At 46.6% G+C, this 1153433-nt stretch overlaps 15 protein-coding genes and 3 non-coding genes across 45 annotated transcripts; 10 read left to right on the top strand and 8 right to left on the bottom strand.

Moving 5' to 3' along the window:
• Positions 1 to 13980: 13980 nt before the first annotated feature.
• On the top strand, positions 13981 to 16380 carry LOC130860062 (prostate and testis expressed protein 1-like). Its single transcript, XM_057747832.1, is given in 3 exon segments — positions 13981 to 14032; positions 15311 to 15481; positions 16247 to 16380. Coding segments are annotated over 3 exon segments (357 nt in total).
• Positions 16381 to 48252: 31872 nt separating this feature from the next.
• Positions 48253 to 97790, bottom strand: PATE2 (prostate and testis expressed 2). The gene is made up of 5 exons (XM_057695234.1): positions 97677 to 97790; positions 49508 to 49639; positions 49344 to 49367; positions 48749 to 48877; positions 48253 to 48389 (listed from the first exon to the last, which is right to left on the bottom strand). Exons 2-5 carry the CDS (start codon positions 49557 to 49559, stop codon positions 48253 to 48255), a joined length of 342 nt encoding a protein of 113 aa, XP_057551217.1. The 5' UTR covers positions 49560 to 49639; positions 97677 to 97790.
• A 217-nt stretch (positions 97791 to 98007) lies between these two features.
• On the top strand, positions 98008 to 109902 carry HYLS1 (HYLS1 centriolar and ciliogenesis associated). 2 transcript variants are annotated; one of them, XM_057749182.1, is made up of 3 exons: positions 98008 to 98303; positions 106060 to 106177; positions 108532 to 109902. In XM_057749182.1, the coding sequence occupies exons 2-3, from the start codon at positions 106164 to 106166 to the stop codon at positions 109454 to 109456; spliced, it is 939 nt and encodes a 312-aa protein (XP_057605165.1). In that variant the 5' UTR covers positions 98008 to 98303; positions 106060 to 106163; the 3' UTR covers positions 109457 to 109902. The 2 variants fall into 2 exon arrangements, with proteins under 2 accessions (XP_057605165.1, XP_057605166.1); XM_057749183.1 differs by lacking the exon at positions 98008 to 98303 and adding an exon at positions 101066 to 101110.
• Positions 103089 to 113253, bottom strand: PUS3 (pseudouridine synthase 3). Of its 4 annotated transcripts, none has more exons than XM_057749178.1 (7): positions 112884 to 113253; positions 112042 to 112255; positions 110388 to 110519; positions 105141 to 105561; positions 104460 to 105025; positions 103725 to 103915; positions 103089 to 103611 (listed from the first exon to the last, which is right to left on the bottom strand). In XM_057749178.1, the coding sequence occupies exons 4-7, from the start codon at positions 105513 to 105515 to the stop codon at positions 103301 to 103303; spliced, it is 1443 nt and encodes a 480-aa protein (XP_057605161.1). In that variant the 5' UTR covers positions 105516 to 105561; positions 110388 to 110519; positions 112042 to 112255; positions 112884 to 113253; the 3' UTR covers positions 103089 to 103300. The 4 variants fall into 4 exon arrangements, with proteins under 4 accessions (XP_057605161.1, XP_057605163.1, XP_057605162.1 ...); XM_057749180.1 differs by having other exon boundaries at positions 110388 to 110505; XM_057749179.1 differs by lacking the exon at positions 112884 to 113253 and having other exon boundaries at positions 111951 to 112054.
• An 86-nt stretch (positions 113254 to 113339) lies between these two features.
• On the top strand, positions 113340 to 137641 carry DDX25 (DEAD-box helicase 25). 4 transcript variants are annotated; one of them, XR_009055499.1, is made up of 13 exons: positions 113343 to 113487; positions 114072 to 114138; positions 114389 to 114433; positions 114921 to 115056; positions 116246 to 116338; positions 116451 to 116553; positions 118115 to 118229; positions 119157 to 119334; positions 126695 to 126932; positions 128149 to 128311; positions 130226 to 130414; positions 131620 to 131739; positions 136550 to 137641. XR_009055499.1 is itself a non-coding variant. In XM_057749177.1 (12 exons), the coding sequence occupies exons 1-12, from the start codon at positions 113425 to 113427 to the stop codon at positions 131679 to 131681; spliced, it is 1326 nt and encodes a 441-aa protein (XP_057605160.1). In that variant the 5' UTR covers positions 113340 to 113424; the 3' UTR covers positions 131682 to 131894. The 4 variants fall into 4 exon arrangements, 3 of the variants coding, with proteins under 3 accessions (XP_057605160.1, XP_057605159.1, XP_057605157.1); XM_057749177.1 differs by lacking the exon at positions 136550 to 137641 and having other exon boundaries at positions 113340 to 113487; positions 119283 to 119334; positions 131620 to 131894; XM_057749176.1 differs by lacking the exon at positions 136550 to 137641 and having other exon boundaries at positions 113340 to 113487; positions 119217 to 119334; positions 131620 to 131894.
• Positions 137642 to 152999: 15358 nt separating this feature from the next.
• VSIG10L2 (V-set and immunoglobulin domain containing 10 like 2) lies at positions 153000 to 163507 on the top strand. The gene is given in 15 exon segments (XM_057747704.1): positions 153000 to 153085; positions 154985 to 155102; positions 155104 to 155353; positions 155625 to 155900; positions 157574 to 157855; positions 157907 to 157911; positions 158401 to 158638; positions 159332 to 159592; positions 160942 to 161232; positions 161729 to 162004; positions 162007 to 162024; positions 162698 to 162820; positions 163083 to 163107; positions 163217 to 163267; positions 163408 to 163507. Coding segments are annotated over 15 exon segments (2400 nt in total).
• A 1690-nt stretch (positions 163508 to 165197) lies between these two features.
• Positions 165198 to 262901, bottom strand: CDON (cell adhesion associated, oncogene regulated). Of its 6 annotated transcripts, none has more exons than XR_009055536.1 (21): positions 262663 to 262901; positions 227718 to 227853; positions 225623 to 225895; positions 224189 to 224335; positions 223167 to 223310; positions 222217 to 222504; positions 219302 to 219571; positions 213413 to 213766; positions 208618 to 208907; positions 206236 to 206410; positions 204261 to 204389; positions 200382 to 200585; positions 198659 to 198840; positions 197996 to 198101; positions 192135 to 192257; positions 189062 to 189283; positions 186848 to 187098; positions 184080 to 184159; positions 176130 to 176688; positions 171131 to 171190; positions 169212 to 169336 (listed from the first exon to the last, which is right to left on the bottom strand). XR_009055536.1 is itself a non-coding variant. In XM_057749725.1 (20 exons), exons 2-20 carry the CDS (start codon positions 227791 to 227793, stop codon positions 168297 to 168299), a joined length of 3753 nt encoding a protein of 1250 aa, XP_057605708.1. In that variant the 5' UTR covers positions 227794 to 227853; positions 262663 to 262901; the 3' UTR covers positions 165198 to 168296. The 6 variants fall into 6 exon arrangements, 3 of the variants coding, with proteins under 3 accessions (XP_057605708.1, XP_057605710.1, XP_057605709.1); XR_009055537.1 differs by lacking the exons at positions 169212 to 169336; positions 171131 to 171190 and having other exon boundaries at positions 176368 to 176413; positions 176499 to 176525; positions 176618 to 176688; XM_057749725.1 differs by lacking the exons at positions 171131 to 171190; positions 176130 to 176688 and adding an exon at positions 165198 to 168460 and having other exon boundaries at positions 169062 to 169336.
• Positions 171870 to 171942, bottom strand: TRNAE-UUC (transfer RNA glutamic acid (anticodon UUC)). The gene has a single exon. It is a non-coding gene; the product is annotated as a tRNA-Glu (tRNA).
• A 141143-nt stretch (positions 262902 to 404044) lies between the features above and the next one.
• Positions 404045 to 413056, bottom strand: RPUSD4 (RNA pseudouridine synthase D4). The gene is made up of 7 exons (XM_057695154.1): positions 412802 to 413056; positions 412268 to 412433; positions 410373 to 410574; positions 406514 to 406607; positions 406295 to 406439; positions 405035 to 405132; positions 404045 to 404577 (listed from the first exon to the last, which is right to left on the bottom strand). Exons 1-7 carry the CDS (start codon positions 412985 to 412987, stop codon positions 404338 to 404340), a joined length of 1131 nt encoding a protein of 376 aa, XP_057551137.1. The 5' UTR covers positions 412988 to 413056; the 3' UTR covers positions 404045 to 404337.
• A 66-nt stretch (positions 413057 to 413122) lies between these two features.
• On the top strand, positions 413123 to 459721 carry FAM118B (family with sequence similarity 118 member B). 9 transcript variants are annotated; one of them, XM_057695418.1, is made up of 10 exons: positions 413163 to 413186; positions 430021 to 430097; positions 431933 to 431982; positions 436684 to 436776; positions 440729 to 440981; positions 450945 to 451172; positions 453721 to 453849; positions 454999 to 455284; positions 458901 to 458960; positions 459195 to 459721. In XM_057695418.1, exons 4-10 carry the CDS (start codon positions 436691 to 436693, stop codon positions 459206 to 459208), a joined length of 1056 nt encoding a protein of 351 aa, XP_057551401.1. In that variant the 5' UTR covers positions 413163 to 413186; positions 430021 to 430097; positions 431933 to 431982; positions 436684 to 436690; the 3' UTR covers positions 459209 to 459721. The 9 variants fall into 9 exon arrangements, with proteins under 9 accessions (XP_057551396.1, XP_057551399.1, XP_057551401.1 ...); XM_057695414.1 differs by lacking the exon at positions 413163 to 413186 and adding an exon at positions 424416 to 424550; XM_057695416.1 differs by lacking the exon at positions 431933 to 431982 and having other exon boundaries at positions 413146 to 413186.
• Positions 459722 to 459926: 205 nt separating this feature from the next.
• Positions 459927 to 465952, bottom strand: SRPRA (SRP receptor subunit alpha). Of its 2 annotated transcripts, XM_057695134.1 has the most exons (14): positions 465723 to 465952; positions 465021 to 465104; positions 464555 to 464718; positions 464206 to 464369; positions 463794 to 463953; positions 463509 to 463662; positions 463186 to 463277; positions 462963 to 463081; positions 462751 to 462837; positions 462256 to 462428; positions 461945 to 462158; positions 461378 to 461541; positions 461192 to 461290; positions 459927 to 461024 (listed from the first exon to the last, which is right to left on the bottom strand). In XM_057695134.1, the coding sequence occupies exons 1-14, from the start codon at positions 465837 to 465839 to the stop codon at positions 460896 to 460898; spliced, it is 1920 nt and encodes a 639-aa protein (XP_057551117.1). In that variant the 5' UTR covers positions 465840 to 465952; the 3' UTR covers positions 459927 to 460895. The 2 variants fall into 2 exon arrangements, with proteins under 2 accessions (XP_057551117.1, XP_057551118.1); XM_057695135.1 differs by lacking the exon at positions 465021 to 465104.
• A 192-nt stretch (positions 465953 to 466144) lies between these two features.
• Positions 466145 to 473916, top strand: FOXRED1 (FAD dependent oxidoreductase domain containing 1). Its single transcript, XM_057750919.1, has 11 exons — positions 466145 to 466331; positions 468288 to 468508; positions 469198 to 469308; positions 469557 to 469675; positions 470810 to 470904; positions 471182 to 471283; positions 471666 to 471742; positions 471899 to 472059; positions 472154 to 472283; positions 472896 to 473000; positions 473208 to 473916. Exons 1-11 carry the CDS (start codon positions 466247 to 466249, stop codon positions 473460 to 473462), a joined length of 1461 nt encoding a protein of 486 aa, XP_057606902.1. The 5' UTR covers positions 466145 to 466246; the 3' UTR covers positions 473463 to 473916.
• Positions 473917 to 477094: 3178 nt separating this feature from the next.
• Positions 477095 to 493790, top strand: TIRAP (TIR domain containing adaptor protein). 2 transcript variants are annotated; one of them, XM_057695964.1, is made up of 6 exons: positions 477095 to 477394; positions 477784 to 478096; positions 486760 to 486883; positions 487096 to 487254; positions 488834 to 489442; positions 490822 to 493790. In XM_057695964.1, exons 4-6 carry the CDS (start codon positions 487188 to 487190, stop codon positions 490839 to 490841), a joined length of 696 nt encoding a protein of 231 aa, XP_057551947.1. In that variant the 5' UTR covers positions 477095 to 477394; positions 477784 to 478096; positions 486760 to 486883; positions 487096 to 487187; the 3' UTR covers positions 490842 to 493790. The 2 variants fall into 2 exon arrangements, with proteins under 2 accessions (XP_057551947.1, XP_057551948.1); XM_057695965.1 differs by lacking the exon at positions 477784 to 478096.
• A 4862-nt stretch (positions 493791 to 498652) lies between these two features.
• Positions 498653 to 537743, top strand: DCPS (decapping enzyme, scavenger). Of its 3 annotated transcripts, none has more exons than XM_057695950.1 (6): positions 498653 to 498775; positions 500286 to 500460; positions 525308 to 525453; positions 530920 to 531033; positions 535386 to 535496; positions 537336 to 537743. In XM_057695950.1, exons 1-6 carry the CDS (start codon positions 498773 to 498775, stop codon positions 537600 to 537602), a joined length of 816 nt encoding a protein of 271 aa, XP_057551933.1. In that variant the 5' UTR covers positions 498653 to 498772; the 3' UTR covers positions 537603 to 537743. The 3 variants fall into 3 exon arrangements, with proteins under 3 accessions (XP_057551933.1, XP_057551931.1, XP_057551932.1); XM_057695948.1 differs by having other exon boundaries at positions 498654 to 498873; XM_057695949.1 differs by lacking the exon at positions 530920 to 531033 and having other exon boundaries at positions 498664 to 498873.
• Positions 511254 to 511326, bottom strand: TRNAK-UUU (transfer RNA lysine (anticodon UUU)). The gene has a single exon. It is a non-coding gene; the product is annotated as a tRNA-Lys (tRNA).
• Positions 520134 to 520240, top strand: LOC130829624 (U6 spliceosomal RNA). Its single transcript, XR_009047637.1, has one exon. It is a non-coding gene; the product is annotated as a U6 spliceosomal RNA (small nuclear RNA).
• Positions 537744 to 543901: 6158 nt separating the features above from the next.
• Positions 543902 to 578047, top strand: ST3GAL4 (ST3 beta-galactoside alpha-2,3-sialyltransferase 4). 4 transcript variants are annotated; one of them, XM_057750386.1, is made up of 11 exons: positions 543902 to 544034; positions 570412 to 570484; positions 570790 to 570874; positions 571297 to 571377; positions 571576 to 571673; positions 571866 to 571926; positions 572364 to 572459; positions 572556 to 572745; positions 573425 to 573568; positions 576972 to 577115; positions 577381 to 578047. In XM_057750386.1, the coding sequence occupies exons 2-11, from the start codon at positions 570469 to 570471 to the stop codon at positions 577465 to 577467; spliced, it is 1002 nt and encodes a 333-aa protein (XP_057606369.1). In that variant the 5' UTR covers positions 543902 to 544034; positions 570412 to 570468; the 3' UTR covers positions 577468 to 578047. The 4 variants fall into 4 exon arrangements, with proteins under 4 accessions (XP_057606369.1, XP_057606371.1, XP_057606368.1 ...); XM_057750388.1 differs by lacking the exon at positions 543902 to 544034 and adding an exon at positions 551262 to 551280; XM_057750385.1 differs by lacking the exon at positions 543902 to 544034 and adding an exon at positions 565259 to 565528 and having other exon boundaries at positions 570790 to 570862.
• Positions 578048 to 591521: 13474 nt separating this feature from the next.
• Positions 591522 to 1139891, bottom strand: KIRREL3 (kirre like nephrin family adhesion molecule 3). Its single transcript, XM_057750383.1, has 15 exons — positions 1139542 to 1139891; positions 715869 to 715946; positions 683191 to 683340; positions 678687 to 678836; positions 631842 to 631999; positions 622582 to 622732; positions 616666 to 616771; positions 607404 to 607552; positions 605873 to 606000; positions 604649 to 604775; positions 600452 to 600552; positions 598390 to 598588; positions 597083 to 597118; positions 593511 to 593618; positions 591522 to 592063 (listed from the first exon to the last, which is right to left on the bottom strand). The coding sequence occupies exons 1-15, from the start codon at positions 1139594 to 1139596 to the stop codon at positions 591906 to 591908; spliced, it is 1854 nt and encodes a 617-aa protein (XP_057606366.1). The 5' UTR covers positions 1139597 to 1139891; the 3' UTR covers positions 591522 to 591905.
• Between the last annotated feature and the right edge of the window lie 13542 nt (positions 1139892 to 1153433).

Genomic DNA, 1153433 nt, shown 5'->3' with positions numbered 1-1153433 from the left:
GGATGGGATCCCTGCCCCTGGGAGGGATCTGTAAAGGAGAGAAGGTTCACATGGGCAGACCCTTGCCCTGGGGGGCCCCCTTGTCTGCTGGGAAATCCTCTGGGTCAGATAGAGGGGCTGGAGGGACTGGATTCTGCTTGTGAGGACTGAGCGCACGGTGGCTTACTAGCAATCAGGGCCCTATGGGGCCTTCTTGGGACAGGACTGCCCCCATCCCCTCCACTTTAGTTCCTCTCTGAAGTACCTAGATATGTGATGCACATTTCCTGAGTTGTTTTAGAGATGTGAACCGGCCCCCCCACGCAACAAATGGGAGATGCTGACTATTGATGTTACCATGATACTTGATGACCAGGAGCACATAGCCCCAGGCCTCCTGGAGCCTAAGGACTGATCCTCTTAACCCCTGTGACACCACCCTGTTCCCTCACCATCAGCCAATCAGAGACTTGTGCATGAGCTGATCATATACCCTGTAACCCACCTCCCTCGCCTGGCCTTTAAAAATGATTCGCCAAAACCCTTCAGGCAGCTTGGGGGTTTTTTTTAGGGCATGAGCCACTTGTCTCCTTGCATGGCCCTGCAATAAACCTTTCTCTGATCCAAATGCAGTTTGTCTGGCCTCCCTGTGCGTCAGGCACACAAACTTGCGCTAACAGCCTCCAGCTCCACGCACTTCCCAATCTGGAGCTCACACTGGGCGTACAGGGCAGCGCCACACATTCACACAAGGCTAAGCTCTGAGTCTTTGCAGACCAGCCCCCAGAGAGGACAGGATCTAGCTGCGTGGAGACAGCCAGGAGGGCCTGCGATGTGGTCCCAGCCAAACCTCGGAGCCCATTGTCAGTGCGCACAATGGGGGCGGATCCCGCCAAGGAGGACTTTGTTGGTGAGCATACCAGGTGGCGCCCCAGAAATGTACAGCAGCTGGGCACTGAGTCTGGGGTGGACAGGCCCTGGGCAGGAGGATGCAGGGGTTTGTTTCCTGTGTTGACTGAAAAGTAATGCACAACCTAAAAGTTGAGAGTTATGTTTTACTTGGTGGGCACACTGAGGACTTCAAGCCTGGGAGACATCATCTCAAGTAATCCCGAGAAAACTGCTCCAAGGAGGCGAGGGGGGTGCTAGGATATATAGGAGTTTGGCAACAGAGGGTAGGTAGTAGGAAAAAAAGATTACTGTTAATAAAAGAAAACTAGATATCTCAAGTTAAGGAACTTAGTACTTTTCTGTGTATGGGAAGAGGCAAGAGTCTGGGCTCACTGAAATCATTCTTTTGTTTTTGTTTTGTTTTTTAACTGAAGATATTTTTTTTGATATACACCTCAGCTATCTGGGGCCAGTATCCTGTGCTGTTACATCCTGAGTTTCCTCAAGACTCACCAAGGGGTATGGCTGTAGTCTGATGGCTGCTCGATGGCAGGTATTCTTCTCCTTCCTGAGTTCCCTCGGGGCTCACCAGCTCCCCTTCATGGCTGCAATTACGGATGACTGTGACATCCTTTGTTTACTGCTATGGCAGGCAATATTTTATTTCTCACCTGACAGGAGAACTCTGGCTCTGATGACACTACATTGCAGCTTGGAGCTGGATCGGGGGTGGACAGGTCCTGGAAGAGGGTCTCAGTGGCAGCCGAGGTCCCAGACAGCAGCACAACCACTCCAATTCCTGCAGCCACCTCGCCCTGGTCCCCAGCCCAGCCCACTCCATACCACAGTCTAGCATTAGGTCTGGGACCAACACAATGGAGAAAGGGAGGAGAGTTTGGGCTGCTTCTGGGCAGAACCACAGATACCTACACAGGTGGCATGTAGGTTTGCTGTGACCACACAGGCCTCACTTGCTTCAGTGGTCACCTCCTTTGGGTCAGGGCACATACTCAAGGGCAACAGAAACTGACTGAACCCGATCATCAGGGCTTCTATCCCAACAACTGGGGAGCAGACCCCGCCTCTGTCTGGCCTAGACAGCCATGAAGCAAGGAGTCCCCAGCCAACGTCCAGTGCAGGTTCTGGACACCAATTACACCCCTTATCATGGGAATAACAGCCAGAACACTCTGAGGAAAGATGTGGCTGGCAACCATACCAGAGCTAGCCTTCACAACACAAGTATTGGACTCACACAGTCTACACAGGGATGCTCCCACATAAAACACCCAGCCAAGACCACATTAGATAACTACTTTTCTTAAATTCATAGAGACAGAGGAAGTTAGGTGAAATGAAAAAGCAGAGGAATTACTCCCAACTAAAGAACAAGAAAAATCCCCGATTCCTCACCAGTCTACTCGACCCCAAGTTCAAAAAGGAAATAAGAAAAACTTCAAGATATTGACGCTACACTGTTTTCCCCTTGAGGTGTCATTATGTTAATTTTACAGGTTTGGAAATGGAGGCTAGAAAAGGTTAAGTGATCTGTCCCGGTCAAAATGTTAGGGGGCAGGGTTGAGATTTCAACTCAGGCCTATCACCAAAGTCCATACAGATTTTTTTTTTTATTTCAGCTTTGTAAAGGTATAATTGACAAATAGAGGGCTCAAATAAATAAAATCTTATGAAAGAAGAGAAATTGCAATGGACACCAGAGAAAAACACAGAATCATAAGAGACTGCTATAAACAGTTATACACCAACAAATTGAACAACTTGGAAAAAATGGATAAATTCCTAAAAATAGACAATATTTCAAGACTAAATCAAGAAGAAATAGAAAATCTGAAAAGACTGATTACTAGTCATGAAATTGAATCAGTAGTAAAACAAAAATTCAATATACAAATGTCCAAGAATAGATGACTTCATAGGTAAATTCTATGAAACATTTTTTAAAAATTTATTACTTATGCATCTCAAACTATCCCAAAAATTGAAGAGGAAATAATGCTTCCAAACTCATTCTATAAGACCAGCATTATCCTCATACCAAATCAGAGAAAGACACTACAAAAAAAGAAAATTAGAAGCAAATATCTCTGATGAACACAGATACAAAGATCCTCAACAAAATATTTGCAAACCTCATTCAACAATGCATTAAAAGGATCATACACCATGATTCAGTGGGATTTATTCCAGGGTTGCAAGGATGGTTCAATATTTACAAATCAATCAACGTGATACACCACTTTAACAAAATGAAGGAAAAAAATTCTATGATCATCTCAACAGATGCAGAAAAAGCATTTGACAAGACATCCAATTCTGATAAAATTCTCAACAAAGTGGGTATAGGGGGAACATACCTTAACATAATAAATACCATATATGACAAACCCACAGCATCATATTCTTTTTTTTTTTTTAATCTTTATTGGAGTATAATTGCTTTACAGTATTGTGTCAGTTTCTGCTGTACAACAAAGTGAATCAGCTATATGTATACATATATCCCCATATCTCCTCCCTCTTGAGCCTCCCTCCCAACCTCCCTATCCCACCCCTTTAGGTCTTCACCAAACATCAAGCCGATCTCCCTGTGCTCTGTAGTAGCTTCCCACTAGCCATCTATTTTACATTTGGTAGTGTGTATATGTCAATGCTACTCTCTCACTACATCCCAGCTTCCCTTCCCCCTGTTGTCCTCAAGTCTGTTCTCTACATCTGCATCTCTATTCCTACCCTGCCACTAGGTTCATGAGTACCATTTTTCTAGATTCCATATACATGCTGTTAGCATTTGGTATTTGTTTTTCTCTTTCTGATTTACTTCACTCCGTACAACAGACCCTAGGTCTATCCACCTTACTACAAATAGTTCAATTTCATTCCTTTTTATGGCTGAGTAATATTCCATTGTATATATGACAAAGCATCATATTCAATGTTGAAAAGCTGAAAGCTTTTTCTCCAAGAACAGGAATAAGACAATGATGTCCACTCTCACCACTTTTAGTTAACGTAGTATTGGAAGTCCTAACCACAGCAATTAGGCAAGAAAATAAAAAAAAAAAAGGCATTCAAATTAGAAAAGAAGTGAAAGTGTCTCTCTTCACAGAAGTTATGATATTATACATAGAAAACCCTAAAATCACCACACACAAAAACTATTAGAACTAACAAATGAATTCAGCAAAGTTGCAGGTACAAAATTAATTTACAGAAATCAGTTTGCATTTCTGTACACTAATAACAATCTATCAAAAATAGAAATTAAGAAAACAATTCTATTTCCAACTGTATCAAAAAGAATACCTAGGAATAAAATTAACCAAGGAGGCGAAAGACCTGTATACTGAAAACTATAAGACATTGATGAAAGAAACTGAAGTCATAAATGAATGAAAAAGATATTTTGTGCTCATGGATTGGAAGAATTAATATTGTTTAAATGTACATACTACCCAAATCAATCTACACATTCAATAAAATCTCTATCAAAATTTTGATGGTATATATTTCATAGAACTAGAACAAATGATTCTAAAATTTGTATGAAACACAAAAGATCCCAAATAGCCAAAATTATCTTGAGGAAGAAGAACAAAGCTGGAGGTATCATGCTCCAGATTTTATACAATACTACAAAGCTAAAGTAATCAAAACATTATGGTATGGGCACAAAAACAGACACACAGATCAGTGAAACAGAATTGAGATCCCAGAAGTAAACCCATGCACATATAAACAATTAATTTACAGCAAAAGGGCCAAGAACATAATGATGGAGAAAAGACAGTCTCTTCAATAAATGATGTTGGGAAAACTAGAGAGACATATGCAGAAGACTGAAACTAGATCACCATTTTATACCACACACAAGAACAAACTCAAAGTGGATTAAGACTTAAACGTAATGCCTGAAAACAAAATTTCTAGGAAAAAACATTGGTAACCTCAGTGACATCAGCCTTAGTGATGTTTTTGTGGATCTGACTTTAAAAGCAAGGGAAACAAAAAGGAAAAATAAACAAATGGGCCTTCATCAACTAAAAAGCTTTGGAACAGCAAAGGAAACTATCATCAAAATGAAAAGGCAACTTACTAAATGAAAAAAGATATTTGCAAATTATATATCTGATAAGGACTTAACATCCAAAATATATAAAGAACCCATACAACTTAAAACAAACAACCCAATTCAAAAATGGGCAGAGGATTTTTTTTTAAATATTTAGTTTATTTATTTATTTGGTTGCACCAGGTCTTAGTTGTGGCTTGCAGGCTCCTTAGTTGTGGCTCATGGGCTCCTTAGCTGTGGCTTTCTGGCTCCTTAGTTGCAGCATACATGTGGGATCTAGTTCCCTGACCAGGGATCAAACCTGGGCCCCCTGCTTTGGGAGCATGGAGTCTTAACCACTGCACCACCAGGAAAGTCCCTGGGTATAGGTTTTGAGTAGCATTTTTCCAGCGATGACATACAGATGGTCACCAGCACATAAGAAGTTGCTCAATCATCTAGGAAATGCAAATCAAAATCAGAATGAGCTACCAGTCACACCTGTTAGAAAGGCTATTATCAAAAAAAGAAATAAGTTTTGGAGAGGATATGGAGAAAAGGGAATGCTCATACACTGTTTGTTGATGGGAATGTAAATTGTTGTAGCCACTGTGGAAAACAGTATGGAAATTCCTCAAGGAATTAATAAATGAACTACCATATGATTCAGCTATTCCACTTCTGGTTATTTATCCAAAGAATAAAAAAAATTAAAAAGATATTTCAGTCCTTTGTTCATTGTAGCATTATTTTTCTTTTTTCATTTCTTTTTCTACTTTTTTTATATAAATTTATTTATTTATTTTATTGGCTGTGTTGGGTCTTTTTTGCTGTGTGCAGGCTCTCTCTGGTTGCAGTTAGTGGGAGGGCTACTCTTCGTTGTGGTGCACGGGCTCCTCTTTGCTGTAGCTTCCCTTGTTGTGGAGCATGGGCTCTGGGCGCATGGGCTTCAGTAGTTGCAGCACATGGGCTCAATAGTTATGGCTCACGGGCTCTAGAGTGCAGACTCAATAGTTGTGGCACATGGGCTTAGTTGCTCCACGGCATGTGGGATCTTCCTGGAGCAGGGATCGAACCCATGTCCCCTGCATTGGCAGGTGCATTCTTAACCACTGCACCACCTAGGAAGCCCCGCATTATTTTTCAATAGCCAAGATATGGAAACAACCTAAGTGTCCATTGATGGATAAATGAATAAAGAAGATATGGTTTATATGTATATAATGGAATATTATTCAGCCACGAAAAAGAATGGAATCTTGCCATTTGTGACAACATGGTTGGACCTCGAGGGTATTCTGCTAAGGGAAATAAACCAGAAGGAAAAAAACAAATACCATACAATTTCACTCATATGTCGAATCCAAAAACAAAACAAACAAAACAAAATTCATAAGATACAGAGAACAGATCAGTGGTAACCAGAGGCAAAGGGAGCTAGGAATGGGTGAAAAATGTGAAGGTAGTCAACTGTATGGTCATGAATGGTAACTAGACCTTTGGGAGAATCACTACATAGTATATACAGATGTTGAATTATAACCTGAAACTTATTTTTAAAAAAAAGAAAATGAAACTACAGAAAAAATTAAACTACGAGAAATAGGACAGAACAAGTGATAAGAAATGGTGGGTCTTGGGAAACACTTTAAAAAGGGAGCCAACAGGACTTGCAAATAGATTGAACGTGTGGTGGGGTGGGGGAGTAAGGAAAGAAAAAAGAGAAGTCTATGATGACCCTTAGTTTTTAGCCTGAGCAATTGGGTGAATGGTGCAGTTATTGGGTGACATGGGAAAGAATGTGAGAAAAGTGAGCTGAGTCTGGAGTGGGGGGAGACATGTGTGGAGGGCATGATGTTGCAGTGAGTTGGGATATGAAATCAGTTGTTTGCTTTGGGGCACGTTAAGTTTGAAAAGTTCACCAAATGCAGATTTTTAAAATGCAGAGGAGAGTTTGGGGGGAAGGTAAAGATTTGTGAGTCATCAGTGTATAGAGGGTATTTAGAGCAATAACATGTGATCAGTAGAGGAGTTAAGTAATAGGGGAAGAAGACCAAGGACTTAGTCATATCACTCCATAGCCTCAGATTTTTGGTACTGAAAAGAAAAAATAAGTGCCTGAAACTCAAGCCACTAGGTGTTCTTATTATCATTGTTGGTGGTGCTGTTGTTATTGCTGTTTTGTACAGCTCTTGTGCACCTGCTTGCATAGAGGCCGTGCCCAGTAAGCACAGTGTTTTCAGTCTGGCTTTCACACTGTGGCCCATGCAGCTTTCTAAGTATCCTCCTGAACAAGTACAGTCAGATTTGTGTCTACTGATTGCCTTCTAAGGATCAGCCCAGAAGAATGAGGGCATCAGAATAATGGAAGTAGCGAAAACAGGGCTCCCAACCCAATACCCCATAAAGCCAAGTAGTGGTCCTGAATGATAGGAGATGGGACAGAAGACAGAATGGTAAACTACTGATGCGTAGTGAGAAACAATAAATAACCTGACAGTTAAATATATATATTATGATTCAAATTATGCCCTATTATACCTGCGATACTAAACTGTGGCTAGTCCGTCAATTTTGAAATTATGGAGACCTGGATACCTCAGTTGACCTGAGCAGAAAGTCCTCATCATAGGGTCTTTGGATCTGCATTCCAGACTTCTATCGGGGGAGGAACTTTCCTGGGAAGAGGAGGGGAGTATGGAGGTATTATAGGAATCTCACTTTCTTACGCTGTGTGAGCACACACTCTCAGGAAATGTCTAAGACATGGAAAGGAGGCTGTGTCCTCTTTCTAACCTTGCATTGTCAACATTTTGGCACATGTTTGTCTTTGAAATGATAAGAGCTGTTTTTCTCTTGAGTATATTTATATCTTCTAATATACTAATGCCCTCTTACAACCTCTCCACCCACCTCTGGATGGTGCCAAGAGTTCCAGCGTTGCCTTGTTCCTTTCCTCACCTGACTAAGATTTTCACCTCTCGTCTGATGCCCATTTGGACTTTAATGATCAGAAACTATCTCAGCTCAAGGCCTCAAGTAGAAGATGTTCTGTTCTTCTAACCCCACAGGCTGCATCCAAGGCTTACGTTCCCAGGTTTATAGGGATTTCATACCGCTGAACTGCTATGTCCACAACCCACCTACTACCCTGCCTGGAGCGACATGAAGCTCCTGAGAAGACCCCCTGCGTTACTGCCCCTGTGTGAGAGCAGGATCCAATCTGACTTTCCCTGGCGCTGTGGGTCATGACCAGGGGCTGCATTTCTCTCAGGGCCTCATCTCCTTGGCTTGGGTGATGCAACACCTCCTGTGTAGTTTCATCATTTTATTCCTTCCTCTGAGTGTGCTCCCAGGTTGAAGTGCTTAAAATAATCTCTCTTTCCTTCTTTCTTCATTCCTTCAACCAGCTTCACATTCCCAGCTTCCTGATCCAGCTATCAGAAGCAAAGTTTACTTCTCTAACCAGTGTTCACAAGAGTCCATTTCAATGGATTTAATTCAACAAATGCTTACATATTGAGAAAAGAATAAGTTTCAGGTGGGCAACATGAAAGTCACAACAAGGGCAGCAAGTAGTGGGAATGGAGAAGGAAATGATAGTCCTGATCTTATGAAGACAGAACAGACTGGACTCTGTCACTGGCTTAAATGTGAAACGAGAGAGGAAGAGGAGTCAAATATAAGGCTGTTTTCATATCATGGCTCTCAGCTGTGCTGTGGGAATGCACAGGAGGAACAGGGAGGTGGAGGAGGAGTCCTGGAAGAAGGAACATTTATACCAAGACCTAAGCTCGAAGCATATTCCTAGCATGTGCAAGAGAGAATAGGACTTCTGCAGGGAGCTGAGGAAGCTTCTCTATTGTGGAAGCTTAGGGTGCAAGCTGAGTCGGGCTGTCTGCACAGCAAGCAACCAGGAGGGAGCATCGCCCCACCTGGTAGCTTTCCAGAACCCTCCAACCTTCCCCACAATGACGCAGAGACTCAACTGTCTTTCTTTCCTCCCCACACTACCACTATCCACTGCATGCTTTGGAGGTTTTCCTCCATCTGCGCCTGGCCATGCAATAGGTCTCTAGGCTCTGTGACCCTATATACACTTTTCAGTTTAGGGATTTTACTGCCAATCACTTCAAACACAAGAACATTACAAGAGTTCTTAAAAATCTTACCAAGTTAGGGACTTCCCTCGTGATCCAGTGGTAAAGAATCTGCCTTCCAATGCAGGGGATGAGGGTTCGATCCCTGGTCAGGGAACTAAGATCCCACATGCAGCGGGGCAACTAAATCCATGTGCCACAACTACTGAGCTCACGTGCTTCAACTAGAGAGCCTGCCTGCCACAAACTACACAGCACACTGGCTCTGAAACCCACAGGCCACAACTACAGAACCCATGTGCTCTGGAGCCTGTGCACCACAACAAAAGAAGAGAAAACCCACACGCCACAACCAGAGAGAAGCCTGCATGATGCAGCGAAGAGCCTGCGCACCATGAGGAAAGACCCTGCATGCCTTACTGAAGATCCTGCGTGCCGCAGCTAAGACTGATGCAGCCATAAAGTAATTAATTAATTAATTATATATTTAAAAAATCTTACCAGGTTATTATAATCCCTGGTCTATGAAAACCAGCTGCCTGCTTTCCACAGGTGATCATTACAGCATCATACTCAGGAGCTGAATGAAACTTTGTTTGAATCTGGATTCGCCACTTGTTGGATGCATGACCCTGTATGTGTGTCCTTTAACCTCTCTGTCCTCGGGGGTTTTTTCACTAGAAGAAAATAAATAATGGTATCTATCAAGAAGAATTGTGAGGGCTAAATTAGTACATATGAGCTATTTAATTATTTAAAAACATGCCTTTTGAGGAGGCCTGGAGGCGTCATCAGTGGAAATGGCAGATGAGGGAGCTCCAAAGGACTGTCCCTCCACAGAAACACTGACCCAAAGAGCAACATTCATCACAATCCACTCTGTCTAAGGTTTCCAGCAACCAAGAAACCATCAATCAGAACAAGGCAGTTTAAACATGGTAGGAAAGTTTTGTGGCATTTTTAAAAATAAATTTACTTATTTATTTTATTTTTGGCTGTGTTGGGTCTTCATTGCTGTATGAGGGCTTTCTCTAGTTGTGGTCGGCGGGCTACTTTTCATTGTGGTGGCTTCTCTTGTTGCAGAGCACAGGCTCTAGGTGCGCGGGCTTCAGCAGTTGTGGCTCGTGGACTCTAGAGCGTAGGCTTAGTAGTTGTGGCACCTGGGCTTAGTTGCTCCGCGGCATGTGGGATCTTCCCAGACCAGGGCTTGAATGGGTGTCCCCTGCATTGGCAGGCGCATTCATAACCACTGCACCACCAGGGAAGCCCTGTGGCATTTTTAAAATAACAGCTTTTCTCCCAGCTTGCTCCCCACATCTACACACACACACACAAATGGGTGGGACAGAGAGGGAGAGAGGAAATAACAAGGGGGAATGTGCTTCAGTAAACTGGTCAAGGATAGTCTCTCTGAATACAGAGAGATTGTTTTCATAATCTGAAGGGATATATTTTTTAAAAAACTTTTTATTTTATTTTTTTAATTTATTTTACTTTATTTATTTATTGACTGTGTTGGGTCTTTGTAGCTGCTCCAGGGTTTTCTCTAGTTGTGGCGAAATGGGGGCTACTCTTCGTTGCGGTGCGCGGGCTTCTCATTGCTGTGGCTTCTCTTGTTGTGGAGCACGGGCTCTAGGCATGTGGGCTTCAGTAGTTGCGGCACATGGACTCAATAGTGGTGGCTCACAGGCCCCATAGTGCAGGCTCAGTAGTTGCGGCACACAGGCTTAGTTGCTCGGTGGCACGTGGGATCTTCCTGGAGCAGGGATCGAACCCGTGTTCCTTGCACGGGCAGGTGGATTCCAAACCACTGCACCGCCTAGGAAGTCCCCTGAAGGGATACACTTAAAATGTAAGTAGTGAACTCAGCAAAACAGAGGGCTATATGCCACCTTGGGACTGCTGGTCTCTAAACATGGCCTTCATGTACTGGTGAATACCATGGAAAGTAGAAGAGGAATCCCTTCTTTCTCTTTAGCTGAGGTCACCCTTGGAAAGAGTTCTTCTGGTGATAGCTAGAGTTGTTGAAACAGCATATTGAAAGTACAGGAGATTTTATTTGAGCTGTAAGCTACAATAGGAACAAGAGGAGACTATTCTTTGTTTTTGACTGCCTCCCTAGTCACTTTAAATCCGTGTTACCTCCTCCAGCCCTCAGCGCTACCTAGGGAACTGTGGACGTATTGAACAATTCTGAGATTCCCAGCGACCCAACATCCCTCTGGGAAGTTGAGCCTCATGGTAGAAAAGAATACACACAGAAGGTCTCCCCAGAGACACTTCTTTCACGTTCTTTCTTGGATCTGCACATATTGTCTTAAATGTCCATTTTCACATGCCTCAAGAGGGTAGAACTTCTCTGGTTTTGTCTAGTCTCGGTCACACTGTGCTGCCCCCTCGCTTGAGGGAAAAGAGACAGGATTTTCTGAACTGACTGTTCCTTCAAACTCTGATCTAGAAGAAATTGTTCTTTTCCTGCCAGATCACTGGTATAAATCGTATGGGTACTAGGAAAACCCCAGGAGCTTAAGTTCATTCGGCTGCGTTGGAACAGTAATTGCGGTTCTTCATCTCATTGACCTTTCTCATCACATGTGGCACCTGCCTAAGGTGAGATCTCTTTCCTCAGGTCAAATCCTGGCACTCACCACCAGCCCCATTAACCTATCCAAAAGCGTCAATATGTGAAAATATCTCAATTACCAATGAATTTCAGGATATTTTTACTATATTCACCATGGAGAGTAGATCTGTGTCTTTTGAAAAGAAGGGTAACAAATTGGAAAGTGGATTTCCATTCAAGAAACATGATTTTTATTGTTTTGCATGATATCGTTGGAGATGCAAACCAAAAATCCTAGCCCATAACCTAAACATCTTCTGATCATATACATAACCTAAACATCGTCTGAGTTGAGTACTCACCTGGTCACTCTCAGAGCTGAGGAAAATCCAGGCTACTTTTCTGGACTAATTGGACATCCAGAACTCTGTGATGGAGAGAAGGGCCTCGTGAGTAAAGGGACCATACAGACTCCACATGAGGTTTGGAGCAATAGGCAAAAGGAATTCATTCCTGAATGCTTTTAAGTCATGGGTCTGTAATTTATGACATAAGAATAATTATTTTGGGGTGCCCTAAGAGGATAAGAAAAAGGATTAGAGTACTGAGAAAAGGTATGGAGTGGGGCTCAGTAAGAAAATCGGGTATTATGGGATACTAAGACCGGGAGTGTGAATTTGAGGAGACTTTAGGAGAAAAGTAAGTCAATAAAATAGGGTTCAAATATAAGCAAGGAATTCAGGTGCATCAGTAAGCTGAGAGGGGAAAATTTCTGCTTTAGGAGAAGTGGTATAATAAATATCACTGAAGTGTAATTAAGTGAGGAGACAGTTTCTGATGGGGCAGAGGAATAAAACTTTCCCTTCTTTCGTGTGGGCCACCATTAGTCAAAGAATTAAATATGGAATTCCTAGAAGGAAAGGAGATGAGATCTCAAAAGATCAAAGAAAAAAAATGTAAAGGTGTAAGAAAAGATGCTAAATTTCAAGGCATTGAGAGGAGGGAAAGGGACAGGTCTGCTAGTGAATATGCAGAACACAAAAACCAGTGAGGTGTGTGTGTGTGTGTGTGTATGTGTGTGTGTGTGTGTGTATGTGTGTGTGTGTGTGTGTTAGGGAGTATTATATGATCACTTCATTGTATTATTTCAAAGCTTCACCAGAGTCCAGGAGTCACAGGTAAGCAGTTAACTTGTTACATCCCCTTCCTCCTTCCTCCCTGCATAGAGAGGTCAGTTTGCTCTTCCAGCACGCAGCGACAGCCCCCAGGATATTCTGGAGAACCTCTCTTCCATAGGTCAATCTTGCTGTCCCTGCCTCTTCAGCCAACATCCGCCTTAGACCACTACCCCACTTTGCTGTAGACCTACCTCGTGCTGTATTGCAGACTGCTTCCTTCTAGTTGCTGTTTCTCTCCCCTGCATTGCTTTGCCCTAAGCATGGGCACAGACCCTTCCCTCAATTCCTTGCAATAACAGCAGAGACTGAGCTGCAACTCCTATCACAGATTTTGGAAGGTATAGGAATAACTGAAGGAAATGAACAACAAACTTGGAATGAGATACTAACTACGGCTGTTCTTAGAATCCACAGGCTCAATCCCCTCCCCAGGAATTTACATTCAATCACCACCCTAATTGATTGCCTAGTTACCCTCAGAGTTGAGGTAACCCCCACCTCAATACTTAGATCAACGTCAAGAGGGAAGGACCAGGTTACCTCCTTCCAGGAGAAGTCATCTCAAACCTCTCTCTTAGTAAAAGTGTAGGTCTCAACCACTGGGAAACTCCGAGTATGGGAAGCAGTTTCCTTCTCAGCTCTCATCTACCCCAGGGTTTACTTTATTCCATGCGGACTGGCAGGGGGAAACTATTTCCCTCAGGACTGTCCTCTGTCAATGCGTCTGAGTCTAACCTCTCCACCTCTCTTCCCCATTCCCTATAGTACTGCCTTTTAAAGGCTCTGTGCTTAGCCCTCTTTGGACTTCCTGCATTCCAATTATTTATACTCATAACCTCTCAGCTTTAACGAGCATCTCACTGTAAATGGCTCTGAATCCAACCCATCCAGCCCCAATTCATCCTTGCATTCTCCCACAGTGTGGTATAACGAAAAGACCACAGAACATGGCCGCAAAAATCCTAAATGCTAGGACGGAAATAAATCAGGTCCAGGACTTACCTAGGCAGTCCCTCCTCCCCACAATTTGCCAAAAAGAAAAATTTTAGCGTCCCTGGATTCCCTAGTTGCAGAAAACACCTTAGAAGGACTTCCGCAGTGTCCCCACCCCTAGCCTCTCCTGGGGAAGCCCAACCTGTTAGATATATAAACAGGAACCCTGCAACTTCCTGCTCTAACCTGCTCTTTTCTCCCTCCAAAATGGACAAGTCCCTCCTGCTGGGACTCCCCATCCTCCTCTGCTGCTTTAGAGGTGAGTCCCTATGGTTGACAGTTGGAGAGATGTGTCCAGGGTCCTGGTATGGGTCAGGGTTTCCATGACAGAGGTTCTCTTATGAGAGCCATATGGTAACAGAAACTGTCATTCTAATGCCATGACTTTCACACACAATGCCTCATGTCCCTGGCACCTTCACCAAAGTGTTAGTCTGCCCTTGTAGATTGTAAAGGAATTGAAAAGATTTTCACAGAAACTGTGAGGTGAGGTTTGTAAAACAAGGTCTGCAGAGAGTGTACCTTTTGTTTGTTTGTTTTTTCCCAACAGTACAGTACGGGTCATTTGTAGACAAAGAACATAAAAGTGAGTAGAAATGGATCAGTGGTGTGGGAGGGGGAATTCAGGGGGAGGGGGACTGTGAGAAGGGCAGGATGAACACTGAGGGCTGAAAGGAATCCAGAGGTAGACTTTGCATTTCAACACTCAACAACTTCTTCCAGCAGAATGGGGCTGGGATGGAAGATGATTTTAAGCTTGATGAAAAAACGTGAGCAGCAGTTGACAAGGCTAAGGATGAGGGCATTAAAAAGCAAGAAAGAGGGAAAGGGGGAAGTGGAATGTTGATTTTTCAGGCACTAGCTGGCTAAATCCAAAGCGTAGTAATGTCATGAATTTCAGATGCATTCCCCCCTTGTCAGCTTCCAGGCACATGTAGCTAAGAAAGTCACACAGGTCAATTAAAAAGAAAGGAATGAGGCACATACACAAAAAAAAAGGTGTATTTATCTTTCTCTTTCAAGTCTGTGCTGTATCCTAAGGGTTGGGTAGGGGAGGCTGAGAGGCCCTCTAGAGGTGAAGAGAATTGAAAGGAGGGAGAGGTGCAGAGATGTCCTGAGACGAGACGGGGGACTAGGCATTGGAGGCACAGAAGGGCCTTAGAGTGGCTCCAGGTTAAGAGTTCAGGATGGGCCTCATGAGTTACAAGGCTTACAGTGACCCTAGGGGAGGGTACATCCTAGAGAAAACTGCAGATATATTTTATTTCTCTTTGCCAGCACAGTCCAAGAACTACTCGTGGCTAATTTCCATATTCCTGGTGAGTATGAAGAGGACCCGACCTGATTATCTCAGTTTTGATTTTGTTCCTCTTCTCCTTATCCCTCCACCTGTTTTACGGACTAAAACTCCCGAGACCATAAACTCTAGCCCCTCTCTTAGCTTAGCCTATTTTAATAGAGACAGATGCCCACTGGCAAAGCCCTCGGAGCTCCCAGCAGACTTCAAATTTGAAAGGGGAGGCGGGTCCTTTCATAGCAGTGTGAGACCCGCTCTCACTTCCACTTCCCTACTCTCTGGTCCAAATTATAGCAATTATTCAGTGTAGGGTGTGCCACCTCCAGTTTCCGGGGGAGAAGTGTTCCAGAGGCAGAGGAGTATGTACTGCAACGGTGGAAGAGGCTTGCACCACCGGGAGGATTTTCAGAAGTAAGTTGTGGGTTGGGGGAAGGAGGAAGGGGCAGAAGAAGTAGACGGGGACACATCAGCCATAGGAAAAAGGAGGGACCTTACTTTAGCTCAGGCTGTCTCAACCCTGGGATGACTGACTCTCTCTACCCCATCACATGCCATAATGAAAAATAGACAGAGGCAGTCTCTAAGGGGTGGGGGTCTGTAGCTATGCAATCGATATTTTGAGAAGCCTGAAGAAAACAGAGGAGACGAAATTGAGGGGAAAGGAGAAGAAAACATGGCCAGTGGAGAACAGCTGGATGTTGGCGCGGGGAGGGTAGTCTTTGTCCCTACCTGGACTTCCTTGTGGGTGGTTTTAAACTGTGAACATAGAGGGGCCAGTATCAGCAATAAATATTGGCTCAATGGCCCTTCATGGGTAAGACGGAACATCATGATTTCTCGGTTTTCCTACCCTTCGTGCTGAGCGGTACCTTAGTATTTCTAACCCTTACTCAAACCCGTGATAACATTCTCAGTGGAAACATCCAGCTTGGGTGGGCAGTCCTGGAGTTGCTGCTGTTATTACATCCCCACATCCAGGATTTTTTTTTTTTTTTTTTTTTAACTACTCTGCTAGTGCTTTTCTTTTGGGAAGCCCCCAAATCGCAACATCTGATTTTTCACATTTGAATAACCCAGCCTTGAACTACACAAGGTTTTATGAGGGCTGGAAAGAAGGTGGTGTTTGTTTGTTTTTCCAGAAACCTCTTTGCTGATCTGTTTCTCCTCCTTCTGCAGATGATGGTACTCTCTGGTTAACCTTCAGGGGCTGCCTAAAGAACTGTGCTAATGTAAACAATATAAAATGGAGTGTCTACTTGGTGAACTTCAGGTGCTGCAGGAGCCGTAACTTGTGCAATGAGGACCTCTAGAAATCACTGGGCCTTTTCTGGCTCCAGCTCTGAGTGGGTGGCTTTGTTGACGCCACCTCTTCACAATGATTTCCTAAAGAAACACATTTCAGATCGCAAACACATGGCTCTGTCTTCTGCATATGTAAGAAAAAGCCCTTTCTTTTTCTATCAATAGATTCTCTGCCTTGGCCCCAGGGGGGTGAGGGGTGGGGAACACCTTGAATACAAGATCAAAACATCCTGCAGGTTGTTACAGAAACTAGGGCTTTCACTGAATACCCAAGTTGCTTCAGAAAAGGAAGAAGATCAGTCAATTCTTTTCCCTGCTCCTTCCTTTCCTTCCGTCGCAGAATATTTTCACTTTTTCTCTTAGTATTATTTTTTCTCTTATCTCGCTCCAATTAAAGAATATAACCCTGGCCTCATGGGGACGGAGGGGGCAACGTGAAAAGAGATGAGTTGAGTCTTCTTGAATTTTGTTCATGAATGCTATTCCCAGAGTGAGGAGCAGGGCAGAATGTAGAAAGAAATTTGTACCGGAGCTGTGAAAAGAAAGATTTTATGCCTTGTGGAATGAGACTCTCTATGGGGTTGGGGGTTGGAGAAGAAAAGGAGAAGGCATGTCTGGAATTCTAGAGATAGTACTTGCACTCTGCTTCCCTGGCAAACTCACAGGAAGGCATCAACCCCTAGACAGGGAAGAACTGCACGATGCTTCCAAGGAGGTGAGACCAGAAGTAGCCACACAAATATTCCCATGGCTGAAGCGTGGCGTGGAGGAAGCTGAGATCTGTGGAGTCTGAGGAAGCCATGTTGTTGCAGAAAAAAAACTGATCCCACGAGAAACCAAGCACAACACTCGGAGAGTTGGAGAACTCAGGTTTATTGAGCCGGCAGACCCAGACGAGCTAACGCTCCAAAATTCTGGGTCCTGTTTCAGGGGAGTCTTCTCCTTATATAGGTTAAAATATACAGCTATAATTGGTACAAACTGATTGGCTACAAATTACTATAGGTCACGGGCAGTTACAGAGCGCGGGAGTTGGCAGGGGTTACACACATAGTAGGGGGTCCTAACAGGAACTTGTAGGAGCCGGACATTCCATTCCTATCAGGACTAAGGTCCCAATTTGCATTCTCATATTGGTTGCAGGTTGAAGTTAATGGTCACTTAACAAGTCTATGTGCAAAAGGTCTCAAACAAAGGCTTGGGGTGGGTGCCTGAGAGTGAGACATTCTTCCCTTATCTGATCACTCTTAGTAACTCATTTTACTGTTTAACTGAGAGTGGCAAGCAGGCCTTTGCAAGCTAGAGGAGAGGAAGCAATTACAAGTATGGAAGTTTCAATTTCCTCATCAATGTGGGTCTGTCCACGAGACATCTCCACAGCAACCTCTGTGGAGACCTGTCCCCATGACCAGATGCCTTTCCCCACCCCCACCTCCACCTCACATACACTCAGGGCTTCCACTTGTACAGTTCTAGCACCCTGGGGAAAAATAGGGGCTGGAAAATGTATGTTCACAAGGATCGATTACTGATTCCTAACAAACTGGTAGGATGAGGCCTGAAAAGGGTGATTAATTATTATAAAAATATCATAAAGAAAGTTACATTTCTTCTTCTTTCTCGCCTCTCCAAACCCTTCCTTAATTTCGTCAACAAATATTTCTTTAAAAAGTCCTATGTCTAAGGCACTGCCGGACCTCAGAAGATCACAGTCATGATCGCTATCCTCATGGTACGTAAAGCAGGAATGAAAATATAAAGAGATAATTAAACATGCAAGTTGAAACAAAATAATAAAAAATAGGCAGGTGGGAATATTTGGTATAAAATATAACAAATAAAAAAAACCCACAATAGGTGAAGTATGCGATGTATTTTTTTAAAAAGGTGAGCAAAGAATTAGGCGATTGGAAGACTAGGATAAGGGACTCTCCCAGGATATAGTAAGAGAGAGGAAGACGTAGAAGAGATGCCCATAGAATAGAGAGGCTTACAGAGTGCAAACCTGGGAGACAAGGAAAAACGTAAGTTAAAGGTAGTAAGATGGAAGTTAAAGACTGTGAAAGATGACAAACCTGTAAGCACTTCCGGTAAGAAAGAGCACAGAAGGCATAAAGGGAGAAAGAATGAATGCCAAAGTCTTAAGAAAGAAACTTAGAACAATGTATAAATTCACAAAGAGTTATGTCTAAGTGTTATTTCAGGCACAGCAGATGGTTAATTAAGAGCAGGTTTCATGGAAGGGTGCAACAATCTTTGACATCAAGGTTCTTAAAAGAATCTTTTGGTAAGGGAAAAAAAGAAATAAACAAAAAAAATTTTTTTTTGTAACTTTCTCCCCATGGATAAGAGAATAAGAACGATACTTTGTGGATATTCTCGATGTATTTATTTATCAGAACCTGATTTATGACAGAAAATATTTTGTATTTTATGCAACTATGGAATATTTTCTCATTCTTATCTTTCTTGGACCTTTTAGGATTCATCTAGTATTTGTCATTTTATCTTCTCTATTAGCTTTGTAATTATACATTCTTCAATAAGTCTTTTAATAGTTACGCATACTTAACTGCTTACAGTCTACTTCAAATTAGTACAGTTAGCACCTTACCAGCTGCACAAGAACACTGTAAGAATTTGATTCCATTTTCTTGCTTCCGCTCCTTGTGCTACTATTGTCACTGTGTTGTTGTTGTTTACTGTGGTAAAATATACATAACACAAAATTTACCATTTTAATCACTTTTAAATATACAGTGCAGTGGCATGAAGTACATTCACGTTGTTATACAATCATCACCACCATCCATCTGCACATGGATCTGACGTCTATCTTTTTCATCCTACAAAACTGAAACCCTATCCATCAAACAATAGTCCCCACCCCCTGGCAGCCACATTCTACTTTCTGTGTCTGGATTTGACTATATTAGACACCTCATATAAGTGCACCCATCCAGTGTTTCTCCTTTCATGACATTTCACTTAGCATAACGTCTTCAAATTTCATCTATGTTGTAGAATGTGCCAGAATTTCCCTCCTTTTTAATGCCAAATAATATTCCATTGTATGTATATACCACATTTTGTTTATCCATTCATCCATTGATGGATATTTAGGTTACTTCCACCTTTTGGTTATTGCAAATAATGCTGCAATGAACATTGGTGTACAAATATCTGTTCAAGTCCCTGCTTTTAATTCTTTAGAGTATATACCCAGAAGTGAAATAATTCTATGTTTAAATTTCTGAGGAACTGCCATACTGTTTTCCACAGTGGCTACACCATTTCACATTCCTACCAAGCATGTACTAGGGTTCTAATTTCTCCACGCCCTTACCTACGCTTGTCATTTTCTGTTTTTATGTTAGTAGCCACCCTAATGGGTGTGAAGTCATTTCATTGTGGTTTTTATTTGCATTTCCCTAATGATTAGAGATGTTGAGCACCTTTCCATATGCTTATTGGCCATTTGTGTATCTTCTTTGCAGGAATTCAAGTCCTTTTGTCCACATTTAAATCAGCTGGCTGTCTTTTTTGTTGCTGTGTTGTAGGAGTTTTTAAATACATTCTGAATATGATCTCTTATCAGGTATACAATTTCCCATTCCATGAATTGCCTTTTCCCTCTGTTAATTCTGTCCTTTGATGCACAGAATTTTTAATTTTGACAGATTCCAACTTATCTATTTTTCTTTTGCCTCCTATACTGTTTTTAAAATTGAGGTATAGTTGATGTACAATATCATATAAGTTACAGGTATACAACATAGTGGTTCACAAGTTTTAAAAGTTATACTCCGTTTATACTTATTATAAAGTATTAGCTATATTCCCTGTGTTGTATGATATATCCTTATAGGTTATTTTATACATAATAATTAGTACCTCTTAATCCCCTACCCCTATATTGCCCTTCCAACCTTCCCTCTCCCCACTGGTAACCACTAGATTGTCCTCTGCATCTGTGAGTCTGCTTTTTTTTTGTTATATTCACCATTTGGGGGGTATTTTTTAGATCCCTCATATAAATAATATCATACAGTATTTGTCTTTCTCTGTCTGACTTATTTCACTTAGCATAATACCCTCCAAGTCAATCCATGTTGCTGCAAATGGCAAAATTTCATTCTTTTTTATGGCCGAGTAATATCCCATTGTATGTTCCTACCACATCTTCTTTACCCATCCATCTGCTGATGGACCCTTAGGTTGCTTCCATGTCTTGACTACTATAAATAATGCTGCTATAAATATTGGGGTGCATGTATCTTTACCAATTAGTGTTTTTGTTTTTTTTTTCGGATATATATCCAGGAGTGAAATTGCTGGGTCATATGGTAGTTCTATTTTTAGTTTTTTTGAGAAACCTCAACAATGTTTTCCACAGTGGCTGCACCAACTTACATTCCCAGCAGCAGTAGGTTCCCTTTTCTTCACATCGTCACCAGCATTTGTTACTTATGTTCTTTTTGACAGTAGCCATTCTGACGTGTGGGGTGATAACCCATTGTGGTTTTAATTTGCATTCTCTGATGATTAATAATTTTGAGAATCTTTTCATGTGTCTGTTGGCCATTTGTATGTCTTCTTTGGAAAAATGCCTGTTTAGGTCTTCTGCCCATTTTTAAATCAGGTTGTTTGTTTTTTAATATTGAGTTGTATGAGCTGTTTGTATATGTTGAATACTGACCCATTGTCAGTCACATCATTTGCAAATATTTTCTCCCATTGCATAGATTGTCTTTTCACTCTGTCAGTGGTTTCCTTTGATATGCAAAAGCTTTTAAGTTAAATTGGTCCCATTTGTTTACTTTTGCTTTTGTTTCTTTTGCTTTAGGAGACTGTTCCAAAATTATTGCTACAATTTCTACTAAGAAGTGTTCTGCCTATGTTCTGTTCTAGGAGCTTTATGTTTTCATGGATTACATTTATGTCTTTAAACCATTTTATTTTTGTATGTGGTATGAGAGAATTTTCTAATCTCATTGTTTTACAGGTGGCTGTCCGGTTTTTCTAGCACAACTGTTGAAGAGACTGTCTTTTCTCCATTGTATATTCTACAATTATCTTGTTGTAGATAATTGACCAGAGGTGCATGGGTTTATTTCTGGGCTCGCTATTCTGTTCCATTGATCTGTGTGTCTGTTTCTGTGCTAATACCACCTATTTTGATTATAGCTTTGTAGTATAGTCTGAAGTCTGGGAGGATTATACCTCTAGTTTTATTCTTTTTATTCAGGATCACATTGGCAATTCAAGGTCTTTCATGGTTCTATATAAATTTTAGATTATTTGTTCTAGTTCTGTGAAAAAATCCTGGGTATTTTGATAAGGATTGCATTAAATCTGTAGATTGCTTTGGGTAGTATGGTCATTTTAATAATACTGACTCTTCTATTCTAAGAGTGTGGGATATCTTTGCATTTATTTGTATCATCTTCAGTTTCCTTCATCAATGTTTTATAGTTTTCAGAGTATAGGTCTTTTACCTCCTTGGTTAATTTTATTCCTGGATAGTTTATTCTTTTTGATGAAATTTAAACGGGATTCTCTTTTTACTTTCTCTTTCTGATGTCTTATTATTAGTGTATAGTAATACAACAGATCTCTGTTTATTAATCTTGTATCCTGCAGCTTTGCTGAATTCATTTATTGGTTCTAATTGTTTTGGGGTGGAGACTTTGGGGTACTCTATATGAACTTATGTCATCTGCAAACAGTGACACTTTTCCCTTTAAATCTGGGTATCTCTCTCTTTTGTTTTTTTTTTTTTTTTTGGATGATTGCTCTGGCTAGGATTTCCAATACTATGTTAAATAGAAGTGGTGAGAGGGGGCATCCTTGTCTTGTTCCTGAATTTAGCGGAAAGTCCCAGCTTTTCACCATTGAGTGTGATGTTGGCTGTGGGTTTGTCATAAATGGCCTTTATTATGTTGAGATATGTTCCCTCTATACCAACTTTGATGAGAGTTTTTATCATGAATGGATGCTGAATTTTGTCAAAAGCTTTCTCTGCATCTATTGCGGTTATTGTGTGATTTTTATCTTTTCTTTCATTAATGTGGTATATCACATTGATTGATTTGTGAAAGTTGAATCATCCTTGTGACCCTAGAATAAATCCAACTTGGTCACGGTGTGTGATGCTTTTTATATATTGTTGGATTAGGTTTGCTAATATTTTCCTGAGAATTTTTGCATCTATATTCGTCAAATATATTGGCTTGTCATTTTCCTTTTTGTAGTGTCTTTGCCTGGTTTTGCTATCAGGATAATGGTGGTATCATAAAGGGAATTTGGCAGTGTTCCCTCCTCTTCATTCTTTTAGAATAGTTTGAGAAGGATAAGTATGTCTTTATAAGTTTGGTAGACATCCCCTGTGAAGCCTGCTGGTCCTGGGCTTTTATTTCCTGGGAGGTTATTTTTTATTATTATCGTAAATTTAATTTCACTTCTAGTTATCCTCCTGTTCAAATTGCCTGCTTCTTCTTGATTCAGTCTTGGCAGGTTGTATGTTTCTAGAAATTTGTCCATTTTTTTCTAGGTTGTCTGATTTGTTGGCATATGACTGTTCATAGTATTCTCTTATGGTTTTTTGCATCTTTGTGGTATTGGTTTTTATTTCACTTCTTTAATTTCTTACTTTGTTCATTTGAACCCTCTCTCTTTTCTTCTTGGTGAACGTGGATAAAGGTTTGTCAATGCTTTTTATCTTTTCAAAAAACCAGCACTTGGTTTCATTGATTTTTTTTTTTTTATTTTTTCCCCCTTTGCTCTTTATTTTATTCTTTTCCTCTCTGATTTTATTATTTCCTTCTGCTCAATTTGTGCTTTATTTATTCGTCTTTTTATAATTCTTTTAGGTGGTAGTTTAGGTTGCTTGTTTGTGTTTTTTCTTACTTATTTGGGATGGCCTGTACCACTATAAATTTCCTTCTAAGAACTGTTTTTTTCCATCCCATGGATTTTGGAAAATTGTGTTTCCATTTTCATTTGTCTCAAGGTATTTTCTGATTTCCTCTTTGATTTCATCATTGACCCCTTTTTTTTTTTTTTAGTAGGATGTTGTATAGTATACATGTATTTGTGTTTTTCCCACTTTTCTTTCTGTAATGGATTTCTAGTCTCATACTATTTTGGTAAGAAAAAATGCTTGGTATGATTTTTATCCTCTTAAGTTTGTTGAGGCTTGTTTCCATCCAATCAGCCACTCTACGTCTTTAGATTGGAGCATGTAGTCCATTGACATTTAAAGAAGCCCCTGAACCTTTTTTTTAATTTTCATTTATGCTGCTTTTTCATAGTTTCTATCATTTCCATCATTTGTTTTCTTTTGGTTAACTTTGAAATGTCATATTGAGTTTCTATTTTAGAGACATGTTTTTCTGGTATTCTTTTGTTTTCCCTAATGTGGTATTCAATTTACTTTTCTTACACTATTATTATATGAGGTTCATTTGCAGTCTTTTTATGTCATACATATTTAAATTAAAGGTGTTTTTCCAGTATAGAAAGAGATTCTTATGTTGGGGCTGGAGCTGGACCAGGAGAGATTTCCTAGCCTGATCTCTTGAATGCATTGACAACAAAGTAGTCCACTGATTTTATCTTTATAAAGCAACCACCATAATAATTTCCAAGATTTGCCACCTCTTGTTTCCTCCCCTACCAAATATTTGAACTTTTACCTATTCCTTAGTCTTTTCAATTTCATTTCTACCGACAGCTCCTTTCTTCCTCAGAATGTAGCTCGATTTTTGCAGAACGATTGTTAGTGGCATAGTTCTATAATTCTGAGATCTTAGGCTATCTAGTAGACCCTGATTTTTATTGATTGATTGATTGATTGATTGGCTGTGTTGGGTCTTCGTTGCTGCACGCAGGCTTTCTCTAGTTGCAGCCAGCGGGGGCTACTCTGTTGGGGTGCGCTGGCTCCTCATTGCCGTGGCCTCTCTTGTTGTGGAGCACAGGCTCTAGGCACGTGGGCTTCAGTAGTTGCGGCACATGGGCTCAATAGCTGTGGCTCACGGGCTCTAAAGCACAGGCTCAACAGCTGTGGCACATGGGCTTAGTTGCCCCACAGCATGTGGGATCTTCCTGGAGCAGGGATTGAACCCATGTCCCCCGCATCGGCAGACGGATTATTAACCACTGCGCCACCTAGGAAACCCCAACCCTGATTTTTTTATATGGCATTTTCTTTTTACTATCCTACTTGTTCTGCCATTTTATAAGAGAAATTCTGGAGATTCATAAACCACACTGCTAGACTCCAACTTGTGCCAACTGAGAGACCATAGTCCTACTTAGTCCTAAGCAAAGCTTTAAAATCAACCCAAGAACTCCACAGCAAACACCTTCAGCCTCCTGACTCACAGCCGCTTCCTAGCTGCAGCTCATAACATCCTTCCGGGTAGCTGTTACCTCTGCCCGAGGGCCCAGGGGCCAGGTTCCCTGCCCCAGTGAATCCACAATAGAACAACAAATAAATACATACCTAAATAACTGAAAAAGGACAAATAATTTTTTGTTCTTGCAGTTTTTCTTTGTCACCATTAGCAGCACCTTACCAGCATAAATAACAAATCCACACACAGGTGTCGAATACTCACAAGGCACATTTTGAAACATTCAGTTGTTGTAGAGCCCAGCCCACTAAAACATGAGGTCAAATTGGAAGCCCCACATCATGTAATGTCTCTGAACAGAGCCTACTGAGGTTTTAGAGCCAGGTTCCTGGATTCCAATACAATTACAATTTGTATGAAATTTGCAAACAGAAGTTTTGAGATGTGATTTCCTGACAATTTTTCAATAATGAACACGCGTCTATGGGAAATCTATGATTTTTACACACATTTATACAAAAGAAACCCTGTTTTTCCTAATATTAATAACCCTCCAGATTGGAAGTTCCATACAATTGGTTTGTGTTCTTTGATCAGTTTTGCCAGCTTAGGCCCACCACCAACCAAGGGATGTTTGGCTGGAAGAGAATTCAGAGCTGATTCTAGAACTACTGCACTTGCTCAGGGTCGGGCCTCCCTCGCTGTTCCCTCTACTTTCCATGTGTTTGTTGTTTCTTCTGTAAAATACAAAGAATGGAGTTGAAATTAGGGGGCGATGGGGTGTGTATCATGGGGCAATATGGGAGTCAGAATCTCATGGAAATCCAAGACAGGAAACATACAGGACAGGCTCAGGGAGACCGGACCTGGAGTCTTCTGGACATGATGAAACTCTAGGGGCTTTGCCACCGTGCTTTATGAATCTTCACTTCAAGCTTAGCTATAAGTGTGTGACAGGCAGTCTCCATCTGTCTGTATCACTCAGCGTGTACCTGCTACTCTTCCTGCTACCAGTTACCTTCCTCACGTATCTCTAATTTGAAGCTTCCTCTTAGTTTCTAGTTTTGACTTATTTGAGACCATTCTAGACACTAACCACACATCACAGTAAGTCCCTTGTGAATCATTCCCCATGTGGAACCCGCTGCTAGTATCTCCATTCTGTTCATATAAACTAATTAAACAACCCTGAATGGAAGAATCTACCGTATTTTCTACTCTGAAAGATGTTAAAGTATAATATTCATTCTAACACGATACAATTTGAGGGAAGTTCCAGCATACGTAAATCGAAAATATTTTAAAATTAATTTTTATATTAAAATATTTTCTTCTGTTGATAGAAATAAAATATGGTAGAAACTAATAATCATTCATTGGCCTGCATATCAGGAGGAATACTACAAAACCTAGAATAATGCATATATGTATACAAATATATAGCTAAGATTCCTATAATAAGATACAGGTAGTCCTTTGCAACATTTCAACATGCATGAATATCCATTTTCACAGTGTAAACAGTACCTGTCCCCCCAACAACAAGACTGAACTTTTAGTTGTCACAATATTAACAGTGAACTATTGCGTAAACTTTGCTACTACTCTTTTTATTCCAAAATCATTATGCAAAGAAAAGGTGTACATCATGAACAGGAATGGTTACATCACTTCTTTCAAAGTCTTGGTGATTGGTCACTGAACATCTGTTAGTTACACACAGATAGTAAAGCATGTAGTTGTGTTGCTTCCTTGTCTCCCAGTGATAAATCCACGCGACATTTTATAAAACTGGATAATCAAAAGAAGGAATTAGTCAACAAGTAGGACAGAACAAAGAAGTGAAAAGTGATAACACTGGAAGTGAAATTAGATGTGGTTAGAAGATTTGAAAATGGTCACTGCAAAGCAAAGATAGTACAAGGCCTAGGCCTACATGAAGCTACAGGACAAACCATATTTTAAAAGTCTAATGAATATAAAAACAAGATAAAAGTTGCTTCAACATCTTTTAGTTTAAATTGCATTAGGAACAGAGAACTGCTTATGGTTGAAATGGAGCATTTACTTCTACTTTGGATTGAGGACTGCAGCCAAAAACAAATCCCAATCAGTTTGGCATTGAAGTTAGTTGCTGCACTGAGGGAAAATGGTAGTTACAAGGACATCTATTTACTGCCAATAAAGGCTGGTGTCATTGTTTCAGAAGTCAACATGAATTGATTAATGTTAACCTATCGGGTGCAGCTACAAGTGCAGATAAGAATGCTACTGTGAAATTTGCACTCGGATTCCAAGAATTCCAGGTAGTCCTTGTTTTGCACAATAGCGAGAGACTGTACTACGCAAACAATTGCAGGGTTTAGATAGAATGTAAATGGAATTAGAAGATAAAGATAACCATGGCAGTGTTTACACCGCTGCCATTCAAAAAACAGTTGTAGATATACAGGAGACAGAACTTAGTGAAGGCAAATAGAAAGTTTTGTCAGGAAAATAGTTATAAAGGATGAACGTGTCTCTAAGGAAGTGATGCTGTTGAAGAACTTCACATTGAAGGAACTCTCAGAGATGTTTCATGACATTGACAGCACAAAGAATAAAATTTTGGAAGCTGATTCAGAATTAGAAAGGAGTATGACAATTTGCCAAAGCATAGATAAGATGCTCCCTCCATATTATAAGTTACACAATGAGAAGAAAGTGAGCACTTTTCAAATGACTCTTGAAACATTTTTAATGAAGAAATAAAATATTATTAACAAAAAGAAAATGTAAGATCATGTTACCATTGGGTAGGAAAGCACAAACATTACTGGGAGAGATGGTTTCAAAGTGTTAATACTTTTATTTGTAGCTAACCAGGTCAGTGTCATATACACTTTCCTTTCCTTCTAATCCAAACAACTTTTGCCTTTCTAGCAGACTGCTTGCATCATTACACCTGTCTTTGTCATTACAGCAATATGTTTCTCTCACTAAGTCATGAAATACTTGCAACACTCCCTCTTCACATGGCTTACAAGATAGTACTGAGTAACGGTAGAGATGTCTCCCTAAAGAGAAGAGAAAAACAAATGTGACCACCTTGCTTAATCCCACCATCTTCCTATGAAGACTTCTCCCCAGAACTTCAAAGTTTTCCATACACAGGAATGAGCCCCAAGGCTGTGTCTGCATCTCATCTGTGTCTCTCTAAACAGGACCAGGCAAAAGACATCTGCCTCCCATACAGCCTCCATGCCAGGTCTGTGTATGGAGAATCCCACTTTCCCCACCCTCCCCTGGTCCCAGTCTCCCTCCACATCTTGAGTGGGGATTGTGGGCACCATTGGTAATATTTTATGTCTATTTCTACCCCCTGGCCCCACCGCCTTACCTGTAATACGATCACTGAAGTAAAAGTGTTCTGCAGCACAAGTCCTGTTATACGTTAATAAATTAAACTTCCAACACTGCTTCATACGTGTGCGACACACTACTCCATTAAAATTGTTACAATAATTGCAAAATCGAAGCCCTAAAGAGAGGAAAACTTTGATGCAGAGTTCTAGGGAGAGGGATTCTGCCTCAGAAGCCTGCTCCCACCGCTGAACATTTCTACTGGGGTGGTGTCACACTCACAAGAAGGATGCTACACCCCTCCCAGCTTCTGTCAGGGGCTCATTACTCCCTCCAAGAAGTTAGGGATCCCTCCCTCACCCAAGGCTGGGGGCTGAAAGAAGACACCAGAACACTGAGGGAGAAGAGTGGCGTGTAGTCAGGGAGGGTAGAGAGATCATGTGTAAAGAGCTCAGAACTGTCCCCTCTCATTGTGGCATTATTTATCCAAGAACTGAAAACGAACTACACCGTACATTTCAAGGTCAGGACTCTGTCTCCTGTGAAGAGAAGAAGAAAAGTTCTCCTTGAACCACTTCACACCAGCCCCAAGAGTCAAGTCACCAAATCCCTCCCTTCCTCCCCATACATTCTCTGCCCACCCATTTGCCCACCCAAGTGCCACCCTCACCAGGCCTTACTCTTATTCATGAAGAGCACAGTGAGTATGCCCAGCAGAAGCAACCGGAACATCCTGGGGCCCATTCCTGGGAAGGTCCCAGTAGGAGGCTCCAGCCTTTTTTATCCCCGTCACCTGCCCTCAGGCATCCCACTAGAGTCATAAAATCATAAATGTCAGCTCAAACTACCTGAATCCTCTCTACAGTGTTCCCAAGAGACAGTACATCCTGTCTGTATCTCCACCTACACAGAACTCAGGCCAGGCAGATGTCCCATTTCATTTTGTTAGATCTATCATAAGATACTAATTAATGCGGGTGTTAAATCTCTCTTCCCCCGTACCTCTTCACAGGGATGTATTTCTGTTTGTTGGTCTACACAAAGCCCGTGTAAGTCCACAGCCACATGGGGTCACCGAGCATCTGTGAGTGAGTTTCTCAGGCCCTTTAAGGTACCACAACCCTCCCGGACACTCACCTCAGCATGACCTCCAGAGGCACCACCTCCTCACAAAGTGAGTCACCGGCATCAGAGCTGATGCCCCAGATATGGTCTGACTGCCTGGTGTCGCATCCCTCTCTGAGAGGTGGATGGGACAGCCCAGGAGAACAGGTGAGGAGGTGAGAGGGACCTCAGCTTCCCTCCAGCTTCATTCATTCACATTTTTAAGGGGGACAAAGACCATAAATGATTACAGTGGAGAGATGTACACTCGGGCTCATGTGGAGAAAGAGGAAGAAATATTTGGATTACTCACTAGGAAGGGAACGTAGTGATATTAGAAAACATAGATATGGATACAGATATATAGATATACATGCCCACACAAAACTCCCTTACCACACTTCCCATGCCCCTTTCCTATTTGATTTTTTCTCCAGAGTACTTAACCCAATTTGTCGTTCTATAGCTTTTGCTTATTGATGGTTTTTTTGTCTCTCTGCCCTCACAAGAACAAAAGCTCCACAACCACAAGAGTTTCCTGTGTTGCACTGCTTTCTCCTCAGCACCTAGAATGATGCCTTGCACATATCAGAGAATCAAAAACATCTGAGGAGAAACTGGATGGCACGGTTGGTATGGTTCACCTGCGAGGCACAAGGGAAAGGTGCCTCTGTTCTGACAGCCTCTGATTCCGAGTTTACAGGATGAAGTTCCCGGCCTTCACCTTGCAGTTAATAGTCACAACAGAGACGACAGGCAGTGGTGATGGCAGACTCCCTTGCCTTGGGGAGGGAGGGAGTGTGGGGCCCACTTACCTGAGTGGGCTCATCCCAGAGCCACACACACGCTCTACCCAAGTAGGATCCCTCACGTAATCTTCATTCTGAGAGGACTCCCTGCACACCTGGGGTGGAAGCCCAAGTGTGCTACCTCCCTGCTGTGTGACCTCAAACCAGTTACTGAACTTCTCTGTGCCTCTGTGACAGCAGCACAGGTGAAAACAGGAGCTCTCAGAGGGACAGCTGACATAGTTGGTAGGACTCCACAAACTCACACGTGGGTCATGGCAACGGGGAGGGAACAAACATTAAGACCTACTGGGTGTCCACTGCTCTTTGGGCATGTGACACACTTCATCTTTTGAATTCTCTCAACAGCTCTGTAGATTAGAAATAATTGACCTCATCTTACAGTTGATGACCAGGAGCGCTTAGAGGTGAAGTATCTTTCCCCAGGTAACAAGGCACCCTTCTGTCTGATTCAGTGGGCCGTTATCTTTCCACTCCACTGTGCTGTCTCCTCTCTACAATCTGGAGAAGGGTTCCCAGGGCTGGAGTTCGAGAGTGACTTGTACCCTGAATCATCAGATGACAGTGGGAGAGAGGGAGAATGGGTAAGAAAAACACTGTCTCCACAAAAAAAAAAAAAAAGAAAAAAAAAAAGAGAGAAAGAGAGAAAAGAATCTCTCTTGCTAGCAGAGAAAACATTATTCATGGGCAAATTCTCATTGAAACTAGGGGTCCCACAAGCCTGGCTGGGATTTAAGACTTACAGGCCATTGTCAGGGAAGTCATTCACATAAGGACCACCTCTGTAAGTCTTGCATTTGGAATGTGTGAGACAGGCAGCAATTCATGGATAGAATCCCAAGGGGTCTGAGCTAAGAGCATTAAGTTTACTCCTCCAAGCAAAGAACCTCTTATTCTCCCTGGGAAGGTGCCCCTGCATCAGTGATTAAAATCTGGGCATCAATCCCAACTCCATGCAACCCAAGTCTTTCCCCTGTGTTTGTTCAGGCAACTTTGTTTGTTTTGTGTTTTTGTTTTGTTTTTAATTTTATTTATTTAATTTTGGCTGCGCTGGGTCTTCGTTGCTGCGCGCGGGCTTTCACTAGTTGCAGAGAGCGGGGGCTACTCTTCGTTGCGGTGCGCAGGCTTCTCATTTCAGTGGCTTCTCTTGTTGCAGAGCACGGGCTCTAGAGAGCAGGCTCAGTAGTTGTGGCCCATGGGCTTAGTTGCCCCGCAACATGTGGCATCTTCCTGGACCAGGGATGGAACCTGTGTCTCCTGCGTTGGCACGCAGATTCTAACCACTGCGCCACCAGGGAAGCCCCTCCCCTGTGTTTGTTCAGGCAACTTTGAACAACATTATTCTCTAAATAAAAGTCACAGAAATCTTGGAATTATACCAAACTTATTAAGAAGTAAATAAAATTCTCTTTGTGCCCCTGAGTCTGAGAACAACAATGTGAATATTTTGCCATATGTCCATATAGTATTACTTCTGTACATATATCTCATATTCATGTTACTAAAGACTATCCTAGTTGACATGATATAGTGATATTCTGAGTTTTTTGTTGTGGAATTTGCACCCTTACTGCTGTACTCAGCACCCCTTCTAGAATGTGAGGTCCAGAAGTGGCAGGAGATTCAGCAGCTGATCCCCTGGTAAACCCCTTTCAAAAGGCTAATACCTGAGGCTACCTTTAACTCAGCGAGATGCTTGGCCTTGCAATACCTCTCACTCCAGGACCTTACTGTGGGCCACAGACAGATCTGGGACACCTGGGGAACCTCTCCCTGCCATAGATAGAGGAGGACATGCTTTCCAACCCTCTCTTTTCTCGCTGCCTCTAAGTGAGCTCTAAGAACTCCGTTCCCAGCACTCCCACCTCTCCTGGGGCCCAGGGCCTGCACCTGCTCTCCCCACCCTGGCTCCCATTCAAGGCTATTCCATACCTTGCTGCTCCCTCCTAGACAGTGGGGGAGGAGTGGGGTGGGGGGGCAGAGGGGTTGTGGAGGAGGTGTTGTAGAACATGCTTTTCTGTCGTGTCCTGCTCCTGTCCTATCCGGAGCACAAGCTGTACCCATCCCATATCTCTACAGAAGGAGGGGAAAGTAATGTCTTTGAGGCCAAATTAGGCTCCTGTGTAGTCAGACCAAAGTTGGGTTTACTTTTTCCCTGTAGGAGGACAGTGAAAGGGCATGGGATGCAAGGGAAAATAAAATAAAAACAAAAATTCTCCCCAAATGTTTCCTGCATTCAGCAATATGCTCTTCAATCACTTCAGCCAACCTCAAACAAGCACTGCCTCTGGCCTTGCTCAGCAGGGAGGAGACATGAGAGTGGAATCATCTTGTCCCTGATGAGTCAGTGAGGAGACAGAGATTTATTTGACTACAGAGTTCCACTGGAGCCCTCATCCAGGCAGGAGAAAGGATGTGTGTGGTGGGGAAACAGTCATGTCTATTCTCCAGGACCTCCAACCTGCCTCACTACCAGGCCAGCAGATCTCCTGACACTAAGACCTGCCTCCGATCCCTGCTCCCTCTAGCAGTCTGGATCAACCCCAGGACATTGCCCTGTATGTCTGGATCTCACCCCAGAAACTATTAATCCACCTTCTCCTCCTCTATATTCAGTCCAAATCCACCTCCTGACCTGGTCCCACTTACCCCCCTTTAACTGTCTTCTCAACTTTCCAGTCTTGGACAGCCTTGAAGGTACGCTTCAAGGGTAAAATAGGAGTTCGGCATAGAAGCAATATAGCCCAATACCTTGATTTTATACCTATGAATCACAACAATTAAAATTTCACCACCGTGTAAAGGTAGAGGAAGGTCCGGAGCCATGTCCTCTCAGTTATCAGGTCAAAGGTCATGTCTGACAGGTAAGAGAAACAAAGAATATGGATTTGGAGTCAGATATGGATTTTGAGTCACCGCTTTTCATCAGTTCAGCTCCTACTACATATTGCGCTTGGGAGCTTAATTCATGTAACATAGCTGAAAATGGGATCGATTGTGGGAAGGTCAGGAATAACAACTCTTTCACAAGGACTCCTTTGAAAGGTTTCTCCATGACCCCATCTCCTGAGACCCTTCCTAGAATGAGTCACCAGGATCTCAGTCTCTAAGGCAGAGAGGGCTTTGCCTTGAGGCCATTCCCTCAAGCCCCATCCCATCACCCCAGGGCGACTGCCTTCCAGTCCGGAGCTCTGCTAGAAGCCCACCAACTTTAGGATTGATGAGTATAGATGGGAGGCTCCTGCAAGCCACTCCAAACAACAGCCTCCAACCTATTTTCTAAGACCGCAGTCACAGTGATGCTCATCATGTGTCTTTCCTACTACAGGCTGCTAGGACACTGACACGTCAGGCTGGAGAAGAGGGCGTGGATGTTACACCACCCCCTAGCTGTGTATTCTGCCTGTTCTTGCTTACCCCCCAAACCCCCAAGTACAATGCCCACCAGAGTGATAACACTGACTTTAACTTCATACTGTTTTCTTCAAAAGTTCATTTGGAAGTGGCTGACACTTGCAAACATGACACTGTGGGATCCATTATCTCTATTTCCCCAGGCCAAGAGTGAACCAGGTGTGTATTCACCAGGACTACCCAAATAAAAAGCTGTATGGTTGGGCTCAAGTAAGACCATGGAATGCTTTTTCTGGTTTTCCATAGTAGCCTTGACCTCCTAGCCAGAATAGATGTCAGAAACCTCAGCCAGCAGGAACCACTCTCTGAAAATGTCATCTGCCCAGAGAGGACAGTGGACTAGGGCCTGCAGCTAAAGCTCTGGTTTGGGATGAGGAAGAACGTGGCAGTGGGGGTGGCTGCAAGAGTGGTCTGTTAAACTTTAACTGCCACCAAGGCTTAGATTTGGCTTGTGTGCTCAGAGTGAATGGGAAGATCAGGAACAGTTTCTTCCAGAATGGCCTTTGAAAATGGAGGCTCAGGTTCAGAGCAGACTGTCTGGTTTTCCTTCGTGGGTGAACATCAAGAATGTTCACTGAGCTCTGTTATGCTCCTGGGTGAGACTGGACACCAGTCTACAATTCTGGATGGTCATAGTCTATGAAGCAGCCAGAGAATGCATATAGAGCCCAAAAAGCTTGCATTGAATATCTAGAGAGGCTCTCTTTGTGTCTCCTCTTCATTTATGGAGTTCCCAACTCTTGGAGAATGCTGGCAACCCACCAGAGCCCTTCTAGATGTTCCAAACTTCTGGGAATTGGCAGTGTTCTCTAGGTTGCTTAGAAGGGGAAGAGGTAGTTGGGTAAAAGGAAGGAGAGAGCCTGCGGGGAGTGTCAGGATTCTTGGAAGACAACCTATTTCCCAGCCAAGTCTAGGTCAGGCAAAATTTCCCAAGCTTTAACACACTGTAACAGGAACCTTATCAATTACACAATGATTTTCTGAAGGCTCCAGAGCCTGTGAACTCACATATTACCCTCCAGCAGATGGGAAGATCAAAAACTCCCTCACTCATACTACAGTCGGTGACAGGAAACAAGACCTCAGCAAGAGAGTACTAGAGAGCTTCTGCCTCAGAGGGAGGGAAGAGAAGGAACTGCCCTCTCTCATCAGGAAGTTCCCTGATACTGTTCAAAAACTACCATCAGGATTTCTACTGCTTGCCTTCCCAGATTTTCACACGTGCCTGCCTTTGCTGTCACTGGCAATTTCTCTGCCTCCCCTTCCTTACTCTCTCTTCTTTGCAGTGCCTGTGCTTTCTCATTCAATGATGTCACTCTTCTCATCCACTCTTTTTTTTTTTTTTTTTTTTTATTGGCTGTGTTGGGTCTTCATTGCTGTGCACGGGCTTTCTCTAGTTGTGGTGAGCAGGGCTTCTCAGTGTGGTGGCTTCTCCTATTGTGGAGCATGGGCTCTAGGCACACGGGCTTCAGTAGCTGTGGCATGTGGGCTCAGTAGCTGTGGCTCACGGGCTCTAGAGCGCAGGCTCAGTAGTTGTGGCACATTGGCTTTGTTGCTCCATGGCATCTTCCTGGACCAGGGATGGAACCCATGTCCCCTGCACTGGCAGGCGGATTCTTAACAACTGCGCCACCAGGGAAGTCCCTCTTCCCCTCCAATCTTGATTGGGAGATAGATAGTACTAGATAAGAAGAGTTCCTTTATCTCTACATTGTAGCCAATTGTGAAGGTTCCTATTGCTGTGAACAACATGTTCATCCTGGATTAGCTGGCTTCTCTCCCCATTTCTGTAGAGGCCATTTAGATCACATCTTACAATTTAGATAATGTTTGCTATATGAATTTAAAGCAAAGGCTTCTTGTGAGGTTTTGAATGCATCAGATAAAGAAATGACATAGAAACTATTATACTGCGTTTCACAAAACTTATGCATCTAGATGAGCAACTTATTCTGCTACCCCATCCCCCTGCACATATGATAACACCAACACAACCACCTCTCTGACTCCTGATTCATTTGGGGGTATAATATTATTTAACACTCTTGCTATCTCCCTTCGCACATAGAGAGCAATATAGAAATCCCCTGCCTACAACAGTGATCTTCCCAAAGCAAAGTAACAGATTTAAAACTTCAGCTCAGACTTTTGCAGCCAATCATGGGCTTTCAAATTACAGAACATTTATTAAAAAGATCCCAGCTTCCCTCTTCCCCCATAGAAATGAAGAATGCAATTCAGGAGATCCAAGCTGCAATGGAAGTGTCTGCTATCCCTGTCCCCAACAGGTGAGGCCAAAGACACTGGCAATATTAAGACACCAATAACCCCAGAGGCACAGTCAGCATTAAGGCGGGCACTGTGCTATACCTATGACAGAACGCAGACTCTCAAATATAACCAGAGGCAGTTCAGGTGCAAGAAGCCAAAAACTTGTACTATAGTGCCACTTATTAGAAAACAAAAGAGAGGCATCTAGTTTCTAACCTGTTGAATCAGTGGAATCAAGTTTTTGTTGTTGTGGGTTTTGGTTTGGTTTTTGGTTTTTTTTTTAAAGCTAATCTAAAGAAGAAAGGTGATTGCTACTCCAAATGTGCTGGCAGAGGAACAACTCATTAAGCACCATGAAGAACCACAGTAATACACAAAAAGAAAATGAAAATTTTCAGTAATCAGACAAAGTCACAGAATATTATAGTCTAACTGATAGAGAATTTAAAATAGCTGTCATGAAATTCAATGAGCTACAAGAAAGGCAACTAAAAGAGCTCAGGAATAAAATAAATGAACAGAAGGAATACTTTACCAAAGAGACTGAAACTCTAAGAAAGAAACAAGCAGCAATTATTCTGGAGCTGAAGAATTCAATAAACAAGATGGACAATGCATTAGAAAGCATTGGAAATAGAGCAGATTATATGGAAGAGAGAATTAGCAAGCTAATTCTATTAGCAAGCTAATAGAAATCTAGAACTGATACAGGTAGAAGAGGAAACAGAATTAAGATCTAAAAAAAGAAAAATGAGGAAAGTATCTGAAAGCTATCCAACTCTTTTAGAAGGGCAACATTAGGGTAATGGCTATCCCAAAAGAAGAAGGGAGGAGAGAGCTTATTTAAAGCAAAAATACCTGAAACTTCCTAAACCTGGCAAGGAACTGGATATACAAGTCTGTGAAGCTAAGAGAACATCAAATTACTTCAATGCAAAAAGACCAACTCCAAGACAAAACTGTCAAAAGTCAAAGACAAAGAAAGAATTTGAAAGGCAGCCAAGGCAAAAAAGGATGGTAACCTACAAAGAGACGACCCCCCCACCCCCCCAATTAGGCCATCAGCAGATTTCTCAGCAGAAACTCTATAGGCCAGGAGGGAGTAAAATGACATTCTCAAAATACTGAAAGATAAAAACTGTCCACCAAGCATACTCTATCCAGCAAAGTTATCCCTTAGAAATGAAGGAGAAATAAAGACTTTCCCGGACAAACAAAAGCTGAGGGAGTTCATCAATACTTCTAGACCTATCCCACAAGAAATGCTAAAAGGAGCTTTTCTACCAGAAATAAAAAGGCAAAAGTGCACAAAACTTTGAGGAAGGTGATAACTAGAGAGACAGAATCAGAAAACTGCAACTCATATCACAAAATACTTTTAAACAGTTTATTATAGCATAAAGGTTAAAAGGGGGGAAAGCAGAAAACAACTAGAGCTACTCCAATTTGGTAACAAATAATATAAAAAGCAATAATTTGAGACAACAAAAACATAAAAGGGGAAGAGGAAAAGACCGAAACCCATATAGGCAAATGAAGATGTTATCAGCAGAAAAGGACTATTTTACTTATGAGATGTTTTATACAAATCTCATGGTAACCACGAAATATAAATCTAGAGAAGAGATGCAAAATACTTTAAAAAAAAAGATGAAACTGAGAAAAACATTATGGAAAATGACCAAACTAAAATAACAGAGAGAAACATGAGGAAAAAGGAAAAAATAGAGATACACAGCAACCAGAAAACAAAAGATGAAATGGAAATACTAAGTCCTCATGTATCAATAATCACCGAAAATGTAAATGGATTGAATGTACCAATCAAAAGACACAGAGTTGCTGGATGGATGAAAAATAGACCCAACGATGTGCTACCTCCAGAAGATCCATTTCAGCTCTAAAGGAAAACAGAAGCTCAAAGTGAAGGAATGGAAGCTGATATACCGAGCAAATGGCAGCCAAAAAAAAAAAGCAGGTGTAACCATACTCACATAAAACAAAAATAGACTTCAAACCAAAAAATGTAACAAGAGGCAAACATCAACATTACAGAAAGATAAAGGGAACAATCCCTCAAGAAGATATAACATTTATTAATATATATGCACCTAACATAGGAGCACCAAAATACACAGAGAAATTATTAACAGATCTAAAGGGAGAAGTTAAGAGCAACACAACAATAGCAGGGGACTTTTACATCCCTTTTAAATCAATGGATAGATCATCCAGACAGAAAGTCAATAAGGCAAGAGCCGTCTTATATGAAACATCTGATCAGATGGATTTGATAGATTTGTATAGAACATTCCATACGAATGCAGCAGAATACACATTCCTCTCAAAGACAGACTGTATGTTGGGACACAAAACAAGTCTTAATAAATTTAAGGAGATTGAAATCATATCAAGCCTCTTTTCCAATCAAAATTGCTGCATAACACAGGGAGATCAACTCGATGATGCGTGATGACTTAGAGGGCTGGAATAGGGAGGGTGGGAAGGAGTCACAGGAGGGAGGGGATATGGGGATATATGTATAAATACAGCTGATTCACTTTGTTGTACAGCAAAAACTGGAACAACAGTGTATAGCAATTATATTCCAATAAAGAGCTTAAAAAACAAACTATATTTCAAAAAAAATCATATGAAACTGGAAATCAACTACAAGAAGAAAGCTAGAAAAATAACAAATATGTGGAGACTGAACAACATGTTTTTGAACAACTGTTGGATCAATGAAGATATCAGAGAAGAAATTTAAAAAATACCTGAAGGCAAATAAAAATGAAAACCCAAAATCTATGGGATGCAGCAAAATCAGTACTAGAGGGAAGTTTATGGCAATACAGGTCTATGAAAGAAAGAAGAAAAATCTCAAATAAACAAGCTAACCTTACACCTAAAGGAACTAGAAAAGACGAAAGCAAAGCCCAAACTCAGTATAAGGATGGAAATAAAGATCAGAGGACAAATAAATGAAATAGGGACTAAAAAGACAATAGAACAGATTAATCAAACAGCTGGATCATTGAAAAGATAAACCAAATTGACAAGACTTTAGCTAGACTTGCTAAGAAAAAATAGAGAAGTCTTGATAAATAAATGAAATAAGAAATGAAAGAGGAGAAATAGCAATGGATACCACAGAAATATAAAGAATAATAAGAGAATATTATAAAGAGCTATATGCCAATAAAAGATAAAACTAGAAGAAACTGACAAGTTCTTAGAATTAGGCAGCCTTTCAAGACTGAATAGTGAAGAAATAGAAAAGCAAAAATAGCTCCCTGAAAACAAAAGTACAGCACCAGACAGCTTCACAGGTGAATTTTAATAAACATTTAAGAAGATTTAATATGTATCCTTCTCAAACCCTTCCAAAAAAATTGAAGAGGAGGGAACACTCCCTAATTTTATGAGACCATTACCCTGATACCAACAAACTAGAGAAGGACAACACAAAAAGGAAAAATATAAGCCAATATCTCTGATGGACATAGCTACAAAAATCCTCAAACAAGATATTAGCAAACCAAATACAGTAATACATTAAAAGGGTCATATACCATGATCAAGTGGGATCTATTCCAGGAATGCAAGGATGGTTCAACATCTGTAAATCAATCAATGTGATATACTACATTAACAAAATGAAGTGTAAAAATTACATGGTCATCTCAATAGATCCAGAAAAAGCATTTGACAAGATTCAAAAAAATCTTATGATTAAAAAAAAAAAAACAGCTCTCAATAAAATGGGTATAGAAGGAACAAACCTCAACATAATAAAGGCCATATCTGAGAAGCCCACAGCTAACATAATACTCAAAGGTGAAAAACTCTTCTATCTCTCTAGAATCAGGAACAAGACAAGAATGTTCACTCTTACCACTCTCATTCAACATAGCATTGGAAATCTTAGACAGAGGAATTAGGCAAGAAAAAGAAACAACATGCATTCAAATTGGAAATGAAGACTTACAACTGTCAATATTTGCAGATGACATGATTTCATGTGTAGAAAATCCTAAAGACACCACCAAGAAACTATTAGAAATAATAAATGAATACAGTGAAGTTGCAGGGTACAAAATATGCTAACAATGAGCTAGCAGAAAAAGAAATTAAGAAAACAATCCCAGAAATAACAAGTGTTGGTGAGTACATGGAGAAAAGGGAACTCATACAATATAAATCGGTGTAGCCACAATGGAAAACAGTATGGATATTCCTCAAAAAATTAAGAATAGAACTACCATATGATTCACCTATTCCACTTCTGGGTATTTATCCAAAAATACAAAAACACTAATTTGGAAAGGTATATGCACCCCAACATTCATCCTGGTATTATTTACATTATCCAAGATATGGAAACAGCCTAAGTGCCTATCAGTGGATGAATGGATAAAGAAAATGTAGTGTACACACACACACACACACACACACACACACACACACACACACAGTGGAGTACTTACTCAGCCTTTAAAAAAGATGAAATCTTGCCACTTGTAACAACATGGATGGGCCTTGAGTGTATTATGCTAAGAAAAATCTCAGATGGAAAAAGACAAATACTATATGATTTCACTCATAGATGGAATATTAAAAACAAACAAAAAACAAAATCAATGACAAACCCAACCAAACCAAACAAACACGTAGATACAGAAAACAGAGTATATTGATGCTTGAACAACATTGGTTTGAATTGTGTGTGTTCACTTATTCCCAGATCTTTTTCACTAAATACATACTATAGTACTACACAATCCACTGTTGGCTGAATCCTTGGATGTGGAATCTCCTATAAGGAAGCCTAACTGTAAAGTTATATGTGGATTTTTGACTGGTGGAGGGTTGACACCCCAACCCCCACATTGTTTGAGGGTCACCTGTAGTAGTTATCAGAGAGGAAGGGGTGGCCAGAGGGCAAAATGTGTATAGGGAACCAACTGTATGATGATGAATGGAAACAATTTTTGGTGGTGAGCACTGTAGTATGTACAGAAGTAGAAATATACTGTTGTACACATGAAACTTATATGATGTTGTAAACCAATGTTGCCTCAATAAAAAAATCAAAAAATAAAATTAAAAAGAAGAAAATAAAAAGAGCATTCATGGCCTCATTCGTATGTACCTGAGCTTCTAGGCAGGGTTTGAAATAGGAGGATGAATAAGGAAGCCCATGTAACTCTGAACATATTCATGGAAAATGTGTCCTCATAGTTGATGGAATTCCATGAGGTTATAATTCATTCAGTGGGATATTTATCTTTGAAAATCAATGTTTGCATTTAGGATAAGATCATTTACAACTAAACTCTCTATGATAGACCGGGCTTTGCCTCATCTTGTATTATTGGGAAGATCTCAAGGGCAATAGCTTTTGAGGAGCTGAAACCACTCATTGCACTTTGGACTGGATTTAGAGAGCTAAGGCTCATCCCAGACTGTCTTCTTGAAATAGACATCCTCAAGCCCACAGCAAGGTGGGCCAATTCATTGCTTTAGAAAGAAAATTCTACGGGTTGCCAAGTACAGCCATCAGACTGCTGGGGAGGGAGCAGCCCTAATAGAGTATTAATTAACACTTGATTATACAACCACCAACAAATATGTGGGATGCTTGCGATCTGATAGATATTGGAGAATTGTTTGAGGTGCTGGGGATACTATTAAGAACAATAGAAGGAGGGGGGAAATGGTGCCTTGAAGAAATTCAGAGGAACAGAGGAAAGGATTTCAATCTAAAATGGAACCATAGGCTATGTAATGAAGAATCTCATGCATGCTCCCTGAGAAGAACAGAACTTAATAACTGGGAGATTAATTTCCCACGAGTGCCTGGTTGAGACATCTCCTGACAATGAACACCCACTGGGAATCTCTCCCCATCCAATGCGCTTACTGCTTGTTCTCTGGCTGCCCTTACCCCTCTCTGCACTTGCCCATAAATACAGCCCACCCCAAATCCTCAACAGACATGCCTGTATCTTGCTACAGTATGCACTTTCCCACATTGCAATTCCTCTGCTATTCCTGAATAAACTCAATTTCTGATCATTCAAACTTGCCTCGGTTTACGTCTTTACTTAGGTTGACAGAACAAAGCTAGGACCTGGGTCACGTGTGTGAGACAGCCACCTGGGATAGACTTCACTTTCCTTCTCTTTCCATTGGACTATGGACATAGCCACATTTAGCATGTATTCCAAAAATTTCGTTCGGGTTTTTCCATAAGATGTGACGGCAAACCTGAATGAACTTTTTCTGCCAACCCAACAGTTTGCATTTTTTGCTCCACCTATGCCAGCCAGTCTGTAAAGTCTGATATATTCATTCAGCCCTGAAAGGTGGTATTGTTGGGAATAAAGGGACTGGGCCTTCATACATTAACTTCTTTATTGAGGCCCATTTTATGGTAGCAGTATTGTGTCAGTTTAAAATAATGTTCCTATGAATTCTGGCTTCAAATGACAGCTCAATCATATATGCAAACTTACCAAAGTATCTTAACTTCCTGTACTTCATAAGGTTGCAGTAAGAATAAAGTGAGGTAATGTGCATCAACGGCTTAGATCAGCACTTGGCACAAGAAAATGCTCATTACCTGTTTAATGTTAAAATTACAATTATAGTAAACTTTATACATCAGGAAGGATAGCAGCTGAGGAGTGCCAGATGGTGACCAGTAGCCAATGAACCTGGGCCTATTGTGGAAACAAGACTGTACTGAGAAGCAGTTATGGGATTAAACTGAATTAGGAGTGAATATAAAACTAAGCCTCCTTTACTCTCAAATATAGTTACAAGAGGAGCCCTTTGAATAGGGAGTTTTCAGGAAGTACAGAAACAAAACTTAGAGACTGAGTACTTTGAATTGCTGATGGATCAAACAGCTAAAATGTAGCAACATGTCCCCTCTTGAGCCAGGAGGCAGCCAAGTGTGAGAAAGCCTCTGGGGCTTGTGCTACACTCTGCCTGTGGTTTCAAAGCAGCCAATGCCTCAGGGAAGATGGCTAGTCTTCAATAACCCTTCAGCAACCTGAGAACAGAAACTTGGTTTCATGGATAATATTAGAGAAAATACATTTAACTTCTGGCCACCTACTGGAAGAAAATTCAAAATATCTTTGCTTATATGCTGAGGTTAGATAAATTATTGCAGAGACCATGCAAATAGGAAACATAGGAACATAGTTGGGAAATTCAGGACTTATTGGAGATTTCTGAGGTTTTTAATAGCAAAACATTACTGTAGAAGCTTAGATTTCATAAGATACAAGAGGAGCCCCTAGAAAATTCTATTACTACAGTTAATTTAAGAGGAGGAAGATAGAAAAAAACTATGTTGGTTGGTAGGAAAAATCTAAAGGCTCTCAGGTTGACGTTCTGAACCCAAGCTCAGCCTAGTTGAGAGGCACTGAAGTACATGTGGCCCAGCAGCCCAAGTCCTGCACGCAGTTGCAGAGGCTTCTAAGACTGGGAAAAGTGGTACCAGGGAAAGTTCTGTTTTATCTTTTATGTGATTTTTGTCTTTTGCCTCCTGCAGGAACCAACATGACCCCATTACAGACTGGGTAACCCTCTGTCCAGGAATAAAATGAGATTTGGTATAAAACAAAAGAAAACTAAAATAATGCAGTAATATGCAGGGTTTTGCTTTTTAAAACAGTCTGCAACATGACAATAGCCTTATAAGCCAGGGAATTATTCTGAGAAAGAGTTTTCCAAATTCCTTTACCTTTCATTTATGATGGAAAGTGGGAGACAGCTGTTGGGCAATTTTCTTATGGTATAAAGAGAATTACAGCCCCTCCCCCCCGCCGCCCCCAGCCCCCGCATCAGCCTACAATGCCTATGATGAGAGAAAGGTGGGGGCGGGGAGGAGAGGGAGCAAAATATCACAGTGTGCAGTGGAGTGTGCTGGTTTTCTTCCATTTATTCCTTTCAGATCAATTCTCTACCCTTCATTACTCTTCTCCATCCTGCTTTCTGACCCACTGGAGATTCTTTTTTTTCTTATTTTCACAATTCTCTCTTTGACAACAATCATGGTAACACGTCTTTAGAGAGCTTTATTCATAACAATCTTTATATTACGTGGGAGTTTTGGATGGTTTTGATTTATCATACAAAAACATTTACCATTTACTTTTGTATGTGGTCAAATCTATCTTTTTTTTTTTTTCTTGGCCTCACTACTTGGCTTGCGGGATCTTAGTTCCCTGACCAGGCATCAAACCCAGGCACTGGCAGTGAAAGCACCAAGTCCTAACCACTGGACTGCCAGGGAATTCCCAAATCTATCAATCTTGTCCTGTTTTGTGATTGATGTCATGATTAGAAAAGCTCCCTCTATTATTAGATTATATAAATATTTCTAAATATCTTTAATAGTGAGCTTAGAATGAGAGAGAGCTTTGGGATTATATAGATACTGGATTCAATACCAACTCTGTCATTATCTAGTTCTAACAGACTGTATTTTTCAAAGATGGCTACAACAATATCTCCCATATCACAAGCTCTTCTACAACTTAACTACTCTCCAATAAAAAGTAGAACCTTGGGCTTCCTAGGTGGTGCAGTGGTTAAGAATCCGCCTGCCAATGCAGGGAACACGGGTTCGATCCCTGCTCCAGGAAGATCCCTGAAAAAAAAAAAGAAAGAAAAAAAAAAGTAGAACCTGGCCAGGCTTTTGATTCACTTGTAACCAATAGAATATAGAAGAAGTGATGATGATGCATGACTTCCAAATGTGATGCAAATTCCACCTTGTTAGAATACACACTTGCTTTTAGAGCCCTAAGCTTCTGTGTGAGAAGCCTGGGCCTCCATGCAGTACAGGGGTGCAAGTCACATGGAGTCCACATATAGGTGTTCTGACCAACAGTCAGGTGACATCACAACTTATACCAGTATCAACTGCAAAAATATAGAAGTGAAGACACCTCCGAATGATTCCAGTGTCCTGCTCTCAAATCACCTCCAGCCTTCTCCAATTGTGGTCACAGACACCATGCAGCAGAGACAAGCCATCCCTGCTACCTACCTTCTGAATTCCTGACCCACAGTACAAGTGAACACAATCATTTTTTATGCATCAATAACAGCTGGAAAATTGTGTGATACTTGTTGAGTTACCCAATTAGCATCTGGGCAATCTCTTCTTTGGGTTTTTCATCTATTATCTTGTTTTTCAATACTAGCTACTTCATAGGAAGTTGTGAAGATTAAATAAGATCATTTATGAAAAGTACAAAGCATGTGTCTAGCACATGCTAAGAGGTCAAACAATAAGAGTCACAACAATTAGAAAGTAAGGATTTTATTACATTTAAATCTTTAATACATGTGAAAATTATTTTGATTTAATGCATAAGGTTGTATGAATTACTTATCAGTCAACTACAAATTAACATTTAGATTAGTAGGCAAATTACTGTCTTTAAAATGATATGTGAAGAAAAATTTCCCATATAACTATGTGCATACATGAAAACACAGCTTACGCGTATTTCAGGATTGATACTTGGTGTGCTCTCATGGGGGTAAAGAAATTTTCACTTAGGTCTTATTCTGTTCATTGGTTCAAGCTGGAAAATGGAAATAGGAAGAATATCCCAAGATGGGGTAAACCAAAAGAAAATCCTCTCCAAGATTAGAGCAATTTTATCTAGGCTGTAATGAAGCCTAATACGAAAGAGTCTGCTAATTCATGAGGAGCTAATTCACACACTACATGCACTGTCACTCAGAGGTACCAAAATGTAAATGCATCTTCTAACCAATCTCACCCTGTGTTTTTTTTTTAATATTTTATTTAAAATTTTTTTTTTTTTTTTGGTAAATTTTGGCCGTGCCACGCGGCTTGTGGGAATCTTAGTTCCCCCACCAAAGAGCGAACTGGTGCCCTCAGCAGTGAAACCTCAGAGTCCTAACCACTGGACAGCTGGGGAATTTCTTCATTTTGTTTTAGAGCTCCATGCCCTATGATGGTAGAAAACACTTGGTCTTCTCAGCTTAAAATTTAGAGGGGGAGTAAAGAAAACAATGGAGTTTGGGGGAAATAACAAAAACATGGTCTCAACTGCAGACTGGCTTAATTAGATCCCATGGAAAAGCTCTGGCATAAAAATTGCACCACAGACTCAGTCCCAGCTTGAGGGAAGGAGACGGCCATTTGTTGGCTGAGGTCTTTGCTCTCTCGTTGGGAGCTTAGCATCCAGGTGAGGCAGCTCCCATTTGGCAGAGGGCAAATCTCCAGAGAAGTAAATAGCTGTGAGTTGTCATAAGCCAACACTCAATGCAGCTGGGTGGCAGATGCACTGATCAGCAAAGAGGAGTTGTGCAGGGCACCAAAATCAAATCAAAATCATCCACTACATAATGTAATATTCAATGCTCTGATGCTGAGAATGTCAATGCTCATTCTAGAAAGATCAAGGAAATATTTTATAATTAGAAACTTCTTGTTCAACAAAGCCAAGTTTTGTCTAAACATTGATTCACAAATATCTGTAAAGTCTATTTTGAAATCAACAAAGCCAAGTTTTGTCTAAACATTGATTCACAAATATCTGTAAAGTCTATTTTGAAACCCAATAGAAAACAGTGATCCCTCTCTCTCTTTTTTTTCTAGATGACCTCTCCCAAACTGAGGACTCGAAAGGTGAGAGAACCCATTATACAGTCAGAAATAAAAATATATTGTTTCCTCTAAATGTCCATTGACAGATGAATGGATAAAGAAGACGTGGTGCTATATACAATGGAATATTTCTCAGCCATTAAAAAGAATGAAATAATGCCATTTGTAGCAACACGGTTGGAACTATGGATTATCATACTAAGAGAAGTAAGTCAGAAAAAGAAAGACAAATACCAAATGATATCACTTGTATGTGGAATCTAAAATATGACACAAATGAACATATCTATGAAACAGAAACAGACTCACAGATACAGAGAACAGACTTGTGGTTGCCAAGGGGCAGGGGGGTGGGGGAGGGAAGGATTGGGAGTTTGGGATCAGCAGATGCAAACTATTATATACAGGATGGATAAACAATAACGTCTTACTGTGTAGCACAGGAAACTGTATTCAATATCCTGTGATAAACCATAATGGAAAAGAATATGAAAAAGAATATATATATATGTAAAACTGAATCACTTTGCTGTACAGCAGAAATTAACAGAACATTGTAAATCAACTACACTGCAATAAAATTTTTAAAAATATATGTCGTTTCCCTAACTCAAAATATCTATGTTACACTGGCTTTCCCAACTGCCTGCCTATTTTGAAAAAGTTATCTACATGTCTTTCTCTATCCCAGCTTTCTCTATCCCAAATGAGAATTCCCCAGGAAGGACTATATTTTCAGACACAAAGGCAGAGAGTACACCAAACTATTCAAGTAGAGGGGTAAAATTGGTTTACTGTAAGAATTTCATGTGGCATAATAAGGGAGAAAAGTGATCATGAAAATCCAGGACCAGCAGTAAGCTTCATTCACAAGGAGAGAAATGCCAGAGTAATTCTATACCCAGGGAAGCTTCACCACCACCTTGGCCACGGGTGGCTGTTCCACCACCAATGCTACTCAGTTTCTCTCTGCCTATTTGTTTCACTCCATGTCACCTGCATCTCATCCCACCACCATTAGCTTCTGCTATGTCACCCCTTCTGTTTACTCATAACTGCATCTTATACAGGACACTTTGTAACTAGAACACTACCTCATGGCATCTCTATACATTCTATCATCTTCACCTGCTTTATTATCAACATTTTTTTCACATTCTTATGAGAAGAAACTGACCAGCCACTCTGGCACAGGGTCTCCATTTCCATTTCAATCACCTAGTTTAACCAAGTGCTACCTGGCTACCTGGCCGGGAAGGGCCATGATAACGCCACCCACACCAAATTGTTTCTCAAATCTAAGTTTCCACAAACTGAAATGCCGCTAAAATTGTTCTTGATGCCTCACCCCTATGCCTGTCCAGCTTTTTTCCTGGCCTGAGATTCCTCCCAAGAGCTCTACCAGAGAAAGAGGTGGCTCATGTTGCCAGCAAACTGGGAAACTGGTTAGTCTTCTTTTATCTCCATAACCCTTGGGCAAAAGGAGAGTGCCAGGTGTCAGGGCTAATCCAGAAAGAATCCCAGCCCAGAGGAGTGGGTATGGACGAGGATACAGTAGGGTCACAGAATTCCCAGGAATAGCTTGGGATCATTTTGACCCAAGTCTTTGCATTTCCATACAGGAGACAGTGAATAACCAATTTAAAACCCAACACTATTCATGGCAGCACTGTCATAAGAAAACCAAAACCCTGTGAACAGGGATTTGAAAAAATTCCGTCTGGGGCTCCATCATTAATGAGACTCAGTTACCTCCTAGCAGCCTCCTTATGATGGCTACTCTTTTCACTACCAGCTGGCTTTCTCGCTCTCTACCGTTGGTTAGAAGAGGGCAGCAAAATGCAGGTTTGGGGGAAAGATAAAGGGGATGGTAAGTTGAAGAATAATCAAAAATCCAGGAGAGATGCAGAACTAGACTCCCTCAGGAAGGTTGCAGTAGTTTTTATGTTTGCAACAGATGAGTTCTGTCCTCTTTTCAAAACTTAAGAAGTTGATGTCCTCACAGTTGGTCTTACACGACAGTTTTGAATAAAAATACATACTCTGCCCTGAGGAGGGGAAAGAAAGGGAACACAACTGCAATGGCTCTGTTTTCTCCTACCATATTCCTAGGAATAACCCCTCTTCGGAGCCTCACTGACTTTCCTCTAGGCCCAAATGAGCTAAAAGATGGAGTCTATTAATTACTGAGCCAGAGAATGGATCTTATTTCCTAACTTATATGGGACATTCACCTCTCCTTCACTCAATACTGTCTTAAGAAAAAGTCCATCTTTGCCACACCCGCTGCAGGACCACCCTATCCTCACCCATCCCACTCACCCATGTATTCTGAGGACAAAAGCAGGTGACTGTCTCTGAGGGAAAAAAGGTGGTTATTTCTCAGTCACTTTATACCCAACACTACCTTTCCTTGTAAGTATGTAAACGTTTTCAACAGCACAGGTCTGTTGGTACTTCAGGGTGCAGGACCTCATGGCTTTGTAGCATATCCCAAGATGATATTTTTTACATTCATAACACATCATTGCAGGTTCTGCCAGACACAGAAAGAGGTGCTTAAAGGATGCAGTATGGAGAAGGTTCTTCAGGCCTGAGGGCTTACCAATAGGAACTTACTATTGCCTAGTGGTTCCCAACTTTTCTCGGGACCCTGACTCCTTTGATAATCTTGTGAAAGCTAACCCGTACAGACATAAATCAAATATTGTATATGATCTCAAAAGGTCAGCATTCCTGTAACATTCATCTGTGGTTCCCAAGTAATGAACCCGTTATCTAGCCTGATAATTTCATCCAGTAATGGGGAAAAGAAAGCAAAGATGTGGATTTTAGCTTACTTATACCATGAAATGGACTTAATTGGCCTGGGAGAAGATCAAACTTGTAGGATTCTATAGTAAGAATGGATAACAGCTCTCTCAGAAGTGAGGAGGAGGTTTACTCCTAAAATGTCACCAATAACCTTTTTAGCAAGGACTTTAGACTAGCTGTGGTCGTACCTGTCAGATGTTCATGAAATTCACCTGTGAAAAGAAGTTTTCTTTGTCATAATCGCACATGCATCTGCCAAAGCCCCAAGAACCAATTTTGGCAATTTCTCCTCCCCCAGCATCTTCCCATCTCTTAACCAATAACCAACCATCCCTTTGTCTTTAGGACTTACCCTTACTCGTGCAGACCAGAAAGACTATGCACAGTAGAAACAGAACAAACATCCTGGGGCTTTGGTCATGCGCAGTCACCTGTGGAAGGTACTGGTCAATCTCCCCCAGTGTTCTGTCCTTGGGCTATTCATCTAAATTATATAATCATGAAATTTCAGTGACGAACAGTACTTCAGTGTTCCCAGAACCAACCAAACACCAACTGGAGTCTCACTGCCCCTAAGGCATCTATTTTAAAATTCTCCTCAATGATGGATGCGCGCACGCACACACACACACACACACACACACACACACACATACATCCTTTATTAATTATTGTATAGCTAAGCTTTGTGCCCTGCAAGTAAAGTCAATTTTTTTCCCCACATTTTAACCTTTCAGATATTTCAAGACAGGATTTGGACAACTTAGCTCCTTTTAGCTCTCTTCACTAATCTCAGAATAATCTCAGCTGTGTCTTTGTCTCACTTAGACTGAAGCACCGGGAATTAAGTTCAGGATTCCAGGTATAGTCTGAATGTGCAGGGAAACACTGGAGTGTCCCTTCTGTGGTGTAGGAAAGGGAAGTTTCAGTGGAAAGGTAAGATTTGCCTAGTTTGCCTTCAGGTGTTATTAACTAATTCATGGATTTTTTAGAGCCAAATATTTTCTACACACATACCCAAATGCCAATATTACAAAAAGAGAAGACACCAGGCAAACAGGCCACTAATCTGTGGCCTCACGAAGATTAGAGTCTAGTTAAGGAGATCACAAGTACATCAAGCACAGCTGGCTATGGGGGCCTAGATGAGAGACAGTCAAAGCTGACTGCCTGACCACGGAAGGCTTCCCTGAAGAAGGGATAGTTGAGCAGAACTTTGAAGGCTAGTGATGCGTTAGCTAGAAGAAGTGAATAGGGACAGTCTCCCAAAGGAACAGCAAATGTCAAAATACAGAGATGTCAAGCAACCTGACACACTGGATGAGAGCTGGTCATGTGGTTCTAGAGAGATAGGTGAGCAAGAAACTCAGAGAAATGCACCTTGTTGGAGGAGATGCAGATGTGCAAAGAGAGGGGCTCAAGGGGACAATGCACTGCACTTGCTGCTGAGATTACTTTGTCCCAAGCATGTAAAATGGGATTTTTTGCTCACTATTGTCCAGTTGCAAGATATCAATGAAAAGAGTCATTTTTCCCGGGGCTGGAAAAGACATTAAAGTGCCCACTCCTCTGTACCAATACTGAATTCTAGGAAGGACATCTCCCATTACCCCAGACTTGAGTCTGGTACACACTTGGGTTCAGATCCCGGCTCTGCTGCTTGCCAACAATGTTAGTCTGGGCGAGTTACTGACTTTGAGAATAATTTTCGTCATAGGATTGGTATTAGTAGCATATTAAAGTCTGTGAAAAGAGAACGCTCATATTTGTTAAGGCCCTGGAAACTATCAAGCACTAACTCCCTGTGCAGTGCTTAAAATTTCAGGAGCAGCCTGGGCCCTTTTGCAAGGGTAGGTGTCAGAAGCTTCAAGTCAAAAGGAGCCGCATGCAGGAAAGGGCACCTGGCTGGGAGAGGCAATGAGCTGGTGGCTGTAGCTGTGGTTCTGGCATTCAAGGGCCAAGAGCCTGGCTGTGAGGATGATGTTGAGAGCATCCTCTCGGGCATCAAGCTTTACCAAGGCTTACATTTGGCTTTGGGTGTTGGAAAAGATGGAAAGATTAATTACAGGCTCTTCTAGAATGAACTTTGAAGACATAGCCTCGGAACAAACTGTTTAATTTGCTTTGGGTGGGTTAGCAGCCGGAAACGGGTTGAGTTCTGATTCACTGAGACTGGGTGAGAACTGGGTCCCGTTCTCATAGCTCAAGCTTGAGGTCATCCACGTGCTGATGATGCTCCACGCTAACCTCTACCTTGAGTTCCAGATTCACGTCTACAAATACCCATCTACTTTAGAAGGCTCACAAATTCCACAAGACGTTGTTTTCAGGAGAAAATCTGATGGATGAGGTACTGTGGTAGGAAGAGAAGTAGATCAGAGAACCTCATGCTTGAGTGGAGTTGCAAAATTCTAACTGGAAATAATCCAGCAGAAGAGAGATTCAAAACTCAGTGAGCCTTTCAGGAAATATCTGTCAAGGGACACCTTGAAGGAAGAAGAATAGAAACTGGGCAAACTCTCTGCGGTTTCACCCAGAATTTCTTTTTCCTTTGCTATGATTCTAGAGAAAGCAGGTGACAAATAAATGGCTCAGAAATTTGCCTTCTAGATAAGCCTTCGGAAAGTCCTGAAAAATGCTATCCAGTTTCTATCATCTTCTCCTGAGAGATGGAAAAATAGACAATGAGATTCAAAGACTTTACAATCTTGCTTTCCATTCTAGAATCAATTCTCTTCAAACTGATTCCCTCATGTTTAAGGCTTCCGGCTCTCTTCTTAGGCAAAGATGGGCTCCACACTCTGGTCATAGAAAAGGAACACTATAAATTTTGTGGCATTTGAGCTCAGACTCTCTTTCACGCAGTCTTTACCTGATATCTAAAAATGTCATACTTGAGATGTTTTGATGAACATATTGTTCCCACATAACTAAAGAACATGTCATTAAATGAGTTCACGATAGAAGATTCCTATTGCCTTTAGCCAAAGTACCATAAGCTCACTGATTGGGTTCAGAGACTGACAGTGCCAGAACAGGTCATAGTTTTCCAGTCGTTTACCCATGGTGAACCTTACCTGAGTTAACTTTTGTAGAGATAGATACCTAAAGCATGGGCAAAACTGGCCAGATTCACAATATAAATTTGCTAAAGATCTGTAATAATTCTAGAGTTGATTTCACAGCCCTACAAAGTAAACAGTCCCTAGCCTTGGAAAACAGATTTCTGGTAAAGTGAAAGAGTTCTGGGTTGAGAATCAGAAATTCTAGGTGGAAGGCCCAGCTTGTCTATAGATTATACATCTTTTCATTTCTTTCTCTCTTCTTTTTCTCACCCATAAGATGTGGAGTTAGGTGAGCTTTTTTTTTTTTTTTTTTTTCTTATTCATTGCTCTGCTCTCACACATGAAACTGTGCCTGGCCCATAAAAGCTCACAATAAATGTTAGTTGAATGTATGAATAAATCTCCAAGAGGCATTCAGTCAAGATGGTTAAACGTACGACTTCTGGAACTAGAAAGTCTTGCTCTGAGTACTGGCACTATATGTCACTAGATATGTGATCTTGGATAAGATATTGGACCTCACCAAGCCTCAGCTTCCTCCTCTGTGAAACTGGGATAAGAATGGTAATATCATAACTGCATTAATAATAGTTACTATGATGAACAGTATACAAAAAAATAAAGTTAACTTCATGTAAACTCCAACATTAATTATCATTCTCTGCTATGGGGTGGAGAGAGCATGAACTTGAGTTCCCAGAGGAAAGCTTGTGTGATTGGTTCCCCTTAGGCATAAATAATTCCTGCCCTATGATGAAGAGGAAGGTTTCCTCTTGTAGCCTAAAGACCTGTGCTTGCAGCCCCTGGCTTCTTTTCTTCCTATACAAGGGACTTCTCCGGTGGGATGGACAAACACTTCTTGTTGCTCTTATCCTTCTTCTGCTGCATTGGGGGTGAGTCACAGATTTGAGGAGCAGCCTCCAGAGACAGGATCTAGGGAGCCCCATGAAACTCCACATGTGTAGTTGGTGTCCACGCAGGGCTGAATCTTGACCACATTTACATGGGAGGGGAAGCCAGCCTTCAGAATGCTCCCTGGGCCTCCATGCCAACTTGTCTGCCCTTTTCAACATTCTCCCATTCCCTGCCAAGGGCTCAAGCCTCTGCGGCTACCCCATCATAGTGCTGCCCCACTCTGTCCCTACTGTTCTCCACAATCAAAACTCCTAGCAAGATTTTCCTTAGGACATCCTTTGCATTTATAAATCTGTATCCCATTTGCTGAGGGAGCTGGTCACTCTACAATAAATAATTTTGTAGTTGGGTTTACTGCCATCAAGGGCTTTTGATACCCTTATCAGGGATTTTTATATTAAAACAAGTGATTGCAGGAAAGAAAATACTGGATGTACTGGAATCAGACAGATTAAAAAAGGATTCAGTCACTGTCTTAAATTCTCCGTACCTGTGGTTGCTCATCTGAGAAATGGGGAAAACCCTACTTACAAGGCTTTTGTGAGGACTGAATCAGATACAAAGTAAGAGAACATGGTCCAAATGAGGTGCACAATAAATGTTACTTTCTCACTTAGGTGCACCAGGGAGAAAGTTTTGTTTTGTTTTGCTTTGTTTAATTAAACCTGTATTTTGATCAGCTCACCCCACAGTAGCACATAAAGAGGCACTGACTATGGCATAATTCATGAGGCCTTCACATAGATTCAGTTTGACGTTCAAAACAGAATACATCACCTAACAATATGTAAGCCGCAAATGTCATAAATCCCATCACAGTAGTGCTAGCATGTGTAAAACCGTTTTAAGCACTCAGCCTCATTATCACACGCTTGTCTGTGTACAGGGCTGCCAAGTAAGCCAGACCAGCATTAATAGAACCACTTTTAAGCCAGAAAACCAATGCCGTGGAGGCTAAATCCTTGCTCAAAGTTACCAGGTTAGAAGGGCTGAAGTTGGGACCAGAAACCTTTAACTCTCACAATGGCATTTCTCTGGGAAGTGGAGGTGGTGAGAGCTCCAGCTGCTTACTACCTGATCCCAACCACCAGCTCTTCATCCACCCCCTGCACTGCACCCCCGACCCAGGTCTAGATAGGTCTAGTTTCTTCTAAGTCTCTGCCTCCCCCTGGCCTCACACCAGCTCTCTCTCCAGCAGTGACACCATTGAGATGCATAACATGCCACCTTCGCACAGAGACAGATCGCTGTAGAAGAGACTTTGGTGTCTGTGTTGCTAAGAAGCACGAGACATGCATGCTATTAAAGATCCTCCAGGGTAAGTTAGTGGGTCCAGGGAGGTGCCGTGAGATTCCTAGAAAATTCTTAGGAGAGTGCTTCAACAATTTCTACCTCAGACTAAGGCCAGTTCAAGGGAGGAACCAAAGTGCCAAATACCCCTGGGCATGGGTCCCTGTGCGGACAGAAAGAAGACTTGGGAAATGAGACAGAGGAAGAAGCATCTGTACAAAGAGTTAAGGGTTGCCAGGGATAGTAGGCAAATAACCTCTGTAGGGGACCCACGATTTCTTCATCTCCCTGCCTAAGTCCCCTTGGGAAGTATAAGATGGAAAGCCAACGCCAAACCTATCCCTGATGTCTAATTAAATTTTTATGGACAAGACTAGTGCCAGGTTTGGCTTGTGTTTAAAGAATTTAGATCACTGGCTTATTTTCTATGATTCCTTCTTATTACAGATAACACCCTCCAGTTATCATATATGGTGTGTCAGAGATTCTGCAGAGATTTGACATACACTCTCAATGATCGAACTTACATTCATACATGCTGCAACCGCAGTTATTGTAACATCAAAAATCTAAACAATTTTTTCTCCTGAGCTCTCCTTTAAAATGATATTGATATCTCCCTGCCCTCACAGTCTGTCTGCCCTTGCTTTTTCTGCCCTGTCTGTCCTGGAAGGCTCCCAGCTCTCTGTAATTCAGTGTTATCCTTCCTATTGCCTCAAGCTTGTTCCTAATACAGTTGGAGGATTATAATTCTAAACAACAGATTTTTCCCACTATAGGGTCTGGCATTTCTGTACTTCAGGGAGCCTCCCCAAAGAGGCCCAGTGGAAAAATTTTAAACAAGACCATTCTAGATCTTTGTGCTTCTTAGATAGTGAAGGCGGACTAGAAATTCTTCAGCTGGAAACTCACAAATATTTTTATCTAAAACTCACATTTATCATGGCTATAATTAAGCAGAAATAGCAACAGAACAGATGGTGGACACTCAAGATTTTCCTTTATGGACAAAAAGTTATTTCCCCCAATGGACCTCACATTCAGTCATAATTTTCTTGGTATTTACAAAGTGTCTCCACATAGAGAGTTAGTGGGAAACAGCAAATAAAGGATTTCCTGCCTCTGTGACATTCGCAGCTCATATATAGCCACTTCTAGGCCTGTCAAGATGTACATTCAAGATTTATAACAACTCCCATTTCTTCCTCTTCCTCTTCTCATCTTTCTTAATTCTTTTCCTCTTTTCCCACCCACCTCTACTCTGAACTCCCCAACAACCCACACCATTGCTATACAAATTCTCCCTCTTCTGAATACCCCAGTCACTTTATGAGTACTTTTTTTTTTTGACACTCTCTCACAAAATTGAATCATTTCTCTGTTTGTCTAATTTGCCCTAGTACGTTATAAATCACTGCAAGAACATGGGCCTTGTCTTACTCACCTCTGTTGCCTTTAGCTGGCCAATTAAACTTTACTGTGTTTACCTGAACAACAGTAACGCTGATGGAATTTTTCTTGTCCATCTGTTTAGCGTGCCTTTTCTGGTTTTTCACCTGTTTTATTGAGTGTACTGGGAATGGTAACCTCTACTCCCTACCGGACACAGAATGTTTACTCCAGTGCCAGCATACCATGTATTTTTCTCAAAGAGATTATGAAAAGGACATTTCTTATTATGGGACCCTCCAGGATTCAAGTATATTAACTGAAAAAAAATTTTTTGATGGGATTCTTCCAAAACTCATTAGCTAATCTTACTTCAAAATTTATAATCAATACTTTATTATATCAAGGCCTTATGAAATAGGCCTGGAAGTTTAGAAAGGGTTATCTAGCCCAACCCTTAGACATATCTGAAAGCACCTGTTTTCCTAGTTTTAATGATGTCAGGATTGATCACATAAATTTGCTTGTTCTCAGATTTATCTATACAATATAAAGTTTCCCTTCAATCTTTCCTCTAACAGCTTTTAGCCCTTATTGATTATTGTTAACGAGATGTTATTCATTATGAGTTGAATAATAATTATATTCCTAATTGAAGTATAATTCATATATAATAAACTGCACATATTTTAAGTATGCAGTTTGATGTGATTTGAAAAATGTATCAACCTATATAACCACCGTTCCAATCAAAACACAGAACATTTTCATCACCCCAGGAAGTTTCTTCAGGTAACAATCCACTCCCAAAAGTATTATCCTAACTTCTATCACCATAGAACTAATTTTACCTGTTCTTGAACTTATTATAAAAGAAATTATACAGAAAGTACTGTCGAGTCTGGTTTCTATCACCCACCATAATATTTTTAAGATTCATGAATGTTTTCGCTTATACCAACAGATTGTTCTTTTTTTTTTTCCCCACTGTATACATACGCTACAGTTTATTAAATCAGTCCTCTTATTGATGGACATTGAGTTGTCTCCAGCTTTGGGCTATTGTGAATAAAGCTGCTATGAACATTCTCGTATAAGAGTTTTGATGGACATACACACTCATTTCTCTTTGGTAGTTAATTAAAAGTAAAATGTATGAGTCATAGGGTAGGCATATGCATAACTTTAAAAGAAACTACCAAATAGTTTACCAAAGTGGTGGTACCAAAATACAGTCCTGCCAGCACTGTATGAGAATTCCAGCTACTCTACATAATTCCCATTACCAGTTATTATCAGTCATTTAAATTTTAACTAGTCTACTCTTCGTAAAAATTATCTTACACCTTACTGATAACAAATGGAATTCAGCCACTTTTTATGTTCCAGGTTAGAAAACAATTCATTCATGTTTCCTTCTAATACTTTCATGGATTTAAATTAACATTTTGATTCTCCATTTGGAATTTATCCTTGTAAGAAATTGATCCAGTTTAATCTATTTCCATATGACTAGCCAACAACATTTATTTTAAAGTTTACATTTTTCTCAACTAATTTGAGATGCCTCTTTCATAATACACTGAATTTCCATTAGCACTTAACACTATTTCTGGGTTCTCTACTCAGTTAAATTTTTCTACAGTTACCTTTACCTCACAACATACACAAAAAACAAACTCAAACTGGATTGTAGATTTAAAGTGAAAAGTAAAACAATAAAATTTCTAGAAGAAAGCACAGCATGTATTTATAACTTTGGAATAGGCAAAGGTTACTTAAACATCACCTAAACAGCAAAACCATTTTTAAAAACTAAGTTAGACTTCATTGAAATTAACAATGTCAGTTCATCAAAATGTATCACTAAGAGAGTGAAAATACAAGTTAAAGACTTGGAGAAGATATTGGCAATACTGATATCCTACATGGAACTTGTATCCAGAACATAAAAATCTTACAGCCTTCCTAAACAAAAAAAGCTGAGGAAATTCATCACCACTGGACCTGCCTAGCAAGAATGCAGAAAGAAGTTATACAAGGTGAAATAAAAAGACACTAATTAATGACATGAAGACATATGAAAATATATAACACATTTTTACAGGTAAATATACAGTCAGACATAGCATGGTTTGTTAAACACTTAACTATACTATGAAGGTCAAAGGAAAAAGCATTAAATATAATTTAGCTACTGTAATTTGTTAATGAATACATAATATAAAAAAGAGGTAAATAATGACCTCAAAATATAAAAGAATGAAGTAAAAGTGTGACGCTTTTGTAGACAATTAAAATCGAGTTGCTATCAGCTTGAGCTAGATTGCTTTACCTATAAGATGTCTTATATAAGACTCATGGTGGAGGGAAATTGGAAAAAGGTAGTCAAAATGTACAACTTCCAGCTATAAGATAAATAACTACTAGGGATGTAATATACAACATGATGACTATAGTTAACACTGATGTATGATACTTAGGAAAGTTGCTAACAGCTCTCATCACAGAATTTTATTTTTCTATTTGTTGTATCTATATAAGATAAAGGATGTTAACTAAACCTACTGTGGTGGTCATTTCACAATATGTGTAAACCAAACCATCGTGATGTACACCTTAAACTTATATAGTGATGTATGTCAGTTATTTCTCGATAAAACTGGGGAGGGGGAAGCCTCATGGCAACCACAAAAGAAAAACCTCAAGTAGAGGCACAAAAGATAAGGAAAGGGCAAACAGAGCAAACCATCATGGAAAACACCAATTTACAGAGGTAGGCAGAAACAACGGGAAAAAGAAACAATATAAATAAAAAATAACCAGAAAACAATTAATAAGATGGCATTAGTAAGTCCTTACATATCAATAATAACTCCAAATGTAAATGGATTGAATTCAAAAATCAAAAGGCAGAGTGGCCAGAAGCATAAAACAATAGGACCAAACTATATGTTGCTCCAAGAGACTGACTTCAGTTTTAAGGACACATATAGGCTCAAAGTAAAGAGGTGAAAAAAGGTAATCTATGCAAGAGGAAACCAAAAGAAAGCAGGGGTAGCTATACTTATATCACACAAAATAGGCTTTAAGCCAAAGACAGTAACAAGAGACAAAGAAGGTCAATATATAATGATAAAGGGGCCAATTCATCAAGAAGATATGACAATAATAAATATATACAAACCCAACTTTGAAGCACATAAACATATTAAGCAAATACTAGCAGAATAAAAGAGAAATAGACTATGATACAATACTAGTAGGGAACTTCAATGCCTCACTTTCAGCAATAGATAGATCATCCAGACACAAAACAAGTCTCAGGAACTTTTTAAAAATTGAAATGACACCAAGTATTTTTTTCGGACCACAATGGTATGAAACTAGAAATCAGTAAAAGAGGAAACTGGAAAATCTACAAACGTGGAAATTAAACAACACACTCCAGAACAATCAGTGACTCAAAAAAGAAATCAAATGAGAAATCAAATAGTATCTTGAAATAAGAAAAATGGGATCACAACATACTAAAACCTATGGGATACTGCAAAAGTTCTAAGAGGCAAATTTATAGTGATAAATACATATATCAAAAAAATAGAAAGATCTCAAATAAACAACCTAACTTCAAACCTCAAAGAACTAGAAAAAGAATAAACTAAGCCCAAAGTTAGCAGAACCAAAGAAATCAGAAAAATCAGAGTGAAAATAAATGCAAGAGAGACCAAATTTTTTTTAAACAAACAAAACTAAGATCTGTTTTTTTGAAAAGACAAATAAAATTGACAAACCATTATCTAGACTAAGGGAAAAAAGAGACTCAAATAATAAAATCAGAAATGAAAGAGAAGACTAAGAACTGTTACAGGCCAATCAGTTGGTTAACTTTGAAGAAATGGATCAATTCCTAGAAATATATAGCCTATGAAGGCTGAATTTGGAAGAAATAGAATATCTGACCAATAACAAGTAAGGAGATTGAATTAGTAATCAAAAACCTCCCAACACAGAAAACTGCAGGACCAGATGGCTTCACTGGCAAATTCTACCAAACATTTAAAGAATTAATGCCAATCCTTCTCAAAGGCTTCCCAAAAGTTAAGGAGAAAGAACACCTCAAATTCATTTTATAAGACCAGCATTACCCTGATACCAAAGCCAGATAAGAAAACTATAGACCACTATCTCTGATAAATATAGAAGTAGAAATTCTCAACAAAATATTAGCAAACAAATTCAACAACATATTGAAAGGATTATACATTGTGACCAAACAGTATTTATCTCTGGGATGCAAATATGGTTCTACATATGAGCATCAATAAATGTGATACACTACATTGATAGAATGAAAGATAAAAATTATATGATCATCTAAATAGATGCAGAAAAAAGCATTTGACAAAATATAACATCTTTTCACAATAAAAAATCCTCAACAGGGGACTTACCTGGTGGCACAGTGGTTAAGAATTTGCCTGCCAATGCAGGGGACACAGGTTCAAGCCCTGGTCCGGGAGGATCCCATATGCCACGGAGCAACTAAGCCCATGTGCCACAACTATTGAAGCCTGCGCGCCTAGAAGCCTGTGCTCCACAACAAGAGAAGCCACTGTAATGAGAAGCCCGTGCTCCGCAATGAAGAGTAGCCCCCGCTTACCGTAACTAGAGAAAGCCCACACACACCAACAAAGACCCAATGCAGCCAATAAATAAATAAATTTATTTTAAAAACCTTGAATAAATTGGTTATAGTAGGAACATCAACATAAGAAAGGCAATACATGACAAACCCACAGCTAACATTATATATACAGTAAAAAAATGAGAGCTTTTCCTCTAAAATCAAGAATGAGACAAGGGTGCTCTCTCTCATCACTCTCTTTTGACATATACTGGACGCCCTAGTCAGAGCAATTAGGCAAGAAAAAGAAATAAAAGACATTTAAATTGGAAAGGAAGAAGTAAAATTGTCATATTTGCAGATGATACGACCTTAGGTATAGAAAACCCTAAAGACTTAACCAAAAAACTGTTGAAACTAATAAACAAATTCAGTAGAGTTGCAGGATAAAAACTCAACACACAGAAATCAGTTGTGTTTATACACTAACAACAAAACATCTGAAAAAGAAATAAAGAAAAATACCTCATTCACAATAGCATCAAAAACAATATAATACTTAGGAATAAATTTAAGTAAGGAAGTGAAAGATCTATATGATGAAAACTACAAGACACTGATGAAAGAAATATGACACAAACAAATGAAAAGATATCCCATATTCATGAATTAAAAGAATTAATATTGTTAAAATGTCCATACTACCCAAAGCCATCTATAGATTCAACACAATCCCTATCAAAATTCCAATGGTGTGGCATTTTTTTTAACAGAAATAGAAAAACAATTCTAAAATTTGTATGGAACCACAAAAGACCCTAAGTAGCCAAAGCAATCATGAGAAGGAAGAACAAAGTTGGAGGCATCACAATTCCTGATATCAAGCTATACTACACAGCTGTAGTACTAGCATACAGCAATACAGTACTGGCATAAAAATAGACACATAGATCAGTGAAATAAAATATAGAGCCCAGATATAAATCCCTACATTTATGGTCAACTGATCTTTGACAAGGGAGCCAAGAACACTCAATGGGGAAAGAATAGTCTCTTCAACCACCAAACTCCTAGGAGAAAACAGGAAAGAAGCTCCTGGACATTGGTCTCAGCAAAAAGTTTTTAGACGTAACACCAACATCACAAGCAACAAAAGCAATATATATGTGTATATATATATACATATATGTGTGTGTGTATATATATATATATGCACTCCCATGTTATGGCAGCATTAGTTATAATATCCAAGATATGGAGATCACCTAAGCCTCCATCAACATCAAAATATGAATGAATAAAGATGTAGTGTACAAAGTTTTTATCGGAGTATATTTGGTTTACAATGTTGTGTTAGTTTCCAGTGTACAGCAAAGTGAATCAGTAATACATATACATATATCAACTCTTTTCTTAGTTTCTTTTCTCATATAGATCATTACAGAGGGTTGGGCTCAAGCTGGCTCTCTTCCCTTTAAGTGTATGTTTTTCCTTCTTCCCACTCTGGGGCTTTTGACTCAAAGGAGGGGCTGTGCAGAAGTAAATGAGGCTCAAGGGCTTACAGAAGTCTGATGCTCTGCCTGTGTAGGCATCCACAGCTCTGCTCAGACACAGCCCAAGGTCACATTTTTTTCTCCTATGGTCATCTCAGACTGAGTGCAAAGTTGTGGCATGGAGTGAAGGGGGCCAGAGCATTCACTAAGCTGGGACTGGGCATCAGGGCATTATCATTGTAGAAACTGAAGTGACTGCAGTGCTATCAGAGGTGTGAGCTGCTTTCCTGATGCTGTTTGAGTAAGCACCAACAATGGCCACTCCTGCCCTGCCTGGACCACACCCCAGGCTCCCAAGCTGCCTCTGTGCCCCTAGATTGAGTCTTTTCCCAGGACCTGGCAGCCCTAGATATTGTGTCTGCCCTAGATTTTGTGTCAAGCTGTGGCATGAGTGAGTGGGACCAGGGTATTCACCCAACTCAGATTGGGGAACATGGCCAGGTGGCAGCCACTTGGCAAACCTCTCTCTACCCTGCCTGTTAGCAAGCCAGCACCTGTGCACTCCTTGGGAGTGGAGTCTAGGCTTCTCCAGCCTTTCTATCTCTCCCAGCATTCTCCCTCCAGCCAAAGGGGTTTGTTTCTCCTGCATAGAACCCCAGGACTGGGACATCCAATCTGTCTCAACCTGCTCACTCCTCAGGGAGTGGTCTTTCTTTTCCTCTTAGACCCCACTGAGGGGCACAGGTCCCAACCCAATGCTTTTTTTCCCATCCTACCTAGTTACAAGGGAATTTTTCTTGTATCCTCGGTTGTATAAGGGTTCTTCTTCCAGTTTCCAGTTAGTTTTCCATGAGAATTGTCTCACATGTAGCTGTATTTTTGATATGTTTGTGGGACAAGGTGAGCTCCATGTTCTTACTCTGCCATCTTGATCCCCCTCCAAAATATTCTTTATTTTGAAGTAACTTTATCTAACAGTCATGTGATCCTTTTATCCTTCTTATGCTTACTCTTTGCATAGTACTTCTTTTCCTTCCCTTTTAATTTTAATATATCTATTATTTATATTTATAGGGCATTTTTTTAAATTAACCAAACTATTGATTGATTCATTACTTCAGCAAATGTTTATTGAATGCCTAATCAGAAATAGGGCATTTCTTATAGACAGCAACTAGTTGGGTATTGCTTTTTATCTGTTTTGACAACACATGCTTTTAATTGAAGTTGTTAGACCACTAACATTTTATTATTAATATGGTTGGACTTAGGTGAACCATTTTTCCACTTGTTTCCCATTTGTTCCTTCTGTTTTCTGTTTCCATATTTCTCCTTTGCTGCCTTCTTTCAAATTTATTAAATATTTAAAAAATTTTTTCCTTTAATTATCTACTGGCATTTTATCTATAAAACTTTATTTTTTTAGTATTTGCCTTTTATAACTTCCTGTAGTGAGGGTTTGATAACAAATTCTCAGTTATTTGTCTGAAGTGTCTATTTCATCTCAATTTTTAGAGTATAAGGATTTCTAGGTAGAAAGTTTGTTTTTCTCTTTCAACACTTCAAGCATCATTTCATTCACTTCTGGCTTTGTTTCTAATAAAAGTTGTTCATTATTCTCATTATTGCTCTTTCTAAGATAATCTGTCATTTATTTTGGCTGCCCTTAAAATTTATCATTATCTTTGGGTTTGTAGCAGCTGGACTGTAATGTGCCCTTAGTGAAAATTTTGTTATTGCTGTTTGCGTTTTTTTGTATTAATCCTGTTTGAGACTCACTGAGGTTCTTGACACTATAGATTGATGGCTTTTGATAATTTTGGAAATTTTGGGGCCATTGTCACTTCAAAAATTTCTTGTGTTTTCTCTCTCTTCTTTCCCAATTGGAGTTCATTTATAAATATGTTAAACTGTTTGATATTGACCCATATGTCTCTCATGCTCAGCATGTTTTATAAAATAATAATTGTATTATCTTTAATGGTAGTGGTAACAGTAACTTCATTTTGGATAGTTTATTGATCTACATTTCAGTTTATTTAGTATTTCATTTTCTGGATCTGATATACTCTTAAGCTAACCAAATGAATGCTTAATTCAATTTGAGTATCCATTTGGTTCTTATATTCTATTTCTCTGTAAAAATTCTTCATCTTTTCCATCTTTTCTCTCATTTATTTAATATACCTATAATAGATATGTAAAGTCCTCATCTGATAATTCCAATAGCTGGATCATCTATGAGTCTGCTTCTACTGACTATTCTTTCTCTAGCTTAAGGATCACATTTTCTTGTTTCTTCACTTGTCACATCAATTTCTATTATATTTCCAGCACACTAAAGAGTGTTATCTACCTCCCAGAGAGAATAAACTCACTCCTCTGTCAAGCAGCTAAATTGAGGAGCCCATCGCCTATATTCAATCAGTATTCAAGCAGGGTCAGGACTATGTTCAAGCTTTAGTTGGTTTCAATTCACTATTGGCTTCAAATGACCTGGGGGCTAGATCTCTTCTCTATGTATGGCATAACCCCCTTCATCTAACATCTAGCAGAAATTTGAAATATTAAAACTTTGCAACTACAGATACTTCTCTTGTGCATTCCAGTCAAGATGCCAGCTGCCAATCCACCGTCACATACTTATGAATATTCATTGGGGAACAGTGAGTGAACAGGGAGAAGCAGAACTACATTCTGAGATTCACAGATTCCAAACCATCATATCTACCCAAGAGGCTGTTAAAAAACTACACTAGTTTTTCCTATTCAAAGTCATTCTTTCTATGACGAGCCTGTTCCTCTAGTCACTGTGAAAAGGCTTGGCAGGTGTTTCCAGGAAAGAGAGCTCCTATTGGTCTTTGCTTACCTCAAAAGCACTCATTCCTTTCTGGAATTGAGTTCCTTTTTAAGTTGAATCCACAAATCTTTAATATCATTTTAAAATATTTGTTTTTGTATAACTTTATCCATTTTTTCTATTTATCACAGAGGGATGCATTGTTTCTACCAACACCACATCCTAACCAGAAGCCAAAAGTTCAATATTCTTTTTGGAAATGTTTTTTACAGGGCTTTCTTGAATATCTCTCACTGTAAACTTTTTTGTTTGCTAGCCATCTCACTTCTAAGCTTTTCTATATGCTTTTTTCTTTTCTCAAATTGTATTTAATAGGACCAAACTCTAAGCTAAATCATATAATTTAGACTGGTCTTAGTTTGGTTTAAGCCCTATTTTTTTTTAATACTACAAGAAATTTTTTTTTGAACCATTTGAGAGTAAGTTGATGACATGATGCCTCATTATCCCTGAATTCTTTAGTGTGTGTTTCCTACAAACAAGGACATTTTCCTACATTAACTGCTCTACAACCGTCACAATCAGGAAATTAGCATTGATACATTATTCTATCACGAAATCACAGATCTTAATCTAAGTGTTATCGATTTCCTAGTAATATCCTATATAGCAAAGAATTCAATCCAGGATAATGATATTCCATTTAGTGGCCATGTCTCCTTAGAATCCTCTAATCTGGAATAGTTCCACAGTCTTTTCTTTCTTTTCATGGCCTTAACACATGGCCTTGAAAATTATATGCTAGTATTTTGTACACTGTTCCTCAGATTAGGACTACCCAATGTTTATCCACAATTAGATCTGGGTTATGAATTTTTAGCAGGATTATCACAGAAGTGATGCTGTATTCTCTTCATGCATCCTATCACGTAGTACATGATTTTGTTTCATGCCATTACTAGTGATGTTAACTGATGGTAATTAAAATTATTTCTATTCTGTAAGGTTACTCATTTTGGGGGGGGTTTGTTGTTGTTATTAATAACTATTGATAGGGAAGTTGTCTGAGACTATGTGAACAACCTATTATTTTTCCACTTTCACTACCTAGCTTTAGCATCCGTTAGTATTTCTCAACTAAACTTAATTCTTACCATAATTGTTGCCAGCTGATTTTTCAATCCAAACATGTCTTTTGTGTTTATTAGCTGACATTCTACTAATGAAAGTCTTTTTCTTCTCCCCATTTATATATTTGATTATATAAACTCATAATTCTTATTCCATTCAATGGATTTTGATAATATGATACATATTTAGATATTCAGATTTGGCCAGTGAGCATCCCTTCAAGCTTGATTCTGTGTCCTTTCAACATTCTTCAGCATTCTTAGAACATTTCCTTAATCTGTCACAGCCAAATATTCCAGGTTCCACGAAGCCTTTTGTACTTTCCCTCCAAGAAGTCCTACTTCTATTTAGTGGGAAAAGATTTTTGGAAGCCAAAAATCAAGGTATTAGGGATGCACATTGCTATTGGGGTGTCACTACTCCTAGGTCCTTTTCATGGTCAAAAATAGAGAATATATGTGTATATATAAACACACACAAACACACACATCTACAATTCATTCTAGCATTTTCTTTTTCCACATTTATAAGTCCTTCTGCAACAGTAAGAAACTACAATAATGAGAAAATACCATCTTCAATACATTTCTTATCTTGACAATCTCCACTACAAAAAACCAAACTCCCACCGCTACCACCTTACCCTACTTGGTCTCCAACATTCCACTTTTGGCCACTGTCACTGCTATCCCATGTGCAGATACCCTCCTCACAACTCTCAGGCTCTGAATCCTTTTCTGGTCCACCACTTACCCACTTGAATTCCAATACTCTTCACCAGCCTGCCACTGCTATTTTCTACATAAGTTGCCCTCCTCACACAGCTTGGACTATAACCAACACTGGACCATGTGACACCCCCTCAGTCTTCTCAGTCACCAATTACCCCTGCTCATGTACTTGCACCACTACTTCAGTCTGGGTGGACACCCTCCTCACCATAGTCAGACTCCGGCAATCTATACCAAGATACGTGGATGCTGTCCTCACTCCAGAACACTATGCTGGGCCTAATCTCCTTCATGGAGACCTATCTTGCTCAGCCCAAGTGGCTTTTAGACCAAATTCTTAGGAAGGAAGGAAAGAAGCAAGTGAATCTTCTTTATTTTGATTAATGCAGCTTTTTCATAGTTTCTATCATTTCCCTCATTTCTTTCAGTTTAGTTCACTTTGAAATGTCCCACTGAGTTTCTATCTATTTTGGAGCGGTGTTTCACTGGTATTCTTTGTTTTCTATAAGCGTGGTATTCAGTTCACTTTTCTTACAACATATAGATGGGGTTCATTTGCAGTCCTTTTATATCAAGTATATTTTTGTATTTTTCCATAAGGAGATTCTTAAGTTGGGGATGGAAGAGGACCAGGGGACATTTCCTAGCTTCATCTCTTTTTTAACTGATGTACAGTTGATTTACAATGCTTCAGGTGTACACCAAAATGATTGTCATATTATACATATATATATATTCTCAGATTCTTTTCCATTATAGGTTATTACAAGACATTGAATATGATTCCTTGTGCTACACACTTGTTTATTTTATATATAGTAGTGTATCTGTTAATCCCAAATTCATAATTAATCCCTCCCCACCCTTTCCCCTTTGGTAACCATAAGTTTGTTTTTTATGTCTGTGAGTCTATTTCTGTTTTGTAAATAAGTTCATTTGTATCATTTTTTTACAATTCCACATATGAATGATATCATATGATATTTGTCTTTCTCTGACTTCCTTCATATAGTATGATAATCTCTAGGTCCATCCATGTTACTGCAAATGGTAATATTTCATTTTTCATGGCTGAGTAATACTCCAATTTGTGTATATGTGTGTGTGTGTATATACATATCTTTTTTATCTATCCATCGATAGACAATTAGGTTGCTTCCATGCTTGGCTATTGTAAATAGTGCTGCTACGAACTAGCTTCATCTCTTGAAGACATGGAAAGGGAAGTAGTTAAATTTTAATTTAACTCTATAAAGCAACCTCTACAATAATTTCCAAGATTTGCCACCTCTTGTTTCCTCCCCTACTAGTATTTGAACTTTTACCTATTCCTTAATCTTTTCAGCTTCATTTCTACCAACAGCTCCTTTTTTCCTCAGAATGTAGCTCGATTTTTGCAGAACAAATGTTAGCAGCATAGTTCTATATTTCTGAGCTCTTTGAGGGCTTAGGCTAGTCTAGTAAACCCTGATTTTTTAATATGGCATTTTCTTTTTACTATCTTACTTGTTCTGCCATTTTATAAGAGAAATTCTGGAGATTCATAAACCACACTGCTAGACTCCAACTTGTGCCAACTGAGAGACCATAGTCCTACTTAGACAGTCCTAAGCAAAGCTTTAAAATCAACCCAAGAACTCCACAGCAAACACCTTCAGCCTCCTGACTCACAGCCGCTTCCTAGTTGCAGCTCATAACATCCTTCCGGGTAGCTGTTACCTCTGCCCGAGGGCCCAGGGGCCAGGTTCCCTGCCCCAGTGAATCCACAATAGAACAACAAATAAATACCCAAATGACTGAAAAAGGATAAATAATTTTTTGTTTTTCCAGTTTTTCTTTGTCACCATTAGCAGCACCTTACCAGCATAAATAACAAATCCACACACAGGTGTCGAATACTCACAAGGCACATTTTGAAACATTCAGTTGTTGTAGAGCCCAGCCCACTAAAACATGAGGTCAAATTGGAAGCCCCACATCATGTAATGTCTCTGGACAGAGCCTACTGAGGTTTTAGAGCCAGGTTCCTGGATTCCAATACAATTACAATTTGTATGAAATTTGCAAACAGAAGTTTTGAGATGTGATTTCCTGACAATTTTTCAATAATGAATACGCGTCTATGGGAAATCCATGATTTTTACACACATTTATACAAAAGAAACCCTGTTTTTCCTAATATTAATAACCTTCCAGATTGGAAGTTCTGTACAATTGGTTTGTGTTCTTTGATCAGTTTTGCCAGCTTAGGCCCACCACCAACCAAGGGATGTTTGGCTGGAAGAGAACTCAGAGCTGATTCTAGAACTACTGTACTTGCTCAGGGTCGGGCCTCCCTCCCTGTTCCCTCTACTTCCCATGTGTTTGTTGTTTCTTCTGTAAAATACAAAGAATGGAGTTGAAATTAGGGGGCGATGGGGTGTGTATCATGGGGCAATATGGGATTCAGAATCTCATGGAAATCCAAGACAGGAAACATACAGGACAGGCTCAGGGAGACCGGACCTGGAGTCTTCTGGACATGATGAAACTCTAGGGGCTTTGCCACCGTGCTTTATGAATCTTCACTTCAAGCTTAGCTATAAGTGTGTGACAGGCAGTCTCCATCTGTCTGTATCACTCAGCGTGTACCTGCTACTCTTCCTGCTACCAGTTACCTTCCTCACGTATCTCTAATTTGAAGCTTCCTCTTAGTTTCTGGTTTTGACTTATTTGAGACCATTCTAGACACTAACCACACATCACAGTAAGTCCCTTATGAATCATTCCCCATGTGGAACCCGCTGCTAGTATCTCCATTCTGTTCATATAAACTAATTAAACAACCCTGAATGGAAGAATCTACCGTATTTTCTACTTTGAAAGATGTTAAAGTATAATATTCATTCTAACACGATACAATTTGGGGGAAATTCCAGCATGCATAAATTGAAAATATTTTAAAGTTGATTTGTATATTAAAATATTTTCTTCTATTTATGGAAATAGAATATGGTAGAAACTAATAACCAATCATAAGCCCAAATATCAGGAGGAAAAAAAACCTGGAATAATATTTTACATATATGTGTGTGTGTATAATTATATAGCCAAAAGAGAAAATAATAGTGTCTACAGATTCTAGCCCATTTTTTTTTTTCATTTCATAGGTTATTATTTTGTAAGGAAAACTGCAGGGAAGATCTGAAACTCTCACCTCTCTTTGACATTTTCTGTTGCAGGCCTGTGCCAAGAGATGAAAAACAGTTTTCTATCAATAAGTACACTGAATGCAAGGTAATATTTAAATATTTTTGAAGACTGGGTGGTAGAGTATTGCTCACATGCCAGGGCAATTGGCCACCTCCCAGCCAAGTGCCCATTCTGATATGCTTGCCTTTGAACACGAGAATAAGATAACATGATTAGAAACACAGTGACCTAGGGTTCTATGGTTAGCAGTAGCTGTGGTTGGTACAGGTTCCCAAAAATGGTGGCAGGCACTAAGACTCTCATGTCTTGTATACTGAATATTCCTTTCACAGAAGTTAGTGTTTTCTAATTTCACATTGGCTTTCTCAAGCCCCTGTTTAATACCAGCGCTTTCTAGCCCCTACCAAATAATTCTTCTACTCTCCTCCCAAATATTTCCACAATCTCTTGTGATTTCTTGTCCCTAATTTTATCCACTCTGCTTTTTCCTGATCTTCTCTCAGAAGCTCCATCAGAAAAATACTTTACACTCTTTGCCAGAAACTTTAGAACTCTGAATTTAGCTACGTTTAGCACCAGAACTTAAGGACAAGTAAAGATTGTCAGGTAGCAAAGAGATGAGAATCCCACCAGAAGGCAGAGTTGGGTTTTTGTGGCCTATGGCTTTCTACTTTCCTGTTAGTGGAAGCAATATCACAAGAAAGACAGAGCTTCTAGAGGTACATCTACTAGAACAGAGTAGCAGGGTGTGGGTTTTAAGAAAACGTGAGATGATGTTGCCATGGGGTAAGGAAAGCATAAAAATGACTGGTTAAAAAAAGATGGTTTAAAAATCTTAATTATTTTATTTGCTGTTTTTATGTATACTTTCTTTTTATTATTTTTCAGTTATCTTTATAATATCTTCATTTTTCTCAGGGTCATTACATTGGTTGCCATCAGTGCAGCAAAATGTTTCTCTCACTAAGTCATGATATATTTGGAATGATCCCTCTGCACAAGGCCTGCATGACAGTACCGTGTAACGGAACCTATATATCTCTAAAGAGAAGAGAAAAGCACATGTGACCACCTTGCTTAATCCCACCATCTTCCTAAGCAACAACTTCTCTCCGGAACCTCGAAAGTTTTCTGTACACAGAAATGAGCCCCAAAGCTGTGTCTGCATCTCATCTGTGTCTCTCTAAACAGGACCAGGCAAAAGACATCTGCCTCCCATACAGCCTCCATGCCAGGCCTGTGTATGGAGAATCCCACTTTCCCCACCCTCCCCTGGTCCCAGTTTCCCTCCACATCTTGAGTCCAGGGATTGTGGGCACCATTGGTAATACTTTATGTCTATTTCTAACCCCCACTTACCCCGAGAACGATCATAATAGTAAAAGTGGTCTGTGGTACAACTCATTGTACGCATAGGTATTTTAAGTTTCACACAGGTTTTCATAGGCTTGAGGCATTGGTATCCATCAAAGAAATGACATGCATTGCAAAAATGATAAACTAAAGAAAGAGAGGAAAACGTTGATGCAGAGTTCTAGGGAGAGGGATTCTGCTTCAGAAGCCTGCCCCCACTGCTGAACATTTCTACTTGAGTGGTGTCACACTCACAAGAAGGATGCTACACCCCTCCCAGCTTCTGTCAGGGGCTCATTACTCCCTCCAAGAAGTTAGGGATCCCTCTCTCACCCAAGGCTGGGGGCTGAAAGAAGACACCAGAACACTGAGGGAGAAGAGTGGCATGTAGTCAGGGAGGGTAGAGAGATCATGTGTAAAGAGCTCAAAACTGTCCCCTCTCATTGTGGCATTATTTATCCAAGAACTGAAAACGAACTACACCGTACATTTCGAGGTCAGGACTCTGTCTCCTGTGAAGAGAAGAAGAAAAGGTCTCCTTGAACCACTTCACACCAGCCCCAAGAGTCAAGTCACCAAATCCCTCCCTTCCTCCCCATACATTCTCTGCCCACCCATTTGCCCACCCAAGTGCCACCCTCACCAGGCCTTACTCTTATTCATGAAGAGCACAGTGAGTATGCCCAGCAGAAGCAACCGGAACATCCTGGGGCCCATTCCTGGGAAGGTCCCAGTAGGAGGCTCCAGCCTTTTTTATCCCCGTCACCTGCCCTCAGGCATCCCACTAGAATCATAAAATCATAAATGTCAGCTCAAACTACCTGAATCCTCTCTACAGTGTTCCCAAGAGACAGTACATCCTGTCTGTATCTCCACCTACACAGAACTCAGGCCAGGCAGATGTCCCATTTCATTTTGTTAGATCTATCATAAGATACTAATTAATGTGGGTGTTAAATCTCTCTTCCCCCGTACCTCTTCACAGGGATGTATTTCTGTTTGTTGGTCTACACAAAGCCCGTGTAAGTCCACAGCCACATGGGGTCACCGAGCATCTGTGAGTGAGTTTCTCAGGCCCTTTAAGGTACCACAACCCTCCCGGACACTCACCTCAGCATGACCTCCAGAGGCACCACCTCCTCACAAAGTGAGTCACCGGCATCAGAGCCAATTCCCCAGATATGGTCTGACTGCCTGGTGCCGCATCCCTCTCTGAGAGGTGGATGGGACAGCCCAGGAGAACAGGTGAGGAGGTGAAAGGGACCTCAGCTTCCCTCCAGCTTCATTCATTAACATTTTTAAGGGGGACAAAGATCAAAATGATTACAGTGGAGAGATGTACACTCGGGCCCATGTGGAGCAAGAGGAAGAAATATTTGGATTACTCACTAGGAAGGGAACGTAGAGATACTAGAAAACATAGATATGGATATAGATATATAGATATACATGCCCACACAAAACTCCCTTACCACACTTCCCATGCCCCTTTCCTATTTGATTTTTTCTCCAGAGTACTTAACCCAATTTGTCATTCTATAGCTTTTGCTTATTGATGATTTTTTTGTCTCTCTGCCCCCTCAAGAACAAAAGCACCACAACCACAAGAGTTTCCTGTGTTGCACTGCTTTCTCCTCAGCACCTAGAATGATGTCTTGCACATATCAGAGAATCAAAAACATCTGAGGAGAAACTGGATGGCACGGTTGGTATGGTTCACCTGCGAGGCACAAGGGAAAGGTGCCTCTGTTCTGACAGCCTCTGATTCCGAGTTTACAGGATGAAGTTCCCGGCCTTCACCTTGCAGTTAATAGTCACAACAGAGACGACAGGCAGTGGTGATGGCAGACTCCCTTGCCTTGGGGAGGGAGAGAGTGTGGGGCCCACTTACCTGAGTAGGCTCATCCCAGAGCCACACACACGCTCTACCCAAGTAGGATCCCTCACGTAATCTTCATTCTGAGAGGACTCCCTGCACACCTGGGGTGGAAGCCCAAGTGTGCTACCTCCCTGCTGTGTGACCTCAAACCAGTTACTGAACTTCTCTGTGCCTCTGTGACAGCAGCACAGGTGAAAACAGGAGCTCTCAGAGGGACAGCTGACATAGTTGGTAGGACTCCACAAACTCACACGTGGGTCATGGCAAGGGGGAGGGAACAAACATTAAGACCTACTGGGTGTCCACCGCTCTTTGGGCATGTGACACACTTCATCTTTTGAATTCTCTCAACAGCTCCGTAGATTAGAAATAATTGACCTCATCTTACAGTTGATGACCAGCAGCTCTTGGAGTTGAAGTATCTTTCCCCAGGTAACAAGGCGCCCCTCTGTCTGATTCAGTGGGCCATTATCTTTCCACTCCACTGTGCTGTCTCCTCTCTACAATCTGGAGAAGGGTTCCCAGGGCTGGAGTTCGAGAGTGACCTGTACCCTGAATCATCAGATGACAGTGGGAGAGAGGGAGAATGGGTAAGAAAAACACTGTCTCCACAAAAAAAAAAAAAGAAAAAAAAAAGAGAGAAAGAGAGAAAAGAATCTCTCTTGCTAGCAGAGAAAACATTATTCATGGGCAAACTCCCATGAATTTGGGAGACACTAGAGGTCCCACAAGCCTGGCTGGGATTTAAGACTTACAGGCCATTGTCAGGGAATTTATTCACATAAGGACCGCCTTTGTAAGTCTTGCATTTGGAATGTGTGAGACACAGGCAGCAATTCATGGATAGAAGCCCCAGGAGGTCAGAGCTAAAAGGGTTAAGCTTATCCCTCCAAGCAAAGAACCTCTTATTCTCCCTGGGAAGGTGCTCCTGCATCAGATTAAAGTCTGGGCATCAATCCCAAACTCCATGCAACCCAAGTCTTTCCCCTGTGTTTGTTCAGGCAACTTTGAACAACATTATTGTTAGAATAAAAGTCACAGAAATTTTGGAATTATACCAAACCTATTAAGAAGTAAATAAAATTCCCTTTTTGGCCCTGAATTTGAGAAAAACAATGTGACTATCTTGCCATATCCTCCCATAATATTATTTCTGTACATATATCTCCTATTCATGTTTATTAAAGACTATAATAGTTGACCTGATATATGTGATACTCTTTGTGTTATGGAATTTGCACCCTTATTGCTTTACCTCACTACCCCTCCTAGAATGTGAGGCCCAGAAGAGGCAGGAGATTCAGGAGCTGATCCCTTGGTAAAACCTTTTCAAAAGGCTAACTTGTCATAAAGTTGTATGGGGGAAAGATGGTAGCCCCACCATGTGCAACAGGACTCTATGGGATTCATTATTCCTATTTCCCCAGGCAAAGGTGAACTGAATGCTCTGTCATCTGCGCTCCCCAATGCCTAAGCACAAGGACATAATAGAGGTTAAGAGTTTTGGCAGATTTGGGCATTTGGAATCCTCAGGCGCCCCACGGTCCCGCCAGCCAGCATAGATGTCAGATGCTTCAGTCAGAAGAGACTACCCTGAGAGGTCACCTGTCCAAAGAGGGCCATGGCTGCAACTGAGTTCTGGCTTGGCAAGGAGAAGAACGTAATAGTGGTGGTGGCGACAGGAATGACATGCTAAAGGTTCACTGTCAGTAAGGCTTAGGTAAGTCTTGTGTTGATGAGGAAATTGAAACTTCCATACGTGTAATTGCTTACTCTCCTCTACCTTGCAAAGGCCTGCTCGCCACTCTCAGTTAAACAGTAAAATGAGTGATCAGATAAGGGAAGATAAGAGTGATCAGATAAGAGTGATCAGATAAGGGAAGAATGTCTCACTCTCAGGCACCCGCCCCAAGCCTTTGTTCGAGACCCTTTGCACATAAACTTGTTAAGTGTTCATTAACTTCAACCTGCAACCAATATGAGAATGCAAATTGGGACCTTAGTCCTGATAAGAATGGAATGTCCTGCTCCTACAAGTTCCTGTTAGGACCCCCTACCATGTGGGTAACCCATGGCAACTCTGTAACTGCCCGTGACCTATAGTAATTTGTAGCCAATCAGTTTGTACCAATTATAGCTGTATGTTTTAACCTATATAAGGAGAAGACTCCCCTGAAACGGGGCCCAGAATTTTGGAGCGTTAGCTCATCTGGGTCCGCCGGCTCAATAAACCTGAGTTCTCCAACTCTCTGAGTGTGGTGCTTGGTTTCTCGTGGGATCCGTTTTCTGCAACAGTGTCTTGGAGTGGGCAGGAAGATCAAGAACAGATTCTTTTAGAATGGCTTTTGAAGTCAGGGACTCAGGTTCAGAATAGACTGGTTTCTCTCAGATGAGTGAGCAATAAGACAATTAACTAAGCTCCGGTTCCCTGAAACAGGGGGACATCTGGAGCTCTACTGCTCAGAATAAACAAAAACTGCGGAAATAGCCAACGGGTTGTAAAGATCCCTAAAAGGAACTCAGCTCATGTCCTGGGCATGATCTCCTTGTGTCTCTTCCCCCATCTCCAGACCTCCCTTCTCTTCAGGATTTTCTGGGAGTCTCCAAGTGCCTTTCCAGATGCTTAACTCCCAGCCAAAAGTAGTTTTTCTCCAGGAGAAGGCATAAAGGAGCTGGTTCAGGATCATTAGAAAAGACTCCGCTCCCAGATCAAGCCCAGAGTCAGGCACAATCCTCCAGGTTTTGAATGCTGAGTCAGTTCTGCTCTTCCCCATTTGCCTTCCCCAAGACCCGACCCTGAGTTCACTCATATCCTCCTACCTTGGGAAAGACAAAAATCCAACTCTTCAACTCTTCCAACAATGAGTGACTGAAAGAGAGCCTCAAACTTAGAGAATGACTGATGACAGAGGGCCACAAGTCTTAAATACTGTGACTATGGCATCTGTAATAGCAACCTGTGAACCTGCTCACCCTCTTGGGCCTCACTTTGTGACACTACTGTAACCTCTGTCTCTTTGCCTGTACTTTCCTGATCTTTCTTTCTTTACAGGGCCCTTATCTCTAATTAATAATGTGCTTCTTCCCACTGAAACCAGGGTGCCGCAAGGGTGAGGTTAATGGTTTTTTTCTCCTCTGTTTACCTAGCAGTCAAGGGGAGGACTTCTGGACACAAATTGTTCTTGTTATTACACACAACAGGTTACACCATAGGTCACAGAGGCCATTTAAGATTCAAACTGTTTACTCTTTGGACAGCCAATTTCTGTAAATGTAAAGCAACCGTCTCGGAAGGCTTTGGTTACGTAAGAAATGTGGGATGGTCTGATAACCACTGTGTTGGGAGTCACAGATTTTTATGTACCTGGAAGAGCAGCCCCCATACCTACTTTTCTGACTTGTAATGTGAGAATAATGAACCATCTTGCTGCCTTCCTTCTCTCAAAGGGAACGGTGAAGAATAGCCAGCCTTAAAATGTGGTTTGAAAGACAGCAGTTTCAGAATTTCAGACAGGTCTTTGTGAAGCCGTTGGTTGGCAATCAGGCACCAAGGACTCCACTGCTTAAAAAAGAGGGGATCCAATTTGTGGTTGCCAAGGGAGAGGGAAGGATTGGGAGTTTGGGATTAGCAGATGCAAATTAGTGTATATAGAATGGATAAACAACAAGGTCCTACTGTATAGCATGGGGAACTATATTCAATATCCTGTGATAAATCATAATGGAAAAGAATATGAAAAAGAATATATATATGTATAACTGAACCACTTTGCTGTACAGCAGAAATTAACACAACGTTGTAAATCAACTATACTTCAATAAAATAAATTAAAAAAAAAAAAAGACGGGATCCATGGCCCCATTTTCCCCTACATCTGAGGCCACTGACCATGGTTTAGAAGGAGAATAAACAAATTTGGGCCTTCTATCATTCTGCATAATAAGATGAAATAATGTTCTTAGGGTTGGCATAAGTTTGTGCAGATTACATTTAGGGGAATATTTCCCTTACTGATTATGAACTAAACTGACTGTGCTATTTCTGAGAATCAATTTTTTGGTAAGAGCAGTAAGCTTCTGTATATGTGTGATTATGCACACACGTGTGAGTGTGTGTGTGTGTGCGTTTGCATGAGTATGCAGGTGCATGCATACCATCATTTTCCTGCTGAACGGCCAGAAAGATTGAGGAAGATATACACACCTCATGCTGATGAGTGATCTTATAGGGGAGGGAACTTGGCACAGCAACACCATCCAGGACTGTTTCGTGGGTACAAAGATTCAAACCCCTTTTGAATGGGCATGCCAGTGGAGAAGACCTCTGGATCATGATCGTTCCTACCATTCTCCTCTAGGTTACAGAGGATCTTTTTCTTAAATACAATCACTATGCATGCCTGAATAATTCACTTTGAATTAAAGAGTCTGTGAGTTATTGTACATCAGAATCTATAGTAGGGGGCAGGAAGTGGGTCTGTTCCTGAGGGCAGGAAGTAGGGAACCTGAGGGTACCTTTTTGAAAGGATGGAGGGGATTTATACTATGGAGGATTTAAGAAAGTGGCATGAATCTGAAAGCAGATAACCATGGCCAGGAACTGGATTGTGTCCACCTGCGATGGGTTTTCTTTGGTTGTTGTGTTTATATGGGAATAGGCATATTTTGTGTATAGTTTAAATTTTTTGCCTCTCTTGTTAGACCAATCATTCTCAAACACCATGACATTCTAAAGTCTCAAACATTCCTACAACCCTTTATTGTGGTATTACTAGAAACAAATGAGTGGGGCAGTAGAAGTGTGGCTCTCCCACTTACATTCCTCCACTGAACCCCAAACCATGACAGCAGTGTCTTATCAGTTGAGCATTGTGCTTCAGACTATCGGGCTTCAAATCCCAGACATGCTTCTTAACTAATGCTGCGATCATGCCCAAGTTGGTTAACTTCTCTGTGCCGTCCTTTCCTTATTAATTAAAAAATAATAATGATTAGACTAATTTTAGTGTATACTCATAATAATTAAGTTAATTTTTAACAGTAATTATCCTAATGCAACAGGAAAGAGCAAAATCTGACTCCATGTTGGGTCTGTTTCCTTTACTTCAACCTTTGCTTTTCCTTGCTTTTGTTACTATAATCACTAAAAGAATTCTGTCTAAGCTATCAGCATACATACTGGTCTGCCTCAGGGAACCCTGCCCCTCTGCCTGAATGTTAAACCAAAGTACCTTTGTTCAGGGAAACATCCAGACCCTGTCCACCTGCAGATGGCTGCAAGAAAGAAGAAATGAACACATCCCCTCCCCCATGCTGGCCAACCCAGGAGATATTTTGCAAGACTTAAGGCCTTTTTACTTTACTTCCTCACCTCCTCCCCCTCTCTGTTCTATAAAAGAAATTGGCATCCAGACCCCAATAAGACAGTATTCTGGGACACTAGTCCGCCATCTTCTCAGATGCCAGGTTTTCCAAATAAAGTCGCTATTCCTTGCCTCAACACCTCAACACCTCTCCCAATTATTGGCCTGTCATGCGCCAAGCAGACTCAGCTTGGATTTGGTAACACTAACCTCATAGGTATTTTGTGACAATGAAATATGATGATGTATGCAAATGGTTTAGAATAGTGTCTACTACAAGAATATATTCATTAGATGCTTATGACTATGATTAGTATATTGAGAGCCATAGCCAAAGAATTCCAGGATGTGCCTAAGATCAAATGCAACAAGCGTTCTCATGGAGCTAAAACTAACATGGATCATCAACTATGACATTTAACTAGTATAGAAGTGAATATGATAATATTAATCCCCTTTACTCTCAAATAAACTTGAAAGAGAAGCCCTCTAAAGGGCAGTTTACAAGAAGCACAGACACAGAGCCTGAGGAAGAGTTGTTTGAATTGCTCCTGGATCAACCCACTAACGTGTGGAAGGCAGTCAGCCCTGAGGCAGAGGGGCAGCCAAGAGTGAGAGAGAGACTTTGAGACCTAGATTAGACACTGTTAGGATTTCAGAGTAGCTGATGACAACCCCTTAATAGCCCTGGAATGAGTAGTTGGCCTTATAGACAGTAGCAGAGATTAGCACATTCAATTTCTGACCACATATCAGAGAGAGAAAAAAATTCCCTGCCTAGTTATTGAGGGTAGAGAAATGGTTACATTTCTCTACAGAGGGAGAGGGAAGTTGGCAACACAACACAGCACTGGAGAAAGTGATGGCTCATGGTTTTCACAGTAAATTGTTACAGAAATTTAGATTTCTGAAGAAGAGCTCTGATGATTTCTCACTGTTAATTTAAGAGGAAGAAGAAAGAAAAGGCATTCCACTGGCCTGGAGGAGAATACATAAGGTTGACATTCTAGGCTAAATTTTAGCTTTCTTGATAGGGACTAAAGTAGATAGATATGGCCTGGCAACCACGGTCCCGCGCACATATCCCAAGGCTTCTGAGACTGGGAGAAAGTATAAAAAAGAATAAATTTTATTTTACCTTTTACTTTTGGCATCTGCAGTGGCCAACTTTATTGTCCAGGGGTGAAGGGGGATTTGTTTCACAATTAAAACAAATGAGACATTATTCAGGACACATTACTCAAAGACTGACATTCAAAATCAGATTATGTAGAAGACGATATAGCCTTGGAAGCCAGATAACTGTTCTAGGGGAAAAGAAAAGAAAAGAAAAAGGATTAGCTGACTCTCTTTAGCTTCTTCTCTACAAGTCAACAATTACAACTGGGAAACTCAAAGATTTCTTCATGGTATAGAATGAATGCCCCAAAGACTAAGATGTCTAGGTCTACTGTATCACAGAAAGATGTGTATGTCTCAGAAAGAAAAATAAATCAGTACCCTCCATTTTTCCAGCTCCATGAGAAAGCTGAGGGGGTTGGGAGAAAGAAGAGCAAGAAAGCAGACACCTCATTTGTCCCTGGTGGGCTCTAGGTGTGGGAATTGGACAGCTTGGCAGAGGGAACATTGGGAGGGAGTTCCCCTAAAACAATGTCCTCTATCAGTCTGGGGCAGAGGCCTCTCACAGTGACCATGGTGGAAAAGCATAAGCAGCAAAAGGAGACCCTAAGGAGAGCTTTCCTAAACCACCCTTGCTCATGTATGGAGTGGACATTGAGTTGAAAGCCAGTGGGCCTGCCTTGGGGCTTGCTGTGGGACACCAAGGTGTTCTAAAGGCATAGACTGGGGTGGCATGGGGGAGAAACTGCTGAGCCAATGGGCTGAATGAAGGACCCAGCCAACAAGGGCTAAGAGGAGATCCACTCAGCTAACAGAAAATGGCCCATTTTCCATTTCCTGGGAGCATTGCCTGAGGCCTAAATTTAAAAAATGGACAACAGGTTCACCAGGCACAGAGTGAGAGCACCAGAAAAATGCAATGTGACTGTAAACGGGGAATTAGCATGAGACAAAACTGTGGGATCCTCAACAACTGAAGTCAAGTCCCAGGAACTCCTTTTTCTGAGTTTAGTGATTGAAGACACAGGTTAGTACTATTCACACATTCTGCTACCAGATGTGTTTTGTTTGTCCTGCATGGCACAGGAGTGTTTTTAAATTATACAACACTAAATACCAGAAGAAGTCACATAAATATCCAGATTCATGGATACTTTAAAATCCACATTAAAAAATATTTTGTGGTATTTTTAATCAACAAAGGATTTGTCAGTGCTGAATCTGAAATACTGCATGGCTACAACCAGCCCGAGCTCCACAGCTGCTGCCCTTTCAGTCCATGGTTCTTATTGCCTCTACTGCTCTGTATTTTCTCCAGATATAACCAATCTAACCTAATTCGTAACATTTGGTTGGCAGTGTTGCAATCAACATGCAAATATTAATTAGGATTCTATTGTTTCCAAGTATCAGTAATAGGAATCAAACTAGCTTAAATAAAAAGTGGAAATTCTTCTAAAGATACTCCGGTGTCTCATGGCATACAAGATGAGAAACATATGAACAAATTTTAACACAAACACCCAAAACACCACTATCTTCTCTGCCTCTTTCCATGACTGTATATTATTCTTTTCTCTGGCTTTTGATGAGCTCTCTCTGCCTCTTCATCTACTTTTTGGAAAATGGCCATCATCAAGAGCTGCAAATTTATATCTCCTCTGCCCTAGAATGGAGCCAGCCCACTCTGGAATCCAATCCCATTCTGAATTTCTTGGAAAGGACACTGAACAGCTCAGCCTGAGTGAGGTGCCCACTCTGTACAGCTCTGCTGAGCCGCAGAGTGTCTCTATCCTTCCCTCCTCCTCCCCACCTCCAGGCACAGGAGATTCCTTCCCACAGCCTCTGCTGTTAGGCACTACTGGTACTATTTCTGGCCACGGCTGTCAATGATGAACCACTGGCTATAAAACCTTGGTAGAATGATGGTCTTTTTTGCACAGTATTTGTTCCCAGGACATTATAAGATCATACTAGTTCAGAAGTATGGACTTTTCGTCTTCTCTCCCTCCCTGGAGGAAAGATTAAGAACTGCACTGAGCCACTATGGAAAACAGTATGGCGGTTCCTCAAAAAAACTAAAAATAGAATTGCCATATGATCCAGAAATCCCACTCCTGGGCAAAAATCTGGACAAAACTATAATTCAAAAAGATGCATGAACCCTTATATTCATAGCAGCACTATTCAAAATAGCCAAGACATGGAAACAACCTAAACGTCCATCAACAGATAAGTGGATAAAGAAGTTGTGGTACGTATACAATGGAATAATACTCAGCCATAAAAAATAATGAAATAATGCCATCTGCAGCAACATGGATGGACCTAGAGATTATCATGTTAAGTGAAGTAAATCAGAAAGAGAAAGACAAATACCATGTGATATCCTTTATATGTGGAATCTAAAATATGACACGAATGAACTTAACTATAAAACAGAAACAGGCTCACAAACAGAGAACAGACTTGTGGTTGCCAAGGGAGAAGGGGGTTGGGGAGGGATGGATTGGGAGTTTGGGATTAGCAAATGCAAACTATCATATACAGGATGGATAAACAACAAGGTCCTACTGTATAGCATAGGGAACTGCAGTCAATATCTTGTGATAAACCATAATGGGAAAGAATATGAAAAAGAATGTATATTAATCACTTTGCTGTACAACAGAAACTAACACAACATTGCAAATCAACTATATTTCAATGAAATAAATTAAAAAAAAAAGAGAACTACACTGATTTTGAAAGAGCAGTGCGCATAGGAAGCACAAGTCAGAATTAGACAAATCAAAACCAAAAGAAAATGAAACTATATTGGCACAGAAAATTCTTAGAAGATTAGAAAGAAAAGGAAGTAAACAGCAAATAAAGAAAGCAGTCTGACTCAGTCTGACTCTGCTTAAAGAAACATTTTACGCTTAAACCCAAATCTCTTGGGACCATTGGAAACCATGTACAGGGAATTCCCTGGTGGCGCAGTGGTTAAGAATCAGCCTGCTGGGCTTCCTAGGTGGCGTAATGGTTGAGAATTCACCTGCCAATGCAGGGGACACGGGTTCAATCCCTGGTCCAGGAAGATCCCACATGCTGCGGAGCGGCTAGCCCGTGCTCCACAACTATTCAGCCTGAGCTTTAGAGCCCGTGAGCCACAACTATTGAGCCCATGTGCTGCAACTACTGAAGCCCATGTGCCTAGAGCCTGTGTTGCACAACAAGAGAAGCCACGGCAATGAGGAGCCTGCACACCGCAGTGAAGAGTAGCCCCCACTCACCACAACTAAAAAGAAAGCCCGTGCACAACAAAAAGGACACAACACAGCCAATAAAATAAATAAATAAATAAATTTATAAAAAAAAAATAGAATCAGCCTGCCAATGCAGGCGACACAGGTTTGATGCCTGTTCTGGGAAGATCCTACATGTCACGAAGCAGCTAAGCCTGTGTGCCACAACTACTGAGCCTGCACTCTGGAGCCCGTGAGCCACAACGACTGAGCCCGCAAGCCTAGAGTCTGTGCTTCACAGCAAGAGAAGCCACCACACTGAGAATCCTGCACACTGCAGCGATGAGTAGCCTCCACTTGCCATAACTAGAGAGAAAGCCCACACACAGCAATGAAGACCCAATGCAGCCAAAAGAAAAAACAAAAACCATGTACAGAAATTAATCATTCAGCATCATTATTTCCCAACCAAATTATATTTCTTATTTTTAAACATATTTTTACTCCTATTTAATTTCCTCATTATAAAATAATATATGGGTGTTATAAATTTTAAATAATACAGGACTGTAAAAAGAAGTGGATGTTCTTGCCCATCCCCCTCACACAAAAAATCCACCCTCAAATCACATACTTTCGAGATAAGCAGTTTACAGTGTGATTACAACCAAATGGAGTTAAATTCCTAAGTGAAAAAGCTGACAACTGGAACAGAAAGCCTCCTCCACTGGCAGACTGGAGACCCTATAGCAGACCCAATTCCTCTGAAACACTTTCTCATGCAGGCAACATCCCCTGCTGGATAATGCTGTGACTGCCACAAGATGAGCCTGCTCTTGTTGGTTCATTTCAAAAAGAAGCAGAGGCATTGCCTCAAAGCTTTCATTCATTTAGCAAACATTCACTGATCTCACATCTAGGTACCAGGTGAGAAAACAATGATAAATACGGTGGTCATGGTTCCTACTCTCATGAAATGTATCCGCAAGTACTCAAGTAAAAGAATGAAGTATGCCATGTGCTATGAACAATCCAAAGAGGGTCCTGGGTATAAAACATAAAATGACGAAGTCGTCAGAAAAGAGCTCTGGAGATGGTGACATTAAGAGAAAGAAGGATGACTATTCGCTCAGTGTGGAACAGTGGAAGGGAAGGGTATGCAAAGGTCCAAAGGCAAGTTAAAAAGGTACATTTATTCAAGGAAATGAAGAAAGAATAGGGCTGGAGCTTAATGAGATGAGAAAAAAGGGAAAGTGAATGTGGGAGTTGCTGCAGGAAGAATAGTTTAGAGAAAAAGTGAGAATACTGATTAGGAGATGGGTGCAGGAGTCCAGGCTAAAGGTATTAGTGTTTAGTATTATAGTTTTGGTAGTAAAGGCAGAGAAAAATTGAGGCATCTGAGATATATTTTTGGTGGGAATGTAGCAATCTGCTAGGATGGAGAGAGGGGTGGATATCAAAGACTCCCAGGTATTTGGTATATGCAACTGGGTAGAAGTATCATTACTCGCTGAGGAATCCTGAAGTGTGGCATAAAGATGGTAGATGATTCAATTATACATATTACACCTGAGACTTATGTGAGCCATTCAAGTAAATGGCAAATAGGCAGTAATTATGTGACTATGTAGCTCAGGAGATAAGACCTAGATGTAAAATTAAAGCAGGGGAGAGGGGTGTGTGTGGAAGGTATAATGGTTAATTTTGTGTGTCAACCTGAGTAGGCTAAGAAGTGTCCAGATATCCGATAAAATGTTATTTCTGGGTGCATCTGTGAGGATGTATTCAGAATAGATTAGCATTTGAGTGAATAGACTGAGTAAAGAAAATCACTTTTTACCAATGAGGGGTGGGTATCATTAATCCACTGAAGGCCTGAACAGAGCAGAAATGTGGAAGAAGTGCAAATCTGCTCTCCGTTTGAGCAAGGACAGGCATCCAAAATCTTGGTTCACAGGTCTTTGGACTCAGATTGAATTACACCACTGACTTTCCTGGCTCTACAGGTTGCAGAGAGCAGACTGTGGGACCTCTGGGTGCCTGTGATCGCATGAACCAATTTAATCATTCATTCATTCAATTAACCCTATTGAATTTGTTTCTCTAATACAGATTGTGGTACTGAGAGTAGTTCTAGAGGAACAGAATTTTAAAGATGAGTTTTCTGAATCAGTTCTGGGGTTTCTGAAATTGGCTCTCTAATTTGATTAGATTTAAAGATACTAATGACTGGGACTTCTCTGGTGGTCCAGTGGTTAAGAATCTGCCTCTCAATGCAAGGGACATGGGTTCGATCCCTGGTCAGGGAACTAAGTTCCACATGCCACAGGGCAGCTAAGCCCACATGCCACAACTAGAGAGAAGCCCGCACACTGCAATGAAGATCTTGCATGCTGCAACTAAGACCCAATGCAGCCAAATAAATAAATAAATATTTTAAAAAATTATATACTAATAACTATTTCCAGCAGTAAAGAGAGCACTGATAGTCCATGGCAAGATCTGGCAATAGAGATAAGCAAAATACCTCCACTGAATACTCCTAATCAACCACTTATAAGAAACAAGGATCAGATGACTGTCTAGATACTTAACTTTTTTTTTTGGAGATCTAACAAATAAGATTGGCCGGTCACTCCCAAAGTCACCAGACAATGTGGTAAAAGAAAAGGATGCATTCGGGATTTGAATTTCTGGCTCAAGGACCACATAAATGACTGGAAGCTTCTATGTGTGCCCTGAAGGAGGCCTTTATCTCCTGTATCTCCCTACTGGAGCCAAGGGGCTGAAACGGCTGAAAATCAAACACAGAACTTCATCCTGTGACTGGCTGAACTACAAAGCGAGTTGAACTCCCAGCCTCACAGGGTGTCTACTATTAAATGAGGGCACTAATTAGAAAAGAATGGGTCCCTATAAGTTGGAATGATAAATGTAGGGACATTGAGCCTCTAAATTTTGAAGAGTCTTCTTTGCTGGTGGAAGAACCCTCCCCATCCCCAGCAGAACTGACTTCCCCAGCATCAGCAAACGTGGCCTATCTAACCACAATGGCAGTGGCCTCCCTATACCCACTGGCAGCAGCTTCCCTACCTCAAGTGGTACCAGCCTTTCCACCCCCATCTGAGGCGATTAACACTGCATTACCTGAGGAAACTATAATGGCCTGACTGAGGAAGTTGCCTTGCAAGACAATAGTGATTCTCCTCATGAGCCACCCCTACCACCCCTCTGTTTTTAGACCCATAATTAGACTCAAGTCCCAGTAGGCCCCTAAAGGTGAGGTACAAAGTGTGGCCCTTGAGGAGGTGAGCTACACTCCAAAAGAAGTAGTTGAGCTTTCCAATTTATACACACGGAAATGTGGAGAACACCTGTGGAAGTGGATAACTAAGGGTATGGGAAAAAGGTGAAAGGAAGATAAAACTGCATCAGACCAAATTTATTGATATGGGCTCACAAAGCAGATATTCCACATTTAACATGGTGGTTTGGGAGTTAGGGAGTAAAGGAAGGAATTCAAAGGCTTTGGGAGATTAGAATAGTATAGTGGATTTGTCATGTAAGACCTACTTACCCACCATGGGAGGGGTCCAGAAGACATACCTTTACCAATACTTGGAGAAAGAAATCTGTGAGCAGAGCCCCAGCATCCTTGAAGAGCTCTTTGATCACTTTTCTTTGTAGGCCAGATCTTACAGTGGAAATTGCAGTTACACAATTGTAAAACCTAAATGCAGTGGGAGAAATCGGACTGCAGGATGGCAGGGACCAAGTGGTGGAACCCAAACACCAAAAGCAATGTGGGACTGATAACAGACAGCAGAGCCAAAGCAGCAATCACAATAGTTTGACTCATGCAGACCTATGGCGAATTGTACTTGATCTGTACAAGCAGGGAAGTTTTACATCAAATGAACAAAAATCTAAATCAAATAATAAGGACAGAGAGTCATGGTCCCTCAGTCAATTCATAGACTTGAGCCAGTTTACAGACCCAGAACCCCTTGAATGAAGTGAAGGTCATGTCCCCTTGGGGGACACAACTGAAAATGTATACTGTTACTCTTCCTCTCAGCCTTGCCCAAAGGGACTTGTGGCCTTTTACCAAGGTAACTACTGTACGCTGGGGAAAAGGAAATAATCAGACCTTTTGAGGATAACTGGAAACTGGCTCTGAACTAACACTAATTCCAGGAGATTCAAAACATCAATGCGGCCCACCAGTCAGAGAAAGGGCTTATGGAAGTCAGATAATCAATAGATTTTTAGCTCAGGTCCATCTCACAGTGGGTCCACTGGGTTCATGAACCCATCCTGTGATTATTTCCCCAATCTGAGAATGCAAATTGGAACAGACATACTTAGCAGCTGACAGAATCCCCTCATTGGTTCCCGGACTATGGAGTGAGATCTATTAAGGTTGGAAAGGTCAAACAAGCCATCCAAACTGCCTCCACCTAGGAAAATAGTAATCCATAAAAGAAAACCATATTCTCAAAGGGACTGCAGAGATTAGTGCCACCATTGAGGATGTGACAGATGCAAGGGTGTTGATTCCTACCACATCCCCATTCCACTTGCCTATTTGGCCTGTGTAGAAGACAGATGAATCTTGCAGAATATATATTGATGTAATTTTTATATATCCATATATCCTATTGCTTCTATTTCTCTGAAGAACCTAATACAAAGGGTTAACAGCATGTAGATGGTATAGTATAATATAGCCATGGGGATGGAAATGTTCTTTAGGATAAGACTTTAGATTAAAAAGTTAAAAAAAAATCTAAAGCCAAGTCCTAATGAATGCCAACATTTGGAAGTTGGACGGAGCTGGAGGAGTAAACAAATGAGACTGAGAAATACCTTTCAGAGAGGTAGGAATTGAAAATTAAATGGGATGTGAGGAAGTAGAGGCACGGGTGTATAGAACACTTTTCAGAAACTTGGTTATGAAGAAGAGAAGAAATAGAGCAAAGTTGGAGGAAAGTGCAGGGGTTTGGGAGTAGGGTCAAAATTAGGATAAGGCATATTGTGTGACCTGAGAGTGCCTTCTTAAATTTTGTACTCTAGGCACCTCAATCACCTCACTCTAGTCTCAAATCTGCATGGGGTGTTGTTTTAACAATTACTGGGAGGTTTGAGAGAATATTTCAATGATAGAAATAATCTACAATAAAGAAGTTGAATATATATAAACAAGGGGAATACCAATGAGGCAACGTCTATGTATGAGATAAAAAAGATTCTGAGCACAGGTAGCAAGATTAGCTTTTGAAAGATGAGAAGAAGGAAAAGTTATGAGCCAATGGAATTAGGTTTGTAAATTTAGTGGTGGAAACATGAAACAACTCACAATAAAAATCAATGTTCTAGTAGTCAGATCTGCTCTAAATTGAAAGGGGCTGCTCTTTCCATGACATGGTCATTTCTTTCCAATCCACTGACTACTGTCTGACTTCATGATGGATTAAAATACAATGGAATAAGTTAGAAGAGTTTAGCTTATTTTTATTGAAAATATGAATTATAAAATCTAGAGACACTAAAAATTCTTTTAAAGACATCTTTATTAAATGTTTATACAAGGCACTTTTAATTATACCTTTTATTTGACTTCCTCACTACTGTCTTTGGTATGACAAAATTGTTTCTGACAATCATAAACATCTATGAGCAAAATATAGGCAACATATTCACATTGTTCAAAGCCAAAGTGACCCAGTTTCTTCAACAAAGAAGACAGAAAAAACGTGATGGAGGGAGAACACATTAACATATTTACCAATTACAGCATCAACTTTATTTGAACCCTAACTTTTTTTAGAAAAGTATAAAAACAAACAATATTGTTTATGACTTTTACAAAATAATTGGAAATTTGAACACTGATTATAATAAGAAAATAATTTCTTTGGTTATGTTATTTGTGTTATGGTTATTTTTAAAGAAAAGTCTATCCTGTAGAGATATATATGAAAATACTAATGGATAAAATTATATGATGTCTGGAATTAACTTAAAATATTATAGGGGATGGATAGGGATGTGAACAGGGTAAGATCAGTCATGAGTAGACAGTTATTAGTAATGAGAGTTGGGTGTGATGGGTTTATTAAACTATTCTGTCTACTTTTGTGTGTGTTAAAATACTTCATAATAAAAATGTGTTTTAAAATCAAAATTATACAACAAGAAGTAATTCAAGAAGTTTAACTCCAGCTTGGGTGCTTGGTACTTGTCTACTCTATCCCCCTTATACTCATGTTTGACTTTTTCTACTCCAAAATAAAACAAAGAAAGTAGTTCATAAATAACCTGTTGATTTGAGGTCCTATTAAATTGTTTTTAAACAGTTCTGATTTTGGTCAAGGTGGTTTCACAGGGACCAGATTTACCCTCCTGCCTACAGCAACTAAAAAAAAAAAAAGATTAGAATATGATACACGGTTTTCAAGGCACTGGCTATCAGGCAATGTAGGTCTGTGATTCCTGAGAGATAGGAAATATACGAGGTGAGCCCCTTGGCTGCTCCAGCTTATACCAGAAAAGAGTTCTCAGGCTGTGGTAATGTCCCTGAATTCAGCAGATAAAGCTGACAGTCAAGAGACCAAGAGAAGAGAACTAGAGTGGAGAGAGTACACAGAGAACTCCAAGATCTGGAGAGGGTCCCTCTCAAGTATTCAGCTGAGTACTGATCAGCACACATATGTGAGGAAACTACACAAAGTCAGGAGAAGGCACCACCCAACAGCACAGCGTTTCTTCCCACAAGTCAGAGTGGAAAACCTCATCATTAATAGGACATCAAGGAGAGCGCTCAGAAGGGTTCTGCGTGCCTCAGTGTTAAGAGACAGTTACCTAAATGGTGCTCTGGTTCTGTTTAACAAAGTCCAAAAACAAGATCTGAAAGGATTAAACTTGTTTCCAAATAATTTAATCATATTCCAAAATAAATCTCAAGAATATTTATAGCAACCCCAAAACATCTATCATCCAACAAGGTAAAACTGAGAACGTCAGGTCCGAGATCTAAACTTAGCAGGAATGTGAATAAGCAGGAAAATGTAATTCATTATGAGAAGAAATATCAACCAATCAAAACAAACCCAGAAATTTTCAAAGATGATAAAATTAGAGGACAATGACATTAAAATAGGTACAACTGTATTCCATAAGTTCAAGAAGCTAGAGGACAACTGTACATGTTAAGTAGAGAGACACAGATGATGTTAAAAAGACCCGAGACTTCCTAGGTGGTACAGTGGTTAATCTGCCTGCCAATGCAAGGGACACGGGTTTGAGCCCTACTCTGGGAAGATCCCACATGCCATGGAGCAACTAAGCCTGTGTGCCACAACTATTGGGCCTGCGCTCTAGAGCCCGTGAGACATAGCTATTGAGCTCGTGTGCTGCAACTACTGAAGTCCAAGTGCCTAGAGCCCATGCTCTGCAACAAGAGAAGCCACTGCAATGAGGAGCCCGTGCACCACAACGAAGAGGAGCCCCCACTCGCTGCAACTAGAGAAAGCCTGTGTGCAGCAACCAAGACCCAACGCAGCCAATAAACAAAATAAGCAAATTTATAAAAAGACCCACATCAAACATCTGAAGATGAGAAAACAATGTCTGAGATGAAAAATATACAAAATAAAATTAACCACAGATTAGGCATTGCAGAAGAAAAAAAAACTAATGAGGTCACGGATATCACCAAGATGGCAACACAGGAACTTTTCAATTTCCTTTCTTCCAAGGACACATCAAATATACAGCTACACAGCTATATATCTTGTTGATCCATTTCCCTTTCCAGTGATCAATACATGTGTTGGGGAAGAAAGGATTTCTCTTGTTTTGAGAGTCATCACTCAGGACCAGGTAAACTTGGAGTGGCCATCTTCACAGTCATACGAGCGCTTGCCTGAGGATGAATGCAACCCAGAGAAAAGCTAAGGCTCAGAAGTGAAGATGTAGCAAGAATGACCTGATAACATCATTTCAACCCCTGGCTCCAGCTGAAGCTAGGACCAGTCCCTGGATTTATGGGTTTTGTAGGCCAATAATAGTTCCCCCATGCTGCTTAAGGTAGTTTGAATTGGGTTTTGTCACGTACAAAAAAAACACAATATGTAATCCTAACATAAACTCTCCTTTCACTTCATCTGCAGCCCATGGTTAGCTGCTGAACTACAGAACTATTTTATAAGCATCCTGAGGAACTCTTGGGGAGTGGGGGAGGGGTACCAAAAAATAAGAGTCCGAAAGTCCTTAGAAAGCATTGGCCTCACCTAAGTAGAACACATGTTATTTGCACAAGTTTTGTAATATTCTATTCGGCAAAATTTTTTTTATTAATTAATTTATTTTTATTGGCTGCATTTGGTCTTTGTTGCTGCACGTGGGCTTTCTCTAGTTGTGGAGAGCAGGGGCTACTCTTCATTGCGGTGTGGGGTTTATTGCGGTGGCTTCTCTTGTTGCAGAGCACGGGCTCTAGAGTGCAGGCTCAGTAGTTGTGGCACACGGGCTTAGTTGCCCCATGGCATGTGGGATCTTCCTAAACCAGGGATCCAACCCAGGTCCCCTCGTTGGCAGGCAGATGCTTAACCACTGCGCCACCAGGTTAGTCCTGGCAAAATTTTAAGGTATGTCAGCATGTAAGCATGAGGGTTTGAGGTTTGGACAAAAGAATTCACCACAGAATTCATCAATGGAACTTAGTCAAATTGGTTTACTGAAGTTAACAAAGAAACAAATTCTCTTCCAGTCAGAATTTCACAGCCACTGTGAAGCTGGGCCACAGTACTCTTAATTCAAAGATATTCAGCACAAGTCAGGAACCAGAAATGATCAGCACTATCAGGCTAACAACAGGGAACAGACAACTCAATGCATTGGGTAGCCCTGTTGTTAACAGAGACATTAAGTCCTTCAGGGATTAGCTCATTGTGAGCTGTCAGAAATCAGGAAATCCTATCTATTCCCAAAGCTCCCAAATACCTTACCTTCAATTAATCATGATTTACTAATAAAAATGCATTCTTATCCAAAGAATTTCCCTTTTAAATGGTCATATGTAACTTTCTAGAAAAGCCCATTTTGGGTTGAAAGTACCTCCTATCACATAAGGCATTAAAGGGTTTCTTTCCTCTCCAGGGTTCCCTTGTTTCTTTCTTTCAGTTCTACTCTAGGTCAACCCTTGGGCCAATTATTCTCCTAGGTATTTTACTTTCATTCTTCATTCCAAAATTAAAATTCCTTCTCACAACCTCCCAAGGCTCTGAGAAATCAGGGTCCTTTTCTCTCTGAGCCTCAGGTTGAAACTACTTTCTATGAAGCCACCTAAATTCTGGCTTTACTCTGCTACTTTTCCTTGGACTGTGGGAACAGAAATTTTCTGATATTTTCCCTTCTGCACACAAAAAACTCTTCTCAGTTCTTAATTCTTTTATTTCTGACAATGTAAAACCTTTAAGAAGTATAGCAGATACAAAGAAACATGGTGTAAAGAAAACCTCATTTACAATCTGGCATGTCTAGTCTAAGACTCATTTATAAGAGTTGGTTCTCAATCAGGGATGATTTTGTCCTCACAGTGGGCATTTGGTGAGATCTGGAGACATTTCTGATTGTCATTATTGGGATGCTACTGCATCTAAAGGATGGAAGCCAGGGATGCTGCTGAATATCCTACAATGTATAGAACAGTCCTCCCAAATAAAAAATTATCTAGTCCAAAATATCAACAGTGCTGAAGTTAAGAAACTCTGATTTACAACATCAACATATTTCATTTTACATCAACTCTTATAATATCTGCCCCTCCCAACTGGGACATCTCATTGATTATTAGTAATTTCAGGACAGGAGTTTTGCTACCAAATGAAATGAAGTAATTAAATGTTCTGATTTTACAGCAGGACATTTAATGTAAAATTTAATTCCACCATACTTAATTACATTATACACACAGCTTTGATATTTGTGGTGAATAACACCAAATATGAGACATATACTGCCTTCAAAGAGCTTAATCTTCTTGGGAGGATAAGAAATACATACTGAGAAAAGTAATAAGAATAAAAAGCAAGATATGAATATCAGTATTAAGATGTAAATAAGAATGCCTGCGAATAACATACTTGAGTTGGCCCTTAAATACATTTAAAATGAAAGGATTTTAGAAGTGAAAGCAATTAACATAATATCTAATGTAACTCCATTTAACACCTGAGAAAACAAACACAGAGAAACTAACTTGTCCAAATTATGATAGCAAATTACTGGACACAAAACTCTGGTCTCCTGGTTCCTGACCCTTTCATGTTTCCTTTACAACCACTGCCTTCATGACTGCTAAAAAAGAAGAGAGAGAGAGAGGAGCAAAGAAGGCCTTGTATGAGCATTGGCAGAAATGTACATCATCACCATAGGTATATAATAATCACTGCTGACATCTGAATGCTTAGTGAGTAGACTGGTGAAGGACCCACATTATGATGTATCAGAAAGTAAAACTGGAAAAGGATGAAGAGATAATATTAAACTAAACAGAATATTAACAGTCTCAGTCTAGGTATTTCAGATGTTAAATGAGAAATAAAAATAAAGGTATAAGTGCTATAGGAATTTCAAAGAGGGTCAAATTCCAAAGGCTGAAGGTAATCAGGGATGGCTTGGTGGAAGGGGTAAATTGGAGATGAGCATTCAAAAGGCATCGGATTTGAAAGGAGATAAGAGAACAATCTAGAGAAGGAAGGGAGATCCAGTTAAATAAACCAACTGGCTTTGAGGATAATGTAGAAACAAGACTAACTGGAATGGGAAGCTTGAGTAGAGAGGACCTGGGAAATGAGGCTGAAAAGGCAGGATGGGTCCAGATCATGCAGGGCCCCAAGAGGACTGAATTTACTCTGGCAAAGAGAGCCCACTGCAGGTGCTTAAGCAGGATAACTTGATTAAAGTTTTAGGAAGACTGATCTGGCACTGATGTATATGATGCACTGAGCCAAGACAGTTAAAAAGGGAAGGCAGAGAGCTATCCTTCTCATAAGAATAAAGAATATTAAAAAGACTAGAGAATATTATACAATATTTATAACAGTGAATAGTTATTTCATAGATACAAAGGAAGTTGAATTATCATCTCCATTTTTAAAATGAGAAAACAGTTTAATTAGATCCCATTTATTTTTGTTTTAATTTTCATTACAACAAAAATAAACAAATAGGAGCTAATTAAACTTAAAAGCTTTTGCACAGCTTAGGAAACCATAAACAAAAAGACAACCCTCAGAATGGGAGAAAATACTTGCAAACGAAGTAACCAACAAGGGATTAATCTCCAAAATAAACAAACAGCTCATGCAGCACAATATAAAACAAACAAACAAACAAACGAAAAAACCAAATAACCCAATCAAAAAACGAGGGGAAGATCTAAACAGACATTTCTCCAAAGAAGACAAACAGATGGCTAAACTCTCCTACACTGTTGGCAGGAATGTAAATTGGTACAGCACTAGGGAGAACAGTATAGAGGTTCCTCAAAAAACTAAAAATATAACTATCATGTGACCCATCAATCCCACTCCTGGGCATATACCCAGAGAAAATCATAATTCAAAAAGATACATGCACCCCAATGTTCACTGCAGCACTATTTACAATAGCCAGGAAATGGAAGCAATCTCAATGTCCATCAACAGAGGAATGGATAAAGAAGATGTGGTACATATATACAATGGAATATTACTCAGCCATAAAAAGGAACAAAATACTGCCATTTGCAGAGATGTGGATAGACCTAGATAATGTCATACATAGTGAAGTCAGAAAGAGAAAAACAAATATTGTGTAATATTGCTTATATGTAGACACTAGAAAAATGGTATAAATGAACTTACCTGTAGAGCAGAAATAGACACACAGATGTAGAGAACAAACGTATGAATACCAAGGGGGGAAGGGGAGAAGGGATGAACTGGGAGATTGGGACTGACAGATATACACTACTATGTATAAAATAGATAACTAATGAGAACCTACTGTACAGCACAGGGAACTCTACACAATGCTCTGTGGTGAACTAAATGGGAAGAAAATCTAAAAAAAGAGAGGATATATGTATATGTATAACTGAGTCACACTGCTGTACAGCAGAAACTAATACAACATTGTAAAGCAACTATAATCCAATAAAAATTAAAAGAAAAAAAAGAACAAAGTTTGAATAGGAAAAATAAAATGAGAAAATAGAATCAAAAAGAGGCTACATAACTTGCCCAGGTCACAAAACTAGCGAGTAGAGGAGTCAGAATTTGAGCCCACATAAAACGACCCCAAGAGCCTACAGTCTTAGCTACTATGTCATATCCTTCAATATTATTAAATGCATCTGAAAGAATTCAAGAACAATATAATTAGGGCTGAACTAGCAATTAGTAGTAAAAAAGGAAATGGAAGAGAGATGAGACTCTACAAGGGAACAAATGACAGAACTTAATATTTATGAGATATATAGGGATGAGAAAGAGTAAAAAATGATCATCTCTTAAGGAGTGAGAAGATGGGGAAATGTTAATACCACTCACCCTAGGAAAGCACAAGGGTGAATCCAGAGGGAAAGATGAGTAATATTTCAAATATGTTTCATTTGGAAAGATGAAAAGATATCCACATAGAAATTCTAGTATGCAGATAAGGTAGATTTTAGAGAGACAAGGATTGAAATTATAGATCTGGAAATTATCTCACACGAAATGAATAGCAAAAGCAATAAAACTATTAAGCTCTCCAAAGGAGGGAAAAAAAAAAAGGACCAATCCTTGGGGACCAACAACAGTTGAAAGGCAGGAGAGAAGCAGGAGCAGAAGCAGGACAGGGTACTCTCCCAGAGTTCAACAGATGAGAGCTTCAAGAAGAGAGCAGGCTGCCTTCTCTTTTCACTCTGTGCTCTCTCTCTGAAGATCTTATTCTCACCTATTCCTTAAACTACCATCCACACATATGCAAATAAGAGATAAAAGAGGACTACAGTTGAAGGAGTTTGAAAATGTCAACAAAGGGGTGAGGTAAGCAAAGGTATCATAAAGGAGTTATTAACTTAAGCATGAGGATATAACCAGTTGAAAACAATATCTGAATGCATAAAGATGCTGATGGATTAATTAAACCAGCCAGGCTGAACCAGGAAAAGCATCTGGAAAAGGGCTGCACCAATACCTAAAGGTAAGGAAACCACTTAAACGACATCACTTACATGTAATCAGCAAAATTCAGATTATGGGAAACTCCACAGGACCAACACCCTGGTTCCTTCAACAAAGAAACTGCAAGGGAAAATATGGAGGTGGAACTTGTAGAATAAGAGAAGCTTGAAAGACATATCAACCAATCACAATGTGTAAAGTGGACTGGATCCTCGGGTAAACAAGCAAAGGAAAGGAAACAAAAATTATGAGACAAGTAGAAAATTAAACTGGATATTTGATGATATTAAGGAAATACATTAAATATTTTAGATATAATAATAATATTGTGCTTACGCTTTTGAAAAGTCCTTTGTTTTTAGATATCACACTGATATATTTATAAATTTCAGATGCCTGATATTTGCTTCAAATAAATACAAGAGGAGTTATGTGGATAGTGATACAGAAGCAACGAGATTGGCCAGGAGTTAATAATTGTTGGAGCTGGGCATTTTCATTTCTTCCATATGCTCGAAATTTTCCTTAATTTTTTTTAAAGATGCAGTTTGGTTTGCAAGAATAGAATTTCCTTCCATATACTGTAGTTTAGATGGCCCTTGGTTAAGTTTTCTTGATCTGGGTTCAATGCATTTCAAGGAACCACGAGGATTATCAAGTCAGATCTAGACAAAGCTGGAGGATGAAGTGTCCTCCAAACGAACGTGTCCACAAAAAATAGGGATTGAGTTGAACACAAGATACCACTTGAAATACGACAGGAGACAGATCCTTCAAGTTATGTTATTAAGGGTTTCAAAGATAAAATTTTAACATAAAGAGGACAACAAGAAACGAATAGGGGTGTGTGTGTGTGTGAGGAGTTTGCTGAATGAGCAAAGCAGTAAGCAAGAAAAATGACTGTCCACTCTTGTTCCCAAGACAAGTTGGAGATTGAATGCCAATGGAAAAGACATGCAGGTATGAGATGACCAAACCTAAACGTGGGATATTTGTGCATGAGAAAAGAATGTGTGCACTAAATGTACGCACTTAAGACACTGGAGACTTAGGGCTAGGGTCATTCAAAGCTTCACAAACCACTTCTGTCATTTTCTCCTTTGTTTATTCCGTTTTCCTTCTCCCAGCAAATCCAAAGTGCCTTTGAGGTAGTGCAAAGGCCCCAGGACAAAGGGGTAAGAGTAAGAGGTAATATGAGGTTTGGAGGAAAAGATTAAAGATTATTTTCTCCCTCTCACTGAATCCTGAATTTAACAAATAGTGTAAATTAAATGTGTCACCTTCCTATTTGTGTCAGGTGGGGTATTGAACGCTCAGGACGTGGAGGACGAGTTGCTTTAGTTGGGTTGCAGGGCAGTGACTAGGACATTGATCTGTGAAGACCTGTATCCTTTTCTAGGTCTCACCCTCAGTAACTCCCAAAGCGCTAGACTTTGAACGCTGGCAAGGGTTGGCGACACAGCAATGGGTCAAATCAGGGAGCCTCGGGAGCCAAGGAAAGGACTCCGCGCGGATGTGCGTCCGGGTCTTTATACGGAACGTGCGCGTATCAGACTCCAGGGGGCTGTCAGGAGGGAAGCGGCGGGACCGGGGGAGGTGGCTCTAACACGGCTCTGAGAGCCGGCCTCCCGGACGCCTCCGAACCCCGCAGCCGCCCGGAGCAGGGAAAGGAGGAGACTGATTCGGCTGAGGTGGACGGAACGTTTAGAACGCCTCCCCCCAAACCCAGCTACCTCGCTGTTAACCGAGCCTTGAGAGTCCTCTCCTCCCCTTTCGCGACACCTGAAGGCGACGCCGCCACGCTTCCGGTGACGAACGTAAGCTTGGCCGGGGTGCGGACCTTGCCGAATCCAAGCCCGGAGTCCCAGGCCTCCTCCCACCCGTGAGGGAAGGCCAAGAGAAAATATGCACCAATCGGAATGTACATTTGGAAGACAGTCAGCCTCTGGGCCAATAGTAAGGAGGAGGGAGGGGCCGAGGGGGCAGTTCGTTCTTCAGGTTTAAACCTGGGCAGCCGGGCAGTTAACGGCAGCTTGGGCGCGTTTGCGGGTCGTGCGCCTGCGCGAGCTGCGGGACGCTAACCGAAATCTGCGGTGCTGCGCGTGCTAGGCGGCGGCAGTCGGTGTGGACGCCGGCGGGGCGGGTAAGCGGGTGAAGACGGGGAGAGATGGTGCTCTGGCCCCCCGAGGGCCGCCCGCACGCCCACAGCTGTGGAGAGGTTGGATTGTGGTTGCCAGTCCCTCCGGCGCGCCGTGCAGAGCCTTGAGGCTCCGGCCGAGCCCAGGTGTGCGGGCTCTGTCCATCCACCGCCTGCCCGGCGGCTGCAGCGGCGAGGACCCCCGTGGTCGCCGCTCTGAGAGGTGGACGAGGTCGCGGGGCCGGGAGGCGACGGGACGGATGCCCGCGGGGGAGCCGGCTTCCCCGGAGGCCGTGAGCGTCCGAGGCGATAACCACGCCCCGGGCCAGCTGGTGCAGACTCTGGTCTTTGTTGTCACTGTGAAGGGAGAAAAGTCTCCTCTCCCTCTAATTAGTTTCACCTTTTGTGAGCTTATGGATGTCACAGTGCGAGAAACTTTTTCCCTAATGAGTTAGGATAGCGTGTAAAATTGAAGAACCCTATAGTTCTGCCCCAGAATGAAAAAAACAAAACACTACCTTTTTTTTTTTCTGGTTATAAAAATTATAAATAAATCCAAGCACTGTTAAGTGCATATTTAAAAAGTGAGAAAATACTCGAGATAACATCAGCCACAGATCAAAAAAAGAAAAAAAGTCAGTGTTCATGTTTGGGTGTACTTCAGATGTATTCATTATGAATATATGTTTACATGATTATAAAGTGTATTTGTTTTTATATAGTGTATTTTGAATATAACAAAGCATATGCACTTAAAAGGCAGATTTATGCCTTATTTAGTCCCTAATATTTTAGGAATAAGTGCTGTGATCCATGCCAAATGTAGATATGCATTATCATTTTAATGGGTGCATGGTATTTCTTGCTGTGGCTCTACTATACCATGTATTATTTAACCTGTCCTCAATCATGGACATTTGTTTTTCCAGTTTCCTCATCATCAGAAAATAGCGTGGTAGTGGTTACTTGTACACATACATGTTCGCGTTCTTGTCCAGTTTATCTCCTTAGAATAATTTCTTGGAAACGGATTGTGGCTTAGAAATTACGGTGCAATTTAAATTGTGATTCATAATGCCAAACTGCCCTCTAGAAAAACTGTGATCCGCCCCCAGCACACAGTGAAAGACTGTTTCTCCACACTCCGACTAGCACTGGTACTGAAAAATCTTACCAATCTAAAAGGATAGCTTAGTGTTTTTATTTGCCTCATTAATGAGATGAAACATCTTTTTCTATGTTTATTTGTCATTATTTCCTTGATAAATCATGTTTTTTCCCTATTCTGCTGGTGTTTGTACCTTTTAATAGCTTTCTTTTTAATTTTTTTAGTCTTTATTGGAGTATAATTGCTTTACAGTACTGTGTCAGTTTCTGCTGTACAACAAAGTGAAAGAGCCACGTTTACATATCCCCTCCCTCTTGAGCCTCCCTCCCAACCTCCCTATCCCACCCCTTAAGTCTTCACAAAGCATCAAGCTGGTCTCCCTGTGCTCTGTAGTAGCTTCCCACTAGCCATCTATTTTACATTTGGTAGTGTGTATATGTCGATGCTACTCTCTCACTACGTCCCAGCTTCCCCTCCCGTCGGTGTCCTAAGTCCGTTCTCTACGTCTGCTTCTTTATTCCTACCCTGCTACTAGGTTCATCAGTACCATTTGTACCTTTTAATAGCTTTATAAGAGGAATTTGAATTAGTGATTTTGAACCTGTTACAGCTAGTTTGTTGTCTCTTTGGATTATGGTTGTCTTTTTTAGGATGTTTTGTTTTCTTTTGTTCTAATATTGTAGTTCTTGAAGCTGCATGCTTCGGAGAGGTAGAGGAATTTGTTCTAACTCTGCAACAGCCTCCCAGCAAAGTTTAGAATCTAACTAGTGACGCAGCTCCTCTATTCCAATTTAAAATACTTCCCTTCCACCCTCAAAATCCTTTCACTTGCTACTAGCTAAACCTGGGACACTGAATCGCTTAAGATTTTGACAAGAAGGTACTATCGGGTATTTTGGTCAGTATTATCTGTATTTACCAAAAAAAAAGCTGCTCTGGCTTCTGTGTGAAAGCTTCCCAGTGAGTAAAGAGGAAAGGATTATCAGGTCTTTATATTAGAAAGAAAGAAAAAACTGACTACTTGTGGACCTTACTAAATTTATATTTTATTATTTGCAAACACCTATCTTCATACATTCTAGAAAAAGTGTTCAATAATTTAACTGCAAAGAAAAGATGTTAATCACTGTGTGGTGTGTGTGGTGTGGTGTGGTATAGAACACATGCCATAAAAAAAAGATCTCTTTGGGCTTTAGTGGTGGAAATCTTCCCAGCCCATTCCAGCCCAGAGTCCTGTTCCATTTCTTTCCTCTGTTTTGTGTTTATCTTTTTAGTAGGTGGTTTTGTATTGCATGAACATTGAAATGCATGGTGTAATACTTCTCACAAAGCACCATTTTATTTATATGTATAATATATACTTATATATATTGCATATGTAACATATATATAAACATAAATATATAAAATCTTGTTTAAACTTCAGAATCTATTGAAATAATTCCTTCCATTTTTCCAGTGAAGAAAGTAAACGCTAAGCCCTACTTTACTTCTCACATTTATTTATTTTAGTCTCTACCATGGGTCTGATTCTGGAATTTATACAATGTATAATACAATACAGATAAATGAAGTAATTCTGCAAAGTTACATTTTGGGACTTCTGATTTGCTTCATCTATGATGATTGCCCTGAGTTTTTCTGTGGTAACTATGCAAAATAATGTCACTGAATTCTTATTCTTCTAGATTTGAAAATATAACCTAGTTAACTCTGAAAGGATTTCACTTAAGATGAAAGACCCTGATCCTCTCTTTTGCTTCTATAGAATCTCCTAAGCATGGCTTTTTAGTTAGTGCTTTTTGTCCCATGTATCATTTCTTTATAGTTGACTTTTTTTTTGGAGCAATTCCCTAAACTCTGTTCTTTTCTAGGTTTTTGACTCGAAAACTGATGCCAGTGTGAAAGTACATTGAAATAAGGTAGGAAGTTGAAAAAAAGGAAAATACTTTGGTTTGTCCTTAAATGTTTAAGTGGGGATATTTTACTATGCTCAGTGATTACACTAAACACAAAAGGATCTTTACATCAAAATCAAAGGAGAAAGCAGTCATATTTTAAGAACATTAAAGGCATTATGAAATGTTGACAGATCAAGTCCCCAAAACTTTTGATATGATTCACACTCCAGAAGACCTGGATCTTACAATCAGCTATTTAGAAAAAGATCTTACTTTGTCCAACTATTTCTCCATCTCCAAATGGGGATCTTTTCTGGTTCCTACTCTGCTGAAATGTAAAAGATAGTATGTCTTCTTGCTCTTCAAAACTACAAGGTCACTTCACTTTCCTTGTACTATTTTATTTCCTAAACCTGGAACTCTTTCAGTGAAGTCTTCTTTCTGTGGTCCACCCACTACTGAGCATCTTTGTGCTGTTTCTATGTTAGTATTGTTTCTAATTGTCCCATATGTTAGTTATATTTTAGCTAGCAGCTTGAGGTTATAAACCATATTTGTATACCTGGAGTTTTGAACATAGGTAGGAACAAACCAATTATCTTGGTGGGTAAATAAAACTTTGGATCTCATATAGTATTATATCATAAATGTGGACTCTGCTGTGATGAAAATTGTTACTATTGAGGCAGAAGGTCTAAGTTCATTTACTTTGATGTTTACTGTTTTAATTGCTATAAAGGATAATGTATTATTTAAGAGAACTTTAAACTCTTTTGAAAAAATATTGGTATTTACAAGTAATATTTTGAGGGTTACTTATCAACTTTGAGAACAAGCAAGGCCCAACCGTCCTAGTGTGTTTCTCAAGAATGTGCTTAAATCTGAAATGTAGGAGTTGTCCTGAAAGGTCCCTGCTTTCAACTTCACACTCACTCAAGGACTCACGAAGTCCTGTTGCTTCTCCTTTCTTAATCTCAAATTCATCTATTTGTCTCCATTCCCCTTTCTGCAAATCTAGTCTAGGCCGTCATCATCTATTTCCTTGATTGCTCCAACAGCTTCCTAATTGGTCCCACTGTCTTGCCTTTTTTTTTTTTTTTTAAGATTTTTTTGATGTGGACCATTTTTAAAATCTTTATTGAATTTGTTACAATATTGCTTCTGTTTTCTGTTTTGGTTTTTTGGCCACGAGGCATGTGGAATGTTAGTTTCCCGACCAGGGATCAAACCCGCACACCCTGCATTGGAAGGTGAAGTCTTAACCACTCGACAAAACAGGGAAGTCCCCCTGTCTTGCCCTCTTACAATGCACAGTAAAACCAGAGCAATATTTTTGCTACACAGTTCTGGCTCTTATTCTTTCCCCTCCAGTGGCCTCTCAAGATAAAATTTAAACTCTTTTAGGAAGACCTACAAGGCTCTAAAACATGACCCTTGCTTACCTTTCCTCACTGCTATTGTCATTCTGAAGCCGTACTGTTGTATATACAGTTAAATGCAGATGCTGTAATCTTTAACCTTTTATACAGCTGCATCTTCTGCCTTAAACAGTTAAAGCTCTGCTACTTTATCCCCACTTTAATTGACTGCCACTTGTTCTGCCAGATTTAGCTTGCCCTTGTTTATATCTCCTCTTTGTAAGAGCTTTTCTTAAACCAGTAGGCCAAGGGATTGATAAACTACATGCCCTGTTTTCATGTGGCCCGTGGGCTAAGAATTTTTTCTGCGTGTATAAAATGTTAAACAAGGACTATGCAACAGAGACCATTTGTGGCTCACACAGCACTAGATTGATAAGCTTCATAAGAAATGCTGTGCCTTGTCCACTTAGATCATTTTCAGGTAGTATCTTATCTGGCACTAAACCAGTTTACCAAATATATAAGTGCCTAAATTTTGTATTTTTAATTTTTGACACTTGGGCAAAGCTCTTTATGAGAATTCAGATGAGTAGTAAATGTCTCATTTGCTTTTAAAAAGGACAGCATAACAAATCAGATACTTGCAAGATCTGGCTTTAATGAATTTGCACACAAGGCACAGGTTTCCAGGTGTATGTAAATATATGTCCATTTTAAAAGTGCTTTTTGCTTCTTCCATCTCTAATTCTTTTGGACAGGAATGAAAAAATGTTTAAATTCTTGTTCAAGCAAGAACTTCTTTAGCCTGATAGTCTTTTGTTGCCTCCTAGATCTTGGTGATATTCTATGGTTAAATGATGCTTTTAATTTTTGTATCAACACAAACTCTCTTTGTTGGTTTCTCCAAAATAGTATTTTCTTCCTCTAGTGTGTCATTACAGTCCCTTTTGGCTTTTGTTCCTTCCTCCCGGAGTAAATGTGGGTGCTCAATGCGTCCCCTACGTACAAAATGCTGGATCCGGGATTCTAATCCTTGGCATTTAGGACGATCCATTAGGGGCTTATAAGTGCGCATTTTCACTCCTTCTACAAAGGCGCTGGTCTGCTTTATGACAGAGGGCTTAACATTTCTCCATTCTATTACTCCATCCATCTTTGGTCCTATAATATATACAGTCAAACATTATATGGATACTTTACAATAGAATCATCTCCAAACTTTATGTGAACCTCCCTCCCCCATAACCCTGTATAACTTTGGTTCCCTGTCATACCTGTTCCACAGGGTACTGCAACAGAGTCCAGTCCTTGTAGCATACTATACAACATCTGAGTTTTAACAGCATGATTAGCCCATAGTTGCTGAAGGTGGGTAACATTGAATTCCTGAACTTCCTGGTCATAGATCCACTTAATATTTTCAAACTTACAGTCATACAAGACTAAAGGAAATTCTACAGCCATACTAGAGAGAGAGAGAAGAAACAGTATGAGTATATACAGCAGCCATCCAACAATTCTTAAAAAACAGGATTAGTTGGGTTAAAAGGAGGGGGAAAACTTTGTCAATATTCAGTATCTAATAGTTAAGAAAATATAACACCATCCCTAAGCTTGAACAACTTTATAATTAAAAGAAAAAGGCAGCAACTAGTTAGGCTTGGTCTACGTTAAATTTCAATGGTAACAAGTCACCTAGAAGTGAGCTGACCTGGCCCAATCATAATGCTATAAAATTATTTAAGGGTCCCAGTCCAAACACCTGTTTCTTACCAAAGGAATAGAACAATGACAGAAGAAAATTAAAAGATACCACTCCCTGCTAAATGTTGATAACATTTTACAAGTTAGAGTAAAAGCTTCATGAAGACAGAATCAGAGACTTAGTTATTGAGATAATGGTATAGAAAGGAAGAATATTTTAAAATATATTCTAACATATCTAAGGGCAATAGCTGTTTTATTTGAGGGGTATGGGTATTTTTGTTTGTTTTTTGTTTTAAACTTACCTGTATTGAGGCTTCTGGGGATTTTTCTCTATGTTCAGCAGCTCATCAATAACCTCTGGCTTCTCCATTCCTTGGCCAATCAGAAAAAGGATAGCCATCATACAGCGGACTTGATGATAAAGGAATGCCTGGCCAATCACTTCAAACTGACATAACTGAAAGGGTTCTTGCCATCTCTCCTCGGCCAGGCTCTGGCCCACTAGCTGCACTTGAGCAGACAGAATAGTCCTCTGAAAATTAATCACCCCATTGGCTACATCCATTTTACATAAGTTCCTAAAATCATGTGTGCCAATGTACTTCTGAGCTGCATAGTTCATGGTTACAATGTCTAAGTCAGCACGAGGGAAAAAATAGTGGTAGGTCCTCTCAAGACAGCTGAACCTAGCACTGAAGCTAGGTTCTACAGGAGCCCAGGCCAGTACACGGATGTCTGGGGGGAGCACCCGATTGAGAATGTGGGTATAACGGATCTCTGTAGCCACATCATTGACTTCATATTTTAAATTAAAATCCTCTGATTCCCTGTCTTTTGGAAAGTGAGAACGCAGGTCAAGAGAAATCACCTGTGGAATTAGAGAAAGATACTGTTTTAGAGATACAAATAATCTGAATCCTCAGTATGTACACCTAGAATATACTGGTATTGCTCGCTGTACAAAACAGTAGAATGGCCCTTACCTGTCCAAAGGCACTAACTCCTTTGTCTGTTCGCCCACAGCGGTGATAGTTGGATGTCTGTCTGTTTTCTACTAGTCGAGTCTTGGTTAGAGCCTCAAACAGTTTCTCTTCAATTGTATTGTTTGTGTTTTCCTGACTGGCAAAGCCCTGATATCCCCAGCCCAGATAGGCTATCTTTAGGGCTACGTGTCTTCGACCATGAGCGCTGAAATCAAATGCACGCTTAGCTTTTCCAGCTCCTGAAGAATTTTCTCTAACATTTGAGTCCTTGTTGTTGGCCTGTTCTTTTTTAAGTCTTTGTACCTCCTGCTCCAGTTCTTGCACTCTTTTTAGGAGTTTCTCAGTCTGGATTTTGTCTGTGTCATTTTCAGCCATGATAAGACAATTTCAGAAATAAACAAATCATAGAGATCCACCCTATCTGAAAAAAGAGTAAAGAAATACAGCAATTTTAGTGCTAACTGCTTTGGTAATGTCAATATCATTCCATTGTATTCACACAGTATCTAAGATTTAATTGGATGCCTAAAGGATATGGACTTTTGATTCTGCCAAGGGATAAAAGCATTAGCTTCATTATATTTCCACCCTGTCTAGCCAGTTCACAGTGGAAAAGGAAAGTAGCATCAAAAAAATATTCAGCTAGCATTGTTAATATTTAAGTAGTCAGAATTTAGGGAAAATGTAGATTTTATTTCTCTGTTCTTCATGAGCTGAGATCACTGATGACTGACGTTACTGATACTTTTTCCCTAAAACATTTCCTTTTGACTTCTCATATTTGTCCCATCTTTCCACTCATAAGATCTGTTTTTATGGAATATTTATGTCTACTCCAAGTTTCTATTGCTTTCCAATATTTCAGATAAAATTAGTGGCTTGTATGTTCTGTCATCTAATACTCAGTTCTATCTTAAAGGTAGTACAACAGGAACTGGCCTGACGGAAGAAACTTGTCAGTGATTGTACTTCATATTGGAAGTAGAATCTGGAGTCAAGATTTTCCCACTTGAAGCAGTTTTGATGGCAGAAAGAAGGTAATTAAACATCAAGATCTTTAAGTCAAATTTAATGCATGTTCTGATAAAAGATTTCTGTACCTCTACCGGTCAAAAGTCACTCTGGATAATACAATTTAGATATCAGTGTTAAAATTCCTGGCATATTGCAGTAGTTTGAGGACAACTGTACAACATCTATAAAACTGGGACTGTACTAGATAATCTTTGACGGTTACTTTAGTTAAAGAATATCATTTCCACACCTGTTCTAAGGCTGACTAGATTATCTAAGTCTAGATAGCTCACTTAGTTTTTTGCTCTTTGAGTTTCTATATCTATGATAGATTAAAAGTTTAAAATGAAAAATGAGATAACTTTCTTATAATCTTGAAGCAGGAAAGGCATTTATAAGTAAGGCACTGTAGAAACCCAGAAACTGTAGAAAACAAAGAAAAAAATGTGACTACCTAAAAATATGTTTCTACCAAGAAAAAGTCAGGAGGTAAATAACAAATTGGGAAGAAAAATGTAATGATGATATATATTTCATGAATATGTAAATCAGTTTTAATATAAAGATCAACAAGAAAAAATCCAACCTGAGAGGTAAATGGAAATAAGCATTTCATACAAAAGGGAAAGAAAGCTTATAAATGTATGAAAAGATGCTCAAATTTACTCAATTAAAATAAATGCCAATTTATGTTAGAACTATTTTCTTTACTAAACTGACTGCAAAGAGGAGTGGGTTTGATAGTATACCACCCTGGAGAGAGGAAGGAGAAACAAGCTCTGGAATACACACTCAGTACCACTTCTTTAGAGGGCATCCAGCAACAGCTGTCAAAATTGGGGCACACACATACCTTATGACCCATCTATTCCATTTCTAGAAATTTAATGTACACATATGCTTGTACAAGTATGTAGAAACTTACAAGATATTAGTTGTAACATTCTTTTTTTTTTTAATTTTATTTATTATTTTTGGGGGGGGTACACCAAGTTCAATCATCTGTTTTTATACACATATCCCCGTATTCCCTCCCTCCCTTGACTCCCCCCCCACCCTCCCCCGAGTCCCCCCCACCCTCCCCGTCCCAGTCCTCTAAGGCATCTTCCATCCTCGAGTTGAACTCCCTTTGTTATACAACAACTTCCCACTGGCTATGTATTTTACAGTTGGTAGTATATATATGTCTGTGCTATTCTCTCACTTCGTCTCAGCTTCCCCTTGTAACATTCATTTTTAAGAACAAAAGACTAAGTCTAAATTAAGTTAGGGACAGGCTAAATAAATTATGGTTCATCCATACACTGGAATTCCATGTAGCTTTAAACAAAATGAAATATGTCTACATGTGCAGAAACAGCTGGATCACCAAGGCTGTCTAAGGTTCAGAAGAGTTGTATAATATGCTCCTTTATAGTATAAAAAATGTGCATATGAATATGGAAAATTACTGGAGAAATTGTCAGAAGCTGTCTTTGAGAGTGAAACTTGGTTTGGGTGGAGTGAGAGGGGAGTCCTTGCTTTAAACTACATGTGTATGAGTTTTTCAGCTTAAGAAGAAAAATAGTAGAAACACAGGAAATAGTGGGCAGTAGACACCTATTCTAGATCTAGTCAGGAAACTGGCATTGGATATTTGGTTGGTTTGGATACTAAAAGTTAGCTCAGTTACAGGCTGCTGGGATGAATATAGTTAGCTTGACAAGTGAAGAGGCATTATTACTTAAGCATAAGGAGCGTATGCATATATATTACTGCTTTTGGTGATGGTTTTTTGAGTTAAATTACTCTCATGGTTAAAAGCAAGGCCTCTGAATCCAGACTGCCTGAGTTAGAATTCCAGCTCCACCACTTACTAGCTGTGTAACCTTGGGCTGTTTAATCTCTCAATGCCTCAGGTTACTCATCTGTGAAAAGGAGATACTGAGAGTACCTATCCCACAGTTGTGAGGATTACATGAATTTAATAAATGTAAAGCACAAAAACCAGTGCTGGATACATAAAGTGTCTAAGCACAAGCTACATAATGTACATTAAGTATTATGCCCCATATCGTTAGTCTCTTGAGCTTTTCTTATGCCAGAACTCACCTATCCTAGGAGCTACTAAAGGTAGCAGGAGCAGGCAGTAAAAGCAGGAGTGAATAAGAAGAGAGTGGAAATGAAAGTGGATAATAAACTCTCTCAAGTTGAGTTAATGCCCCTCCAAAGTGCTCCCATACTAATCTATATTTTACTATATACTTAACTGTTGTACTTATGACTGCCATTCTTTCTCCATTCCACTGCCATAAAATAGTACAGAAGAAAGGAATGAATGATTTTTGAGCCGGGAATTTATTATCAGAAAACTGATTGGTGTTTTCTCTTGTAAAAGGTCCTACAGTGTAGGGGAAGCAATGGAGGAACTCGTGGGACCTGATGGACAAAAATGGGCCAATATGGATCCAGAAGAACGAATGTTAGCAGCTGCTACAGCTTTTACCCGTATCTGTGCAGGGAAAGGTGAGGGAGATGTCAGGAGAGAAGCCCAGTCTATCCCATATGATCCCTACAGTAAAGCCTCAGTAACCCCAGGAAAGCGACCTGCTTTTCCTATGCAACCGCATTACCCAAATATGGAAAGCAACGCCCCTTCAGAAGCAGTCTCAGAGGCCTCCCAAAGACTTCGAAAGCCTGTGATGAAGAGAAAGGTACTGCGTCGAAAGTCAGGTGGGGAAGTATTAGTGACGGATGAGTCTATCATCAGTGAATCAGAGTGTGGTACGGAAAGTGACATGGATGTCTGGGACTTAAGACAAAGGCTCATGAATCTGCAGTTTCAGGAAGACAGGGAATCTTCAACTGATGTTTCACAAAAATTTAGTCTACCACATGAATACCAAGGAATTTCTCAAGATCAGCTCATTTGCTATCTACAAAGAGAAGAAATGGGCCCTCCAGCTTATGAACAAGACCTCATTGTTGCCAGCCGACCCAAGTCCTTTATTCTCCCAAGGCTGGACCAGCTGGGCCGAAACCGGGGCAAGGTAGACCGGGTAGCCCGCTATTTTGAGTACAAACGAGACTGGGACTCAATGCGGTTACCTGGTGAAGATCACAGGAAGGAATTACGCTGGGGTGTCCGAGAGCAGATGCTTTGTCGTGCAGAACCCCAAGCCAAGCCTCAGCACGTGTATGTTCCAAACAATTACATAGTACCAACTGAGAAGAAACGATCTGCCCTTCGTTGGGGTGTTCGTTGTGACCTTGCAAATGGCGTGATGCCCAAGAAGCTTCCCTTCCCTCTTTCTCCTTCTTAAGTCTTTTTTGTTTTTTTAACCTGTCTCTCCTTTCACAGGATTGTTTGGGATAACCCAGTTCTTAATCTCTCTCCTTTTATTTAAATAGAAACTAACTCAAAAGGCCATGGAACATAGAGTAAGGACTCCATCCATCATTGGTCTTTCCTAGGTATATGTCACATTAGTATCAGATACCACTTAACTTCCAAATTACCACTCTCAAATCTAGCAATTGCAAGAGGAATCATGCCAGAAAAAGAAAAACAGACCTGGTCTTTCTGTTTTATCAGATTAGTAAGCAAAGCGAGCACTATTTCCGTTTTATAAACTTGTTACCTTTGGCCAGTGTGAGTTGCTGTTTTTATGAGTGTGTTTTTAAAGTTGCTGGGCAGTAAGCTTATCTATTAAAGAATTTTGGAAATTTGTGGACTTGACCTTATTTTGACTTAAATACTTCCCAAAGATGATCTCAAACCCAGGTTATGATTCTATTTCCAATCATACTCCCATTCATACTCTCTCCACCTAAGTAATGAGAGCCAAAGGGAATAAACAAAACCTGCCCTTTACACACAATCCTAAAGGAAGGTAACAGCATAGATAACCTTCGTTACTAAAGGAATATAGTAAATCCAGCTGTGTTAAATGATTTTTAATAGATGCTCAATAACAACACTGTGTGACATGCAAGATTCTAACCCAAGTTTTGTTTCTGAATTATTTCAGTAATATATTGCCATCCATTTGTTACTTGTAGAATGCCATACTTTTTATAATTTGCCACTGAAATTCTCTTAGAAATTATGCCTGTCACTTGAAGGCTTTTCCCACTCTGCAACAGAATTTCAAACTACTAGCAGCTGGAACCAGATGCAGACGTAATAATCAAAATGAATCAATGAATCTCGCCTATTAGGGTACAGGCCAAATCACTAATAATTCAGCTCACCTGAACTTGGATCTATTTGTTCTTGATGCTTCTGGTCCAGTAACACTTAAAATCTGGAGGTGTTTGGAGTTCACTCATTTAAGCCAGAAGAGTGACAGCAGAAATAGCTTGCTTGTTTCTAGGAAAAAACAGCTGTGAAACAAAAACGAATGACCTTAACCATTACTATCTGCTAAAATACATTTTCTCCGTAATATTTAAGCTACATCATTTATTCATTCACCCAGTTCCGTTGTTAGGCATTCCTCAGGGAAAGAAATAATCAGTGACTCAAAGATACCAGGGTGAGTCAAAAATTATCCGTAATCCGGTTATATTAAAACTTCTGGGGGATATGGGGTTATATGTATAAATACAGCTGATTCACTCTGGTGTATCTCAAAAGCTGGTACAAGAGTGTAAAGCAATTATATTCCAATAAAGAGCTTAAAAAAAAAAAAAAAAAAACTTCTGTAAATTCTACAGCCATAGTGCGGATAAGTTCTGACTCACCCTCATATATGTAAGATACATTCACTGCAAATATGTGAAAACTGCAAACTACCCAACAATAATAATTAAACGTTAGACTATTAGTCACTGGAAATCTATGGGAAGGTAATGGAAAAATGCAAATCAGGTCAAACAAATTGGTTGCATACTGTACAGTAAGTCTCAGTCATACTACACACACAAGGCACAAGGAAAGATCAACCTAACACCTAACTCTAGGTAGTGGGATTAAAGGTAGTTTTTATTTATACCTCTACTTTTTAAAAGTTAAAAGGCATTTTTTTTAGATACAAATTACAGCAGAACACTCCAATGGTTTGCCTCTTCATCTATATCTCAAAGCCCAATATTACCAAATGAAAAAGTTTCCAAAGTGATTATCTAGTTCAACCCCTTATTTAACCAAAAAACTAGTCCAAAGGAGTTAAGTGGGTAATAAGACATTTTTGGCAAAAGAGGACTCCTGACTCAGTACACTGCTTTCCCCCAAACACCATACCCTCCTCCGGGTGAAGCACAGCCATGTAATACCTGGAAGGGGGCCACCAAGTTACCACAAACAAGGAATTTGGTGGGTGCACTAAGCATTGACTGTAAACACTACAACAGCCATCGCTAGAGTTTCAATGTGTTTTTTGAAATTAAAAAGATTTAGTCTCGAAAATATTACTAACCAGTGGAGTAGTAGAAAGAGCATCCCCTATGATAAACTTTTAAGCCAAAAAAGGAAGCAGGGGTAATATCCAAAGGATTAGGAAACACGCACCACGATCACTAATACTGGAAAGCAATCCCCCAAACAATTTGAAAATTGCTGCCACGCCTCCCCATCCCACAAACTACTGGGGTCCCGACCTCTACTAATATTTCGTTTTATGAGCAAACAAAATTCTAACCGAGGCAGAAGACACTCTCAAAGAATCGAATTAAAGAAGCTCCTATTGCTGCACGTTTCTGACAAGTGCTCCAATAAGTACCAGACACAAAAACACAGTCTTTGGCGAGGTCCCACTTCCAATATTCAAAAGAGTGCTTTCCTGAATAGATCAAAATATGGAAACACGGACTTACGGGGAAAGAGAACTGTTTATCTGCTTGTCCATCTATCCGTTCCCCTTTGAAGAATCCAGAAAATAACCCACCCTAAAAATCCCACACTTACCTTCCGGTCGTCGGCCACGCAGCTTTTCGAGAGACAGGAAGCTGTCACTTTGCGTCTTCTACGCGCGCGTCCGGGGCCTCATGGGAAGTGTAGTCCTCCTTTATGGGAAATGTAGTTCTAAAAGCCGGGAGTTCAGGCTTGACGCTGAAATCTGCCTAATGTTTTTCTAGTCTGGCCACCATTTGTCCACCTCCAACAAGGCAGAATCTGGGGCCTGCGGTAGGACAAGAATAAAAGATAGGATAATTTCTAGTGCGCTAAAATAATAGAAAATTAAAAGAACTTGGCCCGATTTTATTCGTACTTAAATTAGTAGAAAGTTATCACTGAGAGTCAAAAACATTTACAATTAGAATCCACATGAAAAGGCTGAAAAGGAACGTGATAATCTCAAAACAAACAACTGAGGTGTCTGAGAGTGACCGAACAGGGATTGGGAGTCTTGCTTCAGCACCACGGAGAGATCATAACTAGGTTTTTGCGCTTTTTTCTAGAGAAGCTGATCGAAATCGCAAGATTCCAGTTAGAAAACTGGAGGGGTGAGGGGGTTGGGGGGGAGGGTGGTGGTATCTGGTTCTTTTGTCAAAATTTAGCAGTGATTAGTGCAAAGAATCTATCCCGGATTATGCAAGTAAAGGTAGGTGGTGAACATTGTACCGAAAGGGAAACCATTTTCTCCGGATTGCTTCAGCAAGAGGCAGGTATCAGAATTAAAATGAAAATAAGCCGGTATGTGGAAACATCATAGGTATCTAGTAACAGGGACAGTAGTTAGAGCGTGAACAACTTTACTTTCTCTCTGCTTCTTTCGCATTCGAATTCCTTTGTCAGATGAAACTCACCTATTCTGACTCTCCACCTTCCTATGCCATTCACTAGCCTTTCTGACATCTTGCAGCGTAGAAGAGGCGATTTCGGGGCGGGAAGTGTGCCGGCACGACAGCTTGAAGCGGGATGGAGGGGTCCTGCCTCACCACCAGGAGAATGTCTGGGGAGGGGGTGGTGGGATAGGGGAGGTAGGATTCTCGAATCAGTACGGAGATTGCTGCCGCTTAGAGTCCCACGCTGCTGTTGGCTCAGCAGAGGTCAGCGGCAGGCGAACGTTCACCAAAACTGCGCCCCAGCCGGGTTTCTAACGCCTGGCGCAGACGCGGGGCTGAAGGACCCCTACAGCCCGCTCCCTCCTCCGCGGACCCCGCCCTCCTCCCTCGACTCCTCCCCGGCTTCTCCTACCTCCCCGGAGCTAGGGCGCCTGCGCGCGGCGGGTGGCCGCCCCCACCCCCCCCCCCCCCGAGAAAGCCCATTGGCAGCTGGGTCGGGCCGAGCACTGCCTCGCGCCTGTGGCGGTCGCACGTGCTGGGGGCGGAAGCAGCGATCGCAGCTATGGCGTCGTTACTTTGGGGAGGCGACGCAGGGGCTGCGGAGAGCGAGCGGCTGAACGGCCACGTAACCGCCACCGAGCAGGGGAGGGCGAGGGGGCGGGGGCTAGAACAGCACTCCCAGAGGGAAATGTGTTGGGGAGGGGAAGGGGGGGCCCCGCTAGTGTTTGGAGCGGGGTGTCAGGTGGTGGAGGGGAGATGTGGCAAGGATTTGGAAGAGGGTTGCGGGAAAGGAGACCCCGAGAGAAACCAGACCCTTTCGTTTGAAAGGGCAAAATGAAGACACCTGCTCAGTTTTCTGCTCTCCCAGTTTGACCATTAAGCCTCGGCTAGCCTCCATCTCAGCCACCAACGCGCTTTCCCATCTGCTAGCCCTTGCTTGTGCTGTGACCTCCAAGGACTGTCACATTTAGACTAGAGGCTTATAAACAGCAACTTCACATACAGGGGCAGCAGAAGCTTTCCTCCAATTTTAGGGTAATTCATACGGGAGACCTGTTCCTGAAAGGAATCTGTTAATACATAACCTTGCAAAGGAAACAGTATTGGGGTGGCCTTCCCTGCCTCCCTTCCAGCCCGTGTTAGGGGATAGCATTGGGCTGCTTGATGTCTTGCTTTCTAATATTGATTGAAATTTGTATCTTTCAATAGTTTTCAAATCTCATCCACCCCCGGAAGAACCTTCGGGGTATTAAGAGTACTACTGCCTCAAACGTAGGTGAGTGCTGTTAGCAAAGATTGGGCTCAGTTCATTTAAAAAGCATTGCCTTCCTCATGTCCCTGGCAAATTTGGCTCCCTTAATTTAACATTTAGGGCCCTCCACGACCTTCCCAATCTTTTAATCCACTCCTCCACTGCTTGACCCTTCCTTTGTGGTGCACAGGGTCGGCAAGAGAAACTGGGATAATACACTGGACGTTTCTGCTTGGCATTTATCTTTACAGTTGTTTCTCTTCCATCCTTTTAGATGGTTGTGTTAATAACACCGAAGAAGACGATGAAGAAGATGTAGGTAGGAAATAAATTCATCTGCGTGTGTTTACTGGCATTCTGTTTCATTTAATCATGACTTTCACAATGTGAGTGAATAATGTCTTAATTGGAAAAGAACCATCTTTACTTCTGTTTTCTTTATAAATAGTGAATGTCAGAAGAAATACTAACCTACAAGTGGGGATTGTTTCTTTAGAGGAAATTGAAATAGAATATGCTGGAATGGGTTAAGAATTTTCAGCTGGCAAGGAAAAGAATGGGATGTACACCAGCAAGAGGCTGGTGTAGCAGCAGAGCATAAGAAACTGGATCCTCATGGAAACAAAAAGGAATTCTCAGTGCTGTGTCATTCTTTCTAGAACCTTGTTTTAGAAGAAAAAATGAGAGTAGGAGCAATTGCTTGATATATAACCACTGAATGGAAGGAAACAACTTATTATTAGGTGTTATTCAGGAGGCTTAACTTTCCACGTGCAACATCCCCGTTTTTATCCTTGCTTTTCTAGTGGATTTGGCAGCTAACTCACTCTTAAACAAGTTAATCCGACAGTCCTTAGTAGAATCCAGCCACCGAGTTGAAGTCTTACAAAAGGATCCCAGCTCTCCACTCTACTCAGTGAAAACATTTGAAGAGCTGCGGCTGTGAGTATTTTTACTTCAAGTGTAGGAAAATTTCGGAAAGCATAGCACAGGGCAAACTAATCCTCTAATAATAAAAACCATCAGGATCTCGTTCTGTTCTGATAGTCAATATTCAAATGAGATGTGGACATTTTGCTTGCAATTAAAATATAGCTCAAAGAGGAACACTAGGATATCCGAGTTGTCCAACGACTTGAGAACATTTTTGATGGTAAAATATTTTAACCTTGCTGTGCTAAGGGGGGTAGCTAAGCCAGACGCAGCCATGTGGCTACTCTCCATATCAGAATGCAGATAACAGGAATTTTGATGGCCCAAATATCCCTTTAGATAAGTTAGAAGCGTTTACCTTCTTAATTATTTTTTGTTTCAAATGGTATTTAATTGAATAACTTTCCCAAATGGGTTTGCATTTCCTAGGGATTTATCAGTTGGCATTAAGGAAATGTATTTTAACAGGGAGAATTACTGATACTGGGAAATCCAAAATCCCAATGCCCACTTTCTAGATGGGGAGAAGCTTACCTGTGATTAAAAGTTGGCTGCCAGTAAACTACCAATTAATACTACCAATTAAGCACGTCCAAAATGTCATGTTATTGTAGTGGAAGTATTCCAGCCTACTTCACTTTATCCTCCTTCTAACATCTATTGTGAAACCCCAGGAAAGATGCATTTAAAAATACTGGCTAAAAAGAATGAGCTAATATTGTGTCTTCTGCTCCTAGAGAGAACTGATATAAGAATCACCTAAACAAAATTTTGTCTTCTCTGAAAATTGCCGTTAAAACGTCAAAGCTTTTCATTGATTAAAAAGAAATAAACAATAAATCTCACTTAGTTTTCTGCTTGTGTGGAAAATAAAACTCTCCTGGAAAACTGATGTACTTCCATCTGATGAATTTTTCCTTTTTTTTCTTGGTTCAAGAGAAAGTTCAACGTCAGGCCCTTACAACTGTCCTTGGCCTGGGCTTATGACATAGCTTATTACTTTAGTGCTCTAGCTGTAGGAGGCAGGATTGTATATGATTGAGAGTTGAGGTTTAAGTTGTATATTTCTAAAGATTACTTTTTATATTCAGTTGCAAAATAGCCTAATTTAGAAATGCACCTTTCTAGTTTGTATTTCTGAGGCTACTGACTCATCATAGTCTTCAAGTATTTGATCTTTTTTTTTCTTTTTTGACAGAAAGGAAGAGTTACTAAAAGGGATCTACGCAATGGGATTTAATAGACCTTCCAAAATTCAAGAGATGGCTCTCCCTATGATGCTGGCACATCCGTGAGTTTCCAGGGTAGTGGTATTCCAACTTGGTTATTTTTAAGCTCTTATATTCAGTTTATGCCCAGGAGCTTGTATTCAGTTTATGTCCAGTGTCTCCTCTTTTCTACAGACCCCAGAACCTCATAGCCCAGAGTCAGTCTGGAACAGGAAAGACAGCTGCTTTTGTCTTGGCAATGCTAAGCAGAGTTAATGCCTTGGAATTGTTTCCACAGGTAAGGAAAGGCTGAAAGAGAGATGGGAATGCTTGCAGTGCCAAAGATATTTTAGTAATAGGCAATATTGCTGCAATGATGGGATAATATTTAGAATAGGCATTCTTTCATAGAATCATAGAGTATTGGGCAACAGTATGGGGCAGTGATTGAGAGCACAGGCTTTATCGTTTGACGGGTTCCAATTCCAGCCTCTCTACTTACCAGCTGAAAGTCTTAGGCAAGTTAGTAAATCTTTTGGCGTATGTTTTCTTGTCAGTGAAGATAACATCTATAAAGGTATGAATCACAGTTCTGTTTACCCTTGAACCCTAACACCAAGCACAGTGCTTGCCTTGTAGAAACCACTCCTTAAGCATTGAATGAATGAGTGAATGAATGAATGAATACCTGCCTTACAGGATTGTCATGCAGGTTGAGTGAAATAATGTGAATTTTTAGCACCATGCTCAACATAAAGTGAGCATTCAGAAGTGATAGCAGTATAGCTGTAGGTCACCCAGTCCCTCACACATTTAGCGGAGAAAGAAACAGGCTTGAAGAGGGCAGGGTTGCACATGAGGTCACAGGTGTCAGAGAGTGACTGAGCAGGGGCTGGAACTGCGCTTGCCCTTCTCTCAACCTGCTGTCAATTCATGGGAAGTATCTGGTGATCGGAATTTCCCTCTTTCTTCAACCTGTACTCATCAACTTGTTTGACAAACTGGGAGCCCAAGTGTTGGGTGCACTCAAAGCTGTGAGGCAACAAGGATTCCTCAGGAAGTTTACAACCTGCGCAACAAGAGAAGCTGTGGGTGTGGATGTGGGTGACTGGTGGCAGGCATAGGAATTCCTTTGCTTTCTTTAGACAAGTTCAGGGAAATTTGTATCTGGGGTTTGAAATCATGAATAAAAATCGTTTAGGAGAAGCCATGCTTGAACACTTGTGGAGTAATGTGTGTGGAAGCTTTTTATCACTTTAGCTATGTTTCCTTCTGTCTGAGATCCTTAACTGAAGTTCAGAAGTGCATTAAATATCACCAGTTTCTTCCATCAACATCTTCAGTCATCAACAACCGCCATATATGGGGGGATGGAAGTAACAAATGAAAGAGTGTGAGGGAACATTCTGCCAGAGACGTGTAAGATGGATTGGACCAGGCAGGGAATGTTCTAGAAATGGGCAGACTTATATCAGGGAAGAGGTGATGGGGACCACACTCAAGCTGTAATTAGTCTTTCATTTCCTCTCTCTTTGATTCCCAGCCTCCCTACATCCCATTCTTCCCCCCACCAAAAAAGTGTGACCCATAACCTGTGTTTCTTCATAACCTTTCAGAGAGGAATATATAAAAGGAAGCTATTTCTCCATCCTTCAGGCCCTTCTCCCCTTCCATACTGATCATTCACCCCAGGTCTATCAGCTGCTAAATTGTATTCAAGTAAAAATATTCTGTTCAACCAGAATCTCCAGTTTCACTTCTGTGCCTCTTCCTGCACAAATTTTAATTCTATTTCAAAATTGCATGATGGCTGTTATGAACCTTTCTCCTTCCCCTTTCTCTCTCTCTCCCTCTCTCAGTGCCTCTGCCTGGCTCCTACGTATGAATTGGCTCTGCAAACTGGCCGTGTGGTCGAATGGATGGGAAAATTTTGTGTGGACGTTCAAGTGATGTACGCCATTCGAGGGAATCGAAGTATGTACCAGCAAGCCAGTCCTGGCTGACATTTTAAATCCTGACTGCACCACTAACACAATCGTGGTATATACCTTCTCTGCTTTCTCGCCTCTAAAATGGGGGATATAATGGCACCTGTATCATAGAGTTGTTACTGGAATTAAATGAAATGATACAGATAAAGCACTGTGCACACACCTGGCACGTAACAAGGACCCAATAAATGTCAGCTGCATCATTCCCATGGCCCAAAAAAGGATGCTTTTGCCTGTTCTTTTCTGTGAGGCTCAGTTGTTTTGTGTAGAACAGCTTTTATTGTTTCAGTTTTCATTAAAGTATTGCATGCAAATAGTGAAAAAAAAATCTTTAAAACACAGAAAATTCAAAGGTAAAAGTGAAAATTGTTCTTTTTTGTCTTTCAAAAACCTATTTCCAAAGACAACTATGGTTTTGTTAACAAATCTTTTTTTATTTTTGAGTGCTTACAAAAATGGGAGCATTTTTTTCCATGCTGTTCAAACACGAATGCATTTTAAACATCTTTTCATGTTAGTATGTGTAGCCCTGCCTCATTCTTTTGACTAGCTGTATAACATTCTGTCATTTATTTCATGTAACCTGTTGTTAGACATTTTGTTTGTTTTCCATTTGGGGAGGGTTGGTAGGCCTTTCACAGCTGTGCCAGTGTTTCTGTAGGACAATGAGAGTGCTATATGGTGGCTTTTTAAATGACCGTGGGGCAGAATCAAATATGCAAGACTGTTATCATTACCGTAAACCTAGAAACTCTGGAATTTATCCTAAAATCCTGTAAAATCCAAAACCAGAAAGACCCTCAGGGTTTGCACTTGGAAAACCATTAAGAAATATGTTGCATTACCCAAAATTGTGGACAGTTAGAGTGGTTTGCATCTGAAGGAGACCTTCAAACCCTTTTCTCCCTAGTTCCTAGAGGCACTGACGTCACCAAGCAGATTATAATTGGTACTCCTGGGACTGTCCTAGATTGGTGTTTCAAGCGAAAATTAATTGATTTAACTAAGATCCGTGTGTTTGTCCTGGACGAAGCAGATGTGATGATCGACACGCAAGGATTCTCAGACCAGAGCATTCGTATTCAGAGGTAACCTTCACTTCCATCCTTTTCTCCTGGATCTTCTGTCAGGATGAGGAATTTCATTTGTCTGCTGCTCCTAATTGTACTGCTTATTCCTCACTTCCTTCACCTTTAAAACAAGTTGGGTGTTCATTATTTTCACCAGCTCAACGGGCCTTCAGCCTGCTGTAATTTCCCAGCTTCTTCATCTTGTAGCCTTGCCTGACTGCTGTACTCTTGTGCTGCAGGCTTACAGGTGGAATCCATGTACAGTGGGTCTGCACCAAATTTTGCCAATAGTCTTATATTTGAGCAAAATTCTAAAGAGAATTTATTAAAACTTGATAGAGCTATTGTGAGGACGTGGTAACCTGGGATCAGAGCCTACCAGTCTAGTCCTGACTTTGCCTGTAAGTTGTTAAATACAAATCCTGTTAATTTCCTAGGCCTCTGTCCCTGTAAATTTGATCTTTGGGTTGAGTTTGCCTGGATGTGGAATCCTGTCTTGAAAACCTTTCTCCTTCTAAATTCGGAGAGAGTGTTGAAAACAGAAAAGTGGTTGTTTTTTTACTATAATTAATACTCTGTTTCCAGTGTTGCTGCTGGAAAGTTTAATGTCATTCTCATCCCCAGACTTTTGTCTGTGATTGGTTTTTTCCTCACTAAAAGATTGTGGAATCTTTTTCTCCATGGTGTTCTGAAACTTCTCAATGATGTGCTTTGGTTCGGATCTTTTTTTTCCCTTCATTGTACTAGACACATGGTACACTCTTCTCACTTCCAAAACTTGTACCTGCCAGGTCTGGGGAAATTTCTTATGTTACTTCTTTCCCTATAGTGACCGACTTTTTAGGAAGCCAACCCGGGATACAGTCATAGCAGGCAAATATATATACACACACATATACATCATATATATATAAAACAATATAATACAGAAGACAGTCCTACATGTGTTATTAATTTAACATAAAAATATGGAAAGTATACGTTTATTTGAAATTATGTATTATTCTGTACTTTTCTGTTATATTAGTGCTACTATTTAAACAACTGTAGAACTAAACTGGCAATTAGCAGTAATTCATAGGAGAACTAATTAAATAATATGTATGAGAAAAATACAACAATAATGTTTCATCTCTGATATAGCAATTTAATCTTTTTAAACATGATTGGCTGCTTAAATTTTGGAGGCTGTGCTATTGTATATTCTTTTTTTTTTTTTTTTTCTTTTTTTTGGCCGCAGCATGCAGCTTGTGGGATTTTAGTTTCCCAGTCAGGGATCAAACCCGGGCGCTTGGCAGTGAGAGCAGAGAGTCTTAACCACTGGACTGCCAGGGAATTCACTATTGTATATCCTTAAGATACAGAATTATAGAACTTTTTGTGAGGGGAATGTAAATACAATAGACCTAATTAAACATATTACAGTAAGTCCCTACATACGAACGAGTTCCGTTCTGAGAGCACGTTCTTAAGCCCAATTCATAAGTCCAACAAAGTTAGCCTAGGTACCCAACTAACACAATTGGCTATTTAGTACTGTACTCTAATAGGTTTATGATACTTTTCACACAAATAATACATAAAATACAAACACAAAAGATAAAGAAAACATTTTTCATCTTATAGTACAGTGCCTTAAAAAGTACAGTAGTGTAGTGCAACAGCTGGCATACAGAGGCTGGCATCAAGTGAACAGGCAAGAAGAGTCACTGACTCGAGGAGGGAGATAGGAGGTGGGAGATGGTAGAGCTGAAGGATCACCGGCAATAGGAGATGGAGGGCAAGCTGCAATTTCACTCACGCCTGGCGTGAATGGCACAAGTTCCGGTTCCTTGCTGGATTCAATTCTATCTACCTTCTTGAAAAAACAACCCAGTGATGTCTGGGTAGTAGCTCTTTTTTTTCTCATCATAGATGACATGGTAGCACTGGATTGCATTCTGAATGACTGCTGCAACCTTCATGTACTGTTCTACATTCGGGTCCTGTGCCTCAAAAACGAACAGTGCCTCCTCAAATAAAGAAAACCCCCTTACCATTTCCTGTGCTGTGAATCTCTTTGATTCTTCAGTTGCTCTTCTTCCTCTTGTCTCTCTCCGTCCTTCCTCTGGCCTTCCAATTCCATCAGGTCGTCATTAGTAAGCGCCTTGTGTTGCACAGCAAGGAGTTCAATGAAGTCGTCCTCTTGCTTGAAATAAAGATACTGTACTACTGTACTCTATACAGTGCTGTACAGTAAAGCACACAAAAGCACAGCCACTTGTCGAGGATGCCAGTATGTGTGCCAGACACGTCATCTAACTTACATGATTGGCCATGCAAACAAGCATTCACATCTTTGAATGTTCACAACTTGAAGGTTCGTATGAAGGGGGCTTAAACTGTACCTGTGTTTAACGACCGAAACAATAATGACACTTTTTTTTCCTGCCTTACAGTGTGGTGTAGGATATTTTGAGTCTCTTGTCCAGTATCCTCTGAACTCCCTGCAGCCGTCTTTTCTTATATGTGGCAGTAAAACAGAATACAGTCAAATCTAAAATTCATTTTGACTTGTAGCTCCGCCCTTATTAAGCCCCCACTGATTCTTTTTTTTTAATTGTTATTAGAGTTGATTTATAATGTTGTGTTAGTTTCAGCTATACAACAAAGTGAATCTGTTATACATATACACATATCCACTCTTTTTTAGATTCTTTTCCGATATATGTCATCACAGAGTATTGAGTAGAGTTCTCCGTGCTATACAATAGGTCCTTACTAGTTATTTATGTACAGCAGAAGCCCACACAGGTTCTTGGTATCAGTCCAGTGTGATATTCTCTGAACAAAAGTGCTCAAGTGCTGAATACTTAGGAGTTTACCTACTAGCAACAGTGGTTTTTAGACCTGCAAGAATCAATTTCTAGCTCCCTCGAAATGTTCTCCCACTGTATCTGCAGGCTTGTTTTGGTAATCAACTATTTGTCATTCAGATCCTTTGCATCTATAAATCCATTGTTTAAGTTATCCATGTCTAAAATGTCCATCATTTTCAAACACTCTGAAGCCTATTAGATGTCATCATAAGTGAAAAGTTCTGCTCCTCAGGGAAAATGTTTGTAAAGTACAGAGGTGACTTAAACTTGTGAAATTGAAAGATGGATTCTTTACAAATTTAGTAAAGAAATGACAAAGTCCTCAACTTGACTGTCCTTTTCTGGTGACTTTTTTTTTTTTTTTTTTTTTTTTTTTTTTTTTTTACTTCTGCAGCAGTTTTATTTCTCAAAAAGGAAAAATAAGTCATTTTTTAAAAATTTATTTGCTGGCTAGGTTGGGTCTTTTTTGCTACACATGGGCTTTCTCTGATTGCAGCAAACAGGGGCTACTCTTCGCTGTGGTGCACGGGCTTCTCATTGAGGTGTCTTCTCTTGTTGTGGAGCACAGGCTTTAGGCATGCAGGCTTCAGTAGTTGTGGCACCTGGGCTAGTAGTTGTGGCTTGCGGGCTTAGTTGCTCCTCAGCACATGCGATCTTCCCAGATCAGGGATCGAACTCGTGTCCCCTGCATTGGCGGGCAGATTCTTAACCACTGCACCACCAGGGAAGTCCAAAAAGGAGTCATTTTTTGCTATGAGTTTTTGTTGCAGCTTTTACATAACACCAGACAGCTCAGGTACAGGTCATTGTATGGCCTCTTCAATAGGTCATCAGACAGTTTTGGAGAAACAGCATGTTATTTCTATTTTACTATAATCTTTTTCTCTGTTCTCATCCTCAGTGTATTTCCAAATTGGAGATGGACATTCTCTTTGTCTCAAACTTTGAAAATAGGCCAACACTTTAAATCTTTTCACTGGCCAGCCACAGCGGCAGGCATCTTGTAAGCACACATCTGAGGTGGCTCTTCACTTTCATTTCTGCACAGTTAGAAATCTTATTAAGGCTTCTGGAAATTTGAAACAGCAAAGTGACCGAAAACTTTGGTAATGAAAAGCTCAGTATCACAGGTAAACAAATTGTATGCCTTTTTAGAAGTGTCTTATACAAAGGATGCAGGACATTTAGCTGGTAAGATCTTTTCATGTTCTTTAATAAATTTATAGATTGAATGGAATCTGTTAAAATTTACATTTGCACTGTCTGCTGCTCATGCAGGGAGTTGAATAAAGGCTAGTTTGTATTTGGATAGAATGTCAACAGACTTTTGTTGTATATTTTCTGTGTTATATAAAAACTTCATAGTAGCCAAGAAGATGTTTTGAGACTCCATTTTTATAATCCAGGTACCTAAGAGATGAGGAGGTGGGATATGTTTTGTGTTGCTGTGATTTGACATCTCTACTTGATACACTGTAGAAGCACGGTCACTGGTAAGATCTGAGAGACTCAGTTCTACACTGAGAGGAAAGATGTCTGTTATCAAAAGATCCTCCCACTTGTTCACCTGCAGGACACTTGACTTACAGCCTCTGAACCAGGAAATGTAACTTTACTCAGTTTCATAGGGGTGGCAAGGGAAGGATACAGTCATGCGGGTCCCTTTGCTATTGTGGGCAAACTGACTCAGCTGAGCACTGGTGTGTTTGGAGGAGGCAAAAAAACTTAATTTAGAAGTATCGCCTGTCTCATCCTGAACTTGGGTGATTCAGTTTCTTTATATTCTTCCCACATCCCTTTTCCACCATGCCTAGTTCCCAAATTTGTCCCTTCATCTGGTGCAGTCTGCTCTGTTTCCCTTATTTACCTGTTTAACCCAGTTGTGTGTGTCATTCCATCCGTCGCTAAAATAACACAGTCAGTTAACCTTTTTCTGTCCTGTCTGGATCATACTGGCGTTGTCCTCTGTTCCTTTTCCATAGCTTCCTCTTCTTGAGTTATGGATGCAAAACATCCGTCGTAACACAAGAAAGACATATGATATCTGCTGTTATCTCTTGGAGGATATTAATTATAGAATTGAAGTTTTTTTCTATTCTCAACCCTGTCTCTGAGTGATCTAAGTTTCCTTCTGTGTGTGTTGGCTACAGTCTGTCTTTGTGGCGGATCTTTCCTCCTCACGTCTGGTGATCCTGGTGCTAGCCTTTCATACCTGAGCTGAGGAACTAGAAAGCTTATTTATTGACAGCTCTGTCTGCATGGTTGGGGCTTGTAACTTGGAAGCTTCACTTTAGGATGGTTGTCACCTGGAGGTCTCTAATCTCCTTCCTGGGACACTCGGCTGCTGGCGTCCTGGGAGCAGAGCAGGAGAATGGATGGGCTGAGAGGGGTCCACCGTTCAGTATGCGTATTTTAACTTGATCCCCTTTTCAGCTGTCTGCTTCACCCTCACCTTCTACTGAGGCTCTTCTGCTTGTACATACTTAGCTGCCAAAGAAAGGTGGAGTCCAGCTGCTCCTTATATATATTTTCAGCCAGCCTTCCTATTTAAAAAAAATTTGGGCCCAAGATCAAGCAAGACTCCCTTCTTACCATCCCTTACTAGTAAGTTGGTATGTTTAAATGTAACAGTGAATAAAAGATGCAGAAGTCCAGGAAAGATTCAATAGTCAAAAAGGGCTTTCTACTCAAGAGAATATTAAGTAAAATTAGATGGAGTATTTATATGTTGGTTGTTCATCCCTGCATTGTTCAGTTTTCCTTCCTTTTGCTTAAAATACATTAAATCACAGCACTGTCCAATAGAAATATAATGCAAGCCATATGTGTAATTTAAAATTTTCTAATAGCCATATTAACAAAGAGGTGAAATTCATGTTATATTTTGTTTAACCTGGCATATCAAAAATAGCATCTTCCCAAGCAATCAGTGTTATCAATATAAAAATTATTAATGAACTATTTTGAATTTTTTTTCCTAAGTCTTCAAATTCCAGTGTGTTCTGCAGAACAGCCTATGTTTCCTTCCCTTGGATAATTTGTATAAATTTTTCATTTTGGAATGAAATGGCCCCAGCCTTGGGATACCAGTCCTGGTACCATCTTTTTCCAGATGAAGGATTGTGGTAGAACAGATGGCTAAGCAGCCCCAGCCTGCTGATACAGATTCTCCTCGTCTCCTCACAGCACCCCCCACCCCACAGCCCCACCAGTCCTTTCCCCCAGTTCTCTGGTCTTGCAGATCCTAGACCTCCCCATGGTTCTGAGGGAACCACTGCCTTTTCATCAGCATTTTCCTCTGTCCCACTCATATTGTAGCTTCATCCACCTTCTCATTTATCACGCTTTTCCATCTTGCAAAAATATATTGAAATATCTCATCCACCCATTTCTCCTCTCGTATTCTCCACTTTTTGTGAGTTCATATCTTAATCACTTTATAATCACTTTAAGTGGCATGAGGGACTCTGAGAAGGTAACGTATGTAGTCAGTCTCCCGCAGTCAACCAGAAGTCGGTCCAATTGTTGTTTGAAAAGCTCTCAGATGATTCAGGTCCCAGGCTTGAAATAATGTTTGGGAATCACTGGAGTGTATGAGCTCTCCTGCTCCCTTTTTAGCGCTAACGGCTTATTCTCTAAGTGCTCTGTTGTCTTCTCAAAGGCAGCGATTTCTCGTCTCTCTTCTGTTTTGTTCTTTAAAAATTAACTTTTTAATTGATGTATAAAACATATACAGAGAAGTATACGAATCCTCAGTGTCCTGCTAGGTGAATTATGAGAGAGAGGCTATGTTCATGGGAAAGTGGCCCAGATCAAGACATAGAAATTTACCTGCACCTCAGAAGTCCCCTGCAGCCCCTTTCCTGTCACCAGCCCCTCTCTCCTCTCTAGGTTTAGCTCTATCCTGACTGCTGATTCCATAGATTCATTTTGCCTGTTTTTGAACTTGCTATCGATTAGTCTGTGTTCACTGTGGGTTCGGTTTACATTCTGCATGCGGTAGCATCTTCCTCTTCTGCTACCCTTTTATTTATATCCAGGTTCTCCCCATTCCAAATAGACTTAGCGTGGCTGTTGTTCTTTCCCGCCCAAGAGATAGAACACCTTCCATTGCGTGATGAGCCTCTGTGACCTTCATGCACATGGAACTTGTGTGAGATGACTGCCATAAACCACACCTAGACTCACACCCTAGGCTGCATGAGCCTGTCTCTCCTAAGGAGAAGAATGGCATGAAAACCCCCAGATCCTCCCGATCGCTTACCTAATCTTCACTCTGGAGCCCCACATTCAGTGTATGCGTTTTCCCAAATTCTTAGTGGGAAGGAGGGGCTGACACACAGCGCCCTGCAGCAAGCGTCGTTGTCATGGCTGCGGTGCCTTTCACGGGAACCCCAGAGCAGGAGCCAAGGGTGTGGGGGGCAGCTGATGGGCATGGGCGTCAAGTGCTGAAAGCGGCCCCCCAGGAGAGAGACAGGCCTGGCCGTCGGGTGACGGCCTTCTTCCCTCCTCTCTCACAGAGCTTTACCCTCCGAGTGCCAGATGCTCCTCTTTTCAGCGACCTTTGAAGACTCTGTATGGCAGTTTGCGGAGCGAATCATTCCTGACCCCAATGTGATCAAGTTACGCAAAGAGGAGCTGACCCTGAACAACATCAGACAGTATTATGTGTTGTGTGGGAATAGGAAAGACAAGTACCAGGCTCTGTGCAACATTTACGGCGGCATCACCATTGGCCAGGCCATCATCTTCTGCCAGGTAACTCTCCTGGGGCCTGTCCTGCTCGTGCCCAGACTTCCATGCAGGCGGAGGTGGGGCACAGTCAGACTAGTGAGGGCTGTGGAGCCAGGTGCCACGGTCCGCACTTTTTGTACGTTATGTCGTTTAATCTTCAGAGCAACTCTGAATAGAGATTATCTGTATTTTATGGGTGAAGCTGAAGTAATGGAATCGGACTTCAATGTGATGTGAAATAGAGGGCATCCTTTTTTTTCTTTTTTTTTAAATTTTTTCCTTTTTGGCTGTGCCACATAGCTTGCAGGATCTCTGTTCCCCGACTAGGGATTGAACCCAGACCATGGCAGTGAAAGCCCAGAATCCTAACCAGTAGGCCACAAGGGAACTCCCTGGGCATCCTCCTTTTAGAGGGACTGCTTCTAACACTTCTCCATTCAGGTTGATATTTATTGTAGCATTTTTACAGATACCCTTTATCAGGTTAAGAATGTTCTCTTCTATCTTACTCTGAGCAAAGCAGCCACTCAGTTACTCACTATTAATAGCCCCTTATTTTTATTTTTGTATTTACTTTTTCTAGCCGACATTTTTCATGCTCATGTCTTGGTTGTATTTTCTCACCACCACGTGCACACTGTCAGCTCCATGAGAGCAGGATCTCACCTGTTCCAGTCACCTTTGTGCCCCCGCCCTAGAATAGGCCTGCCCAGCATGTGGACGGCCCTGGAAACATATTTGTAGGGTAAAGGAAAGCTCAGCTCTGCCACGGGCTAGCCATGTAACCTTGGGCAAATCAGTTAATGGTTTTAAGCTTTGGGTTTATTTTTTAGTTTTTTTTTCAATGCCCTTAGGTGGCTGCTTCATCACATCATTATGAAAGCAGGTTAGCATGATGCACATAAAGGTTTTAGCAAGGTGCCTGGCATACACAACAATGTCATCATTGTTAGGTTACCCCATTTTGTCGTCAGGCCACCATGGAAAAGTGGGCGGAGCATTTCATTCTCTATTTCAGGGCTGAGAAGCCAGAGCTGTGACAGGCTGAGAGGATGTGCCCCTTAGAAGCACGGGGGAGGGGGAATTCCCTGCCACATTCACTTGTCCCTCCAGGCCGGAAGGGAAGGGAAGCAAAACTCTTCTGCAGCTCCCCCAGCTCCCATGCCCTGCAGACATGAGCGCTGCACACAGCCCGGCTGCTTCAACTTGGGCGCGGTGCTGGGTTTTGATTTTCACGCAGACTCGTCGCAACGCCAAGTGGTTGACTGTGGAGATGATGCAGGATGGCCACCAGGTGTCTCTGTTGAGTGGAGAGCTGACCGTGGATCAGCGAGCGTCCATCATTCAGAGGTTTCGAGATGGGAAGGAGAAAGTTCTCATAACAACCAACGTCTGTGCCCGAGGTGTGTGTATGCACTTAAAGTCAAGTTTATATTGAGGAGTCATTTACATGTGATGAAATTCACTCTTTTTCTCTGTGCTCATTTGCAGTCAGTCTCTGTCACTAATGACCCCTGGCAACTACTGACCAGATTTCTGTCTCTGTATTTTTGTCTCTTCCAGAATGCCATATAAGTTAAATCATGCAGTTGGTAGCCTTTGTGTCTGATTTATTCCACTTGACATCATATTTGGAATTCATCAGTGTTGTTGCATGTACCAGTAGGTCATTCCTTTTTATTGCTGCATAGTATTCCATTGAATGGGTGTACCACAGTTAGCTCATCCACTCACCAGTTGATAGACATTTGGATTGCTTACAGCTTGGGGCTATTTTGACTAAGGCTTAATAAACTTTCCTGTGTAGGGCTTATGTAGACATGTGTTTTCCTTCCTCTTGGGTGAATATGTAGGAGTAGGATTTCTGGGTCATGTGGTAAGTGTATGTTTAGCTTTATAGGAAACTGCACAATTGATTTCTGCAGCAGCTGCACCATTTTGCATTTCTACCAGCAATATAGGAGAATTCCAGTTCTCAATTCCTGTCAGTAATTGGTATTGACATCTTTTTTTCATTTTAACCTTCCTAGTAGATATATGTGGTATCTTGTGTTTTTAACTTGTGTTCCTTAATGACTAAGGATGTTGGTCATCTCTGAGGTGTTTTTAATTTTAAAACTGTATTGACCACTGGAAAAAAATCTGTTTTTTGAAGAGGGGGGTCTTCCTACTTTCCTCATTCCTCCCAGATCCTTGTCCACACTGCATGCTCAAACCATGTTTCCTAACTTATTACTAGTTCTCCAGAGAAAACCGAGGACCTGCCGTGAGTGCTGAGCTTGGCACTTTGCAGGAGTAGCCTAAAAAAAGGGTGAGGGTCCTTCCCCTCAGGAGCATGCTGCCCAGACTCCTGCCTCTCGAGACCAGTGCTATCCAATAGAAATTGTTGCATTGATATAAATCCCCTATTCTCTGCTGTCCAAGCCGTGTGTGGTGGCTCTTGAGCACTTGGAGTGTGGCTAGTGTGGCTGAGGAACTGGATTTTTCACTTGAATTAATTTAAATGGCCATATGAGGCTAATGGTTACCATATTGGACAGCACAACTCCAGACCCCAGAGGAAAGAGGGCAAAAATTGCTCCAGAGTTGAAGCATAGGACAAGGAGCACAAGGATTATGACCCACACAGCTTATTAGGGTTCAGGGATGGAGGCACCAGGCGAGCACAGACATCTTCCTAGGAAACGTTAAGAGTGAGAGGTGTGGAAGGAAGGGGAGAACTCTTGGAGGTCTTGAGTTGTTTGTACCTTATCCTGTACTGTTTGGGCAGCTGGGTTCTAAATACAAGCGCTCTGGGTGTCACTGTGGTGACCATGGTGAGGATTAGAGGAGTGGGAGATGAGGGACTGGGGAGACCAGTCTGGAAATTGTTGTAACAGTTGAGGCAATGGATAAAACGACCTGATGAGGACGCTGGCCATGGAATGGGGCAGAGCTGGGGCCCTGTGATGGGTAAGGGGACATGAGACTAAGGGGCCTGCTGGGGACTTAGCACAGTGGGAGTGGAGAAAAGGGAGGGGCTCTGTGGCCTGGTGAGAGCCCATCCCCACCACAGACACACACACACACACACACACACACACACTTTTTGTACACATTTAGACTTCTGTAGAATTCACTTCTACTGACACTCTTATTCAGCATCATAGACATACATACCTGTAAGCAAACTGCCTGACCTATTTCATTTATGTAAAAGCAGGTTTGATTTATAAATTGTATCTATTAAATGAGAATTCCCTTAGCAGACATGGTTCTTGAATAGCTGTGTCCCGAGGAGAAGGTTCCAGGACCCCACAGTGTCCTTCCTCTTCCAGGGATTGATGTGAAGCAGGTCACCATTGTTGTGAACTTTGACCTCCCTGTGAACCAAGCAGAGGAGCCAGACTATGAGACCTACCTCCACCGCATCGGGCGGACAGGCCGCTTTGGGAAGAAAGGCCTTGCCTTCAACATGATCGAGGTGGATAAGCTGCCCCTGCTGATGAAGATCCAGGACCACTTCAGTGAGTAGCACCCTTCGCGGTCAGAGCTGTGGACCTCCCGCGTTGACAGTGACAGTGTGTGCCGCGGACTCGAGCCCAGAGGCTCATGATCGGATGGGGGCAGGAGCCAGGGAGGCTTCTGCTTCTTGGTGCCGGAGTTCCTGACATGAGGCAGGGGTGGTTAAAGGAAGATGTGAAAACCAAGAGGAGTTGATGTGAGCTCAGATTTCTACTTTATTGCTCATTCTGGGGTCGGGAGCAGATTTCACGTCCACAAAGAACCACCCTAGGCAAAGTAATAAGATCCTTTAAGATTATATTGTGTCCCAGCTTCCTTTTTTAACCTACATTTTTCCCTTCCTGTTGCCCCAGCAACCAACTAGGACAGTCCTAAATCCTGAGGCCTGCTGCCTTCCTCCAGCCCCCAACCTCATCTGCACAAGGCAGGCCCTGCTCACCCGCTGGGGCTCTTGGACAGGCGCATTGCACTCTGGTGGAAACTTGGAGGGTGACATAAGCTGAAATGTCCGCCTGCCCCAGGGCCCTGATAGATATGGCTGGGGATCAGGGGGAGAGGAACGCTTTCAGGACTCCAGATGTATCTTTCACCTTTAGGACAATGGTATTTAACCTTTGTGGGAAGCAAAGAACACTCTCTCGGGGGGAAGTGCACATAGGCACATATGTGCAATTTGGAATATAATTTTAAAAGGTTTGCAGACTGACTGTGGACCCTTCAGGGAAGTTGGTTAAACACCCCTGTGTTAGGAAAACAGAAGAGGGATGGGGACGGAGGAAGAACCATTAAGCTCACTGTTGCTATGGTAATCGATTCTCCTTGTTGCTATCCAGCAACCACCACCTCCCCCCCCCCCCAATGAACACGCCCACTTCACCCTCCTGAGCTCAGCCAGACCTCTCTCCAGGCTCCAGACCTCTCTCCAGGCTCCCTTACACCCCTTCCCAGGCTCCCTTCTCTGCACTCTGGCTTTTTTCTGCCCCAAGGTATTCAGACATGTATGTTCTCTTGTCTGGTGCATTTGATGCTATTGTAGTAAGTTGGATTGGTTATTCGGATACCATCCCTTCCTTACCTAATCCAGAGAACGTCCCAATATCTTGAGACTTTCCATACGAGGTGTCACTATCTTCAGAAATGTAATTGGATGGAATGAAATTTCGTTTAGGCCCTGGGGTAACTGTTCCATTCTCTTTTGTTCTTTTAGACAGCAATATTAAGCAACTCGACCCTGAAGACATGGATGAAATTGAAAAGATTGAATATTAAAGAAAGAACTTCATCATTTAGAAGTATTCTGGTTTATGTGAGAATGTAGGTTTTGAAGGTAATTTTTTATGTTGAGCCTTTTTCAACAAGAAACTGTTATATATGGCAAAATAAATGTTGTGGTAGCCTTAGTTTTAAGACCTGAGGTCTTTTTGAACCAAATTGATGTGAAGCACCTGATCCTTTTGAATAAAAAAGCGAGATTATTTCTTATTCCAATCTTTTCACAGATTAACATCTTTGCATGGGCTACTGGGATGTTATGGGATTTAGTTTATAGAATCTGAGCCAGTCGTGCCTCCTGTGAACATCTCACGGTGCCACCAGATGGCAGTAGAATGTCACTGTTTTTGGAATTTGAGTTGGTGGACAAGTGAAAAAGCAACACATCTTCTCTCACTCACTGCTGCCCCTCCCACCCCCAGTGTCTTCCCTCCCTCCCCCTCCCCCCCCCCATGCATGCAGGTGCCCCCAGGCACAGACACACACTTTCCTGTGTGAGTGCAGGGTAAAATCTTTACAAAGTAAAACAATTTGAAAGAGGGAACATTTTGCTTCTTTTTTAATGTTTCAACTGACATACAGAATTTCAGAATATTTTTCTATTTTACTTCTTAATGTCTTCAAATTAGAGAAGATTTAATCTATCGTCAGTTATATCATAGTCTCTGAAAATGTGGCTTTATTATAGGCATTTCTTAAAAACAGTAAGTGGGGGCTGTGGGGAATCCACTTGCCTAATTAAAGAGGTGACATTTCAGGCAGCCAAAAGGTTTTACTTGTAAGAACTTAAAGGTGTATCTGAGAATTCTGGACCTTTTCCTGCAAGTCCTATTAAGATGCTTCTTATTTCTCACATTTGCTCCTAAAACGTGAAGCAGTGGGCTTGAGGAAACAGGGAGGCAGGGGCGGAATTGATACTCTCCTAGAAAGCCTGAGCAGATTTTGCAGCCCACAGCCAGAGCCAGGCCCCAGCTCTGTCACACCCGACTGCCACCAGCATCCTCGGTGAATGCGCCTGTCATCCCGGCTTGGAGGGGTATTTCTAGCCTATCTCTTCTGATATTCCACGTGCATGTCACCTGTTTTACCATGTTTTACCCGCGTGGGCAGGGCTCAGAAATTCATGAAAGTTGTCCAGTCTCCTCACTCCACAGCAGATATTTATTGAGCACCCCTTATGCTAAACACCAAGGAAGAGAGATGAATGAGATGTACCAGTCATTTCAGAATTCAGAGTCTAACAGCAGAGACTCAGAATAAACCAGCATTATTTTAAGAATGGTCTTTGCTTAAGAAAGGGGCACGGAGGAGGCACCCCAAACACCATCGGGGCTGGCTTCCCAGAGGAGAAGACGCTGCATCTCCTTTAACAAGAGAGAACGTGAGTTGCATGGTGCCTCTCCTCAGGTCCTTGGGACCACCTTGCAGTCACCTAACATAGGCCCACCAAGGCAATGTTCCAGATCCAGCTCATCGCCAGAATTACTGGAGAACTGGGGGGAAAAAATACAGGTTTCTTCCCCATACCATACACAGAAAACCAGACTCTCTTAGGGCAAAGCCCAGAAACACAGTTACCTAAGAGAGCTGAAAAGAGGTAAAGCAGCGGGTCCTAAAGACCACTGTCTGAGGAGACACCGAGGCAAAGAGAAATCCCAGGGACAGAATCTATAAAAAGTAGAGCTTCTGCCTCTGAAGGTCCACTCGTTCTCCTTATGCTATGTCTGCCTTCTCTGGGCCAAATCAGCTTGTCCACTTGGTACCCAGCGCCCAGCACGTAATAGGCAGTCAGTGAATACTTGTTCTTCTAAGTAAATGTTCTCTGTTTCTTCATTCACTAACGATCTTCCCTGATGTTTTCTATCTTAGAGTTGAACCCCAGTCACATGGCACAGGATGAATAGCGTAGGAAGTATATCACAATAGTTTGCTGTCTCTTACTATTTGAGAATTGAGTTGGGCTTTCCATCATAGTCAGCTGAGTGTTGGGGTCTCCTAAATAAGACTTTACCACCTCCCTTTCTGGTCCAGATCTCTGATGGAATCTCTAACCAGTTACCCTCACAGGCGTCTTCAGCGATTTCCATTTGGCAGCTGTTCCCACAGAGTCTGCAAATAGTGGGCATTCTTCCCCTGCCCCTTTGCCCCTCTCCTCACTTCCCTTTGTCTCGCCACCTAGGAGGCAGAAAGCCATCCCTGTTCTGTGTGCATCACAGCTGTCTTCACACTAACTGTCCAGTTGGGCGAGTCAACATTCCCAAGGCTGCTTTGCAGGGCGCAGCTCCTCGCTCAGAACTGCCAGCAGCCTTTGTATCTCCATGCCTTGCCAGCCCAGGGTCTGGCCGGGCCGGGGTCTTCTCTCTCTGTGGACGCCTGCCTGAGAAAGAGTACGTGAAGAAGCCGGGAACAGCCAGATGATTCCAGTGCATCTGTGAGCCGGGCTAATCAGCTGTGTGTTACTTGGCACCAGATACTAAACCAAATCCGTTAGGTTTATCTTGGCCAGCTTCAGGCTGTGAGCATATTGAAATTCCCGATTACGTAGAGCAGGGCTGTGATTTCCAGTGGGAGTCGTGAGTGAACACCTCGCTGCTGGGGGCATAGATCCTTGGATGCTAGGTGCTGGATCTGAGGCAATTATGAATAACAGGAAAGGCAAACGCGTCAGTCCTAGCCTGGTAGGATGTCTGACAGCCCTTCTCAGGAGACATGATTGCTTTTGCTCTTGAAAAAGTGTTGATGCTCCCAACAGAGCTTGGGCCCCTGGAGAGCTCTGGCAGCCTCTGCACGTGTCGTCAACAGTGGAAAGTCTTGGAGGATCGCTGGGGGGATGAGCAGAACATTTCTAGACAAGACCTCAGGAGAGGAGCCGGTTGTGTCCAGCCTTGGTTCCACTCTTGGTCCCCTGAGAGGTTCAGCCTTCTTCCCTCTGAGTCAGGTTGGGGCCCAGGTCAGAAAGAGGACCGGGCAGAGGCAGCGCGGCTGCTGGGATGGATGCTGCCATGGGGTCAAGAGCAAGGGGCTCCCCGTGGGCCTGCTTTTCTTTGTCCTCCGAGCTCAGGGGCCTTCAGAGGGCACATTAGTTTTCCCAAGGGACAACAGAAGAATCGGGTCCTGTTAAATCCTACCCCCACTCCACCCCTCCATCACTTTCAGGGAATCAGCATGAATATTGAAGACTTCCATAATGTAACCCTGAAACATCACAGCCTTGCTCTATGCCACAGGGAACACCAGCTTTCTGCTCTGGGAAGAACCCAAAAAGATCTCGCCCCAGCATCTTCTGTACTTTCTTTACCCATGGCTGAGAGAAGAGCTGGGACTCTCCCTCCTCCCTTCCGTCTGCTGACTCCCCCTCCCTCAGGGGTGCTGCTCACATCCTCAGGCCAACATTCTCATTTCCAGGCTCTGAGTTCTCCTGTGGTCCCCGTGTCTCTAAGGAGGAATGGGTCAGCCCGGCCAGCTGTCAGAGCCCCTGTCTCAAGGCGCTGCTCTCTTTCTCTTCTGCCTTACTGCTTCACGTCTTAGTCGGCTCTGGCTGCTATGACAAAATACCACATAGACTGGGGGGCTTTTAGACTCTACTCATGAAATAGTGGAAGCACACCTGCAATGGGATAATTCTTGGTTAAGAGAAGCACTTAGTGTGTCCTGAAAACCCAGGGCAGAGTCCTACTGCTCGTGCAGGGCTGCCAGCCCTCCCTCACCACTCATCAGCCTCACATGTCTGCTGGTGAGCTTAGGGACAATCAGAAGCGCTGGGACAATGAGAAAGAGGAGCATGGAAAACACGGCTCTCCCCCTCTGGTACAGTAAGTCCCCTACATACGAACGAGTTCCATTCCGAGAGCGCGTTTGTAAATCCAACTTGTTCGTAAGTCCAACAAAGTTAGCCTAGGTCCCCAACTAACACAATTGGCTGTATAGTACTGTACTGTAATGGGTTTGTAGTACTTTTCACACAAATAATACATAAAAACCAAACAGAAAAAATAGACATTTTCAATCTTACAGTACAGTAGCTCGAAAAGTACAGTAGTAGCAGCTACATCACTGCTGATTTTATGTTTGCTTCTGGACATCCTGGTCTTGAAACAAAGATACTGTGCTCTTTACAGGACTGTACAGTGAAGTACACAAAAGCACGACTTGTAGAGGATGCACGCACGTGACAATGTACGCCAGACACATGAACTAATTTATGTGATTGGACATGTGAACACACATTCTCACCTTTGAAAGTGCACAACTTGAAGGTTCGTATGTAGGGGACTTACTGTATACAGAACAACTGAAAGAATTTTCTAAATGAGAATCTTTATAGATTGAAAGTCTAGTCTTTAGGGAGAAGTGTAGGCAACTATCTGTCACACTTTTCTTTGGGAATTCATCTTTTCCCATAATTTATTTTTTTCTATTCAGTGGAATATCCGTGGGTTTCTCTACATTTCCATTTCTAGCATACATTTGTCATGAATGGGGATAGTCTCTTATTTTATGTTTAATGTTTTTCTTTCGTTAGGGAAATGATGCAGTCTCACTTAGTCCCTTAGTTTGTGACTTGTGGCTTGAAATCCCAGTTGGAAGGAAGTGATTGACAAGGGAGCCCTGCTTTGTGTGAGGGTTAGAGGCGTGATCCTGCACAGCAGCCTCAGGCATGGTTGAGAGGGCAGAGCCTGAACAGGCTGCTCTGCGAGGTGGTGAGTCCCGGCTCCTGGGAATATTCAATCATTCGGAAGCATCCATTACAGTTACTTGCAATGGAGGCTGTAGTTCTGGTTCTTGAGTTAGCTGGGAGTTGGGAATAAAATGATCTCTGAGACGTCACCCATTCTAAAATACCACGTTTCCATGACCCCACACAGGAGAGCTACACACATGGAAGAGCATGAGCCATAGGAGCTTTGTACCGAGGAAGATTATTTTCCAGAAGCGAAAAGAAAACGGAGTGATTAACTCTTACCTGCATCCTGCCTTAACTTTCAGATTCGCTGGCTCCCCCATGTGACCATCTCATTATACCTACTCCCATCAGCTTATGCAGGATGTGGATCATTTTTAATTTAATATTTACATTATAAAAGCAATAAAACAGCACACAAAAGTGGTAGGGGAAAATTATCAAAAATCTCATTACTTCATAACAGTGTCTTGAAATGGTCCTTCTCACCTTAATATGACTATAGTTAATTGTAGTGCATATATGGTATTGCGTCCTTTTATTTGAAACATACAAGTGTTTTTTTCATGTTGCGACGTAGTCTTTGGAATTATAATAATAACAATTGATCAGATTATTCTATCAGGTGAATATAGCACAATGCATATCACTATCCTTGTTGAACATTTATGCAGTTGTCCAGTTTTTCAACACTGTAAATAAGGCTGCAGTAAATCTTCTTGCCCATTATTTTGAATTATTTCTTAGAACTAGAGATGTTATGTTTGAGTACTAGGTCAAAAAATAGGAGCATTTTTATGGCTTTTGATAGGTAATGGCAAATTGCTTCCAAAAGCCATGACTACATCAGTTTATATTAAAAGGATATTTTCATTTCAAAATTGCTTGGTACCTTTTTCCGGTTTACATTTCTTGTAATACGATGTTGCTTTTCTTTTTTTTCTTTTCTTCTTTTTTTGGCATGTGGTTCATTGTTTGAAAAGCATCTGTGGTGTCCTTTTGCCCATGTATCTTATGAAATCTTGGTGTTGTCCTTATCAAGTTTTGCGAATACAAGTGTGACTCGATTTTTCCAAATAATGATATTAATTTGTTACTGAACATATATTTTCATAGTTTGCCTTTTTTATTTATGGTTTTACACACAAAACTATCTAATTTTTGTAGTCAAATGTATCAATAATTTTGTGGGGTTTGTCTGCTGGTTCCAGAATATCCGCCCTGCTCTAGGAAACATTCAATTGTATTCTTTTTTTTTTTCTTTAACAATTTTTATTGAGATACAATTGACATACAATAAACTGCATATATTTAAAGTGTACAATGTGATATTTTTTTCTTATTAGTAATGTATATATGGCAATCCCAATCTTCCAATTCATCCCCCCAACCCCCCCCGCTTTCCCTCAGTTTTGTTCTTGATTATTATTGTGATTTTATCTTTTAAAAAGATATTTGATTAATCAATCTGAAATTTGTTCTGATGTGAGGTATATCAAATTGGTCACATTTTTCCTTTTTAAAAAAATTAACTATAATTCCAGTACCATTTATTGAGAAATCTTTATTTTTTCTACTTTCTTCTGCAATCTCCTTTATCATATTAAATTTCTATACGCCTACACAGATATAATGGGATTCTGGGTTATTAATTTAACTTCATTTTATCCTTGTGCTAGTGTCACAGTTTTAAGTATTATTGTTATATAATGTTTGAATTTAAGGGCTTGTTCCTCCTCTTGACTATTTTAGTTTTCTCTCATTTAAAAAAATCATTATCAATTTTATTCTTCAAGATTAATTTTAGATCCATCTTCTCAACTTCCAGAAAACCCTCTGTTTTTTTCTGTACCCTCTTGACAGTAATAATTTATTTACTCAGTTGATACATGAATTGGTAGAGAATTGATTTCTTTACAGTATTGAATCATGTGGTAGATCTTTCCTCTCTTAAAAAAAGTCAAGAGGCACACCTGGAGCCAAGACACAAGGGAATGGGCACCAATGGCCTGACCAGGAGACTGTGACCTCTAAGAGGAGGATGGAGGTAGACTGAGGTATCTCGCTGGGTGCTCCCAGGTTGGGCCGTGCAAACCTACCTGCTGACTTGTTGGCCTGATCAAGTACAGGTGAGGGACCAGTGATGTGTCTGGACGGGTCAGGGGGCCTGGTTTCTAGCCCCATCCCCCGAGGTCCTTCTCACCTGTGCTTCGTGTTGGGTAAGACACCACCATGACAGAAAGCAGAGACCCTTCCTAACCCATTCTGCACCCGGCCCAGTGCCTCCCCTCACTTGTGTCCCATCCCTACAGGAAGAGGAGGGAAGGGAGGAATTGCATCGCCCCAGTTTATAGAAGAGTTTTGTCCTGGCCCACGTTTTTGGAGCACCCTCTCCCAGCCCTGAGTATAAGCAGAAACCACCAGGTAGTGTGTTAAGCTGCAGCTCTGAGTTCATAGGGCTGGGTGGCCGTGATGCCCTTAGTCTGCAAAGCGCACTTTGAGTAGTGAAGTTCTAGAACATCAACCTAGGTAAAACTTCTTGTCTGAAAAAGAAGGGAGGAGGGGTAGTAGGCGGGGAGAGGGGGGCCTGGAGTCCTAGTCACAATTATGCTTTAAATGTATGTGTGTAGACAAGAAACTTGGAAATGTTACTGAGTCCAAGCTCGCTCTGCTCGCCACACGACAGACCAATAAATCAGGAGACGAGGTGTTGAGGAAAGGAACAGCAACTTTATTTGGAAAGCAGGCAGACTGAGAAGATGGCGGACTAGTATCTCAAACGAACCATCTCATCAGGGTCTGGATGCCAGTTTCTTTCCTAGCACAGAGAGGGGAAGGAGATGAGGAGGTAAAGTAAAAAGGCCATAAGTCTTGCAAATATCTCCTGGCTTGGCCAGTCTTGGGGAGGGGATGTGTTCATTTCTTCTTTCTTGCAGCCATCCACAGGTGGACATGGTTGGGGTGTTTCCCTGAACAGAGACAGTTTGGTTTAACATTCAGGCAGAGGGGCAGGGTTCCAGGAGGCAGACCATTCTGTATAGTCATATCCTTTCAGTGAACAAAAGCAATGGGAAACAAAGTAAAAGAAACAGATCCAACATGGACTCAGGATTGGCTCTTCCCTGTTTCAGAAGCAAAACCATTGGATACATTATAGGGATGGTGAGGTTGTGGGTGACTTTCTTCTACATATTTGTTGCTTTCATGTGTTTGCAAAGAATACAAACTCTAAAGAACTCTCTCCCTGAAGGAAAAGCAAAAGCAGTTCTTATTCCCGTGGCCACATGGGGCTGGCTAGGCCACACCACTCATTGTCCCTTCCCCGAGTGACTGCACTCCCTGGGTAAGGTTGCTGTCTGGCTGGGGGATTTTCAAAATGTTTTCCAACAGCCTGCCTGAGTCTACTGTAGTTTGGAAGCATTTGAGGCTGTACTCACAGCCCAGAGGCTGAAGTGTGACAAGCTGCCCACCTCTGGTGCAGATGCAGCCTTTAGTGGATGCAAGAAAATCCCTGGCCCCCCTTCAGGGTTAACCAGCAGTCCGGCCAGATGACCAGCGACACCATAGCCGCCACCTCCCCCCGCCCCCCCCCCCCGCCCCCCCGCCAAAAGCACACTCAGGAAAATCTCTGAGTTAAAAGTTTGCCTTTCTTACTGGAAGAATTTTTATTAGGCCAAAGCGTTGACAAGTTTGTCATTCCCAGAATCTGCTAACACCCGCCCCTGACTCCCTTCGATTTTTAGTACTTTTTCCCTCCTCGTTTCTGAAGGGGGGAGAACTGTCTCGAACAGGCAGAAAGTTTTATCCAAGGTGTTTGGCAGTGACTCCGCATGCTGGGAGAGATTTATGTCTCCGTTCTCTGGCACTGCCTCGTGTGAGCTCACTTAAAACAACCGCATAAATGAGTTCACTTTATCCTGTCAAAATGGAACCGAGGGTGGCATGGTACCCAGCTGGGGTCCTCGGGGACCCTGAGGCAACGTTCCTGTCTCAGTCGCTTGCGCTGAGCTCAGCCGTTTTTATGTCTGTCTGAGATCATTAAAATGAGGAGGGCAGAGAGCAGAATTGGTGGTAGGATGGAAACGCCACTTGGAGTCTGGAGGCCTCAGCTGAAAGCATGAGCCCAGGGGGTTGGTTTAAAAGGCTGCCTCTCCCCAGCCGGTTTGGCCTGAGCTCCTTGAAGGGGCCCCCCCAGAGAGATCTCTTCGTGCCGATGGTCACAAGAATATTGGTTTTCCTGTCTCATTAAGTCATGTTTTTTCTTTCCTGCTGCCCTACTACCACTAAGATCAGGTCCATTAGGATAGGGCCTTGTTGCTCTAGATAAAGGAACATGGATTCTGTCCTGGGTGGATTTTCTGGGCGGGGCCCAGGTCCTGCTTTCTCACATGGGTTTGGGCTCAGGATTTACCAAGCAGCTGTGTTATTAACCTGAGGTAACGTGATTAGAAACATAACAGCTGCCCCAAAGGAAAGGACTGTGGAGCAGAGGGAAGCTGCATCTGCGCATCCAGGAGAGGCTGCCTGACCCTCCACTCTCCCCGAGGCTAGCGCTTTTTCCCCCTTCAAGAGTCCTGGCTGCAGCCGGAGGGAGGGATGGCTTCGGTCTTAGGGTGGGGGACCAGGACTATAATAACCCCTACAATTTCTAAGCTTATGAAGATGACAGAGCATGTCTCATAGACCTTAAGCAATCTATGGGTGGGGATTGTAGCAGCCTCCTGAGGAAGAAAGGAAGGGAGGGAGGGAGGAAGTAAATAGATCTGCACTAGTCCTGGGAAGCTCCCAAGGAAACTTAAGGATGCCATTTGATAAACGCAGAAGCTGAGAGGTCCTGGTTTCCATCCTGCAGCAGAGCTGGGATTGGACTGCAGCCTCGTCTGAATCCTTATTCTTTGCCCTTCCCTTTCATCAGTACTGCCCAAATTTCACTCATGCTTTGCCTTCACCTTCTTTGCCAATCTTCACGCTACGTAGATGTGTAAATATATCCTTAAATCAATCTGTCTTTACTTAAATATATAACTAGTATGACATGCTGGTTATATGTTTCTAACGTGCATTAAAGCACGATAAGATAACAACTGTCATCCACGTATCACCTTGCGAGCGGCTCAGAGTGCTCCTACGATACCAGAGCCATGTTTCTCAGTGTGGTCCCCTGTGTGGCAGCATCAGCATGAGAACTTCTTAGAAAATCCAATTCTGCAGCCCTACCACAGACCGCCTGCATCAGAAACTCAGGGGTCGGGGCTCAGCAAGCTTCTTTTTTCAAACCCTCCAGGTGATTCTGATGCCTGCTAAAGCTTGGGAACCATTGCACCGGAGGGTTGGATTGAGTCAGGAGTGTCCTGGTTGAGTCACCCCTACCCCATCCTGGATCCTCACAGGGTCCCCGTGACCACAGAGCATACGAAAACAGGGAGTGAAGCACCACATACGTGTGAAATCATTAGTGAGGAAAGACAAGAAGAGTGGTGTGAATGAACAGCTGCATCAAGGAAAACGCCTTGAAACATACACGTAAGGATACAAAGGGCCAGTGGTGGCTCTTTTCTCGGTGACTCCTTGGGTCAGAATTCGGAAGTGACGGGGAGGACCTAGCAAAGCAGCTGGCTCCCCACTGCTTAGAGCAGCTCTGTCCAACAGAACTTTCTGCAACAATGGAAATGTACAACATCTGCATTATACCAGGAGATGGTTGTCCATGGGTCTTGCATTTCTGCACATTTGGCAAGCAGAGGCACTGAATGCCTTTTTCTCTGGACCCTTTTCAAGGACCTTTGTATAGTCTTGGGAGGTAGAGGCAGTACCTCCTCCAGAGCAAAGGACAGCATGCTTCTTGCCTGTTGGAAGAGATTCATGTTTTCTAAACTCAGGGATCTTTTCTTGCATTGTGACCCACTGCATGTACATATAAGCGGGTGTCGCTGGCCCTCTTCCTGTTGCCTGTGGGAACTGGAGCTCAGGAAACAAGAGCAAGAAATTGCTGCTACTCTGACTACTGATACTGCTATGAGTAATACAGTTTCCCTTGTCTCAGACCCTGGAGTCTCAAGTCTTCTGCCAGCATCCGTGAAACTGGCAGATTAACTTGTTAGCTTACAACCAGGGCAGAATGTGACATCCCTTGAATTTCTTGACACATTGTCCAGCATGGGGCTACTGAGCACTGGAAATGTGTCTAGTGTGACTAACAAACTGAATTTTTAGTTTTAAATTTTTCCAGTTTTATTAGGTAAAATTGACAAATTCAGTTGTATATATTTAAAGTGTAGAATGTGATGATTTGATCCATGTATACATTGTGAAATGATTGCCACAATCAAGTTAACACATATTTAATTAACTCACATACTTACCTTTTTTTCTTTTTTTCTTTCTTTCTTCCTTTCTTTCTTTCCCTCTTTTCTTCCTTCCTTTCTTTCTTTTTTTTTCTTTCTTTCTTCTTCCTTCCTTCCTTCCTTCCTTCCTTCCTTCCTTCCTTCCTTCCTTCCTTCCTTTCTTTCTTTCTTTCTTTCTTTCTTTCTTTCTTTCTTTCTTTCTTTCTTTCGTGATAACTCTCAGGAATTACTCTCAGCAAATTTCAAGTAGGCAATACAGTATTATTAACCACAGTCACCATGCTGCACATTAGATCCTCAGAACTTATTCATCTTATAACTAAAAGTTTGTACACTTTGACCAACATCTCATTTCCATCACCCCCATCCCCTGGAAACCACCATTCTACTCTCTGTTTCTGTGAGTGTCCAACAGAACACTTTAATCTTTTTAAAAAATTCTACATATCAGGGATGCATACAGAATTTACCGCTCTCTCTGGCTTATTTCACTGAGTGTGATGCCCTGAAGTTTCATCCTTGTGATCACAAATGGCGAGATTTCCTTTTTATGGCTGATTAATATTCCATTGCATATTTATACCACATCTCCTTTATCTTTTCATCATTGATGGATACATAGGTTGTTTCCATATCTTGGCTATTGTGAGTGATACTGCACTGAACATGGGAGTGCAGGTACATTGTCGTGATATTGATGTTATTTCCTTTGGAGAGATACCCAGATGTGGGATTTATTTTTAAATAGCCACATGGGGCTAAGAACTACCATATCGAACCACATAGCTTAGAATGTTCAAGCATCAGCTGGTGTGACCATTGGTCAAGGATGCTGTTGAGGGATTTTCTCCATGGAGAGTGAGTTGAGACTTAGGTGATCTCCAAGTTATTTTCAATATTTGAGTTTTGATGATTCTGCGGCTCTAGAAAGAGTGGAATTGTGAAGAGATACCTTTTCTTTTTTTTACATCCAGAGGGGTTTCGTGGTACAGGTGAGAGATGAGAGGAAAGAGAAACTGGGTTCAGTTTGGAGCTTGACGATGGGAAGATGCTCCTGCTGTAGGATATGTTTGGAACAAGCTTGGAGGCTACAGAGAGAAGATATGGCTGGAGAAGATGGGCAGACCAGGGGCCCTAAAAGAATTTACTCAGCCCTGCCTCCCTTTCTCCCCTCAGCTTGAGAATACCCACATCTTCCCCCCCGGCTGGCTGAAGACTTCTTTGGGCCTTTCTCCGGGCTCAGAACAATCTCCCCTTTGATTGCTGGCTCAGGCCCTGCTGACAGGTCAGGTCATATGTACCTAATCAGAAGGAGCTGGGGCCTGAGGGATGATAAACGGGGCTTCTCATTTCAATAAAGTTTGTGCAGAATATTGGAAACAGCTGTGTGCTTTGGTGGGCGGTGCCAGAGTCTGTGGGGACCCGGTGTTTGGAGGAGGAGGGTTGAGATGAGGGAGCTCCAGGGCAAAAGTCTAAAAGGTGCTTTGCCACCTGAAGGCCGACAGAGCTAGACAGCTTAGTTCAACGCCGGCCTGGAATCCTGGACTTTGAGGAGGGTGGAGAGCACCTTGGAACCAGAGGACACAGGTCACAGCCAAGCAGATCTGGACTACCCCACAGACATTTACTTACATTCGTTGCCATTTATTTCACAAATATCACACCGATTTCTCTGCAAGTTGCTCTTCTTACCTAACCTCGTGAAAATCCTTCTAATTTATTTTCTCTCAAATTGTGGTAAAATATACATAACATAAAATTTACCATCGTCACCATTTGTAAGTGTACCTTTCAGTAGTAAGTATTCACATTGCTGTGCATCCAACCTCCAGAACTTTTTCATCTTGCAAAACTGAAACTCTATACCCCTTAAACAATTGCCCATCCCCTACTTCCACCCCAGCCATGGACAACCACCATCCTCTCTGTCTCTATGAGTGTGACTACTTTAGGGGTATCTAAAGTGGAATCATAGAGCATTTGTCTTTGTGTAATGTATTCTTTTGAATAGCTGCATATTACATGGATACATAATATACATATATCATTCCACCATTTCTAGTATGGTGGGAAAACCCACAACAAAAAATTCTATAAAGGATTTTTTGTATGCATAACTAGGTTTTATTTTCCCCCCATAGGATAAATTGCCAGAAATGACATGACTAGGTCAAAGAGATACATATTTTTAGTTTTTATATATGTTACCAGATCCCTTTCTCAAAAGTCCGTGGAAACTCACGTTCCTGCCAACTGTAATTAAGAATGCTTTCTCTCCCACATCTTCCCCAGCCTTAGCTATCATCATTCTTTTTACGTTTTGCTATTCCGATAAGTGAAAAGTGATGTCACACTTTAAAAATTTGCATCTCCTTGACTATTAACGAGGTTGAGCATTTTTCCATTCAAGTACTGACCATTTGTTTTGTCCATTTTTGACTAGGTCATTTCTCTCTCTTATTGGGTGTAGGAGCGCTTTGTGTATTATAGATGTTAACTCTTTACTGGTGGTAATTGAAATATTTTTCTCCAGTCTATAACTTGTCTTTTGACTTTGTATATGTTATCTTTTATCCTTCTAAAATTTAAACATTTAAAATTTTCCTCTATAGCTTCTGGACTTTCTGCTTTGTTTAGAAAAATCTCCCCAAACCCTAGATTGTATAAATATTCTCCTAATTTCTTCCTCATTAAATTGTTTTAAATATTTAAATTGTTTTAAATATTGTTTAAAATTGTTTTAAATATTTCCTCATGAAATTGTTTAAATATAAAGACCAATATTTAAATTGTTTTAAATGTTTAAATTTAAATACATTTAAATATTTTATCTATTTGAAACTTGGTTTTCATAACTCGTGAGGTAGAGAGCTTAACCTTGTTTTGTTTTTTTCGGGGAGACAGTCGGTTGTGTCTATACAAGTTATTAAATAAACCATCTTTTTCCCCACTGGTTTGAAATACCACCTTTAGCATCTATTATAATCCATACGTACTAGGGTGTATTTCTCGACTGGTTTCTATTTCTGTCCCCTGGATCTATTTATCTTGTCCTTTCCCTTTAATGTATGATTTGATCACAGTGATTTATAGTTAGTTTTCTTAAGGCCACTCTTACCTAAATATTTCTTCACTGATGTTGTTTTCATCTTTAACATTGTACAAATTCCTTCCAGCTGTCAGAGCCTGTGAATGTCGGTAACTCTTCAAGGCAAGCCAGAGTAAGTCTAGGGAAGCCCATGTGCCCTTTCAGGAACCAACCAAGGTAGAGGCCAGACAGTGATATTAGATGAACACCTACTATGTGCTCCGCACCGCTCTCTCCCCTAAAGCTGGGGCAGGAAGTTCTGGTCTCATACTCTAAGAGTCTCTTGTTTCTCAGCTCCAGACCCATCCTCTGTCCACTGCTTTGAGATGCTCACCTTGGGCCCTGTGAACACCATTTCTGCTTTGCCAGCTATTTCCTCGCAGATTCCCCAGTAGGAGACGCTAGAGGGATGTTGCAGGATGGAGGAAGAAGGGTGGGCATCTCCTGGCATCTGTGTGTTCCCTGTAAGCATCGCCCTGACGACACTTCTTCACCCCAGCAGCAGCAGGCCCACCCTGAAGCAGCAGCTGAATCCAGTTTGCAGTTTTTCCGACACTTACAGCTTCATCATCCACCACCCACGCCCACACTCCTGCCCCAGAGACCCCAGCACCAGCTGGCAGGTGCCCCTTCCTCAGAGGCTTGGGCACAAGCCCAGGGGTCCTTGCTTCCTGCTCGGAGCCTCCTCCTCAGAGCTCTGTGTCCCGAGCTCTAGGTCCCCCTCCACGAAATGTCTAGGGTTCAGTGATTCCAGGCTCTTCCCTTGTTTTCCCAGGCCCTGCAGTTGCCACCTCCATGACACCTAAGCATTCTCCTGTGTTACCTAATTAGCAACTTTATACCCAGTTACCAATTCTTTACGTGAAATTCTCTTTTCAACTGACTGATGTGGTTTCTGTCTCCTGCCTGGACCCCGACGGACTCAGGTAATGAAGAACTGAAGTTTTCTGGGGGCTGAGGGCCTGCTTCTCTTGGCCGCCCTGCAGAGAGCTCCCCTCCCTCCTCCATTCCCAGAATTATTTGGCTGCTGGTTGCCAAGGAGACGGCTGACAATTTCCAGTTGCCAAGCCTCCCCCTGGAGCTCTACAGAGACATTCTGGAAACTCCCTCCTCCTTCCAACTCCCCAGCCAGGGAAATTGGAGAATCAAGCCAGGTTGGGGAGTGGGGGATCGGGAGGGGGTAGAAGGGAACAGACCAGGCCTGAAGATGGAGAGAGAACCAAGAGTTTTCCTTGAGCCCTGGCTTCCTCCGCAGACCTCAGTGCCTGGCCTGGCTTCCCATCAGCCCTGTCCAGACAGACAGCCACTGGGCCCAGCCAAGGCCGAGTCCTCCAGCCAGACCCTCAATCACAGAAAGCTTTCCTAACACTGTCACGCCGAGCATGATAGAAGCCTCATCAGCAGCTGGAGCAGGAAAGGGCCTGGAACCGCTATAGGGGAGGACCCTCAGCCTTGCCCGGGCTTTCCTCTAGGGGAGCAACCCTGAACACACACTCAGACCTAGTGTCACGGCCCCGGCTCCAGGCTGTTTCGTAACAGCAATAACAGCAACATTAATGAGAACAATAGCAGGGAGATATGTGTGACTCTCACTCCACAAACTTACATGTGCAAGAGTATCTGCTCCTTTATTTTATTAAAATCAAATAAAGTGGCCTTTACACTGGAGGCCCTGCCCTTCCCAGGGTCTCAGAATCCTGGAGGTTTATGAGTTACCAGAAATGGAGCCGCTTTGAACCTCAGGTCCCTCACGGCTGCTGCGGACCTTGTTTGTCGAGCCTCCAGAGGCCTCTCCACTTCTCCACCCCTGCGGGTTATGGGCCTTCAGATTCACCCTCTCCTGGGGACCCAGGGGCATCTGACTGGTCCCCAGGTCAGGGAAATCTCTTCCTCTCCCCTTTAACCGCCTCCAAATGCTCTTCCCTGTCTCCTGCTCACCACTTCCACGGAGAACACCTAACACAACTTTTCAATGAGTTTGGGCTTTTACAAAAACAGGGGAATGCCAACTTTAGTGTGAAGCTGGTCTTGAGTCTGCCCTGTAAAAATCCCTGAGGCAATGTGGAACTAAAGAGCTGGCTGAAGCTGCTTCATCAATTTTATTTTCATGGAGGTATTTTAAAGATACCATTACATCTCATCCCTGAATATCTGAGTATTCATTACAAAACAAATAGAAACATTGTCTTACATAAGCACAAAACTATTATCACACATAACAAAATTAACAACAATTTTTCTGCTAGTAACCTCTTTTTATAGGGGAAAAACTGAGACTTGGAGTAAGTCACTGTTTGCTGTCACCCGGCTAGGGGAGGACAGAGCCAGGATCCGAACGCTGGTCTGATTCCAAGGTCTGCCCTCGTTCCATGCCCCACTTCCCTACAGTGGTTTCTATGCTTTTTGCAGTCCTCTCCTACTTCACCACGCAGCCAGCTCTTACAACAGCCCTGAGAAGCGGCTGGTGGGCATTACGACCACCATCGGGGAGTGGAGGCCAAAAGAAAAGGGGTGTCCTGCCTACGGCAGCCCAGGAAGGGCTGCTGGTGGAAGGGCACCGAGAGTGGTCGAGCAGATGGAAGGAGGGCTCGTTACCAGGCAGAGCTGGCACCGACACCAGGCTCGGAGGGGGCTGTGCCTCCCCTGCCCCCCTCCCCTGACTCCCTCCCCTTCCTCTGTTGTTCTCTCTCTTCACCCCTCCATCTAAGGCCCCGTTCATTTCCTCTCCGGTCTCCAAAGAGCAGTTTACAAAGTGACTAAGCGGTGACTCCTGCCGGACCCTCTGTCCCTCCTGCCCCCTCCTCCCTCCTCTCAGCCATGAACACAGCAGGAGCCGTGTGGACGGCGGAGCCTCTGGCCCATTTCCTCTCCAGCCCTCAGCTCATCTCCCGCTGGGGTCCCCAGGGCCTACAGTTGGCCTCCGACAGGGCCCACGTGGACCCACATGGAAAAGCCGTTTATTTCCAGGAGCATCTGCTTCCTCTGCTCCAGCCCAGCTGTCCCCATCCTTCCACGTCCTGCTCCTCCCAAGGCCTAGGGGTACTGAATCAGGATTCGAGATGGTTGCAACAGGCCAGAGAGCTGGGTTAAAACCACAGCACGATAGGAGAGACCTGCAAAGAAGCAGAGTTGTGAGCGCGAGGCAGGAAGAGGCCGGGGATGAGAGTCCCCGGCCCTGAGTTTAACAAGTGTCACAGTCTGGCCTGATGCTGCCCATGGCCATGCAGAGGCTCCTGGAAAGTGAGGCAGCGGCCGCAAACCTGGACAGCAGCTGCAGCCACACCACTCCCTCGTCCAGAAACCGGGGAGCCCCATGGAGCCGCCGTGTCCTCTCAGAATGCGGAGTTCCGTCCTGCCTTGCTCATGGGCCTGGGTGAGAGCCCAGCAAAGCAGAGGAGTCAACACGCCCTGGTACATGGTGGCCAGGAAATAAATGTTTACTAGATCGATAAACAAACCCGAACAGTACGTAACTGAGAGAGATTTTGAGTCTTCTTGTCAGAGAGAAGGAGCTTAGCAGTTCCACGGATCGCTGACCAGCTCAGAGGGGACACAGCTTCAGGTGGGTGGGAACAAACTGGAAAAGGACCAAAGATGAGCCAAGTGGGGTGTGGGAAATGAAGCCATCAGGGGGAAAAAGTGGAGAGAATTCGAGCTCATTCGTGAAGTGTGGACAGCAGTGCTATTTCCTGGAGGGTGGAAAACACCTGACATATCCAACGCAAGCCTGGCAATGGACGGGAACTCTGGTTACCACTCAGGTAGAGGAGAGAAGGGTTGGACGTGCTGTTTCAAATAGCGGATGATGTTCATTTGGAAGGGGGACTTGAATAGTTTTGCAAAGTTTCATTGGAAGAACTCAACCTCAAGAACAGACGTGTCAGAAGAGCAGATTCCAGGTCAACCTAAACACAAAGAGGGCAAGAATGAGCACTGATGGAACACGCACTGTGGACCAGGGGCTCGTGGGGTGCCGGGTGCGTGTGGCTGCATCCTCTCCTCCTGAAGAGGTGGTTATTATTATGCTCATTTTAAAGATGAGGACGATGGGGCTCAGAGCAGGTAGGTTGCCTGCCCAAGGTCGTGCCACTAGTACACTGCCCACTTAATGTTGGTCAAGGGGAGAGGCTGAAGGCCATGTCTCCAGAAGGCTGCAGAGGGGACTCCTGTGACACAAGGGAGGTCCCACTGACCCACCTGCCGCCCTCAGCCTGATGCTCTAAATCTTCAGCTCAAACTATTCAAGAGTCTGGATCCTCAAGCATGTCTTTACGCCTCCTCTTTTCTGAGTTGAGCTGAGAGGCCTCTGCAGGCTGACCCCTCATTTCTCCTGATGCCACACTGTCTTCTCTCCCTGCCTCTGGAATCTCCGAAAGCAAAGAACGCGGGTGCTGATGGGAGCCCTGGGGACCAGGTAGGCTGTGGATGGAGGCCCCACAGTGAGGGTAGAGCTCCGAGGGTCTGAGCAGGAGGGGAAGATGAGAAGCTGGCAAAAACCTGGGGAGCCTGCAGCTCCACCTGGCCCAGGGCCCTGGCACTGAGCACGCCCAGGGCAAAGCATGGTAGCAGGTTATGCTGGCTTGACTAACGCTCCTTGGGAAGGAAAAGAAAAAAGAAAGGGAGGCGCCAATGTATATAGCAAAGTGCCTTGCTCTTCATAGATGCTCAAGAAATGTTTGTTGAATTAATTATTTACATTCAAGGGGCATCAGTAATTTTAATGGGCAGGTGCTTTATACATATAACCTCATTTATTCTTCTCAAGAAACCAGTTATATAATGAAGAAACTGAAGCTCAGAGGGAATCTGTAGCATGCTAAGATCACCTGGTCGTAAAAGGGAAGGACCCCTCAGCTTGTCTCTCCTGGGCCCTGAGCTCCCAGGGCAGCAGAGCCAGGAGCCCCTGGCCTGCTCTGCACTTCCAGACAGGGCTGCCGCTCTGCCTGGGATCCTGGCCTGGCACAGCCAGTGCCACCTCTGAGATGGTTAACTGTATGTGCCAACTTCACTGGGTCATGATGGGTGCGGGTGGCATTAGGGCTCAGCTACGTGGACAAACATTATTCTGGGTGTGTCTGTGAGGGTGTTTCTGGATGAGATGAACATATGAATCAGTGGCCTCAGTAAAACGTTCCTCCTCCCATGCGAGTGGGCCTCGTCGTATCAGTTGAAGGCCCAGATAGAACAAAAAGTTGACCTTCCCCCGAATAAGAGGGAACTGCTTGTGCCTGACTGCGTTGAGCTGGGGCATCCGTCTCTTCTCGCCCTTGGACTCAAACTGAAACAGCCGCTCTTCGTGGGTGTCAAGCCTGCCAGTCTTCAGATGGGAACTTACCCTCTCAGTTCTCCTGGGCTCCAGCCGGGTCCCATAATCACCTGAGCCAGTTCCTTATGATAAATCTCTTTCTATACACACACATCCTATCGGTTCCATTTCCCTGGAGAATCCAGACAAGTAACCTCCTTCCCTGACTCTCCCTCCCAGGGTCCCCCATTAAGGAGACACAGTGGGTTCAAGAGCAGCTCCCAAGTTTTCAGTGATCCTGGGAGAAACACCAGGCCCCGGGGGAGAAAAGGTAGAGGATCTGATTCTACAAGCAGAATAGGTTAACTGCAGGGCTATCACAAATGCTTGTTACAAGTCAGAGTATTCTTTAAAGGTTTCCTGATTCACCCTGCCTAAATTCCCCTGTTTTCTCTGGATACAGGGGCTACTGTCCACCCCGAGGTGGACGGCAGTGCCAGATCCCCATTCTTTGCTCCCCAAAGAATGTCTAATGGAGTTCTGATGCTTTCCCAGTTAGGATGGGGGGATCAGAGTGGGAGGGCCATATAGTCAACAGGGTAGGGCAAACAGGGTAGAGCCATCCCCACTATGTGGGACCCCGATCCCCAGGGACCATCTGAGTTAGGAGGGAATAAAGGCTGAAGACCCTGTGGAGGGCAGGGAGGAACGTTGGCCGTGGGTTGAGTGAGGGTGGGACAGCGGTCTGTCCACTGTCCTAGGGCAAGTGAGAGGCCGAGAGTACCACGGCGGGCAACTCGGGGCCCAGAGGGAGCCTGCCTGACATCAGTGCTGACAGCTCCTATCCCTGCTGAGCCCTGAGGAACCTGACACCGGACATCAGAGCTCATCTCACTGGAGTCCAGGAATCTCACCCTCCCTCCAACCCCGCCATCAGATAATGGAAAACTATGACCTCATCTCAGGCTGTCACTCAAAGACAGCTACAGTAGCAGGACATGTTGAGAACAAGAGGGAGAGAGAGAGTGCTGGGATTCAGAGAGCCCTGGACAGCAGGAAAGCTAGTTTCCACTCCAGCTCCAGGGCCCTGACTTTGCAGGCCAGATCTAGCTAGGAGCTCGAACGCTGGTACACTGACAACGTGCTGGGCACTATTCATGTGTGTGTGTGTGTGTGTGTGTGTGTGTGTGTGTGTGTGTGTGAATTTTATCAAGCATATGTAATAGTATATAAAAAAAGGAATGTACAGCTTGATGAACCATAACCCCTGCACAAGACAAGAAATAGGACATTACGAGCACCCAAGAAGCACCCCCAGATGCTAGTGTAAGTTTTTCATTTAATATTCACAATAATCTTTACAAGAAAGGAGGTGTTATTATCCCCACTTATCTGTGAACGAAACTAAAGCTCAGAGAGGCTCCGAAATGTCCTAAAGCTTCATGGTGCATCAGTCACACCCAAACTCTGCAGTGTGTTTGACTCCAGAGCTCCTGCCAACACTCCACCAGCTTCTCCCCATGAAACCTGACAAAAATGTGAGAGGGGACGAAGGGCATTTAAAGGTGTGTCTGAACCTCTTGATCCCCATGGTCTGGAGGTAGAGTTCCTGCACTGGGCAGGTGGTTGGGGCCTTTTTCACCTCCATGCTCCAACTCTCTAATTTCATAGTTTCATTAAAATCAAAGTTCAGGGAGTGCAGGGTCCTCCCCCAGGTCTGCCCCAGTCTGGTCTTGCCCTCCCCGACTCTGCATTATGGATGGAGTGAATCATCTGGTAAATAATTCACCCGTAATCGGGACAGCGAGGGTAACAGGAGATCAAGGGTGGAGGTGTCAGGAGGGCCCAAGTTGGCAACCTGAGCCAGACCACCCCCCATCCTTCCAGGGCTGGGCTTCCAGGGAGCCTGAGACCCAGGCAGGAACCTCGGAGAGGCAGCCACCAGGGGGATGGGGCCATGGTGGGTCAGAGGGCCCCGTACACACCACTCAGCCTTCTGCTGCTGGCACCCCTGTGCCTTCTGCATCCAGGGATCTCAGCTGAGTGATGCTCAGACCACCCTCCACGGCAGCCCACCCCCCACTCCCATCCCATCATTTCTTTCCCTTTCTTCCTCAGGATCTTCGTTTTACACTTGTGTAGGCTTTCAATGAAGTCCATTCACTTCATTCACCTGCCAGACATTCACCAGCAGGCACTGAGCCACCACGCGGTGCTGGGTGGGGAGGCAGGGCCAGAACACTGAGAGCGCTCTGCTTTGCCTGAAGAAGTCATAGAGTTGATGCTGAGGCCACTGTCAGGCCATGGTCAGATCCGGGTTTCAGAAACTGTGCTCCCAAGCAGACGATTTTCAAGGGGCTGGGAGCAGTGGGGAGACCTTTGCAAGAGTCTAGGTGGGAGGTGCTGGTAATGTGGGCCAAAGCAGGGTCCGTAGGGTTGGAAAGAACCAGTTTCTGGTTAAATGTCTTTCTTTTTCTTTTTTTTTTTTTATGCTGAATGTCTTTCTTTTTTTTTTTTCTTTTTCTTTCTTCTTTCTTTTTTGGCCCCGCCACGCGGCATGTGGAATCTTATTTCCCCGACCAGGGATTGAACCCGTGCCCCCTGCATTGGAAGCGGGAAGTCTTAACCACTGGACTGCCAGGGAAGTCCCTAAATGTCTTTCTTTTCAAACAATTGAACATCAGAATCTTGCCTTTGATCCCTTCCCTCCAACTCCATGCTGGTCTCCTCCTCTTCTCTCTCTGGGGACGCTGACAGCAGTGGGGAGAATCTGAGGTTGGGAGTTAGGACTCTGATCCCAGCTCTTCCACCTACTGTGTGGTTTTAGACGAAATGATTTTGTGTTTCAGAGTCTGGGGGGTGTTATTGTCATCATTTCTTTTTTTTTGGCACACGGGCTTAGTTGCTCCGCGGCATGTGGGATCTTCCTGGAGCAGGGATCGAATCCTTGTCCTCTGCATTGGCAGGCGGATTCTTAACCACTGCGCCACCTAGGAAGCCCCTATTGTCATCATAGTTAAGATCAGCAGGTGATGCAGGGGAAGAGTCCAGTGCAGGGCATGGCCCGGGGGGCACTCAGTCGATGGAAGCTAGTGGGAATGAGCTCTGTTGCTCGTTTGTCCTCTGAGGCAATTGTTTTCCTAAGCTTGCTGATACTGACCACAAGGGATGGAAAAACAGGGTGCTCAGGCCGGTGCTGGGGTTCCATGCTGGGTCCCGAGCAGGAAAGAACGCCTGCTGGCCTGCCTTTCGCATGATGACTGCTTACTGCCTGACTCCCTGGTAGAGTGGAAGCTCCATGAGGGCAGGGGTGGGTGGCTCCTTTGTCACTGTAGCCCATGCCTGGCCCAGAGCAAGCGCTCCATAATTAACAGCTGACAAATGAATGAGTGCTGGGTGTGCTGACGGCAGGCCGGGGTCATCTTGCCTTTGCTGCAGTGGGTCTGGAATCCCCCCGGGATCCTTACGCAGAGCTCTCCAGAGCTTGAACTGCCAGTGGCCACACAGTGGTACATCTCCTGAGCCTTGGGGGTCACTGCCTGGCTGATCATCATCAGATTGACTTCTGGGTGCTTGTTAAAATCCAGGTTCTGGGGCCCTGACCCCACCCCCCCACCCCCCGCCCGGGGGGATTCTGACTCAGTAGTCTGGGACGAGGCCCAGAAATCTATGTTTTTATCAAGCTTTCCAAAAGGTCTGTTGGGAACCTCTGCTCCAGTCCATCCTCTGATCTCAAGGATCCCCCACCCCACCCACTCCCACAGCACAGCCAGACAGGAAGCTCCGTGGGCTCCTGCAGAAACTGTCTCTTGTCCACCAACTCCAAAAGGGCTTATGCTGCCTTATCAAACCCTGCCCAGCTGGGCCGGCCTTCAGACTGATAACAGAGATTCTGGGCGAGGACGGGGAGCAGGAGACCCCAGAATGGCCCCAGACAGCCAGCGTTGCCTCTCTGTCTCCAGGGCAGCCCCATTCGGCCCCAGGAGCCCCCGAGGAGGCCCCCTCCATCCAAGGAGTGCGGGGAGGCTCCGTGGAGCTGGCCTGTGACTCCCAGCCTGCCCCCCGTGGTGGTCTTCTGGAGCTTCACTCCCCTGGGCTCACTGATTCCCCGGCCTGTGGCTGTCACCAACAGAGCTGAGTCCAAGGTGGAGGCCGGGGCGTCAGCTCTGGGCGCCGTGAGTCTGCGGAACAGCAGCCTGGTGCTGGGGGAGCTGCGGGAGGGGGCCCGCGGCCACTTCCTGTGCCAGGCCCTGCACATGGCTGGCGGCCAGCTCCACACAACCTACTCCTCTCTCGCTCTGGCCGTGCTGGGTGAGGGGCCTGGCCAGGGACCCAGGCTGGCTTGAGCTGCTTTGCATGCTGCTTTGCATCTATTTGCATGTGCTTCCCATTGTGTTCTGCTGGGCTTGGGTTCTATGGGGCCCTCCTCCAGGGAGTGGGGAAACTTGGGATCATGAGAAACGGATGCTCAGGGCTCAGTGGGCAGGTCAGACCCTGCCAGCAAGCGCTGGGCTGCTGGACACAGCAGGGCACGGCCCGGGTCTGAGATAACAAACACAGGGCCTCTCCTTCCTCTGGCCAGTGCCCGTATCGAAGCCTCAGGTGCGGCGGAGTGACCTGTCCCCAGTGGAGGGGACCTCCGTGGTGGCCACATGTGCAGTGTGGGAGGGCACGGAGCCCATGACCTTTGCCTGGCAGCATCAGGCACCCCGAGGCCCTGGAGAGGCTCTGGTAGGGGTCACAAAGCATCTGATCCAGCTGGACCCAGTCAACCGGACACACCTGGGCTGGTACACACGCACGGCCCATAATGCTGTCAACTGGCTAAGCAGCGATGGAGTCTTCCTGGATGTCATCTGTGAGTCAGAACCTGGATGTCATCTGTGAGTCAGAATGGTCAGCGCTCACACCCACCTACCCACCTGGGCTTGGCCTTCTGACACACCCCTGGAGTACCCTAGCCCTCCAAGAGGCTCCAGTAGGCAGGAGCTCAAGGCACTGTACCCATTGGTGCCAAATATGGCTCTAGTCCAAGGGGCTTGCACCTTTTCAAGGTATGGGTCCCTCTTACCAGGAAATTGTGCATATGCTCACAGTCACAATTTTACCCATAATTTCATGGGTGGCTCAGAAAGTCTACCTTTGACCGACTAAACCCTGAAGAAACAGGGAAGGGGCACAGTGGGAAGAGAGGGGGACAGTTTGGTCTGAAGTCTGAGGCTGAGAGGCTGAAGTTAGAAACCAGAAGCTTGTCTTGAAAGTACACGTAGCAAAGGATTACTTTTCAGAACACATGAAGATCTCCAAAACAACCTATGAGGAAGAAGCAGCAATCCTTACAAAAGTGGACAGAAGACCAGAATAGTTATCTCAGTAAAGAGGAGAACATGTGAAGCTAATTAACTTCTAAAACTTTTTTCAAAAAATTTTTTAAATTTAAAAATAAAGAGAAATCAGTGGTTTGTGTGAAGGATGAAGACTAGGATAGTCTAGAGCCGCACTGTCCAATAGGGTAGCCGCTTGCGTGACTTTGGTCACTTGGGATGTGACTGAACCTAACTGAGATGTGCTCTGAGTGTAAAATGCACACTAGATTTTGAAGAGTTAATCTAAAAAAAACATATGTATATATGTTTATGTATACATACATATGTATACATATAAATATATGAGCTCTTCAATACTTTTTATATTGATTGTGCATTGAAATTATAATATTCTGCATGTATTTGGTGAAACCAAAAATATTATTGAAATTGTTAAAACCTATTGGTGTTTTTTTGCTTGGTTGGGTTTGGTTATTTCTTCCTTTTCGAGATTTGGAAAATTTAACAGGTCTACGGCTCACACGTACCTATTGGACTGTGCTGGTCTAGAGGATTTAAGGGGCTAGAACTCTGCCTGATGATGTCCACTAATGACAGTGGTCTGTGTGAACTGCGAACTGAGCACTGTGGAGGAGGCAGGTGAACAGTTCTTGAGAGGTAGGAGCAGAATCGAAGCAGGCAGAGAATTCAGTCCTCCGTGCACATCAGGGACAGAGGGGACACAGGAGACAGGGGAAGGCGGTGACCCAAAGACGTGAGGGGGCCTGGCTGCTGGGACCATGCTCAGGGCAACTTCCCACCCTGTTTTCCAGTCTAGAGGGACCAACCGCCCCAGTCTCAAGAGACCGCTCAATCCCAGGCAAATGGGAGGGACTGGACGCCCTGCTGCTCTTCTGCATAGCCAGCTCTTGCCCGTCCTCCTACCCCAGTTCAACCACTAGTCCCTCAGGGAAGCCCCCCATAGTCATAGCTGCCCTCCTGAGCTCCCCCAGCCCGGGGTGCTCACCTCCACAGACCCTGATCACCTACATTAGACTGTGCCGGTGGCCCCTGCACCCTGAGTTCCTGGGGATCTAGCACAGTAGTCAACACAGTTGGTAAATAATACATCCTCACTGGATGGTGAACGAATTCAGCCATGACTATCTGAGTGAATGAAGGGAGGAAGCCTGGGGAGGCGTGACAAGCCTACCTTGCCTTCCAGATGGTCCAGACACCCCTGTGATCACCGTGGAGCCGCTGGGCTTCACTGAGGAGGGGTTTTGGGCCAGTGAGAGGGAAGAGGTGACCCTGAGCTGCCTGGCCGCATCCAACCCCCCCAGCCACTATGTGTGGCTCCGCGACCACACTCAGGTCCACACTGGGCCCATCTATGTCATCGCCAGTGCTGGCCGTGCCCACACAGGCCTGTACACCTGCCTGGCCCACAACAGCCTCCTGGACACCGGCACCCAGACCAGTGTCCAGCTCACCATCTCCTGTGAGCGTGTGGGGAGGGGCACTCACGGCTGGGGCCCCCACAGTCCTGGTGTGGAAGCTGAGGTGGGAGGGGTCTGGGGAACCAGAAGGAGCTGCTGAGCAGGCGGAGGCTGGGAAAACTTCAGGAAAGAGCAGAAAGAGGGGGAAACCCTATAGAGACCCCTCCCCAAGGAGCTGTTCCCATGGCCCTGGGCACTGAACTGAGGCACAGAGAAGGGTGAGGACAGTAAGGCAGAGTGGCTGGGGCCACGCAGAGAACAGGAGATAGGAGACGTCCCAGGTGGGGGCCTCCGGGGGGGCTCTGGGATTCCTCGGGGACTCTGAACCCTCGCCCCTCCCCCAGCCCCTGCCCTTGACCTGAGAGCTCAGCCTTTTCCTCACCAGCCCCTCAGAGGGATCACTCTTTCTCCGCTCACCCGCTGCTCCCTACTTCCTCCGCCCTTGACACCTCCGGCCTCCAGGCTCCCAGCTGGGCTGGGGGCTGCGGTGCGTGTGCTGCAGTGGGCCTGCTCCAGCCCATCCTCACACGCTTCTCCACCCAGATCCTCCGAGGGGCAGCCCTCCTGTGCTGTGCTCCCCACCCTCGGGGCACTGACTTGGGTCTGCACCTGGCCTGGGGGGCTTCGGGCTGCCCACCTGCAGTGGGACGGGCCCCCGGGAACGGGCCCCGCTGCCCTCAGCAACATCACCTGGAGTCACACGGCCACCCAGCTCCCCAACAGCAGCGTCTCCACCTGCACCGGCCAGCACCCAGCCCTGGCTCTGCCCGCCCTCTGCAGCATCACGCTGTGTGAGGGAACAGAGGACACAGCAGGGCTCGGCCATTCCAGGCAGAGGAGTGGGCAGGGGCCAGGGGCCAGACCAGTGGGGCCCTGGGACCTGGGGTGGGGCTTCAGACCGCAAGCTCCGGGACCTGCCCTGTAATGAGGAGGTGACAGCCCTGGGCTCAGTCCCCACCTCCCAGCTTTTCTCTCCTCTCCAGCCCCAGTCTCCACCTACGTTGTGCCCTGTCCTCCTCTTGCTTAGAGCTTAGAGTCCGGGCTTGGAGCCCTGCGACACCCTCCTTACCATCTCCCAGCCTCCAGGGAGGCGCTGGTTGACCTTACGCTTTACTTCTACTGCTCTACTATTGCATGTTGGTCTAGAAGTGTGCCTTTAGCTTTCTCTCTGCCTTGGAAACCCCTACCCATCTACCAAGATCACGTTTACCTGTCATGCTGGCTTCAAAGTCCTCCTCCCTGAGGCCCCAGAAGGTTTGTCTTTCTACCTATACGCTCACACTCATCAGACTGCATTGCAATTGTTTGCTTAGGCTCTGTTCCCACTACTTCCCTCGCACACGGTCCGCCCTCAATAAATGGTGAATGAATAAATGATTGAGTGGCTGTGTACACGGAGGAATGAGTGAAGCAATAAATGAAGGAGGGAGGGGTGGGCAGGCCCTCTCCTGCAGGGCCATGCTGAGCCGTTATTCCCTACCCAGGGGAACCCCTCCGCAGCCCCACCTGCTGGACCACGGCTACAATCGGAGAGCAGTTCACCACGCCGAGCTGTGAGTGGCCTGGAGGCGAGCCCCCTGCGCTGCTGAGCTGGCTTGATGGACGGCAGCAGCCCTTGGGCAGCAGCGGCACCTCGCTGGCTGCCCACCTCCTGCAAGCCCAGGAAGACCTGGCTGGCAGAGGGTTCACGTGCCGCGGCACTCACCCGCTCAGGGTCCCCGACCCTCTCTGCCAGCTCCAGCTAGGTGAGTGGGGGCTAGAGACTCGGTTCTGGGGCAGGGTGGGAGGAGCAGCCCTTTGGAATTGGCATGAGGGGCTCTGGGGGGCAGCTGTGTTAGAATGCAAAGTGAGTCAAGACACTGCGTCACCTTACCTCCCAGATACTCAAGTTTTTTGATGCATAAAGTCAAGGGGTTTGGTCTAGGTCTGTGTTGTCAATAAAAATATAATGTGAGCCATGTGTATAGAATTAAAATTTTCTAGTAGCCACATTTGAAAAAGTAAAAAGAAACAGTGAAACATTTTATTTAGCTTGATATATCCAATATATCATTTCTACATGCAGTGATAAAGTTATTAATGACATATTTTACATTCTTTTTTTTCATGCTGTCCTCAGAATCTGATGTGCATATTTACAGTGACAGCACATCTCAGTGTAGACTGGCCACATTTCAAGTGCTAAATAGTCACATGTGTGTTTGGGGCAGGGAGCCATTATTGGACAGCCCCATCTAGACAGTGAGGGATGCTGTCTTCCTCATTTGCATCAATTTGCATGAGAGGTGCCTGATTATATTCTTGATTTGCATTAATGTTTCAGGTGCCAGAGGTCTCTCTCTGCCTCTCCCACTCCCTCTGTCTGTTTTTGGTCTGAGTTCTTTCTCTGTCTGCATCTGGCCCTGCCAGTCCTGTTTATTGCCAACTCAAGAGAAAAGAATTAAATATCGAAGTAAAAATTTGACAAAAGCAAACAGCAGACCTGTCACATAGAACAATTTTCACGACAGGATTCACATCTTGGTCTCCAAAGGCTGGGTGACTAGCATGTTTTCAGGGAGGTCCGCCACTCAAAATATTTCCTTCCCTTATTACTCAGTCTCAGGACTGGAAATTCCATCTTAGGAGATTCCTGGGCACCTGAAATCCTGGCTCTTTGGGAGTCAGTCCGTAAAAACTGAGCGCCTGCCGTGGGCCCAGCTCTGTGCCCAGGGTGGAGAGGCTGTGGGCCGTTAGGGGGAAGGAGGCCCTGTGCCAGGTGCTGGGAGGATGCAGCGAATAGGGCAGGGGCCCCACCTGTAGAAGCTGCTCTGGGGTCAGGTGGGAGAGGAACATCGAGCAGCACAGCTGCTATCCACAAAGCTTGGAGCAGATGATAGGAATTGGTATAGAATGAGAGCCTGAAAGAGGAGGCAGACCGGACCAAGACAGGCTTCACCGGACCAAGACAGCCTTCACCGTCAACCCCAGCGGCCCTGTCTCTTCTCTCCCCTCTCCATCCCCTCCACAGCCAGCCCAGCACCTCACCCCCAAGCCTCCCCACTAGCCCAGGCACAGAGGGCACATTCTAGCCTTACCCTCTCTGTCCCTGCAGAAGCCCCACAGCTGGAAGTGACTGAGGCCCGGGTGTCAGTGCTGGAGCGGGGAGAGGCCTGGCTGGGATGTGCCCTCCTGGGGGGCACGCCGCCCGCCCAGCTCCTCTGGCTGGGCCCCCAGCGATGGCAGGTGGAGCCAGGCCCTTCGGGACTCACACTGCACCCTGAGGGTGCCCAGCTGCGCCTGAGTGTCCGGGATGCCGACCCAGCCCACCACAGGGGCACCTACCAGTGTGTGGCCTGAAACGCCTTGGGCAGCAGCAGTCAGAGCATCCTGCTGGAGGTCCTGAGTGAGTGAGGGGCGGCCTGCATGCGTGTGTGTGTGTGTGTGTGTGTGTGTGTGTGTGTGTGTGTCGGGGGGGATAGGGAACCTCCGGCCATTGTCCTTTAGGTGGAAAGGCACAGGGATTCCCTGCTCCAAAACTTGCCTGCATTATCTTTCCCAGGCACAGACAGGCCCTCAGAAAGCACAAACCCTACGTGAACGTGAATCGGATGCTCTGGAGTTCAGGTAGACAACTCCATACAGTCAGAATCATCTTCTCTTCCTCCATTTCTAGAGGAGGAAACTGAGGTCGGTGTGTAAGTCTAGGGTAACACAGACCCAGACTGCACAGAAGTGGTCAAGGCTACAACCCCCATCTCCACACCACCAGCTTTCTCTCAACCAGACCGTAATGAGTGTACCCATACACACACACACACACATACACACACACACACACACACACACACACGGTTGTGGGTAGGCGTACACGCCTGTATGTGTCCTCACCCCCGCCCCAGGGCATCCAGCACCCCCCAATGTCACCATCAGCTGCCTGACCTACAGGAGACGCCGGAGCGAGGTGCAGCTACCGTGGGCCGCCCGAGGCCCCGGCAACCTGACGGGCTTCCTGGTGCAGTGGAGGGCCAGCGTCCCAGGCCCCGGGGCAGGGGCTTTGGAGACCGCAGCTGGCGACATCGAGCCAGAGAGCAGGGGCCGGCGGCTGGGGGGCTTGGACCCGGGGGTCCTCTATGCCTTCCGTGTGCGGGCTCTGAATCACTGCACAGCTGGACACCCCCTGAGGTGAAGACACCAGGTGCCAGGCTAGCGCCATGGAGGGAGCCAGATTTTCGCCACCGAACCGAACCCCGGGGCATCTTCCTCTCCACATGACATCCCTGACTCCGTCCCTTTGCTTCCTTCCTCCTGAGTCCCTACACCCCCTGCCTCTGTCCTCTTCTCCACCCTCCCCTCTGGTAACTCTCTGCTGTCTTTCCCATCCCTCCCTGGGAGGCTCTGGAGGCCAGAAGTCATAGTCCAGCTTGAATCAGAAGAAATAGGGAAGGGGGAGGTGCAGGTGCCAGTGATTAGATCGAGATGGGGGCCCGACTCTGCACCTCAGTCTCACCTCCTGGGGCCCAGGTGGGCCCTCGGCTTCCTGCTGCTCCTTCTCCGTCCTGGGAATCCCTTATATTACGGCATCCTTCCCTTCAGCCCCAGGCTGCCGAGATAAGTGGCCTGCCGCCTCCTGTGCCAGATATAGGGGGCTTGGCTGGGAACTCAAAACCTCAAGAGCATGGGCAGGAAGAGCATCTTCCCTGGGGAGAGAGACCTGGTCTCCAGATTCTCTAGGTCAAGGCTTGCTCTTGACCGCCCACCTCAGGTAGAGGGGGAACAAGATGAGCAGGGCACAGCCTGCTTGGTACCCTATAGGCCACTGTTGCCAAGTTCAGTGGTGGCTCTAAACCTATCTGTGCAACGCCTCCTAGTGGAGCCCCTCTTCAGCGCCTATCCTGCAGTGCTGGGTGTGGCAGGCCCAGGAATGGTGGTGGCAACAGTGGCCTCTCTGCTAGTGTTCCAGTATGTTGCCCGGTACCCGGGCACCTTCCCCTGTGAGTGAGAAGTTCAAGGGCAGGGTTGCTTGACCCTGTAAGGTGGCCCTGTAGGATGTAGACTCCCCTGGGCAAGGACTCTAGGCTCTTCCTTAATTGTGACCTCTCCCCAGTGCTAGACGCCCATCAGGGCTCCAACCCCCAACCTCGGTCATCTAGGGCCACCCCTTCTGGGTTCCTGAGTCTCAGGGAAGGGAGGGTTATTCTCCTGGGACCCACGGTGGTTGCTCAAGAAATGCACCTCTTCCTTTTCTTCCTACAGGTCTTGGGCGGTTGCTTGTTCCCAGGTAAGTGTGGAAGCCCAGTCATTCTGGAGGTCAGGATTTTCTTCTAACTGGACAGGAAGGCTGGGAAAGTGTAGTTGTCACAAACTTTACTCTCCCACTTTACCCTCAGGGAGCAAAGTCACCAATATTGGGGTTCACGGGGTGGCTCTGAGGCAGTGGCATGTAAGCCTGATTTTATCCCCAAACTCAGGAGAACAGTCCTGAGTTTCATACGTGTGATGCTGTCTCTTCGGTCCTCTGAGAACAACCTGGGACACCCCCAGGGCACCTCTCTCTCCTTTGCTTGTGTCTGTTCTTTGTGGGCACTGAACCACCACCCACCACCCCAGGTTCGGATCCTGCACAAGAATCCACGGAAGCTCCAGTAAACGTCACCATCACAGTGACGGCCACACCATAAGGCACCAAGGGGAAGGTACCAACACGCTTAGGAGAGACGGTGGTGGTGGGGGGGGAGGTGGTGGGCATAACCCCCTGGTCCCATTGAGTCTTAAAGCCAAGGTAGCTATGACCCCAACTAACCCTTCCCAGTGAATATCCGGCTTTTACAACCAGTGCAAGGCTCAGCTGCAGGGCCTCTAAATGACTTGGTTATGAGAACAAGTCCTGGCCCAGCTTGTGGAAGACAGAGGTGGAAAGGTGAGGAAGACACACGACTGGGGAGAAGACCAGCCGGCTCTCCGAGGGCAAGTGAGGACCACGGTGCTGGGAACAGTGTCTGGTGCCGTACGAGTGAGCTGCCTACTTCCAGACCAAGTGCGTGAACAGGGCGATCCCTCAATAAATCACACGTGATGCTCTCACCAGTGGAGGGTTATTCCGGTTGCAGCCCCCATAGGGAGAGGCTGACCCGGCTTTTCAGCTGGGCCCCAGGTTTCCCTACTGGGAGGGAGCTAGGAGATGGGAAGCAAGATATGCAGGCATGGGTGCCCTTCGTTCAACTGTGGCAAGAGATGTGCTCTTCTAGTTTCTTCCAAATCCCAAGCTCCTTCCGCAAGAACACAAGCTTCTACTGTAGGACCAGCTGAATCAGGGCTGGTAGCAGAGCCAGGTGCCCAGGGCCTTAGTCTCCCTTTCACCTTGCGTGTAGGAATAGCACCGTAGCACCAAGTGTGCCGTGGTCAAGGGCCTCCCAGTCGCTAGACTCCAGAGTCTGTGCCAACAAGACGGGACAGGGGTTCTTGCCACCAGGCTTGGGGAGCTGGCTGACAGGGGACCGGGGCTGGCCAAAGTCACACGCTGGCAGCCGCCAGCATGACTCACTGGCTCCAAGCGTGTGTGTCTGACATCCGGGTGAAACACAAACGCATGCTTGTTCCCCTGCCTGCAAGAGTCAGCAGAGCTGCCTCCGCAGGCGACTCAGATGAGAAGAAACAGCGAGAGCGCCAAGGGATGACCCTGCCAGGAATCAGGAAAGTGGCGCCTGTGAGGAGACGGAAAACTGACAGAAAACTAAGTTCCCCTTAGGTTCTCACAGATTCAGACTTTATTAGGAGAGGGGTTTCAAGTTCCCTCAAAGCTCTCAGGACTGGGGCTGAGGTTCAAGGCAGGCACGTTTAAATCTGGGGAACAACAGAGCAAGGCCCCACCCTGTGTAAAAGTCCCTGTGGGCTTTCTGGTCAAAGTAGCCCAGACACTTTGATTTTTTTAGGGCAGTAAATCAAAGCTGCTTCTTGAGACTAAATTTCTACCCTGGGGTTCACAGGGACATGGCTCTAGGTTAACGATAAAAATAGATGAGGTTTGAGAAGGGACCCCTCTTCCCCACTCTCCTCCTCGTGCTTCTCTGCCCCTCTCCTCACTTTCTTCTGAAGAAATGCTGAGTCCCCCTAAGGGGGTCTGCCTGCTTCAACAGAGCTCCTTGGTGCAGGTATTTTCCCAGCTGCCCCATAAAATAGTTGTCCTGCATCCTTTTCCTTCAGGGCCTGGATCTCTGCAGTCAGAACAGAATGGATTAACTCACTTGGCTCTGGGGTGTGCATGAGGGATTTTCAGGGCATGACAGGGGTCCAAAAAATTCAGAGTGAGATGTACACCCACCCCAATCACAAGCTGTAAGCAGCTTTACACAAACAGGGAGCATCGTGGGATCCCCATCTTCACGTGCTACTCTATATGAAAGCAGCATTCTCTTTTAATATAAAATCATATCAACCAATAAAACCTGTCAAAGCTACATCATTTAAAATATGTACAATTTCAAACATATTACAACTTTAAGGAAAATAAAACATACTTTTCAATATGATACAAAAACATGCATCTTAAACGCACTGCTTTGAAAGAGAGCAACACAGGTGAAATTCAGTTATAAAGTTAACTTCTTGGCAGTACTGTAGCTGGAATGAGATTTGCATCACGATCAGCTTAGAAAGGATGTATTGGTCCTCGTGGACTCATTCAAGAAAAAACAAAAGAAATGCTTTTTTAAAAGATCACTTCAAAAGGTTTAAAACATTACCATTTCACTTGCATCCTGTAGAGAGCACCCATCACCAGACGATCAGTGCATAACTGACAGAAGGAAAAAAAGAAGCTAGTGAAATTATATAGTAGAAGTGGGGAGTTTTATGCTAAAACAAAGACTCGCAGAGAGTTCTAAGAGGAGAAGGAACACGAAGAGGCCTGACAGATTACAGGATCACTATATCGCTGAGAGAAAGTCAAACTCCCGAATGGGGGTGGTAGTGGCAGGGGCGGGGTCACGGGGAGAAATGAGGGCTCCGGGAAGACCAGGTAATAAGCTCAGAGCTCTGCCCATAGAGGACAGGGGCAGCTTCTCTAGCTGTGGAGTTAGAGCATCCGAGGAATCCTGCAGTGGAGCAGACCAGGGCTTACAGAACTGGACCACTTCCACCAGGAGAGTGAAACACAGTGCTTTTGGAAAGCAGTATGGAAAAACGGAGGGAGCTCAGATTACAGCTCCAGAGAAGTTCAAATTCTGGCTCTGTGGCTCACCTGTGTGACCTGGGGACTCTATCACCTACTTTCTAGATGTGTCTTAACAGTAAGATTTGAGATAGCAGTAAAAAGCCCCAGCACGGTGCCTGGTACACAGCAGTCACTCCACAGATGTTAGAGCCACCGCCCACACTGTACTGTCCTCTGACTTCTTGGCAAGTGACTTTAGGTAGGACTGTTTTGGGTGACTGTGCAGGGCTAAAAGTTCAGAACAACTCATGGTTAGAGAGCACTCATAACTCCTAAACATGAAGGCAATTATATATATATATATATATATATATATTTATATTTATATATCTCAATATATAAAGGCATTTTTTTATAAATAAAATAAAAGGAATAACACTTAAAACAGCGTTACTAATTATATAAATAAAGCAGTCCACAATGAGATTGCCCTGAAGGTAAAGTTGTTTTCTCTTCCTAGTGGACAAGTCCCATATTCAAACTCAATCTTTAAAAGCAGTTTATGACCTAAGGCTCATGCTAATACACCTCTGTTTCCTGAATCAAAACGACCACCTCAAACATTTACTCCCCAGTTTTCTAAAACTCCCTCTGTGACCGTATTGCTGTAACTTGACTGGCAAACACAGGGTATGTTTTCCTATTCTGTGTGCTAGGACTTTGTCCTTTGCTAGCCACAGAAGGAAGGGACACAGCTATCCCCTTCCAACGCTAATTGCATCTAAGCAACCTGAAGAATAAATCCAGTATACTACAGGCATAGACGTCTGGAATGAAGAACTTAACTCTGCAGAGTCCCTGATACCCGACTCTGAAATTATATCCACTACAATCTACTCAAAGTACTCTTTGCATAGTGACTCAGCTCACACAGTACATTCCACTAACAGTTCTCTTTATAAAATATATAAACATAGGTAAGGGACTATTGACGCATTTATATTGAAAGTCGATTAATGTAGTATTCTAGTCTATTTCACTGCAATTGTTGGGAAGCTGTACCATTTTTTTCACTTATGCTGGAATTGCTTGACTCTATATAAAGAGAATTATCTTCTGTTTCTTTCCCAAAGGGATGCACAATCCAAAAAAGAGCAGTGATTCATAAAGCTTGACTCAAGCTATTACATACACTTAGAAGGTTGTTTTGTTTTGTTTTCGATGTGAGGAAGAAAAGCCTTCCAACAGCAGCTGTTAATGTCCTTGCTACTCCGAGGCAGCAATAGCTGTGATCTATGAACTCTGCTAATCAAAGCTTCAGGGGCCTGTTACAGTGATGACATTCAGAAAAAATGCCAGGAAACCTCAAACCTCCAACTTCTTTTCTGACACGCACATCTTCCAGGTACTGCCCAAGCTGGAAATGAGAAAATATCGATTTTCAGGGGGTGTGGCACATCCTATCCTAATGGGAGAGCTTCCACCAAGACAGTCCCCTGGAACCTCCCCTTTCTTCTTAAAATGCGGCTCTTTCTCTTCCAGTCACCACTTGAAAGTCTTATTCTGCTCCTACTCTTAGAAACAGTCAAAAGCAGCCCCATGGTGATCATGTTGTAAACAAATGCAATTTTAAATTTTAGTACAATTTGAAGGCCTTCTTTTTCTCTCTGGCCTTGGCTCCCTTTCTGCCTTCTGCAATAACCCAACCAGACCTTAACTTCCACCACGTCCATGACACTGTCTGTGATTAGTGCCTAGAAAAATGGACATAACTTGTGCCCACATGCAGACAGTCAACAGGTCAACTATCACTTCCATGGAAGGCACTCATCAAATTCACAAGACGTCTGCTCTAACAAACATCAGGCTACGACTGTGGTTGACTTCAAATGTTCTCAGAAAGTCTGATAACACGATAGTGAAAGACAGCTTTCCATCTGAAAACCTCCAATGGCCTGTGCAACTGCCTCTCAGCTGAGTCAGCCAATAGACGGGGTCCTTGCAGGGGGGGCTCTTACTGTCGCTGAGGCTCTTAGACAATGTGGAATGATCCCACTGCTCCCAGATGACTGAAAACTATGCCAAACCAGGTTGTTTACTACTGAGGGGGAGGAAGGAATAGGGAGGAAAACTTTTAAGGCATAAATAATATAAAAGGGCACACATTTTAAGATACATTCATATGACATTACTACTACAAAAAATAAATAACGATTTTTCTCTGATATGAATTAATGTCCTTCACACAGTCCAACCCCAAGCCTGTTCTGTGCAGTTACTGGCTTGAAGTGGAAAGATGGCGGGGCACTGCCACATCCTCAGGTTTCCTGGGGTTGCTGAAGGACCCCTGAAGGGCTGTCTACAGGAATGCCAGGAGGAGACCATGGTGTCTTTTCACTACAGTCCTTTGAAACAGGTGGCAAAATAAGAGGATTCCAACTTAAAATTCTGTTCTCTGTTTCTGAAGGCACACAGCTGTCTCCTGAAAAACAAAGGTTTGGAAACATTATGAAACAATAAAGGATGATTTTTATCAAAGCAATCTAGAAATATTACCTTGAACAATAAAGAAAGAATCATGGGCAAAATTAGAGCACAGTTATGTTTAGTTTGAATTTGAGGGAGAAAGTAGGTTTAAAGAGTTTAAAATAAAGTTGAGCTCGCATGAACAGTCATACAATTCATCTGAAGGTTAAGACAAACCCCTAAAAAGCCCCTTAATAACCATCTTAAAGAAAGAATACAACTCCAGAATCAACTCAAATGAAAAAGAAGCTCAGGATCATAAAATGCATCTTTCAAGCACGTCTACTGCTCAGGTACAAACTGAATCAAAGCCTATTTGGATTTACTTTCCAAAATGTAATGGGATGAACAAGCTGAGGTGGAAGATGTGAATAACAGAATCTCAAAGAATTCTTTATCAAGTCAACTTTTTTTTAAGTATCCAATACCCCCTACCCAATATCCAACATGTAAGCTGATGACAGAGAGAACATTCTGAAAGCACCACCTTTTCTGACATAGTTCTTAGTTAACTGAAGACTACCTAGAAACTGAAGATTTATAACGTCTTGCTGTACCTCTGTTGCACTCCGCTGTATCTTCCACACAATCAGAGTTGGTCTCATTTCTATTGTCTTGACAGCAAATATGCTGAGCAGGTCTTAGTGCTACATCATCTTTGATGCCATCCTCAGGTGTCTGACCACAGTCGGGGACTGTGGAAGCCAGACATACAGGCATCTTCATGTGACTGAGGGGCTTCATTTCCAAACCATCCTGAGGGTAAGGTGCTACCACTGGGACCACAGGAAGGGGGCTGCTGCTGAAAGTGCTGTTGGTTTTGGTGAAACACCTACAAAGGGTAAACCAAAAGAAACAGAATTGTGTGCAGAGGCATCAATAATTAAAATTCACTCATTTTGAAACATCATTTGGTATTTTGTATTCACTGATGCTTCAGAAAGACTGATGCTTAAAAATAGCTGATTCACTATGATTTGAAATATCAAGATCTCAGAAATTATAGTTAAAGTGAAATACAACAGGAGAATGCATCAACAGTCAAGCAGCTTACGAATGGACCTGTATGTGATGACCTATCCCATGCATCCTTTGCCTTAGTCCACTCTCAAAGCTGTCTTCCATCTCACAATTAACTAGCTCCTGAATACAGCACACAGAAGGAAAAGGCCATCCACACTGGAAGGAATGAAAAAGAGGAAGAGGACAGAAAACTAAGAAACGTATGGCCACATGAGAAAAATGACCTTATGAAATCCAACAAAAAAACACTGTTTTGAAATCAGATATGTTCCCTCTCATCCTTGGAAAAGACACAAGAACTAGACATTCAAAATCCAAGTTTTGTTTATTTTTCAATTTTTTTCTTTTCAGAATTGCTAGAATTTACTAGTATTGAGCATTCATGTCAATTCCGCTCTACTTTTATTTCCTGCCTTCATCCAAGATATGCGTTTTCTCTAATTTTTTTCTTCCTGTTCTCCAGATTGGATAATTTCTATTGATCTTCTAGTTCTTTGACTCTTTCTTCTGTTGTCTCCAATCTGATGTTAAGTCCAACCAGTAAATTCTCCATTCCAGTTATTTATACTTTTCAGCTTTGGAATTTCCATTTGATCCTTTTTTTTTATAGTTTCTATTTCTCAGATGAAATTCCCCATGTGAATTCATTATGTGTATATCTTCGAATCCTTGAGCATATTTGTAACAGGTGTTTAAAGTCATTGTCTGCTAATTGTGACATTTGGATCATCTCAGGGTCTGTTTCTAATGACTACTTTTTTCCCTTGAGTAGGTACCACATTTTCCTATTTCTTTACATGTATAGTAATTATTTTGGGGGTTGGGGGCTTTCTCTAGTTGTGGCGAGCAGGGAATACTCTTTGCTGTGGTGTACGGGCTTCTCGTTGCAGTGGCTTCTCTTGTTGCAGAGCACAGACTCTAGGTACACAGGCTTCAGTAGTTGTGGTGCATGGGCTTAGTTGCTCCGAGGCATATGGGATCTTCTTGGACCAGGGATCAAACCCATGTCCCCTGCACTGGCAGGTAGATTCTTAACCACTGCACCATCAGGGAAGTCCTGTAATTTTTTTTTTTTTTTTGCTGGATTCTTCCCTCTGATTTTCTGGTTGTTCTGTTGGCCTCAAACTCCATCCTTCAACACCTTCAGTTTGTGTTCTTGACCCAAGATTGGAGAATGCCCTCAGGCAAAAACCCATACGCAAATGTCACTCATTGTCTTTCAAGGTTAGATTTATTCCGTTTCTGCCTGTTTCTGGTTACTCTACAATACTTTCAAATTGTCCAGATGTCATCCTTATCACCCATGGATGATCAAACTATTCCATCATTAACAGAAGCTGGAATCGCAGAAGCATTTATACATAAAATAAAAATATTTTTATTTACAAGATTAGAAGTGAGAAAAGTCTGGAGAAGACATTTCATTTGGCTTTGAGCTGAGTTTGTGAGGTAGGAAACACACAAAACTGACCAGTAGTATGCCGGAGCTAGGCATGTTAAGGAATAAAGATATGACTTCTTTGGGCTTCCATCCTTTTAACGTGGATAGTGTGCTTTTGGTGCACAAGAAAAATCAGTAAAAGGAAGTCCAAGCAACGGTTACCAGTATCTCTGTGGTTCAAATTATTAGAAACACCAAATCCTAAGCATGAAGACTCGGAATCTGAAAAAGAATAAGATATGTCAGTAAACCAAATCCTTAATGTAAGTAAGTCCAACTTTAATATCAAATGAGAAATATAATCACTATACACTTAGGAGAATTCAGATATTAGTCACCCGGCATGAAAGCGAAGTATGTCTGTCATATTCATCTGCACAGAATCATTTGACTACAGCATTATCTACATGACTGTAATTTTAACTTTTAATAGTGTAGGGAAGATATATACCTGATTCAAAAAAAACCCTGTGTTCCCATGCAAGTGTTAAGGCAGTAAAACGTGGAGGAAGCATTGGTATGGAAGAAAGTTTGTTGGAGTCAGAATCAAAGCACTGGCTAGATAGAACATGACTCCAGGAGAGCATAGCATTCCTATACATTATTGGTCTGCTGTACATTTTATTCAACTCTGAACTTAAAGTTTTTTTTTATGGGATGCTGACAGGATGAACATGAATCTCTAGACATCCATTTAAAAATGTCCATGTTATCAGCCTTGTTTTTCATTAGCCTCTTCCACTGTCTTAATACCCAGGGAACCTGAAAACCCCCCTGAATGTGTTCATGAGAATCTGACTCTAAACAAGGTACTCACCCAAAATGTGGGGGAAGGTCAGGGGGAAAAATCTTTTTGTTTTTGGTTTTTTTTGGCCATGCCATGTGGCTTGCAGGATCTTAGTTCCCTGACCAGGGATTGAACCCAGGGCCACGGCAGTGAAAGCACCGAGTCCTAACCACTGGACCACCAGGGAACTACTGGAAAAACCTTTTTGTATTCAAACTACTACTAATGAGAATTTAATGGATATTATATGTCTATTTAAATAAACTTACTTAGAAGAATCCTTTACTCTAAAAACATTTGCTGAATACCTTCTAAATGTCAGACACTGTGGTAGACACTGAAAATACAGAGATAAATACAACAGGTTCCAGCTCTCAGTCTAGCAGAGGAGAAAAAGTAAACAAACTGTTACAATATAATGTAGTAAGTGTAATATAAGAAGATACAAAAGACACTGGGAGCACTCAACTTTGAGATGGGTTATAGATGTATGGCTGATGAGAATAGGGTACTTCCCACATTCCAGCTAGAGACCAGTGTGTATTCTTCCATGCTATTTCAGACTCAAGTGTCTTATAATTGAGGAAATTACATTAGATGGCAATTGTGGAATTAGAGAGTAAGAAGGATTCTGATATCAAAAAACAAGAAATATCTCTGGTCAGGGGAGTCTATATGGCTACCATGATTTGTTGGAAATAATTCTTAAAAACTAAGTTCCTGGCTTCTGGCTATGACTGATTAGTTTATATCAGAACAACTCTCCTGCCAAGAGCAACTAAAATAGATGGAGAAATTTTAGTTTAAGTTTGTTGAAGTCATCAGAGAGCTACCCCAGCACTTAAGTGGCTGAGATTCCAGAAAGAAGGTAAATGTTAGTTTCAGCACCACTTTTCCTCATGAGGCATCTGCCCACTTCAGCGCAGGATGAAACTGAGACCTCAAGCAGGAAGTGGCAGGTAAGGAGCTGAGCAGAACTTCTGGCAGTTTCCTGGGGCTGGGAGGACAGAAATTGGAGCTCAGAGCCTGCCAAAGAGAAAAGGCCCAGTAAACACCCCAGGCTTTTAATTGGGGCCCTTGAAGGGTTACATTGTAAAAATAACAGTGAAGCAGGAGTAGACAAGGCTTTTAAAAAGACTGAAACTCAGCATTAAATCAGCTCAATCCCTAACTGGGCTAAAATGATATGCTGCTTGCCTAATTGCCTGCCAAAAGCAAAAGTAAATCCTTTCTGGGGGAGGAAAACGTCTTCCAGAGCCTCTATGAGTTTTTATATGCAACGTCCAGAATTCAATAAAACATTACCAGGCATTTCAGGAGACAGAAACAAGCGAAAAATAAGTCATGTAGATATTGAGTTTAGGAGACAAGGACTTTAAAAGAACTGGATGAATACTTTCAAGAAAATAGGTGCCAAGATGGAGAATTTTAACAGACTAGAATCTAATAATAATTATTATTTGGAATTTCTAAACTAAAAAGTAGAATAATCTAAATGAACAACTCAATTCATGGAGTTAACAGCAAACTGAGCACAGATGACCAGAGATTTACTGAACATGAGGTGTGTCTTTACACGGTCTTCAGACTGAAGCACAGACGCAAAGGGTTGGAAAATACAGAAAGAAGCTTAAGAGACAAACGAGGCATAGAAGAAAGCTCAAAAATATATGCAGGCACACCTCATTTTATTATGCTTCACCTTACTGCACTTCACAGGTAGCGCGTTTTTTACAAACTGCAGGTTTGTGGCAACCCTGCATCAAGCAAGTCGATCAGTGCCATTTTTCCAATAGCATTTGCTCCCCTCGTGTCTCTGTGATACAGTTTGGTAGCTCTCAAAATATTTCAAACTTTTTCATTATGACATTTGTTATGGTGATCTGTGATAGGTGACCTTCGATTGTCATTGTTTTGAGGTGCCACATTGTGGTCTTCTTTTTAATATTTATTTACTTATTATTTATTTATTTATTTACTTTGGCTGCACCAGGTCTTAGTTGTGGCATCCAGGATCTTTAGTTGCAGCATGTGGACTTCTTAGTTGGGGCATGCATGCAAGATCTAGATCCCCGACCAGGGATCGAACCCGGACCCCCCCCGCATTGGGAGCGCGGAGTCTTACTCACTGCACCACGAGGGAAGTCCCTGTCTTATTTTAAGAAATTACCACAGTCATCCCAACCTTCAGCAACCACCACCCTGATCAATCAACAGCCATCACTACTGAGGCAAAATCTTCCAACAGCAAAAAGATTATGACTCACTGAAGGCTCAATGGTTTGCAATGGCTTGCAATTTTTTTAAGCAATAAAGTGTTTTTTAATTAAGGTATGTACATTTTGGACATAATTTAAAAATTCATGTGACTCAGTTTATTGCAACATTCAATTTATTGCATTGGTCTGAAACCAAGCCCTCAATATCTCTGAGGTATGCCTGTAAAGTTGGGAGTCTCTCTGAAGGAGAGAAAAGGGAGAATGGGACAAAAGCTATATCTGGAGAGACAAAGGCTAAGAATTTTCTAAAACTGATGGAAGCTCAAGCCACAGATTTAAGAAGTACTATGAACCCCAAGCAGAATAAATACAAAGAAAATTATACTTTCAAATGTGAATAATTAAACTGCTGGGAGCAAAACTACAAAGTGAAAATCATAAAAGCAGCCAGAAGAAAAAGACATTATCACCTTGAAAGGCAACAACAGCTGTACAGGTGATTCTTCAACAGAAACAACAGAAGCAACGAAATAATGGAACAACACTGTTAAAGCACAAAAGGAAAGTAGCTGCCAACCTCGAATTTAATGAACAGTAATAAATACCCTTCAAAATGGAAGATGTATTGAAGACATTTCCAGGCAAAAAATCTGGGAGAATATGTAACCCTCAGACCTGTACTACAAGAAATACTATAGGGAGTTTTTCAAGTTGAAGGAAAATGAGTACCAGCAGAGAAAAGGAAGAAATATAGAAAAATCTACAAACAGTAAATGCTGGAGAGGGTGTGGAGAAAAGGGAACCCTCCTACACTGTTGGTAGGCATGTAAACTGATACAACCACTATGGAGAACAGTATGGAGTTTCCTTAAGAAACTAAAAATAGAGCTACCATATGAGCCAGCAATCCCATTCCTGGGCACATACCCCGAGAAAACCGTAATTCAAAAAGATACATGCACCCCAATGTTCACTGCAGCACTATGTACAATAGCCAGGACATGGAAGCAACCTAAATGTCCATTGACAGATGAAGGGATAAAGAAGATGTGGTACATATATACAATGGAATATTACTCAGCTGTAAAAAAGAAAATAATGCCATCTGCAGTGACATAGATGGACCTAGAGATTGTCATACTGAGTGAAGTAAGTCAGACAGAGAAAGACAAATATCATATGACGTTGCTTATATATGGAATCTAAAAAAATGGTACAAATGAACTTATTTACACAACAGAAACAGAGTCACAGATGTAGAAAACAAATTTTTGGTTACTAAGGAGGGAAGGCAGGGAGGGATAAATTGGGAGATTCGGACTGACACATATACACTACTATATATAAAACAGATAACTAATAAGGACCCGTGTAGCACAAGGAATACTACTCAATACTGTTATGACCTATATGGGAAAAGAATCTAAAAGAGAGTGGATATATATATATGTATATGTATATGTATATGTATATGTATATGTATAACCAAATCACTTTGCTGTACACTTGAAACTAAGACAACATTGTAACTATACGCCAATAAAAATCAATTGAAAAAAAAAAAGGAAAGGGATGAATAGCAACAAAGGTAATGTTGGGAATTGTGACCAAATATCAGCTGCAAAAAACCAGTAACTGTATTGTCTTAAAGGATTTTAAATATTTATAGATTAAACCATATGACGAAGATAACAAAACACTCGAGAAAGAGAGAGAGTTAAAATGTTCTAAAGTATTTTATTGTCTAGGAAGTAATCAAAGTACTAATGCATGTCAGACTCTAATTAAGGTCATAATGTCCAGCACCAAGCACACAGTAAATGGCATATCATATGACCTCAAAAATGGTGAATAAATAAATAATAAACATTAGAACACCAGACTTTTTAAATAACCTTTTCTGTAAGCAAGTAAATTTATAATCAAGGAGCAACTATTAAACTAATTGGTCAAGAGAGCTTATAAGAGACCATTCCTAAAACTAAGATAATACATGTAGATTAAAGTGAGAATGAACCATGGGACTTTCCTGGCGGTCCAGTGGTTAAGACTTCGGGCTTCCACTGCAGGGGACGTGGGTTCGATCTCTGGTCAGGGAACTAAGATCCTGCACGCCATGCGGCGCACATAAAGTGAAACTGAACCATACACTTACCCTTAAGATTTCTGTACCACAATAGTAGTTATCTCTGTCCTTGTTCAATACTGGCTCTGTCATTCAGTTTTTCTTCCATCTGTTGGCTTCAAAGTTGTCTGACTTGAAATTCAGTCTTCTGGAGGACGGGCAATGCCTGTCCTCAGTGGCAGAAAAAGCTCTTAGTGAGACACAGAGCACAGTCAGGTACTTAATGAAATCCCCAATCATGATGTTGTAGAAAAAACTAAGTGAGCTTCTGGCTTGATGCAGGAATCTGGAAGTAATACAAAGGTACTAGAAACCTGAAAGACAAAAAAGGATCACGTCAGAAAGAGAAGTTTTCATTTAAAGAAGTAAAGTAAAGGTACAGGAAAAAAATGTACTTGCCAGAATTTGAAACACCAGGGGAGTTCCCTAAAAACAAGATATTATAAGTTAATAATTGGCTTATATAGACTAATATGAATGAAATTTCATAATGTTAACATAAAATAATGAAGACTCACCAGATAATAAGATGCCTTAAATTCTTCTGTTGTTTTATTTCCTTTTAGTTTCTTTTTTGTCTTGCTCATTTCTTTAATTTAAAGCAAAGGGTGAGATTTTTAAAGGAAGTCTAAGGGCAGTCTAACAGTTTGAGTGTAGAGCACTTCTTTGAGAGTGAAGGTGAACTACATGGATGGGACAGGACCGAGGGATGGTCAGGACAGAAGAGCTAGGGTCGACTACAATGGATGGTAATTAGAGAGCTGATATTGTCACCTGGTTTCATGTGCTGGAAGTTAACAAGCAGAATATGCATATGTTTTAAAAGAAATTACTGATATTTAGCAAAAAAAAAGTGCAATTTCCTATTACATAATTCTTTAGCAGCTGTTTTTCAGGTAAGTGACATAGAAAATCGCAGCAGTGCATACTTTTATTCCGAACTGTGACTCTCAATTAACAGGGTGGTGCTGACAGTATAATCAAATCAAGTGAGTTAGATTGTTAAAGTGTTTGTAACCCAAATTTCAACATGATACACCAAACTGATTTAAAATTTTCTAGTACACCAAACCCTAACTCATAATCATCACTAATTAACCATGTAGATAACCAAAAACAAATAGTTCAGTCACGTTACTTTTAGTTCATTTCTGAATGTCTACATGTCTTGGCATAAAAATGGTTTTAACTTGGGGGTTACATGCTGATATAAGCACAGAGGACATAGTCTCATAACAAAGGAATATAATACCCATTCTGAATATAATTAGGCATATAGCATGTGAAACAATTCTTTTACTGATAATGCTTCAATTAAAATTTTTTTCTTTTTTTAAAAAAAGTGTGGATTGATTGATTGATTGATTGATTTTTACCCTGCTCCGTGGCATGCGGGATCTTAGTTCCCCAACCAGGGATTAAACCCATGCCCCCTGCAGTGGAAGCACAGAGTCTTAAGCACTGAACTGCCAGGGAAGTCCCTAAAATTTCTAAACCAATCAGATAGTCACAAAAATAATACCTGTATCTATGTAAATGTAAGCGACTCAAATTGACAGGTAGTGAGAGAGAGAAAAGGGCAAATGTCCATGTCTGCAAATGTATGCTATTCATTAACATGCTCTTATAATACACATCTTCCAGTTTATACGATACAAAGAGCTTGTAATTTCACTATCTTAGGCTTCTCAAACAATCTTTCAATTGCAGTTATTATTGGTTTAAGGTGGAGTGAAACTTTTCACTGAGTTGTCTCTGGCTCAGTGAAACGACTTTTCCTAATTTTAAAACATTGAGTAAAGAGAACTCTGTGCATCTTGCCACATACAAAAATCTGTGCTGTCTTGCAAGAATTCAGGTGGTCTGGGACCTGTAAGTTTATTACTAAGATATCTTTTAGTAAACAGGAGAGGCCTGTCTGACCAAGCTGTAAGATAGGAGAATGACTACTATAGTGTCATAAAAATAAAATATTCTTTCACCAACAATCTGAATAGCACAGATTAGGAAATAAGAATCTGCAATAGTAGCTTAGGATTGTTCTTGGAAGAATACATTGCTTTAGTATTTGACTAAACATATTTTGGACATTCCAGTAAAACTACATAGCACCTCCGAAATATTTTACAGAGAAGTATCCCATTTCTGATTACACAGTTGAATATTTGTTCAGCATGATTATGTACAGAATAACTCTGATTAGATAATTGTATACATTTTGCCCTGTTTCCTCTTTTGATCATCCCTGGAGGGCAGGGACTAACCATGGACCTCTTGGATGTGTTTTATGAATATCTTCTGAAATGGTCTCATCTTGGTTGTGGTTTGTTTTAATATTCAGCTCACCCCTGCTGTTTCCTCTTGTCACTGTGTCTGTCATTTTGCTGACCTAGCCCTTATTTGGGGGAGGTCATCAGTAACTGCAACAGAACCCTGATGACATTCTTCCAGGGCCCATGGTGGTCCTGCGTTCTCACTGTACATTCTTTGTTGGATGCTGCAGTGACCTGAGCCTGCCTTGCAGTGGGATTTTCCCTTTGGGAATTAGTTTCTTGGTGACTGTCACAAACAGGCAATAATACATGTAGGGTGACCATAAATGACAGTACATTACTGAACGTGGCAAGCGCGCGCACACACACACACACACACAGACATACACACACACACAATCTTACAAATAAAAGATCAAAAGCACTATTAACGACATGACTCCCTGACAACAGGCCCAGGTCTCCACATCAAAAGTAGAAGACATATAACTTCCTCAAAAAGGAAGGTACTGCTCAATTAAAAGAAATTAGACACTGTTCTTTGAATATTTTTCTTAGGGAATCAGGCAGATGACCATAGATGGAAGAGAATCCACATCTTGGGCTTTGTGTGTTTCCTTCCTTTGGTTTTATGGCTAGTTCTAAAGTAGCTGGGTGGTCAGGGATGGAAGATGAGTTGAAGCATAACAAAGTAACTGCTTGAGGAAAGAGTCTAGGTGTCCTAGACAAGCAGTTGTTTTCATACTTAATCAACCAACTGCGCAGACCAAACTCTAGGTCTGAAAGAACTACTACTGTAATGAAATGTTTTCATGTTCATCTCCAGACACTATTTTACCTGAGTATATCTGACATCAGTGGAAGGTTTCAAGTTGATGAAAGAGCACCCCCAAACCCAACAATACACAGACTTTTAAGGTGATCATTATGGAAAAACTTGGAGGTCATTTACAATATCTATGTGTGCGGAGGCACTATTCCCAATAGTTTGATTTCTCCTTTGACCATCAGCCATGTATAGCTCGTACTTTTTCCCCAGATGGATTATATACATTTTTCCAATCTGATTTTTACTTGGCTACTTCCTGCCCATTTCCAATCTCTCCAGGCCCCTTAAAGTTAATTTTTTGTTCCTTCCTGATGGGACCTCTCAGTTCCTTCATCTGTGAATTTCATCAGCGTCCTCTCTACTCTCTTACAAATTATCAAGACTGATGGTAAACAGACCAGATTTAATGTCAATCCCTTCCCATTAAACTAGCCAAGCAACTGACAAACCCCATTTGATTACATATCCAGAACTGCATTGCTGCTTTTTGAATTGAGGAGAGGAGGAGGGTAGAAAGCTATTGATTTATTTGATTAAAATCTGTTTAACTCTTGCAATGCCCAAATTGCACAAGGATTTCTCAATTGAGTCTTTTGTGTAGGGGGTTGGCTCCCTGAAAAGCCACATTAAATATGCTTCTTTCAGCTGTTCATAGTGAGCTATTACATGCTACTCTTTTTTTTTTTTTTAATGCTGGTTATGGCTCAGTAATTTGAGGTTTATTTTTTATTTTTTAAATTTTATTTATTTATTATTTTTTGGGGGGTACACCAAGTTCAATCATCTGTTTTTATACACATATCTCCGTATTCCCTCCCTCCCTTGACTCCCCCCGCCCCACCCTCCTCGTCCTAGTCCTCTAAGGCATCTTCCATCCTCGAGTTGAACTCCCTTTGTTATACAACAACTTCCCACTGGCTATCTATTTTACAGTTGGTAGTATATATATGTCTGTGCTGCTCTCTCGCTTCATCTCAGCTTCCCCTTCACCCAGGCTTTTTTATTGTTGTTTAATTTATTTGGCTGAGCTGGGTCTCAGTGTGGCACACGGGATCTCTAGTTGCAGCATGTGAACTCTTAGTTGCAGCATGTGGGATCTAGTTCCCTGACCAGGGATCAAACTTGGGCCCCCTTGCAATGGGAGCACAGAGTCTTAGCCACTGGAAGTCCCACATACTACTCTTAAACCGAAAAGCTCAAGTGGACTGAAGCTAGCGAGGCAGTCTTCTACAAATGCCACAAAAGCCCTAGAAGCAAATAAAACTCCACGGATTGCTAAAGTGCACACTCCCCCTTACCTGTTTTCAAATCTTCACATCAATATGCTGGTTTAGACAAGAAAGGCAAACTTTTCTATTACTTAAATATAAGGATGACAAAAGGAGCCTACAGTTGGCAATAACTTGCCCACTCCAAGAAATACATTCAAGTTTAAACCTAAGAAGGCAGAATAAAACAACCTGGGGTAACAGGACACAGTGCAGGGAGGATTCCACTAGGAAAGGCCTTCATCAGTTCTCAGGCATCTGTGGAGTAAGAGAGCTGCCCTGGGTCAAAGTGAGCTTGATGAGGTACCCCCAGGGTCTAAGAGGATGACTCCCAGGTGTGTGAGGGGTAGACAGGTGTAAGCTCAATTCTGCAGTGTTTCCTCATTCAGTAATTGCATCCAATTACCTGAACACCATCCTTGACATCTCCCCCTCTGCTGACTCAAACAATTCCTCATGTCTTTTTTGAAAAACTGCACCTCCTAGGGTAATTCCCTGGCAGTCCAGTGGTTAGGACTCTGTGCTCTTACTGCCAAGGGCCCAGGTTCAACCCCTGGTCAGGGAACTAAAAATCCCAAAAGCCATGCAGCATGGCCAAAAGAATAAAAATAAAATTAAAAAATGAACAATAAACATGGAAAAATACCCAACAAGGATATAAATAAAATTGCACCTCCTAAATCTCTCCAAACCACCTACTTCTCTCTGTATCTACTGTAGTTATCTTAGTGCACTATTTCTCATCTGGACTACTGCCACAGCCATCCAACTGGTCCCCTGTATCCTTTCTTGCACCATCCAATGGATTCTCCAAACTCTATCCTCCAGAGGGCTCTATCACAATGTTCCCTTAAAATCTTTCACTGACTCACCATGGCTCCGTGTGATCTGATTTCACTCACCTTCTACCTCTGACCCCTTCACGTACTAGTTTCCTGACACATTAGCCTCCTTTAAGTTCTGTGAGAATTCTGGCATTCTGCTCAAAAGATTTTGCGTAAATGGTACCTTGCCTTTGCCTGGAAAGCTTTAAACCTAGCCCCGTTCTCTTTTACCTAGTTTTATAAATTCTTCAGAGCTTAGAGAAGAACTTCCTTTCTGATACATTCTTTATTTTGTCTTTAAAGCATCCAGTTTTAATTATATATTCATTTTTATGATTTATTTATGTCATTTTTTAAAAAGCTATGTTTCCCCATAAAACTGTAAGCTCAGTGAAGGCATGGACAATGTCTGTTTTGCTCACGACTGTAGCTGTAGGACCTAGCTTGGTGCTTGGCCCACTATAGACCCACAACAAAATGTCTGTTGAATGAATAAATGAATGAATCCTCTTTCATTTTCACTCTCCTGATTTTATCACACCCATTTCCGCATCTCTTTGGAGATATATCAAGGCAGTAAGCAAAAAATAATTAAACAGAGGATTATCAAAAGGATGTCTAATCACTTTAAATACTTAAGAAATAGGGACTTCCCCGGCGGTCTGGCGGTTAAGACTTCACCTTCCAATGCAGGGGGCAAGGGTTCAATCCCTGGTTGGGGAGCTAAGATCCCCAACCTCAGGGCCAAAAAACCAGAGCTTAAAACAGAAGCAATATTGTAACAAATTCAATAAAGACTTTAAAAATGGCCCATATCAAAAAATCTTTAAAAAAAAACCCAAAGCTTAAGAAATAAAACAAATACCTTAAATAATTAAATATATAAAAATAAAAATCAATCTGCCAAGGCTATTGTCTCCATTGGGGATCCTACCCATTCTAATGTCTGAGTTGAATCACATTTGCTGATGGCCACAGGAACCACAAGGACGTGTTTTAATTAAGTCCATCTGATTACTTGCCAGGCATATGACCCATCTTTACCAGTTCTTTAGCACGTTCCTAACAAGTTGTGATAAAGCCTTTGACAAGCTCAGGACAAAAACGTGGCTTTGCTGTTACGAGAATCTTAAAATTTAGCTAGGGTCATATAGAATTTTCAAATATAACAAGCAAATCTTAGTACACAAAATAGGCAGATGGCTCTTGCTAATACAGAAACCCTAAAATGGATTAAGTAAATGATTAAAAAAAATCTCCAGGAAGCTTTATTACTTTTGCTCTGCAACTCTCAAAGCACATGATGAAACAATGTACTTTTTTTTTTTTCTTTTTTTTTCTTTTTCTTTTATTTTTTTTGGGGGTACACCAGGTTCAATCAACTGTTTTTATACACATATCCCCATATTCCCTCCCTTCCTTGACGCCCCCCCCTCGAGTCCCCCCCACCCTCCCTGCCCCAGTCCTCTAAGGCATCTTCCATCCTCGAGTTGGACTCCCTTTGCTATACAACAACTTCCCACTGACTATTTTACAGTTGGTAGTATATATATGTCTGTGCTACTCTCTCGCTTCTTCTCAGTTTCCCCTTCACCCCCCGCCCCCTCCCATACCTCGAGTTCTCCATTCCATTCTCTGTATCTGCTTCCTTGTTCTTGTCACTGAGTTCATCAGTACCATTTTTAGATTCCGTATATGTGAGTTAGCATACAATATTTGTCCTTCTCTTTCTGACTTACTTCACTATGTATGACAGATTGTAGTTCTATCCACCTCATGACATAACAATGTACTTTTAATTCAATGGTTGACCGTATCCTTCTCCAAGTTCTGGTTTTGATAACTCCCAGATGCAACTTTTAACTTCATTTTAATTCATTTTAAAAATATGGGTCAAATCCCACTTCAATAATGAAATACCCAAATTCCAGTCCATACTCCAGGTATTTTATGTGCTAACTATAATATGATTTTTAAACTGCAGAGCTTTAGAGCTGGGAAGGACCTTTGAGACCATGTAATCAAATACCATCATTATGTAAAAGAACTGAGATTTCTGAAATACGCAACTTTAGTACAACAAAATATTTGACAAAACTTTGGTATTACTATATAGAGAAGTAGCATAAAAGCTTTCTGGATAGTCTGTCAAAATTTAAAGGTAATTTCACTCTACATATTTCTATCTTGTTTGAAATATTGTCAGTACATATAACTCTTAATTAGAAAAGAAACCCCAGAAAGTAAAAGGAAGCAAGATTATGCTACTTAAAAGTTTATCTTAAGGCTTCAAGAATTTTCAAAAAATTGAATAATCTGATAAGAAAATTTCAGTAATGTTCCTATGAATAAACATTACCATACACACAGGGTTTTTCCCCTAACATTCAAACATGCTCTCATCCATAATATAGAGTAGAAAATATCATAGAAAAGAAAAGAATAGCATAGAAAAGAAAATTCTACTGAAAATAAAATAGGTGACAAAAGATAAAGTCTGTATGCAGAGAATGACACTAAAGATTTCAAAAACATCAAACCTTTTAATAGTATCTCAGTGACGAATAAAGTCTTTAATATTGTGAATTTTTGCCAAGAAACCAGAGTACAGAAAGGTCAACATTGTAAAGCTGAGGCAAAAACAGAGTAACAGCCTTAAACTTGACTCCATACTCTGAGATTTATCTCTTAGGTAAAACTGCAAGAACTTCCTTTGCTGAAGGGAGAATCACAAAAGGAGTCACATACCTATTCACAACCACCTGGGCCAATACACACCAACATACCTATTGTTGTTCCGACAGTTTCGACAGTTAATGCACTCCATCGGGTCAGTCTGAGGTACTGCTGTGTACAGGCCACCACCCTTGTCAGGAAGGAAGTAGAGGGAAAAAGAGAAAAAGAAAGAGTGCTGAAGGTGTCACAGACCCGTAACCACATCATCTCAAATGTAAAAGCCATGCCAACAATAAATGGCTTCGTGGTATATTTTAACCAGCTCCCTGAGCCATGTTATATTTATCACTATTTACCTGTATTCATGAATGAGTTCTGCACAACATTAAAAGTGTTCTCCAAAAATTTAACTGCTATGTTTTCTGCATGCATGTTTGTACTGGAAAGAGGCAAATAAGTGAAGGGAGACGTTTAGTCATTTCCCTTCAGTGTTTCAAATCTAATGGACCCAAAATACACTATACATTATAACCTCCTAGTCATTTTTACTTTCCTAGCAGTCATGGAAAAATTTTATGGGATGCCAGTTGGAGAAACAGGGTGGAAATCTGTTTGAATGATGTCACAAGATAAACCCATCTTCATTTTCCTGTAATTACTTCGATTAGGTCTGTTCACTTGACTACACGAAGTCTTAAAACATGTTATATTTTTCCAGATGGAGCAGATTCTCAGCCAGCGATGACTTGGAGGGGAGTATTAATATTTTGCTGTTGCTTTTGGCGGAAACTGCCCAGCAATTAAGAAAAATGCCCAGATTAACACATACCTCACTGTAAAATGTTCACTTGACATATACAATGGCAAGAGTTCTTCAAAACTGAAGTTAAGACTTGAACCAGCCTTATGGTCAGAGTCAAAATTCTGCTTTCAGAAGCAAAACAGCAGAACTGAATTTGATAAGGGCGGGGGGAGGCTGTGACACTGCACCCAAACCCAGAACAGGCCTTCAAGGTTAGGAAAAGTTCAGGCAATTGTTTTTCCCAGAATACTTTCCATTTCCATTCATCTCATAACAACAGCCAGAATCCAAGCAAACCAGAAGTACTGAAAATTTCTCTCACCAGTCCTCATCCAACTAGCAACAGGAATTTTTAAGAAAACATTGAGAGAAAGAATATTCCTATGCTACATTCAGTCCATGAGGATAAACTCCAAAGCTTCAGAAAAAAACAAAGTTAACAACCTACAGGATAATGTATTTATTTGAATCGCTAAACAGATTAAAGTTAATTCAATCATTTTTAATGATCAACAGCATTTTAAAACTGTCCCTATTTCCACCTACCCAGAAAAGAAGAGTAAGAAAACGTTAAGATCACGGAGGATAACCTCTAAAATTGAACACTAAATGGGGCAACTATTATTTAAATAGCAACTCATTGTTCAAAAAACACAAAGTACTGTGTTCCAATACTAAAGCAAACATCAGACTTATTTTTTCTTCTTATGGAAACAGCATGTGCTATTCAAACTTTAATGCTCTCTCCTACAGTTTCTTGGACAATGTTCGTAGTTTGGACTAGGAATGGTGACAAAAAAAGTTTAGAAAGTCTGAATATAAGCCTTTCCACACAAAATAATGAAATCATTATTCTCTTCTGGTAATGAGATGCACTAAAGCAAATTAAATATTTCTTCTATGACATACTAAAGCTAGGTCACAGGAAAGCCATTAGCTTTAAGATACAAATATATATTATAGTTTTGGCCTCCAAAGGTAATACTTTAATAAATCTTCACTACTGTTGAAGATTAAAAAAAAAAAAATCTCTAAACTTCTTCCAATTTTAGCACATTGTGGGTTATGGCAAATTTATCTGTAATCAGAACAATGACAAAAGCTTAAATGAGTGCTTAATTTGATCAACTAAACATATTATCTATTTGATTGGAAAATAGTGTGGATGCATCCCCAAACAATGTAATAAATCAACTTCCTAGTGCAGAGACTCTCTTTCACCAGCACAAATCTAAAATACATTCTATTCCTATTTAAAAATTAAACTGTATCAGCTGGTTATCCCTGAAATCAAGTAGTTTTAAAGGTTTATCACTCCTTGTGGCTAGGGAATACTAATACTGTAAAATGTAAAAATCTTACAGGCAACCACAGAAACACACCCAGGGCAAAACAAATGAAAAAATCTCACAGGAGGTCAGAAGTGACTATCTGGTGGCCAGCAGACATGCTGTCCACAGCCATGCAATGTTTTCTAAAACTGGAGTTAGTTGCCAACATGTAAAAAAAATCTGGCGATTTCACCTAGATTTACAGATGTTGTGACAAATCAGAAAACCAGGCTACACAGGGGCCTTGGCCCTGCGTGCAGATGAGGGCGCTGAACTGGGGCTGCTTCTTTAAGACAGTACCCGGCTCTCCCCCACCTCCACCGCGTCTGTCCCATCCTCAGCTTGTTTCACTCAGTTTCTGGATCTGCCTCACTCCTCTAAGCACATGAGCTTCCAGATTTTGCTCTAAATAAATCTAAATTTAAAGTATTTGGTTTGGTCCACGCCCAATGGTATTTCCGCTTCGTCTCAGGAATAACTTCCGGTCTGTTCATTTCTGGTCCTACACCTTCAGTGCTAAATAATTTTAAAACGTAATTCAGATTGATGAATGTAACTACTGCCTGATAAGAGAATGCTTCCAAAGATGACTCTGGATCAGGGGGCTGCCGGTGATGCATGCTACTTCCCCTCCAGTGAACCTGTGAAGTTTCTATGCTGCGAAAAGCCACGTGTGACAGCCCTGTTCTCGTGCCCTGACACTGTGGGGCACAGGGAGGCTTTAATTTATAATTAGGTCTCTTACATTCACTAGATGACGAGGATGTTCAAAATCCACACGTGTCCTGGTTAGAGAGCTTGTGTGCCCGGAGTAGAGCCCTCCATTTAAGCTCCCACTGACTCCATTGGGGACCTTATGATGGAGATGGGAGCAGCCGTTGCTGAAGCTTCCATGAACATTTCCATTTATCCGGTTCGTGCCAGGGAGAGTGGTGTATTCTACCATCTGCCCGTTAACATCTGACCCTTGGTAGAGGTAGCCTGGTGGGTCGTATTCTGTTGAATGAGAATTTAAAAAAGCAAAAAAGCAAAAAGAAAAGAAAAGAAAAAAAGGTAAGATACTCAAAAGGACAATTCTTCCTGCTTAGGAAGTTTTATTAATTAAGCCCCTAATAAAATACAACTATACTAAAATAAAATACTCTTAAAAAGTGTTCACTTAAAGCCTCCCTGTGAGATATGCTTTAATAAGGTTATTGCTGTCATTTCCTTTAGGGTGTGGAGTCAGCCAGGAACTGTGAGTTAATTGTGGCTCTTTTAATGGGAAGAGAAATTAACCAGAGAGAAATTACTCAAAAGAGAATTAATAAATTATGCAAGCTGAAACTATCAAATTACCGGCAACACTGAGAAAAACTGTTTAAATTCCCCTATGCTTCAAAGTGCTGAAAGAAATTGTATAAAACACCAACAAAAGGCTAACTTTACGTAGCCTATTTCAAAGGCAATAAACACCACTTTTAAGTAAAAAGATGGGGTCGGGGAAACATTCACTATTCATATAGTTCTTCGGTTATTACAGCCAAGTTGGAAGTTTTGAGGCACCAAAGGCAAAAGGCTAATTATTCCATTTCCTTATATTAAAAGCATTTCAACAGCTGCCTCAAATATCTGATTTCCAGAGGCACACCTACCAGATCTATTTAGAAAAAGTGAGATGTCCTTTAGAAAGTATATTCTCTAAACTGTACAGGATTTTTTATCAGCGTTTTGATAGATTCTTCAAAGGTATAAGAGGGCGACAAGACTGGACTAGGTATCCCTCCTCCTCTGACAGATGTGTTATTAGCACAGGTGTGCTATTATCAGTATACCTGCTTCTCTTCTCTACTAAACTGTAAGAGGAGGGCACTATACCTGCACTGTCCACCACAGTGCAGGGCACATGGGAGAGAGTCAATGAGTCACAGAGGAAAATGACTTTAGCCAGATTAATCTTGCTCAGACAACCAGATCAATACTCTTCTTTTAATGGTTCAGTGCACTCTCACACAAAGTCAATGACATTAAAATCATTTAGCAAAAGACCCCATCAAAGGATGGCCAGCTCTTTCAGCCTGGCACCACCACCACATCACCACCACTTCTCTCCTTGTCTATCTCCTGGAAGGCACCAAGGCAATAAAAATAAATCACTTCACCCTCTCCCTGAGAGCTGTTCAGTAAAAAGGGACCACAGGCAGGAATTGGCTAAGAGCTGCTGGAGTGTCTGTCACTGCTGGGGTCTTCCTCTGCTTTTGTCTCATCCCTTTATTGTAGGGCCAGAGAGGAAGCCAAAATACTTTCTCCCAGCAGAGACTAAAGGCTCTGAGTGATCTGATTATCCTCTTTTATATCAGCTGGGGGAAGAGGAACAGTAGGAAGGTGAGGGGAAGAGAAATAGGGAAAGAAAAGGGAAGAGGGTTCTAGGTTATTTGTTTTACTACAGTGCCATCACTCACACACACACACTCTGGACACATTTGGGGGTGGGGACGCCACTCTGGAGTGGTTTTAGTACATTAAGTACCAAATCAGGACCATGGTATCTGCATCCGTGTCATCCCGGGACACTAACTTAGAAAAGTCTTCACTACCTTCCTTTCTATCATGCCTTTTCCATTCCTCGTTGACAAGATTTAGACCAGTATGAAGGGGTTCCTGCAGCAACTCCAAAGCTCATCCTCTTTGGTGGTCCAACAGAGCCAGAGTTTCTCAGCACTAAGTCAGCTATTTCCGTAGAGACCTGCCTAGTTTGGGCTCGGTTGTTTATTTCTCCTGGGTAATTTAATTCGATGCTCCACTGACTTTGGCTCACAGCTAGAACCATTTTAAAGTCACCTCCGCTGAATGAAGAGTATCGAATGTGTTTTATACTGCGACACTCATACACGAACGTGTGAGAAATCAATATTTATGCTGACAATATTTTCCTATCCATCTTTAGAAAAAGAGAAGGAGATGCGGATGAATGACTTACTCTGTATGGTGTTCTGCTGGCGGTTCTTCCACAGGCACATGGCGATGAAAGCCATGAGGATGAGCACCATGACACCCAGCACGCAGCCCACGATCAGGTACAGCATGTCGCTGCTCCTGGCCGGGCTGCCTGCCGGCCCAACGTGTCCTCCGCTCCCCGAAGAATTCGGAGGGGTGCTCAAGGCTTTGACGGGATACTCAGAAGCTCCAGGAACCCGTTTCACTAGGTGAAATATAAAGGAAAACATGATGTCAGAGTGAAGACAGACCCTAGGAAACGGCTCTCCGAAGGAGGTCTGGTTAGGAATGCAAGCCGGTCTGTTTACGCTTGTGACTGAGATGATCTGACCACCAGTGAGTCACAAAAGAGGACTCGCACGTTTAAAAATCTAATCTGCCAAGGTTTTAGGCCACAAATTCGGGAGAAATCATAAGATCAGAGACACAGATGTACTTGGTCTAACCGAAACCGCTATGTGATTATCGGCTCAATTGTACTTGCAGAACACTCCCAGAGAGTTGACATAAAAGTATTTGAGCTTTCAGGTGGGACAAAAACTCCTTTCTATCTGATAAACTTTGAGTTGAATGAGACTCATGATTACATATTTTATGCCCCTTGTGTGTGAATAATAATAGCAGACATGACGCTGGACTATTAGAACAATTACATACAATTTCTAAAACCTCACACGTAATATTAAACATTCCAAAACCCAAAACCTTTGGAGACCACGTAAACTCAGTGCTTTTACTTAATTCACTGCTACTGTGGATAATGGCTACAGCAAAAGCTCACAACACGTGGGACACAAACCCCATTTTCTCTGTCCCCAAATAACATGCTCTAGATGCTTTAAATGTCATAGAAAAGCAGTAGCGCATACTGGTTGATGGCCTGGTCTCTGGAACCACACTGCCCAGGTTTCTATCCTGTTCCACCTCTTATTCTTAGCTGTATGACTTTAACCTCCATGATCCAGTTTCTGTGTGTGGAAAATGGAGATAATAATAACAGCTCCATCGTAAGGTTGTAATGAAGAGTAACTGACTTAATCCACGTGAAGCTCTCAGCCTAGAGCCTGGCACGTGGCAGTGGTCAACCAATTTTGTCATTGTTCTTAGTTATTAGAGTATACTTCCTGTTACGGTTCCTAATAACTTACAGGAGCAAAGCAGTCTTTTAAAAAATCTACCTCCACAAACATTTCACTGAGGTTCCATTTTCTAGCCACTTCAACCACGCACAACAGGGCTGGAAATCAGTCAAGGAGAGGCCGCCTTTCAAAGGAAAGAGCTCTCCATCACTGAAAGCTAGAAGAATACCTGGCAGAGACCCTAAAGGAAATTTCTACTTTGGGTGGTGTGTTGGATTATACAATTCTAAGGTCCCTGCCAATTCCAAAGACAACAAACAAGTTTCTGAGGCAAAATGGATGTTACAGATCGTACGTGAAATACCATGATTACTCATAGGGAAGTCCTTCCAGTTGATTCACTCTTTATTTACTCTTAATGTATTCATAATCCCACCATGCTTGATGATCGGTTGCCAGCCTCTGGCTGAAGCTAGAAACTTTTGCAGTGGATGGTGAGTGAGACGGTCCCATTAATGTCAATAAGAAGAGACAGCCAGTGGCATGAAAAGAGCAGGGCGGGGTGAAAAACAAAGAGAAGCAGAGAACTAAGGAAAAATCATGGCGGTCTATGATCTTTATGGGTGGGGGAAAGTGGCTGGCCTCCAATACCGTGTCATTCTCGAAAACTTTACTGAATTACTAAAGATAAGACAATCGCTGTTCACAACAAGAACCCTGAGTCATTTCTTTAAAAGGCGAAATCATGCACCAAATGTTCTACTTAAACAGGCTGGGGATTGTGTAATACATTTTAGAAAGTCACTTAAGTATGAACAGTCATTTGCTATTAACATTTTAAAGAAGCTTTTTCTTTTTCTTTGATCTGAAAGTCTGTAGGTAGAACCTTTGATTCCCCAGCAAAGTCAATTAATGATGTATACTATAATACTTAAAAACAAGACAGTTATTACATTATTATCTGTGTTTTATGTTCTGCCTGGCTAGATTCTTAAATGTCTTGGGAACAGAGATGAGAAATTCCATTTTTATGTAATTTTGCTCTGAGTTTCACAGCACTCTGGAGGCAAGTAATAAACGCTCATGAACATATCACAGTGTTCAGTACAAAAAGGTACTCAACTGTATGCTAAACAAGTGAAATTCAAGGTAAGTCTACAGGTCTGTGTGTATATACATTTAAATGTGAATTTAATATGTGGGTTTTGCAGCAGAAAGACACATGATTCAGTATTAAACAATGAAACCGAGACTTAGCTTTATATTGCAGTCTTTCTGAGCCTCAGTTTCTACTTTGGCTGCTTCTACTATTCAAGGGTGGCATCTTCTGTTTTCAGGACGGTAATATTTTAAAGCTAATCTTTGTATGCAGGCAGAGCTGAGAATTTCACTTTAGAATTATTGACTAATTCTGAACTTTACTACACTTAATTGAACAAGCAGGTAGTGCTATACATAGCTGTCATTCAAGAAACCACTTTAAACATACATAGCGCTTTTTCTTTAAACTCATACATTTTTTTTTTAACTTTTTGGCCACATCACGTGGCATGTGGGATCTTATTGGTTCCCCGACCAGGGATTGACCCGTGCCCCTGGCAGTGGAAGCAAGGAGTCTTAACCACTGGACCGCCAGGGAAATCCCTCTTATACTTTTTTTTAAGGATTCTAATTCTCACAGCAATCTTGGAAATTCGTCAGCAAACACTTCTATTCCTTCATGGAGGGAAAAAAAGGAAGTGACTTACTCAGAGTCACATAGAAATTAATGGATACGATGAATGCTTATGTAAACAATTTTTAAGGCAAGTTTTCTACCTGACATAAGGCTAGACTGTTGGGACAGTCTAAATGGATGTACCTAGAAAACGGTCCAAAGTCTCTTTAGTAAATATATCGATAGTCAGGAGAACGAATCCTGAGTTCAGAATTCTAGTTCTGTCCAGGGAGAAAGCACTATCCTCACCCCTCCCCTACCTTTGGTTTCACAGATCATCACGTTACTGAACTCGCTCTCTCCTCCTTCATTGAAGCATTGCATTTTAATATCATAGGAGGTTTCTGGCTGCAGGTGGCCAATCATGTGCCACTGCTTTGAACCTAGAAAGGAAACATAAAAGATAAGCCTTACATACCCTACAACCTAAACAACCACGTCAATAAAATCACTTAGTAATTTCAAAATGAGGTTGGAGCAGCAGTTATCACCATATAGTCAGTTTGTGCAATAAAAATGTACTTCATACAAATATTTTCGCAATGCACAACAGATAAATAGCATTTCTATTACACGGCATGAAAAAACGGTAAAGAGAAGAGACAAACTGAATTAAAGCTCTACCTGTGTGTGGGTAGTCAGACCTTGTTTCATTACAAGTTATTAGTAGTAGGTCTTACATAAAATACATGTTAATTTTATGCATAAGTAAAACACCCCAAGTCCTTTGATCCCCTACTTCAGCCCAGCAAGTCGATCCACTCTGTCCACCCACCAGAAAGCAATGCCACGTACGAGTCAGAAAAGAGTACCTTACCCTGAACAAGTGACCACTTACAAGACAGGCAAAACTCTCAGTTCCACTGTAATGGACACAACATGATCCAACATATAAATGAATGCCTGAACTGGAGAACAGTCAAAAAGCGAAATCTACGATGAGAAACTCTTGGCTACTGCTCCCACCATTTCTTTTATTTTTGGACCAGGGTCTCCAAACCACACAAGTATCTCTCACAGAATGATTCTGTTATCCGTGGCACACAGCCAGAATTTCATTTAGAAACACTTCTAAACTGAACACTCCAGTATAAATCATTCTCCATTTTTACTTCCATGGACCTGTGACAAACTCTAATAAACAGGGACACTTCTGCCAGATTCAATGAACCCTTCAAGCACCTTTAATCCTTCTTAGAAAATACCTCTTCAAACTGTTTCCACTGTTTCTTAGAAACTCAACTATATCACCAACTGATTTAAGAGTCAATTAAAGGGGGAGAAAAAAACAAAACAAAACAAAACAAAACCACGGCACACAAGTCAAATCTACTTGGCCAATAGGACCAATAGCTCCGGGATCCTTCCCAACTCAACACAGACAAACATATCTCGATCCGCAAGCATGCCCCTTTCCAGGCCACCGACACAAAGCCCCTCGTTCATGTTTTCTAAGGAAGAGAATCTGCTTGTTTTAGGATCAAGGGACTATGCAAAGCTCAAGAAGTGAGGAATTCTATGCCCCATTTATAAGTGTAAAGAGGACCCTAAAAGAAACTTGAATCAAAATCTACTTGAGACAGGAACAGATCTATTTTTTAATTCCAAAAATTTTTCTAAAAGTCTTCCACTTTTTTCTCTATCTTTGGGTCTTTTCCAGCCCTCCACTCACCTATCAATATTCACTTAAATAATTATTACACTAGATTTGAAGTTTTCCTTTCGTAGCACTAGTAAAAGTGGATTTAAAGTAAACTTCTGATATGTTACTAATGAGAGAATAAAGTAACACATATTTTGTTAGATTAATATCCCATTGGTATGGTAATTATTCCAATTACAGGAAATATCAGCAGAGAGAGACAGTTTTACATCTCACTGATGAATAAGACATCTAAGTGCATTATTAGGTTTAAAATCAACCAACCAGCATATCCTTTGCTTAGCAGGCAGTTTTTTTCCCCAAGAATATTTTAGAAAGGGTAAAAAACCAAAGCACAGGCTTAAAGATCAGGATGACTGATACTGTGATTTACCTGGGACTCAACTTAATTTACAAAATTAAAATATTCATCTCAAAAATACTGGTATGTTGGAAACATTTAGTTTATCTAAATGTGGAACCTAATTGAGAAGATAGGCTAACAATATAATTGCTCTTCTCTTACTGTGTTCTTTAACAATGTAATTGTATTTCAAAGCTTAAACAATTTTGAGTCAACACACATAAGTAATCTAAAACTTTAAAGAAAACTTTATGTACAAAGCATAAATATGTCTGTTCCTCGGTTTGGGAGAACAAGCCAATAGTTTCCAACTGCCACAAGAAGAATTTCAAGCGCTTAAACTTGAAAATAAGGAATAAGCAAATTACACAGCACAGTGAAGCCCACTTAAACATCTAACTGCTCTGTCTATTACGTTCATAAACAAGTTCTCTGTGGACCACAAGGCAAAGCTCACATGTGCAGACGCTAGTAGTGAAAACAAAAGCTCCTTTAGAGTAATTTCCCAGTTCCACACTCAACAGTCACATCACTCAAGACTTCAAAAGTTCAAAGATTTAGCTAGAGAATATACTTTAGAAACTGTTTATCAGTGGATATTTCTAGAGTAAAACCAGGAAGTGGGGGGGGGGGGGGGCGGGGGGGCGGGGAGAGTGATACAGACGGAGACAGAGAGGGGTGTTCATTTTATTCGCATTTGCCTTGTTTAGAACAGTTTTCCAACAAAACTGTAGCCTCTTTCAAAAGATTTTATTTTTTATTTATTTATATTTTTGGCTGTTTTGGGTCTTCATTGCTGTGCTCGGGGCTTTCTCTAGTTGGGGTGAGCAAGGGCTACTCTTTGTTGTGGTGCTTGGGCTTCTCATTGTGATGGCTTCTTTTGTTGTGGAGCATGGGCTCTAGGCATGTGGGCTTCAGCAGTTGCAGCACGCGGACTCAGTAGTTGTGGCACGCGGGCCCCTAGAGCGCATGGGCTTTCGTAGTTGCCACGTGCAGGCTCAGTAGTTGGGGCACCCAGGCGTAGTTGCTCCATAGCAGGTGGGATCTTCCTGGACCAGGGATCAAACCCATGTCCCCTGCGCTGGCAGGTGGGTTCTTAACCACTGAGCAACCAGGGAAGTCCCACAAAAGATTTTAAAAATACACATCTGACAGCTCCACTCACCTAACCCAGATAAACTAAAATGAAGACCAAGCCAGGACTAAAGTATAGATCAGTCACTAACAATTCTTTCCGTTTCATTTTTTAAATAGCTTTTTCATGAAGTAAAATATGCATATGGAAAGGTACCCATCACTGTAGAGCTGAATATTCATGAACAGAACACAGGACCAGCCATGGGACCAGCACCCAGATGCAGAGAGAGGGTGGTCCCGGCCCCCTCAGTCCCCTCATGCTCCCTCCTGCCACTGCTCCCTCAAGGCAGCTACTACCTCAACTTCACAGAATCCTTTTGCCACTAACAATAATCTTTCCACATTTCCCCAATTCTTTACGTCTAAAATGGATTTAGGGGACTCGTTTCTTTCCTACTTTTCCAGGTTAAGAAAAGAGAAACAATCACTCTCTCACTCAAACATACCTACTATGTGCCAGGCAGTAAAACTTAGATAGTAAATTTTTCATCACATTGCAAAAGTAATTCCATTGGATAAACATTAAAAGGAATGCTGCAATATTTAAAGAAACGAGATAGCACATATTAAAAGTAACTTATTACAAGACTACTTGTAACAAAAAACTATGTGCAGTGTTTGATGTCGAGAAGTCATAGGAAAGTAGTAACCTTGGCCTGGGACAATTTTTTGACATGATCCATTAGGAGATTAATATTTCAAAAAAGAAGAATCTTGGAGTGAAAAAAAGACCTTGGAAGAAGCATTCTTCCTAGGGTAAGAATCCCTTCCAAAATGTCACTAAGAAACAGGCATCCAGCTTCTACTGAACATCTCCCAAATTAGGGAGCTTCTTATTTTGTGAGAGAACCCGTGTTGGAAATGCGGTGTTTGAGGGTTCTTTCTCACACAGTTTCCTTCTAACTGTCCCCACAACAGGCTGAGTCCCTCTTCCACATTCTAGTCCTTAAATACTTGAAGACAGCTGTCCAGTTCCTTGTTAGTTGTCTTTTCCCCAACCTGATCGTTCCCAGACATCCCATTGTTCTTTTTAGACTCCAGGCATTCATTCATTCATTCATTCAATAAATACCAAACATCTCCTCACTGTAGGGTTTGGGATGCAGCCACGGGAAAGAAGACCCTCTGCCCACAAGGAGGTTAACACTTAGCGGGGGAGAGAAATTTTAAGTAAAGAATTTCACACACACACACACACACACACAACTAAACTAGGACAAAGTGCATGAAATAAACATAAAGTGCATGGTTAGAAATTACAAGGGCATCTCATGTCACTGGGAGGGGGTTCTCTGAGCAAGGAACATCCAAGCATACAACAGAGAGACGTGGAGCACCTAGATGAAGCCTTGGAAGAGGCAGCAGGAGCAGCTGTGGGCCAAGGTCCGGAGGCAAGAAAGATCTTCGTGCACACAAGGAGACTGAAAGAAGGCCTGGGTGTGACAGAAGACACAGTGGGAGAAAGGGACAGTTCGTGACGCGTGGCGGAGGTGAGGCAGGTGCCAGCCAGACCACATGGGCCCTCAGACCACAGGCAAAGTTCTGGATTATATTTCCTTTTTCTTTCTTTCTTTTTAAAATTTATTTATTTTATTTTCGGTTGTGCCGCACGGCTTGTGGGATCTTAGTTCCCTGACCAAGGATTGAACCTGGGCCCTTGGCAGTGAAAGTGTGGTGTCCTAACCACTGGACCGCCAGGGAATTCGCTGGATTATATTTTAAACGCACTAAAAAGGCAGTTTCAGCACCCTTTGTGCTCTCGGCTGGCTTTTCTCTGCATGTATTCAACTTCTCAGCATCTCTAAAAATGGGTAACACGGCCAAGATGTGATCTTTCTAGTACAGACTTTGATGGAACTGTTGCCTGAGACATTCTTTTTTAAATATAGCTAGAAGTGGCCATTGATTTTTATATTCAGGTCACTGTTCATTTAAACAAAACAGAAAATTTTTTTAGATGAACTGCTGACAACTCATATCTCCCCCATACTTTTGTAACGGACTGTTTCCATAACCAAATGTAAGACATTATCTAGACAGTTGACCCTTGAACAACACGGGTCCACCTCTACACGGATACGCAACAGTAAGTATTACACTACTACACAGTCTGTGGTAGGTTCATTGTTCAAAATGTGGAGGAACCCTGGATACAGAGGGCTGACTGTAGGTTATTCGAGGATTAACCCCTGCATTCTTCAAGGGTCCGCTGCATTCAATTGGAAAAATTATCTTTCTTTGGGAACAATTCAAAGTTATAGTATGAGGGTGAGTCAAAAATTCTCCGCACTCCGGTTATATTAAAACTTCTGCTGGCCACACTGTCTTATCAGCGCTTTCTGTTCGAGGCTACTGTCTCCCCATCACTGCTGTGCAGGTGTGAACGTGTCACATCAGTTCATTTGTAACTGGGGTGCGAGCAAAATGGATGCCCCACTTGTCATTTGCATGAAAGAAGAGCAGCGTGCAGTGACTCGTTTTTTGTGGTCTGAGGGTGTACCTGGTGCCGTTACTTATTGAAGACTTTGTGCGCAGTGTGGTGATAGTGTTTTGTTGGGAAGAAGGTCACCTATAGTCCTGGTCTTGCTCCATCGGACTTTCATCTGTTGGTCTCCTGAAAGCAGCCCTACGAGGAGGAAGATTCACTTCTGATGAAGAAGTGAAGGCAGAGGTGCATTTGAGGCTCGCAGCTCAGTCTAAAACACTTTAAATGAGGGGATACAAAAGCTTGTTGACCGATGACAAAGTATATTGAAAAGCAAGGAGATTATGTTGAAAAATGATGTGTTTGTCTTTTCTGAAAGTTAAGTAAAAAAAATTCTACAGCCAGAGCGCAGATAATTTTTGACTCTCCCTCATACATATACCATTTCATTTTTTACTCTATCTTAACTTGGGATAATGTTTTTTATAGTATTTATAAACCTTCTCCCTCCAAAGCTCCTTAATTAGAACTCCCACTTGTCCTTGTAACTTACCTTCTACAATATCCCTCTTGTAATCACTGTCATTGTCACTATCTGTTGGCCGGTAATAGATATAAAATCCTTGAATGGGAGTGTTATTGTTACTTGATGGAATGTACTAGAAAAGAGAAGCAAAGACTTGTCAAAGACAAAAATAAACGTAACTTTCACATCCATTAAGATAGATTTATCTGTGTGGCAATATTTTTTTTTAGCTTCATTTTGCAAACATCCTTGATGGCCGTTTTAAATTTAATTAAAAGGTATTCAAAGGTATTAATAGCATTTTAGTTTACTGCAAGGTTAAACAAAAATAGAGCAATACAAAAGCTGGTACAAGAGTGTAAAGCAATTATATTCCAATAAAGAGCTTAAAAAAAAAAATAGAGCAATATATCTCACCAGGTCCAAAAACATTAAAGTACACTGGGTTCAAAATGAATAAAACATGAAATGGCGATTAAGTGAACACTTGGATGACAGCTGAGGAGACAATCATTTTATTTTTAACCCTGCCCCTCTTATAACATGTGTTTTTACCCAAATATCCGTGCCCTTCAATTTCCCCTTCCTTAAAAGTTCAAAAATTTGCCATTCATAGTAGCATGTCACGAGATATTAAATTAACATGGCCAAATCAGAAACTCTTCTCATTAGAGAAGACGTTTGACTTACCGTCCACTTTAGCATGATCTGAGTATCACTGACAGCTTCTGTGTATGCGATGTGAGGTCCAGTTATTGGACGATTAGAAAAACGATTGGGGAACCCAGCCACCTGATAAGGACGAGAGGCCGAACTTCGAAAACTCTCACCATAATGGTTGATGGCAATGACCCTAAATTTGTATGTTGAACCTTTTGGGGGGGGGGGGAATAATAGAATTTTTTTAAAGCTATAATAAGACATCTGAAGGGAGATACTCAAAATACAACAATTATACTTAAGTGTCCCTCTACAATAACAACATCCTCTAAAGCCTAGATGTTGAATAGATTTCAACCCCCTTGCCAACTCCCATCCACTGATATTACATGCATTCATTGCATGTGTTCAAGATTCCAAGACCTTATCGGAGTCACTGGGAGAGACGGGTGATGTCTGTCATGGAAGGGGGCAGGGAGAGAACAGGAAAGAGCACGTTACTCTTTCACCATCCTGTTCTAAAGTCACACCCATCAATACAGGACTAGCTGGTGTATCTGTGCTCAAAACTGGGTTCTCTTCCCTTTGAAAGAAACAACTGAAGCGAAGTTTAACACGGTGAATACATTTACGAAGAGGCACTGTGTGGGTGATAGCAGATGTCACTCTGCCCCCACTAATAATAGGATAAAGGGGGCAGGTTTAAGCTACAACAGATGGTATCTGTTTGGATAAGATATTAAGAACTTAAAAAAAAAAACCTAAGGATTGTGAGTTTCTAAAACTCCAAATCTAAAGAATAAATTAGATTCCTAAAACAAGTTTCCTAAAAGCTCAAAAATAACCCCTGGGCTTCCGAAGACTTTTCTGTCTGTAAAATGTTACTTAGCTTCATCCACATTTAAAACTGCCGCCTTCTCCCAACCGTACCTACATGTTCCTGGGCTCCTCATGTTAACTGTTTAAATGAACACAGGTATTTGCTACCAAAGTACATTTAAAAGTCTATCAACAAAAATGGTCATGAAACCTAAATAAATAAAAGTAAAGAAAGTTGATTTGTGATTACTGCTTTTCTCTTCGACAGTTTAATGTCTTTTGTATGGGGCGGCGGGGCGTAGTTCCCCTGCTGCTAAAACAAAACTTACAAAACAAAGAAGTGTTAAGTGTTGTCTTCACAAATATGTTTCCATGAAACAAAGCAGTGGGTCTAACCATGCTGAGATGCATCAGATCAATTTTAGTCAAATAACCAATTTTCCCCTTAAAATATTCATTCATATCAACATACACACACACACAAAGATGTCACCCCAATACTGTTTCTATTTATTTGCAGTTAGAAATAATCTAAAGCCCAGAAATGAAGAAACGGCGTAAGTAAATCATGGTGTACGTACAGGGTAGATACACAGTTATTAAAAAGTGAGTTTCTGAAGAATTGTTAATGAAACTGGAAAATGCATATGATATAATATGAGGAAAAGCAGTCACAAGACAATATTTATGGCATGATCCCAGTTTGTATTAAAAAGGAAAAAATACAACAAAATATAAACAATAGTTATCTCTGGATGGGTGGATTTCAGGTGACTTTCTTTATATTTACTTTAAAATTTTTATACAATAAGCTGGCACTACTTTAACAATTAGAAGAATATAAGATTATTAAGAATATGCATCTAAAGTCAGCATTGATGGTTTAAAAGGAAATGTTTGGAAAAAAAAAAAGGAAATGTTTGAATATCACTACCTGGCTCTAAACTACGCACTTCCACAGAAAGTTTGGAAGGAGGAATGTCTTCAGCTGCCACCAGCCAATCACTAGTCCTCATCCGTTTATATTCGACCTTGAAGGCAGTGATTGGAGACCCCCCGTTTGCCCGAGGAATCCAAGTGACATAGACGGATGTCTCCGACGCAGTGGAGATAGTGGGCCGATCAGGTGCCTCTGGAACTGAAAGTGGAAATGTTCATTTCAATAACCTGCAGCATCAGAGACAAGACTAACTCAAGGGAGAAATCCCAAACATCATTTTATTAAAGGCTCTTCATCAAACTTCCTGCCAGAGTTAACAGTATTATGACTACCTTCCTGTCCTCTGTTAAAAGCTAATGGGCAGGGGATTCCCTGGTGGCGCAATGGTTAAGAATCCGCCTGCCAACTCAGGAGACACAGGTTCAATCCCTGGTCTGGGAAGATCCCACATGCTGTGGAGCAACCAAGCCCCTGCACCACAACTACTGAGCCCACGTGCTGTAACTACTGAAGCCTGTGCTCCTAGAGCCCAGCGCTCCACAGCAAGAGAAGCCACTGCACGGAGAAGCCCTCGCAACGAAGAGTAGCCCCTGCTCACCACAACTAGAGAAAGCCTGTGTGCAGCAATGAAGGCCCAACGCAGCCAATAAATAAATAAATAAATTTATTTTTTTTTTTAAGTAAGGATGTCGGAACAGTTGATTTAAAAAACAAAAAGCTAATGGGCAATGAAATAGAGGAAATAGAAGGAAAAGTGAGATAATTTATAAACTTGATAATTAGCTCTGAAAAACTGAAAGTTAATGAGCACAATCATTGTGCCCATGCTATTTTGGATTCCTGGCTGAAACAGTGCATAAGTAACTACTGTTTGGTGCTTCAAGACCGATTGTAGTTACAATTTATAGTAAATTTTCAAAATGATATGTTACTTAAATGTTTTTCTTTACCCATCCAAGTTATAGAAAACATATTCAGCAAACAAGCTACAGGTTATTATGTTAGCTATTACTATTGCAACCTAGCAATAATCAGTAATGTAGCTATTAATATTGTGGCCTATCTTAACACACCTCAAGGCTACAGGATTGCTACTCCAAAAAAACAGACTGCCAGCAGTAAAGAGAGATAAAATGTAACCAATAATAACAATACTGATAAAAAAGGGAGGAGAGAATGCAGGAAGACAGGACTCCCAGTTAAGTAAAGAGACAGGTGCTATCAGGAAACAAATGATCCATGTGATCAGCCACATGAACTTGTAGAAAAGGGAGGTCAGAGGGCCAATGTCTGGCAGTTTTCAGTTAGCACTGCCAAGGGGAGGGATGTCCAAGCCCAGAAACAGGACAGTCTCAATTCTGTGGCAGGTGGAAACCTCAGCAGTGAGCTCAACAGTCATTTAAACCGTGTACCTAACACTTCTTGCTGACCAAGCAATCTTGTGGTTATAACTGGCTTCCCACTTGCTTCCTAAAGGAAAGGATGCAGATAGAAACAATCTGGTCTGTATGGCAGTTACATCACAAAGTAGTAAACTGCCGTTGTGGTTTTCGTGAATCACCTGTGAATTTTGTTAAGAGTGAGCTGGTTCTCAAGAGACGGACTATCCTTCCACATGCTAACAATCAGGTTGCTAGAGCGAGAACAAGAAGGACCAATTCTGGGCCACAGTTACATTACTTTGGTGAATTACTCAGGGAGCCCTGTCTCTGTCCAGCCTGGGCCTGGCCTCAAGCAACACCCCCTGTCTCAACACCTCTTCAACCTGAATACAAATACATAAGAACAAAATAACGTTGCATATGGTATCTGTATGGAAAAAACGGTGGCATTTCAAAAACAAATTGCTTAATGGATAAAAAGAGGAATATATTCAAGGCAGGCAACGTGACATGATACTTACTGTATTCCTTTCAAGTTAGAAAGCAATGGAAACAGAATGAATAGAAGTGTTAGTGAATCTCTTTTTTAATACCAGACAATCAAACAACATGCTTTGTTGATTCACATGAGGTCAAAACTCATCAAAGAATACCACAGACCAAATAAATAGAGAAAGAAAGCTATTAGGAGAAAATCTCTACCTAGAAGAGTATCATCAATATCTAAAAGAAATAGCCTGTGACCTTTAGGAGATAAAAGAAAGAATACTGCTCTTGGAGTTTAAACATCTGGCTGTGAATAGCAGTCCCACTGCTTTCCGGATGATCTTAGTGTCTTAGGAAAGCTGCATAACCTCCTTGAGTCTCAGCTTCCTGATCTGTGAAATAGTTACGCTACCTTCTTCCCAGGGCTGTTGTGAAGGTTATTAAATAAATCACTGCCTTATGGTTATCTCTGCTTGGGTAACTCCAAACTCATGATTTCCAGAATCTGTAATCTTCACTGAAAAATTCTTATTATCTATCTTGGTAAATGGTCCAAGCTGCTCAAGCCCAAGTCACCATATGCCTTCCTCTCGTTCCATGTAGAGTCAACTCCCTTTACCTCTCACCTGTGTCCTCCTTCTCCACTTCCTGTCACTATCTTTATTTCTAAGCCTCACCTGTTGCCACTCCTCCTTTCCCATCTCTAAAATCCTTCAGGCTTCTTTATAGCTTTGGGGGAAAGACTAAATTTTTAAGTACATCATACATGGCACCTGCCTGCCTCCCCCACTGTAGCATCACTCCCCACAGCAACCAGTCACACTAAATAAAATCTCTGAATCTCTATATGAAATAGAACATTTCATTCATCTGTCTCTGCACAAGGAGGGGTCTCTGCCTAGAACCGCTTTTCCTGTTTCTTCATCCAGCTGTAACATTCTTATCTTTGAGGCTTAGCTTAGGATGCCTCTCTTATCACCACTGAGCTGCCTTCATATCAAGTAATTTAGATAGTTCTCTTGTGATCCCACAACACCGGGGTGGAATCAAAATCACTGTTATGGGTTAGTCTGTCTGTCTCCCCTACTACATTGGTATTGGTTTAGTTGTCTATATCATTTGCTACTATAAATCTCACCAAGGGCAAGATTTATTTTCTCTCTGCTGCTCCAGCATTTAGTACAGTGTGTTAAGTCATAAGGTTTTTGTTCTTCAGATGTCAGTTTTATTCCTATGAAGTTGATGCTCATATATCTGCTTAAAGTAGTGAGAAGGTTCCTCAGGGGTGAAAGGACTCATGAAAAAGCAGTTCCTGATACTGAAGATGCAGACGCGCGCCAGAGGGGTGTTCAAATGTTAGGACTTGCTTTTGTCTGAGATCAATTCATGGAAGACTATAAAAATAGGGAAGAGAAGCTTGAAAATTCTTAGAGCTCAGCAATAAAATGTTAAGCCTTCCCTAGATCACAAAAAGCACATTACGTTTCAACCACAGAATTCATGTGTGATTAAGTACTAAAAAGAAGTCTTTTGAAAATTTTACTGCTATGACATCTAAAAACCATAACATTGACAAGATATAACAATAAAGCTGAGTATGATGTATAATCACTCAATAAAAAAACTAAATCTTACTATAGGTGCCATCACATGTTTTGACAAATCATTTAAAAAAAAAAAGTCAGACATTCAGAGTTCAAATGTAAATTTGATTTCCTTGCCAGAGAGGAGATAAAAAAATCCTTTTTGTGAGTTACAAAAACTTAGCATCGTAACATTTTGAACCTGAGTTTATTACCTTAAATACCAATCATGGTACTGGGTTACCAAGATTTGCATATAGGACATTCGAAAAATGGTTGAAATAGAACCTAAAAGATCTGTACAATACGACATAATCTGAAAGTAAACAAACACCCTTTCCTACTCCATCCCCCAAATAATCTGAAACAGGTCAGTTACATATGAAAACAAGCAAAATGAATAAATGACGTCTTCTCTTTACCTCCACTATGCCTGGAGGAATCTGTGAGTACCACTCCAAAGTTGTCTGCAGCCTCGGAAACAACAGGGCGCTTAGGGATGCCCACAGGTGGAGAGGAGGCCTGGGTGTTTTTGGATGATGTTGTTTTTTCTAGAAAGGTATAATATAATATAATATAATATAATATAATATAATATAATATAATATAATATAATACAATACAATACAATACAATACAATACAAGTGTCTATGTATAAGTAAGAAAAGATACTATGAAACTCAACTGGCATATACATATAACTATATGAACTTATCTGTTACAGTGTCTAAATGTAAAACCTACATTGTAATTACTTAGCTAATATGAGGAATTAACTTTAAAAACTACTTTGTCTTTTTTTAGTACCTATAACTAAAACGTGTCTTTCTTCACCAGGCTAGCTTTAATTTACACATAGAAAAAACAACACAAGTGAAAAAGTCAAATGACTAGAGTGAAGGTTTTCAAACTATTCATCCATTTTTCTTTCTGCTGTACATATTTCTTAATTCTGACACATAAAATTCATTACTTAAGAGCTTCTGTAAAGTTTCTTCATGGGAAAGATGTCAAGTTTTAAAATTTCAAAAGGCAAAAAGTGAAATTGGGTCATTATTTTAAAACTGAAATACATGTTTATTATTCAGTATTTGTAGGTCAGACTCTATAAACAACTAAGAACTAATTCTAGAAATTAACTCAAAATACATTTCAAATAAGAAATACTCATTATTTTTCTGGTCAGACTCAGTAATTAAATGAAAAGGTCTTTTTCAAAACCCAATAGACAATTTCTTCTCAATCATCAGAACTCCTTTTTTAAAACTGTACCACACTAAAAATACATCTCTCCCCAGTTCCCATCTCTGCTCACTGAAGTCTTTTTGTTCATTTGAGGCCAACCTGTGATGGCACATTTTCAATCAAGCTACCTTCACAAGCTACCCCACAGAAAGACTAACCTCTGGCATCTTCTTTGTAAGTCTTTCCTTGTCCTCGTCAGATCTGGTCTCTCTCCCTATTCCCTTGCCCTCCTCCAGTCTATCCTTACCCTACAGGCAGCATGTCCCACTGAAACATACAACAGATTGTGTCACAACTCTGTTCAAAACCCTCCAATGCTCCCAGCTTGCTCAGGGTCAAAGTTAGTGTCCTTTCAGGGTGGGCAATGTACTGAGTGCTTTGGCCTCTCTGCCATCTCCCTGAGCTCTCTCCCCTCCCCACTTACTTTATGCCTGTCACTGTGGCCCCTCAATGTTCCTAGGGCACACCAAGCACACTCACCCCAGGACCTTTGCACTTGCCATTCTCACTACTGGGATGTTCTTTCCCCAGATACCCGCATGGCTTTCCATATACCTCCTTTATATTCTGCTCTGCTGTAAACTGCTCCCTGAGGACTTCTCTGGCCACCTGCTCAAACTGTGACAACTGCTATCCCATACACTTCCTATACCACACCCGTCCTCTAATTTATTTCTCCTGTTAACACCCACCACCTACTAATGTTCTTATAACTTAGGTGTAAATCTCTCTCAACTAGAATGGAAGCTCCATGAGGGCAAAGGAATATTATCTATTTTATTTACTGCTAGACACAAGAGAAGCCATGACTATTAGCTGAATTGAAGTTTTGCCTTGAGTTGGTATTTATGTATATGTGTTACCTTTCTCAGCAAAGTAGAAACTCCATTAGGATGGATCTTCTCTTGACCATCTTCATTTTCCCTGTGTCACCTACCCTGATGTCTTACTTATAATAAGCCCTCAAACATACCTGTGAAATATGGGATGGAACAGAAGAATACAACCATCCAAATGTGGCCCTGAAAGGTACTATAATAGGTTTACTTAGTAAATGTATATATAAGAATCTCTATAACCCAAAAAGACACTTTTTATTAAAGTCACATCAAGACAGCTGACTGGGTCCTCTTGAGGAAGATGATACTCACCTTTGCTGGTTCGGAAGGTGAGCATGGCTGGCTGGCCCTCACCTGCTGCACTCCTTGCCACCATCAAAACTTCGTAGAGACTCGAAGGCTCCAGTTCCGTTAAATGGAGCTCATTTTCACTTCCCGGGACTCGAACTGTGTGCCAGCCTCCCACCACACCAACACCATCCTCCAGCTACTCAAGAGAAAACAAGGCATGAAAAAACAGGAGATACAGGGCAGGAAAACCTTTCATTCCAATTGGATAAAAACTAGAAGTCATTCAATTCCAGATGAATTTTGGGAAGTGATACACTATCAAAAGTGAAAGAGACATAATACCTCTTCACATTGAGAAACAGAAGGAGACCTATAGCAAGAACTTAGAGATTCTCACTGTGAAAGGACTGCTGCTCCATTAGCGGCCACTGACTTATGACCTCAAGCAAGTTATTTGATCACCCAGTTTGTTTCCTTTTCTTGTAATGTCAACTATGCTCCTGTCTTATTGGGCTAATGGGGGGAATTAAATAATTATACAATAATATGTATTAATGATAATATATAATATGCATAATATATGATAAATCAGAGTGTATGTTATATATGTCTATATGTGTATAAATTACATAATTATGCATTATATATTTCCAACATTCTTGCTTCATGTTTTGACACTGTTGAATGTGAGTTGGAGAAAACAGAAAGAGATACAATCCGTTATGTCTTGATTAACTGAACCAAAAGCCAACATTACATGGAAGTTTCCATGTGGATAAGAATACCAGTGAAACCTTTTTCATCTAGAATCATCAGGTTACAGTGAATAAACTCTCAAATATCACCATGTTAATTTTTCCAGATATTAAAAATATTACTATAAGGGGAGGAATGGAGTGGGAGGTTGGTGTAGCAGATGTAAGCTTTTATATACAAAATGAATAAACAAGATCCTACTGTACAGCACAGAGAACTATATTCAATATCCTATGATAGGGACTTCCCTGGTGATCCAATGGGTAAGACTCTGTGCTTCCAAAGCAGGGGGCCTGGGTTCAATCCCTGGTCAGGGAACTAGATCCCACATGCCACAACTAAAGATCCCACATGCCACAATGAAGATCCCTCGTGCTGCAAGCAAGACTTGGCACAGCAAAATAAACAAACAAACAAACAAATAAATAAATATTTTTTTAAAAATCCTATGATAAACCATAATGGAAAAGAATATTTTAAAAAAGAATATATATATAGGTATAATTGAATCACTTTGGTGTACAGCAGTAATTAATACAACATTGTAAATCAACTACACTTCAATTAAAAAATACCTGAAGAAAAAAATATTACTATTAAATGATGGATACCAAAATGTCCTGAACATAGAAAATATTTATTAAAGATGTATTTTATTATTTATTTGTTTGTTTATTTATTTATTTATATTTTTGGCTGCATTGGGTCTTTGTTGCTGCACAAAGTCTTTCTCTAATTGTGGCGATCGGGGGCTACTCTTTGTTGTGGTGCGAGGCTTTCTCATTGGGGTGGCTTCTCTTGTTGCAGAGCATGGGCTCTAGGCATGCAGACTTCAGTAGTTGCGGTACATGTGCTCAACAGTTGTGGCTCGCAGGCTCTAGAGCGTGCAGGCTCAGTAGTTGTGGCACACAGGCTTAGTTGCTCTGCAGCATGTGGGATCTTCCCGGCCTAGGGATTGAACCCATGTCCCCTGCATTGACAGGCAGATTCTTAACCACTGTGCCGCCAGGGAAGCCTGAAAATTATTTTAAATATGAGTGCATCTCCTCCCATTTCATTCATTTACAGTCTCATTAAACAAAGAGGGGAGATTTTTTTTTCGTTTTGCTTTAATAGAAGACTGTGGATGAAAAACATTATCTGGCAAATTAACTGAGACAATCAAGGTTTACCATAAGTGACCAAACAATGTAAGGTTTTAATACAATTAAGAAGACAACTTGAAATGAAAACATTTGTCAGAGATAATAAGGGATGACTTTGTTCAAACAGTTGTTTCTAATAAGATACTGCCTTTTTACTAAATAAACTGCATTCTGCCATCTCAGAGAGGGAAGGAATTACTTTTTAAAAAGTGGTTTATAGAACTTTATACCCAAGGGGTTAAAATATTTGATTAGAAATGTCTAGAAGTTACTGGGTTCTTAGAATCCCAATTTGGGAGGAAGTTATTTGGACTTCATTCTTACTGCTTTTATAAGACTGGTAAACCCACGATGATTGCTGGCATTTCTCTCCCAAACTCATGACCCTGGGATACTCCTGTTCTGTTTCCTGCCACTCCACAAATGCAAAAATAATAAGCGTGTGTCATACCCAGGATGTGAAGGTGTGAGAAGGGAAAGATGATAAATGAGAAGACGTTACCTTTCGATACTTCACAAAATAGGCATTGATGGGCAGCCCGCCATCCTTGCCTGCCCTCCAGACCAGGCTGTATGTATCTGGCATGTGTGTCTGTGGGGGGCTCAGAATGATGGGGGCATCGGGGACAGAGGTACCATTAGCATTTTTCTCAGACGATGACTCTGTGGCAATGAAATTTTCCTTCACCAGGAATGAGCTCAATAATCCAGTTTCTGAACCATCACTTTCATCATTCTGAGTGGGATCAGAAGCTGTGATGATTTCTGCTTTTGTATTTGTTTCAAAAGGAACTGCAGAGAAAGGGAGAAAGAAAAAGAAAGAAGACTGAAGAAATTCATTATTTCAGGGTCTCTCATACAGTGATCTAACGCACTGTTAGCACAGTTTGAGCCCTATAAGTTAAAACAGGTTAACATTTCAATTTATAATTCATGGAAACATCTAATCTCCAACAGCCACCTCTTATTCATGAAGGAGCAAATTGTCTGAAAAATCAGTTCTCTGATGCAGTAGTTTAGTAGCTTAAAGGATACCATTTTTCCTTGCTCTACACCAGCATTCTCTCTTTTACAACAATTTGCTAGTGTAACCTCAGAAGATTTCAAGCTGAAGAACATGGAGCTTTAACTCTAGTTGGTAAGTGAAACACGATGAGTAACGCATTCCCTTGGGAACAAAGTAAAATAAATAGCAAAGAAAAGGTCAAGAGTTAGGCTATTACCTACTGGGTAGCTAGTCTCCAAAGATATCCCAGCATTCACACCCTTGAGCAGTTCCCTCCCACACTCAATCCGGGCTACCCTATGACTCGTTTTAACCGATGCCAGGCCCAAGAGAGGATGCACTCTTCTGGGCTTAAGACATAAGAAGGCCTGGCACCCCTACTATAGTGCTGCCACTTACAGACATCCAAGCTAGCTGTGGAGAGGGGTGATGGTGGGGTGGGGTGAGGGAAGGAGGGAGGGGGGAAGGGGGGGAGGGAGAGGGGGGAGAGGAAGAGAGGTGGAGAGGGGGAGACGGGGGTGGGGGGAGGGGACCTGGGTGTGGTCCAGCCTTCACAAAGGTGCCACAAGCCACTTTGGCTGTTCCAGCCCCAGATGCCCTCTGATTACAAGGGCCTAAGAGACCCCAAGCAAGGCCTGCAGAACAGCCAAATTGCATCAGGTTAACCCATGGAATTGTAAGGTAATAAAGGAGCTGTTGTTTTAACCTGCTCATCTTTGGGGGTAGTTTATATAACAACAGATAACTAATACCTACTCTACATACAGAAGAAAAGCCACAGGCAAGAAGAGGGAAGAAATGAAGCAAGACTAGCAAACATAAAGGAGGAATCTACCTGTTTCCAAACGAGCCCTCTTTGTGGATAGAACAGAAGGTTGGCTTAAGAAATTGCCAATCTATATCATACTAAGTGAAATAAGTTAGAGAGAGAAAAACAAATACCATATGATATCATTTACGTGTGGAATCTAAAATACGATACAAATGAGCTCATTTATGCAACAGAAACAGACTCACAGCTATAGAAAACAGACATGTGGCTGCCAAGGGGGAGCGGGGTGGGGGGAGGGAAGGATTGGGAGGCTGCAATTAGCAGATGCGAACTAGTATCTATGGGATGGACAAAAAACAAGGTCCTACTGTGTAGCACAGGGAACTATATTCAATGTCCTGTGTAAACCATAATGGAAAAGAATATGAAAAATAATGTGTATATCTGTATAACTGGATCGCTTCACTGTACAGCAGAAATTAGCACAACATTGTAAATCAACTATCCTTCAATAAAATAAATTAAAAAAAAAAAGAAATTGCCAATGTAAAGATAAAACAAGCAGACAGCCTTAATACTCACTACTAAGAGCATACAGAATATACAGAGGAAGGTAAAAATAATTTATTTGTGCTTAAAAAAATACATAGGTTTCCTACACCCAAAAAGAATTACAGAGAACATATTACGTGCCAAGCATTGTGCCAGACATTTGATAACCATCATCTCATTTAATTCTCAAAACAACAGTCTTAGGTAGATAGTAATACTCCCACTTTATAGATGAAGCAATTCGGGTTCTGAGAGATTAAGTGACAGCAGCTGGCAGGAGAATTTAGTGGTGCTGCCGTGAAAAAATGCGAGAGCAATTTATGAAAACAAATAAAGTGCCAGCACAATAAAACCCGAGGGTTGATAGCCTGGTTCCTCTAAAGCGCCATTAATACTGGCAACGAAAAGTCTCCTACTTTTGTGGAGGAAGGGAGCCTAGGAGACAACGGCAGAGTTTTTTCTCCATAATGAAGTCAGATTCCTGGTCAAAGGTGGGAGTGTTTTAGGAGAACTACTGCAGTTTCGTAGAGAACCAACCAAAAAAACAGGACTAACAGAGGAAAGTCAGTTCTCTGTTTGTTTAAAAGAGAGAAAAGGTGTCCCAGAAGCATCCTCCATCAAAGAAAACAAGAAGCTAGTGGGAAAATAATGTAGAAGAAAACTAATTAAGTTCGCTGAGACAACTTCCAAATATTGCTCCTGGAACAGCCGTGTTTATCTAGTGAGTCAGGATGTGGGCTGGATGTGAAGGGTGTGGCCGGGAGCCTGCTGATGCAGAGATGGACTCGAGCAAGTGGAGGCAATTAGCTGTGGCTTCGGGCGGTGGAGAAGGACCTTTTTATCAGGAGTGTTTCATGGACCCTCTGGGCAGGGCACCACTGGGAAGTGGTATTTGGTTGTAAAAGAGTTTGAATACCACACGCCTCAGTTTATACAGAGACATGAGAAAAATGTGATGCTACAGCCTATGTCTACTGTAGGAGGGTCAAAATTCCACTTGCGTTATTCAGGCTGCAGTGAGATTTTCCCACAACTTTTATCGAAAAGGGGATTCAATGAATGTTCTACTATTCCCGATAATGGAATCTGAGCACTCACAGATACTAGGTACAATTTATAAGGCCTTCACCGTACTTTCCAAAGGTTCTTCACATACATGATCTCAACTTATCTTCAAAATAACCCTGTGAAATGGTCAGAAGAGACATCTAGCATTTGTTTAAGGCAGAATGTTTTTTGAATTGGAAAACAGATTGATAACATGCTGGCTTTCTGAGGACTGTAACCACGGCAACGTCTGTGAATTAATGACTCCGAGCTGAAACCAATTCAACGGGGAACGGAACCAGACCTGCCAAAGTTGTTCGCACTGTGACGACTCAAACCAGCAACCCCACCCTAAACTATTTAGGACCCCAGGCCGACTCCCATTATAGTTTCACTCTACAAATATCTGTACAGCCAGGACCTCAAAAACCCAAGGTCTCTGGAAAGAAAGAAAGGTGGGGGAGCGAGTCATCTTGCTAACTGCCCCCTTCACAATAAACACACTAAAGGCTGTCAGCATGCTAGAATTCAATAATAAGCCTGGAGGCCCATGGGAAGAAGTGGCGTGTTATGTGCTGTTCTGAGCTTTAATAGACTCAGCTGGACTTCAATAATTATTATAGAGCATGTAAAAGAGGCAACGAAGGACCACTCAGGTAAGATGTAGCTCATGGGGTTACTACACATAAAAAATGGTGTTTATCAAGACATGAAATCCTGGGGACGAGGGGGATCTTAAAGATCTAAAAGATCTAATCTAAACAAGTTATGTATCTTCTAAGGCCTTCAGATTCCTCATATTTAAAGTGAGGCAGTTAGACAACTAGATACTTACCTGGTCCCATCAGCTATGACTGTGATGTCTACGGTTCCCTCTACCCTTCATTTACATAAAATAATCACTTCAGCCAAATGCTACCCAAGCAGTGCCTGCATTACACCTGTCTTACAGTTAACAGTTTTGAGCAGAGCCACTCCTATTTTTGCTTAGCAGAACCGATACATAAACACACACACAAGTATACATGCATATACACATCCATACGTGTGTGTAAATTTATGCAACACTTAACTACCCTCTTTATTTAAGGATTCTTAAGGTTTACTAAAACCAATACCTATTTCTTCATTCCCTAAACACCACCACAAGGGATAATTATAGTTTAATAATATTATATAGTAATAATTATAACCTAATAGTTAGTATTTATTGAAGGCTTTCCACTTTTAGACATCATTCTAAGCACTTTACAGGTATAGACTCCTTGAATTCTCACACCAGCCCTATGAGTAGGACATCTCCACTATGCTCACTGATATAAGGTTTGAATGTGAATTAAGTCATATTTGAATTAATTTGCATAATACTGATGCTCTATATACCAGTACTCCAAATTAAGCCATCATCATCCAACATCAGTAAAATATAAAGAATATTATACACCCCAGTAGAAAAATAACTTTGAATAACGTTGAGGCAAGTATACAGATGGGTACTGTTTGACAGTACATGTGACTCAACATTCCCAATGAAAGCCAACTCTTTAGACTCTGAATACTATCCTTACCAAGGGCCCACCTGAAAATATCTGCAATCGGTAGCTTAGAAAACCAAAAGCATTAATGACCCAAAGAGGTCATACCTTGGGCTTGTTCCCAAATGACAGCTTTCTATAGGACAAGCCTAACAAACCCTTCAGAAGCGGAGACCAAAGTGCATCTGATTCACATAAGGCCAAAGACCAAAAACTGCAGTTCTACATTTCACTGTTGTTGGTAAAAACAGATATAGATATGGATATAGATGTGGATATACAGAGAGAGAGACTGCTGAACTCATTAAAATATACTTCAAGTCACTTTATCCCCTACTATCAAAGGAAACCACTCGCCTGGGAAAAGATACGAATGACAACTCACCAATGGTGAGGAGGGCTTCCGACTGCGTGGTGCCGTGTGCGTTTGTAGCTTCGCAGGTGTACTTCCCAGCGTGCTCCCTAGTAACAGCCTGAATATAGAGAGAGCTTGAACCAGCCAGGGACGTGACGAAGTACACAGGCTTGAGGTCAGAACCCCCAGGTCTTAAGAAGTGCGGTTTTGGGGATTTAGATCTAAGAACTTGAGAGAGATGGCTGGTTATCAATCCGTGCCTGTTGTACCAACGAATGGCTGGAACCGGCACCCCGGTGGCATTGCAGGACAAAGTCACAGAGTCTCCAGCTGCCACCTCTGAGCTTGCTGGTGTTGTAATTATAACGGGCTTGAGTCCACTGTCTATTAAAAAAGTAAGTCACATACAAAAAAATAAGAACCCTATAGTATCTACAATGCAAAATAATTTCATTCTACTGCTTAAATGTTCTCAGTGTAGAGCACCAGTAGCTGTCTTAGAAACATCTTTTATAGGTGTGTTTCTAAACAGTGTTTTACATGCAGAACAGTGTGAAATAACAGTGTTCACAATGTTACAAGCACGTAGTAATGAAAATATCAATAGTAATGATTAGAACAAAGATATCTCCCTTCTTGTTAGTTCACTTCTCAACTTTCACCAAGCAAAGCAGTCAAAAAAAGTAGAATTTTTCATCACTGGGGGCTCTTAGACATTTCCCACATAGGCTGCCTATCCTTCAGAAAGAAAGGGAAGTATATAAAGGAATCTGTACAGAGCTTTCTAACAGGTATCTTCAGCACATCTGACCACTGTAAATACAGAAAATGTGAAGCCAAAATCTCAGACTTCAACATGAAAAAGGTATAAAAAAGTATAAAACTAAATAATAGTCCTTCAAAAAAATAGTTGATACCAGGGGACAAAAATCCTGGGAGAAAAACACCTGTTCTGAATTATAGTTTTCTGACCAAATACATGAACAAATTTTTGTTTCTAAACAAGTGATATCAACTCTTTCCTTTTGGTCCCAGGTATTTTTTTGGGGGGGGGGGGGTTACGTGATCTCATAATGGAATGTTGATTACAAATGACATTTTCTCCAGCACATCGTTCTCTTTTTCCAGTCCTACTTCCTGTGCTTGACAAAATCAATCAACAATTATCAGATTTCTGAATGTTTGCCTATCTAATAAGTGTAATATGCTCTCACGGGTCGTAACCTGCATTTCCCTCGGTACTGACGAGGTTGAACATCTTTTCGTATATTTACCTGCCACTCATTTTTCCTCCTCTGTCAAATGCCTTTTGTCCATTCCTCTCTTGGGCCCTTTACCTTTTTTTGTAATGGTTCCAAATTCTTTGTAAATATTAGATACTGTTCTTTCATTAGTTATATATGTTATTAGTATCTTCTCTCAGTTTTTTGCTTTTCTTTTCATTCTTAATGGTATCTTTTAATAACAAGGATGCTTTAATTTTAATGTAGTCATACCAATCTTTTCTTAAAAATTAGCCTAAAATGTCTTAAAAAGTTTTACCTAGATTATATAGATATTCTTCTATATTTTCGTTAAAAACTTTGCCATTTTCAAGAATATACAACAGAAAAAAGATAACCTTTTCAATAAGTGGTGCTGGTAAAATTGGACAGCGACATGTAAAAGAATGAAATTAGAACACTTCCTAACACCATACACAAAAATAAACTCCAAATGGATTAAAGACCTAAATGTAAGGCCAGACACTATAAAACTCCTAGAGGAAAACATAGGCAGAACACTCTATGACATCCATCAAAGCAAGATCCTTTTGACCCACCTCCTTGAATCATGGAAATAAAATCAAGAATAAACAAATGGGACCTCATGAAACTTAAAAGCTTTTGCACTGCAAAAGAAACTATAAACAAGACAAGAAGACAACCCTCAGAAGAGGAGAAAATACTTGCCAACGAAGCAATGGACAAAGGATTAATCTCCAAAATATACAAGCAGCTCATGCAGCTTAATATCAAAAAAGCAAATAACCCAATCCACAAATGGGCAGAAGACCTAAATAGACATTTCTCCAAAGAAGACATACAGATGGCCAACAAGCACATGAAAAGATGCTCAACATCACTTATCATTAGAGAAATGCAAGTCAAAGCCACAATGAGGTATCACCCCACACAGGTCAGAATGGCCATCATCAAAAAATCTAGAAACAATAAATGCTGGAGAGGGTGTGGAGAAAAGGGAACTCTCCTGCACTGTTGGTGGGAATGTAAGTTGGTACAGCCACTATGGAAAACAATTTGGAGGTTCCTTAGAAAACTAAAAATAGAACTACCATATGATTCAGTAATCCCACTCTTGGGCATATACCCAGAGAAAACCATAATCCAAAAAGAAACATATACCATAATGTTCATTGCAGCACTATTTACAATAGCCAGGACATGGAAGCAAATGCCCATCAACAGATGAATGGATAAAAAAGACGTGGCACATATATACAATGGAATATTAGCCATAAAAAGGAATGAAATGGAGCTATGTGTAATGAGGTGGATAGACCTAGAGACTGTCATACAGAGTGAAGTAAGTCAGAAAGAGTAAAACAAATACCGTATGCTAACTCATATATACGGAATCTAAAAAAAAAAAAAAAAAAAAAAAGGTAATGATGAACCCAGTGACAGGGTAAGAATAAGGATGCAGATGCACAGAATGGACTGGAGGACATGGGGTTGGCGGGGTGGGGGGTGAAGGGGAAGCTGGGACGAAGTGAGAGAGTAGCATAGACATATATACACTACCAACTGTAAGATAGATAACTAGTGGGAAGTTGCTGTATAACAAAGGGAGATCAACTCGATGATGGGTGATGCCTTAGAGAGCCAGGACAGGAAGGGTGGGAGGGAGTTGTGGGAGGGAGGGGATATGGGGATATATGTATAAATACAGCTGATTCACTTTGGTGTACCTCAAAAGCTGGTACAAAAGTGTAAAGCAATTATATTCCAATAAAGAGCTTAAAGAAAAAAAACTTTGCCATTTTGCCTTTCATATATAGGTCTTTAATCCACTAGAAATTTGCCTTTATGTACAATATGAGTTAGAGATTTAATTTCTTCTTTCCCATTTTGATAACCAACTACCCCACATCAAAACTTGAAATAGATGTCCTACCCTCTGTGATCTGCAAAGCCACCTAAGTCAAATCCTCACGTGCAAATCCTTTTCAGCGGTCTCTTGTTCCAAGAGTCCTACTGTCTGTTCCTTCACCAATAATACAACACTGTCTTAATTACTACAGATGTTTGTGTATGTTCTAATATCTGGTAAAGCTAGGCCCCTACGTTCTTATTCTTCTTTTAGAATGTCTTAAAGATTAAAAACATCTTTTTAATGTTGCTAATATACAAAGGTGTCTTTTAAATTACATTTTCTGTCTGTTGCTGATTGTAATGGTTAATTTTATGTGCCAACCTGACTGGGCTAAAGGATGCCGAGATAACTAGGTGTGTCTGTGAGTGTGTTTCCAGAAGAAATTAGCATCTGAATCAGTAACCGTAGTAGATGACCCCCTCCAATGTGGGTGGGCACCATCCAATCCGTTGAGGGCCTCAGTAGAACAAAAATGCAGAGGAAGGGCAAATTCTCTCTGTGAGCTGAGCCATCCTTCTTCTCCTACCCTAGGACCCTGGACTATCAGTGCTCCTGGACCTCTGGCTTTTGGACTTATGTCGAGATTTAAACCATCACTCCCCCTTCCGCAACTGAACTGCATCATCGGCTTCCCTCCTTCTCCAGTTTGCAGATGGCAGACTTGACCTTCATAACTGTGTGAGCCAGTTTCTAGAATAAATCTCCTCTTATATGTATTCTATATATCCTCTTGTGTTTTGTTTCTCTAGAGAAACCTGGTTAATACACTGGTACACAGAAAGGCAACTGATTCTTGTTTATTGGTCTTGATTTCATCCAGCCACCTTGCTAAACGTTTTTATTATTTCTAATAATTTGCCAACAAACTATGGAGGATTCTCTATATTGACAACCAGAGCAGCTGTGAATTAATAATAATTGGGTTTCTTTCTCTCTTATCCTCCCATCTTTTATTTCTTTTTCTTGTCATTCTAGAATCTCCACTATGATGACAATTAAAAGAGATTTTAAAGGGAATGCTTAAACATTTCACCATTAAAAGTAATGTTTCCTGTGAGTTTTTGTTAGATACTCTTTATCAAGTTAAGAAAGTTCCCTTCTACTTCTGTTTTTCTAAGAGTGTCTAACATGGATACTGAATTATGTCAAATGTTTTTCCTGCTTCTATTGAGATAATCATATTGTTTTTCTCCTTTACTCATTAAATAGAATGAATGATACTTTAAATCTTCTAATTGATTAGAAGGTATAACTCCTTAGTTAAACTTTATCTTTATTGATCTTCTCTATTTTATCTTCATTTTCTATTTAATTGATTTCTGCCCGTATCTTTATTATCTCCTTTCTTCTGTTTTCTTTAAATTTATTCTGTTATTTTACTTAGTTCACTAATTTTTTTATGAGCATTTAAAGCTATAAATTCTTTTTCCTATACCCCACACAATTTGATTTTGACATTCATTATCATTGAAAGAATTTTAAATTTCCATTATGATTTTTTTTGACCCAGCTATTTAGAACTATGACTCTAAATTTCCAAATATGTGCCATTTAAAAATTATTTTTTATTATTAACATCTAAATTAATTGCATCAAGTTCAGAGCCATGGTCTCTATCACACTGAGTTTTTGAAATTTGAAATATTTATAACTCTCAGACGAAAGATTAATTTCCCTAATATATAAAGAACTCCTATAAATAAGAAAAAAGACCAACAACCTAATTTAAAACAGGCAAAAGACAATGAACAGTCAATACACAGGAAAGCAAATTCAAATGGCTCATAAACATATGATGAGATGCCCAACTTCACTCACAATAATACAGATCAAAAGGTACTTTTCTTTAAATCTATCAGATCGGTAAAGATTAAACAGAAATTTTGACCACACCATGACTTGTGAGGATATGAGGAAACACTGCTGGTGGGAGTGTAAACTGGTAACTATTTCTGAAAGCAATGATATCTATCAAAATTACCAAGGCATATATGCTTTTATTCAGCAAGTTCCTTTCTAGGAATTTATTTTACACATATTCACATATGTGCAAAATAGTCTACGTAGAAGGACACGCGTCATAGACTCCTTGTAATAGCAAAGGATTAGAAACAGCCATCAAGGTACTAGTCAAATCATCACAACTATACAATGGAAGACGAAACAGCCATTTCTAAAAAGAAATGAAAATACTCTTTTAATGTGCCACATGGGAAGATATCCAAGATATATGTTAAGTGAAAAATTCAAGGTAATCATTAAGATAAAATTCAGGGAAATTTTAAGGAAAAATTCAAGGTAATTTATATGAATGCTACCACCATTTATGTAAAAAAAAAAAAACCAAACAGATATTGTTATTAAATGTACACAAACTCACGTTATATGTAACTTTGATCATATACATGCACACAAGGATATTCAAGAAAATGATAAAACTAGTTCTCAAGAGAAATATGGCTGGATGGGGAACATGAATGAGACGTTTAACACGTACTTTTTAAAATTATACCTTTTCAAAACTATGTAGTATCTGTTGAAAAAATATTTTTAAAGAAATTTTTTTAAATGAGCATGATTAAATAAGGTTGCTTCTTCATGGAAATGCCTACCTGCAACTAGAAAGGAACATGGACAATGAACACTGTTCTGTTATGGTGATAGGATTATTTCCTTTTTTGTAAAAATGATTTCAATTTTAACCAGAACAAAACCCCATCTGTAAAGTAACATTTCCTATGATTACATGACCTAAAAGCCTACCTTTTTCAATTTCGAGTCTCCCAGTAGACTGCGTAAATCCAATCCCATTATCTGCTACACACTGATACAGCCCAGAATCTTCCATGGTAACACCCCTGATCTGCAATCCATTTCCCACAGTTAGATGTCGTGGGGAAGGATGAATGGGCTGTGCGTTGTGAAACCAGGTACGGTTGGGGGCTGGGTTCCCACGAACTTCACACGTGAATTGAACTGTGGCACCCAGGGACACTGTCTGATCTTGCAGTCCTTTAGATATGGAAGCATATTCTAAAAATAAAACACATAATAACTAATAAGAACCTACTGTATAGCACAGGGAACTCTATTCAATACTCTGCAATTACCTATATGCGAAAAGCATCTAAAAAAGAGTGGATATATGTATATGTATAACTGATTCCCTTTGCTGTACACCTGAAACTAACACAACATTGTAAATCAACTATATGCCAATAAAAAATTAATTTAAAATAAAATAAAAATAAAACATATAAATTAAAGTCTACCGCTCAAAATGTGCTTTATAGATTATCACATAAGTCATACAAACTCTCCTCTCTATCAATAACGAGTTGAAACTGAACTGTATTATTTCTCACATTTTCCCATCCACTGTGGTCATCAAAAAAACATTAGAAATGTATTAACTTTCCTCCGATAGGATAAACCATATGTTACTAATATGTTATAGCCTCTTTTTATAGATCTCTCCACCCACTTAACCCCTCCCCCAACCCAACAAACGCAGACACACATACACACATGCAGAGTTTCTAATCTTAGGCTTCTTTGGGCATTTGTTTCAGATGATCTGTTTGAAATAAAGTAATTGTTCCCTGGATTTTATACTACACAAGAGCCCAAACACAAGAATGCTTATTTGGAAGTTAAATTTTTTTTTTATGGTCAATTCTGCTTTGAGGTTAGGTGTATTCTGGACAAAAATCTTCCTTTAGTATCCATCAGGCCACTTTTTACTTGGACAAAGTAAATCATGTATTGGCATTTGTAATATATGCCCAAATTAATGATTATACATATTAATCTAGTCCTAATTAGCATTAAATTTGCCATATACTTACACTAATTCCATTGTAACCTATGTCAGGCCACTGTTGCAAATAAACAGGTGCAGAAGGTTTACAAAAACTATATTTACTATGAAAACTTTTTTCCTGGTTTTCATGAAAATCTGTTTTGATAAAGGAAAACATTTTTGCTGCTACACATGACAGTGAGATAGGTAGCTGGAAGAAAGAAATAGCTTCGAGACAAATAGTACATATAGAAATGTGGGTCAAAATAACACATATTTTATGAGCCAGCTATAGTGAAAGCATTCAAACGGGAAAATAAAATGAAACCGATTTCTTTTTTTATTTATTTTTTTATTTTACTTTATTTTATTTTTTTTGGGGGGTACACCAGGTTCAATCAACTGTTTTTATACACATATCCCCGTATTCCCTCCCTTCCTTGACGCCCCCCCCCTCGAGTCCCCCCCACCCTCCCTGCCCCAGTCCTCTAAGGCATCTTCCATCCTCGAGTTGGACTCCCTTTGTTATACAACAACTTCCCACTGACTATTTTACAGTTGGTAGTATATATATGTCTGTGCTACTCTCTCGCTTCTTCTCAGTTTCCCCTTCACCCCCCACCCCCTCCCATACCTCGAGTTCTCCAGTCCATTCTCTGTATCTGCTTCCTTGTTCTTGTCACTGAGTTCATCAGTACCATTTTTAGATTCCGTATATGTGAGTTAGCATACAATATTTGTCCTTCTCTTTCTGACTTACTTCACTATGTATGACAGATTGTAGTTCTATCCACCTCATAACATATAGCTCCACCTCATCCCTTTTTATAGCTGAGTAATATTCCATTGTATATATATGCCACATCTTCTGTATCCATTCATTTGTTGATGGGCATTTAGGTTGCTTCCATGTCCTGGCTATTGTAAAGAGTGCTGCAATAAACATTATGGTACAAGTTTCTTTTGGGATTATGGTTTTCTTTGGGTATATGCCCTGTAGTGGGATTACTGGATCATATGGTAGTTCTATTTGTAGTTTTTTAAGGAACCTCCAAATTGTTTTCCATAGTGGCTGTACCAACTTACAGTCCCACCAACAGTGCAGGAGAGTTCGATTTCTTTTTGAGATGACATTTTCTAGCCAGTACTCTGTCTTATTTACCACTGCTGTACACTACACACTGATACAGCCTGGAATCTTCCATCCTCTTGAATTCCAGTCTCTTTCCTCCACATCATCAAAAAGGAAGAACCAGTGCTGTAAGTGAGTCTCCTAGATACGAATGAGTTCCATTCTGAGAGTGCATTCATAAGTCCAATTTGTTTGTAAGTCCAACAAAGTTAGCTTAGGAACCCAACTAACATAATCAGCTATATAGTACCGTAGCAGCTACATCACAGCTGCTTTTACGGTTGCTTCCAGACATCCTGGACTTAAAATAAAGACACTGTACTTCTGTAATCTATAAAGTACTGTACAGTAAAGTACACAAAAGCACAACCACTTGTAGAAGATGCACGCACGTGACAATGTGCACCAGACACGTGAATTAACTTATATGATTGGACATGCGAATACACGTTTGCATCTTTGAAAGTTTGCAACATCAAGATTCGTATGTAGGGAACTTATTGTCTTGTGTAGGTTGGGGGTGAGGTTCCCAAGAATGTCCCAGGTGACATACTCTGTGCCACCCAGAAACACTGCTCAACTCAGTAGTCCTTCAGAGAAATGAAGCTTGTTCTGGCTACTGGGGTAGCTATTTCTAGATAGTCTCTATTCCATTTACGGTTCACAAATAGATCTTCCACTCAAACATCAGTTAGACCAGAAAAATACCTGACTTGAGAAAACACTTAACGAGTAACATCTTACCAAGTACATTCACCACGTAAGTCACATGTTTGACGTCTCCAGACCTGTTTCCCACCACACAGGAATAGTTGCCAGAGTCTGCTGGGTCAATGCTGTCCGTGGCAAGATGTGAATACAACCTTCTCCAATTGCTTCCAGGCACAGCATCCTGACCATCCTTCAGCCAACGCACGTGAGACACTGGGACCCCACTCACCACACACTCCAGGGTCACGGGACTACGAGAAAGAACAGCTAATGCCTGTGAAAGGGTGGGGTGAAGAATGTGAAAGTCATCTGAAGAAGGGCCTAAAGAAAGAGGGGAAAATAAAAAATCATTATTATTAATGTATTATTAAGTATTCACTTCCACCCTCCTCCTTAGCAAAGCTGTGAGCTTCCCCACCTTCCCATGTATTCTTTGCACTACAAGGTCCTATTTGGTAACTAAATCATTTTCAGCTGAGAATTAAATTTGAAAGAATTGGTGATCCTTTAGGGCTACTTCTGAATTAGCAGTGTGGAAATGTCGAATTCTCAACAAGTACACGGTCCACTACTTCACTGTGCTTTGACTATTGGTGCTGTCGCAACTCAATCACCCTAAGCTAAACATCAGCTATGACTTATCATATTTCAAAAAGAAGAGATAAATATTTTCATAATTCACAATTAGCCACCAATTTGCTTACTACTGATATAAAGTGATATTTGCTCTCTCATTTCTTTTTATTTGAGCAATGGGCGAAGTTCGCCACAGGAATTCTACTCTGTCACCTTGACCAAAATTCTCTTCTAGAAAGCCATTATATTTTTGAAACATGTACAGAACTGTGCACGTAATTTTTGTAAGACATTCTCATGATAAACAAACAGGATCTTAAAGAAAAGTGAACTCCCACTTCCCAAATTTTTACGAGAAATGCTTCCGAGGACTCTTCCCAGTGACCATGATTCCCCCAAATACTTACGACTCACAAGGAGCTTTTGGCCAATGGGTTCAACTTTTAATTCACGTGTGACAGGATTAAAAGCTGCACACTTATATGAGCCCTTGTCCTCTAAGGATACATTCAAAATCTGAAGATTTCCTGATGGAAGGATTAAGTAATTCTCTGAGGAAGGAAGAGAATGCAGTTAGGCCTCTCTCTTTATGAAGAACACCGGTTAAAACTAACAGAGGTTGATAGTTACACTTTAAATGTAGACATGACACGAGCAGCAAATAAACAATCGGGGAAATTTCATTAAATGAAGCAAAAGGAAAGTCAAGGCAGAAAAAAAAAAACCCAGCAGTACTAGAGTAACGCAATCTAACCCATCAGAGCCCCATGACAACAGATCACTCACTGAGAACACCGAAGCACCAGAAACACATTTGGACAAAGATACAACGATCACAGCTACTACCCTGAGCAAACCTCTGCCTACAGCACTGACCACCCAGTCACGTCTTCATTCATTTCTTCTCAACAGTATGTACTGAGAGCTCATGTTCCACCAACAGTGGCCTGGGCACAAGTGATACAGCAATGAAGCAGGCAGATAACGCAGGCCCTGCCCTCACGCAGCTGATGTTCCAGTGCGAGAGTGGGGCGGCAGAGAAAGGGGCAAATAAGAAACAAGCGAGCAAAAATACATGTAACACAGGGCTACAGAAAAAATGAAGCTGAATAACGGGGACAGCGCGACACGGCATGTTGTTTTAGATGGAGCGGTGAGGGCGATCTTCTCAAAGGGAGTGACATCTGAGTAGATTCCTGAAAGGGTTGAAGGCACGAGCCCTGGGGGTGCAGGGTTGCAGTCATTTCTATACTACATTCTATTTTATCTTGTAACCTTTGTTCTAGTTTCTTCCACTAGACTCCCAAGAGTAGAGACAATATAGCTTATGTACTTTTGTGTCCACAGCCCCTACCACGCGGAGCTTAATGATAGTTGGTTAATGACATTTGTTCTGCAGGTGCCACTGGCTTGTCATAAGAGGTCTCACCTGTGGAATGTTTCAGCCACTTTCCCCGGATTTTATAGCGCACCTCAGCTTTGGGGTTACTATCTGGTACCTTGCAGCCAATGAAACCAGTACTTTTTTCTTCTGCTGTAATAACATGCTTTGTTGATGAACCAAAATCACCAAGAACTAAAAGAAACAAGGAATTCAGTAATACATAAATAAATATATGTAAATGTGAACTCTCTATCCCAAAGGAAATTTTAAAGCTAGAAACCACATCTACACCATGGCTGTTTGTGAAAGCTAATCCCCGTTCCCAGAGTAGCAGGACCTTTTTATCTCAGAAAGCAGTTTGGGTGGAGGTGCACAGTTGAGGGCTGGGGCTTAGTCATGGCACCCTTTTCCAGAAGTCAATGCTTCCAGGAGACAAGCAAACTTTTCTTAAAACATTAGGGAGAACTATAAAACACAATCGTTCCCATTCTGTCAAGATAAATCCTTCTTAATCCAGTCTTTCATCAAAACTCACTTTCCCTATGCATCTTTATTCTGTGTGTAGCTACTCACATGGCAATAAAATGGTTTACAAGAATGATCATAGGGCATCGAAAAAAAAAAAAAAAAAGCAGTGTATCGTTTGAATTATCTGAATAGACTAACCAGGTCTCAATTTCTCTCGGTTTAAGTTGACTACAGATGGAACCTGTATGGAAGGGCTCTTTATTATCACCAATGCTGAAAGCACTCTGCAGCCTGCCCTTAGGAATTCAGCCCTCCGGTGTGTGGCTTGGAGCTGTCCATGGGTCACAGCTCTACAAAAACATTTACTCTTCTCAGTTATGACAAACTCACTACTCCCAGGGAATCCAGATTTGTTCTGTAAATAGGGGTGCCCTCACAAAGACGTTTTCCATTACTGGAAGCCATCACTGTTTGAAAGGCAGATGGCTCAAACTCACTAAGAAAACCATGCATTCCAGATTTTCCATAAGTTCAATACTCAGCATTCCTTTCTTTACAGTTATTTTTCTCCCCCGCTTCTTTAGACTGGTTTCAATTAAATAAATGAAAATCACTCTATAATCAAGGCAAATAAAACAATTAGATGTGAAAAAAGATAAAGGACTGCATGAAATAACTGTGTCAAAGTAGACAACGGCTTTTTTTGTTGTTTTGATATTAAGGACTTTTAAATACTCAGAAAGAAATTCAGATTCGCGTTAGAAAATTGGCCTAACTCTGCACAAAATAATTTCCATGTCCCCTGTTACAAAGGAAGACACTAAGCTAGGCTCACAGAGGTTCAAGCATTGTCCAGCAGGTTAAACACACAGCACGTGTCAAGGCTGGGAATGAGAACTCGTATGTGTCTTACTCCAAAGCCCACGTTCCTCCCACTACTCAAACAACGCAAAAATTAACAGTAATTTCAGGGAAAAAAAGCATCTATACCAGGGACAAAACTAAACTCACCTGCAGTGGATACGGTTGCAGGACCACTCACAATGGCGCCGATGCTATTGTTGGCAACACACTGGTAATAACCCGAAAGGGAGGGGTTCAGAGAAAGGATACTCAGCGTCCCCTGATGAACCTTAATCTGCTCCACATTTCTGTCCAATCTTTTTCCATTATGCAACCATGAGATGTGAGCAGTCACAGGTTTAGCAGAACAATGCAGCACTACAGGTCCACCAAGTTTCTGGACAGCAGACAATGGCTCAGAAATAAAATAAGGTGCCAAGTCTACAAGGGAACATTCCCCATGTGCAAAGGGGTGGGGGAGTGGGAGAGAAGAGGCGTTAAGAGAGAGAGAAAGAAGAGCACATTTAATACACTTCATCTGAATCTACACAACGAAAGGCAATCCCTTATTTTATCTATATGTTATGGCTCTCAGAGCTTGTAAAAGTTCTAGGAACATTCTCATACTTTGGAAGAAATAAGGCAACATACGAACACAGAACTTAACAATTAGGGCAGCATAGATGAGAATACTTATGACATAAATCAAACAAAACACTGATTCTATAAATGAGAAACAATAAACTTTTTTTTTGTTAATTTTAGTAATACATGTTATTTTAACCCAATATGTCCAAAGTATGATCATTCCTACATGCAATCAATATAAAATTATTAATAAGATAGTTTACTTGATAAACTGCCCTTTTAATGAAGTAGCTTTTTAAAAATGGAAGTTAAGAATCTGAAAAAAGAGGAGATGACTTTCAAAATAAAAAGAATTCTCTTCCATATTACCAATGGGATTTGACTTTAAGAGCAAATTATTTTATCAATAAAGGCTATGGCACTTCTTGACTACTTCTCTTTAATATAAATAATATTCAAGTTTTAAGAAAGCAGAAGTAGAAAGTTAGGAAGCCACACTGAAATACAAAGTCTGTCCTTTGGGGGATGTAAGGATAAATGGGGTATCAATCTTAATTTTTTTTTTTTTTTTTTTTTGGGCACACGGGCTTAGTTGCTCCGCGGCATATGGGATCTTCCTGGAGCTGGGATCGAACCCGTGACCTCTGCATTGGCAGGCGGATTCTTAACCACTGCGCCACCTAGGAAGCCCCAATCTTAATATTTTTATTTGGTGTTTGGAATAGTTTCATTTGTTATGTCTATTTCTCCAGGAACTTGGGGGACAGGGGTTCTTGCACTCAAGTATCAAAACAGATCCCTCTCCTCCACCCAAAAGAGAGGATGGGGGACAGGAATATTGTTAATCTGATATAATAAAATATTTAAAGGAAAAAAACCAATATAATTGCTGAATCTACTTTTATAGGCTATTTTACCAGAAATAAAGATTAAGGGAAATGCCTTGACTGAATCTGAGGTTGCTATTTAGCCAAACAAAAACAGAAATAAAACTACTAAATCAACTTTCCCTTACTAAATAGAATGTAGTTCTACAGTATTTTTAACAAAGATAATAAATAAATAGTACTTAACAAATGAACATCACCATGTTTGTATATACTCCTATATAAATCTTCACATAAATCTAAAATAAAAAGAAATGCATATGCGCCATATGCTAGCCTTGGGCTTATATACACATTTAATAATAAACACATTTAAGCTTTTCAGGAACCCAAAGAGTTAGATAATAAATTAGGCAACGTCGTGAGACCTAGGATTTGAACCAAGTTCTCTCACTCCAAGTTGAGCGCTCTTACATACTGATTCTAAAATTCCTCTTTGGTGGTATGTAGTCAGCGTTTTCTTCCTATTATAATTTCCAGATTCAGAAATTTGTAACATATCCTCATTGAAAAAAGCACGATCAGAAAATATTTATTTTCAAAGCAACCAAAGCAATAAATTACAAGGACAATGATGGGAAGGGCTGTGAATGCCCAGAAGCACTACTCAGAAGGAGACCCTTAAATTGCTTAATTAATCAAAGTTTTAAAATCATTCCACTAGTCAAACAAATCTTAGAAATGTCTTTAGAAACCATTACTAATGGTGAAGCATTAAAGTCGAAGTTTTTCATAGGATGAAGACGAGGAAAAGCTTCAGTCACAAACTACCATTCATCTCCTCTTACCTGGACTCACAGAAGAGCACAGAATCGGGAGCGTAACATACAGCAGTGTCTGCAAGGGCCCAGGATCTGGATGCATAGCGCCAGATTACAGAAGCGGCAGGACAGACTTGCAGAGCAAAATCCAGGCCTTGGCTCACTAAAAGAGATCAAAAAAAAAAAAAAATTCTAAAGTACAAAAACAGTTGAGGACTTCCCTGGTGGCACAGTGGTTAAGAATCCGCCTGCCAACCAATGCAAGTGACACGGGTTCGATTGCTAGTCCCAGAAGATCCCACACGCCGCGGAGCAACTAAGCCTGTGCACCACAACTACTGAGCCTGTGCTCTAGAGCCCTTGAGCCACAACTGCTGAAGCCCACGTGCCTAGAGCCCGTGCTCCGCAACAAGAGAAGCCACCAAGATGAGACGCCCCCGCTCTCCACAGCTAGAGAAAGTCCACACGCAGCAACAAAGACTCTAGCAGCCAAAAATAAACAAACAAACAGTTGAAATTTTTCATCTGAATAGCCGGAGTTGTGAACATAATGGCTGCCCTCTATTTTAAAAGCTCTGTATAGAGTACGTCAAATACAAGACATTACATGATCCACATCTTCCCAATTCACAAACTAATCTCTAGACATTAAAGTTAGAAGTTCTGTTCATTCTTCCAAGATACTAAGACACTTATTTTACATTGAACCAGTCATTCTAAATGAATGTATAATAGCCTCTAGCACATCTCACAACCATCTAAAACTCAACACAACCAAAATGCATTCCTCCTCTACATTCCTTAAAATAGAAACAATAACAAAAACAAAATAATAAACCTACATCTATATAGTGCTTGTACAAGCCAGACACCATCTCAGTGCTTTGCATATATTAACTGAACCTTCATGACAACCCTATGAGTTAGGTACTCCTGGTTTTCTTCCCTTTATTCAGAGGGGGGACTCATGGATTGTGCAGAGAACACCAAGGGCAGGACTGTGTGGGAACTGAGCTTGTCTGCAGAGCATCCAAAGACCACTGTGGTAAGAGTGGGATGAGCCAGGAAAAGAGCACAGAGGAAAGCTGGGCTAGATCCCACCCAGCTTCAAACGCCACGGTGAAGACTTTGGCATTTATTCTAAGTGTGATGGCAGGCCCTCAGAGGACTTAGAGAAGGGAGTGATGGGATCTCATGCTTTAAGAAGATCACTGGCTGGTGGAGACTAGACTGACGTGGGGCAGGGATGGAGGAGGGAGACCAAGTGGGAGGTGCCGTGATCACTTGGGAGAGACCTAAGCACGTAGGGAGTGAGAGCAGTGAGTTAACAGTGGAGCTGGTGAGAAATCACCGGATTCAGAACATATTCTGAAGGTAAAACAACAGAATCTGCTGAAGCCTTGGATAGAGAGTGTGAGACAAAGAGATATGTCAAGGACAACTCTTAGTTTTGGGTGTAACAGAATAAATAAAATTTCCATTTCCTGAAATGGAGAAGACTGGAGAGGGGAAAACCGTTGAAGAGGAGGTTGCTCAACAGTTGTGCTTTGGCCAAGGTAAATCTGAGATCCGCGAGGCATCCGAGTACTAGCGTCTAGTCAACAGTTGCATATAGGAGTCTGGAGCTGTGGGGAGAAGTCCGAGTGAAAATGCAGATGTGAGACCTATTAAAGCCTTGGCACTAGATGAGTGCTAGGAAAATATGATAGAGGAGAAGAGATACTCCAACATTTAGAGGCTGATTAGAGAAGAAAGAAGTAATAGCGGAGACTAAGAAGAAGTAGCCAAAGAAATAGGAAGAAATCCAGGGGAATGTTGAGTCCAGGGAGAAAAATGGAAAATATTTCTGGAAGAAGGGAGTCATCAGCTGTCTCAATCACGGCTGAGACGTTGAAAAAGAGGAGACACCATCAGAAAGCCACAATAAAGACCACTGGTGATACAGCAAAAATGTTCCAGTGGAGAAGAGACAAAAGCCTGATGGGTTCAGGGCAGAATGGGAAGGGAGGAAATGAAGAAACAGGCACAGAAAACTCCTTCAAGGATTTGCTACAAAAGGGCAGCAGAAAAATAGAATTGCTTGGCATGGATGGATGGTAGCCATGCAAAGGTTTGTTTTTGTGGTTTTTTTTTTTAATACAGAGATAACACATTTACAAAGCTAAAAAAAAAAGTTTCGCAAAACCCAGCACTAGTAAGGACGTGGGTAAACATCACTATAATATCTCATTGGTGAAATATAGTCAGTAAATTCCTTTTGGAAGGAAAATTATCCATTCATGCAATGAATATTTATTGAATGTTTATTATATGATGGGTACTATTCTAGGAGCTGGGGATACAGCATTTAAAATATATATAAGTAAAAATAAGTAACAGACAAATATGTACACCTTCCATTCTGTGGGAGAGATGGACAGCAAACAAGATAAATTAGGAATGTTTGCAAGGTCCACGCCATCCTCCAGATACGGTTCCTTCCTTCTCTGTGCTGCCTCTCTACACCTTGGTTACTGTCTACCACCGCACTCGCTACGCTGTTCTGCAATTTATGCTTACATAACTATGTCCTCTTTGAAGGCAAGGATGATGTCATATCCAACTCTGAAAATTCTAATGCCAGGCAGAAAAGAGGCACCTGATGTTTCTCAAAATGAAAGGAATACCTTAATATAATGTAATTCCCAAAAGTACCTTAAGGAGTAGTATTTAATGAGAACTGTTATCTCAACTGAATTCAGTGTAACTTAGCTATGTTTTTACTCCTCCATTCACGTATTCACTCATATGATTTCAAAAATCAGCAAACTTACAGTAAGTGCCTACTGTATGCCAAGCACTATGCTAAGCTAGAGATCAAAGAGTGGTTATTATGTTGACAAATTCTCCCCCACATTCCTGCCTGGCCAGGACACAGAATCTGTGACTACAAAATACAACAAAATGTAACGCCAGAGCTACATTAATGACATTTTAGAAATGAGAATTCTATGCGTGCACTTATCTGTGCAAAGAAAGGTTAATTCTAACTGTTGATAAAACTGGGTAGCAATACAAAACAAGGTGCCTTAAATATGACTTTGAATAAATCAAATATTTCCCGGGATCTGCTCACTTCTCTACACCAGATACTCCAAAATCTCCAAGTTGCAAACTCAAGTTTATCTACTATCAGTTCAAGCACTGCCTTTTAAATATTTTCTTGCTGAGCTCTTTAAAAAGTGGGAGAAAATACTTTGGTACCACCCACTGGCAGAAGGGGCCAGCTGTGTGAAAACTTCCTTTGGTTTATTTGAATTCTTCCCTTGGTTCAAGGGTAAGAACTGACACACCACTCCTAAGCAGTCAAGGCAAAGTAAACATTCAAACAACTTGTTAACAGGAGACACTTTCCTGAGAGGATGAGGACAAGGAAGAGAGTTTCTTCCTTTTGCCAAATCTTTTCTCAACTATTTATTTATTGAAAAGCAGTGAAACAAATTCCAGAGTCAAATTTAACCCTAGCACATGATCCAGTGAGTTACTTTACAGCTGTCCTTTAAAACATCACAGCTCATTACTGCTACCTAAATATTATCACGCAGGAATAGGCCTTTCTATTAGGTTAACATGCTGTCAGTTAATTTAGGAGGTCGGAAAGAAATTATGACCCTGACAGTCATTGAGTAAATATTTGTTGACTTGGTTTATATTTATCTATGACAAGCTTGCTAGAGAATTGTGATATTCAGAACAAGGACCTGGGTTCTGTTGCTCTACGGGTCAGGTAGATTTAAATTATGTTCAATAGCCACCAAGAGCAACTTAGGTCCAACCTCACAAATAAACATCCCTGACCACAAGGAGGTTAGATGATGTATAAATCAGAGTATATGCATTAGCACTGCTAGAAAATTATATATGCATGGCACTACTATGTCATTTTCAAAAGTACTATATGTGTCCAAAGAAGAAACTTCTTAATAATATTAGTGTTATTGCTATTTGACTAGTTAAGTTATTGGAAAACAAAAAATATATTTTAACATATATATATTTTAATACATATATTTAACATCTATATATAAATATATAGGTGTATACTATAACTGTGTATAAGTATATATAAATTTTATATATTTATAATTTATATGTGCATAAATATAAATATATATCATATCCCTGCATTGCTCTAGCAAATGAACAATCTGTTTGACCAAGTTAATCACAACTGAACAAGGTTACTGCCATCTTCTCACACACAGATCAGTGTCCTTAACACGTATGTCACCTTTCTTATCCACAAAACTTTTTCTTGGTGAGGGAGACAACAGCCCTAATTTCCTCTGCATAGAAACTGTTATCCCATCCTCCTTTTCTGATCTGGAAACAGTGGCCAGCCAAGAAAAAGTCCACAGTAAGAGGACAACAGCCCACTCCATCACACATCACTTGCCAAAGGCTGTCTGACCTTTGGCATGCATACTATTCAAATACTCTCATGTAAAATTTAAAGACAGAATTCTGATTTAAATCACATCAGATGGAACAGAATTCTGATTTAAATTACATTGTCGTTTTTCAGACTGCAGTGTTTCTCTCACTTAGAATTTTCTTTAAAGCATCCAATGTGGTTAACATAATGCCAGGTGATATTTTAAACAAAGTTTTTTTTTTTCACATATCGTACAATGAATATGCTAGTTTATCAAGCAGAAAATTGTTAACAGAAAGTTTCAACAAATACTCAATGACCAAAAAACTTATACATTTAGTATAGAAAATGTGGAATAAATAAATGTACAAAAAAGAAAGTTAAGCATGACAATTCCACCACCTAAAGACAACACATCAATATTTCAATGCATTTTCAACTAATTCTTTTCATATTGTCTATATTTACATAACTGGAGATCATAATATATACAGAATATAGTTTTAAATCCTGATTTATTCATTTATCATCTAATGATCATGTTTACATTTTTAAATTATTCATAAACATAATTTGTAACAGCTATAGGTACTTATTGAATATACTCAATTTGCTTAGCCATTCCCTTTTGGATAGTTAGGCTAAATTTTTTTATTTGAGTGTATATATGTATATTTTTTGTTTGGGGTTTTTTTGTTTTTGTTTTTGCTATTACTGATAATGCTGTTTTGAGTATCTTTGTCCATTAAATCTTTACCCATGCTTCTAATTATGTCTTTAGAATTGATTTTTTAAAAGTGAATTATTGGGCCAAGGAGTAAAAACATTTTTTAAGACTCTTGATATATAGAGTGTCAAGCTGTTTTCCAAAAAGACGGCAACGAGGCACAACCCCATCCCCAGCAACCAGCACCAGCACAGTCAGAGGGCTCCCTCACCAGCATACTGTTTATATCCCTGCACTGAGGTAAGCAAAGGGTGGTTATAAAACATGAATTTGAGAAATTAATTAAAATATTTTATAGGGCATAAAGCAACATTCACTGTCTAATCTGTTAGGGATTTCTCTAACAATATTCTAAATTTTCATGAAAGTAACTACAGAAAGAATACAAATAATGGACACTAATCAAACCTTGTCCATCTCTGAACTTTCAATTACAAAAAACACCATGGCAGAAAAATCTCTGCTTTTTACCCAAAATTCATTTAAAGTAAGTCAAGGGTCACTGTTGTTATACTATGTGATTTTAACTTGTAACATGTATTTCTTTAAAAATAAATTTGTATGCAAAAACTGCTGACAGACACTTTTTGGCAATATTTGCTGGTATTCAAAATAGTAAATTACCGTTCATCCCAAAACATTATTCTCTCTTCCTTACTGCTTTTAGTGTCCATAAAGTGCATACACACACACACACACACACACACACACACACACACCCCTATCTACTTCCCTAAGCTACTAGAGGTAGTAAAATAACTCAAGGAGTTGGATTTTAAATTGGGTTCCGGGACTTCCTTGGTGAGCCTGCGCTCTAGAGCCCGTGAACCACAACTATTGAGCCCACGTGCCGCAACTGCTGAAGCCCACATGCCTAGAGCCCATGCTCCGCAACAAGAGAAGCCACCAAAATGAGGAGCCCGCACACTACAATGAAGAATAGCCCTCACTTGCCACAACTAGAGAAAGTCCGCATGCAGCAACAAAGACCCAACACAGCCAATAAACAAACAAGTAAATAATTTTTTAAAAAATAAATAAATAAATAAATTGGGTTCAATCTGGCCTTACTATTTGGATGTTGGCAAAGTCCCGATCAATTTCCCATGTGAAAAACAGGACTGTTAAGGCTTATCCAACTGACTGGTCTCAGAAGGAATTAACATGGTCATGAGGAAGCCCTTTTACCTCCTTCATATCCTTAGAGGAAGTTACTGGCCAACATAATTCCATTATTTTCACTACAGATCCGAGTGGCTGACTTAAGCGTCTGAGGAGATGCTCAGCAGTCACTTTGCTCCTAAGAAAGCACCTGGTAGTGCAGTCACTCCAGGGTACCAAAAAAAAAAAAAGAGCAGCTAAGTATAGTACCCCAGTCAACCTACAAATTGGGGGATAACCATTTCCTCCATGCAGTAAAAAATTCTCATTTTTACCCACTCTCCTCCCCATCCCCACCCTCATATGGCCCAAGTGCTGCTCCTTGAGTCCTGGCCTGAAGACTAGCTAGTATCTCCTAAGTTACAGGGCTTTCTCGAAGCCTTTCCTGCATGCCTACAGAGAAGGCAATTTGTCTTGCATTACGAACTGTACTTTTAAGCCATCCCAGGCTTAGGAGAATTTCTCTTGGCAAAGGGCAGCTAAAGGTATGCCTCATCGCAGAATAAGAAAGGAAATAGTTCCCTAACATTTACTTAACTTATTGTTCAGGTTGTGAACTTCATGCTTTTATAACCCCTTTTCAACATGCTGCCAGAATAATCCCTTGGGAAAAGTCTTTCCTGAATTTCTAGATTTGATTCCTCTGTTTTTTAAAGGAACGCCTTTGCTTTCCTAAGGATGATCAAAGCTGCCCCTCCCGAGACTCTTATATCAGACTTTCTTATAGTTTTCTTTGAGGCTTAGGGAAAAACTGTGATTAATTTGTGAACAAAAATTCAGCTTTGGGATCAGCACTGTTCTTCAAAATAGAAAATTCTTTATTACTTTTCTTTTTTAAAGGTTTTTTATTCTTCGTGAAACAGTAATTTCCTTCTTAAAAAAAGATCGATCCTTATTTTCAAACCATCTATTTCAAAACATCCTATTTCTCAACTATGGAGGAAAAAATGAGTTTTCGGCAATCACTAAACAAAAGAAAAAATAAAGCACGTCTACTTTAAATTTTTTTATTTGGTACTGATTCATTCAGCACAGTTTCAATTATGGAAGTCAAACATATTTTTTTTAACCCATTGAACCACCTTGGCCTTAATCACATCCAACTTTAAAACTCCTCTCAAAGTTTTCTTCATTCTGAATATTTAAATAATTTAGCTAAAAAGATTCCTGCATTTCCGGCACCAAAGAAGCTTACTTTTTCCAAGAAATATTCATTCAATCAATTAACTCCATATGTAGGGCATCCATTTGGGGCAAGATCCTGGGAAGGTATAAGGATGAGGAAGATGAGGATGACGTAATTCCTGAACTAAAGGATACTGCTGCCTAATTAGGAAAAGAGGGCTTGAATTAATTAACTTTGGAATAAAGAAAAGTATAATAAGTTAAATGAGACAGTAAAAAGCATTGAAAGAGTTCAAAGCAGAGGAATTCATCCTTCATTCAACAAATACTTAGCACCTGCCTACTACATGTTGGGCGCTGTGCTATGCTGGGAACTCAGCCAAGGATAAAACAGGCAGGACAGCTCCCTTCAGGAGGCTTCCAGTCAGGTGAAGACAGGTGACAACCAAAGAAGCCATTTGAACATAGACACCTAACATAACGACTAAACGCCTCGTCGCAAGGGCTCCTGCGAAGTTATTCCACCTTGTGGATGGCTTCTTTTTATTTGGTATAAAACTTTTATATAATTTTCCAATCAGAAACTAAAAGTTGGAACTTTGATGCTTCGGGCAAAGACACACCCACCAGTTTACACGACACCACGTTTTTTAGTCAGAAAATATCATCTAGAGGAATTTGAACAGCCTGCAATATCTATTTGGATGCTCTGTGAACAGATGCCAAGAGAGAAAGGACGGCGAGTGTTTCTCTACTCTTCGGTCTGCAGTGGGTGTTCATCATTTCCATGACTGGTGGAATACTTTGGTGCTTAGCCTTTATTTTTCCATAAGATGCTTTTGTGTGCTGTAATTTTATTTTTAAGTGCCAAGTGAATGTAAGATAACTATATGCCTTTAAAAGACTTCCTGTCTCCAAGTCTACTTCCCGGCTCTCCCACCTCTGAAGGACTTCCTCACCAGCCCTCCTTTACCAGCAACCACCCTCACATCTTCTCTTTCTCCTTTGCTGAGCACAATAAACTCACTGCAATATATTTAGGAACAAACTATTCACTTACTTTCAAAATGCTGTTTATCGCTTTCTACGCACATTTGTTTTTATTGCCTAGTTGATTTATATTTCTACCTGTGAAAACACTGTAGCTCTCTTGGCTTGGGATGGAACACATGATTTTTTTTTCCCATCAAAATCAATGGAAATGGTTTTCACTAAGAAGCAAGGCTTTTAGTGGAATTCCCTGGCAGTCCTGTGGTAAGGACTTGGCACTTTCAATGCCATGGCCCAGGTTCAATCCCTGGTTGGGAATTAAGATCCTGTAAGCTGCAGGGCACAGCCAAAAACAAAAAGAAGAAGAAGAAGCAAGCCTTTTAGGAAATAAAGGTTTTCAGGAATTAAAGTAGGTGAGTAAGGAAGAGATTGGTGAGCCACAGAATCAAGGGAGTACAGGTGCTATGGGAAAAACTGAAGGGTCACCCAACCGAGACTCAGAGGCTGAGAAGACGTCCCAGAGGAAACAACGCTTAGTGAATCTGATGGAGAAGTTTGAGAGCAGGGAGGAAAAGCAAGGGGAGGGGCATATTCCTAGCAGAAGGGCGAGTGTGTGTGCAGAATCAGAGGTAGAGAGGGCAAGGAAGAATGCGCTGGAGAGGAGAGTAAGGTCAAGGGGATAATAAGCCCTAAGAGGTAAGGCCACACAGGTGAGCAGAAGCTAGAGCATAAAGAACAAAATAAAGCAGGTTAGGGTGTTCGGCTTTTTTCCTGAGAGGGGAGTATTAATAGCTTTTAAGCAGGCAAGGGACAAGGTCAGACTTGTGCCTTTGAAACATCATTTACACTGCAATGTGGAGGATGGCTGAAGAGGGGTTAGGAGGCTGCTGTGAAAGAGAATGGGGACCTGTACTAGAGAAATATCAGGGGATAAATGTAAAAGATTAAAAAAAACGTTAAGACATGGGCATATCTAAAAGCTATTTAGGAGGTAGAATTGATAGGACTTGGATAGTGGATGATGTGCACTGGGAAGGAATACATCTCTTAGACATCTTTGGAATCCACTGTCTGTCCACTTCTGTTTCCCCACTGTTTCGGCCATAAATAAAGGCACGAAGGCTGCTGTCCAGATTGCCGACTTGGACAAGTGAGTGTGTGGATGCCGTGCCTTCACTAAGACAGGAAACGCACAAGAAGCAGCAGGGCTTTCTGTGGTTTGTTCCTGCTGTTTGGAGGGCAGCGGGGGATGAAGAGGATTCATCTTAAGGTGTGGAGCTAATGAGGTGAGTTGGATAGAAGAGAAACTCTAAGAAAGACCTGGCAGGCAAGCGGAAAGAAACCTAAAGTGCTTGAGAGAGTCTCAAGAGGCAGTGGCGGACAGAGGAACTTGTTATCCCTATGGGGGAGGGGGCCTTGGGCTGAAGCCAAAAAATAAAATAAAATAAAATGTAAAATAAAATAAAATAAAATAAAATCACCTTTAAAGGGGTAACAATTCCTCACTCAAAATAACCCACATTATCAATACTACTAATAAAACAGATTTTTTTTTCCCAAAAAAGGAAAATGATATACCAGGGATGGAAATCAGACTCACTCTTAAACATGAGTTTCCAAATGTCCCTGAATTTCACACCCATTTACCTTTCAAAGCTACCACTGCGTAAGGTAACCAGGTGCATTCCTTCACTAGAGCCTTTGATCCGGGACGGTCTTCATGCTGCCCGCACGGGGTCCCAAGAAATTAGAGTAACAGCTGGCAGGCATCCTTCAGTGGTCTGACTGGAGGTGTGGGTAGGGCCAGGAGGAGGGGGAGGAGAGGAGAAGGCAAGAAAGTGCTTTCCTAAGTCTGGTAGCAAAATCAGACCCTCTGACAGTCAGCATGTGCACCTCGGGGGGCTATTCTTCGCACTTTGAGAAACGAGAGAACCCCTTCAAGCAGTCATGTGCAACCGACACCGATGCATCCTCCCACCTGTCTGGGAGGCAGGACGAGGAACCTATAAATCTTGCGAAAGTAGAGCTGCGGGGTGTCCAACACCCAGGCCAGGTCAACAACTGGCAGCACTCTCTCCTCATCAGAACTCAGTCCTCGTCGCCGTCGGAAATGCAGCTCTTGGCGGTACCCGCTTCATGAGCTCAGAAGGATCACTCAGTCATGAGGATGGACCTTTCTTACAGTGTTGACACCTACAGACGTCACAACCCTTCCCCCACTTCTCCGGAGTCTCAATCAAGTCAGCCAAGCATACACATTGATCCTGCTGCCTGCAGAAGCATTTCCTTTCACTGTGGACCATCAAAAGTCGAGGAAGAAAATGGAAGTGACTTGGAGGTATGGCACCAAAAAGGCCAAATGAGCAAAGAAATAATCAACTCCACATGAGCCACTTCAGCTCCAACACAATGAAAAGGGCCCAGGACTAACCCCAGGAAAGGTCACGGAGATCAAAGGTCACAAGCAGAAAAAGGCAACAGTGAGGGGCTGCCAGCTGCAGTAGGAGCCGCCGTGGTCTGCATTACACACCGAAAGAGAAGGGGTCTGAGCGAGGGCCCAGTCGGGTTCTATTCACAATATTTGTGTGTTTAAAAAAAAAAGTCAAGTGTTCCTGTTCCACTCTCTTTCAAAGAGGCTATTTCTTCCTGCTTCTAGAGCACAGGAAACCAAGAATTGTGGAGATAAGATAATTCTGGCGTCCACAGTGAGCTGTACATGAGCATTACAAGTATTTAAAAGCATAGCTGCACACAGACAGTGAAATTCTAAAAAGTGACTTGGGAGAGAGTATTAAAAACACAAAATACCGCATGTTTCAAGGGGACTGCTCTGCAGGCATCACAGAATCAACACTTGTCACAAATCCAACTCTCAGTAGATGTCCAGGTTTGTCATTGGAACTGGCTTCACGGGAAAAAATAACAGAATGACGGTAACCACAAAACAAATGGCAAACACAAAAGTTTAAGTTTGCGAAGAACTAGCTAACCTTGAACAGGCTGATATCTGGCTAACCTTCGATGGAGAATGAGAAGGAGGAATGTGAAGACATTTAAAAAAGAGCTCTAGATGATAAGTGTTAGGTAATAAATTTAATATAGCTGTTAACAAGCCCCGTGCTTCGCTCAGACCTTACCAAATGGAACAAATTTTCCCTGGCCATGACGAAAGACACCCTCATGGGGTTTGGTTTAGATTTCCTTTTCATAACAAGGAAATAAGAACCGAAGGAGAAAATCATTTCCATGAAATATATTCTAATGTATACAGTCAAACTCTGAGGAAAAAGCAAAAGAAGAAAAATTCAAAATCTAAGAAGAAATATCTTTGCTGCAAACAAACTTGAATCAGTGCTGGTTAAGCACTGGACCTCCATCAGATGATTTTTATATTACATGACCTACTGTGTTATGAGTTTCCTAGAGATCTGGAACATAGTGATACTAGTTTCCAAGTACCTCATCCATGTTTAAACTTGGCTGCATAAAATAACTGAAGGCGTCTAGATTTCTCAGGAGCTCTGCTTTGTTTGAGCTGGTAATGGGAATTAGGTCGGACACGGCTGCATCAAAGCTGTCACAGCACCAAGTCTGTGCACCGAGCACTGAGAATGGGACTCTTCAAGCACGTTCATAAGTCACTGGCCTGTAGGAAGAAAACTTGCATTTCCGGAAGCTTTGATAGACCATTCACATCAAAGAAATGATCAAGATACAACGTCCTGATGAAGTGAAAATAAGAAAACAAATCAGTTAAGATTGGGATATCTTTCTAAACACAGCACAATACAGCGTGAAGTTCTAGTCCAACTGGAGAGCCTGAGACACAGTTTTAGCATTGGGTCCAGCCTGAACACCAGACATGAAGCAAAGCTTGTTGGAACAACTCTGCGGGGCTGCATGTACATCAGACAGCAGCAGCTGCTTCGTGACATTATATTGGGCAACAGTAAACAGGATGGTCCAAAGAAACGATTCAAGGACATACTGAATCAGGAGACACACACACACATACAATACGCGCGAACACCACTGGAAAACATAGCAGCAGAGAGACCCAACCCGGAAGACAGAGAAACTTCTTCCAACGATGCTCCTCTCTGAAAAACTTTTCTGAAAATCCTTTGTTAATTATTTTCAGTGTCCATGTATAAACAAGATACAAAAATAATCTCATTAGGTTATAATTACACCTGATTTTTAACCCCATATAGTCTTAACTCTATCAGCATCACCCAATTAATTCATTAATGGTTATTTCAAAAAACTCAAGAACACCAAAATTTTTTTAAAGTGCCATAAGCAGTAAAGATAATTCCAAAAGAACTCTAAATTACTTGGTACAGTAACAGCAATGTGAGATTAAATATACAGCTTCCCAAGGTGACAGACTTCTTTAAAGACACAATTCTCATTTAGATACTTAAGTTCTGGTATATTTCTTAAATATTTCATATCACACTGTACTCATGTCATAGCTGACATTTGTAGAATACATGTTATATGTTGAAATATCCATATTCCCTGTAGCTGGACTCCTTAAGGATTTATCACTGGCTTCTATGTACAACTTGAGGAGTTTTTGTTTTGTTTTGTTTTTTGGTGAGATTTAGGAGAGAATTATAACGTTATTGTTTACTTAACGGCAGGTGATTAATTTGGGTCTTAAAAGTATAAGAATGATGTCAGTTGGATTCTTAGCTTAATTTTCTAAAACCTCTTCATTCAACCAATTTTCTAAGACAGATTATGAGTGGAGTTCGAAGCTGTAGCCTAAAAACACAAAAAAGCAGTTTCTCACTCATTTATACAACAAAAATGTATTGAATACCTATATTCAAGGTACCTGGGGAAAAAAGATGGCCAGAGGGGAGATAACGTAGAAGTAGAATAAGATTATAGAGACCTTGATCTCATTTCTTAAATCTTTGACATCTTTACCTCTTGAATTATATATAAACACTAGCATTTAAAACTTTTTTGAGGTATAAAAAAGTTTCCAAAAGTGACAGGGGTCTGAATTTTTAAAATCACATATTTTTAAAATATTTAATAAGCATATTTTAAGTATATTTAAAAAAAATTAATAGTTGGTGGTGGGACTTCCTAGGTGGCGCAGTGGGTAAGAATCCACCTGCCAATGCAAGGGACACAGGTTCGATCCCTGCCCCAGGAAGATACCACATGCCGCGGAGCAACTAAACCCGTGCGCCACAACTATCGAGCCTGTGCTCTAGAGCCCGTGAGCCACAACTATTGAGCCCATGTGCCGCAACTACTGAAGCCCACGCACCTGGAGCCCGTGCTCTGCAACAAGAGAGGCCACCGCAATGGGAAGCCCACGCACCACAAGGAAGAGTAGTCCCCACTTGCCACAACTAGAGAAAGCCCGTGTGCAGCAATGAAGACCCAACACAGCCAATAAAATAAATAAATAAATAAATAATAAATTTATAAAAAAAAAAATAGCTGGTGGTATACAGTGATGTATTTCTTTTTCTTAGAGAATGTTAGTCAGGTAGAACATTTACTAATTTAGTGTGGCTTAGGTTCTGTCCGCAAGTGGGGGGGAGAGAAAACCACAATTTTTCCCCAAGCTTTAGGATTCTATGACAAACATTTTACAAGTGCTGTGTTTAAATGAAAAAGCACTTAAAAGCTTGTATGCACCTCTTACACTAGTTTCGCCTCATCTTTGGCACACTCCAAAAATGACTGCACTAATGAAAGAGGAAAGGGGGAAAAAAAAACAGCAAAGGTATCCAAAATCAACAAAATTTCAGCTCTAAAAATTAAGTCAAAAGCATATAGTTCAGCACTTCAGTGTGCAAGCAAAAAAGAGACTGTTTGTGCTTGCTCTTATTAAAGAAAAAAAAAAAGCCAAGCTGAAAATGAAGCAAGAGACTAGTTTACGATTTCATTGTGAGAACTTGGAGAAGCAGCCCCCTTTCTTTGTATTCAGGTAAAGAAATTGGAGAAATTTCCCTAGCAAACTTTCTTGCTTTGTGAAAATGTTACCCACCATTTTACAGTCAAATTATCTGTGGGGTTTTCACAGAATCCTGGAAACACTGTTAGAAACATGTACCCAATGGAAAAGATGGGCCCTTCTCATGAAAACACAGGGTTTATCTTAGAAAAGGCCCATCGGTTATGAAGCGAAGAGCACTGGCAATTTAAAAACTACTTAGTTATCAAGCTTTCCAAGAACTTACATTTAAAACATTTCATAACTGCACATAATCATCTCCTTTTTCTCTTCCCAGCTTCCCTGCCAACCTGAGTAAGTACTTAAGAGGAAAGGCCCAGATGGTAGGTGTGGGTGTTCCAAAACATCAGATAGTATTTTGTTTATTTGAATTATATTCTTTGCTTGAACAGCCTCGGGGTACAAATAAAACATACAACTAATTAAAATAACCAACAGCAGGACTAATAAAACATCTAAAAAGCGGCTTTTATAGAGAGAGAGACTCTTTAGGTGTTTGTCTTAAGACCTCAGTATACGGAACAATGAAGGTACACTTAAAACTAAGTGAGGCATTTTCATTTCTGCTGGAGAAGGATAAAAAGCCAACTTAAGTCTGTGGTCAGAGAGAGAATCCTACTGGATACTGATGCATCGTAAACACGTGGGCATAAATCTTATAGATGGAGAAACATCTAGCATGAGACACAGCAAAGAAGGCATACCCAATTTGGATAATTGTACACTGATACTTTACTAAATTTAATTTAGAGCAATAGTTCCCAGACTTGGATTTCAATAACCAGGAATATTTAAAAATAAAACAAAACACCAGTATGTCCCATGTAAGAATGCCAACCATTTACCAAGTTAAAAAGGAAAAGAAAAGAGAAGAAAGGAACTGCCATCTACGATCATTGTTTCATTGGAACAGAACAAAATGTAGGCCAAAAAGCAATTTCAAAATAAATCTAGCTTTAGCAAGTCATCACTACGTGTCTTTTGGTTAGCTGTTTCTCATTTTACTCCAAACAAATATAAAATCTGCATCATAAACCATGCTGGTTTGAAGATCAATGTTGAGAAACAATCCAAAGACAAGTTTTCATTGTCTTAAATCAGTAGATTGTTATAACAGCTCGTTTGGCTATAAAATAGGCTAAATCATATGTCCCTTAATGGAGCATGAAACGCAGATATCCCTTAGCTTTTCAGCCTGAATGACAACCAACAAATCTCCCAAAAGCAGTTTTTACTCTTCTTAGCACTAAGAGGTTCCTGCCACTCAAACAGACACCCCTGCTCCCAGTGCCACCCCTACTTTTCATTATGAACATTCTTCTCTAAAACAGGCCAAACTTTTAGACCTTATCGGGAAACCGTTGTTTCAGAGGCAGGAACCTTGTCACATACACCCCTACATTCAAATCACAAAATTCCCTCATTATACTGGGGGAGAAAAAGAACGAGGCTAGATATTCATATCTAAAGACTTAAGACATAAACGTAAAAAATTTCCACCGGATCTGGATTAAACACTAGTTTGTCAGTTCCCTGTGGGAAGGGAACCATGCCTATTTTGCTGACCACTGTATACCCAACACCTGGGCAGCATCTTGCACAAAAACAGTGCCTCCTAAATGTTGATAAATGAATAAACATACATTGAGAGAAACCCAGCAAAGGTTCCTAGGAATTACGACATGACTCACCACACTACTAATTTAATATGTTTAAAAACGTTCTGGGAAACCAGAAGAGAAATGATTGGAACGGTCCAACAGTCTTAAACAGCTGTTGAAGAGAATCAGCACCAGAGCTTTACGATCTGCCCACTGAGTTTATTTGCTCTTCTGCAGAAGCGAACACTCATCTACTTACTTTTTATTATGTCAGTTTTTAAAAATCGATACCTAATAGTTATTTAACATACAGTTTGATAGGTACCAAGGCCAAATGACTATCGAAGCATGTGATGTAGCAGTACAGAAAAACCAGACACAAAAACGAAAAGAGTTCAAATAATGGATGTTATCAAGAGGATTTTTTTAAATCTAAGGGGGGTGGGGAGGGTTCTACAGCCAACACCAGAAGCCCTGTTACTTTGCTCACAAACAGAAATGGCTCGGTAGTCAGTGAAATATTCATCATGACCTTAAGGATTCTACAGACATAGGACCAACAGCGGGTAAATGGAAATCTTACTTTTAGGACTGTCATAGAGATTTGTAGCTAAAACAAGTACAACAGACTGTCTTCATACACTTATGACAGAGGTGGGCATTACAGACTAAAATATCAGGTTTTTAATTGCACATAGTCATGTTTCCTGCAATGGGATATGAACTTTTGTGTAGCCAAAACCATATAACTAAAATCCTACCACACACTGCTATTACTAAATAGGAAGGTAACTCTCCAGGAAGCAGTTCAAATATACTTGATAAGTACTGGCCAAATTAACTGGGTCAAACCACAAAGAGTTTTATACATTTCCCTAAAACCATTAAGTCAGTCTGTCTCACATCTTGTCAACCCTTTTTTTTAAGTCCCGAATTTGGTAAATAAATACCTATGGAAAACCACGTACATTTTTAAAGCAATCTGCCGCAACGCTAATTTGATTTATACATAAACGTCAGGTAGATTAGTCATTCCCTGTCAATATCAGGCAATATTAACTTGCTAATTTATTTGCATAAATAAGTTTGTCTTTAGGATAACTAATAATAAAATTAGGATTTTAAAAATATTGTACAAGTACTGAAATCAGAGCTACCAGAGAAAGATTCAAATGTTTTAACCAGTAGACCTCAATCACCTTTCTGTCCCAGCACAAGAGAGTAATAATACATCCCCAGTGGTAATCCCGGCTCACTTGGAAACAATTTTAGGAAGCAAGGCTCTACGTGCAGTATGAAAAACCGTGCCAAAGAATTCTGATACTCTTCACCACCCTTGCCTCTCACTTCCATTAGGCAGAAAATTGCTTTGATTTATAGATAGATAGATAGATAGGTAGGTAGACAGGTGATAGATAGATAGATAGATAGATAGATAGATAGATAGATAGATAAAAGAAGAAAAGAAAGAATAAAGATACATACATATACATGTATATGTATGCATCTTACCAAACATCTGTCTTATGAGATCAATTATTCCAAAGAATAATGATAGCTACCACTTATTAAGTTTATTAAGTTTACGGGTGAAAGAGTTTACTTACATATATTATTATCCATCCTCACCACAACCTTAAAGATAAGTATTATTTCCATTTTACAACAGAGGAAACGGAAATGCAGAGAGCTCAGACAGTTTCCCCAAGATTCCACAGCTAATAAATGACAGGGGTGAAATCTGAACCCAGGGTGAGCCCAGGCCTCCACTTCACGCATTCTACACACAGCTTCTATATAAAAGGAAAGCCTTGAGTACAGGTCTCCTCTTATGGCAATTTAATTCACTGTGAATCTGTAGCCACTTCTCACTCTGGAAGGATTCTTAAACCTACCAGGTTTTAGTTCTTTTTCTCTATTTTAGTTTTAATCTACAGATGAATTTTTGAAGCTATGAAAATATATATTTTTTAAATTTCATTGTGCTTCTGCACTGCTGAAACTTAAATTATTGTAAGCTTACCCTGGCTCATCGGCCAGAAAATGAAGACATGACATAAGATTTTAGTGCCCAGTGTACATTTGTGCTTTTGGATCATATCTATGACATCTGAAGGTCAAATGATGTTACAGAATACTATACAAAGAAAGTTTCTGAAACAGGTGAAAAGAAAAGTAGGAGCTGTAAATCATCTTCTAGCTCATGGCAGCATAAACGTGCCAAACTTGAAAAGCAGATGACACAGCAGATGGTACAGCACAACATTAGGAACACGTGTATCACAAAGATCCCACATTACTACGGTTCATCAACAATAAGTAAATATTAATGCATACATGCGCTCCATCAAATGGGTTTTTTAATTTTTTTCAGCATTGTATATCATGGTGCACTTTTAAAGTGACTGGCCCACAAAATATTGGACCAGCAGTTAATATCAAGTTCATTATTAAAAAGAAAAAATGTTAAACATGCTTAAAATCAAAAGAATCAAATCAGACAGACAAGTGAAATATGAAATAAGCAAAAGTATCTTCCTATTATTAAACTCCATACTGACAACATAAAAATAATTTTTTGAAGATTTAGCATTTTTAGTGCAATGTGCATTAATGTGCAAATTTAGTTTTATAAGAAATTTGCATCTAGTTTATTTTGTACATAATTAAAGGAGATTAATAATAAAATTATTTCATCAACATTGGGGTTTATAAGAATTTTTACCTTTGAAAAAGTCACACATTATTCAAGTTTGAGTGTTTACCCCTTTTTAGCAAAATACAGGACATCATCCTCTCGGTTAAGACATTATGTTAACTAATCAAATGCAAAGCTATTTCCTGGATCACACACATCTTTTTAAATCTCAACTCAGAATGGGGTGATAGGACAAGAATTACAGTTTCAAATACTAGATTCACATTCCCCCAAATCAAAAAGTTTAAAAGAATCTTGTAAATGCTACCCAAGACCACTACCTTAAGAAATCTCTATAAATGCACTTCAACCAAGCTTTATCCTCTATTTTATAGGCCCCAGATGGAATATCTTAAAAATCTGTGCATTTTAGAATTGTGCTACAGTGTTTTCTCCTGCAAATATGCTCATGATTGCTACAAAAATTACTGTGCTGAAAACCCAGATTCCAGTGATAAAAATACCATAACGAGGCCAACCTGTAGCGTAGAGGAAACAGACAAATTCTCAAACCTCAACAAAAAAAAATATTTTAAACAACAACAAAAAAGTAAGACAAACATCTCCTTCCTGAAGCATTATTATTGTCACTGCTGATGACAGAAAGGAACCCCGGGACAAAGAGGCAACAGTCAGTTGGAAAGGGCTGCCTGTAGCCCCCCACTTGTCATGCTCTGATTCTACAACCCCTGGCTCCAGTTCTTGGGATCCCCTTCCACTGCTAAATCTCAGTCTTCAACAGTCACTGGAGGGCTTATCCTGGCCAGGGAGAAACACAAGGTGGGGTGGCTCTCCAAGTCAGATATTTGCCTCTGATGATCCCATGTCTATTCTTTTTCTTTTTTGAAACAACGTGGGAACGGTACTTTATTGGTCGTCTTCAAGGCTACCAATTCCAGTTAAGTTTTTATCTGCTCTGACCATATCTAAGCCCAAGAGAAAAGTAGGAAATTTGGAAGACTAGACATAAGAGGCAACTCATGATTTAAACACATATACATCAAAATTCTAGAAAGCACTGAGATTTCCCATAGATAGCAACATCTGTACTTTTGGTGGGAAAATTGTCAAGAAGAGTTAGCAAAGGGTTCCAACAATAGATATCCCTTGCTTTTAAGAAGAACATGTCAATAAGTCTAGGTAGTAGATCCCATACCTAAAAATAAATTTTATTCTCCTGGTACTAAAGTAAGTTTTTATTGAGTCTGGGGAGATGAGAAGGAGAAAGGGAGATCTCAAAGAAAGAAAACAGAAATTTAGGGCAAAAAAGTTAAGATGGTGTTCAGCTGTTTGGGGATACAGGAATGTATCCAAAGGTTCCCTATCAGCTATTACAAGCAGTTACCTAACCTAACCACTGTCTGTAATGTGAGCCAAGTCCTAACCAACTCAAGAACAAAAACATATGATCAATTCTAGCTTATTACCACACTTAGAGCACCCCAAAGTTTAATCCCTACTCATTTTATTTTCATTTAACAGTCTCTAATTCAGCTACATTGCAGTAATATTTTGTCACTATCAGTCCCCATCCCACAGATAACATAACAACCATGGAAGCAGCAACAGCAACCACTCACATTCAAGAAGCACCTACCAAGCACCAATCACTCTGTGAGGACTCACTGAGGTTATCCCAGAGCCTGATGAGCTGCCATTCCCATTATACAGATGAGGAAACTAAGGTGCACAGAGGCCATGTCACTAGAAGTTGAGGGGATCTGGCTTTGACCCCAGTCACTCTGAAAACCTCCAGGTTAAGAAAATTCTATTTACAGAAAACTAATTCATTCTTAACTCAATTGTTTCACTAATTTGGAAATTCTTTATGTTCGATTTACTTAAAATAAGGTGGAGAGGATTCTTCCGGTCCCATGCCCACTTCTACTAAGAAACGTATGAATGATTGAAAAACAAGAAATGATCTTTGGCTGGATGCAGCACTATATGTAGGCTAATGATTTAAAGTACTGCCAAGAACGTCTGGCACATTCCAGTCACACAGAGAATCTATCTGCTGGTAACGGGAATGAGATAAGGAACAAATAACACAGCAAAGGTCAACAGCAACACTCTACGATATGCTCTTGCAAGTGTCCAAATCATGATTGTATAGTGAGACAGCAAGGGGTTGAAAATGCCTTAGGTTAAAGCCAAAGATTTGCAAATAACTCAATTTCATTAGAAAATTATGAGGAAAATTCCTTACAGGTTAAAAATTCCACTAGACTAAAGAATACATGACATCAAAGAAAACCATGAGAAAGATGTTAGGATATGAAGCAAGATCTCTAAAATTTCAAGAATGTAATCCTGTAGAAGCTAAATTACCCTGCTGACCTAAAAACATTATTTTAAAGCCATTTAATTATAACATTAAAAATAACATACAAATTAATAACATATTAACCACTGCTGATAAAACTACATTACAGACTTGGCTTATGCTTGCCAATTAGAGATCCGAATAAGCATTCATTCTTGTTCCGTTTTTCTCCTTTCAAAAAAAAAAAAAACTTACAGACGAGCCTCATCAATCATCAAGAGGGCCTGGTTCTGATATTATATGAGCTCTGTCAACCTTAATCAAATTGCTTGCCAGATCGTAGATAAGTAATGACTTGCTTAGGTTAAGCAAGGCCAGAGTTTTCCTTCTGTAGTATATACATCTCCAGAGTGAAAATAAACAGCCTCACACCTCCTACTGGGAGCTGGACTCAGCGCTTTTACAGCTCAGCCTTCACTCCAGCTCAGGAGGAGGGGCAAAATTTGCCTTTAAGATATCTATGTTTCTTTCTTTCCTTTTCAATCTGGTCACCGAAACTACCTTTAAACTAGCCCATTAAACAGCTAACAACTATTTCGATCTACACAGAAAAGACACAACTGGGCTATCTTTAAATGCTGTAGCATTAACATTTGTTTTAGCCAATATTATATAATGATATAAAATGAAAAAGAAATAGCTAACGATTGACAAAAGCAATACTAGAAGAATCCTTTAAAGGTGCAAAGCTTGTATTCATTTTCTAACACATCCAAGAAATGAAAGTCAGATTAAGTGTTGACATCGTCTGTCACACTTTGGACACAGGGGCACCGAGGAAAAAATGTCAGATGAAACTATGTTCAATTTTATTTTATATTTATTCCACAAGCAAAGACACAAATGTAAAATGAGATTTATTTCTAAAAAGCCCACTTTGCTATTTTCCTTACAGTGCTGACAACTGGAAAGGGCTTACAGACTTCACTTTCAGCTGGCATATACTATTAAAGAATTTCTAAGCATCCAAGCACCTGCCTTAAAGAAATGTGTTAGAAAGCAAGGATCCTGGGGACTTCCCTGGTGGCACAGTGGTTACTCTGCCTGCCAATGCAGGGGACACGGATTCAAGCCCCAGTCCGAGAAGATCCCACATGCCTCAGGGCAGCTAAACCTGTGTGCCACAACTACTGAGCCCGTGCTCTAGAGCCCGAGAGCAACAACTACTGAGGCCATGTGCCACAGCTACTGAAGCCCACACACCTAGAGCATGTGCTCTGCAACAAGAGAAGCCACTGCAGTGAGAAGCCCGTGTACCACAAGCAAGAGTAGCCCCCACTTGCCGTGACTAGAGAAAGCCCACGTGCAGCAATGAAGACCCAACACAGTCAATAAACAGGTTAATTAATTAAAAAAAAAAAAAAGAAAGAAAGAAAGGATCCCTGTGGCTAGAAGAAAAAAAAGACTCTTTAAAGAGGAGAGAGCTTACAAATACAAGACACCTGGGAGTCAATTTTATCTTGGGCAAAATTCACTTCACCATCTCAATACCTTTCTTTAGATCAGTAGAATCTAGAATGCACAGTTTGTGGTTTACAAATGTCAGAGACAAAAACAAAACAAAACAGGGAATTCCCTGGCAGTCCAGTGGTGAGGACTTGGTGCTTTCACTGCTGAGGGGACTGGGTTCGATCCCTGGTCGGGGAACTAAGATCCCACAAGCCACGCAGTGCGGCCAAAAAAAACCCCCAAAACTAGAATTTAACTATTTTGTTCTATTCCTAAGCAGACAAATGGGCAATTATAACCTCAATTAAGCTAAAAAGAAAGACTACAGTTTCAAATAACCCCCTCTTCAAACATCAGACAGATATTTTAAAGATCATCCAACTCTGAACTACATTAAAACTCTCATATGTGACACCAACACTCAGTCCCTATCATCTTCATGATTTCAGTCCTCATGAAAATTTTAGTCTCATACATTATTGTAAACAGAAAAAAAAAGTGTAAAACACTGCAAAGTACAAAAGACACTATAATATTATTTAAGAAATGATGATCATTAGAAATAAAGGACAGTGGGATGAATTGGGAGATTGGGATTGCCATATAGGCATTACTAATAAGAAAAATATATCAAATTGTACACTTTAAATATATGCAGTTTATTGCAGGTCAATTATATTTCAATAAAAGTTCTTAAAAAATAAAATGATCAAGATTTAAAAAAAAAAAAAGGATAGGAGAAAATTATTCGGTATGTGGATAAAAAGAACCGTAAGACAGGAGTTATAACTGACCTAGCAACTCCTCAGCTCGGAGCTGAGTGAGCACAGGGAGGGTCCTGGTTCCTCCCATGCCTGCCAGTGCATGCAGTTCCAGACAGGACAGTCTTTCCTTTCCCAGTCCTCTGGAGGCGTCATTCTGATAAGTCTGCAGTGCACTCAAACAGACAAGGGCCCTACTTTGCCAAAGCAATACTTCACTCCTTTGTCACCATATTATTCATCATTAAATTGCCCAAGTATTCCTGTAGTGCAGTCCCTCTAGGTGAATCAGGCACAAAAGATGCTAGTATTTCTCGGTGAATTAGAAGGACTCTTACAAGCGAATGGGGACTCTGTTTGCCTAGGAAATGTCATGAAAGGATTCTTTTTCCAGAAAACACACATTTCAACATGAAGGGGGGAAAGAATTCTTAACTGCACAAATGAAAAACTCAAAACGCAGTCTCTCATTCTCGGCCACTGAAGGCCTTGGGGGTTTAATATGTGGTGCCTGTTAATTTGATCCCATGAGCAGCTGACATCTATAATCACAACTAATTAAGTATTCTGTGTATGTGTATAACACCTAGCTGAGAAAGCATGGATCTGATCAAGGGTTAAAGTCTTTGTTCTACAAGGCCAATCCATTCCCTATCTTTTTCCTAATAATCTACCTATCTGGAAGAGACATCCCAAAATAAGTAAAACATTGACAATTTTTCTTTAAAACAATTTCTACTGTTATTTTCCTGTGGGGTGGATTATAGCCTGGACTTATTAGGCTCACATTTAGAAACCCACTTGGGGAGTCAGCTACAAGATTCTTACTAGCATTAATAAGATGTACCTAGTCAAATCCCTGAGCTGAAATTTATCTGATGCTGCAAAAAATGGATATCAAATCTCTGCACAAGCTGTACTGTATGATTAAAAACCCCACCTAGGCTGCTGTCACAGTGACAAATGTGAAATTATTTTGAGACCTAACCACTGTGACAATAGCTCTTTTAAAATGCATTCTCAAACACAAAAGAAATAACAAATAATGACAATTTCGTTTGCTAACCTAATAAACCATAGTTAACAACCCATCTTAGAATGACTCGAAATTTGGCTTTAGTTAGCCATGGGGTTAAAAAAAAAAACCTTTAGCTCTGAAATGTATGATGAAAACTACACGAAAGAGCTTATACAGGTCTACCGTCAAAACATGAATAACAATAACAATTCCAATAACTTGGAATTAGGAATTCAGGGTAAAAGTTTGATCAGTTTGTTTTTGTTTTAATCTCAAAAAGGACTCGACCATAGTAAAGGAAGTGTGCTTAATACTCAATAAATAGAAATCAAAAGAATCAATTTAGAGATCAGAACCAATTCTAATCAGATTATAATGACTTGAAAATATGTTCTTTAGTAGAAGTAAATATGTATAATTAGGTTTAAAATCTACTTTAACCCATCAGTACTATAATCCCCCTTATTGTAGAACAAAAGTTGTAATTTCATTTTGGAAGAACATCCAAGACTTAATGGAACAAACAATGAAGTGACCTTGTTTAAAAAAGTGATCGCACTAGGAAGAACCTACAAGGTAAATTATGGGCACAACACAATGGTAAGACCAGTGTGGTTCCACTCGGGAGTTTTAATAATCTATTAAGGATCATAAAAATATCTTCTCAGGATTTAGCGGTCCCAAGATCTACTAGAACAGCTGCTTAGATGCATGGAAAACAAGCTGAAATCCTGGTGTATGAGTTGTCATTAACTCACGGCAACATCTAAAAGCCTAATTAGGCTAATTTCACAAGGGTGAACAGGGTAACATGGGCAGGAGGAAACACTAGATTCAATCAAACGATGTTACTTTACTGGTGTTTATAAAGAAGAATAAATAGCACCTTTCTTACAGAACTGTACAATCCCATTCATAATTACATTTAAACATTTCCCCTCAAATGCCCATTTTAAGAGCCAATTATCAAACTGTTTCAATATATTGCAAGCTATATAACACCAACCCAAATAATGAAGCTTAACTCCACTTCACAGATGAGGATTCCTCATACCCACTCTCATAACCTCACACTCACCAATCTGGGAGGAAGTTTAAACTACTGAAACAGAGGTAAGCGAAAAACAGTATATCCATTCCAGCTGAAACTATGTTCACGCCTTCCTGTTGTCTGTTATTCACTGTGCTAATTTGTTGCACACACACCCTGAGGCCAAAACTATGAAAATAAGCCAAAATAAATAGGCAAGAAAAATCTTATCCCTAGCTTAGGACGGTATTTTTCTTTTTATTGGAATAAAAGAGGCTGCCACATTCTAATGTCACTACAATAATTTCATGGCCTGATAAAAGTAGTATTTTATCCATTAGACATTCGTCCCTCTTGCCAGTTTCACCTCCAACCAGGGAGTGTGTACGATTACTCACTGAACAGATTTCAAATGACAGTAAAATAGAAAATACTAATTACTGTTATTCTGATACCTAAAAAGCCAATAACTTCAGAAATTTCCCTGGCAAGAGACAGGAGGCAGAATCTACTTTTTAGTACCTAGCTATCCAGGAAAACTCCTCTAATACTACACATTTGCAAAACAGACAAAACGTGCCATCAGCTCTTTGGGCACAAGCTAATGTAGCACAGAACAAAAATATACATTTTAAATATGTAAAATGTTTGGCAAGCATTCCAGTAATAATTGGACAGTGGATGTCCTAGTGGCTTCAACATTTAACTATTTTTTTCTTTATCTAAAGCTTTCTTTAATCTTCATTACTTGCAGCTGTGATACACCTGAACTTGACATGCAGCGTCACTGATTTCACTGGATCTTGAAGAGCAGAATTTTGTGTTGAAATCATCCATGGGTCTAGAGATGACAGTTTAGCATCTTGCTATTCAGTGTGGTCCCCCCAGTGTCATCAACATGATTCGGAATCTTGTTAGAAATGGAGAATCTTGGGATTCACCCCCAACCTACCAAATCAGAACCTGCATTTTAACACCCCACCCCCCCACACACACACATACAAGAAATTCAAACACACATTACAGTTTGAGAAGCACTGCTTTAGCACTCTGATACACTTGGGACATTTGGGTTTAGTATTTGTTAGACATAGTGCAAGGAAAGGGGTGAGAGGGGATACATACAGGGGAAAATCATACTGTCTGTCCTTGGGGAGTAACATAAGGATGAGACAGACACATACACAATGATGACACAACATCAGCACCACGAGAGACATGGTCCCAGCCTGCAAGAGGAAAAAACAAGGTATATTCAAGGAATAATGTAGGTGAGGATGGCAGAAGCACCAGGTAGATAAAGACCCCTGCGTGGCCTATTAAAGACCTGGGCTTTAATAAGGGAGTCAGGGCCTTTGAAGACACTGATGTTAAGGGGAACAGTCACATCATCAGTGTTATGTTTTTGGAAGATCACTACTCTTGACAAAATGTAGAAAAATGGATGATTTGGAAGCGGGGAAAACCAAGAGTGGAGACAAGGAGGTGAGGTGGCAGCAGTTTAACAAGGAGTTTCGAAGATATTTCTTCTGTCTCACATTCCAAATCTTCTCTCATCCCCTTCCCAAAATTTGAAAAGGAGGCTGGAGGGGTAACGTAAGGGTGACAGAGAAAAGAGTGAGCCACTTAGAGGTTACAGGAGGGTTCAGACAGCTGTAGGGGTATATATCCATTACAAAACAGAAAAAACTCGTTATACTTTCCTGCTTTATAAAATCGACAAAATATCCACTTGGCCAAAAAATTCATTCAGGTTTTTCCATACTATCTTACGGAAAAACCCAAACTTTTTGGCCAACCCAATATTACTTTGGTGACTAAGGATTCTATACTCCCTTCATTCTAAATAGTAATTATTAACATAAGATAACATATATTTAAAGATACAAGATGTGTACCTGGTTAGACTAAATGACTGTGGACTCCAGAAGATATCCTGAATACAGCTTTGTTGCTTGGTTAAGTCACTCATATCAGCCTTTCTCCCCTCTCCATGAGTTATTTCTTTCTTGAAATTCAAGTGTAGAAAAATTTAGGTGGAGGAGAGACGATGGAGAGACAAGAGATACATTTATTAATTTTTACAAGTGTGTAAATAACTTGGCCGACAGAGGGGCTTCAAGTAAATTCAGGTGTGTACCTATCTAAAGAGGTAGCAAATACTACACTTGTAAAGCGTTTTCACTTCCGAAACTGACAGAATATTGGAAAGGTCCGTTTTTTTCTTTAAGTAAAAAAGAAAGAATATTTGACATTTACTTGATTTAAAGTGAAAAGGGTCAACAAGAAGAGGCATTCCTCAACTTTAAACTAGGGATAATTTGGGAAAATTTATTTATCCAATGGTTGGAACTTTTTTTAACAGATTTTCTCCCTCCAAAATAATGTACTGTATTCCCCCCCCCCCACTTATACATGGGGGATACATTCCAAGACCTCCAGTGAATGTCTGAAGCTGTGGACATTACTGAACCCTATTTATACTATGCTTTCCCCATTCATACATATCTATGATAAAGTTTAATTTATAAATTAGGCACAACAAGAGATTAACAATAATAAAAAAGAACAATTTTAACAATATGCTGTAATAAAAGTTACATGAATGTGTTCTCTCTCTCTAAATATCTTACTGTACTGTAATCACCCTTTTTATGTCATGATGCTGAGATGACAAAATGCCCACCCAATGAGAGGAAGTGAGGTGAGTGATGTAGGCATTGTGACATAGTGTTAGGCTACTGCTGACCTCCTCATGATACGTCAGAAGGAGGATCATCTACTTCGGATGATTCTGGATCACTGAGCCGTGATGAAGTGGATGGCTGGACGTTGGGGCAGAACCACGTTGAGGGTTTGGGACTCTCGGGAGGGATAGCACGGGATTTCACTATGTTGAACAGTACACATCTTAAAAGTTATGAATCGTTTCTTTCTGGAACTTTCCATTTAATAGTTTTGGACTGCAGTTGACCTTGGGGAAATGAAATTGCAGCAAGCGAACCCTGGGATAAGGGGGGACTGCTATATATGGTGGTTAAGTAGCACAGCTTCCCCATAACAGCCTGTTTTATGGACTCAAGATGCAAAGGCCCTTGGAGGTCATGTGGTTCCCAATTCTCACCCAAGGAAGAGATTCTTTCCCACCATCTTTTGCAAACGCCACTACAACATGTCTGGTAATAAGGAGCTCATGCCCCTTCAAAGGAGCATTTTTGATCGTGAGGCAGCTTTATCAACAGTTCTTCCTTCTTTTGAAACAAAATCTGCATCTTTTGAGTACCCCTGTGGGACAAAAGATGAATCATATATTACTATTTCAACTCTCCCCACCCCCAAGGAGGTCTCGGCCACTGGTGCCTTGATTTAAGAGAAAAGGGGACAACTTGCCCCTCTGGAGTCCAGAGGAACCCACACTGCACATGGCTGTAGGTGAAGAATGACCTTGTGTCAAGGAGCTATGGATAATAAGATTTAATAAAATTACAAATGCTGAAAAAGACAATGTCTCCGGAGGGAGAAGTGGCTTGTATTCAAGCAGAACATCCAGAAAATCCTTCATCCACATTTCCAAGAACAGAAACAAAAGCTATTAACCTCAACCGCAACCCCCTCCAAAATGCAAAACAAAAAACACACTTGTGATTCATCAATATCTTGTATTCTTGTTTCACTGTTTAGTGAAATAAATTTTATTTAGCATATTAGGGAATCCCAACAATACAAACAGAAATTCCAAACATATAAATTTTTCTTCCTGATATAAGTGTAAGGTTCCATTCTTCAAAATTTTCCTGTAGTATAGCAACATCCTTGCTCCATTTTCTTCCATTATTGGTGGATTTTTTTTTTTAAGAATACACTGTATGGTTTTGTTTTCCGCTAAGGGAATACTACACTTAATGCGGAGCTAGTGGTTACTTCTCTACCATTATAAGTATTAAATCCTAAGCATGAAGGTTATAAGCTATCTTAGATGGTCCTTATTCTCAGTTTTGAGGCTCCCTCGATTCCAGTCTAAAAACACACACAAAATTGAATGCAGTTATCAAAGGATGCGGTGTATGGGACTGTCACTGAAGGTGATTATGTTACCTTCAAACCAACTTCATGTATAAAAAAACAAGGTTGGTTATTTTTCTAAGATAGTCACTGGGATCTGATTTTCTAATAATTGAGGAAGAAGTGGTGTTATTTTCTTGTTTTCCCAATGACCACATACCCACTGCGCCAATAAAACTACTATGTATTTCAAAACAGGCGAAGATGCTAAAACAATTTTAAAAGCATGAATTCCCACTGTACACAGTAACAGAGACGGATCTCAGACATAATGAGCAGTGCAAGAAACCAGATATAAAAGAGTATTTACTGTATGAGGTTATTTTTATAAAGTTCAGGAACAGGCAAAACTCACGTATGGTGAGACTAGTCCAAATGGCTGTCATCTGCTGGGGGCGGTGGGGTAGTCTGCGAAGGGGCACCAGGGAGCCTTCCTCCATGAAGGACATGTTCTACATCTCGAACTGGGTAACAGTTACCACACATACGTGCATATATAAAACTTCATCTGGCTGTTCGATGAAGGAAATGTTCTACATCTCGATCTGGGTAACAGTTACCACACATATGTGCATATATAAAACTTCATCTGGCTGTTCGCTGAGTGTACATTAACTGTACACTTGTGTACATTTTTCTATTATACCTCAATCAGGAAAAAAAAAATGCAATACATTGTTTCCAAGTGGCTTTTAAGTTTCAATTGCAAAATGAAGAAAGCCATAGCATACTGAAACTATAGCCGTCACATGTGCCTACATTGTTACTAACTTCAGAGAATTCCTCATTACTTACTCTTCAAAAGAAATCACTTCTGGATCAAAGTAACAGACTAACATACAGGAAGAGTTACTTAAAATAGCAGCAGCTCACATTCACAGAGGTTTTACTACACGCCAAGCGCTTTACTTTCAGTATCTCGTGTAATCTCCACAACAGTGGTAACAGATACTATTGTTACCATCCCCATTTTAGGGATGAGGAAACCAAGGCTTAGGTCAAGATCACTGCCCCAGTTCACACAAATAAAAAGAGATGAGCTTGTCTGTATCAAGAATAGCTGAAAAGCAAACTATATGTCAGCTTCTTAATGCTCCCTTTACATTAGGGCAATACAAAAATATCATAAGAAAAGGTAAGCAGAATAAATCTAAGTTCAGTAACTAACCTGTGTATTTTCCCCCCTCTCACCGAAGATGTAAGGAACTTCACAGTTCCTTAATTCTATGGTTAAAAGCACATCACTGGTTCTCAAGAGCTGAAGTCCTGACTCACATTCCATCGGATATGTAGCAGAACAAGATGTGCTTTCGGGTAGTTTTCATTATCTCTGGCCATCAAAATACATCACACAGCAAAGTGCCTGAACAACTGTGAACCCAGACAGGTCTAATGCTAACTTCAGGGTTTACTTCCATTCACTCCAGAGTCCTTTCAATCTGGCCATACTAGTAGAAGGCAAGCCCAGGATGAAGGTGGGAAAAAAATTAAACTTACTCTCTAAAAGGCTTCTTTATCTTCTAAACACCTAGTATTGTGAGGAAAATTTGGTAGAGGACTACAAAGGAATAGAATGGAGAGAACTGTGACACACAACATGATTTTAATCAGAAACAAAGTATATCAAATTAACCATCAAATAGGCTACTGCACTCTGCACTAGTTGAAAACGACAAGCACTGGAATTCACATTCATTTTTAGCTATTTTCAGAAGATGAAAATCAATTAACTAGACCATCCAAGATTCAGAACTACTCTTCCTTGAAAAGTACACAAGAACCAAACTGGGCTCACATTGTGAAGAATGTCTGTATCCAAAAATTATTCATGGGCAGGGGAGGAGGGGCACAGGGAGGAAGACACCCTGCTGTTTTTCAAAAATTCCGCTCCAAGGATTTTACAGAATATTTTTGGTAGATATATTTTCATTCACACATCTGTAAAGAGATGCCTTAAAAAATACTAGCTATCAGAAAGAATTCTTCGAAAGACAACAGAAAAGCGAGATATGCCCTACATGAATTTAAATTCTGTAACAGTAATGTTACAAAAACACAATAAAAGTCATATAAAAACAAAACAGCAAATTCAAAAATGCCTATTCAAACAAGCATTTCATCTCTGCAAAACACTCTGCTTCACAGAAAAAGTCTGATTTTGCTCTTGGCTGAGAAGTTATTAAAACAATAAAGCGGCCCTTACAGGCAAGACCAAACTGTAACACAATTTTACATATTTATCAAAAGATCATTCAGAGAAAACTTACCAAGTCTGCAACGTGTATATGCTTGTGCTTCAGAGGGAAAACAGAAAAGTGACTTTCTGTACTTACAGTGGCGTGCACTTCAGGGTAAAGACACATCACCATGGTCGTGCTTGTAAGAAAGTCCTGACCAGCAATCTGCCTTTGGGTTGGGCTCTTCTCTTACAAGATAAACTGTTAAGTCCTGCCTTGATTTTAGATCTGCTAACATATGGAGTCTTCTAATGTAGCCTCTCTACGCCCCCCGCCCACCTCCCACCCCCATCACTACTCAGCTCCCCTCCCTTTCCACACACACACACACATACACACATACAAAAAAGGCACTGCAGGGCAGAAATTCCTCAGGTGCTCGCTAATGGAATTCCCAGGGTCTTGGAGCCGCTTCGGGGATCAAGAGATCTCATCGCCCCTGCTGGGGTAAGGAGCAGCAAGTCTGTTCCATTTAATCAAATACAGAATGAATTTTCAGCTCTATTCACTAGCTTGTCTCCAGGGCTCTCAAAAGGCACCAGGCAGCTAGAATCACACACATGTGGCTCTTTTAGGCAAGTATAATTAGTTTGATTTTAAAAAGCCACATTAATAATATCACCTCAGGACCATTATTCAGGGGACAGATGACAATGATACTGTATGTTTTAAGCCTGACAGTGGGGGGAAGAGCGCAAACAATGAGGGAAAGCTTGAAGGATTAAAAAAAAAAAACAGTTTTTCATTTAATTGTAATCCAATATTTTAAAAGTGACATTAAGTATATTCCATATACCATCTCTTCATTGTAATCAAAAAGAATCAAGTAAAGTCCTCCTCTCCATTCTCTTAAAAATGATTTAGTGCCATATACACAACAAAAATTTATAAATGGAATGTTTATAAATCAATGAAATGTTTACATACAATTCAAAAATTTAAATAAAAACAATAAAACATTCTCTAATTCAAGTTAACAAAATTTCTTGAAAAAAGCATCCATCAAAAACCACAGTAAAATGAAGTCCTTCTTAGTAATCTATTTAGCCACCAGACTCCAAATTCCCTTTCTAACCTAATTAACTTCTACTCAGTAGTAAGATCATATATCTAAAGAAAGATTATCTCTAGACAACTCATCTTCTCTCCTGATGTGTTGCCTTATCTACACTCCTACATAGTACAAATGCTAATCACAAGGCAATGGCTAATGTAACAATGTGTTAAAAATAACAAATTTTTCACTTAATTATTTTTAGTTTCCCATCTCCAGCCTGATTTCACTACCATAATGTCTAATTCCTAAAATCATTTCTCCAGGATTTAACTTAGAAACAATACCGATTTTTTAGTCTAAATGCCTGCATAAGAAACATTTCTAGAGAAGAAACATTTTACTTCAACTTACATTTCGACAAAACCATGAATGCAATCATCTAAAAAGTCATGACAGCATGAGGGCAAAAGTGGAAAAATAAGAAGAAAGCACAAGAACTAGTCAACAAGTTTTACCTGACCTTTTAGAGCCCAGCCCTATGGCAGAAGTTCCTACTCCAACATAAAGCCTTCCCCTTTATATATACCTTGCAGATGGCGGGGAGGTGAAGGAGGAGGGTCCTATCTTAAAGAGAACTTAATTCCTTCCATGCACAGTCAAACCACCTGCAAAGAAGGCAAGCCAACTGGAAGCCAACTGATTTAGAAGCCAACTTACACAAGCTATGTCAGTATGCTCCAAGTCCTAAGGGCTCTCTGTACTTCCCGGCTTGAGAGTCAGAGCTGTTTAAGTACTTTCCACAGAAGAGGAGGTTGATGAGAACCACGGCAATCTATCAAAGCATCCCAAGTGAGTTACTACACAAACAATAGCACAGTACCTCTAGTAACTGATTTTCCTGGTTGACTAAACTATTCAAACAAAGACAGATTTCCCAAATACTACATCCGAGTTTTTGCATGAAAGTTAAACAATATACACTTGTGTGTTTTTTATAGAAATATAAATGTTTCTGCTCCACACACTGCCAAACACACACCCAGGGCACGTCTTTACAAAATGAAACAGGTTTTCTCCATCCTTCTCATATAACTTAAAGTATGAGGCAGTTTATTTCAACATGTGCAAAACAGAAAGTACAGTATTTGGTGCCTCTCTGGGTTCCTAAGAGTGCTTTCCAGTTAAGCACTAATCTAAATTTTCCAGAAATTTTCCGGAGTTTTCTTTCATTCTTGTCCTAAAAGTTGAACTACTCCCACATTTTCAGCTCAAATAGACTACCCCCGAAAAAATGAGCTATAAAATGTAATAGAACGTTTAGAATTACACTGAGAATGAACCCATTTCATTCTCCAGCCCCCTTCCCACCACCCTCTCCTAGCAGATACTGTCCACTAGGTATGCCAGGACTCAGCTGGGGAGTCTGCGAGTTGTGGCACCAGTAAGGCATGGAATCAGAATTGGCCTCTTTCATCTTTGCTGGCCTGAGACTAAATCTCATGTTACCGTTTAGTCCAATCTTCTGTTTCTCAGGGTGTCTGATCTAGGACACAGAGGTTCTCTTAACGAGGTTCCCTCAATTCTAGATCTCAACCGGAAAGCAGCCTGCCCTTAAGGCACCTGCCACCCTCTGGAGTCTGGACTGGGAAAGGCAAGCATTCTGGAGAAAGCTCCTCTTGGAGAGCCTTCCACCTGATTTGGTGGGGTTGGGGAGAACAATGAAGGGAAGGGCGAGAGAGCCTCTCTAGCCCCCTCGGTGATTTATTACTGAAATTCCTAGATGTGGAGAGAATGAAACAAAGGTCTGCAAGCTGCAGAGGGAAATAAATAGAGAGCTGTAATGTATTTAGCAAATGATAATGCAATCCACAAAAAGCTTTACAGAGGAGAAGGAAAAATACGCTCCCTGGGGCTGGGAAGTCACTGAGTCTGTAAAGGCAGAGAAAGATACATTGTGCAGGAAATTTCTCTTGATTCTCCCTACACATAAATCACCGTCCCTCGCGGGCGCTCTGCGGGGATGGAGGTTGAGAGAGGCGACGGACCCCGCTCCCTTGGGAAAACGTGCCGGCGCCCCTTGCTCCCCGCTATGCTGCATCTCACCTGCCCCAGCGGATCACTGTCAAAGCGATTTAATCGTGTCACTGACACCTCACCCCGCCTCCTCCCACGAGGTGGCTCAGAGCCCCGGAGGACGGGGAACATAGGAGCTCCCCGCTGCGCATCAAGTCAGCTCCCCTTCCCAGACCCCGCACGCAGCCTAGACCCCCACGCCCTCCGCAGCAGCCCGCCCCCGGACCTCCAGCTCCCAAGCCTCGTGGCGCCCAAGCCCGGTGTCCCCAGGCCACCCCTCCCGCCCACCCTTAGGTGGGACCCCATCCCCGCACCTCTCAGCGGGGCTGGGTAAGCCCCCAGACCTCCTGCGCGGCAGCCGGCTCCGAAAGCCACCCCCAGGTCATCCCCCGCGCTCTGGCGGCGGCTACGGCGGCGGCGGCGGCTGCGATCCGAACGGGCCCCTCCATGCACCGGGCAGGGCAGCGGGAGGGCGCGGCGCCTCGCACGCCGGGGCGGGGGCGCGGGGGCGGGCGGCGCGGGGTCCCAGGTCTCCTCGCACCGAGTCGCGCGAGCCGGGCACCCGGGACTCAGGGGAGGGGAGCCGGGGGGGGCGGAGTCACCGGGGCGCGCCCCCGCGGCCGCGCTCCTCCCCGCCAAGGCGCGCGGGCGCGTCACCCGGCGGGCGCTGGGCCAGCGAGGAGCACGCGAGGAGCGGGAGGAGGGAACCGGGCTGCGGAGGCCGCAGCTCCCCGCCGGCCCGCGCCCCGCCGGAGGGTGCGCGCGCAGCCTGCCAGATCAGCGGCGGGGGGATGGGCCGTACCAACGTGCGGGGGGGGGGGTGCTCCGTGCAGGCCCTTCTCCCAGTCCCCCTCCTGCAAGAGACCCTCCCCAGGAAAGGAGAGGACAGCCTCTGCTTTGGTTTAGGATGGGCGAGGATGAGCTGCCTTAGCAATCCCCGGAGTTTCCCATAATGCCTTCACTCCCTTTCCCCTCACCTTTACTTCCCCGGGAGAGGCGGTATTTGGGACTGGTCCACTACTGGTCTGCACGTTCCCCGGTTTCCCCGCCCAGACCCCGCCCCTCACCCCTCCACCTAAGTCGTCTGCGGAGCCGGCCAGTCCATCTCTTCTCTTGCTTCGTACCTCGTATCTGCTTTATGGTTCTAGCTTCCCGCCGCTTTTGGTTTCTTCGCTTTTTCACCACTTTAAGTGTTTAGATTGTTAGGCAGTTTCCTTTGATTCCCCACCCCCCCCCCCTGCGTTCACATACACGCAGGCAGGTAACAAAACTTAGACTAGGAGAGGCTCAGTGTCGCCTGGTGCAACCAGCACGGCCTTTGGCCCCAGAGTCTTCCCAGCTTGTCCGTTGGACGTGCCCCAAGTGATCTGATCTCACTGAACTTCAGTTGTTCAAGCAGACAAAGGCGAGAATACTTTCTATTTAAAGGGTTACTGTGAAGCATAAATATGGTAGTGGAAAGCACCTGCCGCTGAATGGACATTTGAGGACCGTGACTTCTGTATACTACTACTGCTGATAATAATAATAATTACTAGTAGTAGTAGTAGTAAATTTTTCACCGTCATCATCATTACTTACTATTTAACTACAAAAAGAGCTCTAATGATACTTGGCGTTCAAAAACAGTACTGAACGTCAGGAGAAATATGACAGCCCTCCTTACCTTCTTAACTTGAATTTCACAAGCAAAGGCTTTGAAAGTGTGGTGGTGTTCAGACAGCTTAGTTTTTTGCTTGAGCTACATTTAGGGTCTTTATGAAAGTATCAGGTCCTAAGAAAGTCAGTATGGGAGGGAAAGAAAGAACTCTACTTCTTTGTTCTCTATTGTTCCATTTTTTACTTATTCAAACCGAATCTGTTATTAACTTAAGGTATATTAAATGGCTTTTCAATTAGTAAATAAGATGTCCTGTAAATATTGAAGGTTTATCTCAACTGAGAGTTTTGTGTGAATAGGATGGAAGTCTCGCAGGTTTCTTGTGGCACTCTGTAAGAATCCTAGCTGTCCTCTGCTACAGCGGTTCCACTACACACCACTGTCTCTCTTGGCGCCCCATTGATCCTGGGCATCTCCAAGTCTCACAGTGCCACTTGAATATCATCATGCCTATTGTTACTCATAATCAGACCTGACAATCACGATGTTTGGGGGTACTGATTACTCCCTAGTTGCCTTGCCCATAAAGTAGAGAATTCATTTCAGGGGCAAATCATTTGTCACTAATGAATCACTTACTTATTTGTTCACTTACAAATGTAAAGTAATACAAGTATTATTGAGCATCTACTCTATGCCACTGCTAGGCAAAGAGGTATGTCGAGAAATATGACACAGTCCCAAGCTTCAAAGAACTCAAAATCTAACTAACTGTGATACTGACACATCAATGGATAAGTACATTGAGATGTCTTCAGTGCAATGAACAGGCAGGTGGGGAGCACAGAGGGGGGCGGGCAGTATTGCCAACACAGTCTAGAGTTCGGGAGGAGTGGAGGGCAGTTTGTCAAGAAAGCCTTCCCAAAAGAAGTGACCCATGAACTAAGCCTTAAATAGTAGTAGGGGTTGGCCAGGTACAGGTGAAGGAGTGGAAGGATGCTCTAGGCAGAGGGGACATTATGAATAAAGGCACAGAGGCCAGAAACAACAAGGCAGCTCAAAGGAACTGCAAACTCCTCTTTGTGGTTGAAGTGTGAGGGGCCAGCTAGAGACTGGTAAGGAAAGTCACTGCAGGAAGAACCTGAAGCCAAATCACAGATGGCTGTGCATGTCATACCAAGAAGCTGGGACTCCATCCTGTAGGTGACTGGGAGTCAATGCGGGGTTTTAAGTGGGAGTGTGATATGGCCAGATTTATGTTTAGAAAGATCATCTAACAGCAGCCATAAGGACAGATTTAAGGGACTTCCCTGGTAGTCCAGTGGTTAAAACTCCACACTTGTAATGCAGGAGACACAGGTTTGATCCCTGGTTGGGGAACTAAGATCCCAAAAATATAAATAAATAAAAAAGAAACTGCTCTCGAGGGGAAGAAAAAAAGAAAAGCACAGGTTTAAGGGAACCAAGCCCGAGATCAAAAAATGTGGAAGCTTCTGAAGCAGTCCAGGTAGTCCAGTGGGATCAAAAGACTGAACAAGGACAACTATAATAAGGTCAGAGAAGAGAAGGGAAATTCCAGAAACAAGAGGGAATCTTGGCCGGACTTGGAACATGATTGCATGTGGAAGGTAAAGAAGAGAGAGGGCTCAAGGATGATATCAGCCTTCTAGCTTGAGAGGGTGGTGGCCATCCCCGTACCCCCACGGTACCCAGGAAGAGAGTCATGCCCTGCATAAGAGATGGATTTTAGGGGAACAATGATGTGTTTAATTTTGATGGTTTTGAATTTGAGGTGCCCATGGACCTTCCAAGTAAATGTGTCCACTAGATGGAAAAGTCCAAGCTCGAGGTATTAGATTTGAAAGTCATCAGCATAGAGTAGTTTTTACACCATGAAAGTAGAAGTGAAGCCTCAGGAAGAATGTGGAATTCTAGAAAGTTGTGGCCAAGGGCAGATCTCTGAAACTCTGATATCTAAAGCTCCCAATTATCCTGATGAATTTGGAGGGAAGGTTGTTTACAGAACTCAAGGTGTGGGACTTGAAAAGGATGCTCGGGGAAGGTGGCGAGGGTTTGGAATAGTCATTAGTAAAAATGAGACTTGAAAATTGAAAGCTGAAAAGCAGTCACAGGACTGATGAACGATGCTGAGGACCTGGCTGAGGTTGGAGATCATGAAATTGTAGTGACAGAGTCTACACAATTGTGTGACTTTCTCCATCAAAATTTAACCACTCAGGCATGAGGGGAAAGCATAACACTGATCCAGATTTGGAGTTGTGCTGGAGGATGTGCAAGAAGGAGACTGATACACAGTATTAATTAGAAAATAATTTAAATCATCAATCAAAGAATCTAGGCTGTGAGCTAGAAAGGGATAGATGGGAATAAAATGACAAATTTAAGAAAAGGAGTTCTTTGAGGTTAAAGAGCCCTTGTTTCAGGATTGAGGAGTGAAAAAGCCAGGAGGTTTTTGGTTATGATCTCCAATTTCTGAAGTGGAATAATTCCAGGTAACGGTTAAGTGCAGCTTGCTAATGGATGCTGGTGGAGGAAGTGGTGTAGAGATTTAAGGTCATCCGAATTTATGGGATCAGGGGGCACTGGGCCTTGAGAGATGGACAGACATTGAAGAGACTGAGAGGATGTTAAGAGAAATACCATGTGCCCAAGTCCACAGTGACTAGCTGGGAAGGTTGCTAAGCGACACAGATATGCATTCTATGAATTTTCATCCTGACTTGGGTACTTTTCGAATAGGAAATAAATGTTAAAACTAGTTCTCCAAGAATATCATGACAGACAGTTGAATCAAACAGACCTGCATCAAATTCTGACACCACCTCCCTTGACTTGGTCAAGTTACCTAAACTCTTAGAGTCTTGATTTCACCATTTGTAAAATAGGGGTGACAGTGATACCTTATATACCCACTGCATAACCTATTTTCACAGGGTTGCTAGGAGGATTAATTGAGATGATACATATGGAGCACTTAGTACTTGGCACATAGCAAACCCTGAATAAAAATTAGCTATAGTAATAGTTAATGCGTATATAGTACTTGCTATATGCCAAGTATCATTTTAAGCATTAGTTCTATATTGCAAATGAGAAAACTGAGGCCCAGAAACACGAGGTGTGCTGACAAGGACCATACAGCTAGACAGTGTCAGAGCTGGTGTTCAAACCCAGGTCTAGAGGCTGGACTCTTGATTACAAATGTCTCCCCACAATAGGAATATTTATTCATATTAATATCACTTCAAATGAATGTATCTATTAAAAAACTTTTACTGAGCACCTTTTAGGTGTAAATCACTGAATTAAACAGCTATAAGAAAATATCTGGGACTTCCCTGGTGGTCCATTGGTTAGGACTCCACACTTCCACTGCAGGGGCATGGTCAGGGAACTGGGATCCCATGTGCCATGTGGCATGGCCAAAAACTTTTTTTTTTAAAAGTGTTTTTAAATACCTGGATTAAACACACCTGAGGGCCTCCTGAGACTCCCAAGGGACCCACTCAGCCCTCCTCCTGTCGTTCCTGGACACTGCACAGCTTGGGATGTAACTTCACCCGCATCTGCTGAGAGAGCCAAGTGACCGAACCCAAAAATGCAAGTATGTTATTTCCCCAACGACTGTAAGAGGGCATGGCTGGAGCACAACAGGTAGGTTCCTTCTCTGTCCATGGCCTGTTTAGAGGCATGGTTTTTCAGTACATCTCCTCTGGAGACACCTCTCATGGCCAAGCTGGAGCACCTGGTAAGTGACCAGCTGTGTCTCTTGTGACATGTCGGAAAGCAGCGGCCAGCATGGTAACACGTCCTCTGGCACTTGTCTCCCAACTTTTCCTCCCCATGCCCCTTCTCCCTCACTCCCACCTGGGGTTGACTTCATTGCCTCAATCTCTGTGTACCAACGAGTCTCTGAACATAAAGAGTTTGCATAAAGCTTTAGAAGGATTAGGCCTGTGTCTGCATGAAATAAGTTACCATACAAATAACTACTTTATAAATACCAAATAAGCAGGATGCACCAGAGCACAAGTTTGCAGCCCAGCCTGAATGTCATTAACTATGTGATCTTGTATTTTCTGTGCCTTGGTTTCCTTGTATATAAAACAGGCATAGTGAGACCTGTGTTGTACTTTCACACACTGATGGTAAGAATAAAAAATGGCACAACTTCCAGGGAAGAAAATTTGAAGATGTTTGTAAAAATTTAGCATGCTTTTACCCTTTGATCCAGCAGTCCCAGCCTCTAAATCTATCCTACAGACACTCTTGCACGCATCTGAAAGGCTGATGTGAAAGGCATTCACTGCAACATTGCTTATAATGGATTAAAAACAACCCAGGTGTTCATCATTAGACAAAAAGCAAAAACTTTGATATGAAAACAATGCCCTCTTTTCAAGGCCCAAATGAGATAACCCATGTCAAATTCCTAGCAGAGTACCTGACACATAGTAGGACCTCAGAAAATGGTGACTACAAAAATAACTCTCAATCAAAGTGGAGGTATAAAAGATTTAAGAAAAAAGAAGAACTTGACCTCGGCCTGGAAGCTGGGGAAGACTCAGAGAGAAGCAGGGGAATGGGGAGGGTTCCCAGTGAGGAGTGGGGGACACAAGAGAGCAAAGTTGTGAAGGCAGAATGGCAGGTGGAAGGAAGGCTCTGGACAGTGGCCTGGGGATTAGAGCAGAGTGGTGCGTAGGAGCAGTGGGAGGTGGAGTTAGTGAGAGAAGTTGGGGTCACATGGGGAAGAATTGAATTGTATCATGAACTTGAGACTTTATTCTTTGGGTCATAAGAGAAACTAATTCTATATTTGTATTGTATCTTACAGTAGAAAGCCAAACCTTATTGGTTGGATTTGATACCCACCCAAATTAATATTATGAGTCTCTCAAATATTCTTGGGCTAGAAATAACCTAATAAATGTGGCACATGTCAAGGAGTGTCCCTATTAGCAAGAGCACGAGTGTTCAGAGTTGGTCATCACCAAAGTGTCTCAGTCTGTTAAAAGTTTTCAAACTAAACAGTGATTTCACATGTTTTGATGTTGGTCATGGCTTTGGATTTTATTGGATCTTATTTACATAAGAAAAAACATTAACCAATTTAAAACTGAAAGAGAGAAGGGAAAATGACCATTTAAAAGTCAATTGGTTTAGGGCCTTTCACTCTGCTAAAAGTTCCAAAGTTCAAAACAACAACAAAATCCCACGATAAGTTGGGCCCAGAGGGCTAAACAATGACAAAAGTCACTTGTCTCCCTTTGGATGGTTTCCAAATTTATACAACAAAGTTCCCATTAAATACGCAGGAAGTTCTGATTATTTATGATGTAATTTAATATTGACATGTTATTAAGTGAGCTGACCCTCCCCCAAGCCTTTGGAATTTCACATCTAATGACTGCAGGATAACTCCCCTACCAAAGCTTGTAATCAACGGTTTTCCTCTGCGAGATATTTTTTCCTTCAAAAAGAAATTCCAAGAGGTTGACTGTATTCTCAATGTCTTGTACATTTCCTGAATTGTGTGCAGGAGGATTTCACGGAGAGAGAGATTTCTATGGCCTTTTTTATGCTGAACGGGCTAAGCTCCAGAGACTCACTGCCTAAACCCATTACACACAGATCACCTAACTCTGTGACTGGGTTTGTGATGCCAGATTAATTTACCTGCACACCAGGTCGGGAGAAAATGACTTTACACATCTCCTCTGCACTAGCAAAGCATGTGGAGATCATTTTACAGGAAAGAGAAAGACCAGTCTGCAAAGGAGGCTGGAGTTGAACAGTTAGGATGCCACCTTCCATGCATTCAGTTACAGGTGGCAAAGGAGCCCCATCTGAGACTTGAAAGGAAGCAAAGGGCCTGAGAGAGAATGATGAGAGTTGGGGACATTTGCAAAGGGTAATGAATGAGCTAGGAAAGCACTGAACTGAGGACTGGGAAACATGTCCAGAGTGATTTATTCCCAGGTCCCTCATTATCCTCCTGTCTGCTCTGTGACCTTGGGCCAATCACTTCATCTCTACAGTAGAATTTCCCTTCTTCCTCCCAGAGAGGAAAAAAAGATGAGCTACAGTATGTTAAGTTCTCTAAGGGGCTGGCATTGTTAGAGCAAATTTTGGCAACTTTAACAGCTCTACCATAGGTTGGAACAAAAAGATTTGGGCATGATGTCTTAGCTGTTGCTTGAAGGATTTGGTTTTCCACATCCCGAGGATGAGACCTTTAACACCCAAGGCAGGTCTGACTGGGCTGGTGTCTGGAGGTGCTGGAGGTCTTCTGTTTAGCGCTTTGGTCCATAAGCTGTATAAACTCAGGTGAGTTTTCCCATCGGCAAAACAGGTATAAATATGCCATAGGTTACCCAGTGATTCTGAGGATTTAACATATATAATGCACCTTGTGTTGTGGCTGGCACAGAATCTGTGTGCTGTACATGACTGTTCTTATCATTCACCAGCTGGCTTTAGACAGCCACCGTTCCTCATCAATTACAAACGTTGCTTGTATCAGCAGCAAAGAATGTTATGAAAACTAACTTGCCTCTTGGACAAATTACTTATGCTTTGTACATCAGTTTTCTCATCTGTGAAACAGTAGTAATTGTACCTGTTTTCTATGACTGTGGTGAGGATTAAATGAAATAATGAATACTAAGGTCTGGGCCCAGAAAAAAGAAATAATAAAAACATAATTAATAATAAAAGTAGCTACTATTATTAGTTTTATCATCACCATGGTGAAAATCACTGTGAATTCTCCTCCTACAGACTGAAGTTTTCTCTCACTGCTTTAGTTCTGAACAGCTCTCATGCCACACGAGCAATGAAAGATTGAACACACATAAATTAATGGTCTGTGCTCTGATCGTTCACATATTAGTAATGAGGATGATACTTGCTCTTCATGTTAATAGTTATCCATGAATGACATAAATTTAGAGGACTTATGAAGATGAGATAAGCTTGGCACATGGCAAGCATACTATGGTGCTTTTTAACCAGATAAACACATACATACATAGAAAGACAAGGCAAGCTCATGAATCATTATCCTTAGTCTTGCTTGCATCCTACCTAACCAAGTGTTTTCTCTTCTCTAGGTTGGTTAAAGGTACTTACAGTGTCAGTGCTGACACGTGGTTCTGAACGGAGCTCTCCAAGCGTCCTTGTATCTCCCCCAACCTCATGCCACTTGCCAGCTACCATGCTTCCCCACGTTCCCTCATCTGAGTCCCATCAGATGAGGGACACATCCCTTGATCACATCCTGTCCAGCTCATTTACCACCTGCCTGCTCCCTAGTTGCTTCCAGTCCTGGGGGTTCTGGGTACCACATTTCCCAGCAGAAATGGAAACTGTTTCTGACTCTGCATCACCATCTCAGCCTTGTCACATCCCTGGGGGCTAGAGAGGGGGTGACCGGCAGCCAGGCAGGAAAAGGACACCAGGAGAGGAGAGCCTGGGACTCTGGTGACTTGGGACAGAGGTAGGAGACTGGAGAAGCCCCCTCAGAGTTTTGGATTCAGCCTTCACATTCACATTTACGCCTGAAAGGGAGGGAAGGAAGTAGGGAGAGAGCCCCTGGGAGCTAGGTATCCGAGTGAGAGAAGTTTACAAGGGGCAGCAGGGATGGAAAACAATTTACACTCTGTTCTAACTCACTGTCCACTGCCTCCCTGCACCAGGGACCACCTTAGTTAACGAGGGAGTGCGATGGAGAAGAAGACAGATTTTCTCCAGGTTTCTTCGAGCTGCCCATGTAAACTGGCCACGGGCTTCTCAGCACATTTTCAGGCTAATTCAGTCTAAGGGATCACTAACTGATACCAGCTTTATAATTGTTTCTCCTGGGATCCCAGGAGATCACTCTCTAGGAGGAGACTCTCAGGTGCTACAGCAGACCCCTAGGGAGATATTTTAGCTTTGGGGGATCTTCTGTCTCCTCCACCATCCAGATCACAGTACATGTTTGGCTCTGCACTGCCAACATTTAAGGCCCAATACCCTTGCTCTGCTTTCCCCAAGGCCGGTAATCTCCCTGGTGGCCAGCAATGCGTTAGGGACTGAAATTAGCAACCCCACCCCCACCCCCAGTCCCCAGATTGGGAGCGGGCACAAGAAGACCTTTGGAAGAGTGGTTCACAGGCCCCTCTGGTCATCTCAGACCCCACCTGCATCCAGGAACACCTCTTGGCTCACACCTCTTGTATTCATTTCATGGTTTTGTCAAAAGCTCAGCACTGAGCCAATGAGCCCCGCCTGCAGCCCAGCTTTTCTTGGGCCCCTTCGCAAAGGGCTTCCACCCTGATGAATGGACTGTGCCCGAGGAGGTGTGTGCTTAACATTCTTCAAAATGCTGGAGGAGGGGACTTTCGCAGAAGGGAGGGAGGGAGGGAGGAATGGAGGTGCGGGCGTTGAGACCTAAGCCCCCGAATAAACCAGACGAACACAAAATGTCAGGAGTCTGGGATTTTTTTCCACAGTGAGATCATTTTCTTTTTAACCAGCCATCAGGAGCCATGACTCTAGGGACTATATATGCCCATCAAGTCCAGTCCCCTGCCTCCATGCGTGAGGATGGCTCAGAAACGTGCGCTCCTCTAGAAGGTCCTGTTTACCCTTCTCTCCCCACATCAGTGTCTGACAGTCCTGATCTCGAGGCACGTTATCCCAAGGGTCCCTGCCAGGCCCTGAGGCTGGCTTCCTTACCCTCTAACTCCGGAAAAACTTCAGGACATCTTTGGGATGTCCGATCCGTCTGGGTTCCTGTTGGTGAGCCTTGCGACCTGTCTGGAGTCACCAGGAAGGTGGCCATTCTTGAACTTCTCTTTCTATCAACAGTAGCAGCCACAGTTTGGAGATTCAGCCCCGTGTTTCCTCTCGAGCCTGGATCAGTGCACACTTCCTCCCTCGGTTGCCCTAGAGATGGCTCAGAAGGTGCTGAGCTTAACAAGCACTTGGAAAAAATGGGCCCAAGGCACAAAGGAGGTGAAATCAGTCATCATCCCTCTACGTCCCTCTTTTCCTTTATTTCTCTCTCCACCTGTAAACACTGAAACTGCCACAGTTCTCAGTTTTAATCAGTTTGCTGATTTTTAAAGGTAATGAAGTTATTCAATGACATTTACTAAGTGCTTACAAGATAGTGTCAAGAAACATGTAGTGGTTCTACATTTGTTTGTGTTTACTGCCTATTTTGCTGCTTTCCTGGGAGAGGTCCCAGGACGATACATGTATCTTCTCACCATTTCTTTGAGCAGCCAAAGACCCAGGCAAATGCTTATCAAGTTTTTTCTACTTGTTCATCACTAGCTTGGCACTTACAGAAAGATACAATAGCATCTCTGCCCTTGAGACACTTAGTCTTTTTTGGCAATATAACATCACAGTCAGGTAGTACATATTATGTGCCAGGCACAGTTCAGTAGCACTCATTTAACATTCCTGTGAAGTCATCATACTATTCCTGCTTTATAGACGAGGAAACCAAGGCTCGGAGAGGTTGAGTAACTTGCCCAAGGTGACACAGCTAGAGAGGACAGAGCTGGTTTCAAACCCAAGCAGCTGAACTTCAGAATCCATACACTTTACTCCTATGCTAGGCGGCCTTTTAAATGTGTCTCCACAACAAAGAAAAAGCCAGGCAAGGCAGCATGGATACCAACACTCAGCGGTTATGGTGGAGACTGAGGTTAAGGGTTTAGACCAAGAAAGAAATGGTTCTTGGGGAAAGAACCACAGAAAGAGCTGGGTGGGACTGTTTCAAGGCTAACAGAAGACTTTGTTCATGTGCAGAATGAGGGGGATAACCTGGAGATCTGAAGAGAAGCTAAGGGGTAGGATGGGAGCCTCACCTGACTTAAGAATAAAGAAAATAGGAAAGCTCCTCTCTGCAAAATGATGGTGCTAAGAGTACCTCCCTTCTGCTTTTGTGAGAACTAGAACAATGCCTTGCACATAGTAAGCGTAAGTTTGGGCTATACTATTACTGTTATTGTTCTTGGATGAACTTTTGCTCCGGGACTGGCTCAAGTTGGGGACCGGGGAGCCTGGCTTATATTATGGTGTCTTAGGTTAGTGACTGAAACACAGTGAAAATCTTTGTTCTTGGCAAACCAACACTATGCTCTCATTTCAAACCCACTTATAAATCCTGCAATGGAAAAAAACAGGACTGGCCCGTAGGGAACTCACTGTAAGGGCCTGACACTTGGGCCACACTCTTGCTAAATCCGCTGGCAGAAGACCTTCAGGCCACCCAGCCCCACCTGTAGGTGGAAGGCGATTTAATAGGTGATGTCACCAGGTCCCTTTTGACCGAGGAGAGGGCCCAAGTCTGTGGTCCTGTAAACAGACTCCTATGCGCTGCAAACCATGGGCGTTTTTGTGGATTGTTCTTTGTTCAGAAAAAGCCAGAGCAGTTCTGAGACGTCTGCAGAATGTTAGAGCTGTCACTCCTAAAGTAACCTAACTCTGTTACCCAGCCGGTCAGCAGAGCAAAGCAAGGTATCCGTCTCCGTGAGTCAGGGTTTATTTAATATTCACCACCCTGGCAGTTTTTTGACGGATGAAAATGTTTTGCAAACAGAACCTGGTCCTGTTTTTCTCCTCGCTCCTTTCTCTGCCAAACGTGGAGTGAGCGGTTGGCAGAGGCGGTGCTAAACTAGTAGGGCTGATGAGATAGTATCTCCGTCTCCTTGTAACACAAAACATTTATTTTGCAGCGAGTTGAAAACCCGATTGAAAGGGGTCCAAGATTTCTGGGAGCAAGAGGCTTGATCTTCCTCTCGCTGGACGGCCTGGCTTGTTGACTTTCTGCCTTTTGTCTCCCCTACAGCAGTGCACACACCCCTCTCCCCTAGACTCATACTATTAGGAAGGTAGTGCTGGAAGCACCAAAGATCCCCCCCCACCTTGGCCCAGGAAGTTGGGGAAATTGCCTACACTCAGTGAAAGACACGAGCCCTGATGGGCAAAACCAGGCTGCTGACTCCTTCTGGCTTTGCCCTCTAGCTGCCTGTCAGGAACCCAAAGCCCTCAGTACAGGCACAGCTTGGGGCCCACACAGTGGCCTCACAAGGGCATTTCGCTGAGGGCCTGACTCCATGCAGCAAGACGGGAAACCTCACAGCAGACTAGTTCCCCAGCTGCACCAGCCTCAGATGCTGCATCCATTAACATCCTGGCTCTTACTAGGATGGGGCCCTGGGCAAGTTATCTAATGTCTGTATCTGCAGAAATGGGGATAATAACAGTATCTACCCCTTAGGCTGTTGTGAGACGTAGAACAGAGAGCGCAATACGAGTGCTAGCGATACCACTACTATTCTTGTCAACGGTGAGGTGTGAGTGTGCTCCCCTCTCCTCCATCCAGGAGTCAATGCACCTGCTCTCAGTGGCCTCGCTGTGCCCATAGGCTGGGCCCTGGTGCCTTTTCTCATGAAGGCTCACCTTCCTCTTTCCGCAGAGCTGGCTTTGTGTTGTCTCGGAGGCTCCTGGGATTCATAAGCGATTTCTTTGGTCCTGCTTCTGCACAGGACTCCCAGCACTGGTAGCACTCAGCTTCAGTCGTTTTGTTCAGTTACTTAAAACACAATTGTCCGAACTCTTCCTTTCAGGAAAGCAGAAACACCTAAAGAGCTGGTCCCAAGGTGAGTTACAACCACACCTCTGCGGTCCTGGCGAGAGCATGTGCCATCACCTCACAACTTGTTCATCTAACTCAGGTTTACTGGGTGCTGTTTACATCAGGGTTTCTCCACCTGAACACTGTGGATATTCTGGAGCAGATAACTCTTTTTCTTTTTTTAATTTTTATTGGAGTATAGTTGCTTTACAATGTTGAGTTAGTTTCTGCTGTTCAGCAAAGTGAATCTGTTATACGTATACATATGTCCACTCTTTTTTAAATTTCCTTCCCATTTAGGTCACCACAGATCACTGAGTAGAGTTCCCTGTGCTATACAGTAGGTTCTCATTAGTTTTATCTGTTTTATACGTAGTGGTATAAATATGTCAATCCCAATCTCCTAATTCACTCCACCCCCCTCTCCCCTCCTTGGTGTCCATACGTTTGTTCTCTACGTCTGTGTCTCTATTTCTGCTTTGCAGATAAGTTCATCTATATCACTTTTCTAGATTCCATATAAGTGATATTATACGATATTTTTCTCTTTCTGATGGAGCAGATAACTCCATGTTATGGACACCATCCTGTGCATCATGGGAAACTTAGCAGCGTCCCTGGCCTCTACCCATCAGACGTCAGTTGCCCCCACTCATCCAGCTGTGACGACCCAAGTATCTCTAAGACAAGCCAATGTCCCCAGTGGTAAGGTTGCCAGATTTAGCAAGTAAAAACATAAAGGTATATTTTATCTGGCAGCCTTATTCTCGGGGCAGTTCACTGCCGTCGGGAGCCACTGGGTTAGGTGTCAAGCCCTGAGCCTGGTGCGTTCGCAGCCATTCACCCACGTGATAACCCTGTTGGGCAGTTATGAGCACCCCATCCCAAAGGTGAGAAACTGGGTTTTGGAGAGAGAACGCAGCATGCCCTAGTCAGCCAGGTGGGTGACTCATTTCAGTCCCTTTCTGCTCTATTGCAGCAGCTGGACGTGCTCATCCTCCTGTAGAATCTTCCCTGTTTATGAACACAGAGGAGCCCCCATTCCCACCTCGTTCCAACCCTTCTGTGCCGATGCTCTGATAACTGGGGCGTCGATTGTACAAAGGGCCGAACCAGACACGGTCCTACAAACCCTTCCAGACCCCACAGCTCTGAAAGCCTCTGGGAGAGAAGGCAAGTGGAGAAGAGGAGGGGAAGGAGCAGCAGGGGGTGTGGGGTCCCTGCCTCCCACTGCTCTGCAGCCCAGGCTTGCAAGAACAAAGGGCGCGCGGTGAGGCGTGATCGCTCCCCGGCCCGCCACCCAGTCAATGGGGCACGCTGGATGCCTGCCCTCCGACGCTCGGGCCTTGTTAACAGACCTCAGCTGTTGCCCAAAGCCCTCACCTCACCCAAGAGGGCTCTATTTGCATGATAATACCCTCTTTGGGGGATGATTGCTTAATTAAAGAACAGCAATCACTTTAATTAGCATGTCTCCTTGAGCCCCGGTCCTTCCTCGGATTCCAATGAGCTGCTCGTTAGGTCTGGGCACTGGGACAAATCCGGGGCCTCTGGCAGCAAAGGGAGGCTTCCAGGGCAGGCAGCCTGGGACGGGACCTCAGGGACGGGAGGCCCAGCCCTGCCAAGAGCACAACCCAGGCTTTGTGAGGAAGCAGCCGGTCGGGCCTGGGCGAGCACCCTCAGGGCCCGCGACCTGTGCGCAGGCGAGGGCCGGGCCCTGGAGGATGGCGTTCGCTGGCTTTCTCTCGGCCTCTGCTCACCCGCTTGGGCCACACGTGCCTTCTCAGCGCTTTCGCCCTTAACCTTTCGCTGTCTGACACCATCCTCCTCCTCCCATGAGCTGCTTTCGGTCACCCCGGCCCATCGCTCTTCTCCTCCCTGTCCCACACCTGAACCTGTTTTCATCTCACTGCCCGTGGATTCCTCACTCCCACTTTCAGGGGGCAATTTTCTCCCTTAACAGGTTGTGTGGGGGATGCCACGTGAAACAAAACAAAAACAAACAAGGAAAAACACCTGTCCTGTCTCCTCCCCTGGGGGAGGTCAACACCTTTCTTTAGCTTCTCTTCCCTGAGATGCAGGGCCCCAAGGAGGATTTCCAGAAATAAGGGCCAATGTGGATTCTTACTGCCAAAGCTTCTCCTTCCCTCATTGTTAATAAAGCAGAAGGTACTTTGTTGGCTGCTGGTCGGCCACTTCCTATACACTACGAGGAATGTCAGCCAAAATATACTTTGATATTTCTCTTGATGTTTTCTAGAAGACCTTTTCTAGAGTAAGGACAGTAGCCTCCCCTCCAGAAAAAAATCTTCTCTCCTTTGCCTGGATGTCAATGTACCTGAAATCAATTGACCTTCATCCCCCTTCCTACATCTCTCTCTCTCTCTCTCTCTCTCTCTCACACACACACACACACACACACACGCACACTCCATCCCTTAAGGTCTGTATCTATAAGATTCTGTCTATTGCAAAAAAAGGTAAAATACACATATAAAAGTGATAAGATAGAGATAGCCCTGGATTTGCACTCAAAGGATATGGCTTCAAGTGCAAGTTTAGCATCTGAGGCAGAAACACCTCTTTCACCCATTTTCTGGGGTTTTCAAGAAGACAGTGAGGGACTTCCCTGGTGGCCCAGTGGTTAAGACTTTGTGCTTTCGCTGCAGGGGATACAGGTTCGATCCCTGGCTGGGGAACTAAGATCTCACATGCTGTGGTGTGGGGGCGGGGGGAGAAAAGGCAGTGAGAGTCTCCGGGACTCCAGCCCCAGAGAGGGACCCAATCCAGCCTCTCACTCAATTTGGGGCTCTCTCCCCGCTCAGCCTCGCGAGCACACGTCCAGTCTTTACCATCTCCATCTTGCTGGCCTTGGTGCCCCCAGAGTAAGCAGGCATGGGGCCCCCCCACCTGCAGAGCCCTTGCCTTTGCCTGCAGGCAGGAGAATTCAGGGGGAGTAGGAGGTAGCTGGGAGCGACTCTGGGGACTCAGGTTGGAGAGAAGGGGGAGGGGAGGGAATGCAGGAGGTGGGGGTCTCTGGGGAGAAAGAGCCTCGCTGCCCCTGGGTATCATCCTGTGGAGAGAGTAACCACACATCAGAGGTAAATCCACTTCCTGGCAGGAAGCTGAGCCTGAAACCAGATGAAGCCACAGCGGTTCAAAGAGAGAGTGACACCCAAACAAGAGAGCAGCTCTTAATCCCCCACAGAAAGATGAGAATGGGGGGCTCAGGCCCAGGCGGGAGACTGCCCGGCTTTGTTTAACCAGGCCTGAAAACACAGCCCTATTGAGAGGCCCGGCCTCCAAGACACAGACCCCGAGGGGTGGTTGCCACGTTGAAGGCAGCCCGAGGCTGCCCGCTTTCACCTCTTTAGTTCTGGGCTTGGCAGTAATGAGGCGAAGGGCCAGGACTTTTAACTGGCTGGGTCAAAAAGGCTTCCTCATTAGACAAACAGTGTGTGGGGCGGTGGGGAGCCTCCGCGTGGAACCGGGAGCTTCCAGAAAAGAGGCAGAGCCGGGGGCCTGCGGGGCAGGTTCCTTCCACGCTCTAGCCCCTCTGAGCCGCAGGGGCCCTTCACCTCCGCCCCGGGCCCCTCCCTGCCACCCCCACCACAGCCTGAAGGGAGCCAGAAGCAGTGTCAAGTGGGCCAGAAGAGGGTCCAGACAAACATGAAGTGACAAACATGTGGCTGGGGGAGGGGCCTGCCCCGAGGCTGGTTTTTGACCTGTGAGTCAGCACCTGGCCTGAGGTAAATTCAGGGAGGACCGCCCTCAGCCGGTGGGCAGACAGGCCTGCAGCGGGGAGGGGTCCCTCTCTCCTGGGTGGCAGCAGAGCGGCCGCTGTGGCCCAGCCCCAGCCCTGGGGTCTGAGGCCCCACACCCTGCTGGGTCTTCTCCAAAGCTGTTTGTCAGCCTGCTCCCCGCAGGGACCTAAGGTTTCGAAGGCGATTCATGGAGATGAGGAAGGGGATGCTGCAAGCGGAGTGAGGGGGTCCCATCCTCTCATCCAACATCTCAACCAGATGTCTGCTTAGATTTACTTGATATACTTGCCCTGTAAGATTTCAGCTGAAGAAACAATCACAGAATGCAGATAGTTCAAAATGCACCGCCCTCAGGGGTAAGATGCTCTGGGGAGGAGATTCATACATCTCTGTTTTCAGGACAACATCTCTGCAGAGCTGGCATCCAAATGTAATTCATTAAATAAATGCTTATTAAACACCTTGTTTATACACCCATTAGTTCCACAGGAGGTTTGAGGCAGCTTACAGAGAGATGCATATAAGAAAATAGAGGTAAATATAAATGGGGATAAATTATCATGACCAGAGAAAACATATATGAACTGAAATCCAGACCAGGGAAGAGAAGTATATATATATGGGGGGGGGGGGGGGGCGGTGGCAGGGCATAAAGTTGTATATATTTACTGTTACTGGACTCCAAACTGACTTCTGAGTTTCCTACAAGGCAGCAAGCCAGGATGTGTGTGTGTGTGTGTGTGTGTGTGTGTGTGTGTGTGTGTGTGTGTGTGTGTGTGTGTCTGGTATCTAACTCTTTCTGTCAGAACGCAGGAACTATACCAGCTTCTCAAGCTAAGCAAAAGCCTTTTCCATCTTAAAATTTTAGAATAAATTTCTCACAATGAACATCATATAGGGTAACAGAATGATGATGTCTTTAGCTGGCTACTGAGGTATTGGACTCCTGTGGCAGATTCTACGCTTAGTCAATAAAAACTAAAAGCAATAACATTAAAATGCAGCTCTGTAAAAACAGGTTGATGGGGAGCTCGCTGGCGGCCTAGTGGTTAGGATTCCAGGCTTTCACTGCCGTGGCCCAGGGTTCAGTGCTTGGGGGAGACTGAGATCCTGCAAGCCTTGGCCAAAAAAGAAAAAAGAAAGAAAAAGCAGGTTGATGAATATTCAAGATACAACAACCTGAAAGAGTTGCTTTAGTTTGCTCCAAGTGTAACCCATCTGTCTTAGTTTGGGTTCCCCTAGAAGCAGACCTTAAGAAAAAGATTCAAATACATGTCATTCAAATGAATCAAAAAGATTCAAATACAAGTAAACAACAGTAGCGGGTGGGAAAGTGAGCTGGAGAGGGAAAAGAAGCCTCCCCCACCAAAGATGTATTATTAACTTAGTTGCTACAAAGAGAAATTAGAGCCTACCCCTTTGGAAATTCAGGGATTGTTAAACAGCCTCAGCGTTATCCTACCTGAGTGGGGAGGGAGCCGGGATATCTATATACCAAATCCCATCAGTCATTGGTTGAAGGCTGCTCCTGGGAGCATTAATTCCCAGGCACTTCCAGTCTGCCATGCAGGTGGACAGAGCAGGCCCCAGCAGGCCAGAGAAAGCCCTCAGGCAAAGAGATGCAGGTGCTGACAGGGGCATGTGGGCCAGTGTGCCTTGCAGTGGTACAGGCCAAGAAGGTGTGGGAGGGTGCTGACAGCATCTGCTACACCATCCTGCTCTGGTCACATCAGCCTTGGGGACACATGATGACATACCAGCAAAAACAGTCTACATCCTCCTGGCTCTTGCTCAGACCCACTGATGCAGGACTTCTAGATCTCTGCAAAGTCTTCCCATAATTGCTCCTAGGAGAACCCAGGGAGCATCTCACATGTACTCACAAACCAGTCTGGTCCGCTGAGCAACCACGGGGCACTGCCACCTCTGCTGGTATCAGGTTATCCTAAGTCCTGGATCAGCTGGTTGTTGGCTGGGTCCCAGCAGCATCACAGGAAGCACCAGGCCTGCTCAGCATCATAGCCTACGCTGGACAATGACCCTCTTTCCCTGCAAGTTCAAGGTGAGATGGAGCTCTCAGAAAGCCCTCAGAACACCACACTGTGCTCTCAACCAAAAAGGAGAAAATGTCTTTCTCTCCATTACTTGATATTCTATTAGAGATCCACCAAAGCAATGCAGTCTTGTGTCCTGATATCGACCAAAATTTCAACCAGAATAACTCTTGATTTTTACAGGAAGCTACTGCTTTTCCTTTCTTAGGCAGACAAGGCAGGGGACAAACCCAAAGAATATTGTACACATGATTATTCCTCCCTTCCCAACAGACTGTATTCAGAAATCCTCTTTCTTCCTCTTTGATACCAAGCTGCGTGACAAGATCAAACCTGTCTTCCTCTCTTTTTCCTTGGGGTTATTTCCTGGGAGGTGCCTTGGTCCTTCATGCAAATAGACTTCTAGATGGCTTGCTTCACCATTTTGCCAAATTTGCTTAGAGTTGTCTCAAAATGCAATGGTAGATACAGCTTAGAGCAGAACTAGAAATTCTGCTTGAAAAAGATAGAAATTTAAAAATTCGAAGAAATGCATAACTTCAGTATTTCTCAGATAATCTTCCATAAATGTCACCTGTGAAAGATGCTGGATGTCAGGTAGCTCAATATCATATCCCATAAAGAGACCCTGGAGTGCTGATGTTCTTTGTTGATGAATGGGATTAGATCCATATGTATGGAAACCAGTTGAGCAGGTAACGATTTTGATATTGTTTTTAAGGTATCTAACCAGGACTCTCATCTGGGTGGAGAGTCAGAGAGGAAGGCTGGAGGAGTACCCACAAGTGAAGGTTTCTAAGGGTTTTTCCTTAGAAACTCATCTTATTTTGTTATAGTCCATGAACAAGTGGTCAATGAATTTCCCAAAGTTCTATGCGGTAGAGACTACCCTACCTTTCCCACTGAAGCATCCCTCATGGCAAAGGCATGTACACTGGGTTCTTCATTATTTAAGTGTTTCTCTCTGGGTCCCTGTGGTTTCTGAGGCTATGTAGGGGAGAAAAATGTCATCATAATGTGAAAATATTTTCTAATGAATGGGCCACTTGTATAATTAGCCTCCCTCCTAACCCTAACATTCATCTCTACATCACCCACAATCCCATCTGCATAATTGTTCGTAAGTCTGCCTGGTGGCCTGAATGGTAGATGTGGTGAATATCTGACCCAAAAATGCAAAAGACAATGGCAAATCTGATACAAAGTGCAGGATTTCATGAAGTCAATGAAAGTGGTGTTAGATAACCACTAAAACTCATGCAAAGCTCTTAGAATATGACAGGTCATTTGTAATTACAGAGAAAATTGACAAAATTGTTAGCTTGATAGTTGCTCAGAAAGAGAATTTTTCAGTAAACAAAGGATTGAACTCCTTTGAGAACGTGAATGGGCCTTTGGAACATTTTGCAAACATAACCATCTTCATGATCTTGCTTTGAAAGAAAGTCAAAAGGGAAAGGAAGGTGATGTCTCACTCCATGTTGTATCCTGCCAAAAATCTTCCCAAAGTTTAAATCATCATTTGCTTTTTAATACTGCATGGTTGCAATTATAACAGCATTGTTAAACATGGGGTAAAATGAACTTATTTTCCACTTTACATATAATTTTCAATATAAGACTTTAATCTACCCCTTTTCCCTATTTACTATGAAATATTTGGTCCCCATGCTAAGTGGATTCACTTTCAGTGACCATCTCCCAGGATCAAGTACCCTCCAATAATGACACATTTCTGTGTAGCCTGGGGAGTCTGAGACAGGCAGCTTGTCATCAGCATGAAATCCCTTCAAAGTTTCACACTTTATCTTAAAATTTCACAAAAATATTTTTATACTCTGTAATTACTTCTGATAAATTACCATCTGTTAAATTATTCACCCTTTTCACTGAAAGTCTTTATGAAAAGGATACTCTTAGAAAATGAGCCATATTTATCCTGTGGTTTGAAATCCCCCTGTGGCATGTCGCCTATTTCCCTCAGGATATATGAACTCCATTTGAAAAGCATGGCCATAAAGGATGATCAAAATTACTTGGGTCTTGACAATGTCCAGAGGGAAATGTTGCCATCAACTACTGTACCCAGTCATAGAAAAATCTCAGAAGTGCTCCCTTAGAAGATCTAGCTTGGAGCAATGCTCTCATCACTCTACGAAGAAAATTAATTGTAAATGTACTCCTAAATTTCCAGACTGTTTAATCTGATCTATGGAATTATCCCGGGTGAGCCAATTCAATTTTGGAGGATGATATCTGTCCAACATAGTAATTTTATTTTAGGACAGCAGTAAGTCACTAGGTATGGTGAGATTCCGGGACCCTTGGTCCCTTCCATATGTCTACTCCAAGGTCATGGCAAACAGAAGGCCTATCACATCTCCAGTTAGGGGACTCCTTCCCCTCCTATTTCTAAAGCAAGGATATTCATCCAAAGATAAATCCCAGAGTAGACTATTGGGGTATATGTTTTTTACATTTAAAATTTTAAAGGTGGGGTAGGACAAAAGAGAAAAAAAGAAAAAAGAAGTCAGAACAGTGTTGTGGTTCAGAATGTTCTAAATTGATATTTGCTCTGATTCTCATGGTGGTATCCAGTGCTGGATTTACATGAACACTAACAACCAGGGATCTATCCTGTTCTTATGTGATCCATTTTCTATCCATTGAGTTAAGGCTGATGAGAAGCTAGTGGAAACCTCAAACAACCTGACATTGGCTTTGACGGATTCCTTCACAACCACAGAGAGAAAAGCAATGATTCATGTGGAGTGGCTGTGCTTGAAAACCTCAACCTCTGCACATAAAACACTGCCCAGGAAATACAAAACTACGACTTGCTAATAAGAAAGAATGAACAATTTTATTGAGTACAGTTTATTTCATTTTATTGCTATAACAGAAAGGATATTCCATATCATCAAATGCTGAAAAAGAAAAAACAACACAAAATTTGAGTGAGATGAAAGCTGAAAAGAACTTGTAGGGTATCTCTTCAATCAGAGGAGAGTGTCTGAGCCCTGGACACTCACGTAGGGGCTGAACCTTGAAATACTGGCCAGTTCCCCTCCCAAGCCTGCCTGAGACCATCGGTATTCGAAGACTGGCTAAAAAGTGTGCTGGTCGATCACATTATAAAACTCATCCAGGTATCAGGCTTAAGGTGGTCTGCTTTAATGGAAAGGGATTGAATCTAATGTTGATTCCACCACCTCGGGCTGTGTGGCCTTGGCGAAATCGTTCACCCTTTCTGTTTTCTCATTTGTAAAAGGTCATGACTAGAAATCTGCCAAACTTGGTTCTGTTAAAAGCTAAAAGAAAATATGATTTTCATCACAAGAAGACTATATTTCTAGACTTCAGAAGTTTAGATCCCAGAGAAATGCTTTCATTAAGCAATGTTTTAATGTTTTGATATCAATTTTTATCAAGGATTATCATAAGAACTTATCACAAGAATTCTACATAATGTTGTTCATCCTGGGTCCTTATGGGTCTTTGCCTGGATAAGACAAATTGCTTTGAATTCAGCACTAGAAAAATGTTTCCTGTTTTTGTTTGCTTTTTATCAATGAGAATCACAGTGTTTTCATTTTTGTTTAGTTTTCAGGAAGCCTAGGACTAAACTAAATACAATATAAGTCTTTGTTTTCCTCTTCCCCCCTATATGGTTTTGGGGGTTTTGTTTCTATCTTAAGCCTTATTTTATATGTGTATATTACCATTACTATTACTTCTACTGCACCTACTACTGCTGCTTCTGCTGCTACCACGGTGTAGCATGTGGACAGTGACAACCTTGAATTTTACCTGAGCCCTCTGATCCTGGAAAGCAGGAAAAGTTAAGAAATCCCCCCATCTTTCGTGTTGCAGAAGATGGCTACTGCAAAGAACCACCCTTCCCCACATGACTAAGAAAGACTCCACAATGCCACCCCTTGTTTACCTGCGGCAAGGCCAGATACACACCCTCAAAATTCCTTTTCTTTGCTTCATAAAAAAATTATTCGAAAAGCTTGTCCCCACTGACCAATCAGAACAAAATGCTCATTGATGGAACTTTGGTTAAGCTCCTCTTCCTCCTCCAGGCCCCTGAACTTTGGCCCACACTCCTCCAGCAGACGACTGTCGACTGTCCTGAGACTGGGCTGACCTCAGGGTAAAACATTCTCTGATCTGCTGTCCCCTGATGCCACCTTTTCAGCCATCCCACTTCCCTACCCCTGGCTCTTTCCAGCCTTGTATACGCGCCTCTGTAAAGGAAAATCCCTTTTTGCCCAACTCTTAAGATGCTTGCAAATCTCACAGTCGACAATGTTCTTCTACTGCAACAGTCCCTTCCCCTCCTCCAACCTGGCAATAATCCTTCCCGAATAAAGTCCATCCTTACTAAGTCTGGACTTGTATTTTATTTGAAAAGAGTCATTTGCATACAAAGAGTCTATACACACGTATATATACATATAAATAATCTTATTTAAGTTTCATGATAACCATATAATAAGGTCCATATTCTAATTATCAACTTCAACTTAGCGGTGAGGAAACAATCTCAAGAAATGACTTGCCAATGGGTGAAGTACAGACCTGAAGCCAGACTTTCTGTCTTTAAGTTCTGGGTTACTCGCGGCTCCATCACTAACCTTTTTTGGAAGTGGACGAGTTGTACATAAATGCCGTCCACGGTCTTTCTGGTCTGTTCCACTCTGCCCAGAAGTGATTTCTCACATGCATTATGATGGCTGGTGTGTTTGTTTGTTTGTGTCCCCAGGAGCACACAGCTGTTCTGGTGATTAAGGACATTCTGCCTGTGGAGACAGGGGATAACCCCATGCACGGAGACCCTCGTGGAGTAAGTTCTCTATACACACGAGTGTCATCGTTGGGCACCAGCTTGGATGTGACCTATTCTGCCTGGTTCCAAAAGCATTTGCGGTTGACCTTAATTACTTCATTTAATCTCTCAAGAACCTAATGAGGCAGGTGATTATCTCTGTTGTGCAGTTGAGAAAACTAGGGTTAATCCTTTGATGGCTCTATCTGCAGTTCCAATAGTAATAGTTACCATATCCCAGAGGCAAAAAGAACACTGTGAGTTATGTATCGGTATCCCCGTTTTTTGAGGAGGAAATCAGAGAAATTAAATAATTTAAATTGTTTACCCGAAAAACAGCAGAGCCCAGACTTTACTGGACTCTTCTGAGCTCTTCCTTTCTTTCCCCTCCTGTTCCTCCTTCTGTTCCTCCTTCTGTTCTTTATCATGTGTTTTGTTTTGTTTTGTTTTGTTACATAAAAATTTTCCTGGCACATAGTTTAAAGATACCACGATTTCTGCAAGGCTTGATAAGAAATACAGCAGAGCCCCTGCCCCAGCCAATTCCTGCTTCGACTCCTTTTAACTGATTCTTTCCTTTCAAGTTGCTAAGGAGCAAGCTTATATCACTACATCTAATTTTTCAAAGTTAGGCATATCTTAAAATTTTTTAATGTAGGCATCGCTTTAGTCCCCATTGTGGAAGAGGAGGATTTATTTCTCTTTGGCCAGATCCCCCTGGCCTCACCACACACTCACACATGTTTCCTGCCCCACTCAGCCTGCCATCTCCCAGAGTAATTAGATCGTGATTTTGGTTAGATCAACATACAATATTTACCTTATCATGAATATATAAACACTATTCACAGCCAAGTCCTCAGTATATAATGATTGTTTTCCTTTTTCTGCTAAATTTTTCTCTTGGAGTTAAAAAACATTTTGGTTTTATTTGTTTCGTTGTTTCATTTGCTATGTATTTGTCACTCATTTAGTCCCAAACTCTCCCCACATTGAGTGTTGCCTCTCAATCATTTCAAGGGCTGAAACTCCTTAGGTATTTTATCCATCTCATTTTCTTGAAGAGATGGTCCTGGAGCTTCTGACTGGGCCAGCCTGGACTGGGTGCTCCCCAGGCCAGCTACAAAGCTGCTGACTTGGGATCTCTCCTCTCTGTCTAACTGGGGCTCCCCTCCTCTCTCGTCCAGGGTCCTCTTTTCGCTGGGCACCATGTCTTCTTCGTTGACTCATTCACAGTAGCTTTCTGAGATGGAGCACCTGGGAGACAACATTTGGAGACATATCAGGAAATATCTTCCTTCTACCCTCACACTTGATGGAGAGTTTAGGTGAGTAGAAAAAGTCTAGGTTGGAAGTGGTTGCCCTCCTCTGTAGTCTTCTCATTTCCATTGTTGTCGGGAAGTCTACTGTCATTCTGATTCCTTTATATGAAACCTGCTTCTTCTCTCTGGAAATTTGTAAGAGCCTCTCTTTATCCCTAACAAGCTGACATTTCAAGATGGTGTACCTTTCTGTGTTTTGGTTTTTATTCTTCATTAGTTGCCCTGGGCATTTAGTAGGCTGTTTCATTCTAGCAACTCATGACTTTAAAAGACTGGGGAAGTTTTCTTAAATTATGCTTTTGATTATTTTTAACCTCCCTTTTCTCTATTCTCTGATTTTTAGAATTCCTGTAATTTGGAGGTTAGCTCTCCTGAATACATCTTCTAATTTTCTTTCTTCCCCTCTCCTAACTTTCCCTTCTGCTTTCTGAATAATTTTCTCAATTTATTTTTCAATCATCCATTGAATTTTATAATTTTTCTTCTACCTTAGTTTCATAAGCTCTTTTTTTGTTTTCTGAGAATTCCTTTTTTTTACGGCATTCCATTCTTTTCTCTAGGATGAGTTCTCAAACATATGACGAGTTTTAATATTATCAGGGGCATTGAATTTGAGCAAGTTGTTTTCTAACTTGCCAAATGTATTAATGGTCTACTGAAATGGGTTATATAAAGATCACAGTACCCGCAAATGGGTCTCTGTTAGACAGAGAGCACCCACCCCTACAGCCTTTAAAAATGTTGGGGTGGAAAATTCCACAAAGAAGTAACCTTTATTTTTTTAATGTACGTATGTATGTATTTATTTTTTCGTGCCACTGATGCAGCCTGTGTACATGAGACTTCTTCACCTACTTCTCCTCTACATAGAGCATTCCAACTGCAGCTGCCATCTTTAATTTTCCCGAAAATTCAGTGTGACACTTATATAGCATCCCATTCTTATCTTTTAGATGCAATATCACATCTTTCTAAGAATATGTTTTCTTCTCAGTGCATAGTCTGTTTTCTCCAAGATGTTTTTGTCTTCTGTTTGTTGGGCCTTTGCTTTTCAGGTTAAAAGCTTTCTTCAAATGTCTAGTGCTTCTTGGCCAACTGCTTAAGACTCAATACTGAAAAGCTTCCTGGGGTGCTTACCTGTGCATGAATAGGGCTTGTCAACTGCAGGTTTCACTGTAGGGTGATCTGGCTGGGACATTCCTTTGGGAAACTCTTTTTTTTTTTTTTTTTTTTAGTATTTAATAGTTATATATATATAAATATTTTTTATTATTTTTTGGGGGGGTACACCAAATTCAATCATCTGTTTTTATACACATATCCCCGTATTCCCTCCCTCCCTCGACACCCCCCCACCCTCCCTCGAGTCCCCCCCACCCTCCCCGTCCCAGTCCTCTAAGGCATCGTCCATCCTCGAGTTGGACTCCCTTTGTTATACAACAACTTCCCACTGGCTATCTATTTAACAGTTGGTACTATATATATGTCTGTGCTACTCTCTCGCTTCGTCTCAGCTTCCCCTTCACCCCCTGCCCCCTCCCAAACCTCGAGTTCTCCAGTCCATTCTCTGCATCTGCATCCTTGTTCTTGTCACTGAGTTCATCAGTACCATTTTTAGATTCCGTATATGTGAGTTAGCATACAATATTTGTCTTTCTCTTTCTGACTTACTTCACTCTGTATGACAGACTCTAGGTCTATCCACCTCATTACATATAGCTCCAACTCATCCCTTTTTGTAGCTGAGTAATATTCCATTGTATATATATGCCACATCTTCTGTATCCATTCATTTGTTGATGGGCATTTAGGTTGCTTCCATGTCCTGGCTATTGTAAATAGTGCTGCAATAAACATTATGGTACATGTTTCTTTTGGAATTATGGTTTTCTCTGGATATATGCCCAGTAGTGGGATTACTGGATCATATGATAGTTCTATTTGTAGTTTTTTAAGGAACCTCCAAATTGTTTTCCATAGTGGCTGTACCAACTTACACTTTGGGAAACTCTTGATGTCATAGCATTTCTCAGAAAAACTTTATCTGGTTTCCTGTCTGGGGAGTATAAGCCTGGCTTTCACCATTTAGGGGAAAAGGCTCATGGTCTCAACATTCAGTCTGTAAACTTGCACTTAATTCCTGTGTGTTCATGTATCTCTAATGGTGTATGATATTCGCTGGTTTAGAAACTATCTGTTTTATCTCCTCCCCACTAGAGAGGTCTAGTCTTTGCCAGGGATGGGGACATGGAGTAGGGGAAAGGATCTGGGGCTTACCTGCTTTTTGAGCAAACTTTTAATCTCCTTGTTTTCAGCGCTAACTTTGCTCCTCTCCCTTCTAAAATTATCTTATATCACTAATTCCTGAGTCTTTGTGGGTTCTGAGATATAATTTGGGTTGTGCCTCTCTGAGTTAGGATTTTACTTTCTTGGTCCTGCTTAAACTGTTTCCACTTATCAATATGGTATTTATTAAATGTGCTTCCTGGCCTCCAGAGTTGTGTTGTTGTTGTCTCCTTTCCCATGTCTGTGTGGGTTTATATTTTTATTTATTTGTTTCCTTTAGTTCTTCTAAAATTTTTATTTATTTTTTTAATTTTTGACTGCATTGGGTCTTTGTTGCTGCACGTGGGCTTTCTCTAGATGCAGTGAGCAGGGGCTTCTCTTCATTGCAGTCCTCGGGCTTCTCAGTGTGGTGGCTTCACTAGTTGCAAAGCACGGGCTCTAGGCACATGGGCTTCAGTAGTGGCAGCACATGGACTCAGTAGTTGTGGCGCATGGGCTTAGTTGCTCCACGGCATGTGGGATCTTCCTGGACCAGGGATCGAACCCACGTCCCCTGCATTGGCAGGTGGATTCTTAACTGTTACACCACCAGGGAAGTCTCTCCTTCAGTTTTATTGGAATTTCAGGAGGAATGAAGTTAAGGAGCATGTTTAATCTGCCATCTTTAACCGGAAAGTCAAGCCCATGCTTGGGTATGATCTCCACTGTTCTATACTGCCTGCCAAGACACAGCCATAATGATGGTGATGACGGTGATGGTGATAAAACAATTGCTCAGCTTTTATGATCTGTCAGATACTATTTTAAGCATATGGACACTAACCATACACTAGTTGGGTCACTGTGAAAGTTTGATGGCCCCTTAATTTTGGCTTCACTTCTATCAGCTATGTAACTAACTTCTCTCTGCCTCAGTGTACACATCTGTAAAATGTAGCTACTGAATGGTACCTATCCATCTTTCAGGGCTATTGTGCAGATTATGTAATATAAGGCACATAAAGTTCTCAGCACAGTGTCTAGCAAATAGTAAGCATTCAGGAAAAAAAATGCACTAGGATAGAGAAAACAGAAGGACCCTCCCCAGAAGTGGTGCGTGTGTGTGTGTGTGTGTGTGTGTGTCCAGGGTTGAGTGTGACTTTGGCAACACTCTTAGGGAGACAGACCCAGGGTGGGGGAGGAAGCTGATGTTCCAAGGCCCCAGGGACCACCCTGAGATGTCCAAGTCCCCATATGTGTTCCCCTCCCCAGAGAAATTTGACATTTCTCTGTCTCTCTCTGGCTCTTCCTTTCTTCCTCACCATGCTTCTCTCCATGTCCCAACCCCTCTGTTAATATCTTACTGTGTCTATGTGTATTTGCTCATTTAATCCACATGAAAACACTGTAAGGAAAGCATTTCTATTTTCCTTTGCAAATAAGGAAACTGAGGCAGAGAGGAGCCATGCCCAAGGTTGCACAGTTGCACCCAGGACTTACAAGAGTGTAGGGGACCCAGGGCCTGTGTTTTCTCCCAGCATCTCCCTTGTCTTTTGGATCATCCTCTCTTCTGCTCCCAGACATACTGGCTTTTTTGTTTTCATTCTCATTAGATTTTTTCTTCCCCATGAGCCCGTCTCATGCACAAACTTCCTGTCTCATCACTTTGCCTGGTTGCTTGCTCCCAATGGGGTTTTCCAACATGTCTTGGGCTCAGAAGCCTAATATGTAAAAGTTGAGCTTGGCAGGGCTGCAGGAAGTCCCCCTTGAAATACAGTCTAAAAACCACTGCCCTGGAGCAGCTGCCTCACCCGACCTTACAGAGCAGACAGTCAAGAAGCTCCCTGCTCCAGGTCACACAGTGGGTACGTGGCAGAGCCCTGGTCTCCCTGCTACTTCCCTACCCTGTTTCCACCGCAAGCACTCATGACGCTGCTACGTCAGCTATGATCAGGTTCGACGTCTGCTTGCCTTGTCTTGTTGTAGGTACCAGCACGTGCCTGAAGACCACTGCCGTTCTCCTGTGGTCTTTTCTCCCACCACCTGGCGGCTGAGAAACTGATCTCCTCTTGGGAGGAGCCCTTGCATAGACCATCACCCTCCTCCTCTTCGGGGTGACTGGTCTATGGCATCGTTGTCAGCCAGAATCCCTGCCTCACTCCCAGGAAACACCTTCTCCTGCTCTGAGCTCCCCAGGGGTCTCCTCTCCCCAGTCACTCCCCTGTCCTTTAGCACATCTTGTTAATTCCCTTCACTGACTGCAGGGATGAGGCACAGAGGGGCGGGCGGAAGGGATCTGACACTCAGCTCTACTATTACTGAGCTTTCTATACATGACCTCATTTATTCCTCACCTTGATCTCCATTTTACATTATGAGAAACTAAAGCCCAGAAAGCTTATGAAGAAAATGTTCCAAAGTGCTGTAAGATCATACAGCCAGAAAATGCTGGAACTGGAGTTACTCTCATCGCTGATTACAGAGCAAGTGAGACTGGATAAAGAGACAGAATTCCGGGAGTGATCAGGTGGGAAACTTCTGATGCGGACACTCAGAGGGTACCTGGAAAAATTGGAATGGTAGAGAAGGTGATGGAATCAGACCATATTAGGCTGGGCGGACACTGTTAGTCTGAGTGTTGTGAATTGTGGGGAAAGGGCTGTGGGAGAGGGAGATGCTCAGGCTGTGGGATCAGGGCTGGGGGCTTCTGCTGCTATAATTACCTGAGCATCTGATGCTTAGCAGGGTCCCCAGATCTCTTTGCCTGTCCTTGGCTGTTGGGCAGAGGCTCTGGAACTAGGAGTTAGCATGGGCAACCGTGGCTGCGGAGGATTCAGCGTCAGCAGAACCCAGGAGCTAGGAGGAGGGCGGGCGGAGCTGCCAGCCACGTGGGCCGGGGCCTCCACAGAGCAGACAGCCACGGCCTCCAAAGGCAGCCGCTCCAAAGGCTGCATTGTTCTCTTTTTCTTCCTCTGGGACCCCAGGACCAGGATGAGGGGAAGGGGCATTTGGGCAGGAACCTGGTTTACATTTCAGATAGAGACTCTAATTGATTTGGACCCGAGCCTCTTCACTTCTCATTACCCCCAGGAGCCGCTGAGTTCCTTTCATGTTCCGGGAGACCCAGGCCTCTCCCTCTCCAGCAGGACTCCGGATTAACCCCTTCCTAGCCCTCAGATGTGTGTGTCCCCAGGCCAGTGTTTGCTGGCAGAGGAGGGGGAGGTGGGGAGGAGGCCACCGCATCAGCAAGTTACAGGGTCAGCACCCATTCCGTTCCTACCCTTCAGACTCTCTCCCTCCCAGTGGGCGCATCCCTGCTGCCGTTTGGCCTGGATCCCCCTTGATTCCCACCCACTCTGTCCCTTGTTGCTAGACTGGAAAGGTACTTAAAGAAGGCCACCTCCTAGGCAGTTTGAGGATCAGGGCTCTTATTTCCCTGTGTGTGATTTTGTGCCAGTTGTTTAACTTCTTTGTCCTGCATGTTCCTTACTTGCAGACTATGAGCATTGGGCCTTTTCCTTTCCATGTATGTTCATTTTTTCAATATGAAAGCAATATAGGCCTTTGGTAAAATTTTTTAAAAACATGTATGTATATAGAGGTCATCCTATTGACAGTTTAAAGTTTTTCAAACTTCTTTAAATTTTTAAAAATTTTTGTTAGAGTATAGCTGATGTACAATGTTGTGTTAGTTTCTGGTGTACAGCAAAGTGAATCAGTTATACATATACATATATCCACTCTTTTTTAGATTCTTTTCCTATATAGGTCATTGCAGAGTATTGGGTAGAGTTCCCTGTGCCATGTGGTAGGTCCTTATTTGTTATCTCTTTTGTATATACTGATGTGTATATGTCAATCCCAGTCTCCGATTTATCACTCCCCTCCCCTTTCAAACTTTTTAAAAGCGAATTTTGTCTTAAATATATAGATATATAGGATTTTATTTTGCTTTGTTTTACATAAATTAGATAATACTATACAGACTTTTCTGAAACGTGTTTTACTTAATATATTATAGATATTTTCCATCTAAAGATAATACAGTTCTTCTTCAATCTTTTTAATAGCGGCATAGGATTCCATAAGAGGTACCGTAATTTATTCACCTGTTTCCCTACTGATAAGTAACAGGATGTGTCTAAATGCTGTAATGAGCTTGCTTTGTAGTAGACTCAGTGTGGGGTGGTTGCCTAGCTCGGGGTTCACACGGAGGCCACGTATGTGATCACCCTCACATACGGTCTTGGGGAACCGTTTCCTCCTTCTGCATCCTTTAACCTGTAGTCCAAATGTGCACAGAGTCCTGCTGTTGCCAGGGCCACCATCATGGGCCCTGGGTGGTAAGCACCCCCCAAGCTGGACCAGTGTGGAGTCCGTTCCCAGGATCCTTCACACCAACCTGGTCCAGGAGAGAGAAGCCCTGTTTTCTTTCTGTTTAGGAAGCTAGGGTGACAAAAACCCAGGACCTGCCAGAGGGCCTGAGTGAACGAAGCCAACACACAGAGCAGTAGAAATAAGGGACACTTCTTTTCTTTTTAACCAGAGGTCTGGATCATTTCTAAGGTCCCTCAGCCTCTCCCATTCTGGGATTCTGGGAGGGGGACTTTGGAGGGGAAGCCAGAGCTCCTCTCAGGCTTCCTTTCTGCTGCACCAAAGTCTCCTTCCTGTGACCTCTAGCTGGGAGCCCCCAAAGCCTTGGCAGGCCAGGGGTCTGCCTTGCAAATCTGTCTCCTCTGTCCTTGTCACTTGGGTCTTCCCATTGCAGTCTGCTCACTGAAACAGCATCTGTAACGCAAGAACTGACTCTTTTGAGAGGTGTCGTTTGAAAACTATCACCAGTTACTTATATCTCACTGTAGGCTTCAGGTCTTTTCATAAGAGCAGGTATAAAGCAAAGAGATCAAGAGAATGCCAGGCATATTCGATCAGTCAACGAACATTTACTAAGTGCCCCCAAAGCTACGGGCACTGGGGATAGAAAGTTTCTCAGCTCCTCGTCCCCACATCATGGGTTCCTGACATCTTCTCCATCTCCACTCCTGCCAACATCTGAGGCAACTGGAACATCCGAGTTAGCACAGCATCTAATAGCCTTAAACCTCTTGCCTGCAGAAGCTTCTGCCTCCTCCGTTCCTTCTTCCCTCCCTGTATAGAATGAGGATAAGAACACCTACTTCACAGGGTTTGTCTAAGGATCAGATGATCTAGTGTTTATAAATGTGCTTTGTGAATGGTAAAGCCCTGCTACTGCTAACACCCAGGAAGAGAGGAAGTACAGGGAGCGTGGAGGGGGCAGGAGGGGAGGGGGCAGAGGATAATTGGGAAGGCAGAAAAGGACAGGCCCAGAAGACCCCACACTGGTATAACTGGGCTGGGGAGGGGAGGCAAAGTGCTTCGGAATGCAAAAAGCATTCAGCCGTCAGCCCAGGAGTTAGACCCCCCCCACCCCAACATTATTCATCTCTCTGGAGGTGGTGGCCTCAAGAGGTTTCTGTGACTTGTCCCCAGCGGTGGCTGCCAAGGCCTGGCAGCCTCTCCTGTGGGACATCTGTCTGCCTGTCTGTGCATCCATCTCTCCACAACACTGAGGAGCAGGCAGGAAGCTCAGCAGAGCTCCCTTCCCTCCCTCTACCTGTTTCTCAGACTTCCCGAGATGGACAAGGAGATGCCGGCACCTGGGAGCATTGCTGGGGGTGGGATGTACTGATTTGGATTTTCCACCCCCCACTCCACCACCACTGCAAGGGCCACAGCGGGGCAGTCGGGGCCAGACAGCTTGGGGATGCACAGCTCCCCCAAGGCAGGGCTGGGATATCAAAGCTGGAAGCGCAGGGGCATGTCTGCTGGCTTTGTGAGCCTGCTTCCATCAGGGCATGAAAGCCTGGCTGTACAAACTGCATTCGCCGCGCTCCCAACCTGCATTCCCAATTGGTCACGGCCTGGCCCCAGCTGCATTCCTGGGACAGAGGATGCAGAGGGGCCTGGCCTCTTTGTTCTTCCCAAATCAGGGCTCAGAACCATGACAGGCTGATCGCATTACCCAGCTGAGGTCAGCATGGCAGGAATGACCCCCTCCTTCTCCTCTTCTACCCCACCAAGACAGAACCACCCACCCCTCACCACCTACCTCCCTTACCTGGATCCTTATAACAGGCTCCAGTGGGTCATAGCTGAGGAAGGAAAATCTCCCAAACCACAGCTCTGCTGCCTCCTTCCAAGGTCAGATGCTGGGAGCAGTGCCCAGACCCTCATTCTAGGGCTTGTCCAATTTCAGGCCATCTCCGAGGGCTGCAGCAACTCTGGGATGATCCAACTGCCCTGTTTGTTGTTGGATCCCTCAGAACCCAATATGCACCTAAGTGGCATTTAAGACCTGGGCTCAGTATCAGAGCAAGACAACTTTCAGAGTTACCGTAGATTAGATGCTATTGTGTCATAAGCCTCATTTGAACCACTGCCCACTTTCCCCTGGTAAAATCTTCCCAATCCCTTCCTGTCCTGTGCCTCTGCAAAAACACAAGCTTTGACATCTGACCTGCCTGGTTTGACATCCTGGCTCTGCCACTTCCTTGCTGTGTGACCTTGGATGATTTACTTACCTTCTCTGGGCTTCAGTTTCCTTATTTGTAAAACTAGGATAACAGTGAAGGTTTAAAAAGATGTTGTATGATAGGCTTCTGGCATATTGTAGATATATGACCAATGTTACTTTTCCTGCTCTCTTCCTTCTCCCTGGAATGAGTGGCCTCAAGCAGAGTCTTCACAGCGCAGTTAATACCCTTTCCTCCTTTCTCTGAATTCCTAAAGCCCCAAGCGTGAGGGCCATGCTCTCGGGAGACAGCTAAACACAAATTCTCCTGCGCTGTTCTGAGTAGTTTTCTATGTCAGTCTTTGTCTCCCCAGCAAGCTTGTTGGCGTTCCAGGAAAGACCTTTCACTTTGTTATTCGTTTAACAAATATGCATCGGACAGAACTGCACAGGCCACTGGGAACTCAGCAGCAGGGAAGGCAGTCAAGTTTCCTGCTCTCACGAAGCTCACGGTGGAGCCGACAGCCAGGCTCCAATCCCTCACACAAGGCGTTGCACTAAGTATTCCCCAGATGCAATGAGTCCTGTGATGGGAAAGTATAGGCCATCATGAGAACACAACAGGGAACGCTGGGGCTTTGGGAAGCCTCCTCTGAGTAAATGACATTTAAGCTGAGATCTGAAACATGACAGGAATAAGTGGGAGGGAAACAGTCCCAGCTAAGAACATAAGTGCAGCTGTGAGACAGTGGGGGACTTGGCAGCCCCGTAAGGAACCTGGGTTGTGTTCTAAGTGAAATAAGAAGCCATGGTGAGGGGCTTCCTACGTGGTGCAGTGGTTAAGAATCTGCCTGCCAATGCAGGGGACACGGGTTCGATCCCTGCTCCAGGAAGATCACACGTGCTGCCAAGCAACTAAGCCTGTGCGCCGCAACTACTGAGCCTGCGCTTTAGAGCCTGTGAGCCACAACTACTGAAGCTCAAGCGCCTAGAGCCCGTGCTCCGCAACAAGAGAAGGCACGGCAATGCGTAGCCCCCCACGCACCACAACAAAGAGTAGCCCCCGCTCACAGCAACTAGAGAAAGCCCGTGTGCAGCAACGAAGACCCAACACAGCCAATAAATTAATTAATTAAAAAAATTTCATTGTTAAAAAATAAAAAAAAATAAGAAAATAAAAGAAGCCATGGTGAGGTTTTGAGCAGAGGAATGGTGTAACCCAGGGCTACCAGGTAGAGAAAAGAAAGGAGGTGGGGTGGAGAATGGTGGTCAGAATGGGAAATGGTGAGCTTTGTCAGGCTGCTGGAGCAGCAGTCCAGGCTGGGGGTGCAATATTTTTTTTAATCTTCATAGTTACCCTAGTTTGACAAATGAAGAGGCCCAGAGAAGTTAAGTAAGTCATGCAAAGTCACACAGCAAGTAAGTGGCAGAGCCAGGATTCAAACAAGACGGGCCAGACGCCAAAGCTTCTATTTTTGTAACCAGACATATTACAAGAGGAAAGGTGGTGAGACTCCACTCCCAGGCAAAGTGGGCAGTAGTTTAACATCACAGACTGGTGGCCTGGCTTGATAGGGACAGTGGAGTTGGAAAGAGACAGACAGGCCCATAGAGGCTGCTCCTCAGAAGCCCTGCTTATAACTGGGGGCCTGATGGGCCTGGGAGGACCATGCGTTGTCTTGTTGTGAGTTAGGAGATGTGAACACCCTTGGAAAAGCCCACCCATGATGAGTGATGAGGTATGTCCAGAGATTTTTCAGCACCAAGGACTCCTTTTATTGTTCTCACTCTCACCCCATGAATTGTTTCAAAGGATTTTTATCTACTAAACAAACTGAATTCATTAAATTACTAAATCACTTTACTGCCTCGTGTTCTTCTAATCAGGCCTACGTAACTGTTGATCCAAGCTTCTGATTGCTGGACATAACTGCTGTTGCCACATTGAGATGCTGCAATTTCAGCCAAAGTAAAGATATGTGATGTTTTAGCTAGTCTGAGCAACCATTTTATTCATTATTCCCAATGAATTTTATTGAGCACATATGAATAAACCATAGCTCCTGCCCTCAAGAAGATTCAAGTCTTGTAGGTGATACAGGAAAGGAAACAGCCAACTACGATAGAGTACAACAATGTTATGTTCTAGGTAAGCACAGGGCTGGATGGGAGATTCAGGGGACACCAAACACAGCCTTGGGAGGTATCATGGCCTGAATGTTTGTGTCCCCAGATGCATATGTTGAAACCCTACCCACCCCCCCGCCACCATGTGAAGGTATTTGGAGGTGATTAGGGTTGGATGCGGTCACAAGGGTGGGGGCCCCATGATGGGATCCGTGCCCTCATAAGAAGAGACAAGGAGCAGAGTCTCTTTCTCTCTCTCTCTCTCTCCCCTTCTTTCTCTCTCTCTCCACCCCCACCCCCTCCATGCACAGGCACTGGAGAAAGGCCATGTGAGGACATAGTGAGAAGATTGCCATCGACAATCCAGGAGAAAAGCCCTCACCAGGGACCAAATTGACCAGCACCTTGATCTTGGACTTTCAACCTCCAGAACAGTAAGAAATTAGTTTCTACTGATTAAGCCACCCAATCTCTGGTATTTGGTTATAGCAGCCAAGCAGACTCACACAGCAGGTAGGCTGGATATTGTTCTTGGTCCCTTCAAATCCTCTCTACCCCTGCCCCAGACCTCAAGGCCTGACTTAGGACTCTATCAGTGGGCTTCCTTTGCCGTCTACCTTCTGGGTGGGTTTTGCCAATGAGAGGCCCTAGCCAAGGAGGGTGTCAGCTCCCTCCATGATCAGGCACCATGGGTCCTCTCCTGAAGGCCACAGAGCCTGCCAGGCAGCTCCTTCAATCACTACCAGTCTTGCGGGGGTCCAGTCACTGCCCCTTTTCCTTGTTCCTTTAGGCCTTGGGTAGCTGAGGGCTTGAGATGCTGTTGTTAGTGTCCCTTAATCCTGTCATGGCTTTTTTTTTTACTTATACATATAACTATCTTTCACAAATTCTTTTCCCACTTCAGTTATTACAGAGTACTGAGCAGAGTTCCCTGTGCTACAGAGTAGATCCTGGTTGGTTACCTATTTTAAATATAGCAGTATGTACATGTCAATCCCAAACTCCCATTCTATCCCCCCCACCCTTCCCCCTGGCAACCATAAGGTTGTTCTCCAAGTTTGTGAGTCTGTTTCTGTTTTGTAAATAAGCTCATTTGTATCATTGTTTTTTTAGATTCTGCATATAAGCGATATCATATTATATCTGCTAATAGTTTTTCCAATAATCCCTTCTTAAACTCCCGATTACTCAGTTGCAATGAGCCATCTGTTCCTGCTGGGAACGTGATATGTAAATGAAATGTCCCAGAGGGGTGACATTTAAGTTGGTATCTGAAGGATAAGTAGGAGTTAGCCTTATTACAGAAAATGTATGATTTCTATGAGATGTTTCTATAAACGCCAAATTAGCCCCCCAACCTCCAAAACTGTCTCCAGGGACACCTGGGGACCTGGCATGACCAGGTCATGAATCACTGTCCTAGAGCCTAATGAGGTTGCACAGACCCCAGTGCAGGTAATGTGGGAAGAGAAAAGTTGGAGGCTGCACCCGGCGGGGGCGGTACCCTGTCCCTCCCCTCGGGCACTCTCCTGGGACTCCTGTCCTCTCAGAGAGCTGCTGGGATGCTGGTGGAAATGAGGCCTTGGGAAGGGACAGCCCATCCGCCTCCCGCCCCCTCCCGTGGTCCATCAGGCTGAGGGGGGACAGCTGCCTGAAAGATCAGGTTTCAGGACAAACAGGCCTGCTTCCTCCTGCCTGGCAATCACGGGTGTCGGGACACCTGCTCAGGGCTCACCCATCTCAACCCCTCTGTCCTGGTTGTGGGTCTGTCAGGCTCCTCCCACCCCCGGCCCCAAATCCAGTCCCTCTCCCACTCCCTGTCACCTCCAACTAGACAATTCCTGTTCATGCTCTTCAGAATCAGGCCTTCCCACCAGCTTAATCCATCCCCAGCCCATGCCTCCCCCTCCCCCAGCTTCTGTCTGCAATGTCACGCTGACCTCACCCCGTGTGTCTTTGTGGAGAACCAATCGCTTACTCCTGCCTCTTGGCTTTGCCAGGTCCCATCCTCTGCCTCCTGATTCCCACCATCTCTGGAGGTCAGCCACCTCTCCTGCCTTGAGGAGGCCCACAGCCTCCAGACTATCCGCTGCCATCTGCACCCTCGGATGACAAGTTTAAGGCCACCTTGTACTGCTATTTAAATAATAACACAGCTACGATTTTTCCTGCACCTGGTGCTGTGTGATGAGCCAGGCTTCACAATCACCCCATCAGGCAGATGTGGTCGTGCAGTAACTGAGAATTTGGGTAACTTTCCAGGCTGGGAAGCAGTAGAGGGAAGACTCAACCCACATTCCTCTGTCTTAAAGCCCTGGCTCTTACTGCTCTCCACACCGCTGTGCCGTGTCTCCTCAACAGAGTGTAGTTCTCTGTGGATGGAGACTGTTTATCATGTAGTGTTTATCCTGTATCCCACGCCCTGCCTGGCAGCCCCAGGCACAAACATGCCCCTAGCTGAGCAAGTACGATGACCATTTAATACTTAGGGCACATTCTGCCAGCGCTCTGCTCAGAAACTTCTACAGTCTTCCTGCCTCACCCAGGGTACAAACCACAGTCTTTTTGATGGCCTGCAAGGCCCTATGTGACCTGCTACACACACACACACACACTCTCTGCCCCTTACCTATTCTGCTCAGATCACACAGGCTCCTTGTCCTTCCTCCATGTTCCAAACATGACCCAGAGTGCCTCCATGAGCAGCTGGCAAAGCCAGCCTCCGGGACCCCTGGCTTCGTCCACCGTGGGAGGCTGTCTCCCATCTGCCCCGTCGCAGCCTTGTTTGCTGCCAGAGCTGAGGGAGCTGCACCATGTCCCTGGCAGCTCAGTTTCCCACTCAGCACTCCAGGGCCTGCGTACCCCCCCAGCCTTGCTGCTGGAGCTGTGAAGGCCTCCGGTCTGGCCCCTGCCTCTTTTCTTAGACTGTTCCACCCCTCCCCCATCCTCTCCGACCCCCGAATACCAGGCGCCCTCGCCTCCAGCTGCACGTGCCGCCCTGGTGTGCACCAGGAGCCCCCCTTGCCAGGCTTTGCTGGTAATGTCCTCTCTGCCCAAAAGGTCCCCCCAGTTCTGGCCTGTCTAAATCCTCAGGGTCCCGTTCGAATCACACATCACCCCTGAGCTTTCCCAGTCTCCCTTCAGGCCCTTTCCACTCTCATAGCAGCTAGTCTCTTCCCTGTGCTGGTCCCCAGGGTGTCATGATTATCTGTTTTCCCCACTGAGGCCCCTGTGCACTTACTTTCATACGTTGTCAGTCTCCACCGGTGCACCTGAGAGCCTGCAGGGCAGAGCAAGGCCCTAGAAGGGGCTGTGCTGGCGCCCAGTTCACACACGTGGATTTTAAATAATTACATTGAGTTCTCTGAGGGGAAACTGAGGTCAAGAAGAAAAAGGAGTTGATCCTGGCTATGAAGCAAAGTCTACGGCAGGTCTATCCCCGCCAGGGCTGCTGGGAACACACAGGACTCTGGGGAGTTATAATTTTTAAGGAACAGAAATGTAAATGTGTGATACAGGTGTGGTGGACAGAACTTTAAGATGCCCCCATGACGTCGTCTCTTGGAGTTACTTACGGGATTATGCTGTGCTGTGTTATAAGAGAGATATTATCTAGATGTGCCCAAAATAATCACCATGGGCCCTTTAAAAACAAAGTTTTCCCCAGCTGGTGACCGAGGGAAACCAGCAATTTGAAGTGTGAGGATTCCATAATCGTGTGCTGGCTTGAAGATTGCAAGGACTCATGACAAGGAAAGTGGATGGCCCCTGGGAGCTGAGAGTATTCCCTAGCTGACAGCCAGCAAGGAAACTGGATCCTCAGTCCAACAACCACAAGGAACTGAATTCAGTCAGCAACTCAAATGAGGAGGAGAGGACACATCCCAGAGCTTCCAGAAAGGAATGCAGCCCAGCCAACACCTGGATTGCAGCCAGCCTGTGAGACTCTAGGCAGAGGACTCACATGAGTCACATGGGGCTGAGTTCTGACCTACAGAACTTTCAGCTAATGAATTTGTATTATTTAAGCTGCTACCTTCATTACATAACAATAGAAAATAATCAGTATGTCCCAAATATTGCATAGGGCATACTTATGCTAAAAAATTATTCATTGTTGACCTGTAAATCAATTTTAACTGGGTCTTCCGTAATTTTGTCTGCTAAACCCTAAATCCCAGGTAGATCAGAAGAACAAACTATTTAGAGCTGGGCCAAGGAGCCACTCAAGATTCCCCAGCTGCCACAGAGCTCCACAGCCTGGAAGTGGTCTGCACACTCCTTACCACCAGGGCAAAAAGAGAAGGTTTCTAGGTAACAACCTCTCTCTAAAGCAGTGGTTCCTAACCTGGAGTCTAGACCCCTGACACATCCACGGACAGAATTCTGGGGGCCTGGGAATATGATGGGGAAGAAAATTCACACCTTTATTTTCACTGCTCTCTAACTGAAATGTGATACTGCCTTCAATTAAGAATATCGGTGTTATATATACAGTGGAGAATTAGCCATAAAAAGGAACGGAATTGTGCCATTTGCAGAGATGTGGATGGACCTAGAGACTGTCATACAGAGTGAAGTGAGTCAGAAAGAGAAAAACAAATACTATGTATTAACACATACATGCAGACTATAGAAGAATGGTACAAATCAACCGGTTTGTAAGGCGGAAATAGAGACACAGATGTAGAGAACGAACATATGGACACCAAGTGGGGAAAGCAGGGAGAGTTGGGGGGGAGTGAACTGGGAGATTGGGATATCAAATTGTACGCTCTAAATATATGCAGTTTATTGTATGTTAACCGTATCTCAATAAAAGTTCTTAAAAGAAATAAAAGAATGTCGGTGTTATATAAACAATGGAGTATATTAGCCATAAAGAAGAATGGAATTGTGCCATTTGCAGAGATGTGGATGGACCTAGAGACTGTCATACAGAGTAAAGTAAGTCAGAAAGAGAAAAACAAATATTGTATATTAACGCATATATGTGGAATCTAGAAAAATGGTATAGATCATCTTATTTGCAAAGCAGAAATAGAGACACGGACGTAGAGAACAAATGTATGGATATTAAAAGGGGAAGGGGGAGTTGGGATGAATTGGGAGATTGGGATTGACAATATATACACTATTGATACTATGTATAAAATAGATAACTAATGAGAACCTACTGTAGAGCACAGGGAACTCTACTCCATGCTCTGTGGTGACATACATGGGAAGGTAATCCAAAAAAGAGGGGATATATGTCTATGTATAGCTGATTCACTTTGCTGTACAGAAGAAAGTAACACAACATTGTAAAGCAATTATACTCCAATAAAAATTAGTTTTAAAAAAAAGTAGCCATAGACAATACACACATGAATGGACAAGGCCTTGTTCCAATAAAAGTTTGTTTACAAAGACAAAAAAAGAAAAAAGAATATCAGCATTATCAGTACCCATAACTTTGCCATCAGTAGATATCACATAGCAGTTTTCACTGATATCACAAAATATTTTTTGCATCCATCACTATTTTGAAATTATGAGTTACTAGATCTTGCTATTTCATGTGATAATAAAAAGCACATATATTACTGTATCACACATTTTTTATGTTTTGATAACTATATTTCAATGTAATTGGTTTCCTTTGTGAATCTATTGTATTTTTCATAAAAACATTATCCTGAGAGGGACCTCCCAAGCTTTAACAGATTGTGCCCAGGGCACAAAAAGGTCAGACCCTGGTAGAAGCAATATGGTATAATGGAAAAGACGTCACGATATCAGAGAGCCTGGGTTCAAATCTTAGCTCTAATGCTTCATTGCTATGACAACGAGGACATTTACTTAACCTTTCTGAGCCTCGGTTTCCTCATCTGTAAAACTCAGTTATTGGGAGACTTAGAGAAATAATACACATGAGCGACCCAGCGTGGGCCAGCCCTGCAGAAATGAATGCTAGTTCTTATTATTAACAGCAGTTACAATAAAGAAGATGTGGCATATATATACAATGGAATATTACTCAGCTATAAAAAGGGATGAGATGGAGCTATATGTCATGAGGTGGATAGACCTAGAGTCTGTCATACAGAGTGAAGTAAGTCAGAAAGAGAAAGACAAGTATTGTATGCTAACTCACATATACGGAATCTAAAAATGGTACTGATGAACTCAGTGACAAGAACAAGGATGCAGATGCAGAGAATGGACTGGAGAACTTGAGGTTTGGGAGGGGGCAGGGGGTGAAGGGGAAGCTGAGATGAAGCGAGAGAGTAGCACAGACATATATATACTACCAACTGTAAAGTAGATAGCCAGTGGGAAGTTGTATAACAAAGGGAGTTCAACTCGAGGATGGAAGATGCCTTAGAGGACTGGGACGGGGAGGGTGGGGGCGACTCGAGGGAGGGTGGGTGGGAAGTCGAGGGAGGGAGGGAATACGGGGATATGTGTATTAAAAACAGATGATTGAACTTGGTGTACCCCCCCCAAAATAATAAATAAATAAAATTTAAAAAAAAAAAAAAAATAACAGCAGTTACGGCCAATGACTACAATCCCAGCATCATTGGTTCCCCTATTCTCTTCTCCCCGTGTCTTTGCAAAGTAGCCCCTGGGCTCCAGCAGGGACCGTGGTTTTTTGCGGCCTCCAATGTCTCTGCCCCACGTAGCCACAGCCGCTGCCCTGGGTCCCACAGTCCCTGTCTCTGGTTCAGCTCACATGCCCCCAGCACTATCTACCCACGGCTCCAGCAAATGGGACAAAAATGCACATCCACCCTGCAGTGATGACGTCGTGCAGTTTGCTAATGAGAAACAAGTGGCCTGCTGTGCTCCGTGCAGAGGGAGGAGGACAGACTCCCACCACAGCCCAAAGCCACATTCCCGAGGTGGCACAGGGTGACCCGGCCGGAAGGTGCAAGGGCTTCTCCGCCTGGACCTCTCCTTCCCCACCGAGGCCCTGGGCAGCGCCCCCTCCTCTGCACCCACACCACAGCCCTTTCTGTTATGGGCGCCGGACCCGCCTTGGGCGTGGGCAGGAGGGCTGCCATGGCCTGAGTCACAGGGAGGGGACAGTTGGGTCCTGAGCTGTGGTCTCCATGGGGAGGGCTGAGAGGACAGGGAGGAGTACGAAGCCCCTCCCTCCCACCCAAATCCCGGTGGCCCCACATGGGGTGAGCTGGAGCCCTGTCTCCAGCCTTGGAGCCCTCTGTAGCTGCCTCCCCACGGCGCCCTTCTCCTGTGTCCTGCACTGCCCTGGCCACCTGTTCTCTCTCCAGCACCAGTAGTCCGGCAGGAAAACAGAGGCCCCACAGAGAGCTGCTCACTCACTCCGGGTAGCAGGGCCGTGTGAGGACTAAAGGCTGCTGCCTTGGACTTTGGGTGGAGCTGGCAACGCCGGCTGGAAAGAGGGACTGTCCCTGAGGCCAAGTGGCCTGGCATATGTGTCCCCAGCCTGGCCCGCTGGCTGCCCTGAGCCAGCCCGCAGCCCTTGCTTTCTGTCCCACACCCAGGCCACTCCATCTCCATCCTTGGCTTCACACCCTGGCTCTTGCCACCTGGGTCAAGCATCCAGCCCACCACACGCTGGGTCCCCTGATCCTTTGGGAAGATTTTCTCGAACACTGTGGCCTCGGGTTCTCTGTCCGCCTGTGTCTCAGTGAGGCTTGCACAGCTCCGGCGGGAGGGACAGATTTGGACACTGCTGCTTGGTTTCCAGAACACTGGCAGGGACCCCCCCCCCCCCAAACTACTCCCACGTACAACTGCCCTCTGGTGCACCTGGTCGGGGCCAGCCATCCCACCCCTCCTGCCCCTGCTCTCAGGGCTCAGAACCCTGCTGTCTCCCCTCAGCTATCAGCACCGACCCTGCCCACTCTAGCCCAGACAGGTTCTGGGCCAATCCTAACCAAACCAAGAAACACATCAGTCTTAGGGGAAGGGTGTGGAACCATCCCCCTTTCCAGGGAAGGGAAAACTCCATCAGGCACCTCCCACGGGATCTTAGACACTATTCTTTCTAAAGAACATCTTAGTTACTCCTTCCTCATATGAACCTGCAAAATCAGTATCTTCTCCATTTGACAGGTGAGAACACTGAGGTTCAGAGACTTCTTGAACTTGCCCAGGGCTGAGTGGTGGAGCTGGACGTCACCATGTCTATTTGGTGCTGTAACGCCTGCTTTTTCCACCACACTGGACACTCTTAGGCCTGCCCACCCACTGTCTCCCCCGAGCCTCTGCTGACTTGGTCTTGCCGCAGTTTCCCATTTGGCCTTTCAGTGCCTCACTGGAAATAGAGCTTTTCCTGAATCTTTTCCAAGATGACTGGAACCCTGACACACCACTTCATTCTTGGTAGGCCCTCTCCCTGGAACTGGTCCCTCGCCCCAGACCCCCATAACCCCCAGAGCCCTGAAGGCTGCACCCTGTTGGCTGAGCCCCAGTGCCATGCTGTTGCTGTTCTTTCTGGCTTCCTGCTGTTCTGGCCCATCTGTCGGACTGGACCTCCTTGGCATGGCAAAGAAGCCTGACTTGCTATACTCTTTTGGAGGCTGGCCGTGTGACACTAGGGTAGCATCCTTAGGGCCCTGCCCAGCAGCTGCCTAGCCAGCCTCTCCCTTTTCATCCCGGGTCCCATCACCCTTGGGGGCTGAGTCTGCAGGAATCACGATGAGGGCAGTTTCTGACTCAGCCACCAGGTTCTAAGCCCTACGCCCCTCCTCCTCCCTCCTCCAAGCAGCCCCGTGGGTGGGGGTGGGGGTGGGGTTTGCCAACCCTGTCGGAACATCTGGGTGCACACACTTGCCAGGCTTACCTTGCTCAGGGAGTGGGAAGCAGGCCTGGTCAGAAACAGCCACGGACAAATGAGGAGACCGGGGAGGTAGTCTGGAAAGGCCTCTCCGGAGGGTGTGGATCCAGAAACTTGGTAGAGAGCAGCTGGCAAAAGCTGCCAGGCCCGGGCCTCCTGGGCGTGAGGGGAAGAAGACCCGGGGGCGGGGGTGTGGTGGGGGAGCCAGGAGACACCCTCACCTCCCGTGGCGCTGCCTGTTTATGTTCTGTCTGCTCGCGTGGCCTTTTCCAGACGGCTGGCCGGGCTCCCTCACACGATGCTGCTGTCAGCACCCTCCCTGCTGCCCAGTGCCCCCACGGAGGGCCACTGCTGTCTGTGATGGCTCTGCCACACCCCACAGCCTGGGGAGGAAGGACTAGGAACAAGAGGGCCCCTGGGGGACCAGTGTACCTGGAGACCTCACAGCCCCTCCCTCCCTCTGGGGGGACTCCTGTGCTTCTCTCGTGTGAGTTTTAGCTCTCTTTCCTTTCTGTCACTCTACACCTATCTCTTCTCCAAAAGTCCGGGGAACGAAGGCTCTGAGAGGCTGAGACCCCACACTTCCACACATAGGGCAAGTCAGGAGCAGAAGCCCACATCCTTCTAACCGGTGTTACCCAGAAGCCAAGCCCCTCCTTCCCGAGGGGCCTTCAGCAGGCAGGGAGCCCAGTTCTGTGTCAAAGAAAGAGCCCAGAGCCTAGCTGAGCCCTTTCTCCACCAAAGGCCAGTCTCCTATGTTTCCCGTGCGATGAGGTTTTCCCATCCCTTCTGGGACATCCTTAGTCAAGGATGGGCGAGCAGAGAAGGCCACTGTCTCTACCTATGTCACCCAGGGATGCAGGAGCAGCTATTTCCTGGAAAAAGAAAATGGAGAGGCCCAGAGACAGGCTGAGGAAAGACAGAGACAAAACGACAGAGAGACACGACCTGGGGAAGACAGACAGAAAAGCACCAAGAGGCCCAAATTGACACCACATGGCCGCTCTGCCGGACCCAGGGCCCAGCAAACAAGGTTTCGTGCTGAGTCAGTTGCCATGGTGACAAACATGCAGGAAATATCCAAGATAACTAGAATAGTGGCAAAAACATGTGTTTTGGATAAAACCTCCTCCCCACCCCACCCCGTCCAAGATATTCATTGCATTACTGGGGATAAACTTGGCTTTTGCACAATCACCTTCCCTGAGAGGCCTGGGGTGGGGATTCTAAGGTCATCGGGTGAAAGGCACGGCCGCCTTAGGGGACCGGATGGACTTGAACAACTTTTGCTCTGGAAAAAAAGGATACATTTTGTGTCTCTCACCTCACTTCTGCCTCTTGAGTCTAGATTTGGGTTCCCTTATCCTTCTGCTCCAGAACAGAAAGGCTCAGAAGAGTCTAAATTCTTGTTTGAGGTCACATAGGAAGTCTGAGAACAGGATAGGGTACTGGAGATTCTTTGCAAGCCCCAAAGCATCCAACAGAGTTCAGTTTCCATGGTGTGGACAAAGCACAAATGAGGGCACATGAGGCAGTGTAAGAGCCAAGCGTGCCGGGAATGCTGGCACCTCCACTGGTATGACCCCTGCCCTCACCCCCAAAGCAAGGGCAAGAATATCTGGGGGAAGGAACACAGAAGCAGAGAAGCAGCGGGGGTCCTTTGGGGAAGGTGACCCGGAGAAAGAAGAAAAGGACAAGCCTTGGCCTGGCAGACACTTGGGAAAGAGATCTGGGGATGCTTCCTGAGGATCTGAGAGGACTGAGGCCACCAAAGGCCTAACTGGAAGGTGGTTAAGTCAGCCCTTTCCTCCCGCCAATGATCGAGAGGCCTCCGATTCCGCCCCGTGTTTCCGGGTGGCTGGCAGAAAGGATTCCAGGCAAAGAACCCAAGATTTCAGTTCAGGCCCTGCCTGCGCCTGCTGCTTGTACAATCTCAGGAGGGCCCCACAGTTGCCCTGGGCCTCTGTTCTGGCCTCCATTGGGCGGAGCGAAGGACCGCTTATCTCACAGGGCCAGGGCTGGCCAGGACAGGGCCTGTGGGAGCACTTGGCATAGCGGAAAGCCCTGTGTCCAAGTTGCTGATTTTCGTGACTCAGGAGAGAGCAGTGGATGGGCAAAGGGAGCAAAGGTTCATGTGAGGAGACTTTCTGGTTTCTCCAATGGCATTACACCCAGATTTTTCCGATCTAAACAACCAGCTTCAGTTGTGATTTCCCATCCGGGAAAGTTTCTGGGAACTGATCTGTGATAGAAATGGGTTTGGGAAGGGTCCACCTGGACACAATGGACCTTGTTTGGTTTGGAGTATTCCCCTTGGGAATGCCAGACCCACACTGTGGCCTGGGGCTGGGGGGTGGCCAAGGGAGTTCTACCTACGGACCCTCGGACCCTCGTCAGCGAGCATCATGCCTGCCCCTCCTGCATCGAGGTCTGCGCTGAGCCAGGCCAGGAAGTGGTCCTTAAATGACCCTCCAGGCGCAAATGAGGTGGGTGGCATCAGCTCCCTTGGGGATGTAGAGATGTCTCAAACTGAGACCTGGTTTTCTTCCTCTTTGCTGTTGGGAAGTGCGAAGTCCATCCTACTCACATCCCAAATTCAAAGCCTTACCTTGGTACCACGCTGGAAGGATGTGGAGGTGAGGCAGAGACAGGTAGGAGAAAGCAAGAAACAGCTCGACCCTTGGTACCTCGCTCACCAAGTGACAGCCAAGCAAGGGGAGGGATTGTCTTGCGGGGAAGAATCCTATTGTCCAGATCTGGGACTAGGGCCCTAGAGGAGAGGGGCCTGGCAGCCCTTTGCAGGTGGCCTGCCAGCCGAGTGAGCAGGGAGAAAGGCAGACCAAGGCTGAGCCTGGGTCTGGGCCTTGTCCCCTCCCGCCCAGCCCCTGGTCCCGACAGAGGACGGCAGGAGGTCTGCCGGGAGGAACACCACCTCCCCAGTTGGCTGCTTTCTCAGTATCTGGTTTCACTCTCTCCCCTGCTTTTCCCACACTGATTCTCTTTGGCCCTGGGGTGATTTTTCCAGCTCTTCCTCTGTTTCTATGTGGCACCAGCAGGAGAGGCAGCCTCAGTGGCAGAGGGCGTGTGTGTTTGTATGCGCTGGGGGCAGAGGTGGGTGGTGGGCTGATGGGGTAGGGAGGAGGAGAAGAAATTAGTAGCCCTGAGCCTAGCAATCCTGGTCACTTCTCCAAACATCATCAGGAAAGCCCAGAGGCTAACACGAGCTAGAGAAGCCTAGAGCCTGGAGGGGACAAAACGTGCCCACATACCCTCTTTCTTCCTAACTCCTCTGGGTTTTTGAGAGGAACACAGGTAAGCCATAGAGTGCACAAGAGCCTTAACCTGAAAAGGAGGAACCGGGTCTCCCGTTCCTACCCAACAGGCCCAGCTGGGATCCCAGCCCACGCACCCTGGGGCTGTGAGTGAGCAGGAGGCACACATCCTGCCTGGAAGGCTCTGGGGTAGGGCGTCCACGGCCCCAGGGCGGGGGCAGAGGGCAGGCACTCACTCTTCTCTGTTTGCCAAGGAGCTTTCTCCCAGGGGATTAACAGGGCCTTCCTGCCACCCCTTCTGGCTGGTGCAAGAGCCAGAACACCAGCCCTGGCTGCCAGCCAGCCTGTGTTTGGGGGGCCGTGCTCCCTCAGAGACTTGCAGACACACTGCTGGGGCCTTAGGGCAGGGGGAGGGAGGGAGATGCCTCTGGGGAGTCCCTGGGGCCACCCAGCCAGGAAGTACCCACCCTGAACTCCAGCCAGCTCTGGCTTCTGGGGAAACAGGCCTGCCTGGCCTGCAGCTGATGGCGGACAGGGAATCAGGAGGGTCTCCTGTTGGTTTGTCCCCTTTCTCTCTCTCTCTCCTGAAGTCAGAGAACACGTGACCAATATGTAGCCTGGAAGACAGAGGACGGGGGCCAGGAGGCTGCTGCAGAGGCCAGTCTGAGCTAAGGGTGGGAGTGCTCTCGGGCGGGGATGGGCGTGGGATGAGCCCTGAGCAGCAGGATTGTCCCACTGGATGGGAAGCCTCTGGGGTATGTCCCCCGAGTCCTGAAAGAAACGACACGGAGCTGCAAGGAAACTCTGAGGTCACCCTCATTCTCTAGATGGGGAACTAGGTGAGGCCCAGCAAGGCGAAGTGACTTGCCAAGGGCCATGCCGTTACCGTCAGTGAGCCCAGCTCGTGCTGTCATTATACCACCTTCCGGCCTGGTTCTCCTCCACCTTCTCTCAGGGCCTTGCCACCAGGAGGCCCCCAGGCCAAAGGGAAGATGGGGGATAAGCAATGCTACCCGGCTTGGGCAGAGGGTCAGCAGTAGAGCCGCTGGGGAGGAGGGTACACCAGAGGCTGTGGCCCTGAAGGGGGTGCTCTTGAGCCAGCGGCACCGTAGACCAGGACCATTCCCAGGGGCCCCCAAGACCAGCTCTCGTTGTACAGAGCCTGCACTTGTCTCTCCCTTGTCCTTCCCTGCACTCTGCTAAGTAAACACACCACTCAGGCAGCTCTCTGCTGGCAAACACCCCCGACGTAGCAACCGCTCCTAGAACAAATAAACATTCGCATGCTACATGCTCACGCACGCCTGTGCTCCCTACCGTCCCCGGAGCCCCCACCGCGCCCCAGCCTTAACAGACAGGGTCCTTTCCGCGTTGTGGCCGAGACTGCCACCTTCCACCAGGATGCTGGGACCACCGGGGCCCTCGGTGCTTGGAGACCCAGCCCCCAGGCTCCCTCGAGGCTCGCTCTGGCAGCCCCAGTCTCTTCTAAGAACCGCTGGGGCGGCCCTGAGGACGACTGGAATGTGAAGGCACCTTCAGGATGATCTAGTAACGAGTTCAACCAACAGAAGCCCTGGGAGAAAAGAGGACTTCCCCAAGATCTTAAGAATGGGTCTTCCGGAGGCAGGATCAGAACTCTTTCTACCTCCTCAAAAAAGGCCCCTACCCCCGGCAATATTTTGGGTCATTTTCACTCGTGGTGGCCCTCTGTGGTCAGGATAGTTGAAAGGGGACAAGCCCTAATCTTGTCCAGATGGCCAAATCTCAACAGCCGACAATTAGATGGTGAAGTCCCTGCCCGGTTTTGGAATGCCATTCTCCACGAGGCCTGGGTGATATGGGGGAAGAGTCCTCACCGTGTGGTCACAGTGGCCTGACTTGGAGCTTCCCAGGAGCTGCCTTGTCTTCTCTTGGGAAGGGCGGCTCCCTGTGACAACCAGCCCACAGCTGAGCGTCAGGCACCTTGTCATCAGGAAGTCAGATGGGAATGTCAGTTACCTAGAGCTTGAGTTGCAGCGGGGAAGCAGCAGAGGCGAAACCACCTTAGGCTAGAGGGACTGGAGACAAACCCCAGGGAGTTGTGTTTCATACATAAGAAAATTAAGACAGTAGAGGGGTGGGGGAGGCAGTGGTGTTTAACCTAGGTCAAAGCCTGGAGCACAGGGCTGGACAGGGGAGACACCCACAGACAGAGACCAGGCCTGGCGGTGGGCAGAGCACAGGGCTGTAAGTGCTAGCACCAGGAAGATCTGGCTTCAGTTTTTGACCCTTCTGTCATTAGTTGCAGGGCGGTCCACAAGTTACCAAACTTCTTGTATCTCCAAAATTCTCACCTTATGTGGTTGTTATAAAGATGAATCGAGTGTTGTATATTACGTCTCCAGCACTCACTCTGCTGCCACTCGCGGTGATGGATGAAGACGGCATGGTTTTCAATCCCAGCTCTATTCCCCTTTATTGTATGAAAAAAAAATTAACCAAGTTGAAACAAGATCATATGTGTGAAAGTGCATTATAATAAGGATGACCTACAAAACTGAGGGGTTGGCATTTAAAGTAGTTCCACTCTTTGGATCATTCTGGCTCCAGCATATTTCTAAAGTGCAAGTTTTCTTCATCAGTGATTCATGTTGTTAATATGATTGCTATAGTCAGATATAAGTGATCATTAAGAGCAACCAAAGATGGACTTAAAATATTAGTCCTGTTGTCAGGAGCAGGTTACTTGTACTTTTGTTGTAACTTTGCCCTAATGACAAACAAACAGCAACCAGAGGGAGGAGAAAGCACAGAGAGTGGGCCTGTGGTTCCAGAGTTCAGATGTGAGCTCTCCAGCTGCAGGTGTGGGAGACGAGGACCACCGGGTGTAGACCCACCCATCCTCTGTCCCGGCGTGTCCCTAATTGGCACTTACGGGCCTTTCTCAGTTCCCTTGCATCTCTGTCTCCTCTGGCTGTCTGGTCCCTGAGCTGCTGTCCATGTGAGCAGACATCAGGGTCTGAACTCAGGACAAGGAGACTCACAGCAAAGCAAGGAGGCCCTGGGTTAGGTGACTGGCATGCTAAGAGCACCGGGTCTCCTTGGGGAGTGTTCAGATCAGAGCAGGGGCATGGCCTGGCCTGGGGTGCACACCAAGGCCCAAAGCAGCCCTACTGGCCAGACAAGTCTGGGAACAAAGCATCATTGAGTGTTGATGGCTGTAAGTCTGCAAGAGTCAGGAAGCAGAACTCTTTGTAAAAAAGATTTTTATACAATTTTTAAAGGTTACTCTCCACTTACAGTTATTACAAAATATTGGCTATAGTCCCTGAGCTGTACCATACACCCTGGAGCCTCTCTTACACCAATAATTTGCACCTCCCTCTTCCCCAGTCCTATATTGCCCCTCCCCCCCAACTGGTAACCACTAGTTTCTTCTCCATATCTGTGAGTCTGCTTTTCTTTTTTTTTAAATTTCTTATCTTTTGGCTGCATTGGGTCTTTGTTTCTGTGCATGGGCTTTTTCTAGTTACGGAGAGTGGCGGTGGGGGGGTGGCTACTCTTTGTTGTGGTGCGCAGGCTTCTCTTGTTGTGGAGCATGGGCTCTAGGCGTGCAGGTTTCAGTAGTTGCAGCATGCGGGTTTCACTAGTTGTGGCTTGAGGGCTTAGCTGCTAGGTGGCATGTGGGATCTTCCCAGACCAGGGATTGAATGCGTGTCCCCTGCTTTGGCAGGCGGTTTCTTAGCCACTGTGCAAGCAGAGAAGTGCTGCTTCTTTTTTGTTATATTCACTAGTCTGTCTTGCTTTTTTCGATCCCACATATAAGTGATATCATATAGTATTTGTCTTCCTCTGATTTATTTCACTTAGTATAATGCCCTCCAAGTCCACCCATGTTGATGCAAATGGCAAAATTTTGTTTTTTTTTTATGGCTGAGTAGTATTCCAGTGTGTGTGTGTGCGTGTGTGTGTGTGTGTGTGTGTGTGTGTGTGTGTGTATAAATAACATAGGAAGCATAATTCTTAGCCAGGAAACCAGGCATCAGATCTGGAAAAGTCTGGACAGGGCTGTGGAATTCTAGCAACAAGAAAGGATTTTAACTTGGGAGAAAAGACAGGCAGAACTGGGAATGCAGAAATCTCATTCACGAAGTGCCCACCTCAAGCCCGAGTTAACAGGTAGAGGCCCATTACCTGCAAGCACTGATGGGCTGGGGCAGGGTGGACAGTGTGCATGGCAGTTCCTAGCAGCTGACACCAGACCCCTGCACTGAGTGTTTACGGGCGTGAAGGACCACAAACAGCAGCGTAATTAGGAGCACGGTTCACGCATCTTCTGGAGCACTTACTAGCCTGGAAGAGTAGATCCTCTACGTCTCAGTTTTCTCATCTTTAAAACAGAGATAATGACACCTACCTCACAGAGTAATTGTAATTGTGTGAACTAAATCATATAATGGATGTTAACGTGCTTAGCACTCTGCCTGGCCTTATTAAGAGTGCTTAATAAAAGCTAGGCATAATTACCAATTAAACATTGATCAAGTGCCTATTCTAAGGCCAGACCCTGCCCTTTGTATAAGAGATACAAAGATGAAAAGATCTGGACCCTACTCTCGAGAAGCTTAGACGTGTAGAGGTAGACAGAGGCTACAACTTCACGCTGGCACGTCTAGTAAGATCATGAGCCCCATGGGGGCAGGTACAACGTGCAGCAGAGAGAAATGAGGGAAAGAGTGGGAGAAATCAGGGAAAGCTCCCAGGAGGAGGCAGCATGTGAGTCTCACCTGGAAGGATGAATAGGCGTTTTCCAGGCAGACAAGCCAAGAAACGGGAACACAGGCAGAGGAAGGAGCAAGTGCAAAGATGCAGAGCCGTGAGAAACCCGCTGCGTTCTGGGAGTCAGAACAGTGAACTTCAGTGTTGCTGTAGCATAAAGGCAAGAAGTGGGGAGGAGAAATGAGGCTTGACGGACAGGAACCAGATCCCACAGGATGTTTTCTGCTGAAGAACTGAGATGTTATCCTGAGAGCGATAGGAAGCCACTGGAGAAGTTTCAGTGAAGAACCGAGGGACGAAACTTGTCTGCTAACAGTATCGCTCTTGCTGCCGTGTGTGGTATGGACGGAGCACAGTAAGACTGGCCGAGGGGAAACCAGTCAGGAGCCTGCATCAATAGCCATCAGGGACTGAGTGCTTCCTATTGCATGGTTTCATTTATATGAAATGCACAAAATTGGCAAATCTATAGAGACAGAAAATAGATTAGTGTTTGCCTAGGGCTGTTGGGGGACGTTGGAGAGAAGGGAATGACTTCTGGCAGTTATGGGGTTTCTTTTTAGAGTGAGGAAAATGCTCTAAAATTGATTGTGAGAATGGCTGCAAAAATTTGTGAATATTCTTAAAACCATTGATTTGTATTCACTTTAAATGGGTGAATTGTATGGTATGTGAATTATAACTCAGTAAAGTTGTTATTTATTTTTTAAAAGAAATAACAGGTAATGAGGTAATGAGGAGCTTTCATGTTGCATTTTTTAAAATTAATTAATTAATTAATTTTATTTATTGGCTGCTTTGGGTCTTCGTTGCTGCGTGCAGGCTTTTTCTAATTGCGGTGAGTGGGGGCTACTCTTCGTTGTGGTGCATAGACTTTTCATTGCGGTGGCTTCTCTTGTTGCAGAGCACTGGGCCTAGGCACACAGGCTTCAGTATTTGTGACACGTGGGCTCAATAGTTGTGGCTCGCGGGCTCTAGAGCGCAGGATCAGTAGTTGTGGGGCACGGCCGCTTTGTTGCTCCACAGCATATGGGATCTTCCCACACTGGGGATCGAACCCATGTTCCCTGCGTTGGTAGGTGAATTCTCAACTACTGCGCCACGAGGGAAGTCCCTCATGCTGTATTTTTATAACCATACCCACCTTCTTCCCACCCCTCCCTGTCCTCATTTCTATTCAGGGGCAATTGCTCGTCTGTGCTCTATTTCGAAAATTTTATTTGAAAAATGTTACATAAATGGAATCATACACCATGTGACCTTTCGGGATTGACTTTTCTCACTCAACATAATTTCTTAGAAATTCATCCAAGTTGTTGCATGTATCAACAGTTTGTTTCTTTCCATTGGTTACCCTTGGTATGGACATACCATAATTTGTTTAACCATTCACCTGTTGAAAGACATCTGGAATGGTTCCAGTTTGGGGCTGTTGAAATAAGGCTTCTATGAACATTCAGGTGAAGAAGAAGAAGGAGAAGGAGAAGGAGGAGAAGGAGAAGGAGAAGAAGAAGAAGAAAAGAGGAAGAAGAAAGGGGAGGGGGAGGGGGAGGAGAAGGAGAAGGAGAAGAAGTGAGGGCTGGACTAAGATAGGAGGGGTGGTGGGGAGAGGGTACCGAGGGGTGTAGAACAGAGGGGAGGGATGCTGAAGGGATCACAGTGGCAGGACTGGGTGACTGATTGGATGTTGGGCACAAAGCGGAGGCCCTGGGGAAGTGTTGACACCATCCTCCAAGGTGGGGGCTCTGCAGAAAGGTGAGAGATTCAAGTGGAGAGAGAGTCCAGCTCATGAGTAATGCTCTATCTCAGAGAACTTCAGGTGGAGACACCTTGGCTGGAAGTGGAGATGTGGGGTCACTCGCATGAGAGTGTAGCTTAGCCGGAAGTGGGGAGAGTGTAAAGGGAGAAGGGAAGGCGTGGAAACCCCCACCGACATGTATGGAGCTGGTGGGGGGGCAGCGGGGGGCAGAAAAGACACTCAATAGAATCCTCCAGAGTCGTAGAAAGAGAATCAGGACAGAGCAGCACCCCACAAGCTAAAGGAGTAAAGCACATCAAGAATCAAAGGTCAATGGTATCAAATAACCACTGACAAGTAAGAGAAAGGCTGAGGAGTGCCTACTGGTGGTGGCTTGGGGGAGTGCACTTCAGTGTTGACACTTGGACGCCCACACCTTGGGTTGAGGAGTGAGGGTGAGGTGAAGTGCGTAATGACAGGGCACTCTTTTGAGAAGCTTGACCAAAAGGGAAGAGGTGTGGGGTCACAGAGAGGGACTGCAGGTACAAGGAAGGTTTAAGTTTCATTTTTTAATATGGGAAGGACTTGAGGAAGTACATACGCTAAAGAGAGGTGGAGTTTGAAGATTCAGGGGAAAAAGAGGAGGAAATGGAACAGAGGACAAAGGAAGAAACGGGATCCCAGGTGCACATTCCCTGTGCCTTAAACACTCCTTCTTATCTCAGGTCAGGTTCCCCAGGAAACAGACTGAGATTTTCTTGTAGGAGGATTACCCTGGGGGGAGGGGTGTGATCTTGGGGACACCACCTGCTGAGCGAGGGAGCTGAAGACGCAGCCTGGCAGAGAGAGAAGAGCTGAAGGTGATGCCCTGCAGAGCAGAGGGCTCCGGAGCTAGCTAGGCTGGCCCTATGTGAGGAGGAGGGACACGGAGGCAGGCAGGTTTGCAGAGAGTGACAGGCATGGAGGAAAGCGGCTTGATGGGCTCTCCCCTTTCCTCTGCAAAACAGAAAATTGTTGAGAAAGAGGGTTTGGGGTCTTGAGAAGACCCCACGAGTGGTGAAGTTCTGGAATGGCCGTGGAGACTCACCTGATGGGGTGTCTGTGCACTCTCGGGGGTGCAACAGAGACCACGTGCCATAAATCTGCGGTGACATCATCTCCTGGGCCGGGTGATTTTCCACAGTAGGGCTCAGCATCCCGAAAGTACAAGCGGAAGGGGAGCCGGGCGGGGCGGGGGGTGGGGGGCAGGAGATGAAGTGAGGTATGTTTCTGGGTTTTTGCTGCATTCCCTGCCCTGCCGTGCTTCCTGTCCCCAGGCAGACCTAAGGGAGGAGCCGGCAGGTCATGCCTCTACTCGAAGCTTCCTTCCATCTCTTGGGATAGCTGTTTATTTTGTTGGATTGGCCAATTCACCAATCCAAGAGCTGAAAAAAAGCAGACTACATATCAAACCATTCCCAGAGTCAGACATTAGGATAACTTTGAGATCAGTGAGTCAGATACACGTGGATTATACTTGCTTCTAATGATACACTTGGTTAGAACACCCTAGTCTGGGATTTGGGAGTGATGGGTGCTGTTTGGGACACCCATATAATTATGAAGGGGTAAAATGTACATTCATGTCTCAGTCCTGGAACACTGGACAGGTTCTGAACGCCTCTTTTCAAGACCGTATAAATTCCCATATCTGTAGACCACTGGAAACTTCTAGGAAGCAAGACCTGGCAGCTTGGTAATAACGCAGCCCAACCCAAACCTCTCATGGGGTTAGCCTAGGGTAAACGGGCTGCACGTGGCTGGCTCCTGCGACCCTCACCCATCCTTCTATTTAAGTGGGGTGACCTTGAGGCCACAAGGCAGATGCCAAAATGGGCTCAAGAACAATAAACTCAAGTAAGTTCAGAATACTTTAGGGTTAATAAGCCCCCAAAAGAGGATTCCCAGGTTAGGTAAGGTGCTTTTCCGGAATCAGTCTGAAGTGAGTATGGAGAAGAGGAAATGAACATTTTGTCAGGGACAAAACAGTCAAGAGATGAAAGTCATCAGTCTGGTTCTGTGATCTTAAGGAGGTCACTCAGGTGGCTGTCCCCTCGGGGTTTTGGTGCCTCCCCTGAAGAAATAAAGGTTTGGATTAAATGATGACTAAGGGCTCTTTCAGAGCTTCCTTATCCGGTTCTCTGCCCTTTATGCCTCAATTTAAACTCATCCTTTCCTACCTCTTCCATACGAATCTTTCTTCTTCCCAAGGGGCATGAGGGCGTTTGGTGAGCTACACGATCTTGGCCTTGTCTTCCTGTCTCTTGCTGAAACTTCAGTCAGTTCTCTATGATACCATCCATCCGTGAGTTCATTCATCCACTTATTCAGCAAGTTCATTCACACCAGTTTCCCTCCACCACTCTAGCTAGAGCTGGGCGACAGACACATGGCAACCTCCTGCAGAAGAAAACAAGAAGTCCACCTGGGGAGTCAGATTAGGGTTAGGTTATGTTCAATTAGATCAGGTTAGGTTAGATGAGGGGCTGGTCCACTTGGACCCCAAACTTCCTCCTATTTGGCCATGTAAGGGATAAGTCTCTTTTTCCAGCCCTGGAGTCCCCTGCTCTTACCTCAAATAAAAGAAAGGAACGTCCCCCTTCTTGACCCCATAGTGAGGATGGGGAGGGAAAAGACTTAGGCAAGAGAGGTAAGGCTTTGTGTCAGGTGGCGGTAGCTGGCAGCTTTCAGGGGCTTGATCTCAAGACCACATTCCCTCAAAGGAATGATGCTGGGAGGGGAGGCAGCAAGAGATCCTTGAAATGGGATGCTGGTGCTTTCGGAATGGACGGGGTGCCACGACAGCTGTCCTACAGATGGGGAAGAGCTTTTGAACCTTGAGTTTATATTTCTAGAAAAACTCCCTCCGCCCCCTCTCTTTCTCAGCTCACTCCCTTGCTGTATCATGGGGCTTTTGTGAGGTTTAGAAAAATAAACAGAATCTAACCATAACTGTCTGAAAGTGCTAAATTACCGAGGAAGACATAACAGATTAGCCGTGCAAATGAGGCCTGGGTGGGAGACGGCCAGCACCCTGGGGAGCTGAGCGTCACCCACAAGGGCGGTGGTTTCCTGCTCCCCACCCTCCTCCGGGGGGAGCTGGCTTTGCCCACTGCGGCTTCTCTGGTGGCGCTGAAGACTGAGTCCGGTTGCCTATAGAGATGAGCTGTAGGAAAGGAGCCCATCACCCTAAAAGCAGCCACACCGCCAGGCTTGAAAAGATCCGGCTAATGCCATCTAGTCTGTTCTTGCCTTTCCGAGAGGATGGCCCCCGGAGGTGAGACTTTTCTGTTTCAAGAGACGACTTTCATTATCTTGCCCTAGAACCTGTTGGGGTGGGGCTGGGGGGTTATGACTCAGAACTCCCCCTGTGTTAGAGTTGAAAGGCATCTTAACGCTCAGCCAACCTGTTGCTTTACAAGGAGTAAACAGGCTCACTGAGAGTCAGCCACTTGCCTGAGGTCCCTCCGCTGGTGAGTGACAGAGATGGAACTGGAACCCACGTGTCCTCAACCCCAGGAAGGATGTACTTTCTGCGAGAACCATCCTCAAGCCTCCCACCTAACTGCCCAATTCCTCTTTCCTTCAAAAAGCCTGTCCCTTCCGTAGTTTTCCCTTTCTGCTCCATGAATTTGTGTACTTTCGGCCAGTCTGCCAACATAGCTTCTATGGTTTCGAGCCCCAAGACTTAAAAGTCCAAGTCAGCCTGCATTTACGGAGGCTGCTATTTGCCAAGCACAGCATTAAGCACCAGGAACACAAAGATGAGTAAGGCATAGTCGCTGTCCTTAAAGATTTACCCTCGGACAGCAAGGGAGCATCTGGAGTTCTTTTTACAAACAACGTGAACACCTCCCAACCCCCGTTAAGTATTTTCTCCCCCTAAATCTTCAGGATGTGTGCAGGCTGGGTTAGGAAGTAGAGGTTACCTAGTTAGGCTGCCATCTGTAAGGTGCTATTCTGGGTCTGGAGGAGAGAACCTTCACTTCCCCACCCTCCAGGCTATACAGGAAAGAGAGGCTTCTAGTTTACCCGTGGATTTAGAGTCAGAGATCCTGGGTTTGAAGCATAGCTCTACCTTTTACCAGCTACTAGATGGTAAGCAAATTATCTAACCTTTCTGTACCTCAGCTTCTTTTGAAACAAGGATCATGAAACCCACCCTATAAAACTGTTACGCAAATCAAATCAAATAGGTAACTTCCCCAGTCCCATGCCTGGCGCACAGGGAACCTCACTGACTCTGCTTGTCTCCCTTTCTCCTGAGCCCTGGCCTCCATGGTTGTGCGCCTTCCCCAGCAGCATGCCTTCTGAAGGGTTTCGAGATTTGTTTGTTTGTTTTTGAGAAACTCACCGTTGATTACCTTCCAGGCATGAGAAGGGGTTGACATCCACCTTCTTCCTTCTCAGTGTGACTTTCTGCCTCCAGTCTGCCCAGCTTAGACCCTCAGACCCTCACTCAACCAAGCACCCCTTCCTGCGGCCACCCTCCGTCGCTTGAGTCCAGTGTTGCAAAGGAATGGACTGCCCTCATCTAAGCCACGATTCTGTTTTGAAGAAGTAAAAACGCAGAGAAGGCATGTGGGAGATGCATTTGCCCAAAGAGAAAACTCTCCTCCGTGATGCGTCATGGAAGGATTTAAAGTCAGAAGGCACGTGCTGGACCCCCAGCTCTTCACGAATCGTCTGACTCTAGCCCCTGAGCCTTGGTTTCCTTATCTGTAAAAGGGGAATATAAAAGCTGTTCTATTTAGTTGTGGTGAAGATTAAATTTGAAAAGACATGAAAGATCATAACAAAAAGGGATGTACTGCATTGATATTACTGTTATATTTCCCCTCCTGTTCTCCTAACACATCTCAAGGAAGGACAGCCCTCAGCCAAAGCGGAGGAAAGGCATTTGTCTCCTTGCTAAGCCACTGAGTCCCACCTCTCCCTCTCCAAACAGAAAAGCAGTGACCTCCTCTCTCCGCTTGAGCTGGGGGAGGGAAGGGTGGATCCCAGAGCGGGGAGCCCAGAGCTGTCTCCTTCTCCATCTGTCTACAGGGGAGTGCTCTTGGCAAGGAGCAACCCTGCAAATGCCAGAGGTGAAATCCATCACCAGGGCCCTGGACTGAGATAAGATAGAGGAACGTAAATCAAGGCTCCCTGAGATAAGAAGGCAGCCTGGGGCCTAAAAAATGCAGCTCTCCTGCCAGCTGCCCACTTTGACAAAGTTACACAGCAGACGGCTGTGCTAGGTGGGGAAGAAACCCAGACCCCCGGCCCTTCTTAGAAAAGAAGGAGGAACCCCAACCTTCGCTCTCCCTCTTACCAGGTCCCAACCAGAGAGGAGGACCAGGCATATTTACTGAGTGCCTCTCCGCAAAAAAAAAAGAAAAAAGAAAAAAAAAAAACCAAAACTGTGAGGCCATCCACTGGCATCAGAGATTAAGGGCAAAGCTTTGGGGGTCAGGCAGCCTGGGTTCAAATCCTGACTCCTATCGTGTCATCTGGAACCATCTACCTCATCTCTGTGAGCATCAATTTCCCACAGGCATGATATTAATGCTACTTTACAGAATGTTTTGAAGACTAAATATGATCATTTTGTAGAGCATTGGTAAAACGTCTGGCATGTAGAAAGTGCTTAATCAATAGTGGCTATAGCTATGCATCACGTAGTTACATATAAAACCAGTAGTGGTGGGGGAAACGAACTGTTTATCTCGTTCGTATAGTCATCTTTTTCTAATTCTCTGAATGATAGTCCCAAGAAACAAATCTGGTTGAGTGTTATTGAGGAATGGACCTTCTCCCTGCCACCCCTCCCCAGGCTTTAACACGAGTGTCACCATATGTAAAACCTCCTTCCCCCCCACCCCTCCCCCCTAAATGTGTGTGTTTAAGTACATGTGTGACAGAAAATCATTAACAGACACTCAGAGGCCAAAGACAGGGCTCCAGGGAAGGAAGTGGCTGGGAAAGACTTGGGAGGAGAGTGAATGCAGTAAGCTCCCTACACAAGAACGCGTTCCGGTCCGAGAGCACGTTCCTGAGTCCGACAACATTAGCCCAGGTACCCAACTAACACAATCAGCTGCACAGTACTGGGCTGTAATAGGCTTATAATACCTTTCACACAAAGAAGACACAAAAAATAAACATTTTAAATCTTACAGTACAGTACCTTGAAAAGGACAGTAGTACAGTATGACAGCAGGCATACAGGGGCTGGCATTGCGTGAACAGGCAAGAAGAGTTACTGAGTGGAGGAGGGAGAGGAGGTGGGAGGTGGTACAGCTGAAGGATCGTCGGCAACAGGAGACGGAGGGCAAGCTGCAGTTTCAGTCACGCCTGACGTTGGTGGAACACACGTTCGCGTCTTTGAAAGTTCGCACCTGGAAGGTTTGTATGTAGGGGACTTACTGTAAGGACCGGGGCAGGCGCCTCTGCAGGCAGAGGGCTCTTTTCTGCCTCGGAAGGAGACCCTAACATCCTTAGCCATCCTCCCAGCCTCATGGTCATCTTTCCCTCCTTCATTATCAGGCCGGCATACATACTTAATTTGTGCCTGGGTTTGGAGGATGGTGGGGGGAGCCGGTATCTTGGTCCTGGATCTATAGGTGCCAGTCTGATTCGAGAAGGAACCGACAAATTTGAGATGTGTCCAGGAGTCAGGGAACCCAGGCTAGCTCCTGCAGAAGCTGATGATAGAGATGAGCTAGGTTCTTGGGGCGGCCGGGAGGGGTGGTGGGAAGCAAGTACCGGAGGGTCCTGAAAGGTGGGCAAAAGCGTGTGGATGACACGGTCAGCCAAGGGGACCCTTTCTGGCTTCTTGAGCAAGGAAATTCCACAACAGATGTGGTATGTGGGGTGGGGCAGACTGACAGACCATGCAAGAAGGTAAAAGAGTGTGGGACCTACGTTCACGGTTTGGCTCAGCCACTTACAAGCTGTGTGGGTGACACCTGCCAGTTATCTGACCTCTCTCTTGGGTTTCCCATTTGCAATAACAAAGCCTAGCTTCCAGGTTTGAAGCTACGAGGTGACATAGGTAAGGCCACGTGCGGCAAAGGTATGGGTTACGATGACTGAAGTGGGTGTGAGGTGATGGGCCCTGCAGGAAGAGGGGCTAGCTGGGGACGGGTGGGCAGGGATGAGGGCAGGGATGGGGGTGGGTGGTGTTGGCTTCCTCCTGCCGCCCTCCTCTGCTGGGGGCTGGGTAGAAAGTGTCTCATCCTGTAGACTTGAACCCTCTCTTGGGCTAAAACTGACAGTAAGAGGCAGACAGCTGAGCAGATCAGGCAGTGACAGAACATGAGTGGATATACAAATAGACAAGATGAACGAGTCCCACTGTATACACAAGAGGCTTTGCGAACACTCAGCCAATTAGAAAACTAATCTAAACAGCCACCGGCTTCCAGTCTCTTCAGAATTCCTTCAAACAGCTGTTCAGTCTGCACTTGCTGTGGCTCCCAGCAAGTGCCCTGGGTCTGCTCCTGGGTCTGGCTCCCCTCTCGAGCCTCGAGGGCTCCTCAAGAGGAAAGTATCGTGTCTTTTCCACCCCCTGGACTCCCTCTAGGGTCCCGCTGCTGTTTGAGCAGTGCTCCTTCTGTGTCCCCACCTCTGAAAGCCCTGCCCGGTGGCCCAAACACAGGGAGCAGTCCAGCTCTGACCATGTAATGTATTGCCCTGCACCTGGGAGGCAGGATAGGTGCAAAGCCTTCGAAGTCTGACAAATTTGAGTTCAAAATCTCCTAGATCCCTTGCTACTATGGTCTCCCTGAGACTCTGTTCCCTCACCCAAAGAGAAGATAGTAACGGAACCGCCTAAATAAAAATTAAAAGCAAGAGGATATAAAAGAACCTAACATAGTCCCTGGCACATTACAAGCACAGATAAGGACACTGCATTTGCCACAGCTATTGTAACTGTCGTCACTGTTGACTCTGAGTTACCTGAGGGCAGGAAACCACCGGACTTCAGTGTCAGGCCGACTCTCAGATGGCCCTGGACAGTCGCCATTACCTGATATTCACAGCCCTGTGTAATCCCCTCCCTTGAGTGTGGGCGGGACCGGTAACTTGCTTCTAGCCAATAGAATGTGGCAAAGGTGATGCAACGCCACTTCTATCATTAGGTGACAGGAAGTTGTGACTTGCTGGCCGGCTGACTCTGTTGCCTCCAGCTTGTGTGCTGCTGAGCTGGGTGGCAAGGACTGAGAGCAGCCTCTGGCTGAGAACAAGCTGGCAACCGAGGCCTCAATCCAACAACGCTCGGTGAACTGAATTCTGCCCACTATCACGTGAGCTTGGAAGGGGATCCTTCCCCAGCTGAGCCTTCAGACAAGACTCCAGCCCTGGTCAAAGCTGTGGTCGGATGCCTGGCCCACAGAAACCATGAGATAATAGATGTGTATTGTTTTAAGCCACTGAGTTCTATGGTAATTTGCTACACAGAAATAGATCATTAACACGATCTCTTTGTATTTCCAGCACACCACTTGGAGTAGAGTAGCAGGCCAGTGGGCTGAGTGGAGGAATGAATGAGTGATGGTTACTGGTAAACTCCTCAGGATCTGAGAAAGGCCTGGCAGGGCTAAATCCCAAAAGTGGGCTCATTCCCAGGCCTGCTGCCTCTATCTTTGGTGCCTTTCTCTCCCTCACTTATGACCCCAGGTCCCTCCTCCCTTCTCCAGTCCTCAGGACGTGTCCCTGCTTCTAGTTCCTGCATTTAGTCATTCTCTATGAATTTTTATTTTCTTCCTTAAAAAACAAAAACAAAAAGCAATCCAACTCTCTCTAAAATATTTGACCCTGGCGAACTGAATGATTTCTGATGGAAAGCAGTCTTGTCCAGAAAGCTTCTTACCCACCCTGTTTAGGAATGTGGTTGCCGCAGATATTAAAACAGACCTGAGGCGTCTGCAGTGAGTGGGGAGCGCGTGCCAGGAATGACCTCAGCCTGCACAGCAGGGCTTTTACCTATGAAAAGCGGCTGCTCTGGGCTGGATCACAACAGGACCCTCCCTTTCCCAAACGCTTCGCCTTTGAGTTACCCCAAACGGTTCCCCCAGTTTAGTGTCCGAGCCATAACTCACCGCCCAAGACTGGTACCAAAAGTCAGGAGGGCAGTGCCATCAGGCCTGCTAGAGAGGATGCCGTGGGTCCTTTTGTCCAAATGGCTCCAAGTGGCCTTGGCTGAAGCATGTGGCTTCATGGCTGGCGGCCCCCTTTTCTCTTCTCTCCTGACTCAGCATTTCCCCTCCAGACAGCTGGGAGGGACCTGAACAGGTTCAGGTGGAGAGGTATCAGGCTCCATTCCTCTGTAAGAGGCGGCCTCTCAGGGAAGGCCAGGACTCTTGGGGTAGAAACTGGAGAATGGAAACCCTCACTCTCAAGGCTCCTCCCTGTGTAGCTGAGCTCCCACCCGGGCCTTGAACTGTGCCCTGATTCAGCTCCTGCGGCTGAATCTGGACATGTCCAAGTTCAAGTAAAAACCCCTGTCAATGATCAGATCTCTCTCCTCTGCTGAGAAGCTTCAAGAACTCGGAGAATCCCAGCTATCACACAATAGCCTAGCTTTCAACAACCCCAATGATCACAGTAACGACTAATAGTTGCTAACCCATCCCTGCACGCAAAGCGCCTTTACGTGTGCTATTTCTCATGAGAATCCTGCAGTATTTTTAGCCCCACTTAACAGGTAAATACATTGTGGCTCAGAAAGACTGTCATGTTTTCCCAGTTACACAGTGGACAAGACTAGGAAACTAAACTGCGGTCTGTTGACTCAGAGCCCTGCACTCTTCCCACTGCTGGGCTCACCCTGCTCCCCTCGCCCCAACACCTTTCACACTCATTTGCCTCTTTTTGCATCTCATTTGTATATTGATCACTCTGTGTTGGAATGGACACCATGTATTGCCCAATCCCTGCCCCTTTCACCTTGGCCAATGCCAGTCTCTGGAGAGCTGGATTGAATGCCTTCATCCAAAGTAGCAATGACCTGACCCCTGGCCTTCAAGTCTAGAGACCCGGGTTTGAAATTCTGCCTCTGACACTAATGAGAGGTGTGACTTTGAGTGGGTTACCTCACTTTTCTAGGTATTGTAACGTGAAAGTCACAAATTGGATGCTCTTTGAGGTCACTTCTTGCTCCAAAACTGTACCGTTCTTTGGCTCATTTTCTGGTTGGCTCTTGGGGAGGGACAGTTTCCCAAGTTACTGGAAAAATGACTCAGCCCGTTGCCATCTGGAGCTTGGGCTGGGAGTGGGGAGGACTTAGCCAGCTGTTCCAAGGAGGACAGGACGACGCTGTCCCCCCACTCCACCCCAGTGGGTCCCTCCATTCCTGGCTCCTTTCTCCAGCCTTCCATGACAGTGTGATCTCTTTCAGTTTCAAGTACAAGCTCTGCAACGCCTCTGTCCTTGGTTGTCATTGACCAATGATTATTGCCCAACCCGGGTACCACACCAGACAGGCTGGCACTCCACTGATCTCACAGGATGTCTGTGAGCTTGGGCTGAAGGTTATCCCAATCCCCATGTGCGGGGAGCCCTGGGGGCCCTACAGCTGCTCCCAGCTGTCTGGCTGAACAATGCAGAGTCTGTCACGGCTCCCGCAGAGCTTCTTTCAGGGGGTATTCGGGTTGCAGTGTTAACTGGAGGCATCTCAGCTGCTTTCTGCTCCTTGGGTCCCTGCACAGATGCCTAAGCAAAGACAGTCCGCCCAACTCTGCATCTGATCACAGCCCCAGAAGTTGGGGGTGGGGCACCAAAGAGTTTCGCCACCATCTCAGAGCAGGGAGACAGACTTCCTAGGCTGGACGAGGCTCCAAGGATCAAGTGCACCTGGGTCTCTGCTTCCAGGCACAGAGGCAGAAGCGCAGCTCAGTTTTCAGAAACCTACGGGTGATTTTGTGGCCTCCTAGGTCACTCTTTCAGAATGTAGTCACTCTGACAGCTGTCCTCCCCACAGTCAAACCACTTGCACAAACTACTTGTGCTACTCACGCTAGTTCAACCCTCCACTTCAGCAAGACCTAGCCTCCCGCCTGTCTCCCCAGCTCAGCTCTGCCCCTCTGTCACCAAGCCTGGCAAACACTGTCGCTCAAGCGCAAATAGCCACCTGCTAGTCCTTCTCTGGGCTTCAGGTCTCGATTGCAAGATTTATCTTCTCCCGAAAACTGCTGTGAGTGATTCCAGGAGACTCTAGCTAATCTCTTGGTTCCCACGGTTCTTTCTCTGGTGCTTCCTCAATGCGAGGTGCTTACTTGATAATTCTTTGCCAGTGCACTTAACCTTTGCGGTATCTTCCCTCCGTTTTGTTTTCATGCTCATGTCCGGGTCTCTCCCAACCACGCATAAACCGGGAGCCCCTCTGGAGCAGAGACCAGTTCTCCTTCTTCCCCTCTGAACTGTTGTGGGTGATCACATTTCTGACTCTCGACCCTCAGGAAGTCCCACCTGAGAGCTACCCTCTGGCTACAGTTCGAGCTCATTTCCTGTTGGATTGGGACCTGGAAATGTGATAAGGTTTTGGCCGGCTGCCAACAGACTGGCTAGTCCCCAAGGCCAGTTTGGGACGATGACGGGGAAAATAGTCTTTCAGAATGCCCAAGAATGGAAGCAACGGTCCTCCTGCACCCGATCCACGCTAACCCTCTTCTTTGCACCGAGCGTCCTGGGCTGCCAAGACGGCAGTGCTCATACAACAGCCCAGAGGGAAACTTACTCAGGGCAGTCGGCCCCAGGGACGTGTGGAAGGGCAGAGGCTGGGCAGGGGACACGCAGAGGGTCAGCAGGGGCGAGACACAAGCCAGGTGTCCAGCTCCACCCTCTGCTGCCTCCGCGAACAGGCAGGTTTCTCTAAGGCTTGTCGTGAGTCTTAATGAAAAACAAGTTGGAGCAGAGATGGAGGGGGGTGGGGTCTGCAGAGCAGAGTTTATAGGCGCTCGCATGTTCTCAGCGGCTCCCTCCTCACATTCCTCTGCATTTTTCCTTTTATTAACGTGGCATCTTTCCCAGGCCGCTTTATGGAACCGTGTGTGTTTTCACTTATGCCCTGATTGGGTTGGATCACGTCTCTCCCTCTGAAGAACCCTCAGATCTTGTTCAAGTGCTCCCCACGGCCCCTGCAAGGACGCACCCGTCACCATGGGATCCCGGGATCATATCTCCAGCGAACCCCAAGGGCTCTGCTATGCTTTTGATGACCCCGGCCGCTTTCCTGAGGGAAGGTCACACCTCGCTTGGACCTGGAATAACACAGCCCAGTTTGATGACTCACCCGCATCTGGAAGGACTTCTGGCTCTTGCCCTGAAAGTCGAACCTGCCCCAGACCATGAAGAGGAAGATTTGCCACAACTGAAGATTTTCCAAGGAATGTGCTATAGGCCCTGAAGGCCATTGCCGGAGAGCAGCTCTGATAGAACACAGCTTTCCAAGGACCTGCTTTCAAAGTATGGCCCACATTTCTGGACAAACTTGAGTGTGTTTATTAAAAAAGACGCTTGTCAGTTCCAGGAATTCTGCTCTCTGCCTTTTCCTCTTTAGACCATCAGTTCCAAGAGGACCAAGACCAAGGTCTGAAGTTGACCTACTCTCTTCGAGCTCAGTTTTATCAATGTTTCCCCATTCTGGTCTCCTGGTGTCTGGAAGACATTCTGTTTCGCTGAGACCTGAAGGAGCAGGCAGGATGGCCAGTCCTGTGACCTTTGAAAACCTACTTGCTCTCTTGGAGCTACATTTTCTTCCTCTGTGAAATGAGGACAGTGCATACTCTGAAGGCTTGTGGGAATTAAATGAACTAACGTCTGTAAGAGGCCTGGCACTTCGGAGGCATTCAGTAAACAGCAGGGATATTTGTTACGAAGGAGGTAGGGACCTCTTTTTGAGAATCTGCTTTTGTTCCCTAAGCCCTCCTCCGTCCTGGCCGTCTCCCGTCCTTCTCCCATGGCAACAGTCCTTCCTGAGATGTCTGTGGACAACACCAAACTCCCTGCTCCATTCTCAAGAGCAAGCATCTCTGAGCCCTTTGGGAAATGTAGCTCTGGGATCATTTTCCTGTTGTCAGCAGGCTCTGGAAGAGGCATTAGCCCCACCAGGCTTGATGTGGGAAGTTTTTACAGGTACCACTCATCTGGCTGGCAGATGTAGCTCTGCTGCAAGATATAGCTCTGTCTTCCAGATGGGAGGGTGCCTGGGAGTGCTGAGGGACTGATCTCTCTCTACTTGGAGCCAGTGTGGGGCATACTCAGTGTACTCCTTCACCCTCTTCCAACCCCCAAGTCCTTGAGCCAACTTAGATGGAACTGATGGTATCCTTGTTCCCTCAAATCCACACTCAGCAATCAGCTGACCGTCTCTCCATCTCTCCACCACCCCCACCCTCCCCCAACACACACACACACACACACACACACACACACACACACACACACACAGAGGGTATTTCCAGGGGAGAGGAGAGTAATACTGGGTACCAGCAGTGGATACACTGGATATTTCTCCACCAGGAAGAGTTATATTTATTCCAATATTCTCTAGGAGGTGAAACAGGATACAGGGGGCTTCTCAAGTGAGGGTCCCACAACAGAGGAGCTTTTTCCCTGAAGGAAGATGGGGGAGGGAGTAGTGGCCTGTGGCTGAGTTCTCCTCCCCTAGAGACCTGGCACGGGGTGGCAGCAGTCCCTAATGCTCCACCCCCAGAGCCCATTTCTGCCTTGACAGACTGGTAATGCACCTTGCCCATTGGCAGCTGTGGTCCAGCCTTTTTTTTTTTTTCAATAAATTTATTTATTTATTGGCTGCGCTGTGTCTTCGTTGCTGAGCGCAGGCTTTCTCTACTTGCAGTGAGCGGGGGCTACTCTTCGTTGCAGTGCACGGGCTTCTCATTGTGGTGGCTTCTCTTTGTGTGGAGCATGGGCTCTAGGCACACGGGCTTCAGTCGTTACAGAGGTGGGCTCAGTAGTTGCGGTGCACAGGCTTCGTTGCTCTGCAGCATGTGGGATCTTCCTGGACCAGGTACCGAACTTGTGTCCCCTGCACTGGCAGGTGGATTCTTAACCACTGCGCCACCAGGGAAGTCCCTCCAGCCTTATTTGAGTCGGTCTTGTTTGGGGATTTTTATGCTAGAATGCTCCCTCATCACTTCTGGTCAAAGCACTTTGGATCACAAGGGGCAGAAACCCATTCACAAATAAAAAGTGGATAAAGGGACAGATGTTGGAGGGCCGAGAGACTCCAAATAAGTGAAGTACCAGGCCTCATAGTTCTTGCTCCTCTTGGGCTACAGAGTCTCCTGTCTCAATTTTCTGCGTGTTACTTGGTTTCCCCATATTGTCACCATACGGTTTTAACTCAAGTCCTCGTTAAACAAGAAGTTTTAGTCCAGCCCCCTCCAACTAAATGGATGCAGAGTCTGTGCTTTTTTTTTCTTTCAAACTCTTAAAGAGAAAAACTGAGTGACTGTGATCCCGCCAAAGTACCCGCTGACCTTGGGCATCTACTCCTGTTTGAACGAGCTGTGACTGAGGAGTAGAACACAAGGTACAAAACGCGTACATGGTAGCAGGAGCTGAACATGGGGAAACAGCTCTCTGAGAAGCAGACACATCCCTCCCGAGGTGTGTCTAACTCCCCATGTGGTTCTGGGGTTCATTGAGGCATGGGTAACATTCATCCTCAGAGAATCTGCCCATCTCAGGAGTGGATCTCGAAAGCTGGAGGGCAGGAGCCCCGTGGAAACACTGTCACCTCCACAGCACTCCCGGGACAGGGTGAAATTTCTCAGCAGAGTGCTTAAGGAGATGCTGTCTTGTGAAAATAGCACTGGACTGGGAGTGCTAGTTCCTGCTTCTGACTCCAGCTCTGCTGCTAACCTACAGGATGGCCTCGGGAAAATAGCCTTCACCCTCTGGGTCTTAGATTCTCCATAAGTTAAAAAACTTAATTAATAATAAATTTACTAATAATAAATTTACAGTATTGCGTTAAATAGTCTTCAAGGCCCTTTCCAATCCCTAAGAATTCCGTACCCACTCCCGCCCCCAGCAGTTTCCCAGAATGGAGCTCTCTGACCCGTGGCCTTGGTGGGGTCTCTGCCAGCCGCCTCTCTGTCATGACAAACCACCCATCCCTGGTGACTAGTCCCTGCCAGAAGCTTTCCAGCCTGCCCCTGCAGTCATCCAAGAAAATCTAGGCAGGGCATCCATGGAGTGGGGTCAGGAATCCTCATTTCAAGAGGCAGATTTATTTCCACGTTTTGGAGAAACTAAGGACAGGGCCTGAGCTTCTGCTCTCCGACCACACCAAGGAGGGCAGGCGAGAAAGCCTCTAACGGGGGTTTCCCAGCAGGGCCCTAGGGGACTGTGAGGCCAGGGGACGCTGTAGGAGAGGATCTGCAAAAGCCACAGAGGGCAAGGTCAGTAAGTCACATGCAGTCGGAGAGGGAGAGCAGAGACTGTGGTCCCAGGGGAAGAGGGCAGGAGCAATTGTTGGTGCCTTTGGGCAGGAAATGAATTACATTCAGAGAACATGCAGAATGCCACATGAATCAGCACCTGCTCCTTTGGGAGCCAGAGGCCAGGGCCGGTGGCATCTGAGGTCGAGCCTGGCTTTGGGTATCCCCGGGGGAGGAAACACAGTACACTGCGAGCCACTCGAGTGTTGAAAGAGGCCCTGGGTCTAAGTGGGGTGGAGAGAAGGAAGGTGCCCTCGGCCTCCATTGCTCCTTCCTGGCCGCAAATGGTCTGTTACACACCCCGCCTGCCCCCAATCACAGGCAGATGGCTGCAAATTCTGCAGGGGCCTTGGAGCATTCCCCTGGCGAATAGCCACATTCCAGAGCAGCATATGTTTCATCTCAAGCCCACAAGGTTTGCACTTCCAAGTGGAGCCAAAGAGAAAACCTTGGCCAGGCTGCACATGTCTTCGGAGAGGTGGGGGGGGAGGTGCAGGGGGCCAGCAGGGAGGTGGGAGCTGTCATGTCGAGGAACCTTTGAGTGAAGGCAAAGCCAGGCCCAGCACCGGCGGCACCCTCCTTCCCCACTCAAAACTCCTCCAGGCACCTACCCAGGAGCCCGAGAGGGCAGAGCCGCGCCTCTAGCCTCACCCAAACACCTCTCACACACCTGCATGTCCCCCAAACCTCTGATTCCAGTTCTGCACCTTTTTCTCAACGCCTGCCTCTCCTGAATCGAGGGTTCACAGCCCAGGACTGTGTGGAGTGAGGAAGAAAAGGGGGTGCATCCTGATCTCTCTCTGCCCCTTAAAAAATGCCTGGGCCTCACCTTCCCTTGCCCCATCTCTCTGCTCTAAGGGGTGAGATCCCCTGGCCTTTGGCTGCTGAAAGACACCAAGTCTGCAGGAGGATTCAGGAAGGATCCAGAGTTGGATGGAAAGAGACAGGAGGAGGAGGAGAGAGGGGGAGAGAGAAGAGGTTGGGTGGGGGCTGAAGCTCAGAAGGGACTACAGAGGGTCTCTGGCTGGAAAGAGAGAGGCGGGGTTTCCTCTGGTGGGCGGGGAAGCAGCAGGGAGGGATGGAGAGGGGTCCCGGTCCTTAGGGTTCTGCTCTGTGGTAAGCTAAGGGATTTCTGACAGCAAAGTAAACTGTGGTGTGCTGAGTTTACCCAGCTCCAATAAGCAGTGTTTGGAGTGTTTAATGTTTCCGTCCCACTGAATTAGTTGACAGGCACTGAACTGCAGCCAGCCCTTGCTGTCTTTTGGGGAGGTGGAGGGTGGGGAGGTAAGGAGAGGGCTGTCAGCAAAGCCAGGGTCCCTGACACAAGCCAGGAGGGGAGACTTGGGTGGGAACTGGGAAGTCCAGCTAACACAGTCCCAAAGTTCACCATCAAGGGGAAAGAACTTGAATTACAACCCACCCCCTTCATTCCACCTTCTCTCCGCATCAGTCCCAGCCTGGCCCGCACATGCAGCCCTCCTGCCCTCTACACGGTCCACTTGTTTTTCTCATTGTATTCTCTATATTAAATGCCTGCCTACAGGGCTACAGTATCAAACAGCCGTGCATATGTGGATAGAGGCAGAGGGCACACGGACCACAAAATAAATCAGGAAGACACCAGAGCTCAGCGCCCAAGAACAAAGTAAACTAACCCTGGCGTAATGCCCAGGACAATATGCCAGTGGTTTTTGTGCTAAGTATGGATGAATGGGTGGAAATATTAGGGGAAAATAGCTCTACTTTTCTTCAACCCAGGGAAGCTCCCAGGAAGAAATTGGCTTCTGACATGCCCTTAAAATGAAACAGAGGAGAAAAGTTCGGACAGAAGGGCATTTCAGGGAGTGGAATGAGCAGAAGCACAAAGTAGTAGATAAGAGAACCAGGTGGTACATCCAGAAAGTGATTCCGCACAAGGGCAGGGACCAGGTTAGGAGAGGGAGGAGGTGGGGAAGGACAGAGTGAGCTGTGGGCACAGAGCCAGAAGCTGGTTCCAGCACAATAGCAAAGCCTCCGTCCTCTGCAGTCCCAGGCTGCCATTACCCTCTCCCCACCCCACACGCAGGGGATTAGAGGTGACTCTGGACCTGTAAAGCAAGGGGAGATGGACAAGTGATGGGGAAGAGGGCGGGGCCAACGGCACCAAGACACAGCCCGGACTGAGGTCCAGGATGTGGGATCCCCAGTGAGCTGCGGGCATGGAAGGAGGGATGGGGCCGTGTTATAAGGGCAGGCAGAGCGAGGTGTGGAGCAGCCTGGACCAGTAAGGTTAGAAAGACAAAAAGCAGGGGGTGGTTCACTGCTCGGGAGACGGGGACCGGAGAGAGTCTGAGGATGCCGGTTGGGGTGACGATGGTATGTATGGAGGTGTGTAAACCTGACACAGCTGCCAGGAGAATTGTGTATCAACTCAGTCTAATTTAACTCAGACTCATGAGTCACAACTCATTCACCTCTGCAAAAGTATTTTAAAATACCCCCCCCAAAAGCAGAGAGGAGGGGTAGATTAGCAGTTTCAGCTGGGCTCCAAGGAACGTAAGGATCTCCTGGGAAGCCAGCAGAGGGCGGGGAGAGGAAGGGGGTAGGTGGTGGGAGGGAGGATGCTCAGAACGGGCACAGCCTGCATCCCACTCCCCATCATCTCAACCAGAGCAGCTCCATGATGTGCTGGATTTGTTTGTGCTTTTGTGTAAGATTTCCTTGAAAGAAAGGCTTACCATTGCAAGCCTGTAAAAGAAGAGTTTGAAAACCTAGAGAAAGGTATAATTTCTCTTGGGAGTCCCTACTGGCTGTAAGAACTCTAATTCTGTGAAGTAACATGCAGTGAACACATGCACCAACTTTGGGGCACAGTTCCCACATTCAAATATTCTGTCTCGCTGTCAGATCATTTGTTCTCTCTCTCTCTCTTTTTTTTTTTCCAGAAACAATACAATCAGCATGGGCATTGTGACTCTCCTCTCTTTTCATCTGGTTCAGGAATGGGAGAAACAGCACCAATTCCATCATTCCTCCAGCCTGTGCCGTGGCAGACATTGCAAGTCAATAATAATACTCTCAGAATATTAATATTAATAATAATAACAAAACAGTCTCAGGATCTGTCTAAACAGAGCATTCCAGGCGCCCACCCCAATCAGGAAGAGTCCGTACATGAGCTGAAACCTCCCTGTTAGCCCAGAATTTGTTGATATCTGACTCCGAGAAAGCCAAGCTAAAAGGACCACCACCATTGCTGCCCAAACCAACATCCTTCGTGGCCTCCTGGACCCACAGGCCAAGGCGCTGGCCCATAATTCCAACAAGAGATGAAGGCTGGCCTTAACTTGGGAGGTAGGCGCTTCAAACTTGCCTGTTAGGTGCCTGGGCCCTGGAGAAAGAGGCCTATGATGTAGGGGAAATAGGGCCATTTCTCGCACCTTGCAATCTATTCGAGGTCCAGAGGCAGTTCACATATATGACTTTGAACTCTAGCTTTATATTTTCAGACTGTCCCCATCTGTTTATTCTCTACAGTTATTAAGATAGAGACTCAGGAAAAACTGTAAAGGACTTTGAACTTGTTTGAAGGGGAAGTATAAAAAGGGGTGGAGACAGACTGGGTTCAAAATCCAAAGCTGGCTTGGGAAAGAGCAGTCTCCTACTGGGCGAGGGGTGCTGGGAGGAGGAAGAAGCAACCTTGGAAGGATCTGGGAAGGGGGTGCCATAAATGAAACAAGACAAAAAAGATGAAATAAAGTGTTGCGGGGGGTTTGTTTGATGGCTTTCAACTTTGGCCACGCTGTGCAGCATTTAGGATCCTAGTTCCCCGGCCAGGGATTGAACCAGGGCCCCTGGCATAGGGAGCGTGGAGCCTTAACCACTGCACCACCAGGGAAGTCCCCCTCAGCTTTCTAAATAAGGCGAACTAGTCTGTTCAGAAGAAATTGGACTCAGGATCCCAGGATATGAATGGGTCAACCAGCGTGTTGACCCCGGAGGTGCTGCGCACGCCCTACCTGCTCTGCTCCCCACTTCTGTCCAGCGTCTAGAATCGTGTCTGGCTCCCAGGAGCCCCTCGGTGAGCATTTGCAGAATAAACGGATCCACCACAACTACGCTTTCCATCGACACAGTTCACAAAGCACTTTCACAGGCGTTTCCAGGGCTGAATGTCGACATTCACCCCGCGTCTGTGCGCTGTCTGCCAGGCCGGTCCCTTTGGAGCTGGGTGGGGGTTCACGCATGAGCAGGTGTGAGCTCTGACCTCCCCATCTCCTCTAGGAGGGGCTCCGGATCCCAGGAACCTGAGGGTTCCTCTGAGAAGCCTCGTTCCTGCCCAGACCTGGTCACTGAGCTGTGACCCGGCCTAAAGACCCTCTGATTCCTTGCCTCCACCCCCTCCTCTGCGTGGACTTTTAGCACAAATGCTGCGGAGAGGCCGTGGGGAGACGCGTTCCGAGAGGACATGGATGGTGTCCTGCAGGGCCCAGGGAGAGAAGGCTGCGTCATTTGTGTGGCTGAAGGGCCTCCAACATGCTCAGGCCCCCTCCTTTGCATCCTCTCCCCAATTTCTGGAGAAAGATGCGTGTGTTCATTCCAGTTCCTCCAGGACCTGCTGCTTGTCCCTGGCACAGGCCCTGCCAAGTTGGGGACATGAGAACAGGCCAGGTTCCCCATGGGGAGCCCGGGGGGGCGGAGCCAGGCCTGGCTGGGCCTCCAGGTCGGCCTGCCCTGGCCCCAGGGTTTAATAAACTCTGAGAGAGAGTTTCAAAGGCCACTTGATCTTCCCCATCAGGCAGCCCCTGTCTCCCTTTCAGAGCCGCGGGACTGGAAAGAAAAAAGCGCTCAATGAACAAGGAGGCCAGAGAAAGCCGAGCCGTGGGGTACCTTCTATGAATTTCTGATGAGCACACGGTCCTGACTCCTGGGTCCCGGCCCAGTGCGGGCAGGGATGTTAGTTTAAGTCATTTCGCACGGTTCGCTGGCTCTCTGAGAGCCGCTTGTCTCCAGCCTGGCCCTCTCTAACAAGCTCTTTTTACTCAGGGCTTCTCTGAGCAGAGACCTCAAACAATAGCAGCTTTCAAGGGGCTTGGCCCTCCTCTGGCGGCTTCCCTCTCCCGCCCTGGCCCACTCTCCATCCTCCTCTCTGGCCTCTCTACCCTGCCCACCTGAACATCCCACCCAGCACAGGGCCTGACACAAAGTAGGGATTCAGGGAAAATTTGCCCCTCTCTTCCTTCCTCCCTCCCTCCCTCCCTCCTTCCTTCCTTTCTTCCTCCTCCTCCGCTGTTTTCACTCTTCCTCCCCGTGAGTAGGCACAGACTAAGTAGCCACGCTCTCAAGAGCAGGCTGCCTTGTCACTACTGTACTTGGTGGCTAGTGCCCCCTGGGGTTGTGCAGTGGGGAAGCTCTGGCCAAGGGCATCTCACCCTGATACTCTAGGCCTGTTGGGCTCCTCAGCCCTCTGGAAACTTTGAGCAATTTCCTCCTCGCTTTACTCTGAGCACCGTGGGCTTGCAGGGGTGCTCATTTGGGCAGGTCCCTCTGGCCCCCACAGCAGGTGGGTGCGTCTCCCATCTGTCAGGTGCTCTGTCTCCCCTGTTCCAGCTTCTTTCCCTCCTGTGTCCCAGTGTCACTGTCCTCAGTGAGGAGCCAGCTGGCCTCCCCACCCTGGCCTCCTCACTGGGTGTCGAGTCTTCAGAAGAGACTCCGGAGGAAGAGGAGACTCATCAGCAGGTTGGAGTCATTTACACGTTTAGACTAAACCTCGAGCCAAAACATACAAACAAACAAAGTTCCTACCAAGACAAGTCAGTATTTCGACTTCATGAGACCGTTGCCTTCACGTTTGGAGCCTTTCATGGTGACCTCTGAGTGGGGGAGCTCTGGAAGGCTTTGGACATTCCTCCTGGGGGAGGCTCTGCCCCACTCCTAGGGCACCTGCCAGCGATTAAAGGTCTCTCCCCTGTGGCCTGGGCACTGCCTTTGGGGCCCAGGGTTGCTCCCCTTTCAAGAATCCCAAGCAGGGGGGCTGCATGTGTCCCCCACAACCTCCTTCCCGCATCTTCCCCGCCTCTCCCTGCTCTACACCAGTCACGTCACTGCCCCCCACGTTAATCACCCAGCTTCTCCAGGAAGTGAGGTTGGGCCAGAAGGAGGGTGGCGAGCTGAAGGAGCCATGAACTGGGGATGGGGCCCCGGACGCCAGCTCTGCCTCAGCCACTGTCTGGCTCTGCGACCGTGACTAGCGTCCCCGTTGGCCACCATCACCTCCTCGTGACAGGGTCGGCCGGACCAGTGTTTCCTAGAGTTTAATCCCCAGGTGTCCGGATCAGACGCCTCTGGACGACCCAGGGTGAAAAATGCAGGCCCCAAGCCCCCACTCAGATTCACGGAAGCAGGGTTTCTAGGGGTGAGGCCCGGTCCACGTTTTCACACACCCTCCAGGTGTGTCTCGGGCCCCGAGAGGGTTGAGAATCACTGTCCTGGTCTGTTCCAAATTACAGCTTCCACTGAGAATCCACCTATGTGCTCAGTCTGAACTTGCTCAAGCTGTATTTGGGGTAGATTTTCCAAGAACTGAACGACCTTTGCACAGGCTCCTTGCAAGGCCCTGGGAGGGGCCCTGGTAACTCTGTGTTCCTACTTGTGAATTCCTTTACTTAAAGAGAACCTAACCACCACATAATAAAAGCTCAAGCCCTGAAAAACCTGGCCCGGCCCTTGGTTGAGCTAGTTGATTGACATTTTATAGGGTCTTAAATCACATGCACTCTCTAATGATAGGCTGTCTCCAGTTTCTCTTACATCTCCCTTTCCTCGTACAGTCCAATATTCTTTGCCCAGTGAAAGCTATCACATCACCTCTAACAATCACCATGGTAACCCCAGAGGTCAAATTCCAATGACCCATCGTGGCCAGGGGTAGAAGTGACTCCAGAAACAGAGAGGTGTGTCCCAGGCTGGTTCAGGCCGTCACACCCAGACTCTGTTTGTTAAAAGAGTTTCATTCCCACATGTGGAAACAGAAGGGGCCAGGTGGAGAAAGGCAGGCCCGGTTTTTAATCAGCCTCTCTTCACACCAGATCAGACTTGGATTCACGTCTTTGCTTGGTCTTTATCAATCAAATGATGCCGGCGTCTGAGACGCCTCTGCCATGAGACGCTGATAGCCCTGCCTCCCAGGGCTATGGGGAGGGTGGCTGAGACTGGAAATAAAGGCCTTTCATAATCCATACCTACTAACCAGTTGTAAGGGATTTCTAATCAGGAAATATTCAGGCAGCGGGGCTTGATACAATCTGTGGTCACGGAGTTGGGGACACTCAGTGTCATCGATTGTGCGGAAACCCCTCCAGGGCAGCTGTGCGGCAGAAGGGACCAAGGCCCCCTGCCGGCTGACCTCCCAGGAGTGAGGATGCCTGCCCAGCATCATCCGCCACGCCTCGCTGTTGGCACTAAACAGACGTCCTGTCGGGTACTGCTTGCTTCCCCTTGGCCCGGGCCACGGAGCTGGGCAGGGAAGCAGAGGAGGGGAGCAGGATGTGGGTGGAGAGCCTCTCCTCCCCCTCTGCCCCCTGCAGCCCTTGACAAATCAAGGGAAGAAGGAGGAAGAGGAGGAGGAAGCCACATCTGGTTTGAGTGAGGATCCCAGCAGGGAGAGCAGGGCCCTGGGACGCCAGAGGAGAGGGCCCGGAGCCGGGGAGGAAGGGAAGCAGGGGGGCTGGCATGGGCCCCCGCCAATCTGGGAGAAGAGAGGGAAAGTGGTTGGGGTTGGGGGAAAGCAAATAAACAGAGTGGCTGAGACAATAATAATAAAGAGACGAGTCACTGAAGTGAAGAATGGAGACTGTGTCACACCCAAGACAAACAGAAAATAAATGGCCAGTAGATCACTCTACAGATGTTTGGCACCGAGGCACGACAGATTTAAGATGCATGGAAGATGCCGCAGCCGCCCAGGGCTTCAGCAGCAGCAGCTGGAGAGCAGGTGGACAGGCGCCTCAGCCAAAGGCTTTCGCGGCTGGAGGGCCGCCAACCCCAGAGGCCATTTCACCCTCCTCCAGCTTCAGACAAGCCTGCCCCTCGCTGATTCCAACACGGCATCTGTACACACCGAGAGGAAGAAGTAGAAGGAGGGAGACGTAGAAGACGGAGCCGTCCTTCCTGGGTCAGGCTGGGTACTTCCCAGCACAGATCCCTCCCTGCAAGAGCGACCTGGAGTCCCTGGTATTCAGATGGAGTGAGTTCTGCAAGTGGCCTCACGGAAGCACAGACTGCCTTCCTACTGGCTGATGGCCAGCTTGCTGCATGTTCATTTTAACGACTTCAGGGACACAGTGTTTTCCCTTCCTGGCATCGCAGGCTTCTGAGCTGACCTTTGACCTGTACTAGTGTGGGGGCTGGGAGCTCAGTGTGTAGGATATTCACTCCCTCATTTACTCAGCAGTCTACTTTGTGTGCCCGGCACTGCAGGAGGCATGTCAGGGGTTACAAAGATGGACAAGACGCCATCCTTCCCCTAAAGGGATTTACAATCCAGGGATAAAGAAAATTAACACTTTTCGAGTGTCCATTATCATAATAAGTACTCTGCTAGGTGCCCTCAAGTGGTCTATCTTATTTATTTGTTACCCTGTTTGGTAGATATTATTCCCTCGTTATTCTCACAGAGGACCATGGAGATTCAGTGCTTTCTCTACGGTCACAAAGCCATGAAAGGGATCATCTGGTATTCAGACCCAGATTCACCTGCTCCCAAAGCACAGCGATCTTTCCCTGACACCGTAAATAGGCACAAGGTGAAGCAGAATTCAACAACTGCCAAATAAAATCGCATGCTCTCAAAGATACAAGAAAGAGGTCTCCTGCCTCACATCCACCCCTGCTCCCTGCCCCCTTAATTGGAACCAAACTTCGTCTTTCTGTTCTGTGCACCAGCAGGGAGGAGCCAGCACATCCCATCCCCAGCCAGGGCCAAGTGCCTACAGGTGTCTGAAGAATGCTAATGGCCATGAATTGGGGGAGGGTCCACACAGGGCTTTTCTCTGGCATTTGCTTCCCATTAAGCCCTCTCCCCCTTCCTCTCCAGCCCCTCCCTCCCCCACCAGCAACATGCAGCTTTCATGAGCCAATTACCATGGCCAGGTTTTTCTGTTCCTCTGAAGCCACTGGCACCGCTAACAAGACACAGATGCAGCAGGGCAAGTCCCTGCTGTCCACTTCAGAGCAGGGGCTTTCTTTACCCCGAGGACCCCAAGTAGACAAAAGGAAGGTTGGATAGTCCAATTTCAACTCAGCCCTAAAGGAGGGGGAGGCCTCAAAGGGCAATATGGTTATGAGTGATCTCAGAAAAGAATCTTCTCAAGGCTGTGGAATCATAGTGGATCTCAGAGACAGAGCAGGGGACCCAAACAGGAAGATCAAAGACCAGGCTTGAGTGAAGGTGCAGAGCAGGGGAGGGTTCCCTGAAACTTTCAGTTAACAGACAGGTATCCAGGGTCTCAGTAACTTAATTCAAAAAAAATTGTGTTGAAACCTGTTCAGAAACTAGTCCGACAGGCTGGAATCTCCTATTTTCCTACTGCTTCTTAGATCTCCTCCGCAGCCTCACCACGTTCTCTGCATCTTAAAATTCTACTCTGCCTTAAACCTCAGTGATCCATGAGTGTCCCCAAACATTCATGGGCAAAATTATATGCTGGTTGTGTTTCTCTGAATCCAGTGTCACCATAACATATCTGAATGTGGATTTATTTATACATGTCTTCCTCAGAACTCCCCAAATTTCTTTAACCTAAGGGTGGATGTCTTCCATCAATTCTGGAAAATTAAGTATTGCCATTCCCTCATTCTCTCTGTTCTTCTCGTTCTGCATCTCCTTGTAGGGACTTGGACTCTCTTATTCTACCCTCCATACCTCTTAGACTCTCTTTCATATTTTCTCTCTCTTTATCTTTCTGTGCTGCATTTGGGGTAATTTCCTCTGATCCATCTTTCAGTTCACTAAATCTCTGTTCAGCTTTGTCTAACCTGCTGTTTGACACATCCATTGAGCTTTTATTTCAATAACTGGTTTTTTTCATTTCTAGAAAGTTCCATTTGGTTCTCTTTACAAATTTCCCTGTTCTCTTTCAAAATATTCTATCCATTCCTTATGGTTTGTATTGCTTTTTCATCTTTTTAATCATTTTAAACATAGTAATTTTAAGGTCTCTTTCAGATTGCTATATTATTTTATGTTATTAGAATGCTAAACCAGTTTTCTATGTTTGCTGACTTTCCCTAATGGCATATTGTTTCCTCATGTGGTTTGCAATTTTTTTTTTTATTGTTAGTGCAACTTCAAGGGGGATTATATTTTGCTGTGAGAATGCTGTTGCTCTGGGGCACATTCCTCCAGGATAGTCTTGTCTTTACTCCTCTTGATGCCCTATGAGTTTTACTGGTCTGGAATCCATTTTTACATTAATTTCTCAGCTTGGGAATTTCAACAGTGGAAATTCAGACACTATAGTCCCATATGGTTTGGGCCCTGAGCTTCTTTTTCTCACTGGAGACTTTTTTCTCTTCAGAGCCCCAGTAAGCACAAGCTTAATTGTCACTACCTTAAGGCCCTGAGTGATATATTTCTAGTCCTGATTTCTCTGAGGATGCATCCCCCACAGGGTCTCAGCTTTTTCAGAGGTCTCTATTTTAGCTGTCTGCCTCTTATGAACTAGACATCCTATCGCCTGCCCCCTTGTTGGCATCAAAACCATAGTTCCTAACACCTAAGGCTGCATCTAATCTGATATCCCCCATGGCACCATTATCATGGCTTAGCTTGTGGAACTTACGATTCAGACTTTAAGCTCTATGTTTACCTACTGGTAGCATTTTTCTCTTGTGCTTTGCATTATATGTCATAAATTTTTGCAAACAGACCAAGTACTTCTTGAAAAGCCTGCCTACTTCACCTTTGTCTCTCCTGCAGAGCTTAGCACAGCGCTGTCACGGCCTCCTTACTCATCCACCCAAACAAACAAAATCCTTAGGCACTCACACATGACCCCTCCATCTGTGCAGGATCCCATGAGCCATGGGCTTGCAAGGCGATCATGGAAGGAGGAATGCAGAAGCAGTGGCCCTGGCACAGGGTACTTCATTGCTCTCTTCCAAGCTACAGGTTCTTTCCTAGGATGTACTGCAGGTAGAGATTTGGACCAAGAGTTAGACCTCATTCTAGTCTGATCTCAGGCACTTATGAGCTGGGTGGACTTGGAAAAGTCACTTCACCTTTCTGGGGTGTCATATTCTGCATCTGTTAAACAGAGGCAGAGGAATGGCCTGGACGATGTCCAAGATCCATTTCAGGTTCCTTTTAGGACAGCCTTAGAAGATGCGAGGCAAGAACATACACTGGAGAAAGTGGTCAGGCTCTCACTCAAGTATTCCCCAGATATTCCCCGCCCTGAATCACTATTAGAGTTTCTATCTTCCCATGGGCTTTCTTTCCTCCAACACCTAAGCCTCTCCTGCCCCCACCAACCCCAACCTCTTTTCACCACACCCTGCCCTTCCTCCAAGTCCACTGCCTGGGAGGCCTTGGTCCCATGTCTGTGTCTTAGGAAATGGGGGGTGGCAGCTGGGCTGGCAAGCAGTATCCCCTCCAGTGGTGGAAATGAGCCTCGTGGGGGATTATAGGGGAAAGCAGATGACACAGTGACCCGGCACCTGGATGTGCAGAAGCCCCATCTGCCTCCAGCTTTAGGGGTTTCCTGAGCCTTGGGCTGGGGACCCTGCATCTTAATGAGCCTCTTGAGCCGGTTCAGAAACAATGAATCAAATCCAGCTGGAAGCTGCCCTCCGACCCAGCTAATGACTTGTTTATTGTCAGAGCAGCAGTGCGTCATATAAGGGAATTTCAAAGTGTCACTAATTGGCAGAGAGCCAGTAAATAGCACCGTATAAATCTGAAGACGCTTCCACTGGGGCTGAGGATGGTGGAGCAGATACAGAAGGGGCAGAAGGAAGAGGCGTCCCACCAGGGGAGGGCCATGGGTGCAGCGTATAGCACCTTGTCAGCTGCTGCTGCTTCCGCCCTGGGTCTCCACTACACTTGGGAGCGTGGCGTGTTTGTTCTGTGACTGGGGAAAGGAAAGAGAAAGCGCTATGGTGGTCCTAGAGCCCTTAGTGACATTACACTACATGTCCTCAACCCCAAGATGTCTGGCTTCCTACTGTGCTATCAGAGAAGATGCCTTCCTTCTGGGGAAAGAACTGAAGCTCTCGTTTGAGACAGGATTGATGGAATCTGTAAGACCCTGTATCCATTACACAGAAATGTTCTGCTTACAGAAGACCCTTGGCAAGACCCCTACTCTAGTGGGCCTCTTAGAGACATAGCTGGGAGGACCAGGAAAGATTGACAAATAGGATAAAAGGGGTCTCTACTCACTCAGCATAACACCGAAGCTCCTCCCGGGAACAGGACCAGATGATGGGCCAGAGATGGGAGATCAGTGAAGGGCCTGGATGCTCCTTCCACACCCTCCCAGCTCCTCCCACACACACATCCCTCAGCCGTCTGCAGATTCAAGCTGGTGGGTGATGTGGAGAAGAGACAGGCAAGAGGGAAGGAGAAAGCAGGAAAGGCATAAAGTGGGAAATGAAAGATGGATGGAGCGGAAGCTGCGAGGTCAGCATATCAGAATGGCACCACGCTGCTCACAAGCAGACACCCCCGCAAGGCCTTCAACAGGTCCCCTCGTGCAGGCCTCCAAGCACTGGCCCCAATGCCGTCAGCAGGCAGGCAGAGCCGGCAAGCTTTGCCCTGAGGCCCTGCTGGGGTGCAGTGGGGGAGGGGGCCAAGGGCTTATTCCTTGGGGTAACTACTCCATGTCTGGGGGCGATGGGCCCTAAAGTTAGGCCCAGCCTAATGCCAGCTCAGTTTATGAACTGTGACACCAAGGAGTCGTGTGGGGAATGGAAAGAAGGCAAGTCTGTAGGCAGTAGAGCTGACAGGAAGTTGGAGGACCAGCCCTGCCCAAGCGTATCGGGCATCCTTCAGGGCCAGCGGCGCAGCAGCTGAGACCCTGGCACAACCCAGCTGATTTCTCACAGGTTGTTCCATTATTGCAATCCCCATTTTACAGATGGGAAACTGAGGTTCAAAGAGACAGGACATATCAAGTCCTGTCTAGGAGGTCCTGAGGGCTAAGAGCTTCTCACTTCTGCATTCACAAGCATTGATGGAGATCTTAGGATGTTCCAGGCCCTGGGCCAGGAACTCTAGAACTAGTCTGAGCTGGGGGTCTCTGTCCTTGGGGGACTTCTAAGCTAATGGTAGGGTGTAGCATCCAATGACTAAAGATAATGTAAAACAGCCTGGAGGAAAGAACTAGAACAGAGAAAAGAGTAAAAACATATGTGAAAGGATAGGGAGGTGAATTCTGATTTGGTAGGAAGAGAGAGAACTTCACGGAGCGGTGGAATTTGAGCTAAATGTTGAAGAAAAGACAGACTTTTAATGAGTGAGGAAGGCCTGCTGGGGAGAAGGCGCCCACAGAGGCCTCCGGTTGCCGTGGCTGCATCTTCCTGCCTCGCCCCTCACAGAGCAGAGCTCCTCACACAGAACTTGAGCGCCTGCATCCAGGTCACAGAGGAGCCTCTGGGACAAGGCACTTGGACAAAAGACAACCCACCAAGGAAACTACTCCAAACAGGTCCACACCACCTCCCTGTGGCCTTGGACCCTCTACCCCTCAATTCCCAAGTTGCTTTCTCCTCTAAAAAACCCCTCATAATCAGCACTTTGCCCAACCAGACAGCCAAACACCTTAAGGTTCAAGAATTGAGAAAGCTTAGGGATTTCCCCACTCCTGGGCATATACCCAGACAAAACTGTAATTCAACAAGATACACACACCCCTATGTTCATAGCAGCACTATTCACAATAGCCAAGACATGGAAGCAACCTAAATGTCCATTGACATTCGAATGGATAAAGATGTGGTACACATATACAATGGAATACTACTCAACCATAAAAAGAATGAAATAATGCCATTTGCAGCAACATGGATGGACCTAGAGATTATCATACTAAGTGAAGTAAGTCAGAAAGAGAAAGACAAATACCATATGATATCACTTACATGTGGAATCTAAAATATGACACAAATGAATCTGTCTAAGAAACAGAAACAGAATCAGGGACATAGAGAATAGACTGGTGGTTACCAAATGGGAGAGGGATGGGAGAGGGTTGGTTGGGAGTTTGGGGTTAGCAGATGCAAACTATTATATATAGAAAGGAAAAACAACAAGGTCCTACTCCATAGCACAGGGAACTACATTCAATATCCTGTGATAAACCACAATGGAAAAGAATATGAAAAAGAATGTATATATATACATATGTATGTACATATATAACTGAGTTACTTTGCTGTACAGCAGAAATTAACACAACATTATAATTCAACTATGCTTCAATAAAAAAAATTTTTAATTTTTAACATTTATTTATTTATCTTGGCTGCATCAGGTCTTCGTTGTGGTGTGCAGGATCTTCATTGAGACATTTAGTTGCAGCACGTGGGCTCTTAGTTGCAGCATGCAGACTTCTTAGTTGCAGCATGCATGTGAGATCTAGTTCCTCAACCAGGGATCAAACCTGGGCCCCCTGCATTGAGAGTGTAGAGTCTTACCCACTGGACCACCAGGGAAGTCCCTCAATATAAAATAAGTTTAAAAAAAAAAAGAAGAAATCTTAGGCATTGCCATCCCAGTGCGTCGTGTCTCCTTTTATGTGTGTCTAATATTTAATTTTCTAATTTTATACCTTTTTTAAAAGTCAGTTTTGTATCGTGTAGACATAGAACAAAAGACTCAGAAAGACCTATGATGGAGTGTATTCCTCCTACCCTTGTAGGTGGCCACTGCGTTCCCTTCCTATTCCCCAAATTCCCAGTATTCCCAGGGCCTTGTGGATCCTTTGAGACTTTCTACCTGTAAGACCTCTGTAGAAAAAGAGACAACTTTCCCTGCTGAAACAAACTTTCTGGGTCATTTTGGGATTTCCCTGCATGGGGCAAGAGGGAAACATACATAATCCCATGTCCTGGCCCACATAGAGGAGGAAAATCCTCCTGCAGACTCTACGTATAATACAAATGCACATCACTTGTGCTCGGGATGATAACAGCTAATATTGTATATGTTACAGGCATTCTCTCTTGTCAAGCTCAGTATTAGTTTCATCACCCCCATTTTGCAGACATAGAAACTGAGGCTCAGAGAGGTTCAGAAATGTTCCCCAGTCACCCAGCAAGTAAATAGCAGCAGCAGGATTTGTACCCAGGCCTGTCTAAATGCACATCTTCAATTCTTAGCCACCGCGCCACTGTTTCTAGAAAGGGGAAGTGGAAAGCACTTTGGATTTTGCAGACTGAGGTCCAGGACTGGGGCTGGATGTCCAGGGAGAAATCCACCTGCAAAGAGCATCCCAAATTTCCTCGTGAGATTTCTCTTGCTCAGCTCAGGTTTTGCACTGAGTCTTAGGAAGGGAGAGAGCTGTGTGGGGGAACAGAATGGGTGCACACAGAAAAATGCCTTCTGGGTGCCCCGAGTTTACAGTGGGCAAATGCCATGAGGAAAGGAGTCTCTTCACAAAGAAGACAAGGGCCGGCTTTTAGGGAGAAGGTATTAAAGACCTGTCTTCCTCCATCTGATCCAAAAACAGCTGCCTCCCTTGGGCCCTGAGAAGACCTAGGCAGTGCCCCCACACCCACAGCCGTTTTGCACTAGTGACCACAGGGGAGAAACGCGCTGGTCACTCTGGGGACACAAGGCAGTGTTTCCAGAGCCTCAGAGGGGCCTCTATGCAGACAGACTTCCAGGAGAAGCTCGGGCCATCACACCAGACAGAAATGATTGTGCTAATAAGGAGAGAGGTGGCCTGCAAGAGCCCTGCCTTGGCCCCAAGCCTCCAGTTAATGAGACTTCACAGCGAGAAAGAGCCTCTAGGGTGAGGGGGTGGGGCCCAAGGGGCCACTGAGCAGCTGGAGGCCAGCGATGCCTGAGGCTGTTTATTAGGAGACAAAGAAAGGACTTTGCTCCCTGTACTGAGGTCAAAATCAAGGTATCCTGGGGAAATGGCAGGGGAATTTATGAAGTGAGGAGGCAGCCGGTTTGACAGCTCTCTGCTGGCCCTGCCCCAGCCCTGCTGCCTCAACCCTGAACTGTCCTGGAGAGCGTTCGCCTCGATGAAGCAAGGTTCTCACCAGCAAGGAGGGCAAATCCCTCGGATTTCAGGCCCCTGGAAGGTCAGGTGATGCTCCCGCAATGGTGCGGGTTCCAGAACAGGTTGGAAAGAGGGAAGGCGGTGACAGCCACTTCTGGGCTCCCACAAAGGTCCACCCACTTCCCAACTTCCTCCAACTCAGAAGCACAGATTTCCCCCAGGGCTGGATGCTCCTCTGACATATGGCACAGCCTCTGACCTCTGAGGACAGGCAACGGGGCCCCAGTTTTGTGACCATGAGGCAGAAACTGGGCTGTCCCCCGAATTCCCACCCTGCAGTTCTCAGGTATATCAGGAGGGAGGGTGTGGAGCTTGTACAGGAGAGGGTGGACCCGCAGGAGGGAATTTGACACTGGAGAAACAGGTGGGAGGAGAGATATGATTTACATCCAAGAATGTCAATTTAGACACCTCGGTTTTATAAGTGGTCAGGTTTCCATGGGAACCAGATTCCTTTTTTTTTTTTTAATGAAAGAAGGGTGTGTGTGTGTGTGTGTGTGTGTGTGTGTGTGTGTGTGTGTGTGTGTGTTTGGGGTAGGGCAGAGGATACTGACAAGGCAATACCCTCTTTGCCTGCATATTGCATTTGGACCCCATCCTTTCCCAACACGGGCAACGTGATACCCGCACAAAATACAGGCATGTTAGTTCCTTAGGAAGCCTACACTCAAGATGGTCCTCTCTAGCCGGATTGTCACTTAGTCCACTGCCCACATGGGACTTGTCCTTTCTCTCTTCCCCCCAGACACCCACCTCCCATCACCAGCCCTCCTAACAGCCCCCGCCCCCCACCCCATGGATATTTCAGCCTCCAGAGCCCCCTCCGCCCTCAGCCTGACCTTGCTCTGCAGACTCTAGGCCCCGACCCCCAGCAGAGCAGCTAGAGCTGCTGCCAGGGCCCATCCATCAGGCCCCACACAACCCTCCCTCCCCCCAGCCCCCACCACGCCCGGCCTGTGAATGTCAGGGCTGCCATCAGAGGTCCCACCAGGAGGGACGCCCAGGGCCTATCCGCCCGCCGCCACTCCCCCAACAGCCCCTTGGGTGTGACAGCTACTGAGCAGAGGAAAGGGATGACCCCTTCCCCCCCTCCTCCTCTTGTTTCAGAGGCAGCCCCCTGCCCACCTGGTGACCTGCTGGGACCCATGAGACCAAAGCTTCCAGTCAAAGATAAAAAATGCCTGGCTATTGACTAAAACACAATAAAGGGCCAATCTGCATGTTATTTACATAACCAGTTAATGCCAAAATGGACCAAATGCCCCGCTCCCCACCTCCGCCTTCCTCAGTGGCCCTGATCCCCAGTCTTTTCTCCCCACGGTTGTGTCCCCTTCTCCCGTGCCCTGCGGAGTGGACTCCAACCTGCACTGAAACTCTTCACGCCTCCACCCGCCCTCAGGGTAGGGGTCTGCTCAGGGTATCCCTGTGGATGGCAGGGGTCCAAAGTACCTGTGCCCCTCCACTGGCATGTTTCACAGTGCCTGACCCCTAAGGAAAGCCCCACCCCAGCTTGCCGGCCTCTCCCCGCTATCCGTGCCCCTGCAGACCTCTCTGTTTGTGCAGGAGCTCAGAGGACGTAATGAGAGGCTGATGTTCCTGCAGCGGGACTGTGTTTGGGCTCTGGCAGAGGGGAGGGGAGGGCAGCAGGGCAGGACCAGAGAGCAAAGGAGGGCAACGGGGGCGGGCAGGGGGCAGCAGAATGCTTGGGGCCCGGCAGTCACGGCTCACATAAGATTCTCCTCCCCACAGTGTGCTCTGCTCCAAGCCTGTGGGCCCCCGAGTCAGAGGCGTCCAGGACTGTAAGGAGCTTTAGTTTATACACAAACAGCTGCATTTTCCTACTACTGTTTACTGCGAGGCGAGCCAGGCTCAGCATCCTCCCTGCCCCCCTTGGCCTCAGTTGTGGGTCTGATGTTCCCTTGGCTGCTCTGGGAGAGCAAGGACAGCACAGTCTGTGAATGGGGAGCATTCCGGGGCCGGAGGAGGGGTTGAGGGGGAGACACAACTCCTGGGTCTGTTACTCCGTCTCTTCGTGTTTCTCCATCCTTTTGGATCTTGGATTTTCTCCAACACGCCTCATCCCTCTCCCGGAGAAACGCACAGATAGAGGGACAAAGACATTAAGAGTGGAGGCAGATGCAGCCAGATCATTGGTCAGTAAAAGCAGCCAGGGCTCCAGCGTGTTGTCCCCTCCATCCCAGGTCAGGTCAAGCACATCCTGCCCCTTCCACACCCTGTGGTCCTCAGGGCCATGACAAATGCCCTGCCCCAATTGTGAGGCACTGGTGAAGTGCGCGGCCCTGGGATCCCAGTCCCTGGTCACCCTGCCCAGAGGGCAGCACGAGGAGGGGGGTCTCCCGTCCAAAACAGGGCCAGCCGTGCCTCTTCTGATCTCTGAAGTGCCAGCAGCCGAGGGAAGTGGTGCCACCCTCTGAGGACACGAGGGTGGGGACCCTCCCCCACCCCACCCCCCAGCCCTCTGTAGGCCCCTTTGGCAATGGAGCTGCTGGAAGCATCCCCCTCGGGGCTGCACATTCAGTGGTTAGCACCCGGACCAGGAGGCAGAGCTCTGGCTCCCTGAGCGAGTGAAGAAGTAACTTAGCATCTCTGTGCCTCAGTTTCCCTCTTAAAATCGAGTGAGGCCCTGTTGCTGTGGCTGCAGCAAGAACTAGCGCATCATCCGTCTGGAGCAGTTGCCGTGGGCCGGACACACAGTCAGTGCTCGGTGCTGGGCTGTTGGTATCTCAGGACAGGGCGGGGGCGGGGATGCGGAGGAGGGGAACCGGGTCTGATACGGATACCAGATACCGCTGCTGCCGTCTTCACACCGCTAGTGACTCAGAGTCACCTGCAGGAATCTCACGTCTCTCTTCACAATCTTTCTGCAGAGGAAAAGGTAGGGGAACCAAATTTCCTCACCTCTAGCCTGGTGCAAAAGCCCCCACCCCTCACCCCATCCTGTGTCTCTGTATGGCCTAAGGGGAAGTGTGAGCTTTAGAGCAGACAAACCTGGGTGAAACCCCAGTTCCGCCTGGAGCTGGCCGTGTGGCCTTAAGAAAGTGACTTATGACCTAATTGCCCGGCTCTAAGATCATGGCCAGTGGTACCTGTCTCGCCACGCGAGCCCCCGCATGTGACCGCAACTGATGCCAGCAGAGCCCGCGGGGTGCCACCCAGGGCCAGTCCCGCAGCCCTCCAAGGCAGGGGCTTCTCTCGAACCTACTCAGATAATAAGCGATAATGTTCACAGGGCCTTGGGGCGATGAACAGGGGACGCCCAGAGGAGGCTGGAGCCCAGTGACGCCCCCAATCCCCCGCTGACTCTCCCGAGCGTGAGCCAGGCTGAGAAACCGCAGGTGCCACCAGGAGGACAGGGTGGATGAAGAATGGCTCACCCGACCCCCTCCAGGGAGAGAGAGTGATCCGCGGCGCGTGTCGGGGCTCAGAGAATCACACCCCACGTGGCTGGCTGAGCGCCTGGGCAGGTGGGCTCTCCTGTCCCTGCTGCCCTGCGGCCGGGCGCCTTCCGCAGGGACCTCATCGCCATCCCCACCACGCGATGATCTCACACACACAGGAATCGGCACGCACCCCCCACTCCCGCTGGGGACAAGGGCGGGTCATTCACCCCCAGCTCCCGACCCCCAGGCAGGAACCCAGAGTGCAGAATGCCAGGATGGCCCGCAGCCCTGTCCTAACCCTTGTTCTCTGCAGGGAGACAGGAGGGAGGGAGCGGCAGTTTGGGGAGAAAACAAACTTCAGACTCATTATCCGCCAGCCCCCCTCTCTGCTCTCAGTACAATGAAAGGTCTCTAATCCGGAGTGAAAAGCAGGCATAGTTCTCCTCTTGTGCCCAGCTTCCCCTAATCAGGGCCCTGGGCCCCGGCTCCTGTTTTCAATACAAATATTCAATTAAACTTTCCTGGAGGTTCCAGTAATTGGGTCCCAAAGGGGGAGGTTCCCACAGAGACAGTGAGACCCAGGAGGTACAGACAGAGCCGCAGGCAGATTTGCCCTAATGGTCAAGAAACTCGTTTCTAGAACTCTGTGCCCATGTAGTCTGGTTCCCTCTGAACGGGCCTGAGAGAGGAAATGAATCTTCAAAAACAGGCCATGGACCTGCCTGGACCTGCCTGACTCTGTGACTTCCGGCAGGCCCTGTCTCAGCCACCTTCTCCAGCCGGCAGCTCTCGCTCCCCTGCCACCTCCCCCTCCCAGTGCCAACATCCTCTCTGTTGTCCAGCTCCACCACAAAATCCTTTAAGACGCCGTCCATCTTCTGATACAAACTGCTGCTAGCAACAGTTGCTTATCCAAAGTACCTTCAAAAGTAGAAGTGCTCTCTTATTTCTGTAAAAACACTGAGACCCAGAGAGGAGAAAACTGGTCTAAGGTCGCCCTGCAAGTTAGGGCCCGAGCCTGACCAGCCCCCAGGGCTCCCGGTGCCCTCCTGGTGTTTCCACCCCATTACCTCCAATCAAGGCCGGAACACAGGGGTGTCTGGGTTTCAGGCCCAGCTCCACGGCCGACCTGCTATAACCAACATCCCTCCTCAGAGGAATTCCAGGAATTAGTTTCCTCCATCAGAAACATTCTGCAAATTCTGGGGACATTTAAAGACACTGGGTGTCAAGAAGTAAGAAGTAAGACCTGGCACCAGGCGATATTTAGAACACGGGGAAGGGGTGGAGGTTAGTAGTCCTTCTTTCTTTTCTTTTTATAAATTTTATTATTTATTTATCTATTTATTTATTTTTTGGCTCCATTGGGTCTTTGTTGCTGCACATGGGCTTTCTCTAGTTGCGGCGAGCAGGGGCTACCCTTCATTATGGCGTGCAGGCTCCTCATTGCGGTGGCTTCTCATATTTGCAGATCACAGGATCTAGGCACGTGGGCTTCAGTAGTTGCGGCACACAGGCTCAACAGTTGTGGCTCACGGGCTTGGTTGCTTTGCGGCATGTGGGATCTTCCCTGATCAGGGCTCAAACCCGTGTCCCTTGCATTGACAGGTGGTTTCTTCACCACTGTGCCACCTAGGAAGTTCCCTTCTTTCTTTTTTTTTTTTTTTCTTTCTTTTAAATTTTTGTTTCCACCTTAAAAAGTCAAGTTACAAGCTGGGGGGTGGGGGGGTGGCTGGGGTGGGGTGAGGGAGCTAGAAAAAATTGAAGAAGGAGGCCAGCTGGGCTCCTAATTATAAACCCTAAAGCCCTCTTGACAGATCTGCTTGACACTGTGGGACTGACTCCTCTCATCCCAGCACAGGCTGCACCTGGAGGTCTCTGCTCATGACCTCTAGGCAAAGGACAAGGTTGACTGGAAAAGGAAGAGGGGCGGGGAGAGGCCAGGAGCCCCCTTATCAGAGTGGAAGAGAAACAGACTCCCGGACGAATGACCGGACCTGGAGGGACATCAAAAGGAATGGGTGGACCTGGGTGCGGGGGTCTCCACTTAAGGAAAGGGGACTGTAGGTAGATTTCACCTAAGCTCTTCCTGGTTTGAGGGCTGTCTGGAACATCTCCAAACTTAATCTCTCAGACCTTCCCCAAAATGCTGGGTCAGCTTCTCTCTATCCAGCAACCTCAAGTTTCAGAAGGACTTGAGGACTATAGTTCAGCCCAAAGATAGATGCTCACCCATTGTAACCAGAGCAGGCCCAAGACCTTGGCCAGGCAGTAGATGCTGCCTGGCTGGAGGCAGGAGTTAAAGCACAAAGTCTGCAGGGAGAGAGGGTGGGCAGATGGGAGATGCTCCCCGTGGCAGGGAGCCCAGGAGGCGAGCACTGAGCCAGGAGCTTCCAAGGGAGTCTGGCTTGGGGATTTACGAGTCTCTAGTTCCCATTAAAAAAGACTCTGGGCCTCAAGTGCTCTGGAGAGGGTCACTACGTGGAGCCAAGACCCCAGGCAGGAGGGAAGCTGGCTTTCTCAAGAGGTACCATCCTCTCCCCTCTGCGGCCAGATGCAGGGCTCCCCAACTCCCTAACCCCAGGCTGGGGCTTAGAACTTCTCTATGATTTAGGACAAAGGACATGCAGAAGAGAGGGAAAGGGCCATGTTTCCTTGGCCCTGAGCCCAAGAAGGAGCTTCAAGTTCCTGAAAAGTGGCAGTGAAGATCAGATGTGCCGAGACTCTCAGGCCGTCTGACTTGGGATGGGAAACATCACTGTTTGTAACCTTGCTGTCTTCCCAGGATCGCTCTTCCCAGTGATTCCAGAAGCATCTCCTCTGTGACCCAAATTGTGCTGGCAATTCTCCTCCCTCTACAGATCGCTTCTCCATTTCCTACGCTAGGGTTTGGCTACCACGTAAAGCCTTTGGTGTAGATTCCACATAAATCCCGGTTTGGGCATTGCGCTGTCAGACAGAAGACACTGAACCCTATAGTGCCCAGGCCATGCACGGACGGACACCGACTGCGGCTGCTCTGCTGCCCATTTATCTTGTATTTGTTGAAATCTTGGGGCTGTTGATCCTGCTTCGGGACAGTCGCAGGACGACTAGGAGAAGAGAGGAGAGAGACCCTGATGAGTTTCATGAGAAAAGGAGCTACGTTAATGGAGGGGAAAGAGCCAACCTAGGAGGCTCTAGACGAAAAGTGAGAAGAATGTTTCTGGGATCAATTTACAGGAGCAGGGGAAGGAGCAAGAAAGAGGGAAATGGTGACAGCGGGGGGGGGGGGGGGGGGGAAGGTGAGCAGATTAATAGGCTCCCAGCCAGATCGCTATTAGATAAGGTGCAAATCCAGCAGGAGACAAGAGCTATTGCAGGAGGCTGTTTTCCGTGTAATAAAAATGCCCTGGAGATGTTTGAAATCCATCCTGTAATCACGGCTATCACCAACTGCAAAAGATATTTGCAGGGATATTTTCCTCTGGGACGGAGAAAAAGAATTGCAGGAAGAGGTAAACAGATCCCCAAACTTGACTTGCACGTGGGGCCTCCACGCCTTTGCGGATGCCAGTCCCTCTGCCTGGAATGCCTTTCCTTCCCTTTTGTACGTGTTCTTTGCTCCTGCTCTGCACTAAGCAAGGTGGTCCCTCTCTGTGCTCATAGGGTTATTGTGAGAATTGAGTAAGTTTATGTAAAATACTTAGAACCTGGACTGTAACACGCAAAGCTGAGTGCCCTTCACATACCTATACACAGGCTCCATGGGTTGGTAGTCAAATGCTTGTCTATTGCACCCACCTGACTGTAAGTTCTTGGCAAGCAGGAGCCACTTGTTAAATGCTTTTGTATCCTTAGAACCTGGGATATGGGATAATTTATTGTCTGGTATACTCTAAGTGATCATTAAATGTTGAATGAGTATATAAATGAAAAGACGAATGCCTATGCATTTTTCAGATGTACTATGAGCAAAACGTGCCTGCCACCAGAGGTGGTCATATCCCCTCAGACATGTGTGCCTTCACCCCTCACCCACTGGTTTAGGCACTCAGCCAGCAGCCTGTGGTCCGCTCTCTTAGGGAGAGAGTTCATTTTGCTTTTCTCCAAGGCGGCCAACATCAACAGCAACGTGGAGATGGAAAACAGACCAGGACCAATGAAAGTAGCTTCTCCAGCTGAGGTTCCAGAGGTTTTAATTCTACTAATGAGACTCAGAGAGGAGTAATCAGGAAGTGTCTAAAATTAGCTGTTTTAATTTGAGCAAGAGAGAAAGGGACTGGTCGGAAGGGGGCACAGTCTCTGGTAGAGAGAGTAGGATCCTGGAGAACTCCAGAAAAACCAGAGCAACGTGTGGTGCTGCAAGACCCAAGAGAACGCCCAGGGTTGGACTCAGCATCCCTGTGACTCAATGCTTGGTCCCTCACTTTAGAACAATTCACTGGTCAGTTGTCCCAGAATCCATCGTGTTTCAAGGAAGTGGCCTTGGCTCCAACCTGGAAAATATTAGCTGGAGTTGGATGACGGCAAACCTTTCTCCTACCCAACTTACTCCTTTCTAACTTCATTATTTTGGTTCCACCAAAGTAATGTGGGTACCAGGAACAAGGCGAGCACAGGCAGGGAACAGCCCAGCTCTGTCTAAGGGAATCAGGAAGATTTCCTGGCACTGAGCATATATTGCCTGGTGTTACAAGTGTCCTTTTTTATTTCCTGATTCACCGATATAAGCAAGTCAAAGGCAAAGAATGTATCTTGTAATTCTTTATCATCAGGTCCGCACAGAATCTGTCACATTGTAAGAGTCCAATGAATGTTTTTCATTGGTGATTGATTGCCTAAGAACGTGGGAACCTTTCATACAGAATATGGTGGCTCTTTCCATTCCTTTGAGAATCTACAAAAATGAGTTGAAACTATAGAGGAAAAGAATTAGGCTCCTGTCAACCAAGGATGACCCAGGGATGTGGTAGGAATTTTTTTTTTCTTTCTTTCTTTTTTTTTTTTTTTGGTCGTGCCACAAGGCATCTGGGATCTTAGTTCCCCAACCAGGGATCGAACCTGCACCCCCTGCATTGGAAGCTTGGAGTCTTAACCACTGGACCGCCAGGGAAGTTCCTCCTTCTTTAAAATGCTTCAAATATAGGAAATATTGTCTTGTTTCCAGGACAATTTATATCTGGTGCCCCCAAGGACAGGAGACTGGATTAGATGTTCTTCCAAGAACCCACTGTCGTCAAGGGTTCTTTTGTGTTATATAGACCCCCAACAGAAGGTCAAAGACCAAGTCCTGTGAGGAGGAGAACTTATAAGTTAGAGGAGTGGAACGAAAATGAAAATCTGAATCCTTTGTTTGGCTTCCACTGCCCTTCTCAGCTGGTCCCAGCCCATCTCTCCATCACATCCTGGTCACTTGCCCAGACTAGCCTACATCGCTGCCACTTTGAACCCCCCACTGTTTCCCAGACTTAGCGGGTCCTTTACAACCCCACACCCTCTTATGTGCTTAGGGCACCCTCTTTCTTCTTCACCTGAGAACAACTACGACCCTTCTAAGAACCACCTCAGATGTCACCTCTGCAGTAAAGCATTCCCTGGCGTTCCCAGCAGAATTAGTAACTCTAGCATTTTATTTCTATCTCTGTTGTGACACTTTCCATGTTGTATTATAAACAAATTCATTAGGCTGTTTGGGTTATAAGGACAAAAGTGATCTGGTTTCAAAGCCTGGACAACCTTCAGGGCACAGCTGCTCTCACTCTTCAGACAGAAGCTCTGGTGCTAATGGGAGCATCAGTACAGCTGTCACCTCCTAAAACCCGACTTCCCTGGATCCCTCCTCTGGGGAGTCTTCATTTCCATCACTTACCTTTCCCCCCTTCATCCTCGTTACCACCCTGCCCTACCCCCCAGGCAACACTCTAAGTCCTATAAACTGAAACCAAGGTCCTTTTCCGGTCTGTCCACTTCTCCTTGCCTTTACTGCCACCACCTTAGCCCCAGTGGTTCTCAACCCTGAATGCATATTAGAGGCACCTGGAGAGATTTTACAACCTTCCAGCACTTTCCCTCTGCTCTTAGGTTAGAGGCCACACTCTTGCCTTGCCAGAAAGGCTGTTAGGTCTCTCACTTGCCAGCCTCTCCACCCTGGCCTTTCTGTTCATTACATGTGACATGCCCTTCCCTGCTGGGGACCTTCTCAGAGGTGGTTTCCTCCACCTGGAGAGTTCCTTCCCTTTCTCCCTGCCTAGGTAACACCTCCTCTCCTCCTGGAGGCAGCAGAGGCTAAGAACAGGAGCTCTAGGGACTTCCTTGGCGGTTCAAGTGGTTAAGACTGTGCTTCCATTGCAGGGGGGTTCAGATTCAGTCCCTGGTTGGAGAACCAGCGCATGCCATGTGGCAAAAAAAAAAAAAAAAAAAAAAAATTAAGAACAGGAGCTCTAGAAGAAGACAGCTAAGATCCCGAGATCCCAGCTCCAGCTCTAGGACTGCATTCCCTGAGTAGGTAACCTCAGACGAGGCTCCTGCCCTCTCAGCCATGATCTCTTTATCATGGGTTACTGTTTAGGGCTGCAGCTGCAGAAGGTGACTGCAGGCAGGGGAGTCACCCACAGGAGACCGGCATGGTAACTTATTTAGATGTCTGTCTTCCTACATTCCACTAACGCTGATGGAAGAGGATAGTGATTTGTTTACCTGGTACTTGTCACTATGTCTGACACTAAGTATTCAATGCACATTTTTTTGGAATGAGGATGAGTCCTGTCCAGGTCCTAGAGCAGCTCCCTGCCTGGAGCTTTGTCCATTCTTCCAGTGTTGGGGTCCTGGGTCATCTCCAGCTTTGCCCAAACTGGGCCATTTATAGCTAAAGAATCGTGACTTCCTCTCTCTCTCTCCCCCATAAAAAAGCAGAAAGCGAGTTGGACATCAAAATCCTCTTTAAAACCAACATTTTGATGACTTAAGAGTAAATGAATGAGAAACATACGGCTTAAATTTCCTTTATGATACACAAGGGCTCTTTCTGGACTCACTTTCCATTGCTGCCAGGCTCTTGATGAGAATAGAGGTTGCCCAATTCTCACGTCATCAACAGACAGCACCCCATATTTGGAAAACGTTCACATGGCTGAGGAAGGAAACTGCCAACTCCCCAAAACAGTTACGTGTCCGGCGGTGCTTTTGCCTGCTTCTATATCTGGCCCCCGTTGAAAGCAACTCCACATTCAGTGGCCCTGAGGCCAGGGCAGTAGGGGATGCCCTCCTGGAGCTAAAAGTGGGGCACAGCAGAGGGAGCACAGGACCCAGCAAAGATATGGGACCTTGAAGCCAGTCCATATAATTTCCCGGGGTTTTGGTTTTCTCAATTGCAAGATGGAGACAGTGATCCTTATTCTCTCCAGGACAGAGTTGTAAGGATAAATGAGATGACATATGGTATAATGTCTGTCACACAACAAATAGTCAACACTGACTAAAATTAATACAAGTGTAAGGGCGCCAGGAGTCTTAACATTCTATGTGAAGTACATAATCACTCACTGGCTTCCTTTGTTCCCTTTAGCTGGGGAATTGGCACTGCTCCAGTGGGATGCAAGGAATACCTCTGAAGCTTGGCCTCATTTTGGTGCTGGAATCAGAAAAGGACCACGTGCAGGTGCAGAGTCCAAGTGGTAACTCCCAGGATGTTGTATTCTCAGTGCAGTGACACCCCCGTTTCCCCAAGGCTCATTCTCCCTTTCAGCGTCATTGGTGGATGGCTGTGATGTGAATACCGTTTTTAAACCCTTTGCAACAGTGACTTGCTCTGGCAAACAAAAAATATCTCAGAGTTACAGCTGGACCAAGCCTGCAGGCTTGAGGCAGGAAGCATCAATATCCTTTAGCAGGGACTTCCCTGGTGGTCCAGTGGTAAAGGATCCACCTTACAATGCAGAGTACGCGGGTTCCATCCCTGGTCAGGGAATTAAGATCCCACATGCTGCAGGGCAACTAAGCCCACGTGCCACAACTACTGAGCTCCTGCGCCTCAACTAGAGCCCATGTGCCACAAACTACAGAGCCCACACGCTCTGGAACCCACACGCCACAACTACAGAGCATGAACCCTGGAGCCTGCATGCCACAACTAGAGAGAAACCTGCCCGCGCACCACAACCAAGAGCCCATGCGCCGCAGCAAAAGATACTGCATGCCTCAGAGAAGATTTCATTGGCCACAACTAAGACCCCATGCAGCAATAAATAAACAAATAAATAAACAAACAAAAAAATAAATAATAAATCTTGAAAGAAAGAAAGAGAAGTAAAGAAAAGAAAAGTACAGCTCACCACCTGTTTTAAAAAAAAAATAAAAATCCCGCAGCAGAAGGAAGGCCCAGCTGCATTCCCTGGGCAGGACTATGCTCAGGCAGGGGCTGACCTGAGCTCTGAGGGCCCTCCCTTTCCTGTTTACATTAGTTGATGGTGAAAACCAAGTGAACATCAAGCAAAGCCCAAGTAAGGGCATGGGAGAGAGGCGGGGTGAGGCTGGGAGAGGTAGCAGAGAATGCTGAGTGGCTCGGGCTAGGACCACATAGGAAACACATGGCAGCCGCCTCTCTCCTTCTGCCTCCACCTACTGTTTTCAAAATTTGTTGATTTTCCAAGAAAAGTCTGCTCTTGGCGAGGCTAGGAGCTGGGTCAGAGTAGAGAACAGGACAGGTAAGGTCCCTGCCTTCATGGAACTCATAGTCTAGCAGAAGCCGGACGAGGAACGAGCTATTCCAAAGCTGCCAAGCGTTTGGGAGATGGGCAGGGTGTTCCAGGCACTTATAACAACTGGACCAAATGGTCTGGGGAGTCAGGGGAGGATTTCTAGAAAAAGTGGTATTTAAGCTGAGGCTGAACGATCAGTACGTCTGCTAGGCAAAGGGATTTGGGGGGAGGAGGGGGCAGGGGCTGGTAGGAGTATTAACAGGTGTCCAGGTAAAGGGACTGCAGGTGCAAAGGCCCTGGTCAACACTTGACTTTTTTTTTTCTGGCTGCATTGGGTCCTCATTGCTGTGTGTAGACTTTCTTTAGTTGTGGGGAGCAGGGGCTGCTCTTCGTTGTGGTGCTTGGGCTTCTCATTGCGGTGGCTTCTCTTGTTGTGGAGCATGGGCTCTAGGCACATGAGCTTCAGTAGTTGTGGTACGTGGGCTCAATAGTGTGGCTCATGGGCTTTAGAGTGCAGGCTCAGTAGTTGTGTCGCACAGGCTTAGTTGCTCCGTGGCATGTGGGGATCTTCCTGGACCGTGTCCCCTGCGTTGGCAGGCAGATTCTTAACCACTGCGCACCAGAGCAGTCCAACACTTTTGGCTTTGAGGATGTTTTTCAGTCTCATTTTGCCTCCCTGCATGTACAGATTTGTAGGTGGATCTGGATGTCTGTGTATATAGCTGAGTTCTTTTCCATGGGGCTCCTGGGCCCCTTGCAAATGGGTATGTGTGGTACAAAACAGACGATGTCACCTCCCTTCACATTCTAGTGTATTGGAATCTTCACTCTGACACAGGTAGCTCCCTGCTTATAGGCTTGTCCATGTTTATCTCCTGGGCAGCATTGTCCCTGAGTCTTTCCTTCCCATCACTTTAGTGAATGATTTCAGTGAAAACATAGAAATTATATATTGTGGTAATTATGGGAATGTGCTAGAGTCAGATGGGTTCACAGCCCTGCTCCAACATTTAACACTTGTAACCTTGGGAAATCCTGATTCTTAATCTATAAAATGAAGCCAATAGAAGCACCTACCTCATAGGTTGTTGTGAGGATTAGAGGGAGATTTTAAAAATCCACGTCAACTGATTAGATTCCTACTGGCACATGCTCAGTACACAGTAAGCACTGGCAATTTTGGAGAGTCAGAGACAAGTATGAGTCTGAGAGCAAATGAAAACTTTTTGGTCAAAAAAATCCAGATCTCAATAGGCTGGATCTATAGCACAAATCAGGCAAGATAAAATTTAATAAGAGTAAATGCAAGGTCCTGCAGTTATATCCCTCCCAATCTCTCTCTCTCTCTCCCTCTTATGCGTGTACACACACACACACACACACACACACACACATGCAGATTTATATGGTGACACAGGGAAGCCAGCAGAACATATTTGGGAAGAAAAACTTCTGGATTCTAGTAAGTTATAGGCACAATAGGAGGCTGAGTTCTCTGAAGCTGATTAAAACCTCAGGTTGCCTTCTAGAAAAGCAGTCTTTACACTTGGCAATGTGACAGCGCAGCTCAGCTTCATGGGTCAAACCGCCCTGGAGAACTGCTGTGGGTTCTGGGGGTCGCGTTTTCAAAGGGATTGACTCAAAGGAGATGGAAGCCAGGATGAAGCAGGCATTGAAAATCACGTCATGTGAGGAGTGCTTGAGGGATCTGGCATTTTTAGCCAGAGAGGAAAAGGCCCCCACAATGCTGTGTTTCATTTACCTCCTTGAATCATTGTGGAATGCCTCTTAACTGTCAGGTAACGTACTATGTGTTACCATGGCCATCAAAAAGTCTCCATCTTCAATGTGATACAGTGGGGCTCAGCCCAGGTCCCCTCTACAAGATCAACACACTCGTCCCCCAGCTACTAGGAATGCCGGGGGCCTGGTGGCTCACACCCTGACCCTCACTGAGAGCTGCACGGCCCAAGGTCGGCTTCCTCCCCAGGGGTGGCCTCCTGGGGAAAGAAAGGCCCGGCATCCTTGCCACCTCTGGGCTACCTCCAAAGGGCCATTCCAGCTCCAGAGGCCTCATGGGACCAGGTGAGGGGATCAGCTTCTCCCTCCCTCATCCCATCATTCTCATTTGCTTACAGGGATGTCTCCCTGTCAGAGTCTGGGGGGCGGGCAAATGCAGACAGGCACACAGGCAACTGCAATGGTTAAAAGGCTAGAAATGGGAGCGGGGCAGGGCACCACGGGGGTATGGATCCAGGAGGGCACCTGATCAGACTTGGGGGATCAAAGGGGCTCCCAGAAGACATCGTCTGAAGTGAGATCCAACATGGGGCATGGCGGGGGTGGGGAAAAATGATTTTTAACCTCCAGCTAGTCTTAAATGGAAGAGGAAAGACCCAAGCTCTTTACTATGAGCCCAAGGCTGGGCAGATACCTTGGACAAGTGGCCCTGCTCTCCCTCTGCTCTTCCAGCCTCTGGGATATCTGCCCAGAGCCTGACAGACAGGGCCCCTTGTTTTCAACTGCTGGCTCCACCAGCCCGCCAAAGTGCCCCAGATCAGGGGGAAAGGGCTCTACTTTGGGGGATTCAGTGTTTCTGCCCCATTTCCCACCCCATCTTAAGTGAGGTTGAGCTCAGAGATGAAAAGTCATTCCCTTACAGGAAATGAAGAGCTGTTGCCAGGACCGCCCAGACGAGAAAATATGAACAAGATGCTTCCCGCTGCTGCCGAACTCCCAACACTTACCACCTCCAGGGAGGGCAGGGAGACAGGCCACGTCCCAGGCACTCCCATACTTGTTCTCAGCCGGCCTCATCCCGAGTGTGGAAAGTCCCTGGCTGTGGCTGCATCCACATAAAATGTCCTGGCTCCCATGGCTATAAATTACCCCATTCAAGGGGTAGAGAGGCAAGGAGTGATATGGAGAAGGCACTGGGCTCTAGATCGGCCTTGCAACCAAATGGCTGTGTGACCCTGGGTGAGTCTGTTCACTTCTCTGGGCCTTGGTTTCTTTATCTATGCAATGAGATGGTTGGGCTTCTGGACTTCAAGGTTTCTTTCATCTAATGCTAATTTCTGAGGAGGGAGATGGGAAAGCTTACCAATTAAACTGAGATCTCTAATCCTCTCCTTCAATGTCTACTCCTCTCCTTCCTAAGAGAATGGAGGACCCAGGGAAATTAGTGAGCTGTCTCTTCAAAACCATTCTGCTCTTTCCCCCAGGCCTCCAGGTCAAGGTGAAGACTGATGAAAGCCTTATACGGAGGAGGCAGATGCTTTCCTTGCAGGTTTGGCTGCCAACCTGGGTCATCTCCCACCTGCCTTCTCTTGCCCAGACTCCTCCCTCTGCACTCTCAGGACCACGAGTCCTCTTCAAAGGCCCAACATTGCCCCCACCCTTTGTGCCAGATGGACTGTCCTGAAATTTAGGTAATAGGTGGAGTCTGGCACTTCTCCATCAGCCCCAGTTTGTTTGTTTTTAAAAAATTAATTAATTAGTTAATCTTTGACTGTGTTGGGTCTTCTTTGCTGCCTGCGGACTTTCTCTACTTGTGGAGAGTGGGGGCTGCTCTTCATTGCAGTGCGAGGGCTCCTCATTGAGGTGGCTTTTCTTGTTGGGGAGAACGGGCTCTAGGCCAGCAGGCTTCAGTAGTCGTGCCTTGTGGGCTCAGTAGTTGTGGCTCGCAGGCTCTAGAGTACAGGCTCAGTAGTTGTAGTGCATGGACTTAGTTGCTCCATGGCATGTGGGATCATCCTGGACCAGGGATCGAACCTATGTCCCCTGCACGGGCAGGAGGATTCTTAACCACTGCACCACCAGGGGAGTCCCTAGCCCCAGTCTTAACTTCAGACTGGATCAAATGAGCAAGCAAATGTTTACTGAGTAACCCATGCCAGAGAAGGGAACTAGCAGTGAATATGAAACAGTCTCCGCTGTGAGTAAGGGCCCAGGGAATCGCGGGATGTGAGTTCTCTCTTGCCCTTTACTGTATCCTCATTGCCAATTGTCAGTTCCCAGGCGTTATCCCCTATGCTGAGGCTGTCCAGGTGGCCACATTTTCTAGGATGGCTGGGTATCTCAGCCAAGGCTCCCTCAGACAGAGGTTCCCAGGCCAAGATGTATACTTCTGCAGATGATAACTGACAGCCGGTACAGATAGTAGCATCTGGGAGCATGCCCCGTTGTCTGGGAAGAACATCCATTTTTTTTTTTTTTGGCTGCGTTTGATCTTTGTTGCTGCATGCAGGCTTTCTCTAATTGTGGTAAGCGGGGGCTACTCTTCACTGCAGTGTGCGGGCTTCTCATTGCAGTGGCTTCTCTTCTTGCATGGGCTCTAGGTGCACAGGCTTCAGTAGTTGCAGCATGTGGGCTCAATAGTTGTGGTAAACGGGCTTAGTTGCTCTGCAACATGTGGGATCTTCCTGGACCAGGGATCGAACCCATGTTTCCTGCATTGGCAGGCAGATTCTTAACCACTGAGCCACCAGGGAAGTCCCAGAACATCCTTTTTGACATGGAGACACAGAATCAGGAAAAACTAACATGAGAGGTGTGTTACTTACCCACTGCTGCGTAACTACTACAAACTTGGTGATTAAAGGAACATACATTTATTATCTCATGGTTTCAGTGGGTCAAAAATCTAGGCATCGCTGGGTTGGGTCCTCTGGTTCAGAGTTTCCCACAAAGCTGCAGTCAAGTTGTTGGCCAGGATGGAGATCTCAGCTGAAGCTCAACTGGGGAAGGATTCACTTCCAAGAAGGATTGTTGGCAGGATTTCATTCCTTGGGGGATGCTGGTCTGAAGCAGCCCTCAGTTCCTTGCCAGGTGGGCCTCCCCAGCACAGCCACTTACTTTTGTGTAAGCCAAGAAGGCAATGGAGAGAGACTGCCAGCAAGAGGGACATTACCATCTTATGTAACATAAAAAAGGAGGTGCCATCCCATCACCTTCGCTGCATCTATTTGTTAGAAGTTAGGTCGCAGACCCTGCCCACTCTCAAGGGGAGGGGACTGCACAAGGATGGGGATACTGAGAGACGGAGATCATTGGGAATCATCCTCCCATCTTCCTGCCACAAGAGAGGAGGCAGAAAGAGAGCACCACCAACTGAGCCTTTGGCAGAATCAGCCCAGGCAAGAAATGTGGGGACAAGACCAGCTTACTCCAAAAGATGTGTGTGCTGGAGGTGAGAGGCAGAGGATGAAATGATACCACACTGAACACATGGATACTGGAAAGAGTTAGTGAGTGTCAGAGAGATGTGACCAGAGGCAGGTGTGTGGTGAGTGATGGTACACTAGCCTTGTGCTTTCCTGAAAGAAGGGACAAGAGTTAGTCAGCATGCCAAGCAAATAGGGGAGGTTGTCATATTAAACTCAGGAAGGGGGACTTCCTTGTGGTCCAGTGGCTAAGACTTCAGGCTTCCAATGCAGGGGCCCAGGTTTGATCCCTGGTCAGGGAAGTAGATCCCACATGCTGCAACTGAATAAAAAAGAGAGAGAGAGAAAAGAAAAAAAGAAGAAGAAAATCCTGCATGCCACATCTAAAAATCCTGCATGCCACAATTAGGGGGGGAAAAAGAGATCCCACACATGGTAATAAAGATCCTACACCAGCAACGAAGATCTCAGGTGCTGCAAATAAGACCCAGCACAGCCAAATAAATAAATAAATAAACTTCTAAAAAAAATAGAAAATAAGAACTGATCTTCTTGTTAAAAACAAACAAGAGAATGAAAAACCTCAAGAAGGGATGATGAAGCCCTAACTCCTTTTCAGGTCACCCAATGCCTTTTTCAGGCAAGACCTACCCTGCCATGCTCCAACCAGGAATCAGCCTCTCCTATGCCTACCAGAGGGTTGAGATAAGAAACTATCCTGTGGGGTGGAGGTGGGAACTCTAGGCACATTTGGCCTTTTCCCCAGAATTCAGAGTGTCCTTCAGAGACATCTTCATCCCTTGCCTTCTTGCAGCTCCCCTCTTCAAGCAGCTTCCTTGGTCACAAAGCTGTAAAACGCTCTCTCCCCTCTCATGAGTGACTCCTACAGCATGATGAGGTGGTTGAAACTCATGGGATCTGGAGCTCACAAATATCTTGGGAAGTTTTAAAGCTGGCTTCCCTCTGTCCTCTAAGTAGGGTGACTACTAATATTGTGCAGGTTGTACCCTGCAAAAAAGGCACCAGTTAAGATGCAAATGCAGGAGAAGAAAGATGGTGGTGAAGTAGAAGGACATGGAATGCATACCTCTCCACAGATGCATCAAGAATACACCAAAAGACACAATAATTCCCACAGAGAATCAGCTGAACACCAGCAAATGACCTCGGACACCAGAAAGGACTGCAAAGATCCTGACATAACTGGGTAGGACAGAGGGGGAAAAAAAGGAGAAAGAGGAGGAGAAGAAAGGAAAGGGACGGGTCCCACACCCTGAGGCAGGGGCATCTGAAACAGAGCAGAGATTTCCTAATTCAGGGAAACATCCCTTACCTGATGGGGAAAGCCCTTCTCCAATGGGGAATTTTCCTGGGTCAGAAGGGAGGCATTTGGGACTGTTCAAAGACGGTGAAGCAGCTGACCTGTGGCAGATGCAAAAGAGTGAGAAACACATGGAGGACCCACACCATGGCTCAGCGTGTCCAGACTGAGACGTGGGTTCACAGCTGAACAGGGGGTTTGGGAGCTGGAATGTGGGAACTGGAGAACTGGTCCTGGGTGAGAAACATTGTTGGCAGTGGGAGACGGAATGAGAGGACAGGAGGGAAGTAATTCGCAGTGGAGAGCACCTACCGCAGAAAGCTGGGCAGCCATGGCAACAGCTCGATACTGCTGACTCACAAGCAGGGGGAAGGAGCCATGGTTGGAGTTGCTCTCTCGGCCTGAGCTGCCCAAGCCGCTGTGACCCAGGCATGGCACCACTGCTCACTCACTCCCAGGGGAAGGAGCCACTATCGTACCCTCTCTCTCCCCACACATCAGTGCTTACAGATGAACAATAAAGGAAGCTCTGCTGGTTGCAGAGTAATACAAAAAACCCAAGGCAGGTAGAAGGACACTTACAGCTGAGACCCCAAGGAAACAGAAATATTATTATTAATTCTATTCACCTGGTCCATTCTAGGGTCACTTCCAGTTTTGTTTTGTTTGTTTGTTTGTTTCTAATTTTATTAATTATGATCTTAGTCCTAAGGGATCTACACATTTTATAACATATTTTTCTCCTATTTTTTCTTCTATTTTTACTTTTAGCCTTTTTATATATTTCTATTTCTAGCTAAGATTTTGTAGTGCTGACTACATCTCTCCTACTTTCTTTTCATCTCTATCTTTTATGCATTTCTATTTCTTGTTTTTTCTTTTCATATTTCCAATCACCCTACGCTCTTCTGTTGCCCTGTCTTCTATCCTTTTTTAGTTTATTTTATCTTAATATACTTATAAGTAATATTTTCGGTCTGCTCCTTTTCCTTGCTTTATTCTCCAGATGACACACTGCTTTGGTTTTTATTATTAGATTTTGTCTTTATCTTAGTTCTAAGTATAATTTTCTGATTTCGTTCTGACAATCTTCAGTCTGTCTGGTGGTACTCTTGCTCTTTATTATATTTGATCCTAGCTTTCAAAATTTCCCTGGATTTGTGTTTGTGTGTGTGTGATGTTTTTTGTTTGTTTGTTTGTTTGTTTTGGTTTTGAATTTCTGTTGGTTTTCTCTTTGATTGTCTGATGGCATACTGGGTTCTTCTGTCAGGTCTTTCTAGTGCCTTATGTTCTATTGGATTCAGTATTTATGTGCCTTATACATTTATATGTTTCCTTGATTTAGTATTTGTTTGACTCAACACTCTGCCGTTAGTCTGGGGCTTGGACAGTCTTCATTAAACCCCTTTACTGTCAGGACAAGCAACCTCTGAAGTCTGGACTACTCCATCAGAAGTCAAGTAAGAGGCTCTGGGGAGGGAGCACTGAATCCAGGATGCTAGACTACTAGGGAGTACTCTGACACAGGGAAGATTAACTGCAGAGAACTCTCAAGGAGCCCTGTATCAGAGCCTAAGACCGGGCTTCATCTGACTGTCTGCAACTGCCAGTGCTGGACACCTCACACCAAACTACAAACAAGACAGGAACACAAACCCACCCATCAGCACACAGACTACCTAAAGCCATATTAACCTCACAGATAACCTTAAAACACACCACCTGACATGGCCCTGCTCATCAGAGAGAAAAGACACAGAACCACACTCCAGAAAGCAGACACCAGACCCCCCACCACCACCACCAGGAAGCCTACTCAAGACACTGGACAAATCCCACCACAGGGGGCAGAGGGAAGAAATAAGAGGAATTACTATTAGGCAGCATAGGGAAAGGAGACAGCAAATCCTCTAAATTAGACAAAATGAGAAAACAAAGAAACACCATGCAGGCAAAGGAGCAGGAAAAAAACCCACAAGACCAAATAAATGAAGAGGAAATAGGAAAATTGCCTGAAAAAGAATTCAGAGTAATGATAGTAAAGATGACTCAAAATCTCAATAACAAAATAGAGAAAATACAAGAAACAGTTAATAAGGACTCAGAAGAACTAAAGAGCAAACAAACAGCAATGGACAACAAAATAACCGAAATTAAAAATACTCTTGATGGTATAAACAGCAGAATAACTGAGGCAGAAGAACGAATAAGTGAGTTGGAAGATAGAATGGGGGAAATAACTGCCACAGAGCAGGAAAGAGAAAAAACAATAAAAAGAATGGAGGACAGTCTCAGAGAACTTGGTGAAAACATTAAGTGCACCAACATTCGAATTATAGGCATCCCAGAAGAAGAAGAAAAAAAGAAAGGGTCTGAGAAAATATTTGAAGAGGTTATACTGGAAAACTTCCCCAACGTGGAAAAGGAAATAATTAATCAAGTCCAAGAAGTGCAGATAGTCCCATACAGAATAAACCCAAGGAGAAATACACCAAGGCACATATTAATCAAACTAACGACAATTAAACACAAAGAAAAATTATTAAAAGCAGCAAGAGAAAAGCAACAAATAACATATAAGGGAAAACCCATAAGGATAACAGCTGACCTTTCTGTAGAAACTCTGCAGGCCAGGAGGGAATGGCAGGATATACTGAAAGTCCTGAAAGAGAAAAACCTACAGCCAAGAATACTCTACCCAGCAAGGATCTCATTCAGATTCGACAGAGAAATCAAAAGCTATACAGACAAGCAAAAGTTAAGAGAATTCAGCACCACCAAACCAGCCTTACAACAACTGCTTAAGGAACTTTTCTAACTAGGAAACACAAGAGAAGGAAAAGACCTACAAAAACAAACCCAAAACAATTAACAAAATGATAATAGGAACACACATGTCAATAATCACTTTAAATGTAAATGGATTAAATGCTCCAACCAAAAGACACAGACTAGCTGAATGGATACAAAAACAAGACCCTTCTATATGCTGCCTGCAAGAAACCCACTTCAGACCAAGGGACACATATAGACTGAAAGTAAAGGGATGGAAAAAGATATTCCATGCAAAGGGAAGTCAAAAGAAAGCTGGAGTAGCAATACTCATATCAGACAAATTAGACTTTAAAGTAAAGACTACTACAAGAGACAAGGAAGGACACTACATAATGATCAAGGGGTCCATCCAAAAAGAACATATAACAATTGTAAATACCTATGCATCTAACATAGGAGCAGCTCAATACTTACAGCAAATGCTAACAGCCATAAAATGGGGAATCAACAGTAACACAATAATAGTAGGAGACTTGAACACCCCACTTATATCAATGGACAGATCATCCAAACAGAAAATAAATAAGGAAATACAAACTTTAAATGACACATTAATTGGAATTTGGGGATTAGCAGATGTAAACTATTATATATACGATCAATAAACAAGGTCCTATTGTATAGCACAGGGAACTATATTAAATATCCTTTAATAAGCCATAATAGAAAAGAATATAAAAAAGAATATATATAGCTGAATCACTTTGCTGTACCCCAGAAACTAACACAACATTGTAAATCAACTATACTTCAATTTTTAAAAATAAATACAATTGTTAGGGGAAAAAAATGACACATTAGACCATCTCGATTTTACCGATATTTATAGGACACTACATCCAAAAACGACAGAATACACTTCTCAAGTGCACACAGAACATTTTCCAGGATAGATCACATCTTGGGTCACAAATCAAGCCTTGGTAAATTCAAGAAAATAGATATCATATCAAGCATCTTCTCTGACTACAGAGAAGATGCTTGATATGAGACTAGATATCAATTACAGGAAAAAAACTGTAAAAAATACAAACACATGGAGGCTAAACAATACGCTATTAAACAACCAAGAAATCACTAAAGAAATCAAAGAGGAAATTTAAAAAATCTAGAAACAAATGACAATTAAAACACAACAACCCAAAACCTATGGGATGTAGCAAAAGCAGTTCTAAGAGGGAAGTTTAAAGCAATACAGTCCTACCTCAAGAAACAAGAAAAATATCAAATAAACAACCTAACCTTACACCTAAAACAACTAGAGAAAGAAGAACAAAGAAACCCCAAAGTGAGCAGAAGGAAAGAAATCATAAAGATCAGATCAGAAATAAATGAAAAAGAAATGAAGGAAACGATAGCAAAGATCAATGAAACTAAAAGCTGGTTCTTTGAGAACATAAACAAAATTGATAAACCATTAGCCAGACTCATCAGGAAAAAAAGGGAGAAGATGCAAATCAACAGAATTAGAAGTGAAAAAGGAGAAGTAACAACTGACACCACAGAAATACAAAACATCATGAGAGACTACTACAGGAAACTATATGCCAATCAATTGGATAACCTGGAAGAAATGGATAAATTCTTAGAAAAATACAATCTTCCAAGACTTAACCAGGAAGAAATAGAAACTATGAACAGACCAATCACAAGTACGGAAATTGAGACTGTGATTAAAAATCTCCCAACAAGCAAAAGCCCAGGGCCAGATGGATTCACAGGAAAATTCTATCATTCAGAGAAGAGCTAACACCTATCCTTCTCAAACTCTTCCAAACTATAGCAGGAAGAACACTCCCAAACTCATTCTACAAGGCCACCATCACCCTGATAACAAAACCAGGCAAAGATGTCACAAAAAAAGAAAATTACAGACCAATATCACTGATGAATATAGATGCAAAAATCCTCAACAAAATACTAGCTAACAGACTCCAACAGCACATTAAAAAGATCATACACCATGATCAAGTGGGGTTTATCCCTGGGATGCAAGGATTCTTCAATATACACAAATCAATCAATGTGATACATCATATCAACAAATTGAAGGATAAAAACCATATGATCATTTCAATAGATGCAGAAAAAGCTTTTGACAAAGTTCAACATCCATTTATGATAAAAGCTCTCCAGAAAATGGGCATAGAAGGAAATTACCTCAACATAATAAAAGCCATATATGAGAAACCAAAAGCCAACATTGTTCTCAATGGGGAAAAACTGAAAGAATTCCCTCTAAGAACAGGAACAAGACAAGGGTGTCCACTCTCATCATTATTATTCAACATAGTTTTGGAAGTTTTAGCCACAGCAATCAGAGAAATAAGAAATAAAAGGAATCCAAATTGGAAAAGAAGTCAAATTGTCACTCTTCGCAGATGATATGATATCATACATGGAAAACCCTAAAGACTCTACCAGAAAACTGCTAGCACTCATTGATGAGTTTAGTAAAGTAGCAGGATACAAAATTAATGCACAGAAATCTCTTGCATTCCTATACACTGACAATAAAAAAGCAGAAAGAGAAATTAAGGAAACTCTCCCATTCACCATTGCAACCAAAAGAATAAAATACCTAGGAATAAACCTGCCTAAGGAGACAAAAGACCTGTATACAGAAAACTATAAGACACTGATGAAAGAAATCAAAGATGATACAAACAGATGGAGAGACATACCATGTTCCTGGATTGGAAGAATCAACATCGTGAAAATGACTGTACTACCCAAAGCAATTTACAGATTCAATGCAATCCCTTTCAAATTACCAATGGCATTTTTTCACAGAACTAGAACAAGAAATCTTATGATTTGTATGGAAATGGAAAAGACCCCAAATAGCCAAAGCAATCTTGAGAAGGAAAGATGGAGTTGGTGGAATCAGGCTTCCTGACTTCAAACTATACTACAAGGTCACAGTGATCAACACAGTATGGTACTGGCACAAAAATAGAAAGGAAGATCAATGGAACAGAATAGAGAACTCAGAGGTAAGCCCAAGCACATATGGGTGCCTTATCTTTGACAAAGGAGGCAAGAATATACAATGGAAAAAAGACAGCCTCTTCAATAAGTGGTGCTGGGAAAATTGGACAGCTACATGTAAAAGAATGAAATTAGAATACTTCCTAACACCATACACAAAAAAAAAACTCCAAATGGATTAAAGACCTAAATGTAAGGCCAGACACTATAAAACTCCTAGAGGAAAGCATAGGCAGAACACTCTATAACATACATCAAAGCAAGATCCTTTTGACGCACCTCCTAGAATCATGGACATAAAATCAAGAATAAACAAATGGGACTTAATGAAACCTAAATGCTTTTGCACAGCAAAAGAAACCATAAACAAGACAAGAAGGCAACCCTCAGAATGGGAGAAAATACTTGCCAATGAAGCAAGGGACAAAGATTTAACCTCCAAAATATACAAGCAGCTCATGAAGCTTAACACCAAAGAAGCAAATAACCCAATCCACAAATGGGCAGAAGACCTAAATAGACATTTCTCCAAAGAAGACATACAGATGGCCAACAAACACATGAAAAGATGCTCAACATCACTAATCATTGGAGTAATGCAAGTCAAAGCCACAAGGAGGTATCACCTCACACCAGTCAGAATGGCTATCATCAAAAAATCTAGAAACAATAAATGTTGGAGAGGGTGTGGAGAAAATGGAACTCTCCTGCACTGTTGGTGGGAATGTAAGTTGGTACAGCCACTATGGAAAACAGTTTGGAGGTTCCTTAAAAAACTAAAAATAGAACTACCATATGACCCAGTAATCCCACTGCTGGACATATACCCAGAGAAAACCATAATCCAAAAAGAAACATGTACCATAATGTTCTTTGCAGCACTATTTACAATAGCCAGGACATGGAAGCAACCTAAATGCCCATGAACAAATGAATGGATAAAGAAGATGTGGCACATATATACAATGGAATATTACTCAGCCATAAAAAGGAATGAGATGGAGCTATAAGTAATGAAGTGGATAGACCTAGAGTCTGTCATACAGAGTGAAGGAAGCCAGAAAAAGAAAAACAAATAGTGTATGCTAACTCACATATAAAGAATCTAAAACAACAACCAAAAAAATGGTACTGATGAAGCCAGTGACAGGGCAAGAATAAGGATGCAGATGCAGAGAATGGACTGGAGGACACGGGGTTGGGGAGGCGGGGGGCGAAGGGGAACCTGGGACGAAGTGAGAAAGTAGCCTAGACATATATACACTACCAACTGTAAAATAGATAGCTAGTGGGAAGTTGCTGTATAACAAAGGGAGATCAACTCGATGATGGTTGATGCCTTAGAGGGCCAGGACAGGGAGGGTGGGAGGGAGTCACAGGAGGGAGGGCATATGGGGATATGTGTATAAATACAGCTGATTGACTTTGGTGTACCTCAAAAGCTGGTACAAGGGTGTAAAATAATTATATTCCAATAAAGAGCTTTAAAAAGAAAAAAAAAAGATGCAAATGCAGCTTAAAGCTACATTATACCAGAGGAGGTCTGCCCCTTTCAAAATCACATAGAGACACCATATGACCCAGTTGTAGCCCTACTCCCAAGTCCCATCATGATCTAGAGGCCACCATAGAGTCCAACTTCATCTAAGCAATCACTAGCCCCTTATCTTTAGAAGGATCTTGAAGGGGCAGCATCCCTGCTTTTGAAGGATTGCTAAGAGGCAAAGTGAGCGAGAAGACAAGGGTCACCTCTCTCCTTTGAAAGGAGATCATTTCCAAAGGGTGAGCTCTTCCCTTCCTTTTCCCACTTCCTCCAAGTTTTCAGTCCAGTTCCCATCCTTATCTTCCTCCATGTTCCTAGCCTCAGTGTGGAGCCACCTACCAGATCAGCCAGAAAACTAGTGTCATTGAATCAGAGATAGATGGAAAGTCACAACAAAGCTTCCTAAGAAGAGTAATCAAGGCAGATGAAGGACAGAAAAGCAGAAAATAATAATACTTCCCACCATTGATGAGAACACTTTATCCAAGTTATTATCCGGGTACTTTACAAACACGTTTGATTAATCCTCACAATCACCTATGAGTTAATCAGAGTATCCTTGTTTTACAGATTAGGAAACTGAAGCTCAGGGAGATTAAGTGGCTTGACCAAGCCTATAATTAAGAGAAAGGCGGCAGATCAATACTTGACTCAATGTCCACTTTCAACCTTGCATCTTCCTACAGACTTCCTCAAAGACAGCAAAGTTCCAGGTCACCTACTTAGTCATCCTTGTCACCTCCCATTTCCATCACAAGTCCAGAGGTCCAGAGAGTTTTAGCCCCCCTGCTAGTCTGTAAGCTTCATTTGAATGATTTATAGCAAGTGATGAAAATAATCTGATTAATTAATTGGCTGATGGAGTGGGTGAAGGGGAGGAGGATTAAGAGAAGGTGGAGAGAGGGATCCTGGCCCATGGAATCGCCAAGACTCAGTTCCAAACTACATGAAGCAGATGCCTTCAAGGGCACTGTTTACCTCTCCTTGTCTCTGAATAAAGTGCAACCCTCTCATTCATAGAAAAGATGTTTCCATCCACTGAAGGCTCCCCCAAGCCTAGAACAGTCCCAACACATTGGAGATGCTTAAAAAAAAAAAAAAAAGGCCAAAAGCTGCCTGCCTTTATGCCTCCTCAAGACTAAGTGTAGAAGGAACTCCTGTTGCTGAGGAAGAGTACAAAAGAGTTACAAGTCTAAGGATGTGCACATGAGATCCTGAGCAGCAGAAGTAACAGAGGAAGCAGTGTTCCTGCCATTTCATCAAAAAAAAGGGTCCTGGGCCTATTAAAAGGTGGTCACAGAATTTTATCCACAGTTACCTCTATCACCTAGTTTCCTTCTCAAAGCATACATTTTGAAATGGGAGTTATGGAGATGGTCATCTTACAGATTTTTAGGGATGAGAAGACTAGGACTCCAAGACACAGGTGACTTGGCCAAGGTCACGTGGCTGGTCAATGATGCCACATTCCTTGATCTTGGATGGGGTCACGAGCAGGAGGAGGGAGCAGGAAAGTATAAAGAGAAGCAGAGCTTTTCAACAAACAATGCTGGGCCAACTGGATGTCCACATGCAAAAGAATGAAGTTGGATCTCTACCTCACACCATATACAAAAATTACATCAAAATGCATCAAAGGAGATGGCGGCGAAGTAGAGAGACGTGGAGTGCATCCTCTCCACAGATGCATTGGGAATGCACGGAAGGACGCAGTAATTCCCACAGAGAACCAGCTGAACACCAGCAGACGGCCTCGGACACCAGAAAGGACTGCGGGGAGCCCGACATAGCCGGTAGGGAGGCATCTACGAGGGCTCAAAGAAGGTGAAGCGGCAGAGCTGTGGCAGACGGGAGGGAGTGAGAAACATACGGAGGGTCCAAAGCGCAGCTCAGCGTTCCCGGACCGAGACATCGATCTGCGGCTGAACGGAGGGTCCAGGAGCGGGAGCGTGGGAACCAGAGAGCTGGTTCAGGGTGAAAAACATTGTTGCCGGTAGGGTGACGGACCGAGAGGACAGGAGGGAGGAGGTCCGCGGAGAGGAGTGCCTGTCCCTGAGAGCTGCCCGGCCATGATGGCAGCTGGAGGCTGCAGGCTGCACGCTCACGGGTGGTGGGGAGGAGCCGCGTGCGTAGCCTCTCTCTCTCTTTTGGCGCCTCTGCAACAGGCAGTGGAGAGACGCCCGTGGGCCACCTAAGGCGCTCAGGGATAACAAGCACCCTCAGGTGCTCGGGCGGGGCTAGATTAAAACCCCTTGCAACGCCAGCAGCAGGGAGGCTGCCGAGAGAAAAAACAACAACAACAACAACAACAGCAACAGCAACAACAACAAAAAAAAAACCCGAGAGAGGCCCAACTCTAAGACTTTCTGTTTACACCTGAGCCACCGGCGTCCCTCTGCAACAGGCACCTCCAAGCCTGACTGAAACAACAGTGCACCACTGCTCACTCACTCCCAAGAGAAGGAGCCACTATTGTACCCTCTCCCTCCCCACACACCGATGCTTACAGACTAACAATAAAGGAACCTCTGCTGGTCACAGAATAATGCAAAAAAACCCAAGGCAAGGAGAAGGACACTTACAGCTGAGACGCTAAGGAAACAGAAATAGTAGTATCAATACCTATTGAACTGGTCCATTCTGGGATCAGTTCTGGATTTTTTTTTTCTCTCTTTTTCTCTCTCTCTTTTTTTTTTTTTTTCTTTATTAAATACTATCTTAGCCCTAAGGGATCTACAAGTTTTATAACATAATTTTTTAATGATATTTTTTATTCTTTTTTTTTTTTTTTGCCTTTTTATATACTTCTATATCTAGCTAAGTTTTTGGTAGTACAGAAAATATATCTCTCATACTTTCCTTTCATCCCTATCTTTTATACATTTCTATTCTTTTCTTTTTATTTGCATATTTCCAACCACATTACACTCTTCTGTTCCCCTTTCTTCCAGCCATTTTAAGTTTATTTTATCTTAACATACTTATAAGGAACAATATCGGTCTGCTCAGACTCCTTGCTCTATTCTCCAGATGACGCACTGCCTTGGTATTTAATATTAGGCTTTTGTCTTTATCTTAGTTCTTAGTACAGTTGTCTAATTACATTCTGAGAATCTCCATTCTCTCTGGTGGTACTCTGGCTCTTTTCTATATTTGATCCTAGCTTACAAAATCTCCCTGGATTAATGTTTGTATGTGTAGGGTGTTATTTGTTTGTTTGTTTGCTTTTGCTTTTCTCTCTGATTTGTTCTGTTTCAGTTGTCAATTTCTGTTGGGTTTCTCTTTGAATATCTGATAGCACACTGGGGTTCTGTCAGGTCTTTCTAGAGCCTTATGTCTTAACGGATTCAGTAATTGTGTGTCTTATACATGTATGTGTTTCCTAGACTTAACATTCGTTTAATCCAATACTTGGACATTAGTCTGAGGCTTGGACAGTCTTCTATAAACACCTCTATCGCCAGGACAAGCAACCCCAAAAGTTTGGACAACCAGGAGGAAACAAAGAAACACCATGCAGGCAAAGGAGCAGGAAAAAAACCCACAAGACCAAATAAATGAGGAGGAAATAGGAAAAATGCCTGAAAAAGAATTTAGAGTAATGATAGTAAAAATGATACAAAATCTCAATAACAAAATAGAGAAAGTACAAGAAACAGTTCATAAGAACTCAGAAAAACAAACAGCAATGGATAACAAAATAACTGAAATTAAAAATACTCTAGATGCTATAAGCAGCAGAATGACTGAGGCAGAAGAACGAATAAGTGAGTTGGAAGATAGAATGGGAGAAATAAACGCCACAGAGCAGGAAAAAGGAAAAAAAAAATAAAAAGACTAGAAGACAGCCTCAGAGACCTCAGTGATAACCTTAAACGTACCAACATTCGAATTATAGGCATCCCAGAAGAAGAAGAAAACAAGAAAGGGTCTGAGAAAATATTTGAAGAGGTTCTAGTGGAAAACTTCCCCAACATGGGAAAGGAAATAATTCACCAAGTCCAAGAAGCACAGAGAGTCCCATACAGAATAAACCCAAGGAGAAATACACCAAGACACATATTAATCAAACTAACGACAATTAAACACAAAGAAAAAATATTAAAAGCAGCAAGAGAAAAGCAACAAACAACATATAAGGGAAAACCCATCAGGATAACAGCTGACCTTTCTACAGAAACTCTGCAGGCCAGAAGGGAATGGCAGGATATGCTGAAAGTCCTGAAAGAGAGAAACCTACAGCCAAGAATACTCTACCCAGCAAGAATCTCATTCAGATTTGAGGGAGAAATCAAAAGCTTTCCAGACAAGCAAAAGTTCAGAGAATTCAGCACCACCAAACCAGCCTTACAACAAGTGCTAAAGGAACTTCTCTAAGTAGGACACACAAGAAAAGGAAAACACCTACAAATACAAACCCAAAACAATTCAGAAAATGGTCATTGGAACACACATGTCAATAATCACCTTAAATGTAAATGGATTAAATGCTCCAACCAAAAGACACAGACTGGCTGAATGGATACAAAAACAAGACCCTTCTCTATGCTGCCTACAAGAAACCCACTTCAGACCAAGAGATACATATAGACTGAAAGTGAAGGGATGGAAAAAGATATTCCATGCAAATGGAAGTCAAAAGAAAGCTGGAGTAGCAATACCCATATCAGCAAATTAGATTTGAAAGTAAAGACTATTAAAAGAGACAAGGAAGGACACTACCTAATGATCAAGGGATCCATTCAAGAAGAACATATCACAATGGTAAATATCTATGCCCCCAATACAGGAGCACCTCAATACATAAGGCAAATGCTAACAGCTATAAAAGGGGACAACGACAGTAACACAATAATAGTGGGAGACATGAACACCCCACTTACATCAATGGACAGATCATCCAAACAGAAAATAAATAAAGACACACAAGCTTTAAATGACACATTAGACCATCTCGACTTCATTGATATTTATAGGACATTCCATCCAAAAACGACAGAATACACTTTCTTCTCAAGTGCACACGGAACATTTTCCAGGATAGATCACATCTTGGGTCACAAATCAAACCTCAGCAAATTCAAGAAAATTTAAATCATATCAAGCATCTTCTCAGACCACAACGCCATGAGACTAGATATCAACTACAGAAAAAAAACTGCAAAAAATACAAACACATGGAGGCTAAACAATTCACTCTTAAACAACCAAGGAATCACTAAAGAAATATAAGAGGAAATCAAAAAATATCTAGAAACAAATGACAATGAAAACACAACAACCCAAAACCTATGGGATGCAGCAAAAGCAGTTCTAAGAGGGAAGTTTACAGCAATACAGTCCTACCTTAAGAAACAAGAAAATGATTGAATAAACAACCTAACCTTACACCTAAAACAACTAGAGAAAGAAGAACAAAGAAACCCCAAAGTGAGCAGAAGGAAAGAAATCATAAAGATCAGATCAGAAATAAATGAAAAAGAAAGGAAAGAAACCATAAGAAAAATAAATAAAACTAAAAGCTGGTTCTTTGAGAACATAAGCAAAATTGATAAACCATTAGCCAGACTCATCAGGAAAAAAAGGGAGAAGATGCAAATCAACAGAATTAGAAATGAAAAAGGAGAAGTAACAACTGACACCTCAGAAATACAAAAGATCATGAGACTACTACAAGCAACTATATGCCAATCAATTGGATAACCTGGAAGAAATGGATACATTCTTAGAAAAATACAATCTTCCAAGACTGAACCAGGAAGAAATAGAAACCATGAACAGACCAATCACAAGTACGGAAATTGAGGCAGTGATTAAAAATCTCCCAACACACAAAAGCCCAGGACCAGATGGGTTCACGGGCGAATTCTATCAAACATTTCGAGAAGAGTTAACACCTATTCTTCTCAAACTCTTCCAAAATATTGCAGAAGGCGGAACACTCCCAAACTCATTCTACGAGGCTACCATCACCCTGATAACAAAACCAGGCAAAGATGTCACAAAAAAAGAAAATTACAGACCAATATCACTGATGAATATAGATGCAAAAATCCTCAACAAAATACTAGCTAACAGACTCCAACAGCACATTAAAAAATCATACACCATGATCAAGTGGGGTTTATCCCTGGGATGCAAGGATTCTTCAATATACACAAATCAATCAATGTGATACATCATATCAACAAATTGAAGGATAAAAACCATATGATCATTTCAATAGATGCAGAAAAAGCTTTTGACAAAGTTCAACATCCATTTATGATAAAAGCTCTCCAGAAAATGGGCATAGAAGGAAATTACCTCAACATAATAAAAGCCATATATGAGAAACCAAAAGCCAACATTGTTCTCAATGGGGAAAAACTGAAAGAATTTCCTCTAAGAACAGGAACAAGACAAGGGTGTCCACTCTCACCACTATTATTCAACATAGTTTTGGAAGTTTTAGCCACAGCAATCAGAGAAAATAAGAAATAAAAGGAATCCAAATTGGAAAAGAAGAAGTCAAATTGTCACTCTTTGCAGATGACATGATATTATATATAGAAAACCCTAAAGACTCTACCAGAAAACTGCTAGCACTAATTGATGAGTTTAGTAAAGTAGCAGGATACAAAATTAATGCACAGAAATCTCTTGCATTCCTATACACTAACAACGGAAGAGCAGAAAGAGAAATTAAGGAAACTCTCCCATTCACCATTGCAACCAAAAGAATAAAATACCTAGGAATAAACCTGCCTAAGGAGGCAAAAGATCTGTATGCAGAAAACTTTAAGACATTGATGAAAGAAATCAAAGATGATACAAACAGATGGAGAGACATACCATGTTCCTGGATTGGAAGAATCAACATCGTGAAAATGACTGTACTACCCAAAGCAATTTACAGATTCAATGCAATCCCTTTCAAATTACCAATGGCATTTTTCACAGAACTAGAACAAGAAATCTTATGATTTGTATGGAAATGCAAAAGACCCCGAATAGCCAAAGCAATCTTGAGAAGGAAAGATGGAGTTGGTGGAATCAGGCTTCCTGACTTCAAACTATACTACAAGGCCATAGTGATCAAGACAGTATGGTACTGGCACAAAAATAGAAAGGAAGATCAATGGAATAGAATAGAGAACTCAGAGGTAAGCCCAAACACATATGGGCACCTTATCTTTGACAAAGGAGGCATGAATATACAATGGAAAAAAGACAGCCTCTTCAATAAGTGGTGCTGGGAAAATTGGACAGCTACATGTAAAAGAATGAAATTAGAATACTTCCTAACACCATACACAAAAATAAACTCCAAATGGATTAAAGACCTAAATGTAAGGCCAGACACTATAAAACTCCTAGAGGAAAACATAGGCAGAACACTCTATGACATACAGCAAAGCAAGATCCTTTTTGACCCACCTCCTAGAACCATGGACATAAAATCAAGAATAAACAAATGGGACCTCATGAAACTTAAAAGCTTTTGCACAGCAAAAGAAACCATAAATAAGACTAAAAGGCAACCCTCAGAATGGGAAAAAAATAATTGCCTATGAAACAACGGACAAAGGATTAACCTCCAAAATATACAAGCAGCTCATGCAGCTTCATACCAAAAAAGCAAATAACCCAATCCACAAATGGGCAGAAGACCTAAATAGACATTTCTCCAAAGAAGACATACAGATGGCCAACAAACACATGAAAAGATGCTCAACATCACTCATCATCAGAGAAATGCAAGTCAAAGCCACAATGAGGTATCACCTCACACCAATCGATCATCACAAAGTCTGGAAACCACAAATGTTGGAGAGGGTGTGGAGAAAATGGAACTCTCCTGCACTGTTGGTGGGACTGTAAGTTGGTACAGCCACTATGGAAAACAATTTGGAGGTTCCTTAAAAAACTACAAATAGAATTACCATATGATCCAGTAATCCCACTCCTGGGCATATACCCAAAGAAAACCATAATCCCAAAAGAAACTTGTACCATAATGTTTATTGCAGCACTATTTACAATAGCCAGGACATGGAAGCAACCTAAATGCCCATCAACAAATGAATGGATAAAGAAGATGTGGCATATATATACAATGGAATATTACTCAGCTACAAAAAGGGATGAGATGGAGCTATATGTAATGAGGTGGATAGAACTACAATCTGTCATACAGAGTGAAGTAAGTCAGAAAGAGAGGGACAAATATTGTATGCTAACTCACATATACAGAATCTAAAAATGGTACTGATGAACTCAGTGACAAGAACAAGGACGCAGATACAGAGAATGGACTGGAGAACTCGAGGTATGGGAGGGGGCAGGGGGTGAAGGGGAAACTGAGAAGAAGCGAGAGAGTAGCACAGACATATATATACTACCAACTGTAAAATAGTCAGTGGGAAGTTGTTGTATAACAAAGGGAGTCCAACTCGAGGATGGAAGATGCCTTAGAGGACTGGGGCGGGGAGGGTGGGGGGGACTCGAGGGGGGGGAGTCAAGGAAGGGAGGGAATACGGGGATATGTGTATAAAAACAGATGGTTGAACCTGGTGTACCCCCAAAAAAATAATTTAAAAAAAAATGCATCAAAGTACTAAATGTAAGAGCTAAAACTAGAAAATTCTTAGCATAAGATATAGGCATAAGTTTTTGTGATCTTGGGTTAGATGGTGGTTTCTAGATATGACATCAAAAAACACAAATAAAAAGGAAAAATAAATAAATTGGGCATCATCAAAATTCAATACTTTCAGGACTTCTCTGGTGGCACAGTGGTTAAGAATCCGCCTGCCAATTCAGGGGACACAGGTTCGATCCCTGCCCCAGGAAGATACTACATGCTGTGGAGCAACTAAGCCTGTGAACCACAACTATTGAGCCCACATGTCACAACTACTGAAGCCCATGTGCCTAGAGCCTGTGCTCCACAACAAAAGAGGCCACCACAACGAAGAGTAGCCCCTGCTCACCGCAACTAGAGAAAGCCTGTGTACAGCAATGAAGACCCAACACAGCCAATTAAATAAGTAAATAAATACATAAATAAATAAATTTATTTTAAAAATTTCAAAATTTTCCTGCTTCAAAGGCACCATCAAGAAAATGAAAAAAGGGACTTCCCTGGCAGTCCAGTGGTTAAGACTCCATGCTTCCAGAGTTCGAGCCCTGATCAGGGAACTAAGATCCCGTGTGGTGCAGCACATAAAAAAACAAAGTGAAAAGACAACCCTGAGAATGGGAGAACATTTTTTGCAAATCATATATCTGATAAGAGATTTTTATACAATGAATTCTTACAACTCAGTAATAAAAAGACAACCCAATTTTAAAATGAGCAGAAGATCTGAATAGATGTTTCTCCAAAGAGGATATACGAATGGCCAATAAGCACTTGAAGCACTGCTCAATGTGATTAGCATCATAAAAATTCAAATCAAAACCACAGTGAGCTATCACTTCACATCCACAAGGATGTTTAAATAAAAAAGACTAATAATAACAAGTGTTAGTGAGGATATGGAGAAATTAGAACTCTCATACACCTCTGGCAGGAATATAAAATGGTGCAGCCTCTTTGGAAAACTGTCAGCCAGTTCCTCAAAGGCAAAACATATAGTTACCATATGACCCAGCAACTCCACTCCTGGGTATATACCAAAGAAAAATAAAAACACATGTCCACTCAGTACGTCCATAAATATTCAAAGAAGCACTATTTGTAAAAGCCAAAAAGGAGAAATCCCAAAAGTGCATCAACAGATGAATGAATAAACAAAATTTGGCATATGTAAGCAATGGAATATTATTCAGCAATAAAATATGTAATATAGATACTTGCTACAACAGAAGAGCCTGAAAAACATGCTGCTAAGTGAAAGACGTCAATCAAAAAGGATCACATAATATACTGATAAACCCAATGACAAGACAAGAATAAGGATGCAGATGCAGAGAATGGACTGGAGGACACGAGGTTGGGGGGGCGGGGGGCGAAGTGGAAGCTGGGTCGAAGTGAGAGAGTAGCATAGACATATTTACACTACCAACTGTAAAATAGATAGCTAGTGGGAAATTGCTGTACAACAAAGGGAGATCAACTTGATGATGGGTGATGCCTTAGAGGGTTGGGACGGGGAGGGTGGAGGGGAGTCGCAGGAGGGAGGGCATATGGGGATATGTGTATAAATACAGCTGATTGACTTTGGTGTACCTCAAAAGCTGGTACAAGTGTGTAAAGCAATTATATTCCAATAAAGAGCTAAAAAAAAAAGATCACATAATAAAAAAGGATCACATGTAGTGTGATTCCATTTATACGAAATGTCCAGGTAGGCCAATCTTACAGACAGAACACAGATTAGTGGTTGCGGAGGGCTGGGGAGAAAAGGGAGATTGGGATTGATGACTACTTTGTGTCCGGGAGCTGAAAATGTTCTAAAATTAATTGTAATGGTTGCACAGTTCTATGAATATACTAAAAACCATTGGACTGGACACTGGGTGAATTTTATGATATTGCAAATTCTCAGCAAAGCTGTTGGGTGAAGTGCATTATTTCCTAGGATAGAGACTTTTGGGGTCCATGAATCCCATGGAATTGCAAAATAGTACGTGGGAGAGCATTGGTGCTTTCAAAAGATTCTCCAAAGGGTCCAGGCGACAAAAAGGCATCGCTGGCCTCAGGCTGACTGGAGGTGGAAGGGTGGGAAAGCGTGTCCTGCGAAGCCCCCTTACACCTCCTCCCGGATCCTGTTGCCCCACAGTCCTGGGAGGGGAGAGGCTCCGCCCAGCCCCGCCCACCCCACCCCACCCCGCCCCGGGGGTGATTATACTCCCCAGGCTGTTTATTTATGGCTCCCACTGCGGTGTGGACTGGGGTTGACCACAGCTGACCTCAGAGCAGCGCTCTGACCACAGCCTGGAGCCCGGCTCAGAGCCTGCCCAGCGCCTTCCCCGCTGGGACCCTCCTGCCTCCCCCGTCTGCCCTCCCGCCTGCCCTGTTCCACAAACTGCTGCCCCACTCCCTCTGCCATTAACTGGGAGCCGGGAGTCCTGGCTTCCAGGGCTCTCAACTCGGATGCTGGGGTGACCCGTAAGTAGGGTGACCACAGTCCTGGTCGCCCACAGACAGCCTTGGTGTAAGTCTGTGTCCAGGGGTGATTGTTGAGTGTCATGTTTGCTCCCCAAAGTATCCTGGTTTGTAAGACATTTAATTGGCCCTTTGCCTAAAGGGGAAGGGGCCGTGGGGAGCACTTCAGTATCCAGAGGCAGGATGATTGGGACAGACTTTTTGGCTCTCTGTGTGAAGACCTCAGCGTTTGGGACTTTGCCACCCCTCGGGCACCAGGACCTCACCTCCCATGTCATCTGTCCTTAGCAAGGAGCATCCCCAGGTGTCTCCCTATGGATCTTTGAAGGCAGCGGTGAATTTCCCCTGGAGCCCCTGCAGCCAGCAGCCTTCCTTCTCCCACCCAGGCTGAAACCTCCCAACTCCTCACATTTCCTTTCTACCCTTCACCAGCTTCCCATTCTCTCTGTTTTTTTTTTACCATCCCAGACCTCATCCTTTCCACTTTATACAGCTAGTGCCTATATATAGTAGGAGATGCTCCAGAAATGATTCTTCTAGAAAAATAATTTTTGAATGAATGAATCACTGGCAAAATTATGTTAAAGCTGCCAGCGCATTGTCCTGGGCACGGGCCCTGCAGAGCCCAGCCTCTAGGCGTGGGCACACCCTCTCTGGAAGAGTGGCACAGAGGGCGGTGGAGCCCACTGAAACCTGCCCTCGGGGATGCAGGCGGGAGGGCGGCAGGCCAGAGAGAAGGGATGCTTTCTGCTGTCCCCATAGCTATGACACACACATGGGACCTTCCCCAGAGCCTATCCTTTTCGGCCAAAGCCACTTCCTCTGCTCAAAAGATAAAGGAAAAAACTCTTGTTTTATGAAGGGGCCTCCTATGTAGAAGGGACTACCTTATACTTTGTATCAAGGGTCCTTTCTATTTTTTTTTCTTTCTTACAGTATTTACCACCCCTTTGACAAGCATTTATTAAGCACGTCCTATGAAACAGGCCTTGCTTGGCACTGGGATGCAGTCATGAACCACACAAGTGTCTCTGCCCTGGGGGGCTGCATTCAGTCATGGAGTCCAAAGCTAGCCCCAGGACTATGTTTAGAATGAAATAAGACCATGATTTCTTGGTTCCTACACACTGAATACCTCAGTGTTAATGGCAACCTTTACACAGGTCCATAAAGGCAATGGAATAGTATCTACTTAACAACAGAATTTTTGGAGTCAGGTGGAAACATTTTCAAATCTCAGTTCTGTGTCTTCTCCGGCAAGTTATTTAATCTCCATCCCATTTTTGAAATATAGATAATGCCTTCTACCCCGCAGGATTAGGTGGAGGGCATATGGGGGAATGGCTGTAAAACATGAAGCACAGTGTCTGATGTGTGGGGACACCCAGGAAATGGAAGCAATGATTATCCCTGAGAACCAGAGCTTCCTCGCCTGTTGAAAGGATGATTCTGGCCAGTCGACGTTGCTGTGTGTTCCAAGACGGTGGTTGCTAAACTTGGCTGTGTTTAAGAATCACCGTGGGAGATTTTTAAAAATACAAGTTTCCAAGCCCCACCTCAAACCTACTGAACCAGAAACTCCGGGGATGGGGCCCGGGAGTTTGCACTTTTAGAAGTCCCCACGTCTGGGGACTTCCCTGGTTAAGAATCCACCTGCCAATGCAGGGGACATGGGTTCAATCCCTGGTCCGGGAAGATCCCACATGCCGCAGAGCAACCAAGCCTGTGCGCCACAACTACTGAGCCTGCTCTCTCGAGCCTGAGAGCCACAACTACTGAGCCCATGTGCTGCAACTACTGAAGCCCACATGCCTAGAGCCCGTGCTCCGCAGCAAGAAAAGCCACCACACTGAGAAGCCCACACACTGCAACGAAGATTAGCCTCCACACACCACAACTAGAGAAAAAGCCCGCATGCAGCAACGAAGACCCAACACAGCCAAAAAAAAAAGAAAGAAAAGAAAAAGAAAGAAGTCTCCAGGTCTGCAACCTATGCTTCTCAAATCCAACCCCTGCTTCTATTTTCCAGAGCTCCTCCTAGGGAGGGAGGAGGCGCAGGGGCTCTGGTGAACCCTAGCCTGAGCCCCGGGCCCAGCCTGCCTTCTCCCCACCCGGGGCCCAGCATCCCCAGGCTGTGGTGGGTCCCTTCTGAGGGAGCCAATCGCTCGTAAAGCTCCCGATGAAAGGCAAGATGGACAGGAGGGGTCAGAGTTCACACAAGCTGCGCCGCCTTCTGTTTCATTTACAAGCGGCAGTCACCTCATTAAACCCGGGCCCCTCCACCCACCCTCCTCACCCCACAGCCCACCCAACACAAGCCCAAGCCTGCCCCTCCTCCCTTCAGCCCTGGCCAGGCAGCAACACACACACTAGCTGGAGAACAGTGGTCCAGAAGCAGACAGGTGACCTCCTGGAGGTGCCACCTACACCCCGTTTGGTAAATCCAGCCCCCAAACTAGCCCAATGCCTGGGATAGAGATTGTGCTCAAAAAAATGTTTGTTAGACTCAGGCATTTATAAATGCAGAAAACCACGGGTTGAAGGCTAGCACAGCCTGAACTTGGCAGTGAGCACTGATGCCTTCAGGCAGGGTCCCAGGAGGAGGTGGGCATGGAGAAAGAAGATCACCCCGGAAATGCCCGCGATTTGCAGTGTGTCCCAGGCTGACTGTTCACCTCTCTGATCTGCATTTTCCTCCTCTATAAAGGAGGGTTCCTGGGATGATTAAAGGGGGTAGACAATATGAAAGATCCTAGTTTAGCAACTGGCACGTTGTAGACTTTCAGTAAAGCCTTCCTCCCTGAGGCCACAGAGGGCAGAGTGTGAAGGGGGCACACGTCACACAGAGGAGGCTGCGTGATGGGACGGGGCATCAGGCTGCGTGGAAGGACCCAGAGTCTGGCGTAGGGTTGGATGGTGGTCCCTGAGATGGGCGAGAGGGAGACTTTTAAACTGAGACTGGAAGGAGGGTCTTCAGCCAGGCTTGGGGGGTGGGGAGCATGATGGGGGTGAGAGAGAAGCCTCCAGGCACACAGAAGAACTTCCTCGCCCTCCCCCCTCCCCCCCTTCGCAACAGAGAGGGGACACTCTGTATGTGGGCCTTGGGGACTCCGTGTAGGGTTGGTGACAGCCTTTGCGTGGTGGGGGCTCAGCATTTCCACCCTTAGGGGAGGCAGCCCCTCTGGAAGGAAGGGCAAGGGGGCTGGTCTGGAAATGTCAGCCGGCAAGGCACCTTAGTACCTAGATTGTTGGGTAGGGGAACAGGCGATGATCAGGAGCTAAAGTCCGCCCCCCACCACCTCCCACCACAGGGCTGGCTTCCCAGTGCCTGGAGGGGAGCCCCGTGGTCTCCTGGTCTCCGTGAGGGGGTCCTGGGGACAAGTGAGGGCAGTGGACCTACCCTGTGCCGCTCCAGCTGGACAGGGGAGCTGCAGAGAGGATGCGGCTGAAGCTGCCACCAGTGGAGAGAAGGGACTTCACACAAAGAAAGACAATCAAGACAGAGGAAATGGGGGCCGGGGGAGGCAGAGAGAGAAGGGGGAGATTCAGGTCTAAACAGGAAGGAAAAGGCACTAGGTAGGACACAGCTGAGGGGTGGATGCAAACAAACAACAGCTGCAGGAGAAAGAGGTGGGGTTGGGGGAGAGAGAGAGAGGTGGGGGCAGAGACAGAGAGACAGACAGAGACAGAGTGAGAGAGGATGAGAGGGATAGAGAGATCGCAGCAGAGGCAGCGAAACAGACGATGGGCAGCCGTCGTATTTCGGAGCTTAACCTGTTATGAGGATTCTTGGCCTCAGTCCCAGGTCGGGACCCAGGAGTCTGCCTGTCAGTGGATGCCTTCCTCTCCCATCTTTCCGGCAGGAACCCTAGAGGCCTCTGCAAGCCTCCCCATCCTCTCTGAGGTTCCAGCTGTAGCCAGAGACTCTGGGGACGGGCCAGCTGCATGGCTGGTCCAAGGGGCCCACCCAGGGCCAGCTTGGGCAGGTGGGGGAGGCTGTTTGTGGGGCGTCAGGATCAGAGACCCCGGAGAGTACAAGAAGGACCCTACGAACCACCGGTCAGGGACTTCCCTGGTGGAGCAGTGGTTAAGAATCCGCCTGCCAATGCAGGGGCCACGGGTTCAAGCCCTGGTCCGGGAAGATCCCACATGCCATGGAGCTACAAAGCCCATGCACCACAACTGCTGAGCCCACATGCTGCATCTACTGAAGCCCTCGTGCCTAGAGTCTGTGCTCCACAGCAAGAGCAGCCACCACACTGAGAAGCCTGTGCATCACAACAGAGACCCAATGCAGCCAAAAAAAAAAGAACCGCCAGTCAAACGGACCCTCCCAGGCTCCTTCCACGTGGGACACAGCAAGGCTGAGTGGAGACCTTGGATCCAAGAAAAGCCAAAGACAGGGCATCTCTGTGGTTTTTAAGACTGAGAGGCAGCCCGCCTGCAGCTGCTGAGACCATGACAGTAAAACAGGCAACTTAGAAAATTGTCCTCCTGGTCCCCATAGCTCGGACCTAAGACTGCCCGTGACTGCCCACTGCCCTGGGCTTCCTGGTCTTGCCCTCAGGCTCCCTCATCTGCAGGTCACCAGGCTTTGCTTCCTGCCCCAGCTTTGCGCTCCAGCTACACCAAACCCCCTGCAGACCCACCTGTAAAGCCTGCCGCTCTCTCCTCGGGAATGCCGTCCCCTCCCTCCACCTGGAGCCCCAACCCTCCAGGCTGCCCCTGTCTGTGTCTGTAATGTGCTCGCAAGGCCTGGGCTGCAAATCCAAGTGCATCACCACTGCTTAGCGCAGAGCCTGGGCCCAGCGGGTGCCAGGGAACAGACCCAGCATAGTCAGATCAGAAGCCTCCCCTCACCAGTTACTCCTGATCAGTTCCCACTTCATTGTTGTCTTTCTAACTAGAGTGCCAGCTCCTTGGGTGCAGGAACTGTACCTCCTGCTCCTTTTGCTTCTGTCTTGGTTCAGCTCTGTTGACGGGAAGAGGAGTTGGAGTCTTGCTGTGACTCAAGGGACCCACCTGGATTCTCCGAGGCCTTCCCAGGACCCTGAGTTCGTGGGCACCAGGAAGGTTCCAGGTCCCTCTGGGGCTTCACCTCTTTCCAGGGACTGCAGGGTAAGAGATGTCTCCTCCCACTCCAGGTACCCAGACCTTGGCCTGGAGCCCACGCTGGTTGAATTTAGGGCCAGCCAGAAGGAGGGGGCAAGCGAGAGAACTGGTGATGGGACACTTTTCTTTGGAAAATGAGACAGTTAGAGGGGGCAGAGCACCGTCCAGTGGTGAGTTTCCTGCTGAGACAGTGGCCACACATCGGAGAGCAGCTGTCACCTGCCCTGCCCACTGCTGCAGTTACCTGACCTGTGGTTTGGGGACAAGCTGGGCTGGGGCTCAGGGCTTAGAACCTTGATCCCCAGAACATCCTTGCCAGGCAGAAACGCAATCCCAGCAAGGTTCCTGTTCACGTGGGGTTGTCAGGCCACGGGGCCCCGGAGGAGCTGGGGACCGTGAGGAGGCCTGTCCCGAGGTGGTTGCCACTCCTCTCTGGTGGGGCCTCGCTCCCGCACGGGCTCAGCTTCCTCCCAGGACAGGCCCATGTGGGGATCCATGGGTCACCGGGTATTCTAGGCACGAGGACGTGCCTCGCGAGTTCACAGGCTTCCCAGCATCAGCCCCAGCCCTTGGCCGGCTGGTGGACATCACCCAGCACAGAGCTGAGAGGAGAGGCCAGGAGGGCATGCGCTGGACCAAGGCCAAGACAACCGCTGTCACCGGCTTCCCCCTGGAGCTCATCCCCGTCCTCATCCCCTGCAGGACGAGCTCTCCGGAGAAGCCGAGAACCTGGCCCTGAGCGGGTGCCGAGTGGGGGAGGGGGATGGCAGGCAGGGCCCGGGGGATACCCCGTGCAGAGTCCAGGTGTGGGGAGGCAGGTCAGGGACAGAGTGCCCTGGCAGGAAGCTGTCCATGGCCCGCGATCGCCCGCACAAAGGTTTCTGTGTCCCCATCTGCCCTGCCCCCCTCAGGCCCTGGACCCTGTTCTCCTGGTCCTGTCTTCCCAGGTGTCCTGAGCTGCCTGGCCTCATCAGTGATTGCCGATTGCCGGGACAGGACACCAGCACTGACAGCTCTTGTCACAGCCCCTCAGGCCTTATTCATGCTGGGGAGGTGAGGACAGCTTAATTCCCTGAGCCAGACACAGGGCTGCATGCTGTATAGGGTGTGGGGCCACTGACAGCCCCCACCCCTCCCTCCCTCAGAGGTGGGCATGGGAGACAAAGCTTCTGGTGTCCCCCTTGCCTGGGGCTCTCCCCTCTGCTCTCCTTCCTGGTCTGCCTCCCCTTCCCTCTCCCTGCACCAGATATCGCCACTGGTGGCAGCTAAATTGCCCAGGGATGAGTGATGCTGAGTGCTGAGTGAACCTGCTTGGAGGATGGGAAGAAAAGAAAGCTTTGGATACAGCAACTTCGCCCCTCCCCCTTCGATTCTGGGACAGGGAAACGATTTGAGGCCAAATCTTGGGGGTTCCCTTAGCCTCAGTAACTTGGGATTCTGGCCTTCAAATCAGGAACCCAAGAGTCCTGGCTTCGTATCCACACCTGCAAACCACCCCACACGCCTCAAGGAATCCAAGGGTCTTCAGGGGCTGCCTGGAATGCTGTGCATCCCCCCGAATCTGCCCAGTTCCTGGCCAGGGGGCTTGGCTGGGGGTGTCTGCTATGTCCTCCACTCCCAAGATAGTCTCCAGCTCCATCTTTGGTGGACCATCCAGTTCGGGGAATAATTGTGTTCTCACCCTATTCTCGGGGTGATCTGAGCTATGTTGGGGGGCTCCTCCCATTCCCTCCTGGGGCTCTAGTTGCTCGGTCATTGCCTGGCAACTCCCAGGTCCAGCTTGGGACTCCAGTCTTTCTCTCTCTCTCTCTCTTTTTTTTGGGGGTCCTTGCCATGCAGCATGTGGGATCTTAGTTCCCCGACCAGGGATGGAACCCACGCCCCCCGCATTGGAAGCACGGGGTCTTAACCACTCGACTGCCAGGGAAGTACCCAGTCTGTCTCGAAGTAGGGAGGACCCAACTTCTTTTCCTTTTCTGCTTCTCCCCCAAACTGTAGTAAGACTAGTGTAGTTAGGGCTGTTCTTCATCCTGTGGGGACTCTAGAAAAACATACAAATGGCCCAAAGAGCCAAACAAGAGACCTGCCTCCTCTCCAGAAAAGTTGGTGGTAATCCAAAATTGCATCTGAAATCAGGCCCACGATAGCATGATGGATAAGAACATGTGTACAATTCTCAGCCCCCTTACTTCCAAGCTACCAGCTGCTGGACAATTTGTTTAACTCGATTTCCTGGTCTCTAAAATACCTACTATGTGGCAGAATTGTGAGGATTTAATGAGATCACACGGATAAAACACAGAGCACAGTGTACACTGTAAGTGCTCAATTATAAGCTAGTCGCAGTTGCTCTGATTCTCCTGTGATCACTCACTGCCCAGGCCAGTAGGGCTGTGCCTCACAGCCCAGGTGTTGGGCAGAATGGTGAGGACTCTGTGCCCCCAGGGCCCCTCTGGGAGGTTCAACCTCCGAGGACAGGCACGCCTCCGAAGTTGGATCTAGATGTTGAGCGATTACAGTGTCCTTCTCTGAGACGCTGAAGGTTCTTAGGCAGAAAACTTATGGGTTCCAAGCACGGGGTTGAGGGCATTGTTTCTTCTTCTGAATCAGTCATCTCAGCACAATCAGACTCAGGGTCCTGCAACTGGAAGGGATCTCAGAGATTGTCTTAGCTAGAGACTGGGATCTTAGACTTTGCCTCATCCTACCCATTTTACAGGCGAGGACACTGAGGCCCAGGAGATTGTGACCCGGCTAGCCATCCACAGAACAAAAATAAGACACAGCTGAATCATCTTCCATTATGAGATGCTCTTTCCCCTCTACTTAGGGCTGCCATCCATCCCATTGGGATCTGGGAAGGCTAGAAGAGGACCCCAGGGACTCCTTTGTTGATCTCTGGGACACCTGGATCGCTGGGGCGAGGCAGGTGAAAAGCAAGGGCTCCAAAGTTAGACAAACTTGGGTTAAAACTTAGTTCTGCTGTGTAACCAGATGTGACCTCAGGCCTGGTGGCCACTCTGGGCTACAGGGGCCTCATCTATAAAACAGAAACCAGAATTAGGAAGAATTGGGTATTCCACCCATGGCTATTATTGGGGGCTTTAAATAAGCTATTACATGCAAGAGGCTATGTGTGGGAAACAGGTGTCGGATGTTACAGGTCCTGTCAGCTAGGCTCTGGGATCTCCGACTAGGAGGGAGGAAGGGAAGGGTCAGCCTTGGGTGTGACCACAGGCCCTCTGCCTGCTTGCTTTCTCTCCTTGGCTTCTCTTCTCTAGGCCAGAGAAGTAGGGGGACAGGAAAAATCTGGTTTATAACGCCAGGAAAAAAAATAGGGAAACTTCTGGAAAATTCTGTAACTTTAGACAGGAAAAAGGCCAGACACCATGGCTGGCCAGGGTGAGCTGGAAGCCTTTCAGGTGTGGCTATAGGAGGGGTGTGTGTGTGTGTGTGAGTGACTCCGGCCACAGTGAAGGGAGCCGGTGGCTCTCTGCCTCTGTCTGTCTTTCTGTCTTCCATCTCCCTCCCTTCTTGTTCTCCCATCTCCTCCCCCCGCCCCTCCCCCCCCCAGTGAGTGTGGGAACCTCAGGAGATGGTGCTCTTACAGTGCACGTGTGCAAAGCCAGGCTGAGCAGCTGCCTGCTAAGAATGTAGAAGAAGGTAGACACCCCTCCCAGCCCTGGGATTCCTGGTTCCAGAGGAAAGATTCTCTTCTCTGACTCTCAGGCTGGGTGCTTCCTGCAGGAAGCAGTTACCACCTGCCCCTCAGCATCAACGGCAGTTGAAGCAGATGGGTTTGGCCCCTTGTCCCCGGCTCCCCTGTGCACCCACTCCCTCACTCCCCCTCCGAAGAGGGTGTGTGGGCAGGCGGTGGGGCTGCATTTGGGACACAGGCTGCAGGAGTGGGACCAGGAGCCCAGAGCAGCCCAAAGGCTTGGGTGGAGCACTGGCCCCAGAGAAGGGAGACATGAAAGGGGCGATGAAAACAAGCTGGCGTCTGCCCTGGAAGCCTGGCTGGGCGAGGAGATTGCCGCCAGCAGCCCGGCCCTGGCCCTCACCTCCTGCTCCCTCCCTGACCCTGTTGCTCACATCAAAGTGGGGACCCCGTCCCCTTGCTTGCTCCCTGAACGGGTCCAGGTCATCGCTCCTGGCTCCTTGAAGCCGCTGATGGACAGACAGTAATAGCTCCCAGAGTGTTGAAAAGACAGCTTCGGGTCAGCACAGGCCCCGTGGTCAGAGCCGCCCCCTCCCGCACCCACCCTCGTGGCTCCTCCGGTCGGTGCGTGTTGGGAAAAGGGGGTGCACAGTCTGCTCTGACGCTGGGGTTCAGAGCCCGCGGATGCAGGGGGGAGATGCGGGCGAGGCCAGGGGCCTGAGGACTCCGCGTCAGAACGGCTGTGGGGAGCAGGGGTGAGGCCCGCCCCGGGGGAGTGGGGGAGAAGGGAGGGGTGGCAGCCGTGCACGCGTGTCCGGTACCTAAGGCACATCACTGCAGCCCAGGCTTCCAGACCTGCCGTCCTTATTTCCCCCTATTATTTATTAAATGACATTTTACCGGCCTGCTTTTATTAGTCAAAATATGCATATCAATCAGTGCTTCTGATCAGCAAAGAGACTGCAGTTTTTTACTACGCTGAGCCAAAATAAAAGCCGCCAAACGCTAAGAACTCTTGACATTTCAGCTGAGCTGTGCAACCACATGGTGGGTAAATGCATATTTTCATTATGCTTTTTTTAAAATTGGTGAAGAATTGAAAGCAGCAATGTCTTATAAATGGATGGAGCCTGCGGACCATGGAATGGGCCCCAGCCACCGCATTCACAGGTAAAATCTTCTCTCTCTGGGGGAACTGGGAGGCAGACAAAGGTGGCCTTTCAACCCCGCGCACAGTTAGGAGGCCAGGAGGTGAGGAAGTAGCAACACTCTACCCCGGTAGGTTTTGGGAATTCAGAACTGCTAATACTTTGAGAAACAGGCATGAGAGGCCAGTGAGTCAGAGCAGAAGGTATTTATTCCTGAAAGGAAGGCAGGCCTTTCAGATTCCCGCTCTCTCACCTCTCACTCTCACTTCTCCCCCGGTGTCCAGGACGGTGCTGCAGGCAGTATGATGGGTGGGCTGGGCTATACCGCGCACCTGGGGTTGAAAGGTCAGGGTTCCTGTTGTAGGGCTGGAATTCCACCTAAGGGGTACTCTTATCTGAGTGTAGCCATTAGGCTTTTTGATAGATGAGAACAGCTTGATTATACTTTACACATTTTTATAATGAACTTGTAATACTTTTATAACGGAGTGTTTATGAGTCAAATTCTAGTTTGAATACGCTCAGAAAGCCTAAACCATTACCTCCCCCCATTACCTCACCCTCCACCTGAGAACAGACAACCCCATGTTTAAGCTAACTTAAAAAATAGAGGACCAAGATTTACAATGCTGGGGAAGCGAACGTCGGGTTCATCAGGAGGTTAGAGAGAAAACAGGGAAAGACTCTTGTGAAGGATACTTGATAACGTGATTAAAACATGTTCCCACTTTCAGCCCAGAGAGGGATAATAAATCTGGGAGACTGCTGCCATCTGGTGGCAAAATAAGAAATTGCAATTATTTCTCATTTCGCTTCATTCACATTACTATTGTAACAAAACTAAATTCTATTCTATGAAATGATCAACGTTCAACCCAGTTGAACTTCAAAAATGTCAGTTTACCAAAAAAATTCCACGGGAGGGAGAATAATCTTTTCAACAAATGGCGCTCGGACCACTGGCTACCCAATGCCAAGTTGGGGACCTTAATACAATATACTGAAAAATTAATTTAAAATGTATCATAGGCCCAAAATGTAAGAGCGAAAACTAGAAAAGGGTTAGAAGAAAAAACAGGAGTAAATCTCTGTGACTTTGGATTAGGCAATTTTTTTTTTAATATTTTGTTTTTCTTGGAGCAGATTTTTATAAATTTATTTATCTATTTATTTAATTTATTGGCTGTGCTGGGTCTTCATTGCTGCACACAGGCTTTCTCTAGTTGCTGAGAGTGGGGGCTACTCTTCATTGTGGTGTACAGGCTCCTCATTGTAGTGGCTTCTCTTGTTGTGGAGCATGGGCCCTAGGCACGTGGGCTTCAATAGTTGTGGCACATGGGCTCAGGAGTTGTGGCTCAAGGGCTCTAAAGCACAGGCTCAATAGTTGTGGCGCACGGGCTTAGCTGCTCCATGGCATGTGGAATCTTCCCAGGGCAGGACACGAACCCGTGTCCCCTGCATTGGCAGGCGGATTCTTTACCACTGCGCCACCTAGGAAGTCCGCAATTTTTTTTTATATATGACACCAAAAGCACAACCAACAAAAGGAGATAAAAATTCAACATCAAATGTTATAATTTTTAAAATGGAAGGACAACCCACAGAAGGGGAGAGAATATTTACAAATAATATATCTGATAAGGGACTGGCATCCAGAATATATAAAGAACTCTTACAACTTCATAATAAAGGCAGCCCAATTTAAAAATGGGCAAAGGATGTGAAGACATTTCTTCAAGCCAAATATATAAAATGGCTAATAAACACAAGAAAATATGCTCAATATCATAAGTCCTCAGTGAAATGGAAATCAAAACCACAATGAGAAACCACTTCATACCCACCAGGATGCCCATAGTCAGAAAGATGAGTAATACCAAGCCTCTGTGAGAAACTGGACCATCGTACATTGTTGCCGATGTGTAAAATGGTGCAACTGCTCTGGAAAACAGTTCTACAAAGTGTTAAACAAAGTTACCATGTGACCCAGCAATTCCACTCCTAGTTATGTTCCCAAACCCCCACACAAAAACTTATACATGAATGCTCATAGCAGCATGATTCATAATAACCAAAAAGTGGGAACAATCATTGGCAGATGAATGGATAGACAACACTCAGCGTACTTACACGATGGGGTACTATTCAGCAATAAAAAGCAAAATACTGATACATGTTACACGATGAATCTTTTATTTTTTAATTTTATTTGGCTGCATTGGGTCTTCTTTGCGGTGCACGGGCTTTTCATTGCCGAGGCTTCTCTCGTTGCAGAGCATGGGCTCTAGGCACATGGGCTTCAGTAGTTACAGCACATGGGCTCAGTAGTTGTGGTGCACGGGCTTAGTTGCTCCGCGGCATGTGGGATCTTCCCGGACACGGACTTGAAACTGTGTCCCCTGTATTGGCACTTTACCACTGTGCCACCAGGGGAGCCCGCAAGATGAATCTTGAAAATATTATGCTGAGTGGCGGAGAGGCACAGAAGATCATATATTGCATGATTCTATTTACATCCAGTATCCAAAATAGGCCAATCTATAGATGCAGAAACAGGTGAGTGGTGAGCTCTGGCTGGTTGTGAGCAGGAATGGGGAGTGACTGCTAAACGGATATAGAGTTTCTTTTTGTGAAGATGAAAACCTTCTAAAATTAGGTTGTGGTGATCCTTGTCCAATTCTAGGAATATGCAAAAACCACTGAATTCTACACTTTAAATGGATGAATTTTATGATATGTGAATTTCATCTCAATAAAGATAGCAAATTTAACCTGTTTTAACCTATTACATTAATTGGGCTCTTGCCATATGTCAGGATCTCTTCTGGGAATCGAATGTGAATTATTTCAATTAATCCTTAAAATATCTGTGTCATAGAGGTACTATTATTATATCCACTTTATAGGTACATAAACTGAGGCTCAGATAAGTTAAATAAATTATCCACGGTCATAGCAAATAAATATCAGAGCCATCACTTGAACCCAAAGCCCATCTGGCTCCAGAGCCTGAGAGCTACCACAGTCCTAGGGCTTCCTCTCTGTTCAGTAGTCAGTTTTCAAGGGTTTACAGGTATAGGGCTTGGGGGCCAGACACAAAGATGAAAGCCCTGGTGCCTGCCCACAAGAAGCTCACCGGCTGGGAGGAGGCAGACATAATTACAGGAAATGGTTAGGATGTGCTGTATGAAGTGTGGCATGATGAAGATGGGCACACCGTGTGCTGCTCTGGGGACACGAGGTAACCGCCACCCTCTGCTCCTCGCTCTTGGATGTGTGGATGTGTAACGGCACCGCCAAGAGCTTGGGACGGCCACCCCAAACCTCTTCCTCCCCCCTTTATTGTCAACCCACCTCATCCACCCCACCACCCCGACAAGCTCCCCGGGAGGAACTCTAGATGCTCCCCCTACCCCACCCACATCAACCCCCAGTCAGCTCTACCTGTGATTCTTCCCAGCTGTATTTTGAGCCTGTTCACTGCACCACCCTAGGCGCCGGGCCCCACCCTACTGCAGCCACCGTCACTTGTCACCGGGACCGTGGCGTGGGCCTCCTCACCCGTCTCCCTGCTCCTACTCTGTCTCCCACAAGACACTCTGCACACACCCACTGAGGAGTTCACAGCGTGAGTGGGCACAGGCCTAGAGCCCCAGAGGTGTGAAGAGTGGGAATGAGGAGGCAGGGTTAAAGAGAGGTGATATGAACAGCGTGCGCCCCCGGTATGTGTGGAGGACACGTGTTTGGACATACTGGCGTGGGCTGGAAGGCATGAGGTGCCTGTGTATTTAGGACATGTTTCCTGTGACTGTGAACACACAGCATGTGACATTCCCCGGGAAGGCAGAGCTTCAGCCTGCTGTTTGATCACCCCTGACTAAAACCCCATTCTCACTGCTGTGGATCGTAGCAGATAAAGAGTGCGCCACGTGGTGTTCGAGAGAGGAACTGAACAGAAATATATCAAGGCCACTGGTCCCAAAGGGCCCTAAGGCCCCAGCTGATGGAGGCATCCATACAGACAGCAACCAAGAAGGCACAAAGGTGAAGGGGTCCCTACGTAGGACATCGAGAGATGGCTCAGGGAACTGGGGGTGCCGAGGGGAAACGACATTCTGTAGGGAGAAATGTGCCCGGCTTTTGTCCCCAGCTCCTGGGAGGACGCCTCTAAATCCTTGGAATGATAGGAGTGACTCTGTTGCTCACGATGGGCCCTGGCAGTTTGTGTAACCCCTGGGGAGTGTCAGGGTGGAGGCCACATCAATAGACCAACCATGTGATTAGAGGGTTTGGGCTCTGAGATGGAAAGGGGAGTGGGGTTGAGTTCAATTACTGGTGGCCAGTGATGGAACCAACCATGCCTACACGACGAAACCCCAATAAAAACTCCAGGCACCGAAGCTACGTGACCTTTGTGGTGGGCAACACACATCCATGTGCTGGGGGCAGTGGGGGGGGCCAGGGTGTGCCCTGACTCCCCACGCAGAGGCCACGGCAGCTTCACATCTGGGACCCTCCCAGACCTCGCCCCGTGAGTCTCTTCTTCGGGCTTGTCCTGATTCATATCCTTCTATTGCTGTAATAAGACTGTAATAGTAAGTAGAGCACTTTCCTGAGTTCCGGGAATCGTGCTAGAGGATTATCGAGCCTGAGGAGGTAGCGGGAACTCCTGAATGTGTGGCTATTCGGTGATGGGGTGGAGGACATGCTACCCCAAGTCTGGCACCTTGAATATTTTAAGGTGAAGAAGTCTGAGAAAACAGCAGAAGCAGGAAACTCACTTTGACCTCCTCCTCCCCCTGCCCTTCTTCCCTGAAACGGGTCATAAACCCTCATGTGAGAGGTGCCCTCCCCATACCTGGAGGAAAGGAGCGTCCCCATCTCCCACGACGAAGAGTCGCCAACCAGAATCCTAACAAACAGGGCTTGCTAAACCTCCTCCAGTTACTACAACTACCTCTTCCCCCTTAACCCATCGTATTCCTCCCTGACAGGCCGCTCTTCATGAAAACGAGCATGAAAATACACAGGTCTTTTTCTGGGTCTGTTTCTCTGGGTCTTCACTTCTTTATGAAAACTCATGCCACGTGAAACTTATACCAAATACATGTGTGTGCTATTCTCCTGTTAATCTGTCAGTTCAATTTTTAGACCCAGTCAGGGACCCTAAGAGGGCTCTGGAGAGCTCATTCCTCCCCTTCACTGCTCAGAAGTGTGGGTGGCCTGGGAAGCCCCGAGCTTGCAGCTGGCGTCTGGAGGAGTCTTGCGCAGGACTGTGCCCTTCACCTGTGGAGTCTGGCCTCCCTCCAGGTAGGTGGTGTGGGAAGTACACCGCACTGTCCGCCCCACCAGGCAGGGGAAGAGGTGTGTCTGCACCCACAAGGTGTGCCCTGCACCAGCACAGACAGAAGACCGTGTCTGCCTACCCTACTGGGCGCTCTGGCTAAAAGCAGCCCAGAGTGCCAAGGGCAGCAGATTGAGAAAACACGGGGGTGTGTTTTGTGGTATTTTGTTGTAGTTACAACAGCCCTCCATTGCCTGGAGCCCAGGGGCCCGGGATGGTCTCAGCACACCCTGAGCTTGGTTTCTGTGGGAACAGATTGCCTATGACCCTACCTCTAACCCGCTCTGCCCCTCTACCTTCCGGATGTATCCCCTCCTGGCTGAAGGGTGGGGAGGGTGACACAGGTGCCCAGGAAGAGGTAGGAGGAAGGAAGTGCATGGTCAGAGGTTTTGGAGGGAAACAGAGCAGACCTGGTGACTAACCGGACTTGCAGACAGGTGTGTGAGAGGAGTTGAGGATGATTCCCAGGACAATGGTGATACCATTTCACTACGGCAGGAGCAGGAGAGGAGGAACAGGTCTGCAGAGAGAAGATGAGCAGTGTGGGCACAATTTGGGAGGCCGGTAGGGAATCCCAAGGGGTGGTGACCACGGGCAGATGGATATAAAGATCAGGAGCTCGCAGGGAACTTCTCGGCAGTCCAGTTGTCAGGACACGGTGCTTTCGCTGCTGAGACCCAGGTTCAATCCCTCGCTGGGGAAATAAGATCCCGCAAGTCACATGGCGTGACCAAAAAAAAAAGAGAGAGAGAGAGACAAAGATCAGGAGCTCATGGGAGAGACCAAGATGAGAGAGAGATTTACCAGGCACCAGCATACAGGCAGGGGTCTCCAAAGTTGACCCAGCCCTGCTGCCAGGTCCCGTGGGTGAGAAGCAGGATGCACGGACGGAGCACTGAGGCCGGAGCCCTTCACGGAACCTGGAAGGAAATCAAGTGAGGAGATGCAAGAGGAGTTCACGCAATCGAAGGGAACGAGGAGCCAGAGCAGAAATACGGGTTCTAAACTTAAAGACAAGGTGTGGTGTGAGGATTGAGGAAAGTGCTTTGCCGCCTCAGGCAGGGGGTGCCCAGCCTGGAAAAAACCTACCTGGTGACCAGCAGCCCAGTCACCAGGTAGGTTTCTCTTCCTGCAGCAAAGAGTGCTGGGGTGAGTCTGCCCTGTGAGCCCCTAAGCAAAGCAAGTGGCTCTTCCCAGAGGTTCACAGCGGGCATTAAAAACAAAAGCCCAGATGGGCAAGGGACACTGTATTTCATTATAAACCTTTCAGCTCTTGATTTAAAAAAAAAATCCTGTGCATACAGAAATTTAATAAAAAGAATGAAAAACTATTTTCTTATTATTTGATTTAATACTAAATCCAATCTTTTCACTGGCTCTAGTCAATATTTCATTTTAGGCATGTTCCAGCCTTCCTTGTGTGTAACCCACCTTCCCAGGCTGCACTGACCTGCAGTAAAAGTTCTCTTAGATTATCCTTGGTGATTACAGATAGCTGCTATACCTGGCAAGACGAAGAAGCACAGAAAGGAAAAGGAAGAGCACCGTCACTCCTTGCCCTGTTGTACCAGCCCAGCAGTCAGGGATGTCCGGAGCAGACTCCTGCAGGCTGGTGCTGTCCCACCTATTCCAGCCGACACCTGCAGCCCAGGAGGCCCTGCATCCAGACTGCGGCCTGCCGGCTACTGCCTGGTCCTTTTGGGGGCAGTTCCCAGGTATCTGGGGTTTCTCCAAACATTCATAAAACCAGGAGTTCTCTTCAATTTCCTCTCCAATTCAAAGTCAATTATCAGTATTTTCTAAGAATCACATTCTTGTACCTTTATCTCAAGCACGGTTTACTAGAAATAGAAACAGAAGCCAACATTTTTAGGCCTTGTGGAAACAAATGCAGGTATCTCAACTGTGCTTCTACAGTTAAATCCATCGTGCATGGGAACAGGTGTCATGGAAACAGGAAAGTGAGTTTTTTGAAAGTTGTGTTATCAACACAGAGAGAGCACCTCACGACTGCTCTTGGGGCTTCTCCCCAACTGTGCTGTCACTCCGCGTTTTCTCAGCTCAGCCAAAGTAACATGAGGTGTATTTGTTTGCAAGATTGTACTGTTGCAAGAAACAAGATGGGAGCGAGCTGGACAACTGAGCGGGGCGGCCGAGATAACTTCCTCCCACCTGGTGCTCAGCTCAGCATCTCCCTCCTGAAACCCAAGGAGAGGCTTGCTTCCAAAAAAAAGAAGATTCAAAAAACAGGCAGCCCCCTTACAACCACACATTTACAGATTAACAGACAGGTGCTACACGGAGCTAAAACGACAATCACTGATGCAGAACTTTCAAGATGGCACCTTTCCCTAAACTTCTACACCATTCTTTAAACAGATTGCAAACAGGCAGCCTGCAGACCAAATCCAACCTGCAGATATGATCTGCTTGCCTATCCAAGCTAACTGATTCTGATTTACTTAGCAATACACTGGGAGATTTCACATAAATACCTGGGTTTCCTGACTCTCTGGAAAAAAGTTAGAAAATCTGTTCCCACAGAGCAGCACTCAGCTGGAGCTATCAACTGCCCTCTTTAGACGTGCAGATGCTCCCCTCCATGGCCTTACACCCTGCCTGCTCCACTCATTTTTGTTACCTGCCCGCCGTTTACATCTGCTTTCCTTGCTGACCGAACACCCCTTCACCGGCTCCACAGTCACCAGCACAGGAAGGCTCCCGGGCTGAGGCTGCAGAGAATCCTTGTGGTCTATGACCGGTGGCTATAGCATCTGGGACTGAGCAAATAAAGCAGAGAGGCTTCGCTGATAGATCCTGCAGCCACATGAGGACAGCAGAGGCTGCTTCCGAATTTTTCTCTGCGCTAGACAACCATTGTGTTCTCTCCGACCACAGGAACCTTCCCGACAGATTAAGAGCTTTATTGTTGGGTAAAAACAGTTCCTGATCACAGATTCCATGCTTTCGTTCTCCTAGTCCTGGGTTCTCTTCCACTCTGAGGAAGGGAGACTGCCCGCTGGCTTTTCCAGAGCGTGGCCAAAGTGCTGGAAAACAGATGCTAGTATCTAGTAAAAGCCCCGAAGCAGCTGTTTCTCTAACTCATCATGCCTGGCTCTTCTGGAGTCTGTCCCAAGGGAGAAGTTAGCAGAATCCCTTAAACAAAGCGAAGAATTCAGGGCAAACTGTCTGACTGTCCTCACTGTGCTCCCGGATGTGCAGCTTCCACGTCCCCATCTTGACCCCGACTCGGCATCTTTAAGCCCAGACGGCGCAGGGAATGGACAAAGTAGCGAGGAGGCTTGCAGACCAGGTTGAGTTCCTCCTTCCCGGGCTGCAGGGCAGGCAGGATCAGCTGGCAGGCATGCAGGTGAAGGGGGATGTGGCGGGCCTTGGACTGTGGCAGCCCCAGCTTCTTCAGGATACCAGCAGGTAGCTTCTGAACAAGGGAAAGAGCCTGTGAGAGTGAGGCCAACGGCTCCTCCTTGACCGGCGTGTGGGGGCAGAAGACCCTCACACACAGGGCCCCACCGCCAACCCTCAGGAGACATAGTGATGGACACCCGCTTCTAGGAAGGGTTCAGAACCCACGTTAGGAGAAAACCCACCACGCCAGGGAAGCTCTCCATGGCCAACTCTCTGGCTTTCCAAGAGAATGGGCTATAATGGCGAAAAACAAAACAGTTTCCACCAAGGCTCTGTAGCAGCAGCATGAAAGGCTGCCCTGAGCCTTCAGAAAGTCTCCTAACAGCTACAGGATTTCTCCATAAGCTGGATGACTAGCATGGTACCGTGAAGACACCATGAAGACAACCAAGACGTCTTTGCTGTGACTCATGTCAGGGACTGAACAAGGGGAAAGCATAAGTTCTCCCCCTTATTCTGCTGCATATTACCTGGGGGGCCAGCCTGTTCCAGTCTGAGTACTTGTGATCACCAAGGATTGGGCAATCCAATCCAAAAGACAGGTGAACTCGAAGCTGATGTTTTATTCCTTTAAAAAAAAAAGAGGGAGGAAACTGATGAGTAGCTATAGAAATAATACCGCTCGCAGCATCTGCTTCTAATCATGTTAAATCAAAGCACAGTAAAACTGGCAAAACCTCAACTACAATAAAGTATAAAGAATAATACAACAAATTATAAGCTATTAGGAGATAAACCCTATAAATACTGTTAAGCCTCTAAGTACCCCTCCCCAGCACAGTTCCCTTTTCACCACAGATAACCACTGCTATGAACTTGGTGTCTATCATTGCCACGCTTTTTTTTTTTTTTAATAATCTTATTGTATAACACTAAACAGTTTTGCTTTGTACATTTATTTTTTTATTGTGGCAAAATATACATAAAATTCACCATTTTAATCCTTTTTTAAGGGTACAGTTCAGTGGCATTAAGTATGTTCACCTTGTTGTGCAACCACCACCACAGTCCATCTCCACAACTTTTTCATTGCCCCAAACTGAAACTCTCTACCCGGTAAATGATAACTCTCCACCCCCTCCTCTCCAGATTCTAGTAACCACTACCCTACTCTCTGTTTCTATGAATGTGACTACTCTAGGTATCTCATATAAATGGAATCAAATGATATGTGTCCTTTTGTGTTTGGCTTATTTCATTTAGCATAATGTCTTTAAGGTTTATCCATGCTGCAGTACGTGTTAGCACTGCCTTCCTTTCTAAGGCTGAATACGATTCCACTGCATGAAGTACCACCTTCTGTTTTTCCATTCATCTGTTGATGGATATTTGGGTTTTCACCTTTTGACTACTATAAATAGTGCTGTTGTGAACACGGGTGTACAAATGTCTTTTCAAATCCCTGTTTTAAATTCCTTTGCATTTATACAGGGAGCAGAATTGCTGGATCATATGGTAATTCTATGCTTAATATTGCTGAGGAACCAATTTGCAAATTTTTAAATAAAGGGAAACAAACTGTTGATATCCTTCTGTTACCTACTGTTTTTAACAACCATCCCTATGGGAGCTCCCAGCTCAGATCAGCGCCGGAAGCACACTCTGGTGCAATCCCAGTACCCCCACAATACCAGCTGCTCAGAGGAAGGGCGGAGCCCAGCACAAGGCCCTGGGTGAGGCTGAGGAGCACTGGGGCTCTGCCACCCACTGCAGAACAGTGGCGCCCTCACCGGTAACAGGCTGGAGCTCCAAGAGGGCAGAGGAGAGGGTGCTGCTCAGCACCTGGTACTGAGTCACAGCCAGGTGCGCGTTCCGGCTGGTCCGTACTCTCACCATCTTCTCGCCATCCATGCGGTAGCTCGGGGACAGTGTCATCTGGAGCCAAAGAAATCAAGACGTGACGTCGAAGGAAGAGCAGAAAACCCGTCCCTCTGGAGGCGCTCACCCACCTTGTGGTGTTGCTGCTGGCCTCGCACCTCCTTCTGGACGATGGGGATGTCCACGACTCCCCCTGCGGGCACCGGGACGCGCACAGTGATGGCCCTGGGGGGACACACAGACCCTTGCTTAAGCCACAAAGGTGAGGGAAGCGCTCCTTGGACTGGCTACTTAGAGGTTTTAACACTGGACCTTCTGCACAACTGCGGTCAGTTCTTAAGATCAGAGGGTACCAAATAATCTCTTGGTATACCGCTTAGTCTGAGAGCTTGACACTATCCTTGCAAACCTATCTTTTTTACTACTAAAGTAATACATGCTGATTGTAGAGTATTTGGGGAAAAAAACAGAAAAAGAAACAAACAAATTTACATTAATAACATGGTCTTTCATCCAGCCTTTAAAAATGAGTATGTATAGTTTTATTTTTTTATTTTTTATTTTTTTTAATAACTATTTATTTACTTATTGGCTGGTTGGGTCTTCATAGCTGCACACGGGCTTTCTCTACTTGCAGCAAGCAGGGGCTACACTTCATTGTGATGTGCGGCTCCTCATTGTGGTGGCTTCTCTTGTTGCGGAGCACAGGCTCTAGGCACTCAGGCTTCAGTAGTTGCGGCACATGGGCTCAACAGTTGTGGCTCATGGGCTCTAGAGCTCAGGCTCAATAGTTGTGGTGCATGGGCTTAGCTGCTCCACGGCATGTGGGATCTTCCCGGGGCAGGGATTGAACTTGTGTCCCCTGCATCAGCAGGCAGATTCTTAACCACTGCGCCACCTAGGAAGTCCCATGTATAGTTTTTATTTTAAACTAGGGTAATAAACTTTTGTATCCTGTTTTTCTTTTTTTTTTCCTTTGGCCACATTGTGTGGCATGCAGGACTTCAATTCTCTGACCACCAGGGATAGAACCCATACCCCCTGTAGTGGAAGCATGAAGTCTTAACCACTGGACCGCCAGGGAAGTCCCTGTTTTTCTTTTTTAAATGATAAAAAACTGTAAGTTTGAGTTGCATATGAAATGAATGAATTGAATGAAAAATTCACAGGACCGCTCCTGCCCTATTTGCCAGGTAGATGAAACAGGGAGGAAGTCACAGGAACCCCAAGCACAGCTCAGTAACTCACTCCAAATCCCTCTTGTTGGAGGTCTCCCTTCATCACACCACAGACAGGTAGAAGACTCTTTAATCTGTCCTTACGTTTATGTCCCTTCCAGGTCAATCAGCTCTCCTAGGTACTTGGTGGCCAACACAGAAACTGGCCCAGGAGTCAACAGCCCACTCAGATATAAGATTTCACACCCTGGATGCCCCACTGCAGGCTGGTAGCAGTTTAGGCTGCTAGCTGATACATTTTATCATACTAACACTGACTTGTATCATACTAACACTGAGTTGTAACTACTAGATGACCCTTCCTAATGACTTAACACTACTGCTCCAACACCTTCAGTCAGTAAATATTCACTGACTGTAAGTAGACACTGACTTAGGTAGGTACCAGTTCTATGTGGATGAACAAGACAAAAATCCCTGCTCTCAAGGAATCCCAAATCTAGTAAGAAGACTCAGACAACTAACTAGAATGTAACAAATTGCTGTCATACTAAGTCAGCAAGTGCTCATCAGCTGTCTGCCATGTTCTACTTCTAACTTCTATTTCCTGCACCTGGCATTTAAGACCATCATTAACTAGGTTCCTGCCAAACTTTCCAGCACTATCTGCCACCACCCCTTCCTCCACCCCAGACTGCATGCCTTCCTCCTTCATGTACACTGTTCCCACAATCTAGAGCACACTTCTCCATCTCATCTATCAAATTCTTCATTCATCAAGACCCAATTAACCAGGATGTCCCTGGTGTTGCAGCAGTTAAGAATCCAGTTAAGAATCTCAGGCATAGGGCTTCCCTGGTGGCGCAGTGGTTAAGAACCTGCCTGCCAATGCAGGGGACATGGGTTCATTCCCTGGGTTGGGAAGATCTTACATGGCGCAGAGCAACTAGGCCTGTGCGCCACAACTACTGAGCCTGTGCTCTAGAGCCCAAGAGCCACAACTATTGAACCCGTGTGTCACAACTACTGAAGCCCTCGAGCCTAGAGCCCATGTTCCGCAACAAGAGAAGCCACCACAATGAGAAGCCCTAGCACTGCAGTGAAGAGTAGCCCCAGCTCACCACAACTAGAGAAAGCCTGTGTGCAGCAACAAAGACCCAACGCAGCCAATAAATAAGTAAATAAATAAATAACTTTATTAAAAAAAAAAAAGACCAAATTAACTGACTTCAAATCTTTCACAAAGCCTGATACTTAGAGACGTTCAATAATTTGCCTAAGGTCCCACGCTGGTAAGTGACACAGGTAAGAGTTGAACACAGATCTTGTTGAGCTCTTGGCTACCATGCTAAGCTTCCTCCATTACCTGTAATCTCATTATGGTGACTTTTAAACTTGATCCTACATCAGAGTCATTTGTGGTGCTTTTAAAAAATATAAATGCCCAATCCCCACACCCACAAGACTTATGAATCAGAACCTCTGTGGGTGGGTCTCAAGCATATAGATTTTTTAAAGGCTCCCAAGACTACAAAGTAGCTGCAAAATCTGTAATACGAAAAGGACTAACATCCAAAACAGAAAAACAATACTCACAAATCAAATAGAGAATAATAAACAACCTAATAGAAAATAGGCAAAAGAAAACAGTCTGTTCACAGAAAGGAAAACTCATACAGCCAATAAACACACACAAAAAAACAGTCAACATCACTAGTACACAGGGAAACAGAAAATATCAATTTTTTTTTTACCCATCAGAGGGGCAAACCTTCTAAAAATGCATTGGTCAGGCATAAGGGGAGGTGGGTATTCACCACTTCCAGCCAGAGTAAAAACTGACATAATCACTTTGGAGAGCAATTTGGGTAGCAACCATTCAAATTTTAAATGTGTGTACCCTTCAACCCAGCAACTCCATTTCCGGGAATTTGTCCTAAGGAGATACTCACATATTCTTAGCGATAGGGTCTGAAAAATGAGAAAGTACCTAAACGCCCATTAATAAGGAAATTATGATATCCATACAACAAATACGCACAACAGAGTCATTAAAAAGGAGATAGCTCTAAATGTACAACACAAAATGCTCTCCAAGATATACTGCCCAAGTGAAATAAGCAGGATGCAAAGCAGTGTAAACATGCTGCCATACAATAATATGCTTATACATGCTCCGTATAACTCTGGAAATTTATGTAAGACACTAATGACAGTGATTGCTTCTAGAGAAGGAAATTGAGTAGATGCGAATGGGAATAGGTTTCATTTTTGCTCACGAATTTTTCTTCTATTAAAAAAACTGACGTAAATCTATATGCACTGACATGGAAAGAGCCCCAAGATGAATAGCTAAGTGGAAAAAGAAAGTAGAATGTACATTGTAAAATGTGATATATACACTCACACATGTACATAGATATACACAGGGATACATACACAGTGTATATACCAGACATGTATGTAAGGAGGTTGAGTAAGCACCAGAGGAATAAAAACCAAACTACCCCAAGGGAAGGAACTAGAATAACAGAATGAGTGGATTCTCCAGGAGTTTTTTGCTTTATCTTTGTCTGACATTTTACTACAGGAATGAAATCGTGTATTACTTGTATAATTAATTTTTAATAATTTTTATGTACAGCCATAATTAGGCACCACTAAGCTATCAGATTCTAAAATTCTAAGCACTAAACCTGTTTCCTATATTTTTTATATGCCCAGAGGTCCTAGTACAGTGCCTTCTATTACTAGGAGATGAAAAGGATGCTTTCATTTCCACCATCTCGACTGCTATTGATGGGCTTCATACCAGTACTTCTTTGTCACCTGACGGGTTCTAAACAACTCTTGGACTTGATGTGCCACTTCTTTTTCCCACGCCAACACCATTACGCCTGTAGTTTCCTTGTCTAGCCGATGGCACAGATGCAGGGGCTCTGCCTTGTGGCCATGAAGCACCTTCGCCAGGACAGGCAGTACATCACTGATGCAGAGCCGGACCCCAGGGCCACCTAAGAAGGAAAAAGCCAAAGGTTTAAGTGGCCAGGAAAAGATCCCACCAAAGACCCCACCTCTACTTGGGAAAATAGACCTTAGTGGATTAACAGTAAATGCTTTCTAAAACCTTACTACTGAATTATGGTCTAGGGAACAGTAACATATCGGTCTGCTCAGGGAGCTTGCTAAAAAGGAATCTCAGGCCCCCAACCCAGATTATACACCAAAATCTGCACTTTAATAAAATGCCCGTGACTCGTATGAATATTGTAGTATAAGCAGCACCGTCCTTGAGCATGTGGCTTTCTCCTCAGACATATATATGTGTGTATATATATATATATATATACATTTTAACCCAGTGATGTACTTATACTAAAAAAAAAGTGAGAGTAGCATAGACATAGATACACTACCAAATGTAAAATAGATAGCTAGTGGGAAGTTGCTGTATAACAAAGGGAGGTCAACTCGATGATGGGTGATGCCTTAGAGGGCCAGGACAGCGAGGGCAGGAGGGAGTCACGGGAGGGAGGGGATATGGGGATATATGTATAAATACAGCTGATTGACTTTGGTGTACCTCAAAAACTGGTACAAGAGTATAAAGCAATTATATTCCAATAAAGAGCTTAAAAAAATTAGTAACCAAAATGAGGAAGTCTGATATTTCACTATATAAACAAAGGCTTGAGAATTGGCCAAGTAAACCCTAGTGAGAAATGCAAGACAACAAGGCCCTCCTGAGGCATTACAGAAGAGCTGAGAGGATGGGCTTTGGGGCGAAACCTTCCTGGATTCCACTCTATGTACCCTCCTTACTAGCCATTGACCTTGGACAGATTACTTACTTTACCCAACTTTCAGTTTTCTCATCTATAAAATGTAAATATCTGGATAATAATTATCTCTCAAGGAATGAAAAGGCAAGATGCTCTTGGTGGGGGGGGGAATGAATTGGGAGATTAGGATTGCCATATATAAATTACTAATAAGAAAAAGAATCAAATTGTACACTTTAAATATATGCGGTTTATTGTATGCCAATTCTATCTCAATAAAAGTTCTTAAAGAAAAAAAAAGATGCTATTGGGGGGATCAAGAGAGCAAAAAAACACACAAAGCACTTGGCAATGTCTGATTTAACTCCCTGTTTTCATGCACAACCTTCTCCATACCTTCCCCCAAAGCATTCGTTCTTTTAGCTAAAATATACCCTCTCCCCCCCCCCAGAAAAACCTTTTCCACAAATGCGTTTTTTCTATCAGTCTTTTCTGACTCATTCCAGCTGTCTCTGACAACTGCATTTAACATTTATTCAAAACATTATGGTGTCCATTAAGTTCTAGGCACCCTGGGGTATTGTTAGGTATATGCCAACACACATTATGTCCTCTTTCCCAATTCTGATGGAAACTAATCTGAAGTTAAGAACCACACAGCTTTTGTCCTTCTCTATAGCAATCCCAGGTGAAGGTCTGCATACAGCAAATCCCATAAATCACAGCTGGCTGCCAGATGGTTGGAAGGTGGGGACTGTCTTATTTACCTGCGTCCTCACTGGTGCCTTACATAGGACAGGACTCCACAAAAGTTTAATTACTCTCAAAGCAAGGCTTCAGAGAGCCCCATGAGTAATGTCAGAGTTGCCCCTACTTGCAGCAGAAAGCAGCAGCGGCCCCCCTCGCTTTCCCACGTGCTCCTTACCATGCACAGGGAGACCGTAGGGCTTATTGATGACCACAAGGTCCTTGTCCTGGTGGACAATTCCTCGGCTCAGCGCCTTAGCAAGCACGTTGGGGTGGACGCGCTGCAGCTGCCCTGTGAACCGCACTAGCTCTTGCACTCTCCGCTGAACAGGGTTTGTGGGCACCTACGGGGAGAGGAGAGACGAGACATGTATGGTGGGGAGGGCTTTCAGTAAGTCTGGGTGAGAATTTGGGAAGGGAATGCCTGTATTGTTGCATTAGACTCGCGCCCTCCCCGAAGAACTTGAGAGCAGGAGTGCCTGTCTGTCTCACCTGTACCCACGTAGTGCTTAGGGCCGGGGTCTGCAGGAGCCAAAAACCCAGCCCACAGGAAGATACCGCCCCCTACTGGCCTCTCCCCTCCGCCTTCTCGCCACTCTCCCACCACAGGCGCTTGACATTTACTTGACAGGTGTCAGAAGACCCTCCTACCTCTCTCCCCGCCTGCCAATGAGCGCACTGCCTTTTGGGACATGTGGTCCTCTGGACTCACCCGCTCCTTCGTCTTTTGTTCCTGTTTCTGGGATCGGAGCCTCTCGGCTAATCGCTGGGCACCTAGGGGCCGAGAAGCAGCAGCAGCAGAACAAAGCGGCTTTGAGATGGGAGTGAAGAGACTCCCCAGGTGCTGCCGGGAACCCCGGACCCAGAGGGCGGGCACACTACAGACGGGCGCCGCCATCTTGCCGAGAAGGGAAGGGGCGAGCCAAGACCACGTGCAGAAGAGCGGCTAGAGGCAGGAGAGAGTGGGCGGGCCCTCTGGGTCACGTGGGGCGGGCGGGGCGGGGTCCGGGGCGAGTCACGTGGGGGCAGTCGGCGCATAAGTGCGGCTGCGCCGGCCGGTAGCTGCAGCTGGAGCGGTGGCGTTTGGAGGTGAATCGGTGAGTGTGTGGGGAAACCGGGTTGGGGCTGGGAAATGCAGGTTCCTCAATGCTTTAACGTTTCCGCGTCTTCAGGGCTTCCGTTCTCGGACATCCCTGTCTTGGGAAACCGTTTATTCTTTTGAGAGACGACCCCACTCAAATCCACCTCCCCGCCCCCGCGCCCCGTAGAATCGATGCCCCATAAACGCTCGCCCCAGAGCCGTCTGAGGTGCCCACCTCGTCCCTCTTGGCAACCACGTCCCGGATGCTCGGCCAGTCCCCCGAGGGACGCCTGGTGTCCCTGTTCCTTTCCATACCGCTCGACCTTCGAGATGCGGGATCTCTGAAGCCTCTCCACCCCTCACCTCCTGACTCCCAACCTCTTTGTTACGTGTCGTAACTAGTCCTCCTTCCCCAGGGGTGTTGGGGAGCCCTTTCGTTATCCAGGGACCCATCCCATATTTCCTTCCTAGCGAGCACCTTGAGTTTCTTCTGCCTTCTTCAAGAATTCATTTCGTGGAGTCTCCCCCACCCCCGCTTCCAAAGAAAAGGCAAAGTACAGAGCAGGAATCTTCCCTTCCCGTTTCCGCTTCCTTCATTTTCCCCATCCATGGTTTGTGACTGCTCCAGACCATCTCCTTCTCTGACAAGGTGCAGTGTTGGGACTCCCATGCCCAAAATGCCAGCGGCTTCACTAAGTCAAGACCCTGTGACTTCACTAAGGGGTGGCAGGGAAGAGGAACATCTGGTTGGGATGGTAATGTCAAAAGGACCTTGGGACAGACCTGCCGTTTGTTAAGAAGAAAGCTAATGCCAGCCCTGAAGAGATCCCAGAAAATTAATGGCTCTGTGCTGACGATAGAGGAAATAGTTTTTAAGACTGCTTAGAATGAAGGCTGCCTGAGGAGTTAGTGGAGTTAGGTTTGCGTCCTGCCCCCTAAAAGGGATTGGCAGAAGGGAGCCCTACTGAGCATGAAACAGGCTTGAACAGGTACGTGGAGCTAGCCAGTAGAAGACTTTAACTTGAGGAAGAGTTTGAATTAGATGTGATAGGTAGGGAGGACTCTTTGACGATTCTAGAGAGACTCCTTGAAAGTGAAATTCTGGCAGTGAATCTGGCAGTTGAATGCAGGACAGATTGGACAGGAGAGGGCTTTGATTAGCAGGGAAATCAGCTCGGGTGCTGCAACCTAGGTGGTCAGTAGTAAGGCTGTGCTTCTTCCTTCAGTGGTCTTTTTCCCTGCACTGTGCTGTCCTTTGAATTTGAATTGGTTTTGAGTTGTGCAGGTCAAGATGTACCATTGGCAGCTGCTGTTAAACTGTGAGTGCCTTAAGGACTCACTCTTTTATCCTCTCGTCTGGTACAGAGTAAACTCACAAATATCCCTTGGCTGGCTGAAGTGCACATAGGCATATGTTAGGTGTGTCTGAACATTTTAAATTGTCTAATTTCCGTCCAGTTTTGACCTAAAGAATGGAGGTAGGAGCACATGTGTTTGTAAAGAGAGGGAAAGAAGGCCTGTGTGTGTTTCTGTAATAAGAAAAGTGATCAGAGTATTAATGTGAAGAATTCCAAGGGAGATTGGGAAACAGCTTCTCTCTCTCCTGTTTTTTCCTCCTGCAGATTCACAGGAAAGAAACAGACCTGTACAAGTTGAGAATTACTGCCTTTTGCTGATAATGCCCCAGACCCTGCTTCTGGTTTCACTGGGCAGATGCACACACCACGTTACGTAGGCACGTGGAGCCTCCTTTCCAAGGACGCTGAAATTTGGATATCAGGACTTAAATTCATATCGTTATATTAATTAGAAGCCTGTTTTAGGTGTAAGACATTTATGGTTTTGTGTGGGGGCTGGGGAACCTATTGCTGCCTTAACCTGTCCTTAATGCGTTCGAGAAGTGACTGCTGTTCCTGCAGAATTGGCCTTCTGTGGCAGGAAACAAAATGAAGAACCCACTCAGATGTCATTGCCAGTGACACAGTTCTTGGGTTTCAGGTTAACCCAAGGCCCACTCTGTAGTGCCTAGGAATAAAAATACTGGTCCTTTTCTTTCTGGAGAAGGAACTTTTAGGTTTTTCTTGTTGAAGCTTTGTAAGAGAAATTTGAAGAATTTAGAGTTTTCGTTTGCTTGGTGTTACAGTACAGCTTTAGCCAATATGGGTACAGAAGTTTGTTTCCTTAATGTTTATCCTGTGAGTCTAGGCACTTGGTGATTTGAAATAGAGTTGCTCTCAGTACATAAGAATTTATGCAGACATATATATTGTCTTCTTCCTCTTCCTCATTCAGTTGATCCTGCTTTAAGTAGCTCATTTTTCCTCTTCTGCACCAATCTCATACTCTCTTTTTGGTTGGAGACGCTTCTTGTCTGGACTGTTTTCTCAGTACAAGGAGGGGAATTCTGTTAGTGGTGTGTTCATTCTTATAGAGTACAAACATGGCTTATTTACATAAATCTTGAGATATCATAATATCTGCCCCCTCCAAATAACCATATAAAGAAAAACTTGATAACTTGAGTTTAAGGATATTTTTTAGCCTGTGTGAGATCAACAAAGCCTCCTTTTTATTTCATAAATACAAACAGGGACTGACTAATAAAGGAACTTGTGTTTAAATATCACAAATTTAATTAGTGCCGTGAGGTTAAATTCTGGTTCCTTGAACAGCGATTTGCTAGTTGGAGATTAACCAGTGATTCAGTTTCCCTGAAGAGCAGGAAGTACTTGGATATTGTTTTATGGTTCTAGAGAGATTCAAAGAAGCAATTAGCAGGGGTTCTCTGGAGGTGCCCTGGAAAGTGCAGTTGTTGGCAGCCAGGAGATCTGGGGACTGGTCCCAGTTCAGCTGCTTGTGAACTTGAACAAGTAATTTGGGCTTCAGGTTTTTGTCTTTTAAAAGAAGATCCTTACCAGCTCTAAGCTTCTGTTCTATGAAGATTTTCCACTGACAGGTAATTACTTCTCTTTCTTAACAAGTGGAATTTATGTCAGACTTACCTTGAATACATTTAGCGTTGGCGCAGAGAACCAGGATTTTACTCCTGTCCCCACAATTTAACTTTATGCTGCTGAGCTAACATTTATGTTTGGAGGTTACTTCATTGAGTGCTGCTGGAATACACCTTCAGATTTCCTATGTGGGGTGTGGGAAGGAGTGCAGATAGAAAAAAAAATTAGAAAACAATAGTATTGACCTATAACATGTATGATAGTTCTTTCCATGCCAGCATTTCAAAGAGATTCCATTGTACTGTTGCCCCTTGTTATACTTTTATTCAGTTTTTGAGCAATGATCAGGGCAGGTCTAGCTTAAATCACTACTTCCCAAACTGTTTTCATATGATGACACATGTGGAAATCGTTGTTTTGTCATTGGGGAAAATGAGGCAACCCACAGAAGACAGCTAGCCTGAGAGCTGTGGCTGTCCCGTCCCCACCTGTCCATACACAGGCGAGGAGATCCTGTCCTGTGGCCCATGTGACCATTAGGAAGGTCAGCATTACACATTCAATGTCTTTGTCCCAAACTCTGCCTAACTATCAAGAGAAACTGGTTTTGTTTTTTTAACCAAAGCATTGTTACATATTATCCCTTGGAATGTAGCGCATTTTTACCTGACCCTATCTGTTTAATTTTTTTTTTTTACTTATTATTATGTAAGTTTCAGTTGTACAGCATTATAATTCAACATTGATATATACTACAAAGTGATCACTGCCACAAGTCTAGTTACTGTAATTTTTTTTTGTTAAGTCTGTTTCTCATCTGTTTTGCACTTATGTGCCTTTTATGCTCTTGGCTAGTTTATATTTAAAGACCATACTTGGCCTTAAAATGTGACCCTTTTAAAAGTGTATGAATGTTAATTAACTGATTAAGAGGTGGAAATGCTTTTGTCATGATGCTTTGACCTCATTAGATTATGGGCAGACTTGTTTTGCCTATTCTGAGAAGATAGAGAATTTCTTTAAGTAGCTTATTTTATGTTTTACATTATAAAAGTAATATAGAAAATGTGAAAATAAAAAAGTAGAGTGGGGGAAAATCATTCTGTTTCTGTTTTCCGAATACTGTTAATGTTATGGTTTTTCTTGTCTCAAACATTTACATGATAGAGAAAACTCTAATAAACCCCATATACGCATCAGCCAGCTTCTACAACCAACCAACACAGGGCCAGTCTTGTTCTACACCCCACCCTTAACTCCTGGTGGTTTTGAATCAAATCCCAGAAATAATCATTTCATCTGTAAACACTTCAGTATGTGTCAAAGATAAGGACTAATTTTCAGCATAACCTCAATACCATCATCAAACCTTTAAAAATTTATGTTCCTTGGTATCACCAAGCAACCAGTCAGTGCACAGATTTTCCTGTTGGTCTCACTTTCTAACAGTTCATTTGTTTGAATCATCAGGATGCAAGAAGGTCCACACATTGTGTGTACAGTTTTCATTAGGAGACTAAAACCATATGGGCATTCAGAAGAGATAATGCAGACTCTAAACCTTGGGGATGCTAAGAGCTTCCACTTCAGAGTCAGAAAGACTGAGTTTCAGATCCAGCTGTCACTTGCTAGCTGTGTGACCTTGTGCAAGTTACTTAACCTCTCTCACTTTAGTTTCTTTACCCTGTAAAATGGGAATAATATCTACCCTGCCGTGAGGATCAAGTGAGTTAATGCAGGTTAAAGCACTGTAGAGCCCTGTACATAGTTAATGCTCAATAAACGCTAGCTCTGTCCAGCACCTAGTATAGCACCAGGTGCATAGATTTGTGGAATAAAAATAGAGTAAGAGTCAAGAGCTATGGAATTTGGTCTCATTCTCCATTTAGGGGAATCACTTCAAAGTTTTGGACCCCAAATTTCTCATCCAAAAAAGGGGGTGGAGTGAACAACTAGGTGATGGCTGAAATTCCAGTGCTTGCAGAAAATGAGGCAGGCTTGGTATGTTAGGAACAGCAGGAGCTTCAAAAACAGACTGGGATTTGCATCACGCTTTGTTATTTACAAGCATTTAATCTCCTCAGCCTCAGTTTCTTCATATGTGCAATAGAGCTAATAATACCTACCTAGTAAGATTGTTGTGATGAACAGCAAGATAAATATATCTGATTCCTAGTGTGTAGTAGGTATTGAAATTGTTAGTCAGCGTTTTATGATTATAAAACAAGAATGTTACATTGGAGCATTTTCAACATCTTAAAGAGCTATGCATTTTGTGGCATTTTTAAAAATGAAGATGACCAAGAGTCTTATGGGAAAAGGAATATACACTGTAAGGGTGAACCTGGAAACTGTGTTTCCAGAACATGAAGAATGGAAAATTGAGGTACTATTCAACCATGCTGATAAAAGCCAGAGGATATGAGGATCCCTAGAGAAATTCAAGAAGGTCTTTGCAACAGATAATTGCTTAAGTTCAATAAGCCTATTTTCTGTATCATTTGAAAATTTCAACAAGAAGTTAAAGATGTGGCTTTTTTTTAATTGAAATATAGTTGGTGTACAGTGTTATGTTAGTTTCAGGTGTGCTACATGGTGATTTGATTTTTGCATACTTTATGAAATGGTCACCACAACAAGTCTAGTACCCATCTGTCCCAATTCAAAATTATTAGACTATTATTGACCATAATTCTTATGCTATATATTACATCCCTGTGGCTTATTTACTTTATAACTGGATGTTTATACCTCTTAATCCTCTTCATCTATTTCGCCCCCACCTCCACTCCTCTCCCCTCTGGCAACCAGCTGTTGTTCTCTGCATCTGTGAGTCTGTTTTCATTTTGTTTTGTTCATTTTGTTTATTTAGATTGCACGTTTAAGTGAGATCATGTGGTATTTGTCTGTCTCTGATTTATTTCACTTAGCATCATACCCTTTAGATGTATCCATGTTGTCATAAATGGCATGATTTCATTTTTGTTATGGCTGAATAATATTCCTTTGTGTGTGTATCTGTATATCTTCTTTTTCCATTCATCTATTGATGGACACTTAGGTTGCTTCCATATTTTGGCTATTGTAAATAATTGTGTGTGTGTATCTTTCTGAATTTGTGGTTTTTTCTTTGCGTATATACCCAGAAGTAAAATCGCTGGATCATATGGCAATTCTATTTTTAAGTTTTGGGGAACCTTCATACAGTTTTCTATAGTAGCTGCACCAGTTTACAGTCCTACCAACAATGCACAAGAGTTCCGTTTTCTCCACATTTTCTTTGCCACTTGTTACTTCTTGTTTTTTTGATCATGGCCATTCTGACAAATATGAGATGGTTATCTCATTGTGGTTTTGATTTGCATTTCCCTGATGATTAGTGACATCCGAAAATCTTTCCATGTGCCTGTTGGCCATCTGCATGTCTTCTTGGAATAATGTCTCTTCAGGTCCTCTGCCCATTTTAATTGGGTTGTTTGTTTTTTTGATGTTGTGTTGTATGAATTCTTTGTATATTTTGGGTATTTACCCCTTGTCTGACGTTGTTTGCAAATGTCTTCTCCCATTCAGTAGGCTGCCTTTTCGTTTTGTTGATAGTTTGTGCAAAGGCTTTTTTTAGTTTGATGTAGTTCCATTTGTTTATTTTGCTTTTGTTTCCCTTGCCTGAGGACACAGATCCAAAGAAAATTTGCTAAGACCAAGGTCAAAGAGTGTGCTGCCTGTGTTTTCTTCCAGGAGCTTTTGGTTTCAGGTCTTACATTTAAGTCTTTAAACCATTTTGAGTTTATTTTTGTATATGGTGTAAGAAAGTGGCCCAGTTTGTCTTTTGCAAGTAGCTGTCCAGTTTTCCCAGCACCATTTGTTGACAAGACTGTCTTTTCCCCCTGTGTATTTTTACCTTGTCATAGATTAATTAACCATGTAAGAAGATGTGGATTGGGTGTGTGTCTCTGTGTGTTAATTGTTAATGATTGGAACATGCTGTGTTTGCTCTGATGATACTGTTGGCTTAATGAAAATAACTTACACAAGCTGCACTATTAACTGACTTAGAAAACCAAATCCCCTCTGAGTTTGCTGATTCCAGTGTACTAGTCAGCATTTCCCCAACTTGCTTGATGAACCACCTGAGGTACTTTTAAAGCTACAGATCACTCCTCTAGAAATTTTGATTCAGTGAATGCTGAGTTAGGGCCCAGGCATCAGTTTCCCTCCCTCATTCCTGCCCAGCAAGCTCTCCTATATTTAACTCTGCCTGATGTCATTCACTGTTGAGCCAGGTGATCCTGCTCTGCTCTTCCTGTGTGTAGGTTCCCCTTTGCCTGGTTTTTTCACTTACCTATGTTAGTTTTTTCCAAATGCTCTAACGTATTAATCACATTCTTATCAGTAACATTATTTTCGGGCTCAAGTTTATCACTTCCATTTTTTCCTTGGAGCCCTGCATCTTCTTCCTCCTCCCTTTACTGCTTCATATCAGGGTCATTCAAGAACTGACCTTTACTCTCCTAGGCAGGCTCCCCTGCCATCCTATTTCTTGGCTTACGTCCTTATGTCCTGAGAAGTATCTGAACTGCTTTATTTTGCCCACAAAAGTGTTTGATACTTTGGAAGTGTAATAGAGTCCCAGGTTGGAAATAATTTTCCCTCAGAATTTTGAAGATGTACTTCCTGGATTTGTAAGTGCCCTGGAGGCTTGGTGGTTCACACCCTCTCTGCATAACCTTGTGTTTGTTTGTTTTTTGTTTGTTTGTTTGTTTGCCATGTTGACTTTTTTACTTATACACTTTCTTCTCTTTTTCTCAGATTTTTTTATATGTACCAACATATTTTTTTAGGAACTTTTATTGAGATACAGTTAACATACAATAAACTGCATATACTTAGAGTGTACAATTAGGTATCCCAGTCTCCCAATTCATTCCCCCCCAACTCTCCCCGCTTTCCCCACTTGGTGTCCATATGTTTGTTCTCTATATCTGTGTCTCTATTTCTGCCTTGCAAACCAGTTGATTTGTACCATTTTTCTATATTCTGCATATATGTGTTAATATACGATATTTGTTTTTCTCTTTCTGACTCACTTCACTCTGTTTGACAGTCTCTAGGTCCATCCATGTCTCTACAAAATGTCCCAGTTTCATTGGTTTTTACAGCTGAGTAATATTCCATTGTATATATGTACCACATCTTTTTTATCCATTCATCGGTTGATGGACATTTAGGTTGCTTCCATGTCCTGGCTATTGTAAATAGTGCTGCCATGAACATTGGAATGCATGTGTCTTTTTGAATGATGGTGTTCTCTGGGTGTATGCCCAGCAGTGGGATTGCTGGGTCATATGGTAACTCTATTTTTAGCTTTGCAAGGAACCTCCATACTGTTCTGCATTGTAGCTGTATCAATTTACATTCCCACCAACAGTGCAAGAGCATTCCCTTTTCTCCACACCCTCTCCAGCATTTACTGTTTTTAGATGTTCTGATGATGCCCATTCTAACCGGTGTGAGGTGATACCTCATTGTGGTTTTGATTTGCATTTCTCTAACAATTAGTGATGTTGAGCAGCTTTTCACGTGCCTCTTGGCCATCCATATGTCTTTTTTGGAGAAACAAACACCTGTTTAGGTCTTCTGCCCATTTTTTGATTGGAATGTTTGTTTTTTTGATATTGAGCTGGATGAACTGTTTATATATTTTGGAGATTAATCCTTTGTTGATGTGTTTGCAAATATTTTCTCCCATTCTGAGGGTTGTCTTTTCATCTTGCTTATGGTTTCCTTTGCTGTGCAAAAGCTTATGTTTCATTAGGTCCCACTTATTTATTTTTGTTTTTATTTCCATTACTCTAGGGGGTGGATCAAAAAAGATCTTGCTGTTATTCACCTCAAAGACTGTTCTTCCTATGTTTTCCTCTAGGAGTTTTATAGTGTCTGGCCTTACATTTAAGTCTTTAATCCATTTTGAGTTTATTTTTGTGTATGGTGTTAGAGAGTGTTCTAATTTCATTCTTTTACATGTAGCTGTCCAATTTTCCCAGCACCACTTATTGAAGAGGCTGCCTTTTCTCCATTGTATATCCTTGCCTCCTTTCTCATAGATTAGTTGACCATAGTTTATCTCTGGGCTCTCTATCCTGTTCCATTGATCTATTCTACATAACCTTGTTTTGGTTGGTTGATTGTTCTTTTCTCCCTCACTGGAAGTTTGAGGATATTCTATCCCTGGTGGTCTGGAGTTTCATGATGGTGTACCCTGGTGTGGTTCTTTCCTCATCTGTTATTCTGGGTACTCAGTGGACCCTTTCATTCTGAAAATTCATGTCCTTCAATCCTGGGACATTTTCTTCTGTTTTTTCTGTGATTTTTCTCCCTATCTTTTCTTTTCCTTTGATCCTTTTATCGTAATATCCTTTCTTGTCATATGGATATGATAGCTTCAAAGAGGTCCCATTATAGTTTTCCATTTCCTGCTCTCCACAATGGAGCAGGTTTGATATTTATGGCCAGAATGAATGTCAACCCTAAAATAATGGCAAGCCCCTGTATGTGATAAGAACATAGCGTTTCACCACAGCTCTGGACATGCCCATCAAGGGAGGGTCCAGCCCTCTGCTCACTTGCTCCCAGTTCCCCCATCACCCCAGCTCCCTCACTGGCTTCAGTCACTAGAAATGCACTGCTTCTCGCCTTCTGCTTAGAACTATGCTCTGCTGCTCTTTGGGTGAATCCACAGATATTTAGTATTTTAAAAAGTTGATTTTACTAAGACACTAAGGTAAATGAAGGAGGAAAAGTGAAAAAAGAAAAAGCACAAAAGGGATTTACATATCAGAAAATGTATGGCATAAAAGCAGGGGGCAAACTTTCAAGAATACAGTTTTTTGAATTGATGTCAACATGAAACCAGGATGCTTATGCTTTCTCCAAGAGTTCCTCCTGGAAACTGCTTTTCTCCACATAAACCAGATGGGATCACTTGCTCTTTCTACTTCGCTGTACCTTAAATGTATTCCCCTGGTGCCTATGTGCAGCCTGTTCCCTGTCTTGGAAAGGGAAAGGTGCCCCTTCCCCCTGCCCCTGTGCATTGTCCTCTAGCCCTCCGTTGTCCCTCCCTGTGAATCCTCGGTCTAGCACTGACCTCCTTTGCTCTTTATGAAAGTATGTTTTTAGGTCTCCCTAACCTGTTTCTCTCTCGTGTATCTTTTTTCCTCAATTATTTTCACTGGCCACTGTTTAAGGCTGATGGGCCTGTTCTGTAAAGCAATACTTTTAAAGCTATTTCTTCTAAGTCAGCCTAGTCTTTCTAGTTCTGATGGCCTCTGTAGCAGATAATGACCTCTTTTTGGAGCTTTCAGATTCTTGTTTCAGGTCTAAACAATGCTTTCATCTCTCAGTTCATTTCCAGATGAAAGAGAATATTTTTCAGTTAATTTTTATTAGGAAAAACCCCAAATATCCTCAAAGGAATATCAGCTAGTTTACAGTTAGAAGCTTGGCCGCTTTCCTGTGTTCCCGCTAGTCCATCATTCTCTTGTTCTTAAGGGACTACTGAAAGTGATCCAGAGAAGGTACTTGCAGGAACTTGCCTAAAGTAGATGGCAGTTCTTTCAAAATCAATAAATACTTGTGTTAGTGCTTGAGACAGAAAAAGGAAATAACCACCTATAATCCTGTCACCCAGAGATTATTTCTACCATTCAGAAACCTCCAACACATGATAAGGGACAGGTTTTCGAACTGTGTTTTGATCTTTAAGTTTGAAATAGGACTGTCTGAAAGCATGTTTGAGTTTTGAAGGGCTGTGTGATGAAACTTCTGAGTAGGTATCTCATGGGTCTGAAACACAGGAGAGATCTGAGCTGAAGATAACAGATTTGGGAGTCATTAGGATTTAGTTGCCATCATAAGCCATTGGAGTAGAGGGCATGGGGAGAGGAGAATAGGTGAAGTAGTTAGACTGGAGAGCCTCAGACAGTGCCCTGAAGACGATGTACTTTCAAGGAGTGGGCAGAGGAAGAAGAGCTTCCCCTACAAGGTTGGGAGGAAGGCCAGGGAAACACAGCATCCAGTGGAGATGAGAGTGGAATCAAGTGTCAGATGCATCCAAGAGGTAAAGGAAGAGAAGTCCTAACAGTTTCATTGAATTTTGCCATAATGATATCTAAACATTTCCCATAAAGCTTTCCTTGATCTTTCTAAAACACAGTCTCCTCTGTACCTCATACATGCATGCGAAACTTAGCACAAATGTATTATAAATATGTTTACAGTTCCATTTTCCCTAAAAGGTGGACACTTTTCAAGGGTTTGGCCAAGTTGTGACGTTAGTTATCTTTGGTGAGACAGTATTGAGTTGTGTCTACACGACGTGGACTCTGGCATCAGCGTCCCGTGTCTGCTGTGTAATAGCCATCTGACTGCTGGTGAGTTACTTAACATCTCTGTGCCTCCATTATCTGTGACATCTGTGACATGTGATGATGGTGGTGGTGGTGTCTGCTACATCGAAGAGTGAATGTTTGTAACGTGCAGAGCACAGTACCTGGCTCATTGTAAATGCCACGTGGTATTTGTTGGAGCTAAACTGGATGCAGTAATAGTATCAATTTTAGCCGAGTGCCTGGCATTTAACAAGTCTTTTAACATGAAAATTCAACAACTTGCAACTAATACAATTCCTGTCATTTTCAACTCTACCAGCATACAGAATACAGCCGTGCCAGACCAGTGGAAAACCTCAGTGGGCTAAGAATTCTCTACGTGTAGCTTTGTTTCATAAAACAATTGACAGACTTTTGCAGAGGTAGTATGTGATCTTAGTTTTTTTTAATGTAGTTGGGAAAAAGAAAACTGAAAGGTAAAGAGGACTCCTCCAGAGCAGGTGGGAAGGTCCACAGTAGGGAGGAGCACAGCCTTAAACAGGTGAGTGGTGCAGGTCCTCACAGAGCGGAGCTGTTTGGCAGAAAAGAAACAATACTACACCTCTGTCCATTCGCCCTGGTTTTTTTTTTTTTTTTTTACAGATCATAAAATTTAAAGTATCAGTTCATCTCTCAGACTTTAACTCCTGGTAGGTACACATTCAGTCAGCAAATATTTGAACATTTACTCCACTGTGTAAACACTTACTATATGACAGAAACTGTGCTGGGGGCAAGAGCTGCAGCTGAGGAGCTGAAGTATCCATATAAATGAGGACTTGGTGGGCAGGGATGCTTAAGGAGACTTCAGGGATGGGCCAGGGCCGGAGCGGAGGTGTCCACAGAGCATAGCACTCTAAGCAAAGATTGTGTGAGCTGGGAACGTGTGTGATGTGTCCTGTGTGGATGAGGCAGAGGGCTGGAAGGGATATTGTAAAGAGGACTGCAGAGGCCATGCCCGGCCAGGTCTTGCAGGGCAGGATGAGGAGTTGCATATTATTAAACACAGAGAAGCCATTGAGTGATTTTAAACCATGACTTAATCCAGTTTGTGTTTTGAAATCCCTTTTGCTGCTATAAAAGCCTTTCTTCTTCTCTAGTTGTAAAATACTTTAGATAGGTTTAATATATTAAATAAAAGGAACTGATTTCTTAGCCCTAAATACTGAGGTCTTTGAGTTGTTTGCCAGAAAGAGTCTTGTGTTAAGAATCCACCCTTAAAAATCAGTTTTACATCTTAGATATCAGAAAGTTGAGTTATAAAAATAAAATGATTTATATCTAAAATATGTTCAGTGTCAAGATAATAGCCCTAAAACTTCAAGTCTGAAATCCTTCTTTTGCCTGCTGGAATCAGATTACCTGCACTCCCTGTTGTGACTGTTGGTGTATCTGAAAAGTGATAGCCTGAATGTTGATTTAGTGTGCACGCAATTTTCACAGGAATTCGTCTTTTCGCATTTGTTCCATTTTAAAAAGAAGTGGCCTTTTATGGTCCGAGCTGCATTAAAAGCAGTCATAGGGTGTTTCTTTTAATTAGAAATGCATTCTCTGTTGCACAATAAATTTCTTTCTTGTAATTCTGATCATGAGCAACATCTTACATTTCATTTAGTTCATTCAGTAAGTATTTGCACACCTGCTGTGTGCCACGCACTGGTCTAGGATGTTGGGCTATGTTGTGAATTAAACAGAGATCCCTGCCTTTGAGGAGTTCATATGCCAATGGGAGGAGGCAGATGGCAAATAAGCATAATTAAGATCTTTATTATAATAATAAATATAATTCATATGCAGGGGGTGGTATGTGCTAGGAAATTAAAAGTAGAGCAGTTGATGCAGTGAGTGAGGAGGCTGCAGCTTTAAATACGGTGGTCAGGGTAGCATAGCATCATTGAGAAGGTCTGACTTGAGCAAAAGCTTGGAAGCTTGTGAAGATGGGGCTGGGGGGAGCTGATCCGCAGAAGGAACAAACAATACAAAGAAAGGCCCCAAGGCCAGAGTGCTTCAGGCCTGTTTGAGGAGCAGTAAAGAAGCCAGCAGGTCTAGAGGGAGGGAGGGAGTTCCTCAGCCTTTTATGAACAGGCTTCTCAGTCAAATTCAAAAAGTTCATAAACCAAAATAAATGAATAAATTAGAGAAAGAATTTTCATCCCGTGAATGCTCTGCAGGTGGTAATCTATAAATACCCTGACTCACAGTCTTAACTTGAATTAGGTAATTCCAAAGTAACACAAAAGTTTCTTAAATTCATTTCGTAGGGCAGCTAGATAAACAAAACCAAAAATCTCTTTTCATGTGAATAAGAAACTGATGTTGGATCAGAAGCTCATATGACTAGCATTTAGTAAAAGCTGAAAATTTACGTTTCCAATTTATAGATCTCACAAGCAAAAAGGCTTTGTTTGCTAGCGAAGGATGACAAAGGTGCCAAATGCATGTATCTCCAAGAGGGGCAGTGATGGGGGTGAAGATTGGGCCAGCCTGGGGGAAACTGCCTTTTAAGAGCAGATTTGGTTACCTCCCTTATTTCTTTCAAGCTCAGTAGCTCCAAATCCTTTTAACATTTTTATTTGGTGATCTATATTTTCTGTTCTTTGACTCAGTGAGATTTTCCATGTGTTTCTTAAGTTTGCAGCCTAAATCAGGCACAATACTTTCATAAGGTCCTGTTACCAAATCAGGTCTGGCTGCTGGCCGCTCAGAAATCAATACTCGAGAGAGAGACAGATGTTGGTGGAAAGGAAAGTTACTTTTAATCAGAATGCTGGCTGTCTGTGGAGATGGTGGCCTCAGAGTCCCCCCAAAATCATCTCTGAAGATTATGCTTAGCCATGAAAGTTTTTAAAGGAAAAAGGGAAAGTAATCTCAGTCAATCACTGAGATAGGGGGTCAGAGTCATCTCCATTCCCCCACTGTGTGCAGGCTCATCAACTTCTTGTGGTTACCCCCTCCCCCCCAGCTGTGCAGCTTGCAGCCTCTTAGTTCCCCAGTCAGGGGTTGAACCTGGGCCCTGGCCGTGAAAGCGCCAAGTCCTAACCGCTGGACTGCCAGGGAATTCCCGAGATTTTTCTTTAGATGCAATCTTGTTCACAATTTGTTTGCTGGATTACTGAAGGGAAAGCTAGGGGAGAGATCTGGTCATCTGTTAATTACTTATTCTTCATTTCTACTTCTTTGATCTATGGGAAGAACCAACAGATTAGGATTGGGCAAGGTGTCGTGGTCAAAAGATCTGAAAGATGTGCTAGGGCCTGAGATGAGTAGAACACTGGGGGCGGGGCGGGGGGGGGGGGGCAGTGCTGGTTTAAGGTTAGTGACAAGACAGAGGGGCCTCCTGCAGAGAGCTCTTTCCAGCCAAGAGCTGCTTACATGTCCCCACTGTCAGAACATCATTCCATTACTATGGGATGATGGGCAAAGTGGGATCGTGGGCTAAGGTGAGTCTTCTGTAACTTCTTCCTGCTGACATAGGGCGCTGTATCCTTAGAGCGGAAGGTGTCAACATGGGTCTGTAGCATCTCTTTGCTGACACTTGTCGTTGCCCATTTACATATACAGGCAGAACAAGCTACAATTATTTTGATGCTCACAAAGATATAGATTATTATGAGCAATAGTGTTAATCCCATTCTCTTAAGGCCAGTTCTTGAAACTGTGCTAGCCATAGACTCAGTACTGCTCAAGATGGAGCAGTTTATGTCACAGCTGCAGTCTGGTCATCATGCAGTCAGCCTTTTCCCTCTGGTGACAGTTACAGTATCTATAAAACAACTCAGGAATGTGCATCAGACACTGAGTCTGTGACTCTTGTTCTAATCATTAGCTGCTCGAGCCTGCTCCTTTGTGACTCAGGGAGGCCTGGGAGACTTCAGCTTCTTTACAAACAAGAGGCAGGAGACCTGGAAGGGCCTTTGTACTTGGGGAAGGCGGGGTTGGGGCGCAGGGTTCTGCTTGGTTGCAGTCCTGATCAATGTAATATAGTAGAATATTGCCAAAGTTGCGTGCATATCAAGTGTATTATATTGGTGTATACAGTATCATCTTTGTTTTGGATATACAGTACTCTTTATATAAAACCAAGCTTAGTTTATCCAGTGAGATAAACCAATGAGGTGTTCCTGCCATACTTGCCCATAACTGATCTTTTCCCATGTTTCTGAATTTTATGTTTCAGAGTATCCTTTTGTGGTTTCTTAAGCTTCTTTCTTACTGATTCCTTTCCCAATTTGTCATGGTTGTTTCAACTTGAGTCCTCTGTGAAATTGCTTTTCATTGTTTCTGCTTAGTTTCCCATGAGGTTTAAGCTGAGGTACAGTTACTAAAGAAAATGCTGAGAAGCACAGGTCTTTGACTTTCTGAAGCAAAACATTCTACTTTCATCTCACAGTAAAAAAGGAAAGTGGTACAGGTTAACACAACTGTGAGTTAGAAGGGCCCTTAAAAAATTTGCAAGGCCTTTTCTCACTTTCCTTTAGATAGGACTGCCTATGCATCACCTGAAAATGTAATCGTCTGCCCTCTTTTTCTTTAAAAGGAAATGCCATGACCTCTGTAGGCCTCCAGTTCCAGGGCTATCCTGAGTGGGAAATTCATAGACATTTAATTGCTGTTGAATGACAGAATAAGAAGATTGCACTCAAAGCAAGCTTATTGCTAAATCCTTCTTTATTGGGTATTTTGATAGTTGAGTTTTAAGCATAATTAAGAACCCAAGATGGGTATCTATTCAGTTGTTTTTATTTGTTATATTAGTTTAAGATATTGTGCAAAGACAGGTCTATTTTGTGTTATCTTTCTTATATTCTGTCCTTGGTTTTACTGTGAATGGGTTTTGGGTTACATGGCCACAGTGTACGCCTGAGATGTCTCACCTGGTGTAGACTGTCAATTCACGTAATCACTATTAACATTCAGCTACACTTGAGGTTTTTAATCATAACATTTGCCAAGCTACATATCAAAATGCAACTTTAAAAAAAAATTTTCAAACTCAGTGCTGTTTAAGTCAGAAATCCTGAAGAAAGTAAAAATGAGTGGAAATTAGGTGGGATATTCTTACTAAACATTTTAATTTTTATCATGACAGGAAAGTCTTCCCTTCTTTAAGGTCTGTCAAATTTCACCTCATGGCGAGGTCCTCTATAATGGTGACATCTTCTGAGCTCACCCAGACTTGAAGGAATGTGCATGTGTACAAAGCACACTGTGTGTCCTCTTCCTGGTGTGAGGAGCCAGCAGTTGAGGGTATAGCCATTCATAATTCACACTTTCTTAATAGGGGACTTTAGTTTTTAAGGACTGGCTAGAATGTAAAATCTTACCCTTAAAGATTTATTGAATCTCATTATTAATTAATTGCCTAGGTCATTTCTGGTGAAATTGTATGATCGTACTACTTGATAGACGGAAAATATTTTTATTAAATATTTTTAAAGTTTCCTTCCTTAGCAACATGTGTCATTGTTTTCAGGATATACCTTCTCAGAAGCTTCACAAGAGGGAAAGCAGTGACAGAGAAGGAATATATCAGTTATCATTCTTTGCACGGTAAAGTCATCAACTTCCATCACCAACTTCTAATTCAAGTCAGATTTTAATTTGGATGTTCCATTACTCCTTATTGAAACAGTTGTTCCCTGTACATGCTGTGTTACTTTGGTTTTATAATTGAAAATAACTGATATAAACAATATCTGAGCTCTTGAACCTGGAATACCAGTGTAATTTATTTTGGGACTTGAGTTAAAAGGCTTTCTAAAATTTGTGATTATACCTCTCAATCCTTAAAGTCTTTGAAGAAACCCTATATCTTTTTTTTTTTTTAAGATTATTTGATGTGGACCGTTTTTAAAGTCTTTATTGAATTTGTTAAAGTATTGCTGCGGTTTTATGTTTTGGTTTTTTGGCCCCGAGGTATGTGGGATCTTAGCTCCCCAACCAGGGATCGAACCCACACCCCCTGTATTGGAAGGTGAAGCCTTAACCACTGGACCTCCAGGGAGGTCCCTAAAACCCTATATCTCTGAGTTCATTCTCATATTTTTCATTGATAGGTCATTGTTTACTGGTGAAATCCCAAGAATAAGTGGTATCAGTCTGGTATTTTATCAGTGACTGTATTAAAGCAAATTTTCAGGAAATGAGTGTAATACAGATCTTATCCGACAGAAGGTAGAGGGTATTGGGTACATACAATTTAGGGATAAAAGTAGGTGCAAACTAAGTTAACCAGAGGTAGAGGAGAGACATCAAGACTGGAGTACACGGAGGCATCACATCCTGGCACATCTAGATATGGTTCTTATATGTCTGTTCCATTTCTTTGTGTGAATGAGAAGGAAGAAAATGGGAACTTTGTTTTACACAGAACAAATAGGATAGGCTGCAATCTACATTACAGAACTTAATTCATCAACTGCCTTAGTAAACTATTTTAGTTAATTCGTTAATTGTCAACAAGCTTGTTGGTTGCCCTTTTGTAGTACCTTAATTACACTGGCTATCTTTTTCCTTCCTTCCTCTCCCCTTAGTTGCTAAAAACAGATGTGTTGAAATTAGTCCAGAAGCCACAATCAGAGGGGCTTGGTTTCTTCCAAGTCGGAGGATGACTATCTTTTCCCTTAAAAAACGAAGTTAACCCTTTTCTAAGTTTTTGCGAAAGAAATAAGCCAATCTTTGTTCCAGTTACTGTTTTATTTGTTTTTTTAATAGAAGAGGGGGAAGCTTGCTATAAATACAACTGATCTTTTAAAGCAAAAAATGTACCTTCACAAGCTAGTCATTTGTAGATCTTTTTTTTCCAGGCAAAAATGCCATCAGAACTTTTTCTCTCCTTTTTATTTATTCCATCCACCCATATCCGAAAGTGTACGATTCTGCGTTTCTTCTGGCATGTCGGTGATTTGTTTGGGCTGAAGACCACACACTGGAAGCGCAGGGAGACCCCTGGATCAGCATGAGGAGAGCCAGCATGAGGAGAGTGGGCTGGGAGACCCCACTCTCATCCTGCCATGGAAAAAGAAGCCAGATTTTGCCATTTGCTAGCACCAAGATGCTGTGAAAGCAGGGACTCTTGGAATTCGTGTTTTCACATCTACAACTGCTAGTTTATGTAGTCTTAATTTCATTCATGTGACCAATTCTTTTTCTCTTATCCTTTTTCCATGTTTCTTAATGGATTTTTCCTAGAACACTTGCCTTGATTTTTCCCTTTTTCACCCACCAGATACAAGCATTTTATTTCTTGCCAAGCTGACAGATTTCAAAGTAAAAGTGTCCTATCTAATGTGAAGATTTAGGCCTTAAAAATGTTGTTAATGAGGTTACTTGTCTTGGCACTTACCAAGCATCTTTTATTTTGCTGAACTCTGTTGGCCTTGAAGGATTTCTCAGTGGCTTAGCAGTAACTGGAGTAATGAAGACAGTGGCACAGGTAATTGCCTTTGTTTTCTTGTGGCAGAAAAGCTTTTTTTCCACCTCGGCTAAGTCCCCGCTAAAATGAAAACTCAAGTAGTGATCACATAAAGAAATTGATGTGTGAACTAGTTGATGCATGTTAGGAATTCTGTGCAAGATTTTCACAATTAGCTTAGAAGCACTTTAGCAGTAGCTGCAGATTGCTTAGGTAAATGCTAAAATGGATTCTTTTTTTCTGAAATAACACTCTAGAGGGAATAAGATATGGTTTATGCTTAGTTGTCACTGGGCTGTACCTGTAAGATTGTGTCATATGAGGCATCTTTCAAATTGAAGAAAAGTTGTTAGAAAACGGTATGAATATATGATCAAATATAATGTGGGCATATTGAATTACTTCTTGTTCAGTTCCTAAGTAAGAGGCCCTAAAACATTCCAGTAGTAACTTGTCAAGAGTTGTTGGCCATATTTAATTCTCTTAAATTATGTAGATGGAATGGACCTTTGGAACAGTTGACTCTGTAAAGGAAAAAATTAACCACTGAGACTTCCCTGGTGGCGCAGTGGTTAAGAATCCACCTGCCAATGCAGGGGACACAGGTTTGATCCCTGGTCCAGGAAGATCCCATATGCTGCGGAGCAACTAAGCCCATGTGCCACAACTACTGAGCCCTTGTGCCACAACTGTTGAAGCCCACGTGCCTAGAGCCTGTGCTCTGCAACAAGAGAAGCCACCACAATGAGAAGCCCGCACACCGCAATGAAGAGTAGCCCCCGCTTTCCACAACTAGAGAAAGCCCATGCGCAGCAATGAAGACCCAGTGCAGCCATGAATGAATGAATGAATGAATTTTAAAAAGCTGAGTATTCAGGTGTTGACGACAAGAATTGACCATCTGTCAGAAAAGAGAATCCAACAAAACAACCCTGCGTATATTCTGGAGAAAATGATAGGACTGATGTAGGGTTCTGGTAGGTGGTGGTGGTGGGAGGTATGTAAAAGTAGTGCTTATCACCAGAAAACACTGGTTTCATTCAACTCCTGAATTTAGTTGACTGCCGTGATTGCACCAGCAGAGTACCTAGTCATGTAGCAGCTATGAAGTATCGCAATTATTTCAAGTAAATCCGCTTTCTAGATTGTGGGAGTTTCCTTTTTTGATAGTTTTGGACTGCAAATTTTTTTAAAAGCTGGGCAGCTAATACTTGGAGAATGTTTTTAGTGTGGTTAAGAGCATAGACTTGGGAGGGCAGACCGCCTTGGTTTGAATTATGGTACCCAGCCTTTCTGTGCTTCAATTTTTCATCACTAAAATGGGGCAGTAATAGTACTTCATAAGGTTATGGGGATTACGTAAGTTAATATTTGTAAATAGGCCTACTCCGAGGCGAGAAACCAGATGCTCAGCAGCCTCATTGGAAGCAGCTAACAGGATAAAGTTGAAGACAGGATCAAGGAGCTGTGGCCCCTCAAACATTTCAAGGTTGGAGATAGGTTTTTGGGTCTTTAGCCACTTCTGTTCTTCTGTCTGCATCTCAGCTCATCTCAGCATACTGTCAATGGGCCCTTGAGTCTCAGAGGGAATAGAAGCAACAATAAAGGGAAAGGAGCTCTAGAAGATGGTGGAGTAGGAAGACGTGCCCTCACTCCCTCTTGCAAGAGCACTGGAATTACAACTAACTGCTGAACAACCATCGACACAAAGACACTGGAACTCACCATAAAAAACCACCCCACATCCAGAGACAAAGGAGAAGCCGCAGTGAGACAGTAGGAGGGGCGCAATCGCGTTAAAATCAAATCCCATAAATGCTGGGCGGGTGACTCACAAGCTGGAGAACAGTTATACCGCAGAAGTCCTGAGGGTTCTGAGCCCCACGTCAGGCTTCCTAACCTGGCGGTCCAGCAACGGGAGGAGGAATCCCCAGAGAATCAGACTTTGAAAGCCAGCGGGATTTGATTGCAGGACCTCCACAGGACTGGGGGAAACGGAGACTCCACTCTTGGAGGGCACACAAAAAAGTGTGCTCACCAGGACCCAGGGGGAAGGAGCAGTGACCCCATAGGAGACTGAACCAGACCTACCTGCTGGTGTTGGAGGGTTGCCTGCAGAGGTGGGGGGCAGCTGTGGCTCACCGAGGAGGCAGGGGCACTGGCAGCAGGGGTTCTGAGAAGTGCTCATTGGCGTGAGCCCTTCCAGAGTCCACCATTAGCTCCACCAAAGAGCCTGTAAGCTCCAGTGCTGGGTCGCCTCAGGCCAAACGACCACCAGGGTGGGAACACAGCCCCATCCATTGGCAGACAAGCAGATTAAAGTGTCACTGAGCTCCATCCACCAAATCGGATTAAAGTTTTACTGAGCTCCACCCACCCAGCCCAACCCACCATCAGTCCCTTCCCTCAGGAAGCACCCATGAGCCTCCTAGACAGCTTCCTCCCCAAGAGGGCAGACAGCAGAATCAAGCAGTATCAGCAGTATTTCATCTTGTGGAACTAATATTTGTAAATAGTGCTTGGCACATGGTAAACACTATAAGAGTTCGTTAAAACTCAGGTTTAGTAGCTGAATTAAACATTGGATTATGAAGATGTCCATCTTCAAAACTTAATGAACATTAAATTACTTCCCTCTGTATTTTACTTTCATCTTTCTTAAGACACAGTATTTTTTACGAGTGTAATTTGTCCAGATTACCGATGGGTTTATAGAACCATATTTAAGGAAAGAGCATATGCATATACACTTTTCATTGTGTTCTTTTAAAAACATCCCCACACAACTGCTGGGTTGTTCTATATGTGGTAGAAGTTCACACTTTCCTGCCACAGCTTCTCCAGTGTAGAGCATGGACTTGACTTCACAGTAGCAAATGACTACACAGAAATGAAAACCTCATGGAAATATTTTAATGGAAGTTAACTCCTAACTCTTAGTATTGGCAACTGGGGAGCTGTGAGACTGTAGTAAGTGATGTGTACCCGTAAAAGGGAGTGTGGCATGTGGTGTGCGTCATTTATTTAGCAAAATGTTGGATTGTGGGAAAATTGTTTGCATTTCATTGAAATGTTCCCTGTTTGTCTCATCATAAGGATCCCCTGAAGATTGTGGAGATTCTGGTTCAGTAATTTAGGATTAGAGTCTGAGAACATATACTATCTTTTAAATTAGTTAATAGACTTCATCTTTAAGAATACATAATTCTTTTTTTTATTTTATTTTATTTTTGGCTGTGTTGGGTCTTCGTTGCTGTGCGCCAGCTTTCTCTAGTTGTGGCAAGCGGGGCTACTGTTTGTCACGGTGCGTGGGCTTCTCATTGTGGTGGCTTCTCGTTGCAGAGCACGGGCTCTGTCTAGGCTCATGGGCTTCAGTAGTTTGGCACATGCGCTCAGTAGTTGTGGCTCAGGGGCTTCATTGCTCTGCAGCACGTGGGATCTTCCTGGACCAGGGCTCGAACCCGTGTCCCCTGCATTGGCAGGCAGATTCTTAACCACTGCGCCACCAGAGAAGCACAAGAATACATACTTCTAAACAAGCATCTCGGATGATTATGAAGCTAAGGCGGGGTTTATTGGATTAAGTAATTCACCTGTCTTCTCTGCGCCCCAGCTTTCTCACCAACAGAACCAGAGATTTGACTGCCACTGCTGTGGTTTTGTGATCCCTGTTTTCCTAGTGATTAACAATACCAAAGAATCCATTATGTGTGATGGAATATGAGTTGAGGAAGTTAGCCTTCTATTTACCAGAAAAACGAATTCAGCAAACTTTTAAAAATGTTTTAAGAAAGAAAAAAAAAGCTTGCTAATAAAATAAAGTTTAAGTAATGATTAGTAATTTGGTTTCTAAGTATTGGCAATGTAAGGTAATAAAACATCCAAAACTCTGGTAACATGTATTGTCGTCTGTTCAGTGTGTGTGTTTGGGGGGTGTGTGGCGGGGGGGGGGTGGGTAGTGCAATATTTAAAGTATTGCTATTTTAGAATCAACAGTCCTTATAGTTAGCAAGTTTACTAAACTTTTGAGCAATTAAAACTTCTCTTTATTGATCTTACTCTAATCCACAATAATTCTTTCACTTTTGCTAGTTATCACCTGAACATAATTGCTTCATAATACCTTTCCCATTCTTCACAGTGTCTCAGAATCCACTCTGTGGTTAGCTGGGGAGTCATAGCTCACTGCCAGTGAGGACACAATTGTCCAGAGACAAGGAATGTTCAACAATCAGCAAATTAGTATTGATTATTCTGTTCTTGACCGGGTGATTTCTTTAGGTGATAGTAAAAGATAATTGGGAACATTTAGCACACTTGGGGTTATTTTTGTCCCTAACTCTTCCCCAAGCCTGTCTCATGGGAGAATAGCAGGTATTTCTTAGACTCCACAAGGTGATGGCCAACAATTGACATGAGCTGATGTTGGTCTTGTTTTGTTTTGTTTGTTTTTGGAGGGGGAGGGGAAGCTTTCAGAACATATATCTGTGTACTCTGGATAACAGTGTAGAGCTCCAAAGTCATAATTTCGAGGTTACTTTCTTTTGGATGAATTTTAATTCCTTAAGTTTGGGACACTCATTGATTAATGAATTTCTGTTAAGCTGGTTATGCCTCTAAAACACTTTTAGGATGTACAGCTTATTAAAACTGTTTAATGCATGTGCTATTTTGAGTGGTATACTTTACACATCTAATTGTGGTCCATGGTGTTTATTTTAGAAACTGGATGGCTTCTACAGGGAGCCAGGCCTCGGATATAGACAAGATTTTGGGATTCTTCAGTGATGGCGCACCCCCCACCAAAAAGCCCAGGTAAACAAGGAACAGGAATCTGAGGAACAGAGTAAATCACCATTGATGGTAGATAACGAAAAATAGTGAACTTGCCCTACATCCCAGCTGGCTTCACTAATGAATATTGGCCTTCATATAAAAATTAAATTACTTTTATTTTGCATTTAATTTTTATTTTTTATCAAGGTCAGAAATGTATATAATTTTAAAAGTCAGTCCTTCAAGGCTCATAGTGCCTCACCCCTCCTCAAAGGTAATCACTTTCAACTTTGTTTTTTTCTAATATTTACATCCAAAATTTTACTACTGAATGTGTACTGCTATTTTTCAGTTTTTGGTTTTATCTATTGCTAATTATGGTAGATAAGGATTAGGCTTGCTTTCATGAATCCTCCCCTCATACCCCCTACACACACACACACACACATACACACACACACACACACACACACACGTGCATGCACACTGTCATAGACTCTCCCCACAACCTCCTAGTGTGTTTTTTATCACAATTTTTGGTTTAATATTTACATTATATGACTGTATAAATCGTATTCATAGCTGAGCCTGTTACGATTATATTATGTTTCTTTTCTTGTCCATTTTTTCCTCCAGGTTATTAAAGATTGTCTGATTTTTTTGTTTTGCTTTGTTTTCTTTGAACCTATCGATTTAGATTCAGACTCTGAGAGAAGAGTGAATCTCATAATCTGATCACATGCGTCACTGATGTGCTAGTTTAAAGTCATCTGTGGAGTCCTCCCTCTGGACAGTCCTCTTCCAGGCCTGCGGCCTCGCTGCTGTGTGCCCTCCTCCTTTACCGTCACCCTGGGAGTTCCTTTCACATCCCTCCTGTGTTGGATCTCCTGTTCCCTGGATCTTGTGTCTTCCTTTTTGGTGTACTCCTACATCTTGCTGAAAAATATCCCTTTAGCTTCCTTAGTAAGGATTCAGAGGAGAAAAGTTTTGGGAGACATTTGAAAGTGTCTTTATCATGCTCTTTATGAAATCATCGCCCGTTCTGTGCTAACATCTAAGTGTTCCTGCCAAAATAGTCACTCTTTTCTAATTCCTAGTCCTTTGTATTATATGACCTCTTTTTCTCTTCTCGTTAGAAGCTTGTCAGGATGGTTATTTTATTCTCAGTAATCTGAAATTTCACAATGATATGTCTTCATGTGAATCTAGATATCAGATAGCTCTTTCAAGCAAGCTACTAATAATTTTACTTTGGAGAAATTTTCCTGTGTTACTTATTTGATAATTTCCCCTACAGTTCTTTCTGTATTCTGTCTTTGTAGAAGTCTTGGTGTTCAGATGTTGGACCGTCTGGATATATCTCTAATTTTCTTGTAGTTTTCTATTAGTTTTGCATCACTTTTGTTTTTATCATTCTGCTTTATCAGAGATTTTCTTGATTGTATCTCCCAACCTTATGAATTTTTTATTTATGTTATACTTTTAATTTCTAAAAAATCTTTTTGTTTGCCCAGTTTTTTTTTATAGCATCCTGTTCTGTTGCACAGATACCATTAAAAAAAAAATCTATGTGAGAATGTCACTGTTTCCTTTCCAGTTTTTCTTCTCTTTCCCATATTGTCTCTTGTTTCCCCCAAGTTCCTTTCTAGCTGCTGGTTGGTTTGGGTATAACTCTCATGCTGGGGGTTTTGTTCAAAGGTAAGGCTACCCTTATTTTTCTGCTCATATTTAAAAGAAAACACCAAATAGCCCGTTGGAGACTCTGCGTGTGATGAGAGGCTTAGTGGCTTGTGGGCCTCCCTGGTGGGATACCCTGGTGTGGGTATCAAGCCTGAGCTGGATTCCACAGCTGAGAAACTCCTGCCTGTCAGACTCTGTGGGTCTTTTCTCTCATGCTGGCCATTTTCCCTGCAGGAAACTCCTCCCATCTCCTGACCCGATGGGGCTCGGGGTGCAGGTCTACGGTTGACTGACAATGCCTGGGAGTCTTCCTTTAGTAGAAGAGGGCAGGGAAGAGTCTCATATTTCTTATACAGAATGTACACAGTCCCCCACCCTAAGTCGTGCACAGTGTTCTCAGATACAGAATCCTCTGGTGAACCTCTCTGGAAGGTAGGCCTCCTGTTCTCACCACTTCAGACACAGCCTTGCAATGAATTGACCCTCTGCCTTCAGCTGTACCTGAACATTCCCAAGCTTCTGTGGAGGAGATCAGCTCTTACTTGACAGCTTCTAGACTCTTGACCTCTGCTGTGTACTTTTCCTATTTTTGTCATCCTTTCCTATTCTACTTTTTATGAATGCATGTCTTCTAAAAAAGTTACTTATTTAGGAAGAACTAGAAATGAAACATAACAGTTAAATTTTTCCCTTTTAACTGGAAGATTTTTTTTAATTTTTTGTTTATTTTTTATTGGCTGCATTGGGTCTTTGTTGCTGCACGTGGGCTTTCGCTAGTTGTGGTGAATGGGGGGCTACTCTTGGTTGTGGTGTGCAGGCTTCTCATTGGTGGCCTCAGTAGTTGTGGTGCACAGGCTTAGTTGCTACACAGCATGTGGGATCTTCCCGGACCAGGGATCGAACCCATGTGCCCTGCATTGGCGGGCAGATTCTTAACCACTGCACCACCAGGGAAGTCCCATGGAAGTCTTAAATTTGGAAAAATCACACCTCAAATCTATAATGTATGAGGTAAAGAATTCAAGTAGTACAGCACATTCAAGTGAAAAGCAAAAATCCTTGCTGTCCCCAATCCCCAGAGTTAACCACTATTTACAGTTCTTGTGGATCTTTCTAGAAATTTTTAAAGTTTTCTGTTTGTCTGCACTTCACTTTCTTGATCGCCTTGAACTGAAACACATTTTTCATTGTTTGCTTCTGATGTCTATTTTCAGTCTTTCCCCAGCAGACTAAGCTTTTGCAGTCAGGGGCTGCATTATGTGTGGTGCTTTATGAGTTTTTCATGGAGTTGGGAATAGGGAAGGCAGTTCGAGAGGTGGTTTCCCCAAAACCAGATTTCTCAAGGCTAAAAGTACTGTTCCTTGCTTGCATTATGCCAACGTGCAGATCCTTTTTCTATTCATTTTATTATTTGGACAAAAGGTTGAGAAGGGCAGTTTCTTAGGAAAACACATGCCATCAGCAAAAATCAAAGTGCATAAGCGTATTTCACACAGATTTTAATGTAGTTTCAGGATGAAGGGGGTGTGGAGAAACAAAACACAAAAACTCGTACCCGTGCTGTCTCACACAGAAGTCAGGACAGAGCTCAGTGCTTATCACGGGAAGAAAGGAATATTTCCCACCTTCCATCATAGCCATTGAATAGTTATTTATTTAGGTATGTAAGGCTCTTGTATTTTCAGAATGCTGTTGGCCACTTTTTTTTTTCTTTTCTTTTCTTTTGGCCTGGGGTTATCCAGAACAAAACCGAAGGCGAATATGTTCCCATGTTTGCCTGCCTTACATTCGGTGTTAGTCGTGCTCATTTCCATTTTAATGTTCACAAACTTTGGGCTTAAATTTTTTATTGGCTTTTCTTTCATCTCCTGATTTACATTTCTCAACAATAGGAATTTCATGCGTGTGGGTTTCTTTTCTCTCTGGGATCCAAATCAAACATGATTTTTGAAATTTATGTTGGTTTACAATATAATTTAGTTATCAGAACTCAACAGAGTGGTGATGATTGGACCTTTTCTTGATATTAGTGGGTTTTCTTAGGTTGCAAAGACTACAAAGGAGAAGATTGCTCATACCATGGCCCTTTAGGACTCCCATGTAGGGTTGTTGTTGATACTTTGTTTTCCAGCAAGCACTGGCACAGTACTCTGGTCTTTTTGCTCACACTACTTTGGAAAGGCATCAAACCAGTGCTTGTCATCTTTGCAAGCACAAGAGTTATTTAGAGCTGAAAATGTGGCTTCGGACGGTCTTTGTGCTTCGTGTCTGTTGGATGTTCCCAGTCCTCTCATTTGTTTGACTTTTTCAGGAAGCTGCTCCCAAGCCTGAAAACTAAGAAGCCTCGGGAGCTCGTGCTGGTGATTGGAACAGGCATCAGTGCTGCGGTTGCACCCCAGGTCCCAGCCCTGAAATCCTGGAAGGGGTTGATTCAGGCCTTACTGGATGCTGCCATTGATTTTGACCTTCTAGAAGATGAGGAGAGCAGAAAATTTCAGAAATGTCTCCATGAAGACAAGAACCTTGTCCATGTTGCCCATGACCTCATCCAGAAACTCTCTCCCGTGAGTACCCTTCTGTGTGCCCTGGCATTTGCTCTTTCCTCAAACCAAACACGCATGCTGAATGCAATAAAGATATTCATTTCTAGCTTATAGATTTGCACAACATTTGGCCCTTCCACAAAATGTCTGTTTGTGAACCCGACTCAGGGTAGTTACCTTGACCCCATTTCAGTGGGGGTGGGGTGGGGGTGGGGGTGGGGGATGATGGTGATGTTCTTGTTGAGGCCTTTATATGTACGAAATAAAACCACTGCCCGTTATTGCTGTGTTTTAAATTTACTGTTTCTATACTCACTACTATAAAAGCTGTGTTCCCTGGCATCCATGCCTTTTAGGGAACCTCAGAAAGATTAGACGTAATTCTTATTTTGTGGATGAAGCAGCAGCAGTTTTTTAATGTTCCTTTTAAAGGCAGTCATTCATATATATATATGGAATTTTGACTTTTCTCAAACTGAGCTGGATATCAATTCCTGAATAATTTAAAGGCCTCCTTGTCTTGTTTTGTTTTAAAAATGTCTTAAAGGGAATTCCCTGGTGGTCCAGTGGTTAGGACTCTGCACTTTCACTGCCGAGGGCCCGGGTTCAATCCCTGGTGAGAGAACTAAGATCCCAGAAGCCATGCCATGTGGCCAAAAAAATAAAATAAATTAAAATGTCTTAAAAATCAGGATTCACTTAAGATATATTTGGAAATAATAGAGTGGCCAAAGCGTGTTCTGTTCTGTTTTGTTGTTGTTGTTGTTGTTTTTGGTCACACCTTGAAGCTTGTGAGAATTTAGTTCCCCAATCAGGGATCCAACCCAGGCCCTCAGCAGTGAGCGTGCAGAGCGCTAACCACTGGACAGTCAGCGAATTCCCCCAAAGCATGTTTTAAGTTAAGTGCACCTTGAGAAAAAAAAATGTAACTCTTGCTCCTTAAAAGGTCAGTTATCAGTGTTTATTTTTCCCCCTACGCCCTAGGGCCTATAGGAAAGAAGTGTTAGCCTAAAAGGCATTTAAAAGTAATTCCCTCCTAGTTCATGACTCACGAACTTAGGACCTTTTACTTCCTCTTTTCATTTCCTTGTCCTTAATTGGGATAAAATGTTACTAACCTAGAACAATGTAAAAAATTAATAGACTTTAAGAGCTCACGGGAGCTCCACCTCATACCATATACAAAAATTAACTCATGGGATTAAAGACCTAAATGTAAGAGCTAAAAACTGTAAAACTCTTAGAAGAAAACATAATTTTAAAAGCTTCATGACCTTGGATCTGGGAGTAGTTTTTTAATTATTGACACCAAAAGCACAAGAAACAAACAAAAAAATAGATAAACTGCACTTCACCAAAGTTATAAAAACTATTAGGGGACTTCCCTGGTAGATCAGTGGTTGGGAATCCGCCTGCCAATGCAGGGGGCACAGGTTTGATCCCTGGTCCAGGAAGATCCCACATGCCGCAGAGCAACTAAGCCCATGTGGCGTAACTGCTGAGCCTGTGTGCCACAACTCCTGAAGCCTGCACACCCTAGAATCCAAGCACTGCAACTACTGAAGGCTGTGTGCCACAACTACTGAGCTCTCATGCTGCAACTACTGAAGCCCTTGAGCCTAGAGCCCATGCTCTGCAACAAGAGAAGCCACGGCAATGAGAACTGCACACCACAACAGAGTAGCCCGCTCTTGCCACAACCAGCAATGCAGCAATGACCACAACTAGGAATGCAGCAATGAAGACCCAACAGAGCAAAAAAAAATAAAGAAAGCAAGCTATTTGGCTCACAGAGCATTATCAGGAAAGTGAGAAGACAGTCCCAGGAATGGGAGACGATGTTAACAATTCATGTATCTTATAAGGGTATACAGAATATATAAAGAATTCATTACTTAATAAAAATGCAAATAATCCAATTTTATTTAAAGTAAATTTCTTTTAAATAGTTGATTTACAGTATTGTGTTAGTTTCTGGTGTACAGCAAAGTGATTTAGTTATACGTACATTGTTTTTCATATTCTTTTCCATTATAGTTTATTACAAGATATTGAATATAGTTCCCTGTGATGTACAGTAGGACCTTGTTGCTTATCTATTTTATTTTATTTTTATTTAATTTAATTAATTAATTTATGTATTTCTTCTCAGTGTGGTGGCTTTTCTTTTTGTGGAGCATGGGCTCTAGGCATGTGGGCTTCAGTAGTTGCAGTGCACAAGCTCTAGAGCGCAGGCTTAGTAGTTGTGGCACCTGGGCTTAATTGCTCCACAGGGAGGAGCAATTAAGGGATCGAACCCATGTCCCCTGCATTGCCAGGAGGATTCTTAACCACTATGCCACCAGGGAAGTCCCTGCTTCTCTATTTTAAACATTGTAGTTTGTATCTGCTAATCCCAAATTCCTAATTTATACTTCCCCTTTCCCCTTGGGTAGCCATAAGTTTGTTTTCTATGTCTATGAGTCTGTTTCTGTTTTGTAAATAAGTTTATTTGTATTATTTTTTAGATTTCACATATAAAGGATATATGATATCTGTCTTTCTCTGTTGACTTACTTCACTTAGTATGATACTCTCCAAGTCCATCCATGTTGCTGCAAATGGCATTATTTCATTCTTTTTTTATGGCTGAGTAGTATTCCACTGTGTATATATACCACATCTTCTTTATCCATGCATCTGTCAATTGACAGATTACTTCCATATCTTGGCTATTGTAAAGAATGCTGCTGTAAACATTGGGGTGTATGTATCTTTTCAAATTCAAATTTTTCTCCAGATATATGCCCAGGAGTAGGATTGCTGGATCATATGGTAACTTTATTTTTAGTGGTTTTGTTTTTGTTTGTTTGTTTTTGTAGATTTATTTATTTATGTATGTGTGTATGTATGTATGTATGTATTGGCTGCGTTGGGTCTTTGTTGCTGTGTGCAGGCTTTCTCTAGTTGTGGTGAGCAGGGGCTATTCTTTGTTGTGGTGCTCAGGCTTCTTATTGTGGTGGCTTCTCTTGTGAGCACAGTGTTCTAGGCTCACGGGCCTCAGTAGTTGTGGCACGTGGGCTCAGTAGTTGTGGTTCATGGGCTCCAGAGCACAGGCTCAGTAGTTGTGGTGCATGGGCCTAGTTGCTTCGCAGCATGTGGGATCTTCCTGGACCAGGGCTTGAACTGGTGTCCCCTGCATTGGCACGTGGATTCTTAACCACTGAGCCATTAGAGAAGCCCCTATTTTTAGTTTGTAAAGGAACCTCCATACTGTTTCCCATAGTGGCCACACCAGTTTACATTCCCATCAACACTGTAGAAGGGTTCCCTTTTCTCCATACCCTGTCCAGCATTTAAAATAATTCAGTTTTAAAGTGGCAAAATATTTGAATAGACATTTCTCCATGGAAGATATACAAATAGCTGTAAAGTACATGAAAGGACACTTGACATCATTACTCATTAGGAAAATGCAAATCAAAAACCATTTCAGATACCACTCCACACCCAGTGGGATGGCTAGAATCAGAGAGTCAGATAATGTGTTGGCAAAGCCTTGGAGAAACTGGAACACTCATACGCTGCTAGGCCTGTGAAATGGTGGAAAATAATCTGATCATTTCTCAAACAAATATAGAGTTGTCATATGACCCAGGGGTTCCACCTGCAGATTTTATGTGTGTGTGTGTGTGTGTGTGTGTCCATACAAAAACTTATAAACAAATGTTTATAGCATTATTCATAATGGACAAAAGCTGGAAATAAGGCATGCCCATCAACTGTCAAACAGAAACGAAATGTGGCATATTCACACAATGGAATATTACTTGCCAATAAAAAGGAATCAAGTACTGGTACACGGTGCAATATGAATGAACCTTTAAAACGTTATGCTGAGTGAAAGCCAATCACAAAAAAACCCATATTAGATGATTCCACTCATTTGAAATGTCCAGAATAGGGAAATCTGTTAGAGCAAAAAGTAGTTTAGTAGTTGCCTAGGACTGTACAGGGATGGAGGGCAGGAGGGTGGTAGTTAAAGGGTACAGGGTTTCTTTTTGAGATGATGAAGATTTTCTAAAATTGACTGTAGTGGGGCGTTCCCTGGTGGCCTAGTGGTTAGATTTCCGGGCTTTCAGTGCTTCGGCCCAGGTTCAGTCTCTGGGGAACTGAGATCCCGCAAGCTGTGTGGTGCAGCCAAAAAAACAAAACAAAGCAAAACAAAATTATGGTGACAGTTGTATGTATCTGTGGATCTACAGATAACCGTTGAATTGTGCACTTCAAATAGGTGAATTGTATGTTATGTGAATTATATCTCAATAAAGCCGTTAAAAATAAAGGTAAAAGGATGGAAAAGTTGGTTATGATTCAAACACTAGTCAATGGAAAGTGAAAGTGGCAGTGTTAATGTCTGATAAGTACACTTGAGAGAAAAGAGGAAGAAAGCATACATAACTTTTTTAATGTCCAAAAAAATACAAAATACAAAAATACAAGAAAAGACAAAAATACAAAATTGTTGTCGTTATAAAAAAGTAATTAAAGAGTATATAGCACCAAAATATAAGGGAAAAGTATTAAAGAAGTGTGTCAGCCAGTTAATAAAACTTGTCTTTCTGGGGGGAAGAAAAAGAACACGCTCATGAGGACAAAGAGTGCTGAATTAGTCCAGGAAGACTCGTCTGCAATGTTGCGGTGCCACTTGGCTGGAGCCTTCGCTCATCCATTGAAATGGTCTCCTGAGAACAGAAAGCATGACCTTGCTAGTTGGGTTAGTTATGATTGAAAGTAATGAGAGAATTTAAAGTCAGTGTCAATAAATGTATACTAGCCAAATATCAAACTGGAATCACTAATTATCTTTGGATGAAGATTTAGTATTCACCTTAAAGTATAGTTATAGGGTGAGTAGTGTCAGTTCCAATAGAGTAGCAATTATCAAACTTGTTGGTCTCAAGACGCCTTTATACTCCTAAAAATTATTGAGAATCTCAAACATCTTTTGCTTCTGTGGGTTGTATCTATTCATCTTCACAGTATTAAAAATTAAAGCTGAGAAAGGTTTTAAATGTTAAATTCTTTTTTTTTTTTTTTGGTCATGCTGTGCAGCTTGTGGGATCTTAGTTGAACCTGGGCCCTTGGCAGTGGGAGCGTGGAATCCTAACCACTGGACTGCCAGGGAAGTCCCTAAATTCGTTTTAAAATAATAAACCTGTTACATGTTACATAAATAACATGTTTATGAAAAGCAACTATATTTTCCAAAACAAAAATAAATTGGTGAGAAGAGTGGTATTGTTTCACATTTTGCAAATCTCTTCAATGGCTTAATGGAAAATGGATTCTTGTATCTGCTTTATGTTGTCAGTTCGGTGTGTGTGTGGTTTGGTTTAAGGATACGAAAAAAATCAGGTCTCGCAGTTATGTACTTGGAAAAGAGAAAGTATTTTGATACTCTTTGGATAATCGTAGATACTCTTTGTTGATACTACACCAAAAATTCAGTAAGTGATGGCTTCCTAAAGATTAACAGCTGTAAGGAATCTGAAATCAAATCATATCCATATATGTTAATAGTGATATGGAATCTGAACTTCCTTTTTTCTGTTGCATTAAGATCCGTGATCCATCTTGCATTTAGAATGAATCTTCTCCCCACGCATGGTTTTATGGCATCACCCATTGGGCACTGGGGAAATACTGCTTCACTGAGCTATATGTATCTTCCAGAATTTGACACATTTCATTACCCCGTCCAAAAAACTGTATCCATTAATATCACTGCCCGTTTCATCACCAAGGTATTTGGAAGTTGTCAAGCTCATGGTGGCAGATAAAAGTTTTCCAAAACTCCAATTTTTGCTTGAAGGCTCAGCTTTTATCATTGGCAGCAATGACAGCGATCATTGGGTAGTTTTTCCTCAAAATGACAGGCTCACTTTATTTTTTTTGCAAAAATGCTGGGAATACTCAAATCTGAATAATCAGTTTGTCTGTCAGTCATTCTTGCAAGTAAAAATGATGTTTGATGGAAAAAGGTGGCTAGTTCAGCTTAAAACTCAAAATAATCATGAGTGTTTTGCCTCAAGACCCGCATCAGACTCCAGTCTGCAGAAGTGCTTTGTGTGTACTTCCTGTTTCTTCTTTACACAGAATATTAGAAGAACACATCCTCAAGGGTCAATGTTTAATACAATTAATAATTTTTACTGCTTCATTAAGAATATTCTTAAGGAAAACTGGCATTCTGTTCTTACTGTCAGTCTTTGGTAGTGAAGAATACTGTGATGATTGGCACAGCTGGGTTCCACTGTGCCTGTGTCCTGATTCACGCCAAGGCACCAGCAGTTTTACGTACTATTGCTTTTGTACCATCAGCGCATATACAACACAGTTTGAAAGACAGGTATCGCCTTAATATTATTATGAAAATAACTTTGACGTTGCAGACCCCTTAAAGAATCTTAGGGATCCATGGGATCCATGGGCCACATTTGAAAACCACTCCAATAGGGGATGTGTAAGAAAACAAAACAGGCAATCCAGAGGCTTAAAAGAGACACACACACACACACACACACACACACACACACACACACACACACGGGGAAATATGAACACTCTCTATTTTCTGTTAAGGAATTAATATTATTGTGGGGTTTTTTTTTTAGGTGTGGTAGTGGTATTGCAGACGTTTTTTATATATGTAAATGGGAGTCCTTATCTTAGGAAATTGTTGAAGTGTCCAAATGATATAATGCTGGGGAATTGCTTCAGAAAAATTTCAGTGAAGGGGGCGGGGTATGGTGGAGGGGAGTTTAGGTTAAACAGGATTGGCCATGTGTGATAATTGTTGAAATTGGATGGTGGGTACGTTTGGGGCGGGGGGGGGGGTATAATACTCCTCTTTTTTACTTTCGCGTGTCTCTGAAAATGTCCCTTTTTGGTTTTTTGTTATAAGAATCTAACAAACAACAGTAATATGACAGGTTAACAGGCCTGTCTGCCGAGCCAGTTTCTTACAGCAGGGAAATGGCATTGCAAAGATCTTGGGTTTCAGAATCAGAAAGACTGCCATTTAAAGGCACTGGGACCCTGGGCAAATCACTTAATGTCTCAGAATCTACTTTTGCACCTGTAAAACTGGGATAATGCTACTTAACCCCCTGGAAAAACAAGTGAGAAAATGTAAGTGAGGTGTCTGGCACAAAGTAAATGCACTGTACATGTTAGTAACTTGGTGAAAATGTCAGGATTTTTTGTTGTTTTTACTGTGCCTGAGATCAGAAGGATAAGAGTTACAGGGTAGGAGGAAATGGAGCAACATTGGATTCAGTTCACTGTTTTAAATGAATGAGAAAGTGTCCATAAATGTGTGTGGGAGTTTGGCATTTCCTTTTGACCATGGAACCTCCTTGTTTGTTTTCATTCCTTTGTCTTTACTTAGAGAGGCCACTGGTGGGAAATTCAGTTCTAGGGTCACCTGTTTCAAGAGAGAAGAAGTTCATTTTAAATCTGAGGAAATCGGTGCAACTACAAAAGCTGCTTTTCTTCCTCTCTACGTTGATATGCAAAATGTAATAACTGAAAGAAATAGGACCCAAAGATAGTTAGCTAAAATAAATGACTCATGACTTCTATTTTCAGGCTTTAACATTTTGTATTTCTTTTCTTAGAAGCAAGGAAGTATACCCACACCCATGTGTACCTGTTGTTATCTGTGTGCATAATGATTAAACCGGTGCTGGATTATAGTGTTGTTTGACCCTGTGTGTATGAAATCAGAGTACAAAATGAAGGTATAAAAGAAAACAAGGAAGTTCTTAAAACAACATGTTCTTTAATTTTAAACTTAATTTTGCTTTTTTGAATGGGTACTGTTCACACACATAGTAGAAATCAATGTGGTGCAGGTGGTTTACATACATCGTGGCATGTCGCTGGAACTTATGGCTTTGTCTACCTCCTTTCCCCAGGCTTGTCCCCGATTGGTCACTACTCTTCTTGAGTATCTTTCTAGTGTTCCTTTTTGCAAAAAACAGGCAAATAGAATTATATTTATTCTTGTCTTACTGCCTCCAGCCCCAAGTCAACAGGTAGCATTCTAGACGTACTGATCTGCACTTGTTTGCTTTATGTAACCGTACATCCTGGAGATCTTTCCATACTGGTTTTCTGCGTGTGGATACTTGGCTTGTTTCCAGTCTTTTACTGTCACAGATAACAGAGCAGTGATAATGTTGTGTATGTCATTTTATTTGTTTGCAATTACATCTGTGGAATATATTCCCAGAAATGAGATTACAAGATGATAGGGTAAATGGATTATAATTTGATAGTTGTTAAAGGGGCACCATATTTTTGATAACAAATCTGGAAAAGTGCCTGGTGTTCAATAGTAGTTGACTCTTGTATGTAGTGAAATTCAGTAACTAGGGTGATAAATTCTTCACTGTTTCTGATCAGATTATTCTGATTAAGTGTTAGAGTCCCTAGTTGGTTGCCTCTGGGCTGCTAATACATGATGTAATAATTTATTCCGTGATGTAAAGAGAACGGACAAAAGTTGAAAAACGTGACCCACATTCTTAGCCACATAAATTGTGAGCTCTACCATCTAGTTAGCCCTAGAAAGGAGTCTGAGCCCACTGACAGCGGGGTACAGTGAGAAGCCTGTCTCGTGGTAGATGTAGCATAGAACAGTGTTCAACAGAACCAGACAAACTTCTGGGTGTGTCATCACCAGGCAGAGGTACTGTTTTACTTCTGAGTCCTCATTTTTCTCCTGTGAAAATAATTTACCATTTATTTGGGAGGTATAATGAAAAAATGGGTAATTTCATAAAATACTTTGAAACAGGAAGCACACTTGGCAAATTGAAGTGTGTTTTATGAATCTGCTCACATGGTTCCATGGAAACAGATCTTTGTCAGAGCATAGTGCTGTTAGAAAGGTGTACAAAGGAGACCAGGAAGGTAGGGGGACTACTTTGAGGAATAACAGAAGAATTATTGCTAGTCTACTATCTAGCAGCTAATTGCAATTACTTGGAGTTTGAATGGGGAATAATGGAGCCTTTAAAGAACTGATTCTTGCTTCCATATTATCTAATGGAATGCTGCTACAGGAATAAGACAGGGATCAGATATTTGTTATAGCACATTACATAGTTACTTTCCTGTTTCAAATTCCTTTCCTCCCAGGGATGACTTTGTCCTTTAAGTTAGAAAGCCAGCTTCCCACTTGAGATTGGTATTATATCTCCTCATTAGTGCTCAGAGATATTTACATGTAGTATTCAGAACAGAGCTGGGAAAGCGGTTATTTAAATGAACCATATGTTAAGAAATAGGGAGCCTGTTCAGAACTGATTAATGTTTGGTATTTTTAACAGTTGCAAAATGCAGATTTTTGGTAACCTTTATCATATACTAAGTATTCTTCCTAGCAGCCTTGTAAACAAGCTGCTAAATTATACCAGGGAGAAAGCAGGCAGGGAGAGGGTAAGCAGTTTGTCCTAAATCCATCAGCATCTGTAAAAAGCACCTAGGCTTAGAAAAACATGTTAAAACACATTTAGGGCTGTCCTTTCGTGGTTATTCCCCAGAGAAGGAGAGTTTAACGGTAAGTATTGTCTTCTTCCCTGAGGCCTGCTTAAAGGGTAGTTGGTGCGGTGCTTTCTGCCCCAACTTTCCTTTAGTTCTGGCAGTGGACACCTCTTCTCGCCACGCCCAGCCTCTTTATTCTGTAAAAATGCCTATGTAGAGTGTGCTTCTTTGTATATGATGTAACAGTGGGGATCACTTGCTGTGTGCTAAGTGTTGTGCTGGCACTCGGCATGTATCCTCCTGTTTTCCTGGCGGCTGTAACCCTGTGAGGGAGACAGCATTTTACCTTTACGTGCAAAGTACTCTTCAAAACATTGCTATTATTTAATGAAAACAAATGACCTACCAAAACACCTAGAACTAACTTTGCTCTCTTATATCCTTCCCCAGCGTACTAGTAATGTTCGATCCACATTTTTCAAGGACTGTTTATATGAAGTATTTGATGACTTGGAGTCAAAGATGGAAGATTCTGGAAAACAGCTACTTCAGTCAGTTCTCCACTTGATGGAAAATGGAGCCCTGGTGTTAACGACCAATTTTGACAATCTCCTGGAACTGTATGCAGCAGATCAGGGAAAACAACTTGAATCCCTTGACCTTACTGATGAGAAGAAGGTAAAAGTAAAGGATTAGTTCATCTCTTCTTCAGGCCAGCGGATTGTGTCCTCATGAGAAATACTGTTTCTGGCTGGGAATATTGTATAGTACTGGTATTTATGGAGAGGTAGAAAGGGAGACTCTTATCCCTGGTTAGATTTTTGGTTTTTGGTTTTTGAGAGAAAATCAGTGTATAGTAAGAAGCACCAATCTTAAAAGGGTTCAGTTCTGTGAGTTTTGATGGTTTCACCTGATTTTAAACAAGGTTATAGGAAGCCATGTGAACTGTAAGATCTAAGTCTTTAACAGCAGATAATATCAGCTGGTGCATTATTGATTTAGAGTTCTCTGTTAGGTTATATTCTTCATGGCATCTGTTGGAAATGTATGAAAACTACTTTTGATGGCTGAAGAGCAAGTTTCAGGCCAAGTGACAGCTGCGTTGAGATTAATATTCCAAGGACACCTCAGCAGACTTTTTTTTTTTTAAATGTAGCCTATACTATACCTAGGCCATCTCCCATAATATGGAATTATAGATGTCCACCTATGTCTTCTAATGAGAGCAGCCTTTTATTAGAATGGTCACCAGAGTTTGTAATTTGAAATCTAGCACCAATAGGAGATTCTATAGATAACACCATTTAATTGATGAAATACACTGAAGCCATAAAAGGGAAAATGTTTTCATTGCCATAAAAAGATGTCAGAGACATAATGATTGAAGAAGGAAATAAAAAAGAAAACAGGTTACAAACTGCCACTGGGTCTCATTTGTCCTGCCCTGTAGTTTTTATAATTTTCCTTCTATACTTTGTTTTCCTGGGAACCTGCCTTTTTGTCCCACTTAGAGCCTGACTAAGTAGAATTTGAATAGACAAATGATTCCTCCACTGGGTTTCATTGTCACAGTACTGCCTCTGCCAGGACAGTAGCTATAATGCCAGTCTTGTGATTTTGCTGCCCTTGAAGTCAGGTTGTAAAAAGAAATCCAATTTAGAGAAATGGCGCCGTGAAGACCAGTTTTCTCCTGCTGCCCCCATGCTTTGTATGGTCAGCTCCTTCTTCACCTGTAGGTCTCCACTTTTGAATCACTTCCTTGGACTGGTCTTCTCTGATCATCCTAATTAAGAGGGGCCCCACCCTTAATTTTTGGTTCATTTCTTCAGTGAAGACTAGTTGCTGTCAGTTTCCATTTTCATTTTGGTTTGTTTGTTTTCTGGCTGTTTGCCCCAGAGGAATAGCAGCTCCATTTGGACAGAGACCAAGTCAGCCCTACTTACCCTAATGCCTAAGGTAGTACTTGGTACATAGTAGGTGCTCAGAAATACTTTTGAATTAATAAATGATTGAATGAAATTAAAAAAGGAATGGCAAGAAACAACTACCATGCTGTTTCTGATGTAATCTCCAAAGATCGTGACCAGCATCAGAAGCATAAGGGTGTTTTTAGTTAAGGATATCTGTCAGACTTGAGATTTCCCTTTTCATTTTCATCCTGGAGTCTCAAGGTTTGCTTTGTATTTTAGTCTACCTTAGGGGCAATATTAAAGTGTAAGGGTTAAAGCCATTGACTGGTAGTCAGAACAGAGCCTAGTACTACTGCTCTAATTCTAAGTCTCTGTGCCTCTTGACTGTTTTTCCCTAATCCATACCTTGTTTCTCTGGAATGTTATAAAAATAAATTTATACTGTCTCAAGTCCCGGGGAAAATGGAACCGTGAAATCCAGTTGGCCCTTATTATCATTGCCATCTAAATGATCGTTCTTCATTGGTGGCCTTTTAGGTAACTCAGAGGTGACTGAAGTGATTCTTTTATTGCTTATCAATTGCTGCACAAGAAATCACCCTGAAAACTTTGTGGTTTAGAATGACGTTTTATTTGCCTGTCATAATGTGAATTTGCCGCTTGAGCTGGGCTGTTTGGCTCAGCTGGGCAGTTCTGCTGATTTTGCCGGTTACCCACGTGGCTGCGGTCCCCTGGTGGCCAGACTGGGTGGCGTAGGATGCCCTTGCTTGCATGTCTGTCGGTGCGAGCAGTCGGCTGGGCCATCAGGCTTCTTCATGTGGTAGCTGGGTTCCAAAAGCAGAAAAAGAGAAATAAGACTCGTGGTGCCAGCATTTTCCAAGCTTCTGCTCATGTTTGCTGATACCCTGTTGGCTAAAGCAAGCCACAAGGCCACGCCTGGAGCAAGTGTGAAGGGGGACTAGACCAGGGCTTCGATACAAGGCTTGACGTCTTGGGGATCCTTCCTGAAATGGCCATCCAGAGCTGTCATGTGTGTCACCAGTGGAAAGAGCCCCTATGGTTTCTGCAAATGATGACGAATAAATTCTAATTTTTGATTGTTACTTTCCAAGAGAAATCATCAGACTTGCTACTATCACTCCTAACAGTCATGCCTGAGGTAGAAAGTGAGGCCACATCGGTGGCCACATTCTTGCCCTGTGAAGCTGGAGAGTTATGTCAGAAGCCTGGTCCTCAAAAGAGCCTCTTGCCCATTGGGACCTTGAAGCAGGTGCTCAGCTCTGCCTACCTCGTTGAGCTGTGTTTGTGTTGTGCAGGTCCTCGAGTGGGCTCAGGAGAAGCGGAAGCTGAGCGTCTTACACATCCATGGGGTCTACACCAACCCTAGTGGCATCGTCCTTCACCCAGCTGGGTATCAGAATGTGCTCAGGAACACTGAGGTTATGGTGAGTGGTGCCGACGTTGTTGCTCTCGGGAAAGCCTTCCTGGGAAACCTCTAAATACATCACTGGTCTTCCAAGGATAACAGTTTCTTTTCATTCATTAAAATCGGAAGGTCTAGCTTCCCGTGCTTCTTAGCTTGTGGGTGTGCCTGCCATCGTAGGAAATGTCAAAACATCTGTTCAGGCGTCAAGCCCTGAGGTTCTTGATTGACAGCCAGCAGGTGGCACTCTGTTGTTGGCATCATCTTCACATACAAAGAATGCGTTACTAACCTCCTTTCCTCCCTTGGTTTATATAGTAGTAATAATTCTCTCTATACCAAAACTAGTTTCTGCAGCTTTTCACTGACCAGTCACTACTAGAGCATACATTCTAAAGAGATTTTATGTAAATGGTGATGGGTTTATATTGAACCGTCACATTTATTCACTTATTGCTCACTGGAAAAAAAATTGAAAAAAATTTGGATAGGGTGATAAAATGGAAGCTTTCTTTGTGAAAAAAAGACCAAAAAATGTGGTTTCCTAAAGTATAAAGGAACTTTTTTTCACCTGTTTTTTCTGTAACATCTATTATAACTGCATCTGTCATCGACATTGAGTGATCCCTTAAGCAAAATCATTTCTAATATTTCTATATTTATGTAGTGTGTGGGATATATATACATCATATGTATATACATGTATACACACATAAATGTTAATGTTCTAAGTGTCCGCCTTTCTTTGAGTAAATGTGGTGATGGAGTTCTCCTCTCTGGTTCTCCATGGCTCATTCTGTAAAGCAAAAAAGGCAGATATGGTCAAGGAGGAAGAAAATGGAAAGAGTAAGATAAATTGAAGACTACTCATTGCCTTATGGACTCTGGGCACATAGATCTAAAAAATAAACTGTAAGGCATAGATTAGTGAAACTCTGAATAGAGAGCCTGCGGGAGAATGCCAGGTAAAGGTACAATTTTAGAGCAGTCATCAAGTTACAGTAATAAACAATGAGGAGATCAGACTCCTTCACAGGACGCATCTACCCTGTTAAATCCTGGTTAGTCGCTCATCATAGTCTGCTAAATGCAGCAGTTATGACCCTGTTGACTCTTTTGTTTCAGACATGTCTTCACAGTGTCATTAATATGTTGTTTCTTTTCCTACAAGAGAGAGATTCAGAAGCTCTATGAAAACAAGTCATTCCTTTTCCTGGGCTGTGGCTGGACTGTGGATGACACCACTTTCCAAGCCCTTTTTCTGGAGGCTGTCAAGCATAAGTCTGACTTGGAACATTTCATGCTGGTTCGGAGAGGAGATGTGGATGAGTTCAAGAAGCTTCGAGAAAACATGCTGGACAAAGGGATTAAGGTCATCTCCTATGGAAATGAATATGCTGACCTTCCAGAATACTTCAAGCGACTGACATGTGAGATCTCCACGAGGGGAAGGTCAGGTAAGATGAGTTTTGAGACTGAGGGGTTGGAGGGCAACTGCTCTTCAGCCTCTTATGTGCTTGTGGTGGGTAAAGTCATCGCCAAAATGAGGAATATAATCCTGACCGGATTATGAAGGGAGATCATGTTTAGTCTTCGTGTTAGACTAATCAGTGAAATGAAAGTAGAGTTTAGATTTCAAAATAGAGAAGAAGGATAACTCCCTTTTGGCTAAGGCTGTGAAGAAAGAAATATATTCGTGTAGTATTGGTGGGAAGGTAAAGTTAGTACAGCTTTTCTGAAGGGGAAGTTTGGAATATGTTCAAAAGTTTAAAAACTTTGACCCAGAAATCCCACTCAATACAATTTATCTTAGGAGAAATTTCTCCTAAGGAGATCATTGGACATTTGCACAATTATACGATACAGTTGCACACAGATACAGGTGTGGGGATGTAATCAGTGTTGTAGATAAATGGCAAAAATTGGAAGCAGCCTAAAATGTTCCAGAAAATAGGGGATTCTGTAGATACACCATTTATTAATTGATGAAATACATATGAAGCCATTAAAGAAAAAATGCTTTTACTCCCCAAAATAATATGAGATACAATATTGTGAGTTTAAAAAAAAAAAAAGGCAGGTTGTAAATGCCACCACCACGGTCAGTCCCTGGCATACAAAATTTTAGATATATTCTATTTTTGTTTCTGTGCTTGTATGAGAAGTATCTGGAATGATGTTTACTAAATTAACTGTGGTTATCTCTATGTAGTAGGATTTAACGTGGTTTTTTTAATATTTTGTTTCTGTGTTAGTATTTTCTATGATTATGCGTTGTCTTTACAGACAGAAAAAAAAACAAACACAAAAAAAACCACACTTTAAAAATGCTGTTTGGAAACTGTTATGGTAGAATTAAAGTCAGATGTTAGGGGTACCACTCACTCGACATTTTGCCTCCAGGTTCTGACAAGAAAGCTCATGGGAATAAAAGTTTCACTTTATTAATGGCTCCAGGCACGTTCTCAGTCACCCTACAAAATGCAAAACTTTTTGGTATAGCTAAACTGGAGGATGCTTTTTAAAACCTTAGTTTGAATAAAGCCAGGCCCCAGGCTATGGCCATTCTGACTCACCACCCTGTTCCAAGGAAACTTTGCTGCTGTGTGTAGAATATATTCTTGAAAAGTTATGTGCCAATGTGCATTTTCATTGACAATCTGAATGCATATTAGGGAGCCTATTAAAGTACAGGTAATTTAATAGAGAACTTGTCCTGTACCCAGTCATCATGCCCAGGTTTCTTTTCTGAACCAGATTGCTTCAAGTGCAATTCTCCTGTGATAAGAAATCCCACAAGCTGTTATTATCCATGTCTGTTTTGATGGAACAGGATTTGTAAAAGGCACCACCATAACTGAATGCTGAAAACTAGACCTACCCTTTTTCCAGAAGACTTTTAAAAAAAAAACCTAAAAAAGACAAATCTTCCAGTTTATCTCCTTTGTGAAAACAACTTGCTATTCTTTCTTGGGGATATGTTTTCTGCTGTCCTGCAGTGTTCCAGATTCTTCTGCTGTTTGCCACACGTAGGACTCTCAGTAGGCTTTCCTATTGGGCAAGGAGTACATAACCAAGCTCTACTTACTTCTTTTGATCTGTATTCTGAGATGTTCCACGCAGGGAAGATGCTTGGGTGGCAAAGAACAAAACCCTGCTGGACAGCTGTTCCTATTACTCAAAGCCTTTTCTTAACAAAAGTCATCAGAAGTATTGTGGAGCAGCACAGACTCTCATTAGCTGCATGGGCTTCCTAGCAGTGTGGCTCTCCCTGAAGTTGTCACTCATTAGGGTATTGTGAATTGTTAAAAATCAAGGATTTTCAGTGTGTCCAGGGACTTTATTAGAATGGGCCGCTGAGTTTGTGATCTGAAATCTAGCAGAGCAGTTGTAGGTTAAAAACACTTTTTTGTTTTGAGACGAGTCAAGCTTACCTTCCATCCGTGGTTATGTTTTGAGTCTCTGTAGATAAATACCAAAGAGAGGTCAGAGGTCTTTTGCTGCTGTTGTTTTTTAACCCTGAGTTCTTGCTGTGTGCCTGCCATTATGCTGTGTACTCGCTTTTGCAGAGTGAAAATTACTTGGGTTCAAAAGATTCTTTAGGATCCCAGTACATTTATTTCAGAAAAATCAAGTAATGGGTACAAGAAAATAATTCTTTTATAAATTCATTACTGTAACAGAAGCAGTAGCTTTGGTGTATCTAAGCTTTCCTTGTGCATTTCTTCATGGTTGTAAACAAAGTATACATACAGTCCTGGTACTTCCTTTATTCAGTGATGCATCATACATTTTCCCACATGGCTGCACAATCAATATTTTTTTTTTGATGTGGACAATTTTTAAAGTCTTTATTGAATTTGTTATAATATTGCTTCTGTTTTATGTTTTGGTTTTTTGGCCAGTGAGGCATGTAGGATCTTAGCTCCCAGACCGGAGATCAAACTCGCACCCCTTTGCATTGCAAAGTGGAGTCTTAACCACTGGACTGCCAGGGAGGTCCCCACAACCAGTGTTTTTAATGACCGTGTTATAATCCAGTGTGGATGTCACAGTTACCTAATTATTCCCCCATGTTAGGCAATATCTAGTTTTTTTCTATTGTAAGCCCTGTTGCAATGAATGGTATATTCATCACTACAGTTTTTCCTTTTGCCAGTAGGATGGGTTCTCAGTATAATTACTAGGTCAAAGGGCACAAACATTTTAGTGGTTGGTAAATACTGCTGAAGTGCTTTCCAAAAGGAGAATAGCAATTTGTGTGTTCAAGTGCTGTCTTTCGTTTATTTATATTCTAATTGGCCATGTTTCTGATTGCTGTTCTTTTCTCCTGTGTGTTCAGTTTTAAACCTCTTCCTACACGTTATCTATCCCAGTGCTGTCCAATAGAATTTTCTGCAATGACAGGAATATTCTGTTATCTTCTCTATCCAGTACTGTACACAAGCCACAACATGGCCATTGAGCATTTGAAGTGTGGTTAGTGTGACTGAGAAACAGAATTTTTTTTTTTTTTGGCCTCACCGCTCATTTTGAGGGATCTTAGTTCCCCAACCAGGGATGGAACCCAGGCTTCTGCAGTGGAAGCTCGGAGTCCTAACCACTGGACAACCAGGGAATTCCCCAAGGAACAGAATTTTTAATTTAAAACTAAACAGCACCTGGCCAATGGCACCAGATGGGACAGCACTGCTCTATTTTACACCGTGGGGGTGTCTGCTACTTTTCACTCTTCTACTTGAATTTGCCCCCTTACATGCTGCTTCCCATCCCCAGCTGGAGTAACTTTTTTATCTAAACGTGGCCTTCTGGACCAGTTAGGGACAGCAAGCACACTTGTTTTTTTCACAAGTAATGTTAGTGCACTTAGGGACCTCACTGCTTCCCTGTTGTTTAATATGTAGTGTGTAGACTAACCAGTTTACTCTCCTGCCTGATGTGTGCATTACTAAATAACGTCATCCTTCTTAGTCAGACCATGTGCTTTCATCTCCCTTTAGTTGGTTGCTTTTCTATTATTAATAGTTTTAGCTTTTCAATCAGATGTCTGATACTGATATGTGTTCTGTTTAGCAGGCGTGGTGAGAGAAGGCCAGCTAAATGGCTCGTCGACAGCACACAGTGAAATAAGAGGTATACTGTTTCCTGTTCTACTGTTTGTCGTTTGTCAGCAGAAAATGTCTTCCCAGAACTTAGTTAAGACCTTGGAGAATGATGACTTAGAGTCTATATTTTCCTCCCAAGTCTTCCCAGTGTCTTGTGTCTTGCCTTCTGAAGGGTTAAGCTGGACCTAAATTTGTGCAGCTTTAGATGTATAAACCTGTTTTGTGAAACGACTTTACTTGTCTACCTTTTCTTTCTCCACAGACCATAGTACATGAGAGGGCTAGAGGAATCACCACCATTAGACCAAGCTGTAAGGGCCTACTGTGGACAGTGTTTAACAAGTAAACTTACAAGAACCCAAAACAGCTCCTAAGAAGTACCAAAACCCAGAGGTTGAAGGCTGGGGTTAGTGAGGGGATGCTCCAACCTAATCCTTTGTGCTGGCTGATTCCTGATCTTCTGCGGCCTGTTCTGCTTCAATACATGCGTGACAAGGGACCCAAGTGTCACCCCTGCCCCGCCCCCAGCCTGGACAGGCCCGTGTCCACACAGCAGATTAACAGGACATCTCCACCGACTGTGGCTGCAGCTCTGCATGGACTTGGGATCTAGACGCCATGGGATCACTGTGGCCCTTGTTGCAGTTTTGTACTCTACTTGGTTTTTCAATTAAGCTTAATGGCTTTTTTAAAATATGACTTGAAGCTCTAGTTTTCTAGATCTTTTACAGTGTACAGTATTTTACATAATTGAGCTGTATTAAAAGCTTGTTCATTTACTTCCCAGGGCCCTGGCTCTACTTTGAGTCACTTTAGAAAACTCCTAACCTGCAAAGGTACAGGCCAAATTTAAATTTTAAAAGTTCTTTTCTTTCTCCTTGGGGACAGCTGATCTCATTCTTAGGAAAACCAGATATTTTTACCTGATTCCTAGAACTATAGTTAGTGTGATATAGGATTTTAGTTTTGAATCCTTTATAAAATAACTCCAAGATCTAAAAGGCAATTTATTTATGAAATTTATTTTCTTATATAAATTATGTATTTCTCTGGGCAGACAGCCTTCACCTTATTGCACTAATAGCACATCTGTTATACCAAGCTACAGGACAAGTCTTAAACAAGGTCTGAATTCCTCAACATAGCACTTGTCTACCAGGCACTGTAGAGAAGGATGAGAAGCCAGGATCCGCTCAGGTGAAGAAGGGCGAGGGGACAACACGTCTCCCCTTCTGACAGTTGGTTTTCTCCCAGGGAGGGGAACATGCAAAGTTACATCCGGATTCTGGAAGTGGGAGGAGATCTTGGAGGCTGAGAAGCCCAATGCAACACTGCAGCTCGGCTCCCTTTACTTCTGTGGGAAGCAGGGACTCCTCTTTCACTCATCTGTAACACATCACTCTGGCCTAGCTGATGCTCTGGGGAAACGTGGATAGGGGTCATCATCAAATTAGCAGCAATTGAGAACAGGCCATACACTGTCACAGTGTGGGGATGTCATCTTGGCCCCAGGGACCTGAAAGCTGTGTATCCTAGGGAGAGGTGCCACTTAAGACCCAGAGCCAACACTGGAAGTCTCTTCATCTAATGGAGTTGGGGACGGTGCTTGGGCATCCCCATGACCACACTAACTAGCAAAGCTCTGGTGTTGGATCTTCTAACCAGTGGTCAAAGCTGTACTGAGACCGAGTCTCTAGGCCGAGTGAAGGGATGCCTGAGGAGGAAGGGGAGGGAAGGGGGCGGGTAAGGGGCAACATGACGGCAACATGATTGGGCCTCCTTGCAGGGGAGGCTGGGCTGAACAGGGAGTGGGGTTAGGAGGGGCTGCAAGCCCCCGGAGCGCCCCTCACTCTGCCTTTGCACTACACTGAAGACAAGGTGCCCACATACTCTAAAGCACATTCTTGATACAGGGATGGGGACTTTGGGGGAAGCGGTGATTTGGTATTGGGCAAGAGCCACATTAAGCCTTCATGAGGGCAGCCACCACAGCCTTGGCATTGAGACTGCGTAGGTCACAGTAGGTCTGGCCAGTGCCCACAAAGACGATGGGTTTGCTTGTGATGTACGTCATAGAAATAGCAGCTCCCACCTGCAGCAGAGAAAAGGGGACACCCAGTCATCTGCAGGCCACTCCTTTTCACTCCCTCAGCAACTGGAGGCTTTGGAGCCAGTGTGCCCGTAGAGCCTCAGCTCTCTTGCGAAGGATGGCCATTCCCCCCTCCCAGTCCCACTGTGCCCTGTGTCATCCATATTTACCTTGTCATCAATGGTATCAAATTTGGTAAGGACAATGCCATCGATGAGCCGAGGTGTCTGGGCCATAGAATGGTCAGCCAAGGCTCTGTTGAACTTGACCTGGAAAGGAGAAACATGATACAAGGCTAAAATGCACATAACTGGCCAAAGCTGAGGCTGGAAAGAGAACCAGGCCCTAGCCCTCACCAGCTGGTCCACAGCCTCGTTGCCTACTAAGGCCTCCCCCACAAACAGCACCAAGTCGGGTGTGTTGACAGTAATGAGTTTGGCCAGGGCAGTCATCAGAGGGGCGTTGTCTTGCATGCGGCCAGCTGTGTCCACCAGCACCACATCAAAGCCTTGGTTACGGGCTAGAGAGAGAAAAGAAGTGGTCAACTCAAAATTCCTGGACTGGCACACATTTCCAGCTTCCTCTCGAGAAGTCCCAAACTGGCCACATTAAAAGTCTACCTATTTCCTTAGGTTCTGGATCAGGTTAGAGGTAGTGCAAGAAAAAATTCTCATGCCCCACCATTAAGCATATTTAGGAAAAGGATGACAACAGGATAAAGATGACCAAACAGCGGTAAAGAAACAGATTTATGAGGTTTGCCTGCAACTCCACTTGTTACCCCAAAGCAGGGCATGGCACGTCACTAATCCTGACCTGTTACTGAGCAGAAAGTTGGTGGAACTTGCTCCTCTGCAAGTTCCTAGAGAAACCAAAGGGAAAAGGGGACCAGACAAGCGCCCCCTGCTCTCTGTGCACTGTACCAAAGGCAATGGCTTCCATGGCAATGCCGGCAGCATCCTTCCCATAGCCCTTCTCAAACAACTGCACCATGGTGCGGCCACCATGCTTCTCAGGGGGGTGCAGGGCACTCAGACGCCGGGTGTGTGTCCGCAGCTGCTCCACAGCCCCAGCACGGAACGTATCGCAGGCAGCGATGAGGACACTGAAACCATTCTCTAATAGCCAGAAGGAAATCTGCAGAAGAGGCAAAGAAAGCTGTCACCTAGACCCAGAGTTGCTAAGAAATGGGGAGTAAAAAAATGTCAGAGATGGGCTGAGGAACTGCACCGACCTTGGCAAGGTTGGTAGACTTCCCCACGCCATTCACCCCACAGAAAGTGACCACGTAAGGGCGCTGACGACGCTGGGCGTCCATGACATCCCGGAGCATGTCTACGCGGCGCTGTGGCTGCAGAATCTGCACCAGGGACTCCTGGAGAGCTTGCTTCACTGTGGAAGTCACCGCTGGGGGGTGGGGGGGGTATCCATGAAGCCCGCGTAATGTGCCCCAGGAATGCCTGGCCCGTTTCTGAGCTAAAGGAACTAGGATCCTGCCCAGGGATCTACCCCATATCTGATAGTCCCAAGCACTTTACAAGTCTTAATTCACTTAAATCCTTCTAATTGCGATGTCATGAACATCTAAAGTCTAAGTTACATGATAGAGATTTAGCGGTTATAGAATTTGTCACAAGTCATGCACCTAGTAAGAATGGAGATGGACGTGGTGGCCTCCTGGGGTGCGTGATACCCACCCAGGCACTTCGGGGTCGAGGGGGATACTTACTGCTGAATGTCCCCATCACCTTCCCTTCTAGCTTGTTGGCCACAGATTCACAGAGCTGGACTGCAATGTCTGCTGCCACGTTCTTAGCTGAGGAGAGGGGAACAGGCGTGGTGTGAGTGCCCTGGCAGCAGTGAACAACCCCTATGGTACAGCCTTTCTACCCCCTAACCACCCCTACCCCACAAACACCAGTCCACCCGTTCCTGACTCACCAATGAGATGGTCACGCATCTTGTCCAGCACAGACTCCATGTCTTCACGACTCAAGCTCTTGGAACCCACAAGGCCCTTCAGCATTCCAAACATGCCACCCAGAGTCCCCTTGGTAGCACTGCAGGTACAGGAGATTACAGATGCACAGGAGGCCAGCAGGCAGCAGTGACGTCTCATCAATTTTGGAGACACACACACCACCCACCACCTGGAATCCCCTACCTAGGTTTGGTGGAGTTTTGAGCAGCCCCTTCGTCATCTGAGCTGCTGCAGTCCAGATCCTGAAGCTGCCTCCCAGGCCCAGTCCCTCGAATCTGGTGGGTGTGCGGAAAGGAAGGAGATGGGATCAGGAATACTAGGGGCTGGGGCAGGGCAGAGGCAGCCTGGATTTACCGTCTACACTGCTCTGCCTCTCTGATTCAGGAAACTCCAAGTGTAACACACCCCCTCCCTCCAAGAAATCACGAGTACTGCCCTCCTCGTCTCTCCCTCCTCCCCGTTTCTTATTAACATTAACCTTCACTCTGGCCCCTGCTGCCTCTTACCAAGCTGATGTCCTCGGGCGGGGCCAGCTCAGGGGCTCCGTTGGTGGTGGGAGTGCTATAGTCCAGGACTTCCTTGTTAGCAGAGCCACCTAGTGCCCACACCCGGGGCGCTTTTTTGCCCTTCTCCTTGGGAGCATCTGACTTACTGGACTTGCTGCAAAGAGTTATAGCACAAAGAGTTACAGTGAAGAAGCAAGAGAGGAAATAACCACCCCAGAGACAAGGACTCCCTCACCCACAACGTGTCTAGATAGCAGTACTTATGGCAAAAGCTGGAATGCTCACCCAGACTTCTCCATACCCCTCCCATGCTTCTGAATGAACTCTTCTCGCTTCCTGCGGATCAGTTCCTCTTTGGAAAGTTCTACCCCGTTCTCAGGTCCCTCTGGGAGACCTGACTTTTCTGCAGGGACTGCTTTGCTGGTAGCCAAAGGACCATCAGAACCTGTCAAGGAGAAAACTCATCAGGAAAAAAAGACCAAATTCCAACAAAATAGACAAATGGGGAAAAGCCTTCCAAATCGTTAAGAGGAAACTAGGAGCAAACACCTGGGGGATCGAAAGTACAAGGGATGATGGTGAGGGTGGTGGGCACCTAAGTGAGGGAGGCAAACAATGACAGAGGGAAGGGCAGGGAACCATTTTAGCCCCACCTTAAAGACTTCTCCTTCCTCCACATGTCCAAGTTCAAACTCACCTTCCTTCTTGGCCCCCTTGTTTTTTTTGCTATTCTTGGCTTTTTCCTTAGGCTTTTCACCCCGTGTCTCAATCATGGACCTCACAGGTTTCTTGGCTTTTTCAGAATCTTCAAATTTCTTCATGGTAGTGGGAGCACGGATCTTACTGCTCTCCTCTGCTTCACTAAAGAGAAAAGAGAAGGGTCCAAATCCAGAGAAAGGGCTCTCACACCAAGAGGACAATCAGAACTGGGCAGCAAACTCAGGAGTGCCTTTCAATCCATAACGTCCTACCCTTGACCCACCCTCGGGAAGGAAGGGAGCTCATCAAGTCGCAGAAATTGATTTTGGAGAGGGGAGGATGCTCACCGAAGAAGCCGCAGAAAGTCATTTTGGAAATCGAAAGTGCCATTCAGTAGACTTAAGGCACTTTGCTGTTGGATCTCAGTGCGGTACTTGTCACGAAACAGCCGGTGCACATCGTCTATCAACTTGTCTACGTATGTCAGTGTTAGGATCTTCTGAAAACCTACCTGTTTAGGGAAAGAAACAGAGCCAAGAGATCTGCTTACATGCTAGGCCAGAACAGAGGGAAGCCAACTCAACCTAGGCCTCCAGAGACTGACTGGCTCAGCCACCTGGCAGGTTTCCCTGACCTGAGGAGCAGCCAAGCTCTCTGACTGGGCCGGAGAGCTTCTTCCCTTTCCCCCTCCACCCTCCTTGTCTCCTCAGTTACTTCATCATAAACACTGGGTGCAATTAATCAGGGTTTTCTAAATAATCGGGACTACAGTGATGAATGTAATCATTGCCCCTCTAAAATACCCCCACTTACCACAAACACCAGCTCAAACTGGTTGTCCAGTTTATACTTAAGCGTGAGTGCCTCATGGGTAAAGGAGTTGTTACCTCCCCTTTCCTGGAAAAAAAGTATGTCTCAGAATTCAGACTGTCCCCACAACACCTAGACTTGGGCCCCTTCAGGATCATCTTTGGGGAAGAACTAGACATTCCCCCAAACTCAAACCTGCTCCCAGGGCAAGAAGATACCGGGGAACTGCTCTTCAGCATTCCTCCTGGGAGAAAAGGAGACACCCAGCTGGGGGGAAGGCGGAAAGAGGCTGAAGGGGAGGACACGTGCGAGCCAGAAGGGAGGGAGTCCTCATATAAACAATCAGACTTACTAGCACCTATACACTACCTACCGTTCTTAAAAGACGTTTTTCCATTCATTATCTCACCCAGCCTTCGAAATAACAGAAAACTAAGCTGCTAGGGGCGAATGGAGGGAACGATGGGAAGTCTCAAAAGATTACGGAATCAGGCCAAAGTCCCAGACAGCGGAGGGGGAGGGGACAGTGCAAAGTTGCGGGATGGTCTGATGGGGGCAGGGGAAAGAAGTGGAGTCCCAGTTACGAGTGAGCGGCCACTTTGAGGTGGGCCGACGGGGTGGGAGGGAGGCGCGGGATCAGTGGAGGGGGACTAGGGACCGGATGAAGGGGACGAGCCCGCAGTTCTGATCCCCCGGGGGCGGTACCTGCAGCAGCACGGAACGGATCAAGGCGTTAACGGGCCCGGTGCATGAGTCGCTCACGCCCTGGAAGCACCAGAGCACGAGCCCGCCTTTGGAGAAAATGGTGAAGAAGTCGAGCATGGCGGCAGTGGGAAAGGAGCCGGGGCCGGCGCCGGGAACTCAGGCCGCGATCCCCGCCGCTTCCTGCTGCGCCAAGCGCGGGACACGTCACACCAGCGGCCCCGGAAACCGGCTCAGCCGCACTTCCGCTCGACGCCGCCGGGGTCCCTCCCCCGCTCCGCCCACGGGCGCGCAGGATTGACGTAGACGCCAGACTCGCCAATGGCGGGTGGGGGCGGGCCTGGGCGGGGCTCTCAGGCAGTCACAGGAAGGGACAGCCGCCTATAAGGTGGAGGGGGCGGGGCCTTGAGGGGTCGCTGGCCAATGGGCGTGCTCTAATGAACGGCCGGCGGCGCGGGGCAGTGACGGCAGGCCAGGACGGTCCGCACTAGGGTGCCCCTCTGCTAGCGGCCAGGAGCAGTAGGGCCATGCTTCGGAGGGCTCTGCGGCTCGGCTTGGGCCCGGGCCTCTTGGGCCGGGGGCTAGGCACACACAGAGGAGGCTCTACTCTGGGTAAAGTTGAGGGCGACGGAGGGTGTCGTGGTTCTGGGATGTCCCCAGTCTCTAACCATGTGACCTTCAGGACTCGGGATCCCGGCCCGCGCTGGGAAGACAGTGGGTCGCTGGGAGAAGGGGGTAACCTTGCCTGCCAGAGCTTGTAGAGCCTGGGCAGGGCTGTGGATCCCAAGGTTGCCCTTCTTAGGTGACAAATCCCAGATCGTTCTATGCCTGAGCTTACCACCAGAATAGCATCCAGGCTGATTCGTTGGTTGCACAGAAGTGCATGAAGTCCTACTCGAGTGCAGGGCGCTGTGCTTAGTTTTGTGGCTGTGAAGGAGGAAAGAATAGAAAGAGAGGATTCGATATATGTCCTGGAGGTGCTAGAAGTGTAGCTGGAGAAGAAAGGCTTCAGTAGACCAGTTCCAGACTGGAGAGAACTCAACTCGGAGGATGCCCTGCACTGCTGGTGCTGGTAGCCAGTGTAATTGTAGCACTACATGGAACAGGTGGGAACTGAGATCAGCCTTGAAAGATGATGTTTACTGGCTCAAGGAAAGTGTGAGTTCTAGATTCTGGAGAACTGAGTAAAGGTTAGGAGAAAAGTATTGTTCTTGTGCAAGGAATTAGCAAAGGCCATCCAGATAGAGAGTATGAATGGTAGTATGAAATGTAGTCTGGACGGGTAAGGCTAAGTCCAGATCAAAGAAAGATTCGAATGCTGAGAAGAGTTTGAACTTTGAATGGAGACAGTGAGAGAAGACAAAGATTTGTGAGTTAAGTATGAAAGAAAAAAGGATTCATGTACTCAAGACACTTAGTGAGCACTTGGGATGTTCCAGGTACTGTGCTAGGCTGGAGATTGGATGGAGAAGGTAGACATAGTACAGTATGAAGCAATCCCAGATAAACTCGAAGTTGCAAGTGTGTTGCATGCTGCAAAAGAGCCTGTCCTGGAGCTGTGAGATAGCCTGACAGGAGAACTTGGCATAGTCTAGGGAGTCAGAGAAGGCATCCCTGAGAAAATAACTGAGCTGAGATCTAAAGGAAGCAAGGAGTTAACTGGGCAAAGAAGTGGGCACAGAGTTTCAAAGCAGAGAGAACACCTGTTTGGATCCCCTGTGGTAGGATGAAGGGGCTTAGGCTGGGGGTTTTGGGGAGGACAGGCGAACAAGAACCAGATCATGCAGTGCCTCCTGGGCCACAGGAAAGGTTTTGGACTCTCACCCTTAGAGTAATGGAAAGCCACTAGAGGGTTTTAAACAAAAGAGTGTGTGGTTAAATTGGTGTTTAGAAAAGACCATTCTAGTTGTGATATAGAAAACAAGTTGGGGGGTTGGACAAGAGGGGAATGAGTGGAAACAGGAGCTTTTGCCAGTCTAGGTGGGAGAGACCTCATTGTTATTCGCTCTAGGGCAGTGGTGGTAGAGATGGGGAAGGAAGGGGGACAAATTGGGCAGATTAGGGAGATATCAAGAGGCAAGGTCATTAGGACATAATAACAGACAACATGAATGTAGGTTTGCTGGTGGTGACGGATAAGGTGTCACTCTGAGATCCATGCTTCAGAGGGCACTGCGGCTTTAGGTGTGCCGGGACCTCTTGGTCCAGGAGCCTGAACTCCGGGGAGAGAGAGGTCTGCACAGGAGAGAAATATGGCTAAGTCCCCTAGCCTAGGGAGACAGTAGAGAGCGTTAATTTTAGGAAGTTGACTCTTGCAGTGCTGGGTATAATGCACTCAGAGGAAGTGAGACTTTGGCATAGAGACCAGGAAGCAAAGCTGTGGAATGCTGCTAGCTGGGAATGGACCTTGTGAGAAGCAATGGCAGTGAGAACTGAAAACTCAGTGTCAGTTTAGCCCACCTTTTCCTGTACCCATCCTCTAACACCCCCCACCCCCCCACACACACACATATACCCCTCCTGGAAAGGAGATGCATGGCCCTCTTTGACCATAACTGCATCCCACAGACTGGGATGAAAAGGTATCGGAGATTAAGAAGAAGATCCAGTCCGTCCTTCCTGGAGGGGCCTGGAATCCACTGTATGACACCAGCCACCTGCCCCCCGAACGCGCAGATGTGGTGATTGTGGGGGGTGGGGTGCTCGGCCTGTCCGTGGCCTACTGGCTGAAGAGGTTGGAGAAGCGGCGAGGTGCCATTCGGGTGCTGGTGGTGGAGCGGGACCACACGGTGAGGTCTGGGCTAGGGCAGAGTCAAGAGTGGGGTGCAGACTCATACTTTCTTAAGGACTCAAGGGGCAGGGGAGGAAAGGAAAGACAATCTTTGAAGGTCCAAAGGGCAGGGACCGCGCTTTGACCCTTGTTGAGACAGCCCCAGGTTCTTCCTCCCTCAGACTAGAGACCTTGACGATAAGGTTTTTGCTTTTGAAAGCAAATTTCACACTGTTGTATGTTTTGAGATCTCAGAGGTCTGGCCTGCATTCAAGCTATAATTGACACAAACAGCTATCACAACCCCCCTGTAGGTGGCATCACTTCTGAGGTTTTTGGGCTTTAATTATTCCTGTTTACCACTGCCAGCTAGTCACGAATCATGCTCATTTGGCCACATGCCTCTATTTTCCAATTAGTAGAGCAAACGTCAGTCTCCTGCCTTGGACTTCCAGGCCATTACCATTTGGTATGACGATGCCCAGCCCTTTTTAGATGCCTGAGCCTACATCTAGTAAGGATTTTAATTAACTATTGTTCTCATGGGGCTGCTGGTTGACTTGCATTTGGATTTACTCACGTCAGCTTCTCTTAGATTATAAACTTGCAAGTAGGACTCCCCTTTAACTTTGGGCATGTGACTCTCACCCTCCAGTACGGTATTCTGCTCCCGTGGAACAGAGCCCACCTCACCTTGTCTTTCCACAGTATTCCCAGGCCTCCACCGTGCTTTCTGTGGGTGGGATTCATCAGCAGTTCTCGTTGCCTGAGAACATCCGGCTCTCCCTCTTTTCGGTTGAATTTCTACGGAACATCAATGTATGTGCAAGTGGAATTTGGGGGTGGGGGTGGTGACCCTCCTTCAGCCCAGAGAGGGGAGCAGCCCGGCTGGCTGGAGGACCACGGGCCGCCAGGAGTTGGAACCCCCAATTTTCTTCCCCGTGGCGGCACCCAGAGAGGGCTTCTCTCTAGATTGGGGCACCAAGCCCGGGGGCTGTGGTGAGAAAGCCAGGAAAGCGCTCCCTTCTTGAAGTCAGCTTCTTAGAGGAGCTTTTCTTTTCACACAGGAGTACCTGGCCGTGGTTGATGACCCTCCCTTGGACATCCGGTTCAACCCCTCCGGTTACCTCTTCCTGGCTTCAGAGGAGGGGGCTGCCGTCATGGAAAGCAACGTGAAAGTGCAGAGGTGGGCACCCGGCGTGGCCTCCACACTGCGTCTCATCCACCCGCCCACACGCAGTGGGCTCTGACTCACTTGAGGGGTCAGGGTGATGGAGGTAATGCTCCCTAGGAGCTCAGTCTGTCAGGAAGACGGACACGGGCAGACCTCCAATGCCCTGTGCTAACTACTGTAACACAGACATGGACAAAACACTGCCCCGGTGGTTCCTAGATTCCCAGGTGATGAGAACCACCCAGGACACAAACCTCCTAATAAGTCAGGATCTCTAGGGAGGGGCCCACGAATCTGCAGATGTTTTCTCTAAGAGCCAGAGAGTAAAGCTCGTAAGTTTTGCAGGCTATACAGGGGCGCGTGTAGAAGGCCGTGGGTCTCCTGACCAGTCAATCAAGACTGTATCATCTGAGCCTGTGAGCTCTTCACTGGGTCCCATCGCCCCATCTGTCACCGTGGGCTCTAATCCCGGCCCGTGTTCACACCTCCTCACTGCTAGGCTGCTCCCCAGCACCATGCCAGGGTCTCCTCCACCCTCCTCTCGTCCAGGCCCTCCTGCCTCCATATGGCTGGGCAGGCAGGCCGACCACTGTGCCTGAGACTCCTTAGCAGACCCTTCTGCGAGTTTCACTAGTGACATCAGGTCACGTCCTAAATGCATTACGAACATTAACTCATTTAATCATCAGAACATCCCCATTTTACATGTGGGGAAACTGAGGCACCCGGAGCTAGTAAGTGGTGGCGCTGGGATTTGAACCAGGCTGTCTGGCTTGTGAGTGTGTCCTTTTAGGGCCTACAATGCTGCCTTTGGGCATCAGGGTCCCAGAGGAGACAGCTGTGCTGGTGAGCAGGATTGTTCTAGGAGGTGACGGGAAGGCCATCCCGGGCAGAAGGAGTGGAGGGAACAGGGTGACCCGCCCTGTTGTGAAAACACATGGAACAGTTAGTATGGCCAGAGGGAGGCTAGGGTGTCGGAAAGGAAAGGGATCAGATGCTGAAGAGCCTTGACTAGGCAGCTAGGAGGCTACATGTGGAGTTGGGGGCAGAGGAGTGACATGAACGATGAGACTTGTGGAGCTGGGGCCCGTACTTCTCCCCCTGCACACTCATCCAACCCATGCGCAGACCCACACATTTCTCCAGGCAGGAAGGAGCCAAAGTTTGTCTGATGTCTCCAGAGCAGCTTCGGAAAAAGTTTCCCTGGATAAACACAGAGGGAGTGGCATTGGCATCTTATGGTGAGGCTTGCTCGCAGAGGGGATCCCGGGTGGAGGGGCACCTCAGGTTAGGAGTCTCAGCACCCCAAAGCCAAGTCAAGGAGGAATGCTTCCCTCCTGGCCGGCAGGGCCTCCCCCAGGCCAGGCCTGCTCTCTGTCCCACAGCATCTGACTCGGGTGCAGTTGGTCAGCGTGATTTTCCCCAGCTTACGAGCCCTAAAGAAGAGTTAAGGGTGCAGGAAAGACAACAGGAGCAGAGGGTCCTAGCACCCCTCACGTGTCCTCTTTCTCCTCACAGGGTTGGAGAACGAAGGTTGGTTTGACCCCTGGTGTCTGCTCCAGGGGCTTCGGCGAAAGGTCCAGTCCATGGGGGTCCTCTTCTGCCAAGGAGAGGTGACACGTGAGTCTGCAGCCTCGTGTCCACTGCTTGTGTCCTCTGGCAGCCAGGACACCAGCCCAGACTGGGTCCTACCTTTCCGCACAGGCTGAGCAAGGGTGGGTGGCGGAGGGGGTTCTCCCCCGGGGGCTGGTCCTGGGCATCCTGACTGTAGCTCCAAACCAGATCTTCCTGTGACTCGTGACCTGCCTGAAGATTTTGGCACTCTCCTGTCCTGTGTGGTCAAGTTCATCCCAGTTACCCTATCTCTGTTGGCCTCAGTGTCTGTGGGAAAGCTCCCAGCCTTCCAAGCCTTCCAGCTTTCCTTCCTTCCGAAACCAGTGGCATCTCCATCTCTTTCCTCTTCGAGGCCTCAAAGGCTTATTTTCTTTCCTTTTTCCTGCAGGTTTCGTCTCTTCATCTAACCACCTGGAGACTGCAAGTGGGGAGAAAATGACTTTGAAAAGGATCCACGAAGTCCATGTAAGTTCCTGGCCTAGGTGTCTCCTTTACCAAAGTGCAGGGTTGAGAAAGGTAACGACTGTCATTTTGATCTTCTCCTGCCCACTTCCAGTGGGGGTAAACTGAGGCGTAGAAAGAACTGGACCGCTCCCTCCCCGCCCCCTCTGGTGCCCGCAGGTGAAGGTGGACCACAGCCAGGAGTACCAGCCCGTGGAGTGCGCCATAGTGGTCAACGCAGCGGGGGCCTGGTCTGGGCGGGTCGCAGAGCTGGCTGGTGTTGGGAAGGGGCCGCCTGGCACCCTGCACGGCACCAGGCTGCCTGTGGAGCCAAGGAAAAGGTGATGCCCCCAGGGCTGTGGAGGGAGTGGTGAGAGGAGAGCCGGGGAGGGGAGTTGCTATTCTCGCCGCTTCTGACGCCACTGGTCACAACAGGTATGTGTACTTGTGGCACTGCCCCCAGGGCCCGGGCCTGGAGGCTCCACTTGTCACAGACCCCAGTGGAGCCTACTTCCGCCGGGAAGGATTAGGCAACAACTATGTGGGCAGCTGTAGTCCCGCTGAGGTAAGCTCCGTGGGGCCGGGGTGTGGGGAGGAGACAGAGTCTGGGTGTTGCTTAGGAGTTGGGCTTCTTTGGAGGGCCCAGGGCAGGTACTGATGTCACAGTCACCTCTGGCTTTGAATGGGGGTCTCTTCCCCCATCGCCCACTTACCAAGAGGACTGATTAAAGAGGTCATTGAGGGACTTCCTAGACGGCGCAGCAGTTAAGAATCCACCTGCCAATGCAGGGGACACGGGTTCGAGCCCTGCTCTGGAAAGATTCCACATGCCATGGAGCAACTAAGCCTGCGCACCACAACTGTTGAGCTTGTGCTCTAGAGCCCGTGAGCCACAACTGTTGAGCCCGTGTGCCACAACTACTGAAGCCCATGCGCCTAGAGCCCGTGCTCCACAACGAGAGAAGCCACTGCAATGAGGAGACTGCACACCACAATGAAGAGTAGCCCCTGCTCTCCACAACTAGAGAAAGCCTGTGTGCAGCAATGAAGACCCAATGCAGCCAATAAATAAATAAAATAAATAACTTTATTAAAAAAAACAAAAAGAGGTCATTGAGGTCTGGGTCTGCCCTTACATCCCAGACAACATAAGCCTTGTCCCCACCTTTCCCCCCAGGAGGAGGAACCAGACCCAGGGAACCTAGAAGTGGACCATGGTTTCTTCCAGGAGAAGGTGTGGCCCCATTTGGCCCGGAGGGTACCAGCTTTTGAGACTCTGAAGGTAACTGGAAGGAGATAGATGACCAGAGCACCTTGGCCCCCTTGGAGAGCCTCTCTGCTGCCTCAGTGCCTCCACCTCACAACTGCTGAGGGCCCATCCCTCAGCCCGCTCAGTGGTGGTAGAGGGTACCATGTGCTGACCCTGACCGGGAGTGAGGTGGCGCACGTGAGCAGCCCTCCCGAGAACCCGTGTCTTGTGCCCCCGCAGGTCCAGAGCGCTTGGGCTGGCTATTATGACTACAACACCTTTGACCAGAACGGCGTGGTGGGCCCCCACCCCCTCGTTGTCAACATGTACTTTGCAACCGGCTTCAGTGGCCATGGGCTCCAGCAGGCCCCCGCCGTGGGGCGGGCTGTGGCAGAGATGATGCTGGAGGGGCACTTCCAGACCATCGACCTGAGCCCTTTCCTCTTCAGCCGCTTTTACTTGGGAGAGAAGGCCTGGGAGTACTGTGTCAGCTGAGCCTGGGGCTCTTCACTGGGCCCCACCGCCACGTCTGTCATGCTGGGCTCTGACCCGGGCCCGTGTTCACACTGTCTCCCTGCTTGCGTGCTCCTCAGCACCACGCCAGGGTCCCCTCCACCCCGCCTTGTCCAGGCTGTCCTGCCCCCAGATGGCTGGGCAGGCAGGCTGACCACTGTGCCTGAGGCCCCAGCTGACAGAACAATGGGGCGGGACCCCAGGACTGAGCATGGCCCAGGCTGATGCCACCCACCAGGAGCCCAGCCAGACAGAACACCTCAGGGGACCTGAACACCATGGCCAAGGACTGGCTCCTTCCGCGGACTGACCCAGAAGGACTACCTCTGCCCTGCTTGGCAGAGCCCAGGCAGGGAGCATCCGGGGGCAGCCTGGCCCAGGCTTATTGATTTGTCTATTTATACCCTATTCATCGATCAATAAAGGTGATTAACTCCTTCCTTTCAGTCTTCTGTTCCTTCCTCTGGCAGTTGCTTTTGAAATACCGCCCTAGCCTTTGATACCAGGCTGGGAGGAGCACAGGAGCATTCTTAAATCCTCGATGTCAGGCATCTGGTTTGCAAGCTGGTGCCCCCTTTTCCTGAGTTCCTGCAGGGGGTTGGTTGTAGAGGGAAGGAAGGTGTTCCTTCATCTGTTCAATATGTATTCAGCTGCAACTCTCGGCCAGGCCCAGGGTTGCGTATTAGAGGTACGCCAGCAGCCAAAGCATGGCATGTGTCCTCACTGGAGCGTTCTCACCTCTGCCCAGCCCCTCGCCCCTAGGTCAGGCACAGCGCAGTCCCTGCAGCCCTGGAAGTAAGCACAGGACACCTCATCCCAGCTGGGTGTTTCTCCCTGAAGTTTCCCAGGGAAGTTGACCTCTGAGCTGAACCTAAATGATGAGCAGTTTAACAAAGTGAATGGGGGGTGATCTGAGGCTGAGGGAAAAGCGTATACAGAGGCCTGGGACCAAGAATTAGCAAGATTCAAGGGCTTACAAGTGGTGTGTTCGTCCAGAGCCTAGAGATCCAGCTGTGGAGCTTGGGTTTTCTGTGGGCTGCTGGCCCCTGGAGGGTTTCCATTAGGGAGGCAACATGATCAGATTCTCTTGTTAGAGAAACCGCCCTGCCTGCTTTGTGGAGGAGGGAGTACGGTGCCAAAGCAGGACGCCAGACGGCAGGCTGTGCTGCCATCCACGCGGCACAGACAGCCGGGCCTGCGCCGTCACAGCAAGAGGGGCATGGACGCAGGAGGGGACAGCAGCAGTGAGAAACAGAGTCAGGTAAGACTCCAGGGTTCTGGCTTGGACAACTGGGTGGGTGTCATGCCTCTTGCAGAGTGGAGGAGCAGTGTGAGGGACAGAGCGCGTGGGGCAGTTTGGGACATGCTGAGTTGGGGTGACTGTAGGACATCGGGTAGAAATATCTTAAAGGCTTGACTTCACTGCTGTGGCACTGAGCGTGGTGTGGGCTGTAGGTAGAGACATGGGCATGGAGAAGGACGGCATCACCCCGGGAGGGTAGAAGAGTAGAGGATGGGGGGAAGTTGGAGGGCCCCTGCCACATTTAAGGAACGAGGCAAAGAGGAGGATGCTGAAGCGGTGGTCAGAGGCAGGAGAAAAGCCTGGAGAAGGAGGTATCTCAGGAGCCTGGGAGGAATGGTCAGCGGTAGAAATGCACACAGAGGGGCTGGATTCGGTACCAAGAGGTTCCGTGGGGACCTGAGGGAGGGCAGCCCCAGGGAGAGGTGCACTCAGTGAGGTTGAGTGTGGACACTTGTTCAGAGAGAGAAGGGAATGGGGTAGAGACAGCAAGTAAAATGACTCCTTCCTCCCATAGCGGCCTGTGGAGAGAAGGAAACGTAAAAGATGGAGGTGGGCCTCTGGATCATCAGTTGGGTGAGGGAGGGAGGGATGAGGGAGGAGAGGGCAGATGGGCTGCCAGGGAGGGAACAGTAGAAGCCCCTGAGTGGAGGGTGGATAAGAGCCAGGACTAATTAGGTGAGCAGAAGAGGAAGAGCCACCTGAATGCGGAATAAACTCAATGAACTCGTGCTGAAAGACAAGAAGGAACTTGCCAGGGGCAGGGGGCAGGGGGCAGGGATGGGGCAGGCTGAACCCAACAACCATGTGAACGCTGTAAGTCAGCCTCCTCAGGTGCCCAGTATCCACTCACCCTTCCTTCAGCACAGACACCCCTATCTACTGGTGGGGAGGAGAAAGGCCTTCATCTGGCTCCTCCCCCAGAAGCTACTTTCTCCAGGAAAACAAATGTTGCACTTGTTACGAAGGCAGTAATGAACACTGCACTCCCACAGGGCTTTATTCAGGCTACAGGACAGCACTAAACCACTGCATCTGTCTTCCCTGTGTGAGGGACACAGGGACTTAGCCCTCACCTTTGCTCCAGCACCAAGCTTGGCTATCCTATCCTTGTCCTATCCTTGGCTCTCAGCATGTTGACCTGAGTTCCTCTTTGCTTCTGCAGGAGCCAGATTGATCCCTGGCCTCAGAGAATTTTCCTCTAACAGAGGTAAGCTGCTTGAGCACAAGCTCCAAATAACATAAGGTCCTAGGGGGGAACTCAGGGAAGGAGGTGGAAAGGGCAGGGTTAAGAAACGTTTTCCTGCATAAGCTGCAAAAATGACCCTTGCCAGAAGAGGGGGGTTTTTAAAGAGCAGAGTTGGGAAAAGGGAGGACACCCTGGGTGGAGGGGACCGTGGAGCACAGACAGGCACAGGGCAGGGAAACTGGCGGTATATACTGGAGCAGAGTAAAAGGAACCCTCCCTGAGCACCTGCGCACTAGGCCAGCTGTCTGAGGGTTCCTTCCCGCAACACTAGGAACCAGATATTTTGATGAGGAAAGTGAACCTGGAGAGGCCCCGCACTGCCCCCAGGTCTGCCTCTAGCGTGCTGCGCGCTGGATGTGAACCCCAAAAGTCTGACTCCTGAGCCCTCCTGAACGGCCTTGCACCACACTCCCTCCCAGGATCAGCACTCGGTACTTCTGGCTAGCTGGTGAGAAAAGCAGGAGTTCAGATTGAAAGGGAGATCGCGAATCTTAGATCGGCCCTATTAAACCACCTCCACGCTCCAGCATTTCACGTGCAGAGCAGCAGGAGTGTTTCCCAAACCGGCATGCCGAGGAACACTGCTCGTCAGAAAGATACTGACATTCCCTCCAGGGTGAAACAGCCTTGGGAAATGCCACGTGCTATATCCCCACCTCGGTGCTTCACACCGTTCATCGACATCCCAAGGGCGCTAAGAAGTCCCTTCACTCTGTCTAACCCAGGACTCGCCACCATTTGTCAGTTAGCGCCCGCAGGGCAGGGCAGGGCAGTGCCTAGCCGGCAGTGCGCTTGGACTTGAACTTAAGGGGAGCGTGCCAGGCGCGGCCCGCCCCGGGGGCTGACCTCACGGCTGCCTCTCCGCCTCACCTCTGACTGTGTATGGCCTTTGGGAAAGTCCAGCATCATTTTCCTCACTTGCCTAAAAAGACAAAAGGTATAAACGCTTCCCTGGCAGGGCGCTGAGAAGACTCGATGAACGGAATGAGGGTTTCTTTCCTTGTCCCCGACAGAGAACAACCGAGGCTGCCGGTTCTCCTGGTGGATTTCGGGGAACTCGGGAGGAAAGACTCACAGCCAAGCTTCCGCCCGGTCAGCAGCTGCGCAGATGCCCACGAACCTCCCCGCGGGCACGGAGGAGGCGGGCGCGGAGGACTCGGCCGCCGGCGGGGCCGGGCGCCCTCTCGGGTCGGGCTCGGGGCGCAGGAGCCGCGGGCGGAGGAGGAGCCGCGGGCCGCGCGCCTCGGCGCTTCCGGGGCAGCGGCCGGCCGGCGGCACTTCCCGTGGGCTGGCGGCGCGCACCGCGCCGGAGCCCACGCCCCGCACCGGCCGCACCGTGACGGCGCCCCGCGCACCCAGGCGCAGGTGAGCGCTCGGGGAGGCGCGCGCGGGAGCGGGCGCGGCGGGGCCCCGCGGGCCGGGCGGGTGGGGTGGGCAGGCGGCCAGGGCGGCAGGACCGCCTCGGGCAGTGGGTCCCCCCCCCCCCACCCCGCCGGCCCCGTTAGCGACCCGATCCCCCATCCCCGGTCCCGGACTTGCCCCTTCCCTGCGGCACCTCTGCCTGGTTCACAGCCGTCCCTTCTCCCCCCTTCACCTGGCCGCCCGTAGCACCCACAACGCGGAAACGGGGGAAAAGGCCCTCGGAGAGAGCTGTCACCTTCTCTGTCGCCAAGGAACTCGTGCAGGGAGCCCTCCGTGAGCTTGCGGAGACTGGCTCGGTCTGGTGGCTTACGCCTTGATTCTTGTTCTTCTAGTCTCCTCGCCTCCTTCTCTGCTGTGAGCAGCCTCTCCCTCTGCACTTCTGACGGCCTTTGTGACGGTGTTTCAGCAAGAACAGGGCTTTACTTAGGGTTAAGGGCCTATGGAGGGATCCCTTCCACAGTCATTTCACAAAACCTCTACCATGGGCTGGGCATCGTGTGACACTACTGAGCAGGACAGAGTCAGCCCTCGTCCCCAACCTGGAGACACTGGGAACCCCACACACACTGACATGTGCAGCTGAGAGAGAGGAGAATGGCCTGCACACTCCTTGAGCTGACACACCTAACCCAGGAGCCACGGAGGGTAAGGAATGACCCACTGTCAGAGGAAGTCATGTCTAGTTATTATTTTTTTTGCTTTCATACTGAATTCTCAAGTTTTTTGCTTAAGCATACTGTATTACAAATGGTCCAAAGTAAAATTTAATTGAAAGTTAGATAATTTTTACCATCCAACTGAAGAAATATTATTTCATGCTTCTACCTATGTTTTTATAAACCATTCTAGGGTCAAACACTTTTAAAAATTTCCAAAATCTGCCTTTGGAGTTTATGCATGCTTTTGGTCATTTCAAAGAAGTGAGACAGATTATTATTACACCACAAAAAGATAAAATTTTTAAATAAAAAGAAATGTTAAAAATAATTGAACTGATATAATCTTAAAAATTAATTGTTGTAAGAAATAATACAGAGATATCTCATCTATTCTTTATCCAGTTTCTGTCAGTGGTAATCTTGCAAAACTATAGTACAACATCACAGCCAGGATATTTATGATACAGCCAAGATACACATGATTTCCATTACCACAGCATCTCTCATGTTGCCTTTTTAGGGCTACACCCACTGGCCCACTCTCATATCATGAACAACTTCTAATCTGGTCCCTATTTCTATAATGTCTTTTCAAGAATATAACATATATTATATACATGTACATGATGAATTCTTGCATGTCTAGTTATTTTTAAAACCTTTTTTTAAATTGAAACACAACCTACACCCAGAAAACTACACAGATCTCAAGTGTACAGCTTACCCAGTGTTACGCAGTGACATTCCTATACAGAATAAATAAAACAGTACTCGCACTCCAGATGGCTTTTTTTTTTTTTCCTGATCAGTTCCCTGATGAGGGATTGAACCCCGCCCCTGGCAGCGAAGCCCAGAATCCTAACCACTAGGCAACCAGGGAACTGCCCAGATGCCCTCTTATGCCCACTTCCAATCACTACTTTCACCTACGGGTAACTGCTATTCTGGCTTCTAACATCATAAAATAATTTTGTTTCTGAACTTTAGATACTTGGAATTATACTTATGTACTTTACTGTATGGTGTTTTGTACTCAATATGTAGATTGACACTTCTTGCATTTAGCGGTAGTTCGTTTATCCTCATTGGTATGTAATTTTGCACTGTATGGATAGACCATAGTTTATTTCTACGTTCTGCTGGAGGTTTGGATTGATGGATACGGGTTGTTTCCAGCTTGAGTTTATTGTAAATAGCGCTGCTGAGGCATTCTTATGTTTGTCTTTTGGTGAGCATAGGTAAGCACTTCTGTTGGGTACATTCCTAGAAGTGGAATATAGCACCAAAGAGTTTTTCAAAGTCCTTGCACCACGTTACACTCCCACAGGTAGTGTATGAGTTCCTGTTTCTACACACACTTACCAGTACTTGAGACTGTCTTTTTCATTGTAGCCATTCTGCTGAGTGAGTGGGAAGTGGGGTTGCATTGAGGTTTTAATTTGCATTTCTCTGATGACTAATGAATTCTGTGTCTTTTCATATGTCTGTTGGGCATTTGGATATCCTTTTGTGAAGTGTCTATTCAATTCTTCTGCCCTTTGTTCCAAAAGATTGTATCTCTTTTTCTTACCAGTTTGTGAGTTCTTTAATATTCTGGATATGAGACATATTTGATATGTATTTTTTAAATATCTTCTCTCTCTCTCAGGAGGTTGCCTTTTCACTCTCCTAATGGATGTCTTTTGAAGAACAGATGTTCTTCACTTTAATGTTGTCCAGTTTATCATTTTTTTTATAATTTTTCCCTTATGGTTCTATTATTTATGTTTAGGTTTTTTTTTTAATTGTTGCCTATCCTGGGGGGTATGGAGTGGGTGAAATGGGTGAAGGTGGTCAAAAGCTATAAACTTCTAGTTATAAAATCAATAAGTCCTGGGATGTAATGTACAACATGGTGACTGTAGTTAATAATACTGTATTGTGTATTTGAAAGTTACTTAAAAGTTCTGAGGACAAGAAAAGAAATGTATAATTATGCATGGTAGTGGATGCTAACTTGACTTGTGATGATCATTTCTAAATATATACATAAATCGAATCATTGTGTTATATGTCACCTAATATAATGTTATGTGTCAGTCATATCTCAATTTTTAAAAATCGGGAAAATAAAGTCAGGAAGATAATCTCCTATACTTTCTTCTAAAAGCTTTATTGTTATTCTCACGTATATCTACTATCCATTTGAAATTACTTTTTTGGTATGGTGTGATCTATGGCTCAAGATTCATTTGTTCCCACGAGGCTGTCTAAATTGACCCCGTTTTCAAAAGGGACCACCTTTCCCCACTCACTGCACTGCAGTGTTGGCTTTGTCATAAACCAGGAGACTGTATAGATGTGGGTCTGTTCCTGGACACCCTCTTCTTCCAGTAGTCTGTCTGTCCTTGTGCACAAATATCATTGTGCCTTAATTATCATTGCTTTATAGTAAGTCTTTATTATTCTGGTAGTGGAAGTCCTCTTAAAGTTCCTCTTTAAGAAGCTTAGGTTTTTTAATCTAATCCCAACCCCCCCAAGTCTTTTTCAAATATATATAAAAAGCAATCATTTTGTAAGCTGAAAAGGGAACTGATGTATAAAGGCATAATTTGTAAACTGTATCTATCATTAAATTCACTGCTCGCACAATATACACTGCATTCAATGCCTGCATATTTACATGAGACCTACAGCAAAGTAAATACAAAATAAATTCACACCATTTTAGTTTAAAATGACCTTTAGTACATATATGATATAGTTTCAAAACTAAGGGAGTTTTTTAAAATTAAGGAACTGTTTTCTGAAGCCCAGTTTGCTACGTTTTGCAAAATAGAGCAATGCTAATTAAAATACTTCCCAATTCATGTTTGATCAGTAAGATATACACCTATGTGACTAAATTACATCTAAGGTTTTAGATTTTAACAACCAAAGTAACAACACTTTTGATTTATAATTAAATTTAGGGGGTTCCCTGGTGGCCTGTTAGTTAGAATTCAGTGCTGTCACTGTCATGGCCCAGGTTTGATCCTTGGTTGGGGAACTATGATCCTGCAGGCTGCGTGGTGCGGCCAAACATATTTAAGAAAATAATAAACAAAGTAGTGGGTGCTTTTACACACACACAGGTACACACACACTTGAAATTTTTGACATCTTCAGAAGTCTTCAAAATTTACAAAATGTAGCGCTGAAAGCATGTATACCTTGTTATATATTCAGCAAAAATTCAGCAAAATGATTTACTTTAATACAGGTTATAAGACTTCAGTTAATTACTTGGAGTTCTATGACTATTTTCTGCCTGCTAGAATCCCATCTTAAATCTGACTTTATAAAAAAATGAGTAGTTTGAAATTTATTTCACAAAATCAATCCCAAGATTTGCCAAGCATTTTTCAATTACTCCACTGCTTATATAAATCGAGACGAGTGGTTCCTTGTGTCAGAATTACCTAGAGAGCTCTTTAAAAAATACAGGTTTTGGGAGCCCCACTTCTGAACTATTGAATAAGAATTTCCAGGGGTAGCTATATTTTAAAAGCTCTCTAGGTGATAATGATATGCAGGTTGGTTTGGGAACCACTGCTGCAGCCCACTAGACCAATTTGTAGGTACATCAGAATCCTGGGGTACTTTTTTTTTATTGCTATGTATTTTCTTTTCTTTAAATATATATATTTATATATATATTTTTTATTTTGATTGCACCGGGTCTTGGTTGTGGTGTGCAAACTCTTAGCTGTGGCATGTGTATGGGATCTAGTCCCCCTGACCAGGGATCGAACCCGGGCCCCCTGCATTGGCAGCACAGAGTCTTAACCACTGGACCACCAGGAAAGTCCCTGTTTTTTGTTTTTGTTTTGTTTTTTGGCTTTGGTGGGGTTTTTTGTTTGTTTTTGTGCTGCTCTGTGTGGCTTACAGGATCTTAGTTCCCCAACCAGGGATCGAACCCAGGGCCCTGGCAGTGAGAGTGCCGAGTTCTAACCACTGGACAACCAGGGAATTCCTGGGGTACTTGTTTAAAAATCAGGTTCCCAAGTCTCACTCCCAGAGATTTGATTCAGTAGATTTGGGATGGGGCGCAGGAACCAGCATTTTAAGCCATCATTGTGGTTGGCCCCTGTATTCATTTTCTGTGCTGCATGACAAATTACTACAAATTTAGCAGCTTAAACCAACACTTATCTGTTATCTCATAGTTTGTGAGGGTCAAGGACCTGGGAAAGGCTTGGCTGAGTCTTCTGCTGGGCTCTCACCCAGCCGCAGTCCAGGTGTTAAGCTAGGGCTGCGGTGCCATCAGGGATGCAAATGGGAAAAGACCCCCTACAAGACCCTCAGGCTGTTGTTTGCTGGCAGAATTCATTTTCTTCAAGTTGTAGGAATGAGGCCTGCTTTCTTGCTGGCTTTCAGCTGGGCTTCACTCTTGGCTTCTCGAGGCTGCCCGAAGTTCCTCGACACCTGGTCCTCTCATGACATGGGAGATTCTTCCAAGGCAGCAAGGGAGTCTCTCTCCAGTCTGCTAAGATGGACTTTTACATCCACACCCACACGCATGCACGTACATACATATGTACACGATATTCATTTATATGTTGTATTTATATATACACATCTTATATAACATACTTTATGTACGTATGTGTGTATTGTATACATATACACACAAATGATTATGTTACTATACATATGTGTATATGTGTATAAACATTTATATACACGTGAGTACACACACACCATACACATAGTAACACAATCATGTGAGTGACATACTACAACCTTTGCCATATTCTATCGGTAAGAAGTCATGGGTCCTGCCCACACTCACAGGTGTGAACATGGGGCCACCTTAGGATCTATCCACCACAGTCCATAACTACTCAGAAACACTGTATTGTGCCTATCAAGCTATTAACAATTAATTTCAGCACTTTAAGGGACATTGTCCTGTAAGTTCTAACGAATCCTGCCCTGACAAGTGTGTCAGCAAGTGTTTGAGCCTTTGAAACGTGTTGTTAAAGTCAAAAATCAAATGAAGTGTAGATGATGTTATCCATCAAAGAAGGGAAAAACTCCCTCAGACAATTTAAACTGTTAAGCAGACCGGTTTTTAGCACTTAGAGTCAATGCTTTCTCCATTCATTAGCATTGCGTACAACCAAAGACAGTGTAGTAGTTTCCTATTGCTTCTGTAACAAAGTACCACAAACTTAGTGGATTCACATCGCACACGTTTATTATTTTACAGTTGTGGCGGTCACAGTCTAAAATGGATCAGTAGGGCTGCGTCCCTTCTGGAGGCTGTAGGGGAGAATCTAGGTCCTTGCCTTTTCCGGCTTCTAGAGGCTGCCACATTCTTTACACCGACCTCTGCTTCTGCTGTCACATCTCCTCTCTCACTCTGACCCTTCTGTCTTCCTCTTGTAAGACCTCTGGGATTATATTTGGCCCACCTGGATAATCCAGGCTAATCTTCCCATCTCCAGACCCTTAATCACGTCTGCAAAGTCTGCTTCTGCTAAGTAAGGTAGCTTATTTTCACTGGTTCTGAGGATTAGGATGTGCATGTCTTTCGGGGACCACTGTGCCATCTACCACAGATAGTGATTCCAGTTTAACAGAAATATGATATGAATTCTATAAGATACATAATCATATACCTTCATAGGTTTCAGTACTTTCCCTATATAATAGATATTGGAGACCCGTTAGATACTGAATAATACTTAACACGCTGTGGATCTTATACAATGAAACTTTATAGTATTTGCCTCACATATTAAGATCCTTCATATAGGACTTCCCTGGTGGTGCAGTAGTTAACAATCCGCCTGCCAAGGCAGGAGACACGAGTTTGATCCCTGGTGCGGGAAGATCCCACATGCCACGGATCAACTAAGCCCTTGCGCCACAACTACTGAGCCTGCTCTCTAGAGCCTGAGAGCCACAACTACTGAGGCCATGTGCTGCAACTACTGAAGCCCACTCGCGTAGAGCCCGTGCTCCTCAACAAGAGAAGCCACTGAAATGAGAAGCCTGAAGACTGCAAGGAAGAGTAGTCCCCACTCACCACAACCAGAGAAAGCCTGTACACGGCAACGAAGACCCAGCACAGCCAAAAATAAATAAATAAATAAATAAATAAATAAATAAATAAATAAATAAATAAATAAAATCTTTAAAAAAAAAGATCCTTGGATAACTTAAAAAAAAAAAGATCCTTCATATAAATATTGAAAAAACATTCTAAAAACACTGACAGTAACATGGTACTGCTTTGTTTTGTTTTGAAGAAGTTCTTTACTAATTTTCTATCAAATCTTTGTAATTATCTGTAAAGCAGGTATTTAGGTCTATATCATTCTACTTGACGAATTTTTTAAAAGCACAAGGAAAAGTGACTACACAGCAAATCAGAGAATAGACAGAGTGAGTGATGAGACTTCCAGTTGGAGAATTGGGTTCATTATCTTACCTTCCCGACAACTTTTCTCCCATATCTCGATATATGACTGTTACTAAATCTTGTAAAGATTGAAGCTTTGAATGTGATCGCTCCACACCCCCAGCTGCACAAGAACTGAAAAGTAACAAGGAAAATGCAGTAGGGTTTTAGACTCTAGGAAGTAGACAGTGTATACGGTTAATGGAAGGATCTGCATTCTTGCTCAATTATCCTTTGTCAAAAATGCTATTTCCTGTGTTTGAACTTTTCCGTAAATCAGTCACTAGGGCTTACACCAATTCACCTCCGATGCCTGTTGGGCAATTGGATTTCTTCTTAAACAAGCAATGAAGAAAGGCAGCTACCAGAAATCAGCATGTATTGCCAAAACAGCAAGTCATTTGATAAAATGACAAACTGAACCTTAAATCTACATCTGTTAAGTAGATTAAAGTATTATGTTAATTTTGAACCTTTAGGCTGTCATTAAAAATATCAAATGATTCTCCAGTTTGTCAGTGTATCAAGGCCAAATAATGAATTTTCAAATTAAAACACAATTGAAAAAAGATTTGAGTAATATAAAAAGCAAGCAACATTGTGTCTGTTACTGGAGGGGAGGCAGTGGGGGGCAGCCGGGCTGGGGGGGTGGAGGGAGGGGTCAGGACATCTTGAATGGTTGAAATGAAGATGTCAAGAGACAGTGACTCCTGACCAGGACAAGGATTTCAAAACGTAATGGGGGTTACCAGGCACTGCCTCAACTTCACCACGTAGGGGGTCTGAAATCCAAAGAATGTTAGGTAGGAAAGAAACACATGCCTTTGTTAATGTTCCCCTTTCAGTGTCCTTCTGGCTTGCTTAGCAGCTATCTGCTTTGCTCTTTCAAATATACCTCTGGTGCCAAGCCCACCTCAACTCCTCCTTCTGCCTCACCCCATCCCTACCCTATGCTGCTGCAGTTGAAGTTCTCCTTTTTTTGAACTTTGATATATTTTTATGAATCATCAGTATCTCTTGCCTTCTCTTCATCAGGTTAGCATAAGGGTGTTCAGCATTTAGCAGAATGAAGCATTTCTGTCCAACATTGAAGGACATTCTTTAAATTTTGAAAACTCTTATCTCAGCGTGTCTATTCAGACAGGTCATTTCTCTGTGAGTTCCCCGGGGGTGTTGTTTGGACCTCTGCAAATCCATCAAATAGTGAGAGAGCTGTCCTTGCTCTGGAGCCAAGTTCTCCACCAGCCCTTCATCTACAGAAGCCACTGGAATGCAGTGGCTCCATCTCAGATTGGTGTGGGCTCTGCTCCACGTGGTGTCCTCCCAGAAACCTAGGCAGAAAAAGAGTCTCCACCATCAGGGACATCAGGTCATTGAGGTGGAAAGAGAACATGGCGAGTTGCCCATCTAAGGGACTCTTGGTCCTTGGCATTTCCATATAAATTTACATGCCGTTTGACAATCCCCCCGAAGGAAAACAACCAAAAACCTTTTGAAATTTGGAATAACATTGAATACATCCCTCCAATATCTGGATTATTGTATTTTTGTTTAAAGATTTTTTTTATGTGGACCATTTTTAAAGTCTTTATTGAATTTGTTACAATATCACTTCTGTTTTTTATGTTTTGGGTTTTTGGCTGAGAGGTATGTGGGATCTTAGCTCCCTGACCAAGGATCGACAGCACCCCCCCACCGCCCGCACCCACCCGGCATTGGAAGGCGAAGTCTTAACCACTGGACTGTCAGGAACGTCCCTGGATTATTTTAAATACATACTAAGCCATACTATTTTCTGAGCATTCTATGCCATGCACTTAACAAAAATTATCTCATGTAATCTTCACAGTAATACTGAGCAGGCTGTAGTATTATTTCCATTTCACAGATGGAAAAACTAAAGTTAAATAAGAGTAAATAGTTTACCAGAGGCCACAGTTCATAAGAGATGAGATCTAGGAACTCTGCCTGCAGAGTCTGCAACCTTTACCACTGTGTGCAGCTGAGGGAGAGAGGGAGGGAGGGAAGGAGGATGGGAGGGAGAGAGGGAGGGGTGGATGGGTAGATGGGTGGATGGAGGAAGTTATTCAGGGGAAGGCAGACTTGCAGGAAAAGTTCCCCAAGGTTTCTTAGTGCTCTCTCTCTACTGTTTAACATCTGTCTACCTTGATACATAATTATTTGTGCAAAAAGCAACAGACCTTCTTCTCTGATTTCAGCATTTACACGGGAAGTTCCTACTATGAGCTGCCTGCCAGCCGCCCTTCCCCAGATCCCGAATGCACCCCTGGCCGGGTGGTGCAGAGAACAGTCACTCTGCTGGTCATGCTGAGCTCATACTCTGTAAGTCTGATCGCTACACAGATCGGGGCTTAGCTGGAAACCAGCTCTAATCCCAGTGGTGTCTGTCCCTAATCTCATAAGGGATGAGGGACACATTTGGAGACTGAGCCTCTGTCAGGCACTAGGAGAGAAAGAACTGCCAGAGCCCACCCACTGGAGCTGGGAGTAAAGTAAGTACAGCTTTTGTGATCCTCTCTCTCTGTCTCTTGTAGGATGGCTGTTCCATGAGGTCAAGACTGGGTCCCCTCCCTTCTTGCACTTTACCAATGCCTGGTCTCATGGGGTTAGTTTGGAGCCCACCACTATGGCATCGTCAACCTCCTCCCCGGCTCCTCACTCCAGGTCCAAGAAGCCTCTGGGCAAGATGGCTGGTGAGTGGACACAGACTCCTAATTCCAGGAGGCTGCTTGGCCCCCACACACAGGCCCTGGAGAGACGCAAGGAGGCTGACGGCGGAGGGGTGGGGGGGATGGCGGTCCTGCCTTGACCTCAGTGCCCAGAGGCTCTGTGGGGAGCAAAGGGGTATGCATCAGGGAGGCTTCAGTCCTTTTGGCTCACAGCTTTCCCAGGTGTGCACAGCTCATCTTCCCAGCCCGGAAACACTGTGCTGAGTGCTTAACAGATCGTCTCTTGTCATCTAAATGGTCCAGAACCAGGAAGGAGCCAAGCAGAGAGAGGAAACAAATCAACCTTCAGAACTCCACACTTTCTGTCCTGATCAAAAGCTGGGGAAACTGAGTTGAAACCATTTGGAGTACTCACAGTATGCCAAATACTGTATTATCTCCACTAATCTTCAACAACAACTATAGTGAACCCATTTTACAGATGAGGAAGTAGAGACATAGGCTGACTTGCTTAAGGTCATATAGAAAGCAAGCAGCAGGTCCACAATGAAACCTGTGTCCCACTCCAAAGTGTGGTTCTGGATCACTCAGCTCTAAGGTCTTCAGGAACTCTGGGCAGGGGGTCCTCTTCCACATTTCTGTTTTACCCATTTAGCAGCAAGCTAGGATTTCTCAGGGCCAAACGCATGCCGATCCCTGCCTCTCTCTCCCTCCTATAATGGGTAGCCCCTTAATCTATTTTTTCTTCAATATATATTTATTTATTTGGCTGTGCTGGGTCTTAGTTGTGGCACTCTGGCTCTTTAGTTGTGGCATGTGGGATCTAGTTCCCTGACCAGGGATCGAGCCCAGGCCCCCTGCAGTGGGAGCACAGAGTCTTAGCCACTGGACCACCAGGGAAGTCCCTGTAGCCCCTTAATCTAAATCTACCTCCCCTCAGTACCAAAAGCAGGTTTGAGGACTAATTGATATTTACCAGTTTAACATAGTCTACTTACCAACTCACAGATGGTTGACTAGTCAGCTCGTGGGAAGTTCTGGTTAGGATAGGCTGGGGGTTACCAGAAATCAAAGGGCATAGAGCAGGCAAAGCCATCTCTCGCGATCAGGCTGGTAAAGCAGACGGAGTTCTTTTTTTTTTTTTTTTCCTCATATTGTTGGTATTCCAAAGGCATTAAAAAAAATGATTGAGGTATAATTGACATACAGTATTCTGTTAGTTTCAGGTGTACAACATAATGATCTAACATTCGCGTACTTTGTAATCATACATAGTTACAGATTTATTTTCTTCTTGGGATGAGAACTTTTAAGATGTACTCTCTTAGCAACTTTCCAATATGCAATACAGTAGGGCACGCTAGCATTGCATCCCTGTTGACTTATAAACCAGCCAGAGTTTTAATGTATTACGGAAACCTTTAAAGATAGGGGGAGCTTTCGGGCAACTCCTGAGGGATGTACACGGTAGCGGAGCAGCAGGTGTGAGAAGGTGGGCCGGGGAGATGGGCTGGGGGTCCTACCCGAGGGGTTCCTCTCTCTGGGGGTCGCAAGGAGAGCCCTGCTGGGAACTCCAGGCCTGAGCAATGTTTCTCCTCGGCAGACTGGTTCAGGCAGGCCCTGTCGAAGAAGCCCACGAAGACGCCCGTCTCCCCAGAAAGCCCCCCCGGTGACGTTTCACAGCCGAGCTCATCGAACAGCCCCCCACCCGTGGGCCCCAGCTCGGAAGCGTCTCCCAGCCCGCCACCCACACACATGGGCGCGGACGGCAGCAGCAGTGGCAGCAGCAGTGGCAGCAGCAGCGGCCGCTGGAGCAAGGACTATGATGTGTGTGTGTGCCACAGCGAGGAGGACCTGGCGGCCGCACAGGAGCTGGTCTCCTACCTGGAGGGCAGCGCCGCCAGCCTGCGCTGCTTCCTGCAGCTTCGCGACGCGACCCCCGGCGGCGCCATCGTGTCCGAGCTGTGCCAGGCGCTGAGCAGCAGCCACTGCCGCGTGCTGCTCATCACCCCCGGCTTCCTCCGGGACCCGTGGTGCAAGTACCAGATGCTGCAGGCGCTGAGCGAGGCCCCCGGGGCGGAGGGCCGCACCATCCCCCTGATGTCAGGCCTCAGCAGAGACGCCTACCCCGCCGAGCTCCGATACATGTACTTCGTGGACGGCCGGGGTCCCGACGGTGGCTTTCGCCAAGTCAAGGAGGCTGTCGTGCGGTGTAAGCGACGGGGAAGGGGCTTCAGCCATAGCGCCTGCACTACTTGGGCTGTTAGGAGACACCCAGAGTGGCCTAATATAGGCTTCGCTTTACAGCACTTAGCAGATACTGTGCTTTTTTACAAACAGAAGGTTTGTGGCAACCCTGTGTTGTCAGATGATGATTAGCATTTTTTTTAGCAATAACAATTTTTAATTAAGGCATGTACATTTTTGTATCATTTTTTATTGACGTATAGTTGACTTATAATGTGTTCATTTCTGATGTACAGCAAAGTGATTCAGTTATACATATATATATACACATTCTTTTCTAAAAAATATTTTTTCTATTATGGTTTATCACAGAATATTGAATATAGTTCTCTGTGAAGGCACATACATTGTTTTTAAAAACATAATGCTATTGTACACTTAATAGACTACGGAAGAGTATAAACATAACTTTTTTTAAAAAAGATTTATTATTTATTTATCTATCTATTTATCTATTTTTAGCTGCACTGGGTCTTCCTTGCGGTGGGCAGGCTTCTCACTGCAGTGGCTTCTCTTGTTGCAGAGCAGGGGCTCTAGGCTCTCAGGGTTCAGTAGTTGTGGCGGGCAGGCTCAGTAGTTGTTGCTCAAGGGCTCCAGAGCACAGGCTCAGTAGTTGTTGTGCACTGGCTTCGCTGGTCCGCAGCATGTGGGATCTTCCCAGAGCAGGGATTGAACCCATGTCCCCCGCATTGGTAGGCAGATTCTTAACTGCATCACCAGCGAGGTCCCAACATAACTTTTATGTGCACTGGGAAGCCAAAAAATTCACGTGACTCACTTTATTGCCGTATTTGCTTTATCCTGGTGGTCTGGAACGGAACCTGCAATATTTCTGAGGTCTGCCTGTCGTTCAGAATACAGGCTCTGGAAAAAATCTGTGTTACTTGGGCAAGTTACTTAACTGTTCTGTGCCTGGGTTTTCTCATTGGTTAAATGAGATTGATGCTATATACCTAAGTAACGTAGCCTGGCACATGGAAAGTATTCGTGACAGGCCGGGCCTAGTGCATATCAAGTCCTCAATGAACATTAGCCATTATTATCATTACTAGTATTAATAGTATTAGGTTTCTCTCACTGAGGCCAGGTTGGAAATGGCCACCAAGAGCTGGGAAAATGCCAGGAGGGATTCTGGTTTAGTATTGGTTTAGTAAGGCAAACAAGGGCAAAATAATAGGAAAGAATTGCCCACGATAAGCGTATCCAGGGAGGGGCGTTATATTACAATGGGATTAGAAGTAAAATAGATTAAAAGGTAGCGGAGGTGGGGACCTGTGGGGGAAACAGAGATGCTGGGATTTGAGGAGGGTGACAAGCCCTGTGATTCCCTTTGGTCTCTTTCAGATCTGCAGACTCTCAGCTGACACCACGGGACCCAGACAGTTGGAGCAAAGCTGGAAATGGAGTTAGAGGGCCCAGGGCCTTGGATTCCAGCAGATGTGCCGAGTTGTAAAGAGCGAGTTTGCAGCATGTTGTATGTGTCCCTGGGATCAGATTATCTGTGGCCTCCCAGGAAGACCCGGGGGAAGTTGGGGACTCCCCCAGGAAGGCCTGAGGAAGCTGGGGACTCCCCCAGGAAGGCTGTGAGTGAGCTGGGGACTCCCCCAGGAAGGCCTGGGGAGGCCAGAAAGCGGAGGTGGGAGGAAGTGCTCATACCCAGACATCGCCCGTGTGTTGTCTCCTGCTTGATTGGACATGAAGTGAAGCCTGTATCCTCTTCCCCTGGAACCGGACACTGGTGTCAATGTGCATTCCTCCCGAAGAGGTGACTCAGCTGAGTAAGGCGCTTGAAGCCTGGACTGCTCGCCTCAGCTGGGTGGTTTTCCCCGTTGCCTGGGAAGCCCTGAACAGGCGTCAGGAGAAAGCAACAGGTATGGCATCTTTCACACTCATACTCCTGCCGGGGTCTCCCAGTGACATCGCTCACTTCCGAAAGCTGCGTGGAAGATGCCTTCAGCACTATCCTGTATTTGTTTTCACTGCATGCCTGTCATTAAAGACTTACACCTAGAAACCATTCTGAATAGACAGGAGAGGGAAGGGAGCAGATGGGATGAAGAGAAGGAAAGCTCAGACCCTTTAGCTGGGATCAAAAGCCCACCTACCGATGCTTTGACATATGGGGGCCTCATCAGGGGTCTGCCCAGAACTCATGCTTTTACAGTAGCTCCTTCACCTCTGCACTCAGAGGAAACAGCAGATGACTGTCTACCTTATAGATGACTGTCTACCTTGTAGGACAGGCAGAATTGCATTCATCTGTTCTCAGTAAAACCTGGTTGTTGAACTGAAATGAATTTATTATTCCCTTGATGTGTACTTTTGTGTCTCTTCTCCCACTTCCCCCATCACATCTCCTCCTTTTACTGAAAAAAATGTATATATATATATATTTTTGAGATATAGTTGACGTATAACATATTAGTTTCAAGTGTACATGATTCACTATTTGTATATATTGTGAAAAAAATTTGATTTTTAATTACAAATCATCTTATTACATACAAAAGGACTAAAGGATAATATAATATATACTCATGTACTCAACACCCAGCTTGGAAGCCAAACCTTACAATCCCCATGGTGCTCCCTTTGTGCCCTTCATTGCATTGTCCTCCCTACTCCCACCACAAGTAACCACTATTCTGAATTTTGAATTTATCATTCTTAGCTTTTCTCTAGAAATTTATTACATATGTATGCATTCCTGACAACGTACTAACTTTTACATGGTTTTATACTTTACGTACATGGTGTTATGTTTATATTCTGCAAATTCCTTTTTCTTTTTTTTTTTTTCCATATATTTGTAAGATGTATTCACATTGATTCATGGAACTCCAGTAAATTCACTTTCATTCCGTTATGTAAATATATCACTATTTAGTTGCACATTGTTTTACAAATGGACATTTGGTTGTTTCCAGTTTTTTGCTATTGAAAACATTGAGCCTATGAGCATTTTTATTCTGTATATGTTTCCAAGAGCAAGATTTTCTAGGATTTAACCTAGATGGGGAATAGCTGGGTAGTCGAGAATATGTACCTTCAGTTTTGGTAGAAGATACCGTTTTCTTCCAAATTGGTTGTGCCAATTTATGTTCCTACCATTTGTGTATAAGAGTTGCCACTTTTCATGTTCTTGCTAACATTTAGAATTATCAGATTTGTTTAATTTAATTTTTTATTTTTTTGCCACGCTACATGGCTTGTGGGATCTTAGTTCCCTGACCAGGGATTGAACCCAGGCCCCAGAAGTGAAATTACCGAGTCCTAATCACTGGACTGCCAGGGAATTCCCTGAATTAGCAGTTTTTTCAACTGTTTGATAATCTGGTGGGTGAACACTGGTATCCTATTGTCATAGTATTTTTTCCCTTTTGCCTTTTTTATAAAAAAATATATCATACACTAAAAGGAAGGCGGAAGTTTGATGAATCACCATAAACCTATCACCCCGTTTCAACAATTACCAACTCAGAGATAAGCTTCTATTAACAATCACCCTACCCAGAAGTCACCCACAGATCATTGTGAAGCAAATCCCAGGTCTTATTTTATTTCTGAATATTTAAGTATGTCTCTAAATTATTAGAAGTTTTTTAAAAAATATAACTACAATATAACAGTATCTTTTAAAGAACTTTTATTTTTTAATATAAAAACTTTTATCTCTTACTTTGTAGTCTTTGGTTTTTGTGTCTTCTTTAGGAAGTTTCCCCTACTCCTGTATTTTCTTCTGGAAGTATTTCACATTTAGGTATTTAATCTGCCTGGATGTTTTGTTTGGGTTTGTTTTTGTTGCTCTTGGTTTATAGGTCAGCGATCCCTTTGTTATTTTTATTTTTGAATATCCATTATTTACTGACTAGTCCATCTTTCTGCCACTGATTGTGATGTCACTGCTGTCATATGTTGTCATACGTGGGGGTCTGCTCCTGGGTTCTCCAGGCTCCTCCCTTTGTCCACTGATGTACCCCTATGTCAGTGGCACCCTGTCTTACTTACTGTGGTTGTTAGTAAACCCTGATACCTTATAGGTCAGCTCCTCCCACTCCTCTTAACCATCAAAACCACTTCAACTCTTCCTGTTCCTTTACTCTTTCATATAAATTGTTTATTCAGTTTGTCAGATTCCAGGAAAAGGCCAGTTAGTATTTTTATTGGACTTACGTTGAGTTGAGAGATTAATTTGGAAAGGACAGATGTTTTACATGTTTTAATGATATTGAATCTTGCTCTTCATAAAAATGGCATGTCTTCATTTACTTATGTCTTTAAATGTATTTCAATAAAACTGTAAATTTTTTGCATATTGGTCAGTCACATTTTTTATGAGATTTATTCCTTAGTACATCATATTTTCTGTTGCTACTGTAAAAGGTGTTTTCTTAAAATACATATTTATTTATTTATTTATTTATTTTGGCTGCTCTGGGTCTTAGTTGCAGCACACGAGATCTTTATTGTGGCACGCAGGCTTCTTAGTTGTGGCATGTGAACTCTTAGTTGCGGCATGCATATGGGATCTAGTTCTCCAACCAGGGATCAAACCTGGGCCCCCTGCATTGGGAGTGCAGAGTCTTACCCACTGGACCACCAGGGAAGTCCCTCATATTGATCTAATATAAGCAAACTTCTGAATTATTTATTCTATAAGAGTATAGATTTTGTTGGGTTTCTATAAAGACAATCATATAATTTGCAAAACAAAACAAAAACTTGTCTTTCTGTGCTGCTTAGGACCACCAGTAAAATGTTGAAAGTGACAACGTTGTGTAAATCATGATTTTGAAGGGAATGCTTCAAACATTTTACCATTACATGTGACATTTGTTGTACGTTTTTGGTTTGGTACATATTTTTTTAACAAGCTGTAAGTTTCCTGTTGTTTCTAGTTGAATGAGTTTTACTTATCTTGAACGGGTTTGAAATTTAATCTAAAATTTCCACTTCTACTGAAATGATGTGTTTTTCCCCCCCTTTTAAATGGTAATGCAGTGAATAACATCAGATTTTCTAATGTTAAGCCAGTCATATTCGTGGTAAACTTATCTTGATCGTGATGTATTATTACCTTTGTTTACATTGCAGGATTCAGATTGCTAACATTTTCTTTACGATTTTACATCTATGTCCGTATGTAAGATTGGCCCATAACTGTCCTTTCTTGTATTATCCTTTTCTGGCTGTGTTACCAAGGTTATGTCAGCTTTCTAAAATAATTGTGGAGTGGTCCCTTTTTTCTATTCATTGATGAGTTAAAGCTTGGAATTAATTGTTCCTTGAATGTTTAGTCGACTCATCTGTAAATACAGTTGGGCCCAGCATATTTTGCAAGGGGTGGAGTGGGGTGGATTTTAAATGTAATTTCAGTATCTTAAAGAGTTATAGATCTATTTAGACTTTTCATTTCTTCTAGAGTCAATTTGGCATAAACAGTGAAGAATACAAGACTGGTTGAAACAGATTTTTCAGTTTGAATTCCTAGATCAGGTAGGCAGTATGAACCGGAATTCTAAACCTGCATGGAGATTGGCCTGTGATTACACATTTTCAGGTTTTTTTTTTTTTTTTTCTTTCCCTCCAGAGCCAGATGTTGTGGTAGATAAGTTTCCTAAACATCTTGTCTCCTTTAGTGGGGCAGCTTTCATTTTATTTTTTTAAGTAGTTGGCCCTTTCATTGAGGTGGGGGCCCTTTAGATATCTTGGCTCTCTGGGAAGTTCTCTCTTCCAGCTCCTCACTTGCACGAGCCCAGTTCTGTGCCTTAAACATCACATGTTAAAGCCCAAGGTTCTAGACTTCTAGAGACAAGCAATCACCCTTAAAACTTCAGCTTCAGTATCCACTTGCTATTCTATAGATTTGTGCTCCCACATGTTTTTTTCTCAAAATTTTGTTTTCTTGAGAGAGCAGGAATGTAACCAAAAGGATGTTTTTAATTTTGCATCCAGAATGTTTAGGTGTTTTTAGCTGATTGTTTTCAGGATATTGTCCTGTCATAATACCTGAAATGGAAGAAGTGTTTAGTCCTTCTTTAAATTAAAAAAAAGGGGGGGGGGGGGAAGTTTTGAGATTACACAAGAAAATGGAAGGATTGATGTTTATAGACTAAGGCTTCCCAGGAGCAATCCTCTAATACAGCAATGTCCAGTCGAACTTTCTGTGGTAATGGCAATGTTCCACATCTGTGCTGTCCAGTGTGGTAGCCACAAGCCATGCATGGCTATCAAACACTTGAAACGTGGCTGTATGACTGAGGAACTGACTTTTAAATTTCATTTAATTCTAATTAATTTAAATATAAATAGTTACATGTGGCTAATGGCTACTGGATAGGACAGTGCAGAGCCTTCTGTTTCCAAATGAGCTGAACTAAAAAAATTATCAACAGACAAATGCCTCTGAAGCCAAGTGAAGATTCACCGCTGTAAAGGTCCCTTGCACTCTGCTGTCTGGTATTCCAGCAGGTCCTCTGGGGGCTGAGGCTCCCTATGAGCTCATCTTTTCCTTGAACCAGGCCCTCTTATGAGTAGAATTCTAACCTTATGCATATTTTAATTAAAATTATACAGTTGATCCTCGAACAATGTGGGGGGTTGAGGGCGCCGACCCTCTGTGCAGTAGAAAACCAACTACGACTTTACAGTTGGCCCTCTGGACCTGTATCTGTGGATTCGTGTAGTATTGTAGTATTTACTACTAAAAAAAAAAAATCTGCATTTAAGTAGACCCTGAAGTTCTAACTCATGTTCTTCAAGGGTCAAGTATATATTTTTCTTTTTAAAAAAATTATTTCAAAGAAAAATAAATTTTTTTTGGCTGCACCGCAAGCCATGCAGGATCTTAGTTCCCCAACCAGGGATCAAACCTGTGCCTCCTGCAGTGGAAGCTTGGAGTCTTAACCACTGGACTACCAGGGAAGTCCCAAATTAAAATTTAATTTCACTTTGAATGACAATTATTTTTCTGGAAAGCAAAGACTTCACTCTCCTGAAGTTTCCACCAAAGCCACCATATTTCAACCAGTCTTGCTAACAGCCTGGCTTGTCATCACTCAAGTATATGTGGGGACTGTGGAGAGGAGCTAGAGAAAGTGCTATAAATTTAACTGGGCTCATGCAAGCTCACCCAGCAGTGCTTTGAAAACTCAATATGCTCCCTCCTACCAAATTAAAAAAAAAAAAGGAAGGGCAGTGAGTAAAAAATTCCAATGGTTTGCTGACCAAAAAAAAATGTTGCATGCCACTTAAGTAAACAATAAATATTGCTGCCATCAAACCATCAGCCACCACAGCCACCCTGATGGTGCACCCTGAGGGGAATTCAGGATGGAGGAAAACAGGATACTTACTGGCCCTAGATAGTTAAGATGCATATCTAAGGAATAATTTCAATGAGCCCAGACTCTTGCATCTTCCCATACACAGACAAGTACTAAAATCATTAACTTGAGCTATCTCTTTTTTGTGGTTAGCAATAATCTTTTGACTTTCAACTACATGTTTTTGGTTTTTTTCTTTTCCAGCAAAACTCCTATATATCCTGGCTCCTCGCTGACCTCTTTGGCACAGCTCCTGAGAGCTATCCTGACAGTCTATCTCCCATGCTGTAGTCCTCAGAAAGGTCCCTGAATAAAACATGACTTGCAACTTTTAGGCTGTGCATTTTTTTTTCAGTTGGCAGGTTTCAGCAGGAGTGATGCCGATGTGCCGTGGGTCCCTGAAAGGGTAGGCTCAAGCACCGAGGGGGTTGCAGAGGGATTATAAATAAAAAGTTTACATGGTCAAAAAAAGAAAAAAAGAAACTGATAGATGAATCATATTCATGCTGCAGATCACATCCCTGGTAGCACGGCGGACACATGGTCAAACTGGGAGAAACCAAGCAGGACACTGCGAGGCAACAGACCCCACACCCACCCCCATCTCATATTTGTAGAAAAGCTTTAGCCTCCTAGGCCTTCCCAGAGTTCCAAAGAGCAAATTGAATCAGAGAAGTGAGGAAATGCAGAGACAAAGGAAAATAGTCAAGCAAGACAAAAATAACAGTAGTTTAGCCATAAAACAACGTCAAGGACCCTTAGTTCCTCCTCAAGGGCTAGAGATGATAAATATCCTGAGCCGTATCCCTGAGTTATTTTGTAGATACTGAAACCCCCACCAGGGGGAAGACGTTAACTGCAAACTACAGCACTGACCACAATCCCTAGACTCCCAGACTGGCTGGAATCAGAAGGTTAATGCTGACTCCCAAAATACCACCTAGTTACATCACCACCAACCAATCAGAGGAATGTCCTCGAGCTGATCAGGCAGCCCCCACCCTCTCCCTCATCTTGTCTTTAAAATTCCTTCCCTGAAAGTCATCAGGGAGTTCAAGTCTTTTGAACATGAGCTGCCCTTTCTCCTTACTTGGCCCCAGCTTGAGAGCCTTGCTACTTTCCTTCACCACAACCCAGGGTGGGTAGATTAGCGGGTTGTGTGAGCAGACACAAGCTCGGTTCAGTAAAGTGGATACAGAAGGGCAGCAGCCTCTAGGCTGGACAAAAAGCAGACGATGGAAATGTATTTCAGTTTCCATTCACTTATCTTTCTTTTCAGCAAAAAGTACTGAATCTATAAATCAAAGAACTGAACACGATGAACATTTCTGTAAAATGAAAAGGGGTGAAAACTGGAAATGATTTAAGGGCTCTCTGTAAAAAAAACTGACGAAGAAATATATTGGCTCAACAGATTTGTTTCAGAAACACTCCTTCCACTCTAACTAATCAATGTGGGTATAATTCTCATTAAAATGTTGCATTCGACCAAAATGTCAAAGCATTCAGAGTCCAAAAGACGTCTTTCAGCTCCAGCCCAGGGGAGGCTAGGGCAGCCCTCTCCCCTGCAGCCTCTCTAGCCCGCCTGTTTAGGGACGTGCTGCCTTCTCTCTTCCCTCAGCACCGGCCTCCACTCGGGCCGGCCAGCACAAGGAGACCAAGGGCAGGTAACTTGATTCAAAACGTCTGTTCCGGGCGGATCCCAGATATCAGCTCTCCCAGGGTCTCTAGAGCCGGAAGGGCGAAGGGCTGTGGCGCGGAGCACGTCGGGAGTTGTAGTCACCGCCCCTTGGCTGTGGTGGGAGGAGGCGGCCAGGAGGGGCGGGGCCGCAGCACGGTTTGCGCAGGCGCACACCTCCCGCCGAGCGGCATGGCGGACCCAGCGCCTCAGCCCAACAAGAGGAAGCGCGAACTGGATGCCGAGGAGGCAGAGGCGCCCAGCATAGAGGGGAAAGAAGCGGGCGTTGGGAATGGTACCTCTGCCCTTGTCCGCTTACCTTTCTCCGGCTTTAAAGTGCAAAAAGTGCTGAGGGAGTCTGCGCGGGACAAAATCATTTTCCTACACGGGAAGGTACCATTAGGCAGCCCTGGGGAGGGGATGCGGGAAGAAGTGAGACCCAATCGTCGCCTCGGAGGAGATTTTTTTTTTTTTTTTAAAGCTTTTTCGGAAAATACCAATCGCATTCCTCGGGTGGGGGGAGGGGAGTCAGAGTGCCCTAAAATGCTTCGGGGGGTTAGTTCGTGGAGAAACAGGACTACTTGTGAAATTAAGGGAGTTAACACGCTTAGGGTTAATTTTCCTAATTCCCCTTTTACTGAAATAAACAGCTGACACTTGTAGAGTGTATTGCCGATTCAAAATCACATGTTGAAGTCCCCAAGCGTTCATCATTCATTCATTAAACTTGTAAGATAAGATGCTAGGAACCCAGTAAGTGTTGTTGGACGGTCTTGCTCCTGCAGGCCCAAAGCGGGGACATAGAGACTATGGGAGGTCTGATCCTTGCTTCAGCAGGATTCCAGCCCCAACAGAGGAGAGAGTTTATTACATTGGTGATTCAGTTCCACATACCACGCGCTGACAGGCCAGCACTGAGCTAGGTGCAGGGCACGTAGTGATGAAAGTTACACTCTTGATCTTCAGGAGTGCGCAATACATTGGGGTAGGCAGACACCAAGCTGGCTCTAATACCATGTGCTCAGCTTTCCTGCAGGGGCCGAGGAGAGTCTGGAGACCACCTCAAGAACTAGTGAGGAGGCTGTCCAAGGGTTCTCCAGAACTCCTGGCAGGAGCTCTCACTTTTGAGAGCACCGAGGGACCTGGCTGAGGCTTCCATGCCTCTCTGTCTCTCTCTCTCTTTTTTTTTTTTCTCCTTTTCTGGGGGTGCGAGACCCTAGCTCCCCGACCAGAGGTGGAACCCTGTGCCCCCTGCATTGGAAGCATGGAGTCTTAACCACTGGACTGCCAGGGAGGTCCCCGCAACTCTTGGTTTTTTTCAAGGTTCTGTCTGGTTCTCTCAGTCCTACCTGTCTTCAGTCTACAGCACCTGCTGAAGATTTTAGCCTTGAGAACCTTCGAGCTAGAAGCTAGTTGGAATACCCAGATTCTAGTTTCTATTTCAACATTGACTATTCCTGTGACTTTGGGCAAGCCACTTAATTTTCTCTGGACCTCAGTTTCTTCATCTGTAAAATGGAGAAAATTTGACAGAGGCCTTGTGAGCCTAAAACAGAAGACAGCTGAGAAGCTTTGCATCTTTTAGAAGAAAGATGTGAGAGCTACCACAAGGATTTGAGGTGATGAGATGCCTTCTCTGGGAGAAGAAACATGGGTGCCATCGGCTAGCCTTCCCTAGAGGGAAGATTGCAGGGAAGGAAATCCCAGCTGTTGGGATTGCAGAGGTCCTGGGAGCTTTTACCTTTGCTCTCTGGCTCTCACCTGTGGTTCTGCCCCTGGGCCCACTGATGGTGTCTCACCCACAGGTGAATGAGGCTTCTGCGGATGGGGATGGAGAGGATGCCATTGTGATCCTGGAGAAGACACCATTTCAGGTGGACCAGGTGGCTCAGCTCCTGAAGGGTAGCCCTGAACTCCAGCTGCAGTTCTCCAATGATATCTACAGCACCTATCACCTGTTCCCTCCAAGGCAACTGAGTGGTGAGCACGTGGTAGGGAGGTGGCTGCCTGTGGGAAGAGAGGGATGGTGAGGAATTAGTGGGTACGGTGACCGCTCCATAACTTATTTGCGTATTCCAGTGCATTAGTTGCCTGTGGCAGAAGGAGAGGACATTTGGCAATCTCTGCAGACAGTTTTGGTTGTCGGAACTGGGGAGGTGGGGTGCTGCTTGTACCTAGAAGGTGGAGGTCAGAGATGCTGCTGAATTTCCTACAAAACACAGGATGGGCCCTCACAACAAAGAAATAGCAGTGGTGCCGAGGCTGAGAAACCTGGCTCTGGTGTGATGTGTTTTGGGGTTGGGAGTGTGATTCATAGGATAGAACGGTTTCATCTGCTAATTGTATAATAATGATTGTCAGCACTTATTAAACCCTTACTGTTGTGCTAGTCACCATTCTAAGTATCCTACATATGTCATTGTATTTAATCTTCAAAATAGCCCTATTGTAATAGGACTTTACAGGTGAGTAAACTGAGGTTTGGAAAGGTTAAGGAAGTTGCCTAAGAGCATACTGCAAATAGGTGGCAGAAAAACAGATCTTTAGTCGACCGTGGACTTGCTTACCATGTGGCTGTGGAATGAGCAGTGTCCTGGATGCTTCAAGATCAGTTAGTTCCCTGACGGAATTCACTTTCTAGTGGGGAGACAGTGAGTGTGATCGAGGGGGCACTTGAAAATGGCAGGAATTCGTGGGTTAAAAGACAGAGATTTGGTTTTGATCACAAGTATTTTTTAATTTAGGAAGAAGAAGAATATTCCATGCCAAAAGCCAGATGTGATGTGAGCTTTTCTCCTGTAGACGGTTAGATTGAGGAGGCAGCTTGGTGTGAAGCACGAGGGAGGCTGGTTGACCTTGAAGGTGCCTTCCAACCAGGAAATTCTGGGATCTGCTTTGCAGCCCAGGACAGCTGTATAATGTCCTTCTGTCTTTATTTGCCCTCCAGCGTTTAAGAACAGTTTGGCTTTACAGATATCCTGCTGCAGTCTTTCAGATAGATTTAGTCTTTTCCGCACCCCCAAGAGAGGGCGCTATTGTTGTCTTTCGGAAATATTTGTGAACGCTTAATGTGGTTCTTTCACGGCTGAAAGCGAAACAGCCCGGTCCTTTATTGAAAGAGTGTCAGATTGATCGGTTCCATTGACGGAAATGGACAGCTGTATTTGCTTTCTCGGGTGATGACTTTTAAGCAAACATAGTCCTCAACACAGGGTGGCAGAAGCATGACAGTAGCCAAACACTGTAGCCAAACATGACTTGGGGCAGCCCCTGAACTACAGGCTCTGGGGCCATTATTCTGCTGTCACCCCTTTCCCTCACCTTGCCCTCTTCTCTCCCCACCCTCCCCACCCTCAGCCAAAATTCAGAAGGTTCTGCTCCATGGAGCAACCTTGTAGAATCCACAGCCTTTCCCTTTCATTTTATTTTTCCAGCACATGTACTTCTGTGGTGCTGCATACAGTCGATGGTAGCTGCTGCTCTGTCTCTCTATTTCTGTCATTTTTTCCCAAGGTATATGCTGCAAGAGGCAGTGGGTTATCAAGATCACAGGTGTTCAGCCCCGTTCAGCCCCTGAGGTGTCTACACCTCTTCCCCAGCGCTGCATGCTCCCACCTGGGAGCCTCAGATTTTAGCTCATCTTTTCCAGGGCTCGCTGTCTTTTTAGCATAAGCACACAAACAGTGCATTATGTTTTTATTTTTTCTGCTGAAACTAGGTAGGGCCACTTGGGAGTCATAACAGTTTGGCTCAGGGCTCTGCCCTCATCTCTCTCTCGTTTCGCTGTGCACCCTGCCCCTGAATGACATTCCAGGTCAGGGGTTGACAGACCTTTCCTGTCAAGGACCAGAGATAAAATTTTTTTTTTTTTTGATGTGGACCATTTTTAAAGTCTTTATTGAATTTATATTGCTTCTGTTCTATATTTTGGTTTTTTTGGCCTTGAGGCACGTAGGATCTTAGCTCCCTGACCAGGGACTGAACCCACACTCTCTTCATTGGAAGGCAAAGTCTTAACCACTGGACCTCCGGGGAAGTCCCCAGAGATAAATATTTTGGGCTTTATGGGCCACTAATGGTCTCTGTCACAGTTTTTTCTTTTTAACTTTTAAAAATAAAAACACTGCTCTTATCTTGCTGAATGTAGGAAAACAGGCCATAGGCTGAATATGACCCTTTGGCCATAGTTTGTCAACTTCTGTTCCAGATTTTTCCCACTCACAGTGCGGTCTGTGGACCAGCAACATTGGTATCACCTGAGAGCTTATTAGAAATGCAGACTCTCAGACCCCCCTCCAGACCACAGAATCAGAATCTGCATTTTAACAAAAACCCCAGGTGAGTCACATGCACACGAAACTCATTGAGAAGCCCTGGTCTTTAAACAGCATCTGTGTGTGGGTGGTGTTCACATTTGTTCCTCCATCGCTGACCTCTCCAAGAACCCCAGGCTCATACTGAAATAAACACCTACCTGACATTTCCATTTGGTGGTCTCACAGGTACCTCAGAGGTAAAATGTGAGAATCCGATGCACTGTCTTTAGAAGCAATTAGCACATATTAAATAGTAGCTGCTATGACTGTAATAATGTGCTGGGCCCTGTGCTGGGTGCTGGAGTTTCCAAGATGAAGGAGAGACCATCTCCACCCCTTAGTCTTGTTTGGGGTTGGGGCACTCCACTGCCTCGATATAGGGAACAGCGGTCCTTGGAAGTTGGAGCCGTGTCACACACATTTCCAGTCCGAAGCAGCCCCAGACCCACATCAGGTGCTCACTAAATGACCCCTGAAGAGTGAACCCACAGACCAGCCCACCCCTTTCTTTCCCCTGTGGGCGAAGCATTCCACAGCCACGAGGTGGCAGCATGGTCAAAGTATTCCTGTGGCCGGCTCCTTTGGCCTTGGTCTTCAGACTTCTCAGTCCCACCTCTCCACACCCAGTCTCCAGCTCATCTCTGAGCTGGCCGCTCTCGTGATTTCTTCTGGTATTTATCCATTCTTTGGCAAATTTCTTCTCTTCTAGCCTGAGGTTTTGCTGTCTCCTCACTTATCCCTTCCAAGTTCTCAGCTGACCACAAGAGGCTGTTCAGCAGGGCCCTCGCGGTCCCCAACCCCATTGACCTAATAGAGCGTGGGCGTCAGAGTCCACCTCAGCCGAATGCTGACACCTACTGGTGGCGGGGCCTGAGGCCGTGTGTGCTGTTTCTGCGTTTTCATCTACAGTGCAGGGGTCAAGGGGTTCGGGCTACCCGGCCTGGGATCCTGGCTTTGCCACTTACCAACCATGAGTACTCGAGAGTGTCTGTATTCATCCCACAACTTAGGACGTGCCTGCTCTGCGCCTGGTGCCAGGTACGCCGGTGGGGGCATCAGACGCTACCTGCCTTGGGGTCGTAGTGGGGAAGGCAGACAGCAACAAGGAGACACACGTCGACGCGGCTGTGAACAGGAGAGGGGCTGCTCCGGCAGGGGGCCAGGGGCCCTGCGGACATGACCCCCAAGCTGAGGCCTGAAGGTTGGAAAGGAACCAGCTGTGCAAAGAGCTGGTGAGAGGGGCGGGGAGAGTGTTCTGGGCTGAGGCAGCAGCACGTGTTCTGGGGGAGGAAGGAGAAACAGAGAGGAGGCTGTTGCATCGGGAGCCTGGTGGGTGGGTGGTGACTGAGGTGTGTGACCCAGACGAAGCTGAGGAAGTAGCTGCAATTATTTTCTTGTTAAATGAGGTTAGTAACTGAGCCTACGTCAGGATGGTTATGAATAAACGAGACAAGAAAGGGTGTTCTAAGATTTTTTTAGTCTCTACCCACAGTGAGAGATACAGATATATTTTACATTGTGACCCAGGGCAGATAGATTAAATATATGTGAATATAAGGGACAGGAAAAGTTCATGAAACAGTACTTACCCTGACTTTATGGGACATACTCTAGTATTCTCATTTTCATTCCAGTCGTGTCTGTTTCCTTTTTTTTAAATGCTGGTCTTAACCTTCTAAATTAATTTCGTCACCACTGTCATGGGTTATGACCCACTGGGATAAGGTATTTAAAGCGCTTAGCACAGTGGCATATGGTGTGTATTCAAAAGTGTTAGTCATCTTTTATTGTTGTTCTTCCACCTTTAAAATTATATGAGCCTTAAGTGGAACAATATATGTAACATATGGAAAAATGCCTGGCGCTGACCGCAGGCGAGTTTTCTTTGTTCCCCCTGTGGCCAGGTGGCAAATGCGAGGACCAGGTGGGCCAGATGGCGGGGCAAAGCCTTGGTCCCCTCCTCCAGCTCTCGTGCCTGTGGCCCATCAATGGAGTCCTTTCACTGAGAGCTCTATTCTCTTACCTGGGGAAGAAGGGGGCAGATAGTAGGGAGAGGGGTGTGACTCAGAAATCCAGACTGCCTCTTAAAAGGCCATTGTTCTCCCTGCTGTTAGAGCATGGGTGGGGAATCTCAGGTTCAGTGCAGAAGGCTTCTGCGTGTGAGTGAGGCCGGGCCAGGGAGCAGAGGGATCCTGGGAATCACATCTTCTCGTGATTGTGGGCCACTCCCAGAACTCTCGCTGCAGGCCTGCTATTCCTCCTGTGTCCTGTGCAGAGGCAAAACCTTGGGCTCTGGAGGAGGAGCACTGGAAGAGGCCAGCCACTCCCATAAGAGTTTTCTTGGCAACATTGAAAAAACTAGAAACAGTCCAGATGATGACGGACAGTAGAGCAGATAAGTAAATCCTGCACTGGACTACTTCTCCACTCACTGAAAATCCATGAGCTACAGCCACACAGGTCAAGAAGGATGAGTCCCACCACATAGAACCGGAAAAGCAAGACATAAAATGTTCACCGTGTGATTCTGATTAGATAAAGTTGAAAAACAAGCAGAACTAAACAATACACTGCTTAGGGATGCATACGTGCCTAATAAAACTAGGAAGACAAGAAAAGAAATGATTAACCCCTAATTCAACAAAGTGGTTATCCCTGGTGGGGGTGGGACAGAGACGTCAGGTAATATTTGTTTCTTTGGCTGTGCGCTCCATGCATGGATGTTCTTTTATTTTAGGTCTTATGTTTGTGTACATATGTGTGTGTATATATGTGTACATATGTATGTATATAAAATATGTGTATGTGTATACACATTGCATTGTTTATTTTATTTTTAATTTTTAATTTATTTATTGGCTGTGTTGGGTCTTTTTTTTTTTTTTCAGAGTAGCCCTGTGTCCTTTATTTGTGTGTGCTAATAATACTTAATGTGAGATACACCCTCTTAACCTCTTAGTAAATTTTGAAGTGCAAAACACCGTATTTTAAACCATAGGAACTATGCCTATTACCTCGATTTTGGTGATGATATCATGGGTATTTGCCTATGTCCAAACTCATCAAATTGTACACTTTTAATATGTGCAATTTACTGTATATCAATTAAGCGTTCATAAAGCTCTTAAAAATTTGGAACATAAAACATAGATAAAAGTTTATTGACTGATGAAGCAGTTCGTATTTGAAGCAAAGTAAGGAAGTAATTCAACAAAACTTCCTATGTAAATAGAACTATTAATGAATACTTGCAAAGCAGAAGTTCAGTGTAAACATTTTTAACTTGAGTGCATCTGTGAGCAAATTTGAGACTGAGAACTTGGAAGACAGGATTCTTGCCTACCTGATATGGGGATACGTGTGGAACTTGGGGGCAGAGATGGAAACAGATGATGAATTACTTTAAGATTAATCATTGTGTGACTTTTTTTCCTAGGCCACAACCTCCCCCAACCTAAATTATGATTCATTGTGTCATCCTTTTCTACCAAGACCATTAGAGCTAAAACTCAAATCTATATTCTGATCTTAATCTATAGCAGATAAATAACGTTACAGTTTTAAAATAAAAGCATATGTGCATATGCTAAAAAATGAAAACTATCAGGATATACGATTATTTAAGCCTGCCTTCCTCACCAAACCTCTAATATCCTTTCTCACTAGCAGTTTCTTGCTTATCTTTCCATAATTTTTCTTCTTTGTTGTTATTTTGAAACTTGATTTAATGGACATAACTACATATAGCTTGCAAACTGTCATTTTGCCCGTTATGTTATCTGTAATATTAATATCCACTATTACTGAATGCGTGCTATGTGCTAGTCATTTTTCTGAGCACTTTATATACATTAGCACATATAATTTTCACAACACCACCTGATTTATACACTGTGTGGCTTGAGTCAAGTTTCTTAACTTCTCTGAAGACCAGTATCCTTCTTGGTGAAACGGGCATAGCATGGCCATCCTATCAGGATTGGTCCCTGTACAATGTATTCTGTAGTGTCTGGTACCTAGGAGACTGGCATAGTGATTACAGTCTCTTACCCGTATCTTTTTTTCTGCCTGATAATGTATAAGATGAAGCCTGATTCTGGCTCACTTCTGTTGTGTTGTATGGAAAGGAAGATTCATGCTATTTCAATCTTTTGGGTTGGTTTCCTCTAGATAAACAAGACTGGTATGTATTAGATGAGTATAGTTATTTTGTGTTTCCTGAACACACAGCAGTTCAAGTTCATTATTATCCCAAGCACTAGGTATAAGAGCTTACTTTTTTACTTTTATTATTTTACTCCCTCTTTTATAAAATCACTTTAATGTTTTCAGACCCTGCTAGCAAAAGGTAATCCAGGTTTTTGATTTGTTCATTGACTCACCAAATTTAGTTTGAGAAAAAGCTGGTTGGATAATCCTTTCTTCCAGGCTAGTAAGTTAAATTGTGTGGTCATAGACAAGATTCAGGTAGCAAAATTAGAGTCCTTGAGGTTTGAATTTGAAACAAACAATCCAGAACTCCCTGTCTGTTCCTCTAGAGCCTAAATAATTGCCCCGTGCCTCCCAGAAAGATCTCAAACCCACCATTCACCAGGCTGTGCAAACCCCACATTGAGACATGGCATTTGCAAACCAATTATTTTCTGATTTGTGGACCCTTTTATAATAAAAGTCACAAAAATATAAACTTGTGAGACATTTAATTATACTTTTTTAAAACTATGTTGATTGAATATTTTGCAATAAGACAGATACAAGTCAGTAGAAAAGATACACTGAGAAGTACAGTATTTGTATTGCCATTTTTGTCATTTTATCTATGGGTAGGTGATCTCCAGTTAAGAGAGGGGAAAGCTTTTTAGGTAGAGTGAGAACTACCTACAAAGGCATGGAAACATGAACCAGCAAACCCTTTTTAAAAAACTCAGAGTAATTTTCTTTGGCTCCTGTGATCCTGTTGGGAGACCACATGCATCATTCCAAGGGGCTTGGGTTCATTTGGTAGCAATGGAGGATGGCTGATATATTTGAAATAAGAGAAGTGATGTGATTAAATTTACATTCCACTATGAGAAGTCTTTCTAGACCTATTGAATAGGTAAACTAGATAAATATTAAGTTATGGAAAATGTTAAATGAACTAATATTATTATGGAAAACTTGATAATTATTTGGAAAAAGTAAATTGAATTTATGGGAGATTGGCAGGGCACCGGCTGAAGGCATAAGGAACTTTCTAAAAGGATGTTGAAAGAGTTGGTATGAAGAATAATGAGTGGTAATTAATTAATTAATTAATTGGCTGTGTTGGGTGTTCTTTGCTACGCACCAGCTTTCCCTTGTTGCAGTGAGTGGGGACTGCTCTTCATTGCGGTGCGTGGGCTTCTCGTTGCGGTGGTTTCTCTTGTTGCGGAGCATGGCCTCTAGGCTTGGGCTTCAGTAGTTGTGGCACACGGGCTTCGTTGCTTTGCAGCATGTGGAATCTTCCCGGACCAGGGTTAGAACCCGTGTCCCCTGCATTGGCAGGCGGATTCCTAACCACTGTGCCCCCAGGAAAGTCCACCTTGTTTAATAGGTACAATATATTTCCCAATTAAAAATTAAGAAAATCTGGCAGGTCCTTAGAAGAACTAAGAATATTCCCCCACTACCTTATAGGGCTCTGTCCTCATTCTCAAGTTTGGTTTCTAGTCACTGTTACTGAAAGTAAAAGTATTTGATTAAGGCCTCCTTCCTTCCTCTGGGTTTGGGGCACTAACAGACTTTTGTTTCTGCTCTGCCTCCTGAGGACGAGGGAGCCCTGTGCTGTGCGGTGCCTACTCAGAACAGTGCCAGTGGGCAGAAGAGGGCGGCGTGTGGAGGACAGGGCCCGTACCAGGCTCTGTGGCTCTGCTCCAGCGCAGACTGGCACAGGCCTCTCACCCTATGCCCTCGGGTGTCCTCGGCAGCTCTCCCAGCACAGCTGAGCTAAAGGACAAGTGCTGTCTCAACAGTGACCAGCAGGAGAAGCCTTGCCAGACAGGTCTTGGCCAGGACAGCAGCAGAACAGGGTGGGGAAGGGTGCCAGCATCATCCAACATGAGAAATACCCCAAGCTCAGGGCTGGCAGACATCACCAGGCCGGGTCACGAAAGTACTCTGAGACTCAGTTTCTCTGAATGAGAAATGAGGAATCAAGTAGCTGGCTGGCCTACCTCAGGGGGCTTCTGTATCAGATCGGGTGGTAGAATCATGGTTTCTCAGCTTTGAGTGGGATGCAGAGGTTATTTAGTCATGTGGTTCTTACCTAGACCTAATCATTGGAAGTGCTTGAGGAGCTCTCTTGGATACAGATTTTGGACCTACTGAATGGGAGTGTCTGGGGTAGGCTGGGGCATTTATCAAAGTCACGCAGTCACATGGTCAAATAATCAAGAGGCTTACCTGGACAGAAACAGACTCTGATACCACTCTGTCCCGCCTTGGTTCTGTCTTCCAGAAGTAAGTACCATTAAGACAATTTCTGGGGTTTGTGCTTCTGGTGATTTCTTCTAGACACTTAATTGAATAATATGCTTATGCAACTGGTCCTTGATTTATCAAATTTTGACATTATCCATTTCCCACAGTGGAAGAAAAAAGGCTTAGCTCCTTTACATTTTCCTCACCCTCCCTCCTCCTCCCAATTTTTGATGTTTATATTATTATTTCCAGGGTTTTTTTTTTTTAATGGCCATTGGAATCCTAAATATATCAAAGTCTTTCGTCCTTATTCCATGTACTCTAGGTTGTATCGCTCTGTTGGAGGAGAATATCGGTGAGCAGCCTCCAGCCTTCCCTTCCCAGCATCACTTCTGTCCTTTGCTGTCCCCCAGCTTCTCTGTCAGCTGTACTTGCATTTCACAGCTGCCAGGCAGCACTGAGATCACGAGGGCAAACCACTTATGACCATTCTGTACCCAGACAACCATTCTGTTTTTCACCTTCAGTACAATATTCAATTATGTGAGATATGCGACACTTTATTATAATAGAGTCTTTGGGTTAGATGGTGGTGCCCAGCTGTAGGCTACTGTCAATGTCCTGAGCACGTTTGGGGTAGGCTAGGCTGAGGTATAACGTTCCATAGGTTAGGTGCAGTAAATGCATTTTCGATGTCTGATGCGTTTATCTGCATGTAACCTCATCATGAGGTGAGGAGAATCTGTACTCTGTTTTTGAAATTACCTAGTCATTTAGTTTACTGATTTGTTATGTTTCCTTCCTTCTGGAAGCAATGTTTCCAAAATGCCCTTCCTTTTGCTCCAATCTGGAGAGTCGATTCTTGAGGCACGCCTTGAACCCTCAACAGACTTCCCTTCCACAGCTTTCCTGGGCTAGATCCGCTGTCTTTTTCTTTCTTGTTTTACTCTCGTTTATTCTTAAGTACTTCCTCAGAAAGAGTAAATGAGAGGAAAACTTTGACCCTTCTGTTTTGCCCTCACTTTTTTTTTTTTTTGGCCATACCACGTGGCTTGTGGGATCTTAGTTCCCTGAACAGGGATTGAACCCACGCCCTCGGCAGTGAGAGCTTGGAGTCCTAACCGGTGGACCATCAGGGAAGTCCCTGCCCTCATTTTTAATTTATGATTTGACTGAATACAGAATTTAAATTTATTTCCCCTCCAAACAGTAAAGGCATTGATCTCTTGACTTAAAGCATCCATTGTTGCTAATAAGATATCCAGTGCCAGTTTAATTCTCATTTGTCTGCCGCTTAGTTTTTTGTTGTTTTTTGTTTGCTTTGTTAGTTTCCTTCTCCGAAAGCGTGTAGGATGTCCTCTATCTTTAGTGTATTGGGGTTTTGTAAGGCTGTCCCTAGGTTGGTTTTTTTTTGTTTTTTTTTTTTTCCTTTCACTCTGTTGGGTACTTTTGGACCCTTTCAGTTTAAAGTCTTACTTATGTCAGCTTTTCACTCTGAACATTTCTTCTATTATTTCTTTGATAATTTCTTTCTCTCTGTTTCTTTTATTTCCTCTTACTGGAAATCCTATCAGTTGTTAGACTTCCTCGATTGGTCCCTTGTGCTGTTTCTGTTCTCTCCCTTTTCCCATCTATGTCTTTCTTTTCTGTAGTCTGGTAGATGGTCTTGACATTGTCCTCCAGACCTAGTGAAGGTTTTCATTTGGGAGCCACATTTTTAGTTTTCTTCCCTCTGGTCCTCTGATTATTTCATTTTCATAGCATCTTGCTCTTGCTTCACAGAGGCCAAGTTGGGTTGACTTCCTCTGACACACTAATTAGAACTATTTTAAAAATTATCTCCTGACCCTTAAATGATCCCATTTCCTCTGGGATCTGGTTCAGGTTGTTTATTTTGGTCATTCTTTTTCAGACTGCTGTTTTTCCGTTAATGTCTGGTGAATGTTAGTTCATTTGTACTTTATTTATTTTAAAAAATTTTTTTTCGGCCATACTGTGCAGCTTGTGAGATCTTAGTTCCCCGGCCAGGGATTGAACCTGGGCCCTTGGCAGCAAAAGCACAGAGTCCTAACCACTGGACCACCAGGAAATTCCCAGTTCATTTGTATTTAAAAATGAAGAACCTAGGCTGATAGTCTAGTGAGCTAATAGGTAGGTCTGTTTCCACAATAGGCGCCTCTTGGATGAGTAGCTGCCTGGTGCTGTGCAGACAGGGAGTGGGGCTTGTTGGCCATCTGGCCTTGCCTGAGTGTGCGGTTTGACCAGCACCCTAGAGGAAGCAATGTGCTCTGGAGCCTGAATGTTCTCTAGTCCACCATAGCTCGTGGGCCAGATCTGGCCTGCTTCCTTTTGTATGACCTGTGAGATAAGAATGCTGTTTTACGGTTTTAAGTGTTGTTTTAAAAAAAAGAAAAGAAAACTAAGAAGAGTTTGCCTACCTCTGCTGCAGTCCAAGGGTTAGTATCTTTGGAGCCTATTCCTCTGTTTTCACTTGCGTTAGGTGCCTTCCCCAAGGATGAAGGTAGGCAGTGGATGGAGCCAATTGGTACAGCTCTTCTCTAGAGGGGCCCTTTGGTTGGTCCTAGTCTCTAGCTTCGTTTCCTGTCCTGTCTTCTATCCCTGCTTGTCCAGAGCCCACCTTCTCTTCTGGATTCCTGAGGCGAGGCTGGCGGTCACCTCCACCATAGCCCATCAGATGCTCCAGGCTGCAGCTTCCTTCACTGTGGTCTCATCCACTCACACCTTACCTTCCACTTCCTAACTTTGGGAAATAAATTGCAGTCTCTTGTTCTCTGCTGCCTCCCCACTCTTATTCCTGTCACTGTTATGGCTTCCTTCCTTTTTGTAATTCATTACTGCCATTGCAGTGGGTTCTTTTTTTTAATTAATTGATTTATTGCCTGCGTTGTGTCTTTGTTGCTGCACATGGACTTTCTCTAGATGGGGTGAGTGGGGGGCTGCTCTTCATTGTGGTGCACAGGCTTCTCAGTGCGGTGGCTTCTCTTGTTGCAGAGCACAGGCTCTAGGTGTGCAGGCTTCAGTAGTTGTGTCACACAGGCTCAGTAGTTGTGGCTCACGGGCTTAGTTGCTCTGTGGCATGTGGTATCTTCCCGGACCAGGGATTGAACCCATGTCCCCTGCATTGGCAGGCGGATTCTTTTTTTTTTTTTTTTAATTAATTAATTTATTTTATTGGCTGTGTTGGGTCTTTTTTGCTGTGCGTGGGCTTTCTTTTAGTTGCGGTGAGTGGGGGCTACTCTTCGTTGTGGTGTGCGGGCTCCTCATTGCCGTGGCTTCTCTTGTTGTGGAGCACAGGCTCTAGGCACATGGGCTTCAGTAGTTGCAGCACATGGGCTCAATAATTGTGGCTCATGGGCTCTAGAGCGTAGGCTCAATAGTTGTGGCGCACGGGCTTAGTTCCTCCACGGCATGTGGGATCTTCCTGGAGCAGGTATCGAACCCGTGTCCCCTGCATTGGCAGGCGGATTCTTAACCACTGCGCTACCTAGGAAGCCCTGGCAGGTGGATTCTTAACCACTGTGCCACCTAGGAAGTCCACAGTGGATTTTTGAAATGGCCTGAGAGTCACAATTAAATAGGAGATTGGGACCTTTCACATATGTCTAGATATGCCGGCTGGGGTACTGTAGGTAAAGGGAGCTTAGGCCATAGAGAAGTTACCCCATTGAGGCCAGATAGAGCCAGTATTGGAGAGCTGAGACGGACACTGATTTCTCCCAGACTCCCTTGCACAGGAGGAGTCCTAGGTGCTCATGCACAGTGGGTGGGGTGTCAGCTAGACATGGCCAGACCCATGAGATTGTAAAACCTGTGTCCCTCTGACCTAGCATTTCTACTTCCAGGCGTCTGACTTAGACAGTCACTCATACACGTCACGAAAAGGGGCCATAACATCCATTGCAACATCGTTTGTGATGGAAAAAATGAAAAATAAAACCAAAACCAACCTAAGTGGCTCTGTGTGTGTAAAGGGTTAAGAAGGCATGGTGCATGTGTAGCCTGGGCTGCAGCACGACTGTTACAGAGGAGGAGGACTATCTGTGTGGACTGTCGTGGGAGATCTCCAAGGTCTCAGAGAACCCATAAAGGAGCATCCCTCTTGTGCTTAAAAAAAAGGACCTTTATGTATATATGTTCATATATATGTAAATTCATTAAAGAAAAGACTGGAATAATGAGCACCCAACAGTTATTGGTGTTTACGTCAGTGGAAAGGATTGGGGGTTAGACTTCTGAATTATTTGAGAATATAATCATGTGATGTGCTTTTTTTTTTTTTTTTTGGCTGCATTGGGTCTTTGTTGCTATGCACGGGCTTTTTCTAATTGTGGTAAGCGGGGGCTACTCTTCATTGTGGTGCGTGGGCTTCTCAGTGTGGTGGCTTCTCTTGTTGCAAAGCACGGGCTTTAGGTGTGAGGGCTTCAGTAGTTGTGGCACATGGGCTCAATAGTTGTGGCACATGGGCTCAATAGTTGTGGCTCACGGGCTCTAGAGCACAGGCTCAGTGGTTGTGGTGCATGGGCTTAGTTGCTCTGGGGCATGTGGGATCTTCCTGGACCGGGGCTTGAACCCATGTCCCCTGCATTGGCAGGTGGATTCTTTTTTTTTTTTTTTTTTAAGAACTTTTATTGAGATACAGTTAACATACAATAAACTGCAGGTATTTAGAGTGTACAATTTGGTATCCCAATCTCCCAATTCATTCCCCCCCCAACCCTCCCCTTTTTCCCCACTTGGTGTCCATATGTTTGTTCTCTACATCTGTGTCTCTATTTCTGGCAGGTGGATTCTTAACTACTGTACCACCAGGGAAGTCTCTCATGTGATGCTTTGATAGAGGTTTTCTAGGACGTTAACCTCATCCCCAAACAAAGCAAACAAAGAAGCAGACCAAAAGATTAGCTTGAACTGGGGCCTCTGGCTGCATCCTTAGTTCACAGCCAGAATGACCCTCATTGTGGGGGGCTTGTCAGTGCATCAGCAAGTACTGCATACCCCCAAATACGCAAACCCCAGACTCTGGAGGTTTACACCTACCTACAGAGACGTACCTGGGAGATGCTGGTGAAGAGCACGTGGCCATGGAGGGGTGACACTGGGAGCTGGTGGGGTGGACCATGCAGAGGTAGCTCCTCCCACACCTAGAGACATGGAGGCAGAAGGGTTGTTCCAGGTGAGGACAGCAGTGTGGACAGAGCTGCAGAGTGGGCTCCTCAGGTTAGCTGGGCTTTGAAATGGGGCTTCTTTAATGGGGCAGGGGAAAGGCGAGCCAGCCCGCAGGAGTCTCTTCATCAGTAGAGGCCGCCTAAAGCTGGCAGATTTCTGTCTGCTTCTCTCCCTGGGTACTTCAGAGCTTCTGACGCCAGCGAGCCAGGGCCCCCTCTAGGGCTTAGAGGACAGTGGAATAACAGCAAGCAGAGACTTCAAGATGGGAAGCTCCCTACCACCTGAGTAAGATTCTTGACCCAGAATCTGGGTCCTGCCTTCGTCTCGGGTGTCTGATTGGCCTGCTCTCACCCTCCCCTGCCAGCTTCTCTCTGAGCACCCGAGTGCGGCTTCCTCTGTGCCCCCATCTCCTCCCGTCACCAGCTGGGAGCAGAGGGCTCTGTTCAGTTCTCTGTTTAGACTTGTGGCTTCCACAAGGCTGGGAGAGGCCATTGCATTCAGAGCCTATTTAGAAGCAAATTGATCCTGAGCTCCTGAAATGTGGCCACCACCACGAGGCCAGTGTTCTCGATCTCCCTCTTTCTCCCTCTCTGTCTCTCAGATGGGGCAAAGCGCCAGGACTCTGTGGCAGTCTTAAGGCCCGAGTCAGCAGAAAGTCAGGTTACTCAGGGACAGTGGGCGAAGGCGGATTACCCATGGGAAAGCTGGTTCCACTTCTGCCTGGGCAGCCTGGTTCTGATCCATGCTTCTCCGTGAGTGATGGCCTAGAATTCTGGTGGTCCTGGCTCCCCAGGAGGGGGTGTATCCTGTGCCTGTGGCCTTCTCCCTGCTTCGCGCCAGCATACACAGGCTGCCCTGAGACTTGGCACCTCTGTTGCTTTCACAGTGACGTAAGGAGATGCCTTTAGACAGGAAGTCTAGGTTGAGGCCATATTTTGGGATTCCTGAATGTTCAGGCTAATAGCTCTTACAGTCTGGTCCTTTCAACCCCAGAACATTTTATTCCTGCGTGTGGGGGTAGGGATCTCGCAGCTCCAAGGCCAGAACTGTCAGTGGCAGCTCCGTTACCTTATTAGAGATCAGCTCTCATCCTTCTGTTCAGCTGGAACTTTGTGGAGTGCTGTGCACCACATAGCCATCCTGCCGCAGCAATTCCCATCCGTAAAGGATGTCACCCCTGGGGATGCATTCAGAATCACTGAATTTGTGGCTGGGCCATCAGGTCCTGTCAGACCCTCTCCTGACCCTCCCGGGCCTTGGAGGATCCAGGAGGAGGGAAAGGAGCCTGTCAGAGCCAGGGTCTTGCTAAAATCAGCATCTGCCTCACCTCTGTCTCCAGTGGCATCTCTGTGCTTTTGTTGAGACAGGTAATTAGCAGTTTGGAGGTTTGTTGTGGGGCTGTTGAAGCTTCCAGTAGGATCCCGACCACACCCTTCAGCTCTGTTTATCCTTGATCTGGAAGTCTTTTCAGGCCTCACTTGAGTACTTCCAGCATCCTGCAGCGTGGGACAATGGGCATCCCACCCTGGGCTTCCTCTCCAGCCTGCTCTCTGGTCACCATGACGCCAGGGCTGAGGAGGGTGTCATCCAGCTTGGGGGAGGTCCCTGAGAGAAGGAGAGAAAATGCCAGTCCTGGGAGACCCCCCACCACCCTCTGCCCTTGCTGGCCTCCTCTGGGAGTGCTCCGATGGGGTGCCCTGCCAGCTCATCACCCGGGTGGGTCTGCTTGACTCCTGGGCGGGGGGGGGGCCTTCACACCCCACTCACGCTTTACTCTTGCGTCTTCCCTGCTCCCCGGGTCCTGCACATCTGGGTCAAATAAGTTGAAACCCGCTCATGATGATGAAGGGAGAGCAGAAGCCACAGGCTGAGCCGTAGCAGTGACCTCACTGGGAAGAAGTCATCAGCAGCGCTGGAAAGCAGGCTTGTTTGAACATGTGTGTGGGAAGGAGAGCAGACTGTCTGTGGTTTGCATTTTCATGTTTCATGTGCAACAGCATTTTCCTGGGGATTTGGCTAAGCTAGCTTTGGCAGAAAGCAGAAAAGGCAGCTGCTCTTTCCTCTCCATAGCCCTGCCTCTGGAAGCGGTTGGGCTTTCGTGTCTGGGTAGGGAACAGGACTGGCTTTATTTGTTGGAGAAGGATGTTCAGGAGACTCTAACTAAGGGTCTTCATGGGCAGGACGGAGCCGTGTGCTAGCCACGGGCAGAGCAGCCTGCTCCTCAGGATGCGGAGAGACCGAGAGGGTGTGGACAGCGCTCCTGTCATCTGGGGTGTGTTGGTGTGACCATTCCCACTGCCACAGCATCCCTGTAGAGAAAGCGCTGCTGCCCTGAGCCCCACAGGGGCGGCGATTGCCCTGCCCCAGGCCTCCTTTCCCACCATCCAGCACTGTCAGATTGGGTGAGGGGCAGGGCAGTCGGTACCACCCACAGAAGTCAAAACAGCATGGTTCCCTGTTGTGAGTGGGCTCGTCTTCATCCCCCGTGCTCCCTTCCAGAGCCTGTTCCAGCCCGGCATCTGGATGCAGCAGACCCCGTGGGGCCACTCCTCAGACAGCCCCCCAGTGCTGAGGCGAGCATGCCTCTACTTCACTGCACTCCCAGGGGGCATTGCATCGAGCATCACGTTGTTGGCCTCTGCTCGCTCTGACGTCTTCTCAGACCTCCCAGTCTGCAGCTCCAATCTCTCTGGCACCTCACTGAGCTCTTTGGTTTTGCTGACAGCTGTTTATGTGTCTCCGGGAGAGGTTGGAACCAATCATGTTCCTCATATCTGATAGAGCTGCTTTTTGGAGAAAGTGGCTGCAGCACAGGTTTCTTAGGAAAAGGCCTGAAAGAGGGTGGCCCTGTGGCAGGGAAAGTGATATTGCCATAGAGGAGTCAGACTGCTTTGGTTCAAATCTCAGCTCCACAACTTACTAGCTGTGTGATCTTGGGTAGATTACATAACCTCCCTGGACTTCAGTTTTCAGGGGTAGCTTATTCTTCTGTTTCTATTATATTTGTTATGTAAGCGATCCATATTTGTTTTAGAAAATGTAATGAATACCCTAGAAAACTAATTTTAGAAATTACAATTGCCCAGAGATAATGTCACATCTTGGAATAGGCCCTGAATTGCAGATTTTTTTCTTGTGTGCTTATGTGTATGCAGTTGTGCGTGCACACAGCCTTTTAACAATAAAATGGCATACTGTATATTCTGTTCTGTAGACTGTATTATGAGGGCCCAATACGTGTCAGGTGCTGTTTCAGCCACTGTACACCTGGTGTACAAAACAGAGCCTCTGTCCTCAAGGACCTGATGTGTAGTTGGAGGAGAGAAGCCATAAATAACAAATAGGTCAAGTGGCAGTAAATGGCTAAGAAGAAAAATAAAGCATTAGGAGGGAGACAGAAGGACAGGGACCTGGGCTTCCAGTTAAAAGGGAGAGGTTCAAGTGCCCACATGCTTCCTTTAAAACCCTCATGAGAAATGGCATGAAAAGAATTACCTTGAAATAAAATTAACCCGTAAAGACTAGAGGGAGAGGAGACAAACTGAGAAAGCAAAGGGAGGAGGAGGAACTGATGTGGCAGGTCTGAGAGGGGAAGCCTGAGCCAGCCGAGGGGAATCGGAGCCACGGCCGCCGAAATCCCCTTTCCTGCTTCGCAGGACCGGTAACTGCTCCTTCCAGAGATGTCCTCTCGGAGAGGTTAAATCGGTGGGTCTAGAGATTCTAGGCGGTGGTGAGGTGCTGAAATGTAGAAGGTTAAGTGGAAGTCTTGCACGTTCAGTGTTGAGATGACCCCAACCCTCCGCCCACCTGCTTCTCTTCCTCGTTGCTCAGAATGCTGTCTGGGGAATGTGAGCAGCCCTAGAGGAAAGGCTTTAGTTCTTGGGGGCTCCATCCTGCAAAGGAGTAGCCTGATGATCCTGAAATGAAGTTCCAGGTGACCACTCGTGTGTCTGCAAGCTTCCCGCCAGCGTCTTAGTGCTCTACTCTTAAACATGAGAGAGCAGATGGGCCAGGTGGCCAGACTTTTGAGTAATACCTCAGATGAAAAAGAAAGGACAAGGAAAAGGAAGGAAGAGAAAGAGACTTGAAGGAGACAGAAACAATGCAAGGAGAAGAATTTTTTTTTCTTTTAATTTATTTATTTATTGGCTATGTTGGGTCTTCGTTGCTGTGCGCGGGTTTTCTCTGGTTGGGGAGAGCAGGCCTACTCTTCGATGCGGTGCATGGGCTTCTCGTTGCGATGGCTTCTCTTGTTGCGGAGCACAGGCTCTAGCCTCATGAGCATCAGTAGTTGTGGCACACAGGCTCAATAGTTGTGGCTCACAGGCTCTAGAATGCAGGCTCTGTAACTGTGGCACATGGGCTTAGTTGCTCCGTAGCATGTGGAATCTTCCTGGACCAGGGATTGAAACCGTGTCCCCTGCGTTGGCAGGCAGATTCTTAACCAACTGCCCCACCTGGGAAGTCCAGGGAGAAGAAATTTTCAAAGACTATCATTAATCTCAGGGAGAAATTATGATATATAGAAAGCAGAACAAGGTACTATCAATAAGGAAGTTTTTTTTTTTAAGCTCTGAGAAATTAAAAATAAAGCAAAAATGGGACTTCCCTCGTGTCCAGTGGTTAAGACTCCACACTTGCAATGTAGGGGGCCCGGGTTCGATCCCTGGTCGGGGAACTAGAGCCCACATGCCACAGCTAAGACCCAGTGCAGCCAAATAAATAAATATTAAAATATATATATATATATATATATATATAGCAGAAATGAAAACAGAAGAGAAGATGGAGAAAAATTCCTGAAAAGTAGAGCAGAAAGACTTAGAGCTGGAAAATGGGAGAGAAAAGAAAGGTACAAGATAAATCAAAGAAGTTAAATATCCAAAAGTGTTCCAGAAAGAATGGGGAAGAAAACAATCAAAGAAATGAGGCCCAGGACTGAAGAACATGATTTTCGAGATTGAAAGGACCTGACACTTACCCAGCTCGATGGATGAAAATAAACCCACTCCAAGACCCATCAACACAATCAGGACACGGGACAACGAGGGAAAAACAGGTCAGTACAAAGGTTTGAGGGTCAGAATGACCTTAGACTTCATAACAGCAGCATTGCAATCTGGAAGGTCACAGAGCCGTGCTTTCAGACTTGGAGGGTCATTGCTATCCATCCTAGAATTCTTGAGCCAAGTGCTTAAGTGCGACAGTAGGATAAAGACATTTTCAGATGTTCCAAGTCTCCAAATGTATCTCCCTTGCGCCACATCTCCGCACGCATCTCGAGTTTGTACTTTAGTGCTGTGGTTCTTGATGTGTGGTCCTGCGGCAGCAGCCGCATCTGGGGACTTGTTAGAAATGCACCCGCCCAGGCATCCTGAGTCAGGTGGTTCTGATGCACAGTAAAGCTTGAGAAGCACTGCTTCAGCAAAATGAGGACGTACATGTTAAAGAGGAAGGTAGTGGATCTGGGAAGCAAGGTACCCAGCACAAGAGATGGGGGATGGCCCCCGGGATGGCAGTGCTTGGAGCTCCCAGGCCACAGCTCTGCACTGGGCACCTGCAGGCACAGGTCACAGGCTCCACGAACACACTGTTGCTCTCGTGCCTGATGAGTTTTAACATCAAGAGGAGATTTTCATAAAAAGGAAAGTGGATGTGGGGATGAATTAGTGACAAGTTTATAGAAAAGAAAACAAAAAACTAAATACTTTGCTCGCTTCAGCAGCACATGTACTAAAATTGGAACGATACAGAGAAGATTAGCATGGCCCCTACGCAAGGATGACACGCAAATTTGTGAAGCATTCCATACGTTTTCAGGAGGGAGGGGATATGGGGCTATGTGTATAAATACAGCTGATTCACTTTGTTGTACAGCAGAAACTGGCACAGCAGTGTAAAGCAATTATACTCTAATAAAGATCTGAAGGGAAAAAAACCCCTCAAACTAAATGCTAACTCTGTATACCAAAAATTGTGGTGAAAAGGAAAAATAGTCATAGTGTACTATTCAGCGATGAAGAGCATTTACCTAATCATAATGGTGTTGATGTGGAGTACTGATTTATCCAAAATTGTGATCTGGTTGTGTTGTGAGGATGGGGTAGAAAGGTTAATAAGTAATAATAAAACTGAAAATTCAAGGAGGAGCAAGATATGAAACTGTTTGTAATTCGGAACTGTGGAAGCACGAAACCAAAGAAACGACCAGAAGAATTGAAAATAGTGCTCAGGAAGGAGCAGAAGACAATTAAAAACAAGCTTCGTTTGACTTTTAACCTATGTGCAAACACACCTTCAACTAGAAATAAAAACAAAGTTTGAAACAGCATGACGGGGTAGGGAGGCTTTGTAAGGAGTGTCAGGGAAGCTCTCTTAATAGATTGTGAACATTTTTGAGGGGTGGGTTTTGAAGCAGTTTTTTTTTTAAGAATGCCAGCAAGAGGGCAGGGTCAGGAAGTTCCTTGTTGCTTCCCTAGCCACTGGGAGAAGCTTCTGGGCTGGGAGGTGCCGGGCACGTCTCATCCTGGGCAGGTGGCCCCTCAAGTCAACTTGCTAAACTGGTGTTGGCAGAGAGGCACCAGGCGGGCGGGGGGAAAGGGGGGAGTGAAGCCATGCGTGCTGACCTGTGGGGCTGACATGCGGTGCCGTGGCTGAAGCCTAGCCCTGAACCTCAGCTTCCTCGTGTGTGACACAGGGACTAAAATAATACCCGCCTCACACTGATTGTGGGGAGTGAGTGGGTTAATATCCATACAGGCACAGTTGGAAGCAGGAACTAAAGAGAAATAAAACATGCTCTTTTTAAAAAAAAAAAAAAAAAAGCATACCGGGCTTAGAACAGTGCCCAGCACACCTGCTGGCAGTGGGCGCCGGGGTCTAGAGAGTACTGGCACCTTTTCATTTACCTTTACGTTTTGAAAAAAATTTTCAACCTTACACGAAAGTTGCAAGAGTAATGCAAAGAACTCCCTTAAAAAGCCCTTCACCTCTTGCTAACATTTGACCACATTTCCTTTTTCTGTCTCCACATACACATATAATAATATTTTGTTACTATTACCTCTATTATTGAAAAGTAAATTGTAGACCTGGTAGCCCTTCATTGCTAGGAATGTTGGTGTGTGTCTCCTAGGAACCAGAGTAAAATGATCAATTTTGGAAACTTTCACATTTATAGAAAACCATTATCTGATGTGGAGACCATTAGTAAATCGTACCAATGTTTTAATACCATCTTTCACTCAGGAAACTCCGCCCCCCCCCCCGATCCAGTCCAGTCTCTAGTGTCCTTTAATCTGGAGCAGACCCTCCGCCCTAACTTTGACACTTGGGAAGAGCTGTGAAGCCACTTGTTTTGTAGAGCGTCCCTGGGTTTGGGAGGCCATGTCGCCTCGCGATTAGATACAGGTTATGCGTTCTGGCGGGCGCACCACGGCACAGCCCAGGAGGCCCATTGTGTCAATTCATCCCACGAGCAGTGATGTTCACTCCGGTCACTTTGTGTCCCCCTCTGTAATTAATAAGTAATCTCTAGGGAGATGTTTTTGAGGCCCTGAGTGGTTATCCTGTTCCCCAACATATTTTCACCCTATGGTTTGAGCATTTATCGGGCGTTGACTCTTGGCCAGATTCCTTGTAAAACTCAGCTGCAGGTCATTTGGATAAACACCAGAGTTTGCTTTTGGCTGCCAGTGAGAAATTCAGCATTGGGAAATATATTGACTCTTTTTTTTTTCCCCCCAGAGAGGTTTTATTCCATTTGGGACCAGAAATGTGCTTCCTAGGTTTAAAGTCTAAAAAGGCCAGATTCATTTTTTCATTTGTTCCGTATTTGTTGAGTGCCTGCTGTATACCACGAGTGCTTCCAAGTACTGGGGATAAAATGATAAAATTTCAAGGTAGACAAAAATCTTTGTCCTCCTGGGAGTCTGTCTAAAGGGGGAATCAGACAGTAAATCCGCCCTCCATCGTCAGGTAGTGAGGGGTGAGGGGGACAGGGCGTGGTGAGGTAAGGGGTGCCTCTGTAGTCAGGGCCGTCCCAGAGCTCTGAGGAGCCGGCCTTCGGACGGAGGGCTGAGAGAATGAGCAAGGCAGCAGGTGTGAGGCCTACAGATGGAAGTCGGTGCGAGTGTAAGGAAGTCGCTGTGGCTGGAGCAGAGATGGCTGGGGGAGAGTGGCAGTCAGTGGGATTGGAGGGAGGCCTGGGCAAGACTGGGGGGGCAGCCTCCACCCGGATGCTGGCAGTGAGGGTCTGACCGAGGCTGGGCGAGGAGTGACCGGCTCTGCCAGGACTCAGAGTGCAGCAAGGTGTGCCTCCTGCAGGCAGGCGGGCCTCAGGAAGGGAAGCAGGATGGCAGAAAGGGAGCAGTTAGAAAGTGCCTTTTTATTTTTCCCTGCTGCTGGGGGGAGGGTGGGGGGGGGGCCTGGTTCCCGGCACCCAGCGGCTGGGGCAGTCTCTGGCAAGCCCTGGCAGGTGGGCATGCCCACAGGCCCCACGGCTTTCCAGTCTCGAGTGGCCAGGGAGCCCCAGGCCAGAAGCCCAGGGCTGTGTGTGCGTTGCCAGTGGGTCCGGGCTCTTCTCCAGGTCGTTCCGGTCCACCTCCCCACCCGGAGGGAGCGCCCATGCTCACAGCCTTTCTCCCCATGCCCCACCCAGGCGACACGAGGAGAGTAAGCTGGCATTTGAGGAGCACTTTTGCATGGGGGTGCGGGTCGGGGGCCAGTTTCTAGAGGCTTCCCACCTGCTGCTCACTGGCTTCTCAGGTGCCCAAGGTTTCACAGCCAGGGTTTGAACCCAGGCTGATTGGTGCCAGAATCTTGTCCTTCTCCACCAGGCTGTACTGTGAGGGCCAAGGTGCTGACATTCCATCTGTTTCAGGCAGTCTCCTGCCTCCTGAGAGCTTGGTGTGCTTGAATTTTGCTCTCTGGCCTGTGATCCTGGGCAGTTAGAGGGTGGTGGGAGTGAGAAGTGCCCAGAGGGTTGTGAGGAGACTTTTGTGCCTCCTTTTCAGAGTCAGATGTGGAGACTCCCAGGAAGTGGGGTGACATGTATTTAGTGCTTCCATTAGTCCACATGACACACCTTATTTAATGTTAACAGCTCTGTAGGTTAGATTTTATGGCCACCCTTAACAGATGAGGAAACCGAGACTCAGAGGTTAAGTAACACACCCCAGGTGGCACAGCCAGGAAGGGGAGAGTCGTGTGTCAACCTGTGTCTCCACGCCATGCTGCCTGCCTGCCAGAGCTGATGGGCCAGGGGCCTTTGGGTGTACTGGAAGTCATGTGCTTGGCCTAGCTCCTTTGGACACCTGCACTGGGCTGCTGGAAGATGGTACGGGGCCTCCAGGCAGAGGTGAAAAGACCACAGGCTTCAGGGCGGGAAGACGGTGGCTCCAGCCCTGCCTCTGCCCCATGTCACAGTGTGGCGTCGCCTAAGTCTGGAATCCCTGTGAACTCTTTTCACTCACCTGTGAAATGAGCCTGAAAAGCACCTACGTTCTCAGACCGATTGTGAACGTCTAGATTGGTGGTTCTTAGCCCAGTATGTCGGCGAGTCTGAGAATTTCCTTGAGTGTTCAGTGCCCACGCTGGGCTACTCCTCTCAGGGGCCACATCTGGATCTCTAGTCATGAAGAACGTGGGTCTTTGAGAAACATCCCAACTGATTTTAAGACACTGTTTTCCTTTCCTGCTTTTAAGATCTGTGTTGAAGCTGTTGTAGCAGATGTTAATAGAAACAGGGAATCGGACTTAACCAAAACCAGGTGGTGTTGGACCAGAACCCTAGTCTAGAGTCTCTTTAGGAAAACTACCAGGTTTCCTTGTGATGAAAACAGTGATTCTCAGCTGGGGGCAGTTTTATCCCCCACGGGCATTTGGCAGTGTCTGGAGGCATTTATGGTTGTCACTGGAGAGAGGGTTTAACTAGCATCCTGGTAGAAGCCTGCACTGCTGCTCAGCGGCCTGCAATGCACAGGACAGCCCCCGCAGCAAAGAATTATCCAGGCCAGTGTGTTGACGGTGCCACGGTGAAGCATTGAATAACCCTGGGTTGAAAAGAGCCAGCACTTAAATAGTATTTATCATGTGTCAGACATTGTTGTTCTCAGAGCTCCACAGGTATTAACTTTCTAATCTTCCCAACCCTATGACACATGAGCTATTATTATCCTCAGGTGACAGATGGGGAAGTAGGGGCACAGGGAATTTAAACACCTGAACGGGGGCAGGGGTCCCAAGGGAGGAGCAGGCAGAGCCAGGGCTTGAACTCTGATGGTCCAGCCCCCGAGTCTGCGCCTTCAGCTTCGACCACTGCTGTGCTGCACTGCTCTGTGTTAAGGAGGCTGCTTGGCTTTTTTCGGGGGGGGGGCGGGGGCGGCGCTCTGCACAGCGTGTGGGATCCTAGTTCCCCGACCAGGGATCGAACCCGTGCCCCCTACAGTGGAAGCGTGGAGTCTTAACCACTGAACCGCCAGGGAAGTGTCTGGCTTTAGACCAGACTTTCAGCTTTGGGTCTAGAGAGCCACACACCTGGACATTAGCTGTGTGAGAAGAGTCAGAAACCTTTCGTTCCTGGGCCTAGAAAATAAGAGGGAAGGGCTAGGGTTAAGGGTGATGAGGGGCCCAGTGACCCATCCGTGAAAACCGTACGTGTTCCAGATTCTGAGTGTGGTTCACCTCATGAATTTAATGGTACAAGGCGCCTCATGGGAGTGGATCACGAATGATTGTAACTTCTTAGCCTTTGGCTCCCTTCACTGGGGAGTCAAAGACAGGACAGAGCCCATCCTTTCCGTGATGCCCCTGGGGGCCAGAGTGTGGCAGGACTGGGCAGAGAGCGTGGCTGACTGCAGCTGGGCTGTGTTGTGTCATTGCAGACGTGAAGACAACCGTGGTTTACCCTGCCACAGAGAAGCACCTGCAAAAGTACCTACACCAGGACCTCCGCCTGGTCCGGGAGACGGGCGATGATTACAGGAACATCACCTTACCCCACCTGGAGTCCCAGAGCCTCAGCATCCAGGTACTGGCCGCCACGGCTCAGGATGGCCCTACGGGTCAGACTTGAAGTGCTGTCCCTGCAGCCAGGGTATCTTCTCAAGCATTTGTGAGATGGTACCAGGGGCCAGTGCTCTCCCACAGCACAGGCCGTGGGACACAGTGGCGTCCTTGCCTTCATGGAGCTTACCTCCTTGTGCAGGCGTCAGACAGCATACAAATATATAAGTAACCACACAAGACGTGAGGCTGGGAGTGTTGTGAAGAAGAATAAGCAGGATAAGAGCATAGAATGTGCTGGGCTGAGGTGGCCACCGTTTCACAGAGGATGGTCACCTTTATTGATAAGGGAATCGACACTGGTCTTGGGCACACCGCTGGGATGCTCTGCGATCTCAGAGCAGTCCAGTTCGTGGACAGAATTTCTGTCTACTCTGCAATAGCCCTGATAGGGTCTCAGAATGGCTCTCCCTGGCTGGGGGCTGTGAATGGTAAAGACAAGCGCTGGTTAGGCCTCTTCATCCAGACTCGTATCCCTGGTTTCACCTGCAGCAGACCAGCCTCCAGAGTTGAGTCCCAGGGTAGAAACCCCCTTCCCTTGCTCCCCCTGCAGCCATTCCAGGGGGCAGGCTGGGGGCGTTGGTGCTGGACCTCTTCTCCCAGGGCTGTGTCCGCAGGTTGGAGGCATCTTCAGAGTGTCTTCAGCCACTAGGCCAGATGCGAGGCCATTTCACTATAAGAGATCCGACTTCTCCTTGGGTCTGTGCCCAACGCCAGCCAGAGCCTCTGCCTGGAATTAGCCCCATGTGCATGCGCAGAGTTAATATGATGGATGAGGCATTTTCCTGTTCTCCATCACTTACTCCTGTTCTCGTGAGCATTTCTACATACTCCACCCAAGATTTAGGCTACGGTGGTACGGGGTGTCCTCATATGGGAAACTCACAGCCATTTCTCCCAGGCCCAGAGGCAGGGAGGGTGTCCTGGGTGTAGGGGCCCTGCAAGGTGGATTGTGCTTGGGAGGAGGAAGGACAGGAGGTTGACAGGACCTGCGGGTGGTCCCATGGGGAAGACCCGGCCCAGCTGTTAGCCATGGTCCCCTGCACAGTATTTGCACAAGGCTCTTCTAGCTCACAGTGGCTTGATTTTTTTCTTTTCCTTAAAGAAGTCTCAGCACTTGCTCTGTCTTCTAAGTAGAAATGTAATATGTCTCCATCTTCCTAGACAGTGTCTAGGATTGTGGGAGGATGTCCTGGAATGTGTGTTCTGCTGCACTGGCTGCACACATATAGGATTCAAGAGAGGAAACCCTTAATACAGTTGGCGTGACTCGTATATGCCATTATAGAGACAATTCTTGTAGACCATTATTCAGAGCCTCTTGGAAAATAACTTCACTACTCTACCAACTTCTGTTTGACATGAGCATTCATATATTATTATTATTATTTATTATTTAATTGGCCATGCTGCATAGCTTGTGGGATCCTAGTTCCCAGACCAGGGATCAAACCCGGGCCGACATCAGTGAAAGCGCCGAGTCCTAACCACTGAACCGCCAGGGAAGTCCCCGTGTGTTCTTTCTTTCTCAGCTATTTCTAGCAAGTTTACAAGCACTCAGTTTAACTGGCAATTGTCATTATATTTATTCAGTATCCCCTAGGTACGAGGCTCTGGAGGGTCACCAAGATAAACATTGATAATGTGCCCAGAGTCTTGTAAGGGAGATGGGCATGCAGTCTGGCAATTGCAGGATAATGGGGTGAGCACTTTGGTGGTCTGTACATGAGGTACAGTGGTGACATAGAGGGGGAGTGATCAGCCTAGACAGTGGGGGGCTTCACAGGGGAGAGGATCCTCCAGTTGGGGCTTAAAGGACAAAGAGAAGTTTGCTAAGTGGATAAGGCAGACGGTGCACTCCAGGCAGAGGGCAGAGCAAGTACAGGGGCACAGAGGACTGGACTCATTTGATGCATTTTGGGAGCTGGCAGGGGGAGGCAGGCAGGGGCCAGGAAGAGGTGTGTGCACTTTGTCCTGGAGACCAGGAGTTCCCATACCTGGCCGATCGTCAGGATGGCCTAGTGAGATTTTTTAAAATACAGAGCACAGGGCCGTCCTCTGTACCTACTGACTCAGAAAGGAGCTGGGATTGGAGCTGGGAAATTGCATTGTAAAATATCTCTTTGTTTCTAATGATCATCAGATTTGAGGATGATTGCCAGAGGGATGGGGGTCCTGTTCAGGGTTTTGAGTATGTGGGTAACGTGATCAGATTTAAAGAATCAGATGCAAGTGGTGAGAGTAGAAGGAGGGAGACTGAACTGAGGCAGAGGCAGGGGGAGCTTCCCTTGCAATTAAGAGGTGGGCCTAGACATGGTGATTTGGAGCAGCGAGGGAGGGGCCCAGGGTGACTCAGGCGATGAGGGGTAGGTATTAGGGTCATTAACCAGCACAGGGGTGTGGACAGCGGAGTGAGTCTACGTGGAGGACAGTGAGTGAGTTTGGGACTCCTTGGTACTCACGAGGTGACTTAGAACAGTGACTGTCCTAAGCATTGTACAGGCACTGTATCTTCACAACAGGCCTTTGGAGACAGGCTTCAAAGCCAGGCAGTCTGGCCCCAGCGTCTGCTCTTAGCCAGCTACCCCATTTGGCTCCTCAAATTTGAGGTGCTTGTAATTTCCCAGTTTAAAAAAGTGTGGTAGGATGTCTGGATCCGGAACCTTAGAGATCGATTTGTGAGTCACCCAATCAGGGATTCAGCGTCAGCCCAGGGTTTGGACTCTGGTCCTGCCGCCCAGAGTCTTGTGACCTCGTCCTTCACTTCTGAGTCCCAGTTTCCTTGTCTGGAAAATGTGACTGACAGCATCTCCCTCCTGGGGTCCCGGTGGAAGTTGAGAGCCGAGCCACATATCACATGCCTGCTGTTGTTCCCAGCACAGGAAAGGCACCAGAGTGGTGGCTGCCGCTGTCCACACAGGTGGCAGTCGTGGGGAGGACGGGAGAGTGTGGGGCTGAGAGACAGGCAGGGCAGGGGCAGCCGAACGAGAGGGCCCAGCAAAAAAGAGCAGGAGGACAGTGAAGAGGGAGCTTGGGGAGAGGGGCTCCTGGGGCAGTTGCCATTGTCACCTACAGGGAGGACGTCACGCCAGACACGTCCAGGAGCCGCCAGCACCCCCACAGCCCCATTGTCCGTGGGGCCGAGACTCCTGGGCTTGCCTTCCCAGGGTGTCACTCTCCGTTACCTCACCCTTGTGACTCGTGGATTTTGGTCCCTGGTTCTCCTCCCTTCTCTGGGCTGAGAGCTCCTGTGGATTCAGGCCCCTCCCTCTCTCCCAGAGCCTTCCCCCAGCGGCCTGGAGTGTGGGGCCCTCCTCTGGGTCAGAATGTGTGAATTTGGGTGAGCTTCCTCCCACCTGCCTCTTCCTTCCCTGCAGGTTGGGGACGCCAACGGCGCCCACCTCGCGGGCTTGCCGTGCGGGTTGGTCCCGTGAGATGCTCTCACCACACCACACCTTCCCAAGCCTCACATGTGGTTCCCTCACGCACCTCCTTTGCTCTCACCTGCTTTCTTTTTTCCCTTTCCACAGTCGGAAAGGGAAGCTGGCCTGTAGCCTCAGGCGAGCCTGGCCTGACCTACCCTTGGAGCTTTCCCCACACCATCTCTGCTTTCAGTTGCTCCTCCCACCCCCGCAGGGCTCTGTGCTGGGTGCTTTCACACCTATTTTCTCACTTGGGGTCTGTACCACAGCCCTGACGTGTGGCTGCTATTAGCTCCTCTTGACGAAGGAGGAAACCACAGTGTAGAGAGATGAAATCACTTGGCCAGCATGTAGCTAGTTAGTAGTGGAAATGAGAGGTGAACCCGGTCTCATTGGGCTCCAGAGCCCATTCACTCTCTCTGAAATGACAGGTTCCCAGAACTGCTTATCTGTGGGTGAAAGCAGGGCCCCGGGGAGGCCTCATGTGAGCTGGGCCACACCAGGGCTGTCCATGCAGAGCCACTGTCCCCTCCCTCTCATTTATTTTTGGGAGGTCAGGACGCAGCTGGCTTTTTTTTCTCCATTATCACATTCCTAGAGAGATTTCCAGTCTGAGAGGACATCCTGACAGCAGTGTCCCTCCCTGGGATATTCTTGACGTGCTGGGCTGTGCGTCTTTCTGACCCCAGTGCTCACGAGGAAGCCACTACCAGGCGGCCTCCAGACTCCACCCAGGAAGTGATGCCGTCAGGCTGTCGTTGGGAAAGCCCCTCTTTTCTAGTGGGTTGATTGTATTGTGATTGGGCTGTGGGTCTCACCAGGGCATCTGGGAGGCCCAGATCGTCCCAGGCAGGTTCCCTCTTCCTCATCCCTCTCCATATCGGACAGTTGCACTTGGCCTCGGCCCTGCTGGCTGAGAGCGGAGGATGCGGACTCAGGGAGGGAAGTGTACAACCCCAGCCCTCGCTGACGCTGCTGCACCAGCGCTCCTGCTGGTGGGCAGAGGAGCCCAGCTGGGCTGGCCAAGTCAGTGCCCTGGCCGCTCATCCACCCGTCAGTCAGCTTGAGGCCCTTCGTGACTGAGGGGTGGAAGGGGCAGCCGCGTGAGCCCAGCTCCTGCCCTCTCTCTGGCTCTCCAGCAGGGTTCGCTCTCGGACTTCGGGCACAGAGTTCACTGGCCTGGAAGGACGTCCCGTTGGCAAAGGGCTCTCAGAGCTCCAGGGACGTGGAGAAGAGTGGGGTCTGGGTGTTGGAGCCCCATGAGATCAGGGGCCTTCTTATCTTAACCTCCCTGCAGGCTGGCTTCTTCAGAGAGGCCCCCAGGACCTTAATGATAAAGTGAGGCCCTTGGGATCCACACAGCACCCAAGGAAGGGTCCTCTGAAGACTGTTGACAGCAGCTGATCAAAGGGTGTGAGAGAGCTGGCAGCCCGGGGTTGACAGGAAAGATCTGTGTAATCGCCTCTGCTTTGTCACACGGCGTCCGTGTCAGCTGGGTCCCCAGGTGGGGCAGAGGTGCTCACCCCAGCACTCACAAGAGTCCCGGCAGGCTGAGAAACCCCACACACTAAGTGCTAGAACCTAAGCCTTTCCTGCCCTGGGGTGTCGCAGGCTCCCTCTGCAGAAGGAACTCCCGGCCTGCCTCTCTGCCTGTGGTCCTGAGTAAAGTGGGACGGGGCCCAGGGGCCCTTTTCCTGAGTCCTGTGGGCCGTGGAAGGGGCAGGTGCAGACCAGGCCTGTGAGGCGTGTGCACGGTGCCGGCCAGGAAGGGTCTAAAGAGCCGGCCCCATCTGAGCTGCAGTGACCCCTGTGGGGATGGCTGTGCTAGGAGAGGGGAAATCTCTTCCGAACCCCCAAGAGTAGATCCCTGGCACAGGACAGCCTGAGTGTCAGTCCCCTGAGCTTGGTGGCCCTTTAAGACTTGGCTGTCCTCACTGGGGAGGCCCGAGAGGGGTGTCTCTCAGGGAAAGTGGCTGGTCTGTGAACCCTCTCTCTCCCCCTCCTTCCAGTGGGTGTATAATATTCTCGACAAGAAGGCTGAAGCCGACCGGATTGTGTTTGAGAACCCACATCCCTCTGATGGCTTTGTCCTCATCCCTGACCTCAAGTGGAACCAACAGCAGGTAAAGGGTTTTGTGCTGGGCCTCTCTGGTCTCCGAGTGCCCTGCTCCAGGCTGCTGGGCCTCCTTAATCCTACCCTTCTTCCTCATGTTTCTCGCTCTCTAAGCAGATTATAATTAACCAATAGGGGAGGCCTGAGCTCTCTGCAATTGGAGTGCCCACACAAGTGTTTACACGTTAACGGGCCAGGTAAAGCCCCCACTGGCTCGGCTGGGGCAGTGTTTGCATCCATAACCCCACGGGCTGTTCCTTTACCAGCCAAGCGCTCGGGCTGCTACCCTCACTTCCAGGAGCACCCGGAGCCCTGGGGTGGACTGTTTACCCTCTCCCCGTGCCCTGGACACCAGCAGATCTAGGCCGGCCCACGGTCCGCAGCACTGGCCGGCAGAAGCCATAGCGACCAACCCGAGGAGTGCCCTGCACTGCCCCAGCAGAGGAGGCCTCCAGGGGTCCAGGGCCCCCTGCCCCACCAAGCCTCTCGGCTCTGCTGCCTGGCCCCTGAATGCCCCCTCCCCCTGACCTTCTCAGGAGCTGGTTTTCCAGGAGCCGTCTTCACTCACACCGCCCCTCCAGTCTTCTACAGCCTCTGTCCCCCTTCTCTCCTCCTTCATTGCCTCATAGCGTGAGGCCCCTCACCAGTCTCACTTGCTGTCATCTCTCTGGGTGGACGTTCGTACCCTGATAGTAACAGAGACGGGCAGAGCACAGGGCACAGGAAGTGCTATTTCCGCACAGACTGGAGTTGGGCCAGGATGAGGCCAAGGAAGCCAGACCTGGGCTCTCAGGGTGGCAGTGGGGATAGATAAACGCCCCTTCCTCCAGCTGCGAGTAACCCAAGCTCAGATTTGCCGTTCTGCTCTCGCACAGGCCCTTCTGGTTTCTGTGTTCCTCCCACGGCCTCGAAATCACCCAGGGATGTTGTTCTGGAGTCAGGCCCCGCCTACCTGGGACGAACGCCTCCTGTCTCGCTCTCTCAGCCACATCCTAACCTGAGCTCCCCTGTATTTTGCTTGGTTTGATTTGGTGGTCTCTCGACCAGCCACACCACTCTAATCGCCAAAAGAGGGAGGCCGAGAGCCTGTGGTCGGAGTGAGGGGACAGGGTTTGGGCTGTGAGGGGCACAGGGAAGTGAGTGCTAGCTGTCTCCTGGGGAGGCTTGTGAAAGTTCCTGCTCGGTGGTGGTGAGGAATCTGAAGGGAGTTTCCAGAGGTTGCAGCACTGAGCGATTGTTTGCTAAAGGCAGGGAAGGTCAGAGGAGAGTGCCCTCCCTTCTGGGTGCAGTAGTGCAGGCATTTCCCTCCCGTCTCCTCCCCTGCAGCTTATCCCCACTCAGGCTGGGAGGGAGGCAGCAGGACCCCAGCAGGGATGAGACCACCGTGGAAGAGGGACTCTGGTGGGTCTCTGGGCAATGCCTCTGTGCGGCTCTGCAAACCAGTCTGTCCCCTCGGGCAGCCCCACACTGGCAGGTTCTGGATCACAGAATGGGGCACAGGAGGTGGGAGTGTGGTAGGAGGAACTTGTGATTCATGAGGTCCCTGAAGACCGAAGACCTTGTGATCTGCAGGGGGTGGTGGTCCGAGGGCCACGCAGGGGCAGCCAAAGCATCTCCATTCAAGAAGCCCTAACATACTAGTGCCCACAGCACTGAGAATGGAAATCATTGTCCTCCTGACCTGGTGCTGGCAGGCATCCGGCCGGGCCTGCCAGTGGAACCGCCCTTTCTCTGTCCCCTGTAAGAGAGAAAAGGCTTCGGGAGCTGCTCTGGGCTCCCAGCCGTGTGGCTGGGGCAACTCGCCCTCGGGCTGTGAAGGGGCCAGCTTACATATCAGACGTCCCTTGATGATTGGACAGGTGTGATTGTCCCTAATCTTTGCTTAATTAGCACGTGTCTCTCTGTGGTGCCACATCCGTGTCTCAAATCCTTGACTTTGACAGAACACTGAGGTCCACAGCTCCCTAGAGTTAGGCAGTGTGTCCAGCAGGGAGACAGTCAGGCCTGGACTTCTGTCCTTCATCCTCATCTACCAGGGGAGGACTGAGCAGAGAGGGCTGTCTGGCATGAGGGGACTTCTAGCCATCCTGGAGTCTGCTGCCACCGCTTCTCCCAGACGTGTGTCTTCTTTCCCCCAGCTGATGGCCCAGGGTTAAAGATGTCCATCCGTTTCACAAACATTTATCAAGTGCCTGGCTCCCTGGAGGTTGTAGAATCCCTTCCTCCGTTCTCTTAAGAGAGAACCTGTGTATTCTTTTTTATTTGCTTATTGGTCGGGGCGGGGGGTTGGGGATGGGTCTAGTTAGTTCATACGCGTAGGTGGTAGCAGTGCTCACAGGACAGAGGTGGGCAGTGAAAGTCAGTTGCTTCGCCTCACATCCCTCCATTTCCCTTCCCCAGAAGAGACTGTGTTTGCCTCTCCTCCTAGAGATAGTCTTTACATCTTGTACGTCAGCGTATATGTATGTGTTTCTGGAGATCCGCATACACATTCAGTTCATGGAATTTAGATCCTTGGGTCTAAAGCAAGGATCCTTTGTGTCTCTCCTGAGGTAGATAGATGGCTCTCCAAAGCTCCAGCCATTCTTCGTCTTGCCCCTCGCTAGGAAGCTGTTACTTTGATTTTGTTGTCCTGCCTTATACAAAAGACTGATGGTGTCCGTCTCTCCAGAGTGCTTGATGGGCCACCTTCTGGGGTGCCTGTGAGACCCTTGCCAGCCCCTTGTCTAGCTTTTTTCAGATCATTTCTCCGGGCTGGGGCTCTTTGGCTGCCATCAGGAAATCCGGGGTCATGTCTGATACCAAAGAATGGGTTTGTTTTCCTTGCCTCATGCAGCCCGTGTGCTGATGCATAGCCAGGCTTCATGCTTCATTCCACGCCACTGGGGCAGAAAGGTGTGATTTAATGTCATGTTTGGGATTCGTGAGCAGATGCCATCTAAAACAAATGCTATTATTTGGAAGTCCTGTGACAGTGACACGTAGAACAGCTGAAGACACCCACAGACAAGCACACACACTTCAAGCAGTTTTGTTTCCTGCTTCTCCTTGGGCCCCTAGCTAGCGCAAGAGTCCTGGATATGGTCCATGAGAAGGAAGAGTCGGAAGGGACTTGTAGGCAAAACGGAGGCCTGGGTGGGCACAGCTCAGCCGTCTGCTGGGAGGTTCCCAGTGGACTCATCTGTGGCAGGTCTGGGGCAGCAAGCCTGGATTCTTAGGGCTCTGGTGGAGAAGAATGCTTGTGGCATGGAGACACTGTTGGCATGAAGAGGCACAGTTGGACATCAGACACCATATGGGAAATCTCATTCTCAGTTTTTAAGTTGGGGCCCTTGGGGATTTGGTTGGGTGACTCATGGTCCCCAAATTATCTCATTGAGGAATCTAGTTGCTCAGACTGCAGGGCTGAGGGCTGCTGGATTCTCTCCACGCCTTGGCCCTTGGAGCCCTGGTGTCTGGGGCTTGCCTCACACGAGGATGTGAAACTGGCCAAGGCCAGGGCTTGGGTAAGCAGAGACAGGCAGGAGGGTTTTCTGGGTAAGAGGAAGAGTCCATTTGCCCTCTGACTCAAGATCTTGTTGGCCTTGGGTCTCAGTACTGTTGGGACCTCCAGGTCTTTGGCCAGGCACTGTTTTCAGGAGGAATGGCAGAAAGGGCTGTCTGTGACCCCTGTGAGATAGGGGGAGGGGGAGGAGGGTGAAGCAGTTGTGGAGCTCACTGACCTGCTGGCCTCAGGCTCCCTTCCCCGCTTCACATGCCCCTTCACACCCTCACCTACCTCCGATTCCAGGCACCCAGAGCTGTTTAGTCTCCTGCTTAGATTCCCTAGATGTTCTTGCCTCTGAGACTTTGCTTTCACTGTTCCTCTATCTCAGGGCCCTTTCTCCAAACACTACCTGTTCTTCAAGACCTGGATCCCCTGCCTTCTCTTCCAGGAAGCCTCTCTGGATCCCTAGCTCGTCTTTCCTTCTTCCTCCTACACTCTTACCACCTTCTGTCTTACAGCAGTTACTTCCGTACAGGCAGTTAGACCACAAGAGTTGTTCTTGGCACTTTCTTGAACCTCCTTCCCGCCCCCCTTTCCCCATCAGCTGTGAGTGTGTCAGTACTCTCATATGATATTTTTTAGCAGGAAGAATAAACAGAAGCTCTGTCCCTTAGACTGTCCCATTCACCGTGGGCACGGGGATGCCCACATTGCCTGGGGATTGGTCCTGCCATGGGGTCCCTGGGCTTGGCTGTGGCTGGCACTGCAGGCCTTGGGGTGTGGGTGCTTCCTGGCTTCCGGGGGGAATTCCAGGATTGGCAGCCTCCCCAGCCCCGTCCCCTGCTGAGCCCGGTTTACCCTGCCTGTCTCCACAGCTCGATGACCTGTACCTAATCGCCATCTGCCATCGCCGGGGCATCAAGTCGCTTCGGGATCTCACCGCAGAGCACCTGCCGCTGCTCAGGAACATCCTCCAGGAGGGGCAGGTGAGCTGCCAGGGCTGAATCCACGCCGAGCCCAGGGGAGTTACACTCCAATTCCAGTGTGTTCCTGGGCCCCTTTCCTCACCCCTCCCAGAAGTCCATCTCATGAAAGGGGCTTGTCTCTGGACGCCTGTGCAGGGGCCCATGAAGGTTCTTAGGGGGCTCCTGGTCCTGCCCTGCCCTCCAGCTCCACTCTCACCCCACACGGGCTTCCTCAGCTCGGGTTCCCGCTTTTGCTCCCTGCCTTTGTCCTGCAGGGCGCATCTGGGATGCCCTCCCATCCCAGGGTTGCCCATCCTGCTCGTGACAGCTGCATCACGCCAGACGTGTTTCTTGGGTAGATGGTGTACGACCTGACACGTGCCGCGGGTGCCTCCTCATCCACCCTGAGGGCAGATACTGTATCCTCTGGCACCTGGCATTCTGGGATACTTTGGGAGATTTGCTGAATCGAATGAAATTATAGGGTTGCTAAAAGGAGCCGTGGAGATGAGGAGAGATGGGGGAAGAGAGTCTCAGATCTTGGGTTGTGGTCCTGGTTCTGACACTTTGACCTTAGCCCACTGGGTCACCTTGAGCAGGTCACTTCACTTCTCTGGGCCTCAGTATCTGGTGGGGGGTCCTTCTGATTCCATTATTCTGTGGGGTTGGTCTCAGCCTTGTTTCCACTCTGAGACATTGGAAGATGTGGCCTCCATGCCAAGTCTGCTGTCACCAGGGTGTGCAGTGGGGGAGAGGCTCCCCCCAGTTCAGGTTCAACAAGCACTGCTGCGAGGCTCTGCTGTGGACCTGGAGGAAGGGCTCTGCCTGGGCCCACCCTTCCTTCACCTCCGGCCCCCTCTCCGTCACTGTGCCCACCTGCCTTCTCTCCTGCCCGCACACAGCACCATCCCCCAGCTGCCTTTTTCTTTTCCGAGTAACTCGTGTCTCTGCTGAAACAGCCTCTGGATGCAGAGCCCTGAGAGATGCCGGGCCAGCACTTGCACCATCCTGGCAGCTCAGGCAGCCTGTCCCGGGCAGGCCAGCCCTCCAGGAAGCCGTTTGGGTGCCCTTGCCCTGGTGTCACTCTGTTGCTGAGATCCCTGGGCAGAATACAAATGCAGAACAATACAATTCCAGGGTGTATTCTGAGCCCACTGAGGCCCTGTCTTTTTCTCTTCACCCCTGCTGCCTCAGGGATTTGTCTGCAATGGAAATTGTCTCCTCTTAATTCTAAGCCTTGGAGGCTCCTGGGGTGGAGTGGGGGGGTAGAAAGCTCTATGTCTGAGCAAGGTTGGGGTGGGCAAAGGGAGCCGGGGCCGAAGGCAATGCTTTCCTCTTCTGCCAGGAGTCCAGTGAGAATTTGAGGGTCCTATTTTGCCTCCCTGGTCTATTCCTCCCCTGTCCTTTCTCTGCCACCAAGCCCTTGGCTGTGCCGCAGCCCAGCTCCACTCTGTTCTGTGCTGAGAGGGAGCACAAGGCTTCCTCCCACCCTCTTGATGATTTAAGTCTGGTAAATCATCCAGGGCAGGATCGTCCACACAGTCTTGGGAATCTGGGCCTGTCCTTAGCACCGAGACTTCCTAGAGGCCCAGCGGTGACTGTGAGGAAGCAGGTGTTTTACCAGGTTGGAGCGGGGAAGCCTGATCCAGGCCACCATCCCCTTCCTTGGGAGAAACAGCCTCCGCTTTACTGCTGTCACCTGCACTTGCTGACTCCCTAGAGTGGAAGACAGGGATCCGAAGCCGACAGTGGGCGGAGAGGCTGGGTGGGGCCGTGGGCAGGAGGGGGTTCTGGCGCCAGTGTGTGGGCAGCACCGTGACCCTCCTACCCTCCCCCCCCCCCCGCCACCTTTCTTGCCAGGAAGCCATCCTGCAGCACTACCAGGTGGCAGGAGACCGCCTCCGAGTGTACCTGCACTACCTGCCCTCCTACTACCACCTGCACGTGCACTTCACCGCCCTGGGCTTCGAGGCCCCCGGCACAGGCGTGGAGCGGGCCCACCTGCTGGCGGAGGTGATCGAGAACCTGGAGCAGGACCCCCAGCACTACCAGCGCCGCACCCTCACCTTTGCCCTCAGGGCTGACGACCCCCTCCTCACACTCTTGCAGGAGGCCCAGAGAAGCTGAGTCGGGAGAAGAGCATTGATGATTGGCGGGGTTGGGGGGGGAGTGGACAGTGGAATTTTTAGCACCAACTGAATTTTTCTTTTAAATGTATTTTGTACTGGCTTCTTCCTAGCGTGAGAATAAACTGTCAGTCTCATTCAATGTGGACCTATGCTGTGGCCTAGGGAGGTGGGGTGGACAGAACCCAGTGGAAGGTCTTGAGAAGGGGGCAAGTGTCTCAGGGGTGGTCCCAGCCGGCCTGGAGGCAGCAGGGCTTTCTTCAGGTCCTGACTCGCCCATCCTGGCTGACTTCACATCCTGAATCCGAGGCGGTCTCCCTGCTTTCACTCTTTCCTATTTTGCCACCATGGCCCTCTTCCTTCTTTCGACCTACTGTGTCTTCCTAATGGTTCTCTAGGTCCACCTGTCTGGGAGCTCCCCCCAAAAACCAAGTACAAAAACTTTCTGGTAGTAATCTCTAGAGTCTTTTTGACAGTACTTCCTCTTTCCCTCCCCAGTATTGAGGTCACGCTTCCCATGTGTGAGCCAACCTTGTTGATAAACTCTTGTTGACAAGGATGGAGCATGGCCACCTGGAAGTGGGAGGGCCTTAATGAGAATCTGGTGATGCAAGCCCAAGACGCATGCCTTTGCCTCCGTTACTTGGTCAGCGAGTCTGTGGCCTTGAGCTCGTTATCTGGGTAGGAAGACAAAACAGACTCATACGGAGCAGCCAGAAGATCAAATACAAACAGTGTCTCAACAGGGCAAAAGTGACTTGGTTGCAGTGGAGTCCAAAAGTCCTGAGGGCATCGGATTCAAGATGTGACCAGCATCATAGGTTCCTGTCCATAGACTCGTGAGACCAGGAAGGGACTTCAGAGTGTCCAAGGCTGATGGCCCGTAGGAAGCCATCAAGGGCTTATCTGGGAAGGTGACATCTACCACTGTTGCGGCAGAGCCGGGACGCAGGCGCAGATGTTGACAGTGTGCAGTTACGTGAGGCCCCCTTTCCAGCCCAGGGCACAGACATATCACGCTGCTGCAGAGGGGCTGGCGTTTGCTCCTTAGTCAGTGTGGGGCTGTGGGTTACTGAGTTGTTTCCTCCAGACACACTCTCAGGGGGGGTAGGATGCGCGTCCTGCAAAGTGAAAAGAGGAAAACTGAGGCAGAGGAGGGTGGGTGGTTCTTATTCTGCATCCCCTGGACTGAAAACCAGGAGACTGGATCCAGAGCCAAGCTCCATTCATTCGTTCCTCATATGTGTATTAAACACGTACTGCAGGCCAGGCACCGCCCTAAATACTGGTAAATGGTCTCTTCCCGGCGTCCACCCAAAGCATCCTGAGCCTGTTTCTTTGTCAAGGGATACAGGGGTGAGGATGCACTACAGAGTGATCTGCTGGGCGATTGTAAACTCAACAAGGCAAAGTGACATGGTTGCTGTGGAGCTCAAATGACTCACTGATTGACTGTTGAGCCAGACAGTGCCCTAAGTGCTGGAAATGCAGAGATGACTAAAAAGAAGCTCCCAGCCTCCAGGCTAGTGGATAGATAGATGGTCCTGAGCCCGAGGGATGCAGAATGAGAACCATCCCCTCCTCTGCCTTAGCTTTCCTCCTGCCTTCACTTAACAGAACCCAGCATCCTGCCTCCCCTGAGAGAGTGACCTGAGCAAGACGCTTAAGCCTCAGCCCCACTTGAGTAACGAACAACCGCCAGCCCTCTCTGGTGGCATGGACACCTGTCCTTGTGTGTTTAGCTGTGTGCCCTCAATGGGTGCACCTGTGTCCCTGCTCTCCTGGAGTGGTGGTAGATGTGACCTTCCCAGATGAATCTTGGAGGGCTCCCCACCAGCGGCCAGGCCCCAGTTCTTGGCTGACATTCTTCCTGGCTTGGCTAGGGAGGGAGGGTAGCGATTGGAGACGGCACTGCTGTTCCTCAGCTCCTCTCAGTTTGCCCAAAAGTTTCCTCACAGAGCATAATTGCTGAGTGTTCTATATTTGTCAGCATTCCTTCATGAAACTGAGAAAAATAACATTTCAGAAGGAGCTGGACAGTTAGCTCCACATTGCTTGATTCTGTTGAATACAGATTCTGCAAAAGCAGAAACAAATCAAGAAACGATTAGGTACAAAGTAATATTTGAAAATGTTTCTCTTGTAATACTTCTATTTCCAAAATAGTTTAATATCTTTATTTTATTTCTAAATAGGTTGATGTGGGTCTGCTAACTCTTCCTTCTCAGAAAGGACTAAATCTTTATTCCAGACACGTATATAGAACCCTACAATGTCCTTTCTTTTGTGAGAAGATGTTGATAATTAACAGTAGCTGTTTTTTAAAAATCCTCACTTAGCAAAATAAATGCTGGCAACTCTATGTTTGCTCCATATTCTTATTGAAATTACACTGGATTCCAAAGTCTATGTAAACTTGAAGTTACCAAGTTTTAACCACTGTTAAAAAATAAGCGTGGACTAAATTCATTTAGTGTTTTAATTCAATCAACAAGGTTTGTCTGGTTTGTTGGGGTTTTTTGGTTTTTTTAAAATATTCATTCATTTATTTATTTATTTGGCTGCTGCGGATCTTAGTTGTGGCACGTGGGATATTTGTTGCCATGTGCAGGATCTTTAGTTGCAGCACGCAGTCTCTAATCGCGTGAGGCATGTGGAATCTAGTGCCCTGACTAGGGATTGAACCTGGGCCCGCTGCATTGGGAGCATGGAGTCCTAGCCACTGGACCACCAGGGAAGTCCCTCAATCAACAAGGTTTTGAACATCTACCCTACTTTTTTTTAAAAAACAAGAATATGGAGCTAGAACTTTTGTGGAGCTTACAATTTAGTGAGACATGTAGACATAAATTACAAAGTAATTCCATGAAGGTGAGGATTTTGAAAAAAGCAGAGGGGCTGTGGGAGCTTATTATGCCAAGAGAAGCCAGACTTCCGAGTAAAACTTGAGAGCCAAATGGCCAGCACAAAGCAAGGCCCAGCAGTCAGGGAGACCATGGACCTAGAACTTGGCTTCTAGCATGGAGCACGCACGTTCAGTAGTACCCTGACTAGTTTTTTGTTCAGGACCATGAGGAAGAAATGAAAGTCGAGGCTAAGGGGAAGTTTCTTAATGTTCTGTACCACCTCCTTTTGGGAGCCAGTGTGGTCTGGTGATTCTCGCATATAATTTGCACCATAACCAGATATGATCTCGGGCAAGTTATGTAACTGCTCGTGATAGGAGTGATAGCAGTGCCTACCCCGAGGGGCTTCATGAAGATTAAATGAGAGGATTTTGTGGACCTGGTAAGACCTATAAATGTTATCTGCCATTTCCTACTGCGAGAAGGACCTAAAGGACGCAGCCAATATATTTGGGTTAGATATTAAAAAGGACTTCCGGATTAGAAGCTAGTGAAATCCTCGATTATGTACTGAAGTCATGGCAACCAAGAGACCTGAAGGCAAAAAGCAAGCCATAAACTCTCTTTGGTTAATTGATCGTGGCTCCAAAAGAGACAAGGGCTGTGTGCAATACTTCTCAAGGATCTCTTCCAGCCAACAGGTTCCTGGAATGCATTCTAGTCTTGGCCTTACGGCAGGTTTCTAAGACTACAGTAGTGATGTCCGCTGCTATTGAGAACCCTGGGAACAGCTCAGCTCCAGCGTCCAGCCTTATAAATCTGATAAAAATAGGAGCTGAAACACCATCCTGGAGTTGCTATTTTTAAAAGCGTCTGAGATGCTGGATTAGGTTTATTTCTTCCTCAAACAGCATCTTGCTGTTCCTTCTCCTGGTGGGCAGGATGTTAACGTGGCACATATGAGGGACAGGAGCCAAAAGCCTGTGAGGCACATGTGTCAAGGGCTCCACGCCTCCTACCCACACCCTTGCCGGCCAGGGAGGAGCCACAAGCCCAGGGCCTCCCAGCTCCAGATGCACCTGCCCCTCCCAGCCCTTTGCTCCTCTGTCTCCCTCTGCTCCTTAGAGAGAAAAAGAGGCCCCCCCTGGTCGCCCCAGCAGAGCAGTGTCCGCCCCTTCCTCCACAGCAGAGACAGGACCTGAGAGGTAAAGGGGGCGCTGAGGAGGTGGGGATGGAGGCAGCATGGCTCGGAAGGGAACCAGGACCCAGACCGCTGATCCTCAGGGTGTCTTGACACGCCATGGGCACAGCTGGCCTCTGACAGGAAGAGTTTTAGGAGCCGAAGCCCCACGTGCCCCACCACATTGCCTCTTGCTAAGCAACTCCCAGCGCCTTGCAGATGGACAAGCAGGGCAGTGGAGCTGGGAGGAGCTCCAGGTGAAAAGTGCCAGAATTGCTTTCCTCCTGTCCCAGAGATGATATGGGTGCTAGGCAGCCAGCTAGGCATCTGGCTGTGCCGCTAAGAAACTGGACGGAGAAAAAGGTCATGAGTAAGCACACGTGGCCTAAGGGGAGGAGTGCGGATTTCAGTTAGCTTCTGGGCACCCGGTAACCAGGCCTGGGATAAGCTGGGGCAGGGGGAAGGAAGATCTGAATACAGCTTATTGGTTAGAGGAGGGGTTCCATGTACATGATATTAGCACATACTTATACATACCACACCTTCTACTGTCAGAGCACATTTATATCCACTGCCTAATTTCATAGCAACAATAGTCCTTTGAATACGCACAGTTATTTCCATTTTTTTTCTAGTAAGAAAATTAAAGCTATTTAGTGACTGAGGCAGAGTTGGAAATCAGGTCTCCAAAAGTTGGCCCTTCCGTTCTGTTTTCCCACAGAGCGAAGTTTACATGGTTCATAACAAGAACTGCCAACTGTGTTTAGATCTAGTTCATTGAAGAGTCTGCAAAGTTTAGAAGCTGGGCTGGTTCTCAGTTCAGCTCTGCCAGACTCACCTAGTCGCTCTGGGTGATTGCTTACTCTCTTTGGGCCAGTTTTCCCACCTGTGTGCACCAAGGAGGCTATTCCCTCTTCCTCTAGCCTCGCTCCAGGCAGGGACTTTAGTCACCGGGCCAGATCTGGAGCTAATACACAATAAACATTTGTTGGATGAATGCTTGATTGACAAAGCCAAAGGCACCATTCAAGCATAATTAAGTTAGACACTGGTGAAATGCAGGAAAAACCTCCGCCTTCGCAAGGTGGGATTTAGGATGGAGAGCCACCAGTGGAAGCACTTGAAGCCCTCTCTCTTCACCCTGCCGCCTCCACTTTGCTCATGAAGGGTAGCGCCTCCTCTGTTATCTGTTCTCAGTGGATAAACCCCCCAGTTTTGGCTGAAGCAAGCCTTGCGCTGCTGGCATTTCTGTGAACCCCCTCTGTCAGTTTCTCATACACTTAGTCACATCCTGTCCTAACTTATTTTTGAGTGGGAGTCCACCGTGAGCCTTTTTGGTGAGCTTCCTTGGGGGGTGGGGTGGGGGCGTGATGTGTGTCTTACATTTTTCCCTGGATCCCTGGAGCCCCAAGGCTGTTCAGGCTGTTCATACTGAGGGCTCGATAAATGCCGTGCACCTGTGAAAGAGTGTCTCAGGGACTGGGCATTTTCCTGCGGGTGATTTCTGGACTGTTCTTTGGCCCGGGTAGTTCCCAGGTTTGATTGGGGTAGGTGGGCCCCAGGAACCAGGGTAAGGGCTTGATGGGGTTTCCCCTGGAGACGGGCTGCCTGGCGTCTTCAGTAAGGAACAGCAACTGAAGCTTTCTCAAGGCTAAGATAGGGTGTGCATAGAGGGTGCATAGGGAGCAGTTTGGGGGCAGCAGGTCCACACTAGGGCAGAGGGAGGGCCCAGGTCTCCGTCCAGGGCACCTGGCCGCTGTGCATGGGGCGTGGCGTTGGCCCTCCCTCTTCTGTGCCTCACTTTGCCGAGTAGGGGAAGGACATGGTTCACCGCGTGGGAGGGCGGAGAACCCTTTGTTGGGTCTCATTGTTTCCAGGAGGGTGTGCAGAGGCTGCGTTGGGCACATCCATCCTGGTGCCAGTCACAGGCTGCGCCCGCCACAACTCTACCCTCACCCCACCAGCCTCCCCTCCCGCCCCTCCGCGCCTGCCTGGTCGGTCGACCCCTCCGCGCCCCTCGCTCCCGGCCCCTGCCCTCTCCGCCGGCCTCCGCGGCTCCCGCACCCGTCCCAAGCCGCCGGCATCAGCCCCGCCCGCAAGCAAGATCGCCCCAGCCCTCCCTCTTCCTCCACCCCGCCCTTCCTCCTCCAGCCCGCCCGCTCCCCAGTCGGCTCCCCGGCCGTGTGCGCAAGCGTGTCCGGCCCCTTCTCCGCCCCGCGCCCGGGCCCGGGCCCGGGCCCCCGCCTCCTGGCAGGCGGACTTGCCCGCTCCCAGGCCGGCCCCGCGCCCGGGACAGGGACCGGGCCGTGCGGAGCCGCCGCGCCAGCGCCGTGCCTCCAGCCCGTGCGCCTAGCGGATCGGAGCTGCTTGCAGAACTGTCCTGCCCCGCCCCGCGCCACCCGCGAGGGTGAGTACGCGGCGGCCGGTCCCCTTGGGGCCTGCGAGGGAGGGAGGGGAGCGCCTCCGGGTCCCGGCTGCCGGTTCCCCGCCCGGCGCCGCTGCCGGGGAGGTGGTCGGGCCCGGCACGTGGGCGCCGCGCGGGGCCGGGGCCGGGTGGGGCGGCCACAGCCCTGGGATCCTTTGCCCTGGACCAGATTTTCGCGGGAAGCAGATTCTCTTTGCTCCCTGAGAGTGAGCAAACAGGACGGTCCTCTTCCCTGGAAAGTTTCTAGCCCCCACCCCTGCGCATCCTCTGAGCCATGGTTTCTCCCCACAACCACCCCAAGTCCGGAAGATACGTGGGCTGGCCTGGCTGCAGGTGACAGGTTCTGCAGGGTCCGTCTGTGTGCAGGAGACCCAAGGTCGCCAAGCAGAGCCCAAAGGTGGGGGTTGCTAGCTGCAGGCTGGCCGTACCCGAGACACCAGTTAACTTTGAGGGCATCTTTGGGCCTAGGCCACTGTGCCACAGAGCTGCTTGGCTGGTGGGCAGTGGGGAAAGATGGGGTTGGGGTGAAGGTGGCGTCCAGCTGGGGGCAGAATCCCTGGGCTCAGCTGTCTGTGCTGGGTGCCCCCCTGGCGCCCCTGCTGGCTGGGACCTCCCGGGCAGCCCAGAGCTGCCAACATGTCTGCCAGCACTGCCCCCTCCATTCCCAGTCCTGGGGGAGGCTCCATCTGGGCATCTGAGGCCTGATCCACTGCTGGTGCTTCCTCTGTCCCGCACACTGGGTCCTGAGTGACTGGGGAGGGGGCTCCTGCCGGAGGCTGGGGCTATAGGCACTGTCCGGGTGCTCAGCTGTGCCCGTCTGACCTCATGACCACCCACAGGCTGGCACCCCCACGCGCTTCTCAGGGAAGCCTGTGCTTTCCACCGCTGGGGGGAGGCACAGTGTGCAAGCCAAGTTCAGGCAGACTTATTCTTTGCGGAACCTTGGGAACGGGCCTGGTACGGCTAGGGTGTCACCAGAGGCACAAACCAATACGGCTCTCTCCTGAGCTGTGCTGTGCCGCCCGCCTCCTCCAGGCCCCGTGCTGAGTACTGTGGAAGGTGCCTGCACAGAGGCGGAGGTATGTGAGTGTTTGCTGTTAGCAACGGTTCTCCCACACTCTCCAAAGTTCTCCAAACTCTCCAAAGCTGCCCCATAATTCTGGGGGGGGGGGGGGGTGGTGCCTGGGAGGCGCCAGCTGTTTGGGTTTGAGAAATTAACTTCTGTGGCTTTTTCTCTTTGCTGGGAGCTAATCTGCAAATACCCCCTGCCCAAGCCGAGGTGGCCCAGGTCCCTCTGGCCTGTTCCCGGCTCTGCTCGCGTCTCCACTGCGAGTGCCCTTCGTGCGCCGTCCCTCAGCATCCGTGTGCTGGGTGGGAGATCTGAGTCTGTCCCCTGGGCCCTGGGTCTCCCTTCCAGCAGCTGGGGGAGAGCCCGGAGTCGGGGCCTTCCCCCCAGAGTCCAGGTCGTCAGGGGTTAGGAGGGGAGGGGAGACAGAAGGAGGAGTTAGGAGAGCAGTGCGGGAGCCTCTTGCTTGGACTGTGGGCTGAGAGGCATCTGAGGCTTGCAAGCGGGCTGCTGCTCGTGGCCACAGGGCCCCTTGCCTGGCAGTGGAGGCCCAGGCCCAGGAAGCCCTCGGCATCTGCTGGACCGTCTTCCCTTCCCTCCCTCACCCCCTTCCCTACCCAGAGCAGTGACTCACTCTCCACTCCTCAGAAACACACTTCTTTGGCCCCTCCACCCTCCTAGCCCTTTTAGATTCCCAGGATCCAGTGTTCTGGGTAGAACCGAGAGAATCTGCTCCTTTCAGAATTATAACAAATCCTGGAAAGCCCCGCCCCCTGCCAGCAACTACCTTCACCCGCTGGAGCAGAGAGGCCAGACCTCCCTTCCTGTGCCCCGACTTAACCTGTGGTCATCTGTGGTTTACCCACACTGGCCTGGATTCTGCCCTGCACTGGGTGTCCACCCAGGCCCTATCTGGGCACGTTCTCTGGGTGAATTCCTCCTCGCAGAGCGGCTCAAATGTTTGCCCCTGCCGTCATGGGGAAGGGTCCCTCCACTTCAGAATAATATGAAATGGTCCCAGCCCACAGGGTGGCGGTGGGGGAAGCTCCAGCCTCCTGAAAGGACCCTTCACATCAGTGTCCCAGAGGGTCCCAGAGTCTGAGGGCCAGACCCACAGACTGTGACCAAGGCAGCCACTGGAACCCAGCTGAGTTTCCAGGCCCTGGGGGTTGGACCCTGGGCACTAGGGAACAGGGCAGTTGGTGGGAGGGGCTCCCCAAAAGCATGCAGGGCCTGCCCCTCCCTCCTGACGCCTCAGCTGCCCTGGGGTTACACGTTTCCCTGTAGGAACTATCTGGCTTCTCACGCCTCTCGACCTCAGGTCCTCCTTCCTTCTCAACTCTTGTCCTCGACCTGAAACTTTTGGTTTCCTTGAGGAAATGACTGGGGTGGGCAGGTGTGGGCACCTGTAGTCATTAATTCCCCCCCCTCGTTTGTCACCCCTTCCCAGAGGCACTCAGCACTTCTACATGAGTGTTCCCAGTGCCTCCTGCAGGGGCTGCTGGCCGCCTCTGGCCTCAGGTTCACTCCTGACTTCTACCACGTTCCCAGTGCTCGCACGCGCGCGCGCGCGCACGCGCACGTGTGTGTGTGTGCGCGTGTGTGTGTGTGTGCGCGCGCACGCGCGCGCGCGTGTGTGTGTGTGTGTGTGTGTGTGTGTGTGTGTGTGAATGAGTGAGTGACACTCTTTATGGAGTGGATGGAGGAAGTGGTCAAGTGTAGCTACAAGTGGGATCGGCTGTATGTGATGCCTGGGCCCCAGCCAGGTGCCATGGGCCTCCGACTGACCCCTCTGAGGCCGGCAGGCGGTGAACTCTGCCCGGGGCTTCACTGGGTTGGTTGCTCTTCAGAATGAGGAAGGCCATCCCGAACTGCAGGTTTTCTTTTAGTCTTGGCCCCTTGCCTGGGACCAGGAGACCTACAGCCAGGTGACTGCCCTATCTCTGCCACCCCACCCCCCGCAAAGCCACCCTGCAGAGAGATGATGTGACTGCTCTAGAATCTGAAGCCCTGGCTTCTGCCCTGAGCCCAGCAGGGAGGAGGGTGCTGAGGGGGTGGGGGGTGGGGGTGGGGATGCCCCCTGGGCATCGAGAGTAAGGAAGGCCTGGCCGTAGGATGGTCCCTTCTGCCTACCTGCATCTTCACTCCAAAGCCTGAGTGGGTCATGGGCTCCAGGATCTTGCTTTCCTGTGGGGGGGTGAAGGGCCTGGCTGCTAGAAAGAGGACAGGGAGCAGTTTGCAGAGTGCTGGGCTAGCGCACCGCTGTTTCTCCTTTGGGTACAAACGCTCCTGGACCAGGTTGCAGGTTCCAGGGCCTTCAGTGATGCTCCTGTGTCCATGGTCTGCCCTGGGTCCTCTGGCCGTGCAGCCACTGCAAATACCTGTTCTTATAGTAAAAAGGGATTTAACAAATAACAAAAGTAGTTACGATTTATCTATCAAGCACTTATTAAAAGCCTGGCCCAATACACCTTAAAAAAAGTAAAAAAAGAAGCTGTGCTATCCACTTATTTACATCACTTCACGTAAGCTCATATGACCCTTTCATTAAGCCCATTTGTAAACGAAGACATGGAAGAGGCTCGGGAAGATTAAACCACTTGGCCAAGGTCACAAAGCTCCTAAGCAGCTGAACTGGGACTCCATAGCGAGGCTTGTTTCCAAAACTGCACTTTTCAGCCCAGTTCTCTACTGCTCCCCAAGCTCATCTTACCCTGCCCTGTGATCCATGAAGAAGGTGAGGCTCAGAGGTGTGAAAGGGTTTGCTCAAGGCCACAGGCCTAGGCCTTGGTGACAAAGGGGAACACAGCCTTCCTGATTCACAGCTCAGAGCTCCGTGCGGCCCTGAACCCCACATCTGCCCTGGCGGGTCCTGGTTCCCATCCCCTGCCTCTCTTAGCTGGGCAGGGCCAGCTTCTGCTTCCTCCCTCCCCGCTGAGGCCCCTCCCAGCCCCTGCCAGCCCCCACCTCTCCCGCTTTCCCGCCGGTAATTGCTTCCATCTGGCCTGCCCGCCGGCTCCTATTCCTTGAAAATGCGGCTCCCGACTCCCCGGCTGGCTGCCGCCCACAAGGCTACAAGGCCTCATCCAGCAACCACGGCACACGTGGGCAAGGGGAGGGCTCCTTCGGGGATCTGAGCACGGAGACCTGGCCAAGGTGACTGCTCCCAGCCTCTGGCATCCCCAGATTTCTGCCAGGCCACAGTACCTTTGCTCTGAGGCTGCCCTGGACCCTGGCCTGGCCTGGCTGAAGCCCAGAGAGGCTCTTCAAAGGCCTGCTTCCCCTCTGCTCCTTAGAGGTCGCTCAGATCAGGAGGAGGGAGGCCTGGTTGGAAGGGATGGCAGGAGAGAAGTGGGGGCCAGCAGGGGCCTGCCCTGGGAACCCACTGCTTGAAGGTCACGGGAGGAGAGCAAAGCAGGGGGCGGTTGGTGGCAGAAACTGAGGGACCGGGAGCTCCGGGCAGGTGACAGTGGAGCTGGCTCATTTCCTTTGGTTCCAAGCAATTGACTCAGAATCAGCAAAACTAGAGATGAAGCTTCATATCGTGTCGTGATAAAAAATAAAACTTGCACATTTAACGGTACGTTCAGCGCTCTGTGGACCCCCTTGCCTAGGCTGGGCAGGGAGGGACCCAGGGTCCTCCGTGTGGCCACCTGGAGATGCAGGAGCAGGCCTGTGCCAGTGGAGGGGGCAAGTGCCCTATCGCTGAAGGTGTTCGAGCTCGGACCCGTGACCTGGACAGGGACGGTGCAGAGGAGGTGCGGTCGTTGGAGGGGCATGCTTGTGGTGTGGAGCAGGTTTGAAAACTTCCGAGGCATTTTCCTCCCTGGCTCCTTAGGGTTTTCGTGTGAGCTCCAGGGGCCCGTCGTGCTCGTTGCCGTGTTCGCCCTGCCCGCAGTGATGTGTCACAGATCATAAGTGCTCAGTAAGTACTTGTTTGATGAACAGATGGAGGATGTAGACTGGACGTGACATTGTCTTCACTGTGCCCCTGCTTTGCTTCCTCCTTTCCTTGGGGCGAAGGGAGAAGCGTTTCCCTTTTGACAGCGGAGCGGTTTGGGGGCCCAGCGTGGCAGCCTGTTCAGACACGGGGAGGCAGGCAGGAGCCCTGCAGGGGGTGGGGGGTGGGCAGGGATCGGCCTCCCAGCAGGCCAGACCCCCCAGCTCCCCCATGCTAGGGCCAGCTGGTCCCGTTCCCGCCCCCGTTCCCCGCCACAGCCCCAGCTTCCAGGTCCTGCACGGAGCGGTCCTTAACCTCCCCTCCTGCCTGATGTCAGTGCTCCCCTTATTCGGGCCCAAGAAGAGAACCCTGGGGATGAAACCCTCTGGGGTCGTCATCTCAGAAGTGAGCGCGCAGGAGAGGGGTTCGCCCCCGTTCTTGCTTCGAGCCAAACCACTCCACTCATTCCTTCTACATGTGGGGTTTCCACGTAAACTTTCATTTGAAAGTGGGACAGAGGGTGTCTTGGCTTAAAAACCTTTTTATTTGAAAACCCCCACTGGGCGCCAGCCGGACTGTTCTTACTTCCCCAGATGTGTGTTCTCAGCTCCCCGCCTCTGCTCCCACTGTCCCTGATGGGGGCTTGGGCACAGCTGGCAGTCCCCTTCCTAGACTGCAGGTGTCCTTCAGCACCCAGCTCAAGCCTGTTCTGAGGCTTCTCTGACGGCCCTGCACACTTGGCACTTCCCCCTGCACCCCCCCCCCCCCCCACGTCCCAACCCGTGACATCACCCAGAGGGGCTCAGATGGGTTGGGGAGGGCAGGGCTGCACAGCCTTGGGCCCAACACGGAGCCTCGGTTTCTCTTCTGAGAAACTAGCACTTCTGAACGAGAGTGCATTTCAGATAACGTCCCAGCACCTGGGGTCCAGCTCTGTAAATGGTGGCAGATGGGCTTTCTGTGATTCAGGGTGGGGCCCCAGAGACTGCAAAGTGCCTTCCTTTGGGGCCAGGAAGCCGGGCAGGTGGCCTTTGTCTTCTCTGTCTGCTCCCAGCCATGTGACCTTGGGCAGGTCTGGGGCTCTGTTTCTCCATCAGCACATCTGACGACTGGGCTCACAGTGTCCGCCGCAGCGCAGCTGGTGGGATGGATCATGGAGCACAGGTGATAGACACTGGGGACCTGGAGGCAGCCTCAGAGGTCCCAGCTGATGTTAGACTGTCAGGCAGGACCTGCGACCTGCTGACTCCCCATAACATCCTTGGCACTCGGTGCTGCGCTGGCACATGGTACCCTTTGTTTCCTTTTGCAAAGGAGGGAGCTGAGACTCAAAAAAGTAACTTGCTGTTCAAGGTCACAGAGCGACTCTCCCCGAAAGGTCACAGGGGCTGCCTCTTCTGTGCTCCATCCCACACCTGCCCCCATCTCTCCTTTCTCCGAGGTCCTGGTTTATCCTGCAGGTTCCAATGATCTGGGATTGCTGAGGCTGAAACCCCTGGGGCGTGGCCGATGGTGGGACTGGGTGGGCTGGGACCAGTGCTCTGGAAACGCCCCCTCCCTGTCCTGCTCCTCCTGGACCGGCTGAGAGGCTGTGTGTGTGTGGGGGAGGGGGGGCTGCTGGAAGCATCCTCGCAGGCTGTGTGGGCCCTTCTCTCCGCACCACCCCCTTCTCCTCTTGTCCCTTCTTTGGTCCTTTTCCTCGTTCTCTTCTTTTTCTGATCCCCCCTGCCTTCCTTCCCTTCTCCTTCAGATTTCTCCCACCTCCTTCTCCAGCCATCCTTCTTCCTTCATCTCTGCCCCCTCTTCTCTCCTGTGTCCCTCTGCCCCTGCCCCACCCCAGGCCTCAGCATCCATGCTGTCCTGCCTTCGGGCGAGTGCCCTGCAGGCCGGGGAAGTTCAGGAGCGCCTCTACGTGGCAGCCCCGGCATTTTCGAGCAAGATGGCTTGTCCGGCAGTTGAGTTTGTTGAAGGGACAGGGCCTGCCCCAAGTGCGGATGCTGTGATCTTAAGCTCAGCTTCCTGGGCCCTCACCTGCCTCCTTGGACATCTTCCTGGGCGGGAAGGCAGGATCTCATCCTGGAGCCAGAGGGCCTCCAAAGAGCTGGCTGGTGGAGCTTCTCTGGCCTCTGACTTCTGCCCTGCACCCTCCTCTCTCCAGAGGTACCTGCTGGGATGGAGGAGGCTGGTCAGAGCAGGAAGATTTCTGCTCAGATGTCTTCCAGGTGAGCACACACAGCATGTGCGTGTGTGTGTGCGTGTGTGCACACACATGGATGAGTGTGTGCATGGGTTGTGTGGCAGAGAGAACGCGGGCCTGCATCCACATGTGAACAAGAATGGGGTGCACTGGTGTGGGTCTGGGCTCCCTTCCAGGCCTTCACTGTGCAGCTCTGCTCCTAGCCCAGAGCTCTCCCCTCTGGGCTTTGGGGCCCTGGCCTTGCGCTGAGGCTTTGCTCTGTCTTGGGGGCCAGCTGGTCCCCTGCTGCGGTCCCACGCGGTGGCGACTGATCCCTGGCCACCCATTCAGCTGCCTGGGGGCCCTGGGGCCAGCGTCTGCCCTCCACCTCCCAAAATGGACGCGTGTGGGGGCTTCCTGCCTGGCGTCTCACCCCTGCCAAGGCGGAGGGAATGGAGAACAGCTGCGCTGGCCCATCCCGGCTCCGTATGGATTTGGTTGGACAACAAAGCTCCCTCTGTGTGTTCTCAGGCCCCTTACATAACCGAGGCGGGGGAGGCAGGCAGGAGGAGTCGGAGATGGGGACAAGGAGACACCAGGATGGGGCGGCTGGAAAGGGGACAGGGACTGGGAGGAGCGTGGAGGCGGGTGAGAGAGAGACCCACCATTGAGAAGGAAGGCACGTGGCCAGAGGGAGGAGGAAGAGGGTTTGGCTTGACCTTGTGGTTCTGCTTCCTGCCTCTCAGGGTGGGAAGGAGATCCGTTTCCAGGTCCTCTGACCTTGTCCTGTGGATGCCTTGCCTTCCTTTCTGGAGCCCCACCTGTCAGCCCTGGACCTGAAGAGGAGGGCGCTGCAGGGCCTATGCAGGGGGGAGTGAGGCCAGAGGGGGCTGGACACGGGGCCTGAGAGGCATCCTTACCCCACCCTGTAACTGGTCACATTCCCTAAAGATGGGAATCCGTCTCCCCGTCCCTCCTCCCAGCCCCGGACCTGGGCCAGAAGCCCCTCCAGCTACGCTCTTGAGGGGCACGGATCCTGTTGGGCGGCCCCAGGCCTCCCAGCTCCTCACCCAGCCCCCACCTGGGGCCTCCCCTGCTCCAGACCCTCGGCCACTTCAGAGGCCCTGTGGCCCTGTGCCCCGCATACCACCTCCCTCGATAATCAGACACTGTCTCCTCCCGGTCACCGTCCCCGCGGCTGTCCAAATAGAGCGAGAAGAAAATGTTCTCTTTCCGGAACAGCTGGACTGACAGGCCGGGAGGGCCAGGTGAGCTGGCCAGGCTTGGGTGTGTTCCTGGGGGTGGGAGGCGCCCTGTCCCAGGACCCTGACCCTCATAGCCCCTAGGCAGGAGGAAGAGCTCTCGGAAGAAGCCAAGAGGACGGCTGGGGCCTTGGGCCTCGCACCTTCAGATGGGGCCGGGGCCCCGCGGTGGCTCGTCTCCTGGGCCTTCTCCGGGTCCACGCCTCCCCTGTGCCTCAGTTTCTCCGAGTCTGCTTCTGGCGCCAGGCTTCCTCGGAAAGTGCCCCGGATGCGATCTGGCCCTGAGCGTGGTGCCTGCGCCCAGGCCGCAGTGGACTCACAGCGCCTGCCCTTCCAGCCTGAGCACAAGGACAGCGCCTGAAAGGGCAGAGAGGAGGAGCTGCTGGCAAAGCCCAGGCTCTTCCTGGGTGTGAGTGACGGAGAGCCCAGGGTTCTGGCTCTTGGCTTGACCCCCAGCACGGCCACTGATAAGATTTAGGGTGCTCCCCCAGGGACATCCTGTAGGACCCCGGGCCAGCATCTCTGGGGAGAAGGGGTGTGGGCGAGGCCCAAAGTGGCCGAGCAAGCCCAAGACTCTGGAATCCTCCGTCCCCAGGCCCCGACTGCCCCAGGCTTGCCCTCCTCCACCTCCCCCAGGACTGGGTGCCAGGATGAGTCTGGAATCGCTGTTGCCTCAGGACTTGAGCCCGAAAGGGCTTGAACTGGGCAGGAGGTGGGTGGGGAGGGCCTAAGAGTTTCCTGGATTTGTTTGTGGGAAGATCAAGATTAGGTGCAGGTGCAGAGAGGCTGGGACAGGCCAGGAGGATGGTGAGTGAGCGCTGGGTGTTGGCGGGAATGCCCTCCACTGGGGCAGCGGCCTCTGCCCTGTGCCTGACCTCGGCCACAGGCTGCCCCAGGACATGCCCCTGCCCTCCCGGGGACACCTTTACAGGAATGTGTATCTTCCTCCTTTGCTTTCCTGTAGCCCCCCTCCCTGACAGCCCACCTTCCCAGGTACCTCTGAGCACAGTGGGGGTGGGGCTCCCTTCCTGGGGGCTGGGCTTGGCCGCCCTGGAGCCAGGAGCCTAGGGCTTCCCTTTACACAACTTTTGGAGATGAAGAGATCCCCAGAGGGCTGGCTCAGCCACTCCCGGCTCCTCCCGAAGCCCAGGCTCCCTGGCTGACAGCCCAAGGGACCTGCAAGCTGACAAACAAACTCCGCTGGAGCCAGAGCTGAAGTTGAAGGAACCTGGTGGGCAGTGCCCCCCTCGAAGGATGGGGGAAGACAGCACCCTGGCAGAGGGGACCCAGCAGGCCCCAGAAGCTGTACGTTGGGGGTGGGAGTGGGGCCGGCAGGGAGGAGGAGGAAGGAAGAGAGGGGGTGTGTGTGTGTGTGTGTGTGTGTGTGTGTGTGTGTGTGTGTGTGTGTGTAGGGGTCATGTTCCTGTGTGTTCCCAGCATTTATTCTGGGGTACGCTTCTGTGTTTGAACAGGGATTTGTGTGTTTGTGCTCAGAGATGTGTTTGTAGGTTTTCGACACGGAGGGTCTGAGTGGACCAGAGCAGAGTTGGCCTGAGAAGGGGCTCACGTTGTCTTCTGGGTGCCTCCTGGCTCTGGGGTGTGGATGGGGCTGTGGGTGCTCAGATCTGTTTCCAGTGCATGGGCCCCTGGCAAGGGAGGCCTTGGGTCATCTCAGATGACCTGAGCATCAGCCAGCAGTCCCATCTGCCAGCAGTCCCACCTGCTCTGCCCTGCCCCTGCCCCTACCTCAGGGGGACCATGGCTCCGTCTGGAGTGTCTGCACCTTCCCCATCTTCCCCGGCAACACCTAGAATGCTAGCCGCCCCTCCCCTTCCCTCATTGGTACCTTTACTTTGAGGAGAGTTGTATATACAGCTGGTTGGTGGAACAGTCTTACTGATGTGAAACTACCTCAAAAGGGTCTCTCTTATCAGCTTCTCTATTCCCAGGGGACAGGCTAATGCAGGAAGTGGATGTCGTTTTCCTCCTTCACAGTTTCATTTCTCTTCTAGAGACCCCACCCCCGGGCTGTGGTACGCACCCCCCCACCAGCATGCACAGCCCTCCTCTTTTGCTCTAATCCCACCCACAGCAACTCTGACCCCATTGAGCTCCTAATAGAAATTCAGGCGTGGACTGAACTTTGCCCTATCCTGTCCCTGTTGGGAGTCTTTTGGGGTACTGGCTCCGGAGAGGCGACATCATGCTGGAAGTGGGTGCTGCTTCTGGAGCTGCTGTGGGAGGAGGTGCAGCTCCGGGAGGGGGCCCCTCAGCCCTGGCTGGGTGTCTGTGGCCACGCCCTTCTCTAGGAGGGGCTGTACCTGGAAAGGGAGAGAGGCTTCTCCACTGAGGCCTCGAAGGCACCTCTGAGCCTGGCTAGTAGGCGGGGTCCACGTTTAGTGCAGGCAGAGTCCCGGTGGCAGTGCCTCCCCGCCCCCTGGGCAGCGGTGTGTGTCCCGTGCAGTGTGTGCCGTGGCCCCAACGGCCAGGAGGAGAGGTGAGTGCGGTCATGGTTGTGGTTGTGGTGGCAGGTGGGAGCTGTGGACCCTCCGCGTGCCAGGCTGGGGCAGACCTGGAGTGGAGAGGGGCTGCCCCACACTGGGGGAGGCGCAGACCAGGAATCATAGGTGCCAGGGGCTGAGTGCTTGCTCTGGGCCCAGCCGGTACTAAGGCTGTGGGCTTTCAATCCTGGGATATATTCTGAGGCTCCCACACCTCCCAGAACTTGTTCTTGCTGCTCCTGTTTCACAGATGGGAAATCTGAGGTCCAAGAGATGTAGGAGCTTGTCTAGATCGACCCCAGACAGCTCACTCCAGTTCCTGGGTGCCAGAGAGTGCAGAGCTTCTGAACAGTTCAGACTGCTTGAATTCTTTATTTCTGGAGACCCCAGGACGCTTAATGTATCTCTCTGTGCCTCAGTTTCCTCATCTATAAATCAGAATAAAAGAGGACAACCACATAGAGTATTTTAAAAATTAGATTATTCACAAAAGCTGCTGAACAGCCCCAGGGATCTTTAAAAAATGAATCCAGGGTGTTGCTCCTCTGGTGACTTCCCCTGGGTCCTTGAATAATGTCCAGGCTCTGGGTGGCCCGTGACGTCCTGTGCCACCCGGCCAGCGGGCCTCCCTGGCACCACCACTGGCCCTTCCTGTCTCCGGTCACTTTGGACTTGTTTCTGCTACTTACACCTGACAAGCCTCAGGGTCTTTGCTCTTCTGTCGGGCTGGAACCTCCAGCCCCCCACAGCCCCCCTCTTTCCATGGCCACCCCTCACTTAGGTCTGAGGTCAAGAGCCAGCCCCTCTGGAACCTACTGATGTTCCATCCCAAGGCTCTGGCCCATCTCTCGCTGCTCCACTACCCTGTGCTGTTGGCCTGACCGTGTGTCTCACCGGCACATTTTCTTATTCATCTCTGTGGTTGTCAGCTGTCCCCCACCAGCTGTACACTCCAGGAGCACAGGCCTGTTACCTTGTTTCCTGCTGCAGCTCAGTGCCCGAGGCAGTGCCCTGGGTGCAGCAGGCCTGCAGTCCCTGTCAGCTCCTGTTTCTTCTGTACTGCCCGGCCTCACCGTGTCCCTGGAGGCCTCAGGACCCCAACCTGCCTTAGGACAGGGCTCTTCTTGCTGACAAGCCCTTCTGAGGAGCATGCAGGGGCCAGGGAGGGGTTCCCTCAGCTCTGTTGGCCCCACACAGGATTAGTCCTCAAGGTGACCTTACTTACAATCTCGCCCAGCTGCCTGAGGTTTAGGACGTGGGTACTGATGGGCCAAAGGTGGCAGGGGCTATTTCCCTGGAAACAGTTTCTGCTATTAAAAAGGGTGGCTCTGAGTTCGGAGGAAATGACACATGGAAAGGTAAATATAGATGGGGTGACTTTGCAAGTTTTCCCAGGGCAACCCCCCACCCCTGGTCATTATGTACCCAGAGCTCTGCTCTGGTCAGTTTATAAATTGGCAAGGATTCCCAAGGAGGGTTAAATTGCTCTGCTAGAAATGATAAAGGCTCTAATATAAAGCCCATACAGAAAGCAGAATGAATGACGTCTGCAATCAGACACAGCCCTGCGTGAGGGCAGAGGTTTGACAAGCCCAAGAAGGGCTGGATTTCAGCCCACTCCCCACCCAGGCCTAGCCGTGCACACCCAGTGGGCATAGCTGTGCCTGGCAGCCCTGTCCACAGAGTGGAACACAAGGAGAGACAAAATGGCCCGTGTCCACTGGATCCATGAGAGGGAAAGACGAAGTGTGTTCTGGAGTCTGAGACCAGCTGCTTCTACTCTCCATGGTAACAACCTTAGAGCTCCTCTTACCTGGCATACCCAGCCACCCTAGGAGGAAGTGCCCTGTTTTTATCTCCATTTGATGCAACAGAAAACTTGAGATCCAGAGAGGTGACTTGTCCAACACTTGTGCAGCCAGTAAGTGGTCGACCTGGAGTTCAGGTCTGGGTATGTGAGACTTCAGTTTACATTCCTTATTTTATTTGCCTCTTCTTTTTTCTTTTTGGCAAAATTTTAGTTGAAAGTGTATCACACTTACCTGTTAAAAAAATTAAACATAATAATGGTATATGATATAAAGGTCTTTCTCCCATTATAGACCCCTGCCCCCTTAGTTTCTTCAGCATCCTTTGAATAATCTGTTTCTATAGAGACATATCCACATACGCGTGTAAGTGTTTTGTTCAAAGGGCATTGAAGATACACAGAACACTGCTTTCCACCTGCCTTTTTAGAGTTTCATCATGTGCTTGGGGGATCATCTGGTGACAACGTGCATATATTTGCATCCTCTTTTTCACAGCTGCATAACGTTCCGTTCGTTGTTTGTGTGGTGATGCTTCTACAACCGGTCCTTGTAGATTTTCGGTAGAATTTCAAGTCATTTACATCTTTCGCTGTCACAAATAGTGCTGTCTGTAAAGATTGTGACAGACCATGAACACATATGAGACTTTTCTGTAGAATACACGTCTAGCAATAGAATTCCCAGGCTAAGGGGATTTCAACAGATTGCCAAGTCACTTCCAAAAATGTCACCCCGATCCACTCCTGATCCAAGAGAGGGCCTGTTTCCCCACCTCCTCCAGCACCTTGGGCTCTCAGGCCTCTAGAGCTTTGCTGTTAAGATCAGTGAAGGCTGAGTCTTTCCTCTGTGCCATTATATTAGGCACTGTAAACTGCTCATTCATGTCCTTTGTGCATCTCTCTGTTTGATTTGTTGACTTGTTTCCTTATTGACTTGCATGAGCACGTTACAGGCTAAGGGGATTCATTGGTCTGATACATGTATGTTGCAGAGGTACTTTTCCTGGTTTGTCATTTGTCTTTTAACAGTTCATTCTCTCTCTCTCGCTCCCCCTCCTCCCTCCCCCTCTGCTTCTTAAATCTTAATGTTGTTGAATTTATCTTATCTTTTATAGCTTCTGACTTTTTGTCTTAAAATCTGTACTCCTTCTTCTCAATATAAAAATATTTCAAAATATAAAAGATAATAGAATCCCTTGTGACAGCTAGATTTACAGATGCTAATGTTTTCGCATATTATGTCTGACTTTTTAAAAGAAATAAAATATTAGAAGAATAGAACTAAGCCCTGTCCCCCCCAATCCATCCCAATCTACTTGATCTCTTCCTAGAATGCAATAGTCATCAAGAATTAGGTGATTCCTCCACTGCTGGGCATATACCCAGAGAACGCCATCATTCAAAAAGACACATGCACTCCAATGTTCATTGCAGCACTATTTACAATAGCCAGGACATGGAAGCAACCTAAATGTCCATCAACAGATGAATGGATAAAGAAGATGTGGTACATATATACAATGGAATATTACTCAGCTGTAAAAACCAATGAAACTGGGACATTTGTAGAGACATGGGTGGACCCAGAGACTGTCATACAGAGTGAAGTGAGTCAGAAAGAGAAAAACAAATATCGTATATTAACACATATATGCAGACTATAGAAAAATGGTACAAATCAACCGGTTTGCAAGGCAGAAATAGAGACACAGGTGTAGAGAACAAACATGGACGCCAAGTGGGGAAAGCGGGGAGGGTTGGGGGGGAATGAATTAGGAGATTGGGATACCAAATTGTATACTCTAAATACGTGCAGTTTATTGTCTGTTAACTGTATCTCAATAAAAGTTCTTAAAAAAAATTCTTTTAGCTCACACACTCTGTATATATAGTCTTGTTTTGTGTGTTTTTAAAGTTAGAGATCATACTATATGTATCTTTTTACAGCTTTTTAAAAAACTTAAACATCAGATTTCTCCTAATAGACCCATATAATTTCTTCAGTTTGAATGACTGTGTAGTATTCAGCTGTGTGATGATACACAGTTTATTCAGCCATCCCTCCACTCTTGGTCATTTAAGATGTTTCCATTCTTCGGCTGTTGCCACAGTGCTGCAATAAACATCCGTAGTGTGTGTACACAGACAAAGGCCATTACTCTGGGCTATACCTGGACGTGGAATTGCCAGATCGCAGAGTATGAACACCTTCAGCCTTACTGGATACTATGAATTGCTCTTCTAAGCCTTTATGTCAATGGACTCCTACCAGCAATGTGCAAGAAGTGATATTCGGTTTTAGTCTGTGTTCCCTGGTCACTTAGTGACTTTTCATGTTTATTAGGTGTGTGGGTTTAAGCTGTGAATTGCCTTTTCCTGTCCTTTGCATTATTCTCTTTGCTTTCTTGGTCTTTTTTTTAAATTGATTAGAAGGATTACTGCTACTTCCAGGTATTTGTTGACAATATGCCTTCTCTGACTTGTCTAAGGCTGGAACTCTTCACCATGCACCACTGCCTCTGCCTGTGGCTGAGTAGCTTTGTAAGGATCTGTTCTGCAAAGGGGGCACCGCGCAGGAGAGAGGTCTGATCAGGGCCCTAGGCACATTCTCTAGGAGGTGCTGTACCCGGAAAGGGAGAGTGGCTTCTCTGGTGAAGCCTCATCTCTCCTCCATCCCATGCTCCTCCGCACCCCAGCAACGCACCCCTGAGCCTGACTAGTGTGTGGGATCCGCGTTTAGTGCCGGCAGAGTCTAGATGGCAGTCCCCTCTCACCAGGCAGCTGCGTGTGTCCCGAGCAGCTGTGTGTTTCCCGTGCAGCTGTGTGTTTCCCGTGCAGCTGTGTGTCTCCTGTGCAGCGTGTGCAGTGGACACAGTAGCTGGGAGGAGAGGTGAGTGTGGTCATGGTTGTGGTTGTGGTGGCAGGTGGGAGCTGTGAACCCTCCCCGTGCCAGGCTGGGGCAGATCTGGAGTGGAGAGGGGCTGCCACACACTGGGGGAGGCCCAGACCGTTAGTCACCTTCAGCGTCCAGGGCCTGAGTGCTTGCTCTGGGCCCGGCCGGTACCAAGGCTGCGGGCTTTCAGTCCTGGGATATGTTTTGAGGGTCCCACACCTCCCAGAACTTGCTATTCCCATTTCACAGATGAGAAATCTGAGGCCCAAGAGATGTAGGACCTTGTCCAGGGACAGCCTGCCCATGACCACAGAGGCTGGGTTGGATCCCAGGTCTGTGTCCAGACCCCTTTCCTCTGCTTCCAGGAGGCTAGGGGTACTTGGAGGTCTGGGACTTGCTGGCTGGGATTTTAGCCCAGGCTGGCCCTCTTGAGCAAGTAAGGAGGAAAGGAGGTTTCCTGGGTAATAGGGTATCTCTAGGCCTGTAGCTGTCCTGGGACCCCACAGGGTGTATTTACATCAGCTCTCAGTGTGGTCCAGCAACCTTGGAGCTGGTAGTGATTAAAGTGAGTCAAAGGTAACAATAGCCAGTTCTGCAGAAACAGTACCTTCTTGGCATAAGGATATGTTTGTGAACATAGCAGCATGCGTTTGGCAAAATGTGTGTCACTGACTGGCTCTGCCAGGTCCTGAGCTGAGCCTCTAACGAGACCCTGGCCCCTTGTTTGCCCAGGTCATTGCAAAGTAAGGGTGTGGCGAATTTTTAACTTGACAAAACTTTCTGTTCACACTTGTTCTGCTAATTTGCTCATTCATTTAGACATCTGTTCATTTCAATATTCGTCAGTTACATACTAGTCATCAGTTATTACATTTGGTGCTGGAGATACTGTGCGTCACAAGAAGTCCCTGCTTTCTTGGGTCCTGTGATCTCGTGAATACGGAAGACAGTGTGGTGTTCCTGGTGCAGAGGAAATGAAACAGCGTCACAGAGTGGGACAGACTGCGGGAGTGGTTGGGTAATCTGGGACCCTGCACCAGGAGGAAGCATGGAAGCGTGAGTGCCAGGACCCTCGAGGGGTGGCTGGGAACAGCAGCCTGGGCCTGGGACCCATCGATAATTCTAGCTCCCCCAACATTTATACTGTAATCAACCCCCTGAGAGGGACTCAGATGTGAAACAGTTGGCACTGACCTTGCCCCCTCCTCCATCCTCAAATGGAGTTGGGGTGCAGATGGGGGCATGTGAGCTAAAATTCTTATCTTTGGGGAGGGGAGGGTGTGTTTAGGAAGCCTGGTGAGGCCTTGGGGGTCACCTGGGACTTCCTCAGTTCAGTGGCCATCCAGTTCTGCACCGTGTAAGATTCAGTCCTTAGTGCCATGCTTTTGGTCACAGAACAGACTGAAAGACAGTGTTTTTTTTCAATGATATTTTAATCCACCCCACGTGCCAGAGTTGCAGCTTTTGGATTCCATGTAACACACAAAGCAGGAGTGCTGCCAACCTTTCTGAGCATTTCCGGTGTGCCTTACCTACCTTATCTTGTTCACCACCGCAACCAAACCGGTAGGACCTCTCTACCTCCATTTTACAGATTGGGAGACTGAGGCTTAGGAATACTTAGTGGTTTCCCCAAAGTCTGGCAGGTGACCGAGGCAGGGTTCAGTCCTAGAGATCAGCCCCCTAGCACGGCTCTTGGCCAGAGCAGGAGAGAAGGCTCTGGGGAGGCAGTCCACGTGACCTGCTTGCCAGCCCACCACCGCCGTCCACGTGGGCCCCAGGAAGGAGCGGTGTGTGGGGCGGGGCTGCCAGCTGGTCCTAGGCAGGCACTGGGGCGAGATGCCAGGGTCAGGAGGAGGTTGGGTGCAGGCCGAGTGGAGGCTGGGCTGGTGGGCCACGTGGCACTGTCACCTTGAACGGTGCACCTGGGGAGGGGACGTAGACAGGAAAGCAGGGTCTTCTGCACTCTGATGCACTTGAGACCTCGGGACGGTGCTCACTATGACTGTGAATCAGGGTGAGGCGGCCCTCAAGGCCTCCCAGCTGCACAACGTAGCCCTCCTGAAGTGGATTCTGGAAGCAGATGCACCTTCATACACGCTTCTGGCGCTTCCAGTGGGGCCTCACAGACTGGTCGAGCGCGGTCCAGTAGAAATGAATGGGAACCACAAAAACAAGCCACATAGGTAATTTTAAATAAAAAAAAAAAAAGTTAATTTAGCCACATTTTAAAAAAGTAAACATGAAGAGGTGAAGTTAATTTTACTGTTTTAACCCAATATAGACAAAAGATTATTTCAATGCGTGATCAATGTAAATAATTAAAAAAAATATATGATTAGGGACGTCCCTGGCAGTCCAGTAGTTAAGACTCCAGGCTAGGGATAGTTTACCTTTTTTTTGGTAGGGAGTCTTTGAAATCCAGCATATGTGCCCCGCTGACAGCCCTCCTCTGTGCCATCAGCCACACTGCAAGTGCTCAATGGCCATGTGAGGTGGCGGCCACCTCACCGGATGGGACACAGAGGGGCTGGTGCCATCACCATCTTCAGAAGGGGCATCTGGAGGCCGGAGGGAGGGAGGGGACTGGCCATGCTGGTGGGTTCAAGCCCCAGTTCCTGTAGGGCCTTCAGCTTCGGCTCCTTGGGGCTGGATTCGTTGGTCCCTGGGTGGGAGGTACGCGGACAGAATGGTGCCCGGGAGCCTGCGGCAGGCGGCACCGGATTTTTTCTTTATTTATTTTGGGCAGGAACCTGTACTGTTGCCTCCCCACCCTGTCACAACACTTCAGCTTTTTTACCCAGTGAATGGAATTCAAAGCTCCTGCCCCACCCGGGCGGACTCCAGAAGTGTGATTTTCATGTGGTTCCCTGTGGTGTCTTGTGACTGGCAGCTGATAAAGTGGAGAATACAGTGTTTCTCTACAGGAGGCTGCAGGCCTGGGCTGTTTGAGACACCTGTTGGTGGGGGGTGGGGGTGGGGGGTGTATCCTGTGGACCCTAAGGGTGGGCAAGAGAGAGCCTTTCCGCCCTGCAGGGGGGAGCCTCTCCAGCCCCTTTCCTCCAAGCTTGGATGGCTGTAGAGATGCCCCATCTGCCCACGGGTGGGCCTTGAGGCAGTTGGTCAATTACTCTGCCCTCTGCTGCCTCACAAGAGCTCCGGGCCAGGACCAGCTCCCTCCCTGCTGGGCCTACTGAGATCACGCTGTGCTGTTCAGGATGGCAAGAGGGCACAGTGCAGGCTGCGTCTAGCCAGCGGTCAGGCCAGAGGGGCTGGAGTGGGTGTCTGACCTACTGCTGCCACCTCTTCCCCTCTTGCTCTGCCTGCTGTGTGGCAGAGACGTTCCGATGAGTAGATCCATTATGAATTCACATTTCTATCAAGAGCCTGCTGTGTGCCAGTCCCTGTTCTAGACATTGGTGATACAGCATTGAACAAAACAACGAAAGTTCTTTGCAAGTGGGGCAGGGGATCTGAAATGTCAGGCACGGGGAGGGATTTGTGACCGGAAGGGGGAGAAGGTGGGTAGAGAGCTGAATGACTAGATATCAAGCCTGAGTCTCGAGGAAAAGCATTCCAGGCTGAAGGAACAGCCAGTGCAAAGGCCGAGAGGAGGGAGGGGTCTGGCCCAATCCAGAACAGCCAGGCCGTGCAGGTGGAGCAGAGTAAATGAGGGAGCGGGGAGGGCAGAGAGGTGCTGGCTGGGAGGTCATGTGCATTCTCACAGGTTAGAGGAGGGGCTTGGCCTTTCTCTCTGAGTCGATGGGAGCTGCAGAGGGTCTGAACTGAGGAGAGGTGATATAGATGACTCATCTATTCCAGAGAACTGCAGTTAGTTGACTACACCCAGGAGTGGCTGATTATAACACAGGAAGACTCCAGTGGCCTGTGTCCTCACCTCGCCTTACCTCGAAGTCGTATTAGTTACAGGAAACTCACCGTCCGGCTCGAGCCCCCTGGATAATGGCCGAGGACTCTAAGCTGCGAGGGCTCGCTGTGGGCCAGCTGGCACCGTCGAGATTCACACACCTTAACAGTCTGGAAACGTGGCCGGAGGCTCCCCAGAGGAGATGTTTGCCAGCAGGTGTAGCACAGTCCTACTCCTAGGTTCCAGAGGGGAGCCACGCACGTCCAGGGCCCAGGAGACCTGGCTTACCAGCCGAGGGCTGTTGGTTCCCTGCCAGTGAAGTGGCACGACCGTGAGAAAGTGAACGCAGTCTTTGCCTTCATGGCAAAGTGGAAATCTGGTGTCCAGATGGAGGGCGGGCGTAATCCCACGAGTACAGCTGCGGGCTTTGAAGACATGCTGGAGGGCTTCCAGGGGAGACGGGCGATGGGGGGGCCGGAGGCTGTGTCTCATGAGGAAGCCTGTCTGAGAAGGAACGCGGGAGGTTTCTCTGAGCTGTCATGAGCCTCTGAAGGACTTTGATGTGACAGAGGGCAACTTCCTCTAGTGGCTCCAGAGGGCTGCAGGTGGGCTTTCCAAGGAGCCTGGCGTCTTCACAGGATGGTTTCGGGCTGCTAGAGGGCAGGGTTAGAAGCGTGGCCTCTGGAGCTAAGCCCCTCAGGAGCTCGGCAGCCATGGGCAAGTTGCTGACCTTTTTCGCACCTCACCTCCTTGTCTCCACCATGGAGGTAATAACAGTGTTTAACTCGTAGGGTTGAGATCATGCTTGGACAGCCCTTGAAAATGCCTTGCAGAGTAGCTCTCAGCATTTGCTAATGTCTGGAGACACACTGGTTGTCAGAACTGGAGAGTGGGGGTCCCACTGGCGTCTAGTGGGTAGATGTCAAAGGCACTGGTAACCATCCTACGGTGCACAGCACAGCCCCCACGACGACAACTTATACCTGGTCCCTAAAGCAAAGGCAGTGAGGTTGGGACCCCCCGGTGTTGCACATAGTAAGTGCACAGTACATTTCAGGATCAGTAAGGCAGGTAGTACATTTTCAATCTCATCTTATTACTTGTGTGTCAGATGTTTATAAAACATCTGCTACGTTCTAGGCACCATAATAGAGTCTGAAGATATAAAGCACGCCTGGACCACGGAGGCCATAGCCTCATGTGCAAGATAAAAAACACATAATAATGTACTATAAAATTATATTATGTGATAAAGCATCTTCTCTAGTCTAGGTGCTCTGATAGACTCGTGGTATAAACAAGCTTCCAGTTTCGGAGGTCAGAGCGTGGTGGGGCAAACTGTGAAAATAGTAATTACATAATACAAAATTTTACTACCTGTTAGGGTGCTAAAATCAACATATGAACAATATTTTATGGGAAGGAAAACATTGCTTAAAATGTCGGAAAACACTTCATAGAGGAGGGGCTGTTTGATCTGATGCTACAGAAGGAGTGAGATGGTTGAGGGTGATGGTGGGGGCTGAGGGTCCTCCTGCTGGAGGAAAGCCCATGCAGAGGTGGGGTGAGGAAGAAGAAGGTGGCCCCTGCAATGTGCTTGGGAGGAGCTTGGAGATGTACCTGCAGGGCTTGTGGCCTGGGACTAGAGCATCCTGGTTGCCTCTAAAAAGCTTTGGTTTTTCATTGAAGGAATGGGAGCGATGGAAGCAGGAGAGTGGCTTGGTCCAAATTGTTTCTTAGAAAGATACCATGTTGGCAGTTCTGAAGAAGAGGCTTGAGTGAGGGAAGACTCGTGGTGAAGAGACCAGTTAGGAAGCGGATAAATTGGGTACGAATCAACCTGTGGTTCGAGAAGAGGAGATGAAGGCTGCTTTCCGAAGTACTTCTGAGGCTCTAGCCTATGTGGCCTTTACGCTGCGCTGCGCTTTTCAAGCTTTACGTCCCAGTGTCTCCCACAATGGTGAGTGCTTAGTGGGAGTTCAGCCAGCATTTGCTGGAATGAGAAACTGGGGGTAGAATGGATAGTGTGTAGTAGGGATGGCGTGAAGGCGAGGAAGATGTTGGGCAGATGAGCTGATGAGAGTGTGGGGTCTTTGTGGGGGGAGCGGGGAGATGTAGGTCCAGTCTTGGACGTGTTTCATATGAAGAATTTAAGATTATCCAGAGCGGGTGTGCAGTAGAAAATTAGAAATATTGGGATGGGATCTGGGAGAGAAATTACAGAGCTGAAAAAGAGCTTGAATCATCAGGGTTTGAGTAGCAGTTAAGCCTCTGAAAATGAATGAACCTGGCCTGTGAAAACGAGCAGAGGAAGAGTAGAGGTTCAAGGGCAGCTCCCTGGAGAATGCCAGCACTTAAAGGAAGTGGAGCTGGAGCCAGCACAGAGGAAACCTGGAAAGAGTCTTGACCTAGGAGCCAGGGAGGCATCAGCTGATGGTAGCAAAGGCTTCGGAGTACGAGGAGGAGTGAAAATAGACTTTTCTCAGGTTTGCCAATTAGGAGGCCACTGAAGGCTTCGGCAAGAGCAATTTCAGCATAAAAACAAGGGTGGGGATCGGGGGTGGGGTAGGGGCAGAGGGTTGAATGGGAAGTGAGGATGTAGCACAGATTAAGGCACTTGACCACTGGAGCTCCAGGCAGAGATGCCGAGGTAGCTTGAGGAGGAGACAGAGCCAGAGAGGAAGTTTGTTTCGTTTTAGGTACAGGGAGACTTGAGTATGTTTCTGAGTCAAAGGGAGTGCAGGAGTGGGGAGAGGTGGAAGCAGCAAGGCAGAGGGGGGTCGCCGGTTGGGAACAATGCTGGAAAGGTGGGCGGGGACCCAGTGTCCAGGTGGAGGGGTTAGGAGGGAGCAGGAGTGGCAAGTGAGTCTAGAGGTGGCAGGCAGCCAGCACCGGGTTTTCCCCGCAGCACCGAGGGACAGCGACATTGATTATGTGACTCTCTTGGAGTCTCTGAACCAGTAAGAACGGAGCCTATGTTTCTGCCCCACTGGTTTTCCCATCCCCCTCCCCAGGAACATTAAGCCACAGCCCTTTGATGGGCCCGAGGGCTTGGAGGGGCCTGGCGTCATGCCATGCCCGTGGGTTATGCCCGGTTCTGTTCTTCTTGGTACAGCGGGTACCTGTACTTGCTGTGTGAGGCTGGGAGTGCCAGGCAGCAGGAGGCCTCAGTTCCTCCCCCCCATCCTCCAGTTTTGCCCTTTGGCGAGTCTGGGGCCGGGCTCAGCAGCCTCGTTGCAACCGGGGACACCATGGTTCTTAGCAGAGTACCAGGAGGGCACACGGCCTTCCTGCCTTGGGGTCAGCTTTACCTAGCGGGTCAGGTGAGCCGGTCTCCTGGGCAGCTGGTGGCAGGCAGAGGTTGCTGCACCTTGGACACGAGTGGATCAGATTCCTGTTCTCCTGCCCAGGTACCCTGCTGTGACTTTTCTCCTGGCCTGGTGTCCCCAGGGGCTCAGGGATGTGTGGGACAGCTGCTGGGAGAAGGCTCCCAGTTGTCCTGAGACAGCAGCGGCCCAGGAAGCCCATGCTCCTGGAATCCTGGGGGCTGAGCTATCCTCTTGGCTTGGCCAGCCAGGGGAGGGGATAGGCGGATGACATCCCTGGGGGTCTCTCAGAGCAGACCCCAGGACGAGCCAGTCTGTTTAGCACAAGACCAGCACAGGTTTGGGAAAAAGTGCAGAACTTTACTGGGGAAGAGGTCAAAAAAGAGTAGTTGTCTTGTTGCTCAGGAACGATCACCTTCAACCACCAAAGGTCTCTTCCATCAAGGATAGCTGAGTCCTTGACTTTCAGTTACCGCGGAATACACTCCCCGGAGTGTTCTCCATCTTGGCTGCATGCTAGAATCACAAGAAAGGTGAGGGTTTTGTTTGTTTGGTTGGTTTTTAACCGGCCAATGCCTGGGCCTCACCCCCAACCAATTAAATAAGACTCTCGGAAAGTGGGGCCTAGACGTCAGTAAATGCTTCAGCTTCTCAGGTGACTGCCTTGTGCACCCAGCGCTGTGACCTACTGATAAAGGGAGATGGGGTGCGATGGACTGAATCCTGGTCAGAAAGGAGGACTGAGAGCATGGAGGGCAGGAGAGGATGCAGTTCATAATGTAAAGAAACGTGAGAGCCTGAAGGATCTAGTTTAGAGCTATGCAGCTCAAAGTGTGGTCCCAGGGGCTTCCTAGGTGGCGCAGTGGTTAAGAATCAGCCTGCCAATGCAGAGGTCACGGGTTCGATCCCAGCTCCAGGAAGATCCCACGTGCCGCGGAGCAACTAAGCCCGTGTGCCAAAAAAAAAAAAAAAAGTGTGGTCCCAGCCTAGCAGCAGGGCACCATCTGGGAGCTGGTTAGAATGTGGACCCATAACACCCACTGAGTCAGAATGTACACATCCAAGATTGAGAAGCCTGCTTTCACCATTATCCAGACCAGTGATTCTCAACCTTGGCTGGGTTAGAATTGCCCCAGGGTGCTTGAACACATTCCAGTGGTGGGCCACACCAGTTAAGTCAGAATCCCCATTCCCCAGGTATGGGGCTCAGGTACTGCAATCCTCCTGTTCAGCCAAGGTCAAGGACATCCATCTTGACAAGTGCTTCTTGAGCTTGAAGGTGCATGTGAGTCATCAAGGGATCTTACGCAAATGCAGGTTCTGATCTGTGCATCCGGAGGGGCCTGAGGTTGCACATTTCTAATACGGTCCCTGGTGAGGCTCGGGCTCTTGATCTGATAAATATATTTGAGTCACAAGCATGTATTAGACCAACTTCCCAGTGTTACAGCTGAAGAAACCGAGGGTTAGAGAGGGAAGAGTGACTCCCCCAGCATAACCCAACGTGTTATTCATTCTGTACTTGCTGAGAACTGGCTGTGTGTCAGGCAGCGTGCTAGATGCTGGGGCTCAAGCTGCGAATAAATAGACCCGATTCCTACCCTCACAGAGAGCAAGTAACGAAACGAATTACAGATCAGAAACGTGTGAAGGGGATGAGGTGGTAGGGCATGACTTGGCAATTGCCATGGGTAGGTCGGGAAGGCAGCCATCCCTGGGAAAGCAATCCGTCTTGACTTTCACTGGGGTCTGCTGATTACAACTCTAGAACTTTTCTTTACTGGGCAGGACCATCCCCCATCCCCACTGGGATTCAGACATGGGCCCTCCTGACCCTACTGAGAACATCTGGCTCTGGTCTCCACCCCTCTCCCCTCCCCCCACCTGGCTTTCTCTTCCCCCTCAACACTCTCAGTCTTGGGTATTTGTGGACTCAGGGTGGAGCCTGGGGAGTGCCCCTGGGAGCAGAGCGTCAACTCCATAATAGGACAGTATTCAGGATAATTGATTTACGGCTGCTAACAAAAACCAGACCTTATCTAGATGCGGTCCCCCAACCACTGAGAAAGTTTGAGGTTTTTCATTTATCCCCAGGAAAGCACAAGCACTAGGGCTTCCCTCCCTTTCCTGATTCATCAAAAACATCGCATGGGGGCTTGCCTGGTGGCTCAGTGGTTAATAATTTGCCTGCCAATGCAGGAAACACGGGTTCAATCCCTGGTCCGGGAAGATCCCGCATGCCGAGAAGCAGCTAAGCCTGTGTGCTACAACTACTGAGCCTGTGCTCTAGAGCCCACGAGCCACAACTACTGAAGTCCGTGTGCCTAGAGCCCGTGCTCCACAACAAGAGAAGCCACCGCAATGAGAAACCTGTGCACCACAATGAAAAGTAGCCCCCGGTCGCCGCAACTAGAGAAAGCCCGTGCATAGTCAACGAAGAACCGATGCAGCCAATAAATTAATTAATTAATTAATTAAAAAGCATCACATGAGCTGCTTGTGAAAATGCCCATCCCAGGTCCCACGCCCAGGTGACCGAAGCAGCCCCAGGAAAGGGCCCTGGAATCTGTGTTTAGTATGTGGCCTATGTGATTCCTATGACCCAGATTACTGGGGAAGACATCATGGAGAGGAAAAACTGGCACTCTGCGTCCCAGGCCTCGTTGTGTGGCTGTGGAAGCTGTAGACATTTCTTCCCGGGAACTCAGAAGCACGGCCCTCAGCTGGGTTTGTGATCGGAGGAACCTCTGTTTATATGCATGTACAACTCACCCCTCCCACAGCCCTGTCCTTACCCGAAAGGGTCTCCTGTCTCCTCTGTGACCAACCAGACCCTTCTCACTCCCCGTGCTCCTATTCACACAGCCTGCACTGAATTTCCCCCATGCACCTGGGTGGTGAGGGCTTGGACACTGCGCTCAGCCAGAGTCTAGAAGTGTTGCAGGAGGCTTCGTGGACCATCTGGTGGCCCCACCCTCACCCCAGGGTTTGGCCTGAGCAGATCTATTTGGGTGGAATAGTGGGAGATTGATGATAGAGTTGTGGACGGTGGCCAGAACCAAGGGAATGCCTTGGATGTGGAGAAAAGATAACCTTCAGTTGTGTAAAATGTGAATCATGCCCTTGTACAGTTAGCTTAAATTTCATGCAGAAAATGGGTGGAGGTACCATTTGCTTCCTGGAGCTGGCCCTTGTGAGGTCAAAGTGAGATAGAGGGCAAAGTGAGGGGCGCCATGCCGGGGAAGCTGGGGTAGGCCGATCTGGCCTCAGACTCAGTTTGTGAGGGGTGGGACTTGGTTTCCCTTTCCGGGGCCCAGGACCCACCTGGACCGCTGATGCTGCCTTTGAGGGGTTAGGGAGACGTCCAGGGTTAGAAGAGCTGCTCCCTGGGTGGCCGCCCTGGAAGCAGCTTTGTGTTTTCTGGAGGCGGGAAGAGGCAGGTTGTGGGTGTGCCCTGCTCCAGCGACTTGGTGAGTGCTTGTGGCGCCGACAGACACCTGTGACTCCCACCTTCTAGGTGGCCCGAGGCAGCAGGGATGACAGCTCTCCCCAGGAACCCTGGCACCTGAGAAACATGATCAGCAAGTCCCGTGAGTATCTGCCAAGAGCTCCCCCACCCCGAGGGGTGGGCTCCCCAGAAGCAGTCTTGAGCATCATCCTGGAACCCCCCGGGGGGTATGGAGGGACAGACATGGAGCCAGGCCCCCCACGCACCCTTCATCTTGAAGGACAGCAGAAACACTCAGGTCCAAGCCCCAAGCCAGAGGACTATGGCCAGGCGAGGGCCTGCTTTGAGCTGGGGTTGCAGGGGCCCCACATGGGGCAGATGAGGAGGTGGCCTGGGGCTGTGCCTGCCAGTGTCTGCCTCCAGCTCTCCTGTGCATTCGCCCTTCAGGCTGGAAGCTCCTGGCCATGCTGGCTCTGGTCCTGGTCGTCATGGTGTGGTATTCCATCTCCCGAGAAGACAGGTACACTGAGCTGTGAGTCCACCTTTCATGTCCTTCTGTGGGTCCTTCTCAGGAACGGGACTCAGGGATGAAGCATCACGGGGTGGGGTCCTAGTGGATGGGACAGAGGGGTTCAGAAAGCCAGGGCATGGCCTCTCCCTCACACTACTAGCACAGAATCCTTCTGTGAGGGGAGCTGGCGGGTTTGGAGGGGTGGTGTCTAGGATGACTTCTCGGGTCCCTCACCCAAGGAATTCAGGAGAAGGAAGAGCTGGGTTCGCAATGATTTGGTCTCCAAGTGGGAGTTGGGCTGACATGATTCCAGCCTGTGAGTCGCTTTCCAGGGCCTTGGGGCCTTTGTGCCCTGGGAGGAGGTGGGGGCTGCCTGGGATGCTGGCCCCTGGGCCCAGGAGGTCTGACTGGAGCTCCTGCCTCCTCTCCTTTTCTGTCTCCAGTTTTTATTTTCCCATCCCAGGGAAGAAGGAGCCATGCCTCCAGGGTGAGGCAGAGAGGATGGCTTCCAAGCTCTTTGGCAAGTAAGTATGTGAGGATGAGGGGTGGGCCTGGGTGCCGGCTAGATGGAGGGAACTGTGCTGGTGGACGTGGGTCAGGTGAAGCCGGTGAGGGAGGGAGAGGCCTTGGCCGTGTACACATAACATTAGTCAGTGGCCTGACCCCGTTTCTGGCATCAAGAGTAATCCCTTTCTCATCCTCACCCTGCCACCTTGGTGCAGCTACTCCCGAGAACAGCCCGTCTTCCTGCAGCTTAAGGATTATTTCTGGGTCAAGACGCCATCTGCCTACGAGTTGCCCTACGGGACCAAGGGGAGTGGTAAGTACCCAGCCGGTGGGGTGGGAACAGTGGGCTTACCTTGGCCACACTGCGTCTTGTTCTTTGCTGTCTACAGCCCCAGCGCCCAAGGTCTCAGCCAGGCCCAGACACTGGGGTCAGGGGAGGGAGGGTTGGCAGCCTTTGGAGAGCTAGCTGTAGTGATCAGCCCCTTCCATTCCGGTTCTTTTGTAGAAGACCTGCTCCTCCGGGTGCTAGCCATCACCAGCTACTCCATTCCAGAGAGCATCCAGAGGTAAGGAGACACTCCTTCCTGCCCCAGTGTGAAACAGTCATGGTCCAGCACCTGCCAGTGAGCCTGCCTGTCTCCAGGGGAGGCGAGTACGCCAGTCCCCACGGCAGCTGAGCCTGGGCATCCGGCTGCTAGAGTGGGCAGAGGCTGCTGAGGGTACTGCCGTGGTAATAGACCAGCCTGGGCAGTAGTCGGGGGCCCTGAAATGGGATTTTTTCTAGGTACTTCCCAGACATCTTCTCTCCTGTCCTGCTCTCTCTCCCGTGCTCTGCTCAGTTTCTTCTCCTTGGAATCCCAGGGCTGCAGAGTCAGCGTGAGCAGAAGCAGGGCTCCTTGGAGATGTGCATGGGGACCAGGGGCTGAGGGGGCCTGGGCAGACTGGGGGCAGGAGAGTGAAGCAGGGGCTGCTTCTGGGTCTCACCACCCTGTTCCCGTGACAGCCTCAAGTGCCGCCGCTGTGTGGTCGTGGGGAACGGGCATCGGCTGCGCAACAGCTCGCTGGGAGAGGCCATCAACAAGTACGACATGGTCATCAGGTCTGTATGACTTCCCTTCCCTCTTCCGTTTGGGGTCAATGGTAAACAGACCCCATGGGGCTCTAGGTGACGGGCATCCTCTTCCCTGCCTCCCAGGTTAAACAGCGCCCCGGTGGCTGGCTACGAGCAGGACGTGGGCTCCAAGACTACCATGCGTCTCTTCTACCCTGAATCCGCCCACTTCAACCCCAAAGTGGAGGACAACCCAGACACACTCCTCGTCATGGTAGCTTTCAAGGCCATGGACTTCCACTGGATTGAGAGCATCCTGAGCGACAAGAAGCGAGTAAGTGGGGAGACTGGTGGGGAGAGGTTGCTGTCCGGGATAGGGATGCCGCCTGGGCCACTCCCTCCTGCTCCATCACGTGTGCCCCGCGGTCCTCAGGAGCCAGGGAGGGGAAGGCATGAGCTTGGGGTTCTACTGCAGGAGTCAGGCAGCAGCAGCCAAGGGCACTCCAAGCTTGAGGCTGCTTGGGACAGGAAAGCTGCCAAAATATGTTTGCCAGTGAGAAGCCTGGGAGCAGAGGGACCAGTCGGTAGTCATCTCCCAGAGGCAGGTTGGAACAGTCGAGAGCTCTGTCCTTCTAGGTGGACCTCAGAATGTCCACTGTCTCTTTGCCATCTGGTTGACTGCTGAACTGTCCAACTGTCCATTTTTTGCTAAGTGTTTGGCTAGCCCAGCTAGCTGCATGAACATCCTTGGAAGTGGGCAATGGTTGGACCCCATACTCTACACACCATCCTGGCCTCCCCTGGGGGATGTCCTGCTCTCCTCTCCCTGCTCCTGTCCTCCACCCCCTCCCACTCTGGTGTGAGCCTCCCCTTACCCCACACTCCCGAGGCCTGTGCCATCAACACATGGACCCTGTCCCCTGGAGGACCCCCCCGCCCCACCCCCCTGCGCTGGACTCGAGAAACAGGTTTTGACTCACTCCCCTCTCTCCCTCCCATCCCCACCTACCTAGGTGCGAAAGGGCTTCTGGAAACAGCCTCCCCTCATCTGGGACGTCGACCCCAAACAGATTCGGGTTCTCAACCCCTTCTTCATGGAGATTGCAGCTGACAAACTGCTGAGCCTGCCCATACAGCAGCCACACAAGATTAAGCAGGTGATGATGGGCTGCAGACAGACAGGAAGCCAGAGGGTTGGGGCTCTGGGTGGTAAGTGGGCGGGACTTCCTAGAGGCTCAGGAAGACATGGAGGACCCCAGGCGAGGGGGAAACAATAGCAGAGACTGCAGCTTGCATCTGGGTAACATAACACACAGCCCCCAGGCACACACCTGTAATCGGAGGCAGGTATTCTGGCTCTTAAAGCAAGAGGGGAAGGCACACACTCTTGAGATACCCCGGGGCATCTCCAAAGCAGAGTCAGGGAAGGTGTTTTTAGGGCTTGGGGGCTACAGGGAAAGGATAGTTTTGGCAGGTGCTGATCAAAATTTGTGCACTGGGGATCTGCTGGGACAGTCAGTAGTCTTTTTTATTTTTTTTTGCTGTGCCGCACAGTTTGTGGGATGTTAGTTCCCGACCAGGGATTGAACCTGTACCCTTGGCAGTGAGAGTGCAGGGTCCTAACTGCTGGATTGCCAGGGAATTCTTATCTTTCGAACACGAGCCCAGCCCGAGCCCTGCAGTTATTGTTTGATCACTATCAGTGATCGATCTCGGAACAGATTGGTCTAAAGGAGTTAAAGGAATGTGAAGTTGCAGCTGGTCCTGTGTATCGTGGTTTGGTAGGAGTGTGGCACTCTGGGGAGTCAGGGTACAATTTGCAAGTTATGGTTTTGGTTTCGGCTCTCAGGGCCCTAGTGGTCTTTGGCCAGCGGACACCCCAGGTAGCTTCCCAAGCAGGTACTTGCACCTTGTCTTTGAGCCCTCAGAGAGGCTGTGTGGGGTCGGAGACAGAAGTAATGATCAGATGTAGACAGGATGCGTGGTGCCACTTGCTGTATGGCCTTGGGCCAGTAAACCACTCAGAGCCTTGGTTTTCTTATCTGTGTGATGGGGAAAATATTAGTCCTGACCTTTTAAAGCCATTCTAGAATTTTAAAAGATAATTAGGTAATGTGCTTCTCATGGAGATTGGCATACTGTGAATACTCAATAAATATTTGCCAAGTTTTGAATGAATGATTTTTTGGGGTGGGGAGGGGGAGGGGTGGCTACACTGCTCGGCTTGTGGGATCTCAGTTCCCCAACCAGGGACTGAATTCGGGCCATGGCAGTGAAAGCCTGGACTCCTGACCACTAGGCCACCAGGAACTCCCCATGGTTTTATTCTTTACCGTCTGCAAGGATTCAGCTTCCTATGATGCATGCCTGCTTTTGTGACTGTGCAGTGCCAGGCCCCGAGTCTGCATGCATGCGGGGGGAGTAAGACCTGCTCTCATGCTTAGGAAACTGGGCCTAGCAGAATAAACGCGCAGGTTGTAGCCTGGGGTAGGAGGGGCATCCGCCCTCTGCTTGGGGCTATCTGGAGGTGGAACCACCGGAAGAGGTGGGACTGGAGTTGGGCCTTAAGAGGTCATGGGGCCCACTGAGCAGAGAATTGGGGGAAGGTATTTGATTCAGCAAGACCAAACAATGCCCCTGGCACTGAGTTCTAGCACACATGGAGTTGGGTGGGGGGCAGCAAGGAGGAGTTTTATGCCCCTGAGTGGGAAGGCTGGAGGGGGAAGCAGATTAGGACCAGAAGCCAGCTCCTGGCAGGAGGAAGGGGAGAGGAAGGGATGGACTTGCTATCTGTGTTAGTTTCCTGTCACTGCCTAAAAAATTACCACAGTTTAGAGGCTTAAAACAACACCCATGTGTTGGCTCATAGTTCCGGAGGTCAGATGGCCAGCACAGCATGGCTGGATTCTCTGCTTAGGGTATACAAGGCTGAAATCAAGTTGGCAGCCGGGCTGCGTGCTTGTCTGGAGGCTCAGAGGGGGAAGTTTGCTTCCAAGTTCATTCGTGTTGTTGAAAGTATTTGGTTTCTTGTGGTTGCAGGACCAAGGTCCCCATTTCCTGGCTGGTTTTCAGCTTAGGGGTGGTACCCTCAGCCCGTAAGAGCTGCCCGCATACCTTGCTGTCTGGCCCCTCCATCTTCAGGCCAGGAACGCATGATAAATCCTTCATGTGCTTCACATCTCTCACTTCCTCCCCTGCTAATCTCTAGACCCAGATGTCAAAGCTCATGAGATTAGGTCAAGCCCACCAGGACTATCTATCTTACAGTCCACTGTGCAAAATGAAGCAATATAACACAATGTAATATATGTCATCATAGTCATAGGTTACACTTACTCTCAAGGGCAAGGGTCATTGGGGTCATCTTAGAATTCTCCTGCTACAGCACTTATTTTCAGGTGAAATTGAGAAATTTATGACAATTCTAGGTTTCTAGCACAGCTGGGTGGATGGTACTATGTTTAACAATTACAGGCATACAGAGGAGAGGAGAGTTTGCTACAAGGTGCTACATGCATGGTTTGGCAGAGGCCTGAACTGGATGAGATAACACACTGGTGGTAAAAGCAACAGGGCTGAAACGGAAGGCCGGGGCAGGAAGTGACTGATGAGAGAATAGGAAAGCTCAGAAAGCGATGCTGGGGAACACCTGGCCTCAGGCATTCTCAGGAGGTCTGGGGAGTAGCTGGCTGATGGGTCAGGAAGGCGGGCATCCCGGATGAGGAAGGCCGTTTGTGCGATTAGAATGTCAGGTGGGCCATCCCAGGGGATGAGTCGGGGGCGGAGAAAGTGAGGTCCTCATAGCAGCCCATACAGTGGGGGCTGGGGGGGTCCTGCTGTCCCCACTTTACAGGAGGGAGAGCCTGCCCTCAGGAAGGGAACACAGCCTGGAAGCGTGGGAGCCTCGGGGCTTCCAGAAGAGGTGAGGTTCTCTAAGATGGAGAGCAGAATCTTTCCAGTTCTTGGGTGACTTGTTTAACAGTTGTAAGCCTCAGTTCCTCATCTGGAAAATGGGGCTAATGATAGTCTCTACCTCCGAGTGTTTTTGTGAGGACTGGATGAGATGACGTTCGGAGTAAGATACTTAGCGTCGCGTCTGGCACAGATCACGTGCTGAGAAAGTCACAGATGTTATTATTATCGTGGTCATTTCTGTCATCCTGATTGCCGTCATCGTCCCCAGGGCACAAGCCCTCCCCAGATGTGTTGAGCTGTGGTTTGCAGTATGGGAGCCACGAGCCACAGCTCACGGGGTCTTAGTTCCCCGACCAGGGACCGAACCCAGGCCCTTGGCAGTGAGAGTGCGGAGACCTAACCCCTGGACCGCCAGGGAATTCCCCACATGTGGCTATTTAAATTTAAATTTTAATTAACTTTGAATAAAATAAAAAGTTCAGTTCCTCAGCTGTGTGAGCCCTATGTGGCTCGTGGCTGCTGTAAAGGACAGCACAGGTGAAGAATATTTCCATGATACGAGAAGATTCTCTTGCAGAGTGCTGGCCTAGAGGTGCTGAAAGAAACAGGCTCCCTCTAATACCTGCCCCACGCCTTGTCCCCCAGAAGCCTACCACGGGGCTGTTGGCCATCACCCTGGCCCTCCACCTCTGTGACCTGGTGCATATTGCTGGCTTCGGCTACCCAGATGCCCACCACAAGAAGCAGTCCATTCACTACTATGAGTATATCACGCTCAAGTCCATGGTGGTAAGTGGTCCCTGCTGTTGAACGGGTGGGGGGACACTGAGTGAGGGAGGGTGGTGCCAGAGGCCCGGAGCTGGCTCACCATGAGGCCACGCACAGAGTCAGAACTGGAACCAAGGCGTCTGGACTCCCAGGCCGGTGTTCTCTGTATTCCGTCTTCCTTCTGAGAGCTGGCACAGCGAATGGAGCCCCCGGGGTGTGGGGTCACGGGGATGGCCAGCGAGCTGCCTAGGGGTTCCTCAGTTTGCTTCCTTGGCTGTCTCCACAGTGGTCAGGCCACAATGTCTCCCAAGAGGCCCTGGCCATCAAGCGGATGCTGGAGATCGGAGCGGTCAAGAACCTCACTTACTTCTGACTTGGGCAGGAGCCGTACCCGTCCGTCTGCTCACCCGGCTGAGCGGCCCCCACCCACGGCTATGGGGGTGCCTGGTACCAGCATGACCCGCTTGGACTCACCCTCCCCTGTGTGGGGAGGAGGCCAGGTCTGAGGCGAGGCCGTGCCCCTGGCTGCTCTGGTAGAGGCCAGATCGAGTCAAGGTGGAGGCCCTGGGGCAGCAGGAGCCCGGTCAAGGTGCAGAGTCTTGTTGCCATGGCATCCCCTCTCTGTGCCAGGAGATTATTTAATGGGCTATTTAATTAAGGGGTAGGAACGTGCTGTGGGCTGGCCCCATGGCATCCAGAAAAGGGGGCATATTACAGTGTTCTGCTCACTTTTTACACAAACAAAAGTGATGGACCCACTACAGCCTAAACCCAGAGAAGTCCTCCCAGGAGGGTAAGGCATCTGGAGTGGGCGGTGCCCAGAGTGGGTGGTGCCCTCCAGAGAAGGGCTGCTCCCTCCCAGCAGGCATGGGAAGAGCACTGGCACAGGGGTTCCATGGAGGAGGGGACCTAAAAGGGGTTTCAGACATTAAACTATTTTTCCTAAAACAGAAGCAGCTGTGATACCCTGTGTCCTTTCAGGTTGAAGAAGACACGGATGGGTCGTGGGCCACAGCAGTGGGCCCCTCTCCCGGCAGTGGACAGGCTTGTTCAAGACCCACTGGGACCCGGAGCGGGCCAGGATCACGCAGGAAATAATTATTTACTGAGTATAGTGCTTGGTTGCTGCCAAATCATGCACTGTTAGCTGGGGTAGCAGGCAAGCAAGTGGTGCCCAGGGTGGCCCTGTCTGCTGGACACCTAGCGTGGCATCTGCATCCCAGTTTACTTTCCAGAGGTAGGAAGGGGCAGTAGGATGGCAGGGTGGAGTGGCAGCATCCTCTTCCACCTCTCTTCCTCTCCCTCACCAGCCTTGTTTCCAAAATCTCAGGCTGGGAGGTGTGTGTTTGAGGACAGGGGTGGAGACAGACAAAGAAAGCCAAGTTTCCCTTCTTAGATTAAGTGGGAATCATAAAATGGAGTTTACAGAAAGTCCTGCCAGTGGCCCAGGCAGCCAGAATTGGGATGGGCAGAGCATGGGCAGCGTCTGAGGGCTTGGCAAGGCCTGTCAGCCAGTCGCTGGGCCAGGGGATGAATTGCTTTTGCCCCTCTAGGTCTCTAGCACGGTGATAGCCCTGCTGTTTGCCGGTCTCTACCCCGCTTTGTTCCCCATCTTCCCAGGCCCTGCTTAGCTGCCAAGTGGGCTTCCTGCCACTCTCACAGCTGTTCCTTTACATCTGGAGCCAGGAGGGGGAGCTGGACCTCCCCCAGAGGGAAGGGACTTACAGCTGTGTTCTGGCTTTCTCGGAAAGAGTTGCAGCCTTGAGGTTTTGAGACAGCGAGGCTGGGACAGGACAGATGAGGAGGGGCACAGATTTGGGAGGAACAGAGGACCATCACAGGGGATGGACTGGCCTGCTCTCTTGGAAGCCTGGCAGAATCACTTTGCTAGCTGCTCTCCCCCCAGGGGAGAGGGGGATTCTGAAAGGAAATAGGGTTGTAACCCCAAGCCCCCTCCCCTGTCTTCCACACGGGCCAGCTTCGTCTCCCAGGCTTTGTCCTGGGGGCCTTGCTGACTGCGACGGGTGTGAGCGTGTGCGGGGATCCCAGCTCTGCTGACTCCTGGTGCATCTCCAGCTGCTGCTCGTGAGGGTGTGCAAGGGAGTGTCCAATTCCCCATCCCGGCCATTGAAAGAGGCTGTCAGCACATATGATCCAGCTGTCCTGGACTGGGGCCACTGCCTGTTACTGAATGTGCCTAAACTCAAGCCAGAATCCAAACTAAAACCCGCTCCTCGCCCCCCCCCCCCCAAACTCCACACACACGTAGACACGGGAGCGTTTTACATTCTTGCGTGAAGCCTGTGATGCAACACGCAGACAGTCCTTCACGATCACATCCACAAAGGAGTGTGTATGCGGAGGGGGTGTTTTCCCCTTCAAACTGGCCATTGTTCTCCGGGGGGTAGGCTCAGCGTTCTCCAGGGTGCCCCAATCCTAGGCGGATGGAGGCAGCCCCGCCAAGGGCGTCAAGCAGGCAGTGGAGCTTTGTTGTGGAGTTGCTGGATGGGGTTCTTTGGCGTTCTGAGAAAGGGATTTTCATTCTTCAGTTAGCCTGACCGATGTGAATGAACCGCCTGCCAGCCAGCCTGTCTGGTCCTGATTAAACCGTGCCCCGAAAAGGAGTCAGGAGGGGAAGCAGGGCACAGCAGAGCACCGGGCTCTGCCACTTAATTCTGGACGATCTTGGGCTGATCACTTCTCCACGCCTCTGCTCCAACTCCTCCATTCCTTGAAACAAGAGGGAGGGTCCAGCCAATGAGGACCACCTATGCTGGAATTATCTGGCCGTGATTTAAGAATGGAGAGTCTTGGGTCTTACCCCGGCCGCTGGGGATGGGGCCCGGGAATCTGGAATTCTAACAAGCACCCGCAACCACTGCTCCAGTCGTCTAGACTACAGGATGATCTCACGGGCCTCCTCCAACGCAACCGTCTGCTTGCACGGCCCAGGCTAATCCTCGGCGCCCTGCAGGCGCGTTAATTAGGCGCACGCGCGGTTTTCTCCCGCGGGCGGGGGCGAAGGCCGGGACGCGCATGCGCCGTCCACGCAGCTCGGCAGCCCCCGCAGCGAGCTCGGGGGCCTCTCGCGGCGCTGAGAGGCCCGCGCCTCCCTGGCAACCGGCTCCGGGCCCGGCAGCGGCCGCCGAGCCCTCGCCCGCCGGCCCGCCCGGTTTGCAGCCGGCCCGCGGTCTTCTCAGCGAGTGTCTCCTGGGCTCGTCTGCGCTCCCGCTGGGCCTCGTTCACGTGACCCACGTTGACGTCACCGCAGGGGCGGGGGTGAGACGAACCAGGACTGGGAGCGGGTGCAGGTGCTCCGTGCAGCGTAGCCTGGGAGGTCCATCTCTGCTCCACAGAGGCCCGACCTCCGGGGGGGGGGTGGGGGGGCACGACAGCGTTTAGCCCCTTCTCTAGCCCAGGAACACACTGAAATGATATTCTGTATTCACATCGACTGGTGTGCCTAACTTTGAACACTGCGGGTTTTTATTTACGCGTTCCGAGGACATGAATACATCCAATTGCCTGCCCCCAGAGACCGGCCAGCCTGCGAAAAGTTTGATCTGGGAAGCAGTTCTGTCTTTGGGCCAGGTGTAAGCGCGTACACAGCGTGCTGTGTCCCGTGCTCTGTGGAACAGTGATCACGCATGCCTGTCTCACAGTGTGGTTTTAAGGATCTAGTGGGAATAGGTCTGGAAAAACATTGGGTAGACCGTAAAGTATGATATAAATATTAATTTGGAAAGCTACCTTGCATAACGGAAAATACCGGAAAACACAGGACACAAGTGAGGTACATCTGGAGGGCCAAACATATGCCCAGGTACGGCTGGTTACAGAAAAGTTTCTGTCGTCAAGTCACCCACAGGCTAAGCAGAGGAAGGTAAGACGTTGGTGAGGGGACTCAACTGCAGGCTTTGCAGAATCCAGCAAAGAACTGTGAGTTCAAACTGCTCTCTGGCAGTGGTTTTCAAGTTGAAGTCAGATGCTCTTAGGGGATTTTGGAGAAAGGGGTTTCTTGGGTGGCTTTCTCCCTTTCCATGGCGTGCAGCATACTAGGGTAGGTTCCTAAGCTCAGGTTGAGAAGTACATCTTCAGAGCTGGTAAGCTCTCCCCTAAACCCATCTCACCGTTTTGATGTCTTAATTATAGCTTCAGAAAACTGTTTGTTAGTTTTGAGCATTTCCATGGCTTTGTAACCAGATGTGGTTCCAGGAAATCTTGCCAAGTTAAAAATTTAAGGAGGGATCTGTGTGTGTGTGTGTGTGTGTGTGTGTGTGTGTGTGTAGTGATAGCCTGTTTTCCTGTCCAGTTCTTTCTCAGTGACTTTCCCTCTCTTGTTAGAGCTTGTGGGGATCCTGCCCCCAAGAAATGAAGTGTGGAGGTGAACCTCGGGTCTCATTAGATGTCAGATTTGGGGGGAGGCCAAGTGTGTTGGAGGGCTCCACCTCCTCAAGTAAAGGGATTGCAGGGAGCTGGGAGCAGGTTGGGGAGACCACAGTCCTGTCGTGGAGGGTCAGCACAGAGGATTTGACAAAAATTTTTAGGGAGAACTGAACTTTAGGAGCCAGATTTCAGGTTCGCAGGAAAGACCAATTTAAAGTACTGCACCCGTGAACAGAGGCGCTGTTTGCTCTCAAGAATCTTGCAAGACGGAGAGGGTGGAGTTGGCGGAGGAAATAAGAGAAATCACCCCAGGGGAATCGAAGTTGGAATTACTGAACTAAGCTCTTCCAGAACCGTCTATTATTCTGAGGTTTCCTAAAACACTATTTATGTACATCACCAACTTTACCGCTTAAGGAGTGTCTTCACTTGTTTAAAAATGTGTTTCTCTCCTGAGGAAAAATATCACAAGAGGATAAGTTACAGTCTGGTAGGGAGATTCTCTCCAGTTCTGTTCTTTTTCTCCGTAGATTTCTGTTCCACTTGTAGCCCTGCGTGGCAAGAGAACTAGAGAAACTTTTCTATAAAACTCAGGAAGTTCTCATCTGAAAATTCTGCTGTAGAAGTCCTGAATCCTTCTCTGTATCACTTTATCTCTAATGCCTTCTTCATTCTGTATTTCTCCCATTAGAGTCAAGAATTTGTTTTCTAGTCCTTGGGCAGCAAGGCCCTGGCCCTTTAATTCCTTTACAAAGGTGGTGAAGGTGGTATCTTGAGCTTAGTGCCCTTGAGCTTTTCTTTGCCTAGTTGAGGGTGACCTTCAGGGGGGATGAATCCCTATATTCAGCTCTTATCCTGAGTAGCACTTTTCCTCTTGCATAATGGGGAGTAGATTTCAGAGAAGGTCTATTTAATAAGACCCCAGTTCTCCCTAAGAAGACCTGTTTCCTGAGACTTCATATACTTTGTCTTTGAACATAAATACTTTAGCCTCACCACAGAGAACACAGCTATGAAGGAATGAATGTTCTCATAGCATTCCAGCGTATTTCCAAGGGTCATGGGTTGGGTGAGGAGCAGTCAGAGGAGATTCCTTTGCGGGACCGTGGCTCCGTAATGAGTGAGCTCAAGGGAGGCTTTTGGCCCAGGGGTTGAGTCTGTCCCGCCCTGCGGGTGGGCGGAGGGAGCTGGCCCAGAGAGGAGCTCTGGGAACACGGAATGGCAGACAGACACGGGCACCGGGGACGTAGGCCAGAACTCAACAATGGATCTGGTGAATGGAGTGTGTTCACAAAAGGCCTCTTAAAGATGAGGGCTGTGGTAGGTGTGAAACCACAGGGCTTGCGGTCCAAAAGCTTTCAACGTATGTCCAAGATGTCGCTGATAGAGAGGAGGAGGAGACAGATCCAGAAAGAACGGCGGAGAGGGAGAGAGTGGGTGGTCTCCTCCCTACCACACAAGTGTATTCATCCAGCAAAACAAATCCTTATTTTTAGAAAGAAGGGCACCTTGGGATTTTCTCATTTTTCCCAGTTTATGAGCTAGTCACGAAGATGGAAACGTAGGGGGTTGGGGAAAAGGTGATTAGAGCCTTACTGGGCATAAGAAGTAACTGTGAGAGAGAGGGAGTGTTTTATCAGTGACTCTCAGAGATCGCATGTAGTTTTGATGTTGAAGCTGCAAATGGCTGGCCTGTGGTTTACAGTGCCTAAAAACAGCTTCCATAAGAGGCTTCTAAAAAGCCTTTTTAAAGGGGAAGTAAATGTCAAGATTTAGTTGAGGTGTCATCAGTGTATGTCTAAACACTCATGTTTCTTTAAACAGGCACCCCAAGTGGTATTTTAAATAAAAATCTATATGCAAATTAGGATAGTTTTTATTTAAATATTTATACTTTTATTTTAATAAAGAGTTGATTTTATAGGGAAACTTCCTAGAGAAGAAACTAATCACAGGCTTCCCCCTCGTCATTTCTCTTCCTGGCACCGTCATAAACCTGGGAAGGGCTGATGGGACTCCTGGAGCGTGTACGTGGAGTTTTCATTTCCGATCCTGTGATGGTGAAGGCTGTGTGCCACGTGTATGCCCCCCATATAGGAAGTGAGAAATGGGATTTCTGTTGGCTCCTTTTCTCCTGTTTTGAGAAATTTCCCAAGGGCTGCATCACATTTGCTCCTATTTCCCCTGTTCTTTTCCACTCTGAAAGCTCAAAGGCAGCTTCAAGGCTTATTCCTTATTTTTAAAAAATTTTAAATTTATTTTTATTTTTGGTTGCTCTGGGTCTTCATTGCTGTTCGCAGGCTTTCTCTAGTTGTGGCAAGCGGGAGGCTACTTTTCATTGTGGTGCGCGGGCTTCTCCTGTTGCGGAGCACAGGCTCTAGGTGCGTGGGCTTTAGTAGTTGCAGCACGCGGGCTCAGTAGTTGTGGTGCACGGGCTTGTCCTGTGGCATGTGGGATCTTCCTGGACCAGGGATTAAACCCACGTCCCCTGCGTTGGCAGGCGGCTTCTTAACCACTGCGCCACCAGAGAAGTCCTTCAAGGCCTATTCCTTTAGAGCACTTGTTTCAATAGTCTCCATCAGGGACGGATTTGCTGTGGTGCTTAGTGCTTTGTGTGAGACCATTTCCTATTCCATGGATGCTGGAGATGTGGAAATAACCCTGGCCTTTCCAGACTGATAGTGAGCCTGAGAGTCAGAAATTGGGCCCCCACGCAGTGACTCGGAGCCAATAATGAATTGTAAAGCTATCAGAAAACTGGATCCTGGCCTTGGGAGGGTTGGGGGTGATTTGATACACAGACGAGCTTTCCCAGGGAGTTGTGGTCTTTCCAGGTGATTTGGGGACTGACAGTGGAGGATGCTAGTCCTGCTTTCCTACAGGAGCTGCAGCCTGTCCTTGCTCAGCCCGCCCCTGAGTGGGTCCTAGCTCATGGCCTTAAGCGTTAGCCGTTTGCATCCTGTTCTAGGATGAAAGTGGCCTTGGGTTTGCATTGTAGGATGGAAACATTTCACAGAGGAGATCATGTGTTTACATCTCATGCTGTGACTCGTTAGCTCTGTGACCTTGGGCTGGTCTTCTGGCTTCTTTAAGCCTCACTCCCTCGTCTGTAAAGTGTGATACTTGGTAGAATTGTGAGAATTAAATAAGATTACAAATGTGAGGCACTCGTTTTAGTTAATTTGAAATCACCTACAGGGAAATTTAGGGGTTCCCACTGCCTTAATTTTTTTTTAACACTTCCCTTTACCAGCTTTTTTGCCTCCTCACTCCTACATGAGAAGTAAGTGGGGTCCCAGAGGTTGGGCGATGCACACCACTCAGTCTAGCATCGTTCTTAGCGCCTTGACAGTCCAGAAGCCCCCGGAACCTGCTGATTTCCCTGTCTGCGTTCTATCAGCGGGGCCTTACTTGTGATCTCCTACCCTTTCAGAAACTCGTTGCTGTGTTTGTGCTGTGGAGAGAGCTCAGAGGGTGGACCCCGTGTAGCCGAGTCTTGACTGTGTAGCCCCATCTTCTGTGATGTCCACATTCCCACTCTGGGAGTGTCTGAGGCTCCCGAGGGAGAAGAGGGTTCCGTTCTCCAGGAAATCAGATTTCTTCCCTGTTCTCCAGGTTATTCTGTGCCATAACCTTGGGTTCCAAGAAAGAATGGGTACCTGCATCCTACTATAAGAGCTGTGGGCGGGGGACAGGGGGTAAGAGGCAAGGTAGGCTGTGGTGAGGATTAGGAAGTAGATATCCTGCCCACCTCCAAGGTGGGGAAGACGAGGAGAAATGAATGGACAGATCCTCTTAGGTCATCCTCTTCCTTACTCTAACACAGCACGGCATTTTGCACCTGATCTTAGATCCTTATTCCTTGTTGGCAGAGGCAAAACCTGTATGGGAAGGAGGAAGTCTTGTCGAGATTAACCTAGAGCCCGCGGCATCTATGCTGAGCCAGATATGCTACCAGGAGCAGGATGTGTGGCTGGGATGTACACTTATATTTCTTATCAGCTTCTACTCCCTCGGGCTTGGGGGCTGCAAAGGAAGATAGCTAAGGAAATGGGGGTAGTTTGAAGCAATCGGAAGTATGGTGGAAGCAGAAAAATCCTCTGGGTGGAGGCTCTAGAAGGCCTGTGTATACCATCTGTGGGTTGGGGCCATCCAAGGAATCCGTGTATGGAAAGCAGCACAGACTTCTGTGATGAAGGTTCCCACGGTGGGTAAGGACTGCCAGGGAAGGTTGCAGGAGAAGGGGCTAAAACCTAGGAGGAACCTCCAACCTTCAGGACAGCGTGGGTTCTCCAGAGTTCCATTTGAATCCTGCTCACGGAGTTAGCATTCTAACTTGGCCCTGTTTATCCACCCCAGCCTGTCTGCCATCACCATGTCAAGCTTTCCATCCAAACAAGGCCATTCTTAGCACGTTATTTGAGTCTCAGAGTGTTGGGGTGCTTGGTGGCACAGGCTCTTTGAAGGGGGCCTCCTCCCCTGAACCCCGAACAGAGGGAGCTGCCCGTATAGAATATTGCTGAGAGAAAGGCCTAGAAGGACCCCTCCAATGTGCAGTCTGCCCCTTTGCCCCTGAGCTATGTTTGGCATGAGTCAGTTGGTTGCTGAGGCGGGCTTTCATGTGCCCTCTGGGGTGGGCACCCACAAGGAGAGGAGGCTGCCGGTAGATCCAGTTGCCACCACAACCGGAGCTCTCCACTGCCTGGGAAAACCAGATCAAAGCAGGGCAAGGAACCCTGCGTTCCCAAAGCATCCTCTGAGCTCTTGGGGATTCCCCATGACTTCAGGAACAAAAAGAATAGAACAGATCTGTTGGAGGAAGAGCCCCTAACATTTATTCTCAGGTAGCAGGTGGGAGTGAGGTGCAGACACACTTTCTCTCTCTCCCCTTGGAGTCTTATTGAGGACAGGACCATGGTTCCTTGTGTGAATCTAGGCTTAGCTGAGGAGGCGAATCTCATCACTTTAAAGGCCTGCCCTCTAGTCCCCTCAAACCCCATAAATCCTGGGACGCAGTCTCTCTCACACTCCTTATATTGACTCTGAATGTGCAGAGGGGAGGAGGGGAGGACATGAAGCAGGGGTGGGTGGGGAGGCTCTGAGTCACACAGCCTGTCGAGGGGTCCCCAAGTGTCACACTCCCCCTCCTTCCCTCCCTCTCCCTCCCAGACATCAGTCTCTGATCAGGCCAGTCCCACCTCAGAGTTGAGAGGCATCCAGTCCAAGGACAGAACTGCAAGAGTATGGACACAAAACACCAAACAAATTGGGGGTGGGCTCCCAGCCAGTGTGGTGGCCACGGCCGGTCCTGGCTTCTCAGCCTCCGGGGCCTGGGCTAGGAGCGGCAGGGGGCTCTGGGGTCTCTGGGGCAGCTCAGTGCCGGGAAGCACTTGACCCCCTGCTCCAGGGCTGTACAGGAGCACAGGCACGGGGAGGGGAGGGCTTGCGGGCAGTAAGGGGTAGCGCTCCTCCGGGGCCCGGAGCATGGACAGCAGTCTCCTGAAAGTAGAGTTGTAGCTGCCTCCGGAGCCCGTGGGAGGAGCAGGTCGAGGAGGGGCCTCCAGGAAAGGGCCGGGGCGGCGAGCACGGAGCACGCTCCGCTGGCTCGCTGGACCGGCGGCCTCCTCCGACCACGTCCCCGCCCCCAGGCCCCGACGCACTGCAGCTGGCCCCACGTTTGTGCTGGATCCGGGCTGCGAGGAGGGTGGTGGCGCAGGCCCCCGGGGCTGTCCTGGAGGTGGCTGTTTCTGGGGTCCTCTGCAGAGTCTCCGCAGAGCCAGACCGAGCCCCGGCCCCTCCCCGGCCCTCCCGCCCTAGGTCCGGCTCCTCAGACGTGAGTCTGCATCCGCCGCTGCAGGGGCCGGCTGGGGTCGGAGTTCTGGGAAGAGGACTGGGAGTGGTGGGAGGAGGAGGCCGACGCCTTGCTCGCCTTGTCGAACTGCACGTAGCCGTCCTGCTTGCCGCTGCTGCTCACGCTGCTGTCACACTGCGTGTCCAGGAAGGAGCTGCTGTCGCTGAGCGAGCCCCGCTGGAACTCCCGCTCGCAGAGCTCGATGGACGAGCTCCCCATGCCCAGCACGAACCGCTGCCCGTAGTCGTAGAGGCGGCCCTGGCCGCTCAGCGTGCTGTAGATGTTGGTGAAGGACATGCCCGTGGGCACTCGCTGCTTGCCCGCCGGGCGCAGGTCCGGCTGGCAGCTGGACAGCGAGATGGTGGGGGTCGAGTGGTGCTCCTTGAAGGTGTTGACGCTGTAGTAGCCATTGGTGGGGTCCTGGGGGGGGGGGGGCGCGGAGGGAGAGCGACATCACATCACTGGCTGAGAGCCAGTCCCACCCTACACAGGGAGGGCCAGGGACAAACAGGAGGAAGGGGAAGGGGTGGGGGGAAGGTGGGGGCCCCTCGGGAGGATTAGCCTGCGTGGCATGCTGGAAGGTATTCAGGCGGAGTCTTGAGGGATGTATTTTGTTATCTCAGGGCAGTTCAAGGCCATGTGCGAACCAAACTTTCATTGTTTTTTGTTTTAGTCCAGAACAGGGAAATGCCATTAAAAATGTTATTGGTGAGGAAGTCGTGGGAGGGGAGAACTGTGGGACCTCAGCCTTAACTCTCTCCTCCTTGGTGTTGGGGTGAAAGAGCAGGTGCCTCTGTGGGGGACTGTCTCTCCTGTTTGTGCCTGGATCTGGGTCCTGGGTCATCAGAGCTGAAGACCAGATTTCAGGCCTTGTCATAGCTCGGGGCTCTTCTTACCTTCAGGTTCTGAAACTCCTTCTCTTCTTCTTTGAGCACCTCCAGCTGCTTCAGGACTGAGTCTTGCTGGAATTCACCCCGGTCCATCTACAACCCAAAAATGGCTTCTCAGTGGGTAGGAGGTGGGCTAATCGTCCACTTCCCCCAAGAAAAAGCCAGAGAAATGAACTCAAAAGAAGCTTGCCTTCTCTGCCTCCCCTCCCCCCAGCTCTCACAGCCTGGTCCCTGAAAGCAGGTGACAAGAGCCCGGAGGAGATTCCAGATCTCACTGTTGTTCTTGGACGCATACCCCCCAGCCCCTCCCGAAAGCTGGGACAGAGAGGTGGGTGGGTGCAGGGCAGGTCTCTAAGACGCACTGTCTAGCTTATCTCACTGACTCAATTCAATTCAATGAGCATTTACTGCCTTCAGGCCAGGCATTGTGCTCAGGGCCAGGCAAACAGAGATCAAGAGACATTACGAAACAGCTGGGCTCATCAGGGAGGTGGGCCTGTAGATAAATAACTGCAGAACCTCTGGGCAGGGGTCCGGGCCCCACAGGGCAGCTCCTTACAGGTACTAGGCTTCATGAAGGCCTTGAGAGGCAACTAGGGCCTCACCTGTTATTCACAGCAAGGACTTAGATTATTCAAAGTTATCTTCCTTAACCAAGGTCAAAGAGCCTGGGGACAAGGATCACTTCCTGTTTCTTTTTGGGTCTCCAAAAAGAAGCACACCTGGTACGGTGCCTTACGTGTTGTGGTCATTGACCGAAATCCTTTTGGAGTGGAATCATATTTAATTGTGTTTTTATTAATTCTTTGATTTGCCAGTACCTAGCACAGTGCCGGCCATACAGTAGGGCTGTCACAAACGTTATGTGTATGTCAGATGAATGAATGAAGTGGCATGGCTCCAAATTACTGAAAATTAAAAAAATAATTCGACTTAAGGTGAAGAGTATAGCGCACTTGGCACACAGTGGGTTTATCAATTAATCTGAGTAGCCACAGAGTGTGGCATAGAATGTTCTTCCCATGTGCCCCTCTGCACATGACATGATCTGGGCCAGATTCCCAGCCACTCTTAGAACTGGGATGTGTCTTCTCTGTTGTGACTCATTTTCCTGATCTCTTTTTGGAGCCCCACAGAATCAGCCAGTGTGCTTCCATCCTGTGACCTCCCCACTAATGCTGCTTTTTTCATTTTCCTGTAAATACTGTGGCTCTGTCTGGATGGAGTTCTTCTTTTCCACCAGATTCAGATTCTAAGCCTGCCTCTCCTCAGTGTTGGGGCTGTATCAGGGCCAGGGGTGAAGGGAAGAGGGGAACGAAGCTCTCCCCAAGGGGAGCACTCAGCGGGGTTCTTCTTATCCCCCACTCTTAACTGACTACTGAGTGACCCCCACTCTTTCCTGAGGGTCTGGATGGGGGAGTGGTGTGAAGACAGTCAAAATATCCCAGTGGGAGGGGATGCAAGGTCCTCGGGGCATGAAGGACAGGAGTGGGTACTTCCACACCAGACCTGATCAAGCTCAGCATCGACAGAGATGTCCATTCCTGCCCAGGTCTGGGCTGTGGTCCCCTCCCTTGCAAGACTGACCGTCCTGCTGTGTCAGGCACTATGTTAGGTCTGGGCGAAGCAGACATTCGTCCACCTTTGCCTTTGAGGAACTCTGGGATACTTGGGGAGGCTGACAGGTAATTGGAGCAATGCACTATGAAAGAGGAACATGCCGAGTGTTTGGGGAGAGCAGGAAGTGCATAGCCCTGCTAGCCATCAGAGGGACAAGCCTGGAAAACTGTGGAGGAGGTAACATTCGAGCTGATTCTCATAGGAGAACGTGAAATTCAACAGACAAAATCAACAGGCCCAGGCAACGGCAGTGCAAAGCCTGCAGGGTATAAAAGACTCAAAGGCTGGGAATTGCAAGTTCTTTGGGGTGTTGGAGGGCTGGATGCATTTGGCCAGAAGATGGGGCTGGACAGGCCAGCAGCCGCTTCCTGATGAAGGGCCTTGATGACCCGTTTTGGCGTTGGACTTTGCAGCGGATCTGGAGCCACCGAGGGTTTTTAAGTAGGGCGGTAGCAGGATCAGATCTGCATCTTAGAAGGACCCTTTGTGGGGACTCTGGAGGGTGGAGAGTAAAGCGGTAAAAGACTTCAATGTGGGACCACTTGGGAGGATGCTGTCATGGACCAGGGGAACTGTGGCGAGGCCTGCACTGAGGACTTATAGTGGAGAAGAGGCAGGAGCACCAATCTGAAAAGATTTTGAAGTGGAATTGACAGGACCTGAAAATCAACTGGATAGAAAAAGAGCAGCAGAGAAAATGTCAGTTCAATTCACTATATGTTGGTGAGCATTTGCCAGGGACCACGGAAAGCTCTGGGGACTCAGGGATGAGTAAGGCAGCTTGCTCACCATCTAGTGGAGACAGGTAAGGAAACAGGTGATCTCACAGCACCACAAATAGCTACCATTCCTTGAGCCCTCACTCACTGTGTTCCACGGGCTCCAGGCTCTTCAGGGGTTTACCCACTGAATTCTTGGCCTACTTGCTTGCTGCTGCTACTACAACATATAACCGTGACACAGTAGGCACCAGAGTTTTCTAGCAGAGTTTTCCAGGATTTTGTTTGGACAGATGGGTGGGTGATGGTCCATCAGTGGGGATCAGGAGGAGGAGGAGTGTGGCCTTGGGGTTGCTGGAGAAGTTACAAGTTTAAAGCAATCCAGTTCCTGAAGAGGAACCTATGCTTGTTGCAGACTTTTGGGGAGATGAGGGGAGCAGGGCATGTGCTGAATGTTGATAATATCTATGTGTGTATGTGTGTAGGACTGTTTGTTATGTCACAACATATTATGGCAATTTATGCACATCTTCCCTCCCTACTGGATGCTGGGTTCTTTGAAAGCTGGGACTGCATCTCAGATGCCTTTGAGTCTCTGAGTACCCCAAGCACAGTATAGTAGACACACAATAAATCTTTGTTCGCTGAGAGTACAAGCACATGTCATTTTATTGCGCTTCACAAAAATTTCATTTTTTATAAATCCAAGGTGTGTGGCAACCCTGCATCGGGTAAGTCTTTTGGCACCGTTTTTCCAACAGCGTTTGCTGCTCCCTTCATGTCTCTGTGTCACATTTTGGTCATCCTCGAGACATTTCAGACTTTGTCATTATTATCCTCTGTGTTATGGGGATCTGTGAATCTGTGATCAGTGATCTTTTTTTTTCTTTCCCTTTTTGGCCATGCCGCGTGGCATGCGGGATTGTAGTTCCCCATCCCAGGACTGAACCCGCACCCCCTGCAGCGGAAGCGCGGAATCTTAATCATGACTAGGGAAGCCCCCGTGATCAGTGATTTTTGATGTTACTACTCAGCGAAGGCTCAGATGATGGTTACCATTTTTTAGCAATAAAGTATTCTTTAATTAAGGTATGTACATTTTTAAAGACATAATGCTATTGCACACTTAATAGACTATAGTATAGTACAAACATAACTTCCGTATGTCCTGGGAAACCAAAAAAATTCATGTGACGCGCTTTACTGTGGTCTGGAACCCAAGCCACAGCATCTCCTAGGTCTGCTGTAGGTGCCTGGCCTATTATGGGGGGAGAAGCACATCTTGGCTGATGTTTTGCTTCTCAGAGGCATCTACAGCATCAAGAAGCCTCTGGTTCTGGGACCTTCAGGGCATGGAGGTCGGGGTGGGGCGGGGATAAGATGACATTCTCACCATCAGCTGCTTGATGGTGGGGTGTTCCTCAGCCTCCCGGCCAGAGGCAGGCTCCTTGTGGACAATCTCTACCCGGATGTCATTCTTGGCTGACACGACACCTTTGAGATCTGGACATAAAATAGGAAAGTGTAGATGACAGATTCAGTTGTCTTCTCAGGCATTAGGGCCTGAGATGTCAAGCTCCCCCCTCCCCTCGAGTTTACCCTCCAGCCCCTGAACTCAGCAGTTTCACGCCCCCCACCCCCCGTAACAGAACACCTGTCTGGACAAGCTGTGGGCTGTTGGGGCCTCAGAGTGCTTTCTCTATTGGCTCCTGGTTGCACGTCCCTCAGCATTTCCCTGCCACTCCCATGGCAAGGGCAGTCATCCTCAACCATTCCGCCACCTGGTCATCCTACTAAATTCTCACCTCTTTCTAGAAGTCTCCCCTGACCTACTCTATCAGGCTCTGATCTCTCCGTTCATAGAATCACCCATCGGACTGTTAGAAAGGACTTTGAGATACCATGGTCAACCTCTCCCCCAAAGTGGAAATGTCCCTGCACTAGTGGTCCAGCTTCCGTAATGGAGAGCTTATGGCTTCTAGAGGAAGAAGCCAATTTTTACCTGGAGAGCTCCGTTAGAAAATTCCTGCTAAAATCTGCCCCCCATGGTGTCCGCTGAGTGGGTGGTAAGGGAGGGCATGAGGCTGAATTGCTGGGGGCCCGTAAGAGAGCAAGGCTGCTCAGCTTGGAGTGGAGGGCACAGCCAGCTTTCTTCCAACATGTGAAGGCTGCCAAGCGGAGGAGGCAGCAGGCTTACTCTGATTATTCATTTTGTGCCTTATGCTTATAGAACATTAGAGCCAGGTGGGGCCCCGAAAGTCACATCAGCCAACCCCTTGCTATTACACAGATGGAAATGGAGGCCTGGAGTAACTGCGGCTTGCCCAGGATCACAGGGTGGAAGAGGCGGGACCACAAGACTGTGTCTTATTGTTCCCACCATCTCCACTGTCCCATTTACCCTTCCGCATGTCTGCCTAGCACACATAATTTCAGAGCTACGCCCAGGACGGAGACTCCGGGCATATACCATTTGAGAACGCATCAACACCAGCATTTGATGGCTAATGACTGAAGATCTATAAAAGTCTGCACAAAGCAATTCCTTGAATACTTCTTTTTTTTCCTCATGTGTGGGTGACCTGCTTTTCTGGTTCGACTAGCAGATCTTGGAGGGCAAGGCTCCCCCACTCCCCACCACCAGCTTTCAATATAGTTCCTGATGGATGGAGAGGGCCAAGGGTGTTCAATCCAAGGTGCTAGCTGTCAGCCCAGCTGGATGAAGTCCATGTCCACCCAGCTCAACATCAATCAAGCGCCCACTATGTACCAGATGCTGCACAGAGCACCGCATGTGAAAAGATGCACGAGACCCATCCCTGGCCCAGCGGCTCACAGCACTGGGAGCGCCCCCGCTCACTGTACTCCTGCTTACTTGCTCTCCAGGGCAGTCTAAGCCTGGCCTTTTTCTCTGTCCCCCTCCCTGAGCTCCCGGGTCTCCCTCCCGTACTTCTCTGAGAGCGGGCACAGCAGAAGGCCACAATGGTTGCCAGAAGGACGAGGAAGGCCACGCCAGCTCCTACGGCCACCCCGATGATGACGGCCATGGGCACAGCCTCTGTGGGAGAGAAGGAGGCAGGCTGATGAGGGAGCTGAGACAGCCCACTCCCCGCCCAGATCCCCCCCCCCACCCCCCGCCCCGTTCCTCAGGCGCAGCCCCTGCTGAGCTGAGGCTGGACCACTGCGCGTGGGCACTCCTGGGAAAGGCTGCAGGGGCCTGGGCGGGCACAGGCAGAGTTCAACAGGGGTCAGCTCAGGCGGGAAACAGGGTGGTGGACAGGGCGGGCGGACCTGGGAAAGACGGGGAGCAGTGGTGGGGGGAGAGAGGCCAGCAGACTCAGGGCGGGGAGGGGAGTGCCGCGAGGAGAGGCAAGGCCGGTGCCCCGCGCGCTCGGCTGTGTTAGCCCAGGAGGGTCATGAGTAAGTCGTAAGGCTTTTCTCTGGAAAATGACCACGGTCATTGCCGCTGTTTGTTTGCTTCACTTTTTCCTTCTCTTCCCTCTCCCAGGTACAGAGACAGTGGACACGGACCACCAGCTTTTAGAGAGTTTTCAGGTCTGAGGCAGCTTCCCCTCGGGGCTTGGGCATCACAGGTGGTAGCTGCCAGAGGCCAAGTCTTAGGGGCCAGAGGGCAGGATCACAGCTCCCCTCTCCTCCTTTTCTTCCCCATTTTTTTTCAATGTTTTCTTTTGGCTGCGCCTCGAGGCATGCAGGGATCTTAGTTCTCCGACCAGGATTCTAACCCGTGCCCCCTGCAGTGGAAGCGCGGAGTCCTAACCACTGGACCGCCAGGGAACACCCTTCCCCGTCTTCTTTAAGGAGAGATGCCCAGTCCTGCTCCCTCCTCTCCTGGGCCATCCTCTGGGCAGGAATCCTGGCATCCCACCCCACCAGAGAGACGTGGGGAACTCCAGCTAGGCAAAGCTTCACTCCTTGCTGAGTTCCTGTAGAGTCTGTCTTCTGACCTTGCTGAGTAGAGATGGGGGTGGGGAGGGTGATGCTGGGGGTGGGGGGTGGATGCTCTTCCAGACAATCCTGACCCTTCTGTAGCTGCAGAGGGGGCCTGAGCATATGATATGGGGCCCTGAATGGTCCATGGGGAAACAGAGCTAGAGAATGCAGGGATAGGAAGAGCTTAGGGCTCACGGAGTCCAAGCCTCCCAATTATAGATGGAAACCCTGAAGTCCAGAGAAGTCAAGTGACTTGGTTGAGGACACACAGCTGCAGCAGAGCCAGTGCAAATCCAGGTCGCCTCTAATCCGCCCCCCTCATCCTGCCCAGCTCCAGCACACTGGCATCCTCCAAATCTCACATCCTCTGTAGAGCCCAGATGCCATCACTTCTGAACAACGTACTTTACCTTCTTCTTATCTATAAACTGGGATAATTACAGTGCCTGCCTCAGGGGGCATTTGAGGTTTAAATGGGTGAATGTAGGCAGGTAAAGGCTAGCACCTGGCCTGGCACCCAGACCTATCCAAGCCTTTGCCCTCATGTCTGTGTACGAAGAAGGACCGCAGCAGATGCAAGGACAGGAAAGTCCCTATTAGAGACTCAGCTGCCTCCTCTACCCCACATTCTCAGTGTGGGTGACTGGACACTTCAGGTATCTGTCATGGGCTGGAGGTTAGCCTCTCGCCTCTCACTGTTGTTTTCTTTAAAGAGAAGAGAGGAAGAAGCCTGTAGACCAGGCCCCTAGAGACACTGGGGTGGGGTCCCTTTCCTGGAAAGAGCAGGTGCGTGATGGTTGGCAGTGTTGGCCATCACACTGGGACTTTCTTTCCAGCCCAGAACTTGCACACTGGTGCATTCATCACCTGACTACTGGTGGCCGAGACCCCTGTAAGGGTGGCAGGGGAGGTGACTGGGTGTGGCAAACACTAGGGGACAGAAATCGGGAGGTATTTGGGCTGGTCTCAGTAGTCAAGAATGTGACAGTGGACTTGACCTCAGACAGCCCCGTGAGCTTGCTCTGACAGAGAAATGGTTCTGTCTCCAGGTTTTAATTCCTCTAGGAAAGGAAAGCCACTTTGGAAGTTGGTTGGTTCTATGCTTTTGGATTTTATTGATTTGGGTTGGATTTAGTTTCTCCTAGATTCCTAGGAAGTTTCCTTGGAAAAACTCGGGTCTTGTGTCAGCTGAGCTCAGAGCCAAAGGATGACGATGGAAAGGTCCTTAACCTCTCTGGGCCTCAAGGTCTGTGAAACCAGAGAACCAGGGAAGTGGTAACTAAGGTGGTTTCTGCCTCTGGCATCCTGTGAGGCCACATTTCCTTAAGTTGTTAACAGCTGGGGGTGGGGGTGGGGACCGTCATATCTGGAGAACTGTCCTGAGTGGATGGACAGGGGCAGAGGGAGAGGGTTCTTTGGAGCAGGGGACCCAGGGGTGGCATTCCCTCCGCAGTGGCCTGTGTGTGTTTCCTCCTTGCCTGGGTCACCTGTGCAGGCTGCCCCTCTCCGGATAGGGCTCCCCTTGGATGTCCCTGGAGAGGGACCAGAGGGAGGGGCTGTCATTCTCATTCAGCCTCCTCTCCATCTGAGGAGTCTCAGCCACCAAGGAAGGTGTCAGGGAGCTCAGATGAGTGTGCAGACACAGGGGAGATGGAGACAGGCTGACACCAGCTCAGCACCAGGAGGGGCCCTGAGGGGCGTCAGGGGGATCACCACAGGAGTTGATACTGTGTTGCCTCTGTGAGCTGGCCTGTGTCCAGATTGGTGCTCTTAAAGGGACCATCTGCCCAGAGGAGAAGGGGTGCATGGCCCCACCAGGAGCTTGCTGAAGCTCCTTCTGGGCCAGTGTAGTGGGAGAACTAGGGCAGAGGACCCCATATCTTCGTCATGGTCTTTGTCGACCCTGAGGGATCAGGCTTGCGATGTCCTGCTTCTCTTTTCTGGGTTTCTCCCTGGAGGGTGGGGCAGTTGTTTCCTGTGACAGAGCAACTCAACCCAGGGAGCCTGGGGGCCCCTTTTCTGCAAGTCCCTAGGGAGGAGGGCCCTGCCCAGCGGCCTCAGCCTGGTGGTGAGATGACAGTTCCACGGGGAATGCAGGAGTGGGGGGAGGAGCCAGCCAGTGGAAAGCGTGGGGTCAGCATGGATTAGGCAGGCCACAGCAGGGCTGGGCAGCCCGGGGGTTCTCGGAAGCGATGGCCAAGCTGGTGGTGATGGTGAGAAGTGGGAGGAGTCAGGCAGGGCGAGCTGACCCCCCAGAGGGGCGGAGCCAGGGCTTCAGAAGAGGAGGGATGGGAGGAAAGAGGGGGACGAGCAAGAGTCAGTGTCCTGGGCTGCAAGGAGCCTGCGGGGCGGGGCGGCAGCGACAGAGGAGACGGGTCTCAGGGGTCCCTAGACCCACGCTGCCTGGGGGCCTTCTCCCTGCTGCTCTGACTGCACTAAACCCTCAAGATGGGGGGAGGGCAGAGAAGTTAGCGGCCTGCCCCGGCCTCCCTACCCCCACTTTGGGCTCCCTCCCCCACTAGCCCAGCGGTCCCTTCCCCCATCCCGGGGAGTCTCATGTCTCCTTCGTACCTGCTTCCAGCCCGGCTCCCGACTTCATTTCCGAACCTGTTTGGAAATAAAGCAAGCGTCCACAGCCAGGGCCTGGCTGGCCAGGGTGGGGTGGGACTGCGGGGGCGGCCATCTGGAGGGTCTGGGGTGGGGGGCTCCCTCCTGCCTCACGTCTCCAGGACGCCCCGCAGATCTGGGCTAGTGGGACTGAACTTGGAGTTCGTTCAGACTTACTTAAAGACTCCAGAGGGGTGGGACCAGAGAGGGAGGTCAAGGCTGGGGGGGGGATGGTTCTGAGGAGGTGGGGGTGAGAACACTAAGGGGAGGGCAGAGGAGTGGGGGCACTGAGGGGAGGACAGGGAGGGTAAGCAACAGGGGACTGGGAGGGTTGGGATGATGTGTGGATGACATTATGCAAATTATGTGCAAAGCATTATGCAAAGCAGCATCTATCAGGGAAGAGGTGTTGGGAACCATGCGTGATCCACAGGGGCCCAGCTGAGACCACCTGCTTGGCCCAGAATCTCTTCCAAGGCCGGACAGCCTGTGGGTGGGCCTTCAACTTGGAGGGGTCGGAGACTGCCAGAGCTGAGGACTCCTGGACCGTCCTGTCTGCCCTGGGCTAACCCCCGCTGGCCAAGGGGCTAGATCTGCAGCCCATCTCAGGACCCGGTATGCCGCTGGCTGCCTCCAGGCCCCTCCAGGCCCCTCTAAGGCTCCCCGCCCTCTGAGCCTGAGCCCTTCTGAGCACTCAGCCCTTCTGAGCACTGAGCCCTTCTGCCCAGAGCTGCCCTATTGGCTGCCGTCTCCTTCAGAGCACAGTGGTCCAGGCATCTCCTGTGCCTCCTGGGGAACTGCAGACAGTCTGAGCCTGGCCCCCCGCACACCAGGGACTGGACAGCTCAAGCATGGGCACCCTCAAGTTTGGGGCAACTGGACTGGCTTGTTGTCTTAACAGGCTGGGCCAAGTTCCCTATTATGTCCATCCTGGCGCATCCCCATGGGGACACTGCTCAGCGATCACACCCCCAAAGGGCCCCGGGAAACTGCTGAGAGCAGGGAAGCCAGGATCTTTAGGAAACGTGGGGCGGCGCGTCCTGCCCATTAGCTCAGCTTCCTCTGTGGTCGCCTGAGAAGCCACCACCCGAGCTTGCTTCCGCCGCAGGCCAGTGGCCCTGGAGGCTGCGTGGCAGGTGAGGAAGGGCCCCCTGCCCACCTGTACCCTGTAGGTGCTCTGTCCTTCCAGGACCCTGGAGGACCTTGCCTGGGGCCCTGCCCTCTCGGGGAGCGGCCGCGGTCCATGGCGCTGGTGGTTCTGGCAACCCCACCTTGCTCCTTGAGTCGGATGATCTCCGTGTCGGAGCCGAAGCTGTTCCAGGCTGTGCAGTTGTAGATGGTCTGGAAGTCAGCCCGCACGATGTTGCTGATGGTCAGCGTGGAGATGACGCCCTCCTCGGTGCTGACCGTCTCCACTGTGTACCGCCCCGATGTCCCCGACTCCAGCACGTTCTCCTTCCAGGACCAGGCCTGTCCGGGTGCGCAGATTAGGAGGACATCCCGCCACAGCCACCCCGCCAGGACCACCGTTCAGCCTCCCTGCTCCCCGCGGACGCTGCCAGGCCCACGGTCACGCTCACTGCCACACGGCACAGGTCCACGCATACATCACAACACGTGTACACACAGCACAGCGCACACACACGTCACAACACGGGGACACCCACCCCCGCACACACAGCACAAACACACACATACACACAGAGGTTGGGCCACCTCAGAGGGTATTTCCATCCACAAGGGGCTTATGCGGCAGCGCTGGGCTGGGACATTTTCCCGGGCAAGCAGGGGACTCTGGGGCGGCGACGGGAGCCCCTGGTCAGCCGGCTCCCCTGACAGGTGGAAGTGAAGGCCAGCCCCAGGCTGACTGAGTCTGGTTTGGCTACTTTGTATGTCTGTTTGTACAAACCTTTCTCGCTCTGAGAGTTGCATGTGTGAGAACCTTAATCTAGCTTGGTTGAGGCTGGTTTGGGATGGTGATCATTTACTTTTTCTTAGAGCCATTTCAGGTCCACTGATGCCCCCCCACGCCCCTGCAGCATTTAGCAACACAGTGAGTGCTGGTGGCGCGGGGTGGAGCTGGGAACTCGGCTGATGACGTTCTGGTTGGGCGGGCTGCCCCGGGCTCTGTGGGGGGTTTAGCTGCATCCTGCAATGTCTCCAGGCATGGCCAAGTGTCCCCTGGGGGCAGAACGGCCAGGGTTGAGAACCCCTAGCCTAGGGTTCCATCTCTACGCACAGCAAAATGGTGTAAATATGCTCAGGAGTGAATGGGATATGATCCACAATGGGCATGTATTACACTTATAATTTAAAAAAATTAAAGAGTGAAGGGAACAGGGAGACGTAGGTATTAGTTCTATGCACCAGTTCTAGCCATTTTTGTGTGACTCAGACAGTGAGTGAACTATCTGTCTGGGGAAGTGTGAAACACCACAATGCTCTAACAATATCTTCATCTACAGGGGACACCTCAGGTGTTGGGCGTGTGCCCCCCACGCCTGTCCTGGTGCTGCCACACTACGGAAAGGTAAACTGCCCTGTGAACTTGAGCCCGGGGCAGTCTCCTGGCAGGACCACCCGGGCACTGGGGCTTACTGACAACAGTATCTCCACCCCTCCCCACACCCAACAGTGTGGGGAGATGCTCACCTCTCTTTGTTTTCCTGCCTCAGCTTCCACCAGTTTCAGCTGAACTTGGATGGAAAACCCCCTCTTTTACAAACGAAAATGCCTGGGAGGGCTATGTGTGAACTAGTCAGGCTGCTTGAGCTGCACTGCAGGGATGAGGGTTTTGAGGGAGGCATTAGGGAGAATAGAGTGATGCTTTTAGAGGGAAAACTTGATAAATGGGGCAGCGTTCTCCATGGACATCAAAGCAGAGGAGGACTCCGGAGATGCAGAAAGGGGTTTGCCAACTATAAACTGCATCCTGCTTACGATTTTGCTAAAGGCTGGCCTTGAACCCAGGAAAGGGAAGCAATCATTTATCTTTTCCTTCTGCTGCCCTCACTTGCCCTCTGCCCCCAGGATGCAGAATTCGGTCAGAACTGTTCTTGTTGGTGCACAGCTGAGGGGCAGAGTGGAGTTAAACACACCCGCAGGCGAGGAGCATAGCCTGTCCTGGGAAAGGAGACTGCCTGTGGTTTTCGTCTTCGTGATGCCTTGCTAAGAAACACAAGGCAGGAATAGTTTTCCCCAACGAGGAAAGGCAGCACAGAGGTGAGACTGACCAGCCTGATGGTCGAGCGGCTACAGGCAGTGAGGACCCGCCAGGCTGCCCAGTCCGGGGGCCGTGCCCCTCGCCCTCCCCACCCACCCCAGGGCACTCACGATGCGGTCAGGCGGCGGCGTGCTCCGGATGAAGCACTTGATCTGGCCCTTCTCCCCGTGGAGGGCATGCTGGGTCTGAGTGCTGGAGATGATGGGGGGTCCTGTTGGGGAGACAGCATCACATCAGGGATTCGGGAGGGGCGGGCCCCTGGCTGGGTCCCTCTTGGCGAGTTCAGAGGTTTATACATTGATTCGGTCATTCAGCAAACATTTACTGGAGGCCTGTATATGCAAGGTGATGGGCGAGGCTGGGGACGCAGAGATAAATGAGGCCTTCAGTCATAAACCCCTAAGTCATGACACCCAGAGACATCAATAGCTGTCATAGGAGGTGGGGAGGTGAGCACCGGGCAAAGAGCTAACCGGCTTCACGGGAGAGGGAATAACTCTACCTGGTGGGTGGGGAAAGCTTTATGAAGGAGGCAGTGCACCTGAGAAGGGCGTGGGGGAGGTGTCAGGCAGAAAGGAAAGTAATGTCACCTCCCCTAACTAATGCCACCTCCGCCTTAGCCAGCTGTTGGATTTCAAACCATTTTCTCGTATTTCCAATAGAGGGCACGCTTGCCTAGCAAACTGGTGTCCTCGGCAGGACAGGCAAACCAGGCAGGGAGGGAAGTAAAAGATGTTCCTCCACCAAGCAGGGAATCACCCCCGCACAGATGGATTGGGCTGGGCACTTTCATAGCCTTCATCTCACGTGTCTCAGGAGATCGCTTAGTTCATCGCTTTGCCTGCCTCCACATACACACCCAGACAGCCCAGGTGGGACCACGGCTCCAAAGCTGACCCTGACGTTACCCTATACAGCCCGGGCGTGCCTGTGTGTACAGGTCATGTTTACGGATGTCTCTGGGGATGCCTGGCTCATTTACTGCCTCAGACAGCCTGGAGGGTCCACCAGGAATCCAGTAGTGCTTCCGGTCCAGTTCTCCCTGTTAACTAACCCAAGTCTCTCCTGCGGTGACACCCGCCTGGCAGTGGGAGGGGGATGGAGGAGCCGCTCACTGGTTCCTGGCTGAGCTGGATGGTTGAGGCAAAGGGTATGGGGCGGAGACCCTCATGTCCACTTCCCAGTCCCTGGGGTAAAGTTTGGGCCTTAGGTGCCAGGAAACAGGAAAGAGAGCTAAAACAAGGGACCTGGAGGACAGGCAGGTTTATGCTGGGAAAAAACCAAAAATTGCTGCAAACATAATTGCTGTTTATTAGCCACCTTAATTAAAACAGATTTGCATTTCTATGAGTAGCTCTCAGCCAAGGGGAAAAAGGTGCTGAGAACCACTGAGGTGACTGCTATTGCATTTAGGCTGGGAAATGGCTTGGAGCTGGGAGAGGCAGACTTGCAGGACCCTCAGAATAAGGGCTTCCATGCTCAGGGGGTTTTCGGAGTTCCTCTATCAGATACCTTAGCTCCAAAAAGCCTTTGGCCATAAGGCAGGAGGGCTTGATGTTTTAGGAACTTGGATGGCACTTTGTTTTGCTGCTGGGCTGAAAGTGATGATACTGTAAAACCTTTTCCCCCTGACTTCCCAGGAGCTAGGATTTCCCTGTGGGGTGGGGGTGGGGGGTGGGTGGTGGGGGGTTCTCAGCTGTTCTAAAAGTGATCAGGTGAATGCATAACATTTCAGGGCTTCTTAAAAGACAACGGAAATCAGGGTGAGGGTAGACGGGGCTTGGGGGGAGTCAGAATACAGAAGGTTTATGTCCCGCTTCCTGCAAATCCCAGGTTTGAGCCAAATCGGTTGAGATCTGGGCTAGTTTATTCCCCAGAGGGCAATGCCCAACAAGCATCCCCCAGCTAGGATGCATTTTTTGTTTTTATTTTGGCTGTGTCGGGTCTTCGTTGCTGTGTGCGGCTTTCTCTAGTTGTGGCGAGGGGGGGCTACTCTTTGTTGCGGAGTGCGGGCTTTTCATTGTGGTAGCTTCTCTTGTTGCAAGGCAAGGGCTCTGGGCATGTGGGCTTCAGTAGTTGCAGCACATGGGCTCAGTAGTTACGGGTTGCGGCTCTAGAGCGCAGGGTCAGTAATTGTGGCACATGGGCTTAGTTGCTCGTGGCATGTGGGATCTTCCCAGTCAAGGGATCGAACCCACGTCCCCTGCATTGGCAGGTGGATTCTTAACCACTGCACCACCAGGGAGGTCCCCGGATGCACTTTGATGAGAACCTCATCTCATTTTGGATTTGTTCATAGTGTTGATCCCTTCAGCCTGGTCCAGGCCCTGCCCAGTGGGGTTCACCATCCCTCCATCTGTTCTCCAGACACAGGTACAAACAAACCCATTCCCAAGTCCACTCCAGTGCGGGCTGGCAGGGTCATCTCCGTGGGCCACTTCATCTATCGCCCTGTCTCAGGGCACGATTCAGAACCAAGCCACTGCCTCCTTGCTTCACTCCAACCTCCTGGGAGTTTCTCTTCCTGGCAGCCTAGGGGAAATTGTGCCAGAGGATTGGAGGAAGAGGAGGGGGTTGGAAAGATGGACCCTGGAGGGTGCAAATTAAACCCTGGATAGACACTAGGGCCCAGACTGGGGTGTCCCATCCAAGAGGAATGTCCCTCTGAGGTATGTGTTCTCTCCTCAAGAAACCACTTGAATCCTTGTTGGAAAATGCTTCAAAGTCTAAGGTGACAACAGACTTTAGTCCTTCCTTTATCCACTGTGTTTTCCCCGAAAACGAAGATGCTCATTTAAAAGCTTCAGACTTGGGGACCCTGGGGGCCACACGTGAGTCTGAGGGTCCGCAGCTCGGCTGGTCACAGGGCCATTGGAGTGGAACTGGCCACGGTCATGGGCCAGCACGATTCCCAGCGCCCTCCAGGAGCGGGCAGTGGGGGAGGCCACTGATTTCACCAGGGCCTGGCTCCTGAGCCGTGTCAGACACCGTAGCCGGCATGAAAAGGCTGCAGCCCGTGTTGCCATGGATATATGGAGGTGCGATCAGATGCTGTTATTTTTAGCCCTGCAGTGCCAATTTATTGGTGGCATCCTGGGGACACATAGGAAAGGCAGGAAGGCTCCCAAGTCAGGGTTCTGCCCGGAACAGACGGCTCCGGGGTCTGAGCAGATTCCCCCTCTCCCTAGGGCTGCCACGACTCTTGGGGAGAGGGAGGAAAAGAAAGAGATGGAGTGGGGCTGGCTAATGGGCACAGAGAGGTGGTGGTGCTGAGAGAGCACCAAGCTGGTTTTACTTTCTAGCAAAGGGGAGACTAGATGAGGATGTCAGCCACCTGGGCAGATTTCTGGATCCCAGCTCAGCCACTCGCCAGGGCCCTGGTCTGGACAGAGGCCCTGCAAATGTGGATCTGTGGCTCAGTTCCTGCTGGGGCTCAGAGCCTTGATTGGGAGATAGACTATTTGGGAGCAGAGGACTCACCAGGAAACTGAGGCTCAGAGGAGGGAGGACATCTGGAAGTGCAGAGGGAGATGTCTTAGCGTCCTCACCCTCTCTGACCAGTAGCATTGGTTGCTGGTGTGGCTCAAGCACACATGATGGCAGGGACATCGAATTTCCATCCTGATGCCACAGGCTTCTTGGGTCTGACCTGAGCTAGTTCCCAGCTTCTCCGTGACCTTCTGCATCCATGATCCAGGCCCCATCCTCTAAATGTCTCACCTAACAGTCATCTGGTAACTCACACTGTTCTTGGAGAGAGATGGCAGCGCTCTCCTGCTGCAGTGATCTTGTTGTATACAATAAGACAAGTTCCCTGCTCTCGGGGGATCCCCTGAACTTAGCCCCATGGTGATGGTGGCAGGTTTTCCCCGTCGAGTGGCTCAAAAAATGGGAAGAGGCAGATCAGGAGTCGCAGAGATGCCCCCTTAAATTCCCTACTAGGGCCAAGGTCTTGGTCAAAGTGTAGATACGGGATCTATGTTGGTTGCCCAGTAACTCTCTGACCCTTTCTTCCTGGCCAGGAAAAAATCCATCAGTCATCACTTTTAGGGTCAAGGCCCCTTAGAAGGAACACAGAGGAGGCAGGTGACCAGACAACCACCCAGGTCCTTCTTCACGTCAGGGCTGGGGTCCGACACAGACTTGAAGAGGTGGATTTTAATCACTATGGACCCATAGTTGGAGGTGGTCTTGAGGCCCAGAACCTATGTCTGCCCCTTGGGGCAATGCCAGGGACCAGGACGCTTCAGGTCCCTCGGGGCACCCTACAGGCCCACCCCCCGGCCCTGGCACGAGTCGGGTCTTACCATTGACAGTCAGGGTCACCTCTCGCTCCCCGGCCCCCACCCGGGGCACCACAGCTCGACACACGTACTTCCCCGCGTCCTCCTGGCGGACGGTTTTGAGGGTCAGGGTCTTCTCATTGCTCAGGACCTGGGAGAAGTGGGCAGGGTCAGGCACCAAGAGCAGGGGCCGCGCGCTCTGTCTCAGAACCAGAAGGGCTGAGACGCAGGGTAGGTGGTAGGGGTCACGGTCTCCGGCATCTCAGTAACAGCCAGGGGTGGGGGTGGGGCAGGACGTCTTATTACACAGTGCGTCCAGTGGGCTACCCGGGGGAGCCCACAGCACAGAGGACCCTGTGAGGCTGAAGACGCTCCGTCCCAGCAGCAGCCCTGAGGGGTGGATGTTTGGGGGGCGGGGAAGTGAGAGAGAAAGAGGGGGACTCCCTGGCTGAGGCCCCCAGGGCTTTCTCATCGGGGGTGGGGGGGCGGTCTTCTGACCAGCCTGTACCAAGCTGGCCAGGGGTAAAGCTATCCTGAAGCTGAGCTTCGTTGAGGGTCCTGGATGTGTCTTTCCAGAGTCATGTCAGTATCCCTTTGGGATGAGGTTCGGGGTGATGAAAAGAAAACAAGCTTTGGCATTCGCTGTTCTGAGTTGGAATCCCAGCTTCAGCAGTGCCTACTTGTGTGACTTTGGGCATTAGTTATCTTCTTTGAGGCCCTTTCCTTGTCCCTATAATGGGGGCAGTGACACTCAGAGGATAGTGCAGTGTCCAGCACATAGTAGGGCACACAGAGGTCACTTTGCTTCCCCTGCTTCCCTGCCCAAGGCTCTCAATGGTCCTCCTGGGAGGAGGGATGTCTGAAACTCTTGCGCACACTGAAGAACACATACTCTTTAAAAGAGGGACACAGGAAGAAAGCAAGGCTTAGGCCCAGAGTGGAAGGTAACAACTATTTGGGGAGAGCTGAGAAGGCTTTCTAGTGACTTTTCACCTCCAGTGTCTTGCTGACCACCGGCTTTTCTTATAAGGTTCACGATGAGGCAAAACCGTACTGGCCGAATGGGGGTTCCTGGGGTACACGTGGGTACCCGGGGTTCCCGCTTCTCTTTCTGGGGCCCTTTATCCTCCAGTTTACACAGGAGACTGACGTCCCTGATCTGAGAGTGAGGGGGCCCTGAGAGGCAGTTCCCTCCTGGCTTGTGGTTCCCCCACCCAGGGCCCTCTAGGGTCTGAGCTGCGGACTCACCACGCCGGAGCCCCGCTTCATCCAGACGATGGTCAGGGACGGGTTGCCTGTCCAGGCGCAGCTGAAGACGGCGTCAGAGCCCAGATCCACGAGCAGGGATTGGGGCTCCGTGGTCATCCTGGGCCCGACTGTGATGGGAGGAAGGAGGAGACAGGGCTCTGGTGGGCCAGGAGCTCTGGGGAGCCTTCTTGCTGCTGCCTCTCTTCCCCCATCCTGGCTGGGGGAGGGGGCACCTCCATCCACTCCAGCCCGTTCCCTTACGTGTCAGTCCTCTACCTGTCTGGGCCCGGTCTGGGAGGTAAGGAGGAGACCCCTCTCCCCCAGCCCAGCCTCCCTCGGACCCACCACAGGAGTAGGTAGCACCAGCCCCAGGAATAGCTGCTCTGGCCCCATTTCTGCCTGGATTTGCCCCCAGGGGTCTCCCATCCCCTTCTCCCTGTCCTGGTCCCAGGAAGCCCCCATGACCCTGGTTTGTGGGCAGAGGGCCTTCCTCTCACCCCAGAATCTCTGTGTATCTGCCTTCAAGTCAACTGGACACCTCCTGCCGGCCTCAGCCTTGTGACCTGGAGCCAAGTCACCCGAGTGCCCGGCCCAGCTCCCTGGGCCCTCCCAGGGCCACCGCAGGGCTCTGAGATAAGGAGTGGGGGAGGCCAAGCCTCCCGCGAGGTGCGCCCCAGCCCAGGTTATCCTCTATTCCAGCCCCGCCCCACCTCTCTTTCAACCCACGAAGTAGGTGGCCTTCCGTGGCCCACATCCCTGCTAAGTGAGTGGAGGCTCCTCTTGCCTCCCCCCTCCCCCCACCCGAACTGGAGCCCCCTGCAGCCCAAGCCTTGGTTCCCAGAGTGGGTGCAGCGGTGGGATTTCAGAGGCAATGACACGAGGGTGTGCAGAGAGCTGCTTTCAGGGAGCAGAAGGTGTGAAGGCAGGGTCAGGAGACCCAGATGAGTTCCTTGGCGCAAGAAGGGGGTCACAGCACTTTCCTCTGAGGCCTTGGGTGGCGAGGGGGCGATGAGGTATAAAGTCTGCGAAAGTGCTTCTGATGGGCAGTGGCTGCGCTGATGCTCAAGGCTATAAACACAGCCGCGGGCTGGCTCCCCACAGGTCCCTGCCCGGCCACCGGGCGAGGAGGGCGCAGCCCTGATGGGAGGCAGACCCGCCTCAGTCCTCGTTCCGCTGTGTGACCTAGGGCCTCTGTCCCCTCATCTGGGTATTGGGAATAAGAATTCCAGCCTTTCTGGGTGATTTTTTTTTTTGGCCATGTCACGTGGCTTGTGGGATCTTAGTTCCCCGACCAGAGCTCGAACCCGGGCGCTCGGCAGTGAACGAGCAGATTGCTAACCGCTGGACCACCAGGGAACTCCCCTCTCCGGGTGATTACGAGGGTCACGATGAACACGAGACGGCACCCGGGGAAGCTTCTCGTAAAGCGCGTGGATTGTAAGCTGTGAGGCATTCTCAGGTCGCGTGCAGCGAGCCCACGACCGTCCCCCCCGTGCCCGTGGGCCCAGGAAGCCCCCACACAGCCACTCACAATAGACGTCGACGGTGCGACTGATGTTGGTGCTGCCCAGGGCGTTGGTCACCTCGCAGGAGACGGGCTCTGAGAAGTACGTGTAGTCCACGGGGGTCCGGTACACCTCCCCAGACGCGTCCTTGATGATCTGGCCCCGCTTGGCCCACCTGCAGCACAGGCCCCGGGGCTGGTGTGGACCTCTGGCCGCAAAGACATCCCTCCTGCCTGGGGGGCGCGTCTCTCTGGGAGCCGAACGCATTCATCTCGCAGGAAAAGGAGGCCCGGTGTGGCGCAGGCCCCCGAGGGGTCCCTCAGGGGAAGCCTCCACAGGGGGGTTACTTCCGGGGCTGGGGGAGGGGTGGGGGTGGTGGGCTCTGGTCCGGGGGTCACCAGGCAGTCAGCAGCACTCAACTAGTGGGTTATTCTGGAGGGGGCGGCTTGACTCTTCAGTGGGTCAGCATACCCGACTGGCCGCATGATGGCTAATCCAACCGTCAGTCCCCAGACAGCTTGGCTGTCCTGCTCTGAGCTCTCTCGGGGGTCCTGTTCTGGGCCACACTGGAAAAGGAGGCTGAGAGCATGACCAAAGAGGCCAAGGTCTAATGGTGTGTGCCCACACACGCGTGCACTCCTGCGCGCGCACACACACACACACACACACACACACACACGTGTGCTCGTGCACACACATGAGGGGCTCAGGCAGCTTGATTTCCAGACAAGGCAGGAAGCTGATGGAGGGGTGTTAGCAGTGGTCCCGACTGCCCTCCCTCCCACCTGGCCAGCTCTCTCAGTTCCCCTGTCCTGACTCCTGTCCCCAGGGTGGGGTCCCCTCATGGTGCCCTTCTCTCCCTGAAAGCCCTTTCAGCCTCCCCCCCGGGGAAGCCACTTGCTCTTTTTCCTGCCCAGCCTCTGCCTCCCACCTTGGCTCTGCTCCTCAGAGGTCTGGGCTCCATCAGCCCTGGTTTGACGCAGGGGGAGGCAGAGGGACAGGAGGGGGATGGGAAGACAGTTGTGCTGACTTCTTTCATCGGCCGTTTGGCTGATTGGTGTCTTGGGCCTGGCCCTGGGGCGGTGATCGCTGCATTGGACCTGGGCAGCTTGCTACCTGTGGGGCAGGGCGCCCCAGGGGTCCATGTGCCTGTGTGTATGAGGCTGGGGCTTTCCTTACAGATGCCCAAGGAGAGAGAGTTCAGAGCGTCCTCTGGTTGAATCCTATTGTGGATAAAACTTAAAAAAAAATTACACAGCTTCCAACCAGGCTCTTCGTACTGTAGCGCGGGCCTATTTTGGGATGTATGTCTTTACCAGAGCTGGGGAGGTTCCTTGGCCCCATAGTCGCTACCCTGGGACCATGGCCCCCTGTAACCTCACTCTCCGAGCCTTTCTTGGGGCTGCCCTTCCCTTCACTGGCTCCTGCTGAGCCGGTCCATCCGGCCTGGGAGGCAGCGCTCTCCCGGCATCGCACACAGCACCAGGCTGGCACCGTGAGGTTATTATTGTGAATTAATATTGGGTCATTATTAAGAAGACAATTAATAATAACAATTATAGTTTAACAACAGAGCAAACCATAGCTCCCCGAGAGCTGAAGGGGCTTCCCAACAAACCATTATGAGTTATTCATGAATCATTTCAATCTCTAACTTTAATTTAATGACCAGACTTAATAGTCCGGCATAGCTCCCTCCTGAGGCGGCTCAGTCCCAGACACAAGGTTGGAGGTCAGTGTCCAGCCCCTACTCCAACCCCCTGCTGCAGTGAGGTGTCAGGTGGTGGAATGCTGGGTCCCAGGGGGAGCAGGCAGCTGGCTGGTCTGGGAGGAGGCAGGTGAGCCCCTCCTGTCCTGCCCGGACCCCTGCCCCTGGCTGTCCACAGCCCCAGATGCTGGGGCAGGGGTGGGCTTGGCCCCAGTGAGCAGGCTCTGCTGGGCAGTCCTCTTCCATTATTGGAAATTCCTGGGGAAGAGGGGGCTTTCTCCCCACGTGTCTGGAGCCCCTCACAGTGTAAGAAGGGTGAAAGCCCCACCACGGGGGCCCCGAGGATCTCAGAACTGCCGGGGCTCCCTGAGGCCCAGAGCCCAGAGCTCCAGGCCACGCACGTCTCCTCTTCCCCAGACCAGGCTGGCCTCCCCCTTCACAACAAAGGAAGGGAGACTTCAGAGACCCGGATGGCTGCGCAGCTGCTGCTCTCAGCAACCAGGGCCTGTCGCCACCTTAGAGGTGGAGAGGGAGCAGGAGGAAGTCTTAAACCGTCTTTTCCCAGGGTCATAGGAGGCTGGCAGTGGGGCTGAGCCTTTGGGGGACCCCCCCACGAGACCCCTGCTCACATCCCGCTCAGCCAGTCTTTTTCTTCCCCATCTTTATTCCCCTCCCACACCAAAAAGTCCCTCGTAAGGATCCACAGGACCAAGGGTGAGCCAGGGAGCAAGTCCCACCCTCTCCCGTCTCCCCTTTCCCATCTCCTCTCCCATCTCCTCTCCTCCTGTTCTTCGGCTTCGCGTCCTCCTCCTCTTTCCTCCTGTCCCTTCACCCTCCCACCACCCACCTACTCCCCTGCCACTACCGCTGCTGTCACCGCAGCTCCCAGCCCCTTGGAACAGGCGTCAGAGTAGGCCTTTCCCAATCAATGTCTAATTTGGCCTGAGCAAATATAAGAGGATTAATTATTTATATCACACAATCAGGAGGCGGGCGTGTCACGGCTGACAGGCTGTCCTCAATAGCCCCGCCTTTCACATGGTGCGGTGTGTCCTGCCCTGTTACCTGCCAGGTGGGGGGGGGGGGGGACTGCCGGTGGGGTGGCCCTCTCCCTCCGCCCACAGCCTCAGAGGGGAGCAGAGAGGTAGGCGGAGATGCCCTTCAGGGGTGCGTGGGCCTGTTCTGCTGACCCCGGGCCGCTGGTCCAGCGGGGCAGCCGAAGTGACTGCTGAGTCCAGCTGGATGGGCTACCCTGCTCACCGGGGGCCCCCTTCTGGGTGCTGGGGTGGATGAGGACATATCTCCAATTTCCAAGACTGCAGACTCTTAGCAGAACAGGAGGAAGCAATCAAGACCAAAGGAACTTAAGAAACAAAGACCCCTTCGTCTCATCAAAGTCAGCTGGAAAAACCCATGTGCTCGTGTGCCAAGATGTGCTCAAGGCTTTTCCTCTTGGATCCCAACACCACATCTGGAAGGACCATCTGCTGACTGGGTGAGCCCTTCCTGAGGCCAGGGGCTGAGCCGGTGGGGGCGGGCACAGACGCCTACCTCCTCTCACCACGGTCCCTACACCTCCTTCCTCCGGGCCACCCCGGCTCCCCCACATTTTCCTGGAGGCCAGAAGGGCTTCCCGAGATCCCCTGGAGTCCTGGAGGGAGCCTTATCGGCACTGAAGCATTTTGGGGGCCTTGGGTAATCGGAGGGCCAGGAGGGAAGGTGATGAGAACAGGTTCACATCTGCAGGGGGCCCACCTGCCCCTCCGGCTCCTCCTCTGTGTGTGATAGGCTGACCTGGGCTCTGAGCTGCAGGGAAGGATGGGGATGGAGGCAAACCATAGGTACCCAGAGCCTGGGGAAGTCTGTGCATCCTGTGTTTGCTTATTCACTCATTAGCTTTTTAATCTGGAAACTAAATATAACTTTGTAGTTATAGAAAAGTCACAAGAATGGCCCAAGTAAGCGCCAGATTCCCTTCCCTTAGATCCACTAGTTGTTAATATCTTGCCACATTTGCTTTCTGGTGATTTCTCCATATGTAGATTTATACCTTATTATTGTTAATGATGTGAGGGTGAATGTGGGTGTGTCTCCCCGGGGAGGGGTGTCAGTGGGAGAGAAGGGCTGCCCAGGGAAACTGGCATTAGAGCTCTTTTCTGGGCACGTGGTGCCTGGTGTTTAGGGCTTATGAGCAGAGAGCAGACGGAGAGAGAAGTCCACTTGTGGATGGAGCCCAGGACTCACAGGTGCAGGGCGGAAGCCCAGAGAAAAACAGAGACACTTTCGGTGTTTCCTTCTGCATCTTTGTCTCTTGTCCCAGCCAAACCAGACCTGCCATCTGGACCTACAGGGCTGCAGGACTCCAGGGAGCCTAGAGGTCGTCTGACTTTTCTCCTGCCTCTAGTCTGGTGAATGGTTAAATCGGCAGGATAGATGAGTTTTCATCCTATTTAAAAATATCTTCAAGGATAAAGGCTCTGTGCCTTTCCTGGGTTTCTGGTTCCAGCATTAATTATCTGCACTGCAGGGAGAACTGCCTATGTCCAGCCTGAATCTCTGGCTGCCTTTTTGGCCCATTTCCTCATGTTCTGCCCTCTGGGGCCACACTGCCTCTCATCTCCCCTGTTGTCCACCCCTACCGGCAGGCTTGTTTCCTAGTCTGGAACCATCAGCATCCCTGGCACTGGCTGATGCTGGGCTTCATAGCCCATCTGATGGCAGAGGCGACACTAGACTCCTCCATCAGGTCTAGGCTGGGGGAAGGGATGGGGCAGAGTGAGGGTCGTGGTGAGTTGTACAGATACCTCAAGGAGGAAAGTGTCTGAGTCTGCTCTGGAGCGCCTCTGAGGCCTCAGACTCTGTGTCTGGAAGTCTTTTGTGGTGATGGTGCCCAGGGAAGAAGGGTGCCCAGAGGGGCTGCCCTACATGTTTCCAGAGCCCGAGTACCTGCCACACACGTGCTCCACGCTGAGAGCCGTAAGTGACTAAAGTGCAGTTCCCACCTTCAAGAAGCTCAGTCAACAGGGAAAGATAGACATATAAAAAACAGTGATTTCAATTTTCTTGAATTTACTGAGGCTTGATTTGTGACCCAAGATGTGATCTCCCCTGGAAAATGTTCTGTGTGCACTTGAGAAGAAAGTGTATTCTGTAGTTTTTGAATGGAATGTCCTATAAATATCAATTAAGTCAAGATGGTCTAATGTGTCATTTAAAGCTTGTCTGTCGTTCTTTATTTTCTGTATGGATGATCTCTCCATTGATGTAAGTGGGGTGTTAAAGTCTCCTACTATTACTGTGTTACTGTCGATTTCCCCTTTTATGGCTGTTAGCATTTGCCCTATGTATTGAGGTGCTCCTATATTGGGTGCATAGAAAAATGAAATCATATCAAGCATCTTCTCTGACCACAATGCCATGAGACTAGATATCAATTACAGAAAAAAAACTATAAAAAATACAACCACATGGAGGCTAAACAATACGCTATTAAACAACCAAGAAATCACTAAAGAAATCAAAGAGGAAATCAAAAAATATCTCGAAACAAATGACAATGAAAACACAACAACCCAAAACTTATGGGATGCAGCAAAAGCAGTTCTAAGAGGGAAGTTTATAGCAATACAGTCTACCTCAAGAAAGAAGAAAAATATCAAATAAACAACCTAACCTTACACCTAAAACAATTAGAGAAAGAACAAAAAAACCCCCAAAGTGAGCAGAAGGAAAGAAATCATAAAGATCAGATTAGAGATAAATGAAAAAGAAATGAAGGAAACAATATCAAAGATCAATGAAACTAAAAGTTGGTTCTTTGAGAAGATAAACAAAACTGATAAACCATTAGCCAGACTCATCAGGAAAAAAAGGGAGAGGACGCAAATCAACAGAATTAGAAATGAAAAAGGAGAAGTAACAACTGACACTGCAGAAATACAAAAGATCATGAGAGACTACTACAAGCAACTATATGCCAACAAATTGGATAACCTGGAAGAAATGGATAAATTCTTAGAAAAATATAATCTTCCAAGACTGAACCAGGAAGAAATAGAAACTATGAACAGACCAATCACAAGTATGGAAATTGAGACTCTGATTAAAAATCTCCCAACAAACAAAAGCCCAGGGCCAGATGGCTTCACAGGAGAATTCTATTAAACATTTAGAGAGGAGCTAACACCTATCCTTCTCAAACTCTTCCAAAATATAGCAGAAGGAGGAACACTCCCAAACTCATTCTACGAGGCCACCATCACCCTGATTCCAAAACAAGGCAAAGATATCACAAAAAAAAGAAAATTACAGACCAATATCACTGATGAATATAGATGCAATAATCCTCAACAAAATACTAGCTAACATCTGGAGAACATCTCTTGACCTTCAGTATCTCTGTTGATGTTTCTTACGGAATCTGTATTGCTCCTTGCCATTTCCAAATGCATCATTTGCTTCCTGGTCTTCTTCCCTTAACCTACCATGCCCTTAAAAACATCCTCAGGCCATCATCTTATTTCCTCCTCATTTATCTCCTATTTTATTAAATGCACGGCCTCTTCTATTTCTGTGAAAATAAATGCCATTTAATATTTAAAAAAAAAATACTAGCTAACAGAATCCAACAGTACATTAAAAGATCACACACCATGATCAAGTGGGGTTTATCCCTAGGATGCAAGGATTCTTCAATATATGCAAATCAATCAATGTGATACATCATATTAACAAATTGAAGGATAAAAACCATATGATAATTTCAATAGATGTGAGAAAAGCTTTTGACAAAATTCAACATCCATTTATGATAAAAACTCTCCAGAAAATGGGCATAGAAGGAAATTACCTCAACATAATAAAAGCCATATACGAGAAACCAAAAGCCAACATCGTTCTAAATGGTGAAAAACTGAAAGAGTTCCCTCTAAGAACAGGAACAAGACAAGGGTGTCCACTCTCACCATTATTATTCAACATAGTTTTGGAAGTTTTAGCCACAGCAATCAGAGAAGAAAACAAAATAAAAGGACTCCAAATTGGAAAAGAAGAAGTAAAATTGTCACTCTTTGCAGACATGATATTATACATAGAAAACCCTAAAGACTTTACCAGAAAACTGCTAGCACTAATTGATGAATTTAGTAAAGTAGCAGGATGCAAAATTAATGCACAGAAATCTCTTGCATTCCTATACACTGACAATGAAAAAGCAGAAAGAGAAATTAAGGAAACTCTCCCATTTACCACTGCAACTAAAAGAATAAAATACCTAGGAATAAACCTGCCTAAGGAGGCAAAAGACCTGTATACAGAAAACTATAAGACACTAATGAAAGAAATCAAAGATGATACAAACAGATGGAGAGACATACCATGTTCTTGGATTGGAAGAATCAACATTGTGAAAATGACTGTACTACCCAAAGCAATTTATAGATTCAATGCAATCCCGATCAAATTACCAATGGCATTTTTCACAGAACTAGAACAAGAAATCTTACGATTTGTATGGAAACGCAAAAGACCCCGAATAGCCAAAGCAATCTTGAGAAGGAAAGATGGAGTTGGTGGAATCAGGCTTCCTGACTTCAAACTATACTACAAGGTCACAGTGATCAAGACAGTATGGTACTGGCCCAAAAATAGAAAGGAAGATCAATGGAACAGAACAGAGAACTCAGAGGTAAACCCAAGTACATGTGGGCAGCTTATCTTTGACAAAAGAGGCAAGAATATACAATGGAAAAAAGACAGCCTCTTCAATAAATGGTGCTGGGAAAATTGGACAGCAACATGTAAAAGAATGATATTAGTACACTTCCTAACACCACACAGAAAAATAAACTCCAAATGGATTAAAGACCTAAATGTAAGGCCAGACACTATAAAACTCCTAGAGGAAAACATAGGCAGAACACTCTATGACATCCATCAAAGCAAGATCCTTTTTGACCCACCTCCTAGAATCATGGAAATAAAATCAAGAATAAACAAATGGGACCTAATGACACTTAAAAGCTTTTGCACAGCAAAAGAAACGATAAACAAGACACGAAGACAACCCTCAGAATGGGAGAAAATACTTGCCAACGAAGCAATGGACAAAGGATTAATCTCCAAAGTATACAAGCAGCTCATGCAGCTTAGTACCAAAAAAGCAAATAACCCACTCCACAAATGGGCAGAAGACCTAAATAGACATTTCTCCAAAGAAGACATACAGATGGCCAACAAACACATGAAAAGATGCTCAACATCACTAATCATCAGAGAAATGCAAGTCAAAGCCACAGTGAGGTATCACCTCACACCAGTCAGAATGGCCATCATCAAAAAATCTAGAAACAATAAATGTTGGAGAGGGGTGGAGAAAAGGGAACTCTCTTGCACTGTTGGTGGGAATGTAAGTTGGTACAGCTGCTATGGAAAACAGTTTGGAGGTTCCTTAAAAAACTAAAAATAGAACTACCATATGACCCAGTAATCCCATTTACTGGGCATATATTCAGAGAAAATCATAATCCAAAAAGAAACATGTACCATAATGTTCATTGCAGCACTATTTACAATAGCCAGGACATGGAAGCAACCTAAATGCCCATCAACAGATGAATGGATAAGGAAGATGTGGCACATATATACAATGGAATATTACTCAGCCATAAAAAGGAATGAAATGGAGCTATATGTAATGAGGTGGATAGAGCTAGAGTCTGTCATACAGAGTGAAGTGAGCCAGAAAGAGAAAAACAAATAGTGTATGCTAACTCATATATATGGAATCTTAAAAAAAAAATGGTACTGATGAATCCAGTGACAGGGCAAGAATAAGGATGCAGATGCAGAGAATGGACTGGAGGACACGGGGTTGGGGGGGGGGGCGAGGGGCAAAGGGGAAGCTGGGACGAAGTGAGAGAGTAGCATAGACATATATACACTACCAACTGTAAAATAGATAGCTAGTGGGAAGTTGCTGTACAACAAAGGGAGATCAACTCGATGATGGGTGATGCCTTAGAAGGCCAGGACAGGGAGGGTGGGAAGGAGTCACGGGAGGGAGGGGATATGGGGATATATGTATAAATACAGCTGATTCACTTTGGTGTGCCTCAAAAGCTGGTACAAGAGTGCAAAGCAATTATGTTCCAATAAAGAGCTTTAAAAAAAAAACAAAAAACAGTGATGCTTTTATCAGTGCAGTGAGCAAGGGCTGCAAGGGGCTCCACCCTACCAGACGAAGGGTTTGTGAGCACAGGACTAGACTCCAGATGCTGATTGATCATACTGATTCTCCTGGTTGTTTTAGCTTTTTTTCCCTGAGACTTTTTCCCTCTTTTCAGAAATAAGGGCTAAATAAGCTGTTCAGACAGGAGTGAAATCTTCTGCCTCAGAGGAGGAGAGTGTGTGTTCATGAAGAAAAGGAGAAGTCCACCTGTCCAGGGGTGCACAGGTTTGCTGGGGACACGCACAGTGGACCAAGCATGGTGCTGGATGCCCAGGATCACAGGTGACACCCCCGTGACAGGCAGGGATATGGAGGGGGCCCGGGGCTGGGTCTCGCCAGCAGGGGCTCTTACCTGTACTGGGTGACGGCGGGGTTGGCCTTTGCAGAGCAGTGAAACGTGACCACATTGTCCTCTAGCACTGGCTGTGGCTCCACCGACAGGTTGACCAGAGGGGGATCTGCAGAGAGAAGAGGTGCCCTTGCAGACGGGGTCGGGGGCTGCGTGCACGGTTTGGGGAATGAATCCCAGGGGATCATGAGGGGTAAAAGCCAGGGATTCTACCACCCGGGACCCTCAGAGCAGCCACTCCCCTGGTGGTCCCGAGAAAGTTGGGGGCCTCGGCAGGGGGCTCCCTCCCTTGTTGGCAGTGCCTGATTCAGGCTGTCCTGGCAGTGGGCTCAGGGCTCCCACTGTGGATTCAAGGCTGATGTTTAAATGAACAGCCAGCCCAGAAGCAGGGCTGCCTGGGGCCCAGGAGCATGCCGCCCACCTTCCAGCTTTGGTAGAACAAACCACTGCAGAAAGGAGAGGTGGGAAGAGGGGGTGCGGGGGGGGGGGCAAGAGGGGATGTGGACTCTAAGGCCCTTTAAATACAAACTTTCTGTCTCTGAAATGTCTGTTTTGTGTCTCTTTGTGTGAAGGTTCTGGTGCATCTGTTACCTTGAAAGTGGCATTTACAGCCTTTCATCAGCCTAATCATCTCTGCTGAGTCCTGACTGGTGTGACCCAGCCCTCTGCTCCCCAGGCTAGGCTCTTCTTTCTCACTCAACATGACGAGAAGCACAGCTCTGAAGCGCAGAATGATCGGAGGTGGAGGAGACAGGAAGTCAGAGAGACGGGGAGAGACGGGGAGACACAGAGGCACACAGAGATCCGTGCAGAAGGGATGTGGGGGCAGGCAGAGAGATGCCTACATAGGAGAGGCATGGAGATGGGGGGGAGGGGGAAAGAGACAGACAGACACACACACACACACACACACATACACACAGAAAAGTGCAGAGGCAGAATGAGAAAAAGAAAGAGCAACACCGAGAAGCAGAGAGCAGAGATGGACAGGCTCAGAGAGAGACTGACGTGTACACAGAGACACACAATCAGACAAACATTTTAGACTTAAGGAAAAAAAGACCAAGGGAGCCTAAGCAGATGGAGACAGAAAATGATAGGGTGCCGGGGAAAAAGATCAAACAAAATAATGAGAAACAGAGAAAAGACATAGGGAGAAGCAGACACAGAGTGACGTAGAGATGGAAACAGAGGGGACGGGATCTACCGCAGAGATCAGAGGTGGGGAATCGGCCCAGGGAGAGGCCCTGAGGCGGCCTGGCCCTCCGGAGCTCTGGGCAAGCTGACTTGGGACCTGCTCTAAAAGCCAGGCATCCTTGTGCTTTGGGCACGTGCCCAGGCCTCAGCACCCCAGGCGTGTACGCTCTGGGGGATGGGAGATGACAGCTGGTGCCCATCCTTCTTCCTTGTTGGGGCCTGGAGGTCTGGCTGGAGTTCAGCCCTAGGCTGAGTGAAGAGGGCAACTTGGTCCCTGCGTCGTAGCCAGGCCCCGGGGCCACATCTTCTGGCCCGACCTCACCAATAAACACAGCAATGGGCTGGGAGGGCGTGAGGACTTTCCAGGGCTTCAGCCCATTTTAAGAAAGAGAAGTAAGGGAGCTGGTTTCTCAGAGACCATGAAGAAGATGCTGACCCTTCTGCATGCATGTGAAGGGCACCACTGGGGGAGCAAGACTCCAGCAAGGCCCAGCTCCTGGTTGAGACGACAGGGGCATCCCTGCGCCCCTCAGAGAATCGTCCGTGCATCCACCCAGCCGTGGATGGAGGCTTTCCCACACTGGCATTGGGACTGTTTGGCCACTTGACCTCCCTGTGCCCTGCTGGTGCTCAAGCTGCCAGTGCTTGGGTGCCGGGCCCGGGGAGATGACCCACAGGGGCTGTGCTGGGGTCCACAGACAGCTTGTTAAGACACGGGGGAGAACGCTGGTGCCTGAGCAGCAGGCGGTCGGCTGAGCTGGGGCTGTTCTCCCCACACTATCCCCTAGCTCCCGATGGGACCACGACCCTGGGAGCATCTGCTACTGGAACAGCCGGCTTGCCTACCTTTTCCTGGAGAGTTAATTACTGGAGAAGCGTCAGGTGCTTCAGTGATCTCAATCTTGGTTAACTCCAGTGGTCCCAAAGGTGCAGGGCCAGAGCTTGCTGTGAGAGCTCTCCCCACACCTCCCAGGAGAGCTATGCCCCCAGAGCCCTGCAGCCTCTCCCCGGCTGCTGCCTGTCACCCCAGTGCCGACCCACGCAGCCGAGGACCACCAGCTTCCAGGGCTAGTTCAACAGCCTCTAGAAACCCACCACGGAACTTGCAGAGCAGTTCCCAGAGGCCCACCCCACCTGGGTGTCCTTTATAAAGTGATGAGGCCTCGGGGGCAGGGAGATGGGGCACACACCTGATAGAGGACCCTCGGGCTGCCTGCTCCCCTCTTGCACCACAACGCTGCCCTTCTCAGTTTATCCTGTGGGCCCCACTCTCCTGCAGCTTCCCCATCTCTTCTTGGTACCCAGGAGAACAGGGCTCTGGGAAGCTTCCACACTTGCCGGTCCCATCTGTGCCTCCACCCCAGGACCAGAGATGCCCGTGCCCCTCTCTCCAACTCTCTCCTCTGCATGTGAAGGATGTGAATTTTCAGGAGTCTACCAGGCTCCAGAGGTATAAAGAGTTTATGTCATATCCAACTATTAAACATGATTTTAATCCCATTCGTAATGTTGGCTGCATAACTTGCAGGGGGGCAGCTTTGATGTAGCTGGTGGAACTGAGATCACAGTGAACAGATGTTACAGCTGAGAGTCTGTTAGTGTTTCCATCAGCAACATGCATCCGTGTGTGTGTGTGTGTGTGTGTGTGTGTGTGTGTGTGTGTTCAGGGGAAGTATTACATCGAGGAGGGGGTGAGAAAGAGAGAAACTCCATGACTCAGTGATTTTATAGCACCTCTATTTGAAACTTGGCAGCTGGATGCAGAGTCCAGATGTAGCGAGACTTTGGGGGTGTTAAGCTTTCTCTCCCATTACTCAATCTGGGGGCTTTGTCTTCCGTTGGGTAACATCTAAAGACCAAGGGAAACAAACAACAAATGTGTTTTTGCTGAGTTTGGATGCTTCTCGGTTGACTGAGAAAATGAGCAGGTTTGCAGAGGCAGCTCTGATCCAGCCTGTGGTGTCCACAGTGAACAGCTGGACGCTTACTGAATGAACAAAGGGAAAAATGGGGGTGGGGGAGAGCGGGAGGGAGGGGGTGGCGAGAGCGTGCTCTTTTGCTCGGCAGGCCCATGCAGACACCTTCAGGAGAGGGGATGAATGGATACAGACCTCTCCCTGTTGGGGCTGGGGGCATCAGGGAGGGGCAGATGCACCCCCGCGACTGTGCACAGTAACGGCAGCTGACAGGTGCCAGGCGCGGAGCTGGGGTCGCCACCCGAGTGATTTAACCTAATCCTCCCAGCCAGTGTATGAGCCAAGCACTGTTACCTCCAGGTATAGATGAGGAAACCGAGGCACAAGGAGGTTAAGTAACCAGCCCTGCATCATTCACTAAGTGGCAGAGCTAGAATTCAAACCAGGAAGGGTGCTGTGGCTTCAGCCATGACCCTGGATGGCCTCGGACGGGGCTCATCTTGGAACCAGGCACCTGGTTTCTCGGCCTCACCCTGACCTCATTCCCGATACCTCCCTCCTCGGGTGGCTGAGTCGTCCCTGGAAAGAAAGCCAGCAAAGCCCAGAGACCTGGCAAGGCCAACGTCCTCCTTCAGTGCAGACTGTCATCTGTGTGCCCTGGTAAATCCATCATCTCATTAGAGTGCATTTAGAGGAGCGTGTTTTAGTAGTCGGTGGGCTGTTGTCATGATGATGACTCGTTGACAGAAGAGGTTCTGCTGTGTGATGGATAACGGACGTCTCCCGAGTCTCTTCTGCCAGGGCCCAGGAGCCGACCAGGTGGTTTCTTTTGTGGGGGTCTCTGTGGCTGGCACAGGCCTCCTGACCAGCTGGGGGGTCGGTGGGGGAAGGAGGAGGGGCTGCACAGTGGCCAAGGCTGGCAGCCTGGTGTAGGAAGCTTGGATGTCTGGGTCTCCCACCCTCATTCCTCCCAGATTTGGCTTGTGTCTGGAGAGAGTTCTGATTCACGGTCAATCCCAGGGCAAGAAGAAACCCTGGATGCCATTCGATCAAATCAGAGAAGGAACTGGCATCTCTGGGGTGAGGTGACAAGCTTAGACCTGCACAGCTCATAGGAGCTGGAGCCTTTCAGGACGGTGGACCACCCCATCCCCCAGCATCTTGCTTCTCCATAGCTGGGCCTGCTGCTCCACGCAACGCCTGCTGCACAGAAGAAGCAGGTGGGTGTGGAGAACTAGGGCTTGAACTGGGGCTGGGGAGGAAGGCATCACTCTCAGGGTGACCCTGAACTTAAACGACCTTAACAGCGAGCGCCTGTCTCCCATCACCCTGGCCCTGGGCCTGGCCAGAGCCCTCTGCTTGGTGTGGCTGTGCGTGGGGGGTTGTCAACAGCTAGTGAAAACGTCAAATACGAAATCTTCTCCGAGGCCTCAGCTGTTGTGTCTGGGTGTCCACAGCGAGCCCATCTGAGGGTTTTAACAAGTTCTTCCACCCCCGGGAACCTAAATGGTGCCTTCCAGGATTCCAGACACCAAGGGAGGTCTGCTCTCTGGCTCCCAAGATGGGCTCTGGAAGCCCTAGGACGTGGCCCCTGCAGACCCCAGATTCTTGGAGAGCCACATAGAACGCAGAATCCAGAGCCTTAGGTGAGCCAGGGCTGTTGGGAGATGTTCCTATATGCATTTGATTTAAAATAAGCCAAATGACAAGGAGGAAACGAATGCCAGCCTGCAGCTCTGGCCTGTCCTTCACAGCCCCTGACCAAAGCCACCAGCTCACGATGGCTCCGTGGCAGGGAGGGGCACTTAAGAGAAGAAAAGTTGACTTCCGAGGGCTGACACTTGCAACCTAAGCAAGTGCAGTATGGAGAGTAAGGCACCTGGCTCCCGTGTTGAGCTCATCTTTGTTCCGGGGGGGCCGACAGGTACATTAGAGACATTTGAGACCTTCAGGAGTCTCCTTTGAGGCTCTGGGAAAGCTATGCTGGGGAGCTTTAAAGCATTGCTGTTCACGTGAATCGTCATCACTGACCCCGGCTGAGAGCTCCTGGCATGGACGCGTAGAAGAGGAGTTCCCAGCATGGCCTCCGGAGAGCTGGCTGCCCACCTCTGAAACCTGTGTGGCTTGGGGGGCCTCGGTTTCCCCTTATAGGGACCACAGTCGTACACGCTCGGAACGGTTGTTGGAAAGATTAAATAAGATAATACGGGCAAAGTATGAGCTGACCTAGTGGTGAGTCCTCTCCCTCTTCTCTCCTTGACCGACCCTTCCAGGACAGGGCCTGGAGCCCTGGGTGTCCCTCTGCTCCCAGAACCTCTGCTCTGGCTTCCTCTCCAAGGGGGAGTGGGGGCCACCTGGCTGGGCCGGCAGGGCGGGGGCTGACCACCCTGTCTGTCGGTGTGGAAGGTCTACCTTATACAGGCGTGGAAATCTGGCTTCAACACGTTTGTAAAGGACCCTCACTGGTGATGGTTTTGTTTTCTTTTTTTTTTTTGCTGCACCATGTGGCATGCAGAATCTTAGTTTTCTGATCCCTGCAGTGGAAGTGCGGAGTCTTAACCACTGGACCACCAGGGAAGTCCCTGGGAATGTTTTTAAGAAGCTTGTCACCCTCCCCTGTGACAGTAAGAAGGACACGATGGTCCTTTGACTGCCCATACAAACCCGCTAGTCCCTGGGGTTGACCGATCCAGTCCTGCCTCCTGCCATCCTGCAGGGGTGTGGCTCTGGCCTGGCTCCTCCCCCTACCCGTGCTCCGGGCAGTGGGTGCCGGGTGGTCCCTGCCCTGGGTTGGGTCCGGACTCACGCTGGATGTCGATGGTGACCGAGGTCTCCTTGCCTCCAGGGATGGCTTTGTTGGTGGCTCGGCACACGATGCTCTGCCCGTTCTCCACGTCGCCGGGGGAGATGAAGAGCGTGCTGACGATGCTCTCACGCTTGCCGTCCCGGAGCAGCGTCTGCGGAGGGGAGAGAAGGTCCCAAATCACGCGTCACTCGGACGCGGCTGGGACGGCCTGGGCAGGTGTGGGAGGAGGCGCTCCAGTCTCAGAGAGGAGGAGGCAGCTCTGCGGACGGAGGTGGGTCAGCTCAGGACACCCAGGGACGCCCGTCTCCACCCAGAGCCTCCGGTTACCCTTGACTCCCTGGCCTGGCTGAGCGCTGGGCTACGGGAGGAAAAAGGAACTAGAGTTTTCCATCATGTGTGAAAATCAGCCTGGACTTGCCCATCCCGACACGTAAAAGAAACCAGGCTGGGGGCTTCCTAGGTGGCGCAGTGGTTAAGAATCCGCCTGCCAATGCAGACGTCACGGGTTCGATCCCAGCTCCAGGAAGATCCCACATGCCACGGAGCAACTAAGCCCGTGTGCCAAAAAAAAAAAAAAAAAAAAAAGAAACCAGGCTGGGCCTGATGGAAACCGGGCTGCAGGTGCTATGTAGAAGTGAACGTCACTATTCTGTCTCTGGTCTGGGGGTGTCTCTGGGTCTGTAGGAAGTGCTGAGATGGGGGCTAGAGCCAGGTGCTGTGGCCCTTGGGACACAAGGCAGGCTGTAGAAGGGGGTGCACTTTGGGGGTGAGAGTGAGAGCAGGGCTGGGGTGTGGATGTGGGCAGAATCAATGCACACTGACCATTTCATTACTTTATCTGTATAAATAAACCCTTTCAACTTTTCAACCATTTCACTTCCTGACCTCACTAGAGCTCGGACCAAGCCACAGACAGGACAAGAGAGGCTACGGAGCTGGATCAAACTCACTACAAGTTGGTGCTGACATAAGCGGGAGGTCCTGGAGTGGGCTGAATAGTAACCACCCCCCGCCCCCATTCATGTCCTCCCAGAACCTCCGAATGTGACCTTATTTGGAAATAGGGTCTTCACAACTTAGTTAAGTAACTAGCAATTAGTTAAGGATCTTAGGACAAGATCATACTGGGTACAGAGTGGACCCTACATCCAATGGCTGGTGTCCTTGTAAGAGGAAAAAATACAGGGAGACACAAGGAAGGGGGCCATGGGAAGAGGGAGGCAGAGGCTGGACTGATGCTGCCACAAGCCAAGGAAAGCCAGGAGCCCCCAGGAACTGGAAGAGGCAAGAAGATTCTCCCTGGGGGCTTGAGGAAGCACAGCCCTACCCACACCTTGATTTCAGACTTCTTGCCTCTACAAGCGTGAGACAATACATTTGGGTTATTTGAAGAGCCAAGCTGTGGTACTTGGTGCTAGAGACTCACGCAGGCCTAGAGGTCTCCTGCCTTCCCCGTGACCACGAGGTCACTGCTTGCAGCAGCTGTTCCCCATCACTGCTGCTACGCCCTCCCTCCACCAAGCCCCTTTCAGCTGCTTCCCCATCAGGGCCCTGCACCCTGAGCTCCCTGGTGGCCCCCGAAAGTGGGTGTGTGCTGGGGAGGTGCAGTGGGCAGGAGGGCCACTTCAGGGGGGCAAGGGAGGAGGCTGGACTTGCTCAGTACACCCCAGGAAGGAACTTGACACTGCAGCGGGGGAGGCCGCACGCAGGCTTACTTTGCCATGATTGGAGCCAAGGAACAGACTAGAGCCAAGTTTTTCCTCAAAACTTCCTTGAAAATAACCAGGACATTGTCTCTAATCCTCACAGGACCCTGGAAGGGAGGGAGCCTTGTCTCCTAAATAACGAAGAGAAAACTGAGTTCGAAGTGAGTCAGGAACTTGCTGGGCAGAGCTGGGATTTGCCCTTGAAAACGGTGAGCCCTGAGTCCAGTGACATGTATGTCATGTATGTGGCTGGGCCCCCGTCTCTGGGTCCTCAGTTCAGTGGCCTCCAACAGTAGGAGGACTAGACCGGAGCTCTGGTCCAGAACTGCGCATCCTGCTGTAGACAAAGCCAGACTCAGCTGCGGAGAGACCTGCCGAGCAGGGCAGTAGTCGCGGGCTGTTTCTCCTCTGCTCTAGAGCGGCCTGGGTGCAGGCCTGCTCTTGTGAATACTTTCTCCTGGGACGTGGGGTGGTGGTCTCAGCCCTGCGCAGAGGGGTCCTGGAGAGGGGTTGGGGGAGGGTGATATGGCCAGTCCCAGGAGCCCGTGGGGTGAGGGTCTTTAGCTCCAGGGCGCTAAACTGGACGCCGGCACCCGGGGGTGGGGCTGGGGGGTGTAGCCCCGCCCAGCCGGAGCCGCGAGCTGCGGCCGCACCATAGTAACCGGCTGGCTCGAGGCTCCTCAGCAGACCTCACGCGTCTATAAATAGCCAAGTGATAAAAAGAACAATTTCCTGGATGAAAATAAGACCTCGGGGTGGGGTTGGGGGAGGTGGGGAGGGAGATCGTATTGTTCTTCCCCCTCTCTTTCTCTTTACTTTTCCGGTGTGCTAACAAGGGACATTTACATAAATTTTACTCTGCCAGGACCCCTCGGATTGATCTGCTCGCCGAGTGCAGGGCCGGTGGGAGGGGAGCCAGGGGCCCCGAGCTCCTAATTAGGCCCCTGACGGCTGCCCGCTCCCCGCGGCCAGGGCGCTCCTCGCCCAGAATAATGATTAATGACATATTTACTGTCTCCGGGCGCGTGCTTTTCTGGGAAATAAAAATTCTGGTTCAAGTTGTTTGTTCCACCTAATTAGGGAAGGGGAGATGTGTTCATTAAACCGGGGGAGAGCTCAGCGCCCGCTCCCCAGCGGAGGCCCCCAGCTCAGGGGTGGGGGGAGGCGAGAGCGCGGACCAAAGAGGGGGCCGCCGTCTTCTCACCCCTTTTTTCCTCCTTCCCTCGTTCCTTCCGCATCTCACCTCTCCTTTCCCTTTTTTCCTCTCTTATTAATGTCCCCTACTCTCAGATGCAAATGAAGCCCTGGGACTTTGTGGCCGCCAGGTCCAGGCCAGGTGGACAGTCTCTTGTCACAGCCCCCCATTCCCTGTCCTCCCCGCCCCTTCTCCCAGCTTATCTCCTCTGAACTTGGCTCTGGGGACACACCAGGGACCCCGGCCCATCACCTCCTGCTTGAGAAACCTTCATAGGCCTGCACTCAGCTACAGGGGGTAACTGGGTTATTAGTGGTGAGTCACGCGTTTCTGGGGTCACCACCTCCTGTCCTGGGGCACTGATGTTACCCTGATGGCTGCTCCTGCAGGTCCCACCTGTGTGTGTAGATGTGGACCAGGAGCCTGGCTTATATACCTCACCTGCCCAGGGGTGAACATGCCAGGGCCTGTGTGCCGTGTCCACCGACCTCTGGTCCACTAACTGCTTGCAAAGGGTTTTCCTGACTGTCCCAGTGGCTGTGGGAGGCTTAGGGCTCATCTCGGGACCCTGCCTGCGCCATGCTGCTTCCTCTCTGTGCACCCAGCCCCCCGCCCCAAGGGCAGGCACTTGGCATTCAATTGGCAGCAGTGGTGGTGGGGCTGGGCTGGCTGAGGGGCAGACTGCACCCTGTGTGAGGTCGTTGAGTTTGGGCAGCTGCCGCCACTCTGCTCTTTCCAAACCCCTGGGCAGTGGAGATGGGAGGCCTGGTGACCACAGGTGAGGGAGGATGGAGGTTTGGAGGGAATGCAGGGGGTGGGTGCCCCAAGCCTGGTGCTAAATATGGGATGTTCATTGATATGCAGACAAACTGGAAAGAGCTTGAGGCCTGATTGCCTGGCAACAAGGCCTCCTCTCTTCTCCCTCCGCACTCACCTCGCCCACCTGCTGTGTCCCTTAATATGTTGTTTTTAATCATCTCTCTGCTTCCCCTTTTTATAGCTGCCTGGGGACTCCCCTGGGGCCTCTTATCACGTGGTTTGAATAAGGGCTGTCAGGGAAGGTGGAGCTTTGCACGGTGCCTGTTGCCCCAGACCCTGTGTCCTCAGGGACTGACACCCACTTTTGTTCCCTGGGGCCAGGAGATTGCTTTTCACAAAGAAGGCCAGGATGAATGGCTGAGCACTGGGTAGAGACTCTCAGCCCCTAAGCTGGATAGATGGGACTTTAGAGGGGTGGGGGTGGGGGCGGGGCAGGGGGAGTGACGGGTAGGGAGAGATTGCAAAACTGGACCCCCGTGAGGGCGCTGAGGGTATTGTTCCAGAGTCCTCTTTTTTAAAAAAATATTTTATTTATTTATTTATTTGGTTACATTTTATTTATCTATTCATTTATCTGGTTGCCCCAGGTCTTAGTTGCAGCCAGCAGGTTCCTTAGCTGCGGCTTGCGGGCTCCTTTGTTGTGGCATGAGAACCCTAGTTGCAGCATGCATGTGGGATCTAATTCCCTGGCCAGGGATCACACTTGGGCCCCCTGCACTGGCAACATGGAGTCTTAACCACTGTGCCACCAGGGAAGTCCCCCAGAGTCCTCTTAGCATGGGCCCTAATGAGGCTCGTTGGTCCTAGTGGTGGCTGGGTGGGCGGCCCCTTGGGCAGGCAGCAGTCTGAAGCTGAAGGAAGCAGAGAGGGCTGGAGGGTGAGGGGCTCTAAGGTAGAGGTGTACACGACTCTACTTCCTAAGACCAAGCGACCCGCCCCCTGTGCCCTGCATCAGGGTCAAGGCCTCACCCCTCCACGTGGCAGCTGCTGGGGGAGTAGCAGATGGAGCAGGAATCTGGCTCCTAGGGCAGATTTTTCTCTGGCCTCAGCCCAAACTGTCTTTGCTCCTCTTCTACAACCTGTCTTGCCTCCCCTGGTCTGCCTTCCTTATGAATGCCAGGTGGCCTCCGCGCTGGTGCCAGGCCCACGGAAGACGGCCTGAGGCTGGGTGTCCAGGAAGAGAGGACTTGGAGAGAGGCCCTGCCACCCACTCCCCTGCATCTGCAGCCAGGCACTGGCTGGGAGCCGCGGGCCCTCACCCAAGCACCCGGTCCCTGAGGGCTCTGGTGGCCGTGGGTCGAGGGAGAGGCACCACAGCCTGTGCTGCTGCATCCTCTTGCCGAGGATTCTCCCGGGGTGTGGGGCCTAGCCATCCTCAGTGACGCCATCCTCAGTCCTGCCAGCTCATCCCTCCCCTGCTGGCCACACGGTGGAGGAGCAAGACAAATGCCCTTGGAAACCTGGGCTGCTGTGTGACCTCTGGGGAGGGAGAACAGGGAGGGTGAGACAGGGAGGAAGGTCCCAATCATACTAGCAAATGTTTTCGAAGCACTCTGACTCTATGCCAGACTTTTTACAGAGTGCTTTCAATGCATTATATTTTGTCAGTCTCACAGCGATTGTAACGGGTATCCATGGCTATTATTATTATCCCGTTTTGCAGATGGGAAAACTGAGGCAGAGAGCTGAAGTTACCATATGTGATGGAGCTCAGGTTTGAAGCAGGTTTGTAGGAACATGGGGCCTGCTCTACTATGACACTGACACCCAGGAAATGTGGATGGCAGGGTGCAACCGGGGGCCTTGCGGATCAAGTGAGGGAAGACAGTGATCCTAATAGCCACGCTTCCCTCTGCCAGGCACTGCGCTCATTCAAGCCTCACTGCCATCCTTTGAGGCAGGTGCCACTGCTCCCATTGTATAGATGGGGACACTGAGGCACAGCAAGATTAGGTAGCTTGCCCATGGTTGCAGAGCTAGAAGCTGGCAGAGCCTGGATTTAGGCTTCCCAGCTCCTGGGCCCACAGGCTTAACCATCCACCATGTGACAAATACTGAGGCTTCAGCCCAGAGGGCTGTCAGGGCTGCCCTGCGGGATTTTTTTCTGTGGACCTTGAATCCTATTTGACTGTGTGTGCTTGTGTGTCCTCTCAACCTTTCTGTCTCCCTGTCTCTCTGTCTCTGTCTCTGTCTCTGTCTCTTTCTCAGCTGCTCACGCCCCGGCCTCTTCTCTTGCATAGTCTGTCTGAGGCTGCTGTGCCTTCGGGACATCACAAGTGCCTAGGTCAATGGCACTTATAGTCCTGGGGAAAGAGGGGGCAGCGCAGGGCTGGGCTCTGACAGACCCCAGAGTGGGCTCCATGTGAGTACGGTTGGATCATCCAGCCTGCCCCGTGTGCCCAGGTCACAGGCTTATAGCTTGTCACAGCTGGCAGGCCGCTGCTATATATAAATTGTTTCCCCCAGAATTCATATGGTGAAGCCCCGACCGCCACTGGGGGCATATTTGGACATAAGACCTTTAAAGAGGTAGTTAAGTTTAAATGAGGTCCTAAGGATGGACCGACAGGACCTGTGTCCTTATGAGAAGAGGAAGAGACATCCGAGATCTCTCTCTCTCTCTCTCTCTGAACACACAGAACAAAGGCTACGTGAGGACACAGTCAGGAGGCTTCCATCTCCAAGCCAGAAAGAGAGGTCTTACCAGAAACCAACCTCACTGACACCTTGATCTTGGACTTCCAGCCTCCAGAACCATGAGAAATGCATGTCTGTTGTTTAAGCCTCTGTTCTGTAGTGATTTTGTTGTGGCAGCCCAAACAGACCAATATGGAGTGTCTGATCCAGCCCCTTTGTTCTACTCTCAGGAGCCTGAGGCCCAGGGAGTGACTTTCCTGAGATTACACAGCAGGGGTGGAACCTAGGGCCCTGGCTGGTGTTTTGGGCTGGCGGGAGGGTGACAGGGTCGGGTGGGGTAGAGGGTTGAGTGTGGCCTCCCTGTTCTGGTCTGCAGGGGCAAGGGGTCAGGCTCTCAGAGGGGCCTTCTCCACGTGGACGAGGCCAACGTGCTGGGGCAAGGTCCTGCAGGGTGACCCGGATCTTTCTCTTCACCAGATAGGAGCATGTCCTCCCAGGACAGAAACATTGCAGGGGCCAGGCTGGCCCAGCTTCAGGGAGGGACCGACAGATGCCCAGACGGGAGGGACACCCCTTTCCTTCTTCACTCTCATCTGGATGACTAATTCCTGTGTCATATTTTTGTATTTCATAACACAACAGGGAGGCTCCAGCCTGGGATGTGAGTGTGAGCTTTCTATCTCAATAGGCCGCTTCCCCCTGGAAAGCATTTGTCCTGGGTTCTGGCACCAGCTCCAGGTGGGGGCCACGGGCCCAGGCCTTGATCTGGAGCCTCGGGGCTGTCTCCTTGGCAGGGTGGTCGGCTTTGGACAGGAAGGACACTCACTCAGAGAAGGGTTGGTCCTGCCCGATAGTATTCTCCATGGATGATGGAGGCCATGCTCATCTCACCAGGGCCCAGGAAGGCAGTGCAGCAGGACTGGGGAGCAGGCCATGCACCTCCCGCTTTCTAAGGCCAGGAAGGGCCAAGCGAGAGGAGAGCTGGGGTTCTGGAGGTCTGGACCCCCTGCCTCAGAGTGTGACCCATTCTCTGAGCAGCTGAACATCTGTCTGAGGCTGCACAGCTAGGAGGAAGGAGCAGACCCGCCGTAAAGAGGACAGTCATCAGGTGAGAAGGGCCGTCTTTCCCTTGTCAGGGGCCCCGTGTTCTATCTGTAGATCAGGGAGTCAGACCTGCCCTTCCCCAAGGTCCCGTTCATCTTTAAAGCCTCTGTGGTACGTAAGCCCTGCCTGGAACCTCAACTCACAGTCTCCTGGAGTGGAATTTGGTGAGGGCTATTTGAAAATGTGCCCGGGATATTTTTTTTTTTAAGATTTTTTTTTACGCGGACTATTTTTAAAGTCTTTATTGAATTTGTTACAATATTGCTTCTGTTGATGTTTTGTTTTTTTGGCCGCAAGGCACATGGGATCCCAGCTCCCTGATCAGGGATCAAACCCACACCTCCTGCATTGGAAGGTGAAGTCTTAACCACTGGACAACCAGGGAAGTCCCCGGGATTTTGTTTTTATTCAGGGATGGTGAGGCCAGCAGATCAGGAAATGATGGCCATTGAAAAGGTAGTTTGGGGAACTCCCTGGTGGTCCAGTGGTTAGGACTGTGCACTTTCACAGCCAAGGGCACAGGTTCAATCCCTGGTTGGGGAACTGAGATCCCGCAGGCCGCACAGCATGGTCATGTAAGGAAAAAAACAAGGTCGTTTGTTACTCAGCTCCCAGGAGGACGGGCTACATGACTCCATGTACAGCACAGGCCCCGCTGCGGGGATGCACCTGGTTGGTCAGGAGGCAGAAGGAATGAGGGGAAAGCAGGGGTGCGAGCCTTTACTGTGGTTTTTGTGGGAAAGAACAGATGAGGCAGGGTAAGCAGCTGAACAGGTCTAGGATTGGAGGGTTAGAATAATTTCCATGGGCTCTAGGCAATAGGGGTGGTCCCTGGTTACCTGGTACCCTACTCTGCAGTGATTTAGGGCGAGGGGAGGGGAGTGCCTGGGACCACAGGAGCCTGATAGAGGAGTGTGAGGCTGTGGACCCAGGGTGGTTTGGTTTGCACATCAGAGGCCCGTTCCCAGCTGTTTGCTCTCTGGGGATTAGCTAACCCTGGGAGGGGCCGTCCCTCCTCATCTGCGAGGTGTCAATGCATCATGAAATAGAGAAAATAAAAAACATGACAAATACAGGAGCCAGTTCAGGGCCCTTCCAGCTCATGGTACCTTGTGTGAACTAGAGAAGAGCGCCCCAGTGGGTAGGTACAGCAGGTGCAGGGCTTGGGAAGGGATTATGGGCTGGATTTACACCCCCCCCCCCCAACCAGCACCCATCCCTCCCCCCCCACCCCGAGCCAGGCATCTGGGACAGGAAGGAACCTAAAGAGCCTCACCTTGCAGCTCTGGGAAGGTGGGCAGATTAACAAATAAAAATATAGACATCAGTTAAACTTGAATTTCAGATAAACAGTGAATAATCTTTAGTACAAGTATGGCCCATAAGTACACCCCATGCAATATTTGGGACATACTTACAGTGAAAAGTTTTTGCTGTTTATCTGAGATTCAAGTTTAGCCAGATGTCCTGTATTTTATCTGGCAGCCCTCAGCCCTGGCCACCTCTGTCCCTGAGTCTCCTCCTCTGACCATACTCTATTCTTAGGGTGACCAATCTCAGCGATCACCTCAAGAACGAGAGAAAGAGGAGGAGAGAGAGAAGAGGTCAGATAAATAGAGCCAGAGCACAAGAGAGAAAAAGGCACAGAGCGAGAGAGAGAGAAAAAGAAACACACAGAGAGACAAAGAGCCAGCAACAAAAGGCGACAGAAAATCACACAGGCAGAGTGAGAGCTGCAGAGAGATGGGGAGAGCCGGCCCCTCCCGCAGCCCCCTCCCCTCCTTCGGCCCCCCTCTCACCTTGGAGTAGGTGGCACCGTTGATCACCTCTCCCTTCCTCAGCCAGATGATGGAGGCTGCAGGCTTGGCGTTGTCTGCATGGCAGGTGAGGTTGAGGGGGTCCCCAGCCCGCAGGCTGATGACAGGCCCCCCCAGGATGACGGGGTCGTCGGGCGGCACTGCGGGGGGACAAGGGGAAAGGTCAGGCTGAGGGTGACCCTCCCCTCAGGCAGGGCTGGGTGGATTTTTATGGAGCTGATGACAAACAGTAATTATCATCCTTTAATAAAATGTAAAATCCCCTTGTATTATAACAATAACAGCAACAACAGCAGTAATCCTGACACAGGCATCGCGTGTTTATTTGCAGAGGACGCTCATGTCATCAGCTCATCCTGCGGGGGGACAGGGCAGGCGTCATTAGCCGCGATTTGCAGATCAGGAAGCACGGCACGGCTGCCTGGATCATATCATTCTTTTTAACTTCTCTCTCTCTTTTTTTTAAAACAAAGCACTGTCACATCTGTCATCTGATTTAATCCCCACAGCCATCTTGGGAGGTAAACATTATTATCCAGTTACGCAGATCCGGAAACCGAGGCTCAGCAGGATTAAGTGACTTCTTCAAGGTCACACAGCGAGTGGGTGGCAGAGGCAGAGCTCAAAGCAGGTCCCCTGACACTTGGAGCACCAGGCTGGCCGCTTCTCTCACAGGGGACAGGGGACAGGCAACCTTTCAAGGCTGAGACAGCATTTCAGAGGGCTCTGCCACCCTGAGCATCTCCTTAGCACTTTTTTCTCCCTCATCCCAGAGTCGTAATGAATCTCTTCTGCCTAGTCCTCTCACCCCATTTCACAGCAGCACGGTCCCCATCAAGAAACGGGACAGCCAGGAGGAGAGTGACGTGTCCCGTGGTGCCCGCATGGGGCCCAGTACCTGGTGGAAGCTCCACACACATTTGCTAACTCCAGTGCAGTCACGCCTTTCATTCTCATGGCGACCATGGGACGCGGGGTGGGCAGGCATGATGATGGATGACGATTGTTTGGAGAGGAAGCCCAGAGAAGTTAAGTGACTGGCCTAAGGTCACAGAGCCTCTTCTGAGGTTCGTGCTTGTGGACACACAAGGGTCTCAGGCCTCTGCCGCTCCCTGCTTCTCCTCTCTGGACAAACCGGAAGGGGCAGGGCTCCCTGGAAACCACCTGGGGAGTCCCTGGTCTTCCTCCGCAAGGAGGGGCTGGTCAGCAGGGCTGAGCTGCATGTTTGCTTGGTGAATCGGTGAAGGGGTCATTAGGTGAGAGTTGGGGTCCTCACACAACGGCCTTCTTGGTCTGGTAGCCGGAGAAAGTCCATCCTTCCAGCCAGGCCCTGTGTGAGCGTCTGGGTTTGAAGGCTGGGGAGGCAGCTGCTCCGAGCCCTGGAGGCCCGTCCTGACCTGGCAGCTCTGCCGTGCAGCCCCTCAGGTCACCGCCCACAACCTGCGGGCTTCCTTCCCCTCCGCAGGGCCTCCCCGCCTGTCAAGCTCTTCAGGAAACGCCCCTGGGGCCAGGTAAATACCCGAAGCAGCACATCTCCAGCGAGTGGCTCTGCCCTCTCCCTTCCAGGCCTCCAGGAGGCCTGGTTCAGAACTACAGCCCAGTGAGTGCCCACTCACAAGTTTCTATTTCCTGAGGGAAAAAAGCCCCTTAGGGCTTCCAAGTTGCTTTCATCAGCGCCAGGACGCCACCGAGATCCTGGCCCAGGGAGGAAGTCGGCCTCATCCAACCCTGCCCAACCTCCTAGGGGGCCCTGGGTGCAGACAGATGGGGGGTGTGGGCTGGACCGTAAAGACAGCCCCCCACCCCGCCTTCCCCTTACCCCCTCATTAGTGCCAGAGGTCTCCTTGGTGCTGTGTGGCCAGAGAGCCGCAGGGGGGCTAATGAGGGCTTTGGGAAATGGGGCTGGGTGTGACAGTGCTGAGGAGGGGATTTCATCTCCTGCCCTGGGCCGGTCCTTCCATCAGGGAGGGCTAGGCCGGGCTCCTGCACACCCCTTCTGCGGTGGCAGCTTTCTCCCCTCGAGGTGCCGGGCGGAGGTGCTCAGGCTGAGCCTGCAGAGGGCCAGGGAAACTGGAAGGAACCATCTGAAGCTTCAGGAACAGAATCAACACCTGGCCATCCTGTCTCCAAGGCCTCTCCAGTGCTGAGCCAAGGGGGCGGGACTGTGGAAAGTGCCCTAAATCAGGGGCCGAAGCCGGAAGGCAGTCCCTTGCCCGGTTTTATTTCCTCAGCTATAAAATGTGAAGGTACAACAGGGATCTGGAAAGTCCCCTGCCCCGGCGCTGACATTTGTTGGGCCTGAGACAGCACTTCTCACCGCAGTTTACAATATCCTAGGGGAGATTTTAAACATCCTGTCCCCAGGCCACACCCTGACCCGCTGAATCCCCATCCTGGGAGGTGGACCCGAGCATCAGGGATTTTTAAAGCTCCCGGAGGATTCGGCTGTGTGGCCAGGTTTGAGAACACACTGTCTCTGGGCCTTTGCTTGGTGTACCACCTGTGATCCCAGTGTAGAGACAGAGGTGGCCTTTCCAAAAAGCAAGTGCAGCAAGGGGCCGGGTCCTTCCTTCCTGCTTCTCTATTGCTGTGTTTGGAATATCAGCTTAGAGGAGGGGAGAGGGGCGTGGGACTGTGCTGTGTGAGCTCAGGCGCGTACACACACACACACACACACACACACCCCCCCAGAATGGGCCCTGATTACATCTTCCCGAATAAGTGGTTATCACGCCGGTTATTCATGTAACCATGCATTATTGATCGGCCTTCGCCTCGGTGCACACCAGATGGGGTAGGAGGGGGTGCGGATGGGCTGGGGCGGGTGGGGGTGGTGGGGAGGAGGGGGAGGTTTGGGGCCAGCAGGCTGAATAGAAATCAACAGTCACTCTTGGCAGCTGTGGCTCCGACGGGAGGGGGCGACTCATTACCTCCCCATTCAGCCCGGGCCCAGAGCTGCGGGGCCAGGAGGGGAGACCGTCTCGAGCAGCTCGAGCCTGAAGATGCATTATTCATCCACCGGCCCCCCTCCCCCCGAGAGCTTGGTCTCCTAATTTTTAATCACAGGGAAGGTGCAAGCGTTAGCCTTTTGTGATTAATCCGGAGATAAAAATAGTTGACTGTTTTGGTGTCGAGCTTGCTGTCAGTCAGAAAAAATGCATTAACTATTGGGTGACTGAGGCCTGGGAGGACCTGATGGAAGCCGGCAGAGCCGTTGCCCCGAGCTGGAGGGCAGCCCGGGGATCACACCCTGCCCGGGACAGGGGCTGGCTCCTGGGCGCTGCTTACGAAAGGAGCACATCAGTCGAGTTCCACAGTCATGGGGGTGGCTGACTCTTTGCCCTTTACGTTCCTGTCATCCAGGATTTGGGCAGGCGGCTGGGGGTCTTCCTCCTTGCTCTGTCCCTCTCTGGCCACCAGCCCTGTGGACGGTGCCGCGTGCATGGGTGTGCAGTGTGGGGCACCCCTGCTCCCTGTGTGGGAGGGAGCCCTTGAGGACTGTCCCCCAGCTCTGCTGCCCAGGGCAAGGGGGTTCGGGTGGAGAGGTGGGCAGGGAGGCACAGGGCAGCTGTGTGAGGCTAGAGAGCAGAGAGGCTGCCCAAAGTTACAGGGAGCGAGGGCAAGAGAGGGTGGGGAAGGGAAAACCTGGAGGTAAAGCTTTCGTCTATTTTATGTACTAGGGTGCTTTATACCATTTTACAGAAACGAGATGCTGTGGCTAAAAATTGTACTGGACCGCTACCCAGCCCCACAGCTATTTCTAAGAGGTGGTCCCATGACTGGAAGGCTTCTGGACTAGAGCACATGCGAGGAGTGACCGTCTGACTGTCCTTCCGGCAGGACATCGGCTGGACAGAAAGCAGAGTGGAGCTGGGCTCAGAGGGTTCCCGCCTCATTCTGGAACTGCTCACAGCCTCTGTGCCCGGCTCATTTGACTCCTTGGTCTTGGTTTGCCTGGTTGGTCAACCTCTTCCGAACAAGCTGGGAAAATTCTCTCAGTGCCAGGCCACGGGCAGCCTGTTGGTCACCTAAGTGGCCCCCACCCCTGCTGGGCTTGCAGGGTTCCCCAGATGCTCTGTCGGCACAGATGGTTGATCCCCAGATATGGCGGATGGGACACGTCTGCCAGCAGAGGCCAGCAGCCCGGAAACAGCTTAATGCTGCCAGGGGCAGAGGTGGGGGGGTCAGCGGGCCATCTCCCTGCCCCCCTCAGCACCGGGAGCACCTCGTAGATGCTAAGTTCTCTGGAGGGCAGGCCTGGGTCTTGTTCAACTCATGTGCAGTGCCTTCTCCACAAGCGGTCTGTTCAAAACGCAATCTGGCTGTGTCACTGCTCTGCTCCAAGCTCTCCAGGGGCTCTGCACTCTCCGTGCAATGCGATTTGAACTCCTCGCCATTGTCTTCAAGTGCCTGCACCCCTGGCCCGGCCTGCCTCTGGGACCCGGGTTCCTTCCAGCCACTCAGCCCTCACCATGCCCCACCCCACAGCCTTTCCCCTTTCCGCCTGGAATGCTCTTCTTTGTGTCCTTGTCCTGCTGGCTTCTCCCGGTCAGTGACGGTGCAGCTTAAATGCCGCATCCTCAGCGAGGCCTGGCCACCCTATGTAAGCCCCTCATGACTCTCCATCACACCAGCCCCCTTGCTTGTCTTTTTCGTTTTTGGTTGCAGTGGGTCTTTTTTGCTGTGTGCGAACTTTCTCTAGTTGTGGTGAGCATGGGCTATTTTTGTTGTGGTGCATGGGCTTCTCATTGCAGTGCCTTCTCTTGCTGCAGAGCACGGGCTCTAGGTGCACGTGCTTCAGTAGTTGTGGCGCACGGGCTTAGTTGCTCTGCGGCATGTGGGATCTTCCCGGACCAGGGATCGAACTCGTGCCCCCTGCACTGGCAGGCAGATTCTTAACCACTGCGCCGCCAGGGAAATATCCACCCCCCACCTGCCCCCCGCCGCTTACTTCTTTGTCACTGGGTTCATTTACATCTCCCCTTATGGAAAGGAGGCTCCTTGACAAAGAAGAAACACCTTATCTGTCTAGGTCACTTGTCCAGATCAGTGCCTGGCATACAGTAGGCGCTCAGCAAATGTTTGTGGAATGAGTAAATGAAAGCTCCCTGAGTGAGGGGTCTGTCATGGGTGTTTGCTTCCGAGGCCAGCAGTTTTTATGCTCTGTGTGTGTGGAGTGGTGAGTAGAGTTGGGGGTGGCCGGTGAGTGAGTGTTGGGGGTAGTGGACAAAGAGGAGGTACCTCCTATCCCTCGTGGGGACAGGAACACCCTATGGGGGACCTTGGAGGACTGGCTGCCATCTCTAGAAAGGGGGAGTCTGGGTGGGGAGGGCTTGGGTTGGTGGGGGTGGTTCTCGGCCTGTTTTTTGGGTAGCAACCGACCCCTTGGTTAGTCAAGGAGGGGCCCCCGTCTGATTTGTCTGGATCGTAGGCTGGGGAGACGGCTGCTGCAGGCAGGGTGGCAGCTCAGAGGGCTCCCGGCTTGGAGGGAAGGAGAGGTTTGCCTTCCACGTGCTCTTCTCTGCTTTTAGGTGTGGGGAAGTGGGTGGGGTCAGGAAGGGGTAGGGAGCGGACTGAGTTTGTGCTGGGAGTGGCGGAGTGACTGGAGGGGAGGGAGGACCCCCAGGGGCTTCCGGGCTACTCCTAACCAGCACCTCCCACACTCCAGAACCTTCCTTCCTCCTGGAGTCTCGGGTGCATTCCTTCCTTCCCTCCTGAAATTTCTCCTTCCACGTGTTTCTTTCAGCCTCTTTCATGTCCCAATCTGAGCACATAGTAGTTGAGTACAGCCAGACACAGCCTGCCCTCTTGAGCTGATGGGGAGAACTTTGTTACTCAAAGTGCATCCCCGGCATGGGCCTGCAGCCTCGGCGTCACCTGGGAGCTTATTAGAAGCACAGATGCTTGTGCTCCACCTCAAGACCTCCTGAATCTGAATCTGCGCTTTAAAAAGACAGATAATTTGTATGTATATTAATGTCTGAGAACCACTGCTCTGGAGGGCTCCTAGAATGATTACAAACTGATGAGTGCTTTGAAAAAAGGCTCAATGGACAATGAGAACACGTGTGGGGACCTCTGTCCCTTGGTTGGTGCTTTTTCCTTCCGTGACTTCCTGTGGTAGCATCTTGCTTGCTGGAGACTGGATTTAGAGGTAGATCCCAGTATGAATGTGTTTCAGAATGGGTTCCTTTGCATAGGCACTTCTTTAACTTGGGATGCTGGGGTCCTTCTCCTCCTGGATCCTTACCCAGGCTTCCAGAGTTAGCTAAGGGGTTGCCCAGGCCATGAGGTCTTCCTGGATCTCCTAGCTGGACCAAGTGACTTCTGTCTATGATCCCATAGCATCCTGGGCATCCTTCTCTCTCAGTATCTCACCTCCTCTATAGAAATGATCCGAATGTGTTTGTCTCTCCCTAGTCTGCAACCTCATCCATCCAGGGCCTCATCACCTGGTAGAGCACCTGCCGCTCCGGGGTTACCCCATGAATGTTTGCTGAGCTGAACCTGGCTTGAATCCATCCCTTTACAAGCTGTGTGATGTGTAGGTGAGTTATATAATCTGACAACCTTTGCCCTCTTATCTGGGAAGTGGGGCAATAAAGACACCTGCAGGTTGTTATGAGGATTACCTTTATGATATGAAGAGTGAGGAGGGAGCTTTGTAAAGGGCTGGACTAATATTATTAGGTCCAGTTTTTGAGAATAATATTTAGTTTTTCTTATGTGTACAGCACTGGGTCAAGGGCCCTCTTGTTTTATTCTCAGTTTTCCTTGAAACAGGTGCTATTAGGACCTATTTTTTTTTTTTTTTGGCAAGGTTTCTTTTTATTTTCTTTTCTATTCTTTCTTTCTTTCTTTCTTTCTTTCTTTCTTTCTTTCTTTCTTTCTTTCTTTCTTTCTTTCTTTCTTTCTTCTTTCTTTCTCTTTCTGTTTTTGAAGTCTTTATTGAATTTGTTACAATGTTGCTTCTGTTTTATGATTTTTGGCCATGAGGCATGTGGGATCTTAGTTCCCCAACCAGGAATCAAACCCGCATCCTCTGGACTGGAAGGTGAATTCTTTTTTTTTTTATTTTTTATTTTTTTTTATTTTTTTGGGGGTACACCAGGTTCAATCATCTGTTTTAATACATATCCCCGTATTCCCTCCCTTCCTTGACTCCCCCCCTCGAGTCCCCCCCACCCTCCCTGCCCCAGTCTTCTAAGGCATCTTTCATCCTCGAGTTGGATTCCCTTTGTTATACAACAACTTCCCACTGACTGTTTTACAGTTGGTAGTATATATATGTCTGTGCTACTCTCTCGCTTCGTCTCAGTTTCCCCTTCACCCCCCGCCCTCTCCCATACCTCGAGTTCTCCAGTCCATTCTCTGTATCTGCATCCTTGTTCTTGTCACTGAGTTCATCAGTACCATTTTTAGATTCCGTATATGTGAGTTAGCATACAATATTTGTCCTTCTCTTTCTGACTTACTTCACTACGTATGACAGATTGTAGTTCTATCCACCTCATTACATATAGCTCCATCTCATCCCTTTTTATAGCTGAGTAATATTCCATTGTATATATATGCCACATCTTCTGTATCCATTCATTTGTTGATGAGCATTTAGGTTGCTTCCATGTCCTGGCTATTGTAAATAGTGCTGCAATAAACATGATGGTACACGTTTCTTTTGGGATGATGGTTTTCTTTGGGTATATGCCCAGGAGTGGGATGACTGGATCATATGGTAGTTCTATTTGTAGTTTTTTAAGGAACCTCCAAATTGTTGGAAGGTGAATTCTTAACCACTGGACCACCAGGGAAATCCCAGGACCTTCATTTTATAGATTAGGAAACTGAGGCTCAGAGAGGGCGAATTACTTAGCTAAATAGCACAGCAGGTAAGGGGTAGGATTAGGAGTTAGACCCAGGTTTGTTTGACCCTATGATATGTTCTGCCAGCATCAGAGCAGCACATAGATCCGCTCATGAAGCTGGGGCTTGTGCCTCACAGCCCTTCCGGTCAACCCTACTGCCCCAATCCTGATTCTTAATTCCTATGCATTCAGACCCCTGGCTCCTGTCCCCCAACCTGATTTCAGAGCGCTCGCTGAAGCACGGGCCTGGCTCGCAGTTTGTGTTGGAGAGATGTCTGCTAAGGGAGAGGAGGAAGGATTTCTGTCCTTCAGATCCAGCTTTGCTCTCTTTTGTCATTCTGCCCTGTTGTCAGGTTCTGCGTCCCATGAGATCCCAGCCTCCAGCTTCCTCGCGCACACAGTTGCTCCACCTAATGGCCAAAGTACAGAACTGCAGACTGTGAAGACAGGACTGGGATGTGCCTGTTTTTAAGGGCCGGCTTCTCAGGCCAGCTCTATAGACATGCATTCAGAAAATTCATATTGAGTATCTACTATGTACCAGGCCCTGCTTGAAGCAGTGGGGACACAAAACTCCTGCCTTGGTGGAGTTTATATTCCAGTAGGAGAGACAGATAATAAACAGATAAATACACAATACAATGTTGGGTGTTGGTAAGTACTAAGGAAAAAAAAAACCAAGTGGGGGAATAGAGAAATCCTAAACTGGCCTCCAGGATTCTCTGCTGGTTTTCACCTGTCCTCTCCGGCCGCTACTTTCTATCTTCTTCCCACCTGTAACCGGTGATGTTCCCCAGGGTTTCTCTGGCCTGCATACGTCATTCTATACGCTATTCATGGAGAAGCACGTGGCCTTCCTGTGGACTCAGCCAACATCTGCACGCTGATAAATCCCAAACAGGCATAACTCTTATTGTGGGGAATAGCACCACCATTCAATTACTGAAGCCAGAAATCTGCACATCTTTCTGAATTCGACCCTCCTGCATCCAGCATTGTGAAGCATCCTGGTTAATTCTCTGAAATATCTCTCAGATTTGTCTCTCCCTTTCCACCCCTAACAATCTTCCTGGCTCAGACCCTCATCATTTCTTGTTGGGTTACAATACCTAATACCCCTGTTCTACCCTCCACACTGTCCCAGACTGATCTTTGCAAAACTTTGATATTTCCATCCACTCAGTCATTCGTTCAGTTGCTGAATTTCCAGCATTCCTCTGTTTAAAATCTTTCAAAGGTCCTCCACTGCCATCTGGATAAAGTCTGAACTTCTTGGCTCTTGCCAACCTCTCCTGCCTCATTTTCTATCACTTTGTTTTATTTTAATTAATTAACTAATTAATTAGTTAATTTAGGCTTCGTCAGGTCTTAGTTGCAGCAGGCATGCTCCTTAGTTGTGGCATGTGAACTCTTAGTTGTGGCATGCATGTGGGATCTAGTTCCCTGACCAGGAATTGAACCCGGGCCCCCTGCATTTGGAGCTCGGATTAACCACCACGCCATCAGGGAAGTCCCTCTATTACTACTGAACTCAGTTTATTCTTATGGATAAGAATCACCTGCGATTCTTGGAATAAGTCATTCTTCCCCAATTGTCACTTTCCCTTTCCTTGGCTAACTCAAAAATCAGGCAACTTGGGTTTAAATGCTGAGTCTTGCACTTACTAGCTTGTGGCCATGGACAACTTTCTTAGCCTCTCTGTACCTCACTTTCCTCATTTGTAGAATAGAAAATATAATAAAACCAGATTTGCTGTGTAGCTTCCAGGATCAAGTGAGATGCAGTGCAGGAAAATAGTGTATTCATGGTCCAGTGCTGTATAGAGGTTATTTGTTCTCCAAGTAGACTGGACTCATTTCCTTGAAAGATGGTGGGCAGAGTGCCTGGGGCTTGGGAGTCTGGTGCTCTGTCTCATTGGGGAAGTGGAGGTGTCTCTCCGCTTCCCCTGCCCCGTCCTCACCAGATACAGGGTGAAGAGCCTGCTGCTCTCCAGGGGCGGTCTGCTGCCCTGCCTGCTTGGCCCTCTTCCCTCTCCTGTCCCCCCACGTCCGGCGCCCGTAAGAGCGAGGCCGTAACGCTAGATGGCTGCAAAGGCGTGCGTGCGCCCAGCTGACCCCGTGTGGAGCTGAGGTGAGCATCTCAGCTGGGCTTGGCCAAATCGCTGGCTCACAGAATCATTAATTTCATGAAAGCTAACCAATACACTCAGTAGGAACCTACTGCCTGGTTTGAAAGATGGCCTGGAGCTCTGGTCTCCTGTAACAGTCCCAGCACTGGGCCCATCGCAGCGACCCTGTCTGCTCCACTCCAACCCTTTCTACCTCTGTGATGGCTGGTGACTGTCCCACAGGCTCCATCCCTGCTACTCACAATGTCCATCGCTCCCCGCTGCTGCGGGATAAAACCCAATTCCTCTGCATGGAGCACATCCAAGGGTCTCTCCAGCTAGGACTTCTCTCTCCAGCTCTTTCTCCTGTGCTTTCTTTGGATGGGTCTGTTCACCTCTCTGCAAGGATAGCCCGACCTTTACAACTATATGCTTAGGTTTGTGAAGTTCCTTCTGCTAAGAATGTCCTTATCCCGAGTCTAAACTGGCTGGAATCCCATCCTCCTCCAATCAGATCAAAGGCCACCTTTGCCTTGTTAACTCTTGGTCATTCTTTGCTGTCACCTCCTCCAGGAAGCCTTCTCTCAGTCTCAGGCCCTACCCTAAGACCATGTGCTGCTTCCATGAGCTCATGTGGCCCTTGGTGCCATTGCCTTTGGCTGCCCCACCGCTCTGAGCTCCTTGGGGGGCTGGTTCCTCGCCAGGTTCTTCTTTCTATCCCAGTCCTTAGTACTGCGTGCAGCTTAGACTGAGCCTCAAAAAATCTTGGTTAGCTGATGCCTTGTCTGATCCCACTCAGCTGAAAGCAAACGTCCCCTGGTCCCTTAGCTCTAGGCTTTTACACTGGCACCCACCATAGTCCCCACTACGTTGATCTGTGAACCTGTTTCAGGTTCCCTACAGCTCCAGAGGAGAAATCTTAACACATCTTTGCATTTTTACCACCTCCTAGCGTATTACCTTGGGTGTAGTAATAAGAAAACAACAACAACAAATAATAATAATAATAGTATGGCTGATAGCCAACATTGGTACAGAGCTTCCAGCGCTTCCAGAACTCTTCCAGTGCTCCAAAAGTAGTCATTTAATCCTCACAACAACCCCGGACAAGGTAGACACAGTTATGCATATTTTAGAGACGAGGAAACAGAGGAAGAAAGCAGGTAAGTTACTTGTCCAGTGTCACGCAGCTAGTAAGCAATGGAGTTGGGAGATGTGCAGGGTTGCCAGATTTAGTAAATAAAAGTACAGGGTGCCCAGATAAGTTAGAATTTGAGATAAACCACAAATAATTTTTAGTATGTTCATCTGAAATTCAAATGTTACCAGGCATCCTGCATTTTATTTGGCAATCCTATACATGTGTTAATTACATATATGCAATTTAATAAATATAGGGGTCTCTCTCCCCGCTTCAGACCCTCTCCACTGCCAGTCAGGTCTGCCTAAGGAAGATTTGGGGTAGGATGCAAATAGGGTCTTTTTAACATGTGTCATCCATGGATTCTGTGGCATCACCCCCCAGATGTTTTTCTTGGGAGTTTGGGGGCAGAAGAACAGGAGGAGAGAGGGCTGGAGGCTGTGTTTCAGCTCTGGCCCGGCCCCTAGCCTGGGGGGCCCTAGACTAGCTGAGCTCAGAGGTCCATGACTCCAGTGACCTGCAAAGGTTCGGACACTGGGAAACCCTCCTCTCCCCTGGAGCTCTTGTTATTTGAAGAAAAGGCAGGCGGCAGGTGCCTCGCTTGGCTCCTGGCTCCTGGCTGTGTGACTGTGGGCAGATGGCTTCATTCTCCAGGCAAGATAGCACGGATGGCGTAGATATTACTGTATCTATTTCACAGGGCTGTGTGCTGGTGAAATGGGTTAATACAAGTGCCTTGTCCCAGAGCTCGACACTGTAGTAAGAACTTAGCACTTGTTAGCTTCCGATAGGATTACTGTCTGTTCAATAAATAACTCTGTGTGGACACAGAGAGCAGCGGTTACGTGTGAAATCGCTTGTTTCAAACTCTTGTTCTGTTATCGCCTTGTTCTGTACCCTGGCCTCAGCCTCCCTAGGCGGCCTGGTCAGCACCTTGCCTCAAAGCGCCAGGTGACGGTGATGCGGTGAGAGGTAAGAGGCCAGGATGGGCAGGCCCCCGGGGAGGAGGGGTTGCGGCAAGGGAGAGAGATGCTGTAGGGACAGAGTCAAACAAAGTCAGGTGTTCCCCCCTCACGTTAGGAAGGGTGTGCACTCTGTTTATTTCCTACTAAACCCCAAAAGGGTCTGAGCCATCTCATCAGTGAGGAGCTGTTTGTGAGGAGACGGATGTTTCATTAATCCTGAGCACACAAATGAATCACAGCATGTGTGCCGAGCAGAGGGAGGGAGCGAGTGATGGGGCGGGGGAGGGCGCAGATGGCGGGCTCCACGCAGGCAGAGGGGTGTGTGTGTGTGTGTGTGTGTGTGTGTGTGTTTGTACCTGTGCCTGTGTGTGCCTGTGTGTGTGTCTGTGGGTGTGTCCACAGGAGTGCCTGGCGGAGGTGGCTGATGTGCGATGGTGTGTGGAGAGCAGGTGTGGGAGGGCCTGATGTAGCTGCCTTTGGAGGCCAGAGGGAGAAACAAGCAGGGAAAGGGCGACCTGTGAGAAGAGCAGTGGCAAGAGGAACGGTGTAGGGTGGGGGAGCCTGTGGGAGCCCAGCGGCAGCTGGGGGCAGGGGTGGAGGGGAAATATCCCTCGGGCCACCTGGGAGATGGCTTGTCCTGTGCAGCAAGGGACGTCTCCCTCTCCGGCTCCGCTCCTGTGCAGATGGCCCCAGGGCGAGGTGAGCGCCCTTCCCAGGCCCACATCCGCCTCGCCGCGTCTCCTAAGGCTCTCCAGCTCATCCTGACCTTGACTTGAGCTGGGGTTCTGCTGCTCAACAGGGCTGGGTCTGGGGAAGACGTCTAGCGTGGTAGCACGAGTTACCATTTACTTGTTTCCAGTGATCTCATGCCGTGGGGCCTCGTAGCATCCTTGTTTTTCAGATGGGGAAACCGAGGCATAAAATGGCAGATCCATTTGGGACAAGTCACACAACTCATGAGGCAGGGACCCAGGAATCTGGCTCAGGCCCCTGGGGGCCCGGTGGTGCTCTCCTAGCCTCAGTGCTGCCTGGCTGCATCCGTGTGAGAAGCTGTCTCTGTGCCCTCTGCTCTTTAACAGCTTCAAGGAGGGCACCCTGACCCAGCACAAAGGCCACGGGACTCGGGAATGTCCAGGTCGGTCCCGTAAATAGAAAGCAGAACTGATGTGGTTGGTTTTGCTCCAGGCTCCCATCTGGCAAATCAGCATCCTTGAGGGGCTCCGTGGCTTCACTAAAGAGGGAGGTGAGGCTGGTGGAGCCTCCTGAACCAATACGTGCAGCCTCAGGATTCTCACAGAGATTGAGGGGTCGGGGAAAGTGTCACCTCATTAAGGGGCTTAAAAAATAAGCACGTGAAATCCTAATAACTGGCTTTTAAGATGAGAGATTAGGACCACTGATTTTTGCATTATAAAATATGTGTTTGTTCCCTGTGGTAGTTGGTTGAAGAAGTGCAAGGAGGGGTGGAGAACTGATAGAGTTCAGGGAAGGGGACACATGGGGACAGACAGGCAGGGTGAGAAGAGAAGGAGCTGAGTGACGGGTAAGTCATCACTCAGGAAAAAGATAAATGGGAGCAGAGAAAACACACTGTCCCTTGTCACAGGGAACCATAAAGCCAAGTGGCAGTGTGCCAAGCAAGGGAAAAAGCAAAATGCTTTCTCTGGGCTTCTTGCCACGAAAATTCATTTCAGGGAATCCTAGAAAACCACTAAACGTACCTTTCAACTTTATGCAAATTTACCAAATCTACTATTTGCCAGCAGCCTAAGAGGAAAAAGTCAAAGTCTTTTTCTGCTCTGAGCCTGTTTTTGAAAAAGCACAAGCCTCTAAATTTGAAAAAGGGCATTTCTTTTACAATTCATTACAAAAAGCGTTTCACTGCTCATCCGTACTTTAGCATTATAGATATTTTTGAAATCTCCTATCTTTCTCATTTTTCACAGAGAGAGACCACATTTCTCCTCAGAAATTGGTGAGCATTGCATCGCATTTTATATGGAGAGGGTACATTTTATAGGTGAACATTCCCGCTTTGCAATTTGCCAGGAAGCTGCGACGCAGAACTTGAGGAGGCTGAGGTCTCTTTGCAACCACAGGGATATCAGCTCACGCTCATCCTCATCCTGGGGAGGGCGCGGGTAGGGGCGGCGCAGGGTGGGGTCCTGCAAGCAGACCCCGAGATAGAGACCTGAGGACGTTTAGTGGAGAGGCCTCTCCGGATCACCCCTGATGGAAATCAGGGAGGCGGGATTGGACAGGGGAGCAGTCTGGACCGTGGTGGTAGCACCTGGAAGATCTCAGTGGATCTTACAGGAAGCTGTGAAGCTGGGAGGGGGACCTTTGGGTTGTCCCATTCTGGGAGGGCAGGCGAGCCTTTATGCCCTGCAGTGGTCAGTCACTGGGAGTGGGACTTCCTCCCTTTGGCTGCAGTAATCCCCAGAGAGGACTCAGCAGACAGCTGGACACCTGACAGCCCAGCAGCTGAGGGACAGAGTCCTGTCCTGGAAGGGGGAAGGGAAGTCCGGGTGGCCATCACAGCACGCACTGAAGGTGGTACACATAGGAGGGGGCCATGGCCTCTTTTCCCAGATCAGCCCCCTTTTCCTCATCACTGAGTAGAAGTGATGGAATGGGGTGGGGTGGTTCTGGCCCCAGTGTGCTCTGTATCAGAATACTGCCCCTTTGGAGGAGAGCTGGGTAGTAAGCCAGGAGAAGATGCTGACCCTACTCCATTCTTTGGGCTTGATTCACCGGGGCAGGGAAGGGCCCCCCCCCCATCTGCCTCTGGTCACCTCCACAGCTGGCATTTGCTGGCGTCTGTGGGCTGGGTTTGGGGCTGCCCAACCCCTGCATCTCTGGCCCCAGGGAAGATAAGGAGTAGGCGCGTCTTTGCTCTCAGACAGACCTGGGAACCTCCTCATGGGGTGACCTTGGGCAAGTGTCTAAATTTCCCGAGCTACAGTTTCCTCGTCTGTAAAGTGGAGCTAACATGGGCTTCTCATGGTGCAGGATTGAATGAGGGAACACATGAGCAGTGCAGGTTGTAGCAGGTCCTCTGCAGGGGTGGCCGTGAACTGAGTTGGCTAAAGTGGAGGCTGGCCACCTTCTCTCCTGATATGTGGGGTACTCCCTGGAGTAAAGGCAGGGTGTCAACAAAGCTCAAGTCAGATACGTGATTTGCAAATATTTTCTGTCATTCTGCAGGTTGCCTTTTCATTTTGTTAATGGTTTCCTTTGCTGTGCAGAGCTTTTTTGGTGGATGTAGTCCCACATATTTATTTTTGCTTTTGTTGCTTGTGCTTTTGGTGTCATAACTAGGAAATTGCTGCCAAGACCAGTGTCAAGGAGCTTTCCCCATGCTTTCTTCTAGGAGTTTTAGGATTTCATAGTCTTATATTTAAGTAGTCTTTAATCCATTTCAAGTTCATTCTTGTGAGTAGTGTAAGTGGGGGTCCATTTCATTGTTCTGCCTGTGATTTTCCAGTTTTCTCAACAGTATTTATTGAAGAGACTGTCCTTTCTCCAGTGAATATTCTTGGCTCCCTTGTCAAATACTAGTTGACTGTATATGTGTGAGTTTATTTCTGGGCTGTCTATTCTGTCCCATTAGTCCATGTGTCTATTTTTGTGCCAGTACCATACTGTTTTGATTATTATAGACTTTTTTAACTTTTATTTCTTCTTCTTCTTCTCCTTCTTTACTATAGCTTTATAGTATAGTTTGAAATCAGGAATTGTAATACCTCCAGTTTTGTTCTTCTTTCTTGGGATTGCTTTGGGTATTTAGAATCTTTTGTGACTCCATACAAATTTTAGGATTTCCTTCTTTTTCATGGCTGAGTAGTGTTAATAGAACACTATGTACGCATATGCCACATATACCACCACTTCTTTATCCATTCACCTGTTGATGGACACTTGGGTTGCTTCCACTCCTTGGCTACTGTGAATAATTCTGCAATGAACATGGGCATACAAATATTTCTACAAGATCTTGATTTCAGTTCCTTTGGATATGTCCCAGAAGTGGAATTGCTGGATCATATGGTAGTTCTAGTTTTAATTTTTTGAGCCTCCATACTGTTTTCCATAGTGGCTGCACCAATTTACATTCCCACCAACAGTGTACAATGTTTCCCTTTTCTCTACTTCCTCATCAATACTTGCTATCTCTTGTCTTTTGGATGACAGCCATTCTAACAGGTGAGAAGTGACATATCATTATAGTTTTGATTGGCATTTCCCTGCTGATTAGTGATGTTGAGCACCTTTTCATATGCCTGTTAACCATCTGTATGTCTTCTTTGGAAAACTGTGTATTCAATTCTTTTGCCGGTTTTAATTTTGAGTTGTTTGGTTTTCTGCTATTGAATTGTGTGAGTTCTGTATATGTTTTGGATACAGAGAAAGATTTTACACACACACACACACACGAATACTATTCAGCCATGAGAAAGAAGAAAATTTTGCCATTCGTGACAACTTGGATGAAATTTGAGAGCATTATGCTGAGTGAAATAAGTCAGACAGAGAAAGACAAATACTGTGTGATATCACATATGTGGAATCTAAAAAAATCTGAACTCTGAGAAACAGACAGTAGAGTGGTGATTACGAGGGGTTGGGGGTGGGGAAAATGGGGAGATACTGGTCAAAGGGTACCAACTTCCAGTTAGAAGATTAACAAGTTTTGGGGATCTAATGTACAGCGTGGTGATTATAGCTAATTACACTGTATCATACATTTGAATATTGCTACGAGAGTAGATCATAAATATCCTCACTACTAAAAAGAAATGATAATTATGTGATGGAATGGAGGTGTTAGCTAATGCAGCAGTGGTAATCACAGGTGATATATGAATGTATCAAATCAACACATTGTATACCTTACACTTATGTATTGTTATATGTCAATTATATCTCAGTAAAGCTGGAAAAAAATATGTCAAGTAAAATGCTATGTGCAAGGTAAGAGAAACAACAGGGAAAGACCCCTGGTGTCTCATGGAGACAATGGCCATGGACAATCTTATCAGATCTGCCCAGAAAGCCATACGGGGCAGGTAAGTGTGATGAGGTGTGAAGCTGGGTGGCATTCTGGCCTGGGGTGGAGAAGGCTGCTCTCTAGATATTGCTAACATTTATACTAACTTTCCACTTTACAATGTCAATTATTACAAACCTACAAGGTGCAGCCATAGTCACCCACTGGGTGACGTCCCTAGGAGGTGGGTGAGGGGGGCTGTTCCAGGGATGCGGGACCAAAGCTGGTGTCCAGGCCTCAGAGCTTTTCCGTCGAAGGAGGGTTTTAGTCCCAACTTTCTGATCTTAAGCCTAGAGACCTTTCCACTCAGTTGCTCCTCAGCAGGGGTGGGCAGCCTGGGGCAGTGTGAGGGCTCAGGGGCCCTGGCCCCAGGATGGAGGGACTCCCCACACTGGGTGGTGGCCTCCTGGGCCAGCTGTCCCCTGGCCCTGATTCTCACGCACTCCTGGGTCTCCTTCTGGCCTGGACCTGGCAGGCTCCCACTCTTCTCGATGCCCTGGGGTCCAGTAGGACCCCTTCTACCCTTTGGGGAAGGAGGATCCTGATGGGACCCTAGGTGTGCTGTCATCCCTCAGGATGAAAAAAACCCCACTCATTGGTGTGTGCCCAGACCTCAGTTGGAAGATAGATTCTCTTTATTCCGAGTCTGAGTGATGTTTTCTTCCCCCTCCCCTTTGGCCTCCTGCACCCTTGCTGGCCTTGGGGAGGGGCCCTCCTCTGGTGCGTGTGAGTCCTTCTTCATCACTGCCCCTGACGCCTAGGAGGTGCAGCCACTGTGCTGGGTTCCCTGCCTACAGATTCCCCATTGTGTGGTTGCCCTCATGTCCCTAGGGGGTGGGCGGGGAGGGGTTGCTCTCTCTTGCTGAAACATCCAGCCTTCCTTTCTGACTTGTGGGCACTGATGTGACCTTCAGGCTTTGCTGGAGTGCCTCCCATAATCCCCACTGCCCTGTGGCTGCGTATTGGAGTCAGGGAGCAGTCTCGTCCCTGTGGGACCCGGTGCCTCCACCAGTGCCGTGGGGCTGAGCTGGAGGGGAGCCTCCCCTTCGCTCCTGTGGAGCTCCTGCACCTCACGGATAGCTGGGTCCAGGAACCTGGCTAGGGGTGACTTCTCAAGGGAAGCAGCCCTGCCATTTTCCTCCTTGTCTCTTCTGCCCCTGCCGAGAGCCTTCACAGAGCCGGTGCTAAAGAGATGAGCGCTGAGTAAACGAGTGAAAGGTAGGAAGAGCTGCCTGCATGAAGGGGAGCTGGGTAGGAGAAACAAAACTTCCAGATGGGGACGCTTGGAGAGGGGCAGGTCTAGAAACACTAATAAACGCTAAGGTGTATCGAGGAACTACTTTGTTCCAGAAGGTCCCCTTTGGCCCTACTGGCACTCCATGTAGGACTCACAGGCCAATTGTAGGGCTTTGCTGGTTTGGAGATGGCTACAGGGATTTGAGTCACCAAATGGGACCAAATGGGACTGCTGGCATCCCCTGGATTTCTTGAGACCTCAGACAAATCTTTCACCTTCTGTGTCCCCACTCTCCACCTTCTCCACCCTCTTTCTGGGACCCGTCAGCTACACCTAGCGACCCTTGGATCCTTAATCACCTTCCTTCTTTTCGCTGTCTCCCTTCTAAGGCTTCCCTTTTCCTTTGATTAGCAATTGACTCACCGTGGAAAGGGTTCTGAGCATGGTGGATGCTTTATAAAAAGAGACAGGACAGCACTGAATTGCTGGGAGTGTCCTGGAATCAGAATATATGGGTTTCAGCTCAGATCTACATCACTGTCACTGTGCAGGAATCTGGGGTGTCAGTGCTGCATATATACGTGTCACTGAGGAACAGCCCATCAACTGCTCAGAGGAGCGGAGGGGTGAGGTGTTCAATGCTGGTTTGAGGTGAAATGTATTGGATGTGTCTTAAAGCCACAGTCAGCTTCTGTGATGGCCATTAATGTTCGTGGCCAGAGGCATGGATAATCCAAATTTGGTATATAATTGAAAGTATCATTTGCATTTAGCTTTGGAACACACTGTGAGTGTGAGAGTGTGTGGTGTGTGTCTAGGGGAGGCAAGGTGGCTTCCTTTTTGACCGTGTTTACTTTAGACTCCCATTAGAGTTAATTTGCATTCACTGGAGGCAGTCACAGGGAGAGGTGGGGTGGGCTTTCCCTGAGCGAAACAGCCCTCAGCCTGGACTTGTCACAAAGTGGGTCATTGGATTCACAGGTGCTCAAGTTCCTGGGGCCAAAACACTGCCTCTGTGGACAGGCCACTGGGCCAGGGAGGCAGGGTTGTGTTTGGAGTTAGACCTGGTATTAAATTGTGATCTCGGTTACTATCTCCCATCTCTTTGGGTGCCCCGCAGCCCAGATGTGTTTTTTTTTTTTTGGAAAGGATGATTTCAGAATCCAGACTTTTATTTTCTTACTTGCCTTCAATGAGCCCAATGGCTCCCATGCTTACTTGACTCAGTTTCCAAGGGCTCATCACATACAAGGATAACTTACAATAGACGTCCAGTAACAGAGAGGCCATCAGTACTTAAAGGATGGTCTGTATGGAGTCTCCATCTGCACTTAAAGGGAGGAGGGGCTCAAGTGTAGCTTGAGGAAGTGAGGTTAGACATTAGGAAGAACTGACCCAGGGAGGGAGAGGGGGGCGGGTCTCTCTTTGTCTAGACCCTCTATTTTTTCTTATACTTAAATTATTTTTTTTAATTTTATATTGGAGCATAGCTGATTAAAAATGTTGTGTTAGTTTCAGGTGTACAGCAAAGTGATTCAGTTATACATATACATGTATGTATTTTTTTTCAAATTATTTTCCCATTTAGGTTATTACAGAGTATTGAGTAAAGTTCCCTGTGCTATAGAGTAGGTCCTTGTTGGTTATCTATTTTAAATACAGCAGTGTGTACACCTCAATTCCAAACTCCCAATCTATCCCTCCCCCAACCCTTCCTCCCTGGTAACCATAAGGTCACTCTCTAAATCTGTGAGTCTGTTTCTGTTTTGTAAATAAGTTGATTTGTATCGTTTTTTTAGATTCCACATATAAGTGATATGATTTGATATTTGTCTTTCTCTGTCTGACTTACTTCACTAAGTACGACCATCTCTACATCCATCCATATTGCTGCAAATGGCATTATTTCATTCTTTTTAATGGCCAGAGCCTGTTTTTTTCTTCTTCCCCCGTCAGGAATGAATTGGTATGGGGAGGCACCAGGGCCCCAGGGCAGAGGCTGGACCTGATGGCTTCCCAAAGCCCCTCGGGGCCTGTGTCCACTCACAGTCTTGCTCATGAGTTCGCTGAAGTTTCTTCCCAACTCCCAATTAGCCTCTGCCCATGAGGTTCTCTGAGAGGAGTTTCTCCTTGTGGAGGAAGAAGGGACGGGGGAGCAGGGGCCAAGGGCTGGGGGGGAGGGGGCTGGAGCGGGGAGGGGGCAGGGCCAGGCTCTGGAGGGGGAATAGCTGCCAGGCAATTTTTACAGCTTCCTATCAAACTCTGATAAGTTGACTCTGAAAGGGCCTTTCCTTACGAGTGGGTTACGCCTCCCTCACAGCTGGTCATGGTGAAGCATCAAGGTGCTGGAGGGGGCTGTGGGTGGCTGTGCAGGGGAGACTCTGGCCTCTTACTGCTCTGAGCCCCCAGGATTCCCCCTCTGATGCTCAGGAGAGGGGTGTCCTGGTGGCCGCCTCAGAGCCCTGGCTGGGAGCCAATGGCCGCAGGACTGAATGGGGGCCTCTAGGCTGATCTTCCAGAAGACGTGGAAAGGGAGGGAGGGTGGAGGCGTTAAGTTAGACACGAAACAGAACTTTCTGCAGCTGCACTGAGTGACCAGGGAGGCTGTGGAAGAGCCTCGGGTGCCCTGGCTGCCCAGCACGGGGCGGTCATCTGTATTATTTACCTTGAACCTCGCCTTGACCCAGCGAGGTAGGAAGACAGGGCAGGGCGGGCCTCTGGCTCAGAGCAAAGAGTGCAGCAGGGATTAGAGAGTTGCCCGCCATCACCTGAACTTCAGGTCCAGGACGATTCCCCCACAGCACCCCACCCCCCAGCCACCCAAATCTTGTGCTCACCATCCCTCGCTCCCCCCACCCGGACAGACGCGCGGTGACTGCTGGCTGCCCCAGAACTGGCTCATTCCTAGGGCCCCCTCCCCCAGGCCTGGGTCCTGGAACCCTTTTCTGGTTCAGGCTGGGGGCAGGCGGTCGAAGACCTCTGCTCTGTCTCAAGGCTGGGCATGAAATTTATGGGCTTGCCAAAAACCTCAGAAATGGAGATGTCATACTTGAATGAAAATTAAAAGAGATACCAAAACTAATGCAAAAATATTCACGATGAACAAACTATCACAATTTTAAATAAAGACAGGATCATTAAGCTGAAATTAATTAAAAAGGACTTAAGATGGTCACTTGGTCATGAGAAATGATCAAATGTGGCCATTTTTTCAACTGAAAATGAGAGAAGCAAGGGAAGTAGATTATTATCATTACTGATGCATTTGCTTCCAGCAAAGCCAGGAAAGCAAAATGACAATAGGCTCTATTTTTGCTGTAAATAAAATATTTCAGCTTAAAATAATGCGTGAGTTTAAATACACCTACTTTTAAATATTTCAATATTTTCTCAAGTACTTTAATGTTCTAAAAAGAAAATTAAGCATTTAAAAATAGGTAAAATCATGCAAATAGGGGCACATATTTTTTTCTCTTGCCTCAGGCGCCAGTGTGTCTTGGCTTAGTGCTGCTACTGTTTCCTGTCTTTGGTCAACATTTTGATTTTTTTTCAGAAATTAATGATTTTTTTTGCATTAACTTTGATTTTTAAAAATATTGCATTAAAGTATCATCTAGGTTACTGAGTTTTTGGATGCCTCTTACATTTTGTGTATCACCCCAACCCTGGACCTGTTCTGACGCTCTCCAGGGAGGAAAGTTGCCCCCTTTCCTGTCCCTGGAGGGGACAAGACACAGCCCAACCCGTTGGGCTCTTGGGACCCACCTAGCCTAGAACAGTCTCTGGGAAGGTGAGCACTGGGGCGGGAACAGGCTGCCAAGGCAAGATGGATGGGCTCCGAGGCCCTACAGACAGAGACAAGCATCTGTTCCCAAGGCCATCCATCAAGTCCCCAGTGCGGTGACATTTACCCTAATCAGGCCAGCAGGCCCCGGGTTTCAGGGGCGTGGAGGTGGGGAGAAGCCAGGCAGGCAGAGGCTCCTGCAGGATCTGAGCTGGTACCCGGAAGGGCTGAGGTTCAGCCAGAGTGGCCAGGCTGGGCACTGACTGATTCCAAGGGGTGCTGTGTACTTGGACCGGCCCCTCTCAGCCCCCAACCTCCAGGCAGCTCTGCTGCTCAGACCCTGGCCAGGCTGGGTGCTGGGAGGGAGAGTGGGAAGACAGGGGAGGAGGTGGATGCAGGTGGAGGCAGACGGCTTAGGGGTGGCTGGCACCTGCTCCTCTTTGCCCGCTCAAAGACCCCCGGGGTCTCCCTGCCTGCAGGATGGAGCTGAACCTGCAGGCCCAGCCTCTCCTGCCCTCCGACTCACCAAAGGTCCTCCACGTGAACCCCCTCTCTGCTGCCCCCCTCCAGGGCCCTCCACCCTCTCTGGCTGACCCCACAATGGTTCCTCTTCCAGACCCAAGCTCTGCTTCCTCCCGGAACCCTTCCCTGATTGTCTGCAGCCCTCAGTGTCCTACTGATTCTTGCCGGCCTAGTTTCCATATGGACCATCTCATGGGTGCCTAAGTCTCCCTCCCGAGCAGACTGTGAATTTTCTGAGGGCCTGGGTGATGGGGTTTCATCATCAGAGCCTCACATATGCTGGCAGCAACGTCTCGGGATGAGGTGACTCTGTGAATGCTCTCAGACCCAAGGCTCTCAAGTCTGTGTGGAGAGTGGGAGGCAGGGGTGGCTGCTGAGGGATAGGCCCTGTCAGTGTCACGGTCAGGCCCATGGAGCAGGAGGGGAGCTTAGAGGTCTGGTCCCTCTGGTGCGGGGTCCCCGTCCTTCTCACGGTTCTCCTGACAGAAGACAAGGGGGGCGCAGGACACTGGATTCTACTCCTGAGTTCTCAGCATGGCAACTGCACCCTACCAGCAGCTCAGGCCTGACATCTTTGTGAGCCCTTGACTTTGCTCTGTGTCTCACACGCCGATTGCTCTGGCTCCACCACTGGAACACACACAGATCTCAGCCCCCGTCGCACACCTGCACTACTGCTGCCCCCGTCAGGTCACCAGGCCAGGACGCCTGGACCACGTGGCGGCTTCCTAATAGGTTTTCTGCATTCATTCTCGCTCCCCCCGCCACCCCCCCCAACTCCCAGTTCCCCATGATCTCTTCTCAAAACAGCAGCCAAGATGATCCTTTTCACTTTGTATCTTCCCTCTATGCAAAGCTTCTGGTGGTTTCTACCTTAGGCAGAGTAAACGCTGAGATTGTTATTGTGATCTACAAGATCCCACAAGACCTTGCTCCCTCTCATCCCATGCCCATCACTCTCCTCTTTATTTGCTCTGCATCAGCCATGTAGGCCTGCTTGCTCTTCCTGGAAAACAGCAAGAATGCTCCCGCCTCTGAGGCTTTGCTGTACCCCCCTCTGCCCCACCCCGATCTGGAATGCTCTTTCTCCAAATGTTTCCTCAGCTAGCTCCCTCCCTGGTTCACCATGCGAAGTTGCACTTCTGCTCCTCCCCTCTCCTCACCCTGCTTCCTTTTGCTTTACGACACTAAGGACATTACAGTATTTGTTTGTCCATCTCCTTACACTGGTGGAAACTCCAGGAGAAGAGTGACTTTTCCTGTTTTGCCACTGTTGTATCTTTAGTGCTCAGAAAAGCAATGGCACAAAAGTAGGTGCTTATCTGAACAGCTTAGTGCCTGCTAACTACATAGGATGGTGGGTAAAGTTTGCCCATCTGCATATGGGTGGATAGACTTGCATCCCATCAGGCCACATCCAGCTCTCATGCTCTGCTGGAAGGCCCCCTCTGCACCTCCTGCTCCTACTTTGCAAGTGGTAAAGTGAGATGCCCGAGGTGACCTATGAGTGAGGGCTGGAGCCTGTGTCAGAGTCAGGCCCCCTGGGGCTCAGCCTCGTCATCCCAGCCCTCCAGGGTGGCCTGAGGCCTGAGTCACAAGTGCTCTCTGTGGCCCATGTCCAGGCCAGCCGCTGGGGAGGCTGCTGAGCAAATCCCCAGCCTCTCAAGTCTGGGCGCGGTTCCGGTGTGAGTCAGAGCTCCATCACTGCTCTTGCCTGTTTTATGAGGAAGGTTGATTATGCTAAGGGACATTAATCACAGGAAATAATGGTTCACACTTGGGACTTCTCCATTCTGGTTTTGCTGAAGAGCTCAGGGCATTCCATTCATTTCAAATGGCCTCTTTGAATAGTGAGGACAGACAAGAATATTTGTTCCTGTTTTACAGATTAAGTCAGGGGTGGGGCCAGGGCAATAGCACGCTGTAAACACAGTTCTCTAAACATGACACAACACACCAAACAAATCCTGTTGGTAGTGTTTGGCAATTTCTGGGGTGTAAATCCTCCCTTTAACGGCCAACGTCGTCACTGGATGCAGAGCTGGGAAGAGACATCCCCCAGCCCCTCTCCCGGGCAGCACGCACTGCGCCAGGGTGACAGCCCCGAGCTTCTCTTCAGACCTTCACAGTCTAGGAAACATGTTGACATTCTGCACTCATCTGATTTTCATAACAACCTTTAGGACAGGCTGCTGTCATTATGCCCATTTATCAGATGAGAAAACTGGGGCCAAAGATGAACTGATTTGCTCAAGATGGGAGGGAGGGCCATGCGCCCCTGGTGGGAATGGCAGCCAAGCTGGGGCAGGGCGGCCGGGACCGGAAAGGAGTGGTGGGCACCCTGCCTGGTTTAGTCCTCTGGCCGCTCCTCCCTCAGTTCGAGGGGACCCCAGGCCCCGGAACACACAGCGCGGTTGCAGTGGGAGGTAAACACCCTCAGCTAACAGGCCACCTTGGTGGCCACTCATCTATTCTGAGAACTCTATTGACAGCTGCCATCTGCTGGGCTGGGCTTGGTGCTGGGTGCAGAGAGCAGGGAGACCAGGTCCCTGACCACAGGAGACATGCAGTCCGGGTGGGGAGAGACCCACACAGCACAGGACTGTGTGGTGATGGCCGTCACAGGGAGTGCAGGGCACATGGGGACTGGAAGGGACACTAACGCAGAGGCTGGGGAAGGCTGAGGCCTGAAGGGGCCTGGGCGGCGTGTAGGGCTGGGGAAGGGTGAGGAGAGGTGCCTTCCACGCAGAGGAAGAGAGAATCCTGTGATAAATGCCTGGGAGAAGATGCGTGAGGGGGGACCCTGCCGGGGAGAGCTGAGGCTGGAGAGAGGTGGGTCCTAAGCTGCCCACTCCTGGTCCCCAGGGCCTTTCCAGCCCTGCCACTCCATGACTGCGTGCCCCGAATGCGCTCAGACTCTATGAGTTTGTTATGAGAACCTGGAGCTGCACGAGGCAGACACCAGCCTGGTCAGCCCGTCAAAGCCACATTTGGATTTGGGATACAGGGAAACTGATCTCCTATTTTCTGGTCTTAAATCCTGGCTCCCTAGAACCCACTGGAAGCAGAAAATGTGTTTGCTGCCCTGCTCTCCCCGCCCCCAGCCCCAGGGCAACTGCTTGCAGAGGGCAGGGCTGGTGTGTGGTCAGCAGGTGCCCACGCATTCTGGCCACAGGATGCCACGTCTGGAGGGAGCCCGCGGGCAGACTGTGCGTCAGGGAGAGAGGTGGGACAGGGGCTCCCCATGCAGACGGCTGACCAAGGGCCAGGTAGGCGAGGCCCCACTCTTCTCTGGGTTCCCCAGGGCAACAGGGCACTTCTGGTTCATTTGCCTCTGGGGTTGGGACCTGTGCTTTGGAGCCCTAAGCAGACGTGTAAGAAGCTTGCCGCCCTGAAGCCACTGTGCTGAAAAGACCACATGGGGAGACCACACAGAGATGGAGAGAGAGGCCGAGGAGCTGGCACTCAACCCCTACCCCTGCCATTCACGTCTTCCCAGCCCAGGCACCAGGCATTCAAGGAAAGGAGACTATGAGATGATCCAACCCCTCTGGGGTCTGATGGCCATGATACACCTTGAGTCAGGAACAACCAGCCGAGCTGGGTTTAGCTTCTTGACCTGCAGAAACTACGAGACCTTAATAACTGATTCCTGCTGTTTTAAGTCCCTGAGTTTGGCGATGACTTTTTATGCAGCAATAGAGAACCAGCACAGACTTTGCAAAGGCATCTGCACTGAGAACATCACAAGGCACTGTGTTGCTTGTCACCTGCTTTCCTGTACACAGTCACCTTTCTCTCTGTGATAACCCCGAAGGCTGGGAGGGCAGGTATTCTTAATCCTCATTTTACAGATGAGAAACCGAGGGTCAGAGAGGCCGGATGATATGGACAAGGGCAGGTGGCAGGTACTAGGGCTTGGAGGTCTGATGATAAGTCCATGCTTTCTCTGCCACTCACAGCATGGCCAAGTGTGGAGTGAGGGTTGGGTGTGATGGAGGCAGCAGGAAGGAAGGCCTCTGGGGAGACTGGGTGAAGTGGCGGGGCGGGTAGCGAGTTCCAGGAAAAGGAGCTTAAATCCAGGGTGGATACCAAGGGACCGAGGGTTAGCCCTGGACGCCTATCTCCTCCAGGTCAGAATGCTGAACAGAAGCCCTTAGAAAGGGTACGTGTGGGGGGCTGGCAGGCCTGGGCGTCAAGGCTGGGGCAGCAGGGCTCAGCCAAGGGGGGACAGACACAGATCCTAAGTGCAGGAGACTCGTCTGGGCCTCCAAGAGTGGGGGCCGCCCTCACCCAACTGCCACCATCATCCAGAACTCCTTGGGGGCCCGAGAGGGTGGAAGGGTCCTGCTGGTGAGGAAGCCGGGGGCGGGGGGCGGGAGCAGAGGGCCCCCTCTTGGAGCTGGGGTGATGGCAGAGGAAGTGTGGTCCTGGGCTCCCCTGAGAATCCTTTCAGGTAGCAGGTCAAATACTCAGCTGCAGCAGCTGCATAAATTAGCATACTTTACATGGGGCGGGGATGACCTCTGCAGGTACCTGAGCTTAAGGCCTGTTTGGCTGTGTGTGTGCTTATGCGTGTGTGTGTGTGTGTGCACGTGTGCACACGCAAGTGTCCCCCTCTGACCGAAACAACAAGATGGGCTGTTTTCTGTGGGCCTGGCATCTCTGCTGTCTCTTACCACATAGAGCAGTTGAGGGTGAACCCACCTGGTAATTTGGGTGGTTCAAACAAATCATTCGGGTCTCCCCAGGGCGCCAGCCCACAGCCACCAGATTGATTGCGTAAGGGCCACACTGCACTCTTCCAGGGCTATTAGAGCTTCCCTCTGCTCAGGGAGCCTAGAAGACTCTTCATGGATGAAGGTGCTCAAGCCCAGAGAAGCAGGTTGACTTGTCCCAGAATGCACAGCTGGCTGCCAGGTTTCCTTTCTTCACGGTGAACCACTCTGAGAAGATGTCATTTTATTCAGCAGGTGAAGGAAGCAGCTGAGTGCACAGGTGACAGCGCCCAGAGGTGTTTAGCTCCATCTCAGCTGGCGTTTCTTCTCCAGCAGTGGGGTGGGGAGCTGTTGCTCTTGGGGAGGGAGAGGCCCCTCATGGGTCCTGGATGGGAGTTTAGTATGGTTCCTCCTTTAGTAACCGGCACTTTCTCTGAGCCAAGCCTAGGGCGGATCCCAGAGATAGATGCCCAGATGACATCACCGGCGCGCAGAGAGCCACCTCACCTCCCATCCCAGAGCCCTGCAGGGAACTGGGGCAGGTGTCTGGCTCAGAGACGAGTGTCATCCCCATTTCACAGATGAGGAAGCTGAGACTCAGAGAGTCCAGGTGATTCTCCCAAAGTCACGCACTAGCGTCTTTTTATCACCTCCACTGCATCACTCTGGGCAGAGTTGGGGTGGCCATTGAACCCTGAAAACCCAAAGTGGGGGAAAGTAGGGGAGCACAGTGGGGAGTTCAGCTTTTCCCCCCAAATGATGTCATCAGCGGAGACAAAAAGGAGGTGGTTGAGGGAAAAACTGTGGATTTCTGCACTCCGAGTTTCCCCCCTCATTAATTTTAATCTAATTTAATCACAACATTCCTTGGTAAACAGCAGCAAGCCAGGCTCTTGCCCCCGACCCCGCAATTGTGTTCCTAATCAGCCAGTGTATCAGGGAAGCCTCGCGGCTAATTGTCTCGAGGCCCCGTCCTATCCTGCGTGCCAGGTAAGGGATGGCAGCGAGAGATAATTATAATCAGATCTAATTAGTAATTACAGCAGATCCCGACTAGAAATTGTTTTCAGTTAAATATTCCCAGGGAGGTGCTAATCGTCCCCAGGGCTCCAGAAAGCCACAGACACAGGGGAGGGGCTTGTGAGGAGTGGGCGACCACACATCTGCGGTTTTCATCCTCTGATCGTCCATCGCGTGAAGAGACTCAGAGGAAGTTGAGGCTCAGGGGCCAGGAGTTGGGTGGGCCCACGGGGACAGAGCCAGACGAGCACCTGGGTCCCCTGGCGTCTGTGGGCGGCACGTTCCCCCACGCATCAGAGGTTGAGGTCTCTTACTCCTCAGGGCTGCCCGCGGTGGGCGTGCAGCAAATGCCAATTGTTAAGTGGGTCAGGACCCCGAGGCATGGAAACTTCTGGATCATTAAAGAAACTGCACATTGCTTAGGCCTCACAGGATACTGGCTGCTAGAAGCACTGTTGCCCTGGGTGGGATGAAAGGCATTCATAGGAGTTCCCTGGCTAACGACAATGAAGGGGGGACGCTCACCCCCACTTTGGCACCCGCTCTCTGGGCACTTTCTTTTTTGTCTCTAGCAAGGGCTCTGGCAAAGTCTTGCTTGTCCTACCTTCTGTTACCCAGGATCTAACCAGCCAGCGCTTTCCTGCCTTCAGAACCAGGCCGCATACACCACGTTGTTCTCCTCCTTGCGGCCATCAGGTCAGGTGACAAGCTTCCTCAAGCACCTTCGATGGCTCTTCACTGCTCACATCCAAGTTCAAACCCCTTGCATGGCTCACAGCCTTTCCGTTGAGCCCCATCTCCCGCACTCATCCTCATCCACTACAACCCATCCCTACACTGGCCCCTCAGTCAGGGTGTGGTGTCCTGTCATCCCTTGTGCCTTTGCTCCGGTTCTTATAATTATTTTTAAATAATTTACTGAACAATTCAAATAATTAGTCTACTAAAATTCTATTCATTCCACCAAGGGAGAGTTCAGTACTCACTTCCCTCGTGAAGTCCTCCCAGATTTTCTCAGTTGAAACGAACACTTTCTCAGTATTTTGTTTACACATTCAAACACTTTTCATTCTGCCTTGTATGATTGTAAATGGTTTATATGTTTTCTCTTTCCCACGGCGATAAACTCTCTGAGGGCACAGATGAGGTTTTACACCTCCCCTTTGTATCTATGTGATACTTTTACACATAGCAGGAATCTAATAGAGATTTGGTGAGTAAAGGAGTCAGTGAGTTAATGAGAAGCTTCCACTCACTGGTTGCATTGACATCAATGCAAATGCTGGCAGGAAGCTGACCTCTACACCTCCAGGTCCAAGTCTTTGAACCTGTGTCTTCTGTTGGATGCTGTTGGGTTGTTGGAGTAGGATTAGGTGGCATTTGGCCAGGAATGCCTGAATCCTGTTTAAATCAGCTTTCCCAAAGCCCCAAGTGAGCGTTTGAAGTGGGCCTAGTGCCACTGAGAACTGTATTTTAAATTTTATTTAATTTTAATTAATTTGAAATTAAAATTAAATGGCCACTTGTGGCTGGTGGCTGCCATGTTGGACAGCGAGCTCTCGAGGCTCTGCTGGGAGTCCTCAGAGACCCATTGCCCAGGGCAGCACGAAGGGCCTGGAACCAAAGCCCATTTTGTGTCAAATGAGGCTGCTCACAAGTTATTGCAGTGACTCACATTCATTCCATTGGAAATGGGTTCTATTTTTAATGCATTCTTATTTTTTCGGTGCTGATATGGGTAGGATGTTGATGATAACTCTCTATTAACTGGAAAGCAAGCTTAAACGGGGAAAAGCCTCTGCTTGGCCATGTTGGGGAACGGGAGTCACTTGGCGTAGTTCCCTGCCTGGGGAGCAGATCCCGCTCCCGCCCATCCTGGGTCCTGTTTCTGGGACACACCTAACACGGGGCATTTCCATACCAGGCAGGGAGTGGCAGAGAGAGTTCAGCTCCGAGCTCTGGGCTCTTAAATACATCCGCTGTTAGCAGGGAAGGTACACGCTTCCACTCATCTAAGGCCAGATGGATTAAATGGTCCAAAGTCTTTTCAGGCTTGAAACCTCACCTAAAACCTGTTCAAGCTGCCCTTGGTGACCTGGCCCCGGGCACAACTAGGTGCTGCTGGCCTGCTGCCTTCCTTCCTCTCCTTTCCCCTTTCTGTTTCTCGTTTACCCGTCAGTCCCCACTGCGAGCTCCCTGAAGGCAGGTCTGGGGTTGGTGGGATCAGGGGCGGCAGATTCAACGCAGGTAACGGGAATGCATTGAGTGGCCCAGGTGCGTGGGGGCGGGTGGCCACACCGCCCCGAAGGGAGCAGCCATCGCACATGTCGCCAAGCAGGAGTATGGGCCTAATGTTGCCAGATCTTTGCAAGAGAAGCCAGAAATCTGAATTTTTAATACATAACCTTCCAGAATCTGAAATGTCGGCGATGAATTAAAAAAACTCTGAAGATACTGTGGGGGCCAATGAGACACGGCTGAGTGCCGGATCTGGGCTGCCAGCTGCCAGCTGCCACTCGTGAACCTGGGCTCTGAGTCATAGGGTCTCTGCCACTCTGATGTCTCATTCTTCGGTAGACCCCGTGCCGCCTCGCACAGAGGAGGCATTTGACACATCTTGTTGGGCACAGCTCCAGACTCCTCCTGCGTGCAAGGCCCAGGGGCCTGTCCTCAAAATCCTGCTCCCAGCTCCCCAGCCCACTCCCTTGGGCAAGATAAGATGGGGCAGCCCCTCTGTCCAGCGGCCATCAGAAGAATCCCCTCCTCTGGGCGGGCACACCTGGGAGGGAAAGTGATTCTGGTAAGCACTGGTCCACGGCGGCAAGTGCTAAAATCCTCCCTCCAGAGCACCATCTCCTGCTATGGATTTTTAAGACCAGGGGCTGGAGAATCACTCTCCTTTTTTTTTTTTTTTCTTTTGGTGCTGTGTCTCTAGTCAATAAATAAGTGGGAAATAAAGGATTTGCAAGAAAATAGAAGGCAGTCAAAAGGTAAATTGTGAGCTTAAAAGCCCCTAAGAGACTGGCACAGACTTGGAAATGTTTCCTGGTTTGACGCACTCCTCTGTAAGCCCAGGTTTCTGCGCTCCGATTTGCATCTCGGAAAGGTAATCTTTAAAACTGATTTCCCTCTGTTGCATTTCATTGGTGTACAAACGGAACAGACTGTTGCGTTGCAGTAATAACATCAACACTTCACCTACCTTCGCCTTAATTATTTTTCTGTCTTGCCAATGGAACCTGTTTAATAAGATTTATAGGCGGTGGGGAGGTGGGGTGAGCGGGTGTGTGGCTCAGATAATGGGCCAAGCTGATTTCCCCTCACTGGGTGTCACAGGTATAAAAACACGAACTAAAAGTGTTGCAGCACTTAAGTAATAATAATGTCAACATTTCACCTGCCTCCTCCTTAATTATTTTTCTCTCTCACTCTTGCCACCTGAACCTGTTCAGATAAGATTCCTGCACAGATAAAAACCCAGGGCTCTCATTCTCTTAGGCAGATAAGCTGCTGAATTTCTGCAATTCTGTGTGGAAAGGGAGCTGTGAGTGGCAGAAAGGCTTTCTCTCAGATCTTCCTGGAAGGGGGTGTTTCAGAGCCTGTGGATCCCTGATGGACCAATGGCTATGGGCAAGGAGGGCAGGTGACTGTGAAGGCAGACGTGGGCACTGGGAGGGGCACCCTGGTCTGGGAGGCAGGTGGGCACCAGAAGCTGGGTGCAGAGGAGGGGCCATCTCTGTACATCTGTTCTCTCCCGTAGGTGCTCCTAGGCAGGAGTGAATGGGTCTCATTGGACTGGTGGGGAGAGGTCCTGATTACACATGCCACTAGGCAAACCCCTGAGGCAGTGGGCAAGGCAGCTGAGATAGCCCTAGCTTTACTGCTAGCTTGCTGTGTGGTCTTGGGGAAGTAACCCAACCCTTCTGAGCCATAGTTTCCTAAAAATGAAAAGGTTGGTCTAGATCAGACATTCTTAAATTTTGGGAAGATTCTTGACTGACTCCTTTGGACATGTGAAACCTCTCCCCAGAAAGGCACATCTTCATTCAGAATTTTGCGTCCAATTCTGTGGGGATAAAAGGCTTCACTCCCAAATCCCTGGCATCGCCCTTGGCTCCTGCTGTTCTCTTGGACTGCTGGCCTCTGCCTCCATGGCTACCATCCTGGTCTGAGTCCCCTCACCTCTCATCTCTATCACTGCAAGAGCCTCTCACAGGTCTCCTTCCCTGGTTCGCTTACAGTCTGGTCTCAATCCAGCAGCCAGGGTGGGGCTTTTAAAATGCAAGTCAGATCATGTCACTCCTCTCTTTAGAATCCTTCAGTGACTCTGCTTTTTCTCTTCAAGTAGAGATTTTCTTCAAGATTCACAGCTAAATTCTTCACCTCTCAAGTCTGTTCAGAAGCCAGCTTCTACAGAGAAAATCTGAATAGAACTATGCCAGGTAAAGAAATTGAATTAAGAATGAAAAATCTTCCCACAGAGAAAACCCCAGGTCCAGACAACTTCACTGGTGAATTCTATCATATATTTAAAGAATAAATGTTATCAGTCTTTCACAAATAGAATCTTCCAGAAAGTAGAGGAGGAAGGAACACTTCCCAACTCATTCTACAAGACCAGTGTTACTCTGATACTAAAGCCAAAGACATCACAAAATAACTACAGACCATTGTCCATTGTGTATATAGATAAAAGCCCTCAACCCCAAATTAGCAAAATAAATGTAGCAACATAAAAACGATTATACACCATGACCAAATGGGATCTTCCCCAGGAATTCAAGGTTGGTTCAACACTTGAAAATCAATTAATATAATCCATATTAGTAGAATAAAGAACAAAAACCACATGATCATCTCAATTGATGCAGTAAAAGCATTTCATGAAATCCAATACCATTCATGGTAAAAGCTCTTAACAAAGTTGGAACAGGTGGAAACTTCCTCAACCTCATATAGGGCATCTATGAAAAAAATATAGCTAACACTATACTTTATGGTGAATGCTTTCTCCTAAGACTGGGAACAAAGCCAGGATGTCTGCTCTCACCACTTCTATTCAACTTTGTACTGGAAGTTCTAGCCAGTCCAATAACTAAGAAAAAGGCATCAGATTGGGAAAGAAAAAGTAAAACTTTAGTCTTAGACAAAATGATACTGCATGCAGAAAATTTAAGGAATTCACAAAAATTATTAAAACCTAAAAAATGAGTCCAGCAAGGTTACAGGATCCAAGATCTATATATAAAAATTAATTACATTTCTATATATTGTCAATGAAAAATTTGAAAATAAAATTAAGAAAATTCCATTCAGAATAGTATCAAGAAGAATAAAAGACTTAGGAATAAGTTTATCAAAAGAACACTGAAAACCATAAAATGTTGCTGGGAAAAATTAGAGAACCAAATAAATGGAGACATATTCTATGCTCATGGATTGGAAGACTCAATATTGTTGAGATGACAATTTTCCTCAAATTGGTCTGTAGCTTTAGCACAAATTCTATAAAAGTTTCAGAAATTGCCAAGTTGATCCTAAAATTTATATGGAAATACAAGGGACTCAAAATATGAGGGTTAGTCAAAAACTATCCACACTCCTGTTATATTAAAACTTCTGTAAATTCTACAGCCAGAGTGTGGATTATTTTTGACTCACCCTCGTAGCTAATAACATTTTGAAAAAGAACAAAATTGGAAGACCTACCTCTCCTGACTTCAAAATTTAATATAAAGCTATTAATAATTAAGACAATGTAGCACTGGCATAAGAATAGACATATAGATCAATTTACCATAACTGAGAGGTGAGAAATAAACTCTTACATTTTTGGCTAGTTAATTTTTGACAAAGGCAATTCAGTGGGGAAAGGGTAGTCTTTTTCAACAAACGATGCTGGGACAACTGGATAGCTATATGCAAAAATGATGACTTTAGTTCCTTACCTCACAAATTACCCAGAAATTAACTAAAAATGAATCATAGACTAGATGTAAGAGCTAAAACTGTAAAACCTGTAAAGAAAATATAGCAGTAAATTTTTGTGACCTTGGGTTAGACAGAGTTCTTAGAATATCAAAAGCACAGTCCATAAAAGGAAAAAAAAAAAAAAACCTACTGAACTGGGCTTGATTAAAATTAAAAGCTTTTGTGCTTCAAAAGGTACCATTAAAAAGATGAAGAGACAAGCCACAAACGGAGAGAAAATATTTGCAAATTATACATCTGATAAAGGACTTGTATCCAGAGTGTATAAAGGATTCTTACAACACAATAAGACAAATGATGCAGTGTAAAAATGGGCAAAAGATTTGAATAAACACAGCAAAGAAAATAAAAAAATGGATAATTATCAGATCCAAAGATGCTCAACACTTGAGTCACTAGGCGAATGCAAATTAAAAGCAGAGTGGAATACCATTTCAACCCACTAGATTGGTCATAACAGAAAAGCCAAACAACACCCAGTGTTGGTGAGGATGTAGAGAAACTGAAACTCTCACACACTGCTGGTGGGAACGGAGTAAAATGATGCAGCCACTTTCGAAACTTTGAAAGCCCTCAATGCCAAATTAGCAAACTGAGTGAAGCAACATGAAAAAAGATTATACACCATGACCAAATGGGATTTTCCCCAGGAATTCAAAGCTGGTGCTACTTTGTCACTTTCTTAAAAAGTGAAGCATAAACTTTCTACATGGCCTAGCTAGTCCACTTCCTAGGAATCCACCCGTGAAAAATGAGAACATACACATACACACGTGAATGTTCCCAGCAGCCCCAAACCGGGAACAATCCAAATGTCTATCAAGTGATGAAGTGATAAACAAAATGTGTCTAACCATATGGGATACTACTCGACAATAAAAAGAAATGAACTACAGACACATGCTACCACACAGGTGTCTCAAAAACTTGATGCTAACTGCAGAAGCTGAACACAGAGGCTACATATTTTAAGAGTCTATTTATATGAAATATCCAAAAAAGGCAAATCCATGGAGACGCAAGCTGATCAGTGGTTGCCTGGGTCTCGAGGTGTGAGCAGAGATTGACAAGGGATCTTTTTGGGAAACGGCCTAAATCTGGATTATGGTGATGGTTGCATAACTTGATTTACTAAAAATCATTGAGTTGTGCACTTAAAATGGGGGGATGTAATGGTATATAAATTATACCTCAATAAAGCTCTTAAAAAATAAAGAGGAAGGTGAAGAAGTTCACTTACTCTGGGAAATCTACCCTGACTGCCCCAACCTGCTTTTTTTCTCCAGGACACCCCACCCCTTATACTTTGCTCTACATTTTTTGATAGTGCTTACTGCCATCTAATAAACTATAACATTTTCTTCTTATATTTATTGCTTGTTGCCAAACTCCCTTTGCTAGAATATAAGTTCCATGGAAGCAGGCGTTTTTAGCCTGTTTTGATCATTGAAATATATTCCCCATGCCTAGGACATGTCAGGGGTGTGGAAGGTGCATATATGTATGTTGAAAAACAGAATGAAGGAAGAAGCCTTGATTGGCAGGTTCCTTCTGAAACAGACCAGGACCCTATGGTTCTTCCCTGCTGTGTCCTCCGTCTGCCCTTTGTCTGCAGAAAAAATTTAGCCAAAGAAGACGTTTAATCAGAGACGTGAGAAAAAGCAGAAGAAAGGAAAACAGCCAAACAGGACAAAATAATATTAGTTTAGTCATTAAGCAAAGTCAAGGACTTTTAGTTCCTCCTCAAGGGCTAGAGACAATATTCTGACCCGTATCCTGTGAGCTGTCTTATAGATACTGAAACCCACATCGGGTGGAAGAAGTTACTGCATGACGACCAGACTGTAGCCATGACATAAGCTGCCACAATTCTGAGAATTGGCCTCAAAGAAATGGGAACAAACTAACCCTGGAACTGAAGATTAACTGTGCTTAAGACCATCAAGATGATGTTTATCAGACCACCTCATGCCCAATTTCGAGATGACTGTCAGAGCTGACTGTGCTGTTTCTACATGTAACCCCCTCGCTCGATCTATAAACCCTGGAAATTACCTCTTTAAAAGCTCTTGCCCACTGATTGACAGTGGGGAGTTGACTTTTGGGCATGAATTCGCCCTCTCCCCCGGTTGCCAGCCTCTGGAATAAAGCAAACGTTCCTTTCCACCAACCTTGCCTCTAGAGTATTAGCTTTCCAGCAGGGAGCAGCTGCACCCCACTTTCGGTAACACTTCCAGCTCTAATAGTCTCTAATCAAGGTTTGGTTTTGGGTGGGGGGTTTCTCTTGGTCCTTAGTAGAACGGTTGCCCAGGTCAAGTTGGTATTTGAGGCTGGGGCTGGAGGAGGGACAGGCCAGTCCCAGGTGACCCTTGCTCAAAGCCCGCTTTCCTCTGTCTTGCAGAGTCCGAGGAGACTCGTTTCTGTTCCCAGATATCGTGCAATCTCCAGCTTATTTCTTTTTTGACCTCAGTTGACCTGTCTGCAAAATGAGTTTTCCCAATACCCCTACTGAATGGGTCTTTTTCTGTGTGTAGGTAGAGGGGAAGCAAGCGGAGGGTGTGTTTGGGGCTAGAGCAGGGCTGGGGCCCGCTCTTCCAGGGTGATGGCTGTGGGGCCACCAGCCTGCTCCCTTCCCCATTCCTTGTCTTCCACCCCGGGAGGCTGCAGTGGCGGCGTTCCTGGCACTGGGTGATTTCTCAGCTGCTAACACCGGTCCTGACATATTTACATATGGAGAGTTCTCCCTTTCTACAAACATTTACAAACACCTTGATCGACTTGTGAAAATGTGGCACTCTTTTGGAAGCCAGCTCTCATGGGCTGTGAGGCTCAGCTGTTTATTCTTGTGAGATGGGGGCAGCTGTGTGGGCTTCCGGGTGCCTCCAAACTGTCCACTCAGGAAAACCTCCTCCACACGGACAGAATAATCTAGAGGCCCAGAGCGACGGGGAAAGACACAGCGGGCAGTCCCCTGATGATGAGACTTAATGGGATGGAAAATGGATGCTGCAGGTCTAGGGGCCCTGGCTCCCAAGGTGTATCTGCGGAACAGGGCTGCTGGGACAGGTTTTCTGGAGCCTTGGTTCCTCGTGGAGGCCCCCTCTCTAACTCTGGGGGCCTGGGCAGCGAGAAGGCTCAGACAGGGATCCTGGGGCTCCCTGGGGCTGGAAAGAGACCTTGATCTTGAGGGGAGGAGTCAGGCAGCAGTAAGTCTATGCAGAATTTTGAGAAAGGGGCAGGGCACGACGTAGCAGAAAGGGCAAGGGTTTTTGAGCCAGAAAGACCCCAAGTTCAGGTTCTAGCTCTTTTACTTTCCTGTTGTGTGACCTGGGGCAAGTGAACGGGCCTCTTGTGTGTCAGCATCCTCATCTGGGAAAGGAGACCTCAGGCCTGCCTGCCAGGGACGGTGAGAAGGTGAAAAAGGCCCCGGTGTGGATGACTCAGGCAGCTGGTCAGCGTTCTCAAAATGCTTCTCTCTAGCTGGACCTACAACACAGGGTCATTCCAACAGTGGCGAAATAACAAAGCTCTGGACATTGCCAGTCCCGAGGTGGCTCTGCGCATCCTTCCTCTGCAGAGAACTGCCCGCAGGGAGAGATGGGCTCCCAGCTCCTGCTGGCTGGCATCACATCCTGGTCACTGTGGGGTCCTCTGCTGGCCCGGGCTGCAGGGGCTCTTGGGAGCCCTCCTATGTGTCTGCCTGGGGTTGTGTGACTTCGTCTCTAACCTCCCTCCTAAAACTACACCCTCCCTTGTCCATTGGCTGCTGGGGGAAGGCTCCCATTTAGTAGCATTTTCCTTTCTCATTTCATGCTGTAATGGAGATTCATTGCTACTTTTAAATCCATAATTTGCCATGAAACCCTCGTCTTGGCTGAGGTTGGAGTGGAGAAGTAGTGAGTTATTCTTACCCTTTCAAGGTCTCCCTGCCCAGCCGCAGCCTCTCAGGCTTTCCCCAGGGCTGGCCTCGGGCAGAGTCCTGGGGGTGACACCCACGCTGCCCCACAGGTTGGAGCCAGGAGAAGACCCTTTGCTCCCGGGGGACTGGCTGGCCTTTTCCCTCCCTCTCAGTCGGCTGTGACTCTTCCCTCTGCTTCATTGCTTATTGGGGGAATCAGTGGAGAAGTGGCCCTCGTGCTAGGGGTGTCATACTCTGCCTACTCCATTCTTCTCTGGGCCTGATCAGCAGAAGGGTCAATACTTTTGTGGAGTCACTGAGATTTGTCTATTTCCCAACAGTTACTATTGTCTTGACTGAAGGTTCTCCTGTCTTTCCACCCCGGGGGCACTGATGAATCTGCCAAGCTCTGAACTTGTGTGTGTGTGTGTGTGTGTGTGTGTGTGTGTATGTGTGCACACCAGTGCATTTGTCCTTGACACAGCGAGCCTGGTAAATGGCCAGTGGCCAGCTGGGCTTCCTGACTGAGGACCCAGGAGGGCGCCTGGAGAGAGGTGGGCTCTTGCTCATGCTTTTTCAGGTGGGAGTGATGTTGGAGGCCAGAGGACGCAGTCCGGTGATGGCAGAGCTGGTGAGGGCTGCCTCAAGGCAGCTGCAATCTGAAAGGTATGGGAAAGTGGCTGGAATTTCATGCGTAGCCATGGAGCTATTGGTTCCACGCTGAATGGCTGACACCGGAGGATCAAGGTCCTGACTTTTGCAAAGCTCCACGGTCTGAGCCCACGCTCCCCTTTGTTGAGCAGCGGAGCCTGTTCAGCGTCTCCCAGGGTCACGCTTGGTTACAGCAGCGGAAGGACATATTATCCTTGCTCCCAGGAGCAAGGGAAGAAGGACTCAGGGAACAATGACCCCTAAACCATGACGGAATTAGGGAGAAGCACAGTCAAACTGTGGAGTGGATTTGCATGCCATCTTCCCAGCTCCCAGTTTTCTCAAGGAGAAGGAAAGTGGGTCCTGAGAGGTTAAGCATCATGACCCCATGTCTCACGGCTGCTCCGTGGCAGGACTGGGGCAATAATGCTCGTCTCCTGACTTCCAGGCCAGGGCCCTTGTCCTGTCTGGACCTGGAGAAGTGCCGGTACCCTGGACGTGGTAGAGGCACATGCAGGACTGCAGGGCTGCCCTGGACAGCCTAAGTCACTTACTCAGGGGGGCAGGGGGCGGTCAGCAGAACTAGAGATGGAGTGGTGAGGGGCCAGGAGCAGGAGGCTGAGTGCCTTGCATAGAGCAGACCCTGGGTGGGCTCCTACAAACCTCCCTGCCTTTCCTTGTGCTGGTGTTGAAAGCAAGAGATGCTGAAATGGGAAGAGGAGGGGAGGGGAGGGGCAGGCCTGGGTGATCGTGTGGGTGCTGCCTCCAGCTTTGAGTGGTGAGTACTTCCCAAAGCCGCGTGAGGCATCTGGGTCACCTTGGCAAGGCTACTTCATTGGACCACTTAGCTCTCCTCTCATTGGCTGAGTCTGTTCCACCTGCCCTTGGCGATACTGGATGTTTGTCCCTTGCATCAGGTCTCCCCCTTCTCGGAAAGGACCCCATCTACCCCCTGCCACCTACATTCAGGCAGAGAGAGGAAGCTCTGAGTTCGCCTCCATCCCTGACAGATCCCTAACCCCTCTGGAGCCTTGGGGTGCTGGGCATCTGTGCGTCTCCGTCTCCCTTTCACTCTCACCAGGATGGATGGGCCCTGGCTGGGGAGGAGCAGCCTCTCCTGACATCCCGCTGAGGCTGAGATAAAGAATGGGGAGGTGGAGGTGGGCAGAGAGGCCATTCCTCTCCACGCAGCATGGCCAATTAGGGGATCAGGGGGACTATTGGTGGGGGGATGGGGACGGTATTAACTCACAGCAGGAGGGAGGGTCCATTGTGATTCAGCTCCAAGGTCAATGCAACTCCACCCAATGGCTACAGGGACCTCCAGGATGACCCTCCATCTCCCCCGACCCCCCATCAGCAACTGCCATGGGCAGCCACTCAGGGGGGCATATGGCATTGAACCCAAGTGTGGACCCCAGAGACCAGGACCCCATCCTCAGGGAGCTTATAATATAATTTGGAAGAGATGGACCATTTGTCAGCTTCAAGTAACTCAGTGACCCCCAAGCCACGCCCACCTCGTAACCTGCATGAGCAGGTGGGTGCAGAGTTAAATCAGGAGGCTAAAGAGGGGCGAGCAGTGGCCAAAGAGAGGGGCAGGGGCGGAAGCTGCTTCTGACCCAGGGGACCCGTGGCAGGGGTGGGTGCGTGTGGGGTGAGGCGCACAGCGGCTCAGGCACCATCTCCCGTCTGGAACTTCGGGAGATAAAGATGCTTTGTTTTTGCTCCTCTCTCCCATCTCTGGCTTGTTTGCTGCCCCCATTTGGGGGTGATTGCAGGGTAATGAATGTGGCAGGAAACAGGCACACAGCACAAATGCAATACGGCACCTAAGACCAGGCCAGGGCTCCGGCAAAACATGCTTAATAAGGAGATAAGAAATCAATTCTGCTTGTCTTCCCAGGCACGCAATCCACGAATCCAGGATTCATGGATTTCTGCCTGCTTGCTGGATGGAAAAGCTTTCCTAGGACACAGAGCCTAGAGGATCACTTGTTGGTGTCTCTTAGCATCGCAGGAATAACAGTAAGAAACACAACAGGTATAGAAACAGCCAACACTTGCATGCCTTGCTGAGTACCAGGCACTGTTGTGAGACATGCCTTGCCTGTATTATTTCATGAAGTCTTCTCCATAACACTAAGAGGGCAGGTACGGCGATTCCCCTACTTTACACATGAGGAAACTGAGGCACAGAGTGGCTGAATAACTGTCCCAGGTCACATCACAGGTTTCAAGGACAGGCAAGCTGGCTGTCAGAGTCTGGGCTCTTAACTGTGAAGCTGTGTTGCTTCTGTAAACACAACACAGCACAACACAACACTCCCATGTATCGAGAACGTACTATCTGCCAGGTACTGTCTTCTGTGGTCAGGGTCAAGGTGATTCCCCTAGCCAGCCCCATCCTTGTCACTACAGTCACCTGACGGACGCTGACTGAGCACCTGGTGTGGGCCTGCGGGCCGTGCTGTTGTGAGGGCTGCACGCTGCCTCCCAGAGATCCACTGGGGGAGACAGACGTGTGAACAGTGACTTTCAATATAACATGTTGCGCGTTGTGATTGAGGTGGGGACGGAAGGCTAAGGGGCGCAGAGTGGGATGGTCAGGCCATGTGGGGTTAACGGAGGGCTTCCTGGAGGCGGTGATATGTGAGATGAATCCTGATAGGTGAGCAAGAATTAGCCAAGGGAAGAAAGGTGGGAAGGGCATTCCAGGCAGAACCACACGTGAGCGAAGGCACAGGAGTGTGGTGAGTGGAGGGTGCTGCCAGCTGGTCTTTATCCTGGAGCAGGGGCTGGAGAGCAGGCTGAGGGCGGGCTTCAGGGGCCTCATGCCACGGAGGGGGCTTGGGCTTCGTTCTGAGGAGGTGCTTCCTTGCCTCTGAAGATCTGCTCAGACTGCCCCCTACTAAAAGGGTGACTGGGTGGCTTTCTCGCCACCAGTTTCTGGAAGAATGATTTTAGAAGCCAGCGCTCTTGGGCTCTGTTTCAGCTCTGCTTCCCCATGCTGTAGGACCTGAGGTACGCTCCAGTCTCTCTCCGGAGGTTAGGGGGTTGGGAATTGGGGGATGCCGCCAGCACTGTGGACTTAGAGACCTTGCTCTGCAGCTCCCCTGCTGGAAGAGTTGCAGACAGAGCTTGTGGCTTTGAAAAATGCACAAAGTGAAGACACATTTGGACCTTATTTGTTTGCCCCAAAGTATTTGAGGTTTGATGTCATTTTAAAGATGCCCTCTTCATTTTAATTGACTTACTCTCAGTCATTAAATAATTCACGCGCATTTAAGGAGCTTTGCTTCTAATGGGAAACACAAGACAGCAGAGTTATTAGAACAGACCAGGAAGAGGAGGGAAATGGGGTAGGAAGATGGGGAAAATCCCCTTTTAAATAATTAAACAGACATCCACCCCCACCTACTTCCAACCCCTCTCACCCTGCTCTGCTTTCTCATTTTCATAGCACTTGTTACCATCTGATATCCTACACGGCTACACAATGTACCTGCTTAATGTTTATTATGTATCAACTGTCTCTCTCTCTGGTAGAACAGGAGCTCCACCAGGGCAGGGGTGCTTTTCTCTCTTATTTACTAATGAATCTCCAGTGCCCGGCACATGAGATGTGCTCAGTAAATGTTTGTTGATCAACTCCTTGGTGCCTGTGTCCTCCTGCTCTGGGTCCCCCAAATTCCTGCCTTCTGGCTTTTAGGAAGTTAGAAGGAGCAAATGCAATAACGCCCCTATAGCTCTGGTCTCGGAATAGTTTTGGTATTTTTCAGCTCAGGGGTTCCTGCAAGTGGGAGAAGCAGCAGTGTGTGTGGGTGTAACTTGAAAGTGCATGGCACTTGGGGGTGTGTGTGTGTGTGTGTGTGTGTGTGTTAGTTTCATGCTCACAACAATTCTAGGAAATTGGTAGCTTTATTATCCTCATTGTATAAATGAAGAACTAGAACACCATTCATTCATTCATTCATTAAAAATCCCCACCGTTACTGAGTATCTACCCTGTACTAAGCACTGTTATAGAGTGGAACCAGAGGCCCAGAGGGAGCTCTGAAGACCTTGCCGGAGGTCACACAGTGGGTGAGCTGCATGCATGTATTCTGGTTGTCAGCCCAGGCTCTTCCTCCTGCGCCACAGCTCTGCACACGTGCTGGGGATCCTGAGCTGTGTCCGTGCAGAGCTGGCTGCCTATGCACAGAAGCTGGATACAGGGCAAGGACTCTGGGGCTAACGTGTACAGCCACGTCCAGGATCCCAGGGCTGGGCAGCACTGTGAAAGATCCCGCCTGCAGCCTCAAAGTGGGATGTTGCCTAAAGCACCCACATCAGTTACTGTCTGTGCCTCAGGCACCGCGTGAGTTTGGGTTCCAGTGGGGGATTTTCTAAAATGGTTGGTGGAGCAGGTTGGGCTCCTTATGGGGAAGTCATAGCTTTCTGGGAGCTGGACAGTTCCTCATAATAATGGGTCATCTTTTCATCACCACCTTCATTTTACAGGTGAGGAGACTGAGACCCAGAGAGGCTGAGTAACAAGATCACACAGCCGGTTAAATGGCGGGACCATGACTGTGGCCTCCAAGCCTGTGGCTCTGTCCCTGACCACGATTCCAGAGATGTTCTCTGGGGTGGAAGGGCGCCCAGCCCTTGCCTCGCTCAGCGTCACAGGATCTGCCCCCTCCTCTTTTTCCTCTCTGTCCCCTGGCTCCCTCCCTCTGTCCCCCTGGGGTAGCAAATGCTTAGCTCACGGTTGCTCCTTGTCTGATTGCATCTGAGAGCTGGAAACACAAGGCTAATTAATGTGTCTGTAACTCTAGGCTTGGCTACCGGGCCAGGGTCCCCATGTCCTCCCTGGAGCACAGCAGACTCTGAGCTGGCCCTCTGGCTTCTCCAAGTAGGCTGCCGGCAGATGCATATTTTAACAATGCACATCTGTTGGCTATATAATCTCTTATATTTGCCCTTCTCACTTGGTGCTTTGATGGAAGACCCCTGGGGTCTCCCTCTGTTTCAGCCAAAGTGTTTGCTTTGCAATTTTACCAGAATACCATCTGATTCTGCTCTCACATCTTCCGCAGGTTCTAATCAGGCTCTTACTTTATTTAATTAAAAATCTATCTCAGGCAAATACAGACTAAATTAGGAAGCTCTCTCATTCCTGGAACACAGGGAAGGCAGCGCCCCCCCTTGGGGATCCGGCTGGGACACTTTCCCAGGCTGAGATGTCATGGCAAAGCAGATGGGATCCTGGTTGGGAAGCCAGCTGGCCAGGGTAGAAACAGCCCTCTCTCCTCTCCTGGGACAGGAGGAGCCCTGTCTATCTGCCACCGTGAATAGGCCAGGCTCCCTCTCCAGAAGGCTGGGTCAGCGTCTGCATGCAGGGCCTCCCTCCAGGGCAGTAGATGGGGCTGTATACCATGGAGAAACTCAGCCAGAGTCCTGCAGGGCCAGCTCGGGGTGGGGACCCACAGCACCACTCAGGGGTGGGGACCTAGGGTAGCCTTGAGGAGTCAGGGAGGATTGTAGCAGAGCCTGGGGAAGCTCTTTTCTGCCTGGGGTCAGTTTGTTTAGGAGGAATGATTTTTCTGGAGTCTGTATGAAAGGCTGATGGACAAATGCCAGCTCAGCCTCCCTTTCTGGCCTCAGGAATTCCACCCAGGCCATCCTGCTGGGGTCTCTTCGAAATGCTGCCTTCCCGCTTCTGATGTCCAGACTTGTGAAACACCTCCCCCCGAAACCAGCTCTGTGCCAGAACGCAGTGCCAGGTCAGGCCACTGGAGAGGCAGATGGGGGTATGAATGACCCAAGACAGAAGTAAGTCTGTTCACATCAGGTCCCGAGGCCTTGCTTTCAGAAGGCTGGCTCTTAACCAGCCAGACAAAGGCGATCCTGCTGGTGTTTAGGAACGTGGAGACTGGGCAGAGAGCACTGGTTTGGGTGTTAATTAAGCTGTGTGATCTCCCTTGGGAGCCCTTGCCTCTCTGAGTCTCAACTTCCTCATCTATAAAACATTTGGGATAACGTGGACTTTGTTATCTAACTGAGATAGCAGAGAGTAAAGGAGGCTGTGATGGGCTGGGTGTGACCAGGTGAAGCTCTGATCCCAGGATGAGAACTTAAGGACCAGAGACTTCTCCGTCTGTTTTTGGTCCTGCGTGAAGTCAGCAGTGGGCACTGCTCAGCTTCCTCTCATCTTGGCATCTCTGGGACCCTCTAGAAGGAGTACAAGGGTGGGGAACAGTGCTAAAAAAACCTCTGGAAGTGAAGATCCTACAACTCTGCTTAACGAATCCATACTGGCCTTTTGCAATCCTCAACGATCAGAAAATATATTAGGCACTAAATCCTCTTCTCGCCTCCCTCAATCCCCACACTGATCGCAGACATGGTCCCATTTTAGCCATATCTCAGGAGAAATGAAGGTGGCAGCCTCTCCCTCTAACACAGCAGGCCGGCTTCCTGCTCAAGGGATCCCAGCTTACTGACCCTCCAAAGCAGGTTTAGTTTCTCATTCCTTCCATCGCAGGCAGGGGGAGACTCAGAGGCTGAGGGGGTTTCTGAGGTTGGCCCCAGTTCCTCCTCCTTATCTCGAGAAGCCAAGCTCGGAGCTGGGTAAGCGGTCCTCCAGGGCCTGTCTGCTGCTGTGCTTGGGACAGTCTACCCCGTGTGCTGGCCATGTAGATCTGAGGATAACCTGACACCCTCTTAAATATTCCATCTCTGAGCAGCCGCGTGCCTCATCTGCCCGGCGGTGAGGAGTCAGCACCTCAGCTTCTGACCCTGTTGTCAGACTTCACAATAGCTGCTGGAGGTGGGGGTGCGGAGGGACGCTCCTCTTCTGGTTGCCCGTGGGCCATCCCCCATGCACGCCTGCTCTTTGCTTCTTGGAGCCTCAGACCTTCGTCTGGGGCCACAATCCCTGTCCTGCAGGCCGGTGTCGGAACCAGCGAGGTAACATAAGTGGAGGTGCTGAGAGGTTGCTGTGCAGCGTTATGCAAATGTGAGCTATTATTCCTTATGGGCCGGAGTGGTTCCCAGCAGGCCTGGCTCCTCGGGAATGTCTGGCCAGAGGAGGCAGTTGACAGGGCTGGACTCTAAATTAGGACAAGGCAGTTGAAGGGGTAGCGGACACTGTTCCCTGGTCTCCAGGCAGGTGTGCCCAAGTCAAAGAGTGGGGACCTCTTCAGGAGGATGTCCCAGGGATGCTAGGCTCCTGGGAAGCCGAGATGAAGAAAGACCAAGGGGCGAAATTGTGATTTGGCATGAGAACCTGAAATAAGCTTTCCTAGGGATGATGTAGGCAGCGCAGTCCTCACCTGAGAACCGGGATTCCCAGGGAGCAGGGAAGGTGGGAAGGAGCAGGGTCAGGTGGTCCCTAGGGATGTTGAAATCATGGGATACTTGCGCTCCATGCTGAGTCTGACAGGGGAGGGGGCTAGGTGGGGCTGTGTTGGCCCCAGGGGAGGGCAATTCAGAAAGAAGGGACTCAAAGATGTGGCCCCTTCTTCTCCGGATCTCCGTCACCGAGCACAGGACCTGACATGGGTCATGTGTGCAGAACATGCTTCCTAATTGAATAATGAAGCACCCGGGAGCCCTTTCTAGCTCCCTCAGTGTCAGTCAAACACACGGGGGTTGGGCAGGGTCAGAGGTCAGCTGCGCTGGCCTTCTGATGTCCAGGGCAGGAACTTTTCCTTTCCCCCTTTCGGTGGGGAGGGACGGACACAGTGGGGCAGCAGTGGCCGGAGCCCTGTGGGACAGTGCTGGGGGGCTTTGTCCAGTGGGGAGGCCCCTCCGGTCTGGCCCTGGCTTCCGGAGCTGAGCCCAGGGTGCTCCCCACAGCACCCGCAGCCCAGCGTACGCACGGCTCTTACCTAGGACGGTGAGGCGCGCGGGGCGGGACCGGATGGCAGCCTGGATGGCCTGGCACTCGTACACGGCATCGTCTTGTAGCTCTGCCCGCAGGATTTTCAGGTGATGTTCCCCTGACAGGTGGTTCCCTACCACCAGGTACTGTGGGTAACCTGTGGAAATGGCAGGCATATCAGAGAGGCTGGGCCGGGGTGGAGGAACCAGGCATGACAGATGGGCACCCGAGCTGGGGGCTGGTCTTAGGGGCTGGCAGAACAAGAGGAAACTTCTCAGGGCCCTGATCTCAGTGTAAGGTTTTGAGTTTAGGGACGTTGGGGAAAGCTATTACTAGAGCGGTCAGAAGTGAGCAGAGATGGAGGTGCCTAGTGTATATGGACATAGCGGGGTTGTCACCCTGGAAAGCAGCACATTTGGCACTGTGGTTTGCCAAGCAGACATGCATCCTGATAAGGAGACACACAGAGGGACAGAGAGACCCAGGATGAGATTCACAAACAGAGAGGACCCAGAGGGAGAGAGAACAAGGAAACGAAAACACTTGGAAAAGGACCAAGAGTTGACTTTTGGGGAAAACTTTTGCTTCAGGATAGACAGGAAGTAGAAACCGAGGCCCACCCACCAGGGCCCAGGGATCTCGGGTCACTTTGAACCATAAGTGGCTCTTTTCTGGTCATTCCTACTTTGACGCCCTGAACCCCAGGGCCTGATTAAGCACTTAGGAGGCACTCAGGACACTTAAAAATTGGGGGCCTCTTATACCTTTGGTGATGAATAATAGATAAATAAAAGCTTGAGAAGGATAAATCATTAAGCAGCTTTCCTGCTGCTCTGTGGGTTGAATATAAATGCCAACACGAGTCCCAGCTGCCGGGATGGGCAAAGCCTCTCTCCTGGGTCTTGGCCTCTTGACCTCCTTAGTTTCTCCCAGCGGGAAATGTCTTCCATCAATCCTCTTCCTGGAGCTCAGCTTCCCCCGCCACCAGTCTCTTATATACAGGGTCCTTCCTCCCGTCAGAGGTCCGTCCACTCTCCGGCAGCCCCAAGCTGCTCCTCTTTCTAAAGGGCCTTCACTAGGGCAGTGTGAGTTCTCAGAAACATGCCATAGGAGGAGGCAATTGGGCATGTTTGGTCTTTTAAAGAGGAGACTGGGGCTTTAGAGATAGAAACAGAGGCAGAGGGACGTGCCGTAGCTCTCTTCAAATCTTTCTGACTCTCAGTGGGGGTTAGATGCATTTGCGTAGCTCCCAAGGATGGCTTTAGGACCAAGGGGCAGAATGAACATGTGGAAATACTTTAGGCTATTGTTAACAATTTACTGGTGTCCAACAAAGATCCGGGCTGCCAGCGGTAATAGTGAGGTCCCCGTCACTGGCTGTATTCAAGCAGACGTGGAATGATCACCTCTCAGGAACACTGCACAGGAAATTTCTACCCTGGATGTTGTATTGGTGCTCTAAGGCCCCTTTTACCCCCATAACCTAAGGGTCTTCCAGATTTGGGGCAGGGCTCCCTAGGGGTGGGCTGTTAAGTAGCATCCATTCCTGGTCAGTGGAGGTAGCTGTGATTTTCCACTAGGCTCCACAGTATGCTTTTGGGGTGTATCCTGTGGGGCCGAGCCATTCAGGCTCACAGTGTCCCCATCATGCCATCAAATGGTGCTGTCCTCCATGGCTGCTCAGCCTCGGTCAGAGATGCTACAAGGCCATCAGCTGTACCTCCAAAAGCATGGCTGCCCCTCCTGCCCACCCTTCCTGCCCTCTGCTGGGCTTTGGGAATGAGCCTGGGTAAGTTAAGCTGGCTCTCCCCAGGGCTGGGTGAGGGGCTGGAAGTGGGTGCTAGTCCAGCCCTCACCCTGTTGCACCTGTCTTCAGTGTAGCTGGCTCACCACCCCCAGCTCCACTGGCCCAGCCTCTGGATCCCACTGTCCTGTGATTAACTCCTGGTCTCCTGCAGGCATCTTGGCTGGAGCTTGTGTTCTTGTTGTCTTGCAAGCCATCAGCAGCAGGCTTCCGCTCTCATAAGCTGCTGAAAACATCAGTGATGGGTTTGTTTGTATTTGCCTAATTAGGTGGCAAGCCCGTGATGCTATGTCAAGGACTGACAGCATCTTCTGAAAGCACAGGCCCAGAAGCACAGATTCTGAGGAAGTTCCAGCTCCTTCCACAGTATCAATACTCTCTCTTGCTACTCTGAGGGGAGGCAAAGTTAATGAGAGTCTGGGTTCTACAGACAAATTGCCTGGGTTCCAAAGTCAGCTCTATCACTGCCTAGCTCTGTTGTTTCGGGTAAATTATTTCAACTTTGTGTTTCCATTTCCTTGTCAGTAAAGTGGTGACAATGCTAGTACTTCACACAGTTATGGTGAAGATCAGATAGAATAATCTATGTAAAGCACCTGGCACTCAGTAAGTAGTCTATAAATGCTAGTTTAAATGAACATGACGCTGATATAGGGTAGCCAAAGAGGTCCCTGTTTTGAGGAGGGAGAGCAGACGGTATAAGGGCTTTTGGGGTTAGGAGCCAGGGTCCCTTGCATTGGGATTGTATATTTGTTTGAATCAGTTTCTTTCTCAGCTGTGACTTTATTTACCTGCCAAATAAAGGGGAAAGCCTTCTTTTTCTACCCGTGGATCACTGTAGATTTATGAGAGAATGTCTGAGAAGTATTTGAGCTTCTTAGAAGAAAAATGTTCCATCAATATGAGGTAGTGTATTTATAAATCACTTCCTTCAACTGTGTTTTTCCAGCCTTGGCTACCGGAGAGATAGTAAGGGCTTCTGTTAAGGCATCTTTCATTGTGGACTGGATGCGGCCACATGTTTAAAACAGAAGAGGGCAGAGTTAGAGCAGGCCAAAACCCCACAACACTGGGCCCCAGTTCCCCTGTAGTATTAAGTGCTCGACAAATACTTGCTGAACTGAACTGAGATGTATTATGTGCACTTTTTTATCAGGCAAGCAAACAGTGTTTATTAAGCATATATGTGTCATTATTGTCATGATGCTATTTTGGGACAAGTGATCAAATACAGAGAAAACACATTACCAAGAGTTTGAGGTCACTGGCTTTGCAAGGAGAGACCCTGCAGGACCCTGGATCACAAAAAGCCACTCCTGCAAGTGGGTACCAAAAGGTACAGTTATCCACACGGCGATGACCATGCTATGAACCATCCATGGTGACCTGGGGTCTCCTGTTTCACCTACCCGACAAGACCCCGGTCCCTGACAGAAGCTGAAAACCCCTGACCAGGAACCCAGAGAGCCTCCTTAACCAGCAGCAGTGCTGGACCAGCTCAGAGCCACGTGGAGTGTGAAGGATTCTGATTTGGGAAGATTGTATCATTCCCCCCAGTCCCTCTGGGGTAAAGGAGTTCAGAGTCCCTGAAACTGGCTGGTTCCCATAATACTTAAATTTTATGGCCGCACAGTATATTTTGGAGATGTGATTGTGTATTTTATCCGTGCACAGCTGGGCTGCAGCGCTCAAACCCTGTGATGCTATTGACCATTGCTATAATGTTTCAATATACGTTTTTGGCAAGACATAGCTCACATTTTAAAATATTAATTTCCCAACCATCATGTTCCCGAGTGCACTTTGATTTTTATTTTCCTGCAGCTGAACGCCATGAGAGAGGCAAAGCTACTTCTCAGTTGAATACATATTTTTCTCTCCTTCTCCACCCCCAGACATTTCCCCAACGTCAGGGACACCCACACCTCTCGTTTTGCATTTTACAGTTTGTGCTAAGCTTAGCAGTCACATGCCTACCTTCCCCCGGGGGGAGAATAATAATGGCTGATGGGTGAGTGACCAGGAGGATGACTTCATTCTTTTTTTCTCCCAGGGGAGAGCATGGATTGGAAAGACATCTGTATGGGCTTAAGGATTGACATTTACGATAGTTAACAGGTGATGGGGCGTGGGCACCAACCAGGCAGCTCAGATGCCAGCCATCAACAGCCACGGGAGCCCACCAGCGCATCTTTGCCAAATACCAGCCTGGGTGGTGGGCTGAATGAGGCTTGGAATTTATTTTAAACACGTTTTCTTTTCTCCCTATCACACGGTGACCCACTAAACCCAAGTAGGTTTCTTTTTGTTTTCAATCTACGTGGATCCCTTTAAATGGATGGAAGGAGGGAAGAACCAGGTTGTGACTTAAGTGGGGAATACATTTTGGACCATGAAGCAGGAACACGTTACTTCTGGAAATCTGACTTTGCGTGAATCGTGTTTGACTTTGGAATGGATCCTTCAGGGCAACGTTGTGTTAAGTTTAGGACTGATTGCACAATTGAGGGTTTACTTGTAATTCATCACCAGAAGTCAGATGTATGCTGGAGCCAGGGCCTGCCTCACCTGCCTCTGCTCGTGGGATCTACAATGAAAGCTGAGACTTAATCCCCAAATGCCTATGAAGATGGGGTTCCCTAGGAGGGAATACATTTTGGGTGGGTAGGGCAGGGGCGGGTTCCAGGCATTCCTGGGGAGTACTCACTTGAGAGGTCCCTGCCCACGCCCAGAGCCAGGCCGTCTTTGATCCACAGAACGAAGCCATCATATTCAGGAATGGCGCACAGCAGTGTCACCGGCTGCCCCGACACCACGGCCTGGTCCTGGGGCTGCTGGCTGAAGGAGTACACTTGACCTAGGAAGGAAACAAGCGCAGTGGTCAGTTACTCACCAGCAGGGCTTCCCCTCGAGCTATGGAAACAGAGCCCAGGCTGGCCCGGGTGACAAGGACCCCTAGAATGCCTCCTTTTCTGCCTGGGACCTAGCAGCAGCTTCCTCCACTGCCCCAGCTCCATCTCTTGCTTGTGGGAGCTGGCTCTGGCTGCAGCCTCCCTGCCCATCCATCCCCAACACAGTCGCGCTGTGCTCCAGCCATCCTCCAGCCCCCGAACAGGCCATGGGACGAGCTATTCCCCTTTCCACTTAATGTCACTACCTGGCACCTACGTCCACAAGGGAGCCGAGGCAGGAGAGAGATCCCAAGCATTCTGTGGGCTTTTGGGGGTGGAGGGGCTTGTGCTTCAAGAGGGCAGCGGGCGTGGTGGGGGTGTGCTTTGGTTAAACCTGAGAATCCAAGAAATAATATCATCGTCTTAGTGGCTCCCAGGATGGGACTAGAGTCAAGTTCGGTGGGATGAGGGCTGGTGTAGCGTGACGGATGGTGAGGTTGAGGGAGCAGGCAATTGTCTTCTGTCCCTTTGCTTTCTGCAGCAGACCCTCCCTACTCCAGCCTCACTGTCACTTGGAAGCAGATCATCAGTGTGAGCCCACAGCTCCCCACACACACCTCCCTGAACCCTCTAAGGCAGGCAGTTCATAGTTTACTAAACAGACACACCCACAGCGGGTGCAATAGGCCAGACATTGTTCCAAGGTTTCAAAATATTAGTCTGCTAATACTTTCATCCTCATAACAACCTTTGAGGTAGGTACTATTTTTTATCCCCATTTTGCAGTTGAGGAAATGAGACCCAAGGAGGTGAGAAATAGTAACAGGAGCTGTGCATGTTAATTACTCACCAAGTGCCCTGTGTGCCTTCCCTGTGGCTGTCACATCCCCACAACACTAGTGTGGGGTCTTTTTTTTTTTTTTTGTATTGTCTTTTTTTTTTTTTTTTCGATCTTTATTGGAATATGATAGCTTTACGCTGTTGTGCCAGTTTCTGCTGTACAACAAAGCGAATCAGCTGTATTTATACATATATCTCCATATCCCCTCCCTCTCGAGCCTCCCTCCTGAGCATTCCTCCCACTCTCCCTATCCTACCCCTCTAGGTCATCAGCAATCATCGGGTTCATCTCCCTGTGTTAGGCAGTTGCTTCTCACTAGCTCTCTGTTTTACATTTGGTAGTATATAAATGTTGATACTACTCTTTCACTTTGTTCCAGCTTCTCCTTCCCCACCTCCCCGTGTCCTCAAGTCTGTTCTCTACCTCTGCGTCTTTGTTCTTCCTCTACCACTGTGTTCATCAATACCCTTTTTTTAGATTCCATATATATGTGTTAGCATACGGTATTTGCTCTTCTCTTTCTGGCTCACTTCACTCTGTATGACAGACTCTAAGTCCATCCACCTCACAACAAATAAATCAATTTCATTCTTTTTTATGGCTGAGTAATATTCCATTGTATATATGTGCCACGTCTCCTTTATCCATTCATCTGTCAATGGACATTTAGGTTGCTTCCATGTCCTGGCTATTGTAAATAGTGCTGCAATGAACATTGTGGTACATGTATCTTTTTGAATTATAGTTTTCTCTGGGTATATGCAGTAGTGGGATTGCAGGGTCATAAGGTAGTTCTATTTTTAGTTTTTTAAAGAACCTCCATACTGTTCTCCATAGTGGTTGCACCAATTTACATTCTCATGTGGAGTCTTATCAATCCCATTTCACTGGAACTCAGCACATGGAGCCTGAGATATTAACTCAATTGTCCAGGGAGCATCCAGAGGCAGTGAATCCCAGACTTTCTGGCTTTAGGGACCACGTTCTCATCTATCGCATGCGGATTCCTATGTCTAGTCCCAGAGGGACTGCTGAAGAAGGGGTGTGATGTGACACATGTTCCTTGGGAGGCCACAGTTGAATGGACAATGGGACATGGGACATTGATGTCCACTGAGGTTGTGGCCCATAGTGCCATCTGTGCTTCCCATGCTGTCCCTCCTGTAACCATTACACTTCAGAGCAGAACTATTCCCATTTTAGAGCAAAGGAACCCAGATCAGAGAGGCAAAGTAACCTGCCCAAAGTCACACAGCTAAGCCCTGGGGTTTGATCTGGAGTTCATATCTTCTAAGCCTGTATTCTTTCCCACCCCCTGCTCTGCAGACATAGATACACAGCCAGGGAAAACAGGACCTGGTGGGCAGGCTGTTTCTCCACCTGGAGAGTCAGGGTGGCCACAGAGGTCCTGGACACTGGCTGCTGCCCATCTTGGGGACACAAAGCCCCAGGCTTGGACCACGGGTAGGGCCAAGCTCTCAGCAGCAGATGGCCCTAAGAAGGGAGCCACTATTGTATGGCTCCAAGGGGTGCTGGGGATGGCAGCAGAGAAGAGACAGAGGTCCACGCTGGAGTTTGTGGCAGATGGGAAGGTAGCTGAGTTTTCAACCTGATGAGATCTTGGCTGGGTCTCTGAGGAATCTCATTAAACATCAAATTGGCCCTGAATTGTGGGAGTAACACTTTTTATTCTGATTTCAGCTTTACAAATTAGATTTCATAGGACATTTTCATCAGCTATGTGTGGTGAGTTTTTTTTTTCTTCCTTTCTGTCTCTTCAAGTTCGCTGCTGTAATTAGACATTTTCTGGCACCAAAACAAGAGAGAGAAGGAGGGAAGAGATGAGAGGAGAAAGGGTGGGAGAGACCAGAGAAGGATTGGGAGGGTGAGGGGAGTGAGGAGAGCAGGAGGGAGTGGATAGGAATTGGAAGATAGAAAGCAGCAGGGAGAAGAGGAGGAGAAAGAGGAGCGGGAGAGGCCAGGATGCGGCGGAGCAGATGAGTGGGTGGGAGACCTGTCCTCTCCCAGGCTCCTTCTCCAGGTTCTAATGATGATTTCACAGCTCATTCTTTTATCTCGACATCTTTCTTGCAAGGACAGTGTCAAGGCAGCTGCAATAGCTGCCAAAGATTGTGTGATGAGAGAGAATTATCAGGTTGTCAGCTGGGAGCCGGGTGTTGAGTTGAGCAGGACCTCCGCAGTGGAGCCTGAGCCCCTGGAATGCCATGAATAGGGAGGTCTGCGGCGGGAACTGGCCTGCGGTCCCCCATCCCCAATTCCACTTCCTCTTGGTGTTGGTGAGGGTACCCAGAAGCTGGTGGACAGGAAGCATCTCCAGACCAAGGTGTGGGCAGGGGCGAGGGTAAGAAGCCCAAGGGTGGCAGGTGTGGCACTGCCCCAGAGAGAAGAGGGGCTGTCACCATGGAAACCAGGCTCTGGAGGGGCTGGGAGGAGAGGTCCTCGGAAGCAGGCATGGAGGTGGACACTGAGCGGTCACTATTCCACCTTGGAGGCTGCCTCAGAGCCAGGAGTTGGGGCAGGGGCCAACAGAAGGGAGCCTGAAGGGCAGGAAAGCAGGAGGGGGCCTCGAGCGGACTAGAGTCCCCCAATCCATCCCAGGAGGTTTCGGAGAGAGATTTTGGCTCTCATGATTTGTCTATTTCGATCCCCTTGGCTTTTCCATGGAAAGAATGTTTCTGGAGGGGGACAGGTACACAGGATAGTCTCAAAAAGTTGCTCCAAAGGATGTGATTTGCAAATTATCTGGAGGGGAGCATGCAGTTAGTCCACTAACTGGCAATTTTCTTTTTCAGTGTAATTTTTTTTTTTCCGGCTGCCCGGCACCATGCAGGATCTTAGGTCCCCGATCAGGGATTGAACCTGTGTCCCCTGCAGTGGAAGTGGGGAGTCTTAACCACTGGACCACCAAGGAAGTCCCCAGCACAATTTTAACTTTTGTGCATTAAATACAAGTCACTAAGAACACTTTTCTCTCTCAAATCAATGAGATGCTTTCTCAAGCAGAACCTAAGCCAGGTGTCACTTCTAGAGGAGATGAAGGTTGCAATGCTGAGGATGGAGAGGAGGTGGATGGATGGATGGGTGGGACAGGCCCTGAACCTTCCCTCCCCTTCAGGCTCGGGAGCTCCTGGGGACAAGGTGTGTAGGCCATAGGGGCAGGTTCTTGTCCAAAGAATCTCCTCACCGGTTCTCTCACTTCCTGCTTTCCATTCCCATCTTCCCTACTCCAGAGAGGTGAAAAGTGAGTGAGCTCGGGGTCATTTTCCATAACCTCCTGGGCATTATACTGAATAGACAGGAAGCTCCTTGAGAACCTTCGTTTATTCAGCACACACTTATTGAGACCTGCTGGGAGACAGGGATTGCATTGTCCGGTGAGAGGTGGGTGAATGCGACCCTGTGCATCCCCCCGGCCTCTCCCATCTGTGTCCCCTACACAGACTATGAATGCTCTCAGGTACTGTGCTGGATGTTTCTTTCTAAATCACAACTTATTTCAGGTTCTTCTCCTTTACAGGGGCGGCTCTCCACTGTTGGCAGGACAGCTCCTGACCTTCCAGCCTTCTCCTCCAAAATCCACCGTCCCTTCTCCCTGGGTGCTCAACAGTAGCAACCCTGGACCGGCTCGTCACTGAGGTTCCCGGCCCCAGTCCTCATGGTTCCAACCCTGCTGGGGAGAAAGCAAGGGGGCAGGGCACAACCTTTAAATGAATGACAGCTGTTGAGGACATGACATAAACTGGTTAGGATCAATTAGGTCCAAGATGGCGGAGGAGCCTGCCTCCACTAGACCTTGAGCATCTGTATACGCTCACTGTAACCCTTCAGCTGAGTGACACACCCACAGGCGCCAGGAGACTTCCAAGGCTGACCATAAAAGGCCAAAAAGTGGACGGTGACCCAATTCCTGGAAATCCGCGCCCCTTCCCCGAAATAGTTGGAATAATCCTCCCACTCATTAGCCTATGAAGTTACCCAGCCCATACAAACTAACCACCCCATATTTCGGGGCCTCTTGCCTTCTGAGATGGCCCACACTCTGTCTGTGGGGTGTATATCTCCCTGAATAAATCTTTCACTTTACTATGGCTCACTCTTGAATTCTTTCCTGTGTGAAGCCAAGAACCCACCATCAGCAGCTGTCCCAGGGACTTGCCTGAGACCTGGGATGTGACCATCCCCTCTCACCTCACTTTCTTTCTTGTGACACTGAAACCCACCCCTCCCCCAGGCCCCTGTCCATCATTGAAGGCTGAGCTCTCAGCCCACGACCGTTGTTTGTACTTCTAGGACTCCCATCACCAGGAGGGGGTCTTCCCTCTTTCTCTCCTCCTCCCCGCTGTCCCCTTTCCTCCTTCTCATCTCCCTTAATGTCTTCAATCCTTTATCGAGCACCTACTATATGTTAGACCCCAAAGAAACAAAAGTAAGTAAGAAGTAGAAGGTAAATCCCTTGAGGGCAGGGCCATAGCTGCCTTTCCATCTTGTGTTCTCAGTGCCTCATGGGGGCATAAACATTGGTTAAGTCTCCATTTAATGCGCCTGTGGCCTGGGCAGCTTACCGACTCTGGTTTGTCTCCAGAGATCTGTGGTCACTGCAGAAAGATTGTTTTTACATTATAAACAACAGATTAGACAGATATTGTGCTGAGCACATCACACAGAAGGAGTGAGGTGAGAAATAAAGGGGAAGAGCCAGCATCCCAAGGAGTTAGGCTCTACAGGACAAAAATAATGGAGTTATTCGTGGAGGCTGTAACTACAATGCTAGTTAGCTGTTATGGAAATGAAGTGATATGCCCAAGGTCACACAGTGGGCCCAGGTATACTTCAGGTTCACACAGTGGGCCCAGGTGTAGTTCAAGGTCACACAGTGGGCCCAGGTGTAGTTCAAGGTCACACAGTGGGCCCAGGTGTAGTTCAAGGACACACAGTGGGCCCAGGTGTAGTTCAAGGACACACAGTGGGCCCAGGTGTAGTTCAAGGTCACACAGTGGGCCCAGGTGTAGTTCAAGGACACACAGTGTGTCCAGATGTGGTTCAAGGTCACACAGTGGGCCCAGGTGTAGTTCAAGTTCACATAGTGGGCCCAGGTGCAGTTCAAGGACACACAATGTGTCCAGATGTGGTTCAAGGTCACACAGTGGGCCCAGGTATAATATAAACCAAAATGTCTCTGGTTGCAAACCCTGTTTTCTTGCCACTAGTCCACATTGGCTATTGAATTAAGGGTCTGGAACCTGGATTTTGATTTTCAAACAAGTACTCACCTCACCCACCATCTAAAGAGAAGCAGTGGATCTTTGGAGTGAAAAACAGTTGCTTGATTATTCCCTAAGTTTACATAGCCTCCTCCCAGTGGAGTTAAGGATGGGGGTGGACCCCAGTGCTTCCCGCCGTGGGGGAAGGTATATGAAAGAAAGGAGGTGTAGTAATTATTGGTACTTATTATTATACAACTAGTCATTATTAATCTAATACTATTATGTAAATATTATTATATAACTAGTTATATATTATAAATAGTATTTTTATTATTATAGAATTAATAATAGCTGACTTTCATTGAATGTAAAACATGTATTAAGAGCTTTACATAGGTTATTTGAATTCTCTCCACAGTCAGTCCTATGAAATGGGGAACGACACGAGACCCGTGGGAAGATGAGGTTGTACAGGGGCCCAGGGCGCTGAGTGGTGGAGAAGGGGTAGCAGGCCCAGCAGTCCTGTTTCAGAGCTGCATCCTGAGGTCCTTTACTAGACAGTCCTCAGCCCCTGGGACCTCCCTCCCCCTCCCCTTGGCCAGAACTGAAACTTTAAAGGAGAGGGCCGGGTGGAAACCCATCTGGAACTCTCCCATATTCGGTGGATTAGAGGGAGGGGGATGTGGTCCTGGAGGTGGATGCAGGCTAACTTTCCAGTCCCCTTCCTGGGAGGATGGTCCTGTCTCAGGAAGGGAAGGGCCCTGCAGAACTGCGGGGCCATTTCAGAGCCCCGGAGGTGACTGCCCCCAGCTTGCGGGTCACCCGGCGTGCCCAGGCTGCTATGTCCTGCTCAGGCCAAGAGAGCTCGTCCCCAGCTCTGCAACCCCCTCTACAACACGGAGGCCGCATCTCCCCAGTGAGCCCACAAAGGGGACGTGACCCCCTCAAGGTTCTCTGAGTCGGGACTAGAGGTGAGCAGGCAGGAGTGGGGCAGCAAGGGAGGGGCAGGAGTGGAGGTGGAAGTCTGAGCAGATGGGGCCTTTTGGAGCCTTCTCTCCAAACCTCAGGAAGCAGGGGCTGCTTCCGGCTGGAAGGGTGAGGAGGAGGGAGGGCTCCGAGAAGCCTCACCCTGATGAGCCACATGTGCGCCCCATGCAGTGGGCTCTGAGTCAGGATGGGGATGGAGGCGGGCGCTGGCGGTTGGCGAGGGGGAGGAGGCGTGAGGGCAGCAGCAGGTGGTGGGAGGACTCTCATCTCAGTGCTGGGAGGGACAGGTGCAAGTGCAGCCTGGTCCGGGGGTGGGGAGGGAGCACGGGGAGAAGCCTCTGGAGGGCTTGGGTCCCCTCACCCCCTGCACCAGTGCAGCCTGGGGCCTCCCCTCCTGCCCTGTCCTGCTACCGGCGGCTCCCTGCCCTCTGCTCTCCGCTCAGCATCTCTCTCATGACTTCTCCAGACTGTTCTCAAAAGCCCTCCCCCTCCCCCTCACTTCCTCATCTCCATCAGCCCACCAGGCTCCCCTAAGGGGCCCCCCCTCCCAGCCCCAAGCACATGGCCCCTCACCTCCGTCTCTTTTTGGGGACTCACCGGACACATCAGCACGGAGTGAACCATCACCATCTGGTTTGGGGAGGTCCCCACTGTCTTTCAGTAAAACATTTAAAATGCCGAAGACCTCGTGACTGTCTGTGAGCTCACACCCCTCTGGCCCCTTATCTGAGGTCACTGCTCAATGCTCAGTTACTTCCTGGGAGAGAAGAGGCATCTCGCTGCTGAAGTTATAAGGGCCAGATCACCCCCGAGTGATGCCTTTACATCAGTGCTCCAGGGGCCTAGCTTCCACGGTGTGTGCACATGAGTGAGTGTGTGTGTGTGTGTGTGTGCACGTGCATGCACGTGTGCGTTTGTGGGGCTGGATGAATGGATTCCGGGCCCCACCCCTTCTCCAGCCAGACCTTTTCTGCTTCTATTCCTTGTCAACCACTTAAAATTTTGCTTGAAAAAACTCTTCTTATTCTTTCAGAATATTTGAAAGCCTCTGATTTGGAATTTGTGGGGCGGGGGGAGGTGGTGGTGGAATTGTTTCTGGGACTAAAATGTATGCTGAGAAGGCCAAGGCCTCCCTCTGCTGTCATGGTTACTGTGGAGACCCCTGGAAGGGCCAGTGGTCTGAACAATCTTTAAGGCTTTAAGGTTCCAGGAGCTCATGGTGCTGTGGCCTGACTCTGGTTCTCTCTCTCTGTGTGTGTGTGTGTGTAACAGGTAGGAAGAGGGCCCAGTGACCCCATACCCAGGGTGGCCGGGGTCCTCCATGCCAGGCTCAGAGGAGCCATGCTGCTCACCCATCCCTGCCACCCATAACTGTCAGCTGATGCCAGACAAACTCTGGTTATGGGACTGGTACCAGGCAAACTCTGGTACTCCAGTATCCTAAGTCTGTTGCCACCCCTACGGGCATATGTGCCTCTCCCGTCACCGATCTGGTGGTCAGGTGGTTCCATGGTGGTGTGAGAGACAGCTCTCTGTTGGGGTCAGCATGGACTCGTGCAGAGAGCAAGGGGTGTAGGGTTAGTTAGTGTAACAGGAAGGACAGACTTGGGGCAAACTCAGCACTGGAGCCTGATGTGGGGAGCAGAGGTGCTGATGTCCCCATGTCCCCTGCAATGCCCCTGTCTCGATCATGCTCAGAGGGCAGATTGGGGGTGGTCAGGAGACGGTGTGGGCTGTGCTCACCCTCCTTCTCCCCTCTCTCTGGGCACTTTGGCCAGGGCTTTGCTCCAGCAGCAGGTGGAGGGGAGGTGACTGCTGCCCTTAGGGTTAATTCCAGCCAGACTTGGACAGGAACGTCAGGGCCTCCTGGTAAGCTTGCCTGGCTTTTATGGAGCCCAGAGCATGGCCACCCTCACTTGATTCTTCATGGGGGAGGGAGCTGTGTGACACCCCAAGAATGCCCAGGGGTCCAGGAGCAGGTGGAATAAGGACCTCTCCGATGCCCTGGGAAGCATCACCACCACCCCTGCTCCTGAAGGCAGTGGCAGCCTGGCTGAAATACTGCCTGCTGCAACTCCCAGGACATTCAGTGAAACTTACTGAAAGTCTGTGCATGGCCACACTTGACCCAAGTTCCTAGACTATGAGGGAGAAGGTGATGGGTCCCATAAAGGGGTCTCATAAAGTTCTTTTGGGATTTAAGAAAGGCCTGCTGCAAGCATGGGGGTGGGGGGAGAAACAGAAGGCTTCCTGGAGGAGGAATCAGGATATCAGGATGTGACAGAGGAAAGATGTCCTTCTGGGGTAGGAAAATGCAAGCAAAGTTGTGAGTAATGGGTAACCTCAGGGACCTGCTTTGAGTACCTAACTGGTCACTTGCCAGGGCCTGTGTCCTGCTCAGTGGAAAAAACACACGGCCAGGCAGGCCTGGGAAGGAACTCTAGCCCTGTTACTAGCAGTGTTATCTGGGGCACATTCCTCACCCACTCTGAGCCTCAGTTTTCCCATCTGTAAAATGGGGATGACACACCTACTTTGCAAAGCTGTTGTGAGGCTGAGAGGCCACATGTGTAAATGATCCGGGCACACACAAGGTGTTTCATAAAGGTTTGTTCTAATTTTCATCACTATTCATGAGTATTTCCTGAACCCAGGACTGTTAAGACTGGAGCCACGAGGGGTCCCGGAGCTGGGAAAGGAGGCTTTGCAAATCTGAAGTTGGACCAATTAGAATCTGCTTCTTCCTGTGGGTCATGCAGGTGAGAGATGTGAGCATCTGAGCCTCCTGCAGCCCTGCCTTTGCCGGCTTCGGTCTCCCAGAGCTGCCTGGTCAGCCATGCAGAAAAGGCTCAAATGTCACCGTCTGCTCTGTTATTAGTGACCAATTGGGGAAGACTTGAGAATACTTGTACCAGGAATATTTGTCGCTAGCTTTCTCCCAGCCTGGAGCACGCAAATTGCCTCTTATGAGATTAAGGGAAGCTGCCCCGGTCCCGAGAAGCGAACAGATGGGAGGAAGGGAAAGGGATGCAGGAGCCAGCTCCACGCTCAGCTGACAGCAGGATAATGCCAGGCGGGTGGGAAGGGACCAGGGCAGGATGGCTCAGATCTGCCTGGAGGCAAGTCTTGACTTCTGCTGCTTTCCTGCTGCTCAGCACAGGGCCAGCTCCTAATGCAGGAGAATGAGCTTTAGGAAATTTCCGGAATGCCCCGTCATGACCTACTCAGGGGAGCGGGATTGGGGGTTATGGGGTTATGTCCTAGCCCCCTGACTAATAATAAAACTGATTATTATGGGGTTTAATGGTACTAGTGATGTGCCTTGGGCCACAGGCGAGGCAGGTCGCACCCCAGCAATCTCAAAGACCCCTGACCAGATGTGGGGATGCAGAGGAGGGACTGATGTATCTTCCATGACCAGGAGCTTAGTGTCTGGAGGAGCATAGGGAACTAAAATAAAAGGTGCCCCAAGTGAGGTGTAAAGTCCTAAGGATATAACAAAACAGAAACAGACTCACAGATGCAGAGAACAAACTAGTGGTTACCAGTAAGGAGAGGGAAGGGGGAGGGGCAAGAGATGGGTAGGGGATTAAGAGGTCAAACTACTGTGTATAAAATAAAGAAGCTACAAGGATATGTCGTACAACACAGGGGACATAGCTAATATTTTATAAGAACTATAAATGGAATATAACCTTTGAAAACTGTGAATCACTACGTGGTACACCTGAAATTCATATAATAACAATAAAAAAAGAAAGCCCTAAGGAAGAAAGATTTTTCCTTCTGGGGGAATGGGGGAAGGAGTCACTGAAGGGCTGGCTTCTGAAATGGCCTGGAAGGATAAGTAAGATGAGGGCAAAGAGGAAACGTGCCCTGGGATGCAGACGGCGTAAATAAAGTGTAGAGATGAGAACGTGTCCAGGCTTGATCTCTGGTTCTGCTGCTATAGCTGTGTACCCCTGGGCAAATTTCTTAGTCACTCTGAACCTGAGTTTCTCCATAGGATGGTAATCATGCTTGTTAGGTTGTTCGTGAGATGAATAGGACACTTTGAGGAAAGTGCACAGGGCCCTTCACGGCCTCTCCCTGCGAGCCTGGTGTGACGGACACGTGGCATGTGTGTGTGCAGGATGTGTATCGAGAGAACGTGGTAGGTCCAGTTGCTTAGGCCCTCGAATGCACACTAACAAGTTTGCACTAATGAAAATTCATCACCAGTTTTGACCCACAGGCTCAGATCTGAGTTTGAGAATGATCACAGTGGCCACAGCGAGGAAGATGGATGAAGGAGGATTGCCTGAAGGCAGGAAGACTGATCAGGAGGATTTTGCTTATAAGGGCTCAGGCTAAAGCTGCATCCATGGAAAGAAGGAAATGGATTTAGGAGCCACTGGAGGTAGAACTGATAGCACTTGATGGGGCACGAGGAGATGGAAGCATAAAGGCCCCCCTCTCCCTGGCCTGCAGAACGAGGCGAATGGGTGACTGCTGGAGCCACTGCTGTCTCAGGGGAAGAAGCAGGTTTGGGGGGGGGGGGCAGTGAGTTCAGTTGTAAATATGTTTGTGGAGAGGGGCCCAGAATTGCTCAGAAGATGCCCTGGATGTAGTTGGATCCTTGGGTCTTGAGGAAGACGGTGGGGTTCACTCACGCTTACTGAGCATCACTAGGGCTCAGGCAGTGAGAGAAGTGTTTTCACTATGTGTCCTCTCATTGAGTGTTGATCTGAGAACTCATCTCCAAATCTGGAACCTTATAGGCGTTGATGTGACTGTCTAAGAGGGACACAGTTACTCCAGACTGGGAGTATTGGGGGCAACTGCCTTGGGTGGCACATCTAACTCCTGTCAAGGTTTGCAGAGGCTTAGAGCCCTGCTGGGATGGAAAGAGGTCAGTGTTCTTCCTTTGGATCAGGATTGGAAATACAGAGAAGCTAGAAGAATAGGCAGGGGTGGAAGACAAGCCTTCTCTCCATTGTCTGTTTCTCGTGGACCTCTGCTGGGAGAGAAGCTAGGACACAATTTCAACCCCAGCATTGCCATTTGCAGCTGTTGGTAGCCTTGATTCTGAAACACAGGAGAGGAGAAGCTTGCCAATATCATGACTGTTCCAGAAATTGTGCTGAATTTTTATTGGGGCTTACACAGGAGAGGGTGACTGCTCTTCCCAGGGCTGGATGAGAGGCAGATGTTCTGAGGGCACGTTCTCCCACCTCGTTTCTCGCCTCAGCTGGGCCAGCAGGGCAGCCTGTGATTCTCCCGGCCCCACACATCTTTCCCCAGAACATGCAGTCCGCCAAGGTTATCCTGGACAGCATGGGACTCTAATGAAAAACAATGGGGCTGGCCGTGGCAGGGTGACTCCAAAGGCACTATAAATCCTTCGTCTCCTGATTATCAGCCTGTGGCCCTAGCCAGAGCCTGCACTGAGCTCATTAGTGGCTGGGAGAGGTGATCCTCCATCCATTCAGCCAAGTTCTGGATGCCAAGAAGACACTGATAAGGGCTGCCCGAAATACTGGTGTCCATCCATCTCCGCCTGCACTCATCCCAGAGCCTGACCGAGATGGGAAGGGCAGAGCAGTGCAGGCTTTGGTGGTGGCGGTGGGAGAGGGTAGAGATGGGAGACCCTCAGGCAGCCTGTGAAGGCTAGGGTGCTGGAGGTCATCTCAGGCCTGCTGCTGTCTGGCCAGGGGGCCCAGGCTAAGCCCCCTCCTTTCCCTGAGTCTCGAGCTCTCGTGACTCTGGGATTGGGATATGTGCGCACTGAACCATTGTTGAGAGAGGGTAGGGAGCACCGTGAACTAAAGAAAGTGGGGCTGAAGAGCAGTGATGGACTGTTAGCCTGAGAGGTAGCTGTAGGCATCCGTTACCAGCAGACAGAGCTCCCATGATGCTCTCGTAGAGCACAGCAGCTTGGGAACCACTGGGATAGGCTGGAGGCGAGGCTGTGGATCTTGGACCCCCTGATGTCCAACGAGTCTTGTTCCCTTTTATAAGAGATGCTGTCTGGACAAAGAAAGCTGTGTCCTGGTCGTGAGCACCCAGCCCCGGAAAGTACCAATTTGGTGCTGCCTCTGCCACCTTTTAACTGTGTGCTCTTGGGCCTGACCCTTCCCATCTCTGAGACTCAGTCCCATCTGTAAATGCAGGGTTTAGACTAGAAGTCTATTCCTTAGGTACTCCCTTTCAGCCCCAATGTTCTATGTTCTGATTTATCCAAAGTCTTTTTTTTTAAATTAATTAATTAATTTATTTTAGTGGCTGTGCCACACGGCTTACAGGATGTTAGTTCCCCGACCAGGGATCGAACCCATGCACCCTGCAGTAGAAGCGCAGAGTCTTAATCACTGGACCACCAGGGAAGTCCTGTGATTTACCCAAAGTCTTATTCTGGGGAGGAGGGAGGTGGCAGACCTAAGGCTAAAAAGGATAAAACTGAGGGACAGGAAAGTAAAAGCAAATCTCCCAAGGCCATTTTGTCTGTTTGGGGAATATCTATGTTCTAAACATCACTTTTTTAAAAAAAAAACAAACATCTTAAAAAATTATTTTATGCTAGTATAGGCCTTGCCAGTTGGGGTTTGTTCTAAAACTTCCATGTACATGAGAATCACCTGGAGGACTTGCTAAAAATAGTTTCCTGGGTTTCAAGCCAAAAATTTTGAGATAATGGGTCTGAGTTGCGCCGAAGAATCTGGATTTTCACAGCTTCCTGGGTGGTATTTGGTCCACATCTGAGAAGCTGTGTTGTACGCAAACAGTACGGGCTTAGAGGGACTGGATTCTTTCCAGTCTGGGCTCTGTTCCTGTGTGGCTTTGGTCAAGCTGCTGTCTGTCTCTGAGCATCCCTTGGTTTTTTCAGCTGCACAGCGAAGATACTGGATGAGGTCAGTAGTTCTCACACTTTTTTTAGTGTACACACCCTTTTGTCGATGGAATCTCAAGTGGAACCCCAATGTATGAAGGTTGGAAACAGAACTGGGGTGGAGCTGGAAGAATGGAATCCGGCCCCTTGGCCCCCTGCAGGGAACCCCTAGGCCCCTCTGTAAATTGCTGATGGAATTAGAAGGACCTTGGCAGTTTTGCTGGTCTCCAGGTGTTCCAGGAAGGGAACATTGCTGTGTCCCACCGACAGGTGCAAAGCAGACCTGGGATCCAGGGGACACCATGGCTGAGGCAGCCTGGCCTTGGAGCATGGGTTACTTCTGGGTCACTCACTAACGCTGCATTATGGACCACAACTCAGACCTGGTGCTTATGAAGGAACCTTCTTGCGGCTGTTGGAGCCCTTCCTGATTGGAAGCAGATCATCTTGGTGCAATGTCCTGAATTTCTCCCCTCTTGGAGCCCAAATACAATCCACTCTTCTTTTTTTTTGATTGACATATAGTTGATTTACAATGTTGTGTTGATTTCTGCTGTACAGCAAAGTGATTCAGTCATACATATATCCATTCTTTTTTATATTCTTTTCCATTATGGTTTATCCCAGGACAGCGAATATAGTTCCCTGTGCTATACAGTAGGACCTTCTTGTCCATCCATTCTATATGTAATAGTTTGCATCTACTAACCTCAAACTCCCAGTCCATCCCTCCCCCCAACCCCTCTCCCACCTCCCTCCCCCTTGGCAATCACAAGTCTGTTCTCTACATCTATGTTTGTTTCTGCTTCGTAGGTAGGTTCATTTGTGTCATATTTTAGATCCCACATGTAAGTGATATCATATGGTGTTTGCTTTAATCCTTCTGACTTACTTCACTTAGGATGATAACCTCTAGTTGCATCCATATTGCTGCAAATGGCATTATTTTGTTCTTTTTTATGGCTGAGTAGTATTCCATTGCATATTATTACACCACATCTTCTTTATCCATCTGTGGATGGATATTTAGGTGGTTTCCATGTCTTGGCTATTGTGAATAGGGCTGCTGTGAACCTAGGGGTGCATGTATCTTTTTGAATTATAGTTTTGTCCAGATATATGCCCAGGAGTGGAATTTCTGTATTGTATGGTAATTCTATTTTTAGTTTTCTGGGGAACCTCCATATTATTTTCCACGGTGGCTGCCCCAACGTACATCCCCACCAACAGTGTGTGTGGGGGGGTTCCCTTTTCACCACACCCCGGCCAGCATTTGTTATTTGCAGGGTTTTCAATGATGGCCATTCTGACTGATGTGAGGATGTGGTACCTCATTATGATGTTGACAATCCACTTCTAATGACCTTTGTTAATGGACAGGAGAAAGGGTGTGAATAATCCAAAATGATGGACGTTTCAAAATAATGAACAATCCGAAGTGACATGTATTTTCAACTTTGGAAAGCATTTTGGTACTCATGTTTGAATATGGATGTGTTTGATGTTCTGGGAATTTTTAATACTTAAAAAAAGCCACAAAAAACCCAGTGGTGAAGCTCCCTCTGGCCTCCTGCTCGGCTGGGTGGGCAACATCCCCCCCGGTACTGGTCCATGCACCCTCCCAGCTTGCTGTCTTTATGTCTCACGCTTTCTTCAGGAGGGGATGGCAATCTTAGCTGATTTTGCCTTTAAAGGACTTTCATTCCCTTTGGGCCTCATGCAAATAAGAAAAAATAAGAAGCTGTGAAATGTTAACAGAGAACTTCATTAAGCAATCTTGGTAATAGCGTTTGCCAGGAATGGGAACAATTTGCCAACAGATAATTGAGAGCTGACTATATATGCATCCTAATTAAAAAAGTGATTCTTCTTCTCACAGCCCTGAGATTCTGGGTCCCATCTTCTGGTTGCTCTAGGATTCTGGGTCCCATCTTCTGGCTGCTCTAGGATATTAACCACAACTAACTCATGTATATGCTTTATACATCACAAAGCTCTTCACGTATGTTATTTTACTTAACCTACCCCCCCGACATCCTGTCAAGAAGGTTCTATCATCAGTCCTGATGTAGACCCTTGAATGCCAAGGTTCAAATTGATGACAAGCCAAGGTCCCACTGCAAGTGTGTGTCCCATGCCAGCCCTCTTCTGTGTCACCTGGCCTCTCCCATCACCACCTAACAGGGGCCCTGGGAAGGGCTCAGGTTATTTGCATAAACCCTGAGAATGCAGCAGCAAAGAAAACAAAATAAGACTAACTTGCAATTACTGCCCCGTCTTTGTTTTGATTGTTTAAAGTGGAGATGTTGGTAAAGGAGAGATTTTGTGCTGGAAGCACCTTGAGAGGAAGGCAAGGGAGTGTGCAGGCTGCTGGGGGTGCCTGATGGCCTGAGGGTTGTCTTCCTTCCCAGGAGGCTGAGGCTGGGTCACTGAGCCCAGGCATCGCAGAAGGTGAGTTGGTGGCAAGAAGGATGAGACGGGCAGGCACAGAGCTCTTTGGAAGCAGGAGCCTCAATTGAAGGTAAGCTGTTTTCACATCAACAATCTCCAGGGGTCAAGAGAATCACTCCCATTTTATGGATTAAGAAACAGAAGCTCAGAGAGGTTAAGAAACCCACCCAGGGTCACAGTATTTGAACCATCTGACTCCAGTTCTGGGCTTTTGTTTACTAGACAGTCCCTGGTAAGCACAGAGCATATTTGAGCTGTGTGGCTTCCTCTTCAAAAAGCAGAGGCTGACTACTGTGTCCCCCAGCTGCCCCCAGGAGGCTTCCAAAACACACAGGAAGCAGATGGGACATCTGCTTCTTGTTGCTGATTACAGGCCCTGTCCCATCTGCAGACCACAATCAGCCAGAGAAACCTCTGATCCTCCTGCGGAACCCCTGGGCCTGAGACCAGCTCTATAAATGACAATTTAGGGCAAAAGTCATCCACACCCAGGCAGAGGCAGAGCCCACCCTACTGCATCCTTGTTCAGAAGCCCTTTGCAAAGGCCAACCCCCTGAAATAGCTTTCTTAGCTCAGTCTGGGACTGCGTGAAGAATGACTTCCACTCCCTGCATGGCTGGAGCCTTGGGTCTTTGCAACAGCCGCTATAATGCAGAACATTTTCTCTGTTGTAAAGGCGACCCAAGGAGGACCAGCTGGTGCCTAACCAGGCCCTTCTACTGGGCTGGGGATCAGGGTCAGCGAATGGGAGTCCTCCTGGGAGAAGACTCTCACAGAACATCTCTGTTTCCAGTCTGGAGTGCCCCTGGAGGGGCCGACAGCTCCTCTAATGGGAGAGTTACTCATGGCTTCACTGGAGAGAACAGAGCAGCTTTCAAGCCTCCTCCCCGAAACCCAACAATATCTGGTACCACTTGGCGTCTTGGGGAGAGAATTCATGTCTGTAATTAGTTACTGTATATCACCGTTAGTACTCTGCTCAGGATTTACTGGGCAAATACCGTTTAACTGCACAATAACTACAGGTCCTTGCTGCTTATTGGGTAATTTACTAAGGCTGGGAGAATGGGGCAGGAGGGACTCTGAATAAGAGGTATTGTAACCCCTTGAATCAAACTTTATGAGTTTGGGTTTGGCAGGGAGGTGGCAGCTGGTAGCCAGCTCTCGTTGCTTTGTTTTGCAGAGTTGGCTGGCAGACTGCTTCCTCCCGTTTCTTTATTACAGGAGAGGCCTGGGACTGGGGCCTGGGGCTGCCCGGGACTGCTTGGGCTACAGAGGGCCTTTTGGTAGAGAGGGTCTTTGGCTGAACACAAAGGAACTCAGCAGGAACCCAGCAGCGGGAACCAGGCTTGGTGTCCTAGGGGCTCCATCCAGCCCTTCCATTTATTCCCTCCATCAGGCCTCTTTCTGTATCTGGGCCAGTGGGTGGGGGTATAGGGAACTGTCCTTGGCTGGCAGCTTCAAGATAATCTGAAACCCTCTCTTCTCTCGCAAGTGCCATGTTGGTGGGGAAGCAGCCATTCCTGGACACTTCCCAGCCTCCATCTGCTTGAGCAAAGTCTGTCTTTGTTTGACCGTGCACTGTCTAAACTCCTCTAACCTATTTAGACCATGGAGAGGGGAAGAGACACCGTAATGAAAAACGCAACCTGCAACATTGCCTTACGCAATCTAATAAATTACTCGGTACCTGGCTGCCAGCTCAAACTAAGCCCAATATTGCCTGCAGTAATTATTTGGATCAAATGCAGTTTATCTGCTTCATATTTGTGCTTCTGTGCTCAGCGGTAACTTATAAATGTCATTGTGGTGTTTATTCGTTATCATGAAACTTAATGGCATTGGAAGCCAGGAGCAGAGCTGGTGGGGCGGCAGATTTAAAACAATCTCTTCATTTATGGAGAAGGGCCGAGCCGAGATAACAGGGAAGAGGTCTGCAGGTTTGGTGGTGTCCTCATGCTGTAGGGTGGATGGAGAGAGCCAGGAGCCACCTCAGGGGCATCCATCAGGAGGCGGGAAAGACTTGGCTGGGTTTAACCCTGGCACTGCCCCATCTGTCCTTGCTTCATCTTCTGAGGGTGTTTAAAGGGGGAGGTGCTCAATCTTTACACCACACAATGGCTGGCCCAGATAAGAGATGCAGCTTGTGCAGGGTCTTGGGAGGCAATGGTCTTGATGGATGGGAACAGAAATGAGAACCTCAGGGCGACTGCCTTATGGAGGATAGACCATAGGACCTCTTAAAAGAGGCTTGGAAGAAGGCAGTGGTGAGGGGGGAATGGAAAACAAAGAGAGGGTATCCTGGAGGGTCAAGAGGGGACGGCAAGGCAGGTAGAGGGAACACAAGGCGTGAACGGAATAGGGAAGAGCTGGAGGGATAGAAGTGGAGTGCCCACCAGAGAAGTACAGACAAAGATTGGCCATTGGTGTAGAATGAAGGGTTTTGGCTTCACACCACCTTGGACTCTGCCATTTACTAGCTGTATGGCTTTGGGCACGTTATTTATCTTTTCTGAGTTTTATTTCCTCATGTGGAAGATGGGAATAATAACAGACACGTCTCAGGATTGTAGCGATGATGAAATGAGGTGATGTGTATAAAGTGGGGAAAGCAGTGTTAGGCACACTGTGGCCATGGCAGTGATTGGCACATGGTAGGTGTTCACTAGCTGTCTGTTGAGTGAAACATGAATAATAACACTTCCCACCTGTGTGCATCGCAAAGCTGTCTTCCAAACAACCAAGCTTGGATTGAGACCCTGCAGTTGTGCAAGGCTGATCTTATCACCTCATTTTAACAGTGTGGAAGTGGAGGCCCAGGGTGTTGACAGTCACTTGCCCAAGGCTACCCAGCTGGTATATGGAGTGGGCACTGGCTCTTCTGCCTCCCGGGACAGGAGTGCCTTGGCCAGTCTGCGCTGGACAGCTCCCCATCTGCGCTGAGGGCTGCCCTGTTCCCCGGAGCCAGTCATGAGCCTGGACCTGTGCTGACTTCCCAGCTGAACCTGGAGGCAGAGGCAAGTGGGGGTCTTTCTGTTCATTTCATCTTAATACTACATTTAGTGTTCTCTCAGGAAATATGCATTCTCTCCCCTCAGCAACATGCTCATACAAGGCTCCTAACATCATAAATATGGATGAAAATTATTAGTCATTGTAATTTCTCCCACTAGCCAATCCCCTCCGCTAACACATCTCCTGTTTTGGTCTGAGCACAAGTGGGACTGAACTGAGGGTATTAACCTGGAATACTAATAATAATGTCTTGCCTTTTATGGTGCTTTATGCTTTCTCAAAGCACCTGTAAAACCGTTGTGCATATATTATCATATGCACAAATTCATGGAGGAAAGAGGGCTCACATCATGAGTATACCCATTTTGCAGATGAGAAAACATAGGTCAAGAGAGATCAAGGTCAAGGTCAAGGTCACATGCCTAGTCAGGAGCAGAACTTGTTACATAAAAAAATTATTACTATTATCATTATTATTAGACTCCTAATGAAATGTTCTCTGGGAAACTGAGTTTGTTTTATGTAAATAAACAATAGCTCCATCTTTCCTGTAAATAAATAGCAGCACCATTTATTTTACAGTTTGTAAAGAGTTTTCATCCTTGTTATTTTATTGGTCCTCGTGAGGCAGGCTTAATTTATTTTTATTTGACAAAGCTCCCACAATGAGTTAGTAGAAGAGCTGGCCTTACACCATTATGTCCAAAAGTGGATTCCAAGAAATTCTAGTACTAAAACATGCTCTAGGGAAAATGTTTTGTGGTTAAGTAAGTTTGGGAAACTCTGGCAACCATATCCCCGTTTGGGGAGTTCACCGTGCCCTTTGGCATATTAAAGGCTCTGAGAGGTTCTGTAGGAGACGCTTGTTCAATTAGGGTTACCCCAGCTTCTCCCCACTGTACTTAACCATGCAGTCTGTATTTCACAGAAAACCTACTAACTTGCTACAGAAATGCGTGTACGTCATCCCTCATCCACCATATTTTCTGAGGCAATGGGGTTCGGAGCAGGACTGGGAGGGCAGAGTGTGGAGGGTGAGGACAGGGCAGAAAGCATGCTTGGGGGGCCCATTAGAACTGAAGCCACCCCCGCCCCCCGGCTGCCTCTTCTCTTTCCTGTACCCCTAGGGCTGTGAGTTCCAGATAATTCACTCAATATGGGCAGGATCAGAAGGGCTGCCTGACTGACTGAGTAGGGGGTCCACGGACAGTGCAATGTGGGGAGATACGAGACAGGGCCGTCCATGGTCAACGGGAGAAATCTACGCGGATACACGACAGGCTCTCAATCTTGTGTGCTCTTGACCGTGAGGGAGGGAATTACCCGACCCCCATCTCCCCAAACACACAAAGCTCCCCCGGGCAGAGTGGGAGTAAGAAGATCAGGGTTTGAATCCTAGCTGTATGCCTTTGGTAGATGACAATCTCTCTGAGCCTCCCTTACTTCATCCTCAAAGTGGAGGTAGCACCACCTATTTTGTGATGTCATGACGATTAAACGGCATGTGTGAAAATGCCTCTGAGCCCCGCAGCGTTGCGGGCTAGCTTCCCTCTCACCTGCCTGCTTTCCCCAAGTCCCCTCAGTATAACTTCAGTCAGACAAGTGGCTTCCCCAACCTCTCTGCTTCAAGAGCATCTCACCTGTACATCCCTCTAGCTCTCCCATCACCCTGCCTTCTGCTATTTCATTGAAAGCCTGTCTCCCCATTGGATTCAAAATTCCCTGGGGGCTGTAGCCAACTCTGCCAGTTCCCCACCTGTATCCCTCAGGCCAACTCCCAACCGCCAGAATCTGCCACCCTTCTCCTGAAGTCTTTCTCTCCAGCTGCAGAGGCCACTCTATCCTTGCAAAGAGCAGGACAGAAGTGCCCGGTAAGGAACACCTTGACCCAAGCAGCCCTCGGCGAGTTACTGACGAGAGAGCTGTGTAGGTACCCTGATCCCTGGGTGGCCTGACTGTGAGGCGTGGATCCCACAGCACTTCCCAGAGCCTGCCATTGGGATGAGGCTCCAGCTGCTCCCCATTTAGGGGCCTGATGGGACCCCCTGTTTGGACACCTTCTCTTTCTCACCTCAATGCCCTACCGTTCTTCTGGCGCTTTCTGTGCGTCCCAGATGAGTCTGTGCTTAGGGTCTGCTTCTGGGAGGACCCGAGCTAAGATAAGGGCATCCTCAAAGTATTTTGCGTTGCCACTTTCCCCCCAGCACCAGGCACAAGTGGGTGCCTGATGAATCTTCTCTGAATCAGACAGCAAGGAGCCCTAAGCCTGGGCACCTAGAGTGCATGTCCTACTGCAGGCTGGCCAAGGGGGTGCCCGAGGAGCCCAGGGCAGGACAATGGCTCCTCTACGCTGTACCTGCCCGTCCCACCACCCTGGTCAAACCTTGGCAGGTGCAGAGAACCCGCAGTCTGGCCAGCATCCTTCCTCAGCAAGAGAACAGCTCAGTGTTGTGTTTTGAGACCCTTTCCTGAGTGATGGTTGAGAAGTGCTGCTCTTGTACTAAGAAGAGTGGTTATTCCTGGTACGTTTGACTTGGAGGTTGGGGGGACTATCACATCGCTCTATTTATCCCACAGTCTGTACGCAGTTATGGAAACTGTCACCGTGTCTTATATTCCACAGGCCATTATGTGTATTTCAAACCATTATATAAATGGACTTGATTTGGTACTTCTGAATGTCATTAGACTCCTCCCATACCAGTAACAACACAGTTACCATAGAAACGAATACATTTGAGAAGAGAAGGCACAGGGAAGAAAGCAGATGGACTGGGGGGAGATGCGCCCGCCGATGACTATTTCCAGAGCGTGGGGCCTGGCAGGGTGACACGGCCACTCCGAGGAGATGGGGCGAGCTCCTTCAGGTTTTTATTGACTCTCCTTTGATAAAAGGTCGGATAACTCATCTCAGCCTGAACCTGCTCATTCCGGCACACAGCTCTAAAACTTTATGGCACTGCAGGCCATTAAGCACCCTCATTTATTCAGACTCTCCCACCCTTGAGGGGGTGTGGAGAGAGGGTCTCAGCATTCAGCGAGGAATCCTCTGAGGCTGGCTGAGGATGGAGAAGGGAAGGCAGAGAGAGGAAAGGGCGCCTCCTTAGGGCATAGTTGGCATAGGGTGAGACCCCGGAACTTTGGCCAGTGGCTGCTACACGTCACTCGGTCCCATTGTCCTCAGTGTAGTCAGAATCACAAAACTGTAGACTCTTGGGGTTCAGGGGTGTTTTCTGTTTGAAGCTCCTTTATGAGAGCCTAGCTGAGGAGCTGCCCACGGCCATGGTAGGCAGTGAGTTTCCTGTCTTTGGAGGGATTCAAGTGTAGGTTGCCATGGCCTCTTTTTTTTTTTTTTTTTTTAGTTTTTATTAAAGTATAGTTGAGTTACAATGTTGCGAGAGTTTCAGGTGTACAGCAGAGTGAATCAGTTATACTATACATAAACAAATACCTTTCTTTAGATCCTTTTCCCATATAGGCCATTACAGAGTATTGAGTAGAGTTCCCCTGATATATAGTAGGTTCCTTGTTGTTTATCTATTTTATGTATAGTGGTGTGTATCTGTTAATCCCAGTCTTCCAATTTATCCCTCCTCTATTTCCCCTTTGGAAACCATAGTTTGTTTTCTATAGCTGTGAGTCTAGTTCTGTTTTGCAAATAAGTTCATTTGTACCTTTTTTAAGATTCCATACATAAGTGATATCATATGGTATTTGTCTTTCTTTGTCTGACTTACTTCAGTCAGTGTGACAATCTCTAGGTCCATCCATGTTGCTGCAAATGGCATTATTTTGTTCTTTTTTATGGCTGAGTAATATTCCATTGTATATGTGCACCACATCTTTATCCATTCCTCTGTTAATGGACAACTTAGGCTGCATCCATGTTCTGGCTATTGTGCATAGTGCTGCAATGAACATTGAGGTGCATGTATTGCAATGGCCTCTTATAATAAAATTTGTTCCCAGGGCTCAGGTATCACTTTCTCCAGGAAGCTGTCCTGCGCCCTGCTCACTTGATCTGCGGTTTGACTGGATTCCCCTTCTCTGTTCCCATAGCTCTGTGCACACCTGGTTATAGCCATTATGACACTGTGTTGTGATTGCTGTGATATCCTTGGGGCAGGGACTGTGTCTTCATGTGCCAAGGGCCTGACACAGTGCTGGGCACAGAGTTGGCATTTGATACATGGTTAGTGAAGGAATGAGCACACAGCACCACAGTATTCAAAAGTATTTATGTGCATTGGTACTTGGCAGGGATATTTAGTCCATCAGAAGAGGGTGTGGACTAGATGACCTTGGGTCCCTTCTGGCCTCAGGAATCTTTGATGGTATTGTTCTAATCATCAAAGTCTAATGATATGACTATGCCTGAATTTCTGTGGCTCCCAAGCCACAGTGCTTAACCACTAAGCATGCTAACCACAAGGCTAAAAAGTAAAAACAAAACCAAAACAACCACAAAATCAACTTGATGTGAAATATATCTAATCTCTCCAAGTGGAGGATGAAGTTCCTGAGGACAGAGGCTGTGTCCAGCTTCTGAAGCTCCTGTGCCCGGCACAGTACTGGGCTCGGAGGGGTATTTTTCATGTTTCCATCAAAGAACCTACTTCCCTTCCTTTTCTCCAGAGGTCCTTGTTTCCTGTCTCTTTCAAAACACGCCCCGAACCCACTTTTAGTAGGCAGACCTCCCTGATGGACCTGCTCAACCGGTCACGCCCGCACTTCAAGGACTCAGCACTGTGAGGTGGGAAGGGACTGGACTTAGGCTCAGGAGCCTGGGTTCAAGCCTTCGCTGTACCGCTCACCAGCTGTGCTGCTCTGGGCAGGCCCGGCACCGTCCTGAGTCTCCGCTTCCTCTTTTCCTGGTGATTTCTGATGTTTTTTCTGTGAAGTCACCCAGACCCAGCATCTTGGGAGACACTGACCAGGGGCAGAGAAGTTCACTGTCCTCGCTCTTCTTTCTTCTTTCTTTCATTCTTCTTTCTGTTTCTTTCTTTCTTTTTAATTTATTTTATTTTTGGCTGTGTTGGGTCTTTGTTGCTGCGTGCGGGCTTTCTCTAGTTGCGGACAGTGGGAGCCACTCATCGTTGCGGTGTGTGGGCTTCTCATTTCGATGGCTTCTCTTATTCAGGAGCGTGAGCTCTAGGCACGTGGGCTTCAGTAGTTGTGGCACTTGGGCTCAGTAGTTATGGCTTGCTAGCTCTAGAGCTCAGGCTCAGTAGTTGTGGTGCACAGGCTTATCTGCTCTGTGCCATGTAGGATCTTCCGGCTCCAGGGTTCGAACCCGTGTCCGCTGCGTTGGCAGGTGGATTCTTAACCACTGTGCCACTGGGAAGTCCCAGTCCTCACTCTTCTTTCATTGTCTGCTCTGTGCGAACATGATGCTAGGCTCCTGGGAGATAATGGAGACCAAGCAGAACTTACAGACTGGGAGGGGAGACAGGTCTGAGCTGAACAATTGCAAAATGAACTTCTATGTACAGACTGAGCTAAGCCCTTGGAAGGACAGGAACAAGAGAGCATGTAACACAGGAACTTGATCTAGACTGGTCAGGGGTGGGTCTGAGGAGGCTTCCCTGGAGAAGTGATACTTCAGCTGAGATATGAAAGATGACCAGGGGTCACTATGTGAAGGTTTGGGGATGGGATGTGGTGAGTGTGGCCAGTGTCCTAAGAGGAGGGACAAGTATAGACAAAGGCTGTATGGCGGGGGGTGGGGGGGGTGGGGCATGCCCTACTGGAGGAGCCAAAAAAAAGGCCGATGTGGCTGGAGTACAGAGTGCTAAGGGGGCAAGATGAGGGCAAAGAGGTTGGTAGAAACCACGTCACGTAGAATCTTATAAAACATGCTGAGAATTTGGGTATTTTCCCTAATGGCAACAGAAAGCTACTGAAATATTTTTAAGAGGAATGTGACATTTTCAGATTTGCATTTTGAAATATTGCTGTGGCTAAAGGATGGAAAATGAACTAGGAGGGAAGGGGCTGAGCTTGATGGACACAAGGAACCAGTTAGGAGAGCACAATTGCATCCCAGGCCGGGGGGGGTGGTGATGGGTAAGGGTGGTGGCTGTCAGATGGACAGAGGTAGGTGGGTTTGAGAGATATTTGGGAGGCAACAATTCTAGGTCTTGGTGAGGACTGAATACAGCTGTGAGGGAAAAGAAAGTCTGAAAAGGAGCTTGGCAGAGTCTGTGGTCCAGGTGGCCCCCAGCTCACCTTAGAGCAGCAGGTCTCCCGGTAGAACTGGTGGCTGGAGGAACAGGTCTGGGGAAAATCTCCGAAATCCACCATCAAATGGATGCAGGAGAAAGGAAATGGTGGGTCCCTTGTTTCAAGGCGCCGAGTGACTCAAATAACAATCATAAAGCGCCCTGGAAATCTGAGTCTTGCCATAAATAATAAACAGGGACGTTATACAAATAACCAGCTTTGCAGCCCCAGTAGGAGAAAACATATCAGTAAGAAAAATGAAATAAGAAAAAATGCACCCAAAAGCCCCAACTAACAAAATGACAGTATTAGCCAGTATCCGGGGGGCTCTGGCAGGCAGTGAAGGGACTGTCTCAGGAAAATGATTGTGGGTCCTTAGCGTGAGCCAGACTGCAGGGGGAAAACAGGCAGAGAGGGAGGGGCTCGAGGGTCACCAGACCCACCCTCCCCTGGGTCAGGTCCTCAGGCCAAGTCCAGACCACCCAACCCTGCCCATAAAAAGTGCAGCTTGTCCTGCAGGCCAGCTCCAAAGCCTCCCCGCCACCCAGTGTACTGCTGACATGGACTCAAATTCATTCTCAAAGGACAGACAGAAAGAGACACACATCTGCCTCTGAGGATGCTGAATTTCCTAGTGTTGGTACCTTTGGTGACCAAACCGTTTAAAATTATAGGGTGGGCGGTGGGAACAGGGTGTGGCAGGGTGTTGAGAGCCAGAGTAGATTTTTGAATCATCACACTTCACAGGCTTACAGAGGTTGTATCCAACATTACCCTATTTTGTGCACAAGAAGGTTATCATCCCAGGGTTTAGGGATTTGCCCCAGGCCACACACATGCCATGGGGCACCTCTTCTCCTTATCAACTCTGAGGAGACAGACTGGAAGCAGTGGACGTTTTAGATTCACTCTTACGGATTAGGAACAGGGGTGCAAGAAGACAGGATGGGCGCCTCTGCCATCCCAAAGAACGTCCAAGCTGCTTGAGATGCCTAGGTTCTCATCCTTCAGGGCTCTGTCTCCCCCACAGGTTGAGAAGTGAGGGTGTTCTCATGCAGAGCCTGGCCTAGGACGATGGTCCCAGCAAGCCCCCAGCACCCCCCCCCCCCGGGGGTCTGGGGTGCAGCCTGAGCCTGTGTGGGCCAGTGGCTGTGGAGCCAGCCTTCTCCTTCCCAGGCACCCCCCAGCCCCTCCCTCTGTGGCCCACCTCCAGTGAACAGAAGCTGCCTTTGCTAATCACTTACAGTTGTTTCTTCCTGGAAAGATGAAAGCGACAGTGCTGGGAGGCGTATCTGCTTTCCCTTCACTGAGCTGGGAGAAGCAGCCGGTCCCTGTGATTCTGACGGTCTGGGGATCCTGCCGCCCACCAGATGTGCAGCACGAGAAGGGAAGGCCCTCACAGGCAGGCCCACCTTGGATGTGAAGGGATGCCGGGCAGGGAGGCCAGGGCTTTGCTGCCTCCCCCTCCTCCTTTAAACATCCTTTGTCTCATTTCCCTCTCATTCTCCTTTGAGAGCCCTAGGGTCTGGTAGCCTTTTCTGGTTCCGTAGAAATAGAGGGTGTTCTCTGGCCTGTGTCCCCCTCCCCACGTCTTTGCTGATTTTCTCCCACATCAGGTGCACAGTCTCCTGTCTTCTGCCCCCACGTTCTCCTGCCCCTTCCACCTTCTCTGTATTTTCAAGTCAAAGCCTTAGGGGCTTCCCCTCCGATCATGGCCTCAGCCTACTATTTCTGAATTCAATGAGTGCTGGACTGGATGTCAGGAGACCTGGGTTGTGGTCCTGGCTCTTCCACCAACTTCCTACTGACCCTGGGCAAGTCCCTCCACACTCTCAGGCCTCCCTGGGTGCGTGGGTTGTGCTACAGTTGCTAGGGTTCTCCATGGTTCTAACATTGAGGAGGACTGGGCTTTCCGAGAGACAGGCAGAGTCCCTCATCTGACAGCATGTGAGAGCTTCCTATTCTGTCCGTGGATAGGACCCACCCCGTCAGGCAATGCGCATTGAGCAGGTGAGTGGTTCTGGGCTCTCCAGGAGAAATGGGAAATCAGGTAATCGGGGAAGGATGGAAAGAGGAAAGGGCATGGGGGCTGTGTGTGTGTGAGATGTGAGATGTGAGAGCAATTCCCCTTGCAGATCTGATGGGAAATACCTGCCTAGTGACACCCCAGACAAGAAGGTGGCCCAGTAGTAGGAGGGGTGAGGAAGGAGGGAGGTGGGTACAGGACGGACAGCACCCCTGGCAGCCTCGCCTCCTAGCTCTCCTCTCGGCTGATCTGCCCGGGTGCTGGCCTCCCAGGAGGGACTGCAGTGCTGGCCTTGGAGGAGAGGCTGAGAGGTAAAGCTTATGGAATTGCTGGGGATGTGGAGATTCACGCTCTATGTCAGGGCGCTTTGCCTACTGAGTTCCTTCTCCAGACCCACCTTACACCTGCGGGTGGCTTTGTCTATCCCTCTGTTGTCGCTTGTGGCACTAATTAATTACATAAATTAAAACTGATCACTCCTGGGATTTCCCCGGTGGTCCAGTGGGTAAGACTCCGAGCTCCCAATGCAGCGGGCCTGGGTTCAATCCCTGGTCGGGGAACCAGATGCCATGTGCCGCAACTAAACATGTCACAGCGAAGATCCAGCATGCCACAATTAAGACCCGATGCAGCCAGAATAAATATATAAAAAAAAATTGACAACTCTCTATGTGCTTAGCCCCAGGGACTGGCAAGGAAATGAGGGAGCAGGATCCTTGCCTTCCTGAACTCTTAGGTGGGAGAGTCTAATAAATAGTCACCAGTCAGGGTAAGTGCCACAAAGTAAATATGCAGGTTGTCGCAATGAAGCACAGTGGTGGGGGAAGAGGGGTATCTTATGTAGGCAGGGTGGTCCGGCAGGATCTCTTGTGGAGGTGACAGGGACACTGAGACGCACCTGTGTGTTTTTATTGGGAGCATGAGGGTGGGGACTATATCTTACTTACTTTTAAAGCTCCAGTGCTTAGAACAGTGGCTGGCACTTATTATGAAAAATTGGTTTTTTTGGTGGGTATTCGTTGAATGTTTGATGAATAAATAAATGATCTCCTACCAGCAGTTTCACTTAAAGCACCATGTACTTAATCACATGAAGACAATTACGTCAAACAAATCTGATGGTCTCATGCCTCGTCTGTCTTTATTTGCGCCTTTCTTGTCGGGCCTTCATTGATTTTTGTCTATATCTCCATTTGATGCCTCCCATGTGTTGAGTCCATATAGGAAAGCACGCATGCACGCACACGCACACACACACACACGCCCCACATTTTACCAACCACCTCCATTCCTGCAAATGCTGCAAATTCTACCTGAGAAGCTATTACACATTCCCAAATAGAGCAAACCTCTCATTAACTATCACATGCCTCCTTAAACCATCTTTGAATAGTGTTTTCTTTTTATTGCTTTGTGTAATTTAATGGCACCAATCGCGATTGCTCTAGCTTATGATAAACCCCAGATCTATAAAACTCCTGTTCATTCATTATTTTTCTCTTGCTTCTTCTCAAATGGTTAATTTTTGGGGGAATGTAGTGAGGAAGGGAAGAGTGGAGGGAAAAGAAGAAAAAGATACCAAATTAACAAGGAAACAAATGAAATAGGGGACCACTTCTCCCTGGGTGACAGACACCCTATTAGACACTGTTAAACAGAACAAATGTGCCTTAATACAGCACAAGTAGGTCTTTTATATTTACTCTAAATTGCAAATATAATGATTACCACCTTGTCTTTAATGGTAGAGGCAGCTAATTGTTCCAATATCTCACTAATTCCAACATCTGGGAGAAAAAGTTATAATTTTTTAAAACTATTTTACCAATTGTTCAATTTATAGCAAGGTGTGTAGCGAGGCATGGACAGAGATATCTGTTTCTTGATCTATGTCATAACTGCTATTCCAGTTCAATTATTAATATGTAGAAGTTATAATCATTTTGAGTATTAGTACAAGATAATTATAAACCATAAAACAGCTCCCCATGCTTGCTGATGTTTTTTCTTACGTGCAAACGTGTTGAATTTTGGGCACGTGAGCTTTAGAAGGAGAAAAAAGTGCATAATGTGGCACCTGGGGTAGCAAGACTGGCTGCAATAGGATCAGAGAAACATTCTCCTCCTTTCCAGGCCCCTCCCACCTCGCCTCCTCATGTCCCCTACCCCTCCAGAGCCAAGGCCCTCCCACCTCTGGCATCTCTCCTTCTGCCCCACTGACTCACCCACCTCCTATCCTGTCTCCTCTTTGTTGGTCGAGATTTGTAACTCCTCACACATGGTGGTTTAACTCGCTGACCACCCTTTGTTTATCCAGGAGCAGCAGCAGCTACTGGGTGTGCGGTTGTGTGTGAACGTGCATGTGTGTTGGGGCATCTGGGAAGGGTGAGAACCACAGGCAGAGAGGAAGGCAGGGGTGGGGAATTAGCTGCTCTGTTACCTCCTGTTTGATTCTCAGTTTGTCTTCACTGGGGGAGGGTATATATTGGGATAAAGCACCTGAGACCTCTCATTCCCAACCAAGTCAACCACAATCAGTTGAAAGGAATAACCCATTTGTGTGGACTGTGTGTGTTTGAAGAGGAGGCTCAGAGAGAAGAGGCATTGTTTTGGCATCTTCTCTTTTTAATGAGAAAAAACTATTTAAAAGGCCGTCTTAGCTTAGTTGTTGCACAAAGTAGGGCTAACTGTCCTCAGAAGTACTCAGGTCCTGGGCTTGTTTCCAAATCCTCCCTGACTTTCTTCCTTTCTCCTTTCCTTGAACAATATCTAAGGAGATATGAAGGCTGCATTTATTTTTCTTACCATTTTCCTAACTTCTAGTTCAGAGTTTACCATTGTACCTTTCTGCTATGGCAGATGTATGTAAACTCCTTGCTATGGATTGAATTGTGTCCCCTGTCTGCCCCCCCGCCCCCCGCTTCCTATGTTGAAACCCCAACCCCTAATTGTGACTGTATTTGGAGATAGGGCCTTTACGAAAGTGTTAAGGTTAAAGTCAAAAGGGTAGGGCCCTGATTTGATAGGATTAGTGTCTTTGTAAGAAGAGACACCAGAGCTCACTCTCTCCTTCTCTCTCTCTCTGCCGTGTGATGTGAGTCACATGTGAGAAGGCAGCTGTCTTCAAACCAGAAAGAGAGCTCTCACCAGAACCTGACCATGCTGGCACCCTGATCGTGGACTTTCAGTCTCCAGAACTGTGAGAAAATAAACTTCTGTGTTTAAGCCACTCAGTCTGTGGTATTTTGCTATGGCAGCCCGAGCCACTTGTGAAAAGTGGGGGGAGTCAAATCGTGTCCATCAGCCTTGTGTTACAATTTCTTTCAGGCCCCAAGATCTGGAGTCAGTGTCCTTCTACTGAGGTCAGACACTCCGAGCTTGAGCTTTCAAATCCAGCCCAACTCCTGACTTTTTGGCTCCCCTGTTCCCTGTGAACCTCATTTCAGCTTCTCTAATGAGCATTGCCAGAGAGAGAATATGTGTCTATTCAGCACCACGGACAGAGGCATGCTGTCAGTTCCCACAAATTAGAAGCTACTGCCTTGCACTCTCAAGAAGGTGGTGTTGGGAAGGGAGGGGTAGGCTGAGAAGGAGAAAAGTCAGGAAGGGAAACTGGCTGGCAGGATGCAGAAAATGCAGCCCTCAACCCTGGCTGTGCTCAGCCATGGGGCTCCTACAAACTGGAAGTAGCTTCTTGATGCTGTTGCCTTCTTACACAGGCAGGCAGTGAAACGGGGGAGGTGATACTCTTTGTGCTTAATTGTGCTGACCTAACTGTTGTCAACTGTTACCATGATGGGTTCTGGCAACAAACCTATAGCTGGTGAGGCATTCGGTCTGGGGAGCACATTGGGTTGTGGGTGGCATGATCTGCGGGCTGGGAGGAGAGTCAGCCAAGGAGCATAGGAAGAGGGCACTGGAGCTATGCTATGGTCTAACTTTGGAGCTAGAGATGGTACAGGTGAGCTGCCTTTTCCATGCCTGGAATGGGAATGAGGCTGCAGGGGCCCTGGGCCTTGGGAGGGGAGGGGCCCGGCTCAGGGCAAGCTGGGCTGGTGAGAAGCCAGGGCTTCATTTGTCTGACTTTAATGAATAAATGGCATCCCCAGCCATTGTTTATCTACTTTTGAATCCTGACAAACCGTCTGTGGCATCTGATGGAGAGGGTTATTAGCTGCACGGAGACAGATGGCTGGGGATGAGGGGATTGGCTCTTTATTACAGCAGACCCATAAGTGACAGCGCTCCTCTCACATCCCAGCCTCCACATCAATGTCAATACCTTCCCCAGCCTTCTGTGGCCCAGTCAAACCTCAGAGGAAAGACCCAGTACCAGAGGAAGGCAGAGTGGCCTATGAGTGAGAGGGAGAGGTAGGACCAATGGAGTTGGAAAAGAGGGCAGGTTTTTGAGTGGAAGTTCTTTGAGATTAAAAGCTCTGCCTTATTCTTCTATAGTATCTTCCCAAGTGCTCTGTGAGGCGCCATTAATTCAATAAGCATCCAAGAAACGTGAATGATTAAGGAAAAAGGCAGAGAGGTCTGGATTAGAAAAGATAATAGAAGCAGATTTAATTGTGCTGGGTGGATAGGTGAGGGACAAAAGGAAGGGAAGAGAGAGGAAGAGGAGGGGATGCAAAGGGAGGAGGGGAGACAGCATTGGAAAAATACTCGTGAATCAGCATATAGTGTTTCAGGTATTAGTTACTCTTCATGTTACTATCTGAACAGCTTCATGGAAACCAAGCTGATCTATCCACTGTCCTTTCTGAGATGCTCCAGGTTCCTTCTCCTGGTACCATAGTTGTAGTGAATATCTTCCTCCCTCCCCATTATTCCTGAGCGGGCAGGTTCCCACTGACCTTCATTCATTCTCCGAAACTTGTCCTTGGCCATGTAGCCCAGCACCAGACAGCATCCTCTCTTCTGGAGGCCCAGCTCTGGAAGAAAAGCAGAGGTGGGTGAGCTGGGAATGGGTCAGGGGTCAGTGATGGTCCTTTTACAATGGATGTGAAGCTCGTTGCTCTTATAAACAGGGCTACTTAATTACTTAACAAACGTTTAGAAAGCACTCACCATGGTCCGGGCATACTTAAGGCCAATAATTTCATCACTTGATCTTCACTCCAACACTATGAAGTATATATCATTGTTATCCCCATTTTATATTATCCCCATTGACAGACCTGTTAAGTAGACAGCCTTAGATGAATGAGCTGGCAGATGGCAGAGCCGGGAGTTTGAACCCAGGCAGCCCAACTCCAGAGTCCAGGCTCATAACCATGACTCTATAAGTTAATGAGGCCTACACATCCCAGGCATAGGGACTATGCCCAGATCACACTGGCATTGTGGTCAGGCCAGGAAAGAGGCAGAGTCCAACCAGTGGTGTCCAGGATGGGACAGTACAACCAAACACTGTGGGCGAAGAAGGGACTGGGTGAATTTGGGGGAAGACACTGGGGTCAAGGTGTAGGTAGAAGCAGTCTACCTTTTGGGAGAGGGATAATTTCTGGGGCTGGGGATCCCCGTTCATCCTTATTTTCGGGCACAATTCAGCATTGTCATCAGGTGCTTATGAGGTGTGGACTCAGTGTGGAGCACAGGGGTGGGGATGGCTAAGAGACATAAGACATAGACTCTGGTCCCACAAGACTTTGACTGAATGGAAAAACAAGTTAGAACAACAATTCCAGGTAGCAAATGCGAGAGACCATTTTTCTCCCCCAAGATATTTTTTTAAAGGAATTTAAAAAAACATTTTATTTATTTATTTATTGGCTGTGTTGGGTTTTCATTGCTGCACACGGGGCTTTCTCTAGTTGTGGCGAGTGTGGGCTACTCTCTGTTGCAGTGCACAGGCGTCTCATTGCGGTGGCTTCTCTTGTTGCGGAGCTCGGGCTCTAAGTGCATGGGCTCAGTAGTTGCAGCACATGGGCTTAGCTGCTCCGCAGCATGTGGGATCCTCCCGGCCATGGGTTGAACCTGCAGTCTCCTGCATTGGCAGGTGGATTCTTAACCACTACACCACCAGGGAAATGCCCCCCTCCACAATACTTTGAAAATCAATGCCCATTGTGTGTGAGCATTGGACCAGAATACCTCGGCCAACCAGGCAAGATTTCCTCTCTGGTATTTACCCTTAACTCCTGATTTGTTGTAAGCACTTTTGGGTTCTGAAGCAATCCCACACCAAGTTTCTCTTTTGACCCCCATGACAACCACATGAGGTGGGCAGATCGGTTATTGCTATTCACGTTATGCAGATGAGAAAATTGAAGTTCAAAGATGTTAAATGACTTCCCATGATTATTTTAGACTCCCTGCCCCCACCTCTTTGCTTTGAAGTTGTACAAATGTGGCAGCTGCCATAGAACATGGATAAGGGGTATGATTTCTGGAAGCAGGGATGTGACTGCAGCTCCTCCCAGGCTTTGCCAGCTTTCTGGAGGCCCAGATACTCTCTCCATCCATTTCTTACAGAAGGAGGGTCCCTCCGAGGGGTGTGTCACAGCAGCTTCTCCCACGACACTGGGTATTTCTCTGATCCCCAACCAGTCTGCATCTAGGCTTTCAAAGCGTGGAGAGGCTGGGCTCGTTCTCCCCACTACCCCTCCACCCAACTCTTGTGGCCCAGGCCCAGCCTCTCTGGGCAGCAGGATGAAAGGGCCCGAGAGTCACAGTTAAGTCAAGCTCAGGAGCTCCTGCCCCAGAGGAAAACAATGCATGGTAGGCGGTGGCAGAAAGCCATGGCCCAGGGAGGTCACAGTCTTTGATCTCCTGATTCTTTAAAGGGGCTTATTGACTATCAGCAAAGAGCAGAGAAGCAGATCTGAGCGTGGCTTTTCGAAAGGCACTCACTTCCTTTCCCTCCACGCTCGCTTGTCTGAAGGCACGGCCAAAACACCCTCACTTCAAACAGCCTTACATCTCAGGCGCCCAAATTGACGATGTTAAGTTCCCTCATCCAAGGCCTCGGCCCTTTCTTCAGGGGCTCCTGCTCTGTCGAAAGCTGTGTGGATCAAAGCCCCTTTGATGTTTACTTACTATATTTGTGGATCCTTTCTAACAACCACCTTCAAGAGGCAGGAATGCAGCATGCCAGGAGGGGGCCAGCGGAAGCCCAAGCTGTGAGGAGGCACTGAGCTCCAGCAAACAATAGCCTCTTGCCTGGGACTGTATTGAAACCTCAGCACGCTGACGACAGGCAGAGTTAAACAGCCCATTATAATTGCATGCGTATTGTTCACCATCAGGATAATACAATCGCCAATGATTCCTATTATAGTTTCCACTGCCTTCTCGTGCTCATCTGGAGCACATCAGCAGTGGCTCCGAAAGAGAAAGGGAGCTTGGGTTCTTGCATTGAGCCCAGGAACGGGCCCAGGGGAGCACTGAAGGGTGGGGGCCAGAGGAGGCTGGCTGGGTTTCGGCCAGTGTTCGTGTTGGTCTTCCTGGTCCCCTCAGTTCTCAGGGAAATGGAGGGGACATGATTCTCCTAAAGCTTTAGAGACTGGGCAACCTGTTGGCTAGATGTTATCTGAGTTGGCTGTCTCTGTCACCCCAACCTACCCTGTCCTATGTCACATAATATGCCCCCAGGGGATCGCCCAAGGAAAGAGGCCACACGTACGTACGGTTATTATAAGTAAGAGTCTCACTGACCATGTTTGATTTTTGCAAATGAGCAGGAAAAGAAGTTTAAAAAAAACCCTGATTAATAAAAGAAATGGAGGACAAGGCAATTTCTCAATGTATTTGGCTCATTTAATTTGACACGTGTGGGTTAGTCTTAATTATTTAGGCAGCTACGTTGCAAGGCGCTAATAAGCACACTGCAGAAATTTATTAAGTGAGAGGGCTCTCTGACTGAGTCTTTACTGAGAGGTGGGGAGAAGCCACAGCGGTCTTTGCAAGAATGAGCAGGTTGGGGGATTAGTAAGTGAGAATTCGCTAGCTACCCATATATGAAAATTTGGGGTGTTCTTGGGAAAGATTTTGCAGAGCTAAATTAGAGGTCATTGGTTCTACAAGAGAAAGCAGGCCATGGGTCGAAGTAGGGGAGGGGAGGAGAATCTGTCAACACAGGTGCGGAGGATGGATGTGGTCAAAGATACTAACCAGAGAGAGAACCGGGGGAAAGCAGGAACCAAAGGTATCCACCTGGGAAAATGCCACCAAGCCAGATCAACCAGGCTGTCAGGGAAGAGATAAAAGAATGTGACAGAAAGAGCAGACATCTTTCACTTTGTGAGCTAGGCCAGCCACCAGACTGCCACCTTCCTTGTCACATGGCATGGGACCAGTGGTGGGGTCCCAGATGCCCGTTTTTAGAACAGCAAGATTATGGGGCCTTCTCCACGTAGACTTCAGGGCTGCAGCTTTCGGCTGGGCACTAACCAGTAGCAGAAACACCAGATGCACTGAATGTACCCACGGAAAGTGATTAATGTGAATAGAGTCATCCCGGCTTAAAGGACAGTTCAGAGCAAAGAAAGCCAGTGTCACCTGCCGAGGGGGTGTGGAGGGCACTGTCTCAGGAGAACGAAGGATTAGAGAACATTGCTATACAAGGAAACATTTCCTGGGAAGGGGTGTGTTTCTTAGGGAGAAGACCAGATGGCACCCCAGGAGTCCCCGGCCTCTAGTCTGTGAGCAACAGAAGGGCGAGGTTAGTGGCTTTTCAGGCTCGGAATCCGTAGTCCTAAGCACAGTGCCTGGCACGTGGTGAGTGATTAGGAAAAGTCTGAGTTAATGAAAGAGCCGACTGAGAAATAGTGGGTAGCGATCAGCTGTCCCCTACCCGGGGCCGGAAGGAAATCAGGCAGGCTGAACCTTGGCACAGTGGATTAGGTAGGTGCGGATGGTCTGCAGCGAATGAATGTTGTAATTCATCGGAACAGGAGTCTGAGAAGCGTGAGGTTTCCTCTCGGGAGGAATAAAAAGGGATGGCTTCATAAATAAAATGGTTTTCCTTCAGTTTCAGAGGGTGAGGATGGGACTTTTTCCAGCCTGAGGTTTCCTTTATTCTAACCAATAATCATCATGATAGTACAGTGATATCACCTCACATTTGTGGGATACTTATTTTTTCATGATGCTGTCATATTCACTGTCTTATTGGGTGCTCACAGTACCTCTGTGAAGCAGGTGAGGCAGAAGTGATTTCCTCCATTCTGCTTTCAGAAACAGGCTCAGAGAAGTAACGTGACAATTCAAGGCCAAAGCACAGTTGGTAATAGTGATCAGGCTAGAATCCAGGTCTGATTTCTGGCTTAATTCTTAGGGTGCGTTCTGGGATCCAAGAGCTGCTGATGATATGAATCAAGACAGACAGAGAAGAGACAGCAGAGATCAGTGGTCCTGGCTAGGACCATGGGGGGAACTGTGTCCCCCCAAATCTGACGCTGAGGTCCTCACCCCAGTACCTCAGCATGTGCCTTTATTTGGAGATAGAGACCTGATTGAGGTAATCAAGTTAAAATGGTCATTAGGGGGGCCCTAATCCAATATGACTGGTGTCCTCATAAACGGGAAATTTGGGACAGACGCACATATAGGGACAATGCCACATGAACATGGAGACTGCTGTTGATAAGCCGAGAAGGAAGGCCTAGAACAGAGCCTTTCCTCACAGCCCTCGCAAGGAACCAACCCTGCCAACATCTTTTGTGGACTTCTAGCCTCCAGAACGGTTAGGCAATGCATTGTTGATGTTTAAGCCACCCAGTTTGTGGCACTTTGTCACAGCAGCCCTCGCAAGCTAACGGAGACAGGAAGAGGGGAGAAACTGGTCCTCTATGGGACCTGGCTATTTCCCTTGGCCAAGACTCTTTGACTCTCATCCCTTGGTCACAGGGGATGAAGGAAGCAGCAGCACATGACCACTCCAAAGGCTTGTGAGAGACACCAACTGACTGGAGAGCAGCCAGAAGGGCTGCTAAGATGGGACGGTGAGGGTGGTGGCACGAGAGTTGATGGGAAAGAGGGAAAGTGGGGAGGAAGGGCAGCTCTGCCTTGGTGGCAATCCAGAATGCCTTGAGCATTCCTGCTGCCAGCATGAGGATGACATTGGTCACAAGAGTACTTGCTAATTGCCCCAGCCAGAAACAAATGACGTAACCACGGATCGAGCTGGTGACAATGGACAGGTGCCAGGTCCTGCTCACTCACCATTTCTGAGGATTTTTGGTGCTTTTGCTTTTGGCCCCAACGGGCCCAGTCACAGTTGTTCAGGGGCGCTTGCTAAGGACTAACCCTTTACCACCTGAAGATATTAGGTGGAGAATGTCCCCAGAAGCCTACTGAACAAGAAATAGAGTGTGATGGACAGGCAGTTTGGTGTGGTTGCAGCAAAGATTTCGGGAGCAGAGAAAGTGTGACTAAGCAGGAGACGGAGCTTGGGACCAGATTCTGGGGAACCTAGTGAGACTTACTGAGGAGTCTGGACTTTTCCTACAGAGCGCTTAGCAGAAGAAAGACAAGTCAGACTTGCATCATATAAAGATCAGCTTCGCACTGGGACGGGTGATGGCTGGGAGAAGGTAAGCTCAGACAAGGGAGCGCATCTGGGAGACAGTCCTGGCGGGAGGTGATGGGCTGACATCTGCCCCCTCTTCCTGCTCTCCCAAGACAGCCTGAGACCAGAAAGCAGGAGAAAGGACCCTGGGCTTCTCAGGGGGACAGTCAGAGCCTCCACATGCCTGCCACCTTGACACAGGAGAGCAGTGCAGGGGCTGGGAATAGGTCCCCATATGGTTCCAGAGAGCAGATGGAGAAGATGTCAGCCGGACCTGGCTGGAGTCACAGGGAGGCCCTGGGGGGCAGGGGAGGCCACATGTGCTGCAAAACCACCAGTGCCGGCTGGAGCCTTGCTTCAGCCCTTAACAGTCCTCAGGGCTTTCCAGGCTGTAGTTTTCTCATCTATGAAATGTGGATACTGGTAATAAGACCCTCCTCACATGGTTGACATGCAAATCCAATGAGACAGCACTTGGTGAAAAGGGCCTTGAATGAAGGGTGAGTTCAAGAAATAGAAATAGAACACCAGCCTGGGGTTTAGAGATCTACAAATCCCCTTCCTCCTTTTTTTAAAAATAGATGTGAAAGGGGAGACTCAGGGAAGTGAAATGCCCTGTTCAAGATGATATAATGAGCTGTTAGGTGGCATCTTTGAAGGTTAGTGTGGCAGCGACAAGTCAGCTGGGCTGGAGGAGTGAAGTGAGCCAGGAAGACCAGCCAGGGGGTGTCGCAGGTGAGGCCACTGGACCAGAGGTGCTGACAACAGAGGGGAAATGGCGACTCGGAGAGACGTTCTTGGCCAAGACAGTGGGGCTAAGGGTCAGGGTGGCTCAAGCAGAGGAAGGGGACAAAGATGCCCACGGGATCTTCAGGGGGGAAAGTGGCAGGAAGCGAGGGATCTGTATCAGAAGAGACTGGCAAAGTTCAGATTTGAAGAAATACATTTTAAAGCAGCTTCACTGACTTCGGACAGCGAATATCTCGGTCTGTAGACCAATTCATGACGTGGTGAATTACATAAAGCGCCATGGGATGACACAGGTAGCCTCTGCCCTAGTGCTGCTACCACCCCTCAACAACCAGCACGTATTCACATGATGCGGCAGCTGTAAAATCCAACCCCCGAACACTCACCGAGAGGAATGGTGCTCAAGACAAAAATACGTGACACACACCTCCTCTCTCAATGTGATTGTGATCCAGTTGGTTATGTAAGGCTGTGCAAAGGTAAAGAAGCATCAAAGACAAGCAACGGTTCAGTTAGAAAAAGTGTCACCAGGCAGCGCTGGAGTTATTTCTACATGAACGGCAATAATTGCTGTGGGAGTCCTGGGGAGGAAAAAGGAGCCTGGGTTGGTGGGGTGGCCCTCCCAAAGGGTCTGGGGGGCTGCAGATTTGTCTGGGGTTTGCCTTGGTTGGGTGTCTGTGCCCATGGCCTCTCTCATAGGTGATTGTCCATCACGAGCCATTCTACCCGGTGATGGCCCCCCGGTGGCAGGATGCTGGAGTCTCCTGTTTGCAGAGTTCTCACCGTGATCCTACTAAACTGCTCTCTGCATTGGGTCTGCCTAGTCTTGTTTTCAGCATAATTATTCACATCCCAGACAATAAGGATGCCCATAAATCATGCAAAGATCGCAGTTTTCCGATCAACCTCTCTAGGAAAGAGTCCTGAAGAGAGGGATGGGAAAGGTTTATTAATCCTGACTAGTGCATGGCTCTGGGCCTCTAGGACAAGTAATAAATGTTTAATAGCCCAATAATACCTGTTTCATAATTTTTGAATCTCATTGCTTGCTAATGCTGCTTATTAAAGCACTATAAACTTTATATTGTTGTAAAGACATAATTGCTCTTTCATTGCTTATTTAATATGAGTTAATTATATTAGAACTAAGTTTTTCCCCATTCATATTAAGTATCAATTAGTTCTCTTAAACTATTGATTTGTATGTAATTAACTATGCTATTACATACCAATTAAATTCTTATAAGAGAAATCTGAAACAGCTGTGGTCTTAAATTCGGTTTTTAAAACAATGAATTACATAAAAAGCTCACATCAAGTGACCCACTTTTAGGAAGAGTTGGCAATCGTTGAGATAATTCCAAAAAGTTTTTGTGGCCACCAGCCCATCCTTCCTAGCTCCTGCAGGGAGCAAGTCTCCTTCAGGCACTTCGTGGCTTCCTACAACAGCAAGGACCAACATCGGGGCAGCCCTCTGCCAGCCCCCGCCTTCTTAACTGCCTTAGCCGTGCCCTTTACTGGCTGGCACAGCCCTACCCCAGTGCAGCCAAGGCAGGCAGCGTATTAGCAAACGCCTCACCACCAACTGTGAGCCTATGGTGTCTGCGCTACTTCTGGCCCCAGATCCCAAGTGCCTGCAGGAAATCTGGGGCCCATGTGGTCCCCAGTCCTCTGGCTTCTCCAAATCTCTGCTCGCTGCCCTCAGTGTGTACATCGTGGGCAGGAAAAAGACAGCCCTGGGCGTTTGCGTTCCTCATCTTGTTTCACCCTCACACCGATCTTATGAAGCTGGGTATTACTATTCCTGCCCGCTTATAAAGAACTGGACATTTTACAGGGGTAAGGAGTTTGCCAGGATCTCTCAGCTGTGAGTGGTGAAGCTTGGGACACACTTTGTGCCTGACTCCACGCCTGGTGGCTTCCACGCTGGTCTCCCTTCCCTGTGAGATATGACTCCTCACCAATTCTGAGTCTCAGACCCCCGGGTTGCTTCTCTGAGACCTTGCCTGGCTCTTATCATCCTTCTTAACTCTCTTTGAGGCTGGGCTCATCCCCTACCCTCAGACACTGCCTGGGGGTCCTTGTCCCAGCTGATTAATTGCTTGAAATCCCAACGCAGCCACCAGCAGACTTGGGATGTGGCTTTCCTCTGGGCCACTTGGGCATCAATGCAGCCCCTAAGATCGGCAGAGTCTGCCACCGCCCCTGCACCCTGGAATTGGGACCGGCTGCCCACCTCTCCCCTGGGGGCTGGACACAGCCCCTCCTTGTCCCTCTCCACTGGCTGGTATCACCCACCTGGGGCCAGGCTCACTTAATTCACCAGTGCAATTAAAGTTGCCATTTACTGATTACTTGTGATTGATCAGTCTCTGGGCTGAGCACTTTGCATGCAATTATCTTCTGTCATAAACATTCTGTAAGGTAAGTACTATCACTGTTCCTAATAATAGGAAACTGGTGATCCAAAAAATTAAATATTCACCCAGGGCCCAACAGCTAGTAAATATGGAGGCCAGGCAAATTGATTGTAAAGGAGGTTCTTTGCACTACTCGTATAATCTTTTTGTGAGAGGTGCAGGGAATTGGGGAAGTTTAATAATGTTTGTGGAGGAATTTTATGGGAAACAGTTTTATCATATGTATAAGATAACCTCAGCCATCTCTGATTTAACATGTCTACTCCCAGTGCTTAATTGCTCTGTAGGGGAGCATGACAAGGAAACGAGACCATGAAGGCCACCCCCCACCCCCCAGCCTGTCCTCAGTCCACTTACCCTGTGAGGAATGGGGACTGCTGAAGGCCATATGCCTGGAAGCCTTTTAGGCTTTTCCTAAGAGAAAGTTGGGAGTTGGTGACGAATGTTTGAATGGGGCCAGATGCTCAACAGCTGTGGCCCTGCCCCTGGGGAGGCTCAGCCTGGTATAGGCAGTCAATCACGCTGGGAGGCCAGGCAGAAAGAGGGCATTTCTCCTCTCCTTTTTCTAGTAGGACCAACAAAGTCCCCAAGGACTAAGGCTGAGGGCAATGGGAGGCCTGCAAGGTCCCCCCACATCCACGTGCCCCCACCCCATCCCCTGCCCTTCTCTTAAAGCCCAGATCTAAAGCCAAATTCAGAGGCCCAATAAGAGGCTATGAATGTAAGACTGACTTGTGGTTTGATATTCACACCGATTGGTAGCCTCATTGAGCAGGTGGGGCTCAGGGAGGTTAGGTACTTTTTCTGAAGTCACACAACTGGGAAGTGGAGGAGCCAGGGTGAAAATCCAGGTCCATGGGATCCCAGAGCCCCTATTGGTGTCAGGTAATTGCTGGGATGCCAGCTTTGATATGGAACAGAATGTAAAGTTTTATGGGAGATAAAGGTCTCCATTTCCAGGTAGATAAGTTGGGTTTGGAAAAGTGCTAGTGAGTTTGCGTCCCAGGACCCAATGATAGTCCTTAAACGTATCTGAAGGTCTGTGTAGGCTGGGATAGAAGTCCTCTGTGTGTGTATATACATGTGGGGTGAGGTGGGGCTGAGGTTCATTCCTCCCCAAATGTCCTATGCAGGCTCTGGTGCTACTCTTACTTACAGATAAGGCCACTGCAGTTGAGTACCTTGACAAGAATTCAAGGGGCATGCTCTCTCTAACTAAGATTTAGCAAAGAATTGAAGCAGGTACTCTAGCAATCGATGGGAATCTCTCCCTCTTTCAGTCTTTCTGTCTTTTATCTGCGCCCTGTTGGCTATGAAGACTCATTTGAAGGATTTTGCAGGGAGGTGAGTAGGGCATTGACTCGGGGCTAGGGAGGACTCTTGAGATATCGGTCCCTTAGCCAGGCCCCCGGGATCCTTCTTATCCAGTGGTGATTCACCTCCTTACCTCTTTCAGGCGCTGGTTCCCTGATCTTGGCTTAGCTGCCTGGCTCCCTCCTGCAGGTGCCTCGCCTCACCTGACACAGGTGAACCTTGAGAGGCATGCCCTGCCCCCAGCCAAGGAGCTCTTCCTTGACTCCCAACTGGCCCTTCTGCCCAGTGGTTTGGGTTGGTGAGCTCCACCCGCCAAGGCCCTGGGCTCCAGGGAGCACTCTTGCACACAGAGACGTGTGTTCTCACCTGGCACACGGGAAGATGGCAGACAGAAGGGAAAGGTGTCCTGGGAGTGCGGAGACAGTAGGGTCTTTCAGGATCTTTGGGATGAAAGGGGGTAGACCAGGCCTCAGTGAGCGGGAGGCGTTTCTTCCACCTTCTGGGTAGAAAAGCAGCACAGAAGGGAGGCCAGGCGATGGCGCATTTTTGTCCCCAGGCCGGGACAGTCACAGCTGCCTTGTTCACAGTCCAGTCACCATGCCATGCCTGGCTGTGTGGGCCTTGTCCATCCAGAAGCTACACACCTCCCCTGGGGCAGAGAGGAGGGCATGGATGAGTGTGTAGCCCTCCTGGCTCTGCCCCTCCATCCACAAGTCCTGACCTAGGACTGCCCACCAGTGCATCCTGACTTGGGGTGTCTTGGGGGCTGAGGCTGGCAAGGAGTGGATGCCCAGGGTTGGCCAGACCTTGTCCCCCAGGGCAGTGTGAGCTTCCTGCCCCCGCCCCGCCCACTCGGCAAGGCAGGAAAGTGGATGTTGGGGTTCGGAGAGGAGCCGGCAGGGAAGGCAGGGAACCCTGCTGTCCTCCCATGACTGAAATCCTCCTTGAGCCTCACACACCCCATTACAACTCTGTATCATAATTAAATCGGATCTGCCAGTTACCTCTCAGCACGGCAGCAATTCAAGCTCATTGGAAGCTTTCTTTGTTTATTTTTATTTATTTGTTTAGTAATTATTTATCTAGCTACATGGAGGCCCTAGCCCCACGTTTCTCTTGCCTTCAAAAAGCACAGATGTGGACAAGAAGTGGGGAGGCGAGGAAGGCAGAGTGAGGCGGGTCCACGGCCGAGCTCTTGCTGGGGGATACATCTGGGAGAGGCTTAGGGTGAATGCCACGAACGGGTTCTAATCCCCCGTTCTTGTCTAAGGTGACTTATGGAAGGTCTGCTATTTCCAGAAAGCTCCATGGAAGCCCCTTGCCCCTAAGTGACACGAACAGGGGTCTGAGAATGGAGTTGTGACTGGGTATCGGGACGAACACACTCACAGGGCTTGGCAGGCTTAGTAGCACCCGTCAGACACAAGGTCTCCTTGAACCTCACCACATCTGAGATGGCCCTGGAGGGGGGCACCGAGGATCAGAGAGGTTCCACGGCTTGCCCCAAGTCACCCACCTGGTACTGGCAGAGCTGAGATTTGAATACAAGTCTTGGGGTAAAACCAAGCCTCCCCACCTCCCCCAGAGCCCCAGATCCAAGCTGGCAGCCCAGCAACAGAAATCAAAGTGGCTTTCTTCTCTTTAATGATAACCTTTCAGTGGCGAGGGGGCGGAGGAGAGCCGGAGAGCTTTGATTAAGGAATCAACCACAAACAGATCCAGGGTAGCGATTCTGAACCACCAGCCATCACTTAATAAGAACATGAAAGTTTATTTACCACGAGGCCAGGCCAGCAGGAGGCTGATTGCTAATAGGCATGCCAGGGGCTGCATGAGCTCTGCACACATCAATAGCTGAGCCCTGGAGAGATGACCCCATTCGCGGCCATCAACCTGGCAGCCCCGCCAGGGCAGAGGACCGGGCCGCTGAGACAGTGTGAGAGAGAGAGAGGAAGGCGCATACTTGCATATCAGAGTGGGAGAATAGGAAGGAATTCCAGACGCCAGCTGACACCTAAACAAATTTCCCCCAAGAGAAAATGGTATTTACTCACCACCTGCTGGTTGGGTCTTCTGTGGGCTGTTTATTACTTCTAGGAGCAGGCATGGGTGGTACCAGGAAAAACCTGGACCATTCCTGCTCTGTTTGGGGGCGATGGAGCTCAGAGGTTTTCGTGCATGTAGGTGGTGGGATCCATGATGCCTCTGTGACCTGTTTGCCCATAAGAAGCCATCAGGGACCTTGACTCGGGCTCTGGCCAGTCCACAGAGGACATCACAGCTACGGGAAGGAGGCTGGTAGCCCAGGTCTGACCTGCAGGAGGATTTATACCTCTGGTTGATCTGGAGAAGGTTCTCTGGCTGGAGGACACAGCGAGGTAGGCTGGTCTAAGACACGGAGGGGCTTTTAATCCCAGGGGCCTAAGTGAGCAGGAAGTCCTGAGCTGTCCTGGCTTACAGGCTGTGGATGGGACAGCCAGGTTCTCTCCGGGCTCCTGAGACCAAGGAAAGCCAACACAGGAAGCTTGATCACTGACCCACGGCCTGTGGGACTTCTCACCCAGTAGTGCGGCCCCTCCCACTGCTCCTTGGCTCTTGATTTGAGGGCCCACCTCCATTGTTTCCTTGGTGTGTGAATTGCAGACCTCCTGGGCTGTGATGAGAAGTGGAGGTAATTGATGCAGAAACCTGGGAGGTAAGGTGACGTGTGTCCCTATTACCTGCCCGAAAGTATGCAATCAAGGCTGGGTGCATTGTAAGTGTCCTATACATGGGAGTTGGTTAGAACAATAACATAATACACTGTTATAAAGAGCATGGGTGAACTTCCCTGGTGGTCCAGTGGTTAAAGACTCCTCGCTTCCAGTGCAGGGGGTGTGGGTTCAATCCCTGGTTGGGGGACTAAGATCCCACATGCTGTGCGGTGTGGTAAAAAAAAAAAAAAAAAGAGCAGGGGTGTGCTACCAGTCAGGACAAGAATAAAATTCTCTAGGCAGGAGGTTTGCCTGAGGGCTCTGGTTCTGTAGTTTGAATCAAGGCTTCTTAACTATTGTAAAAAGAACGCCCATAGCAGCTCAGGGGGCAGCTGTGCCTAGCTCCTTGGGTCGTGGTGGTCCTGATGGGGCTGCCACCCCTACCTGGCATGGTACTGTAGGTCCCAGACGGGTATTGAGCAGAATCAGAAAAGCAAAAGGCCTGAAGATGGTCACTGCCAACCTCCCCAGCAGCTGTGAGTAAGTGCAGGGTGAGCATAGGGTGCATGCCAGGTGCTGGGCGGGGGAGGAAGGTTAAGACCCTCTCTCAGCATCCTAGAAACTAGTCCGAAGTCAGAACAAATACCCAGACAGACGCAGATAAAAAGCCTCTCATGACACGTCCAGTTCAAGCAGGGGATGGAAGGTTCCACTTGGCACTGCTCAGCACACAGGGAGAACGGTGCCCATCTCTGTAAGCCCTCCTTTAAGGGGCACACGGACAAAACTGGGAGCACCCGGAGGACGGTGCAAGGCAAGCAAGGGACTGCAAACCTGGCAGAAAGGTGAGGATTGGGGTTGGGCAGGTAGGAGAGAGAAGACTGACCACAGGGCTTTGGCGAGAGGTCAGACGGGGGTGCGGATTACAGGGAGCAAAGTGGCAACTCAGGAGAAGGAAGAACTTGCCTTCCGGGCAAGCTGCCCAGGGCCTGTCCTTCCCAAGGACTCAGGTGAGACTGGAGCCCAGGGATCCTAGTTCCCTGGCCTGTCCTGCGGGCCTGGGATATAAGCTGCGTTCAGCGGTGGAGTGGGGACCTAGCACCGGCTTGGGAGGGATGATGTGGGTATCTCTTCCCAGCACTGCGTCAACTGAAAAAAATGCACAACCTAAAAGCTGAGAATTGTGTTTTACTTGGCAGACAAAACTGAGGATTAAGCCTGGGACGCACCTTCTCAGCTAGCTCTGCGGGGCTGCTCCGAAGGGGTAAGGGAGGAACCAGGATATAGGTAGGACTTTTTGCAAAAAAGACCAGGTACTCTGAACATCAAAAGATCACAGTTAATTAAAGGAAACCAGACATCTCAAGTTAAGGAATGTAGCGCTTTTCTGCTTTTCTATATGGGAAGATGCAAGAGTCTGGGCTCATTCCTTTGATATGCACCTCAGCTATCTGGGGCCAGTATCCTGTGCTTTCTCATCTTGAATCTCCCCAGGGTGCACCGTCGGGGATGCTGCAGCGGCTGACTGCTTGATGGTGGGCACCTTGCTTCCATCCGGACTTTCCTCAGGGCTCACCGTCAGGGTGGCTGTAATGTGATGGCTTGATGGCTGCTGCATCCTTTGTTTACTGGCATGGTAGGCAACGTTTTTTTCACTGACAACTGTGTTCTATGATGCCACACAGGCAGCCTCAAATTGGCCACGGTGGGACTACTCACACGAGGAAACTCGGCAGAGGGGGCCGTCAGGGCTCGTCCCCCGCCCGCTCTCCTTCCCGAGCACGGTTACCATCTCACCACCTGCTGAGCCTTAGCATTTGAGGAGAGGGCTGTCTACCCTGCTTCTGGCTTCCAGGCCTTTCCTAGATGTGACTGAGTGGCTCCATCTGTAGTTTCTGCCTCATTTCAGGTGAGTCACCACCCCTCCAGGCCTCATCCTGGGTTGGCTGACCTCTAAGCCCAAGCTGCTGGGGTCCAGCCAGTGAAGCACACGGTGTAGGGCCACGGGAGATCATGTGATCGCTCTCTCGCCACCTGGCAGAACTGCCATTAGACTGTTCCGGAAAGGTCAGGACTGAGTTGGTTTGAAATCTCCAAGGTGGGGCAAATTCATGACCACTCCATGGGCGACCTCTGTCAACGGTGGCAAGTTCCTTCCCCCCTTCTGTGCAGGCCCCCTGATGCACTCTTTAGCAAATATTTGGAAGAGTGTGTAGGGGGATTTCTCCCTACCCTTGTTGCCCAGCAAGTAGCTGGGTGTGAGATTCTGAAGGTGAGGCTCTACAATCCTGGGGATCCCCTGGGCAGCATGACAAAAACAGAAAATTGTTTTACCAGGCATGGTGTTAAGTACTTTATATAAATTATCTCCTTTAATTCTTACACCAATCCTCTGAAGAGGTACCATGGTGATCCTATTGTACAGAGGAGCACGCAGAGGCTTGGAGAGGTTAAATATCTTGCCAAATGTCAGCACATCTATAAAGTGGCTGAGCCAGGATTTGAACCTGGGTTAGTCTAACTTCACAGCCCGAGTTCTACTAAATCCTGTCACCACCGTATCCCCACCCCCCCATAGCATTTTAGCAGTCCCTAGCCTAGATCTCCTGCCCACACTCTGGGGGCACGCGGGCAACGCTGCAAATGCCAGCAAGGAGACACATTTCTCCTGGTTTTGCCTAAGGAGCATTCTGTGTGTGGAGTGGAATGGAGCCTGCCAGCTGCTGGGAGGGTGCTGAGCCAGGGAGCCCGAGTCCCTTCTCCTGGCTGGAGCCACAGGGAAGACCACAGACAGACAGGCGGCAGAAGCTGAAAGCTCTGGGGACCGGCTAATTCCCAGAGGAGAGCATCTGCCTGATGGAGCCTGGTGGTCCCCTCTCCTCTGCTCCCTGCCAGAGCTGAGCCGTGGCCTCTGCTAGGGGCCCCGCTCCAGGTCAGGCGCCAGTGATGCTGTGCTGGCTGCGAGCCTCGCTGTGTGGGGCAGATGCTGGCCCCATTTTCCTGGGAATCTGACTCTGCTCTAATTAGCTGGATGACCTTGGGTGAGTCATCTACTCTTTCTGGGCCTATTTTTTCTCATTTGCAAAATAGAGAGTTTGAACTAGGGCAGGAGACTTAACCTGGTGTCTGTGGACCTCAAGGGGACCTCCATCAGAGGCTCTTACACTCTTCTGAATTTGCATATAAAACTGAGGCATAGGGAGGCATTTTTCTGGGGAGAAAACTGTGGCATTCATGTATTGTCAAAGGGACTGGTGCTTTCCTGTCCCAAACGAATAACCTCTCACCAAAGGGAACCCTAAGGGCCATCTGGCTTTAGGATTTGTTGGGTCTGAAGACCTCCCTTTCCTTGGAGACTGTAGCTTAGAAGTAAGGCTGGCCACAGGGAACCGGGAGCCGTGAAAGACGCCCACTACTCTTGACCCAGGCTTTTTCCCCCAAGTGTTGGGAGACCTGCGGGCTGAGCTGTACTTTCAATGCCTGCCCTGGCCCAACACAAAGGCAGGGAGGCCCTCCTGACTGCCCCTTCCTGTACCACCAACTGGGGGCATTTGGCTCACATGGGTGAGACTTCCCAGGGGACAACTGGGAACCTCCCCTTCCCTGAGTGCTGGGGAGGCACCACAGGGTTCTGGGAACTGGGACGTACACCAGGGGGATGACTCCACAGGTATAACAGGAGTTGCCAGCATAGCCACGCTATTCAGGTCTTACTCCGTTTGCACTAGATTAACCCACATTTCTTTGTGTATTTTCTTATGCCTCTGGTCTTGTGTACATATTTGATCTTGTGCATTAGTCAGAAAATGTCATAGAACGTTAGAACTGGAGAGGAACTTAGAAATCACCCCCTTCAACCTGTAAGGAGGAGGAAAGCAACACAGAGGAGGGGAGTGATCAGCCCAGAGCCATTGGGGCAGGGCTGCATCCTTCAGTCCTGGGTGGCCAGGATGCTCACCCCTGCGTCCCTCCCCGGTCTTGTTTCCTGACCCGCCCTCTGCCCCAATACTGGGCTAGTTGTGATGACTAGTTCTGAGAAGGTGCCTGCTGATTCCAGTTCTGTGCCTTGGACTTCACTGTTCCTTCCACCAGGGATTTCTGTACTCCCCACAAACATCCCATCCCATCCCATTCCTCTCATAGTTCAAGACCCTCTCCCGACAGCGTGAAACTCCCTCTCCATGTGGCCTTCTCTCATCCTGCCATGCTGTTGGGCGCCCCTTCCCCTGGACACCCCTATGACTTGCGACTACCTTAGCTATGAAACTTCCTGTGGTTGCAGCGATGGTTTATTATCTTTTGTTCTGTCCTTGTTGACCGTGAGGTGGACCATCTCCTCGGATCCTTGCAAATCTACTACCTAGGGCGGAGTTGGGTGCATAGGAGGCACTCAGTGAACTCTTACACGTGATGAGTGACTTAAATGGCTGGGACAATCTACCCTGTGTCTTGGGGGCTGAGGGGAGGGCTCAGGTCTGAGAGTGTATCTGGTGGTTTGAGAACAGGACTCTATGCGTCTTCTTCCTTCACTGGCCTTCCTTTTTTCAGATAAGTGCCCGAATCAGCCTCAGGTGGGGGTCAGCCTTATGTGGTTAAGTTTCAAGTCATTCAGGTTTTCGTCTTCGGTTCTTTTTTCTATCCATCATTCATTCACTCATTCATTCCTTCCACATCTGTTGAGTGTTCACTCCATGTCGGTTCTGCTTGCTGTGGATATTGTATTGAACAGACAGACAACGCCTTGCCCTCCTGAGCTTCTATTTCAGACACATCACTTAGTGGTAGGAAGTGTCGCGTCACTTGGATAAGTCACTGGACCTCAGCATCACCATCTGCAAAGTGCTGTCCGTAGTGCTGATCTTACGCTGGCAGGACGTGTGTCAGGCACCGTGCCTGGCCCTGCGTGTGGCCGGGGCTGATGCTGCCACTGGTCTGAAGGGCACTTGTCAGTTTGCTTCCTCTCTTCCCTTCTGCTTTGTTTCTGGGGCCTTTTAAATCAGCTGAGGTGCAAGAGACTTCTGAGTCACAGATGAGGTTTTTGCTGCTGGAACGTAAACCAAGGGACAAGGCACTAGGCATAGCATGCCGCTCCATGTGCTGTGACACACAGTTAGGTTATTTACTCCACACAGAACTGGTGAGGGCTCTGTTAGTCTCCCATTTCTCAGAGGAGAAAACTAAGGCTCAGGGAGGGTAAATGCTTGTTCCCAGTCCTACAGCCGTCAACAGCCAGCAGCCGAGTGGGCTCAGAAGCTGTGACTCCCACTGACCGCCACTCAGCCTCTGTGGGCACCTCTCCACGCGTCAGGAAGGTCCTGTCAGCTGGAGGGAAGAGCGGACCTGAATGTCACAACGCCTCCTTTCAGTCAAGGCCTTGCAACATGTTTGTCTTGGCAGCATTTCGTATCGACCTGGTGTGTGGCACATGGATTAAGTATGCAGTTGCGTGGTCTTTAAAGGATGAACATTTTCTCTAGGATCAATACGCTGAGTGAGTTTGGGTCTAAATTCATCAAAATGTCACCTGAAACAAATTCAGTCTCTGGATTTCTGCACTCAGGTCGATGGCAGGGGACAGGGGGCAGAATCCAGGGGAGAAGACGGTCTGGGTCACCTGTTGATCAGTGAGGGTCCAATACTCAGGGTGGGATCCTACCTGGAGACCAGCATCCTAGAAACTGGCTGTCCTCCCTCTGTTCTAGGCTTCATCCTTGCCTTCAGAGAGAGTAGCTGGGCAAGAAGCTGAGTGATGACTCCTTGCCTTTGAGGTCACTCAGTCTCACCCCCACAGCGAGTGCAGGATCCCATCTATAGCATCTCTGAGAAGTAGTCACATGGTTTCCCCTTGGATCCTTCTGGTGACAAGGAGCTCATTACTTTGCAAGGCTGTGCTCTCGTTTTTGGAAAACTAAAATAATTTTAAAGTTCTTACATATTTACCTTAAGTATTCCCTACTGCCCTACAACTGTAACTTACTCATCCCACATCAGCCCCCAGGGCCACACAGAACAAGACCAATCACCCTTCCAACTGACTACTCCTAAGTTGAGCAGCAACCTTCCTCTTCTGCAAGAGAAACAACCCTTGGGAGTTTGGGGCCTGGGATGCTGGCAGCCCAGAAACGGCCCCACCCCCCCAGGCCTCTTTGCACATTTAGGACCCTGTTTTTACTCACTGCTCCTTCTTCAGTATCTCAAGAAGAAGGAGGAGGGCAAAATGGGGATTCCCTGGGGGAATCCTTGCTTCACATGTCTAGGAAAGGAAAGACGGTCATTCGATCTTGGTGTGACCTCCATCTGGGCACCTCATACAGGGGGAAGCGTGTATGTGAACTTCTGTGAGGACAGCTGAGAAGGTGGGCGTGCATGTCCCTGTGTGGTGGACACTCAGGGAACAGTGGTGTCTCACATGTGTGAGAGTGTGGGAGCGTGTGGGTGAGCACGTGTGCACGGATGTCTGCTGCTCTCAGGCCCTGGGGGAGGGGCTGCACTGATGCTCTTGTGGCCCAGAATCTGCCGCTCCATGAGGAGGGTTCTCTGCTTGCGGTCCCAAACTGTTCCTGCCCTATAGGCTTCTGCACTAGTCCTGCTTCCTCTGTCTCTAAAACCAGCCCATGCTTCCAGAATTGTGAAAGTTCCAGCCTCTCATATCCCAACGGGTCTGGGCTTACTGACTCTGCAAAGGAAAGGGACAGCCACATCCAGGAGCACATTTCTACCCTTGCAGGCTTTTCATGCAATTTATCTCCATTAACTTGGATGACACTAAGGATGGGTAAAGGGGCACAGTTGTCGGGGGCCATACAGCCAGCGGGCGGGGACCCGGCTCTGGATCAAACCCAAAGCCAGTGCTTATCCCCCAGCACAGCTGCCATGATGAGGTCACCAGGGGAGGTCTCAGTGCCAGAGCTCACCAGGCCTCTGCAGGGCCTTCCTCCCTGCCAGCCACCATGGCCCTGAGGATGCAACGAAAACAGTTGATGGCAAAGTGTTCCCCGGAGAATTCCACCAAGAGCTCTTGGAATTGATCACTTGGCAGGGTAGTTAGTTCCCAGACACAGGTGAGTATAAAATCCAATTTCTAAGATTCCATCCGGGGCTGGGAGAGTTGAGGGTCCTTTGTCAGTTATGACTTCCCCAGGTACCCGGGGCTGCAGCTCCTCCCTCCCCAAACCCTCCTGCTTGTTGTCTGAGCTTTCATCCCTCCCGTTTACGTACTAAATTTGTACTGGGCCTTCCTCAGCAGGGCGCTCTGAGTCCCCAGTACCCGCAGTCTCATTTAACCAGTAACTTCTCTCATGAATGGGATGGGGCCGGGGGTGAAACAGGGAGCCAGTGGGAGGGGTAGGGGGTTAGAGAGACAGAGAGTGAGGGATGAGGGACAGAGGGAACGGGCCACGTCATGGGATCCCAGGCAACTTCAGTCCTGAGTGGAATCTCCCTGAGCAGGATGGCATTTGTGTCTTTCTCCACACCTGGATCTGCACCTGGATAGTTCTTGCAGGTTACCAGCAGAGGTAACACCCTCTCTGTTCTCGGTCCCCTTCCTCTCCCCACCACTGTGTTATGGGTATCTGCTCATGTGTCTGCCTGTCTCCTTGGATGATAAGGTCCTTGAAAATGGGGGCCATGCCATCTTTTTATACCTGACAGTTGTCACTGTGACTGGTTCACAGTAAGAGTTGAACACATATTTGCTGCAGGGGCTTGACACTGGACAAAAGCTGAAAGTATAAAGATGCATCAGACTCCATTTCAGCTCGCCTGAGGCCCCCATAGTGGGGGGACACAGAGGCACCCACAAAAGGCAGCCAACAGCCATCATGGCTAGCCTGGCCAGGGAGGCCTTCACGGAGGAGATGGGACTAGAGCCGGGCCACAGAGGATGCCGGGACTGATCAGTACAGGAGGGAAAGCGTTCCAGGCAGGAGGAACGGCTTGGGTGCAGGTTCAGGACAGGGAGGGGCAAGGGGCAGCTCTGAGTGTGGCAGGGAGGCGGGTCTGCAGGGAAATGTAGGCAGGTATTTTGAGGCTCACTGTGGAGTGCTTTGAAGGTGGAGGGTGGAGCCTGGGATCTCCTCTCCTCCTGCCACGGAGAGTCCCTGACTGGCCCAGGCCAAGCCCCATGCGGTTCCCGGGATTCATGCCCTGTCCTCTGCGTGAGTCTCTTGCAGGGAGGGGCTGACGTGGTTTCTATTCCCTGAGGACTAGTGGAACCACGAGTGGCCTGGGGTGGCTCTGCCCTGTCTCCCCCTCTAGGTCCAGGGAGGAAGAACAAGCCCTGGGTTTCTCTGGTCTGGGGGAAGCTTTGCCCCCTCTCCTGGCCAGAGCCTAACCCAGGAGTCTCCCCTTGAGCCAGGATTGGGTCTCAGGACCAGAGTAAGACACGTAGCATGTCACATGGAGAGCTGCTGGTGTCCTGATGAGGCAGCGACACCCCGAGGGAGAGGGGAGCAGGTGCTGGAAAGGGGCTGCCACTTAGCGCATATGATAGAACAGACCTGGCCTTGAGGCCGCCTGCTTCTATGAGCTAGGTATTCACAGTCTCACTTCACAGATGGGGAAACAGATTCTCGGGAATTAAGCATGCTGCCCAAGGTCACACAGCTAAGTGGCAGAAGTGTAGAAACCCAAGTCTGTCTGATTCCAAAGCCAGGCTGCTCCTCTTTATTTGGCCCTTAGTCTGCCTGTGAGGTTTGTCTGGCCTTACCAGGTGACCTTGACCAAATCATTGAACCTCTCTGAACTTCAGGTTTCTCCTCTCTCCAACTAGGGGGTGAACTCTTGGTGAACTCTCAATGACCTCCCTGCTCAGGTCGGACCAGGGTCCCTCTCCCACAACTGCCTGCTCCGAGAATGCCTGTTTGCTGGGCTGCCCGAATTTTGCCAGCAGCCCCAGTGGCCACCTTCCCCAGCCTCCCTAAGCCCTGGTTTGTGTTTCTGCTTTCTGTGTTTTGCCTGCATGAGTTGGTATCAGAACGTGCTCCCCTGATGCTGCCAGAAGCAATAATCCAGACACGGTTGGAGGGTTTAGTGGAAATCCTACGCTACAGAGGAAGAAAGCAAACCCCAGCAAAGCAAGGATTTCGGCAGATGCAAAATCTGCCCATTTACCTTCCAAATCCAGCTGCTTGGCAGGGCCGGCTGAGGTGCAGGTGGACACCCTCAGCTCCGGCTCAGGTGGGGGTGGGGGAAGCTGAATGCAGGGGCCTCTGGGGTCTCCGCAGGCCTGGATCCCATGAGGACCAAGCATCCTTCCTGCGCTCAGGTCCATCCAGAGCTGACCGCACGGCAGGCCAGCGCCTCCTGCAGTCACACTCATTTCCCTACTGAGTCCTTACAACACTGGCAAAGAAGTGGGATTATCCCTATTCCCGGTCTGAGGCTCAGATTGTTTAAGTGACTTGCCTAAAGTCACACAATCAGTAAATGACAGTGCAGAGAAGAGCTTCTGATTCCCGGCGGGGGTGGGGGGTGGGGGTGAGGTGGGGTGGGGTGGATGCTGCTGTCTGCTCTTGGCCATCAGACCCTCCCATCCCGTGCTGCCCCACACCAGCTACTTGTCATCATGGTAAATAACCCCGACACGTTTGTCCTGCTCCTCTGCACCTCCCGTGCGCCCTCGGAGGGAGACTCCTCCATGTGACTCGTTGACTGTGGTCACAGACCCTCCTGCTGTCCTCAGCTGGCTGTGGACTCGTTCAGCGCTGAGGGGGTGTGGTTACCAGGGAAAATACGCTCCTGCTCTCGACTTGCCAGCTGCTCTAGGGCAATGAGTTATCTTTCTAAAATGAGGTTTTCCATTTGTGAGATTCTGAAATCTCCAGCTTTGCCAAATGGCTGGACTTCTTCCCAGCGCGGGATAGCTGGGATCACGGCCAAGGCTGAGCTGCTCACAGAAACCCCCCACCAAAAAGCACCCCAACCAAATCAGTGATAACAGTCTTGCCCGGACCCCCAGTGCCTAGTGCACGGCCTAACACAAGGCACCTCTCTCTCACTCCCGTCTACGTATTTCCAAACATAGGTATAAAACCAATACACAAAGGAGGCTGATGAAATGTGGACAGGATGTGCTATGGACTTAGGCAGACCCAGTTTCAAATCCCAGCCCCACCGCTTATTAATTGCACGACCCCAGGCAAGACATTTAACTCCTCTCCTTCCTTCTTTGTAAAATGGAAATAGTAATACCACCCACTCGAGGAGCTGCTATGGGGATACCAAGAGATCAATCACTGAGCACGGTGCCTGGCCCACAGCGAGGCATCCACGTGGGGAGGGCCCACGGAAACGCACGTCTCCTCAATCTGCAGCGTGACAGCCAGAGGCTGCCTGGAATGGGGCTGCCTGTGAGCGGGGCCCCCTGAGGAAGCTGCTGGTGACTGCAGCCTTTCAGGAGGCATTACAGGCCATTGTTTTAATCAATACTATATTATTTCCTCTGTGGCATCTATCCCCTTGTTTATTATGTGTAAATAGGGTTTTTCAATGATGTGAATGTGTTAGTTTAACGTAGCTGACATTCAGCGTGTGCAATCTGGTGGGTGCCCCTCAGGACCTCCAGGAAAATGAGATGGTGTATCTGCCACCAAGCCGTCCTCGTGAGCGAAATTCGAGAAATACAAGTTGGCGGGGGTCAGGGCACCCGGCGCATGCTTGCAGGTGTGGGTTTTGTGCCCGAGTGAAGCAAATAAATAATACACACGGCCCTGGGAACATGGTCTGGCTACTGGGGAGAGGATGTCCAGCCCGTGGTCCAGAGCCTGGGCATCGGGGTTCCCACCCCTTTGCTGACCAGATCTGGATCCTGTGCAATTGCACCTATGTGGTCCACCCAACTCCTGCTGATGGGTGGACCTTCCTGCTGCCCCTGGAGCTTGTCAAAGATCACATCCTTGGATTCTCAGATGACCCCCCCCTTCACATTATGTGGCCCCCATTTTGTACATGTTTCTCTGGCTTGGCCCCCGTTGTGAGCTTGGCCCAGCCTTGCTGTCCAGGCAGCAGAGTAGAGTACAGCAAAGGTGGCTCTTCCAATGATTCCACGTCAGCTCAACTCTCCTTTAGGCACTCAGAATAACAGATTTGGCCCTACCAGCTCCCTTCCTTTCCTCCCACTGGACCGAAGCAGGAGGGGTTTCGTTAAGATTTGGGGAGAGCTTCCTCAACATGACTTCATTAGAGCTGCAGGTCGGATACCTATTCCATGGGCATCTCACAACCAACAGGCCGGACCCCAGAAATGGCCACTGACCTCAATATATCAGGTATCAGACAACTCTGGACTCATCTGTGTGGCTCTCGGGAGCATGTCGTAAAGGAATGAATCTTTACCAAGACGGTCTGTGGACTTTTATCCACAGGATGCACTTTCATCCCTTGTTTGTTTATTTGTTTTGACTTTTTTTTCCTGCATTCTAACTATTTTTTTAATTGGAATATAGTTGCTTTACAATGTTGTGTTAGTTTCTGCTGTACAGCAAAGTGAATCAGCTATATATATATATATATATATATATATATATATATATATACACATCCCCTCTTTTTTGGATTTCCTTCCCATTTAGGTCACCACAGAGCACTGAGTAGAGTTCCCTGTGCTGTACAGTAGGTTCTCATTACTTTTTTATTTTATACATAGTGGTGTATATATGTCAATCCCAATCTCTCAATTCATCCCACCTTCCCTTTCCCCCCTTGGTGTCCATACATTTGTTCTCTCTGTCTGTGTCTATTTCTGCTTTGCAAATAGGTTCATCTGTACCATTTTCCTTAACTGTGTCTGGAAGCAGAGGACTGGGTAGGAAACTGCTTGATTTTCCACCTTCGTGCCAAACGGCAAAGAGGGCTGGAGGGCAGGAAAGGATCTAGGCCTAGCCCTTCACGCCCATCCGTTCACCTGTCCGCAGAGCTTGGCAAGCTCTGGGGGTCTGTCCAGCTTAAAGGTACTTTATAAATGAAGCAGCTGCCTTTATCATGAGGCTCCGTCTGTGTGTCTTCAACCTTCTGCACAAACCGTGACTGGTTGGCTCCCCTTCACTGTCTGAGAGATATGAGGGAGGTGTTTTTCTTGGCAAATAAATATATCATATGGCCTGGCAGGATTCCAGCCTGAGCAATGGCCGTCTGCTTTCCCAATTCCCTCAGCAGCTTGCAGCAGGAACATTATTCTTTACTTCCTCTCTTTAAAAACAAACTCTCTGTTGGAGGGCATCACTCAGCTCCAGGATCCCTCCCCGACGGGGCTGCGTTTCCATGATGGGGCGTGAGGGATGAGCTCAGGTGACAGTGCACGTTTGTGAAAACACAGCAAGACGTTTGGCCCAGAAGAGGCGTGGAGGGTCTCGACTCAGAGAAGCCCCTGTCCACGTGTCCCAGTTTGCAAGGGACACAGAGCCCGAGTCAGTAAGAATGACGTTGCTGAGTGCTGCTACCTCCCTGGTCTAAATCTTTATGGAGTAACTGGCAACTAGGTAACCCGACAGGAGCTGGAGATTCACCATCAAGTACAACGCTGTCCTGCTGAGCCCCCTTTTTGTACATGAGTTGGGGGGTGTCTTGTGACTTCTATGCTCACACGGGCACTGCCGCCTTGAAATACGTAACCCTCTTCACCCTTCGCTTGTCACTCGATCTTTATACAACCCTTTGAGACAGGTAGCAGGTATTGTCATCCCTCTTTTATAAACTTGACAATAGAGGCTCAGAGATTAATCAGATGACTTGTTCAGAGTCACACAATATATGAAGCAGAAGTGGGAGTTGAACTCGGGTCTTTGGGCCTCAAAGCCAATTTTTATGATGCCACATCAAGCCTCACCACCTTTTGCGGGCCGTGAGAACTTGGCCGCTGCCCCTTTGCTGTCTTGATAGGCAGCCATCACAAGGCGGTGCAGGGGGAGGCTTGGAGCCAGCAGCCAGGCCCGGCTTGCACGTCACTGGGCCACTGACCTGCCGGGGGCTCACTGCGGTCACTTCGTCAGACAAGGAGGACACCCAGCTGAGCTCATGGGGAAATCTCGAGGCAGGCATGTGGCCAGGGCTCTGAACGTGTCGGAGGAGACCGAGTCAGTGTGCAAATGCTCAGGACTCTTGATCCACCCCAGGGACATTCCCCGAGCACCTACCAGGACCAGGCTTAGGGATAAGACAGAGTCCCTGCCCTGAAGGAGGTCTAGTGGGCGTGGCAGTCAACAGCCAGTTATAATAGAGAGTGGCCGCTGCTCCAATGAGAGGAGCCTGGCGCCTTGACGATGTACACGAGCCGCCACCAGACGCAGTGGTTCTTAGAGACGTTCACAGGGGTCATGACATCTAAGCCGAAACCAGAGGAACACATGGGACACAGGCAGATAAGATGGGGCTGCAGAGTGGTCCCGGCTCAGGAAATGGCACGTGCAAAGGCCCGGAGGTCAGAAAGAGCATGTTCTGCTCAGGTGAAGGCCCGTTCAGTCTGGACTGGAGCAGAGCTGGAGGGAGAGTGCGGGGAGGGGAGGGAGGCTGAGGGGTTAGCAGACCCCAGCCAGGTGTCTGTGCCATCAGGGACAGTGAGTCCAAACCCACAGCCCTTCTCTCACCCTGACCCTGCAGCCTGGAGCATCTTCACCTCGCTCTGGACACCCTCAGCTTTTAACTGTATCTGACAGAGCTGCTGCAAATGCACCCAAACCAGGGCAGACGGCACCAACCCGCGAGTCAAAAAAACTCAGCTGTGCTTTATCAACTGAAGGACTGTAATCTGGGAGATGTTCTTTTAACGTATTTCTGCCTTCTGAATGGCTTTTACTTTTCACTAAATTGAAACTGCAGTACAATATATGTGAATGATTAGACTGTGTAATACATTCCTGCAAATTTAGATTAGGAATGATTATGACTTAAGTAAAATAGTTGAACACAATTCTTATAGCCATCTATCTTTTCTCTTCTTTTTAGTCTTCATGGGGTGATTGAATGCAAAGAATGAATGATTTCAAGGAGAGCAGGCATCTGGGTGCAGAGAGGGCTGAGGTCTGTCTTTAGAAGGAAGGAGTGACAAGCTGATATAAGAAGATGTGGGATCTGCGGGGCAGGGAGAGAGCCTTGGAATAGGCATCAGATCTGGGAAAAGTCCTGGCTTTGCCATTTGCTTTGCTGTGTGACTTTAGGCAAGTTACTTAGACTCTCTGAGTCTTAGTGTCCCATCAGCAAAATAGGCCTTATTATTCTTGGCTCATGGGATTATTCTGGGTGGAAGGATACTGGGGAGCGAGAGTCACACTGCAGGGTGGCTGAGAGGTGGGATGGGAATCCATGTCCTGGCCACTTTTGGGCAATACCACTTACTAGACCTGTGTGACCTTGGTCTTCATGACTCAGCCTCCGGGAGCCCTTGTTTCCTAATCCACAAAATGGGGATAAGCGCCCTTGGCCTCAGGTGTCCTTGGGGGAGAGGATTAAATGGGATTTTCCATGTTAAAAGTGCTTTGCAAGATGTAAGTCACCTAGGAGGGCTGCCCTAGCTAGTCGGGGTAGGAACAGGAGTCAGGGGGAGGTTGGGGCTCTCCTTTCCTGAAACAGTAACCAGAAGCGGTTTGGTGGAAACTAGCTGGGGGTCCCTGGGTGGGAGGGGAAGGAGAGGAACTCTGTGGAAAGTTTCCCTTGGGGTGTCGTGCCCTGGCACTCTCGCACTGCCTTGCTTGGTTCTGTTTACACTCTGTCTCCTAACACACTGCAGCATTCTATATAATTTACTTATTGATTATGTTTTGTTTAGAGTCTGTGTGCTTAGTTCAGGGATCTGTTTTGTTCCCTGGCACATCCCAAGCACCTGGAACACAACTTGGCAATTAGTAGGCACTCAGGATATATGTGTCTAGTGAATGGATTTATGAGCAGGGCTAGAATTTTGTCTCCTGAGATAACTGAGTGAGGCTGGGGAGATGGCGGTGGGGGAACCGGGGGAAACCAAGGGCATCAGTCACTCCAGCAGGGAGCTGGCTGTAGGCAGAAAGAAATAAGCGCAATTTGGTGCGTGGAGCTTGGCGCCCATTCTTCAAGGGAGCCATGAGCCCCCAGGATTTTCCCGGAATCCCTGGGCACTGGCAACCTGGCTGCTCTTCCCCGTCCCTCCCAGCAACCTGATGAAATGCCTTCCAATCAGAGCAATTACTGCCGCCCCGAGCCGCTGCCTCTTGAGGTGTCTGCCTCCCGCGGCTCCGGCTGGAGACAATATTTCTCTTCTGTTCCTCATGACAGCAGGGACAACAAATAACACGGCGGCAGATGAAGGGCCCTCCAAGCCCTCCAGAGCTGAAGAGCCTGGGCTGGGTCTTCGTGGAGGGAATCGAAGCGCCAGCCTGCGCAGGGCACGCAGCCGTCCTCTGACTCTTCCAGGACTTTCAGGCCACTTTGTCCATGACCAGTGTCCCTCTGGCCAAGGGGGCAGGGGCCTGCAGGCGGGGGCTGGCCTCAGCTGTACCACTGATGGCTCGGGGTCCTCTGAGCCTGCCGTGCAGAGGGAGCTGGCATTCCATCACGGTCCAGCGTGTGGGTCTTGCTAAGTGTCTCCCCTCCTCACAACCCCGTGAAGCAGCCACGCTCGGTTTCAGATGAGGAAATGGGAACTCAGGGAGGCTGAGTAATTTGCACTGGGTCACACAGCTCATTCAGTGGCAGTACTGGAGGAAGAACTCCCACGTTTCTGAACTTAAAGCACATCCCTCCTCTCTGGGCCCCGAGTGGTGTGGACACTCCCTGGAGGGCAGGAGGGCAGCCCCTCACCTCCCAGCCTCAGGTTCCTGACTGGGGTATCCGCTACCTGTGCTCTGGAGAGACGCCCTGCACCTCAACCCACTGCGTCCTGCCACCTCGCCTCACCTTGCTGTGTCCTCACCCTGCCGGGCTCGGGCTGGTGCCATCCCTGGTCCCTGCTGCTAGCTGAGTCCTGCTCCACTTACCACCCAGAGCCCCTCTCTCTACTGTGCCTCATCCTCAGGAGCGGGGCTCCCCCCAGGTACCAAGCAGGGCCCAACTGCAGCAGAGAGTACCCTTGGGTACCCGCACTAACACCAACACCAACACGAGTACCAATACAGATATGAATATTGATACTGATATGGATACGAATAATAATACTCATAGTAACTAATACTAATACTAATGCTGGTTTGTATTTGTTGAGCATTTATTGAATCTCAAATGAGATTCAGGAAGCTGACTCTGGAGCTCTGTGTTCTGAACTATTGTACGTCCTGCCCCTTCCTCAGGTGACATGGTCCTTTGACCTAAACCACCTGGTATTCTCTGTTTTGTTAATATCCCTTTTCAAACTGACATCTAGGACTGAATGCAAAATTCCAGATGTGGCCTGACTAAGCAAAGCCCAGGGACACGTCACATCCTTATGTTTTGAGTATCATTTGGCAATTAATGCAATCTAAGTTTGCACTCACATTTTTTGGTCCCCAAGTCCCTGGGTTGGCAACTATTAGGCTTCTCAGCCAGTCCTCAGTCCCCAGGTCCTCCAGAAATGAGCCACCATGGGTAAAGCTCTTTTTGTTGCTCTCTTGTGCGGCTGAGGGCCAAAGCCCAGCTTTCCTCCCAGCTTTCCTTCCAGCTTTCCCTCCACCTTGTAGGCTGCGTCTCGGCTGGCTGCACTTGACTCTGCTGTGGCACAGAGAGAACGCCCCAGATGAAAGAGAACGTGGTCCTGGGCAAGTCGGGGGCTGGATGGAGGTGAAACAGCCTGTGAAGGTCACTGCCACTGCTTGGTGAGTGATCTGTCCCCATTTCAGCCTCAGTGGGAAAGTGATGGAGGGTGTAATTAGGGCCTGAGCTGTGCCTGGGGGGGCTGCTGTCCCTGGCTCAAGGAGGCTGGGGACACAGAGCATAGTCGCTGCCCTCCCGCGTTGGAGAAGGAGTGTGCCTGCTCATCCACGTCCACGGGGAGGAGGAGTAGCACTGGGGGCTTTTGGACCTGGTGACAGCAGATCCTGATCTTCCTTGGGAGTGTGTAGGTAGAGTGGGGGATGGGAGTAAGATGGGGATGGAGTGAAGCAGGAAATATCGGTAGAAAAATTTCAAAGCGGGTAAAACCTTCTCTTGCCGTCTCATCTCCCTGGCTTCTCTCTCCACCTCGTCCCCTCACCCCGCCTGCCGGAGAGCCCGGAGCCCAGGCTCCTCAGGACCCTCCCTTGCTCTGCATCCCACCTGGTTCTTCCTCCCCTGTTCTCCTTGTGACTTCTCTCATCACAGTTTGCTTGTCTCGTGTGTCTCATGGCACCCCATCCCCTGGAGGACTTGCCTTATTAGAAGGTGATCTGATACACTAACATGGTATTAAGGTGTTCAAGTCTAACAGTTGGCTTGATGCTTGTAACCAGCCATAAGCTGAGGGCATGGACACTGTAACAAGAGAACTGCTTAACCTCCAGTCATAAACCCCAGGGTGAACTCCCGCATGTCTGGCAGGGAGCGCACCTGTGCAGGGTGAACCCCGACTGGTTATCCTTCCTGGGGCACTGCTTCTCACGGGGCCAGCACTTCACATTGTTCACGGCACTGGCATTGTTCCTCATGATAAGGCTTGAGGTTGACAGGGTGGAGATTTTCCTTAGGATGAGGACGTGGAAGCTCAGAGACGTTCTGTGTCTTGCCCAAGGTCACACAGCTCACCATTCCTGGGGCCCAAGTAGCCCCAGGCCTGTTGCTGGGCCTAGAGCCCCCACCTTCTTCCATCTCCTCAGGGCACCGACAGATTCTGGAGTTTGCATGCTAGGGCTGGGGGCTCTTTGCCTTGGACTCTCCAGAGATGAGTCCCTGAGACAGCTAAGGGCTTGTTTTCAGCCCTGGCTGAGCCATGAAATAAAATTCTAGAACCACCGTCAGGCCCCTTGGATGAGGACTTAAGTGTACTGGGTGCCTATGACGTTTCAGACCCTGTTCAGCTATTTTCCCAACAGGTACTGTTTTACTTCTTACAAAGAACACAGTGAAACAGGCATCCTCATTCCGTTTCTATGGATGAGAAAACCAAGGCACAGCAAAGGCTGAAGTCGTGCAGTTAAGAAGTGGGGGAGCCCAGCTTTGACAGCTTCAGCTGATTCCAAAGCTCGCGCTCTTTCTCCTACACCGTGTGGCCTCCCTGGGAAGACTGGAGTCTAGAAGAGGCAGTTTCCTTGAGGAGTCTGGTCCAGTGAGGAAGACAGAACACATTAGGATGGGAAGGACCGCAGCAAAGAAAACATGGCAGGTGAGCCTACTGCACGGGGGCCAGTGTGCCTGGGCTGGAAGTGAGTAAGTAGCCCTTTTGTTTGGGTCAGGGCCAACACAGCCAGAGCAGTGGGCCTGGCAGTCCATCTGGGAGGCCTTGGGGCAGAAGTGAGTTTGGAACCAGTCCCAGGTTGGGCTGAGAAGTGAAAGCTGCTGCGGGGAGCTGGGTGTGGCCACAGGGGCAAGGAACCTAAAGCAATGAGAAGTGGGCTGTTGTCTGGAGCAGAAGGCCTGGCAGGCCTTCTGTGTGGAGGCCTAGGAGCTGGGAAGGGCCGAGGGGAGGAGGCATGCGGTCCAGCCACATTAGGAGGCCTGCGTGAAGGGCTTCTTGGCCAGAAGCCGGTGAAGCCCACCTCTTCCTGCAGAGAATGGGTTTCCAGTAGGAAAAGCGCCAGGGCTTTTCAGAAGCAAATGTTGTGGGCTTGGCTTTCCATGGAGCCAAGATGCTGTTTTCTGCAGATCATCCTTGTGTGGATGCAGACTGTGGGCCAGGTGGCTCTTCAGAGCAGGTCCCCAACAGCAGGCCCAGTAAGTGACTGGCTCTGCGGTCACTGTTCGTGTGCTCAGCCACTGTTAGCTGGTGATGTGATGATTACCTTTACATAGCACCGTTACTGGGTGGCTGCAGGGGCACCGGCATTTGCACTCTGCTAGCTCTCTCTGGCTGACGGCAGCGGGCCGTGTGTCACAGAGTCCCCAGCCACAGCCACAGCCCCTCCTGCTCACGTGGGCACCAGGGCAGGGCGCCAAGTGGACGCAGCAACAGACACACACTTGCCAGCCTGCGCTTCCCCTCTGGGCTCAGGAGGGGCAGTGGAACGCCCGCCTGGTCCTGCTCCCTGCTGTCTGTCAGCCCAACTTGCATGCCTGCTGGTCATTTCCCTGTGGCCACATTGCCCTGTGGGCGAGAGACAATCTAGAACAGCATCTTCAGCTGGGGTCTGGGCATGCACAGATGGGGTGGTTTGCAGGACACGTGCAATTTCATAATTTTGAATGTGCATGAAAGCCGTAGGGTGGGAGAAGGATCATAGTCTTCCTAGCTTTTAGCAGATTCTCTAAAGGATTTGTGACTCCCCTAAAGCTGGGAAGTCATCGTTCTCAAGCACCCCTCCAGGAAGCTGTGCAGGTTGGCCCACGGATTGCTGTCCTCATTGCAGTGGTCCTCAGGGCAGCAGGAGGTGCTCTCTGACCATTCTCCTCTGGAAGAAAAGGCCAGATCCTTGCTTTGTCAACTGTGCCCCATGGATGGGAGGCTGTTTGCTGACTGACTGACAGACAAATTACAGAGAGAGATGGAGGAGACGGCGCATTTGCAGAACCTCCTGCCTTTCCTTCTGCATTAAAGGGGAACAGAACTCATACCCTTCAGCTCCCTTCCCTCTGTCACGTGTCGGCACAGTGTATGCCCCTTCCATTGCCAAGTCCCCACCCCCATGCTGGGCACAGTGCTGTGTAGTGCATTCTCCCATATCCTAGGATGTGGGACTCCTTACCTGGAGGAGGAGGAGGACAGAGAGGTGGGCCAGGAGGGAAGCGGAGGTGGTAAAAGCTAAAGAGGGAGGTGAAGGGTACAGCTTGGTTCTGCAGGGGGAGGAGAGTCTTTTCTTCCCAGGCAGAATAACTGTCCACTGCTGGAAGGTGGGGGGGACCTCTCTGGGCCCCAGAGGCCTCACGACTGGGACTTTTAAGGGTACAAAGAGGCAGCAGCAGAAACTCTCTAAGGGCCCTGCCAGCTCTACAATTCTCTGATTTCTACCACATCCTCCTGGCTGACTCCCCTTCTCTGTCTAGCCAGGGGTCCTCATAGAAAGACAGAGACCCTGAATAGAACACAGGAAAAAAACCATTGTCCTAAAGATCATACAGAATTCTGAAGCCACAGGGAAGGAACCTGTGTTTAGGGACCGCGTGGTGTTTTCCGCAAGCCTTCCTCCAGGCATCTCTCAGCCTTCTGTGCCAGCGGGGTGGGGGTCGGGGGGAGAGGCATTTCCTAGCAAAAGCCACTTTGCAGCTGCTCTGGTACCCTGGGCCCAACAGGGTCTTCCTGGCTGTCGCCTGTGGTTCCCAAGCAGGCACAGCGCGTGGACGCAGGGTCCCCTCGGCTGTCCGTGGCATTGTGTCCCCACAGCTGTGGGGATGGTGACGCGGTCTGTGGGCTGCCAGCCCGGCCAGAGAGCATGTGAGAGCCACTTCATCGACCTCCTCTTCTCTTTCCAAGACTCTTATCCCACGCGAGCAGGGAGGAGGGGCCTGACGGGGGTGGACGCCCACTCTTGGCAGACAAAGGAGCCCGAGGCTGCTTCTTCTTCAGGCCCCAGAGACCCGGAGGTGGGGACAGCTGCCAGCCCCTGGGCAGAGCCGAGTCCAGCTGTGCCCGGTGGGAGGAGACAGGGATGGGAACACAGGAGGCCTTGGACAGACACCTCCTCAGCTGATGCCTCAAGTCTCGGCCTCTTTCTTCCTCGTCAGGGTCGTCCTGTCATAACATTGACCTTTGTTTTGAGCCTTGTTAATTTACCAAGCGTTTACATAAATCACCTCATCTCATTTCCATCACAACCCGTGAGGTATATGTTGTTAGTACCATCTTACAGATGACGCTGCTGTGACTCAGAGAGATTAAGTGCTTTGCCCAAGGTCACACAGCCAGCACGTGACCAAGACAAGACTAGAATGAGGTTTCCTTTTCCAAAGACCTAGCTGACCACCTGGCCTCCAGTCCCTTCAGCCAGGCCACACTGTCCCCTTGAGAGTGACGGGGGAATGGCATGAAATGATGCAGCCTTAGGTGCCAGCCACGGCAGAGGCAGCCAGGAGCTCCTTGCCAGAGGCTCCTCTAGGCACAGGCACCACCTGTTTTTCCAAAGTTTTCTCTGGTGTGTGCGTGGTCATAAAGAACTGTAATAAGCTATAATTTAAGAGCCAGCGCCATAGCCTGGCAATGGGTTTCTTCCTTTAGGATCAGGGGGAAGCAGCCGAGGTCTTGATCCCTGGGAAGGCAGGAAAACCTCTCCCAGGATGAATCCTTCTGCCCTAGGCTCTGGCCGACCACAGGGAAAGCCATGCGAGCTGAAGTTGGGGGTCCCACATCGAGGATGAGCTGTCCTCTCCAGAGGCTGTTTGCCAACTTCAAGGGTTCCCTTCCAGAAAATCCAGGTAACTCTGACGTTCAGCATCTATGCCCGTGAAGAAGTGTAGCAAGAATGCTCTATTCACTGTCCGATGCTCAGATCTAATGCGTGCCTGGCATATGGTAGATGCTCAGCAAACTCTCAAATGAATGAATGAAGTGCAACGAAACCTAGAAGATCATCCCCTGCAGAATATTATACACTGTACTTTACAGAGGTGGCACCTGAGGCCCAGAGAGGTTAGGTAACATGTCCAAGTGTGCACAGCCAGTTAGTGGTAGGAGAAGTACCAGAATCGAGGTCTCCTTTCCCTACACGCTCTTCCTTCTCCTACACGCTCTTCCTTCTGTGGGGTAGGGAGAGGTGGGAATGTGAGGACCTTGGCCCTAGGATCAAGCAGCTGATTTGACCTCTGGCAAGTTCTTTCCATGTTTCTTAGCTACACTGAGTCTACTGTTATTGGATGTGGTTGGGAAGGAACCCACCTCCCGTCTCCTGGCAGGCACACACTGGCAGTGGGGAGAAGACACTTCTATCCATGCTCTCCCAAGGAGCACACAGCTCTTCACCGCATCCCTCGCACCATGTGCCCTGCTGTCCTCTTTTGGGAAGCAGGAATAAAAGTTACTACTAATAAAGTAAAAAGAGCACAAACCACCCTCCGACCTGGTCTTCCAGATGAGTTTGGTGACCTCTGGGGATGGGTTCTGGGAGGGAGAGACAGAGCCCAGGGACAGTTTCCAGCGCCCAGGGAACATGTGTGGGCAGAGCCATCTGTCAATCACTAGAATCTTCAAAGCAGGAGGAGAGAACAGGACGGGGTCATACGAGTTCCAGCCCCTCCTCTGAGCCACTCAGAGGAAAGCTGGGACATAGGAGGAATGCCCTCGCTCTAGACTCGCCGTCACTGGAGGCCCTGTGGCCCCCAATCTCTTCCTTTGAGGCCCCTTCCCTGCACAGATGCCTTGGTCTCCCTGATGGGCTCCACCCCTCCCCCACAGAGCCCCTCAGCTCTCAGTGGCCGGGTCCCTCTCTCACCAGGAGCGGCATTGGTGGTCCTGGGGGCTGGGCCAGAGCCTGCCTGTCACTCTGCAGCTCTGTGGTGTGGGGACACCAAAGGGCAGTGCCAGCAGCTGGCTGCAAGCTGACAAGGCTGAGTTCACTTCAGCGCCCAAGAGTCGACAGGATCGTCTGAATTAAGTGGCCAAGTTTAGTTTTTAATTAAGCCCCCATGGTCTTTTAAAAAGGTCACCGATGACACCATCTTCTTCAAGGCCAATATGAAAAGACATTCAAAGTCAAAGTTCTGAGATGGGAGCCTTGTAACTTGAAATGTCACAGGGAGAAATTTGGAAACAGGGGAAGAGGAAGCTGGTGGGAAGAATGACCCTGTCACATTGTCCTGCCGTCAGCATCACAGTTTCCAGTGGGAGCTCCAAATTATTTTGGTCTCAAAGTGGCTCCACTCTGCTTGCTCAAGTCCCTTCTCCCACGGCTGATTATGGGCTCTTTGTTTGCTACACTAGTGAAAAATGGGACCCTTGTCTTCCCTGACATGGAGTACAAGCTGGTATCAATGGGGCAGAATGTGACAACTTGTCCCGATCTCTGGGGAATTAATAAACATATATGCAACTGACTGCCATTCTTCTTCTCTGACTCCTGCATACACTGTTCTAAGTAACTTGACCTATACTGTATCATTTGGAAATACAGTTCTGTCTAGAGTGGAACATAACAGCCACTTCATTTCCCCACAATGTCCCATAATATTCCTACAGTGGCAGCAAAGACCTGTGCCTGGTTCTGCACGGCCCCAAGAGAAGTAGAGACTTGAGTTCACTTGAGCAGAGTACACAGCACCTTTCAGAGAAGAGATCTGGGCTGGTCCACAGCTAATAGGTCCAGGATTTAGTGGGCACTGTCATATTTCCCTGGGGTCCTTGATGCAGCACCAATGCTTGGACAGCAAGACACTCTGGATGCTGGATAGTTCAGTGCAGCCACTGACTTTGTAATTATAGTCAGGGGACATGGCAGTGGTCAGTAGTCTGGGCCATTCTGTCCATGGTCACCATAGGCAGTGTAGGTTGTGGACAGAACTTTGGATTTAGATTCAGGAAATTTGGGTCTTATGGAAAGAAGCACTATTTGCCTATCTAATATACATTCTCCCATTTATTACCATCAGAATCCTTATATTATTGAGGTGGGAATGCTACTAAACTAAAAAAATATGAATTTCCTAGCTCCCCTTGAATGGTTAGAGATGGCTAATGAGATCCAATCAGAAACCATTCTTTAAAGATTGCTGATTCACCTGGAAGGGTACATCTATTTTTCTTCCTCTTCTTTTTTCTTCCTGGCTGAAATGTGGAGCAATGGCTGGAGCTTCAGCAGCCGTTTTATGCCCATGAGGTTTAAACCAAGTATGGAAGCCAGTGCTAAGGATAGGCTGCCTACTTACCTCTAGACTTCATGTTATGTGAGAGAAAAGTTAACCCCTAGCTTGTTTATGTCACTGGTGCTTTGGATCTCTGCTACTAACCATTGAATGCCAATGTTACAGAATGATTGCCTGCTCTGTCATTTCTTCCTGAGACTTTGGATAAATCATTAAATGTCTCTGAGCTTCAGTTTCTGTACCTCTACAGTGGGAATAATAATTCTTGCTTCACCTTGTAAACATTATCTCTGACTTCTGGGACCTACTCCTAGGTTTCTGAGCATGCCGTCCCTCTCAGTCTGAAGATCATGCATTTTCTATACCTGAGCAGTGGTGGCCTCCCTCCCATTGTTGGGGTGGATTGTTCCTGGGCTAAGGCATGTGCCTGCCTTCCAAGTTCAATGGCTTGCTCAGGGCTGTTACAAAGTCCCCTTGTGGGCTCCCATTTTCTAGAGACACAATAGCTTTTCCTGGCTCACCCAGGCCTCGCCCCTCTTTACAGAGATGTCTGTCGTTTCAAGCTGCTGAAAAGGAGGCTTCAAAGAGTCCCACATTGGCCCCTCTTAGGCTATGACTCATAGAAACGTTTTTGGAAATCCTCAAAAGCCTTATTAATCTGTGAAGACGTCCCAGAAGCGGGAGTCTGTGCACCCTATTTCCAGGGCTTTTCAGCGCATCCATTGTCTCGGCTGCATTGTTCCAGCTCAGCATCTTGGCCCCGAACGGCTCTCTCTGAGGTGCTTTCCGCTGCGCCTGCGATTTCATCCCTGACTCTTCCCTGTTGCCTTTAAGTCTTAAAGTGAAAAGACGGCCGCTCTTCTTGGGCTGCCGATTCCTCTCACCCCTCTGTGTGGCTCTCTGCTTCACCCCTTTCTCTCCTGGCATCTGCCTGGATCTGGGTCAGGCACACAGGGGCCTGCATAGAAACTGAAGCCCACATTTTTTCAAAGGAAAACCTCTTTTTTCCTTAAAATGAAAACCTCTAGGGGTTTGTCGAGCCTGGGGAAGACTCCTGGGATCACCATGGGCCTCTGCAGGGGACCTGCTTCAGCTGTTGAATAGATAAACTCCGGGTGGGTTTCTCCAGGACACTCCCCTGGCTCGGTCCATCCACTGGCCACCCTTCTGATGTATGACCTTCTCTGCGGTTGAATGGGGCGTGGGAAGAGAACCAGAAGACTGGGGCTCTGTTCCCGAATTCAACCCCTAGTTGGGCTTCCATTGTCTTGGTCCACATTCAGGGGGTTTGAGTGGGTGGCCCAGGGCCTATGTGACCAAGGCAGCTTCCCAATGATCCCGTCTCCTGGTTTTCAGGCCCTGTGTACTCCCTCTGCTCGCGTGTGGGCTGGGCCTAGGGACTTGTTTCTAGTGAAGAGAATATGACCAGAGTGATGAGAGGGCACAGCCGTCATTCAGTTATAAAGGACTGTGACTTCGGGGTCCGTCTAGTTGGCACACACACTCTTTGTCTTGTCTTCTTGATGCTTGTTTTGTAGAAGAAAGTGACCATGTTGGAGAGGCCCAAGGGGTAAGAACTGAGGTTAGTCTTCATCCAACATCCAGTGAAGAACTGAGGCCCTCAGTCCAACAGCCTGTAGAGAACTGAATGGGGCCAACAGCCACGCGGGTGAGTGTGGAGCCAGAGCCTTTCCCTGGTGAGGTGGCCGCAGGCCTGGCTGACGCCTGGACTGCAGCCTTGGCTTCCATGGAGATTTTGAGGTAACAAACGTGTATGGTGTTAAGCTGCTCAGTTGGGGGTACTTTGTTCCACAGCAGCAGGTAACTAATACAGGTCAGTATTAGCCTAAAAAGCTGTTTCTTTACTTTGTTCCTCTATATTCAGATTCAAGGACTTAAACCTTTCACATTCATTTTAATGGTGCATTCAGCCCCCCCACATCCACACACAAACTCTAATCTATGGGCTATTCACATCCCTTTACCCCTATTCTAAAAATACATTATCAGAATAAATGGAAGAAAGACATAGCTGAGATGAAACTGTATTCCTGTTTCTATTAGTAACTTACACAAAATCTGAATTTCTGCCAGAACCCAACGTGCCAGAAGGGGCTTGACCAATGAGGCCCTGGGGGTCTGTGTGTACCTCTGATAATTCACTTCCACGCTCACCTTTCAAAGTCTGACTCAAACTTTCTTCCTCTGGGGGAAAAAAAAAATTCCCCACTTCTCCAGTGACAGCTCCTCTTCCCCGAGTCCCAATCAGTTTGTACCTACATCAGACACATATTTTCATTACATATATGTTCCCTCCTCACTTTGTTATCCCTTCTCCAATCCCCCACCCCAGGAAGCTCAAAATGCAGTGATGTCTACAGAAAATCACCCAGAATTTCACAACCATAGTCAGAAGCAAAACTTAAACACCTTTGCCCCCCCTCCCCCGCCTCCACTCTGTTGTAGGAAGCCAAAGCACAGAGCAATTTCTCCAATCTAGGAAGCAATAAAGAAATGTATTTATGAACCAGCCTCTATCTAAGGGAGGGAATTTATGTCTCTTCATGCTCTTGTTGACAATAATAACGGACTGCTGCATCAATGTGATGCAGTATAATTTAAAAACCCTCCAAAACAAGGATCAGGCAACAACCAGCGGAGACTGAGCCGTGGGCACCCTCAGTTCAGTGGCCGAGCCCTGGGCCTGTTAATGCCTCCAGGCCATGGGAACACAGCTCCGGGAGCACCTGCAATCTCATCTTGTTTCTTCCCAAGCACCGGGGAAGAAAAGCAATTTGTTTGCTCTCATACTCTAAAGATGAACTTCCCGTGCTCAATCAAACGTTATTATCCCAATGTAAGTCAATTTACCTTTGAATTTGAAGGCTATTTTCTTCCTAAATGGCTAATTATGGGAGATAGATGGCTGTAAACAAAAGCCTTCTACTTTGCCACTCAGTCAGTCCCTCTCTCCCAGGCACTGACGAGAATCTGGGAAAGTGGGCCTGCCCTTTTCCTGCCTTTCCCACCCTGTCTGCACTGCCCCGTCCCATCCATTCTTCACTGTCCTCCTGCAATGCCATTCATCCTGCCCCCTAAAGTCCTAGACACCGGTTTGGAGTCTTTTGCTAAGCCCCAAAGCACAGCCTCCACTGCTGGGCTTGTTTTTGGAGTTCTGTTCTCCATGTTCCCCTGGAATGTGACCCATCTTCTAAAATGGCCCTCTCAAGCTGCAGACGTGAGATGGTTGAATGCAGAGGAAAGAGAGCGGGGAGCAAGGCATAACCAGCGGGTGGTGCACACCGTCCCCCTCAGCATGGTCCCCACCCTGGCGCAGAGGATGCTCCAGATGAAGCCCAGATCCTTCCCTCCCAGCTCCATCCTTCCTTCCTCAGGATCTGGCCTTCCTAAGTCCTCAGTATTAAAACTGGACATCTCGGCCTGAGAGCTGGGCACACAGGACAGCATGCATTTCAGGAGACAAGGGATCCTGTGAGCATTTGAGATGAAACAAGGTCACCCGAGGCTGCCCCTTTGATTCTCCTGGTGAAGTCACAGAAGCAGCTGGTGGGGCCCGGCGAGGCCCGGCGGGGCAGTGGCCTTTCCGGGTGCACGAGCAACACTGCGCAGCAGCTAATTGAATGGTTGAGTTTATTTACTGAGATGGGGACCAGCTCCCCTCTCTCCTCACAAAACAAAGTCTTTCCCCAAGAGCGGTGGCAGAGAGGTCAGCCCCTGCGGCCTTTCTGTCTGCCTTTTGATGCATGCTGGAGCCGTGGCTCTGAAGGAGGGGTGCATTGTGTGTGCACCGGCAGAGGCGGCTCCAGCAGGGAGACCTTAGCCCTCCCAGCTTTTTAGGTCTGGGGGTTATGGAGCCTGTGGTGTGTGGGGTGACTGGGGGGGAAGCGGGCCTTCCAACGTCGCTCTGCGAGGCCTGGTCCCTGGCCCTCTGTACTTTCCACCTGCACCAGCGATGCCACAATAACAACTTGCCTTTGTCAAACGCCTCGTGGATTATTTCATTTGATCCTCACAACCGTCCTGTGAAGCCATCCTCATCTGACGATGTGGGACAGGCTCAGAGAGGTCAAGTGCTTTGCCTGAAGCTACACAGCTAGTAAGTGACGGAATTAGGGCCAGCATCCAGGTTTTCTGACTTCACAATTCCATCACAGGAAGGAGGGCATGTGACTCCGTGATCAGTGTGAAGCCTCGCCCTAGCCTTGGAGCTGAGTCCCTTGGGCTCAGGTTCCAATTTGTGACTCTCCCTTGGACCTGGGAACCATGGCCTTGATAAGCTCATTTACCCTGAGCTTGCTCTTCTGTTCTGGGGCTAGAAGGACAAGTGAGAGAGGATGAGCTTTTCAAGAACTGCTCTGGGAAAGTTTAAGGCCACAGTGAAGGGCAGCCGGGGGAACCATGACCATGAGAGATGCAGGCCTCTTATTCATCCGTGTCTGCAGGGGTCTCAGTACATAATTCCTGGCGGTCTGGCTGGTTGAGGCATAGAGACCAACCTGAGATCCTTTCTCTACTGGCTCAGACTGAGCAGAACCTACGACATGCTTCCCCACCCCCACCCCACCTGCCCAGTTGGGGAGGGCTCTGGCCACACTCCAAGTAGGGAATCCATTTTGCATTGGATGGAGCGTAATTTTGAGAATCCTCTACAGATTTCCCGAGCTGCCGAGCCCCGTGCCAGGGTGAGGATACCAGAGCTCCCTGTTTTACTTAGTGCTTTGATTAAAACAATAAATTCACGTTGAATACCAAGGCGCAGGCAGGTGGGGGCTCCAGCCAGCTCTGGCTCCCTCCTGGCATCATCTCATAGCAGCTGGTTTGGAGAGAAATATCTCCCTCCCCTGTGGCTAGAGCCCTGGTTCCCCACAAATAAGGGAGACGAAGGGGCCGCAGAGCCTAGGGAAGGAGAGGTCACAGGAGGAAGGGGTGAGGCAGGAGCGGGGGCCTTGCCAAAGCAGAAAGGGGCAGCGAAGGAGGAGGGGAGCCCCCGCTCTGTTACCTTCTCTCCACAGACAAGCTGTGAGGGAAGGAATGGGTGTGGGTCTCGGCCATCTGAGCAGCTGGCTGGGCCATGCATCTGCGCGCTAAGGCAGTGGCATCTGCTGCTGGCAGCATGGCCGTGCTGCTCTCTGGGTCCTGCCTGATGCCGGGCAGCCACTGCGCTGGCAGGGGAGCTGCGGCTGTCACTTTTCCTGGCCCTGGAGGGCTGGCAGCTCTGGGCTGGCCTGGCCTGCTGATGGGAGGAGAAAAGCGGTACAGGCCAGGGAGTAGGCATAGGACCCAGATGCCCCATCACGAGGCTTTACCCATGTCCCCCAGTTGGATACCCCTTCCCCCACTGACCCCGAGACGGAGCAGCACCTGTGCTGTCCTGTCATAAAGAGGCAACTGAATCTGTTGAGATGGCCAAGCGACCACAGAATGTCACGATTTTTATCATCCATCCACTTTTTGTTTACTTGGCATTTTTCCTTCCTCCCTGCCTCCCTTCTATCCATCTATTAACATGTATTGATAATCCGTCACATCAGGCAAGATGCTAGGCAGCGGGAATAAGCTACAGCCCCGTCCTTGTGCTCTGGGTGCCCAGTATTACGATGACTGCATTTCTCAACCAAAAATGAGGACGTGGAGGTGACAAGGGTGAATGTACTTATGGGAATAGACCATCCTAAAAGCCTGTGACATGCTGTTCCTAAACCCGGACAAGACCAGAGCAGTCAATAAATCCTGGCCATGCTGCACAGCTTTGCCCTGGTCTTTAAGAAGAATGCCAGGAGCCACTGCTTGCTGAACACCTACTGTGTGCCAGGCTAAGCTGGACACGTGCACAGCATCTAGTTAGTTTCCTCCACAGACCTGTAGAGAATTCACTGTGCAGATAAGGCGATGGAGAGCCAGATGGACCAGTCAAGATAGCACCGGTCAGGGTAGCACGGTCCTTGCTGGCCTCGCAGGCTGAGCTCCTGTGAGTGGGTGGGTGTGCACAGCACATGGCCTGAGCCCCTGGAGCATGGGGTGTGGTTCTGAGATTGTGCAGAATGGCAGATTCCAAACAGTGCCTCAACTCTGCCAGTCACCAGAGTTTGGAACTTAATAAAAGGAGTGGTCTGCGAGATGCCGTGAAACAAGGCTGGATGCCCGGTCAGAGGTCTGGGCAGCATCCTGGAGCTGCCACTTAGCAACTTTGCAACCTTGCTTGCGTTACTTGACCTCTCTGAGCCTCCTCTCGCCATCAGCAAAAGAAGGAAACCAGGCCGATCTATCCCCCTCACAACAGGACTTACGAGCAGCAAATGAGATGGTCCATGAAACAGCGTGTTGTAAATTGCAACGTGGATTATTACTGCTTCTTGCACCTCAGCGAAGACCTGTGATCACAGATGGCACACAGCACAGGGGTGGTCCTGCCCCACCAGCCTGTCTCCCGCCTTTCTTGGTCCTGCACTTTCTACTCAGCTTCTCCCCATGCTCTTGTGTTTTCTCCAGCATCCATGCTTTCCCACCTGCCCTGACTGGTCCCCCATGGAAAACTCTATCCAGTCACTGACTGCAATGGGCTGGAAAGTGGGGACCACACCAAGCCACATCTCCAGTGGTGCCTCCTCAGCCACTGCCAGGACTCTGGTCAGGTTTAATGTTCTGCATTTAACGTGGTCACTCAGGGGCCCTGTGGCAACTCCATCTCCAGGTGCAGACAGTGGGAAGAATGGAGTACCTGTGGTCTCTGGGCCTCAGGCCACCTGGGTCTAGGACTTCTGTCTCAGAGGGATGCCAGTCAGAGGGGTCCTGTGGTGACTGCTGTAAGGGAGTAGTGTGAGGGCTCAGGAAGGGGCCCACTTGATGGAAAATGATGGATGAGATGCAGGATGCCAGGAGGGAGGTCCAGCCCACGCTCAGCGGCTCAGAGCATACACGTAGGGGCTCGGCTCACAGCCTGCGCTGGGCACTTCATTTCCCAGAGACAACCGGCGTGTTTTAATAACGTCTGCTTGGGTTAATGAAAGTTGTCAGATTCACTTAATAAATACATCACAATTCTTGGCCATACATATCTGTCATGCTGGCCTGGAGCTGCGTATCCCTGACCAGGTTGAGCAGGAATGCAGGGGGCTGGGGGAAAGGATGAGGGGGACAAGCACAGGACTCACTGGTGGAGAGCCAAGGGCTGGGAGGGCAGGGGACATGGTCCCTCTTGGGAGTTAAGCAGAGAGATTCCTCTCATCGCACCTTTTTTCCAGAGTCAAATCAGAGGCACACAGACAGAGGGACACCCAGAGACCCTCCATTCATTCTTCGGCTCAGGAAAAGGAGGCACCCAGACTGTCCCCTTTGAAACAGAGCATTGGGAGGTAATGTCTCCAAGCGGGCTCAGGCTCTGGACTCAGACAAACTTGAGAAGGCATCCTTGTTGGCTACTCATCACGTCTGTGACTTCAGCCCAGTTATTTAATCTCTTTGAGCCTCCACAGCATCATCTGGAAAAGGAGATCATAGCATCTGCCTCATAGGGCTATTGTGAGCATATGACACAAGGCACGGCAAGCTCTTTGCACAGTGCCCAGCATAAAAAGCACTCAATCAGAGCCAGTCATAAGAATTTAAAAATACTATTTTTATGAAGAGACAGCTTAGCACAGTATTTATGAGTGTGGGCTCTGGAGTTAGAATTCCTGGGTTCAGATTTCAGCTCTGTAACTTACTAGCTATGACACTAGACAAGTCACTTCACCTTTCTATGTCCCAGTTTCCTCACCTGTAAACTACAGGGAAATAATAATAACTGTCTCATAGGGTTATTGTGCAGATTGAACAAGTTAGGATATGCAAATTCTCTAGAACAGGGTCTGAGACATTAGGGGTTATTATTATCGCTGTTATTGGTTTCACAGGGCCATGGGGGAGGAGAGTCCAGGCTCCCTGGGAACCACCTCCCACATTTCACCACCTTAGGTTGGTCACAGGGCCACATCCCAGGTGGCCCTACACGTCCAGGGATGGATGCCAGGCTGTGACCCTAGACATTCCAGCGTGGGCAGCAAGGGCAGGCTGTGGCAGAGTTCCAGTCCCCAAGACATGTGCCTTGGCTCAAGGCAGTGGGGGAGGGAACTGGGGCGTGTTTAACATTCCGGGGACATTCTCCTTGAACTCCGCAGAGGCCTTAAGACTGGCCCGAACTGCCATGCAGCAACAGGCTTGCTTTCCTCCACACCTCTTTTTTTTCTCCTCTTAAAGCTTAGACTGAGCAAAGAAGGGAGGGATTTGGGGGATGGGGGAGGGCCCCAGCTGTGTGGGGAGGGGGCAGCCGCTAGGTAATTTCTAGCTGAAATAAGCAGCTTGAGAACCTGCCTCCATCCCAGAGCTTTGTAATTTCACCTGCGTGTTTACCTCACTAAGCAGTTCCTTGCTTCCGAGGGGGCTCTCCCGGCCGGCTGTGAAACAGCCACAGGGCTTGGCGCGGGTTCAGGAGAACCATCCCCACCAGGAGGCCATCAGGGGGTAGGGCTTTGGCCCCCAAGCGCAGGGGAATGACGGGGTACCTGAGCTGAGATGGGCCCATCGCCTCCTTTTACAGGAAAGGAAACCAAAGCAATCAACTCCCTTTATCACATTTTGGTGTCAGACTGTGTGAGTCTATGATGGTTGGGGCTGCTTTCTAAAGCAAATGTGAAGCTCTAGGCTGGGAGAGGGAGGGCTGAAAGCCGAGATCAGGAAGGAGAGAGGGGGCCGAGCTTGCTGACCATAACTGTCGTCTTCCACTGGAGGGAGCAGCCTCTCCACAGGTGGGACCGTCCCTTGGGATCAGGAACTCGGCTCCCGCCCTGCTTGCCCGGAGATAAGCAGCTCTCCTGTTCAAGAACTATTACAGCCAGTATTAATTGCTCCCAGTTATCACGTGTGGCTTCTTTGTCCCCAGAGCACTAACCCTTTAGCAGCAAAGTCACAACGAGGTTTCGCTACTGCAGTCTATGTCCGAGGGCCTTTGTGCAAAGAGCCATTTTACAGATGGAGAAACTGAGCCCTCCATTCCTTGCTTAAGGGCCGAATCCTTCTGAGATGGGCCACCCCTCCCTTCCCTTCGGGCTGCTTCCTCTCTGCATCCTAGCCCTGCAGGTGCACAGGTGAACAGTAAGGGCGCTGCTACCAATAGGAGCCCTGAGGCTGGATCACCACTCAGCTCAGGACAGTCACCGCTGGGTAAACTCTGAAAGGTTGGGGACTGACATCCTGTCACAGTGACCAGGGCACGAGGAGCCCCTTCAACTCTCCCCCGAGACGTTCTGCCACCCCATGGCCTGCCAGGACAGCCTCTTAACCAACCAGGAGGAAGGAGGTGTTAGCTGCAGCTCCACCCACACCCTTTACCTCCCCAAGGGGCAGGGCTGGGGGGCGGGGGGTCTGAGCCTGGTGCCCGGTCCAGGACCGCTGCTGGGGTGAGGGTGGGCGGGCCAGGTGGGAGAGAGAGGTGGGAGGCAGCTGAGTGGGGCATCTCAGAAGCTGCCTCGGGGAGCCTCCCTTCTACCTGGCAGGCTGACTAACAAAGGTATTTGTGAAATCTAATTAGTACAGCCTTAACATCTGACTTTCCTCTGCGGCTCCTCCTCTAGCCCCAGGCTATCGAGCTGAATTAAGCTGCCTAAGATCACCTCATTAAATTCACTAACCTTGCTTTTCCACTGCGTTTAGCCCCTGGTGCCCTTCCTCAGTCTGTGGGAGGTGCACGTCTGGCCTTACTAGAGTGGCTCCCGGGCAGGTGTTTTAAGATTGCACCTCCTCTCCCCTCCCCCAAATGGCTTCCTTAAGCACAGAGCTTCTTTCTCAGGTCAGATCACCCTGGACTGATCCAGCCACAAAGGACCGCCCCTTCACACCCCTCCTGCCTAAGGTGATGGTGGTCCGGGCGGGGCAGGGAACTCAACCAGGAGGGGGAGGCTGAGTCCCAGCCTTGCTTGTGAGCCGGGAACTAGCACATGTGATTTGCAGTTGCCTGGGGCCTCACTGTGCTGGTGCAGGGGGGTTGCTTCTGATGCTGAGATGGGCAAGGAGGATGCACAGTGAAGATGCCAGGCCTGGGGCAGGAGGGGAGGGAGCCGGCAGGGCAGCTCCTGAGCCAGGCCGAGGATGTGCTGAGCCCCGGATAAACAAATGATTACTGTCCGGGTGGGTAGCAGAAACAGCCAGAGGGACAGTTATGGAAGAGAAATGCAAATAGTGTTGTAGGAGAACCAGAAAGATCTTGCACAGAGATGGAGATGGGGCTAAAGTTACTGCACCTCTAACTCCACAGTTAATTGTGCTAAATTAACACTGGTCCATCCACCTTGGGTGTGCATCTCTCCTGCTGAGGCCGGAACCCCAGGAAGAGGGCTGGGAGGGAGGGGGCAGCTTCTGAAGGACTGAGGTTTAGCTCCACTCCTGTGCAACCCTAGGCGGCTTCCTTCTGGTCTCAGCTTAGCCTCGTGCCAGAACGCCTCATGTGTGCCTTCCCTGGGGCTGGTGGCTGGGTTAATTGCATGTCGTTTGTGTAGCATCCATTTCCTTTGGTCTATCCTAGAGGGACAACATGTCTGGCTGACTAGAGTTTTTCCTGCCACGTGAGATGCGGGAGGAAGGTCTCCTTCCCAACCTACCTGAAGTGACTTTGAGGCCAAGAGTGCCTCGGAGAGAGGGGTGGGTGGATGTGTCTGAAACTAGAGTGAGGGGAGAGCTTCGCTTTCTGGGGGAACCTCTGCTCTCTGGTGTTCCCTTGTCTCACACTCATCTGAGAAATGGGATCGAGGGTCATCCTGTTCCGGGGGTCCTCAACTTTGACTGCCTATTGGAGTCACCCGAGAACGTTGATGGACACTGACACCTGGTTCCCTCACCAGAGATTCGGACTTAATTGGTAGGGGGTGCGCCTTCCACTGAGCGGTTTAGAAGCTCCCCAGGCGAGTCTCACGCACAGAATCGCTGCTCCAGCTCCCTCCTATCGTGATTGTTTATTCTGTTAATCATTACTAAAGAGAGCAGCGAGCATTAATTGAATATTACTGTGTGATAGCACAGCTGTAAGATTTTATGTAGCGAGTTTCAGGGAATCCTTAGAACAGCCCGATGTCATTGGAAGATGCTATTATTATTTCTATTTTGCAGACAAAGAAACTGAGGCTTAGGGAGGTTAAATAAACTGGTCCAAGGTCACACATTTATTCAGTTAGAAAGCTAGGCTTGACTCCAAAGCCTGTGCTCTTAAACGTTTATATCACATTATATCCCCTTCAAAAGGTCATTGGAAAGGCGGCAAGAGGGTGGGGCATTTTGAGGTCCCATCCGGAAGAGGATCTTCTTAAACAGTTCCCTAAATGAGGCTTTGTATTAACAAATGAACCCTTGGGTCCAAGGGTAAAAGGATAATGGGTGGTGATGTGAATGAGGTGCTGACCCCATCTACTCACTGTGGGGGTTGGGTTATTGTGATGGAGGGCCTCAGGCTGTAAAGCAAGTGTAAGGCTCCGGCCCTATAAGCCAGTGGGATCCAGGGAGCCAAGGAGAGTCTGGAAGGGCCTGGACTGCAGACCGGGCAAGGGGAACCAGTGCTAGTTGGAGAAATCCGCTTCCCTGTGGTCACTTGGAGGGCTCACCTCTCCCCGAGAGCAGTTTCCTTGTGTTAATCTGAAGCTGCCTGGGTCCCTGCAGGACTGGCAGGAGCTTCGCCCTCAGGGAATACCAGGTCCTCACGGAGCCTAAGATGCTCTTGGCCTTTGTAGCCTGACTCGGGCAGGGGCTGAAGGCACTTGGGGCTGAAGGTCAGGACCCTCGGCCATAGATCTACGAGCTTCAGGAGGAATCCAGACGCGTCTGTCAGCCGCCACAACCTGTGATGGAGAGGATGGGAGGACGAGACCGCATGCCTTAGGGGCGGGGAGGGTAGGGGCAGGGGCAGACTCTGTGCAGGTCTGGATCCCCTTCTTCCTAGCCCTGTGACCTCGGGAAACTGCCTGCACTGAAGTCACAGTGGCTCCATCTGAGAGGTGATCATCATGATAGGACCTCCCTCGCGTGGAGGTCCCCGGGGGAAATTAGAGATAACACGTGTGACCTGCTTAGCCCAGTTCCGCTCTCACAATGCTCAGCGAGTCTAGCTGTTATTACTCTTACTGTTACTACCACCTTCGAAACCTTCTCATGACTTTCCTTCTATAACCAACGGCATTTTCAGCTTCTAACACTTTGAGGGATAACGTCTTTTGTAGGTTTAGGCTTCTTTCAAATGTCAAAATTTACTCCCTAGTCTCTGTTCACCTCTGGTGAGCGCGCACGCGCGCGCGCGCGCGCACACACACACACACACACACACACACACACACACACACACACACACGGAAGCTACAATCCCTTTCAGCCTGTGCGTCTTCAAACTGCACTTTGCGGATAACCGAGCATGTTCATGTTTCCCACCTCACTGACTCTGTTCCTCACTCTCCTCTTTGCAGCTCTGTATCTTTCCTGCAGGTGTGGCAGGCGGGGTGACGTGCCACAGCCCAGATGCTGTAACAGCACTTGCAGAGATTGGCTTTCCTGGGTCCCTCCCATCAGTACGGGCTGCGTGCGTGTTAGGTACATTGTCCCCGAACCCTTTTCCTTGCTGACAATATCACAGTAGCCTCCCGACGGCCCTCCGCATGCTGATGCTGCCTTTCTCCATCCGTTCTCCCCAGACTGGCCAGACTGACGCTTTAGGAACAGGTCACGTCTCAGCTGGACCCATCAGCTTAGGCTAAAAACCCGAATCCTTAATCTGGTCTACAGGCCACTGCTGTCTCTCTAGACTCCGACACACCCTCTTCAGACCCGAATACACCCCTCTGCCCTTCTCTGGTGCCTTTGGCCAGGTGGATTTCCTTTAGTTCCTTAAAGGTGCCAGGCTCCTACCCATTCAGACCCACCTCCTCAAGGGGGCGTCCTGCCCACTGGCCTGTCTGGTCTGTTACACACTCATGTCACTTGTGCTTCTCCTTCACATCTCACACCCCTATTGTAATTACACCATTTGCTGTGGGTTTGGTGAACAGTCTCCCTCCCACTAGAATGTCAGTCCGAGAGAGCAGGACTATGTCTATGGCTTCACTGTGGGGTCGAGGCTGGCAGGGCCCAGGTGTGCTGGCATGGAACACACGTCCATCAATATTTGAGTGAATAAATACACATGACATCAATTTGGGTTAACTTTCTCCATCTCATATTTGCTCTCAATATGCTTTCCTGTGACCTGGCTCTGCTACTGTCTGGGGAACTTGTGAGTAAGTTAATGGGGATAGTTTTTTCTTTTTTTTTTCTTTTGATACTTAAAAAAATGAGGTATAGTTCACCTAACATAAAAACTCACCCTTTTAAAATGTATGGTGCTGTGCTTCTTAAGTTTATTTACAACATTTTGCACCCATTGTCATTAGCTAAGTCTGGAACACTTCCATCACTCTAAAAATAAGCCCTCTACCCATGAGCAGTCACTTCCAATCCCAACCCATGCTGCCAGCAGCTGCTAATCCGCTTTCTGCTTTTAAGGATTGGATCATTCTTGGGGAATTCCCTGGTGGTCTAGTGATTACGACTTGGTGCTTTCAGTGAAGCTAGGGCCTGGGTTCAATGCCTGGTCAGGTAGCTCATATCCTGCAAGCCAGGTGGCACAGCCTAAATAAATAAATAAATAAATAAATAAATAAATAAAATAAATAGAGTTTGACCATTCTGGACATTTCATGTGAATGGAATCATGCAACATATGGCCTTTCGTGGCTGCCTCCTGCCACATAGTATAAGGGTTTCAACTTTCATTCATATTGGAGCCTGTATCAGTCAGTACTTCATTCCTTTTTATGGCTGAATAACACTCCATGTATGGATATACCATATTTTGTTTATTTATTCAGCATTAGGTGGACATTTGAGTTTCTACCTTTTAGCTGTTATGAATAAAGCTGCTATGAACATTTGTGTAAAGTTTTTGTGTGAACACAGGTTTTTAGTTCTCTTGGGTACATACTTAGGAGTGGAATTGTTGGGTCACAGAGTAACTCTATGTTTAATTTTTTGCAGAACTGCCAAACTATTTTCTGGGAAAAGTTTTATTTTTATTTTACTTTTCAAATGAAGGGGATAGAGCAGTTTAGTGGTCCTTAATTTTTCTTTTTTTTTTTTGATAAACAGCTTTTTTAGAAGTATATTAAAACCCGTGGAATCTCTTTCCAGATAAGTGTACGTGTATGAATACACACAATTTCAGGGGTTCAAGAACCATCAGAAACTGGCTGTGGATCCCAATGTTCCGTGATTACAGGCTCATACATGGCAGCATTTTAAGGTTAGATTATTTTCTCAAACACATAACTCCATCTACATTTTTGGCTTTTCCACATGGATACAGGAAACGGATAATGTGACTAATGAGCTCTGATCCATGTCCTGATTTCCATCTGGGATCTGAACATTCGGCAGCCAATCAGTTGCCTTAATTTTTTCCACCCACTCTGTAATCATCTGATTGATGTGCAATTATCCCCCCTTGCTTTGACACACGCTTTCCTCTTCTCATGTTTGCAATCCAATGCCAGATAACCTTCATTTTTTTCCCATTTATTTTGTGTGTGTTGGCTACTGTTTGATATAATTGTTTTTGCAATCATCTTCTATTAGGTGAAAGAATATTGCAGTAGAGAAAGAGGGAAAAAGAAAATAAATGTCTTCCTGACAAGTTCTAATATTTTATGTTCACAGATAATCTCCCAATATCAGAGCAATAATATTATTTTCTCAATGTGCATTTATTAAAATGTAAAGTAGCTCCATCACATTGGGAACTAAAACCCTTGCATTACCTTGGCCAGAAAATATCACTTATTTATTTCAGATTACATTTCTGGAATTTTAATACTGTTTCTTTTTTCCCCTCCTATGTAGCCTTTATCTAGCTGAGGACTGAACCTGAAGGGTTGATTTCTAAAGAGGCTTTGCTGAATGCTCAGGACCTTAATTTGGTTTTAAGAATTGCTTTTGGCTTTTGATTTATGATGAGGTTGTTTCCTGTGTAATTCTTTTGGTTGAAAACTGAATAAAGCTTTCCCTTTGTGGATGGCATTTTGACACCACATTTTAAGACTGGAGTACAGAGGTGAGGGAGGAGTTGAAAGACTTAGAAAAGAGAGCGGGATTAACACGGTGGGTTTAGGGCTTCGAAGAGTAAGATCCATTGTCTCCTTCTCTATAGCATCTCACAGCACACACCTTGGATTCTAGTGTGAAGTCAGGATGTTAACCTCTAGGCAGCCGAGTGAAAAAGATACAAGATTGGGAGGCATAAGCCAGGGCTTCTAATCCTGTCTTCTCCTCTAACTAGCTTTGTGACCTTGGACAGATCACTTCTACTCTTGGGACAGTTTTCTCAAATGCAAAAGGAAATGGTGAGCTAGGTGGGTGGATTTTTAACTCTGGCTGTGGTATTAGAATGCCCTGGGGAGCTCTGGGAACTATTTTGATGTCCAGGCCCTTAGATCAATTAAATCAGAATTTCTTGGTACTTCTGTGGCAGTCCAGTGGTTAAGACTGCAGGCTGCCACTGCAGGGGGCTTGGGTTCCATCCCTGGTTGGGGAACTAAGATCCCACATGCCTCACGGTGTGGCCAAAAAAAAAAAGAAAAGACAGAGAGAGAGAGAATTCCTTGTGGGTGAATGGGGCTGGTCATTGGTGTCTTTATTAAACACTCCCCAGGAAATCTATTGTGAAGCCCAGGCAGATAACCTGGTCCAGATAATCTCAGAGGTTCCTTAGGATTTCTGGTTGCCTGATGCTATGAGCTGGGCAGTGAGGCTCACCAGCCAAAGCTGGTGAAAGAGAAAAGAAGGCTACAATCATTGGATAGTGCATCTGAGCTGGGGTCTGCCATGTCTCAGCTGGGGGACCCTGGAGGGATCCCAAATGGAATTGAATTTCTCTTGTTATCAGGCCTAGGTAGGGCAGGTAAACCTTCCTTTCTTTGTGGGCCCATTGTGCTGAGAAGATGAATGTGCTGGGGCTGGTAAAATACCTTTGTTCCTTGGAGAAAGGCATGTAGAAAGATAAGCCAGGCTTATTACTTTTAGAGGGGAACTGGGACTGTTTAGCCTAGAAAAGAGGGGACTTAGGGGGACATGATTTGTGGTCTTCAAGAAGCTAAAAGGCTGTCATGTGGAAGAGGGATTGGAATGATTTTAGATGCTCCAGAGGGCTGAACTTGGGCCAGTAAGTAGAGAGTCAGGGAAACTGATTTTGTTGCATTATAAGGAAGAATTGTTGTAATATAGAGCTATGCTCCCACATTCCCTGTCACCTGCTTTTACGACCATCTTCTCTACCTTGAAACCATATGTTTTCCACCTCTGTATTCCTAGTACCTCATCCAGTTCCTGATCTAGGCTTCAACAAATGTTTATTATCATTTCTATGATGGTTAATGACTGTCATTAGTGGCCACTAGGCAAAGCACTTTTCTCGCTTCTTTCCTTTAACTCTTCCGATGCTTCAAGAGGTAGGTGTATTTATTACCCCAGTCTGCAGTTAAGGAAATCAGGGCTTAGGGTGGTGAAATAACGTGCACAGTCACAGCCAGCATGTAGTAGAGGCTGGCTGGCAACTCAAGCCTGTCTGACTCAATACCTGTGCCCCTAACTGTGGTGCTGCCCTGCCTGCCGGCACCCTGGGTGGGCTCTTTTGTGGGGGGACAGAGGGTTCCCCAGTCCCAGAGGTGCTCAGCTGGGAGACACACAGCCATTTGGGTGAACTGATGATGCCATGGCAGTGAGTACAGATTGAGTTGGGCTGGTCCCAGATGATAATGGAGCCAGAGGCTGGGTGGATTTTTAAAGTCCTAGGTCACCTGGTTACTGCTCCCATCAGCCTGCTACCCCAGCTCCACCAGCTAGCTAGGTGTTGGTCTGGTCCAGAGGGACAGCCTCACTACCTCTGCCGCATAGGCTCCAGGATGGAATGCTCTCTCGGAAGCATGTGTCCAGGTAATGGGTGTCGTGGCCTCCTATGCCATGCGCCCGCATTTCTCATTATGACCCATGGTCACACGTCTGGGGGGCAGACTCCTTCGTATGCCCCTGGCGACACGACAGAATGGTTAGAGAAGTCCTGGGTCTTGGGGGGAAGATGACGGCTTTGACCATGAAACCTTGTGTTACCTCTCCGTTCATGTCATATAGACACAGTGATTGCACTACTGTGTGGCTCAGGGTATAAAGTGGAGGGGTGGAAGCAGCTGATGAAGGAGGGAGTGCTCCCAGGAAGTCTTTCATCAAAGTGATGACATAGCCAAAGGCACAGAAATAATATTCCTGAGATGGTGCTGCCAATTAGTGGGAGGCTACAAGGAGCACTGTGAAATGGAAGCTTGGGAGAATGGATGGAAGAGGGGGACCGCACAGGGCGAGGAGAGGCTGGAAAAGGAAAGAGGGGAGGACAAGTCAGTGGGATGGGGAATTCCTTTAACACAGGGTGCATTGTTTTAAAGGTCATAGCATTCTTCTAAAACATGGCCAAAAATCAAATTTCAAGTGGAAAGGGGGAATTCAATTGGCTGCAGTGACCACTCCCCTGTTAGATTTCTTAGGCATAGAGGTATCCCCTTTTCGCTGGAGGGGTTGGGGGAGGTAGTGATGAGATGGTAAGGACAAGGACGGGAGCAAACATTTGAGAATCAGGCACTGAAAATACACTATCCCATTTGTTGCTGGTAAACATATAGAGCAGGTGATAGCGTTTCCATTGTACAGATGAGGAAACTGAGGCTCAGGTGGGGCGTTCTGAAGATTAAATTGGAGGGACTTCTCCTGGTGGCACAGTGGTTAAGAACCTGCCTGCCAATGCAGGGGACACGGGTTTGAGCCCTGGTCAGGGAAGATCCCATATGCTGCAGAGCAACTAAACCCATGCACCACAACTACTGAGCCCACGTGCTGCAACTACTGAAGCCTGCGAGCCTAGAGCCCATGGTCCGCAACAAGAGAAGCCACCGCAATGAGAAGCCTGTGCACCACAATGAAGAGTAGCCCCCGCTCCCTGCAACTAGTGAAAGCCCGCACGCAGCAAAAAAGACCCAATGCAGCCAAAATAAATAAATACATAAATCTTAAAAAGTCCTTAAAAAAAAAGATTAAATTAGAAACAAGAGCGAGTCATCTCATCATGACTTAACCCTTTGTGTTCATTTCACTATATCATGTTTTCTTCCAGACATGATACCTGAGGGCCATCTGGACTAAAGTTGGGGACTTAGGAGGATGCTTTCTGAGGAGGTTTTCCCAGGCAAATAACCCTGATTTACCAAATGAATTCTGGGAGGAGGTCGTCCTGGCTTGACCAGGTTAAGGTCACAGTCTCAGGCCACAGATGGGTGAATCTGGGTGGGTCCTTTACAGGTTAGAAGGGTGCTCTCATCATCAAATAGATGTGGATTTGATCCATGAGCAATTAGATGGCAGATCAGGGAGAACACGACCCTATGCCATTTAACCCTGAGGGAAGGACGGAGAGAGGAAGGGGACCCCCAGACCCACTGCAGAGAAATTTGGAGCTACATCGACGGCATGGATGAACTGTTATTTCGGTCAGAAATACAAGGCCACACATTCATTTTGATATCTGTCTTTCAGAATTTACACTTATTTACTTTCAAAAAGAATTTGAAGAGGCGTATTATTTTCTCAGGAAATGAAGATGCCTTCCAAAAGTTCTTCTAAGCTTGACTGCTGCCAACAAATCAGCTTTCTTGTCAAAGGTTGATAGATTGTAGAGCAATTATGCTGCCTAACTAAAGCTGCCACTGTAGCGTCCCTACTAGGTGCATGGCACCATGGTCTGTACATCATACATGTTATTTTCTTAAATACACCCCACAACCCAGCAAGATAGGTCTTTAATTCCCATTTTTCAGATGAGGAGTACACCGAAGTCCAGGGAGGTTAATTGACTTGCCCAGAGTCCCCCATGCATAAGTAGCAAAATTAAGATTTAAGCCCAGGCCCATCTGACTTAAAAGGGCATGCTCTTTCCCCTCTGTGATGTGAGCCTATGAAATATGCAAAGCTCTGAACTGAAAATTAGAGTTCAACTCATTTACCTATTCAACGTTAGGAGCTTCCTGGAGAATTTCTGTGACTTGATTCACCCACCTCTACTGATGGAAGACTCATGGACCATTTCGCAAGGAAATTATACTATTTGATCCCTCATTTGTCCACACAAGGAATATTTAATAAATGACTACTTTCTGTCAGACACTATTCCAGAAGCTGGCAAGCTGGACAAGGCCCCAGTTCTCATGGATCTTGAGTTCTAGTGGGGTGAACAAGTACAAGAAAATAAGCAGTAAATAAACAAGAGTTTGAGGTGGTGATAAATGCATTGGAGACAATGAAACAGTGGCAGAGAGTGCCTGGGTGTGGGGACCACTTGAGATTGAACAGTAGGGAAGTGTTCGCTAAAGAGGTGACAACTGAGCTGAGACCTAAAAGACAAGGAAGGATCCATCTTCCCAAGATCCAGGGAAAAACCTCTGAAGCAGAGGAAACAGGACATGGCAAGGCTTTGAGGCGAGACTGAGTTTGTCACATGAAAGAAGGCCAACAGCCTGGAGAATAATCAAATTGGAGGAGAATGGGGAGGAGACGAGCCCAGAAAGGAAGGTGGAGCCAGATGGTGTAGGGCCCACCCACCATAGTGAGGGCTTTGGATTTTATTCCCAGGATGGTGGGAAACCATTAGATGGGCTTGAATGGGAAAGTGACGTAATCTGATTCATATTTTATTTATTTTATTTTTTATTTTTTTTAAATTTTATTTATTATTTATTTATTGGCTGTGTTGGGTCTTCGTTGCTGCACACGGGCTTTCTCTAGTTGCAGCGAGCTGGGGCCACTCTTCTTTGTGGTGCGCGGGCTCCTCATTGTTGTGGCTTCTCTTGCTGTGGAGCACAGGCTCTCAGCGTGTGGGCTTCAGTAGTTGCGGCATAAGGGCTCAATAGTTGTGGCTCACGGGCTCTAGAGCACAGGCTCAATAGTTGTGGCACACGGGCTTAGTTGCTCTGAGGTATGTGGGATCTTCCTGGAGCAGGGATCGAACCCGTATCCCCTGCATTGGCAGGCAGGTTCTTAACCACTGTGCAACCTAGGAAGCCCCTGATTCATATTTTAAAAAGATGCTATGTGGAGACTGGATTGCAAGGAGGCACTTCTAATTGCTGGGAAGGTTATTCCCTTTCCTACTGATTGCGCTTGGTTCTTCTAGTAATGACTCCTGCACCAAAAACCAACCCAAAACCCAAAACAAGGCTATTTTCCTCTTCAAATTTTTCTTATCAGCTATTGTATTTCCCTTTAGTTATTTCTAAACTTCCCTTACTATTTCCATTATTACTTGGATTCCAGACTTCTCACCATCTTGATCTTTCTCCATTGGCTGATCTCTTGTTTATCATGACCTAATTAAAATGTGGTATCCGGTAACAAACATTCTTTTGAAGAATAAGTTAGTTTGAAGAAAAACTTTGTCAGTAATAGTGCAGGTATTATACTGTGGCAGGGATATGGTAAGTGGATATGACAAATAGAAGGGATGCAGAAAACTAAAGTTTGCAAAATACTGCTCGTAAATAAAAGGGAAATTTGATGAGTTCTAACAAACAAAACAAAAAACCCACCAAAACAAAAAAACCACACTTTTGACAAGCCCAGGATTCAGAGGTGCTGTTGATTTCATGGATATTCACGAGGTGAGAGTATTAGACTAAGTCTTGAGGGTACAAGCGTTCTTAATGTGGGGCTTCTGGGCCCTTGGACGGGTCCACACATCCCATACACAGTGTGCATACCCTTCTGTGTGTGCACGTGTGTGTGGTGTGTGCCCTTCTGGGAAGAGAGCCCAGAGCTTTCGTTCAGGTCTCAAATTTTCATCACTTTCAAAAATAGAGAACCACTGCCCTAGGAAGTTAAATCAGCGGATTTTCACACGAAGGAGGAGCTACAATTACTCCCATTTCTGGTCCCACATTCATTCTTTCCCTCCTGCTTCAAAGACTTGCCTTTACAGGTCTCTTGATCTCTTCTTCCTGCCTCACACACCCCTTTATTTATTTTTTAAAATATTTATTTATTATTTATTTTATGTTGGCTGTGTTGGGTCTCAGTTGCAGCATGTGGACTCTTAGTTGCAGCATGCATGTGGGATCTAGTTCCCCAACCAGGGATCGAACACAGGCTCCCTGCATTGGGAGTACAGAGTCTTACCTACTGGACCACCAGGGGAGTCCCCTCACACCCCACTTTAAACTCCTTTAACTTCTTATAAATCATCCAAACCCAGAGAAGACAACCTCAGCTTTTTTCTTAGAGAAGAGACGAGTGTATCCAACTAACAGCAGTGAGAACATATAGAGAAACGGGCCTAGGGCCAAGGTTTTTCTTTCTTCTTTTTTCCTGGACTCATAGATCTTTGGAACTGACCTGTGTGCCTGACTTGCAGATTTCTGAAGAGTGGAGCACAGAGTCTGGAAAAGGGCTTGAATGTAAGCTAATGCAAAGGGCAAAGTCATCTTAAAAGAATTATTATTCATTTCCCATTGCAGTTAATTTTGGCACCTTCATCAGGGTTTAAATTCCAGTACCACATCATATCAAAGGAAAAAAGTATTTGATGTACATGTTAATTACTGCTAAGATGTAGCTGCTTAAATCAAGAGTTTAATCTTCATTTGCCTATTCAGAACAGCTCTGAGTGGGGGATGGGGAGAGCCCCTTTTGATTTGGGTTATTTGAATAGGTGATGAGAACTTCAAGTAAAATGGCTTCCTATTTTCTAAAACCAACATTTGGAATTACTACCCAGCTAAATGAAAAATAGTTCAGAAAATCAAGTTCCTGTAGGAATTCCCAAGTCTGCCTGTTCTATGAAGTAGGAGAAGGGCATGGGAAGTATAATTTCATGTGCTCAAAGACTTGAGAATCTGTAGAGTGATCGCCTAATGGTAAGTGAAATCTTAAAAGCATGTGAGAGGTTTAAAAAGTAGATCTATGAAGAAAATAATATACTATTATTTAAAAGCATAAATTGCCAAAATGATACTACTCTTAGATATACTCTTTATAAGAACTATCTTGGATGAATCCCTGATGTGCTTTTTTTAGTACCATGAAACTATAAAACCCATAGAAATACCAACTTATTTACCAAGTGATTAAAATCACTGTCATTTATTGTAGTTTTACTAGAACATTGTTTTCTTGGATTTCCGAGGCTTTATTGCCTCCAATATAACACTCTGCACCTAATAATCCCTATTGATTTTACTATAGTATCTTATATTTTTAGATTTGTTTTACTGCCTTGCACTAAATTCTAACCTTAATGTGCTATATAAAATGAGATCTATCATCATGTTTCTTAAACCTTACGAAGGTAATTATCTTGTCCAACATGGGTGGAAAATGCTCATTTTTGGCTGTGGAGTTGGGGCTCTGGGATTGTAGTCCCTGGGGCTGTCGGTTGCATTTTTTCTGGAGTAGACAGCTCTGAGGTACTGTCCATGTGCTGGCTGGGTGCTGGAGCGTGTGGGAATCAGGGCCTCAGCACAGATGAGGGGACATATCTGGAACTGCATTTGTGTCACTATTTTGTGAGGGTTGCTAATCTCTCTTGGGCTTTGTGGCTCATACTGCATCTTTAAGGTACTTTGCATACAGTAATTGTTCACGTGTTAAGCCAGCCAGTGGAGAACTCTGTGTTCTTAGAGAAAAAGTTATCACACCTTTAGGTGCTGTTTTAATTACTCTTCTTAGACGCGCCTTCTAAATGTTGTTAAAAATGGTGACATTTTATCTCACATTGAACCTTGAGTTTCTATTCTCTGGATGGGGGTCTTGGTGAAGGTGGAGGGAGAGTAGTGGGGTCTGGATTTTGAGTGATGATGCTCCTGGTCCCTCTGGAGGAAGGGCCGCTACTGATAACCCCTGGGCAAGACAGCAACCAGTGGCCGCTGTGACCACAGCAAGAGCTCACACACCCTTGTCAGGTCCCAATGCAATTAACTTGGCACCTTTGTTACACTTTAGGGGAGACTAGATCTTGACTCCAAGGAGCTCAAATTAATAACAGAAGCCACACTCTTTAGAGTGCTAGGTACAAGCCAGACACTGTTGCAAGTGCTTTATCTCTATTAATTCTTTTAATCCTTCCAATAGATCTCATAAGGCAAATACTGTTTGGGCCATGTTTTACAAGGTGGAGACCGAGGCACTGAGAGATGAAGCCTTACACACAAGGTCACACGACTAGGGAGTGGTGGATGCAGAATTCAAACCCAGGCAATCTGACTCTCAGAGTCCATTTATATTACATTTATAATTTATAAAGTCTTACCCACTAATTATCTCATTTGATCTTCCCGACAACCTTTATTCCATTTTAGTGATAAGAAAACAGAAGTAGGTAATCACTTGTCTACAGTGACACAGCCAAAACCTGATAGCGGGACAGCTTGCTTCCTCTCTCCCTCTCTTAGACCTACCTCCACGGGTGGAAGACAGAATAACGTGTTATGCGGTGGGGAAGCCAAGGCTCTCTGCGCATGCGCAGTATGCCTCGCCAGAAAACACGCCCCCTCCTTGGTGCTGTATGAGCCAAGCCTCCCGCGGGAGCAGTGTACCAGGAGCAAATGGACTGAGCCTGGATTATGTGCAAATGCATGAAGGTGGGGGTGGGGGAACTCTTCTTTCTCCCACAACTCCATGGGCACCTTTCTCAGTCTGTTGTTCCTGTACTATAATTTCAAGGTCTTTGAAGGAAGGGACTGGGTTGGAATTTTGTGATGTTGACCGCTTGATGCCCTGATGGGATTTTGAAGCCACTGGAATGATCAGACAAGCATCTGTGGGAATCTTGAATGAGAGAGAAGAAGGAGAAATCAGATAAGAGTGAGAGGGAAGGTAAAAGGGGCATCAGTGGATAGGCCAGCCAGGAAAGAGAGGGTGCCTGTGGTCAGGGGCTAAGCTGTGTGCAGGGCACTCCCTATTGCTTTCTTTCTTTTAAAAAATTATTTATTCATTTATTTTTATTTTTGGCTGCGTCGGGTCTTTGTTGTGGCCGTGGGCTTCTCTCTAGTTGCAGCGTGCGGGTTTTCTGTTCTCTAGTTGAGGTGCATGGGCTCAGTAGTTGTGGCCCCGCAGGCTTAGTTGCCCTGAGGCATGTGGGATCTTACTTCCCTGACCAAGGATCGAACCTGCATCTGCTGCATTGCAGGACGGATTCTTTACCACTGGACCACCAGGGAAGTCCCCCTATCATTTTCTTTCAATAAAAGAGCAGAGCAGCCAAAGGAGGCAAGGAGAAAGTCACTGACTAACTATCAACCTAGTGGACAAAGATGTATGGTGAAATTCTAGGCCCTCAAGAAAATGAGCCAATCAACCAGAAAAGTCCTTTTCCATGAAGTGGGGCCTGTGTTGAACCCAGCAATGAAAGTTATGCACCCCACCTCTTCCCCTCGGTTCAGGAGGGGCTGCCAGGTAGATATTTTAGCCTATTGAGAAAATAATAGTGAGCAGTTGTCTGAATTCAATAAATAATGCTTGACCTGCTCAGAATCGAAGGGGCAGAAACTGAAATGAGGAGGACAGAAGGGCTACCCTTCTCTTCACCTGCAATGACTGTGGCTTGGGAAGGACTGTCCTCACTGGTGATGGACGGTGATGTCGTGCTTTGAGATCCCTGGAGGACAGGTCAGGCTACTAACAAGGAAAATGGCACTGTGGGTCAAATCAATAGAAATGAAGGACAAGGACACGGGGGTGGAGAGCCGGAATGAATGCTGGGAGTGGTTAGAGAATGGGGATATGTTTGTGCAGCTGGGTCATCTATTATTTTCCCTAAACAGATGATTCTTTTCTTCTCCTCTGATTTCCACTAGGAAAAAAATCAACCCCAGGTCTTTCTTATGCCACCAAGCATGATTCACTGGCACCAGAAAGAAAAGCAAAGCACCATTAGGTGCTTAAAAAACAATTATAACTGGAAAGACCAAGAATCTGTTGGTCTTTGTTTACCAATTTCTAGCAGGTAAGCAAATGCATATTTACGCCAGGTCTCCCCTTCCTAGTCCAGGTGCTGTCACAGTGGGCTTGGAACACTCTCCCATGCTGTTCACCTGACAGATTATGCTCCACAGAGGCAGGCTGCCTGGGCATGTCGTGTAATTCAGCATTAAGCATCCTATTGATTCACTGAAGTGCTGCCATGGATGTTAATGGAGACAAATATTGTGGCTGTGATTTTTCAAAGGGCTGAGTAATTCCCAAGCATCAATAACATCTGTCATGATGTAATGTGGGGCGACCTCAGGATGCTTGACTTGAGGCCAACCACGAGGGCGGGGCTGCCGGAAGGGGCCCTTGGATACTGACCCAGGGCTTGGGGAGGTGGCCTGTATTTTTTCAAGACCCATCAAAGTAAGGATGGTGGGAACTGGGCGGGGTAGCGTGGTGGTGGTGGTAAAGCAAGGTGACTGCTGATAGCGTTTCCTGGTGATTCATCACAAAGGTCACTGATTATTAGAAAGCACAGGTATCCTATGTGCTTATCTTGAAAGCTTCCTGGGCCCTGGGAAGTTAGACCCCACTTTGTAGCTGAGAATAAGGTAGGTTTTCCCATCCTCTTCAACCAGAAGCATTACATGCCCCTGATAATACTGAAGCAGAATGCCTCTAATCTGGCACTGGTAGGCTCTGGGTAAGAGCTCCTACCCTGTGCCCTGTGATCTGAGCATGGGACTACTTTAGGGCATGATTCCAGTGACTGCTTTCAGATAGGTTAAGTTTCTTATTCAAGGGCACACAGCAAGGCAGTCATGGCCTGGGCTAGAATCTAGGTCTCGGAATTTCTTACCCAGGTCTACTCCCAGTCACCTTTAGGTAGGATTGCTGGGAACTATTTGAATATATGACCTGAAACAAGTGATATTTCCTTCTAAAAGGCTCTGTAAAAAACCTCAGGGTTAGTAATTTCAGGAAATAAATTACTCAAAACCAAATCCCATTTCAGTCAAATTCTGCAGGATACCCAATCTTTCTACCTTCCAATGCAATCTCCATATTGCTACTCACATTATCTTGCTACAAGACGAATCTGATCTTGTCACTTCTTGGCATAAAGACCTCCATCAGTCCCTCTCTGTGGACAGGGTGAACTTGGCGCGATCTTCGTAATCTCCCACCCGCAGCCCCCCCCCCCCCCCACTTTGATGTCCCCCACTCCTGTTCCCAGCCACTCTGGTCATTGCTGACCCTTCTGTGTCCTCTTATCCTCTGTGTATTCTGTACATGAAATTCCCTCTGTCTTCAACATCTCCCTGCATCTGCTGCCTGGGAAACTCCTACCCATCCTTAAAAAGAGCCAGCTCTTTCTCTCCCACCCCGAGAACCATCCCTGCCTCTCTGGAATTAGGAGCAGCTCCTCCTCTGAGACACCATAGGACACCACTCAGCCTTTGTTTATTTATTTATTTCTATTATAACAGCCTTCCTGTTGTACTGTGTTTGTTTTCTTGTCTATACCCAGTGCAATCTGAACTTCTGTGGTGAGGGCCTGTGCCTCTTTCATTTCTGTATCCCTCTTCTGGGCACACAGTAGGTGTTCTCTACGTGCTTGTCCAGTGAGTGGGGGACTGTGTTCTGGAACAGAAAGAAAGCTGCAGGGTGGGAGCCATCAGTCGGGTTTAGGGCACATGCATTGGCCCTGTCTGACACATATTTCTGTAGTTCTGGGTCTAGGATGGACCCTCATGGAATTAAGACCTAGAGGCAGGAAAGCAGAGCCTCAACTCAGCAGCACGTTGGGGATCTTGGGGATGTGTGAGTGCCCCTTTACCATCAAGTTGTTTGAAAACAGTGGCCCTGGGCTTATGTGCAACCATGGACCCCGAGGGGACTAGAGACTGACATTCTTATGGAGGAAAGAGCACAGTCTACTTTGACGTACAGCAGACTGATGAGCAGGATTGATATTCAAATGTTCAATAACTAGCAGGGTGAGTGCATTGACCAATCAGAAAGGGTGCAGGCCACAGGGCTAAAGCAGAGCCCTCTGTGCCAAGCATTAACCCTTTAGGTGCTGGACAGTGGCGGGTATCATGGAAGAGGGTCTGGGAACAGCAGCTTGGGTGAGGGGGCTTGGGCCAGCGGCTCCTTATCTGTCAGTATGAAAATATTTCAGTATTTTAACAGCTGGCAACTGGCCCTGGTACTTCTGTACTGGTGCATACCAGCCTGTTGATAAGTCTCATAGACAAAAAATTTTTTGGTTAAAGAAGATGTGATATATATATATATATATTATATACACACCCACACACAATGGAATACTCTTCAGCCATAAAAAAGAATGAAATAATGCCATTTGCAGCAACATGAATGGACCTAGAGATGATCATACTAAGACAGAGCAAGACAAATATCATATGAGTCATCTGTGGAATCTAAAACAATGATACAGAAGAACTTATTTACACAACAGAAACAGACTCACGGACACAGAAAACAAACTTATGGTTATCAAAGGAGAAACGTAGAGGAGGGAGGGATGAATTAGAAATTTGGGAGTACCATATACACACGGCTATACACAAAATTGACAAACAACAGGGACTTACTATACAGCACAGGGAACTCTACTTAATAGTTTGTAATAACCTATATGGGAAAAGAATCTGAAAAAGAATATATATGTGTGTGTGTGTGTGTGTATTCAGTTATATATGTATACAACTGAATAGCTTTGCTGTACACCTGAAACTAACACAACATTATAAATCAACTATACTCCAATAAAAAATTTAAGAAAATAACAAAAATTTTGAAGCCGGCTTCAAAGGAAGATTTGTGTGTGTACTTATATATGTGTGAAGGAATAAGGCAAAGCTTTTATAAGAAGGCAGCATTTGAGCTGAACCTCTAAGTTTGAGTTGTGTTTCCATACAAGGAGAAGGAGGTGAGATCAGAGAATTTCCAACTTCTAGAACTGAATGAGTTCACAGACGTGTGAATGGGCCTTCTTGGGAAATGTGATTGATTGCAGGATGCCCGGAATCGCTGGGGGCACAAGAAGGAGAGGCAGGATTGAAGCCAGATAGTGAAGGGCCTTGGAAACCCCATGGAAACACTGTTATCCTGCCTGTGTTCCCACAGGCAGACCTCTAGCCAAACCTTATTGCTCGGGCAGGCTTTGGGGTGGCCCTTGCTGGGACAACCAGTGGTGCCATCTTCCCCAAGTCTGGGGCTGTCACTTGGTGAGGGGGACAAGCTTTGCCTTAATTAGGAATGTCATGGCAGCCTCCTTGGCTCCATGGTGACTGACGCTGCCCATCCAGCTGCCATGAGGCCGATGTGTCCTACCATGCTACATCATCTCCTAATTAACACGTCTTGTCAGGTCCAGCAGTTGGCTTCGGTAAACATGCTCCTAGCAGCTGTCACTGGGATCCTGCGTGGGACCGGCTGCCTCATTAGCTCAAGAGAAGGGAGATGGCATTGGCGGCTGGGTGGGGGGGAGGGATGTTCTTTGTGGGGGGTGTTGGCAGGATTAGAGGGATGTCAGATGCTCTGAGAGCATTCCCAGGGCCCAGTGGAGGACGCTTCTCTTCTCCTTGGTGTAGTGACAGGTAGGATGAGTGGCAGTGTGGTTGGGAATCGAGGGGCCTGGATCTCCACGCTATCTCTCCCACCACCTAGCAAGGCTAGGTGTCTCCCTCCCCCAAATGTATATGCTGGAGCCCTAATCCTCACTGTGATGGTGTTATGAGGTAGAGTTTGGGAAGGTAATTAGGTTTAGAGGAGGTCATGAGGGTGGAGCCCCCATGATGGAATTAATGACCTTATAAAAAGAGGCGACAGAGACTTCCTAGGTGGTGCAGTAGTTGAGAATCCACCTGTCAACACAGGGGACACGGGTTCGATGCCTGCTCCGGGAAAATCCCACATGCCATGGAACAACTAGGCCCGTGAGCCACAACGATTGAGCCCATGTGCCGCAACTAGTGAAGCCTGCACACCTAGAGCCCATGCTCCACAACAAGAGAAGGCATCATGATGAGAAGCCCGTGCACCACAATGAAGAGTGGCCCTGGCTCACTGCAACTACAGAAAGTCTGTGTGCAGCAATGAAGACCCAACGTAGCCAATAAGTAAATAAATAAAAATAAATAAATTAAAAAAAAAAAAAAAAAAAGAGGCGACAAGATCTCTGCACAGCCCAAGGAAAGGTCATGTGAGGTCATGACCAGGAACAGGGTTCTCACAGAGAATCCAACCATGCTGGTACCCTAATCTCAGACTTCCAGCCTCCAGAGCCGTGTCTGCTGCTTCGGCTGTGAGGTTGGGCTATGGTAAGTTGCACAGTGGCCCAAATGGACTAAGACGAGGACACGGGCTCCTCGTTTAAAAATGGGGATGGTCCCAGCCCTACCTACCTTGCAGGCTTGCTGAGTAGGTCTAATGAGAAAACAGAAATTCTGAGGGATAAAACTCCTCAATACTATAAAATAACTAGGCCAAAGCTTAGTTCTAATCTGGGGACATCAGGGAGCATCGTTTGCTCAGGCAAGGTTAGTCCCATGGTGTTTCTTGGAACACACCTCACCTGTCTTTCCAGGGCTTCCTGGCTGCATCCTCTGGTCACTCATTTCATCAAGCCCTTGCTCTCCTCTCTCTAATCCTGCCAAGACCCTCTCTGTCCTTGAAGGCCCAGCCAGCCTCACTTTCTCCATGGGAAGATCCCGGAAGGAAATGATCTCCTTCCTCTGGCTCTGGAAGCATCGCCCAGGGCTCTTGGGGGCAAGCAGCTCACCTCCCAGTGACAGTGTAGACATACGCAGCTCACCCCTCCTTCTCTCCCCCCACCCTTGGATTTTTTTTTTTTTTTTTTTGGCACACGGGCTTAGTTGCTCCGCGGCATGTGGGATCTTCCTGGAGCTGTGATCGAACCCGTGACCGCCGCATTGGCAGGCGGATCCTTAACCACTGTGCCACCTAGGAAGCCCCCCCACCCTTGGATTTTGAGCACATGTCGAAACTCTACCCTGAGAGCACATAGTAGGTAGTTGGAACAGGCCTTTCGAGCAGGAAAAGCTGTGCATCTCATCCTCAAGGCTCTCCCAGTGATGGTGGGTGATCTCACTATTTCCTCCAACAACTCGTTCTACTGTCAACCTTTCTGTAGACCGCCTTCTGAAGGCTCACCCACGTCTCCCCTGGGGTGGGGCATATCTGTGTCCTCTTTGTCTCTCCCCACAGGATAATAAAAATTCAGTGGCCATCCCGCCGCCTGTGCTGGAAGGGTGATACTGAGCACCCCCGTCCTCCCCAGTCTTCAGATTCCCCGAGTCTAGCCTGCAACCTGGAGCCCGTTCCCCGCCGCGTTGCCCCCTCGGAGCTCCTTGCTCCTGTACAGGGTCTTCTACGGGTAAAATCTGAGCAACTGGGGATGTGGTGAAAGTGTCTAATTGTAGCAGAGAGGCAAACTTTACCAACCCAGCAGAGGCATCCAACCCACACCGTTTGTGAATCATCAATAATGAGCCTGTAGAGGGCACATCCTAGGAAGGCTGGCCATGGGATGAAGGCTGCAGATTCTCATCACAAGGTTTCTCTTCTTTCAGTTTTCCCCTTTCCCCTCTGCCCCTCCTTGACCCCTTCCCCCACTCCCCATCCGTGAGGCATATTTCTTGCTTCTGGACCAGACCTGTGCAAAAGGTGTGTGTCTCACATGTCCTTCCATTGAGCTGCTCTCCGGGGGATGTAGCGCTCTTCTCTAGCGTGGGCCCGCCGCAAGGACTTGGTGTGATGGAGGACTCACATGTGGGGGTGGAGGCGCACCAGGACTGTGCTCCCAGGAGCCAAGCAGATGTCTGCACCCCAGGAAGCACAGCGGGGATCCATTCGGACTCATGACTGAGTGGCAGCTGCCAGCCTCCTGAGCTTCCTGGGCGAGGCTCTGGGGTGAGGGCTGGGGGACCAGCTGAGGGACCTCTGGGCCAAAGGGGTGTTTCTTGGGCTGCGCATGACACTTTTCTTTCCAAATGGCTAAATGGAGTGAGGAGCAAAGGCAGCTGTGAGAAAGGGCTCAGCCCTGCTTCCTCTGGGCGTGGAGTGACTGTGGTGCTGGAGAATAACTGTCTGTCTGCTCCTCTGGACCCTGCCCCCTGCCCTGGGAACCTGAAGCGTGTGGACTCCATCAGCAGACTTCCTTGCCACAGGCTTTGGATTGGGTCTGGCCAATGAGGAGGCCTTAGCAGGACATCGGGGGGGAAGTAGGACAGTGAGGTTGAAACGTTTTCTCCCCCAGCTCTTTCTCTGTGAGATCATCAGGGGCTGGTCTCCTCTTGACTGGAGTTCCTTGTTAAGGTGGCCACTCTAAGAGATGCTCTCTTTCCTAGTTCTCCCCCTCGCTCTAACCACTCCCTCTACTCACCGCTGGTTCTCACCACTCCCTCCCCTCGCCCCCATAGGCAGGGGTGGTATGGGCTGCCACTTTTTCTAGCCCCAGGCTATTTTCTCTTGTGTTACTTCCTGAACACAGTCTTGCAAACAATTCCTTTATTAAACTCTCTCCAGATTACCCTATTCAAGTATGTCATCGGTTTTTTTTGCCAAGATTCTGATAGAATCGCCTGTTCTTTTCCAGGCCAATCCTTCCAACCCGACACGTGGTCAGAAGGATCCTGTTGGTGTCAGGTAATTGCTGGGATGCCAGCTTTGATGTGGAACAGAGTGTAAAGTTTTATGAGTGATAAAAGTCTCCATTTCCAGGTAGATAAGTTGGGTTTGGAAAAGTGCTAGTGAGTTTGCGTCCCAGGACCCAATGATAGTCCTTAAACGTATCTGAAGGTCTGTGTAGGGTGGGATAGAAGTCCTCTGTGTGTGTATATACATGTGGGGTGAGGTGGGGCTGAGGTTCATTCCTCCCCAAATGTCCTATGCAGGCTCTGGTGCTACTCTTACTTACAGATAAGGCCACTGCAGTTGAGTACCTTGACAAGAATTCAAGGGGCATGCTCTCTCTAACTAAGATTTAGCAAAGAATTGAAGCAGGTACTCTAGCAATCGATGGGAATCTCTCCCTCTTTCAATCTTTCCGTCTTTTATCTGCTCCCTGTTGGCTATGAAGACTCATTTGAAGGATTTTGCAGGGAAGTGAGTGGGGCATTGACCTGGGGCTAGGGAGGACTCTGCTGAGATATTGGTCCCTTAGCCAGGCCCCCAGGATCCTTCTTATCCAGTGGTGATTCACCTCCTTACCTCTTTCAGGAGCTGGTTCCCTGATCTTGGCTTAGCTGCCTGGCTTCCTCCTACAGGTGCCTTGCCTCACCTCACACAGGTGAACTTTGAGAAGCTTGCCCTGCCCCCAGCCAAGGAGCTCTTCCTTGACTCCCGATTGGCCCTTTTGCTCAATGGTTTGGGTTGATGTGCTCCACCCGCCAGGCCCTGGACTCCAGTGAGCGCTATTGCACACAGAGACCCCACAAGGTGAGCCTGTCCTTGACCTGATGCTGTGACCAGCTGCACTGCAGAGCTGATTATCCCTTCACACACCTCACTTTCCCCTCCATTCCACCCAAGTGGGGGCCCCTGACCGACTGGGAGAGAGGCACTCTCTTCTTGATGTGTCCTGCCTGAAATGTCAGCTTCCAGCCCTGCTTGGTGCTCCCCACACCCAAATATGGAGCGGACCTTTCTTCTTATATAGATGGAATGGACCTTTCTTCTTATATATACGGAACGGACCTTTCTTCTCTTATATGACAAAGTGGCCACTTCATTTTCCCTCTCCATTGAGCTGTCTGTGCATCCAGTCAATACCCGTTCATCTGTTCATTCGTTCATTCTGCCCGTGGTTGAGCACCCTCACATGCCTCTATCAGCTATGATCTATTATTATTGCCATTTTACACAGGAGGAAACCAAGTCAAAGAGTGACTCAGCGGCTTGCTGAGGGCCACACACATCTGGTAAACATTTGAAGTGGGTATTATGATACAAGAACTTGAACTCTCAACCCTCAGCACAATATGTCTATTCGCAGTTGAAATTATTAATATGTAGAAGTAGAAGGTCCTGAGCAGACCCCACCTCCCTTCCTTCCCCAAGTCACACCTCCACAGGCTTTGCTCTGAGCATGTATGACTGCCTGTGCAGAAAGAGAGATGGAGAGAATTGAGGTGAGAAAACCCTGAGGGAAAAGTGCGGGGGTGGGTGCAGGCAGAGAGTTCACCCTGAGATGATTTGCATCTGTAGCAGAAGGGAGTACATGTCACACTGTCACAACCTCTTCCAGTATTGACACAATAACCATCCCTTGCTTTTGTGTAGCACTTTGTAGTTTTCAAAGCACTTTCAAATCCATTAGCTCATTTTATCCCCGCAACAATCTTGCAAAAAGGCAGGAATTGTTATCCTTATTTTGCAGATGAACAGGCTCAGTGAGGTCATGTAATTTGCCCCAAATGGGGGATCCTGGATGCAAACCTGGTCTTGTGATCTGAGCAGCACGCCTCACTTTCTTCTCCATCACTTTCTGATTTGGAACCATTTGGGGGATGGGCTGGCTGCCCAGACTCCCAGAAACCCCTCACTCCGGGGTTCCAGGCCACCTAGACTATATAAAGTAGTGGTTCTCAAAGATTACTGGGCATCAGAACCACCTGGAAGGCTATCATATGGATTTCTGGACCCCACGCCAGAGTGTCTGATTCAGGAGGCCATGGAGGCCCAAGAGTCTGCATTTCCAAAAGGTTCGCAGGTGATGCTGAGGCTGCTGGGCTGGGGACCACCCACTTCAAGAACCACTAATATCGAGCAATGCCTTATGGATGTTTAGCTGGGTTTCTCTCACTAAGGCTCATGTTCTGGGCTAAAGAAACCCAAGACAAAGAGAGAATTGACCTTGTGGGTCTCTCCCCAAAGTGAGAAATCTGTGTGTGCCTTGCTCCCCTGATTGAGTGCTGCGTGGCCCAGCGAATGAGAAGAAAACCTCGGGCTTTTGGTTCTCACACACAAAAGGAAAATGTCCACACACGAGATTATTAATTCATTGTTCAATTAAGTTATGATCTCCAAAATTATCACAATATTTGGCTCACAGGAAGACAGCATTGAATAGCTTGTTCCACGTAATGTGTGAATAATGTAACTTTATTACTTTTCTCGCTAGTGAGTAATTGTGACTGACACCTTGGCAATAACACAGATTGCCTTCTCACCCTCCCCTCTCCTTGCTCTCAGCACTGAGCAGGTTACTTCCGTGTCTACACTCCTTTCCTGCTCACCCCCTCCCTGCTGCCAGCCCCCTTCCCGTGCTGCTTCTCTTCTGTTCTGCCTACAAAGCAGACCTGTGGAGGGGCGAGGCGGTGAGGGGCTGTGGGTCCTCGAGACAGGGGTGAGCAGTATGTCCAGGTCCCTCGGCCAACCTGCTGGCAGCCCTGCTAAAGACGTGCTTGGTCCCTTGAATGCACTGTTCCCTGAACCCTCCCTTGTTTTCCATTTCTTCCGTTTCCCTTGTACATCCACTCAGGGGCTGTGCACTACAGCTCAGCTGTCGGCTTCACGACAGGTGTGAGCTGACCTGGGCACACGCTCAACGCAGGGAGGCAGTTGCTGTTGCAGTGTTGTGACAGGGCAATGCATCCTGCTGAGGGTAGGAATCTGTATGTTTCCTATTTTGTGCCCCTTTTAATCCTTCTGAATCAGCTTCTGTCTCCAGCTGGTCAGTTCTGGGGAAACATGTTACTCATCTGAGCCCCTCATTTCTGCCTCCTGGTGATCTGGGCACTCAGGTTACAGAGGAATGTTGTCAGCACCTCGGACAGCTCCCATCCTGCTAAGGGCTGCTCTTTCCATTTTCTATCAGCCTCCTCAGCTAGCAGATTGGCTCCCAGTGTGAGGAATACACTTACAACACTTCACAGGTACTTCTTTCCCTATGCCACTTAGGGTCTAAATTTTTTTTTTAAAGAAATGACTCCTTAGATGTTAAAACTCAGTTTAAATACTGCCTTGTCTTCCTTTTTTGTCATCCATCAGAGCATAGTTTTGTACCAGCAATATATTTATTTAGGCAGAACCTGAGTGCTGAGAATTTATCTACAGCACAGATATGTAAAGGACAGAAAGGACTGATGTATGCAATAGAGACCTTGTTTCACATGGTTTAGTCACGTTCCTGCCACAATGTCCCTGTTCAGAGGCATTTCCAGCCTCCTTCCATGGACCAAAGTACAGTCCATGCCTTGTGAATCAGACCTGACCACTGGGAGCCCTGCCCTCTTGCTCTGGAGGGTTGGTTTGGTGATCTGGCTTAGATTCCCCCAGAGCTCCCATTTGAAGGAGAAGAGTCTCTTTTTCTGGGGTGCTCCAGAGTAGAAGGCTGATTCACATGCAGACTGTGTTGTCTATTCTGCTTTGTCAGCAGGTAGGTGGCCTGGACCTGACTTTGCTTTCCCAGAGAGAGTGGTGGGTGCTCCCAGTTGAGCACATACTTTGTGTCAGACTCTGTGATAAGCACTTGACATGAATGATTCCATTTAGTCTTCACAATAATTGAATGAAGAAGGTGACTTTTTTTCCTCCCAACTTTACAGCTGGCTAGGGACAGGCCAGGAGTCTCCACTCAAGCCTGTGTTTGTCATAATACCATAGTTGCTGGCCTCCCTGGGTGCCTGGGACACAGGTGCACCTAATCAAGGTGAAGCAGGTGATGGCTCAAAGGGCAGGTAGAACAGTTTGGCTGGGAAAGCACTGGAGTTGAGGGGAAGGACCATGGGGCTGGAGAGTCTGGGAGGGCTTTGTGTGAGATATAAGGCTTGACTCTTGGATCTCAAGGGTTTACTTCTCACAAAAGTACAAAAGGGAACTGGGGGGTGGGGGGCAATGGGGAAACTGGGACAAAGTGTGAGGGTAGCTTTGACATATATACACCACCAAATGTAAAATAGATAGCTTGTGGGAAGTGCCTGCATAACATAAGGAGACAAACTCGATGATGGGTGATGACTTAGAGGGCCAGGACAGGGAGGGTGGGGGGAGTCATGGGAGGGTGGGGATATGTGTATAAATACAGCTGATTCGTTTTGGTGTATCTGAAAAATTGGCACAGCAGTGTAAAGCAATTATATTCCAATAAAGAGCTTAAATTAAAAAAAAAAAAAGGGAACCAGATGTCTTTGGTTAGCCTGGCCCTGGGTACACCTGGCAGGAATGTGTTGGGGGATCACAGACTCCTTCATCCAGCCCTCCTCACACCCCATTTCCACCCAACCGGGACCACGTGCGCCCTGTTCAGTAAAGAATCAGATTTCCAAAAACCACTCTCAGCCCCGGGCTGCAGGTCTGGCCCCTCTTGGCTATGGTAGCTCTTGCTGGTGTTCTTTCTATTATACCTCTTGGCTCTCTAGTCTCCAAGAGGGGCTCGTTGCTCAATGGGGAGCAGAAGGGAGAGAGTCTGTGCACCCAGGGAAGAAAGCCAGCACAGCACCTTATGCAGCCTGGAGTTATAGTCGCTGCACTTGGTTAGGAAGTGCAGACAGTTTCGGTTTCTGGGTCCTACTTGCTCCTAAACGTCTCCTAGATCAGGAGTAATGCTAGATTTGAGTATAAGCCCAACGAACACATTTTCTTTTAAGGACTGACTTTTAAAAAGCTCTAAATCTCAAAGGCAGGGGTATATCCCCTCCTGGCCCAAGAAAATCACTGTGCCCAGTTTGTTTCCTCCCCGATCCCATGGAGGTTGCACTTGAGGGTTGCGTTAGGCTTAGCAGGAGTAGAGAAGCTTCCTCATGAAAAGGGCCAGAGTGGTGGAGTGGCTCCCAGGCCCTCAGCACCTGCAGGCTCCTGGGCCACAGGAGAGTGGGGCTGGGGCTGAACAGTGGTCCAAGGCCTGGTGCTGGAGACAGCTGGAGGAGAAGAGACTGGGAGCAGGGAGACTGGAGGCTGGGCTGCATTCCCAGCTGGCCACCGTGTGTCCCCGTGATGAGCACCCCTGGAGGATCAGAGAGAGCAGAGGTCTTGGGTCAGGAGTCAGAGAGACGTAGGTCTAAGACATGGCTTTGATGCCAACTGGATATTTGGTCAGGTTGCAAAACCTCTTGGGGCCTCAGCTTCCTCATCTGTAAAATGGGGATGGAGGTATCTGCTCTAACTACCCTCAGGTTGCTGTGAGAGTCTGAAGAGCCAATGGGTATGAAAATACCTTGTAAAGAGCTGAGTGTGTCCCAGGCATGAGGGGTGAAGGAGAGGCCCTGCCTTCTCCCCCGATACATCCTCCCTGGTTTCTCATTCCCAGTGTGAAAATGCTAAAGAATTCTGGGAATAACTTGGCTATTTTTGAGTCACAGGAAGGCTCGACAGGCCTGCAGGCAGAGAGGGGGCCAGTGAAGGAAGCGATGTGCCTCCTGTAAGACTCGGATCTCCCTGAGTCAAAGTCTGCTCTTCAATCCAGCCCCCGAGTGTGACAGACATGGGAGGACATCTCCGCTCTGCCACTTGTTATTTTTACCATCTTAGGAAAATCACAGAAAACTCCAAATTTCAGTTTTCTCACTTGTAAAAACAGGAATGGTAATAGCATTAGCCTTAGATAGTCATAGAATTATGGGATACGGGATACACAGGTATACACAGGAATGGTATGCACTAGGCACTCAATAAACGTGGACCATTATTGTTCTTTTATTCATCTTTGCTTAATATGGAGAAAATATTCATTTCAGAGAGCTGGGAGGATCAATGAGAAGGCATGTCAGCAGCCCCGGGTATATAGGACCAGAAGTCCCAGAAATGAGTTGTCCTCTTTCTCCCTTCCTGTACTTGTCCTCTTCAGGGCTCAGTGATGCTCAGACCTTATAACTGGCCCTGACAGGACAAGTGTATGAAGCCAGGGTATGTGTGGCAGCTCTGCCTTGATACTGGGCTCACAAATAGAATGTCAAGTGTTGGCCCCTCCTCCTGCTTCCCAGATCTCTGTGCTCTCCGGATCTTCTATTGGCTTCTGGTCTTCTGTGTTGCCCTCCTGGACCCAGCACTACTGTCTGTGGTGCTTCTACACCCCATACCATGCACTCTTACCAGTGCTCTCAGTATCTGCCTGGGACCCTCACTATGCTGCTGTTTATGGTCTTGGCTGGATGGGCTGAAGTCTTCGTGCCTTCTCAGAATAGGGATGACACCACAAGGGGAGCCCATATCATTGGGGCTGGAATTTGAATCCTGGTTTAACCACTTACTGTGTGGCCTTAGGCAAGTCGCTTAATGTCATCAAGTCTGTGTCCTCATCCATACAATGAGAGTGACACCTATTTCATCGCATTATGGGGGGATAAAAAGAAATGACATGCAAAAGCACTTAGGAGGGTAGGTGCTCAGTAAATACCAGGTTACCTCCCTTCTTCTGCTTATTCCTCCTGCTTTGAAGCCTGGTTAGGAGAGGGGAGGAGGGCAGGGTGGTGAGGCTGTGTTCCCCCCCCCCACCCACAAGATGACTCAGCCCTTACTTTCATCCCTCACTGCATCATGCTACCTCCTCCTCATTACACTCTGGAAAACCTAGATCCAGCCTAAAGGAGGATTTTAACTGGACATGTTTTTCGGGGTGGAGAACAGAACTTTCTCACTGGTGTGCTGTTTTGATTTCTGTGTGGGCTGATTTCAGAGTAACTGGGAAATTTCAGTGATGAGCAGTGGCAGCATGGCTGAATCATGTTGCACCCACCCTCTTGTCACGTCTCTCTTTTGCTCTAAATGCAAAGGCTCCAGATGCCTTTACAACACTGTCTGCTCCTTCTCTGGCCCTTGGCCTTGTGTTCCCACTGCAGATACCACATTCCCTGCTCAGCTCTATGGGTCAGTCTCTGTGCAGCCTCCCCCTTTCTCTTCTCCAGCCTCTTGTCCAAGCCTCTGCCTACCTGTTTGCCCAGCACTGGCAGGCACACTTAGCTAGCTCATCCTCTGGCAAATTCTACCTATTGGTTTATTTAAATTTCTACTCCTGAAAGAAAAGAGAAGAAAAAAAAAAAGAATCAGGTCTAAATCCTGATTAAAAACATGGCTTAGTGCTGTCTGGGCTGATAAAAATCCTACTTGGAAAATGGGGACCTATTTCACTCCCTCAGGCTGGCTACCTTTGAAGGTTGGTCACTTAAAAAAGAATAAAAAAGCAGAGAAAGATTTTCCTAGCAGGAGCTAATAATCAGTGGCTCCAAAATTCATCTACCTACCCATCCATTCACCTATCCATTCATTCATCTATCTATCCATCCTTTCTGTTATTCATTTAATAATACTTGCAGAATGTCTATTGTGTACCAAGCCTAGCTCAGCTTTTGGGATGCACAGATGATGGTAGGAAGACTTGGAAGTAACCTGAGATCACTGTATAGTGTGATACACACTAAGAGCACAGTGGGAGGCTGAGGAGAGACATCTGAGTCGGGGCAGAAAGGGACAGCTGCTCTGAAGTAGGGGACACTTGAATTAAAGATCAAAGAATGAAGAGAATTGAGCTTTGCAGTGTTCACTTTCATTGGCCCACAAGTAGTACCAGGATTGGTAGACTCCAGAATCTTTACAAAGTCTACGCTGTTCCAATGTGTGGGGAGAATTATAATGTCCTGAGAATGGGGTGTCAGAACAGGAATAATAACTGACTTTGCCTTGGGATCAGAGAACTCAGAACATTTAGGTAATGTGACTTCCTTGTGACAGGATTTTCCTAAAACATGCCAGAGAGATGAGAATAGAAACACCTCACTTGCTCTTAAAGAATCCAAACCTCCACCACATTTCTCTTTCATTCCAGCATCTCCTGTTGCTGGAAAACCCTACTTTGTCCTCTGTCTGCAACTAAAGTTAATCTTCTCCTTAGGAGAGCCAGACATGCTTCATATTTCACCAACTCTCCTTTTCAACTAGGCTCGAAGCTACAGGAGTTACCCTGTATTCTGCGCTGCGTCTGGCCTCGGCTCCCAGAGTCTACACAAGCAGAAACGATTACTGTATGACTGGGGAGCGCTGTCTCCTTAAGCGGAAGCACTCAGATGAGGGGGCGGCCATCCTGCCGTAGACGGTCTGGGAGCCCCTCGGTCCATGGATAATTCCCTCTTGTTTATTTTCCCCTCACTTACTCTATACTTTCTCATCACTGCGGTATGTCCTGCAGCCAGGACAGCCAGTCCTGGTCATGCATCAGCCTTGCTGAGCGGAATGAAGGCTGAGGGCTCGAAATGCATGTAGCGTAGGAACCTTGGTGAGAAGGCTGCTGCTGTGAGGGGACCATTGTTCTAAAGAAGCTCAGTGTTGAAGAGCCCCGTGGTGACTGAAGCATCTCCCAGGCTCCCACAGCCCCGGTGACAGGAGGTGCAGTGTCTGGATATCCATGTATTACCCACCTCCTTTTCTAGAGTGTGTAAGCGCGATTTCACTCACCACTGTGTCCCCAGGGCCCGGAAGAGTGCCGTTTAATAATGTTTTTGTTGGATGAACTAAGATTCTCGAGTGATGTGAGAGGAATCTCCATCGGTCCCGCTGGTGTCTCTCAGTCCTGGGCTGTGCTGCCAAAGTTTCTTTGTGACTTGGCCGGGCCCCAACCGTCCCAAAGCCCAGTCAGAAGAAACACTTCCGTGCTAATGGATTTCGAGACTTAAGCTCTGGAGGGCCACCTCTGTCAGATGAGAGTTGACTTCAAAGGCCACTGGCTCTGACCTTTTGATAACATTTTAAAAAAAGAAGCCTTAGGTATTGACTGAATCAGTCCTATCTCCAGTGAAGGTCTAGGCAGCTATTTGTATTTCTGTTTGAAGTTTTTGGTCCTTTTCTTTTTCTACCTCTGGGTAAGCATAAAGGAAAAAAAAAAAAAGTTCCTTTGCTTGACCAAACCTCATTTAAAAGTAGTTTGTGTTTTTTTAGTGGAACCCAATCCCTTAAGCCTTGAAAAGTAGCCTCTGCTGAGCTCAATAAACCATTTCTAACGTGGCAGCTTCTAATCCAGGCGAGTTCAGCAGGCGGATGCTAAATAACCACCAACGGCATCCCAGGACAGTTCCAGCAAGTCTCGGGGCTCTGTAGGCTGGAGATGTGACCCGCTAATCCTGACTCTCTTCTTGCGTCCGCTCTGCTAGCCTGACTCGTGCAATTAGCATTCTCCCCAGTGTTGATTTTGTTCAACTACATTGAGCCCATCAATCACCCGCTTTCTGACTCATCTGTCTGGATCAGTCAATTACAGAGTTATATTTGAGCCGCCAGGCTTCTTGTGAAATAGACACAAGAAGGAGCAAAACTCATTTCAGGTTTGACCTCTGAAGCTGGGATCTGAGGAGGCTTAGTTTGCTTACACTTCATGGCTATCCAATCCAATCTGGCCTGTAGAATAGAAAGGCCACTTGCTTAATTGGGAACACTTTAATATAGATATCCATTAACTTATGCTAAATTACAGTAAAACATCTATGGAGGAACCTGATGTGACATCTGCATGAATACTAAGTAACTTCATAATGATCAACACTGTGACAATGAATATGAAATGAACGTGCCCAGAGAAGACAATTAATCTCCCACCTTCCCAAGCCGTTACTGCTTCATTCGCACTGTGCTGAAAAAATAAGGCATAGATGCTCTATGATTTTCGGAGCTCATCACTTCCTTTTGGCTGCTGAGTGGTCCTTGAGAGCTCCTGTCATTTGTAGCATGGAGATTGGCTTGGGCCACCTGGAGGAACAGCTATGGACAATGGAGGGGTGGGGGCCCTGGGGTCCCACTTTGCTTTGGGAAAGAAGGCTGTCAAGACTGATGGAATACACCATACACACACACACACACACACACACACACACACATTGAAAGGTGTCCTCATCTGGAACTAGCAAACAGACTGTCAGGTCAAATTATCGACATTAAAAGCATTCCAGCCTGCTCACTGCATACGTTATGTGCATACATCTGAGGGAAGAATTTGGCCTCTGAGTTAAGTCAGCTTTTCCTTCTGGGCTGCCTGCACCTGAAAAGTGTGGCTTGGTGGGCTCAGGAGTCAGATAAACACACCCCATCGCACATAGTCTTTTTTTTTTTTTTTCATCGCGCATAGTCTGAACCACACAACTTGGTCTTAAAGATGCATCCTCCCATATCATTCGGTGCTGTTTCATACAGGTTCTTCCCGAATCTCAGGGTGAACCACGGGGATCTTTGCATTTAGGGATGCCAAACTCAGTGCAAGGAGTAGCTCATGAGAGAGGCAAGTGAGGTTGGAAATTCCTGGGTTCCCCTCCTGTCATTTTGCCCTGGGTCACAGACCCCTCCTTCTTGCTGTTTTCTCCTCATCTCCTTGACCTTTACATCAGAGTCCCCCGGCTCAGTCCTGCCACTCCAGTTCTGCATAGAGCCATGTAATGATGCCCACTAAACTCCTTGTCACAGGTGCCTTTGCTTGGATGTGCTTATGCCTGACTTCTACTCTTTCTTAGGACAAGAGTGTCAGTTCTGCGGCTCCAAGTGGTGGTCATGAAAAGGCCCTCTTTGCATCATACACAAGGCAGGTGTCCTGCAGGAAGGAGCCTCCCTGTGAAATGTGCAGATGTCCTTGGATGCTTCAGATGGAGCCCGGGTCTCAGTGGGCAGCTGCTGGGCTGTTCATGGAGAACCAAAGGCCCACCCTGGAAAGGGTAGATCTCCACAACCCATGGGAACAGAGGGAGCACGAATAATCTTGTTAGCGTGTCAAGTAACAGATTTTGACAGATGTGCCCCTGCCTTTTAGTCCCAATTTCAAACTCTTTCCTGCTCCGGTCTCACTGGGGTTGGTGATTAGTTCTCACTGTTCCCTCTTCTGAGACCAGTAAGCGGCTCTGTTTGTGCCAAGTTTCCCTGTAAATACTGTGGCTGTGCCCACACGAGGCAAAGCATTCCTGGGAGATAACACTGAGTTTGTTTCTGGACTCCTACTGGGAACAGGAGGGGAATGAAATTGTCTCTCTGTGAGAGCAGATTACCATGTGGCCAAGCTCAAGCTAGACTCACAGGCATGTGAACTCTGCCCTCCTCTTTCTGTTCCTTCCTTCTCCTCTGCTCTTTCCAAGCAAGATCTCAGTCTAAGAAGAACAGGTCTGATTTCTTTGGGTGACCACCGTCTCCAAACTAGCATCTGGGAATAGGCCACAAACAAACATGAAGCCTCAGAAAAGGCAAGAGCATCTAACAGGAAAGGAAAGTGGTTATGGACATAATGGAATTTCAATGAGTAATGACAGAAAAAGGGGTGGGAGAGACCAGAAAGGAGCGTAGAAGAGTCTTTTTGAGGCAGGGAAGTAGATGATATAGTCTTTATGTCCCTCCCAGGTTTATGATTTTATATGCGAAAAATTCTAAACTGTATATCGGGTTCAACAAAGTAAACATTTATGAAGCATCTCCTCTGCGTCAGGCTCTAAGTGAAGAATTCAAAGGTGAACCAAGCATGGTTCCCGAGTTTCAGGATCCTATAATCCAGGAGGGTAACAAAAGGCATTTGAGCATCCCTTTCTCTCTCTCATTTTCCTTCTTTCTCCCTTTCCTCCTTCCTTCCTTTCTCCCTCTCTTTCTTTCCTTTTCTTTCTTCCTTCCTTCCTTCCTTCCTTCCTTTCTTCCTTCCTTTCTTTCTTTCTTTCTTTCTTTTTTCTTTCTTTCTTTCTCTTTCTTTCTTTCTTTCTTTCTTTCTTTCTTTCTTTCTTTCTTTTCTTTCTTTCTCTTTCTTTCTTTCTTTCTTTCTTTCTTTTTCTTTGTTTCTTTTCTTTCTTTCCTTCCTTCTTTCTTTCTATCTTCTTTCTTTTTCTTTCTTTCTTTCCATCTAATGCAAGGCAGATTGTACTAAAGGAACAGTAACTCTGGGCTGATGTGAAGAGCACTGGAATTAGACTTGCAAATCTGCTCCACCCTTACTAACTCTGTGATATTGGGCAGAAAATTTAAACTCACTTAGCTTCAGTTTTCTTATTTCTATAACAAGAATATTAGTGACACCTACCTCATAGAATTAGTGTAAGGATGAAATAAGATAATGTATATTAAAGTTCTTTGCACATCGTAGATGCTTAATAAATATTAGTTGAATGAATGATTTAAAAATAAAGAAAATGTTAGGGAAACAGAGGAGAGCTCATCAATAGCTGGGAGGGACAGTACTTGAGATGATCTTGAAGGGTGAAGAAGATTTGGACAGATATAGACAAATGCTATTTCAGACAGAGGGAACAGCAAGAGCACTGAAATGGAGAAGAGTAGGTCAGACAGGTGAGGCAAGTACCATGAGAAACAAGACCGAGGGTGTAGTTTTGGCTCTGCGGTGGCCCTTGGTTGGTATGCTAGGGACTATGGGCTTGAACTTGGGGCAAAAGGGAATTACTAGACATTTTAGAGAAAGCAGTCGCCATATTTTAGGAAAATCAATAATGGCAATCAAATGAGTAGGATTATACTGCGGATTAATTGGAGACAAGGAGATGAATTTGGAGGCAACAGTAACTTCAGCGAGATTAAATGAGGATCTTAACGAGGCCAGTGATAGCAGAAACAAAGCAAAGGGAAACAGAGTCCATAAGAGCTGGTGACCAATGGGATGTAGTGAGTGAGGCAGAGGGAGGATTAAATGAGAAGACCACAATGTCAACGATAGTTCACGCAATACAGAAAAAAGGCAAGAAGGCGGTGAGTTAGGAATCTTGTAGAAAACCCAGGTACAGGTGTTCAATGTATAGCCTGAACTATGTGCCTGAAGGCCAGGCACAGTCTAGAACTGGAGATAAGGTTGTGGAGTTATCTTCTTAGGGGTGATGACTGAAGGCATGGGGAAGTGTGTGACTGAGAAGGGGCTAAAATGACATTATGTTTTGGGACAAGCATGCTAGAATTGAAGTGGAGCCAGTGCAGAGCAGGTCCTAAGAACAGGGGCTGCAAAGTCAAGCAGGTAGAAGGACAAAAAGTTGAGCACTTCTGGAGTGTTAGCAATAGTAGAAGTGAAATGTGTGGTCATTGGGTTCAGATTGAGTGAAGCCAAGCAGGGAGGTGGGAAAACAGGATGAAAAAGATGGAAGGCTATGGGAAAACCAGATGGTAGGTAGAGAGGGAGTAAGAAAATGGGTAAGGATAGGGAGGGGTTTTGACAATCAAAAATCTGAATGTTTAGTACTTTGGTGTTGTGAGTGTCAAGATGCAGAAGAGGTAGAGACAGAGGTCGCTGGAGTGGAAAGGCCTTGAACCTGAAGAAGTCAGAGGCTCGGAAGGATCAGAAGTCACCAAGGATGAAGGAGATGATGAGAAAGAGGGGAGGGCTGAGAGCCGGTGCTAAAATCCGAGAGGAAGATGGGATCATGTCCAGAAAACTTGTAGATGAGGTGAGAAGGATGGAGAGAAATTGTAATGAATGGAATTATTGGGGCAAAGGAGCTTAAATTGAAGTGAGCCTAGGCAAAACAATAGAAAGGATAAATTTATTTCCTACTAAATGCCTCAAAGAGTTAAAGTCTTAAGTCGGAGGGTCAAGAGATATCTTTGAAACAAGTAATAAGCAAGAGGTTATTAAGACATCAGCTATTTTAAGTGCTACATTGTGTGGTGCTAGCCACACAAAGTTTGATTCTGGTGCTTTTTACCAGCCCTCTTGACAAATGGCAAACATTCCAACTCCTTCTAGGCACCGCTGCAGCCCAGGAGGGTCAAGACACACATCATGGAAGAGGTGGACTTGGGGTGAATCTTGAGGGATGGGGTAAGAACTGTAAGCAACGGGAAGGAGAGTAAATGAGTATAAGTGGAATGAACGTGGCGTATTCTGAAGCTAGCATCGGAAGGGGGCAGGCTGGGAGTTATGAGTGGCAAACTTAGGAATGAGAGTGGGACCAGAACACGGAGGCAGGCAGACGGATGTTATGAGAATTCCAAGGCAACGAAATAGCCCCATACTGGTTTTCCTGCACTCACAGGCTTGGGCCAACTGAAGCAAGCAGTTCTTACATGGCCCTCAAATGCCCTCTTCTGTGATCCCCAAATATGGAATGCGTACCTCTCTCAGCATTTACCACATGGTGCTGTTGCTTGGCATGCCGGTCTTTCTCTACTGTGAGCCATTGGAGGGCAGAGTCCAGCCCGTCTCAGCGGCCCCCTTGGTTTACAGGGTTCCGTGGGTCGTGCAGAGTGGGAGCTCTACAAATATTCATGGCATAAATGAGCCAATCAGTGAGTAATAGCTGGGCATAAATCAGAGGATACGCACTTAAACTGGGCTATGGTTTTTGGCCGGAGGCCTCCCACATCTGAACAGAAAGCATCATGGCACAAGGTGAAATTCTAGGTTTCAAAAGAAAAAAACGTAGGAAGGATGCTCAAAGCCTTTGTTAATTAAAAACACGAATAGCTCTTCAGGGAACATTCTCTGCCTCCCATTCTCTCCCCTGGCTCTGAATGGCAGATAAAGTGGTATCTTTGCCTATGCTTTGGACCACATTTAATTAAATGCCTACCTTGACTGCTTCTTCACATACCTTGTTTTATTTCCTTCCCTTCCTTCCATGCTAAAGAGGGCCAGGGCTAATACTAATGCATATGCTGTTAAACCTTTTTAATTAACTTCAACTTCTTCTAGAGATTTATGTTTAAACAGTAAATTTTTTGTTGATACTCAAATACATAGGCGGCACTCAGAATGATGTACGAGTACTCTTGTCCTCCAAATGATTCTTCATGAGTTACCACCAGAGACGTTTTCATGAGCCTCTTTTATTAAAATAATAATACTCAGCGAAGCAATAGTGCTTTACAGCCAGCAGCTAATTAACCTGCCCCACCCCCCCACAGGTCAGCATTAGCATCTGCAGGTTAAGATAGGAACGCCCAGTGGGTCTCTCTCTACCTTAGAGTCAGCACTGAATCGGTCTGGGTTTTGTGCGCCGGCATCTGTGAGTAATGATTTTCATTTAAAACACATCTTTGTTCCTGGACCGTAGCTCAATCTGTTATTATCGTTATTTATTTTGTCCTTATTTGCTACCTCCTCCGCACTGAGTATCGGTATGTCTGATCTGCACTTGACCTCCTGAAACAGAATTTAACCGTGGCTTGGAAAAGCCAATGGATGTAAAACTCTGGTTTAATTGCAAAATCCATTTATTTTCCTGTAACTCTAAATTTGTGCTCCAAGTATTTTTAATCATGATCTGGGCTGTCAGTTGTAATCGCCACACGGCAGCCCTCTGCCAACCAAACCGAACTACCTACCCAAGTTCCCGTTCCATCCTTCACGTTGAGACAACACTTTCCCCCACAAGCTGATATAGTTCTCTTCCGTGTTGTACCATCGACGAGCCAATTATTTCAATTTTGGCATCAGATTCAGAAGAGAGTTTAATGATCCTCAATAGTATAAACTGAATTTTTATTCCTACAGCAATTTAGTAACGATGATGACATTTAAGCACTTAGAAAGTTATTTCTCATTCCCCACCACTGACAAACAGGAGGCCCAATGATCATTTTAGGCACTTTTCTGGGCACCTCTGCCTCGGCACCATTTTGCAATATTTATGAAGCCCTGACGTACCCCTGCAACTCTGCCAGGGGCCAGAGAAAGAAGACCCTCTAGACCCAGGGCCTATCTGCTGGGGTTTCATTTGGAAGTCAGAACAAGGTCCCAGGTTTTGCACAGCTATTTTAATTAACTCATTTATTCACTTACTCAACAAATATTTAATGAGATTCTACTAGGTAAGGCAACTCAGTCCCGGGAGAGAAACTGAGTGGGATGAGGTGTGCTCTTTTTCCTCTAATCAAACCAAATTCACCCCACCCCCCACTGAGGTCCACATTATTTGAATACTTTATGCATGTGTTTCGTCTACTCATTCAGCAAACATTTCTCAGGCACCGTCTAGGTATATAGTATGCTTCTGGGAGCTGAAAAGTTTACAAAGGCGATCGAATATGTCAGCAGATCTCACTGGCTCTTTCTTCAAAGTGTTCAAGCTCAGAATCTGTTTCTCACCCCCCACTGCTGTACCCTGGGCCAAGTTACAACAAGCCTGCACCTAGATTCTTGCCAGAACTTCCTAACTGGTCTCCCTGCGTCTGTTCTTGCTGCTACACACTCTCCTCTCAACTGCACAGTCTGGGTGAGGCTTTTAAAAACTGAAGTCAGATAGTGTCATTTCTCCATCACTAATAATCTCAGAATAAAACCCCAAACCCCTTTCATGATTTACAACATCCTACCCAGTCTTGCCTCCATGTTTCCTCTTTACCTTCTTCCCCTACTCATCCTTTTGCTGACTCTGCTCCAGTCACTCTGGCCTCTTTGCTGTTCCCTGAGCACATCAGGCACACACCTGCCTCAGGGCCTTTGCACTTGCTGTTCCCTCTGTCTGAGATGTTCTGCCTTTAAAGTGACCCCCATGGTTCACTCCCTCACTTCCTTCAGGGCATAGCTCAGTTGTCAGCTTCTCAGAGACTGACCACCTTATTTAAAATTTGCACTCCACGCCTGTAATGTATCTCTTTCTCTACATCCCCTTTCCAGCTTTATTTTTCCTTAGAGTGCTTATCCCCATCTGGCATATTATTTACTTACTTATTTGTTTACTTTATGTCTCCCTCACTACAATGACAAATCTGTGAAGGCTTGGATATGTCTCTCTTTTACTTATTGATGTATCCGTGCCTAGCACAGAGACACTTAATAAATATTTATTTTATATACATATATATATGTATACACATATATGTAATGAATGTATGTAATAAATAACACTGTCACAGTCTTTAAGAAATGTACAAAGAGGAGCTATGTCTGAAAATATAAAATGAGCTATATTTTAAGAAAGCTGGAAATAAAAAGCTATCGTAGTTCAAAGGGTAGAAAATTTCATTTTGCCTAGTTGAATGAGTCTGCTAGAATCAGGGCTCTGATTTCACTACATGTATGTAGTCTTGGGAAAAACAAAAACTGCAGTTGATGTTGAAAGGAAAAAATGGTTCCTTGCTATAAGATCCTTCAACGAGATCAAGTCTGGGCTTTTGAGAATTGGTGATCATGTACGGTGTGCAGTGTTTCACTGGGCTTTTCCAACCGGGGATGCCTCTCCATCACCCCAAATCTCACAAAAAATCCCAGTGAAAACTCAACTCCATGTTTCAAGCAGGGAATCTTTCTGAGGCTTGTGGCTGCTTTTCACAGATGTCAGTGCAGGCGTCAGGGAGGATGCAAAGCCAGTATAATTTCTAATGGCTGATTTTGACAGGATGTGTCTGGTTAGTGCTAGTTATCCTGGAGCCTAACTGGATCTTGAGGATAAATCTCTTATTTTGGTAGCACTTTAAAATAAGTGGCAGCAGTTCATGGATAATTACTGCTGAATTATCTAGGGGATTCATCAGGTTTGATTATAGATGCATAATGAATTTACCAAATTTGTGGGTATCAGGGAGATATTAATTCCACATGAAACCTCACAATTCATTCATGTGCCATTTGTTTTCATTCCTTTTTTATAATAAGCTAATTAGTTTAAATTATTTGTACTTGTACAAGGTCTTGAAACACATATAAGGAATAATTCTACCAGAGCATCCAATAAATGGGAAGCTTTGGAGACAGCATTAATTGTGATAAAGGGTTCATAAAGCAGCCGATGTTCAATTTTCCCATTTGGGGTGGTAATAATAGGTCTAATCATGACACCTCCATAAAGTCATGGGAAGTCCCCAATTAATGTTTTTGAATTCAGATATTTAAGACAAGGTGGAGGAAGTCATTACGCCAGTTGGAGAAGGAGGCAAAAAGGGGAATTTGACCTTGTTCTAACCAAAGGGAAAAAGATGAGATGGTGAGGGCTTGTTAACTCTGGGTCAGGAGGGAGACAGGCACACGTGGTCTCTGATCCGTCCAGAGAATTCCTTTAAGAAGAACGCGTGCCTCTGGGGGTCACTGGCAGGCTGGGATTTCAGCCCCTAAGAAGGGAAGGATGGGCTTCTTTGGATTGAGGCCCCAGGATCTTTGGCTTCTTCTACTTCTTCTTCTTCTTCTTTTTTTTAAATATGGAATTGACACCCTCTGGCCAATGAGCCTGGGCAGGAAGGGGCCCAGATTGACCTCATCCAGGGAGTCCATGGTCATGGTAACAATAGCCACAGTACCTTGGGGAGATGCTAAATGTCAGGCAGCACGGTTGGCACTTTATATACATTATATCATTTCATCCTCATAACAGTATGGTATAGATACTATTATTATCTCTACTTCACAGGTCAGGGGACTTTGGATAGGAGGTCATATAACTCGCCCAGAGTCACTCATTCGATTAGCAAGCAGCAGGGCTGGGACTCTGGGGATGTCTGATTCCGAAGCCCTGCGCTTAATCACTGTGCAATACAGCCTCCTGTATTCCCTGCTGTCTCCCACACATCCAGGCTGTTATTATAACCTCATCAATGCTACCCCTATTATTACCACCCCAAAGGGGGAACTTTGAAGAGTTATTCTTTTTTGAAACCTTAATACCAAATTTTCACTCCACAGGCAACCCACCGGGTCAGAGGCCTTCGGATTAGCCTCTCCCAGGTTTCCTTCTGTGGAGCAGTGACAAAAGGATCAGCCACCTCATGGGTCTCCTACTGCCATTAGAAAAAGCTCCACAGGGGTTAATGCAGAAAGAAGTTCTGCTTTGGATGAGACACTGGTTTAATTTATAGTTGATTAAAAAAGTCATTCATTCATGCATTCAGCAGCCGGTATTTGTTAAATGTCTCCTACACTCTTAATTGGGTTTTGTTGGGTGGGGGGTGGGGGCGAAGCCAGAGAGGGAGCAGGTATAATAAAGCGTATGCCAGACACCTTGTTTATAATTTTCTTGGAAGAATATATGTACACACCTGAAAAATTAAGTAAATAAGAGAGTGATTGAATAACCAGGCAACTGAGATGCAGACAGTGAGCTTTCTACAGTCAAATGGAGGAGACAGCACCGGGGTCTGGCGTGGTCCTGGAGGGGGCTTCTTAGAGGAAGTAGGATGTGAATTGCTCCTTGAAAGATGGGCAGGGATGCGATGGCAGGAGGGGCACCAGCTGGACCCAGTGAGGAAGCCAAGCTCTGGGTCTCAGTAACAAGGGGTTTGACTTTGGGGAGAATGACTGTCTAGTGCCTCAGTTCTTTGCTCTAAGATGAAGATAATGACACTTCACAGGGCGGTCATGAAATTCAAATAGGGAAACGGATATAGAACTGCCCTGAAAGGTGTCAAGTGCAATGCAAATGCCAGATACCACGTTTGAGAAAACCAACCCCAGAGGCGGGCATCCTATAAACAGAAATCTCTGGGCACCACACTTTGAATTCTGTTCCAGCTTACCTGGACAGTTAGGCCCCCCTCTGTCCTGGCAGCAATCAGGGTGACACGTTGCTGGTCAGAGCAACGAGCGGACCCCATGGGAGAAGCTGGTCGAGATGCGATAAGACCACGGCTGAACCTGAAAGTACCCTGACGTTACACGGGGGAGTGCAGTGAGACCTGGGAATGGGAAGTGGGGAGGGGCAGGAGACGGTTGAACTTTCCCCCGTCTCCTGTGCTACCAAATGGAAAATGACATCTCTGCTCTGTTATAGCCATACTCAGTCCCATCATAAAGGGTAACTGAAAAGATACCTTGCCAATGCCTATATGCGGATTCAGGGGGAGGTCCCCCCACTTCTCACTAGACAGAACCACCTGGTGGGCATGGCTGAGTCTTCTACTTCCCTGTTATTCTCTGCCACACTGGGCTCAAAGCCCAGCACACATCTCAGCCTCAGTCACAATGAGGCCACAGCCCTCAGTTCTAGAGTTTAACATCCTTGAATCTCCCCACCATGGGTCTCTGGTTCCAAGGGAAGCCTGGACGTGTTAATTTCTACTTTGAGAGTCTCTCTCTTTCTGTACCTGCCCCGCCCCCCGATCTTTATTAGAGTATCATTGTTGTATAATGTTGTGCAGTTTCCACTATACAACAAAGTGAATTGGCTGTATTTACACATAAATCCCCATATCCCCTCCTTGTTGAGCCTCCCTCCCACCCTTCCCACCCCTCTAGGTCATCACCAAGCATCACGTTGCTCCTCCCTGTACTATGCAGCTGCTTCCCACTAACCACCTATTTTACATTTGGTACCGTATATATGTCTATGCTACCCTCTCACTTCATCCCAGCTCCCCCTTCCATGCACCCCCCCTCCCCCACCCCATCCTCAAGACCATTGAGAATCTCTTTGACTTCGATCAGTTTCATTAGGCTGATGAGTGAGAGCTCACGGTTAGGATATGTGGAGCAGAGGGTGGGGGCCCCTTCTCTCCTGGAGATACTGATTTTATCACTAAAAAGATGCTAAAAGATGAGTTTTTTCCATAGCATCCAGGACTTTTTCCATTTCAGTGATCAGATGAATCAATCCCAAGAATATGGATCTAGAATACTTAAACTGAAAGGAAGTTTAAGTGAATGCTTTGCCCTTTTTTCCCTACCTCCATGCATGTGTCTCTAAATACAGAAGATGGAGACAGGCTTGGTTATTCTGGGAAGACCTCCAAGGAAGGCGCTGCCTACTGTTAACTCAAAGGTGAAGGGGAGCATGTGTGATCTAGGAAGCTCCCTCCCTTCAGATAGATGCCCTCCTCTCACTCCTCACCCACCTAAGAATGTAATGGCCCTAAAATCCCCTTCCACATCTGTCTGGAGGGGTCACTGAGATCTTGGACCACCTTGCTCCAGATCTCTCCAACTGCAGCCATGTAGCCTGACACCATGGGAGGTCTCAGCCCCTGAGTACAGACTCTTGGACTCAGTGGAAACTTGTGTATCTAAACTTCTCTACCCTTTCCCTTCCACGCTGCCTCAGTATTTTTCAATTTTATTTTAATCTGTAAGTATTTTAAGGATTTTCTTCTCTTTTTTTTTTAAATTTATTTTTGGCTGTGTTGGGTCTTCATTGCTGTGCATGGGCTTTCTCTAGTTGCGGTGAGTGGGGGCTACTCTTTATTGCAGTGCACAGGCTTCTTATTGCGGTGGCTTCTCTTGTTGTGGAGCATGGGCTCTAGGTGCACGGGCTTCAGTAGTTGCAGCACGCGGGCTCAGTATTTGCGGCACAGGGGCTTAGTTACTCCGAGGCATGGGGGATCTTCCCGGACCAGGGATCGAATCCGTGTCCCCTGCATTGGCAGGTGGATTCTTATTCTTAACCACTGCACCACCAGGGCAGCCCAAGGATTTTCTTCCTTAATGCCTCTGCCCCCTCTCCCTAAATTTTATTAGTAACCTATTGGAAAATAAGCCAGGGGTCTGCAGAGGACTATCCATTCACCCCGGAGGTAACTCCTTCTTTCCAGGCTTTAAAAAGACAGCTCCACCTGCCAGATTTTAATTAGGATGGAAGAAGACGTTGAGAGATGTTCCTCGGTCACCCACTGGCCAAGGCTGCATTAAACATGGGTCTCACCCACAGTGGACGGGTGGTGTTGGAGCACATCTGTCTGTCTCTTTGTGTTGGTGGCTTGCGATCTGGCAGCTCTGCCAAAGGTTTGTGGAAAGGAGAGGGAAGGGGACACGGTTGGGTTACGGGGAAAGGGGTAAGAAAGGGGATTAGTTACTCGAGTCAGGATAATTTTTCCTGATGTCAGAGCCTCATCCAGAAGAGCTTTTGCTGTTGTCTGCTTTTATCTGGAAGACAGTGTAAGTGGTATCTCTTGAAATTAGGTCACAGCTTGCAAAGGCAGGGGCTTGCCAAGGTGCTAACTGCCTGAATTCTCGGTGGGTTTACGCAGCTCTCTGCTCTGACAAATGCCTTCTTTGTTTCCCTGAAAAGTCTGACTTGCTGAAGCAATCACGCCTGCCTCTTTTCTCCTTCACCCTTTCCCAACCCCTCTGCATCCCCACCCCCAGCAAACAACTGAATTTGGAAGGTTAAAAATCACTTCACTTGTCAACTCTAAAGCTCTCCCTCCTCCTACTGAGTTGTTTCCCTTCCTTCCCAGGGAAGGGAGCTGCCGTGCTCTCACTCTGGGGACTGGAAGCCACTTTGAGAAGAGAGGGGAGGTACAATTTTCACAACACACTTGTCATCTCCAGAGCAGGAGGTGCCAGGCTGCACTAGGGACCTGTTCAAAGGCCATGTCTCAGCTGTTTCAGTGGGCGCAGCATGCAGGGGAAAGTACTGGTGGCCTGATCTCCTTAGTCATGTCTGGGCTCAGGTCTCCAGGTGGTGACACCATGATGGAAATCCCGCCCACTCTGCTAAAATGAAGGGAAAACCACAGCAGCAGCAGCAGCAAACATTAGCTCTTGTTTGGCTTTTGAGGCCAAAATTAACTTCCTCTTGTTCTTTTTGTTCCTAACACTTTGTTACTGATTAAGGTGTTGTCATAATAAAGCACTGTGACTCTAAAAGGTGGGTGGGGACCAGGAAGGAGAGAGAGGAGGTGTTGGACGCTAATTAGAATACTCCAGAAGTGGGTGGAGACGAGAACCTGAGCTGGAAGTCCCCTGGGTTCCCTGGATTCTGAGCTGTCAATTATCTGTGCTCTGCCAAGGAGTGAAAAACTGGAGATGTCTCTGGAGCCAGAAAGAGCAGGTACTCATGGAAACAATGTTTGGTGGGTGAGGTCGGGAGGACAAAGATTTTGGAGAGAGGCTTTTTGCTTCTGCCATTTGTATCTGTGAGGTCTTGGGCTGGTTTCTCACCATCATCTTTATGCTTTTTTATGTGCAGAATGAAGTTTCTTCACTTGCAGAAAGGTTTAAATCAACAGTGCATTGAAAAGCCTTGGTTCACAACAAGCCTTCAACTATTGCTAGTTCTTATTATGATTATTTTGTTATCTTTTGGGAAGGAAATAGAATAAAAGATGCTATCACTGGAGTCTAAAGAAAACTTTGAATAATGGCTTCCAATCTTTTTCTGTTAAGTAGTAGATTTCTTTTCAGATGAGGTTTTACATGGAATCTCAATATCTAAAATCGGTATCAGTAAGGTATAAGGCAGTGGGTGCCAAGATGTGGTTGGGTCCTGGGCCCTGCGTGATCAGCCTCCCCACTGATTGTACAGGCAGTCTGGACCTTCTTGGAACCCCAAGTCTCTGAGGGGCCCAGTTAGAAAACTGCTGGCTTAGAATATTAGAGAAATGATAGATTAGTTCCAAAAAAGTAGAGTCCAGTCTAATATCTGCTAGTTAACATGTTTTGGTGAAGCAAGCAAACCAACCCAGGGAGAAGTGATCAGGAGAAGCCTCCAGGTACGGCAGGACACAAAATTGCCAGGTGAGGTCTGATGGAACTGATGCCCAGGGATGGGCTCTTTGGAAGAGAGAGGGCAGAGTCTTTTTCTTTTCTCACCAGAGTGGGGCCAGGAATTGTGGAAACCCCCTGCAGATGGATGGGGGTTGAGGTGGAGTAAGGGGAGAGAGACAATAGGACAGAGACTGTCTGTCTCCACGCTGGAGAGGGCTCTGCATGGGCTCTGGGATGGAGTGAGAAACAGTTGAGGTTTCTGCGGATGGCGTCAGGTGGAGCTGTGCAATCTGACTGTGTCGACTCAGGACCCTGTGTTTAGTCATGGCAGTATGTTTGTAATTCTATTGCTCCGTTCCCTTTTGCTTCCTCTTAGTTTTCAGTAAAATTCCATTTTGGCTTTACCACTATCTACTGGAAGAGACAAGGATATAATCTGATTAGATCAAGGCCAGCAAAGTTGGCAGAGCACAGGTAATGATGAATCCACAAAGCTCTCGCCATTGGATGCCCATGAATTTAACAGAGAAGATCAGTGTCACCAAAGCCTGAGGATCATGTGTCTCCTTTGTGGCTCAGTCACAGCTCTCCCACTTTTGGAAGGGCCTAGTAGACCTCTTATCCCCATGGGATCCCTTCTCAGAGAAGTGTTTCTAAGACTTGCAGCTTCACATCCTAACACTGCCTTGTCTGTCACAGTAAGGCACAAAAGGCTCTGTCTTACGAGAACTCGGGAACTTTCCATGGTCCTGATTACTGTGGATGCCGGCCTCACTTTTGCACATCAGTAGGTGTATCGAGCTTCAAGGAGCTTGGGTTTTTTTTTGTTGTTTGTTTGTTTTTTGTTTTTGTAACTACATTTTTATACATTTCAGGACTTGGTACCTTCAATTCTCTGGGGAAACTCATAACCCCAACTCTCTAAGCTATTCCTAAAGAAAAAGAACAGATGCCACTTTTGTCCTGCACAGGCTTTCAGATCTAATTCCTCATCTCAGGGCCGGAGGTGACTCAGGGATGTACCTTGCTATTTTCATGATCCATTGGCATCTCAGTAATGAATGTTCACTATCACGGTGCCCTCATTTAGCCTCATAACCTCAATAAGGTAATATTTGATTTGTGTTAAGTATCTGATTAAACAACATAACGTATTTAACCTATTGATCTTTTATATTTCACCAGCCCTACATTCCTGGATGACTTTAATTACTGAGTTGGAGAGCTTTCCTGAATGGGATTTGCATCTTGTTAAGACCTTTTCTCTGTCTTTAGGGCTCCATGTCAACAGCTTTCTCTTCTTGTTGCCGCTGGACCTTATTTCACTTCCTGCTTCTCCACTATACCCTGCTTGATTCTGGCTCGAGACTGATAACATTTGGTTTATCTACCAGGAATAGGGTCCTTTAGGTGACCATGAATCCTACTGCTTATCTTAGAAAGTCAATGATCAAATAAACCATTGGATCTTTTACTTTGTCCACCCTGATCTTTGAGGCACGGGAAATTGTCCAGAGCAACACTCTATTTTAGGCAGTTGGTCACAGCTGTTGGGTTGACCCAGGCCTTATATCTCACAAGGAGAATAGGCCAGCAGGCATCCATCAAGAGGATCGCAGAAAACCATTTCAACTGGCCAATTAGTTAGCTAATTGCTCTAATCTTAACCATCTCTTAAAAAGCTACAGAAAATCATACTTTTTCCCTCTTGCCTGCAAGGATATAGTTATGAATGCTAATAATAATTAGTTGATTTACATGCTGTCTTTCCTTCAAGAATCTCAAACATGCTGGGTTTGTTTATTTTTTCCTCTTATTTTAAAATTGGCTCTACAAAGACTGAGATAGTTTCTCCATGGGTCCTTCCAAAATAAGAATAACACCTCTTAGGATTAAGAGAATTCAATGAGAAAATTCATGTGGAACATTTACAGTAATGCTGGCTAACTCATAAATACTTGATAAACAGTAGCTATTATTACTGTATCATTTAAGAAGACTGTGGCTTGTAGGTTGGCCGTGCATTTCTGGACATAGTCAGGCTGGGAAGAAGGTGCACTGACCCAAGTGTCTGGACAGTTTGTCCAGTCCACTGGGTTGTCCCACCCCACATCTACGGTCCCTACTGGCCCATCACAAGTCAACCTTGGACCAAAACATAATGGTTTGTGGAGGAAAAGACCCTGAAAAGGCCAATGTTCATCTTCACTCAAGCCACTGCCCAGCGTCAGATCAGAAGCAGAATCAGAATGGCTCTGTAAACAGAGTTTTCAGAGAGAGTCTTTCAAAGGGTGATGTGCTTGACAACAATGCAATAAAAGGACCCACCCCAGGCATCTGAACTAGAAGTTTTGTGAGTAGAGCCCAGATATGTGCAATTAAAACAAGTCCCTTGGGTGAGTCTTATGTTCAATAAAGTTTGAGAACCACTTCCCACCATGTGATTCCTTTCCATCTGACCCTTAAGAACTTGCAACCAGCTTCTAAGAGAGGCTGGGGGTGTGAGATGCTTACTCTGCAGCAGCATCTGACAGGCTCTACATCCCAGGTGGCATTCTGGTGTTGAAGGGGACAATCAAGGTTCAGTGTGTTCACCAAGCAGGGGTAACTGTGCAGCCTGTAGAGAGAGTGGCTGCGAGTAGCTCCCAACAGCCCTTCAGGGATCAGCCACTCCACTGGGGGCATGTAGAGCAAAGTGGGATCCCTGATGGGAAGGGACAAGTCTGGCGGTATCCAGAAAACTACTGAAACAGAGGTCCACGGCCCTCTTCATCACCTCTGGCGATACCTTAGGGAGCATCTGCAACTCCAGGCTGACTTCCCTCTGTTACTCACGATACAGGTGGGAGTCTCACTCCCACTTCCAAACGATGTTACCTTAGGGAATGCAAACTCTGCTACATATAAAACACAGACAATCCATGGAAACTGTGATGCTGCTGGGAAACACGTTCAAGAATACACACTACATGCACTGCATCACTGCATTGGTTCCAAAGCCGATAAAAGTGATTTTCAGATAATCTGCTGTTTTGGATTATCTGCACCACTGCTTGCCTCCATTAGCATGGTTAATTGAGAACTGACTGTGTGTCTTGGACCATTTCCAAGAAAGGAACCCATTGTCTGGATAAGAGCTCCTGAGAGAGCCAAGTAAATTACTGGAGAGCCAAGTAAATTACTGGAAACCTCAGGTTGATGCCCATTGGAGGAGGAGCAAACTTTTAAGGATGACCTGACTATTACCAGGCCAGAGGAAGCAATCTTATTCGGCATGTCACATTGATGGCCAAGGCAGTAAACCATAAAACTGTCCCCCAGCTAGAACATGCGCCGACTCTGAGAAAGATGAGGCTTGGTTAGTAAAGGATGAAGCCATTCCAAGAACCAATAAAAGATGCAATATGGTTTTCCTTGGGTTGTATATTAACACCATTCAGGAAGCTACAGGGGATGGAGGTTTGGCAAAAGACTCTGCTTTGCTCTGGCTTTTGCGTAGCAAGGATGAGACAGAGGCCAGTGGGGAAATCATTTGAGACCAGATGAAAGGCTTGGAAGGAATAAGCCTCTATAGAAACCAAGACTCCAAAGAGACCACCAATGTTTACATGTCACAGCCACACCCTTCTGTCATTTAACATCTTGTTGAAATACCCCAAATAGATCTCAAAACCAAAACACTCTAAGAAAGAAAGAAAAAAAAGAAAAAAAGAAAAAAAGAAAAAGAAAAAAGACAGCACAGAGTTGTAACTGCCTTCTGGGTAACTGCGTTTTGGATGGTGTCATTTTTCTTATGACATAAGCTCCCAAATGGCACAGACGCTGTCTCTTAGAATAAATAGCAACTAGCAGTGGGTCACGGCTCGTGTGGGTTTCTGATAAGCATTGTTTGGTTGTATGCTGTTTATCACAAAGAGAACAGATGCTATTGTCACACAGGCTTACGAGCTGCCTTTTGCAAGAAGCATGAGAGGGGTCCCCTACAACTTTTATAAGTCTGTATTCTGTCCCAAATAATAATGAGAAGTGAATTACCCGGGCTGAGAGGTCATTGAAGGAGGAAGTACATTACTCAGATAGGTCAGAGAGCCTATGTCTGGGGTTAATCTATACTCATGGGGTCTTTTCACTGGGTCCCCTATCAGCCAGGGGCTCTCTTGTTTTTGCCAGGTCACCTCTGACCCCAACCCTTAACGGAAGCAAAGGACATGAACTGCGAAGATTACACGTACAGGGTTGTGAGGGCAACGGTCAGTGGCTTTGGGGATGGGGTTGGACAGACTGGTTTTCACTGCTGGCTGTACATTAAGACCACCTGAGCGAGCATAAAAAATAGACACCTAGGCTCTACCTCCAAAGATTCAGATTTAGTTGGGCCAAGGTGGGCTCCCAATGTGGGTAATTTTAAAAAGTACCTTGAAGATTCTATATGCAATTAGGGTTGAGAAAACCTGAGCAAAAGTCTCCACTGTGATTTGTGTGAAAACAGGAGGCCCTGGTTCAATTCACAAAGCTGAGGACCAACTCCAGCCTTTGAAAGAGCACTTTTTATCCTTAGGATGCCAGGAAATAAATGGCAGTGGGGAGAGGGAGGTGTGGATAAGAACGAAAGAGAGAAACAAAGAGAGAGTCAAAAGCCCATTGAGAGGAGAGAAATAAGACTGATTTTCCCTGAATAGTTTTTTTGCAACCAGGGTCTGAAAGGTAAAAGCTGTGTTTATTCTTACCCCCGAAAAGTGTTATCATTTAGGAAAATTTAGTATTTCCATCAGCGATCACAGAAGAGCCAGGCAACTGGTGAACAGCAGCATTAGGGACTAATAAAAGAAAAAATGCACTGCTATGACCAAGAGCCCATAACCATAACAACTGCCAGGCACTTTGGGGACTCTGCCCATTGGCCATCAAAGAAACCAGAAAAGGGGGCAGGACCCTTGCAGAACACAGTAATGCTGGAAATAGCAAAGCAGAGCATGTAACTTATCAGGGATGGGACTTGTGGGGAGGGAAATAAGAAGAGGCCCAGTGCCACACCTCTGCTCCAAATGGGTTCTTAACAGCAGGCTTTTTAGTTGTCTAGAGTGAAGCATTTTACTTTTCCTGAAGTCATTTCTTTTTCCTCTCCTTGTTTCATCTCTCTTCTTACTCATGTATTTTTTTTTTAGACTTTTACCTCTACTCTTTTCTTAATCATGTATTTCTAATCAGAACAGGAGTCAGAGACCCACTCTCCCTGTTCACTGGTCTCTCCTTGGCAGAGATGCTCTTGAACAGGTGTCAGGGTGCTGCTCAGGCTTGGACCAGGAAGAAGCAGTGGGAAGAGGATCAGTGAGCTGGTTTTCCTGCCCACCCGCCCATGGGATGGATGAGGATATGGGGTGTGGCCTGTGAGCAGAGGCAGGAGGGGGCCATGGAGGAAGTTTCCACATCATGTCTGGCTTTAACAAGACAAAGCCATTGACTGCTTTTCTTTTACAACTCCTGGTTCTCCCTAAGGAGGTGCCGGTTTCTACTGCACAGGGATAGATGGAGCTGCCTGTCATAATTAAAACGTCTCCTGGGAGCGTATGCTTCGGTGTTTCTCGGGAAGCTGTAAAAATAGCTGGTATCCAGGGAATTGAGGAGTAGCACTCCAGGGCTGCCCAGAAAGAGAGGGGCACAGCACCTAGCCCCTTGGATTTCTACCTCTGAACCTATTGATCCCTATAACCAATTCCAGATTCCATCTGAGCCTCTGAAGGAGGTTGAGAGAACTTGGACGTTCCCTTTGGAGTTCCCTGGCAAATCCTAACCTCTGAGCATGGGAAAGCCACCGAAATCCTGTATAAAACTCGAGCGTTAGGCTAGCAGAAGAAAGCACAAGGGTCACTGACCTGGAGATTGGAGGGAATTTGCTGAGAGTGCATGTGTGTGTGTGTGTGTGTGTGTGTGTGTGTGTGAGAGAGAGAGAGAGAGAGAGAACCTGTGCCCCAGGCACAAGGGAAATTAACCAGACTCTGCGTAGTGGGGGAATTCTGCATGGCAACCTAATCAACGCTTAGTTTTTCATTAAAATTTCCATTAATACTGGAGCTGTTTAGAGCAAGTTGAGTGGAAATATCCCTAATGCACCTTCCAGCCTCTTTTACCAGTCTGAGGATCAGAGGGAGGATGTGTACTTTTTCTGGGGCCATTTGCACTTTTCCCATCATTATCATCATCTCCAGCACCTGTTAAACAGCAGGCAAAGTACAAAGGAGCACATAGAACCTACCCTTGTCCACTGTGACAGACAGGAAATGAATAAAAGAGGAAGTACGCAGAGATGGAGAGGCAAGTACCATGAAACCTCATGCGATGGACTTCAATTTTCAGCACTGAGAAAAGCTTCTCCCTCCCCCCACTGCCTACTCTAAATGAGATGGGACTAGAGCAGCCTCAGAGGGAGGGAAGGCAGCAGATCTTCTGTTGGGGATGGGGATGCTGAAAGGGACTAAGGAATTCATCCTCTTGGGGTCATTTCTATATAAGAGCTACTCAGAGTATCTCCATCTCTACTAGCCCTACTGTGCCCTTTCTATGCTCCCAAGGCCAATTAGTTCTTGGAGATGCCCACTGTTGTTCCCTTGGGGTTGGCAGGCATCTGGTCCTGTCCAAAACATCTATAAGGCATTTGGTGCAAGCCAAAATGTCATTGATATTTGGAAGACTATTTTGTCCTGTTCAAAATGTCCACAAGACAATTTGGTCCACTCTAAAAGATCCTTGGATATTTGGTCATACTTTGTCCTGTCCAAAATGTCCATGGAGACATTTGGTCCACTCCAAAAGGTCCTTGATATTTGGTCATGTCCAAAACCATTTGGCATGGACCAAATATGCTCATGGATGTTTTGGACAGGACCAAATTTCAAAGATGCTTTGGCATGGACCAAATGTCTGGTATGGGACATTTTGGACAGGACCAAATGTCCTGCAGAGCATCTGGTTAGCAGACATTTGGATGCTTTGGATAGGACCAAACATCCTGCAAGGCATCTGGGAAACTGGTTCCCTTGTTTCAGGTCCCTCAAAGGCTGGTTCAGTGACCCCTGGCTGAACTGCATCCCTTTACATCCTTAGCTGCAGCCTCAGGAAACTGCTTCTTGGTCCACAAACACTATGTTCTCGACAGGAATGTCTGGGGAGGACATTGGCCCACAGATACTTGAACTCATCCCTCAGCGTCCAGCTTGAAGGCCCCCACCCTGTCCCTTCCAGGCAGAATGGACTGTGATCATACTCTAGGCTTCCACGGCCTTCAATATGTTATTTATGATATGATGACTATTTGGGGGTGTGTCTCTTTTCGCCTTTGCACTCTGAGCAGAGACCATATTTTGTTCAGCGTGTATCCTCTGTATTAAGTGCAGTGAAAGTCACAGAGAAGTTCCTTGTAAAACTTTGCTGAATTGTTGTAAAATTCCCTCCACCTTTCTGAGGTGAGCCTTGTCACCAGTACCAACAAACCAATCGACCTGCATTAACAAGAAAATCCAAACGCAGCTCATGTGGTCTGCAAGTGATGCTTGCGGGATGATGTTTTTGTGTCACATGTATGTTTTGCCACCTGAGGCTGCCAGTTCTGAGGGAAACATTCTACTATGAGAATACTTAAAATCAGTTTTAGTACAGTGGCTCTTAGGTGTGCATTTCAGGAGATATTTTAATAGAAATATAAGCAAATCCTAATGGTAAAGAGCATACAGTTTGGAAACAAACTACGTGGGTTTGAGTCCCACCTCCAGCACTTATCAGCTGTTTGACCCTGGGACGATTTCTTAAACTCTATGTGGGACCATTTCTTCATTTGTAAAATAGGGATCAAAATAGAACCTATCCCCGAGGGCTGTTGTGAGGATTACATTAAGTCATTTACATAAAGAATTTAGAATTTTCTACTTTTGCTCTGTAAGTATAAGCACATATATGCTATTGTTTTTGTTGTTGTTGTTATTGAATCAGAGTCCCTGGATTGGGAAGATCTGGGCATTTTTATTTTGAAAGCTGCTCGTGAGATACTGATTTGCACCCTTGGTTTAGAACCATTTGTCTTCCTTTTTAATAGAGGTTGAGGAAACATTAATCAACACTAAAGAAGTGCAGTGGGATCTTGGTTAATCAGGAAGAGCATGGATTCCTGGAATTCTCTCTGGAAAATCATTTCAAGTCATCTTGCCATCTTCCTTCTCTCTGTATCTACAATGGATGATCTTGGGTTCCAGCTCCTGTTTGCGTACCAGCTCCTCTTCCTGCAGCGAAGGAAGAGTTTGTGAGCAGGGGAGGGGAGAAGGAAAACGTGTGTGTGTGTGTGTGTGTGTGTGTGTGTGAGAGAGAGAGAGAGAGAGAGAGAGAGATCTACCCACTGCATAACCAGCTCCTGAGGAATAGAGAGCTGAGTGCCCTTAGAACTCTTCCAGGGCTGCTGAGCCTTCCAAGAGTTTACCAGGATGGGACAAATCTAATGAGAAGAAAGTTACAGCCAAGCTTATTGAACAATAACCCATTTCCTTCACTTAGTAACAACGAAGAAACATTTTTCTCACTTTCACGGCACAGGGAAAACAATATCAGTGATTTGTGGTGCCTAGTTATCCAGTCTCTCTCCCAACAGGGTTTATTTTCTTGCCCTGTGATATTAACGCTTAGAGCTGAACACGGCTCTCTTTTTCTCTCTGGTGGGGTTTTGGCTTTTCCCATTTTTATTTGGATTGACTGTGAGGTCTTTCATCAGAAGAATAAAAAGGACCATGTTCTTGAGAAGCCAGTCACTGAGCCGATGTACTGATCAATGAGCAGTGCTGGTGTGGGTTTGTGCATTTTGGGTCTGGAATGGGAAAATAGCTGTTGAAAGATTCTTGGGAAGGGAGAGGTCCTGACCGACAGCCTTGGGGTCTGGGTGTCCCAAATCCTACCAGGTTCAGACACCCGACATCCATGCTAGAAAATGTGGGTGTGACCAGGAAACTTGTTCAACATGGCATTTTTATTTGTCAATAGCTCTGCATCTTTTTGTCCAATTTATTTCAGGGAAAGATATCACTCTGGGTTAAAAAAAAAAACAAAACAGAAAAAAAAGGCTCCAGATGACTCCATGATGTAGGACAAAGCATGCCAAGGAAATAACTTCAAAAGTTGAGAGTTGTGGGAAATAAAAAAAATTGGAGAATGTGCATCTAATGAATTCAATCACAGCAAAAGTCCATTTCCATTCTCTTGGATTCTAGACAAACAATTTCCAGTTGCAAATATCATTCAGAAGTACTGTATGCACAAGGTTGGATATTAAGTTGCTTGACAAATATTTTGGTTCAGAACTGCCTGCCTAGAAGTGCTTTTGGAACAACAATAATGTGGCTTTCAAGACAGCTGGGCTGTTTGCACATAGGTGCAGCTGACGTGTTTAATGGACTTTTGCAGAAGGGAATTGCCTGGAAAGCAGCGGGTTTTTAAGGATGAATTTTTGACTCCCGATGTGAGTTGGAGGGAAGATTGGGGGAGACTGGAGAGAGAAACCCAGCGTCTTCATAACCTGTTTTCCCTGGAGAGCCATGGATATAATGACTTTAACTTTGCTGTGATGGACTCAACAAACAACTGAGTCCGTGCTTCTGCTCCGGAATAGAATCTCAAGTCAAGTTGCCCAGCGGAACCGTCATCCTACCTGGATTCTGAGACCCCTCCTGGGCCCTCATTTGGGATATTCACAACTAACGTTTCTGCGAAGTGCATGAGTGTGCATGTGTGTGTGTCTGTGTGTGTGGGTGGGGAGGGCACTATTTTCAGGAATGATATTCTGGGAAATCGCCTCACTCTGGGTAGGAGTGCAGTGACCCTGTGAACACTTCACGAAAGACCTAAGTTCCTGGATCTGGCTGGTCTGGGGAGATTGGTGTTTCCTGATCTTGGGACAAAGCAGTTAAAATCCTGGACTTCCTGCATCCTAGAGAGAAATCCTGCAGCTTCTTCTCTCCAGGGCGTGGGGCAGGACTGTTTGGTCACACTCATTCGTGATCACAGATGTGGGGAAACTTGTCTCAGAACAACCTCAGCACCTCATGAAGGTTGATACAGAACCAGGGGCTACAGAAAGACGCGGAACTTTCCTCTCCCCAGACTGCCACTCTTTCCCCACAGTCTGATGGGCTGTGCAAGCTTGGGGAGCTTCCTGGGGGAAGAAGAGCTCTGTCCACTGGACCCCGGGCAGCGTGGGGGCCTTTCCTCCTGCCCCTCCTCATTAGTTCCTTCCTGACTCCCCCGGATGACAGAAGAGCCCCTTCTTGGTTTTCCTTATGGTTGACAGTTAGCCAATGATGTGCCATTTGTCATCTCAAATCTATAAAGAGCTGTGAGGATGCCATTCTTTTTTTTTTTTTTTTTAATTTAATTCCCCCAGGTGTCTAAATCCCACCTGGGCTTTTAATAACTTTCCGGTCTATTTTAAACCACTAGCCCTGAGTGTGCCCTGGAGAGTCTATTCTTGTGGGCATTTGCTTATCGTAGAGTTAACAAAAATGTCAGCCCTCCCCTTCTTGCCCATGGTTGAGGTTGTGTGTACCCAGAGTAAGAATGTTCTGGACTAAGGAGGGGGTTTCCAGTGATGTCCTGAAGTTTTCTCCACTTGTTAAGATTTTCTCTCCCTACTCCTGGCAAAAAAGTTTTGCAGTGTGGAGCTACCTAGAGAAATGTCTTACCCAAACTCACATGCTCTTTGTTCTTTGGCTCCCCCAGGCTGGGCAAGTAGATCTTTCTTCTGTTTGTTTTTGCAGAATTGACCATTTTTGACTACTCTGGGAAGTCATTAGACCCGCTGAACAAATGAAAGTAAAAGGGGCCTTAGGTCCAGAGTTCCAAGGTGGTTTTAAATGCTTACACAGTCTTTCTCCTTCTAGGGCACTTGTCTCTTCTTTAGCTTTCTGACCTTAGATCGCCTCCTCCAGGAAACTTTCCCCTCTTGAATCCCAACTATTTTTAACCCAGTAGCATATTGCTCAATCTTTTCACATCTGTAGTTAATTTTTGTAATTGCTTATGCATATTTTAGAGTGTCTTTGTTAATTATGGCAGGCTAGACTTTAAACTCCTGGTTTGGAATTCACCTTTTCCCGCACAAGTCTCCAGGTCTCAGTGGCACACGCTGAATACTTGTTAATTCTCTGGTTGACTCACTCAAGCCCTCCTATGAGTAAGATTACCCAGCCAAGCCAGCAAATGATGGCGGATGCTAGGGCTTGGCTGTGGGCTTTCCCCTCTTCTCCACTTAAATTTTTTTTCCAGGGTAATTGCATGGAATTCCAAGGCTTTAAATATCATTATACAAACGATTTTTAAAATTATAAATCCAGCCCTGATCTACCCTTTGAGCTCCGGCTTTGTTTATTCCACTGCCTTTTTTGAATCTTTTTTGGAAGTCTTAACAGTTATTGAAAACTGTAACATCCGAAACAGACTGGTAAATCCTACCCCCCCAACCCCCAGTCTGTTTTTGGCTTGTTGGTATACATTGTAACACCACCCAGCCCCCTGTTCATGCCTCACATCCAAAAGTCTGTCTTGATTCCTCCTTTTCCTCCTCCCACCATATTCAACATTCCAGAAAGTACTCTGGGTGCTTGATCCAGAATGTATCTAGAATCTCTTCACTTCTCTTCAACCTGCTGCCATTCTAGTCCAAGCCACCATCAACTCTTGTGTGGGCCCTTGTGTTAGTCTTCCCAACTGGTCTCTCTGCTTCTTTTCTTGCTCCCTAAAAATGCCCCGCATAGCAGGCAACAGTGATCTTTTAAAAACAAATCAGCACTGACTGGGAGAACATATTTGCAAATCACATACCAGATAAAGAACTTGTATCTAGGACTTCCCTGGTAGTGTAGTGGTTAAGAATCTGCCTGCAAATGCAGAGGACACGGGTTCGAGCCCTGATCTGGGAAGATCGCACATGCCACGGAGCAACTAAGCCCGTATGCCACAAATATTGAGCCTGCACCCTAGAGGCCGCAAGCCAAAACTACTGAGCCTGAGTGCTGCAATGACTGAAGCCCTCACACCTAGAGCCCGTGCTGTGCAACAAGAGAATCGACCCCACTGAGAAACCTGCAGGCCATAACGAAGAGTAGCCCCCACTCGCCACGACTGAGAAAGCCTGCACACAGCAATGAAGATCCAAATGCAGCCAAAAAAAAAAAAAAAGTACTTGTATCCAAAGCATACAAAGAACTCTTAAAACTCAACAATAAGAAAACAAACAGCCCAATTAAAAATTGAGCAAAAGATCCGAACATACACTTCACCAAAGAATATACACAGATGGCAAGTAAGCATATGAAAACATACTCAATGTTATCTGCCCTTAGGGAAATGCAAATTAAAAATACAATGAGATACTTCCACATGCTTATTAGAATGGCTAAAATCAGAGAAGCTGACAAGGCAATGCAGAGATGTGGAGCCACGGGAACGCTCATTCATTGCTGGTGGAAATGCAAATGGTACTTTGGAGGACAGTTTGGGAATTTCTTACAAAGCTAAACATACCCTTACCATACGATCAAGTAATTGCAATTCTAGGATTTACCCAACTGGTTTGAAAATGTATGTGCACACAAAAAAGTGTGAAGGCTTATAGCAAGTTTATTCGTAACCATCAAAAACTGGAAGCAACCAAGATGTCCTCTAATAGATGAACAGATAAACAAACTTGGGTAAATCTGTGTAATGGAATATGATTCAGCAATAAAAAAGAAATGAGGTATCAGTCCATAATATGGATGAATCTTAGAAACATATCGCTAAGTGAAAGAAGCCAGTCTGAAAAAACAACATACAGTATGATTTCATTTATGTGACCCTGGAAAAGGCAAAACTATGAAGAGGGTAAACAGATAAGTAGTTACAATAGGCTTGGGTAGAGGAGAGGGTTGAACCGGTGAAGCACAGGGAATTTTAAGGCACAGAACTAGGAGGATACAAAGATAATAAAAACAGCCCTAAGAGTACTGAGGGTGTTTGCTATCTAGCCAGACAACTGGTGGGGTATTTCTTTCCTTGTATCTATACAACGAGTCCCTCCCTTACCTGTCACCTAACTAAACTAACAAAACTGCTAACTAGCTAGTTAAGCAGTGAACTCTCTCACTCCTATTTGAATCATTGTCTTGTGTCCCAATTGCTTTGAGTTAACCTTGAAGTCTCAAACCTTATATTTTAGCCAATTTTTAGTAATCGGCCCTTAATCAAATTATGGAAAGTATAATAAATAGGCTTGAGTTTCCTCCTCTCCTAGCCCTCCTTGCTCTGCTGGGAGAGTGTTAAAGATAGAAACAGTCCCCAGGGGACTTCCCTGGTGGTCCAGTGGTTAAAACTTCACCTTCCAGTGCAGGGGGCGTGGGTTTGATCCCTGATCAGGGAGCTAAGATCCCACATGCCTTGGGGCCAAAAAACCAAAACATAAAACGGAAGCAATATTGTAACAAATTCAATAAAGCCTTAAAAAAATGGTCCACATCAAAAAAACCTTAAAAAAAAAAAAGGTCCCCAGGTGTGCAGCTGGGGGCAACGCAGTCAAGAGCTTGAACAGCCACAGGGAAGGCAGGTCCAGACAATGGGTATTTGTGTTCAGCTGACTTGGCCAGCCACACCCGCAAAGATGTACAGGGATGACCCAGAGAAATGCAGTTCAAGGAAACAAGGCCACATTTGGCTTGGAAGGGCAGAGAGAGAGCTTGGTCAGCCAGAGCGCTGTGCTGCGTGTGCAGAATCTGAGCTGGTCCCATCTGTTATCTGGTCAGGGCAGGCAGGTTGCCGGCAGAGTTTGGGCTCAGGCAGGCGGCACTGAGAAGAAAATTTATGAATAGACCTTTAGCTCTGGTCACTTTGTAGCCCAGCAGCTCTGAAAATTAGATCCAGATGGATAGTATTTTCATAGCTTCTCCTGACCAAGGCATTTATGTTAATTCTTAGGACCCAAGGGGAAGGAGAAAGCATCTAAAGGAAAGGAATCTATAATTGCTTCTTAATATGTTTCCAAAATTCATCTGTGTTTTCACTCATTGCTGCAGTCGGGGCTGGCACAGCGACTGGGCAGGGGAAAACAAATAGGAGCCCAGGGCCTTACTCATCACACGTGCCTTAAGTGAGTTTCCTGGAGCAGAACAGCGAGAAGGTTTTGGAATATTCTCCCAGTCCAGGAACAATTCTGGTTTGGGGTCAGTAGGATCTTCCTCCATTGAGAAATTTATTAATCCTTGCTCTGCACGTAGAAGCATTTATAGAAGCTCTAAACACCAGGGTGTACTTCCCTCCCTCCACACCTAGGTTTTTCCATGAGTTAACTATGAAAGGCTTGAAGGATAACAGAGCACACACCAGTAAGTCTCCTCTATTTGGAGGCTTCTCTGGGGATGAAGCTGCTTCTGGTCAGGGCTCTGCTGCTAACTGTGTGATCTTGGGTGAACCCCTCATCCTTTCTGGGCCCCCATGTCCTCACTTGTTAGTGGAGAGGCTCAAATGAGAGAACTTCAAGGACCCTTTCAAATTCTAATCTTCAATGCTTACAGGGTCTGCACTGGAAATGGTCTGGCTCTGCTGCAATGTTATAGAAAGAAGAGAAGGGCAATTCTTTTCTGAGCAACATTCTGGGAATTCTGTAACTTGGAAAGAACTTCAAAGATTCTATATTCTACCTTTTTGTGAAATTGATCCCCAATCTCCATCTCAAGGGGATGGGATGTCATAGGCATACTAAGTAATCTGTGCCCAGGATTGCATGACATTTGCAAGTTCCTCTTGAGCACCTACCATTTGCCAGACCATGTGCTTGTAAGTCCTGACTCCACAGTGAGATGTCCGGACAAAGCAATGGCACAAAGGAAGGCTTCGAACAAGCTCAGGTGGTCACCACTATGCGGAGGGCTGCTGCACAGGTTACCAGTACCCATCCTCCTTCCTGATCCCACACAAGAAATCATCCCCCAACACTGACAGTCATCCAAGCCCATGTACTGCTCGGGGACCCACAAAAGGAAAATAGTCTTTTCATTCCTTTTCTAAATTTCATGGCAAGAGTATTTGAAGGGGTTAGCGGGAAAGGATGGCGGGGGCTTTGCTAGGGGGCTAAGAATTTTAACTTCTACTTAAGAGACGGTCACAATCAATGGATGCTAAGAAGCAGATCTGCTTTCTCTGAACACTCCTCCAGACCCCCGGCCTGGACAGCACTGAAAACAGGTTGCTCTTATCTACACTTTTGGGTGGCTTGAGGAGATGGGACAGCGAGTTTTACTTTTACCCGAAAAAAAGTGATGCAGCTTATGTTAACCAGTGCACGCATGAAGGGGTCTGCCCCTGGTGAAGAGGAGGAAGGTGCAGCTGGCTCTACTGGGTCACTTCCAAGTTCAGCGTTTGTGGAAGGCCCTCACCTCTGGGCTTGCTGTCTGCCCACTCCAGCTGGCCTCTCAGATCCTCTGAGGGGTGACATCAGCACCACCCCTCTCCTGCTGGTTTCATTTATCTCTTCAACACACCATCCCAGCTTTGGGGCCTTTATCTCCACACTCGTCTCGTATAATCAAGTCCAACTGAGCCAGCGATCTGACCTTTTATGTTCCCAGCCACCGTTCATGCCTTTAGAAGTGGATTTCTGCTATTCCACAGCACTCAGCATGTTTGACCTAATGGGCTGGGCCATCTTTGCTTTGCTCTGTGATTATACACTTGGCATATTATTAATTACGGCTCAATTCTGTATTTTAAAAGCCCGCAATTTTGGATGGAGGCTACGACGAAAAACATTTAGCTTTGGCCTACATCTGCTTTCATGTGGGGGTTAGGGATGGAGGAGGAGAGTGGGGGGAGGAGTTGGATATCCTGGGATTGAAGCCTGCAGGCAGCAATATCAGATCATTTTTCTCTATTTGGGGGGCTGGGGGTGGTGGGGACAAAGGGGTCAATCACCAGCATGTACTGTGGGGGCATTCCAGTGTCTACTGTCTGTCTTTGTCACTCCCAGGAACAAAGAGCCTGCTACCTGGCTGCCTGGGAGCTGGTCATGGTGGAGGCAGGGTGGGGAGGGGAGTGAAAGGATGCACTCGCAGGCTCAGTTCCTGAAAGACTTTGCAAACCTTGCATAGGGGGCTGAACTCTAGCCTGTAGGCAACGGGAAGCCATTCGAGGCAGGGAAATGATCACTTCAGCAGATGTCTGGGTAATGGGTTAATAAGGAGAGACTGGAGGCTTGGAAACTACTTAGAGGCCACAGAAGTCATCCAAACAAAGCAGAGGAAGCTCTTTTTTTTTTTTCTTTTTTTGGGGGTACACCAGGTTCAATCATCTGTTTTTATACACATATCCCCGTATTCCCTCCCTTCCTTGACTCCCCCCCCTCGAGTCCCCCCCTCCCTCCCTGCCCCAGTCCTCTAAGGCATGAGGAAGCTCTTTTATAGGCAGAATGGAACGAACTGTAGACTGGGAAATAGAAGGAGAGGAGGGTGTTGAGGACGACCCCGTGCTTTTGGTTTGAGAAATCTATGGATGATGATAAAACCAGAATAAGAAATCCAGTAGAAGAAGGAAGCTTGAGAAGGGGAGAGGATGACAGGTGTGGTCTGGGGCACACTGGATCAGAGATGGCGTATGGGTCTGGGTCTAGGTGTGGCGCCCTGGAGAGAGACGTGACTCGATCTACAGCTGGGGGTGTCATCAGCATCAGGGTGAAACTGGGTCTCAACAGGCAAAGGTGAGTTTGCCTCAGAAAAGAAACACACCGTGCTGGGGGCACATGGTCCAAGGGGCAGGCAGGGCCAAGAAGCTCCAGGAGGGAGGCACCCGAGAAAAATGCCGTCAATATCCTGGAGGGAATTGTGTCACGCCCGTCCTTATCCATCCGTCTCAGTCACAGGAGAATTCCCTTCCATCTTGGGGTCTTTCCTGCCCCCGGGGCTGCTGGGCTGGCTCTGGAGAATGGCCTCACCTATGCTGCTCTTAGACCTGCGTTTCTCAAACTAGTGTCTGTACATGTATTTTTTTCTTGTTTGTTGGTTGTTGGTTTTAGGGGGATTGGGAAAGGTGCTGAGAGTTCTCTGAAGAACTGCCCCTGATAGTCTGGGGATACAAATTCTGAGGGGCCTTTGAATTCTCAGGTTCAAGATTATCTGATATGGCCCTGGACTCCACATGCCTGGACCAGAGAAACGTCTCAGGCCTTTAGGCAGCCACATGCCACCATGTAGTATCATTTTTGCTACTGTAATGTTTTATTTATTTATTTATTTATTATTTATTTATTTATTTATTTTTGCACTTCAAATATGTTTTATTATCAACCCTAATAGTACTGAGTTTTTTTTTTAAATTTTTTATTGGGGTATAGTTGTTTTACAATGTTGTGTTAGTTTCTGCTGTACAGCAAAGTGAATCAGCCACAGGTGTACTCATATTCCCTCTTCCTTGGATTTCCTTCCTATTTAGGTCACCACGGAGCATTAAGTAGAGTTCCCTGTGCTCTACAGTAGGTTCTCATTAGTTATCTATTTTACACATAGTTTCAATAGTGTATATATGTCAATATCAATCTTCCAGTTCATCCCACCCCCCATTCCCCCTTGATATCCATATGTTTGTTCTCTACGTCTGTCTCTATTTCTGCTTTGCAAATAAGTTCATCTATACCACTTTTCTAGATTCTACATATATGCATTAATATACAATATTTGTTTTCCTCTTTCTGACTTACTTCAATCTGTATGACAATCTCTAGGTCCATCCGTGTTGCAGCAAATGACATAACTTCGTTCTTTTTTTATGGCTGAGTAATACTCCATTGTATATATGTGCCACATCTTCTTTATCCATTCTTCTATTGATGGACATTTAGGTTGCTTCCATGTCCTGGCTCGAGTGAATGGTTGTTTTCTAATAGCTGCATTGAGAAATAGTTCTCATACCATACAATTCCCCCATTTCAAGTGTATAATTCAATGGTTTTTGTTATATTCACAAATATATATGAACACCACCACAGTCAGTTTTAGAATACTTTCCTCACCTGCAGAAGAAGCCCTACATTCTTTCACTATTGCCTTCCTAACTCTTTAGACTTGGCTTCACTCCCCTCTCCCGAGCCCTAGGCAAGCACTAGCCTAACTTCCTGTTTCTTTAGATTTCCCTGTTCTGGACATTGCATATGAATGGTACCATATAATATGTGGTTTACTGTAACTGTTACAGATTTTATTATCTCATCTGATAACAATCTTCACTCTGGGTGCTTTTCCATTTTCTCATCTAATTTTCTCCACTACTCCAGAAAGGTAGCCTTATTAACCCCATTTTGCAGACGAGAGAGCCAAAGTTAGAGAGAGTAAATGAACTGTCCGAGGCCCCCGAGACTGTGAGTGGTAGTGCTGGGATGGACATCCACTGTGTTGCTAAGTGTTGCATGCGCGATGGATGGGGGAGAGAAGACAAGCAGTCCACCAGCAGTCGCATGAGTGAGGCTCCCAGAATAATTCCCATGAGACCTGCTGGACCAGATCAAGGTGATAACTTGATGTTTGCCCGGGGTTGGGGTGAACTTCCCTCTCTTACTGCTTCTCCATGAGGGGGAAGGAGTCTGAGCCCCCACGCACCCTGTTGCCCCAGGAATGTTCAGGACTGGATGACTCAGGCTGTGTCACCACCAAAGCCCTGCCCTGTCATCGGCATCCGTGTCAGGCCCTGGGAGAGAGACAGACACTCACTCCCCAAGCTCCAGCCTCTTGGACCTTTAGAATCAGGGCTCTGCTACACCCACAGCGGGGAACTTATCATCTCATTATAAAGGAGAAGACATATTTTTTCAGTACGGTTATATGTGGTAATGAAGCATACAGAAAACCACACAAGATAGATGGCAGCTTTCACTAGTGAAGCCGAAAACTTGGTTAACTTAATAGTCTATTTATTACATTCACTCTCTGAGCTTCTAGCACCTGATTAATATCTCCCATCTTCCGCCTTGCCGTACAATTAAAACTCGTAATGTGTGATTGCATGAGCTGACTCCAGCACAGATGGGGATGGGGTCTGAGGCCATAAACATCAAACAGAAGAAGGGGAGAAGGACTTTTCTCCCTGGGGTAAGGTGGTAGAGTTATCCTGCTTCTAAGGGAGTGACCTTTTAGAAGTAAATGGACTCTAGGAGTAAGGACCCTTCTGGGTCCTTTGCTTGGTATTACCTATTCCCACACCTCCCTGGAGGAGAGTGGTAAAGCCAGCATAGAGAGAGGACCTCAATGGAGGTGGCCATGCACCCCTTAATGAGCAGAAGGAAAGATGGCTGGGCCTAGCCTCACATCCTAAGACAGGGAGGTGGGAGGCTGAATTATATGATGCTAATGACAGAGCTACTCAAAAGCCGCTCTTGACTTCCTGCCCTGTTACCCACCTAGTAGTAAAGAGCTAGACAGATGGCTAAGTTCTGACCAATGAGATGGAAAGAGAAATCTGCTAAGCGGTGTCTAGGAAAGATATTTTGCTTTCTAAAACAAATGGAGGGGCAGGCTATGAAGATTTGCTGGTGCTTCCCCTTCCTCCTTCCTCTTGCACTGAATGTGGATGTGATGCTTGAAATGTTGGCAGCCACCTTGTGAGGATGAGGATGAAAAGAGAACACGTGGATGTTGGGAACAGGGGAGAAAGTGCATGTGTCAGGACAGGGGGTATAGGAGAAACCTCTGTACCCTCCACTCACTTTTTCTGTGAGCCTAAAACTATTCTAAAAATAGAGTCTATTAAAAATACAGTATCTTTCTTGCAAACTATTACATGTAGAATGGATAAACAACAAGGTCCTACTGTATAGCACAGGGAATTATACTCAATACTCTGGGATAAACCATAATGGAAAAGAATATGAAAAAAGAGTGTATATATGTGTGTGTGTGTGTGTGTGTGTGTGTGTGTAACTGGGTCACTTTGCTGTACGGCAGAAATTAACACAACATTGTAAATCAACTGTACTTCCATTACAAAAATAAATTAAGAAAATTTAAAAATACAGTATTTTTCCAAACAAAGAGGTAACACGCTATGGATGGCAGAATAGTAAAATAGAAGGAGCGTGGGCTCTTGATTACTTTGCTCAGCTGGCAGACCACCTGTGAGACCATCTACCCATGGTCTACCCACTACTCTTTGTTAAGTCACCAATATACATCCTCATGGTTTAAGCTGCAGTCTGGAGGGCATTGTGTTACTTGTAGTTGAAAAACATTCCTATATAATATAAATGACTCCCTTACTGAGCCCCTGCACATTCCTTTGGTAAGTTTTAAGTTCGTTTTGAAGCTTTGCAATATCCATTTGAATGTTACATCCATTTTGTAAGTAAGGACACTGAGTTTAAGTGTGTTAAGATCACACAGCTGGGAAGGAGCGGAGTCTAGATTTGAACCCATCTTTCTGACTCTAGAGAGTTACTACTGTTAACCATTAAACTCTGTGACTTTGTAGTTGCTTCCCTTGAGCACTGATGCATGGGGATGAGTGCTGCTGAGTCTGGCTGACTTAACAGTACTTAGAATAAATCAAGAGGTTTGCCCACATGACCCACTGAAATAAGGTGAACTTCAGTCTAACTGCTGATTTGACCCAGCCTACTCCCCCCCCCCGCCCCAACCTACCACAAGCAATCCATGCAAGCCACATTTATTTACAGATTGAAATTAGGCAAACGAACCTAACCTGCCCCAGCCAACTGGATGGTCAGAGAGACAAGGATTCAAAGAGAAGGCATGTCCCCAGAGAGAGCCCTGGAGTGAGAAGCCCCCCAGCTGAGCCAGTGGAGCCCAGCAGAGACCCTTCCTAGCTGAGAGTCTAGAGCAGGAAGCAGCTTCTTCATGGTGTTTGAAAATCGAGAAGGATCACGATGGCTTTGAAAACTGAGTCTGGTTCTCTCAGCGACATGTCTTTCTGTTGCCTCTTCTGGTTGGAGGAAACAATGCAAGTTTGCACGTGTTCTTTGATGGAGAATGTCCCCAAAGCGTGTGAACTCCTTGAGACCGTTCCCAATTCCCCCAGGTGCCTACTCAATGCTAGCTGTCTAGTGGATGATCAGTTGTCTTATGACCAGTCCAGGTAACAGAAAGAAACATACTGTTAATGAATACAATTCATTCCTTCTATTCCCCAAAGAAAAGGCGAGAAGTAGGCTGCTCTCAGGGTAACTCATCTCAGCCAGGGATACTTAGCATGCGAGGGACCATTTATTGATTCCTTCCTTCCCATCAGCCCAACGTGCATCAGCTCCTCTATTAGATCTCTATACATACCCAGCAGCCAGTGGAGGGAGTTGGCTATGCAGCTAATTCTCTCCCCTCCTAGCCCCTCAGACCTTATTCAGCAGGAGGTAGAGTTTTCCCCTCTTTCCTACCACCTCGAGGGCAGACAGTGTCTAGAGAGGGGAAAAAAATCAGAATAAACATATGCAAGAACTGGGCTTTAAACATCCCATGAAGATTAACTTATCTACAGTAATTGCCTTAACTAGGGGCTTTTTAATGCTTTTCAAAGTTTCTTAGAGGAGGAAAAATATGCAGAGTGAGTCTTACAGCAGCAAACAGAGGAGCTACTCAGAGCAAAAAACGGGTATCAACCATAAGAAGCCCATAGCTAGAAAATTTTAAGGCACCGATTCTAGGGGATTTAATAAGAATGTAATTTGTATAATTAACCATTCATCAATGTCAATTTCATTAAATGAATGCCAGAAATATTACCTTCAGCAGCACGACCTAACAGGATTGGAATACATTATATGAAAAATGAACACTTAGTGGTTTCCCCCCTCCTGCTCTGTCTGTCACAGCAAGATTTGCAAGGCTGAGAAATAATTTAAAGGGTAGTAAATGAAACTGGCTAAGGCAAATGTGTGCATTTTGGTAACTAACCTCCGTCATGATGTATGAGAGTTCGTGTCGAAACGTTTTTATGCAGCAGTGACTAAAGGGACTTGTAGCTCCCTCCTAGGTGGTAAAATGTGAGAAATAATGTCAGGAGCATCCAAAGGTGCCCCTGAGTGCCCTGCATGGATCCAGCTTATTCTTTCTCTAGCTAGGTTATCTGGGGTCCAAGCCCCAGAGTTGTGGAGTTTGCAGACGTTCCCTAACGCCTCCAGAGTTGCCTTGCGCTGAATCACTTACCTATCTGCCCAGGAAAGTGATGATTGATGTTCAGTAGAAGGAAATCATTCTGAGTTTTATTCATGTTATTGCCTACAGTCATCAGGGGAACATGGGGCTGGAGGCAGGGGGGCTGATGAAATATTTGTAAATAGAACTTATTTCCAAGGTTGCTCATGAGGGGGGCAGTTTGCGGGTATTTATTCATTTCAGTTCACCATGGGAAAAGTGGAGAACTGCGTGTGCCCATGGGAATGTGTACACAGACACACAGACAAACACACACACGATCGGTGATGTAACCTGGAGGTCGATGCTTAAGCTTTGCAAATTGTTACCAGAGTTAGCCCACTGCCACACATATAGTAGGTGTTCAGTCGCTATTTGTTGAATTGAATCTGTTTTCATATTAATCCCACCCCTGTTCCTTTCTGCTTCAGGGCACTGCAGGGCTAATACTATTGGATCAGTATTCCTGAGGACTCTGCCTTTCAGCATCCCAGGTCCTGGGAGACAAGAAACACGCTGCAAGCAAATCAAATGTACCTTTTAAAAAAATGAAATCATGCAACAGAAAGATTGTTCAGAATTCTTTTACACATTAGATTTCAAACATCATAGCATCTCATAGGAAGAAAGAAAATATTAGTTTGGGAATCAGGAGATCAGATGTCAAAACTGGACTAAATCTTCAGTCATTTCCAGATTTAAAGTTCTCTGTTATCTATTATTTGATGCAAAGCAATAAAACATTCCTCCTCCCTTAACCACTGGAAAGGTCACCAGGACCCGAGAGAAGGAAGAGCAGGTGGCACAAAACCAGTGTGGAGGGTGTGCCCAAATTCTGTGCACTAGACCCACGGGGTCTGCAAGACACACAATCATGTGCTGGTAGTTGTGAAACATCTCTTGCAGCCCCACAGTCATTTTCTCTTTTTTCTAGCTTGGAATGGGTGACATTGACAGCTATCATAGCCTTTTGGAATCACACTGTCTGTATCTGTAAAATGGGGGTCATACTTTCCCCCTCCCAGGGTTGCTGCGAGGAGTCAATTGAGATGGGCATAAAGTTTCTGGCCCACCTCCTGGTGAGACAAAGCAAATCAGTGTTAGCTTTTTCCTCCCACTCATCTTTCAGGTCCTTGCCTACAAGCGAGCGATGATCTTTGAGTGGTGACTTCCTTCATCAGTCTTCTCGGAGAGGGTAGGAAGTTTGGCAAACTGAATCACCGTAAGATGCTATGAAGTTACCATGTTACTCTTTAGGGGTATTGGTATTTTAAGAAAATAATGCAGGAGTGGTTAATGTTTAAGGTGGAAAAAAAAGAGAGAGCATAGAACTCATGATAGAATTTCAAGTATCCTTCCATGAGATATTTTTAGAGATGAGAATCAATGTCAAGCCCTTTGATCTATATAATATGGGTACCGTGACCCAAATTTTCAGACCCCAAAACTGGGACAGATGGTGTGACAAGAGTTCTTGGAGCTACTTCCAAGGGCATCAACTGAATGTGAGAGTTAGAAATGGGATGCTAAAGTATTGGAATGTTTGGTTAGTTGGATGGCCTGTGAATAAGTGGGACAGACTATGTGATGTCAGGAGAGTTCCCCCAAATAGCTGCAGTTCACACGGGGAAACACTTCTGGATCTGACTCAGAGCCATACGTCTGGGGCATCCAGTGCTTTTTGCAGACAGGGTCTGTATGTGACTTTGGGCAAGTTACCAGATCTCTTGAAACCTCTGTTTCTTCTCTGTGAAATGGGACGCACGATGGTACCTGCATTGAAGAGGTGTTGGGAGGGTACGGGAGATTTGGCATGTGATACTCTCAGCACATAGCCTCACACGCAGTAGTGTTGGAGCAACGTTGCCGACTAGCTAGGGTGCTAGCTGTGGAGCACAGGGACCGCGTAGACCCAGGAGTGGGGGTCTGAAGTACAGGAGCTGAAAATAAGTGTGCTGATATCAGCCCCTTTTCTGTTTTGTCTACAAGCAGCGAAATCTCCAATTAGGCTCCATTCATCAGGACTGGCAGCCTCCTCTCTCTCAGGAGGTAAACTTGCTTACGGAGTAGAAAAAAGACGCATTCCTGAAACACTGGCCAGGCCCCAGACACGCGTGGTATGTGGTCGGTCGACCAGGTTCCGACGTGATTCCCGCCTGGCCCTTTTCAGGGTCTCTGAGGTGCTTCCCAGGGTGACGGAAGCCTAAGCCCAGGGTTTGGCTCTGCGCCTCTGCCCACTGACAGCCTGGGCTGGCCCGAATCTGACACCTGGTCAGTGGGGCCCCTTTTAGGGAGAGGCCTCAGGCTGGGCTGCTCAGAGCCCTGGAACAGGACACGGACAGTGAAGGGTCGAGAGGAAGGGAGTGTGTGATGCGGTGGAAAGAGCCAGGGCTGGAGTCAGCGGACGCAGCATCCGTGCCCAGCTCTGCCACTGGCCAGCTGTGGGACTCCCCCGACCTTGGGGCCTATTTCCTCTGCTTTAAAAGAGGGAGTTGGACAAGATCAGGGGGTTCCAAGTTGCTGTTATTTTACTTTTTTTTTTTTTTGGCTGCGCCATGTGGCTTGCAGGATCTTAGTTCCCAGACCAGAGGTGGAACCTGGCCCCTCGGCAGTGAAAGCCTGGAGTCCTAATCATTGGACCACCAGGGAATTTATACGTTGCTGTTATTTTAAATAGCAGAGTTCTTTTCACAAATCAGATCTAAACAAAGAACTATTACATAAAGGCACACAGAGGCAAAACTTACTGGTGAAACCTGCTTTTCCCCAAACCCAAAGTGGTCCTCAGGCACCTCCATGAAACCTCAGGGCTCTGGGAGATACCAGGGAAACCATCAGCGTAAATTGCATCTGACGTTATATGACCTCATCTGACCCGTTGTGTCCCTTCATTATTTGGATGACCATCCCTGTGAGATAATAGGAAAATATAGATTGGTCTCTGTTCCCGGTTCCAGGCGCAGGGCTCCTGAAACCCTTGTAATTTCCTAAGTGAGAAGAACACCTTTTGTTCTAACATTTGGTCGTTACCCCCGTTCCTGACACAGGGCTTCTGAAACCCTTGTAATTTCCTGGGTGATAGGAGTGTCCTTTGCTCTAATGAGGTGACTCTGGGTGGGCTCCTGGATGAAGCCAGGCCACCGGAAACACAAAGCCATCAGTAGAAGTTTGGGATTTTCTGCCCCAAACCCCCATTCTTTTGAGAAGAGAGAAGTGGCAAAATGGAGTTAATGATGGATCAGCCTGCAAGATGAAGCCTCCATAAAAATCCCAGAAGCATGAGGTTCAGATAGCTCCCTGGTGGGTGAACACAGCCACATGTCGGAGGGTGACACAACTCAAGTCCATGGTGTCAGAAGCTCCTGGGCTTGGGACCCTCCCAGACCTCACCCTTTGCATCTCTCCATCTGGCTATTCATCTGTACCCTTTATTATATCCTTTAATGAACTAGTGAATATGAGCAAGTGTTTCCCCGAGTGCTGTGAGCCTAAGTAATCTGACCCGAGGAGGGGGTTGTGGGAACCTCTGATGTGTAGCCAAGTCAGAAGCTGTGGGTAACCTGGGGACCTATTGCCTGTGATGGGCATCTGAAGTGGGGTCAGCCTTGCAGAACTGAGCCCTTAGCCTGTGGGGTCTGAAGCTGTCTCTGTGCAGAGAGTGTCAGAGTTGGTTTGAATTGTAGGACACCGAGCTGGGGTCGCAGAGAATTGGTGGTGGTGTGGGAACCTCCCCTCCCAAACTCCAGTGTTGGAATTGGGCTCAGAGTCCTTTAATCCCCTACCAGGCAAGTCTAGCTTTACTCACTGATAATCAGAAAAAGGGGGAGGGGGGGTGGGGGAGAGAGAGCAAGAGAGCGAGCAAGCACTTTAGAATTAAATTCATTTCTGTGGGTAGGTCTCCTCTTTTGTTTACACTTTCTCAGAAGGCATTTATGATGTCAGAGTGACTTATAGTTATCCTGGTAGGTACTGAAGCTTGTAAAGGCCACCTAATCACTTTGCTTTGATATTCATTAGTCATCTGCACCCATGAAGAATGCAGAGAGATAGCGGGTTGGTTGTTGTATGCGTGGGGGTTGGGGAGGGGTAGCAGGGTGGGCACTCGGGAGGATGGAGAGGCTGCTGGTCCAGGCCCCTAGTGACCCTCAGCAGAACAAGGTTCTATGCCTTTGCCTCACTCCACACCCGCTTGCTCTTCTCCTCTCCTCTCTCTCTCCCCTTCCCTGCTTCCCTCCCTGCCTCCTTCCTCCCTTCTTGCTCCAATATTGAAGCAATATTACACACCCATTCCTGTAGATACTGGGATGCAAAGAGATGCTGGAGGAAATACAAAGGAGAAGGACACGGTAAATCCCTTCAAGGAGCTCATGACCTCGTAGGGGAGCCGGACCTGCAAACACGCCCCCTGCAGGCGGGACTGGGGAGGTGTCTCCAGGGCCTAGAGCAGAGGAAGGAGCACCGGGCTGTGCCCAGGGCAGTGAGGGGCAGGTGGAGGGCACACAACCAAACACAGAGCCACTCCCAAAGCTGGCACAGTGCAGATTTTGTTCAGGAGAACTTCTTGAAGGAGAGCCAGAGGCAGAAACTCTATGGGAAGGAGCTGGGGTCGCTGCCTTATAAGAGGGAGAAGGACCCCGCAGGCACTGCTGCACTTTCCACCGCCACACAAGCTGACGGGACTGGTTCAGGAAAGGGGTCTGCCCCCAGCGCCTGATCACAGCAACAGTATGAACAATCTGTACTTAATGAGATTTGATTAATAATTATTTTAATGATGATGTGCTTTCCTCCTCCCCTCCCTCTGCCAGGGCAGGCTTGGTGCGTCTCAGGATTACAGTCATAGTGGTAACACATAAACCTTAATTAAAACATTCCAAAATACAATGGCTGAATTAAAATGCTGTGACAGGTCGTTTCCATCTCATTTTGATCTCTTGCTTCTGACGGTGAATGTTTCCCCACTGTTGGCAGCATCTTGGCTGTGAAGAGCTGTGCACATCCTTCATTGGTAGTTTCTATAGCCACGTCACACCCCTGGGGACCCAATGGCAAACTCACCGGAGTCAGGGTCCACTCGAGCCTTTTCCTTCACGCGAGCCTCTTCACGCAGCATCTCATGAGTGATCAACGCTGAATTTAGTCCCCATGTAAAAACTTCATACCTCTTGGTCCATGCAATGGCTTATTTCCAAGCCTTCTAGATCAGGAAAGGTCCTCTCTGCTCTGGCTCCATGACCCCATCCCTGGGGTCTGAGCGAAGCCTGCCTCAGGCAGCCCCAGCTGCACAAGCTTTTCCTTTCCCTCTGGTCCTGCTTGTTGGCAGAGGTCTCTGCCTTCTGTCCCACTTTGAACTTCACCATAATCCATCTATCTGCCCATGTTTTCTGACTCGTGGCTCAAGTCTAGAGTCAGGTTTTCATGTATTGTGTAGCTGCTCAAGGCCATCTCCAGACTTTATACAGTATTTAGCATTCTTTCACTAATTCATCCATGTATTTGCTTATCAGTAAACATTTATGAACAAGTCTAGGCATTGTGCTTTGTGCTGGGATACAGAGACAGGAGACATCATACTAGGCTCGCAAGCCTTTACACCAACAGGAAGGAAGGTACACAGAGAGTGGGAGTCTTGGGTGCTGAGGTTTCAGGGAGACAGTGCTGGGCGGGGTAATGGGGTGCTGACAGGGCAGGGGCGGGTGGGGGACAGTTTCCTGGGCTCGTGGTCCTAAATTAAAATTTGAAAGATAAGTAAGACTTACAAGTAGATGATCATAGGGGAAGGTCACATGGAGAAGAGGAGGCATCACATTCAAAAGCGTGAAGGTCCAGCAGGGCATAGCGTTCCTGGAATTGCAAGCAATGAGTGTGCCTGCAGGTAGCATTCAAGGGACGAGAGGCAAGAGACAGGCTGCAGATACAGGTAGGACATACCTAACCTTAGGACACACCTAGGAGGGCTCAAGCTCATGAACGGTTTTGGGAAAGAGCATGCAACAGGAAGGAGCTAATTAATTTATGTTACCTCAAACATTTGCTAAGGTATAATTTGTGGTGGGCAATGAGCTAGTCATTATTTTCTCTCCTGGCTTTCTTGCCAAAGCTAATTCAGCACTGACTCAAGGGTCACTTGCATCAAAAAATCTCCTCTGATTGGCACAGAGAGGGAAGAATTCACACACACACACACACACACACACACACACACACTCATTCTCTCTCTCTCATACCCCCCCAACATAACAGCCCCAAATTTACCTAGCCCAATGTTATTTAAAAATCTTTTTATTTTTGAGCCAATAAACCTTGGAGGCAAGACAATCTCACCCAGTTGGAAGCTTTCATGTGGGGAAGCCACAAGAATATAGACCAAAGCTTCTAAAAATTCCCCCAGCCCTTTGGAGCTGCTAGTTCTGGATGAGGGAGAAATTACAGAGTTTTCCTATTAGCTCCCAGAGGGTTTTACATTTTCCTGGAAAATTTTTTTACAAACATCTCTTACACGCTCTGTTCATTGATCAGTTGATTGATTGATTGATTGGTGCATTGCTCTTTAATTTCTTAAGTCAACAAACTTTCATTGTTCCTACATGCCAGGCACTGTTTTGGATGTTGAGTGTGCAGAGATAGATGCTACAAGGCCTGTATCCCCAAGTGCTCGCCGTCTAGAGGGAACTGGAAGAGCTCATGGATAATGGCCGGCAAAGGGAGAAGCGGGGTCATGGCGGCATGAGCGTGGCCTTAGAGAGGGAGGGGTGGGCCCGAGGGGCGGGCCCGAGTCGGACTCCACTGCTGGCAGGGGAGAAGCCCCTCCCCGCTACCAAACAAGACAAAAAACCTAGGAAAATAAGATAAATTTTAAGGACTCTGAAAAGGATCCTGGGCACTGGTTAAATTTGAGAGATAAACATTTTATTTATGAAAATGTCAAAGGGAAGAAGATGCGTAACTTCTTTAAGAACAACTCCTCAACTCCTGCCTCTGCTAATATGTCAATACCGAGAAGCCTGAAATAATTGGGGCTGGAAGACGGATGTAGCTGGAGAGCTCAGCATCACTGCTAACACTTAAATCAGGAACGCCGGGAGCATCCTTTTCCCACCTGCCCCACTTCTGCTGTCTGGCTACCTCTTCACCCAGCTCCGGCCACAGCCACAAGATCTAGACAAGTGCATTCAATAACCTTCCCTTTCCATTTAGAACATGATTGCATGCGTGCTGTACATAAGAGATATCGATCGCAGATACATTGTTGACTGGAAAACACGCCTCTGTGGAAATGTTTGGAAAGGGGGAGGGGAAATCAAATTAAAAAGAGTGAGGAAAGCCCCATGGCCTCCAGTTGGGAACTGCTGAAGGATTTGAAGCTAATGATGTTTTGGTTGCTTTTCTCTTTTTCTTTCTTTTTCCTTTCCTTTCCTTTTTTTTTTTTTTTTTTTTTGCTAAGGTTTCTAAATGTCAATATTGCATTTAACGCTGAACAAACTCAAATCGTAACAAATATAATAAAAGGAGAGAGTAAGCCGCCGCTTTCTTCAGAGAGTGATTGGCATTTTCGAGCCCTGGATTGGTTGGGCCTTTATCTTGGCTGCGTCAGCTCATAATTAAACAATAAAGGAAGGAATTGTTGTTACTGGCTTTGAATATATGATGTCAGTTTTCTGTAGGGAGGACAGTATGTGTTTCTAAAGCTCTGTTGCCGTCCCAGTTTCCTGTATGGAAGGAAATGTGTGTATTTCACAAGCTCTGTTCTTGTCTCTGTCAACACTGAAAGATTCAGAGATGACATGGTCGCTGTCACAAGACATTTTTGCTTAATAACATGGAACGCTAACTACCCAGAGCTCTCTCAGCCTCAGAGAGGAGTGGGAGGATGTTGAGGAAGCGGGGGATGAAAGCAAGAAAATGCTTGGTTGGATGGAGGGATTTTTTTTTTCTGCTCCCAATCTTGTTTTTGCTTGGCTGTAAGGAAGCGATGTAGAGGTGTGCATGTGTGTGTGTGTGTGTGTGTGTGTGTGTGTGTGTAAGAGAGAGAGGGAGGGAGGGAGAGAGAGAGAGAGAGACCAAGACAGAGAGAGGAGAGAGAGAGAGCTGTAATGACATATTGGCATAAGCTGCCCCATCCTCACCAGGTGATAAGCTGAGCCTCTGTGATCCTGCTGGCAATGTCAACAATCTGTGATTTGCTGTTTTAGCAACTGGAAAGAATCCTGGAAATAGTTAAGCAAGATGATTTTCAAATGAGCCAGTATGTTCTGCCAGTGGCCTCTGAGATGAATATGTGCTGTAGGAATTTGCTGCATCTAGACTTGGGGACAAAGAGGCACCTGGAGAACACACCCCATCAGGCCACAGGAATGCCGGAATCAGGTCTCGAATTTTCCAGCCTCCCACTTAGCATCCTCTCCAGTGTGTGTGTGGGAGATCACAGGCTAGGCCACTTCAGCAACTTCAAGCTCCCAAGAGGACATTTCCAGTGCTTAGAAGGAGGAGAAGCCTTCGGACTTCCCAGCTGCCCGTCTTGTCAGCTGGCTCTGCCCTACCTTGACACTCCCCAGTGTAGACAGGTCTAATTATTCCATCCCAACCCCGCTTGGAGATTGGAAAAGATATCTTGTTAGCCAGTTCCTCTGGTAGCTTCCATTGGTCCAGCTTTTAGTTAGTTTTGCTTCAAGTCACTGCAACTAGCTGTCACTTTCCTGTGGCTGCATGGCTCTCTTATCCAGCAGAGGATAGCCTAGGACTGACAGGTGAGCACCAAAGGCATAATCTGCTAGTCAGATTTCCCACTGCTGCACAGGGAACAGGTATGCTTGACAGGTAACTGAATAAATATGGGAAGACACTTGCTATTAACTGCAAATGGCAAACACCTTAGAAAGCTAGTTAGTGACACAGGAACAGGAGTGTGAGTGCCGACTCCTGTCTTACTCCCTGTTTATCTCTCTGCCTCGCTGCTTTTCTCTCGCTCGGACCTTCCCTCTAGAAGTCTCTCCGAAGCCATTGGAGGAAGCTGGAGAAGGGAGCCCAGGCTGACCTCTGCAATGGCCCCATTCTGGCATTCTCTGCAGTGCAGACCATGTAGAAAATTACTGACAGCTAGTGTCCGTTCCCCTCAATGCATTTATTTATTCAATATATTATCTTACCCTCCTTCTCTTTACTCTTCACTAGAAACCTCACCCCAGCAGGGAAGTCTTTCAAAGCCTAAATACTTAACCGTTTTTTGGCTCCGAGGAATCTTTGAGAGATATTAGTTCCACGTAGGTTTTTTTCTTTTTCTTTTTTTGTTGTTGTTTGTTTTTTGTCATCAATCTCAGAGCAGTTTTAGGTCAAGAGAAACAGTCACCCTTTCCTTGGTGCATAAATAGTGGTGGGGAAGATCCCCCACCTCCCCTGGGGATGCTCCCGAAGAGCCCTGACGGGAAAATGTGACCTAGTTTTCCTTTGGAAGGATGGCTATTCATGCCTTAAGCTTTAGGGTTTTCTAAGGCTTGAGCGTCTCTAGGTAACCATCTGTGAGAGTCCCTTGGCTTCGAGTTTTTGTCCCCCTGAACACCTTTTCTGGACTCAGATGAATTCTCCAGTTGGCAGGGGAGGAAGCAGCAGGCTTGTCTGACTCATCTCTGAGCTAGCTGAGGACAAGGCTTTAGAAAATTGTGCCTACACTAAAAGAAGTTTCCATCTGATGTTAGAAAACTCCACGATATGACCAGCTGGTGTTACAAATTGAAACACATCTTTATGGCTAACAGTAATAACGGGGCGGGGGGGGGGGGGGAGAGGGAGGGGGGCGGTGTTTCTGTGAAATACCTGCCGTTTCTTCTGTCCGTTTTCTATTAAGTGAGCTGTCCTTTGCTTGTAGATATTTTTCACACTATATCTTTGTCAGCTATGTGTGTGGCCAACAACTCGTCTTGGTTTGTAAATTGTTTTTCCCTTTCTTTGCAGTGTCATGATGAACAGAAGTTCTTCATTTGATTAAAAAAAAATGTGTGGCCAATAAACACATGCAGGGACGTTCAACCTCATTCATGATCAGGGAAACATGTATCAAGGGCACATGACATACCATCGTCACCCATTTCACTGTTAAAAATGAAGTCTGACAATATCAAGTGTCAGATAGAACCTGGAACTACAGAACCTTCTGTACATTGCTGGCGCGAATGTGAAACTGTACAGCCACTTTGGAAACAGTTGGCATCATCTTGTGAAGTTGGACTTTGAAATGCCCTGCAACCCGGCAACCCCACTCCCAGAAATACACTCAAGGGCAGCTCATGTACACATACTCCTGGAGACGTGTATGAGAACGCTTATACCAGCGCTACTCAGAAACAGCAAAAATCTGGAAACCATACAATGTTCTCTGACAGAAGGATGGATAATTATTGTGCTGTGTGAATATGATGCAATAATAAGCCTCAGCTAAAATGAGTGAACAATAGATACACGAAACACTGTGGATTCGTCTTAGTAGCAGAATTTGAATAAAAACAGCAAGCCCCCACAAATAATAAATATTGCCTGATACCCTTTGTATCATGATAAATAAATTCATAAGTTAAAATGGATAAAATAAATAAAAAATAAATAATATAATAACTATAATACATAAAATAAACAAAAGTTAAAATCAAACCAAACTCTGTTATTTTTTAAAGAAAATATGTAGCTATAATAAAACTTTATTTGAAAAAGAGGAAAGTAAGGCAATAACAAGCACAGGAGTCAAGATAGTGCTCAGTTACTTTGGACAGAGGAAGATGCAGGTACAACACGGTTGCCATCAATGTTCTAGTTTTCTTGTTTGTTGGTGATTTAATGGGCATTTATTATAGTACTAAAATACATAAATGCAATAATAAAAACAAAATATCAAATAACCCAGTTTAAAAATGGCCCAAGGACTTGAATATTTCCTTAAAGAAGATACACAAGTGGCCAACAAGCTTATGAAAAATTGTTCAACATCACTAATTATCAGAGAAATGCAAATCAAAACCACAATGGGATGTCACCTCACACTCATTAGGATGGATACTATCAAAAAACCAGAAAATACAAGTGTTGTCAAGGATGTGGAGAAATTAGAACCCTGTTCACTGTTAGTGGGAATGTAAAATGTTGCAACTGCTAGGAGGACAGTACAGAGGACACTCAGAAAATTAAAAAAAAAAAAAAAAGAACTATTTTATGATCCAGCAACCCCACTTCTGGGTCTATATCCAAAAGATATGAAAGCAGAGGCTCGAAGAGATATTTGCACACTCATGTTCATAGCAGCATTCTCCACAATAGCCAAGAGATGGAAGCAACCCACATGTCCATCTATAGATGAATGAATAAACAAAATGTGGTATATATGTACAATGGAACACTAGTCATGGAAACAGAAAGTAGAATGTTGTTTACTGGGGCTGGGGTGGGGTAGGGAGAAGGGATGTGGTTATTTAGTGGGTATAGCGTTTCAGATGTGCAAGATAAAAGAGTTCTGGAGATTTGTTTCACAACAATATGAACATACTTAACACTACTGAACTGCGCACTTAAAATGGATAAGATGGTAAATTTTACGTTATGTTTTTACTACAATTTAAAAAAAAAACATAAAAAAAATGCAGGAGCCATACTGTGTAAGCACTTACTAAATTACTGCCAAATGTTCAAGAGAAGAATCTCAGGTTCAATTAGCATTAAAAAAAAAATCACACTCAACTCCTAAAACTCCAGTACAACAACCTGTTGCACCCCCTGTCCCCCCACAACAGAAATACATAAGTGAACAAGCACATACATTAAAAAATAAATAAAAAGAGTCACTTGCAGACTAAAGTTGAGAGTGTGTGACTAGTGGTTGTATTTATCTCATTTTAATTCTCATTTTGGCTCTCTGGTACTCATGAACTGGAGAAAGGCCACAGATAGAAACCTCCCAGGTGGCCCTGATCTGGACTGAAGGAAACCTTTAAGTCACATGACTATGAGTTTTAGCATGGAGGAGAGAGACTGGCCCGAGGGTGGAAGCTACCGTCCCTTCTATATCCCTTCCCCTTGATCCTTGGACTCTTCTCTGGGCAATGATCAGGTCACCATTTTTGACCAAAGAAGATTTGAATGCTTGTTGATTGCTTATTAAAGGAGGTAATGAAACTTATCAGATTCATATCTGATTTACTACCATCCAGTGGATTCACAGGTTGGCTTATCTAACAATAGACAAAAACATGCCTTGATCCTATTCAATTGGAGGATCTATTTGGCAACAACAAAGACCTTCTCCTCCTGACCCACAGCTGGGCCCTGGGATGACCGCACCATGGCCAGACTAGGAAGAGATCAAAACTAGGTACAAAAAAGGGTGAGACTGTATAAATGGGTATAATCACAACAGAACTAAGTTTTGGATTTAGTGCTGGTTTATGTTATGTATCCATCCATTAGTGGGTATGGCTGACTGACTGTAAAGATATCCCCAGTTCTCCACCTCTCCCTGGACCCATGCTTTGCAACTTGTGACTCTGCAGCTCTTCCCATTGATGGGCAGAGTCTATGTTCTCATCCCTTGGATCAGAGCTGGTCTTGTGACTTACTTTGGCCAATACGAGGGGGTGGAAGTGGGGTGTGCTGGTTCTGAGCTGAGGCCTTGAGAGCCTTTGCATGCTTTCACTCACTCCCTCGGGGCTCTTATGCTGCTGTGTGAAGAGGACCATGACAACATGCTGGATCCTGGCAAACATATGGCCCCGGCATGGCTGTAATGATAGTCAATGGTCAGGCAACCACCAGATATGTGAGAGAAGCCATCTAAAACCAGCCATTCCCCAGTCCCTCCAGGTTAACTACAGACAGGTGACTGACTGGCTAAATTCAGATGAGCAAAATTGCCCAGCTGACACACAGCTAGGTGAGCAATAAGAAATGCTGATAGTGTTTCCAGCCACTGAGTTTGGCATTATTCCTTACACAGCAACAGCTAGCTGTTGCTAAGAGGGTGACTAAGAAATGTCTGTGTGTATATGTGCAGTTTTTTGTTTTCAGAGAGCTTAGTAGTTTAACATGGATGAAACAAACTTGAGAAAGTATATGATAATATAAAATCAAATGTTAAATTGTGTGCCACATCTATAACACAGGCCTGCAGCATGGCTGTGGAGGATGGCCTCAGTGAGGGGCCACTCTGCTGGGATTCTATACTTGCTAAATGGCCCTAGGAAGTGCAGTGAGTTTCAGGAAACAGAAAGAGTGGCTTGATATTAGTAGAAAAACCAGAACTTGGTTAGAGCTTATTGTTTGGTTTTAAGCATGGCTGGGACTCAAGGTTGTGGAGCAAAGTCAGAGGAGGTTGTCAAAAAGGCTGGTGGATTGTGGGAAGTCATAATGTGGAAAACTTCCCATCGGGTGGTAAAGGATGCTTTAAAAGTCATCAAGGAAGCAGAGACTATTCAGAGATGCCACAGGAGTGTGTGACTCATGGCATGGGACCTGGTTCCAAACAAACTGAACATGTAGGTGTACATTGCCTGATGCATGGGCGCACACACGTGTATATACACACACATTCACACACACACCTGTAGCCAGAGTAGTAGCACTCCAAATCAGGTGAGTTTACACAGGGGAAGTCTCATCAGTTCACAGTGACAGCCTTTGCAACTTTCCATGTTAGTATACACTGAAGTAAGGTCCCTTCCCAGTGATGAAGTTACATTTGACATCAGAGAAAAAGAGAAAGGACACAGAGAACTTCTGACCATGACCGGCCCAGGCTGTATCCCCTCCACATCTAGATACATCTTTATAAAGCACAGATTCTCTGGTCCCAATCTCCTCCTCCTTGCCCCTTCCCCAAATCTCACTCCATCTGTCCACCTCATCTCCCCAGACATTTGAATCTGATGACAAAAGCCCAAGGTAGGCTGGTGGAGGTGGGGGGAGGCAGGCGGAGATAGCCAGGGTCGGAGGGAGAAGGGCACAGGCACAGCTCTCAAAGTGACACTCACACAACTGGGATGTGGAATTTGTCAGGTTTCAGTGGGCGATGGGAGCACAGGCTCCATTCCTAAGGGAGCCACATTCGCTTTCTTCCCTTTCAAAGTCGGCAGGCAGTAAAAGAAAATTGCAGGGATGGGGAAATAATGAAAAAGGCTCTTTGTTTCTCCCCCAGTCCGAACTCCTAGCTCATCAAACCTTGGAAATGCTCACTGCAAATGGCTGTTCCTGTTTTATTGCTTATTTATGGGAATCTATTTAATGCGAATTGCACTTTTCCATTGTATCCCAGTGAGCGTGTGCTGGAGTTGTGTCTCCCCTGGCTGTGGGGCTGTCTGGACTGGGGATTGTGTCTGATTGTGTCAGCATCACGCTCCATGACATTTAAATGTGGGGAAGGGAAATACTGCAGAGAAAGCAAGGAACGTGTGGAGGACGACTGCTCAGATCTCCGTCAGGTCTGGGTAGGTGCAAGGAAAGCTGCTTTGAGGGCAGGTTTAGGGGCAGCGAGCAAATAGCCTTCGAACAAAGAAGAATCTGCTTTGGGGGATTAATGAATGGAGATACGCCATTCCAAGTTTTGAAGTTTTATCCTGACTCTCCTTCAAGCAATGTGACCCTATGACAGATACCTAACCTCTACGAGCCACCTTTTCTCACCTGTAAGAGAGCTTATTAACACAGGGCTATTGTTAATAAGGATGATGATGGGGGCCTACTGTATATGTGAAGTCTGACCCGAAACAGGGCAGGTGCTCACGAAGTGTAAAGTTCCCTTCTAAGAACGGCTGGAAGAAAGGTTAGCATCCGACATCGCCTTATCTCCTGAACCTGCCATAGACCCTTGAAAGGATGGAGGCGCCCTCGTCTTTTGCTTTGATTGGAAGATCAGATGTGAGGTTCACTGTGCTCAGAATGCTCTGGGTCGGGGATCAGCAAACAATGGCCAAATCCGGCTGCTGTTAGTTTTTGTAAATAAAGCTATATTGGGATGCAGTCATGCCTGTTTGTTTGGGTTCTATTTGTGGTGCTTTCCTGCTACAAGGGCAGAGTTGGGTATTTGTGAGAGAGGCTGTAGAGCCCACGGAGCTGGAAATGTTAACAATCTGGCCCTTTACAGAAAAAGTTTGCCAAGCCCTGCTCTAAGGCATTGGTATTTCTGGGGTTTTTCTTGTCTGTGTGGCCAGAGGATTCAGAGAGCTGGGAGGGGTCTGAGGCTCAGGGAGAGGAAGGGATCTGCCCAAGAACACAGAGTTAGTGTCTCTGTTAGAACTGCAATCAGGTTTCCTGATTCCTGGCCCAGTGGTTTCATTAATTGACGGTCCCCACCCCGTCGCACGGAGACCCCAAAGCCATCGGGATTTGCTCTGCAAGTCTCTGAGTCTGCAAGTGGTGGTTTGAATTCCATTTGGTTGGTAACACCGGCACCAGTACTAACACCCTCTTTCCCAAGGCTCTTCCAAGACCTTGACGCTAGACCCCTTGTCAAGGCACCTCCATCTCTACAGGCTCAGCAGATACTTCCAGAGACACTGATGTCCCTGTGCCCCTGAGAGCACGACTAGCCAGCTGTGCTGGCCTCTGCTCACCCTCCAGGTGGGAGTCAGAGAACTCTGATAAGGCTGAGCCAGCTTCTCGGTGTGGGGTCTCTCTGTCTGTGTGTCTACATGCCACTGCCTGTCTGGGACTTTTGTGTCTCTGAGGCCCTGCAGCTTTGCAAGGAGGGGCTGGGACACAGATCTGAGAGGTGAAGGAAGCAGGGAGAGGAAGCTTGACACCTGGAGAATCCTCCTTTTCCATATAGTGTCACACTCCTGGGAGACTTTATTTTTTAATTTATTTTTGGTGGGGAAGGAGTGAGGTTACCTCTATTTCATGGGAACATTCCCAATTCCTTGGCACAGCTGCCTCCTCAGACACCTTGCCTAGGAAAACATCAATGGCTAAAGCTCCTTCTCAACTAATCTGTCCCCATCCCCATTTTTTTGTTTGTTGGTTTATTTGTTTTTTCCAAAACCTGCTTCTCCTCCTTGAGTTCCTAGCTTGGCTAATGGCAACATCATCCATCCGATGTCTTATGCCAAAACTTTCGAGTTATCTTCCGCTCTTGCTGTTCTGTCATTCACAACCTCCAATCAGTACCAAATCCCTCCTCCGCCTCCACAGCATCAGATCAGACACATCACTTTTTTCTTGACCTCTGGATGTGCTTTCTGACAGATCTCCCTGCCTCCAGGCTGGGTCTCTCTCCAGCCACCCTCTGCACAACTGCCAGCCTGTAAAGGCTCCACTGTGCCACTTCCTTTCTAGGCCAGTCACTCACCCTTCCAGAGCCTCAGTTTCTTCATCTGTATGATGGAGTCAGCAATGTCTACCTAAGGGCTGCCCTGAGGATTACATGGTATAATGTAAGTGAAAGGGCTTAACAACAACAACAACGAAAAGCATTAAAGAAGTTACACCTCCTTCCTTTTAGCCCTGAGGGACACGCCTGCTGTCCCTGTGTCCAGGGTGCCTCCCCTGCCCCTCTCCCTCACTAGCTTCTGCTCAGCCTTGGCTGCTGCTCTAGCACATGCCCCTCTGGCTTCTCGCGAAGGCTTAGTCACCTCCTCTGCCTGCTTCCCGCACACCTTTGTCCCCTGAATCACAGCCCTCCTCCCTTACTGTTGTAATTGTTCATGTGCTTGTTTATCCAGAAAATGACAGCAGCTCTAGGGGGCTGGTACAGGACCACTCTGTTCCCCCACGGCAAAGGGGATGCTGTGGAGAGTGCTGGCCTTGGAGCCAGAGATCTGGGATCTGGCAGTAAGTGTCTCTGACTCGGGCAAGTAACTCAACCTCTTGGAACCTAGTTTCCCATGTAGAATGTGGAGACAATAATCCCTACTTGGCAAAGTACCTCCTGCAGGTCCTGACTCAGAGCAGACGTGGAGTGAACTTGGGTGTCTCCTGCCTTTCCAGTGTTAAGTCCTGCGGCTGCGATACAGTAGGACTCTCTGTCGGATGAACGAATGAATGAATGAATGAATGAATGAACAATGAGTGTGAATGAGGCTGTGGGGTCTAAAGCCTTGGGCTCATAAGAAGTCAGAAGATTTGGATCCATCCCAGTGATGTGACCTCAGGTGAAACTGGATGGAGATAGAACACGGTTCTTTCCTCCCCCTCCAAACAGGGGATTCATCCAGCCCCACTGCCCCGGGGTCCCGGCTTCTCCCACGGCATCAGTGTGGGTCCCGGGACAGGCAGCAGGGCTCCAGATCGTCTTCCTAGCATTTCACGTTAGATCGCGTCCGGCTCAGCCTACCAAGAAGCAGCCACGCTCTTGATAGACATTTTCGGCTCTCTGCTGGGGGATGAGGGAAGTAGGAGGAAGGGAGAGTGAAGGGGGAAGAGATTGGAAGTGACGAGGAGGGAGAGCGGGAGCCGGGAGAAGCCCGCAAAGCTGGTGAAGTCGGAGCAAAGGCAAAGTCAAGCACAATAATAATTTGGGCAAAATGGCAAATGGCACAGCTGAGGAGGAAATAGCATTGTGAATGCGAAAACTCCTAAATGGAGCGCAGATGGGAGGGAAAAGTGTAATCTTCTGGAAAAGCCTCTAATTGTCTGCCCACACTAATAATTTCAGCAAACGCTCCCTCTCTCCCTCGTGCATATAATTACAGCATTCCATCTGTCTATCAGCAGGTTTTTTACTGTGCCTTACTGCTACCACGTTCTCAGGCTCACGGAGAGATGAGGGTTTTTTGAAGATTTAAGAATCGTTCTGACACATATCCCGAAGAAAAGACACTCAGGAGAGACAAATCCCTCTCCTAGGCCTGCTAAGACTCTATTTTAAAAAGTCATATAATCTCTTCAAACGCCACGGTGGAGTCAAAGGAGGCAAGGCCATGTGCTATCCCCACTTTGCTTTGTTTTTTTTTGAACAAAATAATCTTTTTATTGGCATAATTCACACGCATGCACACACACATAAAAGACTGCACCCAACAATGAAAGAATATGTTTTTTGTAAGGGTACAGGAAACATTTACCGAAATAGATCATGTTATCCTATAAAGCAAACCTCATACGACCAGAGTATACTTAAACTGGAAATCAGTAATAATCGGATAACTAGAAAGTCTTCAAATACTTGAAAATTAATAGCCTATGAGATTAACAATGTGACCAATAATCAGATTAATGCAGAAGTCATCATGAAAACTAGAGGGTGTTTGAAATAAATGGTAAAGAAAGTACAACACACCAACCCTGGATAGCCCTGCTTTGGGTGTCCTCCTCCGTGGGCTCGTCTTGGTGGGTGAGCCCTGGGCAGACGAGGAGGGGTGGGTGGAGACACGGGCCCCGTAGGCCATGAGAGCATCTGCTCATGGATGTCCCTTTAGTGTGTCTCAGTCACCAAAGCCAAGGTTCTGCTGCGTGAGGAGGAAGAGGAATCCAAATGGAAGCGGAGAAGCCCAGTAGGGAGGGGCTGGGACTGTCCGTGGCCTAAGGCATTGGTAGGTCTGCTCGCCTGGGGAGCGCCGCCCAGTGTCCCGTCCAGGGATCTGAGTGACTCCAACTGCCGTTGGCTCCTGTCCCTGCTCTGGCAGTGAGTCCCAGAGAAGACAGGTGGCCTCCAGCATGGAGCCCAGGAGGAAAAGCTCCAGGATTCCTGCCCACGCCGCTGCCTCTTCGCAGCCAGGAAGCAAAGTGCTTCCCATGCCCTTGCTCCATAGAGACGGGCATGAGGGGACCGCCACCCTAGGATGCTGCCCAGGGAGGTGCCTGCAGGTTGTTCATCAGTAAGTTTTACCTTCATGTAAAAAAGATCACACCCTAATTCACCTCCCCTACCTTCCAATAGACGGTTCCTTTCTTAGTTATTGGGAGAGAGGCAGGATGGGTGGAAGGGGGAGTGAGGCTAGCACCTTGAGTGCCTCCTGAAGGCTGAGAGGTGCGGTGGTAGTGGGGGTGCCACAGGGATGTGACAGCCACAGGCAGACGGGGCCAGGGGAGCCCCATGGGGAGGTGATGACAGCATAGCCAGAGCCCCTCCCCCAGCTTGTCCTCACACATCCGACATCACAACCAAACCTCCCCTGGGGTGGCTGAGAGTTTACTCACATCACAGTTTATTCAACAGACACTGAGAGTGTTCTCACAAGGTGCTATAAATGATGACTACGACATGCTTCCCATTCTCTAGGGCAGTGATGTCCCATAGAAATACAGCACGTCACATGTGGTATTTTTAAATGTCCTAGTAGCCACATTAAACAGGTACTCGTAAAGAGAAATGTTAATTTATTTTAGTAGTATGTTATTTAAGCTAATACACCCAAAATATTATTAGTTCAACATGTGATTATGATGAAAATTATTAAAAAGACATTTTACTTGTTTTGGTAATGTCTTTAAAATCTGCTAAGTATCGTTGCACTTACAGCACCATCTCAATGTGGACTGGCTGCATTTCAAGGCTCACCAGCCACATGTGGCTGGTGGTGACTGTATTAGACAGTGAAGATCTAGAGCTTATGAAAGAGAGAAGAATGTATGCATGTATGCATAAGAATGATTATAATATGTGCATAATAATTATTGTTATTTAACCCCCAACAATCATTTGCTGAAAACTTTCACATACACGATCTCATTTGATCTTCTCGTCAATTTTGTGAGATAAAGACCATTAATATTACTATTTTTTAACAGATGAATAAAAATGAGATTCAGAGAGCCAAAGCGACTTGTGGCCTCAGAGGAGTAACTTAACATGCTTTTCCTCTTCTTTCTTAAACATGCATGTTTTAGGAGTGACCTGGTATGGCTTGGAGGAGGAGGTGGCATTCCACCAGGGTCTTGACAGAGACCACAGAGAGATGGGTGAGGACAGTGGGGAGGAGGTTTCTCATATGAGGAACAGCCACGATCAACATGGAGTGGAAAAGTGCAAACTCCGTGTGGAGGAGAGCAATGGCCCAGTTCTCTGGAGGGCAGGCCAGGTGTGAGCGAGGAGCTGGAGACAAGGCTGCAAAGGTGACTTGCGACTTGGACCTGGTGGTAGCAGGCTCCGGATGCAGAGGGCTCTGTATTTCCTAAGAGGCGATGTAGACGCCCTCATGGCTATGTAACTCACCAAACTTCTGCTGAGCACTTAGGAGGCTAGAATGGTTTTGAATGGGCGGGGGGACGAAGAGGCTGAAGCTTTGCCTTAGATCATGTGATCTTCTGGGGTCTCGTGGGTGGACGGCACTGGGGGAAAAGGGGCAGAAGGGGAAGCAGGGCAGCCTGTGGGTGAATTTTAGGTCTAAAGCAGTGCTGTGGTGCAAACGGAAAGGAATGGATGGAGGTAAGAGGTCTCAACGGTCCATTGCTGTGACTTAGAGGGTGCAGGAAGAAGGGAGTGGTCAGGTTTGACTTCCAAGGTTCTGAGCTTGGGTGACAGGAAGAATTGTGCTCCCGTGAACAGAAGCAGGGTGGCCCTAACAGGGATGATCATTGCCCTGAGAGTGGGCACTTCCCCGGGAGGGCTCCCAGGACTCTCCACGTGGCTAGGAACACGAGCAGAGACAGGTTACCATTCCCTTTCCACCTACGGTTTCTAGGGTCTAAGAGAAATCATTTGGAAATTTTACTTGATAATTTGGAGCCATCTATCTGGAATGAGACGGAGTTCATTTCCTGTTAGAATCAGTGAAAAGAATACCTTGGCTCCCTCCCTCCCCCTCCCCTCCTTCCCTTGCTCTGATGCTCCTGCCAACTCTAGCAGGAGACTGAACTCAGCCCTCTATATCCATGGGTTCCGCATCTGCGGATTGAACCAACTGTGGATTGAAAATATTTGGAAAAATAGCTCCAGAAAGTTCCAAAAAACAAAACGTGCATTTGCTGTGTGCTGGCAACTATTTACATAGCATTTACATTATATGAGGAGTCATCAGTAATCTAGAGATGACTTAAAGTATATGGGAGGATGTGTGTAGGTTACATGCAAATAGTACACCATTTTATGTAAAGGACTTGAGCATCCCAGGATTTTGGTATCCTTTCGGATCCTGGAACCAATGCCCTGGGGACACTGGGGATGACCGCATGTGGGTTCCTGGCAGCTCCCCCTCCTCCCCCGTTCTCAGCACTGCAGCCAATGAGTTATGTATAACCCCAAGCTCATGTTCATCTGTAGGATGGGGCTAACAGCCACAGGGCTGGTTTGAGAACCAGTGGAGAATCCTGTATGTGAAAGGCTTTGCAGACTTGGGAGCTGCTGGCTGGCTGCTGTCTTGCCTTTTTTGGAGGATAAACAGTGCTAGGTAAGAATGCCACCACTGGGGCTTCCCTGGTGGCGAAGTGCTTAAGAATCTGCCTGCCAATGCAGGGTTCATGGGTTCGAGCCCTGGTCTGAGAGATCCCACATGCTGTGGAGCAACTAAGCCCGTGCACCACAACTACTGAGCCCATGTGCCGCAACCACTGAGGCCCGCGTGCCTAGAGCCTGTGCTCCACAACAAGAGAAGCCACTGCAATAAGAAGCCTGCGCAATGCAATGAAGAGCAGTCCCCACTCTCCACAACCAGAGAAAGCCCACATGCAGCAATGAAGACCCAATGGAGCCAATAAATAAAAAAATAAATAAATTAAGAAAAAAAAAGAATGCCACCACTTCCTGCACCTCTGATTTCTTGCTAGTGTCTTGCCCCTCTTGCCTCTGAGATTTTGTTCATGCTATTCCTTTTGTCAGCAATGTCTTCCCGCTGCCCTTGCTACCTCCCACGTATCCTCAGAAACCAGCTCAAAGTTCTTTTTTCTGTTAAAACTTTCTAGATCCCTCCTCATCCAATAGTTACTGTCACAGCATCATATCCTTCTTTTATTATAATTTGTTATAATACGTCATGGGACTCTAATAACTAACGTGTCCATATCTGTCCCTAGACTCTGAAACTCAAGAGCAGGAAAACATGCCTTATTTGTTTATCATTGTTTACCATCTCACCCTCCAGCCCCTGACCCAGTGCCTGGCATGTGCCAGCTGCTCAGGAAGTGCAGAATAAGTGGAAGAGGAGTGAAATAAGCTGCATGTTAAAGGCACTGCTTCGAGAGGACAGAGCTGAAAGCTGACATCTTGAATCCAAGAAGCCACCAGTTCTTCATCCAAGGCCCCCAAACCACCCGTTAGTGGCCATCATGAAGGAACCTGGGTTATGGTCAAGATGCCTTCACATCCTCCTCTTCCAGCTCCAGGTGTCAGCAAAGTATCCCACAGGAGCCTGGGAATGTTTAGACTCCAGAGAGGGCGGGTCAGTGAGAGGGAAGCACCATCCTACCACTGGAGCTGTCATGAGGTCACCCACCAGAGTGGCCTCATACCCTTAGCTCCTGCAACTCTTCCATTTGGCCTATGTCCCCTTCCTCATAGCTCCTTTGTTCTTAAGAACCCAGCAAGGTTCTCCGAGCAGCCAGGCTGGAAAACCATGTGAGGTCACCACATTGTGCTACATGTACCATGATTGCCCCTTATTAACTTCTGCCTCTTCCCTGGACCAAGCTGGGGTGTGCTGGCCCTCTTGCCAGGCTGAGGCCCTCCCCTGGTTGGACCCAGCCCTGAGTGTACCTGGGGGACGCCATTCTCAGAGGGTTGGGGGCTTAGCCTCAAAAAGTGGCTGGGAGCCCCAAGGGGCCAGGCATTGTGTGTCTGCGAGGTTTCATTCAGCACCTTAAATCTCTTCTCCTGCAACCTCCTCCCAGCCACACAATGTCCAAACGGGCCTAAGTGTGTGGTGGGCTAACATCTCCCTGAGGTCTTCCCGGGAGAGTGGTCATCCCCAACCTTCCGCAGCTGGGTTGTGCTAATGAGCTCAGTCCCTTTAAACCCAGCTCCTGCCTCGGCTCTTCCCAGCAACTCTTTGCTTTGTGTCTGGCCGTGTAGACAAAGCCCAGAATCAAGGCCTCCAGCTTCATTTCATTTAGCAAGAACTCACAAGAGCCAGCCCAGCAGCCCATTCATCCCAAAATAGCTTCTGAAAGCCTGGGCATACGTCAGTGTCTCTTTGCGGAAGCCACGCTGCATTGTCAGGAAAGGGCCATTTGAACAAGGCAGAACCAGAGAAATTATCTCAATGCATTTCAACCACTTTCCAACACCAAGGTTCATTCCTCAGCAACAGAGTCCCTTTGACAATAAATGAATCACATGATTGGTGTGTGTGTGTGTGTGTGCGTGTGTGTGTGTGTGACTCCCTCCCCAACATCATGATGAATTCCTAGATGAGCTGACGTCACAAGTGAATGGCCTACGCACCCATCTCTCAACATAAATCCAAACATCAACATGACAGGTGGAGAAGCTGCGAGCCCCTGGGTTCTCTGTTACGATGGGAGGGCAGCGGGCATTGTGTTCATGTTGTTACAAAAGGACATCTAAGAGAAGCAGCAGGGAGGCAGCAGGGCATAAAGACTCTGAGTCAATGGCTCTTTCTCCTTGGTGGCTTGAAGCGTGCAACCTGTCATCCTGCAGCCCGTCATGTGGAAACGGAAGATTCCTTGGAAAGTCACTAGGTTGGTGCTTTTAAAAGCAGCTTCTCTCCTGTCGTGTTTGGGAACTCTTACAGCATGTGCAAGAGAAAAGGGGAGCAGAGGCCCACAGAACCCCCTTCGCCAGAGGAGGAGTAGAAGGGCAGGAGGTAGAAGAGATGGGCTGGGCCCCCAGGGGCAGCTCCCGGGAGGAGTCCCAGAGCCCTGTCCCAGCCTGGTGGGGAGCAATACCCCCACCATTATGGGGAGAGTTTGGACGAAGCCTTTTCTGGCCTGCACTTAAGGTTTCCCATCTATAAACAGGGAAGGCAAACATCCTGTGCAGGTGTCATAAAAAATTCTTAGAGTTTTAAGATTTTTATTTCATTGAGACTCTCAGACTAGCCCATGCTGGTCAGGTCCTTGCTCCTAGAACTGTCATGAACTAGCTGCATGGTCCTGGGTTGGCTCTTTAACCTTTGTTAGGCCTCCATTTCCTTCTTTATAACAGGGTCATAACATACTTCCCTATTTCATTTCTAAATAAAGCATAATGGCTGTGAGGGTGGGCTGGGGACCACTGATACCTGACTTTGAACTAGGTATGTTATTTTAGGACAGCCTCCTAAGGTTTCTGTTCCCCACTGCCATTCTCATCTGTAAAATGGGGAAGAATAATACCTGCCTCACAGGTTTGTTGTGAGAATTAAATGATGATGCAGTCACCGTGCTCAGCGTGGAGCCTGTCACGCGGAACACCCCCCACTGACAGCAGCACAGGTATTTAGACAAGCTGTGCTGAACAAGAAATTAAAGAAAGCACAGTCTCCTGGAAGAATGCGCAGGACTTCCGAAATGTATGACGTCGTGATTACCGCTATCATCGCTGCCTGTGGGGCACCCTCACTTGAAGTCCAAGTGCAGTAGGAGGCGCACGTCCCTCGGGCCAGGATGTGCCGCGGGCATCTGCAGGTTGGCGTCAGGCTGGAGGGAGAAGATGCCGGGCCTGTGCTTGGATGGACTCCTCTTGCTCGGTGCCCCAAAGCCTCGGCAGACCGTGCATTCTTTTCTGAGCCACGCTTTCGGCTCCAGAGGGAAGCGCGTGTACGCCGCCTGGCAGGGTGCGACCCCCTGCTCTGCTCTCCCGCCCTGGCACCCATGCGGCCCTGCTCTGCCCAGCCTACACTGGGAGAGGACAGGTGGAGCTGGGTGCCCCTGTGCCCAGTTTGTCCCCAGGAGCGGAAATCCTGGGGGAACAGGCTCTACTTCGCTCACTTGGGGTCATGTGAGCTGCTATCACTTATTCCGGCTGGAGGCCCTGAAGGCCATCCTTGCTCTTCATCTGGAGGAGCCTCTTTAGTTTCAGGGTAGTGGGGAAGATGGTTTATTGTGACTGGACCCCAAAGAGGAAGAGATCCAAAAGCACATTCTCTGAGCTGTGAAACCGATCTGGCCAGTGGAGGCAGCGGGATGGTGTGAGAGGCCTGGGAAGAGCCAGGAGACCTGGATTCCTTCCTGTTCGCCTTGTCTGGCCTGTCTCATGGCCCGGGCTACCGTGGGCAGCTGTGCAGGCTGTGTACTGCACAAGGCCAAGGGTTGCCGGCTGCACATACCGCAGATGAATGGTGCCCTGAGAGCTGTATGGTGCAGCAGCCCTGCTCAGGGGGTTCTTTGGAGAAGCCGAGGAAATCTCATCCTCACTGCCAGCAGCAGCATCACCCTGACCAATTACTGATCACCTGTAATGTGTCAGGCCCTGTACTAAGCACTTTGCCTTCCCGCCCCCCCCCCCCCAAACCCTGCAAGGTGGGTACTGTGATCACCTTACCCCCATGTTACAGATGAGAAAACTGAGGCCAGAGAGATCAGGCAACCTGTCTGAGGTCATTCAGACAGGGAGCGATGGGGCTCAGCTGATGAGGGGCTCACAGTCTTCTCACTTAGAAGTTCTGACTGAGAGATCTCGGCAGAGAGCAGTTCAGCTCGGGGGCCACAGCCCTGCAGAGTCTTCCTTGGGAAGACCATCTCCTCCACGCGTGTGTGTGCCCCTGCACACGTGTGTATCTGGCTCGAGCTTACTCTCCATACACAGAGGGCACTTTATTCTTGGGTGTCTTGGTTTTCACAAGTTGGGGCTGAGAGGGGAGTCTGAGTCCTTCCTGACACCTGGGTTTCCATGACTCCTGGATGTCTGCCTCAGCAAGGCATTTTTGGCTCCATCACAACACCAATTCCAAGGCCTCCCACAGAAACCACATTAAAGTTGGTGACAAAACAAGCCAGGGGTTCTCTCAGAGAAAAGCACCCAAAGTTCACAACAGGCCATCACCGGCAAGGCAGCAATATTCTCCTCCTTAAAGCAAGCCACTGGGACAGAAGCCTCTAACCTTTATTTTTTGGCCAGTTTTCTGCCTCTATAAATGATCATTCAACCCCTTGGGGGATAGAGCTGCATGATTAGAGTGGGAGGAATCTTGGGGCCAAACTTTATATGTGAGTGCTACGTTGACAGCTTATCTACTGAATATAACTTCTCGCGGCTTAATAAAAGGGTTGGTTTTCTTGAAAAGTTTCTTTTTTCCAACTAAAAAAAAGTTATGTTTATCATAAGAATATGAACAGTACAAAGAGGTCAGCCCTTTTCCATTGATGCCAAAATTATAAACGGTTTCTTGTGTATCATTCCAGAAATTTTATATATTTCTATGTATCTGCAGGTATGTATGTGTGTACGTATAAATGTGTCTGTATATGTAGATATATGTATATGTGCATAAATGGAAAACACACCATGAAGGATTAGATGGCCACAAAGACCTTGCCACTTCTTCCATAAAATGTGGAGGAAGTGATGCTGTGCACCTTCTGAGACACAGCCTTAAGAGATCTGCTGTTTGTGCTTTCAAGTCCTTGGAATGTTTCCTGTTGGAATCTAGTTGCTATGTTGTGGGGAGTCCACATCCCATGGAGAGACCTATGGAGAACGAAGGCACAAGGCCAAAAGCACAAGCTGAGCTCCCAGTCAACAGTCAGCATCAGTTGCCGGCCACGTGGGCGAACGAACCACTGGACTTTCCAGCCCAGTCGAACCTTCAGATGATATCAGACAGAGCAAATGAGTCACTGAAATAAAAGCAGCCAAGCCACAGAAACATGACAGATAGTTAGTAGTGGCTTTTGTTTTAAGCTACCATGTTGTGAGGTGGCTTGGTACATAGAAAGAGGGTACTAAATCATATGGATTGATTTATTAATTTTAATAACTATGTAGTCGTGCATTGATTGGCTATAATTTTATAAAACTGGTATCATATTAAAGGACGTTTATGTTATAACTGGTTCTTGCAGGGGTACAGCAATGGACATCCTATACATGTGTATTTGTGCGTGTGTGTATATATATATATATATATCTAGGTCAAATTCATAGAAGTAAAATTCTTATTAAATGACATGTAAATTTAAAATTTTGACAGATATTGCCAAATTATCCTCCAAAGGTGTCCCACCACATTTTACACTCCCACCAAAAGTATATGAATGTGCCTCACCCCCTATACCCTTGCCCACAAGGGCATGGCGATATAATCAAACTTTTAATCTCTTCTTGTCTGATAGAGTAAAAAAAATCAACCATGTTTTAGTTTGCTTTAGTTTGCTTTCCTTCAAACATGATTGAAGTGGTTTGCCTTTCAATGTTTTTTAGCTATTTTTTCATTTTCTGCTAATGTCCTTTGCTCATTTTTCTACTGGCTCATAAGAGCTTTTTTTCCTTATCGAATTTTAAGAACTCTTTTCCTTATTGAATTGCAAGAACTCTCAGATGACAAACGAAAGAAATTAGCCCTTTGTCATTTGTGTTACAAATATTTTTTCACAGGTTACGTTTTTAGCCTCCGACGTTTTATACACTTTTGGTGGGAGTGTAAAATGTGGTGGGACACCTTTGGAGGATAATTTGGCAATATCTATCAAGATTTTAAATTCACATGCGTGTACCAACACGTACACCTATATATGTGATGCATTTTCTTTCTCTCTGGTTTTCTGGTTCTGTCTATTTTCTATCCAGGTGGTTTCTGTTTTGGTATAAGGAGTGAGGAAGGGATCCTTATTTTCTTTCCAAATGTCTTGCCAATTGCCCGATAGCATTTATTGAATAATTGATCTTGCTCCCACTGCTTTGAAATACCCCTTTATCATATACTATCTCCCACATAGGTACTTGGCTCTGTTTCTGTACTATTTTGTTCCCTTGATCTCTGTGTTCATCACCAGCACCTGAAGTCTGCATCTCAGCTGTTCTAGTGGGCACTTCCCATGGGATGGCAGTTTGCTCTTAGAGCCAGTGTCTGGGGAACTCAGCCCTGTTACCAGCCCCAGAGATAATGCCTCCATTTCATTACAATCTAACCCATTCTTTTCTTCCATGGACTCCTTGCTGCACTTCTTTAGAAAGTCTCCCTCCCTGGGAGATTTCTCCCTAGTAGAAAAATTCCTTTCAATAATTGCTCTGAAGCTCTCTTTCTTGGTCACTGTGATTAGCTTTTCTTGCTTTCCTGGGAACCCTTCTACCTGCAGCCAAGAGTTCCCTCTTCCTGCCTCCTCTAGGAAAATAGTTCTTCTTGTGGACATCCAGGCTTATTCATTCTCTTGCCTGTTCACTCACCTGCAGTGTTAAATGGGGCAGCCTGGTCGAGTAAGTGGCGTGCAGGCTACAAGACTGATGGACCTCTTGTAGGCGTCCCTGACTAAGGTGATAATTTCCACAGATCCTAGGGCATCCAAGTACCATTTGATGATCAAGAAATAAACTGTCTCCCTCGGCCACCTGCTTTTCACATGTGAAAGAAATCCCTGATCAGGGAGTCAGAAAATATTCATGCTGCCCGAAACCTTATCAGCCCGTGCTCCTTCTTTTTTCTCCCTGGCAATTTACAATGTTGTATTGCCAGGAAAGCAGGCAAAATGACTCTGTGAAGTCAAGCATCTGAGAAGGGCTGAAAGTCTGAAATAAACAATATTGGAATAACAATGTCCTCCTCACCCAGGGCAGTTAGCCAGAAAAGCGCTCCTGCTCAGGAATTCTATTTGTTCTCCTCTTGGAAAATGGGAAAGTAGATCTGTAATTCAGCTGTGAATACCCTATTTTCTTTTTCAAGGGAATGACTGGAGGGGAGGACTGGAACTAGAGTCCTTTATCTCAGGTCTCAAATCCTGGCGTGGGGCGCACAGGAGCAGGAGTCATCACCATCAGTAACAACAGCTTAATTAACAAGCTGCAGTTCCCAGCTGGGCTTCCTGTGGTCAGGAAGGTGGGCAGTTCAGTGTCCAGGAGAGGCACCCGGGGACTGAGGAGCCAAGGCAATCTCAGCTGCCACGCCTTGGCTGAGGGACCTGACCTCCTGCCCTATTTCGCCAGTGCCTCCAGGGTCCTCCTTTTCCCTTCTGCATGACCTCTATGGAGCTCCCGGCCTCCACCTCCACTCTCCAGCTTCTTCTGTCAAGTGCACCATTTTCCACTAAGCCAGGTCTAAGACCTCAGGGTCAACTATCATCTTTCCCTTTCTTTTTTACTGTCCCCTCCTTGTAACCAAACTATTCCTCAGTGCTTCCTCCTTCAGGAGTCTCTTGAAGGTTTCTTCTTCTCTAGCCTGCTGTTCCTGCCCTGATCCATGGTACTCCCACAGTTTCGGCCCCACCCTGGTACAGCCTATGCCATCGTGGCCGGATGACTCTCCTATAACACTGTGTTCAGTTCACCCCTTCTGATCAAGAGAGAAGGGTTGCGTCGGGCACTGTTACAGCCTGTGCTCACTTCATTTAAGACCGTCAACAACCTTATAAAATGTGTTTTACTATATCCCTAAGCAAAAGGATTAAGAAATTATTAGAACAATTCCAAGCTCTTTTCTTGGCATCCAAAACTCCCCCTATAATATGGCTCTGATTTGACTATTTGGCCTTACCACAAACTCTATCCCAATGGGAAACTGGTTCCAATCAAGGTCTCTTAGAGGAGTGGGGGGTGGCAGGGCAGGCCCTGTGGTGGAAGGTGCATTCAAACAGAAAAGACAGAGCTCACATCTACCTAGCTAAAGTCCATCTGCTAACGTGTGGTTGTGGTATGGGGGGGAGCTATTATGGGCTGAATTGTGTCCTCCCAAAATTCACGTGCTGAAATCCCAACCCCCAGTACCTTAGAATGTGACTGTATTTGGGGATAGGGTCTTTAAAGAGGTAATTAAGTTACAATGAGGTCCCTAGGGAGGGTTCTGATCCGATATGACTGGTGTCCTCTTAAGAAGAGGACAGAGACACACTCAAGTGAAGTCCATGTGAGGACACAGGGAGAAGATGGCCATCTTCAAGCCAAGGTGAGAGGCATCAGAAGAAACCAAATCTGCTGACACTTTGATCTTGGACTTACTGAGAAAGTAAACTTCTCTTGTTTAAGTCACCCAGTTTGCGGGGCTTTGTTATGGCAGCCCTAGCAGACTAATACGGGAGCCTAAGTAGGTACTGGCAGAAGGGGTGGGGGTGGGGCAACGGGCACAAGGATGCGTATTGATAACAGGAGCTACCTTTACTCAGCATCTTCTATGCGCCACGCATCCCACTGCCCTGCGAGCATTTCACATTCCTTATCTCTAATCTGCATAAACACTCTGCAAGGGAGTTATTGTCACAGCCTTTTTGGAGATATGGGGTCCAAGCTGCAGAATGAAAATAAGGGTCTCCCGGAGATCGAAAATGATGGAAAATGAGCCTCAGCTCGCGGATTTGAACCGCAGTCTCCTCCCCTCGAAGCCTGTGCTCATGCTTCCCTGTTATGTGTGGGGCTCAGCACAGGGGCTGGCATCAGTGGGCCCCAGACCTGTCTACCTGACCACCAAGTGGGTTTCAGGAGCCGCGCCTTGTCTAGAGGGGCACGTTCACCGAGCTCACGGGGTCAGAAACACGACGTCACGGAGCCGAGTGGAGGAAACAGCCTAGTGTCCTGTCCTTCCCACCGCCGCACCGCCCCTTCCTGTTTATATTCAGCCTGGTCCTGGAAGTACTCAGATGGGGAGCCAGCTTTAGCTCCCGAGATGGTTCAGTCTCCTTCAATCAACCCTCCGGGGCTGCTGACATTCCTAATAAGCTGAGAAGGTGGTCCTTAGAGCTCCAGTGAGGGTGTGAGCAGATGGGAGCTTGGGGGAATATTTCTCTAAAATGACGCTCTGTATGAATGACCATCGCCCTTCAAGTCTCCCAGGGAGGGCGCCCCTCCTCTGTCCTCAGACATGGGACTCCTCCATCCCTCTGTAGACATGGAGTCCCTGGTGCCCTGAAGAGAAGCAAATTAGTCTCACTTATAATTAAGTGCCTCAAATCAAGGTTGGGTTTAGTTTAATAAGAAAAGTGATTCCAAGTCAAACAGATCACAGTCGATTATTACGAATAGAATCACTAAAGGGTAACAACAGCCACCAACACGGAAGCTGATTTCGGACTTGCCAAAGCTCAATAAATGCCATTTTAATAATTAATGAAACTTTAATTAATGCATGGCAACAGTCTCAACCTGACAGACGTCTTCACAGTGAGCAGGGTGCGATGGGGCTGAGGGCTGCGGGGAAGGTGCACCTCGGAGAATAGGCAAGGGGAGCCCTGGGTGCCAGGCGCCCCCTCCCTCGGCAGTGGGAGCTGTGTCTGCTCCGCTCATTGTGGGGAGAAACTGGCCAGGTTCACCTTCCCTCAAGAAAAACCTGTGGTCTACACTAATCAAATCATTCACCTAATTGTCAAACATTCCGGGCATTTAGGTTGTGAATACTAACCTCGGGAGACTGTGACACGCTTTTAGATCCTTAAAGAAAAGACTGTTCCATCCTTTCATGGACCAAGTTCGTGCAAAATAAGGATTTCCATCCTGCCTGATGTGTGAGCAAGTAACCACATGAGTTTAAAGAGAATTCTTGGTATAATTTATTAAATCATTGGTTCCCACGTAGTTAGCAGAACTAGCTAATCATGTTAGTTGTAAGGAGAAAAATGGAAAGCTTTGGTCCCCTAGAAATTTGATTTAGCGGGATGGGTGAAGAGATCTGATTTAGTAAGGTGGGGATTTCTGGCACTGTCCCCACTGCCCAATGATGCTTTGCAGGCCAAGGCTGGGACTTAGCTAGACCACAGAGCCACCCTCCCACCTGTGTGAGCAGCTATGAAGCACTTCATCATCAAAAGCAGTAACACCCCTAAGAACATGACATTCCAGGCACACGAACAAACTGGCACTCCACTGAAAGTGCCTCCTTTGGGGTCCAGGAAGCCCACTCCCCAGTGGCACCGACCTACTGTTCCTCAGTGCAGTGGTACCTGGGCTTCTGCCACCACCGGCCAAGCCTCCATCCCAGGGGTCCTCTTTGGACATGAATGATGCCAGGAAAGGGAAAAGCAAAGCAGTGAGCTGTAGTGTCCCCACTCTCCCGGCATTTTCTTTCTGTGTCTCTGGTGAGTCAGAGTTTGTTTGAATGTGAATTATCTGCAATCATAAAAGCGACAGTACAGCTGGCTGCCGGGAGCCCAGAGGAGGAGGAAACATGTGCTGTGGACAAGGGGGGAGTGTGTGTGTGAGTGTGTGTGCACGTGTCTGTGTGTGCATGTGTGTGCACATGGGGAGGGGCAGTGGGGCTGTCCTCACTTACGGAAGCAATTCCTAACGGGGCCTTTCTGAGTAAGGCAGGGGCTGGGAGGGAGGAGACACTCAGAGGCCCCTCTGTCTGGATGAGGTTATGACAGCCAAAGGCCAGGACCTCTTCAAGCCAGGGGGCCACTCCTGCCACCTGCTTCACCTCTCCAACCCCTGGATTTTAGTCAACTCAGCACGTCCCTTCTGTTTCCTAGGAATGTGGGAGGGAAAGATAAAACAGAGGCCTATAGTTACTATCCTTATTCTCCTGGTGCTGGTACCTCCCCATTAGGAGCCGGGATGCAGGTGAGGGCCCGCCCAGGCGTGATGCCCTGGGCCCCTGACATCAGGATCTAGGGCTTTGGTCCAGCGTGTGGGGCTTGTGGGAGGGCGGGGAAGGGGATGGGTGGTCTGTGAGTCTGGGACTTGGAGGTTGGTGACAACCAAAAACCTGCCAGTAGAGAAAAGAGGCAGGTGGAGATAGTGCTACTTTTGGGCCAAGACCCCCTTTTTCCCATCCTTTCTCCTCCCACAAAGTAACAGGAGGTCCAGAGGCCACTCAAGACCCCTGCCAGTCATCTGGAAAGAAGCTACAGTTTAGGTGTTCCATGGGTTTTGGTCATTCACCAGACGCTTACTCAGAGCCTCCTGAGCTCTGGTGTGGTGCTAGGTGCTAGGTGCTTGGTGGTAGGTGCTAGGTGGTAGGTGCTGGGTGGTAGGCGCTAGGTGGTAGGTGCTGGGTGCAAGATGCTGGGTGCAAGAGGCTGAGTGCTGGGTACTTGGCTCCTGGTCTCAGGATGCTCACAGTCTGATAAGAGTGACATTAGGTAAACAGTCAGCTGTAATACAGTGTAAGAAACATGAAATCAGGTAAGCATGGGGGCTGAGGAAGACCACGGTGCCAAGAGCTACACGAGATGGGGGTGTTGTGGACAAATGGCCTGGGCAGGCCTTTCAGGGAAGTGCCTGGACTGATGGGACGCACAGGGGGAGAGAAAGGGCATCCGGGCAGGGGAGCCAGCCAGTGCCAGGGCCTGGAGGCCTTCTCTTTTAGGAAGTCAGGGACCACCGGTAGCTCAGCATGACTAAAGCAAAGGGATTAGCTGAAGCTGGAAGATGGATAAGGACTGAATGGGTTCTAGGGAAGGCACAGGGGGCCACAGATGCTTTTAAGTAGAGGTGTGACACACCCTGGAGGCTCAGGAGGCTATTGCAGGGGCCTAGGTGAGACCAGACGAAGGGCTGTGCGGGTGCAGGCAATGAGGTTGGAAGATTCCAGACGTGTTAGGAAGCAGACTTAACAGGCCTTGGTAACTGATGGGAACTTATGTTCTGGGGAGGGAGACAGACATTAAACAACTAATTACACAATTAATTATGCAATTACTAGTGTGATAAGTTGTTCTAAAGGAGAGCGGAGGGGGTGAGGGTCTACTAGGGGAGGCTCTACTCTGGTCAGGGTGTGGGGAAGTCTTCCTTGAAGAAGTGATGTTGACCTGCAGGCTGAGGAGGAGATACCCAGGTGAGGTGATGGGTGGGGTGCGGGGAGCAGCACCTGAAAGGGTAAAGCAGGAAGGAATAGGGTGCTTGGAGGACCTCAAAGACCAGACTGGCTAGAGCAGGGGTGGGCCAGCTACAATCTGGGGGCCAGACACAGCTGCCTGTCTGACTTGTCCACGTGGTTTTATCAGAACACAGCTGTACCCATCCGGGCACATTTTGGGTGTGACGGCTTTTGCACTTTATTGGGCCGTGACTAGTGTAAGGGAAGTAGGTGCCCAGGCTGCAGTACTGAAGGTGCCCAGCCCCAGCCCTGCCAGAGAGCGCCTCCTCCAATCTTCACCCCGGGTGCCTTTTGATCCTCCCTGCCCTGCCGCATTTCAGTGGCAGAACTGAGTCGCTGCAGCAGACTCTGGTTACAAAGCCTAAAGTATTTACTCTCTGGTCCTTTATAAAAAAACTGGGCAGCAGGAATGAGCGGCGGTAAGGCACAGCCCAAGCACAGGTGCTGTTGGAGCGCCACCGTCTCCCCTTAGCACTCAGCTCTGCATGCAGAAATACCTGTGCGAACACCTGTGACTCCGCACAGGGCCTGGCAGAGGGGGCAGTGTTTCCAGCTGCGGGAACGTGCTCAGTCCATGCACAGGGCAAGGGGGTGGGTGTCGGGAGTTATGGCCCTGGAAGCAACCCTCAACAAATGATGGCTGGGTCTTGTGGACAAATATCCCAATTTCCTCGCTTCTCAATGGGAGAAAGCCACACCCCAGAGCTGCCCTGTGGGCCTGAGTGCAGTGCACACAGTAGTGTCTAATGAGACAGTGACAATGAACCCTTCGCCCTTCATTGGCTCCCCCTCTCCATGTTTCCTGGGATCACCCCACCGCCAAAACAAACCAAGTGCATTGGAATCTTTGTCTCAGAATCTGCTTTGAGGGCAATCCAGATAAGACAGTTGGGATGTCTGCCAGCTGCCCCAAGGTGGGAGAGAGTCACATTTACCAAGTCCCAATATAGAGAAGGGAGGCCTTCTCCTGCTTGCAGAGTTTCATTTGTAGGACTTTTCTTCTCCTGTAAGACTCAAGCCACAGGGTGAGGAATTGGACCTAATACACACACCGAGTTTCAATTCTAAACTCCCACACAAGCTTTCTGTGTGACTGCATTGCTGGGGACTCTGCCACCAGGTCCTTGTGCAAGCCCCCTGTCCCTCTACCCCAGGAGCAACGCCCAGACAACTGATGTCTCTGTTTTGTCATCTGATAATTCTGTTTCCTTCCTTCTTAAAGAAAACTGTTAGGGAAGGAGCCACTTGAGAAAAGCAGTCTTGGCCTACTTACCCCTTCCATCTGTCTTGTGTGGGAAGGAAATACAACTATTCTGTGCTTTCCAGATTCCTCCCAAAGATCCCAGTGCCCAGTTGGCCCGTTTGAACCAGTTGGTAGCTACCACCTGGCATCCGTCAGCCCCCGGGGGGGGTCCCCAAATTAAAAAGCAAGTTTTAAGAGCAGACTCTCCTTTCTTGGGGATTGTTGACAGCTAGAGACCACATGGGCTCCTCAGTGAGATCTTGACGAGGGAAATGATCAGGGCAAATGGCTCCAAATGGAGATGAAAAAGCTTTTACGGTGACAGGGAAGAGCTATTGCAGGCTGCTTGAGCAAATGCACTTTGGGAAAAAAGGGGAACACGGGCCATTTTGCAAATCAAAAACAAGAGACAGAGAGCGCATGCAATGCTATGGAAGAGAGAAGCAAGGTGAGATAAGGAGAGAGAGGGCAGGCCGGCAAAGCAGGAGGGAGAGAGGAAGGCAGAGCCTGCAGACATCAGAGAGCTTTCAGAAGAGCGAGCGGGAAGACAGGGCATGCGCAAACGCCACTGAGGACCAAGGCTGCGGCGGAGGGACTAGTGTTCCAGCGTGAAGTGTGCGATAGGGCGCTCGGTGCCTCTCTGAAGGATACAAGAGCCATCTGCGGTGCTATTGACTGGCGGAAGATGGCTCCTCTCTGACTTAGCGCAGGATGCGCTTTATCTTCAGAGAGTACTCTCAATGCGCCCCGTGTCAGTTCTTAGGTGCTTTGGTAAGAGGTTGGGCATGAGAAGGGTGGAGGATGAGATGAGGAAAAAAGAGGTGCACAGGGAGGTGAGGGGAAATGTTGGAGGTGATGGGAAAGAACGGGAAAGAAGAAAGGAGATGGAGAGAGAGAGGAAGAAAGGAGGGGGGAGGGGGAACAGAAGGGAGGGAGCCAGGGAAGAGAAGAAAGAGGATAGGATGAGAGTTTGGGAGAGGAGGGAGGAAAGGAGGGCACCGCAAAGAAAGAGTTTGAAAATCTTGATCTAGGACGAGTAAAGGAGCTAATATCTCTGCAGGACCTGCTAGGCGTCATTTCGTTATCTCATTTAATCCTTACACCACCACCACATTGGTACTGTCACACTCATTTCCTTTTGGCTTTACCATGCATAGGATCCCAGTTCCCTGACTAGGGGTTGGACCCGGGCCACGGTGGCAAAAGCCCAGAATCCTAACCACTATGCCACTAGGGAACTCTCACGCTCATTTGTATGTAAGTTGAGGAAAACGAGGGCTCTAAGAATTTTGTCCCAAATCACAACATTGAGGAAGTAGGTAGGTTGAGATTCGAACTCAGGGATAAAGGAGGTTTAAGATGATCCAAGATCGACCCCACTCCAGGGGAACAGGCAAGTGCCTGCTTTTGTGGACCGCTGGGCTTGCATGTAAGGTAGCAGTACAGCACAGAAGATTCCTATACTGTCCTGTATACGGAACAACGTAGGCCTCCAACCACCAGGGGGCGCTCTCTCCCCAGCAGAAATAGCAACCACATTGATCTAAGAACGAGCCATGCCAGGCAAAGCAGTTATTTGCTAGCTGAGTTGGTGATCTGGGAGGGCAACAGCTGACAAGGCTGATTCCTATCAGCTGATTTTCACTGTATCCTGGACCCCATCTAAATGGGATCTACCTGTTATTTTCAATCAGTTTCTGCTCCCCTCTCTCAGCCTGTGACCATGGACTTGCTTGTCGCTCTGGTTAGCTGCCTGTCTCCCTTGAAAGATGACTGGTGTCTCATTCACTTCTGCTGGCCTGGGGCCAGAGAGCCCAGTGCACGTAGCTGTGTGGTACATCTTTGATAAATGAATGAGCAAATGAGAGGATGCAGACATGCTTGAGCAGGAGGGGGTCTTGTGGAAGCATTTAATCCTACCAAATCCCGTTCAGATTGGAATCTCAAATGTCACTTTTAAGCAAAGAGCTCCACAGAGGGAGCTTTCTTTGCTTTCCAGTGACCTTCAGGTTGGACCTTGCCTTCAAGACTGCCTTCTTGGGGTTTAGCTGTTTAACCCACTGCTGTCTTCTCTGGGGAGTGGGGTTGGGAGTTAGGAGGAGGGTTACTTATCTTGCTTTGTCCTGGTAATCATAGTAATAGAGGCTCCTTTCCACGTCTGCCATGATGTCCAGTGATGTGTGAGTGCAGTTTGTAAGCTAAAGCTCTTTGAAAGTGGGTGCTGTCCTCGGGGTTCCACCTTCCTCCCCCGTCTGCAAATTCTCTTATGGGGGCTCAAGGGACTGTGCTAACCGGCAGTGAGAGAATGTTCTAGCATTGGCTACTCCTCACCCGAATCTCTGAGGGGTCTTGCTGGAAACTGATCCTTTTAACCCCCTTCAGGCAGGTCTGCTGTGGGGCCACTTGGGGAATCACTGTTCCCCACCTCTTCTCCTCTGCCCCCCCATCTCTGTCCTCGGGTTTCCCACCCACCCAGCCTGGTGGGCCCTGTCTTTCTTGGTGACTTCAAGGTCATTGCCAAACTAAGAAATCCATTTCCATCAATTTCTTCATTTTGAGCCACAAAATAAAACACTTTATTGCAATTACAAATAGCAAAGTTATTTTCTGCCGAGTCTTGGCATCCGAACTTAATAGCATGCTGTAATGCCACCCTGTGCTGATGTGTGGCATATTTAATATCCATCTTTCTTAGGAATAACAGTGTTCAGAAATTAGAAGGGACTTTAGCAGTGAAATAATTAATGTGGATAACCATCATAAACGCCACAAAATGGAACAAATACAGATGGTAGTGAGCCGTGATTGCTAATGTGCTAACCTGTTTTGATAGAACTTTAAATTTTTTCCTCGGGAGGTTTGTGGAGGGAAGTTAAAATGTCCCTTTCCTCATGACGAGAGCCCAGTCTTTCTGGGTCAGGGATTCACGGATCTCCTGGTTGGGCAAGGGAGCATCACGGAGCTTTGGCTAAGAGGAGCGCTTGCACCCTGGGCGTGGGTCTCTCTCTCCCACCCTGGCTGCCCCCAGACTGTCAGGAGGAAGACTTCTGGCTCCTGCAGCCATGCTTCTGCCCTCTGTCTCAGGCTCAGGCGGGCCGGGCCATCCTGGAATGGCAGCCAGGCATCTCCCGTCCCTGCCCTGGGGCTCCGGGGGAGGCCAGGGCTCCCTGGCTGGGCTCCACGCAGTGGGAAGTAGCTCTTTGAAGATCCTGACTGCAAGCAGGTGTGGGTTATAGAACCCAGCTCCATGAGACTGCACAGAAATGAAAAATTGTCATAGAAGAATGACTCACCAAATGCACAGGCAGAAAAATCTATGAGGGAAATATACAAAGGGGTGTTTGGGAGAAAGACAGCTCCTGGCTGCTCCTGTTTTCAGCCCTGCTGGCCTCGAAGCCGCAATGGAAGTAGAAGGACCATCTACGTTTCTCATGATGAGTCAGAGGTCCCCAGGGAAACCCTGGAGGGCAAGCTGGGGGAGGGAGGGGAGAAGGAACTGGCCTTTGCTGAACCCCTACAATGGGTTAAGTGCTACACTTTGCACATATTCTTTTAATATGTGCAATGGACAATGGTCATTTGAGGTGGGCATTGCCAGCTAATATTTAAGACAAAATAGCTGAGAATGAGACGATAAGTGATTTGCTAAGTTCACTGGGGCCCTCACAGAGCTTCCTGGGCTCTGGTAGCACTAGGCTGCCACTGATGCCATACTAGAGGGGTGGCTTCCTGAGTTCTCCCCCTGAAGCCAAACCCTTCTCTTTGGCACTGAATCCCAGCCTGTCTCTCCTGCCCAAGGACATGGATCCAAACATTTGTCCTTTTTCTCTCCAGCACCATCATTTCCCCGCTTCTCTATTTAATATCTCCTTACAAAGATGTTGTGATATCTCTGAGTTTTAAAAAATGGACAGACCTCCCTTGACCCTGTTCTGCTACGGATCCTCTCCTGTGTTCTTTTACATAACAGATGAGGCCTCTCCCGTCATCTCCAATTCCCCTTCATCCATTCTCTCTTGAACCCACTCACTCAGATTTTGCTCCTAGCTCTCCATTAAGACACTTCTTTTCAAGGTTACTGTCAAATCCCGTGGTCAACTCCTAGTTGGCATGGTTGATCAGCTCTTCCTGTTTGAATGCTTTCTCCTCTTAGCCTCTTCGAGAACAAACTCTTAAGTCACGGCTGCTCCTTCTCCATCTCTTTGTTGGTCCTTCCTCATTTCTATTATTCCCGAATGTTGGCGGACCTTAGGGCTTCTCTGGATGTCTACACTCACTGCCTAGGTTCTCTCATTTAGTCCCATGGCTTCCAATACCACCCACATGCTGAGGACTATCCCCTTGCCTGACATCTCTATTTGCATGTCTTATAGGCATCTCAAACGTAACCCATCCAAAGCCAAGCCCCAAATCCCAAACTCCTGTGGCCCAGCTTGCCCTCTCCACACCCTGCTCCTGCCTCCAATCTGATTCTCTCAATATCATCCCCAACTCAGAAAAGGCAACTTCATTCTTTCTCTTGCTCAGGCTACAACCTCAGAAGTCATCCCTCTCTTTCTCTAAGACTCCACATTCAGTCGTTTATTTGGAAAATGACCATTTGTCACCATCTTCTGCGGCTGCCTCCCTGGTCCCAGACGGCATCGTCTTGCACCTGGGTGAGAGCATCAGCTCCTAAGAGGTGCCCTGCTCCTTTCCTTGCCCCTCCAGGCTCCTCTCAGCCCAGGGTGGATGTGCCACCTGTACACAGCGTGAATCGGCTACTGTTGCTCCTCTGTTCAAACCCTGCAGTGGTTCAGAGTCAGGATGTGGCCCCTTCACCCTTCCCATCTCAGATCCTACTCATCTCTCTGTTTCCTTTGCTTCAGCTACACTGACCTCCTTGCTATTTCTCAAACAGTCTCCCTCCTCTGGATCTTGGTCCTTACTGTTTTTTCTGACTGTTACCTCTTTTCTCTGTCTTACTCTTCTTCATTGAACTTCTCATCACCTGACATCATGTATTTATTTGTGGATTGTTTGTCTCCTCCCACTAGAATGTGAGCTCTTGGCGGCAGGGTCTCTGTTTTGTCCACACCTGTGTCCCCAGTGCTCAGAATAGGCGGTGCCCAGACATACAGTAGGTGCCCGATCAATATTTGCTGAGGGGATGGATTTCGACCCAGTGTGACTCCGGAGTTTTGCCCCTCCCCCACAGGGCTGCTTGTGTGCAGATGGGGGGCGTGCTTCAGGGTGGGGCTGTATCTGCCTGGCACCCTGGTGATACCTGAGTTCTAAATGCTGAGCCCCCAGCCCTCCAGGAATGTATTACCACAGTAGTTAAAAATCAGACCCCAAGGAACTGTGCTAGATTGCTGGATGATATAAGGAAAAAAAAAACAGAAAACAGTAGATGAGTAGAAAATTGTGACAAACTAAAAATGATTTTCAACTTAGATCCAAGAGGTTTAAATTAGTGTTCACTCCCATGCTCAGTCTAGGTGAAGATGTTCATCATAGGAGCAGAGATGCTTCGGGGAGGGAAGGGAGAGTTTTAACCATTATGCCAGGACGATAAGCACAGGCTAGGACTGTCCTGGGTAAACCAGGTGAGACCACCCTACTCAGGGAGGAAGGGGCTGGCCTGTGGCTGCGCCTGGTGGGCATGGGGGTGATGCTGGAGGGGTGGGGTGGAAGAAGATGCCTGGGGAAGTGGGAGGAGACAGAGAGGGGACCAGGAGGTGAGGAGGAGCCAGGAAAGGGCAGAGAAGTGTGGCATCTGGTCTCACATGTTAAAAGGGCAACTGCTGGGAGAGTCTGGGAGAAAGGTCTATTTCATATGCCTGAGACAAGAAAGTAGCTGGGATTTCTATGGAAGGAGCTAACTGGGCAGCAGCTGAGCTGGTCAGGGAGGGGGCCGTGAAATGAGAACAATTTTGGCTGGGAGCCAAAGTGCAGTCAGGGCTGCCCGAGTGAGGAGCATCACCGTGGCTCAGAAACAACATCAGGTCCTGATTTAATCTCACATCCTGACACTCATGAACTGGACTGTGGAGACGTCACAGACTGTCCCTGCCTCCGTGTCCTCCTAGCTCCTTCCTCAAGCAATGCTGAGGAGTAAACCAGGCAGCAAGGCATCCAGCGCAATGTGTGGCACAGAACAGGAGATAGGAGGCTTTCTGCTGGGCTTGCAGAGAGGAGCTGGGGGATGAGCTGAAGGGCCTGGTGAGGAGGCCTGTGCACTGAGGCAGGGACAGTGACAAGAGTGCTCTGGGGGGCCGAGTGCAGCTTCCATGCCTGGTCAGAGCCACTGGGGCCCCCAGCACTGTCCTGGACTCAGAACAGCCACACATGGCTGATATCAAGCTCCCAGCTCAAAAGCTTGTTTGTGCTTCTGAACCGTTTGTGTCTGCTCTGGACAGAAGAGAGGAATTTGCAGGAAAGTCCTTCCCTGGGAAGAAAATTAGGACTCCCTCAGATGGCATCTCTCTCCAGTCTATCAAATTGTCTGCCTGCAAACATCCCAGGCATCACCTCCTCACTGACACTTGAACTTGGAGGCCTGGACTTGCTGTTCCCTCTGTTGGAAGGCTCTTCTGGTCACCAGCACGGCGTCTTCTTCACTTCCTATAGGAAGGCTCATCCACCTTCTTGGGGGTATTTTCTCTGGCCACCTTACTAAAATTTCACCCTCTTCCTCCAACATTTCTCTCACTTAGTTTTACCTTCCTGATTTATGTTTCCTTTTGAGCATTTCGACTATCTAACATTCTCTATCAGGGCTTGGAAAATGATGGCCCATGGGCCACATCCAGCTCGCTCCCTGTTTCTGTAAATACAGTTTTATTGGAGCACAGTTGTACCTATTCATTTGTGTGTTGTCTACGACTGCTTTTGTGCTATAACAGCAGAGTTGAGTAGTTGTGACAGAGACCATATGGCCCTAAAGACTAAACTCTTTATTAACTCACCCCTCCCAGGAAGTTTGCTGAACCCCTGCTCTAGCTAATTTACATTGTTCATTTTCTGTCTTCTCTACTAGAAGGTGAACTCTGTAAGGGCAAGAAATTTTGTCTGTCTTCTAAATTACGGCATTCCTCTTGACCTAGAATAACATGATAATTATCCAGTAAATATTGGCTGAGTGAACGATGCTGAAAATTCTACCCCTTGGCAAAGTCCAGCTCCAAGACCACCTCTTCACGAAGCATTCCTTGTCTTCTAGCCAGATACATGCTCCTCCCTGTTTGCTCCCTGGGGCTTTAGTTTTATTTTGGAGCATAGTGATTTCTGCAGAAAACCTCACTTCTCTCACTAGACGATAAGCTCCACGTGTCACCTCTATGGTGAAACCATCCTTTGTCTCCCAAGACAGAATCAACCCTTGGCCTCGCTATCCCTCTTACATCATCTATGGCTGCCCATGGAAATGGCACTGCAGTGTCTGGCACAGATAGGGCTCCTGCCCTTGACTGAGATCCTCATGGGCAGGAACGGGGCGGGGGGGGGGGCCAGTCATCTCTGCCCTGGCATCCAGCACAGAGCCTGCGGCCCAGGCACGGGGTAGGTAGTCAGTGAACACAGCTGGACTTCCCCACGGAAACCCTGGCAGCCCTCCTACTGAGCAGGGCTCTTGTGTCTGCGAAATACAATGGGAAGTAAAGGGAGCAGGACTGAACCAGAGAACACTGTGTTCATGGGGGTGGGGCAGTGGAGAGGGAGCCAGCGTGGTTAAGCAAGGAAGGGAGGGGCTGTGCTCTGTCCATCACACTCTGCTCTGAAGAGGTATCGTATTTTCAAACCGATTCTCCTTGGCTTCCTGACTTACATGCTCTGCGGGACCAATAAACAGCTGGGGTCGGTACTACCTAGCACCTCGCCTTAGGCAAGAAAGCATTTCCTGGACCCTTCTCCAAGCTTTTAAAGTAAAGGCCCCAGGGAATTCCCTGGCGAGCCAGTGGTTAGGACTCTGCGCTTCCACTACCAGGGGCCTGGGTTCAATCCCTGGTTGGGGAACTAAGATCACGTACGTTGCATGGCGCAGCAAACAAAAACAAAAACAAAAAACAAGACAAAACAACCCCCGCCCCCCACAAAACCAGAAAAGAACAAAAACAAGCAAAAAAGCTTAAAAAAAGGCCCCAGTAGAGCAAACATAGTATTTTCTAATCTTCTAAACTGTGAGGTTTTTGAGAGTAGCAATTGTGTGTTCTGTGTTTATATTCTTAGCACTTAGACCAGTGCCTGATTACAGAGTAAATGCTCGATTAATTTTTGTTGAATGACATAAATGACCCGATATGATATGAAAAAGGAAGGGAGGAGGGAAAGAAGGAAGAAAGGGATGAGCTCAAACGCTTGCTGGGACTTGGAACTTGGGAAACAAGCCCCCAAACCAACAAAATACTCAGAATCCTTTAAGAGAAGGTAAACACCAGTGCTGTTATCTCCCCATCCGGGGTTCCTAGGAATTTGCTATCCAAGAACGCAGTTGCAGGAAACTAGACTCTGAGCTGATTGCTTTCACAAAGCCTTCTGATGAAAGGAGGCGCAGGCAGGCAGATCCACGGGCATGCTCGACGGGAAGAGGAGTTGGGGCGCTGCCTCTTTCGAGCCTTTATGTCTTGCCTGGTTCATTCTCAGACTCAAGCCTCCTGCCGAGGACAGAGATGGAGAACACACCCTGCCCTCCCTGGTGACGTAAGAGATAAGTGGGGAGAAGAACAGGACCCCCATCTCACCCTTCAAAGGTAGGTTTCTTCTACCCTGGCGAGGGGAAGATAGGTTCCTGCGTAAGATTTCTTGTTTCCATCTCTTTGAGGTGGTTCATTTTCTCTATGGCTTAAACTCCTGTGCTGTGGTACACTAACATCATCACAAGGCAGGCCCCTGGTCCAGCGCACGCACACACACAAACACACACACACGAGCAGACTTGTTGTCACAGCTCATCCTTCTTATGGATAAGATGCAGAGTGAGTGAGCTAGCAGATGGACGCCCTGGAGGTTCTGAGCCATGTCACTCCCTATCAGCCTTCTCCAAAGATCCAGGCAGAATCTGGGAGGGGCTGCTGATGAGATGGGTGTGCTGCTATGAATTTCCAGCTGGAGTGAAACCTTTCTCTCCCCAAGGGACAGCGAAGTCTCTTCTGCTGCTCAGTAGATACGTCATGGCAAGATTGAGTCCAGGTGTGTATTTTAGCTGCCTTTCTTCTTGAGGCCTTTCTTTCCCCTTTTGAATTCCAATGAGACATCTTTTGAATGCTGAGCATGGGAAGCAAGACCAAGCCTTGTTTATGTGCCAAGAATTCTTACTAAACGGTACTGATGAAGCTAGTGGCAGGGCAAGAATGAAGACGCAGATACAGAGAATGGACTTGAGGACACAGCAGGGGGTGGGGGGTATGGGAGGGGAAGATGGGGTGAAGTGAGAGAGTAGCACTGATATATATACACTATCAAATGTAAAACGCATGGCTAGTGGGAAGCTGCTGCATAGCACAGGGAGATCAACTCGATGCTTGGTGACGACCTAGAGGGGTGGGATAGGGAGGGTGGGAGGGAGGCTCAAGAGGGAGGGGATATGGGAATATACGTACACATATAGCTGATTCACTTTGTTGTACAGCAGAAACTAGCACAGCAATGTAAAGCAATTATACTCCAATAAAGATCTGAGAAAAAAAGAGTTCTTACCAAACGTAAATAACCTCAATAATAACTTTCCTGTACTCCCCTTTATCACTCAACAACCAATCAATTAATCAGTCACTTGATGACTATGGTGCCTTGACTTTGTGCCAGGCAGCGTGCTGCGTGTGGATGTAGGTACTTTCATTCCTAATTTACAGATGAAGAGACTGAAGTTCAGAGAGGTGAGGAATTTGCCTGAAAAGTGGCAGCTTCAGGAATCAAAGGCCTGTCTTCTGCTGTCTGCCTAACGGGCTTTTCATTTTACCAAGGCTTTAGCCGATGAGTGTTTTGGTGAGGGGAGGTCAGAGGGGAGGACGTAGGGGGTTCTTTCCTAAGCCTGTGGATAACCTCCGAGGTGCAGGCTGGAGGGACGCGTGGTTGGGTGTGATGTATATGGGAGAGGACAGCGTGGTGCCGGCTGTGCCACGAAGAATTAATTTCAAGGAGATGCTACTGAGCTTCAGAAACTTAACATCAGTGCCGGGAGATCAAAGCTACGATATCTCTGGCGGAGTGTGCTATCAGGAACGATCAAAGCAAAGCAAAAGGGTTCATTTTGGTGCCCTGTGCATTAGTGGCCCGACTCACTGACTCCAGACACAAAGAAAACCATCGTGATTTGAGAACTGTGCTAACACCCACCTGGACTTTTTTCTTTTTTTTGACATTTCCTTACATCTCGTTGTTATCAGTCCATAAACAAAGGCATCATCATGCCTATCGGCTTGCCCCTGCTCACCCACAATCTGGCCGGCCCTCCCATTTTCTTCTGAGTGTGGATGCATGCTCAGTAGCTCTCCTGCCTTCCTCAAATGCCAGCCTTGCTTGGAGGATGCAGGAGGATGGACCGTCAGGGCACCCATCTTGCTGGAGGACCCCAGGGAGTGCATGTCAGGGCTGGCGGTCTCCGTCCCTGGGGCCCTGCAGGCCACCCCCCCCAAGCGCCCTCCCTCCCATTCTAAACCCAACACCCTGGAGTAGTTCTCGAAGGCGTTTCTGTGGAACCCTGGGGCTCTACTGAATCCAGTCTGACAACCACAGAGAGCCTCTCTCAAGTTTCCTGAAGCTTTGACATTCAGTGATTCTCAGGGAGCCATTACAAATCCCCTATAAATCCATGGAAGAGCTCTGACATGTTTTCTGGAATTTTCTCTCATAAATCTCCCATTGTTTCTTTTGGAACTTCTCTGGGGTAAACTTTCAGCTTCATGGAAGAGTCCAGACTTCTCAAGATGCCTCTTTTGCAGTGGCTGCAGCCTACCTTTCCAGCCTCTTCTCCCCACCCCTGCCATTTCCCTTCTCTCAATGAAACTCTGTATCGGACCACACACCATTTCTGAACACGGCATGTGTCTGTGCCTCCATGCCTTTGTCTGTTCTATTCCCTGTGTCAGGAGTGCCCCCTTTCTACCTTCTTCCTGGAAAACTCCTACTCATCCTTCAAGGCCTGGCTCTGATGCCCCCTTTCTTGAAAGGTTTCCTCTTTCTCATCCAGTCCTACAGGGCAGTTAGCTGCTTCTTCCTCTGAGACACCTTAGCCTCTGGGCCACCTCTGTCAGAGGTCGTAGCAGGCTGTGTCATAGCTACTGTAGACAAGCCCATCTTCCCACCAGATTAAGAGCTCCCTGAGGGCAGGGCCTTAGCTCTGCATTCCCAGTACCCAGCACAGAGCCTCCCGGGGAGAAACCATCCGTACACGTGTGTAAAGTGACTGAGAAAAACAGCAAAGGCACATGTACAGGGGGTGTTTCCCCAGAAGAGGCGGGGCTCGGGGGCTCCCATGTGGACACTGCCTGCACCCCACGGGCTGGCCGTCCCTCACCACCACCAAACCAGATTTGCAGAAGCTCAGGTTACCTCTTCTTCCTCACCTCCACGGTCCACTGGAACGTGTTCTCCACCAGAAATATGAGGTTTTTGCCTCTGGTGGCCTCTGCCTGAGAAGAAAGCCCTCAAAGTTTACAGATCCTAAAATTAAAATGAGGACGTAAATGGACAGCAATGCCCTGGATCCGTGCTGAGTCTCAGTTTGGAGGACTGGGCTCCCATGAGGCTCAAAGACTGAGAGCCACTCAGCTCTCCACCAGGGCCTGGCCCTGCAAGGCCAGCATTTCTGCTCTGCGTGGCCCCCTGGCTCTGCTCCTCGGAGGGTCTGGCCGTCCCACCCTGGGTGAGCCGTGAGTTTCTGGCCCTCCTTCTTCTAATCTCTCTGTCTGCCTCACAAAGTAGAGAATTCAATTTTCTCCCCAAAGAAAATCAGATTTGACTTAGCTCAAGCCATTTCCACAATTGCTACCGAAGCAATGTCTCCGTGAGGACAAAAGGGCCGAACTGGTGACTTCCCAGGGGGGTGGAAGTGGGGGTGGGGCACAGCTGTGTCTGAGTGACTAACCTGGCTCCGATGCAGGTGGAGACACCTGCAGGCCGCAGGATGCTGACCTGGAGCCCTGGGTCCCCGAAGTCCAGGGATGAGGAGGCCCAGAGGGACGGCACAAGCTTGGAGTGGACCCCACACCCCACAGCTCGGAGAGAAGCAGGGCAACGCTGCCTGGGAGCCACCAGCACATCCCACAGGATGTGGGGCAAAGGCAGTCCCACATGAGGCATGTCAGGGTCATGGAGGGGGCCAGAATCAGAGGGGCTGGATGTGAGGGGGCAATGATGCCACAGGGCAGGCCACCCGTGGACAAGGTGGCCGTCACAGCGGGGCAGCCAGCCCAGTGAAATAAACACGACCAAAGAGGGGCAGGGGCAGGGGGCCTCTGAATAGCTGCGTGACCCTGGATGAGTCACCTGAAGCCCCCGAGCCTCCGTTTTCCCCTCTGCAGAATGGGCGTGGGGATAGATGTCCTTCTGTAGCACCCACATCACACTTACCCATAATAAAGTGCAGTGTCAATGGATGTGCTTTCCCCACTAAAATGTAGGCCCCTAGAGGGGCAGGGTGTATCTCACTTCCTGCCCTATTCCAGTGCTAAGCACCCTGCCTGGCCCTAAGGAGTTTAGAGATGTCTGTTCACCTGAGCCAAAATAATACAGGTGGGACCGCTGGCCGCCTGCGGTTGTTAGTTTCCAGGCTGAGTGATGCTGACGTAGGACCCAAGGAACCCTGGCCAACCTGGATTGATTTTGTATACGGTGGGAAAGAGAGGCAGAGGAAGCCCCGAGTACTGATCGATGGAGTGATGGCTGTTAAGGATTTAGGGGCAGGTCTGTCCAGTAAGTAACTTGGTCCTCTGGACAAAAGATTCTGCACCCCGTCCCTCCCATGCCCTGTGCTGATTCCACGGCCCCTCCCCTCTCCCGCAGCTCCTGCCCTGATCTCTCGCTGCCCCCATTCCCAGGGTACTGTCTGAATTCCAGGAGCAGAGCCCTGGCTCCAAACCTTGAGGGGTGGGCGGAGGGGTGGGGCTGGGCTGGGCAGTGGGATGCTCAGTTGCTGAGGAGACCCCGAGCGAGGTGGTTTGGGAGCAGCTGTGCCTGCTTGTAGGCTTGGATGGAGTCAGGGTGATGGGTGCTTGTCCCAGGCCAGGTAAACACAAGCTGGCCCTCTCCCCTCTTCTCACCTGAGTCCTCCCTGAATCGTAGGTGGGGCAGAAGAGCCGCTGGAAAAAGATGGCCTAATAAAGTTGGGGAAACAGACTTCTAAGAGACACAAGACTTCTGGTTTAAGAAAAACCCTAATTCTTTTGGAAGGAGAGGGTGGTGCATGGGTAAAGAATGGAAAGAGAGAGGAGGAAAGGACAGAGTGGAACCTGGGGCGGGTCATCTTTGGGATGACTGCAGAAGAGACAGAAAGTGGGGATTTGCACCATTCCGCCAGGTCACAGCAGTGGAGCTCATAGAGCCCAGGAGGGAATCCCAGGTTCAGCAGGGCTTCTCCTCGTTGCTTCAGGGAGCGGGTCACCTTAACACACCAGGGGTTCTCCTTGTAAACACAGGGCAGACAGGGAGACAGGAGTCGCTCCTGGCCTTTGGATTCCTGGAGACAGCAGGGGGGCCCAGGGGACAGGCTGGCTGGTGCTTCCAGGTAGGCGTGGGCCTGGGTCCTGCTGTGGCTACTGTGGGGCCCAGGGCAGCCCCTGGAGCAGGGAAGAGCCAGCAGTGCAGCCCCCCTGGCACACACCTGCTATTTTACAAGCTGGGGGGGCAGCTAGAATCCCAGGGAGCCTCACGTCAGGGGGGTACCTAGTCATCACTGAGAACCGGCACGTTTGTGCTGCGCTGTGAACCTTTAACAGATCTTTCACACTCGCTCCAAAAGCAGCCCTTTGAGGTACAGCGGACGCTTCCCCCCTTCCCTTCCTTGACATTTCTGTGACCTTTCCTCTGCAAACTCTCTTTCCCCAACTTCTTTCTGGTACATCGTCCTCCTGATCTTCCCCTGACATCTCTGTTTCTTCTCAGTGACCTGTCCTCTTCCCAGCTGCTTAAATGTTGGAGTCCCTAGGACCTATGCTCGGCCCTCTTCTCTCTGGGACACCTCTCCTGGGGGGCAGCCTCATCACTTCCAGAGCCTGCAGTCTGTGTTTTCCACCCACACCTGGGCTCTGACCTCAGCCCCGTGGAGCCAACTGCCTCCTGGACCCTGAACCTGGGGACCCACATGCCCTCAGGTGTGGTGTGTCCTCACAGCCTGATCACCATCGCCCCCAAGTCTGGTGTGTCCCCTCTTCCCCCATCTCAGTGCACCTCCAAGATTCTCTAGTTGTCCACTGAACATCTCGGGGCCATCCTGGCCTCAGCCCTCCTCCCCACCTCACACATCTATCTGTGAGTCATGAGTCCTTCTCAGCTTGAGTCCTACATGTGTCTTCCATCTGTCCCCATCTTCACACCATACTTGGGACTGCATCATCCTTTGCTTAGGTGAATGGTTCTCACCCGGGGGAGACTTTGCCCCTGTGGGGATAATGGGCGATATCTGGGGACACTTTTGATCGTCGTGACTGAGTGATTGCTGCTGGCATCTAGGGTGGAGGCCAGGGGTGCGGCTGAACATCTTACAACGCACAGGGCAGCCCCCACCACCCAAGAGTTTCCAATCCCAAATGTGGATGATGCAGAACTGACAAAACCCTGGCTAAGACGATGTCTTGTTTTCCTAACTGGTCTCTCTGACCTCAGGCTCCCCCTTTAAGCCATTCTATTCATTGCTTCCTGAGAGAATACTGAACTACAAACAAATCCATTTGCAATTCTGCACTTCCCAACTTCTTAGCATACAGTCCTGCCTCGGTATCCGTGGGGGATTGTTTCAGGAACCTCCCCGGATACCCAGATCCCCACTAGCTCCAGGCCCTTATGCAAAACGTCCTAGTATTTGCATATAACCTATGCACATCCTCCTGTATACTTTTAAATCATCTCTAGATCACTTACAATACCCAGTACAATGTAAACACTGTGTAAATAGTTACTGGTGCGTGACAAATTCCAATTTTTCTTTTTGGAACTTTCTGGAACTTGTTTTCATCACATATGATCGATCCGAGGTTGGTCGAATCACGGTTGGGTGGATCTGAGTATGCGGAACCTGCAGATAAGGAGGGTGACTGTAGTTTGCAAACTCTCTGTGATCCAGCCCGTACCACCCCTCCAGCCCTGTGTTCCGGCTCTCCCCTCACTCTCTGCTCCAGCCAGACGGGAGAACTTGCAGCTCCCTGGGGAAATCACTCTCTTTCATGACCCTGTCCCACCAGGGCTCACCTACCAGGTCCACTGTCGGCGTCTGGCCAGCGCTTACTTAATCCTTAAGCCGAGTGTCGCCTGCACTGCGACTTGTGTGTATTCTCCAGTGTTCCTCTCCCATCGCTGCAGTCTCCTGGAGATGCGAGTTTACTGGTTGTTGCAGACCCAGAGCCCCGCATGGTGCCTGGTGAGCGAGTGGGTGAAGGAAGCAGCCTTGGCCGAACTTCACATCCCTTGTGGCTGGAAGGACCGGGCCTGACACTCAGGCCTTGGGACTGCCAAGCTCTGCTCTGCTCACCAGACCTGATGGCCCAAAGAGACCACCGGCAGGTCCCGAGCTGCTAGACACCACCCCCACCCACCCCCCACCCCCACCCCCCCCCCCCCCCCCCCCCCCCCCCGCTCCCAGTTAAAGAAGACCAAGAAATGAATTGGCCAGCTGCTGCTGCTGCCTAAGTGCTTCCATTTATTCACAAGCTGAAAGACAAAAGCCTGGGCCCCGGCATATGCCGGTTCTAAAGCAAAGAACAAAAGGGACTATGAAAGGAAGATGCTGGAAACAGTGGCCACTTTGATGAAGGTGGCTCTTTGAGGAAGCAACTGAGGACTGAGCCCCCAGCAGGGAGGAGAGGGAGAAATGGCTGCTGCAAGGTGAACACAGTCACGAAGGGAGCGGCCCGCGAGCAGCTCGGTGAGTTTCCTGGGCGCCAGGAGTGGGGATCTCGTTAAAGTCACCTCCTCGCCACCCTGCCTCGGGGCCTCCCCAATGTGTCCATTAGGAGACTGAAGTTCCCTGCAGGAATGGCAATTGAAGCCAGAGATTTGGGATGGAGGATTTAAGTAAAGGCTAGGATAATATAGTAGTTAATATGAAGATATTATTAACAATAAATTGATTTCATCGTTTATAATGATGCAATAACTTGGTAAGTTCTATATTGAGCCTAGATTTGCAGCAATACACCAATCCTGTCCACTCCTCATGAGGCCACCCTGAGAAAATATAAGCACAGAAAGGGAAGCAACGGTTTGTTGTGAGCTGGGCTTGGGCTCAAAGCTCTGGTGCTCTCTGGTCAGCTGGATAAGACTGCGCACTCTACTAAGTAAGTTATGCCTAAACAGCTTCATGACAGCGGCCAATCCAACCCATCACCAGCCCCAGGAAGGCTGGAGCTGGAGACGGAGAGGCAGTGAAGACCGAACATTTCCCTCCAATCCCTGGTCTGGAGTTGGCCCGGGAAGCCTGGCCCAGAACCAGGACACCGTCTCCGGCTCGGCTGCCATCTCGGAGAAGAGAGGAGATGCTTTTAGGAAGGTGACCTTTTGATGCTGGGATGCTGCCCATCAGGAGACTTTGCCTAAGAAGAATCCTAAGGAGAGACTTGGGATCTGACCCCAGAGAGCTGTAGACAGAAAACGCCCAGTGGGAGCCCTTTTTCTCACCAGAAAACCAAGCAAACCAGAAGCTAACAAGAGGCTGAACCCTAAGGGGAAAACAGTACTTAAGTGTTTCATTTTGGACCCCAAACAGCTTGCCTACCCATTGGATTCTCAGGTAGTTTTGGTGAAATCCAACATCAGAGGAGGGAGATTGGCCCTCGTCGTGAATACTGAAGACATGAACGCTGGGCTCTAAGGTGTCTTGAAATATTTGGAGCATTTCACCTCTGCTAAGAGTACAACCTTCCTATTCAGATGGGTAATTTCTAGCCCCTTGTTTAAAAGTCAAAGTTCCCTACAGTCTCCCCTTTTGGTTTGGGGGGTGCTGCTATTCTCCGAAACCCTCAAGCAAGGTGGGAAAGTATTTTTAGGGATGGTAAGGACTCATGGGTCACACATACAGTAGGAGCTCAGGTGGCGTCTTGGAGGACCACAGTCATGGCCAAGGCGCCCTGTCTGAACAGCCTTCTGTCCCTCACACCACAGGAAAGCAGCATCGTAAGCTCAGGACACCCTCATCATCTTCCCAGCCCTCCCTCTGTCCCCGGGAGAGACACAGTGTGCTGGGAAGATCAAACAGGTTGCATCTTTGGAAGGATCTAGACTCTTTTCTTCTCCCTCTGAGCTGTCACTTGCTGTAAAAAGGATCATTGATATGCAGCCATTATACTTCCATAATCATTAATATTCTTAAAAGGCTCTTGGAAACACATTTATACAAGGCTACATGATCCATTCCTACATTTACTTTCAATTTAAATAACGGTTTTAGCCAGGGTTTTGATGTGCTGTTTACTTTAATTACTGTTCTGCCCCTATCTGTGTCTTGACACAGTGTCATTTAATATTTTATGAATTTCCTTTAGCCAGCTTTTTCCCTGATGTGTGTGATTCTAAAGGGCTGCTGATGCAATTTTTTTAAAAAAACTTGCACTTTTAACTTTTTTGAGGCTCGTTGTAAACAAGATGTGGCATGTCTACGGAGTCTCTTCCCCTGGTGATAATGGGAGGGAATAAATAAACCAGCAGGCAGCTGCTTTGCCAAGCTGGCACAGGGATGCCAGGGTGTCCTGGCCCTGCTGGGGCTCAGAGTGACAGGCCAGCAACTTCAGATGAGGTAGGATGCAGCCCGGAAGAAATCAGAGTCTGCTTCTCAAAGTGTGGTCCGGCAGCTCGAGGGTCACCTGGGGGCCTCACCCCAGAACCACGGAGTCAGAATCTGCATCTCAACAAGATCCGCAGGTGATGTGTGTGCCCATTAACGCTTGAGAAGCATTGCACTGAAGGACATCAACCAGTGGGTGGGAAGAAAATAGGCTTTTCTCTGCTTCTCTCTCAAAATCCCCAGGCTTTCATAAAATACATAAATAACAAATAAATAAATAAATAAAAGCTCTACTTTCGGAAACTATGGGAGATTTTTTTCTTCCCTTGGGCCATTTCTAAAGTAGTTCAAATACCATGTTTGTTATTTGGTCCAAGATCTAACCCCACCCCCCCCGCCCCCGCCCCCGCCCCCCCCCCGCCATATTTCCATTCATCCACTTGTTCATGTAAGAAACCTTGATTTAATAATGCTATGTGCTAGGAATTGTGAAAAGTGGTAAACAAGACACAAAATGCCACTTGCTATAGCAGATGTGTGCTCAAAGTGCTAAAGACACATGGAGAGGGAGACTCACGGAGAGGTCAGAGAAGCTTTCACTGAAGAGGTGATTCTTGAACAGATTCTAGAAGGATGAATAGGAGTTTGCCAGGTGGAAGAGAAGGGGTGGTTGGGTGTCATTTGAGGACATGATGACTGAAAGACATGGACATAATGTTCAGGGAATGACACTGTCCTTTGGTTCAGTCCTGTTTCTGGCTCTGGTCAAGGGAAGGACTGACTGGCATGGCCCGGACCAATCACAATATCTGTAGAGCAGAGGCTCATAGGGGATATTTTCCATCCTAGGGAAGAAAGGGTTTTCCTGTCAGGACCATGGCTGGCTGTTGCTGGAGAGAGGAACTGGAACCAGGACTGAGAGCTGGGGGGACAAGTCAACCCATTTCTACCGATGGTGGTGGCCTTTGGCAATACCCTTCACCTCTCTGTAAATCTGTAAAATAGGTTCCTGGGAAGGCTAGCTGAGATCAAGTACGTGAAAGAGACGGGCACTTTGCAGGCATGCCAAAGCATGAGTGGATCTGAGCGTGAATCAGAGGCCGATGCGTAGAGCAGGGAGATGAGTAACAACAAAGGAAACCTAAAAGGCCAGGGGAGCGTGTGGGGACCCTGGAGCAGCGGAGACTGGAGGATGAGCCACCAGGAGAGAGAAAGGAGAGTTTCCATCGGCCCCATTTCCAGCCTCCTCCGCCCACTCTTTGTTGGCTCTTAATATAGAAACCAGACTTGGAAAGTGGCGACAGCTCAGTACTTAGGTTGAAGAGTAAAACCTCTCGTGGGGCAGCCAGACCAGGGATGTGAGCTTGGTAACGCACACCGGGGAACTGAGGCTTCCAGGAGAAGGTGGCTTTGGAGGTAACTGACAGCTGTCAGGCCTCGGAAGATGGGAAACGAGAGAGGAGGAAATCGAAACCTGTAACTCCGGTTTAAGGACAGATATTATTTCCTTGTCTCTTTCTGTATGAACTGAAGTAAATTGCCCTTTGGGCAGAACCATGCCAAAGAGGAGACATGAACTCATCGGGAGTGAACAAATCCAGCTAAAAATTACTTTTCATCCCTTCGCATCTCATATGCAGCATTTATCCTGGGTAACAGAAGAATGGATAATCTTAATTTAATGGCAAAAGTAAGGGGAATCACTCCCGATACTGAGGGTACAAAATAAACACCCTGATATTTCCAGATCCTGATCTTCTAGGCATCAGTGCTTTGACAGTGTCTGGCTATGCCCACAGGTATCACTGCGTTTATTAGTTCTCCCTGCTGTTTACATTCCTGATGTAGCCTGAGAATTTCCACACCTAACACAGTGCAAGGACATAGCAATGTTTCATAAATGTATCCATTTCTTTCTTTGCATAGGTATTGCAGCTGGATGGCCAGCTTTGTGTGAATTTGTATGATTTGGGTTGCAAAGAGGGACTGTCCAGAGAAAGCAGATGATCTGGTTTACTTTCAGTTACAATCATACAAAAACAGCATCATTTTTTGGGCTATATACTATGTGCCAGATGTTTTATATACATTTTCTCATTGAATCCTTCAATCCACCCTATGAAACAGGCACTATCGCTTCCATTTTGCAGATAAGCAAACTGAGGCTCAGAAACAATTTTATAATTTGACCAGTTATAAAAAGCTGAAATGTAAATGCCAGAGCTGGGATTTGAAAAGAAGTCCACCTCTGGTCAACCAATCCCATCCAAGCTCTTTGTGTGTTTGTTATCACCTTCTAAGCAGGGAACTTGAATGTTGGAAGGACCCTCAGGGATCATGTAGGCCCACTGGTTCTCAACTGGGGGCAATTTTGTTCTGCAGAGGATGCCTGATGATGTCTGAAGGTATTCTAGGTTGTCACAACTGGGTGGAGGGTGGGGCGTTTTCTCCTGGCATCTAGAGGGCAGGGGCCAGGGATGCTGCTATATGTCCTTCAATGCACAGGGTAGTCCCCTCAACAATGGGTCACCCTACCCGACACGTCAATAGTGCTGAGGTTGAGAAACGCTCATGTAGACGAGCCTCCTGATTTTACAGATGAGAAAACTGAGATGGGGTAGGGTGAAAGGTCACAGGGAGACAGGCTGATGGGGATCCCCATGTGAGTCCCTGGGGTACCCGTGGAAAAGAAGTCAAAGGGTGTGCCCTACTCTGGCTGTCAGGGAGCGTGGGAAGGGAAGGCACTATCTAGTCATCCAGGGAGCCAGCAATTTGTTACATCAGAAAACATTATCTTCAGGAGCAGTGCCCTTGTTTAGATTTCAGAAAAAAAAAAAAAAAAAAAAAAAAAAGGTTAAAGTTTTCTCAAGTAGTAAGTTTCCCACTTTGCTCTGTTTGGCAATTTTCTGATGCAGATTTGGCAGAATCTGGGTGAGAGTGTGCTGAGCGGGGACGTGCTTGCCAAGGGGAGAATGAATGTGTTCTCTTGATTGGGGGCTGGCTTTGCGGACAATAGTGACTGTCAGTGCATCAGGCTGGGGTCCAGGAACAGGGGAGGGAAGCAGGACACGTTCAGGGCAGAGACTGTGCTGGCGGCTTCGGCTCCAGAGCACTGAGGGCACCGGCTACAGAGGCAGGGAGAAGGCACAGCGGGCGTGAGTTCGCCCTTCTGCTCCCCCATCACCGGTTATCGTGCATCACCACCCAAGTAGCCCCCACCGTCCTGGGGTCGAGGGGTGGGGCACCATGTGAGGGGAGGGAGAGAACAGGGGCTTCTGGGTCTCATGTGGATCACGGCGAAGGACCTGAGCAAGGGCTCAGCATCTTGAAGTCTCGGTTTCCCTACCAGTGCAAAGATGGCAATGATCCCAGTGGTGGACAGAATAAGATCACTTACGTGAACACTTAGCATGGTGACGACCCATAGGACACATCAGTGTGTGTTAGCTTCTTCCCCATCTCGCATCCTCCACTGTGTGCGGGCATTTGGGGACATGGTGAGCTAGAGGAGGCTTGTGTATGCACAAAGTTGGTCAGGGCGGGACATTTTAAATACAAAAGTATCCCTAAGACTTCCTGTGTGCTAGTTACAAAGTGTGCAAGAGCCACAGCTTAGTCCAGGAACAAAACCTGACCTGTCTTTGATTCCAAGGTGAGAAGCCCTCAACAGCTCTGTTGGCCAAAACACCGACCCCACCTCCTCTGTTCCTCTGTCTCCTACTGGTCTTTCCCGGCAGAGAGCTCCCCGTCGCCCACAGTCCCAGACACAGGTCACAGGTGCAAGTGGGCTTCCCAGAGGGACGTGGCCAGACCCCGCCTGGCGTGCCCTGCCTGTGCCCTGCCTGTGCCCACCCTGGAGTCCTCAGAGCCACACGAATGGGATGCAGGTCCACACAGAGCGCAAGTGGAGCCCTTTAGTAACCGGGCTGAGGTTCCTGTTTTTTTCTAGAAGCACAACATTGTGGTTCAGTATTTGCTGGGTGGTTACTAACAGCACTGAATCTGTAAATCTTGAGCTTGTTTCTCATTTGTTAAGAAATGAAGTCACCATGGCCACCCATTTAGGCTCCCTCTGTCCTTTTCCCGTCCCAGAAATGGCCTTTCCTATATTAACCTTAGCAGGTCTTAAGAATGAAAGGCCAAAAGCAAACAAAACAGCATTAAAAAAAAATAACCCACAACAACCCAGAAAGAGGTTTACTGCTGCATGCGTGAGGTAGTTACCTGGAAAAAAGAATTTATGAAAAAAGAAATGAACTCCACCCCGAGCCCCCCAGGGCTGACCCAACGTCAGACAAGAAACTCCTTAAAGGCAGAGCGACATCTCGTTTCCTTATTCTTCCAGAAAATGTCTAGTAAGCACAGAACCTCAGTGATACAGCTATCACTTCCTGCAAGCCTACTGTGTTCCAGGTGCTTAAATATATGTTTCATTTAATTCTCATCACACCTCAGTGATCTTTTGTTTTTTTTCTTTAAGAACTTTCATTGAGATACAGTTGACATACAATAAACTGCATATATTTAGAGTGTATTATTCGGTATCCCAATCTCCCAATTCATTCCGCCCCAACCCTCCCTGCTTTCCCCACTTGCACACCTCAGTGATCTTAAAATGCAGGAATGTATTATCTCTGTCCTACAAATAAAGAAACATGTTTCCGAAAGACCAAGTAACTTGCTCACAGCCACCAGCTAGAAAGTGCCAGAACGGAAACCCAAATCCAGACTGGGTCTGGCGTCGAAGTTGAACTCTCTCCACGGTTCCACGTTAGTATCTAAAATGTGGATTCGCCAGTGTGAATTGCCTGACTTCCGCAGAGCGTTAGATGCCACTCATGACAGTGTCCGTGTGCCCTCATCCGGGCCTGGTCACGGGCGTCCCCATAAATCACATCAACTTCATCCGAGTAACAGCCTTGTGTTGTAGGCTGAGCGGGCGTTACTGAATTATTCTCACTTACAGGGGAAGAAACTGAGGAATTTGGGTAAAGTTGAGCAGCCCCGGAGTAGCATTTGGTCCCTTGGTGGGGGGCCAGGTGTCAGGTAGCATCATGAACCCTGCCTGGGTCTTACACCACCTAACGCACTCTTCCCAAGGGTTTCTCGCCAGACTCAGCCACTTGGTTTGGTAACGTACAAAGTCTGTGTTTCAGGCTGAAGGAGGCGCAAACAACAGTCAAGGCGCGTGGGGAGGCTGGTGGTGAGGCGGCCCTCGGTGAAGACTCCCGCCAGCGGCATGGATGGTGGGCAAACACCTCCAGGAAAAAGGCACCAATCCCCCGCCAATCAGGCAGCGTGGATTAAATTTCAAAAACCTTAGGGAATTTAGGGCCAGCAAATAAAATGTGCTCCGTTTTGCCAGAGCAGAGGGGATTGGACAAGAAGGAGCACTTAGAATTTGGACACTGCACTTTGATCAGCTTGACGGGTTTAATATTATAGAAATATTTCATTGTTTCAGCAGAGACGAGGAAATCTAATCATCCATCCAGCTGAACTCTAGATTTGTCATGATTCACCAGAGGGGTGGGGGCAGAGGGAAAGAGAGAAAGAAAGAGGAAGAAAAACTGATTTAAAATCCAGCTTAACCTGAGCTAATTTGGCCCATTAGTTCAAATGGTGTTCTTCCCCCTTCCTTCTTTTTTATTTAACTCATTGCTCTATTTTCAAGATATTATTTTTTAAAAGTGGCATCTAATTATGTTTTCTCTCCACATTCATTTTGAACAGGTAATGAAAGCTACAGTGGGGAGTTCTACTGTGATTAATGGAAGAAACTGCAGATGGAGCTGAATTGAAGCAGCGGTATAAAATATGGTTTTATAAATAGGATTGAAAGAAACTAAACTGCTCTATTGCTAAATTCAATGGAGAATTGTATTCGTTCTACTTTTGCTGCTGCAGTCGTCTGGAAGTTGTCTGGAGAAAAGTCTGCCTGGATATTTCAGACTAGCCTTCAGTGCTCACAAATGTGCTGACTTGGAGGTCACACGAAAGCCCCTCACTCAGAGATCTCTCCTACCTGGAAGCACGTTGCTTATATTTGCAATTTATCCCTATGGGTAAAGCACTGCTCTCTCCCAGCATCTTCCTTTATCGTGGGGAAGAAGATTAACAAAACAATAATCCTGTAGCTCAGCTGAGACTCCAAGATGGTAGAGTCTGGTAGGGCGGTGCTTGGTGCTTTGATGGAGAGGTGAGGGGGGCGGGGGCACAAAAATGGACAGAAAAACAAAGTTAGACAAATTCTTAATTCTGCCTCACTGGGCTCAGGTATATCCTTTTCTTGTTGGGAGCAGAGAAGGTAACCCTTGCCAGATTTACATCAAAATGAGGCCATGCTGCTTGGAGAAAGCCAGACTCATTGAGCAGAAAATGTACATTGTCCCATGGGAGTCCTCAATGTTTCAACAAGGGACACATCTCTCGAAAATATCATCAGACAGCACTAACTTTGGGACCGTGTGAGAACAGGGGAAGTGTCAGACCAGGGAGAAGTTTTCATTACGAAGAGCTCGTTTCTGCAGGCACTGAATGGAAAACCATCCTGGGCATTATGTAACACAGGCCAACTCTCTGTTCTCAACAGTATGTAGAGGCAATTCAGGTCAAAGACAAGGTATCCTTTCCAAAGCACAGGCCTCTTCTCTCTTCTCCCGGCATCTCCACTTTCACCAGTGCTTTGGAGCACAGGTCTGAGTTCTAAGGCAGATCCCCATAATGCTACTCACCCAACACCTACACAGGCAGATGGGTGTTAATATGCAGATCATTTTACCCGGGGGTCTGCGGGCTTCTGGAGGGCAGACACGATGACTCTTCAGGAGCTTGGAATGCCTCCAGATACCGAACTCTGAAACTTCAGCTTCCCCATCAGAGTGTATTGGGGTGACAAGTGATGGTTTCTTACATCCAACCGGAGTTTAACAAGAGCATCAAGATTCTTCAAAGAAAATGCCTGAGAATCCACAACACGGGCCATATGGTGAACGGGAATTTTTAGCACATACAAGAGTGTAGGAGGCAGGTAGGCAAATATGAGTTGAAAAGAGATACTTCAGCAACACATCATGGAATCTTGTAGGTAGAGAGGAGAGATCCTTGTAGATTATCTAGGCTAGTGGTTCTCATACCTGGGCACACCTTGGAATTACTTGCCGAGCGTGTGCACAATTCAGGTTCTGGGGCTTCACTTTTGGAGACTATAATTCAGTAGATCAGGGTGAGAAGTCCAGAATCTGCTCCCCGGACAATTCTGATGTTGCTGACATCAGGGAACCACAGAGGTCTTGTGTGGGGCTCAAATGATAAAACTGCAATCTAGGACACTTGGGTAACTCATCCAATGCCATAAGGCTAGTTAAGAGGCGGAGAATTAGACCACCCTTCCCTGGCTGTTTCCATTACTCCTAACTGCTACCAATTACCATTTCCCTCCCGGAGAACTTCTCTCGGTCTGAGGTTACCAGGGGGTTGAACGGAGGACACTTGGGCGAAGAAGGGAGAACTATTTAGAACACATGTGAAACTCTATTTACACCAAGCGTTCAAATGAACTTCCCATTTTCCAGCCTCAGCTTCCAGAATGCAACCTTAATCTAGTTCATTTGCATAAGCTTTAAAATAAGCCTTTAGAACAAATGTAAATGGATCTTCAAAGAACAATATTATGATGGGTTCAGTGTAAATGACTTGAAAACATATGGACGACATTTCTTGAGGATTTCCCAGAGAGTCGTACTGTCTGTCTGTGTGCAAGACAGTTTTATTATCAAGGCAAGACTGGGGGTTGGGAAGAGGCTGGCATTCATGGGAGGTTTTCATGCCTCAGTGGGCTGGAGTGGCCAACATGAAACAGAACTGAGTCTCTTTATCATGCTGGTGAAGGATCATAGGAGGAGCTCACACCCCAGGTCACGGGACACAGAACATAGATGTCAGAACGGGAAGGAACCAGAGATTTCCCATTAAACTCTCCTCGTGATAGGGATGAGGAAACTGAGGATCAGAGAGGGCAAGTGACTTGTCAAGATCACACAGCCAGTACGTAGCTGAATTGGGACATCCATCCAGGTATGTCTAACTCAAATCTTATTTTCTTTTGACTACATCGCCCCAGCTGCTAAGATATCAGCAGACAGTGGCTTTTGGAACCAGATAGGCCAAACCCAGCTTCGGAGGGAGGTTATGCAGCCCAATATTTATTGATTAACAGCTTTGTCACATCACTGACACACTGGTTGCTGGGCAACATGACTCCTCTGAAGAGGCAAGAAGGAGATTCTGAAGATGATGGATCTGCATTAAGGAAAACCCACGAATGAGGCACTTCCAGGTCAAAGACTTGGTTTGCTGTGGTTTAGAGTTTCTAGGTCAGCTGCTCAGAGGCAGTCCCCTGCTCAGCTTCTCTGAGATGAGGCCCTAGTAAGGACCTCCTCAGAGGAAAGAGTCAAGAAAACCAATTTAAGATCCCCTTAGACAGGGCAGATGGAGATGTGGGCTTGCCTTCTGCCCAATGTTAGTATCATCTCTTCCAGCCAGGCAGACGCGAAGAGGAGCCGACTACAAAAGCTCCAGCTGGAAGAAATGGCTTGGGGATGGAGGTCGGCTGTTAATCTCGGGCAAGTCGATTAACTACTGTTTGCCTCAGTGTCCCTTTTGCTCGACCAGTGTCGTAATGTCAGTCTGTGGACAGACTGGCCACATACGAGTCACCTGGACTTTGGTCAACATAGAAACTCTCAGGGCCCAGTTTCAGCTGTTCTCATTCAGGAGGTTTGTTGGGGTGCCCGGCAACAATGCGATTCATTCAGTCACAGGTGTTCACTGCACATGCAGGAGATGTTCTGGACTCTGGGTTAGGTATTGGGGTATAACTCTGAATGCATATTGCATGCAAAGCACTATACAAAGCAATTGATGTACGTGATTGTTTACAGAGGAATTTTGCCTGATGAATGGCAGTGTAGTATTATATACATGGGATTAGGTCGAAACTGGGTTTGAACTTTTGCTTTGCCACTTACTGGCTGTGTGACCTTATTTATGCAACTCATCTAACCTCTTTGATTTCATCTGTAGTATGGGGATATGATTATGGTGCCTACTTCATTAAAGGGTTGTGATGAATACAAGAGAGAACCTGGCTGGTCGCTTAGCACAGTTCCTGGAGTAGGGCCAAGGCTCACCAATGGCAGGTGCACACACGGACTCCTAGAGGTTCTCAGCCTTGGATGTGGCATGTATATGAGCATGTGAGACACACACAGGCATGCATGTACACTGTGGATGTATCTCAGAATAAATGCAGTGATGGGAGAAACTACTTCTGCACCTCTGCTTGGCTTCATCAGGGAAGGCCTCACAGAGAGGTGACATTTGATTAGGGCCTTATTATTATTATTATTAATGATACTATGATCATTCTTGGGTAATTCTTTTTTTTCCAATATTTATTTATTTATTTTTAGCTGTGTTGGGTCTTCGTTGCTGCACACAGTCTTTCTCTAGTTGTGGTGAGCGGGGGCTACTCTTTGTTGCAGTGTGTGTGGGCTTCTCATTGCAGTGGCTTCCCTGGTTATGGAGCATGGGCCCTAGAGCATGCGGGCTTCAGTAGTTGTGGCACAGGGGCTCAGTAGTTGTGGCTCATGGGCTCTAGAGCACAGGCTCAGTAGCTGTGGCACACGGGCTTAGTTGCTCTGAGGCATATGGGATCTTCCCAGAACAGGGATCGAACCCGTGGCCCCTGCATTGGCAGGCAGATTCTTAACCACTGCACCACCGGGGAAGCCCCTGGGCCTTATTATTGAATAATAAATAGAAATGGAGATGGGCAGGGGGCCCAAGAAGGCAGAAGTCATGCCTGGGGAAATGGTGAATAGGTCGTTTGTGGAGATGAGCCTGGAAAGCTGGCCTATGGGGGGAGGGCAAGCATGCCAGGTGAAGGAAGTTGGACTATCTTTAGACAAGGGACCACAGTTGGTATCAGTTTCTCTAGTGAAACATATAACCTTATTTTTTTAATGCTTTATTAGTCTTTTATTTCATAAAGTTTAACAATTATTTTGCTATAAAGAAATACACAGGTAAAGTAATTCCATCTGATCTTCAGACAGTCTTGTAATAAGTAAGTGGATGACTCGCTTTTTACAAGTCTTCTAAACTTGTTTTTGAAGTGGTATAACCTGAGTTTTTGAGTGAGGCAGACCCCTTGATAAATCTTTGTTGAATTAGCAACTGAGACGTTGAGCAGCGAACAGCCTTTCTGGACCAGAGAGCACAGAAGGGAGGCTGGAGGCAGAGAGGCCAGAGCTGTTGTGATGTCCAGCGGTGGGAGAAGGCCACTGGACCAGGGAGGGCCAGGAAGGGAGGGGCAGGTGATGGAGGCAGCGCCCTGCATGGTGATGTTGTAGAGGAAGGTGTGGAAAGAAGAGGCAGAGAGGTCTGGAAGCAAAGGGCGGCCAATGGGGACACTACTTCGGGCTGAGGAAGAGGGTTCAGAGTCTGCCCTGACCCTCCGACTAAGTCTGGGCTCCCTGTCCCCGTCCAGTGGGGATGGCAAAGGCATCAGGTAGACGGTAAGGACTCAGTGAACATAACTGTTATTACTATTAGTTATGACGCTCAAGACAATGTCAGCAACATGTCAGATCTGCTCTCCCTGCTCAGGTGCAGGCGTCACGAGCCAGGTACTGTGTCTTAAATTTCTGTCTGCCGCAGAGTAGACACTAACTAAAGGTTGAAACAATAATAGAACTGGTTCAATGAGGAAAGCAATGGACTCAGTTCAAGACATTTTAGGGTTGAGGTGATGGGAGCCATCGTGGTGGATATGCCCACCGGGTAGTTGAATATTCTGGGCTGGGGGCCAAACTTAAAGAGGGAGACCCTGGCCACCAGTGGGCACCCCTGCCATCCCGGGCAGTCACGCTGCCTCTGGCCACCCCCTTGAGAGGATCCCAGGGAACCTCACCCAACATCACCCTCCCATGTTTCAGGTCTCATATCTGGTTCCTCCACCAGAGACTCTTTGAATTTGAGCTATGGTGATGTCTCTGTGATAAAGCACAGTGTCTTTTGCTTAAAGAAAACTGCTCTGAAATTTCAGGCTTCCAACTGAAGCTTTGAGGTACACCCTATAGCAATTCAAAAGAAGAAAAAAGAGAGAGAAGCCTGAACAATTTCCTAACTCATTAAAAACAGCATTTGGTTCACATTTCAACATCTGAAAAAAAGAATGGAATTTTACAATGTAGTCACATGAGCTGAGGCCAGTGAACATAAGACCAAGATAAGAAAAAAAGAAAAGAAAGAAAAAAACAAAAGAAAAGGGAAAGAAAACAAAACCAAACAGAACCACCAGATAACTGGCCGTGTTACAGTAAATTACTTGGTATACTCGGTATGGCCATTTCCAGTGGCTCTTTGTTTTCCCACCAAATTCCCAAACACCTGCATGAAAAGAAGCCCATAGAGCCAAAGCTAGAGATCAAGGAGAGAAGACAAAAAGTATCCAGGTGGCCTCATGTGGTCTAACGCCTGGGCTTCACTCCCGTGGGAGGACCACATGAGAGCTCAACCTGCAGTGCCCTTCTGGATTCTTCTGGCCACCTCATTGCTTGACACAATCTGGGTTTTCATGGCTTCACTACTTACCCTCACGATGCTAGGGCTGCTTGGACTTGCAAGGAAAGAACCGGATGAAAGTTCCAGAGGCCAGGCTTGGAGTCTGGTGCTTATCTTTGTACCAGCCCAGCCTTACTCCTGAAATGGACAACATTACTGGTCACTACTGCCCGCCAGAGCTCTGCTTGGCCTCTTTGCAGCAACTGAAGGGGTTTCCTCTCTCTTTCCTCCTTGTCATTGTTTTCTTTTCTTTCTCCTCTTCCCACTCTAACCACCTTTTGCTAGGTTTCCTTGCAGTCCTGCCCTCTTTCACCTACCTGTAAATGTTGATGGTCCCTGAGATCAGGCCCTCAGAATTTTCTCGATTATGTCTAATTCTCTATTCAGTGATATTTTAAAGAACCTCACGTGCATCAGACACTGTGCTGGGCTTTTGGGCATATGGACATGAATGATGGGTCCTTGCTCTTAATCAGCTTGTGGTTTAGTAGAAGAGCAGGTACGTAAAGCAAAGAGATACAGCACGGTGGGGTGTGCATTGTACAGGTGTTGTGGATGTGTGGCAGAGAAAGTGATGAACTCTACCTCGGGTACCAGGGTCAACTTCACGCAGGAGGTAGCAATCCACCAAGGCTCCCAAATTCCTATCTCTACCCGTGATCTGCCTCCCGTCTTCTGAGCTCTGCACTGGAGTTTCAAATGACTAGACAGACATCTCCACTGGCATATCCTGCAGATACATCAGAAACTCAAGATTTTCAAAACTAAACTCCAACCTCCAAGCGTCACAATTACCAGCCACCCAGCTACGCAGGCTGGAGGGAGACCTCAGTGCAATCTTGGAGATCTCTTGTTCTGCCTCATCCAACCACATCCTAATGCTGATATCTCTACAAAAGAAGGCCTGCCTCCTGCATTGTCATGATCACTGCCCAAATCCGGGCCCTCACTCTTTCTCACTGGGAGTATTGCAAACATCAAATATCGCAATCACTTCCCTACTCATTAGTCTCAAACCCCATGGTACTTACGAATCACATGGGGAGCTTATTACAAGCACACATTCTCCAGCCCCTCGCCTAGAACGTCTGGTTAGGTAGGTCTGGGGGAAGGGCCTCCAGTGGCTGCAAGGTGCGTGGTTTGTGGACCACAGTGTGTATAAGTGGTGTCTTTCTGCCCTGCTCTAATTAGCCCTAGCTACCTCCAGAGTATATTCTGAAACAGACATGCTCATGCCCTGCCTTGAGAGGTTCTGAACTTTTTTTTTGGCCGCACTGCGAGGCTTGCAGGATCTTAGTTCCCTGACCAGGGATTGAACCTGGGCCCCGGCAGTGAAAGCGTGGAGTCCTAACCACTGGACCACCAGGGAATTCTCTAAACTTCTTAATGTGGCACTGAAGGCCTTTCCTAAAATGATTGGAATGCTTTCAGCGGTGTAACTCATTCATTTTTCTTCTCTATCTGATGAGCAGGTTGGCCTTTATACTTCAAAGCTCTGGTGCACTTCATTCTAAAATTTCAAGCCTCCTCATCCCTCCTTCAGTTAACCTGGCTCATAGCATAGAGCTTGGGGTATGGCTGCATCCCAAGCACAGATTCAGGCAAGCAGATCTCACATCCCTACTCCATCCTGACAAGCTGTGACCCTCATCATTCTATACTTCAGAGGGTTGTTGTAAGGATTAAATAAAGTAACAGAAGCAGAGCTCTTGGGCAAGCCGCCAGTGTGTGGTAAGACCTTAATACTGAAAGCTATATTAGCTCATGCTTTCCCTGTTAGGCACTCTACACCCCAGTTACCCTGGACCACTTATTATTCCTTAAGTCATGCAATCTCATTGCCACTATCTGGATCATCATTTTGAAACTGGAAAACTCCTATTCACCCTCCAAAGACCTGTTCACATGTTACCTTTCTATGAAGCGGCACTCTAGGCAATTGCCACTGTGCTCACAGGGAAGGCTTTGTCTATCCTTCTATTGTGGTATTAAGGACCTGATGGGATTGGGAGTGCATCTCCCTTGAGCATGTTGACACTGGAAACTGTCTTATTTATTTTGGAATCTCCAAACCTCGCAAAATGCCTGACACAGGGTAGGTACTCGGGACAAAATGAGTGAATGAATGAAAGGATGAGGAAAAAACCCTGTGCAGGGAGTAGAACTAGGATCCCTATGCTCCCTTCTATGTGTTGCAGAGCTGTTCTTTGCAGATGGTGCTTTCGGTGGCCCTTGCCCCTTAGAGACCCATGGTCAGCCTGAAGCCCCTACCACAAGGGTTTACCCTCTTTCCTGTCCCTCCGAACCTGGACGTGGCCTTCCCAGATGACTTTCCTCTGGGTCTCAGTCTCCAGCCTAACACTGTGGTCCCTGGAAAGGGCTGTTCCCTTAATAACCGCCTCCCTCATGATTGATTTATCTGCTCTTTGAATCTGGTGAGGTTGAGCTTTTAAGGTGAAAACAGCAAGTCACTGCAAAGCTGAACTGTTTTCTGCCTTTCCAGTCCTGAGGACTCAAAGGAGACCCGGGGCCCTCTCATCCCGGGGCGAGATGCTGCCTCGGTACTCTTTGGCCTTCTGGACGTGCAGACAATCTCACCATTCACTTCCTTTGACTCCCTTTCCCAATAAGCTGCCCAAGCTTCCGTGGCAGGAGACAGTGTTAGCCCCAGGAAGCTGCGAAAGCAATAAAAGAACTAAATGTTTTCTAGGTCACCGCCTGATCAAGTCCCCACTTAAACAATAATCTTGCCGTCGCATCTGCAAAACCCCAGACTCAGGCCCCAAAAGGTTATTTCATCAATAATTCTTGAGCTTGCCTAAGGCTAGAATTATTCCCAGCAGACACTCAGGCCATCTCTAAACAGGCTCTGTGGAGGAGAGGCCTGGCTCCGCTCAAGTACTTAGACTGGAGCCATTAATATTGTTGAAGGTGGGGTGGGGCGTGGCAGGAAGAATGTGTGATGGGGAGGGGAGAGGAGGAAGATTCTTCCAGAAGGGGCAGGGAGGCTGAGGCTGGATAAGGCCCTTGGTGGGGTGCCTGCCATCTGACAAGGGAAGCTACTTTTCATGTTAATAAACGTGGATTTAACCGGGGCAAGCATGCCATTCAATGTTATGATAAAGTCTCACTGACAAGCCCAACTCTGTATGGGATCTCTCTGGAATCTGCAGCCTCCAATCTGCTAGTCCTCAGCTACTCTGCTCCTGAAATGGCTTCTTTGATTTACTCAGCGTATTTATCAAGCAATTTGCAAGAGCAAGTAATGACTCCCTGGTTCATTGAATCATAGGTGGGAGAGCCACTTGGTTCATCTCATTTGACCCCCAGCTAGCCTCCCCGGGCCTCCTCGGACACTGGCTCGATTAGCATTTAATCTCCTCCCGCCCTGGTCTCCAGGCAGCGGTGGAGCGCGGCCACTTCCCCTGGAGAGCCCGGCCCTTTGCCCGACTGTCTCTTTGAGCTCTGAACTTTTTGCTGTTGTGCTCTCCACCTCCTTCTCCATGCTGAGGGCTAGCGCACCTTGTGCTCTCAGCTTTGGAGACGGTGATTAATTCCCTTACTTCACTTGTACTGTTTCGGTAGAGGTATTTATAGACTGTGATTGTGTTCCCTTGGAGCTGGATCCTGTCTCAACTATATAAATTTGACTCCCCGGCCCTCTCCTGGTACGACTTATCTTCTAATCCCTAGGACACTGGCTGGTATTTGTGTTTGGCTTGGATCGTCTACACCTTTGCTATGCACACTGACTAGCGCTGCCCTGTTCCTCTGCACCCCATGGGGAGGGCTTATCCTCCGTTCCTGCCAATTTTCTCTGGGGCATGGAGCACCAGGAAGATCATGCAAGGGGAGAGGAGGTGAACAGATGGCTCATAATGATGTGACAAGAGCATCTCCAAAGGTAATAGGATCATTTTTCAACTGACTTCTTTACCAAAGCACACTTTTGATTCTGCCCCCTCAACAGAAAGCCCTTCTTTAAAAAAAAAAAAAGTCAACAATTATTTCTCAGGGAAGGAAATAAAAGAGAACTTCCAAATAGTCTTTACAGAGGAAGGGAGACAAATGAAGGGGCGGGAGTGAGAGAGGTGAAAGTGCATGGTTTTGATCATTTCCATGACTCCACCCTTAATGTGTCCAGGCTGGCTGTGAGGCTGGGAAGAAGTTCAGAATCAGATTCATCAACTATCGGAGCCATAGGAGGCCCTAGAGAGCTTCGTCTAACCTCCTTTTCTCCACGAGGAAACTGAGTCAGGGCCGTGCGGTGGGGCAGCTGCGTGCTTCCATGCCCTGTGTCACGCGTGCTAACATCTGCTCATCTGTTCACCGGCTACCAGGGGTCCTTCCTTAAGTTCCCCAACTTCGCTGAACCTCAGTTTCCCCACCGGTAAAATGAAGGTTGTGTCGTCTATCTACCTTGGGGCCTACTGTGGGTATCAAAAATAATGAAGGTAGTAAACAGGTCCCTGGCACACAGTAGGCGCAGAATAAATGCTAATTGCTACTGAGGCACAGAGCAGTGAAGTGACCCGCCCCAAGTCACCTTGGCAATCCCGCATCCAGAACTTGGGTCCTTTAATCCCCAGTTCAGTGCTTCTGCTCTGGTGCTTCCTTCTCAATACCCATCCCACTGAACATACTTCTGTCCCTTGGAGGTGCCATGAAACTGTTCTCAATTAGGACGCATTGGCTGTAAAAACACTCAGGGCTCAAACATGGAGGCGCACAAAGCAGAGAAGAGCGCTCCTCTCCTCTCCTCTTCGGAGCCGAGGGCCTTACAGGGCTCCTGGGCTGGACTACTAGCCCACATTGGAATGGAAGAGGTTCCACAGAGCATTTTATTGGGAAAGAACCAACTGGTATTAGCAGGTACTCTGTGGGGTGATGTACAAATGCTATCTAATTTAACCTCCCTCCCCCCACACCAGAAAGTGGGTGTAATGTTTTTCATTAGAGGAAAGCAGACTCTCAGATACAGCATGTGAATTGTGAATTATACAAGGATCTGAACCCAGGTCTTAAGTGACTGACACTCATCTGTCTCCATCTCCACGACTGTGCTAATAAAATGCAGAGCGGCTATCACTCTAGAGATGGCTTATGTTTACATGGTACCTACCTCTAAGAAGCTAACAACATTTATAGATTTTTACAAATCCAATTAAGTTTGTTATCTTAATATGATCTTGTCTAGTTTCTCTATATGGATGTGTACACATGTGATTTGGACAGAGAAATCAATTTGGATCCCTTAGATCAAATATATTTTATCTTATATCTGTGCTGCAGAATTTACCAGAAAATTGATGAAACTTCCACTTTGTGTTGACAGTGTAGACAAACTGTCTAAATACATTCTGTACAACGAGAGGACTCAACCTGGATGACCCTTCCACTGAGCTCATTCAAGCCACTCCCCCAAGTCTAAAATGCCCCAGGAAGCAAACCGTCCTATTCGGAAAGGTCTCCAAGGACAACCTGCCTCAGTAAACCATGTGCTTGTCTAACAATTCTTCACAGCCAGAAAGTTCTATACATAATCAGAATGTCTATTGCTTTGAGTGAACTACTTTCCTTCTGTTCCGTTTTTGCGAGCAATGGAGAACAGCTGGGAAGGTTTCAATATCTCTGTTATAAACTTGAAAGCTGTTTTAAGAACACTGTTCAAGTTTCTCTTCCACTGGCTAAATAAACTCAATTCATTTAGTATTTGTCACAGAGAGAGATCATTTTCTACACATCTAGCGCTTTGATAAAAGAGTTACAATAATTTTGCAATGTGAGATCTTAGGGGCAAGAGGGACCATCGGTTAAAAAACTGTGCAAAGTAATTGTTACAAAAGCTGCTGCAAATGGATTCTTACCAAATATTTTTGTTGAGCAAAAAAGAAAAAATAGTGAGAACTCTAGTGTAAAATTCCAGTGTCTGTCTGATTATAAGAAGAAAGCCAGAGAGGGGGAAAAATGCAAAGGGTAAAGTGAAAGGAGATGAATAGAAAAAGAGACAAAAGTACAGGCTCCTGGATTTGTGTTGATCTGTAACCAGGGCAGCCAGAGAATTACACACGGTCTGTCAGAATCTGGGCTTGAGAGCAGAAAAGATCTGGTTTCACATCTCCACGCTGCCTGGGTGTGCCACCTTGATCAAGTTACTTCACCTCCTTGTGGGTCAGTTTCTTTGTTTGCACAATAGGGACAGGAGCCCCTATACCTGAGTTGTGAAGATGGGATAAGATACTGCATTTCCCAGGCTCTCGGTAGGTGTTCAAAACATTGTAGTTCTTAATGATTCTCTTCAACCAGGTAGCTGACTATGGGTCTTGACTTTGAAACTATTTAGGAGCCTCCTCATTTTTGAATTTCGTGGATTTCTTTTTCAAGAGTTGAAAAGATGGCTTTAAAAAAATGTCAGGATTAGTTAGGCATTTATGAGTGCAAGAGATCCTAGGTGCTAACTGGCTGGTGAGTTAATTATGTAGCTGTAGCATTTACATTATCATTACTGTGCTAATAATAATGATTGCATAATAATAGCATTATCCTGACAACAGAATAAGCCCACTGGGTGTTGTACCTGAAAACAAATGCAGAACTATAGGACACTGAAGCCTTTCAAGTTTGGGTATAATTTACAGGCATCTATTGTATAAAGTATCATTGTTCTAATAATTACTATTTTTCCCCTAAAGGTTCACATGTCAGAGGAATGCAAATTCATTTCTCCTGACAAAGAAATCTAAATCCATGGATTCTCCTAGCTGTACCCTGGAAAAAGAACTCTCCCAAAGTGAAGGCATAAAAAAGAATAAAGGCGTCTGCATGTTTCCTAGTGGATTTTAGGAGGAAATGGGGCTGAGCTGAGCCGTGTTGGTGGCGTGAGATGTTGGTGCTGTACAGATAAATCCCCTGTGTTCTGTAAAACTCGTGTCCTTTGTTGAAGGAAGTGGCAATGAACTGCTGTAAATCTAGCTTTCTGTGCTCTTCCACAGTCTCTGGTGATAATATTAAATTCTGTTTTAGCAGCGAAGCCTTAGAGTTTTCATGTGGCCAGTGGGCACGAAGGCAACAGCAGAGGTGTGAGCCTTCCACAAATGGTCTGCCTTCCACCAGTCAACATTTAGGGACGTGAGGTTAGTAGACTCAAGGAATAGCATGTAGTCAATAAACCTATACTATGAAAGAAAGAAGAAAAACAGGCAAAAAAGGTCCCTTGGACATAACATGTTGGTAAATGTTTGCCTACTCTCCACACTGGAGGAAGCCTTTCCAATCAAAGTGACCTAGCATCAGAGCACCAAGCATCCCTCACTACCTCAGAGGGGCTTTGCATCTTTCTCTCCACCTTGCAGCCAACCAAGCTTTCCAGAACCAGACACGAGGGACCCGTAGTTACCCTGAGCAGGCACCATCTATACATCCTGCACCACGGGGATGGGGCTCCCTTCCTGGCTCTCCACACTCACAAAAGAGAGTTGGTAGCCTAGATTATTTAGGAAAAACAACAAGCAAAAATGACAACTGAAGAAAGAGGCAAGTTTCCTGTCTGTTAATCTAAAAAATAAAATGACATAAAAGACAACTGTGGGATGTGAATCTTCTCCTTATCTCCCCAGATGGAATGTCTGTGTTGATTCATTTACTCAGTAATGACTCCATTTTCTATTTGCTTGGACAGTGCAGACCTAGTTCAGATTATATTAAGACCGAGTGAAGGGCTACAAGCTGGGAGCATAACCTGATAAAGTGGAGGGTTGGGAACCTGGGTGCTGGATCTGAGCTCCTGCCTCTCATCTTGGTTCTCCGTGTGAGGCCAGGTAAATCCCATCACCACCTGTCTCCTGGTCTATAAAACAGGAATCAGCACATCTGTTCCTCTCATGAGGCTCCATAAATCTTCATTACATGCTTGGAAATGATTAGATAGAAGGGTCCACAGATAGTATTAGTCTTAACTATAATGGTCTTAATAAATATTTATGCTCCCCAATAAGGGAGTGTATGATGTTGGAAGGATTTCCTTGTGTTCTATTTAAGGCCGGAACTGGAAAATGAGGGGAAGAGCCTACCTTGTCACTATTTATCTTTCTTAGTTAACAATGTGAGATGTATGATGGCTGCTAAACAATTTGGTGGCAGAACATCATAAATGAAGTCTGTTTTCCCTGGAAACTGCATAACCATTTGAATTAATTTAATTTGAAATATCAAATTAAATCAAACTGTAGAATAATCCCCAAGGGAGAGCATATTTCATTTGCAATGTCTTTTGATGGAGTATTCCCTGCCAAAAGTTTTGCTTTGCATCTGGCTACAGATCTAAATTTATTACATTAGCATTGAGAAGACTTTTAATAGAAAGAGAGATTAAAAGAAAACTTGGTGGAAAATAAAGATGTTCAGTGCTGAAAACAGCATCCCCAGAACCTACTGCACTAACTTCATGCTCTCTGTATGTCTGGCTCTGGTCCTAAACTCAGGCTGTATAGCTGGGCTGGATGTTTGCTTGGGGAGCTTTCTCCTGGGAGTGCAAATGAACATGAACAGAAAATAACAGAAGGGGATGGGCAAAGTCTACTTGGTTTAAGGGCTATAAACTGAATAATATCTTCCTCAGATACTGGTGAAGGGGCTCAACATCATTTGAGAAGCGAAGAATGGGGATAAGAGATAAATTTAAGAGGCCACCTTTAAAGTCATGATGAGTCTGTGCATTTAGTGGTGTCAGGTGACCATGCTGTGTTCTTCCCAAATTGTCTCCCTTCTCTCAATCATCTCTCCTCTAAGTGCAGTTCTCTATTAAGGCTCTGGGTCTACATGTTGGAAGGAGAGGAGCTTATGGTGAATCCTACAGTTTCCTAAAATATAGGTCACCCCAAATCACCACTTAGGAAATGACTGGTCTCTTTTTCCATGGCAAGACATTGAAGAAAATTGCCCTGAGCAGCTGCCTGAAAGTTGATGCAGTGGGGATAATCTATTTCTTCTTCCCAGTGAGCAAATACACAGCAGGAGAGGCATATGTGAAAGAAAGTGTTTGCTTGAAACAAACAAGCCTGGCCCTTTAAGGAAGGTTTGTGCCGCGTCTAAATTGGGCCCAAAGAAACCAGATAAGAGTATCTTAATCAAATAAAAAAAAAGCATTAGGCTTTAATCTCAGCACTTAGTAACCTCCTAGTTTGTTTTAAATCTTGATTGGAAGAATTATCCTGACAGGAAAATTAGTAGTAAGTCAATAAGCCGGTGGCCCAAAGATAGGGCATTAAGTAACCAGAGGAAAAACATTTATTCCAGCCCAAGGCCCTAGCTGACCCTCCTATGGCCACAAACATGAACCTGCAGGCAAATCTCTCTTGATTCTGTGCACTGTGGTGGGTGGGGAAGTTCATTCTGATTTTAGCCATGAAGCCCTGAAGTGCAGGTAATCATATTTTAAAAGAGAAGGAACACAACAAGAATAGAACCCAGCTTCATGAAGAAATTTTAATTTTCAGCAGTCATGGGTGGAAAATCAATACTACTCTTTGATGCAAAATGAGAACTGGACTTGATAAAGCCACCTCCTCCCCCTATACTGTTTAAAGAAGAAACACACCAGAAAGTGTGTGTTTGTGTGTGTGTGTGTGTGTGTGAGAGAGAGAGAGAGAGAGAGAGAGAAACACAGAGAAAAAGAAAAAAAGGCCTAAATAGGAAATGGTCTGCATACTGACAGAAACTTCCCTGAGTGCCTGTGCCGTGCACTCCTGTCCCCCATTCCACCCCCCCCATTCGGGTTGCTCCAGAGCTTCCCCTGGCAGCCAAGTAATTCCAGCTCTCTCTGTCAGAACTTGCCTCCCTGACAGCTTTGAGTAACTCTTCTTCATGCCACTTATTTGCACTTTTTCCCACCCCCCTCTCCCCTACATTGCATGTGTGTTTGCCACCTGCCATTCAGAGGGAGAGAGAGAGAGAGAAAGAGAGAGAGACAGACAAATGGACAGATATGGAGAGAGAGACTTCTGCTAGCCTAGATAACCCAGAGCCCAACTTTGGTGCCTCACTCAGGAATATTAAATCACACCCAGTTTTTATCTTGATGTAAAGAAGTCTCGTTCATTGCCTAGCAGTGGAATTGGCGCTCTTTACACTCTATCATTAATTTAGAGTGGCTGTTTTAGACATTGAGAGATTTCTGTTTCAATCACTGATTATGTCTTTGGCCAATAAAGCTCATATTGTTTACATTAAAATATATATGTTTATAACTCAATGGAACTAGTTATAATTAAGTAGAAAGGTTTATAGTAACAATGATGGTAATCATTCAAAATAAGATTCCCTGATATCCTCCAGCAGACAACTCCATCCGCCAACACTGCCACATAAATTATACACTAGACTTATACTCTGGGACCCCCCTCATCCCAGCCCATGCTCCTTCTGCTCCATCCGAACTGCCAAAGCTACCCAGCACACACAGTCTACACCAGGGATGAAACTACAAGGTCATGCATTCAAGACCAGAAGAAGCTGTTCCACAGAAATGAGAGAGAGAAAGAGGCAGAAAACTTATTTGAAGAAATGATGTCTGAAAATGTCCCTAACCTGGGGCAGGAAACAGAAAACCAGGTTCAGGAAGCCCAGAGAGTCCTAACCAAGATGAATCTAGAGAGAACCACACTAAGATAAACCAAAATTAAAATGGCAAAGGACAATTTCAAAGATAGCAAGATAAAAAAAACTAGTGCCATACAAGGGAACTCCAATAAGACTATAAGCTGATTTTTAAGCAGAAACTTTACAGGCTAGAAGAAAGTTGCATGATATATTTAAAATGCCAAAAGGAAGAAAGTTACAACCAAGCATACTCTACCTGGCAAGGTTATCACTCAGAATTGAAGCAGAGATAAAGAGTTTCCTAGGCAAGCAAAAAGTAAAGGAGTTCATCATCACTAAAGCGATCTTACAAGAAATGTTAAAGGGTCTTCTTTAAGCAGAAAAATAAAAGTAATAACTAGTAATAAGAAAATCTATGAAAGAAAAAAACCTCATTGGTAAAGGCAAATACATAGCAAAGGTAGTGAAGCAGCCACTTATAAAGCTGGAATGAAGGTTAAAAGACAAAAGGAGTAAAATCAAATATAACTACAATAAGTAGTTAAGGGATACACAAAATAAAAAGATGTAAAATATGACATCAAAAACATAAAACATGGAGGGGGTAGTAAAAATGCTGTCCTTTTAGAATGCATTCAAACTTAAGCAACTATCAGCTTAAAATAAACTGCTATATATATGTTGATACATATGAACCTCATTGTAATCACAAGCCAAAACCTACAAAATATACACAAAAAATTAAGAGAAAGGAACCCAAACATGACACTAAAGAGAGTCTTCAAATCACAAGAGAAGAAACCAAGACAAGAAGAAAGGAACAGAGAAGAACTATGAAAACAACCAGAGAACAATCAACAAAGTGGAAATAATACATACCTATCAGTGATCCCTTTAAATGTAAATGGACTAAATGTTCCAATCATAAGACACAGGGTGGCTGAATGGATTAAAAAAAACTAAGACCTGACTATACACTGCCCATAAGAGACCCACTTCAGATCTAAAGATACACACAGACTGAAAGTGAAGGGATGGAAAAAAGATATTCTCTGCAAACACAAGCAAAAAGAAAGCTGGGGTAGCAATACTGATATCAGAAAAATAGACTTCAAAACAAAGACTGTAACAAAAGACAAAGTAGGGCATTACATAATGATAAAATGGTCAATCCAGAAAGAGGATATAACATTTGTAAATATTTAGGTACCCAACATAGAGTACCTAAATATATACAGCAGATATTAATGAACATAAAAGGAGAAATTGACAGTAATGCAATAATAGTAGAGGACTTTCATGCCCCATTTATATCAATGGATAGATCATCCAGACAGAAAATCAATAAGGAAACATTGGCCTTAAATGACACATTAAACCATATGGATTTAATAGATATATAAAGAACATTCCATCACAGAACTGAAGAATACATATTCTTTTCAAGTGCACATGGAATAATCACCAGTGTAGATCCCATATTTGACCACAAAACAAGTCTCAATAAATTTAAGAAGACTGAAATGATATCAAGCATATTTTCTAACTACAATAATAAGAAACTATAAATCAATTACAAGAAGAAAACTGGAAAAAACATAAACACATGGAGACTAAACAACAAATGGGCCAATGGAGAAATCAAGGAGGAAATCAAAATATATCTTGAGACAAATGAAAATGGAAATGCAACTTCCAAAATGTGTGGCTTGCAGCAAAAACAGTTCTAAGAGGGATGTTTATAGCAATACAGGTCTACCTCAAGAAACAAGAATAATCTGACTTTACACCTAAAGGAATTAGGGAAAGAAGAACAAAGCCCAAAGTTAGTAGAAGGAAGAAAATAATAAAGAACACGATGGAAAAAATGAAATAGAGAATAAAAACAATAGAAAAGATTAGTGAAACTAAGGGCTGGTTCTTTGAAAAGAAAAACAAACTTGATAAACCTTCAGCCACATTCATTAAGAAAAAAAGAGAGAAGTCCCAAATAAATAAAATCAGAAATAAAAGGGGGGAAGTTACAACTAATACCACAGAAATACAAATAATCATAAGAGACTTCTGTAAACAATTATATGCCAACAATTTGGACAACCTAGAAGAAATGGGTAAATTCCTAGAAACATACAATCTTCCAAGATTAATCAGGAAGAAATAGAAAACCCCAAAAGACTGATTACTAGCAATGACACTGAATCAGTTATCAAAACTCTGAACAAACAAAAGTTCAGGACCAGATGACTTCACAGGTGAATTCTACCAAACATTTAAAGATGAGTTCATATCTGTCTTTCTCCACTTTTCCAAAAAATTAAACACTTTCAAATTCATCCTATAAGGTCAGTATTACCCTGAAGCCAAATCAGACAAAGACCCTACAAAAAAGAAAAAAGAAAGAAAGAAAGAAAATTATAGGCCAATATCCTTGATGAACAGAGAATCAAAAACTGTCAAAAAAATATTAGCAAGCTGAATTCAATAATACATGAAAAAGATCATATACTATGATCAAGGGGGATTTATTTCAGGGATGCAAGGATGGTTCAATATCTGAAAAATCAATGTGATATATCACATTAACAAAACAAAGGATAAAAATCACATGATCATGTCAAAAGGTGAAGAAAAAGCTTGTGACAAAATCCAACGTCCATTTATGATAAAAATGCTCAACAAATTGTGTATAGAGAAAACATACCTCTATATAATAAAGGCCATATATGACAAACCTGCAGCTAACATCATATTCAGTGGTGAGAAGCTGGAAGCATTCCCTCTAAGATCAGGAAGAAGACAAGGATGCCCACTCCTGCCACTTTTATTTAACATGGTATTGGAAGTCCTAGTCACAGCAATCAAACAAGAAAAAAAAATAAAAATAAAAGGCATCCAAATTGGAAGAGAAGTAAAACTGTCACTATTTGCAGATGACATGATATTACATATAGAAAACCCTAAAGACTCCACCAAAAAACTATTAGAACTAATTAATGAATTCAGTAAAGTTGCAGGGTACAAAATCAATATAGAGAAATATTTTGTACTTTTATACACTAATAACAAACTAACAGAAAGAGAAATTAAGAAAGCAATCCCATTTACAATTGCATCAAAAAGAATAAAATACTTAGAAATAATTTAACCAAGGAGGTGAAAGACCTATACTCCGAAAACTATGACATTGATGAAAAAACTGAACGTGACACAGATAAATGGAAAGGTATACCATGATCACATATTGGAAAAATTAATATTGTTAAAATGTCCATACCACTTAAAGAAAACCATAGACTCAATGTAATCCCTATCAAAATACCAAGGGCATTTTTCACAGAACTGGAACAGACAATACTAATATTTGTGTTGTACTACAAAAGGCACATGAAAAGATGCTCAACATCACTAATCACCAGCAAAATGCAAATCAAAACCACAATGAAATATCATCTCACACCTGGCAGCATGTCTATTATCAAAAAAACAAGAAATAACAAGAGTTGGAAAGGATGTGGAGAAAAGGGAGAACTTGCATGGGAATGTAAATTGATACAGCCAGTATGGAAAACAGTATGTAGATTCCTCAAAAAATTAAAAATAGAACTACCATGTGATCCAGGAATTCCACTTCTGGGAATTTATCTGAAGAAAATGAAAACACTAATTTGAAAAGGTTTACGAACCCTAGTGTTCATTGCAGCACTATCTACAATAGCCAAGATATGGAAGCAACCTAAGTTGCTTGAAGATATATTACATATAAATACATATGTCAAAAATATTATGACTTTGTATCATGACTGACAGTAACTAGACTTATAATGGTGATCATTTTGTAATACATAAAAATATTGAGTCACTACGTTACACTCCTGAAACTAATATAATATTGTAAGTCAATATATTTCAATGAAAACATTTGAAATTTGTGTAAAAAAAAAAACTTGCACAGTAAAAAAAATAGTGTGATACAGAGATGTCATTCTGTCCACCCCATATGAAAAAGTAGACCTTTAAAATGACCTGTCTAATGTAGTAGTCAATAGAATGATACGGAATGTCTTAATTATATCGTATTGAATGTTAACTGTGTTCTAAAAACTCCAGTTTCAAAGGAGTTCTTGAAGAGGAAGGGACTTCCAGGAAAGTAAGACAGGTCCTTCAGAAGGCATGCCTTCTAGATGATCAGGCCAATAGATGACCAAGACCAGGACATATGTAGTATTGGTCCAAGCCCACAAAATGCCAGTGGCATTAACTCACATCTCTGAAAGAGAGTGGAGCCATCTGTCATCTTGGCTTCAGCAGTTAAATATAACAGGTTCCCCAAGGAGGAGAGGGGCTGCAGCTCTGTAGGCACCAGGGGAGACAAGCAAAAATAATACATTTCCTTTGGGTCAATTTGACATCTGCCCTCCATTCCACCTCCGTTTCTCATGTGCTCGTGTAGCTTTTCCCTTCCTTTGCTTTGAGCAGTGTACACTCTGAATTCAGCTTGGAGTGCATCCACATGTCCCTGCCAAATATGCTGGTGGCATCCTGCATTTTCTCTCCCCAATTATGTTATAAACTTCCCAAGGTATGTGCTACTCCTCCTTTCATTCCTATCATGCTCAAGCAGCTCTGGGCAGGTGTTCAGGAAATGCTTGTTGAAATAAGGGATCCATGAATAAATCTTCCAGAGCTTTTTGGTGGGGAAAGACGGTGGTACTGTGAGTGAGCTGACTTGAGACTGAAGTCTGTTTCTTGAAGGTGTCACCTGTACTCAAGCCATTGGTTTCTTTGAGTACCTGGACAGACACAGCTACTGAGACACAGGGGTCTGCCTCCCAACAAATGGGGCTCCAATTCTCACATTTTTCTATGCCACGTTACACACATCATTTCTGAACCTCTCAGAAGCCCATGCATTTCTGAGCATTGGCAATCAAGCATAAAGTTCTGGGGCAAGCTGTGAAATCTCTGAAATGAAAATCAATTCCATCTCCATTTCATGGAGACTAATGTGGCATTTACAACATAAACAATCGCTTCTGTTAGGGAGGAAAATTAAAAGCTGTGCTACATAAAGGCACAATGTTTAAAGTTCTGGTGGAAATGAGCACTTGGCTTGAGATGATTACAAAGGAATTGGAGAAAGAAAAGAGAAGAAAAGAAAAAGCCAGTCCCAACATCCAGAAGTGCAGAGGTTTCATAATACAAATTTGCTATGACTGAAGCCATTGGCCTCAGCTCAGAACTCCAGCAGGGGAAACAGAAGAACCTTGGGCATTTCCTAAGCACTGTGGGGAAGTGTTTCAAGGACTCATGAAAGTCATGTCTATGTCCTCTCATGATGGTGTTAGATGACTCAGGAGTTTTCCCATGGGAAAAGGCTCAATTCCCACACGAGGGGCATAGAGTCTGTGGTTTTAGTGTCCTTCAAATGACAGGTCTCTTGAGTCCTTGATCTGATGACACTTCATTCTATCAACCTTAGTTTCCCTGTTACTATAATAGGGTCTCCTGAGTTTCTGTATGTAGAATTCCAATGTTTACAAGATGAAACAAAAATTAAAGGCAGGAAAAACGAGTCTGTTAGAAGTTTGAAAGCCTGAAATTAAGCTTGGCTTTAACACTATCTAACTAAGGAACTTTAGGCAAGGATCCTAATCTCTGAAGATTCAGATTCCTCATCTATAATTTGAGAAGTTAGACCATGTGATCTCTAAAGGAGACTGGCTCTAATATTTCATCATTCTTTCATTCTGCATTGGACTACAAACAACCATTCAGTTGGCCTCATTTGCATGGGCGATGGGGAGAGATACAAGCTGTTGCCAATCAGGGGGTGCTCATTTGCATAATGGCTGTGATTCACTAATTAGCCAGAAAGACATCCAGTACAGCCATGCAGGAAGGAACCAGCGTTCCTGCTGTGACACTATTTAACTGGGCTCCTGGCTTTGGCTATTAAGATTCTCAAAGTACTAGCCAGTAACTGACTTTTCTATAAAGCTGCCCAGGCAATTAAGAGTATTAGCATAAAGGACTCTTTCTCAATTAGCTATTTTTAGAGTGGGCTGGCAATGCTGTCTTGTAGTCTTTAAAAAATTTTTATAACAGTACTATGCTTGTTGTATTACCAGTGTTACATGCATATTTTCATTCTATTTTTGTTCTGCATCAAATAATTTGTAGTAATACTATTTTGAGGGGTAGTGATTTTCATACCATTTGAAGAGACGTCAGATGCATTTCTGATAAAGGCAGGCTTCGTTAATTCTAACGTGAACACAGGACAACCCAGGGTATGGCTTATATAGGTACGTCAGCCAACCACCCGTCAGACGGCTTGATTTGCCTTGATCAGAGAAACATTTTGTTAGGTATTCCCTCCCCCGCCCCCAAAGTGCTAATCCCCTTTTCAAGGTAGAACATAGATAGGAAAAACTGCACAGATTGCTTACCGTAGCCCTCAAATGCTAATCACTTACAAGCATCTAAATTATGACTTGAGACCTTGCACGATACGCTAAGAAAACAGTGCCTGTGCATAAGAACTATTATTTACCAGCGTCAAAAATAACTGTCATATTTGCATAACTGTGGTGCCAGATGACAATTTCTCCCTCAAAACTGCTTCTGTGGCAGGAAAAGCTTTGACCAACATGAAATGTGGCATGTTAGTATGTTTTTTTAAGATGGAATGGGACCTTTTGGAATGAGATGTTTTAGCACTGATTTGGAAAACAGGAGCTACCCAAGAAAATTGCTTCTTTGATTATGTTTACTTTGGGTGCATTGGGTGTCATCTTGTGCAAGCCAGTGGCCACCAAAGTGGGTTGTGGGCACCCCAGGAAGTCATCTGATCCTTTGGAGTAAGGAAAAAAGTATTTCATCTCTTAATTCTATATTTCCTATTTTGCAGATATATTTTTTAATGCATATAATATATTGGAACTGGAGTTCATGTGTATAATTTAACATGGAAATGCATGTACTCTGGGTATATGCTAAATTTTTTACTGATAGGGACTAGTGAGAAAAGAAAAACCTTTGGCAAGCATTAGTAGACAACATACATTATGGTGCTAGCCAAGAGTATGGTCTGCTTGTAAAGAGAATTTTCTAGAAGGAAAAGCTCATTAGCTGTATGAACAAATATACTGTTAGAGAAGCTACTTCCATGACATAAAGAAGAGTGACCATAAGAATTGGACATAAATACATCTCACATTTTATACACCTTTCTATTCGGACAATAAAGAAACATGCTTTTCTGAAATACAGTTATCAATATCTCTAAAAGAGATTCAATTCTCTTTGGGTAAGAAAATACATCTGGAATAAGATAGGATGAGGTGTTTGCAGAGAAGAATGGCCAAGATGGAGAAGTGGGAAATACATAATGCCAGCTAAGCTAGCCCAAGCATAGGCCTAGAGTCCAAAGGCACCCTACCCAACCCCCACCCAACCCCAGGACTCCCTACACAGCCAGAAAGACCTCTGAGATTTCCCATGCAACTGGTTTTTATCTAGCGCACTTCTCCTTTTTCCCAAGAACCTTCTGCTCTGGTTCCCAATTCATTCCATCACAAATATTTACTAGGTGTTTAAGATGTGTCAGGCATGGCTCTGATCAGTCTGAGATTCTCCTTTCCTCCTTCCTCTTTGACTGGGAGTCACCCATTGGTCAAAAATTCTGGAATTTTGGGGAGGCTGCCAATTCATGGCTCCTATTCATTGTTCATTGCTCTCTTACTGACAGCCCTAGATCATCAAATATGTTCCAACAGAGCTCCAAGGGGGAGAACTGTCAGAGAGTGGGAGCCTTCCATGCCCAGCCTGTCTGCACCGTCCTCACTCCTTCCTGATAGCTGCTCCTTCAGAGGGTTTCATGCAGCCTGCTTTTCTGTGGACCACCAACAATCATTCCACTCACGTTTGAAAATCTCCTTTGTGTTCCATCTTGAGCCTGATGCTGGAGAGACCCAAAGGAGCACGAGAGAGTCAGTCCCTGTTCTCCCTGGCTTGCACCATGGTTGGAGGGGTCAACCACCAACCCAGGACTACACAGGAGGATTATCACAGAGCAAGACATACCCACTATCACATAGCATCACACCCACTAATGCTAGTGCTCTGCTCAGGGTCTGCTAGGTGATGGGAGGCTGTTGTGATGTACTAGAACAAGTCTAAGACTTGACGTCATACGGTCAGGATTCCAGTCTAGCTCCATCCCTTATTAGCTACATGATCTTGGGCAAACTACTTCCATCTCTGAGTCTTAGCAATAGAACAGCAATGGTAATACCTAATGATAGGACTGTCTTGAGGATTAAATGAAACAATGGCTGTGGAAATGCTTTATAAGCTGGGAAGTGCTATGCACATTTTAGGAGTTACTATTAAAGGAGGTTGGTCACTCTGTTTTTGGGTGGTTAGGAAGGTGGTTATTCTCTTGTCCATTTTCGCCCTCTGTGACAAATACTCCTCACCATAGATGCAATAGGAAGCTGAAGGTCAGTTCTTCTACCTATTCCTTGATGCTGGACCATGGGACATATGCGATGGGCATGGAGGTGGTCCACTTTCTCCAACTCATTCATTCTTTTGAAGAATCTGCTAGGGCTTGGAATCCCTGTCCTGACCAGTCTGAGAAGAATGGAAACTCTGGCTGGAAATGGAGTTGACAGGGGCTCGGGGTCACGCATGGCCTAAATAAAGGAAGAGGAATGGCCGTCAGCCTGTCAGGCCCCAGCGCTCTGCCCGGGCAAAGGCTACTGACAGCTCCTCCTCCCTGAGGCTAACTGTGGCGGATAGTGGTGGACTGGCCTCTCCAAACAATTTCTCACCCATTGAGGCTTGCAGGGATGGTGATTCGCCGCCAGTCACCAGCAGAGGGCAGTGTCCAGAGTCCATTCCTCCTGCCTCCCTCCGAGTAAGACAACCCTGGTCCCACCTTCTGTGCCTTCCTCCTTCAGTGCGAGGTTAGCAGTTGACAGTTCATTGTAAATACCCTGAAGTGTCAAGAACAGTAAGTGGGAAGAGGATTTAGGACGCATATGCAAGCCTAACTCACAAAGCAGATTATAGGGTTATACTGTTATTACTTTGGGACGTAGTTACTCTTAATACTAACTAATCTTGTAGAAATGTAATTACCGTGTAGCCTCTGTACATCACCAGATCGTACGAGGTAGACCACTGGGCACCCCACTCAGCCCCTGGGGGCTGGAGCAGAGTTATGATCTGTGCTGTTCTTCTTGGTTATATCTTCTTTCCTATAAAATCTCTCAGGGAGCTTCCCCTGGAGGTTGCCCCTTGCTTTCAATCTCATTTTCTAATATCTAGCTCTGAGTTTCCCATAATTGAATTTAGTCTGGGTCTCCTGGTTGCTCCTTTTGGCTTACTCGCTTTTCATTTTGGGAAGCCTTGCAACAGGACCCCTCTCTTGGCTGGGGGAGCATTGGGTTGCATTGGGTTCCCAGAGCAGATGCATAAGTTGTACTGGGTTCCCAAAGCAGATGCATAAGTTTCATTAGAAATAATCTCTCTACTGAGACAGAAATTACTAGATGTCCTTTAATATCCATTCTTCTCTACTTTTTTAGCTACTACGAAAGGACATCCTAAATATTAGTAGAAAATAAAGCTGCCCAGAATAAGCCCCACATTCCCCATCCTCCCTTGCAGCTATGTGAGCAACTCCTGGCCAACCGGATGTGAGCAGAAGGGATGTGTACAACTTCTGGACTCTGCCCTTAAAAGAAAGAGACAGTGCTTCCCTTCTGTTTCTCCCCATCCCATTGACAGGAACCTGGGCATGACAGTGGGAGCTGGAGCAACTAATGGGGACCAGAGGTGGGAGTCATACTCTGCTGCCTACCTCCTGACTGCCTGTGACAAAGAAATGAACGCTTTTGTGGTTTACAACATCAAGTTGGGTCTTTGTCACATGACCCTAAACGGAGACCTTTGCTATAGAGACCTTCAATGGGGAACTCGGGAGTGGGGGCTCCTGTCTTGTTCTTCTTTGTCAACTTGCTAGGCAGGCTCCCTGCAGGTAAAAGCTAAGTAGGAGCTGGGGCCCAACTCTGTTAAATTTGGGGCCATCTTCTGCAACAGTCCCTTCCAACCCACGCTTGGCCCCAAATTTCACCTTTGTTTCTTTGCTTGTGGCTGACAGCTCTGGAGATGCACTTTCAGAAGCCACTCATTCTCAGGGCTCCTGGGGTTGAGGTTTGAGAGCATGACAAGGTAGGAGGAGGGTGGCAGGGGCCCAGGAGCACTGTCCTGACTCCCAAACACATTCCTCTCATCTTCCAGCAGAGGGGAAAGGGTGCCGGGCTAGGTTCGAGAGCGGATTCTGGCTCTGCCACTAACCAGCTGTGTGATTTTGAACAACTCTCCTCCTTCCGGAGCCAAATAAGGGAGTTAGGCTAGCTTATGGCCACAATTCCTTCCAGCCTGGCATTCCATAATGTGACAACTCCATAACCAGCCTCCTGGCTGCAGTGTCGTCTTCAATACACGAGGCAAACGACCTCAGGAAGGTCCATGTCTGTGCTGAGGGCCAGGCAGGCAGCTCTGCTCACTTCTCAGCATTGCTGAGCCCCGAACAGCACTCTGGTGGAGGGGGAGGGGCGAGGGCACGGGGTGCAGGGGGTGGCAGGCATTACAAAGGTGACAGTCAACAGGGACTTTCGACATGAGGAGTCTAGTCTCTCTGGAGTCACATGACACACGAATGGAATCTGTGAGACTAGCCTAATAAGTGACTCAAGAAGTGTGTCCCCAAGGAGGGGCCGAAGTACAGATGGGGCTCGCGGGGAGGTGAGCGTGGTGCCCTCAGCACAGGCCTGAAGCCAATGTGTTCCCGGTTCTTACTGTATAGACTTTGAATGAGTTTCCAAGCTTTGGAGCCTCAGTTTCCTCCCTTGTTATATCGGGATGATGGAAGTACCCTCCTCACATGTGCACAGGTAGGGCAGGAATGTTCCTAATGCACCTGACCCGCAGTAGGTGCCCCGTGAATTCCGTTTCGCTGTCTCTCCCTCTCACTCTGTTTCTTCTCTGAAAGCATCAGACTTTGATTAAGGATCCCATTTAGTTTCCAGCCGACATTCCAACTCTCCTGGCTTCTGCCCCCTGAGTCTTTCCTCTCTTTTCCTGTATCGTTTTTTCCCTACAACTCTGCACGGTCCCCCACCACCTTTCCCCAGCAAAGCTCTCTCATCCTTCTTCTTTGCAGAGGGCAAGGAAAGGTGGGGTTACACTGATGCCCAGTGATATTTCAGAAGCTCTAATGAAGGGGAAGATTATGCATGCCATTTGAGTTTGAAAAAGGATTCAGATCAGAATGAACAAAAAGCTAACTTTCACCCTGTCTAACCCACTCACCCACACACCCTGGGGCAAAAGGAAATATGACTCAGTCTCTCCAGGAGAGACATCAGACAGCAGGGCACCGTGGTCATCAGGCCGACAGCAGCAGCACCGGCGGTCTCAGCAAGTATGTGCTGTGCCCTGCGTCCTGCCTCTCACCACCTGCCTCAGCCAGATGTCGACGGGAGACATTGAGTGCATTGTGCTGTGTTCTGCCTTCAGTGGAAGCTACGAATGTCTGTCCTACAGACAGGTGGCACGGTGGCTTCAGGGCTGGGTTGCTCCCGGTTTGCTCTCAGCAGAGGCACCTTTCCCAGGGGTGCTGAGGACCTTCTGCCCTCACATCCATCTCCGATGCCCACTGCTTTATGCACAGCACCCCCACCCCCTTAGGAGGCTCCTGCCAGCCCTCGGTGAGCCAATGACAACTGGACCTCTATCCCCAAAACAATTCCCTGTGCAGTCCATGGGTCTCAGCGTATGTGATGTTGGTTACCACCCTCTCCCTCTCTCTGGACCTCGAGGCCCTGAATGCTGGGTTTGGATTCAGTTGGCCAAAAGGCTCGTGCAGGTTCTTCTGTAGCATCTTATGGAAAAATCTGAACGAAACTTTTGGCCAACCCAATAAGTTATTTTACACACGAGTATCCAGCTGCTTGGGGTTTTGTGCTGTCAGCCTCTGGGGCCCCACAAACATGGCTTTTCCACAGTCCGACCTCAGGACCCAAAGGGGCAGGTCCCCTTAAGATTGGGCCTTAGGCTAAGAGCTCCACACTCCTGGATCATCTACACTGAACCATCTAAGTGTCACTCCTGCCAGTACCTCAGCTGTGTTTGTCAGGTGCAAGAGTTCCTTTGAAGAATTCTGGGGTGTAATCAAACACTACACAGGTGAAAAAGTAAAAGGTATCAAATTAGAGACGGCACAAGGGGACCATCGTGACATCCTAGAGATGGAGAAAGGAAGCCTTTCACGAAAGATCGGTGGGTAATAAAAAGTGCCTAGACTTTCCCAGCCTTCTGTGGCCACAGATTGGTAACTCAGAAGCCCCTGACGGTCACCAAACACCCCGGGGCAACCACAGTTCAAGGTTCTACAAACTGTGTTTTTACTGGCTGGGTAACAGTTTCCCCAACTGTAAAATGGAGGCCATGATGATGGACAACCTTCTAGGGCTGAAATAGGAAATTCTTGATCCAAGGGTTGTTAAGTTCATCAGTGGAGTCATCTACTTACTAAAATCCCACAGAGCTAAGCCCCTGTGTCCTTTTCCTCTCTCTTCCCATACTTCTCCTTTCTGGGTCAGCTCCCAATGGCAGACAGCACAGAGTAAAGGCAAAGCCTGGACCAATGTGCCCACGTGCTCCCAAGGACCAGGGGCGTCTTACAGCCAGCAAGTCCACTGCCGCACCTGCTCCGCGGCCCTCGTGGGGCACAGGGCAGGCGGACTTCCTCATCACAGGTGCTCCTCAGGCTGTATTCTGGCAGGGCTGTGGCTCTAGCATTTGGCTGTGGAATAAACAATGCTCTGATAATCCCCAGGTCACCATTATTTACTTCTACAGTTATTTTTTTTAATCAAAGAAAGTCATTTTCCTTAGGGCTCCTGGAAGAGGGCTCTGCTATAATTGTCTTCACTGAATCCCTTTAATGAGGTCAAAGGTCAGGCAAAGCGAACCGGGAAAGTTTAGAAGGAGCCGCCTAGCAGCAAAGTTGACCTCAGCCAGGAGAGTCGGACACACCTCCCTCCTCAGGGTGATTAATTGCTCCCACACCTGCCCCTGGCTGAAACACGGAGTGATAAGAACCAGCTTCTCGCCAGGTTTGAGCCCACCATTTTCTTTTTCCAGTGAAAACTTTAAAAAAAAAATAACTTGCTACCTGAATAAGGAAGCATCCCCCTCCCCTTCCCGCCAAGCCCCATAACCCAGTGCTCTGTAATTTCCACTTCATGCTACAGAATCCACCGCCAGCAACCCGAGCTTGGCCATGCTGGAAAGATGCTCTCAGTGGAGTGAATTCACCTTGTTGTGCTGTTTACTTATGATCCCCATACTCTTCGCATTCGCCAGCCCTCCGGCGGTGGCATCTAGTATCATTTCATCCCTAATGTTGTGAGTGGGTTAAAACGATCATCTCTTAGGATGCCTAAACCTACTGGAGTCTCTCTCTCCCCCCACTTCCTCCCCTGTCTTCCTGGCCCTAGGTTGGCTGAGAACAGTAGGAGCCCATAACAGACAGCATGTCATCCGTTCCTGACAGCCCCGGTGCTGTAATATAGGCCTGCCAAACCCATTACAGTAATGACAGCATTGCAGAATTAGAACATTCACTCCTACATACAGAAGGGAAAAAAAAAAAAAAAAAACAAACCTGGGGAGAGAGGGGGCAGGGCTGCAGTCTTGTGCTATTTTGCTTTCTTTCTCTCTTTCCTCCTCTTAAGAAGTGGAATTATTCCTCTTTCATTTTCTTTCATTTCATTAAAAAGAGAAACAAGCATGCAACCTATACCCCTAACCCAGTACACGTGTTTTCTGGAAAGGGGGTGGCATCACGTGGCTCTTAGGGAACCATGGTGGAGCCAGCAGTGTCATCTCATGGTCATTTCCTCAAATGGGGCCTGTTCACGGGCGCTGTTTGCCGGGGCTTTCAAAATCTCAATGGGCACTTACGGAATTAACTTTCTGCCTTAGGCAGGGGAGAAGGGGTGTTGCAAAACTTAATGATCATCTTTCTGACGGGGGATCATAAAGTACTGTTGATAATTGTGATGGTTAAAGTGACTGCTTACAGTAATTAGTCTCTAGAACTCCCTTGTGAAGGTGAGGGAAAGAGATTGCCCCATCTGGCATATGGGCAAACTGAGGCACGGACAGCTGGGTGCAAGCACTAACTCTGTCTGGTCATCAGGGACTGGTCCAGGCACAGAGACCGAGGGCTCTGCAGAGTGGAGGGGGTTGAGGGGTGGCTGCTTTGTGGGGAAGGGGAACATTCAACATGAGATACGATACGCAGGCTGGTTTAACACAATAAAGACACGTGCAAGACAGAGGCTCCCAGAGCTCCTGCTGAGCCTGGATGTTTAGGAACAACGTTAGAAGCCTATTGGTGGAAGTGCTGGGTTTTCTGGGGGGTGTCCAAGCTCAAATGGGGTGACAGAGGGACTCACAGTACACACTAGGACACAGGAAGAGACAGCAAGCCTAGGAATCCCTCTCTATGTGTTTTGGACCAAGCACCCAGTCCTATGGTCAAAGGGCCTCTTGGAAAGGCCAAGGGCATTTTCTACCAAATCTGATGGGAGGGGGCTGGGGGCATCCTCAGGGCAAGAGGCAGAGCTCGTGTCCTTAGTGATTAGGCTCCAGAGACCTAAAGGAACCCGCTGAGCTCTTGCCTAATTTGTGGCCCCTGAGTCTGCCTCTGGGACAGACACTCCCAGGGGTTGCTAAGGCCAGGAGTGTGGATGGATTGCAGGGCAGCACTGAACAGCAGCAGGAGACCTGAGCCTGAGGCTTGAGTCCTGGCTCCGCTGCCTGTCAGCTCTAAGACCCACTGTGGAGCCTCTCTAAGCCCTAGTTTGACCACAAGGGGGCTAATAACACACATTGCACTGGATATGTCAGTTTCCTTCTTTTTACCCTTTTAAGGATCACCTCAGACATTCAATCAGTCAACAGATATTTATTGAGAAGCTACTCTATGTTCAACCAAGTGCTAGAGGGATTTAAGAGAAACTTGCCCGTGAAAACCCAGTAAAAGAAGGACTATGCAGAGTTCTCTGCTCACATTGTTTCACGCTACTTGGTTGGCGATTTGGTGAGATAAGGTTCAGGCATAAGAAACTATCAGAAGCCAATGCAAAGCAAGAGATAATCAAATGCTAAGTTGTCTGCTGAGAATGATAATTTCCTAGTGTCCCCATCAGCTACAGGATAAATGATCTGCATGACACCTAAAGCCCAGTGGGGTTGGGTCCCCAAATGTCTCTCCATCTTTATGGTTCCTCACATTAGCCTTGTCCAGCAACTATCATTCACCCATTTATTTATCCCATCCATCCATCCATCCATCCATCCATCCATCCATCCACTTATTCCACAAATACTGAGGGCCTATTAGGTGCAGGCACCATGTGCCCCTGGTCTCTGGGGATGCATGTGAATTGGTCAGGCAGGCTGGAGATCTTATGAACTTATGGTTTAGTGTGTGTAGAAGAGACTCACTATAGAAAGTAAAGAAATAAAAAAGATACATTCAAACAGTGAAAAGTACATGGGAGAAAGTAAAACAGGGTGATGAGTGAATGGAGGTGGGTTGAAAGAGTACTTTGGATGGGGTGGTCAGAGTGGGACTCCTGGGGGGTGTGACATTTGAGCTGAGACTTGAATATGAGCATCCTCTCCCTAAAATGGGGGTGGGGGAGTGAAGCTGAGAAAAGAGAATTCCAGGCAAATGGAACAGCACATGCAAAGGTCCTGAGGTGGGAATGGGCTGGGTAACCTTCAGGAACAGAAGGAAGGCTGCTGTGGCTGGAGCTTGATGAATCTGGGAGCAAGAGGACCTGGCGTAAGTCTGAGCAGAAGTCAGGGACCAGAATGTGGCAGGCCATGGCATGGTGTCAAGATTGCTTTCCCTGTGTGTGGGAACCAGTGAAACATTTTTAGCAGGGAAATAATACAATCTGATTTATGTATCAAAATTGTTAAAAATAATTAGTACTTGTAGCTTCCAAAATACACATTTCTGTGGGACACTGGCATGCCTCTATGTAGGCTGTCCCCTGGGATCTCCTTTGAGTCTTATTTACCTGTCCATTTAGACTTTAAGATCTCATTCAGGTATCTCTTCCTCTGTGAAATCTTCCTTGACCTTCCTGCAGGCCCCATGTCCTGCCCATCACTCCTTTTTTTATTCCTACGCTTCACACACACCTGCAATATCGCACTAAGCCTAGTATGTTGCCATTATCTCCTTACATATGTCTCCCCTAGCAAAGTACCCAGAACATGGCAGGGGTTTAATAGATTCGATCAGGGCCAGTAGTCAGGGTAGGCTCCGTGGAAGCAGACCTTGAAGGTTGGATAGAATTTTGATAGATGACCAAGAGAGGCCAGAGTCGCACAAATCCTGCAATATCTGCTCAACGGGAGACACGATTGAAAGATACTGTCATCAAAAAGGGAGACCATCTCAGTGAAACCCATGCGACCCGCTCCTCTCTCCGACATGACACCAATACAGGCAGTTGATGAGAATGATAGGTATTGATTTGCATATGACATTCATGTATTTTGCATATTCTCATTTAACATTGAAATGCATGGACAGACTTCTCAGTCCCACAGTTTCTTCCTTCCTTCATTTAGCAACTTTTAATTAAATGTTGCCTGAATATCCGGCTTGATGCTAGGCCCTGTGAAGGATAAGGAAGTAGAAATTTGTCTTTGGTGAGCTCACATAGGATGGTTCCCAGGGGAGAGGCAGAAGAACACAATACAGTTTCCAGCTGGGGTTCTGGAATCAGAAGATGTGGGTCTCAACACTGACTCTGACAAGTTGTATGATCTTGGGCAACTGACTTAACCTCCTTGAACCTTGGTTCCTCATTTATAAAGTGAGGGTAACAATATATAACTCGTCAGGTTGACTTGACCAAGGTGATGGGCACATACGCCAGAATTCTGTGGCTAAGAGCTGTTGATTATTGTTTTTCCCAGCTCCCTCTATGGGAGGATTTGCAGATCCCATTAAAAACTTCTGGTTAGAGTCTGTAGGCATGTCCAGCTTCCTTCCTTCCCACATTTCAAGCCTCAGAGTTGGGATGACTGCAGCTCACCTTGGAGCAGTGATGGAGCCTGCAGCTGGGAGCCCAAGTTGGGTGTGGGGTGGAGCCTCCCTGCTGCACGCTGGTCAGGGTCCTCCCTCCTCTGCTGCTCCAGTTGTGAGCAGAATCCACCCATTCACTTCCTTTCTCTTCTCTTGCCTTAAACATACCCCAGAGAGATCATAAATTGATTCACCCTCCTCTGACCTACAGATACCCGAAGGAGACGTCTGGTTTTCTCCCAAGACTCCTGCCCCTTCCCTGCCACTCAGCCCCTTTGTCTTCTTGTTTTTCGAGTCCCAGCAGCATTTGGGGTCCGTGAGCAGGTTGTGGGAGCTCAGACGCGACGTACAGTGTGTGATTCATTTGCACCAGGGAATTCTGAATAGATAATAATTGTCTGCAAATGGCAATTAACAGAATCTTTTAAAAAATGCCTTGATGGTTATAAAACAAGGCGAAGCACATCACGCCTCTGGTTGCAAGTCATTACTGGGGTGGCCGGCTATGCACAGGCTTTGAAGAACCTGATATTTTCACCCAGTCACGCCCGACGCCAGAGGTTCACTCAACTTTCATGGGCCCCCCAGGGACTCTTCCTTTAGACAGCCTTTGAGGAAGACTCACTTTGGCTTCTTCCTGAAGTCCTTGCCTGGGCTACACCTCTCATCCCAGGCAGGCAAGGGAATTGACAAGTAGCACCATTGGAGGATGGAGGGGCAGAAAGAGGAACCAACATTTGCTACAAAGTGATACAGACCAAGTCTTGTGTGAGCGGCTCTGGCTCTGACTCTGGTTATCTCAATCATCACTAACCAAGCTGGCAAGCAAAGACCTTTTATCTCTTTGCTGTATTATTATTTTTTTAACAGATGAGGAAACTGAGGTTTAGATTTGTTTGAAGCTACTTGGCAGAAATATTTGAACTTGTAGCACCTGGTTAGGGAGCCTGTACTCCTACCGTACTCCCTGAACTTCTCCCTCTGAGTATTTAAACTGTTATTCATCCTCCATCTCACTAATCAGTTGTCTGCCTCTCCTCCTGACTCTGCTGTAGGCTTTGACCAGGGCAGGGCAGCACTGTCTTGCCTAGTCCACACTGAATTGCCAGGCTCTTTCTTGGTGCCTGTGGGCGGTTAGAAAAAATACTTGTTGAATGAATGACTGGCTTCCTCCGTGGCTATGAATCATTAGAAGTGACCAGTGTAAGACCATCTGGTCACCAATCAACATCTTTATTAAAAAGTATTTTCAGGTGAAGCAATAGATTTGGTGCAGGCTAATCCTGCCACACATGGCTTCTGTCCTGCAGGACTCCTGACCTGAAGATCTGAGGTCCATCTCTACACTTTTTGTAGATGGGCTGAGCAACTGTCAATAGTAAATAGCATCCTCTTGCCTTAATTATATCCTAAAATCCTCAGACGCAGTCCTGCTCCCTAAACTCCTTCCTCTCCACCTGCTTCCTGTCTTAGGGTGGTGGTGAGGGGGCAATCTCAGGGAACCACGATCTCCCCACCTGCCTGGAGAGCAGGGAGGCTCCAGCTGGTTCCCTGGGCAGACGGACTCAGTGCAGCTCTCACTAATGAGAGTTCTTATCTATTCTAGACTCCAAACCTGCCAGAGCAGGTCTGATGAAATCTCCCAGTGTTATTTGGGAGGAAAGAGGCGCGGCAGATTAAAAACAAAACACAGCAGTAAGATTTTGGGTACGGGGCTCAGGAAGGATGCTGAATTCCTTCCTGGTCATTTCTTGGAGGAGCAGACCCTCAAACTTGAGGCTGCTAAGATGGTTTCTGGGATGGAGGGTGACAGGCAGCGTGCATACATGTGAAAAACCAATCTGGGGCCGCCCCTTCCCGCCAGCAGAGATGGCTTGTAATTTGGAGTAATTTGTGGAAGAGGTTTGGAGGAGGACATTTCAGCCACAGGGTGGGAGGGGCAGGTGAGCAGTGAGATGTGTAGGAAAGACAGGGAGTGGCAAGTTGCTAACTGATGTGTTTCCAAAGGCACCTGCCTGCCTCCTTTGCACTCACTCCCACCCTCACTGCTTCAGCCTGGGATGCTCTGGAGAGGCCAGGCCAGCGTTTCTCAAAGCGCGTCCACAGATCACCCCAGACGACGTCACCTGGAGGCTGCTTAACCAAGCAACCTCCTGGGGATGCAGTCAAGGTGCTTTCGGCCTCCTCCCCAGAGATGCTTCTTCCCAGGTCCCACATAGCTACTTTTTCGCTGGGTAGATTTTAGGGCCCAGACCCCCATTGCCCTTGCCACATCTAACACATCAGAACCTTCACAGGTGGGTTGGGAAACTGCTTGGCTGAAAGGTCCCCGGGTGATTCCCGTGAACATTAGAACTGGGCCACTGAGCCCAGTCCTGAGGTTTCGTCCTCTGGAGTAACCTGGGGAGGGGGCGCACTGTGGAATCATTTGGCGGTCTCATTGATCTTGGGCAAACCACTAAGGATAGCTTGCTTCTCTAAAAAGTTCTCACAGGGAAAGGACTGTCTATGTCTGGTTTACCAGAGCTGCTCTTCTCCTAAAATACTGGAAATTAAGGAATCTTCCAACGTGCTGCCGTTCAATCTTTTGATTTTACAGGACAGCGGCAGTTAATTTCATGTGTCAGTGGACCCCCTGTGCCCAGATGCTTGGTTAAACATATCCTGGTTGGTTCCATGGAGGTATTTTGGGATTTAGCATCGAAGTCGGTGCACTTAGAGCAAAGCCAATTGCCCTTCAATGTGCTCTACTTGTGGGTGGGCTTCATCCAATCAGCTGAAGCCCTGAATAGAACAAACACTGACCTCCCCTGAGGGAGAGGGAATCCTGGTGGCAGACAGCCTTTCGATTCCTGGGTGTCCAGCCCACAGGCCCACCCTGCAGTCTTTAGACCTGCCAGCCCCACAATCAAGTGAGCCAATTCCTTAAAATAAATCTCTCTCTCTGGGGTGTGGAGAAAAAAGGAAGCCTTCTGCACTGGTAGTGGGAAGGTAAATTGGTACAGCCACTATGGAAAACAGTATGGAGGTTCCTTAAAAAACTAAAAATAGAACTACCATATGACCCAGCAATCCCACTCCTGGGCATATACCCTGAAAAAACCATAATTCAAAAAGATACATGTACCACAATGTTCATTGCAGCACTATTTACAATAGCCAGGACGTGGAAGCAACCTAAATGCCTATCAACAGAGGAATGGATAAAGAAGTCGTGGCATATATATACAATGGAATATTACTCAGCCATAAAAAGGAATGAAATTGCATTACTTGTAGTGAGGTGGATGGACCTAGAGTCTCTCATACAGAGTGAAGTTAGCCAGAAAGAGGAAAATAAATACGGTATGATAATGCATGTATATGGAATCTAAAAAAACGGTACTGATGAATCCAGTGGCAGGGAAAGAATAAAGACACAGATGTAGAGAATGGACTTGAGGACATGGGGCAGGAGAAGGGGAAGTTGGGACAAAGTGAGAGAATAGCATTAACATAGATACACTACCAAATGTAAAATAGATGGCTAGTGGGAAGCTGGTGCATAGCACAGGGAGATCAACTCGATGATCAGTGATGACCTAGAGGGGTGGAATAGGGAGGGTGGGAGGGAGGCTCAAGAGGGAGGGGATATGGGGATATATGTATAAATAGAGCTGATTGACTTTGTTGTACAGTGGAAACTGGCACAACAGTGTAAAGCAATTATACTCCAATAAAGAGCTGGAAAAAAAAAATCTCTCTCTTTGTATGTATACACATCCCATTGGTTCTGTTTCTCTGGGGAACTCTGACTAATTTAAGGCCCAATGAGGTATGAGAACTAACACTGTGTCTAGAACCTAGGTCACTGAAGAGATGTGAAGTAATGGACACAGTTGACAGTCCTCCTTGCCCTGAGAGAGCTGGCATCTGCCATAGGAAGAGTATCAAGCTGTGTGTGTGTGTGTGTGTGTGTTTGTGTGTGTGCTTCCTGTAAGCTCCTTGGAGCCTGGGACCCACATGTCTTACTCACCTCTGTTGTCCAGACAGTAAGTACTGAATGAGTGATTGATGGAAAGCAAAAACTTTTGTGAGTCTTGATTATTTGGACACTTCTGGGGATTTTCCAAATCTCCAGGCAGTAGGACACATACTGGTCCCCTATTTACTCTCCCTGTCCCCCTAGATATCTTGGTGGATAGGAATGAGGCCAGGGGAGAAGGCTATAGGGCTTGTGATGGGATGGAAGAAATGATGGGGGTCCTGGGGGAAACCAAAACCTGGAGGGAAAGAGGGAGGGGCTGGGAGGGAAGACCCTTGTACCAAATGCCTTCCCCGTGGTCCACACTCTGCTAGGGACTTGTGTACAGGCTCTTGCGTGGAATCCTCAGGTCATTTAAATAAATGAAGAAGGGGGAGGGAGCAGAGATGGGGGTTAGGGCCAAAAGCCTTAACCCAGCAGGAAGATAGGCCCTAGGAAGGACTGCTTTGTGTGCAGGAGGAGAGAGAAAGAACTTAGAATCCACTCCAGTGGCCGCCTCAGTCACCTCCCCCTGGGGCCCAGAGCCTGTGCACCAGGTGCTCTGGCAGCAGACTGGGGCCTCTGTGGCCTTTGGGATGGACTCTGCCCTCAGGTACACCGGTGGAGGGGGAAGTAATCCAGATTGACTTCAGTTGTGGAATTTTGCTTTGGTCGTCAGAGCTCTGGGCTTCCCGTACCCGGGACACCACACGTGCCCTCAACTCCACGCGTGCCCTCAACCTAGTGCAGCGTGTGTGTGTGCAGTGTGCAAACGGAAGGGCTGAGAGTGGGTGTGGGCTGCACACCCTGCACCCCAACACTGCATCTGCACGACCTGTGCCTCCCCTAGGGCGGAGGCAGAATGGGGCTCCTGTCAAGTTCTTTCAGCTCCAGTAGGAAAAATTCTCCTTTGGACAGCTGAGCCCTTGGGTTGGGTTGGTTCCTGCAGGGCAGGGTCTCTCGGAGATGCTGACCCACCTTCCAAGCCAACTGGATCTGCACCCTCAATGGAAACCAAGCTGACAGCCGGCTCCTGCTGCAGCCCAGCCTCCCACTCCTATTCCTAGAGCTTCTACGTGTCAAGATGCTGCTCCTGCTCCTGGCTGCCCTGTAACAAGTCTCGGATGTGGCCTATGAGCTGCTCCACCCCACGGCCCCCAGGATGGACCCCTGCTGCACCCCAGGACTCTCCAATGTGTTTTATCTTAATAAAATAATACCAGGGTTTCCCATTATGCTATCGATAGGCAGTTGTCCACTAGGCTTGATTGTTTCTAAGCAGTTGGGGTAAACAATGAATACCCAGCTCCCTAGGTGCCAGGACAGCTCCTCATTCTTAGAAATCACAGCGTTCACCTCCTGGTTGTTCCGTCAAAGAATATGCAAGCCGTGGGAGGCAGGCAGAAGGAGCTGTTTGCCAGATGCGCTCACTTAAGGAGTCCATGGATTTAAAAATTCAGATGGATGCGTTGGAAGTTGGTTCCCGACAGCAAAATGGAATTCTCCCCAGTCCCACTGAGTTAAGCATCGAGTTACAGATCTTTCCCAGCAGCATGGACACTTCCGATAAAGCCAGCTTTGTATGGGGAAGGCAGGTGGTGGGAGCTCCTTGACCGAGGTGCCCGTCTTGACTCTCCAGGAGATAAATGTGAGTCTTGGGCCAGTGCCCTTGATGGCCGTGTCCCTCCTTCGTAGCCTCCCAACCAGTCCTCGAAGTGAGTCTGATCTACCTGGTCAGGCCCTGCCTGGCTCTGCAGACAACCGAGGATGCCCAGAGCCTGCCTCATTCCCCCGGGTCCTCAGGGCCTGTTCTCATTCCTGGTGCATAATAAGTGCTCAAGAAATATTTCCTAATAAAAACAATTGCGTTTCATGGACCAGGTACTGGAAAATATCCTATGTATGTGATCTTTTTCTTGTATTGGTCTTAGCAATGATTCTCCACCCCTGTTCTCCACTGCCTTTTTTTAAACTGAAGTATAGTTGATGTACATTGTCATGATAGTTTCTGGTGTACAGCAAAATGATTCAGTATATATATATATATATATATATATATATATATATATATATTCTCTTTCAGATTCTTTTCCATCATCAGTTATTATAAGATATTAAATATAGTTAAATTTTATTTTTAAGTCTAACACAGATCTTGGAGGGGGAGGTGCTATTATTTGCATTTTGTAGATGAGGGAATGAGCTGGGATTTGAATTGGTTTCTTTTCAAGCCAAGTCTGGGGCTCTCTCACATCACACTGGCAATGGCCCTGCTTTTCACCTGAAGAGCTTGGAGAAAGAGGCTGCCTCGTTGCTCCTGGCTTCCGTGGCTTGGGGGAGGTGGGGGCCCAAGCCTGGAGGACCACCGCCCTTCCTGAGGGGGAGGGGCCGGGGTCCAGAGGCAGCGTGGTGGGAAGCTGGCAGTCAGGCCTGGCTCGGGTGCTTGCAGGGTGCCCTTCACCTTGGGGGCTCCCTGAGTCTCTGCCTGCTTTATGCGGGCGAGCCTCGAGAAGCTGGTCCAGGCTTGTCTGCAGGGGATTCCTTCCCACACCCTCCGCTCTCTCTGAGGCTCCCTTCACATCTGCACAGGGAGGAGTGAAGAACACAGGGCAGGGAATGTGTGTTTCAGACAGCTTCCCGAGGGGCTGGGTGGAGAGCATGGGTTTTGGGTCCTGGTTTCGTCCATCTTCAGTGATGAAACCTCCCAGAACCAGTTTCCTATTGGTAGAGTAAGGACCCTGTCACCAGAAGACCTAAATAGGCATTCCTCCAAAGAAGACATACAGATGGCCAAGAGGCCCAAGAAAAGCTGCTCAACGTCACTAACTATTAGAGAAATGCAAATCAAAACTACAATGAGGTATCACCTCACACTGGTTAGAATGGGCATCATCAGAAAATCTACAAACAGTAAATGATGGAGAGGGTGTGGAGAAAAGGGAACGCTCTTGCATTGCTGGTGGGAATGTAAATTGATACAGCCACTATGGAGAACAGTATGGAGGCTCCTTGCAAAACTAAAAATAGAACTACCATATGACCCAGCAATCCCACTGCTGGGCATATACCCAGAGAACACCATCATTCAAAAAGACACATGCACTCCAATGTTCATTGTAGCACTATTTACAATAACCAGGACATGGAAGCAACCTAAATGTCCATCAACAGGTGAATGGATAAAAAAGATGTGGTATATATATACAATGGAATATTACTCAGCTGTAAAAAGCAATGAAACTGGGACATTTGTAGAGACATGGATGGACCTAGAGACTGTCATACAGAGTGAAGTGAGTCAGAAAGAGAAAAACAAATATCGTATATTAACACATATATGTGGACTATCGAAAAATGGTACAGATCAACCGGTTTGCATGGCAGAAATAGAGACACAGATGTAGAGAACAAACACATGGACACCAAGTGGGGAAAGCAGGGAGGGTTGGGGGGGAATGAATTGGGAGATTGGGATACCAAATTGTACACTTTAAATATATGCAGTTTTTTGTAAAAAAAAAAATAAAGCACACATACATATATAAATAAATAAATAAAAAGACCCTGCCACCTACTTCCCAGTGTGCTTGGGAGTCAAATGAGATGATGAACAAGTGCTAGAGAAATATGTCTTAGCAGAGACACTATATTTCAGGGCACTGATGGCAAGACCAGGCTGACCTTGGGTTCCACACCACGTGAGCAAACACCAGGGTTAATCCAGGTCCCTTGGGAGAGACTGAGTCCTTCTCTAGGAATAGGCTCTAGCTCAATCCAATGCAGGGCGTCTTTCCAAAGCTTGGGGATTTTGGAGTCCCAGAAGTCAACTGCTTTAACTTCACAGTAATCCAAAGAGAACGGAGGGGAAGGTTTAGTGGATGCCCTTTTTCCTTTCACCGAGTCCCCTGCCTGCTCTTCTTCCCCACGGGATGCATTTTCAAATAAGCCCTGGGTGACGGGGCTTCCCACCCAGCCAGCAGTGCCCGGCTTTCATGGCACTGCCTGGAACAGCCCCCGGAAGCCCAGGAGAGCAATGGCCACGTGAGGCCTCCGTGAGGCCTCAGAAATTTGGATTTGCAACTGTAGATGCCCCACGTGGCTCCTCCTTGAGAGATGCCAACACTGCCGTCTGTGAGCGGTACCAAAGGTCAAGTGTCAAGAGAGAAACTGTCCCAGGGCCCTGGAACGGCATCACCAGCTGGACTACAGTGCAGGAATGCTCAGGGCCTCAGAACTGGACTCAGCTCACACGCTGCAGCCTGTTGCTTGGTAATTGTTGATATGTACAGCGTTTCTCCCCCAGCAACTTGAGAGAACAAGAACGGGACTTTTGCCAGTGTCCCCTTAACCCACAGCACAATGTGGAACAGATGCAGGGAGCCCAACAAATCTGACCCAACCACAAACCATCTCAGCCACAAGATATTCGCTTGCTTCTATTTGGACATCCTGACATTCTGGATGATGGCTCAGGTCCAGCGATGTTAAGTGACCTTTTGAGGTTACATGGTTGGTGACTGCAGTGGTTCTTAACCTGGGGAGATTCTTCCCACCCCCAGAGGACATTCAACAATGTCTGGAGACATTTCTGAGTATCAGGACTGGAGGGAGGCCACTGCCTCTTGTGAGTGGAGCCAGGGCTTCTGCAAGGCATAGGCACGGTGCAGCCCCCACAACCAAGAATTATCTGGCCCCAAAGGTATCAGTGGTGCTGTGGTAGAGAAACCTGAATTAGAGGTAAAGAGAACAGTGTGTTTCAAGTCACCAAGTTATTCAAGGGTCTGGAAGGTCAAGAGAACAGTGATAGTTCAGGTGAGAAGCAGGAGGTGGAGTTCATGAAGGCAACAGCAGGAGGTGAGACTGGAAACGTAGGCTGGAGCCAGAGAAAGGTCTTGTACACCAAATGACAAAGTTTTGCTCCGTAGACGACAAAGGTTTCCTGGGTTAGTTGAAGGGCCAGACTAGAGGTGATGTCCCCCCCAGTACTCTGTTCACCCACCATGCTGCCTCTTTCCCAGTCAAGACAAGAAGAGATGCATGGAGAGCCGAATGACAGCCACCCAATGCAAGTCACTTTTTAATCATCATAGGACTCATTTGTGAGCCCATCAAATGATGTAAACACTTCCACTGTTGCTCTCCCTACCGCACCATGTTATAACTATTTATCTATTAATCAGTGTTCCTGCTAGATTGTAAGCTCCCTGAGGACAGGAATCATGCTTAATTATCTTTGTATCCCTGGCACCTTCCATGATACCTAGAAATAATAGTACATTGAGCAGGATGGTTGAATAAATGAAGCAACAGGAGAGGGTAAGTCTACCCTCTGCACGGTTGTAAGGACTGAGATAGGCTTCCTTCCTCCCATTTTCTTTTCTTTTTTTAAATATAAGAAATACGTGCTTATTGCACAAATAATTGAAAAAAATATAGACAGTCCAGAAGAATAAAATAAAAATGATCCAGCCCTATGATTCCCTATCCAGTGATAAATACACTTAACATTTCAGTAGATATCACGCCACCCTTTCTAGGGTTATATATTCATGAGATTCACATGCACATATTTTTCTTTTTAATTGAAATGGGATCACACTATATATGTTGTTCTGTAGCTTGCTTCTCCACTTAAAAATATATTGGAAACTAGTGCAAGGGGATGCCAGGGGATTTGTCTTAAAGTTGTGTTAGCATAGCAATCACCCATTTTTATTTAGACTGCATCTTTTAGGAGGGGCTAAATCTGTGTGAACATCTTTCCATGTCCGTGAATATACTTCCACACCATGGCACTGAAAGGCTGCAAAGTATGTGACTGTACAGTTGTGCTATAATGTATTAAACCAGGCCTCAACTGTTGCAATTTGTAAGGCTTTTTTATTTTTGCTATGACAACAATACTGTGATAAATATCCTTTTAGCTAAATCTTTGCACACATCCCTGATTTTTCCTTAGTTTGAATTTCTAGAATAGAAATTGCTGGAACAAAAACTGCATATTTTACAGCTTTTGAAATGTAGGGCCATGCTGTTTTCCAGAAAGGTTGTACTGACATATATTCCCACAAGCAATATATGAAGAGTGCCGTGTTAGCTCTTCTTGAACAAAAGCTATCACGTAGTCCATGTAAACACCAAGACCAGCTATTTCAATTCCATTCAAGGACCCGTTTCTACCATTTCAGTGCAGAAGAACTGTCACTCTTCTCATTTCATAGTCTACCAGTTGTGTGCTCAGTTTTGGTGTTATGTTATGCAGTTCTGAACACACACATGAGGTAACACATATGAACGCATCTAGCCCGTGCCTAGGACACAGCAGAGTCTCAACAAATGCTCCTGGTATCTTTGCATCACCACTGCTGCGGGCTGAGCCTTCATCATCTCTTATCTGAAGGGTCGTCTCCAGCCGCCTGCCTTGGAAATCTAGAAGCCAATCTGCACACCTGCCAGAGGGATTCATCAAAAATGCAAGACGGACCATGTGATTCTCTTGCTTAAATGCCCTCAGTCGCTTCCCATTGTCCCCACACTGAAGTCTGGACTCCTTGGCAGGGCTTATAAGACTCCATGACTTGCCCCGGGGGCCCTACAGCTTCATCTTCTGTGGGTCTCCCACCCTCACCCATGTTCCAGCCATGCTCTACTCATGGGTCTCTTAACAGGATTCAATCCTTTATTCCTCTGTGACTGGGAACAGGGCTATTCTCTCTCCCTAAAACACATTTATTTCCTTTCTGACATTGTATATCTGCAGAACTGTCTCCTGGAAAACCTATGGTCACTCTTTTTCTTGCTACCCCACTCGAATGATAATAACCTCTCCTGTAGTCCCAGAAAACCTTGTCCAATCACTATTTATAAGGTCTGCTTTTGTATTCATGATCATTTTCATGTGTATGTCACCAACTGGACTGTTTAGAATCAGAACCTTGTTTTACTTTATGTTCATATTCTCAACATCTGACACCAAGTTTAGTACACAGTAGGTGCTTAACAAATGCTTCCTGCAAGAACTTATGAATGAAATGATAATGTCCTTCCCTACTTTTTTATGTCCTTCCTCCCATCTGTCCATCTACACGGCTCCATCCACAATGGTCACCATAGTCGCCAACTAGAATCACGACTTTCTCTCCTATTCAGATTAGTTTCATGAATTAATGACATACGGTACAACTTCCTTCTTAGGGCCAAGCAGAAATGACTGAGCCAAGTGCTCTGCCACCATCTGTATCATCTTCAGGAGGAGACGCGCAGCTGGCAGGGATGGAGAGAACAAGTTCTAGGTCTGTCACCGGAGGCAGGGCCGGAGGGGCAGCTGGGCTGAGCCTGGCTTCATCCATTAGTGGCGGGAAGCCCCAGGTTGTGTGTGGAAGGGAGGATGGAATGTCTGAGACCAGAAGCAGGAGTCCCAGTGGAGGGAAGAGAGGCAGAGGGATTAGGAGAGGGAAGACGGGCAGGAAGCACAGAGAGAGAGGGGCAGGGAAGGATTCAGATTCAAAGAAAAACAGGAAGGGACAGCAGACGAGAAGGAAGGAAATGAGGAAGCAGCACAAACCCAAGCTAGCGTGGGCGTGCGTGCAGCGATTGTGTAAGAACAGTGTCTTCTGTTGAACACACTTGAGAAGTGTGGTGCAGGAGACAGCCTTAGCTTTTTGCTCAGCGTAATTAATTACTTTGTGCCTTTAAATAAAAACCAGCTATTCGTGGGGAAGCCTGACAGGGTTTCTTTTAACTTAATGTTTGCTGAACCATCCCTTCTATCTCACTTACCTGATGTGGAACATATGCTGGGATCAGAATGACAGAGAATAAATCACCAGATTTGCTTGACTTCTTTGAAAAATGAATTTTGGGGCTGAGATTTCTCATCAGTATATATCTTCCCCGAGCAGCCTCTTGACAGGGCATCAAGCTTGGGGGATGTCCTGTGCAAAGGTAAATGGGTACCCAGAAGTGCCCAGATGCCCACATCTAGCATCATATCCATCACCTTGGGATGCAGGCCAGGCCACCTGTGCTAGGCTGGCAGGTGTTTCCAGGGTGAGATTTGAGAGCCTGGCATGGGACACGATTGAGGTCTTTACATAAATTAAACACATACATATGGGGCTTTGAATATGCACTCAAAATATGGTACAGCAGGGAGGCTGAGTGGTAATGGTGTTCACAGGAGGGCCAGAAAGCCTGGGGTGAGTCTGAATCCTAGCTCTGCTTCTGGCAGCCATGAGTGTGCCTCAGTCTCTTCATCTGTAAAATGGGGATGAATCAGACTTTGGGCTTGGTTTGTTGAGTTCAAATGTTAGTCCTGCTCTCTACACCCTTCCTTTCCCATTCTCACTGTTGGGTTTCAGTGAGTTACAAAGTTCCAGCACAATGCCTGCCTATCTCAGATGCTAAATAAAAGTTCCTCTCCCTCCCTAGAGATGGTAAGAGCTCTTAGGCATCTGGGAGAAACAGAGGGAGGGTTTTGGAGTCATTTTAACTCTAGGTGTTTTAGAGCTGGGTGTGTGGCGTGGGTAGAAGTGGGGGTGATATTACCCTAGGGCTTACCCTGTATATACTCTCTAATGGGAGCTGTGGAGAAGACAAGCTCTATGCTAGCACCTGGGTTCCTGACCTTTTGATTTAATATCTGTGTGATGTTGACAAACAATCTAATCTCTCCAGGCATTGGTTTCTTCATCTCTACAATGGGCAGGTGACTTGCATTAGATATCTTTAAATTTTTTTCTCAGCATTACTTTTCAGATGATAAAAGTCATGTATACCTATTATAGAAAGCTTGGAAAATACATCAAGGTGTAAACAGATAATTAAAAACCCCCATTATTCCACCCCTCAGAGAAAACCATTGTTAATATTTGGGTGTACTCTGCTTTCTCTATACATAGTGTATTGCAGAGTGAAATCGAACAATTTTGTAACATGCTTTTCCTCCCCCTTAATGTTAAATTATCATAAGCATTCTCCCCATGTCATTAAAAATTATTTGGACCTCATTTTTAAGATTTCTCCTGACACTAAAATTCTATGAACAATGGGCTCATCTTCTTTCCTAATAAAACATTTGTTCTCCCACAGCAGCAGAAATCACATGGAGGAAGCTGCCCTTGAATGGTGCCTCTCAATTTCCTTTGGCCCATGCATCATGTAAGGGCACCAGGGGGCTCCGCAGACCACCTGGCCCACCCACTTTCATCTGCTCCCTTAGCTCTGGAGAAGGAAAGGAAACCCTGGACCTGCTTTTGATGAGTCACCAACAAACGATGAAGCTTTTAAAAAAAAGTACATATCACCATGAATTTGACCTTGTATATTGGTAGAGAAAGGGCTGCCTATATGATAAATTTCAGGGGAGGGGCTAAAAACATTTCCTAAGTGGCTCTTTTCTTTCTCCCTGGTTATAAATAGTCAAAAGTCCTTAATCATAAAATAAGACTTTTTTGTTACAAAGTTAAGATAAGATTTAAAGTAAAACTGGTTTGGGGAAAGTTAACACATTGACCTAAACTCACACAAAGATTAAGGCAGAGACAATGCTATGTGCTTGGCATATGGTTTCCTGTCCCGGGCTCACAGGGAGACTTGCACTGCCCACACTTGCTAGGAATTAGCTTCAGGCCAAGAGACAGTTCTCCACTGGCATGTGGGTAGAAGGAATGTAAGTGACTGCCAGGCCTGGGTCTTTAAAAAATCCTACATGATCTGTCAGGTCTCTCTCCCCCTCCTGTCCCAACTTTGGAGGCCACAAGTTTAAGACGATAAAGCTGAACGTGGAGAAGGGCCACCCAGGCTGCATCAGAATCTGATGTGAATTAGAAATCAAGCTTTGTTGCACTAAGTGAAGCTGAGATTTTGATGTTCATTTGTTCCTGCAGCTAAGCCTAGCTTATCCTGACTGATACTAAGATATAAATAGGACCTGATAACAGGTCCTTTTGAGAGACTAAGTTTGGTTTTAGAGAAGATGAGAAGGAAAGTGCAGAGGCTGCAGTTTCTTAAACTTGGCTGGGAGGAAGCTGAGTATGGAGGGGGTGCAGTGATGCTACTAGCCCGGATAGTACATTTTGTGACAATTACAAAAGGAATCTCCAGGTTAACCATTCTGAGATGCTCTGTATGTACACTAGAGTTGAACAAGTAAGTAAATGGATGACGGATGATGGGAGCTGGATAACTCACTGTTGGAGCGGGAGGTTAGAGATGAGCAAAAGGAAGCAGCTAGGGCATGGTGATGGATTAGAGTTGGGTTAGAGTGTGAATGCAATCTTAGCTTGATATAGATACAGATATTACATATGGAATTATTTATAGATATGTGTGTATGTGAGGGTTAGTGTGCACATATAAATTTTTCTTGCTCTGTCTTCTAAGAGGGCCTAGAAACAACAGAACTCCAGTAGCAACAAGCACATCTAGCATCCAGATTTCGGTTTCTAATACCATTCTCTAATAAAAGCAACCAGGGCTCCATGAAGAAACGGCTGATTCTAGGACTGGGGCAGGTCATATACAAGATGAGTCTAGAGCATCTTGTAATACCAGAAAATAAGGAAGTGCTCTGTGTTAAGTCTCTTAGGGCTGCCATAACAAACACTATCAAGTGGGCAGCTTAAAACAACAGGAATTTATTCTCTCTCTGGAGGGTTAGAAGTCTAAAATCAAGGTGTCAGCTGGGTCATGCTTCCTCTGAAACCTGTAAGGGACAATCCTTCCCTGCCTCTGCCTAGTTTCAGGTATTTATGGGTGGTCCTTGGCATTCCTTGGCTTGCAGCTACATCACTCCAATCTCTGCCTCTGTCATCACATGGCCATCTTCTCCCTGTGTCTCTCTCCTTTTCTTGTAAGTATATTGGTCACATCAGATTAATAGGCTTTTCTGCTCCAGTATGGCCTCATCTTAACTTGTTACATCTGCAACAACCCTATTTCAAACTAAGGTCACATCCTGAGATATTGGGGGTTAGGACTTCAGCATATTTTGTTTTTGGAGAAACAATTCAACGTAGTCAAAAAAAGCCCCACAATGATGTGTTATACCAAAGGGATAGAAGCCAACTGAAAGAATTCCCAATGTCCAAAGATGGGAGAATTTGAGCAACAAAGTAAATAGTGATAGATTATAACCCAAAGTATAAAATAAATATCCACGCGTCCACACTGACAATGTGGCTATAGTATGGACTCATATTATAAAGGAATGATTGAATAAATAAGTAGAACAAATAAACAGAGGAGGAGAGATAAATCTCCAATGCAAAGGAATTCCAAATAATTTGTGTAGATACTCTGCCCTTGAGATGGTAGAGCATAACTCCCCACTTCTTAACTGTGGGCTGTACATAGTGATGTCCTTCTAAAGCAATACAAAAAGTGGAGAAGAAAGATTAACTTTACCTGGAGAAACCTAACAAAGATGACCACAGCCAGGTGACCAACATTAACCTCTACAGTGCCAAGTCACCTTGATAGAATGCACCCTGGATATGATGTGATGAAAGTGGCACTTTAGCTTTGTGGTCGTCCCCAAAACCAATTACCCCAGTCTAAATAATGAGAAAACATCAGACAAATTCCAACCAAGGGACATTTTACAAGATGTCTGGCCAGGACCCCTCAAAACTGGCAAGGATATCAAAAACAAACAAAATCTGAGAAAATGTCCCAGTCAAGAGCAGCCCAAGAATGACAAAACTGCTAAATGCAATGTGGTGTCCTGGATGGGGTCCTGGGATAGAAAAGGGCATTAAATAAAAATTAAGGAAATATAAAGTATGGACTTAATAATAATGTATCAATATTGGTTCCTTAATTATAACAAGTGTACCATACTCATGGAAGATGTTAACAACTGAGGAAAGTGAATGAGGTATGTGGGAACTCTGTACTATATTAGAATCCTTCTGTAAATTAAAAATTTTTCTCAAATAAAAAGTTCATTTAAGATCAATGGAACAGGACAGAAAACCCAGAGAAAAACCCACACACCTAATCTATGACAAAGGACACCAGAATATACAATGGAGAAAAGACAGCCTCTTCAGTAAGTGGTGCTGGGAAAACTGGGCAGCTACATATAAAAGAATGAAATAGAACACTCCTTAACACCATACACAAAAATAAACTCAAAATAGATTAAAGACCTAAAGGTAAGGCCAGATACTATAAAACTCTTAGAGGAAAACATAGGCAGAACACTCTTTGACATAAATCAGAGCAAGATCTTTTTTTGACCCACCTCCTAGAATAATGAGAATAAAAACAAAAATTACAAAAGGGGCCTAATTAAACTTAAAAGCTTTTGCACAGCAAAGGAAATCCTAAATAAGATGAAAAGACAACCCACAAAATAGGAGAAAATATTTGCAAATGAAGCAACTGATGAAGGATTAATCTCCAAAATAAACACACAGCTCATGCAGCTCAATATCAAACAAAGAAACAACCCAATCAAAAAATGGGTGGAAGACCTAGACATTTCTCCAAAGAAGACATGCAGGTGGTCAACAAACATATGAAAAGCTGCTTGACATCACTAATTATTAGAGAAATGCAAATCAAAACTACAATGAGGTATCACCTCACACCAGGCAGAATGGCCATCATCACAAAATCTACAAACAATAAATGTTGGAGAGGGTGTGGAGAAAAGGGAACCTTCCTATACTGTTCATGCGAATGTAAATTGATACAGCCACTATGGAGAACAGTGTGAAGATTCCTTAAAAAACTAAAAATAGAACTACCATATGACCCAGCAATCCCACTTCTGGACATATACCCAGAGAAAATCATAATTCAAAAAGACACATGCACCCCAATGTTCAGTACAGCACTATTTACAATAGCCAGGACATGGAAGCAACGTAAATGTCTATCAACAGAGGAATGGATAAAGAAGATGTGATACACACACACACACACACACACACACACACACTGCAATATTACTCAGCCATAAAAAGGAATGAAATTGTGTCATTTGTAGATACATGGATGGACCTAAAGACTGTCATACAGAGTGAAATAAGTCAGAAAGAGAAAAACAAATATTGTATATTAACGTATATGTGTGGAATGTAAAAAAATTGGTATAGATGATCTTATTTACAAAGTAGAAATACAGACACAGATGTAGAGAACAAATGTATACCAAGGGGAAGAGAGGGGACGGGATGAATTGGGAGATTGGGATTGACATATATACACTATCGATAATATGTATAAAATAGATAACTAATGAGGACCTGCTGTGTAGCTCAGGGGACTCTACTCAGTGCTCTGTGGTGACCTAAATGAGAAGGAAATCCAAAAAAGAGGGGATATATGTATATGTATAGCTGATTCACTTTGCTGTACAGTAGAAACTAACACAACATTGTAAAGCAACTGTACTCCAATTTTTAAAAAGTTCATTTAAAAAATGGTACTCCTAGAATAATAATATTAACTGGACATAGCCTCATGCTCGGGTATATAAACTGGGTAGTAGCTAGTAGGCTAGGTATCACCTAGCCCTCCCCCAACCACTCCTCTCAAGCCAGGTGCTCTTGTGCAATGGACAACCTGCATAGCCTGAGTGGCTCTCCTAAAGTCAGAATTACCCTCTATTGCCAATGTTCTTAGAGCTTGTCTTGCATCTGTGCATAGTACTAATTTGTGCTAGAAATAAAAGACTAGTCAGTTACATCATAAATGGATGTACTACACAGGATCACCTATGAGTTTCCAGAAGAAACTTCGTGAACCACCACTGGCTAATGGATTCCTCTTCAAGAAGCACTGCCTTCCAAGCCTGGACAATGACAGCTCTGGTTTTCTACCTTTTGGAAGGTAGAAAAGCCAGGTGTGTCAGGGGAGATGAGGATCTCATTGGGAAGATGCTCTTAATTACATTTTGCTCACAGAGATAAAGTGGGGGAGAATCTTACACCAAACCCTACTGGGGGTAAAGAGGTGTAGAAAGCATGAGGGGCAAGAGAGCTGGAAAGTAGGGAAACACATCCAGAGCGCTGCCCTCAGAGAGCTGTTTTCTATTATTTACATGGGACCTGATGACAGCTGGCCAGGCGGCTCTCTGTAACAAAATGTCTTAATGCAGCAGAAACCAACATTTTGAGTTATGCATGACAAGTCTGACGTTAATTTTCTGCTTTTCACCCTAACAAAGAAACACACTGATATGTTTCTTCCAAGGCTGCCTCCACCTCGGTCAGAGGTCCTGTTTGTTCTTCCTTGTTCACCACGTGCCCCATGGTGTGAAGTGCTCCAGGGCATGAGAAGGGCCTTCTCGAGGGGCCCTCTTTCTAAAGAGCAAGACAACCCAGACTGTCACCATATTGATGCCATGCCGGGGCCATATGTCTCCTCCCCCCCACAAACAGAAAAACAACACTGCTGACTAAAAAGCCTATGGAATATGATTAGACTGAACTTTGCATTAGAATGCAGTGTGGCAGTGTGTATCAGAAGTCAAAATAATGTTCATACGCTCTGACTCAGCAATCCACTTTGTGAATCTGCTCTCAGAAAATAATTCTAAATACCAAGAAAATCTGTAAGTGTAACAGCAACAACAGCCTAAATATTCAACCACTGAGATAGTGTTAAATCAATTATGACTCATAGATTTGATGGAATATTATGGAACCCTTAAAATGATCATTTATGAGAATTACATAATATGGAAATTGCATATGATAACTATAAGTGAAAAAAAGGGAAAATAAAAAATACAAGTAAAGATAATTACCACTATGTTAAAATATGCATAAGAAAAAGACTCAAAGGAAATTCACCAAAATGCTAATAGAGTTTGTATTAGACTGATGGGATTTGAGTTGATTCTTTTTTCTTTTCTCCAGTTTCCAAATTTTCTATGATGTGGTAATATTACATCCTAATGGAAGAGATTATTTTAAAAATATGTCAAGTTCTGTCCCCCAATGCATATGAATAGTAGAATGGGCTTCCATAGCGTGCGTAGAAAATTATAATAATGGTCGTCAATAATAAAAGAACCTTAATAAAAATTAATAGCATAAAAGGGAACACAGCCTGGGAAAGAATGGTGTGATGATTTCCTAACGTGGACATACTGACTCCCTCCGGAATCAGTTTGCGGGGCTTTTTCTCATGAAAGTGATTGGCATTTTATCGATCTAGACTATTGAGGGAAGCTGCCCAACTCCAGGCCTGCACGCTGCTCACAGCTGGGCAGACACGGAGCAAATGCCTTGCCCACCCCTGTGCTCTGGCTCCCTTCTCCAGGGCTCCCTGGGCTGAAGCAATGGAGTATTAGTTGGGCTGGTCCTGCTTGTGGGGTACCTTGGATGAAGCCCTCACTTGATTTCTTAACTGGGCTGGAGCCCTGGGACAGGCAGCCAATAGAGAAGTGGGAAAGAGGACAGGAAATGGAGCTGGTCTTTCCAGATGAGCAATCAGTAGCAGCCGTAGCAGCAGGGGTCTGAGGGAAAGGCAGTGTCTCTCTCTGCATCCCCTTATCTGTAGTTAGAGGAAATCTTGGCTGATGGAGCATGGTGGGTTTGGGGCATCTGCCTGCATAATAGCAAGAGAAGGGCCAGCACGGGGAGGGGGGGCAGTTACGTTATCAGCGAAAAGATGGGCCAGGGGGTCGCTCACTGGAGGGAACAGCTGATGTAATGAATGGCAGAATGATGAAATGATGGAGCCCATCAACCCCCGGGGGGGGTGGGTTCTGTCCTCCCCATTGTCCATGTTCTCAGGATTCTCTTTGATTTGCAATGTATGGACCACAAGGAAACAGCCTGCTTTATGTGTGCGGAGTTTGCATGATTAATCACACCACACCACCGCTCCACAGTGTCTGCTATTCACATAATTTAAATCCTTGCCAAATGCCAAGAACAATAAGCTCAAGCCAACCCCAACCAAGTCAACATAAGCATACCCAAACATACAACAGAACTTTTCATCACACTGTTTTCCTTTCCACAGCTCAAGAAGGGAGACCCAACTTTTCATGCCAATTTCTAGCGTCTTCTTTTCATGTTTCTCACTAGAGGAAAAGAAGACTGGTCTTTTTTTTTTTTTTTTTTTTCCTGGAAAGATAAATTTTTAATAAATGTAAATGTTCTTTCAGCTCCTTAGTTTGGCGGCAGAGATGGTACAGCTTGGACAGCCAGTTTCAGGAACACAATACTTGCTTCTTGTTATTTCTTTTCCTTTTAACCACCCAGTGAAGCACAGATGCTCTCCGCCTGGGCCTTTGTATCCGAGGCTGCCATCCCGTCAGCCAGCAGAGACAGGCTGCCTTCGAAGGCAATGCTCCTGATGAATTGGCCTCCCCAGATTGTCTTCTCACAACGGAAGCAGGTTTATTCTGACACATCTACCCTTCGCCCTGCTTCCTCTTGGCATTTATCCAGTTTTATTTATTGATTAACTATCTACTATGTGCCGGGAACTGCTCCACTTTATCCTCTTAACAACCCTATGATACAGCTACTAGTATCCTTAACACCATCATTCCCATTTTACAGATGGGGAAATAGAAGCACTGAGAGGTCAAGACTTGCCACAGCTGATATGCAACAAACCGGCAGCCTGGCCCCAGAGCCCATACTTGTAGCCATGACAATATTCTGCCACCCCTGACATTTGCTAGGCATTGCGGGTGTGGGAGAATGGGGCATGGAGCTGGGAGGGGAAAAGATGAGAACGGCTCAGTTTCTGCTCTCACAATCTGGAAGGAAACCATTTCTAACCATTTCTTTTCCATTCCCACAGACACTGTCTCCCAGGGCTGCTCTTAGGGTCCAAGTTCTTTTGCGTTCATCTTGGTCTGACTGGGCTTTCACTTCTACTGGCTGAGACATGATTCTTCTCACTGTGCTGACTCAGAGGGTACAAACTGCCTTCTGCATGTCTGCAGGGTCTGCAGCCCTTGACTGAGACTGAGTCAGGGACGGGCTCCTTTCCTTGCCTCCACTGTCTGTTTCCTACCAGTAGCTCTGCAGAGTGCAAACACTCCTGTCAAAGAGGTCCAAGGGAGCAGCACAGCCACCTCTTGGGGTATTGGGCTGGAGGGAAACTGCAGTGTTAAGCTCACCTTGGAGAGGCCTGCTTTAGCCTGGTTTAAGGAGGTAGGGTGGACCACGCTGTAGTTTGCATGATGCTTGGGTTAGAAGCCAGCTTTAGCCTCACCAGACCCATCATCACCCCTTCTGCACATTATCGACCACAAAGGCCTTATAATCACTATCGAAGAAACTGACCGTTTTGATCTGGAGACGGTCAGAGTGCAATCTGGAGACGTCCGAGCAGCTGCACATTCTATCAGCAGCGTCATGAGGAAAAGGTGGGGAAATAATGGGCTGTTTTGTAGACTTCAATTCCCAAATCATGACCTGTATTTGTAGAAAAGCAGAATTCTAAATAACTGTCATCATCAAAGGGTGACATCTATCCAGCACCTGTTAGTGTGTGAGTCTGGGCACCCTGTCCTGCAACTCAAGTGGTTTTCTTTGGTCTGATGATTGGGTTGTCCGCCCTGCCCCCTCACCCCCTTCATGTGTCCTGTGCAGACCTCCAGCATGTGATGAGGCTGTGATACAGGTGTCTGTCTCCCCCATGTCACCATGAGCCCTTTAGGCACAGAGACCACTCTTTATCCCCTTTGCATCTCTAGTGCCTAGTAGCCTGGGCATAGAGTAGGCACTTAATGTTGATTTGTTAAATGTTGATGACTCCCATACTTTACAGAGAAACTAGATATTTCCACCATGAAATCCACAAACCTACCACATGTGCGTTCATCTTTTCCTTCGTCCGTCCTCTCACACTTAGCATCTCTCCTGATAGAAGACAATCCTCCTCCGTGTGCTCTGTGTCCATCTCCTCCTGCACACACAAGGACTCCTCTGCTACCTCCTCTCTTTCTTGCATCCTGAAGCCCTTCCGCTCTTCCTGGGGCATTCCCAGTAGGCAAACAGCAAGCAAACTCATACTCACTCTTGAAATCACCCTTCCCCACACCTTATTCTGGCTGTCACCCTCTCTCTCTGCATCCTTCTCAGGAAAACTTCTGCAAAAAGTCATCTACACACATCAGCTCCACTTTGTCGCCTCCCATTCACTGTTGAGCTAACCTTTTCTGTTTCTAGCCTATGGTTACAAAAACTCGTTCTTGTCAAGATGAGTGCCAATCTTTAGGCGGCCAGATCTTGGGGTCCATCTGCCTTCTGTCTCCACCCTCCCTGAGCTATAGGCAACATTTTACACAGTTGCCTCCTCCTGATTTCTCTGAATACATTTCCCCTCAGCCCGGGGAAATGAGATGGCCAGGCATTGCACTGGGTCCTGGGCAGGTGCTAATAAATTAAACAGATTTGGTCCACATGTTCGGGAAACGTATGTGGGATGATGAATAGATGAAAGGATGGGTGAATAGTAAAAGGAAAGGCACAGAGTCTTAGATTCTCAAACAAAAGTCATAGGCTCACAGTTCTCACAGAAAGAGGATCGTTCCTGATTAGTCTGGTGCCACTGGTCAGGGAACTAAGTCTTGCTAAGCTTCAGTCTGTTGATCTATCAAATGAGACTAGTAACACCTAACAGGGTTATTGCAAGGTTTCAATATGCCTAACACCTAGTGCAATGTTAGCGCTCAATTCATGCTTCATTAAGCAAAAAACACACTTTAATACAAACAACCCAACCACTTGATCAATTATTTTTTCTGATTGTTTTGGCACATGTTCCACCCAGCCTGAGGTAAACCTAAACAGCCTATGAACAGATGAATAAATAATGAGCACACATCACCACCAATGAGTCAGAGGAAAGAGTGATCTCAGCTCTGACCCCAGCTGTGGTGAGAACACCGCTGGCCCAGACGTGGGCCAGGGTGCTCTTTGGTCGTCCCTGGCCTCGTCTCCACCGCTGGCCCCCGCTCTGCCTGTCTCCTGTTCCTGCTCCTGCTCCCACAGGAGCTGATGATGGATGGAAACATCATAAACAAGAACAATGCCTATTGTGCTCTGCTCAGAAATGGCCTGTGTTCTTTTAAAAACTATGAATAAAATAATATACTGGCTAAATCGCATGGTGTGGGGGATTTGTAGATGAGAATGCAAATGAAAATGAGGTCACTTATTAGGTTTGGGAGGAAAAAAAAAGTGGTCCCCAGAATGGCCTTTTTCTACTGCTAGGAAGGGGAGAGGAAAACCATCTTTGTGAACAAAAGACCAGAAATTGCCTCCTGAGCACTGTCTGCTTCTGAAGAAAGGTCTGTGTTTAGGAAACCTCTTCCTGAGGAAAATGTGCACTTTTGGGGGGCCTGTGTTAACAATTTGGTTGTTATTTTCTTTGACTTGATGAGATGGGAAAGAGTTGAGGTATTAAATCCTCAAGGAAGGGCAGAGAGTGTTATGATAAAAAACCCAATTCATTGTTCCTGGCCGGGGCCTAATGCAGTCAGCTAACACCTCACCAGACTTCTGCTCACGGGAGTTTCAACTGGGCCTCAGCTCATGGGAGATGAAAGCCTGGCTACTCCTGATGGTTATGGGATTTGCAGAAACTTGAACGTATCATGCAGATCTATTTCCTTTCCTTGCCTTTCTTAAAAAAAAAAAAGAATTTCCAAGGCACTTCTGCAAGTGAGTAGCTAAGGAGAGGAGGCTGCAGCCCAGCATTTGTAGGCAAAGGGGTCTGAGAGGAGTTTCTGAGCCAGTAGACAAGGCTGGGGTCCTGGCCCAGCCAACCCCCCTCCCTCACACCCCCAGCCCCCGGTCTTGCCACCAGACCCCAGGTCTGGCTGAGGGAAGGTTAACATTGCCCTTTCAAACCTTCTTCAGTTCTCTTGGACATGAACGCTGAGTCAAAGGTCTGATGAGTTAGCCAGAGGGTGGAAAGGAAAGAGTCAGGTAACAGTGAGGTGGACCAGATGTCACCAGGGGCTCAGCAGAAGACTCATGGTGGTACCAGGCAGACATCCACAGAAGATTCAGTGCAAGGTCAGTGTGAGTCTTTCCTAAGAGGATGTGATACAGAGCAATTGCTGGAAGAGGGTGCAATTTGAGAGATTAAACAATTTCACCCAAAGAGACTGAGAATTAACTAGGGTAAATGTGTAAATTATTACATTGGATCAAGTGTACTGGAGTGAACCAGAAGCCCACTCATGAGAAATTCAGATAAGGAACAGGCAGATAGGAGTAGCTCTAGTTCCTCCGCATATCTGAGCTCTACTGCGAATAAATTTGCAATCCAAATACACATGTTGCTTCTCTTCGCTCTCAGCCATACCTTGATTTTAATAGGTGCCTATTGAGAAGCTGGAAAGTTATATAAAGGCATAAATAAATGCATTTCTAATAGTTGAGTTTCCAGTGACCGGATGAAAGATATCTGAACAGACAGAGACCAGGGCTGGATTGAAACTTTAAAGGGTACAAAACACTGAAAATATAGAGCGTGACTTTCTCTGTTATTTAAAGATAAAAACAATTCTAAGACAAGAAATAATGGTAAGGAAGTCCAACAAAGTTCTGATGTTTCTCATGATGGCTTGAGTTAATTTTTTTTAAACACTGAATATAAAATTTTATCCAAAAGATGGTTTAGGTACCCTTAGGACTTATTCAGTCTATCTCCTGGGTACGTTAACCCTGGAAGACCCTTGTAGAACCTGCTGGCCTAGGTCCATAGTTCCCTCCTGGGTACCACCTCTTTGGCTGGTTCAATGGGATAGAAGCAAGAGAATATCGACTTTGTCCTTAGAAGACTGGATTCCAGCCTCTGCTCTTGTCCCTTAATATGTGACTTTGGGCTTGCACATAATCTTTCTGAGTCTCAGTTTCCTCATCTATAAAATGGGGATAATAAAATCTTCCTCACATGGTGGTAACAAAGATCAAATGACAGAATATGTATGAAAATGTCACGACGTTGATTTGTATGATTACAAAAGTATTCTAACCTGGATATTTCTGAAGGTAAATTACAACCAGATGCTAATGAAAATGTGGACCAACAGGAACTCTCATTCACTGCTGGTGGGAATGCAAAATGGTGCAACCACTTCACAAGACAGTGTGGTGATTTCTTACAAAGCTAAACATACTCTTATCATATGATCCAGCAATTGTTCGCCTAGATATTTACTGAAATGAGTTGAAAAATTATGTTCACACAAAAACCTGCACACAAATGTTTAAAGCAGCTTTTAAAAAAAAATAATTCCCAAACTTTGGAATCAACCAAGATGTCTTTCCATAGGTGAATGAATAAACAAACTGTGGTACATCCAGACAATGGAATAGGATTCAGCCATAAAAAGAAATGGGCTATCAAGTCATGAAAAGGCATGGAGGAAACGTACATGTATATTGCTAAGCGAAAGAAACCAGTCTGAAAAGCTTTCATATGGTATGATTCCAACTGTTGACATTCTGGAAAAAAGCAAAACTGTGGAGACAGTACAAAGACTACCAGAAGCTGGGGATCTGGAGGGAGGGATGAATAGGTGGAGGACAGGGGATTTTTAGGGCAGTGAAATACTCTGTACGGTACCACAGCGGTGGATACGTGTCATTACTCATTTGGCAAAACCCACAGAATGTACAACACAGAGAGTGAACCCTAGTATAAACTAGAGACTTTCATTAATGAAAATATATCAATATTGCACCGCCGATGTTAACACACATACCAAACGAATGCAGCATGTTAATAACAGGGGTGAGGGGAGTGTTTACAGAGCAGCTGCATGTTCTGTTCAGTTTTCCTGTAAACCTAAAACTGCTCTAAGAAATAAAGCCTATTAATTAAAAAAATTAATGACAGAGCTGCTTGAACCCTGACTCTTCTTCCCCACCCGGTCCCTGTAGAGAAAAGCTCTCCCACGCCAGCTCAGCCTTGGCAATGCTGGGCTCATTCCCACGCTGGGTAAAGGCTCACGCAGGCTTTGGGGAAAGCATGAATGAAAAATGACAGCACATTTTTCATGCTGAACTCTTACCTTGTCTGCTTATTTTGCTATTCATACAGCCAATAATAAGCCGCTTCGCTATCATGTCTTCATTTAATTTGTGATTTAGACTCACCTTTCACTGGGACACTTTTGTATCCACAGGGGGACATAGGCTTGACTTTATTTTTGCTAATGCAATAAAGTTGGAATCCTGAACATACTCTCGAGTCTCTAGAGGTGACCCGGGGAGCGATTGGGAGAGGAAAAAAAAGGCGAGACACAAAATGAGACCTGACTGATTATATATTAAAACGGGGAATGAAAAAAACCTGGCTAACGGGATAAAAAGGGAGAGGCTCAGTTGGTAATAACTCCCTGGCCCAGGGCATGGCCTTGAAGTTTCCCTTGGATGGATAGATTTCATTCTGCAGTCCTGTCCTGCTACACGGGGCGAGGGCATTGCTGAACCTATCAGGAAGGAGAGCCTTGGAGAGTTAATCAGCACGGCTGGACATCACGACCATTGTGGCAGAGCTGGCCTTCCCCTTAAACAGACCAGATAGCCTAAGTGGCGCGATTTGAAACACCCCAATGTCTCTGCTACTGAGACCAAAATTCTCCTCCTTCCTGAGTGAGGCGCTGAGCAGGCACCCACTGGGTAACAGGGCACTTGAGATGTTGGTGTGGGTTTCCTCCTGTGTTAAGTATCACCCTCTCCCCTGCTCTTTTTTAAATGCAGATGCTCCCAGGCAGAGCTGCAGCTCAGAGAGCATGAGTGTCACAGCTCTGGGACTCAGAAAAAGGCCTGCCTGAGAGCGAGAGCAGCAGAGAATTTGCACAGAGTGCAGAGCGGGAAAAATCCCAAAGGCAACATTTCTGGGGTGTGGGTTCATATCAGAGCTGGGGCCAAAAAGCCTGATACTGTGCAGCTCTCTGCATACTGTTTAGGGGAGGCGATGGTGCCTTTAGGGGAAGGGAAGGGAAAAGCATCCTTCAGAGTCCCTGAAACCCACATTCAGGACCACCTGCAATTAGCAAACCAGGACTCTGGGGGTGTTCCTTCAGCTTTCTGTCACCAAATTGGGGGGACGTGCCTTTGTGCAGGGATGTGAGCCTGGGCTCTGAATAGCTAAACGATTTGGATTTAACCTCCTTCTCTGCCACTTATTTAACCTCTCGGAGACTCAATCTCTCATCCATAAAGTAGACTCATAACAACCTTATTTCATAGAGCTGCTGTGAGTATAAAACACGTCAAGTTCTTAGCACAATATCTGGCCGAGGGACGTGCCTGATGTTGATGGTTTTGAAGGTGTGGCTGTTGTTGGCAGGAAGAATCTGCAGGTCGGTGTCTGGTACCCTCCAGCTTCACCCATTACCTGGGAAGCGCAGCCTCAGCCTCACCCCCCTCCATGCCGATCCCTCAAAGCAAGCCCTGATGGGCTCTCCAGTTTGATTAGTGACTGACTGTGGAGCTTAGTCCTGATCCACTGTGTGGCCTGCAGCAGCTGGGGCTGAGTGAGGGAGCTGCTGAGGGGGCGGTGTCTGCGTGGGCCTCCAAGCCCCGCCAACACCCGGTTGATGTAGACGGGGAGAGCACAGAATCATATGGTTGAAAAGAACTGTAATTGTAATGGAAATTCAAATCACTCCACTGACCCTGTTTTCTGCATTCGCAGTTTGTCCTTGTAAATCAGAAGCACCGGGAGCAATTTATTTCTAAACATCAACAATTCGGAATGGGAAAGAAAATGAAATAATGGCATTCGGACTCGCTTGAAACAATTCATCTGCATGTCCACGCAGATGCTGAGGGCCTGTGGACACTGCAAAGTAACACACGGGTTTGCTCTGCGGTTTCCACCTCCTTGTGTGCCTGGCAAGGAGGAGGAAGGGGAATATCTGGGAGCAGGTGAATTTCTACTCCCCACTGTGTGAAGCTGAGGACTGTGGAAGTGATGGCTCATTTCACCCACCTCAGTCAGGTATAAAGGAAAGATTTCCCTGTGCTCGGGGGCCCCCGGGCAGGTGTCCGTGCAGCCCCCTTCTGCTTCCCTGATTCAGGAGCCCCAAAGGGTGGCCCCTGCAGCCCCCACTCTGGGATCTCAGGCACACAGCTCCTTTCTCTTTTAAAATATCTGAATCTTCCTTGTCCGTCCCAGCCTGCTCCTTTGCCAGAACCTTTAGTATATTGCTTGCTGGGGTCCCTAACCTGCTGACTGATGTCCTGGGATCCTCCTAGGAGGCTCTGTGTCCAGTGGCAGCAGAAACAGATGTGTTAGATTGCAGAAAAGCCGGGTCACTAAAGAATTAGGAACACATTTCTTTTGGGAAAGAACTTGTCATTTGCTATTTCATTAAAAGAATGGAAGAGACCCTCCTTAGCAAAAGCAGAGGGTCTCAGGGCAGCCTCCTTTCCTGACTTGGTGGATTAGTACTGGTTAAAAGCCCATAGTGGCCTGGGGTGCAAGAGGGGTACACAAGGCCACAGACCATCGTTTTAACAAGTGGAGCCTCTAAATAGCTCACTCCGGGCCTGCCCTTCAGGTTCTTCTAGTCCTTCTGGTTTCTCTGGTTCTAACTAAAGGGCGGGTACATCTTCAGGGATCTCTTTAGAGAGACGTGTGGAGTAGCATTAGCCTAAGAAATGCTTTTTTGATTGAGGGGGCAAAGTGCTCTAAGAGGAAAGAGCATGGGTTTGGGGTCTAAAGGCGGGTTTCAAATCCTCAGCAGCTCTGTGATTTCAGTTGTGCTGTGCCTCAGTTTCTCCATCTGTAAAACGAAGATTACAGTAAGGCCTATCACAGCGGAGCACCTGTGAGGACTTACACACAGGTGCTCGGTGAACTGCAAAGGGTGTGTGTGTGTGTGTGTTTGTGTGTGTGCGTGTGTGATGGAGAGGAGGAAACACTATACTAACAGCTCTCCCAGATTTCTCCTGGGTATGGATGCTTTTTATTGGAAAAATAAGAGGTGAGGACTTGGGGGGAAGAGGAGATTCCTGGGAATGTGAGCCCAGGTTTAGCAGGAAATAACAGTTTAGCAGGAAACTAAGGGGGTATCTGGTGTTGTTCTGCAGAGAGAGGGGAGCAGGGAGGGAGGAAAGGGTTCAGGCTGGAGGAGGGGGAGAGGCAGAGAGATGGCAGAGACCTTTCCTCATCCCTGGAAACCCCTCTGCACCCAATTTTGATAAACTTCCAGTAGGATGATGGGAGGCTTCCGTGAGTGATTTTTTTATGGGGCCGCAGAGGCTGCCCTCCAGGGGGCTCCAGGGCCAACAGCGCCTAGGGATGCCAGGGTGAGCGTGAGAACGCCAGCTGCTTCGGGGGAGTGGTCTCACTCCGCTGCTCTTTACAATCTTATGAGGAGTTAAAACAAATAACAATCCCAGGCCGTGCTCCAGACCAATGCACCAGAATCTCTGGGGATGGGACCCCCAAGTCCTGGAGCTGCTCTGAAACTCCCCTGGGGATCCCAACGGGAGCCAGAGCCGAGGACCATTTTTAACATGGCCCCAGGTCACCTGTATCCAGATCTCAAAAGCCCAGGGCCCCAGCTGCATCCAGGGCACATTCCTGCGCACAGGAGTTTGGCATCATTAAGGGTTTCCCAGGAGAGCTCAGGGAAGTGGTCTAGACTGACAGAAAACTAATTAAGTTGGGCCACTTAGAATCTGACCCAAGTGGGACCGAGAGCCTCCCTCTCCGTCTACCGGAAACCTGGCCCATCCCCGTGTCCTCATTTGAGCTCTAAGCAGTGCCTGAGTGCCTGCTCCAGCTTCTGGTCTGGGGAAAGACAGGTCACGATAAAGCAGGGGCTGCACTATGATAACCTGGCTCAGAGGAGCTGGGCACCTAGAGAAAGAAGATCTCCCTGGGGTGCCAGTGTAAATGCCAGGTATGGGGGTCTCCAGGCAGGGATTTCTCCCATGATTAAGATTTAACTGCAGGGCAATACCAGAAACCTTATACATCTTACATGCAGGAGGAAAATAAAAGTAAACCACCAAGTGCTAGGATTCTCAAATATCTTAAGCATGTTTCTCTCCTGCCTCCTCTCTCTGCAAACAGAGTCTGTGGGACTATGACCTTCAGGATTCCCTCAAGAATAATGAGCCCCAGACACCTTTTCAGCTCCATTCATGACTGAGATGCAGCACTCTGTCCCCAGCATACAAACAGGCCACCTCCAAGGGCCTTCAGACCTCCGGTGGCCTCCAGGCCTTCCGACTGCACAGAACTATCCAAGCCCTGGACAACCAGGAAGCCATGGGGAAGCCAGGGATCATTATACAGGGATGCGGCTGTGGCGGGGATAATGGGATGGCAGAGCGGCGGGGCTGGGCTCCGCGCCACAGCTCCAGGAAGCTCCAGCTAATAGGATGTCTGCTGGCTGGCGGGGCTGGTGATGGACAGGGACACAAAGGGGTGAGTCCCTTGAGGACCTCGCGTCTCAGGTGCACGCGTGCCCGCAGACCTGACACGGGCAAAGCTGCAATTTCCTTGGGCTTTCTGAGTTTTCGTAAAACTTTGATTCACTTGTGTGTTTGAAAAAGATGTGGATTTATGGTTAACTAAGTTTCTTCTGCATAACTGAGGATTTGCTAGAAACTCCACCCCGACTTTTAAGTTTCCATTTTTATAGAAAATTGGTTTTTTTTCAGCTTTTTAAAAACTTTATTTCAGAATGATTTCTGGGGAATCCCCATGTCTGAGGCAAGTCTATATGACTTACATGTGTCTCAGATTTTAAAATATTCTGGAAGTGTTTTACTCCTAATTCTTTATCAATGTTGTTACCATAGCAATTATGGATTTTTTTCCTCAACAATTTTATATGAGACGTAACACATTTGTACTAAATTAGATAGGAAGGCGAAGATGTGATTATCTTCTTTAAAGTAGTACTTGATTCTTTCCTAGGTTGTATACCTTGGCTTAATCTTTTTTTTAAATTGGAGTATAGTTGATTTACAAAGTTTCAGATGTATAGCAAAGTGATTCAGTTTTATATGTATATATATACACACATACACACGTGTGTGTATTCCTTTTCAGATTCTTTTCCATTAAAGATTATAAGATGGTGACTATAGTTCCCTGTGCTATACAGTAGGTCCTTGTTGTTAATCTGTTTTATATATAGGCGTGTTTAACTGTTAATCTCAAATTCCTAATTTATCCCTCCCCGCTTTCCCCTTTGGTAACCATAAGTTTATCAAAAATCTTTTTTCTTAAATGTGCTTGTTTTCTATCTTTAGAGTTATAGTATAGTTAACTTAATTGACAGTTTCAGAGTTTTTGAGGACATCAGACAGATAAATCATTTCTCATTGATTCGTTTATGCAAACATTTCTTGAATTTCCACTTTAAGTCAAACTCCAGGCCAGGTGCTGCAATATTGCTGCCACAGGTATCAGCGTGGATATAGATGGTAGCACTTGAGCCCACAGCCCAAGACAAACCTCATGGTCCATGGGTCTTTGGCATGGGGTACCCATCCCCAAATCTCTAATATGTGGAAGTCAGATGAGAAAATAATTCTCCTCCAATACGAGCCATGTTAGCACCAGGATGCAGTGCAAAGAGCACAGGGTTCTGAGTCCGAGGCCCTGGATTCAAATCCTTGTTCTCTGCTGCTCACCAGCTGCAGGACCTTAGCCAGACACTTTACCCCCCTGACCTGCTCCTCATCTGTAAGATGGAATCATGACACCCACCCAACAATGTGGGGCAGGAATAAGTGAGAAACACACATATGCCTAGCACAGTGCCTATCATAGGAAACATTCTCAGTTAATTCGCTTAAAATAAAAAGTTGAACCATCCTAAAATCTAAGAGAAGAAACACTAAACCAAGATTCCATTCCACTACCTCCAAAAACCCTAAATCCCCAGTCAGTTGGTTACAACCTTATTGATTGCTATTCCATGGGCAAATGATGTCACCAGTCAGTTGTCTGTGCCTATGACAGAGAAGAAGAGGAAAGACAGCGGGCACTCAGAATTCAGTTCCAGCGTCACGGTTACTGCTCCCTTTTACCTGCTGCCTTAATTGTCTGCTTGTGGTTCTCTTCCTTTGTTCGCCTTGGCCCTATCTCTTCTGTGGAGAAGCTACCCAAGGAGGAGTTAAACATTCTACACGTGGGCACAGCGAAGGCAGGTGGGAGCAGAAACAAAGGAAGCTCAGCCTAGGGAGACAGCGTTTGTACCAGACTCATCATTCACACGGCATGAGAAATGGTTTCTATATATAAGGGAGCTGTTTTACCAGGGAGCTTCCTAAATGAGTATTACAGAGTCACCTAATTGATTCCTTCATTCATCATTTCAGCAACACTGAGTATGTGAAAATGAAATGCAGCCCAGACAGGATGCCAGGTGCTGGGAGGAGCAGACAAAAGTTTGAGGGGCACACCTGGCCTCTGAAACGCCCAGTCCGAGCAGTTTGGGCTTAACTGATTGAATGTAACATATGGTCCCACAAGGCATGTTCACAGTGCCGTGGGACCACACAGGGATGTGTACTATGTCCATTCTGTTTAGAAGAATGTGTAAAGTCTTCACGGGGATGAACACAAGTGAGCTGGGCCCTGAAACTTAGCAACAGAGATCGCCACACACAGAGTTGAAGGAACAGCATTATAAACAGAGGGAACAGCTTCTGCAAAAGCACAGAAGGATGAAAGCTCCTGATTCTCTCTAGGAGAGATGAGCATCTTCTGTAATCCCACAAGTGTCATCAGATTATTGAGGCTAGGAAACTCTTACATTCTCTCAAAGGATTGGAAGAATATGTACTATAAATCCTATTGCTGGTGGGATTTATAACACATAAAAATTATAATGTTTGGTTACTATGAAATTCTCCTGTAAATTACTAAATCCCCTGGTGAAGATAAGCTGGAGCAGACGACTGTGTAATCCAAGGAGGCCTTCCATCCCAGTATGATCAGAGCTAACTTTCCACACGCATCCCCTGGGCAACTGCTGGCTGTCAACTGTACTACCCCCCGGACACTACATGGGTTTTACTTCTTTTCTAACCTGCTTGTTTTATGTTCACTTTTTCTCAGCTGTAAACTAGATACACCCAAGGGTAAGAGCTCCATAGGGACTTGGGATCCTACTGCCACACATACAACATCTATATCTGTTGCCAAGGCAATGGCTAATAACATCAAATTGGAACAGGGCCCTTTGTAGTAGGACATGGCTGTGTGGTATGCTGAAGAGTTATCCAAACCGAAAAGAGCCAACACAGGGGTGTGTGTTTGCGTGTGTGTGTCTGTGTGTGTGTGTCTGTGTTTGTGTGTATGTATGCATACATGTCTGCTTGGGAGTATGCATGTAGGTTTGTACATGTGTATGTCTCAGACGCTCTGGCTGTATTTCAATAAGAGAACATGAGGTACAATTTACATCCCAGTCAATAGCCAGCAACGCTAGGAAATAAACCTGCTGAAACCAAACACCTGTGACCAGTGAGGTCTTAATCCGCGAAGGAAATTACAGTTTAGGAGCATGTGATTTCTCTACTTGCTGTCAAGAATCCCTGAATTCCTTGGAGTGCAGGAATCTGAAGATGACCTTTTCCTGGCAGAGGCTAGAGTGGAGAAGCCTATTATGGCACATAAGCCAATTTACTCTGTACAAATATGTGGCAATTTTCTTCCTTAAATACATAAGGGTGGAAGGGAAATGCCTACAAACTGAAAGACACTCTCTGATGGCAAATCCCCTCTTGTTTGGAGAAGGAGGGAACGGGGCTCCACTTAGAGGCTTATGAGAAGATGTCAGAGGAAGCAGATCTGAGTCCCCTGGTGGACTTCACCTTGAGAAATAGGTCTGAAACTGGTTTCAGGATGGAGAGGAGGAGGTGTGATCTGTGGATAAATATCTATTGACAAAAGCATTTTAGTGAGAGAAAGAAACTACGAAATATACCTCGCTTTTGTTTGTAACTTTGTGTTCAAAAAAATATACGGCCATTTGTCAGCTGAATGAAACGAAAAGTCATAGATTACATTTTCAACATTTACTAATAGAAATTGGAAAGTCATAGGTATATAACAACGTCTCCCCCAAGCAGGGGTTCCCGGCTCGGGAATGCTCAGATCCCTAAGAGTAGAGGAAACTGTCTGCAAATGTTGGGCACATCTTTCCAGGGAGCAGAATCCAGCATTTAATTGGGTTTTCACAGGGATTGCCGATACAAAAACAGTCAAGAATCACATTCTCGTGGCTGGTTGGACATTTCTTGGCTGAGGGTTGAGATCAGAGGATGGATGAGGTTGGATGGCTGTCTGGTTGTGGGAGGGATTGCCAGGGGACTGTGATGAAAAAAGATTGGCTTATCATGTAAGGAGCACAGTTCATAAGGTCTGAGGAGTTTTTGTAGATGGGTCTTAACCTATAAGGAAAGAATTACATACCTATGTGTGTATATATTTATATGTTAATGTACTAAAGCAGCATATTTGCATTCAGATTAATTCCTTCATAGATGAATACATAAAACAAGGCAGCGATGACAAGTGTTCTAGAAACCATAAAAGACTTGTTTATAAATTTAGGTCTCATCCTGAAGGTCGGGAGAAGGGCTACCTTTCATTAATAAACAGACCTGGAGGGGGAATGGAGATTAACCTATTAGAAGCCATTCTGGATGGAGGGGATTTAATTACTCAAATGTCCTGCTCATCCTCCTCAAAGGTCCTGGTGCACTATTTGGACACTATCCCCCACCAGCCTCACCCCGCCTCATCTGGTTTTACTCTGAAATCCAATATTTAGTGTGGTGTGGTTCATGCCCTCCCCACTCCCCACTCCCCCACCCCCTGGCCGGAAAAGAAACCTTGGTCTCATTGCAGACCGTTGTCTCTAAGTTGCTATTTATTCATTTAGGAATAAATTAAATAACACTTTCCAACCCCGTCGTCTTGTCATCTGAAGAAGATGACATTTATTTTCAGGGTCATTGCTAATCTCCACAGTACAAAGCATGTAAGAGACATTCAAAATTTATTTATTATGTAAGTGAAAGAAAGACAGAGAGAAGGAAGGGAGAGGGACAGAGGGAGGGAAGCGAGGAAGGAAAACCAATGAAAGAAGGAAGGAAAGAGGGGAGGAAGGAAGAAGGGGAGAAGGAGTTATTGGTCCCCTGGACTTTTCACAGTTTTCAGCTCAGCCTCTGCATCCCGGCCCCCTATCCACCTCCAACCCAACCCACTGGGCAGTGGTGGGGCAGGTAGTCTGCATGTCCTAGTGTCCTGTGCTCCTTGGCTGTCCTCTTAATGTGCCTGTGTCCCAAACTCCTCCCTTCAACTATTTCAACAAATTTTTAAAATCCACATGGAGTCTGTCACGTGCCAAGTTAAATGCCTGAACAGTCACCAGCCCAGCAGTTGTGCAAACATCCAGACCTTGAATCTCAATTTGAGATCAAACTGCAAAAAGACAAAAAGAGATCCTGGGGAATGAATAAGATGAAAACCCAGCTAAGATCTTCAGGGAGAGCTATTGTCTTGATTCTTCAGCCTTGATGAGCCTCATGGAGATAATAAAAACATGAATAATACTCTCCCTCATATACTCACAACAACAATTTGAGTACTAATAGTGATGGTAATAAAGATGAAGAGATTGCCTTCAAATGCAATCCTTTGCCTATTGCCCCCAGAGTAGCCTTGGGGCCCTGGGCTGGCAATCCCTTACTCCTGCCGATCTTCAGCTATAAACTGGAGGAAGGGTTGTAGGATAATAAATCCTTTCCAGTCCTAAGATTGTATTATTCCCTGCCAGGAGGCTCAAATAGTGATCACAAAAGTCCTCTATTCAGCCAGAGATGGAGCTTGGTATAGTCGTCACTTTTCATGGGCTTTGGAGTGCCTCCCCCAACTTCCACGGCGTACTTGCTGTGGATGACTTCAGGGAGATTATATGACCTCTGCTACACCTCCAACTCCTAACCTGTAAGTGAGGGACAGCAATGCAGGCATATCTCAATGTATTATTCACAGATAACACATTTTTACAAATAGAAGGTTTATGGCAACTCTGCGTTGAACAAGCCTAATGGCGCCATTTTGTTCAGCAGCATTTGCTCACTTTGTGTCTCTGTGTCACATTTTGGTCATTTCTGCAATATTTCAGAACTGTTTCATTGTTAATATATTTGGTATGGTGATCTGAGATCAGTGATCTTTGATGCTACTTCCACAACTCACTGAAAACTCAGATGATGGTTAGCATTACTTAGCGATAAAGTATTATTTAACCAAGGTATGTACCGTGGTTTTTCAGACATAATGATATTGCATACTTACTAGGTTACAGGAGAGTGTTAACATAACTTCTATACACTGGGAAAACAAAAAATTTGTGACTTGCTTTATTGTGATATTTGCTTTATTGAGGTGGTCTGGAACTGAGCCCGAAATACCGCCAAGGTCTGTCTGTAGTACTATTAGGTAAGGATCAGCTATTGACCATGTTGCATTCTGCAGAGGAGATGTCACTGAGACCCAGAGAGAGTCCAGTACACAGGCATGTTTGCGAGCAGGATGCAGTATGCGAAGGTAGAAGGGAGGAGGGCTCAGACCCTACTCCCCACCAGAGTTTTAGTTCTTCTATCAGACCCTCACTGATAACACCCTACACTTCTCATTAAACGACGCAACGTCTCACACTGAAATTTTGGAACCCAGCACAGAGAACCATCAGGTCACCATGGTGAATTATGGCTGCATTTCCATGCGGTGGGAAAGATGTTAGGAGAAAGGATAGTTCTGGTAAATGAGACTGCCCAGCCCTGCCTCCCTCACTCTGCAGGGAAGAGATGCTCTAACTGGCTGGCAGTCCTCAGACTTACCCTCAGCCTCTAGTGCTTGAGACCTTCTCATTAGCTCTATGTTTCACCACTCATAAATATATAACTATGGAAAATTTAAAAATGTTTCAATTAAAAACTTAAAAAGCCACCTTGAACCCCCCCCCCCCACCCGCCGCCGTGACATGTACCCACCATGACAGAGAACACCAGCTTTGCCCCATGGGTCCTCACATGAAACCACCCACGGGAACCCAATGGTGCTCTGCTCTTTCTCATCTTCAGGGCTTTGAACTTGTCACTTCTTCTGCCTGGAATGTCTTTTCTCCTCACCTAGCACCTGAATTTTGCAAAATGGTCTTTTAAGCATTCGTAGAAAGCTTTTGAGGTTATTCTACACGTCTGCTCTGTGATATGAGGTCCGGACTCCTCTTTGGAGGTCTCGTTGTTCTTCATTGGGACAGATGCCACTACCAATTACTCAGCACTTATGCAGTACCACGCTATTTGGTGGTTCACATATATTGTCTTACATAATGCTCATCGTGCTGTTAGAGGAAGATGATGAAAGGAAACCCAAGTTAAGGAGTGTGAGTAACCTGCCCAAGGACACAGAACCTCTAGATATCAGAGTCAGAATCTGATCCAATTTCTGATTCCAAAGTTTCACTGCACAGACTCACCTGGCGTTATAAGTGCCTGTTCAATTGCCTACCTGCCTCCCTCATTGGACCCCGAGGGCATGGTGCAGATCCTCTTTTCTTTCTTTGTTTTTTTCTAAGTTTTTAACATTTTTTTATGGAGGTACAGTTAATTTACAATGTTGTGTTAGTTTCAAGTGTACAGTAAAGTGATTCAGTTATATGTATGTGTGTGTGTGCATATGTGTGTGTGTGTGTGTGTGTGTTCTTTTTTGGATTCTTTTCTGTTATGGGTTACCTGCATCCCTCAGTGCTTAGCACCGTGTTCATCCACAGTCAGCACTGGATACAGGTGGAGCCAGTGAACATCCCAACCGGTTTGGATCAGGAAGAGGGAGAGTGAAGAGGGTTCACTGCAAACTGGAGGCGCCCTCTACTCCTTGCACAAAGCAGGGAGCAGCTACCGCCCTGGGGCAGGAACAATTGCATGCAGTTTGGAGGAAGGAGTTTGCTCCCCAGGCTGCGAGGGGAAAGGATCAGAGCATCAGGAGGAAGCTGTGCGGGAGTCACTAGCTAAGGAGAGCGCTTATTTAAACATGTACTGTCCTAAGTTCTTTCTCATGATGCTTTTGGCAAGCTGTGATCAGGGGCTGCTTCCAAGGTCATTGTAGCAACTCCGTCCTTGCCCAGGGCTGACTGGCCCCCCTCACACGGAGGGGGGCCTATGCCAAATCGTAACGGAGTTATTAAGGTTTGTTTTCTCCCCCTTGACCTCCTGAGGCAGCCGACTCCTCAGGTTCACGTTCACTGCAGCGCTGCCCAAGGAGAGATTTTATATCCTCAGTGTTATACATCAATTTTAATTGTAACAACAGAAACAGCAGCAGCAAAACAGAGCCAACTGGGGGCTGAGGCCCTTTTCTGCACTCTCTAACTAGCTCAAATTAAATGCTGAATTGTATTTTGGGGTCTGAGTTTTGTCATGCAAACGAAGAAAAACAACTTGCTTTCCAATTTCCACATGCAAATATAGAGTGAAATGTGGAGATGGAGAATATATTTTGCCATCTCAGTGGTTCCAGAAAAGATAAGGGGCTCTTGCAAAAAGTTCTGCAATTTGTCAGCTGGCAGCTTATTAAATACCCCAAACAAATGTTTATAGAGCATTAGAGGGACACTGTCAAGGTCGGGAGATTTGAAAATGGACCAATTCGACTTTTTTTCATAACTGTTTGCAAAATCTCTTGTCCCCCCTCCCCCCCACACACACAAAACAAACGCGACTATTCTGTTTTCAGCTGTCTTAGTGAAAAAAAAACAGGCAAGGAGCCAGCCCTTGTGTACAGGCCTCTAATAATAAAGCTGAACTCGGCAGGCACGAGCAAAACCACAATAATAGTCTCACAACACGAGCCCTTGGCTTCAGCCGAACCTTCATTAAGGGGTAGTGGAGGGGAGAGGTTCACCCAATCTGGAAAACAAGCTCTGATTCACAGGCCCCAGGAGCAAATGAAATTAGGCAGGAGGCTGAGGGGAAAACATCATCTCCTCTGGGCTCAAGAAAGGACACGGTCAAGGGGGACGATGGCTTTATGATCAGCTGGGACCCTGATTCAGTCCAGTCACCATTTATTTACGTGCATATTAAGTGCCATGTGTGTTGGGTGGCACAGAAGACAACAAATAAGGCACTGACCCTGCCCCCAGAGGACTGTATAATCCTGTGGGCAGAGAGGGGAGACAGATGCTTCAGTAACCTCAGAGCCCGTGCAACAAGAAGAGCTATAAGTGCTATGTGGAGGCAAAGCAGGGGAGGGACAGGAGAAAAAATGAAATTGCCACGTCCTGTGTCTTTAGACTGATGATCTGTTAGTAACTCCATTCAGGAGATTTGTTCATTAACTAATTACTTAACTCAATCCCTCTATGCTAACTGGAGATGTTGCAGGGTTCATAGAGATCATCAGCTGTATAGAGGTCAAGGTCAAAGAATGTCGGGTCCTGCCCTGTACAAAGCTTTGCTATCATGCCCGCTTCTAGGAAGTGGCTGTGCAGCCCCCAAGACTAAGCAGCCACTAAGGTGGAAGATTTGACAAAACTTCCCTGAAACTGTGTCCCATCTCCTTGCACATCCCTCCCTCTCGCCCCCCCACCCCCCAACCTCCGAATCCCTTCTCACATTTGGCTAACTCAAGATGGTCTCAATTTTGGCAAAGAAGGTTCTCCTTGGGTCCCGGGGGCCGAGGTGTGAAAAAGTTCTCTTTAGTGATGACACGTCAGTTGCCTCAGCTCACTTCGTGGCTAGAAATAGATTTCTGTCATTCTTCGTAATGGTCCCATCGAGTTTGGGAAGGGCAGTGCGTTCAGTCACTGATCACACAGGGCACCAAGTGAAGGCTGAGGGGGAGGGGAGAGCTGTCAGCCCCTCACGCGCACTGGACTAAAAGCGTGTAATTCACAACTTCTGTAAGCTTGGGAAGTTATCATTTAAAAGTTGTTGCTGTAGAGGGCCTTGACAGTCTAACAATACAAAATAAATCTTCTATTCACGCCTCTCCAGCAAGCAAGGATTCTAGGAAATATGCAGCAACAGCGGAAAACAGCGATAAGTTCCTTGTTACGTTGTCGAAAATTACAGCCGCTGCACACAGCTCTGATTACCATATATTAGCTTGCTGCAGACACGTAAGGACTTTTCAGGGGGCTTTCTTTCTGGACAACACTTTGAATATATTTTGTGTAAGCCCTCAAGTCCCACAGGGTCCCTCCAAAATCTCTGGTTTCCACACATTTCCAAGCTGTAGCATGTTTTCTCTCCTTAGGTTGAGTGTCTTGCAAACATCCCATAAACGGCAGCATGGAACCACAAAGCAAAACGATCAGCCCAGAGATCTCCTCCGCGCTCAGCCCTGTACCTGGGCATTGGCAACATCCTGGAGGCTGGTTGAAGCCAGAGGCATTCATGTGGAGGAGGGGAATTGGATCCCAAGGCAGGGCACAGGAATGGCTCATAAAACGGACATCTGTTTGGAGGAGTAACTGAAAGAGACGAAGACCTCATGGGCTACTGAGTCTGAAACACCAAACTAATCTGGGAGGCTGAGCAGGAGAGAGCAGTTTCCACCATTTGTTGCCATCCTGGCTGCAACCCTGAGAGTGTGATGCTCTTCTGGAGGTTGTCTGAAACCCCCCAGCCCTGCGCTCTCTCCCTGACAGCTGCAGGTGTTTGCGTGCATGTCGGAGCCTGTGCGGGAAGGAGGGAGCTCACTAATGAGCCGTGCAGCCCGTTTGACAAACCCCATCTGCTCCTTCCCATCAGCCACCCAGGCTCTCTGCCTGCTCAGTCGGCACCCTTGGGCATGTGCTGGTCCCTGCTGCGGGCCCAACGGGAGTGTTAAATCCCCGATTCTAAGCTCCTGCTGCGGCCAGGCTCTGAGAAGCCGGCAAGCAACTCCACGCCTGGTGCGTCACCAGGGCCCGTTCGAGTTCACAATTGCCTCTTTCCTCCTGTTCTGAGAAAGCTGCTCTTCTCAAGGAGGTCCTCCTCAGCACCCTCCTCCCCTCCCTCCCATCATCCTCCTTCTCCAGGGAGAACTTTGACCCAGAAATGAAATGACTTTGTTGTAGAACCATGGGGTCCTTATCTGAATTTTCCATGTGGATGCTATCTTGTAAACTCCAAAAGGGTAGGGGGACTGTGTCCTGAATGATTTCTTGCTGTGTTCCTAGAACCGTACAAAGGGCCTGGCACATGAAGAATTCTCAATAAATAGCTGTTGACTGTTGGGATGGATGAACGGACAAATGAATGAGTAAATGAATGGGAACCAGTGTGCATTGGGCAGGAACAGTGCCAGCGACAGCTATGCCTTTTTATAGCACTCCACATTAGCAATGGACTTCTTTAAGCCTAAAATAAATCAGACCAAGCCCTCAAAACATTAATTTACAGTCAAGAGACTATTTCTGAATCCAGCCCTCCTATTCCTCCAGCACTGATACTGACACATCACAGACCATCTATTGTCACTGAGAAGGTTAAGGCACTTTCAGGATTGGAGAATTCTTAAACTCTATTTACATTTGAACCATTTGCCTTGATGCCAAGGTATAATGGATTCTACCTATTAAGCAAAGAGTTTGCTATTTTCTACCATTTAACCTATTCTATCTATTGCAATCATAAGAAATGGAAGGTCAAAGACCTTTACTCTCCTACTTGGGTACTTCAGGGCATTTATGATAGAGATGTGTATAGAGTAGGCTCTCATTCACATTGTTTTGAAGATGCAGCTGATGCTGACAGTGGCAAGGAATGGGGGGTGGGTGGGGGGCAGGGTCCCCAGGCCAAGCACTTCTGGTTTAGGCAGCAGAGCTCCCTCAGAATCTGTTCACACTTTATGACAGCACTTCTTGATGAGCTCTGGCAGCATCCACAGTGAACGCTGTCTAGTGGACAGAATGAGGTGTTCTAGAAAGGTGAGGCAACACGTCCACAAGTACTAGAGATGTATCTCAAGTGCTCAGCACATGGTACACATGTCACAAATGCTAGTGACTATTTTCTTATGACCATTTTTTAAATTGTGAAGTATTGTTAATTTACAATGTTGTGCTAGTTTCAGGTATATAGCAAAGTGATTCAGTTATATAACTTTATCACTAAATCACTATATCACTATATAACTATACACATAGTGATATATATAATTATATATATAGTTATATATATATATATATATAGTTTTTTCAGATTCTTTTCCATTATAGGTTATTACAAGATACTGAATATAGTTCCCTGTGCTATACAGTAGATCCTTTTTGTTTATTTTATATATAGCTAGTGATTATTTGATGACTAAATCCCAACCTGTGGGGTTTCGGATGAAAGGAAATGGTATGTAATTAAGCTTTCTTAGTTTGCTCAGACTTTGAGCCTCTGTGTTGGAAATTCGGGTTCTTTTCATTGGGGTGAACAGCTACTATTTCGCTGAGACTCAGGCTCGTGCAATCAGTCACCGAATTTCCGTCAAGCTCAACTGTAGTCCAGATTCTGGGCTGGGCGCTATTTCTCTGACCCTGTGTGAACCATCTCCATTTACTTGCCTGAGAGCACGGCACTGTCCTGAGGAAGAGGGGTGTGGCCTGCTCACCTCTTTCCCACAGGCAGGTGGGACTCTCAGTGGAGTCCAGGGCCAGGTGGGACCACAGGGCAGAACATAGGCAGATCAAGGCAATGATGCCTGTTTCTCCATTTCATTAGTCACAGTTCACTATGTGTCAGGCCCTGTTTTCCCCAGTTCAGATCCATAAACTGGCTTCCATCATTGAAATAGGACGTACCTCTCCTTGTATTCACCACAAGACTTTAGGGAGGCGGTAGCTATCCAGAAGAAAATAATACGGCAACGGATTTGAGCTGGAAATAACTTGATTCAAGGACTGTGCCTTCAGATACCCAGGACTCAGGGAGTTGAAGGCATTTGCAGCCTTGTTTCCCTTTGTGGCTGGAGTATTAACAAGGCTTTGGGATTCACTTCAAAATCATTAAAAACATGTTCATTAGTCCAAAGCACCTCTTGCCACCTGTGTGTGAAGCAAATAAATTGGTGGAATCTCTGATCCATCTCTGATCCCTGTGGCTTGTTTCTCCTTGGGCAGTCCCTCATTTATCTCCTTCCCATACATTCATGTTGCCAAGACGACATTCTCAGTTAAAAAGTTGTAAGTATTTTGGACCAGGATATTACCTTGAGATTTAGCCCACTTGACTTTCACTGCAGTGAGTGGGAATTCTGCCCAAAGAGCAACTGAAGAATGAATTCCCTCTCTCATTTAGCCTTAATATCTTCATAAGCACCTTGACTAGCATTAATCCTTTTGCCATTAGGACTCACGAGCTTAGGCCATTTGTATTGAGGTTTAAATCTGTGATGACTTTCAGCAAATAGGTCACAATGATGAGACAGTGAACGGGGTCCTTCCCTCAAAGCTTCTTATTCAAAATCTACAAAGTGATAAAACACAGCCAAAACAAACCAAAACAAAAATAGGTTCTTTTAGGTTACCTTCCTGCAATCGTACCCTAAATTTAGAGGATTAATCACAGATGCAGAGGCACCTAAACGTGCTGAGCCCTTCTTTTGTCTCTGGAGGTCTGCTCTTAGGGTGATGGCTTACTCGAAACAGACAAGGGAAGTTCTTCTCTAGGACCAAAGGAGCAAGCAGCACTTCCGAGCTCATTTCCATAACAACCCTTGGCACACTTTATTTCCCCACTGAAACGTCTGGGAGCATCAAGATTCCAGCTCGGCTGCGGTGATAATTGGGTGGAAGGGACGAGGCTGTGGGACCTGATGATGGTCCTGCTTCTGTTCTCGGCTCTTCCTCCTCTTGCTGTGTGACCTCAGGCACATGACTAACTTCTCTGAACCCTCAACTGACTTCTCTGTAACACAGGGGAAGGATAATGTCTTTTTTGTACAGGTACTGATAGAATGAAGAAGACAAATTTGAAGCCACACCATACCTGATACATAATATTCAACAAATGGGAGCTATGATTTTTATTATAAGAGATACTTCTTGTTCTCTTTTCCCCTTTGTTATAGTTCTTGTCTGCTCTTAGTAAGTAAAAGCCACACAATAACAGAGTTTTTAACTGGCGTATGTAAAGTTCTTACAAAACCCAGAGCTGAGTTCATCCACCAGAGAAGAGGAGGAATTAGTGCGTGTTGTGAATATTAATGAAGAAATGACCTCCTTCCTTATTATGTATCTGTATTCAAAATGCCACAGATAGTTCTGGTGGTAATTACTGAATTTTCAACATTTATAGAGAAACAGCACATATAGTATGGAGATAATTGCCCCACTGGATTCTTAACAAAGAGTCAGCTTTCTATAAATATAGAATTTGGTAATTATCTCTAGTGCTATGGGTTAAAATTAGAAAGTAGGTAAATAACAAATAGGAATAGTATTCATTGACTATCATTCCAACGTATGTCAGTTCAGTTATTCTAAAATTTCACAGACAATAGGCAAATTGTTTTTCTCCTTTTGGGGGGAAGACTTCTTTAAAAGGCATATTTTAAAAAATTTTTATTTTAATTTTTTTATTGAAGTAGAGTTGATTTACAGTATTGTGATAATTTCTACTGTACTGCAAAATGACTCAGTTAAGCACATATATACATTCTTTTTTATATTCTTTTCCATTATGGTTTATCCCAGGACATTGAATAAAGTTCCCTGTGCTCTACAGTAGGACCTTGTTGTTCATCTATTCTATATGTAATAGTTTGCATTTATTAATCCCAAACTCCCAGTCCATCCCTCCTCTACCCCCTCCCCGCTGGCAACTCTACGTCTGTGAATCTGTTTCTGTGTCGTAGATAGGTTCATTTGTGTCATATTTTAGATTCCACATGTAAGTGATATCATATGGTATTTGCCTTTCTCTTTCTGACTTAGTATAACAATCTCTAGTTGCAAGACTTCTTTTTGAGTTTACGTTTCACGAGGTAGAGAGAGAAATCCATTGTTTGACAAGCCAACAGGATGATAATGGCCGCTGGCTTTAGAAGTGGGCTGAAGGCAGGTTTCATCTGTCTGTGCTTTGGATTCATTGCCTCAGTTCTGAATTAAGTGTGTTAGAACTACTTAGAATTGTAAAGTTGGAGACCCACGGGGGAAAAAGAAAGTTCTGGCTATGTTTTCATTTATAATCCCTAATGCTGAATTTTAAGGTCAGATCCAAGTACAAATCTCCAAACCAGGGATTTCCCAAGTGCTCACAAAGTTTCAGGGCTGCTTGTCAGTCTTCTCCTTCTCACCCACCCTCCTCCACCCCAGCTGGGGGGTCAGCGGCCACGTGGAAGCAAAATGCCAGGCTCTTGTCTGCTCCAAGGCCTGCTCGCCGTGTTGTCCCAGACCGAAGCCGCTCTGGGAGCTGTGGGAGGCTGGCCACAATCAATAATTGTCCAGGAAACACACTCAGAGAAGAGAAATAAGTGATTTATTGAAAAGGCATGAGGAAATGGCACGAGCACGGCATTCCTTCTAATCGTAGACTTGGCACCTAGAGGCGCAGCTGAGCACAGCCTCATTAAACAAATGTATTTACACTGGGCACAATCAAAAGCAGTTACAGGGAACATGTCACCTGATGAAAGGGAGAACCTGCTGCATTAAAAACAGGGCCAAGGAAAAGAGCACGTGATCGTAGGAGTGCAGGGGAAAAAGACCAAACAGGAAACAGCCAACGCTACTGAAATTAACAGGAAAGGGCAAAAGAAATCTAAACAACTGGGCCATCAACACACAGCAAAAAAGCCAAGTGTATAAGCAGCGCATCTAAGACCAGAGGATAAACAGCGCACGCTGTGTGGAAGATGTTTACTTTTGCATCCGTCAAGTGAAAAGGAAGGAAATGCAGATTTTCTGAGTCAGAATCAGTTTCCAAGGAGGGAGGATGCAGCGCGTCTAGGGCAGTGGCCATGGCAGAGCCAGTTAGCAATAGCTGATGGTGACTTAGATGCCATTGCTGGCTGAGGGTGGCAGGTGACCAAGGGCATCTGCCTCTAAGGCTCCAAAGGCAAAGAGGATAGAATAATAATGCTGCTCTCTCCTCTGCTCCCAGGAAGGGCCGGACGGAGGGATGGGCTATTCCTGCCACTCCTCTGACCCATCACACGTCCACGTGACCAAGTCTCTGATGTCCTATCATAGGCACTTTGTCTCAGTGACCACCCCCACCCCTACCCCGACCAGGAGGAGATGCCTTGCTTTCTCATCCTTCTCATCTAAGGGACAGCAAAATGACACTCATGAAATCACATACAGAGGACCAATCAAACCCAATGTCAGGTCTCAAAGGGATCAGGAAGCTCCACTGAGTTCCCTGTTTAGAGGTCCCCAAACTTGTTCCTGTCCTGACACACAGAGAAAATGATGCTATCTTTATGGTGCACAAAGTAAACAAGTGATGGGCTCAAGTCAGGATGTGAGTCCCTGGGGCTGTGGCTGCCCCAGCCCTACCCTGATCTGTGGGTAGAGGAGGTCACTGTGTTGACCACTGGTAACCCACAGGGAAGAAGCTCTGCCTTGCTCACGCAAAACAGTCCAAGGGTGCAGACTCTAGATCTCGGTGCCCCTTGTGTTCAGCTCTGAGGGGTTCTCTTCACCAATGCCTCTGGTGGGCCAGTTAACTCTCTAATCGGTGGCTTCAGCAGAAGAGCCTTGAAAGAGCCCAAGCTGGTAAGGATGGTCACTGTGCTCTACAGAAGTGCTGCTTAATCTTGATGGGAGTATTAGGAACCTTCCGAGGATGCTGAGACCTAGCAGACATGTGGCACGTGGCTCTCAGGTGGGCAAGAACATCTGTCCAAGATCAGCTCGTGAGGCGAGTCTAGGGCCAGGGGCACCGGACACCAGGGGAGCAGTCAGCCTCGTGCCACATGAAATATGTTCACAGCAGGGGAGGTGGCCGGGGGATCTCCAGTGGGAAGGAAAGGCACAGATGAGGGTGGCAGGTGACCAAGGGCATCTGCCTCTAATCTGCTTGCAATTGCTTCTGGTTCATCAAATAGGCAAACAATGACTTAGGAAGGGTGAACAGTGAAGCAAATACATGTCTATAGGGAAGCCATGTGGCAGAGTACGAGGTGCTCAACCATCCTGGGAATAAGGCAGACACTTGAATCCTGCTTCTGCTATATACGAGCTGTGTCGCTTTGGGCAAGTTCCCTAACCTCTCTGAGCCTCAGTTTTCTCACCGGATTATGATGCCATCTCTCTCACAGAGTTGTTGCATATATTAAATAAAAGTATGTATACAAAGCACCTAGAATGCTATAGGATTTCAATAAAATGTTAGCCATTCCAATTTACTATATATGTTGTTCAAAGTAGAAATTGATATATGCGTGTGTGTGTGTGTGTGAATGAGAGAGAGAGAGAGAGAGAGGCTTAAGACTCATCTGGAGGCTTAGGAAATACCGCAGAGAAATAAATCCTTGTTGACTGTCAGGATTCCCCCCATTATACAGACTCTACAAAGTGATGATAATTGTTGACTCCAGATCTGCCTTTGCCTAGAGTCCATCACTTGGTCTCTGGTCCCCAAATTCTGCAGGGATTTTCACAGCCATTCGACTTCCTTCACTGTGGGACATTGTTAGACGGTGAACTCCCCAATGGCAAGGAATGTATCCCCACATCCCTGCCCTGGTCCAGGGCCTGGTCCATGTGAACACCCAATACATTCTGTGAACCTCAGCTGAGCTTACATGGTGGGCCAGGCGAAAAGGAGAAGGAAAAGGCATGTTGCTGGTAAGGACATATGGGCAGCTTTAGGTGTCTACACCACCACCAGCCCAGTGGGAGGAGGGGGAGACAGGTGGGGCCCCAAGGAGATGATGTCAACAGAAGGGTGGCAGGAAACCTGGGGTCCCTAGCTTGCCGGGCAGCCTGGGGTGATGAGCCGGTCTGCCAGTCTCCTCTTGCCCATGGGGGTGTCTCTCGGTGTGCACTGCCCTCTCCCAGGCTGGGGAGCATGAGAGTTTTCTGAGTGCAGGCCCAGCCCTGTGTGCCGCTGAGGGCAACATGCAGAAAGAGGTCCGATACAGGAAGCAACTAACCGTCGTGGCTCCACCCTGCCTGTCAAGACCAAACAACACGGATATCAATTTCTCAGGGGTAATGAGGTGTGGATGAGCAGGAGTGGGCAGGCCCTCTATGGGAGGCTGCTCCTTCCCGCTGCTGTCACTGGCAGAATTGATGGATGTTCCCGGCAGCCTCCCAATTAGACACGTGAAGCCTCCCCAGTTAGGAGCACCTCAGCGGGTCTCCTCCCGCAGTTGCGATGTGCAGGGTCCTTTGGGTGGGGCTCAGGCCAGACTTTTAAGACGGACTGGAGGATATGGTCCTGCACACACCTCTCTGAGTAACCGTAGAAGGGTCAATTTGGCCCACCTCTCTGCCTGCCAAAAGGATTTTACCTGCAGACAACTTATCAGTGTAACTAAGCGCCCTCCGCCAGGTTCAGAACCAACAACTAAAAATTCTGCTATAAAGCAGTGGTTCTTTTTTTTTTTAATGGGGTACTTTACTTTTTTTAAATTGGAGTATAGTTGATTTACAATGTTGTGTTAGTTTCAGGTGTACAGCAAAGTGAATCAGTTATACATATATCTATACTTTTTTACATTCTTTTCCCATATACATTATTATAGAATATTGAGTAGTGTTCCCTGTGCGGTACAGTAGGTCCTTATTAGTTATCTATTTTATATACAGTAGTGTGTATATGTCAGTTCTAATCTCCCAAATTATCCCTCCCCCACTTCCACCTTTGGTAACCATAAGTTTGTTTTCTCCATCTGTGACTCTATTTCTGTTCTGTAAATAAGTTCATTCGTACCATTTTTTTTAGATTCCACATATAAACAATATCATATAATATTTGTCTTTCTCTGACTTCCTTCGCTTAGTATGACAATCTCTAGGTCCAAACATGTTGCTGCAAATGGCATTATTTCATTCTTTTTATGACTGAGTAATATTCCACTGTATATATGTACCACATCTTCTCTATCCATTCCCTGTCGATGGACATTTAAGTTGCTTCCATGTCTTGGTTATTGTAAATAGTGCTGCAATGAACATTGGGGTGCACATATCTTTTCAAATTATGGTTTTCTCCAGATTTATGCCCAGGAGTGGGATTGCAGGATCATATGGTAGTTCTATTTTTAGTTTTTTAAGGAACCTCCATACCTTTCTCCATAATGGTTGTACCAATTTACATTCCCACCAACAGTGTAGGAGGGTTCCTTTTATTCCACATCCTCTCCAGCATTTATTGTTTGTAGATATTTTGGTGATGGCCATTCTGACTGGTGTGAGGTGATACCTCATTGCAGTTTTGATTTGCATTTGTCTAACGTATCAGAATTATCCGGGAAGGGTATTAAGAATATCATCATCCAGACCCCACTCCAAACATTCAGAGTTGGACTCTGCACTTGTTTGGGGTCCGGAACATCTGGTTTGCATTTGATGAGGGCTAATGAAGTTAGTCATCTAATTAATAGCTAATTGAGATACTCATCTGAAATTTGTATTCAAAATATTTTTCAACAATCTTCATTCATTCATGCAATATTTTTAGACCTCCTACCACGTGCCAGGCACTGTTCCAGGTGCTGGGGGTCCACCCATGAATAAAACATACAAAAGTCCCGGTCCCATTGTATTTGTGTGGCAATTTTCTTTAACAAAAAGATTACAGGGACTTCCCTGGTGGTCCAGTGGCAAAGAATCTGTCCTGCTATGCAGGGGACACGGGTTTGACCCCTGGTTGGGGAACTAAGATCCTACATGCCGCAGGGCAACTAAGCCCACAACTACTGAGCCTGTGTGCCTCAACTAGAGAGCCTGTGAGCCACAAACTACACAGCCCATGCACTCTGGAGCCCATGTGCCACAGCTACAGAAGAGAAAACTTTCATGCCACAACTAGAGAGAAGCCCATGCATGGCAGCGAAGAGTTTGCGCGGGGCAACAAAGATCCTATGTGCCACAACAAAGACACAGTGCAGCCAAAATTAACTAACTAACTAACTAAATAAAGATAACAGCTGGCCCATGGGGTAGAGGGGATGCTGCAGTGAGAGTTTAACCCAGCAATGAACTAGCTGTGGGTGCTACATGTGCTCTTTAACTTTGTTTTATTTTTATTTTTTACCGACGTATAGTTGATTTACAGTGCTGTGTTAGTTTCAGGTGTACAGCAAGCGCCTTGACTTTCTGAATGAAACTTTATAGTAAGCTTCTTTAAATAATAACCAAGAAGTTCTGAAGATAAAGTAGGTCAATCTGCAGATCAAGATGTCCTTATCAAATACCCATGCCCCTCACCCTATGCTGGGTCCGTGATGAACTCAAGGGAGATCCTGTGTAAGGGGTGGATTCTGTCCCAGATGCGTTCAGTTTCTCCTGGGAGAATGACTCAAACCCAGGGAAAGAGATGAATAAATACACATAGCTATGGGCTGGGAAAGGGAGAGGATTTTGATCAAAGGAGGGAGCCAAGAAGGAGAAAGTAGGGCAGGTTTCCTGGTGGGCAAGGTGGGATGGAAGGGCAGATGGGAGGTTCTGATGGATGGGAGATGTAGTGACAGAGGGTGTCCCTGGGAGAACAAGTAGTGAGCGAGAGGCTCAGTGGGCAGAGCAAGCAGATTGGAGGCAGAAAGCAAAGTGGCCAGGGGGTGGGGCTGGGGCCGAGCAGACCAGGGTTTGAATCCTATCACCACCTAATGGCTGTTGCCAGCATGCTTATCCCCATTCTGAAAATGTGGAAACTAAGAGAGGTTAACAGCTAATTCTGGGGTGGGGGTGGGGGGGGGAGGTTGGTGAGGATTAAAGGTCACTATCTCAGGTGCTTGGGTGGCTGCCATGTCACACGTGTGCAGGAGAGCAAGCTTTGTGTTCGAGGAGACACTATCGAAGTGCCACGTGGGACACGTTTGGAGTTTTCTAGGTCTGAGGCACACAAAGTGTTTTTAAAGAGCTCCAAAACATTCCCTCTTTATCTCCCTTGGGACTGAAAGGGTTGATGCACTGCAACGATTTGTGGCTTCACGATGAATGGAGTCCCCTTATCGCAGAGTTCATTATCGGAAGGCTTTGCTGGAGATGAGAAATGGTGTTTCTTCAGTTCTCAGGGACAGATAAGCGAGCAATCTCAGAGGGGTTTTCCTAGACAAGGTTTCTCTCTCTTTGGTTCAGGGCTGGAGAAGCTGGCAGGGGGAACACCCCCAAGAATGCTCTCACTGCCGTAAAGCTGATAGAAAATGATATTTCCACAGGCTGGTGGAAAGGTGTGGTGATTTGTTTAGTCCACTTCCAAATAGCATTCCTGCCTCCAGAAGGGCTTACCCAGCCTTTTTCTAGGATACTCCTGCTTTTTAGCCTGAGACCCTACAGTTTTCAGGTGAAGTGACAATGTGTGTGACCTTGGAAACGTTATTGAACTACCATGATCCTCAGCTCCTGCATTTACAAAAGGGAGACCAGCCATTCCCATCTTATAGGGTGTGGTAGGCAGAATAATGCTCCTCCCCCTGCCCCCAAAGAGATGTCCATGTCTTTATTGCTGGAGCACGTGAACATGTTACGTTACACGACAAGGGGAGGGGATTAAGGTTGTAAATGAAAGTAAGGTCACTCATCAGCTGACCTTGAGATGGGGCGATTATCCTGTGTTATCCAGGTGGCACAACGTAGTCCTGCGAGAATGATGTGGTGTGAGAAAGCCTTGCTTGGTCATGGTTGGCTTTGAAGATGAAGTTAGGCGGCCAGGAGCCAAGGAGTATGGGCGGCCCTTAGAAGCTGGAAAAGGCAAGGAGGTACATTCTCCCCTAAAGCATCCAAAAGGCATGCAGCCCTGCTAACATCTTGATTTTATTTATTTATTAATTTTAATTTTTTAATTTATTTTTATTTTTTGGCTGCATTGGATCTTTGTTGTTGTGTGTGGGCTTTCTCTAGTTGTGACAAGTGGTGGCTACTCTTCATTGCAGTGTGCAGGCTTCTCAGTGCAGTGGCTTCTCTTGATGCGGAGCACGGGCTCTAGGTGCACAGGCTTCAGTACTTGCAGCACACAGGCTCAGTAGTTGTGGCTCATGGGCTTAGTTGCTCCGTAGCACGTGGGATCTTCCTGGCCCAAGGATTGAACCCGTGTCCCCTGCATTGGCAGGCGGATTCTTAACCACTGAACCACCAGGGAAGTCCCTGACACTGATTTTAGCCCAAACACCATTTGGAGTTTCTGACCTCCAGAACTAGAAGATCACACATTTGTGTTGTTTTAGGCCATGGAGCTTCTGGTAATTTGTTACAGCAGCAATAGGGTTAATGGGACAATTAAATATTACAATGTAATTCTAGATTCCTAAGCTTGGAAAAGACTCCACTTCTCTGCTCCTCAGTTTTCTCAAGTGTAAAATGGGGATGAAGATAAGAGCTACTTATGGAATTGCTGTCAGGAAGAAATGGTCAATACGTGGGAGGTGTTAGAATGCTTCCTGACACAGGGTAAGTGCTGGCTGATGGTATTACTGCTCTATAAAGCACTCGGTATGTCCTCAAACATAACAACGATTATCTTGGCTATATGGAAGGTGAAGGGAGGGGGGATCCCAGCTACCGCTCTAGGACTTTCCCTTCCCAGTTACAATCCAGGCACATCTCTCTAATTCCAGGAGGTCCTGCACTTAGAGACTTTGCCCAATTTCTGTTTTAATTTAATTTTAACATATATGTCTTCTTGAGGAAGGTGGTCTGACCTGGGTACTTTTCGTAACTCATGTAGTGTTGCGGTTTTTTTGTTGTGCCGCAAAATAACCCAACACTTAGAGACTTAAAAATAACTGTACTATATCTCATGGTTCATGGGTCAGGAATTCGAGTTATTCAGCTGGTCTAGAGTGGAGGATCCAAGCCAGCTTCACTATGTGCCTCGTGGGTGTGTTGGGTTGGCCAGGAGAGCTGGGGGCTGGCTGGCATCACTTTCTCTCCACGGCCTTTCCAAGTGGCTAGCCTGGATTTATTCAGAACAGGGCTTCCTGAGAGAGTATTTGCAGAGAGAGTCTCTTAAGGGCTGGGCCAGGAAATACACAGCATTCCATCCACCATTTCCTATGGGTCAAAGCAGCCAGAGGTCCCACCCAGATTCAATGGGATCCAATGACCCCACCTCTCAATGGGAAGAATGTCAAGGACTTTGTGACCCTCTGTAATCTGCCACATATGTCTAGAATTCCCTAGAGAAATAGAAATGGGAGTTGTATGTAAGGGACTAAACATTCATCCTCCGCAATACAACAAGCACTGAACCCTTTGGCCTGTCTCAGTCTGGACATTCTGGATTCAGCTAACATTTATTGAGTATCTACTTTTGCAAAGCCTTGTGCTAGGTGCTTTCATATTCATGATTTCTTCTGATCCTTTGAAAACAAAACGTTGTGTTTCAGCTAAGGCACAAACCAAAGCCTGGAGGACGTGGGAGAGGGGGCACAACTGAAAGTCCCTCATCTAACCTCCAGGGCATTTGCTTTTCATTACAGGCTCATCTGACTTGAGTTTATGCTTCCATTTTTCTGACTCCAGGGAGACAGAATGGCCTCAGCAGGAATGTGGGCTGTCTTAGACATCTGTGTCCTGGGAGGATTGTGGGGCACTTTGAATCCAGGTCAGAACGGACCCCAAATGAGCTCATGTTTCTAAAGTACTTTGAGCTCCTCAGAGAACAGAAGCTATTTAACACCAGAGCCTGGCTGGTCTCACTGGTGGGTCCCTGCAATGAGGAACATGCCTTGTCCCTGCTAGCACCAGGCTGGTGCCTTGGATAAATAGGTGGAAATCAGTCTCTAGGGTTCTCTGTCTGCCGTCCTTTCAGCCACAATAAATTAATTTTCAGAAAAAATGGAACACAACAAAAGAAGAGCAAGGAGAAAAAAAACAAAACAAAACAACCAACCTGACAATACTGAAAGAGACAATAAAATTTCTGCCGCCCGCTGCCCCCAGCTGAAGCATGGAGGTGAATGTTAACAAGTGGGTCCAGAACAGCAGTCCAGGTACCCTGGTGCCAGGCAGCCTTCAGGAAGGCAGGGGAAGGGGCAGGGACTAGGTGGAGAGCAGGGGCTGTCTGGCGGGAGCTACCTGTACATAGTCTAGATTTGTTAGCATCTCTCAAAATGAGATCAACTTGATGCTGATTAAAGCTGAAAAACCCCACCAGCCCAGCACACTGAGTGTCTGACTCTAGGGCCCCTGAACACATTGTTTTCCCTTTTCCTGCTGATCCCTGTGAACCCTTCGGCTCAGCGTGGTTCACCCGTGGGGACAGGGCTGGAAATGGAGGCAGGTTTCCTCCTGGCGTCTTGCTGTCAGAGCCATCCCCAAGCATCCTGGCAGGCACCCCAAGTCCCAGCAGGAGGGAGACAGAAAAGCATTCTCCTCCTACAAGCTGATGTTTGCATATGCAAATGGGCTGAAGAGCCCACAGCCTTGAATCAGATTCAAAAATCATTTATGGAAGGTCTACCTATGCGGGTGCTTTCACATAAATGGTCTCACTTCTACTGGTGACAACCGGTGAGGCAGGAATTATATCACCTAAGATTTGCTATGAGGACACTTAGGTTCAGAGAGGGTAATACCTTGCCCAAAGCCACACAGCTAGCCACAGGCAGGATCCAGATATAAATATGGGCCTTCTGACTCGTACTCCAGCATGCTTTCCACCATCCAGTGGCTACAACACTGTGGCTCCATGTAGAGCAATACGAAGGGGTTCTTGGGTAAGAAACACCCTCAAAATTAGGCTTAGAGTCTGAACATTTGAGTCAGGAATTCTCAAATGCTGGCAATCTGCTGACGCTATGGACTTCGTCTCAGAATGATGTTTTCAAATATGAAACAAGGTACATAGGACCACAAAAGAAAGCAATTACACTGACATACAATTATAAAAATATTAAACACATCTGTGGGAAAGTACAGCACGTGCTTCATCATCAACACAATGAATAATGAGATCTAGCGAAAGTCTAATAATGACTGTCATTTAGGTTTCTGGAGTGTGGTTTCCTCCCCTGGGCCCAGTTAACTCCTAGCCATCCTACAGCTCCCCTTCTTCAGAGAAGCTGCCCTGAATAGTCACCCACCCACAACATTCGTCCCTAGCTCCAACTGCCTTTTCCTCTCAGTACCGATCACCATGGCAAGTGAGCATCTATTTGCACAATCATTAAGTCAAGTCTGTTTCTCTTGCGAGACAGTGAGTGCCATGAGGTGGGCACTTTGCCTGGTTTAATCACCTTTATATCTCCAACCCCTGACGTGTGTGCCTGGCACAGGTAGGTGCTCAGTAACTGTGTGCAGAATGAATGAATGGAGGATGATGAATCCTGGAGACATCACCTATTTGCTCACTGTGGTTATTGACTTACTTGACCCCTCTCCCCACGTAACCATGTAACTAATCATTAGCTAGATCCTTTTGTGGCTATTTACTAAGGGGGTCCCTTTGTCCTCCTGGCCTCTAGATCATCATTCTTTCTCTCCTCAGAATCTCTTCCAATTTTTTCAGACATTATTTCTGCTCTGAACTTCCAGGACTCGGATGTTCTGGGAAGTGTCTGTTTGAGGTGTTGGGAGACATCATTCAGTACCAATGCAGGCACTCTTTCGAGGCATGTGCTCTGGTCCGTCTGCAGAAAGGCGGGCGCCTGTGGGGCGCCAACCTCATGCCACCAGTTCTACTTGCCCCCAGGACCACAGCTGGAGACAGGAAGGGAACAAATGGACATCTATCCTGATGCCTAAAGTACATCCCCCCCAAACAAAATGCTTTCATGAAGACATTGAGTGTCTGAGCCTAGAGCCAGCCTCTCCTGTGGGGAGAGACTCCTTGGGCAGCCCCTTTGTTGCTATGTTGGAAGGGAGGCACCTGAAGCCGAGCTCACCCTCCTTCCCAGGCTGTGAGCATGGCACTGGGGACAGTGTCTTTCCTTTGTCTGTTTTTAGGGTGCTCCCTACTCAAGTGCCTTTAGGTCCATCTGGATTTTCCTGTTTTACTACTTGATATTTAGATAAATAACAGAGAAGAACCAAATGTCATCTGCCCCTCTGTGTCCCCAAATATTAAGAACTGATTTGAGGGAACAGCCAGTTGGAGGTCTTTCTAGCTTCAGAGGCTTCTTTAAATTCCTTGCTTTGGATGATCTGGGATTGGGATTACTTTAAAGGGCAACGACATTACCTCTTCTGTTGATGGACATTTAGGTTGCTTCAGATGTCTTGGCTATTGTAAATAGTGCACCTATGAACATTAAGGTGCATGTATCTTTTCAAATTAGAGAGTTTTTTGTTTGTTTGTTTTAGTGCCTGGGCAAGGACTTTAGTGCAGGTATTGAGAGTTTCTTGGGAGGTGATTCCAAGAAGCAGGTATGAAGGAGTGGGGAAGAGAGATAAGGAAGAAGAAGAGCCAATAGGAGAGAGTGTCATTGAGGCCTATGAGAGCTGCTTTGGGACCGCCAAGGAAGCACACAGAAGGCCTCCCAGATTTGTCCCTAGAAGGAACGAAGCTGGGGAGTTTGTCCCTCTGCTCCTCCCCCATTGGTTTCGGACGCCCCCAGGAGTGGGAACCTCCTGATCCTCCAGGCACTTTTATACAGGCTGACAGGACCCCATAGTACCGGGCAGGCTCTGAGGCCTCTTCTACTCAGAACAGCCATCTAGTAGGATGGAAGCAGGAGCAGAGTCTGAGCAACCATGGGACTGTCCGACTATTTCACTCTGGGCTAAAATCAGAGGCACACGGATGGATTGTGTCCCAGGGCACTAATGACAACCTAAGAGAATTTTCCTCCACCCCAGAAAAGGCAAAGAGTAAAAGTCACAAGATGAGGAAACAGATGTGAAAAGAAATCAATTTGTGTATACGTCGTTCATGAATTCACAGCCTTTGCTAATCACTCCTAAGGGACTGAAAAGATCTTGGTCAATCTTTCGGATGAAGAGCTTTCCATTGGATTCCACAGACATTAAGAACCCAGGATGGTAGGATAAGCTACTTGCCTTCAAGGTGTGATTTCAAGGGTCTCAAGATTTGAACTGCATTCCTACCTATCCTGGTGCTACTTAAAATCCTTGGTTTGTAGGTCAGCTCCTGGCTTTGGGGAAGGCTACCTGCTCACGTGTTCATTCACAAGGTTTTTCATGTAGGAAGTGGTTAATGAGAATGACTGGGTGCCAGGGACCAAGCATGGCAGCTGTGCTGGGGCCACGATGGGGGAAAAGAGGTAAGAAGGGATCCCCTATAAGAACTTGCAGGATACCTAGGAGGAGAAGAAACACACAAGTACAAGGCTTTAATATAAAAGGCAAAATATGATTAAATGCTAAACGAGTGCGACAGAGTCAGCTGAGGGCAGTGGGAACTACTGAAGGGGGGGGCGGGGGTCCCAAAGGCTGATGTTGCCAAAAATCCTGTTGGGAAGAAGTGAGTTTTGATCGGAGCCTTGAAAGATGTGCATGGTCTTTCCACAGTTCATTTCCCTGAACATGCCAGCACTTCTGCTCCTCTTATTTTATTTGTCTTCCAGACTAAATCTGTCAAGGTACAAAAAGAAAGCCAAGAATGTGGCAATGATGACCATGTTATGATCTTAAGCTCCTGGTTGCCTTGCAAAAAAACCCCAAATGCATCCTGTGACTGGTGGCGATGGAGTTGCCTGTGTGCTTGCAAGTCATTCATAAATTAACAACCATTGCTAATCACTCCTGGTTGATATTTATCATAGGTACATTTTACAAGATGAATTCTGTCAGCGACGCTGGCAGCTACTCACCAAGTCCCACCAGCAGCTGCAAATATTCATTAATAATATTTTGTTTGGGTTCCCACTTGCCACTTCCCATCCTCCTGCTTCATAAGTAGGAACGGCATCCTTACTGAGTGGTGCCCACAGAATGGAACACAAAGGCACCTTGGAAATTTGAAATGAAAACAGATGTTGAGAAATGCCATTAGCCCAGGCATGCTACAATAAATAGCATTAACATTTCTAAGTGACGGCCCTCTGAATGGGATGGCTAGGAGCTCCCATTTACAATTAAATGAGGGGCTTATCCTTTTGCAGCCCTGGATTCCACAGGTGGCTTGGTGACAGTCTTCTCTTAGTGTTTAGATTTCAGTGTGACTGTTAAGAGCCAGCTAAGCAGGGATTGGACGGCGGGCATTCCAAAAGGTGTTGGTGGTGTCAGATGCAATAATTGTCTGCCTGGATGCAAAACTCACTGAGTATAGCAGCCCAAGGGTGAGAGCTCTTGAAGCGATTTCTCCCTAACAGTGCACCTCCCTGTGCCAAGGGGTGGCATTATTGTTTATGTCACCGATGACTGGAGCCTGGGGCCTCCATGCATTTTATCACCTCTGGTCCTTCATTAGACCAATTAGAAGAAAGATCACGTCATAATTACTGGAATGTTGCTTTATGGCCAAAGAGTACGTCCACATATGCCTTCACATGTGTGAAGAGTGCCATCCTGGGTATTATCATCACCCAGACTTTACAGATGCTAGACCTCAGCATAGGGATTAAGAGCATGGATCATGGGTCACACAAAACTGGGGTTGAAAACTGGCACTGCTGCTTACTAGCTCTCTGGTCTTGCACACATGGTTTATTCTGTATGGGCCTCACTGTCTACATCTGGAAAACAGGGACATTGATGTTTACTTTAAGGTTACTGAGCAAGTAGCAAATGCCTGGCGTGAAACTTATTAATAGCTCCTGGTTTAAGCTCAATTTTGAGATCACTGTTATCCCACCTATTCACTGGTGCAAGTTCACCTTCACCAAGATGATGCTCTAGGAGGAGAGTGATGGCCAGAGAAATGCCAGGCTCAATAAATTGTCAGGGCACAGCTTTCTTGGAGGATATGCTCATTATTTGTTAAATCAATCTCTTTCTTTCTCTCTCTCCATGCATCAACCGTTTGTCCATCCATCCACCCATCCATCCATCCATCCAACCATCCATCCATCCAACCACCCATTTCATTCTCTTCGATTCTAAATAGCAACCTAAGCATTGGGTGACCTCTGTATAGCCTGAAAGTATTCTTCTGAACCATTTCCCCCCCACAAAATAGGTACATCATTTTGAAGGTCCCAAGGCATCTTGGAAGCAACAACTACAACCCTCCTTAATCGGCTCAGCAATTGCTGAATGTCCTTGAGTAATTTTTATCCCTGATTTATAAATTGGGGTTACATACAACAGAAAATCTGTATTTTCTGTTTGTTTGTTTGTTTGTTTGAAGGATACTGAGCCTGGAATATTTCCTGAGGAGATTCTAATATCCTATTAAAGCAACGGTTGTAAGTTTAGAGAAATAATTTGTGATGATAGTTAGACACAGCAGGTGGTCAAGGAACTAATGACAAGTTCATACTATTGGCTGAGCATTTGAAATGTCTTATTACTTGTAAAACATTATTTAGCAATTGCCTCCATGGCATGTAACTGGTTGACAAGCAAGCATTACTCTATCATCTATCTATCTATCTATCTATCTATCTATCTATCTATCATCATCTATTTATCTATTTCTACAACTGTACAAATAATATACTCCTTAAATCTTTATATTTAATTGGTCTCATACTTCTTATACTATTTAAACTTTGGAAACTCTCACAAATTAAATGTTATTTCTCCATCAAATATTTCTGCATTTTTTCTTAAAATAAGGCTAAGGAGCATATGTCCCAAATTCCACAGCAAATGGGGGTCTGAGTGGAACAACAGGGTCAAGTCATTGCCACGCTTGACGGTATATTTAAAACTACCGTGTGTATGTGCACCGTGTGAATAGATGTTTCTCCTTCGGCTCAGGACTGTGTTAAATGAGAATAAACAGCATCTATTAATGTAAGGCCTAGGAGTCAATGTGTGTTTGTTTTTAAAATGAAGCTCACACAATGATTATACGCTTGGGAGATAAATATGATGGAGAAAATAAATAAATGAGCATGTGAAAATGTATAATTGCTTTAAAATAAACCTGCTCCTATAAGGAGATGCCTGGAAGAGGCTGCACAGAAAAGCAAGCCTCCTCCCTCTCCTGGTAGCTGAAATTATCCTAAGGAAAGCTTGAGGCAGGAGTATATTTCAGGACAGTAGACTCCTTGCACATTCAAAACTACTCAGAGCCAGAGCTGTGTACCTCGTTAGGGTAGAACCAGATGGAGAATAAGCTCGTGGGGCCACAGTATCGCTCTTGCAAATTTAAGCTGCTGAATGGTCTTCCTTTCAAAGGGCCCTGCTCTCTGAGGCGGCCCAGGGCTTGCGCTCTGGGAATGTTATGAGCAGATGCTGGTTCCAAAAGGGTCAGCATGGCCCATGGTGCAGCTACTGGGACCTAGGAGAACCTGTTTCCTTTTTGCCTGGACTCTTCCCTGGCACCTTCACTCTTCAAGCACCTAGCAGTGCCTAGTTTTGTGTTTCTGTTGGGTGCCCAAATGGCATGTTCCTTTGAACATGGGTTTGTTCAAGAGGACTCCGCTGTGGTGCCCAGATCAAGCTATGCTGAAATAATGTTAATGGGAAGGAAATCCCCCAAAAGAGGGGGCATATGTATATGTATAGCTGATTCACTTTGCTGTACAGTAGAAACTAACACAACATTGTAAAGCAACTATACTCCAATAAAAATTGAAGGTCTACACTGAAGCAATCCATAGCAGAGAATCTCGAGTTTCAGGCTGCCACACCTCCCTTACACCAGTGGAACGTGCCTGCGTATGGCTGTCCGTATCCTCTTCTCACTGCTGTTATCCTCCTAACAGGATCATTCAAGTTCGCTTATCTCATCTCCGAGATGCTCGGTTCCAACTATATCAAACAGAAGTGATTTGTCACGCAGGTCCACCCTGCCTCCTGCAAACAGCACAAGGATGAAGCAAGCTTGCTTTTTTGTGTGGCCCAAGCTTCTATCCTTTTCTCGGTTAACTATTTTGCTTATGGGGCAATGAGCCCTTAAAAGCACGAAATAGGCACACCCGCATATCACAAATGGGCACACGCGAGTGCAAGGGCAAATCATCTATGGCCAAAGGGATGCACCTGTGGGCCCCAGACGGCTGGCCACTGCAGGTCCACAGGGCCACCACTGACAGAGAAACGTATTATTACCACTATCTGCACATGTGCTGTATTAGCTATATTTGATCTTGCTGTCCACTCATCTGCGGCTCCCACGTAATAAGCACCCTTTTGAATACCAATAGTATTGTGTTAAGATAGCGATGGACTGAGTCTCTAAAGTGTTTCCTTTACACCAAAACATGCAAATTGGAATTCCTTTGTGAAGACAGTTGGTGACACATTTGCCGTGTATGAAGAATGAACGTCCTCACACCTTTAGCCCCCTGAGCACGGCGTGGCTTCAGGCAGACGGCCGGGCTGCTGACACACGGAGCTCTTGGCCATGTTCAACAAAGCCTGATTTGAAATCGTACACAGATTGCCCCCGTCTTCCTGACTTCCACATTTCTCCTTGTGCTTTGTTTTTACAGGTCTGATTTGGTCTTTGACTCTTGAAAATGACGTTCAACCTACATCTGACTCCAGACTTGTGAGGAAGAATTAACACCCTGCCACTTCCTGAGGTTTTATTCACTTGAAAGTCTACATTGTGTTTTAGCCCTCAGGGTCCACTGCATCTTTTTTCTCAACTTCTTTTGCTCTGAGCATCTGCTCCCCACCAATGCATCCACCCAAATGTGCAGCGTTTGGGAGAAAATCTGTTTCCGGAGATTTTTTCTACGTTATAATTTTGTACAAGGGACAGCTGAAATGCAACCATGACATCTACAGGGATGTATATAGAATTTCAAATTGTGGTTTGAAGCTGGATTACCTACAATCCCTGGAGTCACTCTGTAGGGTCATGCCATCACATGACCTCCTATTGCAGGCTGGGTGCTGAAGCTGCCACAGCTCACATGACCTGGAATTTGGGTGGGAATGGATTTCTTTAGCTTTCTACCAGCCTGTAAAACCTTCGGCTGTATCTTAGCCTCCACTGATGGTTCTTCCAGATGTCCATAGCCACCAGAATAGGTCCAAGCTAGGGTGAAACTACTCACTGGTATGACGGTTAACACCTAACCCAATTTGGGGCTAAGAGAAAAGCCTGAGTCATAGATACAACATGGACTTTCTTATCCTTTCAGAAGCCCCAAGAAACTCCGCTCTCAGACCCTGGCTCTTGGCAGGAGAGGGAACAGCCAATGACACTGTACATCATCTCAGCAGCTCACTATTGAGAAAAAATTGGAAATGAGATCACTCAGGGCCACTCCGAATGCCATTACAGAATATTATTTTGAGATGCTATTGGCCTGAAATTCTGCCATCTAAGAGTCTTTCTCTCAATTTGTAAGGAAGAGAATTCTCATGACAGGAGTCTCAGCAGACTCCGACCTGCAGCCCATCCTCACTAACGCAGAGCACGGCAGGCTGCACGGCGTTGCACCGACAAAACACTCTCGCATGCACAGCTGGTAGACTGGCCCCTAGTCTGTGCCACCATTCCAGAAACATTAGGAACACCGCACAGCTGGCACATAATAAGAAGCTCAGTACAAGCAAATCATTCCTTTTTTTTTTTTGTGAGCGTTCCGCCTACCGATCATACTCAGAGCACAGCAGCTCCACCCCCAAGACAACAAACATGCAACAACAAACAGATATCAGGGGGAAAAGACCCAGGTGCATCCAGTTATGCATTTTCCAGTGGTTTCCCTGCCACTTCTCTCCTGCTTATGTTTTGTTTGAAATGTTCTGTTCCTAAGATAGTGGCGTTTTCCCTACCCAGAGTCCTGTGATTGATTCTCAGTGGGCTGACTTCTCCTGCAGACTTATCTTTAATAATGTCACCACATGGAGAAATAGCACAAAGCAAGAAATAGCTGCTTTGGACTCTATACCTCCCAGGGTTTGGAAATACTTTTCTCCTATAAACATCATCGACATGCCTGGGACGGTATATGGCACTTCCCCAGGCTTAAGAAGATTCTATGACCATCGGTGGAGGCTAAGATACAGCCGAGGATTTTGCAGGCTGGTAGAAAGCTAAAGACGTTTTTGATGCCCTGAACTTGGATGTAAGGAACGAATTATACCTAAAAAAAGTAGATACTGGCCAGGAAACAAAAGAAAATCAGCAAGTAAGATCCAAACTCCTTACGAATCCAAAGATGGGTTTCTTCATCAAATAGAAAAATTCAACCCCATTAAAATTTATTGAACACATACTATGTGCTTGACCCTATAGGTGCTGAGTGTTGGAGGCAGAATGAGTATTCGGTGTCCAGCCCCGAGGAGTTTACAATACAATCAATGCAAACAGAGACCTGGACAAAGTGCTGTGGGGTCTCAGAGGGAGAAAGCAGATTCTTCGGGGGAGTGCACCTCTGAGCTGGTACTGAGAATGGTGTTGTAACTTACTTAACTTTGCCCCCACAGAGGTCTGGCTGCTGTTAGTGCCTTCATTTGTCTGGGGGCTTGGTTCATGCCATGCAATCTAACCATGTGACTTAGGTTGGGGGCTTTGGGTTGCCTGGCATCAGTGGACCTGGAGACTGAGATCAACCGTGAGAGCAATCAATCAATCTATCCACCAATCATGCCTACGCAATGAGGCTGCAACAAAAGCTCTGAACACGGAGGCTCAGGTGAGTTTCCCTGACTGGCAATACTCCCTGGGTATTGGATACCAGGAAGGTGACTATCCTGACTCCACAAGACAAGGACAATCGAATCAAACCAAATCTCAGTGTTTGCCCTGATGCCGCCCTGAGGGCTCCTTCTTGCCTTGGCTTATTTTAATCCTTTTTCTGCAGAAAACTGTCATTACGACTGTAACAGCTTCCAGTGAGTTCAATAAATCACTCTAGAAAATGATCAAACCTGACGGTGGTTTTGGGGACACTCCTGGACTTCCAGCTGATGTCAGAAGTAAGGTAGTCTCTTGCGAAGTCTGTTCCCTCTAACTATACACAAGGGGGTGGGTCTAACTCACACAAAGATGAATGGGGATTTGGTCGGCAGAGAATAAAGGTGCCACAGACTCACTTTTAAATCTGATACCTTTAAGATTCTTGCCTGGTATAAATCCTGACTCCAGCAAAACCTTGATAAATAGCCTTTGTTCTCCCTACCAGGATCCTAAGGTAGATGATAGGGATCTAAGCCAAGCAGCTATCAGGGTGATGAACAGACTGCTTGGACTCAAGTTAAACCAAACAGTTCAAAAAGTCTTTACTGTATTGACAATCTGGTTAAAGATGCCAGTCTGAGACACCTAGAGGATGGAGTTGTTTCTTTTCCTTTTTCTTTTTTTTTTTAACATCATGAAAGAACATGCTAACAAGAAGTTCAGCTTCCTCTGACTTGTGTAGGGAGGAGAAAACGTTCATGGATGTTTCCCTGACCTCCTCATTGCAGAATGAGGTCAGCAGACCTCCTAGTTATGTGCACAAGGTGGACATTGCCCAGAGGAAGGAGCATGCAAGTGTTTCCTGATAAGATGTGACACAGGGTCTGCTCCTTCAGGAAGCTCTCCCTGAGCCTGGTGGGCATGGAGACCTCAGATACGCTCTCATGCCACCTGCCGCACAACTCTTCCAACACACAGCAAACTAATCTGTGTACTGCACCCCTAAGAGTAGGCTCAGTGGGTGCTTTGATCCTTGGCACCTTGAACATTAATGGGCCTGACATATAGTAGCTATTGAGTAGGTATTTTTGGTTAAATGAACAAAACAACAGCTTCAAAGTAATGTGGTGCAGCGAAGAGAATAGAAGTTTTGGAAGTAAAAAAACCCACTTGGTTCAAATCTAATTTCAGTGTTTAAAACCATGCGTGACCTTGGGTGAGTGACGTTTTTGTCTAAAACTCAGTTTTTTCAACTGTGAAATGGGTTGAATCTAAACAAAATCATGAGATTGAAGGAAAACACATGCTCAGTATGCAAAAAAAAGCAAACTTTCACATGAGGTCAGATAACATTTCACAATCCTGAATGAAAAACTATGAAAAACAACAAAAAAAGAAAAACTATGATCCTTATATATATATATAAGGCTGGTGCTAGACTAGAGTAGAAATAGAAACCTAGTGAATGGGTGGGTTGCATTGTTTATCATTAGGTTATTTCCATAACAATTACTCGGGGACCAGATCTTGTCTAAGACATGGGTCCAAAATGGAAAGACCACTTCCCATTATTTGCAATCCTAGCGATCATCAAGGAGACACACTGGTGTGAAAATATCAAAGCAACATGGGGAATAATGGCTGCATTGGCTCTGAGCTGAAGTACAGGTGGGCTAACCAGAAGTGTTTTTACAAAAGATGTAGGCAGTCTTGGTGATGGTATCTCAATGACAAACTATTGAGATTAAAGGTGATTTTGTGAAAACACAACACAACCTCTCATACTGGAAGCTTTGTTCATTTCACATGAGGGCAACATTTCCCACCACTTACAGTCTACGGCCAGGATTACATCTTATCTCTCTGCACTTCGGAAGCCTGAAAGAACAGTCATTTTCAGAAATACGTCTAGGACATAGTCTGTAGTTAAATGTGCAGTTGATTTATCATTATCTTGGGTTATTTGGAATTCACATTATTTATGTTACTAATCCTGTCCCCAGACCTCTAAGTCATTGCCCATCATTCTTCTACCAAATAATAATAATAAAAAAAAATCCTATTCAACATTATATTTGGACATCATCTGTCTGAAAGGTAATAAGATACAGCAACTACAGTGATTGAAATGAAGGGAAAAGATTGTTAATATAATCGAGGTTTCTACTGGGCAGGCTTTAAATCAATGTGCAGAAGCAATTTAAACAACCCATCCTGTCATCAGGTTTAAAACACATTGATTTCTTTCCTTTTCTCCCTTGTGGTTTTTATCTCTTAGGTTGTTTTTCCCCTTCTTGTGGATTTGGATTGTGAGCCAAAGGAAAAGAAACTTCAGCAAGAGGACTGGCTGAAATAACCTGAGTGACAGACTGCCCCTTTTAGGACATTTCTAATGTATCAAGAGGAAAAATAAATCTCTGCCATCGTGCCACGTTTGACAAATTGAAATTAAATTGCACCAACTCTGGGGAAACCAGGATGACCTGCTCTGATATTTCTTCCCCAAGTTACAAGTTAACAGGTAAGAGAGGATATTTGAGGGCTATGGTTTTAAAAGAATCCCCCTGAACTCTGATCAAAACGTGATTCTAGACCCCAAATCCATATTCACTGTGGAGTATGAGTTCAGGGGCTAAAAATAAATATGGATTTTTTTGCATAGACATGTATATGTATTTTTCCTTTAATTCTAAAATTATTATCTTGGCGAGAGCGGTAAATGGAATTTTTTGCCAGCAGTGAATTTTCAGCGTTATCAGCTGTCAGGTTGGAAAAATATATGGCGGTAATAATGGGGGTAATATATGATGCATAAATAAAGAAAAACGGGATTGTTTGGCATTATAAAGTTTTAATGCCTTTAGGTAGCAAAGACTCCAAACACATCCCCTTCTTTTAAATCTTCTTACGCTCTCCTCAGATTGTGTCTCTCCGATTCCTCCCCCAAGCCTATAAACGGTGCCCCGGCTGGAAGGACCCTGCATACCAAGAAGGAAAGGCACGCTGTCGTGGTTTTTCTCTTTTGTAAGAGTCAAGATGAAGGACATGTCAGATTCATGGCCAGTGACAAGTCACGAGAAAGTTCTCGTGGCAAAAACGTTAATGAAAAGTTCCGTTTTGTCTCTATTTCTAAGAATTCCCATATGCTGCTGAAAATAATCATCTCAACCGTTAACATTTACCCATCAGCTACAGTATGCCAGGGTCAGGGCTGGGTGCTGGAATACCCGGCAGTCTCATACCGACCGGGGCTCTTCCCCAACCGAGAGAAATTGATCAGAGGCCAGACAAGAAATCCAGGCAAGGCTTTATTGGGCCCCTTCTGCAGCGAGGTCAGGGGATGGAGAGGTGAAAACAAGTTAACAGATTCCCTTGCTCGTTTCTTGAGGGGGGTTGAGCTGGTTCCTTATATGGGGTGAGGGTAGGGGCAGGTCCAGGGGTGCAGCGGGAGGGGTGGCTTCGGTGGTTTGCCCACCCCTTTGGTGGTGTTGAGTGCAGGGGGTGTGCGCAATACCCTGGTTTTGCTCCCGACACCCTGGTTTTGCTCCCGACACTCTGTTTTTGCTCCCGACACCCTGTTTTTGCTCCCAGCTCTTCAGAGTAGCAGTTGGGTTTTGGGGGATTTTTTTTTTTTTTTGGTCTTTTTGTATCTTGTTGTCCATAATTTGCCCCAACTGCTCATGCATGCAGTTTTTTTTTTTTTAGTCCCATATAGTTTCTTTGTATTTGGTTCTTTGAAGAGAGGTTTGTCCAGGCGCAAGCACTGCAGCAAAGGGTCCCAGGTCCCAGGTCCCAGCCTATTTCAGGACAAGCCACAGCATCTACCTTCAGAGAGCTCATCCTCTTGTAGAGGAGACAGATCAGGTGCTGGGATAGCCTAGAATAGTCTTTATATGCAACAAGTGGACCACGGATATTAGCTGAATGAATGAGTAAATGAACGCGAATGTAAGGTGGTCACTAATTAAAGCGGAAACGTAGAGGGCATTGAAAGGTGTTGTTTTATTTTGTTTGTTATTTTTGTTTGGGGGCTTGGGGAGGAGAAGGGGTCGGCTGTACAACCATATAGGTCCAGGGAGAAGAGAAGGAAGCACAACATTGGTTCCAGAAAGCTGTTCTTCAGCATCACTTTATATTATCTACATGTTAGTTTTTTTTTTTATTATTTTTTATTATTTTTGGCACACGGGCTTAGTTGCTCCGCGGCATGTGGGATCTTCCTGGAGCTGGGATCGAACCCGTGACCTCTGCATTGGCAGGCGGATTCTTAACCACTGCGCCACCTAGGAAGCCCTACATGTTAGTTTTTAATGAGATGTCTGCCTTGGGTAAAAAGAATCATGATGAGTCAGCATATTACAGGCAAACAATCCCAGGCCGTTGTGCTCAGGTCTTTGCTCTGGTGGAAATGTGTTATCTCCCTAAAACATCCAGGCGGGTTCCACTGCTGTCAGTGTACAATTTGCATGCTTCGGTGATGTTTTATGTATTATGCTACTTATACGCTAAAATGTACATGCACGCGCCTGCAAATTTAGGTAAATTATGAATAAATTAAATCTTATCTAAATAAACAAGTGTCTTTTTGAACCAAAATGCAAGCTGTCATGAATATTTAAGTGGACAAGGATGAATCCTCTTCCTGCTGTGTCTTACAGAATGCTTTCTGTATTCTTGATTTCAGAAAGGAGAGTGCACACAGCTAGAGCAATAAAATCGACTTCTCACTGGGGACATGAACATGGAGAAGTCTCTGCGAGATCGATCCATTAAAAACTAAGATCCACTACCAGGATTAAATTATATGGGTGTCTACTGACACTGGTAATCACTGCCTTTTCATGCCACTTTGGAGACAGAGTTCTAGGAGAGACTTATTATTTTTATCCTTCCCATTAGCAGAAAGACACAATTCATGCAAATCACAGCTCTGGAACTTACTGAAATCCAGACTAGTTTCTTTTGGTTTATATATATACGATTTCTGTAGGCATTTCACGGACAAGAGGATGGACTCATCCTAACTGAAATTTTCAAGAACGTTTCAGTGCCCGAGGTCAAGTCTGAGGATCTCTGTTAATGTTTCCAGACTGTATCTCAGTGACATAGCCCATTTCCCGTGACTCATAGAATCTGAGGATCTGAGTTGAAAGGGCAGATGGGGCTGGGCTTACAACAGTGGAAAGAGAGAAGTTTTTCACACTTCCCCAAGTAGGTTGTGCTTTCGCACTTCTGCATTCTTGTACTTTCTGTTCCTTCTGTTTAGAGAGCCCTTGTCCCCTTTGTGTGTCTGTGGAACAGTGGAAGCTCCTCCTCCCAGCCTTGGGTCCTCTCTCCTAGAGGCCTGTCTGAGCTCCCGGGCAGACTGGGGGTGTGTCCAGCTGATTGTAAGTCCCCTGGAGGACTAGGCCTGTATCGGCTCCTTTATCATTCCCAGCATCCAGCATAGTGCCAGACATGGAGGAGGCATTCAAAAGGGAATCCCCAGGAATTCCCCAGCGGTCCAGCAGTCAGGATTTGGCACTTTCACTGCTGAGGGTGTGGGTTCAATCCCTGGTCGGGGGACTAAGATCCCACCAGCCTTGTGACATGGCAAAAAACAAAACAAAAAACAAACAAAAAAACGGGTATCCCACCTCTGGTGTCTACAGCGTACTGCGTAGATCTTTCTGGAGCACTTATCAGATTACTGTTCTTCATCCTTTGCTTACATATTTAGTCTGGCCCACTAGATGGCTGGGCCCTCATAGGCCAAAGTCCCATCTTACTAATCTGTATTCCTAAGGCCAAGCACCATGAGTACTTGATAAATGTTTGCTTATTGAAAGAGAGTTATATCCGTTACATTTCAATTAATTGCAGCAATAAACCTGAAACTTATTCACAGTGCTAGTGTGGGACTGATGGACCCTCCTCTGGAGGCAGAGGAATCTGTAGAGCTTCATGGTCAGAACTGGCTCTGGCCCACATGTGATGGTTTATACCACGAGGCCAAAGAACACATTCCAAGAGGTGGCACAGAGGTGACGGAATCACAATCTAGGGGCTGTGAAGGGCCAGGTATGGGTGATAAGGACCCACGTTTATTCTCAGAAAGTGGGCTACCACCTGCCAAAGGCCCAATGGCCTATCGGCCCCTGTCACAGGCAGATACTGGGCTGACCGTGAATTTGACTCAATATGACATCCTCCAGTTAGACTGAGAATTGACCTCCCACCTCCTTCCTTGATCCGAAGGACCGAGCATCACAGATTTTTTTTTCTTTCTGCAAAAGTGAGACCTTTACTTGGTGCTCTGAAGAACTGTTCCACAGACTCCCTGCCGCACTGTACACAATCCAAAGCCTAACTGAGAGGCTGGTCCCTACTTCCGTAGAGTGGCATCCTCACTCTCTCCTGCCCTTTAGGACAACATCCTGCACCATCAGGGCAGCAAGGGGCGACACAGAACAGCTCTCTGCGACCAAGATACAGTCTCTGAGAAAGACAAAAACCAAGAAAAAAACACTAACAGAAAACCCACCAAAACAGCCTAATGTGTGTCCCCACCTTAGGGAAGGCGGGTGTGCAGGCTCTTGCCTGGACCGGAAGATCAAGTATAAAGGTGCTGGTGAAATGCTTACGGAGAAAGATTTCATGTTAGTTTCGGGTGTACAGCAAAGTGATTCAGTTATACATATGCATGTATCTATTCTTTTTCAAATTCTTTTCCCATTTAGGTTATTATAGAATACTGAGCAGTTCCCATAGTCCAACATAAAATAAAAATTAAAAGAAAAGAGATTTCATGGCGGGTGTTGGAGTGGGTAAGTCTTTCACTTGACCGTTGGCTACAAGAAGGAGCACTCCAGCCCCAGCTCCTGCATTTGACGTGGGTCTGCCCAGCCTCCCCACCAAGAACTTACGGAGCCTAGCTGCTTGCAGTATGAACAAGTGACCAGAGTGCTGACCGCTGTGAACGAGACTCTGGAACCTAGCAAAGAAATGGGGGTCTCCATGGGACCCTGCTCCTAGAGGGTCCTCCCAGCCACCCTGGCTCTCCTGGCTGGTGGGACACTTCGATCAGGTGTGGAAGGAGACAGGCTCGAAACACCCAGCAATGTTTTCCAATCACAAGCACTTGGCGATGGGGGGATCTGAGGGAGGAGGACTGGTATGGGGTGGGGGGCGGGGGGCACTGCAGAGGCCGAAAGAGACCAAAGCCGGGGTGACAGCAGGTGAGCAGATTCATCAAGAGAGCACACGGCTGCCTTCGTGCGTGTGCCGCGTCTTCAAGGGCTGCCTCTCTGGAAGGCGGTGGGGCCGGGATGCAAGCCCATCACCCGCAGCCAGCTGAGACCCATCCGTTACCAGGAGGCTGACAGCCCACCGGGAACCTGTCTCAGAACTTTACTTAATAAATCAAAGCTGACAACTCCTCCCAAATTGATAGGAAAAGGCTCTTTAGTGTCCATGAACTGCATACGTTTTATTCATTTCATTTGCTAAAAGAAGAGGTGAATAGTCATCACAAACAATCTGTTTTTGTCAAGTCACAGCAGGGCCTCTTTCCTCGGCCTCCAGGGGAAGGTGAGGCCCCTGCAGTCTGTCCCGCCTGGGCCTGGGGCGGAGGAGGCAGAGTTAAACAGTCAAGGCCCAGTGACAACAGCCGCCGCCTGCAGGGCGCTTCGGACTTTCTGGAGAGGTTTCCCTCGCGTTACCTCATTGAGTGGTGCAAGCACCTGGCAGGTGGCCTGTATTATTTCCACTTTTCCGAGGAGGAAGTGGGGGTGGAGCGAGGAGACTGCCTGGGTTCTGCAGCTCTGCCCCTCCCTCCAGACAGGAATGGACCGGGGCAGCCTCCTTGGGGTGGAGGATGGAGGCAAAGCGAAGCCAGGCCTGTCCCCGTGGGGTCTCCCGACCCCTCCTCCTCTTGGACCTCATTGCTCTGGCTCAGGCTCGCTGCCCCTCCGTGGTGACCGTGAGCTAACCACCAATAATAAGGGTCAAAGGGTGCGGGTGAGTGGATGCCCTCTGGTTACCATCTCTGCTGCCAACAGAGGAACATTTTCACCAGGACTCCAGAGGACACGACTTCGGCCAAGATTTATTACCACATTCGAAAGATGGACTCAAGTGGTTGACATGCTGGATCTGGGAATCTAGCCTGTGAGGGGCCCCAACTGTGCAGGGGAGTGAGGCTGAGACCAGGACCCCGCAGGGTTGTGCCTGGGAGAAACCTGCACCTGGTCCACCAGGAGACCCCCACACCCAAAGCCAGACACAGAGGCAGTTAGACCAGAAGACAAGGGGATAGAATGGGCCCTGAACCGAATGAACACCGCAAACCAAGTCAAATGCAGAGCAGTGCTACCTGCTGGAGTTCAGGGGACTGCCGTGGCCGGCCCACGTGGGGTCCCTGGGTGCCCCCTGGGAAAGTGCCAGGGCCTTAGGCTGCCTGGTAGGAGCTCCAAGGGTCAGGAAGGAGAAGGATTCTGTATGGAGAAAGCTTTGATCTCAAATCGTTTTGTCCGTGTCCAATTACACACAGACCAGACTGCCAACGTGTGTGTACTGAATGAAAGCGCTGTGTTTTGGAAACCTGAGTGTGTGGGTCATTGGCTTGTGCTGCCCTAGGTGACATGCTGATGGTACAGTGGGAAAAGTCCTGCCCTGGGAACATCCCTTATAAACTGATGGACACCGGTGGGCTGTTGCAGGCGCTTGGGGTCCCATGTGATGCGTCCATGTGGGGAGGCACCTCTTCCATGGCTGCATGGAAGCTTCTTCAGTGACATCGATTTGGTGCTACACACACACATCTCTGTGGTTAAATTAGTGGCAGTGATGAATTGTTGGAACGACCGAGTGGAATGCCTTGGGAGTCACCCTGGGTAATGTCTGTTCCCTTCCCCCGTTCTCAAGCCATACTGTTTGTTTCAGCCGGAAAGAGCATACTCATTGTCCTTTCCCACTGGCCAGAGAGCTGCATGCTCACCCCTCGAAGCCCAAGGTGCCTTTTTTCAGGTCACCCACTCTGTTTCCCCTGTGTGATTCTATCTCTTTTCTGGCCTGCGGGCTGCAAATGGTGGACTCAGGCCCCCAGTGAGAGAGATTAAGACATCCTGACGGGGAGGCGAGCTCTTTATTTGCTGATTTTTGATGGGACAGCATAAAGCTGGGTTGTTCCTCTGAGTTCCCTCAGGGCCATAAAGGTCCACGTGGGCAGGTGGCTCCGGCAAACAGGCAGGGGACGCAGGAGCAGCTATAAAGCGGGTCACGGCCTCTCCGCCGCCCGGGGGGAGCGACGCGGCGCAAGCCTTGGCAGCCCCATCTCCTTCCCTGACCCCCGCTACTTTCCATCTGCCATTCTTTTATAAAGCACAACTTTCTGGAATTCCAGAGAAGAGGGAGGGGAGAAAATGGGTGGAAGAGCCAGTGGGCTTGATGGTTCTAGGCTCAGCTCTGCCATTTATTAGCTGTCTAGCCTGAGACCCGTCATCTATTTCCCCTGAAGCCCACCTATAACATAAAATGATCTTCTATGTGCATGGCAGGAAAGGGGTAAACTCCTGAGCACCTACTCTGTGCCAGACACTATATACATGTCCTCACTTCTCACCCCAAGTGGGAAACCCGGTCTTGAGATAAGAGGTCATCTGTGCAAGGTCACCCAGCTTTGGGACTCCAAAGCCTGTGCTTTGTCACTCCAAAGCCTGTGCTTTGTCTACTTTACTATGGTGAGTTCAGAGCATCACTGATGCACAATGATGTGGTGACAGCATAGAAAGCACCTTATGAATTCAAATTCAAGGTACTATATCTGAGCTCAAAATATCTGCTGTGCTTTTATTACATTAATTTTCAAAGAAACTGAAGCATGAGGGCTAAGGCACTGAGCTGAAGGTCCTGCCACAGCAAAGCAATTGCAGGCAGTGCACCCCAGTTAGAATGTGTGTCACTTCTATTCTAGGGTCAGTAAAAGCTCACTGACAACAAAGGCTTCAGGTAACTCTGGCAAGTTTTTTGTGTTATTGCTGGTTTATTTTTTCAATGGAAAAAAATTTCCTTTTCCCAAATGCTATCACTTTCAATCAAATTATGTATATTGCAGAACCAAAAAAGAATGCTTAAATGGCTGTGTTGTGGGTTTTTTTTCCCTTCCCTTTCTCTCAATCCTTCCACTCAGTTTCTTGAAGAATTAAGGTTGGGTCTTTTCAAATGTAAATTAAGCAATTTGCTAAATATGTATTTTGGCATACAGGCAACTTGGCTTTCCAAACAAACTGGAGTTTTATTGATTCTGTGAACTGCCATCTCGTTGGAGTTATCTTGTGGCCACAATTTGAGTCTTTAATATGAGGAACTGTTTTCATTTATATGAAGCAGGATATTCTGCTTTTGTCTCAGCCCCCTCCTCACATCTGGGTTTTTCAATGAGTAAAAGAAGCGATGTCAGTCTTCACAGGCTTTTCAGGCGTTTGGTTTGAATGTTACTTTTATCACTCTGTCCATTCTATTTATTATTAAAGTAATATTTGACACCACAAAAGAAATTAAAAGATGAAAAACATCCACCTCCCAGTTCCGCCTGCCTCAGAGAGTGTTTCATATTTAAGCAGGCTCCCTCCCTCCAAGTTTTTCTCACTGTGCATATGCTTCTTACGGCGTTGTACCAATCCTATAAAAATCGTCAAAATTATTTTTACACGAACTTAGGAAAACACTCTCTTGACCTCCTTTCAAGATCTGTGGACCTATTTTGCAGAACATTTGATTCTATGTTTCATTCTAGATATATGAGAGGGACTTTAAATGTCAGAGATTTAACAATACATTTCTCAGTCTTAACGATATTCATGGTGGGGCAGAAAATACATACATGGTGATTGATCTCCAAGGTCAACTAGTTCAACACTCGGATCAACAACCAAGGCACAGGAATTATCTCACCCAAGTTCACTTGGAAAGCACTGAAAGACGGGGGCCTCCATTCTCAGGAAAAACTCCGGATCTATGGCCCCAACTCCCCATGAGGTTGATTTTTATTTTTTTTTTTTAGATTCTATTTTTCTCTTTTCTGTTGATACTTCTTTTTTTTTTTTTATTATGGTAAATATATAGAACATAAAATTTTACTGTTTTTAAGCGTATAGTTGAGTGGCTTTAAGTACAGTCACATTGTTATGCAAACATCATTACCGTCTATATATCCAGAACTTTCTCATCATCCCCAACTGAAATTCTGTACCCTTTAAATACTAACTCCCCATTATCCGTCCCCCTCACCTCCATCCACTGGCAACCACCAATCTTCCTGTCTGTATAAAAGATAAGTGAAAAAATAAATAAATAAAAAATAAATAAAAGATAAGTGGAATCATACAGCATTTGTCCTTTTGTGTCTGGCTTATTTCGCTTAGTGTAACCTCTTCAAAGTTTATCCGTGTTACAGCATGTATCAGAATTTTCTCTCTTTTTAAGGCTGAATAATATTCCACTGTGTGAATATACTGCATTTTGTTTATCCATTCACCTACCGATGAGCACATGGGTGCTTCCACCTCTTGGTTCTTGTAAATAATGTGCAAACAGCTGTTCGAGTCCCCGCTTTCAGTTCTTTTGGGTGTATACCCAGAAGCAGGATTGTTGGGTCATACGGTAATTCTATGTTTTATTTTCTGAGGAACCACCATACTGTGTTCCACAGCAGCTGGACCATTTTTTATTCCCGCCAACCATGTACAATGTTCCAAATTGTTCCCTGCAGTCACTTCAACCTCTCTTTCTCTCTACATGGGATAACTAGCCACAGTCCTCATTAACACCATCCTCCACAGACATAGATTCATCCTTGTCTTCAAGTGATGCCCATGTTACAGATGAGGAGTTGGAGGCAGAGAAGTTCAGCCCTGGATCGAAGGTCCAGAGCATGACGGAGGCAGGACTCGTTCCAGGAGAGTCTGGCTAAGGAGCTTGCGCGTATCATTATTGTGTTACATTGGCTCTCAGAGAAACTCATCTTAGGGTGGCCCCTCCTGAAATCTTATTTTACAAATTTGCTATTTTGCCACTAGAACTGCTTTATAACAAGCAGCATTATGTCCACAGTTTGTGAGGGCTAAGACTCCAGCCACCCTGCAGGTCATGCTCTCCCCTGGTCCTGTCACCAGCCTTTCCCATCCTGGGGGGCTCATCCCCCAGGGTTCCTCTGGCCACCTTTGGGTGAGGTCTAGCCAGATATGACACGATCAGCTACAGCTGGGGGCGATGGCCCTTGTTTGTGTCCTCCTCTCACCACCTTGGCTGGCACTCATGGCCCACCCATAAGATCGTCTCAGGATCTGCACCCTCCGGGACCTGGTCAGGCTGTGGGTGGAGGCAGGGGCTATGGGCCCAGCAGGAGATTTGGGGAGATTCGCAGGCACTGAAAGGTATGCCCTTCCCCAAAACAACTGCCCCAAGAGCTCTCCTTCTCTTCACCTTAAGCCTGGCGTTTCCCAAAGTTGGTCCTGGGATAAAAGTGCCTCAAATGCTCCTTGAAGAAAGGGTCCTAGTGCTAGGTAATTTGGGAGAACGCTTCGTAGGCTACTTATCTCCAGAGTCAGAATGCTCTTTAATATATTGAAGGCTCTGGGAAATTCCACAGTAAAAAACCCTGTTTAACTTTATTTAAGCCAAAGTATCCACCAAGATCTCTGTTGAAATGCAAATGCACAACTAGGATGGGGATTAAGAACCAAAGATAAAATCTATCAAGCTCACGACTTTGCCTCTGCATCTAAACGTAGGAGTTGGGAACAAGTGAAGACAAGATGGTCTTTAAGTTTTTCTCACAGTGTTTAATAAAACTGCTTGATCTTTCTAAGCCTTGGTGTTTTAAAGTGATCTTTTTAAAATAAAAGTAACACTTGCTCACAATAGAAAATCAGGAAAGTATACAGACAACATAACAAATAACTCATAGATCCATTACCCAGAGATAATCGCCATTAGCATGGTTAGTGTTTTCCAATAATATATATATACACACATATATATATTAAACGTATATATAATATACATACATATTTTATACATACATGTATAATTTTCCAATAATATATATATATTATTTTCCAATTACACACACACACGTATGTATATAAGAATTTTATACAATGGCTGGTATGCCAGGGACACAGATCTATACCCTGAATTTTTTCCCATTTAACATTATATCATGAGCATTCAGCTTCTTAACTGAGTGGAACTGTCGACAGAAGGTGGGAAACCTGACAGGTGAATGGGAAAGAAGGGTGCTGACATTTATGGGCGCTGACATTTACGTGCTCCTACAGGTGTGGGATTTTTTGCGAGTGTGACCACCTTTGAATCTCACATCAACTTTATGGTACACCTACTGGTATCCTTCATTTACACCGAGGGCCATGAAGCTCAGTGGGCTTGGGGATGCAGGGGGCACAACTGGTGGTCCACCCAGACCCGCTGCATCCTTCTGCTGGTCCCACGTGCTGTCTCTACCCACCTGTGTACTTTGCTTCTACCGGCCCACACTATTGCCCTTGGGCCGTGGAGATGCTTGGCCCCACTGTTCACCCAAACTTACAGAGAAGGGGAGATGCCTGAGAGTGTTTATGCTCCTTGGGGCCCTTAGCCAGTGACTGGTGTGGGAGGATGAGTGTTTGTTGAGAGTCAGGTACACCCTAAGCTGTAATTTACATTCCAGGGCTTCTCTGCAGGGTCAGCGGGACTGGGCTCTGCCTACCATCACACCCCTGCTTGGCTTCTTCTCCATCTCTATCTGCTGCCCTTTCTCCTTCCTGTTTCTCCTGGGAGCACTTGCTCAGGAATCTTTACTTAGGGACTACATCTGGGATTGACCTGACAAGGTATTTCCTCTATGGTCACACCTTTCATAAGCAGCGTATCTCGACCCCAGAGCGGACACGCTTCCTATCACAACTCCTCACCTGATTCCCAAGGAGGCAGCAGATATGTTGGGAGGAGGGTCTCTGGCCAGACCTGCTCTTTTCTGGGGTGCAGGGGTGAGCCTGGGTCCTCCAGCGCTGCCTGGGATGTGTGCGGAAGGACGGCAGGGGCTGGAGGCAGTGGAAGGCTCTCAGAGGGAGGCAGAGAAGCCCCCCACACAACATACCTCGGGGAAATTAACCTGCGTGTGTGCCCCAGCCCTGCTCCAGACAGCCAAAGGGCACAGAGCTGATGCTGAAGATGAGTTAAGCAGCAGACACACAGCTCTAACATGCTGGCCCCCGGCCAGGGCCCCACAGACCACTCCAGCCAACCAGGCCCAGAGGCTCATGCACGAAAGCTCGAGGAATAATACTGTGGGCTCATGCTGGAAAGCAGTTTGGTCCATTTCAGCTTTCATGTCATGGCAGCGAAATATACAAATATAGACCAAAGGAGCTTTTCTCTCATTAACCTTGAAGGACGTCGCACGTCCTGTCAAAGGATGCTCTGGAGTCGGCCACTATGTGGGGCTGCTGGGCCCGATTCCATGAAGCAAGAGGACTTAAACAGCAGTCACCAGACTGCCAGATGCATTTCCTTCTTAATACACTAGAAGACCTGCCGTAAATGCTGAGAACGGGGTGTGCGGGGCAAGGGGAAGACCAGGATGGTGGGCCAGGAGCACAGTGCTTGCCACTGGGCGTGTTTGTCATCAGCAAAAGGGATTAATCTCTCGGTTATCACCCCCTAAGAGCATGTTAGCATGTTCTCTCTCTCTCTCTCTCACACACACACATACACACACATGTATGCACGCACACACGCACACACACAGCCAGTGTGAAACTTCATCTGTCATCCACAAGGCAGACTCATATTTTGGCTCTGATCTCTTAGGACATTGGTCAGCTATCTGTGTGTGCGTGTGTGTGCGCGCGTGCACGTGTGTGTGGCTTTCAGTTCAGGCTCTGAGAAGGAGGAGGGGCAGGGCTGGCTGTGTGGGAGGACTGGCACACCAGCCTGCGTAGATGGCTGATATGCGGTCTCCCGTGAAGGGATGCTGAAGGAAAGAGAGTCTGTAAAACCAGCTCAGTCACAGCTCTAGTTATGGCTGGAGAGGCAGGATTTTTTTTACTGTGGTTTTTACTGGGGATAAGAATTTAGGATGGGGGAATAGTACTGGTTTAAACAAGCATGGTTTAAACAAGTCTGCCACACTGCTCCTGGCTGGGGCTCCTGGGGTCGGTCGGACGACTAACATCTCTCAGGACAGAGGTCTCAGCCGCTGAGGACTCAAGCTGTGGACAAGGATTCTGGTTTCCCACAAATTTATGTGATGAGCTGCTGGGGCGCAAACACCTTTTGAAAGAAGTTCTGCAAGGGCAAGAGTTGATTTTTGCTCAGTTACCCCTGTAGGCAGAGCCTCGGAAAGGAGACTTTGCAATTTCAAAAAAACAAAATTCTTGTCCCTGGTCCTCAGATGGGAAGAGGGGAGAAGTGTGAGCTTCTGCAGGTGAAAAATAATTATCCTATAATACTTGCAAATAGTCACAGGCTGCTTAGTGTGTGTTAAGTACTGTTCTCAGGACTTTATATATATTAGTACATTTAACTGTTGCAATGGGCCCATGAGGGACCTCCCATCATTATCGCTATTTTCACTCATGAGGAAACAGATGTGGAAATTCGTAGAGCCACATTTAGTAGAGCTAGGAATGGGAGCCAGGCTATCAGGTTTCAGAGTCTATGCTCCTAACTGTGGTGCTACATAACCTCTCTGTACACAGAGGGATGGTTGGACTGAACCATAGTGAGTAGTGTCCAAAGGACAGGGAGGAAGCCACGCCAACAGGGACAAGGAAGGGACCATATCAAAATGATCTTTCAACTGGGGGAATTTGTTAATAATCTAATGGGGGAACCACACCCATACATACACATGGAAATGACTTAAAAGGTTGGCCTAAACATACATGAATTTAATTGCCAGTAGAGATAAAAGTACTACCCAGCCCTGGGAAGGAACATAGTTGTGGAAAGAACTTTCTTCTCAAGAGGCAGTCAGCCCAGATGTCTGGAAAAGGAAGCGACTTTCAAGTGAACCAGGGTGAGGAGAGGATGGAGGATGGACCAAGAGGCCATGATGGAGTGGTGGGGACTGCTTGTCACAGCACCAGCTTCAGTCTGAGTCTGGCTATTTCTGTTTCTCACAACATAGCACTTCTTCCCAGAATATCTGCCTTACTCTTCTTGTTTATCTCTGTATCTCAGTTGAGAACAAATCTTTTATTTTTCTAATTTTCTTCTTAATTTCCTTCTTTCCTGCTATTATTTATTTGTCTAGCTGTATTCACCTCTATCAACCTACTGCTGTGTGAAAAGCACACCCCAAATGAAGTTGCATTAGTGTCAGGGGCTACTCAGCATCCTTACTCCCCAGCCCCACAGATACCTCTGAGAGCCCATCACAGTGTGGAAGGGGACAGACGCTTCTGACCTCTAGTATAAGTAGGGGACTTCGGAGGGGAGTAAGGAGTACAAGGAGATGAGGAGGAAGAACGACACTGGAATTCATTTCAGGGCAACAAATGTTTAATGAGCATTTATTATGTGCCAGTTGCTTGATGCTTGGTGTTGGGACGTAGAAGACAAGCTGTGAGCTCCTTGTGTAGGAACTGACAGGTAAATGCATAAGGATATGACAATTTGATACCATTCAATACAAGTGCGGGCGATGGGTTATGGGAGCACAGAGAAGGGAGTCAGTATTTTTGTTTCAGACAGAAGTACCAGGGAGAGTTAGGGAAGTCATATCGTTTACGTGATGGGAAGGAACTTGCTGGATGAAAAAAGGAAGAGGGCATTTCAGGCAGAAGAGAGAATTTGAGAAAAGTGAGAAAAGCAAGAAAAGCACGTGGCCTACTGGAGACTTGGTGTAGCATTGGATCTTAGGCTTGGGAGTGGAGGCCAATCCTATAAGCAACAGGGAGTCATCATAGGTGTCTAGACAGGAGACCGGCTTGGTGGGATGTGTGTTTCAGAGAGACACTTCCTATAACAGCGGGTGGAGAACGGACAGGCAGACCAGGGAGGGGACCACCGCCTTGGTCTGAGAGAGGGAGGATGAGAGTCTTGGCAGCCACTGGGAGGGATGCACAGGGACAAATTCAAGGCAGCATCTGTGGACTCTTTGAAAGTTGGGTGTCCCACACTTGACCCTTCTCTGTAGTGTGGGAAACAGTATCTCCTTCTTTCACACCAATTTCAGTACATTCATATACCACCCAACTCAAACGTCACCTGTTCACAAAGCATTTACTGATACCCCAGCTGCAAACAAACTCTCCCACCCCTGTGCTCCCCTGCTCATGTCTGTGATTTTTCCCCTGTGTTCCCTAGAGTTGTATTACTCTGAGCTGTATTAACTTCTATTAAATTGACCCCTTTCCTTTGCCCTCACATGGGTTGGGAAAGGGTGTGTTCTAGAAGTATGAGTAGTTATTTTGCACTAAGGACACAGTACCTGGTGCCTGTGTTGCCCCGGGATTGGTTTAGTCATTTCTGGGAATGTATTGGTCAGCTGGACAGAGCCCATGCCAGGTCGTCTTAAAGGGGAGGATGAGGACACCCAAAGGCTAGCAACAGGGGGCAGCCAGGCCAGGGCTGGAGGCACAGGCCACCCCCTGGGAACTGGACCACCAATGAGACACAATTACAGTCTTATAGCCAAAGCCAGGATAGGAGGGTTGAAATACACCAGCTTCTCCTCTTCCCTTGACAGAGGCTCCATTGGCTGAACCTAAACAGAAGCCAGCTGGAAGGAAGTCTGGGAGGTGTATTTTGCAGAAGGATGGGGAATGGACCTAAGCCTGAAATGGGCAAATGACCAGCATAGGAAATTCACAAGATGTCTCTAGCCCTATTTATTTTATAGGATATTGGTGAGAATCAAATGGAATGATACATGGAAATTACTTACACAGAAATTACAGAAAGCTACCCAAATGTAGCTCTGAACTTAATTATGTTTGTGTGTTAGAGTTTTGTCTGGCGGTCAAAGAGAATCCATATTTAACTGTTCAGTCATTACTTCTCTCCCTGCCTGGATCTGGAGTAGGGGTGGGCTGATGGTATTTCCCTGGGGCTTGTCCACGGGACATGTTCATCCAATAGGCTGTCACAGACGTCTGGGAGCACTGGATTGTACCAGGTGATAAGAAATCTTTCTTCAGAGTATGTGACTCTAGTCACCTGCTTCTAAACCTTTAGTATCAGAACCAGTTTAATATGCACCGGCAGGTGGGCATCAGGCTTGGAGATGGGCCTCTCCAGCCCCTGCCCTTGTCGGCAGCAAGCAGCCCTGATGAACAAAGCCACAGCCAAGTGAAGAGCTTTGATGTTATTCAGGTGATGGAGGCAGAGAGAGTAAAAGACACCTGAGAATTTCCTGAGCAGCAGTGCTGCCCCAAGCATCATGCTTGGCACTGTCTGGTCGTTTTGCTTCTGATGGTGGAGGAGATGCCTGGGGAATAGGGCCAATGCAATTGAACCCTTTAGTCTCTTCAGCCCCATTAACCCACATCCACCCAAATGGATTCTCAGCCAATCCCATTAAGACATCCTGTCAGAACCATGCCACGTCATTTGCAGAGTGAAGTGAATATCAATAAAACTGTAATGAGTAATTTTCCCAGCTTCACTGACTCTTACTGGAAACCAAGCCAGTGCCTCCGCTGTGGGTATTGACAAAAATCTCCATTCCTCTCGGGACCTGGGAAAACCTGAACCCATCTGAGCAGACACCAGGTGTGCTAGTTTAATGGACATGGGCACATAGGCAGTGGGCTTAGAAGGGGGCCTGGAGCCCCTGTCCCTTGTCAGCAGTGAGCAGCCCTGATGAATAAAGAGACTTCATCTCTCCATGCTGAGGCAACAGAAAGAGCATCGCACCAGGAGGCAGGCACTGACTTCCGGTCTCCAGTTACTATCCTCTACTCCTACCCCACTGGACCTCATTATTTCATCAATAACACCAAGGTCCTTTCCAGTTCTGTATCCTACAATTCTGAGAGATGGAGAAGGCAGAGAGAAATCAACCTGCCAGAGAGTGATGCATCTGACAGTGTGGACCCTTGAGGCTGAGTCTACACTGCCAGGCACTCAAGAAGCAGACAGAGTGGGAGTTTTGCTGGCAGTTTCTTGCTGTGTCTCCCTGACCACAGAGATCCTGGGCATCACACCTGCTTTGTGGCCATGACAGCCGGCACTGGGAAATCAGAGCTGGGAGTGACAAGGCGTTAATTCCAGGCGTACGAAGTGTGATGGTTAGGGACTGGCCTCCTCCTTTCCTGTTCACTCCCTTCTGTTTGAAAGGCTGTCAGCAACTCCTGCTAATGCCTGGCTGCCATGGCCTAGATGCCTTCTTCCCCTACATGGAGGTGTGGAAGAAAGTACGGAGGTGTTTCTGCAGCACCTGGGCTGCTGGTTTGGAACGTGCTACCTGGGGGAAAAGACTGAGGACTGTTCAGCTGCTGCTCTGTGCTGGGGTCCAGACTTCTCATCTGCCCAGGAAGACAGCTCAGCCCAATCAGGCTTCTGGATGTTTGAGTGGAGGGCAGAATGTGTGTGCATTTGTATGTGGGGAGGGGGTGTGGGGGAGAGGCTCGCGCATGCAAGCACAGTTCGGGGGAGAAGAGGGACGGAATCAGTGAAGCCGAGATCCCTGCAGTCATGTGAAGTTGGATTTGCAGGGGAGGTTTTGCAGGCTTTTCAGAACTCCCATTAGCTGCTATTCCTCCACCCTGCCTCCCTCCTATGCCAAAGCTCACACAATAAAGGGGGCTGCAGGTCTCAAGTCATTGCCAAAACTCTCCTGGAGCCAGGCAGCCAGGAGCAAGTTCTGTGGGGACTGCTGTTACCCAGCTGCACCATGGGTTAACCCACTGGCGGCCGGGTTGGCTCAGATGATATAGGTGATGAAGCAGGTATTAACTTTCTTCTCCCTCCTCCCTCCTCCCTCCCGGTGCATCCTGCCTGAAGCCGAACACCTGGCTGAAGAGAGAGTCTGACCAGATAATGTGTACTGCAAAGTATAGAGCACACTGCAGTTTATAAAAGGCTTTCCTTATCTATTTCTCTTGTGAAGTCAAGAAGATGGAGTTATTATTCCCATTTTATGGATGAGGAAAGCCAGGCCCGCTAAGGAACTAACAGCACCTAGTTTAGACTCAGTCTTCCACTCCATCCCAGAATCTCTGCCTCTTGCAAGAGAGCACAGTGGCTTCCGTAATGATCCTAACGATGCTGATATGGGAGCATCACCTCTTCCCTTCCCCCCAGTGAAATCTGGAGAAAAGCAGGAGTGGGGCTGGGAGGGTCACCTGCCTCATATGACATCTGCCTTGCCATGGTGACACAGGATGGCCACATGGTGGAGGTGAGAGCAGCGGCAGAGTTCTATAATCATTATTACTTGGGAAAGCACAGTGGTCCCTCTGTATCCACCGATGCAGAACCCATTTTGAATAAGGGACTTGAGCATCGATGGATTTTGATAACAGTGGGGCTCCTGGGACTGGTCCCCCAAGGATACCAAGTAATGGTATCCTCTCCTTTTAGAAGCAAATATGAGATCCGAGCTGACTTCCTGTAAACTGGTCTAGACTCCATGTCCTCCCCAGATCGGGTGTCCCTGGCTTGCTCTTCTCTCCTTAAGAAATAGTGACCTACACTTCACTGAAGTACGTACCTTACGTGTATCTGTCTCTCACGATAAGTCTTGAGGTGGTGTAGATTTATCCTCATTTTATGGGTGAGAAAACTGAGGGACAGAGGGGAAATGAGTCGCCCAAGTGCGTGCCCTAAAGCTTGTGGAGCCAGGAGGCCCATCCAAGCTGCACGGCTGCGGAACACATGCTCCGAGCCCTCTGGACCGCCTACCACCGTCCCGCGCATGCGCACATTCTCTGCTCTCCCACACTCTTCTACCCCTCTGCGTGTTTTCCTGGCAGCCTGCAGGCACAGACAGTGTGCGTGACACGTTCGTGCTTCCACGCCCAGCACGGAGCTCCTCCTCATCCCTCCTTGCACGCATCTGTGCAGGACTCCAACACACACACCTAGGGGCCCGTCCGAGAAGGCAGAGGGAATTAGCTGACTTGCCTCCAGGCACGGAGAGGCTCTAGCTCCTATGTGTTTCCTGGATCCCAAAGCCTCCTTCTCTTCTACCCCCAGGCCACGTTGCTAAATATATCCCGGGATGATCCCATTTACCATCTATAGCTAAAACGCCTCTTGACTGTTCTGCGCCAAGATTAGAAGTCCTTCTAAACGTCAATGATTATTTCATCGGCTAAAAGCAAATTGATCAAGTCCGCTCTCCCTGCAGACTAAGGACGCTCTCAGTCTATTTGTAGCTCTGTCTGAAAGGCAAGAGGCGGCTGCTCTGAGTCGAGGCTGCCTGTTGCTCTCTGCACTGATGGAGTTCACAGAGTGGGTCATGGATGCGTTTAGCCTGGGCTCAGCACGTCCTGGGGTAGAGGTCCGGTGGACAGTCTCCTCCCAGACTTCTTAAAGCAGACCCAGGCTGCCGCAGCAAAAACCATTCTGCACCCACCTCAGGATTCCATGGGGTGGGGGAGCCCATCTGGGCTAATCTGCTGGGGGAGTCCCTCCCACCTTGGCCATCCTGAACTACTCATAGGAGCAAGGTCAAACTAAAAATGGCCCTTGAGAAAGGAACAGAAATGCCATCAACTGTGCAGGACTCTGAAACAGTGTTTGTTTCTGTCTTTGGGGAACTTAAGGAATGAGAGCAGACACTTGGGTGGGAGAAAAATGCATAAGGAAATAGAGAAAAAGTTTTCCTATCTAAAAGCTTTAGCAGAAATTTAAAAAGGTGAGAGGTAGGGAAAAAGGTATGTAAATGTTTAAGTAGATATTTTTCTTACCTTTTAAAAAAATTTTTAACTTTGTTTTCCTTTGTGATCCTCAGTTTCTCACCTCCACTGAGTTTCTGGCTGCCTCTGTGCTGAATAATATAGTAGCCAGCCCAGCAGAGACAACCCATTGCTGGGCAGGAGACTCCCAATACACAGGGAAGGGATTTTTCATTTCATACATCATTTAAAGCCTGCTGCACTGATTTACCAATGTCAGGCTGTCTTCAGAGCACAAAAAGAGAAGAAAGAGAAATATGCATGTTTCGGTTGTGTATCTGGACTGGGATCCTAGGAGAGCGATTGGGGGAGGGTGGTGGACTGGGATTTCTCTCTTATCTAAACACTATGGAGAAGCCAAAGACTGACCAGCATTTAGGAAGAAACAGAAAGAGAGGAAAGCGGTTTGTGTCTTTCGGGGAGACTGTGCTTCCCTTCCTACCTGACCTGGCCAGGCAGGGTGGGCCTCCCTCCCCACAGCCTGTGTTCTCCTCCTTCCCAGGTTCTTGCCCTGAGAACCATCCTCCACCTCCACGGGAATTGCCGTCTTGAAGCTCCACCACTCTCATGCCATTCCCCTGCTTAAGTACCTAAAACCATTTTCCAAGCAAATCGGATCACTCCTCGCCAGGCATGCCAGCCTTCAGCACCTGCACGCCTGACTCTCTTCCTACTTACCCCCTTGGGGCCAGGTGCCCCGAGCCACCTGCACACTGCACACCTTTGCCATCAACTTCCTGTGTCTCTCTTCCCTCTCATTTCTAAACTCTTTCAAGGGCCAATCTGACACCCACTTTATCCATCCCTCTTTCCATGACAATGCCTTTCTGCTTATTCGCTTCTGCAAATTTCCATAGCACTTTGAATCAGCAGTGACTGGAATTAGATAATAGATAATACTGATATTAGATAATAATACTAATACATTTCATTGAGTGATTCCTGGGTCCCACGTGGTTTCCATGCCATCCCTCTTTCCACTCTCACAAACCCCATCAGGATATGCCGTTAATATTTCCAGGTGACAAAAACGGAGGCTTAGCCTCTATGAGGTAATTATTTAAAGTTACATTCAGTTAGGAGGTAAGTAAGTTGGCCAGAATCTGAACCCAGACTTTCTGCCTTTTTTTTCTATGAGCCTTTAACCACTCCCTTTACTGTCCGGTATTACTTCTGAGGTAATTGATTTTTAGGTTTTAGTTTAGTTCCGCAATAAACCTGTGGACTCCCTAAGGAGCTCATGCCTGATATACCTGTATCCCCTACAGCACCTAGCCTCACAGCCAGATAAGCAAGAGGCATTCAACATAAACTTGATCGTTTATTGATTGGCCAGAGAGCCTCCAGATTTGGAAACTTCTCTCTTTTCTCATTATGGAAAAGTGTTCAAGGCAGACCATGGGGTGCAGGTGGGAGGGCATAGCCAGTTCTCTTTAGGGAAGGCTGACATTGGACCAATTAAAGGTAATCAAGCAGTCTATTAAACACATACTATGACATGCCAGACAGGTGGGGGACAGGAGGGAGTCAAAAACCTTCCTGTCACGAAGGAGGCAAAGCTGAGCCTGAAAAGACGCAACCAGAGAGCTAAGCAAGGCAGCCTTCAGTAAGGGCTTGGTTCTTGCTTGGTTGTGTGGTACAGAGCGTGGAATAGGGGGTTAAAGGGCCTTGCAGATCAGTGGCTGGAGAGAGCTTCAGGGGAAGGGGGGCCGGTGGGGGTTGAGGATGGCCCGTGTGTCCCTAGGTGGAGTGAGCAGGGAGGGGCACTGTCGTGAGAAAGAGCAGCTCTGATTCCTCACCTGCACTCTTTAGTGATCCTGGGTGGGGTCAGGGTTTGCTTAGACGTTGTCACTATTGATGATGCCTCCGAAGCTATGGTGCTTGCACAGTCTTGCTTACGGGCTGGTCGTGGGGTAAAGCACAACCCAGTCTAGGAGCGCAGTGCAGAAGTGGAGGTCCTGTGTACAATGTAGCATCTGGTCATTATTTTTTATTGTCTTTGACGTGGCTGGTGCCCTGCTCTATCTTCTCAGCAGTATTCAATCTACATGCGGAGGTTCTTTGTGAAGGGACCCTCCGCCTGAGGGAGTTTTTTCTAGCAGAACAGGGCAGATGCAGTTCTCAACCAATGACAGATGGGAGCAGGGGAACAAATGCCCTGCTTCCTTGCCTCTTTCCTGGGCTGCTTCGGAGGACTGTTCGGTGTGACCAGAGCTCCAGCCGCCCCAGGGTGACTTCTGCATAATGAACTGTTTGTGGGCTGTCTTCCCTTCTCCAGCTCCCTCCCCATCTCCGACAGTGTTTCTAGGGATCACGTCCCAAATGAGCCGCTCGCACTCGGATTGCAGGGTCTATTTCTGGGAGAACCCAAAGTAGGGCATTGGGGTCTTTATTAATTGTAGAGATATGTGTATTTGCTACTAGATCAATCCCCCCAATTGTCCAAATGGGTTCTGCTCACGTGTAAACCAGGTCGACCATTCCTAACGTCTTGACCCTCAGCTCTGAGTGTCGTACACATTTGCAGAAGGCTGACAGCATCCCTCTTGTGCTGTTCTCAATCTGGGTGTTTGACTTCTCAGCCCCCGACCTCACCCCACTCCAAACTAGGATCGTAAAGTCCTTAAAGCGGGGCTGTGCCACGCTGCGTCTTTACTGTAAATCCCTCTCACAGAGTGGGTGCTTCACGAACGGTCTTTAAATTGGATTGTGTTAACAGAAAAAATACCCCTCTGTCCAAAAGCAAGATAATCCCTATGCCTTTCTCTGGCTTCCAAAGTGATACAAGTTCAGTTCCCGAAGTCACAGTGCTCACAAGTGCCTTGTAATGGGTCTGTTATTTTATTTATCCTGTTGTACTGATTCTGAGTGGCCTTTCAAATGGGATCACCAGCACCCTTTCCTCAATCAGCTTCAAATGCTCCTAAAGTCTTTTCTTCTGTAAAGCTCATCCAGTCTATGTGGATGAGCTTTACGACAACACCTCCTTTGAAACTGGGGCCTGAGAACACCGTGATTAACGAGCCGGGGTGAGTGCTGGTGAGTGTGCGGCCCAGGCGAGCCCTGTCCTGGGACAGGACTCTTGTCCTCAGGCCAAGGCCAAGGCCACATCTTCTCTGACCCGGCCTCATACTGTGCCGGGGCAGCAGAGTGCATCTTCCTCCTCTCCCCAGCAGCATGGCCCACTCTGCACGCCCATCCTTGAGATGCCAGGGCTGTCTATGCCATCCACTCTCCAGTGGATCCAGTAGATGGCTGGCTACTGCCAAGGATACACTTACCAAAGGCGGCAACAGAACCAGCCTGGCTTCCAGGGGCCGAGGCTGCTGGAGGTCCCGTTCGGCCAAGTGCATCATTACTGAGAGAAGGTTCATCACCACTGGGTCAGAGCCAAAGCACTAAACCAGAGCTGGAGTCCTCCCCCTGGGGCTTCCATCCCTGCCCCTAGGGATGCGAGTCCCCCAGAAGGCGGGTCCTTCACCAAAAGTGGGGTCCTTCACCAAAAGTCCGATACCACCTTGTGAGAGGCAAATATCTCACTAGAACGCAGCTTCCCGGCCCGGCCCATGCCAACACCCCTCCCCAACTGTGGGCCCTCCTGGCTTCACCACAGCCTCATCATGCCAGGCTTGGCAGGCCCCAAACTGGACAAACAGATGCTCCCTCAGTCTCTCTTCCAATTCCACTCATTGCAAAGGCAGCAACGATAATGCGAGCATGAATGCCAGGAGGCCTGGGGTGCGCCCACCCGCCGGGAGGACAGTGGAGACCACAGGAGCTTGGGCGCACCCTGCACGGCCTCAGTGGAGACCTTGGGGCTGTGGACAGAGAACAAAGAGGGCTTGAAGCGGGGTGTCGCACAGGCCACAGGATACACACAGTGATGACTGGGGTGTGTGTTTTCTCCACTGGGCAATGGGATTTTTTCTTGCCTCGGAGAAAGATTGGGCCCAAACAGCTCTACCTGACCACAAGAGGCATGGAGCACATTTCTCCAGACAAGCAGGTCTGCCAATGACCTGGAAGTTGGCCTGTCCTGGGAGTCAGGGGCAGACATCAAGAGCATCCTTCGGTAAAGCCAACAGATGATGCCTAAAACAGTCCAAATAGACTCTTCAGATGCAATCTCCATCCCTCAAACAGCTGTGTCCTGCTGGCCAGGGTCTGCTGAGCACATGGCCTTCTGCTCTGATGCCCAGACAAGGGTTGTGTGTTCTTGGAGAGGAAGAAGGGGCACAAACAGGCGATTCCCTCCACCGTTGATAAGGGACCTCTAGGTCTGAGTGGGAGGGGAGCATGCACGGCCGCCTTTGAGCTCCAAGGAAATCAAGGGGGAGGCCCATGGCAAGCAGGGGTCCCCAGGACTGGTACCAGTCCATGGCCTGTTAGGAACTGGGCCACACAGCAAGAGGTGAGTGGCAGGCAAGTGAGTGAAGCTTCATCTGCAGCTCCCCATTGCTCCCCATCACTCGCATTACTGCCTGAACCATCCCCCGCCACCACCCCAGTCTATGGAAAAATTGTCTTCCACGAAACTGGTCCCTGGTGCCAAAAAGGCTGGGGGCTGCTACTTTTGGACATTCCGTGCTACATTATGCTGTGTGATTTTGGGTAAGTCACTTACCCTCTCTGCACTTTCAACAATGCCAGATACGGATACACATCACAGGGTTTGGGAGACCATGAAACAGAAGGGTTATGATAAAACCTTTAATCCAAGGGAAGGATGAGGCTTCTGAATAAACTTGCTGTCATTCTCCTGGCCTTCTGTCAAGAGAGCTGAATTACCTTGTAGACCCACTATGAGAGAATCTAGACAATCAGAAGGGGAAAGGGCCTTTTGGTCACTTGCACCAGCCTCTTCCTGGAAGTAGAAATCCATTCTGCAGGATTTGCTTCAGCACAGCCATGACAACAAGCTTGTCTCCCTCAGATCAGCAGTGTGTTGGGAGAGGGAGCTCTCAGAGGACACGGAAAGTGGGTCATTGAAAAAAGGAAGGGAGACCCGAGCCCAGCGGAGACAGAGAGCCCGGCATGCCTGGAACCGAAACCAGCTCAGCCCTCATTCTGCACATTTCATCAAGGGCCTGTGTAGGATGCTGGGAACAGAGGTGAACAGAATATCCATTCTTGTGCCTGCCCGCGTGGAGCTTGCACCCCGAGGATGCCCCACCATTGGAAGCAGAAGAGGAGGCACCGTCTGACTAATTCAGGACATCCCCCAATTCGATCAGGCTGCCTGGACAGACCACAGTGCCCCCACTTTGCACTGAATGCAGAGAGCGGCTACATCAGAGACGCAGCGGCCCCTCGAAGGGACCGCAAACTGTGTTACCTTTGAAACAGTTCTATCGAGCCTCCAGCTTTTCTTTCTCTGTCTCCAGCCCAGCCCAGCCCAGCCCAGCCCAGCCCAGCCCAGCCTTGCTTTCATCTTCTCTGTGAGTGGGGGCGCTTTCCTGCTCAGTGCTGCCACACAGTACTGAATGGAGATGAGAAACAAACAAGATACTGACCAGCCCTCCGCGTTTTTGGTGGGCCCTACAGCACCCCAAGGACAGCCTTGGTCGTTTGAAAGGCAGCCCAACTCCAAGAGCAGGCCTGGAGGGCATCCAAGGCATGGCCAGTGTTCACTCCTGAAGCTGAGTTATTAGACAGCTGGAGATCAGCTACTCCTCTGGCCACCAGTCCTGAAGGCCCCAGGCTATGCATCATCACCTGGATGGAAAATTAAAGCATGCTGCGCCGTGAATGGTTACACATTTTGGTGTGTAAATGAAAAAATTCCTCCAGAATCCACAACAGATACATCTTTGTTCAGCCAAAGAACTTTGATAGAAATTGTAGCTTTTTTGGATGGCTCTGTCAAAAGTGTAATATATCATAGGATAGCGGATACAGGTTCAAAAGTACATATAATAATATAATTAAGATAGCTTGACAAGAATGTATTTTAAAAGTATAAAATACCTGCAGGTATAATAGCTTCATAAAGTCTGTCAGATTTACTTCTGCTGTGAAGAAATTTAAAATGTTTTACTTTAATGTGATGCAAATGAAGTCTGAGGCATGCATATAACACAGTCCTTAAAAAATACATAGAGGGAAAGAATAAAAGTCAGATTCAGGCCAAACAAGACATTCAACTTTGCAGGTGACTGGATAATAGATCAAGCAAACAGACTGGGGAGCGGCGCTGGGCTGTTTGGAGAAAACACCAGTTTCACATTTCCCTCCCTTGTTGGCTATGGCAAAGTAAGTGTTTTATTCAAAATTAATGATTCCCTCTGTGCATTTTTCTTCTGGCTCAAAAGGTTCAAGCCTAATTCTTGTTTAAAGCAAAAACAATTTTTATATAATTACTGGCCCATGGAAAATTATTTTTCAGTGTATTAAAAGCTAAGGAGAGGAGTGACTCACACACAGAACAAAGGCCTTTGGGACACCTCCAAGTACTCAGGGACCAGCGACCTCCTGGACAGGAGGCATCCAGGCACCTGTCTGGCCTGACTCAGCTACCTGTACACTGGACAGATGCTTTTTCAAGCAAAGAAGCAGTAACTCTTTACCTACTATTAAAGGATGCCAAGTAAGAAATTAGAATGTTAGTCCAATCAGCAAGGCCACAGATTGGGACACCCAGATCACCTCTCACCCTCTCTCCTCCCCCAAAATTCCTCTAAGGAATCCTCTCTCCAGCCTGGTGGTCTTCACCATCCAGATTAACCCAATAATGTGCACAGCTTCACATCTCGCTGTGCTGTGTATACTTCAGGTACCAAGGTGATATAAGGCATTACTCAAATGCACCCCCCTGGCCTTGGTTTCATTCCCATTTTCTTATTCCCAGCTGGCATCAGACAGATAGGAACTCTCCTAATCTTCCGGGGCCTAGGTCATGGTTTACAGCAGGGTCAAAAGTCCTTTCCTTTGCAACACAACAGAAAATCCTGTATCTCAGATCTCCGACTGTGCTTGTGAACAAGGCTAGGTATTTGCTGAAGCAAAAAAAAAAAAGAAAGAAAAAAGTTAAGAAAAGGAGTGGGGGAAGGCATCTGATAAACGGCATCTCTTATCCAAGGTAAAAATTACACGCTCGAATCACGAAGCAGCGTAGCTTAAAAACCAACACTGCCGGTGCCTCTGCTGCCGTTGATGACTGCATCTGAAAGAATTTTCAAAGTAAATGTACTTTTCACCATTAGCTTGCTCATTTGCATTCTGCTCCATTTGGGTTCTGAAACTCGACTAGACACTTTATTTTCAGGGTAGGTCTGCATGATGGCAAACAAACAGTTTGGGAAGGAATTAGCCATATGGGCCCGGGCATTATTTCCTTAATGTGGGAATTGGGTCAACCCTATAAAATGTGTGCTCAAATGCTTCTACAGGCACGTTCTGTCTTCAAAAGGGGACGTTTTCAGAATTCAACCTCCCTCTTGGCCCTGCTTGGACTCATAGCTGTGTACTTGCAGCGCCCAGAGGCTCATGAAATATTAAAGGCGCAGCAACCTCAGAGAACACCCAGTACAGCCTCCTCATTTTGTAGCACAGACAAAGCGGTCCAGAGAGGTCAAGTGACCTGAGAAGGTTACACAGCTAACGGGCCAGTCTACATCATGCTCTCCTGTCATGTGATTGATCCCCACCTGGCAGAGGTCTGTGTCTGCTCCTCTTGTTTCCTGCGTATTCTAGGAATACTCATTGGCCTCTAGGGGACTCCATCTCAATTTCTGACGCCTTTCCATATTCTCCCAACCCTCTGTGAATTCAGAGTTTTTGAATTTACATCGACCAGTCAATCAATCAGGCCATCAACCAATCAACCAATATATTCTTCTGCACACCTGCAGGTATGACCCTGAACATCCTCTCTCTGCTTTTCAGAATCAGAGGCAAAGTGAAAAAAGCACAGATGAGACCCCCAGATATCACAATTCTCCACTAGTGACTAACGGGAGACATAATTTGGGAATGGCACTGTCAGGGGTGTCGCAAGGGAAGGATAACAATATATGAAACAGACCTTTTAAGGGCAACCCATTATTTTTGTAATTTGTTTAAACAAAACCAAGTGACTCTTTAAACTCTAATTCACATCTCGGAAATCCAATGCTGCTATCTCTTCTTTCTCTCTCTGGAGCCGTGGCAATAATTTTAATGCCAGCAGAAGGCATGAGACATTAGAGGTGAGCAAGGCGCTGGGTTCTGGCTTTTATCAGATAATTAAGATGCTACCCAAAGTCAAACCTTTATCAACATTAGACTAAAAATAAGCTTCTTCCATCCAAGGGCCTTCTACAGAGCATTCAAAGTGACAGTGCTCTGGATAAGGGTTCGCTTTTAAAACTAGTTCATTGTTTTTCAGCTTTTACCGGCAATCCATTCTCATTATGCCCTATGCATTTGTCTTCATTATACATACTTCACAATTATAATATCAAAGAGTTTGTATCTACATAATAAAAATGATCTGTAGAATAGTACAGGGAAAACAGAGTAACACAGCGTGATCATTAATGAGATGAATACTTTGAGAGAAAACATGGCATCTCATGGGAGGACTTGTCCCTGTATCATAAGACATTAGAAAACAGGCAAAGGCTTGGAGGTGAAAGTGAAATTAAATCTCTGATTCCCTGGAGGTGGCCAGCACAGCACGGCCATGCTTGACTTTGGTGATGGGAGGAGCGCGCCAGGCGACCTGGTGTTGGAAAATAGTCACTTCAAAGCCTATCGTTCTATCTAGTCTTCAGAACTTTCTGGCATAAACACCACTAGCTCAACAGACCACTGAGACCAGGCTTGGGTCTTTTCTCTCTCCAGAATCATCATTAGAAGTTCTCTCTTCTGGCCGAGATTTGCTCCAGCTGGCCTGCAGAAACACACCTGCAGGGTGCAGGCTTACTAGAATCAGTTTCCCAGGCTAAAGGCATTGACTAGAGAAAAGAGACATGTGGAGAAGGGGCATCAGTGTGGTACAGAGACGCTTGGTAACCATCTGGATAGTTGAATCTCCTTTCCCACTCAGGGAAAAATAAGCATATAGTGGTCAGCTTGCACAGACTATGCTCTGCTCTTCATTATTGCACCTACCGCATCTATCCTAGGGCTGGGCTCACAATATACACTCGGTAAATAGTTTTTAACGAATGAAAAAGAACGACCTTTCATTAAGCCGGAATATTTCATAACTCATAACCCCTACAGGAGATGGCAGAAAGCTTTAAGACAGACGAACCCTGCAACGATGGAAAGAGTTGTATCAAAGAGGACCAAGGAGAAAGAAGAACAGACAAGGAAGGGGCGGGAGGCTGCTCGTGTGCATCAATGTGAAAGTTGGTTGTGGCACTTGGCCAAGGCGAGGCTGGGGACCCCTCGCCGGGCAGGTAGGAGGTTTGGCAGGTGCTCGAACAGGAAGGGGGAGGCCAAGCAGATGTCCCGCTCTGTTAAGAGGCCACAGATTGAGAAGGAGCACCGTATGCTTCTTAGCTGACAGCAAGCAGCATGGACCCACTGGAGGCACGAGTGTTTTCCTGGCAGGGCCAGCCAAGAGCTGAACTACACCTGGGACCACACTCAGGTATGAAAGCTGGACTTCACGTATACACGCACAGTCAGCCCTCCACATCCACGGTTCTGCAGCCGTGCATTCAACCAAACACGGATTGGAAATGGTAAAAAAATTTCTACAAAGTCCCACAAAGCAAAAATTGAATTTGATATTACAAGTAACCTGAAGATGACTTCAAGTATATTGGAGGGTGTGTATAGATTATACGCAAATACTATATACCATTTTATATGTGGGACTTGAGCATCCGTGAAGTCTGGTATCTGTGAGGGGTTTCTGGAACCAGTGCCCTGTGGACACCAACAGATGACTGCATTTTCCAAATCTTCCTGTGGATTCTGTACATTCAAGCCAAATGTAAGTCTGAATGGAAAGGGTGTGGTCAGTAAAGGGGCAGGGGAAGTAAATTATGTGACCTATAAAATCCGAGCAGTTTACAGTTAAGATCTGCAATCCTGCAGTGGAAATCTCTGTCTCCTTTACTCAGTTCTCACCTCAACTTCCCAGACACACCTAATGCACACAGATCTACCCCAGAAAAGTGAAGTTGATTATATTGGAAGCTAAAATAATTTCAGCATCAATTGATTTAGATGAAAGCATTTTTGACTTGGGTTATTTAGAAAATCATCCCAATTTATCAACTCTATCTGGCTAGCATAACTCGTGAATGTGCCAGTATAACTTTGAACAGCGAGAGAGTGGTTGAACTGTTGCTGCAATATCTCTGGGCTCCAGAGGGCATACAAAAACACAGGGGTCATGGAAACTACATAACATAAAGGAAGTGGCATACAGCAGTATGTGCTAACAGCGATCTTGAACTCACCACTTACATTTTTTTTAATGCATGAGAAGGCAGACTATTAATATAATGGGTGCTAAACAGTTGCACTGTCAAGGCTGGATTTCTCCTTAGAGATAGAACCCGAGGTTCTCGTTTCACAGACGACTCAAAGAGGTGAGATAACTTGTCCAGAGTCTTAGAGCTGAGATTAAAGCCTGGATACTTTGACTCCTAACTCAGTGCTTCCCCGCTCCACACATGACCTTTCATTCATAGTGAGAGAGACAGGTAGGTATGTGGATGAGAGATAGATGGATAGATACATATCCTCTAGGTAGTGTTAGTTTTTAGACACAATTATTCCGTCTTCAGATTGAACATCCCGTAGGTACATCAAAAACTCCCTGAAGGACATTTAAACTTTACTGCAGAGTTAGAAACTGTGGAGAGTTAAAAGTCCCCTGTAGCTATTAAAATAGTGTGTAACAGGAAGAGTTGAGTTACAGGTGACTAATGGGGTTTCACCACCTCCCACTCCCATTATATACCGATGCTGATATAGATGTATATGCTGTTGCATTTCTTAAGCAAGAGGTCCAGTATTTTCACTCCTGGGGGAGGGAGCAACTGCTGACTGCTTTTCCCCCACCAAAACTACATTAAAACTTTCTTTTGTAAGAAAAATGAGAGAAAAAAATCAATAAAGCATGAAAGGACATGAAAAATGCATTTTAACCTGTATATATATTTTTCTAACAGTGCAATTTTTTAAAGGTCTCTGAAAAAAAAAAGAGTCGATGTGATTCTCAAGGAAAAATGCAACACAACCCTGAATTCAGTAGCAAAGGCAAAAAACAAAACAAAACAAACCCCTCCAAGAATAATGAAGATCTAAAGATCTGACCTAGTAGTTTGAGATACGGATGAAAAATGGCATAAGCCTTGGCCACCCTTGGGATTGGCAGGTCAAAGGTTATGTTAAACGTGATGGGGAACAAATTCTGTTTTTAGATAGCTCAGCATATAAACATATTAAAGCTTTTAAGTCTCCCAACTCAGTGAAATTACTCCCAAGGGACAAAGTGTTCCCTTGTGGACCTCACTGCACTTCTTTTTTCTCCCGCAAAGAGTAAAATATAAAACAGCACAGCAAAGAATGCAAGACATCCTTTACAGGGCTCAGGTGAAAAGTAAAGGGGAAAAAAGAGTGTGGGTTAAATGCAATATTGAAGATGATCTCTCCTAATCAGTGTATCTTTCTTTCTTGCAGCTAAGCAATCTTTGTCAATTACAGGGCATTACTCCACAGGCCAACTGGCAATTACAATGGCATCTTTCTTCTCATCAGTGACAGCAAAAGGAGGAAATATTCTGAGTTTGTCTAAATGTAAAGTGGGAAAGTGGAGCTCATTTCAGAGGTAATGTAGAAGGAACCTATAACCGGGATGCAGATGCTCTATGCAGCTGTTATGCAAAGAAGCTCCTTCTCTAAGAGCTGACGTGTTTATTTAGACTGGTGCTAAAGCCGAGTTAATGCCAATTTCCAGAGAGGATTAATATACACTAATGCGGAATTATTGAACCGTTACACACATCTGGAAATGCGTGTTTTAACTGTTTCTTTTTTGTGGCTGCCAGCTGCACTGGCAAAGCAGCTGATGAAGTTGCCATTGCTTTTTAGGCCCAGCTGAATCTATGTCATGCTGTTGGGATAACTGCAGGCCCTTCTGATCAAGACCATGGCCCTCACCCCCTTCTGCTCTTTTCACTGCTCTGCTTTATCTTTGTCTGAATGTCAGTGTCCCACCTTTGTTTTCAAGATCAGGCTGCAGTCTCTTCCATGTTTCCCCGGTTCTCTCACTGCTAAACCATTTTCCAGGCAGCCATGAGTTATCCCGAAAGAATGGAGAAATAGCCAGAGAATCAAAAGCCTTTGGATTTCACCTAGATTTTTGTGGTTCATTCATTTAACATTGGTACAGTACTGAGTGGGTCATCGGAGAGAATAATCCTTTGGCAAAGAGACCACTTGGATTCGTGGTAAAGGTCATGTCAAGGACTCAACTGGTCTCATGACTCAGAAGTTTCTATCTCCAGAGACCTATACCACCATGTCCCTTAAGGGGTGACTGGCCCATCTCAGAATAGACCATTGTACCACTCTCCATCTCAGTTGTTCAAGGAAGAAGCTGTGGTATTTATCGGGAAGCATTATGCCCAGGGAGACCCCTTGAGTAGGAAGCTAAAGGTCCAAGCTATTGTGAAAGTCATCCGGCCCACCTTCTCTTCTCGGTCCCTTCTCCATGCCTATCTTTTCTCAGATGGAGGCTAATCCAGATGTGCAAATGATCACTGAGCATCCTAAAAAAGCTTTACCTATTTGATCTTCGCTGCAGCTATAAGGAATTGCTCCTCAATAATTACAAAGCACATGACAATCAAAGTACTCGACCGACATCAGCCATAAAAGCAATTTATGTTTTGAGATTCTGTTGGGGGCTTTCAACAACTATTTGTTTCAACCCATCCACCCCCACCTTTTGCTTCCTAGATATCCAGCTGTTCAGACAGATCCCACTGAGTGAATATCAGTCAAACCGTCCCTTCATCTCGATTCCCAAGTGCCCTGTAATCATTTGTGCTTTCCTCCAGAATATACCTCTTTCAGCGCCACATCAGAAGAGCTCTTTAAACGCCAACAAGAACCAATATTTTAGATTCTACTGCTCGGCGCTTCAGCTCAAGTCACTTTATTGTAAAATTAGATGTCATTGTGAAAAGCATGGATATAAATATAAGAGCAAAAGGCCCTTTTCTTAACGTGGAAACCAAGGTAACAATATCCTATTTTTCCTTGTTGTGAAAAACTTTCTTTTTTTTGATAGCCCAGCCAATATAATGCACTGCATATTTACATTTGGCATTAAATAACTATTATGCAAAAGTATTCCACAGTAATATCTAAGTGTATTTATGGAAAGCTAAATTATATTGCCAAGTTTATTTTAGACCAAGGAAGCCCCTGGGAAGGGATCTTGTGTGTTTTAAAGAGTAAATGTAAACTATTAAATAGAGAGAGCCTTTGTGGAATGTAACACATTCTACCTAGGTAAATCACAGAGCAATTACACAGTAAACTTTTCTTTGATGAAGCACTGAAGTGATGACATGTAATTACTTTTCCAATGCTGCACCGTGTGTTTATCAAAATGTCAATGCAAGCATAATAACAGGCTGTATGTTTGCGCCGAGAATGTCAGAGCCATCCAGCTGTCAATCACATCTGAAAATAAAATCGCAAATAAGCAGGCAGCTTGATAACAGGAGTGACAGCCAATACTCACTCAGCTGACAAGTACTTTGCTCCCTCCACCAATCACAGTGTCAGTGTAATGTACCTAATAGGAGTGTATCTTTTATTAGCCGGAATGGGACCAAGTGGCATAATGGGCTGAACTTTGTGTGCGGCTGCCTCTCCCGTCTCCTCGTGTTCTGCTAATGGGCCTCTCTCAGGTGCCAGCTGATCCCATTTCCTTTCTCCAAGCTCCTCCAGAGCCGTGCCCTTGTCGAAGGCTGCAGAGCCCATGAACTGGCTGGTATGATGAACACTCAGTTCAGACAGGGCTTCGCGGCCAAGGGGCCTGGTTCGGGCAGTTCAGAACAAACCCTACTGTGCTTTCCTCGGTCACGGTCACCGAGACAGAAGGTCCTAGGCTAGGCCCTGTTTCAGCAATTGGCTGAGCTGCTTTTGTTTAGAGCTATTAATGCAACTTTTAAAAAAAGGGTGCCTGGTTTTGAAAAGCAAGTGTCAAAACATCTGGGGAAAATGTATTTATCACTTTGGACTAAAAGTAGGATAAGCTAAGCAGCACTTGGAGAACAGAAGATGCACTCCAGAGCTTTCCTGGGGTGAGAGGGTGGGCGGGGTCACGCCCTAAATCGGCCTCTGATAAGGTCATTTTCCTTATCATTTCTTTGTACTCTGGAACACCTGGGAAATGGGCACTTTAGTTCTGGAAACTCTGTGTTCACCCTGACTCATGGCCTCTTGACATTCTCTGAGAACACTTTTCACTGAAGGATCCTTTCACATGCATCTAAAAATTGCCAGCTACTTGTGAAAGTAGGAGCAGGTGCATACCTCACCTTCTCCTTGAGAGCAGGAAATGCAGACCTCCTGTTCAGTAGGTGGCATTTTAGAATTTCATCCTGCTGATGCACCATAGGGTGGTCTGGTGGGCGTACATCTAACCCCATTGTTACAGCGTTCGCGTCCCTGGTTAACTGAACTCAGCACACAAATCATACCTGTGTATTTGATTTTGCTGTTATAAACGCTGGGTTGGCCTGTCCACTAAGCCCTCTGTGTGCGTGTGATTGTAACCAGGGGAAATGCTCTGGTTCTCAGCCACAAAGAGAAACTGGGAAGGGAGGCATCCCAGCAGAAAGCAGAACGCAGGCAGAAACTATGTCCCTAAACTCTCTGCTCACTGGCAATCTTATTTCCACTGTTTCTCATGCTTTCTGGTGATGCCAACAAACGTTGCAATGGCAAGAGTCATCCAGACATTCTTGGTTGCCTGAAGTGCAGTGAAGAGCTGGTTCTGCCCCCCTCTGTGACTCCTGACTGGTGGAAAAGCTTCTATCACACGCTTGCACTGACTAATGGATGCATGTTAAGTGGCAGCTTTCAGCTCTACGGAAACTTTAAAAGTCATCCACACAAAGAAACCTTTGGAGTTCCTGGCTTCAGGGTCCACGGATGCAGGGCCCCTGACCTCCCAGGATATGATCTGTTGGATGTTCTATGACTATGCAGGAGAGACAAGAGGTGAGAGTTTGGATAGACCCCGAAGTTCTGCCTATTGAGCCCATCTGCTAACACCCCAACTCAACAGACTCGCATACTTCCCATTAGAGCAAATATCCTTGGCTTAGTTAAAAGTAATAAATCTCCTCCTATTTAAGTGAAAGTCCCTAGGGTTTGTTACATTACTTTGTTCTCTTCCAAACAGGGATTGAATCAGATACTGAATCTGGGGCCTGACTTTTTGGCAGTTGAGGAGAAGACAGGCGAATCATCACGTGTTGTAAAGAGTCATGGAGAGGCCAGCGATAGTCAAGAGGAAAGCAAGGCAACGTGGAAAGGCAAAGCAGGTCACCAGGGTGGTGAGAGATATCTCCAGCATACAGCATCTAAAGCCCTTCACAAGCTGTTCCCACTAAGTGCTTCTACTGTCACTTCCTGTCACCTCCCTCCCTTGCATCCTCGTCTACCTACTTTCTATGCACACATGACTTTGCACTGGTTCCTAAGTGCATGGTCACCATTACAATTTCCATGACGCTATTTATGCTGCCACCTTGGAATGTCCTTTACTCTTTTTTTCCACCTGGGAAAAAAATCCAACACTCTCTTCAAGTTTCACAAAGGGTACTTTTTCTGTGGTGAAGGATTCATTGCTCTCCCCTTAGCATGCTGATATACCACTATTTTAGCATTCACAGCCCTACATAGAGTTTTCTTTCCCCCTCATCACACTATGAAAATCTCATGGGCAAGCGTTAGGCACTAAACTTAGGTTTGGAATCCCAGAGCCAAACACAGGTTGGCTCATGGATTCATAAATGATGCTCCAAAAAGCTTGTTGATTTGAATTTATAATCCAATATTAGAAAGCATGTTGTGTAAAAGAAGGACCGTTATATATTTATTCAGAGTCAAAACTGGAACTGAGAGGGGGAAGAATCAGTACAAAGAACTTTCTGATCATTAGAGCAGCTTCAGTGGAAGTCTCCTGAAGTCATGAGCTCCCTACCTCTGCAAATATTAAAGCGGAGGATGTGTGCTCTCCCTGTGAGATGGCACAAATGACCTCAGTCACCCTTATGACACATGTCAGCCTTAAGAGTCTATGAAGCATCAGGCCTGTATAGATGAACAGGCAATTGTTCAGGTCTACTCGTTTAAAAAAGTTCTCTAGCACCGCATGGTTCTTAGTGTGTATAAGACTCACTTGTAAAGCTTGTTAAAATCCTGGGCTCCACTCCCAAAAATCCTGTTCAGTAATGTGAAGGCAGCCACTGGGAATTTGCATTTTAAACAATCACTGCAGATGATTTTGTTGGAAGTAGCTCCAGACTATCACTGAAGAAACACTGTTTTAGAAGGTGCCAATCAATGGACCCTAGACCACATTATTTGGCAAATCTTTCTTTATATTGACATGAAGTTGACCCAAGCTTCAGGTATCTCCCAATACATGAGTGTGAAAAGTTTACACTTTGGGCTCCAAGTCCAAGCATAGAGAGACGTGTAAGTCTCCAAAGCCAGGCTCTCAGGATGCAGGGAGGATGTGTTTAGAGAGTCCTGAGGAAGGCTGGGCAGGTTGGTAACAGACACATGCACAAACTGATACAGGTCTCACATCTCTACAGCCAAGGACAGCTCAGTTCTCTATGAGTAAGAATGACAAATGATCAAGCAAGCAAGGATCATGACCCAGGAAACTAATTAATTGATCAGCTAGATGACAGATTTTGAGGCCTTTTCCTAGAGAAATGAGACAAGGAGATTTGCCAAGGTTGCGGGAGTGCTCAACAGCAATGATGTCACCTCTCCGCAGAGGCTAATGAAGTGGAAAAGCTCATCTAGAAAAGCACAAGCATACTTCAGCACCGAGGTGCAGTGGTCAGTCAATATGAGAAACACAGCCACTGGTTGCTTGGCAATGGGGTTTCTCCAAATTGGAAAATTGACACAGCAACGTGCGCAAAGTTTAACAGCATCCAGAGTTGGTAATTTAACCCAACCTTTTGTGAATAAATGTTGGGTGAAGGGGCAAAAGGTCTAAGAGACTAGTATATTGTTTTTAAATAGAAAACCTTTCCATAGATTTAGTGTTAATATAGAAGCACCTCCCCCCCCCATTCAGATTGGGCAGTGGTATGAAATGGGGTTATTTCAAAGGCTGTTAAAGCTTTGAATAGGGGAGAAGGATCTGAGGCCAAGAGATGACCATGGGTACTGTATTCTTCCATCTTGGACAACAGTTCCTTCATTTGTACATTTCAGCAGTGAGAAAGATCCCAAATGCAGAGGCGTGTTAAGTTTGAGAAGATTCATGTTTGAAGTTACCTGGATCCCATGGTAGGATACGTAGGAAATGTAAGGAATGTCGGTGTGGTGACATCTTCTGCAATGCCCACACTGGTCTCATTCTTAGCACAGCCTCCCCAGAGAAAGGACAGAGGCATGAAAATGCAGTATGTTCCCCAAGTGGATATTCTGAGAAATGTTCAGGCATGTTCTTATCAAATAAATTGAATTTCTTGGAAAAGACTGCTTAAGGACAGATCACCCGAGAATCCCAGCATCCCTTAGATCTTGTGGCGTGTTGTTTGCACTGTGTGTGAATGCCAGTGATCGGATTAGTCATCACCACCATCACTGCCAGCTCCATCATCGCTAGCATCGTCAAACATTCTTCTACAAACATTCCCTGCATATGAACGAGTTCTGTTCCAAGAACGCGTTCGTAAGTCCAATTTGTTTGTAAGTCCAACAAAGTCAACCTCGGCACCCAACTAACACAACTGGACATATAGTACTGTACTGTAATAGGTTTATAATACTTTTCACATGCATAATATATAAAAATCAAACAAAAATAAACATTTTTTAATCTTACAGTACAGTACCTTAAAAGTACAGTAGTACAGTACAACAGCTGGCATACAGAGGCACGTTTGCATCTTTGAGAGTTCGCAATGTGAAGGTTCTTTTCTGTACCTGCTGGAGCACAGAGCAGAGGGCAGCCAGCTGCCTCCGAGCTATCTCACATTGGATGCCTCGGGCACGCCCCATTGTGTTCATTCTAGGGTATTTGGGACTTTAAAAAATAGGTTTCACTTTTTTATTTGGCAACAAATACTTTACCTAAAAAATTCTGAGGCTCACAGGGTAAGCATGACTTCTCCACTATCTGAATCCATGGATTACGGGTTATTGAAGCTAATCAGTAAAAAATGAGGAATGGGACTAAAAAATAGTTTCTTTTCTTCGCCTGTCCAATCTGCTTCTCACCTGAGTTCTGCATCCTCTCCTCTCTCTCAGCCCTTGCTCTCCTCCAGCTGGATCTCCTGATTCTTATACCCTTTCCTCTTCACTATCCTTCGGCATATCTTGTCTCCATCCTGTTCCTTCTAGTCCTAATGAAGATGCTCAGTGGTTTTGAACCATTACTAGCATCTAGATGGTGGTGCACGCTAGATGCGGAAGATGCAGAAATGTGGTCCGAGTGCCACCGTGAAACACACAGATGTCAAGCATGGCTCCTTCCCTGATATCAATGTCCTCATTAATATCCAACCTAAGCAGCCCCCATCTTCCCCTTCAGAGTCTCCCCTGAGGTCTGGGTGCATGGGTACTTCATGTACCGGCTTCACCTGCGTTGCCTCAGTCCTCACTTTATCACCTACCAGTGCCAACAAAAGGATCTTGTTCCTCAGACAAGAAATGGGCCTCACTTTTCTCACCAAAGATGAACATTTTTCTTAAACTGAAGGTGTTCTGCCTGAAAACACAGCCATGTTTCAGCGCTACATTCCAAAACAGGTGTTGGCTAATTCAGTAATTAGTATGCACATCTAACTTCATGCAGCCTACGTTGATCTCTCAATTATAGTTAGTGGGTCCTCTGAAGTTTGCAGTAGTTAATTAGAGCATTATTGAACAGTTGGGCTGGACAGCCGAGCTCTGCCATCAGTGGACAGCAGCTTGGTCCCATGCACCGAGCGCTGGGCTGGCCCTCAACTGGGGAGCGCCAGTCTGCAGGGTGACCTGGTGCCAAGAGGGCTTAGATTGTCTTTTGAATAACAGCTGGAGGGAGGCCTCTTTTATGAGCAGAGAATAATGGTCACATTCTTTATTCTGTCCCACCCTTGACAGGAAAATTCACATTCCAGTGGTGATCCGTTTCATAAATGTCTCCTCGAGGGAAAAAAGAAACCTTCAACATTCAAAAAAGAGGATAATGGTTCCAAGTGGGCTCAGGAAAGTCAAAACCTAAGGTTAACACATAAGTTAGAGATCACTCTCCCTGCCCAGCATGGCTTCACCTTGACGAGCCTCCCAGAAGACCTTGGGAGAGGCAGAGAGTGATGGTGGAGGGAGGCGTGGAGGGACCCATGCAAGGTGAACAGGGCACAAAATTATAGAAGGCGGTTTGAAAATGGTGGCCTCTGAATAATTGAGGTATCATGTCATCGGAAACATCTGAGTCTGACTTTCCGAAACTCTTGATAATTGCCCAGGTTCAGTTTTGAATGTAGCCCATGAATATTAGAGCAAGCATGCACTCATCACTCTAAGACAAAAAGACAAGCATGTCTTTGTTGGTGGAACGGCGGGAGATGTTTTGGGGATTGGAGGCCAAGGAGGAAGGAGCATTACTGATTATGGTCACGGTCAGTGTGTTTTCTAGGGAGGATTCTCCTATCTGCCCAGATTTAGCTTCTATGCTGCTCTTTTTCCAAATTCATGAAGTCAAAAGGGTCACCGCTCTTCCCTCAGCAAGCAGTGAGGTATGTTATTCCACAACCCATCCATCACCGCTGAGAGGGGATGGGAGAGCAGAGATCTGGGCTGGTCCACAGAGTCAGTTTTTTTCTCTACCTCTTCTCCCCCACACCCCTTACCCTCCCCAGTGTTCCCCAACCCTGGCCAAGAATGTAAAGGCAACAGAATGACACATACATTTCAAAAGTTGGAAATGAACTTCAGAGATATTGTAGGTTTGGCTCCAGATCTCTGCAATAAAGCGAACATTGCAATAAAGCCAGTCACGGGAATTTTTTGGTTTCTCAGTGCATATAAAAGTTTTGTTTACACTACACTGTAGTCTACCGAAGGTGCAATAGCATTAAGTCTAAGGAATATACATATCTTAATTAAAAATACTTTATTGCTAAAAAGTGCTAACCATCATCGGAGTCTTCGAGTCCTAATCTTTTTGCTGGTGGAGGGTTTGAAGTATTTCGAAAATTAGCAAAATGTGATACAGAGACATGAAGTGAGCAAACGCTGGTGGAAAAATGGCACCGATAGAGTGGCTCGACACAGGATAGCCACAAACCTTCAGTCCGTAAAATACGCGATATCTGCAAAGTGCGATAAAGTGAAGCACAATAAAACGAGGTCTGCCTGTGTTGGAGATGAAATTGGTACAGTGGAAAGGAGGTTGCAATTGGCAGGATCTAATCTCCACTCAGCCACTGTGTGACCTTATTATGTAGGTCACATTACTTCTCTCCATCACATCTGAAAAGTGGGAATAGGCATAACGTTGCCTTCAGCATCAGTTAAGCGGAGGTGAGGTCATCCATCTGTCTGGGGATGGTGTGAGTAGAGAGACTATGGGAAACAATGTTAGAAGGTAGAGAATTGGTTCTTCTCTCCACTCTGTTCAGTGCGGGATCTTGGGCAAATCTTTCACTGACATGGGCATCAATTCCTCTAATCACAGACAGGAATCCTAGCAGGATCTATCCTATACACCCCACAGAACCAAGGTGAGGACTAAATGGGATAGTTACATAAAAGTACTTTGAGATCTGCAAAGGGCAACGTAAACAAATGTTCAGTACAGGCTGGAGTGAGGAAGATGTGTGATCAAGTGGGCTGAATTGATTGCCAGGAAGCTAGGGAGAAAATTCTGAGAGTTTGGGATGCTAATCTAGACAGCCGCCACAAAGGCTGGCATCAGACAATTTACAATTCAGAGCTCTCCGAGGCCTGCAAGAGGCTTTGAAGTGAGGGAGCTCCCCCACCTCATTTCCACTTGGCTGTGCTGTGAATTTAAAGGGCTCTTACCAGAGTCTCACCAGGCTCTCAACAGATCAATTCCTACAATAGGGAACAGCGTAGGAGAGCACAACAAAAGTTCTAGGAATTTTGTCTTGATCACCACTTTCTCCTCCACTAAGCATCCTTTTTAAAGGCCAGGACATGAATCATGTACTAGACACCTTTACGTCTCATCTACCTGAGGCTAGGATGTGGTGCTGAGGCTCTATTGATGTCCTTACATTCTATGATGTGCTATTTCAGGATTCTGAGTCTCTATCAGAAATTCAATCAATAGATAATAATTGGACTCTGTGGTGCCAGTGGAGGTTTACTAAGTGCTAAACATCAGATGTTCATCATTTCAATTAAACAAAGACGGAGTGCTGACTATGTGCTAGGCTCTGGGACAGTAGCATTGACCCCTTTTACTGCTCTAGGGATTGAGGTTGAGGAAGTCCATTTGTGAAGTTATCAGTAGGAATATATCAGGATTGTTGTTTCCTCTTGTTGATGTTCATGACACCTATGGGGTAGGCAGAGAAGACCTTATCATTCCCATTTTACAGATGAGTAAACCACCATCCAGAGAGGTTAAGTTCACATACCAAGTAAATGCTGGAGCCAAGATTTAACTAAGCGGTGGGTGTCTGCCGTAAGAGGTTTATGGAGGTATAATCAGCATACAATAAGCTGCACGTACTTAAAGTGTCCATCTGATCAGTTTTGATATGTATTCACCCGTGAAGTTATCACCACAATCAAAATAATGAACACTTCCATTGGTTCTTAGAAAGTTTTCTCACTCTCCCTTATAATCTCTCCCTTTTGCCTACCCACTCCCCCAATTCAAGCAACTACGTGATCTGCTCTTTGTTTCTAAAAATGAGTTTGCTTTTTCTAGTACTTTATATAAATGGAATCACATACTAAGAACTCCTTTTTGCTGGGCTCCTTTCACTTAGCAAAACTATTTTGAGATCCATCCACGTTGTTCGGTGTATCGGTAAGAAGCTGTCTCCTTTCTACTGCCACTCGGTAGTGGATGCACCACGACTGGTCTTGATTTGCTGTCCAATGATATTGTTTGACTGCTCCTCTTAGAAAAAGGGGGAAAAACGGTCAGTTCCTTCTACTTCTCCTTCAACTGTAGATAATAACAATTCAAGTCTGTTCCTCAAATATTTTCTGATTAAATTGACAAACGTATCAGAGGCTACACAGGCCTTCAGAATCCAGCATCAGAAGCTTCACCATGAGTAGGTTTTATTGGGACCTGCTCATCGAGATGACAGCTTCTTTGCTTGTAGACAAGGAGAACTCACAGAGGCATAAACAACAGAGAACTCTGGAGAAATTATGAGAGCAATTTGGGAGTGGATAATTAGATATCTTTTGCAGCGGGGTTGGGAAATTAAATTAGCCTTTTTTTTTTTCAATGAAGGTTTGGGGGGCACACTTCATAAAAAATATCCCTGCGACTGATTATTTTTCTAATATTCTCTGCCTTTCTTTCTTGCATATCCAGAGAAGTGGCACTTTTTGCCCTTAGCGGTGGCAGCCAATCATAGCCTATAATTGCATTCACTGCATAAATTGTCAGTGTCATGAATAATAAAATTAGTTTAAATAAACCCCCAGCCACAACCACAAATAACTATCTGGTGGAGCATCCTCCGTCCTTTCATTCTAGGGGAAAGGGTCAGTGTAATCTCTGTAGTTAAATTCTTGAATTAAAATGAAGATATAATTATTAGAGCAAGAGGGCTGGGAGCAGAGAAGGATGCTTTGTGGTGCTCGGCATCTTCACGAGAGAACTGGCCTCCCCCCTAGACCCTTAGGGAGTGCCTGGTACCTATGATGGACCGCCCTGACTAGCAATAATGGCCCAGGAAGGGTTTGCACTGGCCCAGTGGCCTCGGCTTTCCTGCAGGAGAGTCTAGAGGGAGAAGCAGGGGCCCCAAGGCTGAGCAGCTCTTCACGCTCCTGCTGTGTCCTAATGAAATGTCTCCACGTTACCTGGTGGCCCCAAGATACTTCTGACAACTCTACCCACTGGTCTGGCACTCTGATCATCCAAAGCGCTGGCCACTTTTCCGTGGAATCTCATGAACTCTCCCAGTGAATAGCGATCAACTCCTTAAGCTTCCTACTCCCTGGCTGTGCACAGAGGTGCTCTGAGGGTTTGGGAAGTCCCAGCTCAGCTTCTGTGCGACAGGGTGACTCACAACCTCACAGACCTTTGGGGACTTCATGTGGACGGCCAAGCCGTCTCCCTCAGCTCCTCTCTGCCTTTACAGGTCCTGCTCAAAAGCTCTGCCTCCTTTAGACGTTCCTGAAGCTGCTAGGATGAGTAAGACAGGAGCCGGCAACCACACGCTTAAACGCAGAGTGCCTCTAGCCCACAGCATCCTCGTGCTGGCAGGCCCCCACCGTAGCCTGTCTGGGCCCCAGTTCTTCCAGCAGCCTCCTGACTACCTCCCTCAACATGGCTTCTACTGGGGTCACGTGATTTTCCCAAACACAGTCTCCTTTCCACTCTAACCCCAGCTCCCCCGACTGAGCCCATCCTCAGGCTGCGTCTCACTCCTTCTGTCCCCCACTTGCCTTATTCCATTTCTGGGCCCACTCCGCTGACTTTATTTAATGAGGTTTATTGTTTGTGCTTAGTGATTTTCAAAGCCCCATCACCCTCTTTGAGTCCGCCCTCAGATCTTCAGCCTGCCAAAGAGGTGGGCTTTTGAAGCTACCTTCATTAATTCGGTAACCAGCTTCTGCATTTAATGGCACACGGGTTTGAAGTGTACATAAGCCGCGGTGGAAACATCTGAGAAGCGTCCCAAGATACTGCAAATTATAAAGGCTGATTAGGAAATAGCATGGCGCTCTATCTTCTCCTGCCTTAGAACTTTATTCCTTATATTAAAAAGATTCTGGGATATCAAAATATCACTGTCTGACTCTGATAATGGCTTCCCAGAGTTTCAGACACTGGTGGAACAAAGATTTAATTTTAATTATCAGCAGCTCGGTTTTTTAAAAAAAATCTTTAGCGCTTGTAAAGGACAGGGGAGCTGGGAGGAAGGATGGTGAGGAGGAGGAGGAGGCAGGTGACACAGCAGTGCTGTGAAATCCTGCTGCCTTTGACAGGCATCCTTGGATGGAGGGACTCCCTGGGCTGCAGATGTAGGAGGTTCTCAGCTGCTAGTCTGTCTTGCTGGCACTAGACAGTCAGGCAGCAAATGGCTGGAGCCCATCCTAGAGAAGCCACGTGACCTAACAATCAAGACAAACGCACAGACGCCAGAAACCACATGGAGGCAACTTAGCTTCAAAATCCAGCCCTGACCAGCTGAGTCCGAGAACCTGCTGACCCTAGAGCCGTGGCGGTGGTAGAGGTGATGCTGCAGCGGCCGCAGCGGCAGTAGGCGAAAGCCAGCCCCTCCTCCCCACCGTCAGTGAGGTCCCTGTTATCCTTGAAAGAGGAGCATAATCCTTGGGAAATCTAGCTCAGGGGAAGGAATCTTATCTAAGACCACCTAAGACTGTCTGCAAAGTAAGGCTGGGTTTGACGTTACTTGGGGAGTCACCTGTTACCGGTTTGAAGCCCTCACCCACTTTGGGAGCGGTGGGCACTCTTCACTTTCCTTCCACCCCGACCTGGAGGCGGATGACTGAACCAGGAGGCCTGGATGCCAGTCCCAGTCCTACCAGCGTCGGGGTGCAGCCTGAGGGAAGTCATGGAGCCTTCCAGGTCTTCAATGGCTCTGGTGATTTCCAACCATTTTTCAGCAGTGGAAGCATTTTCTTCTCCAAATGAAATTTTACGTGCAAACTCACTATTTAAAATAGCTAAGAGGGACTGCCCTGGTGGCAGAAGGTCCCTGCCTGCTCTGTTTTTCTTGGTTCCCCACCTACCCTGCCGCCCCAGCGGGGGCTGAGGGACCTCGGCATATCTCAGCCCTCCTCAGAACCCACCATGGAAACAAAGCTCTAAACTATCTTTACGACTGCTGTAACATTTATGGCTTGATTTTAATCTGAGCCATTTAGGATACAGTCAGGAGGGGCCCTGAGAGAGGTGCAGTGACAGGCTTTTTTCTTGGAAAAATCAGCTATCACTTATCCTTAAGGATGGAAAAAAAAATGAAAACCCTGAGAAAATGATTTCCCTTTCACAACCTTGTTATGAATGCTAAGCACAGCTGGAAGCAAGGCAAGGCTGTGTGTGTGGGTGTGTGTGTATGCGTGTGTGTGTATGAGTGTACGAGTGTGTGTATAAGTGTGTGTGTGTGGGGGGGTGTGGTTGGGTGTGGTTGGAGATTCAATCCTTTTTTTGCTATTTTGGTGTCGTCTGCAGTAACAGGGTAGAGACTGCGGTCAGATCTGCGTTTTGAGCCCCTGGCACTGTGGGCATGTGAGCCCCAGCATGGTAAAGGGGCTGTGAACCTCCTCACATCCCATGAGGGTGCAGGAAGCCCACTGGGTCTCCCGTGTAAACGAGAGAGACTTAAGCCGATCTGGTTTAGTGGACGAAACCGCCCCTGGACACAGCACACTACCCGGCATCCTGGCTGTGGGTCTGGGCTGGGCCTGTGCTGAGTATTCTAACTGCCTGTTCAGACAAGCTTTCACCGTCTCCCTGCACACCTGTTTGCATGCCGGGGAGGGATTTTGGTGCTATAGTAATTTCCCCCTATTGTTTGGCATCCCTGCATTCACCTTAGAGAGGTACAGGAGAAGAATCCTGAGAAGATACAGCATTTAGGGTTCATAGAAATAAATCTGCTCACTGCCCATGCTTCCCCACTTCCCTCAAACCACTCACAACAATTCAGATAAACACCTTTTCAAATGGCACTTCTCCTCTCATTTCACTTCCTTTAAACGTGGTGATGGGGTTATGTCTGCTGCGCCGGAATGTCCATCATGCATTTATTTTATCCAGCTCAGTGCTAGGCAGCAATTAGGCAAGGTAACACTAATTAGGTTCTACAATGTAGTATATGTCCCCCTAAACTTAAGTCATAGCATTTTAAGCTTCTAATGATTGCAAGGTCACTCCGCTATTCTTCATAATAGCAAGGATGCTAACGAGGGCATTTGGTATGCACGGGGATGCCCCTGTTTCCTCTTGGGGCTTATTAGCATTTACTGGGGACACTTTACTTAATTTGTTGCTGAGCTCATGCCCTAAACAGAACCAGTGAACCAGCTACCTGAAAGGCTAGAAGTTTTAGGCTCTAGAGGAATTGACCCTCTAAGCACTGGTTCTCTGGGTTATTATGAGAAAATCATTGGTTTTTCACTGGACTTCCAAGCCTCACATCCTCTTTGTCCAATTATCTCAGCCAGCCAACCATCTCCCACCTTCAAATGCACTTAAACTGGCTCCCTCCTGCTAAGAAAAATGTTACATTATCAAACCATGTATGTTATAAATGCCTTAACATTCATAGTTTCAGGTTTTGGTCATGTTGCCAAGACATTCTGGATACAGTTATTATTTCTAGAATCAGTTTCTATTTCTTAGACTGTAAGCTCTCAGGAGGCAGAATGCAAACCCATGAGATGCCTATCCCAGAGCCACACGTGACTCAGTGTTTGTGTGGGCTTTTGGATGCTGCTGTAAAGAATGAGGTGGTGGGCATGCCAGTGATGAGCTCTGAGTGGCTCAGCAGCATTCTCCCTGGGTGCAGCTGCAGGGAGTCATGACAAAATCTATTTCCAGGGCTGACATGCCCAAATCATCACGTCTGGGGCAACCTCAGGGGATGATGTGATTTTGAGAGACATTGTTGGGAGTCAGCCTTCCTGTCTTCCTTCTAAGGGAGTGAAGGGAAATGATGAATTGAGCTTTATATACTCAAACGAGAGAAAACTGGGGTTGTCCTAATTTATTTCTTTGTTCGGTAAGTATTTATCCCAGTGTAGGGATATAGTTGTGAACAAGACAGGTGTGCTTCCTGCCTCTTGAGCCTGTATTCCAGTGTGAGGAGACCATAGCAAGCAGATAATTCTCCAACAGATTTTCAATCACTTTAAGTAAAATAAAAAGCCATGGGGTGCCCTGAAAGCAGAGATCTACTCATTGGGTCCAAGGGCGGGGGGTAGGTCCTTGAGGAAGTGATGCTTCAGCTGGGCTCTGAGGGATGAGCAGAAGTTATTAGACAAGCAGGAAAGGGAGAGAGAGCAGCATGCATGAGGGTCCCAGAGCAGAAGGTAGCAAAGAGCTGAAAGAACAAGAGGAGAGTGACACCAGCTGAGGCTGTCCAGTCAGGCTGGGGTTGCAGCAGGGAGCTCTCTGCAGACCCAGATTTTCATTTTCATCCTTGGCCCTGGGAGTCCACTGGAGCCTTTAACATAGGAAGTGATGTGATCATTCACCACTCCCACCCCCCAGTATTTTCTTGACCAGTGATCAGATGAGCTCTTGAGCTTTCTAGGCACTAACAGTAGGAGATATAAAATCCTTCATAACATGCTGCATTTTCTCTGGGAATCTACAGGGTGTAGGGCTCCAAAGCTCTCTGCGAGCATCAACAGATTAGCATGAGAAAAAAAAAATGAGCTTCAAAGGAGAATCAACAGATTAGCACAGGAAAATTGGAGCTTCAAAGGAAGAAACTCCCAGGAGCAGAGATTCTCAGATTTTGCAGCTTGGGATCATTCCTAGTGCTTCCATGATATCTGCCTCCCAACAAGGAGCATCCTTCTTGTGGGAGGAAGAAAAAGAAAAGCAGAGTAAGCTTGAGAGAAGAGGTGGGAGGAAGGAAGGAATGTCCAAAGCAAAGTTTCTGAGAAGCCCTTGGAATTTTCCTGCTCTCCCTTTGAGAGAACTGAACACCATATCCTGGAAGGCGGAGATGAGTCCCAGGTCTCAGATGGAGCGAGGGTCTGAGTTATGACTTTTCTGGTTATTGAGAGCCTTTGTGAATAGAGCGCTGGGTCCCTCCGCCTCTGGAGCAGGTGGGGGTTGGACATTCACTCCATCCCAGCCCTAAGTCTCCCCTTTACTGCCGTCCGGAGCCAGAGACAGAACTCATTCTGTCAAGAGCCTCGGTGGCCACACAACCCAGCTGCCCTCATCGAGCAGATGCCTCAGACCCTGGGTGATAAACACTACTTTGTAGCACACACTTAAAATGACATCAAGAGGAGAAACTGCAGTGGCTTTGTCACCAGAGCAAACGGCACATTCTCATAGCCAGATAATGCAGAAATAAAGTGCATTTGTAACAGACAACAAAGGGATTATCCCCCATTCATTTCAAAGCACCCTTCATTCCACTGAGGGATTACATTTCTCTTTACTTATCTTGCAAATGGTTTTTTTTTATTCTTGTTTTCTCTGAAGAGCACATGCATGGCTTATGGCAAATATAAAATGTAGCTGGGCCTTTTAAAGGCAAGGCCTCCATTAATCACAGAGACATCATTCTCCAGGACCCTGTGAGTACTCTAATCCACTGCCAGGTGGTTGGATAGCTAAGCAACTGACCCCACAGCATCCAGTGCAGAACTGCCTCCTTGCTAGTCTGCAAGGGGAAACTGGGAAAGGGCAGCATCTCAGAGCAAAGCTGAGCCAGTCAGAAGGCTTCTCTGAGTTCTCCCAACATTGGGCTTCTGAGCAGGCTTCACGGCTCTTCTCTACAGCTTCTCCCGCCCTTCCCCTGCCCTCAGGTACCCATGGCCCTCGCAGGACCACTGACAAGCATGCTTTTTAAAGACTTCTGCTGCTCTTAAATTGGAATGGAGAAAACATCAACATCCAAGAAGCAGGCAGAGCTAGGGGTATTCCCAGTGGATGGAATAACAGCACAGATGCCCTAGAAAAATATGTGGAGAATGTGGGTCCCGTCGGAGGCTTTAGTGCCCTCCATCCAGGGTATGGGAGACTGCATGAAGTGGCCAGGACTTTAATATCATCCAGAGTCCTGACTCTGCTCAGACCCCTGGGGGAGGGGTGGCGTGATCAGTAGATTCGTCTCTAGCACTGGAGAATTCACTCTCACCATAGGTTTCATCTCTGTGTCTAACTGCCTCCTTAGTTCTCATCCAAGCACACTGCCTCCTTTGCTATTGTTTACACACCTTACCCCCAACGACACTTAGTACTGGTACTCCCCCCAGGGATACTTTCATCAGCATCACTGTGATGCTTCTGTCTCTGTTCATGTGTTCCTCTAGGACTCTGTAGTGACAGGACCCCAGGAAGAGGTCAGGGAGGGAGCAGCAGTGGGTAATGGGCCCCCAGGGCCTTTCCTGTGCTGAACTCCCCCCACCTTGCTGTGCCTTGACCTCTTTCTTCCCTGCTCTTGCAACAATCCGCGTTAGCAACGTAAGAAAAGTGCCTCGCAAATTTGGACTGCAGACAACTCCATAACTGAAACTATCCCTTCTGGCCACTGGACCAGAGGAGCACAGGTGGCCCCACTGGGAAGAAATCTGGCCGCAGGTCTACCAGGTTGGGGGTGGAGACTTCCTCCTAGGCTGACGGGAAACTCCAAGATAGAGAGGTCCGTCTTGGAATGAGGCCAGCCCTGGATCACAAAGCTTGGGAAGGCTTCCCTTTAAGGTGTTCAAACTCTTAAAGAAAATCAAAAGCCTTCCCCAAGTGTTCTCTTATTTGGGAAAAAATAACAAATGAGTGTGCAATTCAGCTGGCCCCCAACATGGTCTATCATGGCGTTAGACTTCTGTCACTCACCTGTCAACCTCCTAACCAACCCCACCTCCCCGCCAGTGGGAAGGAGAGTGAACCCCTGCCTCCACAGAGGGTTAAATTCACAGCCTCCCCCTGTTTGTGTATAACAGAACCATCAGGATATTTTTATTTCTCCTCTCTCCGTGTTGCACAATGCCACATCAAAAATACATTTGCAGTGGAGCTTATTTTCTGAAGATGGATAATTTGGTTAAATCTCTTCCACTTTGATTTCATCTCCAGTTTCAGATGAGCAGCAGTACAACATGCAGCAGCAAAAGCCCATTTTATTCTTATGAAAAAGAATTTAATGACCCTCTGATATAAAATCGATCCTCTGATAAGATGGCACTTGTGGGCTACTTTGACAGAAACATTAAACTAAGTGAGTCTGCACACATCCACTGATGGATGACACCTCAAGTCACAGCTGGGACCAGGGAGGGCATGTAACTTTGCCTCTGCCGGGGAAAGGGGAGTAGATGCCTGGGTTGTCCAAGCCCGTCAAACACTATCGAGCCACTGAATTCCTGCAGCAACAGAATGGTCATTATGAAGCCTGCAATTCACATAGGTTGGGGAGTTTGAACAGCTGCCCTGTAGAGCCAAGTATTCCATTTCAGGCATCCTCAGGTTGTTTGCCCTGGTTCTGTTCTCCGATGCCACTCCTTCCTATCTCATGGAGTGTTGAAAGTAAAGATTTAGCATCAAAGTTATCAGTAATGAGAATAAGGGAAAGTAACAATGAAAGACTACTTTGCACCAATAAGGTAAACAAGAAATCGAAAAGTGGAGAACACCAAGAGTTAGTGAACAAGCGGGGGGAAATGGAACCCCCACGAACTAGTGGTGAGAATGTAAACTGGTCAATTATTTTAGAATACACCTGGCAGTACCTAATAAAATTATGTATCCTAAGACCCAGAAATCTTCTCTGGGGATATGAATGCCAGAATTCTCAAGTAGGTTCATGGCTGTGGAGAATGGAATTAGAAGCAACCTAAATACCCATCGAAAGGGAATGGATAAATAAAACTTCGTAAATGCATCAGAGACAATAACTGGGTAAATACTAACAAAATGAGCCACTCTTAAACACAGAGTTGGGTAGGAGAAGAAAACAGAATTATATATGTGGTACAATGTCATTTAGGTAAATTAAAATCATTCGCATAGAAAATGCTACATATTTACATATATATTCAAAGACACACATCAAACATTGAATGGTTACCGAGGGGTAGAGAAAGGGAAATAGGAGTGAGGACCAGGGATAAAGATAAAAAATATAGAAAAACAGGTTCTTTTTAGATGGATGACAATGTCCATTAGGTGAGAACTATGATTAGCCAAAGTCTTTGCAGCCTACATTCAACTAAAGAAACAGCACATTAACATAGAGCACAGAGCATGTAAATTCCAACATAAATGGTGATTCTGAGGATTACAATCCAGACTCCCTTTTCCAATGGGCTTCTGAACCTATTTATCTTGTATAATCAGTAGGAATGCTGTAAGATGGGGTGGGGGGAGGGATTCAAAAGCAGGTGGAAAAATCTCTCCCATGTCTCAGTTCCCTGTGACTCTAGGTAGTAAAGGCTAACAGACAGTGGAAGGTCAATTAGACTCAATTACAAACTAACGGACCCACCGGGATGAAAAGAAACCCTAGAGATGTTCTACATCCTTGTAAAATGGAAATTTCCTTTCTCTATGACACCAATTTGGGAGGTGCATTGACTTTCTGACTTGGGTATAATGATCATCCGGAGAGGCTGATGAAAACAAGAGCTGGTCTGAATCCTTTATAGCCTTTCACTCCATGCAGATGTGAAGATTGCTAAGAAGTGGATGGAGGTCATCAAAGTTGTTTGCACTTGTAAAATGTGACCCAGCAACCATTAAACACAAAATCTCTGATAATAGCTGTTAAAAAAAAAAAAAGTGTCACATACCCTAACTGACAAAGGAAAGGAAAGGAAGGAGCTGAAAGGTAGATGTGAAATGCCGATAAACTTCCTGTTCCTGGAATTATAATGGTGCCTACTCTTCTCCTTCCATCTAACCAACCTGCAAGAATGTAGTGGAAGACAAACCCTCCTCAAAGCTGGAGAACTTCTCAACCTCTGGAACACCATGCCATTCTTACCAACTGGCATCTCTGACCAGATGAACCCTAGGGGTGAGGTTCTGGAAGCAGCTGTAGGGAAAGATGCCGTCAAGCAAAAGGGCTGAGTAGGGAGGCTGATGAAACCTAAGGCTAGCAAAGCAGCTGTTCCAGAAGTTCTGTAACATTTGGACACACTGTTTAGTTCACAAGTGATCGCCAAACCTGGCCCAAAATGTGTCATGGGGGCCCAGTGGCTGAATTTTACTTATCAGAATAGAAAAAGCAAAGCAAGCAGAGGCCCTGGAAGCAGTCCTAGACACATGGCCTCTTCTTGGGGTCTTTCCTGGAGCTCAAGCCTCCTTCTACGAATCCCAAACTGCCCTTCAGTTGAGCAAATTTGCTGGGAGGGAGGGAAGCAACAAAGAGCCTATTACTTGCTTGGCGGTTGGTTTTTGTAAAAGGAAGAGTCAGTTGATCATTTTCTCTGCTCTTCCAACCAGGTGTTTCACACAGTGGAGTCACCTGCCAGAGTCAAGGAACCACATGCAAGTGTGTCTGTTCCCAGGTGTGCAAACACACAGCTCTTGTGTGTCTAATTTACACCAAGTATGGAGCCTAACGCCAGAACACTGATCCCTCAGTTACCAATCGCTTACATTCTTCAAACCGAAGACCCCGTCATCACCCATGATCAAGGAGAAAGTGGATTCAGCTGGCGTTCAGAACTCCTCAGAGGTTTCCTTGACTGCAGAGTTCTCCTATGTGAGAAATGCAGAGAAGCATAGGAATAGAAATGACAAAAAAAGAAATACAGCAAGTCTACTGATGACAACCCAAGAGGAATTCATATTCATTCACCAATAATGCACTCCCACCCCCTTTCCTTCTGTAAAGGGTTAAACAAAAAAGTAATTAAACAGTGATTTCTTTATAAGTGCTGGACTTCTGAGGCCTGTTTTCTCTGTTGGAAAAAAAAAAATAGATTTAAGATAATGGCCCTATTCTCCTCAGAATAAATTAAGCTCAGAGATAAAGAATTCCATTACTAATGCCTTTCAGCAAAGCCCAGGCATCCTTTAAAGTCAAACTTTAAAGTATAATGTGCCGTGATCTTGTTGAAATCTTTCCTGTAATGATATTTAAGTGATGGGCAAGGGTATCAATGATTCAGGCAAAGTATTGATTGTATATCTTCAGGGCTGTTGAGCTCTTCCAGAGTATTCCATTGGAAGGAATGCATTGCACTTATTTAAAGATGCTTTCAAAATAGTTGCAAGTTAAGTCAAGTAACTGACTTTTTCTTGGAAGCTATAGGAAAAGAGGGCAAGTTAGGAGGGAAGGGGAGAGAAGACAGGGACCTGGAGGAGACTCAAGGTAGAAATCAGAGACTTCCCTGGTGGCACAGTGGTTGAGAATCTGCCTGCCAATGCAAGTGACACAGGTTCGAGCCCTGCTCCGGGAAGATCCCACATGCCTCAGAGCAACTAAGCCCGTGTGCCACTATTGAGCCTGCGCTCTAGAGCCCATGAGCCACAACTATTGAGCCCATGTGCTGCAATTACTGAAGCCCACACACCTAGAGCCCATGGTCTGCAACAAAAAAAGCCACCAAAATGAGGAGTAGCCACCGCTCGCCACAACTAGAGAAAGCCCGTGTGCAGCAACGAAGACCCAACACAGCTAATAAGTTAATAAATAAATTTATTTAAAAAAAAATCAATGGCAAAGACCGAAATATGGAACCAAGAGCCAGGTGCTTGGATATTGGCTCAAACCAGTACATGGTAACTACTTCAAGTTATAGATTCTTTTTAGTGTTCAGTTCTCATCATTTGTCCTTTCTGTGGGAAAAGCTGACAAAGGACTCATCTTCACCCTTGCAGCAAGAAGCTGTCCACTTTCCCTTGGGCAGCAGGGGGCTTCTTGAAGAGGAGACACTAGTTGCTAGCCTGAAAAATCTGCGCAGTCTCAGCAAATCCAGCCCCATCCTCTCTGGAAGGAGATGCAGAGAGTCAGAGGGTGCTGAGGGTCAATTCGATCAGCAATGAAACAGGATGTTGGCTGGACAAAGAATGGGTAATGGCTTGGGACAATCATGAACCCTTGATACCCCATCTGATCATCTGAATCATGACCCTATGTAGGTCACGACTTGGGTGTCTAAAGCCATCATATATCATGATGACAAATTGAAGACTAGCCCCAAACATGTATTTGTAATTTACTCTTTTTTTGGCTGCGTTGTGCAGTTGGTGGGATCTTAGATCCCTAGCTGGTGGGACCTTAGTTCCCTGACTAGGGATTGAACCCGGTCCCCTGCAGTGAAAGCACTGAGTCCTAACCACTGGGTCACCAGGGAATTCCTTGGATTTGTAATTCTAATTCATCTCCCCTATGTGAGTGTAAACTTTTTGAGGGTAGAGACTGAAAAAGTCCTTTTCTCACTCGGTCTCAATAAAGTACATGCATCTGGAGGGTGCCCAGTGCAAACTCTTTCAATAATCGGTTGTCCACCACGAAGCAAAGAAACAATGAATGAGTTTGCCCGGCACTGATGCCATCCCAGAGTTCACAGCCGCAGTGACCCCCGCTGGTTGCCAGGTGGCTCTCAGGACATCCCCACTGCAATATGAAACACGTCAAGAGCCTTGGAGCAGAGCCTCTGCAGCCCCATTCTTTTCTTCCACTGGACAATGAGTAACACCCCCAGGGCCCAGCATTCTGGGGGCCACAAAGCACTTCCTGGCTCCTGGGTGTCACCCTCCAGTCAGAAACACCCACAGAGCCTTGATCCGATGGTGTTAGCATTGTGGCGGGTGCACAGGGCTTTGGGGCCACCTAAAGGTGCTATGGTGGGCCCTGGCGAGGAAACACCACTGGGTGGAGAGGTCTACATAACTGACAAAAGAGACCCAGTTCCAGCCAGAAGGAACCTACTTTTGTCTTTCCTATAGAGGAAGAGTTTCCTTCCCATTTCTTAAAATTCCTGGCTTCCTCTTAGTTTGATCCTTTGGGTCAAATTAACCTATTTGAAATATGTGTATACACACACATATACATGTATGTATGTAATATACATTCACTCACGACTATGAAGTGTATATTTCATATGAAATTCATTTAAGGCTTTACAAAAGGGAATTCAAAAGAATGTACTCCTAACTAGACTGTCTTAATGCAGCAGAGTTGTTTAACACGTTTGTTTGGTACTTGCTACGTGTCAGACAAAGCGCTAATTCCTGTGGGTACGGAAGTGAAAGGCACACTCCTTTCCCTCGAGTCCACAGTCTCTGGGCGGATGAGTGAAAAAACCGAAGCTACAATGCAACATGTTAGGAAGTGGACAGATGCTAGACAAACACTAGCATGCAGCCCCCTTCCAGTACTCTGTTTGGAACAATCTAGTTCTTACATGGTGGAAGAGATGCAATTTTGTGTTCTATTTTCCTCCTATCTGTGTTTTAATCACATTTCCTTCTGAGGCTATGGGGATGTGCCTTCCCTCTCTCAGGGAGTTTTTCTTTAAAAAAACAGAAATCTGGTCACCAAAATGTTAGCATCCAACATCTCTGCCTATATTTATTTCATTACTTATGCAAATAATAATTTTTTTAAAAAGGGAAGCCCAGAATTCTTTGACCTTGTGAAATAAGCAAAAAATAGTCTCATCATTCAGCCAGTAACATATTGTACCTCTTCCTGTTGTTTTCTAGCTTGTCTAATTATTCCAGAAAGAATAGCTATGGTGAACATCCTCATATCAGCAAATATGCTTTTGATTTTAGAAATTATTATAGGAAAATGCTGGAAGCCTTGTAGTCATCTTTGCTATATTTAGAGGGAAATCACGTCTCTCTGCAATTACCATTTGGTATGAGCTTTAGGCATTCACGTTTTTCTTTTCTTTCTTTTTATTTAATAAAGTTTTTTCTCTTTTTTTTTTTCTGGGTTAATAATGCAGGGATCATAGTTGCACAATTATTAAGAAAAGGCCACTTAAGTTCCACCCTCCACAGATACAGTGTCTGTGACAGTGTTTAATTAGAGATTAAAACTGAGGAATTGAATAATTGGGGTTGCTAATGAATTTGAAAACTCAGCAAAGCAAGGAGCACTGAGCATTTTTCTGGCTTTGCTTTTCTTTCTCGAACCCTTTCTCATCTCCCCCTATTATCACATTTCTAGCCCTGACTGCTGAGTTTATTACGACTCATAACCCTGGTCTAAGTGGAAACAAAAAAGCCGCAGCCTCTTTGCTGAACCCCTGAAGCCGTTCAGTCTATTGGATTTATGACATGTCCAGGGCCTGCGATTGCAGGAGGCTGGCAATGATGGAAATGAGATATATTGGGCCACCAACACTTTCTGTAATCACCTTAATAGGTCAGCATGACAACGGATGCTGCCAGCTGGAAAAATAAGAAGATGGTCTTAAATCAAAGACATTTCCAAATATCACAAGTCCTCCTGCCACCACCTCTGGGGAGATGGGGTTATTTGGGCACCCTGCTTGGGAGGCTCACATCAGCTTCAAGTGCCCACCAATGAACATAGTCCCTTGGTTCACCCTGGAACAGAATCAACCCTCCCCAAGGTGACCCTATACTAGACCTGCCCTGGGCAGACAGCACAGTTCAAGCCTGGCCTGGAGGTAATTCTCGAGCAGGGATTTCTGCATTCAGAGGTGGCTGGATTATAAGACCCCGAAGGTCCCCTGCAACATGAAAATGCAATGATTTTATGAAAACAGCATACAGCAAATTGCCCGGCTCTAAGAGGACCATCCCCTTGGAAACCTCTTTTTCATACAAAGGCAAAGCTTTTAGGACTATTTTTATCAGTTGGACACTGTACTTCAGATGATACATTTCAAGCTTCATTTGGCGCAAAATCTAGGTGGTTTAAATCAACAATCAAGGTAAACATCTGCATTTTTATGGTCAAAGGCCCCCACACTTATGATTACTTGCTATTTTGCTGTTGCTGCTTAAACTGTGCCTTAATATTTACGCCAATGACTCTGACGCCAATCAGACTGATTACTTGTAGGGATATTACAGTTGATAAAAGAGACTTGGTCTGAAGCAACATCAACAGAACAGACTTTTGGTCACAAAATCTCTTATGAATAAGAGGTCATTCCTAATAACATTTTCTTAAAACTTCTTAGCCACACTTCTTAGCTCAGCTGCTGATGGCTTTCCACTGAGGACTCTTAATATATGTTTTTGACAAGCAGGGAAAGAACTCATCTGTCTTATAAGACTGTTCTTACTTGGGCCAAGAAAATCTGTCCCCTGCTACTGCTTAGCACATCTATGGCTTGGGGGGAAGGCGGTCAAGGGGGGAGGTTTGCAGAATGTACATATTTATTCTTGCCTTATCTATTTTTATTCCACGTCCACTCAATGTTTGTAACGTTTCTCTGTCCGTAAGCATGGATGCTATCCCTCTGAGATATTAAGACCCCAGAGAATAGAAACAGTGAAAATGTCCTTTGAAAGTATCTAGGATGGCTCTGAGTATTGTTAAGCAGATAAAAAAGAACAGAGTGACGATGGTGATGCTGCTGCTGCAGAAATAGGAGGTAATGTACAAACCCATCTTCAGATAGGTATTTGTGGCAATGTTTCGGAGGATACGCTGGGGGAGTCTGGGTCATTCCCTGGGTGGGCAAGAAGGGCAGCATTAAGCCCAGTGCCCACTCCGTATCACTGCTGGATGGATGGCTCTGGGACCACATCGTTCAATCTGTAGAGAGCGTGCTAGGCTTGATTTAGAGGGCTCCATCCTGGAGGGTAGAAGCTGCAAGCACAGGTTGGGGGTGGTGTGGGGATGGTTAATGGTTAATGTTTTTTAATGAAGGAAGGGCTCATAGCGGGGGCTGCTAACTGCAGGTTTCAACCAGGTAGACAGGCTTCCTGTGAGATATCCTCTAACATTCACCTGCCTTGTTTTCTCATTTGCAAAAGGTATCGTGGATGCAAAGAGCCTTAAAGAATTGCAGTTCAATTGAACTTGGTGTACCCCCCAAAAAATAATAAATAAATAAAATTAAAAAAAGTAAAAAAAAAAAAAAAAAAGAATTGCAGTTCATCAACACACTAGGTAGGCACTTCCATCATGCCCTTTCTCATTGGGATTTCAAGCCAAGGAGCCCATGTGTGGCATTTACCATTCCCTGCCCACGGGTCAGAGAGTGGGGAGGGAAGGTCTTTCTTTTTAGGCCTTATCGGGCCTGTCCCACTTGTGACCTGCAAGCACATCATCAGCTTCAGCGCATCCGCCAGATCGGAGTGAGATTCTGTTGCTGAAAGGCACCACCATTGTCTAAACTGTCTGACTGTGAACCTTTAACAAAACACTGGAGACGTGTGTGAAGTGGAGCGATCGCCCACCTCCACGGCTTGACAACACAGAGTCCTCTCAGCCAGCTGTCACTCCGTGCTGGGAGGCTGGGGAGTGGCTTCAGGGAGGATGTGATTCCCTGAAGAACCCCAGGGTTCCCTTGTCCACACCCAGCAGTGCCAAAACCCTGGTGCAGCAGAGCGGGGAAGCACACGGGGATGAAACAGCTGACAGTCAGGGTGATTCTGTTTGGGGTTTGTACACAAAGTTGTCAGTTCAGGTCTCTGGGTCAAAAATTGTGTCATCTGCTAAACCAGGAGCTTTGTAGAACAAAATACCAGGCAGGCTTCAAAGCTGGGCGGTGTGCAGAGCCCTAGGCTACGATCACACTGTGGCAGGTGCCACTCCTGACCTGCCCCTCTCTGGGTCCTCTCACTGCAGACACTGATCCTCTTTCTTCCATGCCCCCTGTTTCCTTTGAAGACTTTTTGATGGGCCTCTTTCTGCCTGCTGACCACTCAAGAGGCAGGAAGTTCAAAGACATGGCTCCCAGTCTCTGAAATCAAAGTTATCCTGCCTTGAGAGGCTGCAGAGGTCTTTTTGTTGGTGGTGTGGATTTTGCTAAAGGGAAGTATTCAAATGTAGGGAGGCCGGGAAAGAACTGGGATCCTTAGTCTTTTATCAACAGAGGGAAACTGAGGCTCAGAAAAGGGAGGTATTAACAGCAACATGACTCCCAAAGAGACAAGTCACAGAGCCTCCCAGATGGCTAAGAGCTTACAAATGATTTCCTCGCTGCCTCTGTCCATAACTCGACTCTCCCTCCAGTGGATAATCGGACAGGGATTCTCCTGCCGCAGGAAATAGCGTGTTTGCTTCAGATCTCATTTCCTTTCAATGTTTTTAGCACGTATGGGAACATTATATTCACTAACAATCAGGAATAGTATTAAAAGCAGAGGATGTGAATTGCACACACTATAAAACAAACTAGATCTTGAAAGTTTACCATCCCTCCAGACCCTAGAGCTCTCCAATGTAGCCCCACATACATACGAGGCTGCATCTGGCTTCCTTCTGGGACGTCTGCCTTGTCGTGAGTTGTTCTGCCTTTCTGGGGGTCGTGGAGGGAGGTCAGAGTGGTTTAGCTGTGCACCAATTTTCTGCTTCTGAGTTATTCTATTCAGCAGAGGAAAAGCACGAAGAAAGGTTCATTGTTGGGACATCCAAAGAGAAGGGGGAGGCAAATCTACGGAGGAACCCCCAACTTCCTTATTTTTTCAAATGAGGGCACTTCTCTGATACGTGTCCAATCACCCACACGGGGCCCTGCACACAGTAAATGAACCTATCAGTAGAGGGTGTCACTATTACGGTTGCTGTTGGACTTGAATTTCAACTTGAGTCAGAAATTCAGAGTGCAAAGCTACGTTTCTTTCAGTTGGAAATGCCCTTGAACTGTTTCCCAAGGCCCCCCATTATTCGGACACGATGACTGCTCTTAAGCTCCATGTGCTCCCATATCTGCTGTGAGGACTGCGCCCCCTCCTGAGAGGGAGGGGTCTGCATTTGATCAAATCATCATCTGTGTCAAACATAGTTATGACTATATTCACCAAAGACTATCACAGCCTCCTCTACACTCTGGGATGGCTGCAATAGAGAGGAAGTTGAAATAGAAGGTCATTTCCAATGGCACATAACACAGTGAAATAGCAGAAAAAGACATCTTACAGATTCCGGGCCAGGCAAAGAATCTTCCATTGAAAGGACAGGTTATAAAGCCTAAGAGAACTTCAGCAACAAAATTTAGAAAAGAAAAGAAGTCTAGGATTGGAGCTCTTCTAGCACCTCCAGCATTTGTTCAAAAAGTTTTCTGAGTGTTAGCTGTGGCAAGGCTCAGAGCTGACCTTGGGAGTTACAAAGATGAATGCGTCTTTTCCTTAGTGTCATGGAACAATGGACAGAACTTGTAAACAGAAAATGAGTGTGAAGTGACAGAGACGAACCCAGGGCCAGCAGGATCTGGCTTCTGCTACCCTGCAGCCTCGTCTCCACTCGCTCTTGCTCCCACTCGTTTTCTGCGCTTTCTCCAGCTCATCCAGGCCCTTCCCTTGTGACGGTCTCTGCCTCAGGTTCTCTTCCTTCAGGTATCTGCATGGCTCACTCCCCCATCAGAATGTAATTTCCATGAAGACAGGAATCTTTGTTTTGTTTTTGTTTTGTTTTTACTGTGGTAGCTCCAGTTTCCAGACACATAATAGACATTTGATAAATATTTATTAAATAAATGAATCTCGGTGGATATTCCAATTGGTAGCTTCTAAATTTGTAGACACAAAGAGCTAAAGAGATTTTTGTGATCATTTTATGCAGCCAAGGCAGGGCCTCTAGAGTCAGACTGCCTGAGTTCAAACTGGAGTTCCATCACTTACTAGCTGCGTGACCTTGGGCAAGTCATGTAACCTCTCTGTGCCTCAGTTTTCTCATATGTAATATGGGGAAAATAACAGTGACCCTCTCATGGGATTGTTAGGAAGATTAATTATAATTATTTTATAAAAGAACAGGCATGGTGTAAGGTAAGCAACATTGAAGTATTGGCTATTATTACTATTATTAAGAAAAATGAAGGCTACAAGAGTTAAGTCATTTGCTCAAAATCATTCATTCATTCATTCAACAAATTTAAGTGTGTCCTATTACTAGAAATTAGGGATTCTGCAACAGATTAAACAGAATAGTTCCTTCTTTTATGGAACCTGTAATCTAAGTACAGAGATAACTGTTGAAACGAGTCACATAAACATGCAATTACAAATTAGATGAGTGCTATGAAGACACAGGGCACCTCGGGAGGCCTCATCGGCATCCTCCAGGGGCTGAGGAGGAAGGAACGGGGGGCATCAGTAGAGAAATGGCCAGCACGTGGAGCTCTGAAGGCTGAGTAGCAATTAGCTGTGGCGGGGCAGGGAGGGGGTGGGGATGGAAAGGAAGGAGTTAGTGGGGGTTGTGGAAATAAAACCCAGGTCCCAGCTGTGGGCTTTTTCCATCACAGGTATATGGCCATGGGCTTGAGTGTGGACTTCTTTGCTAGCCTGATATTTCCTCAAAGCAAGAGAGCAAGGACTCTGCAGTCATGAAAGACTCTGTAGTTGCAGAAAACGCCAGGCGCAGTTCCTAGTGTACCTAGGGTGTCTATAGGGTGAAGGCAGAACCTGCATCTTCAGCACCAGCTGAGCATCAGGTCCCAGGGTGTGGTTCTGGTGATGAGATGGTGATCTAAGTTCAGACACGCACCCCATGCATATGTGCGCCATCATGGGTAATTTACAAGAACGCGCTCTGTTGACTGGGGTCATGATGGTCCCCTTCTCTGTGGTGTCTTCCACTCTTTCATGAGGCACAGTGTCTCCTGGGAGGCCTGCCAAAGGAGGGGGAGATGGGCTTTGTTCTCCATAAACTCAGGAGAGGCAGCATCGTGACCTCAGAGATGACCTTTTGCTCCTATTGTCTCAGCACCGGTGGGAAGGGCTGTGCAGGGGCCCGAGGCATCGCCATTGTAAAACACTTGGTTAAAATATGTATTAATCCCTGGGAGGGTGTTAGGCAAGATTCAGATATATGGTCTGTGATATGGATGGGATATATTTTTTTATGGCAATAATAAGTTTCTCAAGTCCTAATGGACCCTGCATTAACTGAAGATGGCAGGGAGCGAGGGATGGAAACCCAGCAATTTGTTAAGGTGGCGGAGCAGCAGTTTCAGGGGTTGTAAAAGATAAAGCATTTCAGAGTCATTAAAATCACCCTAAATTGTCTACCTGCACTCAAAGCAACAAACCGAACTCAGCCCGGAGTGAGTCTATTGCCGGCTATCCTTTCCTTTACGGTGTGTTGGCATCTTGGAACCGACATACGGTTCAATCTTCCATTCCCAGAAGTATCCAGACTTTGAAAAGACCTCTTTGGAGGTAGGCTTTTCATTCTCAGGAAGGGAAAGGGGACAGCTGTTTGATGCACACACAGCCCTTGGTATAAAGGCCTGCTTTTAAAAGAAGAGGAAGTGGTCAACCAAGGAGTACCTTGCAAAGAAGGGGTCGTCTGGGGGGATTTTAAGGCCTTTTTGGAGTCGGTGGCTAGCAAGTAGAAAAGTCTTGAAATTCTCGATTGGGACTTTGTAGCCATCCATCTGGATGACGAGGGGCATAATAAGGGTCTGAGGAACCTACGGGCAGACTTGTGGTCAGTGGGGCGTGTTCATGATAAATTTTGCTACTACTTACGAAGTGCTTACGAAGGCCCAGGCCCCTGTTGAGAGATTTTCATACACTAACCGATTTAATTCTTAGAACAAGCCCATGGGGTAAATAATAGTATCTCCATTTGGTAGATGATGAAATTGGGCAAGTTTCTCAACCTCTCCAAGGCTCAAAATCACGCGGCTACTAAGGCAGCTGGGCTGGGCTCCAAGCCCCAAGGAACCAAGCTATGTTAACACATCAGCCACAACATGCCCCTCTTCCCAGGAAACAGTGTGTTTACTCTGATGGAACGCGGTAAGTGTTCAACACTTCCAGCCCCACTCAGCCCGTAGAGGGAACACTTCTGATGGAGTGTCCTTGCTATCAGATGACATCAGTAGCAGAAGGAGCCCAGCAGCAGCTCTGCACTGGACCCTAGGGCTTAGCAGTGGGCAAGACAGAAAGATACGTGTTCCAGTAGCCAGGAAGAAGGAAGGCTGGGCTCCACAATCCCCTCTGCAACTGCCCCGGGCCACTGTCACTCCTCCTGTATTTTATCCTCTGTATGGCGGGTGGTGGGGAGTCACTGTGATCAGAAGGAGGTGGAGTGGGGAGGGCGGGCAGGGCAAGCAAAGAGAAGCAGGAAGCTCCAAGGGATGACAGAGCTCTGGGTACTGCCGATGGCAACGATGAGCACGTATTCCAGGTCCACCCGTCCTCTCCAAGTAGGAGCCACAAAGGGTGCCCAAAGGAAAGACAGTGCCCGTGCTGAGCTGCTTTTCTGAAAGTGGCATTGTTGTTGCACTCAGAAAACAGTTTCTCATCCCAAATAAAACACTGACATTTGCCTAATTAAAAAAAACCTAATGGAGATTTTGCCGACAGAGGGACGCAGCCAATGCATCTGCTGGTGAAGGCTCCATATGGCCCGATCCGACGTGGATTCTGCTGCAGAGACTGAGCAGGGCATTCTAGCATTAAGGCTGCCCAGCCATTAAATTACCTCCGCGCCCTGCTGGCCACTGACAGCCAGAGAGGGCGAGGCGCAGCCCAGATTTCTGTTGGCCCCACTCCTCCCCCTTCCAGGAGGAATCTTTGATGTGTGGACAAACCCCCAGGAAGTGGTAGGGGTGGGAGGTGGGGGTGGGGGACAGAGGGATTATTATGAAGGAACCTCCTCTTCTGGCCCCAGTGGATGGTGGGACGACTCAGTAGAGACCAGGAAAGAAGCGCTGGAGGGCTGCTTGCAGCCCCAGGCACCCGTGAAGAAGCCCAAATCATTCAGAGTCCTGGCAGGACCGGGGTGGGGTTCAGAAGCCCAGATGGAGTGAGTCAGGCCTCCAGAAAGCCAGTCTGGAGATCAGCTCTCCTTTCAGAAAGACAAGATAGCACCGAAGCCATCAGTAGCACAGCCAATTTCCACGGAGATGTGCTGACAATTTACGCCTTAAGCAAGCTAACCTGGCCCAGTGTGGCTCTCAGGATGTAAAGGTGAAGCCCACAGGTACCTCGAGCCTGTCTTCCCTCCCCATCCCCTCCCTATCCTCACCTCTCTGGACCCCATCTGCCACCATCTGAGGTATTTCTTCACTTCTCTCCACACTAATCACCCCTTCCCATCTCATACTCCTCCAGCGAGTGTGTGTGAAGATTTTGGCACCTTCACTGGCCCTGGCCTGGAGCATCTGTCACACCAGGCATCAACCAGGAGGACCTCTCACCCATGTACAGAATAAGCAATCCGCCATGAGCTGCGAGATAGAAATAACCTGGCCTGTCTGTTAGTTTGGAATAAGATCCTGATGAGCAGAAGAAGGGCAAGGCACTTCGTCTTCCTCCTGGAGCCCACGCTGTGTAGCCACAGGGCTTCTGCCCCTGCCATTCATTATGTTCCCAGGGCCTCTGTGTCGAATCTGAGGCACCACGGAGTACCCCACTGTATCAGCCTAATTACCAGTCTTTCTCTTTGTTCCCATGTGCGTGGCAGGTGAAGCGTAGCCTAGAAGCACTTGACGTGATAATGGAACCTAGTGATGAACTCCTTTCATTGTCATGACTACCAGTGCCATTTCATCATGGCGACATGCTAGGGGGTGCTGAGTTGTGACATCTGGGGTGTGCCAATCAGCCAAAGCAGGCACAAGAGGCAATCCTTAGGGAACCACCAGTTCCCTCAAAAAGGCTCTCAGCCAAGCAAACGTAGTTAACAGGAGTGGCTAGCAGGCAGGTGAAACTTAGAATGAGATTCCAATGCGGATCCAACACGTGGAGCAGGGGCCGGGAAGGTTGGGCTTGTTTCACCCATCTTCCAATATCCTTCCTCCCTGAGCTACCTGGGATCACTAGTGACTGCAGGAGATACCAGATTTTCCAAATGTGTTTGGGGAATGCAGTTCCCTCTCCAAGTTCCATTCAATTTCCCCTCTGTTGAGTAGTAGCAATACTCAGTGGGGAAACGACCAGCTCCCTGGGTGCGCCTGATGGGTCTAAGGGCACGTCCAATCCCCTGACAAGTCATCTGTTCAGAACTGGGCTAGTGGTCCTCTTTAGACCAACGAGATGCAAGGGAGGATTGCTGAGGGGTGTTTGGAAACTCATCTCACTCTTAAGAGTGATGGAAAGCCACACATACTCTCTCTCTCCCTGGATGTAAACCCAGAATCATGTTGCCAAGGTTGCTGTTGGCAGTTATGTTATGGCCAGGAAGGAGGCTTGCTTGGAACAAAAGGCAACCATGAAAGAAGGGGCTAAGACAAAGATGGAAAAAGAGACCCAGAGCCTTCATTCAGTGGTACCTAACGCTGGATTTCTGGTTATGTTAGCAAGATTTCTTACGGCTTTAGGCACTTGGAGTCAGTGTCTGTTACCTGAAGCCCAAAGAATACTTCTCTAAGAAAAAGTACCTTCTTCCAAGTCTGTTTGGGAAGAGACCATCACCTAAGTGCTGATGGAAGAACACAGGAAGTGGCCGGGCAGAGCACAGGCCACCTGGATCATAAGGGCTGCAAGGCCGAGGAGGGGTCCCTGTGATTGATGCCCACATGCTTGCTTCAGAGGGGGCTCGTTACCAGGCAACACATCCATCCACACTCACGAAGAGCAGCTCAGTGCTCCCCACCTCGAGTACAATCCATTGGCAGCATTAGGATAGGCTATATTTTGTTCTCCACTACTGTATTTGACCCCCCCCCCCCGCCCTTTCCCATGTGACCTGTAGTGGTCCCCGTAGGTGAATTTTCCTTCTTCACTCCTGAGGCTTGCACTAGCCTTTGCTTTACAACTTGCTTTGGCTGATGGAATATGAGTGAACGTGAGGTATGCCTCATGGGAGCAGATGCTTTGACTGTAGGCGTCTGATCTGGCTTGACCAATTTCTGCCTTCTGTCATGAGAAGGGAACATCTCAGAGACCTGCTACTCCTTCACCCAGGGCCCTAAAATGCAGCTGCGTGGAGTAGAGACACATCCCACCCACAGCCCCCCTTGTGACATTAATAATACGTCAATATTTCTTGTCGGAGGCTGCTGGGATTCTGGAGTTGTTTGTTATGGCAGTCAAGCTGATGCAAGTATATATCGTGTCATTATAATCTTTGGACTCTCCAGAGTGATTTGGAAGACAGAGAATTATGAGGCATGGTTTCTGTCCTCAGAGAGTTTACAAACACAGTATGCTCCAGAGAGAATTAACAAGAGCACAAAATTCAGGGATCCATTATACACAGAGACTGTGGGGGCCACCAGAATTCAGAGGGAAGAAGGCCAGAGACGACTACACTTGCTGGGATAACCTTCAAGAATGGATGAGAACTAGGACTTCCCTGACGGCACAGTGGTCAAGACTTGCACTACCAATGCAGGGGGCCTGGGTTTGATCCCTGATTAGGGATCCCACATGCATGCCGCAACCAAGAGTTCGCATGCCACAACTAAGAAGCCCAAGTGCTGTAACCAAGGAGCCAGTGAGCCACAACTATGGAGCACATCTACCACAACTAAGACCCAGCACAGCCAAAATAAACAGATATATAAATAAGTTAATTAATTAATTAATTAAAAAAAAAAAGAATGGATGAGACCTGGAAAGTAGTATGCAGGGTTCACAACAGGTAGGTGTCAAGGCTGGACCAGCTGAAGATCCTCCAAGCCTCTTGTCAGCTGGTCTCAGTAAAAGGAGAGGTGTAGTCAATGTCTGGATAGCACACACCACTTCATTTTTCCTTCTGCCCGCTGGAGGCAAAGATGCTGAGACTTTCATGTTTGAATGAAAATATCTTAGTGTACAAATTATCACTTTACAATTAATTATGCAGAGCAAGCAATACACATGAGACCTCAATATTATGACAGCTTGGAAATTTACTGTTTTTGAACTTAAGATGCAACAAGTCTTGCCAAATGTATGTTGGAAAGTAGCAGAAGATTAGACAATTATTTTAATTTTGTATATTCTCAGCATACTTGTGGGTCATGTAAACATCACCAACAATTCAGCGTACATTAACCCGACATCCCCACCCCCCCCACCCCCTCACCCCCGCCGCAAAACCTGACCTTAAAAACCGATGTTCCTTAATTAGGCCTTTCCTTCCCCTTCTGCCTTTGGGGAGAAGGCATTGTTACGAAAAAGATATGATTGCACCATATTGGGGTTCACCAGGCATCTCAAATGGTTTGGGTTTGATAAAAAGTAGCAGATTTCATTGCTGGAAACTTCCTTCCAGAATTTATAAGCACCATGTGGATATCAAGGGGAATTTCATCAGTATGTTTCTGATTCCTTTACACTTAAATCATTAAAAGATTTTTGAGGGTTTTGAAGTCCAAAAACTCTCCTGAGCCACTCTTTTCCCCCCAGCATATTTTTCATTTCTTTTCATAAAATTTAGGAAATTGAATTTTAGCTCTGGATTGAAGAGAAAAGAAAAAGCAGCTGCTTGTCAATGATAGTGGCTAAGGATTAAAATCCTACTTCTAAAAATTTGTCCTGGGGTCCATCTATCTGATGAACATTTATTTAATCTCACTGGGCCTATATCTCAGATGGTAGAGATTTGACCAATTATGATTCTGGAAAAGAGCTCAGGAAATACATGCTTTGCTTTACTCTTTGTATTGAAGAATATACAGTTTTGTCCAAGACAAGGCAGGATAGTTGGCTCAAATGGAGAGAGCAGAACTGGAGTATCATAAATAAGCTGGATGAGACCTAGAGTACCAATCATCCAAGCCTCTGCCGTAGCGAGGCAAGGCCCAGCTGGACAGTTTTTAAATCTCTTCCTACGTTCTGTCCTGGTAGCTGATATTGCTTTAGCTGCATTGTAGTCCACTCATTCTTTGTTATGCTTGACATAACCTGATTCTTACTCTTAGGTAAAAGCATTTCACATTTTCCCATTCCCATGAGAGATGGGAACCTTATCTTGAAATGGATCATATAACTGTTTGCAAATATCAAACAGTATCACAAAGGATCCAGTGTGGAGTGTAGACTCCATGACAGCAAAGGCCTCATCTGTCTCTTTCCTGTAGCATCTTCCAGACCCAGAGCATACGGATGATGAAAAATATTTGTTGCATGAATGAATGAATGGAAGTCTAGTCACATGAAAAATATATTCATCCAGTTCATAGCACTTCCACACCTATTGATGAACTGTAACCTATTGATACTCTGGACGGGTAACATAGGTAAAGCCATCCTTAGTTTACTTACAAAGCAGCAGAGGTCCAGATATTGTGTGAGTAATTTAAGATCTTACCGCTGGTCAATGGGAAAACTAGAGAAGATTTCAGGTCACCCGATTCTTGGTTTGTGCTATTTGAAAAAACAGATCAGTGTTTCTGAAGGTTTAGTATGTCTCAAGATCACCTGGAGAATTTATTAAAATACAACTTTCTGGGCTTCCCCAGTGGCGCAGTGGTTAAGAATCTGCGTGCCAATGAAGGGGATATGGGTTTAATCCCTGGTCTGGGAAGATCCCACATGCCACGGAGCAACTAAGCCTGTGTGCCACAACTACTGAGCCCACGTGCCCCAACTATTGAAGACTGCACGCCTAGAGCCTATGCCCTGCAACAAGAGAAGCCACTGCAATGAGAAGCCCGCGCACTGCAACGAAGAGTATCCCCCGCTCTCCACAACTAGAGAAAGCCTATGCGCAGCAACGAAGACCCAACACAGCCAAAAATATACAATAAATAAATAAATAATAAAATAAATCTTAAAAAATAATAAAATAAAATAAAATACAACTTTCTGAGTCCCACCCCCACAGTGTCAATTCAGTAGGTCTAGGAGAGCCACCAGAATCTGCATTTCTAATAAGTTCCCAAGTGATATTGATCCTGCTGGTTCTGGGAACCACTCATTAAGATCACAGCTAATGAAGAGCAAAACAAGGCACGTGAGCGAGATAGACTCTTCTGCACATTCTCGGAGCCTGCAACTAGATTATCACATTCAACTGATCAGTGTAGAAAGCCAGCCGGTGAGGTTTCATTGCAGAAGCCTTTTCTCTCTTCCTTAACAAGTAACACAACATTGTGGTACATGTATCTTTTTGAATTATGGTTTTCTCCAGGTATATGCTCAGTAGTGGGATTGCTGGGTCATATGGTAGTTCTATTCTTAGTATTTTAAGGAATCTTCATACTGTTTTTCATAGTGGCTGTACCAATTTACATTCCCACCAACAGTGCAGGAGAGTTGGAAACAACCTAAATGTCCATTGACAGATGAATGGATAAAGAAGATGTGGCACATATATACAATGGAATATTAGCCATAAAAAGGAATGAAACTGAGCTATTTGTAGTGAGGTGGATGGACCTAGAGTCTGTCATAGAGAGTGAAGTAAGCCAGAAAGAGAAAAACAAATACCATATGCTAACACATATATATGGAATCTAGAAAAATGGTACTGATGAATCTAGTGGCAGGGTAGGAATAGAGATACAGACATAGAGAACAGACTTGAGGACACCGAGGGAAGGGAAGCTGGGAAATAGTGAGAGAGTAGCATTGATATATACACACTATCAAATGTAAAATAGATGGCTAGTGGGAAGCTACTATAGAGCACAGGGAGATCAGCCTGATGCTTTGTGAAAACCTAAAGGGGTGGGGTAGGGAGGGTGGGAGGGAGGCTCAAGAGGGAGGGGATATGAGCATATATGTATACATGTGGCTGATATACTTCGTTGCACAGCAGAAACTGACACAATACTGTAAAGCAATTATACTCCAATAAAGATTAAATAAATAAATAAATATTTTAAAAAAGTAACACAACAAACTTACTGCTATAGATCATGGGACGGGGGATTCCAACCTAGAAATGGTCCAAATTAGAAAAAGTGTTAGTTGGAATTTTACTGAGGACGAGTTTAGGTCTTGAATAGAAATTTTGGAGCTGGAAAGAACATTAGTGATCACCTGGTCCAAACTTCTCATTTTTACACCTACGAAAAGAAAATGAAGGTTTAGGCAGGTGATGACTAGGCCTGGCCCAGCATCCTGGATTTTCCTTACGCCTGATGCTTCAGCTGCAGGCTGATTCAGAGGGAGGCGTGGCTTCTCCCAGCCTGCTTCTCCTGCAGGGGCAGTTGGTCACTTTACAGACATACACTCTGTGGGTAATGAGTAATGATGAATTGGAGGATTCTAGTTCCCAGTATGAGATTTCTGGTGGCCGCAGATTTTCTGCCCCCCAGTAATTTCCTAAGCTTAGGGATGGATGGCAGCGTTGGGGTGAAGTTTCTGGAATGGGATGACAGAAGCACTAAGCAGGGGGTGGGAGATGTCTGCTCTTCCCTTCAATCCGGCTGTGTCTCTGGGAGTTGCTCAACCCTACTTCCCTGCGTGCGTGATTACACGGCATATGGGGTATGGGGGGAGGGGCAGAATTTGGACCTTGTGACCCATCTCTTCAAGCTGGGCTTCCACGAGTTCCATGCTGGTCTCTGGCATGTGTATGATGCATTCTGAGAATATGAGATTAGCACATAATGATATACGTGCCTCTCAGAGGGAAGACAGGGACCCACGACACTGCAGTGGAAGGACACACGACTTGAGTGAGATGGATGATGCTGAAGTAAAAGAAATGTTTGTCATTCATTTGCTTATAAGGCTGCTGCCTCTCCCCTGTGTGTGTCCAGCTAAGCCTCAAAATCATTGCTGGATGCCAGGGACATCTAGTGAATTGCAAGTAAGCAAATAAACATGATTTAGTAGGAGAAGAGAAGAATTTGCCACACCACAAAACTTCCCTCTTTATTCATTTTGACAATTTGGTATCTAAGATTTACAACGGTGCTTTAGATGATCCAAGTAGTTTTAGTGTCTGGAGTGAAGACTTTGTAAACTGTGTTGCTTATTCTCTGACAAGGCAATGAGCAAGCTTGCAGGGTAGAGGGCAATCTCAGATTTTAGATGGCTAAAACTTGTCAAATTACTGCATTTCTGCATAAATATCCGTCACCGTCATCATCAATAACTCATGACATATGTTAGGTACATTTACACAGAGAATGAAAATGACACATTCCCTGCCGCCCAGAAGTTTGTAATCTAAGATAGGGTTTGCAAATACATAGAAAGGGTACTTCCATTCCTCATAGCTGTGCCCATGGCAGACATTACTAGTCAAGTATGTTGTTCCTTTTCAACATCTTTTCCTACACTGAACACCAGGCAGCCACTACCAATGGACTGCAGCAGTAAGCGTGTGCAATCCTGATCGACGTACAACATATTAGAGAGAATGGGCAGTTGGGCCAGCAAGACATTCCTATGACACCAGATGGGGGGAAGGGGTGTATTGCTACAGACCCAAGGAGATACAATTTTATAACATCAACTTGGGTTTCCACACCTTCCAGGTACTAAATAAATGTGTAATTTTTAGAATTGAGGCATAGAAACTTAGTGGGTTTCAATACGTCTGATCCCTCGGTGTGGATGCTCTCGTGATGTGGGTGGGAGAGAGCTCGTGGGAGGTGTAGCCATCAGTGGTGGCTTTGCTCCTAAGATAGGAGAAGGCCGGCCCTTTGCTTAAACACTAGTCACAGCCCCACACGCTCCTCACTTCCTCCCTTCCGTAGTCCCAGTTGAGTAATTAAAATCACTTCTGTTAGACGAGTGTGGCTGGGCTCAATAAGCCAAGGGCAAGTTTATGAATCTGGAGAATGGAAACTACTTTAAACTTCGGCAGTTCTGGCCACAGTGAGGAATAACAATTAGAGTAATTGATAACCAGGTCCTTGATGTAGAGCCACCACCCAAGGCCTCGGCACGTGGGTGGCAAACCTGATTCTCTGGCTGGGGGAGATAACACAGCTGCGATCCCGTGGTTCTGGGTGCTCACGCCGAGGTGGCTGAGACATGTTTCAGTTTAGCGAGGCCCGTTGTGCAGAAGCCTTTTGAATTCCCACAGACAGCCATGCCCTGGAAGAGAAGCACTTTTCCTGAGAGGGCCTAAAGGGGAATACATGACTCTCAGAGTAGATGTGGAGAAGTTTTAGGGTGCAAGGTTCCTGGGAGGACAGGCAGGAGCCGCTGGCGCAGGCTGGGGGTGACGTGTGGGACCAGCTCGGTTGGCATCAGCAAATGTGAACCGTAGGTTGTTGCTACCTAGGGATGTGCCAGCGAGTCTAGCTTGTCCTTCTGCCTTAATCAGTAACAGTACTACTACTGTCACTAATTGTCACTTACTGAACCATTACTCCATGCCAGACATGATGTTGTGTTTATAATTCTATCATTTATTTCATCATTTAATTCTATTATTTATTCTTCGTGTCAGTCCCATGAAGTACTCGTCATTCTCTCTACTGGATAGATGAAATCTCTGAAAGGTTAAACCGCTTTTCCTAAAGTCAAACAGACAATAAGTGGCGAGGTTAGAAATTTGACCCCCAAAACTCATGCGCCTAACACTCACGATTTATTGCCTGTACACAGTCTGATATGCTCTCCCGCTGCTGACTCTACCTATAAAATGTCTTTTTTTATCACTATAAGATGCATCTGTAGACCCCAAGAGACCTATCGATTAGAAAGAGATAAGTACAAAGCATTATAATAATGCCATCAAATCATTGCTCTGAGCAACCAAAGGTAGAGTGAAATCTCTCTAAATGCAGATTCTCACTTCACTGTGAAATTTAATCCATTTGATTTGGATTTGAGATTCCAGTTAAAGAAGTCTTCCTGTGAAGAGATACTACTGGCATTCACTGTGTTCTTGTGGGGCTGTGCTATGGCCCTTTTTTTCTGAAAGAATAAATTTAGACACTTTATTTCCTATCCACAGCTTCCTAATTTTCCTGATCTTCCTCGGCTATAGCTCAGAATGTGTCCTAAGACAGATATGTTCTTGGATATTATTGAAACTTCCCCTCTTGGGCCTCTGTCTTTCTCCTTATCCCACAGATGCTGCATCTTTACTCTCTTCCCTAATCAGCTGAGACCCCACAGACCACCACGTCATCCAGTGCACTTATCCCCTTTTCCATAATTGTACCTTCTGTGAAAATCCCAACCTTAGTTCCCTCCGTGATCTGCCTTCCCTGTGCCCAATTCTGGGGTGCTAAGAGTGGCTAGACCAACTCACCCCAACACTCCCCTGGCCCCATTTGCAGTCAAATGCTCTACCCCTGAGCTATACCTCCTCAACTGGCCCCATGTGTACGTGTGACCACCAGCCTCCACTGGCCCTTCCACGCTGTCTGCAGCACCTCTGTGCTTCCATGGTCAGATCTGCCTGCCACGATCCACAAAGGCTGAATCACACCTCCTCTGTGCTTCCTAAACTTGACTTCTGCCTTAGCAGATGATCTCTCCTTAAAGTCAACAGAGAAGTGTTTTCTCAATATCCTGTCTCCAAGCCCATCACGTGGACTTAGTGCTCATCCTCTCCACCTGTCCTCACAGGACGCAAGAAGAGTGGACCAGCACCCATATGTGGCTGATCCTTCCATCTGTGCTGTGAATCCCCTTCCCTCCCACTTCCAGGGACCTTGTCCTGTCAATTTTACCCTCTCCCCTTCTTCCCAACAGGATTAAGACATGCACAAGTCTCTTCCATCTTCAAAACAAGCAAAAAGCAATAGCAACTGCAACTCACTCTTTACCCCGCGTTCCTCTGCCGCTACCTCCCCGCTTTCTCTGCCCTATTTGCTACCAAACTTCTTGAAAGGGGTGTGTGCGTTCCCTCTACCTAGTTCTTACCACTCCCCTCCCCGGTCCTTCCTCAGCCCATAGCATTCTGGCGCCCGTGTCTACCTTCCCTTTGAAAGCCGTTCTCTGAGGTTTCATAACCTCATTGCTCTGAATTTCAATGGCCACTGGTCAGTATTTATGTCACCAGTCAGTTTTCTCTCCTTGAAATGTTCTTACCTTGGCTTCCATGACAGAACACTCTCCTGGTTTCCCTCCTATTTTTCTGGATGTTTCTTCCCAGTTTGCCTTGCCCAGATTCTTTTCATAATCCTGGAGCAGGTTTCTCTCCTGAGCTCCAGCCCCACATAACCAACTCTTCACTGGGCACCTCTACGTAAAAGTCTCATAACCAATTTCAGCTCAATATCTCCAAAATGGAACTTACTGGTTTTGCCTCCAAACCTTCTCCTCCTCACATGGTCCCAGCTGCCATGAGGGCTCGTGCATCTACCCATCTGTTCAAACATGAAACTAGAGCATCAGTCATTGCGACTTCTCCCTGCCCCTCAGCCCCCAGGACCAACGCATAGCTAAGCTCTTTTCATCTCACTCCTCAATATTGCTCACCCCTCTGCTCCCAGCACTTGTCACGCTGCCTTGTCCATAGTAGGTACTCAATACACAGCAGTTTTATGTCTGGGAGACTAGACATCTCTTGACTCTATGCTCCCTGCTCCTTCCCCACGTTCCTAGTTCAGGCCACCACCATCCTCACCTGGAGGAATCCACCCAACTGATTTTCCTGATCCTCACGTCCTCTTGTGGCTCATCCTTTCTCCTCACTGCAGAGAGAGGGATCTTTCAAAACACAAATTCAGCCTCACTGTCCTGTTTACAACCTGCAGAGAGCTTTCCACCAGCACCTACCATAGGACCAGACATTTACCAAGTGCTCCAAACATATTTGCTCAATGGAAAAAAAAAAAAAAAGGATTGGGATCTAAAATAGAGAGGATTTCCAGGCACGTGGGAAGTCTAATGCCCATTAATTTTATGTCATTCTTATATTTGCCCATTTGCAGTAAGGAACATATGTAGCTTCACACACCAGACCCACAGATTGCTCTTCAGCTTCTGTTCACTTCCTCCCTGAAACTGGCCCCAAAGTGGCATTTATAAGGCAGGGCCATTTGGGGATTTGGAAGAAGGGAAAGAAAAAGGAGCAGCTTGGCTCTGTTAAAACCCTTGTCTCTCCAAGCAAATGTGGCTGCTCCCATGCTCATCTGCACCCCTGCCATTGCTTGACTATGATGGTGACATCGGGTGCACCGTCCCCCGGCCCACTGACACCTCACCTCGCTTCCCCACCCCTCCCGGTTACCTTCCCTGGAGGATGGACGTTGTTAGTAGCCTGATTGGCTTCCCACCAGCATGGGTATTCAGTGTGACTGTGTGTCTGGTGTGTGTGTGTGTGGCGGGGGGGGGGAGGGGGCGTGGCAGAGGCGACACGGAAGCAATAATAACTATTCCTGGGTGCTGTGCTCTTAGGGCAAAGGGAAAAGGTGTGTGTGCTCTTGAAAGGGACTGTTCTAGTGAGATCTCTGTTCATTTCCCCAGCTCTCTCCTTCCACGAGGGAAAAGATGAGGGTTTACAGGATCATGGAAGCCCTTGCAAAGGTTTGGCCGATGCCCCTCTACCACCTCTCCTCCTGCCACAAGCCGTTATAATCCACCAGTGACTGGAAGGCTCTCCTGCCCTTTCCCTGGGCTGTCGATGCCCTGGGATACAGTGCACATGTGCACATGTCCTGACAGGTGTGAGGGCCCCCCCTCAACCCCCGCATGTGTGATGAGACCACTGCTTCCCTACAGTGACGGGAGCCTGGGAACGAGGAAGGGAAGGAGTGGAAAGGAGAAAGTCAGTAGCTGCACCATGACACAGGCGTGGAGTCATAGAGCCTCCTGAGGCAGATGGGGGGATTTTCAGATTAAATGGAGGAGGCTGTCAGGCCCGAGCTGAGCTCAGCATGAGGGCTGAGCTGGAGAGCAGATGCCAGCTCCTGGGACCTTGCCTGCCTGCCCTCCCCTCCTTGGCATTATGTCTTCCTGCTGTCAGTGACTGCCAGTTCCCCTCCACAGGGCCCAAGACCACTGACATCCCAGAGTCACCACCGAGGAATCAGCATTAAAGCCACCTGGCTGCCCCTCCCAACCACCCATCCTCACCACTGCTCCTTGGCCCCTGGCGGCAGTGCCTCAGTGGCTTCCCGTGGGCAGGCACTTGTCTTCTCCTCCCCCTTCTGCCCTGTTTATTCCCAGGCACTCACCCTCCTCATACCTGCAGCGGTCAGAGAATAGGGCTCTCTGCCCGGCTGAGGCTGCCAGGAATCAGGCACACCTGGATCTGGGACACCCATGTCCAGAAGCGTCATCTGTCCTGTGTGTGGCAGGCAGAGGGCTGAGACACTCTGCTTCTCTTTCCCGATGTCCTTTCTACAGCCCCAACCTTGGATGCCCCTCCCCCGTGTTCCCACGCCTCGTCTACACATCATACCAGGGCCGGGGAGCGGAACGGAGGAGGTACTAGAAAACAACGTTGGGGGGTCCACCCTGCCCATCAGTGACCAAGGGCAGGAGCCTGGCACACCTGGGGTTAAAATCTGGATCAACCGCCTGCTAGTTGTGCCACCTGAGCTAAGCAATGCAGTTTCATCTTCTGTAAGATGGGAAGACGACAATCTAGCTAGTTTTTGTTTTTGTTTTTTTTTTACTTGACTTTTTTCCAATTGCTTGCACATTATAATGGCCAAATGTATATAACCAGTGATAAAGTTGCAAAAGCTATAACTTTTTAAATCACACAGGTTCTCCTTCAAATAAAACAGTTAAGCAACATAAAAAATAAAAGTAGAGCTACTGGTTACCATTTATGCAGATTTGCTTTATTCAGATCTGTTCCTGTTCATTTTATCCACGAATCCTTACAGGTTCAGTTCAATCACAAGAAGCAAACTGCTGGACAAGCGTCATTTTTCCCCCATGAAGACTGTTTGTCTTGGAAGGTGTGCCTCTTCCTTCAGCTGTCATTTATCTCCGATGTTCCCAGAAGATTAAATTGAGAACAAGTAGTTAGACCGTGTAAAATGTGGGTATATAACTTCTAACGAAGACGATACTCGCGCTCTCGGTCCCGGTCCCGGTCACGCTCTCGGTCCCGGTCCCGGTCACGCTCTCGGTCGCGGTCCCGGTGTCTCTCTCGCTCTCTGCTTCTCTCTCTGCAATAATCACATGACGCTCTCTACTGCGGGATGTATGACGCCCACTCCTTTCTCGTGATCTACTATGATCCCTTTCTCTTGACCGTTCACGTCTTCTTGATCCAGAACCGTAAGACTTGGATTCAATTCCACGAAGGCAATCTTGCAATGAAAGTCGATATTCCTAATGTAGAGCCCAGGATCATCACTGAAACTAACTGGGCTAATTTGAGTATTTTCTTGTCATCTGGTGACCCATGCAGCTCTCTGTCGGGCCACCCTGAAGTCTTGTGTGTGCCCACCTCCCCAGGTTCTGCCCAGGTAGACCCACAGCTCCATGGGACAGCTGAGAGGCTCCCTGGGGATCTTGTCCAGTCAGGGGCTACTCCCCAGTTAATTCACTCCTCTACATGCCCTCTTTGCCTCTGCAGAACTGTTGCCATCACCGCTCCAGCGACTCACTGACAGAATTATGCCTCTGAGTGTGACAGAAGCCACCTGGCCTCGGCATGGAAGGAACGGTGAAACCTCCAGTGAGGGTTTCTTTTCCCATTCTGTGGTTGGGATGCTGAGCACAGCCAAGCATCATGGAAACCTCGGATGTTTGGGTGGCTTCTGAACACTAAAGAGGGTTGGGGTGGGGGGTGCCAATGAAAGCCAACGGAGAAAGAGGTCTCGGTCAGAAGTTTCTCTAATTGCTATGGATTTCCCCCCGTTTTAGTGGATTTGAGAGAGGGTGTAGGAAAAGGAAGGGAAAAAAATCAAAAGCAGATTATTACCCTGAGCTGCTCTTCCTTTTCCTCATGAGCTGTGACCGCGGGTCTCTGCCTGCGCCATCTGCATGTTCAAGGCTGAGGGACCGGGCAGGCAAAATATTGACAAGTGAGCTGAGATTATAGGTTACTTGGATCTTGAAAGATAGAATCAATTAAAATGGAGCTTTTCACTCACAAGGTAAATTAGCTTCTGGAAAAAAAAATCTGCTTTCTCTCCCAGTGTTCAGAAAGTACTAAAGACAGACGAGTTGGGGGGTCACACAAATTACTGAAAGGAAAGCTCCCTGTGCGTACACGCACACGCACACACACACACACACACACACTCTGCACGCTTGGGACACTGGCTACTCAACAAATATTGGCTGGATTTATGACTGCATGTACACACACTCATATATTGATATATACTATTCAACTATATCCTCCATTCTTTATCTGTTCCTACTTAGCAATGCTAGGCATGAGATTGGTCAGACTTCTGTGAGATTCCACCAGGCTTACATTTTTCTTTCTCTCTTTATCATAAATATAAACAGTATTTTAGTAAATCAAAAATGAAAGTTTTCCTTTGACCACTCTCCCTTTGGACTCTTTTATAGGAAAATGTGGACGTGACCTTTACCCCAGTCACTTAACAACAGAGTAGAAAAGAAACCAGAATTTCAGAACCAATGCACCCCCCCCCATCCCCTTCCCCTGCCCTCTGACTCCTGAACCTTCAGAAATATTCATGTAAGAGCAATGCCCAGGAGCTTGCTTTGTCATCCACCTGGTGCTTCCATGTGTTCTCAAATCTCAGAGCATCCATCCCTAGAATGTGTGACCTTGGAGAGACACCATCCTCCAGAGGAGACTGTCTGATCAGTATTTCTAGTACTTGTACCTCTCAATTCATTTAAGCTTTGTCACCTTTGGGATCTATAGTCTTGAATAGGTTATGATGACGTCTCAGAACTTTTCCATTTGTAAGTGAGAATTCACTCAGGAAAAGAATAAAACATGAATAAAGAACTAAGAAAAAGCATAAAACTTCCCCATGTTGGATGAGGATTCCAAGACAGTGCCTCTCGAGGAGTTCAGCATCTGATGGGGGACCAGGAATGTGTACATAAGAGATTGTGAAAAGTGCTACAGTAAAGGTGATTTTCCAAAGAGTCTAGAGAAGGGAGATTCACTCTTCAGGGGGGCTTCAGGGACCTTGAAGATGAGTAGGAGTTTTCTAAGTAGAGAAGAGATGGCAGGGATGCCAGGGAAGATCAAGGGCAAAGGCTCAGACAGACGGAGGTGCCCAGACCATTTAGGACCTAGAGGATATGTAGCTACTCATGGGGTAGGGAAGAGTGGCCAGAAATGAGGGTGGCAAAGTTGACTGGAGCCACATTTCACCAGGCCTTGAAATGCTTCTTACGTCATCCTTTAGGCAATGAGAAGCTATTCCAGGACCATAAGTAGGGAATGCCTTGATCGGGTCTAGGTTTTGGAAAAGCAGTTCAGAAATCAGCGTAGAGAATGGACTAGAGAAGGGAGACCCTGTAAACTGATGCTGCTTCTGAGACAGCTGTCCATGAGCTGGAGAGGGTGATGGCCGGAACCACAGCAGTGACAGTGGCAGTGGGAGGAGACAGGGGATTGTGGGCTATTGCAGAAGTATCCTCCATGTGCAGGCACTGAGAGGGTGATCCCTGCAACTCAGGTGTCTCTCCCCTGCACGACTGGCTGGAAGACGCTACATTTTAATATCAATAAGAAATAAAGGACGAGTTTTTATTGTTGTTTTATATAACATTGCTTTGTTTTATTTATTTGCTTGGGGAGGATGAAAGTAGAAGAAGCTATTGAGGAGAGGGGGAAATTGAGTTTCACTTTAAAACAAAGTTTTGTGGCACTTACAAGTTATGGATGGTGAGCTGCAGTCGGTTCCTCTGAGCTTAAAGGATGAAGGCAAAGTTCTGGGCTTGGGAGTCAAGCTGATGCCCAGTTGGTAAAACTATGAGAAAGTAAGGAGGAAGTCACCCAGAGAAGAGCGAGAGAGAGAGGTATCAAGTTCAGATGCACAGATTCCTTAGGAGTTTTTACGCATGTGGGCAGTGAGCAGAGTTCAGGGACCGGGGAGGACACAGAGCCAGTTGTGACTGAGTGTGGTCAGAGGGAGAAAAGGCACAGGAGAGGGAACCATTTTACAGGCAAAGGAGAAGCGAGTTTCCAGGAGGGCAGTGTGCTCAGATCCTAAGAGTCAAGGGAAGTGATGCAGCCACAGAGTTGAGTCCTAGCTTCTCCTCCCAAGTCTGAAAAGCATCTAATGACCCAAACGTCACCTGGACGGGTGCAAAAGGGGGAATGTGTGGGCATGTGGGTGATGGGGGGGGTGTTCAGGAAGAGGTCAGAGGGTCAGGGGAGGGCGAGGCTGTGTCTATAGAAAAAAGGAGGTCAGTTCGACGCATGACATCATCTGGAACACAGAATTTTTCCGACTTGCCCCCACAGATGCAGAGCAAAACCAAACAGGATAAAAAACAAACAAATACAACAACAACAACAAAAAGGAAGTCAAATAAGACAGAACAAAAGCACACCAAGTCTGTTCAGGCTGGAACGGCACATGACCCAGATTTGCAGCCGGAGACCCAGAGCCCCATCAGGGAAGTAGGCTGGGGAGTGAGTCAGCCAGGCCCAGAAATCAAAACAGCCAGCCTGCCCGGAGTCCCCTTGGGGACGAAAGTTCCTGGAGAATCTATTCACGGCTTCCCAATTTCCCCTCATCAGACTGCACATTTGCCTAAGAGCGATTCCGCACTAAACATAACTCAGCCCAGAAAAATGTCCCTCTGTGCTTTCTTTTCAGTGCGGAATTTCAGCTCGGCTTAAGTAACACCCCACGACGTGCACAGAGATGTGAACCGAGAGCTCGTTATTACATGAGATGCTGTGGGGCCTCCCACCCCGCACCTCACCCACCCCTAATGACACTAGAGGGAGGAGGAAGGAGGGGTGTGTAATGTGTTCATTTCTTACATTTTACGGAACACTTCACTTTGCTTTCAGCATAATTATTGTTGTACTTTTTGCTGTTTCCCATTTGCTGTATTCAAAACACACATACACACACAAACCCCTCACTCCCCCCGCACACTGTTCTTAATGCATTAAAATTAATAACTCGTAACAGCGACCTAATTTGCTTTGAGTACTGTAACTCGGGTTTTGTTTTTTCCTTTTTTTTCCTCCCAGATCTGCAAAACCCTTGACATGTTACTGTGGTAACAGGAGCCACTCGGTAAGTTCATGAATGAAGCCCATTGTGCGCTCCAAAGCCTTCCCTTCTTACATTCTTTGCTATGTTTGGATGTCACCCGTGCCTCTTGAGCCCGGCGTGCGATGCCTTGGAACTGGGTTACTCCCTTATGTCTCCAAATCCATGCTTAATGCCCATGATCATACTGCCCTAGTCTAGAGATGGAGGCAGACCTTTCCCTACTTTTCCTAAGCTCTCCAGAGCTCTGCGGAAGGCGTGTCCCCTTTCTCCCTCAGAGTTTCTCCAAGCTTTCACTTTCTTGGTTTAGGTCTTCTGCCCTTCCCTTTCTTTCTTCTTTTTTTTTTTTTTTTAACGATACATTTCTTTTGAAGGGAGTCTTTAGTGAACCCTCTAGGATGGCCATTCTAGAGAATGAATTTTATGTCCAAATCTGCTTTCTAGTAGCAAGTGTAAGAGTGAGGCTCCTGAGTAGCGCTAGTTGTCTAAACAATTCAAATGCAGAATGGAAACAGTCATGTCCCTGTGCTCATTCTTCCTCACAGCATCCTAGGAAAGGTCACCAGTGTCCAGATGGGAGCGATGAGGCAGGAAAGGTGGATTCAGCTCCCTTTTAGCAAAGAGAAAAGATGGTGACAAACGCCGCAGAGCCCTGAAGCAGGCTGACACCCAGGAGTGCTGTGTTCTCACCTGGGTGGGTATGGACGTGGCACCCTGGTACCTAGGAGTATATAAGGATTTTATTTCTGCCAGCTACCTGGAGAAAGAAAGTCATCATCACCCTCAACAGACAGCAAGAAAAGAAGAAAAAGAATAAGTATGTAGCAAGGAGGCTTGGTATTGATTTGAAAATCCTTGCTGACAAGAAAATGATTTGAGTCCATTTCCATTTTGCGACCAAAGCCTGGTGCTTTCTCTGCCTCTGTCCGACCTCCCAGAGCAAGAGTTCATCGAGAATTGTCCCTGGCTGACATGCTAATCCTGATTTTCCAATAGCCTCTCGCCCGTTTGTCTAGAATGGGGAAGGGCATGTGTGTAAGGGGTGCAGTGTGGCTTTCTGGGTCTCATCTGGAAAGCAGTCAAGCAGCCCAGTTTTGGGGGGAGGGCCTATCTCAAGGCTGATTTAGAAGAATACATTTTAAAAGCCCTGGTTGGCCTCACACAGATATGACCATGATGTCAACATTCCTATCCCCATGGAGGTTTTCAGCGCACACGAAAAGCCAAGGAGCAATGCAATGCATACAACCTGACAAGCATCAGCTCTTGCCTTGGGCAGTCCCTGCTATGCCTGCTCCCCACAGGTTCTTCCCACCAGGAACTGTGCATGTGCTGTGAATGCCTTCTCTCTGCATGGCCAGAATCCTAAGTGGGGGCAGCAGGCCTACGTGTACAATTTACTTGTAAGTGAACAGCTTCTGTGTGTTGGAAAAAAATTAACCTGCGAATGTGTAATTGCTTGAGATTTCACCTCCTGGCCACACTTCCCTTCCTACAGAGTTATTAAAACCCACACAATATGGTCTAATCATTTATTAATAGTCAACATAAATAGATAACAGCTCACATAGCCATATAGCCATTGCGTGTTAAATAACGAGGCATTATTTAAAAGGCTCTTCACCGGAGAGGAGGAAACGTCGTTGTTACGGTTTGGAATTACTGCTGTGATGGCAGATAAACTCATGTACACAAGGTCTTCTTGACTGTTCACCTGGCTACCTTTGTGTCACTATTTCCCTACTTTCATTTGGAGGGAGTGGGGTACCAGCCATTTCCTGCTGAGCAGAAAAGGACATCCAAAATAATGGGAAGGGAACAAACCATTTCTTCATGGAACAAAGTAAAAAATACTGGAGTACATAGTTCAATTTCTCTGAAAGGGACTCAACAGTAATGCATCTTCTGTCTCACTATCAAAGTCCCCACCATCAAACCTGGACATGCCTTTCTTACGGCAGTTCTTTCATCCTAGCCCTTTGCAAAGTGAGTGAGTCCAAACTCATTACGCTATAATAAGGGATGACTCCCTGGTCCCTCTTCCACCTCAACTTCTAGGCTCTGCATCCCCTGAGTCATCATACTATCTTCCCTGGGGACCTCCTCTCTACAGTTTTTGAGTGTTCTATAAAATTTCAAATTCAATATCAGATGGTTGGCAACCAGATTGGGAGGAAGATTGAAGAAAAGCTGTCTTTATTTGTAGAAAATCCCACATATTAAAAATCCTGGGACTTCCTAGGTGGCACAGTGGTTAAGAATCCACCTGCCAAAGTGGACATGAGTTTGATCCCTACTCCAGGAAGATCCCACATGCCTCAGAGCAACTAAGCCTGTGAGCCACAACTATTGAGCCCATGTGCTGCAACTACTGAAGCCCATATGCCAAGAGCCTGTGCTCTGCAACAAGAGAAGTCACCACAATGAGGAGCCCGTGCACCACAATGAAGAGTAGCCCCTGCTCGCTGCTTGCTGCAACTAGAGAAAGCCCATGTGCAGCAACAAAGGCCCAATGCATACAATAAATAAATATATAAATAAATGTATTTAAAAACATCCTAAGGAATCTATAACAAAAATTAGTAGAATAATAAATGAATTCAGCAAGGTCACAGGATACAAAATCAATATAGAGAAATTAATTTTGTTTCTATATACTAGCAATAATCCAAATACAAAACTAAGAAAACAATCCCATTTACAGTAGCATAAAAATACTAGACACAGGAATAAATTTAACAAAAGTGGAAAATTCATACACTGCCAACTGAAAAACATTGTTGAGAGAAATTAAAGAAGTTTCAGATAGATGGAGAAACATTCCATGTTCACAGATAGAAAGAATCAAAGATGTTAGATGGTAATTCTTCCCAAATTATTTTTAGATTTTACACAATCCCTATCAAAATATAAGCAGGGTTCTTTTTTTAAACTGACAACCCAATACCAAGATTTATATAGAAATGGACAGAATCCAAAATAGCCCAAACAATTTTGAAAAGGAATGAAGGTGGATTACTTACATTTTCTGATTTTAAAACATGCTATAAAGCTACAGTAACCCCCACAGTGTGGTGTTGACATAAGGATAGACATACAGATCAAGGGAATAGAAGTGAGAGTACAGACCTAAAGCCTTACATTTATGGTCAATTGATTTTTTTAAGAAGATGCCAAAGCAATTCAATGGGAGACTAGCCTTTTCAACAGATGGTGCTGGAATAGTTGGAGAGTCACATGCAAAAATGTGAATTGAGACCCTTGCCTCACACCACACAAACAAATTTACGCCAAATTCATATCGATTTAAACGTAAGAGCTAAATCTATAAAACTCTTAGAAGGAAACATAGTTGAAAACCATTATGACCTTGGTTTGGGCAGAGTTTTTCAATACACAACGGAAGAATGACCCATAAAGAAAGACATTAAGAATTTGACTTCATCCAAATTTAAAATTTTTGAACTTTAAAAGACACCATTAAGGACTTCCCTGGTGGTGCAGTGGTTAAGAATCCACCTGCCAATGCAGGGGACACGGGTTCAATCCCTGCTCCAGGAATATCCCACATGCCGCGGAGCGACTAAGCCCATGAGCCACAACTATTGAGCCTGTGTGACGCAACTACTGAAGCCCATGCACCTAGAGCCCGTGCTCCGCAACAAGAGAAGCCACCGCAATGAGGAGCCTGCACACTGCAATGAAGAGTAGGCCCCACTTGCCGCAACTAGAAAAAGCCTGTATGCAGCATTGAAGACCCAACACAGTCAATTAATTAATTAGTTAATTAATTTTTTAAAAGACACCATTAAGAAAATTAAATGATAAGTCACATACTGGGATACAATTTTGTGAATCAGATGCATAATAAAAACTTATATCCAACATATTAAGAACTCTTTTGAAAACTCAATAATAAGAAAGCAGACAATTTAAAAATGGGCAAAAGCAGACAAGTCAGAGACTGGGAGATAATATCTGCAAAGGGCACATTTGACAAAGGACTAATATCCAAAATATATAAAGAATTTGTAAAACTCAACAATAAGAAAATGAATAACCTGGTTTAAAAAAAATGAGCAAAAGACCTGCTCAGACACCTCACCTAAGAAGATACATGCATGGAGAAGAGACAAGGATGGACCTAGAGACTGTCATACAGAGTGAAATGAGTCAGAAAGAGAAAAACAAATATCGTATATTAACACATGTATGCGGAATACAGAAAAATGGCACAGATCAACCGGTTTGCAAGGCAGAAATAGAGACACAGATGTAGAGAACAAACATATGGACACCAAATGGGGAAAGTTGTGGGGGGGAGGTGTTGGGAGGAGATGAATTGGGAGATTTGGATTGCCATATATACATTATTAATAAGAAAAAAAATATCAAATTGTACACTTTATATGCAGTTTATTGTATGTTGACTGTATCTCAATAAAAGTCCTTAAGGAAAAAAAGACAAAAAACAAACAAAAGAGAAGATACATACATGGAGAACAAACATGAAAAGATGCTCAACATCATATGTCATTAGAAAATTTCAAGTAAAAACAACATGAAAAAGCACTACACACTTCTTCAAATGACCAAAATCCAAAATGCTAACAACACTGAATGATGGTGCAGGTGAGGAGTAACAGGAACTCTCATTCACTGCTGGTGGGAATGCAAAATGAAACAACCACTTTGGAAGATAGCGTGGCGGTGTCTTACAAAGTAAACATACTCCTACGATACGATCCAGCAATCACACTCCTTAGTATTTACCTGAGTTGAAAACTTATGTCCACACAAAAACCTGCACACATATGTTTATAGCAGCAACTTCATTCATAACTGGCAAAACTTGGAAACAACCAAGATGTCCTTCAGCAGGTGAATGGACAAAGAAAGCATGGTGCATCCAGACAATGGCTAAAAAGAAACGAGCTACCAAGCCATGAAAAGACATGAAGCAAACAAGTGCATATTACTAAGTGAAAGAAGCCAATGTGAAAAGGCTACATACTCTAATTATATGACATCTGGAAAAGGCAGAACTATGAAGGCAGTAAGAAGATAAGTGGTTTCCAGGGGTTGGGAGGAAGGGGTGAACAAGTGGGGCAAAGAGGATTTCTAGGGCAGTGAAACTGTGATAGTGTAATAGTGGATCCATGCCTTTATGCATTTGTCAAAATCCATAGAATGCACAGCGCCATGAGTGAGCCCTGATGTAAACTACGAACTTGGGGTGACGATGGGTAGGTTGATGGCTTGTAACAAATGTTCCACTTTGATAAAATGTGGAAAACAGTTTGGCAGCTTCTTAGAATGTTACACAAAAATTTATTGCATGACCCGGCAAAACCACTCCTAGATATCTATTGAAGAGAAATAAATATGTATGGCCATAGCTGTTCATAGCAGTATACTCACAATAAGCAACAATTGGAAGGCATTTAAATGTTTATCAACTGTACAGCTGTACAATGAAATATTACTTAATAATAAAAATGAACTAACTCCTGATACATGCTACAACATGAATGAACTTCAATAACATGCTAAGTGAAAGAAGCTAGAATTTTACAATATATCGTTAAAGGCCACATATTGTAAAATTCTATTGATGTGAAATGTCCAGAAAAGGCAACTCCAGAGATAGAAAGTAGCTTAGTAATTGCCCAGAGTGGGGAGGGGACGGTTCTGGGGCTTGTCTGTAAATGGGCATGAGGGACCATTTTAGGGAGATGGAATGATTCTAAAATGGATGGTAGCAATAGTTGCACAACTGTGTAAATTGACTAAAAATCATTCAATTGTACATTTAATGAATTCTTCGGTATGTAAATTAAACCTCAATAAAGCTATTAAACATAGCAGATGCTTATTAAGGATGTCATGAGGTACATGGATGGGAGGGTACACATGAAAGAGACTACCTGTGATTAAATTCACATTGCCCCATTACTGGTGAACGAGTCTTTCAGGAATACCTCCTGCTGCTACTAGAAATTTGTTGTATTTATCTAGGACGTGGCCTCATAGTTAGATCAAGCAGAAACAATTGAAGCCACCAAGCCCAATTCGAACATCATCTCGCTGGCAGAATCAAACAGGATATACCCCAGCTTGGTCAGAAAGAGGGTATGGACATGTCAGCTAGTCCTAAAACAACCACCGCCTTCCCAATGCCTTCCATTTATCTCTGTGTGGGTTAAAAGGCCTGTACAATACAGTTGTCAGTTACCAGTCGACTGGCCTCTGCTCTGTGCCAGGGCTGGGGTGAGGGTAATCACTTTCTTTAGTAAAGTGCTTACAAAATGCTTTAACATACACCAGCTCATCTATTGTCTCAGCAGCCCTATTAAGAGATGAAGCAAATGCTGCTGGTTGGCTGTTCCGACCCTCATCCCTGTTGTGGTCAGTGACATGTGAGCGTCAGTTTGCTGGGTGGGCTGTAGGGAAACCTTTTGCTTTTCTGGTACAAAGAGGCAGACCTTCCATGCCTGCCTCTTTCCCCTTCTCCACGTTTAGGACAAGGATGATGCCTTAAAGGGACAGCAGTTGTACTGGGACCACGAAGGGCAGAGCCAGTAGAAAAAGCCAAGAGAACCCTGGAGAGTTGCCGAGGTGCTGGTCCTGATGAGGTCAAGCTGCTGAACCAACTCTAGTATTGTTGGCAGGCTTGTTAAGTGAGATCAGTGGATCCCTACTTGTTTAAACCATTGTGGTTGGTTGGCTTTTCTGTTTTTTATTGCTAAATCTAGTGCTATCTTGTAAAGCAGAAATTACTAGTCGCACTTAACAGATGCCAAAACTAAGATTTTGAAAAACTATGCAATTCATCCAAGGTCAAACAGCCAGCAAGTGAAAGAAGAGTGACTTGTACCAATTATCTGAATCTGGTGATATAATAGTAATAACAGTGATAAGTAGAGAACCCACCTACTGAGCACCGATTAGGTACCAGGCCTCTGATTCCAGGTACTTGACTTTTATCTTCTCTGTAATTCTTCTGACTCTGAAAGCTAAGTATCATTATACCCATTTTATGGTTGAGCACACTGAGGCTAAGAAAGATTAAGTCAATTGCTCAAGGTCACACAGCTAGTAAGTGGCGGTGCTAGGATTCTCATCTGGGGTGTGTCTTGCCCGCTATAAGGGAAACTGAAAGGAATAAAGCACGTGGCCTACAGCTGTTCTAGGTCATCGCTGGTTTTTTTTAATTATTATTTATTTATTTATTTATTTATTTTATTTTTTTGGGGGTACACCAGGTTCAATCATCTGTTTTTTTACACATATCCCCGTATTCCCTCCCTTCCTTGACTCCCCCCCCGGCGAGTCCCCCCCACCCTCCCCGACCCAGTCCTCTAAGGCATCTTCCATCCTCGAGTTGGGCTCCCTTTGTTATACAACAACTTCCCACTGACTGTTTTACAGTTGGTAGTATATATATGTCTGTGCTACTCTCTCGCTTTGTCTCAGTTTCCCCTTCACCCCCCGCCCCCTCCCATACCTCGAGTTCTCCAGTCCATTCTCTGTATCTGCATCCTTGTTCTTGTTCATCAGTACCATTTTTAGATTCCGTATATGTGAGTTAGCATACAATATTTGTCCTTCTCTTTCTGACTTACTTCACTATGTATGACAGATTGTAGTTCTATCCACCTCATTACATATAGCTCCATCTCATCCCTTTTTATAGCTGAGTAATATTCCATTGTATATATATGCCACATCTTCTGTATCCATTCATTTGTTGATGGGCATTTAGGTTGCTTCCATGTCCTGGCTATTGTAAACAGTGCTGCAATAAACATGATGGTACAAGTTTCTTTTGGGATTATGGTTTTCTTTGGGTATATGCCCAGTAGTGGGATTACTGGATCATATGGAAGTTCTATTTGTAGTTTTTTAAGGAACCTCCAAATTGTTTTCCATAGTGGCTGTACCAACTTACAGTCCCACCAACAGTGCAGGAGTGTTCCCTTTTCTCCACACCCTCTCCAACATTTGTGGTTTCCAGACTTTGTGATAATGGCCATTCTGATCAGTGTGAGGTGATACCTCATTGTGGCTTTGACTTGCATTTCTCTGATGATGAGTGATGTTGAGCATCTTTTCAAGTGTTTGTTGGCCATCTGTATGTCTTCTTTGGAGAAATGTCTATTTAGGTCTTCTGCCCATTTGTGGATTGGGTTATTTGCTTTTTTGGTATGAAGCTTCATGAGCTGCTTGTATATTTTGGAGGTTAATCCTTTGTCCATTGTTTCATAGGCAATAATTTTTTCCCATTCTGAGGGTTGCCTTTTAGTCTTGTTTATGGTTTCTTTTGCTGTGCAAAAGCTTTTAAGTTTCATGAGGTCCCATTTGTTTATTCTTGGTTTTATTTCCATGATTCTAGGAGGTGGGTCAGAAAGGATGTTGCTTTGATGTATGTCATAGAGTGTTCTGCCTATGTTTTCCTCTAGGAGTTTTATAGTGTCTGGCCTTACATGTAGGTCTTTAATCCATTTGGAGTTTATTTTTGTGTATGGTGTTAGGAAGCGTTCTAATTTCATTCTTTTACATGTTGCTGTCCAGTTTTCCCAGCACCACTTATTGAAGAGGCTGTCTTTTTTCCATTGTATACTCGTGCCTCCTTTGTCAAAGATAAGGTGCCCATATGTGTTTGGGCCATCGCTGGTTTAAAAACATCATGTACTTGGCAGCGGGTCTGGATGATATCTAGTGGGATTCAGATTAGTCAGCAAAACTCACAGTGCTCCTGTGTGTGCTGCAAACATTCATGTGTTAAACTGTAAAATAAAGACACTTTCTGGACCCAATTGTCTTTTCACTGTCTACAACCACTTCTGTACCTTAAACTCCACCTTTTTCAGGAAACCCACACTGATTACAGGACGTACAGGAGGGTAAAGGAGTTCTCCACGGGAAATGTGAGGTTCTGCTTCTTTCTAGAGACAGGAGTAAAGATTAAAACAGTGCTTTTCGGCAGCACCAGGCGTAAGGACAGCTCCTGGAGCCTAGAATAAGCAAAAGGAGAAAGGAGACCCCATGGAGGGTGAAGCCCAGCTCTGGTGCCTGCCTGCGCAAAGGCTTCACTGAGAGAAGCTCTTAGCCAGCATCGGGCACATACTGCAGGCACCACCCACGGTGGTCATGATTGCTATTCTAGGTGTAACATGGGTAATCTGTAGTATCACAGGACTTGATGTGCACGTTGGTTTGGGACTAGGGGAGGTTGGTAAAAAGTAGTTTGCAGGGATTCAGAGATGTTGATTGCTAACTGCTGTCTCTTCACAGGAAGTCATCTCCCCTTCTGAGATGCGCTGTAACATCATTCATCTCCATCAGACCCAAATGGGTTGCTCAACCTTTAAGAGTTTAATTAGTTTTTCTTTCTGGGTTCCTGTCTCCCCAACAATGACTGAATAATTGATTCACTCAAACATGGGGCAGGCAGAATTGATGCCTTTTCAAGGGACCACAGACTCCTGGGCCAGGGAGAAGACAGGCCCAGGCGGCAGCTCAGGAAGGGCTGGCACAATGCTGTTGAGAGGCTATCTCACTTAACAGGGCCTCCACTGGCCACCCAACTGCTGTCTCCCAGAGACAGCACCTCTTGCAGGCTGCGGGCACCTCTCGGATGTGTGAGATGAGACACAAGGAGAGCTGGATGTGGAGAAGCATGTTGTCCTTGGCACGGTCCTGTAGAGCAGAACTTGCCCTCACTCCTCCCAGATGAGGCTGCTTCCATGTATACGATTGATTCAGCATTTCTGCTTTGCAAGAAACTGAGACTATAGCAAATCTTACCTCCATGGAAGCAATGAATCTTTCTGGCCAAGTTATCATCCCATGTCCTTCAGAGATGCATCTTCTTCCCCAGGGTCACTCTGAGTGAACCACAGGGTCATACGAGGGCCTTGGGAAAATCATTAGGAGAAACTCAGTAGAAAGAAAAATCTGATTATGTTCCCGGGAGCTTCACCTCCCTGACTTCTCACTACCCCCTTCACTGCCCCTCCCCCCAACCTCCTGCCCTTCAGGCTTGAAGCTTTTCACAGAGTCCACCTCTAGGGATAAAAATGGACTATTTTAGCTTATTGAACAGACCATCAAATGCCACTCCCCCAGGATGAGAAGCAGTGTGGACCACAGATAGGTCAGAACACCCCAGCACTTCTACAAACAGCCTTCCCCCAAAGGAGTATCAACCGTGAAACTAACCAGTGTTTTCCCATCAAAAGCATCATAACTCATTTAACATTGAGAGTATTTTTTTAAAATCATTTTTCCTAGATTAGAAAAACAATAGTTGTTTCTTTTTCTTTTTATTTCAGCAGGGTTCCAGATAATAAAAAGATTTATAATTAAGCCAGAAGATTTACTTTTGCTATGCCACCCTAGTTTATGAAAAAGTATAATTATATGCAATTAAAAAATGAACAGTATTTCTTATCCGAGTGAAGCTTTAAAAGTCATTAGGAATCCATTAGCTCAGCAGACCTTACAAATGGCCTTCACTACTCTGGACTTCATTTAAATTTACAACAGAGAGAAATAACTTTTCCCCATCTCTGTGCTGCATGTGCGTGTGTGTGTGTGTTCACCCCCTTCTGCTACCACATAGTGTCCAGACATTCATCTTACGTGCTAAGGCCATGTTCTCAGTATTGAAGCAGCCATATTCTTCCAGTCACATGGCTCATAATACTTCACTTTGGGAGCCTGCCAGCTGGAAAACTGAGAGATGACCTTAGACTTCTAATTTATCCTTGTCCCCTCCTCTTTGCTCCCATAGGCAGTAATTCAGCCCTTCCATCCTGACAGCACTGGATAAGGCCATGATTGTCATGCAGCTCTTTGGACCGCGCTCTGGTTCCCTCCTCTCCTCCGGCTCCATCGGCCCAAGTTGTCCCAGCAAATTCATTTGCGGCTGGCTTATTGTGGCGTTATTAGTTGCCTCACTTATCCAGATAATTACCTAGCATGATGGAAGCTCTATCTGTTGACCACCAGGGACAATGCATACAGGAGAATGGATCTAGATAATTCAGACACCATTCACGATTTTATTTCAATTGAGCCTTCATGTTGGACAAGAAGTTGTAATTATGGAAAATTTCATTTGCATTCAAATAATGGATCATACCCATAAAAACTTTTCTTCTCGTTCCTCAGTGTCGGAATCACCCTCGGTATCATACTTAACAACAGCCCGAGAGTTATAGTTAAAACAAACCCAAAGACATCCCTCCAAACTCTATATCACCTTCTTTTACTTAACCAGCCATCACTGTCACTTATCTCTCCAGCTTCCAGTGTGGTTTGCCCGGTGACATGAGAGACTTTAGTAGTGGCTCCAAGTCTGGCCAATAATCAGAATCACCTGGGAAGCAATTTTTTAAAAATATAGATGAATCGTAACCTAGACTTACTGAATCAGAAGTTCTGGGAGAAGGACTTAGGAATCTGTCTTTAATTTACTCTCCAGGTGTTTCCTGGCAGCCAGCCCAGTATGGTACATAAACTGGCACTTACCTCACTCCAGCCCAGAGCATGAGCTGGGCACACTCAAGTGGATAAGAGGGAAGGTGTCATCTCTGCTCATTTTCCCATGCTCTCTTCATCCTTTTTCAGTCTTTGGGCACCAGCCTGGATGAAGAAGTGTCCCAGGACCAGAACCAGACACCTCCGACTCCGCAGCCTTACCCAAGCAGGCTGGATGGAGGTGGCTGCCCCCTGGGGAAGACGGAGGGCTTCCCAGGTGTCTGTCTCAGCATGCCTATAACAGCTCAATGGACACAAGCATCCCCCTTGGTGATTTTCCAATTTGTAGGCATTCTAGTTCCATCATGCACTTAATTCACCACAAGTCATCAACAAGTCCCTTAAAAATTAAAATCCTGCAACACTCCAAATGTAAAGACAACGAGACAAGGAGTTTGCCAAAGTGAAAAGAACAAAGGGCTAGAATTCGACAGAGCTAGACTTTCACACCAGCTGTGCCACTTTTCAGGGCTATAGCCTTACAGAATTCTCTTCAGCTTTCCTGGCTTCAGTTTTTTTCACCTGAGTAATTAAAAGTGTTGGGCCAGATGATATCTAAATTCCCTTCTGGTTCAAGTACTTTGTACTATAACACGCTCTGAGGGAGCTCTGTACACATTCCTCCAATGATTAATACTTTTGCACTTTCCATCACTTAAGAGTTTTACAACTGTAATCAAGCTATTAATCTCTTTGAGACTTAGTTTACTCATTAATAAAAAGAGAGTAATAGCATTATCAAGCAAATGGTTGAGTAAGGACTAAATGACACCAGCATCTTGAACCTCTGCTGCCATGCCTGGCCCATGGTAAGCATCGGGTACCTGTTATGCGATGTTATCATCAGATCACCATCACCATCACCACCACCACCACCACCACACAATCTCCAGTGTTCCCAAGGGCCCGGTTCACACTGGCCACTGTAGCACCCTGTCAAGGTAACAAAGTGACCTCAAGAACCTGGCAACAAAGAATCAGGGCATAACCTTAACCTTGGATTCAGAAAACACAGGCTTACTCACTCTGTAAAAGCTTAGGTCCCACTCCCTCCCCTGCTCTCCCAGCTGGAGAGGGTCACTCAAGTACCATAAAGTGGCAGCCAGTCGGGGACACTGACCTGCATTCATCCTGGGAGTCGTGTGGCCTGTGCTGGAGGGTGTTTTGTATATTGTTTTAATGAATGGGGTCCTTCAGTGGAAGGGAGCCTCAGATCTCCCCTGGCTCTCTCTGTATGACCATTCCAAGAGCAAGGACTCTCCTTGGGGGCTCTCCTTGAGACTCTAGGATTTGCAGGAAGAGAGCCTCCTCCTCCAGGCTTGCTGCTCTCATGCGACCTCATCTTCCTTTTCTGTCTCTTCTGAGCATCTCAAAGCCAAGCTGTTTGTAACCCTGCCCCCCCACTCCCTGGCAATGGCGCTGTTACGCGGGTTCTGCTCATTAACATGCAGGCAGTAAAGTAGGCAGGAGCTCCGATTTGTCATATTAAGGAGGCTGTATTGCTGTGGAGAGGATCATTAAAAGATTTTATTCTAAGATATTCCCTCCAACCTCCCACCTACTGCAGACAAAGTCTCTTGGGACAAGCCTCTGCTCCAGCACTCTCATTTGCAGATTTCTGATAAATGTTCCCATCAGTGTCATGGGCCCTGGTGCTGCTCCACTGGGCCTTTCCCTTGGGGGTCTCGGGGGTTGGCTCTTGAGATGGCTTTGGGCCTTGAGCAGCCCCCATGGTAAGACATTCATCTTCATCCTTTCCCGTCTCTCACTTCCAGCAAAAGCTGTGCCTCAGGGAGGGATGGAGATTCCATCTCTGCCACAGAATGCCTCACTCCTGGAACTAATCACAGCTTTTCTCTGCCCTCCTTGGCACGATCTGATGTCATTAGCACCACCATCATCAAAAGAACCCCCTTTCCAGATTGCATTGTACACACAGAATTGCCTAGACATGGCCGACTTTGCCTCTTAGGAGCTTGCAAGCACCTTTACATGGTGTCACGGAGCACGGGTGAGGACAAGCCCAGGATGGGGTTAAATCACGGACCGAAAGCTAAATGAACATCAGGCATTAATATTGAATACATTCTGAGCGTGAGTGCCCTGTGGGGTGGAAGGCTGGGAACCAGGCACGACCGCAGGGTCAGGGGGACCAGAATGACTGATGTGGGGGGTCAAGGGCAGGCATTTCCTCTATGAGAAGCATTAAAGAGCCATCTCCATAAGTGAAGGGAAGGCATGCGTGTTCCCCTTTGTCCTCTTTGTTTCATTAACATCCTGTTGGGATGAATAAAAACCAAGTGGCAAAATGGCCTAGTCTCAAGATTTGGGGGATACATTGTCATTGAATTCAGGCTGGGTGAGGACTTCTTCATTTGGACATCAAGGGCGGGGCCAGAGCCAGGGCCTCCTGGGAGGAAAGAGTCACGCTCCAGGTGGGCGAGAGGAAGGCGAGAGCGTGAATCAATTTTTCTCAGAGGGGACAGGGCCCCTTTGCTACTGAAACCCTCCAGAAGAGGCAGCGCTCCTGTGGGCTCCATGGGAGACAAGGCACAATGCTGAGACCAGAGCATGGCAGCCCAAGAGAGCGCCCGCACCCGCCACTCGCTCTGACACCTGCATGCTGGGGGGTGCACACCGGCTTCCTGGGACTCCTGTCTCCTTGTCCCCATCTAGGCTGGAGCTGAGTTGGAGGAGAACCCACCTCCCCCTCCCCAGCTCCCTGAGCTGCTAATTCGTAGCTGCCTTAGCTTTCATTTGGCTAACAGCATGGGGGATTGCCAGATATTGGCTCTGACCAGATTTAATCTGCAGGTTGTGCTCTGCCCTCTTTCCACTTGCCTTTCATTCAAGATGATAATGAAGAGGTTGATGGGACTGGTGGATCCACATCCCATCCCGTATGAAGAGCTCCAGCTCTCGGTCCGCGCCCACCTCGCCACCGTCCACTCCAATCAAGGATGGGGACCCTCGCGACTCCCTCTGCTCTGAAACAAACTAAATCTCACTGACACACTCTGTCTGCCTCGAGTTCTCCACTATGCTTCGCTTTCGGTTTGCTTTCCTGATGACAAAACTGCTTTGACACGTTCACGGATTCTCAGGGCCCAGCTCTCTGCAGCCCCCGCCCGGGCCCGGCCGCTGTCCAGTGTGATTTTTGTCACGACAAAGCCATCACCATCCTTCTCCGGTGTCCTAGCGTCTAGAGCTCTTCAGCGACGTGTCAGCAACCTTCAGCCACAAGTGTGGATCTGATATGGCTGGCTGTGTCAGGGGCGTGAGGAGACCTCCGTTTATTCCTGGAGGGACCGAGGAAGGATTCCTACACCTCCTTTCTTTATTTTCCTTCCAGCCAGCACTGACGCCTTGTTGAAAGAAGTCTTCCTTCCCTGAGTCTCCACAAGGTCCCTAGAAGAATGTGGCCTGGGGCCTTTCAATACCATTTTAATCTGTACTCGCAATTGAGCGAATCTTTAGATACGTTCCCCCAGGCTGTGGGGAAGCAGATCTCAGGGTTCCTCTGGTGCCTTCCGGGGAAGCTGCTCACCTTCCTCCACCCTAATAGCCTCGTTAGACTCACAACAGACGACCCCTCCTCTGCTGGGCTCTTAGACATAAGCCTTCCCACCTCTTAAGGGCAGCTAGAAAGAGGGGGGCAGTTCCAGGCAGGTCACCATCAAGATGGTGACAACAATAACCACATTGATGACTATAAACTCAGCATTCTCAAGCTTCTGTTAGCACTTTATTTTTTAAGAACTTTTATTGAGATATAATTGACTTACAATAAACTGCATATATTTAAAGCACACAATTTGATTTTTTTTCTTATTAGTAATGTATATATGGCAATCCCAATCTCCCAATTCATCCCACCCAACCCTCCCCTTCCCCGCTTAGTGTCCATGTGTTTGTTCTCTACATTTGCGTCTCTATTTCTGCCTTGCAAACTGGTTGATCTGTACCATTTTTCTATAGTCCGCATATATGTGTTAATATATATTTGTTTTTCTCTTTCTGACTCACTTCACTCTGTATGACAGTCTCTAGGTCCATCCATGTCTCTACAAATGTCCGAATTTCATTCCTTTTTACAGCTGAGTAATATTCCGTTGCATATATGTACCACATCTTCTTTATCCATTCATCTGTTAATGGACATTTAGGTTGCTTCCACGTCCAGGCTATTGTAAATAGTGCTGCAATGAACACTGGAGTGCATGTGTCCTTTTGAATGATGGTGTTCTCTGGGTCTATGCCCAGGAGTGGGATTGCTGGGTCATATGGTAATTCTATTTTTAGTTTTGCAAGGAGCCTCCATACTGTTCTTCATAGTGGCTGGATCAATTTACATTCCCACCAGCAGTGCAGGGGGTTCCCGGAGCTTTATTTTAGAGCTGCTTTATTGGAATTAATCATTGCACCCATATTGGTTATATTCATCATTTGAGGTCCGTTGAGGTCCATTAAGGCCTCTTTCAGCTCTGGGTTCATTCATTCATTTATCAAACATGTATTGAGTACTTATCATGTGTCCAGCCTTTGGCTAAGCGTTTCCTGGATTGAAGTTCTGAGGCTACGGGGCTGGAGTCAACCAGGTGGAAGGGAAATGAGACCACAGGCCTCCTGGATGCAGGTGTCCACACACCCTTCTCACTTCTTGTCCCCTGTAGTCACCATATCTTCTCTTCCCTGGTCCCTTTTTCTATGCAAATTCCCTTTGATCCAACCAACACATCAGCCATAAAAAGGCAGTTGTCCTTGGTGTGCCCTCCAGGGAGAACTGCCACTTCCCTCCCCAAGTGGCACTGACCTCTTTCATCTGACTCCTGGCCTCTTTGTGGGCTCTTCCTGTAACTTATGGTGACAGCTGCTAGATTGGGGCCTCTCCAAATCTCGGATGCTGAGCTGGGTGCTTTAGAAATTCAGATTAAGTCAGGAAGCCTAATCAGAACTGCCGAGAATTCTGAACAGAACACACGAACCTGGAGCCCTTGAACTGGGGCTCAGACCCCGTCATGAGGACAAGAACCTGGAGCTTAGACTCAAGTGGCACTTCTTCCCCCTGAAATGATGCTAAAAACCCTTAAAACTGCAAAATGAAATCACCTCTCAGGTAGTGGCCTCCAGGTTTTGCAGCTGGCCAGCCACCCTTGTCCCCTGGAAGGGAAGATGCGGTTGACATAACATGCTACCATGCTAGGAGCTGCAAAACCTGGGCTGATGTTCTGGTTTGGTCCTCACGTACTGGGTCACTGAGCCCAAAGCAACTAACCTCTCTGGGCCTCAGCTTTCTCGTTAATAAAATGCAATTCAGCTTTATTTATTTATAGAAAAGGATTTATAGGCTATGCCTATAAAATCTACAGGCTAGACTAGATGTTCAGTAAGGTGACTTTCTACTCTAATGTCCTACAAATTAATTGATTCATTTATTTAATGTATCTTGAGAACATGTCTTATGTCATTCACAATCATAAGAGCTCACAAAATATGTCCCAATAACCATACCAGGAAGGACATCTCTTAGATAATAAGACTAAATGACTACAGAAAATCAAACACTTGGATATCCTACTAATAGGTGTGATAATAATTATTATTATTAATGTTACAGTTATGATGTATCAGGCAATTCGCTAAATGTTCCACATGGGTCTTGCAATTTATCTGGACAAAACAACAGTATAAGGTAGATATCATCGTGCACACACTGTTCCACCAATGTTTATTATGTGATTAGGATGTGGTAGGCCTTGTACTAGGTACTTGGTATTATGTCTCCAGGCATTGAGGGGTTAAATGACTTCTAGCCACAAAGCTAGCAAGTGGCAGAAAGAATCTAGTCCTCCAGGCTCCACAGCCCACGCTCCTAACTGCTAACCATCCTATCTCCCACGGCTTGGTTTGGTGATCTCCATGCTGTCAGCCAAAGCCAGTATTTTCGGAGTCAATAGCTTACTCACCCCCACGGTCCTCTCCCCACTCAGCTTCTCCCACGTGGGAGCTAACCTTCCCCACTGCCGTCCTCTACCTATGAGATGCCCACTTTGTATTCTCCCTGCTTCACTAGCTCTCATTTTCAATTGCCACCTGCACACTGCTATTTTCTTCTTGTCTTTCACTCTTTGCTCTCTCCTTCACCTCTCCTATAACTCTGTAAAATAGCTGTGAATTGGCTAAACTGGAGGACTCTCCCACAGTCTGATTCTAGAGGCATAGACTGTGAACTCCTTTGAAAAGAGTAGCTGCACATGATAGAACGCAGAGCAGCAGCAGTGCCAGGGAATTCCAGGACGATGTTCAGTGAAGCTGGGAGTGTGGGTGTCTTGGTGTGTTTCCAAACCGGATGGCCTCTTTCTACCCTGAAACCACATTTGATTGGACAGTGCAGTGAAAAGGGAGAGCAGGAACAGCAACTGAGTTGAGTTAAACACGCACACAGTACATACAAACACCTTTGCAAGATAAAGATCTCTGGGTCAGGTTCTCACATATGACGTGGGAGATGACACAGCAGATGATGGAGATAAAGATCTCTACGGACTGGGACACCGTGGTTCTTCAGGTTACCTAACGAAATCTAGAAATGTCATTTCATAATGCACAGCATCATCCTGGTAAGTTCTTCAAAATAATTACTTGCTCTTCAGACCAATGTGATGTCAGTATAGTCTTTGATCCTCGTCTACATGGTGACTCTTAGAAGCTCTTGTGGGTCAGGAAGCCGGTGCTAGAACTTAAGTGAACCAGCCCTCACTTACCATGAAGCTGTGAGATGCTGTTTAACAAAACAGGGCATCAGATTCCACATATAAGTGATACTCCTGAAACTAATATGTTTATAAACGAACCACACAGTCAATTAAAAAAAAATGGCATAAGGCTCTTCAAGAGTTAACTCAGGTATCCCAACTGCAGCTTAGCTTCCGCAAACTCCAATACAGCCCATTATTTCATAAGAGGTGCTAAATATGAATTGTTCATTAAAATACATATTATTGGATGTTTAACTACCATGTAATTGATTTTCTATCCAGTGCCTAGTGGTTAACCCTCAATAAATGCTTTTTGTAATCAACTTAAAGTATAGTACCTACCACGCTTGATATCTTTCTCCTTTGATTTAATAAGAAACCAATTCTATTGAAATCATACTTGATCATAAAAAAATGGTCCAGTTTTTAAGAACAGCGTAAGAAAGACTCTCTGCCGTGAACCTGTCCCCCTTTATTGAAGGATTTCAGTACCACTGAGAGCTCGGGGAACCTGGATACAGTTCTGATCACTGTGATATTAGCTAAAGTCCAGGACTGTCAAAGACTATGCTCACAGCCAGAAAGTCAGCAGAGTCCAACCAGAACCACCAAGCAGGAACCCAGGTTCACAGTCCAGTGTCGGAGAGACAGTGCAACTCTGCCCCAGGGTTATAAGGTCCAGAAAGCTAGGAGGCGTTTTTGGCTTCCCCAAAGAATGATGAAAATAATTAAGCATTAATATGCATTTAAAAGACCCATGAGATTCAATTTTCCTTCTTTAGAATTTTGTCCAATGCTGTTTCCCTCTTTCTTTAAAACACCTATCTCCTGGGAGTGCCCGCCTTGACAGGATGGGAGGAAAAGGTCATGTCCCCATTTATGGGGTAACCAAACTGGGGAAATGCTTTGTTTCACTCCAGGGAGGCAGAGGTCTGAGTGAGACAGCAGTTCAGAAGCCAGCGTAGGGGATGTGAGGGAGGAGACACCGATAGCTGGTCCTCACCAACCCCAGCGTGTTCACAGAATCCCCAATCCTTCCAGCCTCCAAAACCCACTCGCGTATACACACATTCTGTAAACACTGCAGAGCTGAGTGAACAATGAATGAAATAATACATATAAAGCTCTCACCAAAGGCACAGAGCAAGTGCTGAAAATATTAGCTATTACTGGTTTTCTCTATTAATATTTATTATTCTACAACATGATTTGTAATCCACTTAATTTCCTTACTACTATTGAGAGGAATGTAATGCCTTGATTAATTGATTGTTTGATTCATTTCTTTCCCTAGATAAAATCCCAGATATGAATTTGCTGGATCTGCAGGTATGATTTTTGGTGAGCTTAAGACATAGCTCAGTCTCTCTAGAAGTGCTGTACGGAAGCAGTACATGAACTTACTGGGTACCATGAATTAGATATCTTTGTAAGGTGGTGAGTCTTCTGTTGGAATAAGCTAGCAAGAAGAAGCAGAATGACTTTTTTTTTAGAAAACTGAAGTATAGTTGATTTACAATGTTGTGTTTCTTTCTGCTGTACAGCAAAGTAATTCAGTTTTATATATATATATACACACACACACACACATTCTTTTTCATATTATTTTCCATTATGGTTTATCACAGGATATTAAATATAGTTTCCTGTGCTATACAGTAGGACCTTGTTATTTATCCATCCTATATATAATAGTTTGCATCTGCTAATCCTAAACCCCCAATCCATCCCACCCCACCCTCTTGGCAACCATAAGTCTGTTCTCTATGTCTGTGAGTCTGTTTCTGTTTCATAGATAGGTTCATTTGTGTCCTATTTTAAATTCCACATATAAGTGATATCATATGGTATTTGTCTTTCTCTTTCTGACTTACTTCACTTAGTATGATAATCTCTACGTCCATCCATGTTGCTGCAAATGGCATTATTTCACTCCAGAATGACTCTTAATTGGATCTGCTATAAAAGGAGTTTAGTGATTTGTAGGCATTTGGAGTCCCAGGTCCCTTCTAGTTCTTAAACTTTATGATTATGTTTCTTCTGGAACACTGAAATGGTGATACGTGTGCATCCTCACATGTAGAGTGACATAAAGATGTAGTTCAGACTCAACCCTAATAGGCTGCTATGCGTCCTCCCTCGATGCTCTCACCCTTGGAGCTCAAAGGCTGAACATGTCCTCATTCAGCCTATGACAAAAGAGGGAGATTGCCCGGGCAGTGTGCTGTTCTTAGACAAACAGGAATCCTCTTCTCAAAGGGCATTCTCTTCTGCATAGTGAGCGGGAAGCTCGCAGTATTTAGGGCACATCCCTAAAATAAAATTCAGTGGCTACCAAATGACTCAGTGTAGGAGCCTTCTTTCTGCAAGAGAGGAGGGCTGCTAAGAATGGCAGGAACCACCCACAGATGGTCTGGGTACCAGTTGCAACAACAGATGCATACACAACACAGCCCTTTTCTCTGAATCATCCAGCCAAGCTCACATCGAGTTCTCCACTGTGTACATTCAAACCAAAATAAATAATCTGAGAAAATCTGCATGTCTGCGTGTTTGGGGTCCAAGATAAATTAGGCAATAGGCCCAAAAGGAACTTAAGATATCTGGCCACTTTATTCTTCTTCCTTTTGGTTTGTTATTTATGGAAACCTAAGCATTAGATCACTCTCCAGCTTTAAAATATATAAGGATACTCAATGCCCTAACACCAAGGCTAATGGCTGGTGGTTAAACACCTTCAGAATCTGACCCTGTACACTTAAGTAATTTCATGTCTCATAAATGCTCCAGCTCAACCAGGGTAGTTTCCTCACTATGGCCACATTTCTCCATCATTCATTCTTATTTCTACCTTCAGGTCTCTACTGGCTTGGTGCATTAAAAAGAAGCTCACACTTTCTTCCTCCATGTAGGAATATACATCCTTCTCTAAGGTCAAGCTGGTAACGAATGCCTTTGCCTGGTGCTGATCTGGGCTGGTCCCTGTCTTCTCCTATCTCCCATTGCACAGTTGAGGGTAGGGATGGGGAACCATCCATTTGCATACTTATCTTAGGAATTCTGGGAAGCTAGGATGGTTACATTTGCACAGAGCACCTAAACACCCTGGTAGAAAAGTGATGAAGCAGACCTGGGCTGACCCTTGGAGGAACAAAGATTGACCTTCACAAATATAGAGGAGTTTCCAAGACCAGCTCAGTTTAGAAGGAGGATTTCTGTCCCATGAGGGCAGAGAAGTTACTCAGAGATAGGAAAAAAGTTCTAAGCTAGGTGTCCTGTTCTGAAAAGCCAGTTTCTAGATAGCAGAGAAAAGTGTTCCCAAGTTTAATAAGCTGTGTTGTCATTCAAATCACCTTTGGCAACACCCTAGAATTATGTCCCCAGATACTTGGGTTTGGGATAGGTATGGACAGAAGTGTTTACTATATCGTCCTTGTCCTGAAGACCTCTAGTTCAGTAAAGGGGTGATTTCTTCTGTGTGGGCTTGGTCTGGAAGAGCTCTGCACACAGAGGTGTTTCAGTTGAGCACTGAAGGAACGGTAAGTTTGAAATAAATGGAAAAATGGAGAGTTCCTCCCTTTGAGAAAAGCTGGTGTCTTTTCTTGGACAGATCATCTTTGAGATGTACATACAAATAGATTCACTCTTAGCTTTAGTAAGAACTACAGGCGTGATCATGGACTTACGCCCTCAGAACTCCCCAAAGAAAGAGGTCAGCCCTTTATACAGATCGATTCTGAAAACCAGTCAGAAGAAGAATCGAGAATTCTGGTGACCAACAGAATGTTGAGGGCACATACTGAATCTGGTTCACAGGGAGACACGACCTGTGGCTGGTTGCATAACCTCCAGCAGTCTAAGTGTCCTCATCTGTGACAACAGGGCTAAGATCTTGTAGGACTGTAATGAAGACTAAAAACACCTAACAAAGGGTAGCTATTTATAGAGAAGAGTTTAGCATCCATTTGTGAAAGTGATGCTAGAGTTGGAAGAGTGGTCGGAGAAGAAGATACAAGTTTAGCAGTTAGTTGTCCACACAGAAGACAGAGGGACTCTGTGGTGCCATGAAATAGCTGAGCTCTGAGAGAGAGAGAGAGAGGAAGGAGATGAGTAATGGGAATACCTGAGATGGATAGACAGATAGATAGACAGACAGATATAAGGGTGTGTTAAAATTAACTGCACTCTGGTTATATTAAAACTTCTGTTGGCTGCACTGTCTTATCAGCACTTTCCATTAAGGCTATTGTCTCCCCTGTCACTGTTGTGCAGGTGTGAACGTGTTACATCAGTTCATTTGTAACGGCAGTGCCAGCAAAAATGGATGCCCCACTTGTGATTTGCATGAAAGAAGAGCAGCGTGCAGTGATTCGTTTTTTGTGGTCAGAGTGTATACCTGGTGCCATTATTTATCGAAGACTTTGTGTGCAGTATGGAGAAAGTGTTTTGTTGTGAAGAAGGTCATCTATAATCCTGATCCTTCTCCATCCAACTTTCACCTGTTTGGTCCCCTGAAAGCAGCCCTACAAGGACAAAGATTCGCTTCTGATGAAGAAGTGAAGACAGAGGTACATTTGTGGCTTGCAGCTCAGCCTAGAACATTTTTTTTTAATTCATTCTCCCCCCACCCCGCCCCCTGCTTTCCCCACTTGGTGTCCATGTGTTTGTTCTCTACATCTGTGTCTCTATTTCTGCCTTGACAACTGGTTGATTTTTACCATTTTTCTAGATTCCGCATATATGTGTTAATACACGATATTTGTTTTTCTCTTTCTGACTCACTTCACTCTGTATGACAGTCTCTAGGTCCATCCATGTCTCTACAAATGTCCGAATTTCATTCCTTTTTACAGCTGAGTAATATTCCATTGTATATATGTACCACATCTTCTTTATCCATTCATCTGCTAAAACATTTTTTAATGAGGGAATACAAAATCTTGTTGACCAATGGACAAAGCGTATTGAAAAGCAAGGAGATTATGTCAAAAAATAATGTATTTGCCTTTTCTAAAAATTAATTAAAATAAATTCTACAGCCAGAGTGTGGATAATTTTTGACTCACCCTCATAGATAGACAGATGGGTGATAGATAGATAGATAGATAGATAGATAGATAGATAGATAGATAGATAGATAGATAGACAGACAGACAGACAGAATGATAAAGAGAGAGATAGACGGATGGATCAATTTGATGACTCATCTTTAAGGTTAGGAAGGAAAACAAATGATCAGTTAAGGAGAAATTAGGAGAGTTGGACTAGTAAAGGGACTTAGAAGCCAAGAAAGAATCTTCAGGAAGAAGTTGAAGTATGGTTAAGTGCAGCAGTTTCAGAGCAAGCCTACTAAGGAAAAGCCAGTGGGTTGAGTGATTATGCAAATGGGGGAGGAGGAGCAACGTCGTTAACTTCCTGGAGAATCTTCTCACTAGTGTGGTAGATGCCAAAGATCCGTGATGGATAGGGAGCCCAGCTAGGTAGGTCTGTGGGGAAGACTGGGCAGATGTGTCATTTAGGCTTCACGAGTGATTTTGGTGATAGATTTGAGAATCACTGCCGTAGACTATGTTTAAAGTAATTTGGCTATAAAAGGTTGAAAAATATATAGAAGATAGAGGAACAATAAGGGTTTAAAAACAAATGGAGTTTTGTTTATTTATGACCTCAGTGCACCGACAATCCAGAACCTATAGGAAAGGAGATCAAAGATGCCGTTGTGGGTCAGGTAAACAGGGATGGCATGATTGTGTATTAGTTTCCTATTGGTGCTGTAACAAATGACCACAAATTCAGTAGCTGAAAACAACACCAACTTATTGTCTTACAGTTCTGGAGGTCAGAAGTTGATGATGGGTTGGCAGGGCTGGGTTCATTCTGGTAGCTCTGGGGGAGAATCTGTTTCCTTGACTTTTCCAGCTTCTAGAGGCTGCCAGCATCCTTGGCTTCTGGTTCTGCATCACTCCAACCTCTGCTTCTGCTGTTACACCCCCCTCCTCTGACTCTGTCCCTCTTGCCTCTCTATATAATGACTCATGTGATTACATTGGGTCTACCCACACAATCCAGGATAATCTCCCCATCTTAAAATCCTTCACCAAATCTCATCTGCAGAGTCACTTTTGATATGAAAGGTAACATCGATTAGCATCGACATCTTTGGTGGTCATCATTTACCTACCATAAGAGGTAAATAAAGCACATGTGCTGAGAATAGCCGTGAGACAGAGGAACCACATGTACCTTTTGCTTTAAGACAAAGTAGAAGTAACAGAAAAAGCCTAATAATCCAGAGACCTGAGGTTAAAAAGAGAGGCGGGTGCATCAACATAAACGCTCTGAGCATTTGAAAATGGACTCTCATATTTTTGGATTTTTCTCTAATTAGAACATAAGCTTCAGAGGGGCAGAAACCATGTCTTACAATTTCCAGTTTATCGCCCGTAGCATCTGGCTCATTGCAGAACACACAGTAAATGCTCAATAATGCCTTTCAGACCAGTGTGAGTGTTGGCACAAGGAGGAAGTTATGGGGTGTCTGCTACCAGTGGAGGGGTGTCTTCTACTTAGGAAAGGCTCAGAGAGTAGTAGACAATCCTGAACAAGAAGATTTTGTTGTGTCAGGGGACTAGGATTTGAGGCCAAGGTCTCAGTGAGGAAAACATCCTACCTCCTCTTCATCAGGGCTGACTGCATTTGAGATGTGAAGACAGCTGTGCCCATCATTAGGTTGGCATATGAGACACTGGAGATAAAGCAACCAGAAGGCAAATCAAGCCCCTGAGTGATGGAAGGAGCCACAAAGGGACTGGTCCCATCAATCCTGCAGAGAGGCAGAATCGACGGGATGCTAGCTGGCCATCCTTTCTACTCTGCTGAAATCTGCAGCCATGAACACACCTTGAGGAAAGAAGCCATTGACGGAAGGAAAAAGAAAAGAACTGAAACTATGCTTTAAAGAAATGTCAATCATGGTCCCAAGGCTCAAAATGAGATTGGGCCAGTATGTATATATTTATCATATATAATATTTTTCCTGGAAAAGTTTGGAAAAAGGGAATAGGGGAAGAATGAGTGTTTAAGAACAAACAGAATTTTGTTTGTTTATAACTTGAACATGTTGATAGTTCAAAGAGAAGAGCCTGTAGAAAAGATCAAAAATGCAAATGTGAGTTAAATACACACACACACACACATACACACACTTCAGAGAGAGAGCCAGAGATAGCCACCAATCCACTAAGTATGATGACAAGTCAAAAAGGCTGATTGCTGACAGAAAATAATCAAATTGGTCACAAATGTTTCACAAAAGAGTAATTCTTACACTTCTAAACCACAGGCTGGCAGGAAAGAATTTTTGCAATTTCTGCCTCTCAGAGGTCTCTCAAACGGCTTTTGTGATATACTGCTTTTACATAAATTCAGTGGGTGACTTTTCCCTGGTGTTATCACTTGTTTGGGCTTTTCTCTGCCTGCCACAGGCTTATTTATGTTATCCTGATTTCGATCTTTTCTTTCCCCCTTTCTTTCTTTGCTGAGGCTGGATTTCACAGCACAATCTGCTGAATGGTGTACACACAAGATGCAGGTCTGTCAGGTGTGTGCATGTGTGTGTGTGCGTGTGTGTATGCAGAGTCTAAATCCTCCCCAGGGGCTGTAAACATCTCTTGTATGTCATTCCTCAAGGTTTCCAAAGGAGGTGGGCAGAGGTGTGGAAGTCATCCCCAAAGGTACCGGAGGATGGAGTCAGCCATTGCCTGCACCCAAGTGAGGATGAAAGAGGCATTCGGGAAGTTCATACCACAATCTCCCGAAAAAAAAGTCTGCCTCAGATTTGACATGTAATTTTATGGCCACATTTGAGTTCAGACATATTTTTGCTATTATAGCTGATTGATTATTTACCACTTCAATGGAGAATGTCTTGATTTACTTAATATTCATTGCTTTAACATAAAGATCTGCAAATTACAAATTGTCTGGGGGCTCAGAACTGCTTCTTTCTGCCCTGCCTTTCTTATGCTCTCCTATCTATCTCCCACCCCCATCCCTACATCCTCCTCCATCCCTTTATACAGTAGTCTCCCCTTATCCTGGGGGATGTGTGCCAAGACCCCTAGTGGATGCCTGGGACCGTAGATAGTACCTATCTAAACTCTATCAACTATGTTTTTTCCTATACATACATACCTAGGATACAGTTTAATTTATAAATTAGGCACAGTAAGAGATGAACAACAACTAATAATAAAATAGAACAATTACAGCAATATATTGTAATAAAAGTTATCTGAATGCGATCTCTCTCTCTCAAATATCTTGTACAAATTTAATGCCTTTTCTATCTTAACTAAGCACTTATCACGCACTGTGGCCCTAACTTTTGCAGTTCAAGGTGCAACAGTAAAACTAGCATGAATTTCTTTTCCTTCTTCACAAGCTGATGGATAGAAGATACATTCTTACCATAGATCTTAGGAATCTCAGCATTTGAGATTTTTCCTTTCCTTATTACAGTGAGAACTTTTACCTTTTCATTTAAAGGAAGAACTTTACAGCTTTTCTTTGGTGTATCTGAATTGCCAGCTTCATGCTTCTGGCGCTTTGGGGCCTTTATTAAGTAAAATAAGGGTTACCTGAGCACCAGCACTGTGATACCACAACAGTCCATCTGATAATCAAGACAGCTACCAAGTGGCTAACGGATGCACTGGACAAAGGGATGATTCACATCCAGGGTGAGAGAGAGCATGCTGGCGTGAGATCTCACCGCACTACTCAGAATGGCACGCCTTTTAAGACTTATGAATTGCTTATTTCTGGTATTTTCCATTTAATATTTTCAGACTGAAGTTCACCGTGGGTAAGTGACACTGAAGAAAATGAAACTGTGGATAAGGGGGGAACCACTATACAGGCCAGGTAGAGAGGATGGTCCAGAAAGGATGGTCCTTGCCTGTCCATGGAAGAGGGGAGACAAGTCTTCCCCACTCAGCTCAAACCTCATAAGAAAGCTTGATTCACAACATTACATATCAACTTAGGAAGGGCCCTCAAACACCACGAAGTTGAATCTGCTGGGCCGTTCATTGGAACAGTTATATTGAGAGTCTACGCTGGTGGGCTACACCCCTGCAGATGGCCAGGCTTATCTCTGAACAGCTCTATCAGAATGTTCCTTCCCATAAAAGGCAAAAACGGGTCCCTGGGTGCACTGTCATCCTGTAAGCAGCCCATGTAATAGACGCTAAAAAGAAGGGCTAACTGAGACACAGTGTAGGAAACAGGCCTGTCTTCTGCTTCCCCCTCATCGGCACATCTGAACAGCTTGATATGAATATGTTACATGTGCTTTAACTCGGCTGAAGCTGAGAGGCGGGCAGAGCATGGACCCGCTCACTTCGCTGGCCTTGCTCTCAATGCATTAGCACCCAGCAAGCCGTGTCTGTCCAAGGGGGCACTGATGCAGGCACGTGGCGTTTCACTGTGGTCTTCCTGCTGAAGTTGGTTTGACGCATGAATTAGGGGAAGGGGCCAGCAGGGTAATGAGGTAACAGAGGAGATGGAAGAGTGGAAAGCACGTTGCTTTAACCCCTAAAGAAAACATTTCTTGAGCAAAAGCAATGGCTTTGAAAGCAATTGACAGAAAGCTGGCTTAATCCTTGTTCTGGAGATACTTAGAGCTGCCTGTGGTTTTTAATTAATACACTGGGCTCCCTCACAGAGGGGAGAGGGTTGGAGAGCATTAACAGATTTATCTACCCAAGCCCAGGAAAGCGTTTTGGAGCAGATGCCTGGGCTGCTGGCGGGGGTGGGAGACTGGATCTGCCTCTGCCCTTCCGACCCTGTATGTCAAGGCCCTAGAGTGGTCCTATGTGGTCTGCAGAGGGAAAGCAGGCAGTCCTGCCTCCATCTCATTCCACTCTGTCCCATGCCTTCCTTACGTAATGTGTTCACTCATTCCACAAGTATTTTTTGAGTAGCTACTACACACAGAGCAGACACAGTGTCTAAACAAGGAACTATATTTATATCAAAGGCTTGAGCTATGTGCTGAGGCTTTACTACGTATTAAAACAAACACGACACTCATCCTCAGAAAACTTAGGTCTTGAAGTGCAGTCAGTGCTGATATTCTGGATGGCCACACTGGGTTTTTAGCTGGTGTCCCTTGAGACTATGTCTGTTCTGGTTGGTGGGTGCCATTGACTCCCCAGTTCTTAAATAGTTTGAATATTACCCTGGAAACATGAATGATTATCCAAGTAAATGCAAGAGGTAAAAGTTCTATGACGAGGGGATGAACAACTACGGGTCCACGTTGCCATGAGGGGCACATGCCAAGCTCCCCCCCACCCCACCCCCCCCCTTGCTGTGCTCTGGGCTGCCCTCTGTTGATGGTTCCCACTGATGCTCACCTGCTAAGCCCGGCATCCCGCCCCCACCCCTCCCCAACCCTGCTTCCTAGACTCCGGTCTGCCTCTCTGCTTCAGTGGCTCATCTGTCTTGCTCATTCGCCTGCTTGTTGGTGAGTTTGTTCATTCATTCATTCACTCATTCATTCATTCATTCACTCACTCACTCACTCACTCAGCCAATGTGCAGTTGATGGAAGCTGCACAGTGAGCCATGCGCTGGGCACACAATGCCTCCTGGACACTTGCGGGGATGGGGCAGCTCTCCTCTTCATCGTCCCGTGGCAGGATCTTTCCCTTTTGGTTAGTGAATCCCATGTCAGAGTCATTCCATCTGACAAAGTCTCTCCTTGTCTGAAACTCCCTGTCTCCTCATATCTTCATCAGCCCATTTCCACATGTCTAAGCATTTTAATGGCATATGGTTCCGGGGGGAATCTCCAAATGAGAGAAAATTAGCAACTGTGCTTATTGGGCTAAAGAAAACGACTGGAGGGGAAGTTTTCTTTAAAAATACCCACAAGAAGCAGCATCCCAAGGAGATGTGCCTGCAATAAAAACGATGATTTTTGTTAGGGGTGGGGGTGGATTATCAACTGCATTCTCTCTTCCCTGGAATGCGTCACAGTCATTAATTTGTTTAATTTATTTTTTGCCTCTTCCGCAGTGAAGCAGTCCAATTCACTGTCGGCCTACCCATCAGAACAAATTACACTTTGGAAATATCCGAGCGCTTCAATTTTCCATTAAATATAATAAGAAATCACAAGGCACTGTTTTGGCCTGATGACTTCTCACCAAGGATCTACAAGTACTTTTTACAATTGGTGCCAGGCAATTCTAGCTGTCATCCTTGGTGACACAGAGGCAGGAAAACAGGCCCATGACCACCAGGCCCCGTATTAATTTGTACTCGTGTGGGTGCCTCTTGGGTGGTGTGCTTAATCTACTTCATGCATATATGATCTGATTCTGCAATGCAATTATAAAGTCTTCATAGCAGGGGCCACCTTTTCTGCTTCGTTGGTGTCTCCCCACCAGGCCTTCTTTAACCCCATCCTGGCCCAGCCAGCGGCTGCTGCCCACTGATCATTTCACAGAGCTAAGTCCCAGGAAGACAGAGCTGGCCAGCGTTTCACGGAAGCTGGCCTTCCACCTTCCAGCCTCCGGGACTGATCTCAAGGCTCAGGTGCTCATCTCTCTTCTTCTTCTGACTCCCCTGCTTCTTCCTTATCATCAGCCACTGCTCAGATCATGGAGACTGCTCACTACGGCAGCTCAATCTATCCTAAGGAACATCGCTCATTAATGATTACGTTTCATTTTCAGAATGTTATCTTACTTGTGCAGATTGGAAATTGAAATGTCCAGGGGTTACACATATGGTATATATGGCTGTTTCAAGTCAGAGATTAATTGTCAGGTATTAATTTTGAATTTTTCTATTGCAAAAGCTTGTCAAATGTTGCCAGGGGAAGGTGCGAGCTCAAACCTATCTTACTTGATGCTCAGCATACCCGAGAATAGAGCCGCTAGCACTGCCAGCTCAGCACTTCTGAGTCTGGGAAAGAGTATAGGCTGCCAAGAAAGGCTGGACTGTAGCAGTCTGGTGCGTTCTTGGATGAGAGAAGTTTCTAAGGAGCAGGAGGCAGGTTGGCCCTGTTGTAGGGTTGAGTCAGGGTTGACTTCTGCCTGGACAAGAGCAAGATCTGAGGCTAAGACCTGACCTCTTCCTGAACAGGTAGCTGGGGGTAATCTGGAGGACCAGGTTATCTGGTTGTCAGAAGATCTGGGTTTGATGCCAGCTTTACTACTCAGTAGCAAATCCATCTCAAGGAACTTTTGTTTCCTCCTCTGTAAAATGGGCAGGGTGCCATCTACCTTGAGGGCTGCCATGTGACTCAGTCATTGTTCAATTGTGTGCTGCTTTGCAGTTTCCAAAGCACAATGGAGAACAGGAGTCCTCTATTGTCTCTTAAGTCCCACAGCTTCTTACAGTCTTAAGTGGATTGAAATTTTAGGTTTGTTGCACAATCTCAAAGGATGGCTACAGGAGTTAAAGGAGGTAATATATATAGAGCACAGTGCCTGGCACTGAAAAATGTTAATTCACCCCTTCTAGTAGTTGCAGTTTAGAATTTTTAAGAAAAAAATATTAAGAGGACATCAGGAGTGTGAATATGAAAGAATAATTGTGTGATCATGACCATTCATCAAGTACAAAGACAGAATGTTGGAACATGGGATGTCCCCAGAGGAACCCAGATCCTAAGTGAAGTTTACATGGACTGGTGTTCCATGGAACTGTCCTCCTTCTGACACAGTACAAACATCTGAAAGAAGCTCTTCCATTTTAACCCAACTCCCATCCTCTGGCTGAGGGACCCTCTTCCCAACTGGCCACATTAAGTGATGATGTATAACAGGAACCCACATTCAGGACCCTGAGACTGGCCATCTTTTTTTTCAGCCCCATCCCTACTCTTCCATTTTCTCCATAGATACGCCTACCTCTTTCACTAAGTTTGATAGTAAGGAATCACCTTCACCTGTAAATTCTACAATACCTAGCACAGTGTTTTTCACACATAGCTTTTTCTGCCCCTTGTGATGGTTAATTTTATGTGTCAACTACATTGGTTCACAGGGAGCCCAGCTATTTGGTCAAACAGTATTCTGGGTATGTCCCTGAGGGTGTTGCTGGATGAGATTAACATTTGAATCAGTAGACTGAGGAAAGCAGATTGCCCTCCATCATGTGGGTGAGCCCCATCCAATCAGTTGAAGGCTGACTACAGCAAAAAAGGCTGACCCTCCCATGAGTAACAGGGAACTCCTCCTGCCTGACTGCTGGAATGGAAGATTCATCTTTCTCCTGTCTTCAGACTTGAAGTAAAACATTGGCTCTTCCTAGGTTCATCCTACTGTCTTTTGGACTGGAACGTACTACATTAGTGGCTCTCCTGGTTCTCTACCTTACAGGCAGCAGACTGTGGGACCTCCCAGCCTCCATAACCACATGAGCCTATTTCTTCTAACTAATCCTTTCTCTTTCTATATACATCCTGTTGGTTCTGGTTTTTGTTTGTTTGTTTGTTTGTTTGGAAAATTATGAGTAATATACTCGTAATATTGGTTTTTACTGGGTCTTTGTCTTAGGCTTTTTTCTCCTTGTTCCACAAACTATACTTGGATAACCTCACCCACTCCCATTGTTTCAACCATCACCTTTATGTGGAAATATCCCAAATCATTCTCTTTAGTCCGGATCCCTCCCTCCAAGCTTCAAGCTCCAATATCATATACTAAACTGCCAACTTGATACCCCTCCCCAGACATCTCCAAGTTTACTCACATTTGGTGAGTCCAAAGGAGATGACAGCAATTGCTACACAAACCTGCCCCCTCTCCACTGGTCCCTATTTCAGAGGATGCCCCACCTTCCCCTCTGTTAGCCAACCGTGGGGCCATGCATCTGACACTCCCTAAATGCAACTGCTGCTCAATGACAGTAGACTTGACCTCTTGATTCCCCTCATATCGAACCCCCCCACCCCTCATGTTCTGTATTAGCTCATTCTTAATCAACTCTTCCAATGTTTATTGCACATGCTTACTGAGGTCTGTCTTTCTATGCTACATTCTGTTCTCCTCTGGACAGGAATCCTGATTGATCCATTTTTTTAAAAAATTCTGCAGTTCCCAGCAAAGCACTTGCAAATTTCAGATACTTAATAAATGGTTGTTGTCTGAATGAATGAATGACTTCCCTTGGAAGTCCACTGGGAGTAGGGAAGAAGGCAAAGTATCTGATAAGACCTTGGCATGACTCAGGAGACATGAAAGGAGAAAAAGAAATAAATAAAGGGAAATCTGCCATGAATAAGTGTGATATGAGGAAAACGAAAACAAGCAGTCATCTTAAGAGCAGGGCAGCTAATAACCTAACTACCCCTTGTGGGACAGGACAAACTCTGCTATAAGAGGTTTTGTTTGTTTTTGTTTTTGTTTGCCATTTTCAGAAATGGAGCCTAGGACACCGAGACAAACCCAATCTTTCTAAAGAGGCCCTGGCGTACATTTAGAGCTCTCCCAACACACACACTGCCTGGGATCTTAAGGCTTTGATTCAAAGGACCAGTACCAAGCAAAACTCCGGGAGCTCAATTAATCAAACTCATCAAGATTGATTTGATTTGAATCGTGGTTCCAGGCAGCTGCTAATAGTCCAGAGGCCAGACTCCATCTCCTGGATGGAGATGATTCATCCTGGGATACCCAGAAAAACGCAGATGGAAAGCAGACACTTAAGCTAAAAATTCAGACGACATAAACCCTACTTGTGAATAACTCCAAAAGCCCCTTCCCTTTCACCATCTCCCTTTCATGAGTTTCCTCAATTATTTGAAAAAACCTAGGTAAATAAAAAAATAGGCTTGTATAGACTGAATTACTGATAGGACTGACAAATAACAAAGAGAGGAAGAGTTGTAGGAGAGATTTAGTCTTCCAACACTTAGTTTTCTGAAATGAATTAACTGCTGGTTTTCTCCATTTACCATCCTCACCAAACACACACACACACAAACACACACACACACACACACCCATCCTTGAGAGTTTGGAAGCACTGCTGCTTGCAAATGGGCTCATTAAAAGCAGATAAATCAATGGGAAACACATAAAAAAATCTCATTTATCATAAGATGTGTTGGACAGGGTTTTGAGTTTTACATACATTTATTCTAGAAATCTGTTTATCTGTGCAACATTTCTGAACAAAATACTTTGTGATGAACCATTCTTTGTCCTCGAATCTATATGGAAAGCAATTAAATTCAAACCCCAAAGACAAAACATGATGAACATAGCAGCCACACTATTGATCTGTCACTTCACCACTGCCCGCCCTCCCTCTTGGATAACGCCTTCTCCATGGGCTCAAAGGCAGATCCCTCCTGCTCTTATGAAACATGTCTCTCATGTCTTTAACAAAGGCAAACCCCCCAACTGTTCTCCGAAGACCACAGATGATGTGATACAGGCAAGGTGTCTGAAGGTGGTGGGAAGCGTTGTCTCTAGAATGAATGACCTTAGTCCTTAGTCAGCATGTGACTCCAATGAGAGATTTACACGAGCACCACTGAGCTCGTTCACGGTGGGAGAGGTGTGGGTATGAGTGTTTGAGTGAGGTGAAATGTAGGAAAAATGAGGAATGCAGTCAACTGTGTCCACATGACAGTCAAAGTTCCCTCCGTGCCAGCCCCGTGCCTCACGCATTTTTGTATTCTCACCCCCTACCAGGCAGTGGGCAACTGTAGGGCTCAAGAGAAAGCAGAACCTCACCCTAGCAAAGAGGCTGGCACAGCAGAGTCTTTAAAAATAGTTAATGAACACAACTACTGAATGGCAAAATCTGCACATAGGAAACAATCGGTCTCAGCCCAGCCAACAGGCTGTTCTAGGTATGTTCATGGTTTGGCATGAAAGCTACACGGTCTCTTTGGTGATGAAGAGCGTTACTGATGACAGTCAGTGTGTTCAGATTAACGTCCAATGTCTACAAACACAAGACTGGGATGCATGTATGCAGCACCCCCTTCTCCCAGGTAGACAGACAGCCTTCAAACACTCAGCGAGTGGAATCGTCCTGTTTGATAGACTCTGTTAGGGGTCTGCTTAGTCCGTACTTTATTCCATGTTGGGTAGGCGCGCCTAGACAGCCCCTCCCTGCCAGCAGGGAAGTGTGAACATAAGATCAGGGATTTTCTAAGAAGCACTCCAACAGTTCCACCTCAGCATTTCTACACCAGTACCCGGGGCATACACCCAGCAAATTTACCCCTGAGGGCACGCCAACAGCTTGTGTTATAAAATCCTCCAAATACGGATTTATTAAAACAGAATCAAGTGACAGCCTTGGAACTAAGGCAGCACAGACGAAGACCCTGAGGTTCTGTGGAGACTGTTGACTTTTATCAAGGTCAACACTGAGATTTATTGACCCAAAACGTAAATATTGATGGAGGCTCAGGAGGTCAATGTTTGCCCCAAGGAAAAATAAATCTTCTCGGTGACCCCAAAACTGAAATCTGGATTCAGTAGACTCAGTTCCAAAATGAATTAGCTGTGACAGAGATTAAGACATCATTTCATTAGGTTGTCGAGGGCATTGGAAAGCACTATTAATACTGAACACTTCATGTTCACAGTACTTTCCAAACATTCATTAAAGAGGACCACCCTCTGCCAGATGAATCAGACTGTTGCTCTCCTGACTCAACAGATGGGTCACTAGAGCCAAGAAAAGGTTAAATAACTTTATCCAGGGCACAGAAAAAGCAGCACAAGGATGAGAAGATGGATTGGAGATCAGGGTGGGAGGGGAGCTATGGGGGGACTACCAAAGAGCTCTGGGAGGGTGCTTTAATTAAAGTTCCTAGTACAATCTGAAGTCCACTTGATTTAATTCCTTTAATTTACTTAATTTATTTCCCACTGTTGACAAATCTACTTGGGTTGGTCAATTGTATTGCTTATTTACAGGAAAGCTTTCGGGTGTTTACACATCATAAACTATCTTTTCTATCTTTTGAGCACTGGTACTAAGGAAGTGGAGACTACATTGGTAGTTACTGGGAGGGGAGAGTCATGGTCTATTCTTCTGTTTGCACAACAGTTACCATCGGATTCCCACTTCTCAGGAATGCCGGGGCTTTCACAGGACGCTGGTACTGAGAACCATCATGAAATCCTAACCTACAAGTAACTGGCATTTGAATTTATAGATCCAATTATCCTTTCTTTTGTGTTGTCTCAAAATTAAATTTTTTAAATAAATTGATTGATTGATTGATTGGCTGCATTGGGTCTTTGTTGCTGTCCACGGGCTTTCTCTAGTTGTTGTGAGCGGGGGCTACTGTTTGTTGTGGTGCTAGGGCTTCTCATTGTGGTGGCTTCTCTTGTTGCAGAGCACGGGCTCTAGGCGCGCGGACCTCAGTAGTTGTGGTGCATGGGCTCAACAGTTGTGGCTCGTGGGCTCTAGAGCACAAGCTCAATAGTTGTGGTGCATGGGCTTAGTTGCTCCATGGCATGTGGGATCTTCCTGGACCAGGGATTGAACCCATGTCTCCTGCATTGGCAGGCGGATTCTTAACCACTGCACCACCAGGGAAGCCCAAAATTGAATTTTAAATATTGTAAAGTTGTGACTGTTTTTGCTAGAGGAGAGAAAGGAGACATGGATAATCCAAGATATCAGTCAACTTAAGCATCTCCTTTCTCTCTGGCTTTGGAATCTACTATTTCCTTCTGTATCATGTTGGCCTCATTATGCCTTTCTTTGGATATTTAACATTGGGAAATAATGAACAATTCCAGAGTACCAGCAAATGACAGCCAGAGAAGTGACAGAACGTGACATGTTCTGGGTATCAAGACAGTAACCTTGATGATGTGCTCTGTCTACTCCACAGACAGGTCCTTGAGTTGGTGGCGCTCAACTTCTAGAATTTTGAATTTTCAAAGTCATTCCAATCGACTTCAAATTTGTTGGAGGGAAGGTGCAGGTCTTGGCAGCACGTGCATTCCATTTGCTTGGAAAGAAAACAATTTGACTTGAATAGATATAAGTGGTTAGCTGATGCCAGGATCTGAAAAGAAGAATTTAGGAGTCCTGACCAGCAGTTCATGTCCATCCTTGTTCACTCTGCCATGGAATTTTGGAGTGGCTAGGGGGAAGTAAGTGATACCAATATGATTTGATACTGTTACAAAAGGGTAATTTGACTGACAATCTGGTGCAGACAAATGAAAATGTTTACAGGGTTTAATATTTAATAACGCAAAATGAAAAAGTCGGCAGGAGCAGGCAGGAGATGAAAAGATGCGTAGCAAGTCAGAATTCCTGCTGATTGTCAGAGCATCTGCATCTCCTGGGGGTCTGGGTAGGCGAGGCACTGTTCTGCAGAAATTGTTATCTCGGGTGTATTGATTGTGTGTGTGCTTTAGTCAAGCTGTCAGCTTCTCTCTCCTGTCTTTATTTTATTTTTTATTTTCGACATTACAGCATCCTCCTAAACCCTCCCATAACGCTTGGCCTTCAAAGTTTAGCCACAGGGCCATCAAGTGCTCAGCTGAGGAGGCGGGCTAGGCTGGGACCTGCCGGTTCTGTCGTGAGTGGCAGCTCCACGGCCCTGCTTCCCCAGGTGCCTGTGACCTTGGAGTCCAGTCACCTGCCACAGACCCCTCTTCTAATCGTGACGATGACAAGCTCTCTCTTACAAGCCATGTGTCCCTACTCTGTGTTATGTTACTTCACCTGTAAACACCTCAGCTTTCTCATTTGGAAAATGGGAATCATACCTACCTTACAGAGCTGTCTGGAAGGTTAAATGAGATAAACCTAAAAGGCACTGCACACTTTACGGCACACAGCGGTCCTTGGCGAATGGCAGCTGCTGCTAGATCAGGGTCTTTCCAGAAATCCATGGATGAATTAAGGGAGGGTCTGGATTCCAGAATACGCAGCTCTGAACCCAGAATCTCAGAATTCTTGAGCTGAAAGGGCCCTTGAGAGGTTATCTCGTCCATCCACCCACTTGCCTTCCCATCAGCCCAGACAGTGGACAATCTCTTTACTGTTAAAAGACCATTAGAAAAGGTTCTGAAATGTTCTCTGACCTGGAGCCTGGCATTAACACAACCTCACAGCAGCCTGAGTAGTTCAAACACCTCTCGACCTGTTCTGGGGAGAAGAGAGGGTCTGGGGGGAGGGGACTGGAGCCTCTCGTTCAGCTCTTCCTCTTGTGTATGTAAAATTATTCCATCTCCAGTAGCTGCTCCTCAGTGATTTTCTTTGCCTCAATGCTCTTTCAAGACACTCACTGATTCTCCGAAAAACACTGCAAGCCCTACCTGCCCCTCCAGCCTTGGCGTGTGGGAGAGCTCTGTGCTAATAGGTCAAAGTCAACAAGTCTGTGCTCTGTGTTAACAAGGTCAGTCCTAATGGAATTGCTTCCCACTGTGCAAAGCTGTCCCATGGCCTCCTCCAAACTTCCACCCCAGGAGCCATCTTATAATAATAATAACAATAATAACAACAATGATAAAAGCTACCTTCACGATGCCCTTTCCTACATCTGAATAATCTTCCACATACCACGTGACCTTCACAGCAACCCACCCCGGAGATGAGGAAGCTGGTGTCGAGAAAAGCCAGGTGATCTGGCCAGGGTCATATAATTAGAATGGGATGTTCACTTAAACCCAAGTCTTCTGGGACCAAGCCCTGTGCTCTTCATATTATGCAGCAAATGAAAATGACTCGTTCTCAACTGGGGGCGATTTCTCCCCCAATCCTTCTCCAGGGACATTTGGCAATGTCTGGGGCAATTTTGTCTGTCACCACTGGGGAGTGGGTGGGTGGTACTGGCTTCCAGGCTGAAGATGCTATTAAACATGCCACAGTGCATAGGGCAGCCCATCACAACAAAGAATTACCCAGCCCCAAATATCAAGTGCCGAGGTTGAGAAACCCTGCCCTCCACTTATCATAAGGGGCAAAGAACAGAATCCAGCAACCTGAGTGTCAGCCTACGCCTGCTTCCCTGATTATCCTATCGGGCCCGCCTGCTTTCCCCAGAGAACCCTCATGGATGTTTGCAAAGGAAGTTGGGATACTCAGAAGAAACTTCATGGCTAAATGCAGAGTTGTTGGATTTTTTTGGAAGCCGCTGGTAAAGTTATTTTCATTTTGCTTTTTAAATTAGTTTGGGAGTTGGTGTTCTTCTTTACATAATTACAAGCTGACAAACATGCTTCTGTATTTTTTTTAATTAACAGATATTTGTATTCAAGTTCTCCAAATTACACACCGCAGCTTGCACATTATAGGACAGCTGCCACGCTCCAGATGCGGGCAATAACCAGAACATGGTAATGGCAAAATGCAAAAGAAAGAAAGGGAAAAGGAAGGAAAAGTTAATGTATCTGGATGGAGAAGAGCAATTTTAGTCAATGTGTTCGGATTTTTTCTTACGGAGATGAATACCTTAGATTCTCCCAAATTTTCAGCTCGGTTTGAACATTTGGGATGAAGCCGTCTGGGTCATTCATTGCTGCCGTGAAAAGCTCACCAGTGCCTTGTAAAAGCAGATTACAGATGAAATGGGGCACGTGTAAATGTTAACAGTGTGCTGGAGAAACTATTCAAATTGCTCCTGTTTACAAGCACCCTATTAAACGCACTAAGCTCCTCCTAAAGAAAGCTGCTCTAAGATGGGTAAGCTGTCATATTTACTTGTTTAGCCTATTTATAAGGTTGCACCCACCCCTTTTGCTCACTTTCTCCCAGGAGCAGGCTTTGCAAGAGCCCCGCGGATCAGGAATCGTACACAATAGCGCTTTGCCATAGAAAAAACGGCAGGGGTATGAGATGAAATTTCCGGTTGCAGGTCTGCTAGCAAGCTTGCTGTGTGATTCTAGGAAGGGGACTCCATCTCTCTGGAACGCGGTTCTCCCATTTGTAAAAAGAGTGGGCGTGGCTGGGTGATCTCGAAAGTCTCTTCAGCTCCAGTGGGATGTGATTAGACGTGTTTTTGACCATCTTATCAGACACAGAAAAACTCTACCACATCCTTGGAACAGGTCTCTGATGGAAGGGAGTCACTTTGGGCCGAGATGTCTGAGAACCTGCTGTGACCGTCTATCAGAGGACCAGGCTCACAGCACAGCACACTTCCGCTTGGACAGAAGAGGGCGCTCAGGTGCCAATGAAGCCACTTAATGTGAAAACCAGGTTGCGGTGGGGGGGGTGGGGGGGAGGTGTAGTGGACTTCAGTGTGGTCAAGAGGAATTTGCTTTATTCACTTAGTCAATAAACACCGGCTGAATGCCTCCCATGGGCACAGGGGAAGGAGAAAGAAGACAGATTTTCTATCTTTAGGATCACCAGTCTTCCAGGCAGAGGGGGTTAGACGGGGTAGGCATGGGTGCTGTGGGAATTCACAGAAAGAGCGAAAGAAAGTACTGAGGAGGGGGTATCCAAGCAGAGCCCGGAAGGACGAGTGGGTGTGGACCAGGGCAGAGGTCAGACCCTCCTGCCAGGGTTGTGGAGCGGTGGGCAGGTGATGGTGCAGCACTAGCCACGCTGTGCTGCGTGGCGCGTGCAGGGCCCTGCGAGCAACCCCACATCCGCACACGACAGATGTCCTCCTCACAGCAAACCCTACCCATGTGAATCCGGGGAAGAAAGGGCAGCAGTGAAAGAGCCCCCAGCAAACGGTGACAGTGACTTGGATGCTCTTCACACCGTTGAGGGCGCGAGGCTAATTTGAGTAGCTCAGCGATGGATACGTCATCCCGGATATGGCTTTGTGGATCTGTTCAATGCTGGAGATGGGTTCCTTCCAGGATTCCCTTGTTGGGTGAAGGGAGGAGGTGGCAGGAGAGCCTTTCCATGTTTTTTAATCTTCCACCTTCGCCTTACTATTATTGACTGCCTGGAAATGATGAAGTGCTGGGGTCCAAGTGCACAAACAAAACGGTTTTGAAGGGCTGATATTTCATTCCAGCAAAACCAATGACGGGAAACAAAGTTTTGAGTTAATGTGCTTAATGTAGGACTCTACCAGAGTTCAGATAACACAGTACAAAAGAAAACCTGGCTGAAACTAGCCTTCTTTTACCCAAGTCACAGAACAGCCAAACTGCTCAGGGTTGACACTGCCACCTAGAGGTGGCTTAGGGAATTGCAACTTTCCCTACCACCACCCTCTTCCCCTCGGGGACATTATGCATTTGAAAAATTCTGCCTGTTTTTCACTCTTTGCAGCTCAGTTCATTCTCCTTCAGGCATGCTGCTTTCCATATTTGTACACATTTCCCTTTGGCTCCCTTTTTATTTTTCTTAATTTGAGTTTTCTAAAAAGTTCCCTCCTTTTTCTTGTTTTCTTCCCTTTCTTCTAGTCTTTCACATTTTCCCTATTAAACAGCATTCTAATTACAGTCAACCCTTGAACAACATGGGTTTGAACTGTGCAGGTCCACTTATCCACGGGCTTTTTTCACTAAATAGTACTACAGTGCTGCAGTATCCATGGCTGGCTGAACGTGCAGATGCAGAACTGAGGATATGGAAGGCCACCTGTAGAGGTATAGGTGGATTTTCAACTATGTGGGAATTGGCGCTCCTAGCCCCAGCATTGTTCAAGGGTCACCTGTATTATCCACAGGTGAGTGTAAATCTAAGCAATACAGCTGTATCAATGAAATAGAAATCCATAACTTTAGAGCTAAGTTAGACATAAACCTGTACCGTCCATCTTTAAACCCCTGACAAGTGCCCTGACAACCTTTCAGGGTCCAGAAAAGCCATGATTTACATCAATATATTGTCCTCTAAAGAAATCTGATTTTTATTAAGTATCCAATTACAGAATAGTTTTGACTTTACCTTTTTAAAATTCAACTAATGAATTGCTAATGGATTTATTGATACAGTGACAGGAGTGTTTTCTATTATATGTACAATTGCAAACAGAGTATTTCAACCACATTCCATGTTAAATGAAATTCTGTGGTTGAGCTAATGAATCTAGTTGAATTTAGAGCATTGATTCCACGAAAACGATGTTTGCTGAGTTCCAAATAAGTGACACCTAAGGAAGCGAAGAAACACCTTCATGTTAGTATCTGATAAGCATCTAGCAGACGTCTGTCCACACAGCAGCAGAGGTACAGACAGGCACTGTGGTGGTGCTGTGGCTTCTACCTTGGATTCCAGCCTCTAGTACCTCCTTCATTGGCAGTGGCTGTGAAGGGCTCAGGTAGTTTTAAGAGTCAAAATATTAAACAAATATTGCTTTTCTATTTTCCTTTAATCTATTTTTTATCCCCCCAACACAACAGCTTTCACCTTCCTTGGTATCTCTTTATTGTCATTTCCCTCAAAGAAGCAGATTCTCATTTAGGTGGTTTTTGACTATTTATGAGCAGAATGTATTATATACTATTCTGGTGACATACATTCTAGAAACAGAACTGAATAAACATCATGAAAAGTGCAATGGTTTGGAGGTTAAACCATTAGCAAAAAACCATCAAGATCTGTTTCTGATTCTTGAATGAATCGGGGATGCAGAGGCAACTCTTTGAGTGCCCAGTTTTCCCAGCTCTGACCTGAGAATAATGATCTCCACTGAAAAGACTGTAATCATTACAAATTGCTGAGAAATTCTCAAGAGATAATAGCTAGATGTGAAAATGAGAGTTAGAAGCCACTGGAAGCTGGACAGGCTTTTTATGTTCTGTTCTGGGTCCTGCTTCCCCATTCTGTCATCTGACCTTTGGCCTGTCATTGAGACTTTCTTTTTTGCACCCATAAAAATATGATTACATTACCTTAACTCAGCAATCCTAGGAAGAGGGGGAGTTACTGAAGGAAGAGCTCTGAAAGGAACCATGGAAGAGAAAAAAATCATTCTGATTCTCTGCTTTGAGATCAACCTAAGGTGTTATCGTGGAAGGCACCTGTCATAAATCAATGTCTTCAACCTAAATTAGCAAAGAGAAACGAGGCAGTGCTTCTGCATCTTTCCTATGGTCCATCCTGTAAGGCCTGCAGGTAAAGAGGCAGGGGAATCTTGTTATTTATTTCAAAAGACTAATGATTCACTTGCAGTGATTTTCCAAATACACGGGTTCTGTGTGACTTGGGCTCAGTCCATGGTACAGATAGGATGACCAGCAACTGAACCTGACGAGGTAAGAGCAGCATCTGAAAATTCAATCAGTCTAGGAGAGACAGATTCATGGTAGAGAATTTATATAGCCCCTTCTCCAATTTATGATTACAGGCTCACTGCTGCAAAGTGACACTGAAGCTCATCTGGTTCCCTTGTTTGGAAAGTTGAGAATTCTGGATGAGTTTGAGGGGATGACACCTCAGTGCCTGTTTCACTGGAAAGTATCACAGGGCATATCACATTTCCTAGACCTGGTGACTGCATAGAAAAGGCCAGGCAGAGAGAGACCAGGATTATGCACATATATTCCTTCACAAACTCTGTTTCCCCCCAAATTAAGAGGGAAAGCCACACCAGATGTGTCTTGGGTGGATGTACTCTCCCTTTCAGCTGCCCAGCAGGAGTAACCCCTCCTATATTCAGAGAAATTCATTATCTATGAGTCTTGGTGGGAAACAGAGGCTCCTCCCACCTCCAGGTAGAAGATGCAAAAATGCAGATCCTGGTTTTCCCAGCCTCCCTTGCAGCTAGCATGCAGGCCCAGGACCCAGTCACTGTTAATGTGACCCACTCCCCAGACTCAGCCTTGAGAGTTGGTGATGCTGAGAAGAGGTGAAGCAGAGCCTCCTTCTGGCAGGGTTGGCAGCTGTGGCCAGATCGATGCCAGGGTCAACGTGTCGGCTGGCAGCAGCAGGAGTTCTGACGATGGTTTGGGGTATGACATAGACCACCTCAGAGACTAGTCATCGGCTATCCTGCAATGTTGTGACCTGCCCAATATTCTTTACTGCTTATATAACAACCAGATGGCTCGTGTTGCTTGCTACTAAGGCCCCTGATGGATACAGTAGCCACGAGTGCATGTAGGGGTGCCACATGTGTGCACACATCACACACGCACACCTTCTCTTTCTTCTCTAGCTTCTTCTCTTGCCTTGGAAAATGTTAGGTACAGCTAGCTGAAACAACCGCAGAGGAGTGGGAAAAAAAGCCCTTTATTCATTTCTCCATCATCCACATAAAAAGTGACAGAGAAGGAGGAACAATATTCTCCACTGATTGAGTTGATAGCCTTAAATCTACCCTCTCTTTCACTCAAGCAGGACGCTGGCCAAAGTCAATGGGAATTAGATTTGTATAACGAAGGGCAGCGCTGAACCCATAGAGACTGGAGAACAATTTCACACACAACTTTATCTCTCTGCCAACTTTAAGTTTTGGAAAAAAAAAAAAAATAGAGGCAGAAATTGAGTCCTGAGGCCAATCTTCATGAATATGTTAGCCATGGGCTTCTGAATCACAGGCCAAACGTCCCCTGGCATTGAAATCTGTTCATTTTTATGGTGGGGGAGTCTTCTTAGGACCTCTGCATCATACAATTTCCAGCCTCACCCACACTGCCAAGTTCAAACCGACCCATCCAATGTTGAGGTGACCTCAAGGGCCCCCACTCAGTGGCAAAGAGAGAGCTGGCTAAGGCACATATGCCCCGTGTGAAGGCCGAGGGGCCTGCAGAGGTCCGTAGAAACAGGGCAGTGGTAGAGCAAGGCCAGTTGTTGCTGTGTGACAAAGAGCCCCACTGGCAGCTGAAACCACTGTTCTGAGCTTAGGTCTGGACCCAGTTCTGCTACAAACCATCAGGGTGACCCTGACCAAGACCTTGTTCTTCTCTAAATCTCAATCCACTTGTCCAAAACTGAGTTATCCAGAGTAGTACAGTGTAGCAGACATGGCCTGAGTTTAGAAGGCACATAACTCAAACACAGACTTTATGACCTTGGCAAGTACCTCAACAGTGCTTCCATTTGGACATCTGTAAAACAAGGATAACACTTTTCACAGAGTTTGGAAGAATTAAGAGTGATGACTTATACAGAGTATGTAATACACCGTCGGGCAGAAAGGGATTCAATAAACGTTCATTGATTCATTCACTGATTCACTCAACAAATATGTATTGATGTGCCCCGTGTGCCGGGTGCATGCTAAGCGCTGGCGATGCAGTGATTTATGTGACCGGGAACGTCCTTCCCCGCGGTGCTCACGTTTTCTCTCCCGACGAGAAAAGGCAGATTCACGCTCTGTGATTCTGGGGCCAGAAGTAGGCCCCAGAATCCCTTCTGTTGTCCTGTGCATTCCTGGAGGGCAAAGACCAGCTCTAACTCTGCTTCCTGTCTGTGCACGTTAGGTGCTCAGTGAATAGATACGGCACCCACGAGTGCATGCAGGGGTGCCACATGTGTGCACACACCACACCACACACACCTCCTCTTCCTTCCCCAGTCTTCTTCTGTTAGATATAGCTAGCTGAAACAACTGCAGAGGAGTGGGAACAAAAGGCCCTTTAGTCACTTTCATTTGGGGTGGAATTAAGTTACATGCCACGTAAAACGTTGCAGGTGCCAACTCCACAGCTAAGACATCCAGCCCTTCATGCCGAGGGCTCCTGCAGACGTGGTTGCCTCTTTGTATGTCCAGCGTTTGCTTCCTGCCCTATTTCTACAGCGCTCATCAGCACCTTTCCTTTCCTCTCTGTACCTTTCTGACTCCATTATCTCTGGACTGTGGGCAAATCATTCTTTTCAATATGCTTCTTTAACTGAATTTTAAGAATGTGGAACATGCTGGAGGTCACCTACCTTGAACCCCTCTCCCAGGACAACCTTCTCTACACCACCACCTCTTACACATGTTTATCCAGTCTCCCCATAAAGATGGCTGTTGACAGCAGGCTGGCTGCCGAACAAGGCCACCTGCTTTGTTTTCCAAAAGCTTTCTTTCTGGGACTTCCTTGGTGGTCCAATGGCTAAGACTCCGTGGTCCCAGTGCAGGGGGGCTGGGTTCAATCCCTGGTCAGGGAACTAGATCCCACATGCCGCAACTAAGAGTTCGCCTGCCACAGCAAAGTTACCGCACGTGGCAACGAAGATCCCGCATGCCACAATTAAGACCCAGTGCAGCCAAAATAAATAAATACTAAAAAAAAAATAGCTTTCTTTCTTGCCAAGTTCTTTCTCTAACCTTCTTGTAATCTCATTAAATAAGTATTTGCTGGCCTCCTATGCCAGACACCATATTTGGAAATAGAGACACAGGAACGAGTAGCCAGGGTTCCCACCCTCCACGGGCTGGCAGGATTGCTGAGAACTTGTCCATTCAGGTTCTGTCCCCTCAACCACAAGGCAGATGGCTAACTTTTATTTCTGGGGACAATTATTTTGTTCTTCTAAGTCAGTGTTGCTTAAAATATAGTCACTGGAATGAGAACCACCTGGAATGTTTGTTCGATTGTAATTTCCCGGGTTCCTCCTGGGATTAATGAATCGGAATCTCTGCAAATCTAAGCATCGGATTCGCTGGAATCTGCAATTTAAACAAGCACCACAGGTGATGTTGATGCACAAGAAAGCTGGAGAGAGCCAAAGCCTTGCCTTTCTAGCCTCAATAACTCACAAATCCTCCCGCCTTCTTCAGACGGCATCATCCCTGGGGCTAAGAGGTGACTCTCGGGGCGGAGCACACTCCTCCCAGGTGTGGTCACATCAGCAGAGAGTAGGACTGTGCGACTGCTACTGTCCCCAGTGCTACTGTCCCTAATGCCAGTGTCCCCAATAGGAACACAACACTTTCTCCTGTGGCAGTAGAAGAGTCCATCCTTTGTAACCATGTCACACTGTTAGCTCATGTTGAGATTTCAATAAACAAATCTTTTTGATTAAGACTCTGGAATTAAGACAGGGGAAGATCTGTTTATCAAATTTATGAATAATACAACATCACAAAGGAGAGACAGAATATGAAATTATAATGTCAAGTTTTTTTCTTAAATGAGATGTTAGCATGACTTGCTCCGAGCAAGCCAAAGGTGGCTTCAAGTAACCACAGATGACTTTCTAGGTGATTACAAACCGTCAAATTTGTCTCCTGAAGATTTTTTTTCCCTAGAGGTCTCCAGGAAATCCACTTGTCTGCTGTTTTTAAAATCTACTGCCAGCAACTCTTCCACTTAAAAAAAATGATATTTTTCCAGATTCCCATATTTTCCATTATTTCTTGACTATTGTTCATGCAGAATGGTTCCAGGATCTTACCTTCAAATTGTTTCAATAGCCTGGGAAGTTAATTTTGTTGGGTCTTGTCATGAGATTTGTTTGAAACACCTAATCATCATCATCATAGCTAACATTTACTGAATTTTTTTATGGGCTAGACATTGAGTGTGTTATTCGCATCATATTTTGTAATCTATACAACAGCTCTATGACACCCGTACTCCTGTATCTCTGTTTTACAGAAGGGTAAACTGAACCAGGAGAGGTTACTACCGCGCAAGTTTATGAAGTGACACAGCAGGCAATGAATCCTTGATCACTGGGAATCTGAACCTTGCACAGACTCTTACCATCACACCACCTCACTCAGCTTTCAATTCCTTCTCAGCCACGTTCGTTCTCCCGCAGACAGGAACAGCATAATGGAAAAGACAGGGCCAAAAGAGAAGCTGAGGAGAAGTCCTCTGTAACTGAGTAACATTACGCTCATTTCTTAAGAAGTACTAAAAATCTCTGTTTTGTCTTTTCTCATGATTTGCTTTTTCCTTTTTCTGCAAACTTGGTTCAGTCTGGGTCTTGATGTCACCTGGCCCTCCTCCTCTTCTGTACTCCCCCTGTGCTGGGTACCCACCTCCCAGCCTTTCTATGCGTCTTGTTACACCCTGAGCCCCTCGGAGTGTTGTCTGTGTGGCCGCGTTGGCTTCCGTAGATGCTGTGACCCATGCTTCATCACGATGATTTATATTGTATTGTCCAAGCACATTTTGTTTTTTGAAGCTCCCACCTTTCTGGAGCCACCTTTCCTTTTATTTGCCCCCCATTTTTCCTACATCTTTCTTTTCTGCAGATTTCAGCGATGGGCCTACAGCCTAGGATAGGCATCCGATCACATCCAGTGTCGTGCTCTTATAACAATTCTGAAGATGAGCATTCATTTTTCCTTCGAGGTGCCCATTACATTTATTCATTCCTCCCTGCATTCTTCGAACACGCCTTTACTGAGTGCCTAGCACGTGCCGAAGTCATCAAGAGGTGTACGTCCTGTCGGTACAACGCCTGGCACACACTGGGTGTTCAATAAATATGTGTTGAAAAAGAGAAAATTATTTAGACTTGAGCCCAGAGTGTGGCACAGTCCCTCACTGATTTTTTTTTTCCCTCAAACTTCCGTGAAATGAAGCTGCCTATAACACGATTAAAAATACATCAAGAGCTCTGCTTTTGCCGGACTGGCCTTCCAGCCAATGTCTAGAGAGCTGAAGGTCCCCACCACGGTGGTACCTTACTTCTGTGCCAACTTATACTTTGCATCGGGAAAGAGCATGCATGTCTTGTACGCTACAAAATCAGAGTAATCCCCTCTGTTTCTTTTTCCTTTGTACCCTCACGCAGAGTCTGCCCACCACACTTCCCGCCCCCTGAGTGTGGAACCCTGCACCATGGCTATGCTTCCTTGAGGCCCAAAGCAGCCATCTCCACCCTCACTGTGCTCCACTCCAAGGTGCCTCCTACCAAGCCTGTGACATCAAGTCCAGCGGATAACTGTTAACGCTTTGGGGTGTTAGATTTTAACGCCACCTTAACGTATCATTATGCGCTGTGTGTAGGCAGTCGTGTGGTTCTTTCGGGGTTGCTTTGTCCCTCTGTCTCTGGCATTTTCTTTGAGGGGCTGCTATGTACTCTTCCCCCACTAACATTCTTTCTGTGTCATATCTGCTGTCCCCAAATGGGTGTGGTCTGCGTCCTCCGCTACACACTGCAGTTTCAATGACTGTCAATTAGGTTTTCTCCACCCCTAGGTATGGAATCTCTGCAACTAACCTGCACGCTTTCTTCCTTCTGCCTGTCCTCTGCAGCAATTACATCTTAAAGCAAAGCACCCAAAACCCTACACTGGTGATTGCCTCTCACATCCAATATAAGTTACACTTCCAGGCCAGGAAGCTCCCCAACTTCCGGTTCTGGGCACAATGCATGAAAGCGCTGGTGTTACCAATGGCCTCAATGCTCCTTGGTTCTGGCCACACCAAGCCCCTTGCAGTTCCAGGAATTGGCTGCATTCTTCCAGGATTTAGCACATGCCATTCTCTCTGCCTGGAATACCCTTTGCCTCCCCTAAGCTCCCTCCTCCACCCCCTAACCCCCCGTTTATTTTCTCAGCTAACTTCAGCTCAGCCTTGGAGCTCCGCTGCGTGGAAGTTTGCTCTGAGAGCTCTCCCCAGCCGGTGGATGAGCATCCCTCCTGACTGCTCTGTGCCGCCCGCCCTGGGCCCCATCTTCCTGCACTCTAATTGCTTCTTTTTGTATCTGTCTTCCCGTCTATGCTCTGTGCCCCTGGGTATGTCGGGATACAAAGGGGTATATGTGCCTTTCTAAAAGTCTGGCACACGTTCCTGTGTGTACTGAGAAAACATTGCAGGCTTCCCAGAGGTGGGAAACACGATTTCAAGGGAGAGAGTTGTGAATGTACCATCCGCAAACAAAACCAAACTCCCAAATGCAGTCAAAAGCACAAAGTCTCAGACAAGCAGCTATTAAGGACATACAGTCCAAATTCGCTCAGAACAAAAGACCCGTCTATAACCACTATTTATCACCCAGAAAACACTCTCTTTTTGTTCCATTGTCAGTGCTCCACAGACCACATCTGCTTTTGGACAGAGGGGGGAAGACAGTGAGGGAGAGAGAAATGAATAGAAATGAGAGTATGGGTTTCGTTTATTTATTTATTTTACATATAAATCAGCTAATCTGTTTAACATTCATATTAAAGTTGTAATCACCTTTGCGCACATTAAAATACAAACCAGCACAAGTAATAGGCCTTAAGAACAACATTACAATAGCTATTAACATATAACAGCTACCTTATCAACTTACAACATCCCTATAAAATAATAACTGCATCAGGGATTGATTTGAGGGAAACTCATTCTCCCAGAGCACTGAAGCCTGACCCAAACAGAGGCTGGGAAAGCTGACAGTCAGGCTGCTCTGGTGCCTCGAGAGGCGGCTCTGGGGTAGTGGCAAGAACACTGGAAGTGGAGGCAGAAGGTTTGAGGTTTCATTTTGGCTTTATTACCCACTGGAGTTATGACCTGGGGCAAATTTCTTAAGCTCATTGGGACTCAGTTTCCTCACCTGCAAAATGGAACAAAGGATCTTTTCATCTTAGTGTTTTTGTGGAGAATCAAATGAGATCATAAGAAACACCTGGTCTGTGTAGCAGGCGCTGAATGAATAAACATTAGTGTCTTTTCAAGACCACTAGGTGCTGGATGGGGCAAGGGCTGAACAGGACACTGCAGAGAACCGGACGAGCCCTAGACAATAGTGTATCTTTTCCACTCATCCATTTCATCTACTCATTTATTAAACATTTGTTGACAGTCACAGATGATCAGATAATATAAAATGTTAAAACATTAGAGTTTCTCTCCTTGTGGGACTTGCAGTTGAGTTGATAAGATACCGGGTAGACCGCAAACTGGACAGGATTGATCACCTGATACAACAGGATATTTACATCACGTTGGGGGAGGACAGAGAAAGCAGCATTTCTGAACTGCAGACAGGAAATGACTTCGTGGAAGAGGTGAGGTTTGAGCTGAGCTTTGAAATAGGAAGAGTATTTCAATACACGATGAGGAAAGAATATTTAGTCTGAGGGTACAGCATATGCAAAGACACAAAGGCATGGTATATCCAAGAAACATCTTTTTTTTTCTTTTTTCTTTTTTGGCTAAAGCTTGGAGAGCAAGGAGAAAGGGAGAGAAGATGATGCTGGGAAGACAGCTGGTGTCAGATTGTAGAGCACTTTCAACTTGGGGTGATGGTGTAGACTCAGATACCAAGGGGATGTGTGGGGCTCAGTTTATAGACAGAGGGTGCCCAGTGGAGTTGGCTGGGATGGGGAAGAGTAACCCTGAGTTGTATCTTAGGAAGCTACAAGTAGTGAAGAATGATGGTGGTGGAGGATGACTTTGGGGAAAAAGTGAGAAACTTGGCAGGATGCTCTTGTACTTTGGGAGAAACAGATGAGGATAAGTAGGGCAACAGAAGAGAAAATAGAGACAGTACAGAGAAAATGTGTCACGATAAGAGATCTGATTGGCTGTGGGAGATGAGAAAGAGGCTGGTGATGACTTGGGTTTCAGAACAAGGTACTAAGAATATGGGGATACCCTTCACTGAGATTAGGAGCACAACAGGGGATTAACTGATTTTACTTTTCAGATTGTTGCATTAGAAGTCAAAATGGGGTTTACGTGAGAGCTCATGAAATAGGAAGTTAAATGACTCGTGAGTGTATTTTCACTGTTACCTGCTCTCATATTAGTCACTAGAATGGGTGCTAGGGGTTTAAGCTTGGAACCAGCCAAGAATGAGTTAGGACAAAATCAATTAACTTGGGGATCACTTAGAAACATTAATTCCTAATACTCTCTACAACAGACAACCCTTAACCCAGTTTAAATTGCAGAATATGCTATTCTTACATGATGGGTGTACAAATTTTGATGCTGAGTTTTAAATATTTGAAGCCTGGTACCACAGGATACCTTTTCGGACAAACTGTTATCCAAATGTCTAGAAAAAGAGAAGAAAGATGGCCAGTGAGCCCCAGGGGGGGTGTTCTTATGTTCACAAGCCTTTCTATCTTATTTCTTCTTGGAGGTTAGCCCAGGCCCCAGGCAGGCTGCAGTGACCAGTATCCAGTGATTTCCTACCAGAGCCTCAAGAAGAACCGACAGCCTTCAGGCCAACTGAGAACACGTAGACAAACTGTCATCATCCTGCAGAAAATAACCAGGAGGTGTTACATGCGCTGCAGCTCCAAGACCCAGGGCAGAAGAAAGCCCAGCACCTGGATGGGTCCCTGAGGAAGAGCTACCCTCACCTGGACCTGTCTAGTTGCAACACATCTCTGCCCCTCACCTCCCAGTTCTAGGAGAGAAAGGCAATTAGGCTTTTCTTCATGTGGGAAAACCTCCTGCCCTTCATGGCCATGCTAAAACCATGTGTCTGGATGTCTGAGGAGAAACCAAGCACACTCGGGGGGCTGTTTTCAACGCACCCCCTTGGTGGAGTGGGCTCCCGGCTTGATGCCGGCAGCTGTGGGTGCGGGGGCCCTCCACCCCGAGGGCAGCCCTCCCCTGCCCTGGGCTCCGGTGCTGGTGCCTGGTGGGGCTGGTGCCCGAGGGGATGGCTGAGCTTCTGCACCACACACTCCCTTGCCAGGGGACTCTGCCAGGGATGGCAGCCTTTAAACGCCTCATTAATATTCAAATCTAGTCAAGTCATTTCAATTTGAATTCCATGCATATTATCAGATAGAACAAAATGCAAATGTATACAAATTCATCCATATGAAGAAATAAATAGGGGGAGCTCTGCATAATGGGATTATAATCATTCTCAGGGCTTGTCTCTCCTTTAACTCCCCAGAGCCCTGGGCTCGGAGCTGGTCGTGATGCTCCCCCTGGGACTGTTTAGCAGCAACATAACCTTTCCTGGACACAGGCTCTCCCAGGGTTGAACGCTGTGTAAACCTATTTGGAGATGCTATCACTGTCTGCGGATGGCGTCTCTCCCTGGGCTCCCGGGATAGAGCTGCGGGGGATTTTCAGGGGGGCTGTGTGGGGTGGAGGCAGACGCGGTGGACCATTTTGCATCCTGGAGGCCGAGGGCAGGCTTGGTCACTCCAGCCCTCGCCGTGCACCAAGTCAAGGGACCAATGGCCCTGAACCCTTCTGCAGAGTCTTAAGGCATCTGGTGGTGAGGTGGGCAAGAGGGGCTAAGCTTCCAAATTTTACATCTCGAACCTGAGGGAGACTTCATGAAGCCTTTACAGCACACGAATGGGACCTCAAGACCTACATGATCCAAAGTGGTATCTAATGCGATCATACACTCCGCTTTGCTTGGGTATGTGGAAGGACACACAAACTCATCCTTGAGCCCACAACCCCACATTCAATCCCACACACTTATACCCACTCCCTGTGCCTCCTTCCCAGCCAGAGACTCAACCAGACATGAAGGCCCAGAGAGAAAAATCTACTACAGCAAATCCAAGTAGAAAATCCCATTGCCCATGCGTCCTTTGTTTTACACTATTGTTGTTGTTTATCTCTGTTCCATTTCAATGACTCCAAAGACAGGAGGAGGCCGGGCTGTATGGTATTTGCAAGGAGCGTTCCGTACTCCATGCTAATGAAGTCAAAGTAAAACGCTATTAAGAATCATTTAGTGAGGTTTAACTACAGACTCTAATAAGATGCTCCCCTAATCTCTCCCCCACGGGACCCGAGGAGTTTTACATCTAGTAGTGGCTCCATTAATTAACATAAGCATAATTTATACCCAGCCATAGTAGGGTATCATAATAGCCATTCCATACCAAGCACCTTTTACTTGATAATCTCAAAGTACTTTATAAATATAAATGGGGCGGGAGATGGTTCCCTCTAATTTACAGATAGGGAGACCGAGGCACAGATTTCTCACATAGAGAGGCAGGATAGGAATGCCTGCATTTTCCTGAAAAGGGGCTTCCCAGCTCCAGTTCTGTCTTTGATCCCTGTGGTGGGGAGAATAATGAGATGTCCAGAGATATCCATGTCCTAATCCTGGAATATGTCCCCTTACAAGGCAAAGAGGGCTTTGCAGATGTGATTAAGTTAAAAGATGCTGAGATGGGGAGATTATCCTGAACTATCTGGGTGGGCCTGATGTAATCACAGCATCCTTATAAGAGAGAGGCGGGAGGATCCGATTCAGTCGTAGTAGATGTGGCGACAGAAGCAAGAGGTCGGAGTGATGCAGGGGAGAAGCCAAAAGCCAAGGGATGCAGGTGGCCTGCCTCTGGACGCTGGAAATGGCCAGGAAACATTTTCCCCTAGAGCCTCCAGAAAGAACCAGCCCTGCCCACACCTTGACCTCAGCCCAGTGAGACTCATTTTAGACATATGGCCTCCAGAATTGTAATATAACACATTTGTGTTGTTTTAAGCCACTAAAGTTGGTGGTAATTTGCATACCAGCCATAGGAAACTAATAGAGCCCCATACAGCCTTTCTCAACTGGGGTTTGTCTTCTGACCCAGGGAACCCAGAAAATAATACGAGTAACTATTTTTTCCTTTTTCCCAAGCATAGCAAATACCCAGCACCATTTTAGCTACAGAGGGAATACATTAATTCATTAATACAATGGATGTCTTTTAGGGCATTTGAGTCTCACTCTCCTGATAAGCCCTGTTGAAAAAGGTTACCTGGCCTCACCTGCTCCTCCAGAAAGCCACACAGTGTCCTGCCTTGAAAAGAGACTGAGGACCTGAGCAGACCTGTCCTGACCTTGGGCACCAGCTCACCACATCTGGTGAACCAGAGGGTGGCAAATACCTCACCGCCTCTTAACACCCTTCATAACGATTCAAAATACTCCTCAATAAGTGACACCTTCGGGAGGCAGGTAGAAGAGGAAGCCTGGTTCCCTTTTAAATAGGAGGGCCACACCCAGAGCCATAGTCTAGAGCTGGTGTCACATGCTTGGAGGATGAGGAGGGGTAGAGGGTGCTCTGGACCCCAACAAGGTCCTCCTTGATTGACAGGCAGACAGACTCACGGCAGGTGCCCTGAGAGGAGCTTCCGGGCACCGTGAAGTCCTCACTATAACAGTGCTACTAAGTCCCCTTATTATGCCTCATTTACAAGAGAGAGCCCCAGTCAAGAGCAACATCCCCACCCAGCCTCTGCGCAGAGACCCTTGTGCCTCGGCTGGAACCAGCCATCACTCCTCTCACAGGATCCTTGCTAAGCTCCCCACACAAGTTGCTCTCCTGCCTCTCGGTGGACACACTGACCACCACCCGCCATCCATGTGAAGAGGCAGGAAATACCCCCAGGGCCTACTCTGCCAAGTGCCCTCTAAGGACATGCTCCTTGGGGGCAGGAACCCAGCGGTGGGGGTGGGGGGGCATGGAGGAGGGAGAGCAAAAGAACTTCTGGGTTTGGATTTGGAACTCCTGGTTTCCACCTTCACTTTCACACAGACTACCTGTGTGACCTGAGAGAGGCCACTGAACCTGACTTGGTCTCACTTTCCTTATTTTTTAAAGTGAGGATGAGAGTCGACCATAATACATGTCAAAGGGACCTGGAAACGATCAGGTTGTATGTAAACGCGAGGAGGGATGAAATCACTATCACCTCGTCCCCGAGGAAGGCTTGGCGCGCACAGGCACACCACTTGTAGGAAGCAGCGATGGCAAGCAGAGCGTATTCTCTGGTGAAGCACTTTCACGGGGTTGGCAACAGAAAGGCAGAAGCTATCCAGATGCACTGACACGTTCCACCCTCACCCTGCGGGAGAAACACTGGACCCAGGAGGACTGTGTACCCAGGTGCAAGGGAGGCACTGCACAAACCGAGACTTTAGGGCCAGCCCTTGCCCTCCAAAAGCTCACAGTCCTGAAGGGAAGGCTGATAGGAAAAAGCCACCTCAATCTATGGTGACAAGAGGGCTGTGGAAGGGGGGAGAAAGGGCAGTTCAATTCCCTTGTGAGGAGGGAGGTCAGGGAAACCCTCCAGGATGCAAGGTGGGCTGACTTAGGGTGGAAAGTAGCCGGACCAACATGGCAAAGAGGGGAGGTCCCAAGGAGACAGGCTGGGACCTGGCACTCTTTGCTGCAGTGCTTGTACCCGGACAAACATCTCCTCGAGCAGCAAAATACAAAGAAGCTATAAGGGACTGAAAATCACTGTGTGCATGCCCCACTGGGGTAAATTATGGACAACAAGATACAAAGAGACCAAGAAGCCCAACTGCCACTTCTGAAGAGCTGGGAGCAAAAGCAGGGCACTGTGCATGCCCCCTGCACCCCACACCACCAAAGGAGTGGGCAAACCACCTAAGCCACCCCTCCCGCCCAAGCCCTGGACACACCCCTGCCCTCACCCCTATAAGGAACCAGCTCATGCTCCCGTCGGGAAGCGAGCTACCAAGGGAACCTGCTACTTGTTCTTGTTCCCCCTGCTGCAGCAGGGGCCCCAATAAAGCCTTGCCTGGATTTCCTGTCTGGCCTCTGATCAATTTCTATTAAGGAGGCCAAGAACCCTGGTTGATAACATTTCCAGGTGGGAAGAAAGACAGGTGGGGAAGCCAGGAGGCGTGAGGGAGCAGAGGGCACTCAGAGATGCCCGCAGCTCACAGCTGGGCTGCAGCGGAGGGAGCCTGGGAGAGCCGGGAGCAGAGAGGGGCCAGACCTCTGGCCGGAAGATCTTCATCCTGAAGGTGTCGGGACACCATGAAAGGAACATATAACCATCCAAGACAGAGACCTCTGCGCCCCCAAATCAGGCACATGTGCCCATCACCATGGTTAAGCTACTCAAGTATTTCATAATGAAACTTTAAGACCTTCCTGTGTTCAAGAGTGTGCCTTCCTGATCCCCACGTGGGTTGGGAGAGGTAAAGCCGTTCTTTGAACCCTACAGGCTTCTGATCTCTGGGAGACTAGGATGTCTGTCTCCCGCACGCCTCTCAGCTGGCTCAATCTGTCTGTCCATCTGTCTCTCCTCTCGAGTCTGACAGTCGCATACCTGTGTCTCTTCCCCTTCCTCTCTCCTATCACCACGTTGTTACGCAGACACCTGGGAATATGCGCAATGCACACACAGCAGCCCTGGGGGGCTGAGGGTGCCTTCAAACCTGGCACTGGCCCCACCTCTCTCTCTCCTCCCATCACCGTAGTCATCAGCTCCGGCATTTGGTTTCCTATCAGTGATTTGGGTTGAAGAAAGAGGCCCAGAGGCCCAGTGATGAGAACATCTTTTTTTATGAATTGAAAAATAAAATGACAGTAAGCGGCTAGCAGATCCCAGTTCACAATAAAGCAAATATCAATGTCTGTGGTTGTATTGACCTTGAAGATTTTTTTAAAAACCATCACGAGAATTCTCGGGGTGCATTATTACATTCGTGTGGAATCTGGACCAAACAGAAAATCCATCCTTTATGGACACGATCATCTCTGGTGTACAGCCTTGACTTAAAATAAACATTCTGAAGTGCAGGTGAAAGAAAATCTTTGGCTGTCCTGAGCTACGTTCTCTCCTGTTGGCACAGACCATCACGTGGCTCTCCCGGGCTCCCTGAGGGGGTCAAGGCTGAGAGTCACACGGAAAGAGGTGATTCTCAGAGCTCTTCGCAGTGATGGGTGGGCAGAGCCACCATGTTCTAAACGGTATGTTCTTGGCCTTGGCACTTGTCTGGTTTCTTAGCACAGGACCCATTGCAATTCCTGGGTCCATTTTCACCGGGTAAGTCATCCTAAGATAACATGAAATAAAAAACTCTTAGAAGCAGCTCCCATGCATCACCTTACCTCCTCTAGTTAAAATCCACTCTCAAGACCCCTTGTACAGCCTAAGTTAATATAAGCGGGATTCACGCAGAGGTGAGGTTGGGGTGGGGGCAGAGTGGATGTAAGGGAGTCCTGTGCCAGAAAATGCACCACCAGAAACTTGTTTTCCTTTTATAGACAAGTATCCATGAAGTTGTTCCTTTAAAGCATCTCAGTATTTATTGAGAGGAAAGTTGTGACCTCCCCTCCCCCCCCCCCCGCCCCGCCCCACTACTGGTGCCTGGTGGGCATTCAAATACTCTGAACCCTACTCAACAAAAGTAGCAAATCTGTGTAACAGATATTCATACTTGGATTTGAAAATACTTTTTTTTTCAGTTCACATGGTTGCAACAGCCCTTAAGAAAGATGCAAACAGCCCTGCCCTGCCTGTGTAAAAACATTTAAGGTGGACAACATAACATAAGAAGACTCAGACTAAGACGGCGACAATGTAAGAAGACTAAGATAATTTCACTTAAAAATACAGCAGTGTATCTAAATATATGCAGTTTATTGTATGTTAACTGTAACTCAATGAAAGTTCTTAAAAAAATACAGCAGTGTATATATTTTTATTTTCCTTGGCAGGAATTCAGTGGTATGGATTTTAGAAAATGAATATCCGTTGATAACGAGCGGGGAATGTAGATTTTCTATTATTATCCACAGGAGAAGAGGGGAGAAAAGTAATATGTTTCTCTGGATGATATTTCTTGATTCTGATCAACTCAGCATTCAGCTGCTTTCAGCTACAAAGTATGGATTTCTATCTGCTAATACCTCTGCCCTGATCTGATGAAGAGAACACCCAAAGCAAAGCTCATGCCCAGAGAAACGGGCATCCACTGGGCTTTGGAGCCCTGGCAACAGCTGACAATGCACGGCTGATGGGATCTGTGTGTGTGTTGCACTGAAGGGCTCGGGCTGCGGAATAAGAAGGAGGTGTCCGTCTTTCACGTGGAGATCTACCTGCCTGGCATTCTTCCTCTGTTTTCCTCTGATTCGATCTAAAGGAGCTTTGAAAACTTCCAAGAACTTTCATGTTTCTCTAGTTTATCGTAAGTGTCTATCTTAAACCAATATTGTGATTTCAAGCATGGCCTAGATAGATACATGCCACCTTCAGAAATAATTTCTGACACAAGATAAGATGTACCTGCCAGGTCCCAAGTGAGGAGAGTTGAAGGCTGAATGGCGTTCAGACTCCCCCGCTTTCCCGGAGTCCTTTCTATTCCTTCCTAACGACCAGTATTAATCATTTCAGAACCATGTGGTCTTCTGACATTTTTACTCTTCTAGACTCGACAAAAAGGAGGGTTTTGATGTCCTGAGTGCCTCTTCCTGTCGAGTAGCTCTGTTCTCACAGTGCACGGCTAACACCAGGCTAACCTCTCCCTAAGCAGAATGGGGTTTCACATTTTTTTTAATCCACTGAAGGAAAGTTAGGTGGTGATGGATTCTTGTTCAGAAATCAGCCCTTGGCTTTCAAAATGTTCAGCTGAACGGGAGCTGGGCTGTAGAGGTAAAGGGCAGCACCAGCCGTGGAGGAAAGCTTTTCAAATCCTTACTTGTGCTTTTGCGTAAGGAGAGATGATTTCTTCCATTTTTATCAGCACTTTTCCCCAAGCGCTACAAGTTAGGAAGGAGGAGGACCAAAGGCCAGGCCAGGGGTTTCTGTGGCTTAAAGGGACTTGTGGGACCGGGATTCTTCCTGAAGGGATGGGTGGCAAAGGATCTGGGTGTTTGTCCGAGTGTTTGAAAGGTGGTTCTATGCTTAACAGTGGTGTGACCTTCGGGCAAGTTATGGAATCTAAGCCTCAGTAGTTTTTACCTGCAAATGGGTATGACAGTCCCGGCTTTATCAGGTTGCTGTGAGGATTAAATAGGAGAATGCAGGCAAGCTCAGAAAAAGACCTGGCCATAGGCCTCAATAGCGCCTCCCCATGGCTGGTTCCAGCTTAGCAACCGCAGGCGTTAGCAGTAGAGGGAAACACAATGAGACTCTTGAGGTTTTGCTTCTTTTCTATTCTCATCATTTCCCTTCTCTTGTGAAGGATCCCAGAAGCAGGGTCGCATTTGTAAAAGGAGAAAGGAGAGCAGCTGGCCAAATCAGGGGGCCCGGGAGACAGGGGACCAAGGGCACATACCACCTTGTTATAACACCTTTTTATGTGGGGAAGAGAGCTATCTCCATTATTTTTAGCAAATTCTCTAATTACGCAGCTCTATTTTTCCTCTCCAACCTGTATTAGCATCAAATCTGCAGTTTCAAATAAGGTGAACCTTATGCCAACAGTTTTCTTCTCTGACATGAGATGCTCAAGGTATCACCTGCTATGTGCCAGCAGACCTGTTAGTAGGATGGGCAGAACAGCCTACATCCTCCCAACTCCACTGCGCCCTCCCCCATCCTCAGGAAGACAGACAGTGAGGACCGGACAGATGGCAGCTCTCTGCGCTCCTGAGAAAGCAGCAAGGGATGGCAGTGGTGACTCAGGTGTGGGAGGCTGCTGGGGCTTGAGAAAAACTCATTTAAAATCCCACTGGCAACTGAAACCTAATGGATGGTCACACAGTGTCTGATGATTTCAGGCAACACACACGGCCGGTTCCACCAGCCCCTCAGGCCACACAGAGAAGACCAGAGAGGGATGCTCTGATGACGCCTCACCCTTCCTTCATCCCACATCTCACTATCTTAGTTTATGCTGCATGTGGATCGACCCTGGGCATAGGTCCATCCCGCTTGTAATTCTCAACAGGTGAACAAGGCAGCTGCCTCCCCCTAGAAGATAAAGGACGAGGTAAGCAGTTCTTGGGGCCAAGAGGGCTCTGCCCCTTCCCTCCAACAGAGCACAGGGCATCGGCTACCAGTGCCCGTGTCAGGATCCGGTTACCTTGCCTGGAAAAACACACTTTCAAACAAATGACTATGGCTCATGGCAGTTTTTTTAATGGTGCCTGTTTCTATCCAGAGGTGAAAATAGAGGAGCTCCTCTTGAGCCTGCCTGGGAGATCAGGGATGATGAGGACTAACTTGAGCATGTTTGGCTTTTTCAGCAGCAGAGGGGAGCAGCAGCAGAAATACTGGCTCCCAGATCATTAAAGGGGCAAACACCTGGGAGGGGCGGTGGGCTCCCTGGGGAAAAGCAGGGCTCCTGGGAGGACTAGCCCATCCATCACCCCCAGGACAGACAGCGCTAGCTGAGGGCTCTCTCACTGCCTCTCTCTGTAGCTCTTCCAAGCCCCTCGAGCATTTTCAGTCATGCCCACCTACCTCTTGCCACTCTGCGTAGGTGTCCGCCTTAACACTCTGCCCTCCCATCCATCAGAAAGAGGAGAAAGGAAGCGAGCCTCCTCAGGGAGCTGCAGCCATCCGGAAGGCCTGCTCCTTCCTTCCATGCCCTCTGCCCACCCTTAGCTGCCCCAGCCCTGCTGCCCGGGCACCCTGACCCGGGAGTCCCTCTCTCTTCCTGGTTCTAAGGGGCCGCCCTGGGCCTCCTGCTCTCAGCTCACTCTTGGGCTTTGTAAGCGCTGCTGCTGCCACCAACAGGCAGATGTAGGAACTGCAGTAATCACCTGGTTTCAGATCCCAAAACGTTCTGTTCAATCAACTCTTGACCAATGTGGTCCCAACACAAACACAGGCCCTCTCTCCCCAGGCCCCATCACATGGGCACAGTGTCTTAGGCAAGAAGGAGGCTTCAGAGTCTAGTTCCCAGAAGCAATGGGACTCCCTGTGAACGTGGGGTAGACCCCAGCATCCCTTAGTGAGACACAGAGAAGTGCAGGTCTTAGGACGTGGAGAACAAAGCCACTGGGAGATTAACTGGCAGGTGCTCTTCCTCTGGGACAAGGGCAGTGTGGCAGGGAAGGGTGGCTGTCGCTCTCTGTGCAGCACCGGGATGGGTCACCGGGAGAGAGCTCTAAGTTCCTGTCCCCTGAATGCCTGCGTGATAAGCCAACCAGGCCCGGTGTCGCTCTGAAGCTGTCATAGCTCCCAGCATCGCCAAGGGTGACAGGTGGCCTGTCACAATGCACCAGAGCCACGTCACCTGTGACATGTGCAGGTGACTGACAGAGATGGGAACTGACATGCATTAAAGAACAGAAGGCCCGACTGTTTCTTGGGAGGAGTGGGTGGCTGCCAGAGGGTGTTTTTCTTGGCAGTGTTCCTGGTGACCCGATGGTCATTCAAGGCCTTCCTAGGAGAGGAACTGCTTCCTACAGGGCAAGACCGTACTTTAAACGGTCAGGGTCTTTCCTCTGTCCTCCTGTGGGGGCGTCTCAGCCTCTGCTGTGGAATGTGGTGATGTGAGGGTGTCAGAGGCACTGCGTTCTTTTCTCTCTGTCATTTTTCCTCACATTGTATTACAAGAATCGATATTTATTCACAGCCTCCTCGATGCGGACTAGGGTGCTAGGCATCAGGGCGATAGAAGAAATGGACATTTTTATGAACCAGTTAAGAAAAGCCCCTGCCTTGTTTTTTTGTTTCTGTGTTTGTCAGCGCAGCCACGAAAGGAGCTACCCAAGCAGCACCTCTTTGGCTGCTATTCTACCCAAAAGGCCGGCCTGTCACTTCCCCAGGTGTGAGGGGCCTGGAAATCTCGGGCCCTCGAGGTAAAGCTGAAGGCCAGGCAGAGGAAGGGATCAATTCAGGAAGAGTCCGGGGGCAAAGAGAGAGAGAGAGAGCTGCCATGCGGGGTCACGGTTCCAAGGTCAGCTCCCCAATTTTCATAGGGGACCCCTAAAGCCCTCTCCTGTGCCTACCCACTGAGGATGCGCACAGGTTCCAGGAACGTGGCTCATCTCGGCCCCAGCTTAGCGTCCTCTTCTGCACTTGTCTGTCGCTGGTGTGCATCCGCCAGCACCTTGAGAAGCTTCGACACTTCTCAACAGCACCGTGGACTGGATGGGGAGGGGGTACGGTCAGCAAAGGAACCTTCCCAAGGGCCTGACGGTGACAATGGCCACCTCTCACTGGTGTCGTGGTGATGAGTGAAGTAGCGCTCGTGGAAGGCCATTGCAACGTGTGACGCTTTACACAAATGCTAAATATCATCACCATTCCAACACTGTAATTACCACCACTGCCGCTGCCACCACCATCAGCCCAAAGAACCTGCGCGGCACCTATAAGAAAGTGACCTGGACAAAGAGATCCACAACCCGTCATTTACCTTCTAGATGGCAGAAGAATGTATTATCTAAAATAAACAGCTTGTTGTTAATAGATAACATTTAGGAAATCTTGCAGTTGGAGAGAATTTCGATGTCATCTCGTCTACTCTCCAATCCACTTTCGTAGGGACCGACTCTTCCATTATTATCATCTTTTTAGGAGATTCACTTTACTATTATTTTTTTTATTGAAGTATAGTTGATTTACAATGTTGTGTTAATTTCTGCTGTGTAGCAAATTGACACAGTTATACACAGATACGTGTTCTTTTTGATATTCTTTTCCATTCTGGTCTATCCCAGGACATTGAATACAGTTCCCTGTGCTAGATATACTATAGGACCTTGTCGTCCACCCTGACTCTTCCATTCTTGAGGACCCGAATTCCACTGTTAGCCTTTCAGTAATGGGAGGCCATCCAGCCAGCCAGCCTTTGACACTAGGGATAGCTGTGGACCGTCCTGGAGATGTCCCTGCCTCCTTCCTGCATAACAATACAGGGTGTGGCTTCACCCTTTGAGTTTGCCCTGCCAGCCCCATCATTTCCAGAAGAGAACAGGCCAGAGTGTGGAACACGTGATCTGATGATGTTCTTTACTCTTGAATGAAAGGTTACTTGGTGCTGGAGACTTGTAAGCATTTCTGAGTAGAATCGCTTAGCTTGTAACCTTGTTTCCCCCAGAGCCAGGGTAGCTTAGCTGCCTCTTGAGAACAGGAAAGAAGTCCTCGGCAGAATGTCCCCAGACACCTCTTGCTTGTCTCACCCTTGTCCCTGTCTGCCTTTCTGGTGTACCATTCATCTTCAACGTTAGGCTGCCTCCACCTCCGCCTAGCCTTCCAGGGGCCCCAGAAACTGGAAACTCCCTCTCCTCAGAGCACTCCATCAGACTAACAGTCCTGTGCGTACTCGGCCATCCCTGCTTCTGTGTTCTCCATGGTGCTGTCCACATTCTTTACCCAACGTGTCACTCTTAAGTCTGCGTCTGCCTACTACCCTTCTCTGCCTTCCCTCTGGAATCTAGACCAAGAGTGAAGACCATTCCTTCCTGCTTATTCTCTTGCTCACTTTTTCATCCCTTTACACACTACTGTGGAGCAAGATGAGTGAGGATATTTCCATTCAATTCTACATTTTTTAAGCCCCTTGTGAAACACGGGGAACACCAAGAACAAATAACATGTTGATTCATCTCTCTCTCTCTACTTTTTGCCCATTGAACCCATGGTATAGAGGAGATTACAGACCCATAAACTACTAATGATATTTCTGAAGAACAGACAATTCTGAAAATCATTCTCAAAATATTTATCATGGTATTCACGAGCATTCACAAGCTTCCTCAACCCACCGCATCCCAACCCCCACACAAACCACTGCTTCTGAACTCTGACATTCTGTCCTGCTTTCTGGCCTGTGTGCACAATTTGAGGTACCACCTGGGACTTCCTTTCTTTGCATCATCGGGAGAACCCTAGGCATCTTTTATGATCAAGTCACCTCCTCTGCACAGCCTTTCTTAATACCTTCAGCCATTCCTGTTGCTCTCAGAACACCCTGACTGTTCTGAGCTGCTGACTTGTAACGGCAAGTCCAAGTGTTTGCTCCTTGACTAGCCTGAGTGCTCCCCTGGGGCAGAACCACGGCCTCACTCATCTTTACATCAAAAGCCTCTGGCACAGTGCCCACCACACAGTAGGCCCCCAATGAGGGCTGGCTCAGTGGACAGGGCTGTGCTTTGGTGTCATAAAATGCTGCTGAATCACAAAGGAAGGAGTAAGAAATGTGGCCCTCTGAGACACAGACCCTGTGGAGCCCCTGGGGAGGAGTGCGGAAAGGTGAAAATGATGTTTGGTTGTCACTGCTGCAACTGTCAGCGTCAGATTTCAAATTTCTGCCTTCCAGGCACTAGTTAGAAAGAACGTGAACTTGCAATAACTGTCCGGTGAACACAGAACAAGTAAGCAGACCACCTAGATAATCCAGGCTGATGGGCACACCTCCTTTTAATAGTGACAAACACATGGCATAGCAGCGCTAGTTTCAGTGATCAAAAAAACAACCTCGGGCGAATCTCCTTCACTTTGCCCATGACGACACCAACATCAGGTAGAAGATTAGAGGCAAAGTGCATCCCCTATTTGAGGAAAATGGCTGATTTGTTCCAAGTTCTGGATATCACTACACTGTAGCAATCAGTGGTGTGTGCTCTGTGTTTGGCGAGGAGAGGGGGTTCACGGACGGGAGAAGGCTTGAAGTGGGCATGGTAAGGCTTCTAGACTGCCAGGAAGAACTTCCTGGTGGCATGTCGGCAGGGGTCTACATCTGGCTACTTCCTTACCTTGATTTCCAGCCAGGGGATGGATGCGTGTCTATCCTCCAGGCTCCGTGCCCCAGCCAGGGATGCAACACGATAACTGTGCAAGGAGCAGGGGTCACTCACACTGGCCACAAATTCCATGGCCTTAACTTGTCACCAGTGTACCCAGGGAAAGCTGACATTTATTTAATCCTCATCGTGGTATTGACTGTGTGCTCATGGAAATGTTGTACGCTTACGGAAGACATTTGTTTCCAAGCAGCTTATGCTAAACTGCAGTGACATAAAGGAAACACTTATCTAATATTGACATTTACTGACTTCTAGAAATATACAGCCAGGCTACTCATTTTTACCATTGGGAGAGGAGGAGAAGGAAAAAATTTTAAAAAAGCATGGTATGTGATCCCTAGCTCTTTTTTTAGTGGGTTAGAAGTAGAAAGTTATGAAAGTTAATGCTAAATGTGGTGGTGGAGAGCCCTAGTCTATGGCAACCGTGTGGGTTCTGTTTACTCTTCAAGCTCAGCAGAAAACAGGGCACAGCATTCTTTGCGTGAATGTGACAAGTATTCCGATGGTCTGTAAGGCTTATCTATATTCATATTTGACCGGCTCAGGTAACTGGATTCTGGCTTTCCCTGGGGAAAAGAAAATGACCCACGATGACATACAGAGCTGTACTGTCTCAATGCGGTAGACTCTGCATCACTCCCCTCACTGGAAATAAAATCCCACTCCATTTGGAATACCGGGTGAAGCTATCGCAGCCTGGTACAGGATGCTGGCAGGCTTTGCTCCTGGCTCCCTTGTGGATAGCAGTGATGTGATATGAAACCCGTGGGCGCAGACATCCCCAGGGCAACAGCTCCAGCTGGACTCTGCACTACGAATGCTTGAGAGTCCGCTGATCTTGAGGGAAGACTGGGGCCCCAGATCACTCTGCTGCGAGAACCACCATTACGGTTGGGATCAGTGCAGTGGTGAGAGTCCAAGTGTGGATTCCAGCAAGTTCATGGCCTCACTGACCCCCTCTGCTGCTGAATTAGAATGGCCCTGTTCCCGGGGTGAGGGAAGGAAGTTGGCGCTCTGTTATTTCTAGGTGGACCCTGATTAAAAAGGCCTGCACTAGTTTTACACCCCCAAAGTCATCTCAACATCTTCCAAGGATAAGGACTGTAGCTGAGAAATGATGCCTAAGCCTGAGTAACCCCCTCCCTCTCCCCCAATTACATGCAGACCCTAAAATGAAAGCTCCTGGCCCTCCTCCCCAATCCTCCATCACAGGCAATTTTCTTTCCCTCGTTCGTGTTTCCAAAACAGTTTATCTTTTTATCTCCTTGGAAGAAAAGTACTCTGCAAATCAAAGGAATCATTAGTATTGTTATTATTTTGCTATTGAAATCTCTTGAATTCATTCTGGATTATTCATGTGCTTTTTTGGGTCTGCAATATAATGCCGCCTAAGTCACCCCCACTGGGCTGAATAAAAAAGAAAAATTGCATCTTCAGGCCTAATGCCCTGCTCCACCCAGTCCCCCGCTGGCCCTGGCTCCTACCAACACAGGCGCCCCAGGCAGAGCTGCTCCTTGGTAGCATGCCTAGCTCACTGCTGCCATGTTCCAAGCGAGATCTGCCTTTGTAACCCAAGAGGGAGGCCCCCGTGGGATCCTCTAAGTGCAGTGTGAAGGCCCTGACCCCAGCCCACACCCCTCTCCCCCTGGGGTGTTTCTCCTCCTTCCTCTATAGGTCTGGCTAGCAACTGACAACTCCCTGCTGGGCAGGAGACACGGTGACCACCCCCAGGCCCAACAGACATGCCCTAGTTCCCCTCACCCAGGCTATTTGTGAAAGAAGGGGTCCCACACCCTTGGCAGCTGTGCACTGACCTTCCAGGACAAAAGAAGTGATTCTTCTTCCTCTAGACAAGCTATCAGACCACTTGGGGTGCTGGTGGCGGAAGCCTCACACTTACTAATTGTCCCGTCTTTTGTTCTACGATATTTCTGGGTAAGGATAAATGTTTCCAAAATTGCTGTTCACTCCCAATTTCCTTTTCGAATGCCTTCTCGGCCTGTACCCCGCTAGGATCCCCTCCATACTTCTGGCTGCCTTGGCTGTGCTCATGCTGTTTTCTGAGGCCCTTCCCCCCTCCCCAAGGGAGCTTCTTGCAAGTTGAAGCCTCCTGTCCTTGCTCCTCCCTTCCCATGCGTCCTGTCACCCCCAGGCCCTCCCCCCTCCCCCGCCACCTCTCTCCACTCACCCTCTACTTTATCGTCTGTCTGCTTGATGCTCTTCTCTTCCCTTGGAGATTCGCATCACCAAGAACCTCTGCCCCTCTGATGGCCATCTGACAGTCCCTTTTGGTGACTCCTGCCAGCAAGTCAGGAGAGCAAGTGGCTCAGATTCTTCCCAACAGGGAGATGACACCCTGGATTAATCCTCAACTCAGGGATGCCATTGATAGGTAAATACAACTTTTCACTCTCACCCCAACAGGTTCAGAATAGCGTGGTGTGCATGTAAAGCCAACAAGAGAGCTGGACTCCTCAGAATTAGAACTTTCAGACCCACAAAGTTACCAGGCAGGACAGGACACTCTGGGATGCTAGAGCAAAATGTCAGCGAGTGGGGAAGAGGACACATTTCCTAGGAGCGGCTGTGCCGAAGTAGGAGGCGCAGGGTTTGGACCATTGCATGTTCCCTGAACTGTCTCAGAACCTGAGATCTGACGGGAAGTAGGGGGTTCTCTGTCCTGGTAGAGCATCATCCCTCTAAAGCCATTTAAGATGTGGCTGTGCAGGCTGCATGGGACGGGTCTTAAAGAAGGAGGGCACAGAAGGAAATCGTTGTGGGCAAACCAAAATGAGAAAGGGAAAAATATAGCAAGTTCTAAATGTATGGATGACAAGAGAATCGATTCCTTTTCACCCAGGGGCAGAACATGCCTCTTCTCTGCGGGAGGCAAATTGTGCCGTGACATTATCCCTCTCTGTACAGAGCACTCCGTCCGTCCTGACAGCTGAGCAAGAGGCATCCCCAGCAAGAGAGAAACCCACACACAGTGCACGCTGGCCACTCTCCACTTCCTTGTGGGGAGCCCAGCCTGGGGACGTGGCTGCAGCGGGAATGGAGGAATGCCATTTGGCCTTTCTACTGCTGCCTTAAGAATCATCAATACATATTTAATCTCAATCTATATGAAAAGCTCAAACTTTACAAGATTAGGGATATAGCATATCACTAGCATTAATTATACCTTAATTTCCCTCTCTAAAGGGGTATATAGAAAAGTAAAGGTGAATATATACTGGACAAATTAGAAGAGAAAGGATGAGTGAAATGACTCTAAGAGTTGACCTAGATGTTTTGCTTTTAAAGTCTTCAGAGCACTGCTTGGAGCACGCCCTGTGTATGCAAAGCATGAGAATTGTGTTTCCAGGGACTCCAAACTGACATGCACGTTCCCACTGTGAGAGGCGTTGGACAGCAGATGGATGTGTCACTAGAGGGCCAGAGAAGGACCTACAAAAGCCCTGGGCATTTGTTCTCTCCGAGTGGAGGGCCATCCCTGAATCTCTGCACATTTCCTTGGAAAGAGTCCCCAGAGGAAGGGCACGCGGGAGGTGGGATCAGAGGGGTGGCTCGGTGGGGGTGTCAGGTAGGGGGCAACCACAGTTGGGGGATGAGAGCTGGGGCCATCGAGAGCCTGGGGGCTAGTCCTCTCGTGACCTGTTGAAAGTGGATATGCTCTATCTGATAACCTGATAAATACATGACGCCAGGCAGGGGTCGGGCACAGTATATGAATTAAGCATATATGTGTAGAGGGTCAAACAGAATCATCTGGGCAATTCAGAATACTCAAAAACAACATCCACATTCAAATCAATGCCCCTGGATCAAGTCAAAAGATATTCTAGCCCAGTGAACTCCATTAAAGATTGTCCCACTTGATCCTTACTTCCTATAGTTAAACACAGTCTATTCAAGGAACCTACCCTACAATGTCTGGTGATGTAAGGGATTCTGATTGGCTACATCCACTTTGGTCTCCTTGTCTTTCTTTAGACTTGTTTTGGAGTCCCGTGGACTATGTCTCTACCATTTGGTAGGGTGGACAGAGCTGGCCAAGCTCAGAATACTCAGGAATAACAAGGAACTATGAATTGCAAGATGCTCTGGTTCCTTCCTAGTGCCCTCTGGGCTATGGGTAGAAGAAACAGTATTTAACCTCCATAGGTAAATATTTAAAGATTTATATGAGGCAGTCGAGAAACAGCTCCATACTGAGAAAGGAAATAAGCAAAGTAGAAGATGCACGCTGTGATGATTCCAACAGCCAGAGAGGCACTTAGACACCTATAGGCTTCTTGTGTCAATCTAGACAAGAGTCTTGGCTCAAGCTTCTAAGAACACAAGCACCGGACAGAGTAAAACGTGCACTGGTCTTGTGAAGCTGGGTGTAAGAGGTACGGTTGGATCCTCTATTTAAGGATTCTACATGTAACTTCCTGAGTGAATGAATTGGTAAGAGGCAAAGGAGAATGAGAGTGAGCACATGTGTTGGTGTAGGTGTGTATCCATAGAAAAGCACACACACATCCGAGAAAGAGGGTCATCTCACAAAATGGTAATAGAACCCAAATGTTTCTATACCAGTGTTCTGAGATAGTTCTTATTCATTCGGCCCAAAAACTCTGGGGAAGGCAATTTATCTTCCTGCTGCTGTAAGGAGCCCTGGTGAGAGGCACAAAACCACATGAATACATGAGTGTGTGTATGTGTGTACATTAGAATTATATACAAGCAGGGGTACGAGCACACTCAGGTGGGGGAAGGCCCCCCGGGTTAAATCAGGATGGCCAGAAGCAAAGTTTGACAAGGGGAAAAATCTGCAGTGACCACAAGTACCAGTGGAGGAGCCGGGGACGGGAGCCTGGGTTTCTGGTCTCATCTGGCTTCTCCCTGACAGGGGAAGGAAGGGAGACATGCTGTTTACTTGCAAAGCCAGCCACCCATGGCGGTGCTGTGCTTTCTCAAAAACTTTTACCCTTCATTTAATCAACAGATGGACGTGCTCTGTTGTGGATTTTTCTGAGAGAGTCCTGCTCCTTCCAGAGCTGTGCTGGCTGGCACAAATGCCGCCTCAGATGGCAGACACAGCGCCGGCATTCCAGAAGAGGGGGAAGAAACCAACTGACTTGTCCCTCAAACTCAATTCCACAGGTGACTCCGGATGCTACTGGCTACGCGGGCACTCTCCATCGCTCTCCCGAACGGCCCTCCCCATCCTCCACCGATACCGGTCTCACGGCTCCCAGGGGCAGGAAGCCGAGGTGGCTAAGTTCTTTTCGGAAAGTCCACCAGCTTCTCTGCCCCTGCTAGGCTGCAGAAAGGAAGCAGTCAGCATCAGGGGCGGAATTTCATTTTCTGCCCTGAAATCTAGTGCTGTATAGGACGCAGAACGCAGGCATATTTAGAGAGGCCAACTCTTCAGAAGCGTTTTCCAAACACTACACATCACCCCCACGATCCATTCGGTCATCGCAGCCCCTCCGCACGCGTTCCCTTCCGAATACACCCGTGCCAGCCCGACCTGATTCGAGCTGAAATAACCACCTAAACAAAGCTCTCCTTCCCGACCCTGTCCTTCTCCAACCTGTGTCTGAAGGAGAGGAGGCGCCCAGAAGTTCAGAGCCGCACAGCTACATAGATGCTGCCTAATTAACATACCGTGAGCATAAAGAACTCATTTGCATTGGAGAGTTTGAGCTGGATGTTGACAAGTGAGGGAAGAAAGTCACCCTCCCCTCCCGTATCCCTGCCTTCCAAAGGAAAATAAACAGTACCATTTTGTTGCATGTTCAAAGCAAAGAGGCAATGCCAGTGCCCCTCAGCCGGGCACCGGGAGACGCATCCATCAATTCGACTTTCCGAAGCCTGCCCACATTCCTGCCCGCAGCCTCCCGCGCCCTGACAACCCCGCCGACTTTCTTCGCAACTCCAGCGGCGCACGGGTCCTACCTTGGCTGAAGAGGAAGAAGCAGACGAAAAGCAGGTCGAGCTGGAAAGGTCTCATTCCTCCGCGCGCCGAGGGGAAGCCGGCGGGGCAACTTGGGTTCGCGGTGAGTTTCTCCTGCTTGGCGACTCGCGGTGCTCAGCCTCCGCCGCGGTCCTCCCGGGTTCGCGCCGACCATCTGTCTGTCCGTCGGTCCCTCCGGGTGGCCTCGGGCTCCGTGCCTCGGGGGATCCAGCCGAGGCAAGTTGCCTGTTTCTAGCCGCCTCGGGAAGCCGGGCTCGTTAGCGACGTCCCCTCTCGGAGCAGCTCCATCCTCTGGCGCTCGGCATCCCAGGCACACAGCTTCCTCCGGCGGCTCCTCCCACAGCCAGCGCGCGAGCGAGCCAGGGAGCGAGTGACGAGTGACAGAAGGGCTCCTTTCACTGAAGCTGGGGCGGGGGGAGAGGGAGGGGAAACAGGTCATAATTAAAGAGGAAACACTCGGAGAAAGGAGATCTATGCAAACGGAGGGTGGTGGTGGTGGTGGAGGGGGGAGGATGCTCTGTTCTTTCTTTCCTTCTTATTTTCCCCCTACATAGGGGGAAATTCAGCTTTTGTAACCATTATTGACTAAAAGGCATGTTGAACGGGGAGTGGAGCTGTGACTTTTTGTCCACAGGACATAATGTTGTTGAAAGGCATGAAGTTAAGGATGGCTGGACCCACGTACCCACACTAAAATATGCCTGCCTTGCCTTTGCACTGGGGACTGGAAACTGGGCTGGGGTAGGGGGGCGGGGGTTGCATCTTTCCCCAGGAAAGACTTGGTCAGTGTGTGCAGCAGGAGTCTCTGCGTTGGGGAACAGATAAGCACGCTTTGCATTTCTGAGACTTTCCTCGGAGGGGGGCTAGGTAATAAACTGGGAACGTTTGCACTTCAGTTTTGCTTTGCCATACTCCTAGAAAACAAAATGAAGGAACTAGAAGGAAAACAGGTAGATTTGTGACACGTGCCCATATTATTATTATCCTGGTTTGTGCACTTCCTACCAAGAATAGGGCGTAGCCTGGCTTTGCATTTGGAGTCTCTGCTCTAACGGGCGCCCCATCACTCTGAGCATGTCTTTTCTCCAAGAGGTGCTGTGAATCCTGTTGCGAAGGAGAGGCCAAGGTCATAGGCAACTGCCTCCTAAGAACCTTCAGGTCTTTTACCTGTCATGAAACTCACACTCAAATCAAACTCTATTTCCTCCAGGATATCAAAGTGAATTTATCTAGGTCTATTTACTTGATAGACATTTAGCCTGGTATAAGCAGGGCACTGGGGGAAATAAAATTGCAGGCACAGTCTATGCCTTCAGGAGCTCATAATTTATCATGGAAGCAGAGTACACACGGAAGTTACAGACTATAAGGATAATTACAAAACAACATATAAAAATATACAGCATTATGTAGAAGGGGAGGTAATGAGTAAGGAGAGGGAAATGAAAGATGCTTTTGTGCCATGCAATTATAAAATCAATCATTACTTTCATCAGTCACTGGACCTTGGGGAGGTCTGTTGGGAAACTCAGCTTTTCTTCCATCAGTACTGTATTACACATTTTGGGGACTTTGCTGATTGCAAGGTATATTCCAACTCCAAGTTTTCATGTGGATCCTAACTTTAAAAAACACATCCTTAGTATTCATGAACAAGAAAGAGAGAAGGGGCACATGTGAAAGTGTGTGCTAGTAGGAGCTGACATCTGGTTGTTGACATCAAAGATCTACAAATTAGTAGGTGTCTGCTCTTCTATTCTTAACTTAATAGTTTATTTAACTGCATCCCTTAGAGGCTGTTAAACATATCAAAGGGAAATTTGTAAGCAAGCTTTGGGGGGAGAAAAAGAAATGCTGAGCAACAGAAACTAGGAGGACCCAAAAGAGGCACCCCATCAGCTAAATTAGCAAACAAGGTACAGAAGCAAAGTGTCAGCACTGCCTTAGTCCAGACTTGCTATAATAGACAATACAAGAAACAGAAGAGGCAAATCAGAAACACATGCAAAAGATGAATAATAATTCTAAATAACATGTCAAATAACATATCAAGAGAGAAAATATGGCACTGATAGTGCTCTAACTTTAGTAGGAGCTTTCCACTGAATCTATAGGGGCGGGGAAAAAAATTCAGGTCTGGGGAATCATTCCTAAAGTCAATCTTGCAGTGAATAAGACTAATCATTACAGAATGTAGATTGCACCTTACAAAGCAACATTTGATGTTTTAACTGACATTTATCCTTTAAGCTGTTGTTAATTCTGATTGCTAATTCCTAAGTGGCCTGGGGCCCAGATTTAGTTAATTCAGTCCCGCAGGGAAAAATCACCAACAGGGGTCATGAGGCCAGGGTCATGACCTGTGCCATCCACCGAAATCAGGCCCACCTACAGGCGCCTACAAACCACACACACTTCACTCTTGGTCAGGGGAAGAGGGGTGGGGGAAGTCCCAGGTTGGAAGGATCTGGTTTCCCTTGCCCTCTTTCCTGAGATGGGCCTCCTGACTCTCAATCTGGCTCCGATTCCCCCACCCCCACCCCAGCCAGCTGGGCCTGTTTCCTTCACCACCCCCTCCGCCCCCTCCCCGCAGCCTCCGGTCTCCGGCAGAAAGGAAAAAAGCTTGGATTAAGTGGTGAGCTGCCCGCCTCTAAAAGGACCAAGAGGCGTTTCAAGCCCGAGTGCCGGAAAAACCACGGCCGTCTTCGGCAGCCACCACGTGGGGCAGCGAGAACCACAGCGGTACCTGCAGGACCCACAGCCGGCCGGGCTCTGGCGCCAGCCCCGACGGCGGCCCCGCCATCTCCGGCCGGGCTGGTCCTTGGCCTCACCTCCTCCGGGGGCTCGGTTAACCTCCTGGCGCTGGAAGGTGTCTGCGCGCAGTTCGCCGGCGAGGAGGGAGCGGAGGAGGGAGGCGGCGAGGAGCACTGCTCCACCTGATGGAGAAGCGCGGAGGCTTAGACCTCGGAGCGCCGCGGGGAGGGGGCCGGGGGAGGACGCCCGCCGCCCCCGCTGGGAACCTCGGCGTCCGGAGCGCGCCGCGCGGGGGCCCGGGTCTCTGCGCTCCCCCCGAGGAGGTGGCGGCCCTAAAGAGACAGCAGAAAACCAGCCACTTGGAAAACTGCCCGAATGCTTCTTCTCTGCCCATCCAGTCTCCGGGTCTCCGCTGCGCCCACCGCGCGAGCCCGGGCCCCTCGCCAGCAGGTGGCATCCTCTCTAGCGTTTCTTCACCTGGCGCGGAGCCCGTGGCCGTCTTCGTCAGCCCCCAGCACCCTCCCCACTCCCCCACCCCGCGGGCCTTCAGGACCAAGTGCTTTGTCCTTTGAACCCCCAGCCCGGCGGTCAGGGGCGGGATCTCCCTCCCGAGAATGAGGGCTGGCTCCGGAGTCTGCTGCTCGCCGGCCAAGAAGTTTCAGAAGGGCAGGTCTCCTCCGGACAGCTTCCAAGCCCTGCTCTCCGGGCAGCAAGTGTGCCCCCTCTGTTTTCTGAGGCCAGGGACAGAGAGAGGCAGGAGGCTCTGGGCCCAGGGGCAGGGGTGTCCGGGCACCGCTGTTCGGGGCCCTGGGCCGGCGGGAGTTCAGACTCTGCCTGACTTATTACCACTTTCCAGTGACTTTCCTCCTGGCCGTTTGTCCAGTGTCTCTAATATTTATTATTCCCTCGATTTGTGCAAAGGGCTGTTTTGGGTACTTAATAAAGATGTGTGGGATGAATACATGAATTCCTGTTCTTGGAAAGTTTGCCCTCTAGTTGGGACAAAGCATACACAGGTGCCTCGATGGAAAAAAATTATCAACCATCTCGTTGGCTTTTTAACAAAGACGTTGCCCTGGAGGTCATCTGTCAGGTGGAATCCTTTCTAGCGGGGACCTTCTGGGCCCACTTGCCTGAGGCCCTACAGGAAGCTGGAGGCCTGAGAGGAAGCACAGCGCCAGAGTTTCCACTGTCCTCACCCCCCTTGGCGCTCCTGCAGTGCTCCAGCACCTTCATTATCTTCCTGTGTTCACCAGGGCCCCTTACTACCAAGGAGAGGGAGAGGCAGTTTTATGAGAGGGGCAGTCATCACGTGGGGAGAGTTTCCTGTTTAATGCCTCTTTGCAATATTTGTTGCACAGATACATTGTAAACCACATTTCCTTTTGTTTTTCTTAGACCCTACCATTGCTGGTTAAAAACTCCTTGTCCAGGGATTTAAACACATTTTTGAACAGGCCCTTCCTGGGGGTTCAGGGTAACCAGACTCTCGCATCCTGGATAAGTTAATAAGGACCGGAAGCTACATATACTTGCAGAGACCACATGGGCTTCAGAGGTTCTCCTTGGGTGGCAGCCTGTCTGACCTGGGCAGTTACAATCTTCTAGCCTATTTCTTTTTCATTTATCTGAACCAAATTTCTTGCTCACATCTGTGTAGGTGGATTATAAGACCTTAACCCCTGTGTACTGTGGTCAGTCTCTCTGCAGTCCTGCAGAAAGGCTCTAAGAACCAGGTTTTCAGCTTTCAGAAGCATCCTGCGCAAGGTGGGGCCAGACTGCACCGCTGATTCACCTAAGGCCAGGCCTGAGTGAGGGGTCAGGGCGAACCTTTGGACCTGGGCTCTGGCCTGGGCACTGCTACCTTTTGTAACCACTTAATAAACGTGGGCGTATCTTTCTTCATCTGTGAAATGAGACAATAGCTCTCTGGGATCCCTCCCAATCCTAAAATCCTACTGGGTGTTTTCCAGAAGCCACACCACTCAGCCTGGAGGGATTTGGAAGTGCTTCCCCAGTAACTTAGTGACTTCAGCATTAAGGCAGTTTATTGCCAGTGACTGATCCCCACCCCCAAGAAAACTAGTGATGGCCCTGGAATCTGCATGGACCCCTCTACTGTCATTGGTCACGACTTTTCTCCAAACTGTTTCATGTTCATTCTACTCTGAGTGCCCTCGGTCTTTCCCCAACTTGCTCAACTTGTGATTTCTCTTCTTTCCTTATTTTCCCCAGAACCATGCCCTATCTCAAGCCTGGATTTGGGGCTCCAGAATAGCTTTTCTTCAACGTACCTTCTATAATTCTATTGGATACAAGCCTTTTAGTGAAGTGAGGGAATGCTGATGCCAGCGTGGCTAATGGTAAATGCCTCCCTTGAAAGGCAATAAGGACCATAGTGCCTTGTATTTTAGCTTGATCTTAACATGAATAGGACTGGACCATAGAATCTATCTGATTGTGCATCCTCCTGGATATCGTGGTGGCCCCATAAGGGTAGGAGCAGTGCCTCCCCAGGATCCATGGTGCCCTGCTCTTACCCTGGTAAGGCAGTAGGCACTCAATACATAGTGTGGGATGAATGACACAGTTTCACCTAGTGCCCCACATCCCATTTCCTGTTTTCCGAGTCTAATTTAACTTATTCTTCACTCTGTTATTAAACCATTGTCAAACATCTGGCATGTGCCTGCCACTGCTCTGGCTGTATCTTATGGGGATGGGTAATGAATTGAGCCTATATATAGTTTGCAGAATGTGGAACACACTTTTAAGATGCAATGCACTATAGAAATGAAAGATATTTTTATCTCTTCAGCATCATTCTGCAAAAGGAGACAATTCTCTGGCAGCACTGTTTAAGAACAATAGACCTGTTTAGCCTTGACACACTCATGCATGCAGGGCACTGGGTATTCAGTTCACATGGGAGCAGCATTAGCTCCCTTGGCAAAGGCCTGGAGGGTATAATTTACAGGGAAGAAAAGATACGGGAAACATATGAAAGGAGGTGGCAGTGCCCTGTGCCTCATCTCATGACCAGCTGAATGCACAGGCCAGGACCTTCATCCCTGCTCTGGGAATGGCCCGGGAGGCAAGCCTCAGCACCCCGTTTCAGTGCTTGGGGAGAGTCTTATGTCATTTTGGAATATGCCATGTGCTCTTCTTGTGTATGTGAATGGGCTAATTATGTGGAAAATATTGGAAGACAAAGTGAAACTCCAATTTATGACTCATTTGTGGTATTCAAAGTCTTAAAAATTATACTGCATTTATTCTTTTCCTCCATTATTCTTTTTCATAACCTGCTCTCCCACCCCCAACACACACATATACACACACCCTAGGCCTATGTTATAAATTACTAACCCTTCATAGCAGCCCAGGGAGTAGCTGCGTCTCACTGGAAGTCCTTTAAGCTCTTTTCCTAGATGGCAAACTTACTTTCTCTTTTCTGTTTATTATAGATAAGGTATTTTTCCTTCCTTTCTCTTTTCTCCCTTCCTCCCTTCCTCTCTTTCTTCCTTCTTTTCTTGTCTCCATATTGTGGATAGATAGGTGATATAAAAGTTGTATATGTAGTTTTGTATTTATCTTTATAAAGTTATGTAAGTTTATGTATACGCAAACCTGTATACACAAACGTGCACGGATGCATGTGTGCAAACAGACACATACACACACACACACCCCTTTTCTATTGACATGCTAGCAACAGGCTCCTATGCAAATATTCTGAAGTATGGAGCCCTGGACCAGGTTTTCATCATCTCTGCCTGAACTCACAGTCTCCTCAACTCATTGCCTTGTCTGCAGACTAAAGACACCCCTCACTACTGCCTACCCCACTGTCCCACCGCATTTGTCTGTTTGAAATTCACCTCTGTGGTACCGTCCCCATACACCACCTTGGGGTCCGTGGTCCCCAAGATAGAGTATAAACTTTTTATCACTGTGTATAGGGCACGTCAAACAAGCATACCTTTCCTGGCTCGTCGCCAGCCCCCTCCTTCACAGCCCACGCTTTAATCCTGTCACATTACTCTTTATTGATTAGAGACAGCAGCCACTTTGACACTCCCACACCTCTCTTCTACTGTTTTCTCTCCCGCGTGCCTCTCTCCCACACGCATCTCTTTGCTAATAGACAGGTGTTCATTGCTCAAGAACCGGTTGAACTGTCATCCCATGAGACGGTTGCTTCACCTCTTCCTCTGCTTAGTTGGAAATGAACAGTGTATTCATAACAACCAGTTACTACATAACGATTAAAATTGTAGTAAAATTACTTATTTACATGTCTACCTTCCAAACTATATGTGAGCCCTTCAAGGTCAAGGATCATGTTTTGGAATTTATTTTTGCATATCCCAGAGCCTATTGCTCAATGCTTGGCATGTATCAGTCATTGGCTAAAAGGGTGTTTAAACGAAATAAAATTAGACGCAAAGTCCTGCTCGCCTCCTTGTGAGCATCCAGCCTCAAGCTTGAAATTTTCTTTCTTCATGACCTGATGCCTGTAGACACAACTAGATGCAGAAAGTTCCACATCTATTTTCTGGAACTAGACGCATCTGAAAGACCGAAGGAAAAGATTTCCAACTACACATTTTAAACCCAATCCGAGTCTCAGGGAAATGTGGGAAGTGGTGCCGTTAATCTGTATAAGTCACAACCTAACTCTAGCTCTTGTATTAAAAGAACAGTTAGAAATCCTGGTCATTTATTTTGCTTAATGGCACAGTCCCAAAGCTGTTGAGGAGCTAGCACACTCCATAACAATGACATAGACACAGATCCAGAGAAAATGAGGAAAACCAACATTAATGTTTCCCAAACTCAGTCCAGTTTGAATTGTGTTGATGGTTCAGGGCTCTTCCCGTTGTCTGTGTCTCTTTTCTGCCGCTTTTCCCCCGCTGGTTGATATTCTGAGCAAGCAGAGGTAGAAACTCCTTTTCCTCCACCTTGCTTTGCTGTGCCAGCCCAGTTCTGCCCCACTTGGTTTTTAAAAATCACATAAAAACAGAGAGTATTTTTAATTTCATCTGTTGTGTTGTTCATCCCTGTTTGCTTGCTCCTTAGTTCTTCAAGATCCTTGTGAAACATTTCTTGTATTTAATCCATTCTATTTCTGAGATTTGGAATCATCCTTATTATCATTACTCTGAAGTCTTTTTCAGGTAGACTGCCTATCTCCTCTTTGTTTGTTTGGTCCGGTAGGTTTTTACCTTGCTCCTTCATCTGCTGAATACTTCTCTGACTTCTCATTTTGTTTAACTAATGTTTGGGGTCTCCTTTCTGCAGGCTGCAGGATTGTAGTTCCTCTTACTTCTGTTGTCTGTGATGACATAGAGGGATGGGATAGGGAGGGTGGGAGGGAGGCTCAAGAGGGAGGAGATAAGGGGATATATGTATGTATATATATACACACACACATATATATAGCTGATTCACTTTTTGTACAGCAGAAACTAACAACATTGTAAAGCAATTATACTCCAATAAAGATGTATATAAAAAAAGAAAAACAGAGAGTATAATATGATACAATGATTCTCAATGTGGGGTTCCCAGGGCAACAGCATCAGCATCCCCTGAGAACTTTTTAGAAATGTAAATTCTTGGCTCTACCCAGACCTCCTGAATCAGAGTCTCTGGGATGGGGCCCAGCTCTCTGCTTTAACAAGCCTTCCAGATGATTCTGATGCATTCTGAAGTTTGAGAACCACTGCTGTTAGAACCATCAGCCAGCCTCAGCAATGATGAAGCCACGGCTCAGCCTGCTTCACTAATCCTCCATACTTCTTCCCATCTCACTGGATTATTTTGAAGCAAATTCAGACCTTATATCCCTTCATCCATAAGAATTTCAGTTTGCAATAAGGGCCTTTAATGTGGATGAAAATAACACTCTATAGCATACATTTGTTAGCTATCTGGGCCAGACCATTCATCTTCGACAACTCATCCTTTGAACACATTCAACAGCCTTAATATGGTAGTTTTCAGCCAAAAAGAAAATTTAAAAAGAGAAAAAATAATAATACTCAATTAGATAAGATGGAGAAAGATCCTTTTTTTTGAATTAAGAATTTATTATTTAGGGAAGGATTAGTCTGGTCACTATAATGGGGAAGAAGAAATTACATCAAAGAAGCAAGTCCTTAACAAAATGATGCACAACTTCACCTTGAAAGAGGCTGCCTCCTTACAGTTTATAAAGTTTTGTGCTACATCCTATTCATAGGGTATATAGTCTGATTGTTTTCCCAGAATTGTCATAGATTCATAAATTTTATCCATGCTCTGTGGTCTGATCGTCTTTCTGACCCATTTGTATTTGTATGAAATTTGGCCAGAGTTAAGATACAACCCATGACCATGATCTGATATTACCTGAGAAATACAGGGTATTTCATGACCTTGTTCTTATCGGCCAGGCATGCTAGCTCTCCACGGTCAGCAGCCGGTCTCATCATAGGGCTATGTCATCACCTGGTTCCTTTGAGTCTTATTAGACCCCACGAGTACTTATTAGACTCAGAGAAACTCAAGAAAATATTTGCTCCCCTCTTCAGATGTCTGTGGCAAAAACTGACACTTGCATGGAGCATGATTTGATAGCAATATCTGCAAAGTGTCAGAAAGGGGAGGGGATCGATACACTTAATTTACTTGGAATAATTCATTGCCTAACTGGAGTTTTCACGGAGGTCAGACAAATTCCACACTAAACTAACTCACCCATCTGGATGGAGAGGAGTACAGTGAATCCATCTTTGGGATGAGATGTAAAACTGAGTTTCTTGCCTTCATTAATGCCTGCCTTGGCCCCTTTCTTTCTTGAGACAGGGTGTTCATTGAGTCAGCCATTTTTCAAAGTGGGTGAGGTATGCTACTGACTGAGAGTCCCCTTGCTGTTCCAGCTGAGCTGATTGTTTGCACTCTCTGCCCTTATATTCGAGTGTGTTCCTTGCTCAGAGACTGTCAATTTGGAGCTATACTGTACCTCAAGAGAAAGGAAAATCACAGACCTTTTTCTTTGGTGGTGGGTGATGGTGGTGATTTTTCTTTGCTTTCAAGGCTAAACCAATAGGGAATCTGTTTGTCACAACCTGGAGTTTACAAAATAAGGAAGAATTGTTAATGGCAGTGAGGTGAGAGCCTCAGCAGTGTGTACTGAGGTCACGGAGTCCTTCTGAGATATTGAAGAGGCAACTAGATTTAATGGCTTCACAATGACCTCTCAACCCCCCCCCCCCCCCCATCTCATGTATCGGACACCATGTACAAAATGATTTGAGTTAGCATTTGCTGTGTAGTAGCAGTGAGAGCCCATGAGTTCTGAGTTATGGAGAGAAGCCACTGGAGGGTTCCTCCCTTATTAAGGTACAACCATCCCTGGTAAACTACGTTGGCCCAGTGGCATTGCACTGATACAGGACAGGAAGGGGACGGGAGACAAGAGCCAAGATCCCAGCTGAAGCAGCTGAAGGAGCTTGGGGAGGATGGATGTAATTATAAGGCACCTTCAAATAATTATGCTCTTATCATCTAATTATGAAGCGCCACTTTCTACTTTAACTACCTGAAACTCGGAGATCACTCAGCAATGGGCTGTCTACCGAGCTTTGGCATGCGCTCTGACGGGGAAGGGAAAGTCCACAGTCAGAAAACGCTGGGCTCTTGAGGGGGCCAGAAGGGTCCTCAGAGGGTAGCTCAGAAAGGTCAGGAGGTACATTTTTATTCTCCTCATTTGTCAAGCTGTCTCACCTTTCTGTGCCTCATTGGAATTATCTACAGAATGAGGGAAAAATACATCTCTCCTCCTCTTGCTTGTCAACAGGCTGGCCAAAAAAATCAAGCTCTAAATCTCTGTGACAGTTTTTTTTTTTAATCATCCTTTAATAGGGGAGAAGTCAATCAACAAATATTCATTGGATGCTTATCTTTCTTAGCGCACTGTAAGAGGATGCAGATTTAAGACACTGGCCCCTGTCTTCAAGTACCTTCCAACACAGTTGGAGACACAAAGAAGATACATGGTTTGATTCAGCTAGCTGTGTATTCATTCATTCATTCAGATGTGCACATGACATATATTTATTGAGCATCTACTTTGTGTCATGCACCGGATGCAGGCTCTGGCAACACAGAGGTGAAAAAGATTTATATTCTGTCCTCAAGGAGCTTGTCATGGTCTTGTGAGACGTATAGGACAACAGTATAAGCCCTTGAGAGAAGCCGAAAGTGACTCGGGGATACAGATATTCTGAGAAGGAAGTGTTCACTGTGGTCCAGGTGTGCAGGGGAGTCTCACAACAGGCCTGAAACAGAGCAGGAAGAGACAGGACTTAAACCTGACATGAGTCCCAGTTAAATCAGAGACACTGACGCCAGTTGTTTCCTTATTCTCCTCTCGTGTTCCACCTTCCAGAACACAAGCAATAAGACTCAATAGGAGAGGCATCATTGTGGTAATAGAAGAGGAGATTAATTCATAATTTTGATTTCTTTTGAACCATTTTTACTTGACTTAGTCAAACTTGCTGTGGAAGATGATTCATTACAACCTATTTTAAATCATGATCAGGAAGCACAATGACACCCCGAAATGACAGAGGATGTATTTCAAGTGAAGAAATCTCAATTTTTAAAACTTAGAGAAAATTAATTTGGTTCTTCCTGGTAGAACAGAAGGAAAAGAAAAGATCTAAAAACATTGTTAAAGAATTCGCTGTTTATGATTGAATCCATGTATTACTTATGGAAGCAAAAACTAAAGACGATAATCTCATTTTATAGAACCAAATATTATAGAAGCATATAAAGTGTGAATACCTTCCTTTACCAACCCTCACCCCAAATCTTCTCCCAGAGGTAACTGCTATTGGCAGTTGGTGTCTTTTGCGACATGTTTATATACATATAAAAGAACAAGCACTCTGTGCACAAATGCATAAATGGACTCACACATGATATACGTTATTCTGCAATTATATCTTCTTTGAATTTAACAATATGTCTCAGAGATTTTTTGCAGTGATAGTCTGCTTTAATATGCCTGAAGGAAGCAGAAATTGAAGCATTCATTTCCTTTTGTCTTCTGCTTTCCAAGGCTAGACTTGCTTTTTTCATCCATATCTGATCCAGGCTCTCAGTGAAGCAGTAATTGCTGTCGTGGTCAGGGAAAAAGGGCAGAAGGAAAAAGGTGAGGGCACGGGAGAAAATACGAGCTACACTGAGTCTCCGGGTTTTTAAATCTGGCCCAAATAAAGGGAAGAGAAACAGGACCAAAGATTAACTCTTGATGCTTTTAGGTGAAGGATGTTCAGCTGTCCTCAGGGAGGAAGAGAGCCTTGACCTTGAACTAATTACTCTGGAGTCCACTTGTATTCATCATTTTCTATGTGCAAAATGTGCCAGTACTTGAGTGGTATTCTTTTAGCATACCACTATCTCTTTTCAGAAGGAAGGGGAAAGAAAGAATGAAAAGAAGGGAGGTGGGGAGGAAGGGAGGGAGGAAGAGAGAGAGAAGGAGAGAAAGAAAGAGAGGAAAGAAAGAAAGGAAGGAAGGAAGGAAGGATGGAAGGAAGAAAGGAAGGAAGAAAAAAGCAAGGAGGAAGGGAGGGACTGGGGAGGGTAAGGAAGGAAGAAGAGAGAGAGAGAGAGAAAAAGACACAAGTTAAATGCCTCTGCCCTTTGCAGGCTTGAGGCTGAGTTTCTCAGGTGCCTGTCTTGGGCAGAGTTTGGAAGCTATCATCCTATCAGCACATCCAGAGCACACAAACAAAGCAGAAAAGGGTTTATTCTGAGTTCACAGTGTAACTGTCTGATAGCTCTCTCTCTGCATTCAAACCTTTCAACTCTGGAGAGGGATAAGGTCTTTGGGGAAGCATTCTTTAATTTATTTGTTTATAGATGCAATTAATCAGAGACTTTAATATCCATTGAGCCCTTATCCCACCCCTCTCCCCATCTCCCCAAACATAAGCAATCCCATGAGACAGGACAAACGTTGGTTTTGTGTCAGAGAAGGAGATTCACTCTGAAATGTGCAAGTGTAGTGCAGTTGTGGAAACAGACAGACATCAGGTCTTTGGTGAAGATTCACTCAGTCCTCAGAAAACAAGGAAAACACTAGCCGGGCTTCTCTGGAGACTATCATAGATGGTGTGTGTGTGGAGCCAGTTCAAAATTCTGAATAGTCCTTATCATGTTGAAGACTTTTAATGCAGGTCATGGAACAAAGGCCTTGGAGGCCGTGCCAGTCTGTATCCTGACATAAAATAAGGTGCACTTAAATGGGATGTGGAAGGAAATTTCATCGACTGTGTGTAGAGGGATGGGCTGGGTTACAGGAGTCAATAAGAGGTGATGCTGAGGCACTCAGGGAGGTGGAGCAGTGGCGGAGGCCACAACCACCACTCCCCCCCCCCCCAGCCCTGAAGCGGAGAGGGAGGGACCATTGCATGTGGAGCCTTGTGAGCTGAAAATGGGATGGGGGCAGGAGGAGGGGGGAGCCCACATGGCAGGAGGTGAATCCTGGAGGGACAGGATATCACCAACGCCAGAACCCAGCCCTGAAGCAGAATGGGAGCAGTGGGAGAAACCCCCACCTCTCTCCTCCTGCACTCTCATCTTTTTTTGGTGAATCCTGATGGCTGAATCCAACAGGAAATCAGAAGGAACAGGGATCTGGAGGTAAATTCCACAGAGTCAGTGCATCAGGGCACAGAGCAAAGTGGAGAAGGTGGGAGAGTGAACCCTGGTGGTACTGATGGGGATGAGGGGGTACGGAGAATAGCCATCACTTCAGCCTGATGGAGTTTCAGCCTGCAAACCAAAATGGGGCAGATTTTCATAAGGCTCAGGTTCAAAGCAAAAGAAACAGTTGTCTGTGTCACCCTAGGGTGTTTAGAACTTGAAGGATGCAGAGCAAACCACCAGTCACTGACACTGCAGACTCTTGATCCTTTGGGTGTTAACACCATTATAGAGTCCGTGGGCTGGAAGAGAATTCCAGAATTCATCCTTCTGCCTCCAAGGAGGGCAGTACCAGACTATTCCAGGGAGATGGGAGGTGACAACTTTTTACGTACACAGCTTTATGAGATGT

The sequence above is a fragment of the Hippopotamus amphibius genome, chromosome 9, assembly GCF_030028045.1.
Source record: "Hippopotamus amphibius kiboko isolate mHipAmp2 chromosome 9, mHipAmp2.hap2, whole genome shotgun sequence".
Lineage (NCBI taxonomy): Eukaryota > Metazoa > Chordata > Mammalia > Artiodactyla > Hippopotamidae > Hippopotamus > Hippopotamus amphibius.
Note: the sequence above shows the minus strand (reverse complement) of the source record. Positions and strands in the feature narration are given on the sequence as shown.

What these genes read in the sequence shown, in the direction of transcription:
- FOXRED1 (XM_057750919.1), top strand. Translation starts at nt 466,247, where the DNA reads ATGCTTCGGAGGGCTCTGCGGCTCGGCTTGGGCCCGGGCCTCTTGGGC. An exon ending in AGTGGCATTGGCATCTTATG is followed by an intron (nt 470,905 to 471,181) that starts GTGAGGCTTGCT and finishes TTCTCCTCACAG; the next exon opens with GGTTGGAGAACGAAGGTTGG. An exon ending in AAAGGATCCACGAAGTCCAT is followed by an intron (nt 471,743 to 471,898) that starts GTAAGTTCCTGG and finishes TGGTGCCCGCAG; the next exon opens with GTGAAGGTGGACCACAGCCA.
- TIRAP (XM_057695965.1), top strand. Translation starts at nt 487,188, where the DNA reads ATGGCATCGTCAACCTCCTCCCCGGCTCCTCACTCCAGGTCCAAGAAG. An exon ending in GCCTCTGGGCAAGATGGCTG is followed by an intron (nt 487,255 to 488,833) that starts GTGAGTGGACAC and finishes TCTCCTCGGCAG; the next exon opens with ACTGGTTCAGGCAGGCCCTG. An exon ending in CAAGGAGGCTGTCGTGCGGT is followed by an intron (nt 489,443 to 490,821) that starts GTAAGCGACGGG and finishes GGTCTCTTTCAG; the next exon opens with ATCTGCAGACTCTCAGCTGA.
- SRPRA (XM_057695134.1), bottom strand. Translation starts at nt 465,839, where the DNA reads ATGCTCGACTTCTTCACCATTTTCTCCAAAGGCGGGCTCGTGCTCTGG. An exon ending in GATGCGTGACCATCTCATTG is followed by an intron (nt 462,838 to 462,962) that starts GTGAGTCAGGAA and finishes CCCTCTCCTCAG; the next exon opens with CTAAGAACGTGGCAGCAGAC. An exon ending in AGTCTACCAACCTTGCCAAG is followed by an intron (nt 462,159 to 462,255) that starts GTCGGTGCAGTT and finishes CCTCTTCTGCAG; the next exon opens with ATTTCCTTCTGGCTATTAGA.
- DCPS (XM_057695948.1), top strand. Translation starts at nt 498,673, where the DNA reads ATGGCGGACCCAGCGCCTCAGCCCAACAAGAGGAAGCGCGAACTGGAT. An exon ending in CCCTCCAAGGCAACTGAGTG is followed by an intron (nt 500,461 to 525,307) that starts GTGAGCACGTGG and finishes GTGTCATTGCAG; the next exon opens with ACGTGAAGACAACCGTGGTT. An exon ending in ACATCCTCCAGGAGGGGCAG is followed by an intron (nt 535,497 to 537,335) that starts GTGAGCTGCCAG and finishes CTTTCTTGCCAG; the next exon opens with GAAGCCATCCTGCAGCACTA.
- KIRREL3 (XM_057750383.1), bottom strand. Translation starts at nt 1,139,596, where the DNA reads ATGAGACCTTTCCAGCTCGACCTGCTTTTCGTCTGCTTCTTCCTCTTC. An exon ending in GGTGACCCTGACTGTCAATG is followed by an intron (nt 600,553 to 604,648) that starts GTAAGACCCGAC and finishes TCTCCCCAACAG; the next exon opens with GACCCCCCATCATCTCCAGC. An exon ending in CATCCGACTCAAGGAGCAAG is followed by an intron (nt 597,119 to 598,389) that starts GTGGGGTTGCCA and finishes ATTTCCAAACAG; the next exon opens with GTTCGGAAATGAAGTCGGGA.
- PATE2 (XM_057695234.1), bottom strand. Translation starts at nt 49,559, where the DNA reads ATGTTTGTTCTGTTTCTACTGTGCATAGTCTTTCTGGTCTGCACGAGT. An exon ending in TCTGGTCTGCACGAGTAAGG is followed by an intron (nt 49,368 to 49,507) that starts GTAAGTCCTAAA and finishes TTCTTTTCACAG; the next exon opens with GTGAATTTCATGAACATCTG. An exon ending in ATTTCATGAACATCTGACAG is followed by an intron (nt 48,878 to 49,343) that starts GTACGACCACAG and finishes TGTGTCTGGCAG; the next exon opens with AACCTGCAATGATGTGTTAT.
- ST3GAL4 (XM_057750384.1), top strand. Translation starts at nt 565,469, where the DNA reads ATGTGGCCTTTACGCTGCGCTGCGCTTTTCAAGCTTTACGTCCCAGTG. An exon ending in TCCCAGTGTCTCCCACAATG is followed by an intron (nt 565,529 to 570,411) that starts GTGAGTGCTTAG and finishes CCCACCTTCTAG; the next exon opens with GTGGCCCGAGGCAGCAGGGA. An exon ending in AAGTACGACATGGTCATCAG is followed by an intron (nt 572,460 to 572,555) that starts GTCTGTATGACT and finishes CCTGCCTCCCAG; the next exon opens with GTTAAACAGCGCCCCGGTGG.
- FAM118B (XM_057695410.1), top strand. Translation starts at nt 429,732, where the DNA reads ATGTGCATGTGTACAAAGCACACTGTGTGTCCTCTTCCTGGTGTGAGG. An exon ending in CCCCCCACCAAAAAGCCCAG is followed by an intron (nt 436,777 to 440,728) that starts GTAAACAAGGAA and finishes TGACTTTTTCAG; the next exon opens with GAAGCTGCTCCCAAGCCTGA. An exon ending in CTCCACGAGGGGAAGGTCAG is followed by an intron (nt 455,285 to 458,900) that starts GTAAGATGAGTT and finishes TGTTCTGTTTAG; the next exon opens with CAGGCGTGGTGAGAGAAGGC.
- PUS3 (XM_057749178.1), bottom strand. Translation starts at nt 105,515, where the DNA reads ATGGCTGAAAATGACACAGACAAAATCCAGACTGAGAAACTCCTAAAA. An exon ending in GAGTTAGTGCCTTTGGACAG is followed by an intron (nt 105,026 to 105,140) that starts GTAAGGGCCATT and finishes CTAATTCCACAG; the next exon opens with GTGATTTCTCTTGACCTGCG. An exon ending in TGCAGTACCCTGTGGAACAG is followed by an intron (nt 103,612 to 103,724) that starts GTATGACAGGGA and finishes TATATATTATAG; the next exon opens with GACCAAAGATGGATGGAGTA.
- CDON (XM_057749725.1), bottom strand. Translation starts at nt 227,793, where the DNA reads ATGCATCCAGATCCTGGGCCCTTGCAGACACTGCTGTATGTTACGCTC. An exon ending in TTCCTCCAGGCATAGTGGAG is followed by an intron (nt 200,586 to 204,260) that starts GTAAAGAGAAGA and finishes TTCCACTTTCAG; the next exon opens with TTCCAGAGGCACCTGATCGG. An exon ending in GATGATCTGTGAAACCAAAG is followed by an intron (nt 189,284 to 192,134) that starts GTAGGGGAGGGG and finishes TATTTCACCTAG; the next exon opens with TGAAACGGGTTCCTGGAGCT.
- DDX25 (XM_057749174.1), top strand. Translation starts at nt 113,425, where the DNA reads ATGGCGTCGTTACTTTGGGGAGGCGACGCAGGGGCTGCGGAGAGCGAG. An exon ending in GCGAGCGGCTGAACGGCCAC is followed by an intron (nt 113,488 to 114,071) that starts GTAACCGCCACC and finishes ATCTTTCAATAG; the next exon opens with TTTTCAAATCTCATCCACCC. An exon ending in CCTTGGAATTGTTTCCACAG is followed by an intron (nt 116,554 to 118,114) that starts GTAAGGAAAGGC and finishes TCCCTCTCTCAG; the next exon opens with TGCCTCTGCCTGGCTCCTAC.
- RPUSD4 (XM_057695154.1), bottom strand. Translation starts at nt 412,987, where the DNA reads ATGGCGGCGCCCGTCTGTAGTGTGCCCGCCCTCTGGGTCCGGGGTTCC. An exon ending in AACAAAAGACGAAGGAGCGG is followed by an intron (nt 412,434 to 412,801) that starts GTGAGTCCAGAG and finishes CTCTCCCCGTAG; the next exon opens with GTGCCCACAAACCCTGTTCA. An exon ending in GGAGCTCCAGCCTGTTACCG is followed by an intron (nt 405,133 to 406,294) that starts GTGAGGGCGCCA and finishes TTTTTTTTAAAG; the next exon opens with GAATAAAACATCAGCTTCGA.